The sequence below is a fragment of the Cavia porcellus genome, unplaced genomic scaffold (genome assembly GCF_034190915.1).
Source record: "Cavia porcellus strain 051 isolate PalLab524CR breed Dunkin Hartley unplaced genomic scaffold, mCavPor4.1 scaffold_32, whole genome shotgun sequence".
Lineage (NCBI taxonomy): Eukaryota > Metazoa > Chordata > Mammalia > Rodentia > Caviidae > Cavia > Cavia porcellus.
The window spans coordinates 13,825,415-14,658,782 of NW_026947515.1; the positions used below are offsets into that span (position 1 = coordinate 13,825,415).

General features: G+C 38.2%; 3 protein-coding genes and 3 pseudogenes across 19 annotated transcripts; 3 read left to right on the forward strand and 3 right to left on the reverse strand.

Moving 5' to 3' along the window:
- Positions 1-102,091: 102,091 nt before the first annotated feature.
- On the reverse strand, positions 102,092-133,441 carry Axin2 (axin 2). 3 transcript variants are annotated; one of them, XM_063241695.1, is made up of 11 exons: positions 133,242-133,441; positions 129,697-130,624; positions 121,723-121,863; positions 113,481-113,583; positions 111,140-111,280; positions 110,505-110,992; positions 110,058-110,252; positions 109,530-109,760; positions 108,866-108,961; positions 107,019-107,186; positions 102,092-103,585 (listed from the first exon to the last, which is right to left on the reverse strand). In XM_063241695.1, the coding sequence occupies exons 2-11, from the start codon at positions 130,509-130,511 to the stop codon at positions 103,459-103,461; spliced, it is 2,505 nt and encodes an 834-aa protein (XP_063097765.1). In that variant the 5' UTR covers positions 130,512-130,624; positions 133,242-133,441; the 3' UTR covers positions 102,092-103,458. The 3 variants fall into 3 exon arrangements, with proteins under 3 accessions (XP_063097765.1, XP_063097766.1, XP_063097767.1); XM_063241696.1 differs by lacking the exon at positions 108,866-108,961; XM_063241697.1 differs by lacking the exon at positions 110,058-110,252 and having other exon boundaries at positions 133,242-133,440.
- Cep112 (centrosomal protein 112) lies at positions 130,528-737,874 on the reverse strand. Of its 15 annotated transcripts, XR_010045020.1 has the most exons (28): positions 737,701-737,872; positions 731,599-731,705; positions 727,813-728,003; positions 725,641-725,813; positions 692,757-692,850; positions 690,956-691,030; positions 670,218-670,265; positions 669,881-669,958; positions 645,388-645,474; positions 641,346-641,445; positions 638,549-638,667; positions 636,632-636,775; positions 591,746-591,900; positions 591,328-591,457; positions 588,546-588,638; positions 587,800-587,859; positions 579,203-579,282; positions 526,340-526,475; positions 499,678-499,785; positions 475,431-475,613; positions 409,670-409,900; positions 317,847-317,909; positions 310,941-311,090; positions 254,704-254,793; positions 204,162-204,263; positions 200,900-200,964; positions 199,938-200,001; positions 130,528-130,624 (listed from the first exon to the last, which is right to left on the reverse strand). XR_010045020.1 is itself a non-coding variant. In XM_063241681.1 (27 exons), exons 2-27 carry the CDS (start codon positions 731,696-731,698, stop codon positions 199,998-200,000), a joined length of 2,859 nt encoding a protein of 952 aa, XP_063097751.1. In that variant the 5' UTR covers positions 731,699-731,705; positions 737,714-737,871; the 3' UTR covers positions 199,576-199,997. The 15 variants fall into 15 exon arrangements, 14 of the variants coding, with proteins under 14 accessions (XP_063097751.1, XP_063097750.1, XP_063097752.1 ...); XM_063241681.1 differs by lacking the exon at positions 130,528-130,624 and having other exon boundaries at positions 199,576-200,001; positions 737,714-737,871; XM_063241680.1 differs by lacking the exon at positions 130,528-130,624 and having other exon boundaries at positions 199,576-200,001; positions 737,701-737,871.
- LOC106026769 (ferritin light chain-like) lies at positions 564,743-565,265 on the forward strand (annotated as a pseudogene).
- LOC106026768 (nucleoporin p54-like) lies at positions 588,822-590,361 on the forward strand (annotated as a pseudogene).
- A 25,410-nt stretch (positions 737,875-763,284) lies between the features above and the next one.
- On the reverse strand, positions 763,285-776,944 carry Apoh (apolipoprotein H). The gene is made up of 8 exons (XM_063241809.1): positions 776,779-776,944; positions 776,373-776,549; positions 774,932-775,028; positions 773,511-773,587; positions 771,170-771,358; positions 768,787-768,966; positions 765,325-765,522; positions 763,285-763,981 (listed from the first exon to the last, which is right to left on the reverse strand). The coding sequence occupies exons 1-8, from the start codon at positions 776,921-776,923 to the stop codon at positions 763,917-763,919; spliced, it is 1,128 nt and encodes a 375-aa protein (XP_063097879.1). The 5' UTR covers positions 776,924-776,944; the 3' UTR covers positions 763,285-763,916.
- A 22,895-nt stretch (positions 776,945-799,839) lies between these two features.
- Positions 799,840-811,723, forward strand: LOC100713906 (elongation factor 1-alpha 1-like; annotated as a pseudogene).
- The last annotated feature ends 21,645 nt before the right edge of the window (positions 811,724-833,368 follow it).

Below are 833,368 nucleotides of genomic sequence, written 5' to 3' on the forward strand. Positions count from 1 at the left end.
GAAGCTTGTTCAGTATATGGAAGAGGGAGGAGGAAATACAAGTAGGGGGGAAAAGGATATATAGAGAAAAGATGGAACCTGTGCCTACTGTGGTCCCAATTATTACGATGCCTAACTGGGATTCTCTTCCCCTATTCCTACTATGAGTGCCTCTCTCTGAGTCTGACACAGGATAGAAGCCAGTATGGCTTTCTCCTCCAGGTTATGTGTTATGGTGGATATATTGTGTCAACTTAAGAAGTCTAGAAGCTTAACTAAGTAATTCAGCAGCTCTCCATCCTGGGTGTAAAGAACATGCTGTTACCTCTCTAGGATATTGTCCACTGTGTCAATTTGAGAAGGTCAAAAGTTTAAGGGATTCAGCAGGGGATCAGGGTCCTTTGTAAATATCCTCAGTCTGTGCAAGAGAGGGCACAGAGCTGATATAAGTGCTATACCCACCTGAGGAGCATTTGCTCTTGTAGCTTTGCTGTCTTCTGCCTCCTTGAAGTGTTGCCCCAGTGCCATGCCACCCTGCTCTGGAGCCAGCCGATTACGGACTGAAACCTCCACAAACTGTGAGTTAAATAAATTTTTCCTCTTTTAACTTTGTGTGTCAGGTATTTTGTCTCAGCCACAAGAGAAGAGTAACCAAGGCAGTATATCTTACCCACAGATCCATGAAGCATAGCTGCAAACCCAGCAAGTCTCCAGTTCCATTCTGCATTCCTGTAAAATATTCTTTGGAACGAAGACAAAAACCTTTTAATCTCAGAAGATCGTCTGAACTAGATGGGGGAGAATGAAGGACTATGGAATTATTTATAACCAAATGGTGGCTATAGTCACTTGGGAAAATGACCACCAAAAAATGCAGTGGTGGGTCCAACTGCAGAACAGGACATGGCACTTGTAATGTGCCAAGTATCCTCACACAACCTGCCCAGATTAATTATTCATGTGTGCAATTTAATTTATGAACTCTGGAATAATGAAATATAAATGGTTTAATGGGGGGTATTGGGTATGATATTCATGAAACACTTTGTAGGTCTCTAAGTAATGAAATAGTCAGGTTAAAGGCTTCAAAATTGTCATAGTATAAGAGAAATGAGTAGGTCAATATAATTTTTCAGAATAATGAACATTTTTCAGTAAGTGTTAGTTTTTTACCCACATCTGTTCTGTACAGATAATTTCAGAAAGGCAAAAATGTGCATATGGCTAAAGAATGAGCAAAGATAAATACAATATTATGGCTCAAAATAATACACAGAATTTACTCATTTTCAATGTGACAACATACATAAAATGATTCTTGCTCATTCTGTATCTCTCTTTAGCTTCTTTTTTACTAAAAAGTTATTTATGAACAAAATAAAAAGGAGCTATTACTATCAAAATCTTAAGTCACAAGTACTATGATTCACAATTGCCACAATTCTCAATAGGGCATCAGTATTGTAGTTCATGACCAGTTTGGCACTTTTATAAAGATAACTTGGAATGCATACAATCCATTGAGTAAGCTGGTACTGAGGTGATAAACATGTCTGCTCCTTCTCATTACTACTGCCTTGGTCATGAACATCATGTGTCTACTTTATTATAGGTAATAAATAACTTATGACATGTGACATCATCATTTGTTCTGTTGAGAATGCTCACTCTAGACACAGCTGTCAACATGGGATCCACAAATTGATACTGGTCCATAAACTGATTTTGTTTGGTTGTGACATTCTAGGTGACCATGTAGGACTACACCGAACAGCATACAGAACACTTCTGGAGTTGTCCAGCTCCCATGGTGAGCCATATTAATAAGAACTGCATACTAGTCACACTTAGTATGGTCACACATTGATCTACAATGGATTGAAATAACCAAAGAGCTTGAGAGGTATCACTGTGGCCCAAGTTAGTCATGGGGCCAGTCCCAGATACTTAATCTCTAGAAGGGTGATATCTTGCCTCAAATAGAATTGAGGATAGAGATTCATATTCCTACTAAGAGAGTGCTTTAGATGAACATGGCCTTCCAAACGGGAAAGGAGACATTTGGGAGGAAACTGGAGCTGGTTTGGAGAAGGACAGGACTGTTGTCCTGGAGATTTCCAGGTGAGTCAGTGGTGCATGAGTGGAATCCATCATGTGAATCCAACACTAAGACCAAACGATCATCTAATTCCTCAGCTGTATCCAGATTCCCAACTCCCCTCTTCCAGGATAACACCAGGTTCAAGTTGGCCCCTTTACAAATTTCTTAACAACAACTTTTGATCTGAGAAAATACTGAGTCTGTTCTTTTTGTCACTGAATGATGTGGGAATGCCTATAAAAGATGTGTTCATTACAACCATCAGCAGTCTGAATGGTGCAATGATGTGGAAAGGTGAGTATGAGAATAGTTCTCCAGATTTCCACCTTTATCAGTGGCTTTCCTGCGTCATTTTTGGTTTAGCTTTGGTAAAGTGAGTTTGTGTCAATGTGGCCATTCGCAGGCATGTCACACAAGGTCCACGGAGAGGTTTCAGGACAGACAGTCCCATACCCACTGCCATTCTCCACACCCCTCACATCTTTCTGTTTTACTGTGAGGTCCTTTAGTAGACAAGATGGAATCCAACATCCAAGAATAAAAATTCTCTAAACCACAGTCCAAAAACAGTGAATACATAATTTAAAAAAAAAAAGATTTTTGATCCTTAAACAACCACACACACACACACACACACACACGTCAAGCTCATGGGAAAGCAAACAAAAGAAAGCTGGCCACTTGAAACACTGCTTTTTAAAAAATATGTGAATTTCTTAGAAAATGTTCCTGCTGTCAGTTTCTTAGATTTTTGCTTAATATTAATTGGCAGTGATGTTAGAGTGAGAAGAATGGTCAAAAAATTTCTTTGCCAGAGTGTCCCAGACTGCTTCATCCTTTCATACTTTTCAATAACTACAAAGAGACAGGGAAGTATCTGTGAGAACTGAACCCTAACAGAAGGGGCCCAAATTCAAGAACTGGCCCACAAAAAAAAAGTTTGGAGATGGTTTTGTCCTGAAATTGGGATGGCCCAGAACTGGTAGCTCATAGCTGGCTGGGGTGCTCACTGCTACAGTCCCAGCCCTCAGGAGACTGAAGCAGGAGGGTTGCTGTGCTTTCAAGGTCGATGTGGGCGGCACAGTGAGCACAAGGCCAGCCAGAACTGCATAGCAAGTCACTATCTCAGAAAAGAAAAAGACAGCTCAACGTCCGTCTAATTTTAAACTCCCAGGACAACCCACCTAAACGACTGATTGATTCAGATACGCATAATTAAAATGCTTTTCTAAATGTTCTTTGAACTTGAATGAAGTCTTGCCCAGCCATTTGCTTACATGACTTACCAACACGCAGGCCACCAGAGGTCCCTTTGTCCCTTTTCCTGTCTGACTGTCCTTTGCTCCTTCCCTCCCTCCATTGGTTCCTCCTTCCTGTCCCCTCCCTTCCCTCTTCCCTCTTTTTCCTCTCTAGCTTGACTCTTTTGTCTTCTTTTTTCGTTTCTTCCCTTCATTCTTTTCCCTTCTCTCACCTCACCCCCCTTTCCTTTCTCTCTCTGCTTTGCTTTATCATTTCATCTATCTTTCCTTTCTCTGACTTTGCTTTCTGCTTTCTGGTTCTTCCTTCCTTCTCTCTCTCTCTCTCTCTCTCTCTCTCTCTCTCTCTCTCTCTCTCTCTCTCTGTTTTTATCTACTTTTTTCCTTTCTCCCTCCCTTCTTTTTTCTCACTCTTCCTTCTCTTCTTTTTCTTCCTTCTCACTTTTATTTCTCTCACTCCCTTCACCTTATTTAATTAAAATAAAAACGTCAAGGTGTGTGGGCAAAACTCTTTCCCCAAATTTGTTCCAAAGACTACTTATTCATTAACTCCAAGCTGTGAAAACAAAGGAAAACAAAAAGCTTATCATCATTTCTTATTTCTAAGGCAATAAAACATTTTGATAGAACATAACTTAGTAAAATTAGTGAAAATGTTAAACTTGCCCCCTACTAGCTCTTTCCTTTGAAAAGTTGTTCCAAGCAAGTTTCTTTAAAAATCTCAGAGGCATTAAATCCTCATTAATATAAACCCAGTGTATTTATGGTGTCAAAATACGTTTTAGAAAAGCCAAAAGCAACCGTTACACAAGTTGCCTCATTATCAATAATCTAGCATTATGCCTTTTATGTGTCATTTCTTTACACAATATACTATCATTGATGACTTTTAGCAAATACATCATGGCAAAGGATTACTCTCATCAGAAGCAGCCTTTGAAAAGGATATGCTAATTTCTAGGGAGCAAGAAAACATCAAAACAGTGCCAGCAAATAGCCAAGGGACTTTTATGTCTTAATATCCCTCAGAAGTGCTTTATCTCCTAGTGCAACGTGTATCATAGTATAAACAGGAAACGAAACAGCCACAGCATCAAAGAAGCACCAGGCCATGGCTGTAATTTCAGATCAGGTTTAATAAAGGTTATCTACAGTGGGCTAATCAAACAAAAGGGTGCATGTTTTAAAGAGTCATTTGATAATTTCCATTTAAGGTACCCTATCAAAGAGATCCCAACAATGTCTCAAGCCTCCCGCTGAATCCCAGCACCTCCTTCCATCACAACTCCCTTTGCTGGTTGCAAAGCTGTTTTGATGTCCTAACTTTTAGGCAATTCTAATTTTGAGGCACTCAACTTATCCGAAGTTGGCTTAGTTTTATGCAGGTTCCATTTCAAATATACATGGAAGGGGAGAAGAATCAAAATTGAGAGTGCATATGCAAGAGAAAGGGACCTAGAAAGGCACCTAGCAGTGACGTTCAGATCCACAGCCAGGCAAAGGCAAGTGCTGTCTTTCACGAGTCCATAGAAAACTTCAGTGTCGCCAGCAGCATAAGCCAAAGTTAAGTCTGGGACAACATCATGGCCTGAACTTGAGAGCATCTGCCCAAAATAGTCCAACTTTTATTTATCCTTAAGAAATGCTGCCTTGCGGTTCTAACTTGGGCACCCAAAATGGCTTTTGGTGTTCCTGTGTGGGTGATAATCCAATCTCTCTGCTCTGTACTGAACATAAACGCTTTTGACAATCATTAGCCTGGAGACATGGACAGAGAGAAGACAAATCCTTTGAGGACAAGTGGAGCCCTGTGCTGAGAGCCATCTTGACACCAGAGTGACAGCACCCCAACCCCACTCCCCTCCCCCGGCTCTCCCCGGGCCAGCCTGGACTCTGCCCCACTTCCCAGATGGGCTGACAAGCCCCACATTTGCAAGTCAAACATTCCCCATTCGGCTCCTCCCAGCTGATGACTGAAGGGAGGGGGTACAGCAGGCAGATGGGCCACCTGTCAGGCGCTAGCCATCTCACCAGGACAGGGGGAATTGGGGAGGGAAGAGGTCTGCTCAGAGATTGGCCTGGCTCAGCTGGAGTCCAAATGAGTCACTGGGCTAAGTCCTCTCTTTGAGGCACTTCCAACAAAATTCAACATCCCGCGCATGGCCAGTTTGAGTTTATTCCATTTCACAGGAAAGTCAGGTGGGTCGGGGAGGGAAGGTTCTGGCCATGTCCCCCACATCCTTATTCTTGGGTCTCTCCAAAGAGGAGGGCTTCCTGTTCTTCCCAGGCATGCAGTAGACCCTAGTGGGGGTGGGGCTGAGCAGGAGGGCACCCTCAGGCACAAGGCGGCCAGCCCATCCATCTCAGCCTGGGCCGGGTCCCCCTACCAGCTGTTGCCATAACAGGCTGCTGTGCTGAGAGGATCCAGGCAACACAGACACTGGTGGCCAGAACAAGGAGGGTCAGTGCTGCAGCTGAGGTGGTGCCATATGCCAGGGCCCACAGCTCAGGACTGAATCAGTCAACAGTCACCCACAGAGACCCCTCCAGCTCATTGTCAAAGCAGCTGGGGGGCGGGAGCTTTTTACGCTTTGTAGGAGCACAGTCTGTCCTTTTTCATCTCCTCCCAGGCCTTCTGGCCCCCAACAGAGGCCTAACTATGCCCAGCCTCAGAGCTCTAGGCTGAACTATGTGAGAGTCACATCAACAGAGCCAGGATTGCAGAGTTGAGCCAGTGGTCCACATGGCCCCCAAGTCCTTCCCTAGACTCAAAGTCCAGCCCCGCTTCCAATAGCAAAACTTAAACTTGACAAATTCCCACAACACCAGCAACCCAACCCATCCAAATTCCAAACCTGTGCTGTAATCTCTCCACCCTTATAGGCTTGTGTGTAGGAATCTGATAAAACAAAAACTCAGTCACTTACATAAACAATGCCAGCCACTGGGCCATCCATCCAGGATAACACATCAAAGCACCAAGGACAGAGTCATAAACATCAATCTCAAACCCCCAAGAGCTTTATCCCTCCATCTGAGCCCCACCCCATACAAAGGATATCCACTCCAAGGGCAGTGTTCAGACTCCAGGGCTGAGAAAATCAGCCGTGGGAAAAGTGTCGCTTGTTAGTCTGTTTGGAAAGACTGAGTTTTGGTTGTCCCTGGAGTTCAACTTTTCCTTTCCTCCTTTGAAACTTATAAGGTGTGATTAAAAAAAAAAAAAAATATATATATATATATGTGTGTGTGTGTGTGTGTGTGTGTGTGTGTGTGTGTGATGAACACGTAATGTTTTTAAAATTATTACAGTAAAAGACACATTGCCATTAATCCCCTTCAAATTATTCTCCTTCACTTTGTTTCTTTATTTTTTTGTAATTTTTATGTTAAAGACAATAAAGCAAGCAAAATAAAACAGAATAAAGCCAAGCAAAACAAAGCAGTGTAAGCAATACAGGACTTCAAAACAAGATAACAGGAAATCAATAATGGTTACCGTAATATTTGTTGTCTTCCAAATAGCTGCCCATCCCTTCAGACATAGTAAAAATCAAACTAAACAGAACAGAATAGAACCAATAAAAACACAGCAATGAATGCAATAAAGGACCTCAAATCAATTGAGGATTTGGATTTATAACAGTAAATCCAAAATGGCTACAGTAATATATCTTGTTATCTTTGAAATAGTTGCCCACACCATTGAATATAATAAAATCAAACAACATATAACAGAATAAAACTCAACCCAACAAAACAGTGAAAATGATACAGGACTTCAAAACAAGATGATAGGGAATTAACAGTGGCCACCTTCAGAAGGAGATTCCCCCATACATTCTACATTGTGTATTTTTATTCTCTGAACAGATGATCAGACTACTGTTTTTATGCCTGCGAAGTCAGCGAAAGACTAAACATTACATGCATTGAGGTATATTTTACCTCAGTAGCTATTATCGGCCGCCTGTTTCTCTGGATCCGCTGCTTGCGTACAGAGGCGGAGCGGAGTTGGTTCTTCTTGTCTCCCAGCAGTGTCCCGGAAGGGGCTGGACCTGGTTCTCCCCTGCAGTGACCCTGGTGTGGTGCCGGCTGGCAGGGAGGGCTTGCTTCTTGTTGATTTCTTGTTCTCTTCCCCTGCTGTCTACAAATCACTCCTTCACTTTGAACACACATATCTCACCATTTTTGCCATTTTTTTGAAGAAGTCCTGGAAGTCCTCTTTCACGTCTTTAGTTGTGCTGTAGTGGCCACCTCAGCGTTGTATCGATTCCAAACCTTTACCTTTCATGGCCATTTTTACTGTGGGGAACAGCCAGGAGTTGCCTGGTGCGAGATCTGGTGAAGACAGACAGGGACACACCGTGTTTTTGTGAGCCTGCCTTTCCACTGGATGACATGGCAGTAACCTTCACTGTGATTTTTGATTGTAACTTGTAAAGACACTCACAAAAGAGGATTTCCAAAACTGCTTCAGAAAGTAGCAGAAACTAGAATAAATGTTTTAAACATTTGAACATTAATCATTTGTCTTTATAACACTTTGTGTTAGCCAGTTGGGAAATTTGTTGAGAATGAGGCCATGTGATAGACTATGGGGGGGAGGGGGTGGACAACTGTGTGACTTAAGCCCCACAGTCCCGAGGTCGGTGTGACCTTGCTTCAGGAATAGGGAGGTGTACAGAAGGCCATGTCAGATGACAGTTTTTTTTTTTTAAAGAGGCTTCTATAATGTTATATATGTGTCACTATACTTAAAGATGCTTGGGCACTGAGTGGTCCATTGTCACAAACTTCTTTGATGATGCCCATTAAAGGCTAAAAAATTAAGTGATAGCTTCTTTATGTACTAGACAAAGATGATTGACTAGCAAGACTATTGTATACCAAGACAGGCATTTAAATATGCTGCAAAAATAATGTCAACATGATTGTAATGCTTAAATACTATGCATAGTTCTTGATCTCAAGTTTTCTTTGTAAACCATATAACTCTTGTCTGTTAACATTCTGCAGGGATACAACTACTGAAACAACTATGGTTGATATATTTTATAATTCAAAGTGCTTGATATCCAGATGAAATTATAACAGATAGACTCACTGCTCCCACAGCAATACTGTTTGTCAGATTGCAAAGAGCAATTCAAAATCACTCTGCTACCTTTTATATTGGCTATATTAGGTCCTCTTCTAATTTACTAGGACCTTTAGCCCATGGAAACCAACAGGCTGATTACCAGTGGCTTAAATTTGGCAAATGGATGTTACTCACATTCCATCCTTTAGGTGGTTACAGTATGTTCCTGTCTCTATAGATATTTATTCTCACATAATTCGTGCCATCTGCCATGGGGGCAAAACGGTGGCACATGTTCAATGGCATTATTTATCTGCCTTTGCTGCTATGGAAGTGCCTCATACAATAAAACTGATAGTGGACCCTCATCTGTCAGGAAGCCTTCTCCCCTTTCTTGCAGCTTTGACATATTAAATATCTTAGAGGAATCCCTTATAATTCTCAGGGCCAAGCCATAGCAGAATGTGCACACTTGTCTTTAAAAACACAACTACAAAAACAAAAAGGAGGAACTGCTGGGGACAAGCCTACATGCTAGATTATGGAGAGACCAACTATGTGTCTTAAATCCCCACAATCCCAAGGTCAGTGTGACCTTGCTTCAGGAATAGGGAGGTGTACAGAAGGCCACGTGTTCCTGGCTATGGTTGGGATGCTGATAACCCACCATTCCTAAAGCAAGATAGCAACTGGTGAGGACAGAGGTCCCAATATACAGGCATCTGGGTATTGGCAAAATCTGGTTCCTCATTATTTATGCCTTCTCTACCCATTCTCTATAACTGCTATGAAATGCATGCTACCTGCCCCCAACCCATGATTCTTGCTTGCTAATAAAAGTGAGCCACCCATGAGATTGTTGGGCTTGTCCACTGGAGGCAAGCTCCTCTCTGCGGGGTTACTTCACCTACAAGCACAGAGAGGCATCTACAAGCGTTCACAGCCACTTTGTGGCTATTCTACTCCTCCAAAGGGCATCAGGGCAGCTCTCACTTGGACTGATGTATTGCCAAATCAGTTTCTTCGAGGAGACAAGAGGATCCAGGAGAACTTGAATAGATGTGGATTTCATCCCAACTCTGGCATGTACTAGCCATGGAAGCTTTTATTTCCTCTTCTGAAACCCTCATAGGTTTCCAGGAGCATGAAACTGATAATAAATTATAGTGGCAAATTCGTTGAGTACTTACTTAGTATGGGCCAGGCAAGGTACTTTTTTTTTTTTTTTTTTGTCTTCTTCATTTTTATTGGTACCAGGGATCGAACTCACGACCGCCTGCTTGCAAGGCAGGTACTTATGCCGCTGAGCTAAATCCGCAGCCCCCATGGGCCAGGCAAGGTACTAATGCATGAACTTTCTTACTTCATCTACTCCACCGTGCGATGAGGTACTATCATTATTTACATATTACACATGAAGAAGCCAAGACGCAGAAAGGTCAAGAAAGTGTCCCAAGATCACAGAGCTTGGTGCCATTGAGATTTGAACCCAGATAAACATGCATAAGTATAAAAATTATAATGTGGAAGGGCAAATAAGAACTCTAAACCTGCACTGCCTGATATGGCAGCTTAATGTGGACAGAACAGAGAGAATATTTCCACCTCTGTGGAGGGTTCTTTGGGAAAGTGCTAATGAGGTAGCTACTGTCACTTTTAGCAAAGCAATGATTTTTCCAGTAAAATCTTACATGAAACTTTGATGTATCAAAGAGACAAATGTGCCACTGTAATTAGGGTTAATTTCTTTTCTAAAGTCAAGTTAATAACATTAGCTAATTCATTCAATCCAGCTATTCCCCTCCTGGGTATTTTCCCAGAAAAACTAAAAAGGTCATATCACAGTGATATATATGCACCCATGTTCATAGCAGCACACTTTGTAATAGCTAAATCTTGGAAACAACCAAGATGCCCATCAACCGCAGGGTGGATGAAAAAGATGTGGTATTTTTATACAATGGAATATTACTCAGCTATAAAAAGGATGATCTTGAGGCCTTCATAGGTAAATGGAGACAACTTGAGACTATCCTCATAAGTGAAATAGATAAGAATCATATTTATAAATATCATGTTGTATCTCTAGTGTAAAAAAGTAATAAGAACTGTGGAATAATAAAACCCAAAATGTGTAATTGCTATTGTAAAAAAGAGAGGAAAAGAAAGTGCTCTAAAGGATATAACTGCATGTATGTTTAAGTGTGTAGGATTGATAACCATATTGCTAAGTTTTTGTTGGATCATTGAACAGAAAGTCTCACTGTTTGAATGTCCACTTTGTATGCTTTAATTTTGTAACTTGAACAACTATTTCTAAGAGGACAATATATAATTTATCAACTGGTGATTTCTTACTGTTTACATTTTTTTTGAAATTCTGTATTATTTCTACCCTTTTTCTGCTTTGCTTTTTTTCTTTTTAAATAAATTTTTTAAAAACATTAGCTAATTACTCAGACTGTGAGAACATTACATATGTTAATTTAGGTTAATTGCTTGCAAATATTTGTACTGTTAATTATTATATGTGTACAAAAAGGTATAGGAAATAAATGTAGAGTTTAGCAAATAATTATAAGGTGGAGATCCACGTAATCACTAGCCAGATGGAAAAATTGGACATTACCAGGAAATGAGACCCCTTCCTTCATTTCTTGTTTGTTCCTCCTTCCCTTCCTCCACTTCCTCCTTCCTTTCTTTCTTCCTTCCTTCCTTCCTGCCCTTTTCCAGCCTCATTCTCTCTAGTCTTCCATTTTTCTCACCATCATGGAGCTGTCTCAATTGGTGAAAACAATGTAAAATTCAGGGTTTTAGATACAAAATCAGCAAACTACAGCTCGTGAGGTAAGGATGGCTTCTACATTTTTAATAGTTGAAAAAAATCATAAGAGTAATATTTCATGACACATAAAAACACATAAAATTCAAATTCCAAGACCCACAAAAAATTTTTTTATTAGAACAAAGCCGTGATCATTGTCTGTAGCTGCGTTTGTGTTACAGGAACAGAGCTGTATAATCACAACAGATTATATGTCCTGTTAAAGCAAAAATACTTACCATCTGGCCCTTCACAGAAAAGTCTGCCTACTACTGGTCCAGATGCCAGTTCATTCTGAAACCAGCCGCAGCACCCAATGCATAGATTATGTCTGTATGTCCACTGTGGTTATAATAACAAGAAACTCCTGATGCACTCACACTCGAAGTTGGCCTTGGTTTCATTCTTATTCAACTCACCTTGCAATCTCAGTATACACTTTAACTAAACTGGTCTGAAAAAAGAAGCAATTTGAAATTTTAATTCTAAGCTCAAATGCCTACAGTATGTAACTCTAGCTTGCATTCTTTATTATATTTATAGAAGGAGAAGCATTCTTGACTTAGGAAAAGTATGAAATATCTGCAATCCAATATTGTCAGGACACAAGCTGTTCTAAGTTTGCTTGTTATTATGCAACTGGCAATAGGACCACGATGCCACCAACATGCACTAAGCAGATGTGCCGAGCTCTGCCTGTGAATGGAGCTGAGCCCATGTTAGCTGCACACAATTTTATACGAGCAAACACGCAAAGCCTGAATTTAGAAAAAGACTGATTTAACCTTTCTAATCAATGACACATTGACAAGACATTCAAATATAGATTCCCAGAGACCATAAGTTAAGACATTTTTGTTTTCTGATGTGTTTAAATTTGGTAGATAAACCACCCATGAGTAGACCTGTTGGCTTTGACAACAATTTCTTAGTTTTTTTTTTTTAAATAGAAATTGAATTCACTGTCCAGGAAACAAACCCCCAAACACTCATACATCTTCCATTGGAATGTTCCCTAGATTGATGAGGGAGTTAGAATTTCTTGTCGATGCTTCTCAGGCAATAATTGTCCAGAAGCACAAAGGTGGAGGTAGATCTGTGTATCACAATTGGAGAAGACAGAACTGTATATTCAGAGCACAGGTGAAGCACAGTCAAGAACAGCAAAGCCTTTCTGGCTGTTAGACCATGAGATGGGAAACCTGATGTGACCTGCCCTGGGGCTGCGTGAGCTGTCCTTAATCCGCTTCATGGCAGCCAGGGGTGGTGGCTGGCACATGCCTGGAATCTCAGCACTCTAGGAGGCTGAGCCAGGGATGTTACTTAAATATTTCTTCTTATCTGATATCACTATTAAAATAATTATCATGCTACTAAAATTATTAAGGGACTTATTACATGAACTTTCACATATTTGAATTCTGTTAAAATTACACAAATATTTATTTTAAAAGGATACTTCATGTTAGTACTTCCAATAGAAACTAATCAAGACGTCTGCAGTAGATAGGTAACTCCTAAAGATTAATAAATTGAGCCCTGGAGTGTTGGCATGCATCCCAGCTTTCTGGAAGGCTGAGGCAGGAGGATCAAAAATTTGAGCCCTGCCTGGCTGACTTTGCAACTCAGTAAAACCTGTCTCAGAATAGAAAATAAACAAAGCATTGGGAACACAGCTCAGTGCAGAGGCTCTCAGCTCAATAACCAGAGCCACAAAAGAGAAAAAAAATGCAACAGGAACAAAATGTGTGCAAATTCATTCTGTCTGTGCCCTGTTTCAGCTGACAATTCTGAACCTGGATCTTGTTCTCAACTATGTAAATGTGAAGAAGATGAGCAGACTTTTGGTTAAATCTTTCTCCTTACTTGAGATCAAGAGCATGGAAGGCAAGTTGCAAGGAGGGATATCTATGTGATTTGCTGTGAGGCTCAGCACAATTTAAGCTGAGTCCCTAACCACCCCAAATCACCCTCCCTCCTTGGAGTCACACATGCCCCACACATGGGAAACAATGTGATTACGACCACAGAGTGCAAGCCTCAGAGACCTCTGCCACCAGTCACTGGCTCTGTGACCCTGATACATTCAAACAATGGCAGCTCCCCCATTGTCCCTCTGGACAAGTGCAGGAAAAAGACCTTTTTCGAAGGACAGTGGAAGGATGAAGTGAGACACAACACGTGAAGTTCTTAACACAGCTCCCATACCACGTAATATGTGCCTAACACATGGGTTCACTTAGCAAATATTCATCTGCCATATAAAACATGCTGGGTGCTGCTCTGGGTCTGGAGGGGTAAGGAATTCATCATAACAAGACAGACACAACTCCCTGCCCTCAGAGGATGAGATTTCTTAGTAACTGACGTTGCTGCACCGTCTCATGATGATGATGATTGGATGATGCCTGGTCTTCAGAGTCGGTTGTTTTAGACAGACAGAAACGTGGGAGGTGTCTGGGATCTCACAACAGCCTGGTCCCCTCTCCCCAGTATTCTTGTCACTGAGCTCACAGAGGCATCATTTGTGGGTCAACCAAAAGCTCCCTGATAAAGAGCCCTGCTCTCAAGAATGAGATCAAAGATAGGGAGTAACCACGGCAACCTGTGAGAGGGACTTGAGGACACCAGCTTTGTGTTCTTAACCACGCAGGCTGGAGCTCAGTTGTGTGGTAAAGTGTTTTCCCCAGAGGACCTGAATGCCAGGGAGCAGAAGACTTGCCAATGTGAATGAAGCTTAGCCTGTGCCCCTCTAGGTGCTGGAAGGTATTAGAGGAATTCTAGAATGTTCTACTGGGAGAAGAATCCAGGTGGCAGTCAAGAAGCATCTTTCCATGAGTATTTTGAGTTCTTTTTCTGTATTTTGTCTTCTTTCTTTTTAAAGAAGCATTCCATAAAACTGTGTAAGCTTCAGGACCCTCAAAATGTAGATTTGTCCCTAACTATGAGGACATCAATGTGTTTCCCAAAGGAAGATGGTAGACAGCAAAAGTACAAAGGAATCAAGTTCTGGCCACCGCTCTTGCAATAGAGTTGCTGGGTGAGGGTGGGCCAGTTCCTTCACCTCTCTGGACAGTCATCTTTAGGATCAGTGACGGGGTAATCTCCTCTAAGATTCTTACATTCAATGGTTGAGTTTTCTCTGCCATGGCAGACCAAGTGTGAACTAGCAAGAGCATTCTGATTAAGTAATTTCAGGAAATTTCATATGAAATACAGCTATTGCTGGTCCTGAGTTTGCCTGCATTACTGTCTGGAATTTAATGCAAAAATATTAACTGAGATAGATGTCTGTATAGCAAGTAGGATGCTTTTGGATACAGGTAGCAGAAAACTCCTATCCAACCAACCCAGTCTAAATACCAGTGGAATTCACTGGTTCTTACAAGTGAAAAGTGCAAAGGTAGTGCAGGTTCAGCAGTCTTTGATGCAGACATTCAAACAGCCATAAACACCCCAACATTTTGCTCTCTAAGGTATTTTCTCTCCCTTTTATAATGCACTGCTGTCTTTTCTTGAGTACCTTGAGAAAGCAGAACCTGAAACCAGGATTCTAGTGCAAGTAGTTTATTCCTAAAAAAAACCTAGTAGGAGAGTAGGGAAGAGACAATAAAAATGGAAGGCAACTATTAAAAATGGAAGTGACTATTAAGGGCCACTAGAGTGCAGTCCCATCGGGCAACTCCAGGGGACAGGGCAGCAAGCATCAAATTGCCCTCTCAGAGGAGCAAAGTGGTCAGCACTAGAACTGTGAGTAGTCTTTGGGTGAGGATACATTTCCATCATAGCAACAAAAGAGGCCTCACGATGATTCCCTGCTCTCTGCAGAGGACACACCTCTGTCCCAGTACCCCAAACCAAGCCTGATTCACTGAAGGTGCTGCACCTCCAGCCTGACCAACTGTAGGGCCAGAAAGGAACAGAAAGCATTGCCTTGGCTTAGAATAGGGGAGTTCTGCCTGCCCCAAAACAACACAGCTTTCAGTCAGACAGCCCAAAGGGCTTGGGGAAGGGAAGGGGTAAACAGAACAGAACACTACCACCCCAAAATAGTCATGCAGCCAGCTGGACTAATCAATAAACACTGGATTACTAAACTCAAAGGCACAGATGTAAAGGGTCACAAACCCAAATGCTCAGATGTCAGGCAGCAGCAGAAGTGACTGAGACAGACCAGCAGGAGGCTGCTGTGTTCCAAGGTGCACACCCAGCCAGGGTCACCAGACGGGGGGCTGGCCAAGGGCTGCCACGAGAGAATGTGAACCCAGAGGTGCCAGGGTTTCAGATAGTTCAAGAGTAGCCAGAAATCTGGATTTTTATATGAAGCCTCCTCATCTGAAATGTTGGAAATGAATTCAAAATGTCATGCATGCTGCATGGGCCAAACAACACACATCTGTGGTCCAGACGCAACCTTGGGCTGCCAGTTTGCATCCTCTGATGAAGACCCACCCCATAATTTTGCAGAAGGGAAAACTGAACAGTTTCAGAGACAGCCAACAGCTCATCCAAAGGCACTCAGTTGGTCACTAAGCAGCTGGGCCCAGAAGCCTCATCTCACCATTGTTCTACTCCGTCCCATGGGCTCTGGCCCCAAACTGAAGAGAGTAAACAACAGCCCTCAGACCTAATTGAGCCAGCAGTCTGTTTTTGTAAATAAAGTTTTATTGGAACACAGCCACACACACATCTGCCCTGCTTTCCCACTATGATGACAGAATTGAGTCCCTGGGACAGAGATCGTATGGCTCACAAAGCTGAAAGTATTTACTATCTGACCTTTCCAGAAAGATTGCTGACTCTTGCTCTAGCCCCTTGACATTTGCAGATGTCATATTTCGTGTTTCAACTACTTATGAGCTATCCCAAGGGTATTATTATTTAGTAAAACATTGGAATCCTGTTTGCAGTGTGGCAGGTCTTGGGGCACAGGTCCCTGGGGTAGGACAGGGGTAGAGCCAGCAGCTGAAGTTTATCTCATCCCACAAGATGATGAAAAAGGAAACTGCTACCAACAACAAAAAGGGACAACAGCAGCAGCTTCACGCAGTAGCTCTGAAAGGAAGAAGGAATTAAGTAAAATTAAGAGGCCAGTGCATGTAAAGCTTCTGCGATAGCCAGGTGTGGTGACACACCTGTAATTCCAGCACTCTGAGAAGCTGAGGCAGGAGGACTGCACATTCTGGGCAATTGTGCCAAACCCTGGCCGAGGCAGAGGATGTGGCTCTGTACCAAGGTCCTGAATTCAAGCCCCAGTACGAAAAAACAATTTTCTTCCAGCTGAGCAAAAATCTTAGATAAACAGAACTGGATGATGGTAGTGGACAAATCATACAATGCACACACACACACACACACACACACACACACACACACACACGTGCGCCATTGTTGTGATGGTAAGGTAGGTAAGCCAAAAGAGAGTCAGCTGGGACTCTTGTTGAGAACAGGATCTCAGAACCCCAGAGTGCTGTTGGGATGCCCCTGCTCCCCAGGTTTTGGGTGTGCTTGGTGTCCTCTCTCTTCCCCACAACTTCCTCTAACAGGTGAGGCCATACCATGGGCTTCTGTCCCTGCCACGGAGTGGCCCACTAGTTGCACCATTTTGGTGCCATGTGGAAGGTTCCTGGCAGGGGACTGCAGCCCTGCAGAGGCGGACACAGATTAAGAATCCTCGCTCAGGCACAGACCCTTAGAAAGCCCACTGCCTCGTGTGCCTGAGCCCCACCTGCCAGCTCAGTGTGGATCACTGCATCTCCTCTCCACCTCCACTGCCTCCATCTGAAACTCGGAAAAGGGAAAGCAATGTCATTTATTTGAAACAACTGTTGATAAGGTCAGTGAGTGGCTTCTTCACAGTGTGTGTTCCAGAGGAATTATCTGTTATGGCTGAAGCCTCAAAAGTAGGGATTTTTATAGTCCCCATTGAAATGTCACATAATTCTTCTGACTAATCAAGAAACCATCAGCTCTCAAGGCAGGAGGAGCAGCCCAGGTCACAAGAGACATCATCTGCCCAACAGTCAGTAGAGTTGTGAGTGCTATTAAATATATCAAATCGATTATTGATCACCACCAAACAGTCTGCAATGTTGTAAAGTACAGGTTAATAGACACACTCTGTTAAATTAAATAGGTTGTTATCAGGCATTGCTGTATGTGATTTGAGCTCTGATGTGGCTACCAATATATGCCTTGCATCAAATGTTAATGCAAATCAAAGCAGAGGAAGCATTTCCCAGGAAAGAAGATTACATTGCCTCAGAGAATAAGCATGAAGGTAACAGCTAAAAAATAAAAGATACCTTAAAATCTCCATGCTCCTTGGATATGGTACTCTCTTCTGGTACCAAAGGAACACTCGCCACTTGGAATCAAATTGTTAAAGATGTAAAAATCCACCAGAGTGCACGAGAACTGGGATAAAGATCATGCAAAGAGTTATTTTGCCTGGTCTTTCATTCTAAGATTAACTGGAACCAGGAATGATGTGTGTGGGTGTGAGTGTGGGGTGTGGGCATTTTGATTTCTATAATACACACACATACATAGACACACGTAGTTTACAGTATAATTTTCCTGCGCATAAATCAACTGACAGGGAAAGGTGGGTCACCAGATCTTTTCTGGATGACCTAAAAGAGGTAACAAGTGTTACCAAAATATGTAAATTAATAGCTAATGCTAGATATATGAGTTAATTTTGTAACAGAACAAATGAGGAGTATAGACCAACAGTTTTTTAACAAGTTCAAAGATTTGAAACTTATGATGTTACAGAGGAAAGAATCAGGATAAAAAACAAAAGATGTAAGTACAAGACTGTTTGTTACCACTTTATAATAGAAAAAAAAAAAAAAGATACTGACCTAAAGCCCAACAGGGAGACAGTAAATCCTACCAATCAGAGCTCGTTTGCTTACACCCCTAAGCAAGGTACCTGACCAGAAATCACAGGGAAGGAGTCCTTGAACATGTGACCTCTTAATGAGATTTTGGGGTTCAAATCCTGACTTTACCATTTAACCAGACGTTAGCTTTTTCTGTCTTGTTTTCCTTATCTTGTAAAATAGGTGTGATGGTGGTTACCTACATCACAGGATTTTGTGAGGATTAATTCTCTTAGCACAGGTCACTCTCAGCGCGGTCCCAGACATGTGGGAAGCAGGCAGCAACAGCCAGCCGCTTATGATAATGGGAACTTTGCAGTCATTAGCAAGCATGTTTTAAAAAATATTTAGTGATTAAAGGAAATTTGTGACGTTTGTGTTTTAGGTTGAGATATGACCTATAAAGTTGAGATATGATCTATAAAGTTCACAAATACTAAATTTACAGCTTAACATCTTTTTGTGTCTGTATATAATGTTATGTAATCACTGCTCCACAGCCACCCAAGAGGGAAACCTAGATCTAAATTTCATACAGATGGACTCAAACTGCAGTCTTGTGTTTGGCTTCCTTCACTCAATTTTAAGCCTGTGAGGGCCACTCATGGGAGTTGGTTTTTTTTTTGTTGTTGTTACTGTATAATATTCCACTCTTTGAATGTACCGCCTTTTAAAATTATTTTAGATTACTCTGAAAAAATCTACTGTGAATGTTCTTGTGCACATCTTCTGGGACATGTGCATGCGGATATTGTAATGGGCTGCAATGTTTCTTCCTGTCTTGTCCCAAATTCTTATGTTGAAATCTTTACCCCTTATACCTCAGAAAGTGATTGTATTTAGAGACAGGGTCTTCACAGGGTAGTTAAAGTGAGATTAGTGACCCTAATCCAATATGACTGATATTCTTATAAGAAGAGGTAATTTGAATATATATTCATACGCAGGGTAGACGATATGAGGATACAGGGAGAAACCAACCATCCATTAGTCAAGGAGAAGCCTAGAAAGGATCCCCCTTCCCAACCTCAGAAGGGACCAACCCTACCAAGTACCTTGATCTCAAACTTCAGCCCCTTCCCCTGTTAGAAAATAAGTTTTGTTGTATAAGTTACTTTGACACAACGGTCTTAACAAATTAGTGTAGGCATATACCTAAAAATAGAATTGTTGAGTCATAAAATACATATGTGTATCTACATATGTGCATATATATGTGATTAGCTCTGGTGGACTCTGCCGAACAGCAAATAAATTAAATTTAAAAATCAGGAAATGATTCACATGTTTCCAATTTTATGTACATACACACTTACAAATATAAGCACATATATTTCCAGATAGAAATAAAGACATGTGAGCCAGGCGTGGTGGCTCATGCCTGTAATCCCAGCACTCGGGAGGCTGAGGCAGGAGGATCGTTGCAAGTTCGAGACCAGCCTGGGCTACAAAGTGAGCTCAAGGCCAGCCTGAACTGCATAGAGAGACTCTGTCTCAAAAAAGACAATAAATAAATAGAAGAAATAAAGACATGTATATGATAGAAATTCATTCCAAAGTTAGCAAAATATCTTTTATATTTTTCTTCTGTCTAGTACATATAATCAATATGGCTCACTTATAATACAGAAATATAAAAATTATTTCCATTTTAATAATAGCTGTCCTGGGGGATGCGATTGTCAGTGATTGCTATTTAGTGTTCCACCAGTTTCTGTATTTCAGATTCCCCCCACAGTAGACACAAATTGCTTATAGAATCAGATGGAAGAAATGTTCCTAATGAAGAGAAAAGCCTGGAAGGAAACAGAGTAACATGTTGTTAGCATCAGGCTCTGAGCTGTGAGTCTTAGGATTATTGTTGCCTTGTCTTCATTTTAATTATCTGCATTTCCCACATAATGCAGTGCCCATGTGTTACTGTTAATATGAGAGGGGAGGATGGGAGGTTCCTCCTAAAAAATAGCAGAAAATAAACCACAAAGCTTTAAGGCATAGAAGAGGGGCCAGCCACATTTCCACAATTGTTGGCGTATGGCTGTTGTAGGATGGGCTATTGTCTTGTGTGCCAGAAAGAAGAAAAACACGTCCAATTGAACTGTTTCACTTCCTCAGTTGTAAGATGCATACTAATCTCAAGGATGTGCATTTTTTCATGTATTGGTAGAACTGGGGGCATCTAGCCGGTGGCATCACACCAGTTCGAAAGAAGTGACATGGTTTAAAGTCCAAGGGCCCATGCAGGCCTCACTGCCACCTGCAGCAGAGAGGACCCAGAGCTGGGAAAGTCCCTGTAGAGCCCAAGGAGACAACAGCAGCTGGAGGAGCTGGAACCCTGTCTCTAACCATCAGTCCAGGGTGATCAAGGGAAGAAGGATCATGCGCTCACTGTGTGGTTCTCTCCCTGCGGGACATTCGCTGGCCAGGCACGGAGCTATGACGTTTAATTGGCTAATGTCTGGAGAATGCTTTGAAGATGAAAAGTACCAGGTGGGTACCATCACCATACCCTTCTTAAGATGATGCATGAGAATAATAATAAAGTTCTCCCCCACTGGGCCTTTCATCCATGGATTTCAAAGCACTTAGCAAACCTTAATTAAGTCTCCCATCACCTCTATGAAGTAAGCATTAATCGCCTCTTCCATTCAGTGGAGAAAGAGCAGAGACTGAGAGATTTGTCCAGCCCTCAGAGAGTCAGAGGAAAGGACAAGGACGGATGTGCATTCAGTGTGTCTTCTGTGCTAGGTCTCATGTGACACCCCCAGAAGGTCCTGTTAGACCTGGCCAGGACCAGTTCCCAAGCTCCCTTTGTTCAATTTTCAAAGAGTTTTCAGACCAGTTGTTAAACAAAACCATTAAAATTAAAATTTGAATTTGCAATTAAAAAAGTTGTATTAGAACAGCAGTGATAAAAACTCAAAATACATCATTCCTGCTTTTCTACCACTTTTCTGTGATAACCTGCACTCCTGAGGTTACCTCTGGAGCATCTGTATGGTGGAAACAGAAAATGCTGGTGTGCTGTGGGGACCACTCTCACTCCGTCTGGGGACATCACCTGGTCACATGGTTGCTTGGGATCAGTCCAGGGAGAGTGTCCATACGATGGAAATCACCAGGTGTCCCAGATCAAGTTCTGATTGATCATTCTCTTGACTTGTGGACTTAGGAAGTCACAGAAAAAATGTTAGTAAGGCAAGTCAGCATTAAAAGTGTGTCATTTCTGTAAGTTTTACATTGTGATTAGCATAATCCCAAACATGAGAAAAACGGCCAGCATTCAGAAAGTTTTAATCCAGCTCACCCCAGAAGTCACCCACGATGTCACTGACAAATGAGTGGTGTTCCCACATACACCTTCATCGTATTCATTACATAAGTGAAGATGCCCTCAGCATTTATGCCAGAACTGTATTTCCTTCAAATGCAACCATAAATCAATTAAAAAGATAAGAGTTTAACAAAAATTGATGAAAGCATTCTATGAGAATACTTTGGCAGAATTTGTACTTTATTTGTAAATTGTGTGCCACAATTTACACATTGTGTCTATTGACACAATTTATTATTGTGTGAGGTTTTCTGTTTTTGTTTTTGCTTTTTCCTGAAGAGCCTACTATGAGACAGTGCCAGCACCCAGTGGTGGACTCACAGCTGTCCAAGCACAGGCCTCGTGCTCTGAGAGATAGCAAACTGGTACTTCCCAAGTGAAGAGGAGTGAGAGAGTTGAAGCCAGTGTTGGTGTGAAACTACCCAAACTTAGGAACAAGAAGGCCCCAGTACTGGGTTCGCTAGGTCAAGCATGTCCCAAAATTTGCAGGGAAAGGCACTTTAAGGGTGAGTATAAGATCTCCTCTTTCAGTTTGGACTCATTCTCTTTTCTACCACCCCTTGTGTACATGAGGATTGGCACGGCATTGTCATTGTGAAGATGACCAAGAATCTGAGCTAAACCAGTGTGGTGGTAACCCTGGCACTCTGGGTGGCTGAGGCAAGAGGATCACAAGTTTGAGTCAGTTCAGCAACTTGATGAAAACCTATCTCAAAATACAGAACAGCCGGAGTGCAAATTCAATGCGAAGTCTGTAAGTTCAATCCCCATCATCAAAAAACAATTGAGCTGGAAATGCGTGTATCTCAGTCTCCTGCCTGTAAATCCAACTACTTGGGAGACTGGGGAAGTAGGATCAACAGTTCACGGCCAGCCTGGGCAACTTAGCAAGATCTTGTTTCAAAATTTTAAACCATTAAAATCAAAATTTTAAGTCATTAAATAAACCATTAGTTTCTTCTTCATACATATAACACAAATCATTTTTATATGAAGAGGCAATCAGAGAATACAGTTTTTAAAAAAGGTAGGAAAAAACCAAACATATATGGACAACTATTTCAAAGAAAACAAGAGATATTATGGCAGCCACTATTGATTTCCTGTTGTCTTGTTTTGAAATCCTGTGTTGCTTGCTTTATTTTGTTCTGATCTGCTTTGTTCTGCTCTGTTTTGTTTTACTCTCCTTTAAAATAAAGAGAGGGGAAAAAAACCAAACATTACAGAGGAGTCGGAGAATTCATTAATTTTAAAAACTTTTAGTATTTGCCGGTCTTTTAAAATTTATGTTTTTGTCGTGTATTTAATCATTCTTCATAAATATTCAGCCTTATACCTAATTTCATATTCATAATTTGGATTCTTTTTCTTAAGGAAGATCCATTTTCCAATTTGTGTAAATTTCCAGTCCCTCAAAACAAGGCACGTTCCCCTCCTGGAGTGCGCATATGGGTATTACATAAGTACCAGAGAGCGCGTCCCTCCCAGGGAAAGCATCACGGGGAAGGAGAAGATGCTGCCTACCCAGACACAGCATGGAAGACCAGCACTTACATGAGCACAGAAGGAAATCCATCAGAAAGGCTGCTCACCTTCACTTTCTCTGCCCCTCCAGGCCTCCCTGGAGGACAGTAGACCCAGGGCTTGGTACCACGTTTCTTCCAGCCCTGAGACCTAAGGACAATGGCCATTGAGCCTGCGGGGACAGAGCCAGTTGGAGAGAAAGGGCACTGATCATTGGATGGGGCTCTTTGATGCGGAGACAAACTCCAATGTGAAACTTCCACACCCTCACCAGCCACCAGGTTTTGTTTGAACCCCAGCTTTGTTGCGATCCGCGATTGTAAAATCAGATTCTTCTGTATGTGACAACATTAGGATCACAAATCTTCAGGCGACAGTATGAAAAGGGCATTGTGATTTTTTAAAATGCTATTGTGACTGAAAAAGTAACATGTATATGTTTATGTGTGTATATTACATTTGCTAGGCATGTATGTGTATTTTGTAAAGAAAATCCCAGATGGATTTCAAGGCACAAGGATATAAGCACAACCCAGTGAGCTTAGCTAGAGACTGACTTCACCCAAGACTTCCTTCCAAAAACTTTCCAAGAAATTTGAATCTTCAAAGTGAACCAGTGGGATTTAAACTTTTCCAAGGAAATAAAGCCCTACTATGTCAGGAAGATCCCAGCTTCAGCCTTGACACATAAACAACCAGCACCCCAGAGAACTTCTAGCCAATCAGCCCCTCCTGATGCCAAGGGCACAGAAACCCACACCCACCTCTGGGTGACATCCCAGACTTTTAGTTGCTAAGTGGGATGGTGGGACAGTCTAGAGTCTGCCTGACTCAGAGAGACCAGCTCCCTTGTCAGAAGATGGGCCTGTCAGGGCAGTAATTAAGTGGATCAAGATGTTCTGGAAGCAGCTTTCATCCTAGAAAGCCATTTAGATGCAATTTCACTCCAAAGGTTCCCATGTAAGAAGTAAGAGCGTGGACCAAGGAGCATGTTCTACCATCCCCCACCAACACAGGCGAAAGCCAGACATGCCCCTCACCTAGCAAAGAGGTCCAAAGCCAGACTGCCCTTCCTATCCCGTCCTTTCCATCCTACATGACTCTCATAGAAGCTGTCATTTTACCTGACACAGCCCTCTGTCTTCCTGGACACATTTGATTAGCTGGAGGCAGGTCTCTGGTTCAAGCAGAGCCACTCTCAGTCCATTCCAGAGAAATGTGGGATTAGGACTGAGAAACAGAGTCAGCTTTTCCAGTACCAGAAGTGGGAGCTATCAGTCTATGAAGACAGGGTGGCCTGGCTGCACCCTGTGAATAAAGTTGTTCAGGGAAAAGAAGAAATCATAGCACCAAGGGGGAAGATATAGGGAAGAGATACTTCAATGATGTTTGCACTTCTGGTATCAAGAGGCCCTAAACCCCAACTGCTTTCCTGTCCGCTTGCCTCTTGAAGTTTGACTCTCTTTGAATTTACAGTGATGCCCAGTATCCTTCCAATAAAGTCCTTCTTACTAAGCTAGTTGAGGTTAGTGACTTTAATTAGAACTGCCCCAGCTACTCTCACTACCAAGGATGCTAAGTAGATTCTGCAAATAGCTTGACTGGGCTTCTCCTGGACTAAGTAGGTAAACAATCTCCCAACACTAAAAGTGACCCACTTAAGGTACAAAACAGTAGGATATGTGTATGTCAAAGACAGAGAAATGGAATGGAGAAAACTAAAGTACAAACTCAAAGTAAAAGATAATTTCACCTAGGTTCAGAATGAGAAGCAAACTTTTCAGGCTGCCTAATCTAGTTCTCATTTGCCTCATGAGACTCCTTTATCACACTGATCCTTTTCAAAGAGCTTCAATCCATCTTCAGAGTGTTCTTGTTACAAAACAATCTTTCTTGGTTGAACCAAAATCTGCTTTCCTGTAACTTCCAACCACTGGTCTTAATTATATGCCCTAGAGCTATACAAAATAGATCAAAGTCTTCCTTCACATGATAGCACTTGAAATATTTAAAGTCCAAATACTATTATTACTATTCCCATTTATTGAGTAATTACTACATGCCAGCACATGGCTATCACATTTAATCTTCATCTCATGCTGAGAAGCTGATAGCATCTGGAACCTCATTTTACAAATGAGGACACTGAGACAGAGCTGGGGGAAGAAGGGGGCTGAAAGGGCCAAGGTCTGTCACTTGTCACCTTCCACCAAAGAATTCCGAGGAGTCCAAGAATTGGGCTTTCCAGGTTGTTCCAAATGTACATTTGCCATGATAGAATGACTGAAGATATGTAACTGTTTAGTACTTGATTTGGCTTTTAGTTGCCTAGAAATGTGGTACATTGGCCTCTCTTTGTGCTCCTGTCCTGAACCCAAAATGTCACAGGGAAGACATCAGCAGGACTCTCTCCTGGTGCACACTCCTCTCCATGTTGTCCATTACCAGTTACGCTTCAGAATTCTGTTACCACCAGTTTCCTGTGGAGAGGGCACTTCGCCTTTTATTCACAGCTCCATCTGAATGTCACCACTCTCCGTTCTTGTATGTCATCGGCCAGCGTAGTAGAATTCCCAGGTTAAAGTGTTGGGAGCATATTAATGTTTTATTGTTGCCAAATGAACTACCTTCCCCCAAAATGCCATGGCAGGAAGTAGCCATGAGAATATCGACCTTATAGAGGCAGCAATTGGGATAGAAGAAACAGCTGGTGTGTGACCCATGATGCCTGCTGCCTCAGTGGGAAAATTTGAAGACTTTACTGCCCAGAGCTAAAACCATCTGAGATACCATCACTCATGCATCGGATGGCTGACACCAGCTATCCGCTGAGACTTTGGCTAGGCCATCGGTCTCTATCTGGTCTCCCCACATGGGCTGAGTCAGGCTTCCTTGCAGCATGGTGGCTGCTTTCCATGAGCAAGCATCCCTAGAGAGTGAGGTGGAAATACAAGGTGCTTTCCTATTCTGACCTCGGAAGCCACATGACACAGCAGTACTTTTGCCATACTCTTATTAGGAAAGGCAGTGAGCAAAGGTCTTCATAAATTTGTGGGAGGGGACATGGAGGTTTGTGGAGGTTTGTGACAGTGTAAAAAGAGCAAATGGGACAAGAGATAATATGCTGGCCTCTTCTGGAAAACGCAATCAAAGAAAACAACCCAGAAAAATGACAGAGAACTTTTTCTTTGCACCATCTCTAAACTATCTAATTTGGGGGTGGTTCACTCTTCCATTACTGTATACAGTTAGAGGTAAGAGATGTGCCTGATACCTTTAGCATCCTTCTTGGGATGGGACCCCATGAAGAGCACAAGAGAACAGAAAACCCTAGGAGAAGAAGAAGAAGGGGTATTAAGTAGTCTTAAGTGCTTTATATGCAACATCTCCAGTTCTTGCATGTGCAAGATTACATTTCCCAGCTTCCGTAGGGTTGAGTGGGACCAGATGGCTAGTTCATGCCCACTAACCTGAGAAGGATAGAGATTTCTTCCATGCTGGCACATTTGTTTGCCAGTGAGAAGCCCTTCAAAGTTGTCTTTCTCCTCCGACATGGTGTCTATTAACGTTTATGATGGTGGCAGCTATTTTAGCCCAGGGCAGAGCAATTGCCAACCATGACGGACATGTAAAATGAGTGAGAAACAAGCATTTGTTATTTTAAGCCACTGAGATCTGAGGTGATATTTGTTACCACAGCATAGCTAGCGCCATTCTGATACAGGAGAAAGGAGAAGAAATATCAAGTGGCTCTTGAAAGAGTATCATGAAACACTGAAGTATAGCAAGGTTGGGAAAAGGAAGTAAATATTTTGTTTTAGTCCCTGACCTCCATGAGATTTATGAGCTTCTTATGGTAAAACTCCACAGAATCACTTCCAGATTTTGCAGGTGGATCTCAGGGAATTTGGGTCCATATTTCCTGTCATTCCCCACCCCACCATGGTGCTTTAGCTGCGTTTCAGCCTAATTTGCTCCCTCTCACATGGATCTCATCTGAAGCTTTACTGTGGTACAACATCCTGGGCCAGATGCGAGACTGAGACCCTTAGCGCGCCTTCCCTTCCCTTACCCCCCCAGGCCTCAAGCTGGATGCTAACGGCACTCACGCAGCCGTGTTCTCAGCCTTCTGCAGGTAACAGAGATGCCAGGGCCTCTTCGGGCAGTGTATGCAGCACCGCCTCCACCATCCGCTCACTGTGCATCTCTGGAAGATGCCTGGGGCTGACAGCAGCCGGCATTCATAGCATTCCTGAAAGTACATCCTGCCAGGCGGGAAGAAGGAGAAGCTTTGTGTGGCTGGGTCCTCAGCTCACAGCACCCCACGACGACCAAGGGGCTTTGTTCAGACCATTGTCTGGCCTGATAGACACAGAGGCCCTGAGTTCTGGCAGCAACAGCTGGGTTCCACGCCTGGACAGTAGGGGGTGGGCCAGAGCTACCCCGAGCTCTCCACCCCACCATCTGCTGCTCTGAGTTTCTATCGCTGTCTGGTTTTTAAAAATATGTTGGAGAAAACAAAGCAAACTTGTAGAAAACTATGTGAAAGGTTGAAATAATTTATATTTAGAGTCCAGCCAAGAGAAAAATTGTATTTTTATCATGTTTAGCTCTCTAATCCTATGGTTTTCATCAAAGTTTAAAAATAAGAAAAGCAAATTTCAGCATCCGGTTAGTGCCCTTTACTCCAGGAACTGCCTTTATTCCCTTAAAATCATCACACATTCCACCCAGGCTCCAAAGAGGCGGACACTTCCTGTACGGATAGCAGCCTTTCTTTTTACTACCCATCATTTTTGAGACTATTCCCCATATTTGGGTTATTTCTAACTTCAGTCATCTTCATATTCCCTCGGTAGAAGCCAGAAACATACTGTCTCATGCTGCTTTGCAGCAAAGGCAAAGTCATATGACCTAGAGTCAACCAATCAGAAACACCTTCTTTGGAGCTGGGTTAAGGACCAACTTCAAGAAGGGGTCCTGGCACCAAATCCACTAATTAAAGGATGGCCATGGAAACATCAGCTTCCAGTATAGACCTCAAGCTTCCAGAGGCAGAGGTAGCGACAGCGGTGGGGTCCTGGACTCTGCCTGATCTTGTCCTAAGGAATGGCCTCAGGGTAATTTGGACACTGTCAAAGTACTGGGCCTCCAAGTCTAGTTTTAGCTCATGGGATAAAGGCAGAAATAAGGCAAGTGGTTTCCATACCTACCCAGCAAACATTACCCCATGCATTCTTCCTCATCTCCAATGCCAAGAGCTAGCATCCTCGATCTCTGAGTGACTGCTCAGAGTGACAGGGAGAGCTGATGAAGACACGACAGACTTCAATAGTAGCAGATGACAGACTTACTTAGTCTTTCAGTTTTCAAGAGCTATTTGTTTCTCATCCTATTCTATCTAACTAATACACTATTGAGCAAGGGAGCTAAAGAATGCTTCATGGTTGAATATAGAGAAAAGAGTTGGACGCATCCTACAGAGAGAGAGAGAATGGTCCTCTGCAAAGGCTCTGTGAGGGAGGGAGAAGGACAAGGAGAATGAAATTGAAAAGGCCCAGGAGGGTGGGCAGTGTGAGGCTGGGAGTTTCGAGGTAAAGCTGAGAGGCACCAACCAGAGAGTGTGACCCATGTAATTAGGCCAAGTGAAGTGAGTTGGGCCACAAAATTCACTGTTGCTCACATTGCCCCTGCCCAGAGTCTCTGGCTGGGGTCCCGTCTGTTTGTTTTCAAGCCAGAGACCCTGGAGTTCTTCACTGCTAGCCTTCCTCGCTCCCCAGTGCCGAGGGGCCTTGAGAAGAAGCTGTACTTTTCCGTTGGACAGTAAGCTGCCCACATCAAAGCCCAAGAAGCCACAGGCATCTGGGAAGTCGTGGGTCAGATATTTCATTATTCTAATCTAGAAGTCTATTCTCTTCACACTGCCAAGAACAGAGAGTTCCTTTTTGAAAAATAGGGTAGTGTCTTGGAAAGGTTCAGTCTCATCCTAGATCCACAAAGTTCTCGGGATCACCCCCCCCCCAAAAAAAAACTTTCAAAGCTTTAAAACACATACCCACAATACTGGCCAGGCAGGAGGTCCCCAGTGTTTGTAGTGGAGAAAGCAGGGAATGGGCTTGGATGTAGCTGACTTTTATTTATTTTTAAGCAAAACCACTTTTTAAATGGTGAAGCATGAGTGGACATATATTTCTAAACAACTTTGTTGATCTGATGAAATCAGATAAAGAAATTACTGTAAAAATATTGCCTCATCTACAAAGCTCAGGACATTTTTTTTCCTTTTTTGCTCTCTTTTTTTTATCTTTGAGCAAGATAATGAAAGAGGAAGCTTGAAACCCCATTTCTATTGATGTTCGGACACACAACTGCAGGATTTAAGAACCAGAGGAGATCAAAGGGAATGGGGCCCATTCTGATAAAATTACAGCAGCACTGGCAGAGGGTGTAGGGCTTGTTTGAGAACTTGGAGGCAAGGAGTTGTTAATGCACCTTTATTTAAGCTGAGGATAGAAGCAAAAATGCCTGTGATTCCTCAGGATTAATTAGAAGTGTAGCTAATAATGTTATAGCAGCTGCTCACATATTCAACGAACACTATCCCTCCTGCAAAGCACCCAAAACCAGTGTCATCCCAAAGGAGCAATAGGTGATAGTAACTCTTTCTTAGCTCCAAAAGAGAGCTCTCCTGACCTGAGATTTTAATTGGTCCAATGTCATTAAGTCTGTTCTTGTTGAGATTTGGGGTGAGGGACGGAGAAAAACCAAGCTGGAAATACAGAGGCAGGCAAGGAACCCAGACATTTCATAATAGCTTGGCTGAGTCTCTCTGTTTTCCTCTTAAAATGGATGGATGTTCCAGTGGATTTCCATCCTCCTTGCACCTGCCTGACAGCTGAGTGTTCGGGAAGAACACTTGGGCAGGTACAGCAAAGCAGGTGAAAATATTTGGGAAAACACATCTGGGTGTGATCCTTCTAACTACAACATCTACGTAAACCTAGAACTATCATTAAGAACTGATTCTCTATTAAATGGCAGAGACGTGGACACTCCAGAACACTCTCCTAATCCTTCACTTCTTAATCGTACCAGTTTAGAGAACAGGAAGTAGAAATGCCTGGCTAATTATTTTCATCTTAAACTAGTTATTGGAAATGAAAATTCACATTCATGACAACAGTCAAAATGGGGTCCACAAATACCAGTGGTTTTGCTTCAGATGTCACCAGGAAGATGAATCAACCCCAAAAAGAGAGGAGGGAGAGAGACACATTTAAAAGTACAATATCTCTGCTTATTCATCACCTTTTTATTGGAAATAACCATAGTATTATCAATAATTAGAACTGCTTAGTTACTAATAGGGCAGGTACTGTATTATATGCTTTATGTATAAACATCACTTACATCTTTCAACAACCCAGTTCAGAAGGTATTTTGTTATCCCCATGTGGAGGTAGTTAACTAAGCTTCCAACAATAGAGATTCTAATAACCAAATCAGCAGAGAGAGGACAGATCCTGATTAATGGTTCTAGAGCAAATGGTCTTGTTGATACCTTGAGAGAAAACTTCATTTAAACCAATAATCACTCCACCATTGTGCTTCTGTTGATCTAGACCGCAGAAGGAATGGAAAAGGAAAGCACCATTGTTTTAGAACCTTTCCTCTTTCCTAAGACTACAGCTGCAGTGCTCATTATGACCTGTGTTATGGTTTGTGTTCGAATGACCCTCCCAAGCCTCATGCAATCATGAACATGGCTGAATCTAGTGTTTGTGATTGGTTCCTCTAGCGCTGGGATTGGTGATGTGAGTGCTGCACCTGCCCAGGGACAGAGCTGACATACAGCGTAAGGGCAGGGAAGAAGGCATGTCTTTCCTCATTTGCTCTGTTCTCACTTGCTGTTTACAGTGGCCACGAATGGCTGCCATACGATGCTATCTTACCTTGGAGCCAGCTGAGTATGGACTGAAAACTCTAAACTGTAAGAAATAAGCCTTCCCTTCCTTCTGATTGTGCGTAAGGTATTTTGTCTTAGTGACAAGAGAAAAGTAACCAAGACAAACTGCATCTCTCTCAGTCAGTATCTCCTCTGCCCTGGTCTTATGTATGTCTTTACCACCCACTATCCTTGCCAGACCTGAAGGTCTTTCATATCAACAGCTAGTTCCACCAACATCTAAAATCAGTGGCCAAATATGATCAGCTCTAATTTCATCACTGTTGTTTAAATGTGTCCTTTTTTTCTCCATGGACAATGCTTTGGTTTAGATTTTCTACTAATGGTATACAGATATGTAAGGAAACACCAACAAGAGCATTAAAGATGTTAAAGTAACATTTGTACATGAAAACCACTAGAAGCAAAGCCAGAGGATTACTACAAGTTTAAAAGTCATTATGGGCAGAAGGGGGAAAACATCTAAATCACTCCATTTTGAAATGTTTAAGTTTTGCCCCACCATCTTTGTAATAGAGCCATATATCTTCTGTGACTATGAAAATTGATACAATCTTTTTGGAAAATAATTTGACCATATATATCAAGAGCCATAAAAATGTTCATCCCCTTTAACCTAGTAATCCCACTCCTGGGAACTTATCCCAGGGAAATAATTTAAAATAAGAAGGAAAAAAAAAGAGTTGGTTGTACATAGATGTTTTTACCTCCTTGTAATAACAAGAATCTAAAAGCAACAGAAATGTTGAATTATACTGGAACATTAATGCAAATTTCAGTGTAATTAACTCAATGGTAAATTGGGCAATTGAAAAATAATAAATGTGAGCATTAGGTAGAAACTTGGAAAAATACACAGGAAATAATGCTGAATGAAATGTACATGATCCCCAATTACAACTACATAAAAACATATTTGTACGATGAAAAATAAAAGGGACCATGAGGAATGTAAATAATGTATATGATTGATTAGTAGGATTGTAAGCATGGCTTCTTTGATACATTAACATTGAGGAAAATGTTTCAAAGCCTCTTCAAGCTTTCTAATGGAAGGAGTGGTAGTGATCATGCAAGAGACTACAACCCCAGACCGGTAGAGTTAAGGGGTTCCTGGTGCTTTCTGTTCCGCATGGGGGGCGGTGCCCTCCCTGTTCAGGGCCAGTTCGCAGAACTCTCAAAGGCCTTCTCATCCTGGGTCACTATGTTCAGTATAATAGCTACAGAACCAGCTCCTCGCCGTCCTGAGGAAGGCAGTCCTGAGCTCTGGGCATTGAGAGCAGCCTGACTGTCTCATATGTATCATTTTGTAAGGTCAAGGCTTGAGTATTGACCCTGATTTCAGAGTGAAACCTGTCCAGGTCCAAATGGCAAGCTGAAGCATTATCAGGCCTCTTGGGACCCCACAGATCAGGATCCTGGTGAGGACATGTGGGTGATTAGAGAAATGTAGAGATGCACCCAATGAGGGGATTCACATGTGAGAGGCTTAGCCTCACTGCCCACCACCCCTGCTGGTAGCAAGTAGCAAATCAAACTTTCTAGGGCCAGCTGATCTGCTCTGCAGCCATGCCCACTCAGCCACCAGCAAGCCTTCACCTCTTTCTCCTCTCTTTCTGCATCCTCCTCTTTTCTTCTCTGCTTGACCTGTCAATGATCCTCCCCTAAAGGCACAATGGAGCCCTCAGGAGGACCCAATGCTTTTTATGTGGGTCCTCGCAGGTGCCGTGTTGGATGTATTCACTTTGTCCTACCCATCAGTCCCAGACCTGATTGTTCGTTGAAGGCCTGGGCAAGGCTGTCCACAGTGCCATTCTGTGAGCAAACACCCCTCCATCACACACAGGGTGCTTGCCGACCCCAGCTTTCATCTGGCTCCACACAGAAGGGATGGGGAATCAAGGCTTTGGCTGATCAAACCACAGTGGGCGGGAAGCCAGCAGAGGCCCATTGTCCTTGCCACCATCTTGGACTTTGCTCCCACGCAGCTGCCTTTGGATTTTTAAGCAGCATTTGTTCGGAGGACAGCATTTTAGCCAAGGCTGGCACTGGACTCAAAGGAGTTTGAAACAGGGTTGCTCAGAATCACAATGACTCTTCTTAGCCTTTCCTCTCTTGGCAGGTGTCCTCTATGGCCAGGAGAAGATGGACAAATCCTACTTACAGGGAAACTCATGGCGAGGAGAGGCCAGAATTAATTAGCAAGAAGATGTTGTTATAAACAGCATTTGCTTGATAAATGCACTTGCTACTTTCAAGCCCAAAGGTAAATCAAATCAGGCTAATCCAGGATAAACTAGTAAAGAATCTGCTTCAAGGATGTCAGAAAAATTATGCATTTCTGCCTATCACTTGTACATCAGCAGGTCCACCCGAGTTTCTGAGGGCATTTGAAAACTGCAGCGCACTGTTAAATATTTCACTCGCACTCTTAGACTTGGCAGCCTTTTGTTGCTCTTATTGTGGATTTAGGGAAGGGCTGTTCAACCTGAGTGCTGTCTACATCTGGGGCTGAAACATCCTCTGCTGTAAGGAGCTGCCTCACGCCTGGTGCCCGTAGCACCCCCTTAGTGACAACTAAAATAGTCCCTAGACATTGCCAAATCTCCACTGAGGGGCCAACAAAAACCTCCCTCCTCATCTTTGAAATCCATGGATTTAGAGGGAAGGAGAAGTTAATTCAAAGAAAAATTCAGGCCACCTCCTACCCAGATGAGCACTTCCTTATAAACAGATCTTTATGAACGTGATATTGCCGGGCTTAGTGTTAGAAGCTGAATGGAAAACCAGTTTCCAGCTAGTGCTAGGTTTAGAAAGGAGAATTCACCAGAAAAAGATGATGCTGTTATTACTGACACAGTCAAAATGTCCCTGCAATTAAAATGACCCATGGGTGGTCAGGTATGCTTACATACTTACTCAATTGACAAAGTTTGGACACTTTTTGTTTCTTTGTTCTGTTACCAGGGATCAAACTCACAACAAACTATGTGCTTATCAGCAGCGCCAGGCAGGTGCTTACGCCACTGAGCTAAATCCCCGGCCCACTCTTTTCTTTAAAAAAAAAAAAAAAGTGTCCTGCCTCCTTGAAATTAACCCCTTAGAATGTATCCAGCTGTGTTTGCTGTTACTCACTTGACTGTCTGTACTGCAGAGAAGCTTTCAAGGTTCATCAGAAAAGAAGAAAGCTTGTCTGAAATTCTTACACATGTCAATTTCATAGAAAGTAGAAAAATTTCATAGATTTCTGAATGTTTCTGCTGTGGCTTTTTCAGCTTTACCAAATGACCAAAATGAGGCTCATACCAAGTGGTGATGTCTCTTAAAAGTATTTGTTCATTTACTGTGATTCACCTAGTTGACGGGGCTGTTTAGAGAGATTAAATGCATACTTCTGAACCAGTACAGAGTTCTAGTCAGGACACACCTCTGTGGATGGTACTAGGAACAGAAAGCACCCCAAACTGGTAGAGCAAAGCACAGGAGACATCCCTGAAGAGGACACTCTGAGTCAGGCACGGGTCCAAGGAAAAGTTCCCCTATGCCCCACTGGGCTGTGGGGAATACTGCTTTTTGCCATCAGAGATGGTTTTTTTTCAGGCACCTCACTCTGGTTTTATGACATTGTATAGTCACCAGATTCTCTGAAATATTCCTCTTCCTCTCTGCTATCCAAGTCCAAAGAAAAACCCCAGGATGCCAAGTCTCCTGCCCCTTCTCCATCCCAACTTTATCTTGGTAAAAGAGAACAAGAGAGAAGGATCCTCTGTCTCATCTCTCTTATTCTGCTCTTCCCATCCTAGAAGGGCTGAATCCACACCATGTTACACGGTGAGCCTCTCTCTCAAGAGGTGAACAAGACACACTTGGCCTTGATGACTGTCACCAAGGGCCTTCAAGCAATCAGGAATTCAAGCTTAAACATCAACAGAATGGTGGTGCATACCTGTAATCCCAGCACTCTGAAAGGCCGAGGCAGGAAAAGCACAAATTCACAACCATCTTGGGCAATTTAGAAGGACCCAGTCTCAAAATATAAATAAATAAACAAATAGGTAGGTTGTAGCTCAGTGCAAAGGCCCTGGGTTTAATCCTTGGTACTGGAAAAAAAAAAAAAAAAAACAATCAGCAGAATAATGGATTCCCAGTGTAAATAAACAATGCAGTCCCTCCAAAGCACATCCTCCACCTTCTCCCTCCTTCCTCCTTTCCTTCACCCTGCATGGACCCTTATACTAAAACTCCAAGGCAAAGCTCCAGGATCCCCAGACAGAATGGAGCTGGGACAGAGATGCAAGGGATAAGGGACAACAGGGAGGGCCTGTGGGTGGAGCCTTCTCCAACCACGTGACCTCCCTCACCCTCACCATGGTTGAGTTCAGGGGTGAGCATCTGACCAAGCTGAAGTCTGACTTCCACCTGCAGGGAATCTGGGATGTTGACCATAAGCTGGCATTTCCTGTTACACAGGTCACATCCCACTCATATATCTGTGCTCACTGTGGACCAGTTACTGTCCTTTAGGGGACGTGAATACAATTCAGTGAACACTCATCAGGATTCTGTGTAGGAGACATGACTGTTACCCTTCATCTGACACGTGTGAACACATGGAGAGAGCAGGAACTTGCCCAAAGACACAGAATTTGAGGGAAGGGCAGAGTTTCTATGTGGCTTCTGAGAATTAAAAATAAGCAGGTAGGAAGCTGCAGTGAGACCCCTTTCTGTCACTTTCAACTTGTCCTTGTGCAAACTGTTTAGGTTTTCTGGGCCAAGGTTCCTCAGAGGTAAAAGAATGAGGTTGGGGTGATCAGTGATCCCTAAAGTTCAGTGTAGCTACTACTGGAATGAGAGGTGTTTGAGGTAATAAGTGAATTTCTTTTTCTCAGAGTGATATGTTTATTTCCACGTGTATTGGAAAGTATATCTGATTGATGAAAACAGATGATAGACAGATAGATAGGGCCAGGGATATAGCTCAGTGGTACAGCATCTGCCTGGCAAGCATGAGGTCATACCCAAAAAAAGATAGATAGAGATAGATAGATAGATAGATAAGTGATAGATATCCTTGGCCAGACTTGTGTTAACATGTGTACTATCCAGTGGAATAAACCTGAAGTAAGCATCATACTTTACAACCCAGTTCAGGACATGCAGAATCACAAAGCAAAAACAGATAGGCACTTCCATGACTCTCACACGTGCCTGTGGTGCCCGAGTCAAGGTGTCCAAGTAGGGATAGCGTCCTTCCTTCATGTCAAGGTGGACTCATGAGCCAGGTCTGGCCACCACGATTGCCCTACAGGGAGACACATAATCCAAGAGGACCAGCAACACCTCCAAAGCACTTCTGGGATCATTGGAAACACTGGCACTGCCAGGGTTATCTGCTACCACTTGGACAGGAGAGAGCCAAAGTAGGGACGAAAGGATCAGGGAGCAGGAGGAAGGACCTAGGATGACCCTTCGTATAGCCCCACAGCCAGCCGAGCTATCACATCTACCTCTGGACCTTCCATGACTTTTTCTTTGCTCTCTGCTCACTGTGGTTTGGATTTGTTTTCTGTCTCTTGCAAAGAGTTGTGACTGATAAAGATATAAAATGTTAGCCTGAGGACTTGGTGAACTGCTTCTAGTCTCCAAAACGTATCAGGAGGAGGTGCCACAAAATCTTGAAAGCCATACCAGCTCTGGCTGGAGAGAGACACGTAGCAACTCGCATGTGGGGAGTAACTGGGCTGAATGTAAAGGTACATCCTCACTTCTTTTTTTAACTCAAGGAAAACACCTGTCTTCCACTCTCGGCTTTTAATTTGAGACTGAATTGATTTCACTATTTGTTCTAGGTACAGGCATGTGACCCAGTCCTCTAGCCACTAAGTCGGGGATGTGATCTGTTAGAATCAATGGGTCTTGCTGAGCCTAGAGCTAAACCTTAGCTGTTTCTGCTATGTATGTGTGACTCCTGCAGGCAGCTGAGGGAGAGAAAGAGAGGCAAAGTTTAACACCGAACTCCTGAGCCTCTGCCTTCTCGTTTGTAAAGGGGGATTAATATCCCCTACATAGGTTATCCTGAGCCCAAATGTCCTGAATCCAAATTAGCAGCAGCCTGTCTAATGAAGTTTCTTCACCAACAAAGGAAACTATTACCATATAAATGCTTCTTGGTATTGGTGAAAAAGTAGCTCCAGCCAGCCCCCTCCCCCTTAGCAGACACCTAAATCCACAGGTGCTCTGGTCCCTTATGTAAAATGATGCAGAATGTATATGTAACTTATAGCCCCTGCCACATATGTAAATCATCTTCAGATTACTTATGGTGCCTAATACAGTGTAAATGCTATGTAAATAGTAGCTATTCAATGCTGCATTATTAGAAAATAATGACAAGAAAATGTTTGGTACAGATGCAATTTCTTTCAAGTATTTTCAAGTTGCGGTTGGTTGAATCCATGGATATAGAACACATGAAAAAAGCGGGTTCATTTCATCTTGATGAGTGGCTTATATAAAGTAGTAGATAATACTCTATATGATAATCATAAAAACCCTAAACTTTAAAAATCACCATCCTTATTTTACTTCAGATAAACTGGGATTCAGAGAGATTAGATGACTTGTCCACAACAAGTAGCCAATAAAGAACAGAGTTGTAATTTAAGGGTTTGGCAGAAATGATCAGTCACTGTGGGTTTTTAAAAGGAGATTCCAACGTCTGGAAGCATCACCCCCAAGGAGCCAACTGTCAGAGGCGAAGGAGGATGAAGACCACAGGTACTGGGAAATAAACACGGCAAGATAGTAAAGCAAATTCTCCAAGAGCTCCCCTTCCACCCTGCTCATCTTGGAAAATTCCTTGCAAAAAGTCTTGGAACTAAAGTTTGGAGGAAAATCAGCTTCATGGAACAAAAATATAAAATAATAAAGCAAAGCACCCATTCCCAGTGCATCAAGAGGACCTCCACAGATCCCAGATGTTGTTATGGTTGGATTACACAGCCTTGGAAAGTTCAGGCATGAAACGCCTGAATGATAACAATAGAAAACAGATCAAAAGCCCAAAGAAAGAAAGCAAGAGAAATGAAAAACAGAAGGAACTACTAACAAAGATGAAAGAGGAGAATTACAATTCAACACCAAAGTGGAGTCATTGTTGAAGATCTTTCTGGCAATCAACGCTTATCCAGATGACAGTTTTGTAGGTATGAGGTTACAACCTTGAGTCATTTTGTAGATTTCTGGAATCTCAGGGTTAAAAGACTTCCCTGGGACTCTCCTGAGCCCAACCCTCCTTTTAAATAATCCAGGAGATAGTCGTGAATCCACACTAACCCTTTGATATGCACCTCGTCCTAAATACCACGGAGGTCAGCAAGCAGTGAGCAGGAGCACAGATAAGATGGTCCCATGCTGGCATCATTGGTTTCTCAGTTCAGATAATGAGAACCCAATTTACACTGACCAGCAAGAAAGAATGTACCAATTCAGATAAGTGAAAAGTCAAGAAATTTCTAACTTCAGGTATGGTTTGACCCAAGAATTCAAAAGATGTGACCAGGTCTGTTTCTCCACTTGAGTCCATATTTTCTTTGTTCTCAAACTCTATATGTAATGACATGACATTTTACACCTATATCACTCCAAGTCTGCGTACAAGAGAAGTATGACTATGCCAAATTTTAGCTCTAGACTCAGCAAGACCCATTGGTTCTAACAGAGTCACATCCCCATCGCAGCAGCTAGAGGACTGAGCCACATGCCTGTACCTAGAACAAATAGTAAAATCAATTCCATCTCATGTAATAGATGACAATGAGAGAGAAGTGTCTTCCCAGGGTAAAAATGAGAATGTCCCTTTAGAAGTAGGTACATAGGTGGAGGAAATCAAAATCTGCGTTGCCCATGCAGCTCTGTCTCCTGAGTCTTGCCTGTGCCTTATCATTTTATTCCCTCCTGAGAAAACAGAAAATTAAAGCATTGTTAACATGTCCTTAAAGTACAATGGTATATTCAATTTTTACTTTTCGTTTAAAAGTAAAGTCCAAATCATTTTACATTTGCTTTTCCAAAATGTAATTAACTTGGAATATTATATACAAAAAGTATTGAGAAATAAATGGTAAGTTTCAGTTACGTAAGGACCACTCATTGTTACTTACTTTGGGCCATTTAGTGTCTTAGGAACAGAAAGCAATGCAAGGTCTACCGGACCTGGCTCCCATCACTGAGCAACCTACTACACCCATAAGTGTTTGGAGAACTTTCAGGGAAAAATACTGGTTTTGGTTCTAAGTCACTTGAAAAGAAACTTGCCATCATTCCATCCCCCAAAATTTAACCAAAAATTTTACACTTAATAACATATTTTGACTTTTTTTTTTTTTGGGTATTTGCCACACCCAGTAGCTCTAGAAACTTGATGATATCTTAATTCGCATTTTAATGGGTAAAGGAGAAAAGCCTAGAGAGTTTGAGTGACTTGCATGGGGTCACATAGCTAGTAGATATTTACACCCAAACTTCCTATCCTCTTCCCTAACCCCACTCCAAGCCACATGAACTTACGAGAAGTTAAAAATTTTCATGCTGGATACAGAGGAAACCACAGATCCCCAAAATGGATGGTCCCATGAGCCATTCAAGGTTCAAGTTGTTATGCTGAGTCCTTTACTATTCAAGCCACATGCATGGTTGTGAGCTTCTTACTATTTGATCAGTTCCACCAGCAGCCCATTTGTTTGTTTGTTTGTTTTTGGCTTATTGACCTGTCTACCAGATGCCAGGCCCTGGATTAAGACGAGTTGATCCAGACAAAGTGAGTTCCTGCCTCTACTTGGTGCAGGAATCAGGGCAGAGCACAACTCAGCAAAGCCATGTGACAAATGTAGGTGGCATAGGAGTGTGCCTGCAACTCAGGGAAGGCTTCCAAGAAGAAGAAAGAGGAAGTGGAGCCTGCCAGGTTGGCCATTAGGAAGAACATTACAGTGACCTAGAGGTAGAGAGGACTAGGGCAGGAAGGCCTGTGCTTCTGGAAAGGCTTATGTGGGTAGAAAGAGAGAGGCATTCCTAATCCTGTACATGGTGGGAGCTTGTGTATTAAGCATCCTTTAGCTGCCATGCAGTTGATGGGCTGAACTTGAGCCCCCATGTAGGCAGAGAAAGTTGTGAAATCCCTCCACGTGGAAACGGTGGCCACCAGAGTCAAACTGCAGTGCTGGAGATGGAAAGGGATTGAGACAGACATCCAGTAAGGCTTGGAGGCTCACCATGGAAAGTGCAGGACAGGTCAGAGTTGGCACCGGAGGCTTGGCACTAGCATCTGCTGTTGGTGAGCCTGTTCAGTGAGAAAGGCATAGATCATGAAGAAAGAGGATGCCAAGGTACTGTGAGCTGGGTGGAGATTGTGGCGCCCACAGGAATGAAACAGGAGAAGCCAGAGAGCTGCAAGATACCAGGGATTTGGATTTTGAGAGAAATAGCCTGATTGGAAAGAGAATGGAGTCATCACAAGCTTCAAATGGCAGGGAACTGTGGGTGGTAGCTAGAACTCTGGCACTGACCGTATCACCGCAGGGGTAGTTTGTAGTGGCGCCCAATGGACTGGGCTTTGTGGAAGACCATTATTCTATGGGGGAAGAGGAGGCAGGGAGGATGGTCTGGGGATAATTCAAAGGAGCACACAACCTAGATCCCTCCATCCCATGTGCAACTCAAAGCAAGGTTTGCACTTCCGTGGGAGTCTAATGTGGCCACCGACCTGAGAGGAGGCGGAGCTCAGGAGGTAGTGCCAGGAATGGAGAGCAGCTGTGCATGCAGATGAAACTTCACCCAGTTGCCTCCTGCTGTGCAGCCTTCATCCTAACAGGCTACAGACTGATCAGTGCTAGACTACGGCCCCAGGCTTGGGGATCTCTGGTCTATAGAACCACAAGTAGATCAGGTATAAAATCCCACAAGATAGCAATAGGGGTGGGGGGTGAAGAAAATGAGACAAATTTTCCTGGGAGCCACGGAAAGAGTTAAGCTTTTTAAAAATAAGACATTAATAGTCAGGTGGGACAGGCACTTGGTGAGATAAGGGCTACACAGTGCTAATGGAATGTCACAAGCAAGACATCCTTGGCCTCTTTAGCAAGCACGTCCATGAGATGGGAGGACGGGCAGCCAGCATGCAGCTGACGGACAGATGAACAGGAGGTGATGACGTGACCTCAGTGGCTGGGGACAACTCTTTCAAAAAGTTTGGCAAGGAAGACACATCAAGAGATTGGGACATAGGCTGGAGGGATGGGTTGGGGCTTAAGAGTTTTGGCTGTTGTTATTTTAAGGGAGTAAAAGGCTTGGGTATGAGTGTGGGACACCTGAGGCCTCCAGCAAGTGGGCAGGGCCCAATTTAGAATTCAGAGGGTGGGAGGGGCCTGTTGGAGGATACAAGGAAAGGAGCAAGAGTCAAGATTTAGATAAATGTATGGTCAGGTGGGAAGGCAAGATATCAAGAGAGGTCAGCCTAATAACCTGGGTGTTCTCGGAGAACTAAGAGACAGACTGTCTGCCAAAAAGTGAAGGGACAGCCTTGGGGAGCCGAGCTGGGCTTGGGATGTATAAGGGTTCTGAAAAGCACTGGAGGGAAAGGAGTGAAGTTCCTCAGAGACTCTGAGGGTCCCTGTGGCCCAGAGCAGCCCCGCTGTGTGGTTTTCAGGTCTTCTGGTCTTGCAATTCATGACAAAGACAACAGGGGGATTGAAATACCTTGCTCAAGAAGGAAGAATGAGTTAAACCAATAAAGACACTAAAATGAAGTCAAAGAGAAATGTTTAATCTACTCAAGGGAACAAACTTTCCAAACATTTCCACAGGACCTGTCTACAGCCCAAGAAATGCAATTATATAAAAAGACACTGATCTACTCATGGAGGTTGGCCTGCAGAATTTCCACTTGACAACATATCAGAACCTGGGTTGCATCACTAAAAGTCCTTGAAAGTAAAACTTTCCCAAGTGGAGCCTAATTCAATAATCCAGACTGGGCAATGGGAATGAGAAAAATACATATTTTTATATTTAAAGACATTTTTAAATTTTAAAGAAGTGTAATACTAAAAAGTGAAATAGCAGCATGACAGAAATGTCAGGAAACAAGGTTTGCAAGAGGCACTCAGTCTGTGCCTTCAATTTGAATCAACAGTCAGTGCTCTTGGTGACATCCCTCTAACCCAACCAGACTTACTGCAGGAGGCTGCCGCCAAAGGCCCAGCATCGCAGTTTTAAGAGCAACACAATCTGTGTCTGTCCCCTCACATTCACAGGTAGAAGCTCAAATGCCTACATGGTGGCATTTGGAGAGGGGGACTTTTGAAGGGGCTTCTGGAGTTAATTCGTCATGAGACTAATTCTGTAATCATCTGATAGGATTCGTTTTGTTTATCCAACAACACATCAAAGTGCTCTTTCACACTCCCTCTCTGTCATCTAAGGGCTCATGACACAGCAAGATGACCATCTCCAAGCCAGGAAAGGGGCCCTCACCAGAAACTGAATCAGCCAGAATATTAATCTTAGGCTTTTTAGCCCCAGAATTATAAGGAATGAATTTCTGTTATTTAAGCCAAAAAAAGTAGCGCATTCTGGAATGGAAGGAGACATCACCTTCCTGGATGGAGATCACTGAGAAGGATCACTGTTCACCAGCTGGCTGATGAGAGTAACAAGAGCTAGGGGTCCCTGTGTCTGAGACCGCACTCAAGGCCAAGCCTGGGTCACCTCAACTGATGTAAACTATGCCTGTGACCTATTATCACCCTCAAATCAGAAACTGAAGCACACTGAAATGGTATGACCAGTCCAAGGTCACACAGCCAGCAGCAAGCGGAGGCAAGAAGGAGCCCTGCCCGCTGCACGCCTTGGTGTCACCACTCTGTGCCTTTTCCTCTGCAACTGACGGGGCTGCCCACTCTCGTTTCCACCTTGCCAGTCTCCGGCATACCATGCCTCCTTGATGAGGTGTGCTCTGTCCAGACTTTCCCAGCTGAGTCTCCTCTGTGTTCATTGTTGTGCTTGGTAAGACTTTGCTATAGGGTTATTTGTGGATTATAAATATGAGGTGTTATATGTGATGTGACGGACAAACACGGTGAATATTCAAATTTTTAAAAATTATTATGTGAAAAAAATAGGACCATTAATCTTTCTCAAAATACTTTCTATTATTTCAAACACACTTATCCCAAATGCTTGCCACTTTCTGAAGCAGTTCTGGGAGTCCTCTCCCATGAGGGTCTTTAACTGTGCTGTCATGACTGCCATGATGTTCTGAATGGATTGAAAATGTTCACCAGTCACAGTCATTTTGCCTTGGCGAAGAGTGAGAAGTTGCATGGTGCCAAAGTTAGTGCACAAAGTAAATTAAAACATGCAATGTGTCTTCTGCTATAATATATTTTTAGCTGAAATATTTACCATTTCAATCACATTGCATAATCATCCTATCAACTTATGAAATTGCTTAATTAGCGAAGGAGATAGTGAGTGAGAAAAAGAGCAGAGCAAGAAAACCATGTTTGGGAAATAAAACTGAAAGGAGGCAGATCAGGAAGCAGCAGAGGCAGGGAGATGGCCACAGCGGTGTGATGTGGAAGGAAAGGGTTTCTAGGGGGAGAGGGCCTCCCTCAACAGTGTCCAAAGCACAGAGATCCCAAAAAAGAAGGATGCAGGAAAGCCAAGCGGCCTGACAATGGAGGTGTCAATAGCTGATCCTGAAGAAAACAGGCTTCATAAAGTGCTGGAAACTAAATTCACGTTACAGATTGGGAAGGAGAACTACAAGGAATGGGGTACACACATAAAAACAAAGCAACTAACAAAAGCTATGTGGCCATCTTTGAATAAAAATGTCTCAGGGTTGAAGGGATCACCAGGGTGTCTTGCTCATCCTCCCACCCAATACACAAAGACAGGCTGACCAGGCTCTGGGAGAGCAGCTGGTGAAGACCGCTGCCAGTGTGGACATAAAGGGCAGTAGATGAGGCATTCACCGCAGTTTGGTGAGACCCTGAGCAAAGTACCCAGGTGCGCTTTGACCAGACTCTCAACTCACAGGAACTTGGAAATAACAAATGCTTATCTTTTCTAAATTGCTATGTTTGCTAAATTGTTATGCAGTAATGGATAAGAAAAATGAGGTCAATACAGGATTTCTAGAAGATAACATCTTTATGCCAATTTTCCAAATTGGAGCTACATGTCTCTTATCTTTAAAAAAAAAAAAAAAGGAACAAAACAAAATGGAATAAAGCAAATCAGAACAGAATAATGCAAATCATACCAGACTTCAAAACAAGACAACAGGAAATTAACAATGGCTACCATAATGTCTCTTGTTTTCTTCACAATACCTGTCCATTCCATCATATGGAATAAAATCAAACAGAACAAAACAGAACAAAGCCAATCAAAACAGAAGAATGAAAGCATTATAGGATCTCAAAACAAGATAACTGGAAATCAACATTGGCTAATAATGTCTCTGGTTTTCTTCAAAATAGCTGTCCGTATCTTCACATATAGTAAAATCAAACAACACAAATTAAAACCAATCAAGACAAAAGAATGAAAGCGTTACAGGACTTCAAAACAAGACAATAGGAAATAAACAATGGCTACTCTAATGTCTCTTGTTTTCTTCAAAGTAGCTGCCCATGCTATCACACATAGTGAAATCAAGTAAAACAAAATAAAACCAAACAAAACAAAAGAATCAAAGCATTATAGGACTTCAGTACAAGATAATAGGAAATCAACAATGGTTACCATAGTATATTCTGTTATCTTCAGAATAGCTGCCCAGACCATCAGACACAGAAAATCTAACAAAACAAGACAGAATAAAACCAAACCTGGCAAAATTATGACAACAATATAAGAATTCAAAACAAGATATAGGAATTTAACAGTGGTTACCACTTTCCCTTTCTAGGCATTTCCTTCTTTATCACTTTTATAATATCTACTGTGCTTTTCAGATCCCACTAAATCTTTCAGTTTTTTATGGTAGGGAGATAACTTAGTGTTCATGCATAGGATTCCAAACCATTTCACCCATGAGCATGATCTCCAGTTATATCTATTTACCTACAAGAGGCTGGAGATTATCCTACTACAACTAAATAGCCTTGTATTGCATAAAAATATACATTCTGCTGTTGATGGGCAAGTTCATCTTGCTTTTTTTTTTTTTAGTCTCTTGTGTGGAACATTTGTTTTCTTTCCTTTTCAGTCTATGAATTTCCTTTTGAGTTAAACGTGTTTCTTGTATACAGTACATCAATGGATCTTGTTTCTTGATTCACTCTCCCTGTCTTTCTTTTTATTGCTGACCTGAGGCCAGCTACATTAATGGTTACAACCGGCATGTACTGGCTCATCTCTCCTGTGCTGTCCTCCTGCTGTTGGCCCTCCACTTTTCCCCTTCATTCAATTGTCTGTCTTGTTTGGCGATCCTCCTCTGCCGCTGTTCCTGGAACCATGGTCATCTTTATCTCTCTCTAGAATATCCTTTAGCACTCTCTGCAGGGTTGGTTTGGTGGCCATGAATTCCTTCAGTTGTTCTTTATCATGGAAGTATCTTATTTTTCCTTCAACTTTGAAAGATAGTTTTACAAGGTACATCAATCTGGCTTTAAACTGTAAAAGTAATCAGATCAGAAATAACATCTCAAGTAAAAGAAGAAATCACAATGAAAGAATTGCTAAGTATATCTAAAGAAGACATAGATTTTAAAAAGAGGAGCTTAGAAAAATGATGGAAATCTTGAATGAACAATATAGGAAGGAATTACAATGCACTAAACAGATTCAAAGAGATATCCAGGAAATTAAAAAGTCAATCAAAAGCTGGCAAAACCACTTGAAAGAGGCCAAAGATAGACTTTCAGACCTTGAAGACAGGATCACAGCTAACAATCATGAAAAGAAAGAACTCTTTAAAATAACAAGGAACCAGGAAACAACAATTAAAAGTCTTTCAGTGAACAATAGAAAGAACATCATTTGTACTATCATTCATCTCCCAGTGTAATATTTTCCCATGGTGGGTGAGAAAAAAAAAAAAACCTATAAATCAGTAAGAAATTTTTTTATTGGCTCCTGTTTCTTGATTTTGGATTCAGAAAATATAATCTCATGTTCTTTCTTTAGGCACCAGCGGGAGTGGCAGATGTGCTAAATTTGCCATTTGTGAAAATGAATGTATGGTTCAGGAAAGGAAGCTTACAGCTCAGGCAAACAGCATCTTTTCTGAGAAGAGAGGAGCTCTGCGTGCCCATGTCTATGTGTCCAGGGGCAAGGCCTACCTGGCTAACCTAGGGGGAAGGAGGAAATTTAGCAAGTTACAAGTAAGACTGGCCCAGAGGACAGAAGTACCCAGGGCTAGGAAAGCAAGCGAGACCGGTAATACAGATTTAGAAGAACAAGAGAATGCTAGAGCTTAGAAAGTGATTGAGATGAAAGCAGTTAAGGAAAACACAACCAGAAGGTAAAAATGAACTATAGGTATAAGAAGAAAGCAGTGAGGAAGAGGGTTCTGTTCTCAGGAGGATGCCGGGGAGGGTGTGTGCCTGCCTTCAGGACAAAGAAGTGGGGACAGAAAGAGCAAGAGAGAGGACAAACGGAGACCAAGAGGGCCAAGGAGGAAGGAGATGCCCCCCAGGGGAGATTCTGGGGAAGATCTACAAGAACGTACAAGAGCAAACGGAGCACCATAACACAAATGCCAGAGAAACAGGGTTTTTATCTATTTTGGTCACGGCTATGTCCCCTGGGCCTGGACTACACATGGCACAGAGAAAACATTCAACAATGCTGTTGAAAACTGGACAAACACTGATAGCATAAGATATCAAAGGGGGATCAGAAGAGAGATTTCACTCTGCTGCTCCATCTAGCCATCCATTGATGGTTATTTCATCCATTGCTGAATGAATCAGTCATTCATCAACATTCATTGAGTCTTCACTCTGAGCCCAGAGCTACAGCTCTTAAGCAGAAAGTCACACACAGGACAGCCAAGGTTCCTGCTCCTAGGAGATTCACATTGTAATTAGGGAAGACTGTGCCTTGCAGTCAACCAAGCAGATGTAAATGAAAAATGCTATGAAAGAAATGAATCAAGGTTTAGTGTAGAGAGCAATCAAGCGGGTATGAAGAGCAGACTTCTATCAGAAGAAGGAGGGCCTGCAGCAGACACCAGATCTGCCAAGACCTTGACCTTCGGGAGGCTAAGGAAGCCCAAAGGGGTCAAGACCACAATCACCTGCTGTGTTGGCTGGCCCCATATCCATGTTCCTATCTCCTAATAAGACCTCTAAATTGTAGAAAAGTGATTGTCTTAGAAAGTAAATCAGTCTTACCCATATAAATATAAATGAATTCAGTCCTAATTTATCATCCACCTTGCAGGAAAGATAATACCAAGCATAACATTTTATTACTATAAAGACATTATTATAATGTCTTTATAATAATGAAATACATTTTTCATTTGTATTCATTAAGTTCTTTTTAACATTTTTGCTACAGATTTCAGATTCCTTTTGATTAGGCTGTAAAATTTTACAGTATTCCCTTGTTAATGAGTTGAACGAAATCTTTGACATACGTCCATTTATATTTGCATGACTTCACAATTTTATCCTTTTGAAAATTATCTTTTAGCAATTGGCATGCTCAGGTGTTTATACTACATACCAAGAATTGGCAAATTATACATGTCCAGCCAAATATGGCCTGCTGCCCATTTTTGTAAATAAAGTTTTACTGGAAGACAGACATATTCACTTTTATGTACTATTTTCATTCTACAGTAGCAGAGTTGAGCAGTTACAACAGAGACTATATGCCCTGAAAATCAAAACGTTTACCATCTTCTCTTTACAGTAAACATTTACTGACCAATGCTGTAAGTGAAAAATTCTAAAAATGTATTCCATATCCATATATCTACACATACATAAACAAAGGTCTTAGAAGATATAAAGCAAGGCATTATCCAAGAAGATTCTTGATTTGAGCATCTTGTTTCTACCCACAAGTTATAGTAACATCTTCTTTAGTATTAAAAGAAATCTAATACCCACAAGTTATAGTAACATCTTCTTTAGTATTAAAAGAAATCTAACCTGAGAAAAGATAACCATAGAATGTTTAATATAAAGTTATTCATTCAAAAATAATCCATGAATCCTACATGGCTTGGTAGACTAGGACTACCACATGTGGTGACTAATTTGTCCTGATTTGCCCCCAACTTTTCCAGTTTTAAAACAAGAGGTCACATGCCTAAAAATGCCCTTATTCCCAGGTAACCCAGGGCAACAGGTTATGCTGGCAGGAAACCTAACTATTCTGGGTCAGATCCAGGATCTGCTATTTACTTGCCTCTTAGTCAGTCTTGAGAAGATCAATGACTCCTTTCAACTTCACTTAGTTCAACTTGCTCTGCAGATCTGGTGTGAAGAAAAAGTAAGATTAAAACATAAAGTATATAGTATATAGCTACATCTGTGTATATACAGCATATTATACACATACGCACATATGCACTCTCTCTGTTAAACACAATGGTCAAAGAAAATAATTATTATCACTCTGTCCCCCAAAATAAATTTATGCAATGGCTAGACTTTACACAACATAAGTAGGATGAAAGAATGATCATAGACAGATTGTCACATAATTATATGGGCACCATATAATTCATTGTCCAGACAAGAACAGAATTGGGAGTGGAAGAAGCACTCTTAATAATTACGTTAGGATAACAGTAGTGAACCAAGACCATCCCAGGTTAAGTCTGGACCTATGCCATGGGCCGCGAAATGATATGCAATCAAGGCTACAAGGGTGCATCAAGGACCTTGTGCCTGCTCCTGTGGTTTGCTGTTATCTTGAAGTCCTTAATAATCCCCCCCCAATATCATTTTGCCTTAGGTCCTGCAAATGATATACTTAGTCTTGCTTCCCAAGAATTTTATTTTTGTTTTGTTTTTATTTTTTGGTTTTGTTTTGTTTTTTGAGACACTGTCTTGGCCTAGAACTCATGGTAATCTTCCTGCTTCAGCCTCCTTGAGTGCTGAGTATGTTCCACCACAACTGGCTCCCACAAGAATCCTATTGAATTGGGGATATTGCTTGGCCGCATGGAGCCTGCCTGGAAAGCATCAGGTCATGAGTTCAATTTCTGGTACCAAAAAAAGAAAGAAAGGAAGAGAGAGAGAGAGAGCAAGAAGGCAAAGAAAGGAAGGAAGGAAGAGAAGAAAAAATCCCATTGAGAAAGGGTCTGACTTCTGAAATCCCTTCCAGGCCCAAGCTGCTAAATATCTGGGCCCCTGAAAAGAAATTTCTGGTTTTAACCCCAGCTGGTTCAAATCCCCTGGAGTTAAAAATAGCAGCACATAATGAAGCAAAGAATGGAGCCCTGGGTCCCACGGCTGCCTCTCACCCCACTCAGAGCAGGTGCCAGGCTAAGGCAAGAATCCAGCTAGCCCAAGCTAGGAGGTGTTCCCCAGGAATGACCTCACGCCTGTTTGAACTCTGGTTTTCTCCCTGGCCAACATTTCTGCAGCCTGCCAGAGGCTTGGGCAACTGAGCAGCTGGATGAAGCCTAGAGGGCATCGGAGTCTTAGTCATCCTACGAAGCTAAACTTACTGATCTGGCAACCCCCGGCCCCGCTAATGGCTGCAAACACTGTTTATGGGGCTTTCAAGGGCAATCACTGTAAAATCCAGTTCGCTGCATTAACAAACCAGAACAAAGCTGGGTGGTGCTGCCAGAGGAGCACAGCTGCTTACACCTCAAAGAGGAAATAGATCTGAAACTCCTAGGTGAACCCTAGAAAAAGCCAGCCGCCAACTCATAGGCAAACTGCTCCAACCTTATTTTAAATGAGAGAAAAGACTTTGAGACTGCCACGTGCACGTTGTACCTCTCAGGGCCCCGGAAGCTTCCACAGCAGAGTTCTCCACCTCAACACTGATATTTCAGGGGCTGCATGGCAGGCGGTGGGGGTGTCCTGTGCACTGAGAGAAGTTTAGCAGCATTCCTGGTCTGTGAGGGTTGATGTCAATAGCACCTTTTTTGCTGAAGGGCCAAAAATGTCTATACACTGACACATGTAGCCTCCAGTTAAGAATCTCAGGTTTGGGGCCGGGGATATAGCTCAGCGGCATAAGCGCCTTCCTGGCAAGCATTAAGGTCCTGAGTTTGAATCCCAGTACCAAAAAACGAAACGAAACAAAACAAACAAAAAAAGAATCCCTGGTTCATGACATCAAAGAGTATCTATTTTAAAGAGTAACAGTTAGGATTAGTTTTTAATTGTTCATGAGCTTGAACAATACCTATTTAAGCTCACATAAGGATTTGTTAATAAAAATACACTGCTGTGCCTGGCTCCCTCTACACCATCCCGCATGGGGATAGTGCAGTGTCACCATCCACTCCACCCTGCAGAGGTGCCCTGATCGCACAGCACAGCAATGACACCACCTGCTTCTCTGTCCCCTGGGGCCTGGTTCCCCCCATATTTTTGCACACAGGACCAGGGCAAACAGGCTCCCCTCTCACACTTCTGTTTCCTCAGCTGCAAAGTGGGTAGGATTGTTGTATCCAATCATGGAACTCTTTTGAACGTTAAATGTGTCCCTGAACCTACCACAGTGGCTGACTGGCACACTCTGGGACAACCGAGTCCCTGGCCAGTGGTGAATTAGACAAAGACACCACCACATGGACCTGGGTGATGCTTAAGGCTAGACTTTGGCTGCCACCCTCCACAAGCCAGTATAGGGTTTTCTTTTTTCTTTTTTCTCCTGTATATTATATAAGGTGAAGAAGCTAATCAGGTCTCCCAGGAGTCCCCTGGAGAAAGAATTTCAGTAGTGCCACAGGACAGGTTGCTCACCACCCCTCAGGGACCTATTGAGATACCTGTCTGCCTGACAGCCCCACTGATAGGATGAACCTTCATTTTCCAGAACTCTACTCCCATCCAAAGGGGGAAACCAAGAGATCCCTGCCCTGGGAATCAAGGCAAGCCCTGGCAGACACCTGGGCACCTCGCCAGGGTTACCTGTGCATTACATGCCCACTTAGGTTCCACATTCCCCTGGGGCCCCCACAGCCAAGCCCCTATGATTTATCAGCTTTCCCCAATTCCCCCACCTTTCCACAAAGCACACCTGTGGATGCGAGTAGCAATTAACACTATCAGCTATAAAGGATCAGAAGGAAAACCCAATGGCCATTAAAAGCCATAACCACTTCAAGAGCATGGGGTTTGTTCTATTTTCTCTGGCCTAGAGGGTTTATGCAGAGGGGCCACATATACTCCTGCTTCAGACCTCCAGACTCCTGCCCCCACTTTTAGTGGGGGACAATTTGAATCCACTTGGGAATCACCTAGCTCTGAAATTGGCCACAGGGATGGATCTGGGGTACGCACAGAGGCCAGGTGGGAAGACTCCCCAGCAGCCCCCCACCCCAGAGGTGAAGAAATTGACTGAGGGCCCTCTGTAGAGGGCTGTTCCAAGTTGAGAATTTTAACGGATGCTATTGATACCATGCCAAGCCCCCAAGGGAAAGGAAGGCAAAGCACGTCCCCCTGTCCACCCCCTGCTCAGCAGTGCAGTAAAATGATCTGGGAAGAGCAAAAGGAAAACCAGATGGAGGTAGATCAGCTGCCCAGAAATGGCTGCTGCTGTCAACTTGGATTTGTTTGCAGGTGAACACAATGTTCATTTTAAAAAAAAAAAAAAAAAAAAAAAAACAGATCTTTTTCAAAAGAGATTTCAATGGAAGTACAAGCTAAGTCTGCTCTAGAGGGGATTCTTCTATAGACGAGCAAGCTTTGGAGCCAGTGCTCCAGTGCAGGTCCCTCCGCAGGCAGGACTGTCCATCGCTCTTCATCCCCCAGGCACAGGGAGTGTCAAATACGCCCTTACCAGTGACAGAGGGCAGGAGGCTGTAATTTACTTCTCCCTTGAGTGTCTACTTTTCACGCATTGTTTTGTGATGGCTTCAGGTTTATACCCCCCACATTTAATATTAATGCTTATCCTCTAAAATGCCTGTGAACAGTACCCAAAACCTATTTTCCCCCCAATGAAGAAATTTTCTAGCCCTGATCTGCACTGCTCTTTCTTGTTCTTCTGTCATTGAAAAGTGCCTTTTGAGGGGGAATATTTCCAATGATGACTACCGAACCCTTCCAGAGGATAGAGGAGTTTTGACCAGAACTGATTGCGTGTTTCAGGCTTTCATGATATTCTGGTTCAAGGATGAAGCTTTTACGAAAGATCTATTTTAAGTCACACCTTCCAGAATCTTTCTGGTCTTTGAAAGGAAGAAGCAGAGTAGAGAAGAAATCTGTCAGTTCCCAAGAGTTTACTTTGGTCCTGGATGGAGGTTAGAGGGTCCTAGCAGAGGGGAGACTGGCTTTGCAGTGGACTCTGCTGCATTTCCAATCAGTCTGTTTTGTTTAACTAAAAACAAAAGCCCCCATGCCAGCCTGAGCACCTCACCCCGCCCACCCCTGAGGCCTTGAGCTCACTTCTTCAGCTCATCCTGGAAGGTGCAGACCCTGCCTGGTTGGATTTTCTGTCTTTTCCAGGGAGCAGCACCTGTTGAGTTCCCCACCCATTCTAAGCCTGGCAGCCAGTTCTGGCCTCTGAGTGGGAGGAGAAGACTTTCCATTGAGTCCTTCCATCCACTAACTTCTGTTACCAACTTCTGTTAAGAAAAAAAAAATCCAAAAACTTGCAAATGAGATTTTAAAAAAAAGCTTCATGTTCTTTCCAAGTCATCTAGAGCATTGTTCAGTAAGTTTCCGTGTTAAACTGGATGTGATCCAGGTCATTGTACACCTGTAATTCCAGCACTTGGGTGGCTGAAGCAGGAGGAACACAAATTCAAGGTCAGTTTGGGCTATGTATCATGACTCAGTCAAAGAAACCAAAGTTAAAAAAAAAAAACAAAAAAAGATTGGATCTGGACTCTGAGACAGGGAAGTATATGCACAGGGTTTCACAGGGTGTTCTCAGGGGCTACACCTGTGAAGAGGTAGTCAGGAAAGAGAGATGGGGTAAAAGAGAAGAGGCCATGCTGTGGTGTGGTTGCAGCCCATCCCACGGAGAGCTCTGGGGCTAAGGTGGTCCTCAGCTTCCTCCCAGACTAAGGCAAGGGGACCAGGTTTTGCATCAGCTGTTCAAGACCAGCTGGGAGTGAAGGAGGGAGGGTAAAACCCCGAGGGAGATAGTTTGCTTCAATCTCAAGGACCAGGCTGTAAAACATCCATTCGAGACCTGAAAGCTGCTGTCCCCAGCAGAGGGAACAGGGCCATATCTGAGGGTTGGTCAGGATGATGGGAAGATCACTTTGGCTTCTGATTTATTACAACTCAGACTTCAGATCTAACTCTCAGAAAATCAGTAAGTTGCAAATGATGTTGGTCTGTAGAAACCATGATAAACAATTCCTGTCTAGTAGAAATGAAAATACCAAAGATTACAGGATTTTTGAACAACCTCAACCAGTTTGGTTTGGTTTTATGGTTGCTTTTGGTTTGGTCGGTTTTGGTTTTTTTTGGCCCGACTGCAAATTAAACCCAGAGCCTTTGTACGAGCTATATGCCCAGCCCTGTTCTTGAATTTGTTTGTTTGTTTGTTTGTTGAGATAAGGTCTTGCTAAGTTGCTTAGTAGCCCAGACTGACTTCAAATTTAAGATCCTCCCCACTCAGGCTCCATGGGCCTGGGATAATAACCCTGTGCCAACACTCCCAGCTCCTAAACCAGTTTTGAACTGGACTTAGCAAAGTCATTTTCAGTATCCCTTCTTTCAATGACTGCATACTGTATACCTAGACTGTCACACTCTCCTGCGCACCGACTTGACCTGCTGCTGTCCCCCAGTCCCTGGCTTTCCCCCTAGTCCTAGCCCCAGGTCCACATCTCCCACATCTGTCTGTGTCATGGTTTAAACTCTGACGTGTCTGAGCGCCTCCTACCAAGCAGAAGCTGGCGGAGTCACACTCAGGTGTTACTCACAGAGATCTGAATTTCACCCAAAGGGTCAGAGGCACACAAGTGACCCCTAAGATCACAGCAGTGCTCATGGCTCAGAGATGAAGCAAGAAACTACGCAGCGAGGTGAACAGGGACAGAGGCCCTCGGGTAAAGTACGGTAGGTTCACATGCCAGTACTTACTGCAGCCATGTGATCCTGAGCAAGAGAGTTGCCTCTAAGCCTCCATTTTCACATCCTTACAACCAGGCCGGTAACACTGAATACCCAGGGAAGCTCACGCATGTGCAGTGCTTCGTCCAGCAACTCACCGGAAGTGTTTGACCGGAAGTGGCAGACGACATCACTAATAATTCACTTTTTCTTTCATTATGATAATTCACAGAATGCAGACTCGCCTTTTTAATTGTTCTTTATTACTATGTTTGCAAAACATAATGATTGCATTTATTGTGTTTATAATGCACAAAACACATCCTAACACCCCTACCCCTCCATCCTTCCCTGTTCCTCCCACCTTTCTATTTGCAAAAGCTCTACTTCCGTTTTTTTCCCTATCTGCTTTCCCTCCCCTACTCCACCTCACCTCTCTCAGTTGTTCAGCTTCCCATTTGAATAAAGATCTCCCTACTCCCAATTATCTTTTATTATGCTCTTTATTTATATTTTGAATTATCATATAAGAGAAACTGTGTGATATTTAAGCTCATATTTGTTGTTGTTGTTGTTTGTTTTGTACGAGGGATTGAACTCATGATCTTGTGCTTGCCAGGCAGGCGCTTACGCCACTGAGCTAAATCCCCAGCCCCACATGTTTTATTTATTCCATTTGTTCTCTCCTTTTGTGTTTAAATAATAGCCATCATACTGGGTGTGAAGTGGTATTTGTTGTGCTGTTTTTGTTTCGGTTTAGGTTGGTACTGGAGATTGGTTACTGGGTCTCACAGGTGCTATGCAAGTGTTCTATCAGCGAGCTATGTATCTCCCCAATCCTTTTTAAAATTTTAATTTGAGACACAATCTCATTACGCTGCTGTCCTCAAACAAGGGTCCTCTTGCCTCAATCTTGAGAGTATCTGGGACACACGTGTGTTCCACCATACATGGCTAATCGTAATTTTGATCTGCACTTCTTGAATGACTAGAGGTATCAAGCATCTTTTCACATGCTTGATGACCATTTGTGTATCTTCTGTGCAGAACTGTCTATTGGATTCGTAGCCCATTGTGTCATTGGCCGTTGGGTGGTAATTTTAAGCTGTAGGAATAGTAACCTTTCCTTCAAGGGGAAAGTTAATCCGTGTCCTCCCAACATATGTCCACCCACACACTCTAGGCAACAGCCATAGCGTTGGGGTGACAAGACAGATCACTAAAAATGAAGCAAGAGACTGCTATCGCAGCAAACAAACATGCTGGCCATCAGCCACTGGAATCAAGAGCGTGGGCTGTGCTCATTAGCAGAACACGCCAACCAGCCCCCACCCCAAGTGCATTGGGACTTGGCTTTCTGAACACAACACGCTCTAACCCAGTAAGATAAGTGACCACAGATGAAGCAGTTCAACTATGGAGACAGCTTGGCTCCCCACCCATCTGGAGGGGACTTGGTCTCCGTACATCCGCCCCTGCACTGGGATCATCAATCTCACCTGGCAGAGAAGCTGAACACACTGGAGCCTTCTCTTCTTGGTCTGCCCAGTGCCAAGACCATGAGAGAGCCAGTGGCCAGGAATGGCAGAGCTTAAAATAGAGAGGCCCAGTACCAAGCTGAGGCATTCCTTTGTGTTAAGTATGATACTCAGATTTCTTCTAAGACCAGTCTGGTTTCTTTGGAGGTGCATCTACCACAGATTCTGGAACCTTAGATGGGATTAAAAAAGAGTTGTACTGAACTTGGTGACCCTGAATGAAACCTGGGAACAGGCTGGAAAATTAACTCTGTCTTTATATAAAGAGGCCTGCCTTCCTAAGACTCTGACCCATCTTCTCAGCCATCTAAAATAGTTTCCATGACAAAGCTGTGGACCACACACTGTATCCGTGTTAGTTTTCTAGGGCCAACATAATAAAATTCCACAGCTTAGATAGGGTGGATGACTTAGCCACAAATATATTGCCCACAGCTCTGGAAGCTAGAATTCTAAGATCAAGCTTGAGACCATAATACTAAGGGAAACAAATCAGACACAGGAGGTTAACTATTGCATGATTTCTTTAATGTGAGAGACCCAAAACATAAGTAATTTTAAAGACAAATGGTAGGAAATAGTGAGATAGACTCTGGGGAGGTGGAAAGGGGATCTTGGGAAGAGAGGGAAGTAAACATGATCGAGATGCAGTATGTATATGTACCGATTCCCCGAGATGAATGTAATCACTATGTGTCACAAACATACTAATAAGAAAGAAAGGAATCTAAGAGCAAAGCACTGTATATTTCATGCCTTCCAAGAGCTGGGAGGTAAAAATCTGTTCCGTGCCTACCTAACTTCTGTTGAATTGCCATCAACCGATGTGCCCTGGCTCCGCTGGCACCACCCAAATCTCTGGCTTCCTGTCTACGGGCATCTTCCTGTGACTCTGTGTACTCACATGGCCACCTTCTTATGTGACACAACCCATACGGGCCTCAAAGCCTTTCCCACTCCCGTATGACCTCACCCTGAATGAATTACATTTGCATTTACTTGATTTCCAAATAAGGTCACATCTTGAAGTACTGGGGGTTAGGACCTGATGGGTAAATTTGGGGGCATATGATTCAATCCGTCATATCATCCCAACTGCATCAGTCATCGCCTCTCATTCTGAAAAGCCACAACACGGCAACGGTATCATTTGTTAAACGTTGGGAAAGATTCAAACCTCAGCTGGAGCATCTCCCACTCCTCACAGGCTTTGGAGAAGATAACAGCACCGGTTTCTGCGTCACAGAGGCCTTTCCTTGGAACCCAGCTTCCCAGCATCTTCCCCTGCCCTGGAACATATTATTTAGTCTCTCTCTAACAATCCGTTTTCTCATTTATAAAAAATAAGTAAATGGCAGCGTTGCTGAGACAAAAAAGACATTCAATATGGTGCCTGAGCCATAATAAAAGTTTCAACAACTTCAGTGCAGGAGAATGCTAATTACTAACAAAGACAAATTTGGGAGGGGGGAATATGGCCCCCTTTCCCCTTGCTTCGAGGGGTGGAAATATGATCAAGTTTGGCCAGTGGCATCCATGTACAGGCATCATGTTGCAACTTGTAGGAGCCCGTCACTAAGAGAACGCTACTACATGCTTTGCCTGGCTTCCTTTATCCTGCCTTCCTGTGGGTGTGCACACAATGGCTGGGGCTACAGCTGCCAGCTAGACCATGAGGTACCACTGGGAATGGGACGCACCCACAGTAGACCACAACAAGGCAAAGAGTAGGGACCCATCAGTGCTCCCGTGAACCAGCCCAGGCCACCTGCCCCTGGACTTTCGTGGGAGAGGGACAAGGCATCTGGTTTAAACTGCAGCTACTGGGGACTCTCTGTTATGTGCAACTACACTGAATCCCGACTAACATAGTTAGGGCTCCTCTCTTGCTCTGTGTAAGTGTAGCCCTGTTTGTTGAATCGGATTAGCCTGGGGTGCAGCTGGGAAACCTGAGGCCTCTGTCTTCACAGGCTTCACGGTTAGGCTCCACGTTCTGCTGGTAGAGAGTGGAGGAGCTGGCACTGCCCCCTTGGGGCCTGTCCCTGTGCGGGCCACGTCCAGCCTGCAGCTCAGATTAGAACCGCTGTTGCCCTCTGAGCACAACAGAGCACGTTCCTGCTGATGCGGGAAGCAGTCTGCTCCACTTTGGGACATGGAGAGCAGGTAAGACGGGTAGCGGGGAGGGGGCCAGAAGAGAACACAGCAGCTGTCCGAGCCAATCTCCCAGGAAGAGTAGCTCCACGATGACTTAGACACAGCTCTGGAACACCCCAGGCTATCCATCTTCAGGCCAGAGGAGACTCTTCCCAGGTTTCATGAGGTGCTTCATGTCTGCATTCAAGTCTGCTGGGTGTCAAAGCCCAAGCTCCCCAAATCTGCATTCGACACCGCCAGACCCTGTGTCCACCCTGCCATGGCTTAGGCCTACACCCAAGTTGTTTGGAGTTGTTCTGTATGCAGAAATCCCCCAACAAGCCAGAGCACACAGGTGGCAGAGAGAGGATGAGCTTCAAATGCCAAGGAGAATGAGGTACAAACCTCTGCTCCTCCCTCAGTTGCTATGAGACTGTCGGAACTGTCTTTGGCCTCCAGATACTCATGTCCTCATCTGTAAACAACAAAACACCCATTTCAAAGGTTTCCCATGAGGACTAAATTGGAACCAAGCCGAACTCTTACATAAAGTATCTGGCAAAAGAGAAAGCTCAGTCCATATAAATAGTAACTCTCTTCCCTTGGTTTTATCTAGAAATCCTGCCTAGTAAGGAATGTGAGGACAGAAACGGGACGAACCTAAATGATCCTTCTAAATCATTCCCCATTCCTTCCTGCCTCTTGCCAGGCAGCCTGACAGAGTAGATGGAGAGGTGCTCGCGAATCAAAGACCCAGGAGCCTGTTCTGTCTGGCCACTTGCCAGCTGGGTGACCTTGGGAAAGAAACATAACCTCTCTGAAGACCTAATGAGATCGCACACATGAAAGAATTTTATAAATTATAAAGGGCTCAGCAGACAAAGATGGCAGCCCCATGCTCAGATGCAGCCTGGGGACAGAAGCAATCACTCCACATGTTTTCTTTTTAGAGGACAGCTGGACAAAGGACTCTCCTCCACAAAGGACTGGGGAAAGCAGTTTGGTTAATGGTCCTTCACCCAGAGGCCAAAAGGTGAAAGGTCACAGCGAGGCCTTGTCTTCTAGGGGAATTCCTACTGGGAGGCCTGGGGCTGGCTGCCCTTGCAGAGGCCAAAGCAACTGACTCTCCAACCGAAGAAAGGGACACTTTGTTCCTGTGATTCTGGGGCAGGAGAAAGGAGAGGAAGAGGGTGGGCAGGGCTGACACTGCCAGAGCTTTCCCCTGGCTTGCTGACCAATACAGTGGACATTGAGTAGAATCCAGTTGCTCATCTATCTCTCAGTACTGAATACTGAGTAGGGATAGAGTTGTACTCAGTAAGCACTGTCTCACAGACCGCACAACAAACTGGCGTAAGGCTGACCGACCTCAACAGCCCCATTTAGACAATCTGGCAGCAGAGGGCAGGACATTTCCCTGGCTGACCGCAGGGTGCAGACGTGGTCTGAGTGCCATACTGCACCCTCAGACTATGCAAGGGAAGTGCTGGAGAGACAGAAGTGACCCCTATGAGTCCATGTCTCACATTCCAGGGAACAGCACCGTTAAACAAAAAGAGGGATGTGCACAAGACTTAAAGTTCCCTTCTCTACCAACCTGCTTTGCTTTCTTTCTCAGCAAGGAAAACCAATCCACCAACTGACTGAGATTTATAGAAGTGTGGATCAGGGTCTCCCTCCCCTGTCCCCAACACTTGTTCAAGCCAACTGGTCTGACCCAAGATCAGCAGGTGCTAGGCTAGGAGCACCTGAGGGTCTTTATCTCCAGGTCCTAATCTCTGAATGTCCTGAACAAAACAACACAGATTTTGTCACCGGAAAATAAGACAAGATGGTGAAAAGAGACGGTCATTCCTAACAGGCATGGGCTGAGCCCCCAGTCTTCCTCACCCAGATGGTGGCTTCATGCACGCTCATTTCGTCCTCTCGACAGCCCTGGGAGGGGTTTCATGTCCCTGATTCATAGATGAGGAATGCGAATGATCTGAAAAGTGAGAGACTTGCCGAGGCTCACAAGGGGAAGAAGGGGACAGCCAGGGTTTCTATTCCAAGTCATTTCACCATCTAGGTTTAAAAGGCAAGAGGAGAGGACAGTTAATTATGCCTGAAGAAAGAGCCTTCAAGAACAGGGTGATCAAAACTTAGTGTGCAGGGGGCTGGGGATTTAGCTCAGCGGCATAAGCGCCTGCCTTGCAAGCACACAGTCGTGAGTTCGATCCCCGGTACCAATAAAAAGGAAAAAAAAAACTTAGTGTGGCTAACCTAGAAACATACTAACATTATCCCCACAAATGTTATTATTGGGGGATGATGATTTGTTGAGTGTCCATTTTGTGCAGGGACTGTATCTGCTGGTTTTGTTTCTGTTGTTTCCTCTCCTCGATACAGTGTTATGAAGAGGTATAAATGTTACCTCCCATTCGGAAACTGGAACCCAAAGAGGGTGCAGTAGCCAGACTCCAAGGTGTTCCCCGTCCATGTTTTTCAGCCCCTGGTGTCATGTCCTTGTGTAACCTAACTAGGACTGATGGATGTAACTAAAGGGGCACCGTGGAAATGTGGATGCATGACGTGTATGGCTAGGTCATAAAAGGCATGTGACTTTTCCAGTACCTTGCAGCCACAGATGGCCAATTTTGGGAAAGCTGCGAAGAGGCTGATGTGACAAAGAACGGAGGTCTCTGGTAGGTAGCCAGCACGGATTATTAACAATGAGTGAATCATCAAGTAGGAGGATTTTCCACCTCTAGCTGACATGCTAGCCACAACCTCAGGGAAGGCCTGCATCTTAAACCACCCACGGAAGCCACCTCTCACCTCTGTAAGGCAATAAAGTTTTAGTAGTTCTCTAAGTGTTAGGGGAACCAGTTACACAGCACAGTAACAAATAAAGGCATATGCAACTTATTCCCAGAATCCAAGGCTTAAACCAGGAGCATCTGCCTCCAAATCCATGCCCATCACTATACCATCATGGCAAAGATGATTCTTAAGGAGATAAGAAAAAGAAGGATATTCTGAGTAAAGATATATCACTTCCTCCCACTGGTTTTCCAACCAGAGTTCTGATGATTTGGAAAGAATGGCACATAAAGAGAATGCTGATGCTAACACCAGGTCAAACGATCCAGAAGAGGACTTGTGGCCGGCTTCAGGCTGGTGACAGTTAGCTGTCTGTATCTCCCCTTATTGTCTAAGGCACATGGGTATTCATCTTGTTTGGAAGCCCCCCACTGAAATTAGTAGCCATAGAAACCCTTGGCATTCATGCTTTCCCGCCATACTACCCAGGGCACCAGCTGTGACCGTCCCCATCCTAAGCCATGACCTTGTTCTAGACAGAGCACCCACGTCTGGGGGAGAGCTCCTTGGAGAACCCAAGGAGTCCTCTCCTGGGCCTTAGCCTAGGCACTGGAATTTCACCCTTTTCCCAGTCTGTTTCTACTTGCCCTTTGTTCTGCAGGGCACTTGATACCTCTAGGAAGGACCTGGAAACCAATGCAAGCACTCAAGCTCCCTTTTCCCTGTGTTGTTTGGAACTCCAGGCTGCACAGGATAGACAAACACCCTGATTCACTTCGAAAGTGTCTGGTGAGCTTTTGATCCCCTTTTTAAAAGCACTGATTATCAGAGACGATACCAGGTTTTAGTGTCCTCGAGAGACAAGGTGAATTCTCTCTGCAGTTGACAGAGCTTCAATATAGAAAATTGGAGGCCAGGAGCAGTGGCCAGAAAGCGACTGTTATCAGGATAGACAAGGGAACCACAAATCTCTGCATTGGCTACAGGGGCCTGGAGGCCGACACAGTCCAGTTTATCCATCCAACTCCAACTCCATCATTGGAGCACCATAGTATTTCTGTCTATGGTCAAATGTTCTTCCTTCCACCACCTGCCCATCCATAAAGAGGCTCCTTTAGCATTATGCTGAGGGAAAAGAGCTAGAAGTCACCAACGTGACCACCCCCAGAGAAATCCCTGAGACCAGTTGTTACAATCTAGCTGCCTGCCCCTGGCAGAAGGCATAGGATTTCCCCACTTCACCCTCCCTGGCCCCCAACACTTTCATACCTGTTACCTCATATATAAGCCTCATGTCGTCAAACAAGAAAACTAAGGGCCTTTGGAACCAATAACTAGCACACAAATTCTGACTCAGCCACTTGGTGGACCCTCTGGGTGATCTGAGATGAGTTCTTGGCATCCTCAGCCTCCAAGTATCCTTGGAAATTAAAAATATATATATAAGCGAGATAATACAGTAGGGAGACTAGCAACTGCCCATGAGACGGAAGCTCAAAAGCCCCAGCCCCAGTTAGGCAGGGTAAGTGTTCTCCATCCTCACAGACGGAGAAATGAGAGCTCAGAGAGGGTGGGCGGCAATCCCAAATCACAGAGCACACTGGGTGTGGGGCCCAGACCAGAGCTAGAGCTCAAGATTTCTACTCACCTTGTTAGATATTTTCCATCCATCTGTAAAGTGGGTAACAGGACAGTGTTTATCTGTAGGATATGTGTGGAGTCAAATTAGTCACCAAGGAGTTAGCTGTGGGGATTCAAATCTCGGTTCTCCATTTATGAATTCTGTGAGTTACTGTAAACTAGCAACACCCGAATGTCTCAGTTCTCACATCTATAAAATGGAGCTGAGGAGGTCTAACTCGTGGGCTTACTGAGAAGATACAAGGGCTGGTAATCTGACATCCCATCTTCCCGGGCCATCACGTCCTGAGATCTGGATTAACCAAGCAAATACCCAGGGCAGTGTCCCCTCCCTGTCCTGACCTTAAAGAGGGCTCAGTGGGACAAAGACAGGCACGGAGCAGAGAGAGCTGGGCTGGAGGCCAGCCCTCTATACCCACTGCCTTCAGCTGGGTGAAGGCAACATGTACCCCCTCTCAGGCTAGGCAGTGTCAGGTGCACAGGCCAGCTCCTGGGTAGCTCAGTGTTGAGAAAGTCTCTTAAAGCACGAGTCCCAAAGGAGTGCATGTCGGTTCATCCTCTGGGTTTGATCTGTTTTAAAGGTGCTCATTAATCAGCCGCCACTCTATTTTTAGACAACTCATGCCTTGCCATCCGCCAGGCTCTGGCCCTCCTCCAAGACTGGACTTCATACTCTGATTCCTCTCCCCCTCCCTCCCTCCCTTTTTCTCTTCTTAAATGAGAACCAAAACAATTTCCTAATAATCTCTCCTCAGGAGAGGTAAAAGTCACTGCTCTCGCCCTGATTTCTTTATTTTGCATCCCCAGCTTCCAACACAGCGAGCAGGCACCAAGGGTCTCTGTAAGTATTTGTATGGTGAACTCTGTCTCAGGGGCTCCTCCCTGTCCCCATAGTTCCTTTCTTTTTAGCAAAATGTCTTGCACATGGGGAGCAGGGTGTGAGCAAAAAGTTTTGCCAGACCAATTTACCCTCTCTCCCCTCTTGTGATACAGAAATCCTCTTTACATTCAAACCATTCATGTGGTTCAGGCAGATGAGCCTCATTCGTGGATCAGACATGGTTCCCGAACTCAGTGAACATCATCAAGCCAGGACCCTGAGCTAAGTGCCTATCAAAATGTCTCCACGAGATCAAATACAGCACAATCTGGACATCTAGGTCTGTGTTGTCTAGTGCAGCAGCCAATCTACATATGCAGTTATTTAAATCTCAATTTAAATGACCTAAAACAAAGTAAAATTTAAAACTCAGTTTCTCAATCACAAGAGCCACGTTTAAAGTGTTGAAAAGTCACACATGGCTGCTGGTTGCCATATGCCATACCGCATGACACAAAGGAAGACTCCAGTGCCTTAGAGGGTTCTGTTGCACCCACTGACCCAGATACTGCCCTACTCAAACGAGACCCCCTTTCTTTCCTTCTTCCTTCTCTTCTATTTTTAATTAAGTTTATTTGAGCTTCTATCATGTAGAACCTAAACAATTTGATAGAACAAACTGTACCTCATTAAGCACTCATAGTTATAACCCACAGAGTCACTACTTTCAAACAAGCATTTATCAATGGGTGGATCATACAATAATGGATCGAATAGGGTCAACTAATTTATCCTCCCACCTTTAATCAGGTACATATCTCATTCTTCTAGGTACTGGTGATTTTTTAGATAGATTCATCGATCGATCACCAATGGTAATCAGATATAGCTATCCTCATTTAATTACCTCTCTTCTCACTCAAGAATGGAATTGTTCCTATGTTCGCAGAACTCTAACTACCTCTGATAGGCACACTGGCCTGGATCCAGGCTCTCTGGAACTCCATAAAATGAGAGACATTTACTTTAAGGAACTTAGGTCAGTGAATCCACAAGAACCGTTAAAGAACCCCAAAGCCAGGTTTTCCAGAGACTAAATGTAACACAAAAAGTGAAAAGAGGACCAGGACTTAAAACACTTTAAGCATTGTTTAAACTGGGCATGGTGGCCCACGCCTGAGGTTCCAGCACTCAAGAGACTGAGGTAGGAGAATCGTTGCAAGCTCAAGAACAGCCTGGGCTATAAGTGTGAGCTCAAGGCCGGCCTGAACTGCATAGTGAGACCCTGTCTCAAAAAAAAAAAAAAAAAAAAAAAAAAAAAATTGCTTAATAAGCAACCAAATTCTCTTGCATCTCCTGTAGTGTTTGATTATTCATGTGATTGTATATACACTACTAATTGCTTGACTACTAATTTCTGCATCTCCAGCTCAAAGTCTAAAAAACGAAGATCAAAGGGGCCTAATTTTGCTGCTGGGAAAAGTTCCAGCCAGACCTCTCATTAGCTATTAGTCAGCCAATGAATTAGCTGTTCTTGGATTTGGTGCTTTCCTCTCCTCCAATGAGAAGAGCTGGAAGAGGTCATATGACATCAGTGGAGTGACAAATCTGATCTCAGAGCCCCTGAGTAGGTGATAGAAAAGTTACATGTACAGGTAGTGAGGCCATCCTGAGTCAAATTTAGTTCTTTTGTATATTAACTGTGACCTTTGGCAAGTTATTTCTACTTGTATCTGTAAAATAGAGGTAATACCTACAAGACTAGGTTGACTAGCGGAGGGCCTGTTTACAACAATCAGACTCTGTTAGCTTGTGTTTTGGTTTGGTTTGGTTTGGTTTTTGCAGTGCTGGAGTTGGAACCCATGTCCTTGCACACCCTAGGCAAGCCATGGTCCTCAGAGCTATGTCCCCAGCCTTATAATTGGTATTTTTTGAATTACATTGTCAGCCTGTTCAAAATGCCAGAGAAGTCATCCATAGAGGAAGAAATAATCATGCCAAGATGCAAAACAGCTTGTTTTTTTGTATTCTTTCTCTGTCACCTTCTTACCTCAATTTCTTATCTGAGGGTAAGTTATTTCACTAGAGTGAAGACAGAAGGAACAGACCAGATGGTCTCACCCAGACCCATCAAAGTCCAATTAAAGATTCTTCTATTTTAGTAAAGCCTTCTTTCCAAGCATAAAGAATGACATGTGCTGTCTCTATTTTTTTAATCATTCCTGCTCTAACCATAACAAAGCACTCCTCTACTGGTTTTCTTGGAAAGGTCACCAGTACTACCAAAGCTAGCCATGACCTGCCATGGCCAGCCACGGCCTGCTTTCCAGTCCCCATCAACCTTCAGCCACAAGCCTACCCACTTCGCACAGATCCCCTAATACTCCTTGTTTCTCTTTTATGACTGTGACCCCAGCTACAACTCATTAGTCCAGGACAGACAGCTGACCACAGTCTGAATCAAGCCAGCTCCCTCTCTTGAGAGTTGGGAAGCTGTCTCTCAGCAGAAACCAGAGCCATAACAAAAATACTTAAAACTGGGAGCCAACAAGAGCTGCCATGGGTGTCCCAGAACAGACGAGGTTAGTCTATAAAGAGAGAGGATAACAAAATTGATGTTCAAAAAAATGGAAGCAAGCAACCAAAGAGAGAATTAACATCACTCAGGCCCTTCTGAGGTAAGGTAAATGAAGCAGACTGGACTTCCAGAAGAGTTATAAAGTAGTGCCCGTCATATGTTGTATTTTAGAACCTTGTCACTCAGTCAAGAGAGAATCTTGTCTCCTCTCTCCTTCAAAACATGTGAGTCTCAGTGACTGCCACCACTACTAAATGATTTCTGAGGTTGCATCATAGCACTCATATAACTACATCTTGGGGGGACATATTTGTCCTTAGAATAAAACCAACATGCTCTAAAAAGCACAGGGCATGTGGAGACCCACGTGGAGAAGAACAGGGTTCCTATGGCCCAATCGCTGGCTGAGCAGTCAGCAAATAGCCAGCTTCAGTGTCTTCATAACTTTTCACAACCCTGAGACAGGATATCCAACATCTAAAGTTAATTTAGATGTCAGTTCAGTTCACAGTTTGTGGAAGTTTCAGCCACATCCATTTGGCTCCAAGGCAGGGTAGATGGCAAAGGGGCATCACGGAGGAGAAACAGGTGATGGCAGGCAGAAGACAGCAAACGTAGCAAACAGCAGTCCTCTTTCTGGCTTTTTATTCTATCCAGCTATGCGTCCTCAGGGCAGGTAGCACCCACAAACATTGTGGAGCTCCTCATTATCCACACCCAGAACTATGCCAAACCAATCGGTGGACTAATTTAATAATTGCATACCTTTCATCCCAGCATCACACATTAACCCCAGAATCATGCACTCTAGCTCCAGCTGCCTCTGAAAAGCTCTGCCTATGACTGCATGAGGTTTTGGAGGGACATCTAGACACAGTTGTAACAACCTACCTGCAAGCCACAAGATGCACCATCTTGAGGCAGATCCTCCAGTCCCCATAAAACTAACTCAGATGACACCATGCAGATCAGAGACAAGGCTACTTCCCCGCACTGAACCCCATGAAAATTGCAGGTTCAGGAGCAATATATGATTATTGTTTAAAACTACTAAGTTTGTGGTCAGTTTGTTCTACAGCACTGAATCAGTAGAACAACGATAGCTCTGTCTGCTCATTACAAAAGAAAGCCCCCTTCCTTAGAGCAGAGCCCTCATCCTGCTTCAGCTAGTTCACATGGGTTTATTTGACCCGCAACCACAAAAATGAAAACATTAAAGGTCTCTTTTCTCACTTTAAACACAAATCAGCAGGGGGTGGGGGGTCAGATCTGCACTCTTCCACACACACTCATGTAAGGCTCCTGAGTCTTTTCCAAGAGTGTAGATGTTTGCATGCAGCAGGAGTTTACAGTTTTTCCTTTCCATAAGGCACTCCATCACTAAGATGACCATCAGAGGTAATAAACCTAAGAGATCGTCTCAATCTAGAACAAAGTCCTTCTTGGCACAGGCTATTCTCCCCAGTCACCATCACATTCACAGAGCAGGTGCACACATGCCAGCCACTCAGCAACTTATAGAGAAGAGAAAACAGTGACCTCCATGTCAGAGCCACTGGCTGCCTGCACCCTCCAACATGACCATCTGAACCACTGCCAGGACACTTTGGACCCCTAGGAAGCCTTAGCTGGACCTCCAGTCGTAGCTATGGGGCACTTAGCATCAGGAGAGAGGCAAGAAGTAGTTGGACAAAGTTGGAGACCATCAAGACACTTCAGTTAATCAGGATGTACCTGTCATCCATGGTTATCACTAAGCCTCTCACAAAATCTCTATGTCATGAAAGATTTCCACGTCCTGGCAAGAGCCCAACATGCTGAATACCGTGGAAATGATGAATTTCAACAGGATCTTGGCATGTGTGGCGACGAGGTTTAACGTAGTGTCATCTGCAGGGGTGAGGTAGTGTTGGCAGCAAAGAGGGCAGAACAAGCAACCCATGTCATGTGGGCCACATCTGCTGGGCCAACGTTATGTGCTGCCTTGACGTCTGCTGAAACCAGGTGGGTGCTGAGTGGCCTTACCACAGATTCCCCAATCCATACCTCAACCAAATGAAGCCACTGCTTAAGGAGCCAAGTAGGGCTGCTGCTTATGCCTTGATAGTAAGGTTTTAGTTCCCTTCCAACCCATGAAAGTATGTACTCAAATAAGCTGATCGCATTTTGCCATGGGAACTGGGGGTACTTCACCTGTCCCCCATCCTACAAAGCCCTCTTGCCACAGCTCTACTTGAACCTCCTAACCCAGGGGCCCTGCATGGTAGGCGCTGTCCTCCTCCTCCAGGCTGTCTCTGTGACCATTGATCTCATCTGCCCACTGTGGACTGTGTACCATTTCCACTGTTCAGAGAGCTCCTCACCATTCCTACTTTATCTCTACAGCCCCGGGGCCAGGTACAGAAAGAAGAGGTCCCTGGATTTAAGTTTTACTCAAGGCCACAGCTCTGATCTGGGAGCAGAGTCTGTATCTTCCACATAGGCTTTTGGGAGGCTTCGGTTGCTTGTGAGGGACATTTGAAGTCCAGGGCAAAGACAAGCAAAGGTCACTCACTCATTAATTCTTTCAGCGTGGCTGCTTTGGGATAATATAATCAGAAGATCTCAACTTTGTCTTTTTTTTTAAATTTCCCATACTTCCAAAAGGAAAAAAGATCCAGGACCAATCAGAATATGTTGATGCTAACTATGAAAAGCATGAGGACCCTGCTGCCGCCTCAGGTCCCATATGTACCTGCACAGGGGCCTCAGGACACAATTCCAGAAGGATCGCTCCCCAGTGATCAGGAGTCAGATGTGTGCATGTTACAAGTAAATGTTGCTCACCTGTGTCCACACAGGTCAAAGCAAGAACGACTCTCAGCCACTAGGCAAATGGCCCCAGAGGCCAGGCTTAGAGTGGCAGGCACAGTCCCTGGTACCAAACCCACTTAGTGACTGCTTGTTAAAAGAACAGACTGCACCTTGAAGCAAATCAGTTTCTAGAAGTCGCTATAACCTCTTGTTCACACACATATATATATATATGTATATGTATGATAGGGTATGAGATAAAGATATATAAAAGGTACTGTTAACTACTGTACCACTGGACCTCATAATGCTACTTTAAAAGCAAGATGAGTAAAAACATTGGCTTCCACCTTGAAGGATAATGGGGTGGATTGGGAGTGGGGGACAGCACTGCAGAGCACACTAGCCTGACACACTCACACCTACCTTGGCCTCTGGTGGAGAGAAGCCGGAACCAAGCAGAAGGCAGGAACTTCACACCAAGGCAAGACCAGCCCCAAATCAGAAGAAAATCCAAGCTAGCTTTCCATTGGGTCTGCCGATGACATTACTATGTACTGTTTGATTTAGGCTTTTACAGAGCATTGAATTGCAGCTTCCCAAAAGATAAATCCATGCTGGGCGTGGCAGCTCATGCCCATAATCCCACCACCCTGGGAGACTGAGGTAGGAAGATTACAAGTTTGGGTCCAGCCTTGACAACTTGGCAGCAAGACCTTGTCTCAAAATAAAAATTTAAGAAGGGCTGGGGCTGAAATTCAGTGTGAATACCCTGGGTTGTATGTGTCTGTGTCTATTCCTGTGTGTCAAAGAGAGAGAGAGAGAGAAAGAGAGTGACAGAGAGAGACAGACAGAGACTGATTTACAAACAGTTTGATATCTGAAGCCAATTTTATCTTTGCAGAGGACTCTTTTTCTAAATGAAATCTAACACTAAACCCCAGTAGTTAGTATCAAATTGCTAATAGTATGAGATTTTAGAATAAATGTGTTTTATACATTCCAATTGACACTTGTTTTACAAACTACTTATTAACAATAGACTGATTTTTTGGGTAAACAAAAAACCTGGAATAAGGGTTAGAAGTATGGTGCAAACACCGTCCAAATGTGGCAGCTCCTAATTATTAAGCGCACGACAGGAGCAGTCCGAGTACGTGACCTCAAGTCACGTACTTATGAATGACTTCTGTCCTCTATCAGCCTTTAGGGCCCCTTAAATTGAAATCACACATTTCCTCAAGGAACCCAATTTGAAAAGCTATGCCTTATCTTCATGTCCGGAAGATGCCACTCTCAAACTATCCCCGAAGGCCCTAGGAGATGTGGAGATTAGAGCTCTGAGGGAAGGAATGTCCGATGAGGAAGGCCAGAGGTAGACAGGAGGCAGCAGAGGTGGGAAAGAGGGAGAATCTGAAATAGTTCCCAAGATGGACTTTGGCATTTGGGTTGGGAACAAGAAAGACTTCAGCCAAGAGAGAGCCTGAGAGGGTGCCACACCCCAGATCTGCACAGGCACTTTATTAGTCATTCAAGGCAAGAAGACATCTGGGATTTAGGGTCCCTGAGAAGAGGGCAGGCTGAGGCTTTCCTGGTGTGAGGATTTAGGAGTCTTTGTAGGACTTTGATAGAATGTTCTCCAGGCTTATAAACTGCGTTCAGTTTACACAGTGTATTAAACAAACCGAATGACTTTAAACAACAGGAATTGATTCTCTCACCATCGCAGAGGCGAGAAGCCTGAAGTCAAGGTCCTGGCGGGATCTCGCTCTGGCTTAGTCACCAGGAAAGAATCCCCGTGCCCAGTGACTCCAGGCAACCCCTGGCCTTCATTCTTTGGTTTGTAGCGCCGTCACTGTAATCTTGGCTTCCATCTTCACATGGCTTTGGATTTTTTGTTTATTTTTTGTTTTGTTTTGTTTTTATGGTTTGTTTCTTTGTCCTCTCCTCTTACCAACAGGACTCCAAAGCCTATCCAATCTAGTATAATCTCTTTTTAATTAATTACAACTGCAGAGAGCTTATTTCAAGTCAGGTCATAGTTTGAGGATCCAGGTGGACATGAATTTGGAGGTGGACATGAACTGGACATGAATTCTCTTTCATTTCAGAATGTTTGTATATGCACAATGTGATATTTCACATGGGATCCAAGTCTAAACATGGAATTCATTTATGCTTCATGCAGCTCACATATGTAGACTGAGTTTATATCTAACATGCCTGTGTTGTGACCATGTCCTGCCATGCACTGTCAGACATGGAATTTTCCTCTTGTGGCATCAGGTCACTTCTCAAAAGATTTTAGGTTTTGGAACCTTTTGGATTTTGGACTTTGGGGCGAGGGAAATTCAAACTTGCAGTGACTCTAGATGGGTGGAAGGGAAGTTTATGCAGGCAGGGTCTGCTGCTCCTAGTTCTTCTAGAATATTCTCCCCTCAACACATCTTCGAAACTCTCTGTATTCCTTTTCACAAACAACTTCTCCACGTTCCATATGTGGGAAAATACTGTGCTCACATCCCTACAGCCTCTCCTGCCAGAAACAGGGAAGTTAAACCCTGCAGTCCCCACGCCTCCCCTCTTCCCTGTCAATCCCAATGGCCGCACAACTCTTTACCTGCTCAGCCTCGTGTCTTTTTATTTTCTCTTGCTCCCTCTCATTTCTGCCGTCAGTCCCCACCGTGATTCATCTGCACCACCATCGAAAGTTCCCTGTCTGCTCTCTCAGCAGTGGGCTGAACTGTGCAAACCCGGGCAAGCCCCCGAAAGGACTAGACAGAGGCTTCAGAATGGACTTCTCGTGGAATGTCAAAGGCCTCACGAGTCCCATAGCCCTCTAGGACAAGGTTTCTCAAGCTTCCAGTTTCCTCAAATCTTCCTGAAAGGCAGCTTCTATTTCAGAAGGTCAGCAGAGAACCTGCAACTCTGCATTGCTCCCAGTTCCTTGGTAAAGCAGGTGCCCTGAGCTGTAATCATCATCTTGTTTTTGGCTTTTGCTTTTTGGTTTTTGTTTTGAGACAGAGTCTCTTTAAGTGGCCCAGGCTGGCCTTGAGTTTTTGTTCCTAGCTCCTCCTGCCTGATTCATACGAGTGCTAATCCCAACTATGAAGGGGACTCCATGTGCCATAATCACTCCCAAGGCCCCGCTCTTCACACTATCATATGGGCAGTCAGTTCCAACATAATCTGGGGAGACACCGACACGCAGACCAGAGCAACAACCCCACAAAGTCCATCTCTCATTCCCACAGTCCCCCACTCCATTCCACTCTCTTGTTTTGTCTCCAACAAAGTTTGGCACCTTGCAAGGAAATGGTTCCCCAGAGAGTTACATACACTTTATCAATTGTTTATTATATTTTTCTTCCCCAGAAAGACCTACTGCCTCTAGGCTCATTGCTGTAGGGACCGCCTAAGCCTTGCAGTCTCAGGTCTTACTACCTCAGTGCTCCATCCCTGTCGTCTGTGGGGCTGGCAAGGTAACAGGACAAACATGGACCCATATTGGAAACATTACTGGTTCCAGGTCTTTTTTTGGTTCTGGGGAGTGAATCCGGGACCTTCCTACCAAGCTACATTTCCAAACCTTTTTTAAAAGACCTACTCTCACTAAGTAATTGAATCGTGCAAGCTCAGCTCAAACTTGCAATCCTCCTGCCTCAGCCTCCCAGAGTGCTGAGATTATAGTTGTGCACCATCACATCTGTCTTAAGAGAAACCCCTGCATGAGAATGCAAATACCTGTTTTTGTCTCTGCCCTCCTAACTTATCTCCTCTGGCCTCTTTTCCTCTGGCTGTCTGTAAGCCAGGCAGAGCTCCCCACAATGTTACAGTAATAATCATCATCACCAAGCCCATATGCATGAGGATGACCATGCCGGGAACTCCCTGCCCTGTGATGAACAACCAACTGTTGATGGGAAATACACAAATTCTAGTCTTTCCCCAAGTGGAAATACACACCGCGGCCCCCACAGTAGCTGCTGAGGTGGGGAGGAAGCTGAGAGCCCATGCTGCCTGAGAATGAATGAGCAAGTGTTGGGTGAAATGGGGCTGCTGGCTTCCAATCAAGCAAGCTCACAGAGCCAGAAGGTCCAGCGCAGGGGCTCAGTGTGAGTTCTAGGGTGAAAACCCAGGAGGCTGAAATCTCAACTGCCATTCAGCAGCCTGTGTGACCTTGGTTACACTGCTTCACAATACCAAGACTTGATGTTTTCATCTGAAAATGGCTGAATAACTGCGTGTTCATCGTTGGATTATTGTGAAGAGCAAGAATAAATGCTGGACAAGAACAGAAAGCTATTAGGAAGAAGAGAAAGAGGATATAGAAGAAGAAAAGGAAGAAGGAGATGAGGAAGAAGAGAGGCACACTAAAAATACATAAAATTATCTTTGGGTTGTGTGTACTATGCACTGTCCAAGAACTGATCAAAGTGTATGATGAATATTTAAATTTGTTTTAAATAAATCCTTATTATAGTTAAAGACACATTGCCAAGAATTATGGAATAACTGCGTTTATAGAGAAAGGGGGTATTTTTAATGTTTTGAGGCAAATTAATAGCAGTGTGTCTTTCACTGTAATACATTTTTTTATTTAAACATTCACCATGTTTTTGATCATCCCTGTTAACCAACGGTTTGCCGCAATTTCTGTTAAATGACAACATTATGATGTGTCCTCATCCACCTCATTAACTGGATCTGATATGGATTTGAGACTCATTCTCAAAGTCAAAATCACCATGCAAGGTCGAGGTTTTGGAATGATTCAGAACACTGAGGCAGACGTGACTGTGAGCTAGAGACACTCACAAGAAAGGATTTCCAGAACTGCCTTGGAAAGTGGCAAGAAAAATGGGCCACATGTATTTGCAGTATGTGCGTGGGTGGGAGTATTTAGAGAGGGACCGATGGCAATGTGTCTTTTACTGTAAAAATGTTTTTAATTTGAACAGTCACCATCATGTTTGATGACACCCTGTACAGGTCACATTCATTTGCTGTGGGCTGAGACACATCCAGACAGGTTACAAACACCACCTAAGCAAAGCTTGCTGTCAATAGGGGTAAACTGAGGCCCTTACAGATGGTGGCCCTGGCCTGGAGCCACAGAGATATTTATCTCCAGAGCCTAGCATGGAAATGAGAGCCCCCCAATGCCTGGCCCCTGCCTCCTGTACTGGCCTCCGGGATCCCAAATGTAAATGATTTCCTGGTATCAGCAACCCAAGAAATGAGTGTTACAGGAGCTGGGGGGTGGGCATGCCAGAAGTGGGCCACAGCTCACTGTCACTGCCTGGGCAAGAGAGAGACAGCAGAGAGGAGGGCTGAGAGACTCCAATATATTTAGACCACAGTTGAAGCAGCTGCCTTGTTTACCGCTAAGTGTTATCATCCGGGACAGGAGCTGTGAAGCCCAGGGTTCCCAGAGTTAGGAAAGGAAGCGATTGAGGACCCAAGTGTGTAGGAGGGAGCAGGCCACAGTGGGCAGAGGCCCAGGCACCCTCCTCTCCTACCCTAACTTTAATCTGAGCAGCTCTGCCTTTATCGGTTTCGTTTGTGTACATTTCTGGGTACAGTTTCCTTTGAACAAAGGGATCTGTGACTCAAAAAAATGTTTGAAAGCCATTTACTGTTTCCTATGCAAGATCAAGACAAGGAGAAATCAGACATGGCTGGAAAAGACAGGGCCGGCTTCCAGGCGCAGTGGTTAACATTCAGGCAGGGGTTGGGGGGCACAGGGAAGGGGCTGGGTGAGCTGGCAGTGGGGATGGGGGGAGCACGGGCCTGGGCTTGTGGGGCAGCAAGAGTCACCTTGAGAAGCAAGGAGTGAGGCGAGGGAGGCTGGGGGTGCATGGGGCACGGGGCTGCATTCACTTTCCCAAAGCTGCCCTAGTCTCTTATTTGTGAGAAGTAAAAGATATAAAATTAAAGCAAAACAAAACAATCGCTGTTGGATATCTCAAGCATAACTGTAGGAGACTTTCAAGCGGCAGGTAAAAGAATACTCTGGCGGCTGATAAAATCTATCATTAGCATTTCTTCTAAGCTTTACATACAGGGGAATTAATACAGTATTAGGAAACTAATACCATTAGGGATGTGATTGGCCAGCATCGGTCTGCCCAGCCAGCTCTTCCGTGATGATCATGATTTTCCCTCTTGGGGTCACAGAACAGCAGCTCTGGGCATGCCCTCACGTCACTATACCTAAAGGTAGGAAGAGCAAGCCTTCATTTCTTAACTCTGTTAAGGGGAAGATACCTACCACCAGCCTTCTCCAAAGCCTGAAGGTTTTTATTCTTCCCAAAGCCATCCTTGGCAAAAGGAATAAGAGTTATTAGTTTGACTCAACCTGACCAGTATGTGTTCTTGGGGTGAAAGGGGGACCACGAAGCAAGCCTGTGCTCAGTAGCTGAACAGAATAAGGTATCAGAGAGGCAAATCACAAACAGCAACAGAACCATGTGGCCCCTGATGGCGGTGGGCTTCTCAGGTGAATGGCCAGGCCTCCAGGAAAACAGCTTCCAGCCAGCCAGCACCCCAAATTCGGGGTCACTTTGGGAGAAGGTAGAGGCAAAGACAGGATTATGTGCTGAGCGTGACCTCTGGGAAAGGCCCACACCCCAGAAGCTCAGAGACACAGAAAGACACAGTAATTTGCCCGAGCAAACACAGCCATTGAAAGAGATGAGAATGCAAATCCTTTCCAGCCACAAAGCACACAGGCTTTCCACAGCCCCCGAGCCTCCAGGCAGCACAGGACTCTGGCTCTTGGCCCTTGCTCCCCGGCCCCTCCTCACACTGACATCTCTTTCCTCTGGCCCCTCATCTCCAAGGCTGACAGAAATCAAGTCTTGATGGTCACCACACATCAGTGCTGCTTCTAGCATTTCAGGACATCTGGTCTATGAAAAGCCACCAGCTTCAAATGCTTCTCTAAGCAGTGGTGCCCCACGGGACTTGTAAACGCCACCATCACCCCGCACCCACTGTGTTTTCCCACCACTACCTCTAGTCACCTCCTCTTGGCTGCCACCAGCCAACCAGCGATAAGAGGCAGGCTTTTGTGCACCGCTGGTCATGAGGCTGCTTCTCCTGCAGTGTCATCCTCAATCAGGTAATTTCACATCTCTGAATCGCAGGTGCTCGCAGGTGAGGGGTGAGAGCAGTTTGTCAGAATGCTACAAGACAATGTATGCTCACGCATGTCAAGGTGCCTGGCCACTAGATATCTTTGGGAACCCAAGCGCGAGTTGTGACCATTGCGGGTTACCATGGAAACCAGAGCTGAGTCTCACACACAAGCAGGTCTAGTGCTTCCAGAAGACCTAGGTCCGGTTCGCTCAGGATCTCCCTTCCCATGTCCTTCATGGAACTGGCAGCCCACAACCATGAAGGAGCAGCTCAGTCCACTGTCAGCCCCAGAGGAAAGAGCAGCAGAGTGACCATAGTCTCCCTCCTACTTACCTGTCATCTTCTTTAGATTCCGGAGAGATGCTTTTCATCAGACACAGATACCCACCACCAGCCAGCAGGGTCCTGGGCTGACCCCCTGTGGATGCCGCTGTCCTGAGGTGTGTACTGCTGGTTGCTTCCCCCCTTGTTTAAATGATGGTCGCTGTCCTCTTTATGATGAGGAGCCTGCCCCATCCGTAGCTACCTGCCAGGCTCTGGAATGAGACCCACGTAGCTACCGTTTATTAGCTATATGAGCTTGCCCTGGTCACTTAACCCTCAGAACCTTAATTTCCCTTCTGGAGAATGCAGTGGTGCTGACACAGGCTGCCACTGGCTGGGTGGGCTGAGATAAGACAGGTGGAAAGGACTGGGCTCTGCTGTGGCCATCATTTGCAGGTGGTCTGCTGACCCTGCACAGTTTATTGTGAGCACACACAAAATTTGCTCCTAAGGATTAAGGGGGCTGGGATGCAACCTTCTGATGGGCTGGAACCCAGTCTCCAGAGGGTTCGGGGCAAGGCTGCTCTATTCAATCTGCTCACCATGTGATTCTGGCAGATGATTTAATATGTCTAGACCTCAGTTTCCCATGTGCTAAGTAAAGAGATTGGGTGAATAACCTCCTCTTTTGGCTCCAACTTTCTGTGACCATTGATAGACTTTAGACACTGAGACGCAAACACATTCACAATGTCAGCGGACCTGTTCGAGTGCAAATGCACAGCTCCAGCCGGTGCCCTCAACCCTTTCTCTTCAGCTTCCAGAGCAGCCTGTTTTACAGATGAGGAAAGAGATGGGAAAGTTCAAGCCCTGAGGCCACACAGATAACAAAGGGCTGGCCCGGGGCTTGAGCTCTGGTCCTGTGTCTTCTGTTTCTCTCAAGTAACAGGCACTTCCCAGATGCACCACAAAATACATTGCCATCACTCTGCAGAGGCACCACAGATATTTTTTAAGACCTTTCGGAAGGCTAAAGACATCTAACTGGATGGCTGGTTACTCCTCATCTGCTGACAAACACCACCCTGTGTATAAACTGCACCCAGAATTCAGCCCTTTCAAGATGGAGAAAGAAGCGCCTCAGGGAGGGTAGAAAACCCAGCCAGCAGCACCTGCCAACTCTGGGGAGGGTGGAAGGGGCCGTGGAAGAAAGAAAATGAAAAACCTTTCTTCCTCCCTTAAGTTAGAGAGCAGGAAAAGAGAGTGAGTGAGATCAAAAACCACTAAAGATCCCTCTTGTTGACCTCGCCCTGTTTTAATTAAGCAGAATCCATGTCCACCGCCCACCCCACTCCCTCAGACAGCTTTGCGCTCAGCAAGAGCCCCCACAGCAGGTTACAGCTAAGCCTTCAAAAGGCTGCCAGCCACAGGAAATGCCAGCAGCCCACAGGTGAGCCCACTCCTACACCCAACCGGGGCCCTGGCAAGATGGGCTGGGAAGCCCCGGAAGCCTTCCTGATCCTTCAGCACCTCACCTCGGCCCTCAAGTCCTGTCTCCAAGAGTAATGCCCTGCAGCAGGAAATGCAGCTCCCGTGGGGATGCAGCTCCCCCCTGCAGGCGGCTACAGCTCTAAAGCTCAGCATGGCAGAAACAACTCTTTCTTAGCTGTGATGTGTTTGTATTTTCTCCTTTGTGAGTGTGATCACAACCTTCTACATCAGTTTCGCCACTCACAGAGGGACTCCAGCTTGTCTGCTCCATGGAGGCCCCAAGTCCCCAAGAGTCCCCAAGAGTAAGGGCAGCTTGGCTCATTCCATCTGGGTCATGGACATTGCTCTGCCCTGCCTCATATTCCAGCAGACACCTTGTGTCTGTAATGTCTTCATGCCTCAGGCTGCCATACTCCTGGCTTAGCCCAGATGCCCTAAAGTCCCGCCCTTAAGTCCTCTTCCTCTGCAATGTGACTGCCTCTGCTCTCTGCTGGACCATGAAGACCAGGTCATGAGGTCTCTGGCCACTGTCCTCAAAGCCAAGGTCTCCACCAATGCTTCTGAACAGAGTGTGAACCAAGGGCAGATTGGGATCCCTTCATCAAGGTCCTGAGATTATACCCAGGCACCCTGCTCTGGCAGTTAAAAGGCAGGACCCACTGCTCCACCACCAGGAAAGTCACACATGTTAACTGTGGAGTAAGCCAGTGGCACTCAAGCGTGGTGGCGTGTTAGATCCTAGGAGTCTCACGTCACCTCAAGTAGTCTGAGTCTCTGGGTGGGGCCCAGGCATCTGTAATGTTTTCAGTTCCCTGGAGCAGCTGTGCCAGCGAACATTGAAGGCAAATTTAAAGCTCTGTATCTTTGCTTCCAAAAACAACACCAACAAAAATGGAAGTGACCAGAGCCTCTTTCCAGACAAGGAACAGAAAGCAGAAAAGAACTGGCTTCTCTTTGTGATCTTGGTCCAAACCTCTTTTTCTCTCACTGAGGGATTCTCTCGGCAACCTCTAAGAAATCAGCCAAGAGATGGCTGCCCTGCAATCCTGGCCCTCAGCTGTGCAACAAAGAAGTCTTTGAGGCTTCACCAGAGGCAGCACAGCTCTCCTGGCCCTGCTACTCAGATCTTCAGGGAGGGCCTGGGCTGCCCCCTCTAAAAGGAGGACTTGCTGGGGCAGGGCTGTCAGCTGAGCCCCTCTGCAGGCAGCCCCACTGCCTCTTCCAGCCCACCTGGGTCCAGCCTTGGAGAAGCTGCTCTGCAAAGTGACTTACTGCGAGGAATAAAAGCCAGTGGCTCACTCAGGCACCCCTGTCCCCAGTCAGGGTCACCAGCTCTGACCCACAGCCCCCACTCTGGAGGGGAACCAGTTCAAGCTTGCCTGCTGAGTAGCAGTCCCTGGGCTTGCGCTGAGGTATCCCAAGCCTCCGGCTCTCAAGTCCAGTTCCTTGGGGAGAGCTGGAACTTAGCTTGTGTGGGCTGAGGCATAGGAGGGACTGGAGGGGGGATTGGAAGGAAGACTCTGCTCTCTCCTGCCTCAGGGAAGATGCTGGGTAACCAGTCAGAAAAACATCCACTTCTCCAAGCTGTAGTTTAGGAAACAGCCCAGCACCCTTTCAACACCTGCGGAGTTTGAGGTTTTGCTGTCTTCATTTATGGTACTAGGGATGGAACATAGGACATTCATGCTAATCTACATGCTCTGCCCTATTTAAAACCTTTTTCTGTTTGGAGATCTTGTGGTCAGGGGTTGTGAGGAGAACAATTAAAATCAGGACACGGAATTTATATTACTATTTATGATGGCCACCCAGAGTTAACACAAGAAAGTGCAGGAAATCTATCCACAACACTAAGACACAGAATATTCAGCCAAGGGCCTGGATCCCACAGCTATGTCCTGCATGAGTCCAGATGAAGACCCAGAGCTCATGACAATGCCTCCCATAAGTCCAACTGGAGGTCCAGAGCTCATGACAAGGACTCACACCAGACTGTCTTATGGATCCATGCTGGAAAGGTAAAAAGGTCAGTGGTAGAAGCTAGTCTATGCCAGTGGGGTGAAGAAGCTGTTCTGGTAGGTTGAGGGCTCTATATTGGAGCCAAGAAGTAACATTCATAATAAAGACCAGGGCTGTCCTGAAAAGCACCACAGCCATCCTTAGCAACTCGGAGCCCCAGGCTTCTCCAACAATAAGCACAACTGAGTACATGCCAGGAAGCCAGCATGATGAGTTTCTCCTGGGGATTAAACAGCACACATCTTCCCCTCTGGAGTCAGGAAGTGATGCTCGATGTAAGGACCAGAGCTCCCCCAAAGTGAACCACAGTCACTCTCACCAACAGGGTCCCAAGCTCCTCTGATAACAATGGTCGAATTCACACTAGAGAAGCTAGTCATAACAAGCTCCTCCAGGAGAACCAATGGCTCAAACTGCAACACATAGGGGACCCCAAAATGCCTCTCTCCTCCTGCTCCACGACTCTATTTATTCTGGCAACTTTCCTCAGGTGGAACATCTACGCTCGGCACCATGCTGACTTAATTCAGCTGGTGTGAAGCTGACCACCAGGTTTTAACCCATAAGAGGAGATGAGATCTCATTAAATCATTAAGTTGCCTTGGCTGGGCTTGAACTTTTGATCTTCCTGCCTGAACCTGGCAGAACGCTGGGATTACAGGTGTGCCTCCCCATCCCTGGCTGATCCTGTAGTTTTCCTGGCTCACCCTGAGCTGGGTCCTCGGCACTCGATTTTCTGCCTGTTCCTGCCTTCAGGGCCAGCTGCCTGGACCCTATGTCTCCTCCCACTCCACTCTGTCTTTCAGGGTCCTTCTAATGGGGTGGCTCCGCCTTAGGACATTCCAGTCCCAATCACCACCCTTCCTGCCCATGACTGCAGCAGACGTGGATTCCAGTCCTGCTCTAGTGGTGTGCTTACAGGGTTAAGATGAACTGTACACGTATCCATACATACACATTATACGTTCTTATATCTGTGCTGTATACTGACATGTTTACATGCCTGGCACATGGTACTCAAAACATGGCAGTGCTTCTCCTGCCTCAGCTTCCCAGAATGCTGGGATAACAGGTTTTGCCATCACACCCAGTTTAGGCGGCCTTCTTAGAAGACTACCAGTCTTGAGGTGGGAGACAGAGATATTGTCCTTTCTTCATTTTCCAATCATGATCAATCAGAAATTGCAATGGGCGGGGCTTGAAATGGAAGTGTCTTTTTCCCCTGTGGCTGTTTTGATAACGAAACAATCTTTGCTTGCTTTTCCCTTTGAAGATTTTGGGTTAATTTCCAAAGAAGCTGATAAACCAGTGTTATTTAAATTTAAGAATATATAGCCCTGGAGGCAGACATCAACTGCAAAAAGGGAGCAAAAACCCACTAAAGAAAAAGAAGAAATGGCTAAATGTATATATTTTTTTAATTATAAGAATCAAGATGTGGTGAATGATTATGAGCTCAGACTGGAAATATTTCTAAACACACACACATTATGAACATATAATGGACATACAATGGAAAGAGTGGTCGATTTTAATACCTTCTTAAATGTACAACTTCTATATTTAACAACGATTTAATTGGGCCAAAAGAAAAATGTATACAATCATACAAGCTAAAAAACACAATTACTCCATCCTTCTTGACATGACACTGCTTTTTGAGGCAGGTCTGGAAGTCCTCTTTTAGGTCTCTATGCAATATGATCCAAAAAATAGTGCTGGGCTGAGTGCACAGAAAGACAGACTCATAAAAACATTCCACTGTGTCTTCCTCTACCTGCTTCCCCAGACCTGGCACCATGCCCCTTCTAGCTCTTCCTCACAGTCAAAAAGACTGGGAAAGGGAAAGGCTTTGAACTGATTCAGGACATGGAGACAGCCATGACAACTCAATTCAGGACACGAATGAAAGGGGACTTCTAGACCTGCTTCAGAGAGATGCAAGGAGGATGGGACAAATGCACGTCAGGTGACTGTGGGGGACTAACGGCATCGTGTCTTTCTCTGAGAAGTTTAATTAAATTAAATAGCCCCCATGTTTTTCACCGCACCCCATAGTGACCTACAGCACAGTGGCAGCCCCGCACCCACCTCGTCTCACCCTGGCTCATTGCTGGATGCGCTCTGGTCTGCAGCCCGCCAGAGGAGAGGGGCAGTTGTTGGAGTGTGGCCCCTCCTGCCAGAGGAGCTAAAGGTGGGACCAGGGCTCAGGACAAACCCAGAGGGCACTCGAGCAGTGACAGCCTCGGTGGGGAGGGAGTGTGGGAACCTGTGTCTGTAGCGGTGCCAGGGAAACCAAGGGGCACGGATTCCCCAGCCCCCTGAGCAGCTTCGCCAGCTCAGCCCCAGCTGGTGTGGTGGTGTGTGGGAAGCTCCTAAGGGAGCTATCAGAGGGGTGACAAGCCAGGGAGTCCCCAGGGGAGGACAGTGTCACAGGCCCCATCACCAACAGCAGAATGCAGCCAGGGCACACGGGTGGCACCGGGCTTTTTGTCAGGAGTTTCCATTCAGAGTCGTGTTTCATCCTAAAGCACTCCTGTGTGGTTGGCATTATCTTTCTCTGGCAGTTGAGCCTGAAATCCCACAGGGAGTGTGGAAACCAGAGTTTGTTAAGCACTTTGAGCAGAGCAGGCTACCAGACACCACCCATGGGCCCCCTTGCGCCCCCAGGCTCCAAGTATCTCAGCAGCTCCCCACCCAAGCACTTCGCTGAAAGAACCTCAAAACAACCCTGCCATCCTGCTCCTGCCCCTCACCATTTCCCGCCCGCCCCACAGCCCTCAGAGCCAGCTCTCCCTGGATATATTTTCTAAAGTCATCAACAACCTCCCCACAGTTCTGTGCACTGTCTTAGTCCACTCACCTGACCTTCTGCCCACCAAGTGCTGACGGCCAAACCCACGCAGCATGGCAGGGGCTTCGCCCTGCCCGTCCTGACTGCTTCCCACCCCCTAGTCTTAGCCCCTTTATTCCAGCTCTCTTCACTATCCCCTCCAAACCCCACGTCCAGCCCTACCCTGAGAACTAAATCTGCAGCGTTAAGGTCTCTGTCAGCCTCTACCATGCATTTCTGATCGCTGAAACTAGATCTCAAAAGAAACTCATTGTTTTTCCATGTAATTCAGTGCACCCCAATAAACATGTGTTGCTAGGCATCTTGCTACAAAAACAGAAAGACAGAGGCTTCCTGTGAGGGCCTCTAGCCTCCTGACCCCAGCGGCACGCTGGCAAAGCCACTCGCTCACAAAGAGAGCCCTCATCTGTGACATTTGCCAGCCTCGTGGAATAAACACTCCACCGCCGCTGACTCCAAGCTTCCGCCATGACATTACTGAACGCAGAGCTGGGGATAGATACAGAGAAGCAGCTCCCACAGTCTGAGCGAGCTGGCTCCTGGGACACCGCTGCCTGACCAGGAACAACTGTCCCCCAGAGCCCACCTCTGGCTCAGACCCAGGTCCTCCCCACACGCTGCTCTGCCATTCAGCCTTGTATCAGCACATCAGCAGTGAATCAGCAGGCTTAAAATAAGACCCTAAATTATTTGAAGGTCCACTGTGATTAAAGGATAAACGGCAAGTGGAAAAAAGTGCCAAGAGGGAGGGCCTTAAACCAAGCCTGTCAACATGTAAATGGCCCAGATCCTCAAGTAAAGGCAGATGGATTGTTCAAACAACAAAGTCAACTACAGTTTTCAAAATTAAAAGACAACAAAATGTAAAAGCAAACTGTGCCTGTAATCCCGGCACTCTGGGAGGCTGAGGCAGGAAACCCACAAGTTAAGACCGGCCTGGGAAATTCAGTGGCTTAATGAGAACCCGTCTCAAAATAAAAGCTTTTAAAACGGGAGGAATCATAGGTCAGTGGGAAGGCCTTGAGTCAATCCCCAGTGCTGTGAGAGACAGAAAGACAGAGAGGAAGGAAGGAAGGAAGAAAGGAAGGAGAAACCTGCCAGGAACAAAATGGAGGGTAGATATTGGGAGGGAGAGGGAAGAGAAAGGGAGAGAAGGGAGAAAAAAGAGAAAAGAAAAAGGAGTAATAAAATATATCTTAAATATTAAAAAAAATAATAGGTTAACAGGCCGTGGATACAGCTCAGCGGCACAAGCGCCTGCCTGGTGAGCATGAGGTTGTGAGCTCGATCCTCAGTACCAAAAAAATAAGCACATAGGATAGATTAATGGAAATCAGTACAGAGATTCCTCAGGGAAAAAAACTAAAACTAGAGGTCCATTTGACCCGGCTTTCCTCCTTCTACGAATCTTCCTAAAGAGTTGAAGTCATCACACCACAGTGGTCCGTGCACACCCTGTTTATAGCAGCACAATCCATAATAGCTGAATCTTGGAAACAGCCCATTCGCCCATCAACAGATACAAAGATAAAGACGGTATGGTAGCTACTGTTATGTCGGGTTGTCTTGTGGTGAAACACTATGTTGCTTAAATTGTTCTGTTCTGATCTACTTTGTTATGTCCTCTTTTATCTCAATCTTTTTAAAATAAAAAAAGAAAATGTGGTATTTATATACAGTAGAGTACTACTTAGCCATAAAGAAGGACACCCTGGAGATACTTTTAAGACAATGAATGTGTCTTGAGACCAGAGTCTTAAGTGAAATAAATCAGACACACAAGTTTTGGTATTGCATTGTTTCCCTTGTGTAAGAAACCTAAAGTGTAAATAAGGAGCAAAATGGAGGGTAGATATTGGGAAATAGGAAGAGAACATGTTAAAATGGAAAGGGAACAAGGGAACAAAAGAAAGGAAAAGGGATATAAAGGAGAGAAAGGGCTGGCGTGGTGGCGTGCACCCGTAATGCCAGCACTCAGGAGGCTGAGGCAAGAGGGTCCCTGTAAGTCTGAAGCCAGCCTGGACTATGCAGAGGCGCCTTGTCTCAAAAAACAAAATAAAAACAAAACAGAAAGAAGAAATGAAAAAGAATTGAAAGGAAAAAATGGAAACTAAACTTTTATAAATGGGAAGGGGAAGAAATGTTCAAAAGAGGAGAAGAAATGGGGAAAAATAAAAATTAATTTATAGAATTTTTTTTTTAAAGTATGCACAAGGCCCTGAGTTTGATTCCTGGTACCAAAAAACACAAAAACAAAAGAAAAAAGTGGAAGGATAGAAATACTACATGCCCCCCAAAAGCTGGCTATATAAATACTGTACACAGCTAACTTCAGGGCACAGAATGTCATTTATTACTGTACATAAAAAAGAACATTTCTCAATGACTTAAACAGCAATTCATCAAGAAAATATAGTGCCCAGGGGCTGGGGATTTAGCTCAGCAGGCATAAGCACCTGCCTTGCAAGCAGGCAGTTGTGAGTTCAATCCCCGGTACCGATAAAAAGCAAAAAGACAAAATATATATATATATAGTGCCCGCTGGGATGGTGCATGTCTATAATCCCATCACTCGGGAGGCAGAGGCGTGAAGACCACCTTGAGTCTGAGGCCTGGGCTACACAAGCGAGTTCAAAGCCAGCCTGTACTACACAGCAAGACCCTGTATCACCAAACAAACAAATGAAAATATATGCATCAAAAATATGTATGCATCTCATATTACAGTTTCAAAATGCATAAAGTATCAAAGAGAAATAGAGACATTCGTAATTATATCTAGAAACTAAACTTTTCTTAGAATCAGTATAACAAATAGGTAAAAAAAAAAAATATCAGGGAAAGTGTAGAACACTACGGATCAAACCGACCTGACTGACCTGGATAGAAGAACCCATCAGCATTAGAGGGGCACATTCTTTGCAAAGGCAGGGGACAGTTTTCAGGATGGACCATGTGCAGCCGGGCACGGTGCCAGTGCCCCACAACCCAGGATGTCCTCAGATTTAAGGCCAGCCCAGAACTACACATAATTTGAGCTACATACAAGACCCTGTCTCAAAAGGCAAGCAAGCAAGATTACTGTCTACTATCCTACAAAAAAATCAGTGATACATATAAACAAGCTGAAAAGAGAAATTATAGTAATTGAATGCAAAAGAATTCAATTTTTAAATCTTTGGGGGTTATTGGTTCTTTTTATGTATAAACACCATACCCAACTTTGCAGATCATTTCAGACACACATTTCTGAAGTTTTATTTTTAAAGACTGCGCATGTTGGAAACGAATCTCTTTTCTATAACATTTTCTGATATTTGAACAATTGTAAGGGGGCCAGTTCAAGCACACCCACACATGAGACCTTTTGAGGGTATCAAATAATTGGCTTTGAGGGGTGAGCTCAGTGAGCCCGCAGTGCACCAATTTACTTACAGGTGCTTTTGTCCTGGAACCTGGTTCTACTCCTGCTCCTAAATTGTCAGATTTGAGAGGGATTTTTAATAACCCCACAGTCATTGGAAGAAATGGACAAATGAAATCTACTTTGAGGACTTTAATTTTTTTTTAAAGGAAATATTTTTTAAGAGGAAAATTTCTGAAAGTTGGGAAAATAAACATAATTTTAAAGAGCACAAGAATCAAATACAAAATCACAAGAGAAATTAGAAAACATTTTGGACTGAAGGGTAGTGAAAACAGTGCAGAAAAATAAGAAAGATACTCCTGAAGCAATGTTTGGAAGGAAATTTGTAGCTTTATTTCCTTTTCTTTGTGGGACTAGGGCCCAGCCAGGGCCGCACACGTGACAGGTGGGCTCTCTCCTCCTGAGCTACATGGCTGGTCCAAAGCTTGTTAAGTTCTTTTAATGGAAATAAAAGACCCAAAATCAACCAGTTAAGCTAATAAATAGTAAGAAACTAGTAAAAGGGAACGTTAAATCCAAAATATGCAAAAGGAAGGAAATACTACAAATAAGAGTAGAAATCAAAGAAATAAACAATCGACCTGCAACAGAAAAACTAAATGAAACCAAAATTTAATTCTTAGAATCTATGAAACTATACAAGTCTAGTTAGGCTAGTCAAGAAAAAGAATAAAATTACTACTACAAGAAATAAAAGAGATATCACTGCAAATCCAGTAGATACAAAAGGATAATGAAAAAAATCCCACAAATCATATGTCAATAAATTCTATAATTTAAGTAACATGGGCAGGCCAGGCGTTTTGGCATATGCCTGTAATCCCAGCACTTGAGAGGCTGGGGCAGGAGGATCGCCCTGAGTTTGAGATCAGTTTGGGCTTAATAATGAGTTGAAGGCCAGCCTGAATCACACAGTGAAACCTTGTCTCAGAAACAAAGACAAGGGGCTGGGGATTTAGCTCAGCAGCATAGGTGCCTGCCTGCAAGCTCGGGGTCATGAGTTCGATCCCCGTACCGATTAAAAAACACACACACAGACAAAATACTTAAAGAATGACAAGTTATCAAAACTCACCTAAGAAGAAATAGAAAATCAGAAATTTACCGAATCTGCTCTGCAACACAGCGCCTGGCTGGCAAGTACAAGGTCCTGAGTTCAATTTCGGATTCCAAAAAATAAAATAAAAAATAAAAACCAATCAGTTTATATCACCTTATTAATAAAGAGGGGGAAAAAACAACAACAACTTGCATTTATGATAAGACTTTCGGGAAACTAGAGACAGACAGAAATATCTTCAGCCTGATACAGAGTGTCCAGAAACATCTCCCCAAAGCTCAAACGCTATAATGAAGGACGGACGGAGGACTAAGAATTAAGATGTGTTGTATCCGACTCCCCACGATGAATACAATCACTACGTACTGCAAACATGAACTAATAAAATGAATTACAGAAAACTTTCTCACCCATGGAAATGGGCACGGATATCTGCTCACCACTTCTATTTAGCATGTCCTGCTCAGGGCAAAAACATAGCTTTATACCTAGAAAATTATTATGGAATCATGTTCTCAAAGGAGAAATAATAAATGTTCAGTAAGTTCAAACAGACTAATCACATATCAAAATCTACCAGCAAAGAACAATTAGCAACCCGGCATAGTAGTGTCCACCTGTCATCCCACTTCTCAGGGAGGCTGAGGCAGGAGGATCAAATATTCAATCTCAGCCTGGGAAACTTAGCGATTTAATGAGACACTACCTCAAATTAATTAATTAGTTAATTAATTAAATGGGCTGGGGATGTAGCTCAATGCAAAGGCCCTGGATTCCATTCCAAGTATTTAAAAAAATGATGGACAAAGTATACTTTATTGAAATAAAAAATATACAAAGTGCAATCAAAATTTATAGTTCATGCTTAAATTTTTAAAATTTATTACAGTAAAAAAATAGCTTGCCATTAATCCACTCCAAATACTTCCCTCACTTCTAACATGCATATCCCTTGTTTCTGCCACTTCCTCATGCAGCTCTGGAAGTCTACTTTTTTAGGTGTCTTTATAAGGTCTGATCAAAAAATACAGTGAACACTGCTGCCGGGTGCCAGCCCACAGAAAGCCAGGCTTGTAAGGACATTGCGGGGCGTCCTCTGTATCCGCTAGATCTGGCCCTAGGAGACTTCCGGTTCTTCCCCGAGGTCCAAACTAAAGACAAAAGAGAAGGTGCAGAAGGGCTTGGGAAAGTGGCAAGCTCAAAGTCAGGGGAGCGAAGTCCCAGTATATTCGCATTATGGTCTAAGACTCGGCAAAAGAAGGAACAAACCATTCAAATATGCAGCACTGGGGATGAACCCCCAACTATGCGGAGCAAAAAAGCCAAACATGTCAGCACTGGGGAGGCTGAGGCAGGAGGATCATTGCGAGTTCGAGACCAGCCTGGGCTACAAAGTGAGTTAAGGCCAGCCTGACCTGCATAGCGAGACCCCATCTCAAAAAAGTACAAAAAAAAGCCAGACACGCAAGCATATGTGCTGTCTGAGTCATTTATAGGAAATTCTAGGCTGCTCAACAGTGGATGGTTTGTGCCCCCAGGGATAGTATTAGGAAATATGTGGAAACATTTTTGGTTGTCACAAGTTGGAATGTGCTCCTGGTGTCTCCTAACTAGAAGCCAGCGAAGCTGCTAAACATCCTACAATGTACGGACCTTCATAGCGAAGGATTCTTTGGCCCCAAATGTCAATAGTGCAGAGGTTGAGAACCTCAGGCTAAATAAATCTACAGTGACCAAAAACAGACTGGGGACTGCTGCTGGCTGAGAGTGGGAAGGTGAGGGTGATTGGGAAAGAGCCAAGAGCGGAGGAAATGTTTCATATTTTGACCATAGGAAGAGGAAGCATTTTATTTTATGCAAATTATATCCTTCAATAAAACTGATTTTGATAGCTCGCAATACTATCTCAAAATATACCTCTGAGCCAGCCACATGCCGGTCATCCCAGTGCTCTAGAAGGCTGAGGCAGGAGGATCACAAGAACCCAGCCTGGGAAACTCAGTGATTTAGTGAGACCCTGCCTCGAAATTAAAAATTGAAAATAAAAACTGGGAATGTGATTCCATGGAAAGGCCCTGATCACAACCCAAGTACCTCAAAAGAAAAAAGAAATAAAAAATGCGTGATATTCCCATCCAGCAGATATAGAAGGTGATGGTTCTAACTAAATTACCCCAAGCATAACCTTCAGTAATGAAGATACTTTTTGTGTAGATGAAGATTTTCTTCTAATAGGACCTTACACGCAGGATTGGGGAAACCCCTCCTATCCTGCAAAATTGAACTCATGTTTTCTAATTAGAACTGGAAGAGGGTGGCACCAGCAAATAAGAAAGAGCAAAGACATTCCCTAGACAATCAGTTACATGGTATCATTATACACACGAGTATGTGCACACATGTGGAGACAATTGTACACACGCCTGTTGCATGAGATCTGACACAACCAAGAGAGGGCTCTACCACTGAGCTACACTAGGAATTTACTTTTTTATTTATGATTTTGAATCAGTGTCGCCCAAAGTTACCCCTGTTGGCTTCATGCTTGAGATCCTCTTGCCTCAGCCTCCTGAGTAGGTAGAATTATGGTCTTACCATTGTACCTAGCTTATAGTAAATTTAAATAAAGCCCAGTTCCCCATCTCCCTTAACCAGAGTGGCATCTTTTGGACAAGACCTTATGTAGAGAAGGCAGCTCTCAAACATTACCATCTCCATGGGTCCTTTCTGGGGATGCTCTGGGACAACCCCCCATCCTGCCCAGTTTGCCAGTGTCTGTCTTCCAAGTGGCCTTGGGTTGGCAGTTTGAAATTGACCATGGTAGAAGAGTGTGGTGTACCCTGGAAATGGGCAAATGATACAACCAGGGCTTGTTCTTCTGGAGAGCTGGTTGGCAAATGTTTGCCAGCACCTCGGTGCACTGACTCAGACAGAAGGGAAATTCATACCCAAAACAGAATGCACATGGGCGTGAACACAGATACTGTGGTTTGGAATTTATGACTTTCCTCTTGTGTCACAGAGATGGTTACAACTGCCCTGAAGATCCATCTTCCCACTGGAAAAAACAAAAGGACTAGGCACAGGGGAGGTGGGAGGAGTGTTTGGCCGTGTTCCACACAGTGGTTTAAAAGAAAATAGTAACCGGTACTATAGGGGCTTCCGGTTTAAACAAAATAAACTGTTTAATTTAAAGACCTATTCTTAACCAGACGTGGTGGTGCATGCCTGTAATCCCAGTACTCTGGGAGGCTGAGGCAGGAGAAGTGCAAGTTAGAGACCAGCCTGGGCAACTGTGTAACTTAGTGAAACCTTGTCTCAAAATAAAAAATAAAAAATAAATGGGCTGGGGATTTAGCTCAGCAGCATAAGCGCCTGCCTTGCAAGCGTGCAGTCTCAAGTTTGATCCCTGGTGCCAACTTAAAAAAAAGAATAATAAATACATTAAAATTTTAAAAAGGTGAAGGTTGGAGCTACTTGGGAGGCCCTAGGTTCTACCCCCAGCGTCCAGGAGGTTCAGTGGCCTGGAGAGGGGGGTGTTTAACAAAACGCTGTGCTTTGTTTTAACATGAAACCCAATGGGAGCACAGAACTGGGTCAGAGTACCCTGGCCCCCTTGGAAGCCAGTCTCTGTGCCAGGAGTTTGGGATGATTCCAAGCCTTGCTACAAGCCGAAAAGACAGAGCCACTCTGCTGAAGGACCCCAAGGAGACGCCACACACACAATCCCACCCCCAGGCCCGCAGGGCTGAGTCCCCAGCAGGGCTGAGCCAGGCTGTCCCTCTCTCTGGGGAACAGCATGGCCTGTGAGGTAAAATTCGCTTCTTGCAGACACGACAAAGGATGAGGTTAGTCAGGTACCCATATGTGGCTCAGTCAACACGAACAAAACTGAGACCTTAGAGGTGGAAACCATAAAAGGTTCTGATTTTGTGTGTGTGTGTGTGTCTTTTTGAGACAGGGTCTCGCTATGCAGTTTCAGGCTGGCCTTGAACTCACTTTGTAGCCCAGGCTGGTCTTGAACTCACAACAATCCTCCTGCCTCAGCCTCCCTAGTGCGGGGATTACAGGTATGCGCCACCGTGCCAGGTCATAGAAGGTTCTATAGCTGGGAGGGGGAAGGGGGTGCTCGCTCCTAGGATTTATTCAAATCATCTTTAAAATATGATCTTTTTTTCTCATCAAGGCAGGCAGTGTTGGACCACTACAAGAGACTTGCCCACACGCTTGGGCTTGGAAAGCACACCTGGACCGCCGAAGACCTTCTCTGAGGCCCACGAGAGGGCAGAGGCTGGCGGGCCTGCGCCTTCCACCCTGGGCACCGGACATCGGGCACGGAGGAGGAGCAGAGCAAAGTGAAGAACCCCACCCAGGGCAGCCCTGCTCTGCAAGCCAGAGCTGGACTCCACGCCCCGCGAGCCTCCTATGAAACCTGGAGGGGGTGCACCCCAGAAGAGGGGGTTAGGGTGACCTGCCTTGGAGTGCGGCTGGCAAGGAGCCCCCTCCCCCTTTGCTGCCCACTCCCTGTCATAGTGGAATTTTAAAAACTTGATTAAAAAGAGGAAAGGGAAAAAAGGAGAAAAGAGGAAACACAAAAGAACAGGAGGGGCGAGCCCTAGGTAGAAATCAATGAAGCCTTTAAACCTTCCACGCTGAAAAAAAGTCTGCGTTTCTGTGTTGTCTTTGGGAACCCGCTGAATGGCTGGGAAGCTGTTTTTAATAAACAAGAGTTCAAACGCTGAGTCTCCGTAGCCAACAGTCACGCCTTAAACTCTAAACTTTACATGAAAACTCTCCCCGTCCCTTTGAACTCGCCTTCCCTCTCCGGCGGAGCATTCCAGTGTTTATGCATTTTTTGAGATTGCTGGCAGGATCCGAGGCGCTCTGAATACTTCCCCCCTCTTTAGCAATCTCCTGCCTTCAGAACCCATTAAGGCCCCACTCGGCAACATCAAGGTATTGCTTTGAAGTCCCTTCTGGCTACAGGCCTCTCACACTCTTTGGTTACTGTGCAATCAAATAATTAAATGGATTCTCAGGGGAAAAAAAAATCATTCTTTTCCTTGGTAATTAAACACTCCAGGTTGGACAGGAGCGCTGGGTTGCCAGGGGAGAGCGAATCTATAAAGGCTCCAAGCCCAGAAGTCTTCGCTTGTGGCCCCCAGGGGAGAAAAATAATAACAAGAAAACCAGCTCCATCCTCCCTGCCCTCCTCGCGCCAAGGCTCCCCTTCGCCCCGGGCGCTCGAGTCCCAAGACCGCTTCCCAGCGCTGGCTGCAGGGCTGCAGGGCTGCCGGGCTGCAGGGCTGCCGGGCTGCAGGGCTGCCGGGCTGCAGGGCTGCCGGGCTGCAGGGCTGCAGGGCTGGGGCGCCCGACACGGTGGGGCCCCCTCTTGGGGTGGGGGTGGGGTGGGGCGTGGCGGGGGCGTCTCCCGACCAAAATGAGCTCGTCCCGGATTGGAGGCGCAGAGTGGCAGGGCCAGGCCCCACCCCTCTCCGGGAAGATCAGGAGCCCCTGCAAAGATCGGGGCCTGGGAGGGAGGAGGGAGAAGGGGAGGGGAGGGGAGGGGAGGAGGGGGAGGAGCAGGAGGGGTGGGGCAGGAGGGGGAGAGGCCGGAGGGGAGAGCAAAGGGAAGAGGAGGAAGAGGGAAAGGCGAGTATAAAGGAGGGGAGGAAGATACTAAAAATTAAAAGGATGGGGAAGACAGAGGAAGGGGCAGGGAGAGAGGTCAGAGGAAAGTGAGGGAGCCCGAGGGGAGGAGAGGGAAGAGGGAGAGGAGCGGGAGCAGGGTGAGGAGGAGGACGGCAGTGGCTTCTGGCCTCTCCACCACCCTCCAGGCCTGAGCCTCCGCCATCAGCTGCTGAATCGGACCCTCCTTGGAGCTGGGCTTGGGTCAGCCCTGCCGGAGCCCAGCGGCTCCTCCTCGCTTCTCTCCCTGAAGAGCCTCAGCGCGCACTCTTCTTTCCTACCTCTTCTTAGCCTTTGCCCGGGCCGCTGTACATCTCAGCTCAGAAGTGACGTTCCCATAGGGGCGGCCAGGGAGAGGTGGCCCTTCTTCTACCTCTCCGGACCAGCTTCATTGGAGAATCCTGGTGGCTCAGGGTCTCTTGGGTGGAGAGGGCACACCCTTAGGGTCAGTTCAGGCCTGCTGGAGCTCTCTGCAGTTGGTGATGCTGGTGAAGAGGCTGGTGTGCAGACACCGCACGCAGGTCCAAGGTGTTCTTAAATAAAAGGGACCCGCTGCGACCAGAACAGGAGCCTTCTCTCCCTTCATCACTCTCATCTTGCTATTAAATCAGACAGTTTCCCGAGTCTCTGTCCCCTTTTGGGCGATGTGATGTACATATCTGAACCTCCAGGATCTTGGGCTCTCTGACATCCAAACTGGCCTTGCAAACAGATCCTCCCTACCCTGGGGACTGGAACCACATTATTAGGATTATTTTGGTTGGGCATGACAAAAAAAAACCATCAAAGTGACATAAGAAGAAAAAGATGACAGGATTTATTGACTCATAAGGCTTCACCCTCAAAACAGTGGGGTGTAAAGATCCAAGCTATGTCATCAAGATTTGGTGGCTTTTTTTTTCTACCCCCATCTTACACTCTCATAGTTCTAATTTCCTCTTTGTTTGCTTCGACCTCAGGTAGTTCTTCACACCAGCACTTTGTGAAGCTTAGGGATTTTGCTATACCATTTTAGAAGCTCCAATAAAGAGATCACCTCATTCCCTGAATTCCTGGCACGTGAAGCTCATTGGTCGACTTTAAATCACATGTCTATCTCTGAACCAATCATAGCCAAGATGATGCAGTACAGTGATTGGCCAGATCAAGAGCCCATTTTTGTAGTTGAGGCCTGGTTCCCCAAAGGAAAACTAAGATTGGGCCTGGTATCAGAAGGTGAAAACACGGGTTTGGAGCCACCATGTGAAACAACACCAAAAGCGAATCTCACTGTATCATTTGTGGAGATTCTCAGAAGAAGGTGGCTCGGAAGACATTGAGGTAGATGGAAAAAGAGGGAGATACCCCAGGATCAGAATCACACTTTGAACGAAGGTGGGAAGTGCACAGCAGTAGCAAGTAGCAGACAAGCCCAAGGCGGCCAAGGGATAGGACCACAGAGGGGCAGGAGTGCCAAGCTGATTTCTGTTGCAGTTTGCAAGCTTATTGCACAGTTCCTGAGGGCCTGCAGGCCCACTCTGGCCCTTGTGCCTGCCTTCCACCTACTAGTAAGAGAGGCCTCTTGCTAGAAAAAGAGGAGAAAGATGGTCAAATGTGGATCATAGTTAAGACCATCTGCAGAAATGGCCTCGGTGTCCCCTTGAAACAGTGAGTCTTCACACACAAAGATGCTCAGAATACTTTTTCATAGCACATATTAGAAAAATATTTTTAAAAATATTATCAGTTGGCATCTCTAGGGAAATAAAGTTTATAGGTAATTTCTTTATACTTTTATTATTATGTGTGTTTTTCAACTTTTCTGCCACAAGCTATTTTGGTGGTCAGGAAAATTAAAAATTAAAGGGAAAAACATTGCTGAACTGCTCATGTCAAGTCTTCCGGAAGCCAACTTTTCAGTGTCACAATCCAGTTTTCCATTAATGACATTTTCTTCCCACTTCCCTATCCCTTACTCTGGGGACCTGGCTGTCCCTCCCTTCGGACCTCTGGCTGACTACAAGCAGGTGGCTGGAACTGTCCTGTCCTTTAATGTGAGGTGGGGAGAGGCTCAGGGTGGGCCTGGAGGCGCAGGCCTGGGTTCCCACTGAGCTGGTGGTTGTGGAGAGAATGGGGCTCAGATGCAGGGTGACAGCAACTCCACTAGCACAGGGCCCAGCTGCTCACGCACCTCCTGGGCTTCCTCAGGCAGAATCAATGAACAACAAAGGCCTGTGGCCATCTCAGTCATGCCAAGAACTGGGTGTCATCTGGAGGACTTGTCAGCCCAAACCTTTTATCTTGATGAACCAGTTGATCAGAAGACTACTTACTTCTGGCTGCCTTGGGCTGGCTGCCTCCCGCTCAACAATGACCCACAAGTCATTTACACAATTGATTATCACACATAACAGTTAACTAGTGGAAATAGATATCACACACCATACCTCCACTGCCTGATTGGTCATGGAAGCTGAGACAAATAACAAAGTTATGTGGACAAAATGGACAGAAATCTTCCCCCAGAAGTCAGTAAGACCACCCCACCCCAAAATAACACAGGCAACCAGGTGGTTGATCCCTTCCTTCCTTTGCACAGAGATGGTGGCATTAAACTCACAGGCCTGGCCCAAGCTCTGGGAGGATGCAGCCCCCGGGACAGGAGAGGTCTAAAAACCAGTGGAAAGCATTGCTTTATATTCTCTACTTGGAAATCCTTGGAAACAGAAATTCTCTAACTTTTCCTGGGAACCTAGTTCAAGGCTTTCTGTTCTAGTCACTGAGGTTATTTGTGCAGGGAAATTAGGTTCCCAGCTTTTCATTCTGTTTTGCCTTCCATGGGCAGAGTGGAAGGCTCAGTTTCTAACCTAGGGCAACAACTTAGGCTTCTAGGATTTTCAGTTTGACTCAGGCAAGGTAGAAATAAAACCAGGACAGTGTGCCCAAAAAAGCCAGCTTCCTGGGCTAGGTCAGGTGAAGCAAGACAGACATGGCGACGTCAGACAGTGGGCAGGGAGTGAGTCTCACCTGTGGGCATGTTAAGCTTTTTCTAGAAAGATGTGTGCTTCACTCTTTTGTGTGAGAACAGACAAAATAGTAGGTGTGACAATTTTATCACTCAAGGGATGGACAACACTCTAGATATTTGTTATGGTTGAATTGTACCCATCCAAAAAGATATGAAGTCTAACTCTCGTCTAACTCTCCTCTCAGGAACTAGGATCTTCATAGACTTTATCAAGATGAGGTGAGTAGGGTGGGTCGAAGACTGGACTCTTTATAGAAGAGGGGAATTTGGACACAGAGATAGAAGTGTCCAGAGAAAAGAGAGTGGGAAGAACGGAGCAATGCTGTCACAGCCGAGGAACATTTGATGCTACCGAAACTGGAAGAGGCAGGAAGCCTTGTGATTTTGCATGACCCTGTGACCTTGGTATGGCTTCGGATTCAAGCTGGCCTTGAGCTCATTATGTAGCCAGGCTGACCTTGAACTTAGGGCAATCTTCTGCTCGGCCTCTCAAGTCCTCGTAGGCACCCCAATGCCTGGTTGATTTTTTGTCGTTTTTGGCTTTATAGTGGTATAAAAGTGATATGCACTCAGCAGAAACTACCTTTTGAATTTTGATTTTTATTCTGCTGGGACTCGAATCACAAGGGAAACAATGGAGCCTCTGCAGAGCACCTGGCCAGCAGGATGCATACTGGTGTTCACTGCTTTTTGATTTCAACACTGAGACTGAACCCAGGGCCTTGTGCACATGAACCATCTGTTCTGCCACTGCTACACCCCAGGCCTTAAATGCATTTTGACTTAATGGTATTTTTAACTTATAAGAGCATTACCGGAACATAACCCCCATGAAGGAGAGGCACCTATAATACAACTACAAGATGGCAGGCTTGATCCACACCACAAAAAGCCCTGAATACCGAGGCTTGAGATTTAGGCCCATGGCATAAACATGAGTTGAGTGTCAACCCTTTGCAAGGCATTGGTTTTCAAAAACATACAAGTTACCACTTGGGACAGACAGGCGGGGTGTGGCCAAAGCTCTCAAAAGGACTTTTGATTCAGCAATTCTACATGAAGAACGTCCATCCCTGTAAACTTTTTAGCTTTGAATATTGTGAAGGTTTGGCTATGAAGATTTCATCATAGCTGAGTGTGATGGTGCTCATCTTATAACCCATCCCTCTGGGAGGCTGAGGCAGGATGACTACAAATTTGAGCCCAATGTGGGCAATTTAGTGATATTCTATCTCAGAAAAAAATAAAAATAAAACAAATACTGGGGCAAAGAAAGGCTGCATAAAAAAGAGGGTAGCTGGGGAAAGCAGCTCAGAGTTAAGGCCTGGGTTCAATACCTAGTACTACAGAAAATAAAAGCAAACTTCCATTATATTGCTTATAATTACAGAACTTGAGAGCTGCATAAATTTCTGATCATTACATGTGATTGTTAATAAATGATGTTAATAAATATAATGTAATTATATAGTTTCATATTTAAATTATGTTGTGGAATATAGAAAGATATTTACCAATCTAGAACTATGCCAATAACATATGACTGAATGAAAATTACACATTATAAAATAATGGATGAGCTGGGCTTGGGGGCCCACGCCTGTAGCCTTAGCACTCAGGAACTTGAGGCAGGATGATCACCACGTTTTTTTTAAATTTACTTATTTTGCTACTGGAGATCAAACTCTTGACCTTGCACTTGCCAGAATCACAAATTTGAGGCCAGCCCAAGCTACATAGTGAGTTCAACAGCATCCTGCACTACATGACAAGATCCTGTCTCAAAAAACATAAAACAAAATAAGGAGCCAGGGATATAGCTTGGTGACACAAGCACCTGCCTGGCAAGTATAAGGTCATGATTTCAATCCCTGGTACCAAAGAAAAGTTAGTTAATTAATTAATGTATACTACATGGTCCTTGTGAGTGTATGTATGTATATTTAATATGAAAGAGCACTTCAAAGAGTGAATACGAATTATCTCAATCTTAAATGATAGTACTGATTATAGCTTGTGTTTAGATGTCCTCCAAAACTTCACACCTCATAGGTGAGGCTTTCTCAGGGGTCGCTGGATCTAAAGCATGTGACATGGAATTGATTCATGGTGCAATGCTAGGACCAAGGGCACTAGGATTAAGGGTGTGAGTGCCCCCCACCCTAAGTACCCTGGATAGAATGTAATGGATAGAAACAGCTGTGGCTGTTCTGGTTGGTTTGCTGTCTTCTGCCTGCCATGTACTGTTTCTCTTCTGCAATGCCTGTCTGCCACACCACCTTGCCTTGGAGCCAGCTGATTACGGACTGAAACCTCTACAGACTGTGAGCTAAAGAAACCTTTCCTCCTTTAACTTTGGGGGTTGGGTATTTTGTCTCTGTAATGAGAAAAGCAACTAGCACTCTGCCATGGTCAATTTTTATATTCTTTTGCTTCTATTCCACAAATACTAATTGAAGGCCTATACCAGGTCAAAATGCCATGTAAAGTATTACATTTACAATGGTGAATATAGTAAGTTTACTATTGCCTCATGAATGAATTAGAAAGCAATTCATTAATTATAACAGTTACACATTAAAGCACATGGGGAAGAAAATTAAGGAAGCTCTGCCATAGAGAGCATCATGCAATGAAATACATGGATCCTGTGATCATAAACCTCTGACATCACTGGGTGTGGTGGCCCACACCTGTAATCCCAGCTCTTGGGAGGCACAGCAGGATTGCAGTGAGTTCATAGTTAACCTGGGCTACACAGTGAGTTGAAGGCCAGTCTGCACTTCATAGTGAGACGCAGTTTGAAAATAAGACCTTTGACACTGAAGTCCACGCCCGAAGGCTAGACAGAGGTAACTTCAGAAGAGCTGGGGAGGGGAGTGCCCAGCAGGACCTGCATATGCACAGCTCCCGTGCAGGGAATAAGGTCAGTACACGATTCGGGGGTTTATGTCTTCAGAACTTGGCACAGGACAAGGTGGAGGAGCCTCTGTTCAGGGGACAGTTTCTCTGCCTGTGGCAGATCCCCTCCTAAATAACCCAACACACACACACTGGCACACAAACTTGTTGAGGCCCCAGACCCAAGCTTTTGTGAAAACTCTCCATTAGTACCCAGAGAATAGAAAACAGCCCTGGAATAATTCTGATAACAGCCTATTTAATTCTTAAGCCAGCTCACTACCACCCTCTTCCCGGGACAGGTGATGCGGTACCGTAGAGGCTTGCCCTAGGAAACCTGTTCAAGAGTGAAACAGAATTGCTAAGGAGGATGGAAATCACTTGGATGAACCATTATGTAATTTAGAAAGTTTCTGTACCACCAAATTATACAGTACGTAAAGGTAAAAAAGAAGGCACATGTTTCTTTAACAAACAAACATAACTTTACCTGATTATTCAAATAGACTGGAATATTTTTTGGGGGGCAAATGACTATTTCCTTCTCTTTGACAGATGATTATGGTCCCATTATTTTCTGGGGTGGGAAGAATAAGAGGTTTCTCTTTCTAAAGCCCTCCCTTTATTCACTGTCCCTGAGGGAGAGCTCATCATCGAGGGGCAGTGGCAGGCAGCCAGGAAGGTGGACTTTCCCCCCAACAAGCAGGTATCAGCAGTGAGGCCCAGAGAAGTTCTCACCCACATCACATCATGGCACCTCTGGTTCCTCACTAAGCAGCTAAGGAAACTGGCTCCCCAACTTGATACAACTCAGAGTAGATTCCAGCCCAGGTCTACCGACCTGGCTTCCTCTTGACTGCTGATGATCTGGTTAAAAATAAGCAAATAAAAGCTGGGCATGTGGAAGAGCCAAGGAAGTGAAGATCAAAGCATGTCACCTGTTGAAGCTGCAGGAGGCAGGAGGGGAGATAAATGCAACTCTGCAGTGTACATGGCTCACCTCGTAGGAAACACTCAGATCCCGGCAGCTGGTGGGTTTGAATGGGCGTTTGCGTCTCTCAGGCCGTGCAAAGCTGATGCCATGATGCTCAGAACGCATTATCAGGGAGCCAGAGGCAGGAATGCAGGGCCGAGTGGCCAAACTATGGGTTTTATATTTTCTTTTGAGACACAGTTTTCTTTAAGAATCTGTTGGCCCTCTCTTGGGAGGAAGGTATGCACAAGTGATTCTGCAAACAAGTTCAAAGTTCCACAACCACCGGAAGCAAACTTACACAGGGTTAAAAGCCCTTGACTTAAAATGTGAGTTGTAGAAAACAGACCCCTATTAGAAGAGGTCAAAGTATATTGTTCCCAAATATATAATAAATAAAGGTATATAAAATATACCTTTATATAATAATAAAGGTATATAAAATATACCTTTTCTAACTCTATAGCAAACTATCTGGTAACCCAATTTAAAAGTGGACTAAAGACTTCAATAGACATTTCTCCAAAGATGAACCACCAGTAGATACATGAAGATGCTTGACATCACTAAGCATGAAGAAAGTGCCAATCAAAACCACAATGCCTGTTAAACCACCTTGTACCTGTTAAGGTGGCAGTTACAAAAAGAAACTAACAAAAAAAGTGTTGGTGAGGATGGAGAGAAAGTGCAAGATGGCACAATTGCTTTGGAAAACAGTATATAAATCCCTCAAAAGATTAAAGGCAGAACTACAGTCTAGCAACCTTTCTTCTGGCTATCAGAAAGAAATGAAGCCAGGATCTCAGGAGGTATCCACTCCCCACGCTCACCGCAGCAGCGCCATTCACCCCAGCCAAGATAGGGCACCGACCAAGGATTCACTGTTAGATGGCAGGCTATAGAAAATGTGGTGTTACACACAATGGAACACTATTCAGCCTTTTTTTTTTTTTTTAAAAAGTCCTGCAATGTCACTTTATTGATGAACTTTCCCATCACTGAGACAGAATACCCAACAATCACAACTTAAAGGAGTTTTAATTTGGTTCAGTTTCACAGGAATCAGTTTTTGGTTGGCTGGCTCCAAGGCAAAAACATCACAGCAGAAGGGTGTCTTTGGCAGCTGGGAAGCAGTGACACTAAAGAGCAAGGGACCACATACGTACCTGAAGTTATGTTCCTATGACCCACTCATACCCTCCCAGGCAGCCAGAAAGCAGAAAGAAATCAAGCAGCAGCTAGGGGACTGTACACAGTCCTCTAAGGCATGTCCCCATGTTCTACCCCCCCCCCATCTTGTTCCCATCACCTACCAAAACCACCAAATAATCATCTCATTAGCGGATTAACTCACTAATAGACTCATGAGTCAATCACCTTACAAAAGCCAATCAGCAACCAAGCTTTCAAGACAAGGAGCCTTTTGGGGAATATTTTGGATTCCAGTGTGAACAGTGACATGGATAAACCCTGAGGACATTATGCTAAATGAAATAAGCCAATCACAGGAGGCTATAAAATGCATGCTTTCACTTACATGAGGTATCTAAAATCATCACTCATAGGCCCATGCCAATTGGCCTTTATTGGCCAATTGGTGGGGTATTGAGGGACAAGGGACAGGGTAATAGTTTGCCAATCAGCTTAAAGTTTCAGTTATGCAATGAAGTTGTAGCTATCTGTTGTCAGATACTGTTGCTGTAGTTAGCAATACTGTTGGACACTTAAAATTTTCAGAGAATATGTCATCTGGTATTCTTAGCACAAAATCTCAATTTTTAAAACAATAGGCAGAAACATGAGTGATAAAGTAGTCCAGTATCTCTCTCACAAATGCAGCTAGGATGCTAAGCGCACAGCTGCCTAGAGCTTGAGCTCATGTTTGCCTGAGCCTTTATCAGGAGAGGAAGATAAAATGCCACTCCGGTCCCCACCACAACCAACAGTTCCATTTACTCGCCCTTTAAGGTTGAAATTACTGGCTTAGAACCTGCTGCGCTGAGGACTCTCCAGTCTGACCCCTCGCCCACCAGGCCAATGCCATGGCCTTATTCTACACCATCGGCCTGATGCCAGTTGGCCTTAAGGTCAAATACAAACCAGATTACAGCAAACCCCAACCTCAAGAAAACTCAGCACACAGCCAAAGGGTCACTACCTGGGTCTTCTCTCTGGAAGCACAATGTGCGTGTTGGAGTGCTCACCACGAGCGGAGGGTACACGTGCTTGAGTGAGCAGCTGAGGGCCCACTTTTGCAGCTGCCCAGAGCACACCTGTCCACTGAAGGGCACAGAAGCTCTCCAGCCCTCCCCCCAACCACCTGTTAGTTCCTGACAACTGAGCAGCCCAGAACCTCACTGAAGGCTGGAAAATAAAGCGATCAGATGAGGAGGCAAGCCTTGTGGGGACCAAATCGCAGCAGGGGGAAGGCGGCTGGCCAACCCCTGTGAGACTGACCTCACCTGGCCATTCCAGGGGCACAAACCCATTTTCAGAAAGGCTTTTCACCTGACACAACACACTGCCAGCACTCCTGAAAGTTATCATCTGCACTTACCTGCCCGCCTGGAGACCCACGCCTGGCAGGAAAAACCTTGAGTGAAGTGTCCACAGCTGCTCCATGACATCTGCCTTGGCTGATTACCAGGCGCTGAGAAGGGAACCGTTTTACCGAACCTCAGGGAAGGCGCCAGGGGCTGAGAGCTAGTTAGGGAGGCGCGAGCAGGAAATCACACGCCGGATTCCTTGGCCCTGCTCCCATAAAGATAAGGCCAAAGTTTTGAAAAATATAAAATTTTAATAAAGGCTACATCTCTTAATTACAATAATTATTGTACCAAGTAATTTTCCTTAAATGAACTCTTTATAATGCATAATTTACAGTATAAGTAAAACAAAATGCCATGACAAAAGTCACTGAGTACAAGACTTGTAATAAAAAGGCATAAAATATATTTATACATAAACCCCTTTCAAAAAACAAGGGAAAGCTTGAGCCCTCAATATAGGGCGACACACGGAGCTGGTCCCCGTGCAGGTACAGGTACTGTACTGATTCAAAGTCAAGCACTAGAGATAGTGGATCACTACTCTTTTGCCGTACGCTATATACAGACAAATAGTACAGGGAACGTGGCAAACACAATGTACAGATTAATTTAGCACGCACACCCGAGCATCAGAGTGGAGGCGTCTGGAGGAAAGGTGCCGCTAGGTCTCCCTGCCACTGTCCGTGTCTCTGCGGGGCTGGGTGGGGCACTTCTGTGAGCGGCTGTGGGTCTATGGGGGGAGGGGGGGGAGACAACAAAAATAAGGAACTGTCACTTCACTAAAAGCACAAGTTTGAACCACGAGACAGTGATTCCAGCGGGCCTCAGTCTCCAGGCCCTAGGATGAGAGAGAGGGACAGAGGATGGGGCACCTTGGTCCCCAGGGTGAATCGTGGGCCCCAGAATGAGGCTCCCCCCTCCTTCGTGATGGGTTAACCCATCAACACAACAACCCCAAAACGGTGATGCTACAACACAGCCAGCCTCAAGACCTTTATGACAAAGAGAGCAGCAAGGGGAAAATGCACCAATTTCTGCATGTGTCAGTGGCAGGGCACCGTTTTCAAGTCTGTCTTCACCTGGAGAAATGCAGTGCAAGGCTTGAAGAAATCACTAATGCACTCCCAGCTCAGCTCCTAAGTTCAGACAGAAGAGTTAAAACTTCCTCTCTCCCCTTTCTGTGTGTAAAGCAGCATATCCATAAACTGGGGACGGGGTAATCAACTGTTCAATAAATATCAGTAAAGACTCCTGTTCAGGTAAGCTATACACAGTTTCTCTTAGTTTATAGATTTCAGATCCCTAGGAAGTCATATATTATGTATGGCAGTCTCTCAAACACAGTCAGCATCTTCTATAGCCAAGAGTGGTCATGTTTTTAATAAATAGTTCAGGTTTTTCTTATCTCAGTACCCAGTTCATGAAAAATGAAAATCAACCTTCCCACCCTTCTGAAGGCCCAATGGCCTGGGCTTCCCTAGATTTTGTCTTCTTCATTGGTTTTAATTTCCTTCGAAACGTTTTGTGGTTGCGGCTTAGGTCGGAGACAGGTCACACCCATGGTTCAAAGCCAGGGCCCAGAGGATCCCAGAGGCTCAATCGATCCTCTCCACTTTGCCCAGAATCCTGCCCTCGTACATCGGGAGCACAGTCTCGTCATCCCAGATCTCCTCGAACACCGCTCCACAGGCAAACTCATCACTGGCTTTTTTGAAGTAATACCTTAAAAGGAAAACCAGAAAAGCCTGTTGAAACTACACCTTCTTAGGCCGTTTTAAAGAAACCATGCCAACATGGTGTACATCTGACTTAGGGGCCCCCTGGAGCTGCCGACAGGGCACACTGGGAGGAAGGCGGCACCCTCTGGGCACCCTCTGGGCAGCGGTCTGCACCAGCCTCCTGCTGTGCCCCCCCCATGCACAGCCAGCTCCCAAAGCAGAAGAGGAAGGGCAAATACCTGGTGGGGTTCTTCAGAGAGGCTGGGACCCAGCTCCACATCACCCTGCCTAACCCACAGAGCCTGTGGAAAGCAGACCTGAGGCTTCAGTCTGGAGCCCGCTGACCCTTGCCACCCTCCCAGGTATTAGTACCAACACTGCCTGATGGCCGCCGGCACAGCGGGGCACAGGCTTGGCCCCACCTCCAGCAGTCTCCCATCCGTCCCCACGTCCCTGCCTCCGCTCCACTCCCACCCCTGTGGGGTCCATCACTAAAGGTCCTTCCCTCTTACGCCACTGGTTCAAGATTCCTCTGCTCCCTGCCCAGCATTCCTGCTTCTAAAGCTGTTTTCAATTGCGCAGAGGCAAATGACAGCCTCTCAATAGTCACACTTTGAAACAACTGCCATCTTCAGGCAGGCCCACCCCCTCTGGGGCCTCTGGGGGAAACCAAGCAAGGACCCAGTTCCCAGCAAAGACCCCTGCAAGCTGTCATTTTCAGCCCATAAAGGCCACTTGCAGAGGGAAGGTCACAGTCCCCTAGGAGCAGGGGGAGCCTCTAAAACATTTAATGTGTCTCAGAGTTAGAGCTGGTTTTTGTCTTTTCTTAACAAAAAAAAAAAAAATTAACTCCCCTACATTTTTCCACTTTAATGAAGGTGAGCCAAAAGCTTTCTCAGAAGATAAGGCTAAGTACAAGGAGACAGCTGGGCCTACTTAGGGCCTTTGTTTTCAGTGCTCTGGCCAGCAGAGCTGGTCAGTGGGGAAACACTTCAGCATTCAGGAGGTCAGAATTCTTTGGGGAGCCTGTGAGGACAGACGGCCAGTGTGCAGGGAGGGGCCCGTGCACAGGGGCCCAGGACAGTGGGGAAAAGTCACTTTTCCAAAGGAGAAGCTCCGATTCCAATGACCATGCCATGCTCAGCCTCCCGCTCCAAACCTCCTGGGGTAGACTAAGCCAGGCTTTCACAGCACCTCCGCACAAACATGCAACGACCTTTTACATAACTGCACCCCCTTCTAGCAAGGAGGGGCAACATTCCCGAGGCCCCACCCCCAGGACTTCAAACCCTCTGCACTGCCCTCAGTTTTCTCCAAGAAACGGGCTTTTCCACTGCAACATGCTTTATGTGGCAAGCTCTGCTTTCTTCTGACATCTGGCACCAATAGCGTCTGGCACGTCTGGAGGGACTATTTGCTTTTTGAACCCCTGCCATGTTGAGATTACTCAACAGAGCCCAGGTCCCTATTCCACAGCCCCAAGCTGCCCCGGCTCTTTTACTGGGGGTTTGGCGGGGGTACACTGAGGTGCGGGGGCCCAAGCCTTGCTGGGGCTGCAGGCAGAGCACCCTGTGCCCCACACCCTCCTCCTAAGAGGGCCAGGAGTCCAGCTGAGGCCCTGCAGAGATAAGGCAGCTGGGAGGAGCTTCCCACAGCCTGATCCAATCAGGAAGGAATTCGACAGTGGACCATTTGTGCAAGTCTTTGTGCATTAAAAGGAGGCCAGGGCTTCAAAGCCAGGCTTATTAAATGTGCCTTAGAAAAAAAATCAGAGCCAGATGTGGCCAGAGTGGCTGAGCAAGGCACCTTCCTGGCAGGGCCCCTGCTCAGTGCTCCATGGCGCTTCTCCCCTGAAGGTCACCTGCGGTTCCTCTCAAAGTCCAACCGAGTCAAAGCCGAGATCAAAATGAATCCCTGGAGGGGCATACTTGTGTAATTAATTTCACCTGTGTCTTTTCAAGATTAAAAGACGCAGCAGCCAGGCCTGCTCCCCAGTCCCTTTGATAACTTTACAGAACTGTCTCCTCCCAGGTATAAAAAGGAATGATCCAGCCCCACGCCCGCTGGTCAGTCACCTGCAGGATCTGGTCCATTCTCCAGTTCCTCCTGCTGTAAAAGGTACCCCTGCTGGCCCTGCCCAGAGCCACTGACACAGGTGGCTGAGAAGGTGACACAGGGCCTGCTGGGGGATCAGATGTCTCAGCCCCGCAGAAGGACTTGCCTTTGGCCAGGAGCTGTACCCACCCAGCAGGCTTCTACTGTGAACATTTTCTACTCCCAAATGGGGCTCTGGAGGGCAGAAGCAGATGGACACCCCTAGGGATGGGCTGTGATCCTGCCAAAGGCCCACGGCACACAGCTGAGGATGGCACTCCGTCCTTGGTGCAGGCGCCCTGCTTCTCTCATGTCTGTCCTGACCGACTGCCCTGCACTCAGGATGACTGGAGCAGAACCACATACATAGGATGGACACTGTAGAGACAGGGCAGGCAGCACTCTGGATGGACTGAGGAGGTGTTCCTGCCTGCCCCTCATTAAGAGCAAAATGAGGGTGGGGATTTAGCTCAGTGGAATAAGCACCTGTCTGGCAAATGCAAGGTCATGTGTTCAATCGCCTGTACCAAAAAAAAGAAAAGAAAAAAAAGAGCAAAATGACTGAGACTGAGAAACAGGCCAGGGCTGGCCCTCTTCCTCCTGAGCTCTTGAAGTCTCTGTCAAGGCCTAGAAGGCCAGGGCCACCTCCACTAGTCACATTAGGGAAGGAGGCTAGCGGTGGACTTCTCTTGCCAAGGCCCAGGGAGATGGCAGTGAGACCCAGGCCCAGGCAGCAGAAGTAGGACCGGCAGGGCCGGCTGCGTTCACCTGCCCACCCCCAGGTTCCGCCATCTTGTTCGTTACAGACAAAAGACGGCAGGCCTTGCGTGGCCCAGGGAGGGAGTTCTTCAGGCAGAAGGTCTGAGTAAGAAAAGCACAGCTCACTTTTCTCAGCCAAGGGGTCTGCCCTTCTCTAGCCTCCAATGTGGAGGCTTCTCCTTGTCCCAAAGCAAGTGGACAGAGGTGTTTCTGGGTTCTTCCCATCCCTCACTGGTCTGCTTCCCAAGTCCAGCCTGGCCTTCAGGATCAAGCAGAGCCTCCGCTGCTGCCAGTCTAGCTCTCCTGACACAGCAAGCCCTGTGCCTGTTCTCAGTGTTGTTCACCTGGAGGAAAGAAGCCGGCCAACCCAGCAGCCTCCCTCCCTCTTGTGGCTGCTGCTGCGTGACTGCTGCTGGAGATGAGTGAGAGAGGAAACCAGAAGGAACCAACCCAAGTCCAGCAGTCCTGCTGGACACCCTCCCGGAGAATATCTCAAGTCCCTTCCTCCGCCCCTGCCTGAGCTGTTCGGGCCAGGGAAGTTGAACAAAATTTAGAGCAGAAAAAAGTCACAGGACTCCTCCTACCTGTAATTTCCCTTTTTGCTGAGTTGCTCTTTAAAGTGGCCCAAAGTCAAGTTCTGAGCTTTCAGCATCCTCCTGTATGGAATTTCTTCTCCACAGAAAAAGTAAGTGACAACCAACTCGCTGGCCTGGAGTGCGTGGACACCTGCTAGTTTCTTTGGCTCTTTGTAACTGAAAACAAGATGGAATGCAACATGCTTAGCATCTTAAAGCAGACACGTAATAAAACACACCACGCACGGTTCCTAGCACTGAGGCCACAGGCATGAGATCACACACAATCCAATCCCACAGTCTGCAGAGAGGCAGGAAGGATGATCTCCTTCAGCTGTGCCGACTTATATCATTTCCATCGCTGCCACAGAATGGGAGCTTCGAGCAGTCGCCTTCAGGTTAGCACGATGGGGTACGCAGGGCGGAAGGCGTCCATTAGTGGTCTGCCCTGGCTTTGATCTCCAGCTCTGCAAACCACAAAACCCTGGGAACACTGGAGGTGCTGCTCAGCAATGAAGAAGGGTCAGGGCGCCACAGGGCTCACCTCCCTCAGGGGATGCCGTAGAGGTAAACCGGAGCTGGGCACCTCCAGGCATGGCAGGAACTCAAAGCATCAGCAGCCCCCCTTTGTTCCAGCAGAAGGGACACAACTAAAGGGAGTGAGGCCGCCGTCATTTATTCTGAGTTTGTGAAGAGGGGCTTTAAAAAAAGTAGCTGTTGGCCTAGACATCTGATACAAGGTAGTTTACTCAAGACTTTTTTGTTGTTGTTGTTTTTGTGTTTGTTTTTTAAGACAGGTCTTGCTATGTAGTTCAGGCTGGCTTTGAACTCACTACATAGTCCAGGCTGGCCTCAAACTCACAGCAATTCTCTGCCTCAGCCTCTTGAGTGCTGGGATGCACCACCACACCTGGCTATTACAGATTTCAAACACTACTTACTGGTCAGGATCAAGAGACTAAAGAGATAACTTTAGACCATATAGGTCTTGTGCTACAAGTTTTCTTTTTAAATGTACTATCCTGTAATTAAACTAAGTCAGGTTTCTTAGTTTTATTTTTGTTTTTTGGAGACAGGTTCTCATTGTGTAGTTCAGGTTGGCCCTGAATTCACTTTGTTGCCCAGGCTGGCCTCAAACTCAAAGAGATCCTCCTGCCTCAGCCTGCCAAATGCTGGGATGACAGGTGTGCACCACCACGCCTGACCTGGCTTCTTAGTTTACTCTGCGAGTGTAACTGTACAGGAAGAATAATGGTCCAATTTCGGAGAATATTCTGTCTTCCCGAAGCAAAACACAAAGCTGGTGTTCACAGCCTCACAGTATAACACGGAGATGCCTCCAGCACTCTTACTCAAGCCGAGCACAGTGACTTCCCCATGTGGTCTCAAGGCCCTCTCCCAACCACCAATGGCTCCATGTGAACCTTTGGAGAGCTTGGGGTGCATTTCTAGTACAACTGAGTTTTCCATGAACCTCGTGGATGGCACATCTGTGCTGACTGCTGCTCATCACTGGTGTTAGCATCTGGGTGATTTTATACACTAAAACGTGGTACTCAAGGCTGAGTGCAGTACACGCATGTCATCTCAGCACTCCGGGAGGCCGAGCAGAAGGATTGCCAAGTTTGAGCCCAGCTAGGGCAACTTAGTTAATTAGACACCCTCTCACAATAAAAAATGTATTAAAAGGGCTGGGAAGGTACCTCAGTTGGAAGGCCACGTTCAATCCCCAGTACCATTCAAAAAGAAAAAAAAAAAAAAAAAAAAGAGTTTCGCAAAAACATAGCTCCCCGTGATGGAAACCCTGAAATGTGAGCCACTCAGCGGTCTCGGGAATGCCAGGTGGAGACACTCACTCTTCCGGAGCCAGGCCTGGGGTGGAGAAGAGTGTGGCTCTCGCCTGACCAGTGGCAGTGTGGTTCCTGTCCCTCTGCTGACTGCTCACGCAGCACCTGAGGACACAGCCAGGACGAGGAGTTCAGAGGAGCACTACTGTCCCCATGCCAACTGGGAGCAGACAGAAAATTACTCTCTGTGACCTCCTGAAGAGATTCGGTCCCTACTTTCATCCTATGGAGACCCAACCAAGGCTCTGTTAAGTGCCAGGAGGGCATCTCCGTGCAGCCGTTACATTATGTGGAGCCAGACAGGACACTGCTAGTGCCAGAGAATGGCTGTTGATTCTCTCTATGGGCCATGGCCACTCACATGCTCATCTCACCAGTCTAGTCTTCAATGAAGACGACATTTGTAAGGAACGGGATTTGTAAGAAAACTGCTTCTATTCTATCTAGGCATTACTTGCCTAGCAAACAGATCCTACTTTAACTCTGGCAGAACAAATATACCGACAGGGAACAATTTCTAGAGGCTAGAAAAGAGACTTAAGCAGAGCAACGCTTTCCACTGGAGGAGGATCTGAGCCCGAGACAGAGAATAAGGCCTCCCCACCAGCAGCAGGCCAGGTGCCACCTCCAACCTAACCCCTCCCGGCCGTACCCGCTGATGCCCCGTGCTTACCGCTGCTTTGAGGGCTTTGACACCTCCGCTAGCCTGCGGCAGGCCTCTTCCAGCTGCGCCAGAGTATTGGGTGGGCTCAGGGGAGGCATTGCAGGGTCCTGGGCAAAGGGGTGAGTGCGGGGGGCCGTGCGGGAGTGCCCGCTGCTCCCCCACAGATGATGCCGGCTGACTTGTTCGCCTGGGGACGCACGGGATGACTCCAAGGGGTAGGCCTTTTTTGTGCTCTGGGCACTAAATAAGGAATAAGGAGAAAAAAGTAGAAGGAAAGAAATTGGGTTAGAAAAACTGGAAAATGTGACTTCAATAGAAACTTGTCTATTCGGCTTTCAGAGGACGAGAGAGAAGAAAATAACTCTACCATAACACAACTACGGGTCATTGCCAAAACATGACATTTTTGTGGTCTGCTCAGTCCAACATCTAATATTAAGACAGCAGGAGCAAACAGTCCCATTTGTTTTCAGCCAACTGCAGAAATAGCCACCCCACAGTACCTCCCTAGTGAGCGCCCCAGCGGGCAGTGTTTACCTATGGGGCTTGGGCTTGCTCTGCCGCTCACTCTCCAGCATCCACTGCCAGACATCCTGTGACCTGTCTCCTTCCTCCCCAGGAAGCTGCAAGGCCCCAGCTCCGCTGGGGGGCCCTCCTTCCCTGGTGGGCAGGGCCAGGCTGGGATCCGTAACTTTCCCGTTTCGTTTGGGCAGGGCACTGCCTCTGCTGCCACTGTGGGGAACCAAGAGCCACACCCAACCCAGACATCCCATTAAATCTCTAAGACTTCTTGAGCTGGACCGTCTGGCAAGGGGTCAGTGATAGAAAAGATGCACACACCTGCCACCCTCCACCCTCCAGTAGCTTCTGCCCCCCTTCCTAAAAGCTAAATGCCCATGCTTGTGGACCCCACCTCGGACCTGCCCAGGGCTCAGGCTAGAAGAAAAGTCCCATGTAGGACAAGATGGCCCACTGGACACTCACCCGAACAGCTCCCCTGGCACGGGCTCCGGAGCTCTGGCATGGCTCTTGCATTTCGAGTAGCAGTAATACTCGGTGCTCCCAGGACAGAAGCAGCGCACCCGCTGTGTAGCTTCCGCCTCAATCTCCTCCTTGGTCTTGGGGATGGCGTGGTGGTGGATGTAATGGTGGTGGACATGCTTCGTTGTCTGCTTGGTCAAGAAGCCCTTGACCCGGAGGAGCGGGCAGGCAGCCGCGGGAGGCAGCTTGCCCCCAGGTGGGAGGGAGTGGTACTGCTGGTGGCAGTGGTCCGGGGAGCGAGAGCGCGGGCTGTAGCGACCCACACCGGGTGACTGGCAGCCAGGAGTCTTAAGAACCCTGGAAAGGTGGTCATCCAGAATTGTCTGTGGATCTTCCTCATAGCTGCTGGAGGGCAGGAGTGACAGAGGGGGCTGGGCAGGTGCCCCGTCCCGAGAGGTCAGTGCCTGCTCAGATACCTCCTTCTCTTCATCCTGGAATGGCAGGAGGAAAAGGTAAAGTGATCCAGGAAGCACCAGAGACCCTGCGTTTGTGTATCCCAGCAAGTGCACACGTGTGCACACACAGATATGCGCGAGTCTTTGAGTGCATTAAACTAAATGGGGCCACAGCCAGCATACCTCGCGGATCTGCTGCAGACGCTCCTCCAAGCTGTGGCGGCTCTCCATCTCCAGCTTCAGCTTCTCCAGCCTGGAGATGAGCTCCGCTGCGAAGGCAGCGGGCTCCACGGGCGCCATCTCCTTCGGCAGGCGGTGGGTTCTCTAAGGATGCAGGAGGAAAGGGAAGGTGCAAGGTTAGCAGGCCGGGTGCGAGACACAGCTCCAAGGGCCCAGCAATGCTCGCAGCATCCCCATGTCTGGGCGGAGAGCAGATAGCAAGGCGGCCCTGCTGCTCCAGATTTTATGTGCTGGCTCCGTGGCCTCATGGAGAGCCACGGTCCCCACCAGCGTTTGCCTTGGGCAGGAGCAGTTGGTCGCACTCCGAGAGGCCCTGCTTGTTCTCTCTGTAGTACAACCAGCCCATCAGTAGCTACTCTGAAGTAGCAAATCTTCAAAGACTGTTGTCAAACATCAAAAAAAAAAAAAAAGCAGCCCTCTGAGTAGGGAGGGGAGAGAAATCAACTCAAGGAATAGAAAGTAGTCTAAACAGAAAGGGAGTTGGAAGTTTTAAAAAATAAGATTGGAAAGGAGGTTGGGGGAGGGGGAAATGGAGTCAAACAGCCGTGGATCAGAGAAGAAGTGGTAATTTATTTCCCGGCTGCACACTGTGCACCTTTGAGGTGGTGTTGTCTCAACACTGTCCTCGATCTCCCTCGTTTTTCTCCTCCCCCTCCCCAGCTCTTTGTACAGAAAATGAAGGAAGCTGCTGCAGGCTAGTAGCAGAACACTGCTGAGCTTGGCTGCCTGAAGCTGCTCTATCAAGGGAAAAGGGAACATCTCCAAATCAAGTGTAGAATACAAAAAGGCCCCGAGAACGCTGCCAAAAGCAGCCAACACAGAGAACCCCCGCCGCCCTGCTCTCTGTCCTTCTTCTGTCATCTCGCTTCCCCACCCCAGCCCACCTCACCACAGTTCTGCCTCCTCCTCTCTCCCTTGCTTTGCCCTCTGCCTTGGGGTGTGGGGAGCAGAAAGCCAACCTGCAAAGGACCAACATCTCCCCCAGTCAAAGAAATGGGCCTTGCACAGCGACTACTGAGCCGTAGACATGTGAGAGTGGACAGAAGGCCCCAGGGTAGATGGCCACTGTCACAGGCTGGCTCCCTGCAGCCCTCACCCTCACACCCATCAAAGCGCTGCCTGATGCAGAAAGTCGATTTGCACATCCCAGGACAAAATCATCTCATTTACAAGCTTGAAGCTTGGGCCGCAGGATTTTTCTTTGTTAACACACATAGCCACCTCACCCTCAGGTCAAAAATTTTGGTCATTCGTATTATGAGGGGGAGGTGTCTTAACATGCTGATTTTTAGGGCAGGACAAGTCTGCCCTCGTCTGAGTGATGAGCTTTCACTTAAGAGGGACAATCTGTGCACTAACACAACACGGGATTAGTGATTTGATGTGTTAATTTTCTGAACACCGCCTAAGCAGACAGACCAATTAGTCTCTGAAGCTATGGGGAAAGATTCATAAACAGACACCTGCCATTAAGCTGGTCCTCTCTTCCCCTCCCTAGATTAGTGTTGCTGCATCCTGGATCTCAGCTTCATGTTAGAAGCACAGTCCTGAAATGGGAACCCGAACAGGGTGGATCTTGAGGAAAACGGGCTGTGTGCTAACTGTGACAGGTTCCAGAGAAGACCTTTATTATCCACACACGAAGAATCTTCTCAGGAGATCCACTCTTCCCAACTGTTCAGCATTTGTTGGGGTAGGCTCATCAGCAGGTATAAAGCAAATTCTAGAGTTTGAAATAGATGAGGCACAGCGGCCACCTCCCCTGTTCAGACATTAGAGCAATGGCCAAAGGTAAATGGGCAAATGGATGCCTGGAGCACCAGAGCTGTGCCTTCAACACCAGCAGCAGGATGTTCTAAGTATGTGGCTTTGCTTCCAAAGGTGGCAAAGTCTTCTAAAATCTTACTTCCTCAGCCAAGTATCTATTGAGTATCTGCTGCATCAGGAACTGTTCTTACTCTAGATACAGAAGGTAATGGGCACTTCATTCGAGTGGGAATGCAGTTAGACCATCATATGATCACGACTTGGTTTCTAGGAAGGAGCCCTTTCAATTCCTTTGTCAGAGGGAACTTTCCCTTTTTCAACTCACATAATGTAAAGATGCAAAACACAAGTCATCTTGAACCTCATGAGTACTCGTGGTGCTTCTTGTCTAACTTCCTTCCCTCCCCTTCCCTAAGTACTGTTCCTCCCGTCTTGTCCATACCCCCCACTCCACCTCCCAATTCTTTGCTTCAGGACTCAGCACCACAGAAAACAGCCTCCTCCCCACTGGACTTACCGGGAAATGAGGTAGAGACACTTGGCCATTGGCCTTCACACTGCGATGCATTTCTCTCTGGAGCTGTTTCTTACTCCCCACTCGGTAAGGAGGGATTCCATCTCTAGGGGGAAAAGAACCACTGAAATTCACAGGCTCTCAAGGATGCTTTCAGCCCGGGGGCTAAAGGCACAGAGGCCAACCTGAGATCTCACTACTGGTGGGTACAGCCACAGGCTTCCATGGTAGTGAGCCACACATCTCCAGATATAATCACTGTCCTCAGAGGCAGGGACCCATCCAAAAACAAACTGCCAAACCCACTTACCATTCTACCCAGCAGTCATCTCAGAAGACTTGGCTCCCTCTCAGATGCAGGAGCAACTTGGAAAAATGTTGGAGAGCTCATCTCTCTAGCTACTGTCTTAAAACAGTTGTGCTCCAGCCAGCCCATTACAGAGTAAAGCTCCTGTATTTTCATAGTCTGTTATTACTGCCAAGTGCCATCAAGAAAACAGTGCCTCAGAGCACACCAAAGCAAAAGGTTGTAGGGATAGGAACCAAACCCACAGGGGTCTAACCTAAGGGAAGGTATGCATTATTTCCAATAGTCAACCTCTTGACTGACCCTTTCCAAATTTCTTTTTATCAAATGATATTATGCTGGCTTCATTTGGCTCCAAACCCCACCACCCTCAGTTAATTAGCAAAGAAAGAGGACCAATGTGAGCAATAAAGAAAAAGCCACTCCTACATGTTACTCTGCACAATTCTTTAAAAAATGAGTACCTACTATGTTGCAGACTTATTTCAGGCACAAGGCAAAAGAGCGGTGGATAAAAGAGAGGTTTAAAATTCCATTGTTTTTAGGAAGTTCATTTAATGGGGGTGGCACAGGCAATGAGCAAAAAATATTTAGAAGCTGGTGAATACTATGATAAAATATGCAGCACAGAAGTGGGAGGGCATCACCAGGATTAGGGACCTCCAATTTTAAAGTGTGTGGAGGGGGCAGAGCAGTTATGTGCACCCTATAATCCCGACACTCTGGAAGGCTGATGTGGGAGGATTTGGAGTTGAAGCCCACCAAGACCTCGTGTCAAAAAAAACCAAAAAGGCATGGGAGAGGGGTACAGCTCAATGCTTTGTACTTCAACACTCAGTACTGCAAAATAAAGTTGGGTACAGGAGTTCCCAAAGAAATCCCTCAGAAGTGAAGTTTGGGCAAAGACTTGAAGCAACATGGACCTTTATGTCCATCATTCTGTTAAACAAACAGAATTAGCAAAAGCAAATGCCTGCAATCCCACTACTTGGGAGGATGAGACAGGATAATCATGTGTTTAAGATCGACCTAGCAAAATAACAAGTTCAAGGCCAGCCTGCATTATATAGTAGAGACAATGTCTCAAAAAAAATTAGCAGGGGCTGAGGATATAGCTCAGTGGCACACTGCCTGCCTGGCAAGCACAGGTCCTGAGTTCGATTTCCAGTACTTTCCCCGCCCCAAAAAGAATCAGCAGGAAGTGTTACTTTTTTCTTTTTTTTAACGAAAGCTATCCTTCAGTTAACATTCACTAAAAAATGATGTGTAATTGGTATAATTTTTTTAAATGTAATTTCTTTCTTGAAAGCAGCAGAGTGGTCAAAGTGCTGTTTCCCACTGATAGGATTTACAAAGCCTCAACATTCAAAATTTCCATGAGTCACACTATGAGGTGTAAATATTGCAGTTGAGTGTTTGGGTGTCTCAAGTTCTTAGAGTTGTGCTCAGCATAGAGGGGAAGGAAGAAAAACACCTTTAGCTCATCAGTAATATCGATCAACAGTGCCTAAAAACACCAAGAGAGCGCAGGAGTAACGGATGGACCTGCGAGTTCTACATGGATGCATTTTCTGGAAGTCTGATCACCTAGAACAAAACCACCACGGAGGGGACAATGAAGATTCCAGGGAACAATGAACCAATCTATGTGAGCCAAACCTTGGCTAAGACTGTATGAAAGACAATCACACTGAGGAGGGGGTTCAGCAAGTAGGGGGAAGAGATCAGTGTCTGAAGTAAGAGCTTCTAGAGTCCTGCCCTGGAGAAGCTGGCTGAGAAGGGAACAGAGAGGGTGCACTGTGGAGAGCAGCTGGCCATCTGACCAGTGCCCATAAGAAACAGGCTTCCCAGGCAGCCTCCTATTCACTGAGACTTGGCATCTGACTAGGCTCTTGAAAGCAGAACAGGAAGGATGTAAGGTTCCAAGTCGAGCCATTTACTCTGCTGCCTAAAGGTGATACATCAAAGCTTGGCATTCTCACCTTAGGATAGTTTACTGGACACAGGAGAAAGCTGGACTCTCAGGAGCACACCCAGCCTAACCAGCAACCAAATCCCACCCAAGGCCAGGCATCTGAACCTGAAGCCACCAGAGCCTACAAATGCAGTTCCTGCTGTGGGTCAGATGCTGGCTGAGACATCTGATGTATCATCAAACGTCACTCTCACAAGTGCTTTCATGACCCACATTTTACATACAACCAGGAACACTTCATATTACTCAGCTGCAGTGAAATCCAGGATTCAAGTCCAAGATTCAAGTCTGAGCCATCGCTAGGCTTCACAATAGTATCCTAACTTAGCAGCCTCACTTCCGGAGGCCACTCACAGGCCTGACCTGGGGCACCAGACTCCTTGCAGGTCTGAAGGTGGAGGTGCTATTTCCTAAGCTGCACTTGACGTTCTAAAAGGACAAACAGGAGCGTTGGAGAGGTTCTCCTCCACCCTCTAGTACACGCTGGCCAGAAGACAGCCACGTGCTAGGGAGCCCACAGACTGGGCTACTACTTCTGCCACCCAAGGCTGAAAGGCAATGGCCACCATCTTTTCCCGACTGTGTCTCTCCCAGAGACTCCAGAGAGCTCCGCTCTTCTCAGCTTCCTGATGACTGGGGGAAGAAGGCAAGAGCCAAACCCCTCATGGACCCTACCACGGCCCAAGTGACCTAGGTTAAGAAGGACCAGGAGAACCCCCCATCCAGGGGATCCCCAGACTCTACCCTGAAGTTTCCACCACAGACTTCATTCTCTTCTCTTTCCTTTCCTCTCAGAGATCAGTGGAAGGAGTTTATGACTCTCCTGCGTTCTTAAAATAAGGTAGAAGCAAACGGAGAAAATAAAGAGTAGACGGACAGTATAAGGAGAAGCAGGGTCAACCACCTTGAGGGCCAGATGAACAAATGACTTCACGAGAACCTCACCCCCAGCCCTCAGGGAAGGTGAAGAATCCAGATGAGGAAAGGCAACTGGTGACCAGAGCAGAAAGGGGAATATTCAGCCCGGAGAGGATCAAAGAGGCTTACACAGGCGCCTTTAAGGAAATGTGGCTTTAATTCCCCCCAGCCAAGAATCTTCTTCCAAAACAGCCCCTCATGCCAAAAGGAGGCCTCTCTTCTTTTATTCAGGCTCTAGAAGTCTATGATCAGTTTCCTCGCTGCTCCAAACTGTAAGCTGAAGAGCGCCAGAGTTTTGGTCCCTCTGTAGTCTCCTTTAATTATAAACATTTTACTAACGAGCCCACTGCCGGGCCCAGCTGTTTCTGGGGAGCACTGATTTTGAAGTGTGGATTCCACTCAGCTGCCATTTAAGCCAAGCCAATTAGCTTAGCCTTTTGACTCCGCCGGGCCCAACCTAACCTGAATGTCATTTTCTGGAGGTTTTGAAATCGCAGGGTCCTGCGCACGCGAGGCATCGCGCATCTGCATTTGGCAGTCACTCTGAGGCCGCCTCTGATCACAACCAATATCAAAAGCCCGGTTTGTAAGATAAGGTAATATTTGAAGTTCACTCAGATGCATTCCCCAGTGTCCAGAGCAAACTCCCATAAATAAGATATAAGGAAAATAAAATAAATAAATGAAAACAACTCATGCCACTCCCTGCATGGAACAGGAAGAACTCGGCTGATGTGGAGACTTACAAATGTGGCCAACCCCACTTCCAGGAGCAGTTCCGCGCAAAAAGGCTAAGAAGTCCGCATGCCATCAGCTTGACTTTGCCAATTCCTGCCGCCTCTCACTGCCAGGCTCCCCTTGGTGGCAAGGTACCCACCCATCGCTTCTGATGTGCTTGGCCCCTGGGCCCCAGCCTCCAGAGCCTGATGCCCTGGATGGCTCCAAAGTCCTTCTGCCCTCGACACACTTAAGGACTGGTTTCGGATTTTGCTAGAAGCCTGGCAGTTAACTTTCAAAAAACGTTAAGAAGTCATTTCTTCTGAGAATGCAGGTTTCAGAGTAACGGGCTCATAAAACAGCCTTCTCAGAGGCCTATAATGAAGACTCAAATCCCCAGCCATCTTTAACAGGGCTTTTACTTAGCAGGAAAACAGAAGTCAGCAGCGGGTTATGGGAGACGGCAACGATTTCTTTAAAGCCCCTGCCTGCTCTGCAGATCTAGGCCCGGCATGCGGCTCCCTCGGAATAACCAAGCGAATAACCAAGCGCAGGCCAGCCCTGCCCCACCTACCCAGGCCTCTTGCAAAGGCCCCCGGGACTTAATTGGTTCTGTCGCAAATGAGACGATTGCTTCCCTAGGCTTGTGTCTAATGAACTCCAACCTTCTGGAGTCTATTGAAGGCTGCTTGTGACCCCCTCTCCCCCCTTCCCCAGCCCTGTCCCCTCCCAACTCCCAGCAGGGCAGCCAGCCCCACTCCCCAACCCCTCACAGCCTCCGCTGGCCATTGTGATGAGGAGAAACAGCCAGGGCTCTTTTCATGCTTTATGGGGCGCTCCTATTCACTTGTTCAAGGAAATTTCAAAGGGGCCTGCTACCCTCTTATCCCCTCTAAGCTTCCCCGGATGAACAATGGACTGAAAGCGATTCAGCTCAGCTTTTCATCCCCTGCACACTTTATTTCTCTCTTGGCGCTCTCATCTGCACGAGGCCCACAATTGGCAAAGTTCTGAAGAGGGGTCTAATCCCAGCCCTGGGAATCCCGGGTGACCGTCAATACAGGGCAGATCACATCTACCCAGGGCCAACTGGCCAGAAAGGACCTAGCATCACCCCAAGCTGCCAAGTCTGCTTGGCAATGGAGCGGGGAGACCACAGGGACTCCCATGCCTGGCACTGATGGCAGTCTGAGACCGACCGGAGCCGTCAAGTGTGTGCACAGCCCTATTCCATGGGCTCCAGATTGATGCTTTTGTCCTCACTCTAGGTAGCATGAGACACAACTCCCACGAACGGGTAAGCCTTACTCATCCCAACTGCACTCCCAGCTGGTCTCAACACGCCCAGGTGGGTACAACTGTGACGCTGAATCTGACGGCCTGCCCACTTGATTGGCACTGGGCTCCAAGCCACTCAGCACTGCCAGGAAGATCAGAGCCAACACTACCAGCTTTCTCCTGGCTTCCTGGTTTACTCATTACCAAGCTGAGGCAGCCATACCATATCACAACATCTGCAGGTGCTGCTACCAGGAGTCCAAGGTGTCTGCTGTGCCCCAGAAAAGGTATTAAATGAGATATCTGCCCTTTTCAATCTTGTTTTCTTTGCGGGGGGGGGGGGGGGGCAGGGTCCTCTCTGGCAGTACTGGCAGTTGAACCCAGGCTCTTTCCACTGAGCTATATCCCTGCCCCTTTTTATTATCTGAGACAGGGTCTCGATAAATTACTAAATTACCTGCTAAACTGCTAAGGCTGGATTTGAACTTGTGATCCTCCTGCCTCAGCCTCTCAGGAGTGTTGGGATTATAGATGTGCACCATCGGGGCCAGCTTCTGTTTCTGTATTAAAGTGGGCATTAATGACCTTCACACTCCCGCTCGAGATCTAGGATCAGTGGCTGTCAAACCTTGCCAAGGCCTGAACTGAAAGTGGCTTCCCCAAGCTTCAAGTTTACCAGGGGCTCAAAGGGGAAGCAGTGAGAGCTTTAAAGCCAAGTTTTAAATGACACTGAGAGCACTTTCCTTCTGGGCAGGGGTAAAAGAGGAGTAAAAGAGTCAGGATGCCCCCCATAGTGGCTCAGAGGTCTCACAAGCAACTGGTCTATTAACATGTTTCATAGCAAACATACCTGTGCAAGGTATCGAGCTGGGCCGCACCTGAGCGCCTCCTTCACCATGAAGGGTGCGGGATGCACAGGACCTTCCTTCCCTGTGTGTCAAAGTCACCAGGGACCTGTCTACCTTTCTACCTTTATGAGTGGGTCTAGTGAGGATCAAAGGAAGTGAGCATGGAGACCACGCCCAAGTTATCTCATCATGAACCCAGAATAACACCTCAGTGATGGGGAATGAAATGCGGCCAAGGACCAGGAAGCAAGCCAAAAATAGTCTCTAAGAAATCTAAACAGAAGCCTCACAGTCTTAAGTAACCTGCATTGGACTGAGGAGATTCACTCAATGCCTCCATTCAATCCCAGCTCTTACTTTACATGTAGCACTAAGACACCCACGCAGTCCGCAAATTAACAAATGCAGAAAGAGTAAGTTTGACAGAAGCAAGGACACAGATGGCAGCAAAAAAGGAGGAGGAGGAAGTGGAGGAGGAGTGGGAGGAGAAAACTTATTTAAAGAGTAGGGGTGGGCAACAGATATGGGTGGACACAACCACATGGTCTATGAAAACAAGCCTTCATATTAAAGTTTTTATATTAGAGAAACAAACTATGCTTTGTCTAATACTATTCAATAAAAACAGAACAAAATGTATTTTTAAGAAATATACCCAGCTGGCCATGGTGGTGCACACCTGTAATCCCAGCACTCTGGAAAGCTGAGGAGGAAGATCACAGATTCCAGCTCAGCCTGGGCAATTAGCAAGACTTCCAAAATAAAAAGGGATAGGTAGTAGCTCAGTGCAAAGGCCCTGGGTCAATGCCCAGCACCCCCCACACACATACACATGCACACAAAAAAGAAAAGGACAAAAAGAAAATGTATGTCCAAAAAGTAATTTTTTTAAAGCATACTTTAAAAAAAAAAAAAATCCAGTCAGTAAGAAAACCCACTTCTCTGAAACGCTTTCTTCCTCCATAGCAAATGAAAGCTGGGCACCTCTGCTCTGTTTTCACTCATGCCAAGCTGGTATTCTTTTATTAAATGGGACTTTTCACCTTAAGGTTCCCTTGCCCTTTATTAATGGGAATTTGAGGTAACACAATAAAAGCCACCAGAAAATCAGCAGCTAAGTTCCAAGCTAACCTCAGTGACTCTCCCCTCCAATTGGTCCCATGCCACAGGCCAAGCAACAGACAGTGGGCAATAGAAACCAGATAGTCTCAAGCACAGGAGAAGAATGGATGGTCCAGTTTTAGGAAGCTAAAAGGAACAAAGTCTAAATAAGTGTGCCAAAACTTGACCATTCAGTGAGTTGCCTTTCAAAATTGTTCCCTCAGCAGGCCAAAGTCTGACTCCAAAACATTTGTTAAAAAGCCTTCAAAGGCCATTTTGGGAACGGGTGAAAAGCCTTTGGAGAACTGCACCATGCCCAGGCCCAGCCCCGAGTCTCCTGAATCCAAACCCCAAAGGACAGAGGAAACAGGATACTGAAGCCACTGCTACACATACAGGACACCTTCCCCCACCCCACACACCTCTAGGAGACCCATGAGAACTGCTGCTCTCCATCTGGAAAGCACACCCCGAATTCAGATGATTTGACCTGTACGTCTACGACTCAATGACTTTGATGCCTTTCAAAAAGTCATCCACTTTAGAGAGTCCCCAGTCAGGGTTCCTAGCATTTGACAGAGTTGATATTCCACCAACACTTATTAAACTAATGATGCGCACTGAAACATTTCCACATTGGTACAGTGCTGCGCTCCTTTAAAGATAGCTGACTCTGATCCCCGCCCTCAAGGCCTTTTCTTCCAATGACAATGAACTCCCAAGCACAAACCCTTCTGATGCCACCCTGTTAGTTCTGCACATTGGATACTTGGGTTCCAAGAAACCCAGCAGTTGTCCCCATGGAGACATCCAGAAGATGGTTTTTTAAACTCACCTAGACCTTCTGGTGTACTTTAGTTTTTCCTGTTAAGATACCATCCCAACTTTCCTTTTCAAGGAAAGCTTAACATTACCTAGACTATCATGACCATCATGTCACTCTCCTTCACCAGTGTCAGGCCACTGTCATACTCCCTTGTCCCAAACAAACGCCCACCCTCACACAGATGGGATTTATAAAACCAGGTGAGGATGTGACAATTCTGCCCAGGTCCCTGGTGAGTCACAGCCACATACACAGAGGGGACACCAGATACTTACACGCTACTGTCCGTCATGGACATGGAATCATCAGTCAGTGCGTCACTGGATATCTCACTGTCATTGGCGCTGGTGGCTGGTGCAAAGACATAGCCAGAACCTACATGGTACGGGTTAACAGGATCACTCCTCTTGAAAGACCTGTGAGAAAAGACAATAGGTCTGTGGTCATGGACCCTCACCAGAAACCTGGTTCATCATGTGACCTCAGAACCCTGCACCTGTTTCATGCCATCATGATGCCCAGTCCAGCTGCGAGCCTGGACAGAAAGCAAAGGTCCCAGAAGGGAGGCTTGTTAACCACTGACTCCCAGAAGGCAAGCTGGCATCTCCTGTCCCCAGAGGACGGTGGGTAAGGGCTGGTATTCCAGAGACAGCTCAGGGAATCCTCGAGTCCTAAGTACACACTTATAGGGAAGAGATGCACCCTCTGCTCTTGGAGGAGAGACTGTGTGATGGAAGTGGGGAACAAGTCAGTGGTGGCGTTGATGTGCTCTCTCCCCTCCCTACCTCCATATCCAAGCCTGACCAAAAGGATCTAGCATCAGGCCCCAAAACCTCTAATTCCTTGTCTCAGATTTGTTAGCCTAGACCAGAGATCCAAACAACTATCTACCGTCATGTGTAACCTTCTCACTTGGCCCTGCGCCCACACTGAGCTGGACAGATAGGACAGGAAAGCTCAAGGCCACATTTAGAGTTCTTCTCTCAGCCTGGTACAGGGCCTCTGCCATGCCTCTTCCCCTACCCAGGCCTTCCTTACCCAGGGCTGTGGGGCTCAAATGAGCAGCACAGCTGTTTCAAAGGCAGGCCCAGGCCCCTCCTCTGGGGGTCCCCAGCCCTTTTGTCTCATTGGCCTGTAGGTCCTCATTCCTCTCTCTTGATCTCCTCCCAGAACAAGCAGTGTGCCTGTCTCCTGCTGGGTCACATTCCTCTTGTGTCACCAGCCAGGGAGTTCAGGAGGGGGAGGGGAGATGGGTTCTAGCCTCAAGTTGCAGGAAGCCTTGCTCAGAGCCCCCTGCTACTCCACTGGGCCACTCAGGCTAAGCAGGCAGCAAAGTAATCAACTGGAGGGGAGAGAACAGGCTCAGAAAAGAGAACATAGTCTACCAGGCCACAGCAGCTAGACTATAAAGAAACTCTGGGCCAGGCAGATGAGATGGACCCATGAAAGGTCAGTATTCGGCATGTGCTCTTGAGTGTTTGCAGCCCCGGGCCCCCGTCTCCTGACAGCCAGGGCATGGAGTGGGCCTATGACCATACCATGAGAGGCATGCATGGTGCTGACATCAGTCCACACCATGACACACATCATCTCGGAAGGAAAGAGCACTGTGCTGTGCCCCCTTGACAGATAAGACCCTGCCCTGGGTAGCACAGCGGAACTGGTGGGCATGGCATGAGTTCTGGCTTTCACTCAATCTTTCTTTCTGGCTCCTAATACAAAATTTCAGAAAGTTCTTCTAAAGTAAAACACAACTACCTTGATGTAGGAAATCGAGATGATGGAGTGGAGGTTTCTAGAAAGGATGGCTAGGAGCAAGGTATATTATGACGCATCAGCCAGAATTCAAGATGACACCAGGAAAGGCAGAGAAAAGCTCTCCCCAGACTAGGGAGATCAGGGAACTAACTAAGGAGTTAGTCCCCTTCTTTGAGCTGAGAAGCTGAGAAGGCCTGGGACAGGGACAAAGCAGTGGGCCTCCAGGATAAACCAGAGTCTGTCTTAGCAGGAGAGGGGGACCAGAAGGCATGGGGCAGGGAAGGAAGAGTCCTCAACAGCACGTGGGGCCAGGGGTGCCAACAGGTTGGACTAGGAGGAGGGATGAATGTAAATGGAGCCCAGTGGGAAGCTGTTGTCACATCTGGTGGGAGGGACTCAAAGGGGACAGTGGGCATTGGGGCAGTGCAAGAGCCAGGCCCCATCTGTAAGGGGCTTTTGCTCTAGCTGAAGTGGCTACCATGAACATTACAAACATCTAAACCAATGCCTCCTTCAGAAACATACCCTGGGGATGCAGCTCAGTGGTACAGACTTGCCTAGCATCTCCGGGCTCTTGGATTCCATCCCCAGCACCGCTGCTACCACCACCAAACAAAAGCAAGTAAAATTTCAGGAAGGGCACAAATTGAACACCTGGTATGCACAGCACACCACACGGTGTGCGCTCCATGGGGACAGTGTCCTTGTTTTCCTCACCGTTGCTCCCCCAGCACCAGTACAGGGTTGGCACACAATAGGTGCACAGTGCGCAGCTGGTGCCACATCACCTCCTTTAATGCCTCCCACCAGCCAGGGAGGTGAGCCAAGCACCTTGTCGAGGCCACCCACTGGAAACTCAGTCAGAGCAGGTGGACATTAGCAAGGACCTGGATTCTGTTCTGCAAGAGGCTAGAGCAGAACGCTGGATCCCAGAAACCTTATACAGGCCTACACAGTGTGGGCCCGGAGCTGCAACTTGGGAGGGCAGCATGAAAGTCACAGAATGTCTTCTGCCAGGTGACTGAACTGCCCTGGGACACTGGCCCTATTCCACCTATGGAGGCAGGAAATCTGACACCTGTGAAGATCTGATGAGAATGGTTAGGATCTTTCATGCCTTCGCCCTCATCTGTGTCCTCTAAGGTTTCCAGAACTGGACGTGGAGGAGTACTAAGAATGCAGGAAGCCAGGTTCTTGTTCTGGAACTGAGAAGACTAATGAATGAATCAGTAAAAGCAGCCTGTTAGCAGGCAAAGACCTCAAAGAGGAGGAGGTCGGCTCCCTGCGGCCACCAGGGACAGAACATGAGGAAATGGCTTTTGTAAATCAGAAAGAAGAAAGGCTTCTAAATGAGCATCAAAGACCCAGGGAGTGGGAGTGATTGACACAGGTAAGACACTTGTCCAAGTTTGTAAAACAGTCCAAAATTCCCAGCTCTCTGGGATTCCTGCATGGGGCAGCTGACTCAAAGCAGTGGATAAAATGACTTCTTCAGGGTCCCCTCCTCTCAGGACCCAGTGATAAGCAGATTTTGTACAATCCCAATCCCAGCAGAGCCAGAAGTCAGAGGCTTGAGAGCTGGTGCCAGCTTACCTGCAGGCCATCTGGGCCATGTACAGCCTCCCTAGCTGTGCAGCGTCCGTCTATAAAATGTGTGGTTCAAACACAGCCACCTGCACCCACGCCACATAGCTGCACCCCCAGAGTGGCCAGACAGGGCCCTATAATTGAGAGTATCACAGTAATACTCTCCAAAAGCCTCCAACAAAAATAGAGAGCTACTGTTTTTGAGTCTGCTACCAATTTCTTTTGTAGTGTTTATCATGCCACAGCACTGGTGTATGTGGTTAAACACCTGTGCATGCACCAGACTATACAGTTCACCAAGGGTCAGACCCATCTCCACATATGGATCTCCCACACCAGAGGTATTTGGGGGCACGTGGCAGGAGCTCAACATTTGGTTGAACCTTCTTCAAAGACCTAGATCCATCAAACGGTTGCTGAGAAGTTTTAAAAGAGGCATAGTGCAAGATCAAAAAAGCCAAAGCAGCCTTAAATAGCATTCAAACACTCTTTCCATCCCCTCAGTCTTTCTGTCTTGGTGGTATTAACACATCAGCAATGTTTCGGATCTAAGACTTGTACTTCAGCCTCCACGGGGAGAAAATGACTCAACAGAAACCCCTCCCTCCCCAACAAAAGGACACCTAACTCAAACGCCATGGTGTGCACGACTGTCACACAGGTTCTTTCACACATGGATCCCAAAATAAACTCGGCTGCCTCACTTCTAAAATAGAGGGCGACTGTGTGACCAGTAATTAAAAACGGAATACACTGCTCTTAACTCAGTTGACTGTAATGAAGCACTCAGGTTTTCCTACAGTCATAACAACATGAGGCAGAGGAAGGAGGCAGGGTTGTGGGGGGAGACAGAAACTCAATTTTGAGGGACCCAGAACTTTCTCAAAAGCACATTAATTTTAAGAAAATGGATTAGAGCTGTTTTCTTGTGATTACTTAGGGAAAAAAAAAAAAAAAAACGGAAAGAAACTTGACCATGCTACAGTAATTGTACCCAGATGCTCTGATTATTCCCTCAGGACTGCTGAGCTCCCAGTAGAGCTGCAAGGACTTTGCATTCCTGCAGAGTGGGAGGCCACTGGTGCGTTCTGTGTTGGGTGTCAGTCTCAAGACACAAAGGGTTTTCAGCTGGCAGGTAGCAAAAGCTCCTGGGACTTCAGGGGAAGAAAATGTGGCTAGCTCATTCTTGCCTTTTCTTTCTATCCTTTGGTTTTTCGGAGACAGGGTCTTGCCAGCCTGAAACTTAGGATCCTCCTGCCTCAGCCCTCCCACGCCTGTCTTATCTCTTATTCTGCTAAGATGCTGAGGCTACTGCCCTAAGGCGTCCTGCAGAAGGCCCAAGAGACCAAGGGGCATCCTTTAAGCCCCATCTGAGGACCAGGCAACAAACAACAACTTGCTTCTGAGGCTGGGCTCCGGGTTTTCCCACAGCATCTGGCAACTTACTAGGTCACTGCCCAAAAGGTAACACCCTTCAGCACACAAGATCAAGGGGCGAACGAACAGAAGAGGTTAGTCTCTGGGAACCAGGCAAAGTCTGACAAGTGTGTCTCAGCCAACTGGCTTCATCAGAGGTTTAACCTCTCTTTGCTGGCTACTGCTTCCAGCTTATCTATACTATGGCGTCACCTTCTTTGATAACTGAAGCTAAGATTGCTTCCAATGGCTTCGCACAAAAATGGGCCCCCTCAGTCAGTTCTTTCAGAGATCAGGCAGTATGTGGAGCCAGCAGGAGGCTATCTGCTGGGCCTGTTGGATTTTAAGGGAGACCAAAGTAGAAAGCAAGATGAGAGGCAGCTGAGACTAGTCCAGAGCAGAGAAGGGCGCAGGAGTGCTCACTCTGGGCACCCACCTCTGTATTCTCCTTCCCAAAATAAATGCTGGGCGGGGCACCTGTGCCCACGCCCCTCTCCGCACATACCTCAACTCTGTGTATGTGCTCTGTGCTGGGCTTTCACATGTGCTCCCACCAGCAGGTCACTTCTGCTCTTGGTTATTTATAGAGGCCATCAAAAGCCCAGGCATCCCACTCAACCACTCGTGAACCAAGGCCCTTCCCTCTGAGGATAATTCCTGCTCTTCCGTCCCAACTATTTATATTAAACCTGACACCAAATCAGTAAGGACACAAACAAGTCGTTAAAAATGAGGCTTCTTTGAGTGTCCAAGGTAAACAGGGTTTGGAAGTCTAGCCCCTGGGCATCTGGCAGCCAGGACAACTCAACAGCCAAGGAAGGGCGCCCCGCAGCAGGAGCAGGGTGCAGGAGCAGGGTGCGCTTTTTCTGTCTCACTCATCTCGCTAAGGTCACTTACTAATCCCATCCTCTAGGCCAGGTGAGTGGGGAAGGGCGGGCAGGCTCACGTGTGACTCGCATAGGATAGAATGGGCTGGAAAAGACAGACTTATGTCCAACAGGTGGAGAAAGGCGAGACATGGGAGGGAGACAGGCTAAAACCTGAGAATGAAAAATGAGCTAAAACCTCAGTCACCCTTTAAAGTGATATACTAACCTTGTTCCTCTTCAAACATACCCAATTATTAACCTTAATTAGACTAATTATAATACTTTGTATCTTTTAAAAGTGTCTCCCTTTACAAAGGGCTTTCCAGTTTATTATTTTGATCCTAAAAGAACTCTAGGACACTAGAAGGGATGGTGCCCACCCATTTTACAGTTGGGCACACAAGGTTTTCGACTGTTTTAATATACACAGTAAGACGATCCTAGCTAGAAAACTCAAGATGCTTCCCTGTACACTGTGCACACATTCAAATGTTTTACAGGTTAAAATGAAATCAAACCATCTGGGTATGTCTTAAATCCTCTTTCACAATGCCCAATACATACAGGCTTCATGTAGTCTAGGTAAATGCTTCCTTCCAATTCCACAGTGGCAGAAAGCACACATGAATCTAGTATGGAAACTCTCCAGTCTCTCTATATCAGTGGTGACCCCAGTCCACAACCAGTAATGCTGCACTGGAAAGCAAGATCTGCCCCAGACTCCAAGATCTCAAAAGCTTCACAGAAATAGTCTCTGGCTAGATATTATTACTGGCAATCCGTACCCCACATAAAGCCTCTGGAAGAGGGAGGAGGTAAGCAAGACTGGGGGCCCACTCTCCACCTACAAGGACAGGAGTCACAGCCAAGTCATGCCTGGGGAGCACTCTCTTCCAAATGGGATTGGAGCCACACACTGTGCTATTTACAAAGGTGACACTCTGGGGTTGACACCAGGAGACAGAGGCCCCACTGTCAGAAGGCCCCTAGAGAAGCAGGCTTACCACAGCCTTAAGGAGTCTCAGTTGCAGCTGTCAAGCTGGAGGGCAAGGAGACCAGCCGCTGAGGTTTACCCACCACATACCCTCATAACAGACCTGGGCAGTTAGAGGCAGGTGCCCAGCGACTATCCTGTTGCAGAGGCCAGATCCAGAATCTTCCTCCAAAACAGCCTAACTCCATAAGCTTAAAGACGCCTAAACAACCACTTCATGTGATCCTATGCCTCCTTACAAAAGCCAACACAGTTCTATTTAGGTACAAGCCCAGATGTCTGAGCACTGACGAACTGGCTTGCAAGGCTGTAAGTGCGCCCCCTGGTGGCTGGCAAACAACCTCTTCCTTTTCTTACTAGTAATAATCTACATTCTTGGTCACCCCTAAATCATGATTTGCTAGACTGAGAACTGCCTGCTGAGCCCAACTCTAGAGGCTACAGACCAACTATCCAGTAACCCAGCTGCTGCTCCTACTTCAAGGCAAGGTCGGCCGAATCCTACAGAGTGAGGGAAGGGTTCAGAAATGACTACCAGACTGCATCCTGGATCCCTAACACAGAGAAATCCCTGGATACCAAGATAAGCCGTTCTGACACCTATCAACCAAGTGCCAGCACCTGCCTCCAGTCTCCAGACTGCATGTCACAGGCAACAACCCAGAATTAAGAAACGCAGCCTCTTTTCGGATATTTAGAAGTAAGCGGAGGTGAAGAAACAGTAAAACTAACTCTAACAGGTCTGAAGTTGCCTATAAAGGTCAAGAATCTTAAGACTTGGCCATTCTGTAAATTAATGTTTCTCTTTGAAGACTCAAAAAGACAAAGTACTCCACAGCCTATTACTGAGCTAACATCTCTTCTCCAAAAGCACTACTGACCAAATGATCAACCAAGATCTGATCCTCAGGCTCACAAGCCTTTAAAACCTGGATTAACAGATCACCAGACACTAAAGCTAAGGGACCTTCATTACACTGGGCATTCCCCAACAGAAGGGCCTTCCCTGGATAGAAGCATTTCTTGCTGGGTAAATATCTTCTAATTCCACAAAGAGAGCCACAAGCCCAGTCATTAAACCAACTGCTGTTTCTTATCTCAACATTAAAGTTCAAAAGATCCCACTTACCCCTCGATGGGTCCACACATTATTTCCTGTGCCTTTGCCACAGCCCAGCTGCCTCCCTGCCCCACCGCTTCCACTCTGCTGATTAGTGCTGAAATGACCCCTTCCCAAACCAGTGCTTAGTGGGTCTGGTGACTCAGAGGCATCAAAAGCTGCTGTCCTTTCTCCCTATCACCCCTCTGAGACTCTTGACCAGGATAATAAGTAACCCACATTAATGAATACTGTTTGCCACTGTTTGAAGTTAGCTCAGGAAGACTGCAAGTATTTAGCTGTGTGTGCATTACTTCCACATACACACCCCCTTTAAACAACAAAAAGCAAGATCAAAGCATTCATGGCCAGCGGTCCCAGCTCTCAACAGACCTTTGCCAGTCTCTGCAGCACATCTATCCACCATCCATCCATCTCTCGCTCCACCCTACTTAACCACAACATCTGTAAAGTCAGGGCCATCCACCAAACCTCCCCTCCATGCCAGCCCCTCTCAGAGTCTTACCTGTATCCATTTTCAACAGTTTCCATGGACCTCACACCCACTGTGGCCCTCAGGGTTTTGCTGGACAAGCCAACCACAGTGGGTGAAAGTTTGCACTTGAAGTCAGCACAAGTCCACTCCTCTTCTTCATTCAAGGTGGGGAGGTAGCCGCACAAGACCTTTAAGCTCCCCAGTCCCGTGTTACTCATGTAGGCTGTGTTTTCTCCCCCACTCCTCACATATTCGAGGTATATATCAGAAGTCAAAAACATCTGGTAGGCATTTTCCTCCATCACCAACTGGATCTCAGTCTGCGCCTGGTCGAACATGATCGAGTCAATCTGTTGCTTCTTGATGCCATCTCTTATGTAGGTCTTGGTGGCAGGTTTCAGCTGCTTGGAGACAATGCTGTTGTTCTCGATGTACCTCTTGTAGATTGCTTTGGCTACTCGCAAAGTTTTAGTATCCTTCAGGTTCATCTGCCTGAACCCATTGCAGGCAAACCAGAAGTCTAAGGTATCCACGCATTTCTCCCTCTCCAGGAAGGTCCGGAAGAGGTAAGCACCATCTTGGTCTCCCAGCAAAGAGTGCAAGGACTTCGTCCACCTGGTCAGAGGAGAATCAGGGGATGCCCGCCCCTCTGGCTCCCCCAAACCATCTTCATTCCGCCTGGCATTGGAGGAGACAGGCATGGGTTTGGTGGCCTGGCCCTTGCCCACTCCTGGCTGGCACGGTGGAGTGTCCCCTTCTTCCCCTGGAACCGGGGGCCGAGGTGCATCCTCTCGGAAGCTGCTGCTGGGATCCGGGAGACGAGTCACCAGCACCGCGCTACTCATGGTTAGTGAGCTCTTCTGAGTTTGGTAATTCTTTTTCTTCTTCCAGTTCCTCTCAGCACTCCGCCTAGTCTCTTTCTCTCTCAAGTCAGCAGGGGCTCATCTGAGCCTCCACTCTGGAAAGAAAGAGAAGGGGGGAGGTGGGGAGAGAGAAAAGGGTATTGATCTAATCAAAACCAGATCTACCCAACATCAAAGCAAGAAAGTAAACAGGCTTTTCAACTCCTCAAATTCAAATCAAGCAACCCAGCTATCCAGGAGGTGCTCATCTCAAGTATCTGACGCTGCTTTTTCAAAGACGAAATTTGAGCTCCCAGCACACTTTTTGCGGGATGGGGGATGGGAAGGGGCCGGGAAGGTGAGATGGAAACAAGAAGGTGGAGGGCGACAGTGGGAACCAAGAGGAGTAGGACACTTCCATCCAAAAGCTGCCTCAACCCTGACACAAGCAGGACAACCCAGCGCACCCTCTTCCCGCGAGGGTCAATTCCGAAGAGGTGCACTTTCAGCGGCCAGGCTGGGTGCAGGTGAAACCAATTTCGGTAAATTTCCCCACTAGGCTCTGCACAGATAACTCGAGTTCCAAACGTGCCCTTCTCCGGCATCTGGTTCCCATTCTCCCCCAACCCCTCTTATGAGCTCCCTCTTCCCTCCCCTTAAAATTTCTGAAGATCTTCGTCCTAAAGAAGCCCGCCCCCCAAGGGCGGGATGGGCTCCTGGATTCCCAGATTCGGGCTGCTTCCCCCAATCCCTGTCCCAAATGTAAATGTTGCTTACTGCCCAACTCAGCCAAGAATCCGGCTTACTCTACACCTCTTGTGTTTCCCGCTCCACAAAACCCCAGGAACCAACTCAGTTTCATCTTCAAACTTTGGGACAGCACAGAAGCCTCGATCTGCTGCCCCCGTGCCCATCTCCCCGAGCGAATACCACAAAACCGGATCAGAAGCCGTCTCACACTACCACTACTGCCTGTGCCAAGAATCTCAAACTCCAGTGAGCTCAAGCCTGTCTCTTTTCTCCCCAAGAAAAAAAAAGTCTTATCTAGCCAATAAACAAGCCGCTCTGCCTAGCACTGAAAGATCAAACTAAGGAGGAAAGGGGCGGGCTGGGGATGCGGTGCAGCGCTGGGCGAGAGGCCGCGGACCGGGGCCTGAGCTGGGTGCACGCCGCCCCTGGCCGGTGTGTCACACCGCCCGGCGGGGCAATGCGGCCCGCGGAGCGGCGTGGTTGCGGCAGCGCCGCGCACCCAGGCGGAGGGGAGATGGGGCGGCCCCGTTACCTGGAAGACGAAGGCCTCCAAGGCCGGGCTCTCATCTCCTCCGAGCCCCTCGGGCCCAGCCCCCAGGTCCAAGTCCAACCGAATGCTTCCGAAGCCCCGGCGAGCCGAGCGCGGGGCCAGAGTCCCAGGACTGGACAAGAGGCGCCCCGAGCCCGGGTTGGGGTCGGCCTCGGCGCCTCAGCTCGCAGCGGTGCCCGCAGAAGCGCGGAAATCACCCGCCTCGTCCCGAAATGGCGACGAGCGGAGCCTGCCTCTCCGCAAAAACGGTCGGGGCGCTCGGGGAGGCAGGGTCCAGGCAGCAGGGGGAACGCAAAGGACCCTGCGCCCAAGGCTCGGCCGGTCCTGAGCGCAGAATGAGCCTCCAGCAGTGCTCCGGTCCCTACGCGCGGACCCGCGGCCGCGAGGGAAGAGGGGAGGAGAGGAGTGGGAGGGGAGCTCGGGGCGGGGAAGAAACAGGGGGCGCCGCCACCCTTTCATCCCACCTTCCCCTGGTGCTCGGGCGCATATTCACACCCCGACTCACGTCCGCAACAACAGCGACGCGACCCCCGATGGGGTCTGGCCCAATCCCCGCCCCCGCCCCCGCCCCCACCTGGAGAAGTCTCCCCGCCGGCCCCCGGCCACCCCAGCGCTGGGCAGGGGGTTCCGGCGCAGGGAGCACAGGGCGGCCCAGCCAAGCCCCCCGGAGCGCTGGGCGCCGAGCCCGCCGCTCCCCTTTGCACACGCCCGGAGCGCGCCCCGAAATAGCCAGCCTGCCAACTTCAAAGCGCCGCCCCGCACATCAAAGCGCGCGGGCCGCCAGCCCGCCTCGGCCTCCGCACTCACCGTGGGTCCGCGCGCTCGCTCCGCGCCGAGCCCTCGCAGACACCCCGGCCTGGGCCCCGGCCCCGGCCCCGGCCCCCAGCTTGGATCGTAGCGGCAGCCCCGGGCCCCCCCGGCCGGCCCGGGCGTCGGGGAACATGGGGAGTCGCGCGACGAGGGAAACAACGATCCAGGATCAGAGCGAGCCTCGGCCGGGGTGAGGGCAGCGGCTGCAGACGATCCGAGCGGACCTCGCGCCCGCCGCGGCCGTCCCCGGCCCCTCGGCCCCCGCCCGGCCCGGCTTTCCACACCGGTCCGGTTTCCAGCAGTCACTCGGCGCACCAAATGTCCTCTGGGCGCTTCCAACAAAAACTGCGCTGCGGATTTAACTGTGCACTTCAAAGGCGCGAGCCGCGCGCACGGTCCTGAAAGGGAGGTACGCGCCGGCCGCGCCCGGGCCGCCCCCCGCGCCCGCCGCCTGCTGCCCTCCGCGGCCGCCCGGCCCGCACCCTCTGCGCGCCCGGCCCGGCCCCGCCGCGCCCCCGCCCGCCTCCCGCGCCCCCTCTTGGCGCCGCGCGGGGCGACCTCGGCCGGGTCCGAGGGGGGCTCGCTTTGAAGCGGCACCGCGGGGACCGCGCCACCACCCCCACCTTTTAGAGCAGGGCGTGCAGCAGGGGAGGCGGGCGCCGCGGCCGCCGGGCGGTCCCGAGGTCCATGGCGGGGAGGGTTATTTTTATTTCCCGGTCCGGGCTGTTACTGAGTTGCCAGGACCTTATCAAAGCGCAGCCGGCTCCAGCCGACTCCCTCGGGCCGGGCTCGCGGAGCCAGTGATCCCGCCGCGCCAATCACCGCGGCGCTCGGCCGGCCCGCGCCGCCCGCCTTAAAGGGACAGCGCCCCGTGCCCGCCCCGGCCCGCCCCGGCCCGCCCCCGCCGCACGCTCCGCTCGCGGATTAACCCTTGCCCGGCCCTCCTCCGCCCCCCAGCACCCTTTTCCGAGGCCCCCGGGCGTTCCCGGCCGGAGTTTTGATTTCTTCTTTCAAGTTCTCCGGCCTCTTTGCTCTAGTCTCCACCCCGTGCCTGCCCTCGCCCTTTCCAGCTCTGGAATGCAACAGTTTCTTGTAGCAATCTGGCCGTCGCAAGAACTGCAAGCAAGCAGATTTTTTTTTTCTATCATCAAACACTTTTCTACTTGTATTCAAGTTTCCCTGAAAATCTGGGCTGGGAGGACCGAATATGAGAAATTTTAGCCTTGGAGTTGAGTGGCCAAGTGACACGGGACAGGGACGCGAAAAACCTAGCGCGCGCGTGCCTGAGTTTGGATGGAGAGAGGACCAGTTCAGGGATGGGACTGTAAGTCGTGCTAGAGACAAGAGGGAGCGTGTCTCAGTTACCTGAAGATTTCACCCCGGCTCTCAAGCTCCAAAAAGCTTCCTTAACGCTGTACCATCTCTCCAAAACAACTACGTGAGGATCTCTATTCCAAAAGGCCCCATCCTCCCATATGTTACCCATTAAACAGACACGAAATGGCTTTTCCCGCCTTCCACACGCGGCTTTAATATATTGAAAATGCATCTCATTGTCACTTTTGAATTCCTCTCCCTATTCAACCAAAAATATTTATAAGGCACAACCTTTGCCTCTCCCTTAAAATAGAAAATGTGAAGAAAAAAAGGAAGAAAATATGCCTCAAATCCAGGACGTTGTTTATTTATTCATCTACTGCAATAGAACGATCGTCATGTGATGACCTAGTAAACTTTTCTTCCTTTAAAAAAAAGTGTGACCAAAGAGAGCCCTGAGTGAAGGGCAGAGACCTCTGGCCTCCCGGGAGCAGTGCCCGGCTTTGGCTGTCTGTACCACTCACTTTTTCTTCATTTACTTTCTTGTTGCACATAGTGGAGGACAGGCTTCTGTACATGCAGAGAACCCTACTATTAAACCTTCAGAACTTGTGAACAAGCAAGAAACCTGACAGTCAGGGGCCGGAGATATGGCTCAGCCACCCAGCGCCTGCCTGACAAGCACAAGGTCCGCAATTCTATTCCCAGTACCAAAACAAAACAAAACTAACAACAGAGGGGCTGGGGATTTAGCTCAGCGGCATAAGCGCCTGCCTTGCCAGTAGACAGTCGTGAGTTCGATCCCCGGTACCGATAAAAAAGGAAAAAGACAAAAAAAAAAAAAAAAAAACTAACAACAGCAAAAAAAACACCTGGCTGTCCAGGTTTCCAAATGAAAAGCCACCCAAGATGTGCTGGGAAAGCAGCAAGGACTCTGCACATACAGCCATGTGACAAGGGCCCAGAGAGCTCTCTCAGCCCTGCCGGTGGCTGCCACCTGACACCTGACACCAGGGGGGTGGCAACTCCCTCCCAGAAGCCTGCCTCTCCCTGTCCGCGGGCCACCCCACCAGACCAGACTGCATGAAGCCAGTGGTCCAGGCTGTGAATTTAGGTCCCTCATGGGAAAGCCAGAGAAAGAATGTGTTCCCATGGTGCATCCTCGCCTGGAGACATCTGCTAGGTGAGAGGAGCAGCCTGGCCTCCCAGAACCCCAGGAAGGCCAGTGGCTCACGACTGCCCCCAGCCTCCAGCTCTCAGCTAGTAAGTGGGACCCTTCACTCAGGGCACACCCACCCCTTCTGAGACCCCAGGAGTGCCCATGGCTGACTGTCACTGTGGTTCCTGGCAATTGTTAGGCGCGCAGAGGGTGTTATTACTGGAACAAAAGTGTAGACTTGAGGAGATGAATTGCCGTAGAGGCATCTACAGCATAAACAGCAGTGGGGGGGGGGGGTAGTGTGTACACACAGACACACAGTGTGGGGGAGGGGAGACAGAAAAATCAAAACATCCAGAATCAAAATAAACAATGTTCAGAGAGAGGAGGCTTTCAAAAAGGAAGTGGAAACTCGGTCTTCATGGGTGGTTCTCCTCCCCTCCCACTTGTCCCCACTGACCCTTCACTGCCCCCCAGGCAGCTGCACTCATCACAGGCTGGGCTTTAATCAGAGGACTCTCCTGCTCCCTATTATCCCAGACTGCAGCAGCAGCGGAGGAGGAGGGCCCGGGAGCCCGGCTGGCTTTGCATCTTCGCAGTACCAACTCCTCCAGGAGCCGGAACAGGTGCTAGGGTCACCTTAGGCCAATGACCCCATGGCCATCACTGCCATCTTACCCCTGCCCTGTCCCCTCCCCCAGCTCCATATTTAGTGGGACATTTTCCATCCGGCAGAAGGTTGGGCCAACTGCTGAGAAGCCAGAAGACCTCTGTAACCCATGGGTCTTTCACTACTTGTTGATGGTTTGTCTGGAGGAGAATCCAAAGCCCTTTGCTGCTTCCCAGCCCTTTCTCAAGATAGCACAGTTTTCCATTTTCCTCCTCTCCCTGGCAGCAGTGCTATCATGTGACTTGTTGTAATCCTGTGTGGTTGCCTGGAAACTGGAAAGCAAGGTGATGGACTTCTGCACATGCTCACTCTCTCCCCCACCCCTTCTCCTGAAAGCAAAACCCTGCAGAGGAGGATAAACAGCCCACTTGGCCTAAGCGTAGGCAAGTTTAATAAAGCAGACGGTGATCCTTTTCTGGAAGTATATACTGAGCTGAAATCCTAGAATCCCACAAAACAAGGACTAAAGGCTCCTCGGGAGGCCTCCGGTCAGACCTTCAGCCCTTTCGCCAACCCCTTGCTGCCCCCCCAAACCACTATGGGGGAGAAATCGCACCAGCAGGGTCTTGGGAGTTGCCAAGACCAAGGATTACTCCCTAGGATTCAGCAACTCAGCTTTCCTCCTTTGGAAAAGTGCCACCTTAGACAATGTGCCTTTGTATACAGGAGAGAGACCCAGGTAACCTTTCCTAGGACTGAAGGTTACCTAACCACTCCCAGAACCTTTGCTCACCTGAAGGAGGAGGAAACCTCCCTCAAAAGGCTGCTGTAAGCGGAAGAATAGAGGAAATATAAATGCTTGGCACATGCTTGGCACAGGCGAGTTTTTCAAAACATAGTGGCAGTTCTGTTTCTGTCCGCATTAGCAATGAAACCAGGTAGGCATTGTGGCACATGCCAGCACTTGGGAGGCTGAGGCAGGAGGATCACTGCAGGTTCAAGCCCAGCCTGGGCTACAAAGTGAGTTCAAGGCCAGCCAGAATTGCATGAGTGGTAAGACCTTGTCTCCAGAAACAAACAAAAAAACAAAACAAACTTTGGACTTCACATCTGCTACAAAAGTGTGTCCCCAGCTCTATGGTGACTGTTTCCACAGTGCCACCTTTCCCTGGAGAACCCCTTGTTCCCTGCTGCGGGAAGAAACTCCCAGATCACAAAGCAAAGATACTCTCCCAAACCACTAACCACAAAGCAAGGAGTCACTGATCACTCCAGAAAGCGACCACCAAGAGGCCTACCGAAGAACCTGAGAAAGTTTTGCCTTTCTGCCATCTTTTAATGACTGTCCTGCCCAAGCCAATAGGAAGTAACTGAATTTTCCAGCCCATTTGGTCCTTTTCAGTTACTACCTAATCCAACCCATCACTCACAAGGTGAGAAAGATTACACAAAGCCTATGTGACGACATTTGCCCAGGACCACCTTGCCCATGTCAGAGCTGAGTTAGAGTCTTCCGGGGTCCTCACTTTTGGCTAGTTCTCTTTTTTCTCCACCATTGAGAAAAGACCCAGGGCAATGCAGGCTAAGAGCGGTGCTCATAAATGCAGCATGGAAGCTTTCCTACAAGAATGGCTACGGGAAGCTGAGTGTGGTGGTGCACTCCCGTAATCCAGCACCGGAGAGGCTGAGGCAGGAGAATTGCTGTGACTTTGAAGCCAGCCTGGGCTGCATACTGAGTTTAAAGCCAGACTGGATAACATAGTAAGGCCTTGTCTCAAAAAAGGAAACAAACTGGCTTTGGCCTGAAACTCCACAGACACACACCCGACAGCCTCTACCTGCACAGGCCCCTGGCCGGTGGCACTGGGCTGCCATCAGCCGACCCTTGGATAGTGCTGGCATCTGTTACCCTGGGCAACCTGTCTCCATGGGCAGCTGACGGAGGGAGGCAGGACCATCTCAGGGAGCACTGACCCCGCTGAGCCTCAGAGGAGCAACACAGGAGTAATACTGGGATCCAAGCTCCTGCCACTGTCTCCTCCTGCTTCCACTGCCAAGGGCAGAGGAGGGATCCGTGAATGCCAAGGTAGAGATTTTGAAGCCACAAGGGGAAAAAGTAAGGTTTCTTTAAGAAATTCTAATAAACAGAAGTGTTGGGAGAAACTTACTTAATAAAATTATCATTGTTAATACACAAAATTTAAAGCACTATTAAGTGATAAGCTTCCTAATTTTATTTTTTCCTGCCATACAACAGGGGGATTAAACCCAAGGTCTTCACACTGAGCTACATCCTCATCTTTTTTTTTTATTTTCTACTTTGAAACAGGGTCTCAATCTCATTAAACCACTAGCTTGCCCAGGCTGGGCTCAAACTTTTGATCCTCCTGACTCAGCCTTCCAGAGTACTGGCATTATAGGTGTATGCTTGTATTGATTTCTTTGCTTTGATGTCTTTTCAAAAGACTTCAATATTTATTACAAGCAGAGCTACAAACTGCTGAATTTTTCAGCATCTCACCGGTCATCATCTTGGAATTCAGTTTTGTAGGAGTCTGCCTGAGCTTGTAACCATAAGAGATCATCAATATTAAAACTAACTTTTTAGTTTCCTTCCCATAGTATCACATACCAACAGACAGACAGCTCTTGGAAAGATCATATTCAGAAAAGGAAATGAAAACTAGAAGATCTTTAAGTCATCACTCCAATTGAGGAGATGTGATGCTTTGCTTGTGAGTAGGTTATATGCCCAAGCCAGCCCTCTGGACATCTTCCTCTGCTCCTGCCTTATTTTGATCTTGTTTTCCTCCTTCCTTCCTTTCCCTCCTTCCTTCTTCCTTCTTTTTTGATACAGGATCTTGTTAGGTAGGTCAGACTAACCTCGAACTCACTATGTGGAGCACAGGCTGGCCTGGAACTCATGGCGATGCTCCTGCCTCAGCCTCCTGCGCGCTGGGGACTACAGAGGTACACTACCGTGCCTGACTCCTCTTCTTTTTTCTAAGTACTAAGGATTAAAACCAAGGTCTTCACACTCAGTGACATCCCCAACCTTTTTACTTTTTTATTTTGAGACAATGTCTTTCTAAATGGTCCAGGCTGACCTTGGACTTGTGATCTTCCTGTCTCCACCTCCTGAGCAGCTGATAGTTGGATGCCACCCTGGGCCATCTGGCTTCCATTTTGCTCATTTTAAACATGTTCTGGGAAATAAAGTTTAGCTGATCTTGAAGTTCTTTCTCAACTTTCTCCTACTGTTTCTTGATTTGCTCAGAGCGTTGCTGCCTGCTGTGGGAAACCTTCCTGGGGGTTCTGAAGGATGTGCTGTGATAAGACGGGAGCCCCTCGGAATCTCAGCTGGTGGATACTGCTCCACATCAAAGCACCTTTTCTTTTCTTTCTTTCTTTTTTTTTTAATCGGTACCAGGGATCGAACTCACGACTGCCTGCTTGCAAGGCAGGCGCTTATGCCGCTGAGCTAAATCCCCAGCCCCAAAAGCACCTTTTCTATACCGTGTCAACAGTGCTCTGCTTTATTCTCTAACCTGCTAATGCTGGTCATCCTAACCTACTGTCCTCAGCGCACTCAGGTGGTACAAAGGGCCTGGCCAGCTTCTTTCAAGGAGGCTACACCAGCTACCCAGTCTTCCTGACCACCTGCTGCCCGCTCACACTCTGATGCCATGAAAGGCACCCTCCACCTGGTACAAAACCAGTCCTGATGGGGAATCACATGAGCGAGCCCCCTCTGATCACCGTATGGCTTCCCTGGCCTGCTGTTCTCTCTCCTGCTGAAGTCCGCTTTCCCTTATCTGAGGCCATTGCACTGTCCACTCATCCCTCATGCTTTGGCTCCTTCCCCAGGAATTGCCCTAAGCTGTGGAGAGACCAGGGCCTCCAGAAGCTGTGCCCATGTCCTCTTGCACAACCCGCCTTCATCATCTCCACACTTGGGGTCACTGTGGTCACCTCCAGTTGGACACACTTGAAACCAAAGCCTTCTTTGTCCGTCATTGAAACCCACCATCCTTCCATTAGGCAGCAATTTCATCTTCTCCAGCTAAGTTAGAAACCTGGGCCACTTCTAGACTCTTCCATCTCCCTCAAATGCCCCATTCGTTCTCCTGGCTTTGTTGGTTCTACCCCCTAAATCTCCTAGCATCACTCCCTTGCTCCCAGATCCACAATAGCTCCTACCAGCTTTCCTTGGAGGAGTGATGTGTTCGAACTCTTCTCCATGCTGTGGTGTGTGGCATCCTGCCCCCAAACTCCCTTACATGTCACTATCTCTGTGAACACCCTGCAACCCAAAACCAACTGCATCACTCTCGGCTCCAAATCCTCCCCTGGCTGCACCTACCCTTCAGGATAAGCCCCAAACCCTGAGCAACAGTGCACAAGGAAGGCGGCTTGTCCGGGCCCATCTCCAGCTTACTCCCTGCTGTCACTGCTCTGTCCTGCCCTGTGCGGTCCCTCATGGAGCCTCACAGCTTTCCTGGCACTGTGCCTTTTGGCTCCAGGCTCCTCTGAGACTGGCCGGCCACTTCACTGCCATTGGCCTTGCCCCTGGCTGGGTTAGGTGCCTCCCCTCTGTATTCCTCCAGCACCTGGGCCTCCTCTCTGGAGCACTGCCTGACAGACTTCTCTGTCCCACTGACTCAACCACGAGAAACTGAGGACAATACTTCTGTCCCTAAGCCCAGTACATGGCGCAAGACAGAAACTCAACAAGTGCTCAAATAGATTTTGGACACCAATGATAAGTGAAGTAATCTAACAGCTGGTGAAGACACACGCACTAGCTACTCTAAACTCATCCCAACCTGGCAGGGGTACTGCAGACTAGAGCCCTAGCAGCTTAATGTCTGTGCCCCAGCAGCTGTGGCTGGCATCACTGCACTGGCCCCCAGAGAAACTTGCTTCTTGGCATTACACCCTAAGAGGTTCCTTCTCCTGGGCATGGGCAGGACTGGTTGGCTCTCTTTTGGCATAGAATTTGTCACACAGGGTAGAATATTCCTTCTGAGACGGGACTTCTATCTTAGATGCTTTTGCTGGGATCAGGAGGTGGCCCTCACACCGACCAAGTGGGTGATCAGGAAGCCAACCTCTATCTGGCCAAGACTTTCCAGAGCACTCTGTAGTCTCATGGGAAAGCACAAGCTAAGCCAAATTCAGATTCTGAACCCACAGGTTGGGAGCCATCCTTTTGGGAAGAGAGTAGCAAAATCATACACTGTCTCACTATGAAGTCCAGGCTGGCCTTGAATTCACTGTGTACTCAGGCTGGCCTCGAACTCACAGTGATCCTCCTGCCTCAGCCTCCCAAGTGCTGGGATTACAGATATGCGCCACTCCACCCTGCTTTTCTGTTGGCTGATATTGCTAATTCAGAAAAACAAGATGTAAGATGCACTGGTGATGTAAACCTTTTCTGCGCCTTTTAGATGCCAGTACATTAATGGAGAATATCAACAAGGGAAACCTGGCAACAATTAGACCATGTTTGAAGTTCCTCAAGGGTTACTGGAGGTTTTCATAAAATATATCAAACTTCTCCAAATACATTATGAACAGAAAACCAAGTCACTGTGAGATTTTATGATCTACAGGATGGAGACATTTAATCAAACTCAGAATCAACATTTGCTTTACTTGTAAGTAGAGAGACAGAATCTCTTGGTTTAGAAGGCAGATAATGTTATTTGTAAGCTATCACATTCAAATTTAGAAAAAGGAAACAGATCTTTTCCTCGGAGTGACAGGAAACCGCAGAGAAGGAAGCTAGTGAAAGTATCTTTCTGATTTAAACGCGGTGCCCAAAGCAACCTGGGGAATGAGGCTGTTGCTTGGAAGGAGGGTTTTGGAAAGCGAGCCTGGGATGCATGTCAATAAATTTAGATGGGGTGGAGGTGGGCATTTCCGGAATGGAAGCGCTTAGAAGGACTTTGCAGCAATCTTTTATTATTTGATGACTGCTTTAATGACAGGGTGCCCTGGAGGTAATTCCTCTGAACACACAAGGAGAAGTTGTCCCAAGATTAGTATGGTTGATTGCATTGGTTTTCTTCACAAAACAGTATCACAAGCAAAACTAAAGGTGTGAATTGAGCCTCACTTCCTATCCTGATGCTTTCTTCAGAAATACTTTCACAGATACATTTTGGGCACAGAAAAACACATTATTAAAGCTATAAATCATGCAAACACATACGGGATGTTAAAAAAAATACACTAGGTACAACAGGAACAAGGATACAGCAAGCCCAGCTTTTCAGGGAGTAGGGACCTTACACACTGAGTTACATTCCCAGCTCTTTAAAAAAATTTTTTTAAAGACAAAGTCTCACTAAATTGCTAAATTGCCCAAGCAGGGGTCAAACTTGTAACCTTCCTGCCTGTGCCTCCCAGATTGCTAGGATTGCAGACATGTGTCACTACACCTGGCTAAAAGAACAAATCTTTTCTGATGATATTGTTTTCTCTTTCTCTGAAATGGCTGTTTTTGCAGAGACTCATGCTCTGTATATTAAATCTGTCTACATTTTTTTCTTTTCTTTTTTTTTTTTTTTGAGACAGGGTTTTACTGCGCAGTTCAGGTTGGCCTGAAACCCACAGCCATTCTCCTGCCTCAGCGTCCTGAATGTTCCTTTTTTTTTTTTTTTTTTTGTATCAGAGATTGAACTCAGGACCTCACAATTGCCATGTAGAAGCTGTGCCACTGAGTTATATCCTGTACCCTGGTAAAACTTTTCGTAGGAATCCATAAATTCACAAATCAGAAAATGATCAAGGCCTAGTGGCCAGAAAGATACAACTCAAAAAGCAGTGAGTGGAAAGTCAGGACTTCAGTCTCCCCTGTCCGCTGCGCTATTTGAGGTCAGCTAAGGCCCGGGTGACTTGCCAGGGTGCAATGGGAGAGGTGAGAAGGCAGGTGCCAGACAGCTGCGTGCCTTGGAGTGGGGAGGGACAGGTCAGTGTCGGGGTGGCTGCTTCCAGAGTATGCTGGGGAAACCCAGGGGAAAGGGTGCAGCAAGGCTCACAAAGGTTGAGGCCAAGATGGGCACCAGAGTAGAGCCCCACCATCCAGGAAGCAAGTGTGGGGCAGGTGTGGACCGACTGGGAGGCCTCTGGCCCATTTCCGCCTTCGCAGGCGACCACCCACTTGGTGAAGGTCAAGCAGCTGCTTCACCCGAACTTGGCGGTCCCCAACTGACCCAACCTCCCCCACCCCACCCCTTGAGCTTTGACCTCTTCTACCCAGACAAAGGCTGCTTCCCGTCCCATCCGGCCAACCCCAGGAGGTCTCCTCCTCTTAATGCCTCTGTGAGAAGGTGTCAGTCTTCAACTCCACAGGACAAGGGAGGGTCTCTTGTGACCTGGGACAGCGGCTCAGCCCGAGAAAAAGGGCCTGGCCTCTCCAGGAAGAAACAGCCTCCTGCCGAAGCAGGTACCAGGGCCCTAATGGAAAAAGAAGGGTCGAGCCCTGCCCTCAGCAGCTGCCGGTAGGAGGAGGAAGGCCAGAACCCTGAGGCTATATTGGACTTTTTTTTTATTTGTTTGCTTTCTTGAGATTGGATCTCACTTTGTAGCTCAGGCTGGCCTTGAACTCACAGCCATCCTCTTGTCTCAGCCTCTTGAGTGTTGGGATTACAGGCCTGCTCCATGCTGCCAGGGTGGGTATTTTTTGTGTCAGCACTGGAGGAGAGGCAGAGTAGGCTTGGAAAGCACTGGAGAGTGGCCACAGCAGCTGGGAACAGGACTAGCGAAGGTCCCAAGCCTGAGAAGCAGCTGCCTTTTCCAGAAACCCGTGTCAGCTGAAGACAGAGGGGCCAGACGCCCTGGCAGGCTTGGTAGATGCCTCATTCCCTCTCATCTCTCTTTCTCTTCTCTTCCTTCCTTCTCTCCATCATCATCATCATCATCATCATCATCATCATTATTAGGTGGTGCTGGTAGATTAGGGATTGCACCCAGGGCCTTTGCACTGAGCTAAATCCTCAGCCCCTTGTTTTTTATTTTGAGACAAGATATTAAATCTCTAAACTGCCCAGCCTGGGGTTCAATTTGTAATCCTCCTGCTTCAGCCTCGCAGAGTGTCAGGGTCACAGGCATGTGCCACCACACCAGCTGAGAGGTGATTTCTTTATCTTGAAGTGTGAAGATGAGCCAAGGGGTCGAGAAAGCTCTGGAAGTAGCTGGACCCCGCCCAGCGCCAGGGCTGCCTCTTCCCCCTGGGTGTTTCCTGGGTGAAAGGAGTCTGAGGGCTACCAGGAAGATGAAGACAGGACACTCAATAAGGGTGAGACACTTTGGGGACAAAGTAAGGAGCGCACCCTGTGCCCCTCCAAGAATAGCCTTCCTGTGGGTCACGTGGGTTCTTTGAGACCCGCTTTCTTGAATGAAAAGTGGGAGTAAAATAAGGGCAGATTTAAGGTGAGGTTTGCATGGAAATGTTCCAGCCAATAGACCGAGTTTCCGAAAGATGTGAGCACTCAGCTTTCTGGCACAGATGTCTTCCCAAGACCCTAAGAGATCTTGGCATTCACCAGCGCCTCAGAGCTGCTCCAGTTTTCAGCCAGCTACCTCCCTTCTTGTGAGCCCCCAAGAGAACACCTCCCTCCCCGCACCACCGTCACAACAGGGACAGTTGGCCCTCTGCATCCACCTGTCCAGCCTCCGTGGTGTCAACAACCTCAGGCTGAAAACATTAAAAAAACTGCATCTGTACTAAACGCCCACACTTTGTCTTATGATTACTCCCCACACAGAACAACTGTTTGCATAGTGTTCGCACCATGCCAGGAAGGGTGGCCGTGCACACTTAAGTGCAAACACTGCAGTATTTTAAATGAGCTGCCAGTGTGTAGGGTGTCCTGGAGCCCATGCTCTGTGGACACTGAGGGGCAACTGCACTTTGTCTCCCCTAGTACCCCACATCCTGTGCAGCATCAGCGGCACCCAGCCCTGCCAAGTCCCCTTATCACCAACACCTCCATCCTCCAGCCCTCTTGCCAGTTCCAGTGTCTTAGCAGCATGGTGTGCTATAATGTTTTCTGGGCATAGTGGCTCATCCTCTTAAAACCACCACTGTGGGAGGCTGAGGCTGGAGGATCACCATCAGTGCAAGGTCAGCCAGAATTGCACAGTGAAAGCCTTTCTCAAAAAGACAAAAAGAAGGGCTGGGGATTTAGCTCAGTGGTATAAGCACCTGTAAAGCACGAGGTCATGAGTTTGATCCCCAGTACCAAAAAAAAAAAAAGAAAGAAAAAAAAACTGAATCCATCCTGGACAACTTAATAGTTCTTTAAAAAAGAGGGCAGGAAGGTGCAAAACTCAGGGCAAAGTCCCTGAGTTGGATCCCTGAAAGAAAAAAATTCAGTGTGTAATAGTTACTGCTTCTTCCCAAGGCTGTACGATGAGCTTGGGATAGGAGGGAGAGTGGAGGCTGAGGAGGGGTCCCAGAGGGCACAGCCGCTTGTCCTTGTGTCTTCTCACCCCTCAGGCTTCCGGAAGTACTGGCTCCCCCTCTCCTGCAAAGCTTGGCACATGGTAAGGGAATGCACAGCCCACGTTAGGTCCCGCGTCTTGGCAGTTTTGTGATGATCAAGGCATGACCACAAAGTTCGTAGGATCTTTCCCCTGCACCTTTGTTGGGCTTTGTGTCAAGCTGCCAAGATGCCAGCTTGCTTTTATCAGTTCCTTTGGTATAGATTCCATTCCTCATTCAAATTCTTTTGTGTGTGTGTGTGTGTGTACTGGGAATCAAACTCAGGACCTTGTGCTTGCCAGACAGGCACTGTGGCGCTGAGCTACATCCCTGGCCCCTCATTCAAATTCTGCATCAGAGAAAAGTCTTGTTCAAAGAGAAGCCTCCAGCAGGCGGTGGATGGCCACAGACACTTGAGCCTTCCTACAGGGTGCATTTCCCGTTACCAAGGGTAACAGGGTCCTACAGCTGGCTGGTGTGTGAGGCACTGGCCTGCTGGCCCCCATGGCAGTGGTGTCTGTGCCTTGATAGACACCACAGACTGTAGTGTCTTGGTGTTGTGGTGGCGTTGGGTAACCAAGCCCCAGGGCAGAGGAGAGGTTTAAAAGTAGGTGACCAGGGGAGGCATATAGCTTGGTGGTGTAGTACCTGCTTGGCAAGTATGAGGTCCTAAGTTTGACTTCTAATACAAATAAATAAATAAATAAATAAAAGTAGATGACCAAAGCCAGGTGTGTGGTACAATCCAGCACTGTGAGGCTAAGACGGAGGGACCGCAAGTTTGAGCCCAGCCTCGATAGCTTAGGGATTTAAGACCTTGTCTCAAAATAAAAAGGGCTGGGGATGTAGCTCAGTTGAAAGGCCCTGGGTTCAATCCCCAGCATTACAAGCAAGCAAGCAAAGAAGGCAGGAGCCAGAGCCTGGAGCCAAATCTCTGGGCCCTGGACTAGTGGACTCAGCGTGCCTTGACACCCTGCTCACTTTCTCCTGACCCTTGCCCATTGCCTCTGCCTGGCTTTCCTGCCCTCTTGCTGTGGGAACCTGGCATGGGTCCCTAAGCCCTGGAGGCTCCTCCTCTCCCTGGGTTCCAGAACCTCTTGGCAGAGGCTTGTCCCAGGACACAGAAGGCCAGGTGTGGTGGCTCATGTCCATAATCCCAGGATTTGGGACGCTGAGACAGGAGGGTCACTTCAAGTGTGAGGCCAGCCTGAACTATATGAGACCCTGTCTCATAGTGCAAAAACAAAAACAAAACCCAAAACCCAAAACCCAACCCTTCCTTTAGTCTTTGAGGCCAGAACCACGTCCAGTTTAGCAGGAATTTACTGTTGAATGGAAGAAAGGGAGACAAGATAGAAAGCAAAAAGGAGTGTGTTGATTTGAGGAGCACTTGAAGGATTAAACCCAGGTCCCTCAATCTTTGTTTTTTTGGTACAGGGTATTGAACTCATACCTTTGCACTCGCAAGGCAGGCGCTTAGGCCACTGAGCTAAATCTCCAATCCTTCAACCCCTAAAAGTTTTCATTTTGAGACAAGGTCACACTAAATTCCACACAGGGTGACCAGAACTTGTCACCTTCCCGCCTCAGTCTCCAGGGTGCCCTCAGGACAGTTGTGGCTGCCACACCCGGAAGCACACGTTTGGGCACCTTTGCAGGTACTTATTTCAGTTCCTGTGCTGGTGGGGACTGTGGGAAGGAGGGAAGCTGATGGCCTTGCCGGGTTCCGGTATCCAATGCTTGGCCTTGTCTTTCAGATGCTGGAGGAATGTCAGAGGCAGAGCAGGGCCAGGGGAATGTTGAGGGTTCTTGCTGGACCCTCAGGATCAGCCTTGCCCAGTTCAGTAAGGGGAACACCTGCTTCTCCCAACTCCAGACCCTAAGTTTCCCAGGGCAGACTGCTGGCAGATGGACCCAAGGGTGCCTTCTGTACTGACGTTGGTATTCAGCATGCCTAACTGTGATCCAGCTCTAAGTGGCTAACTGTTGCTGCGTATTGCTGTGTATTTGATGAACAGTGAATCCAGCCTTTCATACCCATCTGCTGGATTTTATGGGCCACAGGTGGGGTATTGCCATGCTTCTATGACTACTCTCAGTTAGGTGTGTTTGGTAGAGAAAAGAAGTGCCATTTAACAGCCTCCTAAACTTCAACACCCAATTTAACATGTTTCCTGCTGGTTCATGCCTATAAAACCAGCACTCAAGAGGCTGAGTCAGGAGGATCGCTATGAGTTTGAGGCCAGCCTGGACTACATAATGAGACCCTGTCTTCCCTCTTCCCCTCCAAAAGAAGACGCCAACCCATCTCTGAACTATTCTCCACCACACCTCTCCCTGCACGTGGCCTGTGCTGTGCTATTTGTGCTGCACATGGAAGGTGCCAGTTTTTCTAGGCATGCTCCTCTAGACAACCTGAGCAGTATGGGGCCTTCAAAGCTGTCAAGACCAAGTCTTCCACTTGTGCATCCAACAAATGGAGTCAGAAAGACACATCACATTTCAAGCCATAACCCCATCACTGACTAGTCATGGCCTTGAGGAAGTTGTGTATTCTTTTTTTTTTTTTTGGTGCTGGGGATTGAACTCATGATCTTGTGCTTGCCAGGCAGGCACTTAAGCCGCTGAGCTAAATCCCCAACCCCAAGTTGTGTATCCTTTTAGGGTTTATTTCTCCATTCATAAGGCATAAGGCTGACTGACTGCTGGCAGAAATGTTTTATTTATTTATTTGGTGGTACTACAGATCAAATTGAGTACTGTACCACTGAGCTACAACTCCAGTTATTTTCTTATTTTTTAATCTGAGACAGGGTATCACTAAACTCCCAAGTGGGACTCTGACTCATGATCGTCCTGCATCAGCCTCCCTCAGAGCTGAGATTAGGGATTATAGGCATGTGAAACTGTACGTGGCTTGAAACCATCTTTACACCGTCCTTTGTTTTCTTCTCTTTTCATTCTTCTTTCTTTCTTTCTTTTTCTCTTTTTTCAAGGTTTCCCACATACCAGTTCTGGGCGGCAAACAGGTCCAATGTGTGGTGGGTGCCATGATAATCCAGCTGCTGCCCCAGGAATGGAATGGTCAGCGTTATCTTCTTTAGAAGATAAGATAAGATAAGATCCTGGAAGCTGCTAGAGACATGGGCAAGGTGGTCCAATGCACCTGTAGGCTTTGGGACTGGGTCAGCAGTGCCACAGAACCTTCTACGCTGATACCACTTGAGCCACAAGAAATCTGAAACTGCTCTTCAGAGGAAGGTGGATCCGTGGCTCGGCAGCCACATCCACCAGCAATAGCTGTTCTGTGCTTGGCCCCATTTCCCCTTTCAAAGAGCAGCCTGTCTCAGCCCTAGGCCCACGGGGCAGTAAAAGGGCCATAAAGAAAGAAGACAGCCATAAACCAGAGACAGAGTTGTTAGCAGTTCCTTTCTGATAAGGGCTTGCAGGGCTTCTGGGAGGCTGCCCTGGCTTCCCAGTCTTGGTCCTTGCCCCTAGACATTTGAATCCTTGGTCCAGAGTTCGTGGAGAGAAGATCAAGGAAAAGACACAGTCAGTGGGGACAAGAAAGAACAGGAGGTTGTGTCCAGCACAGGTGAGGGGCAGGCTACCCAAGGCTTCAGGTGCCAGAAGTATACAGGTCATAAAAACTGCCAAGTGAGAGGGGCACTTCCTGGGCACTGGCCCAGCAGACGGACTCGTTCTCTTCCTGCACAGCCACTCCCTGAAGTAGGAACTACTATTATTAACCCATTTTCCATGAACTCTGGTCAGAGGCAGGACCTACAACAAAATTTGTAGGGCACCCAGTCTAAAAGTGGGCATCTGAAATGAACAGATGCTTCTCAGATGAAGAAATACAAACAGCAAATAAATTTAAAATGTTTGCTACCACTGGTCATTTGGGAAATAAAAATTAAAATGATTCAGAGATTCCATTTCACTCCAAAAAGAATGGCTGTCATCAAGAAATCAATAACAAATGCCAGTAGAGGGAAAGTAAATTGGTACAACCACTATGGAAACCATCAGTATGGAAATTCCTCAAAAAACAAAAACTAGAGGTTCTGTTCAACCCAGCCATTACACTTCTTGATATCTTCCCAAAAGAGTTAAAAACATCACACCACAGTGATATAGCCACATACATATTTATAGCAGCACAGAGTATAGTAGCTGAGTCTCAGAAACAGTCCAGATGATAATCAACAGATGAATCGATAGTGGATAATGTGCAATGGAGTACGACTCTGCCATGAATAAGGATAAACTGGAGACATTTTTAGGTAAGTGGATACACCTGTAACCATATTTTTAAGTGAAATGAACTTGACACACATGTTTAAATATCTCATCGTTTCTCATGTGTGAGAAACCAGAAGCATAAATAAAGACCAAATGGAAGATCAATATTGGGAAGTAGGAAGAAAATGTTCAAATGTGAAGAGGAACAAGGAGAGGGAATGTGGAAGGGGAAGAAGAGAATAGAAGGAAAAATGGAAACAAACTTTTTGTAAATAAGGAGGTGAAGGAAGATTGAAGGGAGGAAAGGGGAATGGGTAAAAAGAAGAATCAAGACATAATAGGTACAGCTACAAATTCCCTATGATGAATGTGAATATTACGTATATCAGAAGAGTACCAAAAATGAACTTTAAAAAATTGGCAGGGTGTAGTACAACACGGAAATATGGGCTCTTGTCCAACATGTGTTAGGAATTTCAATATGGTGGCACCAGAGCATCAAACATAGCATTCGGCTCTCTGGGCACACGGCCTTGATTGACTGTATACATCTTGTCTACAGCGGTCAAGACGCCAACTGTGTACACCAGTGGGAGGACTAGAGGTGACTGTCCAGACACATTCTCACTCTGGCTCTGGACCTCCTCCGTGACCCAGGCCCCTCAGCGTTGCTCAGGTCCTCGTCTGCACAAGGAAGGGGTTAGTGTCAGCAGCTCTGCCTCTGGGACCTGGCATCAGCAGTTTTCTGTCCTCCTTCTCCCTCCTCACTGCAGATCCCAGCCACGGGAGGTGGCCCAGCCTCCGCCAAGGTGGTCAGGTTTATTAGAGAAGGGTCCCAACGGCTTCAGAAGACAGCAAGCTGCCACACACTCATCCTTCATGCTTGTCACTGTCTAGGCTGCTCCCGGCCTCTCTGGAGATTCACCAGGCCGGGAGAGGTGTTGGTCTGTGGCCTTGGGTCCATCCAAGAGCTCCAGCATTCAAGAATGATAGTACAGATATGCTGAGACCGATTACTTTATTCTTCCTCTCCCTGAGACCTCTTCCAAAGACCCATCATTCTCCTGCCCTTGAAATGTTCAGATTTCCTGAACACTCATCCGGTTAACAAGATGCCATCTTGTACAGTCCTGAAAATTTTCCAGACATTTGGGATTATGTATAGTCGTAGGAATTTAGGAATAACATTCATGCCTCTAGGGGACTGATTTAGCAAATCATGTACACTATCCAGGTAGTACATATGAATATTACATAGTCATTGAAAAGACAATGTGATTGGAAAGACATTGAAAATATTTTGATATTAACTTCAAGAAGGAAAATGCAGGGGACTGGGGATTTAGCTCAGCGGCATCAGTACCTGCCTTGCAAGCAGGTGGTCGTGAGTTTGATCCCCGGTACAAATAAATAAATAAATAAAAGGAAAATGCAAAGCTACATTAGATATATATTCAATAGGTAAAATGTATAGAAAATCAAGCTTGGTAAGTACAGATGGTTCATATTTCTCTTGCCTTTTGCACTTTTTTGCTGGTCACCTCCGCCTCTTCCTGAGGGGCAGGCCTGAATGGCTTCACTTTGCACTGTGATTCCACCCCCCCCCCTTTTTTGGTAATGGAGATCAAACTCACGACCCTGTGCTTGCGAGGTAGGCGCTTGTGCCACTGAGCTAAATCCCCAGCCCTCTACCCTCTTCTAACATAGCTTGACTATGCTTCCACCCTTGAACTGCAAACCCAGCACTTCTGTCCCCCTTTAAACTTTTTGAGAAGGCTTTTGTGGCCTGAACACACTGCATAATTTAGGCTGGCCTTGAACTCATGATCTTTCCACCTCAGCTTCGCGTGTGTTGACATCACAGGCATGTGCCACTCTGCCCAGCTTGGTGATGCTTCTCATAACCAGTCATATATGGATGCTACTTGAATTATACTGACATTTATCAAGTAAACATATCCTAAATTGAAAATACCAAAATTGAAATACGAAACCTGTATTTAACAGATCTAACCTATTAAACACAGCTTAGCTTAGCCTACCTGAAATATATGGGGAACACTTGCATTTGCCTACAGTTGTACAAACTCATCAAACACAAAGTTTACAGAGAAAACTATTGAATATTTCATGGAATTTCTTTAATACTGTACTGACACCGAAAGACAGAATAGTCACATGGGTACAGTTTCTGAAACTGTAAAGTTTAAACAACCTAAATTGCACCCTTGCAGTTTGGGTCAGGGTGAGTTTTAAACCAGTGGGGCTGCAGGAAAGCTATTATTCAAGGCCACCCGGGTACTGTGCAGCTCAGGCTCTCTACTCAGGACCTCAGCATCAGACTCCCGACTAGGACTTGCTAGAGATGACACGACAGGGCATGGGGCCTGATCCCCCTCAGAAATGTCACTTTGCGAGGTGGCACGCCATGGCTTCCTCATGCTGACCACATTCTTAGACAGTGGTAGGAGGTCTGTACTGGCACGTGGGTCTCCACGGTGCCGTACACAGACCCTCAGCTTATGCATGCAGACAAGGACACAGCAAGAAACACCAGCAAGGAAATGGAAGAAACTACATAGTTTCGTAGAATGGGAATATCAAGGAAACTGCTTTTTACATTTTTACTCTTTAAGAAGCTAGGAAAGAAAAAAAAAGCTAGGAATGAAACTGAAAGCCCCTGCATGCTGGGCAAGTGCTCTACCATTGAGCCACACCCCCAATCCAGTGAGGGAACTTTTGATAGTCTGAGAAGATAACAGTGATCAACTTCCTGGCCCTGTAATCTGTCAGTAGTTCCGTTCCTCATGCAGGTTTCTCTCCTTGAAGTCTCTGTTGCCACACACTTCCTGCCATCTCAGACTCCCGGCCAGATCTGTGATTTCAAAGCAGCAGCCAAGTGGCCTAGAATCTTCTTCCTCCTAGATAAAGTATACAAATGTATCTAGGACCGCTTGAGAGCGTCCTTCTTACCTGCCTGACATGTGGATTGCTGAGCAAAGAGGCCAAGCTGGGCAAAACAGGGGAAGGGTCTGGAGAGGAGGAAGGGAGGTGTGCACTCCTCAAATTCACCAGGCCCAGCACATCCATCCTTCCTCAAACCCCGACCCCAGGCCATTGGGAAGAGGACAGTAAGATGCTGCTGAAATAACCTGGCTTTCGGGGCTTCAAGTCTGGGCTTATATTCCAGTTTCACCACTTAAAGTTCCTGTGAGCTTAGGCAAATTTCTTACCCTTCTAAGCCTCAGGTTTTTTTTTTTTTTTTTTTTTTTGTGGTATTGGGGATCAAACTCATGACTTCGTGCTTGCCAGGCAGGTATTTATGCCACTGAGCTAAATCCCCAGCCCCAGTTTTCTCCACTGTGAAATGGGAATTAACTGTTCTATGAGGGGAAGGATAAAATGAGAGAATGGGTATATACAGCATGCACCCTGTAAACATTCACCTCTTCTTATCTTAGGAAACCAGGCTGCAGTAGCCTTTCTCTCCCTTGCTTTGCCCCGGCCCCCCATCATGGGAAAATGCCAACAATTTTCTGGGGAGCTTGGTGTGGGCAAGTCAATCACTTGAGGCCAGGCAGGCGGCCACCATTCAGACTGTCTTGTCTATGAGCAGACTGTCAACAGGCAGCTCTGTCCTGGTCCAGGGCACCGTAAGTGGTGATGGCCCCGGCTCTGTAACCAGGTTTGGAAACACGTGTCAAACCCAATTTCAACCAGATGAGGCTGGCCTGCTTCCAGCGGCCACTTTTCATCTGAGCTTTGGCAAAGGAAGCCTTGCCTGAATTCCCACTGCAGGCGGCCAGGCCCGTTTGTTCCCCCAGAGTCCTTGGGATCAGACTGACAAGCTCACCTCTCTATTCTGGAGGCTCCATTCAGGAGGTCCAACTGTGAGTAATTGAGCCTGGCGCCACTGGGGAAGGCCGGGGAGGGGAGGTGTGGACTCAGGCACACTGTGACGTCGTCAGGGAGAATCCACCTGGCTGTCTCATAGCTTAACCAGGCTCATCCTGTCCTCTCCCTGGCAGGCAGGGGCAGGCAGGCGGTGGGCAGCAGGGGAGGGCTGAGAGGTGCTCTGCAGCCACCACAACTTGGGGTGAGCCATCAGCTTCCCCCAGGGAAGAGAACATCCTATTTGTAGCAGATGGGCCTGAGGCACTTGGCCAGGAAGCCAGTGACTTCTCTTTGTTGGATTAAAAATGGTGGCTGAAAAAAATCTATACGCCACCACTACCCAAAAAAATCCACAGGAGAATGCAGCGTACCAGCAAAGAGTCACAGAAGGAAAGGAACGCCAAATGTTTTGAGTTTAGCTATTAAGCATAGTTTCCAGCGAGTGTACTCATGTCTTGAAATGAAACAGATGAAAGCAACATGTGTCAATGGTTGTAGGAAGGCAATAATGTCATCAACAGGAAATAAAGAAATTGAACACTGAAGCCTCAGCCCAGAACTTAACTCTTCTCCTGCCTTGGTCCTCAAAGCCTTTTGCTTGGAAGACAGTTTCTTTCATGACTGGTTCTCTGCCCCTCTAAATCTGTCCCACAGCCTTCAGAGGTGCCCCTGTAAGGATCCTGAGGCCTGAGCAGCACTGGCTGGCTTTAGAAGCCGAAGAAGGGAAGGAGCCTCAGGCTCTGGGTCAGCTGAAGAGAAAGCTACAGTCTCTCTCTCTCTCTCTCCCCACCCCCCCAAAGAGGCTACAAAGCTTTGGCTGTGGGACCATAGTTCAGAGTTCTGGCAAGGACAGTGCCGGCTGCTGGCAGAAGCAGCAAAGCCAAGGCCAATGAGCTGGCGCTATGAGGCGGGTGGCGCCATCAGGGAGTCCCGCAGGCCCTGGGAGGCACTGAGAGCCGCTCAAGGCCAGGACGGCAGATGGAGCAGGCCAGAGTCTGGGAGATGCCTCCTTCTCCAAACCTCCAGCCCAGAGCATAAGGAAGAGAGCATGCACCTGACCTTCTGGCCACCCCGGGATCCATGGGAAGAATGGTGACCCTGGGCCCAGGAAAGTGTGGCTGATGTCCTCTAGCTGGCAGAGCGGTCAGAGGGGCTTGCTGCTCTCATCTCTGATGAGGCTGCGTTATTCAGATTTGGGGATGCTTGTCTCACTGTTGATCCTATACATCAAATGCAAATATACATAAAATCTAAATACTGAATAGATAAGACAGACACTGGGCAGTGTAAAGGTGATGGCCCACACGGAACAAGAACTTCTTTTCAGCAGATCTTGATCCTGGATCTAACTAAAGGTGCTGTGGTATTTCCTCATATATATATATTTGTTTTTCTTATATCTATATATGTGTATTAGTCAGCTTGGAACACCCAAGTAAAATGTCAGAGACAGGGTAGATTAGAGTAGAAGAATTGATTTCCCAGTTCCAGAGATGGACAAGTCCAAGATTAAGGTGCAAATGAGGAACTTAGTTCCTGCTGAGGATTCTCTTCCCAGCCTGAAGAAGGCCATCTCCTGTCCTTTCATGGTGGAAGAGAAAGAGCTCTTTCTGATGCCTGCTTTTCTCCCATGACATGGGGTCCGCCTGCATGTCCTCATCGTCTAAATACCTACTAAAAGTCCTGTCTCCAAATACCAGGGGTTAACTCAACATATGAGCATATGTGGCACAATTCAGTCCATAGCATCCTGTAGGGAGCTCCTTGAGAAGCATCCCTCATCTGATTCATACCTGAAAGGGCATCTATGTATGCCACAGGAGCAAGGCAGTGTCAGTGGGGGTCAGGCATGGCCTAATGACCTGCAGGAGCCCCCACTATGCAATACATAAACACAGAAACAAACAACATAATGATGGTGGGGCCCATGCAGTGCTGTACCCAGGGTGCTGGGAGACAGAGTGTGTGTATGAGGGGGTTACTGTGCAAAGGCTTGGAAGCTAGAGAGAGTTGGGAGGAAAGATAGCACCTGTAGAGCTGTGCCTTAGGTACTAGCACCCAAGGCCCAATACAAGACAGTGGAGGTTGACATGACCAGGTCAGCATCAAACCCAATGCTCTGTTATGAATATGACTTTGGCCTTACAGATACATTAATTTAAACTGGGTGGTTATAAGCTCTACAATCCAGCCTGGTTTTTTTTTTTTTTTCAATACCTTCTTGTGGAAGTCATGGGGCTGGTTTTAATGAGGGGCAGGATTTAGGAAGCAGGAACCCCAAGGGAGCCCATTATGATAATTTACAAGATTGTATTTGTTTAGAAATTTACATCTTATTTCAGCAACTGGGTTTTCACACTGGGTTCCCACTGACCCAGAGATGGGAATTCCTGTGAATTCTTAGGAAATTAGTCTCAAACCACAAGAAGGGTGAGGAACTGGAAGGGAAGAAAGTCCAGGGAGAGCATGAGACTCCACAGAGGAAACCTTGGTTCAACAGATGGGCAAATGTGGAGACAGAGCAAGTCACCTCTCACCACTGTCCCAGCTTGAGGACAAAACTCAAGGGCTTACTCCTTAGCACCTGTCAGTTACTGGTTATTGGGCTGGGAGGATGTACAGGGCACACAGACACTTGGTGCATTCAAAGCTGCAGGCAAAGAGGATTCTAGTAGCTTCCACCAGAGACACAAGGGCAAGTCAAGAGTGAGGCATGAAGACGTTGGTGCCAAGGGTAGAATGATGGGGTTGAAGAGCAGAGCCTCCAGGGTCCTGCTGCCATTATGAGACTGCCCGGTGACTGCCAGGCTTTCTATGAGTACCCATCTCAGCTGAGCCTGGCAAAGAGTTGGCATGGGAGAAGAACTTGTATGGTTCGATGCTGGCCCTGTACTGACCTCACGATTGATCGATGAACCACATCAGTGGCCACAATCGGACTTTGCAGGAAGAGTCATGGATCATTCAAGGGCTGCCACAGACTTGTGAAACACACACAGGGCAAGGTCAAGTCCCCATCCATCAGTGACTCAGTGCCTCTGTCTCTAAAACCAGGATGACTCCACCTGTCCTACTCATCTGTATGACTGTTATAAGAATAAAAGTAGGATTCTAGCCTAGACAAGTTCTCCAAGAGTGTTCAAGGCGCATTGTAAAGCCACAGTGTATCCTAATTCCTAATGACCAGTGACGTCAGACAAGGTCAAGCAGGAAGCCAAGTGACATTTACTGAACATCCCCTGCGGGGTCGATGGCTGCCCTTGCAGGCTGCAGGCCAATGATGAGTAGCCGTGTAGCCCAGAACTCTGACCCCCACAGCTCGCACTGACAGAAACCATGGGTTGTCATTACAGCCACAGATATCACTAAGGCATGTGATCTCCACCCAAAATGCAATTAATCACCAGTGCATGTGAGTTACCTCTTCAGACTGGAGGATAAATAGAGATCAAAGCCAGCCATTCAGCAGACTTCCTCAGACCTTTAGCCAGGCTCCGCCCCCGCCCGAGCTTGTGAGCCAGCCAGACACACTCAACATGTCAACTTGTAGTCCTGCCCCCACCCTCCAGGACCAGACCAGTTGTCCAAGAGCTCCTGAGAGGTTCAACCCCAAGATAAACCTCTCCCTTGTAACAGTGGAGGAAGCTGCGAAATTTCTCTTGGAAAATCAGCACCATGAATGATGTGGCATTAAGGATTCCCTTCCCACAGCCCCTTCACACTTCTGTAGAAACACAGGCATATCTCTGCAAAACTCAAATGTGCACCCCAACCCCATTTACAAAGGTACTTATTCTTTGAGGATCCTTGGGTTGCAGGAAAAAAAAAATCAGAACTCCAACTTTAGGCCCAAACTGCCTGGGGAGCCTGTATCACCTCTGTCAACTCCACCAGCCTTGTGCCTTGTCCCACTAGGGCAACCCTGGGCAAGGATACTATGCCCCATGACTTGCTCCAAGGTGGCCAGACTCTTCTGGGACCAGCATTGACCTCGAAGTCCTCATCCTATTGGACAAAAAGGGAGCTTCTGCCTACAGTTTTAGATCCTAAGCCCCAACAGAGCAGATTCACTTCCTCATTCCCAGAATTTCATGCAGGCAAGGTCCCTGGAAGATTTCCTGGGTGCCTGACTAGTAAAGCTGCATTTCCCCACGCACCTCTGAAGCAACTGAGGACCCAAAGGCCATGGAACCTGCCCAAACTGAGTCAATTGGTAATGGCAGAATCTGGACTTGAATACACCGCTGTCTGACTTCAAAGTCTGGGCTTCTTCCAGCACACTGCACATGTCTCTGAACTAAGACATCTGGATTACAACATCATAAAAATCAAAGGTTGGCGATACTCACGGTCCCGGCATTCAGTTGCACACATGGCCGAGTTCTGTCCCAGAGCCAAACATTCACAACCCTGACCTCAAACACTTCTTTGCTGACAGGAGTTCTGGGTAAGAGCATGCAGAAGGCTCACATGCACGAAGCTCTGAGGATGGGGACATGCCACACAGATCATGCTTCCAAGGACCCCATGTTCACTCTTCTTTAAGTACACAGGTTGTAGTGCTTAATATCCAGATTAGCAATGCATTTTTCACAATTTAGATAAATGTACCACTATCCCCTACCAGGCTATGCTGAATATCTATTGTAAGCTTCCAAGAGCAAACAAAATACAAGACTGAGGGACCTTCACTGACATATATACGAGATCGAGGAGAGTATGTTTTGGCTTGGGTATGCACAGCTGCACAGCACAAGTCATGTAGGGGACACTGAGATCTCTGGCAATCCAGGCACAGTTGGTCATATTGTTCTTTTCTGAGCTTAAGAAAAAAAAAAAAAAAAAAAGAAAAGAAAAGGGCTGAAAAAGTGAAGCTTAACCAACTGATAAGCTTAACCAACTGATTAGGTCACAGCTTTTAAAATTCAGTGGCTGTTGGCTCCCCAACACAGGTACTCTGCAAAGGGCTGGCAGCTTGTGGACAAGCAGGCCACATATGCCCCATCCTTCTGCCTAAGGCTCAAGTGTGTGTGGTTCCTCTCCAGGACTTAGAACTGTGGCTCAGGATGTGGCAAACTCTTCTGCCAGAGCAGTAGTTGTTTATATTTCTTGAGAGGTTTGCACAAGGAATGAGAGTGAGCACTGCAGGTGGATGGGCCATGCACTAAGGTGGTCTTCTCAGGTACCTTGTGATCCACCTTCCCAAGAGCCAGGCACAGTCCTGTGCACTCTGCATGTCCTCAGGGGACATTTGTGCAGTCTGGCTCAGAGTTAGACACTGTCCTAGCCTTGGTGGCCCAGGGTACTTTTCCTGGTCTTCTGAGGACTCAGGCAGCTCTCCTTAAAAGCCCAGAGTCTCAGGGTTGGTGGGGGCAAAGGGTGCTGGCAGTAGTGAAAGTACTCTAGGAAGCACCCCCAGCTGATGGGACAGGAATGTGGTCGGAGAGGCCCCCCTCCCTTTCCAAGTCTGCAGAGGGAGGCTATGGCCTGCCTGGGCAGCTGTTCAAGTGTAGATCCATTTCAAAGGCCTTTTGTTAAACTTCTAAGGGCCAAAAGGACTGCTCAAAGCCAGAAGCCATGCACTGGGAAGGCCTGGCAATTCCAGTGACCTAGAAGTCTATCAAGCTTCTTTCAGCCAGAGCTGGGCGATCAGCAGAATAAATTAGGCGACAGGTCCAAAGGGCCATAGTGACCAAGACGAGGCTTGCCATCACCTTCGGATTTATTGAAGGTCCACATGCAGGTGTGCAGAGGGGAAGGGAACTGGAAGGCTTTGGAAAGATGTTCACCAAGATGTTGCCGCGGTTATGTTAGCATGCCCCACCCCCTGGGCCATTTTCTAGTTAAATGTGGTCTTCTTTCTCTTTTCTCCCCAAAAGTTGTCTGTACCTCCAGCACTTCAGGTGAGAATCAGATCTCAGCCTGGCATCATGTATCTGCTTCTACTAATTCACTAGTGATTTGAGGTTGAGTCATTTATCTGTTTGAAACGCTTTTTTTTTTTTTTTGAGACAGGGTCTTTATGCAGTTCAGGCTGGTCTTGAGCTCACTTTGTAGCCCAGGCTGGTCTCGAACTCACAAGGATGCTCCTGCCTCAGCCTCCCAAGTGCTGGGATTACAGGCCTGAGCCACCACGCCTGGCTGAAACGCTATTTTTTCATTCATCAAATAAAGACTCTGGCCTAGTTGTCAGGCTGGTCTTTCTCTAATGGGCACTGAGGGCATCTCAGAAGGTGAAAGAAGAGTGGAAAGCTTGGGCGGAGAATCTCTGAGGGTTCAAGCCCTGTTCCTACCACTTCTCACTTTCAGACCAGAGCAGAGTGGATGCAGGCTCCTCTGTGGTCCGGACTTACCAGCATTGTCTGCAGAGCTTGCCCGGGGAGCCTCAGTGAAGACCTAGGCCAGTTGGTTCCAAGGAAAAAGGGAGAGAAGGAAAGAAAGAGGAAAAGAAGGAAGATAGGTTGGTTTTCTTCTCCCTCCAAACCTTGCGCTTTGGGTCTTCGCTGGATTTAGTTCTTGATCTCTGTCGCGAAGCAGCTGGCCGATCTTTCATCTCCCTCCGCGGAGGTTCTGGGGTCTGCGGTGAGGCAGAGAGCAGCGTGGGGTTAACGGCAATCTCTGCCACCGCGGGAGGGAAGCGCTCAGGCCAGCTTGCAGTCAGGTTCCCGGCCGGCCGGGAGGACAGAGTGTTACCTGGAGCTTTGAAGCCCTTAATGACTCCAGACCGGCTTCTCAAGTCAGCGGCTACAAATGTTAATAAAATTAAAGCCACCTGAGAGTTCAGCTTGGCGATCCTTTGAAAGCAAGTCTGTGAAGGGTTATTACCCTCAATTACCTAGTTGTCCACTCTCTTAGCTTGGGGTTAAACTCTTCTCTTCTCTTTGAAGTCATTATCCTTTTATCTATGACTGGACCAAGGAATTTCAGGACAATAATCAATGGAAACTTCATAAGAATAGAAGAACCAAGGAGGGGGAAAGGTGTGAATATCCCTTTAACTGTTGGCCAGACACTAGGAGATGGGGGATGGGGCAGAGAGAAGACCGCGTCCCCAACTTTTAGGAAAAATTGGGGGGGGGGGGCCGATAACAACAACACAGCAAGCAATTTTCAGATCCTCAGGAAAATAAAGAGAAAGTGATAATTTGGGGCCCCCATTAGAGAGGTGCGGCCTTCATCAAAGGAGAAGAGAAAGTAATGAAGCAAAAAGACACAATTAAAGAATGGGTTTAATTATGGCTTTGATGTCTGACGTGGTGCATGACACTCCAAAGGGGAGGGGGATTCATGCTCGTGCTCCAGGAAATGGCTTGTTAAAAAGGTCTGTCCCCCAAAGAGGCCGTCGGAGAGAGGAACTGCTTTCATCCTGGCTTCTCCTACCGGAAAGCAAGGGAGGAAAAATGTCACAACTCTCTCTTTGCAAAAAGTCTAGGTTCCCGGAGGCAGCGGCTCTTTCTGGATCATTAGGCTACCAGCTTCTCTAGATTTCAGAGGGAAGAGAGGAAAAAATGGGAAGGAAAAACCGTGCGCGTGCGTGTTCGCGAGCGCGCGGATGCGGGTGCCCACGCGCGCGCTAACAAACGTTGGAGATGTGTGTTTCACTTCTTTTCATTTAATCCCATTTGGAACGCTTGTCCACACAGAGAAGATGAAAACACCGGGGGAAAAGCCTGTCTCCGCGGCGCAGCCCGGCCGGGGTTGGAGGTGAGCGGCCGCGCGCCCTCCGCCCTGTGGCCGCGCCTGTGCGCCCGCCCGACACACGCGCGCGCACGCCGCCAGCGGAGGGTTTGAGAGCTCACATTCTGCCCGAGTAACAAGTCCCCCACTCCTCATTAAAAAAAAAAAAGAAATAATAAATTAAAAGCTCCCTTTATTGTGCACAACATCTGGAAAGCTCCCTTCTCCATGTGCTAGGCCCTCACAGTTAGTGTTCTCGGGGGTGCGGGGTTGCCAGAAGCCTTGGAGGGGATCAGACAGGGCTGCCCTCTGCCTGCTGCAGGTGAGAGTCAGAAGCCAAAGCCCAGGCCTCGGTGCTGGGTCCTGGGTCCTGGCCTTCCTGATGCTCCCAGTTGAAGGGAGGTCCTTGAATGCTGCAGACAAGGCAACGGACACGCATTTCCCCTTTTCTGGGGTAACTGGAGTCAGACCCTGCTTCCAGCGCCAGGGACAGACAGACTGCTTTAAGACCCCAAAGTGCAGGCTTAGGATTCAATTGGAAATGAGCCTTTTGGGTTTTTATTTCCAAACGCCTCTGACTTGGACATTTTTTTTCTTCTTCTCTCTTATTTATCCTCACACTCAGCTAGGGGGGAACGAAAAGGCAGCAGGTTTTGAAAAGTAGAGTGGTTTAATGTGAAAAGATCAAAATGTTTCTCATACTTTCTCCAAAAGCCTAGGGCTCTTTTCTCCCAGGGACTGAACTTTTTCTCTGAGAAAGTAATCCTTTAAAGCCTCAGCCCTCATTTCTTTTAGGTCACTCTTCCATTTCTTGGATTTGAAGGCACCAGAGGGGTCACAGATGTGGGCATGTCACTCAAAATGAGCCATGAGCCTCGCTGTCCTGCTGTTTTGGGGATTAGAGCTGAGCACTAGAGAGGTGTGGAGAGTGGGGGAGGTGGGCTATCCTTGTCGTCCTGCCCCAGCCAATGAAGAGCCACAGAAAGGCAGAGTGGCTTGGACCTTAGGGTGTTGGGTGGATGCCCCTGGCGGGAATCTCTAGCTCACGTGACACATAGATGTACACAGAGCTATAGGTGAGCAAAAAGTGAACAGTCTAGGATGCTACACCGTGGCTGGTCCCAATTAACGTGAAGGCAAAAGTTAGCAGCACAAACAAACTTCTTTGAATAAAATGTAATTATGGTAGATACATAAAAGCTGCTTTATAATATGATTTGTGCAGACCCCGGAGGAACTTCTACTTGGACTGCAGGGTTCCATTTGCTTGCCTGCCAGAAGTCCAACTGCTGCAATAGTCTACTGTGAAGAATTGAGAGATTTCAAAAGCAGCGTAAGCCTGAATCGGCCCCCATTAGGAATAATCATAATCTCGCCTCATGTCAGGCTTTTCCATTTTATGGTGGTTTTCTAATCTTTGCACATTGGAAAGAAAGATGCTTGGGGATGTTTATAGTAGGAGGAGGAAAACTAAGATGGGGAACAGCTTTTAAAAAAAGGTTTCAAATATCCTGAGTTATTCCAAAATACTCCTGAGAATGTTTCATTGTCTTCTCCGCATAAAAGGAAGAGACTCTATGAAGAATACTTTTAATTATTGGTCCAGGAAAGTCTAACCCTGGCTCATGACATGCAATTATGGTGGGTGGGGCTGGGCAGTAGAGGGGGCTAGGCTGGCAGGGCCCAGGAATTCAACAGGGCGACCCTGAACATTTTTTTTTGGTGGGGGTAGGGCTGGGACTGGCTTCATTCTTGAGCATAACAGATTCATATTCCCCTTTGGGTATGTCAGTATTTCCCCTTTATATGTTGGGTGTTTTTGCTTTTTGTTTATGTGACAAACATTTTTGAAGCTGGAGAAAATGGATGTTAATTACCAAGTGAAACTAACCCTGAATTTACCAAGAAAGTTTTCAGCCAGAAAAGCAGATCAGAAAGAAGTCTTACTTCAGGAAATAAGTCAAAGGCTTTCTTTCATGTTGCATTCAAGGAGAAGGCTTCCTATGATGAGAGCAGGTATCAGGAACAGGCTTCTATGAAGGTGGCTTTGCTGGAGGCATGGAAGGGCCCAAAGCCAGGGACATTGCTCCTTAATCAGCCTCTGTTAGTGGCTGGCCTTAAAGTGGAAACAGCCCCTAGGTCAGCACCCAAGGATGGGTGGATGGATGTAGAATGGATGGACAGACTGCCTTCTTCGGCAGCCCATCTCACATGGGAAGGGAAGAGGAGAGGGTGGACCTGTGGGCATGCATGCATGCAAGTGGCAGAGACCATTCTCCTGGGAGCAGGGGTCAACCAGAATACTTTTTACTCTTGTGGAAATAAAGAATGAACTGAAGAGGCACAGGCCCTCTAGCATATCACCCCCAAGCACCCCAACTTCTCTGGCTGGTGGAGTGTCCTACCAAGTGTAGCCTGAGATTGTACTTTGCTGTCTTTATATACTTACTGAAATGGCTTTCCTGGGACAAGTTACGCAGTCCTGCTATGTGTTGATTTCTTAGTCCATATAATAAAGGATAACTCCTGTCTTGAATTCGGATTCTTAGAGAGGGCATACTATTTTCGGCACACTGTATCAGGGATTCAGTGAACTCATTTTCCCAATAGTTCTGTGGGAACCACACAGGTCAGAATCGACTTCCTTTAGCCCAGGGTGCTACAGGCTCTGAAAGCCGGAACTGTCTCTCACTGTGGCCTCAGGTTCTAGCACATTGCCTAGAGCACGATGGCTCAGAGGCAAGGCTGTGGTTGCTGTTCCGGACCATTAAAGAATTGCTTTTGGCCCCAAGAAACGGGGTAAGGAGTGGGAACCTGAGTGGCCTTTGTTTTACAAAGCAGTATCTATCGGGGTTGTTAAAACTGATCTTTGGGTAATTTTATCAAACAAAAGTGCCACACCCTGGGTTTGAGTTCAAGTACATGTTAAACAGGGACACCTACTGGTTGAGTTTGGAAATGCAACCCAATTCTATTAGACATTGCCAGAAATTAGTCCAAAGGAAGAGGAAGAGTTAGAGGATTCCTGACCCTAGAATCAACACAATAGGAGCTAAGGATGAAAGAGACATTTCAACTTAGAAAGCGTCAGTTGCTACCAAGTTCTCAACTTGCCATATGTGGACAACCAAGCTCTGCCATGGTGCCACAGACCCGGGTCCCATGGGAATCTGGTCCTCAGGCGCAGCTCTGCTTGGGCTGCAGCTGTGACAAACGTGCTTCCATCTGCTCTAACTAGCTGGTCCAAGCCCCACGTCCCATCGTAAACATGCACAATGTCTAACGGCTCAAGTTAAACAGGATGTCCCAAGCGGGGTTCAAAACCGTGGCTTTGCCGTATGCCCCAGCAGAATGAACTAATCACAGATGTTCTCTTCTCCCTTGTCAGGAGGCAGGCACTCTGACCTTGCAGTGAGAGTTGGTGGGAAACTGGGATCTCCTTCCTTTATGGGGATCTTGCTGGAGCCCATTGCTGGAGGAGTGAGCATGCTGATAACCTGACGTAGCCGCGTGTGTGCTGGTTTCTACTCCCACTTACCAGGTACCTACTCTGTTCTGGGCGCTGGGGTAAGGTCTGAAGCCCTGCTAGAGTGACATGAAGGAGGTGCTAAGGGGAGACTCATCTGTTACCAAGCCTGCTTTGTGTCAGGGCCATTTGAGCAGTTCAGTGACACTTGCTATCAATGGCTAACAGCGTGGCCTTGGCCAGGCCATTTCTCTGTCAATTAGTTTCTTCTTGTGTAAAGTAAGGGAATTGGACTAGATCATTTCCAAAGCTTCTTTCAGCAAAAAAATATCCTGGGCATTCTGATCCATGTGGAAAAGAGGAGGTAATTGCTATCACTCCATATAAACACAGCCTGCTAAAGGGTAGTAATAAATCTCCTGACTGTCTGTCACAGTCACGTTCTGTCGCATCATGTCCCTGCACACACGGATGACTTTCCCTATCAAAAGCCTGACTCTTCTCTTCTGAGTGCTCATTGCTGTTGGTGCCAGCCAGTCCTGGCAGCCTCCTTATTAGAACTGCCAACGCACTGAGGCCTTGATACCAGGCCTGTCCCCTGATGCAAAGGGAAACAAGCCAGAGACATGACAGCCCATCCAGTCTTCTCTGAGTACCTCCCGAAGGGAAGGAGGAAGTCAGGCCATTTGAGGTGGAAGAAAAAAGAGAGCCAGAGTGTTTTTCTGGAACAGCTGCATTGATGGTAGAATAGCAACTTTCCCCTGAAGTTCTTTGCCTTTGCAGGGCTTCTGATAGTCACCCCTTGTCACCCGATTGCTTGCCTAACACCAGGGGAATTTTGGGGCACTGATGAATGGCATACATTTCTGTATCTTTGGAGAAGATTATTAGGCATGAGCCCTAACATTTGACATTTTGGTAATTATTATTTTGCCTTTCCATTGAAATGGAAATGTCTTCCCTCCTACCCGGTTTTACTGGAATATTGCATAGGGTAGGTTTTCTGTTGTTCAAAAAAAGAGAGACTGTTTGGAACAGTTTGAAATATCTTTAAAGGAACAGTCAAATCATCCATTCAACTAAATAGGAGTCAACTCCCCTAGAAATAACTTCCAAAAACTTCTTTGGAGTGTGACATTTTCAAAGCAAAATTCTTTTCTTTTTTTCAAAATACCACAAGCAATGCATTGAGTTCAGGGAATACTGCCTGCCAAACTTCAATTTTTATATTTAACCTTTCTTCTTTTTTAACGTCTTGCAAAAACATGCTTGAAACTCTTCAAAAACCTTTTCAGCTTGGAAGTTTGGGGAAAAGTCTTAACGGTTGAAACCCTCAGTTCTTAGCTTCCCTGTGTCTTTTCTACCTCCTCATTTGGTGAAGGAGAAAACTTATTATTGCCTGTTCACTAGGCTGTTTCCCAAGCAGCCTGGGAAAGGCCAGGCCTTCGCCTCTGGCTGTTGACTGTCAGGTCTACATTACCTGGACTGAGCCCTAATCAAGTCCCAATGTATTCTTTAACACAAGAAGCTGTAAGTTTTTGGGTCATTAAAAGTGAGAAACCACTAAGCTGTGGTTATGATAGAAACATGATACTGAACACCGCCCTCCACTCCTGAGTCAGGACAAATGAGTGTTGTATAGTGAAGTTCTGCCAAAGAAACTGAAAATATATCTGTAAAGTGGAACTAGTGGCTACTGTAGGAGTTGAACTTTTAAAAAGGTGTTGATAAAATACTTGTTAGAACAGGAAAATTGGATTAGTGGTGGTGTTCTGGGCATGACATCCTTTGGACCAAAAGAGGAATCATCTTGTTTTATTTTTCCTGGGGCCCAGAAAGGCACCCTGAGCCCAAACAGCAGCTCCCTAATCTTATTTTCTTTTTCTCTAGCATGTATTTTATTAACCCATTTTCTCATTTACCCACTGTGAATAGCTCAGTGGGCAGCATCCTTCTTAGAAAGTGAAAACCTCCTTGGAGATGCTGTGCAGGAGCAGAAATGCACACAAACCCCCAGCCCCAGCGCAGGAAAGAAAAGCCCCTTCTGTAATCCTGTCTGGTGAATCCACACATTGTATTCCAGCCTGCCAGGAGTGCACAAGCCTGATTAAAACACGGCCAGTCAAGGAATGCAGCTGGCAAGAGGCAGGCAGCTTGCAAAGTGATTAATATCGAGGTGGGGATGAAAAGCGATCCTCCCAATCTAGTGCTCAAGGCAAAGGTTTCCCAAAACCTGCCACCTGGCAACAGGCTACTGTCCTCAAACACCAGAGTGACTGGGCTCGTGAAGGCACGAATGTGTAGCACAGGTTGGAGCCTGCACTGGAGGTGCTCAGCCACGGGTTAGAACTTGCCAGGTGACCAGAGCTTGCTACTCAGTTGTGCGACCGTCTTGATTTAAGGGCCAAGGCTGGGCATTTTCCCTCTCGGAGCCAAGGGAGAAGGGTGGTCCTGAGTGATCTTGTATCGGTGAAGAAGTGGTAAACAGGGCAGGAGATATAGCTCAGCAACACAGCACCTGCTTCACAAACATGAGGTTGTGAGTTCTATTCCCAGTAGGAAAAAAAAAAAGTGGTGAAGAATTCTAGGCCAGTGCCTACTTCTCTGCCTCTTAGGGTACAGATGCATCCATAATGTCCCAACTTCCAGGACAGAGATTTAAGGTAGGGGATAGCTATGTTCTCCCCAGTTTCTCATTCTGACTTCTCATAAAGTCTGCCCAAGATTCTCTGCAAACTTGGGTGGAGATTGGGGTGGAGCTTCAAGAAAGTGAGCTAATTCAGCCCAACAGACACTGAGTGTCTAGGGTATGTGCCAGTCTGTGCAGGAGCTGGATGGCACAACAAGCACCCAGGGTCCCATCCAGAAAGTACAAATTGGAACCACCATCCATCCCACTCCACTCCCCCCACCTATCAGAGTGCTTCATTTTAAAAGCTGTCCATACCATGTGTTGGCAAGGATGCAAAGCAATGGAAACTCCTAGTACTTTTTTTTTTGGCACCAGGGATCTCGAACTCACGACTTCATACTTAGTAGGCAAGCGCTTGAGCTGGTGAGCTAAATCCCCAGCCCTCCCAATACATTTTGATAGGATGTTGGTTCAACCACTTTGGAAAACTGTTTAGCACTATTTACTGAAGCTAAACATATATCTGTCCCATGTCCCAATAATACAACTCCTGGTACATAGGTAGGGCAATGACAGCACATGGTCACCAAAAGACAAGTACAATAATATTTATAATAGCCCCAAACTAGAGACAATATCAAATACCAGTCAGTGGATGAATGGATGAATTTAGATATCTATACAATGGGATAACGCACAACAATGAAAAGCAATGAGGTACTAGTACAAACAGTAATGTAGCTAAAACTCACAGGTATTACGCTGAACAAGAGGATATGCTGTGTGGTTCTGCTTGGATCAAGAGCAATACCAGGTAAAGTTAACATTGGCTAGTCAGACTAGGGGCTGCAGATGGGCAGTGAGTGGGAAGAGGCACAGAAAACCTTCTAGGGTGGTGCGAGAGTTTTATTTACATCTTAATCCAGTGATGATTATATAGTTACAGACATTTTGTACCCTAAAGAGCGTGTAAATTTTACCCTAGAAAACCCTAAACAAACAAAGCAAAAATTCTCTAAACTTTTAAAATTCAGTATTAGGGATTGAACCTTGGGCCTTGCCTATGATAGGCAAGTGTTCTACCACTGAGCTATATCCCATCCCTTTTCATTTTGTATTGAGACAGGGTCTCACAGAGTTCCTTAGGCTGGTGTCAAATTTGGATCCTTCTTCCTCAGCTTCCTGAGCAGCTAGGATTTAAGTAGCATTCCAAACATTTTAACTTGTCTTACATATTTCCTTGGTTTCTTAACCAGGCCATAAATTCTTCGGTACAGAACTATGTCTTACAATAACAAATATCTATTAATAAAAACTAAACAAGATTTGATAAAAGTGCAGAGAACTGAATACATACGTGTATCTCAACAAGCCTGGAGCAGGAGCAGGCAGGAATGTGGAGAAGGGAGCAGGAGCCAGGAGGCTGTTTCTGAAGCAACCTGGAAGCATGCTGACAACTGCTCCTTCTAGCACTTTATAGCTGTGTTTCTGATTAGAAGTCAGCAAGCCTGCCAGTCTGCCTGCCTCTGCTTTTCTTCCTCTCTCTCTCTCTGTACTGGGGACTCAACCCAGGATTATCTCAATGCTACTTCCCTAGCCCTTTTAGTTGTTTTCTTTTGAGATAGTGTCCCGATAAATTGCCCAGTGGAACTTGAATGGTGACCCCTCCTGTCTCAGCCTCCCTCCACACTGGGATTTTAGGTATGTACCACATACTTGGTTTAAGATTTTTTTGCTATGTCTGGTTTTCAACAGTCTATGATGAGCCGGGTGTGGTGTCAGATGCCTGTAATCCCAGCACTCAGTGGGTTGAGGGAGGAGGATTGCTGAGAGGTGGAGACCAGCGTGGGCTCCACAGTGAGTTCAAGGTCAGACTGAACTGCATAAAAACCAAACCAAAACACCACAAAAACAGCCTATGAGATCTCTTGGTGTGGTTTTCTTGGTAGCATTTATTATTCGGTTTGGGATTTACTGAACTTTGATCTGTAAATTGACAGTTTTACAATTTAGTACAATTTTAGCCATCATCTCTTGACATGTCTTTCCGTCCTCATTGTCCTGTCCTTCTTTTTTTTTTTTTTTTTTTTGTCTTTTTCATTTTTATCGGTACTGGGGATCGAATTCACGACTGCCTGCTTGCAAGGCAGGTGCTTATGCCGCTGAGCTAAATCCCTAGCCCCTGTCCTGTCCTTCTTTGATTCTAACTACAAGTATGTGTAACCCATGTCATTGCTCTAGAAATAATAGAAGCCGTCTTTCTTTCTTGTAATATATTTTCTGTTTCCTTCAAATTGAGTGTTCTCCATTGATGTTTCCAGTTTACTGATTTTATTCATCATCTTCAATCTGTATGAAGTCTACCTAGTGACTTATTTCAGATATAATTTTCAATTCTGGAAAAAATTCTATTTTTCTTCTCAGATTTTTTTTGGGATTGAATCCATATCCTCTGTCCAGAGCCACATTCTTAGCTATTATTTATTTATTTGTTTATGTTTCTGAGACGGGTCTCACTATGCAGTTTGGGCTGGCTTTGAACTCACTATGTAGCCCACACTGGAATTGGACTCAATCCTCCTGCCTCAGCCTTCTAGTAGTGGGATTACATGTGTGCCAGGCCTCAGTACAGTTTTAATGGTCTTTATCTACTGAACGTTCATACTGTTCACACCTTCTTTTCATCCAAAAGAAGAAGAAAGATTGTGGGAAGGTGCTTCTTATGCCTTGCAGCTTGTAGGGTGCATGCCTATTTCTGTGTGCGTATGCTGAGTTGGCGTCGATGGCAAGGAAAACAGGATCAAAGGTGAGGTCCAATCTGAAGTCTTCCTAAGCATTTGTGGGGACAAGATATTGGGTCAACACTGGGGCTGTGAACGGCACAAGCCTAAGACATCTGAGCCCCAGGGCCAAGGAAACAGCCTGCACAACATGAAAGGTCAGTAAACGTTGATTTGACTTGAATCTCAGTTCAAGTTCTTGCTCTTCAAAAGCTCATAAAATAACCACACATACAGGTGCATGCCTATAATCCCAGAATTTTGGGAACTGAGGCCAGAGGGTAACAAGATCAAGTTCTACCCAGACAACTTAGTGGCTAAGCGAAACACTGTCTCAAAATAAAAAATAAAAATTGGGGCTGGAAATGTAGCTCAGTGGCAGAGTGCCACTGAGTGGTTTGGTCTTCAGGACCACAAAAACAAAACAAAACAAACCAAACAAAACGCTTATAAAACAACAAGAATATTTTATCTGGAAACACAACCAGAACAGGCAGGCAAAGACTGAGGCCCGTGGCTGCTCCTCCGGTACTGCGGATGGGATTTAAGTCTTCCATGGAGCTCCAGATTCAGGCCCTGTTTTACTTTTCATTTTGAGACAGGGCCTTGCTAAGTCACTAGACTGCCCAGGCAGGGCTTGAACTCATTACCTTCGTGCTGCATCCTCCTGGAGAGCACACCACCAGGTAGTTTGCTTGCCCTCTTTCTTATTTTTCAAGTTACAATAAAAAAGAGAGAGTTTTCATTTTTTCTGGGAAAACACCCAGAAGGGGAATAGCTGGATGGAATGGGGCCTCCTCCAATCCTAGTTTTTGGAGGAATCTCCACACTGATTTCCATAGTGGCTGCAGCAGTCTACACTCCCACTAACATCCTTTGTTAGGTTGACTCCTAAGTATTTCATTGTTTTGGATGCTATTGTGAAAGGTGTTATTTCCATAATTCTCTCACTGAGTTTGTTGTGTGTGTACAGGAATGTTGATTTTTGAGTGTTGACTTTGTATCCAGCTATGCTGCTGAATTTGCTTATTTTTAGTAGTCTAGATAAAGTTTTTAGGATCTTCTGTGTAGAATATCAAGTTATCTGCAAATAATTGGCTTCGTCCTTTCCTATCCTTATTCCTTTTATTTATCTGTCTTGTCTAATTGCTCTGGCTAATGTTTCCAGAACTACACTGAATAGGAGTGGTGATAGTGGACATCCTTGTCTTGTTCTTGACTTTAGAGTGAAAGCTTTTAGTTTTTGTCCGTTTGGTGATGCTAGCTGTTGGTTTGTCATAGATGGTTTTTATCACATTGAGGTAGATACCATCTATCCAATTTTCTGTAGAGCTTTTTTTTTAATCATAAATGAGTGTTGGACTTTGTCAGAAGTTTTTCTGCATCTATTGAAATGATCAGGTGATTTCTGTCTTGGGCTCTATTGATGTGGTATATTACATTTATTGAATTATATATGTTGAACCACATATGAATCTCACTTGGTCATAGTGCATAATCTTCTTGATGATTTGTGCATTCTGTTAGCTAGTATTTTATTGAAAAAATTTGCATCAGTATTCATTTGGTTGGGTATTTCTCTGGTTTTAGTATCAGAGTAATACTTGCTTCCAGGAATGAGTTAGAGAGAATTGCTTCCCTTTCAATTTTATTGAAGAGTTTGAGGAGTACTGGCATTAAATCTTTTCTAAATTTCTTATAGAATTCAGCTGTGAATCCATCATGACCTGGGATTTTTTTGTTGGTAAGTTTTTAATTACATTTTCAATTTCAGTAGCTGAAATTGGGTTATTCAGAATTGTCATATCTTCTTGATTCAGCTTTAGTAATTCGTGTTTCTAGAAATCTGTCCACTTCCTGTATGTTTTCTACCCTATGTGAGTAAAGAATTTCAAAGTAGGTATTCATGATCTTCTGAATTTCCAAAACTATCTGTAGTAATTTCATCCTTTTCATTCCTTTTTGAATGAATTTGAGGTTTTTTTCTTGATAAGGTTGGCTACAGGTTTATCACTTTTATTTACTCTTTCAAAGAACCAACTCTCTGATTCATTAATTCTTTGTATTATTTTCTTAGTGTCAATTGCATTCATTTCTGCTCTGATCTTTATAATTTCCATTCTTCCATGAACTTTGGGCTTGACTTGCTCTTCTGAGTTTTTTTGGCAGCATCTCACTACATAGTCCAGGCTGGCCTTGAACACTCGATCCTCCTGTCTCAGCCTCCTAAATGCTAGGAGTCAGGTGCGTGCTGGTGACGTTTTAATTTATTTACCTACCTATATTATATAATGTTTTATGGGTGTCCTGGACATTTATGGGTGTCTTCTTGCAGAGTGGCCCAAGCAGGCCATAAGTGTGGACAACTGTGACTGGCAAATAATTCAGCTCCAGATGAAAACAGCTGTGTAGCCCAGGCCTTAAAAGCTGTACCTTGTCTCAGATCCTTGTTCATAGTGTGTGATAGTGGGGAGGCCTCTTCCTGCAATGTGCCCTTAGTTTCACCATCTCCAAGTGGCCAAGGTTCTGGTTATAGGACCAAGAGCTTACTGTGGTCATATGCAGCATCACTGTAATGGACACAAGTGCACTGTGGTCACAGAAAGCACTGGGCTTCTGTGGCACTTTTCTCTTTGGGGCCTTGAGTTGAGGTCAGAATGGCTCAGTGACCTTGTCTGAGTCAGCTCCTTCCCTGGGGGTCCTAGAGTGAGGACATTTCCAAGGAAGTTGCACCTCAGTTGGGGTATGGAATCCCCAGAGGAGGAGCCCATGATTTCCCTGATACACACAAGGAAAAATGCCCACAGGTAGTCAGAGTATGAGCAGAGGACCAGTGGAATATGGCCTTTCCTAAAGTTCTAGTCCGGCAGGACTGGAGGTGGCAGAGCAGAGTAGTGATTGGAAGGTATGGAGTAGCATATGGAGAGTATGGAGGGTATGAGAGCCCCCTGTCCTGTGCTGGGCACAAACATGCCAGGGACAGTCAAGCTGGACAGCATCTCAGAATCACTATTTATTAACATATTCATTTATTTGACTGCAGTACTGAGGATTCAACCTAGGACCATTGCACTGAGCTATCCCCTCGGCTCCCCATTTAAGAGACAGAGTCTCACTAAGTCACCAAATTGCCCGTGTTGGGCTTGAACTTCAGATCCTCCTGGCACATCTCCCAAGATTATTGAGTTTATGGAGGTGAGCCACCTAATCTGGCACAGAGTTGCAGTTTAATGGTACTCCCAGCTGTTTTCTCCCACCTGCTACCTCAGAGTCCTCACAGCTGGCTGAAGCTCCTGCCTGCCCTGGGCTGCTCAGGCCACTCCAGTGGAGCTATTCTTCTTGGTTTTCTCTCTCTGTCCCTTGTGCTTCATCAACAATCCCATTGCAGCTGCCTCACTCTTCAGGGCCCCCACCCACAATACATGTTCAAATGCCCAAATCAGACCCTTCATGACAGTAAAGTGCATGCATTCCCATTTTTAAAAAGGAAAAGGCATTTTCATTGTTCACTGTCAACTGACTAGCTGAATCCACAAGATCAGGACTGCAGACTCAGTTCTACAATTTTTTATTCCTGTGAAAGGAAGAAAATTTGCCCTGCAGAAAGCACACAAGGCTGCCTTACTCCAACCAGCCCAATTGTAAAGGACGTCCCCAGATGCCTATACCTCTGCTTTGCTTCTGTTCTGCAAATATGTGCTGCTCCACCTCTCACAGAAACACCAGAGCCTGGCAATACTTGACATTTTGTGGTCCCTCATGATGAAATTCCTTGAACCTTGTCTCCATGGTATTTGTGGGCAATGTCTCTTCATTTGCCAAGGGACAGGACACAGGAGACAAAACCCTATAGTGAGAAAGCTGCAGGGAAGCTAACTCTAACAACTGGCCCACTCCATGCGGACCTGGGCCACTTATTATGGGGCAGGGCATCATAATTTTTTAGGTCACACATGATAGATGGTTGCCACCAAATGAAAGGAATCTGAATTGGATACATATGTGGTGGATTTAATGTAACATTTGCTGTTTTTCAAAATGGAATTTTCAAATGAAATCTGAAAAGTCCAATTGATTTTTAATTAGTAAAATTTCATTTTAACCTCTTGTCCCTTTTGGTCATTTTGAAGACACAGTGAACAGGCATTGTCTTTTTGCAGTGCTGAGAATTGAACCCAGGGCCTTACACATACTATGTTGGTGCATTACCAATTGGGCTCCATTTTCAGCCCTAGGCATTGTCTATAAAAGATTCCTTACTTAAATGGATTCAGTTATACAATGCAGCAACTGATGGGCCCTAAAGCACTTTATTTACAGCTGGAGAAAGAATGTGCTCTGGAGGAGAAGTGAGAACAACTGGGGTTGCTGGTGAGTGCGCCAAAGATGAACAAGTAGGGGACTGACAGCCTGCAGGACTCAATTTTAGGGGTTTCAAAATGAAATGTATCTGCTTAAATAGCCTCAGCCCTCTCCTGGTCTTGAAACTCTATATAAGAGTTGGGGCAATGTGTATCCTTGGAGGGGTAACATATTAGGGAGATGGGTCAGAGCTAGGCCCAGCAGGAACAGAACCTACATTCAGGGTAGGTGTTCGGTCCCCATCATGCAGGAGAGGGGATTAAATTCAGTGAGGACGTTACCTCCTAAAGTTGCAGAATTAGGAAAGGTCGGGGCCAGATCCAAAGACAACTCAGGCTTCACCATGCTCTGCCCTGGCCAGGTGCACTGTACTGGTCCCTGGCGGGGGATGGGCCAGTCCCAAGATGAGCTGTGAGGTGTGAATCAGGCAGGAAAAGACAGGGTGGAGGGATGCTGGTGCCAGCAGCAGCACCCAGCCGGAGGGGCCCTGGACTCAGTGCTTTCCTGGGCATTACTAAAATGGCTTTGAGTCTGAAGCCAGCAGGAGGACAAGGCAACAAAACAAAGGAAACAAGGAACATAAATGGTCTCCTACTTCTGGTCACCAACATACCTGCAGGGTGCTTTGCTGCATTTAACCAAGATAGAAGGCCAGTTTTTGTTCTGACGAATGAGGCTTACAGGGCAGGGGAGGGAACCTAGAACCATGGTTTATTTCCTCTCAGGGGTGAGAAGTGGGTATCTGGGGAAGCACCACCTCAGGCTGGCAGGGACTGGGGCAGAAGCTGTTAGCTTTGTTCCCAATGCACAGGGTCACGAGAACAATCAAGAGTTGCGGGAAAGATGACACCACGTGGCAGCTCTGAGTTCACACTCAGTGACATAGGGTCACACCTGGGCTTTGAAGCAGCCCAGGCTCCCCCCAGTCACTCAACCTCCAACAGCCAACAGGCCAAGCAGTGCAGAAGGGACTTCCTCTGTTCCCAGATAGACATTCTCCATCTCTTCCCAGTTGTTTTTCCAACATCTCCAAAAGGAAAATCAGAAGCATGGGCAATACAAGAGCCAAATCCTAGCCATCTGAGGCATTGTGAAGGCATCCAGTTTTCATAATGTCCCATCTGGCTAGACATCAAGGGTCTGCTGGTTGCTTCACAATTTCTTTTCCCATTGCCCAAGATTTGCTACTTATCTGCTTCCTAAGATTTTGTCACAGAAACTTGGAGTCACAAAGACCTGAGAGATACAGATCAGGGGCTTACACAATACATTCTTTCAGTTTACTTCTCTGACACAGTAGCCTGAAGATTTAAAGGAAGGAGTGAGCACCACATTCAAGGGGGAAGGAAGGCAGGGCATGGTGGTTAACTTCTGTAATCACAGCTGCTCAAGAGGCTGAGGCAGGAGGATCAAAGGTTTAAAGTCAGCCTGAGCAATGTGGTGAGACCATCTCAATCTAAAAAATAAAGAGGGCTGCAGATGTAGCTCAGTGCTAAGAATACTTCCTACCATGTGCAAGGAACTGGGTTCAATTCCCAGCATTTCAGAATGTCTACGCTAACCTTGCAACTTATAGTGCATGTGTAAACTTCGGAAGAGAAAGAACTTCCTCCTTCAGCTCCAGAAGTTGCTGACAGTGGGAGGCTACAGTTTGCTCACCACAGACCTTTCTGCCACAGTCCAGTCCAGAACATCTCTCTCCAGAGAACAGGGAGGAAACAGAGGGCCCAGCATGGAAGACGACTGCTTGTGAGCAGAGACAAAAGCCATCTGGCAGGGGTGCCAGGATTCCCTCTTGCAATTCCCACCCCATCTTTCAAACTCTTGCCTAAGAGCAGCCTGTTGCACAGACGGCTTTGTGGGATTCTGGCCAAGGGTTGCTGTCCTACAAAACGTCTTATCAGATGGCAGATGAACTTAAGCTTTGTTGCCATATAGCATGTTTCTAAACAAAAACTGTTTCCAGGGTGAAGCCTTTGAGTCTTCCTATATCACAAGATATAAAAAATACTGAAGCTCTAAAACAGATGTTCGCCCAAGAGTGACTATTGTTAGAAAGACAGACAGACAGACAGACAGAAAGAAAGAAAGAAAGAAAGATAGAAAGAAAGAAAGGCCAAAAGAAAGAAAGAAAGAAAAGAAAGAAAGAGGCATGGCTTTTTTTTTTTTTTTTTTTTTTTTTTTTTTTTTTTTACTGGTACTGGGGATCAAACTCACGACTGCCTGCTTGTAAAGCAGGAGCTTATGCCGCTGAGCTAAATCCCCAGCCCCTGAGGCATGGCTTCTTACCATAGGGTTAATGTGTGCGGTGCTTTAGGGGTGTGGATGACAGGGAACAAGTAACAGGGGGTGACCATGGACTTTGAAACTAAAAATTTGGGTTTGACACCTATTTGGCAGCCAGGAAGCTGATCCTTGATCTCAGAAAAATTGTATCAGAAAAGTGGTAATAAGAGATTATCAGCTTTTCATCAGTTAAAAAAAAAGGAGTAAACAATACTAGCTATGTGAACTTACCCATACTTTTGAGAAAACTGGATTGGTAATGATAACCAAATGAGAAGGGAGGTCCTGTGTCTAATTCTAACACAAGATACTATTAACAATAAGGGGAATAAATTCTGGAGAAAAATAAAGGCCTTATGTCAAAGCAGCAAAGTAGGTTTTGAAAAAGGATAAAAGGAAAGGAAGGACAAGGAGGAAAAGGTTGGCGGTTGCCACAAGGCAGCAGCAGTCGTGACCATGGGGCTGGACGGAGGGGAAGACACAGGCCTCACATGCTGGCCCACCCCAGCTTCACCCTGCTCCAGGGAACCTGTGTGGGTGAGGCCAGGCCACAGGCCATTGGCTGAGTGATAGGAATGTGGAGAAGGTTCTGAATGGCTGGACCAGGGGTCCCTGGAGGCAGCTTTCCTCAAGTGGGGCTGGGAGCATGGCAGATGTTCTGAGATTGAACTAGTGAGCAATAGCCCAAAGCTGCAGGCACACATGTCTAGGACTGAGATCAGGGAAGGCAGAATGCAATTTCTTTCCTCAAGAAGTGTTTATAGAGCATTTACTCAAACAGTAGCGATACATAAATAAGCTCAGATTTCACAGTGTATTAGGAGTTATGAGACAGATGTGGACATAGGAATCAGAGCAGAGGAAGTTTGTTCCAAGGTTGGACCAAGCTGAGCTGTGACAATGGGTGGGCATTAGCCAGGAAACCACCCGGAAAACGGAGCTCTGAAAATTGGGAATGGGATGTCACAATGCCAAGAGACATGAGACCATATCATATGGTCTGGCCTGGAAGCTGGATGTCAAGGAGCAAGGCAGGGACACCTGTGAGGCGGGACAGCAGATGTGGCTCCCAGAGGCCAGACTCACCCAGGAAATACTCAAGTTAACACCTGCTAGAGATTAGGCTCTGTTAGTATAAGGATATGAACGAATTTCTGCTCTCAGGCAGTTTACAGTGCAGCAGAGGAAGATAAAGTGTTAAACACAGTATTGTGTGAGCAAGGGTGTGCCTGTCCCCCACGGGTTCATGCAGGCAGAGGCTCAGATTGTAAAAGACATTGAGTACCATGAAGGAAGACTGGGCTTTATCTCGAGGATTAGGTCAGAAAATGTTGACAGGACAAAAGCAAGGTTGGAGATGGCCTTCTAGAAGATGAGCCAGAGGTGGCAGGGAAGATGGACAGAGCGGGGAGGCTGGCTAAGAAGCTACTGTGACAGAAATAACAGAGGCTGTGGCACTGGTGATGCAGATGGAAAAGAAAGGAATCAGAGAGCTTTTGTGGTAGAATTTACAGAAATTAGTGGCTTAATTAGACGTAAAGGAAGAGAATAAAAGGGATTAAGGGGATGCTGGACTTCTGATAGGGTGCCTGGTAAAGATGACAAGGTTAGTCTTGGACATTGTGAATGTCAGTTGACCACTGGACCTGAAGGTGGAGACATCCTGTTGAACTTAGAGGCGTAAGTTCAGGAGAGAGGCTTGGGTGGGAACCATAGCTAAGGAGTGGGAGCAGAAGATCAGGACATGGAAATCCTCACCTAGCAAATGAGGTCCAGATAAGTCAACATTTGGGGAAAAGGAAAAGAGAGGCCCAAGGGGAGAGTTTAAAGGGTAGACACATAGGTGAGAACCCACCAAGCATAAAGACTTTAAGAAAGTGGAGAAAATTTAGGTTAAGTGAGATGGTGTCCCTTGGACTTGACAATTAAGTAACCATAAAGCAGTTTCATCTTTTTCTTTTTTTTTTTTGTACTGGAAATTGAACTCATGACCTTGCACTTGCCAGTCAGGCACTGTGCCACTGAGCTGTATCTCTGACCATCCATAAAGCAGTTTCAGTAATGAATGACAGAAAGACTAGTCTGTAGTGATTGAGATGTTACACTGGTGAGAAAGGGGAGCCAGCAGGACAGACTGCTGTTGCAAAAGCTTGGCTGAAGGCAGGAAGAACAGCCACAACCAGGCCTGGGAGACAGTATCCAGTGCGCACTGCATTAGAAGAAGACAGCTGACAAACTGAAGGTGCTCTCCCTAGGTTAGTGGGGTATATGGAAACCACATCACATGGAAACTACTAAAAGAACTGAGGATTCTTCACCGAAGATGAAGGGCAGGGGGCATCTGATTACTATTTTTAAATTCCAAAATGCCACAATGTCAAAAAGAAAAGAATCAGTGTTATTCTAGGTAGCCCTAAAGAGCAGAATTAGGACTGGTAGGTAGAAGTTACAGGATGGACAAAGTTGAGTCAGTATAAAAAAAAAGTTTTAGAGCTGGCTGTGGTGATGCACATTATAATCCTAGCATTTAGGGGGCCTGAGGCTAGAGCATCAAGAGTTCAAGACCAGCCTGGGCCAGATTGTGACACCCTGTCTCCAAAAACAAAACAAAACAAAGCAAGGCAAAACAAATAAAGACACAATACAGAACAAACAAAAACAGCTTCAAACAAAGTTTCCTGCAATCTGGTGCTAACAATTCTACTTTCCTTAGGGGCATATAGCTGACTGAGCACCAGCTTGGTTTATACAGGAAAAGCAGCTAGACGAGGATGCCATTGATCAATCCATCCATCCAACACCATTCTTTCATCCGGGGCTTCATTCTACAAGGCATATGAGCCAGACAGGAGCATCAAGTGGCTTGGTAAGCTATGATCTTAAAGCTCCTAACTGAAGGCATGCAGAAAGGGAAACCATCCTCTGATTTCCCTTTGGGCCTGTGACCCAAAGCCTGTTTGCTACATGTTTTTAGAAGTAAAGTTTTATTGGAAGGCAAGCACATATGCTCTGTAACTGCCTTTGCACCACAAATGCAGAAGTGAGTAGTTGGAACAGAGACTGTATGGCCTAAATCCAAAAATATTTACCAGCTGGCCTTTTACAGAAAAACTTTGCTGACCTCTGCTCTGTATCTCTGAGACAGAATGGCTGAGCCCACTTGTGGAAAATGGTTTCCCTGGCTAAGCTATATATTTAGTTGAGGTTTCTCTGACTGATCTTAGATTTAGCATAAATCTGAGGATCCCAAGTTTGCAGGGGGAAGAGAAGAGCAAAGCAGAGACTCAAACCCAGAGCTGCCCAACAAACCCAGAACCACAAGTGCAGGTGATATTGGGGCCAGGCTGGGTCTCAGACACCAACTGTGGACACACGCAAAAGTTAGCCTTTCCTGAGGTGGAAAGGATGAAAACAGCCAAAAGGATCTAGCATCCCTTTCCAGATGAAGATGCTTTCTAGACTTCCATGTTTCAGTCAGACTTTTTGGAGGGGAATTCTATCAGAATAAAGGAAACCTTCCTCCCGGGTCGATGCTGTGGCTAATAGTGAAGGGGATAAAAGTTCTTGCATAGTGTCATAAATCTGTCCTTCACAAAAATCTAAGAGTCTGCTCAGTCACGGGCTTCTGGATGGTGTATGTAAAAGTCACTGCCTTTCTGACCCAGTGTCCCCCTGTATGCAGCACTCAAATTGGCTCTAACCAGAAAGTGGACTTTTCTTCCTCCTCATCATGTCCCACTGAAATCCCCGCTCTTCTACACTTGAGAAAATGGAGTTGAGCTTGCAATCGGGTGTCACTCAGGCAGCACCTTGCCTTTGCCCATGTCAGCGCACCTCCAGGGTCCCCAGTGGGGTCTCCAGTGGGGACAGTGCACAGTGTCCTGAGAGCTGGAGTACTACAGCTACTCTCAGGATGGGAAGAAGCACTTCTGGCGGTTTTTCTTCTCTTTCTCTTTTCCTTCTTTGTTTTTGAGATAGGCAGAACATTATGGTGGAAAGATGTGGTGGGAGGAAAGCTGCTCACTATGTAGTTCAGGCAGCCCACGTGGACTTTGAACTCGTGATCCTCCTGTTTCAGAATCCTGAGTGCTGCAATTACAGGTGTGCACCACAATACTTGTCTCCTTGATTCTTATTTAAAATTCTCTTATGAAATGTAATATTATATACTGCAGATATTTAAGTACCAATTTATTTTTTCTACTAGACTACAATTCATCCTTGGGTCAGTGCCTGACACATAGAGCATGTCTTAATATATACAGAATAAGTCACTAAATTTTGAATCACTGAATTTTAGTGATTCAAAGAATTAAAGTCTAAGTGTTGGTTACTAGGTTGGGTTATAGCAAAGGAAAAAATGACCTCCAACTAGGTCAACAGCTCCACAGTGGAGCTGGGAGACCCTTCTCATTATGTAATTATGACCATGCCTAAACTTGTGACTTGCCAATTTGGCACACAAAGTCAGGCTCTATGTTATTTGTCTTCAGGATGAAATCTTATAAGAAAAATTAAATATGTCATGATGTGTTTCTGTTTTTTTTTTTTCTTTTAGAGAGGGTCTTGCTATGGAGTTTAGGTTGGCATAGAACTCACTATGTAGCCCAGGGTGGCCTCAAATTTGCTCAGGATTGTAAAGATCCTTCTACCTCAGCCTCCTAAGTGCTAGAATAACTTGCGTGCACCACCATGCCCAGTGGTATGACATTTTTATAAGCAAAGAAAGAGAATGAACTCCCCCATACCTGAAACACCTCAGCAGCTGAGGGGAGCCTCAGTAGCCCCTCCCCCACACCCATACAACCTCATCACCCCACAGATCATTAGTAACCCCTTCCACCACCTGCAGTATTTCAGTGCACTGGTGGGAGCCTCAGCAATCACTCCCCCTACCCAGAGGACCTTAGCAGGCAAGAGCGTAGAGAGCCACCCTCCGAGCAGAGAACCTCAATGGAGCCTCAACTCAGAGGACCTTGGCAAACTGTAAGAATGGGGGTGAGCCCTTTTTCCACACAGAGAACCCAAGGTGTGCTGGTGAGAGTGCCAGCAAGGCCTCCTTCCACCTAGGAGAAACTGGGTTTTCCTGTGAGACCCCCAGTGACACAGTAGTTCCTAACTGGGACACACCACTATAGACAGTTGGGTCTGGCAGCCACGAACAGTCTGAAGCCTCAGAAAAATATGAGCTAAGTGCTGGTTTACATTGATACTCCTAGGATAGTCAGCCTAGGAAGAATATAGGACTCACGCAACTGGCATGCAGTAGGAATTTAGGTGACTGACCTTTCCCCTACACGGTAGGAACTAACAGCCACCGGTTGAACACGAGCCACACAGTAGGATCCTAAGACGCACATGATGGATGGTCAAGACTGACAGGATTGTAAAGATCAAAATTTTAACACAAGAGGTAAAAATGACAAAATGAAAAAGCAAAATGAAATCTCAAATGCCCAGCCCATCCATAACAAGTACAGTAGACACGGATATAGAGGACATTGGAAGGCATATGCATGAAATTTCTGAAAAGATAGCAAGTGAAATAAAGAACCAAATCCAAGAGGCTGAAGAGGAAATAAGATTAGAAATAATCTCTCTGGTAAAGAAAAAATGACAAGCTTAATAAAGAAGTTACTCAAAAGCTGGGCATAGTGGCACAATCCTGTAATCCCAGTGCTGGGGAAGCTGAGGCAGGTGGATTATTACAAGTTTGAGACCAGCCTGGGCTACAAAGTGAGCCCAAGACCAGCCTGAACCAAATAGTGAGACACTGTAAAAACAAACAAACAAATATAAACAAACTGAAAAAGAAATTGCTCAGCATAGCTAGAGAAGACATACATTAAAAAAAGATACAGGAGCATAGGAAAACCTTAATGAACAATATAGGAAAGAAATAGAATGCATGAAACAAATTCAAAGAGATAGCCAGAAAAAAGTTCCACTAAAAGCTGGCAAAACCACTAGAATGAAACTAAAATAGACATTCAGACCTTGAAGACAGGATTGCAGTTAGCAATCATGAAAGGAAAGAACTCTTAAAAATAACAAGGGATATGAAATAACAATTCAACAGTTCCAAAATGATGCAAAGAAAAATAATTTAAGATTGACAGATGTCAGTGCATAAAAAAGCTATTTGGAGAAGCAATAGCAGAAAATTTCCTAAGCATGGGGAAAGACTCTGATATACAGATAAGTGAGGCATATAGACTCCAAACAGCCATAACCAAAATAAATCTACACCCAGACATATAATAATCAAGATCTCAGAAATTCAACATAAAAACAGAATACTAAAAGCTATTTGAGAAAAATAAACAGTTCACCCATCAAGGAAAGCCCATTAGAATCATGGCTGACTTCTCAACACAAACCCTCAAGTCAAGATGAGCTTTGAGTGAATTATTTCAAACCCTGAAAGAAAACAACTTTCAATCCAGATCTATGTACTCTACTTTCTTTCAAAATTAATGGAGAAATAACATACAAAGAACAACTGAAAAAATTCATGGCCATCAAACCAACCCTAGAAGGAGTACTGACAGACATTCTAGATGGAGATAAAAATGATCACCATTCACAGAACAATGAAAACAAACCACCAGCTAGCGCAAGCAAGTAAACAAGGGGGGAAGTAGTAAACCAAAAATAGGAAAACAATATGACAAATACATGTCAGTTAATACATGTCAGTTACAACCATCAATGTAAATGGCCTCAATTCACCAATTAAAAGAAATAGATTGACAGAATAGATCAAGAAACAGGGTCCAACAATATGCTACATACAAGAAACACATCTAACCCAAAAAAGAAACTCATAGACTGAAAGTCAAAGAATGGAAAACAATATACCATGAGACATGAACCCAGAAAAAGTAAAGGGAGCTATTCTATGCAGACAATGTAAACTTCAGACCAAGGGTGGTCAAAAGAGATAAAGAAAGTTGCTATATACTTGTTAGGGGAAAAATTAAAGAGGAAGAGATAACAATCATAAATATATATGTACCAAATACAGGAGCACATTACTATATAAGACAAATACTAATAGATATGAAAAATCAAATATATAAGAACAGAGGACCTTAATATCCCATTGTCATAAAGAGATAGACAACACAAATATCCCTTAATACCCCATTGTCACAGAGATAGACTACACAAATACTAACAGATATGAAAAATCAAATATACAAGAACATAGGACTTTAGTACCCCATTGTCACAAAGAGACAGGCTACATAAAAAGTCAGCAAAGAAATAATAGAACAGAATCAAACCTGTGAACAAATGGACTTACTAGATGTTTATAGAGTGTTCCACCCATAATATCAGAATACACATTCTTCTCAATTGTACATGGGACATTCTCTAAAACAGACCATATATATTACCCTACAGAACATGCTTACATGAATACAAAGGGACTGAAATTATCTCATGCATATTATCTGACCATAGTGTATTGAAATAAAGTAATGGCAAAAGAAACTGCAAAACTGACATAAATATATGAAAATTAAATAACATCCCCCTAAACAACTAATGGGCTACAGATGAAATTAAAGAAATTAAATAATATCTACAATTAAATGAAAATGTAAATACAACATACTGGAACCTGGGGTCCTAAGTGGGAAATATACAGCAATGAACTGTCATATCAGGAAAACAGAATGAGCACAGATAATTTAATATTGTACCTCAAGCTTCTAGAAAAAGAAGAGCAAGTTAAGACCAAAGCTCAAAAGACAAAAACAAAAACAATAAAAGTTCATGGAAGGGAAGAAATTATAAAGACCAGAGCAGAAATGAATGCAACTGAGCCTAAGAAAATAATACAAAGAATTAACGAATCAGAGACTTGATTGTTTGAAAGAATAAATGCAACTAATAAACCCCTATCATTTTTTTTATCAAGGAAAGAAAAAAACTCAAAATTCCTGCAATGAGGAATTAAAAGGGTAAAATTACCACAGATCCTTTGGAAATTCAGAAGATCATCAACACCTATTTTGAAAAACTTTACTTGCATAGGCTGGAAAACCATAAGAAATGGATAGATTCCTAGAAATGTATGAATTACTAAAGCTGAATCAAGAAGATGTAACAATTTTGAATAACCCAGTATCAGTTATTGAAATTGAAAACATAAATACTACAAGAAATTTAGAACAGATTTAATGCCAATACTCCTCAAACTCTTCAATAAAATTGAAAGGGAAGCAAATCTCTCTAACTCATTCCAGCAGTAGGTATCAGAGAAACCAGAGAAAGTCCCAACCAAAGAGCAGAACAATAGGCTAATCTCCCTAATGAACACTGATGCACAAATTTTCAATAAAATACTAGCTAACAGAATGCAGCAAATCATCAAGAAGATTATTATGCCCCATGACCAAGTGAGATTCATCCCCGAAATGCGGGGATGGTTCAAAATATGCAATCCAACAAATGTAATACACCACATCAATAGAGCCCAAACAGAAATCAAATGATCATTTCAATAGAAAAACTTCTGATAAAGTCCAACACTTACTCATGATAAAAATGCCCTACCGAAAATTAGAATAGATGGTATCTACCTCAATGTGGTAAAAGCCATCTATGACAAAACAACAGCCAACATCATACCAAGTGGACAAAAACTAAAAACCTTTCACTCTAAAGTCAGGAACAAGACAAGGATGTCCACTGTCTCCACTCCTATTCAATATAGTTCTGGAAACATTAGCCAGAGCAATGAGATAAGCGAGAGAAATACAAGGAATAAGGATAGGAAAGGAAGAAGCTAAATTATACTTATTTGCAGATGACTTGATTTTCTACACAGAAGACTCTAAAAACTTCATCTAGACTACTAAAGTTAATAAGCAAATTCAGCAGCATAGCTGGATACAAAGTCAACACTCAAAAATCAGTAGCATTCCTGTACACAAACAACAAACTCAGTGAGAGAAATTATGGAAATAACACCTTTCACAAAAGCATCCAAAACAATGAAATCCTTAGGAGTCAACCTAACAAAGGATGCAAAAGATCTATTCACTGAAAACTACTGTACTCTACAAAGAGAGATTGAAGAGAAAGCCAGAAAATAGAAATCTCTTGCTCTTGGATAGGAAGGAAGAACCAACATGGCCATACTCCAAAAACTGTTATAAAGATTTAATGCAATCCCAGTCACAATACCATTAACATACCTTACAGATCTAGAGAAAACATTCCTAAAATTCATTTGGAAACAGACGAGAACTAGAATAGCAAAGACAGTCCTGGGCAATAAAGGCAGGGCAGATTTCTGACTTGAAATCATACTAGAAAAATACTGTGTTAAAATCAGCATGGTACTGGTAAAAAAACAGACTCGAGGATCACTGGAACAGGTTAGAAGATGAAGACACAACTATACAAAGACACTTAACCATTATGGTGGAAAGGTGTGATGGAGGAAAGCTGCTTATCTCATAGCAACCGGAAGCAGATAACAGGGGAAGAGCTTGAGAAGTAGAGGCGAGGGATCAGACATAGTCCCCAAGATAATGCCCTCATGATCCACCTAGATACATCTAGAAGTGTGCCCTAATAACTTCCTAGGTATCTCTTAGGCCAGTCAAGCTGAGAATCAAGATTAACTCATACTTAATCTCCAAATAGAGATAATAACAAGGCCATAATTCTTCCCAACATGACATAACAAATGTGTGTACAACTGAAAATGGAACAGTTTCTTCCATATAGTCTGAAGTGTTCCCACACGGTTCAAAAGTCCAAGTCCAAAGTCTCCTCTGAGACCCAAAGCAATCTCTTAGTAGTGAACTCTTGTAAAATTAAAAAAACAAGTAATATGCTTCTAGGATATAAGGATACAAAGTAAACATTTCCTTTCTAAAAAGGAAAGGCCAGAGGCTAGAAAAAAATTGAACCAAAGCAAGACCAAAACTGAGCAGTGCAAACATTAAGTCCCATAAGTCCACATCCAGGGCCTGGGGAACATGGTAGCATGATGTGAGCTTCAAAGGCTTGGAGAACCCTGCTTTCAGTTATCTAGCTGGTTGCAATCCACATGGCCTCACACTTGAACTGGCTTTGCCTAGTGCCTGCAACTTTCCTCAGCAGATGTTACACGTTCCTGGCATCTCCAACTTCTTGTGGTCTCCACTGCAACTTGGGCTCATTTCTGTAGCTTCATGTATCACCCTCACAGGGCCTTCTTGCAGGAACTTGACCCTGCTACACATTGCCTGGTTTTCCTAGGTCTTCATTTGAAGCGGATAGCAGGGGAAGAGCTTGAGAGGCAGAGGCCAGGAACTAGACATAATCTTCAAGATCATGCTTTCATGAAATCACAGGGGAAGCCTTCATGACCTAACAACTCATGCATTCTGTATGCTTGCAGAACTAGCGTCACATGGACAATCCCAAGGTCTACTGCTAGTTAAAGCAGTAACTGGGCCCACTTGGACCATGGTTGTAGCAGCCTTCATGAATGAATGGATGAAGCATGGGAAAATAAATTCCTGGGGACCAGCTTCCTGGGCAGCCTTTCTGTGGCTGTGCCTGCTATTAGGGCAAGTGGCCTTATTTGTCACCTGCTTCCTCCTAGTCAGTGTACCTTGATTCTGAGGCAGTTCTCTCTTCAAAATGGTACTGGGACCATTGCAATGGGTGTCTGGCTCCTCTGGTCATGCTGTGAGGAACAGTGGTGCTAATTCCTATAAAAGTTGAAATATTTATCTTTCCTGCTGTTGTAATAGTCATGGTCTCTTATATTTTAAAGCAATGTGAGTGATATTCAAGTTACTCTTCTAAGTCAGCGGCAGACATATGGTCACTCATTAAACCTTAGGAAAGGAATCTTTCAGAGATGTTACTCAATTTAGCATTTTCTCTGGCCACCAAACAGCTCTGCTCTTTCTGCTTTTCTGGTAAACCTTCACTTTGGATTATTAAAATTAAAAGTCCTGTATGTCTGGTCTTTATAAAAGTTGGAAGAAGTGCAAGTAATTTTGGTCCCAAATTCACTAAATAAAGATAAATGATTCTTTGCAACTTGATTGGTTACCAAGCTGATGTTAAATTATTTTTATTTCTTAAGGAATCTTGTTATATTTATAAATTCTCTTCATAACATTTTGTAAAACATAACATTTTAAAAACACCAAAAGTGCAGGGGCTGGGGATTTAGCTCAGTGGCATAAGTGCCTGCCTTTCAAGTAGGCAGTCGTGAGTTCGATCCCCGGTACCGATAAAAAGGAAAAAGGCAAAAACAAAACAAAACAAAAAAAAACCCCCACCAAAAGTGGCCTCAAAAATAAACTAAAATGCAGAGCAAACTTTCTTTTTACCTAAATAGAAGACATGCAAAACTAACAATTAAATTAAAAACTGGGTCATAAATGTTCCTTTGCGAAGGCTTTCCTTCTTAGGCAGAGATGGCCGAGTTTTCTAAAAATATGAGTCCAGTGATGTTGGACAGGAAATGGCATCTTTGTATCATCAGTTTCCATTGTTCCAAAAAGCCTTAGAACTCTATTCAAAATTAGAGTCATCTCTAGGAAATAGTTACTGTGGATTTAATGTGCACAGATGTTGTATAAATCCATTGAGTGGTTAACTGCTGGAGAAGAAAAGATTCCTTTGCTTCTTTCATTGATTTTTATTTTTTGAACTCTTGGGTGCTTTTGAATAGGTTCCTAAAGCTTTCTCTTGTCCTCTGACATCAAAACAACAGGTTCATTTCTGGAACTGATGAAATGCTGCTTTGGTGGTAAAAATGTCTTCATGTTCTTAGATGTTTAACAGAAAATCAGCTCTTTTGCCCAAACTACTGCTTGATTCTGTGCCATATTGAGATTCACTTTGCATCTGATTAGGTTTCTACTATGCTATCAATTCTTTTTACTATATAAATGAGTCTATCAAATTTTGTTATAACTAGGGTATTGGCTCTTCACATTTTTGTCCTTTAAAATTGTGCTCACATTTCTCCATCTTTTATTGAGAATCCACATTTTCTTTTTTTAAAGATATGGTGAAGCATAAAACATTTTAATTTTGAATTGTTTTAAGATTGCAAAAAAGATGTGTTTTACCCCCTAAGAGTCACATGAGTCTAGTACGCCCCCTATGACCTTAACTGGGTAGCTGGAGATAGTCATAATAGATACAGTAATACTTTGGCTCACAAACGCTTCTATTTGCAAACAATTCTGTTCACAAATAGAAGTGTTTGACAAAATTTGCCTGCTGTTCACAAATTCCACATTAGGTGATAGGCACTGCTGCCATCCTTCCCAGACAAACATGAACACAGCCATCTTCCCCCGAATCATAAAACAAATTAGATCCATGAGCTGAAGTACCATTGTACATATTTTGGTGGTTAGTAGGTTCTTACTTAGGCTTAAAACATGGGTAGAAAGTAAAAGTAGCTTTGAATGTGAAGGGCTGTTCATACTCCATATCTGCAAGCTTTGACATTTCCCTTTCAAAATGGCTTATGTGCTATCTGCACTGTATGTTCTGTACTTAAGCACATCACTAATTTGATAATGCTATAGTCATTATTTCTTGTCTATCTATTTGGATGGTGGACCCAAGGCAGATAGGTCAAAGGGCTAGCATAAGGTTAAGTTAACTAAGGTTTTCCAGTAGAATCTGGCTATAAATATAAGCTTTTGTCTTAAATCAAATCTCTTAATACCTTCACAATAAAAGATTTAGTACCTCACCTCAACACATAGTTCTTCTTCTCTGTGGTCAAAAGGCATAATAAAGTAAAATTTCACTGTCCTTAGGGGCATAATCAATTTATTAATAGAACCATTATTAGGAATTACAGATAGGCAATTAGGAATTACAGATACAGGCAAACTATGTAAAATAGAATCACTTAAATTGCATTATCATAAAGGTAACGTGACTTTGGATTATGATTCTTTTTTTCAAGAGGAGGATGAATGCTATGCTGTTTTACTTTCGGTTCTAGGAAGAAAACTGAAGACTTGTCCTAAATACTACCATCGTCCTGGGTTGGGACCCTTGCTGGGAGTGCCTGGGAGAAATTCACTCAGCAGTGAGTGCTAAGTATTCTAGAGTTGAGCTCATGACTACTTGTAGTGTTTCTCAGCTTGCTTTTTCAGCCCGTGCCCTGTGGCAGATTAGTGGTACCACTTTTAGAATACCAGCTACAGTATTGACCACCTTCCTCTCACTGTCTAATCTCTGCAAGGCAAAATACTCACATGTATGAAAGTTGCAAATGGATTTCACTTCTTTGCAGCTGGGAGGTGCACACTGTGTACTGGAATACCAATCCAGGGCCACATGGTGATAGGAAGTCCTTTCGGTTCTTGAGACTTACGCTTATTATTGTCATCTCTACACACGATCCCAGTGGAGAATCCTACACTTGATATGGTTGGAAGTCATGTTCTGGTCAGCTGCAGCTGACTGGATCCTTTTTATAGCTGAAGGGTACCAGGAAAAGTTGGGTTCCTTCTGCCACATCTTTGGAAGGCAATCAGCAAATTAAAAATATTTACTTATCTTACTGTCTTCTGTCTCCAGAGACTACAAAATGGCTATGTGCCCTGTTTTTAGTTTTCCTGAACAGAGATAAGCTACTTTGTCTTTTTTTCCCCTCTAAAATGAGCCCTTTATCTAACCTCTTTGTCTAGCTTTATTTTTGTGTTAAGTCTCTAAGTACTAAAAGATTTGCTAAGTTTCTACTAAGTACTAAAACTTGCTAACTCACCACAAAATGCTACAACTTTTAGCACTGGCAGGAAGAAAATTTTGATGCTAAACTATTAAAAAATAAGAAACTTTGAAGTATCAAATATGTAGTAAGGCCATTTTACCTATATTTCTAGTATTTTAATAAATTTAACCTTCATAGGGGCTGGGAATTTAGCTCAGTGGCATAAGTGCCTGCCTTGCAAGCAGGCAGTCATGAGTTTGATCCCCGGTACCAGTAAAAACGAAAAAGACAAAAAAAAAAAAAAAAATTAACCTTCATTTGAAAACCATGTTTCACTTTTGGTGTTCCTTTTAATGCCACCTACTCTACTACAAAAACGTGTTCATGATCATTTGCCCTGGTTAACCACTGTGTTTTTGTTTCTAGAGGGGAGCGGGTAGGCATTAAAGAATGTAATTTTGTGATTAAGTGTACTAACTCAAGGTTAAGTTCTAACTAATATCAACTTAAATTAAAGTGAACACTTTGTTATTGTTAGTAAGAACAAAAATGCCTGAAAGCCAATGATAATTCCAGAATTTTGTATCAAGTGAGGATCAGAAGCAAAAATATTTGGCTGAGTTTAGGGGAACTTCCCTCACAGAGGGTCAATTTTATGATCATGATTTATCCTCAGGGTTAGTTTGGAAAGTGGCTGATTTCATTTAGCTCCTCTATAAAAATGACATATTGGTGCAGACTTTATGATGAGAAAAGAACTGAACTTTTAAAAACGTTTCTCTAAACTTTCATAAATTACCCAGGATACCAATTCCCATGGCCATGCTCTGGTGTGTCTGTCAGTTTAGTGTTTGGTGGAACCATCACCAATTGCAAACTGCTATCAAGAAAGGGGAAAGAACCCACCTTGAACCCCTCAGCTTTCAGGGGGCCTAGACCACTCTCCACTGACCTCAGGACTGCAGAAGTCCAGAGCCACCACACCTCCTAGTTTGCCCCTCGAGGAACTCAGATGGTGTACTATAACCCAGCCTCAGCATGACTTCTTCCTTCTTGGCAAATACGAAGGGTTTTTTGGTCTTTCTCCTTTTTATCGGTACCGGGAATCAAACTCACGACTGCCTGCTTGCAAGGCAGGTGCTTATGCCGCTGAGCTAAATCCCCAGGCCCGAATACGAAGGGTTTTAGCCTCTTTGAAGCACCCTGGGTGCCCTCTTTACTACTAGCACTTTTCTTAAACTCCTTTTCTTGAGATTGCCCCAAAGGTGCACGCTGTTGGTCCTCTCTCAGTGCTCTCTCTCTCTTCTGTACTTCCCAGGGCGTCCCTCAAGGGGTGAAACCATGCCTTCCTCAGCATCCACTCTGAAACTCTCCTGCTGGACAGACACATCTGGGGGTGCTGACCCTGGATTCTAACTATCTGATGAAGCTCATTATGTCTAGCCCCCACATTCTTTCTCAGCTCAAATCTGTGCCACTCATCATTTAGGCTTTAAACTTTGACCACTTACGTTTCTTTCTTTTTCACAATCATCTCATTCGTTCTGGTACCTTGGTGGCTACTGAATCTTTGACCCACTTTCTGTTCACAGAGAAACACTTCTCTCCCTGGGGACCTGGACCAATTTACGAGAACACCGCACACATTTCCCAAGTTTTTGTCTGCCTCCAGCTTTGTCTCCTCTACTTCCTCATACCTCATGCTGATGCTAGACAAGTGCTCACACATCAGTTTCTAAAGGTGTTGTTCTTCTGCCCAAATGCTTTAATATAACTCTGTATATAAAACCCCAAACGTCTCAACCATAGAGGCAATGTAGTATGCAAGAAAGAGCAAGTGAATCAGGGACCCTGGAGTTCCATTTTCTGTTTTCATCAGATATTAGACATGTGGCCTTGGGCGAACGTCCAAACTTCTTTTTGCTTCAACTTCCATAAGTGTAAATAATAATTATGACATTATTGAGGATTATCAGATGTAAATAGCTTTCATTTATTGAATGTTTATTGCATGATAAACTTTAAACAATACATTATCTTATTGAATCTTCATAGTCATGTTCTATTTCCTCCTCATCTTTTTTTTGAGACAGGATATCGCAGTGTAGATTAGGATGCCCTCGAACTTGCAACCCTCCTGCTTCAGCTTCAATAGGCTGGAATTACAGGTATGTGCCATCATGCCAAACTATTTATTTCCTTTTCCTTTTTTTGGTACTGGGGATCGAACTCACAACCTCGTGCTTGCCAGGCAGGCACTTAGGCTGCCGAGCTAAATCCCCAGCCCTATTTATTTCCTTTTCCTTCCTCCTTCTTTACTCTTCTCCCTCTTCCTTTCTTTCGTCTCTTTTCCTTCATTTCTTCTTTCTTTTCTTCCCCTTCCCTCCTTGCCTCCCTCCCTTCATCCCTTTCTTTCTTCCCTCTGCTTTACTGGGGACGGAACCAAAGGCCTTAATGCTAAGCTACAACCTTGGTTCCTTTTTTTAAATTTTAATTTTTAAATTTTAAAACAAATTCTTCTGTGTAGCTAAAGTGTCCATGCTGGGATTGAACTTTCAATTTTCCTGCCTCAGCCTCTCAGAATGCTGGGATTAAGGCATGCATTACCATGTCCAGCCATTTTTCTCCTTTCTTAAAACAGAGGAAACCTAGACTCAGAAAGCTGAGCAACCTGCACCATTCCAGATCATCTGAGCGTAAAGCTCTTGAGGGACTGCACTGAGCCTGGTCCAGAACTGGTCCAGAAGGAAGTCAGTAAACGTAGTTAATCTTATGTTCTACAATATGGCTGTAATACCTTTGAACATCTATGCCATCCTACTTTACTCCCACAGATACATGTTTCTCCTGTAGTCAGAACTAATCCAGATGACCAGAGCCACCGCACTGGCTGTGACAGACAGCATCCACCCCTTGACTCCTACTCTGATCCTGAACTCCAGCTTACTTGGCTCTTCCTCCTCCTCCAAGACTTGATTTCAGATGTCATTGCTTCCTTGGAATTCATCTCTCTTATACAAAGATCATGTTCTTTCTTGGATTATGGGTTTTCTTTTCTTCTCTTGTGGATCACAAGCCCCTTATGGGCAAGGAGTGATTAGCCAAGGTTTTGTTCATCCCTCCATAAGACAGGAGAAGCATTAGCAAGGATGTACAGAATACTTAATCTTTGAGTCAATTCATTTAAGTTTAGAAGAATTCAGCTTACTTTATAGTTCGTTTTCATGTTAGAGGTGATATCACAGGGAGAATAATAATTACAATGTACAAAGGATATGGGGCCAATTACTCTTTCTCCTGTTCCAATAAAAAGGCAGAGTGTGTGAACAGTATGTCATTCTAGGCAAAATACTTAACAAACAGCAGGGTGTCTACTTAGATTTGCTAACTTAATTAGTCTATCTGACAAAGATTTGGGGCAGTATAAAGAAAAGCCATATGGGTTTGCCTTTGAAGGTGTATGAGTTTACCATTACACTTATACACGTCTACACAGACACTAACACTCTAAGTAAGATCATAGTTTTTAAAGAAAACCCTTAATCCACCAGATTTATATTCAGCAATTTCCAAAGTCATATGCTCAAATGCCTAAATAAAAACACCATGGAAGAAAATCAGATAAATCAGTTCTTACAAGTAAGAACTCAGTCAAAGAAAGGTTCCCTCACACTGCAAGGAATATCACAGTATGCAGAAAACTGTGACCAGATCCTGAACTCTGAGAAGGAGCAGGTGGAGGCTTGCAGCCTGGATTGGATAAATGTTTTTCATTACAGATGTGATGATATGTGACAGGCCAAATGCTCTGTCCTGAACAGGATTTCCCACATGATTGCGATACTGCACCTGCTGGGAAACACTGAAGTGTTCAAGAGAAACTGGCCAACCACCAGAGATTACACATAACCTGAGACATAACATCAGGGCTAATGCAGGTAAAGGAAAGCCTCGGTCACCTCATCTAAGCAAAACTGGGAAATGCAAAACTCAGCTGAGAAATCTCAGTTGATATAGGCATATTTCTACACAAAACAAATAGATTCTCAGAACCCTTCACCCTCCGCTTAGGGAAATATTTTCTTATCCTAAGGAAATAGTGGGGTTCCCCCTTCTCATTTTCCTTTCATCCTCTTCTGCTTGATGAACAGAGATGAACTGCAGTAAATCCAACCCTTTTGCTGTTTTCTAAATACATGGTGTTTGCTAGGTTGGCTCCATCATTTTGGAATCTCCACTGATTTTCAGAGCTCAGAAATATGAGAGAGTTAGGCAACTGAGAGGCAGCCAGGCTTTTGCACTTGGCTCTGTGTGCATATTTACATTCCACACCCCAGTTTAGGCTAAGAAGAGCTACACTGGAGATGGGCTGAGCTCAAAAATAGAGATAACTCAGTTGCAGTGGTGAGAACACTAACAGGGCAATTAGAAGGCTGATTCATTTGTTTATCTAGATGATTATGTTCTGCTTAGTTGAGTAGTTTTTAAGTGTTCTGTGGTTCAGGAAATTTCCCCTCTCAGGCTCATCAAGTCCACATCCTTCCATGTGTCTGACAGTTCCACGAAAGAAGGAGAAACCATCCTAAGCACAGGGTATGGGTTTTGGTGGACTTTTATAATAATACACTTGCTAAGATAATTATAATAAACAGTGCGTAACAGGCCCCAAACAGAGAGGAGCTGAATAAAACCCCATTCAACTGTGGTTGCTACTATCTTTCAAAAGAATCACAGAGGAAGACACAAACTTACTGAATATTTGTAACTCAGGGCTTCCTAAGAAGTATTTCTTTGTTTTTCTTTTCTTTCTTTCTTTTTTTTGTTTTTTAGTACCAGGATTGAATTTACAATCTTGCACTTAGCAGGCAAATGCCTGAGCCACTGAGCTAAATCCTTGCCCACCCCAAGAAATATTTCTAACAGCCCAATTTAACCTGTGATTACAGAAATATGACATAGATTTACAGATTATTTCAACAGGAAGGAGCTTTTTAGTAATCACTTAGGATGGGGCTTCTCCACAAATACTTCATAGAACTCTGTATAACAAAATATGTGGGCCACCCCCCAAAATAAAAAAAAATCCAAATGTCAAACCATCTTAGGATATTCCAGGCTGAAGTGCTATATGCTTCTCTACCAAATGTGGGGTAGATTAAAGACGGCCAAAGATTCTTTGACTTTGCTGGGACCTATATTGTTTTACTTTTTGATCCTGGACAGGCTATTTTTTCTTTTAATTTTTATTTTGAGACAAAGTCTTACTAAATTGCTAAGTTGTCCATGCTGTGCTCAAACTTGCAATCCTCCTTTCTCAGCCTCCAAGAATGCTTGGATTATAGCCATGTGCCACTATGCATGACCCAGGCACTGTCTTTGACAGAACACGAAAGCAAAATTGCTGTGCCACTTTCCGGGCTTAGGCCTGATAGGGCTGATGGCTTCCAGGTCTGGCCTCTTGCTGGGCTAGTTCTGGAGAGCTCCTCACAGCTGCCAGGTTCCAGCCAACAGGCAGTGTGAGCTGCCCAACGTGAGTAAGCCACTGTGTGTGCGAGCCTTTGTTTCCCATGATTGCCACTGCAGCAGACACCTGACTGCTCTGTTTGAGACCAATGTGAGCCCAGTTCTGCTATCAGCACTAAGAGAGATGATAAGACATTCATTGCTTTATAATAAAGATTTTTTAAATCATTAGATTTTGGGGATGATTAATTTGCTATCTAGTTGGCAATCAGTAACTATTAACACATGAATGAGGGAGTAATGTAAATGTGAATCTTGAAGAGGGGATATGGCACGTCACATTTCCTAAATACAACACCTGAAGACTACAAGACAAATCACACAGAACAGGGCTTGATGGAATGCTAGTTTGAGAAACACTGACAGCTTGAGAAATACTGGTCTAGTGCTGTAAACCTTTATGTTATAGATTAGGAAGTGAGGCCCAACAGGGGGAAGGGATTCACCTACGGAGGCACAGCTAATAGACAGGCGGTTTATAAAGTACAGTTTCCTTTTCTAGCTGAAGGGAAAGGTATGGGCCAAATGGTTTCATTGAGGTAAGCACATCTTTAGCTAATCAGGCCTATGATATTAGGCTTCCTATCAGGTGGCTCTCTTCCTCCTCAATGATAAGAATGTTTAAGTCCATATCCCATGAGACCTCTCTTAAGTGGCAGACTACCAAAGAGGATGTAAGATTATTTAATACTCTGAAGTCTAGATTAAGCTTCAGTTCTCAAAACAGCAAAATCTGGGGAAGTATCCAGAGGCTTGGGTTCTAAAACATGTGCTGGAATCCGTGCATAAAGTTGAAATGTCTAGGACACATTTTCAGCTGAATTAGATATTGAGGAGGGATATAGCTTAGAAAGTATTGCAGTCTTATCTAACAAATTTCTCTATGTGAGAAGTAAAATGATCTGAAGTTTCATTCTGTTTTTAAAACAATACAGGGAAGAATATTAACACTAACCAGATCAAGATGTGGGATATTCAATTTTTACTTTTCAAATACTATTAGCTTCCTAATCAGGCCTCCAAAGCTAAGAATCACTATAGCAGTTTTAAAAAAAAGTTTTATCTAATTATCTTCTTTCCCTTCTTTGAATTGACCAACCATGTATCTTTTTCTGATTTTATCAAAGGGGCTGCCAGGACAAAAGCACATCCAAATTTAAGTAGGCTTTAGTTAGCAGACTTAAAATTGATCATGTATTTTAGTTTCAGTAACTTGCAATTTCTATACCCTTTGATAATTCACTTTAAAGAGCAAACCGTCTTTAATGACAAGGCTTAAAAGAGACGACCTTTCTGAACAAAATATGAAAGCTCAGAAGAGATAGTTCTTTTAAGGAAACTATGAATTAAAATGACCTTGTGTTCAGAAACTTTTCTCCCACCATTTTTGATGTTTTACCTTTCCTTTTTACTCTTAGACAGAAAGCTAAAATGCCACTGCCTTTTCGGGATGGTGATGTACTTCAATGAAGGAGCTGTTAATTGTTAATTCAAACTCCCAGTTCCTTCTTTTGCACTTTTCTTTGCAGACTTCTTTAATGAGGTTGCTTACCACCCTAAGTATATGCCCCTTTCTGAAGCAATCTCTGTTATCCGGTGACATTACAGGTGAGGTTTGAATGAGAGCTGTTTCCCTGAGCCACAGTCCTTGAAGCAAGTGTATCCAGGCTCTGTTGCCTCTATCTTGGGAGTCCACTTAGGACTGTGGAGTTCACTCTTGAGGGTGGAGATTTCCAAATCAAAGGTCAGATGCTCTGAAAGGTCTCACTGTGTGGTGATGCAGAAATGGTGGACTGACACAAAACTGTGACATGAGCTGGCGACTGACTAGCTAACTTTTCTGTGAACTGTGCTCTTCCTTGACCCCAGGAGAATAACCAGATCATAACACATATCAACAACACTGTGATCCCACAGCTTTCCATCTGCTCAATTGGTCCAAATGCTTTATCAGCTGCCACCTATTGACAATTACATGTTGAAATACAAAAAGCACAAATGGATGACTCAGGCACAGCAGCCAATAGTCACAAGTGGAGATGTAACTAAGTTAGGTACTTGTGATGAACAATTGATCTCCACAGGATAAAATAAAAAATAAAATCTTAGATGATTTTATAATAAGGCACAATGTTTATAATTTATTTGCCAAGCACTGGCTTTTTCTCCCAGTAGCCATTTATATACTCAGTACTCAACTCAGTAAGGAATTTCAAACACATCAATGCATTTTTTCTTTCTATTCCTTTATCAGACAATGTTCACAAAAACATAAATGTCAAGTACCCATTCCTATCATATCCAATCAGAATGACCTAAAGTTTCATTCACCTTATTCCTAGATATATGACACATTTCAGAAGGGAAACAGGATCAGGGTAAAGTCAAAGGTTGGCCAGTCTTTGTAATTTCATAATCCTTGAAATAATGAAAAGAAAGAATAGCAGGTAACTTTCCAAAACACCGACTGATATTTACTCACAGAAAACAAATATTTTGAGTGAGAGTTCCAATTCCAAAATACAATACAATTCACAAAGGATTTTCATTTCAAGCAATTAATAATCTTATTAATGAAATCTGCTGAGTTTTATAGATTGCATAGAAATATTTCACATTATTCATATAGCCATAACCTTCTCTTCTGGACATTAAATCACAATCTGAGTAACAACTGCCCTCATTTAGTATCAGGTGGCTTTCATAATATCTGCTACAATTTTGCTTCCCCTGAATATTCTTGAAGCCAGTGCAATAACATTATATGTGTGAGATAAATCAGAGGAAATCCAAGTCTGGATGTGACCAAGGCAGTGCTGGCCCCATAGAGATAACTTAATGCAAGAATGCCAGCTTCCTCCTGAAGGCTACCACACAGCCTTGTTTAGCTTTGCAAGTGGCTGGAAAACCTGTCAAATACACTTCCTCATCATCTCAGTGTCTCAGTCACAGACCAAAAAGGGTAATTAATCCCTGAGCAGCAAACAACAGACAAGCGCGTGGGAAAGAGAAAAGAAGTTTGAAAAAGTGTAAATAACTTTTTGTCCTAGCCTTTTACAGTAAGTCAGATGAGTCCCATGGCTGGATTTTTAGAGTATCTCAAAGGGTCCATGACATGTACCATAGTGCACTCAAGAAGATTTCACTGCAATTCGAAATGTCCTTAGCAGCTGGGGATTTAGCTCAGCGGCATAAGAACCTGCCTTGCAAGGAGGCGGTCGTGAGTTCGATCTCCAGTACTGACAAAAAAAAAAGAAAAAAGAAATGTCCTTAGCAAATCAGGGCTGGCCAATTAGCTTCCAACTGCTTGTCAGCGTGGCAGGGAGAGGTACTTGGCTTTACTATCCATGCATGGGCCCAAGACCACATTCCCTCAAAGAGAAGGTGCCCTCATAGCAACAGATAACTAAAGTGCAACTGAGATCCCTTGCCAATGTGCTGTGTCCTCATAACATGACCTTATACCATGTGGCTTTCTTAAGATCTTCGATCAACATTAAAATGACCACCACAACAAAAGAGATCAAGAACATAACAATAAAGCCAGGACCCCTTCGTACACTTCTTCCACTATGCTGCCTCTGGACTTCGAGGATCAGGCCATAAACCAACATGACAAGGACTTGCACTGATCACAGATGACCCAATGATTTTTACTTTAAACACCAACTTCACGTACTAATTATAAGGTATTTTTCTCTATAGCACAATTTGAGATTGTCAGTATTTGCTAGAGAAAAATACTTTAGATATATTACATTTATTTGAGCAAATGAGATGATAAAAAGTAGAAAGAAAATTCACAAGTATAAAATAATATTTTAATGAAATATGAACACAAACATAAAAACAATGTAAACAGGTATAAAATTTTGATATGATACTATAAACGTGATTTCGATCATACCCAAAGGTAAAATTTTATGCAAAGCAGTAACAAGACATACCATAAGAAATCACTTCTTTGTCCAGTATAACCAATTCTCAGAACATACTCAAAGGCACACAAATATGGAAGTCAGAAATAAAGAGATGCTAAAAAAATAACTTAGGCAGACATCTCATGTAAATGATGCATGTTTTTATGATCTTAATTACATATAAGTATTTAAAACTGCCACTGATCTCATACTTCACTTTACAATATCCAACTCTTCAAACCTGCTGGAAGAAGTCCTCAGGTAGTCTGGATGGTTGCACCCATCAAATTCTCTCATGCAGTTACCTGAAAGCCAGAAACCTTGGTTATGACCTTTGGACTTAACAGGCCTGTCAGTTATAAAATATGTTACAGTTTTGGAGAAGTCAGCAGTTAAAAAGGTTATGTGACATCAAAATTCTATCACTTATGTATATAAGGGATCAAATCTTATCTATAAACAGACAAACTGACTCTTGAAAAGTGAATGATTCATGAGCTCTTTCTTTTAATTCAGTGCCCAGTAAATGGTTCTGTCCTTCACTGCACTAAATTAAGCCAGGTTGTTAGTCTGACTGAGTAGGTAAACTCCATTTCCATTAGTAACATCCTGGGGAATCTTTCACTAAAAATGGCTCTGACATCCACGAGGAGGGTACTCTGGGGACACTCGATCTCTGTGAACACGTGGACATCACTGAGCTGCTAGCTTGTTCTGGTCTAGATAACAGCACCAGGGGACTTTGAAGATGTGAACCATCACAGCAAGAACTGCATCATCTCATATTCTTTCCTTTTTCTTTTTGAGACAGACTCTGTCCACGTAGCTCAGTTGGCCTGGAACTCCCCCCTTCAAGGGCTGGGATTATAGGTTGTGGGTCACCACACCTGGTTTATCATCTCACACTCTTAAAGGGAGCTGGTGTGTCCTTTACCCTGCAGCTGAGTTTCAAGAGGATGTCTTGGCAACTGCCCAGGTGAGGCCTGAATTCACCATGCCCTGCAGACCCTCTCATCTTCTTCGATGGGACTGATTAAGCCCTTGATTAACAGATGAATGACTTCTTAAAGAAAGGTTAATCAGTGAAACTACATCTTTTTAAAAAACTGCTATTAAGTGTAAGTATAGTAAAGACCAAGATCAAGTGAGGAGACTCCTAAATGCAAACAATACACAGTAATCAGAGGGCCTCATGTGCTATACCTTCTGCCCTGGTATGTCATCAGCTCTTCTTGGAGGATGGTTGCTCTCTTTTGCAGAAAGTTAACCTAGAAAAGAGACCTTGTATGAGAAAAGGTGAAAGTGGCTCAAATGTCAGTACTGCCTGTATGGTACAACAGAATATTAGATTCAGACAGTTCTTTCCCTAGATAAAACTCCCAAGATTTGCTGAGTGTCAGTGGTGTGTGTGTGTGTGTGTGTGTTTTAATTTGGTCACGTGCTATTCCAACTGAGAATCCACTGGCAGCTACAGAATAAACTTCAAACTCTTTACCAGAAGAGACACTTTGATTGGGCCTCTTCCTATCTTTGTGGCTTCCTTGCTCCCTGTACCTTCCCTGCTGGAACCACCTCATACACCACGTCTTTCACACTGTTGTCCTTTTCTCTCTTTGGAATATTATAGTTCTGGAGAAATTAGGGGTTGAAATGGATGTCATATCAAAATTTTATCATATATGCCTACGAGGGATTAAATCTTATCTACACCAAGCAAACAATCTTCGGGAAAATAATTCTTTCTTTTGGATTTTTGAAATAGGATCTTGCTATGTAGTTCAGGATGGCCTGGAACTCACTATGTAACTAACCCAGGCTGGCCTCGAACTTACAGTGATCCTCTCGTTTCAGGATCACTGCAAGGTTTTCAGTCTGACTGAATGCTGGGATTACCGTTATGCACCACCATGCCTAGGAAAAATGAATGGGATTGTTTTTTGTCTCGTTTTTGTCTCCTACTCAAATGTACTCCTTCTATGGAACCTTTCCAGCTTTCCCAGTCGCTCATGTCTTCTCAGTCCCAGTGGTTTCCTCTTCTGTATTCCTGTTATCTATTGCTGGCACTCCTCACATTGCTGTGCTGCTGTTTTCATGTCTCTCCTCCGAACCTGAGAACTCTTCTGGGGCAAGGAGGACACTTATTGTTACTGTTTTTTAAATCTTTGTATCCCTGTTTCTTTTACAGCATTGGGCATGTGGCTGGCATTCACTAGCTGTTGAATGAATGAATGAGTGAAAAGAAAATTACTGCTTTCTGGAAACCTCAATCCATCCTGGGGATTCCCTGAGATTGAGGGACATTTTGTATTTTGTAGTAGAAAGAGCCTAAGCTTAGCCTGGAGTTAGACCAACTTGGGTTCAATTCCTGGCTTGGCCTCTAAGGCTTTAAGAAAATACTTCAGCTCTCAATGCCCCATCTGCGAAAAGGGGTTAATGACAGCTACTGTGCTTCCCAAGGTAATGAGGATGGGAGTCCAAAAGATGGAGGAAACTGGATAGCCTAGCATATTCTCTTAAGTCAGATCTTTATGATATATTGATTATTTTGAAGCATAAATTTCTGTATGATTAAAGATACCTATAGCAGGCAAAGATTCAAAAGCACCTTACACAATCAAATAAAACCAGTTTTGGAATAACTTACACTATAGCTTAATATAATCAAGAGTCAGTAGTATTTGATCCTTTGGAATTGTTTACTCTTGCCTCGTTGGGCTGAAATGAAACCATGGCAACGGCTGATTCTGAAGCCTAGTTATGAAAGCGTACAGCTGGCAGAACTAAAAAATGTGCTTGAAAAAGAAAGCACAGTCTTCCCAAATGGGTGCATATCAAAGTGGTCCCCTTGGATTTGCTTATTTGTAATATCAGCCTGTTCTTAATTTTACCCAATTGCTCAAATGACCCATAAGACAACTGATAATTTTGACAGATGCAAGGATTACACTGATGCAAGTTCCCTCCCCCACATGATATTGCAATTGGAATTTCAACAATTTTTGAAAAACACAGGCACCTGTGCTTTCAAACTAAATTTGCTCACTATATGGCTTGCAACTCCTCCATGCAGCTGCCAATTTTGAGGCCCAAATGCAGCTGGCAGCATTTGCTTTCTAGGTCAACATTCAGCTTTAGGAGGCTGAAGTGGTTTTTATTACAGCCAAATAATATGGATGATAACAGAAGCCCTGCAGGTGGGTATCAGATCCCTTCCCCCATCTCCAAAAAACAAAACAAAAAAATTCCTCCTCTGAAGGTGCCAAGTCCTGCCCAGCTGATCCTGTGGAAGGTCTGCTACAAAGTTAATGGGTAAACCACACTTTGAGGAGTGCTTCTATGTAAATAGAGATTGCTTAACTGTCTGTGTCAATGCTCTCCTCCAGCACTTAGTTTTATGCAGGAACAAGCACTGCAAAATTTGCTAGTAGCCCACAGAAGCGGCAGTGAACAGTAGCAGAAAGACTGAAACATAATCATACCTTGGCTCACAAACTTAATTATTTCCACAATTCTGGTCACTAACCAAATCAGATTTTCCCATCAGGTCAACACTGAACCTAACCATTGAATTTAATTCAATTCTTGTCCAACTTAGTTTGTGGCCAGAATCACATACAGAGATACCCTGTAATGAAGATTCATGTTCAGATAAGAGACTTCTATTGAAGAGAGTTTAAAAGAAATAGCTGTTTCATCTTACATCTTAAAAAACAGATGAGGTGAATATCACCAGACTATATCATTCATATTATTTGTAAATAAATTTACTGAATATGTTCTATATGCCAGGCGCTGTTCTTGGCACATGAAGTGCAGAAATTCTTTCCTTCATGGAACTTTTCCAGGAAAAAGCATGCCTAAAAATTTTAGGTGTATTGGAAATGAAACTATGTGAAGTATTTCTCAAGTTAGAGTTAAAAAATTCATTAGACTAGCAACACATAAAACGTTCACACCTTCAGAAGTATATAGAAACCTTTCACATAAGCATCAAAGGTTAAATCAAGTTCATTGCTTATCAATTTTAGAAATATTTAACTTAATTGTTTGCCTTATTGTTATTTTACCTTGAACTTAAAATACATTTTCTAAGAACCATATGAAATATACCAGAATAAAATATTTCAAACTTAACGATGCTTTTGTTTTTCTGCACACCAGCCCTGAGTAGTGGTATTTTGGCCCTGCCACCAGGAAAAAATGGTGTATTGGAATACAGAATGTAAATGAATAAAGAATGAACTTTTTAATTTCTGGGAGCTTTTAAGAAAATCTTATGGAGACAATGAATTCTAAACTAGTAAGAAAATTAATTAAAACAAAGCAACTCATTATGTGTGGTGAGTTATGTTACAGTATCACACTGATTTCTGGGAACAATGTGGAGTCAAATTTACATGTAAGTTTCTCTTCAGGGTATGTACATGACCGAAACCCTTGAAAATGCTTTAGTTCTAGTAATTACCTGCGATTTCAGGGAGGAAATCGTGTCTTCAAGTTCTTGTCTTAGAGATGCTGGCATCAACCCTTTGAATTTTGTTTCATATTCTTGCCGTACAGAAGTTATCTAATGGGAAAAAGTGAAAGTCATCTTATTTCTTTTACCACAGCAATGATTGTTTTGAATTTAGAAATTCCAAGAATAACATCTATTCATCACAAATATAAGCTTGTTACACATAGTCAGAACTGAAAAAGCCACCCAGCTTGTCCTTGTGACTCTGGAGTGGGACGTCTCTATAACAAAACTTTTTCTTCCTAATGGTCATTGACATAATTTCAGCATCTAAGTAAAATGTGCACTCTTTGCTGTCTATTCATGTCTATTATTCATGTTAATCCTGTAGCTCGCCCTTGATCAGAATATGACCCAAAACCATAATAAACCATGATTTCGGGACCACTTGCAAAACTTCTTTGGTTTGATTAAAATATTAGCAGGTATCTGAGTGCTCAATTTGAGCTATGTCATTATTATTGTTTGGTACCAGGAATTGAACTCAGGACCTTGCACTTGTCAGGCAGGTTCTTGTGTTGCTGAGCTATATCACCAGCCCTGAGTTATATGATTATGAAGAGTACAGTGAAGACAAATCTCAAAGCTGTGTCAGAGCCTCCTCAACACTGGTAGACCAGTAGCACGTTCTGATCACAGGCAGCTTCCCTGGCTCCCAGGTTTCCTTCTGCTCTAGAATATAATCAGGCCCATGCTCAGCTAGTTGATGGTTACTGCCTGGCTAAGTATAGGTTATTGGCTCATTTGGTTCACCTTTCTAAAACCTAATAAGGAAAGTGAGCGGTAGAAGTAAAGCCTAAAAGTTTTACTTTTCTTCTAAAGAAGAAGCAGGAATAAGACGAAGGTGTACATATGAGTGTGCATAAAGTAGTGTCTTTCTACAGTTATTTCTGGCATTTCTTTTTCTTCTAATCTACGATGTGACCGAGTTAATTACTTTAAAAAACTGTTGTGGAGAATTTAAAAATGGTGAACTAAAGACCTACAGCAAAGCACAGCTTCTCTAGAACCTGGCATCAAAATGCCTGGGAAAACAACTTAGTAAAGAAAAAAAGAAATCATCAAGGAAAATGTCTCAGTTCTCTCACTGCTGAGAAAAAATACCCAACATGCAAAGTTAAAAGGGGAAAGTGTTATTTGGTTCATAGTTTGTAGAGGTTTCAGTCCATAATCAACTGGCCCCAAGGAAGGGAGCACACGGTAGAGGGTCAATAGTTCCTGGTGGTAGAAAACAGCAAAAGCAACAAGAGAGCTTAACAGTCTACTGAATTAGGAAGGTGCCAAACCATCAGTGGACTGATTTAGTAAGCACCCACCCTTAATCCCAGCATCACACACTCTAGATTCAGCTACCTCTGAAAAAGCCCATGTGACCCCGTGAGGCTCTAGGGGAACATCTAAACACAAACCATAACAAAAGAGCTGTCAGAAAAACTAAAAACTTAGAGAGAAGCTGAAAATAACACAAAGGAAATAATGACGTAGGCTGGAATGCTGACCTTGGTTCCTTAGAAAAGGGACCTGTCTCCATTAGTACAAGAAGGGTTCAACAACCCCGGTGAGAAGAAACAGACAGGTGGGCAGTGTTAGTCCTGAGAAAAGCCTTACTGCAAAAACAGATTAAGGTTTACTCTGTAAGCAACACCTTCTGTATGGCAGCTTACAGTTAGAAACCAAATGCAGCAGTTGCTATGTTTAATCAGGAGTCAGTCTGGAAAGACTAATTGTTTGAGACTAAGCTGCTCCAGACATCAGAAGCCACAGAACAACTACACTCCCAGGGTTCTGAGATTACCCTACCATAGTGACTGGGTGGAGACAGATGAGAGAGACAGTGGAAGAGAAAGTGTGGGACAGACATAGACCCCATGAGTTTACACTCCTGCTGGGAAGGACACAGGGGTCCCACTCTCTGGTGAGAAAGAAGTCAGTAGCATGTGGTCTTTGGAAGGGAACTGGGCCTGAAAATGCTGGTATTCAGTCCAGTTGACTGCTTGATCCTTTCTTCCTGCCTCACTGACTACATGCAGCCCAGAGCTCAGTCTGATCGTTTTTTCCTTATGCCAACGTGATCAGGGATATGCCTCTGCTCTGACAATTCCCTGCCTGGGATGAACAGGCACTGGAGACCCTAGAACAGAGGGGTGAAAGGATTTTGCCCCATTTGGGACACTGTAGCTAGTGAAAAGCAGGGGGGCGGAACCAGGGGGCTCTATGTTCTCCACCCCTAAGAATTTACCTGTGGCGAAATGAATACCAATGGGCTACCTGTGCATCCCTAATGCCCCTTAGGCACCACCCCAAACCTAAGCTACATGTATGGCCCCACACCACGCATCTGCCAGAGAGAAAGCCAGACTTCAGTGGTGGTGGGGGGGGGTTTGTTTTTCTCTCTCTGCATTCTCAGAATAAAGGCCTCTTTTATTTCATACTTCTCATCTTTTGGACGTGCCAGAATCTTATCAAGGGGTACCTCATAAGCTTACAGGCTATAAAGCGAGGTAGAGAAAACAGTGACCTAGCGTAGAGAGGACATGGAAAAGGAGCGGTTAGAGTGAATAGGGCCCTGGCGACACCATTGCGGACCCCACCTAGCAGGAGAGGTGCAGCAGAACTCAGCATTCATACACAAAAGCATGAGTGTGAAAACAAAAGAAGACTTAGGAGCAACTCACAGTCCCTCTCCCATACCTGGTGGATTCTAACACTGCAGACCCTGGAGAGAAATTACTCATTTGGACATAGAATATGGGTTTTTTTTTTTGAGAGAAGGTTTCGCTATGCAGTGCAGCTGGCCTTGAACTCACCTGTAGGCCAGCCTGGTCTCAGCAATCTTCCTGCCTCAGCTTTTTGAGTGCTGGGATTATAACAGCAAGCTTCATGCTTAGCTTAGAGAAATTTTTTTGACTTATTTCTCTTTCCTTTCAGTGGTTTTCTACTTTTGGGGTATGGGTTGGTTTTTTTCCTTTTCCTTTTCTTTTTTATTTCATCTTTGTTCCTTTCATCCAAATCTGTTAATTTTCTTTTACTCTTTAATTGGATCTTTTATCTCTTCTCATTTTTCTTTATTTTTCAAATTGTACTTCATTCACTCCTTTCACTTCCCTCTTTCCACTCCATTATTAACCTTTAGATACAATACAGTGGTACCTCGGCTCATGAACACTTGTGTTTCAGAACAATTCAATCTGCAAACTGAAGCACGGGGTAAAATTTTGCTTCTATTTGTGAACTCTGTTAGATGATGAACATGACCGGGTCATCTTTCTTGTCTGAACACACCGATCTTTCGCAGAATCACAGAACAAATTAAATTCATGAATATAGGTACCATTGTATTTAGTCGACTATGTTATCACTGTTGAATCTTTTTCTATTGTTAATAGTGTGTAGTTCTTGTATTTAGTAAATATTTACTGTATGTCAACATTAGATTTGTCTTTGCATCTGTATTATTATTGCACATCACTTTTTATTGTTAAGGGTGGTAGGCTGGCAGGTTTTATTGGTTCTTATGGTGTGTCAATATCCAGGATTTGTACTTTGACTCTATCACTATTGCTGATTTTGTTGCTATTGCCAGTTGTGGCATAGTTGTTGTTATTTTGGTGTTTACTATATGCTGATATATGGTTTCTCTTTTTGTATTCATCATTACTGCAGTTTGTAGTCAGAGAACTGGGTGTAGGTTGATTTCACTGTACCCTCCCCTCCGCAAATTAATGAAGGTGGTCAGATCTTGGGACAGAAGCGAATCCTATAGTAAGCCATGTCCAAATAGCATCACTGGAAAGCAAACACTAAAAAGATATCCATACTAGCAACAAAGTCTTTCCATTTTAATCTTCATCCCCTAGCAAACAAAACAAAACAAAACAAAACAAAACAAAGAAACAATAGAAACATGAGAAAACAAGGCAACAAAAACAGCAAAAAACACACTGAGGTTCTATAAATGAGATGTGCAGAATAAAAAAAAAAAGACAATTCATAAGTCCAAGCAATGGGTTTTAAGTCCAAACTGTGCCCGAGATGTAAATTCAGTTGTTGAACGGTAGGAAATTAGACAAGGAATATCTGTATTGTCATATGGCCATACTTCTAAAACTGATATATCATTTTGATGTAATCCCAACAAAAATACTGTTAGCATTCCCAACAGAACTAGAGAAAACAATCTCAAAACTCATATAGAACCAGAAGAAACTAGCAAAAAGAAGAATAGCAAAAATGATCCTGGCCAACAAGAGCAAAGCAGGAAGCATCATAATTCCAGATTTCAAGTTATATTGCAAAGCTATAATGATAAAAAAAACACCATAGTATTGGCACAAAAATAGTCAAAGAGGTCAATGGAACAGAAAACAGGGCAGAGGAAAAAACTTCAGGCACGTTCAGCTACGTTATATTTGCTAAAGAGGCCAAAACCATATGCTGGAGGAAAGAAAGTCTCTTTAATAAATAGTGCTGGGAAAACTAGTTACCCACATGCAGAAGACTGAATCTAGACTTAAATCTCTCACCCCGTACTAAATTAAAACCAAGGGCCAGGGATTTAGCTTAGCGGCATAAGTGCCTGCTTGGCAAGCTCAAGGTCGTAAGTTCGATCTCCAGTACCAAAAAAAAAAAAAAAAAAAATTGTAACAGAAGCAATATGCTAGAAAGTAGACAAAACTCTTGAAGATACAGGCATAGCAAGAACCTTTTAACAGAACCCCACTTACATGATAAAGAACACCAGTAATCAACAAATGGGATCATATCAAATTAAAAAAGCTTCTGCACAACAAAAGGAACAATGAACAGAGTGAAGTTTTTTTCTTCCATTCCTGAAGAATGGGGGAAAAAAAAAAAACGTTTGCCAGCTACTCCTCAGACAGAAGGCTAATATCTAGAATTTATAAAGAACACACACACACACACACACACACACACACACACATTAACTCTCTAAAATAACAGCCCCATTAAAAAAATGAGCAACTGATATAGACATTTCTCAGAAGAAAAAGCACAAATGTCCAATAAATTCACCTCTGATCATTAGACAAATGCAAATTAAAATAACGGCAAAAAGAATAGCTATCATTAAGAAATCAAATAATAACATATGCTGGTGAAGCTATGGTGCAAAATAAACCCTTCTCTATTGTTGGTAGGAATGTAAACTAGTACAATCAGTATAGATATTCCTCAGGAAACTAAATACAAAAATTACATTTGACTCAATCATTGCCCTTCTACGTATTTTCCCAAACATGTTAAAGATACAGATACTGTATTAGAGTAATACACACACACACACACACACACACACACACACACACATCTCCACATTTATATATATTTACTTCATGATAGTAAGATCTTGGAAGCAGCCTATATGTCTATCAACAGAAGAAAGGATAAAGAAAAATTGTATGTATGCATGTATGCGTGCATATATATATATGTATTATGTATTTATTGAGACAAGGTCTCACTATGCAGTTCAGGGTGGTCTTGAGTTTACTTTGTAGCTCAGGTTGGTCACAAATTTCCAGTGATCCTCCTGCCTCAGCCTTCTGCCTGCTGGGATTACAGGCAACACGCCTGGCTCAGAAAATCTGGGATTTATACACAGTGGAGTACTACTCTTCCATAAAGAAAGATAAACTTGAGGCATCTGTAGAAAATTAAGGAATCTTCAAATCATATTTTTTTTGGTGCCAGGGATCAAACTCATGACCTCACACTTGCCAGGCAGGTACTTATACCACTTAGCTAAATCTCCAGCCCTAAATCATAGTATTAAATGAAATGAATTACACATAAACTTAATACTGCATGATTATATAAATAAAGAGCAAAATAAAAAGACAGATAATAGGAAATAGGAAGACAGATCTTTTGCAAAAGGGAAGGGGGCCAAGAGAAGAAGGAAGGAAGAAAGGCACAGAAGAGAAGTGGAAGAAAAGCAAATTAAGTTGTGTTATCTACATCCATGCTCCAGCTTCCCAAGATGAGGTATTGCAAGCTTGTCCTAATGAAAATTTGAAAAATTAAAAAAAATCTGTTGTAGGAGTGTGACTTCATTGAGTAGTAAAGCTCATCAGTAAAATTCATGAGAAACACTTGGGAAAAAGGAGCAGTACTACCACAGTGTGTCCAGTGGCGTTCAGCTGCCCATGTCTGTGGATTTGCTGAAAATAATGTAAGATTACTGGTCTTTAAGTCCAAGCTTTTTTTATACTAAGCTGAATTAAGAAAGAACCCATTTTACTACATACAAAACTATTCTAGAAGCTATATTTTCAATTTTTGGCAGAGTGCTTTCTCGAGATATACTATGTTGTGATATATATCAGAGGGAAAAAGGGATTAATGAGAACTGCTATCTTCTACTGATGTGAAGGCTTTGATGATTTTCTCACTTCTCTTCTTTGACTTACTTTCAATAGTTATATGTTAGCCAACTCAAATAAGTAATAAATGCAAAGTAATAAACATGCTGTACAAGCCAGACCACTAGGGCAACATTTTTCATGGGTCTACACACTATATACGACAATATTAATTATTTTTTCCATATCACTCACCAGTGAGTCTGAAATATTGATCTCCTGCTCTTTTAAAAGGATTTGTTCACGCTCTGTTTCCTCCACCCTTGTCTGTTACGTCTGCCTGCTGCCTTTATCCTTGAAAGATGATTTAGTTGGGTACAAAGGTGCATCAATTCCACTTCCTTTCTCTCAAAACTTTGGAGACGTTTTGCCAGTGTTTGCTGGTATTCCACACTGTTATAAAGTCTGAGGCAAGGGTGACTATTTTCTATTTTGAATGTTTGATTTTCTTTTTCCTTGAGTCAGTAACTTAAGTAGGAAATATTTTGGTATTAATTATTCTGTATCCATTTCCTTTCTATTTTTTAGATTCAGATGTTTGAACAGAAGTTACCTCTGCTAGAATTATTTGTATTGTATTATTTTTAATATGTACTTTTAGTCTGGTCTCATCTTCATATATATAGATTTTTGCTTATGTTGACTACTCATTGAGAGTCTTTCATAAATATTTTCCTCTATTACTTTTGCTTTAACTTCTCTATTAAAAATACTCATTTTATTGTATGTGATTTCCTCCAGTCTGATTCTACATTTTCTTGGATGTTTCAGATATGATTTTTAAATATTTTTCATTTAATATGGTTTTAATCTTTGTAATTTTCTGATTTTGTCTGCTATCTTCCTAGTTTTCATTTCCGCTGATATCATCTTTTAACACATACCTCTTTTTTAATTATTTTTATTTTTTCTCTCCTACCATTTCCATAATGTGTATCTCTGTGTGTGCTATAAATGCTTTGACACAGAAAACTGTTTGTTATAAAGAAGTACAATTTGTCTAAATCCTCCCCATCTCTTGAGTAATTTTCCATTTGATATATGTTCTTTACTTGTTTCTTGTTTACATTCCTTCTTTTTGTTTTAATCTAACAAAGTTCTTATGCTGGTTTCTTTTTCTTAAAAAAATTACAACTTATTCTTGAATGAAACTAGCTATTTTCTGAGTGTTGAGGTGAGGGAGTAAACTGGGGTTAGGCCACAGCTATGATTTGGCTTTGTTGTCTTCAAAACCCTTTAACCAAGTCTATCATTTAATTTGCTGTGAGGGCCCATCTCCTCTTCCTCAGTTTTCTCCTTCCTTTTCCTTTTCTCCTCTCCTCTTCTTTCCTTTTTGGAAGACAACCTCTCCATATGTAGTTCAGGCTGCCTTGAATTCATTTTGTAGCCCAGGCTGGCCTCACCCTTGCAGGGATCTCCTGCCTCTGGAGTATGAGAGGACAGGAAGATGGGCATGTGCTACCATACCCAGTTTCCCTTCGTTTTCAAATACTCCGGAGACTGTGGCTTAGCTACTTGGTGCACGCTCATTGTTCATCCTCTCTAGACTCCAGCTTACACTTCGCATCTGGTGTCCTCCAGATCACAGACAACAGGATGCTGTGTGACAAAGGTGCTCTTTGATCGTCGCTATCCCTTTGGTTGCTTTTTAATTTAATTATTTATATTTTATACTTAACATTCTCTTTATTAGAGGACAACTGGTTTCAAGTACTAGACAGATGGACAGAATTGAATAGTTTCAAAATCATGAAAAGAAAGTGGTAGAGATAGTTGATACAAATGCTCCTTGTATATTAATCCTGATCAGGCTACTGTAAGGTTAAATTCTTCATATAAATGACACCAGTAATAATAAAAGGTAGTAATAAAAGTGATAGCAGTACCAATGACAGGAAATCTGTGATGATTAGTGATAGAGCACCCATAGTCTTGAATTACATTTCCTGAGTAAGACGATCTTTAAAAGTACCTGTTATATGTACAATACTTATAACTCCATTTAAATATTATTCCATGCTGAAAGAATGGAATAATTGCTAGAATGAACCTCTAATCATTTGCACAAAGACTGAATCTGTACATTAGTCAAACTAGTACAACTGTATGAGTGAGGGGGAACGAAACTTGCTCACGACTTACTTCCATCTGTCAGAAATTTAATATAACTATTATGTTAGAATAAGCGATTCATGTTTTAATTTTAGTATGCTACATTTATCGTTCAACTTTTACTGAGGATCTATGCATTTCTACTTCCTCTCAATTATATGCTTTGTTTTTATGATGTCAGTAAATTTGAGTGAACTGAAAATAAGCCCCTGGAAAATGTAAAATTACTTCCCCTCCGAATGAGGGGAAGATTGTGTATGTATTATGTGTGTATGTATTAAATTTTACACACAATCTATTTTAGCTAAATGTTGTGGTGCTTCCATCAGGAAAATACTATTACACTTAGCTCTTAATCTCTAGCTCTAAATCTAAAATCATCAAGCAAAATCTTACTTTACTAAAGTCATAGAAAACTTTTACTAATCTGTTTTTATTCTGCTTATGAGGTTACTAATGTTTACTGAGTATGTCAGATACAATTCTTGGTATGCTATATGGATTTAATCCTTCTGATGACCAAATGAGGTAAGGAAAGAGTTAAGCCAGGATTTGAACTCCAAGCACCTTACTCTTTAAGTGTATATCCTTACCTGCTCCACAGTTTTCCCACTAATCTTTCCGAGTATTGAAATGTTTCTTCCACCCTAAAAGGAAGGCCTCACAGATATGGCTTTCTCCACCACACACGGATGCTTCGTCCCCAACACAACAGGAAACAAGGATGGGCAACTATTGTACTTCCAGACGTGCATCTAGTCATGTATCTGCTTTTTTTTGGAACAGGGATCAAAGTCCTGACCCTGTGCTTACCAGGTTAGGTGCAGTGTGGCTGAGCTACATACTCAGCCTTTTCTTTCTTTTTTAGTTTTCTTTTTAAGTGATAGCAGTACCATGGCAAAGGCATTCTCCCTACTTTCCTACTGCCTTAAATGTTAACTTACTAAAGATTTAATAAAGACAAATTTTAAAAAATTACATAAGAATTCAATGCATCCATTGATCTAAAATAAAAGTTGCACAAATTCCTCAAATAAACACTCATTTTAAAGCTCACCTAACGATGGATTTATCTAAATATTTCATATTGCAAAAGGGTAAAAGGGAAGGAAAGAATTAGCTTATGTCCCTTTAGGTATCAGTCTGACTCCAGCTGCTGTTGCTCTGTCCCACCTTGGAGCCAGTGTTGGAAGGGAAACAAGGAGGACCCAAGAATCCTCGCCTACAGACTAATTACTGTCAGCAGCCACGCACACCACCCTCATTCTGGCCTTCCCACGCTTCCCTCTGCTGCTGAGTGCAGGACAGTCTGGCCTTATTGTGGAAGCAGGAGAAGTAAAACTGATCTAAGCAAAGGGTTTGATAGATGTGTAATTTCTTTCACTAAAGGTGATAGAAATTTTACACACAATCTATTTTAGCTAAATGTTGTGGTGCTTGCCTGTAACCCCAGCACTTCAGAGGCGGATGCAGAAGTATCATATAGCAAGTTAGAGGCCAGCCTGAGTTCAAGGCCTGCCTGAAGTACATAGGGAGAACCTATTTCAAAAATATCTATTTTATTATTAGTTAACATTAAATTTCATTAGCATATGGAATTCTATTATACCAAGATGTGATTTCTTTTTTAAAAATTGTATTAGTACATGTTTGCAGTACATTCATCTCAGGGATCTGATGCATCTACATAATACATACAGCTTGTTTCTTTTTAAAAATCCTCTTCTTGTCCTCTCTTTCCCCTAATATATGATTTCTATTAGATGTCAAAGTATTCAAAGGCTGTTTTGGTTTTGGAACTTGGAAGGGTAGTGGATTAGTCCCATCTTATTCTCTCCTCTCACAATCCTCAAAGGTGTAATCACCTATTCTTCCACATTCCTCGACCACATCACACCAACTTTGACAACAGTTTCTCTCTCCCCATCATATTTACTTCTTTGCCCACTTTCCTCATCTTATTTCATCTATCAAAGTCAAATTAGGAAATTCAGGACATTGTGACATTTCTGTAACACGTGTCCGTAATATGTGAAATGTTCATAATACATGACATTTCCATAGGATAATAAGGACCTAGAAGCTGAACAAAAATGGGTGCCTGCAGGAGGAGAATCATGTGAATAAAGATGTTTGCTCTGCTCCACAGCAACAAGCTGCCTGCCACTCTCTGGAGGTTATAGCATTGGCAATTCTCCAAATGGGCTATGAAGGCTGAAAATATTCCTAAATGAAAACCAATCATAAAAAATTATATTAGTGTAACCAGGCAGATATTCATATACAGTAGAGACTACAAAGTGTGCAGACTGTAGTTTACTTGAACCGAAAGGGTTCCTAGAGATAAAAATTCAAAATGGGGGAAAAAGCAAACCTTAGAAATCTTTAATTTTATTAAAAATATGGAAATCAGAACTAAAAGATATTTTGCAATGTTTTTATATGAAAAATGTATTTTGGTTTTGGAATTTGGAAGGGTAGTGGATTAGTTCCATCTTATTCTCTCCCATCTTTATTCTCTCTTTAAAAACGTCAATATACCAAAATTATGTCAAAATATGTCAGTGTAGGGCTATGAACGGTGGTGCATGCCTATAATCCCAGCATTCTAAGGAGCTGCGGCAAAATTCCAAGTTCAAACTCAGACTGGACAATTTAGCAACACAGTCTTACACTGTATAATAAAAATCAAATTCTCTATCACTAGACTTGTTTTTCTTTGCTATTTCTAATTATTTGCAACACTTTATAGCATGCTATATACATATATTCATAATTAATTTGAGGACTCCATTTATGGTGTTTTTTTTTGTTGTTGTTTGTGGGTTTTTTTTTTTTGTACTGGGGATCAAACTTGGGACCTTGCACTTGCCAGGCAGGCGCTGTGCTGTTGAGCTACATTCCCAGCCCTAAGGACTCTATTTAAACTTCTTTTGTACTTTTAATATCTGCTAATTGAGAAATCACAAAATGACAAAGGCATATGAGTTCATAAACATTTTAGATGATTTGTGCATTTGCAAAATACTATTAATTTATGTAGGCTATCAACAATGGTTGGTTTGTGTTTCAGTTTGGGTTGATATAAGAAATACTATAGACTGGGGAGCTTAATCAACAACCATTTCTCACATTTTTGGGTGCTGGATGTCTAGATGCTTGATGAGAGCTCTCTTTCAGATTATGTTATCATGTGGCCTTTCCTTGGTGCAGGCACGTAGAGCATGAGCTCTGGTCTCCTCGTCTTCTTGTAAGAGCGCTAATCCCCTTGCGGGGCCTCACCCTCATGACCTCATGTAGACCTAATTATCTCCCAAAGGCCCATTCTCAAAACCACCACACTGGGAATTAAGGCTTCACTGTATGAACTGGTGTTGTGGACCGGGGAACATAAACATTCATTCAATCTCCAGCAGTGTACATATGGATTTTTGCAGAACCTTGCCAGTAACTCCAGCCCATAGGTGAAAAACCATTACTCCTTATTAAATGTCTTGATTTGAGGTAAGTTAAGGATCTCAGCTCAAAATTCCCCCATTCTGGACTTCTACCAATTGGAAGTATATGTAGGGCTAAAGGAAATCAACAGATACTTCTAGAAACTCATTATTGATTAGTATATTTAGAACATGGCTTGGCTGAATGTTGCGAAGCAAGCGAAGTCTGGTTGGTGAGTACATGGAAGAGGTTAGGAGAGGGAAGGCAGAACTCGAGGTAACTTTGCAGCACAGTATGCAGTACTCAGGAGCGGGTGACATGGGTGGGCACTGTAGGAGGTAGTCTGGAGAAGCAGAGAACATCGAAAGGATACTGGGCTTCTGGGATGCTGTGAAGGGCAGGTAAAAAGTAACGCTATGGAAGGGAGGTTTGCTGGGAGCGACTGGCGTAACATAAATAGAAACGTGGAGGATGTCTAAGGCAACAGCCTGTGTGTGGCAAAAAGTTTTTACATTAGCACTTATGGGAGTGAGTAGACAGAACTTATATATTTGATTTTCTGGTTTTAAGGATAACAATGAAAGAAATAGTAGTAAAAGATGATGCCAAAAATAAAGTACAAAGCTGTAATGCAGCTGAGAAAACGCACTGTCTTCTAAGAAATGTCATCTTTATTGGGGTTAAGGTATTCTGGGTTGCCACAGCAACTGCCAAAAAATTCCATTTTAAGAGGGACTCTGAGTACAGCTGTGGAGTCTGAATCTCAAATATAAAGTGAAAATGTAAAGTAACCATAATTTTCTTAGCCACCTTTAAAATATTTCTTTCTTTCTTCACTATTGTTTTATCTTCTGGTTCTTTCTTTTAACTGGTGTTTTCCCCAGCTAAGTTGCAGTTCCCTGGGAATTCTGCCTTATTGCTGGGTTGGGGGTGGAGTGGGCAGTTCCCACCCTGGGGAACAATCCTGCTACTGCCATGCTACAGAGTGGTCTGGGGCCTCCAGGCAAAAGGGAGCCACGCAGCAAGGCAGCCACCAACCTTAATCATTTGAAGGGGTTTCGGGTTTGTTTCCAGAAAGGGTTACATTTTCAGGTACCATCCTGTGGAGAAAACGATGGCTTCAGAATGAGAGACTGCTCCATATCAAGTTTTGGGTACCTCAAGTTTTAACACCAAAAAGGAAACAAATACTTGGTAAATCTACTTGTAAGGATTAACACACAGTGAAAAGGTGAGAAACAGGTTTTAAAATACTTACAGACCAGAAAGTGCCCAGTAAATTGCCTAAATCTGTTAGTGAATCAAGACAAAATATCTAAAAAGATCGAGGTTGTGTTGTGAAATAACATTTGTGAATATTAAAATTTTGGACATTTTGCATATAAACTGTGCACTTTAATTCCAGACAGGGATAAAAAGCTGAGACCGTATCATATGTAGTCTATAACTCATTCACCAGCTTTCATTAGTCTTCTCCTAACTGCTTCCTCTCTGCTTTCCAGCCCACCCAGGTCAGGGGTAAAATCTATGACAGGGCCTCTGCCAGTCATCACATCACGATCCTGGCACCATGACTATAGGGTGGGGATACCTGGTTCAGGTTCAGGTAACGGGATTCAAAGATGGGGCAGAAACACAGACTCCCTCTGATCCACCAAATTTCTCCCCAGGGGCTGTCATTCCGGAATTGTCACAGCCATCTTGCTACCATGGAGTGAGAACCGCCTGAGACAGAGCCAATTCAGCAAAACAAGAGTTGAGAACTAGAGTTACAAACTATGTATGCCCTTTATCAAACTGCACTTGAATTTAGTTCTGTCCTGAGAATTTTCACTTTGGGTTGGTTTTTTTCCTGCCACTTGTGACCAAAACAATGTGAATTTAGAATTTTTTTGGTACTGGGGATCAAACTCATGACCTTGTGCTTGCCAGGCAGGCACTTATGTCACTGAGCCCAACCATATGAATTTAAACCACGTAGAATAAACAAAATATTAACCAGCATTGCATGCATTAGATCAGGGGTCAGCAAACTTTACCCTATACTGAACCTGGCAGATCACTTATTGTTGCAAATAAAGTTTTACTGTAACATAGTCATACTCATTTGTCAATGCTCCTTTTTCATGCCAATGATAGAAATGGGTAGTTATGTCAGAGACTCTATGGCTTGTAAGCCTTAAAACATTTACACTTGGCCCTTTGCAGAAATTTAGCTGACCCCACATGACACTGTGAGCTCCATAAGGTAGGGATTATGTTAATTTTGCTGGGCTGCAGCCCTAGCATTTAGCATGGTGCCTGGCATATGATAGGAGCTCAATAATTGAGCTAAATATTTGCTGCTGAATGAATCCAAACCTCAGAACTCACAACTGTTGGTGTTAAGTCAGTCTTTATCTTAAAATAACAGGATCTTCAGAAAGTGTAGAGTAAATTAATCACAAAAGCTTTCCCTAAATACAAAGAGCAGATTCTGTCATCACAGAATTGCAGTCCTTAATCAGCACAGTGGCTATTAATAAGTAGGCCAGCTTCAAAGCTGAGAAAGTCAGAGGCAAACACCAGGGCCTACAGTGCTGCTGAGATCAAAAGGGATCTTAAGAGATTCACCCTGGAGGAGGGGTTGGTTTCTTGCATGCTGTTTCCTTTTCCACACTTCTTCCTCTTTATTCCCTATCAGACTTTCTACAGGGTTACAATGGTAAGTGACTTGTGACTCCCCCCCCCCCCCCCCAATTAAATGACAGCTCCTCTCTGGATAGAATTATCTTTTCCTCTCTCACTTCTAATGTTTTCCTTCTTAATAATATAATTCCTAAAGATTTTTCTATGCTTAGGTTGACACATACTGTGAATAGTTCCCTCCTTCGGAGGGCAGATACACATCATAAAGGACCAAGTGCCACACAGCACTTGTGCAGGCCTGGAATGGGCAAGGCTATGTGTGGAAAGGGAGGTGCATGGATACTTTGGGGTTCATCTTTTGTGAGTGAGAAGAAAGCACCTTCTCTACTCTGCAAGGTGCTTCTCTGGAAGGGTTTGGAGAAAAACCTAATTGGGTGGGAGGGACAGGGTGGTGTGTATTTCCATTTAGTGTTTGATCTCCCTCTCCAAAAGAGAATGACAGCCCTTTTTGGTTGGGGCTAGACTTTCTGAAGAGATAGTTTCCATCAGCAGAGGCCAAAGATCTCAACCATGGGGTAGGGGAGCAAGACTACTGAGGTTTTCAATTGACTGTGTTAATAAAAGATCTGAGAAGACTTAGAGAATGAGGCTGATATCCAGTCAAGCTGAGAGGAGTTTGGCGACCCTCTACTGTTTACTTTAAGAACCCTGAATGTCACAGCCCATGACATACAGTAAATGGACATCAAATATTGTCTCAGTGAATAAATAACTGAATAAAGCTGTGGGTAAATAGGTAGGTAGGTGCCAAAAAAGTTTATATTTAATGTAACAGGAAACCGAGAAAAACAAAGAACAACCCATTTCTGAATATCTGATAGATGTCAGATACAATATTTAGCATTTGGCATATAATCTCTCAGACACTGTAAAGATCACATTTAACCTGACAGAATTTGGAGGAGAGATTTTTCAGCTCCTGGAGGAGAATAAGGCTTGCATTGGGTAACTGCTGGGACCAGGGCTGGAACTCAGTGCTAACCCTGCTCTGTGTCCTCTTATCACTGGGAGTGGGTGCAGGCAGAGGACTGAGCTGGAAACATGGTGAAGAAATCTCAGAAGAGTGGAGAGCCTGCGACTGAGGGGCACTGGGAAATGCTGGAGTGATTAGTCAGGAAAGCAGCTACTGAGGGAAGATGTCACCTACAGGGAGGTCATATGACAGCCATTGACAGTTAACTGGCTTGTCAACTCTAAGAGGTGAGTGAAAGGAGAATTTATACCTGCAGCCAGTCCTTACAAGAGACAGTCACCATAGAGCCAGGCTCTTGGGTAGAAGGAGCCAGTCTGGGGAGGGGTAAGAGAGAACATACGGTTTTGGTTTGCATTTACTGTAGTTAGTTTGAGGTGCTACAGAGAAAGTTGTGAGAAATACACAAATAGAGCTCAGGAGGAAAGTCAGTCTGGAGACCTAGGAATTGTGGGCCACAAGAGGCTGGTGAAGCCTTAGGAACAGAAGAGCCCTCTGAAGGTAGAGGAGGGAAAGGGAGTGCCTGCTGAGCTACACTCATCAGCAAGGTAGCCCCACAGTCATTCACTCACTTACTGGTTTTCAGATAGGGTCTTACTGCACAGTCAGGTGGCCTCAGATTCACAGTGATTCTCTCCTGCCTCAGTCCCCCAGGTGCTGGGACTACAGGTACGCGCCTCCAAACCTGGCTTGGGACTCCCATATTTCAGATGGAGGAGGGCACAAAAAAAGGAAAAGAGGAATGGTCAGAGAGCTGAGTGGAGTGTGTAGAATGGGGCGCATGGCTTTGGGTTTCACAAAGGAAGAAAACAGGGGTGTCCCACACCAGAGAGTGGTCAAGGGCAACGAGCAAGTCACCAGACAAGTGCTGCCGTTCACCATGGATATGGTGGGAACAGGGCAATTTAGAAAGCTGGTGCGTCATAAGAGATCTTGGTGAGTGAGGAGTTTAAAATGGCATTAGCTTGTTAATAGATATATCGCTTCCGACTTTAAAGCAAAATTTACAATGAAAGGTTTACATCAGTCAACTATCATTCAAAATATCTGACTTACTGAGAGGTTTTGACCATGTTTGAGAGGATTTTTCAAAAGAGGCAAGCTATGACTGCTCTTTCTTTTTTGCATATTTAAACTCTTGACAATTTTAAATAAGTTAAACCTCTCTTCAAAGTACCAATTATCTCCTTATGTTTGAGAACACTCGTCTTCCCAGATATGGCACTCTATACCAAACACAAACTAGGACTATAAAGGCGTCATTGTCCTACTGAGGCACCCAGAGTTTACTCAGGCAGCTCTAATTCCCGCTAATGAGAATTTTGTGTCTGAATCCTCTCACCTCCCAACCAACAGGAACAGAGACCCCCACAACCTCACACAGAAAATTTCAAAACACTACTGTAAAGAGTCACTGACTGAATTCATGAGTTGTTCACCTTTATACAGCAGAGAGAAAAGGGATTTTTATTCGATTAAAAGTTGGGGAATATAATGTTACCAAAAGACTTCATTCAAGTTCCTGAAAGGAAAAAAAAACTTAACATTTTTTATATGTGATATTAAAAGAAGCTACGTATAATAGCCAGAGAAGACAGGGGAGATCAGTAACTTCTAAGTGGAATAATGAAAGTTTTCATAGAAGTGATGAGCTTTTATTTGGATGCTGAAGGATGAATAAGGACTTTCTAGGTCAATGAGGAGGAGCAGAAATTGCTGACTGAGGGAAGGGCATGAAGTGTGGAGGTGACCACGTGTGGCAGGCTTCAGGACTGGCTGGGTGTAGATGGAGGTCATCAGTGAGCAGGGAGTGAGGGAGACAAGTGCAGACAATGCACTTAGGGCTGTGAAAGTTGTGTCAGTGCACTAGGCTTTATTCTGAATGGACAAATTCAAGGTTTCTGACTGGAGACTAATACGTTCTTATTTCCATGACAGGAAGAGACATTTAATGTATCTGTCCTGCTTCTAGCATTTTCTATTTTAACTAATCTCCACATATTCTTCTATTTTTCTGAACTGCAGATCTGATCTCACTTCAGTGGCTTCCTTTACCTATAGATAAAAACAACCTGTTTTGCACAAATCATATAAAAACTATTTCATAATGACTCAGCCTCACTTTACAGAACTTGTGCTCTAGCAACAATCTGGCATTTCCCCCCGAAGTCCAATACCATCTTGTGACTAGCACCTCTGCACATACTAGCCTTGTGCCCCTTCTATGGCTTTCCTTCCCCCTAAATAGCTGGGGAACTACTCTCATCTCATGCAGTTATATTCCACGATGCCCTCCCCAGCCATTGAAAATAAGGTAACCATTCTGTTCACTAAGATACCTAAGATTCTGTTCACTAAAAAATTTTCTGTGTAAGGTTGTAGGATCTGTTCCTGTTAGTTGGGAGGTAAAAGGATTCAGGCACAAAATTCTCATTAGAGTGAATTAGAGCTGCCTGAGTAGTTTGCACATGTAACAGTTACACTGTTATGATGATGATGATGATGATGGTGATGATGATGGTGGCGGTAACAGACATTTACTGTTTACATATTAGCCACCACATTGCACTATTTGTACATGTTTCACTGGATCTTTCCACAAGTCCCTGATAATACTTTTATAGCTATTTACATAAGAAAAAATAGGCTTGGAGAGTTACTAACTTTTCCATAATCACCCAGCTATTTAGTACCTGAGCTAAGACCTTTATCTAGGTCTTCTTTACCCTCAAGCTTCTGCTTTTACTTCATTATCACATAATATTATAATTATTGATTTGCATACTGCTTTCTCCTGTTAGAATGTGGGCTCCCTGAAGGTAAGTTCTGTTTTAACTGGAGATCAATGCTATTTAAGTAAATAAGATTAAATAATTATTTCTTTGAAGTTAGAAAGAAAATACATGGATTGTTTTTGCCAACATTGAGGTATGTTTGTCCTATGGAGGCTGGCATGTGTGTGAAGCAGATCATACTGGAACACATGTATCTGGCTCCCTTAAACACTTCCTCTAGGTGATGTGGAGAAATGGTGACCAGTTAGCAGTTCATGTCCCATCTTTTAAGAGAGGCTGGGGTCCACAATTTTACCAATCAGATAAAGTGGTAAATAAGCAACTCGAATACTAGTTTTGCTTTGTCTACTCAGGTGACCAAGTATAATTATATCAAAGTACAATTTCTGTTAGGAACAGTTATGAGAAAGTGTCTTTTTTAAAGACAAGTGTGTTGCTTCTGATTTAGACAAAACCAAAGCAGCCGTAAAAAACTGTACTTGGAGAGCAGGAGTTATGTTAGATTGTGCAAGAGATTTCATCTTTTAATCTTTTTTCCATTATTATTTTCACCAGTGTGCTCTTGCCTCGATGTGTTCTTTATAAAGCTGGTGTCCGGATCTTTTTAAAAACACATCAAACCAACAAAGGTCAAACAAAGAGCAGGTGAATTTTGTTCTTTCAATTGAAGGCATTTCTTTAATATTAAATAAGTACTGCACTGAAATTTAGAAACATATTCTAATGCTGTCTGAAAAGAATCCATGCTACAAAATAAAAAGACAAAGACAAAAGCTCTTGACAATCAGTGGTGGCTAGGGGGCTGTGAGAATCTCTTTGGGACAGCTTTTTTCTTTACTTCAATGGAAGAGAAAATTTACCATTTAAAACTAGAAAAAATATTCCCTAAACATTGTCATTCTTCATGTTTATTGGCCCACAAGGTAAAACATATTATGGTGAAAGTTTCAATTATTGTACCTCATATATGAGTGAAGACAAACAAGAAGCATCGCTTTTCTTATTCAGATAGAATTACAGATGTGTTTTAGCTTTTTTGCCAGCCATTAGAAGCTGCTATCAGAAGAATCTTTCCATGCAGCTGGAGTGCCCAAGTTGGTAATTTAGGACTCTACCGAAATTTCATTCCTTCTCTTTATCTTGCATATGTATTTAAAACAAACATTGGCAGCAGAAAGTCTAAGATTGGGGGATAAGGATACTTGTATTATACTAACTTTTTTATAGCTTAAAAAAAAAACCCCTTTTCCCCCTCTACTTCCTTTTGATGAATTAAATCAATCTTGCTTTCTCCTGGCCTTAGGAAGAGTTTAAACACCAGACAGATGAGCCCAAGTCCCTGTACCAAAAGTAGATTATGTCATCTTTGTCATGTCCAGTGATCTTAGCAATACAAATTGCTGTATTGTGAACTTAGGTTAATATATTTTAAATGGCCTTAAGGCAAAATAAGCATTTGAAGGAATAGGAACTTTAGAATAATTCTCTGAGAGTTTGCATTTAGCCTACACATGGTATAGCTTGACTTACTTTGGGGATCACATAGTTGCAGTAGGAAGTGTGTGTGGGTAGGGGAAGAAGGGTGGCCAGATGGCTGGTAAGGATTAGGTATGAAGTATGGAAGAATGACTACCCTAGCCACAGAGGCCTATAAAATACATTTTGGGTTTTCAGAACACCCTCTGCTTCTTAATTTAAACTATTTTAATTCAATGGGATGGTAGAGATTGGTGGGTGGTCATGTGAAAAACTCCTAAGGTGGAGATGTTGCCTAGTTTACGCAGGCAAAGAGTTGAACACTTGCATTTGGTGCCACTGTGTCCCTCTTTGTCTCTCCTAAATCAATGCTGAATGCCTGAGCACCAGAAGTAGATGAGGCCCTGTGTAGAACATAAAAGGAGACTTATGCCCAGCCTTGAAGGCATTCACAATTTTACTGGGAAACAAAATTGACCCACACACATTATTTATGTACTTATTGGGTAATAGTTTAAATATAATAGAATTTTGGGGAGAAGAAAAAGATCTTTGTTTGGGAGGTCAATAGGGAGAGATGAGTCTTGAGCTGTGTTCCCAAAGGTAGGTGGCAGATAGACGATGAAAGAAAAGTGAAGGATAAGGCATACACCAAGGCGCAAATGGGTGTGGCAGGTATAGGAGTTGAAAACCCATTCAGCTGGAGTCCTGGTGGGAGACACCAGGGATGCTTAGAAATAATTGTTCACAGCTGATTAGTCCAGTGGTAGCTGAATCTATGAATGTGACTGATTCATGGTGAAGTGCTAGGATCAAGGTTGCATGATTACTAAATCAGTTCACTGATTGGTTTGGGACTGCCCTAAAAAAGGAGCCTGGATAAAACATAATGGATACTAAAGAGCTATGGTTGTCCCTTGTTGCTTTGCTACCTTCTGCCTGCCATGAATCATTTCTTCTCTGTGATGCCTGTCTGCCATGCCACCCTGCCTTGGAGCCAGCAACTATGGTCTGAAATGTTTACAAAGTGTGAGTCAAATACAACTTTCCTCCCTTAACTATGGGTGTCAGGTATATTCTGCCTCAGTAATGAGAAAAGTAACTAACACAAAACTTGGTACCAGAAAAGTAGGGTTATTGTTGTGATTGTACTTGACCATGTGGTTTAGGAGCCTTCGGAGCTGGCTTGTGGGAAAAGTTTGGAAGGGTTTGGAGATGCCAGCTGAAAAGCAGAGCTGGAACTCTTGACACTGTACTGAATGGGAGATTAGAAAAGATGGCCTTGAGGGCATCAGAACTAACAGCATGACTCTATTCTTTGTATCCACAAAATTACAAAAGTGAAAGTGAAAAGCGAAAGACTTTAAGAAGAAAGCCCCAGAGCACTATGTTTCAGAATGGTGCTGGCCTAGAGAAGCTGTTTTATAGGATTTGGTTCATAGACACTGGACTCCTATAGCCAAAGAAGAAGGAAGCCTGGTTAATGCTCCAGCATGCAGCAGATTTTGGTGTCATCCATGTGGTGCTGGTTTCATGGACATGCAGAATCCAAGAGCTGTGGAGTCAGGAAGGCTTCCACTCAGATTTCGGAAGATGACATAGGAAGCCTGAGAGGGCAATGTGTGAAGCTGCAAGTGTAAAGCCGAAGGTGAAGTGGAGACCCCAGAAATTTGGAACCACCACACTAGAAGTGTGTTAGAGGTGGAGCCACCCAAGTCCTTTGGAGTTCACAACTTGCCACAGATTTCCAGGGATGCTGAAAGTGGAACTGTGGGATTTAATATTTGCCCTCTTGGATTTTGGACTTGCTTTGTTCCTATTCTTTGCTATCCTTGTTTGTAACTTTTGGAATTGAAATGTTTATCTCATGCCACTACATGTTGGAAATGTTTAAACTTTTTGTTGTTGTTGTTTATAAAGGACTTGTAGCTAAGAGTCTGTCTTAAATCTCAGACTTTGGACTTGGACTTTTCAGTAATGCTGAAGCTGTTAGGATTTGGCAACTCATGAAGATAGACTAAATGCTTTCGGCATAAAGGGTTGTGCATAAGCTTTTGGGAGGCCAGAGGAAGAACGTTGTGGTTTGTATTTAAATGTCTCCCCAAAAGCCTCATATAGTCATAGGTGGGGATTTCTTGGAGGTGTAGATCTAGACAGTGTGACTGATTCATGATGCAATGTTAGGATTAAGGATGGGTGATTACTAAATCAGTTCACTGATTGATTTGGGACTGCTTTAACATGGTAGCCCAGATAAAATCTAAGGGATAGAAAGCTGTAGTTGTTCCTTGTTGCTTTTCTGCCTTCTGTCTGCCATAACCTGTTTCTCCTCTGTGATGCTTGTCTCCCATGCCACCCTGCATTGCAGCCAGCTAGCTATAGACTGACACCTTCATAGACTGTGAGCTAAATATACCTTTCCCCTTTAACTTTGGGTGTTGGATATTTTGTCTCAGCAATGAGAGAAAAGTAACTTAGACAGGATTCAATAAAGATGACAGTGAGGGGGATAAGAGGAGTAGAACTAAAATGACATTTAGAGGTAGAAATAACATGACTCGGTGATGGAATGATTCTAAAGCATGACTAATTCTGAGGACAGAGTCCAGAGTAATATTCAGTAGAGTCTTCTTAAGCCATTGTAGGTTAGGGACTCAACATATAAAAACTTGGTGTAGTGGTGCAACGGGGACAGGAACTTCCATTTCCATGCTATACATTTTATCACCATCACTCTGCTTGTGTTACTGGTCTGCTTTTTATTTACAACTCTAGCCCTACCAAGCACTGAGAAAATGCAGGTATGGACAGGAAGTACATTAATAGCCTTACCCAGCATCTGGAGACAGCTGGATTTTTCTTACCATGTCATATCTGGGATCTAGAGACCTCAGGACACACATACCCATTTGCTTCATTAGCCAAGTTTATATGAATAAACTCTCTCTCTGGAGACTGCTCTGGGTCCTGCTAGAATTAGAACTCAAGGCCAATAAAATATGAATCTAGGACTTGTCCAGGAGCTGAAGGAGGGGTATTTTCTTTTTTCTGTTGATCCAAACCTGGAAACACAGACCCCAAAACTGACAGTAGTCATTCTGAAACCATGTTAGATACCTTGAATGAATGGGGTCAACAAAAGGAAATGGAGTTAATATACAGAAAAACCTGGCTTTGACACATAATTGGAGATAGAGGATTGAGCCTCCTGTTAAGCTAATACTACTACTCAGTTCCAAGAACCAAAAACTTTTTATTGTTTAAACTGGTTTGAGTTTCAATGAGTTATTTTTAATGAGCTGCTTGTCTGAGGCTGAGATTCCTGCCAGAGGCTTACACTGTGCACACTGTAAGTTGGTCTAGCTAATTCCCCAGGGAGGTAATGAGGAACACTCAATGGGACCCTGCCACAACCTACTGACTGGACTGTAATGCTTTGGGTCTGAACCCTTCTCAACCCTCAACCACATCTCCCAGTGCCTTGCCTACTTACCAGCATTATCCTCTCTGGTCATTCAAAGCCTCCTGCTTTCCTAGTTGATAAGCTTCCTTGTGTTGTCTCTTGCTGATTCTACAAAATAAAATCTTATACTGCCAAGTATTTTGGGATAGTCCTAGGTCTGGGCACCCCCTACCACTTGTTTGTTTCATCTCAATGCTATCTTTTGTGGCTTCAGAAACTAAAACTATTTTGATAGGGTCAACGGAAATTCATGCTATTTAACCTTAATGGAGCTTCTGCACTCTTGGTAAACCTTTTATTAGCCTTTGTTTTACATTGTGTAGGGCCCTTTCTCACACAATGTCTGTTTGGGAATCCTATATAATGCAGAGCCCAGTGGCTTCTACGCTTAGTGAAGCTTTTGGCAATATCTGGAGAGTACCACAGAAAATAACTTTATGGAAAAACAAAGGGTTTAGCTATTTGCTGTATGTTCTAATTGATGCAAGCCATCAAAGTAATAATTGCAGAAAACAAGGTATAAATCAATAAAATGAATAAATGGAAGTGATTAAAGGACAGAGCCACTTTAAAGTAAGAGTTGCCCAATCTCCTGAAAACAGAACCAAACTGCTTTGCAAAAGAAATTAAATAGTTTGCTTTTGTTTTTCCTAAAAAGCACTAATAAATAATGGGTAGTTCAACTTATAATCAAAGAAAGGGGTACTTCACGTTTGAGCTTTCATAAGTGAGGAAACATTCTTTTCGAATTAGGATATTCTGGCAAGGCATATGCAAGGTACTCTGACTTCTTCATATTTTTTCTCTCATTTATGTTAGATTTCATATGAATGAAACAATGAGTAATTCCTTCTTTTTGGATCCTTCAGGATATTATTTAAACACTGGCATCTGGTCTAAGGGAAATTTAATGCTAAGTCAGAGGAGTATTTGAAAAATAGTTTACATCTGGTTTTGTGCTGCCCATCCTTGGAAGGATGCAGTGAGAATGGAGGAAATGAGCACATGCTGGCTCTCAGGACTCTGGGGCTGGTGGGGCTGGTCTCTTTGGTGTAACACACACCACAGTGCTCCCTTTTATAAAGTGAGGGATTAGTGCCACCTTCTTTGTAGCAATGTCATGACCTCTATAATGCTTCTTAAATTGAAGACAATGATGGACCCACCAAGCCTTAACACATGATTTAAATCTGATATGACAGTACTTAAACCCAGAAATCCAGAAGGCTAATAGTTGAACAAGCTTGGGAAAATGTCCAGGGAACCAAATGTTGAAGCCCAAGGAATTACAGAAAGTAATCACAACTTCAGGGCAATGGGGTGAGGGAATGAAATGACATTTTCTGAATTGGTGTCTATTATGGGATTGACTTAAACTGTGGTAGAAAGACACCCCCATAAAACCCATCACAACGTATATTCCTTTCAGTTTACCTCTGTAGTTTACTATATTAAGAATGAGTTTTTAAAACATTCCTATACACATGCATATGTGTGCAATCATACGTACTCCTTCTTTGAGATGAATCTCACAAAGGCTAAAAATCAGCACCAACAATATTTAAGGCAGTCACTGATTTTAGTCCATATACATTTTGAATTTTTCACATTTAGACAAAAAGGACACGTGATCAAGATCAGTGTATAATGCTGGGGAAATGTAATTCATGCAACTATGAAGAACAAACCACACAATGGACCCAGATAGCCCTTGAGGCATTATTCCTGAGACTCATCTCATTTCATTGGACTAAAAGCAGGTGACAGAGTAAATTTCTATTTTTGATTTTGTTTTTCGCTTGTAAACAATTCATGCACTGGAAACACCTATGCCTTATTGTCTGACTAGCCCCCGGGGCTCTCCAGGTATGTGGAGCTGCTCAATACTTACACTAAGCCTTTGGCACTAAGTCAGGAACCTTCCACCCACATCCACGGGCCCTATTACCCCAGCAACTTGTATTTCAGCATTTTTCTTTTCATAACTCAGATCCCCCACCTGGAAAATCCTCTGTTTGTAGTTAAGCACTAAACGTCTATTTAATTCATAACCACAAAGTCAGAGAAAGCAGAGAAAACTCTAAAGCCACCTAAATACATGTGGCTTCTGGGAAGCAACATTCCTGGGATTATACAAGCTGAAAGGGAATAAAGGTGCTCTCTGACAACAAGTTAGATGCACTTTCCCTCCTTCGTTGTAGTAGAATAAGATGGTTTGCCCTTCCTTTCCATTTCTGTTAAAGTTTAGATGGTTAGCATTCTCTCAGCTCAGTATTACTGACTCATGGCAGGAGTTTATACCAACTTTTTAGCCAAACACAGGTTCTTTCTGACAGCCAACCCAGCACTGCACAAAAGCATCAAGCATCTTTAGTACCTCAGGCCTCCCTTTCTCTGTCCTTTGCCTCACTTGAAGAATCATGTCCTTCTTCCCATCCTGTCCAGAAGCCCAATAGTTTCACATTTTTCTCTCCACTTGCTCGTAGCAAATTCTCTTTGGTTAATCTTTCTCTGATGTGTAACCATTTCAAAGGCTAACTTTCATTTCAAAGTCTCTAATTGAAAAACAAAGTTCTAGTGCCTGACATCTGATATTCTGTCCCCATCATTTCAGTGTTCACCAACACTCAGGGGAACATTCTGAGAGAGAGGCAGCTGGCCATTCTTTTTCTTTTCATTGAACTCACACTACGTATCACTTTGACTCTACCTGTGGTTAAGACTAACAGTATTGCTATTGCCTATTATTATTGACTCATTTCTCTCTCCTTTCAAAAAAAATATGTTATGACATTGGACCCAAGTGTTAGATCCATTTTGAAACTTAGATTTGACTCTTCCGGGAGAACATGGCGGACAGATAACAGCAACTACCGGAGGCTCTCTGAAAGACTCGGCTCAGAAGCCAGGAATGGTGCGGACTAAGGAGACATAAGCAGGTGGAGATATGCTCTGCTGACTCAGGAACGAACTGGGCTGAGAGAAGCCAACTTGGAATGCAGTCCTGGTGCTAAAACAGGAACAGAAAAGACTCGGTGTGGAGGCTGGAACCGCGCCATTGTAAGCCACGATTTGGGTTTCCCACCGCGCAGCGGCTGGCTGCTTCTACAGCGGCTCGGCAAGGGGAAGAGACGTGCAGAAGCTCTGAGAACGGCAATCTGCGAACAGCAGGGAGGCGTGCACTGACTTATGGTGAGGTGAGTGAGAGAAACTGACACTCTACCACAGTTTGACTCCAGCAGAGGACTTTCTGGGCCCGAGCAGTCCTGCGGGAGCAGGGCGCGGTGGCGACTCCAGCCACACATCCCCCTCTCGGGCGGGATTGGTGAAAAGTGCCTGGCCTGCTTGACGCTGCCGGCGGACCTGGTAGACTGTCCCAACCCAGATCCCAGAGCCTGACGGTGGCCGGGAGGGGAGACGCGTAGGCTGCCTGGTCCGTAACTCCCTGGTGCGCAGCGGTGAGCAGGAACACCTAACTGGCGCAATTCGATCAGGCTGTGGCTGACTGGGAGAGAAGCTGGGCCTCTTATATAAGCTTGCATATATAAGGAACAGAGAAGAAGAGGCAGCATGGGAAGAGGCAGCAACAAGAAAGGCTCCTCGGCCCCCAGTTCTGAGAAACAGGCAATAGCAGACACCGCACCAATACACATAAGGCACCATATAGAGAGCCTCATAGACCAATTCAGGAATGAAGTTATCAACGACCTGAAGCTAGAAGTATGCAGAATAGTTAGAGAAATGCTAAGCACCACCCAAGAAAAAACAGGTGGTGGAATGGAAGAACAGAAAAAAAGGGGAGAATTGTTTGATGGAGAAAACAGAGAAAGCATAGAATACGTGAAGCAGGTTCAAAGGGACTACCAAGATACTAAGAAGTCTATCGAAGACTGGCATAACAGCTTGAAAGAAACTAAGGACAGACTATCTGAACTGGAGGGCAGACTTGTAATATGGGAGAATGAAATGAAAAACTTCTTAAAAATAACAAAGAAACAAACAGCAATAATACAAAGACAAGAAGATGATAAGAGGATCCATAACTTAAGGATTAAGAACATAAAAGAAGTAGGGATGCAAACAAGTGAACTACAAAAGCTACTCACAGAAATAATCCAGGAGAATTTTCCTAATTTAGCAAAAGGTAAAGATACTCAGATGTATGAGGCATACAGGACCCCAGCTACCTACAACCCAAACAGAGCAACACCCAGGCATATAATAATAAAAATTCCAGAAATTCAATACAAGAACAGAATATTAAAAGCTGTCAGAGACAAGAAACAGACCACTTACAAGGGAACACCCATCAGAATTACAGCAGATTTCTCTGCACAAACCATCAAATCATGAAGAGTGTGGGGGGAAATAATTCAAGCATTGAAAGATAATAATCTCCAGCCAAGATTGAGATATCCTGCACAACTGTCCCTGGAAATTGATGGAAAAACAAGGTGCTTCCAGGATAAAGAGGAACTGGGGGAATTTGCAACCACCAATTCAACTCTACAGAAAGTATTGCAGGATATTCTAAAAAAAGAAAAATACAAAGAACCCAGAAATAGTGGCGGGGAGGCCACAACAAATGGAGCAGAGAACAAAATGAAGAAGACAAACTGACAGCTACTGACAGAAAAAGAGCTTAACAGAAATGAGGCAGAGAAGATTGGATGATAGGAACAGCTATTTTGGAGAAAATGACATCTTAATAGGTAATACTGATTTAGTATCATCTTGTTTTGAAGTCTCATCTAGCTTTTGTCCTTCTGTCTCCAATGGTCTAAATAGGCTGTATCTTATTGGATTTTATTATGTACGATAGTATAAGCAAAAACCTTTTAAAGACAAGGAGATTATACAGAAACCATTGTTCATTTTCTGTTAGTCGATTCTAAATACTCTATAATACTGTCATTCTCTTGAATGGTTTTACATTGTTTTGATATACTTAATGCTACAGTATACGAAGTTGTACTCAAGGATTTCAAAGAAAGAAACAATATGGTAACTACTTTTAGGTTAGGATTATCTGGTGGTGAAACACTATTCTGCTTAAATGGTTATGTTTTGATCTGCGCTGTTTCGTTGTTATGCCCTCTTTTATCTCAATCTCCACTCCATTATTTACTTTTTTATCTTTATCCTTTTAATTAAAGGAAAAAAATAGCAGGATATATTATAGTAACCCATTTTGACTTTTCATTACCTTGATTTAAAGCCCTGTATTACTCTCACCATCTGGTTTTTAACTGATGTTCCCCTATTCTGTTTTGCTGGATAGTATCAGGTTCGAAAGTTTAGGCATCAGCTGTGAAGATAATGAGATTCATTATGACGCCCATTCTCGTTGACTTTTAGCTACTTTTGAAGACCTACAATGTCTCCAATGTTTTGGTTTTGTCGGTTTTATTCTTTACTGTTTTGTTCAATTGTATTATAACTAACGATATAGGCAATTCTATTAGAGATAGCGGGAGGCATTATGGTAACCATTGTTGATCACCTGTATTATGTTTTTACATTATCTATTATGTCCACCCTTTTGACTTGACCGATTCTGTTCTGTTATGTTACATTTGGTTTTACTCTCTTCCAAAAAAGTAATAAGAACCGTGGGAGCAATGAAACCCAAAATGTGTAATAGTCATGGTACAAAAGAGAGGAAAAGAAAGTGCTCCAAACTATATAACTGCATGTATATTTAAGTGTATAAGATAGAAAATGATATCACAGAGTTTTATTGGATCAATGAACAGAACTGTCTGCAGTATCATTGATGGAATGTCCACTTTACAAGCTTTAATTTTGTGACTTGAACAATTATTTCTAAGATGACAATATGTAATCCATTAACTAGTGATTTCCTACTGTTCATTTTTTTTCTGTAAATCTGTATAACTTGTACCCTTTCCCTGCTTTTTTTTTTCTTTTCTCCTTAAATAAAATTAAAAAAAAAAAAAAGAAACTTAGATTTAGTGGCTAGGCATTCTCTCCTAACGATTGCTTGGTTTCAGGCGTTAGAGTTGACATGCCAGATTGACAGAGATGTGTTAGCACATAGTATTAAGGCAGGGTTTGCATGTGAGAAACTGGTCTATTCTGGGAATAGAAATCTGGAGATCACTGCAGTGAATGAGAGCTGAAGCCAGTGAGGATAGATGGTATCACTGAGGAAGAGAAAATGCATAGCTGGAAGAAGAAGGGCATAAGGACCAGAACGGCAGAGGTTATTACCACAAAGAGGCAAGCCAAAGACCAGAAACCAACATAAAACAGACTGAAAGGTGGGGTTCCTTAAGAAAGAACAACAGGAGTTTGTGCTCAAAACAGGTTTACTTTAGGGGTTTTTCCACTTGATTTTTCTCCTTGGGGAAAAGATTCTTCCACATCACTTACAGTCCAGGACTAATGATGACTGGCATATAATAGGTATTCAATACATGCTGAGTGATTAAGCAATTACTCCTGTTAAAAGTACACTGTTTCTCAACAAGTGTTGAATGAATAAGCAACTACTCCTGTTAAAAGTAGTTAATTTATCCCTTCCGTGACGCATATATTCTTTGAATTTTACTGATGATTAAAAGAGGGTCTAAACCTTGTGTTTTTTTTTTTTTTTTTTTTTTGTCTTTTTCATTTTTATCGGTACTGGGGATCGAACTCACGACCGCCTGCTTGCAAGGCAGGTACTTATGCCGCTGAGCTAAATCTCCAGCCCCTAAACCTTGTGTTTTAACTTTCACATTTTTTTCTCATTCCATAATTTTCAAAATATACTCCAATAGCTGCATAGATTTCATAGATAGGATTTCCTAACAGGCAGGACATTCAAACTCAGTGTTGGGTCCATTGCTTTCTATATATTATGGCAAGTTACAATTTTTTAAAAAAAATCCAGAATTGAAATTTTCAGGAGATTACTATTTGCTGGTAGTATTTTTAAACATACAGATATAAATCGTTTTATTACTGTTGGTCATGTGTTTGAACACTTAGTGTCAAAAAGTGCCACTTATAAAGCACTTGAGTTCTCCGAGTTTCAGTGTAATCCCACCTTCTCTAAATGTCACAGTTCACAAGCAGAACCAACAATAACTAGCCAGCATAATTTTCACACATGTTACAATCAATTTTTGGCAAGCTTTTCCAAAAAGGTCAGTAGATGACTAAGCAAAAATTTAGCTACTTTAGAGATTAATGAAAACTAAGTAAACACAGTACTAGAATTCTATACTTTGGAGGTGAGGATCTTACACAGTGTCTAAGAATTTCAATGATTAGTGTAAGAGGAGGGGGCCAAAAGGCACTGTGTAACTGTGAAAGGGTAGGATGCGAGGGAATGATGCTTCTGTCTTGCACATGCAGGAGGAGGCTGAGGCTTTGTCTCTAGTTATTATAAAGCCCCTGTTCCAGCTGGAGGAGAACTGTTCTCTCCTACGTGGTGAAAGACTTACCGTATTACCTGGCTTTAAAGAAATCTTAACCTAGCAGAAATGAGAAAAGATGTCTACAAGTAATCACGATAAATGCAATGTATCTACAATCAGCAAAGGGTAACTCTCAGAAACCCTTGGGAAGGAAAACACTTCTGTGAAACATAAGCATTCCTGTTTAAGGTGAGCAGCAGACAAGGGCATGTGCTACCCTGCTGCTACTCCTGCTGTGCTATGGGCCAGGCCGTGAACTAAGACAAGCAGGGATGAAAGGCAGAGGCATCATCTCTATTCTGGAATGATATAGTTGATTACTTAGAAAATTTAAGAAATAAAGTAGAAACGATTAGAACCAATATTGTTACTAGTTCTGGCTAACTATATATGCAAGATATCTGGATACTTTCTGAGACATCAACAATATCTGTTCAGAAAATATAAGTGAAGCCCACAAAAGGAAACAAACACTGTAATAAAAGTTGGAATAAGTTTCATAAGACATCTCATAACATCCATTTGAAAGTAAATTTCAGTTGTACTGAAAGACATACACACAAAAAGACCCAAGGAAAGGCAAAGAGAGACATGTGAAGTTCCTGGGGGGATGATCGCAAACATGTCACTTATTCCGACTAATTTATAAATTGAATACATTCTGAGCCAGACAGGCAATGGTATTTTAAAAAAGGAACTGCAGGGGCTGGAGATTTAGCTCAGCAGCATAAGCACTTGCCTGGCAAGCGTGAGGTTGTGAGTTTGAGTCCCAGAACAAAAAAACAAAACAAAACAAAACAAAAAACAAAAAAAAAAAAAACAAAAAAAAACCCTTCATAAGCTTAGAAAGAGAGAATGTGTCAAAATAATGAAGTCAGGGGTAGGGGTGTACCCTCAGTGACAGAGCACTTGGCTAGTATCAGAAGGCCCTGGGTTCTACTTTAAGTACCACAGGGGGAAAAAAAAAGAAATCAGACAATGAAAAAAGAGAAGCCTTCTCCTACAGATATTTACTATGTATTAGTATTCTTCTTAAGTTTTTATCTGTAAGAACTGATTTAGTCCTAGCTTTACAAGGTAGGTATTATTAACCCACTTTCATGATGTGGAAACTGAGGCAAATTAAGTAAAGCAACTTGCTTGAGGTTCTACAGCCAGTAAGAGTCAATGGCAAAGTGAAAGTCTCAACCCAGGCAATATGGATCCAGGATTTTGGCTCTCAAGGCAGTGTAATATATGGCTAGTATTGACGTAGGAAATGGATGAACATGAAAGAAGACAAAGTGCCAAACAGACTGGCACATATAAAGAAAACGTGATTACTGACAAAGGCAGGGTTATCTTGGAATGGGAAAGTATAACTCAGCCAATAAATACTAGTTTTCTAACACTGCTATCACAAATGACCCTAAATAAGCATCTTAAAGAAATACAAAATTGGGGCTGGGGATTTAGCTCAGCGGCATAAGCGCCTGCCTTGCAAGCAGGCAGTCGTGAGTTCGATCCCTGGTACCAATAAAAAGGAAAAAGACAAAAAAAAAAATACAAGTTTGTGATTTCATAATGTGTGTCTCAGAGGTTCGATGGGCTCAGCTGGTTCCTCTGCTCTGGTATCACAAGGTCAAGATCAAGGTGTCAGCTGGCATTATCTCTCAGATGGAGGCTACTGGGGAGGATTCATAAAAATTCATCCAGGTTATGGCAGTCAATTCCTTACAGCTACAGGCTGGAGCCCCTTTCCTGCTGGTGCCATCTGGGAGTCCCTCCTAGTCCCTGGAGACTGCCTGCATCCCTCATTATGCTGCCCTCCCTCTTTAAAGTGCAAGGTAATTTCTCATGCTTGGTTCCTTCTCAGGCTTTAAATCTGTCTGGTCCCTCCTTATGTCACATCTCTTTTGTCTCCTGGGACCACAGAACTTTCTGAGCCTTTCTATGGTCAGTACTTGGATTAAGTCCATCAACTGGACAATCTGCAATACTCTTTTAAGGTCTCTTATTAATAACCTCAATTACATCTGCACATGTAATTTCCACATTCACAGATTTTAGCTATTAGAGTACTGGGCTCCTCCTTCAGGAGCTATTCTGTCTACTACAATTCCTTTCCCACATTTTATATATATAAATTTGGGGTAAAGAGTTATGAGACAAACCTCTTAGAAGTGCTATGAAAGCAAGATAATATATTTCATAACCTTGGTTTAGAGAGAGCCTTCCTAGACAGCTTATAAGCCAAAAAAATGAAGATGATTTCAAAAATTAAAATGTTGATTACAAAATTAAAAGATAACAGAGAAGTATTTACAGTATTTAAGTTTTTACAAAATTAAAAGATAACAGAGAAACTTAACAAACTATATTAATGTACAGGATACATTTTAAAGACTTCTATAGAACAAATTAGAAAAAATGAAGGAAAAAATTAGCAGTGATTGTGATCAGGCAATTCAGAGAAATGTAAATTAGATTTTCACTTTTAGTAATGGAAATGTACATAACTCACAAGTTTGTTTCAACATGTTAGAAAACTAACAATGCAGGGAAGCATTGTGGGTTCAGGTTTCTGTAGATGTTAGAAACTGGAACTTGTAAGCCTGGCATTTAGGGAAATGTCTGATTCCAGAGTGGTTGGTGAGAGGCTGAGAAATTGAAGGCTCATTTAAAGATATAAATTGCAATCCAAGGCTCACTAAGGGGGCATATCTGACAAAACTCCTATGCTTTGAATGTATCACAAAGGGTTATATTCTGGGGGAAGTAGAGAACTGGAAATAGGAGAGTTCTTTCCAGAAATTGAGTTAAATTTCAAATCACCTCAATCCTTGAATTAAACATATTCAAGACTGCAATTGTCTCTTCCTGCTTACCTAGAAATAAATGTAAATTCTGGGAGAAATTAATATCATCCTAGTTCTTAAATCATTCTATAAACTTTCTTATAAAATACGAGGCACTTAAAAATTGCCTGGATTGTCAGAAAGCAAGACTATATGGCCAAGAGAAGCAAAAGACAATAAAAAAGACATATATCAAATCTAGATAATGGTTAGCAATACTAAACTTTAAAATAATCAAGATCTATGTTCAACAGAGTTAAGAAAATAATTTGGAAATTTAAAAATAACATAATATGAAATTTAAAAATAACTAAATAGAAAATATACCAATCAAAATCCAGTATGGCTTAATAGCATATCAGACAGAGTTAAGGAGAGAATTAACAAAGTAGGAGCTGGGCAAAAATATTCAGAAGAAACATAGACACAGAGAACAAAATTATAAAGTTTTTATGTTATCATTCCAAAACTGAGAACAGAGAGAAAATTAGGCAAAAGCACTACAGAAAATCTGAATACCATAATCACTAAAGTACATATATCTGAAACTGGAAATCTTCCAACATAGAACATTCTAGGCCCAGATGGCCACATCTGACTATTACATATTTTAATTCTTTTTTTTTTTTCTTTTACGTTTTTATCGGTACCAGGGATCGAACTCATGACTGCCTGCTTGCAAGGCAGGCGCTTATGCCGCTGAGCTAAATCCCCAGCCCCTACTATTACATATTTTAAAGGAAGAAATAATAGCAATATTACACAAAGTCTTAAGAAAATATTTTTTTTGTTTTATGAGGTCAGCAAACTTTCAACCCAAAATCTAATGAGACTCACAATAAAGGAAAATTATAGAAGAAGCAAGCCCTCCTTGGGAACCAGAGCCATGCATGTGCTGCTGCTAGGGGCCAGGCACCCTTTCCCTGTGAGTCAGTCATTCACAGACTGTGGGGGCAAAGAACCAGAATTCACCAAGAAGCAAGCCCTCCTGCGAACCAGTGCCATGTGTAGGTTGCTGCCAGCGTGGGCACAGTCAGATCCCAGGCCCTTTTGGTACACAGGCACCAACGATACAAGTGTCATTGTTTCAGCTGGGTTTTGTTCTGTTTGATTTCCCTGTGTCTGATGGCATGGGCAGCTATTCCAAAGATAATGAGATATATTATTGTAGCCATTTTGGATTTATTAGTATCTTGCTTTGAAGTCCTTTATTGCATTTATTATATTTTTTTATTCGTTCTATTCTGTTTGATTTTTACTATCTCTGAAGGTATCTGCAGCTATTTTGAAGACAACAAGAAGCATTATAATAAGCATTGTTGATTTTGTATTGTTTTGAAGTCCTGTAGCACTTACAATGGTTTGTTTTGATTCACCTTATTGTTTTATTTTGCTTGGTTTTGTTAACTTTAAAAGAAAAGAAAATTATGCACAAGCTCACTCATAAACACAGAAGTAAAAAATACTAAACACTAGGGAATCTAAATCTAACTAAAAAATAGGAAAACTTGACTTCCGGGAGAACATGGCGGACAGATAACAGCAACTACCGGAGGCTCTCTGAAAGACTCGGCTCAGAAGCCAGGAATGGTGCGGACTAAGGAGACATAAGCAGGTGGAGATATGCTCTGCTGACTCAGGAACGAACTGGGCTGAGAGAAACCAACTTGGAATGCAGTCCTGGTGCTAAAACAGGAACAGAAAAGCCTAGGTGTGGAGGCTGGACCCCGCGCCATTGTAAGCCGCGATTTGGGTTTCCCGCCGCGCGGCGGCTGGCTGCCTCTACAACGGCTCGGCAAGGAGAGAGACGCGCAGAAGCTCTGAGAACGGCAATCTGCGAACAGCAGGGAGGCGTGCACTGACTTGTGGTGAGGTGAGTGAGAGAAACTGACACTCTACCACAGTTTGACTCCAGCAGAGGACTTTCTGGGCCCCAGCAGTCCTGCGGGAGCAGGGCGCGGTGGCGACTCCAGCCACACATCCCCCTCTCAGGCGGGATTGGTGAAAAGTGCCTTGCCTGCGTGACGCTGCCGGCGGACCTGGTAGGCTGTCCCAACCCAGATCCCAGAGCCTGATGGTGGCCGGGAGGGGAGACGCGTAGGCTGCCTGGTCCGTAACTCCCTGGTGCGCAGCGGTGAGCGGGAATACCTAACTGGCGCAATTCGATCAGGCTGTGGCTGACTGGGAGAGAAGCTGGGCCTCTTATATAAGCTTGCATATATAAGGAACAGAGAAGAAGAGGCAGCATGGGAAGAGGCAGCAACAAGAAAGGCTCCTCGGCCCCCAATTCTGAGAAACAGGCAATAGCAGACACCGCACCAATACACATAAGGCACCATATAGAGAGCCTCATAGACCAATTCAGGAATGAAGTTATCAATGTCCTGAAGCTAGAAGTATGCAGAATAGTTAGAGAAATGCTAAGTACCACCCAAGAAAAAACAGGCGGTGGAATGGAAGAACAGAAAAAAAGGGGAGAATTGTTTGATGGAGAAAACAGAGAAAGCATAGAATACGTGAAGCAGGTTCAAAGGGACTACCAAGATACTAAGGAGTCTATAGAAGACTGGCATAACAGCTTGAAAGAAACTAAGGACAGACTATCTGAACTGGAGGGCAGACTTGTAATATGGGAGAATGAAATGAAAAACTTCTTAAAAATAACAAAGAAACAAACAGCAATAATACAAAGACAAGAAGATGATAAGAGGATCCATAACTTAAGGATTAAGAACATAAAAGAAGAAGTAGGGATGCAAACAAGTGAACTACAAAAGCTACTCACAGAAATAATCCAGGAGAATTTTCCTAATTTAGCAAAAGGTAAAGATACTCAGATGTATGAGGCATACAGGACCCCAGCTACCTACAACCCAAACAGAGCAACACCCAGGCATATAATAATAAAAATTCCAGAAATTCAATACAAGAACAGAATATTAAAAGCTGTCAGAGACAAGAAACAGACCACTTACAAGGGAACACCCATCAGAATTACAGCAGATTTCTCTGCACAAACCATCAAATCACGAAGAGCATGGGGGGAAATAATTCAAGCTTTGAAAGATAATAATCTCCAGCCAAGATTGAGATATCCTGCACAACTGTCCCTGGAAATTGATGGAAAAACAAGGTGCTTCCAGGATAAAGAGGAACTGGGGGAATTTGCAACCACCAATTCAACTCTACAGAGAGTATTGCAGGATATTCTAAAAAAAGAAAAATACAAAGAATCCAGAAATAATGGCAGAGAGGCCACAACGAATGGAGCAGGGAACAAAATGAAGAAGACAAACTGACAGCTACTGACAGAAAAAGAGCTCAACAGAAATGAGGCAGAGAAGATTGGATGATAGGAACAGCTATTTTGGAGAAAATGACATCTTAATAGGTAATACTGATTTAGTATCATCTTGTTTTGAAGTCTCATCTAGCTTTTGTCCTTCTGTCTCCAATGGTCTAAATAGGTTGTATCTTACTGGATTTTATTATGTACGATAGTATAAGCAAAAACCTTGTAAAGACAAGGAGATTATACAGAAACCATTATTCATTTTCTGTTAGTCGATTCTAAATACTCTGTAATGCTGTCATTCTCTTGAATGGTTTTACATTGTTTTGATATACTTAATGCTACAGTATACGAAGTTGTACTCAAGGATTTCAAAGAAAGAGACAATATGGTAACTACTTTTAGGTTAGGATTATCTGGTGGTGAAACACTATTCTGCTTAAATGGTTATGTTTTGATCTGCGCTGTTTCGTTGTTATGCCCTCTTTTATCTCAATCTCCACTCCATTATTTACTTTTTTATCTTTATCCTTTTAATTAAAGGAAAAAAATAGCAGGATATATTATAGTAACCCACTTTGACTTTTCATTACCTTGATTTAAAGCCCTGTATTACTCTCACCATCTGGTTTTTAACTGATGTTCCCCTATTCTGTTTTGCTGGATAGTATCAGGTTCGAAAGTTTAGGCATCAGCTGTGAAGATAATGAGATTCATTATGACGCCCATTCTTGTTGACTTTTATCTACTTTTGAAGACCTACAATGTCTCCAATGTTTTGGTTTTGTCGGTTTTATTCTTTACTGTTTTGTTCAATTGTATTATAACTAACGATATAGGCAATTCTATTAGAGATAGCGGGAGGCATTATAGTAACCATTGTTGATCACCTTGTATTATGTTTTTACATTATCTATTATGTCCACCCTTTTGACTTGACCGATTCTGTTCTGTTATGTCACATTTGGTTTTACTCTCTTCCAAAAAAGTAATAAGAACCGTGGGAGCAATGAAACCCAAAATGTGTAATAGTCATGGTACAAAAGAAAGGAAAAGAAAGTGCTCCAAACTATATAACTGCATGTATATTTAAGTGTATAAGATAAAAAATGATATCACAGAGTTTTATTGGATCAATGAACAGAACTGTTTGCAGTATCATTGATGGAATGTCCACTTTACAAGCTTTAATTTTGTGACTTGAACAATTATTTCTAAGATGACAATATGTAATCCATTAAAAAAAAATAGGAAAACTTTTAAAAATAGGATGTAATATGATCAATGATCAACTTTTTATTTATTTGAGACAGGATTTTGTCATATAGTTAAGGTTGGCCGAACTTGCTATGTATTACAAGCTGGCTTTGAACTTGTGGTGATAGTTCTGCCTCAGCCTCTGGGGGCTGAGATTACAGGCATGTCCCACCACACATGGAAGTCAACTGGGTTTTATTTCATTAACTGTAAAAAGAACAAAATTCATATGACATAAGGCCAATTAATATCAGAAAGTTGACCTATGAATTTCACTGCATTAGTTGAATAAGGTACAAAATTCATATGATTATATCAGATGTAAAGGAAACATTTAAGAAAATTCAGTGTACATTTGTGATTTATAAAAGAAGAAAAGACTTGGTAGGAACAGAAAGAAACTTCCTTCATGAGATAAAGAGAACCTATACAAAGCCAATTGTATTTCTATGCACCTGAAACACACTGAGAAAACTGAGTTTTTAAAATGCCATTTAAAGGGGCTGGGGACTTAGCTCAGCGGCATAAGCGCCAGCCTTGCAAGCAGGTAGTCATGAGTTCGATCCCCGGTACCGATAAAAAGGAAAAAGACCAAAAAAAAAAAAATATATATATATATATATATAAAATGCCATTTAAATAGCATCATAATATGTCAAATACCTAGGAATAATCTTACAGATATATAGATGGTACCTTTACAGATATCCCAGAAAGTTTAAAACATAACCCATTAAAGAATAATTAAAGGAGAGAGATATGCAATATTCATGAATTCAACGACACATTACAAATTGACAAGCTGAGTCTAAAGTTTATATAGAAATGAGAAAGGCAATGAACAACCTACCACTGAACCTTCACAGGGGCAAAGATTTTTTTTAATTTAAAAGAGAAAAAAAAGACACAAAAGAAAAATAGAAAGCAAGAGACAAACAATATAACAACAACAACAAACCCAAAACAATAAAAGATTTTTGTGTAGTTTGTTAATCAACAAATATCCAGGCCACAAAGCAGGTGCCCAGGGATAAACTGAGATCTGATACGCTGAAGGTTGAAAATGTCACTTACGAGTTTATAAAGTAAGAATTCTGGGCTGTGCTTTGATCACCATGGTGTGCTCTGATTTACCACCACATTTACTCCACCTCTTTACTGAGTCACACAGAACCTTAGCCTCTCACGCGCTTAGTGGAATATTATGTTTGGGATCCTTCACGCCAGCTGTCTGATTTTTCCCATGTTTACTCAGAGCTTTTCATTCAAGTAAAATCTAAAGAGAAGGGCAGAACGGTGAACTGCTGCTCTGGTCCTGCCAGGGTCCCAGGGCTGGGTCTTCATCACTGTTCTGCATGCACCTGAACCTGATGTCTGTGCCTTTCCCACCATATCAGACTGTCTGCCTACACCATGAAGAATCCTTCACACAAATCTGCCATGGTTTGGTTGAAAATTCTTTTTTTTTTTTCTTTTTTTGCTTGCAAATTCTTTTTCTTCTTAATAGTCAAAATCTAGAAACCTGCCAGAGAGTTCTCTAACTTCCATGCCTCTTTCTTTTCTGAAAAAAACCTATGAATCTTACACAGAGAGCCAAAAATGATCTTTAAATGTTTTCTTTTATTATAATACAAGAAGGTCCTAAAAGCTAAGCAAGTTTCCCACAGTATGTCTGAACACGGAGAGCTATTACATTATCTAATTCAAAATTGGCCTAACTCTTAATTTTAATAGTGCAAAGTATGCTATATTATTTACTGGTTTTACTTATTTCATTTATTTTAACAAGTTAGCCTTGTATTTAAACATCTGTAGTAACAGTTTTTGCTACCTGACCTGTGTTTTTTAATTACAAAAAATCAACAGGTTATCTACACAGAAAATAGATTCTAATAGCCTTCATAACTTCTAAATTGTTTACTGAAATAAAAATTACTTTATTTCTAGCTTACTGATTCATATATGTGCCTTTAAAATACTTTTCTTGGCCATGTGTTTGCCAATAATCAATTTCAATCGCTTCTACCTCAAAATGGCCCCTTTTCCAAAGAAAACGCTATCTTTTCGGCTAGACCATTGTGAAAAAGAAACCGCATGTAAGGGGCATCTTAGAATGCTCGATGCTCTTTTCTGAACGTGACAAGCACACTAAGTAGTCATCAAACATTTCTCTCTTGTCACCATGCTGACTTACCCTACCCTCTTTTACCATCTCTGTGTTTATCTCTTCTTTCACTTCCTCTTTCCAGCTGTTCACTCAATTTCATGAATTCAGTGCTCAGTAGCTGCCAGAAAAGTAAGCCTTGATGGAATACTGCTCAGGGAGATATTTTCCTTTTCATCTTCCTGGGAGACTCTATTTGATTACCCAGGTTAAGGCTTGATAATTTGTCTTGCTCATCAATTTAAAAAGGTGGTGGAAAACACAACTTGGTTTAAAGTTTTTGTTGCTTTGTTGTTGTTGTTAATTTTATTGGCATGTTTTTGTTTCTGCTTTATTTTGTAAAAGCCTTCATAATTTATAGTTTGGAATAAATCAATTGATTTAAATCATTTGGGGATTAAAAATAATTTATAAGAATGCTAAAATTACATATCCAGGCGTGGCAGCACACTCCTGTTATCTGGGTAACTGAGTGGGGAGGATCGCAAGTCTTAGCCCAGATCGCCCAATTTAGGGACTTGGAAGACCCTGCATGAAAACAAAGGGCTGGGGCTATAACTCAGCGTGAAGGCCTTGAGTTCAAGCCCCAGAATAATAGCAACAAAAAATGCCAACATTAAAGCCCAAAAAACCTTTCAAAAATTAAACCAAAAGAAGTGAGAATATATTGCCGTATTACTTCATTAGAGAACCAAAAGAGTAGACTCAGTTCTGGCTAGGAACAGCATGGCTTTGAACTGCCCAGCCCTGGGTAATCCTGGGGCCCTTTCAAAGTCTTCACCACCCCCTAGTATTCACTCTGAGGATGGAGAGCTACTTCAACAATGCAGAAAATGCTTTATGGAAAAACAGCTGCAGTGATGCAGCGGGTGCTCTGCTGACACTTGGATTTGATAGTCAGCAAAGCACGGGATTAAAAACATACAGCTAGCACATCAGGGACCCCGCCTCCTCTCTCCACCCCAGCACAGGCAGGCCAGTGAGTGTAAAAACAAAAGGGATTTCAGGAAAGCAATGATGAGAGGCAGAACACATTCATGTCCGATAGTGTGACTATTGTGTAGAATATTTAGTGAGAGTTTCGGGAACAAATGCTTGACTTGCTTTGCCAATAAAATCTACCAGGCTGATTTAAAAGGCACATATTCATGAGACGTGTATTTTAATAAAAGTATATTGTCCCTGACATTATAGCTCAAGTGGCTTTATCAGAAAACAGGCAAGTATTCAAACTCTCACTGACAATAAGATGTGGCCAAAATTAAACGTGGTTCTAGCCCTCATAACAACTCAAGTCTTAGAATGATACATCATACCAGCTGTCTGGGAACAAATGTATTTTGTTGGCATGGGAACAAAAGAATCAGCCTGAATTTTGTAAATAAACTGTGGTTATTAAAATTACGTGAAACAAGCCTGAATAATAACCATTAAACATGAAAAGTCAATGCATTATATTTCTGTTGCAATTATTCCTGTTTTCATAATGTGCTTTGGGATAAAACATAGTTTTAAGTTGTTAGTACTTTTAAATAGATTTCACCACAGATGAGTTAGCCCACAGCAGCCAAGACTGTGAAGTTTTAAAATCCATTATGGAAAATGGAAATTAAAGGCTTGGAAATCCATAGAAGACCAATTCTTCCTTTTAACAATTGTTACGATTATTGCTTAATTGACTTTCTGTCTTCACAGCATCATCTTCTTTAAGGCATCTTGAGACTCCACAGATTTGTTGGTTACCCTTGATGATGAGTGAGGTGGCTTACACATAAGTAGTGATATCCAATGAAAGCTTTAAATATATTGATTTTGGTTCTCCTACTATCAGTGTTACTCCCTGATAGATCACTGTATATTGTGGGAGGCAAATAAATTCTTTGGGAATATGAACGATAGTAGCTGTAATGGTATAATAAACAGGAACTAAGGCACTTCTGGGATATGTTGAAAATTACTGAAAAATTACTTATACTAAAAAGGCCAAATTTTATTATTAGGACCAAAGGAACTGGGAAAGAATCAACACAGTGTATAGTTTACCTGTAGGAAAAATAAAGGACCTTTGGTGTCCTTTCTCTTTTGACTTTTTGAGGGTGTCTTGCAAGAGAGACTTGCAAGGAAAACCTGCTATTTCAGAGGTAAGACAAAAGGTGGGCTGCACAGGCAGGGTTCTAGCATCTTGCCTTCTTGTAGCTTTTCCTGGCCTATTAACCTTTTTGGTGTTACAAGGCTGGGAAACATCTGGGACTGCAAATAAGCCAATGAGAAGCTATATATGATCCTGCCAGAAGAAAATGATAACAGAGTATCTGCAGTATCTATTTTTATGAATGTTTAGACATGACTACGCTTAGAAAAAGCATATTTTTAACTCAGAATATGTGTAAGAGGTCCAATACCTGTAATCATTACCCAAGTTCAGTAGCTTTTGGAATGGCTTTTGGACTCTTTCATCCTCAAACTCCCTGTGGCATCTGATGCTATTATATCCACTCCCTCCCGCTTCTTCTTCCCACCCATCTCTCCCTTATCCTCCCCACTAATTCACTGAGAATCATATGGGGCAGGCACTGGACTAAATGTTGAGACACAAACATAAACTTGACCCAGTCCTAGCTAAGGGTCCCACTCTGATAGGAAAACCAAGGGAGGGCCACAGAAAGTGCTAGGAGAGAGCAGCCGACAGAGGGGTGGGTGTGGGTAGGGTCATGTGAAGGACAGAGCTCAGAAAAACATAGGCTTTAGAAAATAACTCAATTCACCAAGTGCTAGAGGACACCATGAAAAGGACAGACTCCTTATCCTAAGGAGCATAAAGTCTACCAGAGAACCCTCTGGTTTTCATGACAGTAAATTATCATGGCTGTGCTCTTACCTTCTATTCCTTCTAAATCCTCTTTGTACCTGCCACTGGTTTCTCTGGCCCCTTGAATTTGCCCTAGCTAATGGCTCCTCATTGTCCTCTGCTTTTCATATCACTACTGTCACCATTGTGCATTTTTGATAGCCTTTTTTTTTTGTAGGGGGATTGAACTCACAACCTCATACTTGCCAGGCAGATGCTTACACCACTGAGTTAAATCTCCAGCCCGTGATAGCATCTTAAGTTTAGGTTCAGATTTTCAACTACATCCCTCCAAATGAGTGTCCTTATAGCAGGCCAGCTGAAGTATTCAAAAAAAGCATTTATTATACACCAGAATGTCAATTCAAAAACTTAGTATTGTTTTTGACATATTTCTTTCTTTTGTCCTTCAAATCTGTGTCCAGTGATTTTTTCCCTTTCATAGACTCCTTTTCTTCCTACTCCCTTTTACGACCTCCATTCCAAGCCTTCCATATTTCTTTTGTGACTAGAGATGTAAATTTTAGTACTATAACCTCTGAATGGGTCTCAACAACTCTTGTTTACTAACTGATTAATTTTTGTAAAGCATATCCCCAGCCAGTAAAGAAATACTAGTAAAAAAAAGTTATCTTCAATAACTGTTTTCTGATGAATGAATGAACTTGTTAGCTACTTAAGATTGGCCACTAATTGCCCTATCACATACCACAGTGCTTAGTAGATACTCAGTAGCAAAGCATTTTTTAAAATGGATAACATGAATGAAACCAACTTTCTAGTCTTGTTTTCCACTTTACTAATATTATCCTTTGATCAAGATAGTACTCAGCATTCCTGGAGCACTTCTGAGCAAGTTCTGCTTCACAGCCCCTCATTCTGTTTCCTCACTGCAATGTCCTTCCTCCTAATGCCTAGCTCAGAGGTCCTCTCTGCTATGAACAACTATGATTGCACTGCAGCTGCATGCTTTAGAGTTTTTAAAGTATTTTTACTCACAGTGTGCTTTTTGATGTTCTCAAAAGCCCTTTGGGGAGATATTATTATTAACATTTTACTGATTAGGAACCTAATACCCAGAAAGATTAAGTCACTTTCCCCAAATCATGTGATTGGTAGGGACAAGGATGATTTAGAACTAGCAGTGCTTTCCCCACTGGATCACGCTTTTTTTTTTTTTTTTTCCCCATGCTAGTTCTTGAAGCGGCTCTTGTTTCCTCTCTGTTTTTTGATAGTGGTCTCAGAGACAACTTCCACTCCAACCTCAATCCCTAAACACACAATGACCGCTGAGACTGGCTTCAGCCACTAGATTATCTCCTAAATTTAATCGATGCTTCCCGGTCTTCAATGTAAAGTTCACTGCTACAAAGCTGTGATTGAAATGGTAGTGTGACTGGCTTTTAGCTATGCATTTTAGACTAATTTATGGTTACTTGTGCCTACATAGCCCAGAAATTTAACAGCGGGATATAGCAGACAAGATTCAGAGCTAAATCAGATGGCTGCAGAAAAGTGCTGGCCACAAAACCAGGGCCTGCCACTCTCTGGCAGCCCAAGGCAGCAGGATGAGGTGGGAGCCTAGGAATTTCCCAGGAAAGGCTACAAAAGTGCTAACCATCTTTGATCAGCAGGGAAGAAGCTGGTCCCCTGAGTGCCTCAGGCTCTTGAAACAATATCACGGCAGCCCAGGCCAGGCGAGGCCTGGGGTGGTAGAAGCCTTGCCATTTCCTGGCTGACAAACCCCTTTCCTACTGCCCCTATCCGCACAGGGCCCAGACAGGTAAAAAAAGGCACCAAAGTTGTGTTCTTTTCCTGGAGGGTGACTGAGCCTGTGGGGCCATTTAGAAGATAGATAACTGTCTTTAATTCTGTGCCTGGAGTCTGTTTTATACCTATCTCATCTGCTTTGTTATACTGCACACTTCTTGAAAGCAGATATTATAACTTGTATATCATTGCTTTTTTTGGTACATAGCACTGACTAGGATAAGGCTACCAAAAGAATGAAATATTTAGTAAAACAGGACTGAGTCTCCCATTAAATGTTCAGCATTGTAAATTTTTTTCTTAGATTGTTAAGTATTTTTTCATTAATTCATTTTAATAATAATTTGAGAAATTGAGTGATCATTGTAATTAAATATGAAAAAAAGTAAAAAGGCAACAATGTTTCAATAAAGACCATGAGGTTTTAATGAAAGAGTATGCACACACACTTGTGAGATTTAATCCATGGCCTGGCAAGAGCTAGGTAAGCACTCTACCACTGAGTTATAGCACCAGACTTTCTATTTTATTTATTATTTTTTTTTAATTTTGAGACAGGGTCTTGCTAAGTTGCCCAGGCTGGCCTCAAACTTGATGGTCTTCCTGCCTCAGCCTCCTGAGTAGCTGGGATTACAAGTATGCATCACCACGCCTGGCTTAATGCACTGTCCTTGGCCGTGGCAAATGAACAGGAAATCAAATCAATATAAAAGCTGTTCATATTCTCAAAATTAAAAGTAGTCATTTTGAGGCCAGGGTTTTGCGTCTGAAGTGGGGATTTAATTATAAAATGTATCCTAAATGTGCTGAGGGCTTCAACCCTGTTGTGGCAGTGATCAGAAGGGGCACAGAAAACTACGACTCCTGAGCACAGTTATCCCATCAATGACTTCACTCCTTGGTGAGTTTCCCAGAAGGCTGGGGGAGGGGGTGCTGCGGAGATGCCTCTGAAGGGCTTATCTTCTCTCTAGCCCTTCTTCTCTGGCTCCTTCCCTCTCTCTGCCCCCTGGCTCCCATAAGGTGAATAGCTCTCCTCTGCCAGGCCCTTTCACTGTGATGTTCCTGCCTTGGAACCAGGCAATCGTGGACTGAACCTGTGAGCTAAAATATAAACCTGTCCTCTTTAAGCTGATTTATTTTAGCTATTTGCTCACAGGGATGAAAAAATGTGTAACATATTCTGTGTATGTTAATATCCACATTGTATTAGGCTAGAATCTGGCATTGTTGATTGTCTTTTTGATAAACTCACGCTTTACACAGTGTTAAGATACCAAATAAGCATTATTTCTTGTGTTTTCTATAAGTTTCATATGAAATTATCTAATCTCCTTGAAAATAATAAACGTTTGCTCTTAAAAGTGAATTTTAATTATTTTAGTTGTGTCCCTAAAAGTCTGCCCTGAACATGAATGGTAGACACCATCTATTTTATTGCTGCTGCCCGTTTGTTTTCTGATACAGGGTCTTGCTATGCAGTCTATGCTGGCCTCACACTTGCGGCAATCCTCCTGACTCAGCCCCGAGTGCTGGGACCACAGCTGTGTGCCACCACACCCAAAACCATCTATCTATTTTATACTACACAAACTACACATACTACTATCTATTTTATATGTACAATGCTGCACCGGGTCTGTCCCTAATGTGCTGTATGTCGGAGAAGTTACATGCTTTCCTGGTAACTAATTCCCTTCCCCAATGAGGAAGTTTGATAGGAGCTCTGATCCCCTGTCCTTTGCTAAAATTATGAGATTCTTGCTCAGATCCTATCTGCAATTATAAATTATTAACTTCTGGTATGGATAAAAATAATGGTGAGTTTAATTACTATTTATGGATCAAAGGAAAGATCATAGTTTTGTAAGACTCAGAAAACTCTTCTGTTGGAAGTGTGCTTCCTTGTGGCTCTGTGTGAGGACCAGAACTCCCTTTGGACACACTAACTGGTGACTGTGTCTTCTCTGGGGCTCTGCTTGCTGATCGGCCAAGACACAGAGACGGGAGATTTGATGGCACAGAGGCGAGTGGTGGGCAGCAGGGATGCCACCCATCAAGACCTGATGAGAAGCTGTCTTTTGTTTTTAATTAAAAGCATAACTTTTAAAATGCCTCATTCATTTTTTGTTTTTGTAGAATCAAAACACAGGAATTTTTCCTAAATGAAAACCAGAAACAGTTTAAACTTTTTAAGCCAGCAAGTTAAAAAAAGCAGCCTAGGAAATTGTCCTTTGTAATTCTGCCAGTTTCAATTTTGATTCTTCATGTAACTAGTATCAGGATAATAATATTTGGTTGAAAACAAAGAGGAGAAAGTTGTTCTCAGTAGCTGTTTTGCACACCTTTCAGTCGTTTGATTGGCAGATGTGAGACTAGCCACTGTTAATTACTACAGTTGCTTTGACAGATGATAAGAAAGAAAGTTGTAATACAACAATTTGTAAACATTTTAGATATCAGTAAATTCATATATAGGTAAGCCCTAAAAATGCCCATGACAGGCTGGGTACAGTGATACATGCCTGTAATCCAAGCTATTCAGGAGGCTGAGTGAGGAGGATCAAGCTTATGGTCATCCTGGGCAATTTAGTAAGATCTTGTCTCAAAATAAAACATTAAAAGGCCTGGGATTGTAGTTCAGCACTATGATGTTTATCTAGCTTGTGCAAGACCCTGGATTCAATCTCTAGTACTAGTATAAAAAACTAAATAAAGATGATGACAATAATCCTAATTATTTTTGATTACTTCTATTAGTATCACAAACTAATAGAAAGGGGAGTATAGGTCAGATTTAGATAAAATAAGATTAAGTTAAATTATTAGAAGTTTATTATTGACTAGTCAGTTTTGTTGAAAGAACTGGCATTTTTTTCTGGCTACACCCTAGGACTTTATGGAAAGAACCCAATGTCTCATGGTTGCAAAGATTATGAAATAGTCAGCTTTACTCATGGGTATTTCCTGACATTTCTTTGGTAAACTGTAGCTTAATAAGAGATATCAGGAATTAGAGTAAGAAATATTCTAAAAAGCTATTGTCACTACAAAGATGAAAGCAACTTTGATGATCAAAAAGGAGTCAATAAAAAAAGACTGAAAGTAGTTCCCGAATCCTTCCCTATTGTTCATTTGGGATTTCTTATTTCCCTACTCTCAATATATTATGGAATTTTCTGTGTGAAGTTTTGCCATGAATTAAAGTGATGTCAACAAAGTTTTACCTAAAGTCACATTTTACCACAAACAGGAGAAGCCCCAGTCCTCCGGGGAGCACTGCTTCCTGCTTTTAAGAAATTTGCCTTTCTTCCCTCTTGAGTCTTAGGGTCTTCAGTAGGGAACAGAGCTCAGCCGAATCCTAGTGACAAGGAGGCCTGCCCTGCTCTGACGCACACTGCCAGCTCCCGCCTAAGGAGGCTTTTGCTTCTGCAGCCAATCTGCTGCGCCTTTGTCTCGGCTGCTGCTCGCCATGGAAGGTCAGCAGCACTTGCTACCATACCAGGCAGGCATTTGGAGCAGTGCTTGTTTTCCTATCATCCTGTCATTCTTAACTTTCCCTATTACTGCCACAAGTTTGTTTTATTAACCAGAAATATAACTTCAAATTACGAAAGAAGGAAAGGTTCAGAATTCAGATGGGCTTGGGACTGATACATCTCTACTACTTACTAGCTGTGCAGGCTTGGATGAGTTACGTAAGCACACAGTGTTAACCTTATATGATTATTGTAAGGGTTCAGTGAGTACTTTGTGTAGCATTTTTTGTACATTGTTTGTCATCTTGTAGGCATTTTAAAAAGCATGCTATAAATTTTTCATCCCACTATTTCTACTTTGCTATCCTATTATTGACTGTATGGCACCAACATAAATAATATACATATGTATATATGTGTATGCAAATTATATATGTGAGATATATTATACAGGGTACATATTAGAAGTAGGAAGGAATTATAGGATATGAAATCAATTCAGTACGTTTTTCTTTATGTTTCACATCTTTATCTAAAACTTAACTCAAAATGGATCATATATACTTATTGTAAATCATAAAACTATAAAACTTAGAAAAAAGAGATGAAAACTTAAAACATAGTATGAGGCAAAAAGTTCTTTAACTTGATACCCACAGTATGACCCATAAAAGGAAGACAGACAAGTTGAAAAATACAAAGCTATAGAATCAGAGAAAATATTTATAAACTGCATAATTCAGTAAGTATTAACATTCAGGATCTATTTAAGTCTTACTTTTGCCATTTTACAGTTTTGGGATTAAACCTAGTGAAGGCCTAGTGAAGGCCTTCACAGTGAGCTGCATCCCTATCCCATTTTAAATTTCTAAACTTTTGATACAGGGCCTTAATAAGTCACTAAACTGCTCAGGTTGCATGTGAATTTGAAATCCTCCTGCCTCGGCGTCCCAGAGTGCTGGGGTTATAGGTGTGCATGCACTACAACAGGTGACAGATTTCTGCCATTCTGTATAATCCCCTCCGTGGGAACCTTCTTATAAACAGCTCCAGAGATGAAGGAACATCACCAGCCTTTGCTTACTAGCCATATTTCAGTGTTTATTCTTCCTAAAAGGTCAACCTGACCTGTACTGAGTTTACTATGAGACAACCAAAATCTAAACATTGGCAGCTCCTTCAGTGGGCTCTGTATGTAAGAGCTCAGTGGCACTTAGAAGAAGATCAGCGGTGCTATATGGGAGGGCTGAGGAAAAGACATCTGTAAAAGATTTCATTTAGAATCATGCTTTCAGTTGACACACTGTTGACTTTTTCCTTTAAATTGTCAAAAATTACCACTTGGTATAATTCATTATGACCAGAAGAGTTGAGTGAAAATAATCCTGTCATGTGAAAATAAAATAGAACATTAACTATTGTTATAGTCACATTACCCTGGTTTATGGTACATTTATTTTGTTAACAGAATGGAAAGAAAGAGAAGAAAATCTGAATTCAAAAGAAAATATGACTTACACCTCTAAGTTAAATAAAGTCCATTTATTTTTAAATGACGACATAGCAGACACTGTTGTGTACATTTCCTATAAGCATTTTTTCTCTTATTTACTCTAGGTTTTCTTGTTTGCCTAATTCTATCACCAGCAAGGTCCTGACTGGCCTTGGTACCCTATCCTCTCTCTCTTTCTCCAGGGATTGGGCATGCCAGGCTGTGCATATTCTGGCCAATGAGATGTGTGAGGAGGTGAGTGTGGTGGTTCTAGGAAAGGCCTCTCTACTCTTTGGAAGGAGACACCTTTCTGCCTCTGGATGGTCCAGATCTGGGGAAGACACCTGGCACTACCTAGCATTGCTTTCAGAACAATGAAGCATGGTGGTAGAACTACCAGGATGTCAGAGCCAAAGACACAGCCTGTCTGCCTGCAGACTTCTTGTTCTGTGAGGCAATATGTCTTCTTATTTTTTATGCCACCCATGGCAAGACATTCTGTAACTCGTAGCCAAAGGGTCCTAGCTGACACAGGGAACACCTAAGTTCTTTGACCTACAGAAGAAAACAAACCACGCGATCATGGAGAAAAGAGGAGAGTACCTGTTCCTGTGACTCCAGTTCTTTGTGTTGTAATTTTTTCTCTGCACATCGCACCTGATTAGAGCGGGTTTCTAGTTCATCTTGTAAAGCCTGAAACAGTACAAAATAAGCACAGTAACATTAAGCAATTAGCACATCTGAAAACAAGTTGAACCATATGACCCAGTATTAAAAAGGCCTCAGATCTATAGTTTATTAATGTTGTTTCAAACAGTTCAGGCAAATAAATCTAGGTTTTTGTGAGTTAGGCCCAGATGCTTTCTGCCTTAGGAATATCTAGGATCAAAAAACTCAAACTTATAAAAGCAGACAAGTTAGCAGATATTAATTCATATTATAAAAATCTTTTATTTTCCCAGCATGGAACCACAACTATGTAATAATGCATAAAGTTATTTCTAATTAAAACAGCCCAACTAGTAAGTCTACAAGGTACACTTACATTCTGAAATATGTTGTGACAAATAGGAATTCTAATATCTGATCAGCATGGCATTTCTCAAAATTACAAAATTTAAATTACAGAAATCTTAAAGGAATCTCACTAAGACAAGGAGGATGGCTTAGAATTTGAAAAATGTATAAGAAGTGGACAGAAATGAACTTTCAGTTACCAAGTGGCTGCTGGAAATACAGTTCAGATTAATATGGGGGAATTTAGAAGGCATAAAAATCAATAATTAAGCCAGGTGAGGAGGTGCACTCTTATAATCCCAGCACTCAGGAGGCTGAGGCAGGAGGATCGTAGTGAGTTCAAGACCAACCTGGGCTACAAAGTGAGTTCAAGGCCAGCCTGAACTGCATAGCGAAACCCTGTCTCAAAAAGATAAAGAAAAAAAATCAATAATTATTATTCCATCAATTACTATTTTACATAAAAAGTGAACTAGAAAAGAATAGAGGCCATTCAAGTAGCCCTATGTAATTAGAGAAATAATAAGTGGAAACTTATGGTGAACAGGACATATAAGAAGACAGCAGCAATGATGACAAATAAACTCTCAAAATAAAATTCATACAGTCAATATTACTGGGTCCCTGTTAAGCATGCAATGGATACTCCAGGTATAGCACATACAAATCTCCCACACTCAGGAGAAGAGGCAATAAGCAAAACAGTAAGTTAATCAGTGATACATGCAGAAGAAAACTAACGTAGAGACGAAGTTCTGGAGCCAGGCTGGGCAGAAGTGCTGCAGTTTTAAACACATGTCCCAGGAAGGCCTAAGTGAGCAAAGACCACAAAGGAAATAGAGCCTCATGGACTTATGCAGGAGAGCCTGCCAGGCGGCAGATGTTGCACACGTGAACACTTCGAGGAACTACAGAGGCCCATACGGTGCGGGAGCAGAGGGAGCAGAGTCTGGGACACGCAAGGCCCAGAGTCGTATCAGGCCACTTGAGTTCACAGGTCAGTTAAAGACATTAGCTTGAACTCACAGGCACAAGGGGATGCTCTTGAAGGGCTGTGAGCAGGTACTGCTTTGGTTTCAGACTGGAGTGGGGTCAGACAGATACACAGAGGCAAGTCAGAAGCCTCTGCAATCCACTGGAAAAGGGGTGATAGAAAATTGGGTGACAGCAGTAGCAGGTAGTGTAGGAACTGCCAGGTTCTGGGTGAAGATACAGATGACAGGGGGTAAATTCAGGGCATGAGGAACGATGGCCCCACAGAGTTTGGTCTGAGCATCCCGAAGACTGGATTTGGCAAGTGGTGAGATGAGGCAGGTGTTCTGGGGATGTGCTGGGGCTCTGCCTGGGATTTAAGTTTGAAATGTCCACGCAGAGACACTGGTGATAAGAGTCTGGAGTTCAGACTTATTGTCTAAGTCAGTATCCATTACACATTCTTTTGATGCGAGGCTAGTCTCTCCAAGGTATATATATATAGACAAAGATTCTTAACCTTTTCAGAGGTTCTAAATCTCTCAGTGCATCTGATAAAATGTACGTGGTCACTTTGCCAAAGGGGAAGAAAACATATGCTTATATTTTTCCTCTGATTTTCATGAGTTCATAGATAATCTGATGCTCATCCACAGACAGACCTCAGACTAGCAACTTTTAATTTGAGAAATAAGGTGATTTGAGAATGCTCTTGAGTGCTGTAGTGTCTCTTTGATATTTTACCTGATTATAAATCTGCAATTTGACCGGCCCTGAGAATGAATTGAAAATCTCAAACTCTTCAGGTGTCTCTAATTCTGTTGTCATGGTCTGTTTCCAATATATGAGTGCAATTGATCCTGAGCTTGATGATGGAGTAGCGTAGAGAACACTACCAATAAGAAGGATTTTAGCTTTCTTTGTTGAATAATTAGGGAGAGTAATGATGAGTGTTTTGGGAAGAATATTTATGCATGTTTTTCTGTTCCTGCTTCTTTTGGCTAATCCACTCTCATATTGTTGATCTTCTTAAATGCAAATCTAATCATGTTATTTCCCGCAGAAAAACTTAAGTCAGTATCCCTGAGATGTAGCTCCAGCTTCTCAGCAAGGCAGACAAGGACCATTGTCAACAGGCACGGCAGAAGCCATGGTGTGCAGATGTGGTTACTACCGATAACAGTAGGAGATGGATTGGATTTAATTTTTACCCTCACTGCAATTCTGTGCAGCAGTTACTACTTCAATTATGTTAGAGAAGAGACCTTTAAGGCTCCGTGTGGACATGCAGCTCGCTCAGATCCACATGGCCAGCAAGAAGGCAGTGGACTGGAATGTTAACATTTCTCTTGCTTCAGACTGAACAAGTCTGGCTATTCCATGCTGCCTCTTTCTCATTCTGTACTGAGTTTTTGCCCCCATCTCATCTAGTCAGCTCAATAGTGTCATCCCCTTGACCTGTGCCACAGCCAAGACTCCTCTGGGCTTTTGTCCACCTGGTGTTGAAGAGAATTAATTTACATGTCTGTGTGAGGATCAGAACAACCGCAGCTCAGGGCTGGCTCCTGTCATCTTTGCAAGCCTAGTGCCACCCAGCTCAGTGCCTGATGCACAGGTGTCTCTGCATTCATGGTTATGGAAGGAACTCATGAATATCTGAGCTTCTTCCCTGAGGACAGTGGCTTCAATCATAGGGCTTCTGGCTGTTCTTAACATAGCACATTTATCTAAATGTTAGGATGCATTCTAAAATACAGAATATAAATGTATCTTCTGAATGTCTATAGTTATGTATATACACATATAACAATTATTACTGATAATAATATTGTCTGGTTTCTCTTACAGATGGCAGAGAATAAAGAAAAAAGGAAAAAAAAAAAGAGATGTGTACTTCCCTTGCCTAAGTAAGAACTGTTCCGAACCTCTTGGCTTCTCTCCTCCCTTCACCAGCAGACCTGAGAGTACCCACGTCCTCCTCTGTGTCTTCCAGCACTGGTCATACTCTCCTGAGTTCAGCTTCATCAGAGTCATTTGTTACTTTCTAGATGCCAAAGCCAGCAACTAATGTTCCTTTCATTTTCTAGCAGCATTTGGTTCCCTTCATGTCCTATTATGCTTTTCCTTTGACTTTTGAGGAACTAATTTTGAGCAGGAAAGTCAAGGGATTAAGAAGTGAGGCTGCTGCCAAAGTGAAGTTCAAGTATAATAAGGCCTTGAGTGAGGGCAGTGGCTGTGGAGATGGGCAGAGTTGGTTGAATAGAGGGAGTTTAGGGCAAAGAGGGACTCAAAAATATCACAAGGCTTTGACACTGAATGTCCAGAAAGCAAGAGAACAGTAATATGTGGTGAGTCAAAAGGGGTGGGGGAGTATGGCTTTTGCCATGTTGGGTTAAAGAGTTGGTAGGACTTCAAGCTGAACCTATTGTGATGGTCTGAGTATTTATAGCCCCCAAATTCATAGGATGATAACCTTAATCCCACCATGATAACGTGAAAAAATGAGACTCACAGAAGACAGAGCCCACAGGGATAGGACTAGTGCCCTTAGAAAGACGCCTGAGAGAGGTTTCTTGCCTCTTCCCCTGTGTGAAGACATAGTGAAACAGACATCTGAGGACTGGGAATCAGGCCTCACCAGATATGGCATCTGCCAGGGCCTGGACCTTGGAAGTCTCAGTCTCCAGAACTGTGTGCAGTGAAGGTGTGAGGCCTACAGCCTCCCAGCCTAGAGTGCTGTGTTTCGGCAGCCTGTCCTAAAGCCTGCTGCAAAGATGGGTCCGGAGATGGTCCAGGCCTCCCAGACAGGTATACATGGGCACTTTCTCATGCAAGAAAGATGAATGTGAAGAGTTCTCTAACCTGCCTTTTGATGCCCCTACACCAGACCAGGCAGAGGAGGAGGAGGAAACTAAGAAAACTGCTGAAATACAACAGATGGGCAGCAGTTGAAACGTTAGCACGAGGGAACTCTAGCTAAAAGTTACTTTCAAAGAGGACCGTACAACACAATCAGATCTGATCTTTCCTCCATACTCCACATGGCGAGAGACTGTTAAGTCTACCACATTTTATCAATATTATCGAAACAGAATTCAAATTACATTGGCTTTTCAAAAAATAGCATTTAAAGATTTACTCATAGTCTAAATGTAAAACGTGACCTTTTTAAAGTTAATCAGAGAAAGTAGTTTTGTCTAGAAATTATTTTTAATATCTATTTAAAATCAGTTTAAAAATTGAAAAGTAATCAAATAATATTTCACTTTCAAAAAAGTATATTACATGAAAAGAAAATGATGGTTTATACTGGTAGCTCTTCCTGGCTTTACATTCTAAAATAATTATTAGAATTCCATTCATAGAATTTGACATAAAGCTTCTATAAAAATGACCATAACTACCTGATCAGTTCATGGACAGAACTTTCTTTTAAATTATAGCCTCTTTATTAAAAAATTAAACTTGATACCAAACACACATACAATTCCAACTTTTAGTTTATTCTTGAGAAATGCACAAGATAACTGACAAATGGAATTCCAATAGTATGTCAAAATATAATAAAACAAAATTCAAGTTGAACACTTCAGCTGTCTATTCTGTAAAATGATTCCTCATCTCTTAGCTCTGCTATGTTAACCTGTACCATCACTGCAAAAATTCTTTTCTCCCATTAAATCTGCCTTTAGATAGCATGGGAGTCAGCTTGCTGCAGAGCTGCAGAGAAATGCAGAGCTTCCCTATTCCTGACTTTCAGAGTGCTTTGTGAAGAAAAATGTTAATGATACAATAAACTCTAAAAGAACAATAAGGGTATACCACATTCTTTAATGGGAAGAAGTTATAGGATAATTTGATTTGTTGATTTAAAAAGTAAATGTAATAGAGAAAATTAAAGTGTAAAAGGCTTTACATGTTATGGCTCTTCAGGCTGAGAAAGAGAAGCAGGCAGCTAATGTGCCCCTTGAATGGCACCTGTGACAGCTAGGGTTTTTCTGTTGGCTTAGAGAAAAAGAATATAATAGTTAATGCAGTTTTCACAAACTTAGAAAATATAATTCAGAGTAAAGCATTTCTGAATTTGTAAAACCACCCTAATGTGGAATTATGCATAGTTTTATAAAAAGCCAAAGTGTCCTGTGGTTCCAAATTAATGAACAAGCATAAAGTGATAGCAGATACATGCCTTTTAATAATGAGTAAATAAAAATTTTATTTTGACAATAAAGTAGTTAAAAAGTAATTGAATAAAGGAATACTTCATTGGAAAAGAAACATTGTATTAGTGATTAAAAAATATTGTATAATGATTAAGAAATATAACGTAATATTCCTAGTGTATAAGACATTTACCAGAGAGGCTTTCAGACTTGGTAGTTTTTCTAGAGAGTTCTGTTCTTGCCTCTGGCCAACTTCTTAGCTAGTCATATTGGGCACCAGACATCTGGTACTCTGCTGCCCTCTTCCAATGGGCCAAGCATGCAAATTTGTCTTCATATCATAACCTAAAACATCTGTAGTCCAGGGTCTCGCTAGAGAATACATTTTTAAACTCTTCCCCATCCTCAACAAAACCTCACTTATGTGAATTTGGAAGAATCCATTTGCAAATCAAAACAGAATCATCAGAAGTGTAAGTATCACCATCTCCCAAATCACCTGTTCCCGGAAGCGCTGCCATAGCAGCAGTGACCCTGGAGGCATATCCTCTTACACACTTTTCCTTGTGTTGCTCCCTTTAAAATTTCAAACCACTTCTCACTGACTTCAAAGTTAAGGTGTTTGACACATCTGCCTTATGCTGTGTTGCTAAGTCTTGGCAAAATGCTCATGGCTGGCTGCTTCACAATTCATCATGAGGCCTATGTATGGGCACACTTTTCTGGGCCAGCCCTGAGTTGAGGGGCAGAGAGTAAATGGATCCCCTTTTCTGGGTTCTTTCCTGTAGATTTGTCTACATGTGATTTGGAAAGCAGGAACCTGCACTGTTAGCATGCTCTGTTATTTAAACTACTAGGTTAAATCACATGGAAGCAAGAACAATGAGAGTTTAAGGTTTGCCCTATGTAAAGGTAAAACTGGTAGATTCTGAGGCTTTAGGGAAAGTTTACGGCAGTCCTACAAAAAGATGAGTCTGCTGGCCTTGTTAACTGTAAGCTCTGCACAGCTGAGAAGTTTAAGAAGAAAAAGAAAGCTGATTATTTATACTAATGATGCTGTCAAAAAGAAGTCACTCTTGTGAACTGCTAAAAACGGCTAAAGCCAAGCGTCTTGAAACTACCAATCAATCAAACAAAACAAGCTATCAAATCGAAGTCTGTCAAGCTCCAAAGCCATTTCTCTTAAGATTCAGATTTGCAGATCCCTGCCTGGAAAGCAGCGCCACGTGTGCAGGCTACTGCCAGAGTGGGGACAGCTACACCCAAGGCTCTCTCTGGGAGTCTTCCCCTTCTCGGATTTGTGTTGGGGGAGAACCAGGGGTCTCACCAGGAAGTGATCCCCACCGGGAAAGCAAGGTGAGTCAGCACCACTCCCAGACTGCATCTGGTAGGTCGGGGAGAGACCCAGGCCTCACCAGGTAGCGGTCCCTGCCTGGAAACCATATCATTTTCACTGTTCTGTTGGGTTGGAATTTATTCTCTTTTGTTTTGATTATGTTAGATCTGATGGCAGGAGCAGCTATTTGAAAGACAAGAAGACATATTATGGTAGCCATTTTGGATTTACTTGTGGCTTGTTTTAAAGTCCTTTATTGCATTATTTTGGATTTGTTTCTCTTGTATTTCAATTTTTACTATGTCTGAAAGTATCTGCAGCTATTTTGAAGACAATAAAAGGCATTAGGGAAACTACTGTTGGCTTTGTAAAGTTCTGAAGTCTTGTATCACTTACACTAGTTTATTTTTTATTGGTTTTACTCTTTTATTTCCCTTGGTTATATCCGTTTTAAAATAAAAACCAACACACACACATAAAAACTGCTGAAGCTGAGTGATGGGTAGCTGGAGCTCTGGGGACTTCTCTCTCTTTGTTTGTGAATGTTTGAAAGTTTCCATAATAAAAAGGAAAACAAGTTGGGTGTGGTGATGCAGACCTGTAATCCCAGCATTCAGGAGGCTGCAGCGGAGGTTTAATGCAAATTTTTGAGGCCAACCTGGGCTACATAGTGAGTTCAGTGGCAGCCTGAACTATATAGCGAGATCCAGTCTCAAAAAACAACCAACAAAAAAGAAAACAAAAAAGCTTTTAAAGTTTTCTCTCTTTTAAACAATTAAGTCATCATAGACTTCCTTTTATGAGGCTTAAATTTACTGTCTTTGGAGTAAACAGATGATTTATTTGTCATTCAACAGGTAGGAGATGTAGAAAGATTCTCTCAAAAACATTCTGGCCATGAAGAAAGCAGGGAGTGGGATATTCACAGTTTGACCAAAGGATGAGATAACTGGGAATTGTTGGGTGTGAACACATGCCTGCAATCCCAGCACTCTGGAGGCTGAGGTAGGAGGATCCTTGTGAGCTAGAAACCAGCCTGGGCTACAAAGTGAGCTCAAGGCCAGCCTGAACTGTATAGTGTGGCCCTGTCTCAAATAAATAAATGAATAAAAATAAAAATAAAATTAAAAATAGGTAACTGGGAATAGAAGGTTTATTTTCACTCAGGTAAAATTTATATGTAGTAAAATTCAGGGTTTAGTTTTTTATGATAATGGTCTATTTTCCATTTAAAACATATAAGATAACTTTAAAATTTGTGCCATAAAAATCTTTTGATGGGCTGGGGATATAGCTCAATGGCACCAGTGCCCACCTAGCAAGTGTAAGGTCTTGAGTTTGATTCTTGGTACCAACCCCCCCCCAATAAAAAAACCCAATTGTTAAGACTATAAAATCCTTCCATAAACTCATTTTCCACTGTTCAGTTGACCCATCAATGGGAATCACACCTAATCTGTGACTACAATGAAGGGACACTAATTATAAAGGTGAAATATGGGTGAGTCTCATTTAAACTTTAACTGCCTTGCTAATAAAGCCCACATTTGTTTAAATAGCATTATTCCAATTCAGTCTATAAATGGTACAATGATACTTCTGACGAATTTTCTTAGACATGTAAATTACCATGGAAATGATAAAAGGTTTTCTTTCTAGTACTGTTAACTGTAAGGTGAGGTAAAATACAAATAAAAGCAATAGAATTGTGCTCTGTGCTTAGTTTGGTAGATTCATTTTTCATCATATCTTAAGTGAATGGGACAAAGCAAGAAGACCAAGCCCTGTCATCCACACCCACAGATATAAATGTGGAGCTACTGAAGATGACACAATAGTAGAATGTGACATTTTACTGGGTGGTCTCACTGGCTATTTGTGGAGGCCTCTATAGCTCTAGTTTTATTATTATTTTTAAATAGGTTAAATCTACTAACAAAAGTAACAAGACTTCTGTCAGTTGAAATGCCACTCAAGATTTCTTTTAAAGTGATTTCTTCATTCAGACCTACCCAGGATGAATAACAAACCATAAAAACTGTTTTATTAGTGATTCTATAGTAGTAGAGAGCTAGCTCTTGCTACAGATCTACAGCAAGCCAGAGCCATAGTTACTGGAGGGGCCAAAAACATACTTAAAACACAATGGCACAATTTTTTTGCTTTATAGCTTACATTCAGGTTTTAAAATTTCCCCTACATTTCAAACAAGCACTTTTCTTTTTTAACCTTTCATTATTCTGTCTCTTTTGTGATATTGGTGTGAAGAAAAATAGATCTGTGGGGATTTTAATCCAATACATATGCTACTTTTTGAACGTGACAAAATTCTTTTCAGGTGAAAACTTTTTAATAGTTGTTATAACAAACCACATGCATGAGAAATTGCACTTGGATATGGATTAGTAGGTTACTGATTCAAAAGAAAAGGCAAAAATATGGCCAATATAAAAAATAAGAGTAGTATTTTCTTCAAAGAATAAGAAAGTTTTCATTTTTTTCTCTCTTTTCTACTCTTTCACATCTATTTTCAGTCCTTTAAAATTCCTAAAGGATTTCCTTCAAAAGTCCTAAAAATGCACTTTTAAAAAAAGTTGGTGTTTCCTGATCTTTACAGAGGTTCCAGGAAAAGAAATGATGTTACTTCAAGACTTTGATGCTCTGAGGAAGCTGGAATCTCCTCACACACCTCATTAATGTTTCCCTAGTCACACAGAGGACCCTCCGACCTTACCCACGTCTCTTACAGTAGCCCACTCTATTTCTACTCAGGAAATTGAAAGCATGTTTCCTTCCCTGATGCTTCAGACAGCTTTACTTGCGAACAAGTTCTTATCTTGGGTGGTAGAAATATATGGGGCTGGGGGTTTAGCTCAGCGGCACAAGCACCTTCCTCTGAAGCAGGCGGTCATGAGTACCGATCCCCGGTACCGATAAAAATGAAAAAAGACCAAAAAAAAAAAAAAAAATATATATATATATATATATATATATATATAGGATAAGGTTTAAGAACCACAGCTAAGGTTTTTCAGGATCACAGAAGAATTTCTTCATCTGGCCAGTGTGATAGCCCCTCAAATTTGGGTTTAGTCTCTGTAGGACAGACATGTAAATTATTGAATCCTCATAGACCATTGCTTTTCTGCACAAGCCCAGGGAAAAGGGAAGACTCACAAATATTCATTTAAATTTGGATTTTCTTAAAAGTAATCATTCACACATGGGATCTGCTGAGCCTGCAGCTTCATCCCAAATCTCCTCCAACAAACTGAATTTCTCCCCTATTAAAACTGAAGTAAAAAAAAACAAAACTGAAGTCAAGATTTATTTCTTCTGTGAAACATTTTAAATTCTAGATCGGAAAAAACTAATATTTTTCATTAAGTCTTTAAGTCCTCTCTAGGAGAACATATTTGCTTATCTCTTTGTACTATGACTTCATCTGAATTTTTTCCCCTATGAGCTTTCTAAGACAACTGTCCTTATCTGGCTGCCTATATTTCTAAAGTAGTCTTTTATATGCTTGGTAAAGTATTATTTACACCATTGTAATAGTCTATGACTGGTAAAACCAGCTAATTACTTAAAGATCAAGTTACCTTTCATTTAAAACAGTTGAGGTGTTCCCACTAAAATTTTTCAGATTTATTTACCCCTCTCAAACTATATTTCCTTTATTTTGCACTCAAGTTTCATCCAGTCTGCTCCATTGAGTGTCAGAGTGGAATCTGTTCTAGTTTTCTTTTTTTTTTTTGTACTGGGGATTGAACTCACAACCACGTGACTGCAAGGCAGGCGCTTATGCCTCTAAGCTAAATCCCCTGCTCTAGTTTTCTTAAGATAACACATTTGTCACTGCCTATTTTTCAAAATCATGGCCATGATCAGTCATGGCCAAAGACCCACCCCTTGGCTGAGTCTCTCTCTGGGACCAAGCTGGCAGGTTGTCTTCACCAGCTGCCCCTCTAGAGCCTGGTCTTCTTGATTTTCATGTGTTATAGGAGAGGAAACAGACAAGACAACTTGGTGGCCTTTTCAATCCTGATACTTTTTTATTTGAAGATCACAACCTAGATTTGGTTAGCTTGTTTATTTTTGTTTTTGACGTTTTTTACTTCACTGCTTGATTTTCTTAGTCACCAGCTAACTTCTTCCCCATCTCTCGCCTGATGTTGGTTTCTAGCTCTTATGAAGCATGGTTTCTACAGGATCCTGTTGCCAAGCTGATGGCATTTCCTACATTTTTTTTTAAATCTCTCTTTTGCTCTGGACACTGTTGGGCCCCCTCCTTCCAGATACCCTTTTTGTTCATATTGCAAGACCATGATTATCTTTCTCTCATTTCCTATATGTGTCCTGCTCCTCCTTCTCTTCTTTTTCCCTTTTAGTTGTGGATATTCTCAAACTTTTTTCTACTCTTCTCCCCATTTACTATCTCTTTTGACTATTTAAACAATTTCACAAATAAATAAAAGCATCTGTGTGTATGGGCAGGTTCTGTGCTCACTCATTACTCTCAAAAAGCACTTAATAAGGGGCTATGACAAACATAAGGAAGTAATTTTGATACTACAGAAAACAGTACTATAGATTTACCAGGTATGAGAATGAACACAGAGGAAAACAGTTCATTTGAGGGTAGTCTGGATGATACGAGAGTCAGTTTCAGAGGAAAAAGCATGGAGCTGGGACTCTTTAAGATGTTCAGAGGGCAGGGGATGGCTGCTGACCCAGGAAAGGCTGGCTGGGTGATGTAGAAGGGCCTTGTGCATCGGGAGAACTCTAGATTTCATCCTGAAGTAATAAGGAACCCCAAAAGAGCCTAAGAAGATCAGATGGTGGCAGTGAGGCAGGCTGGAAGCTCTGAACAGGGTTGGTAAGACACATGGGTGTATCTGTGGGGCTAAACAGTGAGTGCGCACTCTGTCCTCTCAGTGTGTAGCATGAGCAGTGTGTCTGTGGCCTTGTGGTCATGTGCGAAAAGCCACAAGCATTGAACCAAGGGTTGGGAGTACAAAAAGAGAAAAAAGTATCAGTAAGAAATGGTTTAGAGGGGCCGTAGATATAGCTTAGTGGCACAAGCACCTGTTGGGCAAACATGAGGTTATGAATTCAATCCCCGGTACAAAAATACCAAAATAAAACAAAGAAGTTTTTGGAAACACTAAATTAAAAATAATAATAATATAATAATAATAATAATAACCAAGTAGGTATCATTGCAGGATGGAAACATGGTTCAACATATGCAGATCAATAAATGCAGTACATCATATGAAATGACAAAAAAAAAAATCACATGATCATCTCAACAGGTGGGAAAATCCTGGGAAAAAACCTGGGAAAATTCTACATCCATTCCAGATAAAAAACTTCCACATAATAGGAATAGAAGGACCTTATCTCAATCTTGTAAAAGCCATTTATGACAAACCAACAGCCAACATTATAATAAATGGGGTAAGCTGAAAGCTTTATTTCTAAAATCAGGAAAAAGACAACAATGTTAACTGTTACCACTCCTATTCAATATAGTACTTGAAACATTAGACAGAACAATGAGGCAGATTCAGTCCTGGGAGCAGAATGTGCACAACTTGAATCCCAAAGCACAAGGAAGTTTGCAACCTTGCTCCAAGGTGGTTAAGACCACACAGAGCACCTCAAGTCACCAGTGGACACAAAGGAGGTCCCTGCAGGCCTAACTGGGCTAGGCCTAGTGACCTCCAAGCAGCTAGCAGGGACCTGAGTTCAGTCCTGGGAGCCGAAGGTGAGTGAGTTGATTCCCAGTGCACAGGGGAAGCTTTGGAAGGTCGCTCCCAGCCAGTAAAGCCATGCCCAGTGTCCCAAATCACTGGAGAATACACAGGAGGTCCCCACAGGCCTAACTGGGCCATGCCCAGTGACCTCCAAGTAGCTAGCAGTTGCCTGCAGTCTGCCCCAGTAGTCAAAAGTGGGCCAGAGGATTCCCAGCATACAGGGGAAGCATTGGAACATCACTTGAAACCCAGAAATACAGGAAAATGACAAAACAAAGGAGCAAAATGCAATCTCAAACTTGTAGCCCAACCCAAGCAAGCCTAGGAGACATGGACATAGAAGAAAATATAAGCCATACCTCTGAAATTCCTGAAATGATAACAACTGAAGTAAAGAAACAACTCTGGGAAACTATAAAAGAACAGAGATCAGAAATAATCTCCCAGGTAAAAGAAAAAATGATAAATGTAATGAAAGAACTGCTGAACACTTGTAAAGAAGACATAGCTAAAAAATTAGAGAAACAATGCAAAAAGATGGCAACACTGAATGAGCAATATAAGAAACAATGCATGAAGCAGCTTCAAAGAGATATACAGGAAATCAAAAATTCCATGGAAAGTTGGCAAAACCGCCTCAACAAAAGTGAGGATAGAATTTCAGACCTCGAAGACAAGCTAGCAGCTAGTGAACAGGAAAGGAAAGATCTTTTAAAAATAACAAGAAGTCAGGAAATAACAATTCAACAACTGCAGGAGGATGTAAAGAAAAAACAACGTAATATTGATAGGGATAAACAAAAAGGAGGGTGACAACACAAATGATATCAAGAGGCTATTCACAGAAGTAATAGCTGAAAATTTCCCAAACATGAGAATGGAAACTGACATACAGATCAGTGAAGCACACAAAACTCCAAATAGCCATAACCAAAATAAAACTACAGCCAGATATATAATAATCAGCATCTAAGAAATCCAACATAAGAACAGAATATTGAAAGCTGCTAGAAAGAAGAGACAGATCATCTATAAAGGTGGGCCTATCAGAATCATAGCAGACTTCTCAAAACATACAATGAAGTCAAGAAGACCATGGAGTGAAGTATTTCAGATCCTAAAAGAAAACAACTTCCAAGCGAGACTGATGTACCCTGAAAAACTGTCCTTCAGAATGCATGGAGAAATAAGATACTTCCATGACAAAGAATAGCTGAAGAACTTCACAACCAACAAACCAACCCTGCAAAGAATGCTGAAAGATAGTCCAGATACCCATAGGAAAAGAACCACTAAGCAAGACAAACAATTAGAGTGGAAAGGTAAAGAGGCATCAGCAGAAAGATAACATGCCAAAAGTAAACCAATAGATATTAGTTATAGCTATTAATGTAAATGACCTCAATTCACCAATTAAAAGAAACAGACTAGCAGAATGGATCAAGAAACACTATCCAACTGTTACGGATTAAGAACTGCTGGTCAACTTAATGCCAACTGGATTACATCAGAATGGCATTAAGCATAGATGCTCAGGGGCTGGGGATTTAGCTCAGCGGCATACGCGCCTGCCTTGCAAGCAGACAGTCGTGAGTTCGATCACTGGTACCGATAAAAACGAAAAAGACAAAAAAAAAAAAAAAAAAAAAAAAAAAAGCATAGATGCTCCACCTGAGGAAAGTTGGGAGCATAAATAAAGGGGTGGAGAAGGTGAAGGAAGGCGTTAATGTGTTATTGTGTTGAGGCATCGAGGCATTGTGGGTTCTCCTACGAGTTGCTGTTTGAGCCATTGGTTTTTCTGGAGAAGCTATGGTCCTCACATCAAGCATTGCTTCCTGGCTCAGGAGGGGAAGATATGTGAGGTTTGGTCTCCAGGATGAACTCGTCACCTGGCTTCCTGGCATGTACCCGACTGTGCGTCAGTGGAGCTCGGGGCCCCCATGTCGCTGAGGATGGCTGTGGTGCCTTTCAGGACAGCCTTGGTCTTTGTTGTGAGTGTGATTTCTCGGCTCCAGTGTAGAACCCTCATCACACCAGCACAGCTCCTTCACCCCGCTGGCATGGACTTTCTGGCTTCCACCACTGACTTTTGGGCATTACCGGCATGGATCCATAAAAGAGACTGGCGTGAGTCCTTCTTGTGGGCTTTGGACCTCCAGTTGGACATGTGGGAGGCAATGTCATGAGCTCTGGGTTTTCATCTATACTCACGTGGGACATTGCTGTGGGATTTAGGCCCCTGACTAAATATTTTGTTTTTGGTGTTGTGGATAGATTTCCTGCATTTTCTTGTGTTAACTCCCAGTGACCATTATAAAAATAATATTATAAACTCCATGTCCTGATTCTAATTGTTCTCTGCACAACTCCTGACTACAATGCCAACCATATGCTGTATACAATAAAGCTATCTAACTCAAAAGGAAACTCACAGACTGAAAGTCAAAGGATGGAAAACAATACTCCATGCAACAGGATCCCTAAAAAAAAAATCTGGGGTAGCTATTCTGTTTGCAGACAACGTGAACTTCAAACCAAGAATGATCCAAAGAGATAAAGTCACTACATATTAGTTACAAGAAAACTTTAAGAGGAAGATATAACCATCTTAAATATATATGCACCAAATTCCAGAGCACCCAGCAATACAAAACAAATATTAACAGAAATGAAAAATCAAATAAGCAATCAATGAAAAATCAAATAACACAATTATAACAGGAGACCTTAACACAGCATTGACACAATAGGACAGATCAACTAGACAGAAAACCAGCAAAGAAATAACAGAACTGAATCACACCTGTGAACAAATGGACTTGGTGGACATATACAGAGTGTTCCACCTAACATCATCAGAATATACACTTCTTCTTAGCAGCACATGGAACATTCTCTAAAATAGACCATATACTAGCCCACAGAACATGCTTAAGTAAATGCAAAAGGAATTGAAATTATTCCAGGCATGTTATCGGATCATAGCACCATGAAACTAGAAATTAATGACAAAAGAAACTGCAAAAACCACACAAACACATGGAAATTGAATAATACACTCTTGAGAAATCAGTGGGTCACAGAGGAAATTAAAGAAGAAATTAAAGAATATGTACAAGCAAACGAAACTACAAATACATCTTACCAGAACCTGTGGGATGCAATGAAAGCAGCCCTCAGAGGAAAATTATTGTGTTGAAGAATTCCCACATCAGGAAAACAGAATAAATACACAACCTGATGCTACACCTCAAACATCTAGAAAAAGAAGGGCAAGTCAAACCCAAAGCCAAAAGGAGAGAGGAAATTATAAAGGTCAGAGCAGAAATCAATGCAATAGAGACTAAGAAAACAATATAAAGAATCAATGAATCAAAGAGTTAGTTCTTTGAAAGAATAAATAAAATTGATAAGCCCCTAGTCAACCTTATTTTAAAAAGGAAAGAAGAAACTCGAATTCATGCAATAAGGAATGAAAAGGGTGAAATCACTACAGATCCTGTAGAAATACAGAAGATTATCAATACCTATTTCGAAAATCTCTTCACTCCTAGGCTTGATAACAGAAGAAATGGACAGATTCCTAGAAACATAAGAATTACCAAAGGTGGATCAAGAAAATATAAAATTGCTGAATAACCCAATTTCAACTAATGAAATTGAAAATGTAATTAAATCCTTACTAACAAAGAAAAGCCCAGGTCTAGACGGATTCACTGTGAGATTCTATAAGAAATTCAAAAATGTAATGCTAATACTCCTCAAACTCTTCAATGAAATTGAAAGGGAAGCAATTATCCCTAACTCATTCCTGGAAGCAAATATTACTCTAATACCAAAACCTGAGAAAGACCCAATCAAAAAACAGAACTATAGGCCAAGCTCCCTAATGAACACAGATGCAATAATTCTCGATAAAATTTTGGCAAAGAGAAAGCAGCATATCATCATGAAGATTATATACCATGACCAAGTGGGATTCATGCCAGGAATGCAGGGATGGTTCAACATATGCAAATCAATAAATGTAATCCACCATATCAATACAGCCAAAAATAAGAACCACATGATCATTTCTATAGATGCAGAAAAAGCTTTTGATAAGGTCCAACACTTATTCATGATAAGAACCTTATAGAAAATTGGAATAGATGGTCTTTACCTCAATAGGATAAAAGCTATCTATGACAAACCAACAGCCAGCATCATATTAAGTGGCCAAAAACTGAAAGCCTTTACCCTGAAACAGGCACAAGACAAGGATGTCCATTATCACCACTCCTATTCAGTATAGTGCTGGAAATACTAGCCAGAGCAATTAGACAAGAGAGAGAAATAAAAGGAGTAAGGATAGGAAAAAAAGAAGTTAAATTATCATTATTTGCAGATGACATGATACTCTACATAGACCCCCAAAACTCCATTGAAAGACTCCTAGGTATAATAAATAAATTCAGCAATGTAGCTGGATACAAAGTCAACACTCAAACTCAATAGCATTCTTATACACTAACAAGAAAATCACTGAAAGAGAAATAAGAGAATCCACACCCTTCACAATAGCAAAAAAAAAAAAAAAAGAAAGAAAGAAATATTTAGGAATCAATCTAACAAAAGAAGTAAAAGATCTATTCAGGAAAAATTATAATGCCCTGAAAAAGGAATCAAAGAGGACCTCAGAAAATGGAAAGACATCCCTTGTTGATGGATAGGAAGAACAAACATTGTGAAAATGGCTATTCTCCCAAAATTGTTATACAGATTTAATGCAATTCCAATCAAAATACCACTAGCATACTTCGCAGATCTAGAGAAACCATTCCTAAGATTCATCTGAAACCAGAATAGACCTAGAATAGCAAAGGCAATTCTAAGCAACAAAGGCAAGGCAGGAGGCATCACAATCCCTGACTTGAAGTTATACTCCAAGCTTCTATAATTAAATCAACATGATACTGGAATAAAAACAGATCTGAAGATCAATGGAATAGATTAGAAGACAAAACTACAAACACAATCAGCCACCTTATCTTTGATAAAGGGACCAAACGTATCCACTGGAAGGAAGATAGTCTGTTTAATAAATAGTGCTGGAAAAATTAGCTCTCCATATGCCAAAAACTAAAACTAGACCCATACCTATCACAATGTACTAAACTAAAGTCTAAATGGATCAAAGATCTAAATATTAAAACAGAATCTGTGGGAAGACAAAGTAGTTAGAAATCTTGAAGACATAGGGGTAGGGAGTTCATGAACAAAAATCAAACCGCACAGGATATACTTCCCAGAATCAATAAATGGGATCACATTCTATTAAAGTGTTTTTGCATGTCGAAAGAAATTTCCAGCATAGTGAAAAGAAAACCCAGTAATTGGGAAAAAATTCTAATCAACTGTCCCTCAGACAAAGGACTTCTGTCTAGAACATATAAAGAATTAAATCAGATCTCCAAAATTCAAAGACCCATTCCAAAAATGGGCATCTGATATGAATACACAGTTTTCAGATAAAGAAATACAAATGGCAAATAAATTCATGAAAAAAGTTCAGCATCATTGGTCATTAGAGAAATGCAAATTAAAACCACACTGAGATTCCATCTCACTTCAGAAAGAGTGTTGGATAAAGAAAAGTACCAACAACAAATGCTGGAGAGGCTGTGGGGAAAAAGGCATTATTCTGCCCTGTTGGTGGGAGTGCAGACTGGTGCAGCCACTGTAGAGGTCAGTCTGGAGATTCCTCAAAAAGCTGGACTGAAAGTCTCATTTGACCCAGCTATTCCACTTCTGGGCATATTCCCAGAAGAACCAAAAACAACCACAGTGATATATGTGCACCCATGTTTATAGCAGCACAATTTGTAATAGCCAGATCTTGGAAACAACCTAAATGCCCATCCACTGAGGAATGGATAAAAAAGATGTGGTATTTTTTTTAAAATTTTATTTAAGGAGAAAAAAAAAAGCAGAGAAAGGGTACAAGTTATACAGATTTACAGAAAAAAATAAACAGTAGGAAATCACTAGTTAATGGATTACATATTGTCATCTTAGAAATAATTGTTCAAGTCACAAAGTTAAAGCTTGTAAAGTGGACATTCCAACAGTGGGACTGCAAACAGTTCTGTTCAGTGATCCAATAAAACTCAGTGATATCACTTTCTATCTTATACACTTAAACATACATGCAGTTATATCATTTAGAGCACTTTCTTTTCCTCTCTTTTGTACAATGACAATTACACATTTTGGGTTTTGTTACTCCCACAGTTCTTATTACTTTTTTTGGAAGGGAGTAGAACCAAATGTGACATAACAGAACAGAGTCAATCAAATCAAAAGGGTGGACATAATAGCTAATGTAAAAGCATAATACAAGGTGATCAATAATGGTTACCATAATGCCTCCCGCTATCTCTAATAGAATTGCCTATGTCATCAGTTATAATAAAATTTAACAAAACAGTAAAGAACAAAACCGACAAAACCAAAACATTGGAGACATTTTAGGTCTTCAAAAGTAGATAAAAGTCATCGAGAATGGGCGTCATAATGAATCTCACTAAGATGTGGTATTTTTATACAAAGGAGAATTACTCAGCTATAAAGAATGATCACATTGAGATACTTGTAAGTAAATGAATACAACTTGAGTCCATACTTATAAGTGAAATAAATCAAACTTACATGTAAAATCTGTATTGTGTCTCTAATGTAAGAAGTATACGAGTTCATAAGATACAAAAAACTCAATAAATACAGTAAAGGATAAGAATCTGCTTAGAGGGGAAAAATAATATCTCAGGGAAAATGGGAAAAAGAAAAAGGAAAGAAAGAAAAAATATCTAAAATTATATATTCACCCTTAGGATAGCTATGATGATTGTGTTACAAATTCTGTAAGTTCTTGGAACAAAATAGTGTATGGTGATCTGAGGAACTCTTGAAGATCATTATGTAAAACAATAACCTCAGTTACGCTTCTAACACCTTGTTTTAAAGACCTATACTGTCAGTATTTTGGGCTCTTTGCTATTGTTATTTATTTGTTTTTTGGGTTTTTTTTTTTTTTTGGTACCTGGGATCAAACTCATGACTGTGTGCTTGCAAGCCAAGCACTTATGCCGCTGAGCTAAATCTCCAGCCCCATTTATTTATATTTTTTGTTTGCTGTTTTTCTAGGAATTTGTTTTGTCTTGTCTCATTTGTTTTTCCCTCTAGTACAGTCACATGTAGTGACTTATACATGCATAGAATTTGAACAGTTTATGAGAATCAATTATATAATGCATGATGAAATGAACAGCTACTTTGACGTAAAACAGACACTAAGGTACCCAGTGCTGATTCTGTAGCATCATGCTGTGAAACCCAGCAATACTATTCTTTGTTCAGAGTGATTTTAGTCTGTTTTGTACTGTTTAATTTCAACATACATGAACAGTTATGGACAGCTATTTTGAAGAGAATGAGAGACATTATGGCAGCCATTGTCGACTCCCTATTGTCTGGTTCTGAAGACCTAAAATGCCTTCATCATCCTGTTCTGATCAGTTTAATACTATTTTGTTTTATACGAATTCACTGTGTATGACTCTATGGACAACTATTTAGAAGAAAACAAGACAATATGATAGACAATGAAGATCTGTTGTCTTCCTTTGAAATCTGTGTCATTTACATTGTTTTCTTCTGATCTTTTTTGTTATTTAATTTTACCCTTTTTAAAATAAAAATAAAAAAGAGCAATGAGGCAAAGAAATAAAAAGGAATAGAAATTAAATTATCATTATTTGTAGATGACACAGTCCTTTTGTATAGAAGACAGTGATAAAAACAGCATGGTATTGGCATAAAACAGACAAACATCAATGGAACAGAATGTAGGGTGCAGAAATAACTACAGGCATTCAGATGTGATCTTTGACAAAGGGACCAAAAACATATGCTAAAAGACAGATAGTCTCTTTAACAAACGGTGATAGAAAACTGGCTATCCACATGCAATGGATTGAATCTGACTTAAATCTCATCATGTACTAAAGTAAAGTAAAAATGAGTCAGAGATCCACATATTAAAACAGAAACAATCTACTAGAAGATAAAATAGGTGAAACAGAAGTTTGTGAACAGAAGCCCACACAAGAAATAGCATCAATAACTAACAAATGGGATATCAAATTAAAAAGCTTTTGCACAACAGAGACCAACTAACAGTGAAGAGACAATATAAAGAATGGGAAAAATTTTTGCCAGCTACTCTTCAAAGGATTAATATTTAGAATATATAAGGAACTCAAAAAGCAGACCCTCCCAAAGGAAAGCTCCAATAAAAAAATAGGTAACTGAAGTGAATAGACATTTCTTAGAAGTACAAATGGCTAATATACACATGAAAAAATGTTCAACCTCTCTGGTTACTAGAGAAGTGCAAATTAGAACAATGAGATTCCACTGTACACAGATAGAATGGCTACCACCAAGAAATCAGATCATAGGGGCCAGGGGAACAGCTCAGAGGCACAAGTGCCTGCCGGGCAAGCACGAGGTCATGAGTTTGATCACTGGTGCCTCCCCCCACAACACACATACAAAAAAAAAAAAAAAAAAAAAAAAAAGAAAGATCAAATAATAATGAATGTTGGAGAGGTTGTGTGGAAAAATGAAGCCTTCTACACTGTTGGTGCGAATGAAAGCTAGTACAACCATATGGAAATCAGTATGGAGATTCCTCACAAACTTAAATATAGAGATTCCATTTGAACCAGCTATTCCCCTGCTAGATATCTTTCCCAAAGAGTTAAAGAGATCATATTACAGTGATACATGCAAACCTGTGATTATAGCAGCATAATTCATAATAGCTAAATCTTGCAAGTAGCCTATATACTCATCAACAGATTAATAAATAAAGGAATTATGGCATTTACACCCAGTGGAGTACTACTCTTCATAAGGAAGGATGAATGAATAATTTGTAGAAAAATGGTTATACCTTGAGACCATAAATTAAATAAATCAGATACGTAAGCTTAAATATTACATTATTTCTCTTACATAAGAAATCCAATATATATATATGAAGAATAACATAAAAGATAAATAACAGGAAATAGGGAGATAAATATGTTTCAAAGGGGAAGAGGACCAAGAGATGGAGGGAGGGTGAAAAAGGGGAGCAAAAGGGGATCAAAAAAGAATTAGAATGTGTTACATACATGTACCAACCAACTTCTCATGAGGAATGTGATCTTACATACTGCAAAAATGCACTAAAAATGAAAAAGAGCTTACCGTGCCACAGAAGGTGGGTCACTGCAGCAGCCTACAGAAGATGAGCCTGACTTGGATAAAAGATAGGCCTAGATATGGCATCACGGGGATGGCAGTGGACCCTGGGTATAAATTATGGGATACAGTAAGGGTGTGAGGGATAGAGATTTGAGAAGAGGTTTAAAGAAAACCATGAAGTTTTCAACATTGGTGGCTGGATGTTACATTTAGTAGGGCAGGAACACAGTAGAAAATACTTTTGACGTGTCAAACATTTAATGGTAATAGTGATGCCAATGGTTTTTCCATTAGAGTGTGGAGCCACAAAAGGAACAGTGTAGGAAACAATTTGAGGTAGTAAGATCTGAGTTGCACTTTAGAGGATGTGAGTGTGACTGCATACCACCACTCCAGCTTCCCTGAAGGTCAGGCACTGGAAAACACCGGTTCTAACTCAGGCCTGTCTGCTGCTGACACGAACACCTACTGTCTCACGAGCCCCCTGAGCTGACAACTCCAGCTGTCTCTCTTATGTGTGTACATGGTCACCTCAGAATCCTTTTGAAGCATCAAGTTTAACACTAAATTCATGATTTTTCCCCCTCAGACAGCTTTCTTCTCAACTGTCCTGCTGATCAATGACACAGCCATTCTTACCATCAGCTGAGCCTGAATCTCACAACTCTCAAGTCCCTCTTACTCTTAACTTCTTTCCGTTTCTATTTGAAATGATGTCTGCCAAGGCGCTCTTTTTAATATACCATTCCAGACCTTTACCAGCGGTGGTATGCTGCACACCAGGATGACGTGCCTCATGGCTGTCATCTCGCACACTTACAGAGGTGACAGTTCCTTCAATTCTGAATCCCTGCCTTGGCTAGTTGCCCTAAAAGCCACTTGAACTTCTTTCCCCCTGTGTTCAAATAGCTATTTCAGAGTTAATGTATTAGTTCCCATGTGACAGGCAGGTCTTTAAATACCCAAGTTTCACAAGATCCCCAGGATGTAGAAACTGCACCTGACAAGAAGCAGCTAAAGTTTCTAGAGATTATCCAAGGCTACTGAGCTGGAGAGACTTGTGAAGAGGAACTGGCACAGTCAGCTTGACGCTAGGGTGGGGAATGGTGCTCCCTGAGCACCTGCATCTCTTGCCTCTCAACCTCCACTTTTCTCTCCCAAGAAACCCAGCCCCACCAGCCTGGGAGTTATTCCTTAATTTTATCTGATATTATTTTTTTTTGGCACCAGGAGTCGAACTCAGGATCTTGTGCTTGCCAGGCAGGTGCTTGTGCCAGAGCTATTTCCCTAGCTTTAGTTTTACTTGGATGGTATTCTCCTGCCCATGCTAGCGTCTCTTTCCTTGAAAAGACCCCAATGACTCACAATGCTCTGGACTTGCTTTAAGGATTCTGTAAGTATATATTGTAATAAATTTTATTGGTACATTTTTGACATACATAATGATCACAGTCATCACAGGGAATTTGTACCTGTATGTGATATAATCTTAATTAACTTTTCCCATTTCCCTGCCCCTTCCTTTTAAAAAAATCTTTCTTTCCTTCTCCATTTATAAAACTCTACTTTTTTCTTTTTTTGGTCTTTTTGAGACAGGGTCTCGCTATGTAGTTCAGGGTGGCCTTGGGCTCAATTTGTAACTCAGGCAGGTCTCAAACTTCTAGCAATCCTGCTTCAGCCTCCTGAGCAAAGTTTTTCTATCATTTTCTTTCCGTTCTCTCTCTCTTTTTTTAAATCCCCTTCCCTTACTTCCCTGCTCCTACCACCCTCCTTATTCTCCTTCCCATCTGAACATTTTCTTCCTACTTCCCAATATCTACCCTCCATTTTGGTCCTTATTTACCCTTTGAGTTTCTCACATAAGAGAAACTATGCAATATTTGAACATGTGAATCCAATTTATTTCACTTAATATGATCTCAAGGTCCATCCATTTATCTAAAAATGTCTCATTTATACCTCTTTATGGTATACTAGTACTCCATAGCATACAAAACCCACTTTAAAAAAATCCATTCATCTGTTGATAGGCATTTGAGCTGTTTCCAAGATTTAACTCTTATAAACTGTGCTGCTGTAAACATGGTGCACATATATTCCTTTAGTATGATGCTTCTGATTGTTTTGGTAAGATACTCAGGGGGACAATAGTTGGGTAAACTGGAATCCTAGTTTTGGTCTTGTTTTTTGAGGAACTGCCACTGATTGCACCAGTCTACACTCCCCCAGCAGCTGAGAATGGTTCCTTTTTCCTCCCAGCCCCATCAGCACTTGTGATTAGTTGATATCTTGATGATAGTCATCTTTCTGGAGTGAGATGGAATCTCAGCATTGTTCTAATTTGCATCTTTCAAATGAACAGTGATGTTGAACATTTTTTGACACATTTATTTGCTGTTTGTACTTTATCTGAGAAGTGTCTATTTATTGCAGATGCCTACTTTTGGATTGGGTCTTTCAATTGAGGGTGGGGGTCTGGTTTTTTCTGAGTTCTTTATATATTCTAGATATTGGTCCTTTGAGGAACAGCTGGCAAAAATTTTTTCCTAGTCTGTCAGTTGTCTCTTTACTCTGTTGGTGGTTTCTTTTGATATGCAAAAGCTTTCTTATATGATGTGATTCCAGTTACTGACTCTTTATAATACATCCTGTGTGATTAGAATTTTGTTTACGAAGTCTGTGCCCATACCTATGTCTTTGAGAGTCTGACCTATTCTATCTTCCAGTAGACTATTTCTGTCTCAACATTTAGATCTTGGCCCTTTTTAACAATTTAGTGAATGATGTGTAGTTTTAGCTTTAATCTTTGGCATATGGAAAGCCAGTTTTATCTGCTTTATTTATTTATTTAGGTACTGGGAATTGAACTCACGACCTCGCACTTGCCAAGCAGGTGCTGTGCTGCTGGGCCGTGATCCCGGTTGCCCAGCACCCTTTATTAAAAAGGCTGTTTTTTAGTGAGGGTGTTTGGCTTTTTTGTCAAACATAAAATATCTGAGTGTATTTGGAGTTGTTTCTGCATAAAGATCCTGTATTTAGTTTTTAATGTATGAAAATGGAGAAGAATTAATTTCTTTGTGTCACAGATTCAGCAATGATAATGATAGCAATGACTTCTCTACTAGAGGGTGCCAAAACAGCTCCAGGTTGAATGATGTCCCGCCAAAAGATACGTTGACGTTTTAATCCCTAGAAGCTCTGATTGTGACCTTATATGGAAACAAAGTTCTTGCAGATATAATTAGATGAAGTCATATGCAATACTGTGGGCCTTTAATCCCGAATGACAGATTTTCTCACAGAAGATGAGAAAGCACACAGGAAGAGGCTGGCTAAGTCACGACAGAAACTGACTGGAGGGATACCACTTGAAGGCAAGGAACAGTAAAACTTTCTGAGAAACAAAGTGAAAAGAGGGAAGAAATGCCTCTTCTCTAGAGCCTGAGCAGGGAGCTCAGGGCGGCCCATACCTGGGTTTCAGAGGCCCGGCCTTTGGAACTGTGAGGCGATAGCTTTCTTTTGTTTTAGGCCACCTTGTTTGCAGTTCTTAGTTACAGCAACTCTAGGAAATTAATACACAGGAGAAGAAACTGCACATTTTCTATTTTCTTTTGAAGCACTAAATATGTACACACACACACACACACACACACACACACACACATTCTTTTGTACTATCCTGTTCTACTAGTCCTCACTGTGAGGACAGCAGTATACTGTACCCATTATGACACAATCTGGAAAATGGTGTTAGGGGAGCATTGCTATTTCTAAGTTTTATTCATTAAGATTTCTACTATCTTGTTACACAGTCATAGTAAATTAAAAAGGAAGTCATTCTAATACGTCCATGGCACCTTCTTAGAGGACGAGAGAGAAAATGTTCAAGACAAGGAGGCAGAGATTCATAGGTGCGCCTGTTTCCCACACCCCATGTTCGCCCAGGGGATGGAGCTCATCTCTGCCAGATAAAGTGGCTTTCTTTTTTTAACTTTAGGATTCTGTGATATCTGGAACCCACACTTAAGAAGGAAGAAGTTTAAAACTTTCCATTTAAACCACTTAAAATGAGAGGATTTACAAAGATCCTGTTTAATGTTCAGCTGACACATTGTCAAAAACATTTATCATGCAACCTTTTGAAGTTTCTTCCACTCCCTTCTAGTTATTAAAGCTCAGATTGCAGTTAGTTATCAACAACAAAGCATACATGTGATGGTGTTTTTATAGTCAGCCATTCAGTTTAATTCTGAGCCACTAAGCAAAATTCAGTTCTCCTGATCACAAAAAATGATTAGTGACCTAGTTTTCATGTTGAATGCACGCCACAGTTGACTTCTGAGATCACATCTATATGGGCCAAAAGAGAACGCCAAGGACTTGGAAATTTCATTTAAGTGTTTTATGATGCTCCAAATTATGAAAATTTTCAGCTATAAGAAGATGCTGTTTTAGCTAGGCTGCAATTCTTTCAATGCAAATGAGAAAACAATGACTTATGCTATTCAAAAGATTTCTCTGGCAATTTAAGGCCTAACGTAAATTTCTTTAGATAGAGAATAAACTCCGTATTTGGGTTTCAAGAGGATTCAAAACTCTGGAAACTATAATTTAATAATATTTTTGAGTTCATATAATGTATTAGACCTCATGCAGAAGGTACAAAGTTGGGTGAGACATGGTCTCATCTTTGAAGGAACTGACATTATCATGGAAGGTGTGAGATAAGGACCGAACATAGGAGAGCACAGGAAGTATCTTACGCAGTCAATTTAGAGAACAGAATGAAAAGAATAGAGGAAGAAGTTCAAAGAGACCACAGGAAGGAAACAGATAAATCCGGAATGTGGGACATTCTACAGCACAAGTTAACTTGCTTTCTGAAAGAAGTCAATGCCTTGGCAGAAAAGAAAGAAAGGTTCTGTTTTAGATTTTAAAAACACATAAAAGTCTTTACAACCAAATGTAATGTTTGCATCTTGCATGGATCCTAATTCAGACAAACCAACAATAAAATAGCATTTTAAAGTCAATCTGAGACACCTAATTATGAAACAGCCATTAAAAAATGCTACAAGAACCGTTTTCGTAGGTATGACAATGGGACTGTGACTGTGCAGGACAATGCCAATGTTTTCTGAGAGACATTCTGGGATACACAGGATAAAATGGTACAATACCTGAGTTTCCTTCCAAATATTTTAGCAAAGAAAAAAAAGATAAATATGTTCAAATTTTGATAATTTTTCATATAGCACATCATTGTACTAGTCTTTCTATTTTTTGGTATGATTGAAGTTTTTTATTATAAAATTTTGAAAATCAATTGCTTGGTATGGTGGTGCATGCCTGCAATCTCAGCACTCAGGAGGCTGAGGCAGGAGGACTGCTGTGAGTTAGAGGCCAGATTGGGCTACATAGTGAGTTCAACACCAGCCTGAATTACGTAGTGAGACCCTGCCTCAAAAAACAAACAAACAAGCATCAAATACTCAAACAAAACCTATATAAAGTGACATGAGAAGAAAAGAACACAATAAAATCAAGAAGGGAGGGTAGGGATGGCACTTGGGAAGAGTCTTGAATAACGGTGGCATTTTGACAGGTAGGAATTGGGAAGAATTGTTTCCCAGGAAATGGCATTTGCAAAAGAAAGTAAGAGGAAAATGGGGGTACACTAAGTGGAGACGTACAGTCCACGAAAGAGGATCTAGAGTAGGAGAAGGGAAGGTGGGCTTACAGTGGGAAGGTTCACTAGGTGAGAAGGAGAGTGGTCACACTCCTGTGGACAGCCACTGAATACCAGAGCTTGCACATTCTGTCCTGTCTAGAGCACAACTTGGCCACTGTACACTTAACCTCTCTCTCTGCACTTCTTTCCCATCCCAGCTTGAACATCCTCCTCTCAGAGTAACCTTTCTAGTTAGGCCTTCTGTATGTTCTCCATAGGATCCCATGACCATGCTGGGTAGCTCCTAGCAGCTTTATGTTTGTACATTTATCTGACCTGTCACATTTTCCAGGAGGGCAGGAATAATTCTTGGCATTGAGGAACTTTTAAAGACCACTGATTTAAAAGGTCATTCTCCTGGGAAATGAAACTCACTGACGGTGAAAGTAGACCAAATTTGTATTATTTATGAATTCCAATCTCCTATTATGCTCATGATCACAAGCATTTATCCTCGTAAATACATAGCAAGAATTACATTAATATTGAAATTATAAGACATCTAACTTGATGATTTGTCTATTTTTTTAAGATGAAAGTTTTCACTGGTTTTTAAGAAAAATGTTTGTGTTAAGAAAATGTAAAGGATTAACAAATTTTTTAATTACTGGATATATAATTACTATATATTATCAGAAAAGTAAGCATTTTCTCCTTTAGCACTATTACATAATGAGCTAAAAATATGGCTTTTCACAACTTGTTGATATTTTACCATCCTTCAAAGTAACTTTAAAGATAATAATGTTCTAGGTGAATCAGGACTTGATGAGCTCTACAAGAACAAGCTTGAATCAAAAGAAACCCAGCACATTGAAGATAGGAGAAACAATTGAAAATATACTTTCAAGTAAAAACTAACTGGTACTTAACAGTACTGGTTTTCAATAGTGTAATTCAAATTTGTTTAGCCTTACCTTTCCAGCAAAACCTTTTCTTTCCTAATAAATTATGCCCATAATGAAACTGGCAAAAGTAGCATGGCTCCTTTAAAATGAACGGTCACAACTAATATTTAAAGCTTAAAACACAGTGCATTTCTTTTCAAAACTGACAAAGCTCATTTTAGTGCACTATACTGCCAGTATCCTTGAAACAGATGTGATCTAGGAAATCTGACCTTTTCAACTGATTTTTAAAAATTGTGCTTCCTCATGATGTATGGTTAGTACAGTTTACCAGCCCAACTTCCTAACAGCTGGCCATTTGATCTCCCACGACAGAATCGAACTGTTGTTCTAAGGCTGATTTCAATTTTTAAAATTTTATGTTTTACTTGGGATTATAAACTGATACCTATTAATTGAAGAAAAATTCTCTAAAAAGTATCAATAGGAAAATAAAAGTTCCACAATCTTTGAACTCAAATATAAGCACTTTTGGCACAATGCCTTCTTCCCATGTCTTTCCCCTTATGCATACAGAACTGGCTGGATGAACCTGCAGGGCTTGCAGAGCATAATCATGAAAGCCTCTCTGTCTTGTCTCCCACTGTTTGTTTAATCCTGCTTAATGGAAGCAGCTCTCCTCTATGCTTTTTGGTGAGAACTCAGAAAGGGCTCTTCATTTTCAGGTCACTCTAGGCTTACAGTGATTTTAATTTGCACACAAAGTCTTATTCTACTAAATTTATTCTCAACAAAAATTTGAATGGTTCCTAAAAGCAACCCAGTCTGAGGTAGGGCATAACTTCAGTATTCCATTGGGAATACTGTCGAGGTCCTTTCATTCTTGTTGGGTTTTAAACCGGAGATATGAGCTCCAGCTAGGAGGCCCAGGTGCTGTCCTTCCCCACCAGCATCCTGGCAATAGACTGGATGTGTGGGTATCCCCTTACCACACCTTTCTTGTGGTTACATTTTATTCGTCTCAAAAATTATATCGCTCCACACTGTCTTCATCCTGACTTCAAGGTTTTAGTTCCTGGTTGCTGTTCTCTTTGTACACTGTTCTTTGCCTATAGTCTGTGTGGTTCTTATTACTTCCCTTGCCCTTCCACAGATGAGGGTCACACGTAACAGCAATTACCCCTAAATAGGGTACTGGGATGTCTGAACTACAGGTTTATTAGAGGGTAAAATATTGAATCTGCCACTTAGTTCTAATAAAAAATTATTTTAATGAACTACATAAATATATTTAACAATAATTCTTAAGGCTGGTGATTTAGCACAGTGGTATAAGTGCTTGCCTGGTAAGCACAAGGTTGTGAGTTCAATCCCTTGTACCAAAATAAATAAATAAATAAATAAATAAATATAAAGAAACAATATTCTTATTATATTCAAATTTTAATTTGTGGATAAAATTATCATTTGATCCCACGTAAAATTACATGCTCTACATGGAGGAAGAGTACAGGCAATAATCTCAAGAAATTCAACGCTGATATGCATGTAAGAATGTTGCTAAGAAGGTCATCTATGTTTTAGTTTTCCTATCTTTCTTCCATTTTCCAGTCTCTTCTATGTTGCCAGTGGTCTTCTCCATACACAATACTGACCTGGCTCCTCCCCTGCTGAAAATCTTAAATAAATCCAGAATAATTTCTAACTCCGAAGCATGGAAAATATACTTGTTACTCAATGTGTAGTCTGTTAACCAGCAGTTGTAAAGATTGTGGCCCCTAACCCAGACAAACAGCACCAGAGCCTACATTTTACTGAGAATGCCAAGTGACAAACCATCTTATTCAAGTGTGAGGAACATTCAGTGTACCTCCCTTGAGAGTCCTATAGCTGAAATCTCTCTCACCTTCCTGTTCTAGGAAAACCTGTGATTTTCCTAAAAACTTGATTTGATTTCCATTAAAGACACTGACTACTGAAACTTACTGGATACATCAGTCACTTTCCTGTGGCAAAACTGCAGCTTAAAGGAGAGGTTTATTTGGCTCACAGTTTTTTTTTTGTTTTTTTTTTTTTTAATTTAAGAGGAAAAAGAGAAAAACACAAAACAAACCAAAGCGGCGTAAGGGTACACGCAATACAGAACTACAAAACAAAACAAAACAAAAAAACATAACAGTAAGAAATCACCTGCTAGTAGATTACACACTATCTTCTTGAAAATAGTTCCTCAAATCACAGTATCAAAGAACACAAGGTGGACATTCAAACAGGGAGACTGCAAACAGCTGTGTTCAATGTTCCAAAAACATTGATAAAGTCAGCTATTTAACACCCCCAAACACACTTGCTGTTATATCCGTTAGAGCTCTTTTTCTTTTTTTTTTTTTCCCTCTCTTTTTTACAACAAAATTTACACATCTTGGATTTTATTACTCCTTAGTGCTTATTACTTTCTTTGGGGGGGGGGTTGGCTCACAGTTTTAGTGGGCTCATTCCATGACGGAGGGCCTGGCTGGAGGTTAAATTGGGAAGGGGGTCAGGTGTTTTAGCCAGGGTAGAAACAGCATGGTAGAAGAGCATGTGAGAGGACAGTTCTTTACCCCAGGAAGCAGAGGAAAAAGGGAGGAGTCAGGGACAAGAATACCCTATTCTAGGTCAGCCCCTAGTGACTCACCTCCAACCAGGCCCCAACTCCTAATACCATTGCTAAGTAGAGCACCCCCAGGATCCAATCACCTTCCAAAAGCTCCACCGCTGAATACATGAGAACTTTAAGGGACATTCTAGATGTAAACCACAACACTCAATCTCTTGTCTTTATCTGCTATGCAGCTCAGATCTAATGTGTGTGTTTACCATCAACAATTTTGTTAGCTTTTATCACAAACCTTTTCTTTTTTGGGGGGATACCAGGATTGAACTTATGACCTCGTGCTTGCCAGGCAGGCAAGCATTTTCTTTATGAATTCTATTTTTGGTTTCATATTATTTTTATACTTTGCTTTACTTTGATTTTATTTCTAGTTATCCTGAGTTATCACGTGCAATTGTTAGTACACATAAGACATCAATAGATTTAGTTAAAATTTTTGTCATAATTAGACAATGAGAAATAGTTGATTATGTTTACCAATAATTTTATATTGAATTTTTCTTTTATTAAATTTGATTTTAAAGAAATAAAACAACATAATACAATAAAACAAAACAATGCAGACAGTATTTGATTTCAAACTCATAACCTCGCGCTTGCCAGGTAAGCTAAATCCCCGGTCTTATCTTCTAAGTAGATCAATCAAACAATACAAGCGTTAAGTTCTTTCTTGACTTCTGCTGCTATCATCTCAGCCTGCATTCCTCCGAAGTGGCCAGTTGCCGATAGACACAGGGTTGGGGAGAACCTTCTCTCCTTGCCCAGGCACTGGCTAACTCAGGAGAAGGTGCTGTTTCCCGCTTCTCTCATGGCTGGCTTGATTGCTAGTGACACATGGGAGGGCACTTCTTCCTGGTTCTCTCCCTTGCATTTTTCTTTTGTTAAATGTTTCTGTTTATGTTTCCATGGGAACTCTCTATTAGGAACATCTAACTATGTCATGCTGATCAAACTACGATTCTCAAACTTTTTGAAATTCATTAGGACTTTGTCAGATACCTGAGTTAAAATATTTTCAACATAAATCTTCATGCCTTACATTTCTTCCTTATTGTAATCACAAAAATAACAAATAGCAATAAACTATGAGAACTACAAGAGGCTTGGGAATTCATTTGTGATCTCTAGAAGGATGGAGTCTACTTTATGCTGTGTCACTATTATGTATGATATGTCAACCTGACTGGATAAAGAAATGCCCAGGGAATCAGTGAAGCACACTTCTGGGTGTTCTGGTTGGTCATAAAGGTATAAATGGGTACTACGTGTGTTCCCTGTTCCATTCCTCTCTGGCACTGATCCTGGGCCCTGCTTGCCAGCTGTAATGAGCTAAGCATCTTCGCTCCCCCAAGCCTTTCACTGTGGTGTTTCTACCTTGGAGCCAAGCGACTGTGAACCCTTTCTACCAAAACCATACACCAAATTAAACCTCTTCTCCTTTAAGTTGAGGAGGAGATGAGGTATTGTGTCTCAACAACAGAAAAGCTGTATAATAAATGATTCAGGTATCATTTTCATTACCCGAAGACCACATAACAACACTAAACACATCCTCTTCCCACTACTAAAGTAGTATGTGCTCACTGAATATTCTGGCAAATATAAGGGGCGAAACACGACAAAAAGAAAATACCACTGTTCCTTCTCTCCGCATCCCAAAGATACTACTGCTCAATTTAATTTGCACAAGAAAGTCTGTCTGGTGCTGTGTGAGTCTAGAGCCCTTCCCTGCTTCATCACAGGGAGCCACCCTCCAACCAACATGTGGAAGCCATACTGTGAAAAGACTCACTACCACCCAACACTCATTTAACAGGTGCCAAATGCCCACTGTGCTCACTGGTGTAATTCCTGAGAGGTCAGAAATGAGGAAATCAGAGCATGAAATTAATGTTTTTTCCCTCATGGGGCAATTATGATAATTTTTCCATAATTCATTGACATGATATATGGAAGATGAAGAGTAAGACAAAAATAAACACCTCCTTATCAGCTTTTTTCAGGTCTCTAAGGAGACCGAAACATTCTGTATTAATAAGTCAGGTGGAAAGTAGCCTGGAGAAATGTCTAATATTTTTCATATCTAAAGCAGGAATAGTTTGAAGTGCTTTTGAAAGATGGCATTTTAAACCTGCTTGCAGAATAACATAAAACAGGACAGGGATATCCACATCACCATCCTCACTGTGTCAGTCCCGCCCTCTTCCATTCGACTGGCAGGGCCCAGACAAACATGTAATTTCTGCTGCTCTGTGAAGCTTCAACAGCATTTTGAGCAACAACAACAACAAAAAAAAGCCTTCTGCTTTCTCACCAGCAAATGTAAATAGTGACCAAAATAGTACTAGAAAGTAAGCTGCATTAGAACTGTCTGGGTTGTGCTCCAATTTTCACTTTTGATGAGAAGATGGCAGCAAGTCTGTACCCTGTGCAGATGGGTGCTGTGGGTGACATTCAAAAGGAAGAGCTGGGTGGCACAGGGCCATGCTTTTTGGCAGCACAGAACTCTAATGAGGTGGGAGCTCATTCTCCAAATCACCTGTACTAAGAAGAATTAGCTAATGCTGTTCAGGGAGGAAAAAGCACAGCATAAGAAATGTGAAAGGCAAATATAAAGCACAAAGTAAGAGGGAAACACATTCAAAACACAGTATACTGACCACCAAAACTGCACTATAATCTGCATACATCAATCATTTTTACTTTTCCTGTGTGTGTTTTTGGTTTCTGAGCTTTATAGTAAGGTAAGAAGATGTATGACAACAGAGTATTCTGGTGGCTTTCAGGAAATGTGCGACATGAGAGGTGGGGACAGCCCGGCCTTGCAGAAGGTAGTGGTGGTCTAGGGCGTACCAGGTATGCAGACAATTAGAACCTGCTGATAGAACTCAAATTATTACATAGCCTTCTGAAATTGCTGTTTTTATTCTAGGCAACTACAAGTCCGAATCTGCAAAGGATACAAATTATATTAACTTTAGAAACAAAAACATAGAAAAATCTAAAAATAGTTACTTTAGGAAAAACCTATACTGTCTAAAGAACACTTTAGAATTTATTTTAAGAGACACACCAAATTTCTGTTCTACAATCTAGTCTGGATTCTAGAAATTATTTATTATTGTCAGAACTTTTAAAGTAAAAGTTGCATTTTGCACTTTCAGAAATCAGGTATCTCTAAACAATAGTATAAGCAATTCAAGCCTGAAGGCATTCTCAGCTGTAGAGAAATTTGCATTTACATGTTCCATTTTTTTTAATTCTAGAAAAATGCAAACCTTTATGTCTGGGCTCTCCTTGGGAAGTATAATTTGCTCAGTTAAAAATATGTATATTTTAGGATTTGCAAGCACATTACACTTAAAAGTCTCTGCTATGAATTTAAAAACTGGCCTATTAGGTATGGGATGTTATGTGCCACGGGCAAGCAGCTGGAGCTGCTTGGACAGCCACAGAAGCACCTGCTCTCTTTAATCTGTAGTGACTGCATAGACAGAAAACAAGCCAGTTTCAGAAGATAGATGAATCCAAAAACACACTGGAAACAGAACAAAAAATAAGGCCTTGAAATTTACTTGCTGGTTCTCAAAAATGCCACATTATGACCACTGTCCTTAGTTTTTATCTTTTCTTTTCATGAGCAATTTCTCCTGTTTAGCTTTTGGAACCTCGTTCTTCCCCTTTATACTCTAGGAAGCCTGACTCCTAGGGTAACTACAGGCAGACATGTGAAAGTACACATTCTCATTTAGTATTTGCAGCACATGAGTTATGCTTTATAAATGCACTGCTCTGAAAACATATTTTAAAAATTCAAGTCCTTTTTCCCCATTTTCCTCCAGCTTTTGGGTTCTAACTTTCTGCACACTATTTCTTGGAAAACTAACAACTTGAGAACTTGTGTCCCAGTGGAGGCATAGACGGCTTACAGGGAGTATGTTCAAAAGGTTAGCTGACTTCTTGGCCAGGAAGAAATAAAAGAAAACCAGGGAAACTGACTGAATGGTCCTGTGCTTTGAAAATCATTTAAGGTGGCAGAGTTACTCTTTTAAAATCCAAGAAAGAAGAATTTTTTCTTTTGCAATAAATACTTTTGCTTGCGAATTTTTCTCTATTAATATAAAACTTGGCTCATCTCTTCAATTTTCCATATATGACTAAGTGTAAATACTGTGGTAAAATGTGATATTTTGTTATCATATTTAACTGGAAGTAGCATTTAATATTTTAATTTTAGTTAAGTAATTACTATTTTTCTATAGAATATAACCCATCATTAAATTTTGCAAAGGGTCTCTTTCAACTTGTCCTATTACAGTACTTCCTTCTACAAGATTCATAATTTAGTATCTATTTCAGTAGTAAAAAATATAGATTAAACTCTATGGACTTTATTTTGAGAGGGTTGAGTTTAGTTTTCTTTTTGGGGGGAGGAGACTGTATATACTGATAAAATGAAAAGGAACTCTCATGTAATGTAATGAAAATTTAGCCTCAACACAATTTTTAAAAACTTGGATAAACGTCATAAAAAAAGGAAGACATTCTAACTTTGCAGCTTTTAGACCCTTATGGGACTGACAACTATAAAAGGGTAACCTTGTCTTGGGATAAACCCTGAAAGTATGCCTGTCAAAATTTTTACTTCTAAAAATTTTGTCATAGCAATTCAGAGAAACACTATCAATAATCTGCTTCAGGCAGAAGTAGAGAGAAAAGAGAAGAAAAAAGGAGTGGAAAACATGGAAAGCATAGAATTTTTGAATGTTTAAGAAATCAGATACCTTGTTTCCTCTGCATATGTGTTACCATACCATTTAAAAAAGAAAGCGCTTTCGTTGTTCTGTACTTTGACATCAAGTGGCCATTAGACAGAGGTGCACTTGGCACTTGGCTGTGAACAGCCCTGTCCTCATGGAGCTCAGAGCCTGGGGAGGAGCTGAAAGACACACAGCTACTGTGAGCACCAGTGTGCGCCACAGCAAGGCACCGAGAAGAGAAGGTCTGTGGGCCGAGTAGGCCAGCCGAAGGAGGCTGAGAGTGAAGGCAGCCTTGCTATAGGTAGATGTCTAGGACAAGATCTGGAGGATAAGTAGGAGGTGGACAGGGAAGAAGGGGAAGGGAAAGAAATAGCCTGTGCTGGAAGCTGTGGGTGGGTGGGGCAGTTTGTCACAGCTGAAGAGTTTTCAGAAGGTCAGTGATGGTAAGTGGGGGGAGCAAGAAAGGAAGCGACAGGCAACAGATAAATGTGACAGGGATGGCTCCAGGAAGCTCCTGTGAGTCTGGTTAGCACACCTGCATCACACCTCAGGGTTGTGAGGACCAATGGCATAGAGATCGCTCTGGATGTGCACGGAGGGGACCTGATACAGGTGCTTTGGGGTGGGGCCTGTTCCGGAGAAGAGAGCTGCAGTCTTCCTCAATGAGGTGAAAGGCTTCGTGAATGCCGAGGAGAGTATGAACTCCGTGAGAATTTGACGATAGCATGACTGACAGCCTATGAGGAATGAAAGGAGAGAGGAGGGAAGGTCTAGGATTCCAGTTGGGTCAGACCCTCAGACCCTGCCATGAACTGCACTTGGGAACACAGGGTCAGCAGTGGGGTTAAAAAAAATAACTTTATTAGTACATTTTAGATACACATATTGATAACAGTTATCACATAGAATTTGTACCTGTATATGATACATAGTTCTTTTTTTTCCTTTTCCTTTTTCCTTCTCCTCTCTTCAACCCCTCTTTCCTTCCTTATCTACAAAGGTTATTTCCATTTTTTCCTTCTGTTCTCTTTTCCCTTTTCCCTTCCTTTCTTGCCCAATCCCTGCTTGCCATTTTCTTCCTATTTCACAATATCTGTATTTCATTTCTCATTTCTCACGTCAGAGAAACCATGAGTTACCTGAACATGTGTGTCTGATTTATTTCACTTAATATGGTCTCAAAGTCCATCCATTTACCTAAAAATGTCTCAAGCTTATCCTTCATGTCAAAGCAGTACTCTACTGTATAAAAGAATCACATCTTCTTTTTTTTTTTGTCTTTTTCCTTTTTATCGGTACCGGGGATCAAACTCACGACTGCCTGCTTCCAAGGCAGGCGCTTATGCCGCTGAGCTAAACCTCCAGCCCCAAATCACATCTTCTTTATTCACTCATTTGTTGATGGGCATTTGAGTTGTTTTTGTATTTTAGCTATCACAAAGTGTGCTGCTATAACCATGGTTGTGCATATATTGCTGTGGCGTGATGCTTTTAATTCTTTTGGGAAGATACAAAGAAAAGGAAGCTAGGTCAAATGGAACCTTAGTTTTAGTTTTGTGAGGAATCACCACACTGATTTCCACAGTGGTTGCACCAGTCTACACTCCCCCAACAGCTGAAAAGAGTTTCTTTTTCCTCACAGTTCCACTGGTATTTGTTATTGGATGACTTCTTGATGATAGCCATCCTTTCTGGACTGAGATGGAATCTCAGTGTTGTTTTAACTTGCACCTCTCAAATGAACAAAGATGTTGAACATTTTTTTCACATATTTATTTGCTGTTTGTAGTTCTTCATCTGAGAAGTGTCTATTCATTTCAGATGCCCATTTTTGGGTTGGGTTTTTTAATTGTGAGAGGATCTGATTTTTTTGAGTTCTTCATGTATTCTAGATATTGGTCCTTTGTCTAGGGAATAGCTAGCAAACTGTTTTTCCTACTCTGTTGTCATCTCTTCACTCTGTTGGTGGTTTATTTTGCTTCAGCAGCAGGTTTAAGGGGATTCTGACAATAATTTGTTTTAGACATGGTAAGCTTCAGTTTTTTTTGTAGAATATCCAGGGAACTTCCAAACAGGCCTAGAAAACACACACACACACACACACACACACACACACACACACACACACATACACACACACACCCATACCTACATGGACATGAAGAAGGAGAGGCAAAGGGAAAGGGAGAATGTGAGAGAGGGAGATTCTTTCTAGTTGTCTGGGTGAGGTGGCCCAAGTGGCACTGTAGAGAAAAGCAGCCTGTACCATAGACCTGAAAGGCAACAAGGTTTGCAGGCATGCGAGGCCAGGCCCCTGAAGAGGATGGGAAGGAAGTACCAGACAGGCAGAGAACATTCCACTGTATCACCTACTGTTAGATAGTCAAGCTGATAAAGACAGTGGTTATAGTGAATTATGAACAGAGATGTTACACAGGCTAGACTATAAAGTAATAAGAAATAAGTAGGCATGAAGGATACACAGTAGTTAAAGGTAAGAGATTAAGAGAGACTTATCTGAATAGGTTACATTTAAACAGCTGAATTCTTATTGAATAGGGCCTTTTTTGGTAATTTAACAAGTACAGGCTGGTCCGAAGGTAGTGAGTTATCTCAATTGATTGTTCACAGTCAGTACAGACTGAACTCCTTGTTCTACTTTTTCCCCCCTTCTCATTACTGCACTTGACTAGTCTTAAAAAAAAAAAGTACATACATGTAGAACATTAAATAGCAGTTATAATTCTAATGCTTTCTAAACGTTAACTCATTTAATTCTCAAACTTCCCTAGATAAGTTTAAGCATTATTCTCATTTTGGAAATGTGAAAACTGAGGCATAGAGAGGTTAGGTAAGTGTTTAAAGTCATACAGTTTCAAAATGGTACAGTAGGAATTTGACCCCAAGCCTGTCTGCTCTAAGATCCATGTTATTAAACTGTATGCCTCTCTCTAATACAATACATGCAAGATAATCTAAGAGGATATGCTTAATCTTAGGAAAGATACAACTTGTAGCATTAGAAAGGTCAGGTTTCATGGAACACTTCATAGTTTGGCAGGCTAATAAATTATTCAAACTACTGCAAAGCCTGCCATTTTCATCCCACTATGATAGCACCTTTCTGAAAATAAAGAATGCTCCTGTACTGACTACTTTTATTTATATATTGATCATCAGACATTACAGAAATAAAGTAACTTGAACTAAATGGATTTAGAAATAATTAGTTTCCTCTTAGAAAACAAATTCTTCAGGCTTCTCACAAATCAGTGTTGGCAGAAGTGTCTTGCTGAATGTTCGCAGCTAGGAGGCTGCAGGAGATTGCTACTGATCACCATTTCCTTTCTTTGGAATGCTATTGAAATTAGGTAAAGTGTTTAGAAAGATTCCTTTCAAATCATGACCTTTTTTCTAAATTGACCTTGAACACTTTGTTTCCAAGAGCAACTAGTGATAATTTTAAAAAAAAAAATCACAGCAGGCAACAAAGCCAACTACTAAAGGAAACATCTCTTAGTCCACACTGGAGGAATGGATTGGCTGGGTCCCAATCCCAAGCCAAGTGGAAGTTCTGCCCGAGTCACAAGGAAATACAGTAGGTTATGGAAAAGAGGCTTCATTAATCCTGGAAGCTCAAATACATTTTAAAGTAAAACAGTATTTCCATTTTCATGTGTACTTGTACATACAGAGATTGGGGGAAAGACCAATGACTTCCAGCTCCTGTATTTGAGACTTGATGCTGCCAATAATATAAAAAGGACCAGGCACTTCCCCTCCAGTGGACTCCAGATTTTCATTGTGAAATGAGGGACAATCTTTAACATTCCTTTTATCCTTGAGTCTTCTAATGAATGAGGTGACATGGGATTATGATGTCAGCTGGTATCAAAGGAAACAGATTCATATGAATCCACCACCTTTAATAGTCTACTCATTAAAGATTATTAAGGATAAAGAAAGAATGGTGAAAACATCATGTTTGAAAACAGAGAGATGATGAGCTTGAGTAAAAACTTGCCGTCTGTAAGAAAAGAAGAAAATCAGAACTAAGACCTAGACAGAAAAAATCGGACACAGGCTCTAATATAAGGACTGTGCTTTCTGAAGCCATCAGAGGCCCCTCCCCCCAAATGAATGTAAAGAGCACTAGTCCAAGAGGAGAAATAGTGGACTAGCTTGCAACAAGGTTGAAATAAGGTATAGAAGATTACTCGTTGTAGGGTGGGAGAGACCTTAGGGCAAGCATTTCCCAAATACACATCACTATACAGTATGTAAATCAGTACATGCGATGTGTTCAAAGAAGAATACATGTATCAAATATAGAACACAAACCACCTTATGATGTTAATAATGCACTTGTGCAATATTCCAACATGATCACAAATTGTTTCTGTATTTCTTCTTGCGATAGACATATATTTACAGTGCAGTGCTGTTTATTAACCACACTAAAGAAAAAATTAGACCAAACTCAGACTTCATGAATAAGAACTTGCTAATACTATTTTAAAACAAAATGAAATTAGATAAGCCAGCTTGAAAAATAGAAAGCAAGCACATCTCTTGGAGGAACATCAGTATTTATTAAAATTTGAAATAATTAGTTTTTAAGCACCAATGAAATACTTCTCTCAAAAATGACTCAATACACAAAAACTGGCAGCCCAATCCAGCTGAGCTCTGGTAAGAGCTGTACAGGAAGCCAACTTTATTGGAAGGAATCTCAAAAGAGCTCAGTTCTCTAGATGAGGAAATACAGGCTAACATCACTTTTGAATTTAGAATGAATCTGCCACTAGGAATGGTAAGAAAATAAAAGATGGAAAAAGAGCAATTGGGAAGCAAAGAAAAATAATGCTTGTTTCTAAGAATGCTGCTGCTTTGTTTTATGAACTAGTCTATTTGTTTTGGCTCCAACTAAACTCAAGAATGTTTCTGCATATTTTACAGTGTAGTTTATAGACATCAAAGGAATAATCTCCCCTTTCATCATTATTTACACATAAAAATAATGCAATTTGTGGTGCATGTAAGATGTTACTTCTTAAAAAGCTCTTGAGTCTAATTTATTAATTGCATGAGATTTAAAGTTAAACAAGGGTGAGATGCAAATCATCTGTTACTCTGAAATATTTTACCACCAAATCTTGTTTTATTAATGAGATGTTGAACAGCCATATGAATATTTATTTAGGTGGTTGAGGGCTTTATGAAAAATCCTGGAGCAAGTGACTGAGACATAAAAGCAAAAGGGTTCTGCCTCTTGAAAAAATGGGGTCTGTGTCTTTGTTTTTAATTCCATTTTTCCTCTATGCTTCCAACATTAAAGCATTCCCGTAACCCACCAATCACCCCAGCTCTCTTGCTCCAAATCTTTAGTTTCAGCTGCTACTACTGCTGCTATTGTAGCAACAGCCTCCTACTGACAACTCTGGAAATAACATTTTAGTCTTTTTTGGATGAAAGATGATATCATATTATTTTTTTCCAACTATATACATTTGAAAAACGTAACATATGTATTATATTTAGTTTACTTTGCTTAATTTATTGATTTTGATTCAGTTCCTTAGAAATGCTGTGTAAAGTTGTATTTTAACATGCTTTTTACATATTTTATTTGCAACAAGTCCCCTAAAAAAACTACATAAATGTAAAACAGAAAGAGCTAAAATTGTTTTAAAATGTTTCCATGATGCAGAAGGCATATGTATGCAGAATTAGGTATGATAATACAACTGTTTATTCACAGTCCTCCTATCTGTTTTTGGAAAAAAAATATATATACACAAAAAGTCACATAATATATATATTCCAGTAGTTTTAAAAAGTACACATGTATCTCAAACTGTACTATAAACAGACTTACATACAAAGTAACTAGAAAGACTCCAGGTGTTAAAGTTCTGCAGCAACAAAGGTGATGTGAAACCAAGTCTACCAACAGGCTGGCGGCCAGCCCAGCCTGCTCCTGGGGCTCTTCTTCCTGTGCCAGGCTAGTGCGGTCTCTTCCCTGCACAGTCTCTTCTGCTGCCCTCAAAACTACTTGTTCCCCTGCCCTGAAAGCCATTCAAGCTATATTCCTCAGGGTCCTAAATTACCCTTTAACTGTCTTCTTCCTTCTTCTCCTTGCAAATTCAACTTCCTAGTTCTTAAAGTGAGATAATCTCATCCAATTGATAGGAAGAATAGTTTCTGGTTAGTTTCACACTACAGCATGCATTACCTCAAATGCTTTATTATTTAGGATGTCTGTATTTTAAATAGGCATTTGATAACCCAAGGCTTAGCAGATTTTGAAGGAGGATGGAGCAGGAGTGTCCCAACTTCTTTTAAGAATAAAGTTATCACTGTTGCAGATTTTAGGGGTGGATAAGGTAGAGGTGTCCTTTCCAAAGTTAGTGCTGGGGTATATAAAGTTGCCTTAAATACCAAAGTTAGTGCTGGGGTGCATAAAGTTGCCTTAAAAAGCAATCAATAATAGATATAAAATAACACTTCTATCTTTTAAAACAATTCAAGATTTTATTTTTGAGTGCCCAGTACTGTGCAGAAACCAGAAGTAAGAGACATGAAAAGTGAAAGAAGCATTAGGCATTAATAATAGGACTTTATGAGATGTAGGATCTTAGGATGGCCTTGCTAATAACTGACAATCTGAGAGGTGAAAGGGCTGCAAGCGGGGAGGAGAGAACACATAGTGAAGCAGGTGCTATGACTGACAATAACTAGAGTAGCACGCCTGTCCTGAGGGACATGTGCGCCATCAGATGGCTCCAGAAGCCAGGCAGAAGAGGTCAGTCTTGATGTTCTAAGTACTCTTTTTAATTTAACTTGGGGACATGACTTTGGAAGAAATGAAAGCATCATTACAAGATATAAAATGGGAAAGTCACGTTCAAATAACTACATTATCCACTTTGAGACCCATTCAGGAACTCAGACATTCTGTGTTCTTTACTCACCATATATTGGCAGATTTAGCCTCATTTTCGAAGAGATCCATATACGCCATTGGTTTTCCCCATATTTTTGCTTAAACAAAGTTGTAGTGGTGTTCTGCATTCTTCAAGTATATCCATGGGATAAATTCTTATCAGTGGAACTGTTGGGCCAAAGTTATGTGCATTTAAAATGCTGCTACATAAGACTACACTGCCGTCAAAGAGGCTGCACTGGTCTAGATACTCAACAGCAGTGCATGGGCCCACATTTCTCCTTGGGTATTCTTTAAAATTCAAAATTTATGCTAGTCAGAAGCCTCTCAAAACTTTGTACTTTGATTTATATTTACTTATAAGTGAGAGTGAGCATATTTTTCATATTCAGTGGACATTAAGGTCCAGTCTGTGAATTCCATGTTCACATTCTTTGCTCTTTTGGTCCACTGACTGTTAGTCTCTTTTGTACTGATTTCTAAGCACTCTTGTATGGCAGGGAAATCACAGTGATTTAAGAATTTTCTGGCAGAGTTCTTCATACTAGAATGGCACTAAAAGACTTTGGCAGAGATGTGAGCTGAGAGGAAGCTGTTTTAAATCAATCATAAATTGAGAAAAGCCCCAAATCAGGTCAAATCAGAGGAATAAGAAATACATTCAAGAGCTCTGGTAACAGAGTTGAGATAAATTGGGATGAAAGATAGAAAGGACAAAGATGAACTCAACGTTTCTGATGGGAAACAGAAAAATATGGGGGAGGGGGTAACCTGATAGCTTGAAAGGAAAAGCCAATTTGGAAGAGGAGCTAATAATTTAATGTTGTAGTTACTGGATTTGAAGAAGTAGTGCATCCTCCCAAAGGAGATGACTCGCAGGCACTGGAAGATACAGGACCTAAACAGAATGGGGCTAGGGCTTCTGGGAATCATCTCTACAGAAGTGACAGAAAAAGTCACAGAAGAGGTGAACTCACTATGGAAAATAAAAGAAAAAGCAAAGCCAGGATTATAGACTTGAGGAACACCCACTATCAGGAAGACTGATCAGCAGAAATGACAAATGAAAAAGTATCATGTAAGCCAAGAGTACAGCGAGCTCAAGATCAGGGTATTGTACAATGCAGACAATAGGCCAAAGCCAGCAATTAGCCTGTTTTGGTAAATAAAGTTTTGTTGGAACATGGCCATTTCCATTTATTGACATACTGTCTGTGGCTGCTTTCTTACCACAATAAGAGCTGAGTAATTGTGATGGAAACTGTATGGTCTGGATACATCTGGATCTGTATTGAGCAAGTTCGATAACCCCTCTCAACGACTGCTGGTCAATATAGTTAAGTGCAGAAGTTAGAAAGTAATTAGAAGCAAAAAACACTTTTGAATTTGGCAAAAAGACAACAAGGTATTTTGAATAGTTTGGTATTTCAAGAGAGATTTTGAGACTGCATAGAAGGGTTGAATCACATACATAAGAAAAATAGTAAGAGTTTGGTTGGCACTAGACAGAGTTACAAAAAGTAAGAGTGGAATGTAGTCTATCTGTCTGTCTGACCATAAACTCCTTGTCATGAGAAGGCTGTCACCAAGATCACAAGAACTGGAGAATCTCATCAAGAAAGTGAGAGACAAGCAACTCTTGAAGCAATGGTACCTAGATGAAAGTTTAAAACTGGCTTTCATAAAATTAGAATTGGTAGTCACGTGCACCAAAATATGTGGTGTATCTATTGTAGATTTCCTGGGAGTATGGCAATGACTCATTCAAGCCTGTAAAGCCAGTTCCAGCACATCACAGACTAGAAGAGTCCACCCAGATGTTGCTGTTACCAGTGAAGAAGCTGGAGCATGGGAAGGTAAGATCAAAGGGCTAAATCCTTTTAGGAATAAGTCCTGGGAAGCAGGAGATAGTATCACAATAGTTTATATGAAGAGGTATGAATTTCAATACTGATAGATGGAAAAAGAGGTTGACAAAGAGTCACCAGGGAGTGAAAAGAAAACTAGCTTCCCCTAGAAAGATGGTAAACAGCCAATTCAGTCAGGACATTACAAAATTGTTTAATCAAGTTAACATTAGAAAGTCTTCTAGTTAACTAGGATCCTCTATAATCCATTGCTTCTGAATATACATGTGCAGAATCTGTGGTCTGTATTCTTTTAATCACTCTCACTGAGCTGCTCATCAAAAGTTAGTTGTTTCTTTAGTGTGTACATGGCAATGTTTTAAGAGTTAAACATATTTTCCATAGCTCTTGAAGGATTTTGTTCACTGAACAAAGAATCTTTTTCAACCAAGTTTTGAAATAAAGTAAAAAATTTCCAGAGAATAGAACTAGAAAGATATGGGTAAAATAGTTCTGAGGGTGAACTGTTCATTTTCTCTCTGCTCATTTATTGTTATTGCTTCTCCTTACTCTAGGAGGCAAGGTCATAATTCGCTGTCACACTGTATCCAAGCTTATCTTTCAGAGCATTCTTCCTGGAAAATGGCATTTATGCCTTATGCTACTATGATTGAATGGCTCTGTCTTCCTCTCTGAGTGAGTAGGCAAACCTTCTTGGGTGGGATGGAAAATACATTTCTATTCTTAGCATTATTAATTCTAATTCAGTAGGGCACAAAGAAAATGCCACTTTCCTCTGCGCCCTTAGGATGTGCATGCAGGGGAGACACAAATTAAATAGTGAGCAGGTCCCGAACAAAGCCATTTGATGCTAGGCATTGAGATTTCTTTCTGCTTCTCATTGCTAGTAAAATCCTACAATGAGGTTTGTAATTTTATTCTTTGAGAAAATGATTCCTGTAAGCTTCAGCACAGTGAAAAATTGCCCAATCTTATGAAATATCCCCCCCGCCCCCCAGCTCTTCTAGTAACACAGACCAGATTTCTAGATGCCCTACTGGCAGCCGACCTTTCTCGTGAACTCCAGTCAGTGGCCTAGGGAGAGAGGCATCAATGCTTTAAAATCTTTTCTCTATGCCTGCAAGCAAAAATTTTACAACATTTCTCCTTGATATGAAATCTCTGCTTGGACATCTGGCTTCACAGTGAGGAACTTTCAATGTACGGGCTTCAAAGAAAGGACTCAGTTCTGGTGCTGCAGTGAGGCTGGAGAATGTTCACTGCCTCTGTGTGGAACTATTCCTAATATTTCCCCAAATGAACACCTGAGCTCAGTGGGTAGTGCTACCATTCCAACAGCTTGTCCTTAGCCTATAGCCCTTCATGGGTTATACAGAAATTATGCTCAGATAATATATACAAGGTAGGATTCTATTAGAATCTGCCTGCTGAGGGAGAATATATAATTATTACCATAAAACTTGAGTTTTTATCAAAGAACTTAGCACAAAATATTTACAAACAATGTCATTAATAAAACATGACATTATGAATTATAAGAGCCTTGATTTGTAAGGCAGCATAATTTATTCACATTTGTAGCACTCCCATTGAAACAAGCATCACAGTAAGTGACTGTTTCAAGAAACTTAAAAGTCTAGTTTCTGAGAACAAGAATGAATCAAAACATAAGTCACAAGGTACTGTCCACATCCCTGAAATCCAGAAATCCTCCAAAAACCACATTCTTTTTGAAAGATTGTGATTAACTAATTAGGCAACAAAAATGGATCCATGTTTTGAAGGTACTTCTAATCGCTATTTGTCTCACTTATTAGGCATATTTATACATTACACTGTTCATTCAATGGTTTTCAGGACAGGTGTGTTATACCAGACCCTTCTGAGGAAAGAGCACAAGCACTGTATGAGCTTCTTAGGGTCTGTAGAGTTTGATTTGCAAAACATATTCAATCTCAGGGATTTGGACAATGGATTATGGATCAGCATTAAAATGTAGCAAAAACTTCACTGAGGAGATGAACAGTACTGGCACAAGCTTCTCACTCTGACACCTTAAATATGAAATAACACTGAAATTTTAAAAGGAGAGGATACTTTACACACAACTGATTGCTAAGTCCACGGAGGCCTGGTTCACAAAGAGCACAGCATGCATCTAAGTCAAAGACTCAGGTGGAAGGGGGGTGCCATCTAGAAAAGTAGTTCTTCAGACTGAACAACCCCAAATATCTACTAATACTGACCACATTAGAAATTAAAACAAGAAACATTAACACATGGAAATCACTTTGAAAAGCAGTGAAGAACCCCTTAAGGGTGAATATAAATATATATAGTGAAACAGTATCTTTGTTTTATATTTCTACAAGTAATTTTTAATATCTGGCTCAAGATAAGGCAGTTGTATTCTTACATCTGCTTCTACAGTCAATCTCTTGCAAAATGTTGCTTTGGCAAGTGAAAGGTCATGAGTTCGATTCCCAGCACCAAAAAAACTCTTTTGGTTTGGTTGAAATATCACAAGCAAACCTCATCTCACACATAAAAATACTTAGAAAAGGAAGTAGTATTTTAGTAGCCTCTCATATGATTAAGGATATTCTTTGTTACTACATCAAAACTTGACAAATGGCAGTTTCTTAAAAGTTAGTTATGGGCCCGGGATACAGCTCAGTGGCACAGCGCCTGCCCGGCAAGCGTGAGGCCCTGACTTCAATTCCTGGTACTGAAAAAGAAAATAGTACCAACAAACAAACAAACAAACAAAAGTTGTAACATGGAATCTAAAACTACAAGTGAACTTTTTGTACAGTCACATTAACATCCGCTAACCTGTTTTGTAACTTGAATGGATCTTTTTAATCGTGTATGGTTTTGTAACATCAGGTATAGGTCACTTAGAAAACATGGATAAATATATAAATCTTCCAAATATGGATATATTCATTTCCTCCTCCACTCTTTTCATCCCATTTATATCATTTATAATACCACCGATATCGTAAAAAAGCTCTTCAAGCTTTGGGAAGCTGTCAAGCTCACAGTGGTGATACTTTATTTTCCAAATTCCAGTTTTTTTCTTGGAAGCACAAATTTTATCATTTGCAACAATACAGCCAGTGGTTATCCTTGAAGTGCCAGGCTTACTTTGTTTATTTTCAAGAAAACACCTGCCAAATACTCAGGCAGGAAGAAGCAGGTTTTCTGTCTATCAGTCTTTCAGCCTGACTAGGGTTTGGCTCACACTCAAATGCTGATCTGTTCTTCCTTGAGACTCTGTCCTACTTTGTCATGTGACAGAAAGTCAGATGTGCTTCCTATTCGTGTTAGGAAGTACTTAAGATCTCAGATTTAATAAAACAAATTTTACTTTTTATTGATTCGTTTTTAAAAACCACTGGTATGAGGGGTGAAGAAATTCATGAGTCCAAGTATGGTTTAGTCGGACTGGCAGTCGTCCGCCATTGCTTTTATGCCACCTGTGTAAATGCTAACAGCGAAAAAGGCAAATGACATCTTTGTGCTATGATGAAAAAGGTTTGACCTTGTGGAGCCCATGAAAATGTCTCAGGACCCACATGAATCCAAGGACAACACCTTGAGAACTGCTGTCATAGAGCAGATGCTTTATCCTGTAGGCAGTGGAAAGCCACTGACAGATTTTAAGTTATAAACAGCATCTTATTATTTGTGTTTTTGAAAAATCACCTTATCAGTGATGTAATGGACAGATTTGAGAGGGTCAAGTTACTGGCAGTAATTCTAGATAAGATGATTGTACTAGCCAAGGTTAAAGATAATGCAGATCTAACTAAGAAAGTGATAACTAATGACTGGGGGGGGGGTATGTCTGGAGATATTTAGGGATAGTCATTAGAACTGACCTACAGGGAAGGGGAGGAATTTTTTCCAGCGGACTTTCAGGAATCTCACTGGAGAGACGAGGTAGGTGATGGTGGGAGTTTAATTTAGATAAACAGACAAGAAGAGCATGTTGGAACTAGGGAAGAGCAAGAGAAAGGTAAGTTCACTTTATGAGATATGCAGGTTGAACTATCTATAAACTATCAAGGTGAAAATGTCCAATGGCACTTGGAAATATGGGCTGACACTCAATAAAAAAGGTGAAAATTCAAAATTAATTTGTATGGACGTTTACACGAAGGTACGCAACTGTCCAGGAACGTCATATATAAGAGGTTCTGAATAAAACCACTATTTGAGTGAGAAAAGAAGATAAAGGGGTAAGAAAGAGAGGGAGGAAGAAGAAGGAAGAACAAGAGAGGAAGAAGAGAAAGAAGGAAGAGTAGGAGGAAAAGGGAGCAGCAGAAGGGAGAGAAGGGAGGAGGAAGAGAGGGAATGGAAATGGAAGGGTTTCAGGAAGGCTAATGAGCCAGGACAGTGCTGCTATGGAGCTAAGGGGGTGTAGAGACTGGCTATGTGCAGATCAAATTGTTGTTCACAGATGTTCATACCTTCCTACTTGAGTGGGAATATAATTTTTCTGCCCTGCCCAACTGACAAAGAAATGAGTCTGAGAATATAGGGGCTTTTCTACGACCTTTTTCTACTTCTCTAATCCAACCATGAAGGGGACATGGCAGGTAGCTACAAATCCAAAGAGAATGTACAGACATGCAGAGCCACCCACATCCAGTCAAAAGCCTGGAGCCAAACCTAGGCAATGGATAGCATGAATTCATGCCACGTTAGTGATTCATAGGCATGGTGCATAAAAAGCAACTGTATTAAGTCACTGAGCTTTGAGGACTGTTGTGCTGTATTCTTGTGCCAATTACTGACCAATACAAGTTCCTTGCTCAATGTTATTTTAAAAACTCAAATACAGGGCTAGGGATATAGCTCAGTGGCAAAGCACCTGCCTGGCAAGTGCAAAGTCATGAGTTCAATCCCTGCCATAAAAAAAAAAAAAAAAAAAAAAAAAAAAAAAAAAAGTAAAGAAAACCCAAATAGGCTCCTAAAATTAGATGGATTTTCCCTCTCCTAATATCAGATAAAATGAGTAGGAATAAAAAGTAGAATCTAGGAGTGTAGCTGGAGTAGAGCATGTACATAGCAAGGGCAGGCCTTGGGTTCAATCTCCAGCAGCAAAATAAAACAAGAGTGCATATTACCAAAACTACACTAACAAAAAGATACAGGAGAGTAATGTCCATATATAAAACATTATTTGAAAAAATCTGTGGTCAGCAGTCAGGAGCACAATTCTGGAGTACATGGTAGAGTTGTACAGTGGCTCACCTTCAGGTCAGCCAGTGTCACCCCAAATCATTCTTTTGTTATCTGCTGACAAAGTCCTGCAAATTCTTGTTACATAGTCAAATCTTTTCAGGAGTGGAAGTGGATGTGATAGAACAGCAGGTGAATATCAGAACTAGTTATCTCTGCAGGAAGCAAAGGTTTCAGGGTCTCGGGGGTACAAAAATTTAGATCACTCAGAACTCAGAGGTGTAGAATGTGCACCTCCCAGCTAGCTAGTACAAATTCTGTAACACAACTAACAAAATCTCAAAGCGAGACCAGTCAGCTCAACACAACTGCATGTCTGCCTCTACTCCAACTCTTTCTTGCCTTTCCATTAGGTCAGAGAACACAAAGACACAACACAAATCAATTTCATATACAAGGAAGAGAATCCTTACACTTATAAGTACTTGCTAATGAATTCTGAACACTTAGATACCTTCTGGTTTAATTACTGAATTTGTCCCAGTATATTTACCAGACTTAAATGATAAACACAAAACTCCTTGGGAAACCATCAGAAAAAGAAATCATTTATGTGGAGGAATATTTGTAGAAGAACACATGGGGAAAAAATGTGAACAAGAATTCTACACCCATGCATATGTACTCATTTTTTTTTTTCAGCCAAAAAGCAATAAATTCTGTTTCAAAGTTCACCATTTCTGTCTGTGTTATGGTAGCTTTTTTTTTTCCTTTGGTCTGTTGAATTAAAATAAAATTAAATACTTTTAGCAACAAAAATAGAATGTTTTTGTTTGCTTTTGTTTTTTAAGACAGTGTCTTGTTATGTAGTCCAGGCTGATCTTGAACTCACCGTGTAGCCTAGGCTGGCCTCACATTCACAGAGATTGTCCTACCTCAGCCTCCTGAGTATTGGGCTTACAGATAGGCACTACCATGCCCAGCAAAAAATAGAATCCTGGTAGTATTATTCAGTATTCAGTGCCTTTCCCTTTTCTTTATACATAATAACAGGATATCTGAAAACCTGCTCACTTTAATTCCATGATGGTTATTTCTGATGGGTACAAATGGCAGTGACTTTAAAATCTTTTACATCTTTTCTTCTGTATTTTGAATTATCTGCCATTTGCTATTTTTAAAAAACAACAGAATAAATTTTCTTTTTTAAAAAAGAAGAATACAAAAGCTGGGCCTGGTGTCACATTCCTGTAATCCTAGCACTCAGGAGGCTGAGGCAGGAGAACTGCTGTGAGTTCAAGGCCAGTCTGGGATGCAAAGTGAGTTTATCACCTGTCTGAACTGCATAGTGAAATCCTGTCTTAAAAAGACAAAATAACTAAAAATAAATAAATGTTTATTTATATAAATATATAATTCATATAAATTATATACAATATATTATATATTATAAATATATATTATATAAATTATAGATACATTATTCATTTATATATTTAAATATATATTTATAAATAAATAAATAAAAATAGAAAAAAGGAAGATACAAATATGCCATGTAGTTAAGGAAGCTGGCTCTGGGTTGTGAGAAGGGAGGTGTTTTCCTTCTTTGTACTATTCTGCACAGTTGAGGAATAAATGGGAGATGGAAACTGGACTGTTAGTCACTACTGCAGCGAATTTAAAATGGTATCAAAATCTTTCCCACCCCTCCTGTTAAGAAGTATAGGTTTCCTTTCTGCTCATTCCTGGACTAGTCCTGTGACCTCATCACAGTCTTGACCAACAGAATGCAGCGGAAAAACACCGAGCCAGCTCCACCCTCCAGGGAAGTGCTGGTTCTGCCTTCACCTCTGATAAATCTCCCTCTTGCACACCAGCCACCATGTAAAAATTTGACTACTCTGTTAAAGACAGAGCCCACATAGGAAAGGCTTGTACCCATCTCAGGCGTTCCTGCCCAAATCAAGCTTCCTCCTACCTGACTCTACAAGGCATCGCAGGCAATGCCACACGGTAGCAGAACCACCACCCGGCTGCCCCGGCTTCATATTCCCGATCCCAAGAATTACAAGCATACAACATAGCTACTGTTGTAAGCCACCAAGTTTCAGGTGTTTCTGTATGTAACAGATAATTCATTTCAGAAGCTTACTTAGAAATTAGCTAAACAATAAATAAGTGACAAGAATTTATTGTTTCCTATCACAAAAATGGCTATGTTTTAAACACGTGTAAGAAAAACCACCACTACTGAGAACTAGTAAAATTTTGATATACGATTGCAGTATTTTTTTTCTTATAGTACTTTTATTTGAAAAAAAAAAGAGCTCTTATGTACATGTTTCATAACTGTCATTTTCATGGAAAAAATAACTCATGAGCATCCTCAGTGTGCTTATCATCTTTAGCAGAACACAGTCTTCAGTTTACTTCAGATAGTGACTGATATGGATAGGGGACAGAGAATGCTAGTAGCAGGTGCCTTGCACGTAACAGGAGCTCAATAAATAGTTAACTGAATATTTTATTTTACTGAATAAATGGTAGGACAAACATCTTCTCCGCCAGCTAAAACTCAGTACAACTCTTTAATCATCACCTTAGGGCAAATTCTGGAAATAGGGTCAAAGACAAGGCATGACTCTCAGGCAATTTAATAATGACAGGTATTGCCAAATTATCCTCCAAAAATGTTTTATCAAATTACATTTCACAGACTGGTACTCTTTCAGTGGATTTTAGTAGATTACTTTATACTGCAAGTTCTCTCTAAAGTATTACTTCATATCCAAAGACACAAAATGTAAATTCCAATAAAATGAGCACTGGATTCACCCCCATCTCCATTCTTGATCATGAGCATGAGAGAGCTCAGCTCATCAGCCACCTGAAGGCAAGGTGAAGTATACTTCACAATTAACCATGCACATCATTTTTATGGAACTGTTGACTATACCTGCAGACAAATGTATTTTGTTCCAAAAAATTGAGCCTTGCGGTGACTGTATCTCTCTCTATCTAAGTATCTATATGTATAAAATATTCATATATAATTGTAATGTTCCTCAATTTTTGTATTACTCAGGGAGATTGAAGTGTAAAGCACGGATCTCCAGCTTTATTCGGGCATTTGATCATTTGACTCAATTTCAAAATGCACAGGATGCTGAGGTATACCTCAGTTTAATACTTAAGAGTTCAGGATCTTAAGTAAACAGACTGATGAACTGGCTCTGCCAGTTGTTAGCTTATGGTCTGGAGTTGGTTATTTAACCTCAGAGCCGTGGTTTTCCCATTTGTAAGATCAAGATGATGGAAATGCCTTCCTCACAGAGATTATCATCAGGGCAGGGTAAATCAAGGCGGGAAAATGTCAAGGGGAAGGTATGAAAGGAGGAGCCTGGAAATCCACAGCAAGCTAGAGCTGCTGGGGTAATGGAAGGGGACATTCACGAAGCAGGGCTGAGAAGCCATTTGCTAAAGACCTCCAGCAAAGCCCAAAAGGTCACCAGGTTTGAACTTGCCACAGTAACCAGGTGACAAAAGAAGCTGTATCTACCAAACATCAATCAGGTAATCCTCAAGAAACTGTTTCAAATCTTGGTTCAAGAAACTCATAGTGACTTTAGTGAGGAGAGAGTTAGTGAACCGGTGGAAATGTTTCTAGGAGCAAAGATGAGAAAGAATACTGGGAGATGCCAGTACCAGTGGGCCCACTTCTACAATAAAGGAAAGTATGGATTTTCTGGTGGCCAGAAGTCATGGCAGTGAAATAAAAACCTCAACCTGGAAATGTCCAAGATCAAGGTGGTTAAATGACATATTCTGAAACTAGGGTGTATGAGTAGGTACAAGGTTAAAAGAAAGTCTCTTTTTTAAAAGAATGGTATAAGACTATCTTTAGATCTACTTTTTCCTCTCCACAGATTTGAGTAGCATACTAGTAAAGCAGAATTTGAAATCAAAAGTAACTTATGTTTTACGTATAGATTTGAAGACATTTGTTAATTTTGTTGTTTCACGTGATTAGTTTTCAAAAGTTACAGATAACAAAAAAATTCAAGAGGGAGAAAAGTTATTATTTTAAGGCTGGGGTTTTAGTTCAGTGGCTCAAGTGCTTTCCCAGTAAGCACGAGATTCTGAGTTCAATCACTGGTACCAAAGGGGAAAAAAAATTTAGTGGGTTTCTTTTTATGTACTGGGGATTCAAACTCATGACTTTGTACTAGCCAGGCAGGCTTGTGACACTGAGCTAAATCCTCAGCCCACATAAGTATTATTTTAAGTCTCAATTGAATAAGGTAATAGAACACAAGATGAATGAAAATGTTTGGTGAGAATCTGGTATATAGCATATGCTGGATAAATGTCGCAGGGCTAAGGATATTGCTTGGTGGTAAAGTACTTGCTTAGCAAGAAACAAAACAAAACAAAACTCATTCACTTTAACACGACTGAGTGAAAAAAACTGAACTATATCTTAACTATAATTGTAATTCTCCATTTTCAGATGACATATAGCACATGTATTTTATATATATATATATACACATAAACTCCATCTTTTAAGCAGTCTTTGTGATTTCAGGCACTGTTTAAAAATTAGGATCAAAAGACATTTCACTTTCAACAGATAAATGGTTTAAAACTGTTAAGATTAAATAATTTTTTTTATTTGGAGGATCTCACTATGCAGTTCAGGTTGGCCTTGAGCTCACTTTGCAGCCCAGGCTGGTCTCAAACTTGCAACCATCCTCCTGCCTCAGCCTCATGAGTACTGAGATTACAGGCACGTGCTACCATGCCTGGCTAAGAATAAAATAAGCAATTAAATTAATTATAATTCTTTAAGATTTTTTAAATTTTAAAAAACTATTAGAATTATGGTGTTAAAAAGCAACCTAGTTTATATTTTCCTTTTACTTATACAGTGGGATTCAATTATTTATTTAAAATTTGGAAATTATCTACCATTTGATATTTGGACATAAGAGGAAAAGAAATTCAGTTAAAATGAAAGAATTTTGTAAAAGAATACAACTCAGTTCATCTGAAAATCATACAGTCAACACATACTGTCTGTACATTTGTAAGTGAAAAAGACTTGAAAGATATTTTTAAATTACCAGAATATGAAATAGAAACATCTTTATTTTTGGTCTCACAACACATGCAGGGAAAAAAGCTCACAGGTGGAAAAGTAAAGGGAGAAAATGTCATTAACAAAACTGTAAGTCCTCTGTAAATGGTGGAGTCTTGGTATAATGGCCTTGAAGGTTTGTCCATCTCTTAAGGCTTTTTATTTTACTCAGTACTGTCCAGGCCTAATGGGTATGTGTGCAAAAAGCAACTTATACGAACACTCTTTTCCCTAAATTGCTCAGATTGCCTACAATAGACTATAGAAAAGGAAGATGGAGAGGTTAGGCAGAGAAGGGGCAGTGATAAAACTCAAATTTCCCTTTTAGTTTTCTTTGTTCTATATAATTACATGCTTTATGTATTGTTACAGCAAAGTAAAGTCACTTAAAAATAATCTTTTGCTGGGAATTCTTTACAATTTTTTTGTTCTCTTTTAAGCCTTATTTATAAAGGTTTCCAGATGCTTATCCTCACAGATTAAACACAGCATGATGTAGACACTTACAATAATATTCATTGCTATGAAGCCAAGAAAAAACTACTTTGAGATCTAACTGCCTATCACCTAAGGAATCAGGTTCAGGGAATTTTTTGTTGCTATTACGGTGTGATTCTCAGAAGTCATTTGGAAACAACCTAAGTTCTCAGCAGTAACAACTGACCCTGTACTATGTCAAAGCACATCAAATGGTTGGCATTCCAAGCTTCCAACAAAACGGGTTACTTCTCATTATGTGAATTCATAATGAAAGGATGTGGGCAAAGAACAGAATATAAATTGCAAGTTGATTTTGAATGTGTTAGGCAGCAGTCCTAGGCAGAAACAGTCTTTCTGCCTAGAAATTAGAGCAGTCTAATTTCAAGAGACAATTCCAAAGTGGTTCTCAAGAGAAAGGACAAGGTATTTCTCAAATATTTGTTCAATGTGAATGGACTGGGCTTGCCAAAAATGCTTTTCATGCTGGCATGCGAGCTCTGAGAGGGAAGTCAGCCTGAATCACTGAAAAGTAGAGCTCGGGGAATGGAATTACTGAAGGTTGTATGAGCAAGCCCGATACCTGCACTCATCTGCCCACTACTGGGAGTTCAGCCTCCTTTTAATTACATTAAAACAGCTGGTAACACTGGTTACTGAGGTACTCAGATTACCTTGATTGCTTGGTCATTATCTCTAATCAGCTGCTTCTTCTCATCTTCAAACCTTTGTATAAGATCCTGGAGCCGCCTCTCTGCAGCAAGCTGCTGCCGGCTGCTCTCTTCTTTCAGAGAGGAAATGGTTGCCTGAAGTTCTGCTATGATCTAAAATGAAAACAGCATGCTATCACTTCAAATTCTTCCGTGAGAGGCATCTATTTTACATGTATTTATGCTTAACAAAAGAATGGATTTGGCAAAATTCTATTCCACAAACTAAATATTTTCAATTAACATATCATACTCTATAATGCATGAAATTCCACAAAAAAAGACAATAATAAAACTGAATGGTGAACAACTGCTGAACCAAGTACATTTGGAAGACATTTCTACTATAACATTCCACAATACTTGCGCATCAGAAGACAGAACATCTGTGATCTCAAAAATATGAAGAGCATCAGATTTTATTTTACTGGAAAATATGGTTACTAGACTGAGAAAAATTCTTCTGCCTGTCATAAGGCTTTGAACTGAAATAATCAAAGAAAATAATGAGCAGAGTTCATTCCTGTGGGTCACCTAAATTTATACAATAATTTTTGAGTATTAATGTTTGTGTATTGGGTTAAGTACTTTAAACTCATGTCATTTACTACTGTGAGAAAGTATTATTACTTTTCTTCTGTAAGTGAGGAAACATGCACAGAGAAAGGTCAAATGTTTTACATCGCGGGAGACAACACGCAGCTGAGGAGACAGGAAGGCTCTGAATCACGCGGTCAGATTCATCTCTCCACTAATTGGCTCCTCTCATTAGCTGACTTCGTATTTTCTTTTAAACAGGATTCTGGTATTGAAAAGAAGATTATATTTCCAAATATGTTGGCTTCCTCACTGATGTGTATTCGTAGTTCACTTTGGTTCAAACACTAGCCTTCTCTACACTGAGGATTGGTTACCTCCAGAGCAGGTTTCCTCCACCTTCTCAATAACCATTTGAGAAGGAATTCTGACTTTTAATGGGCCTTTGAGCACTGGCCTTCCTCCTGTTTTGGATGGATCTGTTTCCTTTCAAATTCAATAGTGATGACTTTTTAAAAGCAGGAAATAGTTGTTTCTTTTAATAAAAGAAACTATTAGTCCTGTGTTAGAATAAAATTCTGTTGGTCCACAAGAAAGAAGCCAGTTAATGAGAAACACTGGACTAATTAGTTATCTTTTTTGAGCTCAGTTTTTTCAACTACTACTTCGTGAAAAACTGGATCACAGAATCATATTTTAATAAACTGAAATTATGAGGCATATCTCAAAAAAATACTGGATTTTACTACTGATGTAAAATAGCATCCTTACAATAAAATATGGAATATATACATTCTTGGAAGTACACAAACTAAAGCCAGGCATGGTGGTGCACTCCTGTAATCCCAGCACTTGTGAGGCTGAGGCACGAGGAACCTTGCAAGTTCCACACCAGCCTGAGCTACAAAGTAAGCCCAAGGCCAGCCTGAACTGCATAGCAGGATCCTATCTATATAAAAAAGAAAAAGTACACAAACTCAGGGTAACAAAGTTTAATGCTTAGAACTTGCAAATAATTAAATAAGATTACTGTGAAGTGACAAAATACAGAACAACAAAATATAAACTAGGACTTCCTACTATGAGTGGGACAATTCATTTACTAAGAGTGGAATAGTATTACACATATTTTCTGAATTTTGGTTAAATATTGTTTTCTGGCAACAATTTGTTAGAGTATTCTGGCGTAACAGAGAAGCAAGAAGTACAAAATGAACAGGTTTATTGCGTGGAGGACTCAGAAGCCATGGCGGTTGGGCTGTCCCCTTAGACCGGATACAGAGAGGCAGAGGGTTCTGTGACCTCTGATGGGAAGTGGTACAAGGGTGGATATTGATGTCGTGTGAGGAACCGACTGGAATTCTCTGTGTGTGCAAACAGGAAGGGGAGTTGCAATTAGGCTGAAGAAGAAGCAGGAAGTGGTAAGCATTTTTGCTTTGGCCTTCTGCCACGGTAGACCACCGCCATAATTATACAGTAATTCATACTAGGGCAAGAACCTTTCACAATTCAATTAATTCTTATATATAGCATTTTTGTTAAGTAGAAAAGGTTAAATTATTATGGTCAATGTTAAAAACTGAAGCACAAAATAATCAATTCCTAGTCACAGAGCCAGAAGAGGTAGGGATAAGAAAGAGCCAGTCTTCTTTGGCCTAAAAAATAAATTCAAGATTGATATTTGAACACAGAGTCAAACAGTACAAAATAACAATATTTAAGTGTTTCAAATTGAATAAATTTAACATTGTATAAGTGCTAAGTGTAATTCTAGAGTAAGTCTATTTAGCTATAAACAACTTTTATCACATGTAAATTCATATATCCCCAATTAGTCATGTAATCTATTCTTAAAGTACAAAGTAAACTTTCCCTTAAAAAACAAGTAGGATTGAGATTAGCATAACTGACCAAAGACTGACGATAAAAAATATCTGTATTTTAAATGATAACAAGGGCTTGAAACAGGTACACTTCTCATTTTCAGAAAATTTAGGGCAAAAGTACATAAATAAAAGAAGTAAGGCATTACAAAGGAAGTCTGGGATGGTCTGAGGAGAGCATGTTTGCTTTTGCATGGAAAATGAAACCTTACCTTCTTTGGGGAATAATGAGATTCCTATGGAGAAAATAATAATTGGAAATCTGTTTTTAAAACTTCTAACGGTGACACAGGGAGAGAATGTCAAAACACTGCAGGTAAAATACCTTGACTAGAAAAATTGGGTATAGAGAGGCAGCACAAATAAGGGTGAATTCTAATTTTCTTAGAAACCGGACTTAAGGTTTATCTGCAGATTGAGAAATAATTATCAGCATCATATTAACGTACATGTCTTAGGTAGGGAACAAAGTTTGGATCTTCACGTCTGTTAACTGTAGATGTTGAGTATAATAAAATGGATTATTATATGGAGTATAAGAAACAGTATCAGCACAAGGCATACAATCAGCACTCAATGTTTAAGAAATGAAGCCAGGAGTGGTAGCTCATACCTGTAATCCCAGCACTCAGGATGCTGAGGAGGAGGACCATTGCAAGCTCAAGACCAGCCTGGGCTACAAAGTGAGCTCAAGGCGAGCCCAAACTGCATAGTTAGACCCTGTCTCAAAAAACCACACACACACGCACACACACACACACACACACACACACACACACACACGCATGCACATACAAAAGAAAAAGAAAAAAAGAAAAGAAAGAAAGAAATGGGACTATAATCATGGTAAATAAGAAAAAAGAATCATCACCTGTCAAGGTATACTGACATAATCTAGCCTTTTCACCATTTTTCTGGGAAAAATGAAAGTGAATATACACAATCATAAACAAATCTAATTTTGATTAAATATATTTAAAACTGTGAAGCAAAACTTCACCATTCAAACAAATGTTTATCTGTATTAGCTTCAGAAAAAAATTGAATTAGAACATTCTGATGTAGATATCAAAAATTATTGATCATTTTGGCAAATCAAGAGCTATTTTGGGCTGATGGGGTAAGCAGTCTAACCCATGAAACAATGGTAATATCTGCAAAAAGCACTTTACATAAATGTTAAAAGTCTTATTTAAGGACTTCAAAATAACAAAATACTAAAAGTTAAATTTCATCTTTAACTCATTCTGTTGTTTTTAAGACTGCAGCATAGCTTGAGATCTTTCTAAAGCATTCAAAAATGCAACAGACAAGATTTAGGATACTTAGGTGAACACCGCAAACCTCATTAAGTAAGTGAGAGAGTGGCTCCTCACTGCCTGCGCACTCTTGGTGCTTCTCGGTGAGTGACATGAATTTGAGATGAGTGGAACATGTGGCATACTCCTGCCTGGGAAAAACCCTGTGACAGGCAGAGAAACCAGTATGAAGCAGGAGGACCACATCTTTCATTAGTGGGTAGGTTTGGGTGGCACCTCAGCTTTGGTCTTTTCTACATTCTCAACTATGCATATTCGTGCAAAGTGGTATCATCTTTCTTTGAAAATTGGTTGCTGGGTGACTGAGGTGAGTAGGGAACTACATCAAAACTGAAGAATAAGTTAAACATAATTAGCTAAAAAGAACAAATCTGTGATGGTGATGGGAATGGCTGCTGGGAGTGTGTGCACAGATGATGCAAACACTGCCTTCACGGGGACTGGTGACTGGTGACTGGCGACTGATGAGGAGCTCAGAAGGGGCACAGTCCTCAGCGTGCCCAGGCTTTAGTGCACATGGGCTGTTAGGTCTTAAGGGTTTGATAAACTCTGTAAGGTTAATCACTTCCTTTGGAGGAAGGAAATATTTAAAGTATTTTCCAAATTTAACCTGATGCGTTTCTGAGTGCCAATGCATTCATCACTAGTGTGTTCATTTTATTACTTCTTTTTATTTTGAGAGAGGCATTTTTAAAAAACCTGATTAACAGAATTAAGCAAGTTTGCTTCTGGCAGTCTCATCAGTTTGATGAGACAGGAGTTTAAGATTCCGGCAAAGTAGCACTTAAAAGCAGAAAAAGTCAATCCATGATTCTGTTTTTTGAAGTTCATCTAAAAACAATGTTTCTTAACACTGACTTGTACAGTAGATTAATGTTGTGCAAACGCCTTTTGATAGTTATAAATACCTACAGATATATTTATATACATAAAAATATTTATATATATTCAGAAGTGAGAAATGAAACATTATCAGCGTAAGGTTATCTTTTACAAAGACATATCCTTTTTATATTTTATATTTATATTTTATTACATTATATATATAATATAATATAATATATTATATTTTAAAAGTTATACCCTTTTTAGTATTTTTTTGCCTTTTACTATCCTTTCATTTATGAAGTGATAGTTGTTACTGTGTATGATAGTTGTTACTGGTTGAATTTGACCTTCTCCTCACTTTCAAATTTTGCAGAGATTTTATTAGTTCTTGAACACCCCAAAGCACAGTGTTAGGAGGAAATAATTTCTGCTTCCTTCCAAATCTTTTAAAATACTTCTTTCCTTCTTTCCTATGTCTGTTGCAACTTTTGAACTGCTACAAAAATTAACAATAGTTACTAGCTGCGTTAGTATGTATGAAGTACTATACTAAACACATCTTCAGCACTGTTTTACTTGGTAGTTAAAACTACCTTATGAGGTAAGTGCTGCTCTCTAATTTGAAAAGTGAAGAAACTGAATTCCAAAGAGGGCAGGTAAAATGGCTCAAGGTCATGTAAGTGGTAGGACTGGTGTGCAAACCAGGTCTGTGGACTCCAAGGGTTAGGCTTTTCTCTAGCATAACTTACATTTAATTTGCTTTAATGTCACCTAATCATGCATTCCTTCAGATAAATTTTGATAGTCCCATTTATACTCTCATTATTCAAGCATCTTTATTAGCTATCTTATTATATCTTGCTCTCAGTCTGACTCTCCCATTGAACATAAAGCAAAATAAGCAAGATGTAGCTGTGTGCCAGTTGGAGACTTATCTTGTAGTTAAAACTTTAATTTTTGGAGTAATATGATTCCTTTGAATATAACAGTTTTTCAGTGGATTAAAAAGGACATTTGTCCACATTTATTCCTCAAGGACTAGAATAATGGCAATCAAGCCATAACCATTATCTCTAATATAAACACATATGACTCTTCATTTAGACAAATCATTTAAACTTTCTCAGTGTGATGAAAATTATATAACAAGCACATTTTAGAAATAATTGCAGAATTGAAGACATTCCCTGACAACTATCACCAAAGTTCAGTGTATAAAATAATGTAAGGCACTGGATCAGACTTCCAACGCCAAGGTTCAGAATTTCCACTTTGAAATCAGATGGAGGCTGACTCCTGGTTTAGTCATTTGCTAATTTATGTGATCTACTCTCTTGGAGTTTCACTTTTCTGCACTGGAGAAATGGAAGAGAATAACAGTTTCAAACCTAGAGTTACCATGAATGAAGACTGAATGAGTTAATAGTCTTAGTCCCAGGAGTGTTAAATGTTATCATTTTGTGTTGTTGATATTATATGGCAACATAAAATGATACACAAATTTCAGCTTACTCCACATATCACTGACTACATATAAAGATACTAAGATTTAAAATTATTAGATATGAAGATTGCAAAACTAAATGGCTTAATTTATCCATCTACAAATGAAAATAAGTAATACTTGTTTGTACAGTTTGTACAATTAAAGAATGCTTGGGATTCCCTAAATGATACTGTTAGGGGAAATTATAACAATTTATGTAGAAGTACTACTCTGAACATCATACTTCAAGTGGAGACAAGCATTCAAATACAGATTTTTCTCATAGTAAACAAAACTATAGTTAACGACACAAACCCGCAAGATACAGCTATGGGAGCTTGTAATTCTTTTTCCTCCCAAAAGGAATCAACAGTTGAGCTGCCAGTTAAACCTTAGAATTGTCACCCATAAGTAGGTTGAGTCAACATACTTCAATAGCCTTTAGGTGTAGCGAAATGGAATATTGCAGAAAAGCACAGATGGTATCAAACTACTTATATCACTAATGCAGGTGTGTATCTTCCTTCTGTCCTTGTGAAATGTGTTTCAGCCTAGACTTGTTCAAGTGCACAGGCTGGTTTTACAACATCTGAGAATGTGCATGCATGTGTGTGTGTGTTGTTCAAACGGTTCAATATTCCCCATTTTTCTTGATTTTTAAAAATAAGACTGAAATATTAAAAAGCATATTTAATTTATTTATATATCATCAAAAAATGTGATGATACAAACTCATGGAAAACTGCAAAGAATTTAATTTTGAAGCCAAAGGCTTTGATGTGTCAGATTCATTTTTGTTTCTTTTACTGTTTCTTACCTGTGAAGATTTGGCAAGCTTCTGGGAATATTCCTTCTCAATCTCCTTCAGCTTGCTGTTGGCCTGAAAAACACACGTACACGAACACACACAGGGTGACCTGTGAGCTTGGTATCTCTTCCACATGCCTATCACCAGGCAGCTGGGACACCCGCCAGCTGCACCGCCCTTCTGGGGCAGCCAGAAAACCACAGGGCTTGTCTTTGATCTGATGCCAACTATTCATCACTTAAAAAGAAAAAAAAAGATCTCTCCTGCCAATTATTAGACAAACACAAGACTTCTTTGGATAGAAAGAGAAAGGGAGAAGAGAAGCAGAAATAGAAATAGTCACAGCAGGTAAAGGAAGGAGAAGAAAGAAGAAAGAGAGGGGAGGGAAAACTTAGAGAAAGAGAGGACAGGAAATTAGAGGAGGAGGAAAAGAAGGTGATAAATTTAACATTCTTTCATTTTAGCTTAAAAGTAAGAGAACTGGACAAAGGCAGATATGAGCTGAGCCCTCACTCTGCCTAACGCAGTTATCTTTTGAAGTGGCAAATACAATCTAAATCAAGCAATTGTATGTCCTGAAACAGAGGCGACCTTTCCCAAACAAGTCTACCTTGCTTAGAATTTATTTCCTGCCACTCAAGTTCTGATCCTTTGGCTGTGACCTGCTTTCTGCCCTAAGAAGTGCTCAGGTCCTTCCCTCTCTACTCAGTGCAGAGGAAGGGCTCAGCGATCTTGCCGGAGGGGCCTTTTCCTGTCAATCATGGGGGCTTACGTCTCTCATTTCTGGGAAAAGTTCAGTCACTGGTCTCATGACTGCCTCGCACCTGTCTGTCTGTCTTCCCTCACTTCCCCTCTGACAGTTGTGACTTTTAGGTTCATTCGCTTTTCCTATTGTCTCTACTTTCCATTCCTTTGTCCTTTTTGTTTCCTTTAGGGTTTTCTCAGGTTTCACTTTAAAACTTTCTACTGAATTTTAAAAATACTATCCTCCCATATTCATAATTTCTAAATGTTTCTTTTTTGTTCTCTGAACAGCATCACACACATCCATTTTTATAAATGACCCAATCCTGAGGCACAGAGAGGTCAAGTAACATGCCAGCATCATGCAGCTTGGAAGCGACGGAGCCAGGGCCTGTCCTCACACGTGGTCTGGCTGCAGTGCGCGGTACCCTCAGCTGCAGCATAGTGCAGAATGCATGTTTTACTCCTGAGAGGTTTTTCTTTCAGTACTGGGGTTCAAACTCAGGGTCTTCACACTGTCACACCAGGTTCATCCTCAGCCCTTTTTTACTTTTTGTGTTGAAATAAGGTCTTGCTAAGTCACTAAACTGTGCAGGCTAGACTCAAATTTATGATCTTCCCACCTCAGTTTCCCAGAGTGCTAGGATTGTAAGTGTGTGCCACTATTCCTGGCTATTGATATATTTTTTTCCCTTCCACTGCTGGGGCCTGAGCCCAGGACCTTTGCAATGAGCTACACTTGTAGGTCTTTTATGAATTACAGTAATTAACTGCCCTGGCCAGGGTTAAATTTGAGATCTACCTGCCTCAGCTTCCTGGAGTACTGAGATTATAGGTATGTCCCATTATGCCTGGCCCATCTTCTGAGGTTACTAATTTCATATAAAAAATTTTGGGGAGTACTGAGAATCAAACTCAGGACCTTACATTTGCCTGGCATTTCATAAATTTTTCTTTTTCTTACTTGAATATATTTTTCTGTTCCCTTTATTTTTGACAGCGTGTTTTGGTCTTTGTCGCTCAGTTTAGATACTCTTATCATTTTGCTGTCCGTTCTAGATCAAAGGGAGGACTTCTAAAGCTGACCAGATGGTGCCTGGATGTGTGCAGGCTTGTGGATGGGGAAGTCCCCACAGGGTGTTCCAAAGGGGCCTGGCCTCTCCTGTGCCAGGCCCTGACTGGATTTTCTTCTTGGGCCAGTTTGCCCAAAACCCAGTGGACTGCTTGGTGGCAAATGTTTGGCTCCAATGTTTTAAAAAGGATGCCTCGCTGTTCAGGTTGGCACAAGCCTGTTTTCATTTTTGTCCTCAGCTATGCTCAAGTCCCTATCTCTGGCCATTTCTCCAGTGGGGCAAACTAGGGGCAAGAGAGAGAGGAATCATAGGATTAGCTGTATCCTGTTGTTACAGGCAGCTGAGTTAGAAATGTTATAGGCAGTCAGACAGGGCTGGGCCGCCGAAGGAGCTAGAGCAGAAGGTTTTGCAACCTTACAACCTTGGAGGAGACAGCCCCCCCCCCCCCAAGAAAATACACCAACATTCTAAGGATTGATATTCTAAATCTCTGTCACCCTGAGGAAGCCAGACACCACCATGCCAATCCCCTACAGGAAGGGTCACTGCTCTGTATGCATGCCTGCTTGCTACACTATTTGCTTCCCCATTTATTCCTGATTTAATCAATTTTACCTGAGCAATTAACCTTATTGGTTGACCACAGTTCTGTCCCACCTTTTGCCTACCTTGCAAACTCTCACGTTTTCCCTACCTTAAACCTGCCTCACTTTGTGATTTACTGTATAAAAGTCTCTAGCAAAGACAGTCTTCGGCAACCCACTCGGAGCCCCTTTTGTCTCTCTCAGAAGCTTTCTTTCTCTCAATAAATATACTCTGCTCTTAACCTCAGCTGTCCTAAAATTCATTCTTCAATTTTAGAGAATACGAACTCATACTGGACATATAGTAGACTGGGAGTTTTGTTTCCCTATATCACTATGACTGCTCATTATGCAGATTTCCAACCTCATCCTCCAGTTCCCCGCACACCACCCTCTCTTCTCATGAAGCCTTCCTGATGTTGGGCAAATGGAAAGATCTTGCAGTTTCTAACAAGCATCCTCTAGGCCCTCATTCCCTGAAAAAATGTTTGCATTTTTGGAGGGCTCAGTTCTGCTAAGCCCATTTCAGGTTCAGATTTTTCTCAAGGTCAAAAATGTTGATGATTTTGTATATGTACTATTGTCTCCTCTCTTCTTGTCTTTGGGAAAGTTATACTATAAAAATATTGATGCCTGGGTCTCATCTTGAAGTTCTGATTTCATTCATCTAAGGTACAGCCCAGGCACTACAGTTTAAAAACTCTCAGAAGCTATTTCTAATGTTCACCCAAGGTTAGAAATCATTTTTAATGTCCTTTTCAATTTGATTTCTTCCATTTTAATGGAAGTTCCTCAGGCAGTGGAGATAAACAGGCAAGTTCGGTCCATGCATTTAAACTGGCAGCGAATGCTTGGTTCATTTGGACAGCACTAAGGGATGAGAAGCAAATACCGGCTGTGCCGGTAATTGCTGGCTAACTTATGTGTCTCTTTCACTAGACTGTGATCTCCTAGAAGGCAGTGTGGCTCCTAACGTAGGACTTGTTGCATTAATGTTTGCTTAATGAAGGAAATTATCCTGCACAGCCCTCTTCCATCACTTAAACCCATCTCCTAAAGCTATCCTTTCATAGACGTATGTTTTATGAACTTAAGTTCAAAAGCAATTCTTTAGAATTTGTCCTATAAACCTCTGCATCTATTATCTCAATGAGCACAGGGTAGTTTTGCTTTTTCAGAGTAAAGAGGGCATGTAACTACTGCTATTTTTTCAAGTAAGCTGTCAGACCCTATTCCAGCTCTGTGATTAATAAGGCCACTTTCCATTATAAAATTAGGGCCACTCTCAACCTCTTGAGGTTTCTCAGTTTTGGTTCACATTCCATCAATGTTATTTATCACAAAATGCCTGATGAAGTATTTGTTGCTTTTAAAATAAACACAGAGCTCTTACCATGTGCCAAGCACTGTTCTAAGTGCTTTAAAAATATTTACTCACGAGGAAATCTAAAAATTAATTACAATGTCATAAAGATGAAGTTACTTTTCCCTAAAGCAGCTGGCATCAGAGATGCTCGTTAGTGCAGGAAGGCCTGTGTCTTGGATGTAGCTGTTCTGTAGGAGCTGTGGTAACAAGCATTGGACTTCCACAGCCTAGCCAGCCACTTCACAGTTAAATACCGAATTCACTATTCCGCCCGCTCTCAGGTATAGTACTGAACAAAACAAAGATCTCTACCTTTTCAGAACTGCTAGCTAGGGGAATAAAAAATAATTTTCAAAAGTAATATTTTACATGGTATGATTGCCATAAATATAAAACAGGGAAAAGAGATAGGAAGTAATGAGAAGCAGTGGATATTTTATAATTTTCAAAATATACAAGTTCTAGAAGGCCTCGATGAGAGGGTGATACATAAAGAAAAACCTCAAGAAGATGAGGAAGTTATGAAATCTACTCAGGGAAAGTACATTCCAGGCAGAAGAAGAGTCAGTGCAAAGGCTCTGAGTTAGAGGCATGCACGGCAGGCAAAAGGCACAGTGCAGAGGGCAGGGTGATTGGGTCAGTGAGTAACGACTCCCTCAGACAAGACACAGTCCAACGAAGGAGGTGCCAGCTGCCATAAGGGAGTCTGCTTGACAGTAAGGAATTTCATTTTTAAAGTGAGGGAAGTAGGGAGGCAATGAAGGGCTTCCATTATAGAAGCAGCACATAATTTGACTGACATACTAGGAAGATCATTCTAGCATTTGGTGGTGGTGGTTGTGGGGTAAGAGTCAAGAAAAGAAGCCGAGTAGGAGGTTACTGTAAATAACCCAGGCTGGTAATGGAGAAGGTGTTGAGAACTGCTCAGATTCTGAGAAAAACTTGAAAGTAGAACTGATTGGACATGCTGCAAGACAGGAAGATATGAGCTAAGCATGACTTCAAGCATTTTGTCCTAAAAGGCTAGAAACATGAGGCTTTCACTACCTGACATGGGAAAACTACAAGGGGAATATGTTTTGGGAGGAAGATCAAATGATCACTTCTGGATATATTAAATCCAGAGAGACCTAGTAAACATCCATTGTTGAAGTACATGGGTGTTAAAGTGTTGAGTTCATGGAAGAAATGCAGGTTATAAGTATAAATTCAGAGGCCATCAAGTATGTATGTCACGTATGAAGCTATGCTGCCAGATGAGATTTTCAGACACTAAGTATGCAGCAAAGAAGGCTTAGGTATACTGGGCCTAAAACACATAAAGAGCGGGGGAAATGAGGAAAGGAGACAGAAGTTACAGCCAGGGAGATTACGGTGTGACACGAGTCCTGAAGCCATATGAAGAACTGTGCCAGGTACCAGTGAACTGTACCAGATGCTACAGAGAGGCCGCAGAAAGACAGACTAGACATGGCCATACAGATTTGATAACATGGTGCCGAAGATGAAATAAATTCTGATGTGTTAGGAGAGATGAAAGCTGGATTGGAGGTGGTGGTTCAAGATAGAAGAGAAAGGGAGCACTGGAATAGTATACGGTACAGAAACTTCAGAATGTTATCAGGAAGGAAAGAGCAGTATTGGGAGGGGGTTGCAGGAGATAAGGGTAAGAAGAGGCCTCGTTTGCACTGCCGTGTGTATGTGTGTGTGTGTGTGTGTGTGTGTGTGTGTGTGTTTGTCTTTGGTAAGATCAAGGAACTAATACCATGTCTACAGGTTCATGAGAAGGATTTAACAGTAGAGAGGTAAAAATAAATAAAGCCAGAGATTTACCGAAGACATGTCCTTGAATACAGCAACTGTATCATGGAGTAACCCCCTGGCCCCCATAGGTTGGACCCAACCTTCAATGTGGCTGTATTTAGGAACAGATCTGTTAGTGCTCTAATTAACGTTAACTGAGGTCATAGAGTCAGCCAACCTAGTAGGACTGGTGTCATTATAAGGGAAGATAAAGATACCAGATCTCTCTCTCCTTCCCCATCCTCCCCGCCTTGGTCCTTTCTACTCTCTCTGCTTTTGTGCACACACAGACAAGTCCTCAAGTCAGCAAGAGGCCTTACTGGGAAGCAACCCCAACACCATTTGATCTGACTACCAACCTCCAAAGCTTTGAGTATGCATTTCTGTTGTTTCAGCCACCCAGTCTGTTTCGTTCTGATAGTCAGAGCAGAGGGATACAAGGTAGGATCTTCAGCACCAGTGCAGGAGATGCCTTTGCTTAGGAGTGTAGGAAAATGCGTGACTCCGTTGCTTCCATTTTCTCCAAGAAGTAGCAGGAATGATTCATGAGCTATGCAGGAGGGTGATAGTAAAGACTTTTGGTAGATGTGAAGAGTAAAGAGAAGAATGAAATAATCACCTCGGTAGGAAAGGGAAGGGCCTGGGAAGTAATGAGACCCAGGATTCTGGAAAGTTTTAGCGCCCACTTGAAATTATCAATGTTGAATTTAAAATGAGTCCCGTTTGTAACATTTAAATAACTTTACAACTCGCTAACAACATTAGTATTTTGGAGATTGATGAGACTAACTAAAGAAATGAAAGTATCAGACTTCAAACTTTTTACTGTTTATTTGAAGTAAATCATTACTACTTGCATTTCTGAACATCTCTTAGATAAACTAAAAACTTTGATTTAGTATGGTTGAAAATTCGTACTTAATTTATCAAGCAAAGTATCCTTAAAATATTTTCTGAATACTCTCAGGATAGTACTGACTGTACATTTCAATTCCATGCATAAAATTAATGTCAGTTATTTTAAAAGCCTTATTTCTATAGCTACCTTTTCTATATATAGACATAATTTTCACATAATCACCTGCAGCAAGGCCTGAAGAAATGTAAAGAACAGAAGGGAAGAAAATCACAATTTCATAGTGAGTCAAGTGTTTAGTAGCAGGGATGCTGTACTACTCATTGTTGAGTTCATCTCTGGCCCTCTCTTGGGGCTTTGATCAGTGTGCCCTTTCCTCTAAGCCACCCTTCTCTGCTTTTGTAGAGACTCTTCCTTAGTTCATTTTTCCTGCTGGTCAACTTCTCCTATGTAAAATCAAATTCCTATCAAAATTGTGGGTTTAAAATCCAGTTGAAGAAAAACCAAACAATTTTCACAGAGACATCAATAACTTAATATGTTACCCTTTTTTTGAAGGGTACTTTGCATTATGCCGTAATTTTTAAAAAAGTCCTCCATTCTTGTATGTTCCATTTCCTATCAGTAATGGTTATAAAGTTCAGGGATTTGTGATTTCCAGAGAGGTGATATGCAGGGAAGAAAATTAAGATTCTTCTCTAAAATATTTGTATTTAGGGCATGGCCAGATCTCAGGAAGGCATATCTCTTTAAAATATAATAGCATATGTTTATAAACAAAATGTTTGCTCTTAGGATGAGAGCAAGGCTGGTTTTCAGAGTCTGGGACACATACAAAGCTCAGATTACTATTCAGTACTTTGGTACACAACCATCTGAATCCTCTTGAAAGACTGAGAACAGAGTCAGGGCTAGCTTGTCAAAACCACACCATTCTATCAGAAAAATATTCAGAGAATTTACAATAAATACTTATATGTAACTGATCTAAAATTTTTATAAAGTTTATAATTTAAAATTTGAGCTTGAAAAACTATGTTTTACCTCAAAGTAAGGTGCAAATTGTGAAGCATAAATAAAATTTATGACTTCCACTTTGGTCAAGGTAGAGTAACTGGGATTAGGGTTCAAAAGCTTGTCATGATTTTGGAAAACTTTTGGGACACTGGACAACAGGAGACACAGGAATATAACACAAACAAATGAGGAAAGCTCTTTCAAGTTTTTGACTCTTTTTACCAGGATTTTGTACTTTAGCTCATAAATGTGATGCATATTTTATTAGGCTTGAACCTAAGTAATTTTGTAAGTGCTAATGGTAGTAAATGGTATTGTGTTTTTTAATATAAAATTCCATGTTTATTGCCAGTATTCAGGAAAGCAACTGACTTTTTTATGTTAGCCCTGCTGCAATTATTGGGAGGGGACATAGCTCAGGGGTGTAAGTACCTGCCTGACAAGCACAAGGTCTTGAATTTGATTACTGGTACCAAATAATAATAATAATAATAATAATAATAATAATAATCTTGCTATTAACTCTTATCAGTTTTAGGAGTGCATCAATTATTTTGGATTCTCTATATGGATGATCATCACCTGCAAACAAAGACAGTTCTATTTCTTCCCAGCCTATGTACATTATTTCTTTTTCTTTTGTATTACATTAGGTCAGACTTCCAGTATGATACAAAAAGTGGTGCAAAGCTGGGCACCATGGCGCACACCTGTAATCCTAGCACTTGGGAGGCTGAGGCAGGAGGATTACCGGTTCGAGGCCTGGTCCATCTCAAAAACAAAAACAAATAACAACAATAATAACAAAAGTAAAAGAAAGTGAGAGATGTTGGGAACATTTTGTCCTTGTTCCTGATCTTAGAGGGAAAGCTCTTATCTAACTATCAAGTGAAATGTTAGCTGTTGGGTTCATGTAGTTTTTTTATCAGATGGAAAAAGATCCCTTTCATTCCTAGTTTGCTGAGATTTTTATTTCACGAATTGGTGTTGAAGTTCATTAACTTTTTTTGCATCTGTTTTTATGATTATGTGATTTTTCTTTGTTAGCCTGTTGATACGATGGATTAATTGATTCTCAAATTCAGATCAGGCCTGCCTACCTAAGATAAATCCTTCCCAGTTATAGCATTGAAATCTTTTAGTATTTTATTGGCTTTGGTTTGCTAATTTTTTTTTTTTTTTTTTTTGCTTAGTTTAGTATTTCTGCATCTATGTTAATGAGAAGAGACTGCTCCATTCTTCTAACCACATCTAGTTCAGTATCAGGGAATGCTGGCCTGACAGAATGAGTAGGAAGTAGCTCCTCTGCTTTTATCTTTCCAAAGAGAATACAGATTATTTGTGTAATTTCTTTCTGAAATATTTGGTAAAATTAACTACCCAATAATCCTTGTCAGTCTGGCGTTTTCTGCTTCATAAGGGTAACTGAGTCAATTTCTTTAATAGATATAGGCCTGTTTTGATTTTATATTTCTTTCTTTATGAGTTTGGGCAAATTATGTCTTTCAAGGAATTGGTCCATTTAATCCAAGTTATCAAATCTCTGGGTACAGAATTACTCACAGTATTCTTTTATCTCTTCAATGTATGGTATCCATAGTGATTGATGTCCTGTATTTCATTACTTTATCAGTAATTTGTGTTTTTTTCTTAGCCCAATGAAAGGTTATTGAGTTATCTTTTAAAAGAATCAGCTTTATATTAATTTTTTTAGTGATTTTTTGTTTCCAATTTCATTGATTGCTACTCTAAGTTTTATTATTTCTTTTTCTTTTGTTACTTTAGATTTAATTTGATCTTTCTCAGTTTTCTACAGTAAAAGCTTAGATAACTGATTTTAGATCTTTCATCTTTTCTATGCACTCAATGCCACAAATTTTAATTATTGCTTTCCATGTATCTCTCAAATTCTGGTAAGTTGTATTCTCACTAGTTCAAAATATTTTAAAATTTATCCTGATTTTTTTCTACATTTCATGTGTCATTTAGAATGCTACGTAACCCCATGTATTTTGGAATTTTCAGTTACCTTTCTGTTACTGAATTCTAGTTTAATTCTGCTGTGAACTCAAGGCAGACATGTGTATTCTTTTAAACTTGTTGTTTAAAAGCACTTGATGTGCTTTATAACCCAGAATGTGGTCTATCTCAGTGAATATTCCATTTGAGCTTACAAAGAATGTGTATTATGCTTCTTTTGGATGATGTAGTCTACAGATGTCCATTATACCCAGTTGACCAATGATGTTGAGTTCAACTATGACCTCATTGACTTTTCCACCCACTAGAAAAACATCCATTTCTAATAGAGGGTGTTGAAGTCTCCAACTATAATAATGGATTCATCAATTCCTCCTCACAGTTCTATCAGTTTTTCCTTATACATTTTGATGCTCATTATTAGGTGCATACATTAAGGTTTGTTCTGTCTTCTTGGAGAACTGATTCTTGTATGATTATACAATGACTATCCCTGATTACTCACCTCACTCTGAGGTCCATTCATTCTAAAATTTATATGGCAACTGCGCTTTCTTCTGATCAGGGTTAGTATAGTATATATTTTACCACCCATTTACTTTTAGCCTGTACATGAGTTACATTTAGAGCAGGTTTCTTAGACACAATGTATAGTTAAGTCTTGTTTTTTGATACACTGACAATTTTTGCTTTGGATGATAAACTACTGACATTCAAAATAATTACTGATATAGGAGGGTAAATATCCACTACATCTGTTACTTTCTATTCATTGTCTTTGTTCACTCCTACTTTTGTTTTTCCTGCCTTTTATGGTTTTAACTGAGTATTTTATATATTCCACTTTTTTTTCTTAGCATGTAGGTTATACTTTTAAAAACATTTTAATGGTTACCCCAGAGAAATATATTCCACTTCCAAATAACATGCACAGATAATACCTGTACCTTATACAAAATAATACTGATTTTCTCTTTTGTCCTTTTTGTTATTGCTGATATTCATTTCATATAAAATATTACTGAAATATTGTGGCCATTATTATTTTGAACTGTTATCTGTCAAGAAGAAGAATAAAAGTTTTAATTTTACCTTCATTTATTCCTTTACCACAAGTCTTCATTTCTTCACACAGATCCAACTTTATGACCTACATAATTTGCCTTTTTTGGGGGGCCTTTTTTTTTTTTTTCTATTTTTTTTTTTTTTGTCTTTTTCGTTTTTATTGGTACCAGGGATCGAACTCACGACTGCCTGCTTGCAAGGCAGGCGCTTATGCCACTGAGCTAAATCCCCAGCCCCTGGGGGGCCTTTTTTCTAAAAAACTTCCTTTAGCATTTTTTGTAAGGCAAGAACTTCTGGCAACAAATTGCTTCAGTTTTCATCTCAGAAAAGTTTTTTCCTCTACTTCTTAAATTTTTTAATTAGCATATGTTTGTGATACATAATCTTTACATTCTTTCTGGGTAATTCATACATGTACATAACACAGAATTCTGATTTGGTGGGTTTTCTTTTTCAACACTTCGAATATTTTACTGCCCTTTCTTTGTGCTTGCATGGTTTCTCAGAAGGTAGATATGTTCTTCTATAGAAATACAACTCTACCCTACCCTAATCTCTGGCATCCTTCAGAACATTTTGCCTTTGATTTTCCACATTTTAAATATAAAATGGCTAGGTGTAATTTGCTTTTTGCATTTATCCCAATTAGTGTACTTTGAGGTTCCAGATCTGTGGTGTGATGTCTAACACTAATTTGGAGAAATTTTCAGTTACTATTTTTCAAATATTTTTTTCTGTTACCCTGTGTCCTTTTGATCTTTTTGTATTCTCATTATACACATTTTACACCTTGTGTAGTTGTCCAAAAATTATTAGATACTGTATTCTGCTTTCTTTCTCTTTCCTTTACAATTTTAGAAGGTTTTACTGAGATACCCTCTGGCTAGCAATTCTTTCCTCAGTTGTTTCCAGTCAACTCTTGAGCCTACCACAGACATTCATCAGTTCTGTTGTTTTCCATCTCTAGTATTTGATTCTTTTGTAGGATTTCCATTTTTCTGCTCGTGGTGCCCATCTGTTCTTACATGCTGTCTACTTTATCTGTGAGTTCTCAGTATACTAATCACGGCTGTTTAAAATTCCTGGTCTGATAATTCCAACCTCCTGGTCATATCTGAATCTGGTTCTGATGCTTCCTCTGTCTCTTTAAATTGCATCTTTTACCTTTTCGTATACCTTTCTAATTTTTCTTCATTGCCAGACATCACAGAGTGGGTGTAAGCAACTTCACCTTTACAATATGGGGTAAGGGGTGAGGGCAGGGAAAGGTTCTCAGTGCTGTGACCAGAGCCTGTGTGCGCCTGGGCTCCTGGACTATGATGTCACCAGTACTTTTCAACATCTCTCACTCTCTCTCTCAGTTAATAGGATGGCTAGAGGGAACTCAAGTTATGTATTTTCTTTTCCACCTGTGGAAAGCCAGGGTAAACTGGTGATCATTCCCTCCCTTGAGGTTGGTTAGGCTTTGACAAACTACCAATAGGTCAGTCTCTGGAAAAACAGCTTCTCTTGAGGGCAAGCTTTGCTAAGGGTTACCAAATGCTCGGTGGACTTCAGAATGGTCACTTTCCCCTCAAGCTCCCAGGAATCCGGTTGGAATTTTCTCTGATATGCAGTGAAAGGATCTGGTCAAGCTTTGGAGTAAAACTCACTGAACTTTTCTCAGACTTGTCCACACTGAGCCCTGACCAGTTCATTAAATATAGTGCAGGCTGTCCTACCCGACAGAGTCCCTGCAGATGTTTCTAGTCATTCATTTCTCTTCATAAATTGTGTTTTTTTCTGTCTGGCTGTTTGTCTCTCCTAATTTTAAGACAATAGTTTGACCTGTGACCTTACTTCTCTCACATACAGAACGTTGTTAATATTTCAGTTTGAGCAGGCTTTTTACTTGTCATCAGGATGAGGGGCAACTTCAACCACCTTATGGCCTGACTAGAAACTGGATATTGACCAAGAAATAGAATTTAAAATATTTCAATAGTTTTCAGAGACACAAACACGTGCGTTTAGTAAATAAGCCTAGCAATGCGTGAGAGACTATCTTCTAACACATGTGTATTTATATCTGAGAAGTTCACAAAATATTTAAAGATATTACGGCTGAAAATTTTCCAAATCAGGGAAAAAAAACCCCAAAAAACAACCAAAAAAAATCTCACCTCTTTAAAACCACAAGTCCAAAGGATCATTGAATAAAATACAGAAAATCACATCAACACACAATACAATTGATTGCAAACAACAACAACAAAAAGATAGTATCTTAAAAGTAGTTAGAGAAACCAGAATACTAAAGAGACAAAAATTACTGAGTATTTCTCTACTATACTATGCAAGTCAGAAAACAACAAAATGAATATTTAAAGTGCTGAAGGAAAAAAGTAACTGTCAATCTAAAGTTGAATGTCCAGTAAAGTTGTTCCTCCAAACTGAAAGTAATATTGTGTCAAGAAAATCTGAGAGAAGTTGTCACCAATAGAAGTGTGCCACAAAAAAAGTTGAAATAAATTGTTGCAGCAGGTGGGTATAGATACAAATAGAAACCTGGATGGATCCACAGTAATAAATAGCACTAGACAAAGCACATATATGTGTAAATATAACAGATTTTTCATTTTGATCTTAAAATTTCTATAAAAAATTTAAATATTAAAAGTAACAATAATAAAAATATATTGTGGGCATTAGAATATTTGTAGAAACAGATAAAAATGGAAAAATGAAAGTAAATAGTAGACTATAATTAGCAATGAACTTATAATCCGTGTAATGTGGTACAATAATAGGTGAAGGCAGGTTGTAATTAGGATGCATATTGTAAAACCTAGATCAATAACTAAAAAACTAATAGACAAATATGAATTAAACATTAAAATTTTAATTCATAAAATGATACAACAAACCTAAACATGTATATATAAATTCAAAAGCTTCAAAACGCAGGAAGCAAAGACTGACAGAACTGAAAGGAGAAATAGGCAAATTTACAAATTAAATCTGAGGGAGAATTCAGTAACCTTTTTTCAGGAATTATTAGAACAAGAATACGAAACATCAATGAGGGTATAAATGATCAGAAAAGTACTATCAATCAACCTGTCTACTATTAACCAAGGAACACTGTATTTGTGGTCATAAGACAAATTTCAGTAAATCTGAAAGAGTGTTCTTAGACAGTACATTCCAACTATATGAAATTATACATGAAATCATAAGAGAAATATATCTGCTAATCCACAAATATTTGTTAAATAAAATATGTATAAGATAATCTATAAGTCAAAGAACTAAAAAAGGAAATTAGAAAATATTTTGAAATAAATGAAAATGGATGCATATATTTGTAAAATGCAATTCACTTATTAGTGAAAAAGGAAGTTCTAAAATATTCAGTAAAACCTTCTACCTGAAGAACCTTGAAAAAAATAGATTAAATACAAAGCAAAAAATAAATATAAAAGCAGAAAGTAATGGAACAGGAAACAGAAAATCAATGGACCAAAGCTTGCTTTTTGTTTTCAACAATGAAATTGAGAAATCTCTAGATGCATTGATCAGAAAAAAGAAAATGAAAATTACCACTGTCAGGAATGAGAGAGAGGACATCGCTATCAGATTCTATGTTGTAACAAGAAAATATTATGAACAGATGGTATTTATGCATTTTCAATAATTTACACAAGGAAATAAATCTCTTAAATTACAAAACTATCAAAAGTGATTCAAAAAAATAGAAAATGCAGAGTTTGTCTATTACACAAACACACACAGCTCTTTCTGAAATCTGATATGAACTGTGTTAGTTTCCCAAACACTTATTTCAGGTCCTCCTCTGGGCTAGGCACTGTATGTTTACAGAAATAAAAGATTTAGTGCATTTAAGGAGACAAATGCATGAATAAATACTGCAGAATAACTGTCATGAAAGAGATATGTACATAGTATTACTAAGGAAGAGTATGAGTGCTCTTACATCAGAGGAAGCTTCTGACAAAAGTCGATGACGATGACGATATGGTGCTGTAACACCCATAACTATGACAGCAGCAGCAGCTACTTTACCTTGCTCATACTCTATCGCAATCATCTTGAAACATGGATGGGTCCAAACCTTGAGGCAGGCACAAGTATACTTTTTGAAACTGAGAGACAGAAGTAACAGTCATATATCCAGAAATGAATACGAAGAATCAAGAGATGGAAAAGAGAGAAGAAAATGGCAGATGACATAAGTGCTGCCCGAAAGGGGGAAAGCTCGCAGAAGCACGGTGCTTTCAGGCCTTGTGCTTCTCTTCTTCCTTTCAGGCCCTCTTCTTGAAAAGGTATTCTCTACCCTCTATTTCCATTTTCTTTTACTTATTAGTTAAAAAAATATTTACTGAGCTCCTTGGTGACCACCTATTCTTTACATACTGGTCTGAAATTTGACCCTGGCCCCTTTAGTCAACTCATCAATGCCCCTCTAATTGCTACAATAAGAGGTCATTTTTAATAACATTCGTTTTTTGATTATAAAAGTAAATACAGATTGTGGTATACCTGTACAATTCTTTAAGTTTATTAAAAATAGCAATTGTACATTTAAAATCAGTCTTTGGCATGCTGTTTTTAAAGATGTGAATAAATGCTTATAGTAGAAAATAAAAAAATTAAAAAATACATGTAGTGAAGCTTCTTGTAATGTATTACCCAGTGTGTAAACATTCTAGATTTTCCTATGCAATATATTTTTGCATGTTCCTGGATATTTCTGAAGTCATCAAACTGGTATTTCCTTTATGTAAGCCTTCCTAGCTTGGATGACACAATAGAATACAAAAGAAACCAGAGTCAATTTTGGGCTGTTAGCCTTAACCAGGGCCAACTGGTTCCATGGCCAGAATTGGTTTTCCCCTACCTGCTTCTCCTGTCCATGGCTCACAGTATAAACTCCCTCCCCACCGTCACACTATGCAAGAGACTCTTGGCTGGGAAAACAGAGCACAATCTAAGGTGAAGAAGAAAATGTTTATCTGTGCATCTGTTCTTGTGCAAGGCCCTAGTGCTTTCCTTTCCTCTGGGAATTGAGAAAAGATTGGAAATCTAATTTTGGTAAGGGCTGTGCTAAGGTCAGAATGGGCCTGTGTTCCCACAGCAGAGGGAGGCCAAAGGCTGCAAGGTAGAATTCTTAGCCACACTGGCATGTGCATTAGAGCCACAGGTAGCAAAAGGTTTGTGGTATGTGTGCTTCTGCAGCCCAGAAGATTGCTGTTTCAATTCTCTGTGAGCTCCCCTTTCCCCAGCAGGAAGAATATTCAAGTTTCTAGGTGTCTGATAACAAAACAATACAGCAAAAACATTGCTAGTCCTTAAGAGTTTTCAAAGAGAAAAGAGGGAGGACAATGCTGAAACTTATGCACATGGACAGTCAAAGATCAGAGGGGACATCAGATTCCCAGTGGATCACTGCGTGGGCAAAGGCCCTACCTTATCTACCACCTAGCATGACACAGCTGCTGGGCTTACCTGCCAGCCTGGGGCAAGGACAGTGACTAGGCTGTGAGGTAACTGAGGGTAAGTATTAAGTTTCTGCTACACAGCCAAACAGTGACTCAAAACAGAAACTCAGAGTAATAGTAGGATGTTTACATCTAAGTTGATGACTTGGGATTTGTTAATAGCTCTATCACTACTCAGAGTTACAGTGAGAGTGTGGAGAGATTGGCTCAGACATTGGCTTGCCATCATGCTTTCTCTTCAGGAAGCAGACACGAATGAAAGAAATAGCAGTTGAGAGCTAAAAGCTATTTTATTATAGGCTATGTCCATGTCCAGTACCCTTGAAGACATGAGTGGGCAGGAACATGACACTGAGTCTCCAGTCCTCATGAGAGTGAGATTCCCTCTTCCCTCCTCCAAGTCTGAACAGACATTTGGCCATCCTCTGGCCAATCATGAAGTTTAAGAACCTGAAGCAACAGCAAGGTGGTTCAGGCCTAAGGAGGAACAGGACATTTCTGTGCCTACCCGGGACATGCTCCTGCTCTCCTCTTTTTGTGCAGCACAAATGAGAAAGCAGAAGGTAGAAATGTGCAAAAGTGACACACACAAGGCTGCTGCTCACCAGCAAGCATGTGAGGCAGTGTGCTCAGGTGGACACCACGGCCTCTGCGTGGGAAAAGGGTATGAGAAGAAAGTTGGGCAGGATGACAAAAGCATTTTTTTTCCTTTTTTGTCTTTTTCCTTTTTATTGGTACCGGGGATCGAACTCACGACTGCCTGCTTGCAAGGCAGGTGCTTATGCCGCTGAGCTAAATCCCCAGCCCCTGGCAAAAGCATTTTTATCATGGTTCCCACCAGTTTGCATTATTTTTCCATGTAATTAAAATTATTCTAAAACCTGATTTTTAAAAGCTTAGTATTTTATCATATGAGGTGAGAATCAAAAAATGTTTCCACAAATTTAAGAAAAGACTAATGGTACTGAACCCCCTGACAGCAAGTAGCCATTAAAACTGGTTTTAAGCCTGTTCAGTTAATCAATAACGATTTACTTTGGTAAACATGTTTTTGCAACCATTCTAGAGTTGTCAGCCCCTTATTTCTGAAAGGCAGCAATCAGGGGTGGACTCACTCTATCAAATACCCTGAGGGCTAACACATCAGACTCAGTTCCCCTCACCTCACCCCTACACCATCCGTAAGCAACTTGATCTTCTTAGAGAGACTGTGCCTGCCACATATTATAACAGCAACAAATTCAGCTTTCTCTTTTTTATTTGAGGTACTGGCAGACTAACATATGTTAACTTACTGAACCATTTCTCTATTGCTGGATACTTAAGATTGTTTCCAGTACCTTGCATTATAAATAACACTATGGCATCTATCTGCATGCATAAGTGTTTCATTGCAGCACTGACTACATATTTAGGATACATTCCAAGAAGTGGAATTACTATGCCAATATATAGAAACACTTAAAAAGCTCTGTATAATACTGTCGAAGTGTTTTCTAGAAAGCTTATATGAATTTACACTCAGCATGTCAATGTCTGAGGTGCCCATTACACTTTCTACTTATAAGGATTAGGTATTTTAATTTCCACTCAGTCTTTACCAACCTAATAAGGATAATGTGTTATTCTAATTTGCATGTATTTGTGAGAATGAATGTACTAGTTATTTTCATAATACCTATTCTTGCTTTCTTCCACAAGAATAACATTTTTAATTTGGCATCTTTTATTCAGAGTAATAGCTGCCTTTTTTAAACCTTCTTTGCAGGTGGGCACAGCTGTGTGACCTGCTGATGTAGGTAGTAAGCAAGTGACACTATCACATGGCAGCTTCTGGAAAATTCCTTAGAGGGCAGTATTTATTTGATACTTGGCTCTTCTTTGTCCAATTTCCAGTCCCCCTTCTGATGCCAAGTTCTCTGGACTTCAAAGATTGGGACTGTCCCATAGGGATCACCAGTGGTAAATCAGACCATGACCTGAACTGCTGAGGTGGCATTTTACAATAGCACACCTCAACACCTTCCATGTGTGACTTCTTTATGTCACTATTATTTAGGGGATTCTATTCCTCACTGATGATTCCAGTCCTACTAACAAATTCATCTCCATTTATTGAGCATACCTCCTCATTTCTGTTCTGATTTTTTTTTTACCTATTGCTACTTCCAACTAGGGTATCATCCTAGTAATATCAAAATTAAGCATCTCTGCATTTCTAGTTGAGAGTAGGAGTTGTGCTACTGTTTTTATCATCCCCCCACCCCAACCCACACCATGGCCAGTGTAAAGTTTCTTCTAAATAGCAAGTGTTCAATAGTTCTCCTCTCTTTATCAACATGCTTAATCTGGGGCCACTGTTAGGGTTTAAGAGTCTGTGGAATTTCCTAACATTTTATGTAGTTTTAGATTTTTTTTTCTGGAAAAAGATTCAAATATTTTAACAAACATTCAAGGGAGTACATGACTTAAAGGAGCCTGAGTGGTACTGTGGCCATGGAATACTGCTTATAATGGAGCCACCACTGTTCCCCTCACGGTCTCAAAACAATTACCTTCCTCCACCGATTCATAGCACCTCCACGGCTTCATTTGATTTCATTCTTTCTCAATCTCATGTCCACAACAGTCTTTTGACATGTCCTCTTGCCTCCATATCTAGCTAACATCTAATCTGCTCTGAATCACTGTGATAGGTCTTTTGCTTAAGAATACTGATAATAATGCCCAAACTCCTTGGCCTCCTACTGAAGGCCTCTGATAATATAGTGCTCATATTTCTTTTCTGCTTCAATGCCCTTAAATACTATTATTATCCTGCTAGGATATGAATTCCTCAAAGACAGAAATCTGTTCTGTTCACTGATTTATCCTAAAACCAACACAGAACACAACAATGGTTGAAATGAACAAACATTTCTTAATGTGGATTAATCGGCTTTTCCAGACCACCTTTTTGCTTTGCAATGTCTGTTACGTTTTTGACTAATCCCACCAACGTATCAAGACCAGTTCAAATGCTAACATGGTTTTCTCTGTGCATACTTATTAGAATTGATTTTTACTTTTTAGTATTTAGAATCCTAGTTATATTTATGGATGTTCTTAGTCTTTTGAAAATGTATTTTTTCTTTTCTAATAGGTTCAGAATAGAGCTTGTGGTTTTGGCATCACTCTTTTGCCCTTAGTAGTTGCTTGGAAAATATTGTTTAATGAATTAATGAAAAAAAAATCCAAGCTAAATTAGTAAGATTTTTCTATAGTTTTGGAGAAAATGATAGCTATTTCTTTATCACCATTTAGCATATTTAAGGTAGAAGAGGGAAGTAGAAAATGTATGGATATTTATGAAATATTTTTTTACTTTTTTTTTTTTATCGCTACCGGGGATTGAACTCACAACCGCCTGCTTGCAAGGCAGGTGCTTATGCCGCTGAGTTAAATCCCCAACACCAATATTTATGAAATATAATTTGCCCTACTTTACTATTCTCTTCTAAAAGCAAATGAAAGATAATTTGGAATAAAATGGAAATTGGGCATAAATGCAGAAAATGCCGAGAAAATACTTCTCACATTGTACTTCTAGTGACTTCTCAAATATTGTATTAAACAATAAAAATTTACTAATTTAGTCAAAAACATGAAAGACAAGTTAATGATTATATAATTAAATGTATATAATTCTAGATTAATGATTTTATATAAGCATGTGTTTATACATGCACACTAAATTATGCCTTGCAGTTTTTTATGCTTGCTCAAACAGCATATAAATGGTTTTAAAGAACTAAATTTACTTTTGCTTCCATTTCTTCAGAATTAATTAAAAACTAATAAAATAAAATTTCTATTTGTTTAATGAAATAGTCATAGTGCTTTATATTCATCAGAAATCAAATGTTTATTGAATTGTTGAGAAAAGGTTTGATCCATCCTTGATTTGATCATGCTAATTTGTTTATGACATTCTCTAAGATCAACTAATTAATTGAGGATTAACAGGAAACTGCCACTTACAAGACTTCTGATTATCACATCTCTAATTTCAAAAGCCCCTTCTTGGGATAAGTAATTACAGGGCTGTGGTAGCAACTAAACAAACATTTGTGCAATACCTACTGTGTGTCAGGTGAGGACACAGATAAAAATAAGATAATATTCTTGATGATGAATCCTAAGACTTTTGAATCCTTGGATCAAAGATAAATTCTCAGTGTGATACAATCATTATAAGAAAAGATATTTTAATTAAATAATTTTTTCTTTTCCTACCCTTATATATAAATTCCAATTTAAGAAATGGCAAACTAATCTAAATGGCAAAACACTGTAAATGTCACTGTTTCATATTTAATGATGTCTCAGATTTAAATTCATTTCTAGGAAATTAAATTATCTTAAATAGTTGCATTTCCCAAAATCAGAAGCTCCAAATATTGTTTTGCTCAGGATCAGAAACTGAGAATATTTTGGTTTTTGTAATTGTTTATTCATCTTGTATGAATCCCTAAGAGGGGCCAGGGATATAGCTCAGTGGCACAGTGCCTGCCTGGCAAGTGCAAGATCCTGAGTTTGATTCCTGTAACAATAACAACAACGACAACAACCAACATAAAATCCAAGGAAAAGCCACATCCTTGATTAAAAGGAAGAAACTAGACAGGTTTTTAAAAGGATTATAGCATTGTTATCAATATCAATTTTTATCAAGTGTTTACTCAGTATATATTAATAAATCAATTTTAAAAAGTGCTATTTTCTAAATTTAATCCTTTTTTAAAATCTTCCTTCTACTTTCTTCCCACCCTCCCTTCATGTCTTCTTTTTGCAAACAAAGATACAGCCTTCTGCTAGGCTGTATCCCTGCCCCTAGTCCTATTTCTAAATATATCAAATAGTATTGGATATATTCTTTGTCCAATACAGTTAGTAACTGTGGCCAATAATGGAGACTACAATAATATGTATTTAATGGTAGCTGATATAAGTATAATAACATGTGACAGCTGATTTTTCCCTTTCTATAATTCAGAAGGACTAATTTTCTCGCCACTGCAACATATATTTATGTGGCTAACACTTATACATGATCACGTAAGATTTACATGCATTTTCCCACCCCACTCAATGAGTAAGAAGCAAACTGTGAAACAAGCTTTATGGAAATAGTTAAAGAATTAAGATCTAATCATATTTCAAAGCTCACCCTCAGAGGAGCTCTCTGAAGCAAAGGCCACAGAAACTGAAACTCATTTATTACTTGGGCAGAAATACAAACTTTAAGAATGAGGGAGGGGAAAAAACTTTAGTTTGCCTTAGGGAAGAAGCAGCTATTCTCTGATGTGCAAAAAAGAATTTATCATCAAAGAGCAAATGTAAATGGGACCAATTAATTTTAAGAATCTCTACCTTCTGAAATATTTTTTGTAAGTCTTTGACACTGGTACACTTTATACCAAAGTCTATTGTTGAATGATTTGTCAATATGTTATATTACTTTTAAGAAGATTTCTCTCAAATTTTGACTTCGTATTTTAAAAATGACATTGTTCAAACACTATTAAATGAATCACTGGTCAAGTAATACATTTTTTTCAAATAAACTGAGTCTAACTGTAGAATGTCCCAATTTGGCATGCTTATAATTTCCATTAATATTTTACTTTAGAAAATTTATACTTTTGGTTCATTTGCATAAGAAAAGAATTTGATGCATATTAATTAGAAAGCTTATGAAGTAATATGTCTACAAGAAGTTGCTATGTTGGATTTGCAGGTGGTTCAATATGGAACAGTGTTCTTAATACTGAACAATACATCCTATATAGGATTATTTGGAATTTTGAACAGGTGCTGAAAGGACATTCTGCATTATATTTAGCCATAAGCTATTACTAATTTGAAATGATCTGGAACTTACTCTAGTTTCCTAGGATCATCTATACTCAGAGAGAATTACCATGCCGGAATTATTTTATAAAACAATATTCAAAACACTTGACAGTAGTGAGCATGATGCTCACATAAAACATGCCTTCTTCCCTGTTCAGTCTGTGAAGTGTTCATCTGGCTTGTTGCTGGGAAGTGGAACATTCCCTCGCCCAGGCCCTCACAGCCACTGTAACTAACCTCATCAATGCAAGCCACCCTGGTGGACCGTGCCAACAACTGTTGCCAGGTGCTAAGCAGCAGAGCATGGTGGTTAAGAGCACAGTCTTTGAAGTTTGACCAACCTGTGTGGTATGACCACAGGCAAATTATTTAACTTCCCTGGGCATTATTTTATAATGTTCAGATAAAATGGACAATAACGATGAAATAGGACTGAGGTTTAGCAATATAGGATTGGTAGAAGTTCAAGATGGCAAAAGATCAGAGAGCAGTGAGTCAGCAGTGGAATGGAAATGAAAACCAGGTTCTTTATGTGTGGGGAAATGGGAAAAATGAAAGGCAAGGCAAGAGTGATCAAAAGGAGAATCTGATAGACTGATATCTCAAAAGTGAACTTGCTAAGTAGTAATACTAAGGCATAACCGCATATTTTCATGAATGAAGTAGAAGAAACAAGATAGAAGTTATTTTACCATAATGATCTTACAAAACTGCAACATCAGGCTGTTAGAGAAGTCAGCTAGCAAAATCAGTTCTATGGCTAATTCTAGTTATCTTTTTATTCATCCTTCTAGTTTGAGTCCATGAAAAGAATTGCTTTACTTCAGTCTTTTATTGAGGAAGCAATTTTCTTTCTGACAAGTCCTCAAAACTGGAGTGTTACACTGCTTTTGATAATTTTTTCTTGTAAATGTTTAAATTACATAGTAATACATATAAAGAGCTATTCTGTAAATTTATGAGCATAATAAAGAACTCTCCTAAAACAATGAGAAAACTTAGTATCTAGCAGTAGAGAGCATGTCCTCCCGGCCACATCCTCTAACCCTTCTTGAAGTTACTTACTATAGTGAGTGTTATTTACTTAACAAATTGACATAATATAGGTATTTTTAACATAATTTTGTTTCACTGTTTTTCAGTTTTATCCAAGTATAATCACACTGGATATAGTTTCCTGCAAGTTGTAATTTTTAACTCAACATTGTTTTGCAATTTCATTCATGGCATTTTAAAGGAATCTGTTCACTTTCAGTTTCTACTATTCAGTTGTGTGAACAGATCAAAAGAATTTATTCTGTATATAGATATGTGGGTTAAAGTTTTCTCCTTCGTGAGCTAAGCTGCTACAAATATTCCTGTACATGTTTTCTGGTGCATATTTGTGAGCTTCTAGTGCATTTATTAAGGAGTTGAATTGATGGTTCATAAATCAAATGGTCTACTATGCAGGATAAGGTTTATGTACTTTCCAAAGCAACTCTTATGATCTCACTATGATATGTGAGTTCTTTTTCTTCCACACCTTCAACCATATTTGGCATTGTCAAATCTAATTTTAATAACAGCTTAATAAGTTATAATCATTTGTCATAAAGTTCACCCTTCTAAACTGTACAATTCAGTGGTTTTTAGTAACATTCATACAGCTGTATATCTGTCATCACTATCAAATTCTAGAACATTTTCTCAAAAACAAACCCCATACTCAGAGGCAATTATTTCCCATTCTCTCTTCCCTCTAGTCACTGGCAATAACTTATCTACTTTCTGTCTCAATGAGTTTCCCATTCTGGGCATTTAACAAAAATGGAATCACAGAACATGTGGCCTTTTACAACTGGATTCTTTTACTTATCATGTTCTCAAGGTTCACTTATCTTATAGCATGTACTGGCATTTCATCTGTTGTCAAGTACATTGTACAATATACTACTTTTTTGCTTATCCATCAGCTGATTAACATTTATATTGTTTCCATTTTTCAACTCTTATGAAGAGTGATTTTGCAAATATTCTTGTACAAGTATCTTCTGGAAAGATTTTAAAATTCTCAGTATTTAATTCTCAGTATCCCTAATATGACAACCGGAAATTTTAAATGCTCCAGAACTTGAAGTTTTCCGAGCATTAACATGACATCACAATATAAAATACTACAACTTACCCAACAAGTTGCAGTCAAACATAGTCACCCCCCCTCCCCCCACACACACAAAGAAAAAAGGCAAAAGAAGAAAAAAAACAGTCACATAACACATAGTTGTATAAAATTACCTTCAGGCTATCTGTGTGAAGAATATATAAAACATAAATGAATTTCTTTTAAATTGGATCTCACCCCTAATATAGCTCTTTGTAGATGTGCCAATTTTTTAACCTCTGACCAAAAATTGGAATGTAAAATACTTCTGTCCCTAAGCATTTCAAATAAGGAATTTTCAACTTGTACCTAGTTGTAAAGTTACTGGGTCATGTGGTACCCATATTTAATCTTTTAATTGCTTGGCTATTTTTCAAAGAGAGGCCATCATTATCACAATCCACCAGCAAAGTATGAAGGTTCTATTTTCTCTACATCCTTAAAATTTGTTGTTGTCTGTCTTGCTGATTATATCCATGGTAGTGGGCAGAGTAGCTCTCTCATCAGAATAGTAGATTTTGATTTGTATTTTCTTAATGACTGATGATGAATATTTTAAAAAATTTGCTTGGCCATTTGTGTATATTTATTGAATAATAAATGCTGAAATACTTTGTCTAAAAATCCTTCTTAGAAATTGGGTTGTCTCTTTCTGACCAGCTTTAAAAGTTCTTTCAGTCTTGATACTATATGTCTATCAAAGAGATGACTTGCAATTATTTCTTTCTCTTCTGGATTCATTCTTTCATTTTCCTACTAGTACCCTTTAAAGCACAAAAGTTTTTTCATTCTGATAAAGTTCAATTTATCTATGTTTCTTTTATCATTTTTGTTTTTAATATAATATCTAAAAACCCTTCAACTAATTCAAGGCCAGGAAAACATATTTGTGTCTTTCTTTTGAAGAGTTTTATAGCATTTTTTTCTCTCCTACTGTTTTTTTTCTAAGGGTTTTTGTGGTTTTATTTCATACATTTATCCTGTGGTTCATTTTGAGTTCGTTTTTGTGTGTGTTGTGAGGTAGAGATCTAAGTTCATCATTTTACACACAGTTATCCATAGATGTCCCTACAGTACCTACTGAATTGTTTGATCCTTTTAGGATCAGTTTGTCAATTCATACATAAAAGCAGCTTGTGTATTTGTATTCTATTTTTCCGAGCATGCTGTTAAAAAGTTTATATTTTACTGATTTTTTCAAAGGTTCAAATTTTGCTTTTGCTAAATTACTTTTTGTTAAAACTTCTAACTCCCTTGTAATCTATGGAATTTTTGTCTCTGGTTTTCAGGCATTGTCTTAGCTACTTTTTACTCATTGCTGAGACAAAATACCTGAAGCCCAAATTGGGAAAGGAAAGGTTTATTTCTTACAGTTTTTGGAGGTTTCAGTCCACACTCAGTTGGCTCCAAGGCAGGCAGGTAGGGCTGGGCCGCAGTTCATGGCGGCTGCAAACAGCAAGCAGAAGCCAGCAAAGAGCAAGACACACCTGCTTCCTGCCATACATCACATCCTGGCTCCACCCCTTTGTGGGTGGAGCACTGACACCATCAATCCAAGCACTAGACAATGAACCATCACAAATGCACAATGCAAACTCTTGAGGCCTGGGGGACGCAGACATAAACCATGACAGGCATCTCTAGTCAACTTTAAATAACAATTGCTTCATGCCTTCAGCCCTTTGCTTACTATAGCTACTGTCTTCTCTTTAAAATCCATTCTTAGCATTTTAAATCTTTTTATTGGTGTGACTTCTAGTCTTAAACTAGTTTCTCCATCCCTAGTGCCCAGAGCCATATCAATGGATAGGTGCTGAGATATCCCACAGGCCCTCAACTAATATTCCAAATTTAACTTAGTCATTTCCCCCATAATCTCTTTTTCCATATCTTAGCTTCTGGCATTTTCATTTAGACACCCAAATCAGAAACTTAGAAAAATTTCTTAGAATCACCCTCCCTCATCCTTGACAGCCCTCCTAATTGTTATTTTTAGCTTCTCACTGTTGTACCCTAAAAAAATAGCTTTGTTATATGTGTATTATAGCAAACCTGTATAGGGGCTTACTAAATGTGTTTGTTTTATCCTTTTTCCCTAACTGATATGTTAAGGGACCTAATTGATCTGTTGAGCAACACTCTCCTCTGTAAAGAATTGCAAAAATCTCACCTAATTGATATGTTAACCATTGTTGCTCTCTATAAACTATAGAAGCTGTGCTAAAACAAGCTAACAAGAGTTGTTAATCACTGCTAGGAGCCTTTATTCTCCTCTAAAGAGCTAAGAAAAACTAGAATGGCAATTAATTTACATTTGTTTAAAGTAACCTGCTTGTGTGCAGAGAGATTTGCGTGTGAGTTTAACCCTTTACCCTGATCTTGACACATTACCGCCGTTTTCTGTTCTGTATGGCGCCTTATTGCCTCCCTCTCCCCTCACCTATCTATCTAGGCCATAAAGAATTTGGGTTTCTGGTGACCTCCCCCCGACCCGGTGATGATCTGTTGTAAAATGAGCCTGCCCCAATTTTAAGAACTGCTTAGCTTAAACAAATTACCGGGTAATACTATGGCCCAAATCCCAATCGGTGCTTTCCTTTTGTTCTGTATGTATCAAATGAGTTAGATATCAGGTCTTCATAAAACTTAAGTTCCAGCGTCTCATAACTTGTGACCCCTTCACACTCACTAGCGAAGACAAGCTGTCCTGAGATAATTAACTGTCCACTTTCTTCTCCAAATATTGCTGCAGACGTGCCACTCTGAGATAATGTCAGTCTGCAGGATGAAAATAATTTTTAAAAACACCAGAAACTCCCTAGATTGTCAGAGCTAAGTGGACAGCAATACAGTTTCCAGACTCGGGTCAACAAGTTTGATGGCTCTACAGGTTTCTTTGTTTCTCTCCCCCCGCCCTTTCCTCCAGCCCCTTTTTAAAGTCCTCCCTTCAGCTTCTAGGAGACAGTCTCCAAATTGGCTCCCAGAGACTGGTCGCCAGGCCTGAAAATAAAGCCTTTGCCACTAAATTTTCAGTCTCTTGCCTCCTTGGATTTTATACCGGGGCTCAAGTTATAACATTTGGGGGCTCGCCCTGGATGGAAGCAAGACCCCAGACTCATTTCTGAACATTTAAAAGTAAGTGCTCTAGAGGATTTGTTTGGGCCGCGGTCAATTTGTAATTTTGAGGGGATGCCCTCAATTTGGGAGCGGGAACCACCCGAGGACAGAGTCAGTTGGTTTGTAGGACAAATTCTGTCCATTTGTGACTCTGCCCTGGGTGGGGAACAGCTCCGTTTGGAAGGGGACGCCCTTAATTTGGGAAGTGAAACCTCCTGAGGACAGAGTCAATTGGTTTTTGCCATTTGTGACTCTGCACCGGGTGAGGAACCACTCTGTTGGTTAATTTGTTAATTCCTCCAGATCCCAAAATTTGACTAATTTTTGGGCAAAGGCCATTTTTGCTGCAGCTTGTCTCGTCTTGTATGTCTGTTTGTTTGTCCATTTGTTCTAAATGTTCTCCTTTTGGTTACCCTAAATCTAACAGAACATTCTCTCCTAGGAACCCCTTCTACGAGCCCAGAATGGACAAAGGGATTTAGATATTGATGTGCAGTGTTTTTGTTCTTTAAAATTGTTTGCCTGTTTGGATTTGTTACTAACTTAGGGGCTTGTTGCCCATTTCTGTTGCAGGATCCATATGGCTTATTAGATTCAAGCTTCATAATAAGAAAAATTATTTCCTTTAGCTCACCAAACTGTGCAAAAAGCACCCTTTGTTTGTGTCTTTAATGTTGTGGCGCCTTGTTTAATATGTAAGTCTTCAACTGATTGCTTGCAACCTTGGCATGCCTTTTAAAGGAGTATTTTTCTTTCTGGTTAAAAAGTAAATATATGTGCACATATATGTGTATATTTATGGTTTTTAAGAATCATATCAACTTTACCAAGTAAAAACCAGGTCATACTGTAATTGAGCCAGTTAAAAGGTTATAGCTTTAAAAAACCCAGCATTTTAATGTGGTAAAAAGACATAAAATTAATTAAATATGTTTTAGACTACTAGAAGGTAACTTCAAGGGTTTTGTTGAGAGTTTTAATGTTGTCTGAGAAGCGAAAAAAAAAGATAATTGACTGGTGATAGTAAAAAGGAGGGACAAAGAAAGTGGTTTGTCTTCAAGTAAAATGTCTGCTGTGCCAAAATGTAAAAAAAAGATAAAACTTAGAGGTATATTATAAGTTATAAAAAGCTCGAGATGATATAAATTTTGTCTTGGTTTATAGTACTGAAGACAACAGGTTTGACAAGAAGTAAATGTGTTCAAAGTTTGACAGTATTAGATCAGTTTTGATAGATTTATTTATAAGATTCTAAACCTTTGCTGCAAAGTGTTTCCATTAATATGAGATTATAGATGATAATAGAGATAAGATATAAGTTTTCACATGTGCTGTGGACCTCTGGGAGATTATATGGCACAATTTTGTTACCTATAAAAAAGCTTCTTTTTGTTAAGTATGTAATTTCAGTAAAATGATGGCCTGCCAGGTGGCACCCTGGGACAAAAGGTGGTGTGCCATCCAGATAAAGCCTGCTCTCTGATATGGAATGCCAAAACCATGTTGTCCTTTTGTCCCAAGCCGATTGAACATCCAGAGGTAAGGAGGTTTCCCTAGTATCGCCAGTTGGTCTCTTTGCAACTCAGTCGGCCCCACATGTTAGAAAAAAGATTACAAAGGTTTGAGAGTTTAAAAAAAAATGCCCCTCAGCCAGTTGATAGAGATAGCACAAAAGGTCTTTTAAAACTAAAAAAATTACCGTCTACTGGGAAATTTGTCCAGCGTACCTGAGTCCTCACAACTGACTTAGAGTTAAAACTGTTGGGCAAATGGAATCAGGAGATTCCAGAAGTCTGGGCAGAAGACAATCCTCCAGGGCTAGCAGTCAGCCAAGTCCCCCTTCTGATGGAGCTCTTACCCCAAGCATGCCCCTTCTGCTTGTGACAATGCCCGATAAGCCTGCAGGCCCGGAAAGGGATTTAAAGTCCACATGCAGAGGCTAAGAGACAATGATATTCTCATTCCTTGTGTCTCTCCCTGGAACATGCCCTTGCTTCTAGTCACTGAAGCCAGGGACAAATAACTATCGCTCTGTACAGGATCTCGGAGAGTTAATACATGAGTTCTGAGTCTATACCCAACAGTGCCAAATCCTGAGAACACCTGGTACTCTGTTCTGAACCTGAAAGATGCTTTCTTCACTTTGCCACTTACTCTGGTGAGTCAACTCCTTTTTGCCTTTGAATGGACTGACCCAGATACGGGGATAAAAAAAAACAGCTGACCCGGACACATTTACCTCAGGGTTATAAGAACTCTCCCACTCTTTTTGATGAGACATTAACAAGAGATCTTTTAAAATTAAAAAAAAAAAAACACCCTGAGATAGTGCTCCTCCAGCACATGGATGACTTGTTAATAGCCTCGACCCCCACGGAAGCTTGTAAGCTTGTCAAGAGACAACTGAAAAACTGTTAAGGACTTTGGGGCAATTAGGCTATAAAGTCTCGACTAAAAGGGCACAATTGTGCTGTCAGGCTGTGACTCATCTGGACTACAAATTGCAAAAAAAAAAAAAAAAAGGAGGAGGATTTTGTCTAAAAAAGTGTCCAGGCTATATTGCAGATCCCATTCCCAGAAACTAAGAAACAGGTGCGCGAATTTCTGGGAGCTGTCGGATACTCCAGGCTGTAGATTCTAAATTTTACTGAAACAGCTCACCCCCTGTAGGGCTCCCTTAAGGAAAAAACTCACTAAACTGGACTGATAAATGTAAACTGGACCTTGCGGCAGCTCAAGTGGGCCTTGACAGAGGCCCCAGCCCTGGGACTCCCTGATGTTACCAAGCCATTCACCTTGTTTGTAGATAAACTCAGGGGCATTGCCAAAGGAGTCCTAACCCAGGACATTGGCTCTTGAAAGAGGCCTATAGCCTATCTTTCCAAAAGGCTCAATCCAGTAACAAGAGGGTGGCCTCCATGCCTAAAATTCTGGCCGCTGTGGCAATGCTACTTAAAAGAGGCCCCCCCCCAAAAAAAAACCTCACTTTTGGACAGAAGATTTCTGTAGTGACCTCCCACAGTTTAGAGACTCTTATCAAAACCCCTCCTGAAAATGTGAGTGCTAAAATCTCACACTATTAGGCCCTGCTCCTAGACCCAGAATTGATAGTTTTCAAGACTTCTTCAGTTTTAAACCCAGCCACCCTTATGCCTGACAACGACCTGAGAAATTTCACAGATGGAAGCAGCTTCATCCAGAACGGCAGAGGCAGATGAGTGGCCGGGGCAGCAGTGACCATCAAAAGGAGGTACTCTGGGTTAAGCGGTTAGAGCCTGGCATCTCTGTCCAAAAGGTGGAGCTCATTGCTTTGACTGAGGTACTAAAACTAGCCACAAAAAAGAGGGTAAACATCTATACAGATAGTAGATATGCTTTTGCTACTATACATGTACATGGAGCCATCTATTAAGAGCGAGGTCTCTTAACCTCGGCCAGGGCAAAGATTTAAAAAAAGGGGGGGGTGGCTCCACAGATCCTAGATTTGCTGGCAACAGTCTGGCTGTCGGCAGATTGCTGCTATTCACCTGAGGAAACAATTTGGCAGATCAGGCCTCTCAAAGAGTAGCAATCACATCAGAGGGGCCAGCCGAGAAAGTAACTGCTCTGATGCGAGTCCCCCCGACCTTGTCAAAACCAGTCTACACAAAGAAAGACTGCACTGGTTGTTGTGAGCCATCTAACAGATTCCAGTCCCTGTGACTAAAAGACAAGTGCAAAATTTCTAGGAGCCACAGGACTGATCCAGAGTTTGGGACCCTGGCAGAGGTCTGTTGTCTACCTTTCCAAGACACTTGATTCTGTAACAACCAGATGACCACCCTGTCTGTGGTGATTTCCTCAGTAGCCCCCTCATAAAGGAAGCTTAAAAATTGACTTTTACACACAAACTCTTGTTTCTTCCTGTTCCCTGGAGACTCTCATCAAGGCCCCATCAGACTGCGGATGTCTAATTCCTGAGCCATACATTATCAGGCACTATTTCTGGAAACAGCGGCTTCAAACTCTGGCTACTTTGCTGCCTAAGGATGACCCCTCGTTGCCTCACTACAATTGTACTGAGGTCATTGATCACCTCACAGGACTTCGACCTTATCTAGTGGATAAGCCATTATCTAGAGTTCCATCCTACTTCTCTGATGGAAGCAGCTACGTCTATCAAGGTAAGCGGGTCTTGGGAGCTGCCGTTACACAAAATCTCAGGTTCTATGGGAACAAATCTTAGAGCCAGAGACATCAGCATAGTGGGCTAAACCCATTGCCCACACTGAGGCCTCAAGTTGTCTTTATCAAAAATGGAGTTTATTGTCTTCTGGAGTCAAAAGATTAAATTGCTCCCCAAATTTGGACTTGTTGGCTGCCATCTAGATGCCAAGGAGAGTGGCTACTATCTGCTGTATAAGCCATTGGGCAGAAGATGATCTTGTTATAAAAAAAAATAATTTGGCAAATGCCACCTTCCAAAAGATAGCCAGAAAGCCCCAAAATCAGTGGGGATTGAGATAAGCTTGACATTACTGCTGATCCCACCTATTTTCTTTGTCAGAGCCCATTTACACTTAAAAAGACCAGCATCTGGCAGCTCAACTTCCGAGAGATTCCCGGGGGCTAATATCAAGCTAGCCCAGTCTGTGAGCTTCAGATGCCCTCAGTGCCAATTGGTAAATCTAAAAGTACTGCAACAAATAGAAACCACTGGTTATCGTGAGACTATGCCTAAAAACACTAAAAAAATAGATTTTACAAAAATAAAAAGCCTAAAACTTCAAGGATATAAATGTTATAATGGTTGATACTTTCATTAGATGAGTAAAAGCGTTTTCTACTTAGTCTGAGTCAGCTCTGATAGCAGTTTCCCTGATTTGGTCTCCCTTTTTATCCATGGGGTCCGACAATGGCCTGGCTTTTATAGCCTAATAACTCAAATTAACCTAAGCTTTGCAGATCAATTAAAAACTCGATTGGGCTTACCAGCCTCAGAGTTCAGGAAAGGTAAAAAGATAAGTTAGATTTTAAAGACTATAATTACTAATGGCCTTAAAAACTGGCGAAAAATGGGTAAGTCTCTTTTCCTTCTGCCCCTTTGTGTGCGTGATGCATCCCCTATGTTGCAGATATTTCCTCTTTTGAGGTTTTATATAAGAGATCTTCCTCTTATCATTAAAGGTTTCTAAAAATTAGCTGATTTAACTAATAAAGATCTTATTAAGTCTCCCCCAGACTTTTCAGCCAGCTCTGACTTCCATCCACTGGTTATTTCGCTGCTGCCCACTGCGAGCTAAAGAGCCTAGGCACCTAGACAAGCGACCTCACCATAAATCACTTGAGCTGCAATAGACTGTCAAAGTAGCTGAAAGCCTGCCTAGATTCAACGTTCCCACTGCAGACAGGTCCCAGCTTCAAAAGACCATTAGCCTGTGGATAAATAAACTGTCATTTCTTCCAAGGACACTTTAAAGCTTAAGATTGTCTAATATAACTGATAATTTTGTGTTCTCCTCTTTTGTAGAGACCCCTAAGAGGCCTCTGTCTGACTTAAAAATTGTTACTTGTATGATAAAACAGAGTAAATTTAAATGTTGGTTTTCTTTCTCCTTTTGGTTAACAGCTTTAATGACAGCTACAAGACCTTTGTTAATCCTCCTACTGGGCCTTGTGTTGTAAACAAGTTGATAAACTATGTCAAAGTTCTTAAAAGCTTATAATTATAAAGACACATACAAGGTTATAAACAGATGGTAAGGAGTCAATGATTTGACACACTGACTAAAATCAGTGGGGAATGTTGTACCCTAAAAAAATAGCTTTGTTATATGTGTATTATAGCAAACCTGTATAGGGGCTTACTAAATGTGTTTGTTTTATCCTTTTTCCCTAACTGATATGTTAAGGGACCTAATTGATCTGTTGAGCAACACTCTCCTCTGTAAAGAATTGCAAAAATCTCACCTAATTGATATGTTAACCATTGTTGCTCTCTACAAACTACAGAAGCTGTGCTAAAACAAGCTAACAAGAGTTGTTAATCACTGCTAGGAGCCTTTATTCTCCTCTAAAGAGCTAAGAAAAACTAGAATGGCAATTAATTTACATTTGTTTAAAGTAACCTGCTTGTGTGCAGAGAGATTTGCGTGTGAGTTTAACCCTTTACCCTGATCTTGACACATTACCGCCGTTTTCTGTTCTGTATGGCGCCTTATTGCCTCCCTCTCCCCTCACCTATCTATCTAGGCCATAAAGAATTTGGGTTTCTGGTGACCTCCCCCCGACCCGGTGATGATCTGTTGTAAAATGAGCCTGCCCCAATTTTAAGAACTGCTTAGCTTAAACAAATTACCGGGTAATACTATGGCCCAAATCCCAATCGGTGCTTTCCTTTTGTTCTGTATGTATCAAATGAGTTAGATATCAGGTCTTCATAAAACTTAAGTTCCAGCGTCTCATAACTTGTGACCCCTTCACACTCACTAGCGAAGACAAGCTGTCCTGAGATAATTAACTGTCCACTTTCTTCTCCAAATATTGCTGCAGACGTGCCACTCTGAGATAATGTCAGTCTGCAGGATAAAAATAATTTTTAAAAAACACCACAAACTCCCTAGATTGTCAGAGCTAAGTAGACAGCAATACAGTTTCCAGACTCGGGTCAACAAGTTTGATGGCTCTACAGGTTTCTTTGTTTCTCTCCCCCCGCCCTTTCCTCCAGCCCCTTTTTAAAGTCCTCCCTTCAGCTTCTAGGAGACAGTCTCCAAATTGGCTCCCAGAGACTGGTCGCCAGGCCTAAAAATAAAGCCTTTGCCACTAAATTTTCAGTCTCTTGCCTCCTTGGATTTTATACCGGGGCTCAAGTTATAACACTCACCTTTTGTCTCCTGAACTTTTGCAATAATCTTTTAACTAGATGCTGCATTTGTACAGATACTTTATTTTTGTTGCATGATATAGACCCATTGACTGCAGTTCTATTTAAAGTGTAAAATATGAACACATCAGTGTTTGTAATTTAAAATTTTTCATTGCTTCTCAGCAAATACCACAAAATTCAAGTTCCTTAACTGGTACTTAATTTTAGTTTCATGTTTCTCTGCTTCCCACTCTGCTTCTTCTAACATCAGACCATGGTTCCCAGAACTATTTTACATTCTACATTTTTTGCCTAATTAAAAAAAGTCTCTGGTGAGACGTTAACCATCTCTCAAGAATCATTTAAAGATCTTCTGCCATGATCTCATTTCTACTGTGATTCTTCTCTGAAAAGAACCTAACCAGTTGAGATTACTTGTTCTGAATAAATGAATACTGTCAATTTTGATAACTCCCAAAGAGTTTCTATAGTAACACAACAAAGAATAATCAATATCTAAATAATCAAGATTAGGCAGTAAGCTTCAAATAGCCTCAGGAAATCTCAATTTCCTAATTGAGGACACCATATGAGATGTGGGAGGCAATGCTTCCAGACAAGGGTAGTTCCTGGCATCTGTATCCTCAAGCAAAGAGAATCATTTTCAGTTTTGGAGGAAGAATCAGAAGCAGGTACAGTGAGAGCTCTGGGTTTCCAATAAGCCAAGGTAGGCATTAGGGCCCTATCAGATCCCTGCATGGATCTATGTGGTTGGTAACTGCGACCAGAGACCCAGGTAGCAGCATATGGAATAAGTATACATGGTACAAACTAAGGAAGATACAGATCATGACTCTAAGGGTGCACACAGAATAGTTCCATCCAGGTCCAGCAGTTACTGAATGTGCAAGCCATATTTCCATATTCTTGGGAATAATTACCAGCATGGGCAGTGGAAGATGCACTAAACCATTCTCTTTGTAATCTTAACCTCTCCAGTGTTCAGTTCCTTTGATCCCTTACACACAAAGAGCCTGAATTAGGGCCTATACTTTCTACCTATATGGGCTCAGGTCATTCCCTTAAAGCTCTACTTGCAGTTTTTCACAGTGATATTAAAAAATGTTGGCTCCAGCCTAGGGGTCCTGTTGAGAGACACTGCAGCATTATCAGAGGACATGAAAGAAGGCCCCTTTGAAAGCTTGGAGCTTGCAAACACAAACTCCATGCTTTTTTGCTGAGTTCTCCAAAGTGATCAGTTTTGTCCATCAGGCCTTCACCGCATCACTGGTAAAGCCTTCTACCTTAGCCCAATATCCTCCCTTGATGATATACTCAGTCACTTACTGGCCTTTTTCAGCCCCAAAGCAGCACTGCAGGCTGTCATGTCTACATCCTAATTATACTTTATTATGAGCCCACTGGGAACAGATATGTAGTCATAATCTTCATACAGTTTGGAAGGTGATTTAAATCTAATGTCAAATTGATTTGTTATAGCATTAGAGTAAACCTTCTAGATTCCATAAGAGGAAAAGTCAGTAGTATAATAGAAAACACTGAGAAAGATAAAATGAGGAAACACAATTCTAAGAAATAATTTTATAATGCTTCTGTTTGCTGTCACACATTTTTACAGGCTGTAACACTTGAAAATATACCTCAAATAGGATTAGAATGAATAATTAAGTAGAAGAAGTGGCATCAGAATGAAAAGAGAAAAAATGTGATTTGAACTCCCAACCCTACCGAATCAGAATGGCCATTCTCTTGTGGCCCAGGATTAGAGGCAACTTCATTGCTTCTGACAATCAGCTAACCCAGAGAACCATTGTACCTTTTTTCTTTTTTGGTATTGGGGATTGAACTCCAGGCCTTTTTAAGCCCTCTTTTATTAAGTGACAGGATCTTGCTCGGTTGCAAATTGTCCACGTTGGGCCCAAATTAATGATTCTATTCCTTAGCCTCCAAGATTGCTGGCATTGGAAGCATGAAACAACACATTTGGCCCCACTGTTCTATTAGTTGTACATACAATCGAGGGCATTTTTCTCAATCAAGTTATAAAGATGAAAATTTATATAATTTTTGCTAACCACTTCTGCCATAATCTCATTTCTACTGTGATTCTTCTCTGAAAAGAACCCAACCAGTTGAGATTACCTGTTCTGAATAAATGAATACTGTCAATTTTGATAACTCCCAAAGAGTTTCTATGGTAACACAACAAAGAATAATCATCAATATCTAAATAATCAAGATTAGGCAGTTAGCTTCAAAGAGCTTACTTTTACTAGTTTTAAATGCAGTAAAAAGCAAACAACTCAGCTCCAAGGAGTCAGCATTATCACTAATGTTTTTAACTAATTATGTGGTGCCCCCAAACCCAAATAAAAGTAAAACAGAACATACTGTTTAATCATGAAAACAATTAAAATACACATATCATTTTCACTAAGTTCACTACTCTTGACATACAATTATTTATCTAATTCAAGTATGTAGATAGGTGTTAGAATTAACTTCTCTGAACTAAATACAAAATGGAAACTCATTTTAGGATTTGATCCTCATTCATTTTCAAGCAAATGTCCAAATTCATTTCCAATTCACACAAGAACTGCAACAGCTTCACCTAAATCAGTTTTCTACAAGTTAAACATCCCTCTTACACTCTTATGTGATTGTGGCACTGCTTTGATCTTTATTCCCAAATTTATTGCTCTGTGTAATCCATGACAAAATATAATGTGATTTACTATATCTCTGTCTGACAGCCCAGCAGCTGACAGAACTTAGTAATTCAGCATAAGAAAAAAAACCTCCTGGCACCAAAATATACAGATCATAATGGGGCTCTTTAGTATAAGTTTACAATGAAGTCTATACAAGCCAATCATAACAACTTCAAAACAATTCTTTGTTTTCTCATGAATTTAATGAAGGAGATTGTTATTCCTTAAACATGCTTTGTAGCTACAAGTAAGTAATTCTGGAACATTTGGCTTTTGTTCTCATGAAAACAATGTGGCATTAGCCACATGTGGATGTCCCCTTCTCAGACTACTAATTTTCTCCATTTTATTTCAAGTAAGAAAAAAGAAAAACCCCAAAAAACCAAAAACCAAAAACCAAAACCAAAACAAAAACCCACATGGGAATCTAGGCTGTAAAAAGAATACATTTACACCATCTTCTGATACATGAAAAGCATACATTAGATGGCTGGGATGAACATATATGTATATTATTATAGATATATAATCTATCTATCAAAATAAAGTGAAATCAGGACCAGTCTTTGGAGTTGCTAGCTGAAGTTCTCTGCAATTGCTTTTCCCTAAATGTGAACCTGCATCCAGGATAGAAACTGTCAGACCACATGGCTCTTAAATCTCTTTCGACTTGAAATGTCTAAGGGCCTTGTAACAGCTTAAGGAATTTTAGCACCTTTCTTCTTAACAAATAAGAGCAGTGTAATGTCTCCAGTAAATATAAAATATACAAAATTAATAGAAGACAGTTCCTAAATTCAGTCTAATCTGAAGAAGACACACAAAAAAATTGATCAGCTTTTATATTAGGAGAAAAGATGAAAAGTCAGTGGGTTTAGAGTAACGATGGCTGCCGTACCTCACACCAGACCAGTCTGTTCAGCTCTCCTGGAAGGAAGGGGAGGTTGCTAGATAACATGCTTTGGGTAGAGACATAAATCATCTTCATTTTCATTTCAAAAAGCTAGTTGCTAAACTTCAAATAGAAGATATTAATGCAAATTAATAAATATGCATTTGTTAGATTCTTACTACGTATTTCAGATCCCAGTGGCTGGCAGATACATCTGTGCAATGGAATTCCCTAACCCGAGATTCCTGAGCATGTCTTGGTTGAGGACTATATATTTATCTTCTTAACAATCTCTCCAAGTGATAATATTCTCAGTCAGGGTTTAGAAACTGTTCTTAAAATATCATTCAATTCCACTTGCAGTTTAGACTACACTTTTAAATCCTTTACAGTTATTTGATGCTAATGATAGTAACTAATATTGATAATTTAATTTACTGTTTTATTACCAAATAAGCAGAAATGTAACTTTTATCTTTTCATATGAAGTTTCTTTCTTTCTTTTTTGTCTTTTTGAGACAGAGTCCCACTATGCAGTTCAGGCTCGCTTTGAGCTCACTTTGTAGCCCAGGCTGGTCTTGAACTCACAATGATCTTCCTGCCTCAGTCTCCCAAGTGCTGGGATTACAGGCATGTACCACCACACCTGGCTTCATATGAAGTTTCTTTTCCAGGTGACTTTTTAAGCACTGAGGATTGAGCCCAAAGATTTTTGCACTAACTACATCTCTAGCACTAAGCTACCTCTCCAGTAATTCCTCTATTTAAAAATAAATTTTGGGGGGCTGGGAATTTAGCTCAGCGGCATATGCACCTGCCCTGCAAGCAGGTGGTCCTGAGTTTGATCCCTGGGACCGATAAAAAGATAGTAAATTTTTTAGAGTTCAATATCAGGTTCATTTGTTTACTAGACACATCTAAAATTAAGAAAATAGACTTAGCCGGTGTGGTGGTATACACCTGCAGTCCCAGCACTTGGGAAAGCTGAGGCAGGAGGTCTTTGAGAGTTCGAGACCAGCCTGGGCTACGAAATGAGCCTGACATACATAGTGAGACTGTCTCAAAACAAAAAAAGAGTAAGTTTACTGGTGAAATTATTATATTTTATCCATGTACAAAGTCAGTCTAGAAACAGAACTTATAGCAATCTTGCACTCTGTGCCAGGCACTGGTACTCTGCTTCTTATAATGCCCGCAGAGTATCCTTTTTTTTTTTTTTATCAGTACTGGGGATTGAACACACAAGCACATGGTTGCAAGGCAGGTGCTTATGCCACTAAGCTAAATATCCAGCCCCGGCACTAGTACTCTGTAAAAATTTTATTTTATTAGTACATGTTTGCCGTACATGAACTTTACATTCGTTTTAGGGGTAAGAACATGTACATAACATATCTTGATTCTTTTTATTCTCCTTCTCCTCCCTTCCCACCTCCCTGCCTTGCTCTTCACCTTTCCTTTCCCAATTTTCATTATTCCCATTTTTAGTTTATGATTATGACATATGATGTTTATTCACTGTAGGTATATGTACATCTCAAATCACTTTACTTTCCCTTCTCCTTTCCCCTCACCTCACCATTGGTCACTTGGATTACTTTATTGTAGAAGATTTATTTCCCTATTTCCTTTTATTGATACCTTAATGTCCTCTTTATTTACACTTCATCTTACTCAAGTGATAGATAATGTACAGTATTTAAACTTGTGCCTATGATTTCTTCACTTGTTTTCCAGGTGCATCCATTTTCCTACAATGGTTTGAGAATTTATCCTTTTTAGAGCTGAGTAGTATTCTCCTATGTATAGATACCACATTTTCTTTATCCATTTGTCTATTTATGGACATACAGATTCCTTCCAGAATTTAGTTATTATGAATTGTGCTGCTATAAAATTTGTATGTCTGTATCACTGCAATATGATTTCTTTGGGAAGACACCCAAAAGAGGAATAGATGGGTCAACTGGAATTTCTAATTTTGGTTCTTTGAGAAATCTCCATACTGATTTCGATAATGGTTGTACTAGTTTACATTCCTACCAACAATGCAGAAGTACTTCTTGTCAATGCAGCCACACTAATTTTGTATTTGATTTCTTGATGATTGACATTCTTTCTGGTGTAATATACAACCTTAGTCTTGCTTTAATTTGCATTTTTAATGGCCAGCGATGGTATTTTTTTGTATGTTTATTGGCGATTTGTACTTCTGAGAACTGTCTCTGCATTTCACTTGCCTTTGTAACTGAGTCTCTTTTCCGTTCTTTATATACTCTAGATATTAGTCCTCTGAGAAACGTCTGTTAAATTTTTTCCTATTCTTCAGTCTTCTGATAGTTCCCTTGGCTGTTGAGAAGTTTTAAGTTTGATATAGTCTCATTTGTTGATTCTTACTGTTATTTCTTATGCAACTGGAGTTCCTCTCAAAATTTTTTTGCCTATGCTTATGACTTCAAGTGTATTACCTATATTTTCTACCAGTCGGTTTGCTGTTTGTTTTAATGTTAAGATTGCTGATCCATTCTGACTTTAGTTAGTACATGGTAAGAGAGATATGAATCTAGTTTTAATATTCTGCATCATTTACTAAGTATACTATGTTTTAGGCTCCTTTATTAGAGATCAAATAGCTGAATGTTCTGGGATGTTTCTGTATTGTCTATTCTGGTCCACTGACCCATGCTTTATTTATTTATTTGCCAATATTATACCATGTTTATCACTGTTGCTTTGTAGTACAACTTGAACTCTTATACTGTGTTGCTCTTGTGGCCCTGGATTGCTTTCGTTATTCTCTAAAGTCTCTTCTGGTTCCATATGAATGCTACGATTGTTTTCTCCAGATCTATGAGGAATGCTATTAATCTTCTAAATGAGATTATGTTAGAACTGTGTATCAGTTTAGAAAGTATGGCTATTTTGACAATACTAGTTCCACTTCTCCTGGAACTGGGGATGTTTTTTCATTTTTTAATGTCCTTTTCAAATCTCCTTTTATAAAATATTGTAGTTTTCATTGTATAGGCTTTTTGTTTCCATAGATAATTCCTTTTTCATTTTGGTACTGTTTTCGAAATTTTTTTCTCATTGAGTTCATACTAGTATATACAAATGCTACTGATGATTGTGTGTTCATTTTTGTATCCTGCTGTATTTCTGAAATTGGCTACTAATTCTAGAATTTTTTTTGATGGAATTCATTGTCTTCCATGTATGGTGTCATGTCCATCTGCAAACAACTTAAATTTCTTCTTTTCTGTATTTATCATTTTATTTCTACCTCTGATTCCTCTGGCTAATGTTTTGATCTAAAGTAGTGATGGTGGGTATCCTTATCTTTTCCCTGAGTTTTAGAAGTTTTTTCTTCATTTAATATGATCTTGGCCATTGGTTTTTCAATGGCTTTTATCAGATTCAAGTAAGGTCCCTTTATACCTATTCTCTTCAGGCTTTTTTTTTTTTAAATAAGGGGTTGGATTTTGATTTAAAAAAACTTTTTCTGCATTTATTGATATGAATATGGTGTGGTTCTTGTCTTTCCTTCTGTTTATGTGCTGTATTACATTTACTGATATGCATACGTTGAATCATCCATGCAACCCTACTTAGTCATAATGTATGATCCTTTTGATGATGTATTGGATTCTATTTGCCATTATCTTTAAATTTTTTTTTTAATTTTAAAGAGAATAAAACAAAACAGAACAGAACAAAGCAAGTCAGAACAGAATAATGACAAGCAACACAGGACTTCAAAACAAGACAACAGGAAATCAATAGTCCAGGCCCTACCATATGTCTCTTGTTTTCTCCAAAAAGTTGTGCATACCTTCATGCACAATACAACCAAACCAAACAAAATTGTATAAAACCAATCAAAACAAAAGAATGGAAGCACTATGGGACTTCAAAACAAGACAATAAGAAATCAACAATGGCTGCCATAATGTCTCTTGTTTTCTTCAAATGAATTCATATGAATTCATTGTGTGTGAAGATATAGACAACTATTTAGAAGAAAATAAGAGACATTACGGTAGTCACTGTTGATCTCCTGTTGTTTTGCTTTGAAACCCTTATATTGTTATTTTTTTTTATAAATTTTTTTTTTATTTAAGAGGAAAAAGAGAAAAACACAAAACAAACCAAAGCGGTGTAAGAGTACACGTAATACAGAACTACAAAAAAAAAAATAACAGTAAGAAATCACCTGTTAGTAGATTACATATTATCATCTTGAAAATAGTTCCTCAAATCACAGTATCAAAGAATACAAGGTGGACATTCAAACAGGGAGACTGCAAACAGCTGTGTTCAATGATCCAAAAACATTGATGTAGTCATCTATTTAACACCCCTAAACACACTTGCTGTTATATCCGTTAGAGCTCTTTTTCTTTTTTTTTTTCCCTCTCTTTTTTACAACAAAATTTACACATTTTGGATTTTATTACTCCTTAGTGCTTATTACTTTTTTTGGGGGGGAAGAATACAGTCAAATATGGCAAAACAAAGCTGTCAGTCAATACCAAGGATAGACATAGCACATGGTGTAGAACAGAGTACAAGTTTATCAACAATGGTTATCAATGTTGTCCCTTGTTTCCTTAAAAAGAATTGTCTATCTCATTAGATATTATAAAGTTGGACAAAACAGTAGAGAACAAGACCAATAAAACTTATGCATTGTAAACATTACAGGACTTCCAAAGGAGATAATAGTCAAACCAGAATGGGTATCTTAGTGAATCTTATTGTCTTCAAAGTAGTTGCCTATGTCCTCAAACTTGATTCTATCATATAGAATGGAACAGAGTCTAATCAGTCAAAACAAGATCGTGGGAGTACTACAGGACTTCAAAACAAGTTAATAGGAAATCAAAAAGAGTTACTATTTATATATCCTAATTTTTTGAATTTTTTCTTTAATTAAGACAAACATAAGAAATGACTAAATAATTTTTTTAAAACAATAAGGGGGAGATTGAGATAAAACAGGACATAACAATATAACAATAGAGGTCATAGCATGACTGTTTCAACAATCTAGTACTTCAACACCATATAACCCGACTTAATAGTAGTTACCATAGTGTCTTTTTCCTTGAAATATTGGATAAAACTTCATATACTCTAGTTTCAAATATTTTCATATCAAGAAGCCCAGAATAAAGCCTTTCTAATTAATGAGTGAAAACTTTATAAGGCTTCAAGGCCACCTAATGGGGAATCATGATTACCACATATTTTTATATATTTGAATCATTACTTACATTAGGGAAACTATTCGGTATTCACACATGCGAGATTGATTTATTTCACTTATGAGTATGGTCTCAAGCTGTGCCCATTTATTGATAAATATCTCAACGTGATCCTTCTTTATAGCTGAATAATACTCCATTGTATAGAAATACCACAACTTTTTTATCCATTCCTCAGTTGATGGACACTTGGGTTGTTTCCAAGATCTGGCGATTACAAATTGTGCTTCTATAAACATAGGTGCACATATATCACTGTGGTATGATGCTTTCAGTTCTTCTGGGAATATGCCTAGCAGTGGAATAGCTGGAATAAATGGGATTTCCAGTCCCAACTTTTTGAGAAATCTCCAGACAGATCTCCACAAAGGCTGTACCAGTCTACACTCCCACCAGCAGTGCAGGAGAGTTCCTTTTTCCCCACAGCCTCTCCAGCATTTGTTGTCGGTTTTCTTGATCCTGGCCATTCTTTCAGGAGTGAGATGGTATCTCAGTGTGAAAACCCTTATATTGTTATAAGGGTTATATCTCACTTATATTGTTTTCTTCTGACCTGCTTTGTTATGTTTTGTTTTACCCTCTTTAAAATAAAAAAAAAACCCAAAACCCAAAATAGCTGTCTATACCTTCACATATAATGAAATCAAATAATAGAAAACAGACTAAAATCAGTTAAAACAAAAGAATAAAAGCATTACAGGACTTCAAAACCAGATAACAGGAAATAAACAATGGTTATTTTAATATCTTTTTTTCTTCAAAACAGTCATCCATACTATCACATGTAATAAAATCAAATAAAACACAACAGAATAAAACCAATCAAAAGAATAAAAGCATTATATTCAAAATAAGACGATAAGAAAGCAACAATGGCTACTATAATGTCTCGTTTTATTAAAAATAGCTGTTCATATCGTCACATATAATAAAATCAAATACAGCCAATTTAACAAATGAATGAATGAAAGCATTATAGGACTTCAAAACAAGATAATAGGAAACCAAGCATGATTACCATAATATATCCCATTATGTTCAAAACAGCTGCCCACACCATCAGACACAGTAAAGTCTAACAAAACCAAACCTAACAAAATTATGAAAATACAAGAGTTCAAGACAATAAGCAATTAACAGTGGTTACCACCTTTCCCTCGTGTTTCCTCCCTTATCACTTTTATAGTATCTATTATGCTTTTTGGATCCCACTAATTCCTTCTGTTGTTTATGCTAGGTTCACTTTATGAGTTCAAACTGTTTTGCTCATGAACATGATCTCCAGTTGCATCCATTTACCTACAAGAACCTTGAGATTATCCTACTTCGTAGCTGGGTAGCTTTCCATCATATGAAAATATGTATCTTTCTTATCCATTCTGTGGTTGATGGGCAAATTACCCTTGCTTTCTTCTGGTCTCTTGTTGCATAGAATGACTGTTTTCTCTCCTTTGATTTTCAGTCTATGAATTTCATTTTCAAGCTAAATGTGTTTCTTGAATACAGCATATTGATGGATCTTGTTTCTTGGTCCACTCTGTGTTTCTTTTTATTGCTGAATTGAGGCTATTTACATTAATGGTTATTACAAGCATATATTGGTTTGTCTCTGTCATGCTGTCCTCCTGCTGTTGGCCCTCTACTTTTCGCCTTTGTTCAACTGCCTGTCCTGTTTGGCGAGCCTCCTCTGCCGCTGTTTCTGGAATCATGGTCATCTTTATTTCTCTCTAGAATATCCTTTAGCACTCTTTGTAGGGTTGGTTTGGTGGTCATGAATTCCTTCAGTTGTTCCTTATCACAGAAATATCTTATTTTTCCATCAATTTGGAAAAAATAGTTTTGCAGGGTACATCAATCTGGGTTGGAAACTGTTATCTTTCAGGATTTGAAACACTTCAGTCCAAGATCATCCTGACTTGATGGTTTGTATTGACAAGTCTTTAGTGATTCTGGGGCTGGGGATTTAGCTCAGCGGCATAAGTGCCTGCCTTGCAAGCAGGCAGTCATGAGTTCGATCCCTGGTACCAATAAAAACAAAAAAGTCTTTAGTGATTCTGATTGGTTTTCCTTTATAGGTGATTTGTTTCTCTAATAGCTTTTAATATTCTGTTTTTGTGCTGAATTTCTGGGATCTTATATGTCTGGGTGTAGATTTACTTTGGCTATGGCTAGTTGGAATTCTATATGCCTCATTTATCTGCATGTTAGATTCTTTGCCCGGGTTTGGGAAATTTTCTGCAAGTACTTCTATAATAGCTTTTTATTTCATTTGTGTTGGCCCTAACTACTTTGCTGATACCTACACTCTTTTTTTTTTTTTTTGTATCATTTTGAAGTCTGAATTGTTTTTGCCTGGTCGCTTACTATTTTTAAGACATCTTTGCTTTCATAATTGCTAGCTGTAAGCCTATCTTCAAGGTCTGAAAGTCTATCTTTAGTCTCTTTGAAGCGGTTCTACCGGCTTCCACTTTTTAATTTCCTGGATATCTCTTTGAATCTTTTTTATGCATTGTAATTCCTTTCTATAGTGTTCATTCAAGATTTCCATCATTTTCCTATGCTCCTTTTTAAAAAAATCTATGTCTTCTTTAGATATGCTCAGCAATTCTTTCATTGTGTTTGTGATTTCTTCTTTTACCTGAGATATTATTTCTGATTTGATTACTTTTGCAGTCTCATGAAGTTGTTTCTTCAGTTGCTTCCTTTTAGAGATTTTAGGTATGTTACTTCCACTTTCTTCCATGACTATATCTCTCAGACTTTTTCTGTGTGGGCTAGAGGCCTGAGATTGCCTTTTTCTCCTTTGTCCTGACATTTTCCTGGGTTCCTTCCAACAAGCTGGTTGTGGGGCCCTAGGCACTTCCCATGTTGGCTGTCTCTACGCAGCATAGGGGAATGAGACAGGCACCTTAGGTTCCTTTGACCCCAGATTTACAAGGAGGTAGCAAGGCATGGAGTAGGCTCTACACTTGTGCAGGCTACACTGCGGCTTCCTCGATGGCCAGAGCACGTTGTGGTGAGGTTGCTTCTCTCAGCCTGTGTGTCTACATTGGGACTCCTGTAATGGTGGCAGACACACAGGGGTGTGTTTGTCTCATTCTCCCAGTGAGCAATAGCTGTCTGAAGGAAGCAAGGGTCTCCAAAGGTGGCCTGTGGGTGCAGAGGACTTACCTGGCTGTGTGTCCCTACTCCCACTGGCTGCAAGTAGGAAGCAAGCTTTCCGATGGCTGCAGCAGGCAGGTGGAGGCGGATCTGGCAGGTTCTCTCTGGCCAAGCTGACTACCTGCAGGAAGCAAGCCTTCTGATCTATTTGTCAATATCTTGAGGTTTTTTCATCTATGTTCATTAAGGAGATTGGTCTGTAGTTTTCTTTTTTAGTTGAGTCTTTGGTTTTGGCATCAAAGTGGTGCTGGCTTTCAGAAATGAGTTTAGAAGGGCTCCTTCCATTTCAATTTTGTTGAGGAGTTTGAAGGGTACTAGTGATATGATGTCTTAATTAAAGTAGTCCTGGGTTTTTATAGTTGGTAGGTGTGGTGAATTAATTAATGGTCAATTCAAGTGGAAACATCCAGCCAAACTGAGTCAGCATGGTTCTAGGTATAGAAGACCCATCTGAAGATTAACTGAAAAGTCTAAAAGGAAAACAGACGAATGTGAGGGTATAATTGCTGCTGTTGACTTTCCTGGAGGAGTTTACAATGGCTGCTTTTCCTGATAATAACTAGGCTGTTTTCAGTGCCACCAATGACTTGTTCTCATTGGGGGAGTTCTTCACTGTTGTTTTGAGTGTCATTTTCTGGTTCCGGCTCAGACTCCTCAGACTTTTGGCACAGATCCTTCAACCTTTTGGTGTAGATTCTCTAGCCTCTAGCACCAGCCCTTGGCTTTCCAGCACAAACCCTTCAGTCTTGTGTCATGGATTCCTTGCCTCCTGATAGGAACTTACATGAGACACTGCTGTGGGCTCAAGGCTGGACTCGGAGGATAATGCCATGGGATCCAGGCCTTCGTTGGATTTTTTTTAGGTCTTCAGCACATGGACAGATCTGTTGTACTCTTCAGCATTTGACTATTTGGGTGACTATTGTAAGATAATCTTATAAATTTATGTGTCCTCTATTAAGTATATTCTTTTGCAAACCCTGACAACAGTAGGTTTTTTGTTATTGCCTCAATTTCATTGCTTGTCATTGGATTTCTCCAAAGTTTTAAATCCTCTTGATTTAGTTTTAATAATTTGTGTCTAGGAATCTGTTTCTTCAAGATTTTCTAATTTGTTGGACTACAACTTTTTAGAGTAGTTATTATCTTCTTGATTTCAAATGTCTATTATAATTTCACCATTTTCATTTCTAATTGCATTCATGTGAGTCTTTTCTCTGTGGTAAGTTTGGCTAAGGACTGATTTTTTTTTTTTGTACTGGGGATCAAACTCATGACCTTGCACTTAGCAGGCAAGTGCTTGAGCCACTGAGCTAAATCCCTGGCTAAGGACTGACTTTTATTTGTTGATTTTTTGCAATTTTTTTGTTTTTAGATCTAATTTTATTAATGTCTGCTTTTATCTTTATGAGTTCTCATTTTTATTTTTATTTTTTATTTTTGGTACTGGGGATCGAACTCATGACCTCACACTTGTGAGGCAGGCACTTGTGTCACTGATCTAAAACCATGGCCCTGATTTCTCATTCTTAATTTTAGTTTGGGTTTAAACTATCTTGGGGTTCCTCATTAGATTATTTGATTTCTCTTTTTCTAATGTGAGCATTAATTGCCAAAAGGTTCCTTCTTGGGACTCTATTGTGTTTCATAGGCTCTGGCATGGTACTGGTATTGTTTGCTTTCAGAAACTATGTAACTGCTTCTTTGATTTCTTCAGTGACTCACTGGGTAGTCAGGAATGTGATATTAATCTTCCAGGTGTTTCTAACTTTTTGAGAAGCTTCTGTGTGCTACCGAGAAGAACCTGTACTTCGTTATAGGAGAATAGAACATTCTGTATATATATATATGTATATATATATATATATATTTTTTTTTTTTTTTTGGTCTTTTTCCTTTTTATCGGTACCAGGGATCGAACTCACAACTGCCTGCTTGCAAGGCAGGCGCTTATGCCACTGAGTTAAATCCCCAGCCCCGTGTAGATATCTTTTAAATTCATATGATCAGGGTAAGGTTCAGCTCTAACGTTTTATTGATTTGTCAGGCGAACATGATAACCACTATATTACGGAAATCGCCTGTTTTATTGATTTGTTTAGTTGATCTTTTTGTGAAAATGGGGTATTAAGGTAAGCCACTACGCTTGTGCTAGTGTTTACTTAATCTTTTGTGTCTAAAAGTATTTGTTTTATAAAGACAGATGCTCCAGTATTTGGTGCTTATATATCTACAAGTATTATCTCTTCTATTTGGATTATTTCCTTGACTAATACGTAGAGACCTTCTTTTGTCTCATCAGTTTTAGCTTGAAATTTACTTTGTGAGTAAAACTGCTACCCTGCTAGTTTTGAGTCCTAGTAATATGAAATATTATTTTATGTCCTTTCATTTTTAGTTTTTGATATCTTTTGTGGTTAGGTGAGTTTCTTGAGTGCAACAGACTGTTGGGATTCTGTTTTTTGATCCAGTCTGCAAACTGATTTATTTTAATTGGGAATCTGAAGGCACTAACATTGAGTATTATTAACTGAAATTTGCTGATTAATTTCTATCATTGCTCTTTCCTTATTGACTCCATTTTATTTTCCTTTTTTGAAAAATCTATTGCCCTGTTTGATGTATTTACTACATCTGGACTTTAGGCTTTGTTGATTTTACTATATCTAAGATATTCTTGAGTACTTTCTGAAGTGATTTTTCAGTATTTATAAACTTCATGAGTTGTTCATTTTCATGAAATGCCCTATTTTTTTCATCTATTTTGAAAGAGTTTTACCAAATATGTTCATCCCAAACTCTTCTGGCCTTAAAGTCTATGTTGAGAAGTTTGCTGTAATTTAATGGGTTTATCTTTTTTTAATTTATTTTTTATTTTAAAGAGATTAAGACAAAAGAGGACATAACAAAGCAATTCAGATCAGAACAATTAAAAAAAAGAGGACATAACAAAGCAGATCAGGTCAGAACAATGCAAGCAACACAGCATTTTACTACAAGACAACTGTTAATTAACCATAACTACCATAATGTCTTTCTTTGAAATAACTGAGAATAACTTCATATATGATAGTATCAAACATAGCAAAACAGTATAAAACCTTGAATGGGTTTATCTTTACATGTGATTTTTTATTTTTCTCTGACAGCTTTTAAAATTATTTTGTGTTGGGCATCTGGCACTTTATAATGTGTTATGGGGAGCTTCTTTTTTCATCACAGTTGGTGCTCTATATTCCTTATTTGTATGTTGAACACTTTCCTCATACTTGGGAGTTTTTCTATTATGATTTCTGTAAAAACATTTATTATTCAATATGGGCTATCTTCTAGCTTCTCTCTAACTCTAACTGGCCTTAAGTTGTCTTTTTGGTGTCATATAGTTGCTGCTGGATGAATTTTTCTTGTTCTATTTTTTTAAAGAGTTCACTCAGTATTTCATTGTAATGTACTGTGTGTGTTCTGATACCTGGTGATAAGTTTCTAAACCTCACTCGTTACTGTTATTTTGATGATTTCTTGTTTACTTAAAGCTTATTGGTTTGTAATGTGGGAGGATAAAATACCAGCTGATCTCTTCGGTTGTCATTTATTTATACCATTTGCAAGTGAAGCTTAAGAATTTCTTTCATCAAAATGCCTTGCTCTTTCTGTATACTTATTTCAGTGTCAGCATAGTTTTAACTTGGCTCATATTCCCAGTATAGTAATACCATTTGCATAGAAGAGAGTTCAGTGGCTTCCTTCCACAAACTTGAACTGTTTTGGAAGAAAGGAATAGCTAGTTCAAGAAAAGCTCAGCAATCTTCTTCACTGCATCCAGTTAAGTTTGAAGAGGGTATGGTCATCTTTTAAACCCATCTAATAGCTTTGCTCCTGTGCTTTAGGGCCTCTCTCCTCTTGTACCCTGTCATAAAAGTCTCTTGCCTCTTGCACAAGTTGAAAATAGTACAATTTTTGACCCTGAAAATTCAGTGGACAAAACTTTATAAGACAATCAAGGTGTTTTTGGTGGTAATGGAAGCTGTATACGGGTCTGAGAACCTCTTAGGCAATTGTCTAAGGTGACAAATATAGGGAGATGCTTACAGGACACTTCTCTAGCACCCCTGGATATGACCGGGTGATGTGAGTGTGGACCTTCATAGATATCACCTTGGCCTTAAGTCAACAGTACTTCAAGAGGTTCCATTCTGGAATCTGACTAGTTTCTCAGGGTTGTGGTTTTTAAGAGAATACTCTTAGCTTTCTCTGCACTTAAATCTTTTGTTTTGTTAAAACAAAACAAAACAGAAATGTGAGCAGCTTATGACTCATCAATAGAGAGGCACTTGTTACTTTCATGATATTGGATGCCAAATATGAAGTACATATGCATAACTTTGTATTAAATGTTTTTTGGGAAAGGCTGGCTGACCAGCTAGCTTCTACAATTATTCAAGCTCCTCTTCTGATGCTATCAATATAATAGCAGCTAACTTGCTGAATTCACCATAAATGACAATCTGATTGCTGGCCTCGTATGCCTAGAAATTCAATACTGTCAGGGTACTTTTGTCAGTTATATTCAAAGAGGGATTCACACAGACTGAATCATGGACACTGAGGCTCTAAAGGGCATTTCTATTATCCCATCTTCTACTCATTACAAAATTTCACTTATATTGGCATACAACTTTGCTTATATTCTAATCCAGCCTCTTAATGCATGTCATTTGTCATAAGCAGTCATATCTAGTAGTATCTCTAAAGAGAACTTGGAAAAATTCCAAGAATTTTTAGTGTTTCTTGTTTGTTTGGAAAGGTTATAATTAATTGCATTGGAATCTAAAGCTACTAAAATTCTTAAAGTGCTTTTTTTGGTGAAATACATGATTGTGGTTTTCAAGTCACCAAACATTAAAATCAAATAAAAGTCTACTTGCAAATATATTATCAACTAGAATTTGTTACAGATGGCTTTGGTGAACCTTAGTCTTTATTAAGTGGATAGTTAACACTATTCTCTCAGCACACAGTCTGCTAAATATTAAATACAAAACCAAAACAGAATAAAACAGAAATGTGAGCAAAATAATTTACTTGCCAAAGAAGCAGAAATTATTTAAATCTCCTTGACTGTCCAAAGGTGTCTATTTTAGGATAAGAACAGACTCAGAAGCTGTTCCTGTCCAGATGATGATTATTCAGTGTGATTTTTCTTTTAATTTAAGGTGAAATTATGAGAAAATGTTTTCAATGTATAATTTCTGACACAAGGCTTGTTCCCTTTTGAAACACAACCTGTGTATGCCAACAGAAGATCCTTGTGAATATTTACAAGTTAAAAAAATACTTCCTTCCTTGAGAACTTAGACAAAACGCCTCCAAGGAACAAGAAATGCAAGCTGGCACCACTCCCTTCATTTTACTTAGACATGCCACATTACTGGTTATACCTAAGTAATTTCTTGTCTGTCTTGTAATCAACTCTAACTTCAAGGCTAACAATTCAGATTTTAGACTAAATCAAGCAGTTTTAGGCCAAGAAATCTGTATTTTATTCTGGATGCAGTGGGAATTGTTAAAGGTGAGTGAGCAGCAGTAAAATGACTAGAATTGTAGTTGGCAACATGACTCTCTAGAACTGTAGAGAATGAACCAGAAGAATAGAGTAGGTAACTGTGGCAATATTCAAAGAGAACTGTGGGTGGTAGGTGAGACTTTTGTTTGAAGCTCTAATGCAACAATAATATTGACAAACACAAGGTAACTAAGTGGGGCCATTTCAGTCTTGGGCTTCTTTCTGAAAAACAAAGCCAGATAAGGGCAAACCAAGAAATTGAACAGATAAACAACATTTACAACTTTTCACATATCATCTTCTTTTCTACTATCCATGTCTTTCAAACACAGTCACAAGTGGATTTTTCTGCAGAAATTCTCATTTAAAGATGTTTAGTTTTTGTGTATTTTTCAGACTACAATACGGACAAACGAATTGACAGACATGGATAACTCTGAATGCATTATCCATATTCCTCAGAATATAGACATGCAATTATTTCCAAGTTCTCTTGCTTTTTCTTTCTTAGCTCATTCTCTGTATGCTTTTTAATAAGCTGAAATAAAACTGAGTATGGTATTCACCATTCAGAACATAAATGTCTAAATGGTTTTTAGTATATTCACAAACTGTAAAAATATCACCATTATCTGATTTGGAATTTTTTTCATTATCCCCAATGAAATCCATGTACTATCAGTCACCATTCTCCATTTCTTCCTACTCTCAGCCACAGAAAGCTTCTAGTATGCTTTTCAACTCTATGGCCATGTCTTTTCAGGATATTTCATATAAAGGGATAATGTAATATATGCCTTTTTGTATTGAGTTTATGTCATTTCCATATTTTCAAGGTTTATCCACCTTGTAGCACATATAAGTTTTCATTCCTTTTTATCTTAAATTATATTTTATTGTATGGATATACCTCTAATGTTTACTCATCAAAACATAGGCATTTGAGTTTTTTCCAATTTTTACCATTACAAATAATGCTTCTATGAACACAAGTATAAAGTTTTTGTGCACATGTGTTTTTAACTCTCTTGGGATATGATTGAGCTAGTTATAATTATACCTCATAAAGATAGTAGGATAAAAGGATAGGCTATATGGCTAGTTAATGGTTCTAAAAGTTGAAGGATTTGCATTATGCCATAGCCTCCAAGTTTTAGTAAAATTGCTGCTAGGACATATACATGTAAGTTAAACTGCTGGGTTCTATGGTAATTCCATGTTTAACTTTTCAGGAACAGTCTAACTGTTTTTCAAAGTAGTTACACCATTTTACAATCCCACTTTCTAAGAATTTCTAATTTTTCACATTTTTTCCAAACACCTGTTGTTCTACTTTTTATAGTTGTCCCAGTGGATGTGAATTAGTATCTTACTGTAGTTTAAATGATGCTGTGCATGTTTATTGGCCATTGTTATATTTCTTGGAGCAATGCCTATTTAAGTCCTTAGCTCAATTTTAAATTTTATCATATGCCATTTTTTTGTTGTTGCAACAGTTCATTACACAATGCACTTTTATTGGATAGAAAATTTTCTAGTTTTCTCCTATTCTGTGGGTTGTTTTCATTTTCTTGATGGTTCTATATACTTTGAAACACAAATATTTTAAGTTTTGATGAAATCTAGCCCATTTTCACTTTTATTGATTGTACAATTATTGTAATATCTAAGAAAGTAGTGCTTTATCCAAGGTTATAAAGATTGTCTGGTATATTTTCTTTTAGCAATCTTCTAATTTTATTTCTTATATTTGAGTCTAGCAGGCTTCTATGGATGGATTTTATTAGTTTTTCATATGAGAGTGGTTTTACTCATTTTTAAGAATGATTTTTCTGGATATAGAATTCTTAGTTAATAATGTGTTTCCTTAAATACTTTGAGTACTTATTTTCATTGCCTTCTGCCCCTCATGATTTCTGGTAAAAAATCAATTGTTCACTTTTCCTTTATTCCTATAGAAATAATGCTTTGAACATATTTAAAATACACTAGCTTAATGATCTGACCATAAGTTCAACACTTTCGTTTCTTTGAGGCAGTTCCTATTGCTTTCGTTTTTATCTGCCCACAGGCCATACTTTGTTTCTTTACATGTGTCATAACTGTTTTGCTAAAAGCTGGAAATTTTGAAGATTATCATGTAACTACTCTGGGAATTAGATTCTTCCCCCTCTCTGGGAAATGTCACTTCTGAGAATGTTTTGCTTTATTGTTGTTTATTGACAGACTATTTTGAATTGATCCTATTAAAATCCATATTGCTTTATGTGGCCAGTGAAGTTTATGCTTGTCAGTTTAATGGCTAGCTAATGACTGGGTCCAGATTCTTAAGTGTTAGACATTTATCACAGTTGCCTAACACTACACTCAAATGTTTTATTTGTGTAGCAGATTATACTTTCTCATGACACCTGTGCCAACATATATCTCTTTCTACGTGCTCTTCTTAATACATGGTGTCAACACTTCATCAAGAGGTAGAGTCAAGAAGCTCTCATCACTTGAGGTTGGATAGAACTTTGTAACTGCCTTAACCAAAAGAGTAGTAGAAATAACACTGCTGGATTTCCAAGTCTAAGTCACTTAACTTTCTGTCCCAGACATGATACTTGGGAATACTGAACTAATATGGGAGGTATCTAGCAATTCTGTTACAAGGAAGGCTGTTACAAGGGCAGAGCATACAGAGAGAAACACCAGAAAGAGACCCAGTTGTATCTCCTTTGTTCAAGTTCTAGGAATGTAAGTGAAGACTTTAAGACAACCTCTCCTCCAGCTATTCACCACAAGGCTGTGGCACACCCCAAGTGAAAATCACTAAGTTAAACAGTTTTCAGATTCCAAAATCACAGGAATTGTTAAGAATTAACACTATTACTTAAAGGCTCTATGTATTTGTGGTAATTTTGTTATACAACATTAGACACATAGGACAATGAATAAGGCTACTGCAGAGATGATCTTGGTGTCTGTATCAGATGCCCCTTTCTTTATATAAATAAAGGATTTTACCAATAAAATGTTTGATAAGCTGAAAGAAGATGCAAACAATAAACTGAGTTAAGCAGGATAATACAAGATATGAATCACCAGTTTGATAAAGAATTAGAAGCTATGAAAAGAAAGCAAACAGAAATATAAGATATTAACAATTTAATAAAAAATGTGGGTAGTAGATTTGACCATCATGAGGTGAGAGTCAGAAATCAAAGGCAAGGTGAACGTAGCAGATCATAAACTCAGTGGTACACTAAAAATTAAAAGACACCATGAAAGCATCTAACAGCCACTATAAGACTGAAAAATCAGAATTGTAGAAATAAATAAAGATGACTCGAAAGACATAAAAATTTTACTCACTAAAATCATTACATGAAACTTGTCAAATCTAGGAAAATACTTCAATCAAATACTAGAAGCAGTCCTCCCTGCCCTGCCACCACTGGCCACATTGTGTGCAACATGCACCTATAGAAGAAACACGAGAGGTCCCACCTGCACACACACCCCCCCACCACTGGCCACTTTGAATGGTGTGTGTGGGAGTGGAGGAGAGTGGCCAAACTACCAAATCCTAGCTGGTTGTGTTCCACTGTTCTCAGCACAGGGTAGCACAGGCGACAACCAAAACACTAACCTGATTGAGGATGAGACCTATACCCAGGAGGATAGTTTCAATCCAGGACTGAAGTGTCACCCTACTGCAAGGACTGTGTGAGTTTAACACATGGGCTTTGAGAAGGTGACACCTAGACAGAGATCTCCTGAGATCCCTTGCGAAGCTCAAGCTCAGGACAGGAAGCTTACAGAGCCTGTATTCTGTGGTGGGAGGCCAGATATGGTTAACATAACCTTCAGAAGGGATGAATCTGAAACTGATGGCACTTAGTCCAGTGGTCTACTTCAGCTCTTGCACCACTGTCTACATTCAGCAAAAACTACTGATCTAATATAGGTCACTATCTGGATTATCTAAGTGAACATGCCCCTCATGGCAAACCTACGTGCTGTTTTTCTTTTAAGATGATACATTTTAATGCATGAGTGTTTTTATTGTTGTTGTTTTTGCTACCAGGGATTGAACTCAAAATCTCATCCTTGCCAGGCAGGTGCTTACACCACTAAGCTAAATCCCTGACTTGGGTTGTTTTTTTCTAAACAAAAACCTCAGTACTCAAGTTTAGGTACAGTGTTGGCACTTTTCAATAAATAAATGGGTTTTGAGTTGCAGTTTGCACACTTGTCTCTGAAACGTTCGTCATCACTGGAATATACTAAAATCACAGACCTTTTTATTTTAGTTAAAGTTGGTTATTTTATTTAAGATGGTTCTCAGGGTTTGGCAGTATCCAACTTAGATTTGACACTACTGTTATTGAGTTTAGCACTATAGCCAAGGTGACATAGTTGTTACTGTCAATTGATTTTTCTGTGTATGTGAATATCTGGATTACCTGGGGATCATGAATAATACTGTGGCCAATTGCTGAAGAACTGGGAGGTGGGTCAGAGAAGCTGAAAATCCCAGCATAGAAAGTAAACAAAAAATAACAACAACCACAACAACAACACAACCAACCAAACAAACGCATGCAAAGAAAAGGCAAAAAAAGAATCTCTAAAATTCCCCAACTCTCTCAAACCAATCCAAAGGAGCACTGAGAAGGAGACAGCAGGCAACAGAAATAAAAGGGTTATAGAAAAGGATGAAGTGAAAGAACGATTATTTCCAGATGACACAATCTTCTACTTAAAAGACCTAAAAATTCCACAAAAAAGACTCCTAGAATAAACAATTCAGCAATGTGGCAGGATTATAAAATAAAACAAAAAAATCAATAGCATTCTTATATACTAATAATTAACTTGCTGAGAAATTAGGACAACAATATCACTCTCAATAGGATCAAGAAAAATTAAACATGTAGGAATTGATTAACCAAGGAAGTGAAATACTTCTACAATGAAAATTGTATCAGTCTAAAAAAGGAAATTAAGGAGAATTTCAGGAAATGGAAAGACAACTCCTGTTCCTGGATAGCCAGAACCAATATTGTCCAATGCCATACAATGCAATCAACCAAAATACCAATACCACTTCTCATGGATCTAGAGAAAATAATTCTAAAACTCATATGGAACCAGAAGACACCCAGAATAACAAAATGAATCCTAGGTAATAAAATCAATTCATGGGTATCACAATGTGACTCCATGGAACAGAACAGAGGAAGCAGAAACAACTGTAGGCATATTCAGCTCTTTGATCTTTGACAAAGGGGGCAAAAGCACAAACTGGAGGAAAGATGGCCTCTTTAATAAACGATGATGGGAAAACTGGATGTCCACACGTAGAAAATAGAATCTAGACCCATGTATCTTACCATGTAGTAAACTAAAATCAAAACGGGTCAAGACATAAATTTTAAAACACAACAATCTGCTAAAAGATAAGGTAGGTAAAACTGTTATTAATTTTGAATTTTTATGGTAAAATTAATACTTAACAGTATTAATTATGCATTATTTAATATATCCTAAATGTAGAGAAATAATGATTCTGTTTTAATATACATTTAACTTAAAGATTAGAGCAGATACATATTTAGTACAGATAGGAAAAATTCAGCATGAAACTAAGTCTCCTGCACAAGAATTTGCCAACCTTCAAGAACCTCTCCACGTTTTAAACATGTTATGATTAATATCCTATATTTCTAAAAATGTATTCTGTGTTGTTTAGCCAAAGATATGCTAAACACAACACAAGACAGTTTTGTCTTTTGACTTACAAACGTAAAAAATTTCTTTGAATTATTAAAGTGAGATTCATGCTTGCTGCCTGTGGGGTCCAGGAAGAGAAGTCAGCACCTCCTAGGGAATCACCCATGCTAGGACTGGAAGGAGCCCACTGAGAAACTAACTAGCCAGCCTTTCTGGGAAGCTGTGCAAGCTATGCAGGGCCCAGGAAGAGAAAAGTCAGCGCCTCCCAGGAGCCAACAGGTGAAGTGGCTGAAAATCAACATCCCTCCCACCCCCGTAAGCAACTTGTGGGTTTGGAGGACAGGCTAAATTGATAGCAACTGAGGTACAAAAAGCAACTGAATGCTTGTATTGCTTGGTTGACTTTGTGGGCCTGGGTGAGAATCTATTGGGAGGATGACAGTATGCGATATAACAAGTATGGGGGATTTCCTTCCATCTTGTCTTTGAAATCCAATATTGCTCTCATTGTTTTCTATTATGAAACATTCTGTTTTAATTGGTTTTGTTCTGGTTTGATTTTGCTATATCTGATGGAATGGACAACTATTGTGAACATAACAAGATGTACTATGGTAATCATTGTTTTCCTAGTATCCTGCTTCAAAGTTCTATACCAATTTTGCTGCTTTGTTTTGATTGACTTTATTCTGTTTTGTTTTGTCGGATTTTATTAACTTTAAAATAAAAAAAATTTAAAAAATGAGATTTTCAATGTATGTGTCTCAAGACATTGTATTCCGTATTTAAAAGTTTTTTTTTAATGCTAAGGATCAAACCCAGGGCTTTACATGAACTGAACATACATACACTCCACTGCTGAGTTATACACCAGTCACAAACTATTATTTTAAACAAATTTCAGTTATTTTTCACTTTCAATAGAGGTTAATCAATGTAATTACTCACTCAACACATATGGATGGAATACTATGCCAACTATGAAATTTCCTCTAGAAGAAATTTTAGGAAAAATACCCACAATTCATGATTTTTTTGAATATGCTGAACATAATTATCCATTAAGTGTATTTTTGATCACATAATTCTGAGTTCTAATTTCAGGCATATACATTCTGAACTAAATAAAAAAGTACTGGTACTTTGTAAATTATTTTAAATGCATTTATATGGACAATAAATATATAATAATTGTCAAAACTGGATAACTTTTGAGAATGAATGAAATATTAAGGATCACACTGAAAAACAGGCATCAAAGTGGGACCTATGGTCATCCTAAATATGGTTCATATCTACTGACAGAATGCTATTAACAATATGCTAGTAACAAAATGGTATTACTACGTATCATGCTAGGTGAGCTACACAGGATAGTAAAGGATAAATCCTATATAAGTAATCTATACTATGTCAGGAAATCAAAAAAGTCCTCATGAACATCATCACTTTAATGTGCTCTCTGTTATTTTAATATTTCTACTACCTCCACAATACCTCTTTTACCCAAAAATCAAAATCAGTTCCAGTGACTCCAGTACACAGTAGAAGCTGCACTTAGTCTTTTGCCCATGCTACCGATTACACAAACATCAATTCAAAAAATGAAGGCAGCTCTCATCAGCATAAATTAATAGCTGAAAGACAAGGGAGGAGATTTAAAAAAACCATAAAAAGGGGGAAAAAAAACTAGAATGATCATGGGAAACACATTTATTACAGGGCATCTTATGTGGCACTAAGACATTCACAGTGATGCTTTCAGATGATGCCTTTAGCACTTTTTGTTTAAAAGAGTAGGATTAACAAGAAGAGCACTGTATTGGTCATTGTTCCCATGGCTGGGATATATATCCAATACTGGCAGCATAGAGGAGGAAAGGTTTAATTTGGTTCATAGTTTTAGAGAATTCATTCCACAGTTGGCTGGCACCAAGGGAGGAACATAATGGCAGAAGGGTGGTGGGACAAATGGTATGTCATCAGATCAGGAAGTACAGCAGGAAGTAAAGCATCATATCAAGAAGTAAGCATCAAAGAGAAAAGGGTGAGGGGCCAGATAGGCCAGATACAGTACCCATAGTCACACCTGCATGACCCAGCCAGACACAACCAGAAATGTGCTTTAATAACCCTCAGGAAGTTTCCAGGCCAGTGAAACTGTCACTATAGTTTAACTATTACAGCATGTTAGAAAAATGTCCTTCAAAGCAGTGAGCTTTGGCACATATACAGGGATTACATTTTGTTTATGTGGAAACTGACACATGGAATATTTTATTCCTGGAAAATATCTGATAAGGTATTTCTGCACTTCCTTTTATTTGATTTGATCACTTGCAAATTCATCTAATCAGTGGTCCATTGGAAAAAAATAATCTGAATTAATCTATCAATAGTATTGGAGAATCTGAGCATAGAATCTCTCAATCTTCCATGTAAAATCAAAATTAAAAAGAAAAACATTGTATGGAAGCAGCATCATCCCCTTTGTCACTTTGGCTGCCCTATTTCAAATGTTTACCAGTTCTATATTATTTTTAAATTGCACATTTGATACAAAAGCAGAAAAAAAAATGTAGGTTTTTGTTTTCATTTGCCTTCCAGAAGCTGAAAATACCTGTGTTAATATTATTGTTTGGTGAGATCAAGGCCCAAGAATAACAGTTTTTAGCATCTTTTCAATTTCAAAGGAAAAAAATTAAAGATCCATTCATTCAGTTATCCAATAAATTTGAACTGGGTGTCTACTATATGCCAAGCGCTATTCTAAACATAGGAGAACCAGCGAAAAATGAGTAAACACGCAATAATATCAAACATATAAAAATTGAGAAATGCATGGAATAAAAAGGTAGAGTAAATATCAGAAATTGCCAGGAGATAATTCTAAAATTTAAGCATTAAAATTTAGGTCATTGGGGGATAAAGACCTGAGGGAGAAATCCAGACAAACAGAAGTAAGTTTAAACATTTTGGGGAGGAACAAGCTTGGTTTAATTATACATGACAACAAAGCTATACGCCAAAACTGTGGCCCTGACGGGGAAAGTGGTAGGAGGTAAGTGAGGGAGGCAGGCAGAGGCCAGATCACACAGCACCTGGAGGACAAAGAGGATTTCTAATTTTTTCTAACAGAATGAGATGACATTGCATGATGTGCCAGTTAATTTTAGCTGTCAGCTTGAATGGAGAGTTATGGAGAGGTAAGAGGATCACTGTACTCCTCGGTGGATTAATCCACAGCTGAATGAACTGTTACTAGGCGAGTCCCAGCTGGAGGATGTGGGTCACTGGAGGTGTACTTCTGGAGGGAATTTCTCTAAGGCCCTTCCAATGTGCTCTCCAGCTGCCATGAGCTATGCAGTTTTGTTCTACCACAGCCTCTATCATGTTGTTTCTGCCTTGGAGCCAGGTGACTATAAAATGAAACCTCTAAAAACAAGATCCGACTTAACTTCTCCTTTAAATTGAGGATGTTAGGTGTTTTTGTCCCAGTAATGGGAAAGCTGACTAATATAGAGTTTTTGATCAGGGGAACTTCATGACCTCATCTGTTTCTAAAAAGATCTGAGGTTTGTGCAAGTAAGTTGTTGGGAAGAACAGAGGCAAAAATGGGAACTATTACAACAGTTTAGTGAAGAGTTGATAGTGTTTTAGACTACACTGATAGTAGCAGAAGAGATAAGCAGTAGTCTGATGTGGGGTACAGTCTAAAGATTGGCAGTTTGAAGCAGAACTTTATGACAGGAAGAACTTGGCAGCGAAAGACAGAAATGAGCCCAGGGTGACTCAGTACTATTTACTGATTTGGAAAAGAGGGAGAAGCAAGAGTTCTGTTTCAGAAATGTTACATATAGCAGGGCATATTGGAATATCAGGACAGATGCTTAGGATGAGATTAGATATAAAAGTCTAGAGCTCAGGGAAGAAACCAGAACTAGAAATACAAACTGGACATCATTGGCATGTAGATGGCACTTGAAACTGTGGAACTGGACACTGTAAGTTAAGAAGTGAATAAAAGAAACCTTACATTTATATGTAGATAAGGTGAAGTCAATAAAAGAGGTAGGAGTAGCTGGCCCACTGGAGAGACCTCTAGAGACAACTATGTGCCTCCTAACTGATAATGTGATTGATGTGTATCACAGAGGGGACTCATCAATGGTACCGAAATGTTCACTGAGATGATAGGCGAGGTGAGAATGGCATTTAGTTTACAGATCACCTACTGATTAGACAAATGTTTCAGTGTACTGAAGTGACTGAAAGCTTCATTTTATGGATATGACAGAGAAGAGGATTTGAGAAAGTAGAGGAAGTGAGTAAATAATATATTTGTAGACTCTGGCTATAAAGATAAACAGAAAAATGGTACAGTGAGGGCAAGGTTGGTATTGCAGTCTGGAATTTACTGATTGTTGAATATATATTTCCCTAACCTGCAACCCATATTTTATACATATTTCTACCTCCTTGCAGGTAGTACAAACCCATGTCTAGCCCTGGTTATTGGGCTGTGAGTAAAGTATGTGTCATTTTCAGCCAATTCACAAAGAATTGAGTATAAATTCTTCACACCCTCTCTTATCTAGCATGACTATTAATTCTGATTGTCAACTGGACTGGATAAAAAAAATCTGGCAAATTAATGAAGCACACTTTTGGGCGTGTCTGTGAGGTAGTTTCAGAGATGACTGATGTATGCTAGCAGGCCATGGTGGGGGAGACCTACCCCAGCTGTGGATGGTACTGTGTAATAGACTTGTAGCCCAGATGGAAGAAAGGGGAAGAAAGAAGAATAAGAAAGTTTGCTTGTATGTGAAAAGAACCATTATGTTTTGCTGCTGCCATCACTTATGGACATCAGATTCCAGCTTCTTTAGGTTTTCAAGGCAAATTCATTTTTCCTGGCTCGCTACAGAGACCTCTAGAGACAACTATGTACCTCCTAACTGATAATGTGATTGATCTATACCACAGAGGGGACTCATCAATGGTACTGAAATGTCCACTGAGATGATAAGTGAGGTGAGAATAGCATTTAGAGTTGCTTCTACCTGGGAAGGTAGTAAATAAACAATATAGCATCCCTAGAGGGGAAATTAGTAGAAATGAGTCCTAGCACCAAAGACTTTTAAAAATGCAAAGGTAATGATTACCATTATATCCTTACTTAACTGTCCTATTTGGCCTGTGCAGAAGATTCAAGATTTCAAGCCTTCAGTCTGGGACTGGCACAATATATTTTATCCCTCTTATTTTGAATTTTCTAGTTTCTTGAACTGAGGCTGATTCCAGATCCAAAACATCATCCAGTAAGTTTACAAGCATACAAAGGTCAAGTAATCAACAGAGTTTTATAGCCAAGGTCTGGTCCATAGTGGGCCCAATGGGTCTCTGATCCATCCTATGGTCACTGGCCCAGTTGCAGAATGCATAATTGGATGTACTTAGTTCTTGGCAGAAATCCCCACATTGGTTCCCTAGCCTACAGAGTGAGGAGTGGTTATGGTGGGAAAGGTCAAATGGGAGACATTAGAGTTGCTTCTACCTGGGAAGGTAGTAAATAAAAAACAATATAGCATCCCTATAGGGGAAATTAATCCTAGCACCAAAAACTTTAAAAAATGTAAAGGTAGTGGTTACCATTATATCCTCATTTAACTGTCCTATTTGGCCTGTGCACAAGATGGGTCTTGGAAAACAGCTATTGATTTATGTAAACTTAATTAGTGGTAACATTAATTGCAGCTGCTCTACTAGATATTGTTTTTTGCTTGAACACATCTGGTACATAGTATGCAGCTATCAATTTGTCACCTACTTGGACATTTTCCTCCATAAATATCCATAAGGCCCACCAAAAGCAATTTGATTTCAACTGGCAAGGCCAGCAACACACCTTCACTGCCTTCCTCAGGGGTATATCAACTCTCCAATCCCATGTCACAACTTAGTTCACAGAGATCTTCATTTCTGTCTTTCACAAGATATTAATACTGTTCCATTACATTGATGACATGATGATCGAACCAAGAAAGCAAGTGGTAGCAAGAATTCTGAACTCATTGTTAAGGTGCTTGAGTGTCAGAGAATGGGAAGTAAATCTAATTAAAATTCAAAAACCTTTTATTTCAGTGAAATTTCTATGATGCTAGTGTTGTGGAACATGCAAAAATATCTCTTCTAAACTGTATAAATGGTTCTATGTGGTCCCTCCTACAACCAAGCAAAAGGCATAATGCCTAGTGGACTTATTTGAATTTTGGAAACAACATATTCCTAACATAGGTGTATTATTCTAGCACATTTACTGATTGACCTAGAAAGGTGCTAGTTTTGAATGAAGCCCAGAACAAGAGTAGGCTCTATAATTGGTTCAGGCCATTGTGTAGTCAAGCTCTGCCAAATGGGCCACTTGACCTAGCAGATCCAAAAGTATTTAAGGGTGCCAGTGGCAGATAAGAATGCCAGTTGGAGTGTCTGGCAGGACCTCACTAGAAAATCATTAGTAGAGGCCCTTAAAATTTTGAAGCCAGCTGAACTGAGTTACCAAGAGCAGTTTTGTTCAACCATGCCCTTCCGTCATGTTTCTGCCTTGGAGACAAATGATCATGGGCTGAAACTTCTGAAATTACGAATTAAGTCAAACCTTTCTTCTATTAAGTTATGAGTGTTGGGTGTTTCATCCTGGTAATGGGAAAACTAACAGAGCACATACTGCAAAGGATGACCAGTGACACTTAAAATAATGGACTCTTCCCGTTCAATAACAGACATTATTAGCATCCAGTTTAAACCTATGACAACAGCACTAGCTTATGGTTTCACTTAAGCCTTGCTGAAGTAAACCACTAAAGTCTGGAATGGAGTTGGGTTAGGTTAATAAATACTATTACTTGTTCCCACATTTCCAATAAAATAGAGAGCTTTATCTCAGAATAGGAATAAAAAGCCAATTTTGTGAATGTGAGAAGAAAAAAGACATGAAATTTTTAGATAGTGGGAAAATGAACTAATTATTACAGTGCTGAGGACCCATTTTTATCTTTTGCCCTGTACTGAGAGCAGTTCATCTAAGCCTCCCTTCTGGAATCATGTTCAATTATTTAAATACAGTTGTAGGATTCATGAACATTTGGTTTTCCCAGGGTTGGAAAGTTGTCACTGATGAACATGGTGCAAAAGAGGGACATGGAAGTTGAAGGCAGTTTACGAGAGTAATTATGATGATCTGTGACATCTAAGCAGAGAAGGCAGTTAATAGAAAATGAAAAAGATGGTTTGTATGGTTAATGGTTTGTACACCCCATAGGTAAAAAATGGTCAGAGTGAAATGTTAAACTAAGTTAGAAAGATGGGAAGTAGGACCGGGTAGAGAGAGTGAAATGCCTGAAACCAACATTTGAAGGTGGTAGGGTTAATGGAACTATCAAGGACTCTAAGGTAATACCCATGAATCTGTAGCCAAGGTAAGAGAATGATAAGGATAACTGAGAAGCAGTGAGTTGTAATGATTCTTCCTAGTGACCAATCCACCTAATGCCATCTTGTCTATGGCCAGTTAAGATTTGAGATATGACATGCATAGTTTTTTTTGTGCCAGATTTATCATGTATGCGTTATAGGCATGAAAAGACAAGCCCTGTGCATGTGGTAATATATGGAATAATATCTAAATTTCACAAAAAATGTATTAAATGAAAAATATTTAGTTGCTTTTTTAAAAATCAATTTTCTACTTAGAACTGAAAACTAAATGAAGATTCATGCATTTTCTTCAATTGCATTAATCAACTTTTAATTGCTGGAACACAGTGCTCAACATCCACAACTTAGAGGAGGGGTTTGTTTTGCTCAGGGAACTCAGTCCACAGTCAACTGGTTCCAATGCAGAAACACCATGGCAGGGGAGCATGGTGGAGCATAGCTTCTTACTTTATGTCAGCTAGGATCTAGCCAAGAGAGCTGGGCCAGAGAGGAAAGGGCTGGGAACCTGACAGTACACACGGTCACTCCTCCATGACAGACCCAGACACACCCAGAAGTGTGAGTACTCAAAGTTTAGGTGACTCTCAAGCCAGTCAAGTTGACAATTAAGTGCGATCATCACATACAATAACAGAATGCGTCATTTTTTGCCTGAGTTGAAGTAATATCTTATTACTAAAATAGATGTAAAGTTAATTTTTTTGTTGTTAATACATAATTTTTGTCATTGCTGTTTTCCTATCATAATTATATATATTAAAAGAAATCTTTTTCTTGTTGAAAAATATGTTATTCTCCCTTGATTTTCATTTTCTCTGTTTTCCAGGATATTTACAATTGAAAAATGACTCTTCTTTCCCTTGTATATGATTCATTGTTAAGGAATAGAAATGATGTATACCTGGCTGCACCAAAACAAACTCAGAGCCCAGAGAAAAATTTTCCACTTCTATCAGAAGCAGCAGTCTAATGCAGCTCACAAGGTCACCTAACACAGTCAGTCAGCCCATTAATAGTTAAATGCTTTCATTAAATTTTTTGTTTTCTGTCATATATTATCTCTGTAAGAAACCAACCAAAGTGAAATGGAACATTATGACAGAACAACAAAAACTTCTGTTTTATTTAGGGAAGAAAAGGCAACCTCAAAGACAATGATAAGGCAATGTAGCAGCTTTCCAAATTCAAAGTGACTTTCAAGCATTGCTATTTAAACTGACAGAAATTTTAACAAATGTCTAAGGAAAATTTCAAAAGAGAACTTATTCCTTAAAAATACACAAACTAAGATTTATATAGAATAAGAGCTTGTTCATAACATTGCTAGATTGAGAAAAACAGATATTATTTTTCTAAAGTTAATATGGAACTGAATATATAGAAGTAAAAATTTGTAGTATGAATTAAACCACAATAAAATCTAGAACAAAACATTATTTCAAATAATAAAATAATATGGAGGTGAAAATTTTTCCTGGGAGACTAGCAGCAGGTTGTCAGAGGATTTCTGGCATTCTATATGGAAACATCAGGAAAAAAATCTCCTGTGTGTCCACAGACATGGCCCAATGACTCTACTGGAAGAGACACACTGAAAGCACTCATAAGTCAAACAGATCTAAGATTACATTCAAATCAAGCAAACAAAGGCTCAAAGACCAGTCAGGGACCAAATGCCTGAGAAGATCCATGAAGGTAGAAGAAATAAAAATGAATCTGCATAAAAAAATGTCTGAACAAATTTTGTTGGGGCAGGGGTTGGGGACCCCAATTAGTGTCTGGTTGAGATATGAGGAATGTGCCAACAGGCATAAACTGGTTCATAAAACCATTTATCTGCTGGATAGGAGCTGTTTCTATCTTTACCCTTGGTGACCTAGCTGAGCTAACAGATGGCTGGGATAGCTGAGTAATGTATGGGAAAGAAATAGTTCCTGACATAGGTTTTTGGAGATATAGTGGTTCTGGCAGAGTCCTGATTCTGGCAACCTGTAGCTGTGTAACACCCAAGCTGCTTAATTCCTCTGAATCTCTGTATCTCTGACTATTTTAGGGCAATAATAATTTCAAAGAACTGTGAGAATCAAAACGGGTAACATCTGTGAAAATGATTACAGATGCTAGGCATATCAAACACATTAGATCAAATCATACAGGTGGGTCATTGCTTATCAGTTATTTTAACTTACCTCCATTTTATTTTTTAAGAAATTTATTCTAGCACAAGGAAGTACAAAATTGAACATCTATGTTGTTTGCCCCTAAAAAATACAAAGAAAATTCATTTGTTGACAATATAAGCTTTTAACAAGCAAGGATCTATGAAAAATCTTGTATTTCTCAATCAAATTGTTTTGTGGTAAAAATGAGAAGAGAAATAGGGTAATAAATGTTTAATATAAGATACCCAAAAGACACAGTATGATGGTCTCTGAAAAATAACGCAAGATATACCCTTTGTCAGACACAAAACTCATAAAATTAACGGATTTTAAAACTAGCTTGATTTTATTTCTTAGCAGCAGTTCTTGCTTTTCATAACCCCAATGTGGATGAATTTCAGTTTTCACAGTTTAAATAAAACAAGTGCTCTAACAACATAATTAAATTTCAGCTACTGCTACATATCTTCTGTGGTGAAATTTATTAAAATCATTTTGTGAGGTTTAAAAGTGTGTCTTCATGAGTTATAAGAGATCTTTTTTTTAAAGAATGGGATAACAGTCTTTTATCAGTTATTTTTTACAAGGTTTTTGTTTTTATTTTTTTAACCAAGCTGTTGTCTGCCTCAGAGTATCTTTTGGAGAGAAAAGTTTTAATTTTGATGGTCTATATTATGGTCTTTATGGTTCCTACTTTTTGCACCCAGTCAAACATATATGTGCCTAAACCAACATCACTAAGGTGGTTCTGATATGTTTTCTCCTATGGTTTTAAACTCTTAGCACTTATGCTTCTGTCTCTGTTAGGTTCAAATTAACTTCTATAAAAGTTTGAGGTCAAAGCTGAGGCTATTTCTCCCACTCCCATATAAGTATCCAGTCTACTTGTGGCACATTATTCTTCCCTTGTCCATTATCTTAGAATATTACTTATAAAAATAATTGTAAGTTTGTAGGTTGTCTTAGTAACTTTTCTCTCACTATTAAGACAAAATACCTGACACCCAAAGTGAGGCAAGGGAAAGTTTATTTTTTACAGTTTTAGGGGTTTCAATTCATATTTAGCTGATTCCAAGGCAGCATGGCATGGTGGGGCAGACTTTAATGGCCACCATAAACAGCAAGAGTGAAGGGAGCCAAAAAGAGAAGATACACCTTCTTTCTGTCCTTACACTGTATGCTGACTTCAGCCCTGGGTGGGTGCAGCACTTACATCACCAATCTCAGTGCCAGACAACAAACCAATCACATATGCTACATTCAGCTGCGTCCATGATTGCATGAGGATGGGGGGGGGCATCTAAACAGAAACCATAACATGGGTCTATTTCAGGACTTTATTTTGTTCCACTAACTGGTACAGTACCCCAATGCCATATTTTCTTATTAGTCATGACATCAGAAAACAAAATCCCTCCAACTCTGTTCTCTTTCAAAAGTGATTTAACAACACTCAAATGAAATTTAGAGCAAGCTTCATCACTTCAACAAAAAACTGCTAAGCTTTTAATCAGATCTATGCTGAGTATGAAGGTTAATTTTTGAAAAATGGCATTCTAACCATGTTGACTCTTCCCATCCATGAACTTGGTATTTCTCTCCATTTACTTAAGATTTCTTAACTTATGACAATTTTATAGTTGTCAATCTATAAACTTTTCATATATCTTGTTATGAAAGTATTTATATTTGTAATGAGAGAATATAAGTGACACAGACCCTTAAAAACTCTATTTCCAAACTTTTTTCCCATTCTGTAGATTGTCTTTTCACTGTTAGTTGTTTCTTTTGTTGTGCAGAAGGATTTTAATTTGATGTAATCCCATTTGTTGATTCTTGGTATTATGTCCTGTGCAATTGGGCTCTTTGAAGAAGTCCTTGCCTATTCCTAACATCTTCAAGAATTTTACCAATACATTCTTCCAGTAGATTCAGTGTTTTTGTTTTCATATGTACGTTGTTGATCCATTTTATTTGATTTCAGCACAGGGTAAGTGATACAAATCTAGATTCATTTTTTTTTGTATATAAATAACCAGTTTTCCAGCATATATTTTGTAAAAAACAAATTAGAAGACTAAAGGTGCTTGGAATTGTTTCTGCAACTTCTATTATATGCTATTGGTCAAACTGTGTGTTTCTGTGCTAGGAGCATGCTATTTTTACTGAAGCATAATTTGAAGTCTGGGATTTTGGTGCCTCCTGCTTGCCCTTGTTGTTCAGGATTGCTTTGGTTGGTCTGGGTCTCTTCTGGATCCTCATAAATTTTAGAGAGCTACAATTATCACTATTTACAATAGCAAAATAATGAAGTTACCTATATGGCCATTAACAAATGAACAGATAAAGAAAATGTGGCATATATACACAATGGAGTACTACCTCAATCATAAAGATAAATTTCAGTCATTTGTAGGGAAACGTATCTTGAGAACATACGTTTTCAAATGAAGTAAGTGAAGTAAGTCAGAGAAAGTTAAATGTCACGTGGTTCCTCTAATATAAGAAAGCCAAAATATAAATAATTTCAAGACAAAAATAAAAGAGACATGCTAAGAAACGGGGAAGTGGACATGGTAGAGATAAGAAGGTGGTCTGGGGAAGGAGGAGGACCGGAGTGGGGGAGGGGGGTCGTAAAAATGATCAATACACAATGTGTCTACGTATCAACTCCCAAGATGAATGTAATCAGTATGTATTTCAAACATGTATCAGTAAAATAAAAAACCAAGAAATAAAATTCAAGTTCCAACCATTCATTACTAGCACACAGAAATATAACTAATTTGGTACCCTGTGATCCTGCTAATTTTAATACTTTGTGTAAATTTTTATATCCTTTTTCCTAATTTCATGTCATGATATGCTTTCTTCAAATAAACTGTTCTATTTCTTTTTTTCTGATTTTTATATCATTAATTTTTTGTACTTTGTTACACTTGCTATTTATTCTTCAATAAAAAGAAGAATAGAAGCAAACAGTGGACATTTCTGCCTTGAGAAGAAATAATATATGTGTCACCATAAAATATAATTCTATAATTTTTCTTTTTCTGATATACTCTTTGAATGAGTATTAAAAATGTGTCAACTGTTTTCGCTGTATTTATTGAGATATTTCTCTTTTCAATATGGTGAGTTACATTGATTTTTGAATGCTGAACTAATTTTACACCTTGAAATAATCTACCCTTGAACGTGACATGCTATCCTTTTCACATACTGCTGAATTTGATGGATATTTTATTAAAGAATTTTTATGTGTCTGCACTTCATAGTTTTTATTGTTGTTCACTTTTGTTATTGGAGTAAATCTAAGCTCACATGGTGAGTTAGGCGATGTTTTTCTTCTATTTTCTGAGAGTATGCCTTGAATTACTATTAATTCTTCCTTAAAAATTTGATTGATAGATTATCAAATTTTTAATCATCTTATTCAAAATTTAGTCATTTATATGTTTATTTGTTATTTCTAAGTTTATTCCAGAGACTATGGAAGCATTTATTCATAATTCTTTCTTCCAGAGAATTCTAGCAGTTACTTGCATACAGAGAGACTGTCAGGTCAGTACTTTTGCATGGAAAAAAATTACACAGCCTTTGTTTTCTTTCCTACTTCAAAATATTATGTGCACGTGGCCGAGGATTTAGCTCAGTGGCATAAGCGCCTGCCTGATGAGTATGAGGTCGTAAGTTTGATTCCTGGCACTAAAAAAAAATATATGTGTGTGTGAAGAGATAATGTATGTGGTGATTTATATATGTATAGATTGGTAATCTATATATGTATATGTACTTAATTTTGAATAGAGTATAACATTAAAGACTTTTTTTTTTTTTGTCTTTTTCCTTTTTATCAGTACCAGGGATCAAACCCACGACTGCCTGCTTGCAAGGCAGGCGCTTATGCCCCTGAGCTAAATCCCCAGCCCCCAACATTAAAGACTTTTAAAAACACTAAACTAAAGGGAACTGTTACGTATTAATTAACAAATATAGATATGTCACATATTCATTAATTTTTTTTAATCTAGTGGTCAAACCAAAAGTTACAAAAACAAAACTAAAATACCATCTAACTTAAATATTAAAAAGCAGTCTCTGAAATTTATGATGAGAATATCTGAGGATAAAACAACCCATTTTCACTGAAAAAAAACCCTCTAAAATGGAGCCGGGATGTGGTGATGCACACATGTAACCCTAGTACGCAAGAGGCTGAGGAAGGAAGATCACTGTGAATTCACAGGTCAGCCTTGGTTACAGAGTGAGATCAAAGCCAACCTGAACTAAATAGTGAGATCCTGTCTCACACAACAGACAGACAGACAGACAGACAGAAAAAATTACAAAATGATTTCCTGAATAAGTCTCTTTTTTGTCTCTTGAAAGATGTGACTAAAGCAAAAATCATATTCTTTTTATGCTCTGTTCATATGATTTTCAAAAACCTAAAATTTCTCTTAAGAATTATTAAAAACTATGCTATTTCTAGAGTTTAAAGAGTAATGGTTAGGTTTCTAATACTGGATAATTCTGACTTGTTTCTGTTCATGAGTCTCACAGAATAAAAAAAATAAACATCATTCTCAACATCTGGATTGTTGACTAAAGTGCTGACCAATTTCTTGTCCATATAAGGAATATTTCAAAAAGACAATATGGCATCCTTTAAACATAAATTTGACTGGAAGGTTTTATAATATTTTATTTTCAGTTTGTAATCTAATAAATACAGACAACAGGGAAATCCTTTAGATGCTGTCAAATATAATCAGCTTACCCTGAGACAGCTCTGTATGTAATTTGAGCTAACAGTGAGTTGGAAATGGTTTATTCTTAATTGTATTTTATGGGAAATAAACGACTTTTTAATTTTAAAATATCTATGCTAAATATATTTTGATTCGTTAGGTCCTGATCAATGTTGATGACTTTTCTTTTTTCTATTTTCAGTTTTTAACTCCTTGCCTAGTTATTATTGTCAATACTCAACAAATGCTTTATTCATGAATGGGAAGCTTACCTCAATTAAATGGTAAAAGAGCAATTTACAAAGTAACCCTGAGAGGCAAACATCAGTATGAAATACAATGAAAGAAGTAATTCCACATTTATTTTCTCCTTTATAGGCGTGGTTGTAAGTGTATAGATATTTATTTTGCATACAGACAGGAGCCATTCATTTAAATACTGTGAAAAGGAATTTTTAAAACTTTTTGTTAAAATAGCAAAACTTTTACTGCACAATAACAAAGATTATGTGTTTTAAGACCTGTTTTGTAGAAAACAGTAACTAACAAAAGATAACCTAACCAGCATATGAATACCTCTTCTTTACTACCTTGTAACCATACTTTCTCAGTATCCAATTTCAGTGAATTTAATTCTCAGAAGCAAAAAATCTCTCAATAATTTTACTGTGAACAAATATGTTAACCTCTCAGGAAGCTGTAGGAAGGATATATAGGAATTTTCTATTGGTTTTGCAACTTTTCCTTTAAGTATAAACAAATTTAAAAAGTCACTTTCGACCTTCTTTAGAACTAGTGATTACTGACATTCTCCCAAAGTTCTGATCCCCCAACTTTTCATTGGACCCTCTCTGACTGTCTTAGGCAACACCTCATATTAAGCACCAATTCAAATTCTGCATTTTAAGTCTTCCCTCTCCCTTAAAACCTCTGAATACTACAGTTTCCCAGACTTGACAGCATAATATTCTAATGTACAAGCTTACTATGCATTGGTATAGTTTAAACTTTTCATGCTTGTATTTATAAACAATACAAGAAAAGCTCCAAAAAAGCAGTGATAAATATACACAGCTTGATTTTTCCCCAGCAGTGAGCTAAATATACAGCAAATGCTTGTCAAATATATGTTCACTAATAAACTGTTCAGGGATGTAGAGATTTGTAAATTTGCATTATCCATTGACACTCCCTTTGTGCTCTTAGACACAGTTATCAACTCAGTTATCATCTAAGTATGGAAATTCCAATCACTTTGTTTTGTTCTCAGCAGTTCTCCAAAGTTGTATTTCCTTCAATTTGGCAAAGTAGTAAGGATTGAATAAATACCATAACCCATATTAGAATTATAATAATTTCCTGGAAATATAGGCCTCAATTCTAAATTTGTAAAGCTCATTTAAAATTGGTTAAAATTATTCATTAATAATTTGATGTATAATAACATAAGTGAACATAACAAGTAAGAGTCTAAGATTCCGATGTCTCATAAGCTATTTTCCATGACCTAGGTTTGCTTCCCTGGAGTTATTCATAGGATGTCTACTGATCTGTTAAAGTCATGCAATGGGAACAAATGTTTATTTTCTTTGCCAAGAAAATACCATAGGTAAATATTCAAAACAGTTTTGTTAGCCAGAATTCACATCTGCACACACTTAAAAATGTAGTTCTTTTTCAATAACAATTGGAAATATATTCTGACAAACACACACAAAAGTGTTGTACAATATTCTATACCCCTCTGGTATACTAGGATTTTAATCATAAATGCAGAGATACAGGCTATGTTGTCACTGAAACTGATCAGTGTACTCTAAATTGTGGAATATTTGTGTGCATATGTGTGTATATTAATAGTTTTTATATATGTAACATATATATGTATATATATTTAGTATGTATGAAGAATATAAATTTCAGGATATACTCTATTCATATAACTAACCATTTAAAATGCAATAATTTAAGGGAATATAATTTAAAACATGATAGATATTCTATACAATTTATGGATTATTACTTAAATATTCTCAACTATTAAACTTACTATTTTAAAAATACTATAGCAATGAACAATTAGGAATTGAAATTAAAAATATAAAATAAATACAACTACAAAATATGTACAAAATCTACATGAGAAAGATATGAATGATGATAAAATATATTCAATTGTCTGCAAACTGAGATGTAGATTCAACACAAAATTTTTTAAAAATCCCAATCTTCTTTTGAGGGTTACAGCCATTGTTCACTCCCTATGGTCTTGTTTTGAAGTCCTATATTGTTTCCATTGTTTTGCTGAGTTATGTTTTATTCTCTTTTGTTTTGTTTGATTATGTCAAATCTGATGGCAGGAGCAGCTACTTCAAAGACAGCAAGGTATATTATGGTAGCAATTTTGGATTTACTATAGGCTTGTTCTGAAGTCCTTTACTGCATTCATTGTTTTGTTTTTATTGGTTCTATCCTACTCTGTCCTGTTTGGTTTTTACTATATCCGAAGTTATTTGCAGCTATTTTGAAGATATCAAAAGGCTTTATGGTAACTATTGTTGACTTCATAATGTTTTGAAGTCCTCTGTCTCTTACACTGGTTTATTTTGATTGGTTTTACTTTGTTATCTTCTTTAAAAAAATCCCAGTAGTATTCTATATAGAGTTCATCATGTTGATTCTAAGAAAAGCAAACAAATTATTATAGGCAAAACAATTTTGCAAGACAACAGTATTGAATAGCACCTGCTACCTGTCAGAAGGGCTGCATATATGAAAGCAATAGAAATCAAGACATTATGGTACTTGAAAAGGCAGGCATAAAGATCAATTTAAGAAAATGAGAATCCAGTAGTTGGCATAGTATACAGTCTACTGATACTCAACAAAGCTGGATAGGCAATATAATGGAAACAGGATAGTCTTTTCAACATATGATACTGAAACAATTTAATCTTTCTTTAAATTTAAATTTTTTAATTTTTTATTTTAAAGAGAAAAAACAAAAATCAAGCAAACAAAAAAAGCAAAATGACAATGACAACAACAATAAACAATAGCAATACAGGATTTCAAACCAAAATGAGGAATTTAGCAATAGTTGGTATATTGCATGTTGTTATCTTCACAACAGTTGCTCAAATTACCAGATACAGGCTTGCAAAATTGATCAAACAATATAATTTCCCTTTGAGCACTTTCCCTTTTACTATAATATATTGTAACCTTTGGATCTTATTTACTCTTTCAGTTTCTTACACTAGTGAGACAGTAAGGTGTTTACAAATGTCTGATTTATTTGACTTATGAGTATGGTAAAGCAACTTAATTCATGCTTTGTGCGTTCACAAAATAAAATGGACTACACAACTATGTATGAAACCTGAAACTATTAAACTATTGCAATAAAAAAGGAGAAAATCATTGTGATCTTAGGCTGGCAAATAGCTATTAGATATGATATCAAAAGTGTAATCGATAAAAGAACAAACTGATAAATTGCTCATCAAAATTAGAAACTTCTGCTCTTTGAGAATCTGTTCTTTCACAGAATAAAAATTTAGTCATCCATTGGGAGAAAGTGTTAGCAAGTCACATTTCTTACAATGGGGTTGTATTCAAGCATATAAGTAGCTCTTAAAATTAAGAAAGAATATACAACTGAGTACAAAACTTAAAAAATGATTTGTATAGACACTTCACCAGAGAAGATAGTCAGATGATGTGGACATGAAAAGGTATTTCATTATTAGTCATTAGAAAAAGACTTACATGTTGAGAAATACCTATAAGGACGTATAAAATGATACTGCAAATTAAAAAAATACCAAGTCCTGGGGATGATACACCATAACTAGAAATCTCATACATTGTTGGTGGGAGCACAAAATTATATAATCATTTCTGAAAATATTCTGGCCATTTATAATAAAGTTGAAAATTATATTGAACTTACAACTCAGCAATACCACTCTTGATTATTTATCTAATTAAAATTTATAGAATATTTCATAGAACACTTATATGAAAGATTAACCCAAATAAATATTTCTTAGTTAGAAAATGGGCAAACTTTGGTATGTCTGTACAATGGAATATCACTAAGCAATAAAAATGAAGGGAGTACAGCTCCACACAATGTGAGTGAATCTCAAATGCGTTACAGGAAAGAAGTCAGACTCAAAAGATTACACAATAAAAAATTCACTTATGTGATGTTCCTGAAAAGGCAAATCTATAGTTACAGTTGCTTGAGTTGGAGCTCAAGGAAGGAATGGGGCTGAGGACAAAGGCTCTGGAGGAATATCTAAGGCGACAGAACTATTTATTATCCTGGCAGTGCTGACAGCTGGTCAAAACTTGCAGGATCATGTACATATTCTATATGTGAAGTATGCAAATTTTTAAAACAGAGAAAGCAATGAAGAGTTACAGGACTACCAAAAGGAGCCACAGTTGGTGTTGAGGGACAAAAACCAGGGACAAATATCATCTTTAGTGGAGATGATGAGTTACCAGGTCTTCCAGGAAGAAGGACTAATATGTGTGAAGGTATAACGGAAGACTGCTTGCAGCCCACTGCTTGGGGTCTGTGTCTTACAGACCCATAGTTAAGGAAAATAGAAACCACTACTTCACTGTTATTATGATAGCTATCTTAAGGTATTGGCAATGATGTGGGAAAATTGCAATCCTTGGGTGCTGCTACTAAGAGTGTGAAATGATGTTCCAACTACAGAAAATATATGGCAGGCCTTTAAAAAAATTAGAAACAATTACCATATTCACAAGTTCACTTCTAGGCAAATACCTAAAAGAACAAAAGCAGGAGCAAGAAGAGATATCTGTATACCATGTTAATTATCCATCCTAGCTAACAGGATCCAAATGCCAATCAAGAAATGATGGGCTAAATAAAATGTGATATGCAATACAATGAAATATTGCCTAGCATTTTACAAAGAAAATCCTTATACTGCTACAACATATCTGAACCTGGAACATTACGCTCAGTGAACTAAACAGACCACAGAAGACTATGTATGATTCCATTATATCAGGCACCTTAGAACAGTCAAATGCATAGACACAGAATGTAGAGTAGTGGTTGCTAAAGGCTGAGGGGGAGGGAATGGGTTAAGCCTAGGTTTTTAAAGATGAAAACAGTTCTGAAAATGGAAAGTAGTAGTGATTGCACAACAATTTAAACATACTTAACACCACTGAATTATATAATAAGCAAGTTAAGATGTAAATTCTACATTTGTATGTTTTGTCACAATTTAAAATTAATTTTTTAATATTAGGAAAGATAGGGAGCAGAAATGAAATAGTGCAAGTCTATGCCCAATTACAAAGTGATAATGACTTATTTTGTTACTTTGTAAATTTTCAAGCAAGGGCAACTGGGATGACATTAGCTCATAATCTATAAATTTCAGGAATTTCTGTGTCACTCTATCTAATCTCTTACACTTCCAGGTGCCTCCTGGTCATGTAGTTTGGAAGAGTTAGATGATGATCTTGATTTTAGTTCAATACAATCAGTTTTGTTTGTCCATCATCCCTGGCCCAAATAAAATTAATCTCCTTAAGAGGAGGAGGTTTGGGGCAGTAATAAGGCATCAAATTCAGAGCAATTCTACCACTGAGCTATAGCTTAGGGTCCCAGACCCTTTTATTCATACATTTTTAAATTTTGAGACAAAATTTAAAACATAGATGTCTTGCTACGATGTCCAGGAGAGACTGGAACTTGCAATCCCCCTGCTTCAGCCTCCCATAGTATTGGATTGTAGACATGTACCACCTGGCCCATCTGGGGAAGGGCTGTTTTTGTACCACCACCATCTGATTCACCTCTGTTGTGAGATTTTTTTTTTTTTTTTAGCAAGATCTTTATCTCAAGAACACAGAGTTTTAGTCTTACCTTATTCTCTTCATAGCCAAACAGTCTTGTGTTCCTCAGGGGCCTCAAATTGTTAGGTTTCTCTTTTGTAGGAATATTATCATTCTCTTCTTGTATCCCTGTCAGTCTTAGCGCTTGGTTTTTCTTGCAAGGTGGAAAGTCTGAAGTGCAAAGAGCCCACATCTCGTTTAACCCCCATTAAAATGCCAGATGCTATAATGAGAGCTCCATCTGCAGACTGCAGCATGAGCGGAGTTGCTGCTGCTTGTCACTGATGCCTCCCTGTTCCAACATAAAGGTGACAGAGGCCCATGGGGTAAGAGGGCCTGAGAAACTTCCAGGTATCAAGAAGAGATGAAGGCAATAGTGACATCACAATCATATTGCGTGGTTTCTGATGTCACTTAGCTTAGTACCAGGGCTGAAGGGTCAGGACACTGTTTTCTTTGTAACTCTGGTCTCCCAGGCACAGGAACGGGGAAGCAGGCTAAAGTCACCCTAAGACTAAAGGAACAGGGTAAAAGTAAGACCAGACAGTGACTTCTGCACATCACAGTGCAGCTTATGAAGTGTTTATAATAGAGAATATTTACAGAGTATGGAAAATACCACCAAAAAATCACATATAATCTCATTGTTCATTTTTATTCTTGAGTCTGAGCTTCATCATGGCTTACTTTCTCTGACTTGTATCATTCCAAAGGTGTGTTCATTCTGACTTTAAAATACACCCAGAGTCTGACACTTTCTCAGTCACCTCTCAGATCTAAGCTACCATTATCTTTTCTCACCTGGACTACAAAAGTGTCCTCCCTTGTTCTCATACAAACAGCTGTAATACTTTCAATAACTCAGAGGTACAGCCCCAAGTTCTCAGAATGGCCTTGGAGGTGCCCTTGGGATCCCTCCATAGCGTCTCTTATTCTCTATACCTTGTTCAGTTCACTCTTGCCACACTGGTTTCCCATTGGTCCTTAGCTTGTACCTGCTCTAACCTTGGGTTTTTAACTGGCTATTACCTTGTTCAGCAATTTCTCCCTCCAAATGTTACCATAGCTTACTTAACTCCTTCACCTTTTTGATGAAACTAACCCTGACCACACTGACCACACTGTTTAAATGGTCCCAATTCTGGTACTCTAGACTCTTCCTTAATCTTCTCTATTCTTTTTGTAGCATCTTAGTAGATTCTCTTTAAAACTCTGTCTAAGTTGGGACTTCCAGAAGAACATGGCAGATAGATAGCAGCAGCTATGGAGGCTCTCTGAGACACCCTGCTTAGAATCCAGGAATGCTGTGGTACGAGGAGTCCTAAGCAAGGGGAAATACACCCTGCCGATCCAGGAATGAACTACGCTAAGAAAAACCAACTGGAAATCCAATCCTGGTGCAGGAACAGGAACAGATAAAATCCCAGTGCAGAAGCTAGAACCTGCGCCACTGGAAGCCATGATTTGAATTTCCTGCTGCCGCTACTGCATCCAAATCTGCAGGGCAGGGAGACAGATGTGCGAAAGCTCTGAGAACAGGAATCTGCAAATGCAGTTGAGAGCAGGACTAGCAGGGAGCCCTACATTGACTTGCGGTGAGTGAGCGGAACGGGGACCCTTTCATAGAGTAGGAGGCTCCAGCAAAGGACATACTGGGACTGGGCAGACTTGCCGGAACAGGGCGCTGCAGTGACTTCAGTCACATATTCCCCGCTCAAGCAGGATTGGTGGGGAGTGCCTGGCCTGCGTGACGCCACTAACTAAGACCCAGTAGGCTAGCCCAAACCAGGTCCCAGCGCTGGAGGTGCACCCTAGCAGTGAAGCCTTCAGTAGGTTGACCTGGAGGGGCGGGCCCAGCAGAGGCTGCCAAGGTCTGTCTCCCTAGTACACTGCAGTGGGCGGGAACACCTTGCCGGCGCAATTCAAACTGTAAGCAAAAAAGAGGAAAAATAATTGGGCCTCCTACATTCGCTTGTATGGAAGGAACAAAAAGTATAGGAAGAGGAAGCAACAAGAAAGGGTCCTCAATCCCCAATCCTGAGAATACTGATCCAGGCAAGGGAAACGCAAAGGAAGACAGAAAACATGGCAATATCAGACATGGCACCAATAGACATAAAGCAGTTTCTTCCAGAGCCTCATAGACAAGTTTAAAAATGAAGTATTTAATGAAATAAGGCAAGATATAAGTAGAATAGTTAGAGAAATGCTAAGCACCGCCCAAGAAAAAACAGATGGTGGAATGGAAGAACAGAAAAAAAGGGGAGAATTGTTTGATGGAGAAAACAGAGAAAACATAGAATATGTAAAGCAGGTTCAAAGAGATTACCAGGAAACTAAAAACTCTATCAAAAGCTGGCATAACAGCTTGAAAGAAACTAAGGATAGATTATCTGAATTGGAGGGCAGACTTGTAATATGGGAGCATGAAATGAAAAACTTCTTAAAAATAACAAGAAAACAAACAGCAATAATACAAAGGCTAGAAGATGATAAGAGGATCTATAACCTAAGAATTAAGAACATAAAAGAAGAAGTAGGGACAAAAACAAATGGACTACAAAAGCTATTTACAGAAATAATCCAACAGAATTTCCCTAATTTAGCAAAAGGAAAAGATACTCAGATGTATGAAGCATACAGGACCCCAGCCACCTACAACCCAGAGCTACACCCAGGCATATAATAATCAAAATTCCAGAAATCCAATATAAGAACAGAATACTAAAAGCCGTCAGAGACAAGAAACAGATCACTTACAAGGGAACACCCATCAGAATTACAGCAGACTTCTCGGCACAAACCATCAAATCACGAAGAGTGTGGGGGGAAATAATTCAAGCTTTGAAAGATAACCACCTCCAGCCAAGATTGATATATCCTGCACAACTGTCCCTAGAAATTGATGGAAAAACAAGGTGCTTCCAGGATAAAGAGGAACTAGGGGAATTTGCAACCACCAATTCAACTCTACAGAGAATACTGCAGGATATTCTAAAAAAGGAAAATACCAAGACTTCAGAAACAGTGGCAGAGAGGCCACAATGAATGGAGCAGAAAGTGAAATGAAGAAGACAAACTGACAACAAACGACAGAAAAAGAGCTCAACAGAAATGAGGCAGAGAAGATTGGATGGTAGGAACAGCTATTTTAGAAAAAACAAGACATCATAATAGCTAGTGCTAATTTAGTATCATCTTGCTTTGAAGTCCCATCAAGCTTTTATTCTTCTGTCTCCATCGGTCTTAACAGTTGTATCTTATTGGATTTTATTATATGTGATAATATAAGCAAAAGCTTTTATAGACAAGGAGATTATACAGAAACCATTGTTCATTTTCTAATAGTTGGTTCTAAATACTCTATAATATTGTCATTCTCTTGAGTGGCTTTACATTGTCTTGATATGTTTGGTGCTACAGAGACATTATGGTAACTACTTTTATGTCGGGATGTCTTGTGGTGAAACACTATTTTGCTTAAATGGTTATGCTTTGACCTGTGCTGTTTTGTTGTTATGTCCTCTTTTATCTCACTCTCTCTTTTTTTAATTATTTACTTTTTTATTTTTATTTTTAATTGAGGGAAAAATAAAAAAATTGCAGGATACATTATAGTAACCCACTTTGATTTCCTATTAACTTGGTTTGAAACCCTGTATTTCTCTCACTATCTTGTTTTGACTGATTTTCCTCTATTCTGCTTTGCTTGATAGTATCAAGTTCGAAAGTATAGGCAACAACTATAAAGACAGTAAGATTCATTATGATGCCCATTCTGGTTGACTATTATCTTCTTTTAAAGCTCTGTAAGGTCTCCAATGTTTTGGTTTTATTCTTTACTGTTTTGTTCAATTTTATTATAACTGATGATAGTGACAATTCTTATTAAGATAGCAAAAGGCAGGATGGTAACCACTGTTGATCACCTAGTATTTTGTTTTTACATTATCTATTATGTTAATCCTTCTGATTTGACTGACTCTGTTATGTTTGGTTTTACTCTCTTCAAAAAAAAGTAATAAGAACTGTGGGAGTAATAAAACCCAAAATGTGTAATTGTCATTGTACAAAAGAAAGGAAAAGAAAGTGCTCTAAAGAATATAAGTGTGTGTATATATATATATATATATTTAAGTGTATAAGATAGATAACCGTATTACTGAGTTTTGTTGGATCATTAAACAAAACTGTTTCCAGTCTCACTGTTTGAAATCAACACTAATTTTGTAACTTGAACAACTATTTCTAAGATAACAATATGTAATCTATTAACTAGTGATTTCCTATTGTTTATTTTTTTCTGAAATTCTGTATAACTTGTACCCTATTTCTGTTTTTCTTCTCCATAAAAAAACTCTAAGTTAAACATATGTATATATGTCACTGCTTGAAGTGTAAATTTCCCACCAGAATGACCTCTGAAGGGACAGAACCATCTGCCTATTTTGTTCACTGCTGTATCTCAAATACCCATGACTGCTGTACACAAAATAGGCCCTGAATGTGGAAAATGCTGAGTGTACTGTGGTCTGATGACTGTTCCCAGAATCCATTCTTTTACTTCTCTTTTTAAATAATAGCCTCTTTCCACTTAATAATACTGTGCATGTGAACATGCCCCTACTTCCCCAGGTATGACTTTTGGACAGAAAATTCTCCAGTGGAATATGAAAATGATGTATGCAATTTTCATAGGACTTGTTTTCCTGTTGGTTGGGAAACAGTGTAGAATGAAGCAGCAACCTTAGAACAGAAAAGCACCACAATGAGGATGCCTAAGGGAACTCAGCAGCTGACCTTGGTTCCTCAGTGATCTTGTGGATACTTAGAATCATTTGCTGCCCCTCTGGGACACCTCATACCTCTGGACTGTTATGTGAAAGAGAAATAAACTAGCTTATCATCACATTTTGGGATTCATCTTTATAGCATCTTAGGTATATTCTCAATTTTTCGTTTCATTCAACACAAAGAATCTTATTAATAGTGTTTGTTCAGTTGTTAAAATAAAACCCACATGATCACAGTACGTATTGTTTTAAATGTGCTACTAATTTTGCCCATTGATTTTTTATAATATTCGTGACAGTAATTATTTTTAGGTGGACTTCTTCTTCTTCTTATTATTATTATTTGGTACTAGGAATTAAACCCAGGACCTCATACTTGCTAAGCAGGTGCTTATGCTACTGAGCCATGTCCCCTAGATAAATTTCTTTTATGAGTTTTGATATCAACTTACACTAATTAAGAAACAGAATTAGGTAAAAATTAGAAGACATTTTTTTAAGGTCCATAGTATAGGTTACCAAGGCTTTCATTTCTATTATCAATGTTTTAGAGTGTTTATTCACTCACTTTTGAGATGTTATTATTAACTAAAAGTGACAGTTGATGTTATTTTGAATAATTAATTTTTTCAATCTGTAAAAAATAGTATGTTGTCTTAATTATCATTTCTTTGGTTATTTATGAGAATGAAGAGATTTATTTTAAGTCAACTCTATTTTTCCTAGTCATGCACTTTCTATGAGATGCTATTTCTATGGGATACTGTTCTTCTAACATGTACCATAATGTATTAAATTCAGTTATACTAGATAACTTTCAATATTTATTTAACCTTCACAATATTAGATCAAGAAACTCAGGCCCTCAAAGCACAACTATGATTCTTCCACTTGGGACAGAGAACAAAGGCAAACTGCCTCTTTGCTCAGAACTCTCTACCTGTAGTATGCCCACAGCTCTAGGCACCTTAAATACTCAGCACCTCAGGCCTGTTGCTCTCAGCTCCCTCTGTGCCTGGCCCTCCCTCACAAGGAGTCAGGCATGTGAAATGGAGATTTCATCTCTTCACCCCACTTCCCTGAGTCTCTTACTAAATAGAAAATATTTTTGGTTCTACATCCATAAAGAGCTATTGACTTGTTCATGTAGTGTGGAGAGAACATCAGTAAGGCTGCTTAAGGTGTCAAATAATTAAAATCTAGTTATCCATAACCTTAGGTTACTTTTACTGTCTCAAAGATATTCAGATAACATGATGTTTTAGCCACTGTAACATTCAGTTAGTTTTAGGGTATGAAAGAAACAAACAAACAAAAAAGAATTGTTTATCTAAAATGTACCCTCATGTTTGGGGTGACATATAACTTGGCATGGAAGCCTTTCAGTGAAAGTAGTTGGGAGAAAGGCTAAACCATACCAAGCACTAAAGCAACAGGTACAAACTGGGACCTTCCCAGGCAAACTGGGATGCACAGGTACCTTGTTAGGGGCCATCTATCAAAACAGTGCCATAAAGTATTATTTTTTCCTATTTGTAACAATTTCATTCTTATAAAGGTAGTAATGAAATAGATATATTTTCCTTTTATTTTCATGTATTTTCCCATGGCAATAAATGGGAAAAAAGGTACACTGTCCAGTAAGACAGCACAGGTTTAGCTCTTAAATTGAAAGAATTAAAAGGTGAAGATACAGTGAGTATTTAATATTTACAAAATATTTTTTAAAAATTGTCACAGTAAAAGACACATTGCCTTTATTCCCCTCAAAAGATTCCTCCTAACTTCAAAATTCTTATTCCATGTTTTTCTGGCTACTTTCTGAAGCAGCTGAGGGAGATTTTTGTAAATGTCTTTTCATGGCTAAGTGTCCTGAATCAATTCAAAATGTTTACCTTTCATGGCCGTTACCTCACAAGTTTCAGGTGCTAGATCTAGTGAATAAGGTAAATGAAGTCACACTGCGGTGTTTGTATTTGACAGCTGTCATAAACACTTTTAATTGATTCAGGACACTATAATAATTTTTATTGAATACATTTTCACTGTTACAAATTTCATTTTATTTAAATATTCACTATATTTGATTACACTATATATGCCTATCAGCACTAATCTTAAATATATATATTTTATATATATATGTATACACACAAACAGAAACAAAACACTCTAAAATGCACACACACACACTCATAAGGCACAAAATCTGCTCTGTTCTCAGCTCTCAGTATGATTATTAACTTCTGAAGATAGAATGTAAACTATAATATTTTCAGTAACTTCGCAAGTCAAATCAGTATATTTTGCTGTAATGATCTAAGAGAGTCCCATTTATTCTGGCTAGAACTGTTTTGTTTTGTTTTAATTAAGAGTATACAAAAAGACAAAACCAACAACTTCTGGTGAGTGACAGAACTCCCATTTCTGATAGTTTTATTAGAACATTAGGAAGTTAAGCAGAGAATAATAAGGAAGGATTATATTTATATTTTTTTTTAAAAACTGAAGCTCATTGGTACGATTTAGGTATATATAAATACCACATCATTATAGGGAATTTGTATCTGTATATGAAATATCTTAATTCCTACTCTTACAATATTTAACATTTCCCTTTAAAATAATAATTGATTTATAATTTTAGGTTTATCTTCTAGTATCCTTAACATAAAATGTCTTTTTATTTTCTCTAATGAAGCATTTTCTTACCCTTGGAAAACTAGACTTTGAAGTGAAGCCCCTGACTTATTCTCTCACACTGCCAGAAAATATAAGTGCTCTTTCATATGCTGCAAGAAGCAGATGAGAGAAAATATAAGACTCTGGGAAACTGAGAGAGAGCAGCCTACACCCATCTATATCCATGATTCCATGTTACACTGAGCACTGAAGCACTGCAGCTCCCCTCAGGTGTATATTTAAACATGAATAATGATAGATACTTTCCTCTTTTTGTTTAATAAACAAATATCCCAGACAATATTCCTAAATGTATTTAGTCGACTCTTGCTGAAATAGGACCTCACATCAGAACCAGATAAAGAAGGAGAGAGTAGGCCCTTCAGCCACTATCAGGATTCTCCTGTGGGTAGGGAGCATGGGCAGGGAGAAGCAGCCAGCCCAAGCCTCATACGCACCCCGCCTGCCACCTGGACTGTCTGGTGGGGAGCCAGTGCGAACCAGGAGAAGCAGCCAGCTATGCCTTGGAGAAGCCGCAAGTGTCTAGAGAAGCCCATTCCACACCCCACAGCTCCTGGGGAACCAGAGTTAGGAGAAACTCAGGGGCCTAACCTATCCCCCTACACTGTGGAAGGGTAGCCAAGATAGGAAGCACCTGGGTCTTACAACTCACTGGTGCAGAAGAACCCAGGAAAATGTCAAGATGAAAGAGGAAAAGGTGATCTCAGGCCTCCAGCTGAAACAGAACAAGTCTAGGAGAAATGGACATGGAAGAAAGCAGAAGTTGTACACCTGAAATTTCTGTCATTATGTCAACTAAAATAAAGAAACTACTTCATGAGTCTGTAAAAGTAGTAAGATAGAAATATTTCAGGTAAAGACAGAAATGACAAACATCATAAAGGAGTTTCTGAGCATTTCTAAAGAAGACATTAAAAAAAAAAGAGGAGCATAGGAGATTGAGGGAGACCTTGAATGAACAATACAGAGAAGAATTGGAATGCATGAAACAGACTTGAAGAGATATTCAGGAAATTAAAAATTCCATTGAAAGCTGGCAAAATTACTTGAAAGAAACGGAAGACTTTTGTTATGGATTAAGAACTGGTGGTCAACTTAACGCCAGCTGGATTACATCAGCATAGTGCTGAGCATAGATGTTCCACCTGAGGAAAGTTGCCAGCATAAATAGAGATGTGGAGAAGGAGAAGCTATGGCGTTGAGGCACTGAGGGTTCTCTTATGTGCTGCTGTTTGAGCTGTTGGTTCTCCTGAGAAGCTCTGGTCCTCACATCGAGCATGGCTTCCTGGCTCTGGAGGGGAAGACATGTGCTATTTGGTCTCCAGGATCAACTCATCACGCTGGCTTCCTGGCATGTACTCAACTGTGCTTGTTGTCAAGAGAAACTCGGGGCCTTGTGTTGCTGACGATGGCTGTGGTGTCTTTCATGACAGCCGTGGTCTTCGTTGTGAGTGTGATTTCTTGGCTCCAGTGGAGAGCCCTCAACCTACAGCACAGCTACTTCACCACACTGGCACAGACGTCCTAGCTTCCACCACTGACCTCTGGGCCTTCCCAGCACAGATCCGTAAAAGAGACTGGCGTGAGTCCTTCTTGTGGGCTCTAGATCTCCAGTTGGACTTGTGGGAGGTATTGTCATGAGCTCTGGGTCTTCATCTGGACTCCTGTGTGACATTGTTGTGGGATTTAGGCCCTTGGCTAAATATTCTATGCCTTTAGTGTTGTGGATATATTTCCTGAATTTTCTTGTGTTAACTCTAGGTGACCATCATAAATAATGTTATAAACTCCATGTCCTGATTCTAATTGTTCTCTGCACAACCCCTAACTACAACAACCTTGAAGACAGGATGGCAGCTAGCAATCACAAAAGGAAAGATCTCTTAACAATAATGAGGAACCAGGAAATAATTCAAAGGTTGCAAGACAACACAAAGAAAAATAATTTAAGAATGACAAGTGTCAGGGAAAAAGTAGGAGTCAACACAAATGACATAAAGGGAATATTTACAGAAGTAATAGCAGAGAACTTCCCAAGCATGGGAAAAACACTGACAAACAGATAAGTGAAGCGTATAGAATTCCAACTAGCCATAACCAAAATAAATCTACATCTAGACATATAATAATCAAGATCCCAGAAATTCAGCACAAGAACAGAATAGTAAAGGCTGTTAGAGAAAAGAACAGATCATCTATAAAGGAAAACCCATCAGAATCGGAACAGACTTCTCAGTACAAACCATCAAGTCAAGAAGAGCCTGGAGTAAAGTGTTTCAAATCCTCAAAGAAAACAACTTCCAACCCAGACTGATGTACCCTGAAAAACTTTCCAAATTGATGGAAAAATAAGATACTACCATGATAAAGAACAACTTAAGGGATTCGTTACCAACAAACCAACTCTACAAAGAGCACTGAAAGATATTTAAGAGAGATAAAGGTGACCATGATTCCAGGAAGAACAGCAGAGGGGGATCACCAAATAGAGTAGGCAACTGAACAAAGGGAAATGTGGGGGGCTAATAGCAGGAGGACAGCATGGCAGAGATGAATCAACACATTAATGTAGATGGCCTCAATTCACCAATAAAAAGAAACACATGGAGAGTGGATTAAGAAACAAGATCCATCTTGTACTCTATACAAGAAACTCATTTAAATCAAAAGGAAACTCATAGACTGAAAGTTGAAGGAGAGAAAACAATGTTTCATGTGACCAAAACCCAGAAAAATCAGGATTAGCTTGCCCATCAACTGCAGAATACGTAAGAAAGATATGGTATTTTCATATAATGGAAAGCTACTCAGCTATAAAGAAGGATAATCATGAAGCTCTTGTAGGTAAATGGATGCAACTTGTGATCATGCTCTTGGGTGAAATGGTTTGGACTCACACAGGTGAGCATCATGTTTCTCCCTAGTATAAAAAACTGAAGGAATTAGTGGGATCCAAATTGTTTAATAGATATTGTGAAAATGGTTAGGGAGGAAATGTCTAAAAAGGGAAGGTGGTAGCCATTGTTAATACCCTATTATTTTGTTTTAAAGTCCTGTACATTTTATTGTTTTGCTTTTATTGGTCTTACTGTTTTGTTTGATTTTATTTTATCTGATGGCATTGACAGCTTTTTTGAAGATAATATATTTGATGGTAGCCATTGTTGATTTCCTATTACCTTTATTCCTATTTGAATAATAATCAAATAGGAATAATTCCTATTTGAATTCCTATTTGAAATCCTGTATCACTTTCACTGTTTTGATTGGTTTTCTATTTATTTGGTTTGATTTTAATATGTCTGATGGTATGGACACCTATTTTGAAGATAACAAGAGGCATTATGGCAGTCATTGTTGATTTCCTATTATCTTGTTTTGAGGCCCTGTATTGCTTTCATTGCTTTGTTTTGATTGGTTTTATTTTATTTTATTTTGTCTGGTTTTATTCTTAGGATAAAAAAACCTGAAAAATAAAGGAGAAAGATACAGATTGACATAAAAGAATATTTAAAAGAAAGACATTATTGTACCTCTTGCTACAAAGGAATACTAATATTGAATTAATATGACTTTGTATTTTGTCAAAGTGGCAGCAAAGGTGTTGGCTGTTATATAAGATAAGATATAATCCCTTCTGCTATTCAGAGAAGGTTTACAGTTCAGGTTATTCAGAGACACATTAAAGTTCTAAACTTTAATATAAATAAACATGCACCCAAATTGTGTATACATAATAAGTTTTCCAAATAGGCATTTGTACATATTTTCTTTGTAAATTATTATTATGTTTAGAGATGTCACTATAATGCATTTTATCAGGCTGTAGCTTATGTTGCCACAGCAAACTACCAACTTTAAATTTATCCTCATTTGTGAGACATAGTATAAATTATACTGGCTATCATTTGTCAATCAATTTTTATAATCTTAATATTTAAAGTGTAATGATGTAACACTTCACATTTTATTAGCCAAGGAAAAAGTGAAGGAAGAGATCAAAGTAAAAAGAACAGAATTGAGATTAGAAATCCTTCTTAAGCCAAAATGACAGTCTTCATAAGTTAATATTAATCCTTTAATTATAAATTTCAAAGGTTTAAGTTGTTTCTATGACCTTAGCTTTGAATAATTATACCATATGGAGCTTTTCTTAAATTTGAAAAAGATGCTGAATTGTTTCTTAAAGTCTTTTAATGACTTTAGGCTGGCAGAATACCAGTACAATCCTTCAGATACTACTTAAAGTTACAGACCAGGAACTCAAGCTAGTAAATGCTATGTTAAATTCCTAAGTACACACAGCACATTGGAGACAATGTTTGATGCATTAATATGCTTTTAAAATCAAAATGTTAAATGCAGAACAACTTTAGTGGAAAACTAAAAAGAAAAGTATGGACAGATTACATAAATCTAAATAAAACTTTTTCTGCAGCAAAGAATTAAAAGTCAAATATCAAAAATATTTGCCACAATAATGATAAGGGTTTTATCATCCTAAATGTAGAAGCAGTTTATGGAAGTGATAAGAAAAACGTTGGGTTCCTGAAAGAATATAAACTGGCAAAGGACATGAACAAATAAATCACAGAAACTGAAATAAGAACAAGAAATCTATTAAAAATGTTCAGTTTCTTATTATCAAAAATTCAAATTAAAAACATTAAGTTTTTCACAAAAATTTCAAAAATTAAGGAAAAGTACTGATACTAAGGATGGGTAGGTAAAACAGATATTCTATTGGATAAACAAAATGAACACACACATTCTGAAATGCAATTTGATCTAGTATAATTCTAGAGATCTTTAAGGAACACAATTTAAAATGTTGATAAAATTTATGTATAACTATGTCAAATCTTCATATTAAACAATTTCTTATAAAATTTAAATGTCCCCAAATAAAAGAATCACACAATAATTTATGCTAAGTTCATTAAATGGAGTATCATGAAAAAAATGAAAACTACATTCTCAAAAAACTTCATATGATATTGAAATATTCTTAGCATAACTTTTAAAGAAACAAGAGCCAGAACTGTTCATGTAGTATGATCTCCACCGGCTATGCTGACACAGCTATTTCATATATGTTAGAGTATTACTATAGGTTATAGATTGATCATAATAGCAACAAGTTTCATATACTTAACTACTTTCCACAATTTCCAAAATAGTTTCTATTTAAAAGTTATTTTAAAAATAGCTGAACAGTGTTCTGAAATAATGATAAGATTTCAATGCCAAGGTTTTAATAAATCTTGTGAAAATTACTATCATCACTTAGTAATGTTTTTTAAATTTTCAAAGGTTCATATCTTATGGACTTTATTTCAGTTCTGTTTGAAAAGATTTTAAAAGGACAGAAAAAAAGCTTTCACTGTGCAAAAGTCCTTGACCTTGTGGAAGTATTTCATGTTTCTGTTAACTGAAGGCCATTGAAGATATGATCTGGGTCTAAATTGCTGTTGACAGAAACTCAGGTTGGATATGGACTGAGGAATTTTTTCATAATCTTAACACTCTAAGTGCTACTGAAATAACCCAGGTCCACATAAAATGCTGTATTTATATTATTTATTATTCTGGTGGTGTTTTCCTCTTCTTTTTGAACCTTCATTTTACACTCAAAGATAAAAAATTAATTTCTAAACCCTTCAAATCAGACTGAATTTTGAACTACTAGCAAACACTTTAACTTTCAGATATATTTAAATGTGATAAGACATTAAGCTCTATACAAGACACAGTGAGAAAAATCAAACTTGCAGAATGAAACAACAGATTAGTAGGTAGGTTACCATTTTATTAGAGTTAATTCAAACTTTCATAGTAAGAACCTGTTTATTAATTTGTATAAAAAATTAGAAGTATGCCTGAAAAACTTATGATTTATGTTTAATTTATTAAGTAATATGGCAAATATAACCTAATGAATATTTGAAGGTGCATCCTATTTTACCCAATGTATTTATTACGGGTTGAAACCTTATTTGGTTAAATCAGTAACTATACACATTCCCACTCGGGATGTTATTACCTTAAGGTAAGTCAATTCGATATGTGCAAATACTACATTGACATATATTTCAATAGTATATAATTTTAAATTAACTTTTCTTATTTCTGCTAAAATATCAACCTGGAAAAATAACTTATCATAAGTTATCATTTAAGTTACATTGCAATAAAAATTATAAAATCTAGAAATGATTATTAGACAATAAAGGTGAGATCTGACCAGGGATATAGCTCAGAGAGCGCTGGCAAGTGTGAAGTCGTGAGTTCGATCCCCAGTAACAACAACAATAAAAAAAAAAAACAGGGAGGGGATTTAAAACTTAGTTTTGACATAGGAAAATTTAGGGTTATAGCCCAAGAAATCCTAATCAATATAATACCTGAGTGTTATAATAGTGCTTTATTGCAATGTGTATTAAATTACTATGAAATGGAATATTCCATATAATCCCTTCCATAAAGTCAAGGAAAAAGTTAGAAATTCCCTAGATTATTTTAATGGTGCTTAGACACAAAGCAAGACGGTAAACTGGTAATTTAGAGTATATTAATGTGAAGAACAATCCCCCATCTACTCCTTTTTAGAGATTAATTGTAAAGAGGAAAAAAAAGAGTAATACGAGTGAATTTTAAATATGAATTGTAACTGTATCAAAAATTGATCTCTCACCTTTTCCAGAGTCATCTCTGTTTCAGCAGCATGCGTCTTTTTAAGCTCCATTTTCATTTTTTCTGACTCAGCCTTCAGTTTGTTGATAGCAGCCTCATGGTCCCTTGCAGCCCTCTGCTTTTCTTCTTCTCGAAGGAGACCAAGCTCTACCAACTGCTGTTTCCGCTGGGAGTTCACATTAATCAGTTCCTCCCTCAGCTTGTGAACCTGCATCTCCATGTCAGCAATAACCTTGTTTTGAAAAATGGAAAAAAGGGTAGAAGATATGAATAGGAAACTTAAAAAAGAACTTTAGAAGTTACAAAAGAACAACTTTCAATAAAATACGAAAACATGAAATATAAAATATTTAAAAGTTCTCTTCTTTCCTTTTTCTCTACTCCATAATGTCCTCCAGGTTTCTTTCTTTTCTTCCTTTATTCTCCAATCTCATACCATTCCCTCCCAGCTCATAATTAGCATAGGGGACATCTTACTATATATTTGTATCTTTAAGCAACATTTTAGTTTCTAATATTTTAGATTATATTTTAATATATTATATATTTTATTACTATATATTATATTTTATATTATAAATAATATTTCTAATATTTTATAGTTTCTAATATTTAGGTAAGTGGAATATTTCACATATTCTTCTGAAACTTGTTTTTCCAAATGTTCAACATCATATATTCTTGAAATCCATTCAGTGTTCTCCATTTCATTTTTGTTTTTTTATATTGTTAATCTTTGCTTTCATTTTGCTATGTCTTTTTAATTTCTTCACGTTTGTTTTGTGTTCCTTCTAACTTGTTATTTTGGATACTTAACTAATTTATTTTTATCTTTTCCTTTCTTATTTATATAAATAAGACTATAAATGTCCATTTTATTTCCACCTCTTAGTTCAGATGTTATATTTTTATTAGCATTCAATTCAAGACTTTTAAACTTTCATTATTTCCTTTCACTTATGAATCATTTAGAATTATGTTTAATTCCCAAACATATGGAATACACTTTTCCCTGGGGCTGCTATAACAATGTATCACAAACTGGGTGGCTTAAAAGAGATTTGTGTTCTCATAATTCTAGGAGTTAGGAATATAAAACAATCAAGGTAATAGGAGAGTTATAGTAGTTCCTTCTAGCGACTCTGAAGGAGAACTGGTTCCATGCATTTCTTCCCGCTTCTGATATTTGCTGGTAATTCTTAGTGTCCCCTAGTTTATAGACACATTACTCTGGTCTCCGCCTCCATCTTACATGGATTTGTCCTCTCTGGGTATTTATGTCTCTGTGTTTCGGTCTTTTTTGGACATACGGTGACACTGGGTGTAGAGGTAAAGAATGTGGTATATCTTCCATTAATTCTTTGACAATTATTGAACTTAATGTAAGAAATGTGTATTTAATGCTCTCTGCAGTTGTTGAAAAATGCCTCATATTCCATATATGATCATCAACATATTTCATTGTTGAAATCTATTTTTTACTTAAACTATTACTTAAAGATGTACATTAATATGTCTCACTATAATGGTAAGATTGTCTATTTATCTTTACAACTGTGTTAAATTGTCCTTAATGCACTCTGAGGTTATAAGGTAAGTGCTATATTTTATGTGCTGATCAGTTTTTTGCTATCAAATAATGATTCTCATCCTATTTTCTCCAGTATTGATTTTGCTTTAAAGCCAGTTTTGGTAAGTACCAGGTTTTTTTCAATAAATTTACTTGATTTTTTTTTTTTTTTTTTGGCACTGGGAATTGAACTCAACACCTTGTGCTTGCCAGGCAGGTGATGGGTTACTGAGCTATATATCCAGCTCTGCTTGATATATTTAGAAATAAACTTTTAAACCATTCTGCATCCTCAATTTGTAGATATACATCTTATAATTTGCATATAGATTTTGAATTTTCTTTTTCAAATCTAATCAATATTTGTCTTTTAGATGCACCAGTAAGTCCAATTACTTGCATATACTAATATATTTGCTTTTATTTTTTCTTATTTTGTGCTATTTTCTCTGTCTTTTGTGCATTTCATTATTTTTTCCTTTTTCATCTCTTATTATTTCAAATAAATAATTTTTTAAACTATATCAGCTTTTTTCTATTTTCTGGTTTGTATTTTCCTTAATTGGCAATAAAAGAATGCCGTAATACTGTTTCACATATTTAATATTAAAGGTGATTTTTAAATATCCTCTTGAATAAAAGCAACAGCTTATTTTAAATGATCTCCTCTGTACATGCCACAGTTATCTTAATTTTTCTCAATTCAATATTGTTAAAATTGTTTTCTTCCATAAAGAGTTAATTAGATCAATCCATATATTTACTAATGTCTTGTTTCAGCAGTCCTTCTTGCAACACTGACCTCCCAGCAACAACCACTTCCTTTGGGTCCAGCTGCATCCTTTAAGTTTGTTTAAAAAGGTTGATGTCCAGTACTTACTTTCAGTTTTTACTGGTCTGACAGTATCTTCACGGGTCTTATTGAAAAGTCAGCTGTTATTCCTTTGCAGATACAGTAATTTGTCTTGTCCCTGACTGTCTTTTAAGACCTGTCTTTAGCATTCATCAGTTTATGACTTCCCTAAATGTAAACATTTTTTTTATTTTGATGACAACACGTTAATCCTCTGAATCTTTGATAAGTCTCTGATACTGTATTTTCCCCAGAATAAAGCCAGGTCTTATACAGTTTTAATTTTTGCTCCAAACACATAATTGGGCTTATTCTCAGTAGATGTCTTATTTTTTCTTGTGAAACAATCCATATTTATTCATGTACAAAATCTACATTTATTCAAATGCAGTCATGTCATATCATATTCTTCTGGAATGTTATCATAACTCTCCAAACCTCAAATATCAGCATGAATTTCTTATGACTCCATTTCCTATAGAAGAATTGGCTCTAATCGCTTATGTCTAGTAACAGATCTTTCCTTGAAAGAGCATTTCTTGTCCATGTAGCCTGCTCCTAGTACATTGGCAACACAGCTGTCAGTGATTTTATTCCATGAATTCTTCACCCCTGTCATGACCTTTTGCAGGCTAAGCCTAATAATGTCTCCATTAAATCAAGTGTTAATTGAAGGCTTATGAGACAGGAGTGGCAACAATAATGATGACAGTTAAGAATGAAAGTCCACACCAAAGGAATGAAAAATTTTAAACAGTAAAATTCAGAAAATGTTTTTCTATTTCATTCAAGTACATTTTACGTATGTCTGTTACAAAACACAACATTCAAGTCCACTTGCTATCAAATGCACAGGTGATTTGTGCATTGTGTCTGTACCCTGGTCATTTGGTAGTAAGTCACCTTCACTTAAAAGCATATACTTCAGTATTTACAAATACTTAGTTATAACTGATACTAACAATTATTTTAAGTATTAATGACACTGAGATTATTTATATATTGGTTATTTTATAATTCACTACACCCATCAAGTTTTGGAATGGATGTATTAAATGCGTCCATCTGGCTGACAATCTTAATTGGGGGTTTATAGTACAAGCATTTTGAAAAATCATGCTAAGGTTTATTTTCCATCTCATTTTTGGGGAAATACACTTAAGTACACAGATTCTTAGTTGTAAGCTGTCTTTGTTCCTTCTCTCTACATTCCATATGAAATTTACTTAGATGTATGTTGGATTTTCCCATTTTTTAATATCCTTTGACCATTTTTCATATTTCCATTCCTTTTAGTTGCTCCTACATTGTGTATGCTTTCTAACATGTCTAATCTTTGGGCAGATCCATCCATATTCTTAATTTCAGCTGTTTTTATTTTTAGAAGTTGCTTTTTAGAATGTTTGATGGCAGGCAGGACAGTGAGCCCATTCAGTGCATACTACATGTGGGACCAGCAGCTTGCAAAAGTCTGAAGCAGGTGTGAGAATTCAAGCCAGCAGGCAGTGAGTGAGGTGAACTAGGACTGCACTCTGGCAAACAGATGCACAGAACAGAAGTGGGTATTTGGGGCTGTCATTGTACTCCAAAGGACTCTGGGAAGCAGAATAATCGTGGGTCACTTCATTGTCATCATCATTAGAGTGGAATGAGGGAAGAGTGACCCAGCCACAGTAGAGTGCTAACCAGTGGGAAGAGACTAGGGGGAATTCTACTGAGAATTAGGAGTTGGGATCATCTAGAGTCCACCTTGGTGACCACCAAATATCAGTATTATTCCTAAATACAAAAGACTAGAATTTCTACCTTGGTCTGAGATGAGCAGAATGCTCTCAGCCAGGCAGCATAAGCAGACAAGAAGCCGTGGTCTGTAGCAGGACAAGGGCAACCTCCTGCCCAACAGTCAGTGTGTAAGATGAGTCAGTGGAGTGGAGGAGGTAAGGCTGTGCAACATCAGAAAGGAGTCAACTGCATACATATCTGAGTGTCAGGTTTTCCCTACCTGAGGATGCCACAGTAACTGGGAAAGCTCCATTGATACAATCATGTCTGCTACCAAAGAACTGGATGATGAACCAAATAGATAGCAATGTCTCATCCTTAATAAATTGAGAAGGTAGGAACCTGGGACAGACACAAAAACCAAGAACCTCCTATACACAGAAGAGATACAGAACAGACATTTCCTCGGGATGCCGTGACAGGAATCAACACACACACACAAAAATAGAAAATGATAAGATACAGAAAGAAAATCCATACACAGACCTCCGGCCCACACTGGACAACCCAAGGGACAATGAGGTAGAGGAAAATGGAGGCCACCCACTCAAAATTTCTGAAACGATAACAGCAGCAGTTCAAGAACAGACTATAGAGGAAATCAACAGAAATAATCTCCCAGGTGTTAAAAGAGATGATAACCATAAAGAAGGACACACTCTGCAAATATCGAGTAGACAGATAAAAAATATAGAAGTAAAGGAAAATGTTGGAAACTATGACTACACAAAGAGGAAAAAAATGGAATCCATTAAACAGATTCAGGCAGATATCCAAAAAATTAAAAATTCTACTGAAAGTTTGCAAAACCCGATGAACAAAAGTGAGGACAGAATTTCAGATCTATAAGAGAGATTGCAGGTAATAGTGATCACAAAAAAGAAATATCTTTTAAAAATAAGTAATAACCATAAACATAAATACACCAAATACATGAACACACAACTATGTAAAATAAATATTAATGGACATGAAAAATCAAATAAACACTAATACAATTGTAATGAGGGATCTTAACACCACACTGTCACAAATAAATTAACTAGATAAAAAACAAATAAAGAGCAGAACTAAACCAAATTTATGAACAAATGTATTTAGTAGAGGTCTACAAAGTGTTCCACTCCACAACATCAGAATACATATTCTTCTGCACATGGAATGTTCTCCAAAAGAGGCCACATATTAACAAACAACATTCTTAAGTAAATGCAAAGGAATTGACATTTTTCCATGCATTCTATCTGACCACAGAACAATGAAATTGGAAATTAACAGCAAACTAAACCACAAGAATTCCATAAATACACAGAAAAACAAACAATGAAATAAATGGTCACAGATGAAATGAAAGAAACAGTTTCTACAACTAAATGACAATGCCGATACAACGTACGGAAACTTATGGGACACAATGAAAGTAGTTCATAAAGGGAAATTTGTATCAGTGAATACCCGTATCAGGAAGACAGAATGGGCTCAAATAAACAATATAATGTTGAATCTCAAATTTCTAGAAGAACATCCCCAGCCCAAACTTAATATGAGGGAAGAAATTATAAAGATCAGAGTAGAAATCAATGTAATTAAACTAAGAAAACAATACAAAGAATCAATGAATCAAAGAATTAGTTCTTTGAAAGACTAAATTTTATAAATCCTTAGTTAACCTTATCAAAAAAGAAAGAAAAGACTCAAATTCATGCAAGTAGGAATGAAAAGGGTGAAATCACAAGAGATCTTTGGAAACCCAGAAGATCACCAATATTCGCTTCAAGAACATTTATTCTAATAAAAAGGAAAACATAGATAAAATGGAAAACCTCCTACATACACATGCATTATCAAAGCTGAATGAATAAGATATAAAAATTCTAAATAATCCCAATTCGGTCAATGAAATTGAAAATGTAATTAAAAACCTACCAACAAAGAAAAGCCCAAGTCAAGAAATTTAGAGAAGACTTAATACTAGTACTTCTCAAACTCCTCAAATGCTTCAGTGAAATTGAAAAGGAAGCAAATTGCCCAACTCATTACTGAAAACAAGTATCACCCTGATGCCAAAACCAGAGAAGGATCCAACCAAGAAAGTGAACTATAGACCAATCTTTCTCTAATGAACATAGATGCAAAAATCCTCAATAAGATACTGGCAAACTGAATGCAGCAAATCATTAAGAAGACTATACACTATGACCAAGTAAGGATTCATCCTAGGGATGCATGAATGGTTCAACATATGCAAATCAATAAATGTAATACATCATATCAACACAGCTACGGGCAAAAATCACACAATAATCTCAAGAGACGCAGAGAAAGCATTTGATAAAATCCAACACCCATTCATCATTTTAAAAAAACCCTACAGAAATTTAGAATAAATGGTCTTTATCTCAATCTGATAAATGTCATCTAGGGAAAACCAACAGTTAAACAGCATAATAAATGGATATAAATTGAAATATTCCACTTTAAGATCATGAACAAGACAGGAATGTCTACTATCACCACTCCTATTGAGTATAATTCTAGAAACATTGGCCAGACCTATTAGACATAAGAAAGAAATAAAAGGAATAAAGCAAGGAAAAAAGAAGTTAAATTGTCATTATTTGCAGATGATAGGATACTCTACATAGAAGATCCCAAAAAATCCACTAAAAAACTGCTGGATTTTATAAGTAAATTCCCTGAAAGAATAGCCTCTTTAATAAATGGTGCTGTAAAAACTGGCTTTCCACATGCCAAAGACTAACACTAGATCCATGTCTAGCATCATGCACTAAATTAAAATCAAAATGGATCAAAGATCTCAATATTAAAACACAAACACTAAGTCTTCTGGAAGATAGAATAGGTAGGACTCTGGAAGACACAGGAGTATGTAATGGCTTTATGAAACAAAACACAATCACATAGGAAGGATCACCAAGAATCAACAAGTGGGATTTCACCTTATTAAAAAGCCTTGTGCAGCAAAAGAAATCACCAATAAAGTGAAGACAACCCACAGAGTGGGCAAAATTTTTGCTAGCTGTTCTTCAAAGGACTAATACCTAAAAAAATCAGATCCTCCAAATGAAAAGACCCAGTCAAAAAATGGGCATCCGAGATGAATACACACTTCTCAGAAGATATACAAAGGGCAAATAAATGCATGAAAAATTGCACAATATCATTTACCATTCAAGAAATGCAAATTAAAACAACACCAAGATTCCATCTCATTCTAGAAAAATGGTTATTATCAAGAAAACAGCTAATACCAAATGCTGGCAGGGCTGTGGGGAAGGAACCCTTCTCCACTGTCGGACAGAGTGTACACTGGTGGAACTACTGTGTAAATCAACGTGGAGATTCTTCAAAAAACTAGGATTAGAGGTCCTATTTGATCTAGCTATTCCTCGTCTGGATATTCATGGAAGAATTAAAAGCATCATACCTCAGAGCTATATACACATCTATGTTTATAATTGCATAGTTTGTAACGGCTAAACCTTGAAAGAAACCCAAATGCCCAATACCTCATGAATGGGTAAAAAAGATACTTTTAATATGATGTAATATTAGGGGCTGGGGATTTAGCTCAGCGGCATAAGCACCTGCCTTGCAAGCAGGCAGTCGTGAGTTCGATCCCTGATACCGATAAAAAGGAAAAAAAAATATGATGTAGTATTAGGATAAAACTAGTATTTAATATGATGTAGTATCAGGGTAAAACTGAAATGTTTATAACTAAATGGATGGACCTTGAGACCATAATTGTAAGTGAAATAAATCAGACACATATAAGTAAATATCACATTATCTCTTTGGTATGGGAAACTGAAGTCATAAATGAAATCCAAAATGTACAATAGATACTGTGAAATACAAAGAAACTTTTCAAAAGGAAGAGGGAAAGTATGGAGTGGGAAGAAAAAAAGGAAAGAAGGGAAACATAAAAATCAGAAAAGGATAAAATGAAAACATAGCTTTGTTAATGAGGAGAGGGAGTTTGAAAGGAGGGAAAAAATAGGGGGAAAAAAGAAGAATCAAGACATATCAAGTATCAAAAATAAAAAAGACACCATGTACAAATACAAATTCTGTACAATGAATGTGATCATTATGTATACTTAAGTTGTACCAATAAAGTGAGGCAAAATTTTAAAAAGCATATGTTTCATGATTTTTAAACTATCTCATTTCTACTTTGTAAAGTATATTTAAAATTTCTCTATAGATCACATACTAAATATGATTATTTTCTATTCATTGGCTAATAATTCCAGATATTCATAATTTGTGAAAGCTGTGGTCCATGGCATGTTGTTTTCTCGTTTTTGGTGTTTTTTTTAATGTGAGCTCCTATTTCTTAGAGCTTTATGTGTTAGAACTGACAGTGGTTCCTCCAGCAATCATATCATTCTGATACACCTGGCAATGTTAGCATATCTGGATAATGTTTAAAAAGTTCTCAGCTTCAAATTTTTCACATTATTGTAATATTATAAATTCAGACAGAAGATTCTTATGAGAATTAGTCTATGTTCAGGCATTTTCAGGTGCAACTCACACTCTAGGCTCAGTCTTGAGACAGATAAATTTCGTTTCCCACTCACTGATTGCCATTTCACTCATACACTAAAATTACAGTCCATTATGCATGCTAGTCAGCTACGTGATTATTCCTAGTAAGCATACAGGCTCTGGATTGTTTTATTTTATTTTTAGGTTCCTGATATACCAGAAGAAAAAACAAAACAAAACAGCCACAAAACTAAGGTTCATTTTTACTTAGAAAATTTCGTCAAAGTAACAGCTTCCTTCAGTGCTCCGCTTACATCTCTAGGTTTCGGTTTTGTTTTGGTCTATGAGTATCCTAACTAGTCTAACAGCTTACGAATACATTAAAAAAATTGTCTTGAAAATATTTTCAAATCTATACTTTTTAGCTATTTTCAGAGGAAAAGCTGATTAGGGAACCAAATCAGGCTTAAAAAATATCTTAATGCATTAAGCTTATGTATTAGCTATGAACGCAGTATTTTCCAGAACACAGTGATAGCTATTTTTGTATGATGTACTTTCAACAAGCATTGCATAAAACAAGAAATCACTGACTACAAATCAGAAAATCTAAAAGCAGCAGTAATGTAAAGTAACATTAGGAAGTTGAGAACTAGAATAAAAAGCTAAATGTTAATAAATAGCTTTAATAATTTTCTTCTGAAAATAGCTTAAAAGTATAGATTTACATGTTTACAAGATAATATTTTTAGTGTATTCATAAGGTTTTAAACTAGTTAGTATACTCAGAGACCAAAAACAATGGAAACAATCAAAACAATAACTACATTTAATTAAAATATTATATTCATCCTGTTTTGAATGATTACTGTTTTTACCTATTTTTAATTGCTGAAATTTTAGCATTTATTTTATACAAGGCACCTTACATAGATACACGTTTTAAAATTTTGCAATAACCTAGCATGAAAGGTATTATTAATATACAAATTTTTTCCTTATTTTGGATTTGGATCACTATCTCAAATATTGCCCCTACTCTTTTCTTTACATTAAATTGGAAAGCTGGAGAAACATATTTATGCTGAATAAAATGCTTGATAATAACAAATCTGAAGCCCAGAAAGTAAAGCTGATAGTTGTGTTCCATTTTTATCTACTTTTCTAAAAATTGAAACATAAAATAACCTCAGAAGAATGTGCATGAGGATTTTACATCAAAGGCTGAATCTTTTGTGTATGGAAAGTCTTTTATTTCCCCTGAAGGAAATGTATGTGATGCTTTAAATCTTATTTGTTTCTCTATTTGGTACATTTGGTATCTGTATCTTATATATCTACAGACTAATTCTCCTTGAAAATACTGTCTTGATGTTTATTTCTTGTTTTATAACAATTCCTTCAAACTAAATAATTGGTAGTGGTAAAAAGAAATACTCAATTTAGTACAATTCTGAACAGATGACAAATCTGAGTGCAGAAATCTAAGTAGTGGTAACAGACGTCTTGTTTTTAGGGAGCAAACACTCTCAAAAAAGCTCGGCAACAGCAAGACTAGGAATGGGCTGTTGGCTGCTTTTCCCCAAAAATCAACTTTGGAGAACTCATAAGAAGCATGAATTGAGATAATACTGATCACACAACTAAAAATATAACAAAAAACAAAATCTGAGAAACTACTAGGTAGAATAAAAGCAGCCATAAACTAGAAGATATATGTGTGTGGAAAGGAACAAAACAGGAAACTGACATAGCAAGCCAGGCTGGAGGAAATCCTTAACTTTCTACTGCCTAGCACTTAACATTTGCTACAGGACAATCTGATCATGGATATTTGTTTTATTTATAATTAATAATTACATATGATTTATGTGTGAACAAATTACAATGATAATTTACTTTTAGGGTATATAACCAAAAGACAATAACTTTTTAACTTTCTTTTTCCAAAATGCTCTGTAGAATACTGAGTCAATTTCCAGTGTGAACAACAGCATGAATAAGTTAGTACATGGATCTGTTTCTCTACACTTTGCCAATATTACACTTCATCATTTTGTATACTTCACTAATTAGGTATGTGGTGGTGATCTGAAGGAAGGCATTCTTAGTTACTAGCAATACTGCCATGCACTGGCTTTAGGGGGGAAAAAAATGGAAAAATCATACTGAAAAGCATATTAACTAATTATGGAAGAAATAAAGTATTAAATGAAAGAAACACTGAAAGATAAAGACTCTTTTCTGCTTCTTCTCCTTTTTCAGAGTACCACAGATTTTGTTATAGAAATCTTTCATTTCTGTGGTTAGGTGAATTGCTAGCTGCTTAGTTTTTCTTGATGGTATTGTGAATGGTACTGTTTTCTTAGTAACCCTTTCAGTGATTGCATTATTGGTACACAGGAATGCTATTGACTTTCTGTATGTTGATTTGTATCCTGCTACATTACTGAATTTGGTTATTTGCTCTAGCTTTAGGTGGAATGTTTTGTGGTCTTGCATACACATGATGATGTCTAAAAATGATAATTTGACTTCTTTTCCTATGCATATTCTACTAATTTTTTCCCCTTTGGCCTAACTGCTATGACTAATGTTTTGGGGACTGCTAAACAGCAGTGGTGATAGCAGACAACTTTGTTTTGTCCTTGATTTAAGAGGGAAATATTTTGGTTTTTCTCCCATTTAACATAACATTTGTAGTTGGTTGGGTATTCATAAATGATTTTTATCAGACTAAGATAAGATCCTTCTATATCGTTTCTTCAGGATATTTGTCATGAACTGATGGTGAATTTTGTCAAAGCCTTTTTCTCCATCTAGTGAGGTGATTATGTGATTTTTGGTTTTACTTCTGTTTACATGAAGCATCATATTTTATGGTTTCCATATGTTGAGTCATCTTTGCAACCCTGGATAAAGCCTATTTAGTCATGATTTATAATTTTTTTTGATAATTTATTCCTTTTTTGGGGGGGGTCAATATCTTGTTGAGGATTTTTGCATCTACATTCATTAAAGAGATTGGGCTGTGGTTCTCATTCGGGGTTGGATCCTTCTCTTTTTGGAATCAGGGTAATGCTAGCTTTTGTAATGACTTTAGGAGTACTTCTTCCCTTTTTATTTCTTTAAAGGGTTTGAGGAGAATTGGTGTTAGATAAGATGGTCCCTGAATTTTTTGTAGAATTCTGCACTGAATCCATTGAGTTTTGGAATTTCCTTAGTTAGTAGGGTTTTTTAAATTACTGTTTGAATATCCACAATAAATTTATTGTAAAAAAATGATTTAATGAAAAGTAACAACATGCATAAACTCTCCAAAATATTACTAATCAACACATCTTTGCTAAATTTTAATTCCACTTTATGAGTAAGATTAATATATTTTTAACACAAAATATTTTATAAAATACAGATGGTACAAAACTCCTTCCTGAGCCTCCATCCTAGATTTTAAATGGTGCTTTGTTTTTATTGTTGACTTCTACATGGACTTTATTTTTTAAATTAAATTTATTGGTACAATTTAGATATACATAATGATCACATTCATCATAGAAAATTTGTATCTGTACATATCTTAGCTTTTTTTCCCATTCCCCTCCTCTCTTTTCAACCCCTTTCCTTCTTTATGTACAAGCTGTTTCCATTTTATCCTTCTTTCTGTTTTTATTTTTCCTTCTGCCCCCTCCCAATTTTTCTCTCCTTTTGTATAATTACTTCCGATTTCACCATATTTATCACAAATTTTGGTTCTTATTTACACTTTGTTTCGTGCACTAGAGAAAAAAATGCAATACTTATACATGTAATCTATTTCACTCAAAGTATATCCATTTAGCTATAAATATCTCAATTTCACCCTTCTTTATGACTGAGTAGTACTCCAATGATATACAAAAATCACTTTTAAAAAATCCATTCATCTGTTGATGGATGGGTTTAGGTTATTTCCAAGATTTAGCTAGTACAAACTGTGCCACTGTAAACATAGGTGCACATATATCTCCATGGTATGATGCTTTTAATTTTCCAGGAAGATACAGAAGAATGTGTTTAGTCCTAGTTTTTTGAGGAATCTTTAGTCCTAGTTTTTTGAGGAATCTCCACCCTAATTTCCAAAATGTTTGCACCAGTCCACACTTCTACCAACAGCTGAGAAAGGTTCTGTCATAGCAATAGCCCCTCCAGCATTTGTTTCTCATTAACTTGTTGATAACAGTAATTCTTTCTGGAGTGAGAAGCCCAGATAGCCTTTCATTCCATGTGCGCGGAGAAGACTTGTGGCCTCAGTGTTTGCCCCAAGATATTTCACAGATTATAGTTTTAACCTTACCCCCACATTTTGTGGTGATATAGCTTGTTTTCATTATTATTTTTGCTTAGCATGTTATAGTAATAGTCTTTGAAGACAAAAGACATCACTGTTGTTTTTATAGCATTCTGCTTTTAGCAGTGGTATTTTCAGTCACAAAACATGATAATTCCTGATCACTGAAAATTAAATGAACATTGGCAGTTCACTAACTGCTTTTTTAAAAAATGAGAAAAGAACTAGGTATTCTGAAAGAAAATAAATCATTATCCACTAAATATAAAAGTGCATATGAATAAGTTAAATACCTAGAATAGCTACTATAATACTGAAGAAAGGTACAATGGTAGAAGACTCAGTTTCCCTGCTTTCAGTATTTAAACTTCAATAGTCAAAACAGGGTTTATGTAACACTGGAGAATAATGCAACAGCATAAAGAGGCCAGGAACAGATCTACAGAAACAGTCAACAGATTTCTGACAAAGAAGCAAAGGCAATATAAAAAAAAGTTGCCTTTTAAGCATATAGTACTAGGACAATTAAATATACATATGCCAAGAAAAAAAAACAGTGTAGGCACTGACAGGTTTTTCCCATGTATGTTATAGAGTCATCATGGTGCTGGTCTAAAATGGTGAAGGACCCAACAATACCTTTAAAGACTTTCTTTTTCTTCTTCCCTCAACCAAAATAAACTTCCTGCCCTGAGTCCCACACACACCAAAGTGATGCCCAATCTCATACCATTATGACTTCTCCATTTAGCTGCTGACCCCTCCCCTAACCAGACCTGATAAAAAGTCTCCGAGTTCCTTTGTTCCTGTAGAGGGTGCTTGTGTCTCTTGTGCAGCCCTCCTGTACCTGCAATAAAGTCCTATTTTCCCTTCTTTCTTCTTTCTTTGCCTCTCTATTGTGCCAGAAGACCAAATCAGACACAATCTTACAAATTTTGCAAAATTAATTATCTAATAATAGATCATGGACTTGAAAAAACATTAAAAAGTTATATAAGAAGGGCTGAGGCTGTAGTTCCAGGGTAGAACATTTGGCTAGCATGCACAGGCTCTGGGTTTGAGGGAAAAATTAAAACAACAAAAACAAAAAGTACTTAACAAGACAACACAGAAAGAAATGCATTGGGCCTTGACTATGACAGTGTATTTTTATATACATTCCAGCATAATCCATGAACTAAAAATACTGATAAACTGGATAATATTAAAAGTTTTCCAAAATTCTACTCTATGAAAGACACATTAAGGGGGAGAAAAGATAATCTACAAACTAAAAGAATTTACACAGTACGTATGTGATAAGAAATTTGTCCCCAGAATATACAGCTTGAAGGAAAGTTCAAGAAAAAAGGACAAAACTACCATTCAAGTAGAAAATACTTTGTAAATATATACAAAATACAATTGCCAACACACTGTATGAAATTGGTGGTGTCATAAGATACATTCTTTGACAATACTGCATTCAGTTAGGAACTACTGACCAAAAAATAAAAGCAAAAATAATCCTCCAAATACTTCAAAGTTAAAAATATACACTTTAATTCATTGCTCAAGAAAAAGTTATGATAGAATTAAAAGAATTTAAAACTGATTTTTGTAAGGAGACATAAGAACTTTTCACATTGATACAATTTTAGTTGGGAAAAGTATATGATGATAAGTCAGAAGTGAGTGAAAAATACTTCACTGTATTTTTGAGGTTTACAAATTCTGACTGACAATAATACACTAATCAAAAATAAACTCATGATATTTATATAAAATGTTTTAAAATGTCTAAAAATGTCAAACTTAAAATCTTTTATACTCAAAACCACTAAAATGTGTAACCTTTATGTGCTTTTTTTTAAAGACTAAACTTATTGAAGGAAGTAACCAATTTAAGAAATTTACTAACAAGAATGATTTTTAGTAAGAATAATCAAGGAAACAACAAAAAAAGGAACAATAACAGTAGGGATGAAAATAAAGCTTTGGAATGTTATTTATAAAAAATAACTAGTGCTAAAATATAAAACAACATAAACACACTTAATCAGAGATGGAGAATGTAATAAGTGCATAAAAATGATAATAACAGAAGCATCTAGGTGAAATGAATAAATTTCTAAGAATATATAAATGCCAAAGAGGAAACACAAAGCTAAATAATCCAAATACAGAAAACTGAAAGAAGTTAAAAATAATCCCTTAAAGAAAACACTGAGCTTATAATTTTACAGATGAACTCTTTAAAAAATCTTCAAGGGAAAGATTCTTTTGGCCCTTTACACACTCTTCCAGGAAACAGACAATAAAGAAAATAGACAGTCATTATAATTATGATACTGAAGGAAGACAGGAATATGAAGAGAAAATTTCAAAGCCAACTCAGGCATACACTATAAAGTAATAACTGGCAAAACAAAGCTACCAAGGTTTAAAATTAAATATACAACTACCAAGTTATAGAGAAGGCAAGAACAATTTAATTCTTATGAAAATTTACAAATGCCAACAAATATCAAATTTGGTTAAAAGGAAAAATTCCTGAACTACGAAAATTTACCAAACCTTACTGATAAAAAATCAAAAACATGAATCATCCTATAACCACTACAAAAACTGAAGCAGTAATCAACAAAATTTTTGTAGAAATGGAGTATCAAGCCCAGACAGCTCTACTAACCAGGTCCACCAAATATTTAAGAAATACTTCAAAAGAAAGAAATAACTCACAAATATACTGTATCTTGCAGAAAATATAAAAAGACGCATCACTCAAAATCCTCTGGCACAGCATCCATTAAGAAACATGTCCAGTTGAGTCCAAAAAAGAAAAAAAAACTGTTAGGTAAATCTCAATGATTAATAGCAAATAATATGTACAGCAATAACATATTATAAAAAATTGGATGGAAATAAGCTTGATATGGCAACAGTAACCTAAAATATAATTTATCCCATGAATACTTTAAAAAGGTGATTATCTCAATACTCAGAAATACGGACGATAAAATTCTCACAAATATTGCTACATTGTTATATTTCAACAACTATTTAATTTTATAAAAATAAAAAAATGACAGAAATTTTTAGCTAAATAAGAATTTTAAAGACATTCTCAGTTGAATAAAAGGCATTTATTAAACACTCAGTAAACTGCATTCATTTTTTTTACTATAAAGCTTTAAAGTATCTCTTTTAATATCAGGAAAGAGGGCTGGGGATTTAGCTCAGTGGGCCCAAGCACTTGCCTGGTAAGTACAAGATTGTGAGTTCAATCCCCAGTACCAAACAAATAAACAAATACATCAGAATAAAATCAGTAAAGACAAAAGAACTCCTATTACCATTACATATGCTCACATGTATTTATTTTATTTTATTTTATTTTAATTTTATTTAAGAGGAAAAAGAGAAAAACACAAAACAAAACAAAGCGATGTAAGGTTACACATAATACAGAACTACAAAAAAAAAACCATAACAGTAAGAAATCACCTGTTAATAGATTACATATTATCATCTTGGAAATAGTTGCTCAAATCACAGTATCAAAGAATACAAAGTGGACATTCAAACAGAGAGACTGCAAACAGCTGTGTTCAATGATCCAAAAACATTAATATAGTCAGCTATTTAACACCCCTAAACACACTTGCTGTTATATCCGTTAGAGCTCTTTTTTTTTTCCCTCCCTCTCTTTTTTACAACAAAATTTACACATTTTGGATTTTATTACTCCTTAGTTCTTATTACTTTTTTGGGGGGGAGATAATAAAGTCAAATATGGCAAAACAAAGCTGTCAGTCAAAACCAAGGATAGACATAGCACATGATGTAGAACAGAGTACAAGTTTATCAACAATGGTTATCTTTAACAAGACATAGAAGACAATGACAAAAAAAGATTTTTACTAAAAGATGTTCCTCTATCTAGAAAATGAAAAGTAATTGTAAATGATTAGAAATAGTGAGCTTTAGAAAGTCTGAGTAAAGGATCAATATTCAAAAAACAATTTCACTTTTTGTATAACAGCAAAAATTATAAAACATTATTTACAAGTAGGATAATAAATATTCTTTAAAATAAGCCTATCAAAAGATGTATAAGAGTAAGGGAAAAATACAATACCTTTAAAACACATTAAAGAACATTTAAATAACTAAGATATTTTATGGTGACTGAAAAATTTTTCTAGGTTGATCTATAACATCAACAGAAGTCCAACTGAAATTTCAAGAAGAAAATCTTTTGAGAACCTTGACAAGGTGAATCTAAAATGCACAGGATGAACACGGCACCCTGCCACTCCCAGAGAACAGTGGTATGGCATTCTTCACCAGGAATCTGGTCCAGACATAATGTTACTGCAACACAGTGTGGTATTACAACGGAGATCAGGGAAAAAATCGACTTGATGAGTAGAATCGAGAGTGGAAACTGGATCACACTGGACAGAGCTGGCATTGCAGTATAGTAATGACAACTCTAAATATTGTGCTCAGTCAACCAGTTATCCATACAAGAAAAAAATACAATCAGAATCACCGAAGATAAAATTCTATTCTCCCCATTCCTAATTTTGAAAAGAGAAATAAAACATGTCTACACAGAACTTGTACATGAATGCCCACAGCAACACTATTCATTATAGCTCAAAGTAGAAGCAACCCAAAGGTCTATCAGCTGATAAATAAGTATATCTGTACAATGTAACCTGAGTCTGTAATAGAACAATATAATTTAATAGAAGTAAAACAAATTTGAAAACAATTGTAAGTGAAAGAAACCAGTAATTATAAACTGTATGATTTCACTTATATGAAGCATTAAATATTTGGAATAGGCATATGATAGAGATAGATATAGTATTAGGTGACTGTCTAGGTTTGAGCGTGTCATGTGGAAATGATGGGTGACTGTTAACTATTATGGGGGTGGTGAGATCGTGAAAAACTTTTAAAACTGATTGTGGTGAAGGTTGTACAACTGTGAATAGTGTCCTTCTGTATTTGTAGTGTCAGTTACTCGTGGTTAATCATGGTATGAAAATATTTAACAGAAATAAACATCAATTAAAATTTTTCACTGCAATACATTGTTATGCACTGTACTATCTTATAAATTGTTGTTAATCTCTTACTGTGCCTAATTTATATGTTAAACTTAATCATTGGTATATAGGAAAATATGAAGTATACTTAGGGTTTGATACTATCCATTGTTTGCCATCTGTAAGGATATTATATAGTGAAAACCATTAAGTTGTATAGTACAAATAAGTAAGTAGTATTTTGTAGAAATCACATATCATGTAGTTACTTTAAAAAATCATTCATTAGAGACTAAATGTGGATGACAAAGTTTTTAGAAATATGATGAATGATTTTAAGAAGTCAAAAATTTTTTTCTACCTTCTTCCTTTTTTCTTTTCTTTCATTTTCTTCTTTGCCTTTTTCTTTCTTTCTCATCTTCTTGTCTCCTCCTAGACTCCCTCCCTTTTCTCCTTCCTTCTTCTTTCCTTCCTCCCTTCCTTTACTTATAGAAATTTAAATAATGCTCAACTCTGGGAGGATTGATGTTTTAGAGTTGTTTATATATTCTCAATAGTAACCCTTTGTCTGAGAACAGCTGGCAAACACTTTTTCCCACATTGTGAGTTTCCTCTTCATGCCATTGGTGGTTTCTCTTACTGAGCAAAAGCTTTTTAATAAGGTGAGATCCCATTTGTTGACTCTATGAAATAGTTCCTGTGCAATCAGAGTTTTCTTCATAAAGTCTTTGCCTAGACCAATGTGTGCAAGAGTACTACCTACTCTATCATGCTGCTGATTTAACGTCTCTATTTTAATATTTAGATATTTAATCCATTTCGAATTTTGTTGGCTGCATGGTGAAAGATGTGAGTCCAATTTTAATCTTTGGCATGGGTAAAGCCAGTTTTTCCAGCACCATGTATTAAAGAGGCTTTCTTCTACAGAATGTGTTTGGCATCTCTGTCAAAGATAAAGTGGCTGAGTATGACTTGAGTTGTTTCTGCAAATTCTAATCTATTCCAGTTATCTCTGGGCCTATTTTCCCCCTTACTATCACATTGTTTTTATTACAGTGGCTTTATAGTATAAATTCAAGTCAGGGATTGTGATGCTCCCTGCCTTGCTTTTGTTGCCTAGAATTGCCTTTGCTATGGCAGGTCTCTTCTCACCTCAAATGAATTTTAGGATTGTTTTCTGGAATTCTGTGAAATATACTATTGAAATTTTCATTGGAATTGTATTAAATCTGTGTAACAGTTTGGTAGTATGGCCATTTTCACTATATTGATTCTGCCTACTGAGGAGAAAGGATGTCTTTCCATTTTGTGATGTCCTCTTCAAACTCCCTTCAGAGCAGCATACCTTTCAATGTAGAGGTCTTTTATGTCCTGCATTAGATTGATTCCTAGGCATTTTTTTTTAATGCTATTGTAAAAAGTGTTGCTTTCCTACTTTCTCTGTTAGTGAATTTGTTGTTTGTGTACAGGAATGGTATTGATTTTTGAGTGTTGATTTTGTATCCAGCTATGTTACCAAATTTGCTTATTAAATTTAGTTGTTAGTGGAGTTTTGGTGATCTTCTATGTAGAGTATCATGTCATGTGCAAATAATAATTTTTTAAAAGAATAAATAAAACAGGATAAACTTCATGAGAGCAGAAAAATGAAAGGAATACAGGATTTCAAAAAAAGATAATAGGAAATCAACAATGGCTAACATGATGCTTCTTGATTTCTTCAAAATACTTGTTCATATCATCAGACATAATAAAATCAAACAAAACAAAACAGAAAAAAAATCAAGGGAAAACAATGAAAGCATTACAGGACTTCAAAACCAGGTAACAGGAAATCAACAATGGTTATTACAATATATCTTGTTATCTTTGTTTTTTGTTTGTTTTTATTGTTATCTTCCCTTACCATCAGACATAATAAAATAAAACAAAAGAAGACCAAAAAACAAAACAAAACAAAACAATGGAAATGTATAGGACTTCAGAACAAGATAATAGTAAATTAACAATGGCTACCAACTTCCCTTTTCACAAGTTTCCTTCCCTGTCACTTTCATAATATTTATAATACATTTTAGACCTCACTAATCCATCAGTTTTTATGCTAGGAAGATAACATGATGTTCACTCATGAGTCCAAACCATTTCATTCATGAGCATGATCTCAAGTTGCATCCATTAACCTACAACAGCCTCGAAATTATCCTTCTTTATAATGGGTAGCTTTCCATTGTATGAAAATACTGCATCTTTCTTATCCATTCTGTGGTTGATGGGCAAACTAGCTCTGCTTTTTTCTGGCTTCTTGTCACATGGAACATTGTTTTCTCTCTTTTGACTTTCAATCTATGAATTTCCTTTTGAGTTAAATGTTTGACCTTTTAATTCCTAATTGTGTAGATTTGAGTTTTTTCTTTCCTTTTTTTGTTTTTGGACTTGCCAATTCTATTTAATCTTTTAAAGAATCAACACTTCATCAATTCTTAATACTGTTTTCTTAGTCTCCAATGTATTAATTTCTGTTCTGATCTTTATAATTTCCTCCCTTGTTTGAGCTTTTGGCTTGGTCTGCTTTTATTTTTCTACAAGTTGGAGGTTCACCATTAAGTTGTTTATTTGAGTTTGCTCTGTTTTCCTGATAATAGGTATTCATTGATATCAATTTCCCTCCTAGAATTATTTTCACTGTGTCCCATAAGTTTCAGTGCATTGTACTGTTTTCATTAATTGTAGAAACTTCTAAATTTCTTCTTTAATATCATCTGTGACCCACTGTTTATTCAGGAGGGTGCCATTTAATTTCTTTTGACCTTGATTTCCAATTTCGTTGTATTATGGTTTGATAATATGCATGGAATAATTTCAATTCCTTTACATTTACTTATGCATGTCCGATGAGCTAGTATGTGGTCTGTTTTGAAGAACACTGTGTGAAGCTGAGAAGCATATGTATTCCAATGTTGTGGGGTGGAACACTATAGAAATCCACTAAGTCCATCCGTTCAAAAGTTTGGTTCAGTTATATTTCATTGTTGATTTTTTATCTAGTTGATCTGTGTTTTTGTGATAGTGGAGTAATGAGATCCTCTGATACAACTGCATTAGGGTTTACTTCATTTTTCATGCCTGTTAATAATTTTTTGTGTAGTTGGGTTCACTAGTATTTGTGGCATATATATTTATGATTGTTATCTCTTTCTCTTGAATTGTTCCCTTTACAAGGTTGTAATGATTTTTTTTTTTTTGTCTCTCAATCAGTCTTGGCTTGAAATTCACTCTGTCTGCAAACAGAATATCCTTAATTTTGGGGGGGTGTGGTTCCTATTACATGGTATATTGTTTTCTATCCTTTGATTTTCAGTGTATGAATTTTTTTTAATTAAATGTGTTTCTTGTATGCAGCATATTGTTGGATCTTGCTTCTTGTTCCATTTTGCCAGTCTATTTTTGATTGATGTCTTCAGACCATTAATACTGATAATTATAACTGATATGTATTGACTTATCTTTGTCATGTTATTTTACTTTTGTTGGCTTCCCCTATCCTTGTATAATTATATACCTTGATTGGTGGATTTCTTCTGTTGGAGTTCATGGAGTTGTAGTCCTTGTTAGCTCCTTCTAGAGTGTCCTTCAAAACAGAATAAAGCCACAGCTACAAAGAGGATATAAAGTTTGTTCACATTCATATAAAAACAAGGTCAAAAAATGAAAGAAAAAAACAACAAAAGCAGAAAAAAAAATCACCGCCACCAGAAAAACGAGGGACAGTGAAAGTTGATTTCCAGCTCTGTCTCGTGTAGATTTATCCCAGCAAGTCAGTGGTAGCTTTTTCACAAGGTAGTCAACAATCTCAGTGAGCTTGCCTCTTTTGGCTGAGCGCAGACTCACTTGGCTTGCAGCTGTTAATGTACCTTCCACGGGTCTGAGCTCAGGTGGGAGTCAGAAAAAGGAGACAGATCCTATCTGAATTCTGAGCTATGCTGGCCCCTCTCCAAGATGACTACCGGCCAACTGCTTTGTCCCACAGGACAACTGAACCCTCAGCTCTCACCACCAGCTAGTGTAGTCTTTTATGTCCACTGTTCCCATTCACTGCTGCTTCGATCAGTGGAGGCCTCCGGGACTGCCAGCAGTCACCTTGTGTCTGTAGGCTTGAATCATCCCTCTGGCAGTGAATCCCAACTCAAGGAAAAGGTACCATGAGCCAGCTGGTTCTTCTTTGTTGAAGTTTCTCTCTTCACTTTCTCAGCAGACTTCAATTTATGACATATTCTGATCCTTCCTAGGTCCAAGGAACCCACTTCTTTACTTCTTATCTTCCTTGTATTGCTTTATTCTAGCACCTGGATGGCAACTCTCAGAAAGGCTTTTTTTCTGCTCTTACCACTCTACCATCTTGGTGCTCTCCAATTTATTTTCTTTAGAATAATATATCCATAATTCCAGTACACATTTTAATCACTCATGGTTAATACTAAGAACAAAATGTCATTACTTTATGTCATATTAAATGATCAAAATGAGTTGCCTATCATCATACTGGACATGATAAATATACATATTTGGATTTAGGCTTACAGATTCAAAGAAAATTCATTAGCTTAATTTATGACACATGACATTCAACTTTTCTTTTGCTGGACACAACACTCAACACTCATAACTTAAAAGAGGAAATGTTCATTTCGTTCACCTTTTTCAATCTATGATTGCCTCACCTCAAGGCAAAAACATCATGGGAGAAGGACATGAAGAAACAAAATTGGTCGGTTCATGGCAGCCACAAAGCAGAGCCCAACAACAGCACAAGAGAGAAATGTTTGAGGGACTGTATATAATATCCAAGACCAGTTTCCATCCCCCATAAAAACACACCCATGAGCATGCTTTACTAATCTAAGAGGCATTTCTTAATCCAGTGAAATTAAGGTATCAGGATTAATGGTCGCAATGTTCCTTTGTAAATTTCACACTCAAATACATGCCCTTAAACCATAGTTAATCTAAAAAAAAGACAGTAACAAGTTTGTAATTCTGCCTAATAGAATACAACTTTCCTGTGTACAACAAGAAAAGCAAAATACATTCCTCAAAGTCTCAACAGTTTCAGCATGTTTCAAAGGTCCAAGGCCAAGTCTCTTCTGAGATTCTTAGCTGTGAGCCTCTGTAAAAATCAAAAGCAAGTTACAAACTCCTAAGTTATAATAACAGAGGGTAAACATTTCCCACTCCATGAAAGGTATAGAGTAATAAAAAAGAATAAGACCAAAGGAAGACTGAAATCCAGCAGGCAAACACTTAGTCTTATAGCTTCGTATCTAGCATCCAGAGAACATGGTGGTAAAATGTAAGTCCCAAAGGGTACTACTATGGCCTTTCTGGTTGCAACTCCATAGCCTCTCTTTTTGGCTAGCTCTACTCATATCTGGAAGCTTTCCTCAGCAAATATCCATATTCCTGGCATCTCTGACTTCTTAGGGTCTCCACAGCTTTATCTTAATTCTCACAGCATTACTCACTGCCTTCTTAGGGACTGCATGCCTAGGCTCCAAGTCTTCCCTTTGAAATCTGGGTGGAAGTCTCCTTGGCTCCACTACTCTGACATTCTGCCTGCCAATAAAACCAGCATGACATGGACAATGATAAAGTTGGCTGTCAGCAGAAGCAATAGCCAATCACATTGAATCATGGCTGCAGTAGTAGCTTTAGAGTGTGTGAATGGGTGTACACAGTGAAAGGAATCACATTCTGGGGTCACAATTCCCTAGGAGGCCTTTCTCAAGAAGGGTTCCCAGAGACTCTCTCCTCAAATGAGGGAGTGCTAGTTTCCCTCCTTGTCCTTACAACATATTGGGTATTACTGATTCCTGAAATGTCTAGTCCAACTGCCAATAGAGTCATTATTCCCAAAGCCTTGTCTTTTACTGCCTGCAATCTTGTGAGCATTCTGATTTTCTGAGCTCTGAATCAACTATCATGCTCTGCTCATAGCATTCTAGAATTACTCTAGTCAATATCTCCAAACCTTCTACCTCACAAATCAGTTCCAAAGGCTTCTAAACCATATGGTCAGGTATAGGCACAGAAATTACTCAACTTCTATGATGATAACTTCTGTATTAGTCAGTTTTCTCATTGATGGATATAGGAACTGACAATTGAAAAGAGCAAAGGTTTAATCTAGCTCACTTTAAAGTCTATGATTGGATAGCTGTAAGGCACAGACATTATGTAGGAAAGATATGGAGGAGCCAAGGCTGCTCATTTCATGATGGCCAAGAAGCAAAAAAGGGAAAAAATGCCAGAAAGGAATAAACAAGGAACTATATATACTACCCAAAGTAGCACTTCCATGACCCACACAGACACACTCAGGAGGGTGCTTTCCCAATCTGTTGACCATTTCTTAATCCAATCAATATCAAGATCAATGGTTACATTGTCTTTTAGTCTTTTTTTTTTTTTTTCCTGTACCAGGATTGAACTCACAACCTTCCCAGGTAGGTGTTTATAACAATGAGCTATAGCCCTGGACCTGTCTTTTAGTCTTTTAACATTACTTGATAAGTATATAATACGGTGGAATTTTTTCTCTGTAAATAGCTCCCATAAGAACTTGACATAAAAGACAATTTAACCTTCAAAGAAAACCTTGATCTTTTCAACCAAAGAAAAAAGCACCAGAAACAATGAAAAGTTATTAGTTTGGTTCTACCAAATTAAATATTAAATGTCAATCAGGTTTGTTGTGAATTAAGACAAATGGTGTGTAATAAATGACTTTTGCACAGGCAGTAGCAGGATCAGACCATACAGAGAGACATGAATGAAAAGAAATGAATTAGCGCAAGGCTCAGGAGATTTGAACTCAGAATAGTCTAAATAGAGGTGTTCATAAAATGGTGAGTACCTCCTGAGGAACTCTTGCTTTGACATAAGTCTAGATCTCTCCCAACTCTTGATCCATAGGTGGTTCACTCTTTTGGTCAGCAGTCATTTTCTTTTGTTTGTCTCAGTGTCCATCCAGCTAACATCTATTACCTCAATGAATCATATGTTAAGAACCTAGACTGTATATATAAATGAGCTTTCAGCATCCATTTCTGAAGAGTTGTGTTCTCATTTGTATCAGTCAGTTTTTACTAGAGAAAGTTATAACACAAAATATACAATTGTATAAGAAATTATAAGATTGGCTTACAATGGTCAGCCACAAAGTTGAATAAGGGAGTGTGCAGAGGATGTCTACAAGCTACAGGTTGAAGGGTCCAGCCCAAGGGCTGGAGCTTGCTGCAGTGTCCTATGTAAGTCCGTATCAAGAGGCTGATGGATCTATAATGAAACACTGAAGAAACTACGATGGAAGGCTGAAGAGTCTATGACAAAGGCTGAAGAGTCCCAGGCAGAAGCCAAACAATCTGTGCCAGAAGCCAGGAGACTTCCAAACTGAAGGTGAAGACTACAGCTCCTCCAAAGCAGCAGCAATCAGTCCCTCATTTGCCTTTTAAATGTATGCAGGCTGCTCCCCTGGGTGAGTGTAGGACACACCATCTGCCCGCCATGGCCATCCTCTGACACAAGATGAAGAAGTTATAAACTAGGGACTCTGGTCCCCTGCTGAGTCATTTAAAGTTCCAACCTTCTCAAATTGACACAATAAACAATATCCTAGGCTAACTGCTTATTCTTTATATCTTAGGATGTAGAGCTGCTGAATCACTTAGTAAGCTTCTAGACTTTTCAAGTTGACACATGTATAACTGACACATGATTCATGTATAATCCATAACGTAATTTATACATGAGATTTATGAAGGAGGCAGAATTTACAGATGAAAGTAGGTTTGGACTTCGGAGAAGCAGTCCAAGCTCCTGATTTTCTCCTCACTGGTAATGTTTTTCCTCAGTAAAAGAGCAAATATTCTAACATCAGGGATCCTGACATTATTCTCTCCCTTCTTCTGACGAGTTGACTGGTTAGAATTAATAAGTAGTATAGTATGGAAGAGGGTAATATTTGGTCAAGTATTGTCAAGTGTTTCATTTAGACTTTGGAGATCAAGATGTCACAAAGTTTAAATGTACTGTACATACTTGTACATTTTACATGAACTATGGAAGGGTTGGGGTATCACTGCCAGCCTCTGAGAGTTACAGCAACAGGCAAAAAATACTCTCTACATCTTCACCATTTTGGGGACCTAAATGGCACTAGAATAAAAATCTCTCAGATGACCAAAGATTTGAAAAAGTGCTCATCTAAATTCTAGGCTGGTCACATCTTGTAGAAAAGCTTAGAATTTTACTCCCATCTATGTAGTTAAGAGGTCTTTTTAGTTTTTTGTTTTGCTTTTTATCTTTTATTTACTTAGGACTTGCATTTTATCTTATACAAATGGACACACAAGTGGAGCTGGTCAGCATGACTTGTATAAGAAAGAGACAATTAGCTCATTTATCAGTATTACACAGCAAGAAATCAATTTTTCAGAGACTCTTGTTCAGCTGTTATTTGCCCTAATTGATAAAAATATAAAAATAAAATTATTAGCCCACCTTGTGGGCCTGTGAAAATACTTGTACTGCAACGAATTAGAGGCTTAAATTCTCCCAAGCATCAAAAAAAGTGTAATTTTTGAAAAAACTCTATACACAAGATTCAAGTGGTATACCAGTGTTCACAATTGCACTCCTAAATTACAAGACAAAGAAGAAGATACAGCTTAAGAAAGGCAAGCAAAACTTTCATTTGGTTAGAAATTGTAGAATAATTCATACTCAACTTTGGACCCCATTATAAAGGGGCAATGTGAAGAAGGAAAAATATTTTATCTGCACAGGTACACAGTAATCTACATAGAGATTAAAAACAACAACAACATCAAACAACAAGCACAGTAAAACTACTGAAGAAAAGTCCTCATTAATTTATGTTTCTTTCTGGAGGAGGAAAAAAAGTACAAATGTTTCAAAGGAAAAAGTACAAATGTTATGAGTCACATGAATTGGCAAACACTATGGGTGCCTTTTTTTGTGAGTAATGTCAATACTGCTAAAGATTCATAACTGATGTTGAAATTTCTACTTCAATTTTAAAAGAACAATGCAAATCATCTAGTCAAAAAGTCTTGAAAAAGTGGTAAAGAATCTTTAAACTGTGTTTTTAAATTAAGATGAAATTAAAAGGGGAAATAAGGTTCATAACAGCTCATTTTGGAAATCTGCAAATGAAATATCTGCTACACTAAATGAGAACATGGGAGCATGTATTTTTATAGATTATATAATTAATAGCATCACAAAATATAAATGTATAGTGTATATTTTCTAGACTCAAATAGAATTGTATAAATGGAAGTACTCCAATTGAGAATGATGAAACTGAATTATTGTTATCTTCAAATAGCATTTTTAATAATTTTATTTTGCAAGTCTAAAACATATGCACCTAAAAAGCAAGTGCAAATGTATTATCAACAACTCACTCTGGTGTAACATTAGGGCTAGTGAATAGCCCTATGTGTTCCTATCGATATGTTGGAAAGATGCTATTTGCAGCATCTCAAAACACTTAAAAGTTATTTCTTGACAGAATGTTTCCAGGAGTGAGTAACAAGTAACCTATGTGGCCTTGTAAGAAAAATAAAATTCAGGCTGAATTTTTCTTCACTGCAAACTTTCTTCTATAAAGGATGACATTCAAATAATTGGAAAGCAGATTTCCATTACCTTATTACCCCTCTGTTTCCAGGAAAGCAAAGTTTTGACCTAGGTTCTGCTGCCAGTTCTATATTAGCTATCATAGCCAAACCCTTTATCTATGCTAGGTAACAACTGCCCATGTTATATCATTGTCCTTAAAAACACACTAATTACCATGCTTAAAAAAATCCTGTATGTTATTCCTAAGGTTATATGTTCAGAAGTTTTGGTTGCTTAATTAAGTATACAAAAGTCTAGAATACTCTGACATAAATTTCTGAATTTTTTTCAAATGAGTCAATGAAAGGAAGAAGAGTCCTGCTGCATATGCAATCTGGTTGACTCAGGGGCTGCCTCAGTCAAAATCAATGCCATTTCTCTCCGATTACATGTACTTTATTGTGTACTCTGTGCACTTTGATCAAATAATTGTTTAAATTATTGTACCCTGACTCAAAAGGTTTTGAGTCAGTAGCATGTAAAACTCAGAATCACATTTTTAAGTGTGCAATACAAAACATCAGTTTTATCCAAACGAACAATATGAAAAATGAGTTATATTGTTTCAAACATTTTCTTTCAAAGCTCTTGAGTATGTGAGGAGATTACAGTTTAAATACTAGCTTTTCCACTAATCGTATTTTAAAATAACATATTTTTGGTAGATCTCTTTTTGGAAACTTTTAGGAAAGCTTAAGCATCCATTAAAGAATTGGTGAATATATCAGTACAGCAGCATGATATCCCCTCCAATCAACAGACCTCAAAAGGTGGACCTCCCAGCTATCCCTATATAAAGTCTTGTTTTATGCTTATGATTTGGTGCCAGAGGGAAGAAGGGGTTACTGTGTTCTCACTCCACCCCACTTGTGAAAGAATCCTGGATAACTGCTACATCAACAGAGTAACTCCATGAGACCGGGCAATAGTAATAAAACTTACTATAGTGATTTGTTCTTTTGCATGATTCATTAGTTGTTCTTCTATCTCTAAAATGAAGTTTCCTGATATAAAAGGAAATTAAATGGGAAAAACCAATGTAGCTTACCCCCAAAATGTAGTTTCTTAACCCATGTCAATATTAATTGTCTCTGGTTATGAATGTAAATACATAATTTTTAATTACTTAGTTTTGTACTTCAAAACTATATTCAATTTTATTATTGTTTCTTTTTAGTTGAGCTCTTACAAGAATTAACATTAAATAGCTACTTTAAAATATACTCAAGTATATAGCTAGAAGATATAAATGATAAAAACTGGTAAATTGGGGCTGGGGATTTAGCTCAGCAGCATAAGCGTCTGCCTTGCAAGTAGGCACTCATGAGTTCAATCCCTGGTACCAATAAAAAAATGAAAAAAAGACAAAAAAAACCCCTGGTAAATAGGTATTAGAATCAAAGATTAATACAGTGATTAATATAGACATCAGAACAATGATATAGTATAAAATAAAAGTTTTAAATTATTATATTAGGGTTTGACTACCACTTTCAAGGATTCATTTTACTAGATATTGTAAAATCTTCTCAACATTATATTCTTGCACTGGGTAAAACTAGCTAGTTACAAAACTTAAGTATACGTAACTATGTTCAAACACCTAGCTACAGACAAGTTGATTCTAATTATAACAGTGCTTAAATTAAGAACAAAGGCTACCTATCGCTGTATCATGAGTACTCAGATTTTCAAAACCGCAAATGCTGTGGCTAAATTTAGAGATGAATAACCAAAAATAAAAGTGGTTTTAATTAATGCAATACTCTCTCATATGTTAATTGGTTTAATAAATACATACTGATAAACATCAATCTATTTTACAATTTGCATTATACAACAACTCTTCTTAAACCATTCTGTTTTATCTACACAATTACCTAAAACTTTCTTTAATAGGTACTTAACCAATTTCCAGTGCCTCCTAGTTAAAACCACAGGTATCCCCTAGTTGCATGCTGTACTTACCCTGTGTACAGAAGAAAACTAATCTGAGAGTGTATGAAACAGAAAATTTATAACAGCATTTTCTATTTTGTTAACCTAAATATTCAGAAAGTCCTTTCACTCTTTCTCTTGCATTTCACCTCAAGTACAAATTTACTCCATTCCATCTACTCACTGAATCATTCCTTACATAAATCAGGATAAGTCCTGGCTAAAAAAGGTCTTCTGTCCAAAATGGGCTCACAGTCCTAAATTTGGGCCATGGGCCAAATAGGCTCACCTGCCTGACTAAACCACCCTCCAATCACTAATACTCATTTGCTTTAACGATATGAATATATATGCTTTCAAATTAAGGTTACATTTTTAGCCAAGCAATTTTTATTATTCGATTATTGATTTTTGGGATTGTATCCTTTTCAGTTTTTAACTATCAGGACTGTTGATATTTTTTCCTTAACCTCTTGATCTGAATTTATTAACTTAAAACTGGTCTAATTAAATTTCTGACCCATGATCTGCCTCTTTAATAATTATTAAATTGTCCATATTAATGTCTAGCTGCCCAGATTCTAGTGTCCTCCCTCAGTAACCTCCCTACAAGCACTGAGGTTGCTGGATTTACTCTCAGGCCATTTGTTGAGCCATTCATTCCCTCTTTCTACCACAGAAAAGATACGTTATTGACACAAATGAAAATAACTACCTGCAAAGTGTTGAAATAGAAATATGTTGCCATGGTTACAGAATGGTATTTATGACCTAATCTTTATTCTATGCAGTTTGAAAGCCAAGAACTAGCCAATAAGGAAGTAAAACTTTGCTAACAATGTGATCAAAGAAATCATAAATTGTATATTACTTTTATTAGTAGAATAGTATATAAAGAATTTTTGTTGCCTTGAATTTGTGTATATATATCAAATATAAATTTGACATTACAAGAAAAATTTTTTTGTTCTGTACATTTACAATTGAATGTGTACAATAAAGTAGATGCTATTAAACTGCCGTTAAATTGTATCAATTAAGTAGCACTGCATGATAGAAAAGCATTACATATTTGTAAGAGTACATATTGTGCACATATATTCTAGATGCTTCGAAATTTTATAAGCAGTTTCACAAATTAACTTGCAATCTGTATAATAGGGTACTTCCAATGAAAATGATCAAATGAGTGCTCAAAAAGATGGGATTCAGTTTATAAATCTACGAGTAGCAGGTATCTGGTTGGCACTCGGCCCCTCTGGCTTCACTGCCTTCTCCAATTTCACAGCACCACCATTTAGTTAATGAAAGCTTCTTGTTCTTACATCTTAGGGAAATTGTTAGAGCTTTCCTTTCACTAGTCTTTCTAAAATTTTTAAATTTATTTTTCTGGTACTGGAGATTGAACCCAGGGCCTACCCACCGAGCTACATTTCCAGACTTGGGTTTGAGTTTAACTCAGTCTCCAATTGTGCTGGTATTACAGGCACGCTCCATCACAACTGGCTAGTTTTTCACTAAAATTTTCAGTGACCATAATGAGTTTTATTTGACAGTTGCCAGCTGGATTACTAAAATGATTCAAGTAGCACGTCAATACTAAAGAAATCATAAAGAATCTAAAATAACATTAGAGGAAAAGTACATGCTAGATTCTTCCAGATGGAGTTGTTTTCCATGTGTTGGCAAGTTATCTCTCTGATATAATGCCATTTTATTCATGTCTATAATTGTGCTTTTCTTCAAATTTTACTGTATCATGAAATTACATTTCAACAAGATGTTCAAGATTTATTAAGTTTGACTCACTTCATCTTCTATTGATTTCTACTAATATTTCAGTTTTCCATGCAATTCCTATTTCTTAAAGTGTCATTTTTTTGCATTTTATTTTAAAGAGAATAAAATAGAATAAAACCAATCAAAACAAACCAGTGTAAGAGACAGAGGACTTCAAAACATTATGAATTCAACAATAGTTACCATAATGTCTTTTGATGTCTTCAAAATAGCTGCAGATAACTTCGGATATAGTAAAAATCAAACAGAACAGAATAGAAATAATAAAAACAAAACAATGAATACAATAAAAGATTTTAAAACAAGTCAGTAGTAAATCTAAAATAGCTTCCATAATATATCTTGCTGTCTTTGAAATAGCTGTTCCTGCCATAATAATCAAATGAAACAAAGGAAAATAAAGCTTAACCCAACAAAACAATGGAAATGCTATAGGACTTCCAAAACAAGACCATAGGGAATCAACAATGGCAGCAACCTTCAGAAGGAGATCCTCCCCTAGATGTCACACTGTGCACTACTGTCCTTTGAACCCATAATCAGACCACTGGCCCTAGACCTGCAATATTAATGAAACACCAAAGAACCACAGGCAACCAATGGCATTCCCCCTCTATAACTATCATCACAGCCTGTGTTTCTTCAGATAAGCCTATTGCTAATGTAGTGACTATTCTTGTTAAAACATACTAAATGATGGTAGCAAAAGGATATTACACAGGGTGCAAGTTTGCTGCATGTCATATTATCAGACACAAGTAAGAAATGTTTGTAAATATCTCCAAATTTCTCAGAAAAATTCATTACAAGTTACCCAGTGAGTAATTTGTACAAATATTTATGAATATAATTCTGTAGATCTCTTTAGAATAGCAAATAAAAATAGAAAAAAAAACAGGCACTGCATTGGTAAGTTTCCTTATAAAATTTTTCAGCTCAATTTTAAAAATTTAAAATTACACACAGTTAAGGGGATTTAGTACATAGGGAGAACACTTGCATAGGATGTACAAGGCCTTACGTTTGATCCCCAGTACCCTCCAAAAATATGCACAATCAAACAAACCAAAGACTAGAAGGAGCCTTAACAAAAACAACACTACTAATGGTTTCCCATGTGTAATCCACTCTCCAGATATAATTATATCTATAGATTGTTTCAGGTATCTGTTTTTAACTACTTATAATTATCACCACACCTTTATATACTGCATGCATATTAATTTATTTATTATCTACAAGTCAACAAAAAGCTAGGACTTCCTGTGAGTTGGTACCATGTGCAGGCTGACTGGGGGAGAGCCAGACGCCAGCCCCTTCTGCACAGGCAGGGAGACAAGAAGAGCCAATGTTATCCTCACCCCCATAAGCAACAAATTGATTCAGAGAAACACAGGCTGTGATGATAGCTAATGAGGGAAAATACAATTTAATGTTTGTAGCATTCAGTGTTTCACTGACTTTGCAAGCCTCAAGTCTGTAGTCTGATCATCTATTCAGAGGATAATGGTACAGTGTGACATCAGGGATCTCCTTCTGAAGGGGATAGTCATTGTTAATTCTCTATTATATTGTTTGAAATCCTGTACCATTCTCACTGTTTTGTTTGGTTGGGTTTTATTCCGTTTTATCTTGTTTGATTTTGTTATATCTGATGGCATGGACAGCTATTTCGAAAATAACAAGATATATTATGGTAGCCATTTTGGATTTACTAATATCTTGCTTTGCAGTCCTGTATTTCATTCATTGTTTTGTTTTTATTGGTTCTATTCTGTTTCTGTTTTGTTTGATTTTACTATGTCTAAAGAGATGAGCAGCTATTTTGAAGACAACAGCAACATTATGGTAACCACTGTTGATTTCCTGTTATCTTGTTTTGAAATCTTGTATCAATTATACTATCTTGTTTTGATTAACTTTATTCTGTTTTATGTTGCTTGGCTTTGTTCTAAAATAAAATTTTAAAAAATCAAACAAAAAAATTGGTCAATCAATCCTCCACACAAATGAAGCCAGAAATGGTTTCACATACAACAGGAGGAGGAATAGATGTTGAAAAGTTATGCAGCAACTATGATATCACAAGAAACGAAGCCTTGACCAGTGGATGTGTTTTATTAGATCCTAAACATGTCAAACATATTTTCAGACTTTACAAAGGAAATAACAAGAACAAAATATCACGGAGAAACTTCCTTAGAGGACTGTACAGGGATTGGTAGTTGAAAATTACAACAGAAAAAGAACAATATGAATCTGCCCAAAGGACTCTGCAAAAAAAATTTTGGAGCAGATCAGTGAACATACAGATGAAACATCACAGGAACCTGCTAAGAAAACAGGAAGACCAGCAAGATGTTAAGTATGCCCTGCCAAAGAAAACAGGAAAATGACATACATGTGGTGTCAGCATGAGCAATACCTGTGTATGGAACATGCTGTCCTCATGTGTGAAACGGCCTTAGGTGTGATCATTGAAGTAAAGATTACTTTTGTGGTAGAGTTTTATTTGCATTTAGCAATTTATTTCTGTTGTCATTTTTTAGATTTAGTAAAACAATAGTTGATGTAGAAAATGTTGATATTTATTCTAAACACTCATTACATATTTACTATTTCGTTTTACTGATATTTCATTTTCCTGCTAAGCACACATTGTATAATACAAGAGGAAGGTCCTGACAAAAGAGGAGGAGAGGTGACAACTATAGCCTGCCAAACAGGAAAAGAAAACTAAGCACACTTGCCGTCAGAGTAAGTGGAACATGCAGTTGGCATGTGTGAAGGTATAATAAGTGAAACAAAGATTATTTCTGTGTTCATATTCTCACTGTAGTTCACATAGGAATTTGTTTCTGCTGTTATTTTTTTAGGTTTTGAAAGCAGATAAATTTTGACGCTGAAAATGTTGATGTTTACACATTCGCTTCACAATAAAACACAGATTTTATTTCCTTGCTATTTTATTTTCCTGTTAAGTACACATTACTTAACATAACAAAACTTTAAATATTAAAATTAATAGTTCATCCACATAAATACACCTCAAAAATAAATGTAAGCATCATATATCCCTACAACGCATCTTTTCTAAAAATTCACCGCGGTTCTACAAGGCAGGAGGACCATAGCCACAGTAAAGGCAGTGTGACAACGGAAGCAAGAAAAATGACATGGCACCAGGACTGCTTGATATCCTTAAGGAGATGGAAAAGGCAAAAAAACATTTTCCCCTGGAATCTCCAGAAAGAAACTAGCCCTGTCAGCACTTGCACTTTACATAAATTAGATTAACTTCAGATTTCTCATTCTTTCAGAACAGTAAAATAACAAGTTTCTGTTGTTTTAAGATACAAGGTTGTGATTTGTTATAAAAGAATAGGAGATTAATAGACTATTCCTCTATGTTAAATATGTATCATAATCGAGAATTTACAAGCATACAAAAAAGTCAACACAAATAAATATGAAAGACAATATAAAAAACTCTGAATAAAAACATAATTCTGAGAAAAGGATTAAAATCATTTTAATCCATAAGCATGAAGATAAGAAAATTTATTTTATCTACAAAATGGAAACTATGTCCTCTAAAAATATTAAAAAGTACAAATGGATTGGCAATTTAAAAATATAATTCCCAAGCAAAACAGAAAGGAAATCTACAAACATATTAAGTGAGAAGACAAAATTCTGAAGAGAAATAAAGCTGTGATAGTCAATCCAAGAGGTTCACTTACACCTAAGAGGAGTGTAGAAAAAGACTACACAATCACCAAAATCCAGATAAAGAATACCAAAGAACTGTTCCAAGGGAATTGTTTAAAGCTAAAAAGGTATCTTTGCTAAGTCCCATCAGTGATCAAATTTCATAATACCATATATTTTTTAAGATTACTAAGAACTTTGTGTTTTTGTACTATTGTATTATTTTTTAATGATTATGCTGCATATGTTGCAAAGCAGTCTCCAGACTGTTTGTCAGTGTAGGTACCTAAAGAGGTAGACATCAAGAAATCTTGACGGGACATTTTACTTTTGCAGGAAGTAGGAAGCATGCAAGACAAAGGACATTTGCCCCCTTTATCCTAATGCAGGAAGAGAAACTGACCTCTTTCCCATTAACTAGTTTGGAGGTTTACAATTTATCCAGTTGGCTAACTCAGACAGTGCAAGGAAAATCTGAGGGGTTGCTGAGGGGAGGAGAGAGTAAAGTAGAGGAGAACATAGAGACCAGAAAATTTTGGTGCCTGATAGGCTATCTTTGGTTGGTGGCTGTGTTCTCCAAATTGGAGTGAACAGACTTTGTAACTTAGTGTGTTTAGGAAGGGCTTTTTAGGATGGGCTGGACTCCAAATGATGACACTTCAGACTGAAAGAAAAGACAGAAGTTAGTGTTTCCCATGTATTTTGTTGCTAATGTAATAAATATTGTATCTTAAAATGATTTTATAACTTGCTTATTGCTTAATTACTAATAGATTTGGGGGCTATAAAAATCTCATTAATAATGATAGTTTTGATTTCTTGCCTTTTAACTCTTGTATCTTTTGTTTCCTTAAAGCAGAGATACGAGAGTCTTTAAAATATGATAGGAACCACAATCAATGGGTATCACAATTTTTAAAACTACTGTTTCTAAAATTCCATCATATATAATGTTGTTAGCAGTGTTTTTTAAGTCACTCTAAAGAACTATCGTTCTATACTCATGCTAGTAAAATTTTAAATAAGTATGAGTTGAACTGCTTTTATTCTGTACTGAGGTTTACCGTAAGTACAAAAAACAAATATAGAGTATCTTCCTGGGTTTTCTAATAAAAACATGTTATTTATAAGGAATCCCCTTGCATACTACCATAGTCAAGATTTCTATTTTTTAAAATCAAATTAGACATTATATCTGTATAGGCAGACTTTGTATGTATTTACTATTTGCTCACAATTCCTTCTTCTCAGATTTTCCTGAGTATCAATTTCCCACTCTCTAAAGTACTTCTGTAGAGATTTCTTATTAAAGATCTGTGAATGATTAATTCTCTCCTTTATTTTTTTATAAATTTAAAACTGAAAACCCTCTTTTAATTAGTGTTACAATATGTTTTCTTCACACTCGTTCTTGAGACCAGGTTGCTGAGTACATTGCTCTTGAATAGCTTCGTAGATTTATTCCTTTCTTTTCTACCTCCATCACTGTTCAGTTATTACAGACAGAAGGGTGATCTCCTTTTCCCTGTTTTTAAAGGCTTTTCCTTATTTATTACAATGTGTCCAAGTGTGGGTTTATTGTTTGTTTGTCTGGTAGCTGAAATTGTTCCTCCTGTGTCTATGTATTGTTAGCTTTAGTGAGTTCTGAAAATTCCTAGAGCGGACCCATTTCTGACAGTATTCTTATCCCATTGTTTTTCTCTATTTATGGATCTAAGATTAGATTATATGTTGTACTTCATATAGTCCATAGGCCCTTTCCCTAAATACTTTCTATCTTTTTGACCTTATGGCATATGCAAAGTAATTTATTATATTCCATTTGCTGGTTCACTAATTTTTTTCTGTACCTAATGTTTAGTATTAATATTTCCAGTGAGATTATTCTTTCCTTTGAATGTTTCATTTTGAAAAGTTCTATAGGTTTTAACTTTCTACTTGAAAAATTTTGATAATCTCTAGCTGTTTTTCCTTGTTTTTAGGTTCATATTTTACTTATTTAAACAACTGACATATATCATACATTCAAAAACTGTAATACAGAAAGTCCCCGGAAGTAACCTAATGGCTGTGTCTGCTGACTCTCACTCATATTATATTGGTTTATTTTATAAGCTTATACTACTTTTATCTCAATTTGGAGGATATCAGTGAGCCTCGGCTCAGAATGTTTCCTCCAAAGGAATCTTTTCTTTTTCTTTTCACCTTTCTCCTTTTCTTTCCTCTTCTCTGATAGAGAGCCAGGGAGTAATACTAAGAGACCATTTTTTTTGCCTCTTTACAGGGTGCCAGTCTTAATGTGAGAATCTTAGATAAGGTATTTCTACTTTATGATTGTCTAATATTGAGATTATTGAGTAGATACTGACATTTTCCTTGAGGCAATCCCATCTTTCCTTCTTTATTGTTTAAATATTGTTGAGTCATCATTTTTTTTCTGTGGAATGTCAGTGATATGACTACTAGGCCACTAAAAAGAGAGGATTTGAGTGCTATGGTCATCAGACACCATACTTTCACCAATTCTGCGTCACTCTTTTGGCGGAGCTACTGAAGGGGAGGACCTTTTTTCTGCTTCTTTTCAGGTGCAGTGGATGGAATCCAGGGTCTCACATATGTTAGGTTTTCCTCCAAACTTCTATGCCCACAATGAATCATAGCTATGTTTTAGCAGGAATCTAAAATAAGAGCCTCTTTAAGATTATTTTAGGTCATAATTCTACTGCAAATAGAAGCCTAGAAATTACTTGTTACTTTAGTATTATAAAATCTTAAGGAAAATGCAGATTTTCCCAATAGTCACAGTCCAGAAGTTTGCCTCCCATGACTTCTTGGGATACTACCCAAAAAGTATTCTAGTGCCAAACAACCAAAGACTATGCCAAAAAAAACCACTTTCAATCTCAAACTAACTGAAGAGGTAAAATCTTCCAACAGTATCAAAACCCAAAAATCAACTACACCTGGAAGATACCTCAGAGAAGTAATCATCACTTAAAGATCTTAAATACTAGCAATAAAGAAACCCACCATAGGCAATTTACAAGCATTACCCCAGGAATTAAAAAACAAGAAAGAAAGAAAAGGAAGGAAAGAAAGGAGAGGACATTTGAACAAAAATACAACTCCAGACATCCAGGTGGCAAAAGGAAACCCAGTTAATGAGGTGAGACAATCCAAAAGCCTCCCATCAGGCCTCTCTGAAGTGGTAACAACAAAGCAATTGAATGAGGCTCTGGGAAAAATGAAATGAGAAATAATCTCTCAGATAAGTACAGAGATAGTGTCCAAAATACGAACCATGTTTAGTGACACTAGAGCAGATACAGATAAAAAACAGACAAGCTTATGAAAATTATGGAAGCTAAGGATAAGAAAGAAATGGGATTCATAGAGCAGATTCAAGTAAATATCCAGGAGAATAAAAATTCAACTCAAAGTAATAGAAGTAGAATAGGCCAATGTCAGGATAGGATCTCAGATATTGAAGACAGGCTTGCAGTTAGTGACCAGGAAAAGAAAGATTTCTCAATAATGGCAAAGGACCATTAGAAATCAATTCAGCTTTTGCTAGATGAGACAATGAAGAAAGGTTAAGACTGAGTGGAGTCCATGAAAAAGCAGGAGATACCACAAATGATATTAAGAAAATCACAATTAGAGAAAAAGAAATTGACATACAGTTGATACATGTAGAAATCCAATCAGCCACGACTCCCCTCAATCTATATTCAGCATATCATAGTTAAGATTCCAGAAATTCAATATAAGAATAGAATCTTAAAAGTTGTTGGGGAAAAGAAACAACCTATAAACGAAAGCTCATCAGAATCACAGCTGACTTCTCATCACAAACCACTGATTCAGGAAGAGCTTTGGAGTGAACTGTTTCACGCTCCAAAGGAAAGAAGCCATCAGTGTACATTGATATATTCTGCCATATTCTTTCAAAACTAATGGAGAAATAAAATACTTACATGAAAAAGAACATCAGAGGAAATTTATAACCACCAAATTAGTACTCCAAAATGTCTTAAAGGACACTCCAGAAAGAGACAATGAGGACTACAGCTCTGTAAACTGCAAGAGAAGGAACCCACCAGGCAAGACAAACAATTAGAGAGAAGGGAATAAAAGAGAGAAGCCAGAAACAGGAAAATAACACAAAAATAAGTCAACACATATCAATTATAACTATCAGTGTTAATGTTCTCAATTCACCAATCAAAATACACAGACAGGCAGAAAGAATCAAGAAGCAAGATTCAGCAATATGCTACAGACAAGGAACATATTTAATTTAATAAGAAATTCATAGACTGAAAGTCAAAATATGGAAAACAATAGTCCATTTGACAGGAACCCAGAAAAAAAGGAGGGAGAGCAGTTCTATTTGTAGACAAAGTGAATTTCAAGCTAAGAGTGATTAAGAGAGATAAAGAAGGTCATTACATCCTCACTAAAGGGAACAACCCAAGAGGAAGACATAAAAATCATGAATATGGGTTGGTATTTGCAGTCTCACTGTTTGAATGTTCACTTTGTATGCTTTGACCCTGTGACCTGAAACACCGTTTCTAAGATGATAGCGTGTAATCTATTAACTGGTGATAGCTTACTGGGTTTTTTTTTGTTGTTGTTGTTTTGTAGTTCTGAATTAATTGTACTCTTACACTGTTTTGTTTTGTTCTGCTTTTTTTCTCTTTTTCCTTTTAAATTAAAAAAAAAAATGAATATGGGTTGGGGATTTAGCTCAGTGGCATAAGCGCCTGCCTTGCAAGTGCCTGGTCATGAGTTCAATCCCTGGGTACCAGTAAAAAATAAAAAATAAAAAATTAAAAAGTTTAAAAAATCATGAATATATATACAACAAATAGCAATGCACCCAACTATATAAAGCAAATACTAATGGCCATGAAAAATCAAATAAATTCTAATACAGTAGTCTTAGGAGATCTCAATACTGTCCCCAAAAGACAGATGACTAGACAAAAAATAAAAAACTAAATATAAAAACTGAACCAAATTGTTGAATAAATGGTCTTAGTAGATGTCTATAGAGCGTCCCACCTTACATCATCAGAACACACATTCTTTTCAGTTGCACAGAAGACATTAACCAAAATAGACTACATACTAGCTAATAGAAAATGCTTAAGTAAATGCAAAGGGACCGAAATCATCCCATGCATACTATCAGAGCACAGTGCATTGAAATTGGAAATGCGTGGCAAAAGAAACCATAAGAACTTCATAAACACATGGAAATTAAGTACCACCTTTCTAAACAATCAATGGGTTACAGAGGAAATTAAAGAATTTAGACAGTTTTTACAGTTGAATGGTACTAGCAATATAATATACAGAAAATTATGGGATATGATGAAAGCAGCCCTAAGAGAGAAATTTATAGCAGTAAATATCCATACAAGAAAAATACAGCAAGTTCATATAAACAACTTAATTGTAAACTTCAAACTTCTACAAAGAGCAGAGCAGGGTAAGCCAAAAGCTCGCATAAAAGGAGAAGAGTATAAAGATCAGAACAGAAGTTAATGCATTGGAAATAAAAAAAAAATAAAAGAATCTGTGAATTGAAGTGTTGGTTCTTTGAAAGTTTAAATAAAATTGACAAATCCTTACTCAACCATATCAAAAAAAAGGAAAAAAGACTCAAATTCATGCAATTAGGAATGAAAAGGTTGAAATCACAACAGATGCTGCAGAAATCCAGATCATCTATACTTAAGTTTAAAAACTTATATTCTAACAAGATGGAAAATACAGAAGAAATGGACAGACTAGATGTCTATGAATTACCAAAGATGAATCAAGAAGATATAAACATCCTAAATATACCAGTATCAATCAATGGAATCAAAGATATACTTAAAAATCTATCAACAAAGAAATGCCTAGGCCATGGCGGATTCACTACTGAATTCAACAAGAAATTTGGAGAAGACCTAACACTACTACTTCTCAAACTCTTTAAATTGAAAGGGAAGCAGTATCCCAATTTTATTCCTGGTAGCAAGCATTACCCTGATACCAAAACCAGAGAATGATCCACCTAAAAAAGAGAATTACAGGCCAACTTCACTAATCAATGTAGATGCAAAAATCATCAATATGATACTGGCAAACAGAATGCACCAAGTAATTAAGAAGATTATACATCATGATCAAGTGGGATGCATCCCAGTGATGCAGAAATGGTTCAACATATGTAAATCAATAAATGTAATGCCATATTAACAAAGCTATGGCCAAAAATCATATGATTATCTCAATAGATGCTTCAAAAGCTTTTGACAAAGTCCAGCACCTATTTATGATAAAAACCCTACAGAAAATTGGAATAGACAGTTTTTATCTCAATCTGATAAAAGCCATCTATGAAAAACCAACAGCCAACATCATACCTAATAGACAAAGTTGAAAGCTTTTACTCTAAAATCAGGAACAAGACAAGGATGTTCACTGTCTCAACTCTTGTTCAACACAGTACTGAAAATTTAGCCAGAGCAATTAGACAAGAGAAAGAAATAAAGATAAGAAAGGAAGAAGTTAACCTGCCATCATTTTAGATAACATCAAACTCTCCATAGAAGACCCCCAAACCTCCACTAAAAAAACTAGTAGATTTAATAAGCAAATTCAGTAGCACAGTTGGATATAAAGTTATCACTCAAAAATCAACTGATCATTTGAGAGATGCAAATTAAAACACTGTGATTCCATCTCACTCCAGAAAGAATGGCTATTATCAACCAATAACAAATGATAGAGGGGCTGTGGAAAAAAAGAACCCTTTTCCACTATTGGTGGGAGTGTACATTGGTGCAACCACTGTGGAAATCCGTGTGGAGATTCTTCAAAAAACTAGGATTGCAGGCCCCATTTAACCCAGTTATTTCCTTTCTGGGTATCTTCCCAGAAGAATTAAAAGTATACCATAGCAATATATGTGGATCCATATTTATAGCAGCACAATTTGTAACAGCCAGATCTTGGAAACAACCAAAGTGCCTATCTACTGAGGAATGGATAAAAAAGATGTGGTATTTTTATACAATGTAATACTACCCCGCCATAAAAAAGATAAATTGGAGACTTTTATAGTAAATGAATACAACTTGAGACCATACTCATAAGAAAAATAAATCAGACATGCATGTATAAACTTCATATTGTCTTTACTAGTGTGAGAAGCTGAAAGAAACTATATAAAAATGATAGTTAAGATAGTTATAATACTGATTTCTCAAAGCTATTTAAAGAGAAAGGTTTGTGCTAGTATTGTTCAGATGGTTAAATGCAGTTTATCTTGTACTGAGTAACCGATTTGGAGATAACAGTATGCAGTGGATATACTATTATTACCCCCTCATTATCGTGTTTTGAAATTTTTCTCTTTAAAATAAAAAAAAAAAAGAAATGCAGGTCCTCATACATGTCAAGCAAGGGTTCTACCATTAAGCTACACCCACTAGCCCATATCTCAGCTTTTCAATGTGAATACAAAATAAAATGCAAATGTTATCATCTCAGCAGTGAAACAATGGTGCAACTGATAAAGAAGATTCCAGAAGGCAAGAGATATGGCCAGGCTAGCCCCTGCATGCCTGCCACCATGAGAAGGCTTGCTTCCTGAGGGCAGCCAATGTGAATAGAGATAAACAGCGGGACTCGCCCTGTGGCTACTGTTAATAGAAAGCTTGCCTCCTGTGGGCAGCCAGAGTGAGCAGGGAGAAACAACCAGATCTCTCCCTGCACATCTGGCCCCATTCAGATGCTTGCTTCCCTCAGGTCATCAGTGTGGGCAGGGCAAAACAGCCAGACTCACCCCTCTGCATATGCTGCCACTGGGAGGCTTGCTTCATTCAAGTTACCAGCATGGACAGGGAGAAATAGCCAGATATGACTTGTGCACTTGCTTCCTGTGAGTAGCCAGCACAGGCTGGGAGAACTATACAGACATGGCCCTGTGCACCTGTGTTCATGGGGAGAGGGTCCCTGTACCCAAAAAAGCTGAGAGAAGAAGCAGCCCCACCGCCCTACACCCATGGCCATCAGGGAAGCCTCAGTGTAGCAGCACGGGCCTGGGAGGCTTGCCTGACACCTTATTGCTTCCTTAGGAGCCTGGGTTTAGAGAAATCCAGGTTCCAGACCCATTCTCCTACACTGTGGAGGGGCAGCCAACATGGGAAGTGCCTAGGGACCAGCTTGTTGAAAGGAATCCAGGAAAATGTTAAGACAAAGGAACAAAAGGCAATTTCAGACCTCCAGCCCAAACAGAACAAGTCCAGGAGAAATGGATATGAAAGAAAATGGAAATCACACACCTGAAATCTCTGAAAGCATACCAACTTAAGTAAAGAAACCACTTCATGAGCTGTAAAAGTAATCAGATCAGAAATAATATCTCAGGTAACAGAAAAAATAACAAACTTAATGAAAATATTGCTGAACATCCAAAGAAGGCATAGATAAAAAAAAAAAAGAGCACAGGAAAATGATGGAAACCTTGGACAAACAGTATAGGAAGCAATTACAATGCATGAAACATATTCAAGGAGATATCCAGGAAATTAAAAACTACATCAAAAGCTAGTAAACTATTTGAAAGAGATTGAGTATAGATTTTCAGACCTTGAAAGGCAAGATGGCAGCTAGCAACCATGAAAGAAAATATCTCTTAAAAGTAACAAGGAGCCAGGATATAACAATTCAATGGCTGTAAGATAACACAAAGAAAAATAATTTAAGAATGACAGGTGTCAGTGAAAAAGCAAGAGTCAACACAAATGACATAAAGGGAATATTTACATAAGTAATAGCAGAGAACTTTCCCAAGCATGGGAAAAACACTGACAAACAGATAAGTGAGGTATATAGAACTCCAACTAGCCATAACCAAAATAAATCTAAACTCAGACATATAATAATCAAGATCCCAGAAATTCAGCACAAGACCAGAACAGTAAAAGCTGTTAGAGGAAAGAAACAGATCATCTATAAAGGAAAACCCATCAGAAACAGAACAGACTTCTCAGTACAAACCATCAAGTCAAGAAGAGCTTGGAGTGAAGTGTTTCAAATCCTCAAAGAAAACAACTTCCAACCCAGATTGATGTACCCTGCAAAACTAATGAGCTTAACAAAAGAAGCTGAAAGAGGTCTTGTCTGAAGCTGGACAGAAAGTTTTAAGATTTTTATCACAAGATGTCTTGTACTGTTTGTTATTTATACATATACTATTTGAGAGAATATAATTATTAAAAATAGGTCGTAGGGTAAAAATACAAAAAGAAATTATATTAGAAAAGGGGAGACTATCTTATGGAGGCAGACAAGGTGCTGAAGGCAGCTTCCATTAATTTAACTCATGACTTCCCCTGAAAAGAGCCTGCCAAGAAGGTTTGTGTTCTCTTCTAAAGAAACTAGTATTATCTGTTTTCTGAGTTGCTTGATTTAGAGTTAGAACATACTGGAGAGAGGCAACTGACGTCTCTCTAAATAAGTACTCTGAGGGCAAGGTTGTCTCATACTTCTCTCCCTGGTATGCAGACAACATGTTGCAAATGCCTAATACCAGTTAATTGTCTTACTTCTTGTTCCAGTGATAAAATCTTCTGCTTGTTTAATTTCAGAGTCTTTGCCCAATAAAAAAGCAGTTCTTATTAATTCCAACATGAATTAGGTCTCAAATGTGAAAGTTTATAGTAAAAACCAAAGACAGGAATAAGAAATCAAAACCTCTTTTATTATAACTGATGTGTTTTTTCCTTCTGTGTCATTTTTATGAGAATATATTCAGCCAAGTTCACACATTAAATTCAGAAGCAAAGCAGGAGACAGGCTCTGTGTGTCTGTCAGCTGATTTGTGTGCACATGCACACACATATGTGTGCATGCTTTCTCTTTGGCCAGCAGAGACAGCTTCAAACAACCATTTTATTATTTTCCCCATTCAAAGTTAATTTATTGCCTGGAAAAGAGCTAAAGAAGTTCCTGAAGATGATCTCAGACTATGCTCCCTTTGCCAAACAAGTATCCTTAATTATAACATCATACCCATTGGACATGGATGAAAAGAACAAGCAATGACTCTGTGGTACGGCTATACTCCATGACACAATTACCACATTTGTCCTCACAGTGGCAATACTTCCACAGCATGACAATGGTATTTCTACACACTGAATTTAGTTTAGGTACCAGGGACACGCCTGAAAAAAGTCTCTGAGCGAAAACCACATAATTGTGAATGATCACTATCAAGAAACCACAAAATGAATGACATTCTTTATAATGGATCCCATTTTGAAGATGTGAATGAAGGTTAATGGAAAAGAATATTAAAAATATGTAAAATCTTGTTCTAGCATCAAGGTATCAGTAGTAGAATTCACTTCTTGGCTGACTGTGGTGTCTTTCAGTAAGGAAGAGGACTTTTGTTGATTCCTATTTTTTATGGACATGGCATGGTTCCGTGGGGAGAAATTATATAGAGGTGAAATAATTTTTACATCTACATATTTGCAAAAAGATACTAAGGGAGTAGTAAAGGACAAAAATCATAGTCTTTTCAGCTAGGGAGGAACTTCACAAGAGCAGTCCCAAAGAGCAGCTACATTTAACTAACATTCCTGCTCTGTCACTCTCCCCAGAATGGCTTAAGGTTCCCTTGATGGCTTCTCACACCTCCTTATGTCTCTAATACTGATCTCACAACATTATATTTATGTTTCACTGCCTTTTACCACTTATCAATAAGCATATCTAACTCATTTTTTGCATCTTCTACAACCAGCAATGTTCCTGAAACAAGGAACCTCTCAGTATGTGTTGGATAAATATTCTTCAATTTTAATCAGATTAAAATGTGCCAAAATGATAGATAGTTCTCTGCAGCTATTATTATTTGGATATTTAATAAACATGCTCTGCATGTTTTACAACATGTAGGATAAAAAATTATGATATAGAAACAAGCAAAGCTGTGACCTAAACCAATTCCCGCATAATACTTAAATCTACTGATTTATGTTCATTGATTCACTAAGCATCAGCACTTAGGCCAGGTCCTCTGCTAGTTGCTTGGATACAACATAAGCAAGATATAGTCCTTCCTTGGGAGACATAAACATAAGTAAGCAAGACGCTATAGTTGTTATGGGGTAATCCTATAAAAGTTTTTGTCATATGTAGTAAGCTAGAAATTTGAAAACAGCTCAGAGAGATGAGAACTGTAAATACATTGACAATTCCACCCACCAAAGAATAGATAAATTAAAAAACTAAAATATATTGGTGGTATCTCTAACAGTATAATAAACCATCAACCAATTCACTTGTAATCCATCTGAACTCTTACAGCACTCTTATTTTTCAGAGGAAACCTACTTTGGCTTCTCCATGGCTCTTGTTTAATCAGCAAATCTGTCCTTACTGAAACAGTCATTTGCAAATGTCTGTTGAAGTCACAGCCTGTTCCAGGAAACCTTTAGCTAGATATACAGAAGTGAGGAAAATAGAAAGAGTCCTTTCTTTTTAGTCTATTTAGGAAATAGACAAAATTCAATAAATATAGAATTATGAACTCAGAAAAAGTGCTAGGAAGTTCATAAAGATGCTTCCTTAGAAAATGGCAGATGCTAGGGAGACGATATGGCCAGATTATATAAATTAGATTTTATTCTAAGTGAAATCTCTGGAAGGATTTTAAGTAAGGGAAATTTATAGCCCAATTTATATTTTGAAAAATAGATTATGCTGTTTTGAGAAGAATCAGAGAAGAAGCAAGACTATCAAGATAGTACTATGGAGGTAAAGCAAAATGAATAGATGGGAGATCTATTTAGGGGGCTGAATCTCTAGGGTTATCAATAGATTGAGAGAAAGGGGAAAATCAAGAATGACTCCCAGTTCTGGCTTAAGTACTAAATGTATCATTCCACCCATGGTCCTAGGGGAGATGAGGAGGTGAAGGTTTCATCACTGGACATGTGGAGTATGAAATGTTTGTGAACGTGCTAAGAGAAGACACCAAGAGACAACTGAACAATTGAGATGAAAGATACACACTTTGAGGTATTTACTGTATAGATATTATTTAAGATCACAGGTGCAGGCAACCACATAACAGAAGCACGGAGACAGAAAAGAAGGCCTCAGATTCTTAACATTTCAGGAAAGGTAGAGGAGGTACTGGAGAACAAAGAAGCGAAGGTGGAGAAGTAGGAGCAGAATTAGGACAACGATGATGAAGTGAAAAGTAGAGGTATAACTGAGTTGGCTAAAGTGAACGGAATCTGTTCAGTAATGACAAACTAGCTCCATGAGTGTAAAACAGTAAATAAAAATGAGAGAAACTCCTGCATGAGCCAGGAGGAGACCCAGTCAGTGGCCCCAGAGATCCAGCCATGGCCGTGCTGGAACCCAGGTGGCTGCACAAAGAAGCAATTCACCCACCCTCTTGGTAAGCACCTCCCTGGGGTGTAAGCCAGGAGGAGTCCCAGTCAGCAGGTCCTGTGAGCCCACTGGTGCACAGGCTGGGAATCAATCATCCCAACACCCCCCCCCCCCCGCCATGCTAGCAAGTGGGGACAGAGGTCTGAGCATCTCTTGGGAGGATGACTGTATGCAATACTGCAAATATGGGGGATCTCCTTCTATATTGTTTGAAAGCAAATGTTGTCTTTACTGTTCTGTTTCATTATAATTAATTTTACTCTATTCAATATTCCCTTTTGATTGGTTTTATAATGTTCTGTCTTTGGTTTTATGTCGCTATACTTGATTGGCTAGACAACTATTGTGACGATAACGAGATATACTATGGTACCTATTACTGTTATCCCAGTATCCTGATGTGAAGTTCTGTCCCAATTTCACTGCATTGTCTCGACTGGCTTTGTTCTGTCTTGTTCTGTTGTATTTTACTACCTTCAAAATAAAAAAAATAAATAAATAAAAAATGAGAGAAAAAGATAAGATTCAAAAGTGCAAAACGATGATGATTTTCCCAAGCAGAATTCAACTGCTTCCAAGTAATTCAGTAAACTCTATGTATCTATAAAATATATGCATGGAGTAGGTAGAATGTATATATTGGTAAATCCTACATTTAAGCATTTTTTCTATGTTTTTTTCTAAGGAGAAGAGACCAAAAGTTAAACATTCTCGAATATGAGATAGGGCATTGGTGGTCATAACAGAACTTTTCCCAAAGGATTTATGTTTTCCTAATTTAAAATTAAACATATTTAGATTTTACTCTAATTATAGTTTAGCCTTAATTCTCAGTTTCAAATAGAAATTCTATTTGAAGAACATGAAAAAGTGTTGCAGAATTCTGTAAAATAAATTCTGTAAAATTAAATTAAAATTAAACCTTTCATGTAAATAGAGGAACTATTTTTTTAATTCTGAGAAATAGGCTATAATTTTCTAATATAAAGCAGGCACACATTACCTTAAAATCTTCTAATGGATTTTATTACTCTTAAATTGCTATTAGAATATTAAAAGATAATCACTTTTTACTTTACCATGGCCTTGGACCTATGTTCTAAGTTTATAATTATTCTATTTATTCAGCTACTTAAACTGTCTGGTTCAAGGTAATATTTATCATTCAATAGTACATAAAGCAAAGACAGTGCTAAAATATGCTTTCACAAGTGACTTTTTCCACAATATTAATCACAGAAGGGCTACTACTTTAAGGCAAACTAAGCAAATGTTTTAAAATTGTGTTGCTTTCCTTTAATAAACAGTTTGAGTTAATCAAGTATATCTCATTACACTGTAATGCATCTCAATACATTAACACTGAAAATGTAATAAAAAAGAGGATGCATCTTCGAATTCTTATTGTCAAATTTTAAGATACCAATCAACCAAACACCAGCTAATAGTCATGGGACTGCTGTTTTAATTAGCTGGTGATATTTCTGACTAAGATGATGAAACTGTTTTTCCTTGTATTGAACCGGCTTGGCCCAGACTAGCCTGTCCTGCAGTGACATGTATATTGAATACAAATCAGACAGCACAGCTTTAAATCTGTGTTGCAGCTCTCATTTCCAATTCGAGAACTGTACTATAATCATAAGCTTCTGGTGGATGAAAGGAAATCAGCTCTCTGAATATTAGCTAATGCCACATTTGCAAGTCCTGAAGAGATCTGTGCTGTTAAAAAAAATAGATCATTTCGCGTGAACCTATATATATGAATTGCTTTGTACTGCTCAACTGATAGAAGCAATGCCTGTGCTGGGATTAAACCCTTTTCATCATAAAACCTCATCTGGTTCGGAGTCCAAGTCCATCAAACCTTTTTCCTTTAAAGTCCCGCCTTTGATTCTACATCAATTTATTCAAACCGCAGCTGGGTGGCTGAAAACGAAAGGACAGCATCATTTAAACCAACCATGTTCCCAACTTGAAAGAAGGGCTATAATTAAAAAAATGGGCATAAAAGAATGGAAATGGGATAATATTTTTTAATGGTAGTTCAAAGGCCGACAGATGTCAGAGCCTTTGAAGATGTCAGTACACTGAGCAAGAAGTTGCCATAAAAGAGCTTGCCTGAGAGGTGAAGCAGTTTTTTAATGGCTGAAAAAACCCTTGCAGACACATCCTTGTGTTTTTAATTTTTCAGTTTTGGCAGTATTTTCAGATTAATGACACATGATTATAACTGCATAGCGGACATATTTTTATACTTGCTTAAATGCATAGTTTATTTCACATTCTTTTAGAACTATATAAGAATAGGGACACTTTCCTAGGAAGTCCAAAACTATTCTGATTGATTCACATATTTATGCTAATCTTGTGGGACTGGTGCAATTCAGAGTTACTATATGTTGCCAGCTTTTGTTCTTTAATCGTCTGATTGCTAGAAACATTACAACTCACATGTGGTAGTTAGAATGTGGTTCACTAGAGTCTCATTCTTTTCCTGTACACAGAACAATATGTGCCTAAATAATTAATTTGTGCACCAAGTCATGTCAAACCAAATTAATGTTTGAAAACATTCCTAAGCACAATCTAAACAACCATGGGCTGCCATAAGGTTTAGAAGAGAAAGAATTGCATGGCATAGAAAAATTACAGCTATAACTATGATATGCCTACTCAAAAATAAAGAGCTGTAATACGGAGTGTAAAATGCTGAGGGACACTTAAATTTGAGAGAGCAGCTGAGAGTGTTTGCCCTTCTAAATAGTTCTGACATGTCAATTTGATTTGTTCTGTGAAATTACCCTAACAATATTCATGAATGTTAACAACATGTCTTTAGGGAATAGTAGCAAAGAAGAAAAGGGCTTTCCCACCAATGGGAATGCCTATAATTTATATCCATGATGAGGTATGGGGTAAACATAGTTCATGGGCTTTGAAGTCAAATAAATTTGGATTCAAATCCTAGTTTTTCACTTAAAAGATACACAATTTGGGTCTGCCTTCCTATCTATAAAAACTGAGGTAACATGCAACTCATCCCAGAAAGCAAGTGAAAGTATCTAGCACATAACAGGTGTTCAATTCCTTTTCAAAAACTAAATGATACAGAGAAAAATTAAAACTAGACTATTTCTAATTGAAAATATTTATATTTCTATATACAACTAAATCAAACTTTAATGAAAATAATCATTACTTTATAAGTAGATGTTGAAATTTCCCATTGCGTGAATATCAATAGTTTGTAAACATGTCTCCTTCTATGCACTACAATCTTACATGGTCGTGACTGGTCAAACTTCAAGCACACACCTGACACCTGCTTGTTTCGGACAGCTATTCTGAGCCCAAACCTGTAAGGACACCAGTGGAGGCAACTCAATAGATGAGAACCCAGGGCTAGAACTGGCATGGCATAGAGGTAACAGCATCCTCAAACATGACCAGGCAACAAACCTGAGACATAGAGAACAGGAATAAGCAGCACCCAGCACCGCAGAGACAGCAGGTCTTAGGAAGCAAGAAATCTTCAACATGGTCCTAAAGATGACTGGCCATCCTCTACCTGCCCTCCACAATATCTATGAGGCTATGAGCACCCTGAAATGGAGAGGGCCCATTTTTTCTTTCAGGTCACTAAGTGACTACAGTTTTGGCATCACTAACTCTGGTAACAACATCAAAGCAAGTCATGCAAACTTTACGCATCTTCTTAGCTACTTATCTATAGCTAGGTATCTATATTTCCCAAATGTCCATTGTCTCCTTGCCACCCTTGTGTCTAAGTCTTCTGACTACAGTTCCTCAGTGGCACCCAATAGCAAGTTATCTTCCTGCAACATCCCTCTTCCTTCTTTTATTCTCTTCCCATCCATCAAAATTCCCATTTCTCTGTTGTAATCAATTTTTACCTGATAAAAGCAATATAACTGGAAGCAATTTCACAATACAGTATCTATGATAGTTATTTTTCTTGACTTCGGTTCAGTGTTGGACAGATCTTTGCTTCTATGAGGGTTTTTTTAGGTCCTCAGTCACACTTAGTTTGTTGAATTGGAATAAAGAGCAGATAAGAACAATTATCTCATAATGCTTCATCCACTACTAAAACACCTGACAAAGACTTTTCTTAATACATGACTTTCTTTTTTGTGTGTTTTAAATATATTTTCTTAGTACATGATTGCAGTACATGCAGTTTACAATCATCTTGGGAAGTGGGATCCTGTACATAATAAAACTTGTTTCTTTTTTAAAATTCCCTTCCCTCCTCCCTTTACTTCATTCTTGTGGGTAGTATTAATCTTAGCTTATGTTTGTGGAATAAAATTTTTACATTCATTGAGATTTTTAGGTTCTAAACATGGTATATCTTTTTTTTTTTTTTTTTGTCTTTTTCCTTTTTATCGGTACCGATAAAAGATCGAACTCACGACTGCCTGCTTGCAAGGCAGGCACTTATGCCGCTGAGCTAAATCCCCAGCCCCAACAGGGTATATCTTTATTCTACTTATTTCCTTTGCCCTTCCCTCTTCCACTCATCCTTAAATTCTTAGGCCCTTTCTCATGTGCAAGAGATGCATCCTCATGTGGCCTTCTATCCCTCCTTTATTAGTCTCTTTGTTTGTACTTTGTCTTACTGTTTGTCTTACTCAAATGAGAGATACCGTGTTGTATTTAAGCTTGTGTGTCTGGTTTATTTCACTCAACACAGTATTTTCCAGGTGCATCCATTTCCCTATAAAAGTCTCAAATTTGTCCTTTATAGCTGAGTAGTATTCCATTATATATAAATACCATGTTTTCTTTATCCAACTCTCTATTAATAGTACCTGAGTTTTTTTAAAACTCCCTCTGGACCTAAGATCTTCTGTTGCTAGAGCAACAGTGGGACTGAAAGTGCTCAGCTGGGTGTGTAGTTAATCTGATCCACATAAATAAATGTCCTGACCTGCAAATCATGCCTAACTTGGTCATTAGTGGTCCAGCTTGTTTCATTAATCTGGGTTTCACCTTTTCAATCTCTTCTATTGACTTCCTGATCTTAAATTTTCTCTCCAACTACAGAATAATGTAAGGTAGTAACTGTCAGTATTCACAGTCTGTTGTTAATCTGGCACAGTAATCTGTTTCTGTCATACAAAAAAAAATAAACTAACACTGACAGAGTTATTACAAAATATTTTCCCAGGCTGGGGGCATGAGTCAGTGATAGAACACTTGCCTAGCATGCACAGGGCCCAGAACACAATACTCTTCTGAAAAAATGAAAACTCAAAACATTTTCCAAATTAAATTCTCACAACAATCATTATTTCTAATGGTGAAGAGGATCTATCTTTTGAACACTAGTTTCATATTTCTACTTCTTCAAGTGGCACCAACATCTCAATGTCTTGTGGCACCAAAGCCACAGGTCTGGATCCTGCCATTCTTCCTCAGTGCCCTAACAGTTTTCTCTCCTGTCACTGCCTTTGCTAGAACCTTCATCATCTCTCTAGAAAGACTCTGATTAGCACTCAGCCTTAATCTCACAGCCACAGTGACCATCAGTGCCTGGTACAAAGTAGGCAGTGAAAAATCTTAATGGAGCCGGCTGGTGTGGTGTATGCCTATAAACCTAGCCCTCTAAAAACCTGAGGCAGGAGGATTACAAATTTAAGCCCAGCCTGGCCAATTTAGCAACTTAGCAAGATCTTGACTCAAGAAATTAAAAAATGAGGCTGGACATGTAGCTCAATATGGAAAAAAATCTTAATAGAATAAAATAATCAAATAGATATTACAGCAAAATTCCACTTACAAATTCCTGCCTAGATAGACAAATTTACTTAAATTATAAATTTGAATTATATATCATTTGAAGAGTCATGAAATTTTAAAATCAGTTTCAATATCCATCTAGAACAAAGAAATTTTCAAAGAGCTATCAACATAGTTAAATAAGTACCATGCATTATTTTTTAAAGAAGTACTGCTATGATGACAATAGATGGCGATTTTTTATTGCATATTACTAGGAAGAGTTATAAAGGTGAAAGAACAAGAGTACATTTCCATGGTTTGCCCAAGTCTGAAACACTGTTTGCACAGTTGTATTGACATTAATAGAGACGCTGAGAACACACAGTACCTCTTGAACTCATGGTTTTTGTCTAGTGACAGCTTCAGCAGCCATCTTTGAATAACTGGAAATTAAAGTTTTCAACCCTCCCACTCTACTTCTCCTGCTGCATGTGCCAACATCTGGCCATTTGGAGTTATCTATAGTTTCGCCAACAAGTGAACGTAACATTTACATTTCAAACAATTAGCTTTACAAAAAACAGTGAACATATTCATTTTGTGTGTTAATAAGAACATTAACAAATACAGATTTAAGAATAAAAGATAAGTTAATTACTAATCTCACTTTAGTCTTCTCAAAGAATTGGAACTTACAAGTCTTGCCTCTATTAAATTTCCCTATTCTGAGTTGCTAGGCCAAACCAGACTGTTGGTTCCTGGTTTAATAAAAGCTTCTCTGCCACAGAGTCATGGTGCTAATAGGAGGAACAGTTTCTAACCAAACTGATGCTAGATTGCAGCTGTGCCACAAATAAGGAAAAAGAGCCCTAGATTCAGGCCGCATTATGCAAAAAGTCTCATTCTCAGAAGATATTATTAATTCACATTCAAATATTATTAACACCTTCAGGTCTTGACCTCAGATCTATGCAAAACAAATTCAAATGAATTTTCAAACCCAGAAATCTAATTTTGTATCATTTATTTCTGATTTCTTGTGATCTTTAATCTTTCAGTACACAAATATCCAAAAGGATATCCAAGAGGGCAAAAATAAATTAAAATAATTATTAGGACAAATAAAGAATTTTTTCCATTGAATTTTAACATCAGTTTCAAACAAAATATATTATCTCAAGTTTCACAGTAATCCACCAATTGCAATACTGTGGGGTTCAATTAGGTCAATTTTCATCATTTAAAGTTTCCACTTAACAATAATATTTTTCAAACATTTTCTGTACACAAATATTAAAGCAGTTGAAAAACAGACTATTATTCTCATGTAATGTGTTGCTGTCCTCTTTAGGAATTTAAGGTCTCCTTAACACCAATTTCTGTAATTTTTGCTGTGAAAATGTTCAGGTGTTAAATATCATTCCTATCATGCAACTAGGCATGATTCCAATTAGTCCTCAATGGAAGACAAAATGACAGCTTAATAAGCTTCAATTTGCCAACTCTTTGAACACTTGATGATATCATCATTTTGCCAATCATTTCTTGAACTCTGGCTTCAGCTTCTCTCTCACAAAGAATCACCTCAACTATTCAAATGAATACATCAGGGATGTTTCTTACAGAACTGAGTGGGCCAGAGAGGCCAAAATGGTTTTTTGAAGACATCAAGGAAGAGGAGTTATGCATCCAATATCTCCTCAAAGATAAATTTTCTACCCACCTTCTCAGAGACTTTACGGAAAGGCAGTAGATGTTAGAAGAAGAAGGAACAGCAATACATTAGAAGTAACTAGAAGCATTTTCTCTGTAAAAAGGAGATGACAGCATATAGAATAATGGCTAATTTTTTAAAAAAAATAAGTGTTTAGTTTTTAAAATTCATCTTAAATTTTTAAAAATTTGGACCAAAATGATTATATAATTAACTCGAAACTGTTGTCTTGAGATATCTAAAAGAAATTCACTTTTTAATTGTTTCTTGTATTTCTTTGGGAATAATCTCCATGTGTGAACTTACTAAACCACGTTTGATCTCATTTCTATAAGTTTTAAGTAGGTTTTATCACATGAAATCAAAATTATGATTTTTTTCCAAGACTATGGTTTGTCTTTTAACTCTGTTTTTGGTATCTTTTAACTAGTTGCCATACAGATGAAGAATATATATCTAGAACATATAAAGAATTAAAAAAAATAAGATCCCCAAATTTAAAGACCCAATTCAAAAATATGCAGCTGAGATGAATACACACTTCTCAGATGAACAAATACAAACAGCAAATATGAAAAAGATGTTCAATATCACTCATTATTAGACAGATGTAAATCAAAACAACATTAAGATTCCATCTCACTCCCAAAAGAATGGTATCATCAACAAATCAACCAATAACAAATACTAGAAGGGGTGCAGGAAAAAAGAAACCTTCTCTATTGTTAGCGGGAGTGTGGGCAGGTACAACTGTGTGGAAACCAGTATGGAAATTCCTTAAAACTAAGAATAGAGGTCCCATTTGATCCAGTTATTCCCCTTCTTGATATCTTCCCAGAAAAATTATAAACATCACACCACAGCAATATATGTGCACTCTTATTTATAGCAGCAGCTTGAAATACCTAAATGTTGGAAACAATCCCAATGCCCATTAACCCAGGAATGGATAAAGATGTGGGTTTTTTTTATATAATGGAGCACTATTCTGCCATAAAAAGGACAAATCTGAGACATTTCGAAATAAATGGATGTAACCTGATACCATACCCTTAAGTGAAATAAATCAGACTCACGTGTAAAATGCAGCATTTTCTCCCTGGTATGAGAAACTGAAAGAGTAAATAAGGACCAAAATATATACTATATATTGTGAAATGGGAAGAAATTGTTCAAAAGGAAAGAAGTGGGGCAAGGGGAAAAGGAAGGAAAGGGAAAGGAAAAAAACAATTTAAAAAGGACAAAAAGAAGGGTGTCTTAAGTTACTTTTTTCTCGTTGTTGGGACAAAGTACCTGACACCCAAAATGAAGGAAGGAAAGATTTATTTCTTACAGTTCTTGGAGGTTTCAGTCCATACTCAGTTGGCTCCAAGTTAGGGGGGCATGGTGGGGCCACAGTTCACGGCAGCTGCAAACAGCAAGGCACAAACCCCAAGAAAGAGAGATGCAGCTTCCTCTCGCCATTATATCATATCCTGGCTCCACCCCTAGGCGGGTGTAGCATTCACTACCACCATTCCAAGTGCTAGTCAATGAACCAATCACAAATGTATAATTGCATAAGGCTTGGGGAGCCACTGACTGATTGAAGGGAAGAGAGGGGATTAGGGCAAAAAGAGCAATCAAAATATACCACATATGGATATAAATTCCCTATGATGAATATTATCATTGTGCATCTAAATGTACTGATAAATTTAATTTTAAAAAATCTAAGATTTCTTCATGAAAAAATACTAATCTAAAATAATTTAGATTAAAAATTCATTCCACAAAACAAATGGATCATATGTAACAGTGAAATCACTATACTTATATAACATATCCATCTATCCTAAGCCATTCACAATAATGTACATGTTACAGGTACAAAACTGAGCTCTATGCAGCGTCTATAAAGACTGGTATGCTTCACTGATCTAAAAGTTTGACAGACATATCTTTTTATTTCAGTAATACTATGAAAACCAGAAGTAATCCCATTTATAAAACACATTCATTTTCCCATTTTATAAACTCTAAAAGTTAGGAAAGGAAATCTGTTCCCAAGTAAATATTAAGAAATGCATCCACAATACTGGATTTCAAGTTATACTATAAAGCTACAGTGATTACAAACAAAACATAAACAACAGCATGGTAGTGACACAAAAACTGACTTGTGGACCAACAGAATAAAGTAGAGAATGCACCAAAAATGCCAGGCATACTCAGACACCTGATCTTTGACAAAGGAACCAAAAACGCTTGCTGGAAGAAGATAGCATCTTTAACAAACAGTGCTGGAAAAATAAATTCAGATCCATATTTCTTACCACGTACTAAATTAAAAATACTGTAAAAATCTAAGTATTAAAACAGAAACACTTAACCTGCTGAAAGATAAAGTAGATACAACTTGAAGTCACAGACATAGGCAAGAACTTTTTGAAAAGAACCTGAATTTTATAAAAGTAATATCAGGAATCAACAAATGGATCATTTCAAATTAAAAAGCTTCTGCACATCAAAGGAAATAACCAACAGAGTGAGGAAAGAACCTACAGAATGGAAAAACTTCTGTCAGCTATACTTCTGACAAAGGATTAATATTTAGAATATACACAGAACTAACAAAATTAGAAGCCCCTCCCCAGAATAAAAGTCACAGTCAAAAAATGGGAACCTGAAATAAATGGACATTTCTCAGAGGAAGTAATACGAGTAGCCAATAAACACACAAATGCAAAGTAAAACACACTGAGATTTCATCTTACTCCAGAAAGAATAGCTATCATCAAGAAACCGAGTAATGATAAATTATGACAGGGCTTCAAGGAAAAGGGAACTCTTCTACATCGTTGGGAATGTAATTTAGTACAACCACTATGGAAATCAGTATAGAGATTCCTAAAAGAACTAAAACTAGAATTCCATTTTACCCAGCAATTTCCATTGTAGGTCTCTTCCCAAAAGAGTGAAAGACCATCATATTATAATGATACATTCACACTATGTTTACAGAGCACAACTGCAATAGCTAAATCTCGGAGGCAGCCTACATATACATCAATATATGATGTATAAAATTTGGTATTCACAAATGAGGGAATGCTACTCTGCTATATAAAAAGATACATCTGAGTCATTTGTAGGAAAATAAATGTACTTGACCCATAATGCTAACTGAAATAAATCAAATACACAAGCTTAAGAATCATATGGTTTCTCTTACATGAGAAGCCCAAAGTATAAATAAATCAAAGATAATAGTAAAGAGTAAGACAGGTCTTTGACAAACTGGAAGGGGTCTAAGGAGATGCTAGGACAAGGGAGACAGGTGAAGGAGATGTAAAAAGAATCAAGAAGTGTCATATGCATGTATCAACTACCCACAAGTAATGTATTCATTGTATATCACAAGTATTTACTAATAAAAAAATACATGTCTCTTCACAGTATTATTTATCACAGAAAGACAGCTACAGATCACTACCTCATGCTTGATTTGGATTTACGTAATCTGAGTTAAGAGTATAAACACTTGAAATCTAGAAATACATTGACTATATGTACTTAAATACATTGAATTTATGTGGGATAACTGCAATGGAGAGATAATGTTCTGCTAAATATGCAGGTATGGGAAACAGAGAACTTTAACAAGTACTAACTAGTCCCACCACTAGTTATATAACCATGGCATATTATTTATTTATTTTTATTCTTTTTCCATCAATATAATGGGTTATCCTCTGACCAAGATAGGAAGGTCAAAACAGAATTTTCAGATAGTAAATTTCATCCTTATAGATACCTAACAGTTGTATGATTTATTGCAATACGAACACTTTGCACAAAGTTAGTACATACAAGGCACATGATAAATATTAGTTGTTGTTTCTGCTGTTAAATATACACAAAGATAATAATTCATTTTCATTCTAAGAAGCTAGTTACTAAAACTGGAAATCATTATTCAATTATGACTTTGCAGCAACATGAAGTATGGTAAGTCATTGAAAGCAATGCAAATTACTATTGCTCTGAGAATCTCAGCATGGGATTCAGAGTACCAGTACCTCTTTCCCATGGTAGACAAATATTTAACAAATATATAACCCTCCTTTTGTTTTTGTTGTTGTTGTTTTTGCCATGCCCAAGTATTTTTAAAAATCGTAAAACAAGTATTTTTTGGAGGAGTCCATGATATAAAGGAAGGAACATTAAATTGAGATTAAGAAGCAAGTCTTACTTTGCTGGTTCTGTGACCTTGCACAGAGAGTGCCTTTGAACGGAGGTTCCTTATATGTAAATTTAAAGCAATTGAATGTGGTCATCGTGTTATGACTATACTATTGTTAGATACTTATGATATTTTATATGATTAAAACTTTCCTATCTGGGAGAACAAACTAAATAAATGACTGCTTGTTCCTTGCAGAAACTACACAGTGATTACATTATACTCTGTATTTAAAGTAGCTCCAGCATTTAATTATCTCTTTTTCAAGAAAAATTTTAATATTTCTACAGAAATTAGACTGAGAACAAACACAAATTTTAAAGCAATCGTTAGTTAATACAGAGTTGTAATTCAAAGGGAATACTTAGTATGTTATTATTTAGAATGTTTGCCTTTAAAGGAATATTCTTTATCTAAAAGTGGACCACATACCATGAAATATAGTTTCCATGGTAACCATCACATTTAAAAAATATGCACAGGACTCTAGATACATTGCAATGTATAATATTTCTACAACTGGATCATTCTTATAGAAAGAAATTGTCTTATTTCAATCTGTATTTTCCCTTTTCAAACTTAATTTTCCCTGTAATGAAGACCAAAAGGCAGTACTTATAATACTTTAAACATATATATATTTACTATTTTTGTGTTTGTAAGATAAAAATTATTATAGAATTTTGGAATCATAATGAAAAAGAAAGCTAATGCCCTACAAAAAATGTAGGCTTTATTTGAAATTATACTTTATTTGAAATTTGGCCTATATTTTGGCCTAATTAAGCACATGAAAATTAGAATTCTTACACATAAAAGTTTATATAACAATATATAAATAATACAAAACATATCATCAAACTCACTTGTAATATTATTAGACATCCAACAGTGGTTACTAATAAAATAAGATCTCCCCATCATTTATCTCTTGCAAAATATGAGAAGGATTCTTGATCCCTGTATTTGGAAACTGTGATTTGGTACCACAAAAATACAGTATTTCTTCACAGCGTTTTAAAAGGACCCAATTTGGAAAGCCTTTATATTTTAAATGTATACAGAAAGTCTTGTAAATATTGTCAATAGACAACACTGTAAAAATGTCATCTAAAGAAAATAAATAAAATTATATGTGGTTTTACCAAAGGTCCATCCAAAAAAAATCTTATTTTCTTTTCACAAAGTAAAAATAAAATGTTAAAAAATTTCCCAACAACCTTCTATTGCCTAGACATTAAACTTAGTACCCTGGAGCAAAACCTATGTAATACTTAGAACACACTTAATCCCATTCCATCCTCCCTCTAATACAATAACCAGGTACATCAGAGGAGAAGTATCACAGTGTGATGTGCACACAGCAGGAGCACCAGGAAAGCACACAGAAAGCATTCTGCTGTGACTGTGAGTGCCACTGGGGGGAAAAAGGGAACAAAAGGCAGGGTGCCATTAACAATGATAGTCTCATTGGATTGTGTGAAAATGCAGTTTACACAACTTTGTTTTTTTCCAAGCAATTCCAGTTCAGTGTGACTCAAAGAAATAAAAATCTTTACTACTTCAGAACACACTGAATGATATTAATGAATAAATATGGATGATGAAATACTTTTTTGGCTAGGCATGTAAGCTATGAACCACTTTAGTACAAAAATCTTTTATCCTGGAAAGAATTACCATTTTTTTATTTCTTGTAGGTTTTACAGTGTATATCCAGAGTAAAGACACTTTGATGCAACAGAATAACAAAATCAGAAGTTATTATTAGGGTATTACCTTTTAAATTGCTTCTGATAGACATTTTTTAAGGGTTCCAGATTCCAGACACAGCGATAAAACGACAGTACTAGAATTCAGCAGGTGTGGACCTTAAAAAGTACTTTCTTATGATTTATACCATCTAAAAAGTTAAATCCCAAAAAGAACTTTTCCCAGTATTGGATATGGAACACAGGGCATGTAATAGGCAAGTATTCTATAACTGAGGTACACCTTGAACCCACGCCCTGTTTTCTGATTTTTTAAGATATTTTCAATAACGTTTTAAATGAAATTTTGGTATATTAAGTTTGCTAATTATATTTTCTGAAAACCTTTAGCGAATCTAAGCTTTTCTTAGCTTTTATTTGCAAATGTTGGTAATTACATACTGAAAATATCATGAGTTACAGGTATATTTCGTCCCATGCAAGTTTTTTTCAGAACTTAAAGCTAAGAAAAAAGCTATTTCTTTCATTGGGTTGGTAGTATCACACAATTAATCATGTTTCCTTCTTTGCTGTGGTTTATAGGCAAACTGAGAGATAAAAGTTGTCCCTAAGTATAGCAAGTATCCATTTCTAATGTGGCTAGTATCTATTGCTTCATTATGACTTTCAGTTATATTTAAGTATATGTTTATTTTAAAATGCTGCCTTAAATCTCTGCTGAAAATAGGAGGTATATAATGAAACTAAAATGAAGTGCTTTCATTATAAATATGCTACAAAGATCATGCACATATGTAGGTATGTTCAGACTATTTAATTTGCCCTTTGAGATATTAGTCTTTGAAGAATAACAGCATGTTTAATCAGTAATGTGTACATATACACAGTTTATAAATCAGTTTCCATCTTGTGCACATATTTGAAAATTCATGGAAATAAGGTATTTTTTTAAAATATAATTATTAAATTACAAATTGGGGAAAATTTTTTAAAATAGAGGACAGTACAAATTTAGAATAAGTGATATGCTCAGCTTCTTACTGCAAATCAACATAGCAAAATAAAAATCCGTCCACTTACTAAGCTAAAACTGTTTAATCATGATTACAATCATGATTCCCATCTTAAGAGATCAAAGACATTTAGATGCCAATGTTACAGAAAATTTTAACATAACTTCAGACATCACTGATAACCTTCAAGGATGCTATATTTAATTTTTTTGATACTGAGAGTGGTTACAGGTGCTGCCAGGTCTCCTGACTTCTTGATCTATGTATACTGCAACAGGTCACAAAGCTATGCTAAAATGGTGGCATCTGGGTGGATCACAAAGGTTCTATGTAAAAGCCTAAAAGCATTTACATATGCATCACTGATTTATAACAAACATAAAAGATTAAGCAATTTCTAAATAGGTCCTAAAAGAATAACTGAGTGATCAAGGAAACTATGCTCTTTTTAAATTCCAATTCAAAAGGATAAAGTATAGATATTCTTTCATTATATTACAGTGCAGAAATAAAACAAGATTACGTATAGATCTTTCATGTTAAAAGAAACTAAGGTGATTTTCATAAATTTTCTTTATATTAACATGACTGACTCAATCATTTTCCAAAATAATTTTAACAAGAGGGTCCTGGTAAGTAAGAAATATTTGACAATAAGTTATGAATTTCTGTATGCTTTGGTTTCTGCTGACCTGGATGCCTTTTCTTAAACATCATGATGTTAGTAGATGCAACACTGAATATCTTATATGAGGATGATAAAAATCAAATTTGAATTTTTACCAAAGTATCAAAAAATAATATATTTTGTCACTGAAAACCAAAGCATAAGGACAAAAACATCATACACATAGTATAAATTAGCTAACTGCACCAAATAAAATGAGAAAAATGGTTAACTGTCCTTACTATAGCTCAGTTATTCTATAAAAAGAGGACTTAGTAGAAGAAAAACTAACCTGTAATAACTATAAAGTGTAGTCACCAAAGGGAGTTCCTAATTAACAGGATTGCCCTAATGTAGGTAACTACTATACCTAATAATTATTTTCTTATTAGCATATAATAAACTACATATTTGGAAGAATCCAAAAATAGATATTTCCAAATTATCCTCACTTAAGACCATGATTAAAGAGAAGCAACAAACAAAGCCATGGAATCCAATACAGATATTGCACCTTTTTTTGGTTAAGTATTTCAAATAGTCTTTTTCACAAAATGGCCTCCACTGCTACACTGGAACAGGCAAAAATGAACTGAAAAATCTCTCTGGAACTAAAATAAAAAATTTAGATAATCTAACATTTAAGACTAGTATGTTTGTCCTGCATCAAATAACATAGCAATTTTTTTTTTAAAAATGTTCTATTTCAAAAAGCATCCTCAGTTTGTTCTTTGGAAATTTGTGAATGGAATTCAATACACAGAAGCTGGTATAAATTAGATTGCATAGGTCCCAAGCATGAAAAGATATAGTTTGAAAATTCAGGATTGTATAGATTCCAAGCATAAAAAGCTATAGTCGGAAAATTCAGGACTTACCTGAAGAATTAATACTTCAGTGAACAACCAAAAATAAATATAAATTATTAGCATTTGACACACATAAGATTTTTTAAAAATATAACTCATTGATAAAGTTTTTAAAAAATGTATTCTTTAAAAACAAGATAGGTACAAAATACACAAAATTACCCACCCTCTTTTTGGCTAAATATGTGTTTAGGCTAAGTTTGCATTGCTTACTGGCATTCCCAAGACAGAAATTCCAATTAGTAAAACGTTCCAAGAAAGACACAAAATACAAGAAATATACTACAATGCAATAATTGAAGAGGTGAAATAGTCCTCCTACTTAATATTTCAATGAAGGGAAATTCAATTAATAACTATTATACCATGCCTGTGGCTTCATTATGTGTAATAATTTAAAATTTCTCTTTTGTTGTGATTGGATGAACCGCACCCTATATGGCAGATACGGCATAAGCAAAATCACAAAGGTTTCCCCTAAATTTGTGTCAATTTTCCATCACAGCATCAAAATAGAAAAAATATATGCAAATTAATGTATTTTATAGTATCCATTATTTGATTTTAATATACAAACAGATTCTATACTGACTCAGACCCAATATCCTCCTTATCATGGCAAGACAATGGTAGGGTTTAACATCATGTCTGAAGAAGAATGCTAAATTTGAAAATATTCTTAATAAATTATATAGTTAAGAATAAAAAGGGCAGCATTTATTATTTAAAGGCTCTAATGAGGCTGATGGCAAAAGTATAATACACGATGATTTAATTGGAATCACCTGACTATTCTGGTACCATGGCTACTACAATGACTACCTTTTTAGTTAGCAGACCACCACAAAGCAAACAAAATATTTTTCCAGTACATGTATATGATTAACAAAAAATCTGTTCTGGGCATATTCATATTGTACCAGTTATTCTCTGAAAGTAACAGACAAACCAAGGTCAGATGAAAAATAATTAGTAATTCCTATTCTTTGCCTATGGCCTCCCGCCCTTCACTCAAAAAATTAACATCTTATTTAATTAGTAGTATTTTTATGCTTAGGTAATTATAAGATTGTTTAAAGATATATCAGAGGATTTATGTTGTTGTTTGAAAATTATATCATTTTAGGAGGAAGAATAACCAGGGGAAGAGCTTATTTGTGGTGTGGCTAGTATGGTTAGATTTCAATGGGAAAAGGGGTATGAGAGGTATGTAGACCTAGCATATTATATGGTTCTATTAGAAAAGAAAATTATCTTTTTTATTATTATTAGTTTCTTCAAATTTTCCTTAATAAAATTTTACAGCACTCTCAAGAGGATACACTAAAGGCCCTAGGTTATACATACCCTAAAGAATGTATTGTACTACAAAGATACATACCCAATAAGATTTTTTTTCATCTGAAATTTATAAAGATAATTTTCCATGCTGACAGTGCACATTTCATCCATAAGTTTGAAGAGTCAAATGCTACCACAGCTGGGGGTTATTCTGCCAAATGGCTTCCAACAGGGACTACAGAGATGGAGGCTAGGAGGCATGTGTATGTGCATGCAGGAAAAAGCGACAGACCTGATGGGAAATAGCCCTTCTCTGGAGTCATTTTTATTAATTATCATCTGAGTGATCTAATCAAATACAGAGTCTCAAGAAAAAAAAGCAACATTAGGAAGGAAAAGCAAATATTAAAACAGCTGCCTGATTACCTACAGAGATTAAAACAAAAAGCAAGGAGTGAGGCTGATATATTTCTTAGGGATTTTCTAAGGCTGAGGGGAGGGGTAAGGGGCAGATACCTTAAAAAAACATCATGAAAGGAACTGAGACAAGATTATAAAAAAGGGGCCAAGTTATAGCGCGCCATGGGATTTTTAATCTTGGCTACCTGTGGTTTCTGTACTTAAAGCCTTATTCATCCCCCAAACGGGGGTGGGGGTGGAGAAAACAAAAAAAAAATCACATTTATATGTCAGTTTTGCAAATGATCAAACAGCGTGCATCAATAAGAATAATAAGAAAACATTAAACGCTGATGACTTTTAAAATTAGATACCCATTTATCAAATATTATTGATAATTACCTGTGCATCTCGTTTCTTGAACTCTTGAATTTGATTTTCGTGCTCCATATTGGCAGCGCGAAGCTGTTTCTCCAGGTTTTCAATTTCCCGTTCATGGTCTCGGACTAGGCTATCCTTCTCTGCGTTATGCTGCTGTAATAGGTGCGTCTTCTCCTGTTCATGCTCCAGCTTCAGCTCTACTATCTGATTGGACAATGAGGAGGACAGTTCATCAACAGAACATCCTTGTCGTCATGACAACTCATGTACAGCTTAATTTTTCTCTAATTTGTCCAAGTTAAAATTTTTATTTTTGCGTCATTATTACCTCACCCTTGAAATACCTTTATTTGGTGGGGAAATATTATTCACACCTCCTGATATGCAAAACGCTTCGTCATATTCAGAAAATCCTTTTGCAATCTGTTGACACAAATGTCTGAACATTGAAAAAAATATGTTGAATGCTAGGTATTTCCTCACCAAGAATTTGGGTATTACTGGTCAGCAATGGTTGTAAATGGTTAATAGTCAGTACGCTTTGCTTTTTTGCTTAAATACACACATGTAAAAAGCAGCAATCAGATCGGTCAGTTTTCTTTATGATTTTTAAATAAAAGATCTGAGCTAAATACGCATCTGGATTATTGTATATACAGTTGTCTTTTTAAAAATAAAACGATAAATTTCAAAGCTCTATTATCTCGTTGTCAGCTACGGTATACCAACATAAACAGATGTTATGTCTTCCAGAAGAGCACCTGCTGTGCTGCAAGCTTGCATCATGATTTCATAAAAAGCATTCTATTCTCAGGATCCTTTCCCAGTCCACTCCACACTGGAGACTGTGACCTTGGCCAGTCTTAGCCTCTCCCAGCTAGACTGAATGGCAGCCCGAGACCAAGGGCCTGGATGCCGCAGCTTTGATACTAATCCTCCCAGACTGTGCACAATGGCACCCTACCTGGCCTGCAAACTATAGCCAGCCAGGCTGTCTTTGAAGCAGGTGATGAATAGGGGACTGCAGGAAGCCAGCTTCCCCAGTGAACTCCAGGCCACACAGCTGTTAGAACAGTCACTTGGATTTTTCTTCAGTTTTGGTGGATTTCAGGGGGAAAACTGCTGTTATCTAGAATATGTTGTGTTATTTTCGGCGTGAGAATCCATCTTCAAAAAAGCTAACAGTAGGAGCCTGCTCCAAATCGATCTTGTTTCGTGCAGTGAATCACCAGACTACCTTATCTTAAAGCTATAGTATTCATTTATCCAAGCATGCACACTGCACTAAACTTCAGAAATTATTTTTCTTTGAAATTTGAAATTCTCAACCTCAATGTGCAAAACAAGAATGAAAACATAAATTAAAATTGCTTCAAAAGTTTTCAAAATGTTTTCTTATTGTAACATTTTGTAGGGAACTGGAAAATCAACACATTTCGAGCCATTCATAAATTTATCATGCTATTTAGAAGAAAGTAAACTATCTCCTGAACTTACATAGCTAATGAACACAAATAATGTACAAATAATATGGAAAATTTTTAAATTTTCATTTAAGACCAAAAATGTATTTTAAAGAATTTATTTAAAATTTAAGAGGTTTCCCCATATTTTTCTGTCACTGGCAAAATGTAGGAAAAAATTAGTACACAGTGTTTTTCTTAATATATACTAAAGTTTTCTTTGATCGTTTAAAATAAATGTGCCTGTTTTATTCTGTTATTCATATAAGTACAATGTTTAATCCAAAAGAAGAGAGAAATTAAAATGCTAACAGCATTTTTTTTCAGGCAGCCAACTATATGAATTATTGAATTGAAATATTTTTAGTTCTTAGACACATTATTATTTCTATTTATTGTTACACTATTATGCATCATTATAATAAAATTATAAACTTTAGTCAAAATCATTTATGTATGTAACATACTGAAAAAAAGAAGTAGAAAGTTTCACTAGAATAATTAGTATGACTTAAAATTGATAGCAAAACATTTTACAAGTAACCAAATGACCTTTACCTGGACGGGAAGAATTACAGAATCAGTTCCCCTCCCCTAAAAAGGGCTCATGATTATAATAAGATGTGAAATCATTAGTTATGGTGCTTAGTTTTAGGGTGTAGTAATAACATGCTTCCATAATACCTTTCAAATCTAAGTAATTTCAAGTGTTCCTATAAATTGATCTGTCACCTTACCCTTGATCACATTTGTTTACTCATTAAAAAGTTAGCAAAAAAAAAAAAAAAAGAAATAGTGATAATGGAATTTGAGCTGTAAAGATAGATATTTGTAAGTTATTGTGGGTTGTTATTTTTCCAGGGTAGAATAAATCTCTGAAGTCTATTCAAGTTAAATAGGTGGGAGTCATTTGCTTAGACCAACATTGCTAACCTCTAGATGTTATAGACCCTTTCTGGTCTTAGCCTTGATTTCTGTGTGATCCGCATCTTTTGGCAGGGGTGTCATCTCTAGATAAATAGTGAGTGCAAAGGAAAAGACTGCACATTCCAGAAATATCCTGATTGCTAGTACTCACAGACCATCACTACTTGTGTTACAAATCAATGTTTTACTGGTCCTTGGCCCTTCTACATAAGCAAGTATTACAAAAGTCATTTAAACTTTCCAGTTTGGTTCTGCACAGGAACATCTCAAGAGTGAATGTAAAGTAGCATCTCTTTTTTTTTTTTTTTTGACTTCTTTGCCTTAGATACTTTGATCACAATAATGTTGATTAAGATTATAGAATTAATGTTGATCAAGATAGTAAACTGTAGAAAGTGTAAAAATATAAAAACATACAACATCCACAAGAATGAATGTTGAATGGGTTGACCAACTTCTAAATCGAGTAGTGTCTACATCATACACAAAGAGAAATAGGATGCACTACCACAAAGACTAGCTAAAGAGATACTTGTAATACACAAGAACCAAAATCCCCTAATCTAAAAGCACTGAGCCATGAGCTAGGGCACGGGCCCACTCTCCACAAATTAAATGTCTTCCAGGGACAATGGAAGCAATTAGCATTCATGTGTAAGGACCTGATGATAATCATTTGAGATACAGACTGTATGGCTGAGTGGGCCAGGCATGGTGGCACATGCCTATAATCCTAGCACTTAGGAAGCTGAGGCAGGAGTATCCCTGTGAGTTTGAGGTTAGCCTGGCCTATAAAGTGAGTTTGAGGCCAGCTTGACCTATACAGAGAGACTCTGCACCTCCCCCTCAAAAAAATTCATGGGCTAGAAGACAAAACAGTTATATTGCTTATAAACCTCTAGGATGATCAACATGAAATTGCCTAGAAACCTCTAGGGTGATCCACATGAAACTGCCTTTTTTATTTTCCTATAAGTCAAAACAGGAGTCTTACTCTACCCACTGAGCTACTCCCTAGCACATTCTGAAACTGAGGTTCAACAGTGAAGTTTTGAAGTTATAAAGTCCCTAAAAGCATACTCTGCATTATAAACTAACTCATGTTTTAGTCTGATAATGATGTCTTCATTCCAACTAAGGTTTCATAAAAGTTCCCAGGAGCTGGAGCAAATTTAAAGCCCTAAGAAGGACCAATACAAAGCTGAGAGATTTCCAAGTCTCTGGGTATCCTGAAATCTATATTTTATTTTTCAACAGTGCTAGTAAATATGGCTTGAATAGTATTGCTTCTCAGTATGTAACACATGGAAAACTAACACTTCCTTTTAATTCATTTCAATGCCAGAACTCCAGTGTGAGAAACATAAATTATAGATGTAATAGAATATACCATCAGACACTGAAAAAGAATTATGGTATAAAATATATAGAACCCTGAACTGCAAACACCTTATCCTGTGAGTGTTCAGCAACATGTGCAAATGTTCCTAGAAAATTTTAACATGATGAGTAATGTCTTCTAATACAAGTAGTGCCTGATGCCAAATGTCACATGATCACAACCAAGCCAATGGTTCTTCTCAGTCTCCCTCACAGCAGGATTGTGGATGACAGTCTCCCAGCAGCAAGAGGTTCCAGGGGGAGATCTTGTCTACAGAGGAGAAGAAGAAAAAGGTGGAGGGATCCCTTATTTCACAGGATATACAAAATATGGAAAATGGTAAATTGTGTAGAAAACCAACACCTCAACAAGGCTGTAGAAATAAATCTGTTTAACAACAGTGTAATGTCACATTTCCATAAAATCCTCACAAGAAGGCAAAGCAAGTGTCATTGGATGGGCTCCTTCTTAAAGTCACATGAAAAAAAAAAAGACTCCAATAAACCAGTAGATGTTAGAGATTTTGTTAGTGATAGTGAAATTATCCTACATAATCCTCCTCTCTCATCTTCCTCACACCAGCAGTAAAGGTTTTCAAAGTCAAATACAGGTCAATTTGTTTCTTTTTCTTTTTCTTTTATATTTTCTGTATGATTTTGTATTATATTACATTATGATAGTAGTATTTATATGAATATTTTGGATTGTGGAACAAAGATGAGTTTCAATTATTTATAATGGTGAAATCCACTTTGATATACAAGTGCTTTGGATTACAAGCATATATTTGGACCAAACTAAGGTCACAAACCAATGTTTTACTGATTTAACTAAAATAACCTCAAAAATAATCAAATTACAGAATCCATGTTCTATACACCTTGGTGAAAATGGCTAAAGCTTTAGGAAGTTGGAAGAGAACTTTTCCTATTCTCCAGCAAAGAAGAGAGTAAGAGAGGGAGTCCACAATGGGGAGTCCATAAGGTAGATCTGTCCCAAACGTCCATGACAAATGAGTAAAATATGAAAGCTAAGAGTCTGGAGGGATACAGAGTTCACCTAGTACGAAGTTACTCTTAAGACAGAAACTTTCCTTATAATTCCATAATAATTGATAATTCAGCTGCCATTGAAATGATTTTAGCAGTAGGAGGATAAATATATTCTAACGCAAACAATGCTTCATACTGAACATACTTGGCAGTGATATTTCTGGGTAAAGGTAACAGGGGAAACTGAAAATTGTGAAAAAGGACCAAAAAGTATTAACAACAGAATATTAATTGAAGCAAACATAGGAAAGAGGAACATTATCTTGACCAAATACTTCAGTTCAGAAGGTGGTAGTTAAGAAAAAAGAAGCTTCTGACATCATTTGGTGACACATTCCATTTTACCCCCATTCTCAGCTGTAGACATGATGACTTGAAAGAATGCTGAAGAATATTTTATCCTAACGTTAGAGAGAAATGGGCTAAAGAAGCATTGCTAACATTTTCCCTAGGTCTGGGGATACAGTTCAGTGGCACAAGTGCCTGCTTGGCTAAGTATAGAGCCCCGAGTTCGATTCCTGATACCAAAAAAAAAAAAAAAATACTTAACATTTCCCTCTTCTGTCTAGCTGAGGATAGCAAGATTGATTATATGGAATAAAAAAATGGCTGCTGAGAGAGAGAAATAAAAGTGTGAAACTGAAAAACATGCTGATTAACTCTGACAGAACATAGGCCTCAGAGCACCCATCAGAAAAATATATGGAGCAAATACTTCCATAGGACATTAAATTGTTAAAACATATAACACATATCTTTTAACTATCAGTTTAATTAACAAAGTTTTCTCAGAACAACTAAATTGTGCTTCTCCATCCCTATCATAATCTGAAACTAGTGAGAGATAAACACAATAAAATATCTATGTCCTAAAAACAACCAGAAAATACAAGCACAAAAAGCAGTTAAAGACAATCCATGCATTTTATTATCAGCACAAATACTTGGATGATGGTGCCTGGCCAAGCAAGATGATCATAAATCAAATTCAAACATTAAATATCATATTAAGGAATAATGAATTTAGCAAAAAAGAAGAAAGACAATAGATAAAATCCATTGTTCAAGAGGTAGAAAATATATACCCTAAAAATGGTAAACAATGAGCGCAATAGCATTCAGTAAGAAATTAAGTGCAATGAATGACGAATTCAAAGATCAAAGATAAATCAACACAACTAAGAACCAAAATAATCAATCATAAATTGATCCTAAATTTAAAATAATAATAATTTGTATAAACATGGCTGAAAATCACATCATCAATGTAGACAAAAAGCTTGAGAAGAATCAGTCAGACCCAATGACGAGACAAAGAGAAAACAGTAGAAAAAATAGAAAAAGAAAACCTATGTATGCACAGATACCAGAAATCTTCTGTGAAAAGAGTAAAAAACAGAATGTGTATATACAAAAGACACATTGAATACCCAGAACAATTAGTTGCAATTAAGAGAAAGAATGGTTTAGGAGAATTACAACTAAATTCAAACATGGGAAAACTCAAAAGACCCAAACTATTCTTAAAAAGTAATTGAGGATAAAATTCAGCCAACAGATGACTAGAGAAGTTTTATTTTCTTTAAAATAAAAACAAAAAAGAAATGTTTTTCTAAACTTCAGAAATCTTTCAGTTTCTATTTCTTCAACTAACTTCAAAGAAAATTAAATTTACATTTCAATAAAAATGGCAAATGTAGCACAGTCCTATTTATAAAATATTTTCTCTGTATCCACATATCCTTTTATATAATAATCTAATTGAATTTTGGTAATGATATTCACTTTACACTAACAGTAGTCATTTCTGGAATGGTATAATTCGGGTAGAACACTCACCTTCTTCCTTGCATACAGATAGTTACCATATCAAACGGCAATTCCTCCTTTGGAGGAGTATTTACTGGTGTTGCTACAGGGCCTTTAACAAGGAATGTAGTCTCCCTTCAGACAAATGAACCCTGGGTCTGTGAATTGATTTAGATCTGGAAACTTGGTGAAAGACCACGATTTTCTCACTGAAGTACAAAGCTATCTAAAGTACAAGCAACAACTCTGAACTTTTTCTTAATGTTGTAGCACCCCCAAGTAGTACTCTCATTGATCCTTTATCTATCTTATCTGTTAGAATATCATTAATATTCATTATCACCTTAATATTCATTATCACCATAGATCCCTTCAGGGCAAGTCACCCTCATTGCCAGTGTAACGCTGCTGCCATGATGGTAACCATTTCTGCCTTTTTTAACTACATGTCCATGTAGTGTCTGCTCCTTTGGGACTCCCTAACCTGTTCAAAGTAGGCAGTCCAGTTCCACAGCAGCATCTTCTACTGCTGGCCCTGGAATACTGAGGAGGCAACCATGGAGCTGCTCAGTGGCATTTGGATCTCCAGCCACCTGAGTGCCCGTCAGTTCTCTAGTAAAGTAATATCTTCTAGTGCTTCCTGTGGGGTGAGTTCTGTAGTTTAAAGTAACAAGACCACTTTCATACTCTCATTCTCCCGTTATTTTTGACTCTTCCTTGGTACTGTATCAAGGCAGGTCTGTATTGCTATTTAAGAATACTATAAATATAGTGGCAGTGAAGATTACTTTGAAAAGTCACAAACTACTATAAATGTGCTACAGTTTTTAAAATTATGGATAAAGGACAGTTCAAAAACTTTGAATTCCATCAAAATTTATAATGAATCAGACTAACAGTTCAAGAGACAGTAGACCTTAAAATATTAACCATTTAAATTAAAACAGAAATTTTCCCATAGGTCTTAACAGATAACTTTTCAGTATTATCCCACATTCTAATCAAGGGTCTGCTGCAGAAAACTTTTGTTTCTTGGTTGTGAAATTTGTAATACAAGCCAAAAGTATATAATTAAGAAAGAAACAGGCCAAAAGTATGTAATTAAGACTTAGGGCATTAAGATCCACACTAAGAGACAGGAACACTAGGCTCCAGTATTTTCCACTTAATGAGACCAAAACCTAATATCATCCGATATGCATCTGAGCAATTTACATTCACAAAATAGCACACCTGAAATAGCAAAATAAGTGATAAACCCCAGAATTCCAGAAATTCAGCTGCACTAGGACAAGGTCCACTGTACAGTTGGGACGGTTTCATGAGACTGATCTTACACCCTTACAAAAAGATTTTGAAATCTTTTAAAAATTTTCAGTTACGTGATACATAGTAAAATATGCTATTTGACATCAATTAAATGAGAAATAAAGACCACATCCCTTAAAGATAAACTAGTATATCTACAACATGTTCTGGGTCTTTGGAGTCATTATAAAAGTACACGTATCACAGACTATATTAAAATATGGTTTGATTTTTTTGACCAACTTGTTAATAGAAACAGGCCAAAAAGTAGTAAAAAGCAGCTGGTGTAATAGGAGCAGAAGCAGAATATGTCATCTGTAAGTAGTTGTATGCTTCCAGGATTCAGTGTTTGATACAAGAAAAAGAGCCATGAGATCTGTCAATCAACAGGTCAGATAAGCCATGTAAGTTCTATTTATTTAACTTTAATATTGCTGTGTAAGTTCTATTTATTTAACTTTAATATTGCTGCTACTAGAAATGACACAAGTGCCTACCAAAATATGCTACTTCTTTTCTTTTTCTCGCTAATCAAGCAGCTAATCAACCAGCAATCATCGGGACAAATCCTGCAGAAGCTCCTAAAGCTCAGCATACACTGAGAACTAAGGCTGAAAGTAGTACACTGATTACCAAGCAGACGAGTAAAACAAGTACTGGAAGTAAGTATTACCATCTGTGGGCATCTTTCCCATTTAACACTTCAAATATTCATGAGGCACCTGCAGGTAATGAGTGACAATAATTACCCTGAGCTTTGAAAGCTTTCCCAAAAATTAGCTATAATGTTCTCTTTTTATCTGCCAATTCTCAGGAAAAATTCTGAAAGGACTCAGATTGTCAAATGCATTATCTTTTTGTCAAGACTTTAATAATGGTCAACTGAAGTTATATAAATTAAAAAACTTAAGAATTCACCTTTATACATAAAGTTCACATTTCTAGGAAAAATACCTTACCTATATTTTATTTACTGTCTCTTCCTTTGAAATGTTCAGTTGTAGACAAAATATGCATTCGTCTTAACCTTGAATATCACTGCTTTTCAATGAATATGAAATCTAACAGTCATCTCAATTTGTAAGCTAGTATGCTGGCAAACTCCGAATTTACAAAGATGAACAGGTCAACCAGTTCACAGACTCTTCCCTCACCTATCACAGTAACAGGTAAATAATTACTCATTATTTTGAATCGTGCAATGTGTCCTCTAGGACTGATCAAAAAATAAAATCAGAAGTAATTAGAACAGAGCTTCTTAATCTTCCTCAGCACCAGATTCACCTGTCTACCTGCATAGGCCCTGCCTTTCATCTTGTTCAAATGGCTGGCTGGTTTTGCCAGTAGCTGACAAGTCCTCCCACCAAAGCAGTGGATTCCCATCCCCTCTCGCCAAATGAAGCAAGTTGCCCTCAGCCTCAGCACTCTCAGCACTCTATAAATCAGCATTATCAATATTTTCTGCTTCTTTGGTCATTCTCATTAACAATCATGTGTTTTACTGTACTGATTTTAAAAATCTTTGCCTTGACCCAACCTATCCCTCCAACTAAGACCCCATTCTCTGCTCCTCTTTCATTTAAAATTTCCTTCAAAGTTTTGCTCACATCCCAGTGTCTCTCCATGCATATCAGTCATGCTTTCATTCCCACATCCTACTGAAAATGGTCTTGTGGGGGTAGCTGAAGACCTTGCCAAATCCAATAGTAAGATCTCAGTCTCTGCCTAACTTCCTTTCCTGGCAACACCTCAAACAAATGGTTACTCACTTCCTCTTTCCTGAAAACATCTACTGTATGTGGCTCACACTTAAGGTTTTCCCTTTACCTCACTGACGGCTTCTTCTCCATCTTTTATTGCTTCCTCTTTCTCTTTCCCATCTCTAATTGTTAGTGTGCCCTTGGGCTCACTGCTGGGACTTCCTGTCTTGGCTATTCGTGTCTCAGTGTCTGTCACCACCACTCCTCTGACTGCTTATCTGGAAAACTTCTAAGTCACATCTGAACTCCTTTTTGGCCTCTCATTCCCTTTCACATCCAGTGACAAGCCGACACAAAATACATCCCAATCTGACTACCTGCAATCATTCCACAGCTTCCAGTTTAGGCCTAGTCCCAGCCATGTCTCCAAATGAGCGTCCCTGATTTCTTTCCTACTTGCAGCCAGAGAGGTCTATTAAGACGCAACCATATCTTGCTAAAATGTTCCTCTGGGTTCCTCTCACACTGGGAATGAAGCCAAAGTTCGGCACAGAAGTCAGTACCCCTTCTGCCCTCCTCCTGACCTCCACACCTCTCGCTCTCTCACTAGCTCCCTCTCCTCCGTCCCCAATAACTGTGGTCCTTGCTCTCTCCTCTGCCTGGAATGCCTTTACCTCACATTGTATGTTTTCCTCCTTCACTTCTGTTAGATCTGTATTAAAACACTACACTTCGGTAGAGCCTCCCACTGACAACATAGCTAAAATAACACCATATATAAAATAACTATGTAAAACTTAGCAGTGTATTAATTAGCCTGCTGTATTTTTCTCCATAGCAATTATCATCTCGCCTTAGTTACATTTTGATAGAAAGCTTGTTTACTATCATATTCTAAGCACGTGGAACAATGTTTAGCACAAAGAAGTTGCTATGTAAACACATGAAAATAAAGGAGGCATCATTTCCACTTCTATATTTTTAATGTATCTAGGCAATGGGAATAATGAGTTTACCCATTCTTCTATTCTGGAAAAAAAAAAAATGAAAGTCTCTAAAACTAAACAAATACACTTCCAATACAGTTCCAAAAAAAAGCTGCCTTCATCTTTGCCTCAATAATTCCCAATCTAGATAAAAAATGCATTTCTCAGGGAAAAACAAAAAGGAAAAAAAAAGCCTTGCTTCAGTTGTCTTGAACTAAGCACCAGTGCCTGTCCTATGACGCCAGGCTCCAAACCCCAGGCTTGGACTCATGACCTCAAAGGCTGTAGCTTCAGTGCCTAGGTCTCTAATGCTGGCAACCTAAAACGAAGGGAATACTTAGCCTGTTACCCATAGGACCAATGTGTGACTTGTAGCCATAGCTGAATTCATGAGCTAGGTGGTTATTAAAAGAAATAAATTGACAACATAATTAGGTTAGGGATTACATTTGTCCTGATCACCACTGAGGACCAGAATACCTGATGTGCAGTTGAGGGTCTCTAAAATTATTTAATATAAATTAAAAAAGGAAATCTAAGCAAACAATGACTTTTAACAAGAGCATGGTAGGGAAGGAGGAAGAGCAAGATAGAATAAAAGCAACATACTGTACATTAATAAACTACATATGCGTAGAAATCAATAAGTTATATGAAAATCCATTTTGAAGAGATTTTATGGAGACCCACAAATTCATAGTCATTAAGCACACCTGGGCATCAGTACTGGAGAGAAACAGTTCTTCAAAGTTTTTCTGGTCAGATCATCTTGCCACCATCAAAATAACTGCCAACAATTCTCACTTTCACAGTTCTCTAGTCCCTGAATTCCCTCAGCCACACGAAATGAGTTTGCCTCTTACCTCACATAGGAAAGACTCCAGTCACAGGTGAGTCCTCAGGGTCTATGGCAGTTATGTGAACTTTCACTTCTGCACATCTGTCCTATCATAATCTTCTCATCTCCCCTACACTCCAGCCAGTACCTCCACTTGTGATGAGGATCCTCTCTATATATCTCCATCTTCTTGAGACACCGTGCAAGGGTACCCAGTCTCTTTTCTCTCTTGTTTTCCCCTGTCTCCTATGCCAGTGTACCCAACAACTTATTAAAAACAGACCTATTTAAAAAGAAAGGGATTATGAATCAAATGCTGTTTGCCTTTTAAACATCCTAACTGGTCTTAACTTAAAACTCCCCATTTGTTATCTTGCATAATTGCTATTTTGTCTCTGCCATGTCTTTGTTATCACAGTATTTTGTTTCAAATAATGGTAGCTTAAGTGTTTTTATAGTCACTGGAGTAAGCGTTATTTTTTTCTGGAGAATTTGACTACTTGTTTATCTGCTGAAATACATTTTTCTTTAAAGGCTTTGTAGTGAAAAGAAAAGATATGAAGTATAAGATTAAAGAATGATATAATGGGATTGCCAGAAAAAAATTTTCCATGGTTCAGGAAATTCTAGCATGCCTGGTTAGTTGTTTGTTTCCAACATGAATGAGGTTTGTGAAAAGACAATTAGAATTGTCTTTTTGTTCCAATTGGCTATTCAGGAAAGAAGCAGGAAATCTTGATGAAAGCTTGGGTTTTACAGGATGTTTGTGAGTATTTATCCCATGTGTTTGATGTTTTTCTTTCCACATCTGCATACTGTATGCCTACATTTTGGCTAAGATAATCCAAAGTACCACATTGATTTTTTCACTTCATTACAGTTCCTGGTACAATGCTTTCTAAATGGGAGGGACTCAAAAATTAAACTGGAAAAAGAAACTGAGGCCCAGAAGGTACAAGTCATTCCTTCCCTCTGAAAGTCAATTCCCTCATTATAAAATACAAGGCTTAAACTGAGAAAGTGCTTTTAAAACTTGCTACTACAGTAAATCCAGCAGCAGTGAAAATGAATAGCACCCCCAGGGGTCTCAGGGCCTACCCCAACACACCTTCTGCAAGCTGAAACTTTCTTTAAAATGTCCTATTTTCTCTTATGAGAGCTTAGCATTTTACAAAAAAGGAAAGTCTATGTTTGTTTTAATACAAATGTTACCTTATGTTCAAACTAGTTTCTTTTTTTTTTTTTTTTTTATTGGTACCGGGTATCGAACCCACGACCTCCTGCTTGCAAGGCAGGTGCTTATGCCACTGAGCTAAATCCCCAGCCCCTATTTCTTTTTTTTAAATCCTGCTAATTTTTTAAATTTTTCCCCTTAATTAAGAAAATCATAAAAAATAACAATAATTTTTTTAATGAATAAGGAAGAGATTGAGATAAAAGAGGACATAACATCATAACAGTACAGGTCAAAGCATGACAGTTTCAGCAACCAGTGCTTCACCACCAAATAACCCAACTTAATAATAGCTACCATAGTGTCTTTTTCCTTTAAATATTTGAATATAACTTCATATACTCTAGCTTCAAATATATCCAGTCAGTGTAAAACCATTCAAGTGGATGAAAGCATTGTATGGTATTTAGAACCAGCTAACAGAAAACGAACAATGGTTTCTACATTATCTCTTTGCCTGTAACAATTTTTATTTATACTATCACATATAATAAAATCCAGCAAGAAACATCATGATAAAACCAATGGAGACAGAAGAGCCATAGTTTGGTGGGGCTTCAAAACAAGATGATAATAAATCAGCACTAGCTATTATGATGACTTATTTTCTTCAAAATAGCAGTTCATTTCATCACAGGCAATAATATCAAGCAGCCCAGAATAAAGCCATTCCAATTAATAAGTAAAAACTTTGAAAGGCTTCAAGGCCACATAATGGGGAATCATGACTACCATATACTTTTATATATTTGAATCATTACTTAAATTAGGAAAACTATTTGGTATTCACACATGCGAGATTGGTTTATTTCACTTACGAGTATGGTCGCAAGCTGCGCCCATTTATTGAGATAAATATCTCAATGTGATCCTTCTTTACAGCTGAGTAATACTCCATTGTATAGAAATACCACAACTTTTTTTATCCATTCCTCAGTTGATGGACACTTAGATTGTTTCCAAGATCTGGTGATTACAAATTATGCTGCTATAAACATAGGTGCACATATATCACTGTGGAATGATGCTTTCAGTTCTTATGGGAATATGCCTAGTAGTGGAAGAGCTAGAACAAATGGGACTTCCAATCCCAAGTTTTTGAGAAAACTCCAGAATGACTTCCACAAAGCTTGTACCAGTCTACACTCCCACCAACAGTGTAGGAGAGTTCCTTTTGCCCCACATCCTCTCCAGCATTTTTTTGTTGTTGGTTTTCTTCATCCTGGCCATTCTTTTAAGAGTGAGATGGAATCTGAGTGTGGTTTTAATTTGCATTTCTCTAAAGACCAATGATGATGAACATTTTTTCATGTACTTATTTGTCATTTGTATTTCTTCAACTGAGAAGTGCGTATTCATCTCAGATGGCCATTTTTGAAATGGATCTTTGAATTTTGGCTGTCTGAGTTTTTTTAATTCTTTCTTTGTTTTAGACAAAAGTCCCTTGTCTAAGGGGGAATTCACTAAGATCTTTTCCCATTTTGTGGGTTTTCTTTTCACTATGCTGGAGATTTCTTTTGAAATGCAGAAACTTTTTAAAGAGGTGGTCCCAGTTATTGATTCTGGGAAGTATTTCCCGTGTGGTTTGCGTCCTGTTCATGAATTCTCTACCTACCCCTATGAATTCAAGGTTTCTACCCAATTTGTCTTGCAATAGATTTAGTGTTTCTGTTTTAATATTCAGATCTTTGATCCATTTACATTTTAATTTAGTACATGGTGATAGGCATGAGTCTAGCTTTAGTTTTCGGCAAATGGAGAGCCAGTTTTTCCAGCACCATTTATTAAAGAGACTGTCGTTCTTTCATTGCACCTGCTTGTCTCCTTTATCAAAGATAAGGTGGTTGAGTGTGTTTGTAGCTTTGGTTGCATCTTCTAATCTATTCCATTGATCTTTGGCTCTGTTTTGATTCTAGGACCATGTTGATTTTACTACTGTTGCTTTGTACTATAATTTCAAGTCAGGGATTGTGATGCCTCCTGCCTTGCCTTTGCTGCTTAGAATTGCCTTTGCTATTCTAGGTCTCTTCTGGTTCCAGATGAATGTTAGGAGTGATTTCTCTAGATCTATGCAGCATGTTGATGGTATTTTTATTGGGATTGCATTGAATCTGTATAACAGTTTTGGGAGAATGGCCATTTTCACAATGTTTGTTCTTCCTATCCACGAGCAAGGGATATCTTTCCATTTTCTGAGATCATCTTCAATTTCTTTTTTCAGTGTATTATAATTTTCCCTGTATAGGTCTTTCACTTCTTTTGTAAGAGTAACTCCTAAATATTTCATTTTTTTGCTTGCTAGTGTGAAGAATGTGGTTTCTCTTATTCCCCTCTCTGTGATTTTGTTGTTAGTGTATAGGAATGCTATTGATTTCTGAGTATTGATTTTGTATCCAGCTACATTACTGCATTTATTTATTATATCTAAGAGTCTTTCAATGGAGTTTAGGGGGTCTTCTATGTAGAGTATGATGTCATCTGCAAACAATGATAATTTAACTTCTTCTTTTCCTATCTTTACCACTTTTATTTCTCTCTCTTGTCTAATTGCTCTGGCTAGTACTTCCAGTACTATATTAAATAGGAGTGGTGATAAAGGACATCCTTGTCTTGTGCCTGATTTTAAAGTAAAGGCTTTCAATTTTTGGCCATTTAGTATGATACTGGCTGTTGGTTTGTCATAAATGGCCTTTATTATATTGAGGTAAAGGCCATCTATTCCAATTTTCTGTAAAGTTCTTATCATGAATGAATGTTGGACCTTATCGAAGGCTTTTTTCTGCATCTATACAAATGATCATGTGATTCTTACTTTTGTCTTTATTGATATGGTGGATAACATTTATTGATTTACGTATGTTAAACCATCCCTGCATGACTGGAATGACCCCACTTGGTCATGGTGTATAATCTTGATGATTTTCTGCATCCTATTTGCCACTATTTTATTGAGGATTTTTGCATCTGTGTTCAATAGGGAGATTGGTCTATAGTTCTCATTTTTGGTTGGGTCTTTCTCAGGTTTTGGTCCTAGAGAAATATTTGCTTCCAGGTATGACTTAGGAAGGATTACTTACCTTTCAATTTCATTGAATAGTTTGAGCAGTGTCGGCATTAGGTCTTCTTTGTATTTCTTGTAGAATTCTGCAGTGAATCCATCTGGGCCTGGGCTCTTCTTTGTAGGTAAGGACTTAATTACATTTTCAATTTCATTAATAGAGATCGTGTCATTCAGCAGTTTTACATCCTCTTGATCTAGCTTTGGTACTTCATATGTTTCTAGGAATCTGTGTACTTCTTCTGTTATCAAACCTTTGAGAGTAGAGGTTTTCAAAATAGGTGTTGATGATCTTCTGTATTTCTGTAGAGTCTGTAGTGATTTCACCTTTTTCATTTCTTATTGCATGAATTTGAGTTTTTTCTTCCCTTCTTTTTAATAAGGGTGGCTAGGGGTTTATCAATTTTATTTATTCTTTCAAAGAACCAACTCTTTGATTCATTGATTCTTTGGATTGTTTTCTTAGTGTCTATTGCATTGATTTCTGCTCTGATTTTTATAATTTCCTCTCTTCTTTTAGCTTGGGCTTGACTTACTCTTCTTTTTCTAGCTGTTTGAGGTGTAGCATCACGTTATTTATTTGTATTCATTCTGTTTTCCTGATATGGTAACTCAGTGCAATAAATTTTCCTCTTAGGACGGCTTTCATTGCATCCCATAGATTCTGGTAAGTTGTATCTGCATTTTCATTTTCTTGTAGCTATTGTTTAATTTCTTCTGTGACCCACCGATTACTCAAGTGTGTGTTATTCAGTTTCCATGTGTTTGTGGGATTTTTGCAGTATCTTTTATCATTAATTTCTAATTTCAAAGCGCTATGATCCGATAACATGCAAGGGATGATTTCAACTCTTTTGCATTTGTTTAAATATGTTCTGTGAGCTAATATATGGTCTATTTTAGAGAAGGACCCATGTACTGATGAGAAGAATGTCTATTTTGGTGTTGTTGGGTGGAACATTCTGTATATGTCTATCAAGTCCGTTTGTTCACAGGTGTAATTCAGTTCTGTTATTTCTTTGCTCATTTTCTGTCTGGTTGCTCTGTCCCTTGGTGTCAATGGCGTGTTAAGGTCTCCTGTTACAATTGTGTTACTGATAATTTGAGTTTTCATTTCTGTTAATAGTTGTTTTATATAACTGGGTGCTCTGGAGTTTGGTGCATATATATTTAAGATAGTTATCTCTTCCTCTTGGACTTTTCCCCTAATGAGTATGTAGTGACGTTCTTTGTCCTGTATGATCATTGTTGGTTTAAAGTTCACGTTGTCTGCAAACAGAATGGCTACTCCTGTTTTTTTTTTTTGGATTCCTGCTGCGTAAAGTATTGTTTTCCATCCTCTGACTTTCAGTCTGTGAGTATCCTTCTGGGTTAGATGAGTTTCCTGTAAACAGCAGTTGGTTGGATTTTGTTTCTTGATCCATTCTGCCAGTCTGTTTCTTTTGATTGGTGCATTGAGACCATTTACATTAATGGTTATAACTGTTATATGCTGGTTTATTGTTGATATGTTATCTCTCCACTGTTGCATCTTTATCTTTCTGTTCTGTTTAATTATCTGCTTTGCTTAGTGGTTTTTTTCCTTTGTGTATCTAAACTGTCTTTCAATATTTTTTGCAGGGTTGGCTTGGTGTTCATGAAGTTCTTCAGCTGTTCTTCGTCATGGAAGTATCCTATTTCACCATCAATTTTGAATGATAGTTTTTCAGGATACATCAGTCTAGTTTGGAAATCATTTTCCTTTAGGATCTGGAATACTTCACTCCATGCTCTTCTTCACTTTATTGTTTGTGCTGAGAAGTCTGCTGTGATTCTGATAGGTTTTCCTTTATAAGTAATCTGTCTTTTCTGACAGCTTTTAATAATCTATTCTTGTGTTGGATTTATGGGATGGTGATTATTATATGTCTGGGTGTAGTTTTATTTTGGTTATGACTATTTGGAGTTCTATAGGCTTCACTGAACCTGATGTCGGTTTCTGATCACATGCTTGGGAAATTTTCAGCTATTACTTCTCTAAATATCCTCTTGACATCCTTTATGTTGTCCCCTTCTTTTTCATTAATCCCTATCAATCTTATGTTATTTTTCTTTGCATCATCTTGCAGTTGTTGAATTGTTGTTTCCTGATTCCTTGTTAATTTTTAAAAGATCTTTCCTTTCCTGTTTACTAATTGCAATCCTGTCTTCAAGGTCTGAAATTCTACCTTCACTTTCACTGAGGCCGTTTTTACAGCTTTCAGTGGAATTTTTTATTTCCTGTATATCTCTGTGTATCTGCTTTATGTATTCTGTTTGTTTCTTATATTGCTCATTTAGGGATTCTATCTTTTTGTTTAGTTCCTCCAATTTTTTAACTGTGTTTTCTTTAGATATATTCAGAATCTCTTTCATTTCTTTTATCATTTCTTCTTTTACCTGGGAGATCATTTCGAGTTTGGATTCCTTTAAAGCTTCCTGGATTTGCTTGTTTATTTCAGTAGCTATTATGTCCAATATTTGAGGTGTATGGCATATATTTTCTTCTATATACATCGCTCCTAGGGTTTCTTGAGATGGGCTGGAGGTTTGAGGTTGTAATTTGGTCTTTTGTTTTGTCATTTTCCTATATTTCTGTGTTTCAAGTGTTATTCGAAAGCTTCCTCAGGGTCTGTTGGAAATCCACTTCTATGTTCGCAGCTCCTGGGACTCTGGCACCCAGTTTCCCCAGGCTGCTGGGCCTCTAGAACCTGTGGCCCTCCTCTGCCTGTTTAGAATGTAGGTCCAGATAAGCTGGGCTCCAGGGACACTGTGCACCTGCCTGCTTGCTGGAAACTCCACAGTTCTCCAAGCACAGCCAGAATGGGGTGGTGGATGTAGGTGCCTGGGGCCCACTTAGCCACTTCACCGCACCCGGAAGGCTCGGGGGTCCCGAACAGTCTGGGCTTGGGGCAGAGTGCACTGGGCACTTAACACAGGCTGTGGGGCCTCTGGAACTGGTGATGCTCACCTGCTTGCTGAGAAATCCACAGTCCTCCAGATACCTGGGGAGGCGGATACAGGCGCCCCAGATCCGCCCAGTCCTTACTCTGCACGCAGACAGTGCAAGAGTCCCAAATAGGCTGGGCTCCGGGGATAGTGTGCGCCCACCTGTTTGCTAGAAACTCCACAGTTCTCCAAGTAGTTGCTTTCTTACAAAGCAGTCAAGTGAACACAACCCTCAGGGAAATAGGTGTACAGCCTCACACACACCAAGTTTCCTCATTGTCCCAAGGTTGCCTTAACCCAGAGAGAGAAGTAAGGACCTAGGTGACCAAAATTCCTCCCTGGTGCAAATGCTGTACTCACATTTACAATTTTATCTTGTATAAGAAGGTAAGATATAATAGAAAAACTGTCACACTTGTATTTGAATGACAACCAACAAAACAGGTAGAAGCCTTCATGTCAGGAAATTCAGTTATTTGGGCTTATAAGGAAAGGATCAGTGGTAGAATCAGGGAAACCCTTTCTCTACCAAAGGAGGAGCTGAGAATCCAACCCAGCCAATGAGCAGTTGCAGAACCTTGGTTTCAGAAGAGACCTTAGAGATATGACAGACACCCTGAACAAGCAGAATCTATCTACACACTCCTGACAGGTACTTGAACATCCTCACATTAGGACACTTACTTTTTCACAAGACAACCAGTTCTTTAGAAAAAAACTACCTTGAAATAGTTATAAGTATTCCTCATAGTGCTACACATGCCCTTTCACCCCAGGATTTCATGGGAGTATGTTAAGTACAGACTAAAAGCATGTCAGGTTCAAGATCTGATTCTCCCACTTAGGGCAAGTGCTGGCTCACAAGCCAATTACTTCACTGTATGTGCTTCAGTTTCTACAGCTCCAATCTGGGAGTGATAAATAGTGGTACCCACCTTACAAAAGCGTTGTAAAGATGAAAAGTGGTTGATCAGTGTAATCCATGTACAGCGGTGTTATGATTTATGTCTACCGGTCTCTTCAGAGTGTCGCATAGTCATACACAGGGCTCTTCAGAGTTGACTGATCTAGAATATGTGTCTCTGGGATTGATTTATGGTGCAAAGCTGGTATTAATGGTGTGAGTGCTACTCACTCTAGAGTGGATAGCCCAGCTAAAATATAAGGGACAGAAAGAGGTTTGTTACAGTTCTCTTGCTGTCTTCTGCCAAATGAACTATTTCTCCTCTCTGATGCCCTCTGCCATGTTACCCTGCCTTGGAGTCAGCCAATTATAAATAGAAATCTCTGAGCTAAATGAATCTTTTCTCTTAACTTCTGCATGTTGGGTGTTTTGTCTCAGCGATGAGAAAAGTAAGATAAGTAGTGCATGGCCAGAGTAGGTCCTGAGAACTAAGGGCTATTAGGATTACTGTTAAACAGACCAAATCTCATGTCTCTTGGAACACAGATCTTAAATTTAAAATTAAGACATATCCAATTCTCATTAATCACTTTTCTCTTAACAAAATAGCCTCTTCCTTTAAATAGTTCCAGATTTTGCCATATTCTGGAAATTCTCTACTGAACATATTTGAATGTGTACAATATAACTACCAGAAATGACATATTTCTTCTGTGACGTGAGAGGTAATCAAGACCAGGGCCATCCTTCTTATCTTGTCCCATCCACTGTACTATCTCATCCCACTTATCTCTGGGTTTTTCCGTCATCCTTTCCCTCATACTTTTATACCTGATTTTCCAAACTAAAGCATGGAATTTTATATTCAGTCTCCTTAAATATAACCTATTTAATTTCAGGCTGCATTTAAAGCTTCAGAAAACTGATTTTTTTATTACACCTATTATACCTATTAACTACCCTTCTGCACTCTAAACATCAGGAGCATTCTAAATCATCACCCTATGACAGCCAGACACTTAAAAATTTCAATTCAGGTTGACATGAGTCATTCAAAGATGGCCTTTTGAACTGACATCCAAGTCATATTTTCCCATATTGCCTTCATATAGGAGCTTGTCAAATGGCTCAACACAGAACACAGATAGTACATCAACTCTTCAGTCTTTAGCTACCGGCTTTGATACCCTGTTCAAATAAGGAAATGAAATTAATTTAATCAGATTCATTTGTAGTGTTCATTCTGACTTGTAGTGATATTACTGTACACCTATCATTTCTCATAATAAATGTTTACAATAAACACTTGAAGGATTTAAAGTAGTTAGGTGACACACTGTCCCAATTTATCATGTTTTGTGCTGAAAAGTTTATGTATTTTCATATTGCTAAATACTCTCCTATAATATACCAGCTCACATTGATGCCTTTCCTTTCTTTAGTGAGTTACATCCTTGGATCTCCATTCTCAGAACTGATTCTCATGAATAGGTCTGTAGACATAGGAAAAATGAAAATGGGTAAAATCTAGATGAAGCTGAGATACTCCTGTGTTTCTTTATATTCCCATTATAACCTACATTTACATTATGTATTTTTTTGTCATGGAGAGAAAATGTAGAAAACTGATGCAGTGGTGTATGGCTTCTATTAATAGTAGCAGTTCCTTAATGATTCATCAGTTATCTTTATTGTGTTACACATTTTTGACAAAAAAATATTAAGACCAAAGTGGTAGATTTTAAAAATCTATCATTCTGAGAAGTCTTTGAAATTTAACATGTTTCCAAATAAATTTATACGAATGTATCTTTACAACAAAAATGGTATTTTCACAGTGTGAAAGTAGACTTATTCATGATTGTGCCATCTAAGAATAATTAACATCAATGTTTGAATATTTCTGTCTAATTTTTGCAGTTAAAGATAACTGAGTCTGACAAGGTAAACATTATTATATGACTTGGAAGATACTACCAGTCTTTTATAAAAGGGCTGTATTCGTTTAGAATTCCACTAGCATAACATATAAGCACCAATTTAAGTAATTCGTTGACAACTGTATTTGGTACATCATTCATAATGCTCTTCTGCATTGTTATTCACACCAACACAGAAAATGTTTTTACATGTTTACTTATTCATTTGATTTATTGCCTGTTTTTTCTTTGCCAGGTAATTTATTGAGATAGTAATGATTTTCTTCTGACTCATGCTACTTATTTATCTTCTAATTATTTGTACTTATTGTAAGTTTACTAATTTAATATAGGCAGTAACTACTTACCTAACATATTGCTACAAATATTATTTCTTAATTTTTACTTAGTAAAATATGTTTCAGTTTTGGTGGTTTTTCATTATGTCCAACTTTAAAAAGACAGTTAATCCAAAACTATCAAAACATAAACATAAATTGACTTTATTTGTGGTTATACTGACTTGCAGAGCTAAGTATTGAAGTCTGTGGCTACACTTGGTTATACATTTGTCATCCACAAAACTGTCATCAAAGTAAAAATGCCAGTTTAAAAACTCTCATAAAAAAAAAGTCTACAACCTCACTGCTTAACACAGTATTTTCCGATTAGTGTTTGGTTAAAGAGTTTTATATTTTGTTTTTCTCTCTTCTCTTCTGCATAATTTACTTAGAGGAGCTGAAATTTTTCTTCTTTTCATTAGTGCTTCTAATATTGCTTTTAATCTCAAAATTACGTCAAGAATACCTTGTAACTTCAGTACAAAGTAAGACATATTCCTTGCCCTCCCTTAATCTTCTTGTTTATATAAGATTATTACTTCTGTTTCTCATCTACCCCTTCACTTTCCTAACCCAGGCTCCACCTAATCATATGATCTTCTGGTTTTTAAAGTTATTTTTCCAAGCAACCTCTTTCAGTATTAAAGTTACAGAAAACATTCTTTATAGCTCTTTAAAGTATATTTCAGTATAATTACATATTATTAAATTAATTGTGCTAGAATAATTTTCAGTTACTACCATGTATTAATCAAAGTTTACTTCATTCTTCCATTACACCATTTTTCTTTAAAGAATCTAATAAAATAACTCCATTGCACTGGTTTTTAAAGTTAAAAAATCTGAAGATATCCATATTTTGGCAACTTTGAAGTATTAATGAACACAATAACAATACTATTACTACTATAAAATACTATACTCCTCTGGTACTTCTGACAGGTTATGTAACACTGAATGAAAGAGTTAAGCATGGGGTTATGGCTTGTAAGATGGGCCCATAAAGAACAGGAAGGATTGGCAGATGCTAACTATGAAGGACCAATTCACAAGCTTTACCCTTCATAATTATTTTGCCATTATACTATCCCCAAAAAAGTAACTCAGGCAGATATTTTTATTGACATTTTAAATTTAAAACAACAACCCTAAGGCTATATATCAGATCAGACTTTCTTCTTACTGAATTCCTTTGAGCCACTATTCTACCAGTTAGTAAAGGACATAAAATTCAGTGATTACAAGTAATTAATTAGTTTTTTAATATACTACCTGCTTAATGAGGCTTCAAAGATAATAATTTAAACATTATCCTTACTTTAATATTTAAAAAGGTTCAAATGCCATCTTTACAAAAATATTCTTAACCTGAATAATTAAGCTAATTAATATTTTTCCAGATATTGAGGAAGCAAATTAGACAAGGGTTAAAAGCTACTTAAATTTTCTGGGAATAAATAGCAAAATATGAAAAAAATTTTAAAAGAATTTAAACTTTTGACTGGATAAAAGGCAAAGCACTGGAGACAAGATTTCTCCATGGCTGGAACCTCACTCCTTATGTTCTGGCTAACTTGGTCTTTATTGTCATTTTTGTTTCTTAAACATGCCCAGCTTACACTCTTCCCAGGATTTTTGAATTTGCTTTTCACTCAGACTGGAATATGATTCCTCCAGAGTCTCATTACCATTCTTTGCTGGTTTTTAATACTCCCAGCACAAATACCACAGCTTCCTTGCCCATCTAGCTCATGCTGGGAATCACCCTCGCCTGCTACGTACCCACCCTCCACAGGGCAGTCTAATGCACACACGTGCATTCTTATTCATCAATCATTCTTGAAAATGATTTTATTTTTTTATTCATGGGCTGACTCCCCACCAAAATGTAGGCTTGTCTCTCCATCACTGTTCTTAGCTATGTCAGTAACAGTACCTGGCACACTGTGGATACCCAACACTGCTTCTTAAATAAATAAGCAAATCAAACGAGTGCTCCTTTAGAAATGGAAAGGTTAGAGAATGGCAATAAAAGTGTCAATGGGCTAGGGATTTAGCTCAGTGGCATAAGAGCCTGCCTGGTAAGTGTGAGGTCATGAGTTCAATCCCCAGTACCAAAAAAGAAAAAAATAAATACGTAAATGTGCCAATTAAATATTCAGACTAACAAACTGTCTGAATAGCCTCCAGTGGAATGTTAAAACAATGTTTTAGGATTTTATTAAAACAAATATTATTTTAAAAGTACTTCAAACATGTCTACAATAAAAGTTCCTACTGATGTTTTCATTATGCAAAGATTTTGTGTTATGGATGTTTAAAAGTGGAATATATGTGTATTAAACATTAAATGATATCATTCATCAACAGGAAAGACCAACCTGCTGTTCATATCGCTGCTTCACATCCTCTAGCTGCCTTAAGAACTCCTTTGACTGTTTCTCACGAAGAGATTTGGATCTTGTTAGATCTGCTTCCACTTTTTCCATCTATGAGATTTTAAAAATAGTTTTAATTTTTTGAACAAAAGTTGTATTCCATGTGCTTTCAAAAATTCTCCATTCATTAAGAGGTCAGATTTTATATGATTCATCAATCTTAATGATACATTAAATGGCAATAAAATGAAATCTTTACTAATTTAATACATTTTAAAAGTTAATGAAGGGAAATAAAAATAGTATATAACACCATTTCCCAGTAGTATAACATGAAAATGTCATGAAGATATAATTTGGAAATTCAAATATTTATTCAATATGATTTTATTTAGCACTGGCTTAATGGAAGAAAACATGAATCATATATCTGATGAGATTTCTATCTAGAATATATACAGAATACTTACAACTTGCAATAAAAGGGTAGTTAACCCAGTTTTTAAATGAGCAAAAGATCAGAATAGATACTTCTCCAATGAGGATATACAACCGACCAAAAGCATATGAAAAGATGTTCAGCATCACCGTCCTGAGACAGTGCAAATTTAAACAAGAAGGACATAACACTTTACACTCACTAGGATGGCTATAAGCAAAAAGACAGGAAATGACAAGTGGTATTGGTGAAGAAGTAGCAAAATCAGAACTCTCAGTGGTGCTGGTGGGAATGTAAAATGGTATAGATATACTGGTAGACACTCTGGAAATTCCTCAAAAGATCAAACATAGAGGTAATACGTGACCCAAGAATGTCATTCTAGGTAAAAAACTAAAATATATATATATAGAATCTGTCAACTTCAGGTTTACTAGACTTCTTCATTGAAACTGTTTTTAATGTCTGACTGCCCCAATGTAATACAGCCCTGTGTTCTTTGATGTAGCCTATCACTTAGCATAGGACCTGTAACACACAGATTCAAAAATAATAATAATGACACAATGCACTCATTTCAGGATTTGCTAAATGCACAATATTCAACATTTAGTGACAAATTCTTTATAACATACACAAAATTTAATAAATGTTATCTCATTTTCTTTATTACTCTGTGGCTGATCTTATCAGATATTCTTTTACATGTAACAGGAAAGAGAAGTTCTTACAAACAGAAAAGGAAAAGTTCTCCATGTCAGTAACATAATGCTAGTATTTTTCCTTCAAAGCAGTATAGCATTTTATCTGTCTATCATTGTGAATTTGGATATGATTCAGGAAAGTGCTTTTATCTAAGACAATTGTCAGTTAACGTGACAATCATTCTATTACTGAGTAATTTTACTTATACTGCTTCACTATATTGAGTTAGCTGTTCTTTTTTACTTCTACACAATGCTTTCTCTGAGGTTACCTTTTGGTAAACAGTTTTAGGTAAAACATGAACATTAAAGAAAATAAACCTTGAAATTTTTCCTTCATAGTTTTCACATTAGATTTAGAACATCACATACATTTATTCAGACATAATTAAGGTTGTAAAAAACTACCTTGCAATTCTGAACTCCCTTGGTGCCTGCCTATCTGAAATGCCAATCACAGCTCTATAACCTATGCCTGCAACCTCTAAGCAAGATGTTCTTTGTTGGCTGTAATTTCCATCTTATTTGGTGAACTAGCTTTGCAAGTGAATCTTCCTTACCCTAACAACTTGTCCTCAAGTTACTGGCCTTCTTAAGTGATGTCCAATGAATATGGGTTCATGGTTAAAGCTGAATTTTAAAAAATATATATGCTTCTTAGAAGAGGTTCACTTCATACTCAAGGAAACAGACTACAAGTGAAGGTATGTAGGGGGTATTCCAAGAAAATGAAAAACAGAATAAACATATTTCTAGCAGACAAATAGACTTTGAGCCAGAAACTGTAAAAGGAGACAAGGAAAGTCATTATATAGTGATAAGGAGGTGAGATCATCCAAATGACATAAAAATTTTAAGCATTTATGTGCTAATTATCAGAGCTCCTAAGTATAAATATTAGTAGACTAAATTGAGAGATCAACTGCAATAAAATAATAGCAGAGTAGTTCAAGATGCCTCTTTCATAGATGGACAGTTCATCCCGAAAGAAAATCAGAAAGGAAACACTGAACCTGACACTTTAGACTAAATGGATCAAACAGAACATTCCATCCAACAGCAATAAAATACACATTCTTCTCAAGTATACAAGTATGTTCTCTGGAGAATATACTTAAGTCTCCAGAATAAGTCATATGTTAGATCATAAAACAAGTCTTAACAAATCTAGGAGTATTGAAATCATAAATTTTCTTTTCTGATCACAATAGAATGAAATTACAAATTTATAATGAAAAATTGTGAAAAACCCATGAATATGTAGGAATTGAGCATATTCCTGAAACAAGTAAGGGGTCAAAGGAGAAACCAAAAGAGACAAAAAATATCTTAAGACAAGTGAAATGAAAACAGCATACCAAAACTTACCCACCAAAAGCAGTTCTAAAGAGAAATTTATAGTAATAAATGCCTATATCAAACAAAAATATCTAAAAAATGCCAATGTTACACTTCAAGAAATTATAAAAGTAAAAAACTAGGCCAAAGTTAGCAGAATGAAGGAAATAACAAATACGATGCATGACCAAAAATTAGGTGACTGTTTCATGCTGCTATTAATCTCCCTTACTGTGCTCAATTACCTTTAATGATACTTATCCAAGAATGAGTCATAAATAAATAGAAGTCTTAATAAACCAGTAATGAGTAAGAAGATTCAACGAGTAATAAAAAAGTCTTAAATCAAGGATAAGCTTAGGATCAGATGGCTTTGTAGTTGAATTACACCAAATGTTTAAAGAAAACACTAATCTCTTCCAAAATTCTTCCCAAAAGTTAAGAGGAAGAAATATTCCAAACTAATTTTACAAGGCTACTACTGCCCTACTATCAAACACAGAAAGGACCCTACAAAAAGAAAATCACAGGCCACTATCACTGATACATAGATTCAAAATTCCTCAACAAACTAAATTCATTAGAAAACTGATTTAAACAAGTTAAAAAGAACAGACAATATGATTTACCCCTGTGATAAGGAGGTTTTTCAAATCTATAAATGATACATTTCATTAACAAGATGAAGAATGAAATCCATATAACCACTTCAATGGTTGGAGGAAAAGCATTTGACAAAATTCAACATCTTTTCATGATAAAATTCTTAACAAATTAGATATACAAGGAATGCATTTCAAAATAACAATAGCCATGAAAAATAAGCCCACAGCTAATTTGCTCAATGGTGGAGAGTGCATGCTTTTCTCCTAAGATCAGGAACTGGATGAGGAAGCTCACTCTAACTCAATTTCTCAACATAGTGCTAGAAGTCCTAGCCAGAGCCATTTGGCAAGAAAAAGAGAAAGATTACAGGAAAAGACCTGAGAGTATCTGTCTGCTGATGACATAATCTTTTATACAGAAAACCCTAAAGACTCCATTAGAAAAATCAAACACGAATAAATGAAAACAGTAAAGTTGCAATATACAAAAGCCAACACTTATAAACCAGTATCACTTTTATACACTAACAATCAACTATCTAAAAAATTAAGAAAATAATCTCATTATAACAGCAATAAAAATAGGTATAAATTTAATCAAGGAGCTAAAATATGTATACACTAAAAACTATCGAAGACTTTTGGAAAAAATGAGGAAAATAACTAAATAGAAAGATATCCATGTTCTTGGGATGGAAGAATTAATACTACTAAAGTGTCTGTTCTAGTAAATGCAATCCACAGTTTCAATCAAATCCATCCCAAAATTCCAATGCCACTTTTAACAGAATTAAATAAAACAATCCTAAAACACATATGGAACTATAAAAACTCTAAATAGGCAAAGGAATCTTAAGCAAAAAGAACAAAGCTGAAGTCATCACAATACTATCTGACTTGAGAATATAATTAGAAGTTATGGTAACCAGAATATAAAGGTGTTATCATAAAAGCAGACATACGGACTAAAGGAATAAGACATTCCAGAAATAACCCACATATTTATAGTACATTGATTGCTGATAAAGATGCCATGACTAGACAAAGAATAAAAGACAATTTCATTGGTAAATGGTGGAAAAGTTGGCATTCCACTTGAAGAAAATTGTAAAATTGGGTCCTTAACTTACACCATGCATAAAAATCAACTCAAGATGGTTGAAATATTTAAACATAAGGCCTGAAACTGTAAAACTACAAGGAAAAAATATAGGAAAAAAGCTTCTTAATATCAATTTGGCACAGATTTCTTGACTATGACAGGCAATACAAGCAACAATACACAAATGAGATGATACCAAACTAAAAAGCTTCTGCACAACAGAAGACACGTTCATAGAGTGAAGAGATAGACTCCAGAGGGGCAGAAAATATTTACAAGTCATATATCTGAGAAGGGGTCAATAGCCAAGTACATAATGAACTAAATAGCTTGATAGCAAAAAAAAAAAAAAAAAAAAAAACAGGAAAAATAAATCCAACCATTAAAAAATAGCAATCGACTTGAACAGACATATCTCAAAGGAAGACAGTAAAATGGTCAACAGGTTCACAAAAAATAACATCACTAATCATTAGAGAAATTTCAAATAAAGCTATAATGAGCTATCACCTCACACCTGTTGGAATGAATGGAAGACAAGCAAGTGCTGGTGAGAATGTGGAGAAAGGAAATCTCTGCATTTATACCTATTAAATATTTATACTTATTTTTTATTGCTACTAATAGGAATGTAGAGTAGTACAGCTATTCTAGAAAGCATATAAAGGTTTTTAAAAAACAAAAAGTAGAACTCCCATTTGATGGAACAATTGCGGTACTGGGTGTAATATCCAAAGGAGCTAAAATAAGTATGTTGAAGAAATATTTACACTTCTAGTTTCACTGAAGCATTACTCACAATAGCCACGATAGGAAATCTCCCCAAATATCTACCAAATGATAATTGGATAAAGAATGTGAAATATAATGGTATGCTCAGTGACCTTAAAAGAAGGAAATTCATCATTTGCAACAACATAGATAACTCTTGAGGCTTCTGTGTTAAATAAGCCAGGTAAAGAAAGACAAATCTGAAAAGGTGAAAGGTTATGGAAATAGTGTACAACAGTGGTTGTCAGAGACTGCAAGGGAGTGGGGGAAAAATTAGGATATGTTGCTCCAAGAGTGTACAGTTTCAGTTAAACAAGAGAAATGAGTGCTAATGATCTATCTATCCTACTCCTAGTCACTGAATAATGAATATATCAAAAATGGTAAGATAAAATTTCAAATGTCTCATTACAAACAAATGAGATGTTGAATATGTTGACTAGCCTGTTTCAATTATCCACAACATAAATATATCAAAATATTATATTATATTTTATAAACATAAATTGATGTCAATTAAAGTTATTATAAAAATCAAAATTATTTTGAAATTAAAAGTTCTTAAACTCTTAGGGATGAATAGTAAGTAAAGGTGGATGGAAAAAAAGAGAAAGTCAATCAAGGTGTGTAGACTTGGTCTATTTAATAATTTAAGATAAATTTTCATATAAAATTGATCTATGGGGTGTTTTTACTTCATCACAGATAAAATATTAAAAATGAAATAAAATTTAAAATTTCAAACATTACTCAACTGTGCTGCCATCAAAATGGAAACAATTTAAAATATACAAAAGACTCTGCAAACCTAAACACTAGCAGAAACACATGTCACATTAGATAACACTAACCGAAAATGCCAAACCCCACTCCATTCTCCATAAACAATTTAATCACTTCTCAAAAAACAAGTCTTATAAAATAGTTTGTATAAAAACAGGTTTTCAGTTGCTATAGACACAAAACATTCTGCTTCATCATACTTCATTCCAAATTCTATTCAACTCCAAGTAAGAAACACCACAACATCAAGTAAAATCCCTGACTTCAAAAGTGAAGAGTAAATTTGGTGGCTAAATTAGGAGCAGAAAAGGGAATGAATGCAATTATGTGATTGTTCCATTTAAAGAAGCAAGAAAGGGAACTCATGAAGGGTCTTGAATGTTCCAGACGTGGTGCCCTAGGCACTACTTTTTGATACATATAAGAGAAAACTCACATGTCCATACCTTAAACAGCAAACTGTAGGTCTTAAATTCTTTCCTAATACATCACAAAACTCTTTTTTTTGGGGGGGGGGGTACCAGGAATTGAACTCAGGACCTTTCACTTACAAAGCAGTCACTTGTGCCCCTGAGCTAAACCTCCAGCCCTCATAAAACTCTTAAATAAGCTGCTATCTTGGCAGGTCAAAATGTCAAGATTAAGGTCCTTGCAATTTGCCCTTCACCTAATGGTTGCAAAGTGGTTCCTATCACAGTTTTGGATGTCTAGGAGGAGAAGAGCAAAGGGACACATCGAAGCGTATGTATCAGCAGACTCGAATCCTGTTCTAAGTGGTTTTCCTAAAAGTTCCTGTCAGCAGTAAATTAATTATGTTTATATTTCACTTCCAAGGACTATATTAAATATCCAGCTCCAGTTTCAAGAAAAAAGTGTGTAGTTTAAGCTTGTGTCTCTTGATGGTCTAAATAAAATCAGGGTTCTATGAGAGAGCAGGAAATACGTCGTATGAACATCTGGCAATCCTAGTCAAGCACAGTCAAAATGAGTTACTGCTTTTTCTCCAGTAAAGTATCATACCTGTTGTTATATTATAAATAAACTGTTATAACAATCACAGTATACAACTATGTAATTGTATACAAATATGAAATCCAAAATATATTTTATTTGGTACATATTTAAAAAGTATAAGAAAACGCCTTTAAATATTTTCATATGTAGACATGCATGCTGATATACAGATAAATACACTGCTAGAAAAAGGCTAACATGCAGATATAAATGGGAAAACTGAATAAGACAATATGTCTGAGTATATATTAGTGTAAGGAAAGACTGTACAAAATGTAGAAATATTCCTATACGTATAAATTTATTATAATTTACTAATACTAAAAAATTTACCTAAAATAATAGGGTTAACATAAAAATTAATGAATTAGGTATTGTTCCTTAGTCTGAGCATTGTTCTTTATTTCACTATTTCATTGATTTGTATATCTCAACTTATATTTGCTGACTTTAGTGAATTCATTACCATAACATTTTTAAACTTTTATTAGTATATGATTGTGGTACATCATGTTTATGTGTCTTATGGAGAGTTTATACAAGTACACAACACATCTTAATTCCTTTTTAATCCCCTTTCCTTTCCCCTCACCAACTATTGCCATGACATTTTAACAAGCAGATATTTAAGAAATTCATAGTCATGCAAAAATATGTCATAATTGCAGATAAAATTTTAACTTGAGGGACCACAAGTGGGCGCATGCGTGTGTGTATTGGTTGCTGAACCAGAGCCTTCTCACTAAGCTATATCCTTAAACCTTTTTTAAAATGTTTTATTTTGAGACAGGGTTTTGCTAAATTGCTAAATTACCAGGTTGTGCTAGAACACCAGATACTCCTGCTTCAGCCTCCCAGAATACTAGCATTATAGGTGTTCTTTTAATGTACTTTTTATTCATTTAGTTATACTATCTATTGCAATCACGAACACAACACTAATACAACAATACATGTGAACCACAAATATGTGTATAAATAGTGTCTCAAAACCTATAGCAGTGGGAGGTACAAAACAAGTATTCAATGTTTTTTAGAGAAATGAATGAAAAGAAGAAATCAAGTTTGTTGAATTCTTTGGGCAGTAGGTCAATAATAGTTACTATCACAAAAATTATACTTACACTAATTTTTACAAATCAGTCAAATGAATAAATGACAAATTTTTTATACTGAGGTTTTTGGTAGATCTTTCTTTGCTTATTTTACTTCTGCAAAATAGAATATTACTAGTCTTTGATGAATGTTGTTACGGAAAAACTTCACTTATTCAAGTAAGTACTTAAAGTTAGAAGCTAAGATTTCTTTTGATTATTTGCTTTGTTTTATTTTATATTTCAAACCCACATAATTACATTCATTGAGTGCAGTCACTAAGAATTGATCAGTTATCACAAAGGCTTCTGCTATGATTTCAGTGTCCCTTCAAAAACTCAACTTGAAATTTAATTGCTGCTGCAACACTATTAAAAGGTGATTAGGTCCTAAGGGCTCTGGCCTCATAAATGGATTAATGTCTTTTATTGGTAGTTACTGAGGAGTGTGTTCCCTCAGTGAAAGACTGAGTTGGGCAGATTTTTCTTTCTGTCTTGCACATACCCACTAGCATTATCAAGATGATATAGCTAGAAAGCCGATGCTGAAAAACACAGTTGTGCTCTTGGACTTTCCTACTTTCAGAAATGTTAACAAATATTTTTATTTATGTATTAACCAATCTGTTATAGCAGCAGAAAATAGACTAAGGCAGGCTTTTTATGTAGAATGTATACTTATAGAAGACAATTATATATTTAGAATATGTATTTAAATATATTTTAAAATTATACATGTTGTCTAATTATTTTATTTTACTTTTATTTTCTGAGACAGGGTTTTACTATGCAGTTCAGGCATCTAAAGCTCACTTTGTAGCCCAGGCTCATCTCAAATTTACAAAGATCCTCCTATCTCAGCCTCAAGAGTGCTGGGATTACAGGCATGCACCACCATGCCTGGCTTTTTTTTTTTTTTTAAGAGAAAACAAAATACAGAAAAAACAAAAAAGAAACAAAAGAAACAGACTACAACCACCACCACAAGAAACCTCCCCAAACAACAGCGATATATGATTTCAAGACAAGTTGATAGGAATTTAACAATAGTTGTTATATTGCATATTATTATCCCCAAAAGAGTTGCTCAGGAGCAGGGATGTAGCTCAGTGGCGTAAGCACAAGGTCTTCAATTCAATTCTCAGGACCAAAAAAAAAAAAAAAAAAAAAAAATAGTTGCTCAGATTACCAGATATACGCATGCAAAATTGTCTAATTTCATTTAAACACAAAATTTAAAAGAAAAGAAAGTTTCTCTATAAAAAAGGAACAGAGAAAAATAACCTCTATTCATAGTGAGTCTTTCATTATCTTAAAACTACTTTAAAAAACTACTTATTTAGGGGCTGGGGATTTAGCTCAGGGGCATAAGCGCCTGGCTTGTAAGCAGACAGTTGTGAGTTTGATCCCTGGTACTGATAAAAACGAAAAAGAAACACACACACACACACACAAAAACTACTTATTTAAAATTGCATGACACAGCATGTCCCTAAAAAGATGGTAGGACAAAGGCAGAAATCAAAATGAATGATTTCTATGATCATGTGTTTTAAGTCTGTTATCCAATTCCAATAATAACATGAATATATCCAGATGGCATATTCCTTCTTATAAAGTGAAGTTTTATTCAGCAATTCAACAGCAATAGCAGAATGATAAACTAAACTTAAATTTCTAAGAATGCAATGAACTGGCAAAGCAGTTTGAATTGTGCCAGGAGCCAGAATTAATTAATCCACTGAGCAACAGCAGAGGTTTTCAGAATTTTGTCTTCATTGCAAACCAGAGGATTTTACCCAAAATAAAGTTAATATCATGTATTTAGTGACCGTAAAGCAAAGGAATGGATTTTAAAGCCAATAGCAGCAAATGCTGCTTAACTAGGGGTGTTTACAAGGGGAAAAAATATACTAGAAGAGATGAGAGGCAAGTAGAAGCCCCAGAAGGAACTAGTTAGCTGACATTCATGCAACGAATTTACAAGATTAAAAATTTCACCTTGGCAAGCACAAGGTCCTGAGTTCATTTCCTACTACTAAATAAATAAATAAATAAATGAATAAATAAAATTTAAAAATTCACTTCTAAATTGCTGCCACAACTTCAAAACACATTTATGTCTTTTTTTGGTAATTTACTTGTTTCCCTGAGAATAGATATAGAACATGACTTCTTTTTAAAATATGATTATATGCACAGATAGAAATAACTATATATTTTCTTTTTTTTTAAATTTTATTTAAAAGGAAAAAGAGAAAACACAAAAGAAAACAAAGCGGTGTAAGGGTACAAGTAATACAGAACTACAAAAAAAAAAAAGAGTAAGAAATCACCACTTAATAGATTACACATTATCGTCTTAGAGATAGTTGCTCAAGTCACAGTATCAAAGCATACAAAGTGGACATTCAAACAGAGAGACTGCAAACAGTTGTGTTCAATGATCCAACCAAAAACATTAATATGGTCAGCTATTTAACACCCCTAAACACACTTGCAGTTGTATCCTTTAAAGCACTTTTTTTCCCTCTCTTTTTTACAACAAAATTTACACATTTTGGGTTTTATTACTCCTTAGTTCTTATTACTTTTTTTTTTGGAAGAGAATAAAGTCAAATATGGCAAAACAAAGCTGTCAGTCAAAACCAAGGATAGACATAGTACATGATGTAAGAACAGAGTACAAGGTTATCTGTGGGAAGCCGCCTATGATGGCGCCCATTTCCTGCTTCCAGGTTCTTCCCGGCCTGAACAAGCCCGCCAAATTGTCATGTCTGCCCAGTTACCCGTGACGCTAGCCTATCAGCTTGTTAGACGCGCTTCTCTGTGATTGGATAATGCTTCCCCTTATAAGAGGTTGTTCCTGCCCCCAACGGGCAGAAGAGGAACCAACACTGAGGGTGGCGGACCTTGTTAGGTCCGGTTCGCTGTACGCAATAAAGTTTGAGAGCTGATCCTGCTCGAGTTTGGTCTCCTGTCTCCCGCGGCTCCGGTCAGTTATCAACAATGGTTACCATAATGTCTCTTGTTTCCTTAAAAAGAATTTTCTAACTCATTAGGTATTATAAAGTTGAACAAAACAGTACAGAACAAGACCAATAAAACTTAAACATTGTAAACATTACAGGACTTCCAAAGGAGATAATAGTCAAACCAGAATGGGCATCTTAGTGATTCTTATAGCCTTCAAAGTAGTTGCCTATACCCTCAAACTTGATACTATCATGCAGAATGGAACAAAGTCTAATCAGTCAAAACAAGATAGTGGGAATATTTACAGGACTTCAAAACAAGTTAATAGAAAATCAAAAAAAGTTACTATAATATATCCTGCTAATTTTTTAAATTTTTCCCCTTAATTAAAAAAACCATAAAAAAATAACTAAATAATTTTTTAATGCATAAGGGAGAGATTGAGATAAAAGAGGACATAACAACATAACAATACAGGTCAAAGCATGACTGTTTCAGCAACCTAGTGCTTCACCACCAAATAACCCGATTTAATAGTAGTTACCATAGTGTCTGTCTTTTTCCTTGAAATATTTGAATGTAACTTCATATACTATAGCTTCAAATATTTCCATATAAAGAAGCCCAGAATAAAGCCTTTCCAATTAATAAGTGAAAACTTTATAAGGCTTCAAGGCCACATATTGGGGAATCATGATTACCACATACTTTTATATATTTGAATCATTACTTACATTAGGGAAACTATTTGGTATTCACACATGCAAGATTGATTTATTTCACTTATGAGTATGGTCTCAAGCTGCGCCCATTTATTGATAAATATCTCAATGTGATCCTTCTTTATAGCTGCGTAATACTCCATTGTATAGAAATACCACAACTTTTTTATCCATTCCTCAGTTGATGGACACTTAGGTTGTTTCCAAGATCCGGCTATTACAAATTGTGCTGCTATAAACATGGGTGCACATATATCACTGTGGTATGATGCTTTCAGTTCTTCTGGGAATATGCCTAGAAGTAGAAGAGCTGGAACAAATGGGACTTCCAATCCCAGCTTTTTGGGAAATCTCCAGACTGACCTCCACAAAGGTTGCACCAGTCTACACTCCCACCAACACTGTAGTAGGGTTCCTTTTTCCCCACAGCCTCTCCAGCATTTGTTGTTGTTGGTTTTCTTCATCCTGGCCATTCTTTCAGGAGTGAGATGGAATCCGAGTGTGGTTTTAATTTGCATTTCTCTAAAGACCATTGATGATGAACATTTTTTCATGTATTTATTTGCCATTCGTATTTGTTCATCTGAGAAGTGTGTATTCATCTCAGATGCCCATTTTTGGATTGGGTCTTTGAATTTTTGTGGTCTGAGTTTTTTTAATTCTTTATATGTTTTAACAAGAGTCACTTGTCTGAGAGAGAGTTCACTAAAATCTTTACCCAGTTTTCAGGTTTTCTTTTCACTATGCTGGAGATTTCTATTGACATGCAGAAACTTTTTAATAAGAAGTGGTCCCAGTTATTGATTCTGGGAAGTATTTCCCGTGCAGTTTGAGTCCTGTTCAAGAATTCTATACCTACCACTATGTCTTCAAGGTTTCTACCCAATTTGTCTTCCAATAGATTTAGTGTTTCTGTTTTAATATTCCGATCTTTGATCCATTTAGATTTTAATTTAGTACATGGTGATAGACATGGGTCTAGCTTTAGTTTTCGGCAAATGGAGAGCCAGTTTCTCCAGCACCATTTATTTAAGAGACTGTCATTCTTCCAGTGAACCTGCTTGGCTCCTTTCCAAAGATAAGGTGGTTGAGTGTGTTTGTAGTTTTGGTTGTATCTTCTAATCTATTCCATTGATCTTCGGCTCTGTTTTGATTCCAACACCATGTTGATTTCACTACTGTTGCTTTGTAGTATAACTTCAAGTCAGGGATTGTGATGCCTCCTGCCTTGCCTTTGCTGCTTAGAATTGCCTTTGCTATTCTAGGTCTCTTCTGGTTCCAGATGAATGTTAGGAGTGATTTCTCTAGATCTATGCAGTATGTTGATGGTATTTTTTATTGGGATTGCATTGAATCTGTATAAGAGTTTTGAGAGAATGGCCATTTTCACAATGTTTGTTCTTCCTATCCACAATCAAGGGATGTCTTTCCATTTTCTGAGATCATCTTCAATTTCTTTTTTCAGTGTATTATAATTTTCCCTGTATAGGTCTTTCACTTCTTTTGTAAGAGTAATTCCTAAATATTTCATTTTTTTGCTTGCTAATGTGAAGAGTGTGGTTTCTCTTATTTCCCTCTCTGTGATTTTGTTGTTAGTGTATAGGAATGCTATTGATTTCTGAGTACTGATTTTGTATCCAGCTACATTACTGCATTTATTTATTATATCTAAGAGTCTTTCAATGGAGTTTAGGGGGTCTTCTACGTAGAGTATGATGTCATCTGCAAACAATGATAATTTAACTTCTTCTTTTCCTATCTTTACCACTTTTATTTCTCTCTCTTGTCTAATTGCTCTGGCTAGTACTTCCAGTACTATATTAAATAGGAGTGGTGATAAAGGACATCCTTTTCTTGTGCCTGATTTTAAAGTAAAGGCTTTCAATTTTTGGCCATTTAGTATGATGCTGGCTGTTGATTTGTCATAAATGGCCTTTATTATATTGAGGTAAAGACCATCTATTCCAATTTTCTGTAAAGTTCTTATCATGAATGAATGTTGGGCCTTATCGAAAGCTTCTTCTGCATCTATAGAAATGATCATGTGATTCTTACTTTTGTTTTTATTGATATGGTGGATTACATTTATTGATTTACGTATGTTGAATCATCCTTGCATTCCTGGGGTGAATCCCACTTGGTCATAGTGTATATCTTCTTGTTGATTTGCTGCATCCTATTTGCCACTATTTTATTGAGGATTTTTGCATCTGTGTTCATTAGAGAGATCAGTCTATAGTTCTCTTTTTTAGTTGGGTCTTTCTCAGGTTTTGGTACTAGAGTAGTACTTGCTTCCAGGAATGACTTAGGAAGGATTGTTTCCCTTTCAATTTCATTGAATAGTTTGAGCAGGGTCGGCATTAGGTCTTCTTTGTATTTCTTGTAGAATTCTGCAGTGAATCCATCTGGGCCTGGGCTCTTCTTTGTAGGTAAGGACTTAATTACATTTTCAATTTCATTAACAGAGATTGGGTTATTCAACAGTTTTACATCCTCTTCATCTAGCTTTGGTACTTCATATGTTTCTAAGAATCTGTCTATTTCTTCGTGTTTTCAAACCTTTGAGAGTAGAGGTTTTCGAAATAGGTGTTGATGATCTTCTATATTTCTGTAGAGTCTGTAGTGATTTCACCTTTTTCATTTCTTACTGCATCAATTTGAGCTTTTTCTTCTCTTTTTTTTAATAAGGTTGGCTAGGGGCTTATTGATTTTATTTATTCTTTCAAAGAACCAACTCTTTGATTTGTTGATTCTTTGGATTGTTTTCTTAGTCTCTATTGCGTTGATTTCTGCTCTGATTTTTATAACTTCCTCTCTTCTTTTGGCTTTGGGCTTGACTTGCTCTTTTTCTACCTGTTTGAGGTATATCATCAAGTTATTTATTTGTATTCGTTCTGTTTTCCTGATGTGGGAACTCAGTACAATAAACTTTTCTCTGAGGACGGCTTTCATTGCATCCCACAGATTCCGGTAAATTGTATCTGCATTTTTATTTTCTTGTAGGTATTGTTTAACTTCTTCTTTAATTTCTTCTGTGACCCACAGGTTACTCAAGTGTGTGTTTTCAGTTTCCATGTGTTTGTGGGATTTTTGCAGGATCTTTTATCATTAATTTCTAATTTCAAAGCGCTATGATCCGATAACATGCAAGGGATGATTTCAACTCTTTTGCATTTGTTTAAATATGTTCTGTGAGCTAATATATGGTCTATTTTAGAGAAGGACCCATGTACTGATGAGAAGAATGTCTATTTTGGTGTTGTTGGGTGGAACATTCTGTATATGTCTATCAAGTCCGTTTGTTCACAGGTGTAATTCAGTTCTGTTATTTCTTTGCTCATTTTCTGTCTGGTTGTTCTGTCCCTTGGTGTCAATGGCGTGTTAAGGTCTCCTGTTACAATTGTGTTACTGATAATTTGAGTTTTCATTTCTGTTAATAGTTGTTTTATATAACTGGGTGCTCTGGAGTTTGGTGCATATATATTTAAGATAGTTATCTCTTCCTCTTGGACTTTTCCCCTAATGAGTATGTAGTGATGTTCTTTGTCCTGTATGATCATTGTTGGTTTAAAGTTCACGTTGTCTGCAAACAGAATGGCTACTCCTGTTTTTTTTTTGGATTCCTGCTGCGTAAAGTATTGTTTTCCATCCTCTGACTTTCAGTCTGTGAGTATCCTTCTGGGTTAGATGAGTTTCCTGTAAACAGCAGTTGGTTGGATTTTGTTTCTTGATCCATTCTGCCAGTCTGTTTCTTTTGATTGGTGCATTGAGACCATTTACATTAATGGTTATAACTGTTATATGCTGGTTTATTGTTGATATGTTATCTCTCCACTGTTGCATCTTTATCTTTCTGTTCTGTTTAATTATCTGCTTTGCTTAGTGGTTTTTTTCCTTTGTGTATCTAAACTGTCTTTCAATATTTTTTGCAGGGTTGGCTTGGTGTTCATGAAGTTCTTCAGCTGTTCTTTGTCATGGAAGTATCCTATTTCACCATCAATTTTGAATGATAGTTTTTCAGGATACATCAGTCTAGTTTGGAAATCATTTTCCTTTAGGATCTGGAATACTTCACTCCATGCTCTTCTTCACTTTATTGTTTGTGCTGAGAAGTCTGCTGTGATTCTGATAGGTTTTCCTTTATAAGTAATCTGTCTTTTCTGACAGCTTTTAATAATCTATTCTTGTGTTGGATTTATGGGATGGTGATTATTATATGTCTGGGTGTAGTTTTATTTTGGTTATGACTATTTGGAGTTCTATAGGCTTCACTGAACCTGATGTCGGTTTCTGATCACATGCTTGGGAAATTTTCAGCTATTACTTCTCTAAATATCCTCTTGACATCCTTTATGTTGTCCCCTTCTTTTTCATTAATCCCTATCAATCTTATGTTATTTTTCTTTGCATCATCTTGCAGTTGTTGAATTGTTGTTTCCTGATTCCTTGTTAATTTTTAAAAGATCTTTCCTTTCCTGTTTACTAATTGCAATCCTGTCTTCAAGGTTTGAAATTCTATCTTCCCTTTCATTGAGGCGGTTTTTACAACTTTCAGTGGAGTTTTTTATTTCCTGTATATCTCTGTGCATGTACATTATGTATTCTGTTTGTTTCTCATTTGCTCATCTAGGGATTCTATCTTTTTGTTTAGTTCCTCCAATTTTTTAACTGTGTTTTCTTTAAATATATTCAGAATCTCTTTCATTTCTTTTATCATTTCTTCTTTTACCTGGGAGATCATTTTGAGTTTGAATTCCTTTAAAGCTTCCTGGAGTTGCTTGTTAATTTCAGTAGCTATTATGTCCAATATTTGAGGTGAATGGCATATATTCTCTTCTGTATACATTGCTCCTAGGGTTTCTTGAGATGGGCTGGAGGTTTGAGGTTGTAATTTGGTCTTTCGTTTTGTCATTTTCCTATATTTCTGTGTTTCAAGTGTTATTCGAAAGCTTCCTCAGGGTCTGTTAGAAGTCCCCTTCTATGTTTGCAGCTCCTGAGACTCTGGCACCTAGTTACCCCAAGCCACTGGACCTATAGAACCAATGGCCCTCTTCTGCCTATTTAGAACTCCGTAGTTCCAGATAAGCTGGGCTTCAGGGCCACTGTGTGCCCACCTGCTTGTTGAAACCTCCACAGTTCTCCAAGGGCAGCCGGAATGGTGAGGCGGATGTAGATGCCTCAAACCCACTTATCCACTTCACTGCACCCGGAAGCCTGGAGGGTCCCAAACAGTCTGGGCTTTGGGCAGAGTGCACTGAGCACTTACCGCAGGCCATGGGGCCTCTGGAACCTGAGATGCTCCCCTGCTTGCTGAGATATCCATAGTCCTCCAGACACACGGGAGGCGGATGCAGGCACCCCAGATCTGCCCAGCCCTTCATCTGCACACAGATGATGAGGTGCAGGAGTCCCAAATAGGCTGGGCTCCAGGGATAGTGTGCGCCCACCTACTTGCTGGAAACTCCACAGTTCTCCCAGTGCAGCTGGAATGGGGAGGCAGATGTAGATGCCTCAAACCCACTTATCCACTTCACTGCACCCGGAAGCTTGGAGGGTCCCGAACAGTCTGGGCTTTGGGCAGAGTGCACTGAGCACTTACCACAGGCCGTGGGGCCTCTGGAACCTGCGATGCTCCCCTGCTTGCTGAGATATCCACAGTCCTCCAGACACATGGGGAGGCGGATGCAGGCGCCCCAGATCCGCTCAGCCCTTCCTCTACACACAGATGGTGAGGTACAGGAGTTCCAAATAGGCTGGGCTTCGGGGAGAGTGTCAACTATATATTTTCACAATTGAAAAGTGTGTATTTTATACTGCTAATTGCTAAAGCTAATTACTGACAGCTAACACTTATTAATGGATTTCACCATTGAAGTAAAAAATAGGTTATTATTTAAGCAATATTAAATGAGATTTTAAAAAGTTCTTCAAAGTGAAAGAAACTGTGAAGCAATCTTTCAAAAGTTTAAGTCTGTTCCCTTTTCTCTCTTGGACCTCATTTTTGAAACAGAAATTCTTTTTTGGGGGCGGGGGGAGTATTTTTATTCACAGTTTTGTTCTTTCCTTTTTCCTAATTTGATTATTCTCTTTTTTAAAAAAAAAATCACGTTATCTCTATAGAAACTTCTATCAGCAATACTACTACTACTACTACTAATAATATATCATTAATCTTTTTGAGATAAGGTTTTACTATGCAATTAAGGTTGTCCTTGAACTCCTTCGTGGCCCAAGCTGGCCTAAGCTTGGCCAGCGATAACAGAAATTCTTGTACTAAAACTCAAAGCTTTTATTTTTTAATTCAAAATCCTATTATCTGCTATCTGCAGCTGTCTCTGAATAGAAAAAGGTGCCATACAGCTCTGCTGGCTTTTACACAAAATATTTCCTCAAGAAAACAAAAATAATTCAAAACAAAAAACAGAAAAAAGAAACTTAAAAAATACTGACTACAGCAAAATCTAAAAACATAATTTCCGACATAAAAAAAAATTGATTTTTGTTTAGAATTTGAGTTTTATCAGATTCACAGTTTTAATCAACTGGTGATCTAGATCAAAAGGCTTTGAATTTGTCATGTTTTGACATATATATTTAATGTTTTACTTAATAGTTGTTCAGTTCTGCCCTATACAAATTACTTGACTGATTTGAAGAAGCCTACCTAAAGGATTTCGTTATACACGGGACCTTTTATTACTACACTCATACCAAAGCTCCTTTCTTACTTGAAGGACCAAACTACCCTTAGCAAAACTATGTAGGATTGAAAACATTTCTTTGACAGAAGAGAACCAAAATAACACCCTGCTTATAAGCTGTCATCACTATTAGATTTCAAGGAGTCTAGTTAGCACCACTCCAACGGTGAGGCCTGGTGAGAGCTGCCACAAAGATACGATATAGGAAAAGGAAATGAGTGGAAGCAATGGGATCCCACAGGTATGCACCACTTCCTAGGGCATTTATGAAACCCATAAAAATATAATATCAACAAGGTAAGAGCACATGAAGTTTTAAGGTAAAGAAGAAGAGTCAGGGGAAGTGGTGGCAAGTTTGGTGAAGAGAGACACAAGACAGACTGAGCTCAGCATAGGACACATTAGAGGTGATTTGGGGAGTGGACCAATTGAAGGAATAGTTCCAGGATAACTGATAAATTCCACCTGTCTTTCCTGACTATCCTTACTTGGTGACTTCTCATTTTGTGTCTAGGTAGGGTTCTTATTAAATGGGTCGTGACATTTCATCATCTTCATGACTTTTAATTTAATATACAGACTGGAGATTTTCTTTTAACTTACAGAAAACTAATTTCTACTTCCTTTACAATGTTTGTGATGTATATTTTCTAAATTATAACAATAAATTACATCACAGTAAACATCACTGAGAACATTTCTTGAGCACTTTGTATTTCTGAAAAATTAAGTCTTTCAAGTAGAAGCATCCTATAAATAAGCACAGTGGTAAAACAATCTTTCAGAAAGGTTATACAATTATATCCTATCCCCAGAAACGTATGGTACTACCTGTTTCCTCAGGCCTTTGTGAATATGTACCTCACTGCTCTTTCATTTGAAAAAAATACTTAGAGTGAAAATAACATGTCTTATTATTGACAGATATCAAAAAGTACATTGGGATGGTGGCAGGCATTATACCAGATTACAGGCCAATTCAGGGAGAGTTGTGTGCTGATAATACTGTGTCTTCCAGTTTATGAATATAGAAGACACTCTGCTTAATTAGATCTTTTAAAATTTCTTTCAGCAATTTTTTATAATTTTCAATTCAGGATTTCAACTTAAATATTTTACTCCTTTTTAAATTAGTGAATAATGGTTATTTACAGTAATGATTTTCATTATGGCAGATTCCTATATGCATACAACACACTTGGATTCTTTTCAGCCCAAACTCCCCATGCCCTGCCCTCTCCCAGCTTCACAGTGGGAATGGCTCAATATGTACAGTGTATTTTGATCATATCCTTCCCCCCCATTAATCATTTTTAATTTATTATGAATTAAATTATTTCCTTAATTTTGTTTTCAAGTATTTCATTGCTAAAATATAGAAATATGGGCGAACTGCTCACTTTTGTTTATTTGTCTTATATTACAAAAACTTGTTTAAATCACTTATTACTTCTAGTATTTCTTTTGTGGGGCTTGACAGGGTTTCATCATACAGGATCATTATATCTGAAACATTTATACTTCTTCCTTCCTAATATGTATATTTTGTATGTCTTTTTCTTTTTGCCTTATACTGACTAGAATCTCCAATACTATGCTGAACAGGAGAAAAAAAACCCTACATATCTTTTCTTGTTCTTAGGAAGAAAAGCATGAAGTTTTCCATTGTTAAATTTATAAGCTGTGGGATTTGCACAGACTGAGGTGATGAATTTACTGCTAGCCTTAATTGTCCCCAAATTATTTTTTAAATCATTTATGAATGTGGGACATTTTCAAAAGCTATTTTGTGTCTATTGAGATGATCAGGCAATACTATCCTTTATTCTGTTAATATACTGTGTGACATTCATAAATTTGTACATTTAAAGTAAACTTGGGTTCCTGAATATATTCTTGTTTGTGATGTATAATCATTTCTATATGTTGTTGGATTCAGTTTCTGAAAATATCATTAAAGATTTCTGAGTCCAACACACATTTTCTAGTTCACAAAACCATATATCAATCTGTTTTCTTTCAATATCTTAGGCTTTGATACCAAATATATAATACAGAAAAAATTAGAAAACATCTTTCCTCAATTTTTCAGTTTTCAAAATATTAAAAGAATTTCAAATGTGTGATGTAATTTATCAGTGAAGCCATATGCTTCCAAGACTTTTGATTGAGAATATTTTAATTGGTAATTAAACTTCCCTTTTTATTATGATTCAGTTCAGATTTTACATGTCTTTGAAACCATTTGCAATCATTTTATTTTTAAGATTCTACACACTTCATGTATAACTTGTTGATATGAAGCAGTGGAGACAAACCTGTGGCACATGAACCACCAAGCTCTCAAAAGTTTGCCCTCATTGCTATAAAGTTTTTGGTAATATTACTCTGAACTGCATTCACTTTATATAGGATCAATAGTGGTGACCTCTCCTCTTTCATTCCTAAAGTTAGTAATTTGTATTTTTTCATTTTAGCTGTTTGGTCAGCTAAAGGTGAAGTCTGTCAGTTTTGTTGATTCTTTCCAAGAATCAATTTTGTTTCATTCTCTATTTAAACTTTTGGCTTCTGCTTTATTCTTTCTTACCCTTTCACTACTACCTGCCTGTACAAAAACTTGTTCCCCTACCTGTTTTCTTAAGGTAAACTTTAAATTATTGATTCGAGTACTTTCTTTTTGGGTTTCAAAGATATAAACTTTTCTTTAAGCATTTCATTAGCTGCATTTAATAAATTTTGATAAGCTCTTTTTTAAAAATATTTTCTAATTTTCCTTATGATAGCTTCCTCGAAACGTGAATTACTTAAAAGTATGTTACTTAATTTCCAAACATGTAAGAATTTCCCAGAATTCTTTTGTTATTTATTTCTAATTTATTATTGCTAGGGTCAAAGAATATATTTCATATGGTTTTAATCCTTACAAATTTATTGAAACTTGTTTGATGGCCAAGCATATCGTCTGCTCTAGAGAATGTTCACAAGTGCCTGCAGTTATTGGGTGGGGTGATTTAAATTACCATCCGAAGCTCAGTTTCACCTCTGAGTGGTACAAGTACACTCAAACTAAACTAACTGAACTAAAACAACTGAGTAAAGACTTTGAAATTTAACTAAAACTGAAATGCACCCAGGGAAGATGAGACAAGATTGCTCTGAAATGAACTGAGCTGATGACAAAAAATGCAAGATAGAGAGCATTCTAACAGAACTCAGAGATTACAAAGTATTCAGTATGGACTCTCTTGTTTTCATATTCCTTCAGCAAGACTTTGAGACTCAACCCTATTCTTGAAGGTGTCAGTAGAGCACTTCTTTTTATTGGTGAGTAACATCTCACCATGTACACTATATGTTTAGTCTCATCTTCTGAGGAACACTGTGTTGCTGAAGCTTAGGATCTTTGGGTAGTTTTACTGTTCGTTTGTTTCGCCATGCTGGGGATTGAACCCAGAGCATTACATATGCTAGGTAAACTATTGCTGAGTTTCATCTCAATAGCAAGTATGCGGCCTTTGTGAATAAATCTGCGGTCCATATATGCACACAAGATTTTATTTGGACACATTAACTTCACAGAAGTGGAATAGCCAAACTATGGTCAATGCGTGTTTTACGTTTTAAGAATATGTGCAGTTTTCCAAAGTGGCTGAACTATGCTACATGTCCACTAGCAGTGTCTAAAACTCCAGCTATATCATCCTTGTTAACACTTGGTATTATCAACTGATCGTCATCATGTGACCCATTCTACTGAATGTACAATGCTCTCTCGTTTGGGTTTTAGCTTGTGCTTTCCTAACATCTTTATATGTTATTTGTATATCTTATTGTACGAGGTGTATATTTAACTTTTCTGACAATTTTTAATTATTTTCCCTATTATTACTGAATTGTAAGATTTATTTTATATTTTAGATACATTTCTTATTGTACTGAGGACTGAACCGAAACCTTCATACTGAGCTACATACCAAGCAATTTTTTAAAAAAATTATTTCGAGGTAAGATTTCTGTGAGTCATTAAGTTGCCTAGGCTGGACTCAAACTTGGCAATTTTCCTGCCTCAACCTTCCAGAGTACTTTGATTTACAGGCATGTACCACAACATCTAACTAAATTTTTAAAAATATATATTTTGTGAATCTTTTTCCTATTCTCGGGCTTGCTTTGCTTCATTCTGTTTTTTAATGGGGATCTTTCAAAGAGACAAAGTTTACAATTTTAGTGATGGCCAATGTAGCAATTTTAATTTTAATTTCAATTTCTAATTTTCTTGCATTGTGTTAAAAATATATCTTCTCTGAGAAATACGTTGAGTTTTATTTTATGGTCTACTGGATTTTATAACCGCTCCATGAGAGCAAAGACTTAATGTGTTGTCTCCAAAGGGCAGAAAACATACCAAGATGCCCATCAACTACAGAGCAGATGAAAAAGATGTGGTATTTTTATACAATGGAATATTACTCAGTTATAAAAAAGATCTTGAGGCCTTCATAGGTAAATGGAGACAACTTGAGCTCTTTGGAGAAATGCCTAGCAGAGTGATATCTGGGTCATAAGGAATTTCTAATTTCAGTTCTTGAAAAATCTCAATACTAACCTCCACAATTTATTCATATTTTTCTGAATTTAAGTAACAAATTTTCATCATCCATTTAACGTAATTTTCTCTAATTTTACATGTGCCTTTTATAAACAGTGTATTCATGCATGTAATTCTGCTTATCATATTTTTCTTTACTAGAAAAATTTAACCTATTAATGTTTATTATTATAAAGGTTTACTATGTCTTTTTTGGATAATTTGCTTTATTTTTACTTTTGTTCCTTTGGCAGTATCCATTCTCAAGTTTTCCTATAATCTTAAGGTTCTTATGAAAATATACCTCTTGCTAAATTTTATTATCGTAATGTTTGTTGAACAAAAATAAATTGGCATAAACAAGCCTCCTTACCTGAATAATGAAGCTGGCCCCAAAGTGCTTCCATTTATAGTTAACTACAACCTAGTTTGAGGTACAAGCAGACTGTGACATAATTTAAGAGTATGTTCTTGCAATTTGGCACTGAGTATCAGCCAGTCGCAGAAGCTAGCCTCTGAGTAATTCCCTGGCTCAAAGCTGCCAAATTATGCCCAAATGAGGCAGACACCAAGAGTACCAAACAAATAAGATTTGTATGCCTTTTCCTATCTTTCTGGTTATAAAATAACTCACTAGCTTAAGTGGCCTTGATTTAACAATTTACATATTTGAAAATTATTTTAACTTATATTTACTCAATTTTAAGGATCTTAGGAGTCTCACACATTTATGACAGAGAGTGTTAGATACCCCTTTGTGTTCCAGCTCTTAGGTTTTCCAGGACCTGGCACATGCAAGGCAGGTGCTATACCTTCAGTCCCATGCATCTACTTCTCTTTTTTTTTTTCCAGGAATCAATCTATATGAGCACTGTATTTTATAATGAGATTTTTCACAATTATTTAACTTTATTTTCTTCTCATCATTTTATATGATGGTATCCCTATGTGTGAGAAGACTTACGTTTTGTCTCTGAATTGTTTATGTGTCCATCTACAATAGATGATTAAAACATTTGATTAATATTTGCATTTTAAAATGTAATAATGGTAAAAGACATATTACTATCAATCTCTCCTAAGAGACTCCACTTCATACACACTTATCCCATCATTCTTGCCACTTTCTGAAGCAGTTTGGGAAATTCTCTTTCATGAGTGTCTTTACACAGTGTAGTAAAAAATATTGTGAAAGCTACTGCTGAATGTAATCAATGGAAAAGCAAGTTTCTAAACACATCACAGTGTATCCTTTTCCACGTAATTCTTAGGATTTGGCACCATGAAACTTTCAGCTCTTACTCAAAGTAAAAATGACTGTGAAAGGTTAATGTTTTATGATGATTGAGGGTATTAAGACCCCACCACAGCACTACTAAGGACACTAATGAAAGAGGATGTTTTGAACTGCGAGTGTTGAGTAAACGTGCTGCTGGGAGGGGTTCATTTTGAGAGGAGTTACCGGCAATTTGTCTTTCAATGTGTCTTGTACTATGATAATTAAAAAGAAACTTTATTCACCATAGTTTTCAATCACATCTTGTAACTTTCCAGAAAAAAGTGGTATATATTACTGGAGCTCTTGTACATAAGAAAATGTTTTTATGTTACTTTTGTGAGTGAAAATCCCATTGATTTTATGTGAAATTGCATAACAATTTTTTGAGTAACAACCTTTCTCTTCCAAACTGTGCCATTCCACTCCAATACTTTTCTAATTTCTCTACCAGTGTCACTTTATCTAGCTACTTCCAGGAAATTTTATTCTTAAGATTCAGTTCTTTTCCAGGAGATATTCACATTTCATTGAATCCTTTTTTACTTGATATGTGATTTTTTTATAAACATACTGCCATTCTGATTTTTTCTGAATTGTACAATAGCTCTCTATAGAAGTTTGCTTTTTTTTTTCTTTTTTTTTTGTCTTTTTCCTTTTTATCAGTACCGGGGATCGAACTCATGACTGCCTACTTTCAAGGCAGGCGCTTATGCCACTGAGCTAAACCCCCAGCCCCTAGAAGTTTGCTTTTAATTTGTGTTAAATTTAGAAATCTTTTCCTTCTTCTACATCATGTTCTCACAGGTTCACCTTATTTGCCTGTCTATTCTCATTTAAACATGAATTCTATAATCTGTTGTTATTAAAGCATCAGCCCTAGAAGTGCATTTAATGAGTCCAACATGATTGTCATGAAGTTCACTTTTCTTAGAAAACTACATTATTAGCCACTGCAATTTCAAATGTCTAATTTTTTGCCTACATTCCTAATAATGTACTTAAAAATTCCTGCCTGGGGCTTTTTTCTTCAGTATTTTCTCTCTTCCTTTACTTTTAAGTCAACTGGCTATCTTCCATCAGCTCCATGGAATATTTCGATCAGATATATAATCTAGGGCCTACCTCTGATCATGACAGGGAGCTGGAAAGAAGTACACATCCAAGAAGCAAAGAGTGAAAGTGTCTGTTTCTAGAACAAACTCTAAGCAGGAATATAAATTTTGCCTCTAGCAGCAAGTAAAAAACAGAGAGAATGAGCTCTCAGGATCTACTTGTAGGGCCTAAATCCCCCAAATCAGTAGGAGCAGAAGTCAGAACTAAGAAAATAACAGAAAAACTGAAAACTCTACACTCTTTGAGACTAGCTCAAAGTGAAATGTAAAACCTTTCTTAGAGACATTTCTACCATACATGTTTGTTTGGAACTTCTGAGGAAGATTAGTAAAATGGAAAATTAAATCACAGCAATAATTGTAGCATTCTTTGCAATGTGGATTTTGAAAATAATCTAAATATACTTGAGAAAGGGACCTAATAACTAAAATATACTTATATTACCATTTAACAATAAAAGGATTGTGAGAAATCAACACAGTTAAGCATAGACACATAGTAATGAATGTAAACAAGTGAACAAGAACAATATATAAGATCTGTATCTCATTTTAAAAATAAAGGAAACAATTATAAATGCCTATAGCATATAATATACACCTTATATATGGACTTTATATATGTAGTAGAAATATTATATTTTACTAAGTAATAAAATGATATATTCCTTATATGCACATATATGAACATTATGTGTATACAAAAGTATAATCTATAATTCTAGTAGTTTACAGAGTTAGTTAGCAGATAATTACATGCTCAGACATGAGTAGGAAAATTTCGCTTTATATAAACAGCATTAGCAGTTATTGATTCTTAATGAAAATCTAGGAATTTGTAATAATTCCTTTTATAATTTTAAAAATTCTCAAAACAACAAAAACATCACTTAATGCATACAACAATAACAGTTTCAGTCCTTCTGAAATAAGAGTTAAAAACAACTTTGTGTAAATGATCAATAAGACACGTTTCATGAAACATCCAGAACCAGAAACATGGTCAGCTATAGACTACACTATGCAGAAAAAATCTGATTGGTAGCAGACCTTTTCTTTTTTTTTGGTATACAAAGCCATCCTCCAAGAAGAGATAATATTTCTGCCATTACTACATTTTAAGAAAAGATTTTTGTTTGCTTTTTTGCTTTTTTGCAGTGCTAATGATCAAACCATGGTCCTCATATATACCAGGCAAGCACTACTGACACTGAGCTATAACCCCTTGCTGGCAGAAAGATCCTAAAGTGACCATTCTGCCATTAAATCGATGGTAATATCCCTTCTCGTTCTGAATCCCTGACTTACTGTAAGGCTAATTTTGAAAGCTTTTTTTTTTTTAAAGAAAGTGAAGTATTTCTGGTCTCACTGCAGATGAGAACATATTTTCCTACTGAGAGACGGACTCTCACACAGGACAGCATGGCTGCTTCTTACCTGCTCTTTCATTTCAGCATACACCTTTTCTGAGTTCAGCTCCACCTGCCGCTTAAATTCTTCTAGAGCAGCATCTGCCTGCTGGGCCTGCAACCTCTGAACTTCAGTCACACGAGTGAGCTGCTCCTCTTTTTCCCTAGGAAAGTACAGAAATGCTCAGAGATAAACTACAAAAGAACTAGGCTTCAGCAAAACAAAAATATTTAGCATTTCTAAAATGAAATTGAGACTGTAATTTTCTTATTCAAGTTCTGTAAACTTTTCTTTGAAAAAGTTGATAATAAAGTAGTGTGTCTAACGGGGGAAAAGAGTATATATATATATACACTACATATTGCTAAAGACATAGCTACTTTCAAAGACTTCTCTAAAAATAAAACTATAAAATATGTGTTTCCGTTAACTGATGAACAGATAAACAAAATGAGTGGTACATCCATAATATGGAATATTATTCATCCTTAAAAAAGAATATAGTTCTGCTATAATACTACTCATTTGTGTAAATATTATATTGGCTCCCTGGTGTGAGTAATTGAAAGCTTGAAAACATGAAGGTAAGAGAAAGAAGCCAAACGTAGACAGTCACATATTTAATGATTTAATTTACATGAATATGGAGATAGAAAGTAGATTTGTTGTTGTCAGGGACCAAGGAGGAGAACTGGGGTGTGGTTGAAAAGGAAAATGGGGTTTCTTTTTGAGTAATGGACATGATCTGGAATTAGTGTTAACAGTTGCCAATTCTTTAAAATATACTAAATTCTCCAAACTTTACAGTGAAATTTATGACATGAATTACATCACAATTTTAAAAAATAAACCAATGAAAGATGCCTACCAGCAGCTAATCCACCATTGGTCAAAGTGATAGAGGCAACACGGTGGCCAACAATTCTTCTCCTGTCCCTAGTACACTTGCCTCAAAGAACTAGTAACTATCACATCTCTCCAGCCCCAAACTGAAACATACAGTCAAAAGGGCCAAACAAAAACCAAACACATTTTTGCATGTTAATAGGAGGAAATATAAAGATTTTGGGCTATAAAGGCACACATGTTTCTACTAATTCTGAGTTCTGACCAGATGATAGGCACCAAACCAATATAATATAATATAATATAATATAATATAATATAATATAATATAATATAATATAATATATACAGATAACTGAAAGAGTTGCTGGGCCAGACCAAACACTGTAACCAGGAAAGATTGCAGCTAAGTTAGAAACTCCTCCCCCCCCCCCCAGGGCCCCTATAAACTTGACTGTAACCCTATACCCCTCCCTAGGAACCTGCTTTCTGGCGCTAAACCTGTGCGCCAATGAGATACCGGTACATCTCTAATGGCCTTAGGGCACTGCCCTAAGCTTAGGCCATTTATATATTCCCCCACGCCACGTGTCCGAGAGAGAGATTGCCAGAGAGAGAGAGATCGCCGGATTCCAGCAGCCAGCGCGCCAGTCTCCTCTCCCCGTGTTAACCACGGCCCCAGGTGCAGTGGAGAGGCTGCGCCCGGGGCGGCGGCGGGGGGCCCCTCCCCGAATTCCCGGAATAAAGCCACCGCTGCCCACTACTTTCACGGCCGTCCATTCCACTCCTTCCACGGACCTCGGACCTCCACTCCATTCCTCTTCCTCTCTCTCTCTTTTCCTCCTCTCCCTTGTCTCAGACCTAACAATAACTTTATGGGAAAAGGTAAAACAAAATTTGATAGCAAACTAATAGGAAAATCACATTAGTTAACACATTACATGTTGTTATCTTTAAAATAGTTGCCCAAGATACAAGGCATGGGCACAAGATTTTCTCCAAACGATATTAGCAGAAGCCTTCCTTTTGAATGGACTGAGAGACACTGATGGTATAACTGATTTGCACTTTTACCCTTTTCCCTACAATCCTTTCCCTTTTCACCCACCCTAGTTTCTTTTTTGTTTTGAACAATTTGTTCCCATTTCACAATACCTGTTATATATTTTAAAACTTATTCTTTCAATTACTCACACCAGGGAGCCAATATAATATTTACACAAATGAGTCTGATTTATTTCACTTAGGCCTATGGGTATCAAATTGCATCCATTTTCCTAGAAATGTCTCAAGTTTATCCTCCTTTATGGCTGAGTAGTACTCCATTGCATAAAAATGCTGAATTCTTTATCCATTCCTGGGCTGATGGGCATTGGGTTGTTTCCAAGATTTAGCTATCATAAACTGTACTGTTATAAACATGAGTGCACTTATATTGCTGTGGCATGATGTTTTTATTCTTTTGGGAAGTTATCCAAAAGGGGAATAGCCGGGTGGAATGGGATTTCTAATCCTAGTTTTTTGAGGAATCTTCACTCTGGTTTCCACATTTATTGTAGCAGTCTATGCTTCTAGCCACAATGGAGAAGTGTTCCTTTTTTGGAACAAATGCTGTCCCTCCAGCGTTTGTTATTGGATGATTTCTTGATTTTAGTCATTGTTTCTGCAGTGAAATGATATTTCAGTGTTGTTTTAATTTGCAATTCTTAAATAACCCATGATGTTGAATATTTTTTCATATATTGATTTGCCATTTGTATTTATTCATATGAAAAGTGTGTTGTCATCTCAGAAACTCAGTTTTTGATAGGGCCTTTGAATCCTGGGGTGTGATTTTATTGAATTCTTTATATGTTCTAAAGAGAACTCCTCAGTCTGAGGGATAACTGGCTAAAATTTTTTCCACTCTGGGTTGTTTCACTTTGTTGATGATGTCTTTTGATGGGCAAAACCTTTTTGATTGTAGATCCTATGAAGTATTCCTGTGCAGACTGGGTTTTGTTCACAAACTATCTATACCTATGTCTTTAGGATTTCTACCTACTTTCTCTTCCAGTTTTATGACATGCAGGATTGATTACTGCCCCAGGTGTCTGATGCCCTGCATGAGAACGGAGCCATTCTAGATCAGGATACAAGCAACTTGCTGCATTTTAAAGCAACAGGCTCACACATCTAGAACTTTTTGAAAGCTTTTCTTTAAGTCATACTATTTATTTTAATTTTTTTTATTTTAAAGAGATTAAGACAAAAGAGGATATAACAACGCAGATCAGATCAGAACAATGCTAGTAACATAGCATTTTACCACAAGGCAACCCATAATTAACAATAACTAGCATAGTGTCTCTTTCTTTCAAATAGTTGAGCATAGCTTCATATACAATAGTATCAAGCATAACAAAACAGTATAAAACCATTCAACAGAATGAAAGAACCAAATAGCAGAGAATGAACAATGGCTACTATATTATCTCATTTCCCATAGAAAATCTGTTTATACTGTCACACATAATAATATCCAATAAGATATAACAGGATAGAACCAAAGACAACAGATACTAAATCAGCTCTGGCTATTCTAATGTCTTCTTTCTGTAAATTAGCTGTTTATACTATCACAGATAATAAAATCAAACAAACTAGGATAAAACCATTCCAACTAATGAATTCAGACATTATAAGGCTTCAGAGCAATGTAATGGGGAATCATGATTACCATAAACCCTTATGTACACTTACCAGTTCTTACACTAGGGAGACTATTCGGTAATCATGCATGTGAGTTTGATTTATTTCACTAATTAATATGGTCTCAAGTTGCGTCCATTTATTTATAAATATCTCAATGTGATCATTTTTTATAGCTGAGTTAGTACCCTATTATATAAAAATACCACAGCTTTTTTGTCCATTCCTCAGTTGATGGACACTTAGGTTGTTTCCAAGATCCGGCTATTACAAATTGTGCTGCTATAAACATGGGTGCACATATATCACTGTGGTATGATGCTTTCAGTCCTTCTGGGAATATGCCTAGAAGTGGAAGAGCTGGAACAAATGGGACTTCCAACCCCAGCTTTCTGAGAAATCCCCAGACTGACCTCCACATGGCTACACCAGTCTACATTCCCACCAACAGTGCAGGAGAGTTCCTTCTTCTCCAGACTTTCCAGCATTTGTGGTTGGCAGTTTTCTTGATCCTGACCATTCTTTCAGGACTGAGATGGAATCTCAGTGTGGTTTTAATTTGCATTTCTCTAATGAGTAATGACGATGAACATTTTTTCATGTATTTATTTGCTATTTATATTTCTTCATCTGAGAACTGTGTATTCATCTCAGATGCCCATTTTTGGATTGGGTCTTTGAATATCGGGGGTCTGATTTTTTTTAATTCTTTATATGTTTTACACAGAAGTACTTTGTCTGAGGGACAGTTCACTAAGATTTTACCCAGTTTGTAGGTTTTCTTTTCACTATGCTGGAGATTTCTTTTGACATGCAGAAACTTTTTAATAAGACGTGATCCCAGTTATTGATTCTGGGAAGTATTTCCTATGTTTTCAAGGTTTTTACCTCATTTATCTTCCAACACATTTAGTGTTTCTGTTTTAACATTCAGATCTTTGATCTATTTAGATTTTAGTTTAGTATATGGTGATAGGCATGGGTCTAGTTTTAGTTTTCGGCCTGTAGAGAGCCAGTTTTTCCAGCACCATTTATTAGGGTCTGTCGTTCTTCCAGTGAAGATGTTTGGCCCCTTCATCAGAGAAAAGGTGGTTGGGTATGTTGGCAATTGTGGTTGTATCTTGTAATCTATTTCACTGATCTTTGGCTCTGTTTTTATTCCAGTACCATATTGATTTTATTACACTTGCTTTGTAGTACAACTTCAAGTCAGGGATTGTGATGCCTCCTGCCTTGCCTTTGCTGCCTAGAATTGCCTTTGCTATTCTAGGTCTCTTCTGGTTCCAGATGATGTTTAGGATTGATTTCTCTAGATCTATGACATACATTGTGGTATTTTTATTGGGATTGCACTGAATCTGTATAACAGTTTTGGAAGAATGGCCATTTTTAGGATATTTATTCTTCCTATCCATGAGCAAGGGATGTCTTTCCATTTTCTGAGATCCTCTTCAATTTCTTTTTTCAGAGTATTATAATTTTCCCTGTATAGATCTTTTACTATTTTTGTGAGATTAATTCCTAAGTATTTCATTTTTTGAATGTTAGTGTGAAGGGTGTGGCTTCTTTTATTTCTTTCTCAGTGACTTTGTTGTTAGTGTACAGAAATGCTATTGATTTGTGAGTACTGATTTTGTAACCAGCTACATTGCTGAATGTATTTATTTTATCTAGGAGTATTTCAATGGAGTCTTGAGGGTCATCTATGTAGAGTATCATGTCATCCACAAATAATGATCATTTAACTTCCTCTTTTCCTATCTTTATCCCTTTTATTTCTCTCTCTTGTCTAATTGCTCTGGCTAGTATTTCCAATACTATGTTAAATAGAGTGGTGATAAGGGACATCCTTGTCTTGGCCTGATTTTAAGGTGAAGGCCTTCAGTTTTTGGCCATTTAATATGATGCTGGTTGTTCGTTTGTCATAGATGGCCTTTATCATTTTGAGATAAAGATCATCTATTCCAATTTACTGTAAGGTTCTTAGCATGAATGAGTGTTGGGCCTTATTAAAAGTTTTTTCTGCATCTATGGAAATGATCATGTGATTCTTACTTTTGGCTTTATTGTTATGTTGGATTACATTTATTGATTTACATATGTTGAACCAGCCCTGCATGCCTGGGATGAATCCCACTTGGTCATGGTGTATAACCTTCTTGATGATTTGCTGCATCCTATTTGCCAATAGTTTGTTGAGGATTTTTGCATCTTGTGTTCATTAGGGAGATTGGCCTGTAGTTCTCTTTTTTAGTTAAGTCTTTCTCAGGTTTTGGTACTCGGGCAATATTTGCTACCAGGAATGACCTAGGAAGAATCGCTTCCCTTTTGATTTCATTAAAGAGTTTGAGGAGTGTTGGCATTAAGTCTTTTTTGTATTTCTTGTAGAATTCCACAGTGAATCTGTCTGGGCCTGGGCTCTTCCTTGTAGATAGGGACTTAATTACATTTTCAATTTCATTAATAGAAATTGAGTTATTCAGCAGCTTTACATTTTCTAGACCCAGCTTTGGTACTTCATGTTTCTAGGAATCCGTCCATTTTTTGTGTTATCGATTCTATGCAAATAGAGGTTTTCAAAATTGGTGCTGATGATCTTCTGTATTTCCACAGAGTCTGTAGTGATTTCACCTTTTTCATTCCCTATTGCATGAATATGAGCTTTTTCCTTGCTTTTTAAAAATAACGTTGGCTATGGGCTTATCAATTTTATTTATTCTTTTAAAGAACCAATTCTTTGATTCATTGATTTTTCTGGATTATTTTCTTAGTCTCTATTGTATTAATTTCTGCTTTGATTTTTATAATTTCCTCCCTTCTTTTGGCTTTAGGCTTGACTTGCTCTTCTTTTTTTAGATGTTTAAGGTGTATCAACAGGCTATTTGTTTTCATTCTGTTTTCCTGATGTGGGAACTCAGTGCAATAAATTTTCCTCTGAGGACTGCTTTCATTGCATCCCACAGATTCCGTTAAGTTGTATGTGTACTTCTGTTTGCTTGTAGGTATTGCTTAATTTCTTCTTTAATTTCCCCTGTGACCCACTGATTGCTCAAGAGTATATTATTCAATTTCCATGTGTTTGTGGGGTTTTTGCAGTATCTTTTATCATTAATTTCTAGGTTCATGGCACTATGATCTGATAACATGCATGAGATAATTTCAATTCTTCTGCATTGATTTAAATATGCTCTGTGAGCTAATATATGGTCTATTTTAGAGAATGTCCCATGTGCTGCTGAGAAGAATATATATTCTGATGTTGTTGGATGGAACACTCTGTATATGTCTACCAAGTCAATTTGTTCACAGGTATGATTCAGTTCTGTTATTTCTTTGTTCATTTTCTGTCTGGTTGATCTGTCCCTTGGTGTCAATGGTGTGTTAAGGTCTTCTGTTATAATTGAGTTATTGCTAATTTGATTTTTCATTTCTATTAATACTTGCTTTGTATAGCTGGGTGCTCTGGAATTTGGTGCATAAATATTTAAGATCGTTATTTCTTCCTCTTGAAGTTTTCCCCTAACCAGTGTGTAGTGATCTTCTTTATCTCTTAGGATCATTCTTGGTTTGAAGTTCACATTATCTGCGAACAAAATAGCTACCCTCGCTTCTTTTTTTTTGTTCCTGTTGCATGAAGTATTGTTTCCCACTCTTTGACTTTCAGTCCGTGAGTTTCCATTTGGGTTAAATGGGTTTTTTGCAGACAGTATATGGCTGGATGTTGTTTCTTGATCCATTCTGCCAGTCTGTTTGTTTTAATTGGTGAATTGAGACCACTTACATTAATGGTTATAATGTATATTGGTTTATTGTTGAAATATTATCTTTCTGCTGTTGTTTATCTTGCCATTCTGTTTAGTTGTCTATCTGCTTAGTGGTTTTTTCCTATGTGTATCTAGGCTATCTTTCAGTATTCTTTGAGGTTTGGCTTGGTGTTCGTGAAATTCTTCAGCTGTTCTTTGTCATGGAAGTATCCTATTTCTCCATCCATTTTGAAGGACAGTTTTGCAGGGTCCATCAGTCTAGGTTGAAAATTATTTTCCTTTAGGATCTGAAATACTTCACTCTATGCTTTTCTTGACTTCATTGTTTGTGTTGAGAAGTCTGTTGTGATTTTCATAGGCTTTCCTTTATAGGTGATCTGTCTTTTCTCTCTGACAGTTTTTAGTATTCTATTCTTATGCTGGAATTCTGGGATGGTGATTATTATATGTCTGGGTGTAGTTTTATGTTGGTTGTGGCTATTTGGAGTTCTATATGCTTCACTAAACCTAATGTCAGTTTCCACTCTCATGTTTGGGAATTTTCAGCTATTACTTCTGTGAATAGCCTCTTGATATCCCTTGCGTTGTTCCCTTCTTTTTCGTTTATCCCTATTAATCTTATGTTGTTTTTCTTTGCATCATCTTGCAGCTGTTGATTTGATATTTCCTGATTTTTTTTTTAAAAAGATCTTTCCTTTCCTGTTCACTAGCTGCAATCTTGTCTTCGAGGTCTGAAATTCTATCTTCACTTTTATTGAGTCTGTTTTGACAACTTTTGATTGAATTTTTGATTTCCTGTACATCTCTTTGAATTTGATTCATGTATTCTGTTTGTTTCTTAAATTGTTCATCCAGGGATTCTATCTTTTTGTTTTGTTCCTCTAATTTTTTAACTGTGTCTTCTTTAGATGTGTTCAGCATCTCTTTCATTACTTTTATCATTTCTTCTTTTACTTGGGAGATTATTTCTAGTTTGAATTCCTTTAAAGCTTCCTGGAGTTGCTTTTTTCTTTCAGTTGCTATTATTACAGGTATTATAGGTGTATAGCATATATTTTCTTCTATGCACATGGCTGCTAGGCTTTTTTGAGATGGACTAGATGTTTTCAATGCATTTTGGTCTTTCATTTTGTCATTTTCCTGTATTTCTGTGTTTCGAGTGTTTTTCTAAGGCTTTACCTAGATGTGTTGGAAATCATCTCCTATGCCCTAGGCTCCTGGAATGAATGGAGGTTTCTGAACCTGGTCCAGTCAGGCCCTCAGGCCCTCCTGTGCCACCTTCAGTGTTCTGGGTAGCTGGGCAGGCACCTAACCACTGTGGATGATGGGGTAAAGCTCTCCCTGGGCAAAGACCAATGCCCTGCAACTCACTTCACCTGCTCTCAACTCCCATAGTTGAAGAAGGTCACTGGGGGTAATCTACTCAGGCTGCAAAACCTCCCAAGGATAGTCTAGTGTGGCTGGGCTCTGGGCGGGTCCTTGAGCTCTGGGAATAATGATCTTAACACACTCTCCTGGGCTCCAGAGGGTGTGTGGACTCACTTAGCCACCACCTGAGTTTCCCAGTTCCCAGTTCCTGAGAAGGTTGCGGGGCATGTCCTGGGCAGGCCTGAGACCTGCTGCACAAGCACAGCCTAGTGTGGCTGGGCTCTGGGCAGGTCTTTCAGCTCTGGGAGCAATGATCTTAACACAGTCTCCCAGGCTCCAGATCATAGTTACTTTTTATTTAAAAAAAAAATCAAGAAGAAAACAAACAAAACACAATAACAAAAGCAAAATGACAAAAACAACAAAAAATGCAATACAGTATTTCAAAACAAGACAATAGGAACTTAACAATAGTTATTAACACTGCAGATTGTTACCCTAAAAGTAACTGCTCAGGCTACAAGATACAGGCATGCAACACTGATCAAACAATATAATTTCCCTGTGAGCAGTTTCTTTACCTTTTACTATATCTATTGTAACTTTTCAATCTTAATTATTTTTCAGTTTCTTACACTAATGAGACAATACAGTGTTTATACATGTAAGTCTGATTTATTTCACTTATGAGTATGGTTTCTAGTTCACTTATTTACCTATAAAGCCTCAAGTTTATTGTTCTTTATGGCTGAGTAGTATTCCATTATACAAAAATAACACATCTTTTTTATTCTTTCCTTAGTTCATGGATATCTGGGTTGTTTTCAAGATTTAACTATAAACATGGGTATACATACAACACAGTGATATGATGTTTTCAATTCTTCTGGGAAGATACCCAGAAGAGGAATAGCTGGGTGAAATGGAACCTGTATTTCTAGTTTTTTGAGGAATCTCCATATTGATTTCCACAGTGGTGTACTAGCCTACACCCCCACCAATAGTGGAGAAGGGTTTCTTTTTCCCCACAGCCCTACCAGCATTTGTTATTGGTTGATTTCTTGATGGAAGTCCTTCTTTCTGGAATTCAATATCTCAGTGTTGGTTTAATCTGCGTTTCTTGAATGACTAATGATATTGAACATTCTTTCGTATATTTATTTGCTATATGTACTTCTTCATTTGAGAAGAGTATATTTAGATGTCCATTTCTGAATTGAGTCTTTATATTTGGGTGACCTGATATTTTTAAATTCTTTGTAAGTTCTAGATCAAAGTCCTTTATTTAAGGGACAGTTGGCAAGAATCTTTTCCCAATCTGTAGGTTTTGTTTTCATTCTGTGGGTGATTGCTTTCAGTGTGCAAAACTTTCTAATAAGACGAGATCCCAGTTGTTGATTCTTTGAAGTATTTCTCATACAGTTTGGTTTTTGTTTATCAACTCTCAGCCTGCCCCCATGTCAAGACTTTTACCTACTTTGTCTTCCAGTATGTTTAGTGTTTCTATCTTAATATATAGATCTTTGATTCATTTTGACTTTAATTTAGTGCTTGGTGATAGACATGGGTCTAGTTTCAGTCTGTTCCATGTAAAAAGCTAGTTTTTCCAACACTACTTATTAACAAGGTTGCCTTTCTTCCCTTGAACATATATGGCCTCTTTAAGATAAAGTGGCTGAGTGTGTTTGTAATTGTGTCTGTATCTTTTGTTCTGTTCCACTGATATTCAGGTCTGTTGAGATTTTCTGTCTGTCTGTCTGTTTGTTTGTTTTGGGGTTTTTTGGCAGTACCATGCTGATGTTATTACAGCAGCTTTGTAGTATAATTTCAAGTCAGGGATTGTGATGCTTCCTACCTTGCCTTTGTTGCCAAGACTGCTTTCGTATTCTAGGTCTCTTCTATATCCAAGTGAATTTTAGAAATGTTTTCTCTAGATCTGTGAGGTATGCTAATGGTAATGGGATTGGGATTGTGTTAAGTCTGTTTAACAGTTTTGGGAGTATGGATGTTTTTCACTAATGTTGGTTCTTCCTATCCATGAACAAGGGGTATCTCCATTTTCCAAATTCTTCTGTTCTTTTTTCAAAGTACTATAATTTTCAATGTATAAATCTTTTACTTCTGGTGTTAGATAGATTCCTAAGTATTTCATTTTTTAATGTTATTGTGAAGGGTGTGGTTTCCTTATGTCTCTGTCAGTGAGTTTGTTTTTTGTGTAAAGGAATACTATTCACTTTTGAGTATTGACTTTGTGCCCAGCTATGCTACTGAATTTGCTCAGAAAGTCTAGAAGTCTTTTGGTGGAATTATTGGGGTCTTCTATGTAGAGTATTATATTAACTGCTAATAATGATAATTAAACTTCTTCCATTCCTATCTTTATTCCTTTTATCTGTCTTGTCTAGTGGCTCTGGCTAATGTTTCCAATATAATTAGGAGGAGTGGTGATAGTGGACAACCTTGTCTTGTTACTGATTTTACCATGAAAGCTTTCAGTTTTTACCATTTTAATATGATGTTGGCTGTTGGTTTTTCAGAGATAGGATTTTATCAGATTGAGGTAAAGACCATTTATTTTAATTTTCTATAGGGTTTTATCATGAATTTGTGTTGGAGTTCATCAAAAGCTTTTTTGATTCTATTGAGATCATCATGTGATTTTTGTCTTTGGCTCTGTTAATACTGTGTATTACATTTATTTATTTGCATATGTTGAACCATCCTTGTATTCCTGGGATGAACATCACTTGGTTATGGTGTATAATCTTCTTGGTACATTCTGTTTGCTAGTATTTTATTGAGAATTTTTGCATCTATGTTCATTAGAGAGACTGACCTATAATTTTGTTTTTTACTTTTGTCTTTCTCAGAGTAATATTTGCCTCTCACAATAAACTGGGGAAAACTGCTGCAATTTTAATTTCATTGAAGAGTCTGAGGAGTATTGGTAGTAAATCATCTTTAAATTTCTTGTAGAATTCAGCTGTAAATCCAATAGGACTTGGGCTTTTTTTGTAGGTACATTTTTAATTACATTTTCAATTTCATTAACTGATTATTGGGCTATTCAGAAGTTTTATACCTTGTTGATTCAGCTTTGGTAAATCATGTGTTTCTCTGAATCTGTCCATATCCTCTGTGTTTTTAATTCTGAGAATAAAAGGTTTCAAAGTGATTTTTATATTAGTGAGACTCCTTTTAATTTCTATAAGGTGATAATATTAAAGTAAAAACAATGAGCAAAGGTCTGCTCCTCACTACTGTAAGAACAGTACTCTTTTTCCTACCATCCCGAATGATACATCCAACAAGCAAAAAAAAAAAAAAAAAAAAAAAAAAGTAAGTTTGAAGATTTTTATTTCCCTGTGGAACAAGTTGGGTGTTAGTAAAAATGCATCATTTAAATATCTTAAAGACAGGCCTCTATGAGGATAAAAAGGTGGAAATAAAATTTTTCTGTTCAGCTTTAGTTTATTTATAAACTTAGTAAATTTTCCATATCTGAGTATACAAAATACAGCAAAAAAGAAGCTGTATTCTTATACAATCACAAACCAGCTCAGATTAAAGGACATTCTGAAGCACATGATTATCTCAAAAGGACAATAAGATGTAGGGAACTAATGGACTACAATTTAGTATTTCTAGAGCTTTACAAGCTAACATTTTTATGTGAAGGCCAATTCTAATTTGAAAATCTTCCTTTGGCACATTTCTATAAGAGCACTTTTGATAATGATGGCCATGATCCAACATATAGTCATAAAGCTTCACATTACAGTACACTTCATTTACTGCCAGCTTGGCATCTCCATTGGAAACTCCAAGAAAAACAAAACAAAACAAAAAAACCTCAAACAAATCTGAAAAATAGCTAGAAGAGTCTCCATCCCTTTTTGGCTGAGCTGGAGAAGAAGACTTTTAAGAAGCAACTTCATCTACATTCTTGGCTGCCAATTGGTGATTAAATTAATTATACTAAATAGGTCAGAAATATTAGCATAATACATTTCACTAAGCATGGTATGTTAGTAAACTGTTTTAGCCTATTCTTCATTACACTTCTACATCTCTACTAAATTCCTGTTTTAAAAAAATGGTAAATGCTATAGACGTCTAAAGATTAGATACTTCAGGAATCAGAAAAGAATGCCCAGTAAAGTGGACATAAATTATTGATCTTAATTTTGAAAACATGACAACACACCCAAATTGATCTCCAGAGTTAACACAATCAATGTGTGTAGGGCCAAAAGACAGAGTGGGTTCTTTTGAACATTTGAAGGAGCCAGACCTGACAACATCCTTTAAGTCTCATTTTGAACTATCAACCTCCAGAACTATACAGTAAAAACTTTCAATAGTTTTAAGATACGGTCGCAATTTGTTACAGCAGAGATCAGAAACCAATACAACTAATAATACTTGTATATATCAAACAATGTATCAAGAGTATCTAAATTATTTAACATGCTATGAGAAACAAAATTAGAGTTAAGCTTTAATACAAATGTAAAAGCTTAATAAGACAAAGAAAAATAGATTGAATTGCATTACAGCTTCAAATATTTGAAGTTTTCCTGTAATGTTCAATATTTGAATTCTTCCAAAGAAATTACTGACTTTTAAAGACAACCTGAAAAGCAAATTATTTCTGCAAAATTATTTACATTTAAAAATGTTAAGTTTGAAAGAGAAATGGCCACAGTAAAATTGGGAAAAGACTACTTAGTTGACATTCTCCTACACTAAGCTGCATCTGCCCAAATACCAAACTCTATGTCTTGTTAGTATGAAATGTGAGACTACCGTGAGCCAAAATCTGGAAATCAATGACCACTAAGACTTCTTATGGCCAAAACAACTTTGATTTTCCTAGGTAGACTCATAAGATTAGGTAACAACATAGTAAAGAACTATGCAATGGATAATGATGAATAAGGTAATTAAAAATTTTAGAGAATCAGGGATTATCAGATATGCAGGAGATTGCCAGTTCACTCATAAAGTAAAATTATACATCAAAGTTTTAAGACCTTGCAAAGAAAAGATACTAACAAACATTTCTGCATGGTTCATATCAAGGACTTAGGTCACAACTCTGTCACACAATGGGTATTCATGGTACTAATCCAATACAAAATATATAGGGACAATGTGCTATCTCAAGTTGCAGAGGAGGTTGAATGTAATAAAGTCAAATAATCACTCAAGCTTAAAAAGCCAAATAATTTGTAAACAGAACTTTGACAATAAAGAAGATTCAATGTATTTGAAAGCAGAAATATATTTCAATAAAACATTTTAAATAGTCATAGCAATTCTGAATTTTTCCTGTCTTCTTTCAAGAGTACAAACTCAGGTTAGCTTTTAACAGAATGACTCAACCTTTCAATTCATCAAACATTGCTTAAAACCAACTACATATTAATCATTAATTTACACTAAGGAACAAAGCGCTAAGAAAAATTTGTTCTAAAGGGGTGCATAAAGTAAATAGGACTGGGCTGGGAATTTAGCTCAGTGGCACAAGCACCTGCGGCAAAATTAAGGTTGTGAGTTCATCCCTAAAACCAAAAAAATTAAATAGAAGAAGAATGCCAAGTATAACAGATAAATGTATGGAGGCCCTTAAAAATCACAGGATAGGATTTAGACATTTCATTCTCTTCCATGTAATTGGAAATATGGATGTATAGGAAGCAGACTTCTAGTACAGAAATATTTATCCTACTGTGGTGGAACAAAACAATCATCTTACAAGCCCCTTACAAGTGACTGCACAGATATACTATAAGAACAGTAAGGGATACACACACACACACACACACACACACACACACACCCAGAGCCAGCACAGCATTTAGCAGCAAAAGCAAATGAAACATAATCCTAGTTTAAATGAGGCAAATTTGATAGGACTGCAGGCAAACAAGCAATAACAGTCAACGTAAGTACAATATTCCAGGACTAAATCAATAAAAATTTTCTCTAATGAAAATTCACAAAAGAGCTTTGGCAATAGGATAAAGAAGTCCCATAGAACTCTATTTTAATAAAGATCTAATAATTCATTTAGTCTTAAAGAGCCATGATTGTTTGAAGCATCTTAGTTAATGAATATGAATAAAAAATCCTCAAGTGTCCAAAAGCCTCTTTAAAAGATACAGATTTTGCCCAGTAAGTCCATAAATCCTTTGAAGTAAACTGAATTAGAATTCTGACCCAAAATAACTGGTTCTAGCAAGAAATTCCCATCCTGCATTCTCAGTAACTCAGCTACGATCCAGGAAATCAAACAAGGTTACTAACATAAGTTTGAGATCTGTCAAATACTAGAGAAAATGTAAAAGGAAAAGAAGAAATGATTCCTATCCTGAAGAAACTACAGTCTGATTAAATAAAATGGTATAAATGCAAGAAAAAATCAAATAGTGCAGTATTATACATACTAAATTGTTACAAATTTTAAGGGCTATAGAAATACAAAGAACATAAAAAGGCAGGGAGAGTGTATATAAGAACCAATCTCAGAAGATCACATTTGTGTATAAAGTAGAAATTAAATCCAGTAAATAAATTTAAATAGTTTAAAGTTTTAAATAATTTTGTGATAAACTAATTTAACCCATAATACAGATCTATACATACATTAAATGAACTCTGGCTCAGCCAATTGAAAAGCAATTCATTTTTGGTCAAAATAACAAAATTCAGAAAAAATGATCTTTAAAAATAAACTAGCAATGGTGTATAGTGAAGAAAAATGCCTTTAAAATCTTTAAATTCCAATGTCTAATATTGTTTCTCTTTTATATTTCTTGTTCTCAAGAAGCTGATTAAAACTTCCATGAATAAATTATACATCATAGATGCAAAGCTTACATGCATACTCACTAATACATTTTATTTTACACTTTTATAAGTAATAAGGAAATACACATTCTTACTCTAAAATGACAAAAATTTAGTATTTTGGAAAAGGCACAGAACTACTTCTTACTGGGGAGAGAAAGATCATGTGAAGTGATTCAAGCAGAATGATAAGTAAACCAAAGCCAGATCAAAGGAATAAAGAAAAAAGGCTGAATATGAAGCTGAAATATTTATTTCCTTCAAAAACATCATCCAGGCCTTGTCCCTGGGCAGTTGAATATTTCAAAGTAGCTGAAAAATATTCTCACTTATGTTCATCACTATGCACAAATAGATCAAACTTTAAGTAGGCATATTTTCTCCTATTTATCAAACATAAATGTAATATTTATCATGTGAGAGAAGTTTTCTGCTGATTACAGATGATTTCAAAGTGATATGAAATGTACTATAAAATAGCAATAGATATTTCCTGGTACTTTTGGTGGATGATTTTGCTATGAACTGTGAAATTCATAGTGTAACTGTAACTTTGAAAATTTTGCAAATAATTAAGCTGTGATCATTTATTGAGTGCCTACTATGCTCACTACACTTTAGAAGAGTTTGCATATTATTTCATTCAATTTTCATAGCTATAAAAAGTTACTACTTTTTTCACAGATGAAGTGATTTTGTCCAAGTTCACATAATAAATGATAAAAGAAGACATTAAATTAACCCTTAAGACTTTAAAACCCAATATGGTTTCATGACACTATGTATTTCAATATTTATGTATACATACAAATAATATGTATATGTATAGGTACAAGTAATAAATTGTTATTTGATGTTACTTGACTGAATTTGCAAGTAAGTCCATGTTGTAATTTACACATATATAACTATCTTAATATTGTCATTTTTAGAATATCTGAAAGCAAACCTGTTCAAGTAGTTATTTTAATATCTTGATGCTAGGAATACAAAAATGTTCAAGACATTTTCTCCGTTTTTAATATAAAACAGACTCTACATTAATTTTAGGGTGATAAAAGCTACACAGTGATATGAATACAACATTATGAACAAACAAGAACAGGAAGAGTTCACTGTAACTATAAAATATATCTATATGTGTATATATGTATGTGATATACATATCAGTTCAACAGTAAAGCTTTCTAAAGGATTTGTCATTATAGTAGGATCAATGAGTACCTACAAGATATAACATAATATGAATATCACAAACATATAAAATGTTTAAAATATGCATAAAATGTATATGCATTTGTGAAATATGTTATATTAGGCATTTGTACAGCATTCTTTCTCCACATTACCACCATAGCTTTTTCATAAGTAAAGCTAATCTCCATGAGAAAACATCTTTATTTCCGAAGATGATCAAGATGGTATGGCAAAAGATTTAAAAACAGGATTAAAGTTTTCTCTGAGATATAACAAAATATGCAGCCATTGTACTGATTATTAAAAGGATACATTCTATTGATACTTGCATGAAAAAATTTGCCTGGATTGTTGTGTTTAAGATCCATATGTTTATATATATAAATATATGTAATCCATGTTTCACTGACCATTTCTTCTCACCTTATATCAGACTTTTGCAAAGGCATCAGCCAGTATTTTATATGTATCTAATAAAAACCTCAGTCAACTGTTAATTTACTACCATGTAGTATTCATGAATTCATTTATGATTAACAGTGTTGAGGTTCCATTGTGCTAGACACACTTTGGTAGATGCTGAGAAAACATCAAGACCCAGCTCCTTTGCTAAGAATGCTTTCAATCTGGTACAGAAAAAAAAGGTATTAAAACTAATGAGTCCATGAAAGAAAAGAAAGAGGAGCAAGGACATAAAACATTTGCAGAAATAACATTTTTGAATTCAATTAAGTTTATAAATTTACAGATCCAATAATACAAAGAACTCCAAGCATAAAAAAGAATACTCTTTGTTACATGATAATCAAATGTCCCCAAACTAGTAATAAGGAAAAATATTGAAGATAATTAGAAAAAAATACATGTAACAGAAGAACAAAATAAGGATTAGAGAGATTTTTCAGGGAAAACAAGGCAATCAAAAAAATACTGAAGCAACATCTATAAAGTACTGATAGAAAAAAACCTGTCAACTTGGAATTTCTTATCTAGGAAAATATCTTTCAAAACTAAAGGCAAAGTGAAATGTTTCAGACACACAAATGATGGACTAATTCATCACTGGGAAGTCTGTACAACAAAAACAAAAAAGGAAGTCTTCCAAACTGCAGAATGATATCAGATAGAAATATTTAAATCCATAAAAAGATGACAATCACTAAGAATGTTAGTTTTGGAACAAAATACAAGATTTAGTTACATCATTTAAATCTCTTTAAAAATAATTTACAATTATAACAGTAATATAGTATGGATTTATAAAACATAATAGTAAAACATCACAAGAATAGCACAAAGTTAAAAGAAATGAGAGGAAATGTATGAATTTATATATTAGGAAATTTAAGTTTCCAATCAGTAGCATCAGCTTTCACTTTAATAAACTAGAAATATAAGTGAGATGTAAAATAACTAGAAAAAAGAAAACAATAAAAATCAGAACAGAAATAAAATAGAAACAAAACATAGCTAAACCAACTAGATAAGAAATTAACTTTTGAGAAGATCGATAAAACTGATACTGAATTAGTACTGCCATAATATGAACTAAAGTTCTTAACTACTTTAAGTAGTTCATATTATATTTGTAATATGAACTGTTATGTAATATGAATATGTTATAATATGAACTACTAAAAGTTCATAATCTGCCAGTACTAATTTGGAACCTGAACATACTCCTGTAAAGACATGATATAATCATAAAATATAAACAAGAAAGATTCATCTTTGGGGGGAGAGAGAGACAGAGAAAGAGAAAAAACCTATAATTACAATATTATCTTTAAATATGTTCGTCAATTATTACAAAACATCATCATTTGTTAAGCATGTACGTAAGTGATACGTACATAAGCAATTCTCTTATCTTTCCTAAATTGTACCATAAAATAAGCATTTGCAATAACTTCCAACAAGAAAATGCTGCTCCTTTTTTGACACATGGTAACACCTGTCAACCCTGGAGAGGCAAGTGGAACTGACGGTCAGTTCCTTTTCTCTCTTCTGAAACAGGCTGCCATCAGAAAGTTCCCCTCGTCTGATTTGCATAGGCTCTGTGGGCAGTTGTACAATTTGGTGAGTGTATTTAACCTAAGGTAGGAGGATTCCCAACCCTCATGGCCACACATCCACAGCACAACTCCATCTATGTGATTCTTAAAGCTTTCCAAACTGCCCAAATTTAAGGGGCAGTTTGGAAATTTAAGAGGCAGTTTGGCCTCTACTCTGTCCCAAATAAAAAATGTGCATTTTCAGGTTCTTTACAAGTTTACACTAAGACTTTATTAATACGAAATAAAAACAGAATCCCAAAGTGCTCCTAGTAAGGCAGCATGACTACTTCTATGTTCATAAATAATCTTTTTATTTTAAGGAATCTATAGAAATATACCAATACCATACTAATTCAGAATATGTTAGGAAGAATTTGTGATATTTTGATAGGGATAGATACTAAAGTTCACCGCCATTTGCTGTAACAAAAAGTATCTTTTTTTAAGGTAAAGAAATGCATGTAGCATTCATACTATATAGGCCACAGCTAATCTACTTTTTAAAACAAACTTTTAAATAAAATCTTTAAAATATATTCAACTCTCACTAACTAAATTAATATCTACACATTATAAAGCTGCAAGATTTCAGCACAGCATGTTTCTTGAAACAGAACACACAGGCTCTGTCTCTTACAGCACCTCTGCTTCTCTCTGTGCACCTGCTTCACTCCCTTCAGCATTAACTTAATGACTCAGAATTTTAGTTTGCGTGTGGCCCAGAGCAGTGCACCTAACCAAACTTCATCACAGTCGCTTTGCAGGGTTTTTACTTTGGCACTGATTGGGTTAGTCCACAGGTTTTCAGCATCCAATTTTCTGAGATTAGAGAAGAAAGACAATATAGTATGGCTCTAAATAGGGGTGTTACAGTTCAACACAAAAATTCAGATCTCAGCACCTCTATAATCTGTGTAACTTGAGTTCTTTATATTTTTTGTACTTCAGAATGAAATGAACTGGCTTCTTTTTTGCAGGTGTCCACTCTAAGTCCAGTAATCATGGCAGAGAAAGGAAGGCGGTCATACAGCAAGAACATGGTGGAGATGTCAGAGCCAAGCTCAGGGCAAATTTCCCCAAAAGGAGTTAACAAAATATATAGGGACAATCTTGTACAGTACATGTTATCATCTATGACTGACTCACATTAAGTCATTTATACATCACAAAAGTGAAACTATTTTGGTGACACAGAAGGTAAAAAGTCAGCATTCTATCCAGGAAAGAGCACTGAATTCTGGCTCAACAAGCCCGGGTCAGTCACAGATTAGCTATGCAATCTCGGTCGACTGCTTAATGTCTTTAAATCTCAGTCTGGGAAGCAGCACCATGCTTGGAGCACCACCGGACTGGAACAGCCAAATCCCAGCTCCTTCCAGTGCCTGGGCTGGCAAACAAGAAATACCATTCTAAAGACTCGATCCTCCCTCCTCACCCTACTGTAAGTGACTGGCTTATCTGGATAAAGGGGTGTGATGATAGCTAGAGAGTGGGAATCCAATTGGGTGCCTGTGGTACTCTGGTATTTCATTAACATTGTAGGTCTATGGCCATTGGTCTGATCATGGGTTCAAAGGACAGTAGTACACAGTGTGACATCTTGGGCGGGTAGGGGGGAGACTCTCCTTCTGAGGGTTGCAGCCATTGTTGAATCCCTATGATCTTGTTTTGGAAGTCATAAATCATTTCCATTGTTTTGTTGGGTTGAGTTTTATTCTCTTTTGTTTTGTTTCATTATGTCAAATCTGATTGCAGGAGCAGCTATTTCAAAGAGAGCAAGATATATTATGGTAGCAATTTTGGGTTTACTATGGGCTTGCTTTGAAGTTCTTTATTGCATTCATTGTCTTGTTTTTACTGTTTCTATTCTATTCTGTTCTATTTTTACTCTGTCCAAAGTTATCTGCAGCTATGTTGAAGATGTCAAGGACATTATGGTAATTATTGCTGATTTCGTAATGTTTTTAGGCCACAATGGTTTGTTTTGGTTGGTTTTATTCTGTTTTTTTTTTAAATAAAAAAAAACCACATGGGACTATTTTGAAGATATATTAATGGAATATATATGTGAAGGGAATATACACTGACATCATTTTGTTAACTATGAAACACTAAATGGAATATTGCCCCACATTATTAGCTTAATTCACTCACCGGGAGTCATTTCTTTGCTGAAATAAATTTGATCATAATAAGACTCAAGAAATATGTCTGAATACAATATACAAACTGCTAAAAAAATGGGTTTTGCAAAAGCAATTCCTAAAAAAAATATCCAACAAACCTAAAAACTCATAAGTTACAAATTAAACTCATTGTGTTAAGTAGTATCACAAGTATCTCTGTTAATAGAGGGCTCCAACCATCATATTACTGACACTCATTTAAAAAAAATGTGTTATTGTGAGACAAAATGAAAAGTTCTATGAAGATATACCTACAAAGAAATACTTAATAGAATAAAAGTGCCTTCCTCAACTTGAAACACGGTCACCTCATACTGCTCTCTTCAAGCTTTATGTTGTGCTGCTTAGAAGGAAAGTTAAGTCAGCATGTTAACTGGAACTAAGGAATGTTTACAATAAACTGGAATCAGACTGCCCTGGATCTAAAATAGTTTCAGATGCTCAAGCAGAGTGGAGAAAAGGGAACAGCTGTGTCCATACCATCACCACTATAATGATAATGAAGAAAGCTATTTGTAAGAAAAAAGTATATATCTCCACAAGAGAGTTTAAAGGAACTATCTAAATTATAACGATAACTTTTCTAAGGATAACATGAATACTTACATCAATATAAAATTGACTAATTGTAAATCAACTACCAAAAGAGTATATAAGTTCTCCTTAATATTTTCTAGTAATTGAAGTATAATTCTCAACAAAATATTATGGTTCCTTCCAGTTTCAAGAAAAGCAAACTATATTACATTCAGTAAATTACTTAGAAAATTATTAAAATGAAATATCTTTAATATATTAATAAATATATATTCACATCAGAGCCTCGACATGCAAAATGAATGAGTACCCATTATAAATTTGATAAAATTTTGATGACAAAATGGAACACTCTCTACTAAAGTATTGAATCTCCTCAGTAATAATTTCAAACACTATAACCATTCAAAACTACATGATTTATCATAATAAGAGTGAGCTAAGGAACAATTAACTTTCCAAGTAAAGGACTTGAAATGTTTCTAATTATAATCACATAGCACCCCTTTAAAAAGAAAAAACAAAATCAAAGAATCAGACATCAAAAGGCCATTAGGTCTGACGATATAGACCATTTCCAGACCTAGTTTACTCCACATAAAACCTCCTTTGGGGTGTTTTCATTTTTCACTAAGAACAGAGATATATGGTTCAAATTATCAAAAGTTTCTTCAAAGTTTCTTGACATTTGTGTGTTCCACAGTGAAAAGGAATAAATTTTATATCAAGTAATAAAAACTAGATAAAGATAAACAGTTACCAATTTGAAAGACTCTGGTTAAATTTCATGATATCAAAGTTCAGGGACTATGACTTAGGGAAGAATAAAGGAAATTCAATGAGGAACTAAAAGCATGTTTTTCAAGGATAGAAATGTTTACAATTTTTAATCTATTGTCCATAATAATCTGACAAAATCTTTCTTCCATAAAAACATGTCTGCTTGCTATCCTCCTAACCTTTTGCTTAAACATTAACACATCATCAGATTCATGTTCTTGAAATATTTTATTCCAGTGGGAAATTTCTGAAGCTCATTTTTTTATCTTTCATTTTAAACTTAACTTATTGCCAAGAGATACTCAGGAAAGTAAGTCATTTCCAATGTCATTTTGACCAAATACCATTCTGTTACAAATCCTTCAACTATTCACTTTTTGGAGAATTTAGAGCCCTCTCAATCTGGTCTGTCAGTCCCCTGGACTTCTGAGTTTCAGCTGGACTCATTTCTTGAGTTTCTTTGCATTCTCCATCTCTACATATTAGTTCATTCTCTACCAATTTCCAGGATGACTTTTACAATATTTAAAATTAAAAAGATCTCAAGTATTAACTTAGTGGTAGAATACTTGTCTAGGATGTATAAAGACTTGAGCTTGATTCTCAGTAATCAATCAATGTGTTGGTTATCTCAGTCACTCTGTTCATAATGTAACTTGGGGACACCATCAGGAAGAAATTTACTATTACCATTAATATCAGATTGAGTTAATTTATGCAGATTTAATACTAATAAAACTTAAGTTTGAATCTCTGTGAAGAAACAATGGTAGCTGACAGGATATCGACAAGAAGTCACTAACATTGAGGACGGCTTATCAGTTTTTTTGAAGTGTTACTTTTGTTCTCCTTCCTTATGATTTAAGTCCCAGGAATAAGTCCAGTGTGAAACTTTGTGCTTTCGCAATGTGAACAAAGTGGTTTCCTCACGCCTGATTTTGATATTGTCTCAATTGTATTTTGCTTGTAAGACTTGATTTCTAATCACTATCATCGACACTATTTTTCTGTCAGATATACACCAATAAAAATCATTAAAATGACCATATAAATGAGCTGCTATGGAAGGATGACAATACTAACACACCGAAGAAACAGCCAGCAGGTAAAATAGCTTTATTCTGCTGTTACTCACCAAGGATAGATACAGTGCTGATGATTTATGTTTACTATTTTTTATTAGAATTATATTTAGATGGATGTAGAAGGTAAAAAACTATCAGAGTATTGTTAACACTGATTAATAGAGAAGAATTCCTTTTGTGAAGCCTAGCATAAGAGATCCAGACAAACTATCTGCAAAACAAAGAAGTACAACTTGCGAAATTTAATTGCTTACCCTAACTTAATAGAAATACTGCATAAAATGCTGTACTCTCTTAGTTACAATTTTGTGAATTTTAGACAATGCTTTAAGCTACAATTTCAGTTTTTTAATAAATTGCACACTAGAAGAAATACTCTTATCAAATGCCTGGGAACTCTATGTAACTAACTCCCAGTTACTATTCTCCTTCTGTGGGCTACAGCAGCAGCTGCAACTAGGAGAGAAGGAAGTCACTGTGCAAACTATTAGAGTTATTATTGTGAAGAACAACAATAAAAGCCAAGTAGGACAGCTCATTGTCCTAGTACCGTAATTCCACTGCACAGAACTTAAAACCGGCACTCAAAGCAGTAATTATGCGTTTTTATAAGAGCACTATTCACAATAGCCACAAAGGAGAAACAACTCAAATGTTCATCAACAGTTGAATAAACAAATTATGGTACATGCACATAATGGAGTATTACTCATTCATAATATTCATAATATTGGAATTATTAATAATATTCCATATGTGCATGTACAAAAATTTGTCATAAAAATGAAGTAATGCTACATGTTACAGTGTACTTGAACCTTGCAGGTACTATATTAAGTGAAAGAAGCCAAACGCAAAAGGTCATGCACTGTATGACTGCTTATATTTAAGGTATGCAGAAAAAGACAGAAAGCAGCTAGGCAGATGAAAGATGCAGGAACAGGTGGGCAGTGATTATTAACTGTTTAATGACTATAGGGTTTTACTTGTGGTGTGAATGTGATTGGATCCAATCACATTCTAGATCCAATACAGGTAATGGCTTCACAACCTTGTAAATACACTACACATGACTTAATTGTTCACTTTAAAAGAGTTAATTTTAAGTTACTTGAATTTCATCTTAAAAACAAAACAAAACAAACTTCTAAGTAAAACTACAATGCAGGAATTAAATTCAAATATCTATAGTGGCCATGTTTCAAAAAATGAGAAGAGTGAAGTAAATACTTCATCCTTTCTATGAATATTAATGATATTTCTGGGTTGTTTTTATAGCATTAATGTTGCTTAGTTTTTGGGCTTCAGTCTTCTTGACCATTCTAATAGAAACCTGTCTAATGTATTCATTTCTTTTTAAAAAGTTTTGGTAATTCTCTAAATTGTTTCCAATTTTGCTGATTTCTGTGCTTAGCATTACTTTGTACATTTTTTTCAGATTTAGTTCACTGTTTTGTTTCGCTTTTTGAGGTGAAGGCTCAGTTAATTTCTGTCTAGATAGCAATTCATATATGCATTCTACAACATTTGATGAATAATACTCATTCTCTCAGTTTTAAATATTTGGCAATTTTAATTCTGATTATCTTTTTAATCTTCTATCTAAAATTACAATTTTAGTGTTTTAAAGTACTAGAGTTTTTTTTTTTTTTTTATCGGTACCGGGGATCGAACTCACGACTGCCTGCTTGCAAGGCAGGTGCTTATGCCACTGAGCTAAATCCCCAGGCCAGTACTAGAGTTTTTAAATGTTGGCTGCTTGTTATTGATTTCTATTTGAATTGCTCGTATAACAGAAAACATGATCTCATGATAGTGATTTTTGGAAAGACGTGTAACTTCTTTCCTAACAGTCCATCCCCTCTCCAATTGGCACCAACTACTTGATGCCGTAAGAGAAGATACCTTAGTGTTACCAGAAATTGTTTCAAGAGAAATCAGGGATGGAGGTGCATGCCTGTAATCCCAACACTCAAAAAAAAAAAAAAAAAAACCGAGGCAGGAGGACTACCATGAGTTTGAGGCCATTCTGGTACAGTGATTTTAAGGCTACCCTTAACTACATAGCAAGATGCTATCTTTTAAAACAAACAGCAAAACAAAACAAAAGAGAAAAAATCAGAAATCTAAACATTATGTGAAATCTGATTTTATAATGTCAACTAATTTGAAACTGTAAAAACAGTATATCAAACAAAACAAACATGGCATGATACAATCTACAGCCCATGAATCTGTAATATCTGTTGAAATGCTTGAAACTGAACAAGTGATATCAAAATGGACAAGAAAAAAGCACTAAAGAAGCCGAGATAAAAGTAACGCAATGTGGAAATAATAAGAAAAAGGAATAATTTATATGGCATAATCCTGAGTGAATAATATTTCATATATGTGTGTGTGTGTGTGTGTACCATCGTTTATCTATACAATTAATGAAATGAATTACAAGTAGAAAATGTGTAGGCAAAAGAAATTTTAAAATCATACAATAATGAAAGCCATGAAAAAAAATTACACAAAAATCCCAAGTGATTTACACACCTGTAAATCATTGGAATAAGAATTGAATTATATGATGGGTTGGCAGTGTACTGATGAACCAAAACTACTGTTTTGAACTGAGTTGTGCAAGGAAAATGTCTACCACAACATGAGACTAGGATGATCACACAAAGAATGCTGAAAAGAAGAAAGAAGATCAGGGGAATGATTAGATTCATAAAAACTGAGAAAAATGTCACAAGGGAAGAAGACCTGAAAAATGTGCAGATGGGAAGTCTTTGGAAACCTGGGAGGACAAATTTTAGAAACACATATAAAGAAGCCAGACGGGTGTGGACTGAGAGTAGAAAATGAGGAAGTGAAAGCAATGAACAAAATTGCTGTAAGGAAACTTGACTGTAAAAACAAAGGGAGGCCAAAGACCAAGGCTGAGGAGGGTGCAGTAAAGTTGGGAAAAGTCCTAAAATGAATACTTACCATATAAAAATGTTTTAAAAGACCAATTTGGTTGAAAGATACCAAAAGGGTCTTGAATCAGATTTCAAAATTGAGAAAGATGCAATAACTGTAACAGGCAGAAAAGGACTGGCAAAAGGATTGCTACAAGAACTATACAAATTGTGAAAATACAAAAATGAGAAGCACATTAATGAAATCAGAAATAATACTTTTCCTGGATTCCAAAGAATAGAAATACCACCAATGTTACATGCAATTAGTGGCAGATCAAAGGAGAGGTAGAGGAAGACCAACTGTTACCCTCAGAATGATGACAAAGGTTTCACCAGGCACTCCATGAACAAATAAAGCCAAGAATTATTTTTTAAAAGGATAAAAGCTCAGGAAGAGTTGTCTGTGGTCTCTTATATTAATAAAGCATATATTCAATGGTGTGAGAAATCAAAGAACACTCATGACAACAGAGAATATGATTTTCCTGGAGTAAAAGAAAAAGCCATTTGGGAGATCGTGAGTCAGCCTTTGATTCACTTATTAATTTTGCAGAAAGCTAACCGTGTTACACTGCTCAGGAGGTCATACAGCTCCACAAGCCTCACTCTATCCTCTTGAAAAAGAAGCAAAAGACCACAAAGCAAGCTGAGATCAAGGGAATTTTTCCCTAAGAAATCAAGTTTCAAAGTCACGGAAAGGTCAGAGTGTATTTAGATTTTAGTTCATAAACTAACCTATAATTGAATCTACAGCAAATCATAATAATTGATGCCAAAAGCGATGATGCTAACCTATCATAAATTTGTTCATTGTGCAATTAAAAAAAGGATGTGTGTGTATGCACAAGAGACAGAGTGTTCAAAAGCAAATTCTTCCCGAAAACTCAGGGTAAGAAAAGCCTAGTTTTTGTGTACAAACTGACAAATCTGCTAGCACTTCACAGTCCTCCCTCGTGCTCATTACAATATTGAGAGGGAGAAAAGAGGAGTAGTAAACATCTCATTAATAATAAGAATAGACAGACAAGGCAATGAAAAATCTACGAGGACTTGCCAACAAAACAAAGTAAACAAAGTAATGATAAAACAAAATAGAAATAAACTGATAAAAATATCAATTTATCTAGGGTTACCTGAAAGCAAAATTAGATGAGAATTATAGTATGAAATAGGAAGACATCTACCTCCTTCAAGTCAAAGATTCTGTTTCTAAATATATATTAAAATATTTGGTAGTGAATATTTAGTATATAATATCATGTTTTTTTAAATTTTATTTTAAAGAGAACAAAACCAAACAAAATAAAACAGAATAAAGCCAATCAAAACAAACTAGTAAGTGACACAGGACATCAAAACAAAAGGAAACCAACAATGGTTACCACAATGTCCTTTGTTGCTTCAAAATAGCTGTAAATATCTTCAGACATAGTAAAAATCAAACAAAACAGAACAGAATAGAACCAATAAAAACAAAACAATGAATGCAATGAAGGACTTCAAAACAAGACAATAGTAAATCCAAAATGACTACCATAATATATCTTGCTATTTTTGAAATAGTTGTCCATGCCATCAGATATAGTAAAATCAAACAAAACAGAATAAAATCCAACCAAACAAAACAATGAAAGAGATACAGGACTTCAAAACAAGATAATAGGATATTAACAATAGCTATCATCTTCAGAAGGAGATCCTCCCTAGATGCCACACTGCTTACTGTTATCCTCTACACAGATGATCAGACGATTGACCCTAGACCTCCAAGTTCAGTGGAACACCAAACACCACAAGCATCAAACTGTATTTCACCTCAATAACTATCATTGCAGCCTGTGTTTCTCCAAATCAGTGGGTTGCTTATGGGAGGCAGGGTACTGGCTCTTCTTGTTTCTCAGCCCATGCACCAAAAGGGGCTGGGCTCTGGATGTCTCCCTGGTGGTCTGCACATGGTGCTGATTCACAAGCAGGGTTTGCTTCTTGGAGACTTCCTGTTCTCTTCCCCCACAGTCCTCAAATGGCGCTGATTCACGGAAAAGGCTGGAGTCTGGCTGTCCCCCAAGCAGCCTGTACACAATGCTGGTTCCCAAGCAGGGCTTGCTTCTTGATGACTTCTTGTTCTCTTCCACAACAGTCTGCAAATGGTACTGACCTACGAGAAAGGCTGGGGTCTGGCTGGCCCTTGGCAGCCCTCACATGGTGCTGATTCGCAGGGGAGCTTGCTTCATGATAATAACTTTGTCTGATTTAGATCTATTGTTCCTTTTTGTACAAATACATTTGGAGCCAGAAACTCTGAGGAAATATTAGGAGTGAATTAAAGGATGAATGATGTTGGTGTATTGTACATATGGAGCTGTAATCTGCACAGCTAAAGGAATAAAAGTTAATATATAAATAGGAAGAAATTTGAATTAAATTATACTGAGAACTATAAAATTCACATTTAGCATATCAAAGACTCAGAATATAGTCTATGAAAAGGTATACTGTCAGCAAAACAGATTTGTGTAAGTGATATCTTTCTAAAAACTTGGAAATTCACTGATAACTTGTCCCATGTTTTATGCAGTTGCGAAACAGTAAGAGCATATGATCACTATGTAGGTCAACGTGGAGAAAACAAGACAATCCCTACCTAAAATACATGATACACTAATTTCTCTAGAAAAGTGCATATTGAGTAGGAGCTCTGTGTGAAACAACACAGTAAGACCAGACAAAAATCTACCTTATTCTTTTTGTTTTGTTCTGCTTTTTAAGATGGCATCTCACTATGTAGTTTAGTCTAACCTTAAGTTCACCAGCTCCAGCTGGCCTCAACTCATAGCATCTTCCTGTTTCAGCCTCCTAAATGCTAGGATTACAGGAGTGTGCCAGGCTTTACTTTATTCAAGAGTGAATGATGAGGGAAAATAATAGCCATTGGAGTATGAAAGCTATTGTAAAACCAGGGAAAGAGAACAACATTTTGGATACAATGAGGGAAAATCTACCATTAAAATGATCTAATAACCACAAGGAAATATGATAAAAATTAAGAGATATATGAAGGGAAGATGAACTAGGACTCAAAGGGTTAGGAATTATCTAAGATGTAAGAGAAGCATTCTAGGGATGTGTTCCTTTGGAAGAGTGCTTGCCTAGCATGTGAAGTGCAAGACTTTGGGTTCAATAATAGGGTAAAAGGAGTAAGTACTACTCAAAAATTATGAAAACAAAAAGGGGAACAAAAACATAGTGGATATGACAAAGAATAGAAATACAAATCAATGATATTATAAAACCATTTAAACATACACTCAGTGGACAAAAGAAAACCATAGGTGAAAATGTAAGAAAGAAATTATAAATATAGAAATATAAAGGAATAATAAAACAAATACAAGATGACTATGAAAAAGATTAAATTAATCTAAAATGAATAATTTTAATGAGAATATTAAAATATTACTGTCAAGCCATCCTAAAATAGACAAAAGGAAAACTACCTTGAGTATCATAATAATAGGAATTTTTCAATAATTACAAAAAGAAAGACCCTTAACATCTCAGCAGAAAAAACCACTCAGGTAAAAACCATGACAGTACTTTTTACCAAATAAAACTCAAATAATATATCTAAGTATGAAACATAAACTCTACAACTTGCAGAAAAAAACATAGAGGAAAATTTTATAATCTAGGATTAGATGACAAAGAATATCTTTAATATGATGCTAAAAATCATGTTCAATAACAAAGCAAGTAAACAATTGAATTTTTCAAACTTGAGAACCTACGTGTTGTTAAAAGACACTATTGAAAAGAGAAGTCACAGTTTGTGTGGAAATATTTCTAAATGACATACTTAATAAAAGACTTCCTTTCAGAATATATTTTCTAAAATATATCAGCACTCAATAATAAGAAAGTAACCAATAAAAATCTTGAGTAATGATTCAAGAGAGCAAGAAAGTGATCTGAGCAGAAATAAAAATATATAATTTACGTTACTTGATATGGTACTGTACTTGGTCTCTGGGAAACAGAGATTGTCAAATGAGAGTATGTAGGTAGCAAAGAAAGTTGGTCAAGGACTGACTGAGGAACTCTCAAACACAAAATCCTTCTACAAGAAAGCCTTCATTCTAAAACCAAGAACAAGACAAGGATGTCTACTATCCCCACCCCTATTCAAAATATCTCTGGAAATGTTAGCCAGATCAGTTAGACAAGAAAGAAATAAAAGGAGTTAAGAACAGGAAAAGAAGAACTAAATTATCACTGTTTGCAGATAACGTGATACTCCGCATAGAAGACCCCATAAACTCCATCAAAAGACAACTAGAATTAAGAAACAAATTCAGCAGCACAGCTGGATACAAAGTCAACACTCAATAATCAATAGCATTTCAGTATACAAACAACAAACTCACTGAGAGAGAAGTTAGGGAACATACACCTTTCACAATAGCATCCAAAATAGTAAAATACTTAGGAATCAATCTAACAATGGATGTAAAAGACCTATACATTGAAAACCATAGAACTCTAAAAATGGAGATTGAATAATGTTAGAAAATGGAAAGAGATCCTTTTTACTATGTTGGAAGAATCAACATAGTGAATACGGCCATACTCCCAAAACTGTTATACAGATTTAATGCAATCCCAATGAAAATACCACTAACATACGTCACAGATCTAGAGAAAACATTCCTAAAAATCATCTAGAATAGACCTAGAATAGTAAAGGCAATACAAGCCAACAAAGGCAAGGAAACATAAAGCACAATTATACTAAAAAGCTACTGTGATACAATCAGCATGGTACTGGCAATTGAAGATTAATGGATTAGATCAGAAGATGCAGACACAACTACTAAGACACTCAGTAACCTTATATTTGACAAAAGGGCTAAACATGTTCACTGGATGATAGCCTGTTTAATAAATGATGCTGGAAAAATTGGCTTTCCACATGCCGAAGACTGAAACTAGGCCCATGCCTATCACCATACACTAAATTAAAGTCAAAATTTATTAAATATAAATATTACAATAGAAACACTAAATCTACCAAATGACAAGGTAGTTAGAAATCTTCAAGACAAAGGGGTAGGCAAACCACACAGGAAGTACTTCAAAGAATCAACAACCAGAATCGCATCTTATTAAAGAGTTTTTGCACTTTAAAAGAAATCACCAACAGACTGTAAAGAAAACCCACAGAATGGGAAAGCATGTCATCCAGCTGTTCCTCAGACAGAAGATTTACATCTAGAATGTATAAAGAATTGAAGAATATCAGGCCCTCCAAATTCAAAGACCCAAACCAAAAAAGGGCATCTGAGATGAACACTCACTTATCAGATGACGAAATATAAATGGCAAATAAATACATGAAAAAATGTTCAACTGATTATCTGAGAAATGCAATCTGAGAAATGTTCACTGATTATCTGAGAAATGCAATTTAAAACAATGTTGAGATTCCATCTCACTCCAGACATCGGGAAGTCAATTGATGATAAATGTTGGCAGGGCCATGGGAAAAAAGGAACTGTGGTGGAGGTGTAGACTGGTACAACCACTGTGGAAATCAGTGTGGCGATTCTTCAAAAATCTAGGATTGGAAGTCCCATTCTATCCATTTATTCTTCTTCTAGGTATTTTCCAGAAAAACTGAAAATGTCATATTACAGCAATATATGTGCACCTATGTTTATAGCAGCACAATTTGTAATAGCTAAACCTTGGAAAAAATCCAAATGACCCTCAACTATAGAATGGATAAAGAAGATACAGTAGCTGTGGGTTTAGCTCAGTGGCTTAAGTGCCTGCCTGGTCAGTGCAAGGTCGTGAGTTCCATCCCTGGTGAAAAAAACAATATGCTGTTTTTATGCAATGTAATATTACTCAGTTATAAAAAAGGATAATCTCGAGGCTTTTAAAGATAAATGGAGGCAACTTGAGACCATACTCATAAGTGAAATAAATCAAACTACACTTATAAATCTTATATTGTCTCCAGAGTGTAAAAAAATAATAAAAATAAGAACCTGAAGGAGTAGTAAGATCCAAAATGTACAATAGATATTGTAATAATGAAGGGGAAAGAAAGTGCTAAAAAGGAAAGCACAACTAGAAAAGGAGAAAGGGGAAAAAGATGAAGGGAAAAGATTATATATATGCAGATATACATACATAAATGTATGTATGTATGTGCATACAAGATAGATAACTACACTACTAATCTCTGTTAGTTCATCAAAAAATACAGCTTGTGCTGTCACTGTTCGATCATGTTTTTATAATTAGATCTTCTAATGGGAACAACCACTGTAGGATAACAATATGAATATATTAACTAGTGTCCATTTCCTACTATTTTTTTCAAATTCTGTTATTTCTCTACTTTTTTGTTTTTCTTTTTTAAAAAATTTTAAATCCTTCTACAAGACGACTCATAAGGGGGGAATGTGGGGAAAAAGGAACTCTCTTACACTGTTGGTGGGAGTGTAGCCTGGTGCAACGACTACGGAGACCAGTCTGGAGATTCCTCAAAAAGCTGGGATTGGAAGTCCCATTTGACCCAGCTATTCCACTTTTAGGCATATTCCTAGAAGAACTGAAAACATCATACCACAGTGATATATGTGCACCTATGTTTATAGCAGCACAATTTGTAATAGCCAGATTTTGGAAACAACCTAAGTATCCATCAACTGAGGAATAGATGAAAAAGATGTGCTATTTTATACAATGGAGTACTACTCAGCTATAAAGAATGATCACATTGAGATATTTATAAATAAATGAACGCAACTTGAGACCATACTCATAAGCGAAATAAATCAAATTCACATGCATAAATACCATATACTCTCCCTAGTGTAAGAAATGGTAAGTGTACATAAAGAGTTTATGGTAATCATGATTCCCCAATACACTGCTTTGAAGCCTTATAATGTTTTCATTCATTAGTTGGAATGGTTTTATCCTGGTTTGCTTGACTTTATTATCTGTGATGGTATGAACAGCTATTTTGAAGAAAACAAGACATTATAATAGCCAGTGCTGATTTAATATCATCTTACTCTGAAGTCCTACCATGGTCTTATTGTATTGTATTGTAATATTGTATCTTATTGGATTTTATTATGTGTGATAGTATAAACAAATTTTCTATGAAAAATGAGATAATATAGTAGCCATTGTTCATTCTCTGTTATTTGGTTCTGAATGCCCTGTAATACTATCATTCTCTTGAATGGTTTTATACTATTTTGTAATATCTTTGATATTATTGTATATGAAGTTATGCTCAACTATTTCAAAGAAAGAGACATTATGGTAATTACTGTTAATTACAGGTTGGCTTCTGGTGAAATACTGTGTTGCTTACATTGTTCTGTTCTGGTCTGCTTTCTTATGTCTTCTTTTGTCTTAATTTCTTTAAAATAAAAAATAATTAAAAAATTTTAAAAAAAGAAATTGAATGGTCCATTGGGCAGAAACCAGTAGAGTACTATAAAAGGGGAATAATTGTTTCAGTAAAAGGCAAAGGGACTCCAAATAAGTCACTTGACATACAATTTCAAGGGCAAGTTTCCAAATAAAACAAACTGGATCCACTAACACATTATAAATATGCAATGTGACCAGCCATGATGAATCTCAGGTATATAAAATTTATTTAACATTTGAAAATCTATCAGTGTGTTTTGTCATATTTGAAAATCTATCAGTCTGTTTTGTCATATTAAGTGAGTAAAATGTCATATGATAATTTCTATAGAGCAGAAAACATTTGAAAAGGTATAACATTTCATTCACAATTGTTGAAAATGTGAAGAAATCTTAACAAACAGGAATGGAAATGATGCCTTTCATGTGATACAAGGTGCCAATCAAAAGCCTTTATAAAAACAGTGTACATCATCATGAAAATATTTCTTATATAAGGATATCCACATGCACAATGATAGTAAACACATTACTGGAAACTCAATAAGCACAGAAAGGCAGCGTGAGAAAAGAAGAGAAGGCATAAAGACTGCATGAAGGACAGAAATGTCATTACTTGCAGGATATACAATGGACTGTCCACAACGCAAATTCAAGATAATTTACATAGAAAATAAACTTTGAAACTTTGAAAACATACCAGAATTTAAGGGAACCAAAGAAAGCAGCCCTACAATGGGAACTGATAGTGGTGAATACTCATATCAGAAAAATAAAAGCAAGGTCAAACAAAAAATCTCATTCTCTTTTCCATATATTTTAGTCCTTATTTACACTTTTGATTTCTAATATCAGTGATATTTTTATAAGTTGACCCTCAAGTTTCTAGAAAAAGTAGAGCAACTCAAGCCAAAAGATCATATGAGGAGAAAATGATAAAGATCAGAGCAGGAATTAATACAATGGAGACCAAGAAAACAATATAAAGAATCCATGAATCTAAGACTTGGTTCTTTGAAAGATTAAATAAAATTAATAAACCCTTAGCAATTTTATCAGACTCAAACTCATGCAATCAACAATGAAAATGCTAAAATCACAATATACCTTGCTTCTGGATTTCTGTCCAGGGGATTATTAATACCTACTTTGAGAACCTGCATTTAATAAGATATTATTAAACACCACTGGTCACTTAAGAGATACAAATAAAAATGCTATGATTACCTCTCCTTCAAAGAATGATTATCAAGCAATAACAAATGCTGACAGGTCAGTGGGGAAAAAGAAACCCTTCTCCACTGTGGGTGGAAGTGCAGACTGGTGCGATGACTGTGGAAATCAGTGTGGAGATTCCTCAAACTAGGATTGGAAGTTCTATTTGACCCAGCTATTCCCTTTCTTGGTATCTTCCCAAAAGAATTAAAAGCATCATACCACAGAGATATATATGCACACCCATGTGTATAGCAGCAAAATCTGCAATAGCTAAATGTTGAAAACTGCCCCAAAACTCACTAGCAACAACAACAACAAAAAAAAATGAATGAAGATGTGGTTTTTTAAAAATACAATTGAGGGGCTGGGGATTTGGCTCAGCAGCATAAGCACCTGCCTTGCAAGCAGGCGGTCGTAAGTTCAATCCCCAGGACCGATAAAAAAAAAAAAATACAATAGAGTATTACTCTGCCATAAAGACAGACAAGCTTGAGACATTTCTAGGTAAATGGATGCAGGTTGACACCATAGTTTTAAGTGAAATGAATCAGATACACATAAAAATACCATGTTTTCTCTGGTGTGAGAAATCAAAAGTGTAAATAAGGATTAAAACATATGGAAATGAGAAGAAAATATTTAAATGAGAAGCTTAACAAGTAAGGAGGAAGGAAAGAAGGGACAAGAAAATAAAGAACACAAGGAAAAACTGGAAACAAAGCTTCTCTAAATAAAGAGAGGTGGGCTGGAGAGGAGAGGGGACTGGGAAGAAAAGAGAACTAAAGATATATGATTTACAGGTACAAATCCCCTATGATGAATGTTATCACTATGTGTATCTAAAATGTACCAAAAATAAAGAGCATAAATTTTAAAAAATTCGACAAAGATGGTAGATACAGCAATTCAATATTTTTAAATATCTTTCATTCCAAAGGAACAATCAATTAGAAAATGTAATTTACAAAAGGTAAAATAACAGCATACAGTAACAAAACAAATGTAAAGTATTTGTGGAGAGAATTATAAATGTTTAATAGAAGCCATTATGAATTCATGAAGAAATGTGCTTTTTACCTCAAGTGTATTACGGAAAAAGGACAGATTATCCATTCAAATTTGAATTCTATTCAACTTAGCCTATAAAAATAATGTGAATACATATAAAACTTTCAACAGTATTTTCCTTCGTTCCTTCCTTCCTTCCTCTTTCTTTTCTCTTTTTTCCTTCATTTTGTCCTTCCTTCTTTCCTTTCTTTTCCTTCCTTCCTTCTCTCCCCCCACGTCTCTTTCTCTCTCTCTCTCTCTCTCTCTCTCTCTCTCTCTCTCTCTCTCTCTCTCAATCAGAGTCTCACTATGTAGTTCAAACTGTCCCTGAACTCACTATGGAGTCCAGCCTGGCCTCAAACTAGCAGTAATCCTGCTTCAGCCTACTGAGTGCTGGGATTAGAGGTGTGCACCACTACACTCGGGGCAACAGCATTTTCACAAGGCTTTGATGTTAAACTTCAAAGAGAAAAGCAGTGGTCAAGAATATCTAAGGAAGTTTTAAAGAATACTATGGGAGGGAAATTTTCACCCTGCAGGATCTCAAGACTTAATATATACTCAGAATAATATAAATGATGTGGTAGTAGTTATTGCTGCTTAGTGTTATCATGTTATTCTTGTTTTCTTATTAGTAATAAGTACTTTGAACTTTTTTCTCATCAGACACTATTAGCATGCACAGTTTTCCCTCCAAGGACAATAGATAGGTTCATTTCACTATAGTCTTTTTACAATGGTATAATGGCATTTTTAAAAATTCCCCCTTTGGATTAGCCTAGAAACTGAAAGGCAGTAACATTTAATTAACTTTTTAAATAATTCAACTATAATGTAATTCACCAATTTATGATAACATTTAATTCAACTTTGATGTAATTGATCTAAGAGTAGTTAAAATTAATTCATACATGTCAGATATTTCCTTCTTGCTCACCAACACTATATAGTATCGATGCTGTAAGAACTTACATTAGACTGGATAAGAAATACGGCATATTTTGATGGAATAGTACATTAAGAATTGTATTTGCTTTTAATTTTGGTAAAAGTGGTAATGAAAAATATTTACAAACTCAGTCAATTCATACAAATCAGTTAAGATTAGCACAAAATATTAAGCATTGTATTATAAATTATAGGCCACTTTTCTGTTGTGATAGAATTACGACCAATGTTTTAAAAGTACAAATTTATTTGCTAATAAAACTTAGCAATGTGACCTTGTAAAATGTTTATATACTATTGAAGTAGGCACAGAAATTTTTACATTTGCTATTCAAGTTTGTAACTTTTTTTAGTTTCTAGATTTTTAAAGTTTCTTTTAATTTACAAACTTCTAGCTTTTTTCTAGGTAGCTTCTTGATCTAAATATTTTTCCATTTTAAAATAAATATCATTATAATTTCTTGAGGAGTTTTTCATCAATCTTATAAATGAAATGGCAAAGTCATATTTCTTTACAGTGTCAATATTAAAAGTCAAGTTTTGAATTATACTGTTTAACTAAACTTTAAAATTCTCATATAAGACTGATTTGACCTATGTCTCTCTTTCTACCAAAATTCAAAATAGTAGCTCCTGGGTAAACCAGGAAACTCTCTGCTGTTAATGAGACTTCATCCAAATTTTACAAAATGCAGTGTTTCCCTGAAAAAAATACAATCAAAATAAATTTACCTCCTTTCTGAATAATCACAAAATTTTTTAGCATTCCATTTAAGTCTTCTATTCAGATTAGTGTCTAGTAAACAAATGTAGAGAAAACTGTCACAATACTTTCCATTTTAATATATTTACTCCAAGGCATTCCTATTTGAAGATTAATCCTTGTGTTCCTACTAATATTATAAATGTTGATTTAGAACAAATGAGCTACTAAGAGAAATTAAGAAAATTCAAAAGGGCCAAATAGGAAAGCTTTTCCATTCATGTTTAAAGATATAACTTTAGGGGTAAATAATCTGTTTTCCATTGTAATAGGAAATTATAAATAGTATACATATTAAGTGAGAAAATATGACTTTTAAGAAGCTGTATGTCAGTTTGTTGGAAATATAATGGCACAAAACTACTCATACACTTCATTACATAAAGCAAAATTGTAAATAAAGTAGGAGAGGAGGTGCTACTAACTTCCACACAAATAATTTTCATAGAGTGATGTTTAATAACTTTATCACTTTCCTTGTCACTGGGCAAAATCCCAACACCCACAAGTTAAAGAGATTTTCAGTGGCGTGTTCAGAGATCCCACAGATCCGTGTCTTGCTTCAACAGTGTTTGGATGGAACAGACCTGGGGACTCCTATTTTTCATCTTCCATTCACCTTCTAGGTACAAATTTGGGTGTTCTTTTATGGGTTGCACCTTACTGCTGATCAGCCATGACCTCTCGGATTCATCAGAATTATTCCACCAAGGCGGAGGCTCTGTCAACTGCTTGGTGAGCCTGTGCTGAGAGCCTCTTACATCCACCTCTCTCTCGGCTAGCACTTTGACTGTGATGTTGTGGCTCTGATGGGAGTAGGCCATTTCTTCAGTGAGCTGGCCAAGGAGAAACATGAGGGCACCACATGTCTCCTGAAGATGAAAAGCAGGGCCATGGCCGAGCTCCCTTCTAAAACGTGCAGAAACCTTCTGAAGATGAGTGGAGTAAAATTCTGGATGCTATGGAAGCTGCCCTGACCCTAGAGAAAAATCTGAACCAGCCTCTTCTGGATCTTCATGCCTTGGGCTCTGCCAAGACAGACCCCCATGTCTGTGATTTCCTGGAGAACACTTTGTAGATGAGGAGGTAAAGCTCATCAAAAGGGCAGGTAACCACCTCACTAATCTCCACAGGCTGGCAGGCCCCCAGGCTGCCTGGGAGAGTACCTCTTCAAAAGGGTCACCCGTAAGGATGACTAGGAGGCCCCAGAGTCTAGCAGCCTCTGAGGGGTTCCTGCATCACCTGGCACCAGGGCTTTGGCCATACCTTCTTCCTCCAGCCATTAGGCAGTTTTCCCGCCTCTTTGGAGCTCCCTCCCAAATCTTGGGCCAAAAGAAAATAAAGCCTTTTTCAGAAAAAAAGAATAATTTATTTTGGGTCATAGTTCATGATTGGCCGTTTCAGTTCATGATTGGCTCCCTCCAACACAAAAACAGGATCAAAGGCAAAGATAAATACTTTATCTCTATATATCTATATAAATATTTATCTCATGGCAGCTAGGAAACAGAGAGAGAAAAGCCAGAGAAAGATATGTCCTTCTAGGTCACAACAAAGTCACCTGCCTCTTCCAACCAGGCCTTATAACTGCAGTCCACTGATGAGTATAACGCACCCACAATCCACTCACCTTCCTGAATCCCCACCTCTAAACACATGAACTCTTGGGGGATATTCAAGATCTAGACCATAACAGTAACCATATGGTGAACATTCTTAAGAGTTCACATTTCTCATATCAGTGTCAAGATATGTCTCAAAGTTTAGAGATCTTTAAGTCCCTATCCTAAACTGTGTATAAAACTTCAAACTTAGCTGGGCATGGTCATGCATGCTGTAATCTTTGCCATTTGGGAGACTGAGATAGGACTGTCACAAGGCCTACTTAGTCTGGGCAATTTAGCAAGACCTTGTCTTAAAAACGTGAGGGAGATGCTGGGGATGTAACTCAGTGTGAAAGGTTAAACATCCCCATTACCACTCTCCAACACACATAATGTAATACATATGCTAAATATCACCAGTTTTGAGCTTCAAAACTGATCAAACACAAATATAATCCTGTATAGCTTCAGAAAAATGTCAAGAATTTCTTTCCAATAATTCAATATGCAAATGCCATTATACTTTATAAAGCAGTAATATGTTAAAATATGATTATACATGTTCAAAAAAGCTACCAACAACACAAATGTTTACTGGAGAGAAGACTATATACAGTCATACATATATGGCTACATATATATATATATGCACTCATGTGTGTATAAATAGCACCAAATAAGTCACTAAGAATTTCTCACATTTTTCTTAATTACAACACTTTTCAATTAGTTTACAATCACTCAATTATCTACTAGCAGATTCATGAACAAGAATATTTCTGTCTTAGGTCCTTTTAAACATATGAAGCTGGTGATGATAACCGTGTTCTCTGTATGAAGAAAAAGTGAAGAAAGTCATCCAATAACATCTTCCTTCAAAAGTCCACTCCATTCATGTGGTTATTTGATGAGCCAGTGGACAATCTGCTAGCTCCAGGGGCTGGCTACATATAGACTATTGACCCCACACATACGTAACCTGGTATCACATAAAAACCCAAAGGAAGGAAATGTCCAACAAAAATACATGTATGTATTCATCAAAGGTACATAATAATATTTACAGCAGCACTATTAATCCAACAAGAAACAAATACTGATAGTAGAATGAATAAACTACAATGACTTGAAACAATATAAAGTAACTGTAAAAATTTAAATGCTGATGAAAAGAATTTAGGCACAATAAGAGTATATATTATGTGGTTCCTTTTAGGTATAGTTCAAAAGTGAAAAAAGAAGTCCTGATAGTGGCTACTCTTGGAGTGGAAGATAGACTGGGTAGGGCCCTTGCAGGAAGCTTCTGATAACATGGCTCACATGTGATTTCTTGATTCAGCAGCTGGTTATGAGTGTGCTCAGTTTGGGATTTTTTTCCTGGTGTATATTTTGCATTTCAATAAATAATCATAAAAACTATGGAGCTGCATGATGAACACCCTCAATAAGGTTCAGTTCAGTGGAGCAAAACCGTATGGTAACAGAAAAGGAATGTCATAAGTCAAAGTCAGAAACGTGATGACCAGAAGATACGCACAGTTCATGGTCAACAATATTTCAGGAAAATTTAAGAAGATACACTGAGATTTCTAAAAGCCATGATCTAAGTGATGGAGAATCGTAATCTTGGTCAAGGGACAGCAGAAGAGCAATTCAGGAAATGTTATTATATACTTCTTTTCTTGCTGTTATGTCATTACTGAATTGACCACACATATGTTTTAATTCTCAATGTGTGGCATTTTAAAGCACCACTCAGCTTCTAATAGTAATCACAGTATACAATGAAAATAGTCCTAAGATATGGGAGAAATTAAGAAACATATAGAAAGTCAAATGTATGAAAAAGAATCCATTCATTGTGCTCCCTCTAAGTATCCTTGTGGGAGAGGGGATTGAACATTCCAGTTTAGACAATCTTGTCACATGCCTTCTACAACTGTGCAATACAAAACTTGTCAAGTATGTACAGTAGCTATCACAAAGCCTAGTTATTCAGCATTTCACACTCAGTTCTAACAGAGTTCCTAAAAGAAAATTCATTGAAATACATAGTAAATGCTTCAATAAAAAATTTTCATTACAATAAAAGACAAACTGTCATTAATTCTCCACAAAATATGATCCCTTACTTGGAATGCACTTCTCATTCTTGCTATTTTCTAAAGAAGTTCTAAAAGATATCTTTTGTGTCTTTACAAGGAACTACCAAAAATATGGCAAATACTACTGCCAAGTGCCATCCAATGGAAAAGGAGACTTGTGAAAACATTAGGATATACTCATCCACAGGATTGGGCACTATGCAACTTCTGGCTTTCCCACAAAGTCAAAAGACGATGAAAAGTAAATATTATGAATCTATTCAGGACATCAAGGGAGCCCTGACAGTACAACTAAAGGCAGGAAACAGTACTTTTAAAAAGTACATCTTAAATGTATCATAGATTTAAATGTAAAAATCAAACAATTTATGTGGTAAAAGATACATTCAAGAATTTTGGCTAAGTAAATACATAAAATGACAAATACAGCATACATAAAATTACAAATACTTGAGGAAGATCTTAATGTCTTTATATGGAACTATTTTCAAGATTTACTGATCAGTAAAAAATAAAAAGCAAGTTAGGACAGAGTGCAAAGTATGAGGGGGAACATAAACTAACAGTGCTTATGTCTGCATGAAAAAGGACAGAAAATTAGATGGTACAGTGTTTCTTCCACGGAAAGAAAATGTTAGAAAGTTCCTATTGAAGAATGGCTTGTCTGTGTATAGTATTTTTTTTCTTTTTAACCTTTCAGATTTTAGTACAGGTAATCAAACTTAGGGATTTATGCATACTAATTAAGTAAGTACGCTGCTACTGAACTACATCACAAACTCATATACCTTCCAGATATTTGAAAACACATATATAAATGTTTTACATATTTATATTCTACAAGTTATATAAATTTGCCAAAAGTTAGCTAGACATAAATTTCATAGTTATAAAAGTGAAAAAATTTAAATAATGATTAAAAGGAGATTATGGAGTAGTCACAATTCATGAGATACTTACCTCATTTTAAAACTGCTTCATTAGTTTGTATTAACAACATCAGATAAGCCCCTTCCTTTGTCTGGAGGAGGAGGGATCCCAGGTTCCTGAGGCACCTCGGCCTCTGCCCAGCCGCGCCTAGCCATCGGTGTGCAGAAGAGGAGCTGCGCGGATCCTGAGCGCCTGCAGAAGCCCCTTCCTTTGTCTGGAGGAGGAGGGATCCCAGGTTCCTGAGGTACCTCGGCCTGTGCCCAGCCGCGCCTAGCCATCGGTGTGCAGAGGAGGAGCTGCGCGGATCCGGAGCGCCTGCAGAAGCCCCTTCCTTTGTCTGGAGGAGGAGGGATCCCAGGTTCCTGAGGCACCTCGGCCTGTGCCCAGCCGCGCCTAGCCATCGGCGTGCAGAGGAGGAGCTGGGCGGATCCGGAGTGCCTGCAGAAGCCCCTTCCTTTGTCTGGAGGAGGAGGGATCCCGGGTTCCTGAGGCACCTCGGCCTGTGCCCAGCCGCGCCTAGCCATCGGTGTGCAGAGGAGGAGCTGCGCGGAACCGGAGCGCCTGCAGAAGCCCCTTCCTTTGTCTGGAGGAGGAGGGATCCCAGGTTCCTGAGGTACCTCGGCCTGTGCCCAGCAGCGCCTAGCCATCGGTGTGCAGAGGAGGAGCTGCGCGGATCCGGAGCGCCTGCAGAAGCCCCTTCCTTTGTCTGGAGGAGGAGGGATCCCGGGTTCCTGAGGCAACTCGGTCTGTGCCCAGCCGCGCACAGCCATCGGCGTGCAGAGGAGGAGCTGGGCGGACCCGGAGTGCCTGCAGAAGCCCCTTCCTTTGTCTGGAGGAGTGAATATTTCTGCAAGCAGGGAGGGATCCCAGGTTCCTGAGTTACCTCGGCCTGTGCCCAGCCGCGCCTAGCCATCTGCGTGCAGAGGAGGAGCTGGGTGGATCCGGAGTGCCCGCAGGAGGCCCTTCCTTTGTCTGGAGGACTGTGGATATCTCTGCAAGCAGGGAGGGATCACAGGCTCCTGAGGCACTGCGGCCTATGGTGAGTACCCTAACCCGGCTGCGATCCAAGAGCTGTGGATCTACCAAGGGGGAGGTGGGCGCACAGTGTCCCTGAGGCCCAGCTTGTCTGGAACCGCGGAGTTCTGAACAAGCAGAGGAGGGCCATTGGTTCTGCAGGCCCAATGGCCTGGGGTAGAGTGGTGCCAGAGTCTCAGTAGCTGCAAACATAGAAGGGGATTTTCAACAGATCCTGAGGAGGCTTTCAAATAACACTTGAAACACAGAAATATAGGAAAATGACAAAACGAAAGACCAAATTACAACCTCAAACCTCCAGCCCATCTCAGGAAACCCTAGGAGGAATGTATTTAGAAGAAAATATATCCCATCCTCCTCATATATCAGACACAATAGCTACTGAAGTTGACAAGCAACTCCAGGAAGCTTTAAAGAAATTCAAACTCGAAATAATATAACAGATAAAAGAAGAAATGATAAAAGAAATGAAAGAGATTCTAAATATATCTAAAGAAAACACAAATAAAAAATTGGAGGAACTAAACAAAAAGATAGAATCCCTAGATGAGCAATATAAGAAACAAACAGAATACATAATGCAGATGCACAGAGATATACAGGAAATAAAAACTCCACTGAAAGTTGTAAAAACCGCCTTAATGAAAGTGAAGATAGAATTTCAGACCTTGAAGACAGGATTGCAGCTAGTGAACAGGAAAGGAAAGATCTTTTAAAAATAACAAGGAATCAGGAAACAACAATTCAACAACTGCAAGATGATGCAAAGAAGAATAACATAAGAATGATAGGGATTAATGAAAAAGAAGGAGACAACATAAAGGATATCAAGAGGATATTTAGAGAAGCAATAGCTGAAAACTTCCCAAGCATGAGATCAGAAACTGACATCAGGATCAGTGAAGCATATAGAACTCCAAATAGTCATAACCAAAATAAAACTACACCCAGACATATAATAATCACCATCCCAGAAATCCAACACAAGAATAGATTATTAAAAGCTGTCAGAGAGAAAAGACAGATCACTTATAAAGGAAAACCTATCAGAATCACAGCAGACTTCTCAGCACAAACAATAAAGTCAAGAAGAGCATGGAGTGAAGTATTCCAGATCCTAAAGCAAAATGATTTCCAACCTAGACTGATATATCCTGCAAAACTATCATTTAAAATAGATGGTGAAATACGATACTTCCATGACAAAGAACAGCTGAAGAACTTCATGAACACCAAACCAACCCTGCAAAAAATATTGAAAGACAGTTTAGATACACAAAGGAAAAAACCACTAAGCAAAGCAAATAATTAAACAGAACAGAAAGATAAAGATGCAACAGCAGAGAGATAAGATTCCTACAATTAACCAACATTTAACAGTAATAACCATTAATGTAAATGGTCTCAATGCACCAATCAAAAGAAACAGACTAGCAGAATGGATCAAGAAACAAAATCCAACCATATTCTGTTTACAGGAAACCCATCTAACCCAGAAGGATACTCACAGACTGAAAGTCAAAGGATGGAAAACAATTCTTCATGCAGCAGGAATCCAAAAAAAGGCAGGAGTAGCCATTCTGTTTGCAGACAACGTGAACTTTAAACCAACAATGACCATAAAGGATAAAGAAGTTCACTACATACTTGTAAGGGGAAAACTCCAAGAGGAAGAGATAACTATCTTAAATATATACGCACCAAACTCCAGAGCGCCCAGTTATATAAAACAATTATTAACAGAAATGAAAACTCAAATTATCAGTAACACAATTGTAACAGGAGACCTTAATATGCCATTGACACCAAGGGACAGATCGACCAGACAGAAAATGAGTAAAGAAATAACAGAACTGAATCATACCTGTGAACAAATGGGTTTGATAGACATATACAGAATGTTCCACCCAACAACATCAGAATACACATTCTTCTCAGCAGTACATGGATCATTTTCTAAAATAGACCATATATTAGCTCATAGAACATATTTAAACAAGTGCAAAAGAGCTGAAATCATCCCTTGCATGTTATCGGATCACAGCGCTCTGAAATTAGAAATTAACGATAAAAGATACTGCAAAAATCCCACAAACACATGGAAACTGAATAACACACTCTTGAGTAATCAGTGGGTCACAGAAGAAATTAAAGAAGAAATCAAACAATACCTAAAAGAAAATGAAAATGCAGATACAACTTACCGGAATCTGTGGGATGCAATGAAAGCCGTCCTGAGAGGAAAATTTATTGCACTGAGTTCCCACATCAGGAAAACAGAACGAATACAAATAAATAACTTGATGCTACACCTCAAACAGCTAGAAAAAGAAGAGCAAGTCAAGCCCAAAGCCAAAAGAAGAGAGGAAATTATAAAAATCAGAGCAGAAATCAATGCAATAGAGACTAAGAAAACAATCCAAAGGATCAACAAATCAAAGAGTTGGTTCTTTGAAAGAATAAATAAAATCGATAAGCCCCTAGCCAACCTTAGTAAAAAAAGGGAAGAAAAAGCTCAAATTCATGCAATAAGAAATGAAAAAGGAGAAGTCACTACAGACCCAATAGAAATACAGAAGATCATCAACACCTATTTCGAAAACCTCTACTCTCAAAAGTTTGATAACACAGAAGAAATAGACAGATTCTTAGAAGCATATGAAGTGCCAAAGCTAGATCAAGAGGATGTAAAATTGTTGAATAACCCAATCTCGGTTACTGAAATTGAAAATGTAATTAAGTCCTCACCCACCAAGAAGAGCCCAGGCCCAGATGGATTCACTGCAGAATTCTACAAGAAATACAAAGAAGACCTAATGCCGACACTCCTCAAACTATTCAATGAAATTGAAAGGGAAGCAATCCTTCCTAAGTCATTCCTGGAAGCAAATATCACTCTAGTACCAAAACCTGAGAAAGACCCAACTAAAAAAGAGAACTATAGACCGATCTCCCTAATGAACACAGATGCAAAAATCCTCAATAAAATATTGGCAAATAGGATCCAGCAAATCATCAAGAAGATTATACACCATGACCAAGTGGGATTCATCCCAGGAATGCAAGGATGGTTCAACATACGCAAATCAATAAATGTAATCCACCATATCAATAAAGCCAAAAATAAGAATCACATGATCATTTCTATAGATGCAGAAAAAGCCTTCGATAAGGTCCAACATTTATTGATGATAAAAACTCTACAGAAAATTGGAATAGATGGTCTTTACCTCAATATAATAAAGGCCATTTATGACAAACCAACAGCCAGCATCATACTAAATGGCCAAAAATTGAAAGCCTTTACTTTAAAATCAGGCACAAGAAAAGGATGTCCTTTATCACCACTCCTATTTAATATAGTACTGGAAGTACTAGCCAGAGCAATTAGGCAAGAAAGAGAAATAAAAGGGGTAAAGATAGGAAAAGAAGAAGTTAAGTTGTCATTGTTTGCAGATGACATGATACTCTACATAGAAGACCCCCTAAGCTCCATTGAAAGACTCTTAGATACAATAAATAAATTCAGTAATGTGGCTGGATACAAAATCAATACTCAGAAATCAATAGCATTCCTATACACAAACAACAAAACCACAGAGAGGGAAATAAGGGAAACTGGACTATTCACATTAGCAAGCAAAAAAATGAAATATTTAGGAATTACTCTTACGAAAGAAGTGAAAGACTTATACAGTGAAAACTATAATACACTGAAAAAGGAAATTGAAGATGATCTCAGAAAATGGAAAGACATCCCTTGCTCATGGATAGGAAGAACAAACATTGTGAAGATGGCCATTCTCCCAAAACTCTTATACAGATTCAATGCAATCCCAATAGAAATACCATCAACATACCTTATAGATCTAGAGAAATCACTCCTAAATTTCATCTGGAACCAGAAGACACCTAGAGTCGCAAAAGCAATTCTAAGCAGCAAAGACAAAGCAGGAGGCATCACAATCCCTGACTTGAAATTATACTACAAAGCAACAGTAGTAAAATCAACATGGTATTGGAATCAAAACAGAGCTGAGGATCAATGGAATAGATTAGAAGATACAACCACAACTACAAACACACTCAACCACCTTATCTTTGATAAAGGAGCCAAGCAGGTTCACTGGAAGAACGATAGTCTCTTTAATAAATGGTGCTGGAAAAACTGGCTCTCCATTTGCCGAAAACTAAAGCTAGACCCATGTCTATCACCATGTACTAAATTAAAATCTAAATGGGTCAAAGATCTGAATATTAAAACAGAAACGCTAAATCTATTGGAAGACAAATTGGGTAGAAACCTTGGAGACATAGGAGTAGGTAGAGAATTCATGAATAGGACTCAAACTGCACGGGAAATACTTCCCAGAATCAATAACTGGGACCACTTCTTATTAAAAAGTTTTTGCATGTCAAAAGAAATCTCCAGCATAGTGAAAAGAAAACCCACAAACTGGGAAAAGATTTTAGTGAACTCTCTCTCAGACAAGGGACTCTTGTCTAAAACATATAAAGAATTAAAAAAACTCAGACCTCCAAAATTCAAAGATCCAATCCAAAAATGGGCATCTGAGATGAATACGCAATTCTCAGATGAAGAAATGCAAATGGCAAATAAATACATGAAAAAATGCTCATCATCATTGGTCATTAGAGAAATGCAAATTAAAACCACACTGAGATACCATCTCACTCCTGAAAGAATGGCCAGGATCAAGAAAACCAACAACAACAAATGCTGGAGAGGCTGTGGGAAAAAAGGAACTCTCCTGCACTGTTGGTGGGAGTGTAGACTGGTACAGCCTTTGTGGAGGTCTGTCTGGAGGTTTCTCAAAAAGTTGGGATTGGAAATCCCATTTATTCCAGCTATTCCACTTCTAGGCATATTCCCAGAAGAACTGAAAGCATCATACCACAGGGATATATGTGCACCTATGTTTATAGCAGCACAATTTGTAATCGCCAGATCTTGGAAACAACCCAAGTGTCCATCAACTGAGGAATGGATTAAAAAGTTGTGGTATTTCTATACAATGGAGTATTATTCAGCGATAAAGAAGGATCGCATTGAGATATTTATCAATAAATGGGCGCAGCTTGAGACCATACTCATAAGTGAAATAAATCAATCTCGCATGTATGAATACCGAATAGTTTCCCTAATGTAAGTAATGATTCAAATATATAAAAATATGTGATAATCATGATTCCCCATTATGTGGCCTTGAAGCCTTATAAAATTTTCACTTATTAATTAGAAAGGCTTTATTCTGGGCTTTTTGATATGGAAATATTTGAAGCTATAGTATATGAAGTTTTATCCAAATATTTTAAGGAAAAAGACAGACACTATTGTAACTACTATTCTTTAAAAAAAAATTATTTAGCTATTTCTTATGTTTATTTTAATTAAGGGAAAAATTTAAAAAATTTGGATATATAATAGTAACTCTTTTCGATCTCCTATTAACTTGTTTTGAAGTCCTGTAATACTCCCAAGATCTTGTTTTGACTAATTAGACTCTGTTCCATTCTGTGCGATAGTAGCAAGTCTGAGGGTATAGGCAACTAATTTGAAGGCAATAAGATTTCACAAAGATGCCCATTTTGGTTTGGCTATTGTCTCCTTTGGAAGTCCTGTAATGTTCACAATGCCTAAGTTTTATTGGTCTTGTTCTCCACTGTTTTGTCCAACTTTATAATATCTAATGAGATAGACAATTCCTTTTAAGGAAACAAGAGACAATGTTGATAACCATTGTTAATAACCTTGTACTCTGTTCTACATCATGTGCTATGTCTATCCTTGGTTTTGACTTACAGCTTTGTTTTGCCATATTTGACTTTATTCTCTCCCCCCCCAAAAAAGTAATAAGAACTAAGGAGTAATAAAATCCAAAATGTGTAAATTTTGTTGTAAAAAAGAGAGGGAGGAAAAAAAAAAGAGCTCTAACGGATATAACAGCAAGTGTGTTTAGGTGTGTTAAATAGCTGACTATATTAGTGTTTTTGGATCATTGAACACAGCTGTTTGCAGTCTCTCTGTTTGAATGTCTACTTTGTATTCTTTGATACTGTGATTTGAGCAACTATTTCCAAGATGATAATATGTAATCTATTAACAGGTGATTTCTTACTGTTATGTTTTTTTTTTGTAGTTCTGTATTATGTGTAACCTTACACTGCTTTGTTTTGTTTTGTGTTTTTCTCTTTTTCCTCTTAAATAAAAAAAAAAAAAACAAAAAAACAAAAAAACAACATCAAAGGCCTCTGGCTAGAGTTTATGGACCAGATTTTATTTTTCTCTTTTATTAATGTAGTATAAGTTTATTTATGGTATATACCCTCACACTCAACACACAAATATGGATATACACATAGCATCTACAACCAAAACAACATGTTTTCATTAAATAATAAATGTTTTATCTAGGGTCATATATAACCACACCATCTAAAAAACATATGTGTTAGTGAAATTATTACTGCATAGTTTGAATACTACCTGAAAAACAGAAACTTATCTTTGTTAGTGTAAAGATTAAAAAATGTTTGTAATGCTTGCTATTTGACAATGTCAAAAAATTTAAAACATCAGTACAAATTGGTTTCAATATTTTACTGCAAAAGAGAAGTCTGAAAAAGTTATCAATCAACAAAATATGTTTGAAGCCTTTAATGAATAAAAGAGATAATTTACACAAGATTTTAAAAGAATATAGTACCCAAACTTATAAATCGAATTTGGCATATACCAGTTAATGAAAAAAGGAGTAAAGCAAACAGCACATTCTATCTTTTGCTGATGCGTTTTGATTATTCTTGATGCAGAGGACTAAATTCAGGTCCTTGCCCATGTTCATAGATTTCCTACTTTTCCAGAAAAGGAACAACATTTTGCAGTATTAGTCTTTCAAACAGTTACACTAAATTATTTTGTTATATGTTGTCATTTTCTATTCATTAGCCTTTTAAGTGTCCCATACACTTTTATCAATTAACTTATACAAAATAAACATTTGATGCATACCATTTGAAGGTATAGTTTCAGATAACTTTAGTTACTTGCTATTAAAATTATAGCAATTACAATAAAAAATGAAATGGAAAATAAAATGGTTAGAACAGGTGTAGAAAAACTGAAAACAGTAATGAGGCAGCAACATTAATTTCACTTCCTAGAAATAACAACAAGCAATTGGCTTTCAGGAACCAGCATTTAATTAAAACACGCTAACTACTATGCAAAATGTCTCTCCTAAATATGAATAGGTTCTGGGGCTGGGGATTTAGCTCAGCGGCATAGGCACCTGCCTTGCAAGCAGGCGGTCGTGAGTTCAATCCCTGGTACCGATAAAAAAATAAATAAATATGAATAGGTTCTGAAATATCAACTTGAGATCCAATCTATACTGAGTTGAAAGTTTTGTTTAGAGAATCATCTTCTCATAGAACAATTCCCAGTTTTTGTCAATATTTGACAGAACTATCATGTTAGAATAAGGTCACCAAACTTTCCCACTAACATCTTAATTCACAAGAATATCCTTATATGGCTACAAAATTCTAATATGAATCCTATGACAGAATCAGGACCTGTGGTTTGGAAGTCATTAGAAGAGGCAGACAAAAGCATAAATTATATGAAAGGAGCACAGGTTAGGTAGAACAAGCACAGCGAAAAAGAGGGCTTGCAAGAAGAGGAAGTGAGAATAACTACTGGCAGCCGGCATGTCTACAGACAGTAAGATTTCCAGAAAAGCTTCTCCTTCTTCCACTCTCCCTTCACAACTCAGGAAAACAAATGTCATTCTCTTATAAGCCTCCTATTGTCAACTCATCTTACTGATGACGCTCATATATTTTTAAATCATTTGACTTACATTGCATTTATCTATTCATACATGTATGAATACTCCAATATATACTCCCCTTTCTTGATAGCCTCTACTATATATTTATCTGTACAGAAGAAATAAAACCTTATTAAATGAAGGGAAGAAAGGATAAATATATGAATAACACTGGTGCCACTTTGCTTTGAAGTTCAGACCTCACATGACTTTCTCCGTTACTTCCAGTCTAAATTACTCCTGCTATAATGGGTGTTCTAATGTTAAGATCATCCAGACACCGCCAAAATGAAGACAACTACTTAGGGGAGGCAATCTACAGAAACATTTTACTTAAAATGCTAAAACAGTTTCCTTTAAGTTCAAGTAAAGATTGCTATTTTTTGAAAGACCTATGAACCCTAAAAGAGTAATAGTTTTGCCATTATTAAAGTTGTAGTATGAGGTAGAACTATTTGACATGTTTTATGAATATCACTTTCTTTTGATTTTATCTAATTCATACTTTATATTTGAGCAAACAAGCAATAAGTGCTTGTTTAGATTTAAAAATTGGTATCTTGTTATGTCCTAGTATATAAATTATTTTAAGATGTTCTGTTCAGCAACCACACCAATTATTTTACTAACAAGCAAAGTGAGGAAGAGGAAATGAATTCCACAGTATTAACAGTGAGAATTTGATGTGAAGTTTGATGCTGGGTATGCTGTTTGGCCTTTCGGTAAGTTATTCCTATGTGGGGATTTAGAAAGAAAATAATGGAATTAGCTGATTTTCTGGAAGGTCAAGAAAACATCTTTTCTTAAATCACTCTTGTGGGTCAGGGACCCTGTTCACCTTCCTCCAATTAAAGTTCTCATTGCTCTGTACTGTAATTGCCAAATTTCTTAAGTAACTTTCCAGCCAGACTTTATTATCCTCTGGGAAAGAACCACACCATTACTTGACACATAGTGGGAACTCAGTATTGATGGAATAAATCAATGTTTTCCAGCTAACAACTTCAGGGTAAAATATCACAGTAAAAGATAACCAAGTTAGTAAGAGAATGGAGAATACAAAGTCTAATTCTTTAATACAGATTTAAATTACAAAAGATAAAGCCCTTCCCAAACAATGCTTTTAAAGTAACCCATTTTCAAATGCAACTGAAATGTCTCATTACCCAAATTTCTTGACAAAATTTACAGAGGACTTTCTGAATGTCCTAAAATGTAAATCAACTTCTCTCTCTCTCTCTCTCTCTCTCTCTCTCTCTCTCTCTCTCTCTCTCTCTGTGTGTGTGTGTGTGTGTGTGTGTGTGTGTGTCTGTCTGTCTGTCTGTCTGTCTCTGTCTCTCTCCAAATCTGCATCCATTTAAGAGGACGAAAGCATCTGAAACCACCAAGTTCTATTTTCTTCCATTCCTATCACCTAAAAACAGATCAATTAATTTTTTAAAAAATACTAACAATAAAATTATAGAAATAGATTCAAGATAGAAAAATCAACACAAACTAATTCATTACAAGGCTCTTACAAAATATGATACATAGCTTTAGCCACTTAATTTGCCTCCAGTTTAATATGAATATATTTTTAAAAATATATTGTGATTTTACTCACTTCAAAGAATCCTCAAGTTTATGAATTTTCTTTTGGGAATCATCTTTTTCTTTATCAAGTTCACACTGTAAGTCATGAACCTGCCATGAGAAAAATATATGAAATTTACTGCAAGAAAGTAAAGTCTACTCAAAAGAGAAACAGAAATAACAAAACTATAATCTCAATGTAATTTAGTATAAAATAGGATTTAGATATTTTGAGATAGAAATATTGTCTACTATAATCACATTCTATAGAATTATTTTGATATACTTCTAGTATCATTTCTATTCAAAGCTAATAATTGCTTGAATCAACCTATATAAGTATTTCCTCAAAATAAATGGATATGTAAGAAATTTAAAGAGGCACCAATTACTTATTATTTAAATAGTTATACTTTTGGAGCTGGGGATTTAGCTTAGCGGCATAAGCACCTGCCTTGCAAGTAGGCGGTCGTGAGTTCGATCCCCGGTACCGATAAAAAAAAAAAAAAAAATCCAATAATTATAGTTTAGCCAAAGGAAAGGAATCTAGCCAAATTCAATAACATTCTATAAATAATGTATTAGTACTGCCTATACATGTAGTCTTCTCTTCCACTGCTGGACATGATTTGTGTGTCCATTTACTGAGTTCAGAAAGGATTCTCCCTACCACGACTCTGCTGAATACATCATCCTACATTTGAAAAGGCAAGAAAAGACAGGAAACCAGCAGCCATGGTTCCACGTACATAGTAACTAAGGATCTGGAGCTCTGTTGACAAAATTTACAGAGGACTTTCTGAATGTCCTAAAATGTAAATCAACTCAGAGAGAGAGAGAGAGAAGTTGATTTACATTTTAGGACATTCAGAAAGTCCTCTGTAAATTTTGTCAACAAAGCTCCAGATCCTTAGTTAGGGGGAAAGGCTCTTAACTGAGTGGATCAAGAATACCCACTAAGACACTCTAGCAACCACAGTGAACAAAAAGCAAAACTGGTAAACAGTGGGATGAGAGAGGAATTACAGCAGCAACACGGCAGTATGCACCGTATCAAGCACAGAACTACTGCAAGTAAAAAAATAACTGCTATTTCTATCATTTTGGATGGGGACCTACTTAATTCAAGCTCTGTACTTTTTGGCCTTCTTTTATAATTCACTTGTATTTTTGCCTTGCTATTTTAGTAAAGTAACCATATTAATAAAATCAACATGTTTGCAGTACATAATAATTACACTTATCATGGGATTTGTTACATATACATAACACATGGTTTGTTTTTTTTCATGTCCAACAAATTATTTGACAAAAATATAAAGTAATATTATCATGAACAGAGAGTCTTGGTAAGTGAAAACTAAAGTTTATATACTCCTAAAAATCTAACATATCACAAATTGTAGAAATAAAGTCACAACGTTTTGAGTAATAAAGCAAGAACTCCTCCAGTAAACTTTCTTTTGTTTTCATTTATCTATTTTTGTATTTCTCTTTATATTTGAGGTTCTCATATAAAAAACCATGCATATTTAAACGTATGTGTCTGATTTATTTCACCTAACATTATGGTTTAAAAGGTGAATCCATTTTCCTAAAAACAATTCAAGTTTCTCCTTCTTTATGGAAGAGTAGTATTCCAATATGTAAAAATGCCACAATTTTCTTTATTCATTCACTTATTGATTGAGCATAAAGGCCACTTCTAAGATTTAATTCTTGTGAATTGTGCTGTTATAAACATAATGGTGTCTTTAACTCTTTTGGGAAGAGACTTAGAAGGGGAATAGCTGGATCAAATGGGATGAGTTTTTTGAGGTGATTCCAAAGCTTGTGCCTATGCCTGTATCAAGTTTTATCTACATTGCCTTCCAGAAGGTTAGGCATTCCTGTTTTAACATTGAGATCTATTTTTATGTACTTTAGTACATGGTGAGAGATACGGGTCTAGGTTCAGTTCTCTGCATGTGGACAGCCAGTTTTAACAGCACCATTTGTTATCTCTGGTGAAAATTTCTCCCCCGCTTGTCAAAGATCTGGTAGCGGAATATACCTAGAGTTGTTTTTGTATCCTCTCTTCTGTTACACTGATCTTCATGACTGGTTGGCTGGTTTTGTCAGTACCATGCTTTGTAGTTTAACTTGAAGTCTGGGATTGTGATGTCCCTTGCTTGCTCTTGCTGACTAGAATTGTTTATGCTCTTCTAGATCTCTTCTGGTTACATATGAGTTTTTTGACTGTTTCCTCAAATTTTGTGAGGAATGCTAGTAACATTCTGACCACAATTGCACTAAATCTGTATATTGCTTTTAGAAATATGGTCATTTTGACTGTATTCATTGATTTTTGCCTATCCAAGAAGAGTTAATATGATTCTATTTTCTGTTATACTTTTCCATCTCCTTTTTTAGAGTACTGTAGTTTTCACTGTAGAGAACTTTACTTCCTTGGTCACTTTAGTTGCTAAGTATCTGATTTTTCTGTTGTAAAAGGTATGGTTTCCTTAAATTTCTTTCTTGGTGGGTTTAGTATTCGTGTACAGGAATGCTACTGATTTGTGCATTGATAGTATCCAGCTACACTACTGAATTTGACTATTAATTCTAGGAGTCTTTTAGTAGACTTTTCTGAGTCTTCTATGTAGAGGACAATGTCATCCGAAAATAAAGATATTCTGACTTCTTCCTTTCCTATATGTATCTCTTTTTATATCTTTCCCCTGCCTGATTAATCTGGCTAATGTTTTAAGAACTTTACTGAACAGTTGTGGTAAGTGAGGACACCCCTGTCTTGTTCCTAATTTTAGAGGGAATTTTTTCAGCCTTTCACCACTTAATATAATGTAGACTGCTGCTCTGTCATAAATGGCTTTTATAAGATTGAGATAAAGTTCTTCTATATCCTATTTTTCAAGATTTTTATTGTGAATTGATACTGCATTTTTCAAAGGCTTTTTCTGCATCAACTGTTACTGCTTTTATGTCCTACATATTTTAAACAATACATTAAAACCCTTTGAAAACAATTTTTCTTATTGAGAAGAGAAAGATCAACCTGCCTTGCAAATCTCTGTCACCACATTTATTTTATTTTACATGAGAAAAAAAGAAAACTGTTGTTCAAAATTTTATCACATTCAAAACCTACACAGTTATCTTGGTCCCAAACTAAGCATGTTAAATTGGTACAGAATCATCACCAAATTAACATAAACACCATTCTGATCCAAATATAGTCTTTTTGATACATAAAGTTAAAATCAAAAATGAAGTCAAAGATTACCTAATGTAAAGATTCTGCAAACGTATTTTTACATCAGTAAAATCCTTTCTTGAAATAAAATCTTCACTAATTTCTCTCGCTTAGATTTCCAGGACTATGGTGATGAAAAGTGGAAGCAGTGAATATCCTTGTCTTTTTTCTGAACCTCACAGAAAAACATTTGATCTTTTCTTTTGGAATATGATGTTAACTATGGATTTGTTACATACAAGCTTAATTATGTTGAGGTACATTCCTTTGACAGTAAATCTTTGCACCATGAAAGCATGTTGAATTTTGTCAAATGCTTTTGCTGCACCTATGAGACAATAATGTTTTTCATCCTTCATTCCTTTAATGTAATATATTTATTGATTTCCCTCATTAAGCAATCCTTACACCCTAAGGGTAAACTGCACTGATCCTGGTATATGAACCTCTGGACACATAAAATCATTTTCTTTGTACTACAATTGAAATGTTTTTCAGTTTTTATTTATTTTTGTCTGATAAGATATAATTTTGATGAATCTGGGTACACAGATATTCGGAAAATTTTTCCATTATCTCTAATTATTCTTCTGTTAGCTTCTTCTGAGCCCTTTTCCCAAAACATCAATTTGTTGTGTACTAGATGTTTTTCATGCCTTAGTGTCACCATCATTCCCCAAAATGTTTTATTCTTTGCCCTTTTCTTTTAAAGTCTTAAAAGAGAATTACATTTTTTCTTCATATCACTGATTTAGTTCTTTACAACATCAGTTCTACCCCCATTCAGCACCCTTGCAGATTTTAAATCTGCTAATGTGCTTTTAGTTTCCTTATCGTCCTTTTATAACAATCAGATCCATTTTTACGTCATCCTCTTCCTTCCTTATAACTGTTGCTCCTTCATAAACCTCATACCCGCTTGCGTTCAACAATGAGTTTTTTGTTATCTTCTTCTGCAGTAATACATTTTCAGAAGACACTGCTTTCTCTGAGTCTTCTGCATTGTGCCCTCCTTTGTTTGTTCTACAATGTTTTCTGATAGACCTCATTTGGCTTTTCCGTCCCTTCTTACCTTGAACACTGTTCAATATTTCGATTTGGTGCTTAACAAAATCTACAGGGAGCACAACTTTGCTTCCACTGCATATCTCTTAGTGTAGTTTCCTTCTCGGAGCTACAGCCAAAATCCAATTCTCCCAGGTAGGTTCTAACTAGCCTATATTTTTGCCTACCCTATAGTCTCTACTCTGGCACACTGAAATGATACACAACATGGGAACTAAGGGAAATGCTATCAGAAGTGGCTGGCATTGTACCTATTGGGATGTATCTCCCATGTACCATGCTATCAGGATTCACTTTTATTTCCTTCTCAATATTTTTCTGAGACTCAAAACTCTCTGCATTAAAACATTATTGACATTTATCCCTTTAGTGTAAAATTTTTAACAAATACACACTTTTGAAAAAGATCTATCTAAAATTACATGATCAGTGTATGTGAAATTTCTGAAATCAGACTTTGTGGGCTTGTATTCCTACACTTTCAGTTACTCAACATTCTATGTCTTAGCTGTCTGTTCTGAAAAATGACAGCAAGTATATCAAAGAAAGGTGAAACATTCATAAAATATTCCATGTAAAGCACTTAAAATAATATTGGAAACACAATAAATACATGTAAAAAGTTAAACACTCTATATACAAACTTGATAAGTCTGGGTAACTATAAACACCCAGAATCATAATGTGCCACAGTACAGTAAGTCCCTTGACTGCCCTTTTAAGCCCTTGCCACTTCTTGATGCTGGTAGAATGCTAAAACAAGCATCTTGATCTAATTTGCTGCTGCTTAAACTACTGAAGCCATTTCTAAAGAAGAACGGAGCTATCTGGGATAGAGGATTATGGACTGCTCTCTCAGCGAAACATGCATGTGCTGATGCACACACTTTTCAGCTGGAAGTTTCTTGAAGCTACAAGCTGTTTCTCATTTATTTTTATGTCTCTAGTGCCCAGCATACCTGGTCTACACTAGAATAGTCCATAAATATGGCTCTGGGTTTGGTTTTTCCTAATAGAATATATATGTAATTTATGCTTCAGAGTCTTTGACTTTTTAGTTGTCAATGATAGACAAACAGCAGGTAAGTGAGAAATCAGTGTATATATTGATCTCAATAAAAAAATCTATACATATTTTTATTGGGATAAAATTATTTTTTACATCAAAGAAAATTAAATATACACTTATTTCCACCAAAAGTGAGTTTAAAATGCTAATAATTAAAATTCAAACCAGATAAGGCTATATAATATATTCTCAAATATGAGAATTTGCTATAAATAATTGATTTGGGTAGCCATAAACAAATTTATTGAATGTTTTCTAAATATGCTTTATTCTCTTGCTCTTAAGAATTTAAGTAATCAAGAAAAAAGTACCTGTATAAATTAGAAAGGCACTATACAAATATACTATAGCAGTTTTCACAGCATAGTAAAGAGAATAGAACTGGTGCTAGTATAAAAACTGACTAGCTGAACAACCTTACCACATCTATCCACTGCTCTAATCTCTGCTTCTCAAAATGAAAACTATGGGGTACTGGGTTGCACAATTTCTCTAAATAATTTTCACTGCAGAATTTCAATTTTTAAATCTCTTAAATAAAATCATGTCTGCAGTAGTTGAAAAACAGTATTCAATGTAGTATATGTAAAACCATAAAAATTTTAAATTATCTTGAACATAATTTTAAAAATTACGTAAGAATACTAAACACTGGAATTTAGTGGTTTTGAATTCTGTTATAATTCTTTGTTATTTACATCAGAATCATCTTTAAGTAGACAATTCAATTCTGGCATATTTAAGAATATGCATGCTTAGCATCTGTCTCATGAACTTTCTTAGGTAAACAGCACCAGGCTTTACTCCCTAGTGCATGTTTGCAAAACAAGCAATAGGTTATTTGTGGGAGGCAGGTGTTTCCTTGCTAGTGAAATCATTTGGTCTAACCATTTCCTGATTAACAGATTAGGACACTTCATCAAACAATGACATTTAGTTTTATTACCTATTATTTGTTTGATGTTCAAAGATCTTAAGAGCAGGCAACAGCCACCCGAGATCAATAAAGGCCATCAGATAATATGTGTGTGCTTAAATCAGGGGCAGCATCTGATGCTGTTACTTTTACCTCAAAGACAAGTTGGAATGGCATGCTCCCATCCTGCTCCTTTCACAGGGGCACGAGGAAATAATGTCAGTGCAGATGGTATTTCCTCACCCCTGAACAGATACTCAAAACTAAGTTTTATACAAAAAGTTTCACACCTATAACACTGCAACACTACCTCAAAAACAAAAGCATTATACATCCTATTTAGCTATCTAGTTACACAGTCCAGGGTTATGTGAGATTTATGTTAGCACTTCAAGCAGTCAAAAAGGATATTCCCTGAGGGGGATACAAAACAGAAAATCTTCAAGGTTTGAGATCATACAAGTTTAATAAAGAAAAGAGAACAGATGTCAATTTAAAAAGGGAAAATATGGAATTAATTGTAAAACAGAAAATGACATACCAAGTAACATTTTCTTCCAAAAAAATTTTAAAAACGTATTTAAAAAAATATGAGCAAGTATGGTTATTTTTCTTTAAAAGACTGCTATTATTTTTAAATAAGTCTTATTTACAATGAAAATAATTAGCATGTTTTACCTATGATAGTTTTAAAGAGATAGGCCAATTCATAGTTCATGGCAAGTCAATAGCTATAGTTATGATGCTCAATAAAGAGGATGCAAATAAGTTTCCCGAAGCAAACTACAACAGGAATGGATGGAAGGTTCTGGATAAAAATGAATTAAGGTCTCATATTCCCTTCCTTGTGGATATTTACCGGGGAAACAGACCTATAGCAAAAACCATAGTTTACTAACTGGTCAAATACACAAGAAAAGATATTTACAGGAGAAAGATTGTCTCTATTTATCTGTAACTATCAGCAGGACTTGACGTTCAGGAGAGGAATATATTCCTTCAAAATCAGCAAGGGCATGCTTTTTTCCATGAGGCCAGCTCAACTGTTTATCACTACGCAAACACCACCTCTGAGGAACAGGTTCCCGCTGTGTAAAGTATGTAGATCATCTGGGTGTCCCTGTTAGTTCACTGATCATTCTTTGAGCAAATCACTGGCATCCTTCCCATTACAGAGCATTTTTCTGCCTGTCTCCTATTCTTTCACTCTGGTCAGTATGTTCTTTACAACTATCATAGGTAAAGCATGCTAATTATAAGTGAAATATTTATAAAGTTGCCTGGCTCCGCAGTAGAAACTGAATTTTTTTTTATTTCAGTAAAAGTGGTATTTATTCTCCCTATTCTGATATCATTTTGTAAATGTAAAATTATTTAAGACCTTGCTATAGTAAAACAGCAGCAGAAACAAAATCAACCATAATTTTAAAGAGCACATACACAGATCAATATGTGTCCATGGAGATACTTACTTTTCTAAATAAAAGAAATATTTTTTAATTCTGTACATTACTCTTGAAGGGCACACTCTTTTCAATTCATCCCGCACCTCATTATAAACATAATATGGTATCTTGCCCAACATGAGCCTTTAATGGATATCTACTGAGTAACTGTATGGATAGGTAATACATATTACAAAGTGTTTTAGCAATTTTTGATATAACCCATGTTTAACTTTAATTTATATGTATTTTAGATAAGAAATTATCCATTCCATTCCAGGAAAACTATAGAACTCTGTACTTCATTGATTAAGATGCTAATATTCCCTTAGTTATATATGCCAGTAGACATACATACTATTCTAAATGACAAGAAACAATTAACCCTCCCCCTTTTTTTGTTCGGGGGATTGAACTCATGATCTTGCCCTTGCCAGGCAGACACTTTACTGAGCTAAATCCCCAGCCCACAATTATCAATTTTTAAGTAGTGGTCAATTCTTTTATTGTCTTATGTTCTTCAGTGAAATATTCAATGTTCTCATCCCACATATAATATAGTGGACCAAAATTAGTTTCAAAGTTTCGTTTTTTTAAACTGGTAGAAAAAAAAATAATTTCAAGTAGTTATTATGAGAGGATAAGGTAATATTCTTTACACTTTAAATAAAACATAAATAATATTTTAAGACAATTAATAAACTAACTGAAGAGACTATTTTAAACATGACACAGTAGGAAAATTTGATTATTAGTTGACAGAAATTAATTTAAAAACTATTCTTTAAGGTTTAGAATGTATGGCTTTATCCATACTGGCCTCCATTAATGGTCTCATTTACATTTTAAATGTTTTATAGCTTCCCACCAAACATATTACCTTTTTCTCATAGGTGCATTTTAAGTGATTTTTCTCCATTTGAAATGTATTTTCTTGATCCTGTGAATAATAAATGATTATTTTTAATATATTTTAAATAGATGCCATAGTCAATAAAATCAGTAATACAATGAAATAAACCTAGGTGATGTCAAAGCTTACTTCAGAAATTTTAATTGACTCACTAACAGACACAAATGAAGCAAAAGAAAGGTATGAGTTTCGGTCACTGTTCCAGGTAAAAATCGAGGCCCACCTTTAATTGTTGCTTTCCATTGTTAAGACACCCTACTTGCCCAATTTTCTCAGCCACAGTAGAAGCTTAAGCAGCTTTGTATTAGAGTGAATAGAATTTTAGTTCTCTAAAGATCTAACTGTTCTCAAAAGTACCTACTTTAAAATGTAAAAGGACCTTTCTGGCCATTGGAAGTAAGAGATTAAGAATGACCATTGGGTCAATGTGGAAATGATAAATTTGAAGTTGTAATAATAGTTCTTAGAATTTTTTTACCTTAAAAGATCTCAAGAGAAAGAGTAGGGATAGGGTGCAGAGATTATGAAGACTGGATGATAATTTAAAAGGGAAGAAATATTCTAAAGTAAAATGAAATGAAAATTAAAATTGAAAGAATCAGAATGGTTATCTAGAGAATGGTTATTTCTGAGGAGTTTTGGGGGGTGTCCAACTCACTTATAAACATAAATCAAGAAAAGGCCATTGTTCCAAGTAAAAATACAAGGCTTACCTTTAACAGATGCTTTCTCTGAAGTTCCAATTCCTGTAACTGTTCTTTTAATTGACAGACATTCTGTTTTAATTCTTCAATCATGCCAGATGCCTGGAGGGATTATAAGAATAAGAAGTAGAATATTGACTTTTGTATCCCATAACTTCTGGTTGAAAAAAAATTCACCTCTGTCACCCTAACAGTTCATTTAGAATTAAAGTCTATATATCTTAATGAAAAATATTTTAAAAGTCAATGTAAAATTAACCTTCCAAAGTAAAACTATACCTTCAAAATCTGGATTCCCTTGGTACCTTGGGGACCACTGCAGCCACCACAGCACTCTGGGTGGGTGTGGAGGATTTGGGATAGTATCTACAACTGCACGTGCTACATTCAGCTTTTCTGCCCCAGCTAACACAGGCACTACTGGACTCTGGTGATACTCAGAACAAAGTTTTTGGATTTGGTAACAGTTTTGCCACAACAATGATAACTAGTACTGGTTTAAGTATTGGCTTGGGAACTGGACTGGGGTTTGGAGAATTTAACATATGGCAGCAGTAACAGCAACAGCAACGGCAACAGTCCACATGAGGTGTCTCTTCAGAAAGCCTACATGAGCTCCTACCCAGTCCAACCAGATGATAAATACTGCAAGTGCTCTTTTCTGCTCCAATATTATTGGGAGATGCTATTTTAGCAAAATGGAATCAACTGCCAGGCTTTCTGGGGAACAAGAAAACAATAATATTCCACTAGTAAAGTTCACACAAGAAAAACTTTTTTTGCCAGGTTAAGATTGTAGGTTACAGTTGTATGCCCAATAATAAAGATGAAGATGGGCTAGTAGCTTTAGTGTTCAACAAAAAAGAAACAGGTATTTGAAGCCAGCAACAGTAGCTAGCGAAATCACTGCATAAAGTTTTGGGAGAAAACCAGACCCTTGCCATAAATGTAGAGGGTATTATAACATTGCCAGATGATCAGACAAAACTTGTCATTTATATTGTTGAGTATTCTACAAATGGTACCTCAAGAAGAGTTCCAGCTACAACACTAATGCCCATTTTGAACAAGCCAATATAAAAATACAACAGCAGCAACTTGGTTATGACTGGAACAGAATTTTGTCCGGCATAGGTCAAGCAGCTTTTACAGACTCCTCCTTCTGGTGTTGATCCTATTATTTGGGAACAAGCCAAGGTAGATAACCCTGATTCTAAAAAGTTAATTCCTGTACTCATCGTGTTGTTTTAAAGAACTTCTCTGAAGACTAAACATTCAGAATCAGATGACTAAGCAGCATCAGATCAGATTAGGTATCATATCTGAAAATATTAGTAAGCTACAAAGAATCAGACTACAAGTATGGCTAAAATTGCACAACACAAGAAGAAACTCATAGATCTTTTCCACAGAACCTCATGGGTCCTAATCAAACAGGAAATTCAAAGGAAGACTATTATGCCATCCAAGCTGAAGAAGAGCAGCTGAGGATTCAGTTAGATACAATTCAGTCTGAACTAAATGCCATCTACTCAGTTCAAGGGCCAACTAAATGAAGTGATGTCCCAAATCAGGATGCAGAACCATTTTGGAGCAGTCGGATCTAAAGACAGATAGTATGTAAATGCAGTTGTTATGACACCTTAAGCAGCATTTGAAATAAGAAGGCCTTTGCCATTTGATTAGCATTATAAAGGTGATCTAGAACATAATATTGGAGGAACATGGATTGAATGAAACCATCCACATTAGGGGTGGTATCTTTTGTTGATAGTTTATAAACTTGTGTTGGGAGTTTGTGAAATGCATCCTCTAACTGCATCAGGTCTTCCTTAGGAATGAGTCTGCAAAAAATAAAGAAACTCTCTCTCTCCTGGTTTGGATTTTTGAGATTACTGACAAGTTACTCTTTATTGAATCTGAAATTGGTCACCTCACATTTTTTCAAAAATAATCTTCAAAAGATTTACATCTAAAAACTATATATACTTTAAAAAGAAAGAACATAACACTTTTATAGCGTTTTCTTAAGTATCACAATAATTATTACTCTCCATTCTTCTTTCTATCGCAATTAAATATGAAATATGAACTTTGCATATAACTGTATAATTACTCAGCTGTTGAAGATTTGAGATTCAGAGTTAAATGGATATCAGTTTTTATGTATGTGAATTTAAGTTGGGAGGAGTAAAGAAAATCCAAAGCTATTTAATGATTAATGTTGTTTTTGTTCTATAAGATTTGAAAATATATTTTTTATTATTTGATTTATTTGGAGTTGATAGAACACATCCAAGCAATTAGTATACAACAGAATTACTGGTTTTGCAACTTTCTTTTTAAATCTTTATTTCTAAAAATAAAAGCTTTTTAAATAAATTCTTAATTTAAAAAAGTAAACATGTAAGCCAAACTCCACATAGTAGTTAATGCTATGAAAACCAATATTGATATAATACACAAAACTTTCTAAATTTTAACTCTGCAACTGAAACAGAACCAAGATTTCAAAATAATTCTAATATACATAGTAACTATAAAATGTATCATTAAAATAAAATTCTCAGAATTTAGTTTCTTCCTTTAAACACTTTGGTATAATCAAAAATGATTAAATTATAGCAGCATTTGGTTTATTAAATATTTAGTTTGTGTTATATCTAACATTTTAAACGCCAAAAAAAATTCTTAAAGTTTCAGTTATTCCAAGAACAAAGCAAAAACTAATTTCAAATGTCAAATAATTATCATAACTTTATTTGGATAGATGTACCAACATATATAATACCTTAGAAGCTGAAAGAGTATTTTCTTGCTTCAGAAGATTTATATCAGTATCATATTTGGTTTGTAATAGCTTCATCTTTTGCTCATAATCATTTATAAGCTGATCTTTCTCTTTATGTAGTATGTTTCTCCTAAAACAATCATTTAAAAATCATTTTTATAATCAATCTCTGAAATAGAAATTTTTAATCGAATAATTACAAATACATTATTTTTCAATATATCAAATAAATATCCATATTTTTATTAAATATCTTAAAACATTATGCCTTCTATGGCTAATGTGGACTTTAAAAATAAACAAGCAGTGCTGGTAAAGTGAGAAACTTCTTAACTCCAAATGTATGAGATATGATTAAATTTCATAATAATTTAGTATAGTTTATATCACTTGATAGATATCTGATTTCAGACAATACCTTGCCTTTACTTCTTGTAATTCGCTACATGTTATCTGAAAACATCTTTCAAGTTCTGCTTTTTCTTGAATTAATTTCTGTCTCTGTAAATTACTGTTCTCGGCTTCTCCAGTAAGCTGGTGGACACGGGCCTCCAGTTCTTTGACCACCTGATTCTTAAAAATAGGTCTTGGTTAGAAAAGCCTATAATTGCTTTATAACAATTTTATACCAAGAAGCCTGAGAAAAATATATTGTCTGTTAGAATAAAAACAAATGCAACATAAACCACAGCAGAAAAAGTTAAATCAACCTCTGAATTAACCAAATCTTTTAAAAGTGGCTTCATGTCATAAAATTAATAATAGCACAGTTAGATACTTTTAACCATCCATTTATTTAATGAATATTTACTGAGTCTGGCAAAATCCCAGGACACAGAGACACAGCAATGCATAAGTCAAAGTCCCTGTCATTCTGGAAGGCTACATTCTCTTTGCATCTCTTTATTAACTCAGATTTGTTAGATGAGCATGGAAAGCAATGTAATAATATTTTTAAATGAAATTTATAACCTTCAATTTTAACACAAGGATTATTACATAACCAATATACATCATTATTACATAAGAATATAGAAATATTTAATCATGATTGCAGTGCTAGTGCACAAATTTTCATTCCTTTCATTTTTAAATAATTTTTCCATTAAAAGCATTTCTCTATTTTTCCATACTATAATTTCTCTATTATTTGATATTTAAGTTATTTTTAATTTTCCACCTTGGTGGAATGGCAAATTAAGACCTAGATAAAAGTGTTTATAAGCTTTAGTATATTTAAAACTAGGAGAGGAAAGTATTAACTGAAGAAACAACTGATTCTCATTTTAACAAGTAAGCTTCTGACAAGTATGAGTATTTCACAAACACTGGCATGTATGTTCTTTAAAGATAAACATTTAAAATAAAATTTAAACATTAAATAATATTACAACTCCAACATTACTTCTTTTCAACATTTTTCATTATCATTTCATATCAAATAGTTAAGCAAGTTAAATTTTGCTTCACAGCTTCCAGATTTGTAACAGGTAAATTATTGTATCTACCTACCTTAAAAGCATTGTATATAAACTTTTAAAAACAGATAACATTTCTTGGTTTAGAGTCAGCACAGATCCAAAGCTCATATTCTTTATTTATGAATCCTTTTCACTTTGCCTCTTTTTTGAAAGGTCTGTGGCTTTAGGAGTTCCTTTCAGAGGTTACTGTCAATTTTCTACTTCATATTCTAAGCATCCTATTTTCTTACATATTAATTAGTTGTAAGAAATAAAGAAAACGGGGGCTGGGGATTTAGCTCAGTGGCTTAAGTGCCTGCCTGGCAAACGTGAGGTCATGAGTTCAACCCCCAGCCAAAAAAAATAAAGAAATAAAGAATAGAACATATTTCTTGTGTTTCAACTTTAAACAGTAAAGATGACTTCTACCCCTTTTTCAGAAATTGCCCAAAACAGACAAGATGTACAAGATATAGAAATGCAAACTTCACGTTAATAAATCACGGGAGAGGAGATTCTATTCCTAACTATGAAGAAGTAGCTCACAGCAAGCTGCACTCCTAAATTAAGAACAGAAAAATTCAGAAAAAGATACAAACAGGCCAGGTGGAAGACATTACCGGACACTCCTTACACTTGAATGTAAGGAGACTCAAGGAAGACCCAATTTTGGCAGATAAGGACAGAGGAATAAGTGCAGAGCATGGCCAAGGCAGTCACAACTTGATCTCAGCCAAGATCACTGAGAAAAGGAATGGGGGGAGGGAGATTGAATTTTACAGTAGACATACAGCACAAAAAATCAAAGTAGCGGTAAAAATATCCTCCCAGTTTAAATACCTACTTCCTTTATTCTTTATCTTAATGGAAAATAATGTGATTATTAGAAAATATTAGAAAGTAATCTAACTGCTAAGAAAGACACCAAGGCAAAAGGAAATGAACTAATACAAAGAAATAAATCCACAGACTTTAACAAAGAAAAAAGAATTTTTATCAGCCAGAAAAACCATACAGTTCTCCTCCTATAATATGAATAATTGAATACAGCAAAGATGTGAGAAGCTGCTCAGATAACAGTATAAATTTTTTTATGAGAGGAAAAAAACATGAGAAGGAAACGTATCCAACGACTCAAGAGAACAAAGTGATAGGCACTGAAACAATATTGTGAGCTCAACTGTCTATATGTCATTGAACATAGGGTTAAAATAAAGTGACCTTAAAATTTTAACTCAGGAGTTATTTCATTTATCAAAAATTATGAGATCTAAAAGATAAATTTTGTAACTAAAATAGGTAACCCAATGGAATATACCTGTTCATAAAAACAATTATCTGAAATGGCTCCTTTTTGTTTTTCATTAGATGCTGCGGTTTGGACAGTTGTTCATTCCTCTGAAGCTGTGGATGTTCTGTAAGTATCAAAAAGAACTAGATGTGGGGGAACTGGAATCCTTGCGTACTACTGGTGAAAATGTAAAATGATGTAACCACAACAGAAAATAGTGTAACTCTTTCTCAAAAATTTTACAAGTAAAATAGTCAAATGATTCAGCAATTTCTGTTTGAGTATTTATCCCAAAAAATTGAAAACAGGGTTTCAAAGAAGTATTTTCTCTTGTGTTCCTTGCATAATTATTCACAATGGCTAAGAGGTAGGAACAATGTAAAATTCTGAGGTTGGAAAAACTGGTTAAGGAAAATGGGGTACATATATATACAATGCAACATTATTTTATATAAAAGAAAAATCTGTCATAGGCTACAACTTGGATGAACTTTGAAAATATTTCACTAAGGGGAGAACATGGCGGACAGATAGCAGCAGCTACGGAGGCTCTCTGAAAGACTCAGCTTAGAATTCAGGAATGGTGCGGACTAAGGAGTCATAAGCAGGTGGAGATATGCTCTGCTGACCCAGGAACGAACTGGGCTGAGAGAAACCAACTTGGAATGCAGTCCTGGTGCTAGAACAGGAACAGAGGGGCCTCAGTGTGGAAGCTGGAACCCGCGCCATTGGAAGCCGCGATTTGGGTTTCCCACCGCGCAGCGGCTGCATCTACATCTGCTTGGCAGGGAGAGAGACGCACGGAAGATCTGCGAACAGGAATCTGCGAACCGAGTCGAAAACAGACGGGCAGGGAGCCTTGCACTGACTTGTGGAGAGGTGAGTGAGAGAAACTGACACTCTACCACAGTTTGACTCCAGCGGAGGACATTCTGGGACTGGGCAGACTTGCGGGAGGCAGGGCATGGTGGCGACTTCAGCCACATATCCCCCTCTCAGGCGGTATTGGTGAGAAGTGCCTAGCCTACATGATGCTGCTGGCGGACCCAGTAGGCTAGCACAACCCAGATCCCAGAGCCTGAGGGTGGCCTGGAGGGGCGGCCCCGCATAGGCTGCCAGGTCTACAATTTCCTGGTGTGCTGCGGTGGGCGGGAACACCTAGCCAGCGCAATTCAATCAGGCTGTGGATGACAGGAAGGGAAGCTGGGCTTCCTATATAAGTTTGCATATATAAGGAACAAAGAATATGGGAAGAGGTAGCAACAAGAAAGGCTCCTCGGCCCCCAATCCTGAGAAACAGACAATAGCGGACACCGCACCAATAGACATAAAGAGCCACCTAGAGAGCCTCATAGATCAGTTCAGGAATGAAGTTATTAATGACCTGAAGCTAGAAGTAAGCAGAATAGTTAGAGAAATGCTAAGCACCACCCAAGAAAAAACAGATGGTGGAATGGAAGAACAGAAAAAGAGGGGAGAATTGTTAGATGGAGAAAATAGAGAAAGCATAGAATACGTGAAGCAGGTTCAAAGGGACTACCAGGAAACTAAAAACTCTATCAAAAACTGGCATAACAGCTTGAAAGAAACAAAGGACAGACTATCTGAACTGGAGGGCAGATTTGTAATATGGGAGAATGAAATGAAAAACTTCTTAAAAGTAACAAAGAAACAAAGAGCAATAATACAAAGACTAGAAGATGATAAGAGGATCCATAACTTAAAAATTAAGAACATAGAATGTCTGCTTGCTAGGGGATCGGGCGGAGAGTCTCTCCGGAGAAATCATATTAGAAGCTAGAATATGACAACATGGAGAGGGCCAGACAAATGGATAACGATTCTCATTAACCAAGACAGTGCAGCTGGAGGATTTAAAGTTGTGCTGAGACTGTGAAGGCTGAAAACGGGAGGCTGCAAATCCCGCGCCTTTAAATCAACAATTTGACCCGTGTGACTGCTGGAAACTGAGACCTGAGATCCCAAGAAGCAGCCAGGACTGCCCCGCTGCACCAGAGGAGATCGTGAAAGGCTATCAACCTTCAAAGCAGAACACTGAGCACATTTCTGACCGTTTCGCACTGTGGCGGGAGTGCACACCGCGCGGGTTTCTGACTGTTCCGCGCCGTGCCGGGAGTGCACGCCGTGCAGATTTCTGACAGTTCCGTGCCGTACCGGGAGTGCATGCAGCGTGGATTTCTGATCGTTCCGCGCCGTGCCGGAAGTGCACGCAGTGAGGATTTCTAAACATTCCGCACTGTACCGGGAGGGCACGCTGCGCGGATTTCTGACCGTTACGCGCTGTGCCAGGAGTGCACGCTGCATGGATTTCTGACCGTTCCGCACTGTACCAGGAGTGCATGCTGCGTGGATTTCTGACTGTTCCGGGCTGTGCCGGGAGCGCAGGTAAGGTGGGCAGTGTGGACCCTGGTGAGTACTGGGGACTCCGTGGCTGCTGGGGTTGGCCAGAGAACGTCTTGGAACTGGGCAGTGCCTGTCACCACAGGGACATCAATAACACAGAGTCTGGTGGCAGCCATCTTACAGTTGGGCAGAACCTACAGCTCGGTGGCATCACTGAGTCCCCCTGCAGGGAGGGCTGGTGGAAGGCATCTTGAAATTGGGCAGAGCCTGAGTACGTGTTGGCTTCAGCATCATACAGAGAACTAAGGGGAGACATCTTGAATTTGGGCAGTTCTGCTGTTCTGGTGCTCCTGTCACAGAGAGGTCTGGAAGAGAACAGCTGGGATTTGGGCAGGACCCTGTGCCATAGTGACATTAGTCAGCTGCTTTGGGTACAAAGAGAACCGGCAGGAGCTACTGGGGCTAAACCAAGCCTCTGCTTGGGGCCCAACAAGCAGATACAAAATAGTCACAACTCAGTGACATCCAGAAAGTACAGCCTAATTTACGGATTGACTGGCGCAGAGGCTGGAGACTAGCCTGTACCGCCCCTGCATCCCAGCCTACCCCAGATAACAGCAAATTGGGGAGGACAGCAAAAACTCAAGTCAGTATGCTTCTGAAAGGCCGTAAGCAATTCGGAGAGGGCCAGAGAACCCCTGGACAGTCTGAAAGAAACCAGAAACATGACAAGAGATAAAAATAAAAAATATCTCCAGCTGCCCAACAGGAGAAAATAAGCCCAGGAGAACTAAACACTGAAGAGAACAAGCACAGTAATCATCCATTACTCGACACAGCATCAGCTGAAATTAAAAAGTACCTACATGATCTCATAGAGGAATTTAAAGCTGTACTCCTGATCCAAGTGAGACAAGATATAAAGAGATTAATTAAAGAAATGACAAGCCCCGCCCAAGAGAACACAGATGGAAGAACTGAGGAAATCAGAAAAGAAAGAGAAACTTCTGAAGAAGAATTTAAACATAACTTAGAATACATGAAACAGATCCAAAGAGAATATCAGGAAACTAAAAACTCCATTGAACACTGGCAAAATGCCTTGACAGAAACTAAAGACAGCCTTCTGAAACTTGAAGAGAGATTTAGGGCATATGATCGTGAAAGAAAAAGCCTCTTAAAAATAATAAGGAACCAGAAAGAAGCAATTCAAAAACTAGAAGATGACAAAAAGATACATAACCTAAGAATAAAGAATGTGAGTGAGGAAGCAGGAGCAACCCAAAAATGAAATACAAAAAATATTCACAGATATATTAAAGCAAAATTTCCCATGTATAGCAAAAAGAAATGATATCCAGATAAAAGAAGCATACAGAACACCAGCTACCTACAACCAAAACAGATCTACGCCTAGACATATAATAATAAAGATCCAAGAAATCCACCAAAAGAACAGAATATTAAAAGCAGCCAGAGAAAAGATGCAGATTACCTATAATGGGAAAACTATCAAAATAACAGCAGACTTGTCAACACAAACTCTTAAGTCAAGAAGGGAGTGGGGAGACATATTCCAAGTCCTGAAAGAAAAAAATATGCAACCAAAGTTCATATACCCATCAAAACTCTCTCTAAAAATTAATGAAGAAATAAGATACTTTCAAGACAAGGAGGAACTGTGGGAGTTCGTGGCCACCAATCCAACCCTACAGAGAGCGCTGAAGGACATTACAGAGAAAGAGAGGAAGAGATACCAGGATTCCAGCAACAGTGGCAGAGAGGCCTCAGTGAACGGGGCAGACAACGGAATGAGGGAATAAGGTGGACAAATTATAGCAGAAAAGTGGAGTAGCAGACATGAGGCAGAGACGGTAAGCTATAGTCTTTAGTACAGACAGCGCTGAAACTTTATTAAAAAAAAAAGAAAAAGGCAGAGGTCATTGTTAATGGTGTATAAGGATTTAAAAGACATGGTAGTCTTATTGACATATTTAGTTTGAATTTAATATATACTGGTCTGTCCACTCATGTCAGATTTGAGGGCACAGACATCTTGACCCAAAAATAGCAGGTTATACCATGGTAACTATCCTTACTTTCCTATTAACTTAAACTGAAATCCTACAATAATTACATTGTCTTACTATGACTGATCTTAACTGAATCTGAATCATAAGACTATGGGTTGGCCATGGCTGATTTTATTTGAAATTGGTATGCTTGTTGGTATCAACCCTAAAAGTAGAGGCAACTACTCTGAGGATGACAAGATGTAAAGGATATCCATACTGGTATTAATTAGTAACAGCTCTCAAATCCTACAATGCTGTCAAAGTTAAGTTTCTATAAAAATAGGTGATACTATGTTTAACTATAATAAGCCAGTGTTGTGGACAAATCTATTGAAAATAACAAGAGAAAACATAGTAACTACAGAAGATCATCTATATTGTGGTCTTACATGTCTTATCCATTGCATGTTTTTCTAGGAAATTGTTTTGCTGTCTTGCTATGACTTGGTATTCCCTATAATACAGAGAGGATAGATATATATGTAGAAATTCACACATGGGTTTTTTTTTCTTTTCAATTATTTACGGGAACAGATTATATAATGCAAGATGTAATGAACAGATACTCTGAGGAAGAGACGCTAAGAAACCCGAGGCTAATTTTGTAACATTATGATAGAAATTCTAGCAATACTGATGTTCGCTGATTAGAATGACATTGGACTGGTTTCTTGAGTTCAATTTCAGCATATGTAGAGATGGGGACAGTTATCACAAAGAGAATGAGAGATGCGATGGTAGTTACTATTGTCTTCCCTAATTTGGAACTTGAGGACCTAAAAAGCCTCCAATCATTTGATTAGTTCTATAATATACAATAAGTATATAAGGTGGGTGAAGATGGGGACAACTATTTGTAATAAACTAGAGACAGTTAGATAGACAATGAAAATCTGCGCTGTTTTGCTGTTATGCCCTCTTTTATCTCAATCTCCACTTCATTATTTACTTATTTTTATCCTTTTAATTAAGGGAAAAATAAATAAAAAATAGCAGGATATATTATAATAACCCACTTTGACTTTCCATTATCTTGATTTAAAGCCCTGTATTACTCTCACCATCTTGTTTTTGACTGATGTCCCCCTATTCTGTTTTGCTTGATAGTACCAGGTTCGAAAGTTTAGGCAACAGCTGTGAAGATAGTGAGATTCATTATGACGCCCATTCTTGTTGACTATTATCTACTTTTGAAGACCTATAATGTCTCCAATGTTTTGGTTTTGTCAGTTTTGTTCTTTACTGTTTTGTTCAATTTTATTATAACTGATAATATAGGCAATTCTATTGGAGATAGTGGGAGGCATTATGGTGACCATTATTGATCACCTTGTATTATGCTTTTGCATTATCTATTATGTCCACCCTTTTGATTTGATTGACTCTGTTCTGTTAGGTTACATTTGGTTCTACTCCCTTCCAGGAGAATAATGAGAACTGTGGGAGCAACAAAACCCAAAGTATGTGATTGTCGTTGTACAAAAGAGAGGAAAGGAAAGTGCTCTAAACGATATAACTGCATGTATATTTAAGTGTGTAAGATAGAAAATGATATCGCTGAGTTTTGTTGGATCGTTGAACAGAACTGTTTGCGGTCTCGCTGTTGGAATGTCCACTTTACAAGCTTTAATTTTGTGACTTGAACAATTATTTCTGAGGTGACAGTGTGTAATGCGTTGGCTGGTGATTTCCTACTGTTTATGTTTTTCTGTAAATCTGTATAACTTGTACCCTTTCTCTGCTTTTTTTTTCTCCTTAAATAAAATTTTAAAAAAAAAATTTCACTAAATAGAATAAGATAGTCACATAAGGACGAATACAACATGATTCCAGTTATGTGAAGTGTTTACATTACAGTAATGACATCCACAGAAACAAAAAGCAGAATGATGGTTATTATATACCAGGGAGCAAACAGAGAGTTGCTACACTACAGATATAGACTATCAGTCATGGAGAATGAAAAACTTCTAGAAATTACTATAAAACATTGGGTATGTAGGTAACAATACAGATATGTTAAGAGGGGAGATATACTATGTAGTTCCTACCACACTACAAAGAAAAGTAAAGAACAATGGATATAAAATACTACATTAAATATCAAAATATATAAGAACCTTTCCCCAGTTGAATACCCAAGGTTTCACAAAACAACAACACATTTTAATTTTGAAGATAATGATAATAGTCACCACTAATGCTCACTATAGGTCAGGCATTGTACTGAGTGTTTAACAGACTTTAGGCCATTTATTTTTTCCCCAAAAAACTATGAGGTAATCATTATTAACATTATTTTAAATATAGGAAACTGAGAGATAGCAAAATTGATAAACTTGTTCATACTCATTCTTCTAGTAAAATGCTAAGGAACAGAAGACCATTTGATTCAGAATCTCCCTGATCTTCCAGTACACTGTATAATACAGTGGCAACTTGGTTCACGAAATCAATCCTCTCCACAATAATGGCCAAAAACTAATTTGGACGAGAACCAAATCAGATTTCACCATAAGATCAACACTATACTTAACCAATGAATTTGATTCAGTTCTCATTCAATTCAGTTTGCAACCAGACTCATGGTAAGGATCAACTTTGTGAATTAAGCTATTGGAAACCCAAAAATCAAGTTCAGTCACACGAGTATTGTAATCCTCTTTCTAGTCTTCCTCACAATCCAAAAAGTTATATTTGTAATCCCATTGAGACGTTATTAGAATCCCAGCCGGTCAATTCCAATCTAGTGCAATCCATGGCGAGAGTAAAAACACAAAGGCGTATTCTAAGTTAAGGGCAGCCAAGGGGTCCTAAATCCATTTCCCGTGAGGACATGTGAACAAAGGCCTCCATCCTAGGCCTCTCCCAGCATTTATTCTCTTGTGAAGAAAGGTAGGGGGTGGCTCAGAGATGAGTGATAGTCAGGATGTAGGGGATTACTGAGTAAATTGAGCTGGCTGGCCAGGTGCAAGGAAGGCATCTCTGTAATTTGCAGAGATAAATATATGCAGAAGGATCAATTTACATAACCTAATTAAGGTAGCAGTAGAATTGTTTTGGGGGGGGCTATTGATTCGGTTTTTTGATATGCAAACTCTTGTGCCCTGGGGAGTCATAGCCTCTTATCTTGAGGCTCCTACCCAGTTGACATTCCCAGAGCTATTTGCTCTGGGTCTTGCCAGCTCAGTCCTGTAACATGGAGAGCACCATGCAAGGAAACAGGACTGTCTGATAGCTATAGACTTTGCACATTAGCACCTCGGCTAGCCTTATTTGCAATGCTTAGAGCCAAATGAAGAGAGAAGGAAATACCCTAGCCAGCCTTTCACATATCAGTATAAAGAAATGAGTCCCCAAGTAATCAAAGTCACAGTAAATGTTCTGGATCCAAAGGGAGTCAAATGCAGTTGTCTATCACATCTGTGATGGCTGCACATTAGCATCTGGGGTAGCCTTGTTTGCCATGCTCAGAGTTAATTGAAGAGAAGGAAATACCCTAGCCACCTTTTTACATATCAGTATAAGGAAATGAGTCTCCAAATATTCATAGTCACGGTAACTGTTTTGGATTCAAAGGAAGACACAGGAGTTGTCTCGTACATCAAGATACCAATGGTCTGTCTCTACAGCTACTACACTGCTCATGAGATTAACAAAAACCAAACTTGCTAAAATAAAGACATCACTTTGCAACGTAAGATGCAAAAAGAAAATGTAACACTAGAAACACTTGAGATCTATTTCTTAGTCTCCGAAAATATTACTGCTTTCATTAAGTTACTTGCAAGATAATTTTTTCAGTTCTGTAATTTGAAGGCTGTTTTGTTTGCTGGCTTGAATCACTTATGATAACAAAAGGCAGGCTATTGAAATTCTATCCACTTCTTAGCCCCTCTTTAGTAAAACTCAGACCAAGTGAAATGTGACTAGAAATATAATACATAATCTTTTAAGAGTAGAGAATTATCTAATCAACAAAGGCAAGGCAGGAGGCATCACAATCCCTGACTTGAAGTTATACTACAAACATGGTACTGGAATATAAACAGACCTAAAGATCAATGGAACACATTAGAAGACACAACCACAACTACAAACCACACTAAGCCACCTTATCTTTGATAAAAGGGCCAAACACAGTCACTGGAAGAAAGATGTCTCTTTAATGAATGGTGCTGGAAAAGCTGGCTATTCATATGCCGAAAACTAAAACTAGACCCATGTCTATCTCCATGTACTAAAGTCTAAATGGATCAAAGATCTAAATATTAAAACAAAAACACTACATCTGTTGGAAGATAAAGTAAGTAGAAATCTTGAATACATAGGGGTAGGTAGAGAATCCATGAACAGGATTCAAACCACATGGGAAATACATCCCAGAAACAATAACTGGGATCACATCTTTTATTAAAGAGTTTCTTCATGTCAAAAGAAATCTTCAGCATAGTGAAAAGAAAACCCACAAATTGGGAAAAAATCTTAGTGAACTATCTGTCACACAAAGGACTTCTGTTTAAAACATATAAAGAATTTAAAAAAATCAGACCCCCAAAATTCAAAGACTCATTCCAAAAATGGGCATTTGAGATGAATATACAGTTCTCAGATGAAGAAATACAAATGGCAAATAAATACATGAAAAAATGTTCATCATTATTAGTCATTTAGAGAAATGCAAATTAAAACCACAGTGAGATTCCATCTCACTCCAGAAAGAATGGCCAAGATGAAGAGAACTATAAACAACAAAAGCTGGACAGACTGGGGGGGGGGGGGACGACGGACTCTTCTTGCGTTCTTGGTGGGAATGCAGATTGATGCAACCACTGTGGAGGTCAGTCTGGAGGTTTATCAAAAAGCTGGGATGGGAGGTCCCATTTGACCCAGCTATTCCACTTCTGGACATATTAATAGAAGAACTAAAAACATCATATCACAGTAATATATGTGCACCCATGTTTATAGCAGCACAATTTGTAATAGCCAGATCTTGGAAACAACATAAGTACCCATTAACTGAGGAATGGATTTTAAAAAGTAGTATTTTTATATAATGGAGTACTACTCAGCTATAAAGAATGACCACATAAATGGACACAATTTGGGACCATACTCATAAGAAACATAAATCAGATTTACATGTGGAAATACCATACAGTCTCCCTAGTATAAGAAATGGTAGGAGTACATAAGATTTTATGGTAATCATGGTTTCCCATTATATTGCTTTGAAGTCTTCAACGTTTTTATTCACTGGCTGGAATGGTTTTAATCTGTTTTGTTGGATTTTATTATCAGTGATGGTATGAACAGCTACTTGCTACTTGGAAGAAAACAAGACATTATGGCAGCCACTGCTGATTTACTATTATCCTGCTTTGAAGTCCTACTTGCATTCTTCTGTTTCTATTGGTTCTATCCTGTTGTGTCTTACTAGATTTTAATATGTATGACAGTATAAACAAATTTTTTTAGGAAAATGAGATATTAGAGTAGCCATTGTTCATTTTCTTTTATTTGGTTTTGAATGTCCTGTAATGTTTTCATTTTCTTGAATGGCTTTATACTATTTTATTATGTTTCATATTATTGTGTATGAAGGTATGCTCAACCATTTCACAGACAAGAGATTATGGTAGCTCTGTTGATACCTGGTTGCCTTATTGTGAAGTGCTGTGTTGCTGCATTGTTCTGTTTTGCTTTGTTCTGTTCTCTTTTGTTTTATTCTCTTTAAAATAAAATTAAGAAAAAGAGTAGAGAATTAATAATCTGCTATCACAAAATGTCCTCTAAATATTCTATTGAAATAAAGATTGCTTATTACTCAGTGATTTTATAAATATACACATCAATTTAGATGAATAATGAAGTTAAAAGCCAGCAGTTATAAAATGTGACAAAAGCAATTGTTAAGAAATCAGTTTGAAAACACATGCAACTTCAGTGCTCTAAAAATAAATCCTTGATATCTCCTCCATCTACACATATACATTTTATGGTAATGTTACTGGATGATATAGTTATTTCCTGACTCCTGCATTTCAAACTGTATTGAACTCTAAGGGGATTAAAAATAAAACCATTTAATTCTACAATATTTACATACAGTTTCCCCCCACTTAAATAGTCCACTTTGAATTTATCACAATTCCTACAGGAATATTTTATTGTAATTCTACCACATTACACTCATTTTTGACAATAACTTTTACTACAGCACATATATATATAAAATGTACATTTGAAATTATTTTATCAGTAATGGAAATAAAAAGAATAGACCTCAAAACCAAGCCCTCAGCATGCTACTTAATATATTTTCCCAGGCTGATATGATTTTTCAAAGTAAAATTTACATATAACATCCATGTTAGTGTATTTGCCAAAAAAGATGTGGCAAAAATGATTTCTCCCAAGAGTTCTTAGCAAATAATTTTAAGACTGTATAAATATAATTCAGATTTTATGTACATATTTATATATCATTGATTCTTATACATCTGAGGCCACCTAACAGAAGAGAGCCTATTTGGCACTGTCTTTGAAAACTGACAAAAGATTAGGAAATCCTGGAGCTGTGACAAATTCAACAGTCATTAGAGGGAACATAAAAATGGGAACAAAAATTAATTCAGAAGTAGTAAAAGAGAGTCAGAGACAAACAAGCTTGAAGGACAAGGATGACAAAGTAAGCAGAAGAAATGAAGTAAGATATTAGCAGATTATTTTTTTAAAAAGATGATTGTAATACTAATTATTCAAATTCTTCAAACAGAGTACCTACTGAGAAATACCTAGATTCTGGCATGCTTTCTGATATACAGATAATACTATATGAAATGAAACAATGTATTCTGTACTAAGATCTACATTGTTAAACAAATGCTTCTGTATACTGAAGCATTAACTTTCTTTGGTTAACTGTAAAGAGAGAATAAAACAGAACAAAGCCAATCAAAAAAACCAATGAAAGGGACACAGGTTTTTAAAACAATAGGCAATCAACAATGGCTACTGTAATGCCTCTATTGTCTTCAAAATAGCTTTAGATACCTTCAGACATAGTAAAAATCAAACAAAACAACAGAATAGAACCAATAAAAACAAAACAATGAATGCAATAAAGGACTTCAAAACAAGATAATAGTATATCCAAAATGACTTTCATAATATATCTTGCTATCTTTGAAATAGCTGCCCATGCCATCGGATATAACCAAACCAAGCAAACAAAACTGAATAAAACCCAACCCAACAAAACAATGGAAGACATACAGGACTTCAAAACAAGATAATAGAGGAGATTCCCCCAGATGCCACACTGCATACCATTATCCTCTGAATAGATGATCAGATCACTTGCCCTAGTCAAGTCAGTGCAACACCAAACTCCACAAGCATCAAATTGCATTTCACCTCAATAACTATCATTGCAGCCTGTGTTTCTCCAGATCAGTGAGTTGCTTATGGGGGGTGGAAAGAGGTGGTGGTGGCTCTTCTTGTTTCCCAGCCCGTAAGGGGCTGGCATCTGACTGTCCCTTCAGCGGCCCACACATGGGTGTCGTTTCAAAGAGGGGACTTGCTTCTTGTGACTTCTTGTTTTCTTCCCCAGTGGTCCATAAATCCTAACTCTTGTAATCCACAAACAAGCCCCCAAACTCGAGTTCAAAAAATGAGGCAAAAACATATTTTAAAAAGCAGCGCTGATTTATTTTATCCTGGGCCCAAAGGCCCAGTGCAGTTAGAGACTGCAAAAGCTGTGTGTGTGTTCCACTACACTTGCCACAGCTCACAAAGTAAAGGTCACAGGCGTGGATCAGGAAATGAGAAAATCCTTGATCTGCTAAGGAATGAGGAAGACCTTTGTTTCCCTTAGGAGAAGACAGAGAAGTCTCACAGGAATTTACAATTCTTTACAGAGGAGAGCATTGATTAACACATCAATTAGGTCACCCAGAGGAAAAGAAACACGCATATAGAACAGTAGGCCACATAACAGGTATTTTGGTATAATACAAATATAAGGAAGCTCTTTTTTTCTAGTGTACAACACTAACATTCTTATTTTAGAGGCAAATATGTGATTTCAGTTATTTTTTCTACAGAATTCTGAACATTCACTTACATTATCAAAGGAAAACTTATATATCTGATATACCTTAAGGACAGCAATACTTTACCAAAATAATCTTTTGTAAAACCAAAAAGAGTGGCCGAGTCATTCAAGTAAAGATCCTGATGTAGAATTTTGTTTAGCAGAATGTAACTGACAGGATAGAAAAGGAATTCAGAAGTATAAAATAACCAAATCAAAAAAATTTTGTCTAACTGTACTAGAAATAATCACATATCTGGTGTATATACGTTATCTTTATACCCTGAGACCTCATACTTGGTACTTTGAAGTCTAGATTGGACTTCCTGAACTGACATGGTTTGTAAGAAGAAATTATAATGGGTATTAAATTAGAAATTCAGTTCTTGATCTTCGAGAAATACATTATTTTATTTTGACAGATATAAAGAAAAGAAAGACAGAGAAAGCAACTGACAGATGACCTGAAGGGTCCAAGAATGAGGCAACAATGGCATGGACTACACTCTTAGCTGTGGAAACAGAGGCATGAAAGCAGATCCAAGAAAAATTTCAGAGAAGTAAATAGAATAATTCAATAAATACAAGAAGAAAGAAATGAGATGTGGCAAAAATTATGAATTTCCCATCGTCAAATCCTAATGTGCCAAGAGAATCATGAGGATAGCTGGGAATTAAGAGAAACTTTGGAAAAGGACATTATTTTAGTATGAAAGTCCAGACATGATTTTCAATAAGTTGTAGGAAGCATAAGACATTCAATGGGCTTCTGGTTATACAACTTCTGTCACTACAATACAGAATAAAAACTTCAAGGTGGAGAAATAATGTTTTATATACAAACTTGGTATGAAGGCATATAGGAGTCAAAAATTAAATAGGATTAAAATCTGATGTCTCAAAATAAAAGATTTTTTAAAAGGGCTAGAGGTGTTGTTCAGTGGAAAGGTCCTGGGTTCAATTTCCAGTAACAGAAAAAAGAAAAAAAAAAATATTAGGTAACTATTTAGAGTTCCCAATTTCAATTTCTAAGGCCTAAGAAACTCCTGGGGACCACAAATTCATAATGGTTAATTTCATATACTTCTCTTAGGGATAAATGGAGGTTTGGGACTATTGGTATCACCCACTTAAGATTTCCCATTAATTCTTTAGAGAAGGGCTATCCTCTCCCATTCACTTAGGCTAAAACTAAGAACACTAAATTCCAGAAACACTCCAGGACAAGGTCCTTCTTAGCATAAGATCATCTCCATCCTCTTGAGTCATCCTAAGATTATACTTGCCCTTTGAGCCATAGACCTCTGAGTCTTAAGCAATTTCTTCTGCTAATACCACCTATAACTACAAATATCCAATAAAGCAGCTATCGTGCAGTGCTGTTCTCTTGGTCCATCTGTAGGCATAGACTTCCCAGTAACTCATAATGTATTACCAAAATTGTCTCTGTTTTATCTGCTCACTATACCCTTGAGAACAAGCAATTGGGGATCTTGGTCAGGTTCCTGATACAAACCACACATTTTCACTCATTACAATGAGGGTTTTTTTTTTTTAATTTAATTTTTTTTAATCTTTTTTTCGTATTTATCGGTACCAGGGATCGAACTCACGACTGCCTGCTTGCAAGGCAGGCGCTTATGCCGCTGAGCTAAATCCCCAGCCCCACAATGAGGGTTTTATGACAATAGGACACGTATATAAGAAGGTACACAAATCACCAGGGGTTAAACTCACTACTTCGTGTTTGTCAAGCAGGCACTTAACGCTGCTGAGATAAACCCTGGCTCCTTAATTACATATTTTTGATAACATTTTACAAACTGAAAATAACCCACAAACCACTATATTGAACCATTAAATATTGCAGGACCCTGTGAAGCTTTAGTAGTCAAAGAATATCCAAAAGTAATCACTGCTTGACTTCTATCATCACAAATAAACTATCATTTTCCAAACTAAATAAATGGAATCATAGAGTATATACTCTAAAGGAAGATTTCTTCTTGTACATTATGTATCTGTGAGATTCATCCCTGTTGTGTAGTATGACAGCACTTCAGTCTTTTACAGTGCTATATATAACATTCCAGTACGCAGATATATCTAAAATGATTTATCTGTTTTACTGGTACAGCATTTTCAGCTCAGAGTTAATAAAATAACATTAATTTGAACACCTTCATACATGATTCATGGTGCATATATGGTATGCACAGGTTATTTTCAGCCATACATCTTACAATGAAATTATCAACATGAGATATACACACATTCAGCTATTACTCACTACCAAAGAAACAAAATCGTAAAATCTTTATAGAAGTATATGAAAATACGATTATTCTGCAACTTTGAAAAAACGTGGTACTATGATTTTTGTTTGGTTTTCTTAATAAATGCTCTTGAAAGTATTAAGCAGTTACTCTTGAAAATAATAAGCAGTTATTTAAATTTCTCTAAGAATTAAAATGTGTTCAGAGCATTTTAAAATAATTATTAACCATTTGGATATCCTCTTTTGTTGAACAACTATTCAAATCTATTGTGCATTTTTTAAAATTTGGATTGCTTTTCTTGTTGATATGAGGAATTATTTATATATTTTAGTTGCAAGTTTTTTTCTTCATATAAAGGAGATCCAAATATTTCCTCCAGTCTGAATTGCATTAATCATTTTTATTATATCTTTTGTTAAACAGAATGTATTAATTTTGATATAATTAAATTTTATGGTTAATATTTTCATCTCTTTTGAAGAAATTTTCAATTAGTCCAGAATGAAAAAGTATTTTCCTAACATTTTCTCTATGAGATTTATTCTTTATTTATTTTGAAAAGAATAAAACCAAATGAGAAAGAAAACAAAACAGGGTCATTCAAAATAAAAGGATGCACATAGTACAAGATTTAAACCACAGTACAAGGTGATCTACTATAAGGTCTCTTGTTATCTTCAATAGAATTGTCTATATCATCAGGTATAGTATAACTGAACATAGCAGTACAGAACAATATTATATAAACAAAACATTGGAGACATTATAGGACTTCAGAAGCAGGTAACAGTCAAACCAGAATGGGTATCCTAGTGAATCTTATCGTCTTCAATGTAATTGCCTATACTCTCAGACTTGATACTATTAAACATAACATATTCAAATAAAACCAGTCAAGACAAGACAGCAATCTAACAAAACAGATTCAAATAAGATCAATCATAATAAGATATTGTAAGTAATACAGGAATTCAGATTAAGTTAATAGGAAATGGAGGATGGTTACCATATATCTTGCTATTTTTGGAATAGCTGTCTGTGTCCTCAAATCTAGTACAAGTAGACAGACTATAACAGAATATAATCAAACTACACAGAGCAATGAGAATAATGTGGGTTTTAAATCATGATACAATTATTAACAATGTCCTCAGCCTTCCCTTTTTAGATAATCTCTCCCCTCTCACTTTCTATTTTGGGTCCTACTAACTCCCTTAGTTTTTAGATTAGGGGGCAAAGTGCTATTTACCTAAGTGGTTCTGAACCTTTTTACCCCTGAGCTTGATCTTAAATTGTATTCCTTAACTACAAGAGCCTCAAGGTTTTCCTTCCTTATAGCTGAGTAGTTCTCCACTGCACAAAGTGTCATGTCTTTCCAACCTATCTGCAGGTACTGGACGAGCGGCCCCTATTTCTCTCTGGTTCCCTGTCACACAGAGCATTATTTTCTCACCTTTGACTTTTAGTCCATAAACCCTCTTTCAGGTTGATTATTATTTCCTACACAGAGCATCTCGGTGGATCCAATCTCCTGATCTACTCTGCCTGTGTTTCTTTTTGTTAGTGTATCAAGGCCATCTATGTTAGAGATTATAGCCAACTTTCTCTGCCTCATCTCTGTTATGCTAGTTTTCTGCCATTGGTTGTCTACTTTTCTCCTTCATTCCACTGTCTTCGCCATTCATTGAGTCCTCTCTGCCACTGTACCTGAAACCCTGGTGTTTTTTATTTCTCTCTCTCGAATGTCCTTCAGTAATTTTTGTAGGGTTGGATTGATGGTCACAAACTCCTACCATTCCTCTTTGTCATGGAAGCATCTTGTCTCTCCATTAATTTTGAGAGATAGTTTTTCAGGGTACCATCAATCTGGGTTGGAGGTTACTTTCTTTCAGGGCTTGGAATACTTCACTCCAACTCTTCTTGATTTGATGGTTTGTGTTAAGAAGTCTGTCGTCAGTTTGATGAGTTTTCTTTTATAGGTGACCTGTTTTTTCTCTGGTAGCTTTTAATATTGTTCTTGTGATGAATTTCTGGGATCTTGATTATTATATTTCTGGGTGTAGTTCTGTTTTGGTTGTAGCTGGCTGGAGATCTGTATGCCTCATAATCTGAGTATCATTTCCTTTTCCTATGCTTGGGAAGTTTTCCTTAATTATTTCTGTGAATAGCTTTTGTATTTCATTTGTGTTTACCCTTGCTTCTTCATTCACATTTTTTATTCACAAGTTATAGATCCTCTTGTCATCCTCTAGCCTTTGTATTGTTACTGCCTGGTTCCTCGTTATTTTTAAGAGATAGTTCCTTTCACAAACACAATACAAATATATCTTCAAGTTTTGATAGTCTATCTTTAGTTTCTTTCAAGCAATTTTGCCAGCTTTCAGTGGAGTTTTTAATTTCCTGATAATCTCTTTGAATATGTTTCATGTAATCTACATTTTTTATATTCTTCATCAAAAGTTTCTCTTCTTTTTCTGTGTTCCTCCATTCTTCCACCTGTGTCATCTTGAGAAGTGCTTAGCATTTCTTTTATTAATCTTCTTATATCTTACTTTACTTGTATTAGTGTTTCTGTTTTGAGTTCTTCTATAATGTCATGACAATATTTCTTTATGTCAGCTGATGCTGTGTCTGATATTGCATGTTTGCTGCCCTCAATCTCTTCTGTATTTGCCTCTCTTGGACCCATATTGCCTGGGTTGTGGCTGGAGACTTTTTCTTGTTTCTTTCTCTCGTCATGTTCCTGGTCTCTTCCAGAGAGGGGTAGAGGTCCCAGGCCCTTTCTGTATTGGTTACAGTTACTCTGAGGTGTGCTGGATAGGGACTGCTGCCCTCTTCAGTTTGCTGTTGATCACTGAAGTACAAGCCAGGGCTGTGCAGGCTGGCCTCTCCCCTCAAGACAGTCAATCACTAGGCATCTTCACACGTTAGTGTGTGCCACGTGGATAGAACCAGAGGGTAACAGTTTATGGCAGAGCACAATCAGCAAGAGCAAAAAGTGTAGATCACAGAGAGAGGACCTTTTCTGTCTCTTATATTATATGTAGGCCATGCCCACTTGGGTGTAGCACTCACACCCCACCCCCAGTATTGTACCATGAGTCATTCACAAATTCTAGAAGCCCACCTCCATGACTGCATGAAGCTTTGGCGGGGGGGAGGGGAGGAAGAGACATTCAGACTCAAACCATAACCTAGGAATATGTGAAAACTCAAAGAATAACACAAATGACATCAAAAAAACTGTTTACTAAAATAAAGCTAAAAAACTCCCAAATAATGTTAAAAAATTTAGCATGCAGATAAGTGTTGCATATACAACCACACAAATAGCTAAGATCAGAAAAGAACCTCTCCAGGACACATCATACTCAAAATCCCAGAAGTTCAGCACAAGAACAAAATCTAAAAAGCAGTTAGAAAAAAGCAATTAATCATTTGTAAAAGAAAATCCATTAGAATTACAGCAGCCTTCTCAACAAAAACCATAAAGCCAAAAGAACTTGAAATGAAACGTTTCAAGCCCCAAAAGAAAACTATTTCCAATCCATGTTTACACATCCTGCAAAACAGATTTTTCAAAATCGATGGAGAAATAAGATACTTTCATAATAAAGACGACCTAAACAAATTCTTGACCACAAAACTAGCACTCCAAGAAAATTCTCAAGCATACATTAGAACAAAACAATGAAGCTTACTATGAAAAAAAAGTATATATCAAGTAGGGAAAGATAGGGAAGCAACAAGAGGAAAATAATGCACTGACAGGATTAAGTCAATACCTATCAATAATAATTCTCAATGAAAATGCCCTTCCTATGACACAGCGACAGCCAGGCAAGCCTCACGAGGAGAAATAGGAAGGAAATTTGCCCTTCCCATGAGTCAGTGGCAGCTATGTGGGACCTGAGAATATAAAGAAGAGGTCAATTCACCCTTCCCAGGAGTCAATAGCAGCCATGCAGGGTCCAAGAGGGCAAACAAGAAGTCAATTTGCCCTTCTCAGAGCCAGCTGGCACACACACTAAGATACAAAAACCAATCCATCCCCTTATAAGCAAATGGCTAACTTAAGGAACACAGACTGTGTTCATAGCAACTAAGGTACAAAAACAACTTAATGCTTGTACTGTTTGACTTTGCAGGCCTATAGTTGGTCATCTGATCATCTATTTAGAGGATAACAATATGGAATATAGCACCTCTAGGGGATTTCCATATATCTTATTTTTGAAATCCAATATTGTTCCTACTGTTTTGTTTTGTTCTACTTTATTGTTTTGTTTTATTTAATATTCTGTTTTGATTGGCTTTATTCTGTTCTATTTTGTTTGATTTTTATCATGTCTGATGGTATAGGCAGCAATTTTGAAAATAACAAGAGCATAATGGTAGCCATTGTTGATTTCTCATAATCCTGTTTTGAAGTCTTGTATCATTCTCACTGTTTTTTTAATTGGCTTTATTGTGTTCTATTTTGTTTGGTTTTATTCTCTTTAAAATAAAGTTTAAGAAAATGGTCTCAACTTTTAAACTACAAGACACAGACTGGCAGAATGAATCAAGAAACAAAGCCCAACAATATACCATATACAAGAAATACATTTAACCCAAAAAGAAATTCATAGACTATCAAAAATGCAGATGTATTCAATTTATATTCAGACAAAGTGGACTTTAAACAAAAATAGGTCAAAATAAAATAGGTCAAAAGAGTCAAACAAGGCCATTGCATATTGGTTAAGGGAACAGTACAACAGAAACAGGTAATAATTATTCATACGTACAGGAAAAGCTTGGATTGTGAATACCTTGTTACCTAGGTGTTTTTGAAAAATGAGCAAACATTTGTTATCAATTTTAACTTGATAATGAAGCAATGTCTTGCAATATGAATAGTATGTGACATATCACATGATCACAAGGGAGTCAATGGTACCACTTTCTCCTCTAACACTTCTTCTCCCCCACTTCCTCAGCTTTGTGACTGTCGCCCAAAAGCAAGATGATATGGAGGACATCTTGTCTACAAAGGAGACAGAGAAGAGGACAGAAAGCGGAATTCCTCACTTTCAATGAGATTAGGGAGATCTGTAAAATGTGGGAAACAGTGCAAAATTTTGCAGAAAAACATCACCCAAATAAGGCTGCAATCACACTGACAGTGATGAATCTGTTTCACAATGCAATGCTGCATTTCTGCAAAATTTTCTAAAAAAGGCAGAAGCAAGTGTCATTGGATAGGTTCCTTGTTAAAGTTGCACAACAAGAAAAAGATTCCACTGCACCCATAGCAGGGATTTCACTAGTGATAGTGACATTTATCCTACCTACATAATAATCCTTCTTCTCTTATCTCCCTCACATTAGCCATGAAAGGTTTTTTTTTTTTTTTCATTTTTCGTTTTTATCAGTACCAGGGATCGAACTCATGACTGCCTGCTTGCAAGGCAGGCACTTATGCCGCTGAGCAAAATCCCCAGCCCCAGCCACGAAAGATTTTAAAAGTAAGTGTAAGATAATTTCTTTTCCTTTATAGTCCATATTGTTTATTTATTTTGTGTTCTATTATAGTATTATAATCATTTCATATGAATATTTTCTATTATTTCTTATAAGGAAATTCACTTTGAATACAAACACTTTGGATTACAAGTATATTTCCAGAATGAATTACACTTCCAAACCAAGGATTTACTGTATGCACAAAACAATGATGCAACCAATTTCATAAAACAAGTACTACTGGATATTAAAGAACAAACAGATATAAAACAATTATACTGGAATCCACTATCACAAATAGATAAACTAAACCAAAAAAATTCCAAAATAATATCAGAGTTGAATAAAACATTGAACAAATGGACTTATATATCCACATGGTTTTCATCCAGCAACAACAGAACAAATATTCTTTTTAGTAGCAAATGGAACTTTTTGAAAAACAGACCATATAAGTGTGTGTAAGATTTAAGTGTGTAAGATTATAAATCAGTCTAAGTAAATGTAAAACAATGGAAATTATGCCATGCATATTATCAGGTTATAGGGAACGGAGTTAGAAATCAATACCAAAAGAAAACACAGAAATTATGCAAATTCATGAAAACTAAATACTTAGCTAAACAATGAGTCACAGAAGAAATCAAGGAAGAAATCTCAGTTTCTAGAGCTAAATGAGAATGCCAGTACAATATATCAGAACTTATAGGACACAATGAAAGCAGTCCTAAATAAAAAGTTTATAGCTGTGAATGCCCACATTACTAAAACACAGACAGTACAAATAAATAGAAAACATTATACCTCAAGGTATTACAAAAATAAGTCCAGAAAAAACAATACAAAGAAACAGTAAATCAAAGGATAGTTCTTTGAAAGAATAGCCATTCTTGATTTTCCTATTGTCTGGTTTTGAAGTAATGCTTTCATTCTTTTGTTTTGATCGGTTTTATATTATTTTGTTTTGTTTAAATTCATTGTGTGTCACTGAGATTTCATCTCACTCCTGAAAGAATGGCCAAGATCAAGAAAACCACCAACAACAAATGCTGGAGAGGCTGTGGGGAAAAAGGAACTCTCCTGCACTGTTGGTGGGAGTGTAGACTGGTGCAACCATTGTGGAGGTCAGTCTGGAGATTTCTCAGAAAGCTGGGCTTGGAAGCCCCATTTGACCCAGCTATTGCACTTCTAGGCATATTTCCAGAAGAACTGAAAGCATCGTATGTACACCCATGTTTATAGCAGCACAATTTGTAATAGCCGGATCTTGGAAACAACCTAAGTGTCCATCAACTGAGGAATAGATGAAAAAGATGTGGTATTTTTATCTAATGGAGTACTACTGAGCTATAAAGAATGATCACATTGAGATATTTTATAAATAAATGGACATAGCTTTGACCATACTCATAAGTGAAATAAATCAAACTCACATGTATAAATACTGAATAGTTTCCCTAGTGTAAGAAATGATAAGAATACATAAAAGTATGTAGTAATCATGATTCCGAATTATACTGGTTTGAAGCCATATAATGTTTTCACTCATTAATTGGAATGGTTTTAATCTGGCTTGTTCGATTTTATTGTCTGTGATAGTACGAATAGCTATTTTGAAGAAAACAAGACATCATAATAGCTAGTGCTGATTTAATATCATCTTGTTTTGAAGTCCTATCAAACTGTTGTTCGTCTGTTTCCATTGGTTTTAACATGTTGTGTCTTATTATATTTTAATATATGTGACAGTATAAACAAAATTTTTTATAGGCAAAGAGATAATATAGAAACTGTTGTTTGTTTTCTGTTAGCTGTAATACTTTCATTCTCTTGAATGGTTTCACATTGTCTTGATATGTTTGATGCTATAGTATATGAAGTTATACTCAAATATTTCAAGGAAAGAGACACTATGGTAACTACTATTATGTCAGGTTATCTGGTGGTGAAACATTATGATGCTTAAATTGTTCTGTTCTGACCTGTGTTGTTCTGTAGTTCTGTCCTCTTTAACTCAAGCTCCCCTTTTATTCCCTTTTTTAAAAAAAAAAATTATTTATTTTTTCTTATTATTTTTTAATTAAGGGAAAAATAAATTTTAAAAAGTGGGATATTTATAATAACTTTTTTTTCCTATTAATCTGATTTGAACACCTGTATTGCTCTCCCCATCTTGTTTTGACTGATTTTACTCTATTCTGTTTTGTTTAATAGCATCAAGTTTGAGGGTATAGGCAATCACTCTAAAGGCAATAAGATTTACTATGATGCCCATTATGGTTTGACTATTATCTTCTTTTGAAGTCCTGTAAGGCCTCCAATGTTTAGGTTTTATTGGTTTTGTTCTGTACTGTTTTGTTCAATTCTATTATACCTGATGATATAGGCAACTCTTTTTAAGATAGCAAGAGGCATAATGGTAACCATTGTTGGTCACCTGGTATTCTGTTTTTATACCATGTACTATGTCCATCCTTCTGTTCTGACTGTTTTGCTTTGTCACATTTGGTTTTTTTCTCTTCAAAAAAAAAAAGTAATAAGATCTGTGGGAGTGATAAAACCCAAAATGTGTAATTGTTATTGTAAAAAAAAGAGAGGAAAAGAAAGTGATCTAAAGGATATAACTGCATGTATATTTAAGTGTGTAAGATAGAAAACCATATTACTAAGTTTTTGTTGGATGATTGAACAGAACTGTTTGCAATCTCACTGTTTGAATGTCTACTTTGTATGCTTTAATTTTGTAATTTGAACAACTATTTCTAAGATGACAATATGTAATCTATTAACTACTGATTTCTTACTATATATTTTTTTTCTTGAAATTCTGTATTACTTGTACCCTTTCACTGTTTTGTTTTTTTCTCTTTAAATAAAAAAAATAAAATAAATAAATTCATTTGTGTGTATGGACAACTATTTCAAAGAAAACAAGATATTATGGTAGCCACTGTTGATTTCCTGTTGTCTTGTTTTGCAATTCTGTATTGCTTGTATTTTTTTTGTTATGATCTGCTTTGTTTTATTCTCCTTAAAATAAAAAAGAATAAACATTTAGCCAATATAAAAAGAACAATAAAAAAGACAGAGAAAACACAAATCAATGCAATTGGAAATGAAAAAAGGTAAAATGACAATGAACACTGCCAAAATAAAACAAGTACTTTACAAACTTCTATACCAATAAGTTGGAGAATTCTGAATACGTGAATAGACTCACAGATACATATGAATCACCAAATCTTTAACCAAGAAGATTTAAAATGCTGAATAATCCACTAACAGGCAATAAAATGGAAGCAATAATAAATAACCTACTAAGAAAAGCCTAGCGTCAGATAGGTTCACTGTTGAATTTTACAGAAACTTCAGAGAAGTTTTAACAACAATCCTCAAGCTTTTTAATGAAATTGACAGGGAGGGAGCACTCTCAAAGCCATTCCTGCTACTATTACCCTGATTTCAAAACCAGACATGGATCTCATCAAAAAAGAGAACTATAGACCAATCTCTAATAAACATAGATGCAAAATTCTTCCTCAACAATCTACTGGCAAACGGAATGTAGCAAATCATCAAAAAGATCACACATCTTGACCAAGGAGGCTTCATCCCAGGAATGATAGGATAGCTCAATATACTCAAATCAACAAATGTAATACACTATATTAATAAAAGGTGAAAATCACATGATCATCTCCACCAGCACAGGAAAAGCATTTCACAAAATCCAACATATTTTCACAATAAAAACACTTAAGAAAATGGGGATACAAAGACCTTATCTTAATTTGAGGGAAGCCGTTTATGACAGATACTATGAAAATTCAAAACATATAGAAGGCTAGGGTGATCATGACAGACTGATAGTAGAGAAAGAATAAATATATAAATCAATAGAACTAAATAGAGAATCCAGAAATACATTCAACAAATACAGACAACAGACCTCAAATAAAGGATTACAAGCAATTCATTAGAGGAGAACATTGTATTATCAAGCAAATGGGTAGAAAAAGTGTAGGTCCGAGTATCCAAAAATGAATCTAAATACAAAGGTTCCATGCTTCACAAAATTTAACTCAAAATTACATAAAATGTAATCCACAAAACAACAAGCTTCTAGATAAAACCTGGGGAACATATATATAGCCTGCAGTTTAATAATTAATTTTTAGATATAATACCAAAAGAACAATTTACTAAAAGAAAAATTATTAAGGAAGACTTGTTAAAATTAAAAGGATTCTTGTTCTATGAAAGACATTGTCAAGCAAACCAACTGACAGGCTAAACATTATAAGAATAATTTTTCAAATATATCTCTCATGAAGGGCTTATATCTAAAACACAAAACGAATACCTAAAATTCAGCAATGAAAAAACAAAACTCAATCAAGAAATGGGCAAAATATCAAAACAGATGCCTTACCAAAGAACATATAAAGTTGTCCAAAAAAACATGAAAAATAAGTAACATGGCATTATTAAATTGCCATTTAAAACAAAAATGAAGCCAAGCATAATCACAGCACTCTAAGAAGCTAAGGCAAGAAAATCACAAGTTCAAGCCCAGCCTGGGCAAATTTAGTGAGACCCTGTTTCACTATAGATTCATTATTGTTTAGGTCAAAGGTCCAAGGAGTAAGCCACAAAAAGAAACAAACGAAAGGATCTACCACTATACACATAATAGAATCACTAAAATAAACTGACTATATCAAATGATGATAAGGATGCAGAGCAATTGGAACTCTTATTCACTGCTGATGGAAAAATAAAATGGTAAAACTACTTTGGAAGACATTCTGGAAGTTTCGTTCCAAGCTACACTAATTCTTACTATACAGTCAAGCTCCTTTTACCCAACTATGAAAATTATGCTCACACAAAAACCTGCAAGTGAACATTTCCAATAGCTTTAATCAGATCTCTAGAAACTAGGCATCCAAAATTCCCTTCAACAAGTCAATGGAGTAAATGAACTGTGGCACATCCATTCAACTGAATGATATTCAGTGATAAAAAGAAACATGCTAATAAATTCACAAAATTACATGGAGCAATCTTAACTATATATTGCCTAGTAAATTAAGCTATTCTGAAAAGGATACACATAAATGACTAACTTAATTTGTTCTATAATTTTGGAAAAGATGCCACATTTATGTTTGTGTAGAAAGATGGCCACAGTCATGTTTGTCTCTATTTTATTTTGCAAACAAAAATAGTATTTTGTTAAATACTTCTGTGTGAAAACCAAGTTTTTCCAAACAAAAGTGTTCATGAACCGAGATACCAGATATCCACTGTAATGACTGCAATTACATAGCATTATGGTAAAAGGCAAAACAATAGAGACAGTAAAAACTGTTGATTGCTTGGGATTTTAAAGGATTAAGAAATGAGTAAAAGCTAAGCATGGACAAATTTTAGGGTAGTGGAACTATAACGAATTAAATTACAACTGTGGATACATTACGAGATATATTTGTTGAAACTCACAGAATCTTTCTTCTTTTTTTTTTTCTTTTTTCTGGTACTGGGGATCGAACTCACGACCGCCTGCTTGCAAGGCAGGCGCTTATGCCGCTGAGCTAAATCCCCAGCCCAACTCACAGAATCTTACCATAAAAAAAAGAATATATCTTATTCTGTGAAATTTTCAAAACATCACTGAGGAGCATAGAGAATCCCCAAAGGGAATTTAGACTGTGGCAAGAGAATATAATCATATTACAAATGCATGAAATTATCTCACTGAAGGGATGGCAAGGAAGATGATGACTCACTCAACTTTGAAATGGGTTGAGTGTACAAGACCAAAGGCAAAGGAAGTATGCATAATTACTGCACTCTAGTTGATAAAATTGGTTTCACAAGAATAGGAAGTAGCAACTGATGCCACTATACATGTATACTAGAATTGAACAATTTAAATGGACAGCAAATGATAAAAAACCAAGTTTCTTACTACTCAAGAATTTACAGATAAGCAAAAGGAAGAGATTAAAATAACCCATGTGGTAATAGATTAGAATCACAGATTTGAATAATAAATTATGTTTATATTCATATAATCTGTGATAATATATAAAAATATTTATAGGTATATGTAATATCCAGGTTAGTAATATATGCATCTATCTCCTTGTTCTTTCATCTGAGAAAAAGCTCAAAAGAAGGAACTCCTCCCCCCAGCAACAACAAGCACACCTTTTATACAAATCATAGTTTTCAACACTTTTCTAATTCTAATGCACATTAATGAGATTTGTCAAAGGAATACAGAAATCAAACAGCAGCTATGACTGGTCAAAGATGGAACATTCTGAGATATAAAATAATGTAATACTGGATTATAAAACAAATATAAACATGCACATCATATCTAAATCTTACTTTAAATTATAGAAGGATACATACTTCTATACATATAATAGTCATAGGTAAATGACTAAATTAATAAAATGGAGAGAAGAGGCAAATCTCACATTAAGAAAAATTCCAAATAATTTGTATAGATAATCTCCCCTCAAGAATAGAAAACATAACTCTCCACTTTTAAAATGTGGGCTGAAAAGAGTAACTTTCTTCTAAGAAGTACAGTATGGAAAAATGGGGTATGCTTACAACAGAAAACCCTAACAAACACTACCTCACCTAGGCGATCAAGGTTAATATGGATAGTGATAAGGTAAGTTAACAGTGTATATTCTATAAAATTTGACCAGAAATAGCACTTTGCCTCTCTGATTTTCTTCCCTTAAACCCATTACTTGAGTCTAATCATGAGAACATATCAGACAATTTCTGGCAGAGAAACATTTTACAATATGCCTGATCACATGTGGTGGCTTGTGTCTGGATGTACCTCCATACTTTCATGTAGTCATATGTGGGGCTTTTAAGAGGTAACTAGGGCTAGACTGTTGGATGCTAGGATTACATGTGTGATACTGGGATCAAAGATACGTGATTACTGAATTAGTACACTGATTGGCTTGGCATAGTTCTGGGTGTGGAAATTGGGAAGGTTATGTTGACTGTGAGGGCTACCTGCTATAAGCGTGTATAGCCTGAGCAGAACACAGGGGACATAGAAAGGGCTGATGTCACTTCTGCTTCCTCTCTACTTTGTTGCTTTCTGCCCCTCTACAGTGGACTACAATGCCCTCTACCATGCCACCTTGTCTTAGAACCAGCCAACTATTTTCTGAAACCTCTACAAACAGAGCTTGGTAAACCTTTCCTTATTTAACTTTGAACGTTGAATATTTTGTCTCAGCAACAAAAAAAGCATCTGAGTCACCACCACTCCTCAAAATAGTCAAAGTCATGAAAAACAAAGGCAAGCCTGAGAAACTATCACAGCAAAGAAAAAACAAGGGTTAAATCAAACTTACTTTGGGATTACAGCTAAAAGCTTGGAAAAGAAAAAATATGAGTATTAGGTTAAAACTAAGAAAATCTGAATAAACCATAATCTTTGGCTAGTTATAATGCATCACCATTGTTTCATTTATTGCACCCTGTATACCAAAATAGTGTAAGATGTTAATACTAGAGAAACTGTGTGGTGAGTATATAGAAACTCTTCTGACCTGCATTGTTCTGTTACAATGTTCTCTTTTATCTCAATCTCCCCCCTTTTTAAAATTAATTTATTTTTCTCATTTTTTAATTAAGGGAAAACTAAATTAAAAAATAGCAGGATATATTATAGTAACTTTTTTGTTTGCCTATTCACCTACTTTGAACCCCAGGATTGCTCTCCCCATCTTGTTCTGTCTGATTATACTATATTCTATTTTGTTTGATAGTATCAAGTTTGAGGGTATACGCAATCACTTTGAAGGCAATATGATATACTATGATGCCCATTATGGTTTGACTATTATCTTTTTTTGAAGTCCTGTAAGGTCTCCAATGTAGGTTTTATTAGTCTTGTTCTGTACTGTTTTGATCAATTCTATTATACCTGATGATATAGGCAACTCAATTTAAAAATAGCAAGAAGCACAACTGTAACCACTTTTGATCACCTGGTATTCTATTTTTGCATCATGTACTATGACCATCCTTCTGTTCTAACTGACTCTGTTTTGCTTAGTCACGTTTGGTTTTATTCTCTTCAAAAAAAGTAGTAAGAACTGTGGGAGTAATAAAACCCAAAAAAGTGTAATTGTTATTATAAACAAGAGAGGAAAGGAAGATGGTCTAAAGGATATAACTGCATGTATGTTTGAGTGTGTAGGATGGAAAACCATATTACTGAGCTTTTGTTGGATCATTGAATGGAACTGTCTCCAATCTACCTGTATGAATATCAGCTTTATATGCTTTAATTTTATAATTTGGACAACTGTTTCTAAGATGACAATATGTAACCTATTAACTAGTGACTTCTTACTGTATATTTTTTTCTTGAAATTCTGTATTACTTGTACCCTTTTACTGCTTTGTTTTTTTATGTCCTTTCTTTTTTCTCTTTAAATTAAAAAAAAAGAGACTGTACTATATTTTTAATTTTCTATAAATCTAAAATTTACAGGAAAGAAAAAATATTTGTAAAAATTTTGAAGAAATATTTGTAAAAGAAATTTTATTCAGAATGATAAACTGATATTATTTGGGGGGGGTTAATAATCATTATGAATTTAGAAGAAACCCTGATAACAATTATAAAAGTTCTACCCACCTCAGTAGGTGAATTACTCTATGAACTATCATGTGTCACTACTTACAACAGTTTAATAAAATATGCCTTTGATCATCTTTAAAGACATGTTCTCAACCATCCATACAAATTCATGGGTGGAATCCACAGTGTATGTAACTTTAAATGGGAGTGAGGAGTTCATCTTTCTTTTCACTGCCCTTGAAATTTACCATTTCTCTTCTAAGTACTTTTTTGTTGCTGTGACAAAATACACAACATTCACAACTCAGAAGAGGAAAGGTTTATTTCAGGTCAATGTTTTTATTGGATCCAGTCCATAGGTGATTGATTCTAAGGCAGGAAGGGCAAAGTGGAAGATCTAGCTGAGGAAAGCTGGTCATGTAATGGATGCTAGAGAGAAAACGGAAGGTTGAAGGGAGATATACACTTCCAGGTGAGCTGCCTCATTCAATCAAGATTCCACCTCCTAATAGCACTTTCAGTTCTGAATACTTTAGTGGAATAATCCTGAGTACAGTGCCCCACAACCCAATCACCTTCCAAAAATCCCACTTTGGAACACATGAGGCATTCATGGAAAATTCTAGATCCAAACTATAACACCCTAAATTATGCATGTAGGCATTAAATCTAGATAGTATTAGAAATACCCATGACTAAGAGAAATAAAAATATTTTAAAGTTCATTAATCTATTGAATAAGCACTACTGTTTATACACTTTATAATTCAAAAATTACCCACAAACATGCACTAATAAAAAGAAATTATCAGCAGACTTACCGATAAGATTTTGACATTTCTTATTTTCTTTTATAATTATGTATTAGTATATCACAATTTTGACTTTCAATATTTTGACAAATATAAATCAATATAATATTCTTGTAATTTTATATATATTTTTAAATTGTCTTATTGTCTTAAATTGACTAGCCTGAGAATGACTGCCAAATTCATCAAATTAGTAGCAGGATTCTTGGAGTAGCCAGGATTCTTGGGGAACAAAAATGTTAAGTACTCCACTAATAAAACCTAGAACTTCAATAAAGCCACACACATATCATCAATGTGTCAAACATTGACATCAATAAGGCCCTATCATTTTACAGCCTTTACTTCCAAAGTTATCTAATAATTTTGCTATAATTTTGACATTTATAACTTCTAATATTTCTTTTAAAAAACAGGTGTTTAGATATTTGATCCTCACATCAAAAATTCCTGTCAATCCAAAAGATACAATAAAACAATAGAAGAGTCAACCAAAAAAAGAAAAAAGCCTCAAAGAAAAACAAAACAGAGAAATGAATTCTCAGGGACAGTCTCATCTTTCATCTCAAGCCATGCCTTGAACTCTACTGTGTTTAATTATTAAATCAAGAGCTGCTCAGCAAGACCTGTCTAGTTTTGACAATTCCTAAATTCAATCCTGCTGACAGACTCTGTCCATTTTGCTCTCTATTTACTACTATTACCTATGACAAGGTATGAATGCTAATTTTAAATTCAACTTTCATTAAAAATGGAATGAAGTTTCTCTAACAGTGACCCACTGGTTTCAAAGTATAAGTTTTCTTTCTATGACAAACATACAAAAATTGAAAGACTACATTGTGAAAGACATTCCTCTCGATATTATTTAATTAATAAAATATACCACCGGACGAAGAATTTTAAGCAATTCATGCATTTCGCAAATTTCAATTTTAAAATTATCTAATATTTTAGGATATGAAAATTCAGGATGTCAGGATGATAAAAACATATTTAAGATTTAAATTTAAATTTTATCCTGGCTGTGAACACCAGAGAGATATTTATATACACATGTCTACAGCAGCATTATTCACAATAGCTAACAAGTGGAAACAATACACATATTCACAGACTACTGAACAAACATAATGTGGTATGTATATACAATGATATTAATGAACAATTACTCAGCCTTAAAGCAAAAGACATTCTCACATATGCTATAACGTGGAAGAACTGTGAAGGTATGCTAAGTGAAATAAACTAGTGACTAAAAGACAAATAGTATATGATTCCACCGACATGATACTTAAGGTAGCCAATTAATAGAAATATAAAGTAGAAGGGTGGTGGTACACTGAAGAATTATTTTTAATGGGTATGGAATTTCAGCTGGTTGTAACAGTTCTATAACAATGTAAATGTATTTAATGTTATTGAACTGGGCATACAAAAACTTTAAAATGGTAAATTTCATGTTATATATATTTTGCCACAATAAAAAGTGAGAGAAAAAACAGTTGAAAATTAATTTGTATCCTAAATGTATAGAACAATCCTCTAAAAGAGTGAAAAAGAAAAATTATTGGATTTTGAGATGAGTAATGGGAATAAAGCTGTTTTCATACTGCATGTCTCAACATGAAATCAAGTCATAAATCACAAACTCGAAACATTTCAAACAAAGTTGAAGAAAATAAAAATAACAGTATATCAGAGTGAATGGCCAACAGTAAAAATAAAATTGATGGAGTTATAAATATGCAAGGAGGTATGTGTTTATGTGCTTATAAATGTTCTGGGTAAGATTTATAATATTTGTTACTAGAAGTCAGGGTAAAAATTTGAAAACCAATAGCTTGGAGCACTGGTTCTCAAAATTTGATCAATAAACTCTCTAAGTTCCCCAATATTTTTAGTGGGTCTATGAAGTCAAAAGTATTTTTACAACAATATTAAGACACTATTTGTCTTCTGCATTACCAAGGGGTAGAGTTTTGAAGAGGCTACATGACATGTGATATCCAAATGACAAATCAGATGTAAGTATATAGCTGTCTTCTGTGAACAGGCTAAAAAGATTCACAAAAACGTAAAGCATAGGCCTCACTAAATTTCGTTTTACAATAAAATATAGGTAATGTGCTATTTCAAGGTTATTACAATACTGTTATTCATATTCACGTGTAATGCCTTTATTACTTTGAAGTGATCTCAAACTTTTTGAAATGTAACCAAGAAAAACAGCATATGGCATAATGTTTTGATTAAGTGCTACAGAGAGCTCTCAAATTTGACTGAGGAAAAGCATCTATAGCAATATAGAAAATGTGTTAATTTTGAAGAATCTAAAAATGTCCATATTAAGCCTTTCTTCTTTTTAAATCCAATTAATTTTCAATATTTCCACTACTAAAAGTAGTAACATAATTAAAACAAAATAATATTTTGTACGTAATGTTGTGAGTTGAATTTTGTTCCCCCCAAAGACATACCTAAGGCCAACTGCCAGTACCTGCAAATATGATCTTTTTTGTATGGGAACAGGATCTTTCCAGATATAATCAAATTAACATGAAGTCATACTGGACTAAGGTGAGTCTTAAATCCAATGACTGTTCTCCTTAAAAAGAAGGTCATGTAAAGACAGTGGCCCCCAGAAGGAACCAGTGTGCAACACCAAAGTGATATAAGTGGCCGAGAGTAGGAGTGCTGCAGCTGGAAGCCAATGAGCATCAAAGACTGCACACCACCAGCTGTCAGGAAGAGGCAGAAAAGGAGTCTCTTCTAGCAATTTAAAGAACAAAGGAGGCTCCTGGGGACACCTTGATTTTGTATTTCTGGTCTTCAAAACTATTGAGATAATAAATTTCTGCCGTTCTAAAACACTTTTTAAAACAGTTCTTCTAAAACAGTTGTTATGGCAACCCTAATATACTGATCAAATTGTCAGTTTCCCTCTTGTTTTTAATTAAAATAGACTGGGTAGAAAATGAAGAGGAATGGGCAGTCCCATACACTTTAACCAACAAAATAATTTTATTATGCAGATATTAACTTTTTTTTTACCAAATTTCTTCTAAACTTTCAATAATCTTTTGTAGGAATAAAATCAATATTGCTACTGTTTTTGTTTTAAAATCAATATTGCTACTATTATTATTTCACAATTATACAAATTCTAGTCAATCTACAACTAAAATATTCGTTACATAATATATGAAAAAGGTTATAATCTAAAAGGATTTTGTTCTTTAGTCTTTTATATAGAAAAACTCTAAAATTTTAATAAAACAAAAGTAGGAAACAAGAATAAATATTATCTAATATTATCTAAACAAAGATGTTCTCACAGTTTGGTTTCTTTAAAAAGATGGTAAACTGAATCTAAAATGTTTATGTCACAGGAAAGGAGTCAGAGTACCCAAGTCTATTCTGATGGATGAGGAAGGCCCCCAGTTAGACATCAAGAGTAATAAGTTATAATGGTGATGATAGTATAACATTAGCAGAGTCAGGGAAATTAATCAACCAATTAGCATAAAATCCTTCATTTATATAGAAGTTTGATATATATGAAACAAAGACAGTGACAGATCAATAAAGAAAAAAAATTCAAAAATAAAACTGTGAAAAAATGATCAACAACATAGAAAAATAATTAAATTAGACACCTATCTTATACTATTTACAAAACAAAAACAGTAGAGCCATTAAAACCTAATAGAAAAGCAAACCTTTAAAACATACACTGAACTTTGCTGTACTTATAATACACTTCTTGACAAGATACAAAAAAGCACTACTTATAAAAAATTTGATAAATTTGGTTAAAATAAGAACTTCTTGCATGGAAAGATCATCTCTAACTCTTAATTGCTGTTGTACTTTAGAGAGTGCCTCTAAACTAACATAGGACTGGTAAGGACTGCTTATGACAAATGGGAACTGCCAGTGGAAGCTGAACAGTGGTATTGGGCTTTTTGATAGTCTCTATTTAGAAGTTCACATGCTTCATTACTTTTACAAACACTATTATTTATGTTATAGTTAATATGTTGTGTCAATTTTTGAATTTTAAAAGCTGAACTAAGTGACTCGGCAGTTCTACATCCTAGGGTATAGAAGACCTGCTCAAGGGAAGCTGTTTATGCTCCAGGAAGACACTTATAGTTGATATACTGTGTCAACTTGAGAAATTTATAAGTTTAACTAAGTGACTCAGTAAGGGGTCAGGATAGCACTTTGTAAACATCCTGTGCCTGTGCAAGAAAGCGCAGTGATGGTGTGAGTGCTACACCTGCCCTAGGGCTGGTCACCTGCTGACAATATAAGGGAGAAGGAATTTCTCAAGCCCAGAGCCAACAGCAAGAACAAAACCTACCAGGAGTCCTGTGCGTTACTCCTCCTCAGCTAGGAGACACATGGCCAGTCACTTAACCTTTGACGGGCTGTCTAATCAGCTGTAGATCAGGGTTAGTAGTCACTGCCAACAAGTCAAAGAAGGTAAGAGAAAAATGCTTATTAAAACATTCTCAGATAACTGGGAAGAGCACCAAGATAGTGGAGTGGTAAGCAGCAAAGAAAGAGACCCTCCAAGAGTCGTCCAGATACTAGAATATAACAATGGTAGGAAGACAGCAAGTAGGGGAAGTGGGTTCCTGGGACCCAGGAAGGATCTGAAGCATGAACTAAAGCCCACAGTGAGAGTGAAAAGACAAACTTCAATGAAGAAAAAGGAAGTAGCCAGTGACGCCTTCTCCCTGAGACAGGACTCACTGCACAAAAGGAGGAGAGGTTCAAACTTGTGGACACACAGTGATGGCATGAGACTCCAGAGGTCTCCACTGAGAGACACAGCAGTGGAGGGGAGAAGCAGATGTGAAGGATGGCACTAGCTGGTGGTGAGGGCTGAGGGCTCAGTCCTCACATAGGAAAGAGAGACTGGGCAGGAATTGTCTTGGAGATGGGCCAGCTAAGCTCAAAACTCAGAACTGCTGCGGGCTCCATCTACCTGCTCCCAGCTGGGTTTGAACCAATGGAATGTGAGCTAATAGCTGCAGACCAAATGAATCTAGCCTCAGCCAGAAAGTGCAGGCTTCCTGAAATTATCTACTACCCTGCCAAAAAGCTACTGCTAGCTTGCTGAGATAGATCAGCATGGACCAAGACTCTGTCACTACACACTGCATAACAGTGATGGCAGAGACAAAATCTGGAAGTGGATTTCTTTTTTTTTTTTTTTTTCCCCCTTACTCTTCTTTGTTTTTTTGTTCTTCATGCTGTGGTTTTACTTTTTTCTTTCACTTTTTAAATCTGCTTCATTTTCTTATTATAAGACAGCGAATTTGGTTTCTCACCTCTTTGCAGTTATGCCTACATCCTGTTCTTTTTGTCTATTGTTTCCTTTCCCTCTAGTCTTCTGCATCAACTTCCCAAAGATAACATGATCCCACTTTGTCCTCCAATCTTACTTCTAATCTCTTCCTCTTCTTCCACTTCTCTATTTTTCTCCTTAACCTATTTTAAATTCTAATTTCTGAGAGTAAAATTAACATGTTAAGAACTTGTATACTGCATATAATATCCTATTTGTTTGAGATTTTGTGGTTATATAACAAATCTAGTTCATACACTTAAAAGTGACAAATTATTGGTTAGATCTGTTTGCCATTTTCTAGGCAGTGTCTGACCTATTGGTAGCACTACAGCAAGAAATGACATAACTGGTCTACATAATTGTTCTTCCTAATATTCCACAACTGAGACTGATCATGAGATTGACCACAGACAATACTCTGGCACAGTGCCAAAGAAACAGGGACTAGGTCAAACAAACAGGAACTTCTCATACCCAACAAATTAAAGAGGTAGGAGTTTCCAATAAACTGACCCCCCCCCCAAAAAGGCAACACCTTGAAGATATTGCAGAGAAGTACTAATTACCTACTGGTCCTAAATTTACAATTTACAAGCTAACAATTTACAAGCATGACCCCAGGAATTAAACAACAACAAAAAGAAGCCAAAATGACAAGACACTTAAACAAGATGCAACTCTTGATGTCTAATTCACCAAAACCAAACCTAGAGGCAGTGAGGTGAGATAATCTGAAAGAGTCCCATCTGGCCTGTCTGAAGTGCTAACAACAAAGCAATTATATCAGGCTCTGGAAAAATCAAGTCAGAAATAATTTCTCAGGTAACTTAAGAGATGATATCCATAATAAACAGTATGCTTACTGATACTAGATCAACTAGGGCAAAAAAGTCAACAAGGAAATATTACAACTCAACCAAATTTTTTTAAAATTTTATTTAAAAGGAAAAAGAGAAAAAACAAAACAAAACAAAGCGGTATAAGGGTACAAGTACTACAGAACTAAAAAAAAAAAAAAAAAAAAAAAAAACAGTAAGGAATCACCAGTTAATAGATTTCACATTATCGTCTTAGAGATAGTTGCTCAAGTCCCAGTATCAAAGCATACAAAGTGAACATTCAAACAGAGAGACTGCAAACAGTTGTGTTCAATGATCCAACCAAAAACATTAATATGGTCAGCTATTTAACACCCCTAAACACACTTGCAGTTGTATCCTTTAAAGCACTTTTTTTCCCTCTCTTTTTTACAACAAAATTTACACATGTTGGGTTTTATTACTCCTTAGTTCTTATTACTTTTTTTTTTTGGAAGAGAATAAAGTCAAATATGGCAAAACAAAGCTGTCAGTCAAAACCAAGGATAGACATAGTACATGATGTAAGAACAGAGTACAAGGTTATCAACAATGGTTACCATAATGTCTCTTGTTTCCTTAAAAAGAATTGTCTAACTCATTAGGTATTATAAAGTTGAACTAAACAGTAGAGAACAAGACCAATAAAACTTAAACATTGTAAACATTACAGGACTTCCAAAGGAGATAATAGTCAAACCAGAATGGGCATCTTAGTGATTCTTATTGCCTTCAAGGTAGTTGCGTATACCCCCAAACTTGATACTATCATATTGAATGGAACAGAGTCTAATCAGTCAAAACAAGATAGTGGGAGTATTATAGGACTTCAAAACAAGTTAATAGGAGATCAAAAAAAGTTACTATTATATATCCTGCTAATTTTTTAAATTTTTCCCCTTAATTAAGAAAAACATAAAAAATAACCAAATAATTTTTTTTTAGTGAATAAGGGAGAGATTGAGATAAAAGAGGACATAACAACATAACAATACAGGTCAAAGCATGACTGTTTCAGCAACCTAGTGCTTCACCACCAAATAACCCGATTTAATAGTTACCATAGTGTCTTTTTCCTTGAAATATTTGAATATAACTTCATATACTATAGCTTCAAATATTTCCACATCAAGAAGCCCAGAATAAAGCCTTTCCCATTAATAAGCGAAAACTTTGTAAGGCTTCAAGGCCACAAAATGGGGAATCATGATTACCACATATTTTTATATATTTGAATCATTATTTACATTAGAGAAACTATTTGGTATTCACACATGCGAGATTGATTTATTTCACTTATGAGTATGGTCTCAAGCTACGCCCATTTATTGATAAATATCTCAATGTGATCTTTCTTTATAGCTGAGTAGTACTCCATTGTATAGAAATACCACAATTCTTTTATCCATTCCTCAGTTGATGGACACTTGGGTTGTTGCCACGATCTGGCGATTACAAATTGTGCTGCTATAAACATAGGTGCACATAGGTGCACTGTGATATGATGCTTTCAGTTCTTCTGGGAATATGCCTAGAAGTGGAATAGCTGGAATAAATGGGACTTCCTTCACAGCTTTTTGAGAGATCTCCAGACTGACCTCCACAAAGGTTGCACCAGTCTACACTCCCACCAACAGTGTAGGAGAGTTCCTTTTTCCCCACAGCCTTTCCAGCATTTGTTGTTGTTGGTTTTCTTGATCCTGGCCATTCTTTCAGCAGTGAGATGGTATCTCAGTGTGGTTTTAATTCGCATTTCTCTAACGACCAATGATGATGAACATTTTTTCATTTATTTATTAGCCATTTGTATTTCTTCATCTGAGAAGTGCATATTCATCTCAAATGCCCATTTTGGGATTGGATCTTTGAATTTTGGGGGTCTGAGTTTTTTTAATTCTTTATATGTTTTAGACAAGAGTCCCTTGTCTGAGAGACAGTTCACTAAAATCTTTTCCCAGTTTGTGGGTTTTCTTTTCACTATGCTGGAGATTTCTTTTGACATACAGAAACTTTTTAATAAGAAGTGGTCCCAATTATTGATTCTGGGAAGTATTTCCCGTGCGGTTTGAGTCCTGTTCAAGAATTCTCTACCTACTCCTATGTATTCAAGGTTTCTACCCAATTTGTCTTCCAACAGATTTAGTGTTTTTGTTTTAATATTCAGATCTTTGACCCATTTAGATTTTAATTTAGTAGATGGTGATAGACATGGGTCTAGCTTTAGTTTTCGGCAAATGGAGAGCCAGTTTTTCCAGCACCATTTATTAAGGAGACTGTCGTTCTTCCAGTAAACCTGCTTGGCTCCTTTATCAAAAATAAGATGGTTAAGTGTGTTTGTAGTTGTGGTTGTATCTTCTAATCTATTCCATTGATCTTCGGCTCTGTTTTGATTCCAATACCATGTTGATTTTACTACTGCTGCTTTGTAGTATAACTTCAAGTCAGGGATTGTGATGCCTCCTGCTTTGTCTTTGCTGCTTAGACTTGCTTTTGCTATTCTAGGTCTCTTCTGGTTCCAGATGAATCTTAGGAGTGATTTCTCTAGTTCTATGCAGTATGTTGATGGTATTTTTATTGGGATTGTATTGAATCTGTAGAAGAGTTTTGGGAGCATGGCCATTTTTACAATGTTTGTAATTCCTATCCAAGAGCAAGGGATGTCTTTCCATTTTCTGAGATCTTCAATTTCTTTTTCCAGTGCATTATAATTTTCCCTGTATAGGTCTTTCATTTCTTTCGTAACGGTAATTCCTAAATATTTCATTTTTTTGCTTGCTAATGTGAAGAGTGTGGTTTCTCTTATTTCCCTTTCTGTGATTTTTGTTGTTAGTGTATAGGAATGCTATTGATTTCTGAGTATTGATTTTGTATCCAGCTATATTACTAAATTTATTTATTATATCTAAGAGTCTTTCGATGGAGTTTAGGGAGTCTTCTATGTAGGGTATCATGTCATCTGCAAACAATGATAATTTAACTTCTTCTTTTCCTATCTTTACCCCTTTTATTTCTCTCTCTTGTCTAATTGCTCTGGCTAGTACTTCCAGTACTATATTAAATAGGAGTGGTGATAAAGGACATCCTTGTCTTGTGCCTGATTTTAAAGTAAAGGCTTTCAATTTTTGGCCATTTAGTATGATGCTGGCTGTTGGTTTGTCATAAATGGCCTTTATTATATTGAGGTAAAGGCCATCTATTCCAATTTTCTGTAAAGTTCTTATCATGAATGAATGTTGGACCTTATCGAAGGCTTTTTCTGCATCTATAGAAATGATCATGTGATTCTTACTTTTGGCTTTATTAATATGGTGGATTACATTTATTGATTTACGTATGTTGAACCATCCTTGCATTCCTGGGATGAATCCCACTTGGTCATGGTGTATAATCTTATTGATGATTTGCTGCATCCTATTTGCCAATATTTTATTGAGGATTTTTGCATCTGTGTTCATTAGGGAAATCGGTCTATAGTTTTCTTTTTTAGTTGGGTTTTTCTCAGGTTTTGGTACTAGAGTAATATTTGCTTCCAGGAATGACTTAGGAAGGATTGATTCCCTTTCAATTTCATTGAATAGTTTGAGGAGTGTTGGCATTAGGTCTTCTTTGTATTTCTTATAGAATTCTGCAGTGAATCCATCTGGGCCTGGGCTCGTCTTTGTAGGTAAGGACTTAATTACATTTTCAATTTCATTAACAGAGATTGGGTTATTCCACTGTTTTACATCCTCTTGATCTAGCTTTGGTACTTCATATTTAACAAAAGTTTGAACAAACGGCCTCAGCAGATGTCTAAAGCAGGTTCCACCCCACAGCATCAGAATACACATCCTTCTCAGTTGCAGACAGACATTTCCCAAACAGACCACACCCATTTTCAGAGTAGTCTTCTCTGCAGAGCTCTTCAATTCTTAAGGATCTTAGAAAAAGGTGAGCTCTCACAAGGCTGAAGATTTCCTGGGCTCTGATCTGTACTCTGCGACAATGTGCTCAGCTAGGGGGCTCTGTAAGGATTCTCCATCTCACTCTTTTTTTTTTTTATAATTGTATTTAAAGAGAAAAAGAAAAAAAACCAAAAAGGGTACAAGTAAAACAGAATTTCAAAACAATAAACAATAGGATACCGCTATTAATAGATTACATATCATCATCTTAGAAATAGTTGTTCAAATTACAAAATTAAAGCACACAAAGTAGACATTCAAACAGTGAGACTGCAAACAGTTCTGTGCAATGATCCAACAAAAACTCAGTAATATGGTTATGTATCTTACACACCTAAATATACATGCAGTTATATCCTTTAGAGCACTTTCTTTTCCTTTCTTTTTTACAATAACAGTTACACATTTTGAGTTTTATTACTCCCAAAGTTCTTATTCTTTTTTTTAAGAGAATAAAACCAAATGTGACATAACAAAACAGAGTAGGTCAAATCAAAAGGATGGACATAGTACATGATGTAAAAACAGAATACAAGGTGATTAACAATGGTTACCATAATGCCTCTTGCTATCTTAAAAATAATTTCCTATATCATCAGTTATAATAAAATTGAACAAAACAGTACAGAACAAAACCAATAAAACCAAAACATTGGAGACATTATAGGACTTCAAAAGAAGATAACAGTCAAGCCAGAATGGGCATCATAGTGAATCTTATTGTCTTCAAAGTAGTTGCCTATACCCTCAAACTTGATACTACCAATAAAACAGAATAGAGTAAAATCAGTCAAAACAAAATGGTGAGAGCAATACAGGGCTTCAAATCAAGTTAACAGGAAATGAAAGTGGGTTACTGTAATATATCCTGCTATTTTTTTATTTTTCCCTTAATTAAAAAAAATTTAAAAATAATTTAAAAAGGAGATTAAGATAAAAGAGGACATAAAAACACAACAGCACAGGTCAGAAAATAACAATTTACGTAGTGTTTCACCACAAGATATCCCAACATAACAGTAGTTACCATAGTGTCTCTCTCCTTGAAATATTTGAGTATAACTTTGTATACTGTAGCATCAAACATATCAAGACAATGTAAAACCATTCAAGAGAATGACAGTATTACAGGGTACTGAGAACCAACTAACATAAAATGGACAATGGTTTCTATATTATCTCCTTGTCTATAAAAGTTTTTGTTTATACTATCACATATAATAAAATCCAATAAGATACAAAATGTTAAGACTAATGAAGACAGAAGAACAAAAGCTTGATGGGACTCCAAAACAAGATGATAATAAATCAACACTAGCTATTATGATGTCTTGTTTTCTCCAAAATAGCTGTTCATATGATCACAGACAATAAAATCAAACAACCCAGAATAAAACCATTCCAACTAATGAATGAAAACATTATAAGGCTTCAAAGCAATATAATGAGGAATCATGATTACTACATACTTTTATGTATTGTTATCATTTCTTACATAGGGAACCTATTCGGTATTTATACATGTGGGTTTGATTTATTTCACTATGAGTATCGTTTCAAGCTGCACCCATTTATTTATAAATATCTCAATGTGATCATTCTTTATAGCTGAGAAGTATTCCATTAGATAAAAATACCACATCTTTTTTATCCATTCCTCAGTTGATGGACACTTAGATTGTTTCCAAGATCTGGCTATTACACATTGTGCTGCTGTAAACATGGGTGTACATATATCACTGTGGTATGATGCTTTTAGTTCTTCTGGGAATATGCCTAGAAGTGGAATAGCTAGAACAAATGGGACTTCCAATCCCAGCTTTTTGAGATTGACTTTTTTTGAGACTGACTTCCACAATGGTTACACCAGTCCTCACTCTCACCAACAGTGCAGGAGAGTCCCTTTTTCCCCACAGCCTCTCCAGCATTTGTTGTTGGTGGTTTTCTTGATCTTGGCCATTCTTTCAGGAGTGAGACTCCATCTCACTTTGAAGAACGCTATGGCCCCTGTGCTGGGTAGACTAGCTATGCGAACCTCTTTTCAAATCCTGTCCGTAAGAGAATTTCAGGGATTTACCAAAGTAATGTGCACACCACCCCTGAGTCAAAATAATCTACTAAGGAAATTTGTCTGATCACATTAATCTCATCTTCCTTTCTGACTTTCTTCATACAGTAATTTTGAGGACAAAAATAAACAAGTGTTCAGTTAAAAAGAGTTTTGTTTTGTTTTTAAAGAAGTTGTCTCCAAATTAAAAGTCAATGAGAAAACAAAAAAAGAAAATTTTATAAAGGCTTCTGGGACTTTAAGTATCATCAAAAAATCCAAACAAATTCCTTAGTAAACTTTAAGGCACTGTCCATTTCATATGTAAACCTGTATAAAGTAGGAAACTAGGATTTCTAAAATTCAATATCATGAGCTGGAGCCTTAACTCGGTGGCACAGTGCCTGCCTGGCAGGTGTGAGGCCCTGAATTTGGTATCTGGTAAAAAAAAAATTAGTAATCATATTTGAAAAAATTGAATAACACCTTTATATAGAGTTCACATCAGTGAATCATGAAGACATGAACACTGAGAAAAGAGTTTCTAAAATACTTACTGTAGACTGCGTTTGTGCCATGTAGTCACACTCCATTTTATTTAATCGCACATTTGTATCTTCAAGTAATTCTTGAATATTTTCAGTGTGTCGCTTTTGAAGTTCAAATTTCTCCTTTTCCATTTCTGCTACAGCATTGTGGAGCTACACAATGAAATAAAGATACTTTCAGTACTATGAAAAACTTAAATTCAGAAAAACATTTTCATATTTATCTATATCTATATATGAGTATGTATCAAAAATATAAAACCTGAACAACAAATATATAAAATCCAGAATTAAACAGTTAGTTGCTGAGTCTGGTGGTGGACTCCTGCAGTTTCCAGCACTTTGGGAGGCAGAGACAGGAGAATCACATGTTTGAACTCAGTTCGAATAACTCAGTGATTTAGTGAGAACCTATCTAAAAATTAACAAAAAGAACTAGGGTTGAGGATACAGCTCAGCCTTGGGTTCAATTGCTATATATTTCCAGTATTTGTTTTTAACAACTTAATTTTTTCTTTGTTTTCCTGATTTGAAATGTTAACATTAAAAGAAATTGTTTGCCTCTGATAAAAACAGTAAATAAATCAGATAACTAATACCTCAATTAAACATTAATACTAGTCTAAAATCAGAGAAAATATGAACTTTTTAATATTATTGATTAGGAATGTTATTTCACTATCACTATTATTCATCTTATTTCCATATTTATTTTGTACAATATTGTTATACATGCTTTTTTCCTACATAAGTCTCCAACACTAAACTACTTTTACTCATTCCATTATATATATATACAACAATACAAAGATCATATTTATAAATCAGAGCATGACTACAATAACTAAGAACAGCTATCTGTTACATGTATCATGTACATAAGTATTTATTGATAAAAATTATTATATATACTCTTTATTAAGTATCAAGCTTTAAAACACTTGTGTCCACTAAGCTAAAGAAAACAAAGGCAAATACAGGAGGCCCAAACATGGTTTGATGAACAGCTTCTGGGAAATTTTTCTCAAAAATCTCTCGGCTTTGTGGGTATCCCTTTATTCAACTTAATGGGAATAGAATTCCAACACCTCTTTGCTGAATACAACACTACTGACTAGGTGGGGAGAACAGGAATCCACAACTGTCTGATGCATTGGACTCACTATCTATGAATAGAGAAGAGAGAAAAAAGACATGACACAGCCAGTCTAGGAAGACACTGGAGAAACAGAAAAGAGTGAGAAATTATAGGAACCAGTGCCAGAATTTAAACAATAATCGTGATAACAGTACTGCTGAGAGTCTCACAAACTTTTATTCTAGTTTCTTGCAAAACAGGAACAGCCACATAAATTTAACATACGTATTTTTATCTATTTATGAGGTCTTCAAAATCTTTGTTATGTCCCATTTGTATTTTTCCCGAAATGTACATTTTAAAGCAGTATTATATGTTATATTGAAAAGTGAATGCCTTAACAGGCTGAAGCAACAATGTCTCATATGCATGTAAGTATGATCCATCAACTAGTGATTTTGCTACATAACATACAAGCCTGTATGATAAAATCTCGTCTGGATTATATTATGCTGTATAAAAGTTCAGAAAAGAAATGGTCTAAGTCCAAAATTAAAATTACTATTTCCCTATCAATTTTGCTTAAAATCTTTTGACTGATAGAAAGTCAAGAACATTAAATACAAGAATAAAGTCAAATATGTTTTCTAGATGAAACTATTTTATAAATCGGACTTCTAGAAGAAAGAATGCCTAAACATAAACAGTATTTCCAGTTCTTCCAGAATTTTTAATTGTTTATTATATTTCTTCATAGTTTTCTATATATTCCATAAAGTTCATTGTTATAGTTGAATATGTTAATTTAAAGCCTAAATATATTTTTATTGCTATACCAGGTAGCTTACCTTTTTTTCCCAATCATTATTCAGAGTTTCTGTACTTTGTTCACATATCTTTTTTAGCTCTGCAATCTGGTTTTCTTTAGTCTCCCTGATAATTTGACAGTCACGTATAAGAGTCTGAACTGTCAAAAATGATTAAAAAACAGTTAAACCAATTCTAGAAAAAACACAACAGTATTATGATACAAATACAGCACAGAGGTTAATAGGTAATTCAGTTTTTCACCAAGTCTTCTCAATCTTCTAAACTACCTGTTACTTTATTCTTTGCTCTTTCTTCATTTCTAAGACAGTTGTAGTTGAAATGTCTTTGTTCTCTCCCTAGAAAATGTTAACAAATGTACTTGCTTCAAGCATGATTCTCCTCAACTGGGTCTGTACTGCTTTAAAGAGGTCTTTTAACAGTGCAGATCCAGCAGTGTTACTCCCAGGCTGGACATCAGTCTGGCATTCTTCTCATCTAGGAGATAAAGGCCACGGTCTGGAAGAGAGCAGGTTCCCAGGCCATATCTCCTGCCACTTCCACATTTTACACCTGCATTGTAAACACAACAACCTATCTGCAGATTCCTGAGGATATGTTCTTTCATCTGTCACTGCCTAAGTATGGTCACCTGTGACTTCCTCCCTCTTTTGTTGAAAAACTCCATTATCCTTAGCGTCTCAATTCAAGGATCACTTTTTTTTATGAACCTTGTTCTTCTTACAGAGACAGAAAAAAATTCGTTTATTTCTATGAAAAGCAAACACATTTCTCAAGAGTCACTCACTTTATTATAACATTTTATTTGCCTATATGCCATTTTTTTCACAGAAAAGAAAGATACTCAAACTACAATGTTATCCATAAGGCATAACAGTATCACACAGTGAAGTTCTCAAAAAGATGAACAAAAAAAATTATCTATCATTTCAATTGTTTCTACTTTAAAAATATTTTCAACTTTCATGTTACTGAAGTGAAAATGCTTCAAATTATATAAAATATTTCTCTTTGCCTAGAATGTGCCAGGCTCTAGATCCAATCCCCACCACTGGAAAAACATATACAAATAAAAATTAAATACATATTTCACATATAAATAGTTTCCGTCTTCATTCCTAAAATTATTTAAATTATTACACTGACTTAAATGAAAATTTGTTTAATACAGTTGTGACATCTGGATAATAAAATAAACTCAGATGTGTTTTTATTTCAATGTAACATTTTCTTACCTTACTAAATATATTTTATTCATTTAAAATAGCAGAATTTTCAGAAGTATTTCCCTAGAAATTTTTGTCACTCATATTTCAAACATGCAACAAATAAGGGAAGAATCCAAGTTAATATAGTCTTTGACGTTAGTACGTACAATGCATTTTACTTTACAATTTCAACACTAAATTAAGATCTAGCTATAATTCAAAAGCCCAAAGAAACATAATTTTCAAATTCAGGTATTTTTTAAATGTTAGGCATGTTTGAATTGCCTGATTTGAATCACGTTAAGAAAGAAAGCTGGGACATTATGTTTGTAATTACTGAAAATATTTGGAGAAAGAATCTTAAATTTCTAATTAATTTCACCAACATTTAAGACTGGAAATTAATCTGACAGTATATATTTCATTGGTGAATTTATACTTGTATCTACCAACCTAAATTGTCCAGAGCATTACCATTTACTAAACACATTTAGGTTTGGTGATCTGGAGAAAAGTCAGTAAGCTCTGAAAACGCCTAAATGAAAACTTTTCCTCTTTAATCTTACTCATTTCCCATATCTCATTGTTTACTAAATTGTAATTCATTCTTCAAAATTTCTTCTTGAGTTCCATTCTTAATATTACCATTGCTATCACTTAGCTATTCTGGGTCCTTAACTCTTTATGTGCAAAATTATAAAGTACCAAAACATAATCTCTTTTAGTTGAAAGGGACTTGACGTGCTTATTTTGATATTGTTTTAAAATGAGTGAGATCCAGAGACCTTCTAAGGTCATATATAAAGCTTAGGTCAGGCAGTGTTACTGTTCACAACTCTTGTCAAGATTGAGTTGGGAGAAGAAAAAAAAGAAACAATCAGAACAAAGGTCAATAATTAATCTCTCTCTCTTACCTCTCCCCTTCTCTTCTTTCCTTTTTTCCTCCCTCCATTCTGCCTCTATTCTACACACCCACCATTATCATGCTTTTCCTAAAACATGAGGTCTTAAGACATCTCAAAAAAATTTTTTTTCTGGCTCACTAGCATTTAGATGATAAAGCTCAAAATTATAAATCTGAAATTCAACATAATGTTTTACCTTGCTCCAAGCCAGCTATCTTAAATCTTTTTAAATTTAGCTCTTAATATATAGGTTACCCACTCTAGCCACATAGTTTGCAGCATCCATCCTAAACTTACCAACTATAGCATTCCTATCCCAGGAGAGAGAATTCTTCTTTCCATTTAATTAAATTTACCAAACTCTAGAAAATCTTCAAAAAGTACGTTCAAAGAAGTTCACCATCCTCTTTCATGACCACCTATTGGTTTTAGTGTTATACTTGATGGCATTTTTTTTGTTCTTAATTAATGTGTAAATGGGAAATATTTTTTAAAGCTTTAGTCTATCAGTTCCAATACTAGCCACTGGTACTACACATACACACACACACACACACACACACACACACACACACACACACAGCTTTCACTCAGCTACATGAAAGTAAATTCATTTTCTGATGGAAGTTCACAAAGTCAAAAAGCAAATTTTATAATCATTAAAATGAAAATGTTATTAAAAGATTTATATAACAATACCTCACCTTTCTTTTCAAGCTTTCTTATAGTCTCTTCAGTTTCATTTTGTTTTTTTTTGTATAAAGTTTTTAGCTCTTCTATTTCATTATTTTTTCTTTCTAAAATCTGCAAATAAACATGAAAATTTTAACATACTTTCATATATTAAGTACAGAACAGTTTTAAAATAAGTATAATATTTTTGCAGGTTTATTTATCATAAATGCTTTCCCCAAAAATTATAGTGCATTGAAAATATTTAATATACTAAAATACTTGATTATCTGAAAAGTTATGTTATCTCTTTGGGATTGTCACATAAAAATTCTTAAGGAGACACAAATAATAAATTAGGAGATTCCCTAAAATATAATTCATAAATTTTACTGTCATAAAATGGCAAAGAAATGTGATATGTTAGGATAGTACAACTGACTCTATTGCATTGAAATGGAGCATCTTTCCACTGAGCACACCCCTGAATATCCCACAAACACACCCTTCCACCATTTTAATGCACAATGACAATTATTCCGAGACACGGGAAAATGACATGTAATAGGTTTCTTTTATATTTAGATCTGCTATTATGAACCAGAAAAGGAGCTCAGAATATGTAAAAATTGCAGTACAATTTTACATTAGTGATTTACATTATATCAGAAGCTTTAAATTTAATCATTTAATAAATCTGATCATGATTTTAGGTTTCAAAATATATCAACACTAAAAAAACAGAAATGACCAAAATGTAGGAAAATTAGCAAGCAGGAGAAAACGTTGACCACAGGGAAAAAGAATATCAAATTGAGATAATAGAGGGAATATATACTTTCCTATGGTTGAGCTATATATCTACATGCCCAAAACCAAGTAAGAAAAGTCACTTCTCAACTTTTTATGAGTGATTTTATGGCAAACAGTTTAGTTCTCTTGTCTTGTTTTAGTCTCCAAGACTAACACAAGGAGTAAGTTTAATTGTGGTGTCCAGAAAAAAAGAAGAAAGTAGATATAAACGCATGTTAAGGAAACACTGAATTTTACTCCTCTTCAATTCCTAGAAAGAATTATGAGTTCATTTTTATAGATTAAATTTTTGTAAAACATACTTTAAAAGTCTATTTTATACTCTATCACCATGATTTTTCTAAATCCATCCTTTATATTCATGTATCTTATAAAGTGATAGATTCTATTTCATTTGGATATATTAAAATCATATTCCCGAAATGTTTATGACATAGAACTGTTTTACCTGAACAACTCAAACTAATGTAAAACTCTAGTAGAACAAAAAAAATTAACATTTGCTGTTAATATTTGAATGGGGGAGACAGAAAGGAAAATAATTCAGTATTTTTTTCTGTTTCTAATACGCAATCAGTGAATTAATTCTTGCTGTAAATTTTAAGTTCAAAGTCATGATGAGTCAAACATGCACCTGGCAAAATTAATATATTTTTCAATTTTAATAAGCTTGCATACATGCTGCTACAGCCCCAAATTACCTATCTCTGTCTCTTACTTAGTTTTGAGGAAGCAAAATCTTAGGCTTAGTTTTAAAACACTATACTTGAACTTTCTATTTGGATCAACCTCATGCATTTAAAACACAAACATTATTGTCACTAAACTTTTGATTATTACAAAAATATAATATCAGTTCAAATTCCATGCAGGATAACCAGAAATTGATTTTTGCTGAGTCACTTAGAAAGAAAGTAAGTTTTATTTTAAAAGAAAGACTATCAAGGGGGACACTGATGAGCAGTTCCCCTGGACCTCTCCACCACACCAGGAACCCCAGACCAGAGGAATCCAGGTGCCTAGCACAATCCCTTGCACCACAGGATGGGCAGCCAATGCAGGAAACACCCAGGACACAGCAACAAGCTGATTCAGGGCAACAGAGGAAAATATCAAGATGAAGGAGCAGGATGCAACCTCAGATCTCCAGTCCACCCAGAACAAGTCCAGAAGACATAGACACAAAAGGAATTAGAAGTCAAAACACCTGAAAATTCTGAAATGACAGAAACTGAAGATTTTGCATGCCTATACCTCACCCAAAACAAGTCCAAGAGACACATTATAGAGGAAATTAGAAGCAACACACCTGAAATTTCTGACACAGTGGCAATTGAAGTAAAGAAACAACTCAGTACTTGTGCTGTTTGATTTGATTTTGCATGCTTGGGACAGTAGTGTTTTAGCAGCTGTTCAGAGGATTACAATATGCATTTGTAGTAACTACGGTTAATTTCCTACTATCTTGTTTTTGAAATCCAGTATTGTTCCCATTGTTTTGTTTCATTATATTGTGTCGTTTTACTCTCTTTAAAATAAAAAAAAAACAAGAATGTGCCATTGTATTTAGCTTTGATATTGCCTTTATGAAGAACATGTGTGCAGAATGTAACAAAACCCCAAGATTTTTAATACTCTCTCACAGTATATAATCACATTTTTAGGAATTAATTCCTATAAAGTAATCACATATACAAACAAAAGGTGTGTTTTAAGTACAGTATGTTTGCACAGCATTCTGGATAAAGGAGGAAAATGAAATAGCCTAAAGACATTTTAAATATGGCTGACGATGTAGCTCAGCAGCATAAGTGCCCACCTGGCAAGTACAGGATCCTAGTTTGATTCTCTTTACCAAAAAAAAAAAAAAGTAAATTTGGAACAATAGGGAGTTGAGTAAATTGTGGTATAGTACTAGTGTTTCATGCAGGCACTGAAAAACATTTTAAGGACTAATTTGTTTTTGTTTTGAGAAATGAATGTATTAAGTGAGGAAAGGCAGCTATCATGCTGTATTGTTAATTTTCTGTAAAAAAAAGAAGTTGCAGAATTTATGTGTATAAAGTACTAGGAATATATTAAATTATTAACATTGTTCAGTTTTGATTGGTATTTATGCTTTTCTATATTTTCTGTGTTTTCTACAATGTACTTATCCTCTGATGTTAAAACAAAATAAATATAAAAAAGAAAGAAACAAATAGTATTTTGAAAATAATTTGCTTCTAGGTATAGTGGCACATATTTTTCTAATTCCAGCACTTGGGAGCCTGAAGCAGAAGGATTGCACCAGTTCAAGACCAGCCTGGGTTACATAGTGAGTCCAGGCCAGCCTCAACTACACAGTAAAACTCTGTCTCAATCAATCAATCAATCAATCAATCAATCAATCAAATAAAAACACTGAAAAGTATAATCCCATTGAGGTACTCAAAAAAACTAGACCTTATGTCATCATTAGCATGCTGACTACACTAAACAGAACTAAGACCAAGGGCATCTTTTGATTACAATGCAACTATAATTATCAAAAAATTAAAACAACACTAGTGCAGCAACGAACAGAAACACCCAGGATTTGGAGGTAGATTTATTTTACCATTGATGGCCACTGATTGAAATTATTTCCAAAATATCAGGTCCTGAACAGCTGATAGGACAGCATTTTTATAGGGTCTGTAAGAAGAAAGTACAGAAGCAGAGTACTTGGCTATTTTTGATTGGTTCTTACAATATGCATCATAGTAACTAGCCATTTCCAGGAGACAAATAGTAATAGGAACTGTAACAGGAACTGAAGTAAACTGAAGATTACCTGGGCAACAAAGGGAGCTATTTTCTACTACATTAGGACAAAATAAATTCAACTTTAATAAAAGCTAGTGATAAAATAAAAATGTTTTAAACTTTCATTCCAGCTTTAAAATAATAGCTAGACGAAAAATGAAAAGATAGGGGCTGGGGATTTAGCTTAGTAGCATAAGTGCCTGCCTTGCAAGCGTGCAGTCGTGAGTTCGATCCCTGGTACCGATTGAAAAAAAAAAAAAAAGATAGTATAAGGATTGAAATAAATTGTTTAGCAAATGAAGTTTACAGATCAACTTTTGTTTGATGTTTTTCAATAAATTCCACATATGCACTCTAATAAACAAGTGGGTGGATGGATGGATGGATGGATGGATGAACAAACTGATAGATTATCAAAACCCTTAGACATTTTAAAAAATTCAACAAAAATACAATTATTTATATAAACCTTACCTTCTGAACATCTGCATCATGTTTCTGTTGTAGCTTAAGTTTTTCTTCATGAAATTTTCCTTCCATAATTTTTATTTTCATGTCCAACTTCAAAGAAAATAGTTTAATATATTATTAATTTACTTCCTCCCTTGGCAAAAACACATCATTAAATTAAAATAATGCTCTCTGTAAAAGAAAATACCATGTTCTACTCTTATTTTGTAGCTACAGGTTCTATCAATCATATTACATATACCAATATGTTGATTGCATTCTTTCAACTACTTCCAAACTAATTCTTTAAAACAAATTTCTTTTAGTATACACAACAGATAATACACTAAATATAGATTCATCAGTAATCCCCTACATACCTCCACTCCTCAAAAAAGCCAATTTCTAGCAGTATTCTGCTTTTATATTTAAATCCAATGTTTCAGCTTTATTTTTCATTTTTATAGATCTCTTCCAATCTTTTTATCTTTGCTCACATCTACATATTCATCCAAACTACTCCTTAACTTCATCTACATATTGGAATGTGACAATTCAATTATCTATAAAATGGTAAACTATTCATAACATGTATCTCTCTCCTTGGTTTTCCAGTTCTTTCCCATGAAATCCTAGATCTCCACCCAGTCAAGGCAGTGATTTTTCCTATCTTCCCAAAACCAACACCACATGCAACAGTGTTCTAACGAAAGCAAGCAAAACTAATGTTTGTAGGAAATGGGTGAATTCTAGAATTTTAAGAAAAAAAGTGGCAACAGATTTTAGAAGTGTAACAATTAATTACCTCATGTGTAAGTGTACTTGGACCCTTAATTCTTGTCAATTTAAAAGAATATAATTTAAAAGAATATACACAATGGAATCTGACATTTCTAACTCTAAATGTACCACATAGTAACTATAGCAAACCTTGGACAGGCCATTACTTTGATACTCTTATTTTTTTCTGGAAAACTTATGCTTACCTAAATGGATTATAAAAATTATATTCAATGAAATAATTTAAGTAACCATATTCACAGCACCATGTGGATATAAAATAGGGTATGCAGAAATTATTAGTCTACAACATTCAGAAAAAAGTTCTTTTAAAATGTTAGAAATGTACTATCAAAATATTTCCTTAAAAATTTTTGAAATGCATTTTATATTTTCACCTACTGCTTCAAATACAAAAAATATATAAACTGAAAATAAACACAAATGACCAAATCAACATATCAAAACTAAGTACTAAAACTTTAAAAATGAAGAGTGCATAACAAAGTCATAACTATTTTTATTACCATTTATAAAAGAGGAGACATTTTGTAACTAAGTGAAAGCAAATAATTCCAAATATTTCTCATCTCTCAGCTGTAATCAGATGATGCCTCTTGCTTATACTTTCAGAAATAGTGATGGGTGACCTAACTCTAGAAAGACTTTAAACAGAAGCATTCTGGAGCCCATTAACAAGAAAATAACCCCAAAAGCAATATAACACAGCTTGCCATATACATAAGACATTACTCATTGATATCTCTCCCAATGCTACCTTCTAGACTAAGGAACCTGTCATACCCTCAGCTTCTGAGGATCAGCTGTACTACACGACTGTCATAATCCAACCCACCACCTTCACCTGTCTCCTCCTCTCTCTCTCTCTCTCTCTCTCTCTCTCTCTCTCTCTCTCTCTCTCTCCCTCCCTCCCTCCCTCCCTCCCTCCCACTTTTCCTTCGTCCTTCCCTCCCTCATATGAACTAAGACAGAATGTCAGATACTACTTTAGGGAAAAATGTCAAGTCAATGGCACAGTAGCCCAGACAAAGAGATGAAGCTAGTATATAGGGGAGAGCAAAGCAGAAACAGTAAAGATTAGAAACAATATAACAGTTGAATATAAGGGGCTGAGGCTTTAGCTTAGCAGCATAAGCACCTACCTTGCAAGCTGGTGGTCATAAGTACGATAAAAAGGAAAAAGGCAAAAAAAATCAAAAAACAAAAAACAAAAAAAACACAGTTGAATATGAAGGAAGCAATCTCAACCTGTAATGGTTTCAATGACATGAAACTGATTTGAGTCCAAAGGATTTCCCAAAGTCTTTGTATTTATGGTGGCCTGATGTATTCTGCTGTTTGGTGTAACATCAAACTTAAAGAAAAACTCTAAGAGTAGCTCAAAAATCCTGTATACATACCTTTCACTCAGATATTTATCAGTTGCATAGACTTTGTCCTATGTGCTTCGTCATTTTATATCTATACCTACATCTACATGTAACTAGATTTGGAAAGAGAAAGACTGCATGTTCTTTTCTCAATCATTTACAAGTCAGAAACATTTTGCCTCTTTATTCCTAAAAACTTCTGTGTATATTTCTTTAGAATAAGTGTACTTTAATAATCATAGCAGAGTTATAAAAATCAATAAATATAATACTATCGATGAAAAAGAAATCGTTGAGTTTTTTAAATTGTCATAATAATGCCTCCTATAACTATTTTTTTCTTGATCCAGAATCCAATGCACAATCTTTTAGTTCTCATAACAACACTATCTCCTTGCATCTGGAACAGCCTTTCTTTTGGTTTCTTTACTTGACATTTTTTGAAGAATCTCCCAATTTAGATTTATCTGACATTTCTTAATGATTACATGTGCTAAATTTTGACATGAAAAAGATTTTGTGTCATTTTTCAGTACATGCTACTAGAAAAAGATTGGTTTGTCCTGATATTTTCAATGTAACATTTTTAGATGCCTAGTTAAAACAGTGAACATCAATTCTTGTAAAAATAATATTTAAAAGCTTCTCTACTGAATTTTTAAAAAAAAATTAAGAAAAGAATCTCTTCTCTAGAAACTCTAACTTTGATACCATAGGGTGGCTCTACATTTCTGCCCTGTACTTTAGGTCACAATTCATGAAGAACTGTCAGGATTAGAATACACAAATAGTCTAATATAATAAATAAAACTAGTAAGAAACAAGATCTAGATGTGCATGCAAGTACAAACAGATATTATAGATGTATAAATCTCTGTAGCTGTTATACATATGTGGAACACAGCAAAAATTATTTAGTTTAACTGAAGAGATTGAAATTAAAATTCTTTAACACTTCCAATTAGTTTGACCTCCAAGAAATCACATGAAACATCTAAATATTTTCTCTCAGGATAAAAATATATACTATAGTGGACCCTCATGTTATGACTGGTCTCACCTATGAACAACTTGGGTTAAGATATGAATTTTAAATTTAATTTATGACCTAAATGCTCACCACTTGTATGGTTTTAAAGACTTTCAATGCCAGAAAAGCATATTAAGTATACGCAAGTGTTAGTCTGAGCCCAGACACACATTTGGGAACATGATTTTGCTCAGTGCTTTATATAATCACTACAATTAATGCTATTGAAATGGTCCCCAAAATGCTAGAAAAGAAGCTAAGAAGACAGGGAAGGGCTAGAGATTTAGTTCAGCAGCATAAGTGCCTGCCTGGCAAGTGTGAGGTTGTTAGTTCAATCCCACCCCTCACCCCTAAAAAAGAGAAGACAAGGAAGGTAAAGAAAGCCATCACAATTGAAAAGAAGGAAATTGTGAAGAAACACAAGAATGGCATTTATGTGACCAATCTCGCTAATATGTACAGCATGTCAAAATCTACCATCTCGCCAATCTTACAGAGAAAAGATTTGTATATGAAAACCTAGTGTTGCTAAAGGTGTTATTCAAATTAGTAAGTCACGAGCAACAGTATTAGATGAGGTCAAAAGGCTATTATTAGTGTGGATAAACAAAAAGGTGGCAGGTTATATCCTGAGTCCATAATTTGATAAAAAAGATGAGGCTATAAATGCAGATCCACCAATGAGTGAAAATCGGGAAACATTTCATGCCACTAAGGGGGGGGGTTTCCACAATTTTAGAGCAAGAACTGGGGTTCACAGCGTAACTACACATGGTGAAGCAGCCAGTGCTGATAAAAGTGTTGCTGAAAATTAAATACACCACTTCAAACAATAATGCTTTTGCTTTCGTCAAGTTTTCAATTACGATGAAACTAGTGTTTTCTGGAAGAAAATGCTCAGAACAAACATTACTCAGGAAAAGAACAAAACGCCAGACCACAAGCCTATGAAGGATAGGCTAAGCTCTCCTTGCTATGTGTCAATGTGAGTGACGACCTCAAGGCAAAGCCTCTCTTGGTTTATCACTCTGAGACCACTAAGTATACAGAAAACATAAAGCTATGAATAATAGGCTAGGGGTTGGTTATGTGAAGATCTAATGCAAAATCCTAGATAACAAGAGTATCTTTTCTTGAGTGGATCAGGGAGGCTCTCTGTCCTACTGTTAAGAAATCTAAAGGACAAAAGTTTACCACTCAAGGCTCTCCTCATCATGGATAATGTTCCTGCTCACCCATGATATTTTAAAGAAGGATTGGCTGAAGAATTCCTGGGGCTCTCAGTCAAGTTCTTCCTATCTGATACAATTCCTCTATTATAACCTATGGACCAGCAGGTCATAGTTAACTTTAAGAAACCATATACCAAGGAACTGTTCCTAAAGTGTTTCCTGGTGGTCTCAGAAACAGATTTAATTCATAGAGAGTTTTGGAAGGAACACTGCAACATACTTTCCTGTGTAGGATTGAGAAATTCTTGGTCAGTATCTAAGGAAAATGAGATCTTCTTGGAAGAAATTGTGGCCTAAAATTATACAGCAGAGACTTTGAAGGCTGTGTGGAGGAGCCTGTGCCTTCAACTGACTCTGGTAGATGACACTGTCACTACGGGCTTGCAGGTAGACAATGATAATGGCAAGAAACTGGTGGAAGAACACTCAGAAGAACTGTCTACAGAGGAATATCAGAAAACTCTCGCTGAGCAACAGAGAATGGCAGCTGAGGTTTCTGAAGAGGCGGAAGAGTCTCAACAATCAGTGCAGCAAAATTTTTCTGGAATACAGAAATTCTTAAAAAATGGACAGAGCTATCTATAAACAATTGTAGAGCAGATCATCCAGAAAAAGAAAAAGCCAATCATTTCATTCACTTGCTTATTACAATGTCATGTCATACTACAGAATAGTGTTAAAGAAAAGACAGACAACCTTAGACTAGTTTTTAGTTCTGAAAAGACTGAGATCCAATTAGCCAGAAGCAGGTCCTAATGGGATACAGACTCTCCCAAAGAGAGAAAAGACACCAGAGAGCCAGATTCTTGATGTTCTTATGGAAGGGGATTCTGCTTCCAAATAACCTTCCATTTCATCCTCACTTCGGGCAAGCCAAAGGCGTCAATTTGAATGGTTAAACTGTTTCTGGTAAATGAGGCATATTTTATAACTTTTTGATGAATATGCTAGGAAACCTATTGGTGTTTCTGGTAAATTATGCACATTATACAACCATTTTTTTTATTATGAAAATGTTAGGTAAGAGGTACTTTGGGAGGTCTGGAATGCATTATGGGTATTTCCACTATTTCTTATGGGAAACACAGTCTTGACTTACAACCAACTTGAGTTACAACTAGCCCTCACAAACAAACTGAGTTTTAAGTCAAAGATCCACGGCATTTCAAATTTTTGAAAGTCTGGAAATCTTCACAAACCATAATGAAGTTACCAGTACCAAACTTCCACTGTTAACAATCATTAAAGGTATAAACGAAATAACTCTTCTCAAGTATCAGAGAACAGTCAGTATGTAATGTGATCATAACGAATTGAGTCCCACCATAGTTCTGGCTTTTCTGCTTTTTACAATAACTAGAGTCCAAGTAGACCTAATGAACTGAGAAAGCAGAGGTCTAGGTTCAGAGCAGTTGGAATCTTAGTATGAGATATGACAAAGGTATAATCTGCCGAACAGAATCCTCTGATACTCCTTGACCACAGGCAAATGGGCTAGAACACACATGTAGTGAATCAATAACAAACCAGAGCTGCTACCACACAGAAAACATAACATATAAACAAGGCTGGGAGATACCGAAGAGACTGCATGGAGATACTTTCCTAACAACTTGTGATAGGTGGACATCCAGATGAAATACTATAAAGGTCATACTTTAAGCAAATCAAAGCTAAAAGCATGCCACAGTTGGTAGACTGGGCTCTGCCCATTAGAGTCATAGTATACCTGGCTTTCCACAGACCTGGCTTAACAGAATAGATCTATATCGATAAGATAGAGTGATAGTAAAGGAATATAAACAGGTAAGCTCCTCTAAAAATGACAGATAAAAAAGTGAATGTTGCTGGGTATGATGGTGCATTCCTGTAATCCCAGCAATTTGGAAGACTGGGGCAGGAAGATTGCAATTCAAGCTTAGCCTAAGGAACTTAGCAACTTGGCAAGATCCTGTCCCTATGTTAAAATTTAAAAAGGGGATCTGAGGTTGTAGCTCAGTGTGAATGCTTTTGGATCAGAGACACAAAAAAGTGAACACTATCTTACTCTATTACTAAAATCAACCATTATTGACCTTATTCTCATCTACCAGTCTTCTAATGTTAAAGTTTAATTGGGAACTAAAATACATTTCTAGGGTGTTTTTCCAAATCAAAAATGTTTATGATGAGAATCAACTGGGTTAAGTAGAAAGAGGAAAACCTCGCCTCATTTATCAAATCTACAGGCAGTATAACCCAATGATCCACGCACGCAGTACTTGAATCATCAGAGATAAGCAACCCAATTACAGAAAAAGGAGGAGAGAAAATGAAGAAGATAGGACCAATGTCACGGAACTAAGAGTATATACCAAGATATTCTATGAAAAATCTGCTGGCTTATTTTTAATTCCTGAAATTTATACCTAAAACTTAAGAAAATGTATTTATATAGTCCATTGGGCCCCATTTCCTCTGAAGTATTTACTTCAAAGAATAACTCTTAGGTTAGACAGGACTGCAAAATGCATAAGCATGATAGATATGCTTACCTATTTAATGTGCAAGTCTCCTTGCGTAAAAAGATATTTTACAGTAAAACTAGTTAAATTTTAGAAAAACTACCAATATCATTAGTTTATTTTACTCAATACAAACTTCAAACTCATTTTTTAAGATAAACATTTCCAAATGTTGTATTAATCAGCTCTGCTCAACATTACTCCTACAGAGAAGCAGGAGTCTTATTGTCAGTGATACACTTAGGATCCGGGATATAGTTCATTGATGCAACATCTGCCTGTTAAGTGCGAGTTCCTGTGTCCAATTCCCAGTACCAATAAATAAATAAACAAACAAACTGATGCATTTTAAAATTTAAATTAACAAATTTTAACATTTGGTAAAAAATTCAAAATAAAGCACCGTAACAATCTGTAAGGGATAAAGTGTACTAAACATTTATATATACAACATCCACACAGGCAGATACAGGAGGACTGCATGACCTCAGCCATCCTGGGCAACATAACAAGATCCTATCACAAAAATAAAAGTAAAATTTTGATGCAGAAAATCACTCTACAAGTTTTCAATACAGTTTACAGTGTAACCACTGTAATGTTACTGAAATATTATTGATTTGACTTTATGAATTATACCTACACAGCAATCATATAGTATAAAAGATGTAAAATTATGTAATTTATGTAAAATATGTAAATTATATAATAAAATTTATGTAAAATTTGGCAGTATACAGCCAATCTATTTCCAAGACATTATCAGCAACAACTGAATGATCTATTTGCCTAGTCACACTTTTTTTCTATGTTTTTGCATTCATCAAATTGCAAAAGTGATTTATAAAATAATCAGGACTCACTCAGATACCTAAATGTTACAATTAATCTTTCAAAAGAATTTTGTTAGATACTAATCAGAGGACAGTATCATATTAGTAATTATAATACCTCAATATCTCTTACTCTCAAAATAATTGATATTTCATAACACTAAATATGACCTATTATCTTTACTCGTATCTTAGCACAAAAAAGTTCTTTCTGATGTTATCTTACCCCTGAGGATTAGAAATCTATGGAATTTTACTGAACAGTAATTTTAATCACCTAAGAACTTAACACATTTAAAAGAAGTGATATTTAAAAACTGCATGCTATTATTTTCTTCTAATTTTTAGAATTTGTTCATATATCATATTCAAAAATAATTTATATAAAGCACAAACATAAATACAAACAGGTTTTGTTAAATTCTCTGCATGCATTGGTGGGTTTTTCATTTTTGTTTTTATATTTGAAGCTTTCACTCTCCTCTCTATTTCTTACTACATCAAGACCTATACAGGATATTCCTATGGTTATGATGTTAATAAAGAGTAAAAATTTGTTAAAATACATCTCCTTGTTACAGTTTTTATCTATATGTCTCTCCCATAGCCTCACACACTTACAGGTGAGGCTTTCAGAGTAACTACATCATGAGTATGTAATTCTGGATCAGTCCACTGATTGGCCCAGTGATTGTTCTTCAACAAATAAATTCTTAAAATTCATGATGATGATCAATTCAATGAAAATATGGAAAAGTATAAGAAAAGAAAGCTTACTGCCCCAGCCACACCACTACAGCTCATACCAGCTGCCTCCCAAGCCCATGGGAGAGGAGAGAGGCCCTGCCCCAGTGTCTCTGCCAGCACCAGTTTCATGTTCATGCTGTATGCCTTTTGAGAAACAACGGGAGCTCCGGCCAACCCCCAATACCACCAACCACCTACTGAGCCTTGTATGAAAGAGGGAGAAGAGATGCCCAACTACAAAATCTTTGCTGGTTCTGCACCACGGTTCTTGTGAACACAGGTTGGCAAAGGTGAAAACCAAAAGCTGACCTGATTAAGGACAAGACCAACACCTACGGGGAGAGTTTCACTTCAGCACTGAAGTGTTACCTACCCCAGACTAGATAAGAGACATCCGTGAGAGACAAGTCTAGAGAGAGTGAGAGTTACACAGAAAACTCCTGAGATGCCCTAGGAGCTCAAGCTCAGGCTATGAAGATGAAGGGCCCTGCATTCTGTGGTGGGAGGACAGGTTAGATAGGTGTGACAATAGTGGGTAGATTTGAAAGAGATAAACATTGATTCCAGTTCTCTGCTTCAGCTTTTGCACAGCTGCCTACATCTAGCAGAAAGTAAGTATTCTGTCTTACTACAGGCCATTATCTGGATTGCCTAAATGTCCACACTAAAATCCTATGCTCATTGCTCTGCTTATGGGTGGTTCATGATTGGCTCTTTTTCAGTAGACAGTTTATACCTGGTACCACTGTTGTTGTTGATCTAACTCCTATAGCCAAGGTAACATATACAGTTCTGTCAACTGATTTTCTCTGTATGCCAATACCTGTATTACCCAGGGGCCATAAGTAATACTGTGGCTTATTCCTGAAGAAATAGGTAGTAGGCCAAAGAAGCCACAAATGCTAAAACAGAAAACAAACAAAACAACTGAATTGGGAAAACATCTGGCCAGCCTCAAAGGTCATGGTTTGGCCAGCTTTCAATGAAATTTTTAATTTCTGAATATCCCAAGCACTAACCAGCCCAGACCCCCAGAGCTGCCATCAGGGAGTGACCAGCCTAGTCAATGGATCCTGAAGACTTCAAGCTCTGTCCATCACAGCACAAGGCTTTGGCACCATAATTCAGGAGTATTCCCCATCTAGTAGCATGGGTGTCAGAGGATCAAAGCTCGGTCCAACATCCCAATGCAATCCATCAAGGGAGTGCCTGGCCAGCTGCACAGGTCCTAAGGAATATGACAAAATAAAAGAGGAAGATGCTGTGTCAGTCTTCACGCCCACCAAAAACATACTCAGGAGAAACTGAAATGGATGACATTGGAAATCACACTACTCAACTTTCTGAAATGATAGCAAATCAATAAATAAACAACTCCATGAAGCCATAGAGGAAATCAGACCAGAAATAATTACCCAAGTAAAAAAAGAAATGGCAAACATTATGAAAGAAATGTTGAGAGTATCTAACAAAGATCTAGGTAAAAAATAAAGGAGCATAAGAAAATGATGGAAACTTTGAATGACTAATATAAGACAGAACTGGAATGCATGAAACAGATTCAAAGTGATATTCAGAGCTGGCCATACCAATTCAATGAAGCTGAAGACAGACTTTCAGAACTTGAAGACAGGATGGAAGCTTATTATCACAAAAGAAAAGATCTCTTAAAATTAACAAGAAACCAAAAACAATTTAACATCTGCAAGATGATGCAAAGAGAAACAATATAAGATTGATTAGTATTGATGAAAAAGCAGGGGTCCACACAAATGGCATAAGAAGACTGCTTATAGAAATAATAGCAGAAAATTTTCCAAAGATGGGAAAAGATTCTAATATACAGGTAAGTGAAGCGTGTATAACCTCAATTAGCCATAAACAAAATAAATCTTCACCCATTTATAAAATAATTAGACACTCAGAAATTCAACAAAAGAACAGAATACTAAAAGCTATCAGAGAAAAGAAACAGATCACCTATGAAGAAAAACCTATCAGAACCATAGCAGACTTCTCAACACAAACTTTCAAGTCAAGAAGAAATTGGAGTAAAGTATTTTAAGATCTGAAAGAAAACAAATTCCAATCCAGACTGATGTATTCTGCAAAACTATCTTTGAAAACCAATGGAGAAATAAGATGCTTACATGACAAAGAACAAATGAAGAAATTCATGACCACCAAACAAATACTATAAAGACTACTGAAAGATACTCTAGAAAGAGATGAAGTTGACTACAACTCCAAAAACAACAACAGAAGGAATCGGCTAAGCAGGATAAATAATTAAACAAAAAAAGTAGGAACCCAACAACAGAAAGATAACATTGCAAAGATAATGTACATATCAGTTATATTCATGAGTGTAAATGGCCTCAACTCACCAATAAAAAGAAATAGACTGGCAGAGTGGATTAAGGAAACAATATCCAACATTAAGCTGTGTACAAGAAACACACTTAACTCAAAAAGAAATTCACAGACTGAAAGTCAAAGGATGGAAAATAATTTTCCATGTCACAGGAGCCCAGAAAAAAATCAGATGTAGCTATTCTGCTTGCAGACAATGTAAACTTCAAACCAAGAATGATCAAAAGTTATAAAGAAGGTCACTACATACTGGTCAGGGGAAAACATGATTAGGAAGGCATTACAATCATAAATACTTATGCACCAAATACAGGAGCGCACAACCATGCAAGACAAACCTTAATAGACATGAAAAATCAAATAAGCAATAATAAAAGTATAATGAGAGACCTTATCACCCCATTGTCACAAAGAGACAGATCAAGCAAATGAAAAATCAGCAAAGAAATAACAGAACTGAATCAAACTTGTGAACAAATGGACCTAGTCGATGTGTACAGCATCACAATACACATTTTTCTCAGCTGTACATGGCTCATTCCTTAAAATAGGCCAAATACTATCCCACAGAATATGCTTAAGTAAATGCGAAGGAATTGAAATAATCTCATGCATATTATCTTACCATAGCACAATAAACTTGGAAATTAATGACAAAAAATCCCACAAGAACCTCATAAATACATAGAAATTAAATAACACTCTTCTAAACAGTCAGTGGTTCACAGAAGAAATTAAACAATATCCACTATTGAACAAAAATGTAAATACAACTTACTGGAACACTGGGACAAAATGAAAGCAGTCCTCAGAAGAAAATTTATAGAGGTAAATTCCCACATCAGGAAAATGTAAAAACACAAATAAACAACTTAGTGTTGCACCTCAAACTTCTAGAAAAAGAAGAACAAGTCAAGCTCAAAGCCCAAAGAAGGTAGGAAATTATAAAGATCAGAGAAGAAATCAATGAAATTGAAACTAAGTAAACAATACAAAGAATTAATGAATCAAAGTTGGTTTTTAAAAAAATAAATGAAATTGATGAATCCCTATCTAGCCTCATCAAAAAGAGGAAACAAAAACTCAATCCATGCAATAAAAAATGCAAAGGGTAAAATATTACAGACCCTGTGGAAATACAGATCAATAAGTACTTTGAAAACCTTTACTCTCATAGATTTGATAACAGAGAAGAAATGGACAGTTTCCTAGAAACATATGGACCACCAAAGCTGTTCAAGAAGATATAACACTGCTGAATAATCCAAATTCAGTTAATGAAAATGAAAATGTAATTAGAACCTTACCAACAAAGAAAAGCCCAGGTCCTGATGGATTTACAGCTGAATTCTACAAGAAATTTAGGAAAGACAATGCTGATACTCCTCAAACTCTTCAATGAAATTGAAAGGGAAGCAAGTCTCCCTAACTCATTCTAGAAGCAACTATTACCCTAATGTCAAAACCAGAGAAAGACCCAACCAAAGAAGAGAATTACAGGCCAATCTTCCTAATGAACATAGATGTAAAAATCCTCAATAAAATACTGGCAAACAGAATGCAGCAAATCATCAATAAGATTATATACCATGAACAAGTGAGATTCATCCCAGGAATGAAGGGATGGTTCAACATACACAAATCAATAAACATACCATATCAACAGAGCCAAAGACAAGAATCACATGATCATCTCAATAGATGCAGAAAAATCTTTTATCAAAATCTAACACTCAATGGTAAAAACCCTACTTTTATTCTTCTTTGCCTGATTTGCTATCGTTTTCCTGTCTAGTTATATGTTGTCTTGTTTTGTTTTATATTCTGTGGCTATTTTTGTATTGGGTTTTTGTTTCTTTCTCTATCCTTTCTTCCTCTGATTTACTTTTGTTTCTTCTTTTCTTTTTCATCTTCTTTATTCCTTTTTTATTTAGGTTCCTGATTTTTCTTTTTTGTTTTATTCAATTGATCTTCATCTCTGTCCTCAACTACTTCTAGAGTTTAAACTTTCAAATGAGTAATCATTGTCTATGTCCTTTCTTATTACTACTTTTCATTCTATTTCATTTTTTCCATCCAGTTTCCCAAAACTCAAGTGTGACTGTTCTTCAACCTCCAGCCTTGACTCTACTGTCTCTGACCTCATTCATTACTTTAGTGCCCTACAAATCTTAATCACCATCCTCCGAATCCTTCTACAAGGGTAAAATCACTCCAGTAAGGAGAAAAATCACTGCATACAAGTGCACAGTATATGTTTGATTTTGTTATATAACCTTAGAGTTTGCTCCTGTGAACAGAAATAGCAGGTTAAAGGTTACCATAAACTATGTAGTTAAGCTATACCTGGAATTATTGTTATTATTAACAGTACTACTTTCACCAGGATGTCATATATGTTATAAGCAGTTTTTCTCACCTATATGACAACTGTGATCATATGGGCTCATAATCATCACCACAACCCAGTACTAAACAACTGGCAGCTCACCCAAATAATAATTTTGCATCCTTTACAAACTGGAAAAGTAGGTGCTTGTAGCTATCAAAAATAGCTATCAAAAATTACCTACAACTAGATGAAATCCCTGAAGAACAGAAAGCTCCTGGGGAAGCCTGGATACTAGTGATAAAGCTATATATCATAAGAAATCAGTAAACATCAATAGAAAAAAATGAAATAAAAAATAGAAAATGATAAGATGCAAAAGCAAAATGGAACCCTAGACTCCCATCCCACCTAGAACAAGCCCAGAACTCAATGAAATAGATGAAATCGGAAGTAAAACACTGGAACTTTCCGAAATGGTAGCAACAGAAGTGGAAAATAAAAGTGAAAAGGCTATAGAAAAAATAATCTCACAGGTACAAAAAGAAAATGCTTAAAATCAAAAATATTAGAGAAGACACACGTAAAAGAATAGATGACCTTAGAAAATTGACAGAGGGCTGCTGTGAAGATGGTGGATCAATAAGTAGTAAGGTAAAGAGCCTCTCTGAGAAAAACAGCTCAGATGCTAGAATTTAACATCATGGAGAAGATCAGATGAAAGGAGAGGGATTTTCACGACTCTGGAGGAACTAAGGAAAAAAAAAGAAAAACATGGATGGAAGGCTGGAGCCAGATGCACTCTCACCAGAGCCAGTTGCATGGTATGCTAAGCGCAGCTGGCCTGAGGACCTCAGTGGGGGACCCATCACAACAGAGAATAGAGCGGGCGTGGAAATCTGCACCAGCCCAGCGTGAGTGTTTGGTATTTGGTCCTCCCATAGGAGGGGGTAATTAGCTGGGCAACCTTTGGCAACTGGGCATACCCAGAACCGTAAGGGCTTCAGTTGGCCTCTCCTGGTTCAGAGCAGATTGGTAACAGCTTGGGCTGGATCTCGACCATGTGTGGGACCCAAGAGCCTGGGACGAAGATGCCCCTGAAGCTGTCCCAAACCCAACCATCCAAGCAGCACACACTAACATGGTGAAGACCCCCAGTGGTTGACTAGCTCGGAGGGGAGGGGCCAGCCTGAACAGCCCCTACTTGTACCTCAATGATAAACAGCAGCTAGAGAGGGCAGCAATCCCTAGTCAGCAGGCTTAAGAGTAATTGTAACCAATACAGAAAGGGCCTGGGACCTCCACTATACACTTGTCTGGAAGAAACTAGAAACATGACAAGAGAAAGAAACAAGAAAAAGTCTCCAGCCTTCAACCCAACTAATATTGGTCCAGGGAAGAAAACACATCGAGGGCAGCATACGTGCAGTATCAGAAGCAGCATCAGCTGACATAAATAAATATCTTCACGATATTATAGAAGAACTCAAAACAGAAATATTAAAACAAGTAAAGCAAGATAGACGATTAATAAAAGAAATGCTAAGCGCCTCTCAAGAAGACACAGATGGACAAATGGAGGAACAGAGAAAAAGGAAGGAAACCTTTAATGAAAAATAAAAAATCTAAAATACATGAAACAGATACAAAGAGATTACCAGGAAATTAAACACTCCATTGAAAGCTGGCAAAACTGCTTGAAAGAAACTAAACATAGACTATCAAACCTTGAAGACAGATTTGCACACAGAAAGTGTGTGATTGCACAAAGAAAGATCTCTTAAAAATAACAAGGAGGGCTGGGAATTTAGCTCAGCGGCATAAGCGCCTGCCTTGCAAGCAGGCAGTCGTGAGTTCAATCCCTGGTACCAATAAAAACGAAAAAGACCAAAAAAAAAAAAAAACAAGGAACCAGGAAGTAACAATACAAAGGCTAGAGGATGACAAGAGGATCTATAACTTAAGAATAAAAAATGTGAGTGAAGAAGCAAGGGTAAACACAAATGAAACACAAAAGTTATTCACAAAATAATTAAGGAAACTTCCCAAGTAGAGGAAAAGGAAATGATATTCAGATTATGAGGCATACAGATCTCCAGCCAGCTACAACCAAAACAGAGCTACACACAGGCATACAATAATCAAGATCCCAGAAATTCAACACAAGAACAGAATATTAAAAGCTGTCAGAGAAAAGAAAGACATCATCTACAAAGGACAACCCATCAAACTCACCACAGACTTCTTAACACAAACCATCAAATCAAGAAGAGCCTGAAGTATTCCAAGCCCTAAAAGAAAATAATCTCCAACCCAGATTGATGTACCCTGAAAAACTATCTCTCAAATTTAATGGATAAACAAGATGCTTCCATGACAAAGAGGAACTGGGGGAATTCGTGACTACCAATCCAACCCTACAAAAAAATACTGAAGGATATTCTACAAGGAGAGGGGAAAAAAACCTAAGGTTTCAGGAACGGTGGCAGAGAGACCTCAATGAATGGGGCAGACAGTGGAATGAAGGAGAAAATAGACAACCAATGGCAGAAAACTAGGATAGCAGAGATGAGGCAGAGAAGGTTGGCTAGAATCTCTAACATAGATGGCCTTGACACACTAACAAAAAGAAACACAAGCAGAGTAGATCAGGAGATGGGTCCACTGAGATGCTCTGTATAGGAAATATAATCAATCTGAAAGAGGGTTTATGGACTAAAAGTCAAAGAAGAGAAAACAATGCTCTATGTGACAGGGAACCAGAGAGAAATAGGGCAACTCGACCAGCACCTGCAGATAGGTTGGAAAGACTGACACTTTTGTGCAGTGGAGAACTAAAAACTGAGAGAGTTGGTGGGACCCAAAATGTGTGGTACACCCTATAGGAGTGAAAAATGAGGAACTGTCTAAAAAAGGAAGGCAGAGGATATTGTTAATAGTGTATTAGAATTTAAAGTCAATATTACTCTCACTGCTCTGTTTAGATGGATTATATTCTGTTCCAGTTTGTCTACTTGTACTAGATTTGAGGGCACAGACAGCTATTCCAAAAATAGCAGGATATACTACGGTAATCATCCTTAATTTCCTATTAACTTAATCTGAAGCCCTGTATTACTTACACTGTCTGATTACAACTGATCTTATTTGAATCTCATTTGTTAGATTGCTGTTTTGTATTGACTGAACTGATTTTATTCAAATCTGTTATGTTTGATAGCATCAAGTCTGAGAGTATAGGCAACTACTCTGAAGATGATAAGATTCACTAGGATACCCATTCTGGTTTGACCTGCTTTTAAAGTCCTATAATATCTCCAATGTTTTGTTTTTATTGATATTGTCCTGTATTGCTATGTTCAATTTTACTATACGTGATGATATAGACAATTCTACTGAAGATAACAAGAGACATCATAGTAACCTTTTTTTTTTTTTTGTCTTTTTCCTTTTTATCGGTACCGGGGATCAAACTCACGACCACCTGCCTGCAAGGCAGGCGCTTATGCCGCTGAGCTAAATCCCCAGCCCCCATAGTATCCTTTGTAGATGACCTTGTATTGTGGTTTTAATCATGTACTATGTCCTTCCTTTTGTTTTGAATGACCCATATTTGTTTTCTTTCTCATTTGGTTTTATCCTTTTCAAAATTTAAAAAAAAAAAAAAAAGAAAAGAAAATTGACAGATACAAAAATCCCTAACACAGTAAAGCAATGAAATCTATGAAACAGCTGGGGATTTAGCTCAGCGGCATAAGCGCCTGCCTTGCAAGCAGGCAGTCGTGAGTTCGATCCCTGGTACCAAAAAAACGAAAAAACACACAAAAAAAAAAATTAAAAAAAAAAAAAAAAAGAAATCTATGAAACAGATTCAAGCAGAAATCCAAGAGATTAAAACCTTGATTGAAAATATATGCAACAGATTGAATGGAGAGGTTAGAATTTCAGTTGAATACAGAATTGAAGCTAGTGATCATGAAAAGAAAGGTATTTTAAAAATGGCAAGAGACTATGAAAAAATCAATCCAAAAACTATAAAATGAAGCAAGTAAGAATAACATGAGATTTATTGGGGTCAACAAGAAATCTGGAGACAGCACAAATGCTATTTAAAAAAAAACTACATGGAAATAATACCATAAAACTTTCCAAGTGTAAACCAAGAATTTGACATACAAATAATGAAGCATACAGAAGTCCAAACAGCTACAACCAAAATAAAACTACACCAACACATATAATGATGAAGATTCCAGATATTTAGCACAAGAGAAAAATATTAAAAGTGGTTAGAGAAAAGAAGCAGATCACTTATAAAGAAAAGCCCATCAGAATCATGGCAAACTTCTTAACACAAACCTACAAGTCAATAAGAGCTTGAAGTGAAGTATTGGAAAGTAAACAACTTCCAACCCAAATTGATGTACCCTGCAAATGTATCTTTCAAAATTAATAGAGAAATAAGATGGTTGCATGACAAAGAACAACCTAAGAAATTTATGATCACCAACAAAACTCTAAAGAGTACTGAAAGATATTCTACACAGAGGTAAAAGTGACAGTTTCCAGAACAACAGAAAGAAACCACCACACAGGGAAAGTAGTTAAACAGAGGGGGAAAGCAAGGAACCAATGACAGGAAAATACCACAACAAAGATAAGCCAATACATATCAGTTACAAACAATGGTTTCAATTCACCAGTCAAAAGAAACAGACTGGCAGAATGGATCAAGAAACAAGATCCAACAATATGATGAATACAAGAAAAACATTTAACTCAAAATAATTCATAGACTGAACATCAAAGGATGGAACACAATCTTCCATGCATCAGGACCCAAAAATAGCAAGGGTAGTTATTCTGTGCAGTCTGAACTTCGAACCAAGAATGATTAAAAGCATTAAAAAGGTCACTACATACTGTTTAAAGGAAAACTTCAAGAGCAAGAGACAACAATCACAAATATTTATACACTAAATACGAGAGTAGCCAACTATATTAGACAATTATCAATAGATATGAAAAATCAGAAAAGCAGTAACACATTTGTAATGGGAGATCTTAATACCCTATTATAAAGACATAGATAAACTAGACAAAATATCAGCAAGGAAATATCAGAACTGAACCAAACCTCTGACCAAAGTGACATAGTGAATGATTTAAGACTCTTACGTGACATCATCAGAATACGCATTCTTAACAGCTGCACATGGTACATTCTCTAAAACAGACCATATTCTAGCCCATAAAACATGCTTAAATAAATGCAAAGGAATTGAAATAATTTCATGAATATTATCTAACCATAGTGCATTAAAAATGGAAATTAAGTACTATGTTCATCCTTAGTTTTGACTGACTCTGCTTTGTTTTGTCACATTTGGTTTTATTCTCTTCCAAAAAAAAAAAAAGTAGTAAGAACTGTGCGAGTAATAAAACTCAAAATGTGTAATTGTTATTGTAAAAAAGAGAGGAAAAGAAAGTGCTCTAAAGGATACAACTGCAAGTGTGTTTAGTTGTGTACGATAGATGACCATATTACTAAGTTTTTGTTGGATCATTGAACAGAACTGTTTGCAGTCTCACTGTCTGAATGTCCACTTTGTATGCTTTAATTTTGAAACTTGAACAAGTATTTCTAAGATGACAATATGTAATCTATTAACTAATGATTTCTTACTGTTTTTTTTAAATTCTGTATTACTTGTACCCCTTTATTGTTTTGTTTTTTTTCTTTAAATAAAATTTTTTAAAAATGGAAATTAATGGTAACAAAAACTTCATAAACACATGGAAATTAAATAACACCCTCCACGCAACCAATGGGTCAGAGATGAAATAAAAAAAGAAATTAAACAATATCTGCTACTAGACGAGAATGCAGATACAAAATACCAGCTCTTATGCAACACATTAAAAGTAGTACAAAGAGGGAAATTTATAGTGGTGAATTCTCACACCAGAAACACAGAACAAGTGCAAATAAACAGTATAATGTTACACCTGAAGCTTCTAGAAAAAGAAGAGCAAAACAAACCCAAAACCCACACAAGGGAGGAAATTATAAATATAAGAGAAGAAATTAAAACAATAAGATCAACAAAGGAATACAAAGAATCAATAGATCAAAGAATTGGCTCTTTGAAAGAATAAATAAAATTGATAAACCTTTAGCCAACCTTGTCAAAAAAGGAAAGAAAAAACTCAAAATCATGCATTGCAGAATGAATAGGGTGAAATCACAATAGATCCTGTGAAAATTCAGAATTTCACCTACTTTGAAAATATTTACTCTCACATGATGGAAAACACAGAAGAAAAGGACCAATTCCTAGATGCATACACATTGCCAAAGCTGAATTAAGAAAATATAAAAAGTCTGAATAACACCAATTATCAGTTAATGACATTAAAAATGTAATTAAAAACTTACCAACAAAGAAAAGCCCAGGTCCTGATGAATTCACTGCTGAATTCTACAAGAAATTTAGAGAACATTTAAAGCCAATTAAATATTCCTCAAGGAATTTGAAAGGGAAACAATAGTCCCTAACTCATTCCTGGAGGCAAGTATTACCCTGATAGTAAACTACAGAAAGATCCAATCAGAAAAGAAAACTACAGGCCAATTTCCCTAATGAATATAGATGCAAAAATTCTCAATAAGAAATTGCAAATCATCAAGAAGATTATATACCATAACCAAGTGGAATTCATCCCAGGGATGCAGAGATGGTTCAACACACACAAATCAATGAATGTAATACATCATTTATCAACAGAGCCAAAAAAAATCACATTAACATCTCAATTGATGATTAAAAAGCTTCTGATATAGTCCAGTACTAATTCATGAAAAATACAGAAAATCAGAATAGATGGTCTTTACCTCAATCGGATAAAAGCCATCTATGACCAACCAACAGCACAGGCTGGCCCCTGGAGAGCCAACCTTCAGTTTTGCCTTTATGAACTCAAGCTCAAAGCCCATAATCATGGACCCAAACAATGACCGATCAGTGGAACCAGGATGCAGGGCTAAACTCTAGACAAAGGTACCACATCCCTGCTCACTCAGGCACCAGCCAACCATACCTCAAAATTTCAGGAGCAAGTCCATCTAGGAACCATGCTAGACAACCTGTCCAGAGTCCCTGGATGGACTTACTGGTGAATGGCTTTTGCAGACAAAGCCAGTCTCCAAAGACTTTATTGACTGCCTCCCTCTTTTAAATGCATAAATATGAATTTAAGACAAAAAAATGTGATAAAATGACAGAAAAAAACCCATAATTTTCCCATAGCTGATTCTAAGAAAAAGAAATATGTGAACTTTCTTAAAAACAATTCCAGCACTTCAAAGAAATTTTTAAAAACTTCAACAAAATACAGATAACTAACTCCATGTAATCAGGAAAACATTATCAAAATGAAAAATTTAACAAAGAGTGAAACTTTTTATAAAATATCAATTAGATATTCTAGAGCTGAAAATACAAAAGATAAAATTTTAAAATGTAAAATGTAATAGAAAACATCACAAGCAGACTTCATTAAGGAGAAAAATCTCTGAAAGATTGGTTACACACAATTAGGAAAAATGTAAGGAATAAAGAAAGTTTATGGAATTTAAGAGGTAGCATAAAAAACAAATATTCAATTTATAACATCTAATAAAAGAGAAGAGAGAGACAAACAAATAGAATCTTATTTAAAAATAATAGTAAAATTCTCAAGCCATACACAAATTTACACACAGGAAATGTAAGTCTCCAATCAAAGTCAGTCTGAACAAGACTACTCCAAAACTACATTGTCAGAAAGCAAGCAAAAATGATTCATATTATAACAAAACTGTCAAATATCAAAAAAAATAGTAAGAGACTTGGGTGTTGGTGGCACATGCCTGTAATCCCACCAATGGAAAGGCTGACACAGGAGGACTGTCACAAGTTTGAAGCCAGCCTGGACTACATGGTGAATTCATGGCCAGCCAGAACTACACACACACATACACACACTTAAGAGAAAACAAGAAAATCATATACCAGAGTCCTCATGAAGCCAGCCTTCCCTTTCACAACAAAATAAATCTCAGCCCAGGAAGAAGTGGGGTGATAGTTTACTGTTAATCTATTATTGTTTTATGATTTTTCATTGTATGTTTTCAAAAAATGTGAAAGTATAAAATCTAAAGCAATAGAGGAAAAATAAAATTCAAGTTACAAAAATATGGGAAAAAAGAAAGTAAAAAAAAAAAGGTATCTTCTCAGACAAATAAAAGCTGAGGAAGTTTACCACCACCAAATCAGTCCTACAAGAAATGCTAAAGGAAATTCACCAAGCTGAAAGCAAAGGACACTTATGAGTAACACAAAACCATATGAAAGATAAAATTTCCTAGTAAAATCAAATTCAGAATATTCTAATACCACAGTCAAAGCATAGAAACCATTTATATCTTTAGCAAAAAAAGTTAAAACACAAATCTATTAAAATAATAACAGCTGCAATCATTTAAGAGATATACAGTATAAAATATATATAAATTACAACAAAATGAAATGAAAATGAGTGGAGTAAAGTGTAGTTTTTGCAGTTGATTAGAGATAAATTGTTGTATTATTCAGTTGCACATTACTACAACAAAACAAGATAATTAACTTATAAAGAGAAAAAGTTTATTTAGCACCATCATTTTGGAGAATCTAATCTAAGACTAGGTAGCTTCATGCTTTGGGGCCTCTACTAACAGCAAAAGATAAGACATGGTAGGATGTACATATCCGAGCAAACTGTCCACCCTGTGAGTTATGACACAGAGGGAGGTGACAGGCTGGGAACTCACAGTCTCCCTCAGGGGCATGCCTCCGCTGATCTATTCACCTCTAGGTGCCACCTCAAAACAGGTATAGCACTTCCCAATAGCATCCAACTTGGAACTAAGTCTTTCACACATAGGTCTTCAGGGTACACCACCCATATTCAAACCATAACAGTGGTTAAAAGTTTAATTATCTTGTTTAAAATATAAGATATTATAAAGTGGAAACCACAAAGGAAAAGCCTATAAGAAATTGTAAGAAGAAATTACAGTATACCACCAGAAAAATCACCTAATCACAAAAAAAAACAGAGCAAAAATGAAGAAAGGAACAAAGGGTACATAAAACAATGAGGAAACAGTAAACAGAATGGCAGCAGTTATTACCTATCCCATAACTACCTTTAATGTAAATAGATTTATTTCCCCAGTCAAAATATACCACGGCTGAATGAATAAAACCAAACCAAAATCCAACTATATGCTGCCTACAAGAGACTCACTTTATGTATAAAGATATACAGAGACTAAAAAGGAAGGATTGGAAACAGTTTTTCTATGCAAATGGAAATGAAAAAGAGCAGGGGAAGTTATATCAGATTAGAGTTTAAATAATAACGGTAAAGATAAAGACAGTCATTATATAGTGATATGGGCTCAATTCATCAGAAGATACATCATTTGAAATGGTATATAAGTACCCAACATAGTAGGACTTAATATAAAGAAAATGTTAGTAAATATGAAGGGGAGCTAATCTATAATTTAATGATAGGAGACTTTAATATGTCATTTTTAGCAATGGCTAGATCATCCAGACATAATTAAAACATCAAATTTGAACTATATGTTCAACCAAATGGCTCTGAAAGATATATAAGGGACAGTCCATCCAACACCAGCAGAATATTACATTTTCCTTAACACAGGATATTCTCCTGTATGCACAGATCATGTATGTTAGGCCACAAAGCAAGTCCTCACCAATTTAAGATTAAAACATTATCTTTTCTGGCCACAATAGTATGAAACTAGAAATCAGTAACAGAAGGAATTTCAGAAAACTAAAAAATAAATGAAAAGTAAACAACATAGTCCTCAACAATCACTGGGCCAAAAAGAATTTAAAACTCAAAAATAAGGATGGAAATACAAACTCTACAGGAGACAGGAAAAGCGGCTCTAAAATGGAAATTTATATCACTAAATGCTTATATACTAATAAGAAACAAAAATGTCAGGTAAGCAACTTAATATAAAATTAGTAAAAGAAAACTCAAAGTTGGTAGCAGATAGAAAATTATAAAGATCAGGAAAAATAAACTAGAAAAATATCAATGAAACAAACAAATGTTGTAAAAGATAAACAATAATAAAAAAAGAAAGCTCAACAAAATTAGAAGAGACACTGAAACTACATTGCAGAGATATAAAGATCATAAAAGACTACCATGAAAAATTATTCACCAATAGATAGGCTGGCTAGCCTGGAAGAAATGGATAAATTCCTATATACATACAAACCTATCAAAACTGAATCTTGAAGATACAGGAAATTCAACAAATAACAAGAGATCAAATCTTTAACAAAAAAATTTTCATGAAGAAAAGCTCACAATCTGATGGTTTCACTGGTGAACTATACCATTTATCTGAAAAAGAATCAATATCAATCCTAATGAACTAATCTCAAAACATACTAAACAGTTAAATGTAAGATCTGAAACTATAAAACTTCTAAAAGAGCACATAAGGAAAAGCTTCATTATATTGGTGAACAAGACATTTTTAGATTTGACACCCTAAGTGCAGGTAAGAAAATTAAAAACAGACAAGTTGAATTATATTCAACTGAAAAGCTTACGCAAATGAAGCATACAGGGTTAGCTACTCAAGAGACTAGAAAGTAGACAGATACAGTCAAAGAGTTTGAGACCAGTTGAGTAATATAGCGAGGCCCATCTTAATCAGTCAGTCAATCAATCAATCAATCAACAAGTAAAGAAACAAATCAAGCTTCTGCTCAGGCAAGAAAGCAGTAAAGAGAGTAACTATGCGATAGGAGAAAATCTTTGCAAGACAAGTATTGATAATGGCATGATAGCTAAAATATATAAGCAATTCTTTAGAAGGAAAATAATATAATTACAAAATGGGCTAAATAGAAAATTCTCTTTTAAAAAAAATACTAATAGCTACCATTTTCAGCTGATCATCAGATTTGAAATTCAGGACACAGTCTCTCAGTATACCTCCTAAGCATAGGCAGAGCTGGGACACTGAAGATGGGAGATGGGGATTAAAAAACACTCAAATGCTGTCTAACTTGCATCATGATTTTCTATTTGTACCAAATCAACTCCTTTCTAACATGTACCTTTATTCTATCTAGAACCTGAAAATTCCTCTTATACAAATTATTAAAACTGTCTTAATAATCAGGTACATCAGCAATATCTCAGCCCTACCTCCTTCTCATGTATTCGAGAGAGAAAATGATCATCATGAAGACTGCTGGATTTTCTCAAGTTGAACTTGGGAGTCATCTGTCGAATAAATAAGTATTTATTTAATATGTTTTCAGGTCAAATTTATCCTCAACCCCAAAATACACTTCTAAAATGGATAAAACCCACACATTGGGGAGAAATACTTTGGGGGGAAATACTTCATTCACTTCCAAGTGACAGGATTAAAACTATTATGTTTCATAGCATGAACTCATATTATTTTCTGTAAAAAGTTAGTGGTTATTTGAGTAAAACAATTTGTCCCTAAAAAAATTTCAATGGAATTCTTACCTACCAGAGAAAATGGGATAGGCTTCTGTCTCAAGTACCGGGGATTTTCTATCTAAAAATCAAAAAATAAAACAAAGACTTATTAATTTTTGAGTTTTAATTCTTTGACAAAATAAGCCATAATATTACACACATAAAATGTAGATGTATGTATGAATAATATATTGTTATATTTATTAGAATTGCTGATATTAAAAATTTAACATATATATTAATAGTATATAAAGCTGCTATATGAAAACATTTTCTATACGTCTTAATATTTAGTTCATTTTTATAGTATTATATAATGCATTTTAACATCCTTCTAATAAACAGAAAACATAAATTCTTCTGCATGTGTAAATGCACTGTTACTGCCATCCTCTCACTGCCTAACTGCAGCCTTGCTTTTCCCTACTCATTACCTCACATTTCATACTTCTAAAATGCTAGATGATCTATAATTACTAGAACATGATGGGTTCTCCTGTGCTGTCTCTTTAGGTTTCTTTGTCCATTCCTCCAAACTCCATAATCAAGCACCTATCCATTCTTCAAGTTTCAGTTTGGACATACGTGGTTCTTGAATCCTCTGACACAATTCCATAAGAGCAATATAAAGACAAAATTCCTTTGAAGACTCCCCCTACATCTACCTTTGCAGCTTTGTTCCCCCAACATTTCCTACATTCCAAGGACACTGGACAACTTGGTTTACCTTGAAAATATACACTCTGTCCTATATCTGAATCTTTGGAAACTATGAAATCTTTCCCTCAACTTTTTCCCAAGACCACTAGTGAGGAATGAACTTGCCCTTGAAACTTAGCACCTACTACTGGCACAGTACGCTGGATGCACCCTCTTCTCTGATCGAATATTCACCTTCTCTAAAAGTGTTTGATTTCTGAAAATAAAATCATGACTGCCCTGTTTATCATTGTATCCTCAGGATTCATTTCCAAGCCTAAAATTATTTATTAGGGAAAAAGGAAGAGTAAAAAAGAATGAGACAGAGAAAGGAAAGGAGAAAGAAAAGGAACAAACTATGTCTGGCTCTCCCTATTTACCCCTCCTAAACCATCCTATGTCGCCTGGCTCATCCTTCTTACACAACGCTTTAAATGTCTTCACATTTGTTTATAGAATGATTACAAGGATGACCTGTTTGCAAAATGAGCACAAGGAGCACAAATAAAGTAACAGCAAGAAATATACAAGATGCTTCCTTAATTTTTTTGTATTCCTGTACACAGCACAACATCTAATTACACAGTAGCCTTTCAATGAAATAATTAAATCAATAATCATACTACTAACCTGTTAGTTCATCAAAAGAATAGTTTGTGCTTTCATTGTTTGATCATCTTTTCATGCCCATATCTAGTAATCTGAGCAACTACTTTGAAGATAACAATACACAACATAGTAACCATTGTTAATCTCCTATTATGTTGATTTGAAATTTTATAACATTATTTTGTCTCTTCTCTTTTTGCTTTTGTTTCAAAATAAAACAAGCTCTATAATAAACTAGCTACACTGATTGCTATCCCAAGTATTTCATGCACAGATGGTAGAAAAAATTACCACAGAATTCTAATTACTTTATATCATAAACTTAAAATTTACAACATGAATAATCACGCAATTTACATGAACACTAACACAACTTACACCAAGGGCAGTGGTTCTCACTATGGAGAACATCATTTGTCCCAAGTAAAATAATTTTTCAAATATGTATGATTGGGCTCTGTTCCTTCAAAGTCTCATTTTATTTCCAAAATACTCCCCAAACAATTACATTAAATAATTATAGACAATGAACAATTCACACTCAATTTGAAAGTAAAAATGAGTAAAAAATTAAATATACAGAGTAAATAAAATTAAAACAGAATTTAATCCAGTAAAATAGAAAAAGATCTCTATAGAAACAGATAGGATCTCATGAGTAAATATATTTTAGCACCTAAATTAGGAGAAATTCCAAAGTAATTTTCTTTGACCTGAAACCCAGACCTGACAAGATAAACAGCAATTGTCTGAATTTATATTTCTCATCTCATCCTCCCAGAGAACAATTAAGAAACCAAATACAAATGCTGCTCACCCATGCCTGTAGCTTATTAAGAAAGAGAATACAAATTCCTAGATCAACATGTAAATGGCCAAACACCCTAAATTAACTGAACCAGATCTTGAGCCAAATTAAAGAGTGAAAGTTATGGGGGAAAGGAAGTATCTTCTCAGGGTGGTAGAACATAGATATCAGCAAAATCTGAGATATGAAAGAAGAGTGGCCTAACCTCATGCATTCTGCACACCCGTGCTCTCACACACACACACACACACACACACACACACACACACGATCCTAAGAGATCAGAGTGACAGAAATCAAGAACAGAGAACGTAAGAAAAAAAGTGAAAAAGAAGAAAAAAGAGCTTGGGAAGAAATTACTTACAGGATCGAAAGGCATTTTATCGTCCATGAGAAAGAGAAAGAAAAAAGTAGTTGAAGATACGCTTCTACAGAAACAAAACAGAATCAAAACTCAAAAGATATGCCAAAATGCCAATCACAAAAGGCACCATTCATTAAAGAAACAACTTCAAAATGGAAGAAGAGGACATTCCAGAACTAAAAATAAATAAGCTAAAGAAACTACCATCTCTTATAAGATCTTGATGATTCTGTTTAAAAACTAACATAAATAATCACAAAAAGCCCAATATCCACAACAATAGAATAGAAAATCAAATTAAGTATGTTCTGACAAAGGAAATACTTTTTAAAAAATCTACAAAAAAAGAAAAAAGAGCAACACATTCCTTTTGATTCCCACTATCCATGACTCTACTACATGAGATTGTTTGTACAATAATTTACTGTAGGCCACTCTTATAGTGTTTCATAGTATTTTTGTTTCACAATTACTACAATGTTCAAATACAACTTTGAAATAACTTCATAGATAAAGAATAATAAGATCAGCATAAAATAAGCTTAAAAAGGTGTTAAACAGGAGCCAACAACACTCAAGAAAAAAACTCAGACAAAATCTACCTAAGAAATTAAGAGTTACATAAGAAAAAAAGACGGCTGGGGATTGGCATAAGCCCCTGCCTGCCTTGCAAGCGTGTGGTCGTGAGTTCGATCCCTGGTACCGGTTAAAAAAATTTTTTTTTTAAAAAAGAAAAAAGATAACAAATGAAGTAACAGCAAGAGATACATAAGATAGGAACTAAAATTAAAACTAAAAAATAAGATTAAAAGTATGAATTTCAAAAACTCAGGGAGGAATTGGTTTTTAAAAAACAACATAATTCCAATAAATGTTCAGATTCACTAAAGAAGAAAATAAATTGAACACAAACAGATATTTAAACATTAAGAAAACATCTGTAAAATAAATCTTGAAGCACCATATTGAATATTTTCATTCTTTACTTTATCAGATTGACCCAGAACCATCCATTAACTCTGAAACACAAACTATAAGAACAAAATTCAATGTGATTCACTGAATATGTTTCAGAGTACAATATAGTGAAACTCAAAACATTAAACTTTACAGATGAATTCTTTAAAAGTTTCTCTGGAGCCCAGTCAAGAAGACTTAAGACATTTACAAGTAAAACAAAAACAACACAAAATACTTCTCAGTTGTTACATAAATCATGCAGTGGAAGATAACAGTAGAACAATATATTTTTGAAACTCAGGGAATGAAAATGCGAACTAAATATTTTGTTATATGATCTAGATTTCTTTCAAGCAAAACCATAAAACACCATTTCAAATATGCAAGAACTCAGAAATACATCACAAAACTAATGAAAATAAGTGAATAAAACCAACTAAAATACACAAGAAAGAAACTGAAGGGTACATATGATCTTTGAAGTAGAATGCAACTGTATCCAGATAACAAATACTATATCCAGATAACACATATAAGTCAAAATCATTGAACATACCTAACAAAACAAGCCTCACAGTTCATTAACACTCTACAGCATGACGGCCCAGACTCTGGTTTGCTGCCACATCCAGCATTACTCGAGAGTATTATTAGTTTGAGAAAAGACTAAAACTCAATGCACAGTTTCTAGCTAACACACTACCCCATAAATAAATTATTAAGTTGCATATGAAAAAGTGATTTGTGATTTAGCATTAAAAATTATTAAGAAAATAAGTGTATTAATAAATCAAAGAAACCCTATTTTTTTTCTTTTCTGAAATTCTGTATCATTTCTATTCTTTTTTTCTGTTTTGTTTTTCAAATAAAAAATAAATGGAAGAAAAACAAGATCACTGCCTCACAACATACATAATAAATCCCAAAGAATTAAACACTTACTATTTAAAAAATACAATTTAGAAAGAAAATGTTAAAAAAAAGCATCTTATGATTCAGTGTAGAGATTTCTTAAATAAGAAACAAAAAGCATAAACATGAAAGAAATCAATAAATCTAACCACTTTAAGTGGAAACTGTCTCCAAAAAAGATACAAACAAAGTAACAAGGCAAGGTTCAAACTGGTACCTGCACAGATGTCTGCACAAATGATTCTCCAAAATATGTAGACTGTCTTTAAAACTGAAGGGAAAAAAAGACAAACATACCTCTAGAAACAATGGGGGTGGGGGAACCTGAATTACATTTGATGAATAATGAGCTCTGAATAGCTAATAAGCACATGAAAAATATTTAAACCATTTAGAAATCTGAAAAATTTAAAGGAGTTCCTCATGCAAGAAAGTTGACATACATGAGATGAGCAGCACCCCTCCCCCATGGGAGCAAACAGAGCCACACTGAAAGAGTAGCATCCCGTGAGGCAAGGAAGCAAGCATCCACCAATGCCAAAACAGCTCTACACTGTGCTTCCCCACAGCGCACAGCAGCAGGGACAAGGGCTGAGGAACCAAACTGATCCTCAACCAGGACAACATCCTGGATGAGAAAGGAGCAACCAGACTTAACTTCAGACTTAGAGCCCCCTACAACACCTGCCCATTGGCCTGCATCCAGCAGAGAGCAGAGGCTACTTCATCCCCCGCCCACCAACAGGAGCAAGGACACACTAACCACAGTCTGGGGGCCACTGGTGCAGGGAGGGCACCTGACAATCCCGTAGACCCTAAAGACAGGTAGAGAAAATCAGACAGGCTGGATCCCAGGACTACAGATCTTGTGAAGAAACTGCTCATTCGCAAACATAGGAATTTTTTCTTTGATCTAATCTCCTAACTTTTCTACTTTATATTATTACTTTCCCTCTACCTGGGTTTTTGCAAGGTTGGGTTTTTCTTCCTCTTATTCTTCTTTTAGTTTTCCTCTCTTATTTCCTTTTTCCCATTCAATTTTTTTCTCTTCTTATCCTTCATTTCTCATTTTTGCTTTATCTTTTTTTTTTTTGTCCTTTTCCTGTTTATCAACAAGAGCCCTAGTTCCATTTCTTTCTCTTCATCTTATCCCATTAAATTTTCAAATTGTGCTTTTTTTTACTCTCGGGTTCTCCACCCACTCTTCCTTTACTAGGATAACTACTAAACTTTACAACCCTCTAGACAGCTAGTTATCTTTATGCTACTGCTTGGTGAATATAATTCAATTGTTAGCACAGATAAAGGTATTCCTTTAATACATATTCACTGTAGGTCAACAGAAGTTCAATGTAGTGGTTTGTTTTAATATTTTTACTATAATTATAGGTCTCTTTTCTGTGGTTAACAGTGGTACATCATTGGTCCTTACAGGTTTGTCACTGTATCCCTTATATTTGAAGCTATAATTGATGTTCATTTTATTACTGTTACTATTATTTGGTTTTCTTGGGATGCCAATATTAGCACTGTCATGGGGTCATTAATAATACTGTGGTCCATCACTAGAAAACTGGGCCAAATATTTTTAACCTCTCTTCCCAAATAAATGGAGGTTGGATCCTGGACAGAGGCAAAGACAAATGGCTAGCAATGGCCAAAGGACACAACTGAAAAGCAGGCATTAACTAAAGAGGTCTCTATATTAGAAACAAAGATATCCACTGTATCAATCCACAAGCCTCAACAGAGGAAAATAAACAAGCAAGCAAACAAACAAAAAACAGAAACGTGGGAGGACAATCCAACAAAATGCTTCCAAAATCTCCCAGTTCCCTTGGAGCTGATATATGGAGAAAAAAAGAAATAAAAACCCAAAAATGAGAATTATTCAAAATGATATCAGTGGAGATAACAAAACAGGTCAGAAAGGTTCACAAAAGATGAAAGTAATGATATCAAGCCAAATAAACAGAACATTAGGGAAGTATACAGAAGACACTAATATAAAGCTAGTTAAACTAAACAAAAAATGCAAGCATGAATAACCAGGTTCTATGGCTTGTATCTAATAGTTCCCCAATCCCTCATGTGCTGATAGGTGGGGTTTTCAGGAGTGACTAGATCAAGGGTGTGTGATACTTGATCATGGATATGTGATGGTGAATCAATGTTGTGTGATACCAGTTAGTTCTTTGGTGGATTTAACCAGTTCTGGGTGTGGATGATGGATTTACTGAAGAAGGACGATCTACTCTGGGCTTGAAGCCTGGATGGAATAAAAGGGAAACTGAAGGAATTCTACTGCTACCTGCCTGCCGAGCCATGGAGTGTCATGTCCCTCTGCAATGTGGCCCTTCCTTGGAGCCAACCAAAAAGGGACTAAACCTCTAGGAGATAAAATAAATCTTTTTTCCTTTAACTTTTGAATATCATGTATTTTATCTTAGCAAAGAGAATATAACAAAGACACCAGGGTAGGAAAGAATTAGAACCCATAAAAAGTCTCCAAATACAAATTCAGGAAATTAAAAATACTTCCAAAAGTATAGGCCTCAGAAGTAACCAATGTGAAGAGAGAGTATCAGAACTACTAGAAGACAGGGCTGTTGTCAGTGACCAATTAGTGAGAAATACCTTAAAAACAACTAGAGAATATGAAAAAAGGATCTAACAGCTGCTAAAAGATAGACTGCATAGAAGATTAATCAAAGATTGACAGGAATATGAGAAATCAGAAAACAGCATAAATGTCATAAAAACTTTTTATTTAAATAATATAATTTCAATATATGGAAAAGAATTTAACAGACAGATAAGTGAGACACACACACAGATCTTCAAACAATGAGGATCAGAAAAGAACCTCCTAGAACACATCATAAACAAGATCCCACTGAAGTCTACACTTGGTTTTAATTACCATTTTTATACACAAAAATTTGGATTTGTTTCTTGTATTTTGTTTTTATTTTTCAGGTAAAATAAGGAAAGGAAAACAATGTTTTAGCTTTATTTTTATTAAAATAGAGACAGTGAAAAAGTCTTTTGCCCTAGTTAGACTGGACTTATAAATACCCCATAGCAACATGAAAACTTGTAAGTTTATATCCTTTTCTGTTACGGCCTCTGTTCTGTAACCATATTTTTTTCACAGTCAGAAACCATCATGCCATTTAAAAATCAACCACAGCAATTACTCACATCTTAAAATATTTTTTAGTTCTTTCAGAAAGGTGACACAAAGTAAATAATGACTTTTAAAAGAAGAAATCCTAATAAAAAAAGTATTGTCTGATAGACTTCACTTGTACAGAGCTAGTTAAAAATGAAAAATACTTGTAAGTCACGGAAACAAGTGATTTCTTTCTTTCCCTTAAAAAATAAAATGTGTGTCAAGATAGTAATATACTGTCTCATAGTTGACTCACATTGAAAATAGATTGTATTTGTTTTTATAAATTTTTAATTATAATTCACTTTAGAGATCTATGACTGTTAACAAATCTATTCAGTGGAAATATGCAGTAAAATAAAATTAGGACAGTTTTGTGAACACTAAAAATATTCCCTGGTGCTTACATCATTGTGGTCAAATTTTCTGTAATCTTTAGTACTCAGAAAGTAGTACTATGTCCTCTACCCTCCTAGGCTTGCCATTTCCATAATTATCACATAAATGCAATTAAAAACAGACTTTCAGCTCCTTTGGTCTATGAAGTACATGTGAAATTCATTGAATTTACTGTATGATTTGATAGCTGAGTCATTTGATCACTAAGAATTCACTGTATGGAGGTATATATAATTTATTCTCCAGTTAAAGACATTTGGGATTATTTACAGGTTTTGGGCAATTACAAAATAAACAGGGTACTATTATACATACTTGTATATGGGTTTTGTGTTGATATAGATTTCATCTCATATGAGTGCTTAGGTGTAAGACTGCTGGATCGTATGGTGAATGTATATTTTATTTTATAAAGAAAAAACTTTTAAACTATTTTTTACATCCCCAGGAACAAGTCAGAGCCCCATTTGCTCCTCATCCTCAGCAACATTTGGCACTGAGAGATTTTTGCTTCTTTTACCCATTCTGATTGCTCAATTTCACTGCAGCATCTTTTGTCACTTCATTTGGCTGTTTTCTTAGAGTTTTATTTCTTTATATATTTTGGATAAAAAGTCTTGTCAGATATGTGATATCTAAGTATTTCCCTCATCTCTTATTTTGGTATTAAAATAGTCTTATAATGAAGTGATAACTCCTGCATACAGCTGGTATCATTTCTCCTATTTAATCAGAATTTGGCAATGAAACCATCTGGGTCTGGAGCTCTGTTTCTTGAAAGACTGTTAATGACAGGTTCACTTTATTTAGAAGATACGGGAGTGGTCAGATTATCTCTTCTAGAATGAGTTCTGGCAGTTTGCATTCCATCATGTACGCAGTAAATTTATGTCCATGGAATTGTCCACAATAATTCTTTATTTTACCTTGAATCTCTGCACTGTCTGTGGGAATGTCTCCTCTTTCATTCTTAATATTAGCAACACACCCTTCTAATTACTATTGGTTAGTCTGTCTAAAAATTCATTGGTTTTTTTTTATCATGTAAATATCCAGCTTTTGGTTTCACTGAGATTCTCTATTTCTTTCTTGCATTCAATTTCACTTATTTCTATTTTAATATTTACTATTTGCTTCATCTTCTTGCTTTGGGTTTAACTTGATCTTCTTTCTCCACTTTTTTTGGGTAGGAGTTTAAATAACTGATTTAGAACTTTCTTCTTTCCTCTCTTTTTCAAGCTTTCAAGCTTTTATTTTTTGCCTTTCAAAAGTTTTATTAAAACTTGTCTATGTACAAAAATCTATTTACCCTCCCTTAGAATTTACTGAATTCTTAGGTATACAAATTAATGGTTTTCATGAAATTAAAAATTTTTTCAGCTTCATGTTTTCAAATATAATTTCTGCTTCTTTGGTATTTTCCTTTTCTTTTTTACTTAATTAGGCTTAGTGGTACATTTAAGGTGTACATAATGATCGGATTTGTTACAGGAAATTTGCACTTCTACATGACTTAACTTGATTCTTTTCCCTCATCTCCCCACCCTCCATTCAATTGTCTTCCCCTCATTTACAAAAGCTTTGTTTCCATTTTTCTTCATTTTGTCATCATTGTTTCTTTCTTTTCTTTCTTCCTTTCCTCTTTCCTCCTCACTAGATCCCCTTCCCACTGGAACATTTTCTTCTATTTCACAATATCTATTACATTTTGGTCCTTATTTATACTTACAGTTTATCACACCAGAGAAACAATGAGGTATTCACACATCTGACTTATTCCACTTAAGAGTATGCTCTCAAGGTGCATTCATTTACCTACAAATTTCTCCAGCTTACTTTTCTTTATGGCACAGTATACATCAATGTGTTTAAAAAATCACATTTCCCTAGCCATTCATCAACTGATGAGCATCTGGTGTGTTTCCAAGACTTAGCTATTACAAATTGTGCCACTATAAACATGGGTGTGCATATATTGCTGAGGTATGATGCTTTTAATTCATGAAAATAAAAGAAGAGGAATAACTAAGTCAAATGGGACCGCTACTCCTAGATTTTTGAGGAATCTCCACTCTGATTTCTGTAGTAGTTGCACGAATCTACTCTGACCAAGAGTAGAAAAGGGTTCTTTTGTCCCCATAGCCCAATCATTATTTGTTATTGGTTGATTTCTCGATAATAGGCATTCTTTCTGGAGTAAGGAGGTATTTCAGTGTTGTTTTAATTTGTATCTCTCAAATGACCAGTGATGTTTTTTCACATATTTATTTCTTGTTTGTACTTCATCTAAGAAGAATCCATTCATTTCAGATGCCCGTTTTTTAAATTGGGTTTTACATTTGTTGGTCTCATTTTTTTTAGTTCTTCATACATTCTAGATAGTAGTCCTTTATCTGTGGAACATCTGGCAAAACCTTGTCCTACTCTGTGGCTTGTCTGTTCACTCTGTTGGAGGTTTCTCTTGCTATGCAAAAGCTGTTAAATAAAATGAGATACTCCTTTGTTCTTGTCTTTTCATTCTGGTATCTGTATTACCCATATGCTAATACTTTTAGTGGAATTCCACATTTCTATGAGTCAATGTCCACTTTACTGACATTTTTTTTCTCTGTTCTTCAGTTTGAATCTATTTTCAAGGTCACTGATTCTTCTGCTAGTTCACATCTATTGCTGAGTACCTACAATAATGAAGTTTTCACAGTTTAATTTCAGAGTTTCCATATGGTTTCTATACTTTTTCTAAAAATTTATTAGTCTATTAATTTTATAAAACACTGGGTTTCAATGTATATATTTTGATCATATCCATCCCCTTATTTTAAAATTTTTATTGATATTTTCTATATTTAATGATTGCTGTCTTGTCTTTGTTCAATCTGGCCTCTGGGTCTCTCACAGCCAGTTACTGTTGTCTGACTTTTTCCCCAAGTATGTATGACAGATTCCTGGTTTTATTTGGTTAGTTGATGGTATTATTGCTTTGTTTTATTTTATTTTTTGTATGTCTTACATATTTTTCTCAATAACTGGATATTTCAGGTATGATAGCATAGCAACTATGAACACTCATTCCCTTCTCTCTAGTAGTTTTTGCTGCTATGTACCTGTTTACTAACATAGCAAGCTGGTTAGCTTATGTCAGCACAGTTTAATTCTCTCAGCATGACAACTTTGGTGTCACTCCTCAGCTGGTGCCAACCAGCACTCTCTGCATGGTCGAGGTAACTGTTCCTGTTCTTTCATCCAGACAGATCAGCCCAAACTGCTACCAGTGCAACACAATTGGACAGTTTTCAACTAGGGCTGCTTTAGAGTCAGGGCCAGGAAAAGAAAGGAAAACATTCTCCTCACACATACTCTCCCTGTCCTTTTCTGAGTCTCTGGCAGAAAAGATGTGCTCTTTTGCTGTCTAAATCCACTATACAGTCCCCTAATTCGGCCCACCTTGCAGTCAAATATATAAGTTATAGCAGCAAAACAGAAGCAAACAGGAATCAAGGACACTGCAGTTATATCAGCCATTCCGCATGTATTCCTCCCTAATCCGCCAATTATTGTTCACCTTTCAGAATACGTACATGGTTGATTTTTGTATTCTGTACAGAGTTTTTGGTTGTAGGAGAGCTAGGCTACAAAAGGATTATTCTACCATTGACACAATGAAAGTTTACATCCATTTTTTAAAGAAATGGGGCTGGAGGTTTAGCTCAGTGGCACAAGCGCCTGCCTTGCAAATGTGCAGTCCTGAGTTCAATCCCTGGTACCGATAAAAAAGGAAAAAGACAAAAAAAAAAAAAAAGAAATAATGTCAACTTCTCAAATAAAACTCTAAATATAGTTTCATATCCAAATGCACCTTTGAAAAACTACTGGTATTTTATGGCTGTTTTATGCATAATAAATATGTAAAATAAAAATTAGAAACATGAAATGTTAAGAAAATAAATACATTTAATCACATAGAAATTATCCACTAACATTTTGAGTAAATATTTCCAGATTTTTTATATTCTAAAATAGTGAGAATTTGTCTTATCGAAATTTTGTTATATTAACAATCTGTATAACTATTTAAGTAATTTTGTTTAAACTACAAAATCTGATATATTTACTCATTTGTAGAGAATCACAAGCAAAAGTATAAAATATCAACACCGTCAAGTCAGTTTTTCTTCAGAGCATTACATAGTATGAAAAGTTTCTCAAACAGGATGGGAAAACATAGCCACAGGACTTGATATAGTACAACAGTATAAGCTCTTGTCTGGCAAGTGCAAGGTCCTGAATTCAATCCCGAGTACCCCCCACAAAAAAAGAAAAGAAAAACACAGCCACATATAAAAGTATATAAAAATGAATTAACATATTGATTTAACAACAATTATCCCAACTAATCTCATCTCAAAGAACTCTAAACTAATAAACCAATGTACTACCTCCCAATTAAATTATAATAGGAAACACATGATGAAGAAAGAAAACTAAAAAGGGAAAGGATTTTAAAAAATGAGAAAAAAGAAGACAAAAATTTGCATAAGATTTCAAAATGAATATAATTCAGTTACAGCATAACAGTAACAATTTTTTTTATAAAAAGCTATGTATTTCTCCTTTAAACTATCAGTAATGATCATGATTGCTATTGTTACAAATTGAAAGTTTTATGCAACATAAGATTTCTGTTGTCCTTGTTTAGGTTTTCTTTTCTTTTGATTGCCTTTTGTTTTTTGGGTGTTTCAGAGAAGGAGGCTCACTATGTAGTACAAATGGCTTTCAATTCACTAAATAGCCCAGACCAGCCTCAAACTCACAACAATCGTCCGCCCCCCCCCGCCCCCCACCAGTCTCTTGAATGCTGGATTCTAGGTGTGTTCCACCACACCAAGCTAACAGAAGCTTTTAATTCGGTCAATAAATTAATTTTTCCTCATCCACTCCTATACCTACAAAAATAGGAAAGGAGATTCAAACACCTGCTTAACGTGTCGTGATTATGATTTTTATTGCCTGCTAAGATCATATACTGCACTTCTTTTTTTTAAAGAGAAAACAGAAAAAAGGATAGAAATAATATGGAATTTCAGAAAAATAAACAGTAAGAAATCACTAGTTGATAAGTTACATATTGTCATCTTAGAAATAGTTGTTCAAGTTACAAAATTAAAGCATACAAAGTGACATTCAAATAATGACACTGCAAACAGTTCTGCTCAATGATCCAACAAAAACTTAGTAATATGGTTATCAGTCCTACACACTTGTTTTTTATCTTAAAGACGGTAAAATTAACATGACAAAACAGAACAGAACAGTTCACATAAAGAAACAATTTAAAGAAACACAGATCTCAAAGCAAGTCCACTGGAGATCTTCACTGTCTATCTTATTGTCTCTAGTTTTCATCCAAATAGTTGTCCCCATCTTCACACACATTGAGTATATACTGAACATTATAGAATTAATCAAATCATTACAGGATGATGAAGGCTTTTTAGGTCTTCAAGACCTGTTTTGAGGAAGTCAGTAATGACTACCATAATGTCTCATTCTCTTCGAAGCAGCTGTCTTTATCTTTACATATGCTGAAATTGAACATAAGAGACTAGACTAATATCACTCTGAACAGTGAATGATAATATTGCTAGATTTTATAGCATAATGCTACAGAATTAGCATTAGGTTTCTTAGTGTCTCTTCTTCTTTAAAGTATTACGTGTATAATCTGTTCCCGTGAACAATTTAGAAATTCTTCCCATGTGTGAATCTCTACATGTACATCTATACTTTTTGTATTATAGGGAAAAACAGATAAAAACAAGACAACAAAACAAATTCCTAGAAAAACACGAAATGAAAAAGACATATAAGACCATAATGTTAGGTGATCTGCAATAGTTACTATGCTTTCTCTTGTTATTTTCAATAGAATTTTCCACATCAGCAGGCATTATACAGTTAAGCATAACATTACATAGCTATTTTTACAAAAACACAACTTTGAAGACATTGTAGGACTTGAAAGCAGTTAATAATCAAAACCGGAATAGATATCTTTTACATCTTGTCATCTTCAGAGTAGTTGCCTCTACTCTTAAACTTGATACTATCAAGCATACCAAATTCAAATAAAATCAGTCAAGGCAAAATAGTAATCTAACAAACCAGCTTCAAATAAGATCAGTCATAGCAAGACAATGTAAGTAATATAGGGTTTCAGTTTAAGTTAATAGGAAATTAAGAATAGTTACTGTGGTATATCCTGCTATTTTTGGGTTAGCTGTCTGTGTCCTCAAATCTCATATGAGTAGGCAGACTGGAACAAAATATAATCAAACTAAACAGAGCAATAAGACTACTCTGGCTTCTAAATTCTGACATACTTCTAACAATGTCCTCTTCTTTCCTTTTTTAGGCAATTCCTCACCTTTCCCTTTCTCAGGATGCTTTGTATATTATGGGTCCCATTAGCTCCTTTAGTTTTTAGACTAGGGGGTCAATCTGTTACCTCTCTGAGTAATGCTGAACCTTTTTACCCCTGAGCTTGATCTTGAGCTGTACTCCTTTACTTAATAGAGCCACAAGGTTTTCCTTCCTTCCAGCTGTGTAGTTCTACACTGCACAAAAGTGTCATAACTTTCCAACCTATCTGCAGCTGTTGGGTGAGTTGTCCCTATTTCTCTCTGGTTTCCTGTCACATATAGCACTGTTTTCTCATCTTTGACTCTCAGTTTAGTAACCCTCTTTTAGGTTGAGTGTAATTCTTATTCAGAGTATCTCAATGGATCCTGCCTCTAAACTACTCTGCCTGTGTTTCTTTTTTGTTAGTGTATCAAAGCTATCTATATTAAACATTATAGTTTACCATCTCTGCCTCATCTCTGCTCTTCTATTCTTCTGCTATTATTTGTCCACTTTACTCCTTCATCCCACTGTCTGCCCCATTCATTGAGGCCTCTCTGCCACTGTTGCTGGAATCCTCGGTTTTTTTCCTCTCTCTCTCTGGAATGTCCTTCAGTATTTTTTGGAGGGTTGGGTTGGTGGCCATGAACTCCCACAAGGCCATGATAACTTCTTCCTTGTCTTGGAAATACCTTGTTTCTCAATTAATTTTGAGAAAGAATTTTCCGGGTACATTAGTCTTGTTTGGAGGTTTTTTTTATTTCAGGGCTTGGACTATTTCCCCCCAGTTTCTTCTCAATTTGAGAGTTTGTATTGATAAGTCTATCATTATTTTGATAATTCTTCCTTTGTAGGTAATCTGCTTCTTTTCTTGGCTGCTTTTAATATTCTGTTCTCGTGGATTTCTGAAATCTTGATTATTATATGTCTGGGGGTAGATCTGTTTTGATTGTAGGTGGCTGGAGTTTTATATGCCTCATTTATCTGGATATCATTTCTTTTTCCTATGCTTGGGAAGTTTTCCTTAATTATATCTGTGAATAGTCTTTGTAGTTCATTTGTGGTTACTCCTGCTTCTTCGCTCATGTTTTTTATTCTTAAGTTATAAATCCTCTTGTCATCTTCTAGCCTTTGTTTCTTCCTGGTTCCTTGTTATTTTTAAGAGATCTTTTCTTTCACAATAACACATCATAAATCTCTCTTCAAGTTTTGAAAGGCTAACTTTAGTTTCTGTCAAGGCATTTTGCCAGCTTTCAATGGAGTTTTTAGTTTCCTGATAATCTCTTTGGATCTGTTTCATGTATTCTAGATTTGGTTAATATTCTTCATCAAAGGTTTCTCTTCCTTTTCTGAGTTACTCCATTCTTCCATCTGTGTTCTCTTGGGAGGGGCTTATCATTTCTTTAATTAATCTTTTTATATCTTGCCTCACTTGGATCAGAAGTACAGTTTTAAATTCGTCTATGAGGTCACGAAGGTATTTCTTTATGTCTGCTGATGCTGTGTCTAATATTGCATGATGACTGCACTGGTTCTCTTCTGTATTTACCTCTTCTGGGCTTATTTTCCCAGGGTCAGTGGCTGGAGGGCTTTTTTTTAAATTTCTATCTCTTGTCATGTTTCTGGTTTCTTTCAGACAGGTGTGTCCTGGAGATCTCTGGCCCTCTCCGTATTGCTTAGGGTCTTTCCGAAGCGTGCTGACTGGGGTTTTGCTGCCCTCTCCAATTTGCTGTTATCTGAGGTACATGCAGGGACGCAGGGACAGTGCAGGCTAGCCTCAATCCTCTGAGCCAGTTGACCCGCAATTTCCTTCAGTGACTTAGGCTGTACCTTGTGGACATCACAGAGTCATGACCGTTTTGTCCCTGGCCACTGGGTCCCAACCAGAGGTGTAGCTAAGCCCCAACAGAGCCCACCAGTCCTCTCTGTACTAGGGGTGGCCGACTGACACCACCACGACACCGGGGTCTGCCCAACTCCAAGATGTCCTCCAGTCAGTGACAGCAGCCGTGGGACCCAATCTCCAGCACTCACCAGGAATCAATCCAGTTTTTCTTCTTGACTCCACTCCCTGCTGCACCGTGTCCTCCCGCCAAGGGCTCAGGACTCAACAATTCCCATCATCAGCGACCGTGGCTTCAGCTTGACCTTGAATCGCCTGATTCCATGGCACTCCCAGCACAGCGCAAACCAGTCTCAGTGAGCGCCTAGGGCTCCAGCCCTCCACTCGAGTTTGCCTTCCTCCGCAGAAGTAGATTCTAGCTTGATGTGGTTTTTCCATGTCTAGATCAGCATCCTGCCTATTCAGAAAACTGTGCGGTGTGGCGCCCAGCTTTGGCGCCCAGGCGCATGGTCCTCTCCATGGCCTCCTCGGGAGTAGCCAAGCAGTTCCAGCTGCTCTGTGGAACCCAATTTCCAGTACTGACTGAGAGACAATAAAGTTCTCCACCTTGGCTCCACGCCAAACTGCGCCACATCCTCCCATCAAGGGCCTGGGACTCATTGACTCCTGTTATCGGCAGCTGCAGCTACAGCATGTAGAATGGATCTCTGTGAGTGTGTCGGGCTTCAGCCCTCCACCTGTGCTTTTCCTTCCTCTTCCTAATTTTATTTTTCCCTTTGGTTTCCTCCTGGCTTAATAAGACTCATTGTCCAATCGTCTGGCCCTCTCTATGTTGTCAAATTCTAACATCTGAGCTGTTTTCCCCGCAGTTTCTCTATCCAGCTTCCTATCAAGCCGCCATTTTTCCTCTCCTACATATACCCCACTTCTAAAATAAAATTCATAGAAACATTCTAGAAACCAGAAAAAAATCTTTTTTCCTATGACCTTAAGATTATAATGCTTTAAAAAAAGGAGAGCTGTAAATCATCCCTAGTTAACAGCAAAATATTCCAATATTCCCTGCCTAAATTATAAAGTATTAAATTCAATTTAAAACAATAGATGCTACAATTTAAAATAGTCAATGATTCATAAATTGTAGCTTTTTTCAAATGAGTGACTTCAGATGTTTCTCAGTGATACAAAGTCACTGCATAAAGGCTGAATACTCTAAACACTCCATCCATGCAGTCACTCAAATTAACTTAGAAATAGCAAACATGCAGAGCACAACATTTTATTCTGTGACCGAGTCACACATGACATATGTTTAAAATATATTAAGAAAGCATTAGAAAAATGAAACATCTAGGATATCAAATATATCTGAAGGTGTTAACAGGAAGGTCACCAACATAAAAATTGTACCCTTAATCTAGAGCACAAAATTTAACTCTAGTTATTAACTGATCTTTTAGAGGAAGAAAACAAAGCTACCCAAACATTCTCATATAAACTAAAATCAATTAAAACAATTAAAATCAAATTAAAATCTAAATTTTCTAATAAATTGGATATTTATATTAGCCTATTCTGATGAAGAGATATTATTTAGCCTGATAAACAGGTATTTTAACTACAAAAAAATGAAAACATCTATGGTATATTTTGAACAATGAAAATGTGAAAAAAAAATTCAAAGTAGGCCTATTTAAGACTTACATTAAATATGTTACAAATTTCCTTTTCATTCTACTATAAAAATCAAAGTTTGATTCCCCTAAACAGTTAAGTAACTGTGAAAAGTATTATATGTAGTAAGAAATGTGCACCAAAGTTTCAAGAGCTATGGGCAAAGTCAAGCATCACAATTTTATTTTTCACTTTGATCTTGCTCTGTGGCAAAAGGAATTGTCCTTCTGTGGGATTTCCTGTGCCGTTCTCCCACCACAGTAACAGGGTTTCCTTCCACCAAACTTCCCCTATACGTTCAAACATAAAACTGATTTCTTTTTGACTTACTAGTCTCTCCCCAATTTTACTTCTTTCTTCTTGTTCACTATCACACTACTAATATTCATAGGAGACCCATATCACTTTCCTGTCCATTTCACAACCTTCTAATTGTGCCTATTCCATGAGCCAGGCATCCTCACTTTCTCCACTTCCCACCAGCGCTCCTTACTCTACTCTCTGAAGACTGGAGCTGCTCTTAGTTCCATCTCGCCACAATATCTAGCAGTTTAACTCCAAAATGCCTAGAGTCCTTGAATCTCACAAAGTTCTAGGCCCTGAACTTCGCAACTATTCTTAAGTCATCAAATCCCATCTATCTAAAACAAAACTTTAAACCTCTAAAATGGTTCCTCTCACCTAACAGTCAGTTAATTGACAATTAATATTTCCATTTCACAGAAGCAAATTATTAGGTGTCCTTCAGTGTAGTCCTCCAATTGGTCACAGAGCATCCTGTACTTTTGAAAAGGGTTTCTGTTCTAAATTTTCCAATTTCACAGCAATCATACTAACGGAGTCCACTAATGCTCAAAGAATAATTGGTCTCCTTTTTCCATTGTTGCCCATGTCTAATCAAATCTTCATAATGCCAGCAAGCCAAGTATTGGGTTGAGCTTGATAAAAACCTTGAGAAGTATGGCAAAGAGAAACAGTGTTCAAAAGAAATATGAAATATTTATGTCCTTTTCCTTAACGCATCATTTTTATTAGACCATTATAGTACCACTGCTCAGAAGGATGACTCAAGAGGAGCTTCAGCTCACGAGTTCAAGACCAGCCTCAATAATACAGTGAGACTTCATCTCAAAAGAAAAAAAAAAAAATCCAGGATTTCTAGAAAGTACTTAGGATTTTTAAAATAATAACCCCTAATACAAGTGAGTAAGTGTAAAATGAATATTGCCAGTTGGAATTGGTACAAACCTTCTGGAAGACAAAGTAATCTAAGAAAGCAAATCAAAATGAATAAAAGAAAATTCTGGCAATGAATTTTGTTGCAGTACTGTTTATGTTAGCAACACACTGGGAGCAATTTAGATATCCAAAAGTAGCAAAATTATCGAATATCTATCCAAAAGAAAAATGCAACCCATGCTCATAGAATTCTTACAGATATAAAAGATTCAAAATTATACAAAAAACAGCATTTATAACATAACCTAATTTTGTTTAAATTTTGTAAAACTACACCAAAACTACACTATGCCTTACATGGGCTTCTTGGCACCAGAGAAACCATAATTTTGGAGTTCTTCGGATTTTGTAACATAGGCTTTACCAAATGTGTACCCTTTAATCCAAAATCCAAAACTTTTTTATAAGAATGATGATCAAAAATTTTTGGATTTTGGAGCATTTCCAAGTTTAGGTTTTCACATAAGGAATGCTACACTTGCATAGTAAAACATCAACACATATCTCAGAGTTAAGATTTTGAAGCCTTTTATTCTTCCAATTTTGTGCATTTTTCAATTTATAAATTATAACTACTGTGTAATAAATCAAGTATCACAAAAACTATTTTAAATCCTTTGCATTTCCCTCAAAGTTTTTACATAACATACATGTAAAGAGGAATATGGGGAAGAGAGCTCAGTGCTCTATGTAGCCTGAAATTTAAAACACAAATTTTTCAATTTAGCACTCAAGCCTGCCATACCATACAGCCTGACAACTAATGCCATATATAAATCCAAAAGACACAGTCAGGATGGTTCACTTATCCTTGTCTTTCTCTTATACTTGCTTTGGCCTCAAATTCCTTCTTCACTTCATCTCCACATATCAAAATACAGTGCTTCTCAGCCTTTGGACGCAGAGTACACAATCAATTACCCACTATAATGGCTGCTCCTTCACAAAGCCTTCCTGAATTACTTTACTTCTCCATGTCTTCCCCCATTCCTCCCCTTCACCTCAGTAGTTAAATGCTGCATACTTATGTCTTCATCAACAACAAAGTACATGTATGGCAGTAGTCCTGTAAGATTATAACAGAGCTAAACAAAAAAAAGCCTCCACTATCTAATGACATCATAGTTGCCATATTTTTATCATTATTTAAAATGTACTCCTGACTAAAAAGTTTACTATAAAAGAATATACCATGTTAGACCAGTAGCAGTATCATACATCTCATGGTTTATTTCACCTCTTGATTGGATCAAGAAGCCCATATTGAGTATCTGAGCTATACCATTTAAGTTTGTTTAAGTACTGTATGATGTTACATAGTGAGAAAAGTACCTAATGACACATTGCTTAAAGTGTATCATCATGTCAAGCAATGCATGACTGTCTCTACTTTCCATATAACTCCTTTCGGTATTTTATGATATGTAGTATCATTTTACTTAACTAACTCTGTCTATATCTCTTATTTCATCAATAAGAAAGTTAGTCAAGGAAAAGGACAAAAATATTTCATGTTTCTCTTGAACACTGCTTCTCTTTGCCATACTTTTTTCAAGGTTTTTCTCAAGGTCAACATAATACTAAATATTTAACATCCAATTTTCAGTGATTAGGATTAAAACAGCTCATGTCATACAAATACAATATGATTCTGCCACATCAATATCGACATGAAAACAAATTTTTACCCCAAGATTCCAACTATTAAGGCGAGCTTCAATGTCACTGTCATCCAAAGAAATAGATTTTTTCGAATGAACTTCCTGAAATACAAAAGAGAATACAGAAGAAAGAAGGGGGAAAAATGAGGAAGAGAAATAAAAAAGAATGGAAGAAAGAAATAAAGGAGGAAAAAGAGAGGTAGATATGAAAAGAAAGAAGACATGGAGGAAAAAAAGAAAACAAGATAAAATATATGTCATTCAGAGTAATGAAAGTTTTGTGTGCTTATTTGGTAATGCTATATTGCCCTTGGAGGAAAGGATTCTGTTATAACTACGCTAACGTTCTTAATTCTAACTAACAGCTTCTTATTACAGCTGCTTAGCGCTATGAGATGTTTAACAATATGTTCATGCAGTAACTAGATTTCACAAAAATTAAAAGAATACTTTAAAAATTAATCCAGACTCCTTTTTGTAAGTTCTTTTACAAAAAGTTTTGGTACACCACAATAGCTTGAAAGTGTCAGGGGATGGGAAAAACACTTGAAAAGATGAATTATTTACTCCTGTTAAAATTAGTTAACAAGGAAGTTTTGTGTTGATGTCCAAGAAGCTCTTTGTCCTTAAATTAATTCCCACTCATACACTGAATATAACGAGTAATAAGCTTTGAATTAACGTCATGAAAACACAATTAAGTTGATTCTTTACTTCTAAAAAATAAAAATTTCATGTTTTTCCTGTGTATAATTTATTATATTACGTATTTATCAACCAGATTAAAACTGAAATTAACTAAAGACAACCTCAGATCTGTACCTAGACCTGAAAGCTCTAAAAGCTTAGAAAGATAAGTCCATATAAAACAATAATGACTATTTTACAGTCCCACTAGTATTATTTTGAAATTAAATTTGTTGACACATCATTTTCATGCTTTTCAAAAGCCTCATTACTGATGAATAAACCTATTTTCCTATGATTATTTAAATTAATATGAAGTAATGAAGAATAATAGACTAAAACGTCCTGCATATTTTACTGGTTCTCCAAATATCTATTCAACAAAATGTTGAGATTCTGTTATTTATATACTATACTAAAATTCATTACCATTTCTACTGGTGGTCCCTTGTTTTTTCTGATTTTCTTTGTGAATAAAAACTCCTTAAGTAAAAAGTACGTACTTTCTTTAAGTAAATGTATTGCTTATAGTTACATGATCATTATTAAAAGTGGGTTGACCTTTATATCAAATTTTACTTAATGAGATATCTCAAACTGTCACTAAAAAAATGTAATGAATTACTTTAAAGCAATGTGATACCTCTTGCAAATAAAAATCACATTATCCAAGATAGCAGTTAATCAATAAAGACTCTAGTAAGAAAGCACAATCCCTAATTACAAAGCTTGTTCAACACATAAATTCAAGAGCAACATTCATTTTTAAAGATATAAACAGTTTAAATTAATCAGAAAAGCTGTATTTCCTACTTCATTGTAAATTAATCCCAATTTCTTTTCAATTTATCAACATTGAGTTATCTACTTGGTTACTCTAAATAAAAGGAGAAAGGAAATTTTTTAAAATAAATGGTTTCAAATTTATGCTTACATGTGCAAGGAAAGGAAGACTGATTAGCCTGTCTCAGAATTCGTGTGAAAGCAGAAAGCACACCATGGAATACACTAAGCACAACAGTCATTTCTGACATCACGATACTCACAAAAACCTTTAGGCTTTACTCACTTTTCAGAGCAATGAGTGAAACTTTAACAATATTTTTATACAACGAAAAAGAAAACTAAAATCTGATCTTACACAATTCTTTGGGATAATACTTTGTCCATCTTCTTTGTAAGTTAGACTCAGAGAATGGGAACTTGTTCGCTGCTTTCCAGTGCACTGTTCTATCCTAAGAGACCAAAATAGCACAATCAAAACTTAGAGAACACAGAGGACTCACATCTATGGTTATTTTTCTTCTTTTGGAAATTAGATGGTAGTTTATATTAATCATAATTTGAAAGTAAAAAATCTAATAAGCATTTGTATTTATCATATTTTATTTCATTTCGATTAAATCAAAAGTAAAATGTCACATACTTGTCACACTGTTTATAAGAGAGACAACAATGATCCATACGTATTTAAATCTTTTCCCTTCTTCCTAAGTGTGGGACAAGACAAAGGTGAAGTTTATATTCTGAGAAAATCATTTTTTAAAGAAACTTAACAAATTTTGCCGGATTCAAGATAAAACATTCAAATACATAAAGTAAAAACTTACATTAAAGTTTCAATTAACATAAAATCATATAAGAAAATAAAAGTATTTCATTCTTCGGTTTTAAAAATGTCATATTAATTCAGGTAAAACGTGAAAAGTACAGTATAAGCAGGTCACTGGTTTAAATGGATTTCACCAAAAACTTCTCTGATAATACCAAACAAAAACACTATCCTCTTTTATTATATGTGATAATATAAACAAAAAATTTTATAGGCAAAGAGAAAATACAGAAACCAATGTTTTATTTTCCGTTAACTGGTTCTAAATACCCTGTAACACCTTCATCCTCTTGAATGATTTCACACTGCCTTGATATGTTTGATGCCATAGTATACGAAGTTATACTCAAATATTTCAAGGAAAGAGACACTATGGTAATTACTATTAAGTCGGATTATCTTGTGGTGAAGCACTAGGCTGCGGAAATTGTTATGCTTTGACCTGTATTGTTATGTTGTTATGTCCTCTTTTATCTCAATCTCTCCCTTTAAAAAAAAATTATTTATTTTTTTATTATTTTTTTTTTTTTACTTAAGGGAAAAAAATCAAAAAAATTAGCAGGATATATTATAATAACTTTTTTGATTTCCTATTAACTTGATTTGAAGCCCTATATTGCTCCCACCATCTTGTTTTGACTGATTTTACTCTGTTCTGTTCTGTTTGATAGTATCAAGTTTGAGGGTATAGGCAACTACTTTGAAGGCAATAAGACTATGACGCCCGTTCTGGTTTGACTATTATCTTCTTTTGAAGTCCTGTAATGTCTCTAATGTTTAGGTTTTATTGGTCTTGCTCTGTACTGTTTTGTTCAATTTTATTATACCTAATGATATAGGCAATTCTTTTTAAGGTAGCAAGAGGCATTATGGTAACCAGTGTTGATAACCTTGTATTCTGTTTTTACATCATGTATGTACTATGTCCATCCTTTGTTTTGACTGACTGCTTTGTTTTGTCACATTTGGTTCTATTCTCTTCCAAAAAAAAAAAAAAGTAGTAAGAACTGTGGGTATAATAAAACTCAAAATGTGTAAATGTTATTGTAAAAACGAGAGGAAAAGAAAGTACTCTAAAGGACACAACTCAACTGCCAAGTGTGTTTAGGTGTATAAGATAGATGACCATATTACTAAGTTTTTGTTGGATTATTGAACACAACTGTTTGCAGTCTCACTGTTTGAATGTCCACTTTGTATGCTTAATTTTGTAACTTGAACAACTATTTCTAAGATGACAATATGTAATCTATTAACTAATGATTTCTTACTGTTTTTTTTTGAAATTCTATATTACTTGTACCCTTATACTGTTTTTTTTTCTCCTTTAAATAAAATTTAAAAAATACTATCCTCAAATAAGCCAGTTTAGCCTGTAGTACCTCTTATGTTTTAATTCAAGCTATTTCAAAGAAAGTTCCAAGACTATGAATACTTATTTTCTCAACAGCAGCTTCTAGATATATGAAATGGAAAATGATTGTTGTAAGAGTGGATCCTCCACCCCCCCCAAACAGTTCTGCTTTCCACAATTTTATTTAACCCCAATCAACTATAGTCGGGGGAATGTAAATAAAAAATTCCAAAAATAATAAATTCAAATCTTTTAAATACTCTTTTCTTTGCTTTTTGAGACAGGATCTTGCTATGTGTTTAAGTTGGCCTTGGGCTCACCTCCCAGGCTGGTCTTGAACTTGCAACAATCCTCTTGCCTCAGCTTCACAGGTGCTGTGATTACAGGCATGCACCACCAGGCCCAGCTTTTAAATAACTTTTCATAAGTCTGTAACTGTCTCATTTTCTTATTAGTTATTATTGTTAACGTATTACAATGCTCAATTTATAAATTACAAGCACTTGTGCAAAGGAAAAGAGCATAGCGCATGTAGGGTTCCATACTCTTTACAGTGTCAGAGGCCGTGGAAATGATCACCTGTAGATAAACTATCCCCTCTGCATCATGAATTAATGTTGTAAACTTTTAACCATGACCAATGTCAAAATTTCCAAAAGAATATCAAACTAAGAATTTCTAAAAGACAAATTAATAGTTCAGAAAGACAATGTTAAAACTAATGTCTTATTGGTAGTAAAACTGGTAAAATAATATGCTTTAGACCTGTTACTAAGTAATGGAGAATTTCTTAAAAAGCTGTTTAAAAGAGAACTATTGCTTTATACTTTGTATCTCATTTGCCCAAATTTTCAATAAGAGCAAATAAGAAACAAAGTAATACTCTGTAGAAAAATTTCATCAATGTGCTTGAGCTGAAATAAGGATACAGAAGTCAGTATGTGGGACCTGACATACTAAGCAGAGACCTATTCTAATTTATGAATTGATTAAACAATCATAAAAAGAGGTATGCTTAAAAACTGAAAAAATACTGAAATATTAAAGGTAATTCTTCCCATACAAAATATTAATACAGTCTAAAACATTTATTTAGTTAGTTATTGAACAGACTGCATACATAAAACAACACACGCAGCTTAATTCACATGCATCTATCCTGTACCAATCAACCTTTTGTGCTCACCATAAAATTTTAAACAAGTTCCTGGATCCATGCCCTAACCTGTCATTTGTTTTTCAATCAACTATTAACTGGCTTGTACTTATCCTGAAAGTGCTGCAAGAACCTCAGTGATCTTTCAAATATTCAAACAAATGAACTCTCAACTATCACCAAAATATCAGGGACAGAGTTCTAAAGATGCCATATTGGCTCCATAGAACCATTCTTTTCAAGTTCTCGTCCGATGTTTTATATCTTTCACAGGAACCTTGGCTAGCTTTCTTTCTCTGCCCACTCCACACAAGCTGTAAGTCCAGGGTATTTATTACCCTTTTACATGCTTTTCCTGGGTAACTCAATATACTAAATGGATGCTTGCTTTGCTTACCAAATCCACATCTTCAGTCCAAACTGCTCTCTTAGCCATTACAAACACAAATTGAATAGCCCTGACTCCAATTTGACATGTTCAAAACTAAATTCATTAAGTTGCTCCTAAAACATGCTCTGAAGAAGGCCAAGTAAAGCAAAATTATTGTAGAAGCCAGCTTCTTGTAAACACAACTGAGCCAACTAAAGGAGAAAGTCAGTATCATTGCTAAAATCTGGCTGGCACAAAAAACATACACACGTAAGTTTAATTTCTTGCCACAAGACTGTCTCCAGCTGGAAAAACAATTAACTTGAACACTAAATAAGTACAAAGACAACCTTAAATTCAGAGTGATGGGACTAGAATAAGCAAGACTGAAAAACAGTAAAGAAAGCTTAAGGAACTTTGGGATGTATCAAGTCTATAAATATACGCATCATTGAATTGAAGACAAAAAGGCAGAGAGAAAGGAGCAACAGGACTATTTTTCAAAACAATGGGAGAAGAGAAATGGACTTCTAGATTATGAAGCTGGAAGAATTCCAAATGAGTTAAAGGTGAAGGCATCCACACAAAACACATTAAGAATCAAATTATCAAAAGTCAGACAGAGAATGTTAATACCAAAAAGAGAAAAGTAGCTCATAACATAGGAGAAAGCATCTATAAGACTTCCAGTGGATTTCTCAGCAGAAACCACGTAAGCAAGGAAAGAAAGAATATTATACCCTGAGAAGTCTTCCTTCAGAAATGAGTGAGAGTAAAAGACCATATCAACCCAAGTTGAAGGAGTTCATAACCACTAGACCTAACCTGGAAAAAAGGCTAAAGGGAGTTTTTCAAGTTCAAATGTGAGGCTGGAAAACTCACTGGTAAAGATAATTACATACTTTACTACATTAAGGTAATAGTGATGCACAAACCATTTACAACTTTAGTAAATAAGCCAAAAGAAAAGCACATTATAACTATAATAATTTCTTTATGGATATATTAAAAAGGTGAAAATTAGGTATGGTAGCACACAACTGTAATCCCAGCACTCTGAAAGGATGAGGCAGGAAGACCCCATACTATCCTCGTCTGGGCAATCTGGAGACTGACTAAGACTTTGTCTCAAAATAAAGAACTTTAGCTCCAAATGAATTTTAGGAATGTTTCCTCTAGTTCTATGAGGTATGCTGACAGTGTTTTGATTGGGATTGAATTAAATCTGTGTAACAGTTTTGGAGTATGGTCATTTTCACTACATTGGTTCTTCCCAACCAAAGCAACTGCTGTCTTCTTTCTCCACTTTCTGACACCCTCTTCCATTTCCTTTTTCAGAGTACTGTAGTTTTCAATGTAGAACTCTTTTGCTAACTTTATGAGATGGATTCCTAAGTATTTCATTTTTTCACTGCTATTTTGAAAGACAAAGTTTCTCTAATTTCTCTCTCAGTGAGTTTGTTATTTGCTAACAGAAATGCTATAGATTTCTGAGTGCTGACTTTGTATCCAGCTATACAACTGAATCTGATTATTAAATCTAAAAGTCTTTTGGTGGAGTTTTTGGGGTTTTCTATGTAGAGTATCATGTCATCTACAAATAATAATTGAATTTCTTCCTTTCCCATATTTATTCCTTTTATTTCTTTCTCTTGTCTAATTACTCTAGCTAATGTTTCCAGAACTATATTGAATAGGAGAAGGATTCACTGGGAATCAAAAGAGAACTACAACAACACAAACAATTCTAGGCAACAAAGGCAAGACAGAAAGCATCTCAATTTCTGACCTGAAATTATACTACAGAGTTGCTGAGATATAAAACAGACATGAAGATCATTGGAACAGATCAGAAGATGCATAAAAAAACTTCAAACACACTCAGTTACCTTATCTTTGACATAAGGGCCAAACACCTTCACTAAAAGAAAGCCTCTTTTTAAAAAAGGTGCTGGAAAACTGATTTTCCATATACCAAAGACTAAAACTAGACCCAGGTCTATCACCATGCACTAAACTAAAAGCAAAATGGATCAAAGATTTAATATTAAAACAGAAACACTAAATCTGCAGGAAGACAGAATAGACATAACTCTTGAACACAGGCATACGAAAGGCTTCATGAAAAAACTCTGAAGACACAGGAAATACTACAAAGATTCAACAACTGGGATCTCATCTTATTAAAAAGCTTCTGCACAGCAAAATAAATCACCAACAGGGTGAAAAAATACCCAAACAGCGGGAAAAATCTTAGTCAATTTTACTTTTAACAAAGGATTAACATCTATATGAAGAACTAAAAGAAATACGATCTCCCAAATTTAGACTCAATTCATACATGGGCATCTGAAATGAAGAGATACTTCACAAAAGAAATACAACTAGCAAGTAAACGTATGAAAAAATGTTCAATATCACTGATCACTTGAAAGATGCAAGTTTAAACAACTCTGAGATTCCATCTCACTCAGAAATAATGGCTGTTATCAAGAAACAAACAGTATCAAATGCTGATTGAGCTGTGGTGAAAAGAAATCCTTCTCCACTGTTGATAGGAGTGTAGACTGGTACAACCACTGTAGAATTCAGTGTAAAGACTCCTCCAAAAACTAGAAATAAAGGTCCCATTGATCTAGCTATCCCCCTCCCTGGTATCCCCAAAAGAATAAAAAGCACTATACTACAGTGATATATGTACATTCATGTTTATAGCAGCAATTTGTAATAGTTAAATCTTGGAAACAGCCCAAATAATCATCAACTGATGAATGCATAAAGATGTGGGGGTATTTTTATATAATGGTGTATTACTCAGCCATAAAGGATAAATGAGAAATTTCTAGGTAAATGGATATATTGTGAGACCACTATATTAAGTGAAATAAACTGGATGCATGTATAAATATCACAATGATTTTCTGGCTTGAGAAACCAAAAGTATAAATAAGGGCCAAAATGTACAATATATATTGGGAAACGGGAAGAAAATGTTCTGGTAGGAAGGGAAACTGGGAAGAATGAGGAGGGAAAGGAAAAGAAAAAAATGAAAAAAGAAGGATAAAGTTACAATATATTATGTACACATACAAATTCCTGATAATGAATGTGATCATTACATATGTTTAAATTGAACTAATAAACTTAATTAAAACAAAATTAATGAAAGTGTCAAAGATGAGGTATATACATTTAAAACCTCTAAAAAAAGTAATATGAATTCTATAAGAAGGAAACAAAACAAGCTGAGGATATAATGAAGAAATAGCTCTGAAAATAGCAATCAAGATTACATAACAGAAGAGCCTTAAAAATTATCTTCATACACCATTTTAACCTAGGAAAAAAAACTGAATGCACTGAAAAGGATGAAAAATGAAGATATGTCAGCCTCTGTTTCCAGAAAAAACTAAAATCAGTAGGAAGAACGACTTGAGAAGTCAGGGTGAATCAGAGTTCCACACATGAAATAGGAAACTCATCTAGAAACCAGAGGCTGGTGTAGAGTTCCCTACTCTTGAAAGAAAAACAAAAATAAGATCTGGTGACCTTATTTTCACATAGCTTGTAACAAGCTGCAACAAGCTGTAACAAGCCACAGCTGGTAACAAGCTGCAACCCTAGAAAAGGCAAAAGGCACAGGCACAACCTCAAAACCATGGCCTAAACCATAGATGGCTTGGTAACTAACTTGTGATGTGCTTTTATCTATGTATTAGGGCCATGTGGCAAGTAATATCTAAAGATGGGCCCCAATAATCTACATGCTCTACTTTTTATATACTTTTATAAGGGTTCCCTTCTACACTATATCTAATTTAGGTTTGTGGTGCATTTTATTCAATACAATACAATCGATATTTTACCAGGTAAAAGCCTTAAAATGGTCTGGAAGTTTTCTCTTTTACCCATTTACAAGGCCTGAGCAACTACATAAGGAATCCAGTCCCCCTGCTGGAAAGGCCACATATAGAAGGAAAATTCTGACAGCACATGGAAAGAGAATTTCAGCTCTCATACATAAGCCCAAGCTGCCAGCCATCCCACTACTAAGATGCCAGGTAAACACGTGAGTTATGTTCAGTGGCCCAATCAAGTTCCAGATAACTGTAAATGAGAAGAACTGCCCAGTTGAGTCTAGTCAACCCACAGACAAATAAAATAATAAAATCATTGTCATTTTAGTTGCTAAGATGGCTTGTTATGCAGTAATAAATAAATAAAACAAACTGGTTCCAAGAAATGAGGTGTTAAACAACAAAAACAAAGTTTGTTAATTTACAATATCATGTTACTAAAACATAAAGTATCAGCTTTTAGAACAGGCATCTAGCAGAGACCCAAAGGACCTCAGGAATACTGTGAAGGCTGGAAGCATATGAAGGGAAATGTTAGTTGAAGCTGAACAAAAAGGCAACTCATATTATGTAGAGAAGGAAATTTTGGCAACAGAGTCACTGTGGTAATGTGAAAAACTGAAAACACACTTAATGAATTTGTACAAAAACTGTCTAAAGAGAATTCCAGGGAAAATATTGAAAATGTCAAATGGTTTATTTTATCTGTGGCTGAAAAGGTAGAAATAGAAATAAAGGAAGAAGGAAAAGTTCATATTTCAAGTATGCTCTAAAAGATACATTTCCAAGGCAGAACTTGTAAGATTGAAAAACAAACTATTTTTCATTTTCACTTTCTTATGCCAGAAAAAGACTCATAGAAAAAAATAATCCAAGGGCAAAAATCAAATTCAAGGTTTTTCTAGTAAAACCTGGATTAAAAAATCTCAAGAAGACATTTATTTATAAGCCCTTTGTTAAGACCTTACAAAGAGTATGACTAGTGCCTCAAAGATCATATCAGCAAAATAAGACTTCTAAGCATTTTTGAGGTGTACTTCTTTAATTTTTTCTGACAGACAGGAAGACTTCTAAGAATGTTAGGTGTTGTTCCCAGCATCCTGATAATTGTAACAAAACAAAAAGAAAACCATGTTATCTATCTAAAGAAGTAGATTGCAATTTAAAACACAAAAGGCCAGAAAATTTTTAAAGAAAGTATGCTAGTTTCATTCGAAAGAGGCAGATAAAACTGAAGCAAAGCATTTGGCTCTCCAAATTCCTAAAAATAAGAAGTAGGATGAGGGGCCAGGGATATAGTTCAGTGGCATAGCGCCTGCCTGGCAAGTACAAGGTCCAGAGTTCAATTTCCAATACAAAAAAAAAATCAGGTTGAGAAAATTGCACAACTTCAAGCAAATTATTTAAGGTAAAAGAACAATAATATCTCAGAGGGAAAAGCCAAGAGCCAGAAGTGTGGAGCAAGCAAACATGAAGAATCACTGCCCAAAAGCAGCAATAAACCCCAGTCAAGAGTCAGGGAACCTATGTCTGGATAGATTTAGAATTCCTATTGGCATGAGCATCTCAATTTCCCTGCTTTTTGAGTGGGAACGTTTATTTCAATTTTCTAGTTCCTTTCTGAGTACTGCTTGTTGGCTGTGGTGAACAGGAAGAGGAAACGTTGCTCTTTTGTTCACAGGTCTTCAGGTTGAAAGAAGACACTCCCAAAGGAAACCTCAGCCATACCTGTACCTGATTTCCATTAAGGTTATTGAGGTATAATTTAGATGGGTAAAACTGTAACCAACTAAAGAGAAGTGAACTAAGAGAGGAAAAGGAGGGGAAGAGGATAAAAAAATAAATTATGTCATGTACATGTACCAACTCCTCACAGTGAACATGATTATGCACTATGAATGTCTATTAATAAAAGTTTTTAAAAGATGTAAAAAAAAAAATCCAGACCCATTTCAAATGCTGAGTTTAATAAAGTTTGACCGAAACATACATTTATATAACCATCATAATAAATATACAGGTTATATCCATCATAGCCAAAACATCCCCTTGAGCCCATTTGTTACAGTTTGTATCTGCATGTCCCACCAAAGCCTCATGTGGTCATAGGGGGTGGGAGGGGGAGTCACAGAAGCTGAATCTAGAGTTTGCGACTGGTTCACTGTCTAGTGCTGGAATTGGTGTATGAATGCTACAGTTGTCCTAAGGCAGGTAGCCTGCATACACTATCAGGGAGGAAAAGAGGCTTGCTGCTCCCCATTTTTGCTCTTGTTGCTTTTGCTCTCTTCTGCCACCAGGAATGGTTGTCCCTCAGCCACACCACCCTGCATTGGAACCAGCTGAGTATGGACTGAAACCTCCACAAACTGTGAGCTAAATAAACCTTTTCTTCCTTAATTTTTAGTGTAGGATATTTTGTCTCAGGGACAAGCAAGTAAGACACCGTTTAAACTCAAACTACTTCCTCCCCACTCTCAGATAACCAGTACTGTTTGAGTTTTATCATTTTGAAAGTAAACATATAAACCTTTATGTCTGTCTTCTCTTACTCAGGATGCTTTTGAGATTTATCCATCTTATTCTATATATCAAAATGTCATTTTTATTGTAGGATCCCACTATATATGTATAAACTAGAATCTGCTTTTCTATTAAAGTATTGGTGAATGTTTAGACTGTTTATATATTTTGCTATTATGAATGGTCTATGAAAAGTCAAGTATTTATGTAGATACATGTTTTTATTTGACTAAAACTTTATGAATGGAACTGCTGGTTATGTGATATCTTAAAATTTATAAGAAACTTTCAAGCTGTTTTACAAAGTGGTTTATGCAATATGATATTCTCATTTTGAGTTTCACAATAGTGACTTCAAGTTTCACAACACTATACCCATACTTGACTCTATGTCCTTGTAATATTAGCCCTTCTCGTGCATATTGTGCTTCATATATGTGTATCAGTCATTTATGTATTTTCTTTTGTGCAGTATCTACAAACTCTTTTGGACATTAATTAGGCTGTTTTCTACCTTGAGTTGTAAGTATTCTTTACATGTTGTAAGTACCGAAATACATACAATACAGATATATACACAATGAGTATATTTTAACCCATTCTATACCTTGTAAGGTATTTTCTTCAAATATTATGTGTCAAAGAAAATACTCTTTCCTCATTGCCGACACAAAACCTGACATCTACAACTTCAATAGGGAGAGGTTTATTTTGGTTCATACTTTTTAGAAAATTCTGTCCATAGACTCTTGGCTCCAAGGCAACGGTATGACTGAAGGTAGTAGAGAAAAGCTGTTCATGTTAAGGCACCCAAGAAGCAAAATACAAAAGGGAAGAGCCAGGAAGAAATATATGTACTTCAGACCACACCCCCAGCAACCCACTTCTTTTGACCAGGACTCATTTCCTAATAGCGCATTTGACTACTGAACTCATCTGCAAATGAATGCCCTTAGGAGTTGAGCACTTCCATAATCCAATATTTGGGGGACATTCCAGATCCAAACCATAATAATACTGATGGTCCAGTTTATAATTTTTCTTCATTGTTTTGTATTTTATATTCTGTTTTAGAAATCTCTGCCTACTCCAAGGTCACAAGATTTTCTTTTTCCTATATAAAATCTATTGTTTTTGTCTTTCCATTTTAAATCAATAACCCATTGGGTTTTTTTCCAATATTGCTATTAAGTTTTTGGGGTATTTTGATGAAAAGACTTTTCACTTACTTAATTTCATTGTCATTTTTATGAAAAATCAATTAATGAGATACCAGGGGACCTACTTTCGGAATTTCCATCCTGCACATTTTCTACTTTTCCTTTCATCAATACTACTGTCTTCATTATTCAGTTTTAAGTCTGAAAATCAAGAAAGTGAAATCTTCTTTGCCTTTTTAATACTTTAGTTTTTAATGCTTAGTAACTCAGACTAAACCTTTGTGTTTCTAACTTGGAAGATTAAACCACAGATAACATTTTGGTAAATGCTTTTTTTGTAGCTAGTTAGATGATCAGATACTTTCCTAAGCAATTTATATGATGAAATATATAGATTTTCAAATGGTAACCTCAAATTTCATGGAATAAATTCCATGTTTTAATGATAGAGCCATTTGATATTTTAATAGATATATTTGGATATGATTTAAAATTTAATTTCTTTGGCATATAAAGGGCTTCTCAAATTACTCTTTTTTAACCAGTAGTGACTTTTGAGTCTTTCAAATACTATATCCATTTCATCATGATGTCACTGGTATAAATTTGTTGAAAATCTTCTCTTACATGCTTAATGAATGTAGGATCACTATCAAACCTCTTCTTTTATCACTGTTAATGCTAATATGTCTTCTTTCTTAATTCTTTTTTCTTCTTTCTTAATTCTTTTAAAATTTTAACTGTGACTATACAACATGAAATTGTAAGTCTTCACGAGTTTGAAGGATTCAGCCCAGTGCTATTAAGGAAATTCACATGCTTGTGCAATTGTCTTTACCAAATATCTCCAGATTTCAACTTGCAAAACTGGGAGTCTACAGCAAGGTTAATGATTAAAGTTGACATGTAGGGTCTTTGTTCACCTCACAAGAACTATTCATGCTCACATGACAGTACAGGTTGACCATGCTTAATCCAAAACTCTGGAATCCAAAAGACTCCAAAATATGAAAGTTTCTGAACACCAATAAGATCCTACAAATAGAAAATTACACACCTGACTTCGTGTGTCAGGTCACAGGCAAAGCACACTAAAAATATTGCATAAATTACCTTCAAACTATATAAATAAGATGTGTATGATACATAAATTAATTCTATGTTTAGATTTTGGTTCCATCTCCAAGATGAATTATGAATATGTAAACTGTCATTACGAATATGTAAACATTCTATAGTCCAAAGTAAAAATCACTTCTGGTCCCAGACTGGCTTCAGATTGGCTGTACTCAATTGGAATTCACTTACTTATGGTAGCGGCCATTTAGTAAGTGTTTGTGGAATAGGTAAATGATGAGTTTATGTTCCACTTAATATGGAATATTAAATGTTCTAACAAGTAAAAAGCAAATTACTGCATTAAAACACTAGGGAATGAGGTAAAATACAGATGAGCAAGGTAAATGTTATTATCAATAATATTTATTTTGGGACTCAGTTAACAGTAAGAACAATAAAAAGTTAATACAATGCGTATTATTATATTTAAGGTAGTTACTCAGGATACAAGATATGACCATAAAATATTCTCCAACTGATATAAGCACATACTTTCCTATACTATGAACTAAGAGACACTAATAGTATAACTAACTTGCATTTAACTATTGGTATTTTCCTATCATCTTGTTACGATTTTTTTTTTTTTGTACCAGGAATTGAACTCAGGACTTTATGCTTGCCAGTAAGGCACTTATGGCACTGACCTAAATTCGCCAGCTGTTATGATATTTTGTTTTACCTTTTTTTCCCATAAAATAAAAAAAAAAATGTGCTAAGAGGCTTTCAGTAGATCATAAATAAAGATTCTGCACTCACAGAGCTTTCAGCAGGGTGGAAAACATAGTTTTTAATTTGCAAAAACACCTTCAATTATAAAACACATTAAGCTCTATATAGGAACAACATGGGGTACAACAAAAGTCAGTGTGGAGTAGGGGTACACAGATATCCTGTTGATTGCACGGTCTGAAAAGAGCTTTTGGAAGAGAGAAGCCTAGGGCAGGTAAAAACATCCAGCCAAGAAAACACAGCAGAGACCATTCCAGGTTGAGCAGAATCATGTGTCATGGATCTGAGAAGGAAAAATTTTGCCTCTATGGCTACATCATTCTAATCAGATGGAAAAAGGGTCTGTGGTCAAGTGGGGGAGGAAGACAGAGACACGACTTCACAGTGTGTTCAGTTCTAGGCTTTATTGAGAAAAGAAACTGATGCAGAACATTCAACAAACTGAGGAAGAGATAAAATGGTTGATTTCTTTAAAGTACATAGCTGACGGGTGGAGAAGGGATTGAAAAGATTAGGAATGAGAGCCAATCCCAATGGACCAGGTGGGAGATGGTGGTTGCTTAAAGAAAGACAGGGGCAAAATATGTGGAAACAGATGATGATGTGAAATTGTTTTTTGCTATATTTGATAGCATTTAGTAATAAATTGGATTTAAGTATTCCTGTAAATGGAACAAATGCAAATGCCTTTCAGAGAAATAAATGCTTTACTGAAAACCCTGTACAACATTTACAAAAATGTATCATATATTCAGTCACTACGGAAAGCTCAATAAACTATCCCAATCAGAAATGCACAAGCCAGTCTCTATATATAACTCAATAAAATAAAAACAAAAATAAATGACATTAATATTAAAAGAAAAGTCATAAAACCACGGCCTTTATTATCTAAAGTAAAAACTAAACTCTTGATGAATGAAAAGAAAAAGAAATAAATTGATTTGCTTTCTTGCAACACATTTTTATCATTTAATATCTTCTGAAAACAATGGTGTTCCAGAAATGTCTTCCAAACTTCAAAATAAAAGTGTTTTTCATACCCCACAAAAAAACTGGGACTCTATACCCAATTAACAATAATTTCCTATTCCATGCTTCCCACAGTACCTAACTACTAGTCTACTGTTTTTATGCATTTGACAAATTTAGGTAACTCATAAAAGTAGAATTAAACATTATTTGTCTTTTGTTGACTATTTTCTGTTGATAGTTTATTTCACTAAACAGAATAGCTTTAAGATATATCCATGTATTCACATGTTACAGGATCTTATTCCTGTGTGTATGGGAAAGGGTAGTGGGGTGGAACTCAGAATTCATGGCCTTCATATACAGTTACAATCCCACCACCACCACACCCCTCCTGCCTTTCTTCTCTTTGAGACTGGGTCTAAGTTGTCCAGACCAGGCTAACATGCAAATTCTGCTGTCTCAGCTTCCCAGAGTGCAAGGAGCACAGATGTGTGCTACCACATGCTGCTACCTTGCTCCTTTTTAGGATTAATACATAATATACATCACATTTTTGTTTATCTATTCATCTGGAGACAGACATGTAATGTAGGATCATTCCATCTCCTGGTTATTGTAAAAATACTGCTGACATCACCTAATGGGTTAACTTGTCTTTTAAACATTTGCTTTTTGTTTACTTATTTCTGGTTTACTAAATTCTATCGAATGCTTTTTCTACATTAATTAAGATGTTTGGGTGAGGTCTTTTTCCATCGTACTGTTTTTGTACGGAATCATATTTATTGATTTTTCTGTGTCAAACCTCCTTTACATTCCAAGAAAAAAATCCTAGTCATGATGTGCAAACTTATTAGTGTGTTGAATTTGGTTCTCAAGTATTTCATTGGAGATTTTGCACTGAAACTATATTCTAATTCCTACTCTAATTACAGGTTTATATGAAAACTTGAACCAGAACTCAGCTAGGTTACGTCCATGACACAGAAGACTAGAGTGGTACCTCAGTTCATGAACTTAATGTGTTCCACAATTTGGGAAAAGAAGATCACGTTGTGTGAGACAGATGGCCACAGTCATGTTTGTCACCCAGTGCAGTCTGCAGACGAAACCAAACTTCTGCCAAATGTTTCTGTTCGTGAACCAAATTGTTTACAAACCAAAGCATTTGTGAACCAAAGTACCACCATCAATGTTTTTGCAGTTATTGTATTGTTGTAAGTTGCTAAGATTTGGAGTAACTTGTAATGCAGTCAGAGATAACTAATGCAGTGAGATGCAGTATAAAAGTATAAAAGCATCTTTGGGACTGAGTAGTGAGCAAAGGCTATGAGGATTGTGTGTAGTGTGCTAAAGACAAAATGAACCTGAACAGTTTATTATAAGAAATCTGAAATTTGAGGATGTTGCCAGCTGGGGCCTCAAGAGGAAATGAGAAATGTTATTTGAAAAGGGAAGAAAAAGAATCTTTTTCATACTCTGGTATGAGGCTACAGTACCACCTTTAATAATATGTTAATTACAAAATATATCTAATGAACTAGGTGAGTGGTATAGCCAAGATAAGTGAAAAAAAGTATTTCCTATTGCTTACAAATGAAATATGGGAAAAATGAAATGAGTAAAAGACAGTATTTTTTTAAAAATGGAGCCAAGAATTCATGGTTTTAAAAATTCTCAGCATCTCCAGATGGCAAAAGACCCTAAATTAAGATTAAATTAAAGCTCTACATACACGCAAAGTCTGGACACTGCCTAGAGATAAAGCAAAAGATACAAATGTAAAACCTTTCAATAGTATAGAAAAGATCAAGGGTGGTATATCAGAGTATTATGAATTCATACACAGAGCCCTTTGAAAAGATTAAGGGTATGCCTCACAGATCCTGTCAATCAAACAATAGGAACTCTACAAAGCATAAGGATGCTGTCCCTTAATCTCACTACAGCCCAAAATAAAAGTGACAAAGAGACTAGATGTGGCTTGTGTCTAATGGCTGTAACCCAAAAAGGATGCACAGTATTCCTACAAAGTGTTTTTAGAAAATTTTATGAGCAAAACCATGGCCACCTTAGACTGACAGAGACATGGTACCCAATGAAAAGGAACCACTGAACTCCCAAAATTCTTCTGCAAAGAAACAGACTAAAAAAACTATAAACTAAAAATAAATAAATAAATAACATCTTTGAGAAAAAGTAACGATAACTCAGAAAATGAGATCATGAGTCTGGGATGAGGAGCCAAGAACCATGAAGAATTATGCTCAGATCTGGAGACTTACTTAGGAAAGTTTCATATTTGCTCATCTAAATTTCAGAATTATTATCAACCAACTTCTGTGTGCCTGCCATTATCCTTTTTAGACTTATCCACAGAGGTCATCCTATGTTTGCCTCACCATTGTATCTTGGATTCATGTGGAACATATAACTACTGTAATAGAAGTTTCTCTCAAGAAATACAAATGCCTAATATATACATAAGAAGATCTTTACTATCATTAGTTATTAGGGGAATGCAAATCAAAACCAAAAGGAATCTGGGTATCTTCACAGAAGAATTAAAACATCATGCCATAGCAATATATGTGCACCCATGTTTATAGCACACAATTTGTAACAGCTAGATCTTGGATACAACCCATCAGTTGAAGAATAAATAAAAAAGATGTGATTTTTCTGATATGATGGAGTACTGCTCAGCCATAAAGAAGGATAAACTGGAGACGTTTTTAAAAAATGGGTGTAACTCAAGAGCCTACTTATAAGTGAAATAAATTAGACCCATATTTGTAAACATTATTGCCTTCCTAATGTCAGAAATTGAACAAATAAATAAGATTCAAGATATACGACAGACATAGTGAATTGGGAAGTAACTGTTCAAAAGGAAAGACAAACAGTGATGGGGAAAGGGGTAAAAAGAAAAAAGAGAGAGAAAAAACTGTATTTATTCACAAAATAGGTAAGATAGTTATACAGCTAGCTTCCCTCAGTTCATTGAAAAGAAAGGTTTGTGCTAATATTGTTTGGACAAGATATCATGCCTACATCTTGTACTCTGAATAAGTATTTGAAGGCAACAATATGCAATATATTAATTATTGTAATTCTCCTTCTAACCTGTTTTGAAACTTCATTTTATTGTTATTTTTTTCTCCTTAAAATTAAAAAACACAAGGAAATACTACTAAATAGACAAAGTTAAAGCCACTAAAAATGCCAACAGTTCGTGAGGCTGTTTAGAAAATAGAATATTTATATATTGGCAATTGGAATATATGACAGTTTGGAAAACAGTGCAATAATTTATTTAAAGTTAAATATACACATAAAACACAATCTACCCAAGAAAAATGAAAAGAAAAACTTTGCAATCAAAAGCTTATAAAGAATGTCCACAGCAGCTGGGGATGAGGTCAGTGAAAGAACACATGCTTAGCACACGTCGGGCATTGGTTCAATCCCTCGAACCCCCGAAAAAGCGGTAACAGCAATATTCATAATAGCCTGAAACTGAAAATAAATCAAATATCCATTCATTGTGAACAGATGAACAAAATGTGGTATATTTATAAAAGAAATCCCACTTAGGATCAGGAAAGAATTAACTGCTGATATATAAAACAACATGCTAACTGAAGGAACTAGATACATAGAACTGAATGTTTTATGATTCCACTCATAAAATTTCCAGAAAACACAAAACTATAGAGAAAAAAATGGAGATTTCTACTTGTCTGGGGCTCTGGGTACCATTCTATACTATAAAAATATCAATTCTTCTCAAATTATTAAAACCTCAACAGAGTCATTTGGAGGGTGCAACTGCACACTCATATGTATACTGATAAAATTGGTGAGCTAATTTGGAAATTAATATGGAAATGCAAATAAAGAGTAGCCAAAGAATAATCAAAGCAACCTTGAGAAAGAGAGCTAGGAAGCCAATACTACAGTACTAAATATCAAGATCAATTTTAAAACTATAATAATTAAAGCAATATGATATTAGCACAAAGACAGACAAATAGACCAACAGAAGAAACTAGACAATGAAACAAACTATATATTTAAGATTTCCTGGCTTATAATAACAGTGCCAAGCACAAAATTTGAGGGGAAAATGGCTTCTAAAAAATATTGCTAGATCAAATAGATATCCTTTGTGAGGAGAAGAGAGAACTAGCCATCACTCTTACCTTACTTCATACACACAAATAAGTTCCATATGCACCACCACAATCTTAAATTACAAAGTTAAAACAAGAAAGTTTCTGGAAAGTAACTGATCACTTCCATGATCTTTGGATAGGAAGGCAAGGTATCTTAAACAGGAAATATACACACAACACACACATACCAGAGAAAACTGACAAATAATACTATAATAATATTTAACAGATGGTTTGTAATTTTGTCCCCTCCAACACTCATGTTGAATTTAACTGCCACTGTAACACTGTAAAGAGGTGAGATCTTTAACAGCTGATTAGGCTGTAAGAGTTGAAACCCTTGTAAATGGATTACTGCTATTGTGAGAATAGACTCATTATACAACAGCAAGCTCAATCAATATCTCTCTCTCTCTTCCTCCCACCATCCCTCCATGTCACCCCTGCCCCAACTGTCCTACCATACGATGACACAAGATTCCAGCAGCTTCATATTAGACTTCCCAGCTTCCAGACTGTAAGTCAATGAATTCTGTTCAATAGCTACTACTCAATCTCAGGTATTCCTTTATAGGAATACGAAAGTGGAGTAAGATCCCAATGAAAGTGAAAATGTAGGCTACAAAGTGAAAAAAGGTATCTGCAATATACATTCAACAAAAATTTGGTATTCACAGTACATAAAGACCAATCAACAGAAAGACAAATACTTTTAATACAAAGAAAAACTGTCAATGACTTAAATAGAAACTTTACAAAAGAGGAGATTCAAATGGTCAGTAATAATTTAAGATCTCAATAGTATTCATCACAAGGGATGATATAAATTTAAAGTACATATCTATCATACCAGAATTGCTAAATTAAAAGAAAATGACAAACCAAGTACAGTATTGGCAAGGATAAGGAGCCACAGAAACTTTCAAATCCTGTTAGTGGAAATGTAAATTAGTACAAGGACCTTGAAAAACTCTTTGGCAGTGTCTACTGTAATCACACTTCTACATCAACACTCAAAAAAATAGACATATGTGTACTAAAAGGCATGTAAAAGAACATTCACAGTAGAATTACTTGAAATCAGCAAAAACTGGAAACAATCCAAAAGTCCAACAACAGTAGAATGAATATGTACAAACTGTGATGTATTCACATAATAAAAAATCCACTTCCAAATGCAAGAACATGGATCAAATTCATGATGTAATGTTGAACAAAAAAACCAGAAACAAAAATGAACATATTCTATGAGTCAAAAACTGTTAAAACTAATCTGTGTTGACATATGCAAAAAATAGTTAACCCCTGGAGGGTGATGAATGATGGGGAGGGAGCAAGAAAGGCTTCTGGAGGTCTGGTTGTATTTTCTATCTTGATCTAGAAAGTGATTTTATGGCTATTTTCATTTTGTAAAACTTTATCAAGCTGTATACTTTGATGTGTCTTGCTGTACATATATTATACTTTGTGTGTATTGCTATATGTATGTTATTATTTGATTTTAAAAGTTTACCACAAAACGAAGAATGACAGTTACATTTATTGCAATGGATGAATCTGAACAATATGGTGAGTGAAAGAAATTTCCAAATAATATATAAAAAGAACCACAATGACAAGAAACAGAAACTCGAAGGTGGAGAAAGAAGAAAAAAGAAGAGGACAAAGATGAAGATGAAGAAAGAGGAAAGAAACAAGCAAAAGACTTATTTACAGCAATATAAGATAATTCTCCTCCTAAGAGAATGGAAGGGCACCCAGACGTCATCTAGGTTATTATAATGTTATTCCTTGGGTGGGTTGAAGGTATAGGGGTATTTATTTTATCACTGTGCTTTTTGCTCATGTATATTTCTTTATTTTCTTTATTTATTTATTTTATCACTGTGCCTTTTGCTCATGCATATTTTATAAATGTGCCACATGTAAACATAGCATACAAATATCTTAAGAAACCTATAGCTGTGTTCTAAGTGATCAGAAAACTAAAATGAATACTAGCTTTAGATTTTTGTCACTTTACATTCATTTGAGCACCAAGTAATACTATATATCATCTATAAAGGTATCTCTGAGGTATTAATGCTAAATACGTATGTGAAACACAAATGTAAGTAGGAATACTTTTTAATATCAATAAAGTATCAAATAATGCCAAAAATAAAAAGTAACTTCAATCATTCATATTTATTTTAATTTTTCAAAGGTAACTTTATTAGAAAAGAAAAAACTAAGTGAAAAACAATGACATGCTTAACAAAACTCAAAAATTACTGAGACCTATAAGCATTTTAACATTTCATATTCCCAATTGCCAACATTAACATAACACATTTGATTAAAAAAACTTTTTAAAATTATGTTTAATAATCACATTAAATCAAGATTTATCAATATACCCCTAGCTTACAACACTCAGTATTTTTTTTTTTTTTTTTTTGGTACCAGGGATCGAACTCATGACTGCGCTTGCAAAGCAGACGCTTATGCCGCTGAGCTAAATCCCCAGCCCCAACACTCAGTATTTTAATTTCCTTATATTTTATAATACACTTGTAAGTTTATTGTCATCCATTTTTGTTTTTAAAAGAACAATAAATTATTATCTGACAAGATGCTTGTAAAATAAAAAGATGCTATTACAAGGCCTTACCCATTGAAAAGAACAGAAAGAAAAATATAACTAAATTTCTCAAAAATTTGACTTTCTGGGGGGACAATGTAGGCCTAAAAGAAATGATGCTGAGCCATTATTTTCAAAGCTAATCCACACTAATTACAAATTTCTGCCACTTTGTCTTGCCTTAATAAATAACCTAAAATGCAATTTAATCAAAATATTAATGTTGACAGTGAAAGAGTAGCAAAGTGTACAGCAAGAGTACATTACATTTTAATCAGTACCCTAAAAAGCAGTTTCAACTTGTCATTTATGTAGCAGTCTTACAACTAGAACTCAAGGCTAAGTTTTCTATCAAAAAATGCACAACAAAGGCTGGAGATATAGCTCAGTGTAGCACATTTTCCTAGTGTGTATGAGACGCTGGATGCCAGCCCCAAAACCAAAAAAACAAATTAAAGTTATCAAATTGATCATATTTATTTCATACGAAGTGTTCTACCCAAATAAACTGATGGAAAAAATTAAGTTTCGTTGTTTTTTTGTCAGAGAGAGAAGCTCTAACCCCAAGAATGACCAAAGAACAGTCAATAGATGTTGCTCATGTTAGATCATCATCAAAAAAGTGAGATGCCCATGAACTGCAGGAAAGCATGCAAAAGAGGTCTCCTCTGTGGCAGAGCCAGGTTATGCACAAACACCTACTTCCTAGTTCCCATCACCACTGCACTTCCCTGCCTAGACAGATAACAGACTGGGCAGCTCTCTACGCAGGAGGTCAAGTTTTAGAATAGCCCAGCTGAAGACCCAGATCTAAAAACTGCACTGCCCAATACAGTGACCACTAATTACAAATGGCTATTTAAATCTATTAGAATGAAGAACTGAGTTCCTCATTCACATTAACCACATTTCAACTGCTCAACAGTCATGTAAATAGAAGCTAACACAGACACAGAACATTACCACAATCATGGAAAGTTCTACTATACGGTGCTACTCTAAAATACATCTGTGCCTAAGTCTTGCGGGGGCATTATTAAATAAAATGAATGCACTTTTGTAAGTGATATTTAAGGATGTGTCACTGTCATTCTAACCATATTGATAACAATATACATACAGACACAGATTCCCTAAGAAGGCATGGTATTGAGTGGCCTCCTAACAAACACTCCAACAATTTGAAGAGTAGGAGCTATTTATACTGTTCATGTTGTTTGCAAACAGAAATAGATTATCAAGGTAAAAAGATTCTATTATGTTTTTTGAATGCATAAGGTATTAGATCATTATTTTTAAAGTAAAAAATGCTTTTTCGCATAGATTGATATACTCAACTACAAATAGGTTTTTATTATATTTGATCACCATCTGCTGGTTGTGTTACTAAACTGCACAAGCAAATGAAATACTAGCAATCTTTTTAAAGGATATACAGAATACCAGTTTTGCCACAATGCATTCCTGGAAAACCACATCATAAAAACCATTGTAAATCAAATCACATTTTCCATAAGGACATGAGTATAACTAGATTTTACATCCCAAATTAAAAGACAGCATCATATAAATCATGAAAAAATCTCATTAAAGCAAAGATGCAAAAACTAGTCATTATAATCATTTAAAAAGGGATAATTATTCTCCAAGTCTTCCCTTTTTTATTTTTTAATCCTACTCTTTCTTATAGACATGAACAGGTTTATTATTTAGATGACCCAATATAAGTTAAAAAATACAATTTATATAAAATTAGCATAAACCTGGTATGATAAATAACCAATGATAAATAATTTTGTTTGTACATTCCTAGAATCTTTAAGCTATCTAGATGGCCACTCCTTAAAAAATGATTTCTAAGGAAAGCTAAACGAATGCTTTCTTTTTCAACTGTAAGTTCCTCTAAAACAAACAGAAGTATTTCTTTCACTGTGAAGCATTGTTAAAGGCCACAGTTGATTCAGCATTACTTTTTTCATCCTAACCCTACTTAAGTCAACTCCTAAATTTTAATTAACATTTCAAGTAAAAATAATATTATTAAGTGATTCTGTTCATCTTTTCCTCTCCCAGAAGCTAACTGTAGAGATAAACTGGCACATCATATTTCATTAAAAAGTCCTAAAAACATTACCAAGCCACTAAAAAAAGGCTTTTCAAAACATTTTTTACAGAATTTTAAGAAAATAACCTATTATCACCTGTGTGCTCTGTTTTGGTATATAGCATGAAAAGAATACAGAAATGACATGATCTAAAGCCTAAATGCCACTTAGGCAGTTTCAAAGGTATGACGTGGAAAAACGTGAAAAACAGGGTCAATCACTTTTTGTTCTTGTTACCCTACAAAAAGGACTTGATAAGTTACTTAAAGATTTCTATAAATCATCTTTTAAATATTATTATGACTCTTTTGATAGTGTACAGTATTACAATTACAATCTTTTATTTTTCTGAGGGAACACAAAATAAGTTTTAATAACAAAAACTATTTCACAGCCAATGAATTTTCAGATAGTACCTTTGAGAGGGTCACACAATCTGACAAGGCCCTGGATGACCGATTACAGTAACAGTCACTATGCCAATGATGCTAATAGCAGTAGCAGTAACACTTAATAGGTGCGGTGCCAAAGATGTCATTATTTCACTCTGTCCTTACAACTGTGAGTTCCTAAAAACTCTATTTTACAAAAGACGAAAATACAGTTTAAAGGAATTAAGTAACTTGCCTGGGCTGGGGATTTAGCTCAGCGGCATTAGCGCCTGCCTTGCAAGCAGGCAGTCGTGAGTTCGATCCCTGGTACCGATAAAAACGAAAAAGACAAAAAAAAAAAGTAACTTGCCTGAGGAAAGTTGGTTGCCAAGCCAGAAGTGGGATTTGAACAAAGGCAAACTGCCTCCTTTCAGTTCAACCTAGAAAAAATCAAGAACAAAGGCATAGTTGCCCAGGATAGGGCACTACAATTAAGGAAAAATAGATAAAAATTAAATTTCCATATTTTCTGCATAAAGTACTTATGTCTACATGGTATAATAGAAAGAAAATCATGAGCTTGCATTCCAATAGTGGATTTTTTGCTGATAAAGTCACTGATCTTCATTAAGCCTTTACACCCCTATAAATACAAAAATAGAAATAACTTCAACCTACCAGGATTAGAAAAATACGTCTGGAATAAGTACCTAAGAAAAAGTGCAAACTCTGGAAATGGTACAATTTGCCTCATACTTTAACAAATTAGAAATACAAGTGAAGTCTACATTCAGAATATTTATTAATTTTATTCTTATGTTCAAATTTATATTTGTTACACAGTTAAACTTAATTCACATCACTGCTAACAAAGTGTACACCATCTATATATTTTTTTTAATTGGGGATCGAACTCACGACCTTGAGCATATCAGGCAAGTGCTTGAGCCTCTGAGCTAAATTCCTAGCTATAACAAATAAAAGATGGTATGTTAGAAGGCAATTTAATAATTTATCAAAACATAAGTGTGCTTATTAGAAAACATGCACGCATATGTACTATACAAAAATAATTTTCTCTATGCTCCAGATTAGTCCCACACACTAAAGGTAACCATGTTTAACAATTTCATGAGTGACAAACATACATACTCCATGTATATGTACATGTACATGTAAATACCCATGTAATCTCTTTAAAACACACATACACATACTTTACAAATGGAAGTTTACTATTCTTTTATATCCTACTTTTTAACTTTATATACCTTATAGTTTTTGCCATGATAGTTCATATAGATCTTTTAATCACTGCACAAGATGTTGAATCAAATACCAATCTATTGAATCTATTACAATCTAGGTATCTATTACAGCCATACACACACACACACACACACACACACACACACACACACAAATGTATAATAATCATTCCTGACTTTGTATTTGATGATCTGGTATTTCAAAATTATGGACCAAACTAATAGCCAAAGTGTTTCCATCCATATCATGCTTGGTTTTCTTTAAACATGTGGAAATCATATTACAAACCTTCCAACCCAAGCCCTAACATCAGAGTTCACTTCTTATTCAATAAGGAACATCTTTATCAAATAACCTAGCACGGTAGTTTAAAAAAGGCCTTCCCTGTGCTTTCCCTTCACTTCTTCCACCTCCAAGACAACTCTGGTGCTTCCTCCACATGGCCCTGCACAGTGTGGCATGCCTGTCCTCCTAACACAAGCAGCCTTACTGATATTCTGATATTTGACAGGAAAGATAATTACGGATATCCTTCATAGCTTCGCAAACAGGTAAATTCTCCTTTCAAAGGCAGTAATCTCTATGTTTATCATCTCACTATACCTATTTAAAACAAATTCTGTCTATGTAGGTGCTAACAAAGTATTCTTTATAACAGTAAAGAACTGAAAGGCTATAGAATAATCATAGAACAGATTTTTATCAGTCAGTAGAAAGACTGCATAGAACATATAACAAGTTTAAGACAGTTAAATGAAAAAAGAGCAAGTCACACAAATCAATTTATCATTTTTAATTACATTAACTTGTGTACTGTGGGTTAGACATCTATTTAATCATAATATGCATCAAATGATTGATGGTAGCAACTACCACTCCTGAGAAAAATAGAACACAGAGAAAACTTTAACTTTTACATATTACACAACTTTTACATATTACAACATTAAGGTTTTTACAGCAATGTGTTTTATATATAGATTACAGGATTTTTTTAGAATGAATTTTTTAGAATAAATACTGTATTCGTCATTCATTGTTACATAACAAGCTATTTAAAACTTCATAGTTGTAAACAATATACACATACTTTCAAGTTTCTATAGATTAGATGTGTAGGTAGAGTTGAAGTAGGTCCTTTGCCTAGGGCCACATATGGCTACAATCGTGATGTGACCAGAGTTAGGGTCTCATTAGGAGGTTCAACTAAGGAAAGATCCACTATCCTGTTTGTATGACTGTCAACAGCATTCAATTCCTTATGGCAGTGTGATTCTTGACAGCTGTTTCTTCAAAGCCGGCAAATGGAATGACAGAAAGATTCTAAAATAAGTATGCTAACAAGACAGATGTAATCACAAGAATTACATTTCATCACCATTGCCACAGTCTACTAGCTAAAACCAAGTCACAAGTCCTGCCCTCACTCAAGGGGAGATTACACAGTACAAAGAGTACCAGAAAGGGAGTCAAATCTGTCTACCACAAAAACAAGATCTTAGGGGCTGGGGATTTAGCTCAGCAGCATAAGCGCCTGCCTTGCAAGCAGGCAGTCATGAGTTTGATCCGCGGTACCGATAAAAAGGAAAAAGACAAAAAAAAAAAAAAAAAAAAACAAGATCTTTACCAGATCTCAGTGGTGAATACGGGAAGGATGACTACAAGGATATATATTAATAAGGCCTGTGATTAGAGAACTAAGTGAACTTAACCAAATTCTATATGAATGGATGCATACGTCTGTGATTCCTTGAGCTACATTTTATAAAATCATGCTACAAAGTCAAAGAAAACTCAAATACTGCAATGTCAAGAAAAGAGCCAGATATCTGACATAAAAATGCAAAAGTACAATTATAATAAAATAGCAATGCAATTTGGATCAATGGTTTTTCTAAAAGAAAAAATGGATAATAACATGACCTTAAGGCAAAAAATGTGAAAAAAAAAAAGAGCAAAGAAAGAGAATTGGAACAGAGCTATATACTGAAGTGGTTCAGTGTGAAATGCTAAGTATAGCAGTGTATGATGTACATTTGATGGAAAAAGAAGGCAAAATAATAAAACAGATAGAACATGACCTCATAATACTTCTAACGAATGTGAAACAGACTACTAATGTATCCTACAGGAAGAATAAAGGTAAAGGAAAGGTGCCATTTCTACTGAATAGAGAATCCTAACATAAAGGCTTCAAAAGGACTCTGCATCTTTAATAATATAAAAAGGCTAGGGCACAAACAGCATAATCTAAAATGCCATTAGAAATACTTCACATACAAAAAGGTCTAAGTAAAGCAGGATTTTTATAAAGTGATCAAAAAAGAAACACTAAGGGGGGAAATCTTTTAAGATTAAAGAGGTTTTTCAAAGGACAAGTTGAAGTGGTTGTAAAATTTATGAGGCAGCATTAAACTTCAGTTCCAAGTAACAATAAATTATTCACTATAAAAATATACATGTGTCAAATATTGTAAGTTCCTTAAACTCTTTAAAACAATTTCTTGCAGAACTGATTAGATGTATTAGGTCAACATTAACAGACAATAACTTTTCTGTAGCACAGGATAGTGACTCAGAGAAAAGGAATAATTGTAATAAAGAAATGTGCAGACCAATCAACAACTCACAATCATATGTGAGCTGACATCACACACATAATCTAACCTTAAAATCAATTCATTGACTTTAGGTACCTATATTAGTTTTTTTTTTAAATGTGTATATAAAACTATAAATACTTGTTAAATTATAAACATATAGGTGAAAATTTTAAAACAAAAATTTTAAAATGAATCAAATAATTATTAAACTCTGAGGAATTTAAGATGTACTGCGAACTTTTGTTTTCAACCCCAATACAATCCATTTATTCATACGTGCACGCACTTGCCAAATACAAATACTTATGGAATTCCTAGTATCTTCCTAATCAGTGCTAGGAATTGAAAATATAGTACAAACAGAAAAAGCAACATTCACAATTCAAAAAGTACAAAACAGTCCAAAGGATGGATATTAAATCTTTGCACATATAATGAGTACAACACAGAGACACAGACTACTATGGAATAAATAACAGGATCACCTGAAGTGATCTGGGATGTCAGACAAGGCTTTTTTTCTGCTTTAACAGTACATGTTTGCACTACATAATGATTACAGTCTGTATGCAGAGTCAGTACCTGTACATAATATGTCTTCATTCTTTTTTCACATCTATGCTTCCCTTTTCCCCCTTCCCTCCATCTCTCAAGTCCCCTTTCATTTTCCAAAAGATCTGGGTCCCTACTTCCTATTATTTATCTTTTATTTATTTTGCTCTTCCCTTGTATTTTGGGTATTTCATTTAAGAAAACCTAATCAATGTTTAAGTTTATATGTCTGATTTATTTCATTCAACACTATGGTCTCAAGATGCATCCATTTTCCTACAAATGACTCCTTTATGGCAGAGCAGTACTTCATTGAATATAAATACATTTTCTTTATCTATTCATCTGCTGATGGACATATAGGCTGATTCTAAGATTTAGCTATTATGAATTGTGCTACTATAAATATGTATATACATATATCACTGTAATATGGTACCCTTAACTCTTTTGGGGAGATACCTAAAATGGAAGTTGTGAGAGCTGAAGCACACGATGACTGGCCAGAGCTGTAAGACTGTCAGATTTTCCCATCAGTTATTTACTGTGTAACTGATAAATAATGCCTTATATACAAGTAACTCTTTTACATTTAAATGTCATTTATTTATAGGTGATCAACAAAATATAAATTTTATAAAAACAAGAGTATGAGGGTTAAACTGAACTGGTATGGGAGGCTCCTACGTTGTTGTAAAGTATGTTGGGTACTATTCTGGTCTCTGGCCCTTCCTCTCTGATACTGTTCCTTTCCTCTCTTCTCAGCCACACTGATCTAAGCAGCTTTGCTCTGCCACACCCTTCCCCCATGAGTTTCTTCCTTGGAGCCAGCAGTTCAAAGACTGAAATCTCTAAAAGCATAAGACAAATAAATCATTTCCTATTCTAAGTTGTGAGTGGTAGATATTTTGTCTCAGCAACAGGAAAGCTATCTCATACAGATGATAGTACCAAACAAATACAGTCCTTGCTGTGACTGCACTTGACCATGTGGTTTAGAAGTCTCTGGAGTTGTTTTTTTCTGTTTGTTTGTTTGCTTGGGAGTTGTTTTTTTTTTTTTCAGGAGGACTGTGGATAGGTTTGGAAATGCATGAAAAATTCTAAAACCTTTAAGGAATGTCTGATGCATGATTCTGGTTGAAATTCAAAAGTCCAGAGTGCTGACAGAATGTGGGCAGTAAAGGCCAAGTTTCATACGTTTCAGTTGGGAACAAGGATTCCACTGGCCATTGATAGAAGCCATGTGCATTACAACCAGCCAAAAAAAGTTCAAATTTTTCCCATGTCCTAAAATTTTGTGGGAGACTGAGATTAAAGGCACTGGTTTTACAAATCTGGCAGAGGAAAGTTTAAGGCAACCCAACATTCAGACTATGACATAGACTATGACTCATTCTTATAGTAAGAATCTGAGATAAAATGCAGAACAAGACTTAAATTTGGGGCAGGGATATAGCTCAGCAGCTCAGCACCTGCCTGGCAAGCACAAGGTTGTGAGTTCAACTCCTGGGACCAAAAGTAAAATAAAATAATTAATATATATAAACTTGGGACCAAAAGGAATCATATGAAGTCAGTGCTAAAATAGGTGTGTCTGTTGAAGATTTTAGCACCAATAAAAGGAAATCAAGTACTCTGGGTAAGAACAAGAAGAAAGACGCCCTGCAGGCATCTCAGAAATCACCAAGATCCAATGGATTGCAGGATGAAGGCTACAAAATTTTATGACATTCAATGAAGAAGCGTGTCCCTGGGATCCCTGCTCAAGAAGACCCTCCTAGGAAAGTGGATCCCCAGGATTCATTCCCTGTACCCAGTCATTCAGGCATTCAAAGGCTGCTGCGGCCATGATCCAACAAAGCCCAACTACAGCTTGAGCTGGCAGCAGACCCTGACATCACCCATGACAGTGGCTTTACAGGTATGTAGACACAGTTTTGGGGTTATAGATTCTTCCACCCAGATTTTTTGGGGGAGGGGTACAGGACTGAACTCACAAGTTCACACTTGCCAGGCAGGCACTTCAGCCACTGAGCTAAATCCCCAGCCCTGCAGCCAGATTTCAATGAGAGGACAGGCAATGTGCTCCTGAAAGGTGAGTACATGAAGCTGTGGAAATGAGGCCAAAAGTAGAGTAGAAACCCAAGAAAACTGGATAAATATGCTGAGGAAAGCCACAAGCAGTAAGTGCAGCCAGTCTAAAAGAGAGGCCATACATCTTCCACCAATAAAGCCATCAGCTTGGTGGCCCAAGCCCTCTGGAACTCACATCTCACATCCCCTCGAGGTCAGATATAGCATTATAATACTTACTGTTTGCCCTTCTGAGTTTCAGTCTTGATTTGGTCCTATTCTTTTCTATTCCTCTGGTCCTCACGTTTTGAGATGGGAATATTTAACCCGTACCATTGTGTACCATTAATATGAAACCACTTCTTGTATTTTCGAGAAATTTAGAGCTAAGAGTTTGCCTTGAGTTTCAACAGGAATTTGGCAGAATTATTAACTTGTTATTGTATTTGTTTGGGGATTAAATATGGTTTAATGTGATTTATTTGAGTGTTGCATTTACAGGGGGCGAGATGTTTCAATTTGATTGGCAACACATAAAGGATTAGTAAAGCACATTTATGTATGTATCTGGATGGGTCATGGAGACGTGCCTTGTATAATACCTCTGGTCCCTGGCTCCTTCCTCTTTGGTACTGTTCTGTTGGTCAGCTTCCCAGCCACCATGAACTGAGTGGCATGCCCTTCCACCGTGATGTTACACCATGATGTGTAGTCAACAGACTCTGAAACTGTGAGCTAAAGAAACCATCTCCTCCTTTAAATTACGTACAGAAGGTATTTTGTCCCAACAACAACAAAACTATCTAACACAGAGAAAATTTTACTGTAGTTGTACTTCCCAAAAAGACAATGAATAATAATTTTCAGTGTATCTTCTCAAACTTTATCTCATGTCCCAAGGGAGAAAGTTAATTGACCTGGGCTCTTGGAAATTGCCAATCTATTTCCCATCCTAAATCCTTCTTTTATACATACCTCAACCTTTGAAAACACTTTCATGGCATATATAACCACAGCAGTGAAATTATCCATGTACTTATCTCTCTCCTCTATTCATCTAAAACAACAGTTATAAATCAAATGTCTGTAGGACTTAAATAGGTAGTATATAATTCATCTTGCTGCCAAATATAAACATATTCTTCCCTTCTACAAAGATATAATGTCACCCTTCCCATCTTGAATCCTACGTTCTGCCTTCTTCCTTTCTTTTTGGCAGTTTTGACAGAATATAAAAGCAGGAAAATAACCTTCATTTTCCTTTTAACTCTACCCAAAGAAAAAAGTTCAAGCTCAATAACAAATGTAAGTGGCATAAAATTTAGTGTCAAGAATTAAAAGGAAAAAATGAAAGCATACAGATTAAGGGAATAATATCTGAGTATTACTAACTTGTAAAGTATGGTACTTTCTGGAAAGATTACTAGGTTTCCAGTTTTTTAAGAGGACCTAGAAAACTGCATTTTAATATGAAATATCCCAATTTTTAACTTTGACAACTCATTCAAATATTTTTAAAGAAACTGTGTAAGTCCAACAAAACAAATCAACCAGCACAATTTGCTCCATCCCAGAAGACTATCAATTTTTAACCTCTGGTCTAAGTTCTAAAACATCATCACCTTTATACTATAAGTCTCATGGTCACCTAGAAAGAAATACATAATTTAGCTGAATCTTTATAAAATATTGGTAACAACAGATGAACCCTGAGGTCAAACTATGAATATTTTTATGCATACACACTATAATCTCTTTACAACTCCATTTACCTATCTAAAATGCTAATGAAAATTATACAATTATATCTCTTCCAATTTTAATTATCTAAACATAAATAAAAATATTTAACATCACATCCTATTAACTCATTTATTCATTTTCTTACTCTTCTGAAAATGTCCTTAATTATATTACCCTTTTTTTAATTGCTTCTCCATTTTAACTTGTTTCTCCTAATAAAATAACTTCATAGAATCTTCTTCTGTGTTCACCTGTTCTTTTCCACCATAATATCTCAGATTTGAAAAACACATAACCAGGCTACACCAACATGGAGAAATTTCAAATTATTAATAACATTTCAATTCTGGTTAAGGAATAATCCAAATAAATCATAGTGGACAAAAAAGATTATGATGCAAATTCCTAAAGTTAAAATTACTAAGGAAATGTTGAGTAGTAAACTATGATGTATGGCACTTAACAAATGACACTGTCCAGTATTTTAACATTTTAGAGAATAATATCAATTGGAAAAATAAAAATATGAGGGCAATTCATTCAGACCCCTTTTGTCTCTCAGACCCTATTCATTCCTTTTCCTAATAAATTTTGCTCTGATAAAAAAACAACTTAAACCATTCCTCTAAAAAGCCAAGTTATAGTACAATAATGACCTTTTTGTGTATTTTGAAAACTTAGCATTTATTTTTTGTCAGATCTTTTCATTATCAGTACATGTTCATAATACATAATATTTATATTCCTTATGGGGAATTGGTATAGTTACATAACACATCTTAATTCCTTTTGTATTCTCTTTCCCTTCCCTCCTTCCCCATTCCATCCATCTCTTGATCTCCCTTCCTTTTTGGGAGGTACATGTTTGTAGCAAATGTTTACATTATTCGTGTGGGGGTGGTACACATACATAACATAATTCCTTTTTTTGAATCCTCTTTCCCTCCCTTCCTTCCATTTATTTAGTACTAAATATCCTATTTAATACTATAGTAAGAAGGCACAGTTAGGATTTATGCTTACATTCTTATTTCATTAAATGAAAACATTGTTCAATAAGAAGGTAAGAAACTTAAGCATAAGATTCAAGATTTTAAATTTTTGTAGCATGTTAAATTTTTTGAAATCATTGATAGGAAACCACACTGTTATTTAAAAATTCTCAGGCACCACTTTCCCAGCAATGAAATATATATTTGAGGGCTGGGGATTTAGCTCAGCATCATAAGCGCCTGCCTTGCAAGTGCACAGTCGTGAGTTCGATCCCTGGTACCGGTAAAAAAAAAAAAAGATACATATATATGTACACACACATACATACATATGTCTTTAATTTTTCACCTTTTCCTCTTATTGAATAGTTTTTGTTTTCAATTAATTAAATAAGAATCTAACATAATCCCCTATAACTTTATATATATAAAGTTAACAGATGTCCATAAAACAGCTAAAATGCAAAATTATCTTAAATATATGGTAAGTGGGAAAGCAAACTGTTATGTTAAATACCCAACACTCATTTATAACCTTCAACTTGGCAAAAATATAAAGTAAACCAATTCCTTAACATTAAAGGGCGGGGGAGGACTCACTGCCAGTTCCAAGGACAACATAATGATGAAAAACATTCAAAATCCCATTTTCATAGCATACCTGTGGGTATCAGTTGGTGACAGCATCAAAGTGCTATCTTCTCCAGGAGAAAGCTTCCATGATTCACTTAATTTGTGTTCACTTGTCCGCAGCTCACCCACTACCCAGTCAGGTAATCTCTCTGGACTTGAACCTTTCACACGTGTTGGACTTGGTTCATCAAAATAGATGGACTGATTTTTAAAAATTGGAGAAATTATTCTTTCAAAATGTACTATAAACAAACACTTAAAATTTCCATCAAGTTTCAAGTTCAATAGCAGCTCTTCAAGTACTCAGCTTAAATTCAACTACATTGAAATAAATAAAAAATGCATCGTTCAATGCACAAATTATGAAATATTAAAATAAAATGGACTTTTATATTTCAGTTATGCTTTGTTGTGTAAGAAATCTGATATTTAAATTACAAAACAGATAAATATGAAATTTGTATAACAAAAGTGACACTAACTTTATGAACAGTTAAGGGACAATTTTTTAAAAATCATATGCTACTCTTTTTTCTGTGACCATTAACAACTTTTGATCACACACACACTCACGTATGTGCACACATGCACAAATCAGTAAGCAAAGAGACCACAATAAACACAAATCCGAAATTAAAATTAGGAGTTCTGTGAAGCAGGAACAACAGAGACCTGGGATTTAGTTCCTGCCATAAAATACTCATGACAGACCTCAAGGTCTTCTCTTCATTATTTGTAAAATGTAGTCCTTCCCTATGATTATAAAGTTGAGTATATTTCATAAAACGTTCTACATTAATCACTGACAATGACATTAGCCCATTTATTTCTCTTCAAATTAGCCAGAATACACAACACAATTCTGAAGAAAACTACAAAGACTGGACAAATAAAATCATTATTCCAAGCCTACAAAGACAATTTTCATGGGCTATCTTCTAGGAAGGGGTGATATAAGACCCTTTATTCCAAATCAAAAAAACACAGCAAGTGAGAGATAGTTAACATCCATTACCCAGTTTCATTTTTCATGGTTTTAGTTATCTGCAGTCAAGTTAGGCCCAAAAATATTAAGTGAAAAACTCCAAAAAAAAGTTTTTAATTGCATTTAAGTAGTATGGTGAAATTTTTTTCCATCTAGTCCGCTATGACCCAGCAACTGTATTCACACCCTTTATACCTCCTGCCCACTCATCACCTAGTAGCTGTCAATTATCAGTGCCTACAGTTAAAAAATGTGTTACCATTTGATTTTAGGCATTCACTGGGGGAAACATCTTAGTTAAAGGGGGGTTAAGAGAAAACTACTATAGTTATTGTAATGTCTAATTAAACAGCAAGTTAAATAAGATCAAAACTACCATATTATCCCCAATACTAATAATCTTAAGCAAAATGTATAGCTCTACTTTAATATGAAATGGATAATAGCATTAAAACTTCCTGCATTCTACCACTAACAACAGGAGTTACCATCTATTGTGTACCATGCCATATGACTAAATTTGCTTTATGGTAAACTGATAGGATATAGAAAAACCGTATAATACGTAAGAATTTTTCAGTCTATAAAAAAAAATGTACACAACTACCTAATAGCGAATGCCAATAGTTAGTACTCCAGGCATATTTCTCAAGTATTCAAATTCCACACAAACCAAAGTATGTTTCAAATTTACAAGGAACATGGTAGTGACGACCTATCAATCAAGCATGTAACTGCCTTGTGGCAAACCTTATTATAATAGTGAAATTAAATGGAATATAGAAAGCACTTTTAAATTCCAATTTACTATTACCATTGCAGTAAAAAGAAACTTACAAAAATCATGCAATGTAACCTATTATAAATTATCAAATAATTCATATGAAAGTGCTCAAATAAACTAGAATTTAATGATACAGAAAACATTACTATTATAACCCATTAAAATTAAATTAAAGCTCAAAATCAAAATGTTCTTTTTTTTAGAAATAACACAGAAAACAACTGGATAAGCCAATACAGGCATTCCCTTTATAGGCTAATGCTTGTTTTCACTGAAGAAGAAAAACTGAATCAGAGAGAAGCAAAATCAATGTTAACTAATGTGCCACCTAGCGCACAAAAATCAGTAATATCACCATTCCCTACAGAAAGGGTAAGTAACCTCACTTGTGCAGAAATGAAACTCACGTACTTACACTCAGTGATACCTACCATGTACGAAGGTAAAGTTTTCAGTGTCCCTGGCTCAGGACGCTGTGTAAAAGGGCCTTCAAGCACTCCCCGCTGGAGCATATGCAGTAACAGTTTCGCATACAGGTTCCGGTTCTTCCTGCCCATTGTTCCTGTACCTGTTCCTGAAGGCTCACACAGCTTCCTAATCCAAAGAGCACACCTTTGCCGTTCTATAAATACAGGAAAATCATTATAAATTTTATTTTTCTGAAAATATTTAAACACAAAGGCTTACAATAATACCCATCTTAGTAAAAAAGAGGGATGAGTCAAAATTTTGCAAATGCTTTAGGTTTTGCAGGCCATGTGATCTATGATGCAACTGCTCTACTCAACCACTGCACCATGAAAGCAGTCACTAACCACAGATCAACAGATGGCATGGTTGTGTTCCAATAAAACCACAAAAATAGTTCTGGGCTGGAGTTGGTCCATGGACCATAGACACCTAGCAAAGAATTTAATCTTATTAGTTAATTGGCAATTGGGCAAGAAAAAAGCCAAAAACAAATACAGTTTAATAAAATCTTTGAATACTAATAAATTTCTGACATAAAATATTGCTATAATTTTGCATCTATACAATAACTTCACATGTATTGAAAACATTTCCTATGCTTCTATCTAAACTGTGCTTTCTATACATTCTACAGCAAACTGAAATCTATATAATAATCTAATATCCAGAATTTAGTATCACTTGGTTAATGAATTTAATCCTGTACGTAAAGTGACGGGGGGAAAAAACACTATCAAAAGTAGAATTCAGCTATAAAAACAGGTAATTTACAAATTTCTAGTTCTTAAATGGGATGTGAGTTCCCACATGCTTGCTACAAACTAACAAAAGAGGCTAATGAATGTTCTGATATTGACAATATGTTATAACCAAAGGTTATAATTAATCAATTGTGCATTTATAATCTGTATTTAAAAGAAGATAACTTTGATAAAGGGGCCAAACATGTTCACTGGAAGAATGACAGTCTCATTAATAAATGGTGTTGGAAAAACTGGCTCTCCATATGCTGAAAACTAAAACTATACCCATGCCTATCACCATGTACTAAACTAAAATCTAAATGGATCAAAGATCTGAATATTAAAACAGAAACACTAAATCTATTGGAAAACAAATTGGGTAAAAACCCTGAAGACATAGGAGTAGGTAGAGAATTCATGAACAAGAATCAAACCACGCAGGAAATAAACTTCCCAGAATCAATAACTGGGATCACCTCTTATTAAAAAGTTTCTACACCTCAAAAGAAATCTCCAGTATAGTGAAAAGAAAACCCACAACTGGGAAAAAATCTTAGTGAACTGTCCCTCAGATAAAGGACTTTTGTCTAAAACATATAAGGAATTAAAAAAAAAAATCAGACCCCCAAAATTCAAAGATCCAATCCAAAAATGGGCATCTGAGATGAATACACACTTCTCAGATGAACAAATACAAATGGCAAATAAATACACGAAAAAATGTTCATCATCATTATGCATTAGAGAAATGCAAATTAAAACAACACTGAGATTCCATCTCACTCCTGAAAGAATGGCCAGGATCAAGAAAACCATCAACAAATGCTGGAGAGGCTATAGGGAAAAAGGAAGTCTCCTACACTGTTGGTGGGAGTGTAGACTGGTGCAACCACTGTGGAGGTCAGTCTGCAGATTTCTCAGAAAGCTAGGATTGGAAGTCCCATTTGTTCCAGCTATTCCACTTCTAGGCATATTCCCAGAACTGAAAACATCATACCACAGTGATACATGTGCACCGATGTTTATAGCAGCACAATTTGTAATAACCAGACCTTGGAAACAACATAAGTATCCATCAACTGAGGAATGGATGAAAAAGATGTGCTATTTTTATACAAGGGAGTACTACTCAGCTATAAAGAATGATCACATTGAGGTATTTATAAATAAATGGATGCAGCTTGAGACCATACTCATAAGCGAAATAAATCAAACTCATATGTATAAATACTGAATAGTTTCCCTAGTGTAAGAAATGGTAAGAATACATAACAGTATGTGATAATCATGATTCCTCATTACATTGCTTTTAAGCCTTATAATGTTCATTTATTAGTTGGAATGGTTTTATTCTGGGTTGTTTGATTTTATTGTCTGTGATGGTATGAACAGCTATTTTGAAGAAAACAATACATTATAATAGCTAGTGCTGATTTAATATCATCTTGTTTTGAAGTCCCACCAAGCTTTTGTTCTTCTGTCTCCGCTGGTTTTCTCATGTTGTATCTTACTGGATTTTATTAGATGTGATAGTATAAACAAAATTTTTTTATGGACAAGGAGATAATATAGTAACCATTGTTCGTTTTCTGTTAGTTAGTTCTGAATGCCCTGTAATACTTTCATTCTCTTGAATGGTTTTACAGTGTCTTGTTATGTTTGATATATAGTGTAGGAAGGTAAACTCAAATATTTCAAAGAAAGAGACACTACAGTAGCTACTGTTATATCAGGTTGTCTTGTGGTGAAATACTATGTTGCTTAAATTGTTCTGTTCTGACCTGTTTTGTTATGTCCTCTTTTATTTTATCTTTTTTAAATAAAAAATGATAAAATATCATATGAAGATGCTTTGATCTGAAATACATTTATAACAAATTTTAATACAAATGTTTCCTAATTAGTTGATCTAATACAAAAAAATAGTGAATATCAGAAGAGGATACAGTAATGCATAGAAACATCATTTAAAAACTCATAAATAAGCAGGCCATGGGACATAAAAAGCTCATTTGAAGACTAGCAGTGAGCTGGGCATGGTGATGCACACCTGTAATTCTAGCAATCAGGAGGCTGAGACAGGAGAATCAGTGCAAGTTTGAGACCAGCCCAGGCTACAAAGTGGGCTCAGGGCCTGCCTGAACTGCATAGTAAGACCCAGTTTTAAAAAAAAGACTAGCAGCAAAGGAAAAGATTAAGGTCCAACATGGCAAGAGAAGAATCAGAGGAAGAGAATTCAAGAGATCCTTCTTCCTTGAAATAAGTATCTAACATTGAGTCAGTCCCTTACTATAGAGTCTACTCAGATAATTCAGGGAAAAAGAGAACTTGGAAAAGATAAAAACTGTAAGTTTCCTTGGCCCCACTTCAAATGCTCTCTACTCAGTAAACAAGCATGTAAACATGCATGTACCTATACTAGCCAGGCATAGACCTACTGCAATTTAGAGAATCTCTCAGATCCCCAAAATTCTCTCCAATTCTCTCTCTCTCTGGTGCCTTATGTTATCAGAAAATTCTCTGCCTTGAGACAGACTCTCACTGCAACATTAGAACTAATAGGTCAGGACCTAGGGATGCAATAAAAACAAAAATTCATTCACATTTGATGTTATTAAATTACTAATCATAAAAGATTAATAAATTCTTTCCTGCTTCAATAAATGAAAGGATCAGACAGTATTTGAACAGTAGCCTCCCAAAACAGAAGATATTTTCACAGAAGGAAAAATGGGGTAGCTAATTTTAAAGGCAGGTCGATGTGCTATAAACACCTGGCGTTAAGAGGTGATATCCCAATAAGAACTCTTCACCACTGAAAGGACTTGTCACTGTTTTTTTTGTTTTGTTTTGTCTTAAGAAGCTCAAAGCAAAGAATCTTTTGCCAATGGCAAAAAAAGTATTACTTCAATACTTCAGCTTTGTTTCATTCTTGATAGTTCATCGGATTAAATAATATTCTAAAAGTAATATTAAAAACCTAGTTTTCAAATACAATCTTACCTGACCTATGGGGTAATTTTAGAACAAAGGGCTTCATATCTACCACAAAGTGATCAAATTCTGCATCCAGCTTTTCCCATTTTTCTTCTTCACTTTCCATTTCCAATCTATAAAAGATAAAAAAATTAAATATGAAGGATCTGTATGAAAAGTATACAACTTTAATGAGCAAGATTAAAGCAATCACATCAATTAAGTAGTAATTCTCCCCAACTGACCTCCAATTTAATGCATTCTAACCAAAATTCAGATGTACCCTTTGAAGAATGATTCTGAAATTTATTTGGAAAGATAAGGAACCAGAGTAACCGGTAACACAAGTCCAGAATTGGACCAATACACAGACATGTCCAATGATGGTGTAATTCATGGAGAAATGACTGTTTTTACAACATACCCAACATGAGCAAAAATTTAAACCTCAACCTAAACTTCATACTATACATAAACACTCCCACACTTATTTTGTGAAAAATAAGTGAAGCAATGCACACTATCTGTACATGATACATAATGCCTCATTTGTCCCATTTTCAATTTACAAATTGTACATTTGGGAGAAAGCTCTCTCAGCCTCATAAACTGTCTTGTTCCACAGACTGCCCTCTACGTATTAAACCAGCTTCTAACATTCACCACAGTATCTGCCATTTTCTTATCTCCACCCTCCTCTTCTAGGAGCATCTCTCCATGTTTCCCCGTAAGTAAAACCTAGCTTTCACTGGCCGACTTTCCTTCCCTCACAGCCTCGAGAGTATACTAAGGTCTCTCACTCTCATAACATGCACTCCATGTAGCTGCTCATTTCTTCCGTCCAGTCTGACCCAGGAAGGAAAGCACTGGTAGAGATACATACTGGCACCTCCTAACTTCTGCTCTTCCATCTTCAATCCCCGTATTTCCCTCTTACAAGGCTCCAACCATCTGACTGCAGCACAACACCTATTCCCTATTCTCATCCCTGTAGTTTTATAAAGGAGCCCCTTTACTTCACAACGACCCCTTAGCTCGTCTTTCTATCTTTCTTTTTCTCGTGTCTCTCTACTTCTCAAGCTCTGGCTCCAACTCCTTATGTCACTAGATCTTTGGTTTCTACTCAGCAAGATTGTGATCCCTTGATATCCCCTTAGTTCTCTACACAAGGGACTGCTTAAGGAACATAGCACTGTCTTGGAATCAGATAACTTCTGATGTTACCAGCACCCTCAGAAGTCTTTTAATATCTCCTACTCCACAAAGCAGCTTTTAAAACTTTTACCTGGTTACTTCAAGTTCCCTAAACAACTGTAGCCTCTCCTCTCAAATTTTAAAGATCTTACTTCTTGTTTCATATAAAAAATAAAAAATTTGGTGTGTCAGTTACTTTCTTGTTGCTAGGAAAAAATATTCGACACCCACAAATTAAAAGAGGAAAGGTTTATTTTAGTTCACAGGGTGTAGAGGTTTCAGTCCATGTCGGCTAGCTCTAATGCAGGGCAGAATGGCAGAGGGTGCTCGCTCATGGCACGGTGGAAGAAAGCAGCAAGACTTCTTTCTTTCTCCTGTTATTCTACCTAGGATACAAGCCTATTCAATGATGCCACTCACACCTACGGTGGGGCTTCATTCTTCAGTCAATTCATCACACCCAAAATGATGTTAAATCAATCAGTGGACTAATCCGGTGTCACACCCATGATCCAGTCTCCTCCCAAAAGTCCTCATATGAGCACATGAGGCTTTGGGAGGACTTCTAGAAATTAGCTATAGCATTTGTTAATACTCATTACCAAAATCACTCGAAATTACTTCCTAGAGAGGACATTTTACCTCCTGAACAAAAAGCAGCAGCCTTCTCTCTATCTGTCTCTCTCTCTCTCATGCAGTACCTCCTCCTACCATCTATCACTTACCAATGACCTCTGCCCTGTATGAAACACTCCACAGCCACTAACTCCTTCCCCCATGCCAGCCCTCATTCACCACTCCACTCTTACGTTCTCCACTTACAAACATCAATCCAGATTTCACCCCTATCAATTACCTCTTTCATCTCTACCATGCTACCCAAAATCTTCTTTCAGAGTTCACCAATGGTCCACTAGTTACCAAGTCCAAAGAATTATCTTCAGCTTGTATCTTACTTGACATCTCCACAGCATCTTGTACTCATAACTCACTACTGCTAGAAACCCTTCTTTGACTTCAGTGGTTCCATTCACTCTGGATGCCCTACCGCTTCACAGATCATTCTTTCTCAGTTTCTTAATGGCTCTTGTTCCTCTGCCCTATATTAAATCAGAATTCTCTAGTGTTTTCTCTTTAGTTTCCTTTTAATCTGACTTTTCATATTCTCCCTAGGCAACCACGTTTAGTAGTATAACTTCCAATACTCTACTCATGCCAATTACCCTTTAATTTTATTTCTAACTGCACTCTCTCTGCAACTCCAGGCTCTCATTTACAATAGCCTTCTAGACCTATTCAGTAATGTCCTGCTTATTACCTAGTTTTACATGTTTCAAGGAAAATTAGTCATGATTTTCCCCATACACCTATACTGTATGAGCTGTACTCTGCTTGAAAGCATCAACTGTCCATGGCCATCAGAAGTTTCAACAATTTCATTCTCAAAACTCCAATAAACTCTAAACTCAGAAAATACTCAGAAATGTTTCTAAATACACGAGCTTCTCTATTCTCAATGCTATGTCAGATAAAGCCCTGACTCTCACTACGGCAATAGCATTATGACCTACTCTTAGTGGTCCTTTTCTCCACTTGAGACAAGCCTATTTCTTCACTTGAACTAAGCCTATCATTCATTTTTAAAAATATCTCTTGACTGCCTACTACAATAAGATACTATCCAAACCCAAAGTTAGACATGCAAATGTATTTGCATTTAGGCCTGCCTCTTACCACACAGTTTACCGAACTACACACCAAGCTACACCAGTGGCTACGCTACTGTCACAATGAACCTCTCTTCTCTCCTCAAACACTCCAAGAGGATTCCCTCTACCTAATGCAGCTCAAATGTCACTTCGCAGTGGGAGCTGGCCCAATTTACTATACATGATTGTCACACATAAACTGATCACTTCTGTCTTGCAGCACTTATCATGCTTTTTATTGCACACATGTGCATATTACTTACGTTTTCCATCTTTTGAAAGATACTCCCGGAAGGTGTATCATGATTTATACATCTTAGTAGGTAGTCAATATATGATGATGTATATATTAGAAGGGGCATAATTGATTGCTAACAAACATTAATGTTCCACTTTTATAAGACTGTTTTTTACTACTTTGTTCTCAATAACAAATAGTCTTGCAGGTCAGGGATTTAGCTCAGCGGCATAAGCACCTGCTTGGCAAGTGTGAGGTGGTGATTTCAATCCTGGCACCAAAAAAAAAAAAAAAAAAAAATAGGTCTTCCAGAATAGGAATATTATATACTCCTAATTTCAATTCAAAACTGGTCATTCTGTCCTCTGTATTACAGTAGAAGAAATATAATTTCAAATTCAAGAATTGGTTAAACATTTTTTATTTAGCACTAAGGATGTAGCTTAGTGACCAAATGTTTGCCTAATATGTCCAATGGTCTGAATACACTCTCCAGCATCACAAAAATAAATACATAAATAAATGAATACATTTGCTGATTAGGTGATTGGTTTTGATGTGCATGTGCATTTCTGTGTGTGTGTGTGTGTGTGTGTGTGTGTGTGTATGCACGTGCACACGTGTGTTTGGCTGGTTTTCTTTTACATTCTTACAATATATTCCATGATTCCATCAGTTAAGTTCTTGGTAAAAGAAGGCAACCACTACAGATAATACCACTCAACATTAGATAATAACTTAAAAAGCAACTCTTCAAATGTATCATTTTAAGCACAGTTCTGGCACAGATATATATCAAGGTTAGCCACTGCATCCTGTAAACAAACAAAATACAAACAAACATTTGCCTAAGAGCATCACTGGTCAGAGTCAAAATATGCTTGCATGCTAGGCAAGTGCTGTATCACTGAGCTATATCACCAGTCTCTTTTTTACTTTTCTAATCACTGATTTTGAATAAATCCTTCAACACTGGCTGGAAATGTTAATGGCTAACGTTAAAAGAAACTAGAACTCAACAGTTAAATAACTCAGCAAAATCATAAAGTTATGTACAAAGCTCAGACTCAAATACTAAACACTCTAGTTCTTTAATTCATATCTGACTACTCAGCCAAAAGTCAGCAATATCTCTAATTAAAAAATACTTTTCAAAGTAGAAGAGCAATCTGAATTTCTATACTTACATGAATACAGGAGTACACATTTTAAAAACAAAATAAAAAGTCTGAATGTTATTTAGTAAAAGCTAAAAATCTGCTTCTTTTCTCCCTATTCATTCTCCAACTAAATAAATGAGAAAAGCAACAGAAAACTTAACACTTCAAGCTTTCAGTAAATTCCTGCAAACAAATTACACCTTATACTCAAATTATACCCAGCTAATGAAAAAGTTTCATCACAATTTAAGATTTCAATTATTAATTCTTTAAAAGTAAGTAAACTTACATCTTTGGCTTATAGTGTCTCCATATAAATTATAGTGTGGCCACTAATTATATAAATTACTTTAAAAGTAAAAAAGGTGGGGATGTAGCTCAGTGATATAGCTCAGTAACACGGCACTTGTATAGCATGCGTAAAGCCCAAGGTTCAATCCCCAGTTCAGGAATATATATATATATATATATATATATATGTGTGTGTGTGTGTGTGTGTGTGTGTGTGTGTATGAAATTGGGTGGCTCTTATTTATAACTATAACATATTCTTTCTTGGATCGTGTCTTTATTAAATTCCCTGATATGATCTTTTAAAAAAATAACTTATTTCTTTAAGGACAGTTAAAAAATGGGCTAAGGCCTTCTCGAGGTATTTTGCTACTACAGAAGCAAACAAGCCAACCACAAATATTAAAAGGCCTTGAAAAAAGTAGTCACAACTATTAAACCAAGAATACAAACCATGCCACTGCCAACACAAGAAACATGCTCCTGAATATTATATAAAATCCATTTTCTTACATCAAATCATATTTTAAACATGTTGTGGGTCTATAAAGAAAAACTGAAATATTAATAAATACAAAAGGCAAACAGGCACACATTTTCTCCGGCTTGCAAGCCTGGATGTTTTGACACAAGCCTTCCCTGAATGTGTGCCACAGCTGTGTGCTTTGGGAAAGTACCCAAGTGCACCCTTCTGCAGCCCTACCAGATAGGCTCTACTTCCACTGCCACTTCACCGATGGGGAAGATGAGGCTTAGTGGGCCAAAGTAACCCACCCAGGGTCCGCAGGAAGTCTGCTGGACTTGAACAAAGTGCACAAATCATCCTGGCGTCTCACCACTGTGTAGAAGCCCATGACTTTTCATTTTTGCCTTTTTGGTCTTATTTTCACGCTTAAACACTAACGACAAATAATAAATAGCATCGCGCAATGATGAGAATAAGCGTTTTCAAATTTATGGATGCTATTCTGAATACTTTTTTAAAAATAACTCAGAAACACTGAGTGTCTTCCAGCAGGCCGTGAGGCTGGGACCCGGCCTTTGCAAGAGGATTGCTCATACTAGAACTGTTTCTACCAACAGGCAGGCTGACCCACCGCCGAGGACGGAGGGATGTGGAAACTCCAGAGACCCCTTCTCCTTATCGCCTCCTCGGCCATTGCGGGCACACGACGGGGCGGCCATCGAGCCTGGGACCGCTGGCTCTGCCTCCTATCCTGTACAGGACACAGATTTCTTCTCCCCACAGCAAGCTCTGGGTCGTACTTCTGGTCCACATCACGCGACTATTCCCCCAAGGTTGCTTAAACTTTCCTTAGAACTTTGGCAGCCCGCGCCCGCTGGGGGGGTATCCACGCTGCAGGAGCCTCGGGGGCGCACAGCACGGAGACCCCGGGGCGCGCGCGCCACAGGCCGCAGAACGGTCCCGGGGCCTGCGAACGAGGGAGGGGCGGCACTCCCGCGCAAAATTCCACTCGAGAGCCTAGCGGGAGGAACAGAAGGGGGTTAAAACCAGAAAGAAAAAAAGAATCAGAACCTGGCGCCCCTACACGCAAGTCTTCAGCTCTGCCGCCGACGCCCCCGCCGCCGACGCCGCCAAACGGTTTCAAATCCTGAAGGGCCGCTAGGTCGCCGGCGCCCAGCCGCCCGGGGGCGGTACTACCCGGCTCGCAGTCCCCGCCCCCTGCCCCACCCCTCGGCTGAGGCGGATGCTGAGCGCCGTTGCCGTGGCGACGTTACCGGTTGCTCCCACCACCACCTCCCACCGTCCAAACTGAGAGGGGATTTCCGCCCTCGCATTTCCCGGTTCTGAGATTGTGGACGGCGCGCTGCGCCGTTGTCCTGGCGACGCTCTAGGTAGTAGCTTCCACTGCCTAGGAGGCCGGGGGCGGAGACTTCCCATCCAGCATTTCCCCGCCTTCCAGCAGCGGCCGGCGCGCAACACCGTTGCCGTAGCGACGCTCTAGCCAACTATACCCAGCGTCTGGTGTGCCCTCGCCGAAAGGGCAAACCATTCGGTCGAATCACTCGAGATTGACCCTGCTCTGTGCCATCGTACTGAGAGACTAGCTTTGAATATTTAGGGGTCGTGGTAGAAAAAAAAAAATAATTAAAAGGCAAAGAAAATGTGATTGGGGAAAATGTTCACAGGAACATTCAGCAATCTGTTATGTATCTTCATTTCTTTAATGGTTAACAAACTGTATGTATTGTCCGCAACATGATGTTTTGGAGTGTGTATATATTGAGAAACAGCTCATTCAGCCTAGTTAACATACGCACTACCTCTTAGCCATTTTGTGATAAAACAAAAAACTAGCACGTTGGGGATTTTCAAGAATAGATAGGTGTGTCTGTTTTCCATTATGTTGGACAGACATCCCCCGTTGAAGGACTCCGAACAAGAGAAAACTTACCTCACAACCCAGAGGTAAAGGAAGATAATATACAGCTGGGAAAAAGTGACCCAAAAAATTGAAGATACTGAAATAAAATAAACATGCCATAATCCCACCACTCTGGAGGCAGAGGCAGGACAAATGTGAATTCCAGGCCGGCCTGGAACTACATAGTGAGTTCAAGGTCATCTTAACCTGCATAGTGAAACCCTGTCTCATAAAACCAAAGGAGAAAAGAAACAAACAAGCAAAAAATAAAAATAGGGAAAAACAAAAATTGTAAAAACACGTAAATGAAATTTAGTTTACTACTGTTTTGCATCTAATTTCACTACAGGATTCCTTCTGCAGAATCTATAATACACTCACTGTGATGCCAAACCTAACAGTAAGCACAGCTTGAAGCATCTTTTCAATTTTTCATAAAGAAAATAGACAATTTATTCATCCGTAACTAGTTAGTTTCAAGCTTCCAGAACGAAGTTCTATTCCTTTCAAGGTGCTCTTTTAAACTCATCTCACTAGAAGGAAACACCAAGAGTCCTTCATTGTTTCCAAATCATGCTATGGAGGAAAAAAAGGGTATAGCATGCTTTTAAGATACTTCAGTTTAAAAGCAGTTTTGAACATGTCTATGGCTAAAAAATGGTCCATAATTCAGATAATTTGCACTGAAAATCAAGGAAGCAAAACACAAGTGTGCAATTGCAGAATGTGACTAGTCAATGTGGGAATTGCTTATTAGTCAAAGATAAAAAAAATTCCAGACTAATAATTTTAAAAACACAGCATAATGACTAGAGTTAATAGCAATGTATTGTGTTCTTGAAAATCTCCAGGTTTTTAATATTATCACAAAATGGATAAGAGATAGTGCATATGTTAATTAGGTTGAATCAACCATTTCACAATGTGTACACACTCCAAAATATGTTGTATGTAATAATATATGCACTTTGCTATCCATTTAAAAATGACGATACATAGCCAAATTGCTGAAAGAACATGAAAAGAATATGACAAATGATGTCTAAATAAATATGGACAGAAAAGTGATACATGAATAAAAAAAGAAATGACCAAAAAAAATATAACAAGGTCAAATTTATCTCAGAGGAAATGAGAAAAAGAATTTTACTTCCTGAATATCTATCCTCAGATCTCTCCCAAAATAACTCTACTTTGAAAATATTACTACTCTACTTTGGAAATATTAACATAAATATAAAATTATGATATTCATTCATTCATCCCTCCTCTAAAACATTTTAGTTTCGAGTTCAACAACTTCAATGTGAATTTATCCAATAATTATAAGAATTATGAGTAATAGTCATATTTAAAATAAGTACCAGACACAAGAACAAACGTTAGTTAGTTTTGGATCGTGGTGGTAGATTAGCAAATAATTACTTCCACTCATTAAAAATAATCTGGATTAACTATAAAGAGAAATGAAACTTTTCTTCCTAGATTGAAAATTTTAAGTTTCATATTTTTAGACTATAAAATCTTATGCTGATATAGGAAAATTGAAAAATAATGAAAGGTTTAGAGAAGAAAACAAAATTATATATAATCCTACCATTAAGAATAAGCACTTTAATTTTTTTATATATCTACTCAAAACCTTATCACTGCATCTATCACTATTTGTAATATCAAATTATTCCATCATCTGAATAAATAATTCACTTCATATGCTACTATGATTATTAAATTTTGCTCTTACATATAATGCTGCAATAAATGCTGTTGGATAAATATATCTTTGGTGAAGTTTTGGCTATCTCCATACAGGAAGGTTAAGGGCATAAAAAAAAGCATTAAGACTCTCTGGGATGCTAAAGAAGAATAGCAAGCCTGAGCCCAGCCTGGAAAACCTTAACAAGACCCTGTCTCAAAATGAAAAATGTACAAAGGGTTGGGGATGTAGGCTGGTGCAAAGACCCTGGTTCAATCCCCAGCACCCCCTGCCCTCAGCTTCTCTGAAGCCTGAGTCAGGACGATAGCAAGTTTGAGAGCAGCCGAAGCAAGGCAGTGAGAATCTGTCTCAAACAATCAAAGCACTGAACGTGTAGTTCAGTGACAGAATGCTAGCCTAGTATGCCTGAGCCCAGGGATTCAGATTCCAATATCTGAAAAAAAAATTAAATTAAAATATAAATCATTAAGAAGTGTTTTGCAAATTTACAATCTCAGTCAACAGTCTTATGAGTGTGGCTGATTCGTATTATTATTTTGGCTCTGGGCTAATTGTATATTTAAAAGTTGCACATCTTTTTAATTGGCATTTTATGCTACTAGAAATTTTTAAATATTTTTATTACTTTTCTTATTCTTCTGTGAGCTCTTTTATCTTTTATTCCTTTTTTATGGGAGATAGAGATATCTCTCAACTTTCAGTTTATGCTTCAAAATTATCAGTGGATGGATACACAGTACTGGTGCATAAAACTGACACTTTAATCAAACTTTAGTCAATACTTTCCCTTTTTGCATTAAGATTCTGAACCACCAGAGTGAAATGTATGAACGATTTACTTACCTAGGTGGAAACAATTTATGAATACCAATAATTCTTAGTATATTATTATAATAAAATTACACACTAGAGATAACAATCAGAAGAACTCCATAACCAGTAAATTCCTTAAATTTAATGCGAAACAATTCAAAACTTTCTATTTACAGACAGTAAAAGTATAAATTATAGCACAGATTCCCTATAGAGTGGAAACCAAGAATTAAGAAGTATATTTCCTCTTAGGGGCTGGGGATTTAGCTCAGCGGCATAAGCACCTGCCTTGTAAGCAGGCAGTCGTGAGTTCAATTCCTGGTACCGATAAAAAATGAAAAAGAAGTATATTTCCTCTTTTCGCTACTAAGGCAAGAGTCACTGCCTTTAGCAAAGTACTTCCAGACTTTTTCCTTAAGCCACAAATAAGCAACGGTCAACATTTAATCACTACTTTTGCTATATAGCCTACCTTCTTAGGAGAATTCATGATAATTATTATTATTAGCGGAAATAAACTGACTCTTCCTCCCACCCCTTCATCTATAAATCCATATATCTATATCTCTAATCTACATATTAAATTTTTGGAATTTTCATGTAGAAAGATAGGACACCAAGACCTTTCTCCCAGAAAGCAGCTTTTTTAAAATTAAATTTATTGGTACAATTTAGATATACACAATGATCACATTCATCATGGGAAGTATACACCCGTATATGATATATCTTGATTCTTCTTTTCTCCCACTACCCTTCCAGCGCTTTGACCTTCTTTCCCTCCTTATTTGCAAAGTTTTGCTTCCATTTTATCCTTCTTTCATTTTCACTTCTTTCCTTTTCCCATTTCCCCTCCCTCATTCCCCTTTCCCTTTGAACAATTTCTCCCTATTTCACGACATCTATTGTATATTTTTGTACTTATTTATTCTTTCAGCTTCTCACATCAGAGGGACACTGGGATATTTACACGTGTGTCTGATGTATTTCACTTAGTGTGGCCTCAAGGTGCATTCATTTAGCTATGAATGTCTCAAGTTTATCCTTCTTTATGGCTGAATAGTACTCTGTTGTATAAAAAACACATGTTTTTATCTATGCTTAATTGATGGGCATTTGAGTGGCTTCCAATATGTAACTATTACACACTATACTACAATAAATATGGGTGCACAAACATAGATGTGTTGTGATTTTTTTAATTCATCCAGGAAGATACCCACAAAGGGAATATCTGGGTCAAATGGGACCTCTACTCCTAGTTTTTGGAGCAATCTCCATACTGATTTCCACAGTGGTTGTAGCATTCTAAACTCTCACCAACAGTGGAAAAGGGTTCCTTTTCTCCGCAGCCCTGCTAGTTGTTATTTCTTGATTTGTTGATGATATCTCTTCTTTCTGGAGTGAGATGAGGTCTAAGTATTGTTTTGATTTGTATCTCTCTCATAACCAGTGATAACATTTTTCATATATTTATTTATTGTATGCATATCTTCATCTGAGAAGTGTGTAGTCATCTTAGATGCCCATTTTTTGATTGGTTCTTTAAATTTGGGATGGGGATACTTTTTTCAATTCTTTATATATTCTGTTAGACATTTGTCTGAAGGGCTACTGGATAAAATTTTTCCCACTCTGTGGGTTGTCTTTTCACTCTGTTAGTGGTTTCTTTTGCTGTACAGAAGGTTATTATTAAGAGAAGATTCCAGTTGTTGATTTTTTGCATTAATTCCCATGTGATAAGGGTTTTATTCATGAAATTTTTGCTTATATTTCTGTCTTCCAGAGTTCTGCTTATTCACTCTTCTAGCAGAACTAGTGTTTCTGTTTTAATATTTAGATCTTTGATCCATTTTGATTTTATTTTAGTGCATAGTGATAGACATGGGATTAGTTCTAGTCTTCAGCTTGTGGAAAACCAGTTTTTCCAGAATTATTTATTGAAAAGTTTTGAACTTATCTGAACTCGTTTGGCCCCTTTGTCACAGGTGGCTGAGTGCATTTGGCATTGTGTCTGTATCTTCTTGTTTGTTCCACTGGTCCTACAGACTTTTTGCCAGTACCGTGATGTTTTTATCATAGTAACTGTGTAGTATAATTTAAAGTCAGGGATTTTGATCCTTTGTGTCTTGCCTTTGCCTAGGATTGTCATTGCTATGCTTCTAATTCCAAATGAATTTTCAGAATATTTCTCGTGTTATGTGAGATATTAATAGTATTTTAATTAGGACTGCATTAAATCTGCATAACAATTTTGGAAGTATGGCTATTTTCCCTATGTTGGTTATTCCTTCCTGCAAAAAAGGGATATCTCTCCATTTTCTGATATACACTTTGATCTCCTATTTCAAATACTGTAAATTTCAATGTATAAGTTTTTTAGTTCCTTTGTTAGATTCATTCCTAAGTATTACATTTTTTGAATGCTATTATGAAAGGTGTTGTTTCCCTAATTTCTTTCTCAGTGAGTTTATTGCTTATATATAGGAATGCTATTGATTTTTGATGTTGACTTTGTGTACAGCTACACTACTAAACTTGGTTATTAAATCTAATCAAACCTAAAACCTTTTGGACTCTTCTATGTAGAGTATCATGTCACCTGCAAATGTTATAATTTAACGTGTTCCTTTCCTATCGTTATTTTTTTTTTTTTTTGGTCTAACTGCTTTGACTAATGTTTCCAGAACTAAATTAAGTAGGAGTGGTGATAGTGGTCATTCTTCTCTTGTTCCTGATTTTAGAATAAAAGCTTTCAGTTTTTGACCATTTAGCATGATTTTGGCTGTTGGTTTGTCATTGCTTTTATTGGATTGAGGTAAAGACCATCTATTTCAGCTTTCTGTAAGGCTTTTTAATCGAGAATGGATGTTGAACTTTGTCAAATGTTTTCTCTATATCTATTAAGATAATCATGTCTTTGGCTCTGTTGATATGGTGTATTACATTTGTTTATTTCTTTATGTTTAACCATTCCTGTATCCATGAAATAAATCCTATTGATCATAGTATATAATCTTCTTGATGATTTCCTGCATTTCCAATTTTTTTTGTGGACGTTTGCGTTTATATTCATTACAGATATTGGCTTGCAGTTTTCTTTTTTGGGTAGATTATTCTCTGATTTTGGTGTCATGTTAATACTTGCTCCCGGGAATGATTTTGGGAGTATTGCTTCCCATTCAATTTCATTAAAGACTTTAGTATTAGTGGCAATAGATCATTTCTAAATTTCTTGTAGAATTCAACAGTGAATCCATCGGGACCTTGATATTTCTTCTTTGACAAGTATTAGTTACATTTTCAGTTTCATTGACTGATACTGGGTAATTTAGACATTTTGTATCTTTTTGATCCAATGCTATGCTGATGGAAGAAGCACATTTAACTTAAAAAGAAATGCATAAACTGAAAGCCAAAGGGTTGAAAACAATACTGCTTATCACAGGAATCCAGAAAAAGCAGGAGTAGCTATTCTATTTGCAGACAATGTGAACTTCAAACCAAGACTGATCAAAAGAGACAGTCACTACATATTTCTTAAAGGAAAACGCCAAGAAGAAAAGATAACACTCAAATATATCTGCACCCAATGCCAGGCCACCAACTACATAAAACAAATATTAATGGGCATGAAAAATAAAATAAGCATTAACACAATTATAGGGGGGGGGCCTTCATACCCCATTGTTGCCAGGGGAGAATCAGAAGCGGCTTCCTGAGAAATATCAAAACTAAATGAAACTTGTGAACAAATGAACTTAGTAGTTTTCTACAGAGTGTTCCACACCACAAAACCAGAATACATATTCTTCTCAGCTACACACAGGATGTTATCCAAAATAGACTACATATTTCTTCATAGAACATGCTTACATAAATACAGATGAATTGAAATTATCTCATGCATATTATCTGACCATAATTGAATGAAAATGGAAATCAATGACAAAATAACTCACAAAAACTACGTAAACACATGGCAATTTAATACCTCTCTTGTGAATAACTAGTGGGCCACAGAGACAGTTAAAGAAGAAATTAGAGGTATCTACAATTAAATGATAATAGCAGTCCAACATACAAGAACTTGTGACAGGCAATGAAGGCAATCTTTTTTTTTTCTTTTTCCTTTTTATGGGTACCAGGGATCAAATTCATGACTGCTTGCTTGCAAGGCAGGCGCTTATGCCGCTGAGCTAAATCCCCAGCCCCAATGAAGGCAATCTTAAGAAGGAAATTTATAGTAGTGGATTCTCACACTCAGGAAAACAGAATGAGCTCAGATAACCAACTTAATGTTGAACCATAAATGTGTAGTAAAAAAGAAAAATTACACCGAATTGGAGGAAATTACAAAGTGTAGAAATTAATACAATTGAGACTAAGAAAACAATACACAAAAATCAATGACTTGAAGGGTAGATTCTCTGAAAGATTAAATAAAATCAATAATCCCTTAGATAATCTTATCAAAAAGAGGGAAAAAAGAGTCAAATTCATGCAATTAGGAATAAAAGGACGAAATCACAATGGAGCCTGTGAAAATCCAGAAGATCATCAATACTCACTTTGAGAAACTGTACTTTAATAAGGTGAAAAACAGAAGTGGAAAGATACCTAGATACACATGTATTGCGAAAACTGAAACAAGAAACAATTTTATTCTAGCTGGCACTGACAGCAGATTCACATCTAAATCCTGAGTGATGAACATGGTGTAGTTACACCCTTTTATACAACTTTTGTGTCTTTGACTCCCTTATATGGGCTTATATGTTTATACTAACATTTTAAAATCTGATTTGGTATATATTAGCATTCTATAGTATGGTTGAAATGACATGTTTCAGAGTTACACCAGAACTACAGAAATGTACACAGAGGCTAATGTCATCACACTGTAAAAAGTTACCATCCTTACACATTGGAAGCAGTCCTAACACATATGCTTCAAAATTATCAATATATGTCCTTAGCCTGTGCCCATACAAAGCAGCAGCCAACTACTCAGGCACTTCACAAGTTTTATCTGTAAAATGATCTTTCCTATTCCAGACTACACTGTAAAATTCCAAATTTGGAGTAGTTATTTTCAGGAAGCCTCAGAGAAACGTCATAGTTTAACTAACAATGGAAGAATAGTACAAAAGACATAATTCTGAAGTTTGGAATATCTGATTGTTACTTATTAGCTGTCTAATGTGCATAAACCAAGTTATATAACTTCTTAGTTTCTTTATCTTTACTATTGTAGGATTTAATTAACAGAAGCTAAGATACTCCATGGAAAAATTTGCACTATGATTGACACAGAGGCTTTAACATCAAGTCTTCTTCCCTCTTTTGAACACTTGGAAACATAAATGCCACTAGGAGGCAGCAATAACACACAAAGAACTAATTATCTCACATATATTTACAGGATCATGTACAGAAGTGCAAGTTCCCACAAACAGCACATTCACAGACCTACATTCATCCGCAGGCATGCCATGCATAACACACCTACATTTACACATATAAAAGACAAACATGCTCATAAACTTGCATACCAACCCCAGTGTTATACACACACACACACACACACACACACACACACACAAGTACGTACCCTAATCCATCTTTTCATGCTTGATGTAGGGATTAAAGCTGGAAAAAGCTGCCATGTCTTTCATATCTTAGCCTTGGGGTTACTCCACTATTGGTCAGTATCTTGTTGATTTCTCAGGCTGTGCTATTTAATGTGGGAGGCTACACAGGAGCAGGAATACATGAAGGCAAAAATCCCTGGAGATCATTTTGGTGACCAGATATTATACACTCAAAGGAGATTCTGCTTCTAAATTTTATTAAAATGAATTAAATTGATAATAGGTAAGCTTTGATGTAAAAGAATTCCTAAGGCTGGTCATAGATAACTCTGTCCCTAAAATGAAATCTGAATCATTATGCTGAGACTAAGGTAGAATCACCCAGCTACTTTCCCTTCCTGTTGAGATCTGGACATTGCCTAATGCCAATGATTATGGAAATGTTATATCCTTAATTCCTCGCAGAAAGTCTGATTAATTTATAACATAAGATCAATACCATTTTAACAACCAGCCTGATGAACAATTTGAATAAGAAAAATAGAAAGAACAGAGCACATCAATGCTGGAAAAAAGAGTTCAATAATATTAGAAAGGCTGTCATAATGTCAGTATCTCATATGATTATTCTGAGTTTTAATTCATGTAAATTGCTTGCCTCATTTTTGGCACTTAGTAAATTCTTATTAAATGTAACGTGTTATTGAAAGAGTACAATGTCCATTCTTTATTGTCTTTCTTTTTCAGACACTTTGGTAAGTGTTTTTATTTGTCTTCCAAAATACTGTTACTGTTTCATAAATTAGAAATGTACTTGGATAAATTAAGAAGCAATAGGAATGGAGGCAGCATTGGAACTCAGGTCTTTCTGACTCTACATCTCCTGCTCTTACCACAGAGTCATAATCCCTCATGTAGAATGATAGCAGTATTTTCTGTGGCTCTGCAGAAAACACTGATCAACTAAGGTCGGTTATAATGCAATGCAAAAAAACCTTGTTCCAACCAAAACTGACCAGCAATTGAACGGAACACTTTCACATAACCATCTTAAATGGATATGAAACTAGTACCAGGTTCAAAATAAAACAAAACCCAATGTAACTAAAATGAAAAATAGAATAAGTAACAATTTTGATTGAAGGTGGAAACACTTTTCCTTCCAGAATTGAGAAAACAGATATAAAATAAGTCAGCACATAAAAATGTAAAAGCACTATCAACAAAGTTTACTTATCTGATATTTATAAAATTTTGTGTCCAACAGCAATAAGATGGAAGTTACTATTTACAAGTGCATACAAATAGTTAACTAAGCACAATAATAATCTATGGGACCAAAAATATGTTAAATAAATTCAAAATTATTGAAATCATACAAAGTATATTTTCTAACTACAGAGAAATAAATATAAAAAGACATAGAAAACTAACAAAGAGTAATTAGGCACAATGAAAAACCTGTATCAGAGAACAAATCACAAGTCAATTAGAAAATAATCAGAATTCAAAGATAATGAAAGCATAACATATAAAAATCTGTAAGATATTACTGAAGCAGCGTTTAAATAAAAATTGATAGCTCAAAATTCTAATATTAAAAAAGATAAAGGCCCCAAATCAGCTAGTTCTTGGGGAAACTTCAAATAAAATTAATAAAATCTAATTATACTGATCAAGATAAAAAGAAGATACAAATGATAAATTAAAAATATTATAAATGAAAGAGGATATATTAATGCAAATACCACAGACATTAAATGGACAAAATATTATGAACTGTTTTAAAATGAATATTTGGTAAAATACACACCAAAACCAAAATTATATACTTTTTTACACCCCAAAGTATGAGTAAAATAAAAACAATAACAAGTGTTGAAGAAGATGTAAAGAATTCTCATGCATTGCTGATGGGATAGTAAAATAGTGAATCCACTTTGGAAAATGGTTTAACAGCTCAAAATATTAAACATGAATTTACCATATGGCCCAGCAATTCTAGTCCTGGTACATACCCAAAACAAATTGAAAACATATGTCTGCACAAGGTTTGTTCATGAGCATTCATAGTAGTGTTATTCACAGTAGTCAAGAGGCCAAGTGTCCATTGCATTTGAGTAGATAAACAAAATAAAACCTATTTCTTTGATGGACTATTATGCCACTTAATCAGAAGAGAATAAATACTGATATATGCCACAACATAGATAAACCTTGAAAACATCTTGTTGAGTGAAAAAAAGCCAGGCACTAAGAATCACAAATTGTATGCCTCCATCTCTAAACTATTTAGAATAAGTAAACTATTTAGAATAAGAAAATCTATAGGATTAGAAAATAGATTGTCAGAGTATAAAGAAAGGAATGGGAAGTGATGCTATTATTTGGATTTGAAATGCCTCCTTCACGAAATCAATAACTAGGCAATGATGTATAATATTTGTATTTCCCTTAAATACTGTACTTATGAATGGTCACAATAAGTATAATAAGGCAAAGCACAAAAACAAAAAGCATACAGATTGGTAAAGAAGAAACAAAACTGTCATTTATTACACTCAACATAATAATGTTTGTAATAAATCTATTTTTAAAATCTGTTTATTACAAATAATAGGTGAACTTAGCAAGGTCAAAAGATGTAGGGTCAATACATAAAAACTAAGACTACTTCCATCTATTAGCCATGAAATTTTGAGAAATTAAGTTTTAAAACTTTAATTTATAATTTATAATAGTGTGAAAAGCATATTAGGTATTCTGTTTTTACATCATGTACTATGTCCATCCTTTGTTTTAACTGACTGCTTTGCTTTGTCACATTTGGTTCTACTCTCTTCCAAAAAAAAAAGTCATAAGAATATGGGAGTAATAACACCCAAAATGTGTAAATGTTATTATAAAAAAGAGAGGAAAAGAAAATGCTCCAAAGGACGCAACTCAACTGCAAGTGTGTTTAGGTGTGTAAGATAGATGACCACATTACTAAGTTTTTGTTGGATCATTGAACACAACTGTTTGCAGTCTCAATGTTTGAATGTCCACTTTGTATGCTTAATTTTGTAACTTGATCAACTATTTCTAAGATGACAATGTGCAATCTATTAACTAGTGATTTCTTACTGTTTATTTTTTTGAAATTCTGTATTACTCGTACCCTTTTACTGTTTTGTTTTTCTTTAAATAAAAAAGCATATTAGATACTAAGAAATAAATGTAATAAAATTATTATAAGAGTGATAAAACTAAAACTACGAACGTTCATGGGAGACATTTTAAACATAGGCCACAAAGTCAATATTGAAGAGTCAGTTTTATACACAAAAAGTAGTTAAATGATAATAGAAAAAAACATATACAAAGGCAACAGCAAAAAAGAGAAAATCTTTACAATAACTATAACAAGAAATTTGTGAAATCTACAGAAAATCTTCAAGACATTGATGAAAGATACCAAGGACTTGATAGGACGTATATCCATATGTGCATGTGATTTCCTACCTTTATGAAGGCCTAGAAGCAGTGACACTTGTAATTACAAGAGCACTCAGAGACAGGGAAGATCTTGGTTTCTAAACATCATTATCCTCAGCTTACTTTAAAAAATAGTTGAGATTCAGAAAGAACAAGATGAACTTCAGCCATTTCATCTTCCCCATTAGTAAAGAGATGTTTAAAGAATATGGAGAACAGGAGAGCAGCCATCCCACTGTGGTGTGTGTGCCCCCAGCCAACTCTGGGCCAGTGCCCTGGCTGATTTATACTACCCATTACTAGTCAGCTCTCTATTTTGGTTTTCCTAAGCATAGGGCTGCAGAGGCACTGACCAACTGTCCTATTTGAGCATGGATGAGGCCAGTGCCCCAGAAGAGAAGGTAAACCCTGCAGAATGAGCAGTTTCAGGGAGAGATAATGGATGAGCCAACAATGTTAATCCCAATGAAAGCCATGTCTGTTGTAAATTGCAGAAACAGAATGGGGTTTTACCTCATGAGCAACTCCTCCATGACAAGGTAGAGTCAGAGAAAAAAATCTGGTGCAGTACTCATCATATTGCCAGAAAGAGTTTAATCATGTATCATTTGGGAACAGATTGATTGTGTGGTACTGAGTGAGCCATAGAACTACACACAGCTTCACTCTAGGATTTTCAATGTCGTGGAAATAGCTGTCCGTGTCATAGTGATTAGGTGAGAGACAAGCACAGAAGACAGATATGAAAAGGATGAGGGCTGAGCACAGATCCCCTGAGTGGTTCAGGTTCAGGCCAAAAGGATAAGGGTACTCATACTCCATCCTGGAAGGTCAGACCCACTAGATGTGGCTTTCAGAAATGGCTGGATCTGAAAGTGATAGCACTAAATCTAGTGATTTGCTTGAGCTACCACACTGACGCCTACACTTAGTAGACACCAGTGGTCTGATTACTTTTCCATATGCCACCATGAGTGAGATGTGCCTGGGCTTGTCTGATTACCACAGTCTGGTGTTTACAGACAGAGAGCCTCTGGTTGGGGAGTGGGTCAGGGAGAAGCACCTCACAAACCTAAAGATTATAAATTGGGCAAAAAACAATGCGACTGGATGGATTCCAAGACCATAGGACCTGGAAAGAAATCATTTGGAAATACAGAGGAACGTTTTGGGGCCAATTTTTTTTCTCCCTTTCAAAATATGGGAAAAGAAATAACATACACATAAGCCAAACATAAAGAACCTAAATAGCCACAATCATAAAAGGACCCTTCCATGACACATCATACTCACTCAGCATCTCAGAAGTTCAACACAAGACCACAGTCTTAAAAGTTGTTGGAGAAAAGCAATAACTCACATATAAAGGAAAGCACACTATATTTACAACAGACTTCTCATCGTAAACCTTAAAAGCCAGGAAAGCTTGTAGTTAAATGTTTCAAGCCCTAAAAGAAAACAACCCCCGGCCATCTGCGGACTAGGGGTAGAGAGAAGGCCACACTATGAAGCAAATCCAGTCTGGGAACCAGCACATGCACCAGGGCTGCCACGGGACTGGATCAGCCAGACCTCAGCCCCTTGCTGCAAGAAGTACCAATAGCTTCCCGCCCCTACTGTAAGCAACTTGTCCACATAAACACAGGCTGTGATGATAGGTATGGAGGTGGAATGCAAATGGATGCCTGTGATGCTTTGGTATTTCGCTAACATTGCAAGTCTATTGCCAATGGTCTGATCATAGTTCAGAGGATAGTGGTATGTAGTGTGGTATCTAGAAGGGATTTCCTTCTGAGGGTTGCAGACACTGTTGATTCCTTATGATCTTGTTTTGAAGTCCTATATCATTTCCATTGTTTTGTTGGGTTGGGTTTTATTCTCTTTTGTTTTGTTTGATTATGTCAAATCTGATGGCAGGAGCAGCTATTCCAAAGATAGCAAGATATATTATGGTAGCAATTTTGGATTTACTATTGGTTTGTTTTGAAGTCCTTTACTGCATTCATTGTGTCTTTATCGTTCCTATTCTATTCTGTTCTATTTGATTTTTACTGAAGTTATCTGCAGCTATTTTGAAGATGTCAAGAGGCATTATGGTAACTACTGTTTCATAATGTTTTCAATCCTGTATCTCTTACACTGCTTTGTTTTGCTTCATTTACTTCTGTTTTATCTTCTTTAAAATAAAATTTAAAAAAGACTTCCAACTCAAACTGATATATTCTGCAGTTATCTTTCAAAATTGATAGAGAAGTAAGATATGTATGTGACAAAAAGAAACTTATGACCACCTTATGAACGCTCCCAAAATTTCTCAAGGTTATCCTAGAAAGAGACAATGATGCTAACAATGCCAAATGCCCAACAGGAGTTCACAGGTTAGGTGAGCAGATAAGGTAATAAGCAACAAGAGGAAAATTATATAAGGACAGAAGTCAATATCTTTCAGTATAATCTTCTCTGTGAATGGCCTGAATTCCCCAATCAAAAGACACAGATTGGAAGAATGGATTAAGAAACAAAACCCAACAATATGCCAAATGCAAAAAAACACATTTAACCTCAAAAGAATCACATAGATTTAAAAAATCAAAGAATGTAAAGCAGTAGTCCATGGAACAGAAACCCTTAAATAAGCAGTGCACTTATTTTATATTCAGACAAAGTGACCTTCAAGCCAAAACTGATTAAAAGAGGCAAACAAAGTCACTACATGTTGTTTAAAGGCACAATCCAACAGAAAGACATGACAATTGTAATACATATGCTCTAAACAGCAGTATGCATAGCTTATTAAACTAGTACTACTGGAAATAAAAGATCAGATAGATGAAAACATGATTATGTAGGGGACCTCAACACCACATTATTACAAGTAGATGTAACAACTAGACAAAAATCAACAAATATGAGAGTTGAACCAAAGCTTTGAACAAATGGGCATAGTAGATACTTGAAGAACATTATATTTGACAACAATAGAGTATGCATTCTCATCAGCAAATGGAACTTTCTCCAAAATAGAGCAAATACTAACCCATAAAGCAAGCTTAAGTAAAAGCAGAAGAATAGAAATTATACTACACATATTATCAGGTCACAGTACAATGAAACTAGAACTTAGTGACAAAAAATCCCACACAAAGTATGCATATGCATGGAAATTAGACAATATACTCTTAAGTAGTCAGTGTTTCACAAAACAAAACAAATAAAAAATAAGTTCACACCTAGAATTAAACAATAATGCCTGCCCTACGTACCAGAAGTTATGGAATACATGAAAGCAGTCCTAAGAGGAAAGCTCTTAATCTACATCAGAATGTCCACATCAGAAAAATAGAGCAAACCCAAGTAAATAACCTAATGATGCACCTCAAGGTCCTAGAAAAACAAGTACAATCCAAAACTAGCACAAAGAAGGAAATCAGTGCAGAGATCAATGAAATGATAACTAAAAAGATAATACATAGAATCAAGGGAAAAGGTGGTTCTTGGAAAGAATAAATAACATAGAAAGATCCTTAGCTAGTCTTAACCAAAAATGGAAAAAATGACCCAAATCAATGGAATTAGAAATGAAAAAGGTGAATTCACAATGGACACAGAAATCCAGAAGACATTTAGTAACTGTTCACAAATCTGCACACCAATAAATTGAAGATTTCAGAAGAAATGTATAGATTACTAGATATATATGAATTACCAAAAACTGAACTAAGAAGATTTTTAAAACCCCAAATAATCCACAACAAGCAATAAAATTGAAGCAGTAATAAAAACCTGCCAACTGAGAAAAGCCCAGATTCTGAAGGATTCATGGTTGAATTTTACAAGAACTTCAAGAAAGATCTAATGCCAATACCCATCAAATCTTTAATGAAATTGAAAGGGAAGTGGTACTTCCAAAATCATTCCTGGAAGCTACCATTATCCTGAATCCCAAATCAGACAAGAATCCAACCAAAAAAGAAACCAATAGACCAATCTCTTTAGTGAACTTAGATCCAAAAGTCTTTAAGATACTGGCAAACAGAAAGCAACAAATCATGAAAAGCGTCACATATCACGACTATGCAGGTTTACTCTCAGGGATACAAGGGCTATTCAGCATACTCAAATCAGTAAATGTAATCTACCACATAAACAGAAGCAAGGAGAAAAATCATATCATCATCTCAATAAAGCTTTTGTCAAAAATCCAACATCCATTCATGTAATAACCCTGAAGAAAATTACATAGAAGAATCTTGCCTCACGATGATAAAAGCCATTTATGGAAAACCTACCTACTACCAACATCATATTGAATGGGAAAATTGTAAAGCCTTCTCTCTAAAATCAGGAACAGGGCAAAGAAGTCCACTGTCACCACCCCTGTTCAACTTAGTCTTCAAAACATTGACCAGACCAATCAGGCAAGAGAAAGAAGTAAAAGGGATAAGAAAACAAGCATAGGAAAGGAAGAAGTCATATTATCATTATTTGCAGACAACATGATGATCTTCTACAAGGAAGATTCAAAAATTCCACCAAAAGTGTCCTAGAATTAACAGCCAAATTCAGCAATGTAGCAAGATACAAGTCAGGCCATAAAGAGTAGCAGAGTTCTTACATGAGTGAGTTCAATAATGAACTCACTGAGAAGGATGTTATGAAAACAATACCATTCAGAGTAGTACCAAGAAAAATGAAATAATTCAAGTTAACCTAACCAAGAAAGTAAAAGACCTCTACAACAAAAATTACAGCATCCTGAAAAGAGAGCTCAAAAAGACATCAGAAAATGGGAACCTAGCCCCAGTTCTAAGACAGAAAGAACCAATATAGTCATAGTGGCCATACACCCAAACTGATACACAGGTGCAATGCAATCCCAATCAAAACACCAAATGCATTCCGCACAGATCTAGAAAAAACAATGCTAAAAACCATATGGAACCGGAAAAGGCCCAAACTAGTAAAAGCTATCCTGCTTAACAAGAGCAACGTTGGAGGCATCACAATCTCAGATTTCAAATTATGTTATGAAGCAACAGTAATAGAAGTAGCATGATCTTAGCTAAATAAATAATCATGTGGTTCAGTGGAACAGAATAGAGGAAGCAGGAATAACCCCAAACACATTAATTTATTTGATCTTTGACAAAGGGGCCAAAAATATACAGTAGAGATAAGACAGACTTTTTAGCATGTTCCCACTAGTTTGAACTACTACAATTGATGCATGAATAACTATGCCATTGGGCAGTTAGTTATTTAACATCAGAACAGGGAATTCAAATCAGAGCCATCTGGCATGGAAGCATACAAATTACAACCCTGTCCTGAATGTATTAATACATGGTGATGGAGAAACTTGCTATCCACAAACAGAAGGTTGAATCTAAACTCATGTATACCTCACCATGTGCTAAACTAAAATGTAAATATATTAAAAAATCTAAATGTTAAAATGGGATCACTTACTCTGCTGAAAGATAAAATAGATAAAACTCATGGAGATGGAGGTGAATGTAAGGATCTTCTGAACTGCAGAAGAAATGACATCAAGAATAAACAAATGGGATTATATCAAATTAAAGTTTCTGTGCAGCAAAGGAAATGATCACAAGGATGAAGAAATAGTCTGGACAATGGGAAAAAAAATTTTTGCCAGATATTCCTGAGACAGAAAACTAATATGTAGGCTATCTAAAGAACTCAAAAAATTAGGCCCCCTAAAAATGAAGGGGGCCGATCAAATGAAGACCCGATCAAAAAATGGGCAACTGAAATGAATGGGCACTTCACAGAAGAATAAGTACAAATGGCCAATAAATACCTGAATAAATGTTTAGCATGATTGGCCATTAGAGAAATGCAAGTTAAAACAGCAATGAGATTTCATCTTACTCCAGAAAGAATATCCAATGTCAAACAAATTATAACAAATGATGGCAAGGCTGTGGGAAAAGGGAACCGTTGGTAGGAATATAAGCTATGTAACACTATGGAAACTACGAAAATCCTCAAACAACAATAACAAAAGAAACTACAAGCAGAAATTCCATTCAACTCAGCTATTTCTCTAGTAGTCATCTTCCCAAAAGAGTTGAAAACATATTATAATGATACATGCATATTCATGTTTATAGCAGCATAATTCATAATAGCTAAATGTTGAAAACTGCCTCTATATCCATTAAAAAATGAACAGATAAAGAAAATTTGCTACTTATACATACTAGACTACTACTATGCTATAAAGAAGGATGAATATAAATCATCTGTAGGAAAATGGATGCAGTTTGAGGCCATAATAGTAAATGAAAAATATTAAACACACACATTTCAGCATCACATGGTTTCTCTTATATGAGAAATTCAAACTATGAAGAGCAAAAAACAAGATAGATAATAGGAATAGAGTGATCTTTTTCAAATGAGAAGGGGGTCAAGAGATAGAAGAAGGCTGAGGAGAGAGGGAGAAGATGAAGAAAAATTGAGATCTGGTATATATATATTACTAACTCCCCACAATGAATGTAATCATTTTGTAATGCAAACATGTGCTAATAAAAAACAGTGGGAAAAAAAGAAAATTAAGACATCAAAAGGACACATGAATAAGGACACATGATTGGTTCTCACTAGCCAATTGTGACAATGGAAGCATTAAAATAATGATAACTATAAACTAGGACCTACTGGATATAATTAAAATCCATGAGTATATACTGGTATGAATTAGTTAAACTGAGTAAAATGGAAAGCTTTTGACAGTACAGTGGCAAATAATAAATGTAGAAAGAATGATGGAATTAAAAAATTGTCATTGATCAACCACCATAAAAACAATTGATTTGGGTAAAAAAAATCAACAATGTGTGTACACTAAAATTACTAGATGAAAATCGGTAAAAATAAAATATTTACATATTTTCAAATCTTCCCATGACAGACTTTTTAGTTAACAGAAAAGTATGTTGCAATATAGGAACTGACAAAGGTCAAATTTTTAAATCAGGTAGTAATAGTTAATATTATCAATAGTAATGACATAAGTTGATAGTGTGTACCTCTAGATATGATGCACTAAAAAGAATAAAATCTGGATTCTCTTGTATTTTTCTCAGTAATCTTAATTGTCTTGACTTGATTGTTAGACTTCTACAGAGGTGATTGGATAATGAGAGGAGTTATACTCATCAGTAGATTACTTGATTGGTATTCACAATTGCATGTGTTATTAGGTAATGTAGCCAGCTGGATGTGGTCAATGGAGACATGCTATTGGAGGTGTCTATATTACCGGTCTCTTCTCCTGTGCTGTTTCCTGACTGTCATGAAATGAGCACCTTTGGCCCACCACATAATTTCAGCAACATGTTGCTGGGTTGGAGCTGCTCAATCATGGACTGAATCCTCAGAAACCATGAACAAAAATAAGCCCCTCTTTAAGTTTTGTAAGTCACAAATTTGATCCAAACAATGACTATATAAATAACTTAAAATAACAGACAAACACAAGTAATTGACTTGTATTCCTTAAAAATATTAAGACTCTGAGAAAAAAAATAACAATGAAAAAACTCCTCTAGGATCAAGAAAACTAAAGAACAAGACAATGCAATCTTCAGAGGAGAATTAGATGCCACTTTAAGAATGACTTCTAATATAACACTGAAGCTGGGCACCAGTTGATGAAGTAGTCACAGCTGTTCATCATGACTTGTGTTCTGTCAGTCCACCAGGTCATAAACTCATTTGTCAGCAACAATTCATAATAAGGTGAGAATGGGAATATTCTAAAGCTTCAAAGTCTAAAAACCCGATCCTTGCATCATCCATCCCTGTTGTACTAATGTCCCTCCTACGTACAAACCTAGAGCTATGTGGGAGAATCCTTATGTCAGAGACATAGAAGGAAAAAGCTTGAATTTAGTCATGGACATTCAAGTTCTATACATGTTTGCAGGGCCAAAAATAGATGATGACTCTGGCTATGGTTTGAATGTGTCTCACAAAAAGGATGCACTAGAAACGTAATCCCAAATGTAACAGTGTCAGAAGATAGGCCTTAATGACAGGTGCTTGGGTCATGAAGGCTCAACCCTCCTGAATGGATTAACATGATTATAAAAGGACTAACATTTCTTGATCTCTTGCGCATGTTTCAATCCTATGTGACGCTTTCTGCCATTTAGAATTCCCTCACCAAAGACACCCACTTGATATTCAACTTCCAGCCACTGGAATTATAAGAAGTGAATATCTTTTCTTTATAAATTACTTATTCTATAGCATTCTTCTGTGACAGCACAAAACAGACTAAGTCACCTATAATGCATAACTTCCCTTAGAAGGTTTTGAAAACATTGGCAAGGAGAAACATGCCCAACCGCTAGGATTTTGGGCATACCATCCAATTGTATGGAAAAAGACGTAATCCAAGATTAAAATGCATATATAAACTCATGAGCAGTGGCAAATTACTTAAAAGAATCTGAGGGGAGAGAGATTGGTAGATGAGGAACAAAGGTAAGGAGTACAGGCATGTGAGTGGATAAATATGATGGGCACACAGTATGACAATCTTGGTAGTAAACAATCAGACAGATAAGAGTCAACTAGCTGACAGCAGCAAAATTCTGCTATTGGCCATTCCCTGCGCTGGCTGAGTGGGTACAAGAATAAAGTAGCAGATACAAAAGTAAAGACAAGAGTGGAAACAGTACCTGGACTCACACACAGTCTTCTGTTTGCATAAACTGACCTATGCACTGGCGTGACTCAGTGTCCGACCTCCAAGTAACAGAGTCCAGAAGCCAACATTGACCCCTTCAGTTAACACATCATCTATCAAATAGACCCACTGGCACACATGACATCCAGTACACTGAACTCATTTCTAATAAAGAAGTAGCAATCCATTTTGACAGGAATCACCCCTTACTAGAGTATGAATTTTTTTCTGTCAAGGGGGTCTTATCCAGCATCACCATTTAAGGACTCAGTAGAGGTCTAATCTACTGACGTGGGATCACACATAGCATTGTACCAGGCTAGATACTCACATTATAGTAAGTAACCTCGGCAACATGCCCATGACCACATGGACAACTGGTCATATTACCTACTGCAGCATTCAGAAACTGCCAGCCTTACAGACCCTTAAACTGCTTATTGAAGGTACAATTGAAGCACAAATTTACAGATGCTATCCTTCAGGGTGAGGTACAGATTTTGATTCAAATACTTTCCTAAGGTTCTGTGTCTCCCAAAAGAAAATAACTTAGGTTTAGATATGAAAGTTGTGCATCAGAAGCGACCTCTCATTATTACTTTCAGAAATGCAATTGGGGTATTTAGACTTTTTGTCTCCATAGCTGTTTCATGTCTTTAAAGATCCTGGTTCCTGAAGGGGAAGCACTTCCACCAAGGTGCAAAGCAGCCCCACAAAACTATAAACTACAGGTTGTTCCTGGAGACTTTTTACTCCTATTCCCAAACGACCAGCAAGAGAGTGAAGGTCTCATTATGTTGGAAAAGATCCTCAACCCTGGTCGCCAGGAGCAAGTAGGGCTGCTACCCCACAATGCTCCTTTTTACAGTTTGGATCATAAGAAAGTACAGAGGCATTCACAGAAGGGCTTAGTGACCTTGCAGACTGCTAAGAGATGAAGGTCTTTGCCACCCCAGCAGAAAGGCCACAAAGCAGAGAAGAAGTGCCAGCTAAGAGTGAGAGAAATGGGGTGGGCAGTAGCAGGGCTGAGAAGATGAGCATCCGCTGCAGTCCTAAGACCACCTGCAAGGATGTGGTCTATCTCACTAACCCCACTCTGCTCAGTTTCACCCAAGAAAAGAGGTAGAGAATACCCTGACACAGATATTCTCACAATATGTATGAAACAGTAACCCCAAGTAAGGCAAAGGGTACAGTATGACGGATGCTACCACGTATTTCCCACTGATTTCCATTAAGGACTGAAGTATATATTCTCCCAGTAGCAATGAATGAGGAGTCCACTGATAACTAAGAAAAAATTTAGTTTATACATATGGTTTAAAATATGCAGTATTCATCTGAATCTGGTTCATTTTGGTTAACATGATGATCTGCAATTCCATCCATTTCTCTATAAATGACATGATTTTGTTGTTTCTATGGCAGAGTAATACTTCATACACACACACACACATGTATGTATCACATTTTCTTTATCTATTCTTTGTTGTTGAACACTTAAAACTCTTTATGTAGCTTGGTTTTTGTGAAGGAGAAGGAAAATGTTTGAAAAAGTAGTGAGCCAGCTCCTCAGAAAACTAGGTTAAAGAAACACAAACTTGAATAGTCCAATGTCCAATTGTCTCAAAGAGCATGTTTTAAGATGTGCAGAAAGAGCCAATAATACCTACTTGGGCACTTTGCCATTCATAGTGTGATTTCTGCAAGAAGTGTCAAAGCAACACAAGTATCTATTGGTTATCAGGTAAATTATATCACTTTTAGTATTTACACTTAAAAATAGATTCCTGTTTTCTTCTGAGACCACTTAATAAAATGTACTGTTAAGTATTTGATCAGTCATCTAAAACTTACAAGTTATCAGAAAAAGTACAGTACTCACTGCTGAAATGCATTGACTGAGTTATAATTTAATGTTGATACAACAAATTTTCATTTATGGAAAATTTCTATATCTTTTGCAGAAGTAAACCAAAGATTCTCATTAAGCTGCCCACTACCAGGCACAATTTAGTGCATACATTTTCTTTCTTTGTATAATCAAAAGTATACACGCTGTGTGGAAGCTCACAGCACAACAGAGTCTATTTAGAATTATTAACACCTTCCGGTACCAGGTACCTGTCTCCTTCCTAAAACATAAAAATACATCATCTGTATGGTTTTTTGTTTGGTTTTTGTTGTCTGTGCTTTATTTTGGTATTGAATGTGTATCTTTTCAACATTTTTAAGCTTCCCCAACACTTTTTTAAAAACAGCCATTGATACCACTGATGAGGCATATTGACAAGACTATATAGGCAATTAAAATCCTGAAATGTATCTATTTTTTTTTTTTTGGTACCAGGGATCAAACTCACAACTGCCTGCTTACAAGGCAGGAGCTTATGCCACTGAGCTAAATCCCCAGCCCCTGAAATGTTTCTATACCTGCTGATACATAGTGTTATGGATTAAAAACTAGTGGTCAACTTAACACCAGCTATGTTAAACAGTATGGTACTGAGCGTAGATGTTCACCTGAGGAAAGATGCCAGCATAAATAAAGACGTAGAGAAAAGTGAGGCATTGCGGGCTTCTCTAAGTGTTGCTGTTTGAGCAGTTGGTTCTCCTGAGGAGCTCATCATGACTAGCTTCCCCAGTGTGAGTTTGACCATTGTCATTGGAGGAGCTTGGGACCTTGTTGGTGAGAGTGGCTGTGGTTCACTTTGGGGGAGCTCTGGTCCTTACATCTAGCATCGCTTTCTGGCTCCAGAGGGGAAGATGTGTTCCATTTAATCTGCAGGAGAAAGTCAGCATGCTGGCTTTCTGGCATATTCTTGACTGTTCTTATTGCAAGAGGAGCTTGGGATCTCTGTGTCACTTAGGATGGCTCTGGTGCTTTTCAGGACAGCCCTGGTCTTTATTATGAGTGTGACTTCTCAGCTCTAATGTAAAACCCTTCACCCTGCTGGCATAGACCTTCTACCTTGGGCCTTCCCAGCACAGATCCATGAAACAGTCTGGCGTGAGTCCCTCTTGTGGGCTCTACACCTCCAGTTTGACTCGTGGGAGGCACTGTCATGGGCTCTAGGTTTTCATCTGGACTCATGTAGGAAACATTGCTGTGAGATTCAGGCTCTTGGCTGAATATTCTGTGTCTTTAGTATTGTGGATAGATTTTCTGTACTTTCTTGGGCTAGCTCTGGGTGACCATCATAAAATAATATTGTAAATTCTGTGTTCTAATTGTTCTCCGCACAACCCCTGACTACAACACATAGCTATTGCCAGAATGAAATGAGTGTCAGCCATGAGGCCACCAACTCTCTTCATAAGACTCTTTCCTCACTTTCTCCCAGTTTAGCAAAAGTTAACCCTGGCATATAAAGGAGCTTCCAGCCCTCGCCTCCACCACCAATTCCTACCCAACTTCCATCCATTGTGATTGTGCTATACTAATTATAGCCTTGAGATACAATGGACAAATATTTAAATAAACGGTCTTCATCCAGGATATCCCTTCACTGAGTGTTAACCAGGCTATTCTGCATCAATGTGTCCTAGCTGATTCAATGAAAAAGGGTTATTATAAAGGAGAAAATAAACCTGATCTGAGAGTGCTCAATGGGAAACACCCAGAGATTGAGCAAAAGGTGTGGAGTTTGAGTCTAGAGTAGAAAGGCCACAAATGACACCCACCAAATGATGCCTGGAAAATCCTGATTACTATCCTTAGTGCTTCATGGTTCTGACTCTGGCCAGCCCAGTTGATTTCCTCCTAAGTGAGTGAGGAACAAAAAGGTGGAATAATGAGGATTAAGAAGAAAAATTAGGGGTTGGGGATTTAGCTCAGCTCCTGGAGCTCATAAGCTCCTGGCTTGGTTGTGAGTCCAAACCCTGGTACCAATAAAAAGAAGAAGAAAAATTACCATTTGGAGAGTAGAGGATGAACAAACTTTGGAGTATAGGAAAATTACTGAATATAGCTAGGGCTATGTAAGATTTGTGCTCGTGACTGTAAAGTGGAACCTATCCGTGTGATAGTTGGATTTTCCTTCGTGTCCCAGGACCCTTCCTCTGCTCACATGTAGGCATAAGAAAAGCAGACAGAATTTTGGGTGAGTTTGAAGAGCCAGCATGTGCCACAGAAAAAGAGAAAAATAAGAAGTTAAATGCATTTAAAGAGCAACACCAATGATTAGTCAAATTTCTTATCACTATGACACGATACCCAGCACCCACAACCCAAAAAGAGGACAGATTTAATTCCCTCATAGTTTCAGCCCATGATCAGCTGGCTCTGAGGCAAAAACATCACGGCAGGAGGGTATAGTGCAGCAAAACTGCTTCATTCATGGGTACCCGGAAGCAGAAGGAGGGAACAGAGCCAGAGGAAAAAAGGCAAGAGACCAGACGGAGACCCCATTCAGATGTACTTTACTAATGTTTCACTAATGCTGTAATAATCTGCTAGGCATTTCTTAATCCAATGAATGTGATATATCAGGATTAATGGTAACAGCAATGGATCTTGGAACTTTAGTAGGGAAAGAATTATTTTGGAGATGCTACATAAGCCCAAGGATTCTGATTCAGTTCTACTGGATTGGAAGTCCACACTTCTTTCTTCATGGTGATGCTTCTTTAACCTGACACAGCATAAAAATTATCTGAGAGTTGCGTCATAATTGCAGACATCTGGGCTGTCCTCAGAAATTCTGGGACACAACATTTTCCTTTGCAATATGTAAACAGGGAATGCAATTTTGGTGGGGGGTCTGTGTACCACTCTACTTTTAAAAAATACTGTGTTGTAGGTGTTTTATTTGAAAATGCTTGAGAGTGGGAGTACACGGATAGGGGTGGGTTGTTTACACTCTCCGCTCCATGAAATAATGATATTCCAAGTAGTTGGGTGTCTTAGGCAAATAATATAACTAAAAGTGAGCTCCCGAGATAAGTGACGCTGAAATGGTTGAGGCAATATATTCAGCAAATTTGTTTTTCCACTTTCACTAGGTTCCTTGGAACACAGAGATACAAGTGTGCGGTTCACTCCTGAGAACATGGCTTTACATCCCATGCATCCGTTTTCCAGAAAGCAAAAGAACTGTGTTCTGTTGGGAGAAAAGAACATATATATTCTAAGAAACACAATAATTTCTCAAATGTGTTAAATATAATAAATTTAATTATGTGAATGAAACCATTTAGTGTGTAAGTTAAGACATGGGAGACAGCACAGAGGCTGCGATGCTGTACTTCTCTCCAAGAGAGAAAATAGCTTTTATTAACTTCGACAATCAAGATGTTTTAAAAAGTTATCAACTCTTTATTCTTGAGTATGTTAACTGCTGCAACTGTCTGAAGACCATAAGGGAAAACAGCATAAAATATATATCAACAAAGCTCTGATTTTTAAAAATTACCCTCTTGCAGTATTTTTCTGCTGACTTGTACAAACTTACTGCACTTTGTCAGGTTTAGTATTTAACATCTCACCAGGGTTCTGGTACCTTTTGGACATTAACAATTTATTCGGTGCACTTTCATAACTTTATAGTTATGATGCTAATAACATTATTGGTCAAGCACTTACTTCACATCATGCACAATAATTCAAGTAATTAAACCAATCCCGTGAAGTGGTATCGCAACCTCTATGCTGTCTCCCGTCAATTAAGCTACACACTAAGTGGTTTCATTCATATTTCAAGATTGTTATATTTAACACATTTGAGAAATAATTGTATCTCTTAGAATGTTATCATTTCATTTTCCTCCTCTAGCAGGTCATTCTCAGATACATCTCTTCTTAGCTCCATCAGTATCAACTCCTCTCCCTCGTCTGCCAACCTAGTGTTGTCATCATTCTTGAGATGTTTAAACGTGGAGCCAACAATAGCTTCAGCTGTCAGCTGGTTCTTCCTTTGCAGCAACACAAATACTTACCGCCTAAACCCCCAAAGGTTAGCATTAGGTTCTAAATGGTAGCTTTTATATCTTCTCTTATCTCACACAAACATTAATTGTCCTCCTTAAAGTATTTTGCAGTATTGAATACTTTCCTCTAAAGAATAATTTTCAAATGAGGCAGTGATGCAGGAAGAAACAAATTTGAAGAGATCTAGAAATCAATCACTACCATCATTAATTGTTTATAGTTTGGGACGAGTTGTTGAATATTTGATTCAGCATTAATATTCAAGCTTAACTTGAATTATATAAGGTGGTATAATTCACCTTGACATTCATTGAGTGAAACCACAACCCCAAGTTTTAAGGAAAAAAAGTAGGGAAGGAAAATGTTAGTGCACGCTCCTTGCTTTATCTGATTGTTGCTCCCTGACACCTCTCCAGTAGTCATATGAATATGGTTCTTATGATTATTATTACAAACGTGCTGATTGTGGTGAGGAGCAAGTATAAGTCCTCACTGGACACTCCAGGGTCCACTTACCCTTGAAACATTTGGGGATTTCGATGGTGCCGTCCATGCACTGAGCCTCTTCTGTATAGCTGCACTTCTTTTCCTTATTTTTGCAGAAGAAAGATACTTTGTCACCGTGTAGCATTCCATTCTTAAATCTTTCCTGGAGCTTTACTCTCTCTCCTTGGTATAACACAGTGGCTTTTCTAACAGATAGTTTACAAGATGCTGAAAAAGAGAATGTCTGTAGTCAAAACTTCAGAGTGCAGTGAATCTTTCTTAAATAGACAATAGGGGGGATTATTTTTTGTTTTATTTTGGTTTTGTTGTTTTGGTACTGGAGATTGAACGCAGGATATTGAGTATGCAACTCTGTTTCCCTGAAAATGAAGCCTAACAGAAAATAAGCTGCAGCATGAGTTTTCAGGATGCTAATAATATGTCTTACTCCCAAAATAAGCTCCAGCTAAAACTGGATGCCAGATGGATGCATTGTGGGAACACACAACAAAAATATTGAATTATAAAATAATATTAATATTATACAGTTAATATAAACAATATTATTAACATTAATACTTAAAATAATTTATAATATAAATTATAATTAAGTACTTATAAATATCCAAGTGAGGATCTGTGGACAAGAGATAAACACCCATGTAAACTGATAAACTCAAAGTATTGCCAAATGACCAACTGGAGTGGGACATGATGCACAAATCATGTGTGCACTTTATAACAGACAGATGTAGCTTTGCCTGATAAGAATCTTCATAATTCAGTACATCATGTGTTGTAGTGGACACACTTAACACACTTAAGTGACATAAACATTTTCTAATTTTTTTTTTTTTTTTGGTACTGGGGATTAAACTCACAACATAGTGCTTGCCAGCCAGGTGCTTAAGCCGCTAAGCTAAATCCCCAGCCCCCATTTTCTGAATTTTGATGCTTACAATCTTTCATTGCTCTGTATAGACTGTCATTCTTTTTTTGTTTAGAGAAAAAAAGGAAAGAAAAACAAGACAAAACAGAAAAAAGGGTAGAAGTAATACAAAATTTCAAAAAAAATATTAACATTAGGAAATTATTAATCGATAAGTTACACGTTGTCCTCTCAGAAAGAGTTGTTCAAGTTACAAAGCATAAAAAGTGGACAATCAAACATTGACAGTACAAACCCTTCTGTTCAATGATCTAACGGAAACTTAGTAATATGGTCATCTATCTTACACTTTTAAACATCCACAGACTGTTATTCTTAACTGTTATTATTTCATTGCCACACCAATCCTGTTATTCTTCAGTTGGTGCTTGATTTAATACAAACCATGCAAAGCCTAGCCTACAAGAGATTGTGCCCGGGCAAAGAATTCATGGGATAAAAACACTGACAACTGTGTGGCCAATGCACTACAAGTTGGCTACACAGACAAGAAGTGTTCATTTAAGGACAGCAGTATTGCTGGACGTGAGACATTGGGGCCACTGTTTTTATATGAAACAGAATAACAAGAAATTCAGGCTGAAATCTGGGATATAGAGAATTATGACAGTTTTCCAAAAGAGGTGACATGACTATATTTGAGTAAATGTAGATTTTTTTGTGCATGATAAAATGAATAATTGTAGATTGCTGTACATGGATAAATACAGATTGTTGTACATCAAAAATAAATAAAGCATGCCTGAAAATAAGCCCTACTGTATCTTTTGGAGCAAAATTTAATATTAAACTCAGTCTCATTTGGGGGAAAATACAGCAGGTAAGCACACTACCACTGAGTTACATTCTCAGTGTCTTTTGTTATTTTGAGACAGATTTTAGCACAGTTTCCAGGGCTGACCTGCACTCGTTCTAGCTCAGCCGTCAAAGTACCTGGGATTACACATGTGTGTCACCATGCCCAGCTTAGAAGATAATTTTTGAAGCATTAGATGAGTACACCAGAAAGAAGTTGATCAAGACATTAGGATTCTGAAAATGTACACAGTGAGTAATGCCAACATGGTTACTAATAGCTGTTCTCTATCATCAGAACAATTACTCATTCTGAAGTGGCCTTTTGTTCCCCTACAGCAACCACACAGGTCAGAACAGAAGTACTACATTCTTGGCATCAGTGAAAATGAAATTTCTTTGTGTAAGCTTTGTGTAAGCTCATTTGTTGAACTGGTGCTTCCGTCTCCCAGCCACTGTGAATGTGAGCCTGTGACCTTTCTCTGAAAAAAAAAAAAAAAAAAAAAAAACTGCCTTCAACCATAAGAGAACTACCTCTCTCCAGCAGGTTGTGCCAACCACTCACCCCTACCTTCATTGCCAGAGCCCACAGGCAACAGAGTAGCCCACAGCTAATGATGGACTGATAAGAAGACACAAAGAGCAGATCACCTTGTTTCTTGCTGGGATCAACTCTTGGAAAGAACTCATGCTCCAAAACTGCTAGTGGGATCAAAATGAAGCCTTATGGTCACTGAGACCATATCCTTGTTTAAAACATAGCAGCCATAAGTATCACCAGGGAATTGGGTTGAAATGCAAATTCCCAGGTGCCATCTCAGTCTACAGAATCAAAAACTCTGAGGGTACACCCAGAAGTGTATGTTTTCAGAAGCCTTGTAAGGGATTCAGATGCATAAGAAAGTTTGAGCACCCATATCCAACCCTACCCCTCTTGCTACACATTCTTCTGAGATAATAAATTAAATTGCGCTTGAACGCTCATCTCAGATGCTTTCTAGGAGATTTCAGCCTACGGTACTAGTCATTCATTATTTTGCCTGACTTGATAAATTGTTTTCTTTTTTTAAAAAAACTGTCTGGCCTGCAGAAGCTTGAGCAGAGAGGCGGTGGTGCATTGCTATTCTTTGCATAAGTGTGATTCTGACTGGATCAAGGATAAACAGGTCCTTCTGTCCTGACTCAGAAGGACCCAGTATCTTAGGGAAAAGATGTCATCTGGTATCAAATCCTTTAGTTGAAAAGTCCTGGTATAGAGTCAAACCAAGATCAAATAAGAGACACAAATATGGAAGGAGCCATGGAAACAGTAGCAATAGTCCCCTACTTTTGGTTTCAGTCTTCAGGAATATCAGTAGCATCTCATATCCTCATTTGCATATGTCCTTTTGATAAACAAGTTCCTATTTCCTCAAGCTAGCTTGAATGCAACAAGAACCTTGATTAGACAGAGCAAAAGTGTATGGTCATGGGCAAAGACTTAAAGCAAATACGGGAAGCTTCAAGGATTGTGCATCATATTATTAGTGCTTAGAAAGGATCTGCTTATTTCTTGCAGCTGAATCTTAAGCAAGTTTCCTAAGCATGAGGCTTCCCCCTGCACAGATAAGTCCTAAAGTCTGTATGCCAATAGCTATGCAGTAAGTTGAGTAACAAGTAGAGAATAAGTAAAACAAGAAAATGCTGGGTAGAGGTGATCCAGTAGATAAGTTCAGGAACCTTGCAAGATCATGATCCAATTTCCATACCTTTGCAACTTGGCTGGGCAGACCAGTTTCCCAGTTTGGTGCATTCAACTTCTTCTGGGCCGTCCAGGGTATATGTATCATGGCAACCATAGGTGGCTTTATCCTTGTAAAAAAGAAGTGGTTTTGCAGGATAGTTCACAAATCCATTTTCTGGTCTTAGTGGGAATGGACATTTTACTTCTAGAAAGTTCATTAAATAAGACATATTAGTAATAAATACTGTTGGGTCAATGCTATTGTAGGTGCTTCAGTGACTAGAGTACAATTTCTAGGTACTATATGCTGACTTATGTTTTTGTTCTCTTACAGGACACTGGAATTTTAAAAGAGAAGCAACAACAGCATGAAAGTAAATAATGATATCCTACTAAATTCTCTGAGTTTCCACACATAATTATAATTTATTTATTGCAAATTTTCACATAGTTTAAGGTGTTGGGTTTGAAAGAAGAAAAAAATCTTTTTCAATCAAGAAACCATGAAATTAAAATGCAAATACTGAACCCCACGTACATTTAATGTAACATTTTTGGTTTTGAAATGGTAAGCCACTATTAAGTTATTATTATCTTCAGTCCATGCATAAAGGCAGCATGAAATAGGAAGAAAAAAACTGACATAAATGCAAGAAAACAAGTGACCTATAGCTCTAGTAATTTCAGGGCAAGCACATACAGCTAGATCTAGGAGCACAATGTTCTTGGAAAGTAGTTTGATTAGGTAGTTAAATTACAGATTCCAGAGATTGACTCATGGGCTCAATTTTGGCTCTTTCAGAGAGTGAATTAAAAAGTACTTTAATACTACTAGAAATATAGTGGGTTGAGGGAAAGTTCCTTCCTGTAGAGGTTAGCCAGCTAAAAAATGTAGAAGGAAAGAAAATAACCATTTTGCAACCATCAATGACGTAATCAGTAGAGCCAAGGATCATCAATGAATTCTCAGATGACTGCTAGAGATTGGATATTCACATGTACCCATAGTCGCAGAGAATCACCTGCAGGTTGCTTATTAATTCAAAGAAAAAGAGTGCTTTAACCAAATGGTGATCTGGCACTAGACCAAGGATTCACACTAAGCATGAACAATGATGAACCAACTGATACTATGTGGTTCCTGAAGTTATAGCAGTATTCTTGATAAAAATATTTAACTTGAATCTAATCATAGGCAAATACCCAAACAAATTCAGATTATGAAACATAATCTGAATAATCTGCAACATAATCTGCAAGCAAATAGCCTGGGCTCTTTTAAAATGTCCATGGAAGGCAACAAAAGAGGCAGTGAATCATTCTTTAAAAAGACTAAAGAAATGTGACAACTAAGAGGGTGTGATCCTCTTGCTAAAAGTAAACACACGTGCAAAAAAATATTTCTGGATCAGTTTGAAAACCCTGAGTCTGAAGTAAATTTTGCATTTTTGTTGATTGCTTGTATTTTATTATTATTTGTGTTATTATTGTTAATAATTCAAAATATGCTAAATGGTATGGTAACAGTAACAACACAGAATGCCCTTGTTCTTCGTATATTCGTGCTGGTGTGTTTACGGGTAACTGAACTAGACAATTCATTTAAAGATGATCCAGGAAAACTGAAGGATTTGCCTACGGAGAAGGAGAGAGACTATGTCACATACCGTTAACACTCCTGTATTCAGATAAACTAGGGGGGAAAAGAACCTTCAGCTTGGGAGTTGAGAAAATTAGCAGAGATGACATGTACATAGCGGGAAGGTAGCGCCTAAGTCATCATGATGCTAGCTATTGTTGTTACTAATAATTCCCCTAAGCTAAAATTCACTTAGGTTCTGAATCATTTGGTGCATACCCATAATATCTACTGCTGGAGAGGTTAACAGCCCTCAGACTAAGTTAAAGAGAGAAAATTTTGATACTTTTTTAAAAAGAAGATCAAATATTTCTGCAATTTTTAAAGAGTGCGTAGACATAATAATTGGACTACAACTCAGTTTTTATCTTCATCTAATCCAGGCTTCACTTCACCAGCCACACAGAAGTAGTCTACTCTGTATGGGTATACTCTACCTTCCCTGCCTCTCTGGCTTGCCCTTGGTTGTGCTGCTATGTGGCATGCCTGGTCCTCCTTCCCCACTCCTCCTCCAAGGCCACTGCCTCTGGGAAGCTTTCCCAGGCAGCCCCAAATAGTAAGTCACAAGATATTTAATTAGCTTTGGGCGAGGAGTAGATTTAATCCAGCTGATATCCCCAGTCCCTATCACACTGCCTGGTATATGGAATAGTCAAACATTCATTCAATGAGGTAATTTGAAATATTACAGGATGGTTAATATAGTCTAACATTTTTCCCAAATAGGATTCTACACTCCCACAATGATTTTGTCATCTCATTCACTTACCCCTGCATTCTGGTAATTCAGTCCAATTCCCATGGGCTGTGCAGGTAACGGTATCATTCCCAAATATCGCGTGATGTGGCAAGCAATCAAAGACTGCTGTGTCCTGATAGAGGGAGTAGTTTCCAGCGGATGGCTTATACATTTTGAGTTTTGCAAATTTAGGTACTGTGGGTGGAGGGCAGGTTATGGCTGGAAAAAGAAAGAACTATCATTTCTATTAGAATAGGTGAGGTTTTAAAATATGCTCTTTTCTGAAAAAAAAGAAGAAGAATGTCAAAAAATAAATGAACTTGACAAAATTGCAAAATTTGATCTAGTGGTAAAGTAAAAACAGTCAATTATAGGTGCCAAATAAATAAATGTGATACACAAACTAGACGTTCCAGCCAATTAAAAAAACTGAAACAAAAGAAACAAAATTAAGTCTTGTCACTGCAAATTTGCCTTTTACAGCAACACAATGGTTAGGCTTCCGTAACATCTTTGTTCTAGGTGCTACCTTGGAAGCTGTTTCTGGAGGCAGAATTTGTGGAGGACATTGCCAAAGGACCATCCTGAAATGATGGCTTGGGACAGCACTTAGTACCAAGCTGTCTGTGACATCTGAATCTCAATGCTAGTTTAGTTTGTTTGTTCAGTCTGTTAACTATCTCCTGCTTTTGAACTCTGTAAGTATGGGGCTTCTGTATGCATCGTTTATCACTCAGAGACATAGGAGTGTTCCATCACCCATTCCTGACTAATATAGAGTATCAACAAGTGCAGGGAAAATTATACTAACATAAAGGATGGTGCAGTCCAAAATATATTCTCTTGATCCTTGCTTCTCAAAGTGTGATCCATGGCCCACCAGCCTGAGTGCTGCCTTCATAGACTTTGTTACAAATACAGAAACTCAGACTCACTTTAGAGGCATGACTCAGAATCTACACTTTAACAGGATGCCTACGTGATTCACATACATTAATGTATGTGAAGTGTTTATTCAGATTAGACTGAACCTAAGGTGGCCTTTCTATTTGCAACTAAAAAAGCAAAGGTGAATTTGCATAATTGCTATAAAGCTGCTGTGTTAGGAAACCAGGAGCTTTGGTGATTTCTTCTGCTGAATGAAAAACTCAATTTATCCTTTAAAAATTTTTGCCATTTAGTTTTTGTTCAATTGGGATTTATTTGGAACTGCGTTATTTTCACTTGCTTTTTCTAGGATAGAGCTCACTGAAAATCTAAAGAAGCATAGCTACTATTCCTGATGCTTGGGTATTCTGGCCAACATTGGATGTATGTATTGTATGAAGCCATTGAATCTGGAAATTGATCACATGTGCGGGGCTAGGGCATGGCTGTCCCAAGAACAAAGAGCTCCCAGGGCAATCCACATGAAGAAGTCGCCTCACCCCAGAAAATCACCAAGCCCTTACAAAATCTAAGCAATGTGTTGCTAGGCAAAAGGGTACCATGTGACATTAAGTTGCTAGAGTGTATAAGTAAACACGTCTACGGTGAAGGGGCGGTTCCTGTCCTCCCATCCAGATATTAAGGGCTCCACCTGACCCCAGCTTTGTCTATTTGCTCATCCACTTGTGGTCCTTCAGCTCAAGAACCCCAAGAACCATGTAGGTCACTGTGTGCATGTAAACTATAAGTCAGAAAATAGAAAAATACCCTCCCTATAGGAGCAAAATACAGAGCTGCCCCTGAATGTGCAGGTGCACATAACCAGAACAAGCCATCAGTATATTTTGGAGGAATCTCAGTAAGCTTGTTTAGATAAACTTTTAACTTACTATAAATGTTATTTTTGTTTTTGTTGTTGGTTGGTTACTTTTTTAAAATACTACTTATTTCACTCCCTTGGGACAGAAGTGTCACCTCTGACCTTGTAACCTCAGTGCTGAGAGCAGAATCTAGCATATCCCACATTCTCAATTCACATTCATTAAAGATGAGTGTGAATGAATGAATGGAGACAAAGTGTAAGGAAGAGGTTTGGTCTCACTGCTTGCAGGTCTCCTAGTCGAATGGTGGTAGCGTCTGAGAGACAAATGCCGTACACATCCACGCCTTTGTTAAAACACTGTAGGAACTTTGGAATTAACAAACCCAACAATTACTGGCTCCACTCATGAGTAAAATGCTTCCCCTTGTCATTCCAGTGTGGGTTGGTCCATCCTCCAAAGTAGGACAATATCAGTACGAACGTTCCTCGTGATGGTGATCAGCCACTTGACTGAGTCAGGACTGAGGGATTTCTGGGATGTGAATCTATCAGGCTAAAACTGGAAAAGGTCTAGATGAATCAACTGACCATCCTACTCATAAAAGGGACCAATAGACTCACGAGCACAGACAGGAAGCTCTGGACTCCACTTTCCTTCCTCAGTGCACCGAGCTGCATTAGTTCCGTTCAGGTAATACCTGCAAAAGGAGAATTCAATTTGTCAAGCTATGAAATCAACTATTGTTGGCATTACTAATTGAGCCCAAAAGTTTGTGCATGCCAAGCATGAGCTCTTCCACTGAGCTTTGTTCTTCCCCCATGGCCTCAAATTTCTGAGCTCAAGCATATTCCCGCCTCAGTTTCCCCTATAGCAGGGTTCCAACAATACTATTCTCTACTTTCACATATTAGGGTGCTATTTTTCTGATGCTCATTTTAGGGCAAAGAGAGTGTCCCAGCAAGCACTGCAAGTTTCCACTGGAAGTTACCATAGCTATACCCCTAAACCCCTCGTTTCCAATCAGTTAACCAAGTTAACTGCATCTTGCATACAACAAAGATCCATTTGTCTCAGGGTGATAAAAAGTGAATCAAACTTTTGATTGATTAGTATTTGATTGATTAGTAGTGAGGTATCTCTACTATTATCTAAGTGTTTGCTGATACAAACGTGTGAAAAGCAATGAAGTTTATCTCCAATGAAAATGTTAATACACAGGCCAAGCATATAGCTCAGCTGCACAGTGCCTGCCTGGAAAGTGCAAGGTCGTGAGTTCACTGCCCAGTACAAAAAAAAAAAGGTAACACACACACACACACACACACACACACACACACACACAAGAAACTATAACATTGTGCCATTGAAGTCAATATTTTAAGGGTCATTTGTCATCAGATCCCCCAGGACACTGATGTTTCTGAAGAAAGAATTGTTTTTCTCTTTCAAGTACAGTGTTTCCTAACTCTCCATTCTCAAACAAGAACCCTTAATAAAGTGTCCCAGAGTGCAGCCAATGTGTCACGGATCTTTTCTCCTTCGACAGGTGAGCTATATGACAAGCCATCATGGCTTTCTGCCTGGGCCTGTTGGGCTGAATTAAGCAAGAGTTCAGAGGGCTATGCTCCATGTCATCACCTCATGCTTCTCTATAGAGTGCTGGAGACCTCCAGGTTGGTTAACAAATTAGCTTCATAATTAAAACACAGGTCTTAGTCCTAATGTATTTAACCTTATCTTGACATATCAACCAATTATAAAGAATTATAATTCAGTTTCAATCATTTCAAGGTACCTCCTCAGATAAGTAAATAAATCAGGAGCAGAAAAATTAGATGAAATGCAGATGTCATGTCATATTAGTTGTTATGTTCCTTCACTACTCACCCCCTTCAACAGCATTACAGAGTACATGAAGAGGACTAAAACTGACTTTTCTTTAACAAGACAAAGGCTAGAAATAAAATATGGGCAAGTCTTGATGTTTAGCTTAAGGGCATAGAAATATACTGTTAGCTCCTTAGTCTCATGAAAGTCTTACCCAGGTTTACAAGAAAAACTGATTGTGTTGGGATATTCAAAAGTTGTATAGCGTACAGCTCCATTTTCTAAGATCCCAGCAAAAGGACAGACTCTGGCTGTGATTTAAAAGAAAAAAGGTAAGCTTCTATTTGTAGAATTTTCCATTAAAATAAAAGTTTATAAACTCCTCTCTATCCTTTGATCCAATAATCCTGCCAGAAATTATTCTAAGAAAGGAATTTAAAATAAGATAAATAAGATAAATTATATATATATGCAAATGTGTTCATTACACTGGTACTGCTAATAACAGAATTTAGACAGTCTAAATGTTCTCTCTTAGGGAATTTAATTTCAATCAGTTAACAGCTGAACTACCATGCAGCCAATAATATGAATCACAAAGACTATAAAGCCAGTGATTTTTATGATATGTTGCTGAAAATAGAAAAACACAAAATTGTGCATACTTTATGCAATGATGCAAAAATATACACAGGAAAAACAACTTGGAAATAACATTGTTCCTATTTTAGAGATATTGATGATTTAAAGCCAATATCCCATAATGATGGCTCAGTGATTCTTTTAATTAAAAACTATACTTAAGGGCTTGGCTTGAAACTCAGTGGTAGAGCACATGCCTAGTGTGTGTGAGGCCTTGGATTTAATCTGTAGTATCAAATAATAGGTTAGATTTTTTAATAAAAAAGAATACTAGAATCACTTGCATGAGCACATACAATTATGACAATGGTCATATATATGTGTTCAAAGTAATTAGAGTTCAAATAGCATCACATAGCTATCTTACTGCTTAACTTCTGCATATAATTACCATAAATACAATAGATGATTGCTTAACATTTGAATTTGAAAAATAAGGCCAGCACGTTCTCAGGAATAAATAAAAGCAACCATTTACAATAAAACAATAATGAGATATATAATTTATACTATTAAATTTATATTTATTTATATTTTATTGTAAACATTTAATATGTACATAACTTAGGTGACATTTATATTTACTTTATTCAGTTAGATCTGCTATTATTTTATTCTATTCAATCTTCTTTCATTTGGAAGCAAAGTCTGAAGATACGATAATCCACCAAACTTTGTTCAAGCGTTTCTTTGGCATCAGTTTTATATTTCGGAGTCTACTTGTCTTTTTACTTCTGTATCATATTTTAACTTTATTTAACTTTAACTTGTAAATTATTTTCCTCTCCTTTTATGAGTCCAGACCCCTTTTTTAACCTCCCTTAGCTCAGACTTTGTCTTCTCTCAATAGACCTATTGCCTTTACTCTCTTCTCCCGTGGAGAACCTTCCACACCCCATGTCTCTCCATAGTCCCCCACTGTGCAACCCCCTGAGCATCCCAGGTGTGTTATCCCGCTCAAAATGTCCAGAGCTCGAAGAGGGGAGAGAATATGAGAGGAGGCACTGACTTACGTGTGCACTTCAGAGTGTTGATGGGCCACATCCCTGTCAGAGGACAGGTAAACTTTCTCGTCAATCCCCGGGACACATAGCCTGGCCTGCAGGAGAACACGATCTCCTCCCCTGGCTCATAGAATGTTTTTAATGGAGTAACTGTGGAAAATGGTACAATAACTGGCTGCGGACAAGCTGAAACAGAGCACAAAGCAAGTAGTTAGAAATCTCTATTCACAGTTTTGAATCCAGTTATACCGCAAGTGAAAAAACATTTCATGCTACCGGAAATAAGTATAACAAATCAAAATCCACACCAGATACTTCACATGCAATATCTCATCTAAGCCCTCAAAAATCATTTAAAGTAGTTCACTGGGGATTTGACTATGTTACTTATCTTTCAAAAGCAAAAATTACTTACTCCGTCCTGCAATAGCCACGTGGCAGAGAAAACTTGAGAGCAAAATGAGTCCTGGAGAAATCATTGTGAAAGATTCACACTGATACCTCGAGGGTGGGTTTCCTCTGCTAAAAAAGAGGGTTGCAAATATAATGTGCTTAAACATTAAACCAGTTTTTGAGTTGACTTTTACCTCTGTAAATAGAAGATAAAGTGTCATGATTTGAAAGGAACTTTGAGATGTACATTCTTTAATCATTTACTCCACTCTGTACGTCTGTTGTGAAATCTTTGGTAGGTGGCTTCTTTTTTCATCTTTTTTGGTAGATGACGTTTTTCTTAATGGCTCGAAACTGTTCACCACTGCATCCCGCAGAAGCCAGATAATTGGTGGGTCAGGGGACTTCTCACTCTCCATCTTTTGTTGTGTGTACACTGTACTTGGGTCACCAGAAGACTGAAGCCTGTGTTTCATCTACATCCTTATCACATGAACTCAGCACAATCACTTACTTTCTGTGCCTCCCTTTCTATTGCTCCAAAATGGTGCTCCAATTTCAAAATATATATTTCTAAAGAACATCTTGAAGATTATTGCTCTAAACATTATTTGACATTTTTTCTCACAAAGTCTTCCCATTTCTCTTGCATCCTCACTTCGTAACAAGATCCTCCTGGTACTGTAGTTGTGACCTTAGAGGTGTCCTTGAATCCTCAGTATTCTCTCAAGTCAAATGAACACAAACTCATGATTGTCCTTCACACTACATCTTAGATTTGTCTACACATATGTGTAGATCTGTTTTAGGAATTGAAAACTTGATATGGGACTCAAAGAAGAAAAGAAATTGAATAGGGGGAGAACAGGCCAACAGTAATAATATTTCTCATGAGGCAGGACCATAAAGGGGGCACCCCAGGATCCACAGCTGACTGTCTAATGAATCACTTTCCTCTAAGAAACTAAATTTACTAATGGATAAGACTGAGCCATATGGGAAAATAACAAAACCACAAACTCCCAAATCTCAGTAAGAACCTGTCTAGAAAGCCAAACCATTACCTCTGCATCAATTGGTCCAATTATAGAAAGCGAAATATGTTCCTAACCAATCACAAATGATGTCCTACATTTATAAGCCCACCTTCATCTTTCTCATACCAACCACCAATCAGAGCATACTTGATCTTTATTTTTCTATGATAATGTTTTCTCTGTCTTATTATGAGTCCCTGCCAAACATAGGTGATGTGGGATGTCTACCTTGCTATGCAGACTCTGAATAAATAACTTCTGTATGTTCTTATTTGAGTGTTCTTGGCTTATATTCACAGATATTAAAGTTCCTTGAGACACAGCACTTCAGAAATGCTCATGTCAGGCAGTGATTCTTGAATCATAATTCTAATCAACAGTGTGTTCAGTGACAAGAAGAAAAGTTTACTGAACCAAGATAAAATAACAGTGGCCCTTCTCCTTTTGTCCTTCTAACAAGAAAGATTCTTATTGGCTGGATAACTCCCAGGTTCTTCTTCGTTGTGAACATTTTCTCCATGAGTGAAGAGGAAAATCTAATGAGGTCAAGTGAGACCAAGGTGTTCTACATAGTGATGATCTAAGGTGGATGGCAAGTAAAGGTCGGGGCTCAGGAAGGGAAATTTGAAAAGAGAGGATTGGAACTGAAAAGAGAGCATTTCTTTCAGAAGCTATAGACTGAATGATCAACATTAAGAAGTGCTGTGAAGACAAGAAGGTTCTTTAATGACGTTTGCTAATAGCTGTAATCTCTTGCATGAGGGGATTTTATGAAAGGGAATATGTTCTATTTCTTATTTGAAGTTTTACTTGGGTACTTGCAATCATCACAGCTTGTCAGACTAAACACTTAAGGCCTATACATTAACTTAATTATATCTCAGTTGGAAAATAATGCACTCATTCTTTCCCCAGTAATAGCAATAAGCAGATGAAAAGATACATAGAGACAAGAAAGTTTTCCCTTATAATAAGCTGCCAGCTAATAAAGATAGTTTAAATAATGGAATTATTAAGTGGAAATTTGTAAAACATCATGGAAATATTTAATTCTGGCAAGAAATAGCAATAGATGGTAAAATCAGAGGTACACAGAGAATGAGAAATGAGATGCTCCTACAGCCCTAAAAGTGTCTGAACATAAGAGATTTACTGCAAAGTTGAAGAAGAGAAATTTATTTGGGGAGAACCCAGAAGACACTCTCTGAATCAAGTAATCAAAATTCATACCATTTTTAAGGAGACATAGGCATTGTGTACCCTCCCATAGGATGCAATGGGGAGCACCAGTACAGCTTGGTAGTATTCCTATTAAAGACATAATAATCTGAGTCATATTATTTTTTAAAAATAACATAGTACAAATCCAAGGTGAAGGATGCTGTGAAAACTGATTTCTCTGTAATCTTCAAAAAACACAAAGACCATAAAGGGCAAAGAAAAGACTGAGGGAATTTAAGGAGACATAATAAGTGATGCATAATGGATCTTTTTCCTATAAAGATCTAAGAGGACATCTGGAAAAAATTTTTGACGGGGGGGGGGGTCTTTTTGAAACAGGATCTCACATGCAGTTCAGGCTGGCCTTGAGCTCACTTTGTAATCCAGGCTGGTCTCAAACCTGCAACAATTCTCTTGCTTCAGCCTCTCAAGTGCTGGGATTACAGATGTGTGCCACTGCACCCAGCCACTTGGTAAAATTTGAATGGGAATTTCTGGGTTAAGAATATATGAAAATGAGCATGATGATGCATGTAATTCTAGTACTCTTGAAGCTTGCAAATTCAAGCCTAGCCTTGAACTTAACAAAACCCTGGCACAAAATTTTAAAAAATAAAAAATGGTTTGAGATACATAGTTCAATGTAAGGACACTGACTGTTCAATCCTCAGTACTATTTAAAAATGGACATTTTTGTTCTATACCTGCAAATTCTCTTGTTATGTTTGAAATTAAAATTAGCTTAAAATAGAAATAAAAATAAAAAGGAATATGTGATTTTTGTGGTTTACTTTAAAGTACTTCTAATAGGATACTGTTTGGGGGTGTGTTTTGGTGCTGGAGATGGAACTCAGGACCCTGTCCATCCTAAGAGTTGTACCCCCTTCCCAAGACACCCTTTGTAAACTATACCTCAAATTTTATTTGCATTGTCCCCTAAAATCAATGCATAAGTGAGTAGAATTTTCTGAATTTTAAGTTTTTCTCCACTTCTCCTTTCTCTCTCAACTTTGACATCTGACTTTAGTTTGCCAGCTGCTAACCTTTGGAAGATGATGCAAAATGACAGGTACAGGAAAATGTAGAAATAACTCAATCAAACTTAGTCTAATAGAGACTCACGTGTTCTTGCGGTTGTTATTTTTATTCTCTAGCTGATAAAAATTGCTTTTGTTTCTTCGGTTAAATGCAAAGATGATGGAAGATAAGCTGTACAATTCATAAGCCAGATACAAGTCCTGAGTGCTTTGCTACTTGAACATGTCTGAGAATTACAAAATTAACCCAGAACTCTTCCAAAAATCCACACAGGTCTAACGAAAAAGCCTTTTGAGGAGATGAGATAAAATTGTACTGCTCAATTATTTCCATCTTCCAGTTTGTGATACATTATTCAGTACAACTTTAGCATTATGTAGTTGATCTGTTCCATATTCTTTTTTTTTTTTTTGTCTTTTTCCTTTTTATCGGTACCGGGGATCGAACTCACGACTGCCTGCTTGCAAGGCAGGTGCTTATGCCGCTGAGCTAAATCCCCAGCCCCTGTTCCATATTCTTCAACTCATACTTCCAGATCTCACCTAGGATAATAACTGAGGAACTGACTGGTAATTGACGTTGGATGACGTTTAAAAGACACAGATTTACTATTGTAATTTAATTTGGCAGGGCAAATAGAAAAACCATTCAGAAACAAATCCAAGCAATTTTGGCAAACCACATAGCTGCTTTATACTGTTGTTTATATTCAACAGTAAAGATTAGCTATCTTGAATCTAATGCTACATCTATAATGTTACATTTTATCAATATAAGTAAGAACACATAGACATATAGACACTCAGATTGAAAATATACAGAAACTATTTTCCCCCAAAAAACATAAAGCCTTGTGCTTCAAATTCTTAATAACTTAATCTTTTCCTACCCTTCTTTGTAAATTAAATTATAGGAGCCTAGACTCAAGAGTCCAAAGTTTTATATTCCCAAAACGACATTGCTTAACATGTTTGAAATCTTTCTTATTTACTTTACAAGCAGAAACTTTGACCATGTCATTAAACATTAGCAACAGTTTAGGGTTTTGTTACAGTTTTCTGCAGTAGTAAAACCTGTGTTTATAATAACCCATTTTTTTAGTCACGATTAAAGACAGTATTTTTGTACATTTTTTCTCACAAAACAGTTTCACGTGAATGGGAAAGTTAATGCAATTCGGCACCCCTTTTTGCTAGTCATCTGATAATATAACTTCCAGTTAAGATTTTTTAAACAATACTTTTAATGTCTTCTTTTTATGGAATGGAATTCTAGCCAGTATCCATCATCAAGACTTCAGCGGAAAGATGCAAGTAACAGTACTCCTGCAATAATAAAATCTATCCAGAACTATATACACACTTGCAAAGGAGACAAGGTAGCATCACTCAGGGTTAATGGATGTGGTTAACCATGTCACCCTAGATCAGTACTAAAACATCTCTGTGTAGCTACAGGGATTTTTCTCCCCATAAATAGCTTTTAATTTGAAAAAGCTAATATCTATATGGTGCTGTATTTTCTATCTTTGTCAAGGGCAGTTATTCTTAACCTTGGCTGTACATTAGATTCTTTTTTAAACATCAGAACTGGGGCACTAGTCTAGAACAATTGAAACAATTTCTGGAAGTAGAGCCTTTCTTTTCCAGGTAATTATGCCTGCATTAAGTGCCAAGATTCACAGATTCAGCAGGTCAGTGTTTGCCTAGGCAAGTTCAACTCATAGGGTTTCACCACATAAATTTCTCTCTTCCAAAGAGAGATTACTTTCTATATTTTCTGCATTCTTAAACTCCTGTTCTCTTATGGATTACCTCCTAGGATTCATCAATGCATTCATTCATTTACACGCACTTTAAACTCTTAATTTGAGGTTAATATTGAAATTTCAGAAATAAGCAAGATGTTGTTATTGTCTTAAGGAATTCACAGTTTGCAGAAACCTTTGGTACAATGCTACAAATAAAGTAATAGAACCAACCATAAGATACCTGTGTTTCCCAGCTTGTATGGAAGTAAGGCTAAAAATGAAGATACCAGGCCCAAGAGTTAGCTGAGCAGCTCATGCCTGGTAAGCATGAGGACGTGAGTTCAATCCCCTGTAGCAAAGGGAAAAAAAAAAGAAGATACCCCTGTAGTTGCCAAAGCAAGAAAGCACAAACAGCATGATATACCCCAGCAGCTACAAATAGTGAAATGTCGCTGGTGCAGAATATTTCAGATAAGGAACATCAGGAAATGATGTTCTAGTTCTAGTAGGAACTAGATGACAAAAGCTCTCCTATGTGATCTTAGGAATTGAAACTCATCTTGAGTGTAGTGAAAGGAGGTACTAGGTTGGATTTTATTTTGAAAAGAATACTGACAGCAGTATAGAAAACATATTGCCAGTGAAAGGATGCTCCCAGAAAAACAGATTAGAAGAAGCAAAGCTATATTATGTCACTGTGTAAATTCATCTTCTGTGCATCATCAAGTAAACTCATCTTCCATTCCACTTTATAAATCAGCATTGTCTTCAATAGCATTGCTGAGTGGGGACAATTTATGAAACAAAAAATATGATGAACCTGACTACATGCTGCTCTCCTGAAGCATGCTTTGGAGAGAACGATCGCCTGCCACTGCAAACCAAAAAATGGTTTATTGTACCCAAATAATGTAGTTTTAGCAAAGCACTAAGAACATTGCTCAGAAATTTGAGGGACTTTTGCTAGGCAAATTTATCAATCCAGATATTTAGATCTTAGACTCATTTTGGATAAAAGTATCCACATATAGTTGTGATGTCAAGTGAATGGAGAAAAAAGTGAACCAAGGAGAAAAAGAAGTACAGAGTGTCTGGTCCGACATGGGGATAACTCCACCAGACAAAGAGAACAAGCCCAGCACCTTGCATCAGTGTGGTGTCATTAGTTAAGGAAACAGGTTTTGAACATGGTGCACTTGAATTTGAGTCTTGGCTGCTTGCTAATAACTCTGTCATCTTGGGCAAATGATATTCTATAGTCAAGTGTTTGACCTCTAAAATGGAGATAAAAATAAGGTTTCTGCACATGATTACTTTAGACGCTCAGTTAGAATCCTCAGAGAATCCTTGCAAAGTTCCTGGTTTATAGCGCGCTCTCATGAAATCTAGGTCTCATCAATATTCTTCCTATCATGGAAATACCTTAGATGTCTCATGACAAAGTAGCTGAGATTCTCACACAAATTATATAATGTAATAAACTTCAGTGAGATTTGGTGAACTGATATTCATCACCAGAAATACAAAAGAAAGGAAGACAAAAGGAAAGAGCTATATTCCATATTCTAATGCAAAATTTGAGCAGAGTTATCTGCTCAAATATGGCTTTTAACCCTCTTACATTTTTACAGTATGTTAGATGTTTGGCTTTACTTGTTTTTAAAATATTACAAATAAATAATATGGAAATTCTAGGAGAAAAATAAGATATGCCTGTACAGAAGTCTGCAGCACAGAAGTAGGTATGTAGTCCACTTGTGTTGTAAGAGTGTAATGTTTAATGATACAGCTAACCCAGCCTGAGATGCCATGGACAGTCATAGATCTCTCCTGTTTTAGGGATCCCTCTTTGTATAGAAAATTATATAGACACTTCCCTGAAAGTTAGTAAGTTCATTGTGTCAAACAACTATCAGTCAGTGATCATCAGGAGCCCTAGCTGGGTCCTCCAGGGTCAACCTCTCCACTGGCTGGACATTTTAAACCCTCTATCTAGTCTTGATGATGTTTATATCTGGTATCAGCTTCTAGCTCCCTCCCTTTTCCTGGTCCACCCCAATTTAGGGAAAGTTCTAGACAAAAAGGCTGTGACTTATGAATACAAAGAAGAGAATGCTGGACTTGCCATCACAGGTGTTATACACTATGAACAAAATACTGAGAGAGATGCGAAGGAAAACACGGTATGATCTTCATACTAGAGATTGTAAAAGGGGATGATTCTTAACAGATGAGGCTCTGAGAATAAAATGCTGAAAAGCATTTAGTAACAATCTGATATGGAAGAGGCAGACAAAGAAACTAATAAGAATTCCTAAGAAGTTTTCTGATGAGCTCAGACTTCCAAAAAATTGCAAGAAAGTGGGGAGGCAGGGGAATGTTACATAAAATGAAATTCAAATATAATATGAATCAAGTCTATAAAATGTCAGGAACTCTGCTGACTAAACTAAACCCTAGATGAGATGAAGATTGCAAAAGATGAAGGCTGGGTGTGATAGTACATGCTGATAATCCCAGCACTCAGGAGCCTGAGGCAGGAGGATTTGAAACCAGCAGGGCTACATAGTGAGTTCAAAGTTGGCCTGGACTATATAATGAGACCCTGACTCAAGAAATGACACAACCCACGTGACCCTTGAGGTTCCTTGGGTGAAAGACTGCAAGAGGATGAGAAAATAAAGAGACAAAGCTGGGGTCAGGTCCCTTGCTCTCCAGATGGGAAGATAAAACTGCCCCCTCAGAACAGCTGGGTGGGTCTGGGGCTCCTGCATCTGCCTCCCCATGTGCTTGGAGAACTGTGGAGTTCTAAGCAAGCAGGCGGGCGCTCACTTTCCCTGGAGTCCAGCTTGTTTGGGACCCTTGCACATTCTGGGTGCAATGGAACAGCTAGGCAGGTCTGGGGCGCCTGCATCTGCCTCCCCATGTGCTTGGAGGACTGTGGAGTTCTAAGCAAGCAGGTGAGTGCCACCGGTTCCAGAGGCCTGGCGGCCTGGGGGAACCATGTGCCAGAGTCCCAGGAGCTGCGGGCATTGAAGAGGATTTCCAACAGACTCTGAGGAAGCCTTAGAATAACACCTGAAACACAGAAATATAGGAAAATGACAAAATGAAAGACCAAATTACAACCTCAAACCTCCAGCCCATCCCAAGAAACCTTAGGAGTGATGAATATAGAAGAAAATATATGCCATACACCTCAAATAGCAGACATAATAGCTACTGAAATAAACAAGCAACTTCAGGAAGCTTTAAAGGAATTCAAACTCAAAATAATCTCCCAGGTAAAAGAAGAAATGATAAAAGAAATGAAAGAGATGCTGAATATATCTAAAGAAAACACAGTTAAAAAATTGGAGGAACTAAACAAAAAGTAGAATCCCTAGATGAGCAATATAAGAAACAAACAATACATAAAGCAGATGCACAGAGATATACAGGAAATAAAAAACTCCACTGAAAGTTGTAAAAACTGCCTCAATGAAAGTGAAGATAGAATTTCAGACCTTGAGGACAGGATTGCAGCTAGTGAACAGGAAAGAAAAGATCTTTTAAAAATAACAAAGAATCAGGAAATAACAATTCAACAACTGCAAGATGATGCAAAGAAAAACAACACAAGATTGATAGGGATTATTGAAAAAGAAGGGGACAACATAAAGGATGTCAAGAGGATATTTAGAGAAGTAATAGTTGAAAATTTCCCAAGCATCAGATCAGAAACTGACATCAGGATCAGTGAAGCACATAGAACTCCAAATAGTTAAAACCAAAATAAAACTACACCCACATATCTAATAATCACCATCCCAGAAATCCAGCACAAGAATAGATTATTAAAACTGTCAGAGAGAAAAGAGAGATCACTTATAAAGGAAAATCTATCAGAATCACAGCAGACTTCTCAGCACAAACAATAAAGTCAAGAAGAGCACGGAGTGAAGTATTCCAGATCCTAAAGGAAAATGATTTCCAACGTACCCTGCAAAATTATCCTTCAAAATCGTTGGTGAAATAAGATAGTCCCATGACAAAGAACAGCTGAAGAACTTTATGATCACCAAGCCACCCTGCAAAAAATATTGAAGCCAGTTTAGATACACTTAGGAAAAACAACTAAGCAAAGCAGATAATTAAACAGAACAGAAAAATAAAGATGCAACAGCAGAAAGATAACATGTCAACATATAACAGTTATAACCATTAATGTAAATGTTCTCAATGCATCAATTAAAAGAAACACAGTGGCAGAACGGACCAAGAAACAAAATCCAACCATATACTATCTACAAGAAACCCATCTAACCCAAAAGGATACTCACAGACTGAAATTCAAAGGATGGAAAACAATACTTCACAAAACAGGACCCCCCCCCAAAAAAAAGCAGGAGTAGCCATTCTGTTTGCAGACAATGTGAACTTTAAACAAATAATGATCAGAAGAGATAAAGAAGGTCACTACATACTGGTTAGGGGAAAACTTCAAGAGGAAGAGATAACTATCTTAAATATATATGCACCAAATTCTAGAGCACCCAGTTATATAAAATAACTATTAACAGAAATGAAAAATCAAATTATCAGTCACACAATTGAAACAGGAAACCATAAAACACCATTGACACCAAGGGACAGATCAACCAGACAGAAAATCAGCAAAGAAATAACAGAATTGAATCACACATGTGAACAAATGGACTTTATACACATATCCAGAGAGTTCCATTCAACAACATCAGAATACACATTCTTCTCAGCAGGACATAGGTCATTCTCTAAAATAGACCATATATTACCTCACAGAACATTTTTAAATAAATGCAAAAGAGCTGAAATTATCCCTTTTATGTTATTCGATCATAGCACTTTGAAATTAGAAATTAATGATAAAAGATACTGCAAAAACACCACAAACACATAGAAACTGAATAACACACACTTGAGTAATCAGTGGGTCACAGAGGAAATTAAAGAAGAAATTAAACAATACCTACAAGAAAATGAAAATACAAATACAACTTAACGGAATCTGTGGGATGCAATGGAAACTGTCCTCAGAGGAAAATTTATTGCACTGAGTTCCCACATCAGGAAAACAGAATGAATACAAATAAATAACCTGATGCTAAACCTGAAACAGCCAGAAAAAGAAGAGCAAGTCAAACCCAAAGCCAAAAGAAGAGAGGAAATTATAAAAATCCAAGCAGAAATCAATGCAATAGACACTAAGAAAACAATCCAAAGAATCAACGAATCAAAGAGTTGGTTCTTTGAAAGAATAAATAAAATTGATAAGCCCTAGCCAACCTTATTTAAAAAAGGGAAGAAAAGCTCAAATTCATGAAATAAAAAATGAGAAAGGTGAAATCACTACAGACTCTATAGAAATACAGAAGATCATCAACACCTATTTCGAAAACCTCTACTCTCAAAGGTTTGATAACAGATCCACCTCCCTGGGTGTCTGGAGGACTGTGGATTTCTCAGCAAGCAGGCGAGCATCACCAGTTCCAAAGGCCCTGCAGCCTGCGCTAAGTGCCCAGTGCACTCTGCCCCAAGCCCAGACTGTTCGGGACCCTCCAGGCTTCCAGGTGCAGTGAAGTGGCTAAGTGGGTCTGTGGCATCTACATCTGTCTCCCCATTTCTGCTGTGCTCGGAGAACTGTGGAGTTTCCAGCAAGCAGGCAGGCGCACAGTGTCCCTGGAGCCGAGCTTATCTGGAACTACATTCTAAACAGGCAGAAGAGGGCCACTGGTTCTAGAAGCCCAGCGGCCTGGGGGAACAGGGTGCCAGAGTCCCAGGAGTTGCAAACATAGAAGTGGATTTCCAACAGACACTGAGGAAGCTTTCAAATAACACTTGAAACACAGAAATATAGGAAAATGACAAAACAAAAGACCAAATTACAACCTCAAACCTCCAGCCCATCCCAAGAAACCTTAGGAGCAATGAATATAGAAGAAAATATATGCCATACACCTCAAATAGCAGACATAATAGCTACTGAAATAAACAAGCAACTTCAGGAAGCTTTAAAGGAATTCAAACTTGAAATAATCTCCCAGGTAAAAGAAGAAATGATAAAAGAAATAAAAGAGATGCTGAATATATCTAAAGAAAACACAGTTAAAAAATTGGAGGAACTAAACAAAAAGATAGAATCCCTAGATGAGCAATATAAGAAACAAACAATACATAAAGCAGATGCACACAGATATACAGGAAATAAACTCCACTGAAAGCTGTAAAAACTGCCTCAATGAAAGTGAAGATAGAATTTCAAACTTTGAAGACAAGATTGCAGCTAGTGAACAGGAAAAGAAAGATCTTTTAAAAATAACAAGGAATCAGGAAATAACAATTCAACAACTGCAAGATGATGCAAAGAAAAATAACATAAGATTGATAGGGATTAATAAAAGAAGGGGACAACATAAAGGATGTCAAGAGGATATTTAGAGAAGTAATAGCTGAAAATTTCCCAAGCATGAGATCAGAAACCGACATCAGGTTCAGTGAAGCATATAGAACTCCAAGTAGTCATAACCAAAATAAAACTACACCCACACATCTAATAATCACCATCCCAGAAATCCAGCACAAGAATAGATTATTAAAACTGTCAGAGAGAAAAGAGAGATCACTTATAAAGGAAAATCTATCAGAATCACAGCAGACTTCTCAGCACAAACAATAAAGTAAAGAAGAGGATAGAGTATTCTAGATCCTAAAGCAAAATGATTTCCAACCTAGACTGATGTGCCCTGCAAAACTATCATTCAAAATCCATGATGAAATACAATACTTCCGTGACAAAGAACAGCTGAAGAACTTCATGAACACCAAGCCAACCTTGCAAAAAATATTGAGAGATGGTTTAGATACACAAGGGAAAAAAACACTAAGCAAAGCAGATAATTAAACAGAACAGAAACGTAAAGATGCAACAGCATAGAGATAACATGTCAACAATAAACCAGCATATAACAGTTATAACCATTAATGTAAATGGTCTCAATGCACCAATCAAAAGAAACAGACTAGCAGAATGGATCAAGAAACAAAAATCCAACCATATGCTGTTTACAGGAAACCCATCTAACCCAGAAGGATACTCACAGACTGAAAGTCAAAGGATGGAAAACAATACTTTATGCAACAGGAATCCAAAAAAAAGGAGGAGTTGCCGTTCTGTTTGCAGACATGAAGTTTAAACTAACAATGATCATAAAGGACAAAGAAGGTCACTACATACTTGTTAGGGGAAACTCCAAGAGGAAGAGATAACTATCTTAAATTATATATGCACCAAATTCTAGAGCACCCAGTTATATAAAATAACTATTAACAGAAATGAAAACTCAAATTATCAGTCACACAATTGTAACAGGAGACCTTAACACGCCATTGACACCAAGGGACAGATCAACCAGACAGAAAATGAGCAAAGAAATAACAGAACTGAATTACACCTGTGAACAAACGGACTTGATAGACATATACAGAATGTTCCACCCAACAACATCAGAATAGACATTCTTTCATCAGTACAGGGGTCCTTCTCTAAAATAGACCATATATTAGCTCACAGAACATATTTAAACAAATGCAAAAGAGTTGAAATCATCCCTTGCATGTTATCGGATCATAGCGCTTTGAAATTAGAAATTAATGATAAAAGATACTGCAAAAATCCCACAAACACATGGAAACTGAAAACACACACTTGAGTAATCAGTGGGTCACAGAAGAAATTAAACAATGCCTACAAGAAAATGAAAATGCAGATGCAACTTACCGGAATCTGTGGGATGCAATGAAAGCTGTCCTCAGAGCAAAGTTTATTGCACTGAGTTCCCAGCTCAGGAAAACAGAACGAATACAAATAAATAACCTGATGCTACACCTCACAGGGCTAGAAAAAGAAGAGCAAGTCAAGCCCAAATCCAAAAGAAGAGAGGAAATCATGAAAATCAGAGCAGATATCAATGCAATAGACACTAAGAAAACAATCCAAAGAATCAACGAATCAAAGAGTTGGTTCTTTGAAAGAATAAATAAAATCGATAAGCCCCTAGCCAACCTTATTTTAAAAAGGGAAGAAAAAGCTCAAATTCATGCAATAAGAAATGAAAAAGGTGAAATCACTACAGACCCAATAGAAATACAGAAAATCATCAACACCTATTTCGAAAACCTCTACTCTCAAAGGTTTGATAACACAGAAGAAATAGACAGATTCTTAGAAACATATGAAGTACCAAAGCTAGATGAAGAGGATGTAAAACTGTTGAATAACCCAATCCCTGTTAATGAAATTGAAAATGTAATTAAGTCCTTACCTACAAAAAAGAGCCCAGGCCCAGATGGATTCACGACAGAATTCTACAAGAAATACAAAGAAGACCTAATGCCGACACTCCTCAAACTATTCAATGAAATTGAAAGGGAAGCAATCCTTCCTAAGTCATTCCTGGAAGCAAATATTACTCTAGCACCAAAACCTGAGAAAGACCCAACTAAAAAAGAGAACTATAGACTGATCTCCCTAATGAACACAGATGCAAAAATCCTCAATAAAATATTGGCAAATAGGATGCAGCAAATCATCAAGGAGATTATACACCATGACCAAGTGGGATTCATCCCAGGCATGCAGGGATGGTTCAACATACGTAAATCAATAAATGTAATCCATCATATCAATAAAGCCAAAAGTAAGAATCACATGATCATTTCTATAGATGCAGAAAAAGCCTTCGATAAGGTCCAACATTCATTCATGATAAGAACTTTACAGAAAATTGGAATAGATGGTCTTTACCTCAATATAATAAAGGCCATTTATGACAAACCAACAGCCAGCATCATACTAAATGGCCAAAAATTGAAAGCCTTTACTTTAAAATCAGGCACAAGACAAGGATGTCCTTTATCACCACTCCTATTTAATATAGTACTGGAAGTACTAACCAGAGAAATTAGGCAAGAGAGAGAAATAAAAGGGGTAAAGATAGGAAAAGAAGAAGTTAAATTATCATTGTTTGCAGATGACATGATACCCTACGTAAAAGACCCCCTAAACTCCATTGAAAGACTCTTAGATATAATGAATAAATTCAGTAATGTAGCTGGATACAAAATCAATACTCAGAAATCAATATCATTCCTATATACTAACAACAAAATCACAGAGAGGGAAATAAGAGAAACCACACTCTTCACACTAGCAACCAAAAAAATGAAACATTTAGGAATTACTCTTATGAAAGAAGTGAAAGACCTATACAGGGAAAATTATAATACACTGAAAAAAGAAGTTGAAGCTTATCTCAGAAAATGGAAAGACATCCCTTGCTCCTGGATAGGAAGAACAAACATTGTGAAAATGGCCATTCTCCTAAAACTGTTATACAGATTCAATGCAATCCCAATAAAAATACCATCAACATACTTTATAGATCTAGAGAAATCACTCCTAAAATTCATCTGGAACCAGAAGAGACCTAGAATAGCAAAGGCAATTCTAAGCAGCAAAGGCAAGGCAGGAGGCATCACAATCCCTGACTTGAAGTTATACTACAAAGCAACAGTAGTAAAATCAACATGGTACTGGAATCAAAACAGAGCCAAAGATCAATGGAATAGATCAGAAGATACAACCACAACTATAAACACACTCAACCACCTTATCTTTGATAAAGGAGCCAAGCAGGTTCACTGGAAGAACAACAGTCTCTTTAATAAATGGTGCTGGAAAAACTGGCTCTCCATTTGCCGAAAACTAAAGCTAGACCCATGTCTATCACCATGTACTAAATTAAAATCTAAATGGATCAAAGATCAGAATATTAAAACAGAAACACTAAATCTATTGGAAGACAAATTGGGTAGAAACCTTGAAGACTTCGGGGTAGGTAGAAAATTCATGAACAGGACTCAAACCACATGGGAAATGCTTCCCAGAATTAATAACTGGGACCACCTCTTATTACAAAGTTTCTGCATGTCAAAGAAATCTCCAGCGTATTGAAAAGAAAACCCACAAACTAGGAAAAGATTTTAGTGAACTCCCCCTCAGACAAAGGACTTTTGTCTAAAACATATAAAGAATTTTTTTAAAACTCAGACCCCCAAAATTCAAAGATCCAGTCCAAAAATCAGCATCTGAGATGAATACGTACTTCTCAGATGAAGAAATACAAATGGCAAATAAATACATGAAAAAATGTTCATCATCATTGGTCATTAAAAAATGCATATTAAAACCACACTCAGATTCCATCTCAGTCCTGAAAGAATGGCCAGGATCAAGAAAACCAACAAAAACAAATCCTGGACAGGCTGTAGAGAAAAAGAAACTCTCCTACACTGTTGGTTGGAATGTAGACTCGTACTGGTACTGACCTCCTTTGTGGAGATCAGTGTGGAGATTTGTCAAAAAGCTGGGATTGGAAGTCCCATTTGTTCCAACTATTCCACTTCTAGGCATATTCCCAGAAGAACTGACAGCATCATACCACAGTGATATATGTGCACCTATGTTTATAGCAGCACAATTTGTAATCACCAGATCTTGGAAACAACCCAAGTGTCCATCAACTGAGGAATAGATAAAAAAAAGTTGTGGTATTTCTATACAATGGAGTATTACTCAGCTATAAAGAAGGATCACGTTGAGATATTTATCAATAAATGGACGCAGCTTGAGACCATACTCATAAGTGAAATAAATCAATCTCACGTGTGTGAATACCGAATAGTTTCCCTAATGTAAGAAATGATTCAAATATATAAAAGTATGTGGTAATCATGATTCCCCATTATGTGGCCTTGAAGCCTTATAAAGTTTTCACTTATTAATTGGAAAGGCTTTGTTAGGTTGTTTGATATTATTGCCTGTGCTGATATGAACAGAACAGCTATTTTGAAGAAAACAAGACATCATAAAAGCTAGTGCTGATTTAATATCATCTTGTTTTGAAGTCCCACCAAACTGTTGTTCTTCTGTCTCCATTGGTTTCATCATGCTGTATCTTACTGGATTTTATTATATATTATAGTATAAACAAAAATTTTTATAGGCAAGAGATAATATAGAAACGTTGTTCATTTTCCATTTGCTGGTTCTAAATACCCAGTGACCATTAGACAAATACAAACCAAACCAACACTGAGGCTCCATCTTACCTACAGAAGAACAGTCATGATCAAGAAATCAAACAGTAACAAATGCTGGAGAGCCTGCAGGGGAAAGGAACAGTTTACACTACTAGTGGACCCACTAAGGAAATGTGGGAGATTCCTCCCAAACTCTGAAACTAGAAATTCCACTGGACCTAACTATCCCCCTTCTTGGCATCTTCCGAAGAGAGTTAAAGACATCTTATTTCAATGATACATGGTATTCATATTTATAGGAGCACAATTCCCCATAGCTGAATCATGGAAGCAGCCTATATGTACATCCAGAAATAAAAATTTGAGTCATTTGTAGGAACAATGATGCACCTCGAGACCATAGTGTTAGATGAAGTAAATCAGACACTCAAGCTTAAATATTGCATGATTTCTCTTAAATAAGACACCCAAGCTATAAATAAAGAGAGAAATAAAATATAGATGATAGGAAGTAAGGAGATAGATATTTCTCAAAGGGGGAGGGGACCAAGAGATGGAGAAAGAGGAAGGAAAGGGAAGGACAGAGCATGAGGAAAGAATTGAGATGCGTCATGTCCATGTACCAGCTACACATAAGGAATGTAAACATTATGTATGCAAACATGTACCAAAAAAGCAGAAGGGGAATCAAACTATGGGAGGGGGAGGAAGAGAGGGAAGAGAAAGGGGGTGGTTAAAAGAATTAAGATGTATTGTGTACATCGAACAACTTCCCACAAAGAACATAAACAAAAAACACAAACAAAAAGGAAAAGAAAGAAAGTTCTATAGCACCATTGAAATCCATATGGAAAGAAAACAGGACTCATAAAAATTCTTTGCCAGCTTGGAGTAATTTCTTTTCAGAATTTACATACATCAAAATCAAAATCAACATTATATTCAGTACCCGATTTGGCATTTTATTCTTCATAGCGTGAGCCTTTTCTTGGATGACTTATTTGTGCGTTCAGTGCTTGGTCTTTTTTTAATGCCTACATATTCTTCTGTTAGGAAGATGCTCTAGATTTAAACCATCACTTTACTTTTGGATATCTGGGTGCTATCTTTCACCCACACGAATAAGTCTATAGTTTGGATAATTTTACAAATACTTTAAGTGCATTATTTCCTTCAAATAGAGTCTTGGATGTGAAATTACTTGGACAAAACATAAGTATGTTTAGGGATCCTAATACATATTGCTTAGCTGCCTTCCCAAAAGGTTAGTTCAATTCACACTTCTCCTTTATAATGTATGAGGGTTGTAAATATAGAATAAGGGTAACAACTGATGAAGATCTCAATTCTTTCATTTTTAATTGTCTTCTAGCAGCATAGGAAATTACACTCACACTGAAAAGGGTAAAACGGACATCATGAAGATGGAATTGAAGGCCTTCTGAAACGTAGCATGAGTAACTAGCTGTGCAAAGTGAATTTAGGGGTTGTTGTCATATTTAGGATTACAAGGGGAATGATTTAATACAGGACACATAATTCATAGGATTATTTTATAATATTCAATCCAAGAGTCAAATGCAAAACTATAGGACATCTGTCCACATATTAGAGACCCAAAGAACCCAGGTAAAGGCCTAGATTCCATAACAGTGTCCACCACAAGTCCAACTGGAAGCCTAGAGCCCATGATAATGATCATTCTAGTCTGTATCAAGGATCTGCACTGGGAAAGCTCAAAAGCCAGTTGTAGAAAGTCTGCACCAGCAGGACAAAAGATCTGCGCTGGAGCCAGGAAGTGACATTCAAAATAAGGAAAACCAGAGTTTCCTCAAAGAGAATGTTAGCCATCCTCAGTGACAGCAAGGACCTGAGCTTCCCTGACGATGAACACAGCCAAGTGTATGTCAGGAAAGCCAGCATGATAAGCTTCTTCAGGAGAATCAACACCACATCATCTTCCCTTTTGGTTCTAATTTTATGTTGTTGACAACAACCCTCAGGTGGATCTTCCACACCCAGCATCACGCTCCTCAGTTCAGTTGGATGTTACAAGTTGACCGTTAATGGTGGACCACAGTGATCCACCAAGGAAATTATATACCCCTAGTTGCAAGAGCTTGTGATCATGACCACATAAACACCAATGCTGGCAATCTTTACAATACACCTTTGTAAGGAAGACATGCTAATGCCATGTAAATTTTATCATAAAATATGTGTTTAATATTATCATGCGGTTAAGACTATATAGAAACAAATGCTGAAGTTTAAAATGCCAAAATCTTAAAAGTAGTTGAGTTAGAGAGAGATGAGATTTTATTCTTCTTTTCTCTATTTCCAAATCATATATATCTCTGTTGCTTTATGGTAGGAGAAAAAAACCAAATCTTAAAAAATGATAAAGAGAGATGTCTGACATATTGGAGGAGAAGCAATGGATTCTGATAACCAAGTGTCAGTAAGTTTGACATAAATCCACAGTCCAATGGTATGAATTGTCAAAGAGATGGTTTATAAGTATTTAAATGAATGTGAAATGATCACTAAAAAACAACATGGGCCCTCTTCATACACAATGAAGTTTACAACAAATTAAGCTCAATTTAGTTTTTGACATAGTCATTAAGTTAGCAGGCAGGAGGATTGCTTTAGTTATAACATACATTCCTCTTTAACAAAGCATTTAATGACTACTGGTATCCTTGGAAGAAAATATTGAAATATGATCTAGAATATAATACTACTAGTTGCTGTACAAAGAATATGTGGGAAACTGCTCGATAGCTAGAATACGAAACAACTAAATTCCATGAGGTTTTGTAATCCTAGTTGATTTAGTGAAAGTGAGGAAGGTCTTGAAGAATAATTTATTCACTTTAAGAGAACAGAGGCACAAGTTCATGGATGAATATTGTCTATTGCTCCTTGTTTTAAATCTAAACCTTTCAATTTAAAGCTAATGTAGGCACTAACAATGTTGTTTTATACTGAATCCTTAAGAAGATCATGAATCTTTTTTAATTTTAAATTTTATTTAAAGAGGAAAAAAGCAAAACAGAAAAAAAGTGTAGAAATAATACAGAATTTCAAAAAAATAAACAGTAAGAAATCACTAGTTGATAAATTGCATACTGTCATCTTAGAAATAGGTGTTCAAGTTACAAAATTAAAGCATAAAAGTGGACATTCAGACAGTAAGAGTACAAACAATTCTGTTCAACAATCCAACAAAAACTTACTAATTTGGTTATCTATCTTACACACTTAAACATACCTGCAGCTATATCTTTTAGAGGACCTTCTTCCCCTCTCTTTTTTACAATAGCAATTACACATTTTGGTTTTTATTATCCTACGGTTCTTACTACTTTTTACACTAGGGACACAATGTGATATTTATAAATATGATTCTTGTTTATTTCACCTATAAGGATAGTCTCCAGTTGCCTCCATTTACCTATGAAGGCCTCAAGATCATCCTTTTTTATAGCTGAGTGATATTCCATTGTATAAAGATACCACACCTTTTTCATCTACTCTGTGATTGATGGGCATTTTGGTTGTTTCTAAGATTTAGCTATTACAAATTATACTGCTATAAATATGGGTGCACATATGTTACTGTGACATGACCATTTCAGTTTTTCTGGGAAAATACCCAGGAAGGGAATAACTGGCTTGAATGGAACTTCCAATCCTAGTCTTTTTAGAAATCTCCACACTGATTTCCATGGTGATTGCATCAGTCTACACTCCACCAACAGTGGCACAGTGTTCCTTTTTCCCCACAGCCTTGCCAACATTTGTTATCCCTTGATTTCTTGATGGCAGCTATTCTTTCCTGAGTGAGATGAAATCTCAATGCTGTTTTAATTTGCATTTCTTGAATGACCCGTGATGGCAAACATTTCTTCATGTATTTATTTGCCATTTGTGTATCTTCATCTGAGATATGTGTGTTCATCTAAGATCCCATTTTTGATTTGGGTCTTTGAATTTGGGGGGCTTGATGTTTTTCAATTCTTTATATGTTCTGGATAAAAGTTCTTTGTCTGAGAGGTTGCTGGCTAAAATTCTTTCCCATCCTGTGGATTTTTTTTTTTTCACTCGGTGATTTATTTTGAAGTGCAAAACTTTTCAACAATATGAGATCCCAGTTCTTCAAAATGTTTCCTCATGTGGTTTGGGTTTTGTTCATGAATTCTCTGCCTACCCCTATGTCTCCAAGACTTCTACCTACTTTGTTTCCCAGGAGATTTAGTGTTCTTGTTTTAATATTTAGATCTTTGATCCATTTAGACTTTAGTTAGGGTGATAGGCATGGGTCTAGTTTCAGTCTTTGGCATGTGGAGAGCCAATTTTTCCAACACCACTTATTAAAGAGGCTATCCTTCTTCCAGTGAACATGTTTAGCCCCTTTGTCAAATATCAGGTGGCTGAGTGTCTTTGTAGTTGTGCTTGCATCTTCTAATCTGTTCCATTGGTCTTCACATCTTTTTTTTTTTTTTTTTTTGCTAGTACCATGCTGATTTTATCACTGTGGGCTTGTAGTATAATTTCAGGTCAGAAATGGAGATGGCTCCTGCTTTGCCTTTGTTGTCCCCAGAATCGCCTTTGCTATTCGAGGTTTCTTCTGTTTCCAAATGAATTTTAGAAGTGTTTTCTCTAGATCTGTAAGATATGTTAATGGTATTTTGATTGATATTGCATTAAATCTGTATAACAATTTTGGGAGTATGTTCATTTTCACAATGTTGGTTCTTCCTAGCCAAGAGCAAGGAATAGAGAGGATCATGAATCTTAAAAAGCATATTTATGGTATCTGAATATGTGAATCAGCTCCAATACATCAAGAACCTTTACAGTTGAATGTCCTTGTCTCCTATATCAAAATAAATTGAACTTACCGTTTAATTTGGCAAGCATATCTGTGATTTTTTTTCTCGTGCTTCCTTGTGTTCTCATTAATTTTTTCAAAGCATGCCCCCTTCATGTACTTTCCCTAGTGCTGGTGATTTAGCTCAGTGGCATAAGTGTCTGCCTGGCAAGCACAAGGTCATGAGTTCGATCCCCAGTAACCCCCCACCAAAAAAAAACAGAATTCAAATATTTTTCCTGCTCCCAAATCTTTGCATTTATCTGCCAATATTCCAGAGCTAAGTATCCTCACATTACATAAGAATGTATCTCAAATAGCTTAGACCACTATTTTAAGAGTAGATGACTTAGAAAACTTTGAAGAACAGAGATATTATAGAACATAAAATACTCTCCTCAAGCCTGCTGTATTCAATATTTTCAGCAAATCTGATAAAGCAAAAACAAAATGCTACAAATTTCAAATGTCTCATGGCTGCATGAAGACAGAATTGATCTCAAAGCCAAAAACCACAGGGTAAATTTCACAAAATCAATGTCATCTCAGTATGAAGGCTGATTAAGTAAAGGAAGCAATCCTGCTTGAATAAATTCCAGATGTTCCCACTGATCACAGGTTAGCCTGACCTATGAGCGACATGCCTAAAGTGTAACTGAATTATACTGCATTCAAAAGGCACAGACAACTCGAGTGCGGACACAGTTGCTCTTTATACTGTGTCTGTCAGGTCACTTTTGCAGTGCCCAAAGGAATGTATTGAAAAGCCAGATCGCTCCAAAAGCCAGTGAAGAGTCCATGTCACTTAATCAAATTATTCTGCACGTTAACCGCCAAAAGAAGACAACTTCAAAAGTTGGGTCCAAATATTTCAAGAACCTTTGTGTGGAAGATTTTTTTAAGCATGTTTTTAAACTGTTCCTGAGCGCAGACCTTGTACTAATAGGTACCAGTTATAGGAAAGAAGGATTCAGTGAATGAAAGAAATGTTTAATAATTAAAGATTTTCAACAACGAAATGGGTTCAAGAAATGCTGAGCATCCTTGATGGTCAAGTTCTTGGCCTTTGTACTTAAAGTTCTTGACTTTTGTATTTCAACTAAGTGATTATTCCAAACAACGATTCATGCCACTCTTCTGTTAGAAACTCCATGGCTTTTCATTGACATTAGAATAAAGTGAGAACTCCTCTCACCATTTTCTAGAGGGACTCATGTGGTCTGGCCCATGCGGACTTGTCTCTGCTGCTTTCTCTCTTCCCCCATTTTTCTCTCTAAGTCAGACTATTTTGCTGGCAAAGCTGTGGACAAAACAAAGATCTCTGATCTTAAGTTGCTGACATACTTGTGGGAGAAGAAAGACAAAAATTAAATACTAGATAGATAAAGTGTCAAAGGATAAGATCTGTGAAAAAAAATAAGCTAGGTAAAAGAAATCTCGGGCAATGGTGGTGTTGTTTTAAATGGAGCTATTCAGGAAGCTCTCGACAAAGAAGTGGTGATAGGGCAGGGACCTGATGAGGAGTGACACCTGAGCAAGCAAGGTCAGAACTGCAAGAGACGGGGCGAGTCCATCTCACAGACTCTGTGAACTTGGGTTCAGGATGTGTATTTCACTGAGAGATCTGAATATTTCAGAGAGACCACTTGACAGCTGTGTGGAGGATATTCTGCTTGTGGGTAAAGCCGGGGATTCCGACAACTTGGCTTTCCTGGTAACTTGGCTTTGCTGAGATAGTTTGCAGTATAAGAGGATTACAAGGGCACAACACTTTGAAAAGCAGACACAAAGTGGGGCAGTTTAACTCAGAGGCACAAGTGCTTGCCTGGCAAATGTGAGGTCACGAGTTCGATCCCCAGTACAAAAAAAAAAAAAGTGGACAGGTGGAAACAAGTTTGAGCAAAGCTAGAAGTTGACTAAAATGTAGATCTGACAAGACCAAGCAACTCAGAGGGAAGCTATCTGTTGTATTGCCTGTTCTGAAATGACAGTCCTTAATTTGGTTAGTTGTGGTATGCAAGTTATCCAGGGAAGGACATGACCCTGGACAAGGCATCTCTTTGCCTTGTCCCAGAGGAGCCAAAAGAAGAAGGTCATGTGGTGACTATGCTTTCCACTGGTGGGTGAAAGGGTTTTGGCCCAGATAGGACACTGTAGCCAGGAAAGCCTCAACCGGAAGCAGGAAGCCCCTATCTCCCCCGCCCCTAGGAAGTTACCTGTGACGCCATCTTCCTGCCCCTGGAAATTTACATATGGCGCCAAACCTAGGACCAATGGGCTACCTGTGCATCCCTAATGCCCGCCTGAGGTTCCACCCCAAGCGGAGGCTATTTACATGCCCCCACACCACGTGTCCACGCCGAGAGATCACTGGACGCCAGCGGTGGGGGTGCCGGTCATCTCTCTCCGCGTTCTCAGAATAAAGGCCACTTTTTATTTTATTCTTCTCATCTTTTGGAAATATTTTTCATCTTTTGGAAATAATCCTAGCAGTGGGCAGCAAGTCTTTCCTCGGAAGAAGGTCTGAGTGTTTATCTTTATGATTATCACAGTGATAGACACAGAGACTGCTGGGCTTTCTTCCTTATTCATTTTAGGCTAAAAATATCAGTAAGATTTTTCAGTCCAGCAAAATGGTACGTTTCCCAGACTCCTTTACAAGTAGGTGTGGCCATGTGACTACATTCTGATCAATAGGATGTGAGTAGAAGTGATACGCTCAACTTCAGTGATGTACCCTGAAAAAAAAAAAAAAAAAAAAAAACCATTGCCCTGCCTCTAATCACACTCTCACTTTTCCTTTCCTTGCTATAGCCTAGAACACAGAAGGATGATAGTGAGCCTATTTTAACCATGAAGAAAAGGACAACACCTTAAAGAATGCCAGGGACACAGACAAAAAGACTATGGGTATCTGGATGATCTCACTGTGCATAACTCTCCATCTCTGAGCTACTGAGAAAGAAATGTGCAGCTATTTTTGAACTGCTGTATTTTTAGTTTGGTTTCTTAGCTAGAATGGTATTTTTGTTACAGCATTTTAGCCCACACCATAACTACTGCAGGGGTAATTACAATTGTGTTCATTTATATCAAAATGGTAGCAGTGGAAGTGGCGATCAAGGATCAGATTCAACTTCATTTGGAAGGAACAATCACTATGAACAGTTATGGATGTCATGTGAGATTCCAGAAAAAGCAAAGAGCCAAGAATGACTTAAATTTCAATCCACAGCACTTGGAGATAAAGAGATACCAAGAGATACCAAAGAGATGGAAAAGCCAGGAACGGTTTGATTTTCAGATTGATGTGTAGTATCAAAAGTTCAGTGTTTTATTTGTAGATTCAGGAGAACTAGTAGAGTTTAGTTAGATATGAGAATTTTAAGTAGAAGGAAAGTATAGATGGATCTGGCTTTATTATATAGATCTTTAAATTCAGACTTTATTTCCCTGAAGCATGCCAGGGTCTTTGCACTTCTTGTTGTTGGTGTTGATTTTTGCTTTGAAAGCTCTTTACCTTGGTGTTTTGGATATCCTCTCACTCATAACTTGGGGCTCAGAGTGAGAGAAAGAGAGCTGACAGGACTTTGGAAAAGCAACCTGAGTGAAAATGAGCTAGCAAGTGCAACTTTTGGAGATAAGAGAGGTGGAGTAAAAGAGACTGTTAGTTAAGTGAGCAAGCTGCTGTATTTCTTGCGATAAGAAAGTGGAATGTATGAGCAAACTGGATGAGACCCGTGCAAGCAGAGATGGCAACCAATCTGGCCAAAACCTGACTGTAAGCTGCCATAGTCATGCCTGTGTAGTAACTAAACCCCTCCCAACTCAGAGACTCCATTCTTTCAGGAAAAAATAAGTTAGTGGAATTCTTTGAGATTCATGGCAAAAGTCCTGTTTTGTTCAGGGTTATGTGTCTGTACAACAGCCAGCCTTGCTCTTTCCTGGGGTGCACTGTTGGTGAAGTACTCATCTCAGTTGTCCTTTCCTGGGCTGCTCTACCTGTGGAGCAGACAGCTTTGCTTCTTAGCTAACCTCCTCTGCCTATGGGATAAAATATTATACTTCTTTCCCATAATCATTCTCATTTTATCCTATTAGAAGTAAATAAACTATTTAGAAATATTATAGGCAGTCAGACCCTGGAAAAGTCAGTGCAGAAGAGAGCTGTGGCTGGAAGCACATTCATGGAAGGCCAGGCTTCAAGGAAAGAAGAAGGACTACTCCCACATACTTCCTCTAGGGATGAACAGCAGTGACTGATATTCTAAATGGACATCACTACCTTGGGGAGGAGGAACAATCCTCCTGAACCCACCCCTTGTCCATCCCATTTGTGCTTGCTATGTGACTTGCTTCCCAATTGGATCCCCAACCTGATCAACATTACCTTGTAATCTTATTGGTTCATCATCATTTTTGCCCCAGCTCACACCCACTTTGTGATTTCTATACCTAATGAAGATTTAGGTATGTTACAAAAATAATGCCATCATGATTGCCATGCTAAAATATTATGTATGGCTTTTGATCTCATTTTCTTTATAAATTATAACTGTTGTCTGTTAACACTCCACAGGAGATTCAACAAGACAATAATGATCAGTAACAAATACATGTTCTGGGCCCCTTCCTTGTACCTGAAAGAGTTTAACAGCTGATAGAAATGTCAGTTACCCTTCCCTTACACTCAGATGACCTCAGCAGTTGAGGGTAGCCTTGGCCACCTTTTCCCTGCACCTGAAAGACCTCAGCAGTCAATAGGATCATTGGCTGTCCTTCCCCTCCACCTGAATGATCTCAGTATCCCACAGACTGTTTATGGTCAGTGACCCATACCACCACCTGCAGTACCTTGGAGGGGTGGTGGAAACCTTGGCAACCCCTCCCCATACACAGAGGACATTGGGAGGCAAGTAACAGTGCCCCTCAAGTAGAGAAACTTAGTGATCAACAGGATCACTCAGCATACACTCCCCCCACTTGTAGGACCTTGGCAAGCCAGCAAAAGTGTGGGTGAGTCCTTCTTCCATACTGCAGGTGGGTTGGCAAGAGCACCCATGTGCCTCCCCCCACCCAAGAAACTCAAAAGGGCCTATGAAGGCCCCAGTGACACAGCAGGGTCCAGGCTGGGTTGCACACTATAGCAGGTGGATCTGGTGGTCTGAAACAGCCTGAAGCCACAGTAACAATAGGAGATAAGAGTTGGCTTTCTTATCAATATTGCTAGGCTAATCAACCTAAGAATAACTCAGTACTCACCCAGATGGCCCTGCTGGAGGAATTCAGGTGACTGGCTCCTCTCCTACATTATAGGACCCAGCAATTAGGCGAATGTCAGCCACAGAGTAGAACTCTAAGACACACACACTACAGACAGTTGAAACTTGTGGGATTCCAAAGACTGAAATATTAACTCAAGAGGTAAAAAATGACAAAACAAAAACACAAAATGCAATCTCAAGCACCCAATCCATCAGGAACAAGTACAGCAGACACTGATATAGAGGATATTGGAAGTCATACGCCTGAAATTTCTGAAAAGGTAAGTGAGCTAAAGAAACAAATCCAGAGGCTATAGAAGAAATCAGATTAGGAATAATTTCTCAGGGAAAGAAATAAATGACAACCTTAATAAAAGAGTTACTCAGCACAGCTAGAGAAGACATAGTTAAAAGAAGTACAGGAACATGAGAAAATGATGGAAACCTTGAATGAACAACATAGGAAAGAAATAGAATGCATGACACAAATTCAAAGAGATATCCAGGAAATTAAAAATTCCATTGAAAGCTGGCAAAACTGCTTGAAAGAAACTGAAGACAGACCTTCAGACCTTGAAGATAGGATCACAGCTAGAAATCACAAACAGAAAGAGCTTTTAAAAATAACAAGGGATATGAAATAATTCCACAGCTTCAAGATGATGCATAGAAAAATAATATAAGACATGTAGGTGTCAATGACAATGCAGGAGTCAATACAAATGCCATAAAAAATCTTGGCAGATGTAATAGCAGAAAATTTCCCAAGCATGAGAAAAGAATCTGATCTATAGATTAGTAATGCATATAGAACTCCAAATAGTTATAACCAAAATAAATCTACATTCAGACATATGATAATCAAGATCCCAGAAATTCAGCATAAAAAAGAGAATACTGAAAGCTGTTAGAGAAAAGAGACAACTCACCTATCAAGGAAAGCCCATTAGAATCATGGCAGACTTCTGAACACAAACCCTCAAGTTAAGATGAGCTTGGAGTGAAGTATTTGAAACCCTGAAAGAAAACAACTTTCAACCCAGATTGATGTACAAAAATTTGTTTCAAAATTAATGGAGAAATAAGATACTTCTATGTCAAAGAAAAACTGAAGAAATTCATGTCCACCAAACCAACACTAGAAAGAGCACTGAAAGACATACTAGAGTGAGATAGAAATGACTACAATTCCCAGAGCAACAACAGAAAGAAACTACCAAGCAGGGCAAGCAATTAAATAAGGCAGAAAGACAGAGAGCTAACAACAGGAAAATAACATGACAAAGTTAAACCAGCACATATCAGTTATAACCATCAATGTAAATGACCTCAATTCACCAATGAAAAGAAATAGATTGACAAATGGGATCAAGAAACAGGATCCAACAATATGTACAAGAAACACATCTGACTTGAAAGGAAACTCACAGACTGAAAGTCAAAGGAAAGAAAACAATATTCCATGTGACAGGAACCCAGAATTAAAGCAGGGTAGTTGTTCTGTTTGTAGATGATGTGAACTTCAAATCAAAATGATCAAAAGAGATAAAGAAAGTCACTACATACTTTTTAGGGGAAAAATTCAAGAGGAAGAGACAACAACCATAAATGTATATACACCAAATACAGGAGCACCCAACTATGTAAGACAAGCCTTAATAGACATGAAAAATCAAATAAGCAATACAATTATAATGGGGGAATGTAACACCCTATTATCACAAAGAAACAGATCAACTAGACAAAAAGTCATCAAAAAATTAGAACTGAATCAAATCTGTGAACAAATGGACTTTTTAGATGTTTACATAGTATTCCACCCTACAACATCAGAATACACATGTCTTTTAGCTGCTCATGGACATTCTCTAAAATAGATTGTATATACTAGCCCATAGAAAATGCTTAAGTAAGTATAAAAGGATTGAAATAATCCCATGCAAGTTATGTGACCATAGTGCACTGAAATTGGAAATTAATGGCAAAATAAACTGCAAAACCTACATAAACACATGGAAATTAAATAACATCCTCCTGAAAAACCAATTAGAGAAGATATTAAACAATATCTACAATTGAATGAAAATACAAATACAACTTACTGGAGCCTGTGGGTGATCACCATGATCAAGTGGGATTTATCCCAGGAATGCAAGGATGGTTCAACATATGCAAAGCAATGAACTTAATACACCAGATCAACAGAGCCAAAGACAAGAATCATAAGATTATATCAATAGATACAGAAAAAAGTCTTTTGATAAAATCCAACACTCATTAATGATGAAAACCCTACTGAAAATCAGAATAGATGGTCTTTACCTCAATCTGATAAAAGCCATATATGATAAACCAAAAGCCAACATCTTACTAAATGGACAAAAACTGAAAACTTTCAATCTAACATCAGGAAGAATACAAGGATGTGCACCATCACCACTCCTATTCAATATAGTTCTTTAAACATTAGCTGGAGCAATTAGACAAGAGAGAGAAATAAAAGGAATAAGGATAGGAAAGGAAGAAGTTAAATTATCAATATTTACAGATGATATGATACTCTACATAGAAGACCCCAAAAACTCCATTGACAGACTTCTAGATGTAATAACCAAATTCAGTAATATAGCTGGATACAAAGTCAAAACTCAAAAATCAAGAGCATTCCTGTACACAAACAACAAACACAGAGAAAAACAAGGGAAATCACACCCTTCACAATAACATCCCCCCCAAAATGAAATACTGAGGAATTAATCTAATAAAGGAAGTAAAAGATCTATACATTGAAAATTATATTACTCTGAAGAAAGAAATTGAAGAGGGATTTCAGAAAATGGAAAGATATTCCTTGTTCATAGATAGGAAGAACCAACATTGTGAAAATGGTCATTCTCCCAAAATTGTTATACAGATTTAATTCAATTCCAGTCAAAATATCAAATTAGCATACCTCACAGATCTAGAGAAATCATTCCTAAAATTCATCTGAAGTGAGAATAGCAAAGACCTAGAATAGCAAAGTCAGTCCTAGGCAACAAAGGCAAGGCAGGAGGCATCACAATCCCTGACTTGAGATTATATTACAAAGATTCTGTGACAAAATAAGCATGGTACTGGAATAAAAACAGATTTGAAGATCAGTGGAATAATTAGAAGATACAGACACAACTAAAAATACATCAGCCACCTTCAACAAAAGGGGCAAACATGTTCATTGGAAGAAAGATATGCTCTTTAATAAATGGTACTGGAAAAACTCGCTTTCCATATACTGAAAACTAAAACTAGACCCATGTCTATCACTATGCACTAAATTAAGTCTAAATGGATCAAAGATCTAAATATTAAAATAGAAACATTAAATCTACTGGAAGACAAGGTAGGTAGAAATCTTGAAGACATAGGGGCAGGCAAAGAGTTCATGAACAAAATGCAAACCACATGGGAAGTACTTCAAAGAATCAAAAGCTGGAATCTCATCTTTTATTAAAAAGTTTCTGCACTTCAAAAGAAATCAACAGAATGAAAAGAAAATGCACAGACTGGGAAAGAATTTTAGCCAGCTTTCCCTCAGACAAAAGACATATCTAGAACACAGAAAGAATTGAAAAATATCAGGCCCCTCAAATTCAAAGACCCAATACAAAAATGGGCATCTGAGATGAACACGCACTTCTCAGATAAAGAAATACAAATGGCAAATAAATACATGAAGAAATGTTCAACATCACTTTTCATTTGGGAAATACAAATTAAAACAACACTGAGATTCCATCTGACTCCAGAAAGAATGGCTGACATTAAGAAATTCACTGATAACAAATGTTGGTGGGGCTGAGAGGAAAAGGAACCTTCCTGACTACCGGTGGGAGTACAGACTGGTGCAACCACTGTGGAAATCAGTGTGAATATTCCTCAAAAAACTAGGATTGCAAGTCCCATTTAATCTAGCTATTCTCCTTCTAGATATTTTCCCCCCAAAACTGAAAATGCTTTTCCACAGCAATATATGTGCATGCATGTTTACAGCAGTACAATTTGTAATAGCTAAATTTTGGAAACAATTCAAATGCCCATCAACCACAGAGTGGATAAAAAAGATGTGGTATTTTTATACAATGGAATATTACTCAACTATAAAGAAGAATAATCTTGAGGCTTTTATAGCTAAATGGAGGCAACTTGAGACCATACTTACAAGTGAAATAAATCAAACTCACATTTGTAAATATTGCATTGTCTCCCTAGTGTAAAAAAAATTGAAAGAGAAATAAGATCCAACATGTGCAATGGATTTTGTGATAATGATAGCAAAAGAAAGTGCTCAAAAGGAAAGAATGAGGATCGTTGAAAGGAGAAAAGGAATAAAGAGAAAGGATATACAGACATATATATATGATAGTTAACTGTACTACCAATCTCTGTTAGTTTATCAAAAAGAACAGTTTGTATTTTCATTGTTTGACTGTTTGATTGTTTTCTTCATGCCTAAATCTTGTAACCCAAACAACTACTTCTAAGATAACAATATGCATCATATTAACTAGTATTAATTTCCTACTATTTTTTGAAGTTCTGTATCATTTCTATCCTTTTTTCTGTTTTGCTCTTCCAAATAAAAATGTTTAAAAATTAATAACTAAAAAAAGAAGTCTTCAGCTATCCTTTACAACCAGCTAAAATTATAGTAATTAAGTTCACTGCTCCCTCTATAAAGCTAATGTCATTGATCTTTTTTTCTACATATTCAACCACTGAGGTTTGAAGACCAAAGCTAGAGAGGTAAATGGGCTAAGAGGACAGTCAACATCTTGCTCTCCGAGGTCAACAGGGACCCAGGACATGAGGAAACCTTTTCTGCAACGTCCTACAACTCTGGTGAGTCATGCAACCTTCTGACCAATGAGATTACTGGGCTCCAGATGATGAAAACAAGTGTACAATATACCAAATGCGTGTCATCAAGAAGAAAAAGTTTCCCATACTTTCATGAAAAGCAACATGGTCAAGCAAGGCCATGACCCATCCTGGTAGCTGACACTGACAGACGAGCTGAGGGCCTCTTCACGTGGTTCCCAGGTAAAGCCCGAGGAGATTTAACTGACCTTGATTAACCACAGAGGCTAGCTTTAATTAACACAGGTCTCACTTTAACTTGGTCTAAAACATCCGGCAGAAAAGCATTACTAAAAGTTGTATAAAAACAATGCCATTGTAATAAGCTAGATATAAAAAGGGACACCAATTGCTGACCCCTTGTGGCGATTTCCATCTATACCAGTAGCTGGCCCCTGTTATGGGTCATTAAGAAAACTACTGTAAAATCTATAAAAGCTCAACAAGAGTCTTTAAATTCTTTAGCTAAAATTGTCCTTCAAAACCGCAAAACTCCCCATCTGCTTACAGCTAAAACTGGAGAAGGATGTGTAACAAGAGATGCCTTCCACCAGTGTGCTAAACACCAACCTGTCTTCATCCATTCTGCCCCACACTACCCTGCTTCGTCTCCTCCCCCACACTTACCGGCGGCTAAAATTAGCTTTATTAACTTGCTATGTATCATCAGCCTTCCCATCCAGAGAATGGAGCCCAGGTCCCTCAAGATCTAACTCTGTCTGTGCCTCTTGCGTGTCCTGTGCCCAGGACAGTGTCCAGTGCAATGGCAATGGTCCATTTGTGGCTGTTGACTGACAGATGGAAGTAGCCGGGGGTAAACAGTAGTTGCTCCAAGTCACTGGGAAATCCCTGACAACTGGAGGGTTATTTCTACTCGCATCTCTTTGAAAAATGCAACTGCTTCCTAGAAAAGCTAAGCATCCTTCAAAGTTATTATTCATGAACTCATCAGATTGTCCATATGGCACGTAGAGCAGTGTTGAAAAGCCAATCCCTCATGCTGAAAAGGGGTGATATCTTAAATGGGGACTGGAGGTTGGGCAGCAGTTAGAACAAGAGTCAGAATGTAGCACAAAAGCCAGCTGGACTGGCCCAAAGACCCAGAGGGTGAAGAAGGTAGCTGCCAGGCTCAGGACACGCCACCCCTAAATAAGACTATAGGAGGCCAGAATAGGCCACCCTAAAATATGCTTCTTTTAGCGTGAGGAGCATTTTGAGCTGGTTGCTTTGAGAAACTGCAGACTCAGGAATTGCTAGGGCAAGTTGAGCTTTGAAAGTGAATTTACATTTGGGAAGGAAATTTCCATGTGTAAGGCTCTCTCCTTTCTGTACCTGAAAAGAATGAGAACTGTAACTGCTCTTTTTAAAAATTTAATTAAGTTAATGTACTTAATTTAGGTTCAAGAGATTGAATCCTAAACCTAGGGCCTTCACACTGAAATACAAGCCCAGCCTTTTTTTCTTTTTAATCTTGAGATAGGCTCTGCTTAACCTTCTACTTTGCCCTAGCTGGGTTTGAATTTGAGATCTTCCTCTGTCTCCCAGAGTGCTGGGATTATAAGCATGCACCACCTTTCCCAGCTAAGACTCAAATAATGGAGAAGGCATGGGTTAAGTCTGTCTAACAAACCCAGCTCTTGTTTGACAGGGCTTTTCCTAGCCACCTGTCCTACCTGGACCTTCCCCCATATTCTTCTGTCTTTGTTTCAGAAAATGATAGTGTATCAGCCTCAAGTTTAAATGTTTTTCTTTGAGATTTATTTTAGAGATTTATTCATTTCTCTGAGTTTTCTTGCACATATTCAGAAAGTGTACATGTTAATAAACTTTTTTTTTGTTGTTTCACTCTTGCCCAGGGAGTCCCAGTTTAGACTTGACCAAGAAGCTTTTTCACAACAGATTTGCTGCAAGAGCACAGGTGTAGTGAAAACCACCACTAAATCAAAGGCAACGTGGGAAAGGAAAAGACTCACATTAATATCGTTGTCATTGGACACGTGGATTCTGGCAAGTCCACCACTACTGGCCATCTGATCTACAAATGTGGTGGCATCAACAAAAGTACTATTGAGAAGGAGTCTGCTGAGGTGGGGGAGGGTTCCTTCAGATATGCCTGGGTCTTGGAAAAACTGAAAGCCAAGTGTGAGTGTGGTATCATCATTGACATTGCCCTGTGGAAATTTGAGACCAGCAAGTATTACATGACTGTCACTGATGCCCCTGGACACAGAGACTTTATCAAAACCGTGATTATAGGCACATCCCAGGCTGACTGTGCTGTCCTGATTGTTGCTGCTGCTGTTGGTGAATTTGAAGCTGGTATCTCCAAGAATGGACAGATCTGTAAGCACATCCTTCTGGCTTACATGCTGGGTCAAATAACTAATTGTCAGTGTTAACAAAATGGATTCCACTGAGCCACCCTACAGCCAGAGGAGATGAGAGGAAACCGTAAGGAAGTCAGCACCTACATTAAGAAAACAGTAGGTTTTGTGCCAAATTCTGGTCGGAATGGTGACATCCATCATGCTGGAGCCAAGTACTACTATGCCTAGGTTCAAGGGATGCAAGATCACTTGTAAATATGGCAATGTGAGTGGAACCACACTGCTTGAAGCTTTGGAGTGCATCCTTCTACTCATTTGTCCAGCTGACAAGCCTTTGCAGCTGCTCCTCCATCCAGGAGGTCTACAAGATTGGTGGTATTGGCATCGTCCATGGACCAAGTGGAGACTTGTGTTCTCAAACCTGGCACGGTGGTCACCTTCACTCCAGTCAGTGTAACAACTGAAGTAAAATCTATTAAAATGCACCATGAAGCTTTGCGTGAAGCTCTTCCTGGGGACAATGTGGGCTTCAACGTCAAGAATGTTTCTGTCAACAGCTAATTTGAGGGAAACAAAGCATGATAATAGCCAGTACTGATATACCATCTTACTCTGAAGTCCTGCCATGCTCTTGCTCTTCTGTTTCCATTGGCTCTATCATGTTGTACCTTATTGGATTGTATTACGTGTGAATTTTCTATGGAAAATGAGATAAGATAGTAGCCATTATTTGTTTCCTGTTATTTGGTTCTGAATGCCCTATAATACTCTCATTCTCTTGAATGTTTTTATACTATTTTGTTATGTTTGATACTATTGTATATGAAGTTATACTCAACTATTTCAAAGAAAGAGACATCATGGTAGTTACTGTTAATTATGGGTTGTCTTCTGGTGAAATACTGTGTTGTTTACATTGTTCTGTTCTGATCTGCTCTGTTATGTCCTGTTTCATCTTAATCTCTTTAAAATACAAAAAAGAGAACGTTTCCGTCAAATAGGTTCATTGTGGCAATGTTGCTGGAGACAGCATAAATGATCCACCGATGCAAGCATCTAGTTTCACTGCTCAGGATGGATCCTGAACCATCCTGGCCAGATTAGTACTGGCTAAGCCCCTGTACTGAATTGTCACACAGCTCACATTGCTTGCAAGTTTGCTGAGCTGAAAGAAAAATTGGTCACTGATCTGGCAAGAAAGCTGGAAGCTGGGCCCAGATTTTTGAAATCTGATGATGCTGCCATCATTGACATGGCTCTAGGCGGGCTCACATGCATTGAGAGCTTCTCTGATTATCCACCTCTGGGTTGTTTCGCCGTTCGTGATAGCGACAGACAGTTGCTGTGGTTGTCATCAAAGCAGTGGATAAGAAGGCTGCTGGAGCTAGCCAGATCACCAAGTCTGCCCAGAAGGCTCAGACAAGTAAATGAATATTACCCATCATACTTGTCATCCAATCATAATCAGTGGCAGAAGACTGGTCTCAGAACCATGTCTCCCAATTGGCCATTTAAGTTTAATAGTTAAAGACTGGTTAATGATAACAGTGCCTTGTAAAACTTTCAGAAGGAAAGGAGAATGATTTGTAGACCATTTGGGGGGGGTCAGTTTTTAAGTTGTTAGTTTTTAAAATTAACACTTTTTAGTGGAAACAACTTGACCTAAAATCTGTCACAATTTTGAGACCCATTAAAACAAAGTTTAACAGGAAAACAAAAGAATGACCAAGGATAGAGAGATGAAATTATTTTTCCTCCCCTACACGACTAAAGCTAATTTTGTGAACTTACCACATCCCTTGAGAACCCAGCTACAGCTCTGTGCTGAACCTAAGTTGAAAGATGAGGGTCGACACTGAATAGTGTTTCTTAACCTTTCCACACTCATATTTTTAAACAAGTGAACACATTGTATCATTTATTGGTTTTCTTCAGCCAGGAACCAGATAGAGGGTTATGTAATGGGAGATGGGAAGGAGGTTACTACACTTCTGAACCTTTCCTTTAAACCACACATGGAGACACTATCAAAAATTTCAATTTTTAAAATTTTTTTATTATTTCGAAGATATTAAAATACAACAGAAGACAGAACAAAGCCAATTGAGACAGTGCAGTGAAATTGGTACAGAATGTCACAGCAGGTTAGCAGGATAACAGTAATAGGTACCATAGTATATCTCATTATCTTTACAATAGTTGTTCTTTCAAACAGGTATAGCAAAATCAATTGAAATACAGAACACTATAGAACTTATCAAAACAGAATATTGAATAGAGCTATACAGTTAATGAGAACAAAGCAAAACAGTGATAACAATATTTGTCTTCAAAGAGATGGTAAAAGGAAATCCCCCCTATTTGCTATATTGCATGTGGTCACCTTCCAAGAGATGCTCAGACCTCTGACTCCCATTTGCTAATGGTGGCAGGGCAGGGGGGACGTGATGTTTGATTCTCAGTCTATATGCAGGTAGGCTCAAGACTGCTTATCAGGGAGGTGAGCAGGTTGCTTGGTTTCCCACCACCCTAAGTTCCAACATGGTGCAGATCTTGGGAGACACTGGGTGGTTCTTTCCCTGGGGTGGCTGCAGCTTGCCCGAGCCATGGCTGCTTACCAAGGAGGCGAGCTGGTTGCTTGGTTTCCCAGTGTCCTAAGTTCCAGCATGGCGTGGATCTCAGGAGACACTGGGTGGTTCTCTCCCTGGGGTGGCTGCAGCTTGGAAAGTTTCAATTTTTTGACAAACATAAAAACTCTTTCATATTATTTGAACATGACACTTTGACTAAAACTAGATCTGAGCAATAGTCAAAAAGGGGGAAATATTTTGAAATATTCAAGCTTGGTACGAGAGCTCATGCCTATAATCCCAGCATTCTGGGAGGCTGGGGCAAAAGGATCAGTAGTTCCACTCCAACCTGGGCAATTCTGTGAGACTCTAGATCAAAATAAATAAAACAGGTGAGGGTGTGGCTCAGTGCAAAAGGCCTGGGCTCAATCTTCAGTATCAGACACCCAGAAAGAAAGAAACAGACAGACAGACCTTTATTGCAAACCGGCAAGCAAGTTACAAATCAACAAGAACAAAGCAAAGAGTGAGGTTGTGAGTTTGATTCCTGTTACAAAAAGAACAAAGCAAATTTGTGGGGAATGGCTGAAAGGAGAGATCAATCACAGGTCCAGGGGTGGAGCAAGGCCATCCTGAGAACAAACAGCGCCTGAACAAGCTGCTCCAGCTCTGAGAAGCTGAGGCCCCCTGAGACTGCCATGCAAACAAGTTGCTAGGCAGAGGGGTGTCACGTGACCTTGACCTGCCAAATGTATAAGTCGGTCAGTTCCTTTCTTCCTGTCCATAGAGAGGATTCCACTTTACTTCAGCTTTCTGTATTCTGATTCTTACCTTTTTTTCTCCATCCTTCCCCTGCTGGATGAGGCACAACTTATATCTATTTTGAGATAATTTGGCTGGTAATTTGGGAAAACATGAATTCAAGCAGTCTTCAAAATATGCTCTCAGGTTTTTCAAAACAGTGATTGTATTTATAGCTTTAAATCACAAATGTGTTGGAACATACATCACTGTTAGTCAGGAATTAGTTTAGGGCTGAGATCAGAGAGACTGATTTTTATATGTATTTTCTGTCTTCTTTGTATTTGTGAATATTTACATAGCAGGAAGCTCAACTTGTGGAATTCTCCAGGATGAGAAGTGAGGCATTTCACCGAGGGAGATGCTCACGTTTATGCTAAAAGAGTACTTCACAGTTATGACAATTTGTGATCTCACAAAGGTCTTAATATGTTTTTGAGTAGATAATACTTATGAGGTTCAAATTATTCCTGCAGTACAAAATGTGAATAGTGACAGAGAAGTTACTCTTGCATTGTTAGTCACCTTGGTTCTGATTTTCAAGGTCAATCAGTTACCACTCTCTTGAGTATCCATCTAGATATATTCTATGCCAGCGTCAGCATATTATACACATTGTTTTGGATATGTTTATTTCATTTAACAAAATATCCTGATCATCTCCTATCTGCTATGGGATTGACTTTATATTTCAAACAGTTGTATGGTAAACGAATTGAATGGGTGTATCACAATGCATTTAACCTGTAAACTATTGATACATATTTACTTTGTTTCCAGTCTTCTGCTATTAGAAACAGTACTTCTCAGAAAATATTCTTGTATACATTTCTTTGTGTAAATGTATATATAAGATGAATTTATAAAACTGAACGCTCTAGACCGCAGGTGTGTGTATTTCTCATTATGATATATATTCTATAGTTTCCTTCCCTTGGAATTGGGTGTATTCTGGAATTGCCTTTCTTTTTTTTTTTTTTTTTTTTTTTTTTGTCTTTTTCATTTTACTGGTACCAGGGATCAAACTCACGACTGCCTGCTTGCAAGGCAGGCGCTTATGCCGCTGAGCTAAATCCCCAGCCCCTGGAATTGCCTTTCAATGTGTCTAACAATTTCACACCCATCACTTATGTGTTAGGAAAACACAGACCATTTCTTAAAATTTCTGCATACATTTCCTTTGGTGAACACCAGATGGCAGAACAGACCCTAAAATGTATGCCGTGGGTGACACCAATAAACTAAAAGGCTTAATGTCTCATTTACGCATGTAGATTCAGGATATAAAACTGATGAACCAGGTGAACATTAATGATAAACATGTTTCAATTCGTCAGTAATAGCAGATAGACGTTAGCCCTGGTGTTGCTCCTTTACTTGAAGGAACAGTGAAAAGATCCTCCTCTGTTGTCTCATAATTTTCCCCAATAACTCAAGCATTACCTTTTCTTTGGCTAAATTGGAAATGTATGAATGGTATAGAGAACACAAGTTAGTGATAATAACTCCTGGAGTAGCACTTATGTGTGAAAGTGATTTCTTTAGTTCCTGTTTCTACAACAAGGAATTGTATGAACATATGTATGTCACATAAGAATATTTCTTCAAGCAAATAGGAACAAATAATTGAAGCTGATGCATTTGCTATGATAAGACTTCCATTTGGCAGAACACCAGCAAGCCAATTTCACAGCAAAAAGACTTTTTTTCTTCACCAGTGTGTCATTTGAACAGAATAAATATAATTAAGAGCTCTACCTACTTTGCAACTTAAAAATATACTCTCAGGAGAGTGTAGACAGAAGCCCACAGCCCATACACACCCAAAGACAAAGGGACTAGTTGATTTATATAGTCTCACCTGTAAAATGTTTCCTAATATGCAGAGAGGAATACTCTTTTAATTAATCCATTATTTCCCCAAGAGGCACATAGTTGGGAAGAGTTAATGAACTTGGCCTCCTAAGCTACCTGTATAACATCAATATTTACTACCTACTACAGAGTCTATTGCTTCTCTTACTGAGCAAACGAAGGATATCTTGTTTGAAAGCATCTAGGACAAGATGTACATAATCCTAGGGACAAACTCATCTAGCCTTTGGTATTCTTTAGGACACTACAAGTCCTGATACTTTGGGAATCCTGCCCCCAAAGAGGGGAAAATTAATATATATGAAGACCTATTAAGTATAGATATTTTCCAACTGGCATCTCATTAAATGTTTACTACACCTTTATGAGGCAGATGCCTGTATTTCAAGGAAGAGAACTATGGTTCAGAGATATAAATGACCTCCAGGTTGAGTGGCCAGGCTGGCATTTGGAGCCCAACTTATTGACTAGATTGAAGGCCCTCAGTGTATGGCCCTCAGCCAGCAGCAAAAGCGTTGCCAGCATAACCTGGAAATTTCTTTGAAGTCCAAATTCTCAGACCTCAATCTATTCCTACAGAATCACAAACTCCGGGCATGGGGCCCAGCAATCCATACTTTAATAACCTCCCCAGAAGCCTCTGATGCAAATTCACACTTGAGAACCATTTTCTTAGGTGTGTTCTTCTGTAACACCCAATGCATGAGAAACATGCAGAAGACAGTGTTTCCATGGCGCCTTCATGAGGTTACGGGAGAATTAGGCTCCATCACGAAGCGTGATAATTTTAATCCTCACAGTGGCCATGCAAGTAAGTTGATATTTAATTAATTATTTTTAATTTTCACACTGAGCAAACTAAAGCTGAGGATAATCAGGTCATGCAGTGAAACTCCCTGAACCAATCAGAAGGCATTAAATATGAGTCTACCTGATTCTGCAGCCTAATCTTCCATAGTCCACCAGGAAGTTCTACCCTAACAGTGCTACTGATTGGCTAAGTGTTTGTCTATATTACGGGTTCCCTCTATGCGTTATAAGTAATAAAGCTGGCTTGCAGTTTCCCAATCTAGCTTTAACCCCAGATAAATGATAATAAGCAAGAAAGATTCTACTAGGAGCATATTATAAAGAGACAAAAATAACAAAATGTAAGGCAAATAGTGTGAAAGAAGACGGTAGAAGCTACTAAAAAGAAAATAATTTTTTTTAAAAAAGCTTAAGCTTGTATCACTTTAGAATCAAAAAAGATTAGTTACAAAAGGCTGAAAGTCTTGGGCTTTCAGGTATGAAGAACAACATTAACAAATCTAGAGTCTGTCATTGTAAAAATGGCTATCATAATGGTAATTATGAAATCTATTGAAAATAGGCTGTGTTTTCCATGTAACGGCTCATGAACTGCATTCAGAAAGGCCTGTCGAAGGAATGGTTAAAGTGAAAATATATATGCCTTGCTTCAAGATATAAATCATCTGTACAATTCTGCTATCCAGACTACTCCATCCACCAAGGCTGCTACTGCTTCAAAACCAGGTGGTCTTAGATGCTTGAAACTTTCTGCCATATTTTGAATGCTGGTTCTAAAATTCACATTGAGATTTAATCCTTAGTGCAACTGTGTTAAGAGGTGAAGCCTTTATGGGGCTATTAGGTAATGAGTGCCCTGCCTTCGTGGGTAGGAATAGTGCCCTAATAAAATGATTTGAAGGAGTGAGTTTGCCCCCTTTTTGCAGACACATCCCCGCTCCCACATACACGTGCAGCAGCAGGGTGCCATGCTTGAAACAGACACAAGCCCACACTCAATGCAACATCTGCTGGTGCCTTGATCTTGGATTTCCCAGCCTGCAGAACTGTGAGGAATAAATTCCCTGCCTCCCCCCAAATAAGACCTAACTTGAAAATAATCAACTTTGAAAACCAGAGATCAAATATGCCAGCCACAATCAACCTATCCTTGCTTACTCTGGCTACTTTATCATGACTGTAAGACAAAGATGCTCTGAAAGGGGCTGGAGGTTTTGATCTCAAGTTTTCAAGGCTGATTATTTTCCAGTTAGGTCTTATTTTCAGGGAAAACGTGGTTTCTATGATGATAAATTTCCTAGTTTATGATACATAAGTTACAGTAACAGGAACACCCAAGATAATTTTCTTCCCTTTTGCTCTCTGTTTCGTGTTGAGGAATTTTTTTTTTTATGCATCCCTAGAGTTCATCCTTCTGGACTCAAAAAGAGAACAGGAACTGAGGTCCTGACCCAGATCCAATTTCACAAAAAAGATCTGAAGCTTGGGTTTAAGTTATCAAGTCTCCTGAAATAACAAAAGAATCTGACCCATCCCTTCATCCTTCTGGTGGAGTAAAAGAGGCCCCTTGAGACTGCTCTAGACACTAGAGACTGCTCCTAAGCCACTGTGGCTACTATGGGTTTGGTTCCTTCTCAGCAAAGGTCTTTTGTGTTTGTTTTTTCAACATTCCTCACCAGAATTTTTTAAAACTGAGTTACACAAGGCTCTGGCATTTACAAATAAAAACTGACCTAGCTGAGTGTCAGATTCTTGAATGTGTAAGAGGCATACAGACAGAAGGCTGGCAATGAGACAGGCCAGTAGGTCCGTGTGAGGGCTCTGCCCAGCCCAGCATGCCTCGGCACACACCACAAGTGCTCAGCCAATGGTGAGCCAGAGCTGCTAACAAGATCAGGATCCCTCAGAGCGCCTGCTGAGTCATCAGTGAAGTCTCACCTGGGGAAGAAAAGAATTCCTTCCTGAATCAGCCTAGGCTCATTACTGAGTTCTCTACACTTAGACTGAAGCAACAGGACAGCAATTGAGGGAAGACTGAGCTAAAGCCCAGCAAGGTAGGCTGCTGAGAAGGTGCAATGGCACTAAATTATGGCAAATCCTTCAATGGCTTCCACCAGCAACGCGGGCTTCGTTCTTTGCACCTGTGCCATCTGAACAAGTCCTGTAAAAAGTACAGATTAGAAAGCAGCAGGATTTTCCACGTGGGCCACCTTGTAGGGTGGTGGGGAAAAGGAATGCGCTAGAAGAGAGAGCCATATCCACAGTCTTGCTCAACTCCTGGTCTAGAAATTACTCTCTTCTCTCACAGTAACCCTTTCTCTTCATTCTGCTAATTAATATTGAGATACAGTTCCTATTATGTACCGGGCACTGTGCGAGGAGCTTTCCGTACTCTACCTAATGTAAGTCTCACAATTCTGCGACATGAGCACTACCATTTCCCTCTTTCTCAGATGTCGAAACTGAGGGCTCAGAGGAGGTAAGTATCGTGCACAAGCTCACACAGTTGTTAGGAAGTGGAGTGATGATTCAGAGTTCACTGGGACTCCAGACTCTGCCTCTGGACCTTCAACCTTCTTATTCATAGTAGGATCCCAGCACAGGGATATTGGCATCATCCCTGATGGCATTATCTCTGATAAGTATCAGTCATGAGACATCTTGTTAGAAATGAAGACTGTCCGGGTTTATCCATAGAAGAAGCTGCCTGAAGATGACGGGTGAGTGAGGAGAGGGTGTAGGGAGAGACAAAAACACACAGTTACACAGAAGAAACCTGGTCTGATATTCTATCACACAGTAGGAAGGCTATGATTAATTATATTGCACTGAACAGTTTAAAATGGCTGGAAAAGGGGATTTAGAATGTTTTCATCATGAAGAAATGATAAAGGTATGAGGTGGTGGATAAGCTAAACACCCTGCTTTGAATATTGCACAATGTACATGTGCATGGAAATATCACACGGTGTCCCACAAACGTGTACAGTTGTTACGTGTCAGTTGTAAGTAAAATAAAAATTTTGAGACAGGATCTCGCCATGCTGGTCTTGAGCTCACTTTGTAGCCCAGGCTGTTGTTGAGGCAGCAATGATCTTCCTGCCTCAGCCTCCCGTGTGCTGGCATGCACTACCATGCTCAGCAAAATAATTTTTTGAAAAGAAATGCAGAACCAGTAGTGGTGGTGCACACCTGTAATTATAGGTACTCAGGAGGCTGAAGCAGGAGGATTGCAAGTTTAAGCTTAGCCTGGGCAACTTAGGAGACTGTCTCAAAACAAAAATAAAAAGGACTGAGGGAATGGTTTACACTCTCATGGTTTGATTGTCCAGTTTTTATGCTTTAATTTTGTAACTTGAACAACTATTTCTAAGATGACACTATATAATTTATTAACTAGTGATTTCTTAGTGTTTTTTTTTAATTCTGGATTATTTCTGTCCTTTTTTCTGTTTTTTTTTCTCTTTAAATAAAAAAACATAAAAGAGAAATGCGTGAGAAACACTACATGAAAGATAGGTAGCCCATCTAGTTCTCTAGATTTTCTAAGTTTTACCTATGAATCAGGCAGAGATTTTAAATTCTTTAAACAATTTTAGATTAATACTTTGCTATCAAATTGTGCTAAGGCATAGACAAGAAACCATGTAGGAAATTTAGATTTAGAATTCATTTAACAATTTTGTTGAGGATATTGATTACTGTTATCACATACACATGGTCCTGTCCCTATTATGAGAATATGGAGGAGAAATTTCTTCCAGGTCTCAGTACAAGAAGAACTGTTGCTGCTAAGTAATTGGTTTGTTGTTACATAGTGAACAGTGTAAATTCATATTTCTTTTTTGGGGGGCTGGGGATTTAGCTCAGCGGCATAAGCACCTGCCTTGCAAGCAGGCGGTCGTGAGTTCGATCCCTGGTACCGATAAAAATGAAAAAAAAGACAAAAAAAAAAGTGCCCTCATATTTCTTTTTTCTGGGGAATTCAGAATCAAATTTATAACTTATCTTTACCAACTACATAGTATTTCCATCTTGCATTTTCCTTTAATTTACTCATTTATTGGCTGGGAATTTAGCTCAGTGGCATAAGTGCCTTCCGGGGAAGCACAACATCATGAGTTTCAATTCCCAGTAACAAGAAAAAAAAAAAAAATAATAATAGTTTATTCATTTATTTATTTAAAAAAAGGACTGAGGATGTAGTTCAGTGATGAAGCATCTCAGCTCAATTCCTAAAGGCACAAAGGAAAAAAGGAAGCCATGATCTCCAATTCCCTTGCCATGCATAACAAACACTTCAACAGTGGAGGAGAATCTGAAGCCTGTGTTCATGACACCTAGCGCAGGACCAGCACCCCCTGTGCCTGCTTCCCAGGGCGTTCCTCTTCTGCTCTCTCCTAACTCACACCTGCACCTTGGCACTAAGTGCTGGGGCAGGTGAGGACCAGGGCACACTGGAGGGAGGATAAGAGAGGGACAGCTGCAGAGCACAGCCATCAACCCAAGAGCTGTAGGTCCACAGCAGGGGGGCTACCACCGCTGGGAGCCCAGAACTCACTTTTGTTACTGCTTCCTGAATCTGCAGTGTTTCCTGGTGGTCATGGGTGTGGGTGGTCATCATCTTCACGTCTCTTCAGCGCTTGAATCATTACCAAGACACAGCCACCTACCACTCACCGTGCTTCTTGGAGGTTTTTAACGGTTCTTAGAGTTTCTTTCACAAGCAATTTGGAGCCTGAACTCTGCCGGGAATTGTTATCCAACCCTAGAATCAGTGATCTGGTGCTGGGTTGGAATCAATCACCATCTGGTGGCTCCTAGCTCTGGAGTACATTCCTAGTCAGACTCTTCAGGTGTGTGTGTGTGGGGGGGGGCTCTTTCTAAAAAATTACTTCCTGATCTGGGTTGTAGCTCAGGGGTAGAGCTGGTGCTTAATGCAGGTGGGGCTCAGCACTGCCAAAACAACAAAAACCAAAATCCTCTTTCCAACGGATCTGGATCTGGCGTATCTTATTAACTGTGATTGAAAACAGTTGAACTGGTTCCAGGAGCACACACCTCTACTCTGTGGATATCCCAAGTCCATGAATATTCAAGACCTTTATTAAAATGATGTAGTATTTGTATATAAGTTACATAATCCTCCTATATACTTAAAATCATCTCTGGATTTCTTACAAAGTGTGAAAACACTTTGTAAATAGCTGTTTATTGTCAAGAACACAATGACGAGAAAAGTCTGTATACGTTTGGTAAAGATACAATTTTTTTCCAAATACTTTTGATCAGTGGTTGGTGAAATTTACAGACACAGAACCTGTCAATATAGAAGGTTAACTGTATTTCTACAACTCCTTTCTTCTTCCAACCCAAATCATTGAGATTATGAGAAATCAGATTTGCCATTTATTGTCCAGTCTATAGCTGGTCATCTCAGTGACAGGGAATTCACTGCCTAGTCAGATTAGATGACTCCATTTTATCTGAGGTTGGCTCCAATGACAAGAAATTTGTTCCAATCCAGCAAGATCCAGTGAGGCTTGACCTTATCCCATAGAAACCGCCACTGATACGCACGCTCCTATGCCCTGTGGCTGTCATAATTTGAAACTTAACCCCATCAGGCCTGTGCTGAAGGCGTGACTACTTGTTGCCTGCTGGAAGGTAGTGGAACCTTTAAGGGGTGGGCAGAAGTTAGGTCACTAGCAGTGTGCTCGCTCCTGAAGGGGAAAAGGACAGGCATGCAGGTCCCTCTCCGTCAGCAAACAAGCTGGGTTGTCCCAGTGCCTGGCCATTGGATAATACTTGTTTGTTTGCTTTCTAAACTAAAACATCAGTATTCAAATTTAGTTGCAGTTCTGGCTCTTTGTGATAAATAAGTCTGTTTGGGGTTGCAGTTTGGGCGCTCAGTCTCTAAAAGGTTCGCCATCACTGCCCTATGCCATGCTCCACTCTCTTCCTGACCACCATGAATGAGCAGTTTTACTCCACCATGAAGTCCCTACCATGATGTCCCTTCTCCCCTGCAGGCCTCCAAACACGGACTCAAAACCCTGAAGCCATGAAGTAAGAAACCTCTCCTCCTTTTGAGTCATTTATCTTGGATATTTTGTCACAATGAAGACAACTAACACAATGGCCAAAGCATACTAAATTCTTCTTCCACCTCCTAACCATTTCAATATTTATAGGCAAAAGGGGAAGTGGAAAGGACGCGGATTTGGGAAGCAGTAGACTTGGGTTCTAACCACAGGTCTGCCTGATACACGTTACAGTACAGGTGTACAGTGAGCATGTGTGTCACATGAGCATAGGACAAATGCGGCTGTGATTCCACTTATGTGAGGGATTAGAGTAGTCTAATTCATAGAGACAGAAAGGAGATGGTGGTTACTGTGGGAAGGATGGGTATAAAATTTTGTCCAGATGTTGAAAAATTTCTGGGATTAGATTGCGCTGATGGATACACAACATTGTAAAGTCCCTAATGCCACAGAATTTGCCTCTTCAACATGAACAAGTGTTATGTTATGTATATCTTGCCACACACAAAAATTTTTTAAAGTGTGGCTCTGTCATTGACTAGCTGTGTTGTTTCACTGAGTTCAAATTTCTTAATCAAAGAAATGGATACAGCCGTATTTATTCATGCATGTTGTCATGAGGATCTGAGTTTTAAAGAAAGTACCATCTTGGTCTTTTCACGGAAGCTTGGTAAATGGAAATGCTGACATGTGATGAGTGGCAGGAAATTGGGTTTATAATGATTATTGGTGACGTTAACTGATCAAGACAAAACAAACAGGCAGAGAGCAGAACTGACACTTTAAAACATCAGAATAAACATGAAATTTTATTTAAATATCAGACTTCAGATACTTTCCAGTGTCTTTATTTATTTATTTTTATTTTGGTATATGGGCTGCTGAAATAAGCATACATTTCAACATGTTGTGGGCTCTTGAACTATAGACCCAGACTTCTCCCAGGGGCTTCCAGCAGCTTCTCTGTGATTAGGAAGACCAAGTTTGAGAAGCTCTTGGTAAGACATTCAGTGTCCTAACACTAGCTACCTAAGAAGATCATGAAATGGCGGGCATCTGGCCCACCCCTGAAGTCTCTGGTCCACTCCAGGATCTGCATGTGTTTTCCTTTGTCCCAGTGCTTTCATGGATGGCCAGGTTTGAGGAACCCAGCGCTAGAGACATCGAGCTGCTCCTCACTATTTAAGCAGTTGAAGTGGCTGGGTGAGGAGGAGTTTTGAGCTGAGACTGGGAGATGGTCCTGATATCTTAGAAGGTCCCCAGAGAGCCAAAGAAAAGTATTCCTCACCTAAGAGTAGAAGTTGTTGAAGAATTATAATGGAGTTCTCCAGAGAAACAGAAAATTAGGATGCATAGGTATATCTCATATGTACATACATAATAAATGCTATTTATATTTATAATATATGCAAAAGAAATTTAAAGAAGGAAGTGACTCACTCAATCATTAAACACTGAGGAATCCATGATCTCACATCTGTAAGACCCAGGGAAAGCTGGTGGTGTAATTCTGTCCAAGTCTGAAGGTCTGAGGGCCAGGGAAGATGACAGCATAAAACTCCGTCTGCTCTGGGGGTAGATGAGATAGGATTTCCCATCTAATGTAAGACCTGGGAAAGAGGGATACTTTCCTCCTCATCTGCCTTTTGTTCCATCCAGGTGCTGGGTGGGTTGGACAATGCTCACTCACATGGGGATGTACTTTTTACTGGGTCCACTGATTGAAATGCTAATCTCATGCAGATTACATACAAATACAGCTTTACAATCTTTACTCTAAGACCTCTGTGATAGGTGTAGGTGACATAACATTAAGGGCTGCAAAAATCTAGGATGGAATGTGGGTCTCCACCCAGCAGAAAGTGCACGGTTAGAGCACTGCCAGGGTTTCCAGGGAGCTGCACTGATCAGGAATCCACGATGTGGTTCCCTGCACGGTGCTTACTGGCATAGATCATTGTTGCAAGGAAAACAATGCCACATCTGACTTCACAGTACCATTCCTTTCTACAGTGAAGGTTGGAAAATGAAAAAAGAAAGGGTTATGTGCTGAGTATAAAATCTGGAGCAGCACAGTTCCCATTATCTTACTTTATTCCTTAAAACCAAATTTAAATGTTTTGGACTCTTTCCCAATGACTGAAAATTCAATCCCAAGAGATTCTGGGAACTCTCATCCTTCTTCCTGTTGGTCATAAAGTCTTCAGGCTTTGGGGCTTTGGAAAAGTGGGTCAGAGGCTGGACTGATTGCCACATTCTCTCCTGGTTCCTTCTTGGGCTTTAAGAGGCTGTAAAGAAGGCCTGGCCTGTTGGGCAGTGCTGCTCTGGGAGTCTTCACAAACACCTCCGTAAAGGTCCCTTCATACAAGGACTGTGCTCATGCGTGGTCAGAGGGACGGTCACTTCCTCTCTGGTCAGTTTCTGCCTCCTTCACTCCCTCCAGTTGCTGTTATTTGGCTATTTGCACAGAGCTCCCTGCGTCTGGATAGCCGTGATGGCTGAGTTAGTTACTTTTGACTTGTACCTGATCACCAAAGTTGGGAAAGGAAAGGTTTATTTCTTACAGTTTTTGGAGGTTTCAGTCCATACTCAGTTGGCTCCAAGGCAGGGTGGTGTGGCGGGGCTGCAGTTCACGGTGGCTGCAATTGGCAAGGCAGAAACCCGCAAGAGTGAGACACACCTTCTTCCTGCCATGACATCACATCCTGGCTCCATCCATAGGCCAGTGTAGCACTCACACTCTCATTCCAAGCTCTAGACAATGAACCAATCACAAATGCACAGAGCAAATGTATAAGGCCTGGGGGCCACCGACATAAACATAAACCATGACCTTTCCTTCTAGGGATGGGAGTGAGTAGGGGGAGAGAATCACCGCAACTGGCAACCTTTTCCTTTTCTCCCTCAGTAGGTCTCCCTGACTCCTGCTGTAAAGTCCAGGGTTGGTGCAAGGGGGTGAGAGGGCTGAAATGACTCTCTTCTCTTTTTATTTCTCTCAGCATTTTGGTGAAAAGTCAAATTTACTAACCCATGTTGGCTGCAGGTGTTCCACCATCATGGAAACTGTGCTACCTGGATGACAGAGGAAGTGGCCTCACCCTCACCAAAGAAGGGCTATTTATTGCACAGAGCATACTTTTCCTAACCCACCAATTGGACCTGCTTACTTTTTCTGTAAGAAAAGGCTGAAGTCTATCTAAAACCAGTCACCTCCTCAGGATTTGTGTTTATGTCTCTAGCATAAACTATTCTAACACTTCTCTCCTTTGCTGATTTTATGCTAGGTGTCTATGAAACAGAGTTCTGAGCTCAACTAAAAACTGGTACACATGGGTATGAAAGAAATCATGGGTTCCTCAGGGCGGCTGGAGAGCCAGTCTTGTGAAAGCCTCCCAAGTCAGGTCAGGAAGCCCCAGGGATGGAACCTCACTCCCCATGTGACCACGTGGACCATCTCTCCCACTTCTGGTTTCTTTTGTTAAGCGCATATAGTTATTCTACTGACTTTAAACTACTGATTTTAAACAAGCCATCTTAACAATATTAAGGGCATAATTCCACGGCGCTGGGCACAGTTACATACATTGTGCACCAGCACTGCCATCCAATGCCAGAACTTACCGTCCCAGCCTGAAGCTATGTAGCTATTAAACAATTCCCCATCTGTTCTTGCTCTAGCCCCTAGCAGCCATCATTATATTTTCTGTCTCCATGAATTTGATGAACCTCATATGAATGGAAGTGTACAGTATTTGACTTTTTGTGAATGACTCATTTCACAACCATAATATCTTTAAGATTCACCCATATTGTAGCAAGTAGCTATGTGGACATACCACATTTTATTTATTTATTCACTAGTTAATGGGCGTTTGGATTGTTCCACCTTTTTATTTTTTTTAAAGAAAAGGTCTTACTATGTAGTTCAGGCTGGCCTTGAACTCACTATGTAGCCCAGGCTGGCACTGAATTTGAGATGATCCTCCTGCCTCAGCCTCCCAATCCCAGCCTCCCTGGGATTATGGACGCACACCAACATCCTCAGTTTCTCTCACTTGACTATTCTCAGTAGCGTTATTATCTGTAGATACTTGGGTGTAAGTTTTTGTGTAGACACATACTGTATTTTCATTTGTCTTGGGTACGTGATGAGGACTAGAATTGTTCTAGGCATCTGTTTAGGAACAACTGTGACATTCATTCTACGTGGTTTCTTAGATGGCCTCCTACAAGGCGGGGCCCCAGGGCTTATACTGTGAGCAGCTTAGTGACACAGCTTTGATATATGGTTGTTTATATCACTGTGGCCTTGCCTCCTGGGGCCACTTTCAAAACAAACTCCTGACACCCAGTTCGTTGTCTCTGGCTCTGCTCTCAGGGCACCTAAATTAAGGTATAAAAGTGCATGATTATCCAAACCTGTTCACATACCAGCTTTCCTGATGTGGGTAGAAAGATCCCACCCTTCACCTTCCATAAAGGGGAGGGCACCACAGTCCACAGTGCCCGGATATGAAGTAGGAAAAGCCAAGTAACAACAATCAAAAAATACATGAAGGTTCACTATGAGTTGACCCTGGTGTGTGGTCAGTGGGACTGGCCTGTTCAGCACAGACGATACTGACACAAACCATTTCTGTCCTATTGAATTCTCCTAACAGCCCTGAGAGGTGGGTGCTATCAGGAGCTTGATAGCGGGCCAGGGTTGCCCAGGAAGTGGCAGAGTCCAGCTTAGTCACCGGGTTCCTCAGATTCCTGCAGCTGTCCCTTTTCACCCCTCCTTCCAGCCAAACAATGATTCCTAAATAGCACTGAAGTGAGATCTTGGCTCCACGTTCCATAACAAATGAACCCGGAGCTCCTCCCTCACTCCTGTGAACGCTCCATTTTTGCCAAGTGGTTTTCTTTCTCTTGCCCTAGCTGGAAGGCAATTTACATTTGCTTTTCAGCAATCCTTGACTAAGCATGGTTCTGCGTTTCTCCATCTGGGACACATTGCCTCCAGCACAGTTCTACAGGGCAAGGGGCATCGTTGGTGAGGAGGAAAGTTCAAAAGAAGGCAACATTTCTCGTGTAATGAGCCACTTGAGTTTACTCCTTGGTTAAAATTAAGCGAACCTTAGGGACAGCTGCTAGGCTGTTCCTACAGGCTGCAGGTGATAAAGTTGCCTAATTTACAAGGTTTCTGGTGCATCCCTTACCTCATTAAAGGCCTTTGAGATGTAAGACAACAGGAAAAAAAAAAAACCAGGTTGTTACAACAATAGAAAATATAAAGGCATCAATATTTGATGGACAGGATAGCAGATTGGAACAGAAAATTTGAGTTTGAGTCCAGACTCTCACTTGCAGTTATGTGAATTGATCTATATCACTTCACCTCTTTAAAGCTTAATCTCTTTATCTACAAGATGACGTTTTGCTGGAGAACAAATAAAATTCAATTTGTGAAAGTTTTACGTGTGTTAGCTTTGTTACTAGTCTATCTGCCAACCAAAGGCATAATATGTAACTTGACTGTTTTGCACAGCAAGCAGATACCTGAAGGATGAAACAATGTTTAATAATTTGTATTTTAAAAATTATTTGAAAGCTAAGCTTTGTGTCAGAGTCTTAGAAAGAACCCAAATGTGTTCAAGCAGTTGGTCCAGGATGAGCGATAGTATCATTACCCAAGAACTTGTTCAAAATGCAATTCTCAGGCCCCACCTGGATCCCTTGAACCAGGAGGCCTTAAGATAGTGGCCTGAAATCTACATTTTAAGAACTTCTACACGTGGCTGAAGTGTGATCACCTCTGTTTTAAATAAACAACTCCTGTTAGTCCTTACAGCAAAGCAGGTAGCTGTGCTTTATTTTCCCCTTTTATACTCCAGAAAATCGAGGCTCAGGAGAGAAAAGGAATTTACCCTAAGTCTCAAAAATGTGTTTGATTCCTACATGCCTCCTTAACCATGCAGATTACCTTTTGAAGTATCATGTTTCTGAGGCAGCCTTTTGAGTAGATGACTCAGTAGACTGGCATGAACTTCCAGATCAGCCAGTAGAATGGCCCCAAGGTATCAGGAAGATGTGTCACAAAGAAAACAAAATGATGAGGGTTACTTGTTTTGCTTCGGTGACTCACTGAAGTCCAAAGGCCCCAGCTCCGTCTAGGGGTGTTTCCCAGTGACCTTTATATTCCTTTCAGAGCTTTTTCTTCTTGGCTTTTTGCCAGGTGGCATAACCATCCTGGCTGCTCCACCCCACTCCAGGCCCAGGTTTCAGGTTGACTGAATGCTCTGGTAACCTCTACTGAATGCCCTGCTCTCCCAGTCTTCCTCTGACTCTGACCAAAGCAAGGGCCCTGGGCATTTCTCTTGCTTTAGCTAAGAGACCTTGGAGCCTGGTTTCAGTGGTGCAAGAGGTGGGGTCAGGGCCTCCCTTCCCCATTTTTTGTAGCTCTGCTTCTGGATATGTCACCCCCCATATATCACAAGGATAACTGACAGTCACTTCCAGTGCTTCATAAGGAAGCTTCTTCCTCCAGATGGATTTCTATTTCCCTCCCCAAAGACCCTCAAAAGTGTGGCTCCAGCCACAAGGACACTTATTTCACAGGGAGACACTTATATCATATCTGCTCTGGAAGAAAGAGAGGATCATTAGGAATGAATTGCAAGTGCTAGAGCTTTTGAATTACTCCTTTCTGATCTCAGGTCTCCAAAGTCCTGGCTGGATAGAAAAGACTATAGTAAGCACTCTGTTCCAAGGTGGCTTCTAGGCTGCCCACCTGTCTTTTGCTTTATTTCACTTCTAGCTGCAAAAGAAGTTGGAAATGGATATCTTAGAGAAGATTCTTCTAGAATAAAATAGTAAGAAAGAAAGAACAGTGAGTTATGCCAATGCCACATACACTAAGAACAGGTCACCTGATCTGGCGACCAGAGAGGCCATTAATGAGCTTGAAAAGATAAATTGCACGGAACACCAGGCTGGAAGGTGTGACAGGATAATCACAGGGGCTAAGCAAGAAGTGGGGCTGAGGAAGTGAAGGCACAGGAGGGTGAAAGCCACTAGAGATTTTTCAATAGAGATGAGAGACAGCGAGAGAGAGAGAGAGAGAGAGAGAGAGAGACAGAGAGAGACAGAGAGAGAGAGAGACAGAGAGAGAGAGAGACAGAGAGAGACAGAGAGAGAGAGAGACAGAAAGGCAGAGAGAGAGAGACAGAGACAGAGACAGAGCTAGAATCTCAACGTTTGTCCTGACTGGTTCTTTTTTCCTCCCAACACAGTCTGGACAGGAGCTGCTAAGGTTAACCTGGCTGACCTGCAGTTCAGCTTCTCTGTCTTCTTCCAGGGAAGGTGCAAATGAGGAATGAAATGGCCAAAAGCCGAACCACAGGAGGGAGAAGCAGCCTGGAACACGTGTCAGCTGATTGCTCAGCACTGAGGATTTGTTCCCACAACAAAGTGTGTCATATCAAGTTTTTACTCTCATTCCCGCTGCCTCTTCCTTTCCTCTTCTTTGTCTTCTTTTTATTCTTTTATGATCCTTTCCTTTTTCCTTCTCCGATATACATGTCCTAGATAGGAGTGTATATGATGTGCCAGGTGGTGAGGAGGAGGCCCCGTGCAGATTTTCTTAATCCTTCCAGCAGAGTTGGGAGTGTGCATTTTCATTTCCATGTTACAGAACAGGAAACTGAAGCTGAGCTACCAAGGTCACATACTGGGTGGATTTCTGCTGAGCATTGCGTGCAGATCTGGCTGTTCAACTCCAAACCCCTTGTCCTTTCCTTTATTTTCCAGAGGATTTCTGAAGTGATATTTGGGAGCTACAGAAGTGTTAACTACTTTTTGAGTACAAATTCACATGACAGACAGGGGATTCCTGTTGGTTGGTGTTTTATAAAGTCCAGATCTTACTAGCATAGGTCACTGATCTGCTAGTAGAAATCCTCCCAAGCAAAAGCTTGAAGAGTCCAAGGGTTTTCCTCTTTGTGTAGAGGCTCCAGTTGCTCAGCCAGCTCCTCTGGGGATGTGCAACCTGTTCCGAGTGACAGTGGGTGGGAGCTGGCCACCATATGCTTCTGCTTACAGAACCTCTCAGACAACAGACCAAAGAGCAGCAACTTTCATAACTTGACAGTGATAATTGGAACTTGACTGTTCCAATTTTTTTTTTCATAAAAAGTAAAGAAGAGTTCTGGCCCTGACGTGGATTAGCAACAGTAATAAGACATTTGGACTGAGTTAGAGTGGAGCCTTTCCAGGAATCTTTCTCTTCTTTTAGGCCAGAGTGGATTTTTGATCAGTTGGAAAGGATCTTTTAAAAATCCTACATATTAGTTTGTTTGTTTATTTATTTATTTTGGTGGAATTAAAAATCTATCTAAAAATATATGCAACAAAGAAGGTTAAAAGAATGGCTACCTGCTTATTTGTTATTTTCTCTTGAAATAGCACTTTAGTGAACCCAGTGTATCTTTTTTGACTAACGAGTATTTACTGACCACTTCTGAGTAAGCACAAAAAGATATTAATGTGGTTAGACAAAGACATCAGAAGCTATGGTATCAGCTGACCATTTAATACCAACTGTCTAGTAGAATCAACTTGTTAGTTCTTTTTTAGAAAGAGGGCCTGGGATTTAGCTCAGTGGCTTAAGCACCTGCCTGGCAAGTGCAGGATCCTGAGTTCGATCCCCGGTACCGCAAAAAAAAAAAAAAAAAAAAAAAAAAAAAAAAAGAACATGGGGTGTGGTAGTTAGCCAGTAGGTAGTTATTCAAAGAATTTTACATTTCTTTTTAGTATAATTTTACTTTTTAATATTCAATGCATATTTTAAAATTGATGCATGGTAATTGTACATATTTATCAGACAATGTGGCATTTCAATGTATGTGTAACATATCTAGTAGTCAAATCAGAATAATTGGTATACCTAGCACTATAGACATGCTCTTTCTTTGTGTTGGGAATGTTTGACCCATCTCTACTACCTATTTGGAAATAATTCAGTTTAACAAATATTTACTCGTTATCAACCATAGTTGTTCTATTGTGCTATAGAACACTGGAAAGTGTTAGTCCCATCCAGTTACATCTCTGAATGCATTAAGTTTAATCTTTTCACCTCACTCACCCCCACAGCTTTTCCAGGCACTGTTCTAATCTCCACTTCTTTGAGGTCCACTTTAGCTTTCACATACAAGTGAGAACACATGGTATCTATTTTTCTGCACCTGGCATTTTACTTATCATATGTTCTATACTTCCGTTCATGTTGCCATAAATATAAGAATTTCATTTTTATGACTGAATAATATTCTATTATATATGCATAATAGAATATATATATATCCACTTGTATGGTGTTACAGAGTCTGCTTTATTGTTTCATCTACTGACTGGCGCTCGGGTTTATTCCACACCTTGGGGATCGTGAATAGTGCTGCTATAAACATATCAGTACGGGTGTCACTTAAACATTTTGATCTAATTTCCTTTGGTGTATACCCAGTAGTAAGATTGCTGTATCATATGGAAGTTTTGGTTTTTGCTTTTGGTTTTGTCTTTGAGGCAAGGTGTCACTATGTATCCCAGACTGGCCTTGAACTCCTGACTCTCCTGCCTCAGCCTCACAAGTGCTGTGATCACAGGTTTCTACCACCATGCTCGACTGCCTGTTCTATTCCAGTTTTCTGAAGAACCTCCATACTGTTTGCCATAAGAGCTGCGCTAGCAGACTCTCATCCATGATGTGTGACAGGTTCTCTTTCTCCCTGTTTTTGCCAGCATTATCCCAAACTATTTTGTCTTTTATTTCTTAAAAACAAATTCCAAGATCTTCATCTGGCAAGATGAAAAGGGAAGGAAAAGGCGCTGTGTTCCCAGAGCTTTCCCTGTGTTCCACTAGTGCAGATTTCCCTGAGAAGCCAGAAATATAATCAGTAGAAGTCCCCATCCTCAAAACAGAAGATCTAAAATACACGTACAATCTAAGACCAACTGAGGGATCTCATAGTATGAGGGGTTTGGTCAAAGCCTGGAGCGCTGGTACCAGATTCTCTGCTGAGTTCTGATGGATCATTTTAGCCCAGCCCACTAGACTGGAAGCCCCATGGGAGCTGGAACTTTATTCTGGTAACCACCATATTCCCAGGGCGTGGTATATAGTGGGCACTCCAGGAACAGTTATTGGATATGGAATGGATGGACCTGAGATGTGTTATTTTTCTTTTTTTTAAAGAGTGTAAAACTAAACATAACAAAGTAGATCAGAAGAAAACAATGCAAGTGACACAGATTTCAAAGCAAGATAACAAGATGTCTATCATGGCTACCATAATGTCTTTTGTTTTCTTCCAAATAGTTGTCCGTATCTTCACACACAATGAATTCATACAAAATAAAATAGCGTTAAACTGATCAGAACAGGACGATGAAGACATAGAAGTGTTAAATGCTGCATCATGAAGTGCAGGGAGGCACATAAAAAGGGTTTTATGAAGCTTATATACGATGAGGTTAGACATAAAAAGATAATTTACAGCGTGTGCTGGAGCTAGGCTTGTGCTCTTGGAGTAAAGGCAAAGAATATAGAAAAGCAAGAACTCTTTGATTATGTTGGAATTCAAAACACAGTGTCCCAAACACCAAGTATGGTGACACGCAGCTAAAGGAGCAAAGCCAAGCTTCCTTCATGATGTCACCATCACCACTCTGTCTGTCTCTTAATTCTTCTTTCCAACAGGCAGGAAGAGGCTTCCTCTGAATCTTCTTTTCCAGAAGGTGTACAATTGTTATGAAATTTTATTAGCTAGGCAGAGGAACCACTGGATAAAGAAAAGACTAAAAGCTTCTATTCTCAGGAAATCCTACCTATGCAAGATTTTGTTTTTTGTTTTGCTTTGCTTTTGCTGAAATGGGGATTAAACAAGGGTTTATTCATGCTAGACATACTCTCTGCCTCTGAGCTACAGCCTCAG

What these genes read in the sequence shown, in the direction of transcription:
- Axin2 (XM_063241695.1), bottom strand. Translation starts at nt 130,511, where the DNA reads ATGAGTAGCGCGGTGCTGGTGACTCGTCTCCCGGATCCCAGCAGCAGC. An exon ending in TGTCTCTACCTCATTTCCCG is followed by an intron (nt 111,281 to 113,480) that starts GTAAGTCCAGTG and finishes CTGCATCCTTAG; the next exon opens with AGAACCCACCGCCTGCCGAA. An exon ending in AGCAAAAAGGGAAATTACAG is followed by an intron (nt 103,586 to 107,018) that starts GTAGGAGGAGTC and finishes TTTCCTTTTAAG; the next exon opens with GTATTACTTCAAAAAAGCCA.
- Cep112 (XM_063241681.1), bottom strand. Translation starts at nt 731,698, where the DNA reads ATGGAAAGTGAAGAAGAAAAATGGGAAAAGCTGGATGCAGAATTTGAT. An exon ending in GTATTATCCCAAAGAATTGT is followed by an intron (nt 691,031 to 692,756) that starts GTAAGATCAGAT and finishes TTTGTATTTCAG; the next exon opens with GAAGTTCATTCGAAAAAATC. An exon ending in AGAGAAAGCATCTGTTAAAG is followed by an intron (nt 587,860 to 588,545) that starts GTAAGCCTTGTA and finishes TATTATTCACAG; the next exon opens with GATCAAGAAAATACATTTCA.
- Apoh (XM_063241809.1), bottom strand. Translation starts at nt 776,923, where the DNA reads ATGTTTAAGCACATTATATTTGCAACCCTCTTTTTTAGCAGAGGAAAC. An exon ending in CGTGGCTATTGCAGGACGGA is followed by an intron (nt 776,550 to 776,778) that starts GTAAGTAATTTT and finishes GCTCTGTTTCAG; the next exon opens with CTTGTCCGCAGCCAGTTATT. An exon ending in AATCCCCAAATGTTTCAAGG is followed by an intron (nt 763,982 to 765,324) that starts GTAAGTGGACCC and finishes TTCTCCCAACAG; the next exon opens with AACACAGTTCTTTTGCTTTC.